The sequence below is a fragment of the Lissotriton helveticus genome, chromosome 8, assembly GCF_964261635.1.
Source record: "Lissotriton helveticus chromosome 8, aLisHel1.1, whole genome shotgun sequence".
Lineage (NCBI taxonomy): Eukaryota > Metazoa > Chordata > Amphibia > Caudata > Salamandridae > Lissotriton > Lissotriton helveticus.
The window spans coordinates 385,369,100-386,522,532 of NC_136069.1; the positions used below are offsets into that span (position 1 = coordinate 385,369,100).

The 1,153,433-nt window shown below is 47.0% G+C and overlaps 4 protein-coding genes across 11 annotated transcripts; 1 reads left to right on the forward strand and 3 right to left on the reverse strand.

Annotated features, from left to right (window-relative positions):
• Positions 1 to 157,123: 157,123 nt before the first annotated feature.
• RFXAP (regulatory factor X associated protein) lies at positions 157,124 to 252,578 on the reverse strand. Its single transcript, XM_078657191.1, has 3 exons — positions 251,768 to 252,578; positions 188,171 to 188,284; positions 157,124 to 159,508 (listed from the first exon to the last, which is right to left on the reverse strand). Exons 1-3 carry the CDS (start codon positions 252,452 to 252,454, stop codon positions 159,401 to 159,403), a joined length of 909 nt encoding a protein of 302 aa, XP_078513317.1. The 5' UTR covers positions 252,455 to 252,578; the 3' UTR covers positions 157,124 to 159,400.
• A 463-nt stretch (positions 252,579 to 253,041) lies between these two features.
• On the forward strand, positions 253,042 to 491,978 carry EXOSC8 (exosome component 8). 2 transcript variants are annotated; one of them, XM_078657200.1, is made up of 11 exons: positions 253,042 to 253,212; positions 265,180 to 265,216; positions 265,459 to 265,522; positions 267,290 to 267,363; positions 308,408 to 308,453; positions 324,925 to 325,030; positions 325,113 to 325,158; positions 380,988 to 381,084; positions 437,398 to 437,518; positions 457,201 to 457,307; positions 491,763 to 491,978. In XM_078657200.1, the coding sequence occupies exons 1-11, from the start codon at positions 253,196 to 253,198 to the stop codon at positions 491,876 to 491,878; spliced, it is 831 nt and encodes a 276-aa protein (XP_078513326.1). In that variant the 5' UTR covers positions 253,042 to 253,195; the 3' UTR covers positions 491,879 to 491,978. The 2 variants fall into 2 exon arrangements, with proteins under 2 accessions (XP_078513326.1, XP_078513325.1); XM_078657199.1 differs by having other exon boundaries at positions 253,171 to 254,142.
• LOC144771650 (uncharacterized) lies at positions 318,543 to 320,454 on the reverse strand. The gene is made up of 2 exons (XM_078656009.1): positions 319,881 to 320,454; positions 318,543 to 319,609 (listed from the first exon to the last, which is right to left on the reverse strand). Exons 1-2 carry the CDS (start codon positions 320,284 to 320,286, stop codon positions 318,603 to 318,605), a joined length of 1,413 nt encoding a protein of 470 aa, XP_078512135.1. The 5' UTR covers positions 320,287 to 320,454; the 3' UTR covers positions 318,543 to 318,602.
• A 20-nt stretch (positions 491,979 to 491,998) lies between the features above and the next one.
• On the reverse strand, positions 491,999 to 896,512 carry SUPT20H (SPT20 homolog, SAGA complex component). Of its 7 annotated transcripts, none has more exons than XM_078657195.1 (26): positions 896,377 to 896,512; positions 830,781 to 830,858; positions 826,774 to 826,865; positions 823,908 to 823,943; positions 812,607 to 812,665; positions 812,377 to 812,443; positions 774,730 to 774,856; positions 759,493 to 759,596; positions 759,195 to 759,311; positions 755,017 to 755,070; positions 743,808 to 743,947; positions 722,202 to 722,361; positions 722,051 to 722,107; positions 718,674 to 718,745; positions 693,268 to 693,425; positions 673,730 to 673,762; positions 657,880 to 657,997; positions 640,870 to 640,975; positions 635,881 to 636,042; positions 610,944 to 611,256; positions 600,289 to 600,443; positions 598,900 to 598,955; positions 528,983 to 529,096; positions 493,676 to 493,781; positions 493,143 to 493,264; positions 491,999 to 492,432 (listed from the first exon to the last, which is right to left on the reverse strand). In XM_078657195.1, exons 3-26 carry the CDS (start codon positions 826,774 to 826,776, stop codon positions 492,304 to 492,306), a joined length of 2,568 nt encoding a protein of 855 aa, XP_078513321.1. In that variant the 5' UTR covers positions 826,777 to 826,865; positions 830,781 to 830,858; positions 896,377 to 896,512; the 3' UTR covers positions 491,999 to 492,303. The 7 variants fall into 7 exon arrangements, with proteins under 7 accessions (XP_078513321.1, XP_078513322.1, XP_078513318.1 ...); XM_078657196.1 differs by having other exon boundaries at positions 640,870 to 640,971; positions 657,876 to 657,997; XM_078657192.1 differs by having other exon boundaries at positions 774,730 to 774,859.
• Between the last annotated feature and the right edge of the window lie 256,921 nt (positions 896,513 to 1,153,433).

The following is a 1,153,433-nucleotide window of genomic DNA, read 5'->3' on the forward strand; positions in this document are numbered from 1 at the left end:
GAGAACCCTATCGGTCTCATATGAGAGAGGCAATTGCGCATTACTGGAGTGATAATGACCACCCTGATATAGATGCAGTTCTTCAACACCCCGGAGGAGGTATTTGAATGGACTGATGAGACGGTGAGGGTCAAGGTTCATACCCCTCCGAGGAGAGACTCTGACTCCTCCGCGACCAGACCCCCGCGGACCCCCAGGAGATCACGCAGTAGGAGCAATTGGAGGGCACGCTCACAGAGAAACCGCCAGCCCAAGGATGGAGTGTCTGGGGGTGACACTGCAGACGAGGCTCCGGCACCGGGGCCCTGAACGTGCATACTACCCTAGCTCTGCTGGGTGTCTCCCTGGACGGCTGCACCGCCCTCTGAATCCTGCCGACCGTACAGCTTGATAGAGGGAACTGGCGACACACATCGTGACTCATGCCGCCACTATGAGAATGTAACGCAGGTTAGGGAGTGCTCGTGAGTGGGCGGGCATCACCCTGAACAGTAGAGTAGCTAGTTGGGTTAAGGGTTAGTTGGGAGTGGGTGGACAGTTGGTTGGGATCCATTGGCATAGTGGGACATTGACCTCCCGTTGGGGGCTAGTGTCTATCTATACCGCGACAGGTACTTCAATGTTACTGAGGTATGGGGTGGGGGGGGTGGGGAGATAGTTGTGGGCAGCATGGAAGATGGGAGAGGGGGGGGGGAGTTAGTGGGGGTTTGTGGGTTTGCGGGGCAGATGGGTGGGTGCTCCGAGGGGGGGTGGGGAGGGGAGACGCGTTTAACTGCACAGTGCTTTCCTGGACCTTGTCATTACGAGATGGATGTGTGGGGCCCTTGCCGCATGAATTACCTGACTTCATATCCCTAGATGGCGGATGAAACTCCCGAAATGAGCCTGCAGAGGGCATTGCTGCGTGTTGTGAGCTGGAATGTGAGGGGGATGTTAGATAGAGTCAAAAGAGGGGCAGTCCTACGCCAAGGGAAGAGGGACAAGGCCGATGTCTTGCTTTTACAGGAGACCCACCTCTTGGGCTCCAAGACCCTTAGCCTTCAGAGATATGGTTACCATCAAGTGTTCCATGCAGGATTTGCGAGAGGTTCCCGGGGGGTGGCTATACTAGTGCACCGCAGGCTGTCCTACAGCCATGAACCTCAATGGGCTGACCCACAGGGCAGATATGTATTTATCCAGGGCAAGATAGGGACGGAACAGGTCGTCTTTGGGAGTGTGTATGCTCCGCCCCCACTGCAAAGTGCTCTTATTGAAAAGTTGTTCGGAGTGTGGGCTGAAATCCCGAATGTTATGGCAGTTATTGGCGGGGACTGGAATGATGTGATGAATGCTCGAGTGGACCGCTACAGGTTGGGGGGAGAGGTGGTATCGGACACACCTACTAAACTGGATGGTATGGTAAGAGGCATGGGGTGGGCTGATACGTGGCGCCATCAGCATGCTCAACACCGAGAATACACCTACGTCTCACCAGTGCACAAGTCCTTTTCTAGGCTCGATTACCTGTTCGTTCCCCTGGCCTGGGTCGGGAGGGTCGATAACACACAAATCTTACCAAGGGGCCTATCAGACCATTCTCCTGTTATGCTGGACCTCTCCCTAGATAGGCGGCGGCAGCCTTTTAGGTGGCGTCTTTCCACATGGCACCTGCAGCGAGAACCCTATCGGTCTCATATGAGAGAGGCAATTGCGCATTACTGGAGTGATAATGACCACCCTGATATAGATGCCGTGACCCTCTGGGAGGCCTTGAAGCCCACGCTACGCGGCGTGGACATTGCCTGGTGTGCGGCTGACCGCAGGCAGCGTAGGGAAGACTTGGTTCTGGCGGCCGAGCATGTTAGGGACCAAGAACATAGATGCAGTGCTGACGGGAGTGAAGAAGACGTGAGACGCCTTCTATTGCTGCAACAGTCCTATGCCTCCTTGCAGTTAGACGAGGCTCGCCAGTTATGGTTGGCGACTCAGAGTCGGATATATCAGTGGGGTGACAAATCCAGCTCAATGCTCTATAGACTATGCCAAAGCACTTTTCACGCGCAGTCTCTGCCTTGTCTGCAAGACGAGTCGGGTGAGCCCATAACGGCCCCATCGGCCCTGGCGGCCGCATTTGCGCGGTATTACGAGACCCAGTACGCCCCTCGGGAACTTCTTTCGCCAAGCGACGTGGATAAGTTCCTGGCTGATCTCCCGCCACGATCGCTCTCAGACGAGGAGCGAGATGCCCTGGACCTTCCCCTATCGGCGGAGGAACTGGGTACGGCCCTCGGAGAACTGAATACGGGCAAGGCCCCCGGGCCCAACGGTTTTCCCTGTGAATTCTTCAAGACCTTTCACCTCCAACTGGACTCCTACTATGGTAGAGCGTTGGAAGAAGCCAGAGATTGTGTCCGACTTCCGAGGGACTGGCGGCATGCTGAAATAGTGGTCTTCTGCAAACCAGGGAGACCTCCGGACCGACCTGAATCCTATCGACCGATATCCCTACTAAACACCGAAGCAAAAATTCTAGCAAAGGCGTTAGCTAATCGCCTTCTCCCATACATTACGGCGCTCGTGCACCCGGATCAGGCCGGATTTATGCCCCACAGGGCGACACGCCACAATATTCGGCGTGCGCAGGTGGTACTGGAGGCGGTCCGGACAGCAGGGATACCAGCGGCCCTTTTACTGGCCGACATAGACAGGGCCTTTGACTCCGTGAGCTGGGTCTACCTCCGGGCCCTTTTGTCCAGATTGAATCTAGGGCCCCGCTTCCTATCCTATATTCATTTGTTGTACACTGATCTCACGGCGTCGGTGAGAGTGGCTGGGGCAACATCGGCTCCATTTCCCATCGGTAGAGGCACCAGACAAGGTTGCCCCCTTTCACCGTATCTCTTTGCCCTGGCCATGGAGCCCATGGCGGCGTGGGTCCGAATAGATGCACAGATGCGGGCATTGAGTGGACTGGGGGACCCTCCGACAGACTTGCACTGTACGCCGATGATGTCCTCTTCTTCCTCACGGACCTGAACAGATCTGGACCACGAGTCCTCGACATCATGCGTGTCTTCGGAGAAGTGTCGGGCCTTCACCTGAACATACGTAAATCGCAGCTGTGGGTGCTTGGGGAGCGCCGAGACCTGGGGCCCTGGGCCGGGGCACTGCAGGAAGCGAGAGGCGGACTTAAGTACCTGGGGATATTTCTGACAGACATTCCAGGAGTCTCCTGGGCGCGTAATGTCGTGCCGGTATGGGAGCGTATCCGTTCCGACATGACTACGTGGTCCCGCATGCCCTTGAACATCTATGGCCGTTCGGCCATTTTTAAAATGGTGGCCCTTCCGCGCCTCTTATATCAGCTACAAAATCATCCATACCCTATACCACCGCGGTGGTTCAGACTGGTGAACTCGACACTTGGTACCTTCCTCTGGGCGGGGGGGGCGGCGAGAGTGGCGCTCCACACATGCTTTTTGTCTACGTATTGCGGTGGACTGGCGACTTCGGACGTTTTGTCTTACTACCAAGCTTCCCACCTCTTGGTGCTCAATGAATGGTGGTATGGGGAGCGGAGTGACCCTACCTACGCCCTGGAGCGTTTCCTGATGGACCCCGACACGCTGCACACGATACTGTATTCAGCGGTTAGAAGGAGGAGGCTCCCGGCGGTCACGCAAACCGTATTCCGCATATGGCGCGGCGCGCTCCGTAGAATGGGGTGGTGGAACAGATTGACGAGGGAGACCCCGTTGTGGCAGAACGGGCAGCTGCCGGAGTTAATGTCCCTGCAGGGTTTCCGAGGCTGGGATGCGATCGGTGTCTCGGCCGTGGGTCATGTGGTCCGGGGTACGACTCTTAAATCATTCCAGGACCTGCGCGAGGAATACGACATGCCTGAGACCCAATTTTTTAAATATCTGCAGCTTTGTCACGCCCTCGCCCCTACCTTGCGAGGTCTGGACTCGTTGCCCGAGTTCGGCCCCCTGGAGGCGAAGGTCTTCATGGGTGAATTGGAGTCCAAAAAAATCTCATTCATATACCAAACGTTGGTTACGCATTGCTCGACACCCCTGGACTCTCTGCGGACCAAGTGGGAATGCGATCTAGGAGCATTTGAGGAGGAAGACTGGAGGGAGGCACTCGAAGCTCCCAGAGGAGCGGCCATAGCAGTCCGGCTACGATTTATACAGTTTAAATACTTACACAGAGCATACTACACTAGGGACCGGCTGTGGAAGGCGGGCTTGATTGCGTCTCCCGTCTGTTTGAGGTGTGGTAAGGAGACTGGTACGTTCCTGCATACTGTCTGGGCGTGTGAGGGCCTGCGGAAGTTTTGGACGGGTGTGTGGAATTGTTTGTCAGAGGTACTGGGCTGGGACCTTCCTCGAACACCAAAGTTAGGCCTCCTTCATGTCCTGGAACAGGTGGGAGGGAACGTTTATAAGCGCCACTTGCTGCTGTTGGGTCTTGTGGTGGCCAAGAGGGATGTGGCCCGTGCCTGGAAGGACCCCAAAGCTCCCCTGTTGGGTGTGTGGAAGAAGGGGCTGGACTATTCAATGGGCCTGGAACGCCCGATATTTGAGGCCCGGGGTTGCCCCAGGAAACACTACAAAATTTGGAAACGGTGGGCTGAGTACAGGGGGCTCTGGCTGGCGCCGCCAGCATATGATGAACCAGGGGAAGGACATTTGGACATTGTGCCCGAGTGAGGAGGGTTCCACACTTCATCTACTATATTAGATTCTATGTATGGTCTGATTCGACGCTGTGCAGGGGGTGGGGTGGGGGGGACTTCGGGTGGTAGACTAGGGGGGTGCTGGGGGGAGGGCTTTAGGGTTAGTGTTTGTGTTTAAATAGCTGCTTGAATTGTCCCATGATGTGATTTTTGCCTTCATGCCCGCAGCCTCCCCGGACTCGGGACGCTGTATGTTTTATGTAACTCTTCAACAGCACAATAAAAATTTGTTATGAAAAAAAAAAGTGACGCAGTGAAATCTCATAGATTTCACTGCGTCACTATTACGAGGCTTTTTGCGGGGGAACGCCCCCTCTGCATACATTATACCTGACGCAGGTATAATGTGGCGCAGGGGTTTAAAAAGTGACGCATCTACCCAGATGCGTCACTTTTTAAATATGGCGCAACAAGGCGCATGTTTTACACCGCCGATGCGTCACAAAAAGTGACGCATCAGCAGCGCAAAACTGACGCAAGGCCTCATAAATGAGGCCCCTAGAATCCAGCCAAACAACAGCAGTGGCATCATTCTAAGTACTCTGATTGGCTAAGGTAATTTCAGCGTCTGTAAGGGATGCAAAATTAAAATATGATCACGACTGGTAATATCTGAATCTAAAATAATTCTGTAAATCCATTTAAGACTAGGCAGCTGTGCATGTTACCTATTTTACACGCACATCATTTTGATTGTTTTAAAGCGATCATGTGCTCTTTTGAAACTGACCAGGAACGTTCAAAATAGAATTACTTTCATCTCTCCTTTGGCTTGTAATTAGAAAAAGTCTGGAAGAGGATAGAATACAATAAAATAGAAATCATATGCACAGAATGCGGAGCTTAGTGGAGCAAGGGGAAAAAATGTAGATGTGTCTTTAGTTATGAAGGTTGCCTCTCCTCTTGAGGACCCTGTTTAAGTGGTTTTAGGGTGCTAGAGCCTGATGAGTAATTTGTCTTCTTATGCACTATTATTGTCAAAAGTTCCGGTCATCACAAATTTCTTCCTAGTAGAAAGGACTATGCAGCACCTAATCAGAATTAACACCCAGGGGCAGATTTACTAATAAGTAACACAACTCAGCAAGACAACTTACTGCACTGCATTGCGTGACATGGAGAAAGCCCAAATGCTTCATATCTACCAAGTTATTACCCTTTTCTGCTCTCTTCCTGTGCTGGTGCACTGTGTGCTGCCTCGTGCCAACACAGGTACCCTTGCGCCATGATGCAAGGGTGCCTGCATAACAGGCAGGATTGTTATTTGTGCAGGAAGGTCCACCTTTCTGCACAAGAAAAATCCTTAGAGGTATTTTTCTCTTTCCATGTGTGTCACAGAATGCAGCAGACATGGAAAGAAAATAACGAGAAGTTATTAAGATATTTATCCTTGTTACACCTCACTAGGGAAGGCGTACCATTTTGGCATAATTTCAGGTTTAATGACCACAGTAAATCTGGGATTGCGTCAAAATCCATTGGTGTATGGATGGGAACGCCCATGCTCCACCCATGAAACGCCATCTCAATGCAGGGTAACACAGGCAGCGATTTACAGGATGGCTTTGTGTGGCTTGGTAATTCCCACCTTCCCACACCTTGCACTAGCAGAATGCTCAGCGTTGGCCAGCCAATCAGAATGCTCCCCTTGTTGCTACTATTGCAATTCTGCAAAGGAAGTATTCTGTGGCTGCCAGCTCCTTCCTCCCCTGGGGTGCTGCCTTGTTCCAGTAGGCAGCACCCCACTGCCAACTTAGGTTCAGTACAAGGTGCCGTACCCTGCAGCAGCACATCTTTCATCATAAGCTATTCTTGTTTTTAGGGCTCGGCCTACGTCAACCCTGCGTCAGCAGGGGAGGCGGAGCTCCGAGCTCTTATGTTATATAAAAAAAAAAAAGTTTCTTTAGGGGTCCGGGCTGCAACATTCCTTAGTGCGCGCGCGTTTTTTATGGCATCTGCATAGTGATTCGTCTTCGCTGTGCTGTGTTTTTAGTAACCTTGACGCGATAGGCTTAATGTAATTTGTCATTCGCCATGTTGGCATTTTCTGTGTGGTTACGCGCACAGCAGTGCATTAATTTCAATTACGAGCTGTCAGGGTGCCGCGATAATGTAATGCAGATGTTGTGGGCGCGTTCACCAGTCTGCAGTGAATGGCGCGCGTTCGTGCTTTTCTTGTGTTTTCTTTCCGTGTAGGGCAGACGTGAAAGGCATGGTCTTAAGAGCAGAAGGCCATATATCTTCAATTATCTCGCCATCACGGCGGAGATAATTGAAAACATATGCCTGGAGTGGCGCGCGCGCGAGGCCGAGAGCTGAGCAGGATGACTCCATGCCAAAATTTTAAGCAGTGCTTAATTTGTAGAAAAATAAGTCCCGGTGCTCAAAATCTTTCTTATGCGGCGGCCGCAACTTCTCACAGTTATTCACCTGGTTAAATTAATACGCCACCCAATTGTACCATTGTTATGGCCACTGCCTACACTGACAACTCGGAAGCAGCCAGAATAAAAAATAAACTACTGCTTGAGCATCACGACATCGATTATAACAGTCTACTTATTTCACAACTGCATTCATTCAAACAAAATGCATTTGAAAATGCGTTCCTGGGCAAATTGCTTTCATGTGCCGAGCATTACGATCTGCTGCAATAAAGAGGTGTTTTTTAGAAACAAAGTTGGGTAGACTGTTAATTGCTATATGTAACAAAATCAGACCATTCAGTTCAGCGTGTAGAAGCAATTTACTTGAGAATGTTTTTGCATGAAAGTATAGCCATTCAAACATGTCAAGGCACTGGATTGTCCAGAGGGGATTAAACAGTCCACCTAAATACTTTTTTATTTCTTTTGTAGTGAATTTATGAGCGTTTATGTAGTGAATGCCACCTGGTAGGCATACGCCTTTTGGTGCAAGAGGTTTACATTCTTAAAATGTATTAGTTTGTAAGGGTAGTCCACTGTGCCTCGCAGCTCTTTGGTAGCCTTTGACTATGAACATGAAGCAGCTTTGGAAAAGTGCGTTTTGCCTACTAGCCCCGAACTAGTTATAAGTACAGGGCCAGTGTAATGCCCCCAATAAGCAGCGGGTGCTGGTAAAAGGTAGCCTGCAGTGGAAGGTAACCACGAGCGCAGGCAAGTGAGTGTGCCCAGCACCTGTCAAAGACTTTAATGCCTCTGGGCACAGCCCGGGTAACTTGCCGTTATCGTGTGTGTAGTGAGTGCAGAGTAGTGAGTGCAGAGTAGTGAGTGCAGAGTGCAGAGTAGTGAGTGCAGAGTGCAGAGTAGTGAGTGCAGAGTAGTGAGTGCAGAGTAGTGAGTGCAGAGTGGTGAGTGCAGAGTGGTGAGTGCAGAGTGGTGAGTGCAGAGTGGTGAGTGCAGAGTAGTGAGGGCAGAGTGCAGAGTAGTGAGGGTAGAGTAGTGAGGGCAGAGTAGTGAGGGCAGAGTAGTGAGGGCAGAGTAGTGAGTAGTGAGGGCAGAGTAGTGAGGGCAGAGTGCAGAGTAGTGAGTGCAGAGTAGTGAGTGCAGAGTAGTGAGTGCAGAGTAGTGAGGGCAGAGTAGTGAGGGCAGAGTGCAGAGTAGTGAGGGCAGAGTAGTGAGGGCAGAGTAGTGAGGGCAGATTAGTGAGGGCAGAGTAGTGAGGGCAGAGTGCAGAGTAGTGAGGGCAGAGTGCAGAGTAGTGAGGACAGAGTGCAGAGTAGTGAGGGCACAGTAGTGAGGGCACAGTAGTGAGGGCAGAGTAGTGAGGGGAGAGTGCAGAGTAGTGAGTGCAGAGTAGTGAGTGCAGAGTAGTGAGTGCAGAGTAGTGAGTGCAGAGTAGTGAGGGCAGAGTGCAGAGTAGTGAGGGCAGAGTAGTGAGGGCAGAGTAGTGAGGGCAGAGGGCAGAGTGCAGAGTAGTGAGGGCAGAGTGCAGAGTAGTGAGGGCAGAGTAGTGAGGGCACAGTAGTGAGGGCACAGTAGTGAGGGCAGAGTAGTGAGGGCAGAGTAGTGAGGGGAGAGTGGAGAGTAGTGAGGGCAGAGTAGTGAGGGCAGAGTAGTGAGGGCAGAGTAGTGAGGGCAGAGTAGTGAGTGCAGAGTAGTGAGTGCAGAGTAGGGAGTGCAGAGTAGGGAGTGCAGAGTAGTGAGGGCAGAGTAGTGAGGGCAGAGTAGTGAGTGCAGAGTAGTGAGTGCAGAGTGGTGAGTGCAGAGTGGTGAGTGCAGAGTAGTGAGGGCAGAGTGCAGAGTAGTGAGGGCAGAGTAGTGAGGGCTGAGTGGAGAGTAGTGAGGGCAGAGTAGTGAGGGCAGAGTAGTGAGGGCAGAGTAGTGAGGGCTGAGTGCAGAGTAGTGAGTGCAGAGTAGTGAGTGCAGAGTAGTGAGTGCAGAGTAGTGAGTGCAGAGTAGTGAGGGCAGAGTAGTGAGGGCAGAGTGCCGAGTAGTGAGGGCAGAGTAGTGAGGGCAGAGTAGTGAGGGCAGAGTGCAGAGTAGTGAGGGCAGAGTGCAGAGTAGTGAGGGCAGAGTGCAGAGTAGTGAGGGCAGAGTGCAGAGTAGTGAGGGCAGAGTAGTGAGGGCAGAGTAGTGAGGGCAGAGTAGTGAGGGCAGAGTGCAGAGTAGTGAGTGCAGAGTAGTGAGTGCAGAGTAGTGAGTGCAGAGTAGTGAGGGCAGAGTAGTGAGGGCAGAGTAGTGAGTGCAGAGTAGTGAGGGCAGAGTGCAGAGTAGTGAGGGCAGAGTGCAGAGTAGTGAGGGCAGAGTAGTGAGGGCAGAGTAGTGAGGGCAGAGTAGTGAGGGCAGAGTGCAGGGTAGTGAGGGCAGAGTAGTGAGTGCAGAGTAGTGAGGGCAGAGTGCAGAGTAGTGAGGGCAGAGTAGTGAGGGCAGAGTAGTGAGGGCAGAGTAGTGAGGGCAGAGTGCAGAGTAGTGAGGGCAGAGTAGGGAGTGCAGAGTAGTGAGTGCAGGTGCAGGGTAGTGAGTGCAGGTGCAGAGTGGTGTGTGCTGTTGAGTGCAGAGTGGTGTGTGCTGTTGAGTGCAGAGTGCTGTGTATTGACAATGTAAATGACAATGCCATTTATTTATGATTTAAAGAGAAAAAAATTAGCCTAGCCTTCCTGGAAATTGGGTTGCTGGTTGAGGGGGCTAAACCCTACTGAAGCAGCAACCACAATTCGTGCAGGGTGAAACACAAGCAACCCCAATTTATCCTATGTGTTTAACACTGGTAGCACAAAAGCAGTCAGGCTTGACTTAAAGCCAATGTGTAAAGTATGTATGCTTCTCATAAAAAGCAAATGAAGGAAAAACGCAACATAAGAACAATCTCACACCAATTTAGAAAAATAGAGTAAAATGTAATAAATTAGTAGAAGGATGTGAGAAATCTAGCACGGACAGTGGGAGGATGGCAGGGGATAGATAAAGCAAGCACAGGCCATGGAAGGAGGGCAGCGGGAGGAAAAGAAGCAATAGACAGTGGGAGCTGGGTGGGTGGATGGGAAAGAAGCAACAGACGGAGGGGACAGGAACAGCAGTACGAGGGAGAGAGCAGCAACAGCGGCAGGAGGGCGGGAGAGATGGAGAGGGAGTGCTGAGACATGTACTCTACAAGAGTGCATTTAAAAAGTAAACAATCATTGGTAACGCCAGCATTTCTCGCTTCTGTGAGAGCTATTGGTTTAGTTTATTTTAGCTGTGTTGTACAGCACTATGGTTTACAGTATGTTTAACGTTTTATTCTAATTTACTATGACGTGCACATGTAAAAAATGGATGAATTAAGTTTTCCTTGTAACATTGCAAGTGAAGAGAACATTGGGAGCACATTTTCTTATTTCAAAGGAAAGGGAATGCAACATAGTGTGTGTGTAACAGGCAAGCAGTTACCAAAATGTGATAGCATATTTGCTTGAGCTAAGAATGAATGATATTTTTAAAAGCACAGCAAAAGTGTGTATGTGAAGATCAATTTTAGGCACAGTATATTATTTATTTGTAAAGTTTTATAAAGCGCGGCCAAGACCCTTACGGGTATCAGAGTGATGTACAGATGTACGAAAACACAAATAAAACACAATTGTACAAATGGTGTAGAGTGGTGAGTCAGAGGAGCAAGATGGCGGATTGACACCGCCACTGTGAAGAACGCTTACCGAGGGTCCGGCTATCGGCAGCGGCTTTCACCTTCTTAAAACGGCTTGATGTTCGTTACTTAGCAGCCTGAACCGCGATACATCAACGGCGGTTCCATGGGTGCATAATAATTAAATAAAGAAATTTGGACACCGAGAGAGACATTGAGAGAGCGAGAAAAGAAAAGCACGCCAGACTGCTCGTCCACCCGCCCATCCGACTGCAGACTCACCTGCCTGCCCGCATTTCGACCCACCTCCCCAGCTGCTAGCCATCAACGGTGTATGTGCTGCATAGGTGGAGTCACGGTGGGATTCTCGGCGAGGCAGCGAAGCAGCGAGGTAACGAAAACGTCAGGGAGCAGCTGAGCCTGTCGGGTCTGCCGCTGACGAGGAAGGAAAACAGCAGCTCACAGGACTGAGGCGGATTGCTGTAACGGTAACGCTGCATGGTGCTCAAGGCAAGTGGAGGGCTGACTGTGATAAGACTATGCAAAAAAAAAAAAGAAGTGAGTGACTATCAGCAGCGACCGTTTCTGAGAAGGAAGGCACACTGCATATTGGCGAGTGGCTGGAAAAAAAAAAATCAATTATTTATGCCTCTTAGCTTGGCACAAAACTTTTGGGTTTCCTTCTGGGGGAGATATAGAGCTTGAAATAAGTAATCTGTACCCAGGAGAATTATCTATATTATCTAGCTGAGTGGGGCTGGCGGCTAATGCAGTGGTTGCAGCTAATTGAAAGACGGGTGAGGGGGCTGCTAGGTCTCGCACGTCTCCCACATTCCTTTTTGGTACTGCGGAAAAATTGGACTTCCTACGGGCAGTTGGGCTCACTGACCCGTAAGATAGGCTTAGCACGTGCAGTTGGGAGAAACGCAAGGATCGGAGTCATGGCTCCCAAACCTCAGGGGAGAAATACCCGGACCACAGCAGCAAAGCAGACATTAGCAGGCATCGGGGGAGAAACTAACGCATCCGCTTCTATAATTACTCCCACGGAGGTAGTGGGGGTAGAACAAAGAACAGCCCCAGATGCCGGGAAGAGAATAGTGGGTAAGCAACTAGCAACAGTACCATCTAGTGTCGTTGGTGTTACCCACACACCCGCTTTTTCAGATACTATATTTGGTGAGGAAAATATCGGAGCACCAATCATGCAAGCAGTAACTGAGGTTAACCAAACAAAGGTGGTTGCAGACACTATTATCAGCTCTACGGCCCCAGCAGGGACGACGGAGGAGGAGGCAGTCCCAGTAATAATCGCTAAAGATCTGTTACAGGTGATACAAGAAATGGAAGATATAGATGATGCGGAACAAGTCAGCAATGCGGAAACAGATGAAGAATACTGCGATATTTTAGATTCTGGCAGTAATACATCTATAACCCATGCCAAAGATAAGGCTAATAGTAATAAAAAAGACAGAGCAAAGATAAAGAATAAGGTTAGGAGGAACATAATCAAGCCTAAGTCCGCTACAACGAAAGCGATGGTAGAGAACAGTCCTATCAGAAAGTGGGTACAAGCTAAAGGTGGGGTGAAATCCATCGTACTAAGGTTATTGGGCAATAGCCCTACTGAGACAAGCACGGGGCCAGAAGAGACAGGGGGGGCAACTATATCTTCTACGGGAGCCGTGAACACTGAAGCTATGGATAATATTACATTAATGGACCCTCCTATATCAGCTTGCAACCATCTCAATGCTTCTGCCCTCAATGCTGATACAACAAATATAGGATCAAAGACGGCTAAGGTCGATCCAACAACGACAACAGGGGGAGACACCCTTCGACCACTTAGGTCAACGATCCCAACATCTGTACCGGCAATTCCAACCGCGGGACAAGTATACATTGTAACGACTCCTCCAACAACATCAACTATTTCTGGAGTTACTCCCGGTTCTTCCTCCCTATCTTATTTACCTTCTGGACATGACTTACTAGCCAGTGATAATACTAGCAGCCCCCCTATCAATGGCGATTGCGGGAGTAATATGAATTTGAACACAAACACGAACTGGAACCTTCAGGGAGAGGTTTCTTCTTCTTTTCAAATGATCCTCCAACTACTGAGTGAGCAGAAACGTGAAGCTCAAGTACATTACGAGCAGATGCGGGAAGATAGTAGAAGAACTCAATCATCCCTGCAGGAGATGTTTTGTAAATTAAATACTGTTTCACAGGATATCGAGGAACTTCAGCACAGAGTGGTTGTAACTGAGGAAAGATCAACCCGGTCGGAAGCTGTTGTAAACAAACATGATGCTCAGATTTGTCAAATGCAGGCAAAGTTGGAGGACCTGGAAAACAGGCAACGTAGACAGAACCTACGTGTTTTTGGAATACCAGAAGGGGCAGAAGGGGCTGATGCGAGAACATATATGGTTCATCTATTCCAGAAAGCTTTCCCCGATCTATCTGACTGGGATTGGGACTCTCAGATTCAGAGGGCACATAGACTGCCACTAGTACAGAGAAACAAAGGGGGTAAATTTTAACGTCCAATGCTGCTCTGTATTGGACATTTTTTATTACGCCAAGCAATATCGATTAAAGCAAGACCAAATACCCCGGTTACCTTTGATTCTACCACATTTTTTGTAAGGTCTGATCTGAGTAAAATTACGATGGAGCAACGCTGGCGACTGAAACAATTTATTGACCCTATAAAAGAGCTAGGAGGTCAAGCTTTCCTACAAGAACCAGCTAAGCTGAAAGTTCTCAAAAATGGCCGTACATATTACTTCTCGGATGTAAACGAGATTGAAGAGTTAATGTCTAAATGGAAATCTGGGGAATCTGGGGAAGGCCGACAATAAGCTTGCTATTATATGGTCTTTGTTTTTTGCTATAATTGGAAGCTCCCCCCCCCTTTTAGGTTGATCTTGATTTTGAACTGATTGTGATGTACAAGCATAGAAGGTGATATATGATCCATGGTGGCTTTAGAATACTGACTTGTCGGGCCCTCGGGGTAGCGTCTTCGCTTGGCTGCCACTACAGCGGCAGCCTGGTAGTGGGGGGGCTCCTTGGTAGGCATAAGGGAGGGAGGGTGGGGGGCAATCTAAGGGTGGGTAGGGTGGGAACAAGCAAAGGAAATGGGGGGGGAGAAATAAAAAAATGCATCATGAGTATAAATATATTTGTTATGTCGGCTAAGGAAAGCTTACATGTATGGTACAATGTTTTTTTGGGTGGAAGGCATACTAGAATATATATTAAACTTCATTAAATGTATCAGGTAAAGTTTCTAGTATGGAATGTGGCTGGATTAAACAGTCGGACTAAGAGGAGACTGGTATACGAAGAGCTCAGGATGCATAACCCCCAAATAGTGGTTATTACTGAGACTCATATCGCATATAAGGATAGACGTTTATTGAATCAATTAGGTTACGATCTTCTGGTAAGCACGGAGTTTAATGCTTCAATTCGAGGTGTGGCTATACTGAAGCACAAACAGTTCAAAGTGGAAGTTAACAGAAAAATGACTGATAAAGCGGGAAGGTGGGCCATGGTACAAGTGACATTGGAATGCCTTAAATATACAATATGTGGGATGTATGCCTCTAACCAGGATGAACCAAGAATAATTGATCAGGTTAATATGGAGCTGCTTACTTGGGAGGGGGAGCGGATAGTGTTAGGTGATTTTAACTGTATCATGAATTATAATTTGGATACTACTAGAAAGGGCTCGTTCCAGAGGATGCGTAAGACGAGGGCAGCAATTCTAGACTTGGCCACTATACATGCAATTAAAGATGCTTGGAGGTATCTCTACCCTTATATAGCAGGCTATACTTATTACTCAGCTGCTCACAAACTGTGTTCACGCATCGATATGGTCTTTGCTTCTGACTCTATTTTATCAGCCAGTACAATGTCAATATGCCCTAGGGTAACATCAGACCACAACCCGCTTTTATTTTCAATAGAAGTTGTTACAGATATGCGTCCACTTAGGCCCTTCTCATTTCCTAGGTATTTATTCTCTGATCCTGAGTTTGTGAGCATGCTAAAAGAACACATAAAAGATTTTATTGATATAAATAGGTTTTCTACATCTCCTTTGATGGTATGGGACGCTTGTAAGGCTAGCATCCGTGGGTTTACCCAACAGTTTGTCTGGCAACAAAATAAAGCTGGTAGAATTCAAAACAAAAAGTTACTAGATGATATATCTAATATTGAAGATAGGATATCTAAGATGTTAACTACTAATACAGGGGCAAAAGAGGTCGAGGCTTTAAATTCAAAATTAATGGAATCAAGATTAACACTGAAAAATCTCTTTAGGGAGAAATGCATTTCCAAACTAGCTAAATACAGGCTGGATCAATATGAAAGTGGGGAGAAGATAGGAAAAATGTTGACATACAAAGTGGCAGAAGACCGAGCCCAAATGTTGATTAAGGAAATAAAAGGCGACGACGGACAATTACATCAAGACCCCAAATCAATTTTATTTCAGTTTGCTTCCTACTACCAAAAGCTATACACACCTGAAACGATCCCAATAGGAGATAACATAAAAGCCTATCTGATTGAAAACGTGGTACAGAGTATCGAGGAAGAGCAAGCTGATCGTTTAGAGGCAGATATAACAGCAGGAGACATTCAGGTAGCTATTAATTCCCTAGCAATGGGAAAGGCTGTTGGCGAGGACGCAATTCCCCTAGAGCTTTACAAAAAATGTACGGAAGAATTAATTCCACTCCTATTAATGGTCATTAAAGCCATCGGCAGAGGAGAACAAGCTCCAAAATCTTGGAACCACACGAAAATCATATTTTTTCTTAAAAAGGGTAAACTCCCACAAGAGAGAGGGTCCTACAGACCAATATCACTAATTAATGCTGACGCAAAGATATTTGCGAAAACTCTAGCAACTAGGCTTGCACCATCACTGCCACAAATGGTTTCACCATTTCAACATGGGTTCATTCTTAAACGGGATACTACTGCCCATATTAATACTGCTATAGCTGCATTCGATGTTGCCAGGACGTGTCCCACCCCGCTCGGTATGATCCTTTTAGATGCAGAAAAGGCATTTGATCGCGTGGGGTGGGACTTCCTTTGGGCAGTTCTGGCCGCATTCGGCATAAAAGGACAATATTTGAAATGGGTTAAATCCCTATACGATCAACCAAAGGGTAAAGTATGTTATTCAGGACTATGCTCACCTACTTTTCCAATCGAACGTGGTACAAGACAGGGGTGTCCCCTATCGCCTTTGTTATTTGCTCTAGTAATAGAACCTTTTTTGATTGCATTGCACAAACAAGAAATGATTATCCCGTTTAAAAATGGTCTTAATGTACTAAAAATAACTGCTTATGCAGATGATGTGGCAGTTTTTTCTACAAATGTCCCTGACGCGATACTAGGTATTGGCACTGAAGCAGAGAAATATGGTTTAGTATCAGGGTATCGACTAAATATTAGCAAAACGCAAGTAATCATAAACTTTCCCCCACTCACACCATTAGTAGGGGTATGTAATGTGGCAACATATCTTGGGGTAAAAATATCTTCTAACCCTGAATCAATAATAGCACTTAACTACGAACCCCTATTAAAAGAAACCTCTATTCTCCTTAAAAAATGGCATAAACTTCCGTTGAGGATTCTGGGTCGAATCAACCTAATAAAAATGAAGATCCTGCCCAGATTCTTATACCTTTTTCGGTCTATACCTTTAAGAGTGTGTAATACATATTTTTGTAGACTGGAGGGTATCATTAGTAGCTTCATATGGGGGTATAAGAAAGCATGACGGGCTTTATCTCTGCTTAAACTACCCTTTGATCATGGTGGACTTGGGTTACCAGACTTTAAATTGTACTATTGGTCTGCTTTTCTAACTCGTTTTCGTAGCTTGCTTGTCCCTGAAAAAAGTTTTTTTTTTCATAGATTCATACTAGGGGGGGAGGCTATGATGTTTTTGTATAGACTTAATGACCCTAATTACTTTAAACGAGTACGGTTTAAGACGATCCGAGACACGGTTAATATCTGGCGTTCCATTATTAATAAGAATAATATCTCTTTATTTCATGCCAAAACTCCCCTTTGGTCTAATCCAGGTTTGCCAGAAGTGTTTCATGATTCAGCTAACACTTTGATCATGGCATAAGTAATCTTGGAGATCTGTTTGATCATATTGGATTCTCTACTTTTGAAAAGCTGAAGATAACGTATAACTTACCAGAAGGGGCTTGGTTTAAATACAATCAGATCAAAGATTATTTTACTCGAAGATTAGGCCTTAACAGTATAGCTGAATCCGAAGTCTGGAGCTGTATATATAGAGATTCTGATAAAGCATTAATTAGTTATGGATATAGGACTTTTTCTGTTTTACACAAGGACGACATCAGCAAGGTGGCAGAAAAGTGGAGTACTAAGTTAGAGGTGAATGTAACCCCTGATATGATAACTTCTTCACTGAACAGTCTAAATAATGCAGTTCAATCGTCAAGTCTGAAATTACAGCTGTTTAGAACATTATTCCAACTGTACAACTCTCCAGACAGGATTCTAAAATGGGCTTGTGATAACGATTTGAGTGATCGTACAAAATGTCCTAAGTGCGCACTTAAAGGGGCAGATATTGTTCATATGTTTTGTTCCTGCCCTGAATTATCTATTTTTTGGAAGGATGTAGTTAGTGTTATCTCGGTCAAAATGGCTAGGCCAATTGTACTCACCCAATTGGATATCATGATTGGGGTCGGTGGGGAAAGCAATATATCTAGGGAATTAATGAATATACTTTTGACATGTGCCAGACTAGCTATTGCTAGGGTGTGGATTCAAAATCATCCCCCCACGGTTATGGAATGGTGGCTCTTGGTTAAAGACATTTATAATATGGAAAGCTCTCTGGCGGTAACTAGAGGACAGGGGAAAAACGAAAAGTAGAAAAAATATGGGGATCAATTATGTCCTAATGTTTTAACTGATACAATGATTTTCAATACTGTTTGGAGCTATGCTTTATCTCTCTCCTTTTTTTTTTGTTGCCTTTTTTCACCCTTATTATTTTGAACTTTTCTGAGCTATTTGTATCTGATGTTACTCATGATGCTAATAACATTTTTGAAAATGGAAAAAAAAAGCACAGCAAAAGTGTGTATGTGAAGATCAATTTTAGGCACAGTATATTATTTATTTGTAAAGTTTTATAAAGCGCGGCCAAGACCCTTACGGGTATCAGAGTGATGTACAGATGTGGCGAAAACACAAATAAAACACAATTGTACAAATGGTGTAGTTAGATCCACACGCTGTCAAACAGAGGGGGGAAACAATCAAGCTCAGGAGTTGGGGAGTTGGCCTGACCGTACCTAATCAGAATTGCCCTAGAGCAGGATACCAATTAACAGACAAGAATACAATAAGTCGAAACAACGGTGTAAAATAAGAATCAGTTGCCTAAGAGCAAGATACCAGTTAACCTTGGCTAGCATTGGGAAGCCCAGCAAGGGTCACCAAGCCATATTCCAGGCGAGAGATAACCAGAGATTGTACAGCAGGACTGATGTCTTCGGGGGATGGACAGGCTTGATTTTCTTAAGGGTATTGAGCTGAAAGTAAGCTCCCCTAGAAGTTGCACTGATGTGCGCTTGCATGTTTAGGTATTTGTCCACGGTGATGCCTAACGATTTAGCAGGGTCAACCACATGAGGGGTGCAATTAAGAGCTGTGAGTTGTTTAAGCCAGTCCAGGGTGGGTGCAGAGTGGTTGGGGGGAGTAATCAGAAGGAATTCAGTTTTAAGAGAATTTTACAAAAGATGGTTCTGGGATAACCATTGTTGAGTTTGTGAGAGAGCATCATTTAGCGTTTTTATATCCTCTTGAGAGGAGATCTTCAAGTACAGTTTGTTATCATCATCATACATGTGGTACAGAATGTTAGAATGGTTCAGAATGACGGTAAGTGATTCCATAAGAAGGTTGAAAAGAGTAGGTGAGAGTGAGGATTCTTGCGGAACTCCAATCGTAACAGGGGTACTGGTTGCAAGGGAGTGGTTAACTTTGATTCTTTGTGTGCAGTTATGTAAGAAAGAGGCAAATCAATTTAGGGCCGAGCCCATGAGACAAATCCTATGTTGCAGAAGAGCAATCAAGTTTTCGTTTGATGGTATCAAATGCTGACGACAGGTCAAGAAAGATCAGGACACAAGGGACATTTTGATCAAGGGATCTCTGGCGTCATCACCAACGTGCGTTAGTGCTGTTTCAGTACTGTGCCCTGCTCTGAAACCCGACTGTTAGGGGTCAAGGAGTTGAAATTTCTCTATGTGGTTGCATAACTGCGAGTTGACGTATTTCTCAAGCAATTTAGCTAGAGTCATGATGCTGGTGAAAGTATGGAAGTTGTTAGGATCCGACAAATCAGAGTTGGACTTCTTAGGGATGGGAGTAACTTGCCCGGTCTTGAGGTAATCAGGTATCCTACCCTGTAAGAGTGATTCATTAATGATCCTGGACCAAATGGGGAGAATGGCTGGAAGTGAATCGCTGAAATGGTTGGAAGGTTTAAGGGACGCCAGGTTTTGGAGCAGTTCTGTGACATCTGGAAGGAGAAAGGAATTCTAAGAGGCGTCGTTTTTGAGAAAACAACCAATGGGTGAGGACAACGCCGAAGGTTCCACCAACTCAACTGATGATGCGGTGAGGTTCAGAGGCCACAAAATAGGAGAGTCAGGTACCAGCTCCAGTTCAATTTTCCTTGATCTTTCAGAGAAGTGTTCTGCAAAGTCCTCCCCGCTAGGAAGCAAGGACAAGGGAGTAGAGATAGTTTTGCAAGAGTGGTCAGCTTGTTGCTTGATGATTTCAAAGAGCTTCTTGGGTCCATTCATAGCGCCATCCAGCTGAGCCCTGAAGTGGTCTGTTTTAGCAATGTGGATGTGTTTGTTGTAGATGCTTCTTGCCTTCCTTAGCTGAATGAGGCTTGTGTTGAAGGTGTGTTACTCCAAAGTCTCTCTGAGAGTCTAAGATTGCGTTTCTCATCATTTAGGGCACCATTAAACTAAGGTTTGGATTGTTTGACTGGAATCCTTTTGAGTTGCTTTGTTGCAATAGTATCAAAAATGTTAGCCATAGTGTTAATGTAGTGATCAGAAAGATCGTCAAGGTTGGTCATGTTAGGAGGGGGCTGAAGCATATCTTTGGTGATGGATTTTAGAACATTAGTGTTGATGTCTCTCAAATTGCGAGTCAGTTGTTTTGCTTTAAAAGGTTGACCTTTTCCAAGATGTGGAAGGAAATTTGATGATGATCCGACTAGTCACAGGGTAGGATGTCACCCAGTTGTATGCTATTGTCTATGGCAATGATAAGGTCGAGAGTTCCCCTTACAGAACTGTAAGAAGTTAAGATCGGAGAGGAAAGCCTTAAAGGAGCAGACTAAAGAATTATTTGTGTCATTCCAGTGAAGATTAAAGTCTCAGAGGAATATATGGGAGAATTGGTCCGAACTCGAGCTAATGACCTCCATGATTTGCTCTATGAAGATCAGATTATCACCCAGTGGGTGATAAATAAATTGAAACACGCAGGCAATCTTGCCCTTATTCCAAATTTGTTGAGTAGTTGCTCACAAGAAGACAGCAAAGCACATTGCGATTGCTTTATAGTGAGACTGGAGCGATGGATGCAAGCAACACCCCCCCCTCCCACTTTAACAAATCCATCCCGTCTGATAATGGCATAATCAGGGGGGACTAAGATGTTGAGGACAGGAAGGAGGTATCATCTAGCCAGGTTTCAGTGAGAACCTGAAGGTCCAAGTCTTGCAAAATGAGGAGTAACATAAATGAAAGGTAGCATTGCTCAAGGTGGAATAAAGGTAAATTTAAAGCTGAATATAAATGTTACCCTCTTGTTTGCTGTTTGGACACCTATAAACTAGAATAAGGCAGCATTATTTGAGGTGGAATAAAGGTACATTTAAAGCTGTATGTAAATATATACCTCTTGATCGTTTTTTTACACCCATAAGCTACATACAATAAGGGAAGAGTAACGTTTCCATGTGTACCATGCACATATTCTGTGTTTTTGCAGTCCCAACTACTGTTTACAGCTGCGTAGCATAATAGTTGAAAGGTATCATTGTTTGAGGTGGAATAAAAGTAAATAAACAAGCCCTCACATTCAAGATCCATTTAATTTGAGATAAGAAAATGTGCTCCCATACTCCTTTCCTTTACAATGTTGGGGGTGGGGGCTGGATTAATCTTTTTTTACATGTTCACATTAACTAATTTGCCCCACACACTCAAGACGTTGTGGTGGCACCGGGACTTGAATGGGGTAACACAGCTTCAAAGGCCACCACTCTGCTCATAATGAAACACATAGCAATGTGGGTTTTAATGTCTGCAGATCAGTGGCCTTTGATGCTGGTAAATCCGTAAAATTCCCTATGTTGCCACAACTGTTTGCAATTATGTGTAAATGAATTATCGTGTACATGTACAAAAAATGAATGAACTTTTCATGTGAAGAGAGCTTAAGAAGCATATTTTCTTATCTCAAAGGAAACAGAATGTAACTGTTAACATACAAGCAGTTCCCTGCATGTGCAGCATCCATTCTTAGCTCAAGCACTCATTATTAGTTTTTAAAAGCACAGCAAAAGTGTGCCCTCAAAGCTATATTTTTTGGCACAGTAAAGTTTAAAATAAAACTTACATTGTGGATGAGGTACAGGCGCAAATATTGTTTATAGATGTCTAACATAACAAATGAAAGGCCGCATTGTTCGAGGTGGAATAAAGGTAAATAAACAAACTCTCACATGCAAGATCCCCTCGCAGTCAAGTGTTAAACAAAAAAACTCTGGCTTATGAGAATTGTTTGAAAAAAAACACAGGAAGGATGTTGCTGAGATGCAGTTGCAAACAGTAGTGAAAGCTAACGAAACAAGCGGACACAGACAAGGAGAGGGTGTGAAGGAGCAGACGACAGAGCCAGCTACAAAAGATGCACTCTGTACAGTGGCTAAGCAAAAGGAAAAAATAGTTCCCAAAAGTGTGAGTAGTCGAAGAACACAAGTACTAGGGCCATGCTCCAGGAGATAGTTACATGCAAAAAGAGGGAAGTGCCAGCCGCAGACAGGGGCGGCTCTAGGCTCATGGTGACCCTGGGCAGCGAGTGTAGGTAGGGGGCCCCCGGAAGAAGGGTCCGGGCGGGGCGGAGCGCGGAGGCCGGTGAAGGGGGGGGTCAGGGTGTTTGTAAGTGGAACAGAGCCAGAGGCCGCTAAATCAATGCCAGGGGCCGCCACGCAAATATGTATCCATCCTCAGAGGATTATATTGGCGTGATGGCCCCTGGGGTTTGTTGGCCCTGTGCAGGTGCACAGCTTGCACATGCCTAAGGCCGGCCCTGCCGCAGAGCTGACCAGCAAACATTCAAGATTGGCTTTGAAGCCTTCAAATGGTAAGTAATGGACGGCCTCCAAGCCCACTATGGGTAAGCAAATTGTCTCGAGGAGGCAGTCCATGCGCTGTCTAGGCGAGACATAATAAAAAAGCTTCTGCAGCAGCCAGCACCCATGGAACAACAAAGGCCGTAGACAGAAAGCTGTCCTATGTTAGTGCTCCATTGCAAAAACACACGCACAAATCTCTAGGAGGAAGTCGAGTTGAGGAGGAAGCTCACACCAATAAGAAGCAAGAAAGTGAGAGTGAAGTTGCAACCAACCAATCGTAAGCGGTGAGCTCTAAGTCCATTTAAGCTTTCTTTTGTTAACAATACATTTTGCTGACAGCGCATGCATGTTCAGGACAAAACTAAGAAAGGAGATTCTAAAGTGAGCACTATATAAATATGTACAATGGAACCTTAAAGAAGTCTTTACAAACGCTAGGTGAGAACTTGCCAATTATGTACACCTACATCCAAATGCATTAGGAATCCATGTGATCTTGACTAAATATATTGACGGCTGCTTGTTTGACTAAATTGACAGATCTAATTTATTAATATTCTTTGTGACATGCAAACCTTTGCTGATCAGTTTCTCCTTTTTTTACTTAATAGAAAGCCAACGTCCATACACTTTTTTCTTGCATCACTCTTTCCTTTTCTCTATCCTTGGTACTTTTTTAATGTTTTTATTTCTCCACTCAGCCGCCACAACCCTCCATTAAAGTCTGCCCCCATTTTCCACATTTTGCTATCTATACTTTTCTTGATTTGGTCTGCTTCTCTGTTGCAATTTCGAATTGTGATTACTGTTAAAAAAAAAAAAGACTACAGCAACCCAATTTTCGTTATTGAAACTGACCAGTTTAAAAATAAAACAAAGGCTTTGGCAGGGCTTACAGCGCTTGCTTATAACTGAATGTCCCTCTTCAGTCACTGATGAGTTAGGCACTCTGATCCTTATTTATGTGGCCCTTATGCCACCGTTGCGTCCCTTTTTGAGACACTGAGGTGGCATAAAAAATGTGCCACACTGCGTCATATTTACAAAGTGATGTATCTAGGCAGATGCGTCACTTTGTAAAACCCTGCGCTACATTATACCTGCGTCGGGTATAATGTATGCAGGGTGGCGTTCCAATGCAGGAAAGCCACGTACAAGTGATGCACTGAAATCGCTGAGATTTCACAGTGCCACTTCTAGGGCGTCAGTACATCAAATCCTTTAAAGGCAGGCGTAAGGAGTGAAGCAGAGCTTTTCACATTGGGCTTGCTCCATGTTAAAAGATTCATTGCTGGAGTTGTTTTCAGACACACTCCAGCAATGTACCAATTTTGTACCTATAGATAAGTCAGGAACACTGACGTATCTGTAAATCCTTGCGACATGGAGCGCCATACAGTAAATATAGTGCTTCCATGGTGTCGCGGGGATGACGCTATGAAAAGTGTTGCATCGCAGCGATGCTACACTTTTCAGAAATGAGGCCCTCTGTATCTAATAATACATGTACTCTGAGAGTCATCCTTACCCTCATGCATCTATTCATCCACCCACTGATTCTTTGGTGCATTCACCGACTCATCCACCCACAATAAAACACACAAATGTAGCTGGTGCATGCAACTTAAATTAAAAGAATAGAAGTAGGAAAAAGAACAAATCTGCCACATGATCCTTTCTTACTCTGCAGGCCATGCCTGAGAGCCTGGAGGGTGCAGAAGCAATGAGCTTCACTTTGAAATCTGACAATACCTCCTCGTTCTCTGGCTTACTAATTTATAGGCCCCCTCGCCCTAGAGCCCCGTTTTCAGCAGCAATCCAATCCCTCCTGGAGAACTCCCTGGAGCACGATTATTATACTATTCTGGGAGATTTTAACTTTTACTTTGAGAACACAAACAACGCAGAGACGGTTAACCTCCTGGACATACTCTCCTGTCATAATTTGGAGCAGATTGTTAATGAACCCACTCACAATGCAGGCCATACCTTGGACGCCATCTGCACTAATATGCCTCTTGTTGCAATAAGTAAGGTAACGCCAATGGTATGGTCTGATCACTTTGCAGTGTTTTTCACCATTCTGCTCACCAACTCCTCTATTAGAGGGAGACTTAGGTCCCCGCCAGGAAATACCGAGCTTGGAAATCAGTCACCAGGTCAGACTTACTAGGTGCTCTTGAGGAAAGAGTAGGGGCCTACCCAGATGCCAACCAGGCGGCTACGGCTTTACAAGTTAGCCTTCTTAATACGGCCAACCTGGTAGCACCGGAGAAGGCACTTAGAGTGCGGCAAAAACGGGTTTCCTCTTCTTGGTATTCGTCAGATTTAAAAATGGCCAAAATTAAGTGCAGATAGAAAGAGCGGGTGTGGAGAACAAATTATGATCCATCCCACAAGAAAATCTATTGTGCTGCACTAGAGGACTATAAGAACCTAATTATTCAGGCGAAAACCTCCTATTATTCTAAGATCCAAGATGCCGCCCACTCTAGTAGAGAATTATTCTCCACTGTTAACACCCTTCTGAGTTGTCCACGGGGCGCTAGCTTTCAGCCAGACAAAGCTGAGCGTCCTACTTCCAGAATAAGGTACAATCCGTGTATAACGATCTGTCTAGAGCAGCTAATAGGTACAGATCAAGCAAGATGGGCACAGTGGCACCTGTAGAGCACAAAGTGGCTTCTCACTCTTTTCCCCTTTAGACGAGAATACACTGGCTGACTTGCTGTTGAAAACCAAGTCAGGCTTTCCGATGGACCCTTGTCCACCATTCGTGCTCCATCTGGCACCGGCAGAGATAAGTGCCTTACTATTGCCGGTCTTGAATCAGGTCTTGAGCTCGGGAGTCTTTCCATTAGCCTGGAAAAAGGCCTGTATTCGGCCCCTGCTAAAAAAGCCGAAGTTAGACCCCTCCGATGAGAAGAGTTATCGTCCCATCTCCTGCCTGCCGTTGCCAGCTAAGCTGATGGAGAAAGCCATGAATGGGGAGTTATCTTTCTATCTCGAGACATGCTATATTCTCGACTGCACCCAGCATGGCTTCCGTGTAAATCATTCCACGGAAACGGCATTACTGATGGCAGCGGAGGAAATTCGGAAAGGGATGGATGAGGGAGGCAGAGTCACATTGGTTCTGCTGGATCTAACAGCGGCCTTCGACACCGTAAATCATGAGGTACTCATCCAACGGCTGCAGGATGTTGGTGTCGTGGGCCCAGCGTTAGATCTCCTCACCTCCTTTCTATCTGAAAGGAACAAGTCATTATCTGGAATGGCCATCAGTCAGACAAATTTTCCCTCCCAGGAGGAGTCCCTCAGGGTTCGGTGCTATCGCCCACCTTGTTTAACATTAACGTCTCCCCTTTGGCCAAGATAATAAAGAACCTGGGCTTCAAGCTAGTGTCATATGCTGATGACACTCGGCTGATCGTCTCTGTGTCCCACTCTGTGGATTCCAAGGCTGCTGATTTCTCCGGCTGTATGTCGGAGGTCATGGAGTGGATGAACTTGAACTTTTTAAAGTTGAACACAGAAAAGACGGAAGTCCTAGAGTTTGGACAGAAAGCGTCTATCTGGAACCAAAGCTGGTGGCCCACATCGGCGAGAGCCTGTCCGGTTCCAGTGGCGAAAGCAAGGAACCTAGGGTTCATTTTTGATAAAGATCTGTCCTGGAAACCTCAGGTGAATCAGGTGGTCTCTGCCTGCTTCTTTACACTTAAGGGGCTACGAAAGATTCTACCGTTTATTCCATATCATTTTAGGAAATCTGCCATAATCGCTACTATCTTTTCTAGAATAGATTATGGCAACGCCCTCTATCTGGGAGTAGGGTGCGCTCAAATGGCCAAGTTGCAATCTATTCAGAACGCCGCAGCCAGACTACTTCTACACCTGCCTAAATACCACTCCACCTCACAGGCCATCAGGCAGCTTCACTGGCTCCCAGTTCAGAGGCGGATTGCTTTAAAGCACTCTGTTTGGTTCACAAAGCATTGGCGGGAGTGGGGGCCTCTGACCTTCAATACCTATTCACAAGGTACCAGCCAATTCGATCTTTGAGGTCTGCCTCTCAAGGGCCAGCTATGGTCTCCAAGATCAATAGACAACGCTGGGGAAGGAAGGGTTTCTCCCATCTGGCCTCTAAGCTTTGGAACTCTTTACCACAGCAGTTAAGACAAATTTCCACCCATAGGCTGTTCAGGAAGGAAATCAAGACGTGGCTTTTTACTCTATAGGACATTGGCCAGCACTTATCTTAGTTACCATGCACAGCGCCAAGACGCCTCAGCAGTAGTGCGCTTTAGAAATACCTTCACTCACTCACTCACATGGAGGACGTGACGTGCTTGTAATAAAACAATAAGTAAAAATAATTAAACATAGCACTTGGCGGACAGTTTTAGTGGTAATGTGCACAATGTGGAATTGTTTTAAAGTTGTATACATGGCCTAAATGTTTATAAGCAATGGGTCAGCATCTTAGAATTGTCAAAGCATAGTATGCCATACACATACCATTCCAAAGTTGCCTCCCAGTACACCTCACACTGGACAGCTATTTTGGAATAGCATTGTGCATCATTGTGGTTTGAAGCTGCAACATGGCTGTTACATTTAGAAGCATTGTGTTGGCCATCTTTGAACTATAAGGCAATGATACAGTATGGACAATATCACTCTGAAATAGTCCCCTGGGTTAGAAGAATAATATAGCAATGATCTTTCTGGGGGATACTCTCTCTACCTGCAGATGCGTCTCTTCATGAATCTCATGCAGATGGCAGACTGGATCTGGATAAGGTGAAATCATTCCTCTGTGCTGGAAGGTGGAGCCAGGTACAGCGCCGGATGCAAGGTCTCTGAGTTGTGGCCCCACCCAAATTCTCTGATGTCAGTTCTCGTCCTTTTTTCCATACCCTTGGTGGTGAAAGCGAGACTGGCTTAAAATGCAGAAATGCTCTGAAAAAACTAGGTTGTATGTAGAGTATCCTCCAGAAAGATCATGACTAAAGTTATATCATGTTTTCTCTTATCTATAGATTTTTCACCTAATGATCAATACCAAAGCAATACCCCACAAGAAGTGGATATGAGGAGAAAATTCACAGACCATCAGATGCACTGACCAAACCAGTAAAACTGAAACATGTCAAATAGATGGGAAGACCAGAATAGATAAAGGTATAAAGAACAATTGTCAGAAAGCTAACCATATGTAGCTTCCAATCATGAAGCCATTACGAACAGTACCAAACCAGGTTCCACTGGTGCATCACCAAATAGGGTGAAGCAGGACATGTGGGTCAGGCTTTACAAAGAATATAAGGATGATTGAAAATGCAAACCAAGAATATCCCAGCAAAATCTTGATGACCCGAAGATAAAGTGAAGCACATTAAAACTGGTGGCCTTAGCCAAAGAAGAAGAACCTCCTCTTTAACACACCAAACAAAATGCATCCACTACTGCCTTGAATCAAAAGTATTGTGCCATCAAGAAAATGTTAATCACCCCAGAGGTAAAGCAGAGAAGCTCAGGTTGTCTTCAGCTATTAATAGACCACAGCCTGTCATTCCTCCCAAATAGGAGAGATTCATTGTGATGAGAGCTGAGAGACATGAACACAGAAGTGCAACAAATCTAGGTGCCAACCTTTCTTGGCCGACTCTTCACAATTAACATTGAATGCCCAAGTTTCATGATGCTGCCTCTGAACACGAAAAGGTGGAAGATAGGGAGAAAACACACAACCACAATCAAAGTTCCACCTATTATGGAAATTCTCCTAGAATCCCATTGTGGGATAAAAGGATCAGAAAAGGGTGTCAACGCTGTTGAGAAAGGCAAGAGAATCACTTAAAGGGTATCCCAGTGTAGACTGAACCTCCTCTTGAAAACGATGTCACTGTAAGTCAGCGTGATAATGCCAAATAAGATTGCCCAGCCTCATGTTCAGTTAGCTGGCCAAATGAAGTGAGGTCAATAAACACTCTCAATCACAGCCCCAACATTATATACACTTAAAGGTTTGAGACACTGAATAGGACCAAGGCCATCTTGAAGGTGGGTTCCATTTCCAATAAAACATAGGAAAATGCTAAAAGCATCAGTTTCTCCTGGTGACGTTGGGAAAGAATAGCCTCATCACTGATAAGATGGGCAGTGCATAATCCAAAGATTTGGTTATGAAACAGGTGAAGAAAGGATCCCAGATGAACAGAAAATGACTGCTCAGATTTAATTTTAGTTTTTATATTAAAGAAAAAGAAAAAGATCTGATTTCGATTGATGCAGATCCCCCCAGGATAGGGACTTGTCACTTATCAGTCCTCACGTATGCAGATGACTATGTACTAATGGAACAAACAGGGAGGGGACTTCAGAAATGATTGTGTCTGACTTGTCAACAAATAAAACTAAACTATATGCTATGATATGTTGAAGACCGTGTAGCCAAATATCTTCATTTCCCATGGTAATAGTGCTCTCAAAATTGTTCCCAATTTTACATAACTAGGGATCCCATTTAATTCCCGGAGCACGTGGGTGCACCTAAAAAGTGTAAGGGTTACACAGTGAAGCATGCCTTTGCAGCCCTATTTAGGGCTCGCGCCTGCGTTGCAGTGCGCAGCACTGCTCACGCAGCGAGAGCCCCTTTGCATGGGGTTTTGAAAGCTAACCACACGCTTGTGCGTGTGATCAAGCTTTTGCCGTCATGCATTGGCTTTCGCGTGTTTTTTTTAACAAAAAAAGTCACGCGATTGGCAAAGGCGGGCACATGTCCTGCCTTTGTAACGCCCATTCCCGACAGTGGCTATCACGGGAAGCAGCGCGCGTTCGCCTCGCTGCCGCTGCCGCGCTCCCTCCCCCCGCCCCTCTGGTTGCCGTCTGGTTTCTCCTGCAATTGCTGGTCTCGAGTTTGCTGACGAAGTTCTTGCCGGTTTTGCAGTGAGTAGGTCTTGTCAGTATTCAGACTTGTGGTTGGTAGGTCACACACAGATGAAAGCATTCTTTAGAAATGCCTTACTGCGAACAGGCTCCTCTAACTATGGAACTAGTAAAGGGAAAAACATTACCCAGGAACGTGAAAAAAAGCGTATCACGCCCGCTTGGGAAATTTCGCTTGCAAAGGTATTTTGCTCATTTTGTGGAATGTTGCAGTGTTTTCCCCATTTTGGGGGGGGGGTTCAGAAACGACTCATCTCCATGCGAAGCACTGTAGGCAAACACGAAAACATCATAAATTGGCAAAATTGTGCATACGATGAAAAAGAACGGGTTGTCCTTTATTTTCGTTTCCACGTTTAGAAGAAAAAAAAGCCCGGGTCTATATTGGACCCAAACTTGAACAGTACCTATGAGAGCTGTTTCAGCCACCCCAAACCTCTTCGGCCTAGGTTCTCTGTTCGGAATGAGCGAGAGGGCGCTTGTTTCCTATTTGGCGTGTAGATAGCTATTTCACCCACCCCCATTTCCATCGTGGGTTCAAGTCCACTGCCAGGACACACAGAGAAGGTCTTGCGGCCTTTACCACAGGCTGGCTTCGGGCTTCCGTGCATGCTGCACCGGGTGCTCCAGCCTGAGCCATCTTGCACGTCGGCTTCCTCTCTGACTGGGGTGAAATGAGGTTATGAGAAACCCGAGCAAAACAGCGAAGCTCTCCAGTAATTCCACGCTCCGCCTTTCCCTCACTACGGCTGTTCTCTCTCGAGTCTGCCCCCTCCTCATCAACACACGGACGTGGAATATTTTGTATGCTCCCTCCTTTACATCTGTGTCTCTTTGCCTTCTCAGACCCTGTGCCTTTCTCTGCCCTTCACATCTCTCTATTTCATCTCACATTCATTGATGGATCTTTCCTTCTCTTCTTGGTGTTTCATGGCTAGCTGTATAATAAAACCGCAAATAAAACAAATACAGGTCCCATCGGGTATCAAAATTACATTCACTTCCGTAGCTGTCTGTTTTTCCTTTTCCCTGTCTTGCAGATTCCAGGTCTGTCTGTCTCGTTTCCTCCTTGTCCACATCCCCAAACATTAGATGTATCTTTCTCCTCTGGCTTCCACACCACTGCATATCAGATGTGCTTTTATTGCCCCGCTCACTCCTTACTGGCTTCTCCAACATCCCCAGACATCAAGTCTGTCTTTCTCTATCTCTTCTGTGTCTTCCCCACTTTCACACATCCCAGACACCTGGCCTTTCTTTGTCCTCACTTGCCTCACTTTTCTTCCTCCCTTCGTCAGCCTGAAATCATGTATATTTCTCCCTCTGTCTCATTCTCGCCCTTCCACATCTGTAAATATTAGAGCCTTGTTTACCTCCCCTCTGAGACTCTTTTCTACTTCCCTCATGAACAGACATCAGTGCTGTCTTTGGTTTCCCTCTGTACCTTCCGTTTCTTTCTACTGTTCCTAGACAGCATGTCTGACCTTGCTTAACTCCCTTTCTCTCCTTCCAGCAATATCTACAGACATTCAATGTGTTCTTTATCAAACCCCCCCCCCCCCATCTTCCTTTCCCACATCACCAGACACCAGGCAGGTCTTCCTCTCTTCAATGTGTCCCCCACATTCCCACATCCGAGACAGGTCTTTCTTTGTCTTCTCCTTCTCTGCATCTTTCGCCTTCATCCTTTACCAGGCATTATTTTGTCTTTTTCTCACCTCTCTGCCCCAGTCTCTCCCTTTCCAAAGCCCCCACAGGTCTTTCTATTCCACAGGTATTCATAGTACGGCCCGGCAAGCCTTCCCTGGCAGCCCAGGGATCTTGCAGAAAATGTACCTGTGTTTTAAAAAAAAACAAATTAGAGTGTAAGCAAACACTGCGCGCTGCGACTCTGAGAGACTCTGCTGCTCTGTGGGGGGGGGGGGGGGGGGGCAATTCCAGTGATAGTCTTAGTGGAGCTGCAAGGGCGCTAAGAGGTGAAATACAAAAGCCTCGTTGACATACAAATGGTATTTTAAAGACCTGTGAAGTGCTCGGGTGTCGATGTGTGTGTGTGTGTGTGTGTGTGTGTGTGTGTGTGTGTGTATGTGCCAGGAAGCTGTCTCAGCCTGGGCACACACAGGCAGGGTGAGATGAAGGGGGTGACAGAGGGAGGTAGAGGGAGGGAGACAGAGGGAGGGAGGGAAAGGGAGGGAGGCAGAGGGAGGGAGGGAAAGGGAGGGAGGTAGAGGGAGGGCGAGGGAGGGAGTGAAAGGGAGGGAGAGGGAGGGAGAGCGAGGGAGGGAGGGAGGGAAAGGCAGGCAAACAAAGACAGAGGGAGGGTGAGGGAGGGAGGGAGAGCGAAGGAAAGGGAAGCAGACAGAGGGAGAGCAAGGGAGAGAGGAAAAGGGAGGCAGACAGAGGGAGAGGGAGGGAGGGAAAGGGAGGCAGACAGAGGGAGAGCAAAGGAGGGAGGTGGAGGGAGGGCGACAGGGAGGGAGGGAAAGGGAGGGGGAGGGAGAGCGAGGGAGGGAAAGGGAGGGAGGGAAGTGGAGGCAGACAGAGGGAGAGCAAGGGAGAGAGGAAAAGGGAGGCAGACAGAGGGAGAGGGAGGGAGGGAAAGGGAGGCAGACAGAGGGAGAGCGAAGGAGGGAGGTGGAGGGAGGGCGACAGGGAGGGAGGGAAAGGGCGGGAGAGGGAGAGCGAGGGAGGGAAAGGGAGGCAGACAGAGGAAGAGCGAGGGAGGGAGGGAGGGAAAGGAGGGAGGGAAAGGGAGGCAGGCAGAGGGAGAGCGATGGAGGGAAGGAAAGGAGGGAGGGAAAGGGAGGCAGACAGCGGGAGAGCAAGGGAGGGAGGGAATGGGGGACAGACAGAGGGAGAGCGAGGGATAGGGAGAGAGAGGGAGGGAAAGGGAGGCAGACAGAGGGAGAGCGAGGGACGGAGGTAAAGGAGGGAGGGAAAGGGAGGCAGACAGAGGGAGAGCGAGGGAGGGAGGGAAAGGGAGGCAGACAGTGGGAGAGCGAGGGAGGGAAGGAAAAGCAGGAGGGAAAGGGAGACAGACAGAGGGAGAACGAGGGAGGGAAGGAAAGGAGGGAGGGAAAGGGCGGCAGGCAGAGGGAGAGCGAGGGAGGGAAAGGGAGGCAGACAGAGGAAGAGCGAGGGAGGGAGGGAAAGGGAGGGAAAGGGAGGCAGAGCGAGGGAGACAGACAGAGGGAGAGGGAGGGAGACAGACAGAGGGAGACAAAGAGAGGGAGAGGGAGGGAGACAGAGAAAGGGAGGGGGAGGGAGACAAAGAGAGGGAGAGGGAAGGAGACAGACAGAGGGAGAGGGAGGGAGACAGAGAAAGGGAGAGGGAGGGAGACAGGGAGACAGACAGAGGGAGACAGAGAGGGAGAGGGAGGAGACAGAGAAAGGGAGAGGGAGGGAGACAAAGAGAGGGAGAGGGAAGGAGACAGACAAAGGGAGAGGGAGGGAGACAGAGGGTGACAGACAGAGGGAGGGAGGAGGGTGACAGACAGAGGGAGGAGGGAGGGAGGAGGGTGACAGACAGAGGGAGGGTGACAGACAGAGGGAGTGAGGAGGGAGGGAGGAGGGTGACAGACAGAGGAAGGGGGAGGGGGAGGTTGACAGACAGAGGGTGGGAGGAGGAAGGGCAACAGAGGGAGGAGAGCGACAGAGTGAGGAGAGCGACAGAGTGAGGAGGTCGACAGAGTGGGGAGGGCGACAGAGTGAGGAGAGCGACAGAGTGAGGAGGTCGACAGAGTGGGGAGGGCGACAGAGAGGGAGAGGGAAGGAGAGAGAGGGAGAGGGAGACATTGAGAGAGAGAGGGAGAGAGAGAGAGAGAGAGAGAGAGTGAGACAGTCAGAGTGAGTGAGACAGAGGGAGTCAGGGAGAGAGAGAGGGAGAGAGAGGGAGTCAGAGGGAGTGACACAGTCTGAGTGAGACAGAGGGAGAAATAGGGTGAGAGGGAGAGATGGAGAGAGAGGTTGAGAAAGAGAGAGAGAGAGAGATGTGTGTATGCCGGGTCTGATGGCTCAGTGGACGAAGGCGTCCGCTGCAGGGACCTGTGTTCAACCTAATGGTCACAGTTTTTTTTTGTTGCTCTAGCCCCCCACCCTCCCCCCCTTGGACACAAACCACTGTAAATTTGGCCCCCGAGAGAACGTTTGTGAGTACCCATGGTCTATTCTATCTCCTCTTTGCTTCCTTCTCTCCCTCCCCAAATCCCCATACATCAAGGTTATCTTCCTCTAAAATCTGCCCTCTACTCTTCCCACATCCCCAGACACCGGGTTTGTCTTTTCTCCCCTCTGTCTCCGTTTCCCCATCCTCAGACAGTGCGTGTGTTTCTTTGTCTCCCGACTCTTTCTAGCCTTTATCCCACTCACAGATTTTTGGCATCTCCCCCCTGACTTTGTCTCCCTCTCATTCTTCATCAGGCTGACATTCCTTCTTCCCACAGACTCCACAACTCCCTGGCTCTGTCCCTTTATCAATCCGTGAGACAGAAGGCATGTCCATTGGCGTTGTTTCCTTGCCTCTCCATCACAATGTCTGTCGTGGACTGTGCTTTGCGCCCCTCTAATCCAGACACCGTGCTGGTGCCCCCGGCCCCTCCCTGCTTTCATCTCTTAGACAGGAGAGCTGTCTGGGCCACCTTATCCTGTACCATCTGCTAACCTGGTGCTCGGGGCATTGAGATGCCAGGTTACCTCTGACCTCCTGAGACATCTGGGCAGTTCTGCTTGGGGACATGTTGCTGCAGCGCATGTCACTTTATGTGTTGCCTTTCTGGAAGTGGCCAGTCAACAGTCATGCTGCACCACTGCCGGGGGTGGGTGAAGCAGGCCAGAACTACCCAACTTTGCAAACTGGGGCCACCGCCCCAAAATGAAATGTAAGTGTGGGGAACATGAACAACTACACACATTCAGACACTTCGTCAGCGTCAGCCCTGCATACATGCAACTAGCGATAGCAGATAGAAACATGTCACACAAACATACATCCAGGGCTCGAGTCGGGCTGCCACGCGGGTGGACGGCATCCCCCCACTTATTTTACTGGGATCTCGATAACTATAAACTGCAACTGAGTGCAAGCCACCTTTCGTGACGTTCTACATATGTGGTCTCCTGTTAATCTTACCAAAGCAATCGCACGCATCCTCCGTGACACAGACACAAACAGCATGAAGTAACCCTTAAAATGCGCGCACTGAGAGCGCCGCATCAACTCCGTGGACAGATGCAGCACAAAAGAGAAATACTCACAGCACTACCTGAATTACACGTCCCAAGCAGATACTGTGAAGGCACAGACAGCTGACCCACACACCTGACACAAACTGGCAAGAAGATGCAAGTGTGGTCATGAAGCGGGCATGGACGTAAGCCGGCCCGGCTGCCAAGGGGCTGCCACCTCTCAGGGCGGTGCCCCTCTACCGAAGGCATTTCTGTTTTCTTTCAACGCCTAAGTTATAAGTTATGGTCTAGAGGTGGGGTTTTGCAAGGTGTAGGGTCAGTCCACGATGAGGGAAGGGGGCTCACGCTGCAGTGGAAACCCCATAAAGTAGAGTGTGTCGATGCGGGGCTTGCACCATCCAGACCTTATAAACGTCGGCTATGGGCAAAGTGCACCCAGTGACCTCCTATTCAGCCCAAATCAAGGTGTATTCTGGTACTACAGCTACAGGAGTACGACTACCAGCTAGAATTCAAACCAGGAGCTACCAACCCGGCCGACTATCTCTCCAGGCACCCAAGGGCCGCTACCACTGGAGAAAAGGAAGACGCCGAGGATACGAAGGCCTATGTGAACGCTGTGGTCGAGAGATCAAGGCCCCTACCCATGAGTCTGGACATGATCATCTTGGCAACCAGAAATGATGAGGTCTCTCAGCTCATCGCGGGCGCCAAACGCACCAATGACTGGAAGACACTTCAAGCATCCCTGAGCAAAAGAACACCGCAGGCTAAAAGGGCATTGGAAGCGCTGATAAGAGTCAAGGAGGAACTATCAGTGGACAGTCAGGGATGTGTGTTGAGGGGACTCAGGATCGTGATGCCTTCAAGTCTCACACGCCAAGCCATCACTCCCGCTCACCGCGGACACCAAGGAATGGTAAAGACGAAGAGCAGGCTTCGAGCGAAAATATGGTTTTCAGACATGGATTCCCAAGTTGAGCGAGCCGTCAAAGAGTGCCAATGGTGCCAGGCAGCAGGGCCACCAGACAGCCCACCCCCGGTCATCACCGAAGACGATCCTCGAAAACCCTGGGAACACGTGAGTGCCGACTTTGGTCACCTACCAGATGGAAGACACATGTTGGTTATCATGGACGACTACACCAAATATCCCGAAGTGGAAATTGTGGCGTCTCACACAGCCAAAGAAGTCATCGCTAAATTTGAGAAGACTATCGCAACCCATGGCATTTTCGAACGAGTCAAGACTGACAATGGACCCCCATTCCAGTGACAAGAATTTGCGGACTACCTTGCAGAATGGGGAATACAACACAGGAAAGTAACACCCCGGTGGGCGCAAGCAAACGGAGAGGTGGAAAGGTTTATGCGCACCTTAAATAAGACCATCCGAATAGCCCATGCCGAAGGAGCCTCTTTGGAAAAGGAAATATACTCATTTCTCCGGGAGTACAGGCTCACACCGCACCGCACCACGGAAGCGGCCCCTGGCCCATTCACCATGGGACGCATAATCCGAGACACTCTCCCCAATCACCACACCTGGAGCCCTAGTAGGGCAGACTCGTGGAGGACACTGTCCAACAGGAAGAGATCGAATGACTACGCCAGCTTCCGGCGGATGTCCAAAGAATCATCTATCGAAGAGAATGACCGGGTTTACGTAAGAGACAGGTATCCTGGGAGTAAATTCAGGCTCCCCTATGAGCCACGGCCATGGACAGTCACGGGCCGCAACGGGACAATGATCACCGCTCAGCGAGGGGGAGAAACAGTAACTAGGAATGTCTCCTTTTTCAAAAAAGCAGTTAGTCCGGAGGAAGGCCAGCCGGCCCCTGAAAATCACGAAGAGTCACCCAGTCGATCCGAAATGAACCAGAGCCCTCTGGAAAGCGTTGACCAGGAATGGCACGACAGCCCAGCAGGAGAACCACGAGCTCCCGAGACGCCGAAGGCTGCAAGTTCTCGGAGCCCCACGGGGCCACCGGATGTCAGAGCCCCCAGCAATGAGCCCCCCAAGAGAGTGCTGTTCCGTGGGGAAGCAGCAGGCTACGGGCTGAGGAAGAACCCAGCCCCCTCCTCACAGTTGGCGGACTATGCAGTGGGCTGAATGAGGACTGCGAAACCCAGAGACTGGTAACTGGCCGGTTGGCCGTGAAATTTTGTTATTGTTGATTCTGATAAGTTGGTGCCGCCAAATCTAATGCGAAATGTTATTTTTCTATTAAAGGTTGAAAGGAATGTAATGTTGAAGGACTGCAGGTCTGCAGTCTAGCTTTCAGGCGCACGTAGGCGTGCGCATACGCGGTGGCGCTATGACGCCGCGTATGGTAGATAAATAAAGAAGGCGTGGCCCCGAGTTAGTCGGGACCACACGTAGACCACGAACAGGTGTCCGTGTGAGTCCCTGCGCGGCACGCATCGCACACGCGCTCATCCAGGTTTTGAAACCTGACACTATTTACTGCCTCTATCTGTCTACATTACATCCACATCAACACGTGGCATCGATTCCATCATTTTTAGATGTCTGTGTATTTGTTCCTACACGCTTTCTGTGGATTTGTTGCAGCAACCGCTGCGTGAAGTCTTAGCCTTCCTTGAAGAATCGAGTGCTTCTCGAGTGACCGAAACGCTTGTTCCTTTCTCCGCCCACACGCGGCACTATCGGTGGCCATCAGCTGTGGGAAAAGAGGAGGACAACTCCGCATGGGCACCGCCAATGTCATCTTCCCTGAGAAAAGACGGCAAGCAGGCCTATCGGTGGGGGGCGATGAATACTGAATGTTGTCCCCCATGGTGAGACGTGCATCACTATTTACCTGCCTGACGGAAAACTGTGAACTGCACAGCGCCAGAAAGAGACACAGCGGCCTGGTGAGTGACGCTCTCCAGCCCAGGCACATTGCTGAATGTGGGCACAAGTCTCTGCCGGCAGGAGGGCTGTGCCCCCACCAGCCCTGAAAGTCCAGACAGGCACCACTGGCATCACGCTGCCATCCAGCACCAAGCAGGAAGTAGTGCGACCTTGCCAACAAAGCAGGGACTGCGGCTGCACCTACCCTGATCGGGCCCATACTCTGCCCACAAGAGCCTGCTGCCGCTGTTGGGTCCATGAGGACTCTGCTGCAAACAAGTAGTGTCCCAGTGCCCCCAAAGTCGCGAGAAAGCCAGAGCCCTGCAACCCACCCACTTTGAAGCTCACCACGAGCACCCGAGCGGATGTAGTGACCTGCAAGACTGGAGCAGCTGCAGTGACACATAAAACACCTGAAGAACCACCTAGCTCAGTGCTTTAAATGGAAAAAAATAAGTGCAGGTACTCTCCAAAAGGAGCGATGGACTGGGGTGGAGTGTGTGGGGCGGGACTGGGGGCGGAGCCGGAGGCGGGGCTAGGTTGTCAACCTTTCCAAACTATATATGCAAGAAATCCAAGAGCACTGAAAAAAAATCGGAAGTATCTGTCCAATGGTTATTGCCCTAATACTCATTTATAAAGACTTTACTAATAATGTGTGTTCAAAACTGTCTCTGAATTTTGCCATCAAAACTTTGCATGCTGGAATTTTTAGAAACCCTTACTCATGAGAAAGGGGAACTACGAGTTCCAGCATGCAAAAGCATTACCAACAAAAATCTAGAATTGTCTGAAAGTGTAAGGCATTCAATGGAGCTGCCTGTCTAATTTGGATTATGTATGGTTTCCCATACGAGACAAGGGGTTTAAAGGCACCAAATCAAACAAAATTGTGTTGCCTTTAAGGTGTTTTTTGTTTGAGGGTACTCATACAAGGGGCAGAAAGGGCCACTGAGAAGGACAGAATGTCGCGGACTTCAGATTGGCGCTGTTGTTAGAAAGTCCACCAACCCAAATGCACTGTATCATGGGAAACCCCGCCTCAAACCCATGGCACTGGCATCCTAGCCATCCTCGCAGGCCATGTCAAAACACCTGGGCATCAGCCACAAGAATTGACTTGCCCAGTTGTGTGAGTGCACACTGTCGGCTGAAAGCCTCGCAGCCCTTGGGGCATTTAGGAAGTGTGAAAGGCACTAGACAAGAACACAGATGAGCCACATTTGCAAAAACATGCACCCCCACCCTCGCGGTCTGCTGGGGTAATTCTGCCAAAATGGAGAGCACTGGGGCTCATTCGGTTCTTGGCCTCTCTGCTGAGATTGCTACAATGGTGCTGTCACCAAAGAGGCCACTCAACTATATACAACTGGACGCAAAACCACCAATGTTTAGGTAACTTTTGTCTGCCCTGATAAAAATTCAGCCTTTCAGCATTATACTGGTTACTAAAGAGGGTCATAAAGTTTCAAGGGGGATTCCTCGCACCTTTGCTGACATTTTTTACCGGACACATGAAACAAGCCATCTCAGAGGACCATTTACGTTCAGTTTGAGGAAACAAGTAATCTGCTTAAGATTACAGTTTGATAAGTGGTCGAGCTACAAATAATAAAACCTACAAACTATGCTTTTGGCAGAAAAGTGCCTCCTGCCCTCTTCTCTTCCGCACACTGAGCCCCCAGCATTTAGTAATTGAAGGACATCTATTGTCTCATGAGTTTAATGGGGTTGGGGAGGGTATGGGGGGTCTGCTCAATTGCCTTTAAAATCCAAGGGTCTACTGTATGGGCCTGACACCGGAACTTTGCGCTCTTGATAAAGCACCCTGGCTCGCCCATTCGTTCTGCCTCTGCCCCAGCACCTCCTAATTTAATGTACTGTAGATCTATTTGAAAAGGCAACAACAGTAACACTTGCACCAAACCAAACAAAATTGTGTCGCCTTTAAGGTGTTTTTTGTTTGAGGGTAATCATACAAGTGGCAGCAAGGGTGGGGATTTACATGCAAGTAAAAATGCCTAATTTAAATTGTTGATGAACTAACATTTTCAGTCATTTAAAATAATGGCATGCTAAAAAGCTGTACTGCCTAAATAATGCGTCCCACATCCTCGTCCATTAGTTTTATGATGGACTCTTAACTCCCACTGTACAGGATCAAAGGGTAGACCAAACACCCTGCCGCCTCACCGCTGCTGGAAGAGTTGCAGAGAAGCACGATAAGATTGCTATGTCCAGGTGACAAGAGCTGCTGTTCTGGCACTCCTGTGCAACTCAGCTCAGGATTGCAGAATCGGAACAGGTCATGTGAAAAGTGCTGCCGAGGCCGGAGAAAATGAGGAGCACGACCTTTGTCTAGGCAAGGCACCCATGAGTACCGGTACTCCCCTTGTCCTAGGAGAAGTTCCGGTACTCAAGGGGCGAAAATTAAAAAGTGCTGGTACTCCGTACCGGTGAGTACCGGCCTATTTAACCCCTTAGGCGCGGCCGCGATTCTGCACCTGTGCGGCCGTTTTAATGAGTGGGCGGGTTCATGACGGCCCCCAGCCCACCGTGATGCATCAGCATGGAAGGGGTTAAAGCACTGAACTAGCTGCAACTCCACCACTATGGCCCGTCTGCCTGCTGCGAGGCAGCTAGCGCGGCAACTGGAGAAAGTAGCACTGAGACATAGAAGCATGATGGGGGTGCACAACAGGCTATATACCCCTACAGAATGCGCCACCTGTAAGCCTTCCACCCTGCAACCAACAAACCTCGCAGCTCCCGTACCCTCTGCCTTGTTTGTGGCGAAGAGGAGACCTGTCCTGCTGTGTGGCCTTGCTCCCCTCGAGGCTGTGTCTGTAGCGCCCACGTGGTAATGAAGAGAGTACCCATCATGTAGCAGCCCTGGAGACCACAGGGGAGAGGAGCATGGCCCTGCTCTGACGGCCAAACACAGACAAACTTTTCTACCCTGCATCGGGTCCCGGACATGCGACATCACAGCTGCGTCCGAGATCGTAAGGGAAAGTGTTAGGCACTACCAGTCCCCACAGCGCAAGGGCCGCAGCGTGGAAAAACTGCGGGAGCCAGTGCTGGGAATAGCACTGTACTGCCACTTAGTGGCCCTCTGTCACCTCCGCAACAAAGGAAAAGAGGACTGCCAGCAGCGGCTCTGAAAATAATTAAAAGAGACGTGCTCCAAGAATAAGAGCACCACACTGAGGGCATTGTCCAGCAACGAGTTTTGACCCACCTGAGTGCCTGTGGAGACTGCCCTCTGTTTTCCCCACAGCACCAGCACAGGGTGTCACTCCCTAAACCGGCACCCTCAGCCAGGGCCGGACTGGCTACCGGACGTTTTGGCATGCTGCTGAGCGGGGGGCTGAATTCGTTGATGGGGACCTGCGTGTGCTGAACGAAATCCGTTTTGCTTTGTTTATTTCAAAGCACACGCAGGTCTCCATCAACGAAATTAGTCCCCACCGCAGTGACATAAGCCCCCATCTCGGCAGCATGCCAAAACGCCCGGTAGCCAGTCCGGCCCTGCCCTCAGCATCTAGATGGCTCATTGTGGTCAGGAGCAGCTGCAGTGGCCTCTCTCTAATCCCACACAGCACCACCTAGTGGCCACAGTGCAACATTGCACCCTGCGCAGCCAAACTTTAATGAATTGCAATGTACCTCAGTAAAGGCCAGGGTAGTCTCCTAACCTTTCTCCTACATTTACCCTGCCATTGTCCTACATACCGTTTTGATACTGACCTTTTACCTAGTTAGGTGCTGCATAAATGTCGTGTGGTTTTCTTCAAAAACGAGCCTAATTTATTATACATGAGAATTCTCAGAATCACAGCCTGATTATTATCTTCTGCATAATAACAGTGTATAAGGTTCATCCCTATTGTCATCCTCTGACGACATGACACATCAAGGCAGTACCCGAGGGTACCTTTTGGGTAAATAAGCACCATATCTTAGCTGGGGCAGGCAGAGGAGAAAGACTTCTTTGCTGACATGAGATGCTATGGTACCCACAAGCAGGTACTCCAGCACGCAGGGGTCTGACATCCCTCGCGGGGTGTCCAACTCGAGACCAAGATGGAGTCCTTCATTCTCTCACTTAAGGTAATGAGGTTGGATTTATCCTAGGGGGATTCTTGGCTATACACCTACACACCTGCTAGGTACATCTAGTTAGGGTTAGCATCAGAGGAGTATACATTATTACTGTCATGTATTACTGTATTACTGTCATGCCTCGCACGTTCCCGCGTGCCAGGTCCCCCTGATGCCGGCTGCCTGACCCCCGACCCGCCATCGCACGGTCCCCGGGGGCCAGGTCACCCTGCTGCCGGTCTAACCCCTGCCCCTGCCTCCTGACCGCCGCCTGCCAGGGTCAGCCCTCAGGCCTCGCCGCTTTTCCCGCCTCTTTTTCCCGCCACCCCTCTTCCTCCCGCCGTTCTCTTCCCTCCCTCCCCGCCGCTGCCCCCCTGCGGCACATCCCCTCCTTTGCCTGACCCTCATTCGCCTCCCCGCTCCCGCCTCCCAGCTGCCCCTCCCTCCCACTTGCACACTTAAGGCTGGGACCACACGGCAGTGAGCTGTGACCCTCCTGGTCGCTCCACTTGCCGCACGGTCCCCGTGTGCCAGGTCCCCCCGCTGCCTGCCAGGTCCTCCTGCTGCCTGCCTCCAGCCCCTGCCTCGCACGTTCCCACGTGCCAGGTCCCCCTGCTGCCGGCTGCCTGACCCCCGACCCGCCATCGCACGGTCCCCGGGGGCCAGGTCACCCTGCTGCCGGTCTAACCCCTGCCCCTGCCTCCTGACCGCCGCCTGCCAGGGTCAGCCCTCAGGCCTCGCCGCTCCGCCGCTTTTCCCGCCTCTTTTTCCCGCCACCCCTCCTCCCGCCGTTCTCTTCCCTCCCTCCCCGCCGCTGCTCCCCTGCGGCACGCCCCCTCCTTTGCCCGACCCTCATTCGCCTCCCCGCTTCCGCCTCCCAGCTGCCCCTCCCTCGCCCCACCCCCCCACTACGCCATTTATGGCGGAGTCCACGCGTACGCGCAGCGTGGGCGCGCCAAAGGTAAGCCCGTCTGCGCCCGTCCGCGCCTGGACCGCGCCCAGTGCCAGGACCCCTGGCCCCCACCGATGGAAGCCGACCCGACGGACCTACGACGCCACCGAACTCAACGCACTCAACACCGGCCGAACCCCGGGCTGCTACCGAGCCACACCGAGACGCACCCACGGACCCTTCAGCTGCCACTCCTGCAAGTTCAGCTGCAACCGGACCCACGCCACACCAGCACCCACCAAGCCGAACTCCAGCTGCACCCACCTGAAGTGCATCCTGCTCAACACCCGCTCCGTCCACAGACACGCCGTCGAGCTCTGGAACCTGCTCGACACCACAGCCCCAGACGTCGCCTTCCTCACGGAAACCTGGATGAACGCCTCCTCAGCGCCCGACATCGCCATCGCCATCGCCATCCCGGACGGCTACAAGATCATCCGGAGGGACCGCATCAACCAGACAGGAGGAGGCATCGCCATCATCCACAGGAACACCATCCGCATCACGACCAACACCGACGACACCCTCGCACCCGCCGAACACCTGCACTTCCAGATCCACGTCAACCCCAAGACCACCCTCAGAGGCACCCTCATCTACAGACCCCCGGGACCACGCACACAATTCAGCGAAGACATCGCCGACTTCATCAGCCCACAAGCCCTCCCCTCCGCCGACTACATCCTCCTCGGGGACCTCAACTTCCACCTGGAGAACGACAACGACCGCAACACCACCACCCTGCTGGACAACCTCGCCAACCTCGGACTCAAGCAACTGGTGACCACCCCCACCCACCACGCCGGACACACACTCGACCCGGTCTTCTCTTCCAGCAAGGACATCGCCTTCAGCCACGCCACGGGACTCCATTGGACGGACCACAGCTGCGTCCACTTCAGCTTCAGAAGGACCACGTTCCACCATCACCAGCAACAGGTCCCCCGCAGAAGCTGGAACAAGATCACTGCAAACCAGCTCGCTACTTCCCTGAGCAAGAACCCTCCCACCAGCACAACGAACCCCAGCCAAGCGGCCACCAACCTCACGAAATGGATCAGCGACTGCGCAGACGACCTCGCCCCTCTGAAGACCCCGCCGAGCAGACCCGGCAGCAAGAAAGCCCCATGGTTTAACGACGAACTCAAGAGCTCCAAGAAGAACTGCAGAGCACTCGAGAAAAACTGGCGCAAAGACCCAACACCGGACAACATGACTGCCCTCAAGCTCGCCACCCGAAAACACCACCAACTGATCCACGCCACCAAGAAAACCGCATTCAAGGAACGACTGGACAACAACGCACACAACAGCAAGGAACTCTTCAACATCGTGAAAGAGCTCTCCAACCCCAGCGCCGGAAACAACGACATCACCCCATCGCAAGACCTCTGCAACTCCCTCGCCTCCTACTTCCACAACAAGATCGCGGACATACACAACAGCTTCAGCACTCAACCGACGCACGCCACGACCGAACCACCGCCCCCCACCACCACCCTCCGCGGCTGGACCCCGATCAGCACCGAAGACACCATCCGCACGATGAACTCCATCCACTCCGGATCTCCGACCGACCCCTACCCTCACCACGTCTTCAACAAGGCCGACGCGGTCATCGCACCCCACCTGCGGGACATCATCAAAACCTCCTTCGACACCGCCACTTTCCCGGAGAGCTGGAAGCACGCCGAACTCAACGCTCTACTTAAGAAACCATCAGCCGACCCCACCGACCTCAAGAACTACCGCCCCATCTCGCTGCTCCCGTTTCCGTCAAAAGTCATCGAGAAGACCGTCAACAAGCAACTGGCCGCCTTCCTCGAGACGAACGGCTCCCTCGACCTCTCGCAGTCTGGCTTCCGGGCCAACCACAGCACCGAGACCGCCCTGATCGCAGCTACCGATGACATCCGAGCCCTGCTCGACAACGGAGAAACAGCGGCCCTCATCCTCCTGGACCTCTCCGCGGCCTTCGACACTGTCTGCCACTGTACCCTAGTGCAGCGCCTCAGCAACGTCGGAATCCAGGAGAAGGCACTGGAGTGGATCATCTCCTTCCTCGCCGGAAGGACACAGAGAGTCCGCCTCCCCCCGTTCAGATCGGAGGCCACCGAAGTCATCTGCGGCGTTCCTCAAGGCTCCTCGCTCAGCCCAACACTCTTCAACGTCTACATGAGCCCCCTCGCAGCCATCGCACACCAGCACAACCTCAACATCATCTCCTACGCCGACGACACCCAGCTGATCCTCTCCCTCACCAACGACCCCGCCACCGCCAGAGCCAACCTGCACGAAGGGATGACAGAAGTAGCCAAATGGATGTCGAACAGCCACCTGAAACTGAACTCGGACAAGACGGAAGTCCTCATCCTGGGATCATCACCCTCCGCCTGGGACGACACCTGGTGGCCCCCCGCCCTGGGCAGCGCACCCAAACCCACAGACCACGCACGCAACCTGGGCTTCATCCTGGACTCCTCCCTCTCCATGACCAGACAAGTCAACGCCGTCTCCTCGTCGTGCTTCAACATCCTGCGCATGCTACGTAAGATCTTCCGATGGATCCCCACCGAGACCAGGAAGACGGTCACCCAGGCCCTCGTCACCAGCCGTCTGGACTACGGCAACTCCCTCTACGCCGGAACCACCGCCAAACTCCAGAAGAGACTCCAGCGGATCCAGAACACCTCAGCGCCACTCATCCTGGACATCCCCCGCCGCAGCCATATCTCCGGACACCTGAGAGACCTACACTGGCTCCCGGTCAACAAGAGAATCACCTTCCGGCTCCTCACCCACGCACACAAAGCCCTTCACAACCAAGGCCCAGAATACCTCAACAGCCGCCTCAACTTCTACGCTCCCAAACGACAGCTTCGATCGACCAGCCACGCCCTCGCCGCCGTCCCCCGCATCCGAAGAGCCACCACAGGAGGAAGGTCCTTCTCCTACCTGGCCGCCAAGACTTGGAACTCCCTTCCGGCCCACCTCCGCCTGACCCTGGACCACCTCGCCTTCAGGAAGCAGCTCAAGACCTGGCTGTTCGAGCAGTAGCGGACCCCCTCCCCCCAGCGCCTTGAGACCCTCCGGGTGAGTAGTGCGCTATATAAATGATTTGATTGATTGATTGATTGATTGATTGATTTATATGCCTGCATATATTCATTGCTTTAGCACTATGGGAGAATTCTACCACCTTTTTACTTTGTTGTTGCTCATAACAGTATATATCAGTTTCTGTCTTATGGCTGTTGTAGCACACATATTTTACACTAGAAAGATGCTGGGTACATAAATGCTTATTGAAAACGTCCCCATCCTTTATCCTGTGTAAACCTCTGAGGCAAAGTGAGCACGAGTGACCGATTGAAAAGTACTGTACTGTTTCCATGATCCCTGAGGGGTCCGGAATGTCATGTTCGATAGTTGACTGAAAATATTTGCTCCTTGGTAAGAGGGGTTCATAACGGCAATGTAAGCCAGCTGGTATACAGGCAAACATATCCGGCGGGGTGTCTGAAATCAGTCTGGACACCAGTCCCACAGTTTATGTTATCTAAACCCGCAGATCCTATATGGATTCATAGGAACTACACAACATGGCGCTGTCAATGTTGGTTTGGTTTTGATTAAATGGTCAAATCCGAGTAGTTCAGTCGTGCTGTTCTCAAAGGCCCCTACTCTCATCTACCCAGAGACATCTGGAGTGGGAAAGAAAAAATCTGCTGCAGCTGAGTATGCATATCCTATGTATTGGCTGTAGGTTTATTCAAGATTGAATGATTATAGTTCCCTATTGTGCATAAAACTTTATCTCAGTTTCCTTGAAACTCTTTCAACAATGTCCGTCGAAGAGAACGTTGCGCAAGCATTATATGCAAATGCAGCGGGGGATGAGGATCAGGAAGGTGCTATAAAGATTTCTGAAATATCAGAAATGCACTTATTTTCAGACCAGCAGACTACGGATTCTCCGCATTAGGTGGGACTTTAACATTCGTGATTGAGGCACATGAGTCATTCAGGATGGAGGTATTCTACCCATGGGTCAAATTCCCACCTGCAGACGCACTCACTAAAACATTTCATTCTTACACCCCGGATGAAATCGGAAGCATACTGTCCATACGAGGGCACTGACGTTCTGCTCAGTTATCAGGAGCATATAAACTGGTTTAAAGGCGCCTTCCCACACACCACAGATAATGAAAGACTTGGTCCGCTCAGCAGAGACTGAGAGACTTGGCCGGTTCTAGCTGCAAACACACCACATCCAGAAATCGACACATTGCCAATAGCAGACTTATGTCCACTTTACAGAAATCTGACACAGTCCATTATGATACTACTCACACGTCAACCTACAAGGGTTATACCAGCAGGTCAGCTTCAAGGGACTGCAACTAAAATTACACCACAAACACTAAACACAGTTAAGGGAAGAATGCCTATTAAACGTCAGGAAATGCCATTCGGGAATAAAGGTCTCTTTTGGGAGACCCTTACTTTTGGATACAACATCCTTTTGGCTAAAAAAAGATTGGCCACCTGAGTTCATTATGGATTGCCCAAAAGGAGAAATGGTAATTTTACCAGCTTTCTCTGACCTTGTTCCAAAACAACTAAAAAAATAATATGTGCAGGAGTGGGCTTTAGCACTTGCTCCTGCACTATACCCCAATCATGTAGGGTGGGATCCTAAGATACCTCACCATGTAATCCCAGTAAAAATTACTGCAACTCCACAGAGACAATACCCAATAAAACAAGATGCGAAAAAACAAGTCAGGGAGAGCTTAGATCAACTTGAATACCAAGGTATTGCACCTCTTCCATGAATAATCCTTTGTTTCCCGTAATGAAACCAGATAATTCATATTTTCTAGTTTTGGACTACAGGCATTTGAACACTTGCACAAAGACATTTGCAGTACAGAATGCACACAGTGCCACATTGACAAATAGCATTGTGGTGAAAAAATACAAAACAACACTAGATATATGAAATGGATTCTTTTGCCAACATATAGTGCCTGAAAGCAGATATTTGACAGCCGTCTCAGCCCTAGGCCCACATCGTCAATTTTGTAGACTGCCCCAAGGGTATACGAATAGCCCGTGGTTGTTTTCAGCGGGATTAACAGAGTTACTTCAAACGTTTGATGAAGAGGCACTGTCCTATGTAGATTATATTTATCTGATGGATGATGAACTATTGGATCACTTGACCAGGGTGAACAACATCATTTAGGGGTTTGCCTCTGAGGGCTATAAATGTAACTTTAAAAAATCATAAATTGCCCACCACAATGTCCTATTTTTGGGATATGAGTTGTCATGTGAAGGAAAAAGCCTAGCAGCAGTTTTTTCAGAAAAATGTGCACTGCTCCAATCTCCAAAGACTCTGAAAAACTTACAATCCATTTTACGATTCCTAAATGTTGTCAGGACATACATTTTATGTTTCGTAGAAAAAGTAAAACCTTTCTACAAATTAATCAGACCTGATTTTTCAGTTAACCATTGGACCCAGGAAAACATGGAAACCCCACGTTCCTTACGAGCGGACATGATAGCTTCCAAACACTTACACACACGTGTAATCACTACAAATTTGGTGATCCGTGTAATTGTGAGTCAATCAGGGTACACACACCTGACCTTCAATGAAGGCGAAACAGTACCAATTTCATACAAATCTCATCTATACACAAACACAGAGATGCACTTTGCATCCACTGAAAAAATTCTAACAGCAGTACAAACTGCTGTAGTGAGAGAAAGAGCACTGGCACTGGGGAAATTGATAATTTTTGTGACTCTGGTACCGGCCTTAGAGGCGGTTTCAAAAGCTAGTGTTCCAAGCGCAAAACCACTGCATCCACGATGGATACAATGGGCTAATTATCTCACTGCAACAGATGTAGACTACAATTTTGATTCTACATTAAAAGCCCACGCATTTCTGAAGTTCGAACAAGAATATCCTCTCCCGTATGAAATAGTGCCTCTAGATTGGTATGAATACATTATTTACACTGCCAGATATTCTCTGCCTGCCGTAGAAAGTGAACAGCAATACAGCGCAACTTGTGAAATTGTAAAGGGACGTATACGGGATGGCAAGTTCCATCCTAGCAATACGCAGACGCAGTCTCTAGGAGATTGCACTGCACAGCTGGCTGAACTAAAAGCCCTGATACTGGCACTAAAATATACGGATCGAGAATTCCCCACACTTATTCTGTGTGATTCATTTTATTGTGTCCAGTCATACAATTAATATATTCACTGCTGGGGTCAAAAGGGTGTTAACAACTCAAAAGGTTGCACAATAAAGCATAAGTTGCTTTGGGAACAAGTTTCAAAGTTGAAAAAAGGCTTGCAGCGAGCTCACGCGATTCATACCCTGAGTCATCGTGTTGGCGTGCACGTTGGAGGGAATTCATTGGCTGATGATGCCGCAAAGGCAACAGTGCGAACTGCTGCCGTAGCAGCAATCACTCATTCTCGCACAAGAATAGATGGAGACATAGCGGTAGTTGTCATCGCTTCACGGAAAAACAGCTCAGCCGTGCCGGAAGACTTTCCACTCAAGTGCTCCTACAAGTTAGGTGCACAAAATATTCTGTATGCCCAAATTCCAGGAGTGGGGGATAGAGTAATACCAAACATGGATCGCAGATGCCCCGGTTACTTACCGGTAATCTTCATTACTCCGAGTATAGTCTTCCTCGCCACATGAGTTACATAGTGAGCTTCAGCTCCACGACAGAACCCTCCAAAGTAAAAAAAAGCCTCCCATCCCCTCCCAACATGACCGACCAGTCACTCCTGACCTCTATAAGAGACGGGCCGGTCCAACCAACAGCCTGAACCACCAAGCAAACAATGAAGCCGATAGCCAGACAGGGAGGGGGGGAGGGAACTCATGTGGCGAGGAAGACTATACTCGGAGTAATGAAGATTACCGGTAAGTAACCGGGGCATTACCTCCTCGTTAGTCTTCCTCGCCACATGACTTACATAGTGAGCAAATACCCAAGCCAAAAGGCTTCAATGACGCTGCTAACGCGGGATTACTGGTTATTAGTTACTTTACCAAATCCCAAACTAAGTCGACTGAATCGTTGGTACCTGTCATTGAGTAAAAGGTAATCTATCAATAAGTCAATCAATTTAAGAACTTACACCACTCTAAAGGACCACTGACCAAAATTTAAGTTTCAAAAGATTTAATATAAAGTCAAAGATAACTGAAGATACAAACTTCTCAAAATGAGATTCAGAAGATAAATCGGTATCACTATGAACATGAACTTTTTGAATAGTCTGAGTCTGAAAAACAAAATAATAAGTACAAGCTCGAAAACCATAAGGGTTGCCAAAATGGATACAAGTTGCAACCTCAAAGTCATTACAGAAAAGAAAATTTAGGTTAGTCTGTCCCTACACTATACTAAGTGACATCCCTACTTAGCAAGATCTTTACCCCTCTAGGTGTCAGCCGTGGTGACTTCCTAAGAAGATCACGCACTTCTCTTTGTGTCTTCTCTGATAATGGGTCTCTCCTGATCAGCCTATCTGCCTACCCATCCGCTTCCTTAGGCTCCCAAAATCATCTGCTCTGCTCTCCTCCCGGGTCTCTTTCCCTAATACCAAATCACATTTCCAACAGAAACGCCCCTTGGGACGCCCCTCACGTGGTATATCTTTGCGCGGCAAACTCCATGATGGTACTCTCGAAGACCCTCGTTAAAGTTGACCTTGGTTCCCAGGCTTCTTCTCCAATGCGCCGATACCCCCTAAATTCCTGGAAACTCCTACAGGCCTGCGCAAGGCGCCACTGAACAAAGTCCCTTTCATTCGAGCTGATTAGGACCCTCGCACCTGCATACAGTTCGTCCTGCAGTGGGCCTCAAATTCCAGACTCCACCATATCTTTAGGTCGTAAAACACACTCCAAGCTCTGTGCTGGACACCTCTCGACTTCTTCCCTAACGAGCACATGGCAGTTCAAACGATATGACATTATCTGTTCAGGCCTACTTGATTTACATGAAGCAGGTCCCTGCACTCTTAAAACATTAACTTGATTTAAACAGCAACATTCTTAACTATCATACGTTTCTAAAATAACACATCTATAAAGCATATACTTCAACCCTAAGTTCAATAATACATTTGGAAGAACCATTTCAACCTCGTCTCACATTATTTTAGCAGCACGTTCAGGTTTGCTGTGAATTGCCCTGAGGCCTACACATTTAACTGGATTTCAGAGTTACATTTAATTCGGACATGATTCTTTTAACATGAGAACGTGAGGTTTTCATATTCATTCCAACATTTCTACATTAATCTCACACAGTTATACTTATTATTACTCTACTTAACATTTTATACACTTTCGCTACTTAATATAGAACACTCTGTATATTTCACTCCTAGATATAAAACACTCGTGTGCAAAACATGTTTAAACTAACTATGTGCTTGTAAATATGGTACACTTATACATTTTTCTCAAACTTGTGCTCTCTCAGTCCCCCCTTTGATGACCTTCAGGGGTCATCATCACCAAGACACCATTAAAAATGTAGAACCCTTCAAAGTGAAGTCATAGCAGTGCCACCTCTTTTCATAGTCTCCAATGCTTTCAGACTCTTATATTGAGTGTCCTGCATCGCTGTCAACTCTTCCTCCTGTTTCCTCATAGTTCTCTGCAACCTATTTGCTCTGTAACATTGATACAAACGCACCAATCCCCACAAAGTGATTACGCAAATCACAATTATGATGATGGGTTTCAGTATGTACCAAACGATACCCTTTCCTAAGTTGGCAAACCAACCTCCAACTTTACCCATTCCATGACCTACTTTTTCCCACACATTTACTTTTGCCAGATCCTCAATTTCGTAGTGTATGGCAGTGATGTTTCGTATATACTTCTCTAGAGGTTTTGAATTGTCTGGAATGTAAGTGCAGCATTCCTGGACCTTCAAAGCCTTACAGACTCCTCCCTCTTTAGCTAACAGAACGTCTAAAGCAAGTCGGTTCTGAAGAACCATTGCCCTAATCGACTGCATCTCACCTTCTATCAGCATCAATGATCTTGCAGTACTGGCAGATAGCCTATCTACGACTGTAGCTAACCTCCTGATCTTAATGTCATTCAATATCAGTCCTAAGATAGGGAATGCAGCACCGAGTACATCTCCAACTACTTCTGCTGCACCCAGCCCTCTCTTCCACCTAGTTGGTATTTCTTTCTTTGTCGTTTCTAAATTCTCAACATGATATATTTTAGGGAAGACAACAGCCAGATAGCATGATCCGTACCAATTATCTGGTAACTTCACATAGGCATTTCTTCCACATACAAAATATACATTTGGAATTGCTTGCATCCCTTTCAAAAAATCCTTAGAGTAATACTCCAGTTGAAAGGCATGTTCACAATTGACTTGACCTACATAAAAATTCTCATAATAGGAGTAACTCCTGTGGATGCACAGTTTCCCCCGTTTCTCCTTATCTAAAGCAATTGGACCAATACTACCTTTTCTTTGATGTGCCCTTTCCTCCTTGGTCCAATCTGTTTCCCATTGTCCTGAGGCCTTTAGAATCTTCTGCCTCCTGTATCTAGTATCTACCTGTCCTATAAACTTTTTCTCAATTTCTGACACTTGACAAGTCAGATTGTTTCTTCGAGCATGTGAAGTATCTAACGTTTTCCATGGAATAAACCATTTGTGTAATCTGTCTTCGCTTTTGTAATAGTCCCACTTGTTCAAATGCTTGAAATTCGGGACCTCTGGCAATGTCGAGTCGAAATTCGAGAAATAATACTCAAATCCTTCTCGTCCATAAAATATGCTCAACAACAAACTGCACGTGATTCCATATGTCAACGGAAGATGATGGTATCTGATACCCTCCTCTACCGAAGCTGGTAATTGCATACAAACGTAACAATTCTTCACTTCCATGGCATCAACGTATTCATAAAGCAATTTAGCATAAGCATTTGACCTGAAGTTTCCCTGTGACTCATCTGTGTGTAACCTTTTTACTTCTGCATCTAACAACGCTTTGTCTTTATCATTGACGTTTCCCTTATCATTAATAATGGTAGTTTTCGGTGTTGACACTCCCTTGACCTCCTGGACTGTAGTTGCATCTCTCTCGTGTCCCACTATGTATGAGACAGTAACCACTAAAACTATCAAGGAAATCACTACTCCCAACAATGTGCCAACTATACATTTTGCCCTGCGGTTCGGGTTGCCAGCCTCCATGTTCTCAAACAGTGTGGTTCTGGACGCTCTTCCTGCATCAACTTCTTACTCTTTTCAACCAAAGTCTTTTTCTCTTGCAATGTCTCTCCCTTTTGAACACTTGGAAGCTTGACAATCTATTTCCGCAAAACAGTTCAAAATCCAGTAGAAAATAGACAACCCTAGCCCTTCTCCATCCGCTAAAAGGAAACCCCTACCATTTTTTCTTCTTCCACTCGGCGCTAGGTTATCTTGCAACAATTTTACACTTTCTTTTCAAGAGTCTTATTTTCGTCTGAAGTTATGTATGGCTCAAGGAGGGACACTACGTCTTCATAAATGTCCATCCGAAGAAACATTCCCTCAAGTTCTGGGCAGTTCGTACAACAACATGGAAAGTCAACTGTTTCTAGGATTATTCTCCTTATTTCGCTCTGGACAAGTGGACGGACGAAATTGAGAGTTAACGTTTTTTCAATTTCTACTCCTGGTACTATCAGTTCTACATCCACAATTACAAAGGGGTCCGTTCTAATCAGGATCACTTTCTTCACCTTTCCAGTTCTGCGCCCCTTTGAAGACATTCGCAATATGGTATTAATCCACAACAATGAGCGCTCCAAGAATTTCTACTACTCGCTCAAGCATTTCCAAACGAAGAAGAGTTCCCTCCAATATTGGATATCGTGAACAACAAACTGGAAACTCAACTGTCTCTAAAATCAATTTTCTTATTCCGCTCAGGAGAGGAGGATGAACGATGTTGAGTGTCAGCAACCTTTCGGTCTCCGCTCCTGGCAGTAGAAACCTTATTTGCACTGTGATGATCGGGTTAGTTCTGACCAGGTCCACTTCCCTGATCCTCCCGGTTCTGTGCCCCCCCGACATCTGCAACGAGGTAGGTCCAATCAGGAGTAGAGTATCTTTTACTAGGCACTCGCACCCTCCTTGATCTTCTAAGGCCTTCCTCGGTTCCCTCCTGAGTATCTTCTTCCTGATCCGAGTCTTCAGATATAGGGACAAGGGTTTCTTCCTGGGCCGACCTCAAACTTAGCCTTCTGTCTCTTCCCGGCCAAGTGGCAGCCTCACCTCTTGTTCTCCTATGTCTCGTCCTCACACTCGGTTCTTGATCACTCTGGTACTGATCTGTGTCTGTTTCGTATTCACTGCTGCTTTCTCCCTCAGTTGCATCTTCAGTCTCACTGCCGTCCTGCCTTCGCTCTTCTTCTGAATCCGATGCGTTCCCAACTTCTTCCGACACCCCCTCAGCTGCCTCAATCCCTTCTTGCGACTCTTCTTCCACTTCCGGGCTTTCGTCTGGGATAGGAGCTGTTCCTTCTAGAGGTGCTGGAACTCTTCGAGTATGGGATGCATGGATCCAATTTGGCAGCCCCCCGCACTTCACCGCGGTGTTCGTTATCAGGATTACCTGAAAGGGCCCACGCCAGCGAACATCTAGGCAGTTCTTCCGGACGTGCTTTTTAACCAACACCCAGTCCCCTGGGTTCAGGTCATGACACAGGTTCCTCGATGCTGGAACTTCAACCGCATGCACCTGAAGGGACACAGAATGGATGGAGTCAGACAGTCCTTTACAATAATCCAAGATCAGATCATCTGTAATATTCAATAGGGCAGCAGTTGGAACTGTGGGAAGTCTCATGGCCCTCCCCATCAGGATCTCGTGTGGAGAGAGACCTGTCCTCCTGTCAGGGGTGCTGCGCATGCTCATGAGCACTAAAGGAAGAGCATCTGGCCAACTCAAAGATTTAGATGCCACTACTTTAGCCAATCTATTCTTCAAAGTGCCGTTCACTTGTTCCACAATTCCTGAAGCTTCTGGTCGATAACTACAATGCAGCTTTTGATCAATATTCAGTGTGGAGCACAACATCTTCACTATTTCGCTGTTAAAATGTTTTCCTCTGTCCGATTCCAAAGAGGCAGGCACCCCGAAGCGCGGTATCAACTCCCTGAGCAACAATTTAGCCACTGTGAGTGTATCGCACCTACGTGTAGGGTACGCTTCAACCCATCTGGAAAATACGCATACAATCACCAACACATACCGAAGGCGATTGACTCTTGGCATTTCGATGAAATCTAGTTGCATTCTATTGAAAGGCCCCCCGACCTCCCAATGTGACTCAGTGTGACTGGTGTTCGTTTGCCTACGTTCAGTTGTTGGCAGGTAACACATCGCTTACATACTGACTCTGCTGCTATTCTAAATTTAGGGCAATACCAAGTTTGCCTAAACACTCTCATCATAGCATCCCTTCCCAGATGTACTGGACCATGTATTTCTCTTGCCATGGGATTAGCTAATTCTTCAGGTAACACAGCTCTCCCATCTGCTGAAACCCAAAAATCCATTTCACTTCGCACACAACCTGCTGTTTCCCATGCCCTTTTCTCAGTTTCTGGTGCATTCTCCTGCATTACCCTCAAATCTTCCCAGGAATCCACGGTCTCTAACATCATGCTTAATTCTGTCCTTTCTTCTGCACCTTCTATTTCCACTTTTGAGAAAGAATAATTTTGTTCCGCACAATAACGTGCGACTTCATCAGCATATCTGTTGCCTTGTGACACAAAATCTGTATTCTTAGTATGAGCTACACACTTTACTATTGCGATGTCAACTGGACCTTGTAATGCTTCTAACAACAGCCGCACAAATTCTCCATTTCGAATGGGCGAACCAGAGGAGGTCATGTAACCCCTCTGAGACCACAACTGCCCGAAATCATGAACCACACCGAAACCATATTGGCTGTCCGTGTAGATGGTGACTCTCTTTCCGTTTCCTGCTATGCAGGCACGAGTTAGGGCAATAATTTCAGCTACCTGTGCGGAATGTACTCCTTCCAGGCAAGCGGCTTCCACAACTCCAGTAATGGTACAAACAGCATAAGCTGCTCTCAACCGACCAGTATCGTCCCTTAAACATGAGCCATCAACAAAATAAATTTCATCGGGGTCAGACAATGGCTCATCCACAATATCTGGTCTAGGTTTCGTGCATAGTTCAGTCACATCAAGGCAATCGTGGTCTTCACATCCTTCGCCTTCTATCACAGTGGGTAATGGCATCAAAGTAGCAGGATTCAAGACAGAGCATCTCCTGAGGGTCACGTTCTCTGCAGCAAGAATAACTTGCTCGTAGCGCGTGAGCCTACTATTGGTCAGATGCTGCGTCTTCGTCCTGGTCATTAACAATTCAACTGAATGTGGTACATACACCACCACTGGATGTCCCATCACAATACTTTCGCTCCTTTCAATGCTGACACCCGTTGCAGCAACGGATTTGAGACATCCGGGCAACGCTGCGGCTACTGGATCTAATGTAGCCGAAAAATATGCAACTGGTCTACGGGCATTTCCGTGGGTCTGTGCCAAGACTGACAAAGCACATCCCTCTCTCTCACAGCAATAGAGTGAAAATGATTTCTCGTAATCGGGCATTCCCAGAGCCGGAGCACGACATAAATCGTCCCTCAGCTGTAAAAACGCCACCAGACATTCTTCATCCCATGGTACCGGATCACTCACCTCCTTGTGCGTCAGTTTCTGTAAGGGCTTTGCTTTCAGTGAAAAGTTAACTATCCACTGTCGGCAGTAACCCACCATTCCTAGGAACATTCTAACTTCTCTCTGTGTTGTAGGCGCATTCATTTTCATTATCGCCTCAATCCTCTCTGGGGACACCTTACGTTTCCCTTTTTCTAACCGGTGCCCTAGATACTGTACTTCTGTCAGACAATACTGCAACTTGCTCGGAGATACCTTATGTCCATTTTCAGCTAAATGGTTCAATAAGGCGATTGAGTCTACTTTACAAGCTTCCTCAGTCTCTGACGCAACAAGTAGGTCATCTATGTACTGGACCAGAACCGAGTTCTGGGGCAGTACTAGATTTTCGAGATTCTTTTTCAACAACTGGTTGAAGATAGATGGGCTGTCTGTGAACCCTTGTGGGATTCGACACCATGTTAAAACGCGATCTTCCATTTTAAAAGCAAAAAGATACCTGCTCTCTTCATCCAATGGGATTGAAAAGAAAGCCTGGCAAAGATCTATCACTGTGAACCATTCTGCTTGACATGGTATTTGAAACAGTATCACTGATGGATTCGGTACCACGGGACAACATGAAACAACTATGTTGTTAATCTTTCGTAAATCCTGTACTATCCTGAATTTCCCACTAGGTTTCTGCAAACCCATAATCGGGGAGTTACAAGGACTACCCACGATTTCTTTCAGTATTCCCTGTTGAATCATTGGCTCAATCACAGGTTTTATTCCTGCAATCGTTTCCTGTGACAATTTGTATTGAGGCGTTCTTGGAAACTCGGCATTTGGTTTTACCAGTATTTTTACCGGTTCTACCCCTTTAATCAATCCTATTTCTTCTCCTGTGAAATCCCATACCTCTGACGCCACTGCATCCCTTAAGTCTTGGGGAAGATCTTCTACTGTCAGAGTAGGATATAATTCTACACAGGATTTTGAATTGGCCACCTTAAAGGTAGCATCTTCGTCGGTAGTCTGTACCGCCACTCCTTGCGGGGTGCAGTATATGGTGCAGTTCAATTTGCACAACAAATCCCTTCCTAACAGACATACCGGACTCGAGTCACAAACCACAAACTGATGTTCGTTCATGTGGTTTCCAATCTTCACAGACACTGGTTCTGTCAAGGGACTAGTCATCCTTTTATTTGCGACTCCTACCACCTGAATTGTTTCCCCTGACATCGGCAAGTCTGGAACCACCGCTGATCTCAGAGTCGATCGAGTAGCCCCAGTATCCACCAAGAACGTAGTGGGACACCCTGCCACTTCTGCCCCAACAAATGGCCCTCTCTGATCCACTTCTAGGACTGCCCCGAGGGTACAGTCCTCTTCACTGCTCACACGTTGTCCTGTCAATGGATCAATGTAATAACATTTTTCTTCCTCGATAAACAGAGGCATTTGTTTAAAGACCTTTCCCCCTGTCGCTATCTTCGGTGGCTGTGGGAATTGGGCCCGTGGAGCCGAAGTCCCCCCTTTGGCCACCTTACTACTTGGAACTGTCACCTTTTGCGTTGGGACTTCTTGGACCTGCTCTTCTACTTCTAGCTCTCCATTTTCAGGGTTAAAGGGACACTCGCGTCGCCAATGCCCCACCTGGTGACACTGATGACACTTTGTCGTTTTCTTTAAAGTGGCAAAGTCTATCCTAGGTCTCTGCCCTTCCTCATTGTCCTTATTCTGACCGTTTGGCTTTCGTCCCATCCCCTGCTTCTGCTGGCCACCCTTCCCGGCGGACTGCATTTGCACCACCATCAATTTCTCTTTTAGATTCTTGGCTTTAGAATCTATTTCATCACTACAGTATCTTGCATAACGTAGAATTTCATCGAGTGGTTTGTTTTGCCAACAAATTAAATGTTGCTGAATCATCAAACAAATATCAGGTCTCAACCCCAAAACAAATTTAGACACAAATTGTCCTATATCTTTGGGATCCATTACATCGAGTCCACTGTATTGCTTGAATGTTTTCAACAACCTCTCATAAAACTCATGCACGGTCTCCTTCGGTTCTTGCCTCGTTCGATCTATCTTCACCCAATCTATATCCTGTGGTGGTACCTTCTCTTTCAACCAAGCTATTACCCTTTCATACTTCCGCATGACAATCTCGGAGGGTCCATTAGTTCGAACATCCCTCACTGGTTCAGCATTTGGCCATTCGACACTAGTCTTACACGGGGTCCACAGGTCAGATGGGACCACGATGTCAAACAACGTGTTCAAATCAATCCACAATACTTTCGAGATTTTGACAAACCTCTCTACCTGCTTATACCACTCTACTGGATTGTCCCTCAACTTCGGAAATGAGTTGGTAAATGCAGCTAAGTCTCCTCTACTCCAGGGCACATGTACATAATTTCCATTTGATATTTCTCGCAAAGGGAATGCCTCCATCTGCATTACCCTTCCCTCAGGGGTCATCACATTTGTACTTCGCCTAACCGTGCCCTTTTTTGACCACCTTTCTTCCCATTTGTCCAGTTCTCTCCACACCCTTATTCCAGATATCAACTCCCTTATGTGAGTTTTCAATCCAGTAGTCCTCTTCTCATCTAGGTCTTGGTCTGAGTATTGTAACCTATGGTTACTCTGTAGTGCCCTTGTCCTAGATAAATCTACAGCATACCTGTCGGCCAAATTAGACAGTTTCTCATGGAATGCTCTAGCTCTCCTAGTAGTATCCTTTGCTATGAACAACAACTCATCTTGTTCGTACAAATCGATCCTCTCTAAAGGCACCGTCCCTTCTATAATCTCGTCAAGATCGGATTTTAGACTGGAGACATCAAGCCTTTTAACCTTTATCGCAGCTTTCAGCATCTCTGGTCCAGATGTACCTTCCACATCCTTCCCGTCCCAGCTCCTAGCCCTGCGCCTAGGCACTGGTGAGTTAAAGGGAGTCCTCCCTTCTTCCCATCTCTCTAGGTCCCATGCCTTTCCATCCTCTCGGGGTGGATGATGAAATACTTCCTTGTTTCTCAATTTTCCGCCTTCCCCGATCTGCCTGTTTTCTCTGGGTGTATAGTAAGGCATCCCATTGCTCCCCCTTTCCTCACTATTGCCCTGTGATTCTTGATTACTCGAGGCATGGCGGGACCTGTCACTGTTCTCCTTCCTCCAATGTTGAACGTCTTCCCCGAGTGTATGATGAAGGCACCTAAACCTATTCTGAAAAGCCCGTACCATTTCATCTCCCCCTTTCCCCCAGAGACGAGACATTTCCTCACACTCTACAATCCTAGTATTTTGTTCCGGCTGTTCTCCCTGATTTGTAGGACGTGCATCCCCTCTATTCTCTGGATTTTGGCTTTCCCGGCCCTGACTGCTTTCGCTGGCCCCACAATGAGATACAGTCCCATTGCCCCTAGTTTCCCACTCTGGTTCCGTTCTTGTCCTGTTACTCGGGGATACTATGGACCCATCCCATTCCCTCAAATCAGCTCTTAATTCTGAATAGGGTCTTGGCCGCGGTCCCCTTAGATCCATTGGTCCTCTCTGACCTCCCTGTTCTGAATTGGGACCGACAGTTGTGTCTAATGGGGTATTCCATGTTACCGATCCTGGCAATTGTTTCCATGCATTTGTCACATTATTCCTTCTTTCTATCTCAATCCTTTCTCTATCCAATTGCCTCTGTTCCTTCTCTCTATCTCGTTCTGGGTTATAGATCGATACTATGGGTCCTATGGTAACAGGCACCAGAAGAGCATCTGGCAATCCAACAGACTCAACCCTTTCGGTGGTTGGCGTTTTCTGCACCACAAACCTTCCCACTACACTCTGTACAGTGTTATTTTGAGGTATTTCTCCGCCTTTGATAGGTGTCCATTCCGATATAGGGAGTGGTGTATACCCCTCTATGGCATTCCCATCTTCCCTTGCGAGCCCTCTATCTTCTATCACCCCCACTCTCGGAGGCGGTCTATCCATTAACAATCTGTTTATCAGATTGTCCTCCGACTCGCTTTCCTCGTCTTCTTCCATGAGGTTTCCTCCTCCTCCTGCCACCTCCCTCATCGGATACATTTTCTCCACCTCAATAGCCTGTACCCTCCAATGCTTTTCCTCCTCATCCCATTTGGAATCTCGCACTGCCCTTACCGATCGCGTCAGCCTTTGTTGACGCCTGTTCAAATTTCGGTCGTGTGCAGCCTTAATCCATGCATTAAGGGCCTCAAACTGTGTTGGTCTAGGTGAGGGTTTCAATGAGGACATAGTTGCCTTTAGCCGATGCAACACCTCTAACTTAAACGTCCCGTACTTCGGGAACTGCATTTCCTCATTCCCTTCCGTAAGCTTATTCCAAGCCCCAATCCATAATATGGTATGCAGTCCCACATTCGTTGCCATATAATGAGCTGGCGTACCCTCCGGCGGAGCCTCTTCCCCATAATAATGTTCACTTCGTTTACGTTTAAAAATCCCTTTCAAACACTTAAAACACTTCATGATTTCTCTTTTCTCCGCGTTTGTTTACTTCCTGATGACACTCCACCAATCTCAGCGCCGTTCTCACTAACTGGCCTATCCGTACGCGACTTTCCTCCGACGTCACTCTAGCCGCCCAACCAGAGCGCGGCTCTAGCTAACGTCACACCAACCGCTCAATCACAGCGCGGCTCTAGCCGACGTCACCCGTCCCCCTTCGCAGCAGTTCCCCTCCTTACTCAGCTCGTCTCCTCGGTCATGCACGCGTCCCATTCATACTCTGAAAAATGATTACTTCCGTCCAAGCGATCACCTTTCTTGACTGTACGTCCACAGTCTTTCTGTAGTTGTCACCTTAACTTGACGAAATGTCTTTCCGTTTACTTCCAGACAATCGCCTTCTCCGATAGGTTACTCACACACAGTAACTTTCGACCAGCGTCCGTTACTCATACACTCACTCTTACACTCCCCCTATCTTGGATCCACGGCGGTCAATGGTACCTCGTGACCTCCGTACTATGGTCGACAACTACCCTGGATGTTCGATACACCCAAAACCACTTAAGCTCTGGCCTAAACTTAAGATTTCACCAGTTCACCCGTTTACCAGGTTACCAGTTTACCAGGTTGCGCGCGCTCACAACCTTCTCTCATTCACACTACAGGCATTCAACTCCGCAAGACATTACAATACAAATACAACACAAAACACCGCAATCTGTTCACGCATGACCCTTGTTATACTCACTCTCCTCCGATACTGCTGCTTTTCTCGCACCGTCTGCACCTTTCGGCACACGATTCTTCCGCTGCTCGTCTCTCGACGTCTCGGGGCCTTGGGGTAAACTAACCTCTCTAGATTACCTTCCTCAAGAAGATAACCATCCTCACTCTGCTACCAGCTGCTAACGCGGGATTACTGGTTATTAGTTACTTTACCAAATCCCAAACTAAGTCGACTGAATCGTTGGTACCTGTCATTGAGCAAAAGGTAATCTATCAATAAGTCAATCAATTTAAGAACTTACACCCCTCTAAAGGACCACTGACCAAAATTTAAGTTTCAAAAGATTTAATATAAAGTCAAAGATAACTGAAGATACAAACTTCTCAAAATGAGATTCAGAAGATAAATCGGTATCACTATGAACATGAACTTTTTGAATAGTCTGAGTCTGAAAAACAAAATAATAAGTACAAGCTCGAAAACCATAAGGGTTGCCAAAATGGATACAAGTTGCAACCTCAAAGTCATTACAGAAAAGAAAATTTAGGTTAGTCTGTCCCTACACTATACTAAGTGACATCCCTACTTAGCAAGATCTTTACCCCTCTAGGTGTCAGCCGTGGTGACTTCCTAAGAAGATCACGCACTTCTCTTTGTGTCTTCTCTGATAATGGGTCTCTCCTGATCAGCCTATCTGCCTACCCATCCGCTTCCTTAGGCTCCCAAAATCATCTGCTCTGCTCTCCTCCCGGGTCTCTTTCCCTAATACCAAATCACATTTCCAACAGAAACGCCCCTTGGGACGCCCCTCACGTGGTATATCTTTGCGCGGCAAACTCCATGATGGTACTCTCGAAGACCCTCGTTAAAGTTGACCTTGGTTCCCAGGCTTCTTCTCCAATGCGCCGATACCCCCTAAATTCCTGGAAACTCCTACAGGCCTGCGCAAGGCGCCACTGAACAAAGTCCCTTTCATTCGAGCTGATTAGGACCCTCGCACCTGCATACAGTTCGTCCTGCAGTGGGCCTCAAATTCCAGACTCCACCATATCTTTAGGTCGTAAAACACACTCCAAGCTCTGTGCTGGACACCTCTCGACTTCTTCCCTAACGAGCACATGGCAGTTCAAACGATATGACATTATCTGTTCAGGCCTACTTGATTTACATGAAGCAGGTCCCTGCACTCTTAAAACATTAACTTGATTTAAACAGCAACATTCTTAACTATCATACGTTTCTAAAATAACACATCTATAAAGCATATACTTCAACCCTAAGTTCAATAATACATTTGGAAGAACCATTTCAACCTCGTCTCACATTATTTTAGCAGCACGTTCAGGTTTGCTGTGAATTGCCCTGAGGCCTACACATTTAACTGGATTTTAGAGTTACATTTAATTCGGACATGATTCTTTTAACATGAGAACGTGAGGTTTTCATATTCATTCCAACATTTCTACATTAATCTCACACAGTTATACTTATTATTACTCTACTTAACATTTTATACACTTTCGCTACTTAATATAGAACACTCTGTATATTTCACTCCTAGATATAAAACACTTGTGTGCAAAACATGTTTAAACTAACTATGTGCTTGTAAATATGGTACACTTATACATTTTTCTCAAACTTGTGCTCTCTCAACCACAAGAAAAACAACACCACACGGTGAAGTAGAAAACCAACACAAGGTTTATTCAGCAGTACAAAAGAAAGAAAACAGGAATATCAGCAAAACCTGAATCAAGAAACAAAAGGGCCATCAAGGAGCCACCGCTTCAGCACTCAGTACGGCCCCAGCAAATTCCCCAAGAACAGAACCACCCAGGATAACACGATAATGCTCCTTGAACATGTGGGGGGAAGACCACGTCGCCGCCCGACAAATCTCAGTGGAGACACCCTTGAAGGAGGCCCAGGACACGCACACCTCTAGTGGAACGACCCTGGACCCCCACCGGAACAACCAAACCCAGCGAAGCATAGGCAAGGAGGATAGCCTGCTTAAGCCAGCGACTCAAGGTGGAAAGAGAGGGCTTGTGGCCAGAATGAACGGGACCGAACGTCACGAACAGGCTATCACACTGGGAAAGGGAAGACGTGCGCTCAAGGTAAACCAAAACAGCACGCCGGACATCCAGCAAGGACAGGGAAGGATCCGTGTCGGGAGGGAAAGAAGGCAACGACACCTCCCGAGACCGGTTCACCAAGGAAGGAACCTTGGGAAGAAAACGGGGGTCATGACGGAGAACCAGCCGGTCAGGCAAAACCCGCAAGAAGGGAGGAGAGCGAAGGAACAAACCCAGCTCGCCCATCCGACCGGCAGACACAATGGCCTCCAGGTAAACCACTTTAAAAGTGAGAAACCTCAGAGCCACCGAGGCCATGGGTTCAAAGGGGGGACCCTGAAGGGCCCGCAGAACGAGGGGGAGATCCCAAGATGGAGACAGGCAGAGCGTCCGAGGGCGACGGAGAAAACAACTCCGGAGCAAACGAGCCACCAGGGATTCCAGCCCGTCGAAATCCGGACTGCGGAAGGCCCGCAAGGCCGCCCACTGGGCCCTGAGGGATGAAGGGGCCAAACCCAAGGAAAACCCCTCAGCAAGAAAATCCAAGACCCGCAAGGGATCCACGGAGGCGGGCTCAGCACCCTGCAGACCGCACCAACGTGAGAAGGAAGACCAGTGCCGGGCATAGGAGGACAAGGTGGAAGACCTGCGAGAGGCCTCCAGAAAATCCACCACCCCCGAAGAGCAACCACGGGAAAGCAACGACACCCGCTCAAGAGCCAGGCCTGCAGATGGAGCCGGCGCAACACCGACCCCGAGAGCGGGGGGCCCCTCAAAGGAAAAGGAAGATCCGGGATCGGCCAGCAGGCCTGAACCGCCAGCTCGCAAAGGAGTGGGTACCAGGGGCGGCGAACCCAGCCGGGAACCACCAGAAGCACCCTCACCCTGGCCCTGTCCATGCGAATCTTGCAGAGGACCCGAGGGACCAGGGGGGTGGGGGGAAATGCGTACAGGAGACCGGAGGGCCAAGGGAACGACAGGGCATCCACACGCCACACCCCCGGAACCGGGAGGAGAGAGCAGAACCTGGGCAGGAGGGACGATTCCCCATCCGCGAACAGATCCACCAGAGGCAGACCGAAGCGAGACACCAGGCGGCGAAACACCACGGAGTCAGGGAGAGACAGGACAAAGACGGAAAGATCCGACTCAGACGATCCGCCTCCACATTGTCGGACCCCGGGAGATAGACAGCCCGAAGGGACAGGACCGACGACTCCGCCCAAGACAACAACTCCTGAGTCAGCAACCAAAGGGAGCGAACCCTGCACCGCCCCTGGTGGTTGATATAGCTCCTCACAACCTGGTTGTCCGTCCTGACCAAGACATGGTGACCCCGGAGAGAAGGAGCAAAATGAAGGCAGGCCAGGAGGACCGCCTTCAACCCCCGAAAGTTTGAGGAGCAGCGTGACTGGAGGAGATCCCAACGACCCTGGACCGACCCCGAGCCCAAGGTCGCCCCCCAGCCGAGGAGACTGGCATCGGTCGTGACCACCCGGGAAGGGGAAATCAAGAAGGGAAGACCCTCGGAGAGGTGAGACTCCACCAACCACCAACCCAACTCCGAACGAAGCTGAGGGGAGACCGGGACCAGGAACTCACAATCCTCCGAGCGGGGATCCCAGAAGGAAAGCAGGTTGACCAAGGGATAAAGGTGGAGGCGAGCCCAGGGGAGAACATTGATCGTTGCCGACATCAGGCCCTGAACCCTCAGCCAAAGGCGAACAGGAGCGGATCCCTGAGCCAGAAGGGACCCCAGATCTCGCCACAAAGTGTCCCGGCGACCCAGAGGCAAGAACACCTTCCCCAATACCATGTCCAGTCGACCCCCAATGAAGGCCAAGTCCTGAGTGGGGAACAGATGGGACTTCCGCTCGTTGATCAGGAAGCCGTGGGAGTAGAGAACCTCGCAGACCCGTCCGACGTGCAGCATCCCCTTGGAAAAAGAAGAGGCAGAGATTAACCAATCGTCCAGGTAAGGAAAAACCCTGATCCCCTCCCGGTGAAGAATACCCACCAGGGGAGCCAGGATTTTAGTAAACACCCTTGGGGCAGATGACAAGCCAAACGGAAGTACCTGGAACTGAAAGTGGGAACCCCCAACGCAGAACCGGAGGAAGGACTGAGAAACCGGATGAACCGGGACATGGAGGTAGGCGTTGAGGAGATCCAGAGAAGCCACCACTTCACCCCGAACCAGAAGAGGCAGAATTTCCTGCAGAGAGATCATCTTGAATTTAGTATGTGGAATGTAAGAATTCAACCACTTCAAATCCAAAACTGGCCGAAAATCCCCAGAAACCTTCCTCACCAGAAAAAGGATGGAGTAGACGCCCGAACCCCTCTGAGAAGGTGGGACCGGGCGGATGGCCCGCTTGGCAAGCAAGTCCTGAACTCCGGCCAGCAAGGCCCGTCTCTTGACCAGGGAGGAAGGCAGGGGCGTAGCGAGGAAAAAATCCGGAGGAGGGGATGGGAAGACGATGGAAAATCCCTCCTTCACAATCCCAAGAGCCCAAAGGTCTGAGACAGACTCCTCCCAGGCCGGGACGAAATGGCGGAGACGGCCCCCCACAGGGAACACCCCGGCGGGAGACGGCCGAAAGTCAGGATTTAGGGGTGGAAGAGGAAGCGGCAGCTGCAGGTTGAGACCGGGATTTGTTGAAGAACGGGGCGCCCCGGCCGCGACCCTTCCCTCGAAAGGGCGCGCTGCCCTTATCCCTGGATGACGAGGAGAAAACACGGCCGCGACCAGGGAAGCAGGCCCCAGATGACTTGATGAGAGCCAGCAACTTGCGGTCCACAGCAGATTTCTTAATCATAACCTCCAGAGGAGGGCCAAACAACTTAGCCCCAGAAAACGGTATCTTCATGAGTAAAGCCTTCTGGGCAGCCTCCGACCTCCAATGCCGCAGCCAGATCTGACGCCGAGCCTGTATCGCAGCATCCCCCAGCGGCAGCCGCCGCACCCAGAGTGTCAAAGGATATGTCCGACAGGCGCGTCTGCTGTTCCATTAAGGCAAGGGTCGGGACAACATCAGCCCCCTGTTCCAGGAACTCACCCAGGGACTGGAAGTCCTTCAACAAAGACTGCACCGTGCAAGACAAATAGGCCGAGGCCCTGATGGAGAAATTAGCCACAGCATAAGAACGTTTAGCAGCAGCCGCCACACGCTTGTCCTCCGAATGTTTGAACCCTGGGAAGACAGTCCCACCACCAGGGAGTCCACCTTCACCACTGGAGGGAAATCTCTAGTGAACTCATCAACAGCGTAACGCTTCGACAGATAACGTGGAAAGCACTGCTTATCCACATCCAACCACTCCCCCTCAATGACCTTCTTAATGGACGCATGCAGAGGAAGGGAGTCCGGAGCCTTGCGTTGATCCTGCACAAAGAAATCCTCGGAAACATCCTCCGCCGCAGGAGGAGGGAAAGCCAAGTTATCCTTGATGTGGGAAAGAACCTCACGAAGTTCCTGACCCTGGATGTAACGGCCATGGAGATCCTCCTCCTCCCCCTCCGCATCAGACACAGGAGAGGGGTCCCTGCGAGGACGCTTCGGCGAGGAAGGGCCCTGGGCATCACGCTGCGCAAGGGCATCAGCCACAGCAGACTGTATCATCAACTGCAGGGACTGCGCAGAAAAAGGCATTGCAGACAAGGAGTCAGATACCGACCCCGATGCGACAGAATCCTGATCCATCAATCAAGAGAAACACACCACCTCGCAGAAGAAATGGAGAAACACAGGGGCACCCAGGACGCCGGAAAAATAAACAGCCAGCAGGGGAACCCAGCTGAAGGCATTTAAAACAACAAGCAGCACCTGGCGCGAAACCCCGCCCACAAGGGGCGGGACGCGCCGGGGCCAATCCCAGCGCGGCAACCAGCCGCGGGCCGAAGGCAACAAAACCTCGTAACAGGCGGCAGCGACCAGCACCGTTTAACGAGCACCAGTCCGGCAGAAGGCAAGTGCAGGAACTCCCACACCCGGGGCACGAGAGACCGAGGGGAGCAAGAAGCAGCGCCCCAGAGGACAGCCTCAGAAAGACGAGGTAAGAACGCGCCCGCCCAAGCCGCACAAACGCGGCAGACAGGGACGCGCCGCAAAACGCACTTGCGGCCCTCAGCAGGCATACGGCACACAGCACGAGCACTAAGGGGGCCGGTCCCGCTCCAACGTACAAAAAAGGAAACGGCGGCCGCCCCACGCACGGGGCCTGCAAGCAACCGGAGCCCCAGCAATAAACAGGGGTACCCCCAGCGCCGGACACCAGAGCCCGAAAAAGGCGAGGGCCCATAAAATAACGACCGGGAACAGAAGGGATAGAAACACAAAGCCCACATCCCCGGCCGCCCCCCCCCCCTCCTGTACACCCATGGCACGCTACAGCAGCACCTAACCGGCCCCACAGGACCGGGGGAAGGAAGAGGGGGGGGGAATTGAAGTTCCAGGTCCCAGGGTCCGCTAAGGCAGGACCTCCAACCCAAAACCCATGGACCAGCTAGAGCAGGTCTGACTTACCTGCACAGCGCCTCTGGAGAGAATCGCGCAGAACAAAAAAAACAGGCTGTTGGTTGGGCCGGCCCGCCTCTTATAGAGGTCAGGGGTGACTGGTCGGCCATGTTGGGAGGGGATGGGAGGCTTTTTTTTACTTTGGAGGGTTCTGTCGTGGAGCTGAAGCTCACTATGTAACTCATGTGGCGAGGAAGACTAACGAGGAGGTAATTAGGTTTAATTCTAGCTGTACACAAGGGTCTGGGTTCAGCACATGCAGGTATTACTGAAAGTTTATTAACTAAAAAGACGTTATTAGTGGCCAGGTCTTATCAAACAGACAAAAGCATTTGTCCTTAAATGCAACATCCGTCGGCAGATGAAGGGTTCCACCGTAGCACATCCCCCGCAGACACCACTACTGATATCAGACAGACCACTCTTATGTGTCTATTTGGACCACTGCAACCTCTTACAATCTGATGAGGCTTACAAGTACAACTTGGTAGCAGTGGATTCATGCTCTAGACTCCTGTGGGTTTGGCCCCAGCGCTCGGCTGACGCCTGAACTGTTATAAAGGATTTGCGAGTCTTTATAGGGACGTACGCAATTGGCACATTACATTCTGACCGTGGCCCCGCATTTAGCTTTCATGCTTAGAAGGAAGCCATGGGAAGTTTACATGTAGAATTGCGGTACTCATCTCTGTATCATCCTGAGAGAAATTCGATTGTGGAGAGGAAAAACCGCAACTTAAAGCAATCCTTATCAGCAAGAGTATTAGGCTCGGGTGGTAGTTGGGTCAATCACGTATATGGGGTCCAGAGGGCACTTAATAACATGTCAATAAGTTCCCCAGGAGGCCGTACTCCTTACGAGGTCCTATTTGGGATGAGAATGTGGGTAACCCAACCTCGATAGTGACAGATGAAAAAGCATTGGACGTCCATAAAAGTTTGGCTGTTTAACTGGAACTCAATGAATGCCGGGCATTAAAAATCAACGTCCAAGTAAAACGCGCTGTCACTGGGGAAGTAAAATCAGTTTCAACAAGACCTGCCTGGGTCCCAAAAGTCGTGGATCTGGTCAGAGAAAGGATTGTGTATAATTTGGGCTATCTTACAGAATGCCTGTACCTGTCCTGGCTGTCGAAGGGACAAGAACAGTACTTCTTCCACCTCTTGCTGGTAAAAAAGAATAGAGATTAGTCTCCATTGATCTGATCAAAACACACTATGTGGCCGATACTGAATAGCAGGCCGCGTGGGCTCCTGGGTAGCCACTGATCTCCTCTCGCTACCATACAGGAGTTTCAGACACAAAGACTGATAAAATTTGAAGAGTCTTCTATACATCATAATGGAGTTACAAACAATTAAATGGATCACGTTCCTATTGAAATTGAACAGCAAAAAAACAAAGGTAACTTACTCTCAGATCCTGATGCGGTGCACGTTCAATTATCACAGACACACAAGCGGAAATACTATGTTCTAATCCCTGTCCATCTTTGGGGAAACCTGCTGACTTTAAGGTAAAAAATAGGGACAATAGTGATCACAGTGCCCTTTATTGCTCATTAAATGGTCTATTTAGTCACCTGACTGATGTCCTGGTATCTCTTGGCTCTAACCAGTTGCCACCCAACAATAAGCACAGGATTAAATAGGGGACAGGTAGCCCAGAACCAGCGCAATAAAGATCTTATGAGCCTGGGCATTAAAGAAGCCACATTAGAGCTGGACACACTAAGCCCATCTCAGCCTAGGGTCCCTTTTTGATCAACTAAAATATTGTAGACAAACAAGGGCTTCTTTAACACTCTAGGAAAGTATTTTTCACATAATCACAAGCCCAGTAGCACTCAATCCAAACCAAAGTGCTCATGGTAGAATACCACATGTTATTTAAAATCGAATGAACTTCGACAGGCTCTATCCATCGGTGAACACAATAGATATCCTTGAAAGAAGAAGCAAGTACAGGCAAATTCAAGCAAGAGCACAAAGGAAATGGGAGTCAGACCTATGGAAAGATATTTATGAAGCAGCTATATCAAAAGATACCAATACCTTTTGGAAGCTGGTTGCTAATGGCAAGGAAGGCCCATTGATGCTTCTGGCAGATACAATCTCTCCTGAGGTATGGAATGTATTTATTTATTTAAAGTTTGTATATAGCGCGACATGACCTAAAGGGTATAACAACACTTTATATAGGTACAGGGTGAGAGAACACAAGCATATCAGACAATGATAAGCAATAATACCAATCAAAATAACTTTACATGAAGTAGTGGTATGTGGGCAGGGTGAAGAACTACCACTAGTTCCACATATAGAAACTAAATGGGCCATATTGTTGATGGACAAATCGCAAGTATAGCCAGTGTGAATTGTTAATGCAGGTAGTAAAGATCCTGTGAGCTAGCTCAGGTATTTGTTCATCAATAAATATTTTACTTTTTTTTTTTTTTGAGAAGCCAATGAAGGATTAACTCGGATTTCAGAAGGTAGGGAACTTGATTTTCTAGGGGCAATGCTAGAGGATAAAGTGCTTCTTGAGGATCTAGCACCACCAGATAGCTCGAGTTTTTGTGCAATGTACCTCGTGGCTGTTAAATGCAAGACTTTGTGTGTCATGCAGGCAATTGTTTGTTGAATTCTTGCCTCAAGAGGGAGCCAGTTTAGTCATTTCAGATACGGTGTGATGTGGTTATAGCGTTTAGATCTGATATTGAGTGAGCCAAGCAGCTCAGTTAAGGGAGGCCCTGAGGGGGGACCAACTTACATCTTGGAAGGCCCAAAAGGGTTACATTTCCATAGTCCAGCTTGAACAACTGACTTGAAGTAATTGAGGGGGAGGAAGGGTTTAATTTTCCTTAATATTCTCCTCTGGAAGTTAGCTCCTCTAATGGCTGAACTGATGTGTTCCTGCAAGTTCTTGTCGAGTGTAATTCCCAATGATTTTGACAAGTCGATAACATTTGGAATGCAATTAACTGCTGTTAAATGTTTCAACCATTCCGCAATGTCGAGTGAATGTTTGGAGGGGGGGGTCAAGTAAAAGGAATTCTGTTTTGAGATTATTTAGTTATGGTTGCAGGTCAACTAATTTTGAGTTTTTTGTAGAGTTCGGTTAACAGACCCAAGATCTTCAGGCAAAGTTGGGTGTCATCAGCGTACATGTAATAATTGATGTTTGATGATTTCAGAATTTTAGTTAAAGGTTCCATGAACAGGTTAAAGGAAGTGGGAGACAGCCTGGAGCCCCGCAAAACACCTAGTGTGACAGGTGTGGGGTTAGATAGGGAATGACTAATATTCATTCTTTGGCATGCCCATTTTACAGAGCTGTTGAGGCTGCAGCAGGGACCCCATGATGCTGATGCTGCCCAAACGATGGCTGAATCCTCCATACCACATGCTCTCTTGTGAAGGAGTTGAAGGACACTGTTGAAGCAATTAAGGCTATGGCCCCTGGAAAAGCAGCTGGAACGGATGGCGTCCCGGGTGATGTTTTCCTTGCCAATATTGAGACTTGGGCCTTTTAATTTCACTAACTATCAACTAGATCTTGGAGGGAGGACATATTCCTGCCAGCTGGAGGGCTTCCCAAATTATGGACCTCACAAGTGCCAATACTGATATCACTTCACACATTCATTCAAATCGGTGATCATATAATTCAATTCTTATGATCACCATTTATTTACTCATTCTCATCAAAAAACCTTTTTTTGGTAAAAATGTCCAATTTAGGAATATACAAACAGTTTAATATGTGTCATTACACAGAGCAAACGTTATCAACATACATAAAAGACAGTTTCTTTGGGGGGAGGGGTGAATCAATATAACACCACTGTGAAATATACACAAATACTACATACAAAAAATCGCAACAAAATCGGATTCAAATATTTCTCATGGTTTAGATTTTCACACTGCCCCGGAGCTTCCATTGTTCTCTTTAGTTTATAGCTCCTTCTTAAAAGGGCCAAAGGCAAACCGTGTTCTTACGGAGCACAAGGAGATAAAATTCAATAAAATTGAGGATTATGTTGGTTCAGTGCTCCAGTAGTGTATCATTTGAAAAGAACAAGTTACTTACCTTCGGTAACGATATATCTGTAAGAGACATAGATTAGTTATAGATTCCTGTCGTTAGAATTACCCCCAGGCGTCAGACTGGATCCAGGGAATTTTTTGTCAGCAGTACCCCTGCGCGTTGAAAGTTGGCGTCGGTCTGCTCCAAGTTTGTTGTTGGCATCGTGGTCACCAGGATGATGTCGCGGTAGCTACTTAGAAGCCGCCCTCATGCGCGGATGTCAGTTCTTTTACACGGCATTGATCACTGGTGCACAAAACTAGGGCCCTGAAAGGGATTCCCTGACCATAGTGGTCAGTTCGCAGAGTGGGGAGGATGGGTGGGGCATTAAGGAATCTATAACTAATCTATGTCTCCTACAGATATATCGTTACTGAAGGTAACTTGTTCATCTGAATGAGACAGTTATAGATTCTTTACCTTAGAATAGATACCCCAGTAACACCAATACCGGAGGTGTGTCTGCGAACTAAGTTCACACTAGAAAGTCCTGAGAACAGAACAGCCAAAGAAGCCGTCCCTCCGGTATTAGCTGTCTTGGCAGTAGTGCTTTATGAACGTTTATGGAGATGCCCATGTAGCTGCCTGGCAAATGTCATTGAGGGGGACTTCCTGTCCCAAAACAGTGGTAGCTGCTGTCGCCCTGGTGGAATGGGCGCGCAGACCCACTGGAGGCTCCTTCTTTGCCAAAGAGTAGCTAGCTTTAATGCACAGAACGAACCACCTAGAGATGGTCCGTTTGTGCATGGCCCGACCTTTTTTGGCGCCCACGTACCCAACAAAGAGCTGGTCATCCACCCGGAATTGCTTGGTGTGATCCAAATACAAGGAAAGGGCATGTTTTGGATCCAGACAGTGGAGCCTCTCTTCCTCCTTGGAAGGATGCGGAGGCAGAAAGAAGGTGGGTAAAGTGATGGTTTGACCAATGTGGAAAGAAGTAACCACCTTGGGAAGAAAGGAAGGTCTGGTTCTGAGGACACGCTTGTCCGCATAAACAGCCAGAAAAGGAGGCTTTGAAGAAAGAGCTTGGAGCGCACTCACCCTGCGAGCAGAGGTGATGGCAACCAGAAAAGCAGTCTTTAGAGTAAGAAGTCTGAGAGGACAGTTATGAAGCAGCTCAAAGGGAGCGCACATAAGGTAAGTAAGGACTAGGTTCAAGTCCCACTGAGGCATTACGTAGGGGACGGGAGGAAAAAGAGGAGTAATGCCCTTAAGAAGCGATTTACAACAGGGGACTTAAAAAGAGAAGGCTGAACAGGAAGCCTAAGAGAGGAAGAAATGGCCAAGAGGTAGCCCTTCAGAGAGCCCAGAGCAGAGCCCTGATGGGCTCAAGACAGGAGGAACAAGAGAACTTCAGAAAGAGGGACAGAAAGGGGATCCACAGCCTTTGCTGTGCACCATGCCACAAATTTGTTCCATCTGCAGGTGTATATCGTCTTAGTGGAGGGACGCCTGGCTGCCAAGATAACATCACAGACTTCGGGAGGAAGGTCAAAGGCTGTCAAAGGGCACCGCTCAATGTCCACGCAAGGAGGTGGAGGCTGGACAGGTTCCGGTGGGGGACCGTTCCCTGTGTAGATGTTACATTGCACTCATTTTGCGTACACCTTTTTTTCACCAGATGGAATGGGGAAACATTTCCATACGTCACTTTCCTTCTTTGGTTGTGTTATGTCTTCATCCTGGTCTGAAATAGATTCAGCCTGAGCTGATTCTTCTTCACACATAGCTGCAGAAGCAGGCATAATTGTGCTGAGATATACAAGTGGCAGACAGCAGCAGTGCTCTCAATACTATCTCTGTGGAGGTAAAATCCAAATGAGAGATTTAGGGTGTGGTTTAGCTTATAGATGAGTGGGGTCCTAGTGTAGCTAATCAAACGTTCTGGTTGGGTGTGTCTCAGTTATTGAATAAATTTACAGATCTGCCAAACCTGTGAAATGAATAACTACGTTTAACACACATAGGCTTCCATATATCTGAATATAAATGTTTTCTATGATATTATTAAAATCTGAAGCACCTATATATATCTATTGACATTGCTATGGTTTTTGGTGGCTTCACAAATCTGAATTTGTGGATCCATCGCAATAACAGAGAAATGTGAATCCATAGAGTACCCATAGTGGTGCCATTTTTCTGCAATCGCTATAGGTCCTCGGATCCATAAAATAATGTAAAAAAGAAAAGATTCACTGGTTTAATTGAATCAATAAAGACAGTACATGAATGACATTACCATGAATTGTGATGTTTTATTTTTTTTAATTTATAATATCAAGAATTTTAAGAAAAAATGAATTGTACAGTTGTAAAAACCCTGTATTACAAATTAAACTTGTAGGTAAAATTGTAGTACAATGTACTGTAAAAAATCCCAGGTATTCACAAAAAAGCAGAGGTTACAGTGACATTATAGTTAGGAAATAAATGTTTTAAAAATGTAAAGATTTACTGAAAAAACAAGGTTAAAGGGTTATTATAGTTAGGAAACAGAATTTAAAAAAACGTAGAAATTTACTGAAAAACCCCAGGTTAAAGTAACATTATAGTTAGGCTGAGATTTTACATGCACAAAACCATAGAAATTCAGCAGTTACAGTTACCTCAGTTAACTTTAACTTACATCCCCGCAATGCACTGCTTATGACATCACATATTACATCACTCATGACATGGTTACTGACATCACTGATAACATCCCAAATGACATCACTCATGACATCACCCATTGACCCAGTCACACACATATCCATACAACTCACACACCCATAGAACCACAATCACAGCGATTTGAACCCCCATACAACCACGAACACACCCATACAACCAATCACACAACCACTCACACTATCACTTACACACCTAAGTGTGTATACATCCAGTCGCACGCCCACAAAACCACTCACACATCTGCTCACAGACTCATACAGCTACTCACACACCCAGTCACTCACACCCTTTCAAAGAACCATACAAAGAGTCAGATACCCAGAAACAACTCACGCATCCCCAAAACCACTCCTACATACACTTAGTCATGTAGCCACTCAAACACCCACTCACACATACCTATACACTGATACAGCCACTCACACCCATATAGGCAGTTACACAGCCACTCACACACCCAGTCACAGGCCTATATAGCTACTCAGACACCCACTGAGAAACCTATATAACCACTCATAAATCCACTGACCGATCAAATCAGCCACTAACAGACCCATACAGCCACACAGACACCCACTCACACACTGATACAGTCACCCAGCCACTCAAATAACATGTTAGAAATAGCAATAAGCCACTAGAAGTACAGAAAGTATACTAATTTCACTTATGTAGTAGGTTAGTATATATCTTTAAATTGAACAAACTTTTACGAAACACTGTCACCAGTGATGTAATTTGAGACGTCATCAGTGATGTCACTGACCCTATCATGAGTGATGTAATATGTAAGGTCATAAGCAGTGACTTTCGGGATCATACATTATAGTTAGCTAAGGTAACTATAACTGCTGAAATTCCATGGTTTTGCGCGTGCAGACTTTCAGCCTAGCTAGGTCTCTTGAACCTTTTTTCCAGTGAATATATATACATACATACATATATAAATACACATATATATTTACAAAAGTGCAAGGTCTCACACACTTCATGAAGGTCATTCTTCAGAATGCATTTTGACTACATTATTCAACGGAGAGACTAACCTAGGTCTGAGCCGACCCCACTGGGTGAATCCAACTTTTTACACATATCAGGTAAGAAAAAAAGGCAAAGAACACCGTGTCTAATGTCATAATAATCAGCCATTTTAGAACGGTAGTTCAATAAAAATAAAAAAAGTGAGTGTGTATTTACTACTTTTCCTCTAGAGCAAATAAACTATTAACCTCTTTTGGGCAAGCTTATGTGTCGCCATTTGTTTCCCCAGTACTGTACCGTTTATGTGATTATCTGGTGAGGAAGTATTGAAAATATCAGTGCAAACCGATCTTGTCCCCTGAAAAATTACTTGTCGACGATGATACATTCAAGGGGAGAAATGATCATTAGTAAAGATGCGGGATAGACTGCTGGGTCACCGGTGGCATGATTAACCAAGCAATGCTACTTGGCTACCAGACAGAATGGAATAGTTGGATCACACATTATCATGGAGTGAGTCCTTCTGAATGGAGAGAGCCCGGAATGTTACAGGTGAGCATTCATCTTGAAAAGAAAAGTTTAAGTTGTGATTTCATTTGCTGGTACCATTCAATTGTTTCTATTTAACTCCTTAACATTTCCTTTGGTCAGTCATTGTAAATGCAAAATGTCAATAAAATTATTGTTGACAAAAAAAACATTTCCTTTGGTCAAGTTGATTTCGACTCATGGATTACTTTGTGAAATACATGTAGATGACACAAAGTACAGTAGTTAAAAGTATAACAGATCGAAAGACTATACCTTGATTTCCAGGCGTCTTGGTCAGACCCAGACCTCGCTTTACGAGAAGTCTCTGCCTGAAGGGAAGCAACAAAGTGTATACCTTTGTTTTCTCACCTGGCAGGGATGATCCCTTGCACTAGGCCACTGTTAGTGAGACAAGCTGCTACAAAAGAGATGCGGAATCTGCTTGTAGCTTTTGACCACATATTCTCTTCAGAGGCTAGGTCAATAGGTCAAGGCAATCCTAAAGTCATCACAGTAGAATGCAAAACTAGTGCAAAATGTCCTTCTCCAACACTGAAAATATGAGGAATACACTGTAGGGCCTATTCACAAGCTGCATTTTGTAGGGCATTTAGAAGTATCAGAACAGTACTATTAAAGTACTACAAAATGCTATTCCGATACCTAGATGCAGGGATCTCTGCCTCTGCTATATTTTTATGTGCAGAGATCTCCACACACGTAAGTATGTGTTTTAGTAGTAAATTTGGGAGGGACAGAGGGGAGCAGCTGGAAAACGGGGAATACTACTAAAGGGAAGGGCTTAAGGGAGGAGCAAGGAGATATTGATAGAGGGGATTAAGGAGGGACATGCACCTATCCACAAAAGACTAAGGGCCATATGTATGAAGCTCAAATGGGTTCGCAAATGCCGAAATTCACAGAATTTCGGCATTTGCAAACTCATTTTCGCTAAATGGTATGTATGTAGCAAATTTGAGTGCAAAATAAGGATTTGCAAATTTGCGATTCCTTATTTTGTGATTGCATTTACGCAAAAAATTCAAAACATTAGAACCCACAGATTGTGGGTTCAGAGACCTAGCTCGTGTAGTGGCCCCTGGTCAAATTAATCAGTAGTGACCATAAAGAAAGAAAAATTTCTTTCTAGTGTCCCCTCACTCACCGGGGTTGCCCCACGGTGACATGCTTCATCATTGGGGCCATCCCAGTTCTCTACGAAAAGGGGTGTGCTACGACTCGCGGACTACGCAGGAGCACTTAATAGTGAAGGACTATGTGTGGTGCAAGTGAGAATGGTGGAGTGGGTGTGGGTGATTAAAAATATCGTGCTAGTGGGCCTAAACAAATTTATTTAATGCTCCTAGGTAGGTATATTAAAAGGGGTGACAGGGGGCGTGGCTTGGCCGGCGATGTGAACGGACGTGTGCCTGCGGAGCTCCCGCTGCCGTTGGGCCCATCATTAGCTATTAGGGCGGAATTCGGGAGTCCGGATTTACCACCCTCCTCCCTGGTACCCCTGACCAGCTGGGCACCGCGTCTGACCACGAGACCTCCATGATCCGCCTGTGCGCCGGCAGGAACGAGCAGCCGGCTTGCTGCGAGGAGGTCCGCCAGGTCCGTCCGCCATCTTGGGTCCGCGGAGGAGGCGACCTGCGGCGGAGCTTTGAGGACCCTGGGGCTGTCGGCGATCCCTGCCCAGAGCGACCCCCACCCTTCCCGCACTGAAACCCAGCGGCGCTCTCACCTGTGGCCGCAGCGGTAAGGAGGGGTGACGGTAGCGGGGCCCCGGAGCGACTTTCAGATCTGAGGCGCCCCGTTCCCCGCGCTGCAGAGAGTGAGGCGGTGAGGCGGCAGGACCCGGAATCGGGCCCCAGGGAGGGTCGGAGACACTGCTAGCCTCCCCGCCCCAGCGGACTGCTCGGAGTGGCTGGCCCTGCGGAGCCCCGACGGGAGGCAGAGGGGACGATCAGAGCGGCGGACTGCGGCTGAAGGTGCCCCCGGGGCACTGTGGAGAGCGGACGGCGCCAGCCTTCAGTGAGGCGCCGAAACAGCGCGATTTCACGGCGGCTCTTCCTTGGGGGCGAAAACGGGCCTGGGGCAACAGTGTGTGTCCCTTTCTGGTGCAGACCCCCTCTAGTGGACAAGAGGCCCCCGCTGGAGGACCGCGAGTGGACCTGCTGTTATACCTGGCTGGACACGCATAGGGGGTGGAGACGCGGTGGCCTAGGGTTCCCTGGACTGCCTGCTGTGCCACGTGGGGTGTGCCGTTACGAGGCCGGGACCCCCTGAGTGCGCTGGGACTGTGCGCCGGTGCTTCCTACCGCCTCCCTTTGTGTTTTGTGCTTTCGCCCAAGCAGCCTACGACGGGCGAGGGCCCTGTCGCGGCCTGGAGGACGCCCTGTGGCCCACGCGGAGGATGACGCGCACGAACAGGACCAGCAAGGCGGATTCTGCGCCGGCCTCCAAGGGGAACCCAGTGACGGCCATGTGGGGCAAAGTGGGAGCGCCGGCGGCCAGTGGTGGTCCACCGGCGGAGATGGCGGATTCCCCCCTGGTCACACAGGCGTTCATGGCCGCCTTCATGACCGACCTTAAGATGGAGATCGGGTCCCTGCGGTCGGAGGTCCACTCGTGTGTCACGGAACTTCGGAAAGACGTCACGGAATTGGGGGACCGTGTGGACAGCCTGGAGAGGACAGCGGACACGCGCACCGAGGACCAGGAACATCTGTGGCAGCGCTTAACGGCCCTGGAGCAGCAGAACATTGAACTCCAAATCAAGCAGGAGGATTTGGAGAACCGGGGCAGGCGGAACAACCTCCGCATCCGCGGCGTGCCGCTCGGTGAAGAAGGGGAGGACGTAATGGACTTTGTGGCGCAACTCCTCCACGAGGTGCGGGGCGACGAGGATGTATCGCCCCCCACGCTGGACCGGGCTCATCGAGTGGCGGCGCCTGCGGGGAGGTCGGGGCTTCTCCCGGACATCATCACGAGGGTGCATTTCTTTGTGGAGAAGGAGGAGATTTGGAAGCGTGCTAGGGACAAGCCAGACCTGCAATACAAGGGCCACAAGATTCAGATCTTTCAGGATTTGGCGCCCAACACCCTGAAGCGACGACGCGCTTTCCGCCCAGTGACGGAGAAACTGCGGTCCCTGAACATCTCGTACCAATGGGGCCATCCCTTTGCACTTATCTTTCAATGGGAGGGTAAGCGTCGATCCCTGCGATCCTACGATGAGGCGGCACGTCTCCTCAACATAGCAGGCTCTCATCCAGGGAGCCCCTCCAGACACCCTCCGAGCAGGAGGACGCCGCTTACCCCGGACTGGACCACGGTGCCGAGGAGACAGCGTGCGACGCCTGTTGACGTGCCAACAACGAGCCAAGCCAGGCAGGAGGTCATCGCCCACATTAGAGCGCTGGAAGAAGCAGAGATCGTCCGTGCAGACCGCTCGCCTACGGGACGGTCCTCCGCATCGTGAGATGGACAGCATACCTAAGTCACTCTACCTGAGGTACTGTTCTCTTATATCCCTCCGGAGGGCGGGGATGGTTGTGGGACGGGAGGGGGGTTGCTTGGACTCCTGAACTCCTTGTGCCGGGCCTAGGAAGGTGGGGGCTCCACACCCTCTAGTGTTCCCGGCCAGTCATGTCCCACCGAGGCTGTCTCCTGGGGAGTGACATCCCGATGGACATTCAAACCTGAGGGTGTAGGATGCCCTACTCTGGAGACAGTGTACTTTGGCCCAGTTGGCCACGTCTTTGCGGCCTAGGCCGTTGGTCCTTCAGATTGCTGACTGTTTGGCTTTCTTGTTCGACTTTCCTTTTTCTCTTTTTTCTATCTTTCCTTCCCTTCTCTGTTTGCTATGGGGGGCTGGGGATGGGGGATGGGGTGGGGTGCGGGGGTGGGCCCTCTGGGTGGGGCTTTGAGATGGTGGGTGCTCTGCTGCGCGAAGCTCTGCGTACTGATCTTAGGGACCCCCATGATGGCGAGTGATTTAGCCAGACCCCTTAAGATTTTATCACTCAATGTTAAGGGCCTTAACTCACCCAATAAGCGTCAACAGCTCTGGCATTACTTCCTGCAGCATGACCCGGACATCATTTTCATTCAGGAGACCCACCTTCTCAAGGCAGATACAAAGCGCATGGCGCACCCTAGATACCCCCTCCAGTTCTGGGCTACAGCAGATACGAAAACGGCTGGGGTGGCGGTTTTGTGCAAAGCTGGCATCAGGCGGGCTCTGACAAGCTCTTCCGGGGTGGTGACGGTCGCTTCCTCAAGGTTTCGGTCGAGGTAGGCTCCCGCCGTCTTACGTTGTGCAATGTGTATGCGCCCAACCTAGCACAGGATCGCTTCCTTCGGGACCTTTTACATGCTCATGTCCTTCGGGGTGGACCCTCGATCATCTTGGGGGGCGACTTTAATCTGGTGTGGTGCCCTGCGCTGGACCGAAGTGCGGGCTCCTTTCAAGGGGCGGGGGCGATGTCCTCAGCGCTGCGTAAACAGTTGGGCGACTTGGGTCTCTTCGACGCTTGGCGCTACTTCTTCCCCGACAAACGGGACTACTCTTTTTATTCTAGTGCTCATCGCTCTTATTCCCGCATCGATCACTTGTTCGTATCGCATGACCTGATATGTGACTTGGTGGATGTGGACATGTCGGACATCTCCATCTCGGACCATGCGCACGTGGAGTTGCACCTCAGAGAACTGCGGAGTGGTCCCCCTAGGGAACGAAAGTGGCGCCTGCCCCCACACCTCCTCAGAGATACTGCGGCGGTAGATGACATTCGCACGGCCATCACCTCCTACTTTGAGTTCAACGATCTGCCGGAAACACCGTTCCCGGTGGTGTGGGACGCCTTCAAGGCTACTATTCGGGGTCATATCACCTCTCTCGAGATAGCGAGAGCGCGAGAAAGACGGGCAGTGGAGGAGGGCCTGGTGGTGGCCTTAAGGGAGGCGGAGGCGCGAAACCAAGAGGAGTCCACTCTGAAGGCGCGGAGGCACCTAGCGAACCTGCGGGGGCAATTGCGCATGCTACGTGCGAACCGAGCGGAGAAATCTCTGTTGGCATTAAAGCGCATACATTTTGACGGTGGGGACAAAGTGGGGAAGCTTCTGGCGAGACGTCTGAGGGTCAAGGCGGCCAGATCCCACATAGCGAACGTGATGCTCCCGGACGGGTCTCGGGCAATGGCGATGGAGGCTAAAATGCAGGCGTTCAGGGACTATTACGCCTCCTTGTACACGGCGGATCCGGCCGGCGCTACCCCGCCGGAGGAGGTCTTGGAGCACTATGGCGGGACGCGCTTGCATCCCGACGTGGCGGAAAGGTTGGAGGAGCCGCTTTCACTTGCCGAGGTGACTGAGGCCATCAAGGATCTGAACTTGGGGAAGACGCCGGGCCCTGACGGTCTACCGCTTTCCTTTTACCGAATATTCCGGGAACAGCTAGGTCCTTATCTCCTCAGACTCTTTGCTTCCTTCGATGGTGGCCAGGGTCCCTCTCCGGACATGGGGATGGCGGAAATAGCTCTAGTCCCTAAGCCTGGGAAAGATCCGGCGCTTTGCTCGTCATATCGCCCGATTGCGCTGCTCAATACTGATTTTAAAATTTACACGAAGATGCTGGCTAAGAGACTTGACCCCCACATGCCGGACCTCGTTGACCCTGATCAGGTGGGCTTCATCCGGGGCCGCCAAGGGGCAGACAATGTGCGGAGATTGGCACACTTGGTAGGGAAGGTACATCATTGGCACATTCCGGCGTGCCTCCTGTCGTTAGACGCTGAGAAGGCGTTTGACCGCGTGGATTGGGGGTTCCTCCAGGCGGTCCTCTGTAGGATAGGACTCGGCCCAAGGATGGTGGCCAGGATCATGGCACCTTATGTGGAGCCGAGGGCGAGGGTCGGGGTGAATGGGAGGTTGACGGATCCGTTTGCCATTGGCAGAGGGACACGGCAGGGCTGCCCTCTATCGCCATTGCTGTCCGCCCTGGCGATTGAACCACTGGCGGACCTGATCAGGCGAAACCCGAACATCTGCGGCGTTCAGATGGGGGGGCAGTCCCATAAAGTGGCGTTATACGCAGACGACCTTATCCTCACTCTGACGGAACCGCAACGGTCCTTGCCGGCGCTGCATGAGGTGCTCTGTTCCTTCGAAAGCGCCTCAGGTCTGAAAATTAATCACGATAAATCGTGGGTGCTTAACCTCACGATCCCTCCGACCGAGGTTCCTCCCCTGGAAGTGCTGTGCCCCTACCGGTGGACGGACCAACATATCCGATACCTCGGCCTCTCCCTGACTCCCTCTTTGGACGGCTGGTCGGCGCTCAACTGGGCGGAATGCCGCAAATCCGTTCTCGCTGATCTGCAACGGTGGAAACCTCTTACCCCCTCTTGGCTGGGCAGATTGAATGCGGTCAAAATGTCTATCTTGCCTAAAATACTCTACCTGTTCCAATGCCTTCCTACGCCTATCCCTCTGCCGAAGATTAGAGCCTTGCAAAAGGACTGTACTAAATTCATCTGGGGGGGCAAGAGACCCCGCTTCTCCCAGGCACTCCTCATGGCCCCGCGGGATCGTGGAGGGCTGGGGTGCCCGAATCTGGTGGACTATTATTGGGCCGCCCACTTGCGGTTTGTCATCGAGTGGGGGATTAGACGGAGTGAGAAGGGGTGGCTACATCTGGACCGGGCGGTCACGGGTCGCACGATCTGGAACCTCGCTTGGACCCATAGGGCGGGGAGGGCCCCTAGTGCTTATATGGCGGTTCCCACTAGAACGGTCCTGGACGTGTGGGACAAGGTGGCGGTGCGAAAGGGCCTGACGACTTTCCCCTCGCCACACACCCCCATAGAGGATAATCCGTCGTTCCCTCCGGCTAACCACACTACCGCCTTTCGCAGGTGGACACGAGAAGACTGCAAAGTCCTTACGGATCTCTTTGACGGAAGCTCCATTAAGTCCTTTGGCCATTGTAGAGAGGAGTTCCATCTTCCCCCAGAGGCTGAATTACAGTTTCTGCAGTTGCGTCACTGGGCCCTGTCGGATGCAATGTACCCGGGGGCCACTCGGGCCTTCACCCCATTCGAGAGGCTGGCCCGCTCCGGTGCGGGCGCGAAGGGCCTTATATCAAAAATTTATCAGATTCTGCAACATCCTTCTACACCCCCTGCTCACCCGTATCAGCGTCGTTGGCAGGAGACTCTGGGTGCTGATATTGATCATGCGCAGTGGTCCCGCCTCTGGAGGGATGTTCCTAAGGTGTATCGCAGTGTGCCGCAACAGGAAAATGCGTACAAGGTAATGACGCTGTGGTATTATACGCCCCAACGCCTGCACAAGATGTTTCCCTCTGTGCCGCCCGGTTGTTGGAGATGCCATCATGTGCCAGGTGACTTCATGCACATTTGGTGGACCTGCCCTGTAATCGCTATCTTTTGGAAGGAGGTGTTGAGCCACATTCGGGGGGTGCTGGGATTTCCCCTGCCTGATGCTGCTAGCACGATACTGCTGGGACTCAAGCCTGTTGACCTGCTGGCCCTGACCCGCAGTGACTGGACCTTAGCGATGCAAATGTTGGGTGCCGCCAGACAACTTATCGCTCTGTACTGGAAGAAGGTGGAGGCCCCCCCTCTAGCTGTGTGGTTCGGCAGACTGTGGCAAGTCATTACTATGGAATTGCTCTCGGCCAGGCTGCAGTCTCGCACGACCCGCTTTGAAAAGGTTTGGAGGCCACTAGTGGCTTACCTTTGCAGGAGCGAATACGCTAGGAATATGCCCCCATCGCTGCGAACATTGCAATTGGTGGAAGATGCGGTGCTCCCCTATACCCCTCGCAACTTGTAACGCCCCCGCCGCGGTGACTGTCTCCCCTGTCTCCCCTACCTCCCCCTACTATTCCCCTGCTCTTCCTCTCTTCTCCTTCTAACCTCTGCTTTACTCTTTTGACGGCCTTCTCTTAGGCCTCTGGTTGACTGTTGGGCCCCTAGGGCCGGTTATTTGTTTCTGTTTATTATGTTTGTACCTACCCGCTCCGCGGGAAGATATATAAGGCGGGGTATCAATGGGATGTACCGGGCAGCGCTTTTTGGCCCCCTTCTTGACTGACTTCGTGGGATCTTGATGGACTTTGATGTGCAGATCGGCAAGTGTGATTGGACATTTCGATTTATGCAGACTTCGCACCACGAATTCTTTCACGCGGCCGGCCCCATGAGGGTTGTAGGCTTATCGCTGTGTCACTGTGACCCTTTTCTTATGTGTGTCTCCAACTGAGGCTTAATAAACAGATGTTGAAATAAAAAAAAGGGGTGACACTGTTTTTAACCTACAATGATGGCTAAATCACTGTACGGTATTTTTAATCACCCACACCCACTCCACCATTCTCACTTGCACCACACATAGTCCTTCACTACTAAGTGCTCCTGCGTAGTCCGCGAGTCGTAGCACGCCCCTTTTCGTAGAGAACTGGGATGGCCCCAATGATGAAGCATGTCAGTGAGGGGACACTAGAAACAATTTTTTTTTTCTTTATGGTCACTACTGATTAATTTGACCAGGGGCCACTACACGAGCTAGGTCTCTGAACCCAAAATCTGTGGGTTCTACTGTTTTGAATACGTATTTGGAGGTTGACCTAGTCTTACGTTCCTCCTTCTCTCCCCCCATTTTTTTGACTAGTGCATTTACGCACACACATGTGAATTTCAGGGGTGCATCAGGGTGTCCTTATGACACCCTTGCACCCTTGAAATTATTCTCAATTTGCGATTCTCAAATTGCGAATCGCAAATTGAGAATAACTTCACATTCATTCCTATGGGCCTCCTGGCCCCTAGAAATGAATGGGAAATTATTCCTTAATTGCGATTCGCAATTTGCTAATCGCAATTAAGGAATTTTAAGAAAATCGCACAAAAAAAAATCGATTTTCTACATACCAAATAGCAAATCTCAAATAGCGATTTCTAAAAAATCGCTATTTGAGATTCGCAAATCTAGATGTTGATACATCTGCCTCACTGCCCCTTCCTATTCACAAGCTGCTCTGCTATAGTTACTGCACCCCAAAAAAGAACCAAAACAACAGTAAATTTGCTCAAGCTCAGAGATGGATTACCTCCAGCCCTACCCATGGCCCCTCGCAGGTACAGCTGCACCTTCCCATAGAAAGAAAATGGAGGTAGGGACTTTAAATAAAACACTGTAGGAACTAATGTTATAATAAATAATTTAAACTATGTAAAAATCTAATTCAGTTTTATTTATTGAATTTTTTTAAAATAAAATTGTATATTTTCAAGTATATTTGTACCATTTAAAATGAATGTTAACATTAATATTTAAAAATATAAATTACTGGAGCATCAAACACGGTCATAAAGTAGCTACCAGTAGTAACGTTATGGTTGTATTTGATGTTTTTACTCACTCCACCATCTATTTAAGAGGGGGTGAGACACGTAGGTCTACACTTTTGAGTAACTTTACACAAAGACAACATGTGGACCAGAAATATGTTTATAATAGACAGAATAGGCACAAGTTGATGCCAACATACCACCCAAGTGAAACTGTGACCTGAAAATCACTGTAGCTATATCACTAGGTACTTCCCGTAGTTAATGTGAATGCAACCATTTGCGATATGCCACGGCTCGGTCTGTACTGTTGATCTTATTAGCACTGGCAAGAAACAGCTAAAAAAGATGTAGCCATACACTGGGTACGTCAAACTATAGACCTGAATCTATGGCCCCGATTCTGAGTTGATCAGAGTTGTAGGTGTTATTTATCGTACCAGTTAAATTCAATACCACAAGGTTCAGAATGTATCAGGTATGATCAATAGTACCTTTTAAGAGTGTTTGTGGAATAAAATGCAGAGTCCACGTTAGAGTAAATACCATCCTGTTTTACTTTGTTAAATTCTAACAGGTTTGACCCTTAGCAAAGGGTGAGGTATAACACACTGGGTAATTACTAGGTGCAGTAAATACCATCCAACTCAGAATTCTGAGCCATTTACAAACAGGGGTTTGCACAGGGGTGAGAAATCGCAAAGCCAACTCAAGATCAGAGCCAAGTTTTAAAATGATCTAATGCTTTGAATCCTTGAGAATCTAATTTTGCTGTAATTGTGAAGTATATGTTATATATGTTATGTCAGTCTCTTGCGTAGTCTAAAGAAGAACTCGGGCATGTTGGCTCGCCAGAAAGAAATAAGTAAACCACATTTTAAAATTGTGCACTATTAGAATACATTTTTTTCAGAACGAATTTCTTCATTTACATGTGTTTAAATGTGGTTCAAGTTTAGTACAGTACTGAAGTATTTAAGAATGCGGAATTGTACTTGTATATATTCAGCTTGCCTTTACTTACTTTCAGAGATAATGTCAACTCGCTTTCTGCTCTCTAGTCTACTTAATCCACCTAATATTTCCTCTGCCCTGAGCAGTCCAAGTCTATTTTCACCCTAGCTACATTTAACATGCTACACAACATAGATCATCAATTTAGTATGGGTTTCATGTCCCCAATGCAATTTGTTACTTTTACTTCAGATCTGAGAGGTCTGAGCACCAATAAAAGAAGTGTAACTTCCTTCCCCTCGCTGATTCTCTCGAGTCTTCTTTCCAGGCTCCATGACTCACTTTTCTTCAGTTTAACTGTCTTCGCCGCTTCAGCCCATTCTCCAACCCTGCCGCCTTGCTTGTACTTTTCTCTTACCTTTCTTTGATGCCTAATCTAGTTGCAACTTTCTTTCATAGAAGGGGTTGATAGGTTTAATGTGGCAAGGGCCTGGCAGCCCTCTAAGAGTCCACCAAGGAGAGAACAGCACATAGAGCACTGGATTCAGACTGTATGGGGCAGAAGGTTTCATCACTGCGGGGGTGGGGGGGAAGCTTTGTGGCATCCAGAGACAAAGAAATCAAGGCCTCGCAGGTCATACAAAAGAAAGGTGGGTAGTTTCAATCTGGCCTCTGGAGCGGAGATTAAGTTTTAGTCTAGTGGGAGAATGGGCTCAGAGGAGTTAGTATGCTATGACAAGGTGGATAAGCAAACACCCAGGAGATGAGCTTTCTGTGGAGGGTGGGGGAAACCGCAGTACCACTGCAGCACGGAAAGGGCACAACCATTGGCTGATAAGCAGTTTCAGTTATAGGGTGTCCAATAATGAGGAAGGCCTTCGAGGTGCTAACCAGGCCTTATACATTCAGGTGACGTCTAATAGGGTAGGTAGAAGGAGGTGGGTGAGGTCTGGTGTGGTACCCAGGATCCCCTGGATTTTTTTTCTTTTAGCTTGGTTTGGACATTTAAATTATTTCCTCCTGTAATATTACTTTGTATGTTGTTCAAAGCCACTCTTGCCATGACTCTGCTCTTGGAATATCCTGTGTACAACAGGTGGAGGTTAAGATACATAGGAGGACAGGGACCTCAGACCCCCATACAGTTAACAAATTAATATCCAGAATGCAACATTCCGTGCACTCCACTAAATATGGTTTCAAACGTAATGTATTTAACAACAATATGAAGATTTAAGCACATTTATTCCTAAACTCCCTGCCGTTTTTTTCAATGGGGATTAATGGCTTAAGTGTTCCTCCAATTCTAACAGGGATGGTAACAGGAGTTACCATTGCGAGCACAGCTGAGCTCTGTAGTAAATATGAGAATGCAGTGTGTTTCACCCAGTTACTGAAAGGGAAGCAAGAGGTTTCCTGTTCTTGGCCATTTTACGGACCACTTGTAATAGTGCCCTAAATAGAACAGATACAGTAGCAAGTTTTAATCTCACATTCTTATGAAGCATAGATGAGTAACAGTCAGATACTCAATAAATACCATGTGAGACAAGAGGTAAAAAACACGTAAAAACAACCAATCACAATAGACAACAGTCTTGTGATAATCAGTGTTACCTACATGGGTTCTTTAACATACCCACTGTTTTTTGTAGTTTCGATTCATTGCCGGACCTTTAAGAGTACTGCACAACTAAGAGAGAAGCAGTTCAAACGCTGAGCCTTGATGTATTCACAAGTATCCAGTCATTCTTTTTTAATCTGTACACAAATAATACTAACCTTTTAAACACCCTTAACACGAAGAAAACACGATGGAGTGTCAATCCGAGATGACAGTCGAGTGCTGAGAGGTTGAGTTTGTTCCACTGTCTGTAAGTAATCTTGTTGCTCGCAGTTGAAAGAGTTAAGGTGGTGTTTGCTCTGGATATTGGGAAATATTCCTGTTATTATCATACCTTAAGGCAGAGCGAAGAAAATAGATGCCCGGTCTTTATTGGGTGTGTAACACACTGGTATTAATTGGAAAAGTCAGTAGGTGACCTTGACTTGCAGAGGAACTTCAGATGCTGTAAGGAACAAAGTAATGATACCGCTAATATTTTTTATTTAAATAGTAACTTTGGAGAGGTTATGCTACCACCACTCTGCATTGATTCTTCTGTGTTAACAATAAATATTTCCTCCTCAGAAAAAAGAGTTACGTTACGAATAGCAAAATAAAGAAAAGTACACTATTTCGTATCTACAACAGTCTTGCATTCACAGCTGGCTCACGGGACCTTGCCAACACTTCAGTGGAACGGCCACACTTTGTTTACTCTTATCCATATTGAAAGGTTTGATTGCTGGAGGTGATGCTTCTTGCCCCTCTGCCCATATACATGAGATGAAGTAGTAATGTAATTTCCATGCAGAGGATTACCAGAAAGGCAATGCCAGCAGCAACAAAAAAATAATAAAAAAAACAGACATACATATTCCTGGTCCTCACTGCACAGAGCAAAGTATGAAAGTGCTATTTCAGCTTGGTTGTTCAATATATACAAATAGATCAAAAAGCCCATGTATTCTTCTTCTTGATTGTCTTTCCTGGCATACTAACTCTAAGGCGTTGAATTCTTGAGGGAGCGACTCAGCTTTCTTTTTTCCAAGGTCAATAAATAAAGCGCTAGCCTGAGTGATAACAACCTGCACAATTCAGTTGGGGTGAGCATTGTGTAAATAGATATTACTATAAGATCAATTACAGATTTGTGGATTGGATGTAACAAGATTCTCCTCCTCCGGAGGTGGCCGATGCGGGGGCTTCCCATGGAACATTTTGCTGTCACGATCTCTACAAGCGAACTAAGTCAGCATGAAATAGAATAGCTGGGTGAACATGTATAATATTAATATGTTTGTTCCCTCAGACAGTATTTTTTTTTATTTCAACACACTACATTAGGCTGCACTGTTAAAACATATTCCACGCGAATCTTTCTGAATGATCGGAGGAGCGGTCACATATTTCAATGGATTTTCAAACGGAGTTCCTAGTGCACAATCCACAGAAACATCATCCTCTGTGTTTTGAAACAATAAATACAGAAATGAGAAATGCTCTCAAATTCCAAATGAGATGCTCTTTGTTTTTTTTACATAGTTCTTGAATGTAGAAAATCCACAGATCCGGTAGAATATGTCCCGCATCATACAGGTGCTCCTTGGAACGACTGTCGTTGCTCGCATGCCTGCTGACTAAGCAGTTGTTGCTGTTTTTGCAGAAACCGTACTACTTCTGGGCTTCTTAACAACGACTTGAAAAGATACAAGAAATGAATATAAGTTATATATAGACCTACATCAGTAGTTTACATAGAAAAGTTAGAAATGAAGGCATGCAGACAAAGGGTACTGCAAAATCAGACTGCAGGGCTACATTACGCATTGGCACATCCAATAAGACTCACCTACACAAGAGCTATTGGCTTAGGCAATGTGTTTTAGCCATGTTGTACACTAGTATGGCAGCTGCTCAGCATGGCTAAAAGTTAGAGGAGGTCAAGAAAGTAGCACAGAGTGGAGTGGCGCGGAGTGGAGTAGCGTGGCGTAGAGTGATGCAGAGTGGAATGTGTGGAAATGTTGTAGAGTGGCATAGAGCTTTGTGGAGTTCTGTGGAGTAGAGTGAAGTGTAGTAGAGTGGCTTAGAGTGGATCGGTATAGACTGGAGGAAATAGTGGAGTAGAGTGTTGAAGAGCTTAGTGGCTTAGAGGAGTCGAGTGTTGTAGAGTGGAGGGGCGGGGAGGGGCTTAGAGTAGAGTGGCAGAGTCGAAGAGATTGTTGTAGGGAGGAGTAGAGTGTCCTGGAGTGGAGTGGAGTCAGAGTAGAATAGAGTGCAATAGAGTGAGTAGAGTGTTGTAAAGTGTCATAGAGTGGAGGGTCAGAGTGGAGTAGAGTGGCATAGAGTGGAGTACAGTGGCATAGAATAGTGTGGAGTAGTGTTGTAGAGTGACATACAGTGAAGTGTCGGAGTAAAGTGGCGTAGAGTGGAGTGGCGTGGGATGGAATAGAGTGGTGCAGAATGGAGTAGAGTGGCGTAAAGTGGAGGGGAATAGAGTGCCGTACAGTGCAGTGGTGTCAAGTGGAGCATCAGAGTGGCGTAACATAGAGAGGAGTGGTGTAGCGTACACTGGAGTAAGGTGTTGTTGACTGGGGTAAGGTGTCTTAGAGTGGAGTGCTGAAGAGTAGAGTGGAGTGGAGTGGTGTATGGTAGAATGGAATAAAGTGTCAGAATGGAGAGGAGTAGAGTGAAGTAAAGAGGTGTAGACTGGTGTATGTGAACAGGCGTAGACTGGTAGAGTAGAGCAGCACAGAGAAGAGTAGCGTGGAATGGTGTAATGTGGAGTAGAGTGGAGTAGAGTGGCATGGAGAGGTGAAGAGTGTCAAAGAGTGGAATACAGTGTTGTATAGAGTGTTGTAGAGAATTGTGGTGTAGTGGTAGTGTACAGTGTCATGCAATAGCGTGGCATAGGGCGGAGTGATGTAGCGCAGGGGGGGTAGAATGTTGTAGAGTGTGGTGGAGTAGAGGGCGTGGTAGCTCACTACCAATACAGACAACACATTTTCAATTGAAATAACCTTAACAGGAGGAGGAGCCAAGATGGCGATCGGGATGGTTGCATAAACGCTCGGCTCCGTGAGCCCTCCCGCCCCACACATACATCCTGGCGATTAACCTGAGCAGTACTTGTTCATTCGAGTAGGGGAAGGAAAGCATTCACTTACCATCCGCTTCTGTGGCTCCACCGTGCAGTTGACCCGAAGAAATATCCCCGGCTGTTTGGCGGCCTTTGGGGTGCCGAGGCCGGGATCTCGAGTGAGGAGAGTGTCCGACCGTGACTGCGACTCCAGCGACCTCTGGTCGAGATGGGAAGCGACTCGGAGAGAACCTGAGATCCGCGAGCCGAAAGAAATGATACCAACCCGCTCCCAATAGCGGGTTGCCCTGCGAGAGGTGCGATATAACTGGGCCGGTGAGAGTTCAGGGTGCCCAGTTCCCCTTTGTTGTGACGCCCGGTCACGTTAACAGCCCCCCCCGGGAGCCGATGGGAGACTCCCGGAGAGCAGCAGGGAGCTTGTTTAGCCTTTTGGTGACTCTCCTTTCTGTTCCCTGCCCCGACTATTGAGATCCTGCTGTGGATCCTGCTGGCTCCGGGGGTTGGTCCCGATCCCGCGGTGAGGTGGAAGAGGAAGTGGTCGCAACGGCTGAAATGGCGGATGCTACCTTCTCGCGTACCCGCCGTCCGGGCAGTGAAACCGGTGCACAAGAGAATCCCGGGGTTTGGCAGAGCGAGGAGGGACCCACACCCTGCACTATTTTGGCTGCATTAACAACTCTGCAGACTGCCCTGTTCCGGGGGGCCCGAGAATTGGGAAAGAAGGTGGCCGCCATTGTTGGCCCGCCATTTTGTAACGACACGGATCGCTCTCGAGAAGGCGCCGAGGTGTTTGCCTCTGATTCATTGCCGTATTCCCCGGATGAGCCTACGTTCTTGGAGCTACGGAAGGGTATGGTACATAAGCTTGCAGTAGATTCCCCTGTTGCACGTGTGACTGTTTCATCGGGGCCTCTCTCCGGTCGGCGAGTGGAGGAGCAGCATCGCTCCATGGTTTGGGCGGCCCCGGCGGAGATTCGGCGCTTCCCTCATCGTGGGATCCCTTTTCCATGTTTGGCGGGACTGTGCTCTGACTCAAGACTGTTGGCGGTGTCGATATTGTCGTATTCAGACTTCCGCCATGCATCATCTGCGAGACTTTGGTGGCTGGGATCCTATGGAACAACGATACTGCCTGATTCTCCCGGTGCATTCAGACCCTTTGTGCTACTTTGCAACCCGTCTGAGGGACTGTTCAACGTTGGTATTATTGACAGAAGTGGCCAGGGATGACTTTGAGTGGGACATGGAGGGACTCATAGATGGTTGATGGTGATTTGGTGGGTGCTTGGCGGAGTTGTAACTGATTGCGCTATACGTGATTGCTGTTATTTGTACTTCTTCTACCGTTGCTGTTTAGACGATTTTGGATGCGGAGGCGGGAGGGGCCGGATGACCAGATCGAGGGCCCTTCTCCTGTCTTTTTTCTCTCTCTTCCTTTTTCCCTTTTTCTTTTCTGTATTTCGGGTCTCTTATTTAGGGCGACAGGCACGCTGCTGGGGGGGTAGGCCGTAGCCTTTTGCAGGGGTGCAGGGTTGGGGGTTGGGCTTTTTATTTTGTTCTCGCTTTGTCTCTATGGCCCTTTGCCCTTTTCCTTTTTTGATGTCGTCATCTACCATGTTTCCTATAGTGTGGTGCGCCTCGAGGGGCGGGACTAGTTTGTTATGATTGCTCCGTGTTTATCACATTTATCGCGACTCTTATGCTCCCTCCCCCGTCGCTCCCAATATGTGTACATCACTGGCGTAAAACTTTTTTGCTTCCACTTTGCTGTACTGTGGCGTGTGTGAATGTGCGACATCGATTTTCTTTTTCTTTTTCTTTATTATAAAATGAACCGTCTCACATCCTCATTGTTGTATGGTATTTAACTTTTGTCATATCCTTGATGCTGCTCAACCTTCGACCTCCGAACCGCTCTATATTTGTACACTCTGCTCCTCTTTGCCGATCTGATTAGCAGCCGGCCGGTTTGGTTGTAGGCCCATATTTGTATTTTCGTGCCATAACAATAAAGGTTTTCAAAAACAAACAAAAAAAAAAAAAAGAAATAACCTTAACATTTTACATACGGTCTTACTGATAAAAGTATACAACGCACAAATGATAATCTATGGAAATTGAATCACCTAGTGTATTGATTTGCTTTGATGATATTAAAATAGGTTTCCACCACACTTCAGAATTACAAGAACATTTGCTTCATTAGTGCTTTCCTAGTCCTGTATATAATCTGAAATATTTGCACAGTTCATTTACAAACATTTAAATTCTGTAGTGTGCTAGAAAAAAATAACATCACACAGCCTTCCTCCAGCACCCCCATACCCAGCATGATTGTAATATAAATCCTCTCACTTTAAAGTCATAGAAAGAGAATTAAGCACAAAGCTCTCTAAGGAAAACGAGCCCAATGTTTGATCCCAGTCTTTGAATGCACAGCAATTGCGACAAGATTAGAACAAAATTCAAAAGGCCTGTTTAAAGAAAGTGAGCCCTCGTGGAAGAATACAGTAAACAAGCTATGCTTCACTGGAGGGACAAAGACATACTGGACAGCCTAAAACAAATGAAGCCAGAAAACAAAGCAAGCAACTGTGAGTTAAAAACACAAAGTCAGTGGTAAGCAATGGGCAGAATGCATTCCCAGGGAAGCTTGCAGTTTAACTGTTTGTCCTCTGGTTTGAAACAAGCTATCACAGCCTGTCTCCGTGGTTAGATTCACAAAGGTTGAACTACGGTTTAAGTAGGCGAGACCTCTCCTACTTCAGGCTGATACACATGCAGGTATGAAGTGCCATGCCCTCATTTCCATTGCTGCACAAGTGGCAGCAAGATGGTATTTGCCCCCTCAGCCATGCTGGAAGATGCAGGATAGCTGGGAGTTTTCCCAGCTGATGTTTCAAAGAACTTTCCTTGGTATTCCAGGGATACCACAGGCTAAAATATGGCTGTTGGCTAAGCCATTTGTAGCCATTGACTGCCATCCAGGCATGACTTCTTGCTGAGAATATGGCTTTATCTTCTACTAGGGAAAGGCTCCGGATAGGCTTCTGTACCAACTTTTTTAAGACTGCAGTAGGTGATTTAGGGTGTTTGGGGGACGTTCCTAATTTTGTGACAGCAAACTATATTGGCCCCCAAGTCTTGCAAGAAGTTGTTTGGTCTAAGGGAATACCCCAGCCGTATCTGTGCTGCAGAGGCATAACTTGGTCTACTACAAAATTCTGTAGGTTCTTACTCATATGGTGTCAAGGGGTTTAAGAGTCTCTCACTCTCAGGGATTCACTACCATATGATGAAGGTGGGCTGAATTCTGGATTGTGCAACCTGGAATAGAGGGGAGAGTATAGAGCCTTTTAGCTTGGATTTTAAGTGCCTCAAGGTTGTTCCTAGAGCCATCCCTTTTCTTCTACTCATCTCAGGTAGTCTAGCGAATTGGCCATGGTTATCAATAGTTGCCCCAAGATATTTGTAACTGGTTGCGTTCTGAATTTGGGTGTTACCCAGGTACCAAACGTGAGGTTTTTACCTTCTCATTTTTATGGTCATTGTTTGTGTTTTCTGAAAGTTTACTTCAAGGAAGTAGTCTGCTGCATATCCCTGCAGTGTATTCAGGAGGCTTTGCATACCCACTTGTGCATGGCTTATCAGAACCACATCATCGGCATATAAGATACTTGCTAAAGCCTAACCACCCATCCTTGGAGCATGTGCAATGCAGGAGTTAAGGGTTTGTGTCAAGTCCACCATGCAGAGATTGAACAGGGCTGGGGCGAGCACACATCCTTATTTGAGCCCTTTGGTGATGGCTGACATTGACATGTCCATGAGCAGTGACATCGTTAAGATGTTGGTTGTTGTACCTGCAGCTTTAGCGAAGCCAGTTTAATTGAATGGTATGGTTTTGTGATTTGCTGCCCAAGCCTGAAGTTCTTCTAATAGACTGCCAGCAACTTACTCCACCTCATTATCAAATAAGGTATAATGGTGATAATTTTTCAGTGCAGATTTGTCTCCGGCCTTGTTAATTGGAGTGATGACAGAGTCTTTCCAGGAGGCTGGGAGTTCCCCAGTTGTCTGATTTCCTGGAAGAGCGAGTCCAAAGGCTCTGCCCAGAAGTCTGAGTCCTGATTAGGTAGGCTGGGGAAATCCTGTTAAGTCCCGGTCCCGCTTCCCCCCTTCCTTTTGAGATTTGATTGTTGTTATGTGGATGGTCTATCCACTTCCTGGTTCTTTGCGGTGATTTCAGGAGCGTGGTTTTTCTGTAGGTCTTGGATTGTACTTGAGCCAAATGTTGCGATTTCCAGCCCCCTCACAGTTTGTTGATTGAAAATGATTTGACAGGAAATCTGTCTAGGCTTCGTTGGGGATCTAGGATGTCCCCACATCATGCGATGGGCGCATTATTTTGTCCACAGTGGCCTAGAATCCTGTAATGTTTTTAGTTTTAGTATCTCACAAGAGTTTTGCCCAAAGCAGGTCATCACTGGACCTTTTGATGTCCCATTTTAACTTTTTAAGCATCTTTCTCTGTTTTCACAGTGATGGCTGGGATTCAGATTGCTGGGTTTGTGCCTCAGCAGACTCAGTGTTTTGTTTACTGATTTTTTCACTGCTTTCAGTTGATTCGCTGTTTGCTAGGGATCCAGCTTGTTTCGCTTATATCGTGAGGCAGCCTTTACTTGACTGTCGAAGAAAAGGTCTTGATAAATTGGTGGTGACGGTTTCCCATTTACCGACTGTACTTTCTGCAAGCCCGTTTTGGTTCTGTAGTAAGGCATTTGTGGCATGAAGCACCCCCCCTGTGTTTGCTACCGAGGATTTGATTCTTTTAAGGTTGATTTTGGGGTTGGAGTAATTACCCCCTGGTATATGTTCCAAGGCTGGCACAGTTGCCAAAAGAGATACCTCCTGCGGACCATGGTCGCAGTCCCCCTTATCTCCAAGGTGGATTTTGGCCACGCAGTGGAAGGGAGACCAAGGTGTAACCTAATGTTGAGCATACGGCTTAAGAGTAATACGCGGCAGCTGGTGGAGAATATTCAGGGAATCTGCCATTTAGTGCCCTAAAGTTAATATGCTCCAAGTCTTCCAGTAGACGCCTTCCAGTTTAGCCCGCTCTGCAGTGTGGTTTTTTTTTGTTCAGGAATGTTCCAAAGCAAAGACTGAGCCAGCACCTGCTCAACAATCGATGAGCTCAAAAGATAAAGGTTTAGGTGCCTGAGATGCTGAGGTTAGGGGTGTCCTGTTTCCTTATGAGGGACAGTAGAAGATCCACAAGATGCCTTGAATATTGGATTTTGTGTTTTGAATTTTTATAGGTATTAAAGATTAACACCTCCTCCTTCTTCCCTTTGAGGATGAGAGAGATCTTGATTGTGTTGACAGTTGTTGAGGAGGACGGAATTTCTTTTATGGTGGTTGTGCTAGTTGTTTATACCTAGGTTGCCAGCCCTGCTGATAGATGGCCATATTGCGATTTCTTGACTGCTGGAGTGTGGAAGCATATGAAGTCCTGCAATTGGAGAGGTTCGGCCATCCATGTTTCCTGCAGCAGAATGATATAAAATGATTTGATATCCATACTAATATAATAAAGAGAGAGCCCAAACCTTTGAGGCGGGTAATCTCAGGAACCACAGCACCAATCACAACACTCAATACAGCGTTGGAAAGGGCAGTTGCAGCAGAAGGACATAGGCTATGCAGACACCCACCATATACATTTAAAAGGTAAAAGAACCGTGCCAGCAAAGTAGTCCGCGTGTGTGCGTTGTGCTGAGGTCGTGTGCTGGGGTCGTGACAAACGCTGGGGGCGTGTGGTACGTTCCGCCCTTCATGCCATGTCTCATATCGTGTGCTAATCCCACCCTGCTCCCTTTAAATACCTCTGCACCCCATAATCACAACCCACCCTTACTCCTTCAAATACCACAACACCCTTAAACACTAACCCATCTTAACCCTATAAATATAACCTGTACCCCAAAACCCAAACCTATCCATAAACCCTAGAAATACCCCTGTACCCCAAATCCAAAACCTAGCCCTGAACCCTTAAAATACCCCTGTACCCCAAACCTAGCCCTGAACCCTAAAAATACCCCTGTACCCCAAAACCCAAACCTCGCCCTGAACCCTAAAATACCCCTGTACCCCAAAACCCAAACCTAGCCCTGAACCCTAAAAATACCCCTGTACCCCAAAACCCAAACCTCGCCCTGAACCCTTAAAATACCCCTGTACCCCAAATCCCAAACCTACCCCTGAACCCTAAAAATACCCCTATACCCCAAAACCCAAACCTAGCCCTGAACCCTAAAACTACCGCTGTACCCGAAAACCCATACCTATCCCTAAAACCTAAAACTACTCCTATACACCATAACCCCAAACTATATCTGAACCCTTAAAATACCCAAACACCCCAAAACATATACCTCAGTACCCCAAAACATATACTCCTATACCCATACTTACCTTATCCAAACATTAAAAAAAACATGCTTTTACCATTCATGCATTTACAACGAATTTCGTTGTAAATGTATGCATGGTAAAAGCATATAAAATGTAATGCCATGCATTATAATGGCATTGCGGAGTCATGCTACTTTCGTAATGAAAGTATGCGGAGTGATGGTATGCGGAAATAAAGTTGCGGAATAATGGGTGTTTACCCTCCACCGGTAAGTACATTGGTGGCACGGCGGCCCACATGTCCAGCAACATACTCATATTTTTTCACCACCCATTTCAAAAATGCACAGGTCTCTCTCATTAATGGCCAACACCGACATACACTTTTAGACACACCTCCCGCTACAAGTTCTAGAATTGCGAACTTTAGAGCTGGGGAGCTACGTTCGAATTTCGGCATCAGCTCAACATCCTGTGATTCCAGGCAAATCGCTTTGACTCCCCGTGCCTACCACAAATGAATGTGTTCTTCTGTAATGTAAATTGTGCTCATGCCATGTTGTCAAGTTCGCGCTATATAATATTGCAAGGAAAAGTAAAGTAGGGAGTCTCGAGTTCACACACTACTGAACGCGCACTCTTAAGTGCATCAGCAGTGCACTGTGAATCGGAGCGTTTCACAGGCCTGTCACAGATAAGAAATGCTATCTAAACGAAATCCTACAAAACGGGTGAATGATGAAATAGGGGCTGGGGTCGACAGTGGCACCGGCTATTTGCCTGCTCCCTTATGGATGATTGGTTGCGATCCCCAGAGTACTGAGATTGTAGTTTTCCTGCTACTGCTGGTTTTGTTCTTCGTGTTGGCGAGTAGTGGGAAGGAGTAACCTGCACTATGGTAGAGCGAGATGCTTATGTCCCATGGCTAGAATATGTCGTGTCTGTCTAACACTTTGTTGACCAGCAAAGGTGATCTCCATGTGGCCTTGGTAGTTTCTCTTTCAGAGTGTGCATCTGTCCTGATAAATTCTATCGAAAGTAGGTAATCTTTTTTTAAGTCTGTCTCTTAAAGTTGGAATGGTTGACAGTAACTGCAGAATGCTGCCTCCATTCAGGACACTGCAGTCCCCTTTTGACATAAACTCATGTTTGAGGAGCAGAATGCCTGGTTCCAGTTGCAGTCTGGGAGGGCCTTACCTTATGTGATCTTGCTTCCTTAGGTTCTGAATAGGTGATTGCAAATTCAGCACCACGGCTCCATAATTGGCCTGCGCTGTTGATGTATGATGGCAGTTGATGTGTGGTGATTAAGTGCCTGATGACCACCGGCAAGAAGGCCCTTCTGGGCCATCCACTTTAGGCATTTGTCCCCTTGTGTTGTGAGGTAGAAATGGGGGGCCTGGACTGGGCTCATAGTTAGACGCTGTCCTGGAGTTCGGGCTCATGTGATTTATCTGTGCCGCTGTTGGGCCTATACATTCGCTTCCACTGTCGGCATCTTTGGCAATTGCTAAGTGTAAACTTGGGCCTTCCTCTTGAAGCTGGGCCTGCATGGTTGATGACGTAATTGCTGTGGTGCACAGAGTTCTGAGAGAAACGACTGATGCCTCCTCTGGGGGTTCGGGTGGGTGGATCTCCTCCTTGTATGTGTGCTGAGAGTCTTTTGTCGTCTGTGTTTGAGGTGGCCTCCCTATGCTTTCTGTTGATGGGTTCGGCCTCTTGACTGGAGGCTTCTTGATTACTTGGTATTTGAGACTATTCACTTGCTTGGGTTCCTGCCGTGTTACCTTGTTTTGGGCAAAAGAGTGGGTGTACTGCTATTTGGCTTGCCTCTGGTCTTTTGTTGTGGCCTTTCCACCCAAGTTGTCGCCTCCGATTGAAATTTGGGCCGGAGCAGCTTCAGGCAGTGGTGCTGTTGATCCGGTAGCTTCCCTGGATAGGCTTTCAGTGTTTACTGTGTGTGAGGATTTAACAGCAGCCCACACCGGGCTTCGCGTCTTAGGAATCGCTGATTCCGAATTAGGAACTGTTGTATTTCTATCTAGGACCCTAATTCGATATACCTAAATTATGCCCTTATGTGGCTATAATAAATAATATCCTTATAAAGGCATAAGAATCATATCCATATTTAGTCATAGCCCATGCAGTCCAAATTAAGCAAGGCTACTTCCCCAGACTCCTAGAGAGTACAACGCGTTCTTTAAACAAAGCAAACCTCCAGCAACTTGGGAAATCCCCATTGCTTCTGTTTTGATTTGTCCTAGAACTCCTGCGAGCACTGAAAGAATGGCCAGTTCTTAGTGACATCTTTATTGACGTCTTATGTCCAACCTTACGTCAAACCCGGCACCTTTCAGGTATAAATATACCAACGTTGCCTTAAGCAAACACACGGTGGTTTGGAGCAGAGCGGCTATCTACTTGCCCGAGAGCCCAGCTGATGCGAGAGCCCACGGACGCCGCCCCTCCCTTTTGACGCACTGAGAGAGACGCTGTCTTTTCTCCTGCCGAGAAATCTAGCTCCGGTGTTTCCAGATACCCTTGCGGGTTACTGGGATATCGAGTCCTGAGAGAGAGATACCAGATCTCCTGCTTTCTATTACCCAGGTACGGAGCCGACTAAACCCTTAAAGAGAATTCTTGATTCAGATTATTGGCAAAACCAACTTAACTTAAACTGCTACTTACTTACTCCTTCCCACGTATTAGGCTTAGGTCAGATACACCGGGGTAGGCATATTTAGAAGCACCAGTTGAGTACATTAGTCAATTTATTTATGTATGTATATATTTTATCTCTTTTAAAGTATCATATGGCTAAGAAACCATATCAATGCTTTTACAGTATTATTTTATAATACTCATTTTACTGTACGCACTTTACTTTACTATAAGTATTGCAATTGTGGCAATTCATTTCTCTTGCATGAGAAAGAAGACTGCTCAATAAATAACACCTTTTATTGAAAACGCCTGTCTCTCTATTTCTCTGCACTCTGGTGAAACTAAGTATGCACAATTGACTGAGTGAAATAGCTGTCTATTGTTTTCACACGACTCTAGAGATACACTCTTATTCTGAGGGAGCAAAGTTGTCATGTTTTATGGTTGTCAGAAGCTAATCCCTTCTTGTCTATCCAGGGAAGTTAAACAACTCCTTGTTTATTCAAGAAAGTTTCTAGTGACCTCTGAGCTAGCTGGCAAAACTAATTAAGTCTAATATAGTCAGTAGAGACCTAGATGACCTCAGTCCTACGTCTAAACTGCTGTTTATATTATTCCAATGCGCAGAGCCTATTGGGAATATAGGAACTACACTACATGGCGCCCAACGTTTGGTAAGGCGATAAATCTAACGCAAGACGTTAGAGTAACTCAGTCGTGCTTTTTCACACAGACCCTTTTCCCGTAAAAACTCCAATAGACGTCTGGAGTGGGTAAAAGGTTAAAATCCGCCGGGACTTAGTAGGAAGAGATTCCTATGTATAGTTTTTGGTTTAGTCAACGTTGAAGGATACAGTGTTCCAAAATATTGTGCACCTAATCTTTGTTTCCTTGAAGCTTGATCTGCAACAAAAACCTTTTTGTTAGTAAAATCAAAAAATCACTCAAATAGAGGCGGTATTTCCTGATACTACCCCTACTGAGAAACACAGAATTCTGACTATCCGTCTTCCAATGGGGATCGCACCACATGTGGAAGACTGTGACACTTGGGGCACAGTCTTTGCTTCCATCTACACAAAAACACATGGTGTTCCGTCCATGGCGGTAATACCACATGTGCTAAGACAGATTCAAAATGAATACGGTCCAGAACCTGCTTTAACTCTGATTATGAAATTACTGAAAGACTTCAAGCAGGTCCCGGCTATATTACTAGCCAACATAAAAGGAAAAGCAGCATCTGTGGCGATCCGCCAAAAATTGAAAGAAACAGATATAGCAGAACAACTATTTGAACTTGCCAGAATCATAGAAAAATCCTATGAAGAACTAGGTAGAGATAGTTTGGGTGGGAAACCAGTAAAACCCCAACTAACTGAAAATCCGGAAAAAACATTTATAAAAAATAATCTAAATACTCCAAAAAAGAGTTCGGATGGAAATAAACAATCCACTCCCAAGGAAAAACGATTCCAGTCCAGAGGAAGGTCTCCTCAACGGAGAGAAAGATCTCCTGACCGAGGAAACAAGTCTCCCCAGAGGGAGCCCTCTGAGAAAAGATACAACCTTAGAAATAGGGATAATTTGAAAAAACCTGATATCAAGATAATGATACACGTCCCTCTCGATCTTTTCAGACTTCCTCGCAGAAATCGGAAAGAAGAGGACGGTCAGAACACAGGGAAGAGCACGTCAAGTCCAAAGACAAGGAACCTGCTCATCAAAGTAAAAAATTACAATTTCCAAGAAAGAAGGTGGCCAGTATTAAAATAATTAAACATGCCGAGGATACTGAGGACACAACTGAAAAACAGAGAGTGGGCCCAGACAATGCTAGACAGCGCAGCAGAAGTGACTATAGCTCGCAAGATCCTGATGAATCGTCTGGAGACAGTGGACACGAATGCATACATTCAAGTGGAAACTGCAGATACCAGAGTTAGCAAACCTCATAAAATATACAAAATAACATTACGTATAGAGGGAGATAAGACTAGGAAAGTAAGGGGTCTCTTTTGGGATAACCTTTCGAAAGGCTATGACATCCTTTTAGCTGAGAAAGACTGGCCACCAGAGTTTGTCAGGGAGTGCCCTCATGGCGAAGAAATAAGTATGCCTGCCTTCTCAAATCATATTCCAATTCATAGAAAATATACACTTGCAAGAAAATGGGCAGTCGCCCAAGCTCCTGCATTATATAAAAATCATGTAGGATGGGATGAGGACTCTCCTCCTCACAAAATCCAGTTAAAAAGTCAACCCACTGCACAAAGGCAGTACCCAGTTAAACAAGAAGCTAAAAAGCAAGTCAGGGAGATCTTAGATCAACTTGAATACCAGGGGGTGGTTGAAACATGAACCTCACAAATGAACAATCCTTTGTTTCCTGTCTCCAAGCCAGACGATTCATATCGTCTATTTTTGGACTACAGACACTTAAACGCCTGTTGCAAAACATTTGCAGTAGAAAACTCACATAGTGCAGCACTAATGAATAACATTGTGCGAAAAAAATACAAAACAACATTAGACATCTCTAATGGATTCTTTTGTCAAAACATTGCACCTGAGAGCAGGTATTTGACCGCGTTCTCAATATTGGGGTCACAAAAACACTTCTGTCGACTCCCACAGGGATTCTAGAATAGCCCAGGAATATTCTCAACAAGGGTAACAGAGTTACTACAAATATATGATGATGAGGCATTATCTTATGTCGATGACATCTATCTCACAGATGATGACCTGGAGACTCACTTGAAAAGAGTGAACACCATAATACTTGGGTTTGCAGCTGAGGGTTACAAATTCAACTTTAAAAAGTCACGAATTGCCCATCTAACAGTCCTGTTTTTAGGATATGAACTATCAAGTGAAGGCAAGAGCCTAGCAGACAACTTCTTAGAGAAGTGCGCTGTACTCCAAGCACCAAAAACGCTGGAGAACTTGCAATCAATACTAGGTTTCCTGAATTTCGGAAGATCATACATTCTAAATTATGCGGAGAGGGTTAAACCTCTCTGTGAATTAATAAAACCTGATTTCAAACCAATCAATTGGACTCAGAAACACACAGAAATTTTGAGATCATTGCAAACAGACATGTTAGCTAAAACAAAATTACAAACTCGCGAAAACATACGCAACCTTGTAATCGGAGTCATCCCAAGAAGATGCGGATTCACGTACCTGACCTCTAATGAGGGAGAAACGGTACCTATTGCTTACAAATCTCACTTGTACACAAAAGCTGGAATGAAATTCAGTTCTACTGAAAAAATTCTAACTGCGGTTCAGACTGCTGTAGCAAAAGAAAGAGCCCAAGCACAAGGTAAACGAATAATAATTGTAACACCAGTACCTGCCCTAGAAGCAGAAACAAAAGCAAGCATTCCAAATGCTAAACCGCTACATCCAAGATGGATACAATGGGTTAATTCTCTTGCTGCAACAGACGTAGTATATGAATTTGATCCTAATTTAAAACACAAGAATTTCTCCAATATGAATATGAATGTCCTCTGCCGACCGAAATCCTGCCTCTAGAACATTACGGCTGTATAATATATACAGACGGATCAGCACAACCCGCAGTTGGGGGTAAACAAGCTTACAGTGCTGTGTGCGCGATTGTTAAAGGTCGTTGGCACAAAGGAACATTTAGACCACTGGTCACTAAAACGCAATCTCTAGGAGATTGTACAGCTCAGCGAGCTGAACTACTAGCATTGAAGATGACGCTTGAAAATACCGATCGCGAATTCCCCACACTAATAGTGTGCGATTCATATTACTGCGTTCAGTCTTATAATGAATACTTGCAGAACTGGGTTCAAAACGGTTTCAAAGACGCAAAAGGTGGCACAATCAAGCATAAAACGCTTTGGGAACAAGTAGTTCTTTTACAGAAAGAACTACAAAAGACTCACGTGATACATACACTGAGTCATCAACGTGATGGCGTTCCCGTTGCGGGGAATTCATTGGCTGATGAAGCCGCGAAGGCAGCTGTGCAAACGGCTTCCGTAGCTGCTATCACGCGGTCAAAAACAAAAATAGACAGCGATATAATGCAAGCTGCAGTGCTTCAGTAAAAAATTATAGAAAAACACTCCCGAAAGGCTTTCCAGTAAAGTACTCATACATAACTGATGCGAATAATGTTCCTTTTGCTCGAATCCCTGGAGTGGGGGATAGGGCAATTCCAAACATGGAACACAGGTTAGGACTAATTACAGTGGCACACGAAGGACTGGCTTCTGCACATGCTGGTGTTTCCGCCACAATATCATTATTAAAAAAGAGATATTGGTGGCCGCGCATGAGAATACAAACTAGGAACTATGTTCTAGAATGCGAAATATGCCAAAGAATGAAAGTATCAACAGTGAAACGACCAGCATAGACGCCCCTTCTAATCTCAGATAAACCATTAGCATGTGTTTACCTGGACCACTGTGGTCCCTTACAAAGGGATGGCAACTATAAATATATCATGGTCGCAGTGGATTCCTGCACGAGATTCATTTGGATGTGGCCCCAGCGCTCGGCTGACGCCAGAACTGTTATAAAAGATTTGCGAGTCTTTATCGGCACATACGCAATTGGCATGCTACATTCTGACCAGGGTCCTGCGTTTAGCTCTAGGGCTTACAAGGAGGCCATGACCAGCATGGGCATTGCATTGCGGTACTCTTGTCCTTTCCATCCTGAGGGAAATGCGGTAGTGGAAAGAAAAAACCGGGACATAAAGCAATCTATAACGGCGAGGGTATTAGGTTCGGGTGATGGGTGGGTCAAACATTTAGCAAGTGTCCAACGTAGTCTTAATAATCTGCCAAGAAATTCTCTAAAAGGTCTCAGTCCGTATGAACTATTGTTCGGTACTAGAATGCATATTCAGGACCTTGATAGTCACACTTCAGTGGTAGAGGAAAAATGCTTTGATATCAAAGACCGTTTGGCTGTTTTACAGGACTTAAATGAAACAAGAAAAATCCTGAGCAACGTAAAGTTAAAGCAACAGCCAACAGCCACTGAAGAAAAACCACCTGTCCCAGCAAGACCTGTCTGGATTCCAAAGATTGGGGATCTGGTCAGAGAGAAGATCGCGGTGAAGAAGGAATTTGGGCCTTCTTACAGAAAAGCAGTACCTGTCTTAGCTGTCAGCGGAACAAGATCAGTTGTACTACCGCCCCTTGCTGGTAAAAAGGAGAACCGAGTTGTATCCATCGACCTGGTAAAACCACAATCATGTGGCCAATAATAAGTAGTAGGCCCAGTGGACTCCCAAGAAATAGCAGAATACCAAAATTCGCTACAAACCAAGAGGTTCAAACTGAGAGACTAATCACATTTGATCAACCTACAGTGAATAAAAAAGGACTATGCAACAAAGCCATGGAACTTGTGCCTCTTGAAACACAAATTGCAACAGTTCGTCAAGAAACACCAGTCTACAACGATGTAGCCTCAGACTATGCTAGTGAAACAAAGAAAAACCCAAAAGCAAATGAAAATTCGGAAGCAATTCCAACAATTGACAGAACTGTATCTGGCTACTTCATCAATTTCGATAACTTTTCTGATGATCCAAGTGAACATGAAGAAACGCCAGCAACAAAAACTTTCAAAGACAAAGTAACTGACCTCTTTCATCAACTCAAAGAAACCTATCTGATTTTTCCATGAATTGAATTTTGGATTGTGTTAGGTGTACTTTTCCTCCAGCTTTGGCTCATCGTGGTTCTTTGTTTGGGAAAATTAATTGAAGGAAAATACAGTACAATGGACACAGCAAGTCAGAACATCAACTTGGTCCTAAAGCCTCACAAGTTATCTCACATCGAGAAAAGAGAACTATCATCAGTGAACGTCACAGCCAATCCAATACCTGGTGGGGTAGCATGGGACAAAACGGATTATGAAATCTATGGCCCGATTGAGCTCTTGAAATATCTACATCAGTTCAAGGTTTAATTAAGTGACTTTGTAAAACAAAGTACTTTCTCTGATGATTGGGACTTTGAAAATATTAATAATATGATGCCAGATTTAGTAATGTCAGCAAAATTTACAGAACATGATTACTTACAGGGTTCATCAAATTATGAAGAAATATATTGTTATAATCACTTTGGTCATCACTATTTGCATAAATCTGCTCAACCTAGAAATGTTTTTAATTATAATCAATGGGAACATTGTGCAACTCCACCTAAAAGCAGCCCAAAAACATTTTATGAGAAATTCCCATACTTCTCAGGGTTTAACACAAGTGATGCAGAAACGTTTTATTTTAAAATGTTAAATAAGACAGGAATGAAAACAATGCTGACAAATACTAAATTGATCTATTCCGAAACATTTTATGAAAAAATTATTACATTTGGTTTTGAATTCTGGAAAAACAACATTGAAACAAAAACCATCTGGGGTACAAAAGAATGGCAGGTCCAAGGTTTAGAAGCGTTATTTAGAGCCGGCATGATCCCAGAACAAATAATATTCTTGAATGACACCATTCAACAGACATCCTGTCTTGGCCTAGCCAAGATTAAAGACTTAAACAAACCGTCTATTCCAAAGCCCATACCTGATAGTAATAGCACTACTGATATGGAGATAGACGTATCCCATATTTTATACCAAAACAGAACATATCCTGATTGGAAAAAATGGTTGATCTGGCCCACAGACACAAATAACTGTCAAGATAGATTCCTGAACAAAATACAGGGGTTCAAAATGACCAGGCCAGGCCCTAGATACTCCCAGAGACAACCTCCAGGGATAGTTACAACATAAATTGTAGGGAAACTATGCCTCGAATGGCTACAGAAATCCACACTGGCTGAAATTAAGCAACACTTGACTTTACTTAAAGACGGTGCTGACTTGCGTGATTTCATATTGGGACCACGCAAACAGCGTCAACAACGTTTCATAGCGGCCGGTATATTCGCTGCGTACAACGAAGCTTGGAAAGTAATGCAAATTGAAACAGCAGAAAAAGAACGAGAAATTGATCGTATTAATTTGGAAAAATCACTTTCTGTTGTGGACAATGGGCTAACGACTCTGTCCTCCAGAATATATTCACTGGACAGTATTGTATCATCTGCTATTGATATAATAGAGCAGGACTGCTAATGTTACAACAAGGTCAGTCCCAATTACGTTCTATTGTACAGCTTGGCTGGACGTTGCAAAATCTGCGTTCAGGCTACGTGCCATGGCATTTAATCAACACAACGTCATTATTCTCTATCTTTAACCTTACTGATAAACAAATCAGTTTGGCACAAAAAGGAGCAGACTATTTGATTCTGAGCATTGAAAAACTTGAGAGATTACCATTGACAATGTCAGAAAGACCGGTCATTGAATGGATAATACACGGAATAATTACAATTCCGATAACAACTTTCCAATTTAAATATTGCCAAGAGTATATACCAGCGGGCCAGTGTGAAAGGTTGGGTAAAGAGTGCATCAAGTCAACATGGAAATTACCTCATACACACACATGTTACTGTGAAAAGAAAAAGGATGTAGAGACTGAGCGACTTGGCCGGTTCTAGCTGCAAACACACCACATCCAGAAATCGACACATTGCCAATAGCAGACTTATGTCCACTTTACAGAAATCTGACACAGTCCATTATGATACTACTCACACGTCAACCTACAAGGGTTATACCAGCAGGTCAGCTGCAAGGGACTGCAACTAAAATTACACCACAAACACTAAACGCAGTTAAGGGAAGAATGCCTATTAAACGTCAGGAAATGCCATTCGGGAATAAAGGTCTCTTTTGGGAGACCCTTACTTTTGGATACAACATCCTTTTGGCTAAAAAAAGATTGGCCACCTGAGTTCATTATGGATTGCCCAAAAGGAGAAATGGTAATTTTACCAGCTTTCTCTGACCTTGTTCCAAAATAACTAAAAAAAAATATGTGCAGGAGTGGGCTTTAGCACTTGCTCCTGCACTATACCCCAATCATGTAGGGTGGGATCCTAAGATACCTCACCATGTAATCCCAGTAAAAATTACTGCAACTCCACAGAGACAATACCCAATAAAACAAGATGTGAAAAAACAAGTCAGGGAGAGCTTAGATCAACTTGAATACCAAGGTATTGCACCTCTTCCATGAATAATCCTTTGTTTCCCGTAATGAAACCAGATAATTCATATTTTCTAGTTTTGGACTACAGGCATTTGAACACTTGCACAAAGACATTTGCAGTACAGAATGCACACAGTGCCACATTGATAAATAACATTGTGGTGCAAAAATACAAAACACTAGATGTATGAAATGGATTCTTTTGCCAACATATAGTGCCTGAAAGCAGATATTTGACAGCCGTCTCAGCCCTAGGCCCACATCGTCAATTTTGTAGACTGCCCCAAGGGTATAAGAATAGCCCGTGGTTGTTTTCAGCGGGATTAACAGAGTTACTTCAAACGTTTGATGAAGAGGCACTGTCCTATGTAGATTATATTTATCTGATGGATGATGTACTATTGGATCACTTGACCAGGGTGAACAACATCATTTAGGGGTTTGCCTCTGAGGGCTATAAATGTAACTTTAAAAAATCATACATTGCCCACCACAATGTCCTATTTTTGGGATATGAGTTGTCATGTGAAGGAAAAAGCCTAGCAGCAGTTTTTTCAGAAAAATGTGCACTGCTCCAATCTCCAAAGACTCTGAAAAACTTACAATCCATTTTACGATTCCTAAATGTTGGCAGGACATACATTTTATGTTTCGTAGAAAAAGTAAAACCTTTCTACAAATTAATCAGACCTGATTTTTCAGTTAACCATTGGACCCAGGAAAACATGGAAACCCCACGTTCCTTACGAGCGGACATGATAGCTTCCAAACACTTACACACACGTGTAAACACTACAAATTTGGTGATCCGTGTAATTGTGAGTCAATCAGGGTACACACACCTGACCTTCAATGAAGGCGAAACAGTACCAATTTCATACAAATCTCATCTATACACAAACACAGAGATGCACTTTGCATCCACTGAAAAAATTCTAACAGCAGTACAAACTGCTGTAGTGAGAGAAAGAGCACTGGCACTGGGGAAATTGATAATTTTTGTGACTCTGGTACCGGCCTTAGAGGCGGTTTCAAAAGCTAGTGTTCCAAGCGCAAAACCACTGCATCCACGATGGATACAATGGGCTAATTAGCTCACTGCAACAGATGTAGACTACAATTTTGATTCTACATTAAAAGCCCACGCATTTCTGAAGTTCGAACAAGAATATCCTCTCCCGTATGAAATAGTGCCTCTAGATTGGTATGAATACATTATTTACACTGCCAGATATTCTCTGCCTGCCGTAGAAAGTGAACAGCAATACAGCGCAACTTGTGAAATTGTAAAGGGACGTATACGGGATGGCAATTTCCATCCTAGCAATACGCAGACGCAGTCTCTAGGAGATTGCACTGAACAGCTGGCTGAACTAAAAGCCCTGATACTGGCACTAAAATATACGGATCGAGAATTCCCCACACTTATTCTGTGTGATTCATTTTATTGTGTCCAGTCATACAATTAATATATTCACTGCTGGGGTCAGAAGGGTGTTAAAAACTCAAAAGGTTGCACAATAAAGAATAAGTTGCTTTGGGAACAAGTTTCCAAGTTGAAAAAAGGCTTGCAGCGAGCTCACGCGATTCATACCCTGAGTCATCGTGTTGGCGTGCACGTTGGAGGGAATTCATTGGCTGATGATGCCGCAAAGGCAACAGTGCCAACTGCTGCCGTAGCAGCAATCACTCATTCTCGCACAAGAATAGATGGAGACATAGCGGTAGTTGTCATTGCTTCACGGAAAAACAGCTCAGCCGTGCCGGAAGACTTTCCACTCAAGTGCCCCTACAAGTTAGGTGCACAAAATATTCTGTATGCCCAAATTCCAGGAGTGGGGGATAGAGTAATACCAAACATGGATCGCAGATTAGGTTTAATTCTAGCTGTACACAAGGGTCTGGGTTCAGCACATGCAGGTATTACTGAAAGTTTATTAACTAAAAAGACGTTATTAGTGGCCAGGTCTTATCAAACAGACAAAAGCATTTGTCCTTAAATGCAACATCCGTCGGCAGATGAAGGGTTCCACCATAGCACATCCCCAGCAGACACCACTACTGATATCAGACAGACCACTCTTATGTGTCTATTTGGACCACTGCAACCTCTTACAATCTGATGAGGCTTACAAGTACAACTTGGTAGCAGTGGATTTATGCTCTAGACTCCTGTGGGTTTGGCCCCAGCGCTCGGCTGACGCCTGAACTGTTATAAAGTATTTGCGAGTCTTTATAGGGACATACGCAATTGGCACATTACATTCTGACCGTGGCCCCGCATTTAGCTTTCATGCTTAGAAGGAAGCCATGGGAAGTTTACATGTAGAATTGCGGTACTCATCTCTGTATCATCCTGAGAGAAATTCGATTGTGGAGAGGAAAAACCGCAACTTAAAGCAATCCTTATCAGCAAGAGTATTAGGCTCGGGTGGTAGTTGGGTCAATCACGTATATGGGGTCCAGAGGGCACTTAATAACATGTCAATAAGTTCCCCAGGAGGCCGTACTCCTTACGAGGTCCTATGTGGGATGAGAATGTGGGTAACCCAACCTCGATAGTGACAGATGAAAAAGCATTTGACATCCATAAAAGTTTGGCTGTTTAACTGGAACTCAATGAATGCCGGGCATTAAAAAGCAACGTCCAAGTAAAACGCGCTGTCACTGGGGAAGTAAAATCAGTTTCAACAAGACCTGCCTGGGTCCCAAAAGTCGTGGATCTGGTCAGAGAAAGGATTGTGTATAATTTGGGCTATCTTACAGAATGCCTGTACCTGTCCTGGCTGTCGAAGGGACAAGAACAGTACTTCTTCCACCTCTTGCTGGTAAAAAAGAAAAGAGATTAGTCTCCATTGATCTGATCAAAACACACTATGTAGCCGATACTGAATAGCAGGCCGCGTGGGCTCCTGGGTAGCCACTGACCTCCTTTCGCTACCATACAGGAGTTTCAGACAGAAAGACTGATAAAATTTGAAGAGTCTTCTATACATCATAATGGAGTTACAAACAATTAAATGGATCAAGTTCCTATTGAAATTTAACAGCAACAAAACAAAGGTAACTTACTCTCAGATCCTGATGCGGTGCACGTTCAATTATCACAGACACACAAGCGGAAATACTATGTTCTAATCCCTGTCCATCTTTGGGGAAACCTGCCGACTTTAAGGTAAAAAATAGGGACAATAGCGATCACAGTGCCCTTTATTGCTCATTAAATGGTCTATTTAGTCACCTGACTGATGTCCTGGTATCTCTTGGCTCTAACCAGTTGCCACCCAACAATAAGCACAGGATTAAATAGGGGACAGGTAGCCCAGAACCAGCGCAATAAAGATCTTATGAGCCTGGGCATTAAAGAAGCCCCATTAGAGCTGGACACACTAAGCCCATCTCAGCCTAGGGTCCCTTTTTGATCAACTAAAATATTTTAGACAAACAAGGGCTTCTTTAAAACTCTAGGAAAGTATTTTTCACATAATCACAAGCCCAGTAGCACTCAATCCAAACCAAAGTGCTCATGGTAGAATAAGACGTTATTTAAAATCGAATGAACTTCGACAGGCTCTATTCATCGGTGAACACAATAGATATCCTTGAAAGAAGAAGCAAGTACAGGCAAATTCAAGCAAGAGCACGAAGGAAATGGGAGTCAGAACTATGGAAAGATATTTATGAAGCAGCTATATCAAAAGATACCAATACCTTTTGGAAGCTGGTTGCTAATGGCAAGGAAGGCCCATTGATGCTTCTGGCAGTACAATCTCTCCTGAGGTATGGAATGTATTTATTTATTTAAAGTTTGTATATAGCGCGACATGACCTAAAGGGTATGACAGCACTTTATATAGGTACAGGGTGAGAGAACACAAGCACATCAGACAATGATAAGCAATAATACCAATCAAAATAACTTTACATGAAGTAGTGGTATGTGGGCAGGGTGAAGAACTACCACTAGTTCCACATATAGAAACTATTTGTTCATCAATAAATATTTTACTTGTTTTTTTTGAGAAGCCAATGAAGGATTAACTTGGATTTCAGAAGGTAGGGAACTTGATTTTCTAGGGGCAATGCTAGAGGATAAAGTGCTTCTTGAGGATCTAGCACCACCAGATAGCTCGAGTTTTTGTGCAATGTACCTCGTGGCTGTTAAATGCAAGGCTTTGTGTGTCATGCAGGCAATTATTTGTTGAATTCTTGCCTCAAGAGGGAGCCAGTTTAGTCATTTCAGATCCGGTGTGATGTGGTTATAGCGTTTAGATCTGATATTGAGTGAGCCAAGCAGCTCAGTTAAGGGAGGCCCTGAGGGGGGACCAACTTACATCTTGGAAGGCCCAAAAGGGTTACATTTCCATAGTCCAACTTGAACAACTGACTTGAAGTAATTGAGGGGGAGGAAGGGTTTAATTTTCCTTAATATTCTCCCCTGGAAGTTAGCTCCTCTGATGGCTGAACTGATGTGTTCCTGCAAGTTCTTGTCGAGTGTATTTCCCAATGATTTTGTCGAGTCGATAACATTTGGAATGCAATTAACTGCTGTTAAATGTTTCAACCATTCCACAATGTCGAGTGAATGTTTGGAGTGGGGGTCAAGTAAAAGGAATTCTGTTTTGAGATTATTTAGTTATGGTTGCAGGTCAACTAATTTTGAGTTTTTTGTAGAGTTCGGTTAACAGACCCAAGATCTTCAGGCAAAGTTGGGTGTCATCAGCGTACATGTAATAATTGATGTTTGATGATTTCAGAATTTTAGTTAAAGGTTCCATGAACAGGTTAAAGGAAGTGGGAGACAGCCTGGAGCCCCGCAAAACACCTAGTGTGACAGGTGTGGGGTTAGATAGGGAATGACTAATATTCATTCTTTGGCATGCCCATTTTACAGAGCTGTTGAGGCTGCAGCAGGGACCCCATGATGCTGATGCTGCCCAAACAATGGCTGAATCCTCCATACCACATGCTCTCTTGTGAAGGAGTTGAAGGACACTGTTGAAGCAATTAAGGCTATGGCCCCTGGAAAAGCAGCTGGAACGGATGGCGTCCCGGGTGATGTTTTCCTTGCCAATATTGAGACTTGGGCCTTTTAATTTCACTAACTATCAACTAGATCTTGGAGGGAGGACATATTCCTGCCAGCTGGAGGGCTTCCCAAATTATGGCCATTTATAAAAAGGACCTCACAAGTGCCAATACTGATATCACTTCACACATTCATTCAAATCGGTGATCATATAATTCAATTCTTATGATCAACATTTATTTACTCATTCTCATCAAAAAACCTTTTTTTGGTAAACATGTCCTATTTAGGAATATACAAACAGTTTAATATGTGTCATTACACAGAGCAAATGTTATCAACATACATATTATTATTATTATTATTATAATTCCATTTGTTGAGCGCGCAGCTACCCGAAGGTTTCCCGGCGCTACATAAAAGAAAGTTACTTTGGGGGGAGGGGTGAATCAATATAACACCACTGTGAAATATACACAAATACTACATACAAAAAATCGCAACAAAATCGGATTCAAATATTTCTCATGGTTTAGATTTTCACACTGCCCCGGAGCTTCCATTGTTCTCTTTAGTTTATAGCTCCTTCTTAAAAGGGCCAAAGGCAAACCGTGTTCTTACGGAGCACAAGGAGATAAAATTCAATAAAATTGAGGATTATGTTGGTTCAGAGCTCCAGTAGTGTATCATTTGAAAAGAACAAGTTACTTACCTTCGGTAACGATATATCTGTAAGAGACATAGATTAGTTTTAGATTCCTGTCGACAGAATTACCCCCAGGCGTCAGACTGGATCCAGGGAATTTTTTGTCAGCAGTACCCCTGCGCGTTGAAAGTTGGCGTCGGTCTGCTCCAAGTTTGTTGTTGGCATCGTGGTCGCCGGGATGATGTCGCGGTAGCTACTCAGAAGCCGCCCTCACGCGCGGATGTCAGTTCTTTTACACGGCATTGATCACTGGTGCACAAAACTAGGGCCCTGAAAGGGATTCCCTGACCATAGTGGTCAGTTCGCAGAGTGGGGAGGATGGGTGGGGCATTAAGGAATCTATAACTAATCTATGTCTCCTACAGATATATCGTTACTGAAGGTAACTTGTTCATCTGAAAGAGACAGTTATAGATTCTTTACCTTAGAATAGATACCCCAGTAACACCAATACCGGAGGTGTGTCTGCGAACTAAGTTCACACTAGAAAGTCCTGAGAACAGAACAGCCAAAGAAGCCGTCCCTCCGGTATTAGCTGTCTTGGCAGTAGTGCTTTATGAACGTTTATGGAGATGCCCATGTAGCTGCCTGGCAAATGTCATTGAGGGGGACTTCCTGTCCCAAAGCAGTGGTAGCTGCTGTCGCCCTGGTGGAATGGGCGTGCAGACCCACTGGAGGCTCCTTCTTTGCCAAAGAGTAGCTAGCTTTAATGCACAGAACGAACCACCTAGAGATGGTCCGTTTGTGCATGGCCCGACCTTTTTTGGCGCCCACGTACCCAACAAAGAGCTGGTCACCCACCCGGAATTGCTTGGTGGGATCCAAATACAAGGAAAGGGCATGTTTTGGATCCAGACAGTGGAGCCTCTCTTCCTCCTTAGAAGGATGCGGAGGCAGAAAGAAGGTGGGTAAAGTGATGGTTTGACCAATGTGGAAAGAAGTAACCACCTTGGGAAGAAAGGAAGGTCTGGTTCTGAGGACAAGCTTGTCCGCATAAACAGCCAGAAAAGGAGGCTTTGAAGAAAGAGCTTGGAGCGCACTCACCCTGCGAGCAGAGGTGATGGCAACCAGAAAAGCAGTCTTTAGAGTAAAAAGTCTGAGAGGACAGTTATGAAGCAGCTCAAAGGGAGCGCACATAAGGTAAGTAAGGACTAGTTTCAAGTCCCACTGAGGCATTACGTAGGGGACGGGAGGAAAAAGAGGAGTAATGCCCTTAAGAAGCGATTTACAACAGGGGACTCAAAAAGAGAAGGCTGATCAGGAAGCCTAAGAGAGGAAGAAATGGCCAAGAGGTAGCCCTTCAGAGAGCCCAGAGCAGAGCCCTGATGGGCTCAAGACAGGAGGAACAAGAGAACTTCAGAAAGAGGGACAGAAAGGGGATCCACAGCCTTTGCTGTGCACCATGCCACAAATTTGTTCCATCTGCAGGTGTATACCGTCTTAGTGGAGGGACGCCTGGCTGCCAAGATAACATCACAGACTTCGGGAGGAAGGTCAAAGGCTGTCAACTGTCACCGCTCAATGTCCACGCAAGGAGGTGGAGGCTGGACAGGTTCCGGTGGGGGACCGTTCCCTGTGTAGATGTTGCATTGCACTCATTTTGCGGACACCTTTTTTTCACCAGATGGAATGGGGAAACATTTCCATACGTCACTTTCCTTCTTTGGTTGTGTTATGTCTTCATCCTGGTCTGAAATAGATTCAGCCTGAGCTGATTCTTCTTCACACATAGCTGCAGAAGCAGGCATAATTGTGCTGAGATATACAAGTGGCAGACAGCAGCAGTGCTCTCAATACTATCTCTGTGGAGGTAAAATCCAAATTAGAGATTTAGGGTGTGGTTTAGCTTATAGATGAGTGGGGTCCTAGTGTAGCTAATCAAACGTTCTGGTTGGGTGTGTCTCAGTTATTGAATGAATTTACAGATCCGCCAAACCTGTGAAATGAATAACTACGTTTAACACACATAGGCTTCCATATATCTGAATATAAATGTTTTCTATGATATTATTAAAATCTGAAGCACCTATATATATCTATTGACATTGCTATGGTTTTTGGTGGCTTCACAAATCTGAATTTGTTGATCCATCGCAATAACAGAGAAATGTGAATCCATAGAGTACCCATAGTGGTGCCATTTTCTGCAATCGCTATAGGTCCTCGGATCCATAAAATTATTTAAAAAAGAAAAGATTCACTGTTTTAATTGAATCAATAAAGACAATACATGAATTGACATTACCATGAATTGTGATGTTTTATTTTTTTTAATTTATGATATCAAGAATTTTAAGAAAAAATGAATTGTACAGTTGTAAAAACCCTGTATTACAAATTAAACTTGTAGGTAAAATTGTAGTACAATGTACTGTAAAAAATCCCAGGTATTCACAAAAAAGCAGAGGTTACAGGGACATTATAGTTAGGAAATAAATGTTTTAAAAATGTAAAGATTTACTGAAAAAACAAGGTTACAGGGATATTATAGTTAGGAAACAGAATTAAAAAAAACGTAGAAATTTACAGAAAAAACCCAGGTTAAAGTAACATTATAGTTAGGCTGAGATTTTACATGCACAAAACCATAGAAATTCAGCAATTACAGTTACCTCAGTTAACTTTAACTTACATCCCCGCAATGCACTGCTTATGACATCACATATTACATCACTCACGACATGGTTACTGACATCAGTGATAACATCCCAAATGACATCACTCATGACATCACCCACAGACCCAGTCACACACATATCCATACAACTCACACACCCATAGAATCACAATCACAGCCATTTGAACCCCCATACAACCACGAACACACCCATACAACCAATCACACAACCACTCACACTATCACTTACACACCCAAGTGTGTATACATCCAGTCGCACACCCACAAAACCACTCACACATCTGCTCACAGACTCATACAGCTACTCACACACCCAGTCACTCACACCCTTTCAAAGAACCATACAAAGAGTCAGATACCCAGAAACAACTCACGCATCCCCAAAACCACTCCTACATACTTAGTCATGTAGCCACTCAAACACCCACTCACACATACCTATACACTGATACAGCCACTCACACCCATATAGGCAGTTACACAGCCACTCACACACCCAGTCACAGGCCTATATAGCTACTCAGACACCCACTGAGAAACCTATATAACCACTCATAAATCCACTGACCGATCAAATCAGCCACTAATAGACCCATACAGCCACACAGACACCCACTCACACACTGATACAGTCACCCAGCCACTCAAATAACATATGTTAGAAATAGCAATAAGCCACTAGAAGTACAGAAAGAATACTAATTTCACTTATGTAGTAGGTTAGTATATATCTTTAAATTGAACAAACTTTTACGAAACACTGTCACCAGTGATGTAATTTGAGACGTCATCAGTGATGTCACTGACCATATCATGAGTGATGTAATATGTAAGGTCATAAGCAGTGACTTTCGGGATCATACATTATAGTTAGCTAAGGTAACTATAACTGCTGAAATTCCATGGTTTTGCGCGTGCAGACTTTCAGCCTAGCTAGGTCTCTTGAATCCTTTTTCCAGTGAATATATATACATACATACATATATAAATACACATATATATTTACAAAAGTGCAAGGTCTCACACACTTCATGAAGGTCATTCTTCAGAATGCATTTTGACTACATTATTCAACTGAGTGACTAACCTAGGTCTGAGCCGACCCCACTGGGTGAATCCAACTTTTTACACATATCAGGTAAGAAAAAAAAGGCAAAGAACACCGTGTCTAATGTCATAATAATCAGCCATTTTAGAACGGTAGTTCAATAAAAATAAAAAAAGTGAGTGTGTATTTACTGCTTTTCCTCTAGAGCAAATAAACTATTAACCTCTTTTGGGCAAACTTATGTGTCGCCATTTGTTTCCCCAGTACTGTACCGTTTATGTGATTATCTGGTGAGGAAGTATTGAAAATATCAGTGCAAACCGATCTTGTCCCCTGAAAAATTACTTGTCGACGATGATACATTCAAGGGGAGAAATGATCATTAGTAAAGATGCGGGACAGACTGCTGGGTCACTGGTGGCATGATTAACCAAGCAATGCTACTTGGCTACCAGACAGAATGGAATAGTTGGATCACACATTATCATGGAGTGAGTCCTTCTGAATGGAGAGAGCCCGGAATGTTACAGGTGAGCATTCATCTTGAAAAGAAAAGTTTAAGTTGTGATTTCATTTGCTGGTACCATTCAATTGTTTCTATTTAACTCCTTAACATTTCCTTTGGTCAGTCATTGTAAATGCAAAATGTCAATAAAAATATTGTTGACAAAAAAAACATTTCCTTTGGTCAAGTTGATTTCGACTCATGGATTACTTTGTGAAATACATGTAGATGATACAAAGTACAGTAGTTAAAAGTATAACAGATCGAAAGACTATACCTTGATTTCCAGGCGTCTTGGTCAGACCCAGACCTCGCTTTACGAGAAGTCTCTGCCTAAAGGGAAGCAACAAAGTGTATACCTTTGTTTTCTCACCTGGCAGGGATGATCCCTTGCACTAGGCCACTGTTAGTGAGACAAGCTGCTACAAAAGAGATGCGGAATCTGCTTGTAGCTTTTGACCACATATTCTCTTCAGAGGCTAGGTCAATAGGTCAAGGCAATCCTAAAGTCATCACAGTAGAATGCAAAACTAGTGCAAAATGTCCTTCTCCAACACTGAAAACATGAGAAATACACTGTAGGGCCTATTCACAAGCTGCATTTTGTACGGCATTTAGAAGTATCAGAACAGTACTATTAAAGTACTACAAAATGCTATTCCGATACGTAGATGCAGGGATCTCTGCCTCTGCTATATTTTTATGTGCAGAGATCTCCACACACGTAAGTATGTGTTTTAGTAGTAAATTTGGGAGGGACAGAGGGGAGCAGCTGGAAAACGGGGAATACTACTAAAGGGAAGGGCTTAAGGGAGGAGCAAGGAGATATTGATAGAGGGGATTAAGGAGGGACATGCACCCATCCACAAAAGACTAAGGGCCATATGTATGAAGCTCAAATGGGTTCGCAAATGCCGAAATTCACAGAATTTCGGCATTTGCAAACTCATTTTCGCTAAATGGTATGTATGTAGCAAATTTGAGTGCAAAATAAGGATTCGCAAATTTGGGATTCCTTATTTTGTGATTGCATTTACGCACAAAATTCAAAACAGTAGAACCCACAGATTTTGGGTTCAGAGACCTAGCTCGTGTAGTGGCCCCTGGTCAAATTAATCAGTAGTGACCATAAAGAAAGAAAAATTAGTTTCTAGTGTCCCCTCACTCACCGGGGTTGCCCCACGGTGACATGCTTCATCATTGGGGCCATCCCAGTTCTCTACGAAAAGGGGCGTGCTACGACTCGCGGACTACGCAGGAGCACTTAGTAGTGAAGGACTATGTGTGGTGCAAGTGAGAATGGTGGAGTGGGTGTGGGTGATTAAAAATACAGTGCTAGTGGGCCTCAACAAATTTATTTAATGCTCCTAGGTAGGTATATTAAAAGGGGTGACACTGTTTTTAACCTACAATGATGGCTAAATCACTGTACGGTATTTTTAATCACCCACACCCACTCCACCATTCTCCCCCTTATTTGCATGTATTTGAATGTTAGATCTATGCCCAAACACTCTACATACATCTGGGATTTTTTATACGAACATAAACCCGACCTGGCTTTTTTAACCGAAACATGGCTGGATGATCACAATACTCCAGATATAGTCACAGCCCTCCCTCCAGAATATGAGATTCTGAACGTGAATAGAATGAGGAAAAAGGGAGGAGGCGTCGCTCTTTTATTTAGAGATTTTTCTCACTTGTAAGCAAGAGACCGACATACAAGTGGAAAACTGTGAAACTATGGCATTTTCAGTATCCTTAAACACTAATGTGTTATTCGGAGGAGTACTAATCTACAATCCTCCTGGCTGCACACTAAATTTCAGTACACAACTACTGGAGCAAATTATGCCAGTCTGCTTGAAGAACAAAAATATCCTCCTCCTTGGAGAGTTTAACATACATTTTGATAAATGCAATAACCCCCTAACAAAACAATTAGTGGAGGATATGGAAATCCTGCAGATATCCCAAAGAGTTAACCAACCTACACACACGGCAGGTCATATATTGGACTTGGTATTTTCTAACATGGAATCGATTGACATTGACTCTGTAACACCTCTGCTATGGACAGATCACTATATGATCACTTTCCGTATCAATCTACCTACTATACACACGAGAACACTGGGTCTAAGTGTAGCAAGCACAAGGAGCTGGAAAAATTTCTCAACAGACAAATTCAAACAACATTTTTCACACCCGAGTTTAGCAGCTACTGATATTCATGAAGAAATAGATTTACTTCACACAAATATTAAGACTGCACTTGAGTTCTGTTCCACCCTCCGAGTTCATCACAAACCCAGAACTACAAAATCGGAAAGGTGGTACGGACCAGAATTGAAACTTTTAAAGAGAAAATGTACATCTCTGGAACATAAATGGAGAATAGGCAAGTCAGACGACACCAGAAACATTTATAAACAAGCACTCGTACTCTACAATAAAGCAATTAAGAAGGCAAAAAAGGAGTATTTTACACGTAGAATCACTGAGAATAAAAATTCCTCAAAGGAACTTTTTAGAATTGTTGGGGAATTATGTAACCCAACAAATCTTTCAGTAAAACTTACTCCAACACAAGAGAACTGCAATAAACTAAATGATTTTTTCTGTGAGAAAATTGATATCATCTATGCCTCTTTTCCTAATTGTAGGCTAGAAACCATCGAGCGCAGTGTACCAACCACAACTCAAGTTATCTGTTCAAGTTTTGGCCCTTTTTCAGAAGCCGAGGTAGGCAGAGTCATGCTCGAAGTTAAGTCAGGATCCCCACTAGATCCATGTCCGCACCACATTTTTTCTCAGCTAACCCCTATAAGTTGCCCTGCTGTAACGAAAGCACTTAATCTTTCCTTATGCTCCGCTACATTTCCAAGATCTTGGAAGCAGGCCCTAGTCACCCCACTAGTAAAAAAGGCAGGATTAGATGTAAACAACCCTGCCAACTATCGACCAATATCCCAGTTACCTTACCTCTCAAAAGTGCTGGAGAAACTGGTCAATAGACGGCTATCCACTTATTTGGAAGCCAATGAACTGTTGGATGTCTCTCAGACAGGTTTCAGGGCGAACAACAGTACTGAAACAACACTTTTGGCGGTGACGGATACTATCAGGGCCCAGGTGAATCATGGCAAGACAGTCGTCCTGATACTCTTGGATTTATCAGCGGCTTTTGATACCGTACCACACGACCAACTACTGAAAGCCCTGGAAGCGAAAGGTATTCGAGACAAGGCATTGGGATGGCTACAATCCTTTTTGGCGGATCGAACACAATCAGTGTGTCTGGGTGATTTTATTTCTCCCCCGCGAAACATTAAATATGGGGTTCCTCAGGGTTCTTCATTAAGCCCAACCTTGTTTCATGTATTTGTTTCCTCATTGGCAGCCATTGGAAGAAAGTGGGGTGTTGAAATGTGTTCTTATGCTGACGACACCCAGCTGAAGGTCACCATTGATGAGAAAGATGATCCTAAAACTCGACTACTAAACTGCCTGACTGAACTGGCCAATTGGATGCAAGAGCACTGTCTGAGATTAAATGCAGACAAGTCAGAAATCCTCCTGTTTGGCAAAAATCCCCAGCTCTGGGACAACAGCTGGTGGCCAAGTAACCTGGGCTTGCCCCCAAATCCCACCATAAAAGCGAAAAACTTGGGTGTGGTATTGGACAGTGCTCTGTCCATGAAATCACATGTCTCCACTGTCTGTGGCAGAGGCTTTGCATTATTGAAAATGCTCAGACGAGTCTTCCTCTGGATTCCGACTGAGTGTAGGAAGACCCTGATCCAGTCGCTGCTGATAAGCAGACTGGACTACGGCAACTCTCTGTTTGTTGGAATAGCAGACTATCTCTTCTCCAAACTGCAGATAGTGCAAAATGCCGCGGCAAAGGCTGTATGCAATAGGAAGAGATATGATTCGGCAAAAAGTTGCCTGCGAGAGCTACATTGGCTCCCAATGCGACAAAGAGCCAACTTCAAACTACTGTGTATCACACACAAGGTACTTTACAATACAGGCCCTACTATTCTACACAATAAAGTCAAATTCCATAGACCATCAAGGAACCTTCGTTCCAGAACTTTAGGAAGAGCAAACACTACCCGCGTGAAGACTGTTAGGATGGGAGAGCGGGCTTTCTCTCATCTAGCTGCAACCAAATGGAATGAACTACCTTCCAGTCTCAGACTGACAGACTGTCTCCTATCATTTAGGAAACAATTAAAGACACTACTCTTCCCTAAACTAGAGTAATTAGTAATCAGTGCGGTTATCGTACCTCTCAGCACCAAACCTCAGCGCCGTGATATCCTACCCAGGATGATTGTTAGCGCTTTATAAATAAATAAATTAAATTAAATTAAATTATTTATCGTACCAGTTAAATTCAATACCACAAGGTTCAGAATGTATCAGGTATGATCAATAGTGCCTTTTAAGAGTGTTTGTAGAATAAAATGCAGAGTCCACGTTAGAGTAAATACCATCCTGTTTTACTTTGTTAAATTCTAACAGGTTTGACCCTTAGCAAAGGGTGAGGTATAACACACTGGGTAATTACTAGGTGCAGTAAATACCATCCAACTCAGAATTCTGAGCCATTTACAAACAGGGGTTTGCACAGGGGTGAGAAATCGCAAAGCCAACTCAAGATCAGAGCCAAGTTTTAAAATGATCTAATGCTTTGAATCCTTGAGAATCTAATTTTGCTGTAATTGTGAAGTATATGTTATATATGTTATGTCAGTCTCTTGCGTAGTCTAAAGAAGAACTCGGGCATGTTGGCTCGCCAGAAAGAAATAAGTAAACCACATTTTAAAATTGTGCACTATTAGAATATATTTTTTTCAGAACGAATTTCTTCATTTACATGTGTTTAAATGTGGTTCAAGTTTAGTACAGTACTGAAGTATTTAAGAATGCGGAATTGTACTTGTATATATTCAGCTTGCCTTTACTTACTTTCAGAGATAATGTCAACTCGCTTTCTGCTCTCTAGTCTACTTAATCCACCTAATATTTCCTCTGCCCTGAGCAGTCCAAGTCTATTTTCACCCTAGCTACATTTAACATGCTACACAACATAGATCATCAATTTAGTATGGGTTTCATGTCCCCAATGCAATTTGTTACTTTTACTTCAGATCTGAGAGGTCTGAGCACCAATAAAAGAAGTGTAACTTCCTTCCCCTCGCTGATTCTCTCGAGTCTTCTTTCCAGGCTCCATGACTCACTTTTCTTCAGTTTAACTGTCTTCCGCCGCTTCAGCCCATTCTCCAACCCTGCCGCCTTGCTTGTACTTTTCTCTTACCTTTCTTTGATGCCTAATCTAGTTGCAACTTTCTTTCATAGAAGGGGTTGATAGGTTTAATGTGGCCAGGGCCTGGCAGCCCTCTAAGAGTCCACCAAGGAGAGAACAGCACATAGAGCACTGGATTCAGACTGTATGGGGCAGAAGGTTTCATCACTGCGGGGGTGGGGGGGAAGCTTTGTGGCATCCAGAGACAAAGAAATCAAGGCCTCGCAGGTCATACAAAAGAAAGGTGGGTAGTTTCAATCTGGCCTCTGGAGCGGAGATTGAGTTTTAGTCTAGTGGGAGAATGGGCTCAGAGGAGTTAGTATGCTATGACAAGGTGGATAAGCAAACACCCAGGAGATGAGCTTTCTGTGGAGGGTGGGGGAAACCGCAGTACCACTGCAGCACGGAAAGGGCACAACCATTGGCTGATAAGCAGTTTCAGTTATAGGGTGTCCAATAATGAGGAAGGCCTTCGAGGTGCTAACCAGGCCTTATACATTCAGTTGATGTCTAATAGGGTAGGTAGAAGGAGGTGGGTGAGGTCTGGTGTGGTACCCAGGATCCCCTGGATTTTTTTTCTTTTAGCTTGGTTTGGACATTTAAATTATTTCCTCCTGTAATATTACTTTGTATGTTGTTCAAAGCCACTCTTGCCATGACTCTGCTCTTGGAATATCCTGTGTACAACAGGTGGAGGTTAAGATACATAGGAGGAAAGGGACCTCAGACCCCCATACAGTTAACAAATTAAAATCCAGAATGCAACATTCCGTGCACTCCACTAAATATGGTTTCAAACGTAATGTATTTAACAACAATATGAAGATTTAAGCACATTTATTCCTAAACTCCCTGCCGTTTTTTTCAATGGGGATTAATGGTTTAAGTGTTCCTCCAATTCTAACAGGGATGGTAACAGGAGTTACCATTGCCAGCAGAGCTGAGCTCTGTAGTAAATATGAGAATGCAGTGTGTTTCACCCTGTTACTGAAAGGGAAGCAAGAGGTTTCCTGTTCTTGGCCATTTTACGGACCACTTGTAATAGTGCCCTAAATAGAACAGATACAGTAGCAAGTTTTAATCTCACATTCTTATGAAGCATAGATGAGTAACAGTCAGATACTCAATAAATACCATGTGAGACAAGAGGTAAAAAACACGTAAAAACAACCAATCACAATAGACAACACTCTTGTGATAATCAGTGTTACCTACATGGGTTCTTTAACATACCCACTGTTTTTTGTAGTTTCGATTCATTGCCGGACCTTTAAGAGTACTGCACAACTAAGAGAGAAGCAGTTCAAACGCTGAGCCTTGATGTATTCACAAGTATCCAGTCATTCTTTTTTAATCTGTACACAAATAATACTAACCTTTTAAACACCCTTAACACGAAGAAAACACGATGGAGTGTCAATCCGAGATGACAGTCGAGTGCTGAGAGGTTGAGATTGTTCCACTGTCTGTAAGTAATCTTGTTGCTCGCAGTTGAAAGAGTTAAGGTGGTGTTTGCTCTGGATATTGGGAAATATTCCTGTTATTATCATACCTTAAGGCAGAGCGAAGAAAATAGATGCCAGGTCTTTATTGGGTGTGTAACACACTGGTATTAATTGGAAAAGTCAGTAGGTGACCTTGACTTGCAGAGGAACTTCAGATGCTGTAAGGAACAAAGTAATGATACCGCTAACATTTTAATTTTAAATAGTAACTTTGAAGAGGTTATGCTACCACCACTCTGCATCGATTCTTCTGTGTTAACAATAAATATTTCCTCCTCAGAAAAAAGAGTTACGTTACGAATAGCAAAATAAAGAACAGTACACTATTTCGTATCTACAACAGTCTTGCATTCACAGCTGGCTCACGGGACCTTGCCAACACTTCAGTGGAACGGCCACACTTTGTTTACTCTTATCCATATTGAAAGGTTTGATTGCTGGAGGTGATGCTTCTTGCCCCTCTGCCCATATACATGAGATGAAGTAGTAATGTAATTGCCATGCAGAGGATTACCAGAAAGGCAATGCCAGCAGCAACAAAAAAATAATAAAAAAAACAGACATACATATTCCTGGTCCTCACTGCACAGAGCAAAGTATGAAAGTGCTATTTCCAAGGGTCAGGCCACACCTCACACTACAAGTATGATGGCGGGGTGAGAACAACACACAGCTTGGTTGTTCAATATATACAAATAGATCAAAAAGCCCATGTATTCTTCTTCTTCTTGATTGTCTTTCCTGGCATACTAACTCTAAGGCGTTGAATTCTTGAGGGAGCGACTCAGCTTTCTTTTTTCCAAGGTCAATAAATAAAGCGCTAGACTGAGTGATAACAACCTGCACAATTCAGTTGGGGTGAGCAGTGTGTAAATAGATATTACTATAAGATCAATTACAGATTTGTGGATTGGATGTAACAAGATTCTCCTCCTCCAGAGGTGGCCGATGCGGGGGCTTCCCATGGAACATTTTGCTGTCACAATCTCTACAAGCGAATTTAAGTTAGCATGAAATAGAATAGCTGTGTGAACCTGTATATTATTAATATGTTTGCTCCCTCAGACAGTATTTTTTTTGATTTCAACACACTACATTAGGCTGCACTGTTAAAACATATTCCACGCGAATCTTTCTGAATGATCGGAGGAGCGGTCACATATTTCAATGGATTTTCAAATGGAGTTCCTAGTGCACAATCCACAGAAACATCATCCTCTGTGTTTTGAAACAATACATACAGAAATGAGAAATACTCTCAAGTTCCAAAGGAGATTCTTTTTTTTTACATAGTTCTTGAATGTAGAAAATCCACAGATCCGGTAGAATATGTCCCGCATCATACAGGTGCTCCTTGGAACGACTGTCGTTGCTCGCATGCCTGCTGACTGAGCAGTTGTTGCTGTTTTTGCAGAAACCGTACTACTTCTGGGCTTCTTAACAACGACTTGAAAAGGTACAAGAAATGAATATAAGTTATATATAGACCTACATCAGTAGTTTACATAGAAAAGTTAGAAATGAAGGCATGCAGACAAAGGGTACTGCAAAATCAGACTGCAGGGCTAATTACGCATTGGAACATCCAATAAGACTCACCTACACAAGAGCTATTGGCTTGGTCAATGTGTTTTAGTCATGTTGTACACTAGTATGGCAGCTGCTCAGCATGGCTAAAAGTTAGAGGAGGTCAAGAAAGTAGTACAGAGTGGAGTGGCGCGGAGTGGAGTAGCGTGGCGTAGAGTGATGCAGAGTGGAATGTCTGGAAATGTTGTAGAGTGGCATAGAGCTTTGTGGAGTTCTGTGGAGTAGAGTGAAGTGTAGTAGAGTGGCTTAGAGTGGATCGGTATAGACTGGAGGAAACAGTGGAGTAGAGTGTTGAAGAGCTTAGTGGCTTAGAGAGGAGTCGAGTGTTGTAGAGTGGAGGGGCGGGGAGGGGCTTAGAGTAGAGTGGCAGAGTCGAAGAGATTGTTGTAGGGAGGAGTAGAGTGTCCTGGAGTGGAGTGGAGTCAGAGTAGAATGGAGTGCAATAGAGTGAGTAGAGTGTTGTAAAGTGTCATAGAGTGGAGGGTCAGAGTGGAGTAGAGTGGCATAGAGTGGAGTACAGTGGCATAGAATAGCGTGGAGTAGTGTTGTAGAGTGACATACAGTGAAGTGTCGGAGTAAAGTGGCGTAGAGTGGAGTGGCGTGGGATGGAATAGAGTGGTGCAGAATGGAGTAGAGTGGCGTAAAGTGGAGGGGAATAGAGTGCCGTGCAGTGGTGTCAAGTGGAGCATCAGAGTGGCGTAACATAGAGAGGAGTGGTGTAGCGTACACTGGAGTAAGGTGTTGTTGACTGGGGTATGGTGTCTTAGAGTGGAGTGCTGAAGAGTGGAGTGGAGTGGTGTATGGTAGAATGGAATAAAGTGTCAGAATGGAGAGGAGTAGAGTGAAGTAAAGAGGTGTAGACTGGTGTATGTGAACAGGCGTAGACTGGTAGAGTAGAGCAGCACAGAGAAGAGTAGCGTGGAGTGGTGTAATGTGGAGTAGAGTGGAGTAGAGTGGCATGGAGAGGTGAAGAGTGTCAAAGAGTGGAATACAGTGTTGTATAGAGTGTTGTAGAGAATTGTGGTGTAGTGGTAGTGTACAGTGTCATGCAATAGAGTGGCATAGGGCGGAGTGATGTAGCGCAGGGGGGGTAGAATGTTGTAGAGTGTGGTGGAGTAGAGGGCGTGGTAGCTCACTACCAATACAGACAACACATTTTCAATTGAAATAACCTTAACATTTGACATACGGTCTTACTGATAAAAGTATACAACGCACAAATGATAATCTATGGAAATTGAATCACCTAGTGTATTGATTTGCTTTGATGATATTAAAATAGGTTTCCACCACACTTCAGAATTACAAGAACATTTGCTTCATTAGTGCTTTCCTAGTCCTGTATATAATCTGAAATATTTGCACAGTTCATTTACAAACATTTAAATTCTGTAGTGTGCTAGAAAAAAATAACATCACACAGCCTTCCTCCAGCACCCCCATACCCAGCATGATTGTAATATAAATCCTCTCACTTTGAAGTTATAGAAAGAAAATTAAGCACAAAGCTCTCTAAGGAAAACGAGCCCAATGTTTGATCCCAGTCTTTGAATGCACAGCAATTGCGGCAAGATTAGAACAAAATTCAAAAGGCCTGTTTAAAGAAAGTGAGCCCTCGTGGAAGAATACAGTAAACAAGCTATGCGTCACTGGAGGGACAAAGACATACTGGACAGCCTAAAACAAATGAAGCCAGAAAACAAAGCAAGCAACTGTGAGTTAAAAACACAAAGTCAGTGGTAAGCAATGGGCAGAATGCATTCCCGGGGAAGCTTGCAGTTTAACTGTTTGTCCTCTGGTTTGAAACAAGCTATCACAGCCTGTCTCCGTGGTTAGATTCACAAAGGTTGAACTACGGTTTAAGTAGACAAGACCTCTCCTACTTCAGGCTGATACACATGCAGGTATGAAGTGCCATGCCCTCATTTCCTATGCCGCACAAGTGGCAGCAAGATGGTATTTGCCCCCTCAGCCATGCTGGAAGATGCAGGATAGCTGGGAGTTTTCCCAGCTGATGTTTCAAAGAACTTTCCTTGGTATTCCAGGGATACCACAGGCTAAAATATGGCTGTGGGCTAAGCCATTTGTAGCCATTGACTGCCATCCAGGCATGACTTCTTGCTGAGAATATGGCTTTATCTTCTACTAGGGAAAGGCTCCGGATAGGCTTCTGTACCACCTTTTTAAAGACTGCAGTAGGTGATTTAGGGTGTTTGGGGGACGTTCCTAATTTTGTGACAGCAAACTATATTGGCCCCCAAGTCTTGCAAGAAGTTGTTTGGTCTAAGGGAATACCCCAGCCGTATCTGTGCTGCAGAGGCATAACTTGGTCTACTACACAATTCTGTTGGTTCTTATTCATATAGTGTCAAGGGGTTTAAGAGTCTCTCACTCTCAGGGATTCACTACCATAAGATGAAGGTGGGCTGAATTTTGGATTGTGCAACCTGGAATAGAGGGGAGAGTATAGAGCCTTTTAGCTTGGATTTTAAGTGCCTCAAGGTTGTTCCTAGAGCCATCCCTTTTCTTCTGCTCATCTCAGGTAGTCTAGCGAATTGGCCATGGTTATCAATAGTTGCCCCAAGATATTTGTAACTGGTTGCGTTCTGAATTTGAGTGTTACCCAGGTACCAAACGTGAGGTTTTTACCTTCTCATTTTTATGGTCATTGTTTGTGTTTTCTGAAAGTTTACTTCAAGTAAGTAGTCTGCTGCATATCCCTGCAGTGTATTCAGGAGGCTTTGCATACCCACTTGTGTATGGCTTATCAGAACTACATCATTGGCATATAAGATACTAGCTAAAGCCTAACCACCCATCCTTGGAGCATGTGCAATGCAGGAGTTAAGGGTTTGTGTCAAGTCTGCCCAAGCCTGAAGTTCTTCTAATAGACTGCCAGCAACTTACTTCACCTCATTATCAAATAAGGTATAATGGTGATAATTTTTCAGTGCAGATTTGTCTCCGGTCTTGTTAATTGGAGAGATGACAGAGTCTTTCCAGGAGGCTGGGAGTTCCCCAGTTGTCTGATTTCCTGGAAGAGCGAGTCCAAAGGCTCTGCCCAGAAGTCTGAATCCTGTTAAGTCCCGGTCCCGCTCCCCCCTTCCTTTTGAGATTTGAGATTTGATTGTTGTTATGTGGATGGTCTATCCACTTCCTGGTTCTTTGCGGTGATTTCAGGAGTGTGGTTTTTCTGTAGGTCTTGGATTGTACTTGAGCCAAATGTTGCGATTTCCAGCCCCCTCACAGTTTGTTGATTGAAAATGATTTGACAGGAAATCTGTCTAGGCTTTGTTGGGGATCTAGGATGTCCCCCCACCATGCGATGGGCGCATTATTTTGTCCACAGTGGCCTAGAATCCTGTAATGTTTTTAGTTTTAGTATCTCACAAGAGTTTTGCCCAAAGCAGGTCATCACTGGACCTTTTGATGTCCCATTTTAACTTTTTGAGCATCTTTCTCTGTTTTCACAGTGATGGTTGGGATTCAGATTGCTGGGTTTGTGCCTCAGCAGACTCAGTGTTTTGTTTACTGATTTTTTCACTGCTTTTAGTTGATTTGCTGTTTGCTAGGGATCCATCTTGTTTCGCTTATATCGTGAGGCAGCCTTTACTTGACTGTCGAAGAAAAGGTCTTGATAAATTGGTGGTGAAGGCTTCCCATTTACCGACTGTACTTTCTGAAAGCCCGTTTTGGTTCTGTAGTAAGGCATTTGTGGCATGAAGCCCCCCCCCCTGTGTTTGCTACCGAGGATTTGATTCTTTTAAGGTTGATTTTGGGGTTGGAGTAATTACCCCCTGGTATATGTTCCAAGGCTGGCACAGTTGCCAAAAGAGATACCTCCTGCGGACCATGGTCGCAGTCCCCCTTATCTCCAAGGTGGATTTTGGCCACGCAGTGGAAGGGAGACCAAGGTGTAACCTAATGTTGAGCATACGGCTTAAGAGTAATACGCGGCAGCTGGTGGAGAATATTCAGGGAATCTGCCATTTAGTGCCCTAAAGTTAATATGCTCCAAGTCTTCCAGTAGACGCCTGCCAGTTTAGCCCGCTCTGCAGTGTGTTTTTTTTTTGTTCAGGAATGTTCCAAAGCAAAGACTGAGCCAGCACCTGCTCAACAATCGATGAGCTCAAAAGATTAAGATTTAGGTGCCTGAGATGCTGAGGTTAGGGGTGTCCTGTTTGCTTATGAGGGACAGTAGAAGATCCACAAGATGCCTTGAATATTGGATTTTTTGTTTTGAATTTTTATAGGTATTAAAGATTAACACCTCCTCCTTCTTCCCTTTGAGGATGAGAGAGATCTTGATTGTGTTGACAGTTGTTGAGGAGGACGGAATTTTTTTTATGGTGGTTGTGCTAGTTGTTTATACCTAGGTTGCCAGCCCTGCTGATAGATGGCCATATTGCGATTTCTTGACTGCTGGAGTGTGGAAGCATATGAAGTCCTGCAATTGGAGAGGTTCGGCCATCCACGTTTCCTGCAGCAGAATTATATAAAATGATTTGATATCCATACTAATATAATAAAGAGAGAGCCCAAACCTTTGAGGCGGGTAATCTCAGGAACCACAGCACCAATCACAACACTCAATACAGCGTTGGAAAGGGCAGTTGCAGCAGAAGGACATAGGCTATGCAGACGCCCACCATATACATTTAAAAGGTAAAAGAACCGTGCCAGCAAAGTAGTCCGCGTGTGTGCGTTGTGCTGAGGTCGTGTGGTACGTTCCGCCCTTCATGCCATGTCTCATATCGTGTGCTAATCCCACCCTGCTCCCTTTAAATACCCCTGCACCCCATAATCACAACCCACCCTTACTACTTCAAATACCCCAACACCCTTAAACACTAACCCATCTTAACCCTATAAATATAACCTGTACCCCAAAACCCAAACCTATCCATAAACCCTAGAAATACCCCTGTACCCCAAATCCAAAACCTAGCCCTGAACACTTAAAATACCCATGTACCCCAAACCTAGCCCTGAACCCTAAAAATACCCCTGTACCCCAAAACCCAAACCTAGCCCTGAACCCTAAAAATAACCCTGTACCCCAAAACCCAAACCTCGCCCTGAACCCTAAAATACCCCTGTACCCCAAAACCCAAATCAAGTCCAAAGACAAGGAACCTGCTCATCAAAGTAAAAAATTACAATTTCCAAGAAAGAAGGTGGCCAGTATTAAAATAATTAAACATGCCGAGGATACTGAGGACACAACTGAAAAACGGAGAGTGGGCCCAGACAATGCTAGACAGCGCAGCAGAAGTGACTATAGCTCGCAAGATCCTGATGAATCGTCTGGAGACAGTGGACACGAATGAATACATTCAAGTGGAAACTGCAGATACCAGAGTTAGCAAACCTCATAAAATATACGAAATAACATTACGTATAGAGGGAGATAAGACTAGGAAAGTAAGGGGTCTCTTTTGGGATAACCTTTCGAAAGGCTATGACATCCTTTTAGCTGAGAAAGACTGGCCACCAGAGTTTGTCAGGGAGTGCCCTCATGGCGAAGAAATAATTATGCCTGCCTTCTCAAATCATATTCCAATTCATAGAAAATATACACTTGCAAGAAAATGGGCAGTAGCCCAAGCTCCTGCATTATATAAAAATCATGTAGGATGGGATGAGGACTCTCCTCCTCACAAAATCCAGTTAAAAAGTCAACCCACTGCACAAAGGCAGTACCCAGTTAAACAAGAAGCTAAAAAGCAAGTCAGGGAGATCTTAGATCAACTTGAATACCAGGGGGTGGTTGAAACATGAACCTCACAAATGAACAATCCTTTGTTTCCTGTCTCCAAGCCAGACGATTCATATCGTCTATTTTTGGACTACAGACACTTAAACGCCTGTTGCAAAACATTTGCAGTAGAAAACTCACATAGTGCAGCACTAATGAATAACATTGTGCGAAAAAAATACAAAACAACATTAGACATCTCTAATGGATTCTTTTGTCAAAGCATTACACCTGAGAGCAGGTATTTGACCGCGTTCTCAATATTGGGGTCACATAAACACTTCTGTCGACTCCCACAGGGATTCTAGAATAGCCCAGGATTATTCTCAGCAAGGGTAACAGAGTTACTACAAATATATGATGATGAGGCATTATCTTATGTCGATGACATCTATCTCACAGATGATGACCTGGAGACTCACTTGAAAAGAGTGAACACCATAATACTTGGGTTTACAGCTGAGGGTTACAAATTCAACTTTAAAAAGTCACGAATTGCCCATCTAACAGTCCTGTTTTTAGGATATGAACTATCAAGTGAAGGCAAGAGCCTAGCAGACAACTTCTTAGAGAAGTGCGCTGTACTCCAAGCACCAAAAACGCTGGAGAACTTGCAATCAATACTAGGTTTCCTGAATTTCGGAAGAACATACATTCTAAATTATGCGGAGAGGGTGAAACCTCTCTATGAATTAATAAAACCTGATTTCAAACCAATCAATTGGACTCAGAAACACACAGAAATTTTGAGATCATTGCAAACAGACATGTTAGCTAAAACAAAATTACAAACTCGCGAAAACATACGCAACCTTGTAATCGGAGTCATCCCAGGAAGATGCGGATTCACGTACCTGACCTCTAATGAGGGAGAAACGGTACCTATTGCTTACAAATCTCACTTGTACACAAAAGCTGAAATGAAATTCAGTTCTACTGAAAAAATTCTAACTGCGGTTCAGACTGCTGTAGCAAAAGAAAGAGCCCTAGCACAAGGTAAACGAATAATAATCGTAACAACAGTACCTGCCCTAGAAGCAGAAACAAAAGCAAGCATTCCAAATGCTAAACCGCTACATCCAAGATGGATACAATGGGTAATTCTCTTGCTGCAACAGACGTAGTATATGAATTTGATCCTAATTTAAAACACAATAATTTCTCCAATATGAATATGAATGTCCTCTGCCGACCGAAATCCTGCCTCTAGAACATTACGGCTGTATAATATATACAGACGGATCAGCACAACCCGCAGTTGGGGGTAAACAAGCTTACAGTGCTGTGTGCGCGATTGTTAAAGGTCGTTGGCACAAAGGAAAATTTAGACCACTGGTCACTAAAACGCAATCTCTAGGAGATTGTACAGCTCAGCGAGCTGAACTACTAGCATTGAAGATGACGCTTGAAAATACCGATCGCGAATTCCCCACACTAATAGTGTGCGATTCATATTACTGCGTTCAGTCTTATAATGAATACTTGCAGAACTGGGTTCAAAACGGTTTCAAAGACGCAAAAGGTGGCACAATCAAGCATAAAACGCTTTGGGAACAAGTAGTTCTTTTACAGAAAGAACTACAAAAGACTCACGTGATACATACACTGAGTCATCAACGTGATGGCGTTCACGTTGCGGGGAATTCATTGGCTGATGAAGCCGCGAAGGCAGCTGTGCAAACGGCTTCCGTAGCTGCTATCACCCGGTCAAAAACAAAAATAGACAGCGATATAATGCAAGCTGTCAGTGCTTCAGTAAAAAATGATAGAAAAACACTCCCGAAAGGCTTTCCAGTAAAGTGCTCGTACATTACTGATGCGAATAATGTTCCTTTTGCTCGAATCCCTGGAGTGGGGGATAGGGCAATTCCAAACATGGAACACAGGTTAGGACTAATTATAGTGGCACACGAAGGACTGGCTTCTGCACATGCTGGTGTTTCCGCCACAATATCATTATTAAAAAAGAGATATTGGTGGGCGCGCATGAGAATACAAACTAGGAACTGTGTTCTAGAATGCGAAATATGCCAAAGAATGAAAGTATCAACAGTGAAACGACCAGCATAGACGCCCCTTCTAATCTCAGATAAACCATTAGCATGTGTTTACCTGGACCACTGTGGTCCCTTACAAAGGGATGGCAACTATAAATATATCATGGTCGCAGTGGATTCCTGCACGAGATTCATTTGGCTGTGGCCCCAGCGCTCGGCTGACGCCAGAACTGTTATAAAAGATTTGCGAGTCTTTATCGGCACATACGCAATTGGCATGCTACATTCTGACCAGGGTCCTGCGTTTAGCTCTAGGGCTTACAAGGAGGCCATGACCAGCATGGGCATTGCATTGTGGTACTCTTGTCCCTTCCATCCTGAGGGAAATGCGGTAGTGGAAAGAAAAAAACGGGACATAAAGCAATCTATAACGGCGAGGGTATTAGGTTCGGGTGATGGGTGGGTCAAACATTTAGCAAGTGTCCAACCTAGTCTTAATAATCTGCCAAGAAATTCTCTAAAAGGTCTCAGTCCGTATGAACTATTGTTCGGTACTAGAATGCATATTCAGGACCTTGATATTCACACTTCAGTGGTAGAAGAAAAATGCTTTGATATCAAAGACCGTTTGGCTGTTTTACAGGACTTAAATGAAACAAGAAAAATCCTGAGCAACGTAAAGTTAAAGCAATAGCCAACAGCCACTGAAGAAAAACCACCTGTCCCAGCAAGACCTGTCTGGATTTCTAAGATTGGGGATCTGGTCAGAGAGAAGATCGCGGTGAAGAAGGAATTTGGGCCTTCTTACAGAAAAGCAGTACCTGTCTTAGCTGTCAGCGGAACAAGATCAGTTGTACTACCGCCCCTTGCTGGTAAAAAGGAGAACCGAGTTGTATCCATCGACCTGGTAAAACCACAATCATGTGGCCAATAATAAGTAGTAGGCCCAGTGGACTCCCAAGAAATAGCAGAATACCAAAATTCGCTACAAACCAAGAGGTTCAAACTGAGAGACTAATCACATTTGATCAACCTACAGTGAATAAAAAAGGACTATGCAACAAAGCCATGGAACTTGTGCCTCTTGAAACACAAATTGCAACAGTTCGTCAAGAAACACCAGTCTACAACGATGTAGCCTCAGACTATGCTAGTGAAACAAAGAAAAACCCAAAAGCAAATGAAAATTCGGAAGCAATTCCAACAATTGACAGAACTCCATCTGGCTACTTCATCAATTTCGATAACTTTTCTGATGATCCAAGTGAACATGAAGAAACGCCAGCAACAAAAACTTTCAAAGACAAAGTAACTGACCTCTTTCATCAACTCAAAGAAACCTATCTGATTTCTCCATGAATTGAATTTTGGATTGTGTTAGGTGTACTTTTCCTCCAGCTTTGGCTCATCATGGTTCTTTGTTTGGGAAAATTAATTGAAGGAAAATACAGTACAATGGACACAGCAAGTCAGAACATCAACTTGGTCCTAAAGCCTCACAAGTTATCTCACATCGAGAAAAGAGAACTATCATCAGTGAACGTCACAGCCAATCCAATACCCGGTGGGGTAGCATGGGACAAAACGGATTATGAAATCTATGGCTCGATTGAGCTCTTGAAATATCTACATCAGTTCAAGGTTTCATTAAGTGACTTTGTAAAACAAAGTACTTTCTCTGATGATTGGGACTTTGAAAATATTAATAATATGATGCCAGATTTAGTAATGTCAGCAAAATTTACAGAACATGATTACTTACGGGGTTCATCAAATTATGAAGAAATATATTGTTATAATCACTTTGGTTATCACTATTTGCATAAATCTGCTCAACCTAGAAATGTTTTTTTTTTAATCAATGGGAACATTGTGCAACTCCACCTAAAAGCAGCCCAAAAACATTTTATGAGAAATTCCCATACTTCTCAGGGTTTAACACAAGTGATGCAGAAACGTTTTATTTTAAAATGTTAAATAAGACAGGAATGAAAACAATGCTGACAAATACTAAATTGATCTATTCTGAAACATTTTATGAAAAAATTATTACATTTGGTTTTAAATTCTGGAAAAACAACATTGAAACAAAAACCATCTGGGGTACAAAAGAATGGCAGGTCCAAGGTTTAGAAGCGTTATTAAGAGCCTGCATGATCCCAGAACAAATAATATTCTTGAATGACACCATTCAACAGACATCCTGTCTTGGCCTAGCCAAGATTAAAGACTTAAACAAACTGCCTATTCCAAAGCCCATACCTGATAGTAATAGCACTACTGATATGGAGATAGACATATCCCATATTTTATACCAAAACAGAACATATCCTGATTGGAAAAAATGGTTGATCTGGCCCACAGACACAAATAACTGTCAAGATAGATTCCTGAACAAAATACAGGGGTTCAAAATGACCAGGCCAGGCCCTAGATACTCCCAGAGACAACATCCAGGGATAGTTACAACATACAGTGTAGGGAAACTATGCCTCGAATGGCTACAGAAATCCACACTGGCTGAAATTAAGCAGAAAAAAAACGAGAAATTGATCGTATTAATTTTGAAAAATCACTTTCTGTTGTGGACAATGGGCTAACGACTCTGTCCTCCAGAATATATTCACTGGACAGTATTGTATCATCTGCTATTGATATAATAGAGCAGGACTGCTAATGTTACAACAAGGTCAGTCCCAATTACATTCTATTGTACAGCTTGGCTGGACGTTGCAAAATCTGCGTTCAGGCTACGTGCCATGGCGTTTAATCAACACAACGTCATTATTCTCTATCTTTAACCTTACTGATAAACAAATCAGTTTGGCACAAAAAGGAGCAGACTATACGATTCTGAGCATTGAAAAACTTGAGAGATTACCATTGACAATGTCAGAAAGACCGGTCATTTAAAGGATAATACACGGAATAATTACAATTCCGATAACAACTTTCCAATTTAAATATTGCCAAGAGTATATACCAGCGGGCCAGTATGAAAGGTTGGGTAAAGAGTACATCAAGTCAACATGGAAATTACCTTATACACACACGTTACTGTGAAAAGAAAAAGGATGTAGAGACTGAGCGACTTGGCCGGTTCTAGCTGCAAACACACCACATCCAGAAATCGACACATTGCCAATAGCAGACTTATGTCCACTTTACAGAAATCTGACACAGTCCATTATGATACTACTCACACGTCAACCTACAAGGGTTATACCAGCAGGTCAGCTTCAAGGGACTGCAACTAAAATTACACCACAAACACTAAACGCAGTTAAGGGAAGAATGCCTATTAAACGTCAGGAAATGCCATTCGGGAATAAAGGTCTTTTTTGGGAGACCCTTACTTTTGGATACAACATCCTTTTGGCTAAAAAAAGATTGGCCACCTGAGTTCATTATGGATTGCCCAAAAGGAGAAATGGTAATTTTACCAGCTTTCTCTGACGTTGTTCCAAAATAACTAAAACAATAATATGTGCAGGAGTGGGCTTTAGCACTTGCTCCTGCACTATACCCCAATCATGTTGTGTGGGATCGTAAGATACCTCACCATGTAATCCCAGTAAAAATTACTGCAACTCCACAGAGACAATACCCAATAAAACAAGATGCGAAAAAACAAGTCAGGGAGAGCTTAGATCAACTAGAATACCAAGGTATTGCACCTCTTCCATGAATAATCCTTTGTTTCCCGTAATGAAACCAGATAATTCATATTTTCTAGTTTTGGACTACAGGCATTTGAACACTTGCACAAAGACATTTGCAGTACAGAATGCAAACAGTGCCACATTGATAAATAACATTGTGGTGAAAAAATACAAAACAACACTAGATATATGAAATGGATTCTTTTGCCAACATATAGTGCCTGAAAGCAGATATTTGACAGCCGTCTCAGCCCTAGACCCACATCGTCAATTTTGTAGACTGCCCCAAGGGTATAAGAATAGCCCGTGGTTGTTTTCAGCGGGATTAACAGAGTTACTTCAAACGTTTGATGAAGAGGCACTGTCCTATGTAGATTATATTTATCTGATGGATGATGAACTATTGGATCACTTGACCAGGGTGAACAACATCATTTAGGGGTTTGCCTCTGAGGGCTATAAATGTAACTTTAAAAAATCATAAATTGCCCACCACAATGTCCTATTTTTGGGATATGAGTTGTCATGTGAAGGAAAAAGCCTAGCAGCAGTTTTTTCAGAAGAATGTGCACTGCTCCAATCTCCAAAGACTCTGAAAAACGTACAATCCATTTTACGATTCCTAAATGTTGGCAGGACATACATTTTATGTTTCGTAGAAAAAGTAAAACCTTTCTACAAATTAATCAGACATGATTTTTCAGTTAACCATTGGACCCAGGAAAACATGGAAACCCCACGTTCCTTACGAGCGGACATGATAGCTTCCAAACACTTACACACACGTGTAAACACTACAAATTTGGTGATCCGTGTAATTGTGAGTCAATCAGGGTACACACACCTGACCTTCAATGAAGGCGAAACAGAACCCATTTCATACAAATCTCATCTATACACAAACACAGAGATGCACTTTGCATCCACTGAAAAAATTCTAACAGCAGTACAAACTGCTGTAGTGAGAGAAAGAGCACTGGCACAGGGGAAATTGATAATTTTTGCGACTCTGGTACCGGCCTTAGAGGCGGTTTCAAAAGCTAGTGTTCCAAGCGCAAAACCACTGCATCCACGATGGATACAATGGGCTAATTATCTCACTGCAACAGATGTAGACTACAATTTTGATTCTACATTAAAAGCCCACGCATTTCTGAAGTTCGAACAAAAATATCCTCTCCCGTATGAAATAGTGCCTCTAGATTGGTATGAATACATTATTTACACTGCCAGATATTCTCTGCCTGCCGTAGAAAGTGAACAGCAATACAGCGCAACTTGTGAAATTGTAAAGGGAAGTATACGGGATGGCAAGTTCCATCCTAGCAATACGCAGACGCAGTCTCTAGGGGATTGCACTGAACAGCTGGCTGAACTAAAAGCCCTGATACTGGCACTAAAATATACGGATCGAGAATTCCCCACACTTATTCTGTGTGATTCATTTTATTGTGTCCAGTCATACAATTAATATATTCACTGCTGGGGTCAGAAGGGTGTTAAAAACTCAAAAGGTTGCACAATAAAGAATAAGTTGCTTTGGGAACAAGTTTCAAAGTTGAAAAAAGGCTTGCAGCGAGCTCACGCGATTCATACCCCGAGTCATCGTGTTGGCGTGCACATTGGAGGGAATTCATTGGCTGATGATGCCGCAAAGGCAACAGTGCGAACTGCTGCCGTAGCAGCAATCACTCATTCTCGCACAAGAATAGATGGAGACCTAGCGGTAGTTGTCATCGCTTCACGGAAAAACAGCTCAGCCGTGCCGGGAGACTTTCCACTCAAGTGCTCCTACAAGTTAGGTGCACAAAATATTCTGTATGCCCAAATTCCAGGAGTGGGGGATAGAGTAATACCAAACATGGATCGCAGATTAGGTTTAATTCTAGCTGTACACAAGGGTCTGGGTTCAGCACATGCAGGTATTACTGAAAGTTTATTAACTAAAAAGACGTTATTAGTGGCCAGGTCTTATCAAACAGAAAAAAGCATTTGTCCTTAAATGCAACATCCGTCGGCAGATGAAGGGTTCCACCGTAGCACATCCCCCGCAGACACCACTACTGATATCAGACAGACCACTCTTATGTGTCTATTTGGACCACTGCAACCTCTTACAATCTGATGAGGCTTACAAGTACAACTTGGTAGCAATGGATTCATGCTCTAGACTCCTGTGGGTTTGGCCCCAGCGCTCGGCTGACGCCTGAACTGTTATAAAGGATTTGCGAGTCTTTATAGGGACATACGCAATTGGCACATTACATTCTGACCGTGGCCCCGCATTTAGCTGACATGCTTAGAAGGAAGCCATGGGAAGTTTACATGTAGAATTGCGGTACTCATCTCTGTATCATCCTGAGAGAAATTCGATTGTGGAGAGGAAAAACCGCAACTTAAAGCAATCCTTATCAGCAAGAGTATTAGGCTCGGTGGTAGTTGGTATATGGGGTCCAGAGGGCACTTAATAACATGTCAATAAGTTCCCCAGGAGGCCGTACTCCTTACGAGGTCCTATTTGGGATGAGAATGTGGGTAACCCAACCTCGATAGTGACAGATGAAAAAGCATTTGACATCCATAAAAGTTTGGCTGTTTAACTGGAACTCCATGAATGCCGGGCATTAAAAAGCAACGTCCAAGTAAAACGCGCTGTCACTGGGGAAGTAAAATCAGTTTCAACAAGACCTGCCTGGGTCCCAAAAGTCGTGGATCTGGTCAGAGAAAGGATTGTTTATAATTTGGGCTATCTTACAGAATGCCTGTACCTGTCCTGGCTGTCGAAGGGACAAGAACAGTACTTCTTCCACCTCTTGCTGGTAAAAAAGAAAAGAGATTAGTCTTCATTTATCTGATCAAAACACACTATGTGGCCGATACTGAATAGCAGGCCGCGTGGGCTCCTGGGTAGCCACTGATCTCCTCTCGCTACCATACAGGAGTTTCAGACAGAAAGACTGATAACATTTGAAGAGTCTTCTATACATCATAATGGAGTTACAAACAATTAAATGGATCAAGTTCCTATTGAAATTGAACAGCCACAAAACAAAGGTAACTAACTCCCAGATCCTGATGCGGCGCACGTTCAATTATCACAGACACACAAGCGGAAATACTATGTTCTAATCCCTGTCCATCTTTGGGGAAAACTGCCGACTTTAAGGTAAAAAATAGGGACAATAGCGATCACAGTGCCCTTTATTGCTCATTAAATGGTCTATTTAGTCACCTGACTGATGTCCTGGTATCTCTTGGCTCTAACCAGTTGCCACCGAACAATAAGCACAGGATTAAATAGGGGACAGATAGCCCAGAACCAGCGCAATAAAGATCTCATGAGCCTGGGCATTAAAGAAGCCACATTAGAGCTGGACACACTAAGCTCATCTCAGCCTAGGGTCCCTTTTTGATCAACTAAAATATTTTAGACAAACAAGGGCTTCTTTAAAACTCTAGGAAAGTATTTTTCACATAATCACAAGCCCAGTAGCACTCAATCCAAACCAAAGTGCTCATGGTAGAATAAGACATGTTATTTAAAATCGAATGAACTTCGACAGGCTCTATCAATCGGTGAACACAATAGATATCCTTGAAAGAAGAAGCAAGTACAGGCAAATTCAAGCAAGAGCACAAAGGAAATGGGAGTCAGAACTATGGAAAGATATTTATGAAGCAGCTATATCAAAAGATGCCAATAACTTTTGGAAGCTGGTTGCTAATGGCAAGGAAGGCCCATTGATGCTTCTGGCAGATACAATCTCTCCTGAGGTATGGAATGTATTTATTTATTTAAAGTTTGTATATAGCGCGACATGACCTAAAGGGTATAACAGCACTTTATATAGGTACAGGGTGAGAGAACACAAGCACATCAGACAATGATAAGCAATAATACCAATCAAAATAACTTTACATGAAGTAGTGGTATGTGGGCAGGGTGAAGAACTACCACTAGTCCCACATATAGAAACTAAATGGGCCATATTGTTGATGGACAAATCGCAAGTATAGCCAGTGTGAACTGTTAATGCAGGTAGTAAAGATCCTGTGAGCTAGCTCAGGTATTTGTTCATCAATAAATATTTTACTTGTTTTTTTTTTTTAGAAGCCAATGAAGGATTAACTCGGATTCCAGAAGGTAGGGAACTTGATTTTCTAGGGGCAATGCTAGAGGATAAAGTGCTTCTTGAGGATCTAGCACCACCAGATAGCTCGAGTTTTTGTGCAATGTACCTCGTGGCTGTTAAATGCAAGGCTTTGTGTGTCATGCAGGCAATTGTTTGTTGAATTCTTGCCTCAAGAGGGAGCCAGTTTAGTCATTTCAGATCCGGTGTGATGTGGTTATAGCGTTTAGATCTGATATTGAGTGAGCCAAGCAGCTCAGTTAAGGGAGGACCTGAGGGGGGACCAACTTACATCTTGGAAGGCCCAAAAGGGTTACATTTCCATAGTCCAGCTTGAACAACTGACTTGAAGTAATTGAGGGGGAGGAAGGGTTTAATTTTCCTTAATATTCTCCTCTGGAAGTTAGCTCCTCTGGTGGCTGAACGGATGTGTTCCTGCAAGTTCTTGTTGAGTGTAATTCCCAATGATTTTGACGAGTCGATAACATTTGGAATGCAATTAACTGCTGTTAAATGTTTCAACCATTCCGCAATGTCGAGTGAATGTTTGGAGGGGGGGTCAAGTAAAAGGAATTCTGTTTTGAGATTATTTAGTTATGGTTGCAGGTCAACTAATTTTGAGTTTTTTGTAGAGTTCGGTTAACAGACCCAAGATCTTCAGGCAAAGTTGGGTGTCATCAGCGTACATGTAATAATTGATGTTTGATGATTTCAGAATTTTAGTTAAAGGTTCCATGAACAGGTTAAAGGAGGTGGAAGACAGCCTGGAGCCCCGCAAAACACCTAGTGTGACAGGTGTGGGGTTAGATAGGGAATGACTAATATTCATTCTTTGGCATGCCCATTTTACAGAGCTGTTGAGGCTGCAGCAGGAACCCCATGATGCTGATGCTGCCCAAACAATGGCTGAATCCTTCATACCACATGCTCTCTTGTGAAGGAGTTGAACTACACTGTTGAAGCAATTAAGGCTATGGCCCCTGGAAAAGCAGCTGGAACGGATGGCGTCCCGGGTGATGTTTTCCTTGCCAATATTGAGACTTGGGCCTTTTAATTTCACTAACTATCAACTAGATCTTGGAGGGAGGACATATTCCTGCCAGCTGGAGGGCTTCCCAAATTATGGCCATTTATAAAAAGGACCTCACAAGTGCCAATACTGATATCACTTCACACATTCATTCAAATCGGTGATCATATAATTCAATTTTTATGATCACCATTTATTTACTCATTCTCATCAAAAAACCTATTTTTGGTAAAAATGTCCTATTTAGGAATATACAAACAGTTTAATATGTGTCATTACACAGAGCAAACGTTATCAACATACATAAAAGACAGTTTCTTTGGGGGGAGGGGTGAATCAATATAACACCACTGTGAAATATACACAAATACTACATACAAAACAATCGCAACAAAATCGGATTCAAATATTTCTCATGGTTTAGATTTTCACACTGCCCCGGAGCTTCCATTGTTCTCTTTAGTTTATAGCTCCTTCTTAAAAGGGCCAAAGGCAAACCGTGTTCTTACGGAGCACAAGGAGATAAAATTCAATAAAATTGAGGATTATGTTGGTTCAGAGCTCTAGTAGTGTATCATTTGAAAAGAACAAGTTACTTACCTTCGGTAACGATATATCTGTAAGACACATAGATTAGTTATAGATTCCTGTCGTTAGAATTACCCCAGGCGTCAGACTGGATCCAGGGAATTTTTTGTCAGCAGTACCCCTGCGCGTTGAAAGTTGGCGTCGGTCTGCTCCAAGTTTGTTGTTGGCATCGTGGTCGCCGGGATGATGTCGCGGTAGCTACTTAGAAGCCGCCCTCACGCGCGGATGTCAGTTCTTTTACACGGCATTGATCACTGGGGCACAAAACTAGGGCCCTGAAAGGGATTCCCTGACCATAGTGGTCAGTTCGCAGAGTGGGGAGGATGGGTGGGGCATTAAGGAATCTATAACTAATCTATGTCTCCTACAGATATATCGTTACTGAAGGTAACTTGTTCATCTGAAAGAGACAGTTATAGATTCTTTACCTTAGAATAGATACCCCAGTAACACCAATACGGAGGTGTGTCTGCGAACTAAGTTCACACTAGAAAGTCCTGAGAACAGAACAGCCAAAGAAGCAGTCCCTCCGGTATTAGCTGTCTTGGCAGTAGTGCTTTATGAACGTTTATGGAGATGCCCATGTAGCTGCCTGGCAAATGTCATTGAGGGGAACTTCCTGTCCCAAAGCAGTGGTAGCTGCTGTCGCCCTGGTGGAATGGGCGCGCAGACCCACTGGAGGCTCCTTCTTTGCCAAAGAGTAGCTAGCTTTAATGCACAGAACGAACCACCTAGAGATGGTCCGTTTGTGCATGGCCCGACCTTTTTTGGCGCCCACGTACCCAACAAAGAGCTGGTCATCCACCCGGAATTGCTTGGTGCGATCCAAATACAAGGAAAGGGCATGTTTTGGATCCAGACAGTGGAGCCTCTCTTCCTCCTTAGAAGGATGCGGAGGCAGAAAGAAGGTGGGTAAAGTGATGGTTTGACCAATGTGGAAAGAAGTAACCACCTTGGGAAGAAAGGAAGGTCTGGTTCTGAGGACAAGCTTGTCCGCATAAACAGCCAGAAAAGGAGGCTTTGAAGAAAGAGCTTGGAGCGCACTCACCCTGCGAGCAGAGGTGATGGCAACCAGAAAAGCAGTCTTTAGAGTAAGAAGTCTGAGAGGACAGTTATGAAGCAGCTCAAAGGGAGCGCACATAAGGTAAGTAAGGACTAGGTTCAAGTCCCACTGAGGCATTACGTAGGGGACGGGAGGAAAAAGAGGAGTAATGCCCTTAAGAAGCGATTTACAACATGGGACTTAAAAAGAGAAGGCTGATCAGGAAGCCTAAGAGAGGAAGAAATGGCCAAGAGGTAGCCCTTCAGAGAGCCCAGAGCAGAGCCCTGATGGGCTCAAGACAGGAGGAACAAGAGAACTTCAGAAAGAGGGACAGAAAGGGGATCCACAGCCTTTGCTGTGCACCCTGCCACAAATTTGTTCCATCTGCAGGTGTATACCGTCTTAGTGGAGGGACGCCTGGCTGCCAAGATAACATCACAGACTTCGGGAGGAAGGTCAAAGGCTGTCAACTGTCACCGCTCAATGTCCACGCAAGGAGGTGGAGGCTGGACAGGTTCCGGTGGGGGACCGTTCCCTGTGTAGATGTTGCATTGCACTCATTTTGCGGACACCTTTTTTTCACCAGATGGAATGGGGAAACATTTCCATACGTCACTTTCCTTCTTTGGTTGTGTTATGTCTTCATCCTGGTCTGAAATAGATTCAGCCTGAGCTGATTCTTCTTCACACATAGCTGCAGAAGCAGGCATAATTGTGCTGAGATATACAAGTGAGAGGAAAGGAGGGGTTTGGCCCTGTGGGAAAGAGGGTAGGTAGGGCCTATTGAAATGCCACGAAAGGGGGGTTTACCTATGCCTCTTATGAGCACGATTGTGCACGCATTAATGAACCGTACAGAGAAAACCACATTAATTAGTAAACTCTGACAATAATGTCATTTGCATTTAGGCTTTTATGCATTTAGATCTTTAAGAAACCAAAGAATGATACATAGTCAACTGTACATTGAGCAAACATCAATTTTGCCAGGGAAAAGCATGAAAAAACATTGTATGCAAAAAATAAACACCAATGAATTAGTGCAAACAAATTACAAATGATGAAAAGCTATTTACAAAATAACAAGTGTGACAGTATCATACAGTCATATCAAACAATACGTGAAAAAGTTGCATCTTATACATTCAATCAAAATTCCTGTCGCTATCTAGTTATCAAGAAACCATTTTCCGTGAGCGCAGGAATAGGAGTCAAAACTCAATTTAGACAAAACCAGTGACTTGTTGTCACAAATGACTTTTTGCCTCATGCGACCAGTGGTAGTTGGTCACAAATCATTGTTTCCAAAATTAGTCATCAAACATAGTCATCAGACAATGCGGTTGTCAACCTGCAACGGAGCGACATAGCTATAATCAGTAAATGCTGTGTGGCTGCCGGATTTCGCAACTTAATGAAAAAAGAGGGAGATGTATTTAAAAACAATGGTTACCTTCGAATCTGGTGCGTTCAGGACTCGAGGTACAAGGAGCTCAATTCCAATATTCTGTCCCTTCAATTTTGCTACAAACAAAAATGGATGTCTGTGTTTAGAAAGAGATCGCGTTTTTTGTAAATCTAAAGTGCACAGGGTGCAAAATAGAGCAGCTTACTTTGTGCGCGATTAACAGGGGATGAATTCCGTCAGGCTTCCATTCTGTTGGACCCTCCTGGCAGTGTTACTTGCTTCAAGTAAGGGCAAAACTGTGGCTCTGTGCCGGCTTGAATCCTAAATCAATCACGGGAACAGCGTTACTATGGAACCCTTCACGAAGGACCAAGCATGTGTGTGCGCCCAAAAGGAAAGCGGGACTCAACGTGAGTGCTTAATTTGCCGCGGTGTATTCCAAACAGAGGGGCAGAGAAGGCGGAACGCTGCCGCGATAGCAATTATGAAAAGCCACCCAGTGGTCACGTGCAGCAACCAGCCAATCAGGCGGTTTGGTTGCTATGAATCATGCCGCTATGAGTTGTGGGACTTGTAGTTTTCTCTTTTTGAAGGGGAAGAATATAGAATAATGGAACCACTCATATTCTGGTTACCTCACTCAGTACATTTAACCCATTATTTACGCTGTTAAACTTCATAATGAGGTACGCCTCTTTGCGTAAAAGTGCAGCCTCAATGTCTTGTGAACAATGTTTAGGGTCCACCCATGTGAGGACTGTCCATTTAAAATCATTTTCTCCATGGTTTTTATTCAGGAAATGTTCAACCATGGGTGCAGATGTTACCTTTTTCTTCAACCTGGATCGGTGTTGTGTGATCCGTGCATTTACTGCTTGACTCGTTTTTCCTATGTACACTTTGTTGCAGGGACATACCACGGCGTAGATGACATTCTTGGTCCTACAATTTGTGAACATTTCATGTTTCCATCTGACCCCATCATGGTCAAATGTGTTGCCTTCCAAAGTGGTCGAACACGATACACAGTTGCCACATTTGTGGTGCCCGCTTATGGGTTTGAGGTTCCACTGTGATATCAAATCGCTTTTTTGTTTTGGAATGTAGCTGTCTGCCCTGATCAGATGTTGTCCAATGCTCTTATTTTTGCGCATGGCGAAAATGGGTTTCTTTAGGGGATGTTCCAAATCCTCCAACAAATGCCAATTCTTCAGAATTATGCGTTTGAACTGATTTGTGTGTGATCCAAAAGTCGTGACACACACCAATTCATTCGATTCATTTTTTTCTTTTTTCTGAAGCAGATTCTCCCTTGGAGTGAATCTGGCACGTTTTTTAGAATGCTTGAGAAGTTTTTTGGGGTAACCCCTTTTAGCCATCTCCGCGCAAAAATTTGTTGCATGTTGTTCAAAATCTGAAATGTCAGTGCAATTCCTCCTTATTCTGAGCAACTGCCCAAAAGGGAGGTTTTCTTTCAAAAATCGTGGATGCGAGCTTTTGAAATGAAGGATGGTATTCCTGTCTGTACTTTTTTTGTGTAAGGTGGTTGTAAGGATATCATCGTGGACGCCTACTGTGATGTCCAAAAAAGTCATTTTGCTTTGGCTTGATTCAATAGAGAAACTGATGTCTCTATGCCGGGAATTTAGCCAAATGTAGAACTGGTCAAGTTCCGTCTGGTCTCCTTGCCATAGGAGCCAGACGTCATCAATGTATCTAAGCCATTGACTTATATGGCCACCAAATGGATTGTTGTTATATATGAACCGCTGTTCATACTGGGCCATGTAAAGTACCGCCATCTCAGGTGCGTATGGACAGCCCATGGCGATGCCCTTGATTTGGACAAAGAACGCATTTTCAAAAGTGAAATAGTTGCTGCGTAACGTGATCTCAGCAAGTGATAAGATGAATGAGGTGGGGACTCTGTGCGGTCTTTCGTGTTGGTCAAGGTATATCTCTAAAACCTCCAGTGCCTCATCTTGAGGTATTTGAGTGTAGAGAGAGTTAACATCAAGGGTCACCATCAAGTGAGTATCTTTATTGAATGATTGTCCCTCCATCCTATTGATAAAATCCGTTGTGTCCCTGAGATACGATTTCACCTGCGGTAAAAAGGGTTTTAGAAAAAAATCAATGTATTTGGAGACCGGTTCAAGTGCAGAATTCGAATCACTTTTGAAAATGCGTTCTTTGTCCAAATCAAGGGCATCGCCATGGGCTGTCCATACGCACCTGAGATGGCGGTACTTTACATGGCCCAGTATGAACAGCGGTTCATATATAACAACAATCCATTTGGTGGCCATATAAGTCAATGGCTTAGATACATTGATGACGTCTGGCTCCTATGGCAAGGAGACCAGACGGAACTTGACCAGTTCTACATTTGGCTAAATTCCCGGCATAGAGACATCAGTTTCTCTATTGAATCAAGCCAAAGCAAAATGACTTTTTTGGACATCACAGTAGGCGTCCACGATGATATCCTTACAACCACCTTACACAAAAAAAGTACAGACAGGAATACCATCCTTCATTTCAAAAGCTCGCATCCACGATTTTTGAAAGAAAACCTCCCTTTTGGGCAGTTGCTCAGAATAAGGAGGAATTGCACTGACATTTCAGATTTTGAACAACATGCAACAAATTTTTGCGCGGAGATGGCTAAAAGGGGTTACCCCAAAAAACTTCTCAAGCATTCTAAAAAACGTGCCAGATTCACTCCAAGGGAGAATCTGCTTCAGAAAAAAGAAAAAAATGAATCGAATGAATTGGTGTGTGTCACGACTTTTGGATCACACACAAATCAGTTCAAACGCATAATTCTGAAGAATTGGCATTTGTTGGAGGATTTGGAACATCCCCTAAAGAAACCCATTTTCGCCATGCGCAAAAATAAGAGCATTGGACAACATCTGATCAGGGCAGACAGCTACATTCCAAAACAAAAAAGCGATTTGATATCACAGTGGAACCTCAAACCCATAAGCGGGCACCACAAATGTGGCAACTGTGTATCGTGTTCGACCACTTTGGAAGGCAACACATTTGACCATGATGGGGTCAGATGGAAACATGAAATGTTCACAAATTGTAGGACCAAGAATGTCATCTACGCCGTGGTATGTCCCTGCAACAAAGTGTACATAGGAAAAACGAGTCAAGCAGTAAATGCACGGATCACACAACACCGATCCAGGTTGAAGAAAAAGGTAACATCTGCACCCATGGTTGAACATTTCCTGAATAAAAACCATGGAGAAAATGATTTTAAATGGACAGTCCTCACATGGGTGGACCCTAAACATTGTTCACAAGACATTGAGGCTGCACTTTTACGCAAAGAGGCGTACCTCATTATGAAGTTTAACAGCGTAAATAATGGGTTAAATGTACTGAGTGAGGTAACCAGAATATGAGTGGTTCCATTATTCTATATTCTTCCCCTTCAAAAAGAGAAAACTCCAAGTCCCACAACTCATAGCGGCATGATTCATAGCAACCAAACCGCCTGATTGGCTGGTTGCTGCACGTGACCACTGGGTGGCTTTTCATAATTGCTATCGCGGCAGCGTTCCGCCTTCTCTGCCCCTCTGTTTGGAATACACCGCGGCAAATTAAGCACTCACGGCGAGTCCCGCTTTCCTTTTGGGCGCACACACATGCTTAGTCCTTCGTGAAGGGTTCCATAGTAACGCTGTTCCCGTGATTGATTTAGGATTCAAGCCGGCACAGAGCCACAGTTTTGCCCTTACTTGAAGCAAGTAACACCGCCAGGAGGGTCCAACAGAATGGAAGCCTGACGGAATTCATCCCCTGTTAATCGCGCACAAAGTAAGCTGCTCTATTTTGCACCCTGGGCACTTTAGATTTACAAAAAACGCGATCTCTTTCTAAACACAGACATCCATTTTTGTTTGTAGCAAAATTGAAGGGACAGAATATTGGAATTGAGCTCCTTGTACCTCGAGTCCTGAACGCACCAGATTCGAAGGTAACCATTGTTTTTAAATACATCTCCCTCTTTTTTCATTAAGTTGCGAAATCCGGCAGCCACACAGCATTTACTGATTATAGCTATGTCGCTCCGTTGCAGGTTGACAACCGCATTGTCTGATGACTATGTTTGATGACTAATTTTGGAAACAATGATTTGTGACCAACTACCACTGGTCGCATGAGGCAAAAAGTCATTTGTGACAACAAGTCACTGGTTTTGTCTAAATTGAGTTTTGACTCCTATTCCTGCGCTCACGGAAAATGGTTTCTTGATAACTAGATAGCGACAGGAATTTTGATTGAATGTATAAGATGCAACTTTTTCACGTATTGTTTGATATGACTGTATGATACTGTCACACTTGTTATTTTGTAAATAGCTTTTCATCATTTGTAATTTGTTTGCACTAATTCATTGGTGTTTATTTTTTGCATACAATGTTTTTTCATGCTTTTCCCTGGCAAAATTGATGTTTGCTCAATGTACAGTTGACTATGTATCTTTCTTTGGTTTCTTAAAGATCTAAATGCATAAAAGCCTAAATGCAAATGACATTATTGTCAGAGTTTACTAATTAATGAGATATACAAGTGGCAGACAGCAGCAGTGCTCTCAATTCTATCTCTGTGGAGGTAAAATCCAAATTAGAGATTTAGGGTGTGGTTTAGCTTATAGATGAGTGGGGTCCTAGTGTAGCTAATCAAACGTTCTGGTTGGGTGTGTCTTAGTTATTGAATGAATTTACAGATCCGCCAAACCTGTGAAATGAATAACTATGTTTAACACACATAGGCTTCCATATATCTGAATATAAATGTTTTCTATCATATTATTAAAATCTGAAGCACCTATATATATCTATTGTCATTGCTATGGTTTTTGGTGGCTTCACAAATCTGAATTTGTGGATCCATCGCAATAACAGAGAAATGTGAATCCATAGAGTACCCATAGTGGTGCCATTTTTCTGCAATCGCTATAGGTCCTCGGATCCATGAAATAATTTAAAAAAGAAAAGATTCACTGGTTTAATTGAATCAATAAAGACAGTACATGAATGACATTACCATGAATTGTGATGTTTTATTTTTTTTAATTTAGAATATCAAGAATTTTAAGAAAAAATGAATTGTACAGTTGTAAAAACCCTGTATTACAAATTAAACTTGTAGGTAAAATTGGAGTACAATGTACTGTAAAAAATCCCAGGTATTCACAAAAAAGCAGAGGTTACAGGGATATTATAGTTAGGAAATAAATGTTTTAAAAATGTAAAGATTTACTGAAAAAACAAGGTTACAGGGATATTATAGTTAGGAAACAGAATTAAAAAAACGTAGAAATGTACTGAAAAAACCCAGGTTAAAGTAACAATATAGTTAGGCTGAGATTTTACATGCACAAAACCATAGAAATTCAGCAGTTACAGTTACCTCAGTTAACTTTAACTTACATCCCCGCAATGCACTGCTTATGACATCACATATTACATCACTCATGACATGGTTACTGACATCACTGATAACATCCCAAATGACATCACTCATGACATCACCCATAGACCCAGTCACACACATATCCATACAACTCACACACCCATAGAACCACAATAAAAGCCATTTGAACCCCCATACAACCACGAACACACCAATACAACCAATCACACAACCACTCACACTATCACTTACACACCCAAGTGTGTATACATCCAGTCGCACACCCACAAAACCCCTCACACATCTGCTCACAGACTCATACAGCTACTCACACACCCAGTCACCCTTTCAAAGAACCATACAAAGAGTCAGATACCCAGAAACAACTCACGCATCCCCAAAACCACTCCTACATACACTTAGTCATGTAGCCACTCAAACACCCACTCACACATACCTATACACTGATACAGCCACTCACACCCATATAGGCAGTTACACAGCCACTCACACACCCAGTCACAGGCCTATATAGCTACTCAGACACCCACTGAGAAACCTATATAACCACTCATAAATCCACTGACCGATCAAATCAGCCACTAACAGACCCATACAGCCACACAGACACCCACTCACACACTGATACAGTCACCCAGCCACTCAAATAACATATGTTAGAAATAGCAATAAGCCACTAGAAGTACAGAAAGTATACTAATTTCACTTATGTAGTAGGTTAGTATATATCTTTAAATTGAACAAACTTTTACGAAACACTGTCACCAGTGATGTAATTTGAGACGTCATCAGTGATGTCACTGACCATATCATGAGTGATGTAATATGTAAGGTCATAAGCAGTGACTTTCGGGATCATACATTATAGTTAGCTAAGGTAACTATAACTGCTGAAATTCCATGGTTTTGCGCGTGCAGACTTTCAGCCTAGCTAGGTCTCTTGAACCTTTTTTCCAGTGAATATATATACATACATACATATATAAATACACATATATATTTACAAAAGTGCAAGGTCTCACACACTTCATGAAGGTCATTCTTCAGAATGCATTTTGACTACATTATTCAATTGAGAGACTAACCTAGGTCTGAGCCGACCCCACTGGGTGAATCCAACTTTTTACACATATCAGGTAAGAAAAAAAAGGCAAAGAACACCGTGTCTAATGTCATAATAATCAGCCATTTTAGAACGGTAGTTCAATAAAAATAAAAAAAGTGAGTGTGTATTTACTGCTTTTCCTCTAGAGCAAATAAACTATTAACCTCTTTTGGGCAAACTTATGTGTCGCCATTTGTTTCCCCAGTACTGTACCGTTTATGTGATTATCTGGTGAGGAAGTATTGAAAATATCAGTGCAAACCGATCTTGTCCCCTGAAAAATTACTTGTCGACGATGATACATTCAAGGGGAGAAATGATCATTAGTAAAGATGCGGGACAGACTGCTGGGTCACTGGTGGCATGATTAACCAAGCAATGCTACTTGGCTACCAGACAGAATGGAATAGTTGGATCACACATTATCATGGAGTGAGTCCTTCTGAATGGAGAGAGCCCGGAATGTTACAGGTGAGCATTCATCTTGAAAAGAAAAGTTTAAGTTGTGATTTCATTTGCTGGTACCATTCAATTGTTTCTATTTAACTCCTTAACATTTCCTTTGGTCAGTCATTGTAAATGCAAAATGTCAATAAAATTATTGTTGACAAAAAAAAACATTTCCTTTGGTCAAGTTGATTTCGACTCATGGATTACTTTGTGAAATACATGTAGATGACACAAAGTACAGTAGTTAAAAGTATAACAGATCGAAAGACTATACCTTGATTTCCAGGCGTCTTGGTCAGACCCAGACCTCGCTTTACGAGAAGTCTCTGCCTAAAGGGAAGCAACAAAGTGTATACCTTTGTTTTCTCACCTGGCAGGGATGATCCCTTGCACTAGGCCACTGTTAGTGAGACAAGCTGCTACAAAAGAGATGCGGAATCTGCTTGTAGCTTTTGACCACATATTCTCTTCAGAGGCTAGGTCAATAGGTCAAGGCAATCCTAAAGTCATCACAGTAGAATGCAAAACTAGTGCAAAATGTCCTTCTCCAACACTGAAAATATGAGGAATACACTGTAGGGCCTATTCACAAGCTGCATTTTGTAGGGCATTTAGAAGTATCAGAACAGTACTATTAAAGTACTACAAAATGCTATTCCGATACCTAGATGCAGGGATCTCTGCCTCTGCTATATTTTTATGTACAGAGATCTCCACACACGTAAGTATGTGTTTTAGTAGTAAGTTTGGGAGGGACAGAGGGGAACAGCTGGAAAACGGGGAATACTACTAAAGGGAAGGGCTTAAGGGAGGAGCAAGGAGATATTGATAGAGGGGATTAAGGAGGGACATGCACCCATCCACAAAAGACTAAGGGCCATATGTATGAAGCTCAAATGGGTTCGCAAATGCCGAAATTCACAGAATTTTGGCATTTGCAAACTCATTTTCGCTAAATGGTATGTATGTAGCAAATTTGAGTGCAAAATAAGGATTCGCAAATTTGCGATTCCTTATTTTGTGATTGCATTTACGCACACACACGTGAATTTCAGGGGTGCATCAGGGTGTCCTTATGACACCCTTGCACCCTTGAAATTATTTTCAATTTGCGATTCTCAAATTGCGAATCCCAAATTGAGAATAACTTCACATTCATTCCTATGGGCCTTCTGGCCCATAGAAATGAATGGGAAATTATTCCTTAATTGCGATTCGCAATTTGCTAATCGCAATTAAGGAATTTTAAGAAATCGCAATTTTTTTTTCGATTTTCTACATACCAAATAGCAAATCTTGAATAGCGATTTCTAAAAAATCGCTATTTGAGATTCGCAAATCTGGATGTTGATACATCTGCCCCACTGCCCCTTCCTATTCACAAGCTGCTCTGCTATAGTTACTGCACCCCAAAAAAGAACCAAAACAACAGTAAATTTGCTCAAGCTCAGAGATGGATTACCTCCAGCCCTACCCATGGCCCCTCGCAGGTACAGCTGCACCTTCCCATAGAAAGAAAATAGAGGTAGGGACTTTAAATAAAACACTGTAGGAACTAATGTTATAATAAATAATTTAAACTATGTAAAAATCTAATTCAGTTTTATTTATTGAATTTTTTTTAAATAAAATTGTATATTTTCAAATATATTTGTACCATTTAAAAATGAATGTTAACATTAATATTTAAAAATATAAATTACCGGAGCATCAAACACGGTCATAATGTAACTACCAGTAGCAACGTTATGGTTGTATTTGATGTTTTTACTCACTCCACCATCTATTTAAGAGGGGGTGAGACACGTAAGTCTACACTTTTGTGTAACTTTACACAAAGACAACATGTGGACCAGAAATATGTTTATAATAGACAGAATAGGCACAAGTTGATGCCAACATACCACCCAAGTGAAACTGTGACCTGAAAATCCCTGTAGCTATATCACTAGGTACTTCCCGTAGTTAATGTGAATGCAACCATTTGCGATATGCCACGGCTCGGTCTGTACTGTTGATCTTATTAGCACTGGCAAGAAACAGCTAAAAAAGATGTAGCCATACACTGGGTACGTCAAACTATAGACCTGAATCTATTGCCCCGATTCTGAGTTGATCAGAGTTGTAGGTGTTATTTATCGTACCAGTTAAATTCAATACCACAAGGTTCAGAATGTATCAGGTATGATCAATAGTACCTTTTAAGAGTGTTTGTGGAATAAAATGCAGAGTCCACGTTAGAGTAAATACCATCCTGTTTTACTTTGTTAAATTCTAACAGGTTTGACCCTTAGCAAAGGGTGAGGTATAACACACTGGGTAATTACTAGGTGCAGTAAATACCATCCAACTCAGAATTCTGAGCCATTTACAAACAGGGGTTTGCACAGGGGTGAGAAATCGCAAAGCCAACTCAAGATCAGAGCCAAGTTTTAAAATGATCTAATGCTTTGAATCCTTGAGATCCTAATTTTGCTGTAATTGTGAAGTATATGTTATATATGTTATGTCAGTCTCTTGCGTAGTCTAAAGAAGAACTCGGGCATGTTGGCTCGCCAGAAATAAATAAGTAAACCACATTTTAAAATTGTGCACTATTAGAATATATTTTTTTCAGAACGAATTTCTTCATTTACATGTGTTTAAATGTGGTTCAAGTTTAGTACAGTACTGAAGTATTTAAGAATGCGGAATTGTACTTGTATATATTCAGCTTGCCTTTACTTACTTTCAGAGATAATGTCAACTCGCTTTCTGCTCTCTAGTCTACTTAATCCACCTAATATTTCCTCTGCCCTGAGCAGTCCAAGTCTATTTTCACCCTAGCTACATTTAACATGCTACACAACATAGATCATCAATTTAGTATGGGTTTCATGTCCCCAATGCAATTTGTTACTTTTACTTCAGATCTGAGAGGTCTGAGCACCAATAAAAGAAGTGTAACTTCCTTCCCCTCGCTGATTCTCTCGAGTCTTCTTTCCAGGCTCCATGACTCACTTTTCTTCAGTTTAACTGTCTTCCGCCGCTTCAGCCCATTCTCCAACCCTGCCGCCGTGCTTGTACTTTTCTCTTACCTTTCTTTGATGCCTAATCTAGTTGCAACTTTCTTTCATAGAAGGGGTTGATAGGTTTAATGTGGCAAGGGCCTGGCAGCCCTATAAGAGTCCACCAAGGAGAGAACAGCACATAGAGCACTGGATTCACAATGTATGGGGCAGAAGGTTTCATCACTGCGGGGGTGGGGGGGAAGCTTTGTGGCATCCAGAGACAAAGAAATCAAGGCCTCGCAGGTCATACAAAAGAAAGGCGGGTCGTTTCAATCTGGCCTTTGGAGCGGAGATTGAGTTTTAGTCTAGTGGGAGAATGGGCTCAGAGGAGTTAGTATGCTATGACAAGGTGGATAAGCAAACACCCGGGAGATGAGCTTTCTGTGGAGGGTGGGGGAAACCGCAGGACAGTACCACTGCAGCACGGAAAGGGCACAACCATTGGCTGATAAGCAGTTTCAGTTATAGGGTGTCCAATAATGAGGAAGGCCTTCGAGGTGCTAACCAGGCCTTATACATTCAGGTGACGTCTAATAGGGTAGGTAGAAGGAGGTGGGTGAGGTCTGGTGTGGTACCCAGGATCCCCTGGATTTTTTTTCTTTTAGCTTGGTTTGGACATTTAAATTATTTCCTCCTGTAATATTACTTTGTATGTTGTTCAAAGCCACTCTTGCCATGACTCTGCTCTTGGAATATCCTGTGTACAACAGGTGGAGGTTAAGATACATAGGAGGACAGGGACCTCAGACCCCCATACAGTTAACAAATTAAAATCCAGAATGCAACATTCCGTGCACTCCACTAAATATGGTTTCAAACGTAATGTATTTAACAACAATATGAAGTTTTAAGCACATTTATTCCTAAACTGTCCGCCGTTTTTTTCAATGGGGATTAATGGCTTAAGTGTTCCTCCAATTCTAACAGGGATGGTAACAGGAGTTACCATTGCGAGCACAGCTGAGCTCTGTAGTAAATATGAGAATGCAGTGTGTTTCACCCAGTTACTGAAAGGGAAGCAAGAGGTTTCCTGTTCTTGGCCATTTTACGGACCACTTGTAATAGTGCCCTAAATAGAACAGATACAGTAGCAAGTTTTAATCTCACATTCTTATGAAGCATAGATGAGTAACAGTCAGATACTCAATAAATACCATGTGAGACAAGAGGTAAAAAGCACGCAAAAACAACCAATCACAATAGACAACACTCTTGTGATAATCAGTGTTACCTACATGGGTTCTTTAACATACCCACTGTTTTTTGTAGTTTCGATTCATTGCCGGACCTTTAAGAGTACTGCACAACTAAGAGAGAAGCAGTTCAAACGCTGAGCCTTGATGTATTCACAAGTATCCAGTCATTCTTTTTTAATCTGTACACAAATAATACTAACCTTTTAAACACCCTTAACACGAAGAAAACACGATGGAGTGTCAATCCGAGATGACAGTCGAGTGCTGAGAGGTTGAGTTTGTTCCACTGTCTGTAAGTAATCTTGTTGCTCGCAGTTGAAAGAGTTAAGGTGGTGTTTGCTCTGGATATTGGGAAATATTCCTGTTATTATCATACCTTAAGGCAGAGCGAAGAAAATAGATGCCAGGTCTTTATTGGGTGTGTAACACACTGGTATTAATTGGAAAAGTCAGTAGGTGACCTTGACTTGCAGAGGAACTTCAGATGCTGTAAGGAACAAAGTAATGATACCGCTAACATTTTAATTTTAAATAGTAACTTTGAAGAGGTTATGCTACCACCACTCTGCATCGATTCTTCTGTGTTAACAATAAATATTTCCTCCTCAGAAAAAAGAGTTACGTTACGAATAGCAAAATAAAGAACAGTACACTATTTCGTATCTACAACAGTCTTGCATTCACAGCTGGCTCACGGGACCTTGCCAACACTTCAGTGGAACGGCCACACTTTGTTTACTCTTATCCATATTGAAAGGTTTGATTGCTGGAGGTGATGCTTCTTGCCCCTCTGCCCATATACATGAGATGAAGTAGTAATGTAATTGCCATGCAGAGGATTACCAGAAAGGCAATGCCAGCAGCAACAAAAAAATAATTAAAAAAAACAGACATACATATTCCTGGTCCTCACTGCACAGAGCAAAGTATGAAAGTGCTATTTCCAAGGGTCAGGCCACACCTCACACTACAAGTATGATGGCGGGGTGAAAACAACACACAGCTTGGTTGTTCAATATATACAAATAGATCAAAAAGCCCATGTATTCTTCTTCTTGATTGTCTTTCCTGGCATACTAACTCTAAGGCGTTGAATTCTTGAGGGAGCGACTCGGCTTTCTTTTTTCCTAGGTCAATAAATAAAGCGCTAGACTGAGTGATAACAACCTGCACAATTCAGTTGGGGTGAGCAGTGTGTAAATAGGTATTACTATAAGATCAATTACAGATTTGTGGATTGGATGTAACAAGATTCTCCTCCTCCAGAGGTGGCCGATGCGGGGGCTTCCCATGGAACATTTTGCTGTCACGATCTCTACAAGCGAACTAAGTCAGCATGAAATAGAATAGCTGTGTGAACCTGTATAATATTAATATGTTTGTTCCCTCAGACAGTAACTTTTTTTTTTCCCAACACGCTACATCAGGCTGCACTGTTAAAACATATTCCACGCGAATCTTTCTGAATGATCGGAGGAGCGGTCACATATTTCAATGGATTTTCAAACGGAGTTCCTAGTGCACAATCCACAGAAACATCATCCTCTGTGTTTTGAAACAATAAATACAGAAATGAGAAATACTCTCAAGTTCCAAAGGAGATTCTCTTTGTTTTTTTTACATAGTTCTTGAATGTAGAAAATCCACAGATCCGGTAGAATATGTCCCGCATCATACAGGTGCTCCTTGGAACGACTGTCGTTGCTCGCATGCCTGCTGACTAAGCAGTTGTTGCTGTTTTTGCAGAAACCGTACTACTTCTGGGCTTCTTAACAACGACTTGAAAAGATACAAGAAAATATTAAAAGTTATATATAGACCTACATCATTAGTTTGCATAGAGAAATTAGAAATGAAGGCATGCAGACAAAGGGTACTGCAAAATCAGACTGCAGGGCTACATTACACATTGGCACATCCAATAAGACTCACCTACACAAGAGCTATTGGCTTAGCCAATGTGTTTTAGCCATGTTGTACACTAGTATGGCAGCTGCTCAGCATGGCTAAAAGTTAGAGGAGGTCAAGAAAGTAGCACAGAGTGGAGTGGCGCGGAGTGGAGTAGCGTGGCGTAGAGTGATGCAGAGTGGAATGTCTGGAACTGTTGTAGAGTGGCATAGAGCTTTGTGGAGTTCCGTGGAGTAGAGTGAAGTGTAGTAGAGTGGCTTAGAGTGGATCGGTATAGACTGGAGGAAACAGTGGAGTAGAGTGTTGAAGAGCTTAGTGGCTTAGAGAGGAGTCGAGTATTGTAGAGTGGAGGGGCGGGGAGGGGCTTAGAGTAGAGTGGCAGTCGAAGAGATTGTTGTAGGGAGGAGTAGAGTGTCCTAGAGTGGAGTGGAGTAGAGTAGAATGGAGTGCAATAGAGTTGTGGAGTAGAGTGTTGTAAAGTGTCATAGAGTGGAGGGTCAGAGTGGAGTATAGTGGCATAGAGTGGAGTATAGTGGCATAGAGTGGAGTACAGTGGCATAGAATAGCATGGAGTAGTGTTGTAGAGTGACATACAGTGAAGTGTCGGAGTAAAGTGGCGTAGAGTGGAGTGGCGTGGTGCAGAATGGAGTAGAGTGGTGTAAAGTTGAGGGGAATAGTGTGCCGTACAGTGCAGTGGTGTCAAGTGGAGTATCAGAGTGGCGTAACATAGAGAGGAGTGGTGTAGTGTACACTGGAGTAAGGTGTTGTTAACTGGGGTAAGGTGTCTTAGAGTGGCGTACTGTAGAGTACAGTGGAGTGGTGTATGGTAGAATGGAATAAAGTGTCAGAATGGAGAGGAGTAGAGTGAAGTAAAGAGGTGTAGACTGCTGTATGTGAACAGGCGTAGACTGGTAGAGTAGAGCAGCACAGAGAAGAGTAGTGTGGAGTGGTGTAATGTGGAGTAGAGTGGCATGGAGAGGTGCAGAGTGTCAAAGAGTGGAGTACAGTGTTGAATAGAGTGTTGTAGAGAATTGTGGTGCAGTGGTAGTGTACAGTGTCGTGCAATAGAGTGGCGTAGGGCGGAGTGATCTAGCGCAGGGGGGTGTAGAATGTTGTAGAGTGTCGTGGAGTAGAGGGCGTAGTAGCTCACTACCAATACAGACAACACATTTTCAATTGAAATAACCATAACATTTGACATACGGTTTTACTGATAAAAGTATACAACGCACAAATGATAATCTATGGAAATGGAATCACCTAGTGTATTGATTTTCTTTGCTCATATTAAAATATGTTTCCACCACACTTCAGAATTACAAGAAAATTTGCTTCATTAGTGCTTTCCTAGTCCTGTATATAATCTGAAATATGTGCACTGTTTGTTTACAAACATTTAAATTCTGTAGTGTGCTAGAAAAAAATAACATCACACAGCCTTCCTCCAGCACCCCCATACCCAGCATGATTGTCATATAAATCCTCCCACTTTGAAGTCATAGAAAGAAAATTAAGCACCAAGCTCTCTAAGAAAAACGAGCCCAATGTTTGATCTGTCTTTGAATGCATAGCAATTGCGACAAATTTAGAACAAAATTCAAAAGGCCTGTTTAAAGAAAGCAAGCTCTCGTGGAAGAATACAGTAAACAAGCTATGCTCCACTGGAGGGACAAAGACATACTGGACAGCCTAAAACAAATGAAGCCATAAAACAAAGCAAGCAACTGTGAGTTAAAAACACAAAGTCAGTGGTAAGCAGTGGGCAGAATGCATTCCCAGGGAAGCTTTCCGAATTTTCCCAAGAAGTCTTTGCAAATCAGAAAACTGCACTGTCTGGTAGGCTTTGGCCTTTAACGGAGTGCATTCAAGACTAAAAATATATACAATTCTTTAACCAAATACATTCAAACAAGATACACTAATTTTGGTGTAAAAGGTCAGCTTCATATAATCATTACCAAAGAGGATGATGGACGGAGCGTTTGAGCAAATCAAACACTCACCTCCAGTCAACTGATCTGGGTTTAATCATCACCATTTTTTAGCTCACTCCACCACCCCAGTTCAGTGGTATCGCTTTGTTCGCCCTAAGTTGGCAGGGTATGCCCAGACGTGGGTCCCTTGCTCACTTTGCCACTGGATTCAAGATAGCCTGGATGATGAGGGTTATGAACCCGAAACCGGTCCCAGGATGCTTGTTTCCGGTCCAGGGAAGACATGGCTTGGCATTTCTGGCTGGACTGTTCCTATGAGGCACAGGGTCAGACTGATTTTCATATGGCCATGTCTGAACTGGGGTGGTGGAGTGAGCTAGAGAATGGTGATGTATTAAACCCAGATCAGTTGACTGGGGGTGAGTGTTTGATTTGCTCTAACGCTCCGTCCATCATCCCCTTTGGTATCGCCTCATATAATCATTGTCATTTCCATTTTTTTTTTAAAAGATCAACTTCATATAATCGTTGGAATTTTACAGTTCCTGTAGGGAGCAATTACTGTTAGAGTGAAAATATGCAATTAATAATGTTAAGATAGGGGCTTCACAATGCTAAATGCAAGGAAACGTGCATCATTATTATTGAAAAACTTTTACCAAAAATGTGAGCAATATGAGAATCTCACTTAGCCCTGAAGAGTACCGAACATTTCAATTTCATATGTTTTTATTTAGGTTATTCTTTTCTTACAAAAATGTTGTCAGGAATTAGTAATTAGCTGCAACTATGGACCATGGTGTACGGTTACACACCTTGAGGCAACACACGTTGGAGAAACTAGTAAACGTAAAGAGAAGAGGACAACACTAACTGTCGCAGTACAACAACATCTATTTATCTATTTATTTACATGCTCAGTGAATCCACAGAGACACTCCAATCACCTTATAAACTATTGGACAAATCACATAAAAACATACAATAAGTAAGTAAACCAACCTTCAACCCCTCCTCAATTACAAATAGAATAATAATCATTCGAATTTTAGGTGCATTTAAATTTTATTTGATGACATCCTTAGAGAAATTATATAGATAAACAGATCCTTAGTACAACCGACGATGGTATTTGTCGCAATAACCAAAAGGCCTCTTTTTCACTGATTACAAAATGAATCACACAAAAAAATCAAACAACAAAACTAAGAGAAGGGCTGAAATTCGGCCACTTAGTCTACCTTCTTAAGCAGTCAGTGGAAGCAATAATATGGTAACCAAGCTAAAGCTTAATGTTACAGTCCTTAGCGATAAAACATGGAGATGGAAAGGTTAGAAGAGTCGGAGATATTACAGGTGGTAAAGCGCTATTTTGTACATTATGTTTGTTTGTGAAAATTATGGTGGTATAGGGATTAGATATTTATAACCTAGTCCGAGGACAGCAAAGGCAAATAAAAGACCAAAGTCCAGTGATCTTAGCTATTGATATGTCGTGCTCAATTTTCGTTCTGTTGACAAACAGATTTTTGTTTTGTAAAAGCGACCATGCCATGCTTTCACTTTAATAGTGGCCACGCACCTTTCTTTGATGCGGTTTGTCCAAAGAAAGGGGTGTGGCTTCCATGAATCGGAAAGCACCGCATAGGCGCTAGAAAAAAGTAATAAGTACACGAGACCGGGGGGCGCTAGGTGGCGCTTGACCTTAATGGCCGCGCTGTTGTGAGGCTCCCGCCGATCCGGGCGGATTTATCAACATAACCCCCATCCTTGGCACTAAATGTATTATTCTGCATCACCACTGGACAGCGGAATGCACGCGGCTGCCGAGGAACTGCTTTGAATACCTGTAGGTCACTGACCTGAGCCGCGACGAGCTGCGGGACCCGGCGGCGGGGCACGGAGGGAACGGTCTGGAGCGCCTGATCGGGACACGGAGCCGCGAGGAGCCGAGGCTGCGTGGGCCCAGTCGCGTGGCAGCCTTTGGTAGCCAGAGAGTCAATAGCACTGCAAGGTAGGTTGAGGCACCATTTTGAGGAACCCGCATAGCGACGCACTTGCCAGAACTGAAGCAAATGGCGGACATATGACAAGCACCTCACATCTTGGTTAGGACACCGCTTGGCTCTACATTTTGGCGACGCACACAAGACTGTGCTACACCTTAGTGAGGCGGGAGCAGGCTGCGACCCTGCACCGAGTGGGGACATACTGTGGGCCTGAAGTGATGGCATCGATTGCGCATTGCGGGGACAAGTCCCGAGGAGCAGAACCACGCTGAATCCTCCCCTGCAGCTATTATATCACCACCGCACGGTGTGTCCATTCGAACTCCTGGTAGCTCATCATGGGGCGAACTGAGCCCAAGCAGGCAAAGCTGTCCTTCGATGCAAGGAAGGTTTCTGACCACAGCTCCAAAGAACGGGTTGAATCTGACCCGCCAGAAACCAGAGATGACGACTGGAAGGCGCTGTTAGTAGGGATGCAACAGAGTCTCACCTCCATTGACTCCAAGATAGACGCTATGAATAGCCGACTAGAAAATGTGGTGCAGAAGCTTGACCAGCATGAGGAACGGCTTAAGGAGGTGGAACACAGAGTGCCGGGGCTGGAGGATGGCGCAGGTACCACTAAACAACAAATGCTGCAGATGGATAAACTACTGGAGGTTATCGCCGACTAGAATGAGGAGTTGGAGGCCCGCTCCCGTAGGAACAACGTTAGGATACTGGGCCTTGCGGAATCGACCAATACCGGCAGGCTTGAGGACTTCATGGAACGGCTACTAGCTGAACTGTTTGGCAAGGATTCATTTTCTGCACATATGACTATTGAGCGGGCGCACAGATCATTGGCGGCACGTCTACCACCGGGTGCCCCACCACAACCCATGATTGTGCTCTTTTTAAATTATCGGGATCGGGACACGGTCCTACGGCTGGCACGTGAGAAGCGGGAAGTGCGGTACGAGAACATCACCTTAGCTTTTTACCCTGACTTTATCCAGGCTGTGCAGGAAGCGCGACGGAAATTCACAGCCGTGAGGAAAAAACTGCAAGCGAAAGAGATCACGTATGCTATGCTCTACCCTGCAAGATTGAAGATTCATCACCGGGGAACACAACATCTGTTCAGCTCACCCCAGCAGGTCGAAGAGTACCTAAAGCGTGACCGCAGCCCTGAACGGAGGGAGGAGGCTACCCGCAGGCGCTCCCGGTCCCACTCACCATTGTCGGAACCTGGCTGATGCTGTACTCCCGTGGTAAGCGGGCAGTGGCAGTCCTGAAGTACAGAGGCTCCTGACCACTGATCCAAGTGGGTGATGTACTACTATGGCTTATTGACTGTTGAGTTATGGCTTCCCGCCCGGACGCTTGCCGACATCCCGTCACGGATGGGTGAAATAGTTCGGCAGAGTGAGGTAGCGGGAGCCCCTAGCAGTCCCCATTAGAAGGCATTCACCTTAGTACGAGTTTGGGTTAAGCTTGTTACGGGATACGTATGACTGTCGTTGAGTTGTATGTAGGGGGGGGGGGAGGGTTGGTAATTCCTGGCCAGTTGGGGGTGCCGGTGTGGGTGGGGGTAGGGTAGGGGGGACACAAACACATTGCAAGATTGAACACAACGGAAGCGATTATTGTGGAACGCAGAATGCATTGGGAACTCAGCATGGCCAATGACATCAGTACTAAAGATTACCTAAGGTAATTTCCTGGAATGTGCGAGGCTTAAATGATCCAAGAAAGCGAAGGCAGGTACTGGGATATTTAGAGCGTTACCAAATCCATGTGGCCCTATTGCAGGAAACCCACCTCCCGCATGGAGGGGCGCCTCAGTTTGCCACACGATGGGCCTCACATAGCTGTTCCGCTTCAAACTCCAGTTACTCCAGAGGGGTGGCTATACTTATCAAACAGGGAGTGCAATTCGTGTTGGGAGGGATGGAACTTGATCCTGAAGGAAGGTACTGTGTGCTTTGGGGGAGGCTGCATTCCCATGATGTTGCGATTGCAAATTACTATGGCCCCAATATTGATGATGTACACTCCTTACTCGTGCTGAGAGGCAAACTAAACACGCTGTGGATTGCCCATGTCCTATGGGGAGGAGATTTTAATACTGTTGTAGATCCCACACGCGATCGTTCCCATGCTGTGGCAGTGCATTACACCATTGCACAACGTACCCTACATGACATCATAAAGTCTGATAAGTTGTAAGACATGTGGCGTCACCTGCACCCTTCCTGGAAGGAGGGGACACATCACTCCGCTGTACATGACACATGGGCCAGGCTTGATTATGTACTGGTGGCGGTGGGAATGGCGCATTGGGTGGGAAGGGCAATACATCTAGCACATACATATTCAGATCACTCTCCTGTGATGGTGACATTACAACCACCGGTAGACCTCATCCCCTATCTTGGCTGGAGAGTAAATCCACAGCATTTGCAGGACACGGTTTTCAGAACGGAGATGGAACAGGACATTAAGGATTTTTTTTACTAGGAATATTGACTCGGTGGACAGCCTAACAACGGCCTGGGAGGCATTTAAGGTGACAGTGCGGGGATGGTGTTTGGCCAAAGGTGGGGGTTTATTGCGGGACCTTCGGCAAGAGATACAAAAACTGGAAGGAGAGCTAAAATCACTTGAACGGGAATTAAGTGTTAGGGGTGATTCCGGAGAATTAAGAGCCAACCTGAGAGAGAAAATGTCAGCATATAAGGTGGCAGCAGACAGGGAGTGTAAGTTCCGTGGGAAGCACTTTGTGGCTCGAGTCTATGGCGAAGGAGACTGACCGGGTAGGGCTCTGGCAGGTGCGGTTCGGGCCCCTAGATTTCAGAACTATATTACGGAATTGCAGGATGAGCGGAGATGTGTGCATAGAAACCTCCCAGACCAAATGGCTACTTTAGTAGAATTCTACACCAGGCTTTACACATCGCAAAGGGGTACCCCACTAGACCTTAAGGAATACTTGGCAGATACGGCTCTGGCATGGCTAGGGGATGCGCAGTGTAAGTTTCTGGTCGATGAAATAAAGGAGGCCATTATGACCATGTCGTCTGGGAAAGCTCCCGGGTCCGATGGACTTCCTATAGATTTTTATAAAACCTATGTAACCGTCTTGGCACCGATACTTAAGGCAGTTTTCTATGAAGCATTAGAGGAAGGCCGCTTGCCGACAACCATGAGGGAAGCACAAATAATGTCATTATTAAAACCTGGTAAGTCCCCACTACATTGTGACTCGTATCGGCCACTATCGCTTTTTAATAGCGACACCAAAATTTTAGCCAAAGTACTTGCGACAAGACTAAATTTACTTCTAGAAACACTAGTCTTATCGGACCAAGCGGGGTTTGTGCCGAGCCGAGCCACAGCCCATAACCTAAGGACTCTCCTGGCTGTTCTACAAGATATCGACCCGAATAGCGCGGCGGTGGCTGTCTTTTTATACGCCACCAAAGCGTTTGATTCTGTAGAATGGGATTATTTGATGGGGACGTTACATCATATGGGAATGCCAAACTCCTTTGTTAATTGGATTAAGCTGCTTTACACTCAGCCGTGCTTCTCAACGGCTCTAGATCCACGACCTTCCTGATCGCCAGGGGCTGTCTGCTCTCCCCGGTGTTGTTTGCCCTGGAGATAGAACCCCTGGCTGCGAATCTGAGGCAGCACCACAATCATAGGAGCCTCATATACCCCTGCAGACAGCTGCTAGTTTCGTTCTACGCAGACAACATAACGGTGTATATCCATAGACCACAAGATAACCTTAACCCAGTTTTGAGAGAGATCACTAGGTACGGAGCGGTGGCCGGAGTGCAAATAAATTGTAAATTGGGGCAAATCTGCTGTTTACCCCTTAATGAGTCACACCCTGCCACACCCATTGGACGTGGAGTCAGGAGACTTTAAATATCTGGGCATCCAGGTCACCAGAGATAGGGATGCATTACTGAGGACCAGTTATGGGCAAGCCATGGAAAAGGTGACAGATAACATATCCAAATGGATAAAACTACCTCTTTCAATGGCTGGGAGGATATCTTTAATTAAAATGAACATTCTACCGAAATTTTTATACTTATTCATAAACATTCCGTACTACCCGGGGGCCTTCTTCTTTCATGTGCTTAATACGCAACTAGTGCGTCTCGTATGGGGCGGTAAGCAAACGCGGTTGAAGTTAACCACATTTATGCTGCCGTACCGGGCGGGTGGATTTGATGTTCCTAACTTTGAACAATATTATTATAGAGCGCAGGCACACTATGCGGTATACTGGTTTCATCCACCCCCATATATGCCTCACCTCGTGATAGAGGATGGGTATATGGCACCTATCCCGACGTCTGAGTATGAGTTTCTTCCATCCAAGGAGCGATATGTAGACCCTTCCACGGTGGACTGTACAGTTCGAGCGTGGAACTGGCTAGCGAAGGCTGAAGGGGTACAGGTGATGTACTCTCCTAGGATATCCTTAAGACATTGCCCTTTGTTACCTGTGACAGGTGAAAAGATTTGCCAACGTTTGTTAGATAAACTACAACTTAGGACTTGGGGAGACCTGTATGTTAATGGCGAATTCCGCACAAAAGATCAGTTTTTTGGAGAACATGGGCACTCCTTCATGGAGGTGTTCCTCTACACACGACTTAGGCAGAGTGTTAAGGCCAAAACCCCGAAGTTTTCCCGAAGAACCGGAGATCTTCATGTCACTACACTTAATGTTACACACTGATACCCCCACACACGTTATCTCTATGCTGTATAAACGAGTACATAGTGCTCCCCCCCCATGTCAGGTCCGCGCCCGAAGGGAATGGGATGCTGATGCAAGATGAAGGGGAAGAGGTAGCTGGGGAAGGATCTCAGGTAGATTGAGTGAGACGTGCTGCAGTGCCGGTAATGTTACAATGTGGTGGGTGGTTATGGAGTGGACGACGTGTGGGGTGAGCACGGGGAGGGAATACAGGTCCATCTGAACTTTAGGCTGACAACCCAGAGACATTGCCTCGCTTCGCGAGAGGATACTTGTACTTTCAACTTATATATGACCGCAATGACTGATTTCTCTTCCTATTATGTGCGTTTAAGGGGAGGGGGGATTGGGGCAGGGAGAGGGTGGGAGGGTGGGGAAGAGTTGGGGGGGAGGTAGGAGGGAGAACAATATAGATCATACTTGTTTGTATGGCTTCAGATTGCAATTGTATTGGAGGATTTGCATTGAATTGTATACCATGATACACTCTGTAATGAAACCTTTTTGGTATAAATAAATTAAAAAATAAATAAATAAGTACACACGACCTCTATACTTAACCCGTTTACCTCGGCGGAAATTACACCGCGGTGCGGGTGTTCGATTGCGCGGGCGGGGCTGCGTCAGCCAACGGACGTGCGTACTAGTACCGAGGTAGTGCTGAAGTGATGCCATTGGCCGTCGAACGAACGCAAGGGGTTAAAGCAGACCGCCCTACTGAAATAAATAAACACAGCCACTATAGTAAAAGCGGACCGTCATTAGTAAATAAAATAAAAGTGGGCAGCGTGCTGTGACATAGTGGGTGGAATAGGGGCAAATCATTAAACAAAATAGTGCTCACAGCCAAGATAAAGCAGACTGTAAGAAGACAAGTAAAAGGTCCAGTAGTTATGGGAGGTAACAAATGCAAACAAGGCGGTATCAAGGAGGGACTAACAAGCCAAATAACGACTCCGAAGCCAGAGTTTACGAAAGACAATGACAAAAGCCAATTACAAATATGGGCGGAGACTGGGCGGGGCTTCAAAGCCATACTCCAATACTGCATGCCTCGCAGCAGCGCATGCACTGCCCAGGCTCGACCTAAAATGGCTAACTGTTGAAGATAGCAGTCTTGAGCAGTGGCAGTCTTGGTAGAAGTCTTTATAATTTCCAACTTTCGTTCTGGGCCGGAGCAGTAGTGGTTTTTGGATTACGTATTAGCGGCCCGGGGCATTCCAGAAGCCATGTCTGTGCTTGCTCTTGAGAGTTTGTTTTCTACCAGTGCTAGAAATTTTACTAACTTGCAGTTTAACTGTTTGTCCTGTGGTTTGAAACAAGCTATCACAGCCTGCCTCCGTGGTTAGATTCACAAAGGTTGAACTACGGTTTAAGTAGGCGAGACCTCTCCTACTTCAGGCTGATACACATGCAGGTCTGAAGTGCCATGCCCTAATTTCAAGTCAAGTCATTATACTTTTATTCGACACATGTATCATAAAAAGTACAAACATATAGTACACACATAATTATAAAAAACAGTTCATTATTTACAAAAATACATACAAGAGTTATGTGGAAGAATTGACTTGATGAACATTTTTTAAAATCTTAGTCCTAATGATCCATGCACAAGATAAAAACTTTGCAACCCCACAAATAATAACCATAGGAGAGGTGTTGGAAATAAGAATACGCAAAGCTGATTTGTAATCTCTAACACCAAGATTCTTTAGTACTGGTTTTAACCATTTCTTCCTAGGTAGGATGTATGCCTTGCAGGCAAAGAAAAAGTGGCCCAATGATTCTTCGGGATTTGTACAACCTGGACACTTTATATCCTCTTCCCTCCTATTATTCCATCTAGATGTAAAAGTTTTGAGGGGCAATGTTCCATATCTAAATTTAAGATATAAAGTCCTTTCCCGAGGAATCTGAATAAAATCCAAAAACAATTCCAATTTTAAAGTGCATTTATGGGTCAAAAAAGTCTCGGTCAAATGTCCCCAGTTTGGGTTTTGTAGCGCCTTGGCCTCTATCCAGTCCCAATATAATTTTTTCACCACTTGTTTTGGTGGAGGTGATTGGGATACCCAAGCGTCTCTTAAACCCACACTTGCTACAAGATGTTTTAAAGTATTTAGCCACTTAATTTTGCCTGAAGTATTTAATTTTAGCATTTCATCTAACACTAAGGCATAGTTAGCTAATTCGGGGGTCCTCCTCAAACGGACCCAGTATAAGAGGGGACGGAGCTGGAGGATGTCCCGAATAGACTTTCTAGCCAGGTCTAAGAATAGCGGTTTGAGTGGTGTAGAGGATGGAAGTGATACCAAGTCCCTCATAAACTTGTTCTCTGATCGGACGTGGTCGTTGGTATTCTCATTGCCCCACAGTTCCGAGCCATAAACAGCTGAGGCAATTGCTTTACCCTCATAAACAGATAAGGCAGGGGCAACTGGCCTACTCACAGAGAGACGTTGGTTTTTTAAAATAGTGCCGGAAACCCTTTTAAGATTTAAAATCATTTTATATATATGGGGTTCCCATTTCAAATGATTATTAATCCTAACACCAAGGTAATCAAACTCTTCGACCACCTCCAAAGGAGATCCATTCAAGGTCAAGTGGATATTCCTATATTTCCTCTTGGCGGTCATAACCATTAGTTTAGTTTTAGTTGTGTTTATTGTAAGACCCCGTTCCTGACAAAAAACACTAAACTGATCAAGAAGGGTTTGAAGGCCTGTGGGGGTTTTTGATAAGAGGAGGGTGTCGTCGGCAAAGAGGAGCGATGGCGTTTTCTCCCCAGCCACAATTGGGGCGTCGGCTGGTATATCTTGCAGATGTTTCACCACCCCATTTATAAAGAGGGAGAATAAAGTAGGGGCAATCACGCACCCCTGCCGCACCCCTCTGTTAACAGGTATACTCTTGGTGAGTTGCCCATGCGCCCCCCAGCGTATCTTCGCATAAGTACCCTCATGGAGTTTGATAATAAGATTTAGCAGATAGGATGGGAAACCCATATCCAATAGGACATTCCAAAGTTTAACACGGGGTATTACGTCAAAAGCAGTTTTGAGATCAATAAAAGCCAGATAAAGGCTCCCTCTGGCTATTGACACTGTTTTCCAAAAAACTGCACAAAATCTGAAAACTTGGTCAATGGCCCCTACATTACTTCTGAATCCAGCCTGAAAATGGGACAAAATATTTTCTTCCATAAGCCAGCCCTCAATCCTATTTACAATTACCCTACCAACTACTTTTTGAATAACATCAATTAAACTAATTGGTCTGTAGTTGGCAGGGTCCTCTCTCTCACCCTTTTTAAAAACGGTGACAACTTCAGCACCCTTCCATGAGTCCGGTACTTGCTGGCCCAACTGAATGAGGTTCAGAACATTTACAATAAAATCAGCCCAAACCAGTGGGTTAAACAACAATAAATCACCCGGGATTCCGTCCGGGCCAGGTGCCTTACCCGGTTTTATTTTAAGGATGGCCTCCTGTACCTCACGGGGCGTAAAGAATACATCTGTAAAGCCATCATTCCGATGGACCGAACAGTCGGTACCTATTATAGGGGATGCTAGCGCAATTTCCAAGGAGCCTACGCCATATAATTTCGAGAAGTGGGAATGCCATTGGGACTCAGTTATATGGTTTGGAATAGGCTCAGCGCCTCGTCTATCAATGACGTTAATCAATTTCCAAAATGCAGTAGCATTTTTCCCATGAGCCGCTTCCTTTAGAGCCTGCCAATGTCCTCTTCCCAATCTTTTTCGCAATACTAATGCGATACTCATTTCTAGCTAATCTAGCAGCTGAGGCATCCTTATTTTTAATAGCTAGTGAAATTGCTTTTCTTTTTCCTCTACAGGAGGCAGTATACCAAGGGTTCCCCTTTTTTTGCGTACATTTAGTCAATTGGCATCCCTTGTTTTTTTTAGAGAAAAACATACTGATCTCCCCTATTAGGTCTTTATACTTAGTTGCCAGCACCGGCCCCTGAAGCTGGAGTGAAATTTGATTCACTGGTACCAGGGCAGATGAAGCAGCCGAAACTAGAACCCTAATATTCTCAAGTGTCCCTTCATTACACCTAACCACATTCCATTTAATCCTGCGATTACAGTTAGAAGGGACTAATTCTTTAGTAATCAGCTCATTTTGAACCTCCTCACCAATATTGTCTCCCCAGAACATACCCATGCAGAGGGGATTATGGTCACTATCAATCCTCTGGCTGACCTCCATATCAACAAGATTGGCCCATGACCATACATCCAAAAGGATGTAGTCAATCCGTGACGGGCAGCCTATTCGATTGAAGGTCATAGCGCCCATACGATCGGATGTGGTACGGCCGTTTAAGGCCCATAGGTCATAGGCAGACACCAGGGCATTTAACTGAATAGCTCGAGCCGACCACTTCTTAATTGGGGCCAGAGATAAGGATGGAATTAACTGGTTTCCTGGTTTTTTAAAAGAGCCCAAGAATTCATCCTCATCGAGAGGCTCAAATGTACAATTAAAATCACCTCCCACTAATACTGAGGATTTAGAAGGGAGGGCTGAAAGCCTGTTGTCTAACAACTCCAGTATTGGAGACGATTGGCCCCCTGGGAGCCCCCTGGCGTAGATACAGAAAAGTTCAAAAACATTCCTGGCAGACTGCCTTTTAACAGTTATATGGAGAATGTCATTACAGGGGACGTAATTAACAGTAACCTCACAATTCAAATCTATCCTGATCCAAATGAGTAGACCACCCGATGGGCGCCCCCTCCCAAGCTGTGTTGCAGGGACAAAGAATGTAGAATAACCCTGCTTGTGTTCTGGCTCTACACACCAGGTTTCCTGGAACATACAGATATGGAAATCTTCTAAGAAAATGTTCCATTCCGAATCGGGCAAGTTTTTCTTTAAGCCCGCTATGTTCCAGGACAGAATTTTAACAATGGAAGGGGACAACATAGGTATATCCAGGGCGGCCTGAGTAACAACATCCCCTGACAAGGGGTCTGGAATAGTGCTATCCAGATTGGGTACTTCCTCCCTGGTAGCAACGATAGAACCACTATCTACGGGAGTAGGTACCCCACAGCCCTTGGCATCTTCAATACTCTGGGGTGGTGGTCAGTCCACTTCTTCCAGCCCACTAAATCGATTATAACAAGGGAATAAGGGATAGTTGAGCTGTGGGCCCCATCCTTCTCCCTTAGACTGTGTATCTCCCTTCCACTGATTCCCCCTCCTCCTATGAACTAGATTCCATCCTTCCTCTACAGGCATTCCCCACTGTTGCTGATTCTGGTATGTGCCACCTCTACCCAAGCCTTTCATAGCCGGCCTCATCCAACTCCATCTAACATCCTCATGGCCCTCTTGCACATAAAAAAAAGACAGGGGTTTGGCTGATACCACTGACTTGCTATCACAGGGAGGAGAGGAACAGATAAATTCTACAAGTCGTGGGTCCTCAAACGTGATAACGACACAATCGCCCTTTATGCTTTTCTTCTTCCCACCTACCCAAGGTGCCCGTTCTACCATAAGTATATTCTTGTTTAGGCTAGGTGGTGGAGGGTAATTTTTGTCAAGCCAGTGGCATATTTTGTTTTTAATCGCCCAGAAGGGCTCAGAGGTGGACATTGGCAGCTCAGGAATCCCCGTCAGAACGACCACATACGGACATGCATCAGGTGGTAAATTGATGTTACGTCGCGATGTGGTTTTTCTGGGCTGTGACTGGGGAATAATAAGAGCTGGGTTGTTAGGAGTCTTTCTACTCACTGCACTAGGTTCATTTCTATTCGCTGCACTCGGACATGTAGAAGTGGAGGGTTTAATATTATTCACTATGTTAGATGCCGGTAGAGGAGAAATGGAAGGGTTGATTGTGGGAACCGGAATACTCCCCGTGGGTGGATTTATGTTAACAATCCCAGTGTTAGCAACAGGTGGTGGAACCACCGAAATAGAGGGACCAGGGGTAGTCAGCCTAGGATCTTGAAGCACAAGAATAGTAGCTAGTTGATGTTCTATGTTGGAAAGCCTATTCTCCAGAGGCGAAAGCAAAGATTTTAACAAAGTAGACATAGACTCCATTAAAGAGTCAAGCCCGTCCCCTGAATTAGTTAGTGAGTCATTGCTTCCGCTAATATCCAGAATGCTGGCCAGGCTGCTATCATGGGTTATATCGTCCGGAACCCCTAGAGATAATAAATGGGGAGTGGAATCTAAAGGGTCAGACTCAGTATGATCAATGGGGGCCTGAAGAGTCCCATCATTTACTATCGCCACACCTGTATTATCCCCCCCGGAGTTAGAACCCATGGACCCTTGTAAAATTATGGCGGGGTTGTCTGTTGGAAAATTTATTGGGTTCAAGACATTTAAAGTTGACATAATAGTGTCTGACCCACCCGTCTTGGAAGAGTCTATAACATCATGATTAACTATCACGGGTGCTTGGGGGATGTTAGAGGGTAATGTGCTCATAACGGGGGCATTGATGGGAATTAGTGATTGGCAACTGGCAGGAGTGGAGTCATTAATGGGCATCCCAGCAGAAGTAACAACAAGGTTAATCAAACTTTGCGGCGGAGAATGTATCATTGCAATGTTGCCCAATGAAGACCTTTTTGCGTGAGCAAGGTCCAATGAAACCCTCCTTTCCATTAAAGAAATACCCTGGTCTATCAGAGAGTTTGTTCGAGAAATAAAATTATCTAGGGTACCAATAACTTTTTTAGTTTTATCGTTTCCAGCTCTCTGGCTCCTAGTTTTACGAGTGGACATCTCTGACAGGGTAAAAAGACAAAGGATAATAAAATAGCACAACAGATGACCCAAAGATAACAGTGAACACAGAGCAAACAGATAGGCTACCCAAAGGAAAAGTAACCCCGAAAGCTTCAATCAAAAAGATAATTGTAAAATTAAATACGAAGCTATAGTACAGGGGAAAAATAAAAGTGCGCCCAGACCAGGCACTGCAGGCCACTGAGGGCCCGCCCTTTGCCCGGGCTTAGCCCCGGGCGCTCCCGCGCAGCGAGGAGCTTCCAAATATATAGTCCTGAACCAATAGGGCGGGGTGGGGCGGGGCGGTCAGGGAGAGCGGGGCCAGGTGACTCGGCCAGAGACACCGGGACTCCTGGGAAAGCGAGTCCCGGGTCGCGCTCGCAGCCCTGCCGCCTCACCGCCTCACAGGACCCCACAGGAGCAGCTGGATGCAGGAATCACCGGAGAGTCAGGCAGGTCAGTAACGAAGCGGGACCCGCGTAGCGGGTACCGCGAGGCGTGGGTGGGAGAGCCTGGAACAAGTAACAACGCCGGATTCAGATTCAGATTCTGCAAAGGAGTGTCCCACGGCCAAGAGTTCCTTCCCTCCTTTTCACCTGGTGCAGCTGGGGCGGGGCGGTCAGGGAGAGCGGGGCCAGGTGACTCGGCCAGAGACACCGGGACTCCTGGGAAAGCGAGTCCCGGGTCGCGCTCGCAGCCCTGCCGCCTCACCGCCTCACAGGACCCCACAGGAGCAGCTGGATGCAGGAATCACCGGAGAGTCAGGCAGGTCAGTAACGAAGCGGGACCCGCGTAGCGGGTACTGCGAGGCGTGGGTGGGAGAGCCTGGAACAAGTAACAACGCCGGATTCAGATTCAGATTCTGCAAAGGAGTGTCCCTAATTTCCGTTACCGCACAAGTGGCAGCAAGATGATATTTCCCCCCTCAGCGATGCTGGAAGAGGCAGGATAGCTGGGAGTTTTCCCAGCTGATGTTTCAAAAAACTTTCCTTGGTATTCCAGGGATATCACAGGCTAAAATATGGCTGTGGGCGAAGCCATTTATAGCCATTGACTGCCATCCAGGCATGACTTCTTTCCGAGAAAGTGGCTTTATCTTCTACTAGGGAAAGGCTCCGTATAGGCTTCTGTACCACCTTTTTAAAGACTGCATGGGTAGTTGGGGCTTTCCAGAGCTGGGAGAGTCCAGTGTTTTCAAGGGATTCGGATAGGAATATTCTTGCCGGTAATGTTGTTCTATGCTGGAGCTCTTGCCAGAGTAGGTGATTTAGGCTGTTTGGGGGACATTCCTAATTTTGTGACAGCAGGCTATATTGGCCACCACGTCTAGCAAGAAGTTGTTTGGTCTAAGGGAAAACCACAGCCGGATCTGTGCTGCAGAGGTATAAATTGGTCTACTACACAATTCTGTAGGTCCTTACTCATATAGTGTCAATGGGGTTTAAGAGTCTCTCACTCTCAGGGATTCACTACCATATGTGATGGTGGGCAGAATTTTGGATTGTGCAACCTGGAATAGAGGGGAGAGTATAGAGCCTTTTAGCTTGGATTTTAAGTGCCTCAAGGTTGTTCTTAGAGCCATCCCTTTTCTTCTAATCATCTCAGGTAGTCTAGCGAATTGGCCATCGTTATCAATAGTTGCCGCAAGATATTTGTAACTGGTTGCGTTCTGAATTTGGGTGTTACCCAGGTAAAAACGTGAGGTTTTTACCTTCTCCTTGTTATGGTCATTGTTTGGGTTTTCTGAAAGTTTACTTCAAGGAAGTAGTCTGCTGCATATCCCTGCAGTGTATTCAGGAGGCGTTGCATACCCACTTGTGCTTGGCTTATCAGAACCACATCATCGGCATATAAGATACTAGCTAAAACCTTCCCATCCATCCTTGGAGCATGTGCATTGCAGGAGTTAAGGGTTTGTGTCATGTCCACCATGCAGAGATTGAACAGGGCCGGGGCGAGCACACATCCTTATTTGAGCCCTTTGGTGATGGATGACGTCGACATGTCCATTAGCAGTGACATCGTTAAGATTTTGGTTGTTGTACATGCAGCTTTAGCGAAGCCAGTTTAATTGAATGGTATGGTTCTGTGCTCTGCTGCCCAAGCCTGAAGTTCTTCTAATAGACTGCCAGCAACTTATTTAATCTCATTATCAAGTAAGGTATAATGGTGATAATTTTTCAGTGCAGATTTGTCTCCGCCGCTCTTGTTAATTGGAGAGATGACAGAGTCTTTCCAGGAGGCTGGGAGTTGCCCCAGTGGTCTGATTTCCTGGAAGAGCGAGTCTAAAAGCTCTGCCCAGAAGTCTGAGTCCTGCTTAGATAGGACTGGTGGAATCCCGTTAAGTCCCGGTGCCGCTTCCCCCCTTCCTTTTGAGATTTGAGATTTGATTGTTATGTGGATGGTCTATCCACTTCCTGGTTCTTTGCATTGATTTCAGGAGTGTGGTTTTTCTGTAGGTCTTGGATTGTACTTGAGCCAAATGTTGCGATTTCCAGCCCCCTCACAGTTTGTTGATGGAAATGATTTGACAGGAAATCTGTCTAGGTTTCGTTGGGGATCTAGGATGTCCCCCCACCATGCGATGGGCACATGATTTTGTCCACAGTGGCCTAGAATCCTGTAATGTTTTTAGTTTTAGTATCTCACAAGAGTTTTGCCCAAAGCAGGCAGGTCTTCCCTGGACCTTTTGATGTCCCATTTTAACTTTTTGAGCATCTTTCTCGGTTTTCACTGTGATGGCTGGGATTCAGATTGCTGGGTTTGTGCCTCAGCAGACTCAGTGTTTTGTTTACTGATTTTTTCACTGCTTTTAGTTGATTTGCTGTTTGCTAGGGATCCATCTTGTTTCGCTTATATCGCGAGGCAGCCTTTACTTGACTGTCGAAGAAAAGGTCTTGATAAATTGGTGGTGAAGGTTTCCAATTTTCCGACTGTACTTTCTGCAAGCCCGTTTTGGTTCTGTAGTAAGGTATTTGTGGCATGAAGCACCTCCCCTGTGTTTGCTACCGAGGATTTGATTCTTTTAAGGTTGATTTTTGGGTTGGAGTAAGAACCCCCTGGTATATGTTCCAAGGCTGGCACAGTTGCCAAAAGGGATACCTCCTGTGGACAATGGTCGCTGTCCCCCTTATCTCCAAGGCGGAATTTGGCCACGCAGTGGAAGAATGGAAGGGAGACCAAGATTTAACCTAATGTTGAGCATGCGGTTTAAGAGTAATACGAGGCTACTGATGGAGAATCTTCAGGGAATCTGCCATTTAGTGCCCTAAAGTTAATATGCTCCAGGTCTTCCAGTAGACGCCTGCCAGTTTAGCGCGCTCTGCAGTGTGTTTGCTTTTTGTTCAGGAATGTTCCAAAGCAAAGACTGAGCCAGCACCTGCTCAACAATCGATGAGCTCAAAAGATAAAGATTTAGGTCCCCTGAGATGCTGAGGTTAGGGATGTCCTCTTTGCTTATGAGGGACAGTAGAAGATCGGCAAGATGCCTTGAATATTGCTTTTTTTGTTTTAAATTTTTATAGGTATTAAAGATTAACACCTCCTCCTTCTTCCCTTTGAGGATGAGAGAGATCTTGATTGTGTTGACAGTTGTTGAGGAGGACGGAATTTCTTTTATGGTGGTTGTGCTAGTTGTTTATACCTAGGTTGCCAGCCCTGCTGATAGATGGCCATATTGCGATTTATTGACTGCTGGAGTGTGGAAGCATATGAAGTCCTGCATTTGGAGAGGTTCGGCCATCCACGTTTCCTGTAGCAGAATTATATAAAATTATTTGATATATGAAATAAAATCTGGGTCCGCTGCTTTGTTTCTTAGACCAGTAATGTTCCACGATCAGATGCGGAGGGTTGATTTGCTCTGTTGATGCGGCCCTTCTATTTGCAGATTTTGTCACTGGCTGCCCACAGGCCCCACTAATGGTTCTAGGGATCCGCTGAATGTCAGGATACCCGGGTGAATGATGAAATAGGGGCTGGGATCGACAGTGGCACCCGCTATTTGCCTGCTCCCTTATGGATGATTGGTTGCGATCCCCAGAGTACTGAGATTGTAGTTTTCCTTCTACTGCTGGTTTTGTTCCTCATGTTGGTGAGTAGTGGGAAGGAGTAACCTGCACTATAGTAGAGCGAGATGCTTATGTCCCATGGCTAGAATATTTCGTGTCTGTCTAAAACTTGGTTGACCAGCAAAGGTGATCTCTACGTGGCCTTGGTAGTTTCTCTTTCAGAGTGTGCATCTGTCCTGATAAATTCTATCGAAAGTAGGTGATTTTTTTTATGTCTGTCTCTTAAAGTTGGAATGGTTGACAGTAATTGCAGAATGCTGCCTCCATTCAGGACACTGCAGTCCCCTTTTGACATAAACTCATGTTTGAGGAGCAGAATGCCTGGTTCCAGTTGCGGTCTGGGAGGGCTGTCCCTTATGTGATCTTGCTCCCTTAGGTTCTGAATAGGTGATTGCAAATTCAGCACCCCGGCTCCATAGTTGGCCTGCGCTGTTGATGTACGATGGCCGTTGATGTGTGGTGATTAAGTGCCTGATGACCACCGGCAAGAAGGGGGGCGGGGTGGGAGGGGCAGGACTGGGCTCATAGTTAGACGCTGTCCTGGAGTTCGGGCTCATGTGAAGTATCTGTGCCGCTGTTGGGTCTATACATTCGCTTCCAGTGTCGGCATCTTTGGCAATTGCTAAGTGTAAACTTGGACCTTCCTCTTGAAGCTGGGCCTGCACGGTTGATGACGTGCTTGCTGTGGTGCACAGAGTTCTGAGAGAAACGACTGATGCCTCCTTTGGGGGTTCGGGTGGGTGGATCTCCTCCTCGTATGTGTGCTGTGAGTCTTTTGTCGTCTGTGTTTGAGGTGGCCTCCCTATGCTTTCTGTTGATGGGTTCGGCCTCTTGAGTGGAGGTTTCTTGATTACTTGGTATTTGAGAGTATTCACTTGCTTGGGTTCCTGCCGTGTTACCTTGTTTTGGGTAAAAACGTGGGTGTACTGCTATTTGGCTTGTCTCTGGTCTTTTCTTGTGGCCTTTCCTCCTAAGTTGTCGCCTCCCATTGGAATTTGGGCCGGAGCAGCTTCAGGCAGTGGTGCTGTTGATCCGGTGGCGGTAGCTTCCCTGGATGGGCTTTCGGTGTTTACTGTGTGTGAGGATTTAACAGCAGCCCACACCGGGCTTAGCGTCTTAGGAACCGCTGATTCCGAATTAGGAACCTCCTTACTGCTTATAGTCTCCGTTTTCAGATCATCAAGGAGGTTGGACAACATAGAGGGGAAAGAAGATAGTTTCTCCACAATCAGCCCACAGCTGCAGAGCAATTTTGCCTCCAGCTCGGCATGATTTATTGAGGAGTTGAGATTCCCTAGTTTTTCATTGATTCCTCAGAAGTATAGGGCCAAGCTGTTAAGAAGCATTAGTTGTATATCCATTTTGTCGGACTGGTACTGGGGCGCTTCCACCGTCAGTTGAATAGTGCTTAGCAGGGAGGTCTACACATTGGTCTTTTTAGGAAGTACTGTGTTATTATTTGGGGAGGCTCTGCTTCTAGGGGCCATATCAGATTTCTGTTTGCGGCGTCCAACGAGTAGGAGGCCACCAGGCCGGCTCACTCTAGGATGTCCAGATAGAAAAGGACTTCTAGCTCGTCCTCCTCAATTTCATGTGCCTTATGAGACTCTGTCCCCTTCTGGATCTTGGAGTGATTCCTGTGGCCCGATGATGTCATCGGCGGATTAAGCAAGTTGAGAAGGTCCTGGGAGGGGCTCACGTCGGTGTATTTATTTCTTTTTTCCTGGATTCTCTCAATAGTTCGTTCTTGCTGGCATTTTCTTTCTGTATAGAGCAAGTTTCTGGACTGTGAGGGTGGAAATTTATTTGATGGGGCGAATTCGACTGCACTGGTTCCATCTTCTGATTGCCTCCTGTATGAGTGGCTGCTTGCAGGCCTTTTTCTGGCAGATAAGGTGGAGGTGTAAGAGTGCTTGAGGTTGGTGTGCCCATCCCTTCTCAGGTTTCCTTGCAAGATGTGGGAGGCACAGAATGCTTATCAGCCTCGTCCACCTTCTCTTCGGCTACTTAAGATTGCGATGCTCTAACGACTTGTATATATTGAGGTAATGTGTGTGCAGATTGAATTGGGACCTGCAGGCCTTGTATTCCACTACTAGATGAGAATATGGCAGAGCCTGCGTCCTTTAGAAAGAGGAATTTAATATAGAGTTTTGGTTGGGAAAGATTAGCAGGAAAGTTCTTCCCTTGGACATCCAAGTTGCCGATTCTTCTAGGTGGTGCGCTCTGTGTCACTGAATTGAAAGAGATTAGTGCAGTTGGAGGCTGAGTTTGATCACTTTTATACATTGGGGCTTTCTGTCTATGTTTTGCACCTCGCGGTTACATTGGGGTGGTCCCTTTATCGTCCCCGACCGCATTGCTTTCATGACTAAGCCTTGTTTAGTGCATTCTTTACTTCCTTGGCTTGGTTAAATTCTCTCTCCTTTTTTCCCTAGTGCTGAGGCTACTGGTGGCAGTTTACTGCTTAGGTAGCTTGAAAAGGGTAGAAAAATATTCAGATGGATCTGTGCAGGTTGGGTACCGGCCCTTGATGCCACTGGGTGCCTTAGGGTACCGGTTGCTGATTATGGCGGAGGGTTGATGCAGCGTGTCGATCCCATGCCGGGATAGATCTGCGCCGCCACACCCCTCCAGGGGGGCGCACGCATGCATGCCTGGTCAAAGAGCCCAGCTGAGTTGGAAGCTGAGCCGGGAGCTGGACTAATGTCTGGCCTCGATGTGCACCTGGGTCTGCTGTTTTGTACGTGATCTTCTGCACTCTAGCGGTTTACTTTTTGTTTTTTATCCAATTGCACCCATGTTGCATCTTCCCTCCACAACTTTCTCTGTGGGGTGGGGTAAAGGGGGAGGGGGATTTAGGCTCCCCTTGGGTAGCTGACCTCTGCTGCCCTTGCCGCTGATGTGAAGCCCTAGAAAAGCTCTGTTCTGCCGCGGGAACCAAAAAGAGAGCCTGTGGTGTAGAGACGAGTGGGGCTCCTGGATGCGCCTGCAAACCTCACCCAGTCTAGCTGGGCTGCTTCCGCAGGTGTCCAGAGTACACACTCAGCGGCAGCACAGCTGCCACAGTCGCTTTTAGATATATTTTCTCTGCAGGTGGTCTGTAGCGCTGGCAGCGCAGTCAGCGGTCAGGCTCGTGAAACCGGGGCTGGTTAGAATATTCCTGCAGTTGGGAGAAAGCTTGAAGGAGAAAGCAGGACGGCAGGAGGACGGAGGTGTAAGGTGCAAAGGAACAGAGGGCAGGGAGAGACTGTGGCCCACCTTAGCCCCCAGGTCGGAGAAGCAAGGCTCCAGTCGGTCAGGACGAATAAAACCTCGCCTATTCCTGAAAGGCGGCCCCCTTTAACAACCTTGCTTGTATGTGTTTTTGGTGATTTTCGTGTCTGACTGCTGATAAAAAGCTGTTCACTTGTCATTGGGAAATGACAGGTTGTGTAAATCCAAAATGACTGTGTATTAAACTTTCCTTTGCATCTGTATTTTTGACTGCAGTACTTCCCTCATCTATGTGTTTGGAAGTGCAGAACTTGTTGTCTCAGGCTTTTTTACCACTGTCTTTCGGAATAGCACGTCATATGATATTCTATGAAAGCGAGTACAAACTTATCACTGTCTGTTCGAAATTTCGGTGCATCTTATATCCATAACGGGCATGTGAATATGAGGAGCACCTCTTGCTTGGTACTCTTTACGCCAAAAGAAATCAGTTACTTCGCCAGGAGGAAGATTTGTTTTGTTGAAGATGAAAGACAGCATGGCTTGAAACCTGTGGTTAAAATATCTACAAACATTAGCGGGATCCAAGGAGCAAAGTTCTCCTGCTGTCTTCTCATTGATGTCCTTAATGTTGGAGTTAGATTCTCTAAAAAAATTCAAGCAGGCCATCCCACGTGTACTCAGCACAACGGACTGTCAGAAACCAAGTAGGTGCACATAGGTTTCTCAACATACATTTCAGTTCTCCATGACGACGATACCAATACTCTTTGGAGCCACATTGGCACGGCATCAAATTAATCAAGCTGTATTTTAACTTTTCATCCTTTCCATAAACTTTGTCAATGAATTCCTTTGTAGATAGATTTTGAAGATAAACTCCTGCCTTCAGTATGTGGTTTACAGCATATGAAAGTCCAGACAAGTCACTCTCAAGCAGAAGATGGAATATGTATGGAATACACCGGTGAAATCTTGGATCCTCTGAATATAATCTGGTTGACTGGTATTCAGTTGCGGTATCTGTAAAGCATAAGCCAAGGGTAAGCAATGGGCGGAAGAAGTCTTTAGCAAACCTAGGCTTCGACCTAAAAGGCCACTGGTCGTAGACAGGAAACTGTAGTTGGTCCATGCTCCACAGAAGTCAGGAAGAGAAAGTGGAAGCAGGAGGAGCCGACTACTGAGTAGCGTGGAAATGAGACTGAAGTCGAAGCCAACCAATGGTAATTAACAGTAAGTAAGGGGCGGGCTCAGAGTTCGTTTTCAGCTTTTTTGTGGTTAGAAGAAATCGTGCATTGACAGCGCATGCACTGTCTAGACAAAACCTAAAAATGACCTAATTCGAACAGTGAAAAAGGTTGCAATTGTCACAAGTTGTGGGCAAAAAAACTGAGGTGAGGTAATTGAAGGAAAACAGATTTCAAGGGAAGCTTGCATGGTTCCGCTTGAATATTTATATATTTAAAAGTATTAATACTCATACTGTGGCACCATTATACCATGGCTGCCCAGATTAGGACTGGAATTATCACCAGGGTCCGGTGTCAGAATTCTGTTAGGGTGGATGTTGGCATTCTGCTAGAGTGTCAGTCGTTGCCACAATATGTTGTCATCTGCCACTTACACAGCATGCAGCTGCATGGGATTGTGGCTCTCAAATAGTCAACAGCAGTTACAGGTGAACCTGCCAGTCTGCTAGCTAAATTGCAGCATGGTGTGAACTTCCCAACACATGGTTTAATCGGGCTGCAGCAAATGTGGTTCAGCGTCTGTCTGTTCTCATCAGATTTATTTTACAGTAAACATATATTTCATTGTATATTGGTTCTCTTATTTTATGGCTGATGGCTGTTTTCATGAATGTTGCCGAGGCATCACTTAGACACAAAAATTCCAAAAGGAAAGTTTTTGTAACCTTCGGGAAAGCAAGGAGGTCCTTTCTAGTTAGTTCAGGTTTGCGGGTGGCATAAGGGTTCAAAAGCTTGCTGGTTTGCACTAAGCAAGAACATTCTCCAACCTAAGTCTTGTTGAAACATGACACTTTCAGCTGCAAAAGCATGTTGAATCAGATGCTTTCAATAAGGCAGAGGGCCTCAATCTTTTTTTACTGCTTTGTTGGTCCTATTCCACACAGTGTTAAATGTACTCTGCATAGTATTTTGAATGTTATCTGTGAGACACTATGAGCCACTGCACGGTCAGGTCTGATATTGTCCCAGTGTTTCAAGTGTAGCAGTATTATGGCCGCTTAGTTCTGCATCGGTTATAATTTCTTTCCATGAGAGATTTCCGACTCCTCTGTATAGCCAATTTACATTGTCCAGGTGAGAGCACAAGCAAGGTTTTGGCTTCAACTCTATGTGTGATGCCTAGGTAGGAGAACATGCAGTCTTAATATTGTCATGATCTACCTCAATAATGCAGGGATCAGCTTTATTGTAGGTGCAGATCTCTTGAAGGCACTCAATATGTTAAGAATTGACACCTGCAGAAATCTGGGTTTTTGCTGCAGTGCACCCACCACTTTTAGCCTGGTATTTGATGCAACTTTGACTGACTGAAGTGCACAGAGTACCTGCTAACCAGGTGCTAGTGTTCTTCCCCAAAACTGGACAATTGTTTCCCCAATTGGCCATACCTTTAGCACCCTCTGTAAGTCCCAAGTAAATGATTCCCCTGGTACCTAGGGCCTGATGTACTAAAGAGGGTCTTTAAGGGTGCTGCCCAATTTTTGCAACCCTAAGGTACCCACAGTAAGCACATGTAAGGCTGCCATTGCAGCCTGCCTGTCTTAGTGCAGGCAAAAGTGAAAATACGACACGTCACAAATCCATGTGCCACGTACCCTACCACTGAATGTAGTATTGGTACATCACCCATACAGCAGGCCTAAGAGCCCTAAGGGAGGATGCTTAATATTATATGTGAGGGCATACCTGCATCAGCAGATGTGCCCCTGTGCTAGTCAGACCTATTACTGCCAGTACAAGTGACCAGGAAAGCCATTTTAAAACATGTGATGGACACGGGTGAAAACGAGTTCCCCAGCTACATGATAGCTTCACTGAAAATAGGGGTGTTTAGCATCAAACATCTCATAGTGATAAACCCACACTGATTCCAGTGATAAATTTAGCAATACATGCACCCAGGGGGCACCTTAGAGGTGCCCCATGAAAACGTACCAGCTGCTGGTGTGCTCGCTGACTGGTTTCTGCCAACCTGCTGCCCGAGCCACTGTTCTGACCACCTAGGGTGAGAGCGTTTCGCTCTCAGGAGACCCAGAACAAAAACCTGTCTTGGAAGATGGTGTCATACCCACTCACACAGGATGGCATGCTGATTAGCCTTCCTAGGCCGGCAAGCTTCAAAGACCTTCCGCCTTTGAAATGCGCATCTGGCTCCCCTCACAGGAGAAGAAGCGAGACTTTTGTACAGTGCCCCTCTGGCACCAGAAAAGACGGGGAAATTAGCTAGTCAGGTAGGTGTGCCACCCCCAGGCTAGTACCACCTCTAAGGTGGGCTAAACTGAGGTGGACATGACTTTCAGAAGTAGCTATCTTTGTGATGGCATACTTAGGAATTCGGGAACAGAGTTGTGCCCATTTCCCACAGGAAGTGGTCATATAGGGGGCGTAGTGACCCCAAGGGTCAGTAGCCCAATTGCAACTTCCCTACACTCCCCTAACGATCCTAAATTCAGTATTTAGGGGAGCCCCTGGAACCAGAGAATCAGATCCTGATGATCTGAAGAATGAAGACGGGCAAAAAGAGTTGCTTAGCAAGAACAGAAGACTCTGCAACTGACTTGGCACCAACCCCACTAGCCTGGCTGCTGCCTTCATCAATTGCACTGAAGGTCAACGTGTTCTGCAACTGCTGAGTCCCCAAAGCCCAGGAGACCTGCCAGCACGTCACGCAGGACCTCCCAAGAACTCCCAAGAAATAGCGGACCTGTTTCCCTGCATCCTGCAGACACCCAAAGAATCCTGAGAGGACTCTGAGACTGCAGAAAAGGGAAAAAAAGAAAAAGTTCGACGCCTTAGGACACTACTGCACCGTTCGCTCCAAGCCAGAGTTGAAGTGGGCAAATGGTGTCATTGTGGTCCCCCAGCCCTCCAGAGCCCAAGTCCATCGTGGTCCCACCCCTCGTGGACCCTCCGACGTCGCCTATAGCCTCCGCATGCAGGTCCTTCTCTACCCCAACTGCTCTGGTAAGAAAAACCCAATGCCTAAAGACATCTCTGCACCCGTCGACCTAGGGCCATGGAAAAGAGGACCAAAGGGGTCCCCTCATACCAGAGCATCCTGAGGAGTGAGTCTCCCTGTTGGTTCAGCTCCACTGGCCACCCAGCCAGAGCTTACACCCTCTTTTCGCAGAGACCGATCCTCATAGAGTAACATTGGCCTCCAGATGCTGTTTTTGCACCCTGCACCTGGCCGCCCTAGTGCCGCTGGTGGGGTTCTGCTGGTGCTGCCTTAGACCTTGACCACCACTCACCTTATCTCCCGGAGATTGGTTCTCTAAGTTGCTGTTCTGTACCTGAATGCTCTACTTTTTTAACTCTAAAGTATTTCTCTTTAAAAACGTACTTACCCAAACAAATTGCTTCTGGTGCCTAAATATATATAAAGATAATTGTTATTTTTATAGATTGGTGTGGATCTCCTTCTTAAGTTTTGTGTATCATTTATTGACTATCGCGTGTATTTGCAGATGTCTTGCACTACTCTCGGTTAAGCTTAAGGCTGCTCAACCACACAACCCTCTAACAGAGCACCTTGGGATTGCTAGAGCAAGACCCTGTTCACTCATAAGGGAAACCCTGAACTCTTTGCACAATATATCAGATGTTTGAGTTACCGTATAAGGAGCCAACTTCCTACATCACTGTGTTGCCAGACCCATTACAGTACCATGGATGCCCACAATATAACACGGATTACTGCTATACAACACACTCCTCAAACATACACACAGGTACAGCCACGCATGCCCAAACAAGTCTGGACACACTCACAATCATTTTTAATACGTTTGTTTCACTATCATTACATCTACTACTTATGTGTAGTGCTACTTTCTTTTCAAATGCAAGGTGACTACTTCCCCCAATCAATGCTTCTGGGAAAATAAAGAGTATGACAGGAGCACCCGGGTCGCCTTGGTAAAATAGTAGAAGTGCTTTGGTGCGCACCAGGGAGATTCTGGGGTTGGGGCAAGTAAGACAGCCTCAGGTGGCTTGGAGGAGAAGAAAGGCGGAGTGTCTCAGAGTAGGAAGGCACTTCAGAGAGACTGGCGCAGGGAACAGGGGGCCTTTGGTCAGTAGTGGGCACTCTGCACAAGGGTAATACTATACTTTCCAATGATGGGAGAGCTTTCAGCATAGCCTACTGTCTCTTAGACAGATTGCTTTTTTTTAGCTCCTTTTCAAGAACCAACCACAGTCATCACAGAATATGGAAGAAAATGTCAGTAACAAGACCTTTGCCCCAATGTGAACACTGACACCGAGCTCATTTAGCAGGCAAATGAGCAGGTCCAGAATGTTGCAAGGCTCACTGGTGATATACAAGTAATCAGCCCAGGTTTCCATAGTAGCAGTACACTAGTACACCTCCATTTGGATGGCACACTGTCATTGAGCTCATATGGTTTACAAAAAGATGTCTATGTTGCCTTTACAAATATTCTAAATATTCTAAACATCAAGGACTTTTATTAGAGATACAATACTTACCAATCTTTTCTGGTTCAATACTTGTTCTAAAAGTGTAGGTCTTGAAGGACGATCGCCAACGGAAACACCAGTTCTTTGCTTCGCAATCGCAATGGAGCATAATTCTGTTCCATCCTAAATGGAAATTGAAATACAGATTTGTTTTCAGTGTGCATGAATGAACAGTCATGTAAACAAATCGTGAACAATGTTCTGTTTAATTTAGCAGCTTATTCAGTTACATGATGCAACATAAAGTAAGTATTAATTATGGAAGAAATTGTATTACTCATTGAGGGGAATGGAAGCCCCACTAAGGCAAGAACAACAATCCTTGAACCACAAAATTCACCAATTAATCTGTGCTTAACCCTCTGGTAGATTGGCACAAAAGCCGGCAGGTTTAACTAAGAGGTAAAGTACATATGCAACGGGGGCGTGGCCAAGCAGCATGGCCGACAGGACGTGAGCTCCTTCGGCTCCCTGCCGGCCGCCGCTTTAATCCTGCATTTCTGATCCTTCCAGCGCCCCTCGGCGAATAATCAGGGGCCCGCGATCCCGGACTGCGCTGGGCTCTCCCTGCCCCATTTTGAGACGGCTGGCGGGCGGATCGCTGGAGTGCTCGGCCCAGCCTGCCTGCCGCCGGACCTACATGTACCTGAGGCCGGGGACTGCGGCCTAGCCCCGGGCATCAGACGTTCCGGACGGCACTGGGTCCTCCCGCAGTCACTGGGGCGCCAGAGTGGCGTTGAGGCCTTCTGGCGACAGGGGGCCCGTGCAGATTGTCCCTGCTGCTCAACGGCTGGCCCGCAGTGGAGGAGGCGGCCGGCCTGCTTCGCGACAGGGCCGCTGCTAATTGAGGCCGAGTATGGGGCCTGAGGTCGCAGGCCGCGACCGGATGTCTACCGGGGGCCCACTGCCATCGGGACCCCCCTGGGTGAAGGAGCTGAAGACGGAGGACGGAGTGGCGTGGAACTTGGCTTGGGCTGCACTGTGAGGAGCTGCCTGGGCCGGGGGCTGGGGCTTGGGCCGGAGTGACGCAGATCGCCTGGTTCGGAGGAGCCCACTGTCATCGGGGCCCGCCGAAGTGACCGGAGCGCTGGAGTGGGGCTGGGGCCTTCTGGCTGCCTGGGGCCCGTTCCCCATGCCCTGGCTGAGTCGCTTGGCCCGGAGGTGAGGTGGCGGCCTGTCCGGTTCGGGACAGGGCCGCTCAAAATTGAGGCTGGGGACTGGGCCTATCAATGAAAACTGAGAGTGGAGAGTGACCGGGAGGCCCGCTGCCATCAGGCCCCCCCGCCCCCCTAAGTGGAAGAGGTGGCGGAGGACGGCGGATCGGCAGAGGCCTGGCCCTGAATTGCCCGGAGGTGGGGCTGCCTGTGCCCGGGACGGGGGCTGCAGCCTAGGCCCGAGTGAAGTGTCTCTCCTGGCGCGGGGAGACCCACTGCTGCGGGGGCCTCCCGCGGAGACTGGGGCATTGGAATTGTGCCGGAGCGTTCAGGCGGACGGTGGCCCGGAGTGAATACCCTTGTGGGCAGCAACCTGAGGTGGCGTGGAGGGAGCGGCTGTCTGCCCCTGGATGGGGCCGCTTACCCTTTAGACCTGGACCTGGCGACACAGGTGGCTGACGGATTGGTCCCGGGGGAACCCACTGACACCAGGGCCCCTCTGAGTGGAGTGGGAGACGGCGGCCGGCCGGGCCCTGGTCGGACTGTACATGACAGAGGAGGGTGTATCCTGTAGCATCCCACACATGGAGCCTGCGAGAGCTGGAACCGGGGACTAAGCCTCGTTATTTCTTGTGACCCACTGGAACCTGGGACGCACAGCAACGGTTCTCCTCAGAGTCGGTCTGCACGCGTGAGGGAGTGCTTGGGTCGGTGACCGTGGTCCCGCGAGCCGGCCCCTGCAGGACGACTTTCCTAGGGAAGACACAGGCCGGCGTTCGGACTGTGACGTTCTTAGTCAGTGGGGGGCCCGGATCTGGATACTGTGGGCCGTGGTGCCAGGTGCCCGGTAAGTGTGGGACATCCGAATGCTCTGTTGAATAGAAGGTCTGGTGGAGACGCCTGGAACTACCTCTGTCGCAATTCATGATGCGCAAGGACAAAACGCCTCGGGCTGCGCAGCCCAACACCATAACGCAGTACACTACGCAGAGGCTCCCCTTGCAGATACTCACGTGCCAGTCGTGGCAGGGGGAGGGGGATCCAGCGCCCGAAGAGCCCTCACGGGTGGAATTGTTGAAGCGATACAGGGGTCCCACTCAGCCTTGGAGCGGCAGATCGAGACTGTGTCCATCAACGTGAACCTCCTACGGACTGACCTGCGCAAGGTGGCCGATAAAGTCACAGATGCGAAGGGGAATATCACTCAACTGCAGGGGGAGGTCGCGTCCCTCAAAAAAACGGTCTCACAACTTTCTGCCACGACGGAGGCCTAGAGCGTAGAGCAGAAGACGCGGAAAGGAGAGCGCGCTGCAGTAACATACGTGTGCTGGGTATTCCTGAACGAGTGGAGGCGGGCAAACCGGAACGCTTCCTTGAGCACTGGATCCGTACAGTATTGTGCCCTGAAGGTCTGTCAGACGTCTTTGTGATAGAAAGAGCCCACAGAGTATTGGTCCCACCCCCGAGGCCTGGAGTCCCTCCACGGGCTCTCATTGCCAAAATCCTAAACTACCGCGACAGGGACTGCATCCTTAGAGTGGCAAGGGAGTCTAAGGACCTTACGTTTGAGAATGCAAGGGTGTCCATCTTTCCGGACTATACGCAATTGGTTCAGGAGCAGTGCAAGTCCTTTTTGGAAGTCAAACAAAAGCTCAGGGAGATGCAACTACAGTATATGCTGTTCTACCCAGACGATATCACATCATACTTAATGCAAAAACATCTAACAAAAACTCCAGGAGAGGGAGGTGTCACTCTTGGAGGGGGTTATCACTATTGTGGATGTGCTTGGGGCTATACGGAGACTTAAATTGGACAAGGCACCTGGTCAAGATGGGGTACAGCCGCTTCTTATAAAAACATTTGCTGCACAACTGGCACCAGTAGAGGCTCGGTTGTATAATTCCTTCAGTACTTGGGGCTCACTCACAGACAATGAAATTGGCCATTATAACAGTTTTGACTAAACTGGGGAAGGACCCGCATTACTGTGGCTCATACCACCCTATATTTTTATTGCATGTAGATGCGAAGGTCTTTTCCAGCATCCTGGACATGCAACTGGCACATTATATGCCTGCCTGATAGACCCGGATCAGGCACGCTTCATATTGGGACGGAACTGCAGGGACAACACAAATCGCCTGATACACCTTACTGATAAACCGCCAGTTCACGTACCTCACACTTTACTTATATCGGTCGATGCTGAGAATGCGTTTGATCGGGTATATTGACCCTTACTGCACTCAGTGCTGGAGGTAATAGGATTGGGATCCCGGTTCCATAAGTGGATATGGTCTAACTACTCAGACCCTGTGGTGTTGGTGAGAGTGAATGGATTATTATCCCACCCCTTCCCTATCTCTAGAGGGAAACGACAAGAATGTGTTATGTCACCACTTCTATTTATTCTCTGTATGGGAGGCCAATCCCACAAGGTGATTTTGTACGCTGACAATGTGCTCCTAGTGATTAGAAAGCCCCGCAACCAATTGCCCCGCTCTTGGAGAAACTCAAGCAGTTTGGAAAGCCTTCGGATTCAGAGTGAACCCATGTAAATCCCAGGCCTTTAGCCTCAACATTTCACTGGCAGAGCACACCCAATTGGTGGTTCTCTTCCCATTTTCTTGGGTGTAAAAGGAAATCCTGTATTTAGGAATCCGGCTTTACTCCACACGAGGTAAGTTTGTGACAAAGAACTAGTAGTCCCTGTTAGTTATAGCCGGCTGTATGGTTCAGTCTTGGCATGGAGTCCATATATCATAGACCGGATGGATAGATGTCTCTACCTCCCAAAATCTTGCATCTTATGCAAACACTGCCACTTAAGCCTCCGCCTCAAATCTTGCAAGAACTGCAACATCCCATAGAGGCCTTTGTCAGGAAGGGTAAATGCCCCAGGATGGCCAAAGAAAGATCATTTGCAAGTGGCGAAGGGGAAATTGGGCATCCCACACCTGGTGGGATGTTATCAGGTGACCCAGCTGCATTTTTAAGTAGAATGGCAGTGCCAGACTACATGGAAACATTGGTGCCTTTTAGACCAGGAAGTGGCGGGTGTACATACATGGACAATCCTGTGGCTTCTGCAGTGGCACCGACCGCTACGTATATATATTTCTCAAGTGGTCCAGGCAAAAATTGGGTCGTGGGCTAAACTTAATGTGTCCAGGCAGCTATCAACCCCCATTTTCCCACTTATACCAATTATGGGGGATGCGAGTCTCCTTCCGGCCCTCTACGGCATGTCCTTTTCCTGTTGGCATGAGGCTAACTGTAAGAGGACTAGACAACTCTTCGATGTTCAGGGCCTCATACACTTCCCACAACTACAAAGATCTTTTGAGTACTGGCATTACATTGATATTTGACAATGGGTAACCCACCCATTAATACGCCTGCATGCAAGCAGCCCGCTTATCCCCTTTGATCGATGGCTCCTTTCTCGCCATGATGACAGACATCTCGTTTCTGACATTTATGCCTTCCTCGACATAATCCCTTGTGCTTTGGCCTCCCGGCACAAGTACATTTGTAAACGGAATGTGAATGAAAGTTCTCTGACAAAGAATGGTCCGATATCTTGCAGCAGACCTGTACGTCCGCCTGCCATGCTTCTGGCATGGAAATTCTCCTCAAGGTTATTCATTATTGGTATTATATGCCCACACGCATTCCTAGGTGGAAAAGGGGATATGAAGATTGCTGCTGGCGACATTGTGGTGCATTGGGCACCTTGTCTCACCTGCTATTACACTGCCCAAAGTTAAACTGCTCCTGGGAGGATGCGCTTGCGCATATTTTTGACCAAATGTTTCAAACTGAAGTCCTCCGTTTTCCTAGCTATATCCTTTTAAGACTCCCCAGCACCCTAACATACCCCTTGCGATCAAAGCTGGATAGAGCCATCACTTTTGCAGCTAAACAGGTTTTGCTATTAAAATGGAGCACAGACACAATACCCACCCTCACTGATCGGTTACACACATTTTGGGATTTACTTAGCATGGAGAAGCTAACTTAAATTGTGGAACATACCATTCCCGCTTTTGAAATAATTGGGGCCCCTCATTGCAATTTTCATCCACCACCTTTTGGGAACTTTCCTGTCCACCGTATTTACAAGTCCTCTGCCTCACGATATGTACCTCAGACACAACATAACTCTACTGCGAGAGCAGCGGATGCTTGAGATCAGCTTTGCTGTGATATTGCTGTGTTAGTGCAGCCAGCCTTTCCCACTCACTCTTCCCCACTCACGCCTCTTCCCCCCCATTCAAATCTCTCCACTGTTACCTCCTTTCTTCATGCCTACATAACTTCCTGTTTCTTCCCCGGCTAGTGGATGTAGGCGAGTGATATCTGCTTTTTCATACAAAAAAAATTATTTGCACTGTATAAATGCATCCTGATCTATATGTAAATTGATGCTACATTTGTACCACTTAATGTTAATAAATAAAAACGTTTTTTAAAAATAAAATAAAAAAAGTGCAGATTAATAAAAGTGTTGACTCTACTAATACAATGTTTAAAAAAACAATTTAAACATTCATATCTGCAGTTCCACTTATTGAATTTTTGCAATTTCGCTATAATTTTGTTTATTAAATTTTGCACTTTATTTTTAATTCCTCTTGCAATTTTTATTGTTTTAGATTTCGACTTTATTACTGTTCTAGCACTACATAAATACTTCACATATTAACTCCATGTTAAGCTTGTTTACTCTGTATTATAGCTACCAGAGGAGTGAGCTCAAGTTAAGTTAGTGACTTTAGTGTTTCACACAGGCATGGAATGTGATTATTATTTGAGGTGGGTACTCGCCTCCCTCATCTGATGCTTGCACTTTCTTATACCTTTCAATATCTATGTTGAGATTCTGGCCTTGTTCATCTGCACCCTGTACTCCTCTTTTTTTATGTGTGCAGATTGTTACTTAAACCCTACTTTGCCAGGACGGTACAGTGTTTTGGAGCCTTTTTAAACCATGCATGAGGTATGCCAGGAGGGAGTGGCCTACAAATTGGCCAAAGCCGAACTCATGAAAAAAAATTACGGTGATGAAGGTGGGTCATCATAATGTCTGGACGCCTAATTTTTGGTCTCTGGAATTTGCATCTGTAGGTAAAAATTGAAAGAAACTGGGCTTTAAATGTAGCCATGAAATTCAGTTCTTGCCCAAATGGAGCAATGATTTCTGTATTCTTCTTCCATCGGAAACAGCTTAAGAAAATCAAACCTGTGAAGAAATCCCAAAGTAGCACCAATAACTTCAGCTTCGACTCCGATTGAAAAAACCGCATCAGCGCTTGACTTCTTTGCTACTGCAACCTCGCTGCACACCCCAAGGGGAGAGGCAAACAGGACACTCATGTAACGCAGAGTGGGGTGGAAGGCCCGGCTGGGACAGTTTTTTTGCGGGAGGGTGTCAAGAACTGTATGGAGAAGTGTGGGAGTAGTGCCCCCAACAGTGCAACCATATAACAAATCGCAGAGCCAGCTATTTGTCGCTATACCTTGCGTAACAGGGCTTCTAATCTTGTTGTTTTGGGTCTGCCTAAACCATCCTCTGTTTCCCCCCTATTATAAAAATAAAGGCTACTGCTAGGCAGGGCAAAGTGGGAGTTACCACAGAGAGTACCCCCCCAGCAAGTGGAAGGGGGAGGGGGAAAGCTAAGAATGTTTTGTCCTTTAAGTTCAGAATAACTCCATCACTGAAGACATACTACAAGGTGTTGTCCACCACACCTGATAGGGGGCAGAAAAAACCCACTATAGCTTTCACTGGTACTCAGTCTGTTCCCCCTCAACCCAAAGAAAACCCTCAGCCCTCCATTAGGCTCTCCCTCGGAGCAACAAACGAGGTGGACACATTATTGAGTCAGCAGGCGGTCATCCGTCCATCCGTGGAAATATCAAATAGATTTTCGGTTCTGGATAACCATGACAATACCCCAGGCACTCTTTCAGTTATGGAGAATGTGGATGCCTCTGCTGCTATATCGGGCAGTCTGTCAGCTAGACCACCTGATCCTCCTTTGCCCCCGAATACGATACTCCCTGGGTCACTGGCTGACATCCTGTTAAGTCTAAAGGAGGATATCGGAAGATTTAATTTAAGAGGCCAATCAAGCTGCAATTCAGGCCTCATGTGAGGTACTGGCACAGAAAATAGAAGAGGTCTCGCAGAGAACGGATGGTCTTGAGTCTGAGATTCCAAAAATTAAGGAAGTCCTACACTCCTCCTCAGTCAAGATGGACAAATTAATACAACAAAACGGGGAACTTAAAGATGATATAGAGCGCTTGGAAAATCACTCGAGAAAAAACAGTGTGAAAATATTAAATGTTCCTGAAGATTTGGAGGGGGGGGGACATAAAGAATGTTGTTATCTCCCTCTTAAAGGTAACCATTCTTAAAGACTCGCCGGAACTGGATTTGGTCTCTGATATTCAAAGAGTACACCGGGATCCTTATAGGAGAAATCCAGAAAAGCAAAGGCCAAGGAAAATTCTAGTAAATGTCCTTATGTATTCCGTAAAGGAAAAATTATTACCCCTAGCCTTGAAAGCTGGTCAGGTTAAGAGTAACTCCTTTTCCAGTCCATTCTTCTTTTCCATTCGGTTCGATATCTCCCATATTACAGCAACAAAACAGTGGGAATTGGGCAAAAGAATGGTAATCCTAAATTCATTGGGGGCTAAGACTCAATTGAGGTTTTCCGCATCTCTCCGGATCAGGTGGAATAATCACATGTATAACATGCGCCAATTAGAGGAAGTTGACGCCCTAATAGACAAAATAAGAAATGGGATTGGGGTATAATTGGAATGGGGGGTAAAAAGTACCTAATTGTTATTTCTCTTTACTCTTGTATAGTTAGTGTATAGTTAAGTGTCGATGGCGCCCTGGTGAGATGTGGGTTATTTTTTTTCTTATACTGAACTATTTCGCTATAGTCACGTCCAGGAGTCCTCGCCCATAGGGCCTATGCCCAGAGGAGAAGGGAGGGTTTCCCAGGGTAGCGAGGGGTTGTTGGGGTCACTTTGGGGTGGGGTGGATGAGGAGGGGATGGGGGCACGGGTGGGGTTGCAGTGGGAATAAATATAAAACTTTTCCTCATTCACAATTTTGTCTGAAGATATTAGCCATTTCCAGAGTGTTTGAATAAGGTCCTGTTAGTAGGCAGATACTGTAAGCCCTAATGAGTACCAAAATTAGACTTGTCTCGTGGAATATTAATGGGCTCAGAGGTCCACGTAGACAAAGGTTAGTTATGAAATTTCTTGAACAGTCTTCTGCTCAGGTCTGTCCCCTGCAAGAGACACCCTTGAGCCATTTGTAGTGTAGGGCCGTATTTGGGGAAATATCAATGGGTTGAGCATTATTGCTCTTCTGAACAGACTGTTCAGAACAAGGGGGTGGCGATTTTAATCAGATTAGGTGCTGGAGGCATTATTAAATCAGTCTCATCTGATCAATCTGGGACATGGAGAATAGCACAGTTGGTGATTGGGGGAGCCGAGCTAACTATGGTCTAATTTTACGGTCCCAATGTCGATGATCCAGCTTACATTGACAGAGTGCAGGCCAAATTAATAGAAGTCACTACTCCGGTCATTATCGGAGGTGATTTTAATGCCCTCCTTAACCCTCTATAGATAGGTCTAACTATAGTCAATATGTTGGTGCCTCCCATATTCGTCGGGCAATGATCAATATGATCCACGATCTTGGACTAGCCGACGCATGGAGGTCAAACAAAGGGGTGTAGAACCAGGTTTTACGTTTTTCAGTAAAAAACATGGCCATTCTTCCAGAATTGACTACATCCTCATTGATAGGCTGGCCCTAGAGAACCTAGTAGATATCTTAATCCTTCCAAGCATTCTCTCGGACCATGCTCCAATCTCATTTTAATACCAAGGGAAAAAGTTAAGCCTCAACCCTAGATGGACATTGAAATGGGCAATGCTGTCTGTTAGACCTGACACCTTTTGGCGTGGTTCTTCCCCCATCTTTTTGCCTCTGACTCATGTGTTTTGATGCTGTGCTGGATTTCGTTTTTGCTGATTTAGATGTTTTGGACACTCTGCCACTGCTGATCAGTGTCAGAGTGTAAGTGCTCCTTCTGTAAATTGTGATATTGATTGAGTGTACCTAATTGGCATATTTGTATCACCACGAAGTCCCTAGTAGAGGGCACTGTGTGTGCCAGGGCTGGTGATGACAAATGCTACTAGTGGGCCTGCAGCGCAGATTGCGCCACCCACATGAGTAGCTTTTAAAAGGTGACTCAGGCCTGCCAGCGCAGGGCCTGTGTGCAGTCAGTGACTGCCATGTCAGCCTGGCCAGTGTCCCCACTGGCTAGGCCTAATCCTTCCCTGTCTGTGCACATCAGTCACCCCTATGGAAGGCTCAAGGTACCCCCCCTGGGCAGGGTGCAGTGTATGGATAAGGTAGAGCATGTGCTAGTGCAGGTACTATGCTCTGGTAGTGGGCTACAGCCATTTTGTGTGCTCACTGCTGTAAGGCTATCTTGCTCCATAGAGTAACATGGAGGGGGGCTGGGCCCATGTGATACCAGCCTATCTCCCCATAGGAACAAGATGGGACATAAGTGAAAGATATCCCTGGACTCAGAATTTAATGACACATCTTTTAGTGAAGGGTGTTTTTAAATCCTGGGTTGGAGAATAGCCCTTTTAGAAAGTGGCTGTTCTCTTGTCTAAACCTTTCTGTGTGCCTGGGTTTGTGGAATGTCTGCCTGGTCTGGATGTGACAGGAAGGGGCTGCAGAGCCCCAGAGGAGAGGGTCGGAGCCATCCCGGGGATGAAAGGGCACATCTGCCTGCTTGGGAGGAGGGAGGAAGGAATGCCAGATAAGTGCTGGGCTGTGCCTGCCTACCTCCCCCACATTAGCTCTCTCCTGGTGGTCAACTGACCCCACTGGCCCTGAAGCTGACAGGAAGAAGAAAGCCAGAGACACCTCAGTGCTCCGCAACCCCCAGAACTGGTTTAGACTGGACCCAGGGCCTCCATGCACAAAGAACTTCAAAGACATTGGGGGGTATAAGGAAAGGACCCCTGTCTGCAGAGAAGTAGATTCTGAAATTCTGCAAGCAAGAAGGAACCCTCGCTGGAAGGAGGACAGCTAGAGAACTGAAGGAAGACTGCCTTGCTGTGTGCTCTAAGGGCTGACTTGTTCTGCTGTCCACCTGGAAGCTAAGGAGAAGAAAGGGACTTTGCTGTGTGCTGTGACCCTGCCTACTTGAAACTGCCAAGACTCTGCTGTGTGCTGTGTCTACAATCTTGAATCTCCAAGGGCCTGAGAAGAGCTGGCCCCCTGTCTGCAACCCAGGAACATAAAGGTTGCCCAAGGAAACAAGACTCTGCGGTGCCCCCTGAAGCTGCTGTGTGGCAAGGAGATCGTGAAGCTGCTGTGTGCAGGGAAACTCGGGGACTGCTGGACTAAGCCCTGCTGATTGCCCCGTGTAGCGCGCTGGCTGCTCTCTGTTCTGCTTGAGAGCGCCGCGCTGTCTACTAACTGCTGCATCTCAAGATCGACGTGTTCATCGACACGTGCTGGTGGGGGCCAGAGGGTTCTGAAGCGCTCCAGCGTGGTGAGGGCTAAATACGCTTGACCCGCCTCAGCATCGCCGCGGGCCCGGGCCCTGAAATCACCCCCGAAGGTCTGCTCGCAGCCACGAAGGGGCCGCGCTGTGGTTGGCTGCCGCCGTAGGCTGAGGGAGAAACGCCGCGACCGGATTGGTCGATTTCCCCAGAGCAGGCGGTGACGTCACGGGAGGCTCGGCAGAAGCGCCGCGACCGGATTGGCTGATTCCCCCTGAGTGGCGGTGTCGTCACGGGAGGCTCGGCTGAAGGGCCGCGACAGGATTGGCTCCCGTCGTCAAGGACCTCGTCTGCCTGCGTAATCACCGCCGGGACCGGGGAAGACTGACCCGACCTCGCCGAGGGAATTGTAGGAGTGCTCGAGCCCCCGGCCTGCCGTCTCTGCTCCTCGCCGCCCCCGAGAGACTGGGAGCAGGCGGAGGACCTGCTGAGACCGGCCGGGCCCAAGCTCGAGTGAGCGCTGGCAAGGGAGGCTCGCCTGAGGCAGAAAGAAGTGCCGGGGGAAGGAAAAGGAGTCCCCCCAGCCTTCGGGTGAGACGCGCTGCCGCGCTTGGCATTCCTGGCATTAGGGGCAGATCGACTTGGCTATTTTTAAGCGCTGACATTGTTTTCCTGGTTCGTTTTGAGAGCGAAGTGCATAGAAATCAGGGGCATATTTTTAAGTGCTGATTTGAGAGACTAGAGACTATTTTTATTTTTATGCTAAGAACTGCCTATTCACAAGACCTACTAAGAATTAAGTGCAACCTTGTTCTAAATGAAGTGTTTAACGTGCAACCTTTAAGCTAAAATGCTATGTTTTCTAAAGAAGTGATTATCATGCAACTGCTTCATTTACATGCTGAAACTAGATAAAGTTATATTTTATATATACTTACCTGTGTGGTCTCAGTTTGTGGTGGATTGGGAATTACTGTTGAGTTAAGTGCAAATGTTATCCACATTGCCTCCGAGTTTAGCCTAGACTGCTCGCGCCATGCTACCTAGAGGGTGAGCAGGGGTTATCTCAGAGGGTTATTCCGTCGCCCTGACCGGAACGAGGGGTCCCTACTTGGGCCAAGGTACTTACCTTTGCCAACCAGAGACTCCCGGTTCTAACATTGGTGGCTCGCGGTGCGGATTTTGAACTAATGATTGCACTTGACCGGCAGTGATTTCTTGTACATCACTAGTCTAGTTTAGCGGAACAGGTTGCGCAGGATTTTTTCTTTTTGGTGAAACCTTTTTAGTTGAAAAAGGGTAGGAGGTACCATGTCTCAGAACGCGCAAAGCATGAATGCAGAACGGGAAGTGGAATTTGAAATCCAGGAGTTGCTCACCTATAACAAGGAGCAACTGAGAAAATTCTGCAGACAGCTTGAATGCCCAGTAAGGGGCGGCGCAAATAAGGAAGAGCTACGGACAGCTCTGAGGGCCTGGTGGGAGGCCAAACATGGTGACCTGGAAGCTGCTACTGGAGAGGGAGACACACCGGAAAACGGGTTTTTGCCCAGTGAATTGCCAGTGAGGAAGCCAGGGTCTAGGACCGGCAGCGACCACTCCAGTAGGGTTATGTCTCCAGAGGAAATAGAGGAGAATCAGCGAGTCAGGGCCCATGAGATTGAGCTTTTGAAGCTCAGAGCGGAAGCCGATGAGAAGAGACTGCGCCTGGAAGTTGAGAAAGAGGCGCAGGAGAGAGCGGCGCAGGAGAGAAGGCAGGCGCTCGCTCTAGAGGAGAAGAAGCTCCAATTGGCTCATGAGAGGAGCATGAAGGAATTGGATTTCAAATATATAAAGAGAGGGGGTCCAGTTCTAATGGTGGCAGCGCACAACCAGTACAGGCGGGTAAGGTATACATACCAAAGGATCTGGTACAGAATTATCAGAGGGGTGAGGATATTTATGCGTGGTTCAGAGCGTATGAACTTGCCTTAAAGATGAATGAGGTGCCTGAGAAGAATTGGGGAGCAGGATTGTGGAAGCATTTTGAGGCCTCTGGGAGGGATGTTTTGGCACCCTTAGAAGCAAAGGATGCTTTGTCCTACTCCGCCATGAAGGAGGCTTTGTGCCTCAGGTATGGGCTCACTGCTGAACAGTACCGCCAGAAGTTTAGGAACTTCAAGAAGCTTGATTCAAGTACTTGGGTGGAGTGTGTGAGTATGTACACGCGTGCACTGGAAGGTTGGATGAAGGGCAGCAAAGTTACTGATTATGTGGGGTTGTGTCACTTGATTAGTAGGGAGCACTTAAGTAGTTTGTGTGTCCCAGAGCTGCGCCAGCATCTTTTAGACAGTAAGTTAACTGATCCCAGTGAGCTTGCTAAAGAGGCGGACCGGTGGACTAGCACCAGGGTCCACAAGGGGGTGGTAAGTACCCCAGCAAAAGAGTGGGGGGGACACGGGTAATCAAAAGGAGTCTTCTAAAGGGCCCCAAAGTAGTTCCCAAGAGAAGGTGGCTCAACCCCCCAAGTCTAAGAAGTCCTGGCCCCATAAGGGCCCGCAGGACAAGAAGACCCTCACTTGCTATGCATGTAGGGAGGTGGGGCACATTGCTCCAAACTGTCCAAAGAAGAAATCTGCACCCACTGGTGCTCCAGCTCCAGCTCCGGCGATAGCCAGTGTAGCTTTGGGAGGGGATTTGATTTCTAGTGGGGAGGAGGGGTTAGCATTGATGACCCTTGTCTCTCTAGGAGACCAAGAGATGGCCCAGGAAACCTTGCTGCCCCAGAACACTAAGAAATACGGGCAGAAGGTGACCATCAATGGACAGGTGGTGGAGGCTCTGAGAGACACAGGGGCCAGCGTGACATCTGTTAGGTGTCAGTGGGTGTCTGAAGAGCAAATTGTTCCCCAGGTACTCCGGCCTGTGGTGGCAGCTGACAGTTCAGTGCGCTACTGCAGGCTGGCGAAAGTTCCATTTGAATGGGGAGGAGTCTCCGGTATTTTGGAGATTGTAGTAAGTGATGCCTTGCCTGTAGATTGTCTATTAGGTAATGACCTGGAGAGCTCCCCATGGAAAGAGGTGGAGCACCGGACTCACTTGGAGATGTTGGGTTTGCCTGCGTGGATCTGTGTGTCCACCCGTGCAATGACAGCAAGAGAGGGCGGTCTAACAGAGCTGGAGCCTGGAACAATGGCCCAGGGACCTGCCAAGAGAGGAAGGGGTAGAGGGCGCGGGAAACCAGCCCCCACTGTTCCCACGGTCCAGGAGGAGGCAGACCCGGAAGGGGATGCCCTGGAACCTACGGGGGAGCAGGTGGCCGAACTAGGGGAATTGCCTGAGCTGTCCCAGTGGCAGCAAGAGGGTGGTCCCTCCAGGGAGGAATTCTGCCAGGCTCAGAAGGAGTGCCCTTCTCTCATGGGTGTGCGGCAGCAGGCTGCAGACCAGGCCGCAGGCCTGGGGTCCAAGGAGCATTTGATCTACTGGGAGGATGACTTACTTTATAGTGAGCCTAAGTTCGCTGAGCCCGGTGCAGCCCGTGTGCTGGTGGTACCGGAGCGCTTCAGGAACTTCCTCCTGGGTCTGGCTCATGACGTGCCTCTCGCAGGACATCTGGGGCAAGACAAGACCTATCACAGGCTTGTCACCCATTTCTACTGGCCCCAGATGAAGACGCACGTCTCTGCCTTTTGTAAGTCTTGTCAGACTTGTCAGGCCAGTGGCAAGAGTGGAGGGAAGCGCGTGGCACCCCTCCAACCCTTTCCCGTGGTGAGCACCCCTTTTGAGCGGGTGGGCATTGACATCGTGGGGCCCCTGGATCCCAAGACGGCCCTAGGCAACAGGTTTATCCTGGTCTTGGTGGACCATGCCACTCGGTACCCGGAAGCCCTTCCGCTCAGGACAGTCACCGCCCCAGTGGTGGGCCGTGCCCTGATGGGGATCTTTTCCCGGATGGGATTTCCGAAGGAGGTCGTTTCGGACCGCGGGACAAACTTCATTTCTAAATATATGAAGTCCCTGTGGAGTGAGTGTGGGGTGACATACAAATTCACCACTCCCTACCACCCTCAAGGAAATGGTTTGGTTGAGAGATTCAACCGCACATTGAAGGGCATGATCATGGGCCTGGAGGAGCCCATGAGGCGGAAATGGGATGTCTTGTTGCCATGCCTGTTGTTTGCCTACAGGGAGGTGCCTCAGAAATCCTTAGGGTTCAGTCCCTTTGAGTTGCTGTATGGCCACCCTGTCAGAGGGCCTCTGGCTCTGGTGAAGGAGGGGTGGGAGAAATCCCGTGGGAAAACCCCTCAGGATGTGTTCAGCTATGTGCTGGCCATCCGCAACCAGACCAAGCGCATCAGGAAGCTCGCTCAAGAGAACCTGGAGGCTAGCCAGGAGGAAATGAAGAGGTGGTATGACCAGAACACTTCTCTGGTTGAGTTCCAACCTGGTCAGAAGGTGTGGGTGATGGCGCCAGTGGAGCCTTGTGCGCTCCGTGACAAGTGGTCTGGCCCATATGAGGTGGTGGAGCGCAAGAGCGAGGTTACCTATTTGGTTAACCTGAAGACTCCCAGGCAGCCCCTGAGAGTGCTACATGTGAACCGCCTCAAACCCCACTTTGAGAGGACTGAAGTGACTATGCTCATGGCTACAGATGTTGGAGGGGAGGAGGATAGTGATCCTCTCCCTGACCTCCTGGCAGTCAAGGAGCAAGATGGGTCAGTGGATGGTGTGGTCCTCTCCCCCACCCTGACCCCAGAACAGCAGGAGGACTGTCGCCAAGTCTTGGGTCAGTTCGCCCCACTGTTCTCCCTGACCCCAGGTGTCACCAAGTGGTGCGTCCACGACGTGGACACTGGAGACAGCATGCCTGTGAAACAGAAGTTTTACAGGGTGGCTGACAAGGTCAGAGTTAGCATCAAGGAAGAAGTTTCCAAGATGTTGGCGCTTGGGGTTATTGAGCCCTCCAGCAGCCCCTGGGCTAGCCCAGTGGTCTTAGTGCCTAAGAAAGCTGCTACCCCCGGTGGCACCCCAGAACTTCGGTTCTGCGTGGACTACCGTGGGCTCAATGCGGTCACGAAGACTGACGCGCACCCCATCCCCAGAGCGGATGAGCTGGTGGATCGGTTGGGAGCTGCCCAGTACCCGAGTACTTTTGATTTGACTTCAGGGTACTGGCAGATTGCCTTAACTGACGGGGCAAAGGAGAGGTCAGCATTTTCAACGCCAGAAGGACACTTCCAGTTTCGTGTCATGCCCTTTGGGTTGAAAAATGCTCCCGCCACATTTCAGAGATTAGTCAACCAGGTACTGGCAGGGCTGGAGCAATTCAGCGCAGCCTACCTGGATGACATTGCGGTGTTCAGCTCCACTTGGGAGGAACACCTGCAACACCTCACTGAAGTGTTGAAGGCTCTGCAGAAGGCAGGCCTCACTATCAAGGCCAGTAAATGGCAGATAGGGCAGGGATCTGTGGTGTACTTGGGACACCAGGTGGGGAGCGGCAAGGTGGCGCCCCTACAGGCAAAAATTGATACCATTCTGGCTTGGGAACCCCCCAAGACCCAGACTGAGGTGAGAGCCTTTCTAGGTCTCACCGGGTATTACAGACGGTTTGTCAAAGGCTATGGCACCATTGTGGCCCCTTTGACAGAGCTGACATCTAGGAATCAGCCCAGGAAAGTGAATTGGACTGAGGCCTGTCAAACTGCTTTTGACACCCTCAAAACTGCCATGTGCACAGCACCGGTGCTTAAGGCACCTGACTTTTCAAGTGAGTTCATTGTGCAAACTGACGCTTCAGAGCAAGGCGTGGGAGCAGTGCTCTCACAGATCAATGATGAGGGAGGAGACCAACCTGTGGCTTTCATTAGCCAGAGGCTGATCCCCAGGGAACAAAAATGGAGTGCCATTGAAAGAGAAGCTTTCGCTGTGGTCTGGGCTCTGAAGAAGCTGAGGCCCTACCTGTTTGGGACTCACTTCCGTGTTCAGACCGACCACAGGCCCCTCAGATGGTTAATGCAGATGAGGGGTGAGAATCCAAAATTGTTGAGGTGGTCCATTTCCCTACAGGGGATGGACTTTACGGTGGAGCACCGCCCTGGTACAGAACACGCCAACGCTGACGGTCTGTCCAGATTCTTCCGCCTTAGTGATGAAGACTCCCAAGAGGTTGGGTAGTTCTCCCCACTTTCAGCTGGAGGGGACACGTGTTAGACCTGACACCTTTTGGCGTGGTTCTTCCCCCATCTTTTTGCCTCTGACTCATGTGTTTTGATGCTGTGCTGGATTTCGTTTTTGCTGATTTAGATGTTTTGGACACTCTGCCACTGCTGATCAGTGTCAGAGTGTAAGTGCTCCTTCTGTAAATTGTGATATTGATTGAGTATACCTAATTGGCATATTTGTATCACCACGAAGTCCCTAGTAGAGGGCACTGTGTGTGCCAGGGCTGGTGATGACAAATGCTACTAGTGGGCCTGCAGCGCAGATTGCGCCACCCACATGAGTAGCTTTTAAAAGGTGACTCAGGCCTGCCAGCGCAGGGCCTGTGTGCAGTCAGTGACTGCCATGTCAGCCTGGCCAGTGTCCCCACTGGCTAGGCCTAATCCTTCCCTGTCTGTGCACATCAGTCACCCCTATGGAAGGCTCAAGGTACCCCCCTGGGCAGGGTGCAGTGTATGGATAAGGTAGAGCATGTGCTAGTGCAGGTACTATGCTCTGGTAGTGGGCTACAGCCATTTTGTGTGCTCACTGCTGTAAGGCTATCTTGCTCCATAGAGTAACATGGAGGGGGGCTGGGCCCATGTGATACCAGCCTATCTCCCCATAGGAACAAGATGGGACATAAGTGAAAGATATCCCTGGACTCAGAATTTAATGACACATCTTTTAGTGAAGGGTGTTTTTAAATCCTGGGTTGGAGAATAGCCCTTTTAGAAAGTGGCTGTTCTCTTGTCTAAACCTTTATGTGTGCCTGGGTTTGTGGAATGTCTGCCTGGTCTGGATGTGACAGGAAGGGGCTGCAGAGCCCCAGAGGAGAGGGTCGGAGCCATCCCGGGGATGAAAGGGCACATCTGCCTGCTTGGGAGGAGGGAGGAAGGAATGCCAGATAAGTGCTGGGCTGTGCCTGCCTACCTCCCCCACATTAGCTCTCTCCTGGTGGTCAACTGACACCCCTGGCCCTGAAGCTGACAGGAAGAAGAAAACCAGAGACAAGTCAGTGCTCCGCAACCCCCAGAACTGGTTTAGACTGGACCCAGGGCCTCCATGCACAAAGAACTTCAAAGACATTGGGGGGTATAAGGAAAGGACCCCTGTCTGCAGAGAAGTAGATTCTGAAATTCTGCAAGCAAGAAGGAACCCTCGCTGGAAGGAGGACAGCTAGAGAACTGACGGAAGACTGCCTTGCTGTGTGCTCTAAGGGCTGACTTGTTCTGCTGTCCACCTGGAAGCTAAGGAGAAGAAAGGGACTTTGCTGTGTGCTGTGACCCTGCCTACTTGAAACTGCCAAGACTCTGCTGTGTGCTGTGTCTACAATCTTGAATCTCCAAGGGCCTGAGAAGAGCTGGCCCCCTGTCTGCAACCCAGGAACATAAAGGTTGCCCAAGGAAACAAGACTCTGCGGTGCCCCCTGAAGCTGCTGTGTGGCAAGGAGATCGTGAAGCTGCTGTGTGCAGGGAAACTCGGGGACTGCTGGACTAAGCCCTGCTGATTGCCCCGTGTAGCGCGCTGGCTGCTCTCTGTTCTGCTTGAGAGCGCCGCGCTGTCTACTAACTGCTGCATCTCAAGATCGACGTGTTCATCGACACGTGCTGGTGGGGGCCAGAGGGTTCTGAAGCGCTCCAGCGTGGTGAGGGCTAAATACGCTTGACCCGCCTCAGCATCGCCGCGGGCCCGGGCCCTGAAATCACCCCCGAAGGTCTGCTCGCAGCCACGAAGGGGCCGCGCTGTGGTTGGCTGCCGCCGTAGGCTGAGGGAGAAACGCCGCGACCGGATTGGTCGATTTCCCCAGAGCAGGCGGTGACGTCACGGGAGGCTCGGCAGAAGCGCCGCGACCGGATTGGCTGATTCCCCCTGAGTGGCGGTGTCGTCACGGGAGGCTCGGCTGAAGGGCCGCGACAGGATTGGCTCCCGTCGTCAAGGACCTCGTCTGCCTGCGTAATCACCGCCGGGACCGGGGAAGACTGACCCGACCTCGCCGAGGGAATTGTAGGAGTGCTCGAGCCCCCGGCCTGCCGTCTCTGCTCCTCGCCGCCCCCGAGAGACTGGGAGCAGGCGGAGGACCTGCTGAGACCGGCCGGGCCCAAGCTCGAGTGAGCGCTGGCAAGGGAGGCTCGCCTGAGGCAGAAAGAAGTGCCGGGGGAAGGAAAAGGAGTCCCCCCAGCCTTCGGGTGAGACGCGCTGCCGCGCTTGGCATTCCTGGCATTAGGGGCAGATCGACTTGGCTATTTTTAAGCGCTGACATTGTTTTCCTGGTTCGTTTTGAGAGCGAAGTGCATAGAAATCAGGGGCATATTTTTAAGTGCTGATTTGAGAGACTAGAGACTATTTTTATTTTTATGCTAAGAACTGCCTATTCACAAGACCTACTAAGAATTAAGTGCAACCTTGTTCTAAATGAAGTGTTTAACGTGCAACCTTTAAGCTAAAATGCTATGTTTTCTAAAGAAGTGATTATCATGCAACTGCTTCATTTACATGCTGAAACTAGATAAAGTTATATTTTATATATACTTACCTGTGTGGTCTCAGTTTGTGGTGGATTGGGAATTACTGTTGAGTTAAGTGCAAATGTTATCCACATTGCCTCCGAGTTTAGCCTAGACTGCTCGCGCCATGCTACCTAGAGGGTGAGCAGGGGTTATCTCAGAGGGTTATTCCGTCGCCCTGACCGGAACGAGGGGTCCCTACTTGGGCCAAGGTACTTACCTTTGCCAACCAGAGACTCCCGGTTCTAACATTGGTGGCTCGCGGTGCGGATTTTGAACTAATGATTGCACTTGACCGGCAGTGATTTCTTGTACATCACTAGTCTAGTTTAGCGGAACAGGTTGCGCAGGATTTTTTCTTTTTGGTGAAACCTTTTTAGTTGAAAAAGGGTAGGAGGTACCATGTCTCAGAACGCGCAAAGCATGAATGCAGAAGGGGAAGTGGAATTTGAAATCCAGGAGTTGCTCACCTATAACAAGGAGCAACTGAGAAAATTCTGCAGACAGCTTGAATGCCCAGTAAGGGGCGGCGCAAATAAGGAAGAGCTACGGACAGCTCTGAGGGCCTGGTGGGAGGCCAAACATGGTGACCTGGAAGCTGCTACTGGAGAGGGAGACACACCGGAAAACGGGTTTTTGCCCAGTGAATTGCCAGTGAGGAAGCCAGGGTCTAGGACCGGCAGCGACCACTCCAGTAGGGTTATGTCTCCAGAGGAAATAGAGGAGAATCAGCGAGTCAGGGCCCATGAGATTGAGCTTTTGAAGCTCAGAGCGGAAGCCGATGAGAAGAGACTGCGCCTGGAAGTTGAGAAAGAGGCGCAGGAGAGAGCGGCGCAGGAGAGAAGGCAGGCGCTCGCTCTAGAGGAGAAGAAGCTCCAATTGGCTCATGAGAGGAGCATGAAGGAATTGGATTTCAAATATAAAGAGAGGGGGTCCAGTTCTAATGGTGGCAGCGCACAACCAGTACAGGCGGGTAAGGTATACATACCAAAGGATCTGGTACAGAATTATCAGAGGGGTGAGGATATTTATGCGTGGTTCAGAGCGTATGAACTTGCCTTAAAGATGAATGAGGTGCCTGAGAAGAATTGGGGAGCAGGATTGTGGAAGCATTTTGAGGCCTCTGGGAGGGATGTTTTGGCACCCTTAGAAGCAAAGGATGCTTTGTCCTACTCCGCCATGAAGGAGGCTTTGTGCCTCAGGTATGGGCTCACTGCTGAACAGTACCGCCAGAAGTTTAGGAACTTCAAGAAGCTTGATTCAAGTACTTGGGTGGAGTGTGTGAGTATGTACACGCGTGCACTGGAAGGTTGGATGAAGGGCAGCAAAGTTACTGATTATGTGGGGTTGTGTCACTTGATTAGTAGGGAGCACTTAAGTAGTTTGTGTGTCCCAGAGCTGCGCCAGCATCTTTTAGACAGTAAGTTAACTGATCCCAGTGAGCTTGCTAAAGAGGCGGACCGGTGGACTAGCACCAGGGTCCACAAGGGGGTGGTAAGTACCCCAGCCAAAGGTGGACAGGGTCCCCAGCAAAAGAGTGGGGGGGACACGGGTAATCAAAAGGAGTCTTCTAAAGGGCCCCAAAGTAGTTCCCAAGAGAAGGTGGCTCAACCCCCCAAGTCTAAGAAGTCCTGGCCCCATAAGGGCCCGCAGGACAAGAAGACCCTCACTTGCTATGCATGTAGGGAGGTGGGGCACATTGCTCCAAACTGTCCAAAGAAGAAATCTGCACCCACTGGTGCTCCAGCTCCAGCTCCGGCGATAGCCAGTGTAGCTTTGGGAGGGGATTTGATTTCTAGTGGGGAGGAGGGGTTAGCATTGATGACCCTTGTCTCTCTAGGAGACCAAGAGATGGCCCAGGAAACCTTGCTGCCCCAGAACACTAAGAAATACGGGCAGAAGGTGACCATCAATGGACAGGTGGTGGAGGCTCTGAGAGACACAGGGGCCAGCGTGACATCTGTTAGGTGTCAGTGGGTGTCTGAAGAGCAAATTGTTCCCCAGGTACTCCGGCCTGTGGTGGCAGCCGACAGTTCAGTGCGCTACTGCAGGCTGGCGAAAGTTCCATTTGAATGGGGAGGAGTCTCCGGTATTTTGGAGATTGTAGTAAGTGATGCCTTGCCTGTAGATTGTCTATTAGGTAATGACCTGGAGAGCTCCCCATGGAAAGAGGTGGAGCACCGGACTCACTTGGAGATGTTGGGTTTGCCTGCGTGGATCTGTGTGTCCACCCGTGCAATGACAGCAAGAGAGGGCGGTCTAACAGAGCTGGAGCCTGGAACAATGGCCCAGGGACCTGCCAAGAGAGGAAGGGGTAGAGGGCGCGGGAAACCAGCCCCCACTGTTCCCACGGTCCAGGAGGAGGCAGACCCGGAAGGGGATGCCCTGGAACCTACGGGGGAGCAGGTGGCCGAACTAGGGGAATTGCCTGAGCTGTCCCAGTGGCAGCAAGAGGGTGGTCCCTCCAGGGAGGAATTCTGCCAGGCTCAGAAGGAGTGCCCTTCTCTCATGGGTGTGCGGCAGCAGGCTGCAGACCAGGCCGCAGGCCTGGGGTCCAAGGAGCATTTGATCTACTGGGAGGATGACTTACTTTATAGTGAGCCTAAGTTCGCTGAGCCCGGTGCAGCCCGTGTGCTGGTGGTACCGGAGCGCTTCAGGAACTTCCTCCTGGGTCTGGCTCATGACGTGCCTCTCGCAGGACATCTGGGGCAAGACAAGACCTATCACAGGCTTGTCACCCATTTCTACTGGCCCCAGATGAAGACGCACGTCTCTGCCTTTTGTAAGTCTTGTCAGACTTGTCAGGCCAGTGGCAAGAGTGGAGGGAAGCGCGTGGCACCCCTCCAACCCTTTCCCGTGGTGAGCACCCCTTTTGAGCGGGTGGGCATTGACATCGTGGGGCCCCTGGATCCCAAGACGGCCCTAGGCAACAGGTTTATCCTGGTCTTGGTGGACCATGCCACTCGGTACCCGGAAGCCCTTCCGCTCAGGACAGTCACCGCCCCAGTGGTGGGCCGTGCCCTGATGGGGATCTTTTCCCGGATGGGATTTCCGAAGGAGGTCGTTTCGGACTGCGGGACAAACTTCATTTCTAAATATATGAAGTCCCTGTGGAGTGAGTGTGGGGTGACATACAAATTCACCACTCCCTACCACCCTCAAGGAAATGGTTTGGTTGAGAGATTCAACCGCACATTGAAGGGCATGATCATGGGCCTGGAGGAGCCCATGAGGCGGAAATGGGATGTCTTGTTGCCATGCCTGTTGTTTGCCTACAGGGAGGTGCCTCAGAAATCCTTAGGGTTCAGTCCCTTTGAGTTGCTGTATGGCCACCCTGTCAGAGGGCCTCTGGCTCTGGTGAAGGAGGGGTGGGAGAAATCCCGTGGGAAAACCCCTCAGGATGTGTTCAGCTATGTGCTGGCCATCCGCAACCAGACCAAGCGCTTCAGGAAGCTCGCTCAAGAGAACCTGGAGGCTAGCCAGGAGGAAATGAAGAGGTGGTATGACCAGAACACTTCTCTGGTTGAGTTCCAACCTGGTCAGAAGGTGTGGGTGATGGCGCCAGTGGAGCCTTGTGCGCTCCGTGACAAGTGGTCTGGCCCATATGAGGTGGTGGAGCGCAAGAGCGAGGTTACCTATTTGGTTAACCTGAAGACTCCCAGGCAGCCCCTGAGAGTGCTACATGTGAACCGCCTCAAACCCCACTTTGAGAGGACTGAAGTGACTATGCTCATGGCTACAGATGTTGGAGGGGAGGAGGATAGTGATCCTCTCCCTGACCTCCTGGCAGTCAAGGAGCAAGATGGGTCAGTGGATGGTGTGGTCCTCTCCCCCACCCTGACCCCAGAACAGCAGGAGGACTGTCGCCAAGTCTTGGGTCAGTTCGCCCCACTGTTCTCCCTGACCCCAGGTGTCACCAAGTGGTGCGTCCACGACGTGGACACTGGAGACAGCATGCCTGTGAAACAGAAGTTTTACAGGGTGGCTGACAAGGTCAGAGCTAGCATCAAGGAAGAAGTTTCCAAGATGTTGGCGCTTGGGGTTATTGAGCCCTCCAGCAGCCCCTGGGCTAGCCCAGTGGTCTTAGTGCCTAAGAAAGCTGCTACCCCCGGTGGCACCCCAGAACTTCGGTTCTGCGTGGACTACCGTGGGCTCAATGCGGTCACGAAGACTGACGCGCACCCCATCCCCAGAGCGGATGAGCTGGTGGATCGGTTGGGAGCTGCCCAGTACCTGAGTACTTTTGATTTGACTTCAGGGTACTGGCAGATTGCCTTAACTGACGGGGCAAAGGAGAGGTCAGCATTTTCAACGCCAGAAGGACACTTCCAGTTTCGTGTCATGCCCTTTGGGTTGAAAAATGCTCCCGCCACATTTCAGAGATTAGTCAACCAGGTACTGGCAGGGCTGGAGCAATTCAGCGCAGCCTACCTGGATGACATTGCGGTGTTCAGCTCCACTTGGGAGGAACACCTGCAACACCTCACTGAAGTGTTGAAGGCTCTGCAGAAGGCAGGCCTCACTATCAAGGCCAGTAAATGGCAGATAGGGCAGGGATCTGTGGTGTACTTGGGACACCAGGTGGGGAGCGGCAAGGTGGCGCCCCTACAGGCAAAAATTGATACCATTCTGGCTTGGGAACCCCCCAAGACCCAGACTGAGGTGAGAGCCTTTCTAGGTCTCACCGGGTATTACAGACGGTTTGTCAAAGGCTATGGCACCATTGTGGCCCCTTTGACAGAGCTGACATCTAGGAATCAGCCCAGGAAAGTGAATTGGACTGAGGCCTGTCAAACTGCTTTTGACACCCTCAAAACTGCCATGTGCACAGCACCGGTGCTTAAGGCACCTGACTTTTCAAGTGAGTTCATTGTGCAAACTGACGCTTCAGAGCAAGGCGTGGGAGCAGTGCTCTCACAGATCAATGATGAGGGAGGAGACCAACCTGTGGCTTTCATTAGCCGGAGGCTGATCCCCAGGGAACAAAAATGGAGTGCCATTGAAAGAGAAGCTTTCGCTGTGGTCTGGGCTCTGAAGAAGCTGAGGCCCTACCTGTTTGGGACTCACTTCCGTGTTCAGACCGACCACAGGCCCCTCAGATGGTTAATGCAGATGAGGGGTGAGAATCCAAAATTGTTGAGGTGGTCCATTTCCCTACAGGGGATGGACTTTACGGTGGAGCACCGCCCTGGTACAGAACACGCCAACGCTGACGGTCTGTCCAGATTCTTCCGCCTTAGTGATGAGGACTCCCAAGAGGTTGGGTAGTTCTCCCCACTTTCAGCTGGAGGGGACACGTGTTAGACCTGACACCTTTTGGCGTGGTTCTTCCCCCATCTTTTTGCCTCTGACTCATGTGTTTTGATGCTGTGCTGGATTTCGTTTTTGCTGATTTAGATGTTTTGGACACTCTGCCACTGCTGATCAGTGTCAGAGTGTAAGTGCTCCTTCTGTAAATTGTGATATTGATTGAGTATACCTAATTGGCATATTTGTATCACCACGAAGTCCCTAGTAGAGGGCACTGTGTGTGCCAGGGCTGGTGATGACAAATGCTACTAGTGGGCCTGCAGCGCAGATTGCGCCACCCACATGAGTAGCTTTTAAAAGGTGACTCAGGCCTGCCAGCGCAGGGCCTGTGTGCAGTCAGTGACTGCCATGTCAGCCTGGCCAGTGTCCCCACTGGCTAGGCCTAATCCTTCCCTGTCTGTGCACATCAGTCACCCCTATGGAAGGCTCAAGGTACCCCCCTGGGCAGGGTGCAGTGTATGGATAAGGTAGAGCATGTGCTAGTGCAGGTACTATGCTCTGGTAGTGGGCTACAGCCATTTTGTGTGCTCACTGCTGTAAGGCTATCTTGCTCCATAGAGTAACATGGAGGGGGGCTGGGCCCATGTGATACCAGCCTATCTCCCCATAGGAACAAGATGGGACATAAGTGAAAGATATCCCTGGACTCAGAATTTAATGACACATCTTTTAGTGAAGGGTGTTTTTAAATCCTGGGTTGGAGAATAGCCCTTTTAGAAAGTGGCTGTTCTCTTGTCTAAACCTTTCTGTGTGCCTGGGTTTGTGGAATGTCTGCCTGGTCTGGATGTGACAGGAAGGGGCTGCAGAGCCCCAGAGGAGAGGGTCGGAGCCATCCCGGGGATGAAAGGGCACATCTGCCTGCTTGGGAGGAGGGAGGAAGGAATGCCAGATAAGTGCTGGGCTGTGCCTGCCTACCTCCCCCACATTAGCTCTCTCCTGGTGGTCAACTGACCCCACTGGCCCTGAAGCTGACAGGAAGAAGAAAGCCAGAGACACCTCAGTGCTCCGCAACCCCCAGAACTGGTTTAGACTGGACCCAGGGCCTCCATGCACAAAGAACTTCAAAGACATTGGGGGGTATAAGGAAAGGACCCCTGTCTGCAGAGAAGTAGATTCTGAAATTCTGCAAGCAAGAAGGAACCCTCGCTGGAAGGAGGACAGCTAGAGAACTGAAGGAAGACTGCCTTGCTGTGTGCTCTAAGGGCTGACTTGTTCTGCTGTCCACCTGGAAGCTAAGGAGAAGAAAGGGACTTTGCTGTGTGCTGTGACCCTGCCTACTTGAAACTGCCAAGACTCTGCTGTGTGCTGTGTCTACAATCTTGAATCTCCAAGGGCCTGAGAAGAGCTGGCCCCCTGTCTGCAACCCAGGAACATAAAGGTTGCCCAAGGAAACAAGACTCTGCGGTGCCCCCTGAAGCTGCTGTGTGGCAAGGAGATCGTGAAGCTGCTGTGTGCAGGGAAACTCGGGGACTGCTGGACTAAGCCCTGCTGATTGCCCCGTGTAGCGCGCTGGCTGGTCTCTGTTCTGCTTGAGAGCGCCGCGCTGTCTACTAACTGCTGCATCTCAAGATCGACGTGTTCATCGACACGTACTGGTGGGGGCCAGAGGGTTCTGAAGCGCTCCAGCGTGGTGAGGGCTAAATACGCTTGACCCGCCTCAGCATTGCCGCGGGCCCGGGCCCTGAAATCACCCCCGAAGGTCTGCTCGCAGCCACGAAGGGGCCGCGCTGTGGTTGGCTGCCGCCGTAGGCTGAGGGAGAAACGCCGCGACCGGATTGGTCGATTTCCCCAGAGCAGGTGGTGACGTCACGGGAGGCTCGGCAGAAGCGCCGCGACCGGATTGGCTGATTCCCCCTGAGTGGCGGTGTCGTCACGGGAGGCTCGGCTGAAGGGCCGCGACAGGATTGGCTCCCGTCGTCAAGGACCTCGTCTGCCTGCGTAATCACCGCCGGGACCGGGGAAGACTGACCCGACCTCGCCGAGGGAATTGTAGGAGTGCTCGAGCCCCCGGCCTGCCGTCTCTGCTCCTCGCCGCCCCCGAGAGACTGGGAGCGGGCGGAGGACCTGCTGAGACCGGCCGGGCCCAAGCGCGAGTGAGCGCTGGCAAGGGAGGCTCGCCTGAGGCAGAAAGAAGTGCCGGGGGAAGGAAAAGGAGTCCCCCCAGCCTTCGGGTGAGACGCGCTGCCGCGCTTGGCATTCCTGGCATTAGGGGCAGATCGACTTGGCTATTTTTAAGCGCTGACATTGTTTTCCTGGTTCGTTTTGAGAGCGAAGTGCATAGAAATCAGGGGCATATTTTTAAGTGCTGATTTGAGAGACTAGAGACTATTTTTATTTTTATGCTAAGAACTGCCTATTCACAAGACCTACTAAGAATTAAGTGCAACCTTGTTCTAAATGAAGTGTTTAACATGCAACCTTTAAGCTAAAATGCTATGTTTTCTAAAGAAGTGATTATCATGCAACTGCTTCATTTACATGCTGAAACTAGATAAAGTTATATTTTATATATACTTACCTGTGTGGTCTCAGTTTGTGGTGGATTGGGAATTACTGTTGAGTTAAGTGCAAATGTTATCCACATTGCCTCCGAGTTTAGCCTAGACTGCTCGCGCCATGCTACCTAGAGGGTGAGCAGGGGTTATCTCAGAGGGTTATTCCGTCGCCCTGACCGGAACGAGGGGTCCCTACTTGGGCCAAGGTACTTACCTTTGCCAACCAGAGACTCCCGGTTCTAACACTGTCTAACTCTGACATCATCAGTGCTCTTAAAGTCTCAACAAAGGACTATTTTACTGTAAACACTGGTTCAACATCCCCAGACTATGTTTGGGATGCATTTAAAGCCCATATGCGTGGTCAGCTACATAGTCTGATCTGCTCTGAGAATAGGGAAGAGGCTTTAGAATTCCAGAGTTTGGAAAGGGAGATCTCTAAGCTTAAAGGAGATAGATTGAGTTGCCATCCCGATAACCTAACACAGGTCCTTAGCGATCTTGATCGTTTGCGTCAGGAATATAGGGGGAAGTGGATCAAAAAGTAAAAGCCCAGTGGTTAGCCCATAATATGGAAAACTACGAGTGTGGTGAAAAAGCGGGTGCCCTTTTGGCATGGAAAGCAAGGGTCGATTGGGCTAAAAATAACATAAGTGAATTGATCATTGATGAGAGTGGGGTAACCTCCTGCAAACAAGATGATATGCAAAAGTGCCTTCTTTCCCTTTTCTCTAAGCTATATAAAGAGGAGACAACACCTAGCTCAGGGAGTATTCAAGAGTGGCTGCGGAATAGGGCACTACCGGCATTAAGGGAGGGCTCCCGATCTGCTCTAGATGCCCCCATATCTAAGAGCGAGATAAAACTTTATACAAATAGGATCAAGAACAATAAGGCTGCGGGGACGGACGCTCTTCCTGGGGAGATTTATAAAGTCCTCCAGGATGAGTTAGTCCCTAGACTGTGCAAACTATTTGATTGCATTTATAGTCTTGATGGTAGAGTACCTAAATCCTGGAAGGAGGCCACGATTGTCCTTATTTTGAAGTCAGGGAAAGTTCCCCTTAAAGCGGATTCCTATAGACCAATCTCCCTGCTCAATGCTGATTATAAGATCTTTATGAGTATTTTAGTGGGCAGATTGGTCAAGATAGCTCCGCAGTTGATAAATGCGGATCAAAAGGGCTTTATCCCGGGGAGGTTTATCCAGGAACAAACGCTCCAGCTAATAGGTAGCATAGATCTAGCGGTGGCACGGTCAGAGCCCTAGGCTGTGGCTGCATTTGATGCAGCCAGGGTATTCGATCGCGTCAGGTGAGTCTTCCTTTGGGAAACCTAAAGATGATGGGATTTGGCATGATCTTTATACAGACTCTGATTAGATGCTACGAGGGTGCCTTCGCAGTTATCCTGCTGAATGGTATGCTGACATCAAGCTTTAAAATAACAAGGGGAACGAGGCAGGGCTGTCCCATCTCGCCCTTACTGTTTGACATCTATATCGAGCCTCTTGCTCAAGCTTTAAGATCGGATGACCTAATTACTCCCTTTCAAGTTCTAGACTATAGGTGTAAGCTAGCCTTATACGCGGACGATCAGCTGGTATATACCAACAATCCAACTAGGGCACTCCCAAGGGTGGAAGCCATTTTGGAGGAATTTCGTCTGTATTCTGGATACCTTGTTAATTCTTCTAAGACAGAGGTAATCTGCTGGAACATCGACAACTGGGCCGGCAGGATTAGTAAAGAATTCAGATACTTAGGGATAATCATAGTCAAAGATCTAGATGGTATCCCCTTGATCAACCTGAAGAAGGTGGCTAAAGAAATTGATCATCTTTTCTCTAGATGGCAGAATTTACCCCTGACTATTTTCGGTCTGGTTAACCTGGTTAAGATGGTTATCCTGCCAAAATTGACTTATCTGTTTAGCTCCATTCCTCCTGACTTTCCCAGTAAGGTTCTGAGTAAAATCCAAGGCAAAATAAGAAGTTTTATTTGGTCTAATAAAAGTGCCAGGCTGTCCTGGAAGAAATTGAGACGTATACTCCTAAGGGGTGGTCCAGCTCTCCCGGATTTGCTTTGGTACTCTTTTGCCTTCCAGTTTAAAAACATACGGTCATTGCTTACTATAACCGCGGAAACCAACTGGGGGAGGATCCTGAGTGTGATGGCCAGCTTCGGGGGCGCTTTTTATATAAGTTTGGGGCACCAAGGTTCTTTAATAAGGTTTGTTTGAAAGTCTTAAGAACAGCACTTAAAGTGTGGTATAGGGTTAGGATGAAATGGGGGATCGGCTATTATTCTGACTTCGCTCCCATTTGGGATTCCCCTGGGTTACCCTTATGTTTGGAAGATAGTCTTGCGTTGCCCATTAAGAAGGCTGGTATCATGATCTGGTCTGATCTTATATCATCAGATGGCGTTCTTCCTTGGGAGGTCTTAAGATCTAAAATAGGCAGCTCCTTCTCCAAATTCAAGTACTTGCAACTGTCCTCCTGGTTTACAGCTGCGAAAAAGCTTATAGGTGGTAATTGAGAAATTGAGTAATGCCTTCAAAATGTAAATCTTATAAAAAAGGAGGTTGGTTTCTGGTATAGGGGCCTGCTGGATGCCGATGATGTGGGCCTCCCTCTACAATACTCGGTCTGGAATTCATCTGCTGAGTGGTATAGCTGTTGACTTGTATGCCTTATCTCTTCAAATACTATATAAACATGTTAAGCCAGCTTCTCTTAAAAAGAACCATTTTTATGTTATCAACAGACTATATTACACCCCCAAGAAAATAGTAAGATTCGCCCCTTCTTCCTCCTTGAAGTGTCCAAGATACGAATTCGCTGTCGCGGATGATATACATATATTCTTTGAAAGTGATATCCTAAGAGGATTGTGGAACAATGTGGAGCGTGCCTTTGAAGCTATTTTTTAAATTAAGCTTAATTGGAATCTAGCGCTAGTCTTTTTTTGTTTGGATAATGACCGTATAAATTCGCTGTCTGCTACCCAAATAGGTTTATTCTTTCACTTGATTCTTACTGCCCGGAGGGAGATTTGTAAACTGTGGAAAGCTGTGAAGGAATCTAGTTCAGATTCGAAACCGATGAGGCTTCTGGATATGAGGAGTGAGTCATCTGCGAACATAGGGAGTGTGACGGGGATTCCTACAGACTTAGGTGCATCGTGCTAGAACTTAGAGATCCAATCCACTGCCCCATTTATGTAAAGCCTAAACAGTGTTGGTGCACATCCCTGCCTGACTCCCCGTTTTATTGGGATTCTGTCAGCGAGGTCCCCATCCAAATTCCACCTCACTTTTGAAAATGATTCAACATGTAAAACTTGCAGAATCCAAAGGAGGTCACTAGGGATTTTCTAAGCTTCTAAAACTCTCCACAGATTATCCCTCAGGACAAGGTCAAAAGCAGCTTTCTGGTCGATGAATGCTATGTAAAGATAGTCATGTTTCAAGATGACACGTTTTCAATACAGCATCTTAAAACCAAGGACCTGATCAAGGGTGCTGACCTTGCTCCAGAAGCTTGCTTGTGTGTCTTTGAGGATATCATTGACATTTATCCAGTTTTGCAATCTGGCCCGGACCTGCCTACAGTATATTTTCTGGTTGTTATCTATTAGGCTTTTGGGCCTATAGTTGCCTGGTACTTCACTACTCCCCTTTTTATATATAGGACTTATAGTCCCCCTTTCCAAGTAGAAGGAATGGCCTTCGCCCTCATAATAGCATTACTTAAGACATTGAAGTAGGGTAGCCGTACTTCTGGCTGTGATAGATACAGGTTACCAGGGATGTCATCCATCCCAGAAGCCTTTTGTTTCTTCATAAGGGTAAGGGCTTTGGCCATTTCATCCATAATGAAGCTAGTAATCTCCTGTGCTTTACGACCTTCTGCATTTACCTTTTAAAGAATGTTTTTTGGTTCTGCCCTTCTCTTTCTGAAGATGATTCGATTAAAGGGGTTTAATATTGAGACATCATGGTCGTCTGGCTGTCCCGCGCTTTTGGTGTGTTTTTAGGTCTCGGCCTGCTTAGGCTGCGCTTGCGCAGTCTCGCCGGCGAGTTCTTATGTTTTTTCAGTGTGGGGCTTGAACCCACCCCTCTTCTCCATTGGCTGGCTTCCTAAACGGACGCCAGCCATTGGAGGAGAGGGGCTTCTGTCTATTTAAACCCCGTGTTTTTGGGATTGAGGGGCGTGTTTTTTTAGGTTCTTTCTCTCCTCCTCCCATTGGCTGGAATTTTACAACACTGGTTGGTCGCCATCTTGTATAGGAGACGGTCTAGTCTCTCCCCACAGCACCTCCCTGTTCGGTATTTAAGACCGGGATGGTGCCGACGGGCAGCAGACGCGCCGCTGGTGTGCCAAAGGCAAGACCGTCTGCGCCCGTCCGGGACCAGGATCAAAACTTGTCGACACCATTTCTTGATTCACAATCTGTCTACTGGACATTGGGGCAAAAAAGCCAATTAAAGAAAGCTTATCTCCATGCCCGCATTATGATACAAGAACGGATGTGTAACTTGCAAAGACTACGTTTTGTAGCCTAGCCTTTGTTCTTCTCACTCTTTCCATATTTTCATGCCATTTTATGATTATTGTTATAAAAATATATTGTTGTTTTATGAATTATTGTGATATGAAATGTATTGATTGCCGGGTATTTAAAGCAAATTTTGTAAGAATAAATTCAGGTGATACATTTTCTCAATTTAGTATGTTATGTGTTTTTCCCTATTGCATATGGTTCAAGCTTAAAGTGTATGAATGGTGGTGATGGACTGTTAGAAACTATTAGGGTGGACATTAATTACAAATCGGTTACCCTTTGCTTGGAAACTTGCCCAAGGGATCCTTTTATTTCTAATTTGTTAGTGCCCTATTCCCTTTGGCGATAAGGGGCCCCTCTTTCCTGTAAACACAAAGCTTAAACAATGCCTCTTAAGTACAGGCACGGAATTCTCTTTAATAATCTCTTATAAGGTCACAAACGCAAGACCTATTGGCTAGGGCCAATGCTAGTTTTAAGTTTGTGCAGGTCCAGTGTACTGCACGCATCATTTTTTATAACTTTATCATTTTGACAGTACACAAAAAAAGTAGGATATATTGATATGCAGTTACATCGTTTCACCAATCCTCAATAACTAGTTGTTTAACACATATGTAAATCATTGTGCCGCCATTGTAGCTCTTATCAAATACACTTTGCATTATTCGTTCCCTCCTTTGCCTCCTGTATGCCTTATTTCTAGCCGTTAGCCTTAGCTCATTCCATTGGCACTGTCTCTTCGTATAATTCCCACTACATGCGTCATTAACTTGGAAAAAAAATGCTCTAACTAGACTTGGGGAAGCACCCACTTTTGCTGGTTTAAGCAGTCATAAAAATACGTGCAGATCATTTATGAAGTGACAGGCTTTATGCAAGTTAAACTCAGCACCTGTAAGCTGTGCTATCCGCATCAAACTTTTGTAGATGTATTTGGGTGCATTCTTTGAAAAAGCCATACTTTCAGTGTTGCTTAATTCTTTCCATTTTGTTTCAAGGTTAATGCCATATGACAAAGCCAAATCACCAAAAGTATGCAACTACAAACGTCCAGAATGCTACAGCATCTGTCTTTAAAATCAAAAACATCCTGCATGGGATTCTAGAACCATTGCGTCAATCGATCTGAATAAATCAGGACTTAACCCCTTAATTGCTGCCGTCGGCCAACGGTCGTCACGGCCACTACCTCCCCAGTGCTGCGTGCGACCGCTGGACGTCCAGTTCAGCACCGGATAATGGACAGCGCAGCACTGGGGAGGAATTTACAACGCTCCTAAGGAGTTAATAAACAACAAGTATGAGTGGCATTCTATTCATGGATACGTGTAGAACCATGGGGACCAAAACCACAAGGTATAGCGCCTGGATTAAGGAATAGCGTTGGCGCTCGATGAAGCTGGGGTTCTGTCTTTTTAACAACCCATATCTGCAGTCAGAGGTGAGACGGGGGATGGAGCACGTGAGAAGGACTGTGGTGGACCCTGGACAAGCCTCCGATGACTATTACATGTAGATTGGGCCTGATCAGCTCCCTTCAGGTACTCCCATGGTTGGTGTGACCCCTGAATAGACAAATAGATGGGAGAGCATTGTGACCCTTCCCCCTCAAACGAGACACAGTATAGATGGGACAGAATATTGAAAATAAAGTATTGACAAGGAGACGCATCGCGACTGAGGCGAGTGAAGCAGAGGGGCAGGCAACAACCAAGGACTACAAGCCCCAGACACCACCAGGGGCCGTGAACGGAGCAGCAGCTCCTCCCCCCTCAACATCGGGAGGATTCCCGCAGCACGGGACGCGCGCGGGCTAACGCCCGGGCAAAAGGGCGGGCCGTTTGTTGCCAAAGGAGGCCAGGCTGGGCCACGGAATTAACATTATCCACTGGTTGATGCAAGTCTGAGCCCTTACCTAGTAAATGTCGAACTGGAAAAAACCTTTTGCATGTAATTAATTGATATCAACATATGCCTGCTTGTATAGAGTTTAATTGTATTGGCAAAATCTGTCGATTTGTAGCGGTATACCCGGAATGGCAAAACAAAGGGTTGATAGTGGGAAGGGGCTAGTTGGCACTTTAGATGCCTATTTACTAAGAGCTGAAAATGCCATAATTCATAAAATCAAGCAAACAGAGCACAGATTGTCCCTGGACTCTCAAATGCCACAAACATCTCAAAATGGCAATATTATCTCTAGTCCTAACACCACTGATTGTTCCATTAATGAAAGGTCACAAACCAATGGGTGTATTTTAGCATCGCCCAAATCACCAAGTATTCAGGAGAGTCCAGATTCTGTAGATTCCTCCCCCGTCTCCATTGATAAACCTTGCGTAGTGACAAGGGCACAAAAAACCAAGCAAACAAATGGTAATTGCCATGCCCAGATTGCCAAAAAACAAAAAGGCCAAGCACATAAAAAACGCAGAAACAAATACAGCACATGCCAAAACCTCTTGTAAGGAAGGCCTCAAAGGAAATCTCAGATCCTTTAATCGATCCGGAATCTGAAATAATTAAAGAAATAGCCCTGGAAGATACACAAACAACAATTATACCACCAATTATAGAACAAGGCTTGGAGCGGGGTTTTTGGCTAAACTGGAAGCAGTAATTAGTTCTCATTTAAAACCGGTGTTACAAAAACTGACAACCATTGATAACATATTGTTGCGTTTAGAGAATCAATATTCTAGCACTTGTGTTTCACATCCTGAAATGAGGCTCAGCATTAATAGACCTAAAGGAAACCCCGATAATATGGATGTAGATAAATCTGACCCCCGGGGGAAACACACGATACATGATGGGAACGGGAGGGGAAATCCTGGGACTGCAGGTCCGGTCTTAAATACTACTCCGACAACATCGGAGGACCAGAATAAGGATGGCACCCAGGTCTCTACTATTAATAAACCCATAAGGGATCGAAACATCCAAAATAGAGATACAGTAAATACGCCCTCAAATGCGGAACACCATCTACGCTACTCGTCCCAGAATAGCCCTGATTTGTCTCTTAATGAACTCCCACAAACTACTCCTTACATTATTGTTCTGTCAAATGTCCCTCCTGTAGCCCCAGGAAGATTGGCCCTCTCTGAGGAACAAGTCCATATATTTCATAAACGCCAAAACAGGTATAAGCCAAAACACATTGTTCCCAGAACTTAAGATGGCCCGTAGGGTTAGATGGGTTGGCGCAGCTAAGAAAACAATGGAAGGAGATTGTATTGTTTTGACTTTCAGGCCCCTTGGCTTGGTAAGAGCCATAATTGACAGGGTAAATTAGCAGAACATGCACAAATCTAGGGTTCTGATACTTCCTCTAGGGTTTTTTTATCGACATCCCCGTGGGACGATCAAGTCAAACAGAATCCGTATTTCAAATAGGGCAAAAGTTACCTCCTTTGATGCCTCCATGGTATCATCCAAATCGTTTTGATCCTTTGAGTTCTTTGGCTGAGGTAGATTGACTTCAATCGGAGAAGGGTGATGAAAATACCAATATAGAAATTATTCTTTCTCTCCCTGACACCCTGGCTAACAATAGTCAATCAATCAATCAATCAAGGCATTTATATAGCGCGCTACTCACCCATAGGGTCTCAAGGCGCTTGGGGGGGGGGGGGGTCCGCTACTGCTCGAACAGCTAGGTCTTGAGCTGCTTCCTGAAGGCGAGGTGGTCCTGGGTGAGGCGAAGGTGGGTGGGGAGGGAGTTCCATGTCTTGGCGGCCAGGTAGGAGAAGGACCTTCCTCCTGTGGTGGCTCTTCGGATTCGGGGGACGGCGGCGAGGGCGTGGTTGGTCGATCGAAGCTGGCGGGTGGGAGTGTAGAAGTTGAGTCGGTTGTTGAGGTATCCTGGGCCTTGGTTGTGCAGGGCTTTGTGTGCGTGGGTGAGGAGTCGGAACATGATTCTCTTGTTGATCGGGAGCCAGTGCAGGTCTCTCAGGTGTCCCGAGATGTGGCTGTGTCGGGGGATGTCCAGGATGAGTCTTGCTGAGGCGTTCTGGATCCGCTGGAGTCTCTTCTGGAGTTTGGCAGTGGTTCCGGCGTAGAGGGAGTTGCCGTAGTCCAGTTGGCTGGTGACGAGGGCCTGGGTGACCGTCTTCCTAGTCTCGGTGGGGATCCACCGGAAGATCTTGCGTAGCATGCGCAGGGTGTTGAAGCATGACGAGGAGACGGCGTTGACTTGTCTGGTCATGGACAGGGAGGAGTCCAGGATGAAGCCCAGGTTTCGTGCGTGGTCCGTTGGTTTGGGTGCGCTGCCCAGGGCAGGGGGCCACCAGGAGTCGTCCCAGGCGGAGGGCGAAGATCCCAGGATGAGGACTTCCGTCTTATCTGAGTTCAGTTTCAGGCGGCTGTTCATCATCCACTCGGCTACGTCTTTCATCCCTTCGTGTAGGTTGGCTCTGGCGGTGGCGGGGTCGTTGGTGAGGGAGAGGATCAGCTGGGTGTCGTCGGCGTAAGAGATGATGTTGAGTTTGTGCTGGCGTGCGATGGCCGCAAGGGGGCTCATGTAGACATTGAAGAGGGTGGGGCTGAGCGATGAACCTTGGGGGACTGCGCAGATGACTTCGGTGGCCCCTGATATGAACGGGAGGAGGCGGACTCTCTGTGTCCTTCCGGCGAGGAAGGAGGTGATCCATTCTAGTGCCTTCTCTTGGATTCCGACATTGCTGAGGCGCTGTACTAGGGTACGGTGGCAGACAGTGTCGAATGCTGCGGAGAAGTCCAGGAGGATGAGGGCCGCTGTTTCCCCGTTGTCGAGCAGGGCTCGGATGTCGTCAGTGGCGGCGATGAGGGCGGTCTCGGTGCTGTGGTTGGCCCGGAAACCAGACTGCGAGGGGTCGAGGGATCCATTCGTCTCGAGGAAGGCGGCCAGCTGCTTGTTGACGGTCTTCTCGATGACTTTGCCCGGAAACGGGAGGAGCGAGATGGGGCGGTAGTTCTTGAGGTCGGTGGGGTCGGCTGATGGTTTCTTCAGTAGAGCGCTGAGTTCGGCGTGCTTCCAGCTCTCCGGGAAGGTTGCGGTGGCGAAGGAGGTGTTGATGATGTCCCGTAGGTGGGGTGCGATGATGAAGTCGGCCTTGTTGAAGACGTGGTGAGGGCAGGGGTCGGTTGGAGATCCGGAGTGGATGGAGTTCATCGTGCGTAGGGTTTCTTCGGTGTTGATCGGGGTCCAGGCGCGGAGGGTGGTGGTGGGGGGCGCAGGTGCGGTCGTGGGGAGCGTTGACTGGGTGCTGAAGCTGTTGTGTATATCTGCGATCTTGTTGTGGAAGTAGGAGGCGAGGGAGTTGCAGAGGTCTTGCGATGGGGTGATGTCGTTGTTTCCGGCGCTGGGGTTGGAGAGCTCTTTGACGATTTTGAAGAGTTCCTTGCTGTTGTGTGCGTTGTTGTCTAGTCGCTCATTGAATGCGGTTTTCTTGGTGGTGTGGATCAGTTGGTGGTGTTTTCGGGTAGCGAGCTTGAGTGTGGTCATGTTGTCTGTGTTGGGTCTCTGCGCCAGGCCCTCTCGAGTGCTCGGCAGTTGTTCTTGGAGCTCTTGAGTTCGTCGGTGAACCATGGTGCTTTCTTACTGCCGGGTCTGCTGGGCGGGGTCCTCAGTGGGGCGAGGTAGTCTGCGCAGTTGCTGATCCACCTTGTGAGGTTGTTGGCGGCCTGGCTGGGGTTCGCTGAGCTGGCGGGGGGACCTGGCTCAGGGACGCGACGAGCTGGTCGGCTGTGATCGCGTCCAGCTTCTGCGTGCAGCCTGTTGCTGGTGGTGGTGGATCGTGTTCTTTTTGAAGCTGAAGTGGACGCAGCTGTGGTCCGTCCAGTGGAGTCCGGTGGCGTGGCTGAAGGCGATGTCCTTGCTGGAGGAGAAGACGGGGTCGAGCGTGTGTCCGGCGTAGTGGGTGGGGGTGGTGACCAGCTGCTTGAGACCGAGGTTGGCGAGGTTGTCCAGTAAGGTGGTGGTGTTGCGGTCGTTGTTGTTCTCCAGGTGGAAGTTGAGGTCCCCGAGGAAGATGTAGTCAACGGAGGGGAGGGCGTGCGGGCTGATGAAGTCGGCGATGTCTTCGCTGAATTGTGTGCGTGGTCCCGGGGGTCTGTAGATGAGGGTGCCTCTGAGGGTGGTCTTGGGGTCGGTGTGGATCTGGAATGCAGGTGTTCGGCGTCTCTGAAGGTGTCGTCGATGTTGGTCGTGATGCGGATGGTGTTCCTGTGGATGATGGCGATGCCTCCTCCGGTCTGATTGGCGCGGTCCCTCCGGGTGATCTTGTATCCGTCCGGGATGGCGATGGCGATGTCAGGTGCTGAGGAGGCGTTCATCCAGGTTTCCGTGAGGAAGGCGACGTCTGGTGATGTTGTGTCGAGCAGGTTCCATAGTTCCACGGCGTGTCTGTGGACGGAGCGGGTGTTGAGCAGGATGCACTTCAAGTGGTTGCTGCTGGTTTTCGGGTTGGCGGGTGCGGGTGCCGTGCAGGTCCGGATGCAGGAGAACTTGCAGGAGTGGCAGCTGAAGGGTCCGTGTGTGCGTCTTGGGGTGGCTCGGTAGCATCCAGGGATCCGGCCGGTGTTGAGTGCGTTGAGGGCGGCGGCGTCGTAGGTCTGTCGGGGCATCTTGCATCGGCGGGGGCCAGGGGTCCTGGCACTGGGCGCGGCACTGGGCGCGGTCCAGGTGCGGACGGGCGCAGACGTGACTCGCAGATGTCCTTTGGCACTATTGATAAAAGTAAAAGCCCACTAATAGACAGAGAGGAAGATCGGACTATGATCCAAGCTGATCATATAATAGAAAGGAATCGGTTGACTAAATCCACTAGTTTAGCAAATAGACAGCAAACTGGTGGCACTATTCGCCTGATTTCATGGAATGCAAGGGTATTTCAACTAGGCTATCAGATGAGGCGTGGATAGATTACATCAAATCCTTTAGCATAGTTGGTCTCCAAGAAACGTGGAGTAGAGAGAATCTTTTCTTAGATGGTTATAATACCTTGTCTGTTGCTGCTGAACCCTCCACCTCTGGAAGGGCAAAGGGTGGCCTAATGACCGCAATCTCAATACGTAATATGTCATTAAGGAAAGAAAAAATATGTTCTTCTCCATAGTATCAATTGATCTTGTGCACTAATTTGATTGTTGTACCTTTGCTTATAGTTAACTGGTATTATAATATCTTTGATACACATGTGTCGCTTGTCATTGACACTTTGCAGGTGGAAATCACTAAAGTTACTGGAAAGATTTCACCCTTATGTATTATGTGGTTTGGGGATTTTAATTGCAATCTATGTCCATTTAGCGGGAGCCACGTTTGTGGGTTATCGGACACTGATGAAAAACCTTTGGCCCATTTTAAGCACACTACACAGGGAGATGCCTTAAACAACATCATCGTGGTAAATGACCTCTGTATACTTGATACCCCGACCGATAGGTTAATGGCCCCCATTCCAACTTTTCAGGGGGCTAGAGGGTCGACGAGTATAATAGATTTTATCTTAATTTCCAGTAGTTATGCTTATTCAGTTGATGACTTTAGGGTAGAACCGAACCCGGCTAGTGATCATAACCCCCTCACACTATCAATGAGTACAGTGATACCAAGGATAATGCCCCTAGAACAACCAACAACATATAATCATAATCAAGGGGTTAGAATAAAATGGGATAAGATCAATCCCAAGAAAATGGAGGAACGGATCCTTGAAGTTAATTCATTAGAAATAATGACATGCCTAACAGCCACTTCTGATCCAGAGAAGATAGTGCAAAGTTTTGAGGCCCTTTGTAAGAGTGTGGCCACAAATCTACTTAAACCAGTTAAGAAAGGTGTCACTAAAGATAAGAAATGGTTTAATGGGACAGCTCTCCATGTGGTACCCCGGGATAAAAAAATGGTTAGGAATGCAAGGCAAATGTATAGAAAAGCAGTTGAGAAGGGAACAATAGAACTAAAGGTGAAGGCCTGGGATGACTTTGAAAAAGCCAGTGACCTGCGAGATAGTAGGCTGTTTTGGGAGGTCGTAAACCGTCCACTTTTTATCAGTGAAGAGAGGTCTATGATATCGCATGTAACCGGGGAGGTTTGGGGGACCCACTACTCAAAAATATTCAATCCGAAGGGTATTTTAATAGAAAATGATTGTGAGGATAACGTTCCTTTAAATGTTGAATCTGCACGGCAGCTTAGCCTATCGCTTTCCCTGGAAGAAGTGGAGGAGGCTTTAAGAAAAGGTATTACTTTGAAGGCCCCAGGGCCTGATGCCGTACCATTGGACTTGTTTAACAATTTGCAATGCAATAGGTCTCGCATTTAAGCGAATTTGAGCTAGTGGCATTGTAAATGACAATGCATTTTATTTATGTTTTGGTATTTAAAACATAAATAAAAGACATTGTCATTTATAATGCTAATAGCTTAAACTCGCGTAAATGCGAGACCTATTGCATTGCAAATGCTTGTTTTATTTTGGTCTAGCCATACACTAATCCTGTGTGTGTGCATTGACCTAGGCCCAGTAGTTTGAAATGTTGTACCTGGTCCTAGAGCTAGATTCTGTGGTGAGGAAAGAGGAGAAAGGCTTTCTTTAAAAGTGCCAGAGCTCTCTCTGATAAATTGGGCTGTATATGACTTCGACTGCAGCTGTATCTGTTGTTAAGGAAAGGAGTCCTTTAATGGGGCACTGATTCTTGTCTCTTCCTGATCTCTGTGAGTAGGGATCGTAAAAGCCTGCTCTCACTTATTTATACTTCTGTGGTGGGCACTCCACCTGGAGACTGTGCAGTTGGGCAAAGCATCCTTGCAGACAGAGGCGTGGCCTGCAAGATGGCCTGGCAGAAACACATGAAAGGGGAATCGACCCAAAGCAGTACCAATGGAGCAGACCTGGAATACACATCCTCTGTCTGTCAACTTGGTATAAAGGTGGGAGCTCAGGACTGATCGTTTTTGTGTTCTCCTCTATCAAGGAGGGGGTACTTCGCAGAGAACTTGGGCACAACTACTCAACCACGGGTTGGTGTTGCACGGACAGCCAACTCCCCAGAGGTGAAGGAACATCACCTGGAGTCTGAGCTGAAGGAGGAATTGCTGTCCTTTCTTGGGTACCAAGACATCCTGGCTGTGAGGGTGGGAAGAAAGTGCCAACCCTGCAGGAGGAAAGGATTATGACTCGCTAAGCAAGTGTGCTGAAGGACTCGGAGCACTACTGATTCAGGTAGTGCAGTCTATGTCAGTTATCCCGGTTGGAGCTGCCAGGCACCTGGAGCGAGCGGTCTGTCTATGCAGTAGTTCTGACTGAATCCAGGATAAACCCATGCCTGTGGCCTTGTGTCCCACAAGTGGAGTGCTTAACGGCAACACTGCTAATTTTACCGTTTGGTCTGGACCAGTCCTGAAGAATTAATGTCCCGAGCAGATCCCTGTGGGTGCCTCATGAAGATTCAAGCTTATCTCCTTTTAGCACTCTATGCCGAAGGTGGAGCCTGGATTCCGCTGCTGCCAAGAATCATTATCTGCAAGCATGTTGCTCTCACTCTCAAAAAAGAAATGCCAAGTACTCACTGGAGTATTGGAGTGAGCTTTGCTGTTAATCAAGTACCCACTTCATTGCAGCAGTGAGCCATGATCTGCAGCCCATCACCCGGATGAGGGCCCCAGATAGAAGGCTCCTCTTCTGCTTTGTCCCAATGAGCAAGGTGCTGACCGGCTGGCTGCCACACAGCCCCAGAGAAGACTGCTGCGTGCCTTCTGGCGTCTTCCTCTATTGGGTGAGATCCTGCAGCTGCAGTAGGGCCAAATGTGACCCATTGCTGCTGCTGTAAACTTGGTGAGTGCTAATGCAGGTACAAAACAGGGGGGCCATGAGCGCACTCATAGATAAACCGCAAACAGTGAATGAGGAAAGGGGGAACCCAGTAGAAGGATGCAACCTATGAGATGAGGCAGAGGCGACAACAGTAAAGGCCCCTGGAGCACAAACTCTTGCCCCTGTGAATCTGGTATTTGTGCATATTGAGTGTATAGTGAAATTCTTTGTTTTTTGTGATACAAGGTACTTATCTTTCCTACAAAGAAAACTACTAGGCTGGACATTCATCTTATAGCGCTGCTATAGGGATGTTGCTTATTTTTGGGTCTTAGTAACCACCACACTAACCTCCTGGAGAAGCTTGTGACTGCTAAACCTTTCCTACTACTAAGAGTTAAGTGTGGAAAGGTTGTACTTGGTTTGCAGCCATAGTAGGGTAAGCACTGGGACAGCAGTGGTAAAAGGCCTCAACCCGCACGGTTGTGGCCCAGTAGCCTTTGATGCTTTGTATCCTCCTGAATAGGTTCTGACAGCGGGCATCTGACTGCAGCCAGAAATTGAGCTCATGTGTTGACTTTGTTGGTTCACACCTAGACTAGAATTATCCATTTGAACTCTATGTAATTATCTGTGCTCTGATTTTTTCAGGTAGGGAACTTCATAGTTTTCCATCTGGAGTGGGAAAGTACTCATTATTGGTTTTCTTCCGGTAAGTAGGTATTAAGCGCGGTGCCTATATGGAGAGTAAGTTCCAATGTAGGGAGTATTTTGTGTTTTTTGCTTGAATGGATTTTAGTTGTTTGCTATTCATAGCTCGGTTTGTGCTTCTCAGTAGTTTGAAGGATGATCTGCTTGCAATTGTGAGCCAGTGTAGAGCCACCAGGACCAGAGCGATGTGGGTTCTAATATTTACATCTAGAAGTAGTCTTGCTGCTGAGTTTTATATTCTTTGTAGCCTTTTGATAGTTGACAGTGGAATGCTTTGATTAAGTCCATTATGATAATCTAATTTTGAAAGGACGAATGATGATGTTGATTGTACCTTTTTGAGGAAATCTAAGATGTGGAAAGATGCATTTAAGTTCTTTCTTTCATATGTGGAAAGTTGATTGAGACATCCTGTTCAGTTGATAATTGACTGAACATGTAGAGTCAAAGAAGATAACATAATTTCTCATGTCTTTAGTTATTTTTGGTGGTGGTCCCAATTCATCTGGTCAGAATGATAGAGGGTCATGATTTATCTATTCACCCAGGTCAGTATTTCAGTTTTTGAAATTCAGCTTGGTGATTCCACTGCATCAATTGATTTATGGCTATGAAGGAGATGTTACATTGTTTTGTTACTGGGGGGTTCCAGATTGAAAAAATCTGTTTTCATAGTTGTACTATATGAGTTTGAAACTGTTGATAAGATTTAGTATTAGTTTCATACGTGCGTTAAAAAGTAGTGAGGTGATAGATTCTTGTTTAACTCCCATGTTTATTTAGTAAGGAGTTAGAGAAAGCCTGTGTCCTATCCATGTAGGATCTCTTATTTAGATAAGAGGGCTTCTAATTGAGAGTGATGCTGTCTAGACTGATTTTTAAAAAAAAATCAAATACTTAATGTGTCAGGGTGTACTGTTTCAAAAGCTGCTGAAATGTCCAGGAGTAGTAACAGAGCTACGCCATTTTTGTCAGCTCTGTTTTTGTAGGTCCTCCCACATTGCAATCATTGCAGATTTCATCCCTCTTCCTGGTCAGAATCGTGTTTGCTAGCCTGAGAGTAGTTTTTTTCTTCTGTGAATTCTGAGATCTGGCTAAAGGCTGTACTCCTTTCGCTAAGGCAAGGTACATTGGAGATTGATCTCAAGCTGTTGATGTCTTAGCGGCTCCAAGTTGTCCTTCTTAAGCAATGGGTGTATGTATGCCTTCTTTAATATATCTAGGAAAGTTTCTGTTTATATAGAGTTATTGTTAATATTTCTGGCTAGGATGGATGAAGATGTTGATCAAATATTCTTATTGAAATGTCCCCAACTGGGCTGCTAGCTCCAAGTAGGGCTTCACATTCTGTCATTTCGTGAAGACTGATCTAGATTATTTGTTGTGAACGTAGACCACTTGTTTCTCTTGGTTGTTAGATGAGAATCGGGGGTGTATGCTTTGTGTAGATAATGCTTAGCCAGTTTATTGTGGAAGTTTTGTGCAAGTGGGGAGGCGGATTTGATGGTTCTCTGGATTGTGATATTCTTTTTTAATTTTATGGAGTTCCTTTGCTGAGCATTTGGCATTATCGATCCTGCTTGAGTAGTGGATTTTTATGTCTCTTTTTATATGATTGGTAAATTCTGGTGTGTATGTGTAGGTGTAGGTGCAGTTGTCTTGAGGGTTCTTGGACCTGAGTCACCTGCATTGAAGTGTTGAGATTTGCCCTTTTATCTGTTACAGCTCTTCCTGCATCCAAGGGGCCACCAACTTCTTTTTGCCTGGTTGAGAAGTTGTTTTTGGGATTAATATGTCAGTGGTTGAGGTCTTCGCATCCTAGGGTTTCAGTTTTACTCCAAAGGAGGTGGAAAGAGAAGTCAAACAACCAATGGCATGAGATGAAAGACACCTACTTCTTTGGGTGGAGCAAAGTTCCCTCTATGTTCATTTAAAGAATTGGGGAAAATTGGAGAGAGCTGCGCTCACAAGCCAGACCCAAGAGTTGTCTTTTGCGTGAGGTTTTTGTACAGGCCTTGGTATACAAGACTTATTTTGTAACAGTAATCTAAAAAATGCAATGAGAAGGCATGAAAAAAAGGACCTGTTGAAACATTATTTGAACAGTTTTCTAGAAGGCAGAAGATCTGTGTCTCTTAAATACTCAATACTAATCTCACCAAACATGCAATATACCAGATGTCATTGAGTTCAAACTGCAGAGAGCACATCAACTTGGGAAGCCTAACCCCAAAAGATACAGGTATAATTCTATTTTTCCTAGAATACACTGAACTCATAAAATTGGTTATCGTTGGACAAATTCTTCATCAGAAAAAGTCTAACAATGGGTAATACTACAACAAGAACAAAACAAACAATACATATAGTCACAGACATGCAGAATATTACTGTGATGATCTGAGATAATATCACAGACAGTTCTTGTAGTTGCTGATAAGAAATGGAGGCCTCCAGGCGACAACAGTGGCTCACACCATTATGCTGCAAGTTCTTAATCGACTACCATCAAATTTTATTACACTAAAACCTTGCCGCCTATACTACAGGTACTTCGCGAGTTATAAGATGCAAAGGATTTTAGGAGGTTCAGATGCTCATTAACATACCAATTTATAAACAGTTTCTAAATGTGTCCATCCTACTGTCTTCCTGATCAGGAAGAATGGTGTGTGGTGACATGGGGTTTTGAGCCCATCTGTAGGTTGCCATCACCACCACTGAATCTCCCATGGGGTTCCCAATGACCCAACTGTTAGCATCATCCAGAGCCTCATTTTCTGTCTAAACAACAACCGCTGTGCAGGTGGCTGGCGTATTAATGATCTTTTTAGTCTCTTGCTACATAAGGTCAGTGGCTGATCAAATTTCAAGATGGGTCTTTACAGTAACATATAAAGCAGTAATTTCTCGTTTTTCTTGTTCTTTGCCTTTGCAGGAGGGCCCATCTACTTTTTCAGTGTGTTTTTACCTACGGCCTCTTTGCTTGCTTGTCTGCTCCCAGTTATGTCTCCCTAAACCGACAGATTATCTGGACACAGCACAATACCTTACATATGTTACGCATATTTGTTGCCCTTAATATAAGTATTTAGAACCAGGAGCATTTCAGAAGTCCCTTACAGTATTATTGGACATGTTTTGTTTTATTTTCTAGGTACTTTAATCTTACAATTTTAATTGATCAAGGCAACTCCTACAGGTTTAAGGTTCATTAAGAGCCTGGTAAGTGTGATGTCATGCTTTGTTTATTTGTAAAGCGCACTATCCCCTGAGAGGTAATCCTGGCACTGAGCAAGGGTGTGTGCCTAGCCCCGACTATGGTGGAATCAATAACATTGGGTGTGAGGAATTACCACCACCAGATCATTGATATGCCTAATGACGCACTAGATGTCAAAGGTAAGTCGAAAACTACTATTGTCTAGCCTATGCATGAATGAAGACTATAGAAACAGATATCTCATGGGATGACACCAATTTCCGGGTTTCAACATAAATTGCACACGTGTAACCTGCAACTTTTTTCAACGGTATATTACACAGTGGTATAGCAAGGGTAACAAGGACTCTAAAGCAAGCAAAGAAGGAAAATGGGGCGTGCATTCCCCTGCTTGGAAGCAAAAACAGCAATAATTGGGGTGAAAGGAACCCCTCAGAATTCGCTGCACCCGCACTTTGCTGGCTACGCCAGTACGCCCCTTACACCTCATGAAATCCTTTTTAAATCGGCCTGATGACATAAATACCTGAATGGCATGTAAAAGATGGGCCACTTAAGATATCTAACCACGTAAAAAAAACTTACATCTGCTATGCCTCCTAAATGTGTTCCACAGAGCTCCTGCGTCGCCGACTCCCGCGCGCCAAATTCTGCTGATATTTCTGCCTCAGACAACACGCAGTTCTTCCTGAAAGGGTGCCCCTGCTCTGAAACCAAACCCTGGAAATACCGCACTCCTCTTGGAAACCCAGTGAAAGAAGAAAAAGCATGCGCCAAGAAAGATTAGTATATCTCTCAACGCCTGGACGTTAAGTACAAACGGGGCCTTTCTTATAATGTGGTGCCTCCTCATTCATCAATATTAAAGGCACCTTCGAAGCACCCGACAAAACACAAGTACGGAGCTGAAAGAGGAACGGACTTGCGTTCCGCGGGCCACGAAGATAGCCCCGGTGGCTATTGATAATGTCATTTGAGGGTTTATTTAACTTGGCTATTACAAGGTTCGGAAAAGAGCCGTACAAATTCAAACAAGGTTATGTTAAATAATGTTTTCAAGAAACTGAAATGAATATATTGAATAAACAAATAATTCCACATAATGTAGGCTCTGGGTGATGAGCCGACGCCAAGGCTCGAACCTGGTTCCTCAGCTCCAAAGTTGGCAGCTCTAGCCGTGAGGCCACATCCTTTTGAGAGACAGTAACAGGAGGTGTAGCAGTGGTAAAATTGTGAGCTCCTGAGAACTATCAATCATAATGGAAACCCATGGGTAACGGTCCTCCAGATAAACACGTTTTCTTGCTAAACACAAATATCTTGTTAATAAAAGTAGACACATTTAAAGAAAATAGAGCCTAAAAACACATTATGGTGTCACTGGAATGTGATGGAAATGGCTTTATACAAGCCTGGATGTGCACAGATATCTTTACTCACAGCCATCTCCAACAGTACACAAAATGTACCAATCCCACGTGGTGGCAGATGGGCTTACCGAATGAGCACAGCCATTTTAATTAGCCCGTCTGAAGATATGTATTCACAATGGTGGGCGTTTTCAATAAAATGTCATTGACCAGAATCTGTCGTTCTGGCTTCCAGCAGTGGTGATAGAAGCTGGCTAGCAGATCTCTGCTTCAATTTCCCACTTCACTAAGCCGGAAACCGGTTAAAGTGGCTCCAAAAATCCCTTCCTCACTGCCTGCCGCAGTTTGAATACTGCAGTATAGATGCTTCCATAGCTAGGATTACGAGAGCGTGTCCTGCCATCTCTGACAGCAAACCGTTTCAGAAGGAGCCCTTGGAGACTACGCTTATTTTCAAAGGCAACTGATTGCTCATATTGGAGGAGTCAGTTTGTTTGCAGGCATTTTTGTCAGGGACAGGAAACCCTGTGCCACAATCAACTGGCAGCAATACATGCACTAGAAATAAACATGTTAGTGCGTGTATCGTTGCCAGCTGATTGCACGGGCGTGGCACGGGCTTTGCTGTCACTATTGCTGCTTGTTTAAAATGGTGATGGTGACCGGCAGCGCTTTCCACCAGTTACATTATACAATGACAGTTTCATATTTTTTGTAGACACTAGTAGATTAATCGGCTGGACTGTTAAAGAAATGTCCTGAGCTGCTGATTAATCTCCCCGTGTCTACAAAAAATATGAAACAGTCATTGTGTAACGTAACTGGTGCTCGTAGAATCGCCCCGCGCTGAGGGGCGTGTAGGGGTGAAGGAGTTGAAGGAGGGGTGGGGGAATCGTGATAGGACCCAGATATTTCTACCACGCCAGATGGACTATTTTGCTTGTCAATGCTTTCTTCCATTCCGCTTTATACATGCCCTCTTCCATTCCGCTTTATACATGCCCTCTTCCATTCCGATTTATACATGCCCTATAAAGTAAGCAAAATGCGATTAATAAAACTTTTAAACAAGTAGATAAATAAAATTCACAATGCAGTAAGAATACACCGGTCACTTGAAGGGGTCATAGACTGCTCACAGCATTGTTTCCCCATGTGTCGTCACCATGAACCAAAACATGCCTGGCAAGCTCGGATTAGAGAGGAGTAATCGAAAGTAGAAACACATTAAATAAATAAATAAATAAAAAATGACCTGTTCTCGGGCTCGGGTCGTGCGCAGCTGATATTAGACCCGGGTCCTTGTCCGTACTCTCTTTCCGCGGCGGGCGGGCACACGCGCGCCTGCTCAGTGCGTAGGAGGAACGCACTGGTCCTTGTTCTTTCGCAGCTGTATAGGAGGCCGAGAGGGGGCACGCGCCGGCAGTCAGTCAGACAAAAGAACGGACCGAGCGCCATGGAGCCGCCGCTGCTGCTCACCGCCTGCCTCCTGCTGCTCTGCGGGGCCCGCGCTGACCTCTCCGGTGAGTGCGAGGAAAGAGGGGGGGGACATCTCACCCCTGGGTGGGTGGGGTTGGCGGCGGCGGCTGCGAGGGTGTCTCTGTATGTGTGCGTGTGTGTGTGTGTGTGTGTGTATGTGCGCTCGTGTGTCTGTGTGTGTTCGTGTGTGTGCGTGTGTGTCTGTGTGTGCGCGCTCGTGTGTGTGTGTGCGTGCCTGTGTGGAAAGCAGGGGCTGTGGCTGTGTGTGTGTGTATGCGAGAAGTGCATGAGGCTTCCAAGGAGAGAAAGAGGAGACAGGAGATGGTGAACGCGCGCGACCGGATCCGAATCCGGCTGGGTGTGCCCATCTCCTTTCTCCTTTTCTCTCCTTGGAAGCAGAAACGCCGACAATAGGCTCGCTCTGCGACATGGCTTCGCCATGTGTCGCAGGTGCGAGACCTAAAAATAATCCTCAACGTTGGGCACCCCTCCTGCTAAATGTTTTTAAAGCAACTATTGTGGGACGCATCCCATCATCATGGAAAGAGGCGGTAATCGTTCCCATCTTCAAGAAGGGAGAAAAAGATGACCCCCGTTGCTATAGGCCGATCTCCCTAATGGATGCCTCCTGTAAACTATTGGGGAGAGTAATATTGGCGCGATTGGAAACATGGGCGGATGTATCTGGCATTATTGTGGACTCTCAATACGGCTTTAGGAGAGGCAGGGGGACCACAGAACAGTGCCTAAATTTAGCAATGATTATGGGTAAGTACATGAAGGCCAGGGGTGTTTCAATACATTTGGCCTTCATGGACTTATCCAGTGCTTTTGATACTGTTTGTAGGGGAAAGCTCTGGACATCAATGGAGTCTATGGGGTTCGAGGAGCCATTGGTCACCCTGTTACGTAGATAGCATGCTGCAGCTTCTGTTGCTGTACGATATGGCCCAGGCGGTGAAAAAACTGGGAAAATTGCCTCATCTGAAGGCGTCCGCCAGGGCTGTATCATGGCACCTTTTTTGTTTTTAATTTACACAAATGGTTTGGAACAGTTTCTATTGCAAAAATGTTTAGATTTTCCCAAGATAAACGGCAAATATGTACCGCTGCTGTCATATGCGGATGATACTGTTTTGATTACTCTAATGGCTAACAGCATGCAGAAATGTCTGGATGCCTTTAATGAATTCATTTTGGGCCTAGATCTCAGGGTCAATTTTAATAAATCATATGCTATGGCTTGTGGCCCAGGCAGAATTAAGACCTGTAAATATACTGTGGACAATATGGTCATTGAAAAAGTCACAAATGTTAATTACTTAGGAAATCTTTTTAATAGAACATTGAATTGGGGTGAATTGATAAACACCCGGATCCAAACAACATCTAGATCTGTAGAGGCCCTTTTTAGGGCTCGCCTGCTGATGCGCTGGCGCATAGCTGGCGAAGCTCAATAGTGGCTTATCCAGAGTTTAACCACTGGCGATTCCATGCAGTGCATGTGCGCTTTTTAGGTCATTGCGCAAGCGCAAGCCCTAAAAAGCGCGTGCACAATGCCACCAGCCGCCTGCCTGCCTGCCTCCCTCGCATTACCACATCAAAGGCAGCCCAGCCTCCCTCCCACAAGCTTCTAAGCGTGCGCTCTGCATTTCTCCTCCCAGCGCATTTCTCATCCCCTAATTATTCACGGCCGGCCGGCCGTACTTTCAGTTTCACGGCCGCCAGGCTGTGTCTCCTTTTATGCTCTCTGATGCTGACACATCAGTTGCATCATCGCTTCTCATTTAATTTTTTTTTAGCATGTTGTACAGCATCTAGCTCCTGTATGACGTGGTACATGTAACATGGCCTTCTGGCAATGGTGGCAGCATTGCTTGTTTATTTAGCCTGTCGCTTTGCCGTCTCACACAAACACACACACAGCCTTTCCCGGTTGGCTTTCTGGCATCCCTGCTTCCGCCTGCTACTTAAAAAAAAGCCTCTGTCTCTCACCCCCAAGTCTTCGCTGCACTTATTCACAGCTGGCGGCGGAACTAGCCTTCCATCTCGGAGTCAGTTTTGTTAAGATACACTTTTTTCATCTCTTCCCTTTGACCGCCCACTTTACTAAACGTTTAATACTGGAGGTGTCTGCATTTCACTTCCGTGCTCCAAATGCATCAGTACACATTTATTTAAAAAAACATGCAGCCCCTCGCATCCGGAGTCTCTCTTCTGGGGCCCCTTCCTTCCAGCCCTCACAACATCCCCACACCACGCATACCTTATCTCCTTCATCGGGCCATACATTTTCACAGGCTGCCCATTTGCTTTGCTTCCACGTCCTCTCTCCCTCTGTCCGTGTGTTACAAATGCATGTTATTTAAAATGCAGAGTACGTTTTCCTTTTTAATTTACCCGAGAGGATTCCTACAGCCCTTTTTATTTAAACCGACCCTCTCCATTAACCTTTTAAACTTTTTTTGCACATTTTTTTCTCTCATTCTAGAGTCCCTTCCTCCTACTACTGAAGATACCCCTTTATTTTCATTTCTTTTCTCTGCGTAATCTCTATTTTCATTCATGCTTGTTTTAATGGCCTACACCTAGTGACTGCAACACTTTTAATGTTGGGCCAGGCTACATATTTTCCCAAGTTTACCGACAACGTGGCCTCTGTTTACAGTAGATGCTTGGCCACAGTTACTTCCAACACTTTGCACTGGCACTTCTTGGGTTGCCTTGTCCTACAGCTAAATTCGAACTGTTCTGAACTAGAGTCTCATCATTTTCACAATTTTGCAGTAAAACGATCAAAGAGGTACTAACTTAATTTCGACATCATTATTGAAGTGCAGTTTATCTGGTCTTCCTCAGTACTTCGTACATCTCTCTAGAGATGTGGCCTAACGACCAGAGCTGCCATCTAAGTCACGTACATACAAAACATGTTGCATTACAAATGCTATAGGTGTCACATTCGCGAAAGTTATAACTATTGGCATTGTAAATGACAAAGCTATCAATTTAGCTCATTACTGATAATAGGGAGGAGTGGGGTTCACGTGGTGGTGGACAGAGTCCTCACCCATTGGGGTGTATAACCATCGCCAGCGAAGTATATACCCCTGTAGATTGCATGTCTGTGGCCATGGTGGACGAAACTGGAGGAGGTATGGAGAGTCCATCTAAGATTATCAACTCCGAGGTTAGTACACAGCTTGCACATATCCAGCATGGTAGTGGGCGACCACCCTATGGAGAAGGTTTCTGTAGCTGCCATATTGCTAGTTGGAATGTCGCAGGTATCAGGTCTAAATCGGATTGTCTGGGCTGGACAGAATTTTTAGCCTTATTTGAAATTATATGTTTCCAGGAAACTTGGTGCCTGGACTTTAAGGGCTATGACGGATTCGTTTCATATCAGCTACCCGCTATTGGATCTTTGTCAGGGAGAGCGAAGGGGGGGTCTCCTGGTTCTGATATCTGTTGAAACTCCTTTGCTGGTTAAAAAATATGTAAAAGTGGGGGTGCATTCTCAGATCTTGTGGTTGTATCATGCGGATGGTAGGAACATCCTTTTAATTAATTTCTATAATAATATCTTTGACAGCACTAGGGATCAGGCGGTAAAACCACTATCTAGTGCCCTCGATGACATTATCATAACCTCTAATGTCGTCTTTGATCTGTTTATGGCAGGGGATTTCAATGCTGTAACCTGCCCATTTTCTGATCTAAATTTATGCGGGGTGGTAAATTGTCAAGGTGAGGGTGCATTACACTTTCAACATAATCGCTATGGGGAATCATTAAATCTTTTCCTCCATGGACATGATATGCATATTATGGTTAATGACAAAAATGATTGCGAGGAATATACCCCGACCTTCACAGGCCGTGGAGCCTCCTCAGTGATTGATTACATCTGCATCTCCTCGAGCCTAGAACTTTGGATTATGGCACCTAAAGTTGTAGATATGCAGCTTAGTGACCATAATTGCTTGACCGTAGAGGCCCTGTTATGGGAAAACAAAAGGACTCCTAACACGGGGAGTATTAATAACATCGAACCCCACCGCCCCAATGGTGTGAGAATCAGATGGAATGGGGACAAGGCTGAGATTGCGTCTGGTTCTATTATTAAAAGTTGTCTGACAGATATAGTAGGGATTTTAGATGATGGTGATGCCACTGCTAACTCTATAAAACGTTTTATCAATATTAACTCTATAATTGATTCTAAATTTACCATTACCGCCAAGCATAAGGAAGGTCGCTTGCGGGGATGGTTTAACCAAGCCTGTACATTAGCCCTTAAAGAATTAAAAAAGGCACTAGTAACCAAACCCAGAGACAAGAGCTTGGTTTTAAGTCTCAGAGGTAGTTATAAGGAAACTTTAAAACGCAGGAAAGTGGAGCTCCAGCAGGACGCGTGGGATAACTTGGCTCAGGCTGCTGAACTGAACGATTGTACCCTGTTTTGGAAAACAATTAATTCCTCTTTTCTTAAAGATGAAAAAATTCCTGAACTAACAACCACCGTTCTTAGGGAAGAGTGGATTTCTCACTTCTCTAAAATCTTTGACTTAGGCAGTGTTAGGGAGGATACGGCGGTTAGATGGCCTCATCTGCCACTTAACATCTCCGTTTCAGAGGTCCTAGACAGTATCAGGGCTAGTAAAGGGGGGAAACCTCAGGGTCCGGACGGGGTTCCAATCGACGTTTATAAATTAGTACCTGAGGTATGGGGCCCACTTTTAACTAATATTTTTAATGCTGCAGTCTGCAATGAGGTACCTCCGACATGGGAAGAATCCATAATTGTTCCAATATTCAAGAAAGGCAATTGTGGGGATGCCAAGAACTATCGCCCGATTTCCTTGCTGGATTCTTCCGTAAAAGTCATGAGTCGAGTTCTCATGGTAAGATTAGAAGAATGGGTGGAGGAGAACGGTATACTGGCTGACAGTCAATTTGGTTTCAGGAAAGGTTGTGGTACGATAGAGCAATGTCTCAATCTAGACTTGCTTATCGATAAATATACCCTAGTTAAATCAGGCTCTATTTATCTCTGCTTTGCGGATTTAAGTAGTGCCTTTGATCTAGTGGATCACGCCATCCTGTGGGCCAAGCTTATTGAAATGGGGGCTCCTGAGGGTATCGTATTTTTTCTGGCACGACTGTACAACAAATTACGTGCTAGTGTACGTTACGGTATCCAAGGGGAATGTACCACCAAGTTTAAAATCGGGCGTGGAATTAGACAGGGATGTGTGTTGGCTCCACTGCTTTTTACTCTTTTGATCAACGAGATAGATTCCATCTTAAAATCTATGGCAGTGGATGCTCCTACAATACATGGTGACAGCGTCCCAGTTTTATTATATGCGGACGACGTGGTCCTAATCTCACGCACCCCCATAGGCCTCCAACGGTTGATGGATGGTTTTTCCCTATTCATCAAAGGAAGAAAGCTAGTGATTAACAAATCCAAAACCTTTGTTATGGAATGTGGGAGGAGGAATGGAAAGAAGCCCTTTTCATATTTCATTGATGGGCATAAGGTTCAACTTGTTGATAAATTTTCTTATCTAGGGGTTACTTTCTCAAATAATAAATACAACAAATGGTCTAGCGAACACAACAATGTAAGGTCTAAGATGGCCAGGAGTTCAAATGGCATATTTACGTTGGCTACGAAGTTGGGGGACAGGCGTGTCTATGATATGCTTAAAATATTCCAGTCCTGATCCCTCTCTATGGCCCTGTACGGAGCAGGTGTCTGGGGCTATGCCCCGGCGGGACCGCTCCAGGTAGAGGAGAACACTTTTTTAAAGAGACTTTTGTGTCTACCCAGCTCAGTTTCCATCGTTTTAGTGCACAACGAATTGGGTATTTTTCATCGCTCCGATTTGGTACTCCTGAGACCACTCATGCTCTGGCGCTCAATATGGATGAAAGAAGAGACGTCTTTGTGTAGATCAATTATATCTGACTGTTTGTCCCTGGATAACTACCGAAGGATTCCTTGGCTAAAGTATAATGTGGACAGTTTCCAGGAGAACTTTGGCCTGGGTGTTTTTACTAATCATTGTGGTGCCTCTGATTTAGCCAAACAGGAAATCAAGAATTCTTTTTTAAATCATCAAGTTAACAAACGGCACCAGGACAATGTTGAACTTTCCTCCCGTATTCTATATTATGATCTAAATGACATTTCGGGCTTTGAACCGTATTTATCGCAGGTGACTTGGAAGGCTCACCGGTATGTGTTGACTAGATTAAGAACTGGGATAGTCCACAATCTAGTGGCCTTCCCACAACAGCGTTCACCCCCTATTGGCCCATGTCCATGTGATAACATTTGTTTACAAAGCACTATCTTTTGTTCTGTCAACTGTATAAATACTTGCGGATTGCTTATCTTAAACCAGTGTTTGTAAAGTTTGGAGTTAGGACTGTAAAAGACTCCATGAGACTGCTTTTTAACCTTCAACACCCTGATGTGTGTTTTTATACAGCTACCTTCCTTTTAAAATCAATTAATGCTAGGAAAGGTATGCAGTTTTAACCATTTTTAACTGATCTGTATAGTTTGCGTTAGCATGGCCACTGCTTTTATTAACTGTATTTTTGTATGTTGTGCTTTTATGGACTTGTTTCTTGTTCCGAATAAAGCTTAATGTAATGAAATGAAATGAGCTATTTTAAAAACCAACACATAAATAAAATATTTGTCATTTACAAGACCAATAGCTCCAACTTTTCTAATGCGAGACCTATTGCATTTCCAATGCTTGTTTGTTTTGCTAATAAACTGGGGCAAAAACCAATAAGGGATTTGATGACCCTGTACAAATCAAAGTGTGTGTCTGTCGCGACCTACGGAGCAGGGGTATGGGGGTGCCATGAAAGCGAAACGATCCAAATCATGGAGAATATATTTTTAAAGCGCTTATTATCAATCCCCAACAGCTCTTCAAATGTTGTATGCCATACAGAGTTGGGATCGCAACCTGTGAAGGACAGAATTCATGTGTCCCCTTTACTCCTCTGGGGAAAAATATGGACCTCTGAGGATTTGTTATTCTCAAAAGAAATTTTAAAGGATTGCATGAATCTCGACAAGGCCATGTCGATCCCCTGGTTACGCTATGTAAAGGAAACTTTTTATAAAATAGGGCTAGAAAGTTTTTATGATGATCCGGTCTCTATTAATTTGAACATGAAGAAGGTCATTAAGAATGCTTATTGTACTGTTGAAGGATCGCATAGGCAAGAAATATTAACATCTAATCAAGCGGTCATATTACAACAACTGTTTTATTTGACTTTTACCACGCACACACAATGGCGTTTCTATTTGACTAGATTTCGGTACAAATATTGGACTTTTTGGCTGCTTTTCCGAAACAAGGGGGTTGATGTGAGAGACTTCCCCCTTGTCCATGTAATAATACAGCCCAACAATGTACAGTGCATTTTGTTCTCTTCTGTCCACTTTATAAAGTCCCAAGAGACAGTTTTATCAAACCCCTTTTGAAGGATATTAGACCTTGTACATATATGGAAGGTTTCGAGTATCTGAGATCATTATCATCTGTGTTATATGTAGCTCTGTGCTTAGCTTTATTAGATCTGCACTTTCGATTAGGAATCGCTATGAATTATGAACTTTTTATTGATTTTATGTCTTTTTAAATATGATATTTTGTATATTGTGAATTCACTGCACTTTAAGCGACCATGGGAGGTCTATGTGAAAGATTATAACTAGTACCATTCAACGTCCCACCCCATTAATGTATATTTTTTGTGTTTATTGTACGGGAATTTTGGAACCCTGTATATGATCTGTAAAATAATAATAATAATAATAATAAGTTCTTTATTCGGTTAATCACGAAGAAAACCATAAAAGACAACAATTTCAGCAATGAAAATACTGTTAATACAATGGACATATGTTTAAAAAGAGAGAGCATTTGAATTTTTTTAAAGTCATTGATTTTTCTTATGCATGTATCTAAAGATTTTTTCTATGGTTCATAATGCACTTTAAAAAGTTTAGGACTAAATAACAAACTTCTTCAGACTCTAAAGATTGCAGTCGATAGAAGGCCGGTCGACACTGTCTGAGACCCCACCGCCTGCAAATCGGGAGAATCCAACGTTTTCTGTGAGGGTGGTAAAATTTGCAAAACATGATAACGTGGATATTTGATTGAATAGATGTCCCGTCGCAAGGACATGGGGGCAGGCTTTGTTCCCAGGCCTTATTTATGGGAAACGCAACCAGTCTGAAAAAAAGGTTCAGTCTAAGTCTGGTCAACAGCATCCTTTCGTATATTTTAGTCTGTAAGGTAAGATATTGTTGAATACCGAAGGTTTGCTGGACTATATTCGCATGGATCACTGATGGTTTTACAGCATCTGCAGACAGTCTTAGTGTTTCCAGATGTCGTAGGGCAAGTTCCTTGCGCTCCTTTTTTGGGAGGGATGCAATCGACTCTGGTTGAAGGTAGTATTTTTCGAACCCAAGATCAATAAAAAAGGATCTAATATAACGGAGCCACTTCAGTCTAAGAGAATGGTCAAGTAACATTGTATCGGTCACAATCGATTGAGTTAGTGTGTTCGTGTCCGATACCCAGATACGTCTCCACAACAACAAAGGTTGGATTTTGATAAGATCCTGGAGATAGGGAATTCCAAGTTCAATGTGGGAGGCGTAAGTTGATGCGCCCGTCGGGGTGGCAAGAAGAAATCTAATGAATTTATTTTCGATTTTCTGGAGGGCGGCAACCTCTGTGTGGCCCCAGATTCCTGCTCCGTAGAGAGCGATAGCCTGGCACTTGGCTTTGTAAATTCTCAGGAGTTCTACTGGGCGCCTCCTTCCCAATTTCCGTGAGAAAGACTGCAAGGCCGCTGTCGAGCGCTTAAAGAGATGACATCTAGTATCCACAGCTGGTTTCCAAGTTAACTTGTCGTCAATCATGATGCCAAGATATGGATATTGGGTGGTGGTTTCAAGAGGTTGGTTGTCGAGGAAAATGTTTTTTTGTATCTTTCTTCGCCCCCCCCCCCCGTGATCATGACAAAAGTTTTTTTTGTATTGACCTTTAGGTCCAGTGAGTTCATGAATGAGGTGTATCTATTGAGTGAATACTGGAGTTCACGGGGAGTTCGGGCCAGGATGACAGCGTCATCCGCGTAAAGGAGCGCTGGGATCGGTCTCTGTTTCAGTTTTGGGATGTCCTGAGACCCCCTCAACATCTCTTCCTCCAGGCCATTTGTATAGAGTGAGAAGAGAAAGGGGGCCAGGACACAGCCCTGCCTGACTCCCCGCTCCACCCCAAACGACTCCGTCAGCTCACCACTCTTTCCAAAACGAACTCTCGCCGTGGCCCCAGAGTACAGCTCTCTCAGGAGATCCAACAAGGAGGGCTCCACACCCATTTCTCTTAGGACCGTCCATAGTTTGGAGTGTGAGACACAGTCAAAGGCGGCAGACAAGTCTACGTAGACCATGTAAACCGCAGTTTTCTTGGCATGCATATATTTGGCCATTATAAGACTGAGATTGAGTGCCTGCTCTACTGTCCCAAGGCCTTCTCTGAAGCCGAATTGAAGATCCGAGATGATGGCTTTTTCCTCACTCCACTGTTGGAGTCTCTCCAAAATGACCCTCCCCACCACTTTGCCGAGGGAGTCCAGAAGCGAGATAGGGCGGTAACATTTCAGATCCTGGCGATCCCCCTTTTTGAAAATGGGGACCATGATTGATCTGGTCCAGGAATCTAAAATGCCTTCGCTGACTGCCGCTGTACAGACTCTTGTAAGGATGGGTGCCCAAAGATCTTGATTAAATTTGAAAAGGTCAACTGGGACACCATCGGGGCCCGGGGCTTTTCCTGTCTTGCTTCTTTCCAAGGCGACCAAGATTTCAGAGATGTCAAAGGAAATTGGGATTGGATATTGTACCATGTTGTTATGATTTGATCGATGGTCTGTGTTTTCGTAAGTTTTGAATATATTTCCAAAATGGGCTATCCAAGTTCCCTCATCTATGGCCACCTCTATTTTGTGAGAGTTATTATCTAAGAGGTATGGGGATCTAACAGTTCTCCAGAAATCCTTGCTGTTTTTTGATAAGGAGCTCTTGTCTAGGTCTTTCCACAGTTTCTCTTTCATTTGTTGTAATCTTGCCCTACGATCCTTTTTGTATTGCCTTCTCAAGAGTTGGATGAGGCCCGCATCTCTTGGCTTTTTATGAAGGGCAGATTTTAGGTCGGTTAGGGCCCTCGTACAGTTGTGATCGAACCATCCTTTTTTTGCTTGAGGTTTGTTTATTACTTTCCCCGTGAGCAGTTCCTTGGCTACGGCCAAGATTTGTCCAAAGTTTAAAAGGACCTCTGCATGATTTAGCGCTGGGTCCAGGCAATTGATGATATTCGAGTATGCCTGGTTCACTAATTTCTTCGTGAGTTTTTGCGGGTCGATCTTCTCCCATTTTATGGAGTAGCCGTTAAATTTCCCCAACTGCAAATTGTCTTGGGTGAGAGCTTTCGCTATGTGAGAGATCTTGGATTTGTATTCTGGTGGATGGAATTCTATCCTTACTGCATGGTGGTCACTTAATGTGTTTGCCAACACTTTGTGGTCTGTGACCGTTGTGGTGAGGCCTTGAGAGAGCAGGATGTAGTCCACTGTTGTCTGGTGGCCTCTGCCCACGTAGGTTGGATCAAACTGGTGTTCTTTCGCCTTTGGGGAATTAGCGATCACTAAATCGAACTCTGACAGGATGTTATTCATAGCTTTGCCGGATTTGTTGTGGGCAAAGTGGGCTAGTGGAGCTTCCTGTTCATCCACAAACCCACATCGTTGGGAGACTGCCATTGTGCATGGATGGAGGTTAAAATCGCCTCCCCAAAGAAGATGAATCAATTTGGAGGTAGTCTCCCGCTGTAGTAGGCATCCTAATCTCTCCTGCATGTTTTCAACGAAGATCAGAAAGTCGTTTTCCGTTAAATTGTTATATGAGTTAACGAGAATGATGGTAATGGCTTCGTTTGCAAAGGAGAGGGAAAATGTCTGACAATTAGGATCGGTGAAAAGATTGGTCACTTTTACGCAGGATAAGGTGTTGGCAATATAGGTTATTAGTCCTCCTTTGGGTCTGCCTATTGCACTACTGATGGCTGGGGAGGAATAGGTTTTGTACCCCAGTAGATGAACCTCTGAGGTTAACCAGGTCCCTTGAAGACAGATGATTTTGCCTTGTTCAAGGAAATTCACGGCCACAGGGTCTCCGATCTTGGATCGTAGGCCTGCCACGTTCCAGAATAGGAAAGGTATTGTGAGGAGATTAGCTTCTGGGACTAAAATTGGTGGACTCTTCACAGTGTTGTTTCTTAGGGGAGGGGAAACTGGAAGGGTGGGATTAGTGTGTTCCGTGTCTGTTGATGGTCAGTCTACCATTTCCAGGGAGCTATATCTGTTTGCTACGGGGATGTTATACCAGGGTTCCCATCTAGGCGGTTCACTACGGGGCATCCTCTGCTGTTGGTATCCCCATTCTCCCCAGTTTGCTCCATGGTGTCGTGGATTTACTGTATACCAGGGGTTTCCCTGCTCTCGAGGGCGAGGGGGAGCATAATGTCTGCTCTCGTAAGCTGTGGGTTGGCGCTGGGGTCGTTCTATCCAAGGAAAAACAGGGTCCTCAAAGAAATTACTATTTGTGGCCTGTATGATGGGATAGAAAAAGGAAAGTGGCTTAATTCTAATTCCTCCTATTTCGTTGGATTGATCCCAAGAGGTAATGTAATCTGCCGCCCAGGGATCTTCGAAAGTAATAATAATACAGTCCCCTGAAAACTGTTTGTTGCCTTTCCCCACCCATGGGGTCCTACGTAAGGAGGAAATCCTTCCATGGCAGTTTGGTGGCATAGGACGATTTGTCTGTAGCCAATGATGTACTTTGTTTTTTAAGGACCATGGAGGTTCCACCGTGTTGGGAGCTAATTCAGGAACTCCAGTCATTACTGCTACATAAGGGGCAGCCTCGGGGGGAAGCTCAGAATGAGTTCTACTTTCTCCAGTTCCTCTTAAGGTGTTTCTTTGGGTCGATTGGGAAAAGGGGTTGAATGCCGGGGTCTTGGGAAGTGCGGTTTTTCTTGGCGCTAATTGTGGCACGGTAATTGCGGGTGCCAAGTTGTTATTATCTTGTTTTGATGAGGTTGGCACTGTACTATTAGAATTTGAAGTGGTTGAGGTCAGCGTAACTGTGGGTGTAGGGGTGGGAAGCGATGCTATCAGTGTGACTGGCTGTAATGTGGTGGTTTGGGGGTTTGGAGGTTTTGAGTTAGTGCCCAGGGGATTAGGGAGGGTATTATGAAAAGGATTTGTACCCCCTTTCTTCTGTTGGGGAAGTCCCTGTTTAAATTCTGGTATAGAAATGAGCTTCGAGATCTGAGCCTCTATCTTTGCTAGTTTTTGTTCTAGGGGCTGTATAAGATGTTTAAAAAGTTCGGCTAGCTTATTAATAAGGATAGAATTATCGTATTCTTCTAAGCTCTTTTCTGCGGGAGGTTGGGTTTGTGAAACCAATGAGATAGGGGTAGCACTTTCTTGGTGGTCGTGATGCACTATTACTGTGCAGAGTTGTTTCTGTACTGGTAGTGGTGGGATGGGGGTGGGAGCAGTTGTCGACGTGGTGGAGATTATTTTAGTAGAGGTATTTTTACTAATTGCTCCTTCCCTCCTGCCTCTAGCGTGGGTATCCTCCATTGGTGGTATTTGAGTGGGGGATTGGGGAGGTAGCTCAGGAGTCTTTTCTAATTCAGAGCCCAAGGGAGAATCTATAAGCTCAGAGACTGACAGGTCTACATTGTTTGGGAGGCTACGTCTGCCCTCACATGCGATCCCTGGTACCTTTGTGTTGGTATTTGACACAGGGGTTCTAGCTTGGGCTATAGTTCCCAGGGAGGATCTTTTGGCAAATTCTAAGTCTAGTGAGACTCTCTTTTCCATGAGGGAAATGCTTTGGTCAATGAACGTATTTGCTTTTGTGATAAAATCGTCCATGGGGCCCACTAGATTTCCGACGCTCCCTGGAGCTAATGTCTTTTTCCCTCTCGTAACTACCATTGTGTCGGATAAAAAGTCAGAATAATAATTAATGTTCCTGGGGCTAAATAAATAATGCTAAAATACTGAATTAATAGGTGTTTGGGGAATGCGAATAAGTACTTACAGGGGAAGTGGCCCAGCCCAGTCTCTCCGGTCCTCGAACGGCCTCAAACGGCCCGCTCTTTGCCCCGGCCTTTGCCCCGCGCGCGTCCCGCGTGCGCGTCACTGTCACAGTTTATCAGGGAGTAGGGCGGGTGAAGGGGGCGGGAAGAGGACCAGCTGCGGCCGATCAGCGCCGCTCAGCACGCTGGTCCTCGCAGTCCCGCCTCTGGCCCTGGAGCGATGATGGACAACCCCTGCAGTCACGTTGGTGCTACAATGCACGTAGAGGAGCCCAGGATCAATAGACAAAATCCCAGTCAGACAATGGCCTGCGAGCGGCACCCGCGGAGCGGGGGCCGCGAGGCGTGGTGTGGCGTAGCGTCCAGAACAAGCAGGAAAACCAGAACAGCAATCCCGGTTAGGTCACGAGAGAATCCGTGAAATACCGTTTGTGATTGAATGTATGATACTTGTTATTTTAATAGTATACTTTTATGATTCTTTTTTCTGAATCGAATAAAGTTATTTGAAATGAAATGAGTGGCATTTAGTAGACATGCACACTTACTGCATACAATGTACTACATATAGCTTTTGAAATGATTCTGGTATACACCAGTATGCGTATGCACAAGTTAAAAGAATCATCTGAAACTTGCATTTCAAGACTTAAACAGGCTGAAATCCCTATATGGTTATTCCTTTGCACAGTGTAGGGGAAAACACCTTATTCAATATATGTACAGCATATTCACAATTCACTTGCCACATGTCACTTTCAATCTGTGCCAGCTGAACACAGTGCTGTTTTATCCTACCAGAAACTTACTTAAAGACTTGTAGTTCCATTACAGGTATGGATGAGTCTACAAATGTAGCTGGGAAAGTGATGAGTAAAAAGTCAGGAATAAAAGAAGGGGTCACATTAGAGTCAGGACGTTTGACAGATATGCATAGTCACTTAAATGTGGTTGTTTGATAATACAAGAAATAATATTATTTTCTGCAAATAATATAAAATGCTTTGATTGTGACACGTCTTATGCACCCTGTGCAAAATAAAAACACAATGTACACCACAAGCTGATAGGCTTGGATGGGGAAACACCCGAGGGGTGTGAGAAAGAATGATTTTTGCTTTTTCATGGGATTTTATGGGGTGAATGCAGAACTGCAAATGCCCAAGCAACAAAGATTTGATTTGGAGACCTAACCGGGAGAGAGCGAAGACGTCTTGTGGATTTGAAAAAAGAAAAAACTAGAACGAAGATGAGCTAAACAAAAAGAAAAAATGGCAGATATTCAACCACGATCATCCATGGTGGATATTGCAGAAAAAAGTTGCACAGGAAGTGGCGTTATTATTTGTGGAAAAAAAGAGCTCTTTTGTGTTCTGAGTTCTGAGGAGAAACCTAAAAGACGCTTGGGAAGGGTTCAAAACGCGTTGACTGTTTTTTCTTTTAACCTAACAAGGTGTTCTGCACATGCAATACCACTGTAGCTTATTTTGTAATTGATTTAAAGATTTATGACTATTGTTGTTTGAGCTCAGTAGGGTCACTGTTCGATGTCTGCCCTTGTAAAAAACAAGTGAAATATTTCTTTGGATTGTGAATATCGGGGGCAATTTGTGCATCCCCAAAAACTTTAATTGCACAGAACCAGAACAATAATTTGTTTTGAATTATGATGTATTATTTGTTGTGTGTATTGTCTGTGTGAATTGTTCATTATTGTACATAGTGTAAGTGGTGTGCCCCTGTTTTATGAAACGTTATTGAGTTAATGAATTGTCTCAAATTGTGATTAATGAAGTTTTTGGAAAAACAAAATGTTAAATAAATAAAAAACTTTTCTGAATTAACAATCAAATGATCATAACAATTGAGGTGTGTGAGCATCGGGACTGAATGGAAGATTGAATGGTTATCAGTAATGGCATTTGTTTGAGGATTAGAGACAAGGCCACAAGGAGGCAGGGGTGGTTGTAAATTATGCCTTACGTCCAGTTTCCCGCTGGTGCAGGTCCTCGCCTGATCATTCTTCTTCTTCTTGTACGTGTCCTTGTACATCTTGTTGCGGTGCTTCTTGCACATCCAGGGCTTCCTCTGCTTAGCACTCTGCACGCAGGTCTCGGAGCAGCCCGGGTAGGTGCAGTTTCTGGTAACGTTCTCGTTGTCTCCGGAGTTGTACTCTTCGTCTAACACTAGTTCCAATTCCTCTGGGCTGGCCGTGCTTTCCCGGGGGTCCGAGGTTTCCATTGGGTCTTCGCTCTCGTCCTCCAGCTCGTCGTCCCCGGGTGTCACCATGCTGTAGTATACTCGGATCCCTGCCAACTCGAGCGTGCCCTGCGACGCCCGTAGCAGCTCCAGGCCGCCCTGCTGCAACTCTGGGCTACCCTGCTGCGTGCCCGAGGTAGCCTGTTGCAGATCCATGCTGCCTTGTTGAAGGATCACATTTCCAGCTGCAGCTGCCTGCTGCAGAAAATCCGGACTATCCTGTTGTGAAGCTCGCTGTAAGATTAAGTTGCTCTGCTGCATGTCCATCGCGCACTGCTGTATTTCCAGGTTTCCCTGTTGCACAGACGGATTGCCCTGGTGCTGAGTCCCTGTGTTCTCTGCCTCTTCACATGCCTGCATCAGCACCAGAGTCACAGTGGGGACTGTACCAGTGCCCTGTACACCTTCCATGTTGATACTGTTGTGACAGGTGATGAAATGCAAGGCGAGACTCACGCTATAGGCTCAATGTTGTGGCAATCCTCCCCTGAGAAAATAAAAACACAAGGATGGAGGATAGAACGCAAAATAAGCCAATGCCCTGAAGAAACAAGCCCAAAAAGAGTGCGCGAACATAATGTTGTCGATAAGCTACTAAACGAATATAACTATTTGCAGTATATTGGCGTCCTCTTATAATTTGACGAAAGCAGCCAATGTGTGTACCGTCTTTTCCCTTCAATGGCAGCCTCGGGAAAGATCTGCTAGAATTGCAAACAATACGTAAAAACTAAGAGATTACGTATCTTTGAACTTTTTAACATATAAGAGCTTGAAACTTAAAATTCCACGTAGTTTTCTCACTGCTTCAGTACTAATGCATCTTAATATTAGTAGAATTACAATTGTTATTATTAAGAAAATGATATTAAACATGGCCACTAAGCCGATGCTCCAGAGAAGGGGAGGTACCGGTTTTTCAGACGTCGACGACGCATTCGGCTGTTTCGATTGGGAGGCTCATAACACCGCGTTTTGTATTTCCCATCGGTAGATTCGTCACCCATGCTTACAACTAGAGGGACCAGACTGGCCTTTTAGTCCAAACTGTGATGGTGCTGCTGACTGTAACTTTACCAATATGGAGAATTGGCGAATGTACTTAAAAGAAAAATAGGCATCTCCTTCACAACGAGTGGGACAGGCGGAGGCATGGCGGCTGGATTCAAGTAGGTGTAGCAGGAACATGTCTACTGTTAGCGACAGTAAACTCACCTTATGTTGTCTGACGCACGGCTAGATGTTGAGCAGCCAATCGTCCGATGATATGTGGGATAGTGGGGAGCGTTGGCCTCATGGTTAGTTGAATAGACATTCAAGAACTATTATCGTCACCACTTGGCTATCTACACCCTTTTCCTACATGTTGCTATTACTTTAACAAAACTCAGTAGGTAAATTACGGATATTTTGCCAGGGCTGTTCCATTTCTGTGGGCTAATGCGAAGATTCTACATAGCCGAAATGTAAAATAAAGCCATGGCTTTAAAAAGTGACAGGCTCCTGTTTAAAATGGGAGTATTTGCATAGATGCAATACCGCTCCTGGCAAAATCACAATTTCCCCCCTCTGCGAATTTAAATGACACATATCCTAAACTTTGCATATATCCCAAAAGAAATGTATGACAATACCCAGGTCGAGATTACTATTCAGCTAATGGCGAGTAAAAAACACAAACAAAACGGACCATCATATTTTCCAGATAGTGTTCTGATTAGATGAAAGACATGGAGGCGGGTATTATGCTTCCTTGCTTTGCTCTTGCTGTTTGTTTTAACTTATAACAAGAAAGAAAGAATAACAGGAGCCTCCTGGGACGCGGCTGGAATTGTCACCGCCTCACTCACAGCCCTGGACCGTCACGCCTCGCATTGAGGCACCAGGTCGGTTGCATCGCTGGGGGATGCAGTAAGAAACCAACGCATCACCTCCCCACGCAGTAAGAAACCGACGCATCACCTCTTCTCCGGTAAAGAACTGACGCATCACCTTCCCTGCGCAGCAGTAAGGAACTGACGCATCACCTTCCCTGTGTATAAGGAACCGATGTCGCCTTCCCTGCGACCATTTTTGGTTGTGTTTTTGACACCTCAAAGGTACTTTGTGTTGAAAGTGTCGAATCCACTATTTACTATGAACTATTTCTACCTTTTAAAAGTCATATTTTGATTACTATATTGTGGATTTTTGTAGTTTTGGTCTTGTTTGATTTAGATCAAGATTACTTATTTTTATAAACTGGTGTAGTGTCCATTTGTAGTGTTTTCACTGTATTACTGTATGTGTTCACAAATGCTTTACATACTGCCTCCGAGATAAGCCTGTCTGCTCGTGGCATGCTACCAAAGGGGTGAGCAGGGGTTATTTTAGAAGTGTATCCCCCCTTACCATGACTAGGAAGAAGGGTCCTTACTTGGACAAAGGCGCAAACCATTGCCAACTAGAGCCCCCCATTTCTAACTTGGTGGTCAGTGGTGAGGATCTGGACTTGCATTTGTGTCCTACATACAGTGATTGGTGTACACCACTACTAGTATAGTGTAGACCATCACACAATCATATAGTGGCTTTTTTTCTGGTGTCTGCCTGGAAGTATTTCTGGTACTGAGACTCTGGTTAGTTGTTGCACCTGGGAAGTCTTGACAAAATGGAACTCGACTTCTGGCACATGTTCACCTATACGATGAGGGAGCTATGGGTGTTCTGCAAGGAAATGGGGCTTCCTGTGAAGAGAAGGTCCAGGTAGGATCTAGAGACAGCCCTACTTTGTTATGAGCTACCCCGCTGGAGGCTAACACTACCAGATGAGTCTGAGGAAGGGGACTTCTCTGAAAGTGAGGGAGAAACTGAGAAAGATGAAGGGTTTCTGGCTTGTGAGCGGAGGCTGAGAGAGTATGATGAGGAGCTTGAGAGGGCTGGGACCAGGAAGGCCTTAGCCCAAGAAAAGGAAATGTGTGTAGGTCAGGAAGTGGGCTGGCTGGGCTGGAGGTGGAGTCCAGCTCAGATGGTGGCAGCAAAAATATGTTATCTAGTGCTGAGGGTGAAGTACAAACACCCAGAGATCTGGCGCCTGACTTGAAGGAGGGGATTAACATACACCAGGTGGTACAGGTTTATAAGGTAGCTCCCAGTATTGGGAGGGACACTGTACTGACTCTAGATGAGCGGTGCAGGCAGAGGGTTTCCCTCATGGTAGAAGCCCTGGTAGGTGATTGTGGGGTACTTGTGCGAGTCACTGGATGGTGAGGCAAAGTGTAGCTTAGTTAACTCCTGTGTGATTCAAATGTTAAAGAGCATATTTTAACTCCCTGTATTCCAGAGCTATGCCAACACCTGGTTGAGTGTAAATTCTCTGACTCCATGGAGCTCACTCTCGAAGCAGAGTTTTTGGTGGATTCCAGAGGGTCTGAAGAAGCCTCTGGGGTGATCCAGATGGAGGTGGTTCAGGTTTTCCCCAAGCAAGTGAGGTAAGGAGGGATGTGGTAGCTCAGATAAGTCCCAGAGTAGTGGAAGGGGTGTAGGTCCCAACTCCTGTCGCGGAGGAGAAAGAGTGGGAGTGAGCTATGTCCTGAGGTGCCCGAAACCCAGTGCAAGGCCTGGTTGGTTCCATGAGGGAACACCAGGAGGGGGCCTAGTCTGTACCGGGAGGCCATTCCCTGAGGGGGATCCTAAGGTGTCAGATAAGCTGTGGGGGAGGCTATAACAAGTGTCCCACCGGTTCTGGTGTCTGGCAGCACCTCTCCAGTGGGGAGGGTACCCGAGTCCAGAGAGAGGGGTGAAGGGGGTACACAGTCCCCTGTGGAAGGACCAGTGGGTCGGGGGTTGTGCCAGCTCTGAGGTCAGAGCACCCCAGGACTGGCCTTGGTGATCCCACTTCTGGCCTGGGGAGACTTCAGGCTCTGTCAGGTGGACAGGAGGCTGGGGACCTGCGCCTAGCAGTCTCTTGCACAACTCCAGAGGAGTGTGTTTCCCTTAGGGGTGGGGGGGGGAGGGGTAAGAGCAGTGTTTGGTGTACTCCACCGGAAGACCTGGATTGCCAGGCACAGGTCCAGCCTGAGGGTGCAATCCTGCTCTGGAGGGCCAGGTTCAGGGCGTCCTCCTGACCTGGAGGAAGGGGAGACTGCTTACAGTGCCCCTACTGGTTTGTCTTTTGGGGGCATTGCTCCAGGTGGGAGGGTGCAGGGGGGTAGTGAGAGGGCAGCCTCACCTCTAACACCTGCCCATCCTAAGGGTACAGATCCCAGGCTGGTGTACCAGTTGTAGGATAGCACCCCTGAACATGCGGGCAAATTGTGTAAGACACCTTCCACAGGTGCCCTGACAATTCTGGAATGGGGTACCGCTCCAGGTGGGAGGGTACATAGCCTCAGGAAGGAGGATCGGGTGTGGAAAAGCCCACCTCAGTCTCCTGTCCTGCTGCCGGGTAGAGACCCTGGGCTGGTGGGCAAGTGTCGGGATGCCATCCCTGACCTGACAGAAGGGAGACTAAACAAAGGGTGCCAGGTACCTTGAGCTACCGGATCCCACTCTCCGACTGAAGCCACAGGGGTTAGAGAACCATGAAAGGCCTAGCTCTCAGCACTGACAACTATCAGTGGCCCCTGTGGCTGGCTGTCCTGGTGGGCTAGGTGGCCCCTGGGGGGGCTTACAGGAGTCGCACCCCGGGGGTGGACTGGGCCACACCACAGTGTTGGCCTTGTGTGTACTGTCTGCCTTCTGGGACACATCTGTTAGCATAATTAGTTTAGTCGCTGCACAGATGAGGTTCACAGGTGAGAAGGAGGGTTCCCCATGTGTTAGCTTAGTGGGCCCTGAGGGTATGGACGGAGGGATGCAACTGGGTTCAGCAAGGTGTAGAACCAGAACGTACCTCTGCTGTTGTGTGCAAGGTGTAGGTTCTATCGCCTCAACCAGTGAAGTCCATCAAAGGATTGATTAGTCTACCCTGGCTTTAGGCTGGAGTAGGGTTGTTAGACCTGGCTTTTTCAGCGGGTTTGTCCCCTGACTTTTTGCTTTATGACCTCCTATTTTTTGACCCTGTTTTGATTGGTTTTATGACTCTGGGCACTTTACCACTGCTGATCAGCGCTAAAGTGCATATGCTCTCTGTGTAAATTGTTATTATGGATTGGGGTTTCCATGATTGGCTTGTTTGACCTACTACTATGTCCCTAGTACCGTGCACTGTGAGTGCCCAGGGCCTGTAAGTCAAATGCTGCAAGTGGGCTTGCAGCACAGATTGTGCCACCCACAGAAGCAGCCTTGCAAAAAGGTCTAAGGCCTGCCATTGCAGTGCCTTTTTGCAGTCTAGTACTACCTTGTCTGTGGCAAGTGCACCCACTTGCCTGGCCCTAAACTTCCCTTTTCGTACATGAGTCACCCCTAAGGTAGGCCCAAGGTACCCCTGTGGGCAGTGTGCAGGGAATGTGAAAGGTAGGACATGTCCTGATGTGTGTGGCAGGTCCTGAAAGTGAAATACTGCCAATTTCATTTTTCACCATTGAAAAGATATGTCGTATAGTATAGAATGAGGAGTTCACTAATAACATCTTATAAGTATAACTGCCCATGGGAACAAGATAGGAAAATGGAGTTTGGAATGCCTGAACTGAGAATATAAAGATGCATCTTTTATCAAGGATGATTTTTAAATGCTCTGTTTGAAAATTCCCCTTTTAGAAAGTGGATATTTTCTTGCTCAGCCATCCAGTGTGCTACTGCTAGGTTTGTGTATTGACTGTCTGGCTTTGGAGTGACAGGGGCATGGGATGTGCATTCTGTTCAGACAGCACATGAAGGGGGGGGGGGTGGGTGAGGTGTGTCCTGCCTTTCCAGGGTGAGTCAGGGCTGGGCTGAATAGACCTGGGCTGCATTCAAAGTAGGGGGAAGGAGATTTCTTTCACACCTGAATGGGCCTGGTCTGCCTTACACAATGCTGTCTCCACCTCCTGCCGGGTTGCTGCACCAGAGAGGACAGAACTGGTTTTGACTGAGCACAGAGCCTCTATGACACCAGAGATCTAAGGGAAATGGACTGTAAATGTTAGGGCCCAGACCCCTTAACTGTATATTTATTCTGGGATTCAAGAGGAACCTTTGCCAATGTGAAGAGCTGGAAAAACTGAGAAGTACTGCCCCTTTGCTGTGTGCTGACTGGGGTTGGCCTGCAGTGGCTGTTTCTCCCAAGGAAAGGACAAGGACTTGTTGTATAGCGTATTAGGACCCTAGTGTAATTTTCCTGATTCATGCCCTTATATAGGTATAGAATATCGTATCCTTATATAGGCATAGTAATCATAACCATATTAAGACATAGCTCAAGTAGTCCTAATACGGCTTGGCTACTTCCACTAGTTCCGAAAATCTACAACGATTTCTTTGAAAAACCCGCCTTCAGCAGTCAGGGACTTCCCCCTGCATGAATATTAATTTATCCAAGAAATCATGGAGTTTTCAGAGAATTAAGTCTGTAATGACGTTATTATGTCCAATCTTGCGTCAAATTCTGCACCTTCAAGGTATAAATATGCCCACACTTGTCCAAACAAAGCAGTTCGACTATCTACTTGCCCGACGCGCTCCTGCAGCAAGTGCCGAAGGAAGCCGACCCTCCAGCAGACGCACTGAGAGACGCTGTACTTTCTCCAGCCGAGAAATCCAGGTCCAGTGTTTCCAGGCTACCCTTGCGGGTTGCTGGGAAATCGAGTCCTGAGAGAGGGAGATACAAGACCTCCGTCATTCTAAACCAAGGTACGGAGCTGATTAGACCCAAGAGACTTCTTGGAATAGATTCTTGGCAAAGAATACTAAAACTAGGCTACACCTTACTTACTTCTTCCCGTGTACTAGACCTAGGTTAGGTACACCAGGGTAGGTGTATTTTAGAAACACCAGTTGAGTACTTTTAGTCATTATTGATCACTGTATGTATTTCATGTATTTTATGGCTTAGAAACCATATCATGCTTTTACAATATTATTTTATAATACTCTCCGTACTGTACGCTTTGTACTTTACCACAAGTATTACAATTGCAGCAGTTCATTTCTTATGCTTGAGAAAGAAGACTGTTCAATTAAAACCTTTTATTGAAAACGCCCGTCTCTCTATTTCTCTGCACCTCTAGTGAAACTAGGCATGCACGAGTGACTGAGTGAAATAACTATCTATTGTTTCCGCGACTCTAGAGATGTATTTCTTATTCTTGGGAAACAAAGTTGTCATGTTTTAAGCAGTTATCAGAAACTAATCCCTTCTTGTTCATTCGAGAAAGTTTCTAGTGACCTCTGAGCTAGCGGGCACACACACAATTAAGTCTAGTATATTCGGTAGAGACCTAGTCGACTTCAGTCCTACGTCTGAACTACAGGATATACTCTTCCAATGCGCAAAGCCTATTGGGAATATAGGAACTACACTACAGACTTTGCTGTGTCCCCTGCTTGAGGAAGATCTCCGAGGGCGTGCTTCCTGATGATTTACAATTCATTAAAACTGAATGGAGAGAAGACGGAGGTGATGGTGTTTGGAGGGAAAGAGGATGTTTGGTCATCTAGTTGGTGGCCAGACTCATTAGGAGCCTGCCCCACCCCTACCTCCTCTGCTAAAAATCTAGGGGTCATGATTGATCCCGCCCTCAACCTGGACAAACAGGTTAACAGAACCATCTCTACCTGTTGGGGCATCATCTACATCCTCAGAAGGATTAGACATTACCTATCAGTGCAGGCAAGGAAACAGCTTACAGTTGCTTTGATTGGCTCCAGGCTGGACTACTGCAATGCGCTGTATGTGGGACTGAACAAAAGTCTACTGCAGCGCTTGCAGGTAGTCCAGAATGCTGCTGCCAGGTTTGTCCTGGACCTTCCCAAACGGGCCTCAGCCACAGCGCCTAGAAAGCTATTACATTGGCTTCCTGTGGAGGATCGTATCCGCTTTAAGACCCTGTGCATGACCTATAGGGCACTAGCTAAAAACAGTCTTACGGGTTTAGGATCCATCTTGTTTCGCTACACTCCTGTTAGGAATCTACGCTCTTCGAGTAGACTTCTTCTGTCAGCCCCCCGTTTTAGGAGAACTAAATGGGGGGTAGGGCTTTCTCCACCTTGGCGCCCAAATGGTGGAACTCCCTCCCTTTGGAACTAAGATCCCTTCCCACTCTCCAGGCTTTCAGAAGAGCCTTGAAGACCCACCTTTTTGTGCAGGCCTATATGTAATGGTGATAAGCTCCTGCTTATGATATTAGTTGTTAGGCGCCTTGATACCTTCGGGTTATTGTCTGCGCAATATAAGTTTTACTCACTCACTCACTCACTCATTCCTGTTCTGAAGTCTCAGGGACACAAAGACTTCACCCCCAGTACCCTGTGAATCCTTTGCTGGGAGTTCTGACCTGCCAAGAAGTGCCTACCAGTGTTCTGGGCCTCTGAAGGTTTTTTCTGGGTCTGGGAACTGCAAAAGACGAAAGAAAATTGACGCATCGCCTGGTTCTGACGCATCACAGAGGAGCGAGAAGAATTTCAGACGCAATGCTGCAGTCAAAGAATCGACGCAGCGCCTGCCCGCGGCTGAAGTGTCTGCTGTGCGACGAGTCCTGTACACAGATCTCTGATGTCCGAGATCACGGCAGTGTCTCTGACGCAGGTCCTGCTGTGTAAGAACTGACGCATCAAAGTGACACGACTGGAATTGTCGCAGCGCATCCCGGATCTTCAAGCATTGCATCTTTCCGGATTGTCACGCATCTCCTCGAGGCGCCAGGTCTGTCGAATCACTGGGGAACACAGTAACAAACCGATGTATCACCTCCCCACGCAGCAAGAAACTGACGCATAACCTCCTGTCTGGTAGGGAACAGACACCTCGCCTCCACTGCGCAGCAGTAAGGAACCAACCCATCACCTCCCCCGGAGCAAGGAACCAACGCATCCCCTTTCATGTGTGTAAGGAACCAATGCATCACCTTCCTTGCGACCCTTTTTGCTTCTGTTTTTGACGCATCCAAAGTACTTTGTGTTGAAAGTGTTGCATCCACCATTTTCTATGAACAGAACTATTTCTACCTTTTTATAAGTCATATTTTGATTACCGTATTGTGGGTTTTTGTCGTTTTGGTCTTGCTTGGTTTAGATAAAGATTATTTATTTTATTAAATTGGTGTGGTGTACATTTGTAGTGTTTTCACTGTATTATTGTATGTGTGCACAAATGCTTTACACACTGCCTCTGAGATAAGAGTATCTGTTCATTCCAAGCTACCAAGGGGGTGAGCAGGGGTTATTTTAGAAGTGTATCCCCCTTACCCTTACTAGGAAGAAGGGTCCCTACTTGGACAAAGGCACAAACCTTTGCCAACTAGAGACCCTCATTTCTGCTTATATGATGCTTGTTCTTCTTTTTTCAAATGTGAAAATCCTGTTATTTGATCATTTTATGTGAAATCACATGTGAATACAAGACAAACAAGCTGAAAAACATCCAAAGTATTGTCGAATTGAAAAATGATTGGGGGGACAAATAGCTTTACAACTAAATGGAGCAAAAGGCACGAATGCAGTGTGAAAGAAGTTAAAAAGTGATCGCAACTGAGACAGAATAGTGTGATAGACACTACCTTACAAGAGCTCCGATGTCCAACACCTCTACAGCCATAAGAAGTCCATCTAAAATTAAACATTTGAAAGAAGACATTTGTCATCGTTGCAACCTTTATGTTGCCGTGTTAGAGGAATAATTTGCTCACAGGTCTCCATCACATATTTCATTATGGCTGGTTAATTCCTTTTATTGTACATGCACAGCATCAACGACTGACCGCAATTTGCAGAGAAATAACACATACTTTTTCTGGTCCAGGTCATTTGGTTACATTCTGCTTTGTCGTACTTAAGAAAGAAAATACCAAACTTCACTAATACTAGTTTCTATGACTTAAGTTTCAGTTAAATGGACCAGTTGATCAATTTATTTTGACATTGTAACTGTACAGTAAGAACTGATAATGGCGATTATGCCCACATTTTTAGATAAAAATTGAGAGAATTTATCCTTGAAACAATAAGAAAACTTTGAACATTCCTATAGGGCCATGTTAAGCTGTGCTGTTAATGTAATGACTTTATTGCATTGTAATGTCTAGGACGAGGGACATTAAAGTACTGCAGTTTTGTAGCATCAGTTATTTCAGATGCACAAGCATTTGAGTGCAACACCATCTGTTTTGAGTATTGGGTGGCATTAAATTGAAAAAATAAATAACCTAAAACCTGCATTAAAGCAAACCATGCTGAAAGCTTAATAAATTGTTTGTGCGACTTCTGAGGGGGAGCAAGACAGACTCCCTGCACGTTATCTATCCTATATTAAAAAAATACGAAGCCATGGATTCCACTGTGTGCCGTTGTTACAAAAAGAGATGCAAAATTAACTGAAGGTAAATGTATTTTTTCTAGGCTTCAACTGCATCTATCTGGTTGGTGTGTGTGTAGCTTGTTAGATCTTAATTAAAACAAAGACTATGTAGGTGAATGCAAAAACAAGCAACGGTTTGATCTGTATGGGTAGCTGTGGTGGTGACTAAAAAATACTTGGTGTTCCTCATACAATGTCAGAACGGGCAAGAGCATCGGCTCCGTGGTTTTCAATTACACTGGCTGGCAAAAGAAGTTGGAGAGAGCCTGGCGGAGGCAGTATGATACATCTGCCAAGCAGTCCTATAGAGAAGCAGTGAAGGAATATCACAGGGAGATTACGGCAGTGAAAAAATCCTTTTTAGCTAAAAGGATTGAGGAAGCTGACAATTCCTGCAAAGAGATCTTTAAGATTGTAAAAGAATTTATCTCTCCCTCCTGTTGTGCTCCGACGTCTGTCTTTTCTGAACCATGGATTTCGGAGCTTGCGGCATTTTTTTCTAATAAAATTCGTACCATCCAGTCGGCCTTGCAAGGAGCCCATAATATCTTAGATCGTGGCTCAGTGGCTGACGGCTCTTTTAATCCATGGTCATATTCATCTGTATCAGACACAAACATTCCTATTCTGGACTGCTTCCCTGTTTTAGAGCTTCAGGCCTCGCTTGATCTATTGTCCAACCTGAAATCTGGCTCTTCACTTGACCCTTGCCCTGCCAAGTGTCTTGCGACCTTGGCGCCTGCCCTGAACTCAATTATCAATCCTATGATTAACATGTCTTTGAGCTCGGGAAAAGTCCCCTCATCTTGGAAGCAGGCCCTTGTTCTCCCCCTTATTAAAAAGCCGAATGCAGATGCCAAATTGCACTCCAACTATAGGCCAATCTCCTTGTTGCCCGCCCTGGCCAAAATTGCGGAAAAGCATGTACATTCCACCCTAACCAGCTTTCTAGAGGTTAATTCCTTATTACATCAGTCTCAGTCGGGGTTTAGATCTAACCTGAGTACCGAAACCGCGTTATTTGAGGTGACGGAGGCTGTAAAGGAAACTCTTGTCATGGAAAGGCCTTGCTCATCATGCTTGATCTGTCGGCTGCTTTCGACACCGTTCCCCACGACCTTCTCCTGACAAGACTCTGGGAGATTGGCCTGAGGGGAACGGTGTTCGAATGGTTTCAATCTTTTCTGGCCGACCGCAGACAAACGATGTGGGCCCCCCCATTTGCCGCCCCTATGCCGCAGCTTGAGGTTGGAGTCCCGCAGGGCTCCATACTCAGCCCCTCCCTTTTTAACATCTTTATGTCACCTTTGGCGGCTCGGGTGGAGGAGTTAGGGGCTCAGGTCGTGTCCTATGCGGACGATACGCAGCTCCTGTTCACTTGTGACAGGGGCTGTGATTTCGACGGAGTAGCCATCCGGAAATGTTTGGAGTTTGTGTTTGATTGGTTTGGGAAAAGCGGCCTCAAATGCAACTCGGACAAATCCGAGATACTGTTCTTTGGCTGCCCTGCAGACTTAAGATGGAGGCACTGGTGGCCTGCAAACATGTTTCCCCCGGCAATCGATTCTGTCACAGCTAAGAATCTGGGCATGTTGGTTGATAACACTCTTTCCTTCACGGCCCAGGTTGCTGGCCTGACGGGGAAGTGTTTTGCCATATTAAGGATGTTAAGAAAGTTTTTGCCATATCTATCTTTGGAGCACAAGAAGATCACGGTGCAGGCCCAGATAGGATCACGCCTGGACTATGCTAACATCCTCTACCTGGGCCTTCCTGAATATCTGTTGACCCCTCTGCAGATAGTCCAAAATTCGGCAGCCAGGGCAATCTTTGGCCTTACTAGAAGAGCCAGGGCGAGCAACCTCCTTGTGACTCTGCACTGGCTGCCGATCCGAAAGCGCATCGCTTTTAAGGCTTTAACTATAGCCTTTAAGGCGCTGGTTATTTGCAGAAAAGGGTCAACTTCTACCTACCATCTAGACCCTTGAGGTCGGCTGCCCAGGCCAATGCCATCGTGCCGTCAGTGCGACGTGTGCGCTGTGGAGGCCGCTCTTTTAGCTACCTTGCCCCTCGTCTCTGGAACACTCTGCCCCTGACGCTGCGAATGTGCTCCAGTTTGTTTGCTTTTAGAAAGGGACTTAAAACCTATCTCTTTGCTCTGTAGGCTGTCTGTGGCTTTTGGTGCCGCATGGCTGTATGATGTTAGTTGCTGGTGTTTGTGTGAGGATCTATAGCGCCGGGACGCTCTTTGAGCAGCTGAGCGCTTTACAAAACCCCCAGTAACATAACATAACATGTGAGTTTGATATACAGGCCACTCAACAGATTTTCGCGATGCAGTCTATCATGTATATCGAAATTACATATTGGCCACTGGCATCACCGTCTCTGAATGATGTTTGAGTATTTGGTGTTCCTCTACAGAGTGTGAAATGTATTACTGTAAATGTTTTGTGACAGTTTCCCCACACTATTTATGACGATCCTGTGTTTGTTTCAGTTGACTGCACCATACAGTATTTTAATATGTACATGTCCTGCCAACGTATGAAAAGCATATGAACATAAATGCATGTATTTACTATGTGATAACTGACACTGGGCACCTACAATAAGATATCTTTGAGAAATACACCTACTATACCAGGACTTTTAATAGTCTAGGTTTTTGTATCCAAAGTTTTTATTCCAGAGCCTAATTTACACCGTTTTTTTTGTTTAGAACTGTTGAACCTCTGGAATATTACAGAACATTTCTGGTGAGTTCATAAAATCAGTACCTTAATTATATTCTATGTTTGTCAGACTCCCTTTGTCCGTGTTCTGCTGCGTGTCTTCCAGACCACTAACACAGTTAAGCTTCTCATGATGCTAAAGCCTAAATATTTACTTTGTTGGAGCTAGTTAAATAGGCAATGGTAATTTATGGTCTTTCAAACATTAAATCCAGCTCTAACAATACTGTATAGCTGATGTTTATAAGCATTTTGTTTGCATTTAGAAAGAGAACTGTCGACCAGATGGACGAGAGCTTGGTGGATTTAGAACTACAACTGTTAACATAGGTAAGAACTGGAGTGATTGGCTGAGCTTCTCTTTAGCACATAGAAGCATCACTTGTTTCCTAAAGTTACTTTGAAATTACTGTTGACTAGTGTGTCAAATAGATGATGTATGTCTGCTCATGATAGTTTTCTTCATATTGAAAGTCCATAACAGCAAAACAGCTCTCCGTTGCAGTCTATAAAGCCAGATGTGTTGAAAACCGAGTTGAATTTTGCTTGCCTTTGTTATGTATAAGGGGAAATATCAATTCATGACCTTAGAGGTATGGTGGCTGCCGAAAAACTTTTTTAAAAAAACCAGAATAGTGCTCAAAGTCCTAACTGTAAAAAGGTCTCCTCCCACTGTCCTATACTGATAATGAACTGAAAAGAAGTTATCTAAAGTTTGTGGGACTGAACCTGATGAATGAGGATTTTATTAAATGTAAGATTGTGAACATGGTCAGTATCTTTGAAGAAATATTTTATTTGAAATTCTACATCAAAGTAGATAGTATTCAAATGTTTTCTTCATGTCATGTTGCCTAGTTCTAGTTTTCATTACATTTCATATTGTTTGTTTGTTTTTTTGACCATCCACAAGACTAGCAGTCCCTCTCTATATTGTCATTTGACTGACTTTGCTACCTCAGCTCTTCCTGTCAGGCAGCCCCTGGATGACAGTTGTTGTATGAGGTCTTCTGTTCTCGATCAGTGTAGACACGGCACACGATCTCTGGTGCTTGTAGTGCTTCAGTGACATGGCCTGGAGTGGAACATAATGTTTTTCCCTACTGCATGCCATCCTTCGTTTTTCACTTTCTGGAATAATTGTAAAATCATGGGTGAAATCTCCTCAGTATTTTCAGGTAAACTCGCAGTTGTCACAGTATGTACAATTAAAATCACTCCACCATTATCGGACATTTTTCTGGTGAGTTATGGATATGCAATCTAATACAGCAGATTCTGAAATGTGGTTACAGCAGGAGTTTTATCATTGAGGAGTTCGACAATTCAGTGAGTTATTTAATAAACTCACAGTATTCCTTGTACTTAGTGTAACTTTTAAACCATATTTGGAGATGACATGGTGGGCATTATTTCAGGTGGCATTGGACTTGTGCCACTGTGAAAAATGAGACAACCTTCTTTGTACATTAGCACACATGGCTCCGTCACCTGAACCATATTACCACTTACATTTCCATAAAAGCATGCCATTTGGAATTGTCAGGCTTCCTTGGCAAGTATCCTGTATTCCAAAGTGGATTGCCTATTCAGAACTGTTTATATCTAAGGTAGAATTATAATTTACTTCATTCTACATAGTGCAAAGGTAATAGAAAGTGTCTTTCTCATTTAGGATGACACGGGTTGAACAGGTTAAAGCTGCAGTTAAAAGCTAAAACCCTAGCAGGTTGTTTGTTGTAAACATGTTCGTTCACCCAGGGACATTTATAGGTGGTTCATTGCACTGAAGATAAAATCAGAGGTGACGGACCAAGTGTCATAAATTATACTAGAATGAATTTGTGATCTAGCATTTGATTTATGTTTGTATTCCACAATATTAACTGTATTACCTGCATGTCTGGACGACTCTGTTTCTTGAAGCTGCTTCATAATGACTACCAAACACGGACTTATTATTTGAAGCCTATTATATTGCCTACAGTGGTCAATCATGCTGCAGCATACGTACCAAATATTTAAGAAATAGCTTGTTCCCTAAATTGCCTTTTTTATTGATTGTTACAGTGTTGGCATTTTGTAATTTCTTTCCAGGTTCTATTACTACTGCAGATGGGTCTGCCTTGGTGAAAATTGGAAATACCACTGTGATCTGTGGCATCAAAGCAGTAAGTTAATGTTTACTTATCCCTGAAACGTATTGCTTCTCTTTAATATAGCATAATGGCGGCTGGGCTTGTCACTCATTCTCGCTGGTCTCTTTAATGTAGGTGGGTTCCTGAAGCCCTGCTTAGTGCACTCATGGAATCTGAATATGCTAGTATTACTTCTATGAAATGGATCTTTGTTGGTATGAGACATCTAGTGTGACAGTGGAGGAGGGAGGGGAAGAGGCAGCAAACAGTGGAAGAGACGGAGTAATTCAAGGGAGCGAGAGAGGGGGAAAAGAAACAACAAGGGGGAAAGGTCATGAAAAGGTTGCATGGGGTGGCAAGAGAGTGGATGGGCTGAGCCGGGGGCAGTGGGGGAGCGGGCAGCTCAAGAGACAGTCGAGCGAAAAGAAAGACCGATCGAAAGATGGACAGAGAGGAGTGAAGGGAAGTAGTACCCGAGAGAGGGAAGAGAAGGAAGACCATGAAATGAAGCACTGGTGGAGCCTTTAAACCAACTCTGTTTTCCAGCACTTCCAACACAAATGCGAGCTCAAGGTCTGCATCCAACTTATATTTCACCCGATGCCTAACAAATGTAGGTCAAGCCGTGACTTCGCCTGTCTCATGCGTCTCAGACTGCAGAGAGGCCAAAAGCATTGGGTTCAACTGCAATCTCCATCCACAAAGTTTTACTTTATGGATAAACAAGTAAATGTGCTCTTAAAAGGAAATGGTAAAACTGCAAACGTCATATTCAAGCGAGCCTTAAAGGGAGGCAGATAACAAACGTGTGCATAAATTACCCAGCCAAAGCCGGATTATTATTTCAACTCGATATGGATGCCTGTTCCACCCTCACCACAGTCACCACATACAACGCGTATGCTGCTTCCCCATGAATAAAGTTCCGGAGCTTTTAATTAGAATTTTTTATGTTCGTGAAAAGAAAAGGAAAAAAAACCTTACAACTGACCCAAAAGGAGGATAATCTACTCCACAAATCAAATAATTCGCTGAAATTCAAAGTGTAAAAGTAGCGACTGGTTACCTCTCTGTTGGGCGATGTGAACGGAGCGCAGTCAGACCTCAGGCTGAGGTACAGAGCACAATGCATCGACTATATCTGACCAAGCCCGGCTACAAATAGCACTTCTGATTTCTTGTACTGATCAAGGTTACGATTTTAATGCTTGCGTAATGCAGACAACATTCAGCCGTGACTGGCAGGAAAGACATCTGATGAATGTGCTTTTAGACCAAACTAAATAAACATAGCAGGAATGTGTGCGCAACAGTGAGAGGCAAATGTGCACTTGCGAGGAAATTTGCCTTCACCTTGCTAGGAAACAAAAGTCCACAAAGCCGTAGGGTGAAAAAAGTCTGTATAAGCAAGGGAGGCGTGAATCGAAAGGTGAGTCTGCCCAGCTAGAATGCGATTTGATGAATCACGGAATCTCAACTGGAAAACGATTTTCCTACAGTGACTAAATAGCAACGAAAACACGTCACTAAGGCTCTACCTCCCATCACCCTTTATGTTATGCCAAGATGTGTTCAAGAACGTTGGGCACAACAAAAGAAGCCGAGTTGTTACTAAGCATGGGCGCAAAATCCGTTCCGCTTGCGGATTTTGCGGATTTTCGGCAAATTCGCGGTCCGCGAAATCCGCGAATTTGCCGCAAAATCCGCGAGCGGAACGGATTGGGGGTCAAAAGTTGAAGCTGACGTTTGTAACTATTTTAGAATGGCGCCGGCAAGCTGCCAGCGCCATTCTAAAATAGTTACAAGCGTCAGGTTCAACAGGAAGCACTAATAGATAAAATAAAGCAGGTGCTCGAGTTGAAGCTCTGAATTTGAGCTTCAACTGAGCACCTGCTTTATTTGATCTTTTAGTGCTTCCTGGGGCAGAGGGCAGAAGTGCACGAAAAACGAGTGGGGCAGAGGGCAGAAGGGCACGAAAAACGAGTGGGGCAGAGGGCAGAAGGGCACGAAAAACGAGTGGGGCAGAAGGGCACGAAAAACGAGTGGGGCAGAGGGCAGAAGGGCACGAAAAACTAGTGGGGCAGAGGGCAGAACGGCACGAAAAACTAGTGGGGCAGAGGGCAGAAGGGCACGAAAAACTAGTGGGGCAGAGGGCAGAAGGGCACGAAAAACTAGTGGGGCAGAGGGCAGAAGGGCACAAAAACTAGTGGGGCAGAAGGGCACGGAAAACGAGAGGGTGTCAGTGATGAACCAGAGGGCGCATTGCGTTCTCGCACAAAAAAAACCCACAAACACGCAAAGCGCCCCGTGAACACGGAAAGCGCCCCGCGAACACGCAAAAATAAAAAACAATTGGCAAATTCGCCCATGCTTAGTTGTTACTAAAAAAAAACAAGGAGGCACGTCTGGCGAGTGGTGTGCGCACGCTGTAAGGGTGCCTGCAAGCGATGCACTTAATGAGCCATGACGAGAAGAAAGCCAGATGGCGCCCGTGTGCATACCCGTGCGCGTAACCGCACACTTTAGGATGCACAAAAAGCGTGTGGTCAGCTTTTTAAAGCCCCATTACTAAAAGTCTTTCAAGGGTAGCGCATGCGCGCTGCCTCAGGAGAGACCTAAAAATGGGGAGGCCTGTGATGCTTCTTATTCTTTTGTTTTCTGCACTCTACCAAACTTGCGGATCACGCACGCCACGTCACACCACCATTTGTCTATGCCTCGCATCAGACTTCAAAGGATCCGCTCCTCCGCCCCTGCATCAGACTTAAAAGGAATGCGCTCCCGCTCCACCCCCACAGCAATGCCAAGAGATTGTCTGTTCATCCCCATGGATCACCATCATTACTTGTGGCCTACAAACTACTCCCATTATAAGCTCAGCATGCAATTGTTCGTGTTTCCTTTCCCTTAATCAGCGCAGCGCCTCTTCACGGCCGCCCGCTTCATCTTTCACACCAGACCACTTACATTTTTTATCGTATTTCCTGATTAGTGCCCACATAGGTACATGCGACAATGCGCTAGTCCTTCCATCTTAAACTTGTTTTTCCTTGCATTACAACCGAAATAAACACAGAGACAACAGAGGAATTTCTATTTGCGAGAGCTGACTCTGCTCTGATGCTCCACGACGTGCTGCTGTGCTGCCACTCTGCACCACACATTAACTGTGGCCACTGCACGGTGTCTGCAACAAAAGGCAGAACCACTCCTCCTATAAACGTAGCACGTCTGTGCTGCTTCTTCAACCATGGCCTGGGCTTTAATCAACATGCAAGCATTCCCATAATGTGCGAAGTCATCTTTATTTAGTTTCAGCTACAGCCCCCTCCCCCCCAGTAACAGATTTGCTTTCGGCTTGAGGCGATGTTTTGGGTTTTGTTTTAGTCTAGCTTCCCCGCATTTGTTAGCCCGCATACTGCTGCACGCCTCCCACTGCTGCACGCCTCCCACTGCTGCACGCCTCCCACTGCTGCATGCCACGCACTGCTGCACACCTCACGCCGCACACTGTTGCACGCCATGCACGCCTCACACTGCTGCACGCCTCACACTGCTGCACGCCTCACACTGCTGCACGCCTCACACTGCTGCACGCCTCACACTGCTGCACGCCTCACACTGCTGCACGCCTCACACTGCTGCACGTCTCACACTGCTGCACGTCTCACACTGCTGCACGCCTCACACTGCTGCACGCCTCACACTGCTGCACGCCTCACACTGCTGCACGCCTCACACTGCTGCACGCCACACACTGCTGCACGCCACACACTGCTGCACGCCACACACTGCTGCACGCCACACACTGCTGCACGCCACACACTGCTGCACGCCACACACTGCTGCACGCCTCACACTGCTGCACGCCTCACACTGCTGCACGCCTCACACTGCTGCACGCCTCACACTGCTGCACGCCTCACACTGCTGCACGCCTCACACTGCTGCACGCCTCACACTGCTGCACGCCTCACACCACCACCACATCACTCCGGGACACCACCACATCACTCCGGGACACCACCACATCACTCCGGGACACCACCACATCACTCCGGGACACCACCACATCACTCCGGGACACCACCACATCACTCCGGGACACCACCACATCACTCCGGGTACACCACCACATCACTCCGGGTACACCACCACATCACTCCAGGTACACCACCACATCACTCAGGTACACCACCACATCACTCAGGTACACCACCACATCACTCAGGTACACCACCACATCACTCAGGTACACCACCACATCACTCAGGTACACCACCACATCACTCAGGTACACCACCACATCACTCAGGTACACCACCACATCACTCAGGTACACCACCACATCACTCCGGGACACCACCACATCACTCCGGGACACCACCACATCACTCCGGGACACCACCACATCACTCCGGGACACCACCACATCACTCCGGGACACCACCACATCACTCCGGGACACCACCACATCACTCCGGGACACCACCACATCACTCCGGGACTCCACCACATCACTCCGGGACTCCACCACATCACTCCGGGACTCCACCACATCACTCCGGGACTCCACCACATCACTCCGGGACTCCACCACATCACTCCGGGACTCCACCACATCACTCCGGGACTCCACCACATCACTCCGGGACTCCACCACATCACTCCGGGACTCCACCACATCACTCCGGGACTCCACCACATCACTCCGGGACTCCACCACAGCACTCCGGGACTCCACCACAGCACTCCGGGACACCACCACATCACTCCGGGACACCACCACATCACTCCGGGACACCACCACATCACTCCGGGACACCACCACATCACTCCGGGACACCACCACATCACTCCGGGACACCACCACATCACTCCGGGACACCACCACATCACTCCGGGACACCACCACATCACTCCGGGACACCACCACATCACTCCGGGACACCACCACATCACTCCGGGACACCACCACATCACTCCGGGACACCACCACATCACTCCGGGACTCCACCACATCACTCCGGGACTCCACCACATCACTCCGGGACTCCAGCACATCACTCCACCACTCTGGGACACCAGCGCATCACTCTGGGACACCAGCGCATCACTCTGGGACACCAGCGCATCACTCTGGGACACCAGCGCATCACTCTGGGACACCAGCGCATCACTCTGGGACACCAGCGCATCACTCTGGGACACCAGCGCATCACTCTGGGACACCAGCGCACCACTCTGGGACACCAGCGCACCACTCTGGGACACCAGCGCACCACTCTGGGACACCAGCGCACCACTCTGGGACACCAGCGCATCAGTCTGGGACACCACCGCATCAGTCTGGGACACCACCACATCACTCAGCCCAACTACAAGAGCATCACTCAGCAGCACTGTCTTCGCTTGCTACCAACAAGCATTGCCGTAGCCAATAGGACTCGCATTAGGAAAGTGTAAGCTATTGGCTTTGTGAATAACAATGCTATTAATTTATATATTTTCAAAGCCAACACATATTGGCATTTACAATACCAATAGCTCACACTTTCCTAATGCGAGACCTATTGCATTGCAAATGCTTGTTTTTCTCTGCAGCAGGGGTGGGAGCACTTTAGTTTTATCTCCCACTCTCCAAAGGTACATAGGGATCATGCACCTCTGTCTCTTTGTTGGGCTACCATAGGATTTGCTTCTTGCACTTGGCAAATATTTAAATTAGGCACAAATATCTTGGTGAGGCCTCTTCTAGACAAAGTCTGCCTTACTCAAGGCCATTCGGCCAGCTGACTTGCTCCCCTATTCGTTAGATAGCAACCAGATCTAGACTGGAGCAAAGACCGTTCTTTTACAACTGTGTAACTTTTACAACTGTGATTTCCAGGCTCCTCTGTGCTTGTTTGGTCTGAGGACAAGTGGCAGCAAGGTGAGTAGACACTTGCCCTCGTCCTGTTGACCTGCCAAGTCTTAGATGTTAAGTTGAACGATAAAAACTTGATACCGTAGAGTTCATGTGGGAACAGTCAGAACAATGAATTGTGGCAGTGGGTGCTCACAGGTACAATGCAGTCTTGTCCTTGGAAAGAAAAAAAATGTCATGAGCATGAGATGTAGCTGTTCAATAGTTATGACCTCACATATAGTGATGCTTGTACAGCTTCTCCAGTGTCTCACAGCACCCATTGCTGAAAGTGAAGTATTTTCCAGACCGAATCTAGATTCAGGGGACTATGTAAATTGTCAAACACGCGGAAGTGTGTGAAGAAGTATCCATAAGAAATAGGTTGGGGTGGGAGTGGGAAGTTTGTGAAATTAATAAATGCAGTTTACCATTATATACTGTTTTCATTGAGGTTTTTACTTGTAAAAAAAAAAGGAAAAAGTGGGAGTATTCAGACAGCGATCCACAAAGAGTCAATGAGGGTTTATGGTACATTATCACATTCACAGAAATTTTAGCAGTTGTTTTCAGCTGCCCAATTATGATTTTCAGTCATGCCCATATCGGGTATATGTTAAAAAACAAAGGTATGTAAATATTGGTGCTACACATTGTGTGTGTCCCTTTGTCTATCCTTCAGTACAATAAATTGAATTTGATCCTCCATAGCTCCATCAACTCTTTCTCTCCACAGACATCCTCTGCTTGCATCCAACCCATTGCTCTGCTTTGCTTGGCTAGTAACCGAGCCAAGCGCATACGGTTTTCCAAGACCTGTCTTTATTTTTGGAATGAAGACAAGAAGTCAATAAGCAATTGAGCATTTAAGGTGAACCCCGCATGTCTAGCTATTATTTTACATATGTCAGTTCACTGCTCTTGGACCATAAAGTGTTGGGCCAATCTTGATTCCATAAATTCCAGCCATACTCTTGCACATAGAATAGTCTATCGACGGTGATACATTTAAATTGCTCTAATCTGTGTATGCTGATATGTTTTTAAAAATGTGTAAAGTTATGCTGGGTGTTAATTGAACCATTTGCACAAGATCTCAGCAGCTGTCCCACTGTGAATAGGACTGATTCTTCCATCCGTTTCTTAGTGTTGTCCCAGACCTGAAGTACTGGGGAAGACTACGTCAACAACTGGAATCTCTTCTACTGAGCATTACTTCGTCAACTGCTCAAGCATACATCCTCAAGTGTACAGTTTGTATTACTAGGGTTTGGTATGTAGCCACTTCAATGCCACAACCATGTGTTGATGCTCCACCACCCAGTAGTAGTGTATAATACATTAGACAGATAAACCACCAATGTATGAGACTGCTGGATGATGGGTGATCAGATACAGGGGTTGTGGCTCTTCCCAGACCGTACACATTTCATTAATAAAGGAAACCAAATTTGAGTCCCTTGGTAATTTAAAATCCGCCAATTTCCAAAGAAAACTCAATTTGTGGATTACAGGACACTGCCTGAGTTTCCTTCACAATAATAGACCTATTGTGGAGGATTCAACTCTTTATTTAGATTTAACTCCAGAAATTTGAGGATTTTCATTTACTGTTGAATGCTACAAAAGACCAAAAGCCCCTAAAGAGTCCACTAGAGATGTAAAAGGGAGTTCTCGAAAATGTCATCTTAATGACAACCACCCTCCCCATTATTACTGGGAGGGATCTATCCCATCTCTATATGTTGACCATTATCCCCCAGCTCATCCACTGAACATGTGATCATGGAACGGCTACTCCGATTGTGGGATCGTTATACCTAAATAGTCAGTTAGTTTAACTGCCCCCCACCCCCCGTTCTCCCACCACCAATTTCCGAGGAGGCAAAGTTTCCCATTAGTGGAAATACCTGTGACTTAATCAAATTGAGTCTAAATCTGGCCTTGGTTAGGGGTGGTTGGAGGGGTAATTTTACTCCTTTTTAGGTCTCGACTAGCGTTGCAGCGCAGAATTGGCAGCAGTAGTAATTTGGCAGCGTCCCTCCCCTGGACGCTTCTTAGGGTAGGCCAGAGTGCACATGTTGATGGGTTTAATTTGCTCCTCCAAATTCAGGCGATTACGTGTTTTAAAATGCCCTGACGGTTCGAGGAAAATTCATAAAAGCTTTGCTTCTCAGAAAATCCAATGCGATTTTATCCTAACTAAAAAGTGTTTGTTTACAATAATCCTACATAGTAGTTAAGGCTTTTAATGTATGCAGGATACACTCTCTGTAAACCTTCTTGAATTTTCATTTTTTTTTTTATAAAGTCTTTTTATTGAAGAAAAAACAAGAGGAGATATTACACATATCAGGTGTCATACTTAGAATACATTACAACATTCGGCAGGTGAGGAAGTAAATGCAGAGAAATCAATACACAGAGTATGAAACGCTAACATAATGAAATATATGAAACGGAGAGACAGTGCGGTCGACCACGCCGATAAGCTACAGTCTGCAAAACCCGTCCACCCACGATTCAGGATAATTAAGACCAGAGTAGACACCCCGATAAGTGAGAGAACTCGATTCAGGATAAACTACCCACCTCTCTTAAAAAGGGGAAAGAAAATAAAAAGGCCATAGAACTAAACAAAGACAAAATAAACCCCCCCACCCTGCACCCCTGCAATGGCTACGGCCCAACCCCACTAGCAGCGTGCCTGTCGCCCCAGAACTACCCTAAAAGAAGGAAGAGAGTGGAGGAGGAGATATCAAGCAGGCCCCCGGTCTCCCTTACCCCCCGCCAGAAGCAAACTACCCCTAATTATAAACAAGACCGTATTAAGCAACGATTACTAACCAACCGGGGGAATTTTGGAGAATCACCAGACTCCCACATCATTATAGACTACAAATCCCATGTCAAATGAAACCATTTCGTCAAACCCAGACAGTCAAATTCAACCCTGGCCACTCCGATTTTTCGTGCGAGCCCTCTCCGCTCGAACCGCCATCTCAATAGGAGAATCGAAACGTTCAATAAAGTCAAAGTCAATTTGGTGGGAAGGAAGCCAAGACATCAGTACTCTTAAGACCACAAGTCAAACGGAGATAACTGTCCACCAAAGATAAGTCAAAAGAACGTGGTTGCGCCAAAAGAGAGGAAAAGGACGATGAATCACTCCGATAGTCACTGAAAAACTTAGTAAGGCGTAGAAGATCATCTCTGTCCATCTTGGGCGGTATCGGCATTGAGCATACTGAGCTTATGGTGGTCCCAGGCTCGCAAGCTGCTGTTTAGGAGCGGACAAAAACACCAAATCTGGCTTCTGCACGGGCCCTCAGTCTCAGGCATACCCTGCTGCGCGGGTAACACAGCTTGTTTAAAACGTATCGAAGGGTCGTCGTCCGGTCTCAGGCTGATAGAGTCAACTGTTACAACAATTTTCTGGATGATGGCAGTGACCTGCGAATGGAGAGCCCCAATGGCGGCCATTACGGTCAGCAGCGACGGCATAGTCTCCACCCGCTCCATCCCCTCTAGCAAAACAACCGAGCGGGCCTTGAACCCCGGAGGTCGACTACTCCGGGGTAACAGGCACAGGTGGGGCCGATGGCAACGGTGGGCGCTATCAACCTTGCAATATTGACACCTTCGCCTTCGGCGAGGATCCGAGCCCGTCGACCCCGGGCGGGCAGCAAAAATCTCCGGGCAACGGACCCCTGACCACAGCAACCGGTGCAGCACGCCGTTGTGTCTTCGGAATCAACCGACCATCGTATCGCCATCCAAACCAGTCAGGATGCACTCCACTTAGGGGGACCGGACGCAGCCCAAGTCTCGAGGCCGATGTTGTTCATCTCCAACCCGGATGGGTTAGAAATCGAGGCCCCGGCTTTCGCGCTGGGTTAGGCCGAGAATGAAACACGGCATATCTTCATTATTCGAGAAGATGGAAATCTTGGGATTGCACCTTTAGACTCGGTAACACTACAGCTACACCGGAGTCCGGTGCGAATTCAGGATAATTGTCAGGATTTGCGAGCTGCTGGCGGAGGTCGGCGGAGCCGGGAGCTTATGCGGCCCTCTTGGTTGCAAGCGTAGCTCCTCCTCGAATTTTCATTAATTTAAAGCAAATTAGGAGGTGTTTAAAATCCTCGGTTTGATTGTTTACTAAAATGCCTCTGTGTTAGAGGGGCGACTGGAGCAGGAGTAATGGAGTCAGGCTTTGAGAAGTGCTTTTAAAGAAGGCTTTATTTTAAGATATGCTCTTCGTTGTCTGCTTGTTATTCTTTCTCTTGCAAAGGCTGCAGGGTCCGTCTTTGTATGCTTCGGTGACGCCAGGCTGAGACTTGGCTGGTACCGATGGAACGCTCCAGTCCGTTCGAACCCAAAAACAAGAGAGAAACACAAGGGCAAAGGTTAGGGGAATTGTTCGGGACCTTTCCAATGTGAGGGACCGGGGAGTGAGGGACACCGAGTGGTAATTACAGCTGAGTCTCCTGTGCTCACGTGCTTGTGGAAGGGAACAGGGATGCAAGGTCTGTACAGGTATTTACACTATTTATAGGCGTGTTTGGTAGACTGACTACTCAGACCCACACAACCCGCAACTTTGCCCCGTACCTGTTCGAGCCATGCTCCTCCCGTGGAAGCGTGGCGGGGCGGCTCGTAAGGACGTTGGCCTCCTGGCGTACTGTTACTGCCTCGGTCGTCTGGCGTCTGCTCCGTCTCGTCTATTTCCTCCACTCTCCTCGGTCTCTCGGTTCTCCCTCTCTCGCACTCTCCGTCTTCGCTCTCCGGGGAAACGCCATCCGTCCAGTTCCGGGTTCCTCCTCCTTTTGACGTTCCTGCCGTGGTGACGCACCCGAGGGGAGGAGTCTCGTTCTGAGGGAGTCCTGGATTAAAGGTGCCGTGTCGGATTTCCTCTTTGGACGTCCAAGGTGAGTCCGTGTCGTCGTACCACTTGTTGTAAATATAAGGATTGACCTGCTGGTGAGAGGAGACAGAAATGGGTGAAAGGGGGGTAGCTGCCCACCAGTCTCTTATCGTGTCCGCTTCCGCATTGGTCCGTCTGTCCCTGCTACACTCTGATTAAAATAACACATTAGTTCTAAAAAGAAATGCTCGCAAACTAGCCATAATAGCCTGGCCTCGGCTTACTGCGTGTCTACAACAAATACAGTTTTATCGTCACATATATCAGGCTTACATGGGTATCTATTATATCCGTTAAGTAGGTGTGTCGTTTAGTCAGGTAAAGTGTTTGACCAATACAAATAAAATAACTGCTTATTGTAACAAAAAAAAGAAAGTTTTGAGAACTGATAAACTATTTATATACAGTAATTGGTTTTAGAAGCTGATTACACTGTTTCTAATGAGACTGACATACAGTAGCTGTCCATGCCACAGTGAGATTATTATAAGGGAAGGTATTGATTGACCATTGATTTATTGGGTTTCGCCTGCCGAAGGCTGCGCTCTGCGCAGCTCTTCAGCGCAGGTGAAATCCTATGTCGTCAATAAGGACTCCTGGAACGTCCCCCGGCTCTCATTGGTTAGCTCCATAAATGGAGGCTAGCCATTGAGTGCTGGATCTGTCCATCAAGGCTGGACCAGATTCGGGGGCGTTCCGGAGATTTTTTCCCAGGGCGGAGTTACGTTTTTTCCCGTTCCCTCCCCTTTCACTGAAAGTGAATTCAGATGCGCTGTCCATTCCCGCCCCCTCCGTGTGCCTTTCCGCCCCCCTTGCTGTCCTGTGCACGTTTCCCGCCGTCCGTGTCCTCTCCCGCCCCCCTCCCGCCGTTCGTGTCCTCTCCCGCCCCCTCCCGCCCCCTCCCGCCGTCCGTGTCCTCTCACGCCCCCAGCGAGTGCCCACCTCGCGATTTCTGCCTGCCTGCCTAGCGAGGGCCGCCGCGCTGCCCGCGGCGACCCGGAAGTACCTGGCCGGCCGGCCAATCCCTTCGCGGCCGACCGGAAGTCCCGCACCCGCAGCCCGGGGGAGGGAAAGGGAAGCCTTGCTGTTTGCCGCTTCCCCCTGCCTGGGGGAAGCCTTTGCCGGTGTTGCCGGTCTCCCATGCCTGGAGGGAGACCGGAGAGGAGCCTGACGAGGGTGGAGCGGAGGGGGCGCGGGGCACATTGTGGTGCCCGCCCCCACCGCAAATCCGTACCGGCAGCAAGGAGGAGGGCAGCAGCGATCAGGTAAGGATCAGCGGAAGACGTTAGAACCGTGCAGATCTCACCACCCACGTGAGCCCGTCCCCCCCCCCTGAGCCCGTGTGTAAATGCTTGTCTTTGTCCAGTAGCCGCCGCCAAATTGTAGTTTTATTTCTATGTCAAGCGTATTTCACGGCCTTACAGCACTTCCTCTCGCTTTACGGCTTGCTGTATAGCTCTGTTCGTGGCCGGGGCTCCTTCCCTCCTCCCTTTCTACGCTTCACCAAGTTGGCCGCCGGGGTAAGAGTACGGAGCTGAGGGCCTGGATTAGGAAATCGGTTGCCATCCGCCTCCGTGAAACGGGCAGCGGGTTCAGAAAAGTGTGGCGGTCACTCAGGGTAGTACAGATAGAGTATTTAGATCGGGAGACCCCGGGGGGAGGGGGATACCAGGACTCTGCCCTGTAGGCACTGCCCCGACCCTGCCACACTTCACTGCGAGAGCCGCGGACGGACAGACAAACAGTCACACACAAGCACACACATAGACACAGAGTACACACACACAGACGGCAAGGAGACACAAACACGAGCACACACATTCATCTATGCAAAGGCAGACACACAAAGAGACACACAACTGTGCACAAAGACAGACACACAAACATAAATGCACAAATAGGCACACACACAAACTCACACATACAATACCCACGTTCAACTACTGAAGTACGACACACTCAAACACAAACATACAAAGAGGCACACAGACAACAGATAGCCATGCACAACTCCTCAAACGACAGAGTCACACACGCAGACAGACAGACACAGGGGGGCAGACGCGTCCGACTACTCAGAGACAGACAGGTGCACACAGAGTCACAGAGGACAGAAACACACAGACACACCGACACCCCACACAGGTGCACACGGGCGAAGATTGCAGGATGCCTACACATCTGCACCAATAGGCAAACAGTCACACAAACACACGTCCTGCAGCGCACTGGAGCTGTGCCATTGTGCGGCTGCGACGTTTTCCGCACATTATGGAAGCGCTGCATTTGCTGCATAATTCGTCCTCTGCTCCACCATGGCATGATTCGAACAAAAAACAAATCCGTTTCTATTTCACACACTTCAAACGTTACTAAAGTCGCAGTGACAACTGATGGCGGGCAGTGGAAGCCCCTCGTAAGGTTGTCTTCTCTCCTTTCTGAGGCTTGTTGCTGTGTTTGTGTGTTAAGACGAGCTGCAGACTATTGTTCCCAGACAGTTTTAACGAGGGTAAAAATGACAAGATGTCATGCTATCAGCAAATGCGTTGCATGACGCTGCACCATTTGCCTTTTCTTGCCTCATATTTCAGTCAACCCTGCTGCATAATGTGCCCCCCTCCGATGCATAATTCCAGTGCCTTGAGGTTATGTCAGATAAAGCACCCAGCCGAGCCGTGGCTTAGCTGTTCATCCTTCCAATGTCGATACATTGAATATCATCGAGGTGGTTACTCGGTGAGGTGCTCTGGATTATGTAATGAGATCCTTACAATGACACAATCCAGACGGATTGGGCGTCTAGGCGCTAGATTACGCTAATCTAGGAATGGTATTCAGCGACCAGGAGTCCTCAATGCGCCCAGCGCGTGTCCCAGCGCCTCTTGGCGCTTCGTTGTAGGTTTGCACTACGGACGGTGTGATTCTATGTGGTGTTTACTACTACGAGCCCGGCTGCTTCATAAAATGTTATTTAATGATTGTGGTTTAATTACACTAAAATACACATTGGTAAGCCATACCCTATCCATCCCTGGGCCCTAATAACACCTTACTGTAGCTAGCTGCCACCCTGAGCCGACCCTAAAAACGCCTTACTGCCCCTAAACACTTCCTATGAGTGACCCTTAAAACTCCCCACTCCCCGCACACTGCCCACGCATGAGGCCTACAATCTGCCCACTGCCCCTGCGCACTGCCCCTCTCTGAACCCTAAAGGCACTTTTGTGCAGTTTTAAGAAGCACAAACTTGGCCACGGCAGTTGGAGCCCTTGGATTATATAATAGAGGGGAGGAGGCATGTTTTTTAGGCCCAGGGAGATTATGTGATTTTTTTTTGTCAAGAATCACACAGTATATTGGCGCAAGGCGTTCAGCTGTGCTATTTGGCACCCCATTTGTAGGGTGATTAGATTGAGTGTATTTTACCGTTAAAGGACCTAGCACACTAGTGTAACCAGGTGCTGTATGTAGCACACGGACATACCAATAAAGGGAATTTAAACTGCATAGCTGCGCTGCTCTAACTTTTCCAAAGGCGAAACCATTGCATTGTAAATGCTTGTTATAGGCTGTGTTGCTAATTTCTTAAATATACAAATGACAGTAGCCCAATCACAACAGTTGGAAATTTTGTGGCAAACAACCTGGTAGTTCAATTTCTGCCTTTGAATCTCCCTCCTTTAATGGATGCCTGTCTGGGTTAGCGGACTTACCTGCAGATTTTGGTTTCACTTACTGTGGGGTCCCTCTAGTTAGTTGGTCGAGATCTCTTGGCCTTCCCCAAAAACTCTTGTGTGTGTGTGGATGGTGCAACATGTGCTCTTTAGTTCTGTGCTTTGCTATCACAGAACCCTTATGGAAATGAGTCCTAACACTCTTCCACATCGCCCATCTATAATTAATGTGTCCGATTCTCCGTAGCTATGGGTCACTAATGGTCTAAACATTTTGTCATTGCATCAAATTTCAGGTTAAGTTCCACCCCTCTCCTGTAGAGTCTCCCAGTCGTTACTTCCAATGGCTTGTGATTCTTTGGCATTTACAGCACTTGTTTCGATGGTTCACATTTCTTGCAGACCCCCAAGCTTTACCACAAGGGCAGCGTTTGGGTGAGAGATGTGGGACTCCTTTAGTTTTCAACATTAAATAGCTTGTTTTAATAAGTGTTATATCAAAATTGCATTCCATATCCTGCACCTAGCCCGACATGATCTCTCTGAGCGGCACAGACAACCTCTTTTGTGACAATAAGGAGAGCAAATGAGGACTCCTCTGAGGAGACTATTGAAAGCTTCTTTTCCTATTCTGCCATAATAACGGGACAAAGCCCCAGATAAGCTAATCTGACTTCCACTTGCACATGCATGTAGCTCACAGGAAGCTATGGTTTATACTGTAAGCCTACAAAAAGACATGCTTCAAAGGGACATTTGCCGTCTTTCTTGCTGTTAAGCTATTGGCATTGTAAATGACAATGCCTTGAATTTACGGTTAAAAAAAGGAAAACGAAAAAAAAAGGCTTTGTCATTTACAATGTCAATAGCTTAAACTAATGTACATGCGAGACCTATTGCATTGCAAAGGCTTGTTTAAGGATGGAAGTGTGAGGCTCTATCACCATAAAAGATCAGGAGCTGCTCACATCAGTATACTGGCTAGGGACCCAATTGTGTTATCATTTCTTGTGCCTACATATCAGCTCAAGCGGACAAGCCTATAAGCTATAGAAAGTTGGGGACAAGAGACACCTGTGTCTTGTAGAGATACTTTTTTGAAAACAAAATAAACATCTTTTATCCCTTATAAATTATATTGGGTAAGCCTAGCTTTTAATTATTCTTTAATTTGTGTAAACTAGAGGTGCCCAGCTGTGGACTCGGTTTTTACTCCCCAGTCAAAAAAGCAATTCACTTAGTGAATGAAAAACCCAAATCCGGCAGAGCTGACATTGCTAATATAGCGACTGTTGTTCATGGAGTTAAAATCTCAGAGGGCTTTGTACAATTTTGAAAGATAGTGTCATTTGGTGCTAGTCTGAAGTATGATAATAAAACACTCAAATTCAGAGAAATGTATCTACATCTAAACTGCTTTTCGTAAGTGTGAGAAAATCCCCCATTTGGACATGATCACCCCCACTTTTTTGCCTGTTATTTGGTGCAATTTTGACAAAGTGCACTGCGTTCCTGCTATCCAGGTCCCCAGTGCTGGATTTCTTTACCTAATCTGTACAATTGCCCTCCCTCGCCCCCCCCATTGGCAATACCTTTAGCACTCCCTGTAAGTCTGTAGTAAATGCTACCCCATGTATGTAGGGCAAGGGGTACTAAAGATGGCTCCTAAGGGCTGCAGCATGTATTGTGCCACCCTGAGGGACCCCTCCGCGATTTCATGTAAACTGCTATTGCAGGCTGTGCGACATGGTGCAGGGAAAAGTGAAAACACGACATGGCACACCTCCTATGTGACATACCTGCATACGCTGCATGCAGTATAGGCAAGTCACTCCTCCAGCTGGTCTTACGACCTAAGGCAGGGTGCACTATACTACATGCATGGACCTGTGCAAGCCCGACAGACCTTGGTACATGCACTAGTCACATCAAGGATGGACTATGGCAACCTTCTCTATTTAGGCACCCTGGAGAAGAACCTTAACCGCTTACAGGTCCTACAGAACGCCGCTGCCCGACTGGTGCTTAGACTACCCAGAAGAGCTGCTTCTGCAGCGGCTCTCCGGTCTCTGCACTGGCTCCCGGTCAGAAGCAGGGTAGAATTTAAAGCACTTTGCACGTGCCATCGGATCATTAATGGGAGATCCCCTCTCCCTTTACAAGGACTTTTGACACCTTATGAGCCTCCCCGCTCCCTGAGATCTTCCGGCTCTGGACTCCTGGTTGTTCCTAAGGTGTCCAGAGCGCAGATGGGGGGGAAGATCTTTCAGATGCCTTGCAGCCGCTAGATGGAACAAGCTGCCCATGGCGCTACGACTTGAGCCATCTGAATCAATTTTTAGAGCTAAGCTCAAAACTGCTCTATTTGCTTAGTTGATGCGCCGTTTCTGTATGGTCCAGTAAGAAAGTAGCTCCTTAGCGCGGGGACACGCCGTTGTTGCGTCACCATGCGCTTTACAAAACCCCCCAAATAGAAATAGAAATATCTGTCTAAGCAGATATGCCCCTTGTGATGTCCCAGTCGATTCTTAGATGTTACAAGTTAACAGGGTGGCCAGTTTAAGCACATGCACTCGACATTGGTGGTCTACATAATGGCTTCACTGAAAATAGAGATGTTTGGTATCAAACATCTTGTATTAACCCCTTCGCTGCTAGGCCTTTTCCCCTCCTGTGCTAAGCCTTTTTTTGGCGTTTTGGAGTAGTGCGCGCTTAGGCCCTTGTAACTTTTTGACCACATAAGGTATCCGCGCCAAATTTGCGTCCTTTCTTCCAACATCATGTGGATTCTAAAGGCGCCCAGGGTTTGTGGATTCCCTTGGAGGGGTCCCAGAAATTAACCAAAATATAGTGATTTTTTTGTTTTTTTCAGAAAAATGGGAAAAACGGGCTGCAAATGAAAGCCTCTGGGTTTTTCCCTGAAAATGGTATCCCAAAAGGGTTTGTGGGGCTGAAATCTCCATTTTCTCAGCTTTCAGGGAATGACAGTCTTTTGTCAGAGAACCGAAATTTTTCACTCAGTTTTGGCATTTTTCTGGGACATAGCCTATTTTTGCTATTTTTAGAGCTTTCCACCTCCTTCCAGTTAATGGTAGAAATGAGTTTGAAAGCAATAATGGATCCTGGAAAGCTTTACATTTTCGAAAAGTAGACAAAATTCTGAATTCAGAAAGGGGTCATTTGTCTAAATCCCTGAAGGTTTCGTTATAGAAACTAACAGTTAGATATTGGAATATTTGAAATTTTGTTGAAAAAAACAGCCTTTTGTCTCAACGTTTTCACCTATAACTTTTTCTAATTTTGACAGCTCTTGGAAAGCAATATACCGTTACATTCGTTAGACCTTCCTGGTTGTGGGGATATATAGGACTTGTAGTTTCACCAAGAACCCGACGAACCCAGATCCAAAAACTGAGCAGCAACTTGCAATGGTATTTTTTCATTTACTGGGTATAGTGCACTTTGTCTTGGAAAATGTATACATGGAATAATCTGTATGAAAGACACCTATGTATTTCTGAATTTGATACAAATTATAGAGTTCAGAAACAGTATATAATTGCACATTTTCAAAGTTGGGAATACTCCTACTAGCATGAGAATTATTGGTCATTTTTCATAAAGATTTTTTTTTTACACAATGTCTTTCATTGAAAGGGAGAAATGCATGAAAGCTCAATTGGTAATAACAGTTGATTTACAAATCTGAATTACCCCAAGTGTCCCGATAAAAACGGTACCTCACTTGTGTGGGTCGGCCTTGTGCCTGCGACAGGAAACGGCGCAAAATGCAACGTGGTCACACCTAAATTTTGCAGTTACAAATTGACCCTTTTTTGGCAAAGTGCCTACCTGTAGTTTTTGCACCCTAGCTCTGCCGGCACCTAGGGAAACCTAGCAAACCTATACATTTTTGAAACGTAGACACCCAGGGGAATTCAGGATGGGGTGACTCGTCTGCCTACCCCCAGGTTTTGTTACCCAGAATCCCTTGCAAAGCTAAGATTTTGACAAAATAAACACATTTTCCTCACATTTCTGTGGTGGAAAGTTCTGGAATCTGCGTGGATCAACAAATTTCCACCCACCCAGCGTTCCCCCAGGTCTCCCGATAAAAACGGTACCTCACTTGTGTGGGTCGGCCTTGTGCCTACGACAGGAAACGGCACAAAATGCAATGTGGTCGCACCTCAATTTCCCAGTGAAATTTTACGTTCTTTGGACAAAGAGACTACCTTTTGTTTTTGAGCCGTAGCTCAGCCAGCACCTAGGGAAACCTAGCAAACCTATACATTTTTGAAAACTAGACACCCAGGGGATTCAGGATGGGGTGACTCGTCTGCCTACCCCCAGGTTTTGTTACCCAGAATCCCTTGCAAATCTAAAAATGTGACCAAATAAACACATTTTCCTCACATTTCTGTGGTGGAAAGTTCTGGAATCTGCGTGGATCAACAAATTTCCACCCACCCAGCGTGCCCCCAGGTCTCCCGAAAAAAATGGTACCTCACTTGCGTGGATAGACATAGTGGCTGCAACAGGAAACGGTTCAAATCGTACGGTGGTGAATTTACATTACCTTATTGCAAAACTACCTTGATTTCGGGGGGGGGGGATCTGAGTTTGTGGCCCGGGGCTCGGTGGTATTCTTTGCAAAGTAGCAAACTCAAACAGTTCTGAAAACTAGACACCCGGGGGAGTCCAGGGAGGTATGGCATGCATGGGTCCCCCAAAGTTTTCCTACCCAGAACTCCTTGCAAACCTTAAAATTAGGTAAAAATAGCACTTTTCCAAACTTTTTGGCGTGGGATCGCCATGCCGGCAAAAATGTCCTACCACCCTGCGTTCCCCTTGTTCTCCCGAGTAAAGGATACCTCACTTGTGTGGGTGCCCCAAAGCAGAACATGCCAAAAATGAATTTTGAAAAAAGTAGTTTTTAGTCATATTTAAGTTTTACAAATTAAGCACCCCAGCCTGAGTCACATGCCTTTGGCCCACCCACACAAGTGAGGTATCATTTTACTCTGGAGAACAAGGGAAACGCTGGGTGGTAGGACATTTGTTCCGGCAGCGAGATCCCACCCAAAAAAGTATGGAAAAGTGGGTTTTTTGACCAAAATTTCAGGTTTGCAGGGGTTTCTGGGTAGGAAAACATTGGGGGACCCACGCATGCCATACCTCCCTGGACTCCCCCGGGTGTCTAGTTCTCAGAACTGTTTGGGTTTGGTAGTTTCCAAAGATGCCTGCCAAGCCCCGGGCCAAAAGCTCAGGTGACCCCCTCAAAAAAAAGGATTATTTGGCTAAAGGTAATGTTTTGGTCTCCACAGTATGAATTGGGCCTTTTCCTAAAGCAGCCGCTATGCCTACCACACAAATTACCTCCCACCCAGCGTTCCCCCAGGTCTCCCGATAAAAACGGTACCTCACTTGCGTGGGTAGCCATAGTGGCTGCAACAGGAAAAGGTCCAAATCGTACGGTGGTGAATTTAAAATACCCTGAAGCAATATAACTTTGATTTTGAGGGGGGGGGGTGCACCTGAGTTTTTGGCCCGGGGCTGGGTGGTATTCTTTGGAAAGTAGCAAACCCAAACAGTTCTGAAAACTAGACACCCGGGAGAGTCCAGGGAGGTATGGCATGTGTGGGTCCCCCAATGTTTTCCTACCCAGAAATCCTTGCAAACCTTAAAAATAGCAGTTTTCCAAACTTTTTGGCGTGGGATCGCCGTGCCGGCAAAAAAGTCCTACCACCCTGCGTTCCCCTTGTTCTCCCGAGTAAAAGGATACCACACCTTAACAGAGTTACTCAAAAGTCAAACATTCAAGCACGGATATCTATTCCTCAAAGACACACACATACAGGTTGGATTTTGCACGAGGGCGAGTGATGGTTCAGTACATAAAATTTTATTAACAAGATATTTCAAAAAAGTGAAATGCTCTGTCAATAAATAAATGCATAAAAACTGAACCAGTGACTCGCAACTCGTGAGCTGTAAAGCCACGACAAGGCACCAACCGTTTTACAGGCCATTCACGCACCTTTCATACCTGATGCAAACCAGACCATTGACACCATCCGAATGGAAAAGCAACACATAACAATCACAATAAGGGGCAAGGTACACCCTACTGCAGAAAGAGAAAAAAACAATTATTACTGCACACCCATCTAATCCGCAAGCACACACACATACTGGTTGGATTTGGCACGAGGGTGAGTGATGATTCAGTACATACAATTGTATACGCAAGTAATTTCACAAAAATGAAATACACTGTGTATAATTGAAAGTATGATAAACTGAACCCCTGACTCACAGCTCGTGAGCTGTAAAGCCACGTCAAGGCACCAACCTCTTTACAGGCCATTCATACACCTTTCGTACGCGTGACACATACAAAACATTCACACCGCCAGCCGCGGACCCATCACATTCCAACACTCACACCAGCAAACAGCGCCATTCAAGGGCCCATCACTTTCACACGCCCACATTTCGGACACTGCAACTACACAAAATGATGGACTGTGTGGAGTGTCACTCAACTAGCAGTGTGTGTAATGACCAACAGAAAGTAACTACTCACACACCGCCTGCCGAGCGCCAGTCCACCCACACCACCATCCAAGCACCAGACCATGCACACCGCCAGCCAAACACCACTCAGCGCACACCGACAGCCAAGTACCACTCCACACACACCACCAGCCAAGCATCACTCCACGCACACCACCAGCCAAGCGCCACTCCACACACACCGCCAGCCAAGCACCACTCCGTGCACAGACCGCCAAGTACCACTCCATGCACACCACCAGCCAAGCGCCCCTCCACACACACACACCACCAGCCAAGCGCCACTCCACAAACACAACACCAGCCAAGCACCACTCCGTGCACAGACAGCCAAGCACCACTCCACGCACACCGTCCAGCCAAGCGCCACTCCACACACACCGCCAGCCAAGCACCACTCCACACACACCACCAGCCAAGCACCACTCCGTGCACAGACAGCCAAGTACCACTCCATGCACACCACCAGCCAAGCGCCCCTCCACACACACCACCAGTCAAGCACCACTCCACGAACACCACCAGCCAAAGACAAATCCAAACACAACACCAGGCAAGCGCAAGAGCACGCACACCGCCAACCAAACACCAGACCACGCACACCGCCAGTCAAGCACCAGTCCGCAGACACCGCCAGACAAGCACCAGTCCACAGACACCGGCAGTCAAGCGCCAAACCATGCACACAGTCATACAATGGACACTACATGCAAACCAACATCATACTTTAGTTTTTTTTTAAATAAAAGAGAAACAAAAACAAATTGCAAATTGATACAAATCTACTAACTCTAAAAAGACTACACAAATACAAACTTTGAAACTGAACAATAACTATTACAGAATAAAGACCAACCAGTTCACTTTACCACTCATTGATACTCCCAAAAATTCTTTTGCGTGTGGTACAATGTAAAACAAGCAGGTACACACAGCCCGGGGTTTGAAGGGCAGTCGGGGCAGTACATGCGAACCTCCTTCCGCAAACCTCTTCGCCAACAGACTCTACATCTCCGACTGGGAAAGTCTTTTGAGGTTGTAGAAGGAATTGTATCAGGAAAGTGGCGATCTTTCAATCTGGCAACATCCTCCACCACTCCAACTCTAGGAACACTTGCCTGTTCCACTAAAACAAGGCTGCCTATTACAGACTCCTGAAACTTTACAAAAGTCAACTTTGACTGGGGACAAGATTTCTGGAACACAATAAAAGCATTAAAGGTTGCCAAGTGGAAAAGATGGATAGCCAACTTCTTGTACCAAATGTAAGCCTTACGAAGAGCAGCATACGGTTCCAACCTCTGATCAACTCTGTCAACACCACCCATGTACTTATTGTAGTCCAGTATGCACACAGGTTTGCGCACTTCTGCAACCTGACCCCAAACATTCCGCGGTTCAGTGCTTTCATCATGTATTGTAGTCAACATGTAGACATCTCTCCTGTCTGTAAACTTCACAGCTAGAAGCTCCTGACAACGCAAAGCACTGCACTGTCCCGAGCAAGCTTTCGACAAACAAGTTCTTTTGGGAAACCTTTACGGTTTGAGCGGATTGTGCCACAAGCAACAGTGTCCACTTTGGCCAATTCCCTGAACAACCGCACACCAGTGTAGAAGTTATCGACATACAAATGATGGCCTTTGTTAAAAAATCCACGACCAAGTTCCCACACAATTTTCTCAGTCACTCCAAAAGTCGACGGACAACCAGGGGGGTTAATCCTGGATTCCTTACCAGTGTACACCCTTAAATTAGAGACATATCCAGTCTCACTGTCACACAGCATATACAGTTTGATTCCATAGCGTGCCCTCTCACTAGGAATGTATTGCCGAAATACCATGCGGCCCTTGAACAACAGCAAAGACTCATCCACTGCAATTTCTTTCCCAGGATAAAAGATCTCAGAAAATCGATCAACCAAATGATCAATGACAGGCCGAATCTTGAAAAGACGGTCAACATCAGGGTGATCTCGTGGCAAAGCAAGACTATTGTCAACAAAATGCATCATCCGCAGCAGAAGCAAATACCTATCACGAGTCATGACTGCCGGAAATATAGCTGTTGCCATCAAGGGACTAGTAGACCAATATGAAGCCATTGATGGTTTCCTAAGCAAGCCCATCAAAAGAGTTAAACCCAAAAACTTTTTCCATCTCCTCCAAATTGGTGGGAGTCCACCGGGTAGCTCTAGCGTGGGGCTTAAGGCTGGCACTGTTCACCCTCAAAAAAATTTCAGCATACAAATTACTCTGCTCTACAATCTCTGCCAAAAACACATCATCCAAAAACAACTTGAAAAAATCAATAGGCAAAAAGTTTTCAGTGTTCACCCTACACCCTGGAACACCAGTAAATTCAGGCAATGCCGGCTGCACCATGCCTGGTGCAACCCAGAGGTCAGAACTTTCATCGTCAAGTCTTGCAGCCGCAGGCCGCCGCCCAGCTAACTCCTGTCTCACAATACCAACTGGAAGTCTAGCAGCCCCAGGCTGCAGCCCAGATGTCTCTTGCCGCACAATTGGCACATCACTGTCCTCCGCAACCACAGGCACAACCATGTCCTCCAAAACCGTAAACACAGCAATGTCCTCCCCAACCACAGGCACATCATCCACACCAAAAGTAGCTTCATCAGCACTCAAAGTGTCTTCATCTTCAGATGAAGCCATTTGTAGAGAAAACTCACTACCTGAATCTTCACCTCCCACCTCTGGCTCAGAATCAGAGTCAGACTCTGGACCATGGTCAGAGGAAGAATCAAAAAGCATTCCAACAACTTGCTGAGCAGTAATCCGGCGGCTAGCCATTATCCTTACAAATAAAGGAGTCTGCACAAACAACTCAACAACCCCAACACTGCGCAAAGTAAGATAAAAATGTAAGACTTTTTCACCCAAAAATATATTTAGAAAAAATATACAATTCACTTACAAGACACAACTACACTCACCAGCACCTACTCTGCAAAGACGCAGCAAATAGGCAACGATATCCCACTAGAAAGAAGAAAAAAAAACCTTACATCTACAGAAGGACACATCAAAAACAAATGCAAAACATGTTTTACAATCACAACAAACAGCAACAACACATACTCGTATTACAACACACTTTGCAAAATAAACAATTACATTACAATTGAACAAAAAAAGGTCTCTTACCAAACACATGCAACTACAGAAACAGCAGAACAACAGAACCACCAGTAACAGAACCGCACACTGCAACAATCTAAAGAGAAAAAAAACCAATACACATTAGAAGAAACAAAAACAACACACATTACAACATGCTATGTCACAGGGTATGTCACAAATGGGGTGTCTGTCCCCAAGGGGGGAAGATTATAAATCATTATAAACGTGGGCTCCCTGGAAGCAACCCTACGGAGGGCAGAGAGGCCAAATAAAGACACGGCAGAACATACTGAAAACAAATGGGCCCAAGGAAGCAACCCTTGGCCAAGGGGTCGCCCCCTATAAAAAACAAAAACCTGGAGTACAGTGGGCTTTTCTACCCCCCCCCCCCCCCCCCGGGACCAGAAACTGTAAAAAAACCAGCCACTCCGCCCCGCGGGGGGGGGGGGGGCAGAATAGTCTACAATATTTATAATGCCCCCTGGAAGCGACCCTTGCCCAAGGGGTCGCTTCCTTTGTAAATATACTAAAATCCCTGGTGTCTAGTGGGCTTTTCTACCCCCCCTGGGTCCAGATGTGGCCCAAAAAATGGGTGATCTGCCCCCAGGGGGGGGCAGACAAGTCTAAAAAAAATTATGGGCCACTAGGAAGCGACCCTTCCCCAAGGGGTCGCTTCCTTTACAATTATAAATAAATCCCTGGTGTCTAGTGGGCTTTTCTGCCCCCCCCTGGGTCCAGATCACGCGCTAACATGGGCGATCTGCCCCCAGGGGGGGCAGAAAAGTCTGGATTGAAAAATTATGGCCCTAGGAAGCGACCCTTGCCCAAGGGGTCGCTTCTTTTTATGAAAATAAACAACCCTGGTGTCTAGTGGGCTTTTCTGCCCCCCCCCCCTGGGTCGAGATCGCTCGCTAAAACGAGCGATGTCGACCCAGGGGGGGCAGAAAAGTCTGAATTATAAACAATTTGCCCCTGGAAGCGACCCTTGCCCAAGGGGTCGCTTCCTTTTCAAACAAAAACAATCCCTGGTGTCTAGTGGGCTTTTCTGCCCCCCCTGGGTCGAGATCGCTCGCTAAAGCGACCGATGTCGACCCAGGGGGGGCAGAAAAGTCTGAAAACATAAAATTAGCCCCTGGAAGCGACCCTTGCCCAAGGGGTCTCTTCCTTTCCAAACAAAAACATCCCTGGTGTCTAGTGGGGGCATTACTGGTGCAGGATCGCGACGCTGTGCGCGATCCTGAACCAGGAATGCCCTGCATTGGGACATCAGGGGAGAGGAAACAGTGTTTCCTCCCCCCGATGCCTCAAGGCACCGAGAAATGGCCCCCCCGCCCCACCGGAGACCAAAAAACCTACCTTGCAGCTGGACGCGCTGGAAAGAAATGGCTTCCAGCGCGTCCAGCACTTCCTGATGACGTCGGCGTGCGCGACAGCGCGCTGACGTCACCAGGAAGTGCGGGGGGGGGGCCGGGGGGAGCAGCGCGAAGTCTTCCGCTGCCACCCCCACTACTGCCATCACGATCGAAGCCCCAGGGGGGGAGCGACAGCGCTCCCCCCCCCCCCCCCCCCCGAGGGCTGTACTGATGACGGAGCGGTTCCGTCATCAGCACAGCCCAACCGATGCTGATGACGGAACCGCTCCGTCATCAGCATCGAAGGGGTTAAGAAGCCCACATTTATTCCAATGATGGATTTATTAATATATGCGTCCAGAGGGAACCTTGGAGGTGCCCCCTGAAAAGCTACTGTCTGCCAGTGCTCTGGCTAACTGGTGTAGATCAGCCTGCCACCACAGACAGGTTTCTGAACCCCTGCAGATGAGAGCCCCGCTTTCTAAGGTCAGAAAAAATACCCGCTCTGGCCAGAGGTGTTTTCCCTTCCCCTAAGCAGGATGGCTAAGTGATCAGCAACCCTTGCATGAAACAAAGATCGTCCAGTTCAGACACAACCGGGACTAAGCAGCCGTCTAGGAACGTCAGCACTTCAGAGACCCACCTCCAGAATGGCCCAGGTATCCTGATTTTTGCACCCTCAACTGGCGAGGCCGACATCCGCAAGGCCCTAGGACGCACAGATCCCCCCCCCCTGACCTTTCAACTCTGCACCCGGGTGCGCAGCCCAAGTACTGATGAACCAGCTGTGCCCCTATGTTCCCAGGACCTTCGAGACCTGAGCCCAGGTTTGGGAGCTTCCGGACTTGTTCCCCAGTCTCCCTCTGCAGCCTGTTTTCAGATGCCTCTGTTCTTTCTACTGGCGTAGCGCACACAGCCACCAAACCAACTTGCATTCCTGCTCCCCTACGCTCCAGGGCAGGGAACGAGTAACTGGTGATGGTGCTTAGGACCTTGGCCTCGTACGACCCTAAGTCCTGAAGGAGACCCCCAGAACCCGACGGAAAGTAACTGTATGCAACATTTCTTTATAGGAAAGCATTGCTGCGTAAAGTCGCATTTAAGTGCACTATTTACTCCTCTGTAAAATTCAATATTTGAACAAGTACTTACCTGATAACGAAGTTCTTGGTATCAAAATGTATATAAAGATACAACGTATGTTTCTAAATTGGTCTCGGATTTATTCTTGAATGTGTGTCTCATTTATCGCCTCTGTGAGTACAGCAGATGCTTGGCATTACCCTCTGAGAAAGCCTAAACTGCTTGCTCACGCTACCATAAAAGAGAGCATTTAGTGTTATTGTTATGGGTAAAAGAAGTCCATTTAGTCGTAGAGTAGATTGTAGAAGATGGTTTATTAAGGCTTAGTTACATGTTATAAAGATGGTAAACTTCAGGTAAGTAGATCATTATATAGAAGATAGTCCCACCAGGAGCAGCCTCCCTGCTGCTCAGCCTGCACACTCCAATTGACACTCAGAACCTCGCTTTAAGGAAGTGCCCACTTTCTGCATGGTTGCCCCCACGTTTTGTTGAACTGCTGATGTACTTTGACTGAGTGTGTCCTGGGCTCCTGCCAATTGGGTCCCAGGGCCTATGTTCTTTCCCTAAAACTGCATTGAAGATTAAACCCAATTTGCGCTCTGGCCAAAGGTCAGGCCCTTGTAAATTGCACCCCAGGGACCCAGGTCACTGTGACCAGGGAAGGTGTCTAAGGGCTGCAGCACTTATCGTGCCACCCTTAAAGGTCCTGTATCTTTACACTCTCACACTGCCTCTGCAGGCTGCATGGTTTGATGCAGAACAAAGTGAAGAGTCGACATGGCACACATCCCTGTGTGACATACCTACAACCTACTTCCCTGGCATAGATCAGTCACCCCTGTAGCTGGGTGCACTATACCAGTGGTGAGGATGCAGGTGCATGAGCCCTGTACCCCTACAGTGTCGAAGTCAATTCTTAGACATTGTAAGTGTAGTGCTGCCATTAAGAGCATGTGGTGCTGTGAGTTTGTCATTACGAACTTTACAGTACCATAATGACTGCACTGAAAACTGAGAAGTTTGGTATCAAACTTCTCAGCACATTAAACCCATGTGATGCCAGTGTGGGATTTAATGAAAAATGTGCACAGACGGCATCTTGGAGATGCCCTCTGAAAAACGACCTACCACTAGTGTCCAGGCTGAGGATGGGCAGGGTCCACGAAGGGGAAGCTTTAAAGTCCTCCGCCTTTGTGAGCTTCCCCAGGCCTGTTGCTGCTTTCAGGAACTGGCCACTACCGGTTTTCACCCCCACTTCGGGCGGGAGAATCAGCGGGAAACCCAAGTGAGGAAGAGAGGTGTGCCCATCTTTACCAACCCCACTACTCAGGTGGGGGAGGCGAGGTGAAGCACAACTCAGTCCAGACCCTGACAACCAGAGGGAGGCATATGCCCCCCTCCCACTGGATGGTGGCATAATAGGGGGTGTGCCCACCCCAAGGAAGGGACCCATTGGTTTCAACCTTTACTTACCTGAAATGCCCCTAAATCTAGTATTTAGGTGGCACCCTAGCCTTGATTCCTCCGACAACAAAACTACAAGAAGAAAAGAAGGATGACTGAACAGCCGTGCGAAGCTAAGAAGAGGAGGACGCCCACTGACTTGTCCCCACCTCGAACCTGCAGAAGCGAAACTCTGGTGTGTCCCGCAGCCAGCTACCTCAAGAACCCAGAGGACCTGCCCTGCCTTCCAAATCAAAGACTTTATCTCTCGTGAACACCGGATTTGTTCACCAACAGACTCCAGCTCAGGCAAAATCTGCAAGTCTTCACCACTCTGCACCCGACATCCACGGCCCGAGTTAGAGTGGCCCAACACCACAAGGAGGTCTCCCCGGCGATCCTGACCAGAGATCCATGACATGCCTCAAGCCTCCAGCCAAAGCCTGCAGCCTGAATCCAGATGGTCCCCAGGAGCTGGTAAAAAGATCCAACCCTAAAAGACACCCCTGCACCCGACGCCCCACGGCCTTTGGTGGCACAACCGACGGTGTCTAACGAACCCACAGCATCCCAACTTTCCTCTCTACGTGGTGGTTGCTCCCAGAAGACATTCGTCCCGAGCCTCCAGTGTGTTTGCAAACTGGAGAAACCCCATTAAAAGCTACAGGGCTCCCGATGCCAAAATAGCACTCTGTACCTGGCTGTCCCAGTGCCGCTGAGGGTGCTCCTTTTTGTGCTGGCTTGAACCCCCATTTGCCCTGAGCTTGAGTACAGGAGCTTTGCACCCACAACCTTGCGGCCTGCTCGTAAGCAGCCATCAACTGGAGGCCCCTTATCCCCCATTGGGTAACATTGGGTTTCAGTACTCTGCACCCGGCCGCCCTAGTGCTGCTGAGGGTGTAATAAGAGTGCATCCTTGACCCTGGGGAGCCCCTGGGTCTAGCCCCAGAATACCAACTCCCACAACCGAACACTTACTTTTCAACCGATAACAATATTTTCCTCCATAGGATAAGATTGACTGTTTTTCTGTGAAAAGTGTTGGAGTTGGAAAATCCTATGAAAACCTTTAAAACTGTAACCGAATAACCAAAATGCTTTTACTTACCAGTTTACAGGAAATGTCCCAGTGTAGTATCCAGGTATACTACACTGTGTAAGAAAAGTAATCTACTTGAAATCCTATTGAAAAGCCAATACAAAGTATATGTATAGTATCCCACAGTATTGCATTACCAGTAACTTAAACTGTAACCAAACTACAGTGTGTGTATGTGTGTATATATATATATATATATATATATATATATATATATATATATATAACTGCAATTCAAAACTGTTATATTATATTGCAAAGTATTTATCACTTACCTGCCTGTGCCAGGCTCGCTTGGTTTCTAGGAAATAAAATAACTAAAAATATTTTTATACAAAACCATTTGCTCTGAAGTTGAGGTTGTGATATTATTTGCTGATTGAGTGTGTACAACAAATGCTTAACCCTACCCTCTGATACAGCCTTACTGCTCGCCCACGATACCACAAATAGTGTAAGGTGATATCAACCTTTACATCTACCTATCTTTGGGGTTTCACTGGACTCTGTGCACACTATACCTCACTTTGGTATAGTATATACAGAGCCAGCTTCCTACACTCACCAGATATCCAGGCATTCCATGACCTCACCAAGCATTCAGCATTCTGTTCATCACCAAGCACTCCAGCACTCATCTTGGCTGAGCAGTAGAGAAGAAGAGCGAAGGAAAGGATATGGCAACACTTAAGTCACAACAGTTTTCATTTTTGCCTCTGTAAACCAATTTGGGTTTGCCGGGACTCTTTACAAACTGTTCCTTGTTTTGATCCACTATATAAAGAACAAGCTTCCTACAGTCAGTTTTTGGGCTTTTCCCTCGATGTTTTCTAGGAACATGCCCACAGCTCAAGCAGGCCAAAATCACAGCAGAAGTGCATAAATTGTACATTGTGGACTGACAATATCCGAGCTAGCAGCGTACCTAGATGTTGAAACCTGACAAGGCCACACCATTAATCTAAAATTGAGTGCCACACTTTTGGTCTAAAAAATATTTCTAGATTATATACCCTAGACACATTAATGTTGGGAAGGACCTACTGGCAAGGACCGCTATGTTGGCGCACCAACAGGGAGATAAAACACCTACATCCCAGGAGGCCTCTGGAGGGGGAGGACTCCCAAAGAAGGGAATAAGAATGAAAAACTGCCAAGGCCATGTTTGTTATTCCAGCAACTAGATATATTTTCGTATTGTGCACATAACCATGTAACCTGACATGGACTGAATGGAGAAGTCAGGGGAGCGTAGGGTGGGGTGGGGGGGGGGGAGAGAGAAGGGGGCTGGGGTTAGTTAGTTTAATGAGACATTCTTTATGCATTATGCTAGAAAAGATTGTACGAGGCAGCACATTGTCAATAAGTGGTAATTGAAAGTAAAGTTGCCCATGCATACAGATGTACTGCCATTACTTAAATGTCTATAAAACGTTATGAGAAAACAAAAAAAAATACACTTGAAAACACCTGCCCACTGAAGTCTTCTTGAAGTTCCAGAGAGGCATGTAGACTCACCTCTTCCTTGCAGCTAATGGCTAAGTGCATAAGATCATAGTCCTTAACTCATGGGTACACTCTAGAACCTACCCGCACCTTAAGCTTGTCACAGATCTGGTCCTCCCAATTGGTCACTTTGAGTTTTGTGCTTGACCGTCTTGGTCTCTTACAAATGCTTTTCTGTAGCATTCACTGCGGTCTTAGTGCACATCGGCTGCTCTAATCTGTTCCTGTGTTCAAAACCACTTTTCCGTATTTACCAAAGGGACCGAAAGGAGCTACCAGCTGTTAAAAATATACAGTAGATAAACAAATGGGCAGTAGATATATAAATGGAAGTTCGATTTCCTCTTTAACTAGCCTTAAGTTGTTATCCAATATACATAATTTCTTTCTTTTCCGATTAAGCTTCAATTCTGCTCTACTCAAAAGACCTTTCCCAAATAGCTTTAAATAAGGGGTCTCCACTTTTTCCATTGAGAGCAACTTCTGATGAAAGTAGCCCTGAGTTACTAATGACTTCGATCATTGTTGCAATAGTTACCACATCACATTCTACCACAATTGTGACCCTCCAAATGAATGTGTTAAGAACAAGTAGCAATATGCAGTCAGCCAAAATTTGGAATCAAGTATATTTATTACATAGGCAAATTTAAATTTACCATTCATAGCTCCATTTCTACGTTTCTTGAAGAGATTGATAATATAGATACATCTTCATGATAAATGGATGTGGAGTTAATAATATAAATATACTCCCCTATAATTAACTTCATAAGATTGTGTTTCTTATTGGTGTTGACATTCTGGATACAATATTTTGGCAGGGCGGAATTTAAAATTCAGTATTGTGATAGAACACAAAATACCACAACACATAAGAAAGGAAAACCAACAACAATGTCTGAAAAACATATAGCCCTATAAAATGCCACAGCATGACTAATGAAATAACAGCCAGAGTAACAAATGATCTTTGGCACAAAGAAAGCAACTAACCACTATATATCTCCCAAACATACCATAGATAATCATCCAAAGGGCCATGAGAATTTTCTTTTTGATTTTTAATCATTTTGTTTTCAAACCTAAGCTATTCACTTACTTCATGACTGATAGAGTGGGACTTGCAAGGTAACAAATCACCCTTTGATTAGAAAAATTGAGTGGAGACTGATGGTCTTATATGTAGCAAGTCTCACATGCCGTTACAGTGTGTGTTTGTGTGAAGGCGTGTTGCCCATCCATTGGTTAGGCTGGCTGCCTCTATCTTGGGTCTAAAATGGTTATCCTCCCCCACATACCATACGACTTTGTCAGTGTTCCAGTATTTCTAATTTTCTTTCTTTCTTTCTTTCATTGATCTGAATCTGGCACTACAGGATTTGGTGTGGGACAACAGAAGATGTAGGGTAGCCTCAAATGAGCTTCAATTACTAGTGGAAAGTGGCAGATTAGGGGTGCCGTCTTTTGAGGTCTATTATCGAGCTGCACAGCTTCAATGAATAGCCAGATAGTTATCAGGAAATAATATTTCTGAAGCTAGCAGAGGAGCTGGTCCCCTTCCTTTGCATGTAATACATCAATTTGTACATTCCACAGTGAAACTGTACCTTTCGTGGACAATACATGTGTGGTTGGCTCGAAGGTGTGTGACGAGTGTTGCAACTCACAAAAGACCTTTCTCCATATTCACTGACCTCACCACTTCAGAGTTTGCCTGGCCCTCTGGGGCACTTTACTACTGAGACGACACTACTCTAGGGTAACTGTTCCTGTTGTGATAAATCACAGGTGGGATAAGTCGTAGGGCAGTAGAATGGGTACTTCCTTATTAGGAGGCAACTGGGCCGGCAGACGGAAGGGTGGTTCTACGCACTATACACCGCGACACTCCACTATCTTAACCGCAGCACCATCTTGGTCCTCTGCCTGGACCCAAGGTGCATTTTATTTTGAATTGGAGGGTTGAAAATCCAGACTCTCCTTGGTTATTTGGCCACGAGGTACCCAAGTGACCCACTATTAATTATTTGGAGGTGTCCGAGAATACCCCATGAGACACGAACCACCCCACCCCCCTCCGTTTTGGTCCTGATGAAGCACCACTGATCCCTCCTGGACCATAGAGGTGTGAAACATGTCGACCCAGACCCACATACACTGGTAGATTGACTTTCTCCATTATGAGAAACTCTGCATACACTTTTTAACCTTACCGCGGGGACCCAGGATTAAAATATAATATTGCGGTAACCCTGAGGTAGTGTTAATTCACTACCAGAACCCCACCCCCTATTCCCCAAACACCTGCACTCCCCATAATGGCATTTTCTAAAACCGATCTCCATCAATGAGCCCTCTTGCGGGATCCATGGGGTATTGCAGCACCAACTGCACAAGGAGCAATGCACGATGATGAAGCATGACACCCTCACGGGTGTGTGAGGGCACTACTTCCTAACAAGGAAGTATCCATTCTACCCCTCTATAACTTCTCCAAACCTGTGATGTAGCACAATAGGAACAGTTACCCTAGAGTAGTGTCATACATGTTCTTGTAAGCAAGAGTACTAGACCTGTTTTAAGCTCCCTATCCCCCTTACTTTTTGATATTGATGCACTTTACTACTGACCAGTTGACAAGCTGGCATGAACACTCCATTGACGCAGTTGGTAATTTGTTCCCGGACACATTTACTGCATTCCGCCAATTCAGTTCAGTTCATTTTACACGTGTAGTTGCTGGGAGCACTTAGAAAACTGTGGGGTGTGATTGCTGTAGATCCACCCACACATGCAGTAATGCATACACTACACACCATGGGAGAAGGAGGACATCTTATTACATGGTTTTATAGAGTAATTCTGGAGCATACTGGGATCTTGCTAGCACATCTCCGGCATGAATGGGAGGAATATTTAGGGCAGCCCTTACATGAAACAGAATGTGTACAGGCCCTCAAGCCTCTGCATCACATTTCTAGAAATGCAAGTTAAAAAAATATATAGTATGATACTCTTAGGGCATACCTTACCCAGTTAGGGTTAAACCACATGTATACATCGGCCAACCTTACTTGCCCAGATTTCAATTGCATTCAGCAGATTTTCAGCATATGCTTTAGTCTTGCTCTTTAGTGAAGGGGTACTGTCCACTGTCACAGAGCTCACTACTTTTATTTCATTGGAAGCAATAGCATTTGGCATATACCCCAGGAGGAAGAGCCATAGGGTGAGGGTACGTTTTGTAAACCTGGCTCTTCTTTTGGGAAATCGCTTACTGGCTATGCATTAGCGAGCACAGCAGCCAACGTCTTTTACCCAGTTGTGCGGGCCTCTGCGCCGCTGGGGTGATGCAGAAAATACTGCGCTGGACTGGGAAGGGGCATGTAGAATTTGGAAGCACTCCACTGCAGCAGCCTGGGACACTGGTATTACTATTCAAAGAACTCATGAACCCCAGCATCCAATGCATCCTGTGTGATCCCTTATGGTATCCCTGGACTCCCCCCTCCCCTCCCCTCTGATTCTTAACCATTGTTCGTCCAGGTGGTTAATGTGAAGATCAGTTTGTATTTGGACTTACCCCCCTGTCGACTATACATGTTAAATGCTTGTGCGCTCCTTTGTGTTTCCCCTTTCCAAGTTGAAATTCCCTATCATGATATACCTGATGTGTTATCAGCGAAATATGGGAGACTAAAAGCTTTAGGTTAATTGTTGGAGTGATTACTAGAGAATTCCACTTTATATTTATTAAAATGTTTTCCTAATGATGAAAACGCACGATAAACAGTGAATGCAACTGTATATTAACTTGTTTGCCTACTCTAGAGTGGTCACTGTGGAGTGATGCTCATTGAATTGACTTACAATGTACAACAGCATTAGTTATTTATAAAACCCATTAAAAAATATTTTAAACATCGGGGTCTAGGGAAATGTAATGCTGCCTTACTAAATGTGGCTTGACCTTCTGAATTAAATATTGTTCTGATAGATACATCTGCCAGTGGATTCCTCACCTTGGGAATATCCCCTTGCGTCAGCAACATTCGGAAATTCTTTTTGTAGCTTCACATGGACGTGGACGACGTCATAGAGGCACGGCATCGCACGCGACTCCGCTGACGTCACCGACACTACAATAGGCCCACGCCGGCATGATGACATCAGTTCCCTTTTTTTCGCGTCGTCGACACTAACGGTTTCGGGGAATCTCAGTAGCTGTTTAGTGACTTTGTTGCCTTTATCTTCGCTTTTCTGCTTCTTTGTTTCAACATAATGTCGACAAAGAAGACCGGCTTCAAGCCCTGCAGGGAGTGCGGGAAAATGATGTCCATCACAGACCCGCACGAGGACTGCATATGGTGTTTAAGCTCTGACCATGATGTGGATGGATGTTCATCTTGTCGGAAGATGAACCCGAAGGCCCTGCGGGAAAGAGAGACCAAACTTCTGGTGGCGAAGCTGAAGGGTGACAAGGGAAGAAAATCTTCGAGATCTCGTTTGAGAAGGGCGAGGACGAGATCGAAGTCAAAATCCAGGTCTCGAGAGGAGTCGTCTTCGAAGTCCGCTTCAGACCATGCTTCGAAGTCGAGGAGGAGACATAAGAAGAAGAGACATGAGTCCCGGCGTCATTCGGTAAGGAGTCGGGCTCGAGGTCACCGAAGAAGGCACGTTCCAAGGTGGTCACTTTGGATGTCTCGGATCAGGAAGGTGAGGCTTCGCCTTCGGAGTCGCAAGTACAGTCGCCGACTCGGACTTCGAATCCGTCTCTGGCGCTGTCCCCGGCCCGAGATGAGGAAGAAGTTAATGTGGATGTGGATTCTGCGGCGCCTGTCGAAGAGCCGAATCCGAACCCTCCACAAGACCAGGCTGAGGATTTTCAGCCTCCTTTCCCAGCTCCAGGCCAGGACCCATCAGCATTTCTAAATGCTATGTTTGGTGTCTTTTCAAGGGCGTGGTACCCCTCTGGCGCACCTTCGGGTCCCATGGGTCCTCTGGCCTTTAATTTAGGAGTCCTTCACTCCTATGGTCCGGCTCCATTTATGCCGTTCATGCCGGCTCCGACGCCGCCATGGCAATACCCGGCTCCGGCGAGGTCGACGCCGGTACCGGCGTTGCCCGCTCCAGATCGACCTCGAGGGCAACCCACTGGGCCATCGGATTCGATACCGACGTCGGTTCCGGCTCCGTCGGAGTCGTTGGTGGATCAGGCGGCAAGGCGTGTTAAGGAGAGGTCCAGGAGAGAGACATAGCGCCTTATGGAGGAGCGCAGATATATGGAGTCACATCCTGATATGGAGGAAGGTGAACTGGAGGATGACTGTTTTGAGGATCTAGCTGATGCTAGTGGCCTGGATTTTTCTCCAGAGTGGGAATTACCATCCGGTTCTGATGCGCCTTCAAGGGACGTCCAGCCTTATCATGTGGTGATGAGGAAGGCAGTGGAGCTTTTACAATTGACTTCCCAACAGTGGAGTTTAAGTCCAATCTTCTAACGGAAGTTTTACATTCACCCAGCTCTGTGGTGGAACCATTGCTTCCGTTTAATGAGGCCTTAACAGAGCCTATTATGGAGGTATGGAAAAAGCCACTGTCCGCACCGGGGGTTTCCAAGAGTGTGGCGAGAAGGTACAGGGTTGCGCCTGAAGACCCTTCTTTTCTGACGTCTCATCCTTCTCTTGAGAGTCTAGTCATACAAGCAGCCTGTTCCAAAAAGACTGTTAGTGCGTTTCCTCAGGTACCTGGAAATAAGGACACCAAAAAACAAGATCCGGTGGCTAAAAAGACCTTCTCCTCTGCGAGTATGGCGTTGAAGTCAACTAATGCCACTTGCCTTATGGGGAGGTATGTGCATGCCCTTATGGATACAATGCGTTCTTTGGCTCCTAAGATTCCTGATGACAACAGGAAGGATTTTGAGGAGGTGTTATCAGACGCACAGGCAGCGGCACGTCAAGTCATACAAAGTGGACTGGACACTGCAGACTCTGTGGCACGTATCATGAGCACCGCGGTTGCCACAAGGAGATCGGCTTGGCTGAAGTCTTCGGACTTTTCAGCAGATGTTCAAGCTGCTTTGCTGGATCTGCTGTTCGATGGATCTGGTCTCTTTGGCAAAAAGGCGGATACAGCCCTAGAAAGATTTAAAGACAGCAGGGCTACTGCCAAATCTTTAGGGCTTCAAGTCAGACGTTCTACGGCCAAGAGGTTCCGAGGGTTTGGACGCTCTTCCTTTTGCAACTTTTGGCAAGGTCAGCAGCAGCAGCAACAGCAGCAGCAGCAGAATCCCTTGTACAGGTCTTATAGAGGAAAACAAAGGGCTCGGCCTCGAGGTCGTCAAGCCTCTTCCTCTACCTCCTCCAACCCCCCCAGCCACAGAAAAGCAGCCCTAGATCCGCCATTCAGGATCATGTGGGTCCGGTGGGGGGTCGGCTTACCTACTTTCTACGGGATTGGGAATCGGTTACATCAGATCTTTGGGTTCTCAATCTCGTAGAAAATGGATGGGTATGCCCTTCCCTTTCGGGAATTCTCTCCCAATTACCCTCTTTGCCAAGGTTTTCGCACAGAGGAACATCTGTTCCTTCTACAGGAGGAAGTCCTCACACTGTTACGAAAGGGTGCGATAGAGGCAGTCCCAGCTCAGGAAAGGGGTCAGGGATGCTACTCCCGGTATTTTCTGATACCCAAAAAGGATGGCAGGCTTCGTCCAATCCTGGATCTCAGGATCCTGAATCTCTATCTGAAACAAGAGAAATTCAAGATGCTCACCCTTGCACAGGTTCTTCAAGCGCTGCTGGAAGAAGACTGGATGGTGTCGCTCGACTTGCAGGATGCGTATTTCCACATCCCAATCCTGAAGTCGCACAGGAAGTATCTCCGTTTTACGGTGGGATCGCAACACTATCAGATTGCGGTTCTTCCTTTTGGAATTACTACTGCGCCTCGAGTCTTCACCAAGGTGATGGCAGTGGTGGCAGCATATCTCAGAAGGTCGGGGATTCCACTATTCCCCTATTTGGACGACTGGCTGATCAAGGCAGAGTCGTCAGAGAAGGTGCTCCAGCATCTGCAGGAGACAACTCAGTTGTTGTACCGGTTGGGTTTTTCGATAAATGTACCCAAGTCTCACCTGGTGCCCTCCCAGCGCAACCTGTTCATAGGTGCTGTACTGGACACAACTGTATGTCGTGCATTCCCTCCACCTCAAAGGATTCGGGACATACAGGAAATGATTCCTTTATTCTACAATGGAGCGGTCGTTCCAGTCCTGAAGGTCCTTCGCCTGCTCGGTCTGATGGCTTCTTGCATTCTGTTGGTCAACCATGCACGCTGGCACATGAGGGCGCTCCAGTGGTGCCTCCGCAGGCAGTGGTATCAACACAACGGAGATCTCGGGAAGTCGATCAGGATCTCCAGAGAAACTGCAGCGGATCTGTTTTGGTGGGGTGTGGAAGGCAATCTGTCTCAGGGAAAGCCTTTTCATCTACCTCCGCCGGTGGCCACAGTGATAACTGATGCATCCACTCTAGGGTGGGGTGCTCATCTGGGGGATCTGGAGGTCAAGGGTCTTTGGTCTCCAGAAGAAAGGTTGTTTCACATCAATCTTCTGGAATTGAGGACGATACGTCTGGCGCTCAAGGCCTTCTTCCCTTCCCTTCGCGGTCCGTCAGTTCAGGTCCTGACGGACAACCCGACAGCAATGTGGTATGTCAACAAGCAGGGAGGAGTGGGGTCGCAGTGTCTCTGCAGGGAGGCTCTGAGCCTCTGGTCCTGGGTTCAGGACCACCAGATTTGTCTGATGGCAAATCCTCTGGCCGGAGTTCTGAACGTGCATGCAGACAGTTTCAGTCGGCAGTTCTCGGCCGACCACGAGTGGAGTCTTCACCCGGAGGTGGTTCGTCACGTCTTTCGGACATGGGGGACTCCTCAGGTGGACCTGTTCGCCATTCGCGAGAATGCTCACTGCCCATCATTCTGCAGCCTCCAGTATCCGATGCAGGGAGCCTTGGAGGACGCGTTTCAGTTGAGTTGGGACTCAAGACTCCTTTACGCGTTTCCTCCCATACCCTTGATTCCTCGGGTTCTGAGGAAGATTCGCCAAGACCGGGCCCAAGTTATTTTGATCGCTCCGGATTGGCCAAGAAGGGTGTGGTACACGGATCTTCTCCACCTCTCCTCTCGCCCGCCGCTCCGTCTCCCGTTCAGGGCAGATCTCCTCTCTCAGATGGAGGGGCAGGTTCTACACCCCCACCTCCAAACATTACACCTTCATGCTTGGAGATTGAACGGGGCAACCTGAACTCTTTTTCTCTCCCTCACGATGTGGTGGATGTCATATTGTCAGCTAGGCGTGACTCCACTAAGTCAATCTATTCTTACAGATGGGCTAAATTTGTCTCTCGGTGTGGGGTGAGATCTGTTGATCCTTTGAAAGCCCATTTATCTGATATACTACAGTTTGCTCTTTCTTTGGCGCAGCAAGGATTGGCTGTTGCTACGGTGAAGGGCTATCTTTCGGTCTTGTCGGCATTTCTCCGTTTGCCGGACCAGGCGTCTCTTTTCTAATCTCTGTGGTTTTGAGATTTCTGAAGGGCCTCACAAATAAGTTCTCTCCTACTCCTTTTATTGTTCCTCAGTGGGATTTAAATCTTGTGTTAACCTACATGATGGGTTCTCCCTTTGAACCCTTGCACAAGTGTCCCATGAGGCTTTTGTCTTTTAAGACCGCCTTCCTGGTTGCGATCACCTCGGCAAGGAGGGTAAGTGAGCTTCAAGCTCTTAGTTCCAAGCCCCCGTTCTTGACCATTCATGCTGATCGAATGGTTCTTAGGACCAGGGCTGCTTTTCTCCCTAAGGTGGTGTCTCCCTTCCACCTAGGTCAATCTATTACCCTTCCTACCTTTTATCCTCCCCCTCACCCTTTCAAGGAGGAGGAGAGGCTACACCGTCTGGACCCCAAGAGGGCGGTGAGTTTTTACCTTGATAGATCTAAAGACTATCAAATGGATGACCAGCTCTTCGTTGTTTTTGCTGGCTGCAAGAAAGGAAGAGCGATACATAAAAGGACTCTTTCAAGATGGATCATCCTCTGTTTAAAGATCTGCTACTCTTTGGCCGGTAAGGATCCTCCAGAGGGTATAAGAGCTCACTCTACTAGAGCTAAGTCTAAGACTTCTGCTCTTTCAAGAGGTGTGCCGGTTGAGGACATTTGTAGAGCGGCGACTTGGGCCTCCCTCCACACTTTTGCAAACCATTATTGCTTGGACACTGAGGTGAGGAGGGAAGGCCACTTTGCGCGCTCTGTCCTCCAGGATTTTCTGGTGTAGAGGAGTGGACACCCTCCTCCGGGAGTGGGGACTGCTGTGGGACTCTATTCACAAGGTGAGGAATCCACTGGCAGATGTATCTATCAGAAGAACAAGTTACTTACCTTCGGTAACGCTTTTTCTGGTAGATACAGTATCTGCCTGTGGATTCCTCACTGACCCACCCGCCTCCCCGTTGTCCACTCTTCTATACCAGAGTTTCTGTAATGTATTTACTTTATTGTCAAGGAATTGTTTATTTAAAATGTTTTATTGCATTTGCTTCACACTGTGTGTGTTACCTTGATATTTGCATTGCGTATACTGTGTATATGCCTACTGTTATTGGTTCGTCTGTGTGCCTCGAAGGCACGGAAAAAAGGGCGGAACTGATGTCATCACGCCGGCTTGGGCCTATTGTAGTGTCGGTGACGTCAGCGGAGTCACGTGCGATGCCGTGCCTCTATGACGTTGTCAACGTCCACGTCGGAGCGAAGCTACAAAAAGAATTTCCGAATGTTGCTGACACAAGGGGATATTCACAAGGTGAGGAATCCACAGGCAGATACTGTATCTACCAGAAAAAGCGTTACCGAAGGTAAGTAACTTGTTCTTCTGGACTGCACTTCTGTGTCTTCTTCCAGGGTCAAACAAGTTACCAGTAGCTCCTGAGCTACCCATTAGAGAACCCTTCATTAAAAAGTCAAGAGTGCATGTACAGACAGTGGTTTGCAATTAAATCAAGAGCGGTGAGTGGTTAACTGAAGTTTGCAGTAAAAATGGAACAGATGTTCCTCAGGGAAAGAGCTTATCTCTGTCACTTTCTATTACTCAGTTCAGAGTTCGTGTTCGCCTTATCAGGTCAGTACTATTGTGCACAATCAAACTTTGAATGTGAAAGATATTGAACTATATCATCTTTAGTTTGCATGGTAATATAACGTATGCACAGTTACCTCCAGCCCCCTGCCTACTCTGAGAAATCGCTATTTTGTTCAGTGTTTAAACATTTTTAATATAATGTAATTTGTGAATGTTTACAGGAGTTTGCAGCACCCACTATAGATGCACCCAATCAAGGATACGTTGGTGAGTGAAAAGGTTAATGCCTATTTTTCCTATTTTAAAAAAAATAAAGTCAATATTATGTAGTAGAGGCAGGCAAATATGCTTTCATTTAACATTACTTTTGGCACCAATAAAGGTAAGAAGTAAAACAAAACTTCAACTCATGAGGAAAATCAAACAGATATCATTTGAATCCCACCAATGCAAAGCAAGTCACCTTTGGAGAAAGTAATATTAGACTGTTAGTCCCTTTCACTCTGTATAAAGCTTACAAAAGTAAAAATTTGAATAGAATTGAGAGGAAAACAATAATTGGGAACAGATGCGTATGGTATTTGAAATTCTGAAAAAAACAATGTCTTAGGAAGATGAATTCTCGACAAGTAAGAGCAGGCATCGTTTCATCTCTACCACACCACACCTCCTCTTTGTAACAGTCTTTACGTTCTGAGGGTGACACTTAAGGGAGTCTGCCAACTGCACCTGCCCTTTTAGAGTGAACAAAAGAGTTTGGCCCCTCCTTGCTTTGATGACATATAAACCAGACCTGTCACCTAGATGGTCCTGTTATTGAATGCTTGCAGTTTGCTGGAAAAAGGATGTGTCTCAGTGAGTCTGTCCTTTGTTTAAATATCCTTTGGAGTTTGTGGGTGGAGTACGATAACTCTTTAAAGCCATTTTTGAGAACTATTCTCAGGAATTTGCATGGCCTCCCCATGCAATAAGCTAGATGGGTGTGACTTCGCTTACTAGTGCTGGTTTCTGTTGTGAGAATTGTATCGCACTTACCTGATTATGTATATGCGTAGGCCCTTGAAATGAGTGCCTGTCTGTTTATCTTTCTATCCCTTGTAGTAAATGCTCCGTGACCTTTTAGATTTTAAAATATAGACTGAACATGGCTTGAATGTATAGTTGTGAGAGCTGCGAGTATCTGAGGCTAATCTGTGCATAACAAAAGGACATCATGGCCTAATAGATCAGGTGTTTGCCTATGGATCTAGAAGGTTGAACAATCAAGTACCTTTGTTGACCTAGGAGGTTGTTTGTTTTCTTATAGATCCGCTTATGGATCTTTTCATTTTAAATGATGAAGTGCTGTAATCTTCACAATTACTGATTATTGACTTGTCTCATGTGGTAGCATTTGTTATGCTGCATGATCTTCCTTGCTGGGAGATCGCTTTGTTCTGCTGGCTTTGTTGTAGTACCCCTTGCCCATGATCTTCCTTGCTTGTAGATCGCTTTGTTCTGCTGGCTTTAATGTAGTACCCCTTGCCCAGTAAACACCAACTTTGATGGTGGTAATGCCCTACTGCATTGCCTCACCGATTCCACATTGCACTCCTTAGGCTCATCTTACAAGCTGCATCACGTCTTATGCAGAACCTGAAGTAATAAGATCCCATCACCTCCCATCTTGATGGAACTCCGTTAGCTCTGCTTGTCAGTTTGCACCATTTTCAAAACCGGCAGCATCATTTACAAAGCCATTGCAGCCAGCACTCATGCTTACCTTGTAGACAAGCTGGTGGTGGTTCTTGACATAGCCACAGCCAGAGCACCATCAGATTGCAATTTAAGAAGTGTAAAAAAGAAAAAAGAGAGCAAGCCTTTTCCATTTTTACACCTAGAATCTGAAATAACATTCTTGTATCCATCAGAACTGCTCAAACGTGGCTACATTTTAGGAAAGCGTTATAGACTCCCTCTTTTAAGAACACCCCATTCAATGCATTAACCCTCAACAACTCTACTTCCTTCCCTATTACTCATTGACTTTATGCATGTCTTCGGACACACACACAGCGGACCACTTGTGTTTGGCTAGGTTTGTGCTATAAAAATACCATAGCAAAAACAAGGAGATGATGGACGGAACGCTGAAACTTTTCAGACACTCCGCCCCAGTCACAGATCTGGGTTGAATCCATCATCATTCTTTAGCTCACTTCACCACCTCTGTTCAGACCCAGCTATATGCAAATCATTCTTGACCCTGTGCCTCATGGGAACAGTCCAGCCCGAACACTGTGGGACAAAATCAAAGAACAAACAAAAGCAAACAACCAATAGCTTGCATTCAGTATTCAATAATTACTAGCATGTCAAAATGTGTCCAAGCAAGGAGCGGGTGGGCTAGAGCTACATTCATGGACTTTTAAGCAAATTATTCATAAGTAGGGCTCCCGGTTTTATGGTATTTATTTTTTCTACATTTCCGTCTGTATTTATCCATATTTTATTTTTTGCTAATTTTGTCTGTATTTATCCATTTCTATTTTGTGTTTCCTGTATAAATGAAGCTGCCATGGGTATTTTTCCACATTTATTTGACTGATAAATGCACATTCACATTTGACTGCCAAAAGGCTTCAGCAGTATACAGTGCAATAGTGTTATCTGTAAACACTTGCATTGCAGAATAGCATAAATAACTGTATCTGCACTTAATTAAGCTTAATTAGAAAATGAATTGTTTTTTTTTATCTCCCCTACCTCTCAGTCTGTACACCTACTGACCTGCACTCACGATTAACAGTAGAAAAAAACATCCAAAAAAGACCTATTTTCCATATTTTTCTGTATTTAAAAAAATAGTTTTCTGTCTGTATTTATCTGTAAAAATCAGTAAAAACTGGGAGCCCTAGTCATAAGTCATCAAAGGTTTGCCAATAAATTGTCAGTAAGCTGTAAACAGATTGACAATTAATTTGTCCAATAACAGTCATTTCGGTAACTTTGGTAACCTTGCCAAGCCTGGTAAGCCACAAGTCAGGAGCGAGCAGAATGGGCTGCACTGAAAACTGAGAAGTTTTGTATCAAACTTCTCAGCACATTAAACCCACACTGATGCCAATGTGGGATTTAATGAAAAATGAACACAGAAGGCATCTTAGAGATGCCTCCTGAAAAACGACCTACCACTACCCTGTACCCAGGCTGAGTGGCTGCTTTCAACTGCCACCGAAAGACGTGTCTGGACCCCTGGGTCGAGAGCCTGCTGCTCTCGAGGGCCTGAAAGCTATGCACATCCTGGGACGAGGTGCTAAGCCTCCTCCCTCAGGATGGGCAGGGCCCATGAACGGGAATCTCCAAAGGCCTGCCACCTTTGTAAGCTTCCCCAGGCCTGTTACTGCTTTCAGGTCTTGGGCAGGAGAATCGGCAGGAAAACCAAGTGAGGAAGGGAAGTGTGCCCGCCCACTTTTGCCAACCTCATCCCTCAGGTGAAGGAGGCGAGGTGAAGCACAACTCTCAGTCCCCACCATCATAGCAGATGGGGGGACCCAGCCAACCAGATTGAGGCATATGCTCTCCTCCCACTGGAGGGTGGCATAATAGGGGGTGTATCCACCCCAAGGTATAGATCCATTGGTCCCAACCTTTTTGTACCTAAAACTCTCCTAAATCTAGTATGTAAGGGGCACCCCAAACCTTGCCTCCTCCGACAAGAAACTACAAGAAGAAAAGAAGGACCGAACAGCTGTGCCGAAGCTAAGAGGAGGAAGAGGACACCAACTTACTTGGCCCCAGCCCTACCGACCTGTCCCACCTCGAACCTGCAGAAGCAAAACTCCTGTATGTCCTACAACCAGCAGCCTCAAAAAGCCAGAGGACCTGACCTGCCCTGCCTTGCCTTCCTAACCAAAGACTTTGTCTCCTGTAAACACCGGATTTGTTCACCAAAAATCTCTAGCTCCTGCGAAATCTGTGAGTCTAGTGGAGTGGTGTGGCTCACTGGTTAGAGGCGGCAGACCCGGAAGCAGAGAACGGCCCGGGACCAGGGTTCAATTCCCGACGCGTCTGGGTCGTGGACCAGGGTCAGCGGACTCGATAATTCTCGGAGATACCCAGTAGGGACCATCTCACAGGGATAGCCAGGACGGGTTCCCCAGCGGTCTACAGCGCCACGACGCCTCAGGGCAGCAGTGCGCTTTACAAGACACATACATTTACATTTACATGTGCGAGTCTGCACCCGTCGCCCACAGCCTGAGTTTGAGTTCCCCAACATCACGAGGAGGTCTCCCCGGTGATCTTGACCCGAGATCCAAAAAACCCAGACCTGCCTCAAGCCTCCAGCTGATGCCTGCACCCTAAATCCGGAAGGTCTCCCCAACCGAGACCTGGAGCTGAAAAGATCTGACCCTAAAAGACACCCCTGCATCTGAAGCCCCACAGCTTTGGGTGGCCCTACCGATGGGGTCTTTTCAACCCCCGACATCCCAACTGACCTCTCCAAGTGGTGGTCGCACCCAGAAGACCTTTGTCTCCGAGCCTGCAATTTGTTTGTTCCTTTAAATGGGGTTTCTCCGGTTTGCAGTCTGCCCGATGCCAAAACAGCACGCTGCACCCAGCCGCCCTAGTGCCGCTGAGGGTGCACCTTTGGTGCTGTCTTGAACCCCAATTTGTCCTGAGTTTAAGTCCAGGAGCTTTGCTCCCACAACCTTGCGGCCTGCTCGTAAGCAGCCACCTTCTGGAGGCCCCCTGGCCCCCATTCGATAACATTGGGCCTCCGCACTCTGCACCCGTCCGCCCTAGTACTGCTGAGGGTGTAACCAGAGTGTATCCTTGACCCTGGGGGTCACCTGAGTCTAACCCCAGAATACCAACTCCCACAACCGAGTACTTACCTTTAAACCGATAACACTATTTCCCCTAAAGGATAACATTGACTGTTTTTCTGGGAAAGGTTTTTAAGTGTGGAGTTGGAAAATCTATGAAAATATTTAAAACTGTAACCGAATAACAAGTACTTACCTGTTTACAGGAAATGTCTCAGTGCAGTATCCAGGTACACTACACCTTGTAAGAAAGGTAATCTGTAAAGAAATCCACTTGATATTTTATTGAAAAGCCAACAACAGAGTATATGTACCATATTTCAAAGCATTGCATGACCAGTAGTTCTACTGTAATCAAACCAAAGTATATTTACCACTGCAATTCAAACTGTATTATTATTACCACAAAGTATAAATCACTTACCTGTGCCAGGCTTGTTTGGTTCTAGTATATAAAATAACTATAAGGATATTTTCATACAAAACCAATTGGTCTGAAGTTCAGTCTTTAAGTGTGTGACAATCATTTGCTCATTGAGTGTGTACAACAAATGCTTAACACTACCCTCTGATAAAGCCTTACTGATAGACCACACTACCACAAATGGAGAGTAAGGTGCTATCTACTTTTATCTCTGCCTACCTTTTGGGGTTCCACTGGATTCTGTGCAAACTATACCTCACTTTGGTATAGAAAATACTGAGCCAGCTTCCTACAACAGTCCATGTATTCCTATGGAAAGAAATGAAGTTATCAGTTAACAGGTAAGTACTCTGTCATTGGGGTTAAGTTTCTGGGGTTAGAACAAGGGTTCCCCCAGGGTCAAGGATGCACTCTCAAAGCACCCTCAGCGGCACTAGGGAGGCCGGGTGCAGAGTGCTGAGGCCTATTGTTATCCAATGGGGGACAGGGGGCCTCCGGTTGGTGGCTGCTCACGAGCAGGCCACAAGGTTGTGGGAGCCAAGCTCCTGGGGTTTAGTTCAGAGCAAAGGGGATATGAGTTGGGGTGCCTAGTCTAAATATTGAATCGTAAATATCGACCTACAGAAATATCGAGTTGGAAATATCGAAGGTACAGAATATCGAGGTCAAGAATATCATTGGACAGAATATCGACCCTAAGGTAAGTAATATCTAATTCTTTTATATACCGATGTAAGTAATATCGAAGTTAGTAAGATCAATATCAAATATATCGATGTTACTAATCTCGATATTACTAATATCGATATTTCTATTATTATCTATTTTATTATGTATTTAATATGTATGTTTTATATGTTTTTTGTTAAGTATTCTACTGGTTTTAAATTAAATGTATACTATTTTTATATGTTAATAATGTTTTTTTGTCAATTTTGTGCTTAAGTACCAGAGCGAGTTGTGGGTTTATAGGGGAATAGGGTGGGAAGTAATTTAATTATACCAAATTAATGATTAATTTTTAGGAATTGTAAATTAATTTTAATTAATTTTTGCATTTAAGTTCTGTAGCGGTTTGTGGGTTTATAGGGGAATTGGGTGGGAAGTAATTTAATTGTAATTAAGTAGTCTTTTTATTTATTGGTATTGATGATTATTTTATTTCTAATTAATTGGCAATTTTTTTTAACTGCCAATTAATTTTTTTAGTTGTCAATTAATTTTTTATGAATTGGTAATTTGTATTAATTGGTAATTAATTTTTATTAATTGGTAATTAATTTTTATTATTTGATAATTGTTAAGCGTATTTTATTATTGGATTGTGTTGTGCGTTTATAGGGGATTAGTGTTGGAAGTAATTGAAATCTGAGTAATTATTAAATTTATTCGGTATTGATTAATTTATTGGACATTAATTATTAATTGATAAATATGTTATTATAATTTTTGGTTATGAAAATGTATTTATTGATTAATCATTAATTGGTAAATATTAGTTATTTATTGATATTTTAATTAGTATATTAAAAAGTAATTAATTGGTAATTCATGTTTAATACATTTTATTTTTTGGTATAAAAATCATTTTATTCTATATTCGTCAATTGGTAATCAATGTTTAATATGTTTTTGTTATGAAAAATATTTTATTCAATATTTATTATTTGGTATTTAATATGTATTTAATATTTATTGGTATTTATTATTAATTTATTGTTAAATATTCAATAGGAATTATGTTTTTATTAATTATTAATGGGTATTTGTAAATGATGTAGTTATTTAAAAATTAAATTATTAATTATTTTAAATACAAAAATTATTTATAAGTATTTTATATTTAACTTCTATGCTATCCAACGCTTTCCCTACTGGTCCACTCTCTGGAGTTGGAATAGTAATTTTGACCCCTACTCTATCCACCGCTTTCCCTACTGTTGCACTCTCTGGAGTGGGAATAGTAATTTTTACCCCTACGCTTTCCAACACTTTCCCTACTGTTGTACTTTCTGGAGTGAGAATAGTAATTTTAAGCCCTAAGCTATCTAACATTTTCATTACTGTAGTTTTTTTGCTGAGTTTGAATTGTAGTTTTATTTCTTTAGCTATTTAATATTTTTTGTATTGTTTTAGATAATGTAGTATATCATTAATTTAAATATTGAAAGTAAATTGATTTTTTTAAATTTATTAAACCTAATGGGGTCGATTCCAATCCGGGAAACTAATCCGTACGACGATTCGTAGCCGTTTCTGTCCGAATCGCGTAGTACGATCCGTTCCGAGAAAATACGTCCGAATCATTGCGAACCGTACGAAAATGAAGGATAAATCCGTACGACATCGACTCGCACACTGAACCGTACAATTCGTAAAAATGCCTTACGACCCGCCAAGTACGATCCGGACCGGGGAATGAGTACGCGATTGGTACGGTAAACGTCACGTATGAGCAATCCGTACGGAGGGCAACACTATCACATACTCACCGCCCCTAAAATCAAGTGGTGTACGCATGGGGTGTACGCACCTTACACCTACGACCTTGGGGTGTACGAATCGTACCCCTACGATCCGTACACCTACGATCATGGGGTGTACGCACGGGGACATATGCCCCGTACCCCTGAAATCGAGGGGTGTACGCACCGTACCCCGATGCACCGTACCCCTGCAGTCATGGGGTTGTATGCACCGTACCCGGAGGGGTCTGTTTCATACGCATTTCGAGGCGAAATCTGCTTTTATGGACGTTTTAAGCTCCTGTAGAAAAAGAGTCGTACGGAGTGTTGTCAATACGATTCGTACTTGCTGGGTCGGAAAATGCAGCTTCGATCCCTACGGACATCGCGTACTGCACATTCCGAATGCGATTCGTACGGATTAGTGAGTTGTACGGTCTTCGGTACGATTCGTATGGAGAATTGCTTTGGGTACACAACGTACTACATCATACGTACGGGTACGGATCTGCATACGATTCGTACGGGAAAAACGCTCCGTACAGCTATTCGGAGGGCATTTTACCGAATCGGAATCTGTCCCAATGTGTGTAGATGGATTTTTAATTTATAGTATTTTTAAATAATTTATAAATTATTAAAATAATTATTAAAACTCATCATTAAGTAAGTATATATAATATATATTTTATGTATGTTTAATCTATATGCATTACTTATTAATTTTAAACATTATATATTTGTAACTGTTTGTTTTATTAAAATAATTATTAAAACTCATCATTAAGTAAGTATATATAATATATATTTTATGTATGTTTAATCTATATGCATTACTTATTAATTTTAAACATTGTGGGCCAGATGTAGGTAGGCTATTACCGATCGGAATCGGCCGAAAATACCGATTATCGGCCGTTTCCGATCGGTAGTGAGCGTTCGATATGTAGGTGACCAAAAATAGGCTGAATCGGTAATTATACCGATCGTTATGATTACCGAGCAGTAAAATACCGAAAATTGAATGTTACCTATCGGTAATGTTACCTATCGGTAATGTTACCTATCGGTAATGTTACCTATCGGTAATGTTACCTATCGGTAATGTCACCGATCGGTAATGTTACCTATCGGTAATTTTACCTATCGGTAATGTCACCGATCGGTAAAGTTACCGATCGGAAATGTTACCGATCGGTAATGTCACAGATCGGTATTGTTACCGATCGGAAATGTTACAGATCGGTAAATAAAAGTAGGTAAAATTGAAAATCGAGATGTAGGGAGGCCCAGAAATACCGATTTTGCCTCAAAATCGGTATTTGAGAGTCGGAATTTACCATGGATTCAAATCAGGTGGTAACCAGGTGCAGCCTATAAAAAAGGACCCAAAATGCAATTCAGTTTGCACAATGGCGGCATTCTATGTAATAGCAAGACGTCTACGGCTACGGGAGGAAGGAGAGAGGGAATGGCTGAGACAGGAGCAGGTCTACAGGCAGAGGGTCACCCTGTTGATGCTGACAGAGGAGGAGATAGTACAAAGGTACAGGTTGGCTCCAGAAACCATCATGGAGCTCATCAGGGACCTTAAACCACTGTTGGAGCACCCCACCCCAAGGGCACATGCAATACCAGCACATGTGCAGGTGCTGTGCAGCCTCCACCTGCTGGCGTCAGGGAGCTACCAGAGCGTGGTTGCTGTGGCGGGAGGGGTGACCCAGAGCAGCCTCTCAAGGTTCTTCCACAGATTCCTTGACGCCATGTTGCACAGGATGGAGCATTATATTTCATTTCCATCCACCCATGCTGAACTGGTACAAACAAAATCAGACTTTTACCAGATGGCAAGATTTCCCCATATCATCGGATGCATTGATGGGACACACATCCCCATTTGTCCCCCTGCTGCCACCGAATACATTTACCGCAATAGGAAGTCAAGCCACACCATCAACGTCCAGGTGATTTGCAATGCAAAGTACGTTATCACAGACCTTGTAGCTAAATTCCCTGGAAGTACACATGACTCCTATATATTTCAGAACAGCGGCATCTATGAACGGCTGTCAGCAGGGGAATTTGGCGAAGGATACCTCCTAGGTAAGACAGAGTCTGCGACAGCATTCACACATATTGCAGTGAGACTTACAAGTATACATGTGACTAATGTACTCCCATTTCCCTTTTAGGAGACAGTGCATATGCCCTACGTTCTTTTATTCTCACTCCCTACCTCAACCCCTCCACACCCAGCCAAAGGAGGTATAACCGGGCACATAAAAGTACAAGGAATGTGGTTGAACGGACATTTGGCATCTGGAAGAGCCGATTTAGATGCCTTCACAAGAGTGGAGGCGCAAGGCAGTATACCCCCATAACATGCTGCAAAATCATAGCTGCCTGTGCCATGTTGCACAACTTGGCTGTCAAAAAGGGTACAGAGGTGGAGTTGGAGGAGTACGAGGACTATGATGACGACAATGCCGTGCCTGACATACAACCTGCTGGAGTCACAACACCAAGTGATGGGAGATACAGGCGTGACGAAATAACAGCCAACTATTTCTGAGTAAGTAATGACACACAGACAGGTTGTGAATGGAAGTAAAGTATTTATCTGTTGGCACGAACTTACAGCACTTAGGTGCAACAAATTAACATGTACAAAGGTGGGGACAACATGTCCAGGGTTACTTCACCCAAACTTTTAAAGTCACTTTCTCTGCCGCTTCCCAGACACACTGGGAGTATCCCCACTGCCTTCCTCCAGGCTTGAAGGCTCAGCTGTGCGCCTCCGGCCCCTACGAGCAGGCACCACAGCACTACCCAAGCTGCTGCGGCTACTACTGTCCTCCCCTTCAGCCACATCCAGGGCAGGATTGTGAGCAGCATTACTGATCATCATTGCCTCTAGGGCACTGGTTATTTTGGCTATGCCCCTTGTGACCTCTGCTGTATTTTGTGTTAGGCTTTCCTGCATATTGTTTCCTCTCCTGCATAGCTGTGCAGTGGCAGTGGCAAGGCGATTCAGCGCCCTGTTGGTAGCGCGGGTGTCCCTGCGCCTTGTATTCTCTATGTGGTCCATCTTGTCGCACAGCTGCGTGATAGCAGACGTAATACCAGCAACTAGGTTGTCATTTGATTTTACCATGTCCCTGCTGCAATTGGCTATATCAGTAATGCCCTTCCCCATCTCTCCTACAGTTTGATTGAGAGCACGGAATTGCCGGTGGCAGGCCTGGATGGATCTGCCCTGCATGCGCTGGATGCGCACCATGCTTCCCTCCAGCCCCCGGAAGACAGTGCCTTCTCCAGTGCCTCCTGCAGTGCTGTGCATGCGGCGACGTCTTGGCATGGTGTCTTCATCAGTGTTTGCCTGCGGTGCAGCATGAGGCATAGGTGGAGTTTGCTCAGCCTGATCTAATGCTGCCTCCATCAAGGGCAGTGTGGCCACGAGTCGCCTCCTGGCTGGTGGTGTTGCAGGTGCAGCCTGTTGCATTACTGGGGAAGTCTCCGGTGAGAATACCAATGCAGGTGATTGTGACAGGTGTGGGGAGTGTGGAAGGTCGGGGGTGAGGCCTGTCTCCTCCTCCTGTGCAATGCCACTTGTGTCCTCCTCATCTTGCGATGGTTGCTCATGGCTTGGCCCTGCCTCCTCACTCTCCTCCCTCGCTGCTGCAGTCCCTGGTGTCGATGTGCCTTGCTTGGCTGATGGTGCCCCTAGGTGTAAATAAGCGTATGTACATTGATTGTTACTGTGTCACAGTGACTATAAATAAATCTTTACACATTTAACTTTCATGATTCTGCAATACTTTCACTGCCTTGCTGATGTCTGTTCAGTTATACATGGTCTAATATTGGCAGACTACATTTCCCATTATGCATTGCTCCTGTATAGTGCTAGCAGTACTGGACTGGGCTTGGCCTGTGCTCAGAGGTTTAAGGGATGCTGCTTGGTATGGGGTGTTGTGCTGCGCATGCATCTTACCTTTTGATTTGGCTCGGGCTGAGCTGTCCACTGCTCCCAGTCCCACCACACTGTCTGGCTCGATGGTAGACGCCACCAACTCCTCCAGCTCAGTCAGGGGGGGTGCTGGATTCCTGCCTCCTCCAGTGACACCAGCCTGTTTATGCAGCTCTGCAAGCTTCCTCTTGGTTTGGCTCCTGAGGTCATAGAATCTTTTCTTTAAATCCTCCATGCTCCTGCTGGTGACTCCCACTGCATTTACCCTTTCCACTATGTGCAGCCACAGCTTTCGCTTAGCTGACTCAGCCATGGTGAGGGAGAGCTTCCCAAATAGTTGGGTGTGCACCTTGACCACCTCCTCGACTAGGAGTTCAAGCTCAGTGTTGCTGAACTTAATTTTTCTCTTTCTCTCACTGCTGCTTGACATTATTCCTGGGTTTTCAACACAAACAACTCTCTCCCTGCTCCTCTCTCTGTGTGCTCTGCTCTGCCTGTCTCCAGAACTTTCTAATGAGTTGCACCTGGCTGGGCAGGCACTTCCTGGGAGGAAGGGGGAGGGTGGTTGCACCTGATTGGCTGTTGTGTTCAGTTTCACTTTTGTTTGCTGCACGTTTGTTTGTAATACCGATCGGTATTTACCGATCGGTATTTACCGATCGGTATTACAGATCGGTATTACCGATCGGTATTACAGATCGGTATTTCCAATGCATTCCTATGGGACTTTTGGCCCATAGGAATGCATTGGAAATACCGATCTGTAATACCGATCGGTATTTACCGATCGGTAATACCGATCGGTAAATACAGATCACCCGTTACCGATTTTTACCGATTCGGTATATTTTTCCGATTTTTTACCTACATATCATTTTCCGATTTTTAAATACCGAATCTGTAAAAATCGGTAAAATTCGGTATTTAAAAATCGGTAAAATGGATTTACCTACATCGGGCCCTGTATATTTGTAACTGTTTGTTTTATTTATAAGTATTATTTACTTTATTTTACATATTTTTTAACAGAAAAAACGATGTTTTTAATAATGATATTTTTAACATTGATATTTTATTTTCGATATTTTTGTACTTACCATATTGTAGATAGGATGTCGATATGTTTGCCTTCGATATTCTTGCGTTGATATTTTTTTAGGTCTATATTCTGTCAGTGATTCCCGAGTTAGTACCGAAAGTACACCTGCAGCGGCACAGGGGTGGCTCGGTGCAGGGTGCTGTTTTGGTATCAGGTTCCCTGTTTATTTCAACAAGGTTTCTCCTGTTTCAACAAAGACTACAGGCTCTGTGACGAAGATCTTCTGGAGGCGACCAGGGACACCGCTGGTTGGACTACCCAAGGCCGTGGGACTTTGGGGGTAGGGGTGTCTTTAGGAGTCGTGTTTTCTTACTAACGCCGGTCAGGGGGATCCTCCAGAAAGAGGCTGCAGGCTTTGCTGGGAGATTCGAGGCAGGTCAGAGATCACCAGATCCCAGGTCAGGATTGCCGGGGAGACCTCCTCGTGGAGTTGGGCCACTCGGGCCGTGGGCGTCTGGTGTAGAGTTGCGCCTACTCGCCGATTTGGCCGGAGCCAGAGTCTTTGGGTGAACAAATCTGGTGCTCAAGAGAGAATCTTTTCTGTGGAAGGCAGGACAGGTCCTTTGGGTTCTTGAGGTTGCTGGCTACAAGACACACTGGGATTTTGCTTCTGCATGTTCGAGGTGAGGACAGGCTGGTAGGGCTGGGGCCAAGTCAGTGGGTGTCCTCCTCCTCTTAGCTTCAGCACGGCTCTTCGGTCCTTCATCTTCTTTTCTTCTTGGTCAATTCTTGTCTAAGGAAGGAAGGTTTGTGGTGGCCCCTAAATACTAGATTAAGGAGCGGTACAGGTAGGTAAAGGTTAGGAGCAATGGGTCCCTTCCTTTGGGTGGGTACACCCCCTATTATGCTACCATCCAGTGGGCGAGGGGCATATGCCTCACTCTGGTTGGCTGAGTCCCCCCATCTGCAAGATAGTGGGGACTGAGAACTGTGCTTCATCTTGCCTCCTCCACCTGAGGGGTGGGGTTGACAAAGGTGGGCACACCTCTCCTCTTCACTTGCTTTTCCCGCTGATTCTCCCACCCAAAGTGGGGGTCAGAACCGGTGGGGGCCAGGTGCTTGAAGCAGCAACAGGCCTAGGGAAGTTCACAAAGGTGACAAGTCTTTGAAGCATCCCCTTCGTGGACCCTGCCCATCCTGAGGTAGGAGGCTTGGCACCTTGTCCCAGGATTTGCATTGCTTCAGAACCTAGAGAGCAGCAGGCTCTCGACCTAGGGGTCCAGAAACATGTCTGGTGGTGGCAGCTGGCGAGCAGCCACTCAGCCTGGACACTAGTGTTAGATCGTTTTTCAGGGGGCATCTCTAAGATGCCCTCTGTGTGCCTTTTCATTAAATCTCACACTGGCATCAGTGTGGGTTTAATGTGCTGAGAAGTTTTGATTCCAAACTTCCCAGTTTTCAGTAAAGCCATCATGGTACTGTGGAGTTCGTAATGACAAACTCACAGCACCATATACTCTTAAGCGCATTACTTCACTTACAATGTCTAAGAATTGACTTAGACACTGTAGGGGTACAGGGCTCATGCAACTGTACCCTCACCACTGATATGGTGCACCCAGCTAGAGGGGTGGCTGTCCAATGCCAGCACAGTGGGTAGCAGGCATGGCACACAGGGATGTGTGCCCTGTCCACTCTTCACTTTGTTCTGCACCAAAACACACAGCCTGCAAAGGCAGTGTGTGCGTGTAAAGGTACAGGACCTCTAAAGGTGGCACAATAAGTGCTGCCGCCCTTAGAGGCCTTGCTCGGCCACAGTGCCCTTGGTACTGGTGGTTCCATTTACAAGGGACTAACCTGTGGCCAAAGAGTGGCAATTGGGATTTGTTTTCAATGCAGTTTAGGGAAAAAACATAGGCCCTGGGCATCTGTTTGACAGGAACCCAGGGCACACTGAGTCAAAGCACATCAGCAGTTTAAGCAAAAAGTGGGGGCAACCATGCAAAAAGAGACTACTTTCATACACTTGTCATGTATTCCTATAGGTTCTGAATCGATCCCCCTATTCCTGACCCTATTCTGGTTAAACTAACTATCAAGTTAACTAACAGTCAGCCCATGAGGCAAGAAAAGCCCCCATGATGCAGATACCGTTATCTGACGCAGTCACACTACGGCACAGGAACGTGTTATCGGATTAGGTCATAACGCTTGAGATCTAATTAGACAAGCGACATTCCTCCAGCCCCTGATAAGGCATACGACGTTCTCATAACAAATCAAACCTATGACAACCTGGAAAATCCGTGCGGCCATTGTTTTGATTTCACAGAGAACTTCAGTAAAAGAATGTGCTAACGAGCAAGTCGTATGACATCTTTATTGACGTATCTATGTCCATCCTTACGTCAATCTCGGCACCTTTAAGGTATAAATATTGCCGATCTTGCCCTATGCAAACACACGCGTGGTGACGAGACGGAGCAGCCATACTTGCCGAAGCCCAGAAGCAGAGCAGACCCCGCTGGCAGCAGCCCCGCCTTCCTGACGCGCTGAGAGACGCGCTGCTATCTCTTGCCGAGAGACCCAGCACCGGCGCTTTCGGGCAGCCCTCGCAGGCAGCCTGGATTATCGAGAGCAGAGAAAGAGATACCATTCCTCATTCATCCTAACTTCCAGGTACAGAACTGAATAACCCCTCACAGAGAATTCTTTAGTTATTCACTTGGCAAAAACAAACTTAACTTAAACTGTAACTTTCTATTCCCGCCCACGCATTAGACTTAGGTCAGGTACACGGGGTAGGCGTATTTAGAAACACCAGTTGAGTACGTTTAGTCAAATGTATATGTGTATGTAAATATATTTTAATCATTTTAAACATCATATGGCTCAGAAACCATATCAATGTTTTTAGAGTATTATTTTATACTATTGCTTTTAATGTATGCACTTTACTTAACTATAAGTATTGCAATAATATCGATCCATTTCTCTTGTACGAGAAAAGAGACTGATCAATAAATAACACCTTTTTATTGAACACGCCCGTCTCTTCCTTTTCTCTACAATCTGATGAGACTAAGAATGCACGTACTGACTGAGTAAAATAATTGCCTTGTGCTCACACGACTCTGGAGATACACTCTTGATTAGGGGAGAGCAAAGTTGTCATGTTCTATGGTTGTCAGAAACTAAATCCCTTCTTGTCTAATCAGGGGAGTTAATTCTTTCCTGAACATTCGAGAAAGTTTCTAGCGAACTCTGAGCTACGCTGGCAAACCCAAAACTTAAGTCTAGTATCGACAGTAGTAGACCTAGTTAACGTCTGGCCTAGGCCTTTACTGCTGTAGGTATTATTCCAATGCGCAGAGCCTATTGGGAAGATAGGAACTACACTACACACTCTGGTGCTCACTTACGTAACCACCCTGGGGCCTAACCGTTGCACATCAAATTTGATGTAAGCTGCTTTCAATTATTTCTTTAGCAATTTAGCTTTCTAGTAGTTATGTGTTTTGTTGATGCTAGCATCTTCTACGGTAGTTTTTGGGTATCCTTGAGGTTATAAATCACCGATTAGGGGCTCAGCGTGTTTATTCATAGCACTAGTATTTTAACTGATTGAGACGAAAGCTGTTGCTTTTTAACTACCATGGAATTCTTGTTTTTCAACTCCTATATTACATAGTGTACGCAGTGTGTTACACAATTTGGTGCTGGGTTTATTATGGCTGCTTATTCAAGCCGCACTTGCTGTAATCAGACTCCTATATTGTAATGAGAGTTCCTCTTGTAAAAATTTTTTATAAAGATCTCAATGACTCTCTTCATGGTCATCACAGTTGCTATGATTTAGTCTAATCAAAGTGCACGTTTTTTCTAATTTGTATCTTAGCTTTTAATGTATAATGAAAGTATGGTTTGCAATGATTTTAAGTAATCGTGCAAAAGCATAATAACCTTGAAACTCTCAATGGTCTGTACAGACTGCAAGGTCAAGATTAACAACAAATTATGTATTTTCAGTTCCTAATGTGGATCTGCCACCTTTATGTTCATCAAGATTCCGCTCTGGGCCCCCAGGAGAAGAGGCTCAAGTGGCTAGTCAGTTCATAGCAGATGTGATTGAAAAGTAAGTTCCTTTATAATATACTTAATAAACATAACCATACAATGGTACTTTCTTATGACTGATTCTAATCACTTTTTCTTAGTTCACAGATGATCGTAAAAGAAGATTTGTGTATTTCAAATGGCAAGGTATGTACTGAATAAGCTTGGAAAATTCACTTTTCTTCTTCTTTTTAAAGAGGACTTCCAAACAAAAGGCCAACTGATATTGTTATTTAGTCCCTCCTGTATCTCCAAAAGTTGCCAATAGCAGTAATTTTAAATTTATTAGTTTATCTGCTTGGGCTTTGAGACCCCAATATACCATCATTAACTGGATGTCCCATTTAAATCGAACAGAATATGAGATTTATAATTGCGTTACAAATTATCCAGGTGACACGTAAACCAGTAAAAGGCTTATTAGGCTAAGGTTCCTGATTCACAGCATGGTATAATTTCTTTCTTTTTTCTTTTTCTTTTTTCTTTCTTTCTTTCTCTCTTTCTCTCTTTCTCTCTTTCTCTCTTTCTCTCTTTCTCTCTTTCTCTCTTTCTCTCTTCTTTCTCTTTCCCTCCTCTTTCTCTTTCTCTTTCTCTCTTCTTTCTTCTTTCTCTTTCTCTTTCTCTCTTCTTTCTTCTTTCTCTTTCTCTTTCTCTCTTCTTTCTTCTTTCTCTTTCTCTCTTCTTTCTTTCTCTCTTCTTTCTTTCTCTCTTCTTTCTTTCTTTCCTTTTCATTAAGTGCTGTTCCTGCACAAGGAAAGGCAGCTTCACATCCTGTGCATCTTGTTTGCCTAAGTCACACACATAGAGGAATGCCACCTCTGCCAGAAAATGTCAGTGGGCCCTCTGTGATAGGTAGGGTGCCGCAATGTGGGGGAATGTGTACTCGGAAGGTCTTAGAATTTCATGTTGCCTGAAGGAGGCCCCCCTTCACATCGGAGCATATTGACAAGCATTTGTTCAAAGAATCAAAGCAATTGTCTTTTCCGTCAGTTTTGTGTCAATATTCAGGGGATACTGTCTATGCATTCCATTTGTGGATTTCAGAAGGATCGCCCACTAACCATTTGTCATCAAAAAATCCTTTATTGAAGAGTACTCTTTCAACGTCCTAGAATGTAATCTGGAGGCAATAGTCATTGAGATATTTGTAATTCACCAGGCTTCGAATACTACATGCTCAAGGATGTATTGTCCTTCAAGAGTTTTACTTCCTTGAAAGCGACCCATACCTTTGCCACTACCTAACTGTGTTCCTTTGAAGAAAATATCATCCTTGAACATTACAGACTTCTAGGTTACAAGGTTGAGACTTAGAAGTCTGTCGAAAAAGTCAAATGCCTTTGAACTAAACATTGTCAGGATCATCTATTTGTGTCAGAGGGTAATTTTCTCAGCCAGATTTCTGAAGAAACTGTTTCAACCATTTTAGTGTTCTCTTATGAGGGCGCACACTTAAAGACGCATGGGACTCAACATCCTCCCAGGAAGCATAACATTCCTACTAGAACTACAACTCTGGCATCCCTTTGGTAAACCGGTTGCTAGCAATAGTTCAGACAAAAACCCTATGTCTGTGTGGCGGGCGGGATGAAAATGCAGGGACACTAGATTGGGTTAAACTGGGTTTTATTAGTCTTAGGATTTTTTTCTTTCGAATAGTCCGTCTATAGTATGGCAGGGGTGGCTCGGAATCTTTCTCTGGTGAAACACGACCTCTGGGGGAGCTCCTTCCGCGTCTTGTCCACTCCAGGGTGACTTCGTCGTAGGGGGGGCTCACAGCGGTCTGGCGTGAATGGGGAAAAAAATGAAAGACTTGATTCAGTCTGGTGCCCAAAACGTGTAATGCGTGAGGGAAGGATAGTGAGGAGACACACGGTGCAGGTTCCTAAGATCTAGGAGACGGTGGTGCTCAAGACAGGGTGTTGGGGAGTTTTCGGAGCAAGGCAATTACGGTTTTGCAAACCCCTTCCTGCCCGCCCAACCTGCGATACGCGATCGTACCTGTGTCTGTGTAAGCCACTCTTCTCCAGAAGCGTAACTGGGCGAATCGCCGTGTCGTTGGCCTCCTGGCTCCAGGAGGTTGCGGGTTGGTCCTCTAGTCGAGCTTCCGTCGGTCGCCTCCTTCTCGTTCTGCTTCACTGCTCTCTCTCGGCTCGCTGTCTCTTCTCCTCCAGTGGTGTAACACCCAGGACTCCCTCTGCTTCCGGGATTTTTGCTTCCTGCGCGTCATCTGAGTGGGCGGGGCTTGGTGAAAACTGGACCCAGTTAAAGAAACACGGGCCAGTGTTGTCTTCCACTGAATATGGTTGTGGCTCAGCAACCTGCCAGGCTTCCGGCTGCTGGATAGAGAGAGGGGAGAGGGGTCATTCATACACTCCCTGGCAACAGGTAAGTTCGTACAGTCATCGGTCCGACCCTCCTCGTCAGTCTGCAATCTAGATTGGTTGGTGGCGATCTTTGAAGCTCATCAGGACCAAGCCCTTTTCAGACCTCTGTTACAGTTGATCCCTGGTCTTCTGAATCTGGCAATAGATTTGCTTCTAAAACCTGCTACCAAAATATGAGCAACATGAAATCGGTTTATAAAACTCTATACGTTTAGACCTCATACATAAAATCTGCTCTTCCTAATGACTGATCTAAAGCTAAATTCATTTATTATCTCAGCACTATGGAAAAAACACTTTTGTGGCACACAAACCTCTGCAATAATGTCTGTGAGTGATTTAGCTCTTCTCAACCCATATGCCAAAACACTATTGGCATGTATGCAACGATTTGGCTGCTAATGACCCATCAAGAGACAAATCTTTCAGAAATCTTGAATATAACGTTGCTTTCATCAAAGCAACAGATTAGGACGTTTCCAACCTAACAGCTCCTGCATACTGCTGTGGAAAACCCATGTTTCATTCCTCCTGGTTGAAGCTTTCTAGCTGAGGATTTGATGTTCAACAGCATGTTATGAATGCACTTTTTTTAGAGCAACCAAATCGGACTCAAACGTTTAACAAAATGCATTATTTTGAAAGAAGTTGGCTTTGAAAAGGAAGAGATCAGAAACCTCTTTGCAGAGGAACAGATAAATGATATTACACTAAAGGCTTCAGTCCTCTTTCTGGCAACAACACCAGAATCCGCAGCGCAGGCATCATAACTGCAGAGGAGGCATTCCAACACATGAAGTGGCCACCGACCTGAGGAGCTTTGGCAAGGAACCCCCCCCTATCAATATTACACAGTGCCTCCTCACTTCCACCTTCATTGTAGCTGCTCCGGTGGTGGGATGACATTATTTCACTTAACACATCAGCAGTAGATTACAAAGGACCGGTACGTTTTGAGTATTGTCCAAGAGAAGTCCACACAATTTCAACTCCACCATCTGGTGCCAGATGCTTTTTTAGAGAAAACAGACGGTGAAACCAGTTTCAGTAAATCAGACCTGCCTCTCTTAGATTTGTGAACAAGTGGGTCAAAAAAAATGTTCACTGTGCCGGATCTCCATCACATCTTTCCTGATCTTTTTATCAAGGAGATTGGATGGCACAGTACATATACAGGATGTTTATTTTTGTAAATAAATGTTTCCAGTTCCATGATATCTTTCAGCCTAAATTCTGACTCCCGTTTATTTTATAAATCCATGCTGGTATTGACAGCAAGTCTCATGAGAAAAAACATTTGCATAGGAAAGTAGTTGGAAGAATCACTAAAAAATGCAAACTTCTGTTAGAAAGTGGTGAAAAATGTTCTTACAACAGCATCAATACTGTAAGATCAAAACATTGAGCTCGAACACGACAGGTTTGCAATGGAGCCAGCATAGAAACTGTCATGCTCAATGGTGTCTTGCATATTCTTTCTTCTCTAAAGTCATCTGAAGAATGAGCCCACTTGAAGAACATCAAGAAGAGAAGTGTGAAGCCTTCTCTCTGGAGATTGGGATGGCAAGCAGAGTATTTCACAGGTGTCCCTCCTGGCTCTTCTATGGTGGTATATCAACAACGAAGTGGGGGACTAGGGTTGCTTACAAGTCCTGCATACAAGCCCCAAGAACATATCAAATTATGTCAATAAGTTATACAGTTCCTAAGGATACAGAGAGTGATTTAATAGAAAGGTCGGTATATATATCTAATGGGCAGGACAGATGTCTTCTCCCTCTGGACCTGGGGCACTCACACACCCAAAACGGTGTCATGCTTCATCATAGGGCTTGCTCCTTGCCGGGCTGGCCCTGCCATGCCCGACTGGCACCCTTCAAGGGGCTCTTTAGCGAAGGTCTTTTATTCCAAGTCGTAATGTGAAGGACAAGTGTAGGTCCGTGGGGTGTAGATGTTTGTGTGTGTAGAGTGTTTAAAGTGCTTAAGAATAAAATAGACTAGTTAGTCCTCTAAAGCAGTTGTAATCGGTGAGTCTACTTGTCTAATTAAATACAGCGTTAACGGACCACCAACATAATATTCAGTGAGTGCTAGTACAAAGTGGTCAACATGTTTCTTGCTTGGTATGTCACATAAGTGATCAAATAGCATTCGTCAGGACCCGAAATGAAGTTTGCATCTACACAGTGGTTGGAATCCTAGTTAGTGTAGGGGATGAACTAAGTACTAGAAAAACCTAAATGTGGAGTACCTTGTGGAGATACCGACCCATCTGGGGTGGGTAAACAATTCCATCAAGTTCTGGCAGAAGGAACGCTAAATTTTAATGTTGGTTTTGATGCAGCTATGTAGCCGGTCAACCGACCCTTTACCAGCTTTGAAGCTAGTAGAACGCCGGTAGGTTGACTGACTTGGTAAGGTATGTAACATTTTCACTTAAATGCGTCTTCCTATGGGAGAAACGGCATGTATTGCATACAAGTATTTGTATTCAGTTTCTGGGGGTCTCATTCGCAACTTAGGGTTGTAGGGGCCCATGGTCCAAAGTACCACAAGGAATTGCTCATTGCCTGCCCTAGGTCACACAGGTGCAGAGGTGCTGGTCGGATTGGTAGCTGTGCGCCAGGCTGGTAGAAACAATGGGAGACACCTAGAAACAGGCTGCAGAGGGGGACATGAGGAGGAGTCTGGGAGCTCCCAACGGGGCACTAAGGTCACAAGGGTTCTGGCGACAAGCGGGTACAGCCGGTTCATCAGTACCCAGGCTGGAGCGCTCTGGTGCTTCGCCTGGGCTCTGTGCATCCTGAGACTTGGGGTCGTCCGTCTGGGCGGTTGAGGATGCAAACATCGGGACCACTACGCCACTCTGGAAGTTGGTCTCTGCAGTGCTGACTTCCTTCGATGGCGGCTTTGCTACGAAGTTGTTGGAGTCCTGACTGGACTCTTGCAGTCTTTGCTTGCTGCAAGGGTGTTCTATACCTGGGCATAGGTGTTGTGCGGGTCCGGTTTGTCCTGGTGACCTCTTACTTGCTGGGAAAATTGATCTGACCAACAGGAGCACAAGGTCCTCTTCTTGGGGGGGACCGCTGCGTCTTGGTGGCCAGGGAGCAGCAACTCGGTAGACCGGACTTTGTATTTCGGTGCGTGCGGATTGCAGGGAGGTAGCTCCTCTATTCCGAGGGAGATTGCTTATCAAATTACGAAGGACTAGCAGTCTCCTGAGGTTCTTGGAAGCTGGTCAGCTGCAGGACGAGTCGCGATTGTCAAGGCTTACTGTGGCAGACAGGGTTTGGTGCCAAAAGTCCACAGCAGTCTTCTGTTCTTGCTTTTTCCTGCAGCTCCCGGTGTCCTTCCCTTCTTGATCCCTCAAATCTGAGTTCCTGGCATCAGGGGTGCCACCTAACTAATCAATTTAGGGGCGTTATAGGGAGTTCCAGTTAGTACCCAATGGGCTACTTACCTTTAGGAAGTCTACATCCTCAATATGACCACTTCCTTTAGGAAGTGGGCATAACCCTGATCCATAGAGCCTAGTTCTGCCAAAACTAAGATGGTGGATTCTAAAAGTTGTGTCCACATCAGGTAGCCCAACTTGGGTGTTGAACTAGCCTGAGAGGGAACACACCTCCTGACTACCTAATTTTCCTTTCAGTCCTTGTGCCAAATGGGCCCAGGGCAGGGGGTGGCATTTCCACTGTCTGGGGAAGCTTTGGATCGCATATCAAAGGTAGAAGAAGCATTTGAAGCCTCCTGTCTTGATATGCTGATCACTTAGCCATCCTGCTTGGAGGAGGTGTTAACACCTCCAGCCTAAGTAGGCCTCCAAGGGCATGGGATTTCACCTGCAGGAGGCCTGAAACTTGTCCGTTGTGTCATGCTGGTCTACACCTGTTACCCAGGGCACTAGTAGTTGGTAGGTGTTATGGGGCACCTCTAAGGTGCCCTCTGGATGCATGTATTAATACATCACTGGAATCTGTGTGGGCTCATTAATAAGAGATGTTCTGATGGATACATCGCCTGTGGATCACCTTTTGATTCCTCACCTTTTGAATTACCCCTGCGCCAGCAATCCACTGAAACTTGTTCATAGCTCTCCCATGTCAACGAGGACGTCACAATAGCACGGCTCCGCTTGCGACTCCGTATGATATCACCGGAGCCATAAGAAGACCTCGTAGGCGTGCTGACGTCCGTTCCCTTTTTTCCACGCTGTCGACGCGTCACGCTTTTTCTGGCACTCTCCATTTCCTTTGGATATTACTTTGTTACAGTTGCCTGTTTGTGTCGCAGTGCAATGCTGCTAATAAGAAGTCAGGAGTCTAGCCCTGTAGTGAGTGTGGGGGGTCATATGTCCATCACGGACCCCCACAAAGCTTGCCTTTGATGTCTGTTGTCGGAACACGACATAGAAGGATGTTCATCTTGTCGTAGGATGAATCCAAAGGCACTTAAGGAGCGAGAGGTGAAGCTTTTCATGGCCCAGGCGAGAAAGGAGAAGAGAGGCCTTAAAAGATCCAGGTCGAAGTCGACACTGTGAGGTAGTCGAAGAAGCACAAAAAGAAGAGTTGACATATATCGCGATGTCGGTCCTCGAAGGGCAAGTCTTCGAGGTCAGCTTCTCCTGTTCAGCAGCGTCATGGTAAAGACGTCCTCGCACCATCTCCCTCTCCTTCTCAGCAAGCGACTCCGGCCCATTCTCTGGCACCAAGAGATTCACCGACGCCCTTGGAGGCTTCTCCAGCACCTCCAGCTCCAGTGTCCCCAGCGCCACAGCCCGACACTCGGCCTCAGTTGGATCGAGACCAGGCAGTTCCGGATCCTTATCCACCCTGTACGGGTGCGGATCCAACGCATTTTTTAAGTAAGATGTTTGGCATGTTTGCTGAAGCGGTTAACCCATCCGGATTGCCGGCCAGCTCCGTGGGTTCGCTTGCTTTCAATTTGGGCGTCCCACAGCAATATGCCCAGGCACCTTTCATGCCCTTTATGCCAATGGCGCCTTCATGGCATCTCCCGGTGCCGAGATTATCGATGCTGGTTCCTCAATCTCCAGCACCGTTTGTTTTTTGGCTGATGCCTTTCCGGCTTTGAGCGGCGCCGCTGACTGCCACGGAGGGACCTCTTACACCGCCGGCGCCATTGTCACCGGAGCCGCATCTGGCACCGCCGACTCTAAAGATGCGTGCCAGAAGGGAGGCCCGGAGGCTGCTGGAAGAAGAGGAGTACCAGGGACAGCAGGATCAAGCAAAAGAAGGGGAAATTCTTGACTGTTGATTACTTTGAAGGCCTCCAGGAGGCCAGTGGCTTGGACACTTCCCCTGAGTGGGAGCTTTCATCTCAAGACATTTCCTTCTCAAGACATTTCCTTCTCAGGATGTGGCTCCTTCTCATACTGTGATCAGAAAGGCAGCGGACCTGTTGGATCTGCAGTTGCCTACAGCTGAGGTCAGATCTAATATCTTGACTGAAACTGAAGTCTTGCACTCTCCTTCTTCAGTGATTGAGCCTTTGTTACCATTCAATGAGGCTTTAACCAAGCCAATTCTGGAAGCTTGGGAGAAGCCTATGTCTGCTCCGGGAAATCTGTCACATCAGATCTTTGGGTCTTGAATCTTGTAGAAAATGGGTACGCCCTTCCTTTCCAGGAGTTTCCCCCTCTTTACCCTCCTCGCCAGGGCTGGTGTTCGGAGGACCATCGGTTGCTACAGCAACAGGAAGTTCTGACCTTGCTTCAGAAAGGTGCGATAGAGGTGGTTCTGGAGCAGGAAAGGGGTCAGGGATGCTACTCCCCAGTATTTCTTTAGCCCCAAAAAGGACGGTCGGTTGAGGCCAATCCTAAACCTTAGTGTCTTAAATTTTTACCTCAAGCAGGAGAAGTTCAAAGTGTTGACATTGGCTCAGGTTCTTCTGGCGCTGCAGCAGGATGAATGGATGGTGTAGATTGACTTGCAGGATGCGTATTTCCATATTGCCATCCTGAAGTCTCACCAGAAGTCTCTCCGTTTTACGGTGGAATCCCAGCACTACCAATTTGCGGTTCTCCTGTTCGGGCTTACTTCCCCACCGCAGGTCTTCACAAAGGTAAGGGCGGTGGTTGATGCTCATCTCCGAAGGTTTGGGATCCCGGTATTCCTCTATCTGGACGACTGGCTGCTCAAGGCGAAGTCCCTGAAGTTGGTGCTGCATCATCTGCAGATAATGGCTCAGGTGTTTGACTTGGGTTTTTCGATAAATGTACCCAAATCTCACCTAGTGCCTTCTCAGCGAACCTGTTCATAGGGGCAGTACTGGTACTGGATACTACTGTAAATTGTGCCTTCCCTCCTTCACAGAGTATTTTAGACATCCAAGCTATGATTCCCTTGTTCAAGAATGAACCATGCACGCTGGCATATGAGGGCCCTCAGTGGTGCCACCACAGGCAGTGGTTTCAACACAACGGAGATCTCAGGGAGGTGGTCAGAATCTCCATGGACACTGCAGCGGATCTGTTCTGGTGGAGTGTTTAAGGCAACCTGTCTCAAGGGAAGCCGTTTCAACCTCCTTCCCCGGTGCCCACAGTTATAATGGATGTCTCTACTCTAGGGTGGGGTGCTCATCTGGGGGATCTAGAGATCAAGGGTCTTTGCTCTCCAGAGAGGAGATTGCTTTACATCAATCTTCTGGAATTGCGGGCAATACGTTTGGCCCTCAAGGCCTTTCTTCCCTCCCTTCGCGGTCAATCAGCTCTGGTCTTCACGGAAAACCCTACCGCAATGTGGTACATCAACAAACTGGGAAGAGTAGGGTTGTATCGTCTCTGCAGACAGGCTCTGCGGCTCTGGTCCTGGGCTCAGATCCATCAGATTTGTGAGATCCCAAATCATCTGGCCGGAGTACTGAATATTCGTGCAGACAGTCTGTCTGCAATTCTCAGCCGATCAAGAGTGGCGACTTCATCCAGAGGTAGCCCATCACACCTTCAGAATGTGGGGGTTTCCTCGGTTGGACCTGTTTGCCACTCATGAGAACATGCACTGAGCGTTGTTCTGCAGTCTCCAGTATCCGATGTGGGGGGCATTGGGGGATGCGTTTCAGTTGGATTGGGGTTTTCAACTCCTCCACCCTTACCTTTGATTCCTCGAGTTCTGAGGAAGATTTATCAAGACCGTGCCCAAGTCGTGTTGATCGCCCCAGATTAGCCAAGAAGGGTGTGGTACACAGACCTCCTTCACTTCTCATCGCACTCTCAGCTCAGTTTCCCTCTTAGGGCAGACCTCCTCTCGCAATCGCAGGGGCAGTTCTACACCCCCACCTCCAGAGCCTGCACCTTTATGCCTGGAGATTGAATGGGGCAATCTGAGTTCTTTCTCTCTCCCACTGGATGTGGTGGATGTTATTTTATTGGCCAGAAGACACTCCACCAAATCTGTTTACTCCTGTAGATGGCCCAGATTTGTAAAATGGTGTGTAGAGAGGTCAATTGATCCTTTGAAGGCCTATTTATCTGATGTTCTTAGCTTTTCACTTTTTGTAGCGCAGCAAGGTTGTACTGTGGCTACTGTTAAAGGTTGTCCGCTTTGTCAGCCTTCCTTTGTTTGTCAGACCAGCCTTCGCTGTTCAAGTCCCCAATAGTTATGAGGTTCATTAAGGGCCTTGTTAATACATTCCCTCTGACTCCCTTCATTATGCCTCCGTGGGACTTGAATTTGGTAATCTTTCCTGATGGGTTCTTCTTTCAAGATCTTCTACGTCTTGGCCAAGAAGGAGCAGCCTGAAGGTTTTAGCGCTCATTCAACTAGAGCAAAGTGTTCTACTTCAGCTTTGGCGAGAGGTGTCCCTGCTGCAGACATCTGTAAAGCGGCAACATGGGCCTCCCTCCACACTTTCGTGAAGCATTATTGCTTGGATTCAGAGGTGAAGAGGGACTCCATTTTGCATGCTCTGTGGGTGCATGACTTTTTGGTATGAGTACGTGGACACCCTCCGCCGGGAAAGTGACTGCTTGGGGATTCAGTTCAAAAGGTGAGGGGTCCACAGGCAGACGTATCCATCAGAAGAACAAGTTACTTACCTTTGGTGACGCTTTTTCTGGTTGGTACAGTATCCGCCTGTGGATTCGTCACTGACCCAACCTCCTCCCCGTTGTCTACCTATGTATACCGAAAATGATTTGGTGTTTGACGTTTTTCTATTTCTATGTCATTTGCCTTACTGAGATGCTTATTCTTAGGAAATGTCTTACTTTTAGCTTATCCTGTATTTTCCTACTTATTTCATTTATATACTGGGTATATTTGTGTGTGTATATATATTGTATTCTGTGTATAATTGCAATATGTCAGTCCACCCGTTCGCCTCGAGGGCAAAGCAAAAATGGGTGGAACTGACGTTAGCACGCGACTAGGTCTACTTATGGCTCTGGTGACATTGTACGGACTTGAGAGCGGAGCTGTGCTATTGTGACGTCATCGTCAATGTGGGAGAGCTGTGAAAAAGTTTCAGTTGAATGTTGGCGCAGGGGTCATTCAAAAGGTGAGGAAACAAAAGGTGAGTAATCCACAGGCAGATACTGTATCCACCAAAAAAAGCGTTACCGAAGGTAAGTAACTTGTTGTTAGAACCTGAGATGCCAGGTCACCTAGGGTAGCCTGGCCTAGGGTTAAGACATGCAATTCTAGAGGCACAAGTGTGAAGGTTGCAAACCACCCAATAGTAAAACCACGCAATAGCACACAAAAATTACACTACACCAATTTGTTGTAAAAATACGTACTGGTTTATAAAAATAATGTCTTTGTACTTTTACTTTCAGAGTTCACTATTAAATTATATTTCAGTTTGTTTGGAATTTAGCAAGAATACTTTTAAGTTCTAAATCATATTAACAACCAGCATTTATAAAATAGACAGATCACTTAACCAAAACTGGCAGGTAATTCTTACATTTCTTTTAGCTCAGTTAGGCATTTACTGTACTCTGCTTACTTTATATCATCTCTCATCACAGCATTACTTTATAGTTTGGCAAGATCAGCACTCAAATCAGAACAACATTTTCCCTTACAGGGATAACATTACAGTTCTTCTTCTAATCCTGTTCAAAAAGAAAATGTTTAAGAACCACTTAAATCAGCTTTACATAGAACCCTGTCAAGGATTCCTTATAGACGCTGTACTCCCAGAGTCAGAGTCTCAATTTATCCAGTTAATCCTGTGGAAGACAATCCCCCACGTAACCACCTCCTTACTTGTGACTGTCGTTGTTGGGATAGACCTGCATCAGAGGTAAAGGCTTATCAGGCGCGAGGGGCTGGGGAAACGAGGCTGACGAGGCTCTCACGCCTCACAACACTTCCCGGCTCGAGCCTGCTCCTCCGCGCTGCTCCCGCTCAGGAAACCACAAAGGCAGACGCCTCAATGCCCCCAGACCTCTACCGGGCCTTGCAACTCTCCCTCCCTGCCCGGGCCGGCTCCTCAGCGCGGCGCTCGAACAGGAGGGACCAAGCCGATCACTCGGCCAGCCAAAGAACCCTCCGGCGCCTCTCCTCAGCGCTGGTCTCCGCAGACACTTCTCCAGCGGGCATGCGCAGAAGCGTTCTTGCCGAAGTCGCGTCCCACAGATCCCGCTCCAGGGAGAGACGCTACACTCTCGGGCCTGCTCACCTCTTTGCCCCTCCTTCCGGGGATATCTACCTCAGACGGGGCATGCGCGATGGCGCCCTCACTTTCTTCAAGTCTGGGTCACTACCGGCAACGCGACTCAAGCGCGATAGGCGCCCCCGGGGTCCCGCTCACGAAGGGAAGCCTCGACCGGCTTCTCAGGCTCAGTGGATCCCGGGAGGGTGCTGGCACAGAGCGCAATCGGTGTTTCAGAGGTCCCGCTCCCAGTTCACCTCACACCTTCCACCCAACAGGCAGAAGGGCTTGCCACACGCCACAGGACCAGTCCAGGGTAAGGAAATATTACAGTTGTTCAGTGAAGATATTTCCTTTCTTCACTAAAACGAAGAGGAGGGGGGGGGGCTTCTTCAGGATAAAGCCAAAATGTACTTTCTTAGCACTAACCCCCTATTCCTCCTTACTGGACAGACTAGGGGCTCAGGGGAACTCTTAATTCAGCTCCCAGGGCAGGGCTCTTCTTAGCTTCCAAAACTACCAGAATTAACCCCTTCACCTATCTGCCCAGGATCAGCAGGATGGGCTAACTTGGCTAGGACAACAGGAAATGGGGGGAAAAGAAACCTAGACAGAGGGCTACTCTTGTAGAGGAAACCACCCTACAGGATCCTACCCCTGCCAGACCTCAACCTTCACTCTAGCTGCTCCTCACTGACAGACAAAATGGCTGTCCAGCATTCCGCCTTATATAGGATGCCCCCTCAGTGGTCCAGAATGGACCAGAAGGTTCTGGAACGCCCTATACTAGTCTATGGACAAGTTCTAGGCTTGGCAGTTAGGGCAGTTGGTAGCCACCATTTTGTGGTTCCAACTTTCCCTGTCAGAACAGGCCTCTGGGCCTGAGGTAAAAGACTATGAGGGGAAAAAGAACACCTATCCCCTTGACCAACACCTATAAAAAGTAGTAGACCCAAAAATTATTAAGGGGATGAGGGGCAAAAAGGGGACAAAATAAATAATAATGAGGAGGGACTACGCAAAAAATACAGACCGGTCTAACACGCGTCCCCCCCAGCTGAAAGTGGGGAGAACTACCCAACCCCTTAGGAGTCCTCATCACTAAGGCGGAAATACCTGGAGAGACCGTCTGCATTGGCGTGGTCCACTCCAGGCCGATGTTCCACCCGGAAGTCCATTCCCTGTAGGGAGATGGACCACCTCAACAACTTGGGATTTTCCCCCTTCATTTGCATCAGCCAACGAAGGGGGCGGTGGTCAGTCTGAACCAGGAAGTGCGAGCCAAAGAGGTATGGCCGCAGCTTCTTCAGAGCCCACACCACCGCAAAAGCTTCCCTCTCAATTGCACTCCACTTCTGTTCCCGGGGAAGCAGTCTCCTGGATAAGAAGACTACAGGCTGATCCAGGCCCTCTTCATTTAGTTGCGATAACACTGCCCCAATGCCATGTTCTGATGCATCTGTTTGGACAATGAACTCCTTGGAGAAATCGGGAGCCTTCAGGACCGGTGCTACACACATGGCCTGCTTCAACTTTTCAAAGGCTTGCTGACAAGCCTTTGTCCAAACTACCCGTCGAGGTTGTTTCCTGGAGGTGAGCTCTGTGAGGGGCGCTACAATAGTGCCATACCCCTTCACAAAGCGACGGTAGTAACCTGTGAGGCCCAGGAAAGCTCGGACCTCAGTCTGTGTCTTGGGGGGTTCCCAGGCCATGATTGCCTCAATCTTCGCCTGTAGGGGCTGCACTGACCCCCTACCCACCAAGTGTCCAAGGTACACAACCGACCCCTGCCCAATCTGGCATTTGCTGGCCTTGATTGTCAATCCAGCCTTTTTCAGGGCCTGGAGAACTGCTTGCAGATGTTGCAAATGGTCCTCCCAACTGCTACTGAAGACAGCAATGTCATCCAGGTAGGCAGCAGAGAAACTCTCCATTCCAGAGAGGACCTGGTTCACCAGCCGCTGAAATGTGGCAGGGGCGTTCTTGAGCCCAAAGGGCATCACACAGAACTGGAAGTGTCCCTCAGGCGTGGAGAAGGCTGACCTTTCCTTTGCTCCATCTGTCAAGGAGATCTGCCAGTACCCTGAAGTGAGGTCAAAGGTACTTAGGTATTGGGCAGCTCCTAGCCGGTAAATTAACTCATCCGCCCTAGGGATTGGATGAGCATCAGTCTTCGTAACTGAGTTCAGTCCTCGGTAATCCACACAGAACCTCAGTTCTGGTGTGGTGCCTGGTGGGGCGGCTTTTGGGACTAGCACCACCGGACTGGACCAAGGGCTGTTGGAAGGTTCTATCACTCCTAGCTCCAGCATCTTGACAACCTCACCATGGATGCTAGCCTTCACCTTGTCCGACAGCCTATAGGTGTTGGACTTCACTGGGGGGCTGTCTCCGGTGTCCACATCATGGGTACACAGGTGGGTTCTTCCCGGGACAAGGGAGAACAGCGAAGAGTACTGCCCCAATACCTGGCGGCAATCCTCTCGTTGCTCAGGAGTTAGGGATGGGGAGAGAATCACTCCCTCCACCGACCCATCCTTCTCTTGGCATGAAAAGAGATCTGGGAGAGGCTCGCTTTCTGCTTCCTCAGCACCATCAGTCACCAACATCAGGATGACCTCTGGCCTCTCATGGTGGGGTTTGAGGCGATTGGCATGCAGCACCCGTAGGGGCTGTCGCGGGGTCTTAAGATCCACCAAGTAAGTGGACTTACCCTTCTTCTCCAACACATCAAATGGGCCTGTCCAACGATCTTGAAGAGCACTTAGCTCTCCAGGTTCCATCACCCATACTTTCTGGCCAGGCTCCAACTCCACCGGGTGAGCATTTTGGTCGTACCATTCCTTCATGACTGCCTGACTGGCCTCCAAGTTGTCAGAAGCCTGCTTCCACAACTTGGCCATCTGGCTTCTGAAGGCCAACATGTAGCTCACCACATCCTGAGGAGGTTTTCTGGGAGACTTCTCCCATCCATCCTTCACCAGGCTGAGAGGCCCACGCACAGGGTGCCTATACAACAATTCAAAAGGGCTGAAGCCCACTCCCTTCTGCGGCACCTCTCTGTAAGAGAACAGCAAGCAAGGCAGGAGGACGTCCCACTTCCTCCGTAAGCTCTCCGGCAGACTTCTTATCATGCCCTTCAGGGTCTTATTAAACCTCTCAACCAGTCCATTGGACTGGGGGTGATAAGGAGTGGTGAACCGGTAGGTCACTCCACACTCCTTCCACATCGTCCGCATGTAAGCTGACAGGAAGTTGGTCCCCCTGTCGGACACAACCTCCTTGGGAAATCCTACACGGGTAAAGATTCCCATCAGGGCCCTAGCCACCACAGGTGCAGTAACAGTCCTCAGAGGGATGGCCTCTGGGTACCGTGTGGCATGATCCACCAGAACCAGGATAAACCTGTGACCAGCTGTTGTTGGTGGATCCAATGGCCCTACAATGTCGATGCCCACCCTTTCAAAGGGGGTGCTAACGACTGGAAGTGGTTCCAGGGGAGCTTTTAGCTTCACCCCTGTTTTCCCACTGGCCTGGCAGGATACACATGTCCGACAGTATGTGTTGGACGCCACTTTCATCTGAGGCCAGTAAAAGTGGAGGACAAGCCGTGCAAAGGTCTTGTCCTGGCCTAAGTGTCCTGCCACTGGTATCGCATGAGCCAATTCCAGCAGAAAGGCTCGGTATTGCTGCGGGACCACCAAGGCCCTTGATGAGCCAGGTAGAGGTACCTTGGGTTCACTGTAGAGGAGGCCATCCTCCCAGTAAATATGGTGGTGTCCCGTAGCATCACCTGCTGCCTGGGCTTCAGCCTGACGCCTCAGTCCCTCAAGGGTAGGGCACTCCCTCTGCCCCTTACAAATTCCTCTCTGGTAGGTCCTCCCTCCACATGCCACTCAGCAGGGATGGGTAAATCCTCCAGAGAGTCTACTTCCCCCTCCATGGACTCCTGGCCTACCACCGCAGGTGGCCGATCTGTCACATGGGGCGTGGAAGCCGAAGCAGGCTGTCCCTGTCTCCGAGTCTGTCCCTTTTTGGCAGCGGGTTGGGCCATTGTTCCAGGCTCCAACCCAGGCGAACTCCCTCTCCGGGCAGTCGCAGACCGTGTGCTTACACAGGCCCAGTCAGGTGTACCCAGCATCGCAGAATGCGTCCGGTATTCCACCTCTCTCCAAGTGTTGTGCTCCATGTCATTCCCCAACAGACAATCAACTGGCACAGCAGGGCTTACGGCAACTCGAAGTGAACTTGCAACCCCTTCCCACTCAAAGGGAACCTCAGCCACTGGATAGTGGCCCATTCTGCCGTCAGCCATCGCGGCGGGGTGGAGTACATTAGGAACAACCTGCTCTGGAGACGCCAGTTGATTTCTCACCATAGTCATACTGGCTCCTGTATCTCTCAGAGCCTCCCCTCTTTGGCCATTGATGGTAACCCATTGCCCATACTTTGTAGTATTTGGGGGCACCTGGATCTTTGGAACCATCTCCCACTCTCCCAGGGACACTAAGGTGACACCCGCCCACTCACCCCCCTTATCTAAGGGCAACTCCTCCCCGAGCGCTACACTAGCTACTCCCGGTGACTTTCCTCCGGTGGGAGGGGGTGGTCTCTTTGGGCATCTGGCATCCCCCTTATAATGTCCAACACCACCACATTCAAAACAGTGGAGAACCCTTGGCTGCTGGCTTTGGCCAGGATTAGGGTTTCTGGGCGGGTTTGCCCTAGGGGTGAAACCTGCTCCCTTACCTTGGAAATTATTTTGGGGACCTTTGGAGAACTCCTTCTTTTTATCTCCCCCCTCCTTCTTCTGGGGGGCGCCCTGTCCGGCTTTTTGAGAATCCCCTCCAGTCCCCTTTGAGGACACCCGGGTACTTGCCCAAGTGTCCGCCTCCTCTGCAAGCTTCCGGGGATCGGTCAGCTTGCTGTCCACCAGGTGTTGGCGCAACTCGGGAAAACATTTCTCGAGGAGGTGTTCTTTCAAAAATAGATTGTACAGCCCCTCATAATCTTTCACCTCGCTGCCCTTGACCCAGCCCTCCAAAGCTTTCTTGGCGTAGTCTAAAAAGTCTACCCAATTCTGGGTACTCAGTTTGTGACTTCCCCTGAATTTCTGTCTGTACCTTTCAGGGGTAAGTCCAAACTTCTTCACCAGTGCCACCTTCATTGTAGGGTAGTGGGTTTGCTCATCCTGCTCCAGAGCCAACAAGGTGTCTCTGCCAGCAGGTGGCATGTATTTATACAGCCCACCTCCCCAGTGAGTTTCTAAGATCCCGTGAGCCCTTAAAGAAACTTCGTAGGCGGCCAGCCATTTGGCAATGTCATCGCCTGGGGTGTAACTAGCGATGATATCTTTGGGTAAATAGGGTCTGGATTCCCTGGTGTTCACTTTATTTTCGCTGCCACCATTATCTGGATTGGGAGACCTTCTTAGTAAGGCTTGTAGGTCCATTTCTTTGATGGTTCGCTCATGGGCTAACCTCCTGTTCTCCCTTTCCCTATCCATCCTAGCTAATTCCAACCTTGTTCTCCTCTCCTCCCTCCTATCTTCTAGCTCGGCGTCAGTTAAACCCCTCTCTGAGACGCTGCTGCCCGCCCTCGAAGGTGTCCTGGGACCTGTCAGCAGATTCCCCCTTCCAGCTTGGTTCAACAATGCAGCCTCAAGGACAGTGTCCCCGTCACTCTCTTCAGTTTCTGGTTCCTCCCTTAAATGAGCTTCCACCCATGCCCTTATGCTTGTCAGCAACTCTCCTTTCTTGGCACCTTTATTAAAGAATACACCCTGTTGTTGACACCATTCTCTGAGTTGGGCCACAGTATTGGCTTCTAGCTCTTTAAAATTCAATTCCATTTTTCACTATGGAATAAAATCAACACACAGGAGAAAACCAAGAAGTGACCTGAGGTTAACCTCCACCCACCACCAGAAATAAATTTAGAAAAAACAAAATTCAAATTAGGAGGGCCGCAAGGAGAAAACTCCTGGTGTAGGTTAGTGTATTGCGTTGAATTACTAATGAGTAGCTGCAACCAAGTCAGAATCCCACCGCTAGGCACCAAATGTTAGAACCTGAGATGCCAGGTCACCTAGGGTAGCCTGGCCTAGGGGTAAGACATGCAATTCTAGAGGCACAAGTGTGAAGGTTGCAAACCACCCAATAGTAAAACCACGCAATAGCACACAAAATGACACTACACCAATTTGTTGTAAAAATACGTACTGGTTTATAAAAATAATGTCTTTGTACTTTTACTTTCAAAGTTCACTATTAAATTATATTTCAGTTTGTTTGGAATTTAGCAAGAATACTTTTAAGTTCTAAATCATGTTAACAACCAGCATTTATAAAATAGACAGATCACTTAACCAAAACTGGCAGGTAATTCTTACATTTCTTTTAGCTCAGTTAGGCATTTACTGTACTCTGCTTACTTTATATCATCTCTCATCACAGCATTACTTTATAGTTTGGCAAGATCAGCACTCAAATCAGATCAGAACAACATTTTCCCTTACAGGGATAACATTACAGTTCTTCTTCTAATCCTGTTCAAAAAGAAAATGTTTAAGAACCACTTAAATCAGCTTTACATAGAACCCTGTCAATGATTCCTTATAGACGCTGTACTCCCAGAGTCAGAGTCTCAATTTATCCAGTTAATCCTGTGGAAGACAATCCCCCACGTAACCACCTCCTTACTTGTGACTGTCGTTGTTGGGATAGACCTGCATCAGAGGTAAAGGCTTATCAGGCGCGAGGGGCTGGGGAAACGAGGCTGACGAGGCTCTCACGCCTCACAAGACTTCCCGGCTCGAGCCTGCTCCTCCGCGCTGCTCCCGCTCAGGAAACCACAAAGGCAGACGCCTCAATGCCCCCAGACCTCTACCGGGCCTTGCAACTCTCCCTCCCTGCCCGGGCCGGCTCCTCAGCGCGGCGCTCGAACAGGAGGGACCAAGCCGATCACTCGGCCAGCCAAAGAACCCTCCGGCGCCTCTCCTCAGCGCTGGTCTCCGCAGACACTTCTCCAGCGGGCATGCGCAGAAGCGTTCTTGCCGAAGTCGCGTCCCACAGATCCCGCTCCAGGGAGAGACGCTACACTCTCGGGCCTGCTCACCTCTTTGCCCCTCCTTCCGGGGATATCTACCTCAGACTGGGCATGCGCGATGGCGCCCTCACTTTCTTCAAGTCTGGGTCACTACCGGCAACGCGACTCAAGCGCGATAGGCGCCCCCGGGGTCCCGCTCACGAAGGGACGCCTCGACAGGCTTCTCAGGCTCAGTGGATCCCGGGAGGGTGCTGGCACAGAGCGCAATCGGTGTTTCAGAGGTCCCGCTCCCAGTTCACCTCACACCTTCCACCCAACAGGCAGAAGGGCTTGCTACACGCCACAGGACCAGTCCAGGGTAAGGAAATATTACAGTTGTTCAGTGAAGATATTTCCTTTCTTCACTAAAACGAAGAGGAGGGGGGGGGGGGCTTCTTCAGGATAAAGCCAAAATGTACTTTCTTAGCACTAACCCCCTATTCCTCCTTACTGGACAGACTAGGGGCTCAGGGGAACTCCTAATTCAGCTCCCAGGGCAGGGCTCTTCTTAGCTTCCAAAACTACCAGAATTAACCCCTTCACCTATCTGCCCAGGATCAGCAGGATGGGCTAACTTGGCTAGGACAACAGGAAATGGGGGAAAAAAAAACCTAGACAGAGGGCTACTCTTGTAGAGGAAACCACCCTTCAGGATCCTACCCCTGCCAGACCTCAACCTTCACTCTAGCTGCTCCTCACTGACAGACAAAATGGCTGTCCAGCATTCCGCCTTATATAGGCTGCCCCCTCAGTGGTCCAGAATGGACCAGAAGGTTCTGGAACGCCCTATACTAGTCTATGGACAAGTTCTAGGCTTGGCAGTTGATAGCCACCATTTTGTGGTTCCAACTTTCCCTGTCAGAACAGGCCTCTGGGCCTGAGGTAAAAGACTATGAGGGGAAAAAGAACACCTATCCCCTTGACCAACACCTATAAAAAGTAGTAGACACAAAAATTATTAAGGGGATGAGGGGCAAAAAGGGGCCAAAATAAATAATAATGAGGAGGGACTACGCAAAAAATCCAGACAGGTCTAACACTTGTTCTTTGATACCAAACATCTCTGGTTTCAGTGAAACCATTATGTAGCTGCGGAGCTCGTAATCACGAATGTCCAGCATACAAGCTCAAAATGGCTTCCTTGTTCACTTGTAATATATAAAAATGGACTTTAGAATCACGGGGACATATCTGCTCATGCATATATATCCATGTAGTATAGAGCACCCTGCCTTAGAGCTGCAAGGCCTGCAGTAGGGACGACCTATCTATACTTCATGTAGTGTCTGCAAGCATGGAACACTGGAGGTGTTCCCTGTCATGTCATCACTTTTCCCTGCACCATGTCACGCGCCTGCAATGGCAGTGTGCATGAGTCGACTGAGGGGGGTCCCTTAGGGTGGAACAATACATACTGCTGCCAGTGGGGACCCTTTTTAACCACCTTGCCCTCGGTACCAGGGCCACGATGTACTAGGGTGTTACAGGGCGTGCCAATTGGGAAAAAATTTGTACAGTTTAGGGAAAGAAATCTGGCACTGGGGATCTGGATAGCAGGAACCTAGTGCATTTTCTGTCAAAATTGCATCAGATACAAGGCAAAAAGTGGGGGTGACCATGTCCAAAAGGGGCACTTTCCTACAGTGTTCCTGGAAAGAGCTCTGCTCTTAGCTATTTAAAACATATTCTTTCTGGATTTTGACATCTACCTTATCTGCTAGGTGCTACAGGCAGCTTCAGCTCCTGTCAACTGTGAGATGTTTCTGAAGGATTTCTGGATTTTCTCTGGCTACAACAAGGTACTTCCAACTATCATAATGGCAAATTAAGAAAAGTCTGTCTTCAAAACTTGTTCTGCCTGTGGTCGAAGGAGCATCTACCCAGGTTCACCTTCTTGATGCTTTTATTGCCTCCATCCTTAATTCCATGCTTAAGCCTTTTAAATTCTACATATGGAAAATCTTTCTATCAAGGATCCCAAAGTTCAAGTAAAGGAGGCTTGCCTTATAATTCCTCTAAAGAAAAAGTATTTCCCTTACCAGAGGGAATGTCCTCTTCATGGGATTGTTCTGTGCAAAGTAATTCTTGAAGCACTTCCTCAAAGGTGGTGCAAAAAAATGAAGCACTCTGAAGTACCACAACTAGACATTATCAGAAAAGAGTCACTTTTCGCCTCGGTGGAGGAGAAAACCAAGTCATCCTTGTTAAAAAGCATCAAAAAGGCTATGGACAGAATATGGTGAAAAAAGTCTGAGGTATGGTCCGTCATCCCATCCAAACCCATCATCAGTGGGAAGCCTACAGTTGGTGAAGACTTTACTGTCACTGACAGCACCATCCTCATTGGTGCTGTCAATTACATCCTTGTTGCCAATTGTGAGACATTGTTAGCCCCCACTTTTTGCCTGGTTTTGGTGTGGTTTTGATTATACTTGTTGGACCCGGGCCTTTTTGGCTGGTTCACCCCTGAACTTTTTGCTTTTAATGGTGACCTGGTGATGGTGATTTTTGGTCTTTGCGCACTTTGACACTGTGGCGCAGTGTAAAGTGCGTGCGCACTCTGAGTGCATGTGGTGAGATAGGCCGCCCTCCCATAGGAGTGCATGGGGAATGTATGTGTCCCTGGTAGTTCCAGATGCGTGGGGTGTGCAGGTTCGAGTCTGGTATGTGCGGACTCGTGTGATTGAATGCTGCGCAATGATGTATGCGGCGTGAATGTGTCTAGTATGGAAGTGCCACTTCTAGACATGGGTGTGCGTGTGCGTGTGCAGTGAGTGTGCTGGCACGTGATTGGCTGGAGCTGGCTGGGGTGCCAGGCTCCATGAGTCATGATGGGTCTGCCCGGGGGGGAGTGTTGAGATTAGCATTTGTGATGTGAGGGAGTGGTGCACCTGGGACCTGAATAGGGCTGGGCTTTCCCCACACAATGCTGGCTCCGCCCCCTGTGGTGCGACTGATGACCCTAGCCTGCCTGGTGAATGGAAAGGGTGGCTGGAGAAAAGAAAGTACTCCAAAACCAGCTGCGACTGGTTTCTCCCCCACCCTGCACCCTGAGACAAAGGATTTTAATGTATAAAAAGGGTCTGTGTCCCCTTACAATCTGTTCTCTCCCAGGATCCTTTTGCTGAGGGGGGCTGCTGCTGCTGGGCGCCAGGAGGACCGCCACTGGGGATTGCCTCCCTGCCTAGGAGGACCCTGTGAGCTGGCTCTGGGCCCAGCCTTGCCCCCCTGCCTTCCTCAAGAGATTTGCTGGAGCTCTACCTTGCTTATAGCGCCTGGGAGCGCTGTATTTTACTTATAGTGCTTGAGAGCGCTTGATCTTGCCCTTCAGCGCTTGGGAGCTCTGTGATCCTCTGCCTAGCGCGGGGAGCGCTTTATTTCTATTTTGGACCTTGATTTTGGTCTATAGTGCTAGGGAGCGCGTTCACCCCTTTCGCCGGTGCCCTCCCGGCATTTCGAAAGTCCTGTGTCCCCGAGATCACCGCCGCAGCCCGGGACAGCCGAAAATCGCCGCCCGACCCGCGACCAGGAAGTCAGGCAGGCCGGGGGCGGGACTGCGGGACACCCCCGTGACGTCATTCCCGGGCCGCGCTGGGATTGGCTGCCGGCCCGGGACCTGACTTGGAAGCCGAGAGAAGCGAAACCGGAAGCCAGCGCCGGCTCGAGCAGGGCTCCCCTGAGGGAAGGGAGAGCCCGGCGTGGCGCCTGGAGACCGGTATCCGAGTCAAGACCTAGGCCGGAGCCTACCCCACGCTGGGCCGCGCCAGAAAGAAGACCGGCAGCCCGAGATCCGGTGAGTGGGGCCTTTGTAGTTTAGGAGCCCCGAGGCTCCCAGGGCATTTCCTACCTCCGAGTCCCCCAGGGAGGGACTCCAACGTCCAGGGGCATCTGTGTCGAAGAGCCCAGAGAGGCTCAGGCGGCATTTGTTGATCCCGAGTCCCCAGAGGGGGGACCCCGATGAAAGGGTCATTGTGTAATTGTAGCCCCGAGAGGGCTCCCGGGGCATTTGGTTGTGTCTCCCGCGAGAGACTCCCACGAGAGACTCCCACGAAGGGGCATATTGCGACAAGCCCTGAGAGGCTCTTGGTGGCACAATTTTGTTTCGAGTCCCCCGAGAGGGACTCCCAATGACCTGGGGCATCCTTCGGAAGAGCCCACGAGAGGCTCCAGGGCCCCACAGTAGTTCCCAGCCCACAAGGCTCCTACCTTGCGGGGGCGTTTTGTTTAGAGCCCTCGAGGCTCTTGGGGACATTCATTGATTCTGAGTCCCCAGAGGGGGGACTCCATCGTTGGGGCCACATTGGTTCAGAGCCTGAGAGGCTCCTGGGGGCATTTTGGTTTCACAGAGCCTGCGAGGCTCCCACATATTGGCCCCATAATCTCCACAGCTGCCCAGCACTTAGTGGGCAGCTTCTCGTTTAGGCCCCCCTGACTTTGGGACCCAGGGCGTCCTGGACCTAGAGAGGCCAGTTGGCCTAGGGACTGCCACAGGTTGTGGCTAATGTGATTTATGCACAATTGTTCTTTCCTGCACCTCTGAATGTTTTTATGCGTCATGTGCCTTGTTCCTACACCTCTGAATATGTTGTTTATGCATCATGTGTTTTCCTTCCCTACACCTCTGAATGTTTATGCATCATGTGTAATGTTCCTATGCTTATACCCCTAAATGTATGGTGATACTTAGGTGGTTGTTTTTCTCCTAGTACAGGTGTTGATAGTGAGGTCCTGGTTCCCTGCGTGACATTTTCCTAAGGTGGTTAGGGTTGCGTAGGTGGTACTTACCGGTTACCAGTGGTTACTGGTTGTGTGCTTTATGTTCTATTTTGTCCTAAAGTGATTATTATTCTATGTACCAAGTGCATATTCCTGACAGTGGTCCATGTGGCCCTGTCTTGTACATATCCCCTGTAAATTCTGCCCGTGCCTGTTGGCACATTGTCAAGTATATGTTTATTATCTAATGTTGGTGGTATAATACAAAGACTATTTTTTTTATATATATTCTTGTGTGGAGTTTCCTTTGTGGTGGGCCTTGGGTGTTGTTGCTGGGTGCGCGCGCAAACGCTTTACACATCGCCTCTAAGATAAGCTTGACTGCTTGTGCCAAGCTACCAAAGGGGTGAGCAGAGGTTATCTTGGCGGGTAACTTCCTTGCCCTGACTAGAGGGGTGGTTTTTGCCTTGCTTTGGCGCAAGCCTCAGCCAGCCAGAAATTCCCATTTCTAACATTGTTGGTCAGAGGTGAGGATAGGACTTGCGTTTGCGCCGTGCGCAGCAGCGACTGGCTGCACCACAAAACTCTGCATTTCTTTTTAGATAATTACATGTTGGGAATTATTGCTTTTTGAAGTTCTAGTATTTCTTTTCCTAAGAGTGTCATTTTCAAAGAGTGTCCAGTACATTTGTTCCCTGCCCTGCTCCCAGAGTTTGGTACCTGTGTCACGTGTGGTCAGGTTGAGAAATCAGGGGTGGTAAAAACTGCCTTACCGGTCCGAGGGGGGGGGGTGTGGATGAATGGTGTGTTGCCCTGGACTAATGAGTGTGAGTTCTCTGGGATAGGGAGCTTGCTGAATACTTTGAACTGTGTATTCGTGCTTCAGCTCAGACTGTTAGGTCCCCTGTGTTGCACGTGTCTGTGAGCATCCTGCCAAGATGGAATATTCTTTTAAAATCTGTGGTCTGTTTAGGTACAGTATGCATGAGCTGGTACAGTTTTGTGAGGAGAGAGACATCACAGTGAATGAGTCAGACACCCAGTCCAAGCTTAGGGATAACCTGATCCAATGCAGAAGGATGACTGGGAACGTGAGCACAGTGAGAGAGCGAGAGGGCCCGGGCCTCACACCATGTGGGTGGTGGGTCTGTGGGGAGCCCTGAACAGTCTGAAGAGGAGGAAGAAGATGACAGTGAATGGGCACCAGCAGATAGTGCGGACCCCATAGATCGGGTGTCCCTTGCTGGGTCCAGTGTCAGATGCAGCACCCCATTCCTTTCCCTGTCCCCAGATGAGTGGTTGGATAGGAGGGAAGAGAGGGAGCACCAGCTGGCTTTGGAGAAGCTCAGGTTAGAGCATGCCAAGGAGATAGCGCAGCTGGGTGTGCAGGAGGGTAGGTTATCCCCAGACCGCAGTTATAGTTTTCTGGATTCCCCAGGGAGGGTTGGATCCAGCAGTGGCATCAATAGAGAGTTCGGTGCAGGAAGTGCCATTCCCCGTTTCCATAGAGTAGTACCTTTTTCCCGAGAGAGGACCCGTACCGGTTGAAGTTCAGGGGCAGTAGGAGACTGCCTCACCAGGATTGGGAGGATTATGCGGATGATTGTCATGATGCACTGATTGATTGGCTAGAGGTTCACAGGGAACCTGATTTTGATGGACTGCTCAACCTGGTTATCAGAGAGCAGCTGCTCAATTGTTTTGTACCAGAGTTGCGCCAACACCTGTCGAGGGGTGACTACGTTAGTCCTTGGGACATTGCGAGGGAAGCAGACCGCTGGAAAGGTGCCAGAGGTTCTGACACGTCATGGGTGAGTGAACCCGAAAGTAGTGGTTCAGGTATCTTCCAGCCCAGTGGGGGGAAGAGGCTCAGAGTAACCCAGCTAGGTCCCAGTGTAGCGAGAGGGGTGTAGGGGCTCACTTCTTGTCTCAGTGGAGTAGGAGTGAGTGGGGGACTGAGTGTTCCCAGGTGCCCGAAACCCAGTCTCAGAACCTAGATGGTTTCTTGAGGGAACACCAGGTTGGGGACCCAGGCTGTCCTGTTCGTCAACTTGAGGGGGATCTCCTAGTGTCCTTTTAAATAGTGTTCCAGTGGTTCTAGTGTCCGGCAGTGCCACTCCAGTTGGGATCAAACAACCATGGGCCTTGACTCAACTCAGTAAGGCAGAGTCTATAAACTTAAACAACAAGAACAGAAGCCAGTACTGAGACTTAATAAACTAAACCTCGTTTTCCACACAGACCATAAAGTAGATTTATAGCCGTAGTTGGATTAAATCCATCAAAGTTTGTTTTTATTTTCAAACTTTCTTCAAGAACATACTACAAAATGTTTCATAAATATGTGCAACAAAACAAATTGAACAAAATATACAAAGGACATAAAATGTCATACACTGAAATCCACTTAGACACCCCCATTCATACTAGCTGTCTGTGTCAAAACCTCACTCAACCATCACTGTCATTCACAATCATACAAAAGTACACCCATACAACCTAAATCCAGACGTACAACAAGGGGAATCCCACGTCAAAGGATAGAATCTTTTCAATTGAACAACAAGCATTTGCAATGCAATAGGTCTCGCGTTAGGAAAGTTTGAGCTATTGGTATTGTAAATGACTCATATTTTATTTATGTGTTGGTTTTGAAAATAGCGAAATTAATAGCTTTGTCATTTACAATGCCAATGCTTTTAACTTTTGCAAATGTGACACCTATACCATTTGTAATGCAACATGTTTTGTATTTACGTGACTTAGATGTATTGATATTACAAATAACAATGGCTTTTATTTTTTTTTAATAATGAATACTTAAATAAAAATTATTGTAATTTATAATGGCAATAGCTTAAAATGTTGTAAAGATTATGTTCATTGTATTTTATTGTGACCAAAATCCAAGAACTTAAGTGAAATATTAACATCTTTTTGTGACGTCTGTAATAAAGCTTGAAACATTGAGAGAACATATTTGAATCAGTTGTTGTTGAATGGTTGCACAAATTGATGCTGTGGTGGCGCTGAGTGATGCTGTGGCATATCGCACTCCAAAAGTAGGGCAAAAGGTGCGCGAGGACCTAACCCTTCCTTCCCCAGTGAAGAGCGCATAGCTGCCAAAGTTTCCGATTTCCATGTGTGACATTTTCATAAATTCAGTATAATTGTGTGTTACATTTCAACAACTATGAGTGACACTTTCTCGCAACCAAAATCAAGCAATGAAAACCAGGAAAACATATAAATGTCAGCTGTTACACCCATTTGAGCATCAAGACATTCTAAGAAGATGTTTAAACTGCCGGAAAGCACCAGAAACTGAAGCACCTTAGTTCTCTTCTAAGCTGATCATACTGTTAAACAAAACGAGGACTCAGATCTGCACCACTCATTAACAGTGCGCGCCATGCCACTGCAAACAAAAGAATGTTTCTGTGAATTTTAGCGGTCAGTCATTGTAATACGGCCAGATTATTTATTGAAAAAACCGGCGCATTGTGCTTGCCACCTGCTCATCTCGAGTACAGAGATTAAATAATGACTGCAATAGTGGGGGATAAAAAGAGAAAGAGGCGGATCTGTTTTCCAGATTTGGTCTCCTCACATGCAAGCACATATCATCGCTCGCTGGGGAACGGATTGTAGCCATGGTGCAGTCTCCACGACCGAAATATTCAGAAGGTGTTCTTTAATTTCTCGTTTTGCTCTGACAAACGTAAAATAACAAGGTTTACCTAATCGCTTTCTTGACTGCTCGGCCGCTATAAATCTGGCCAATAAAATGAGCAAAGGGACATCACTTTTATTTAAGAGCACAGTTTTATGAGTTCACAGTTTATAAATTCACTTACTTGGATTTGAGGCAGGCGATGAACGAAGACAGCAACAGGCGCATTCCCCCGGGCTGGTACATGCTCTCACAGCTGCAGTGCAGGCAGCACGGCTTCGGTCGGGCCCGAGTTGGTTGATCCCTTTTCCACCATGGGATCATGATTGCACCACTCCACACACTGCACAGAGCAGGCAGCGGGTCAAAAGTGGCGAGCAGCACCTATCTCTGCTACCGGGCAGCAGCAGTCTCACAACTGAGTCAGCTGCCGCCAACACTGGTTGGGCCGGGTGAGGCTCAGAGAGGCCGAGGCAAGCCGGCGGTGGTGCGAGCGGTCATACGGTGGCTTGCACATAACTTCAGTTGCCTCTGCCATAACTCAACAACCTATTCTCACTGTCCAGTTGAACGCCGCCGCGCATTATGGAAGAGGCACTTAAATAATTATGGTGGAGTGCAGCGTGAAACAAAACAAGGCGGAAGAGACGCGAGACGCCAGCGGCCAGTCGCGTGCACATCTCCTGTTGTTGTAGTGATCGGGAGAGTGCCGCCACGCTGCCCGCGGCGACCCGGAAGCTCTTGGCCGGCCGGCCAATCCGCTCGCGGCCGACCGGAAGTCCCGCCTCCTGATTTCCGTGAGGCGGCCTGCCGGCGCATGGAGCGCGCTGCCGGTCCTGGGTAGCCCGGGTCCCCAGGAGGGGGCCGGGGAGAAGGAGGAGTGTGGCGCCTGTTGCGGGGCTCCTCTGACCTGAGGGAGCCCCGATTGAGAAGAGGAGACGCGCCGTGAGGAGCCCCGCCGGAAGAGCGCAGTCGGTGAGTGGGGCCCAGGGCTGATGTGAAGTCTGTGCGTGCCTGTGGGGGAGGTGAGGGGAGGGGGCGGGAGTGTGTGCGCGCGTGTGTGTGTGCGTGTGTGCGCGAGGTAATGTGTGTGCGCATGCGTGACTGTGTGTGATTAAGAGAATGCGAGGCAGGGGATAGTGTGCCGTGTGCCTGTATGTGTGCCGTGTGCCTGCGTGTGCATGCGCGCGCCTGTGTGTGTGTGTGCGTGCGTGCATGCAGAGGGGTGGGGGCTGCCTGTGTCTGTGTGTGAGCAAGGGCTTTGCTCCGCGCAAGCGCAGCTCGGACGCGCGCTCCCGAGGTTAAATCTGACAATGTGAAAGCGCGCGTCTGATTGCTGTCCACTTTCCTGAATACGGGCCACATAAGTTGTCAAGCTCACAGCATTCATGCTTTCGCATGAATGCCACATCAGCTCGACCTAAAAACTAATTAAAACATTTTTTAACAATTTTTTTTTCCACCTGTTTCATTGATATTTTCTGTAGCCTGGTCTTTGGACTTGCCAATGTCTCATTCGCTTCAGGAAAAGCAGTTCTCACCTTCATGACAACCAACAACAAATTACAGATTGCAAATCAATTAATTTAATGAGTATTGGCAAAGGATATAGGCTCTTATGTATCAAAGCAATACCCCATAGGGACCGAATGAGTAAAACCCTTTGATACATTAGGCCCATAGTTCACTGATGCGATGTGTCCAAAAACGTAAGCCCTTTTGAGGTAATTAAAAATGTATTAAATTCACATGAGTATGCGCAATCCATAATAGACATCTGAAGGTCAAAAAATTATGTGAAGTTTCTAGTATTATAATAAAATTAATAGGAATCGTGGAGAAGAGGATTTGTGGACCAATCTAACCAACCATTGTTTTTTATTCCTAAGCATTCAACTCTGTGTCAGTACAAAGGAAGTCTGAGCTATCATTCCCACAGCTGCATTCCAAATGACCCCATATTGTGGCAAGATGTGTTTGTTGGTGCCAGCGCACTTTCTTGACCTGTCTAGATGACGATTTAGGAACGGAGATCAATCGACTAGTGGTGCTATGGAGGTAAAACTGGATTGCTGAACGGCAATGTTTTCTGTTTTTGATCAAGGTGACTCAATTTGCTTAGAAGTGTTGCTGGCTAACGACTCGCTGGTTTTAACAGTGCCTCCAAGCGTTAGGCTTCTATGCACTCCTGGGTAGACTTCAGATAAACCTATACATGTGGGAGCTTCCAAACGCTTCCTGGATTATTAAGTCAAGTCATTCTTGTTTCTATACACTGCCTGCAAAATTATCATCCACACTCCCTTCACATGCCAGCGTAATGTGGCACACTCTCCCTGGGCTCTTACACATCTCAGAAACACACTACTCATCTTTGATCTGTCTATCCCAGGGGTCTCCAACCTTTTCTTTACTAAGAGCTATTTATGTTCAGTGACAATCATCTTAAGCTACTAACATTATTGTGGCGTCATAGTGGCCACACCAAACAAGATTACATTAGTGGTCACCCCATGCATGATTACCATCAGCGATTACCTTAGTTAATCAGGCAGGGTTGCCAGCAGTGATGTAAAAAAAAGGCTAGATTAGTGTTAACTGCCTCTACTTGGGTACTACCTAACAGCCATAGCTGCAATACCACTGGTACCAAGGTAACAATATGAGCAATAAGTCTCTCTAATGAGGCAAGATTTATTGCTCGAATATAAACTGTAAGTATAGTTTGGAAATTATACCTTTCTTCTCCAAACATCAGCTCATGAGTTCTGAAAATACACACTTTCATCTTGAATACAAACTTTTCAAGTATACATATACTAATTCAACCAAGCATAAGCTTCTAATTCAGTAGGCGGGGCTGCACCAAGGAGAGTTATTTTTAGGTAGCTGGTGAGCTACCAGTAAATCCCGAGCAGTTTGTTGGAGAAGTCTTCTCTATCAATACCCTTCTGCTGCCCCCGTAGTGCTGAAGAAATGTTGCAATACAGTGGTCTCCCTGGAGTAGGCTGCCCCAATACACTAATCCTGTACCCGATCTTTAAACTCCGTAACAGTTTTCATCTGCAGTGTTCCTGAAATGCCCCTTTTTACCACTGATGTGAACAAAACTAACGCTCCTAGACAGTCAAAATGCAATTTTTTATTTGCTTTCCTTCGGCCAGCAATTAAACTTATCTTGCCAAAAAAAATAGAAAACTATTCAAAACTCCAGACACTGAATGCTTTGTGGTCTTGGACATTTTGTATATTGCAAGGGCAATGGCCACTGTTTACCTTTTAGGGAGTTGACAATCAGCGCTTGGAAATGTTTCCTGGTTGTCCTTTTCTCTCGGTGTCTTTCTGGGTCCATTAGCAGTCCCCGGAATACTCTGCTGATGGAAGGATCTTAAATGTTTATCTGTATAGCGGAACTTGAATCATCAGCCTTTTAATCCACTTTCTCCCTTGGCACCAGCGTGCTGTTCTTCGAACTTGTTGCCATCCAGAATGGGCTTGTATGTGTTTAATCACAAGGTGCGACTATTCTCGGATTTCTCCTGCACGCACTATGTTTAAACACGTTCGAGGCATGTGGGCTGCTAAATTCATATCTTAGCATTAGATCGCCGCCTAGTGTTGGGCTCGGATGATTGCACATTGTTGTCCTGGAAGAGTCTTCGAAGTATCCTGAGATAGGTGGCTCCTCCCCTGGACTACAGTGCGCATGGGCATCGGCTCCATCCCCAGATTGTTTTTTTCCGCCATTGGGTTCGGATGTGGTCTCGACGTCTTACTGTCGGAACCAAGTAAAACTAACTTTTAGCGGCCAAAAGGCCTCGATTTTATTGCGTCGGTATTGTCTGCGCACGGTCTCGAGTCTTCCGTCTCTTGGAGCCGGAATAAGCGGAGTTTTCTTCGCTCTCTGAACTTTGAGGCCTTCTCATCGCGACACGACTGCAAGCCTTTTCGGACATGGAGCAGAGCCCGTTTAAGTACTGCCCGCTCTGTGGGTCCAAGTACCCACACATCGATCTACACCCCGTCTGTAACAAGTGCCTTTCGCCTGACCACGACGACGGAAAGTGCAAATTGTGTGCGCAGTTCCGCTCAAAGAAAACTCTCAAGCTTCGGCGCGCGGTGCGCTTGGAAGCTAAGCAAGCGGCCCCGGATCCGGAGAACATCTTCGGCGACCAGGACGAAGAGGTCCAGGGTCACCATCTACAAATCTCCCCACCAGAGACGGAGGTCGAGGCGGATCCAGGAGACGACGACGGAGTCGCGGGTCAAGGCCTTGAATACGTCGAAGAGGTAGGAGACGACGATGAGATTTATGGGGCCGCGGCAGACAGCTCGGGGGACGAGCTCTGCCCCGAAGGTTACGAAGATACCGACCGGGACACGGGATCGCCTGTCGGCCTTACCCAAGACCCGTTGCCGCAAGCCACAGCCCCGCCTTCGGGCCCGGCTACGGACTCACTTGCTGAGCAGACTGTTTCGTAAACGAAACTGAAACCATCGGGATCGACGACACCTAAATTGGCCGACCCGAAAACGAAACCGAAACTTAAGGACTCGAGTGTCCCTAAGATGGCTGCCGGGCCGGTGAAAAAGCCGGTGCCCGCTACCCCATCGGCTCCGTCGACCTCCGGTCCGCAGAAGCCGAAGAAGTCCGTCGATTCCGATGCTGCAAAATCGAAACCGACGCCTGAGGAGGGGTCCTCCAAGAAAGATGGTCGGCACGGGTCAGCGGCTACGACGCCGTCCAAGCCCGCCAAAGTCGGCTCCAAGGAGGCTACGCACAAGAAGTCTGCGCCCCGGACTCAGGAATCGGAGGCGCTGAAGACGGGTTCCGCGCCCAAAGCGCACAAGGCCCACAAGGACGTCGGATCCGAGGGACCGATCAGACCATCCTCGTCAGCGACGAAACCCACTGTGAGTGAGACGTCCCTCATTGCAGACTCACTGCAAAGAATCAGGGAGAAAGCCTTTGCCCCGTCGGCTCCGATACCATCGCCGCAGCCGCAAAAGGACACTCCGGCAAAGCCTTCTGGGAAACTTCTCTTTCTTTTGCCACCTAAGGAGGCGCCGAAAGCGTTTTCAACCAAATCGGCTCCGAAACAAGTTTCTTCGCCGGCTGGCCCGCTTCCACGTCGGGTACTCGAATCAGAAGACTATTCAGAGCATTTCATCGACGCTGACACAGGCAAGCTGACCCTCTATAAGAGGAAAATCACTTCGGAGCCAGTGGACTCCTATGTCATCCCACTGAAAAAGAAGAGGGTGCCCCTTGACGCCTCAGGCCTCACGGAGCCAATCCAGCCTCCTCCAAGACGGAGCCCTACTCCCTCCCCAGAACACTCTGCTAATGAGGGGTATGATGAGGACGAGCAGTACAATTTCCCTATCGATGAACCTGATGCACAACCGGATTCATACGATGACACTGGTGACCAGAACACCCAGGGTGTGGGGCAGGACCCGCAGCTCTTTAATGCACGTGCATCCCCGACTGAGGACTCAGCAGGCTTTCATGCACTACTTGAAAGGGCGGCAGCCAATCATGATGTGGACATGCATGCCGAACCGGTTGAGGAAGACTTCCTTTTCGACACCTTTTCAGTCTCTGAAAGGACAGTAAAGACACTTCCTATGCTAAAAGGAGTCCTCAAACATGCTGGGGACATTTTTAAGGAGCCTACAAGAGCGAGAGTGGTCAACCCTCGCATTGAAAAGAAGTACAGGCCTGCACCTGCGGACCCCGCCTACATCCGGGGACAATTGCCACTGGACTCTCTTGTGGTCGCCAATGCCAGGAAACGTGCCAACTCCCAGACAACGGGTGAAGCTCCTCCCCCGGATAAGGAGTCCAAAGTGCTAGAGGCAGGGGGCAAAAGAGTAGCTGCACAGGCATCAAACTTTTGGCGCATCGCCAATACACAGGCGCTCTTGGCGCGTTACGATAGGGCACACTACGATACCCTAGAACAGGTTGTACAACACCTGCCTCCACAGTTCCAAGAAGCTACACAACTGCTCATTAACGAAGGGAAGCTAATCTCAAACGCAGCCATCAAGTGTGCGCTTGACGCTGCAGATACAGCTGCTAGGGCTGTCAACACTAGCGTTATGCTGAGACGACAGGCGTGGCTACGCATCTCAGGCTTTAAACCGGATATTCAGACAACAATTCTTAATCAACCGGTCAATCCTGATAGTCTGTTTGGTCCAGATGTTGACACCACCCTAGAGAAAATAAAAAAGGACACGGAAACTGCTAAATCCATGGGGGCCCTGCAGTCTCAACAGTTTCGTGGCAGCAATTTTCGTCGCTCAGGTGCACGTGGGGTCACCAGAGGACAAATGGGTCAACAATCCCAGTTCTCAAAAGGTGGGGCACAATCCTCGTTCACGAAACAGAACAAGGGAGGTTACAGGAATAACAGCAACAGAGGTCGCGGCAGAGGAAACAACAACCCCCGCTCCTCTACTCCTAGCAAACAGTGACTCTCTGTCACTGCCCCCCGACCACCTAACACCTGTCGGGGGGAGACTGCAGCAGTTCCTGCCCGTCTGGAAAAACATCACCACGGACAGGTGGGTGCGACAACTAGTCCAGTATGGTTATTGCCTAGAATTGAAATCCACTCCACCCAACATCCCGCCAAGGCAAAGGCCTATGTCCGCAGAGCACTTGCTCTTATTGCAGCAGGAAGTAGTGGTGATGCTGCAAAAGGGAGCAATCGAGCAAGTGCCGGTGGGAGAGGAAGGCACAGGGGTATATTCCCTGTACTTCCTTATTCCAAAGAAGGACGGATCTCTCAGACCCATTCTAGATCTACGCCCCCTCAACCTGTACATACTGTCGGAACATTTCCACATGCTTACACTGCAACAGATTCTTCCCTTGCTAAACCAAGGAGACTTCTTAGCAACCTTAGATCTCAAGGATGCGTATTTCCACATTCCACTACACCCGTCACACAGGAAATGCCTCAGGTTCACTATTCAAGGCAAACACTACCAGTTCAAGGTCCTACCCTTCGGAGTCACAACAGCCCCGAGGGTGTTCACCAAGTGTCTGGCGACAGTAGCGGCGCACCTCAGGAGGCAGAACATCCATGTCTACCCCTACCTAGACGACTGGCTCGTACAAGCCAAGTCAGAGCAGCAGTGCGCCGCGGACATGTCAACTACAATTCACCTTCTTCACGATCTGGGTTTCTCCCTAAACTACCCAAAATCGCATCTTCAGCCGGCACATGTCCGGCAGTTCCTAGGTGCAACGATCAACACCCTGACGGCCATGGCTCAGCCAAACCAAGTCAGGATAGACAGCATGCAGGCCCTGATCCAAAGGTTCAGGCCACAACACTCGCTTCCAGCGAGAGTGTTCATGCAGTTGATAGGCATGATGGCCTCCTGCATCTTCATAGTCCCTCACGCACGGCTACACATGCGCCCGCTCCAGGAGTGCTTAGCGAATCAGTGGACACAGGCTCGTGGACAATTGACAGACCTAGTGTTGGTTACCAGTCGGGCATACGACTCTCTGCATTGGTGGAATCCACACAACCTTTGCAAGGGCCGACTGTTCCAAGAGCCTGTGCCGCAGATTGTCCTGACAACGGACGCATCTCTCCAGGGATGGGGAGCTCATGTGCTCACTTACACAGTGCAGGGACTATGGTCAGCGCAGCAACAGAAGATGCACATCAACTATCTGGAACTGATGGCAATCTTCATGGCGCTCAAGTCCTTCATTGTACATCTGTGCAACAAGGTCGTGCTAGTCCGGACGGACAACATGACCGCGATGTACTACATTCAAAAGCAGGGAGGCACCCACTCGCCACAGCTGTCTCATCTGGCTCAGAGCATGTGGAAGTGGGCCATTCAAAGGAACATTTTCCTCATGGCAGAACACCTCCCAGGAAAGGACAATCAGATGGCGGATCTGCTCAGCAGGTACAGCCATCAAATGCACGAGTGGGAGTTACACCCATCTGTCCTCCACCCGTACTTCCAGCAGTGGGGTCATCCGGAGATAGACCTGTTTGCCACAAAAGAGAACGCAAAATGCCAACACTTTGCCGCCAGGTTCCCTCACCCACAGTCGCAGGGGAATGCGATATGGATGAACTGGTCAGGCAAATTTGCGTACGCTTTTCCGCCAGCCCCTCTAATACCGCTGGTCGCAAGAAAGCTAAGGCAGCACGAGATGACTCTCATCCTAGTTGCTCCAACGTGGGCGCGCCAAGCATGGTACACCACATTCCTCGAACTCTCAGTGGTGCCGCATCAAAGACTGCGTCTCACGCCCAGTCTTTTGACGCAGAACCATGGAGAAATTCAGCATCCAGATCCGCAACAGCTCAACCTGGCGATCTGGCTCCTGAGGTCCTAGAGTTTGGGTACCTTAACCTGCCTCCAGAATGCATGAGCATCATCAAGGAGGCGAGGAAACCGACTACTAGAGCATGCTATGCTGCAAAGTGGAAGCGTTTTGTCATCTACTGTACAGCCAATGACATCAACCCGCTTGATGCATCTATCCCCAACATCATCTGCTATCTGTTGCATCTTTACAAGTGCAATCTGGCGTACACTTCCATTCGGATACATCTATCCGCCATAGCGGCTTATCTTCAGAACAGGCAGCACCTCTCTGTCTTCAGAGTGCCCGCCATTAAAGCCTTCCTTGAAGGTCTGAAAAGAGTCATTCCCCCAAGGACACCGCCAGCTCCAGTGTGGAACCTCAATGTCGTCCTCACCAGACTGATGGGACCACCATTTGAGCCACTGCACTCGTGTGAACTCCAGTTCCTTACGTGGAAAGTAGCTTTCCTTATAGCTATTACGTCTCTGAGGCGTGTCAGTGAGCTGCAGGCGCTCACAATCCAAGAGCCATTCATTCAAATTCATCCAAATAGGGTAGTGCTACGCACTAACCCCAAATTCCTTCCGAAGGTGGTGTCACAGTTTCATCTAAACCAAACTATTGACTTACCAGCATTCTTTCAAAACCCGCAAACGGTGGCGGAAAGAATGCTCCATACCTTAGATGTACGGAGGGCGTTGATGTACTACATAGACAGAACACAACCCTTTAGAAAGACAAAACAACTCTTTGTTGCCTTCGCACCACAACACAAAGGCAACCCAATTTCCAAAGCAGGGATAGCCAGGTGGATTGTTAAGTGCATCCAGATATGTTACCAAAAAGCCAAGCGCACTTTAACAATACCCCCCAGAGCGCACTCCACACGCAAACTGGGGGCATCCATGGCTTTCCTAGGGAACATTCCTTTAGAGGATATTTGCAGAGCAGCCACGTGGGTCACACCACATACCTTCACAAAACACTACTGTGTTGATGTGCATTCCAAGCAGCAAGCAGCTGTAGGACAGGCTGTTCTCAAGACACTTTTTCAGGTTTCTGCAGCTGGCACGGGCAACCGCCGCTGATGGAGGGACTGCTATGTATTCTATGCTAAGATATGAATTTAGCAGCCCACATGCCTCGAACTGAATATGCTACTTACCAGTATGCATCTGTTCTTGGCATGTAGGGCTGCTAACATTCATATCGCCCGCCCTCCTCCCCGGTGCCTGTCGCAGCTGCAGATATACTATTGTATTTATTCATTAGCATGGACATCCTTTACACTTTTCACTCCATCTTCTGCCACAATGGCGAAAAACAATCTGGGGATGGAGCCGATGCCCATGCGCACTGTAGTCCAGGGGAGGAGCCACCTATCTCAGGATACTTCGAAGACTCTTCCAGGACAACAATGTGCAATCATCCGAGCCCAACACTAGGCGGCGATCTAATGCTAAGATATGAATGTTAGCAGCCCTACATGCCAAGAACAGATGCATACTGGTAAGTAGCATATTCATTCTCGGCAGAAAACAGCTAAGTGCATGTATTTAGTTTCACTCCGGTTTGTACAAACCTTCAAACCTGCCTGCAAATTGTACAAAATAGAATAGTAAAATCTTAGTAAGAACAAAGATTAATTTATTTACAGTACAACACTCATTCACGTTAAAAACAAGTGCGCAGAACGACTGCCGATATTTTATACACTGTTGCGGGACAGTTCGGTTTCGAAAACGAGGCCTGACAAGCAAAAGGGATTTCCGGCCGGGAGAAAGGAGAGGCGTGACACGCACTGAAGGGGCGGAGAAACAACGGAGCGGGCTGCGGAGTCTGGTGTGACACGGAGGGACAGGACGAGAGGAGCCGGTGAGGGGGGGCGTCTGGGCACATTGACGATGCCCGCCCCCCCCCCGTGATGGAAGCCCTGCTTGTGCCCGGTGAGCGGGGTTGGGAGTGTGTGTGTGCGGGTTTGTAAGAGGGGAGAGGGGGGGTGCGCGCGCTTGTATGTGCCTGTGTGTGTGTGCGCGCGCGCGTGTGCCTGTGCGTGCAGGGGATGGGGCCTGCCTGTGTGCGCGCCGTGTTTGCATGCAAGCCCTGCGGTCTGCGCAAGCGCGCTCGCTCCCGCGGTGAAATCCGACACTGGGAAAGCTCGTGACACTTTGGTGTCCACTCTCCCAAATACGGATAGCATTAGTTGTCGAGCTGACAGCATTCATGCTTCGCATGAATGCCACATCAGCTCGACCTAAAAAACGGGTAAAACAGGGATAAATCAATTAAACACTTGGGCCCTGTATACCCAACAATAGATGTATACTCTTTAAACAACAATTAAACCACAGATTTGTTTTGACAGGGAAAAACAAACAGATTGACGCGTTTCAAACCGGACCTTTTAGTCCGGTTCTCATCAGGACCAAAACTAATCTTAATTTCAACGATGTACTTGAGTGGGTTCGTCAGTGAGAATGGTGTATCCAATTGAGTTAATCTCATGTAGGGGCTGGGAAGCTCGATTGAGAAGCGTATGTTAGCGGCGCCAATTGGCCAACATCTGATGTCGGGGGTGAATCTCGAGAGACTGTCTCGGTGCGTCCACTCAAAAATTACGGAACGCGTCCCACAGAAGGCCTGGGGAGCCTGGGACATGTAGTTTAGTTACCGGCAATGCTCCTTAAGGGATAAAACAGTTGTTCAATATCAATGGAAAAAGCAAAAACCCTGCCAAGGTGCGTCTCAAAAGGTCCCCTAGGGGATCCACAGCAATTATAAATGGGGTGACTTTAGCTATGTATCAGAGCCAATAACATCAAAGATATTTAGATCAGTCCGTTATTTATTTTAACATATATTTTTTATATTTTTATCGGATCTGATGTTTCTGAAATACAGTACATTCAATATATAAATACATACATAGGGTTCTATTGATAAAACTGGAGGGGGTATTTTACATGATATTTCTAGGAAAAGGTTAAACAATAATCAAGGTTCCACACACTCCCGGGTAAATCTAGGGACTTCACACACACACACACACACACACACACACACAAGCTCAGGGGGTCAATCACATTCACATATATTCATACATTTCAGTTGTATATGTACAGCTTGGCCTGCAACAGAGAGATCGAGTTATGGTTGCATGGACGTCAGTGCAGCATAAGAGGGCAGATTGGATGGAGATCCGTTGTCCACACGGACTAGGGTACTGCCATTCTTATGGGTAACGCCAACGCGCGTTTCGGTGTTGGGCACCTTCGTCAGGGCGGGCGGGTACAGCCAGGGAGGGGAACACACAAGCTGTGAATAAAAAACATTTCTTAATTTCAAATAACTAAATGTTCTGATACGTACTTCCTATAACAATACTATATACAATATTAGATGGTTTTCACAGTTCACACTATCAAATGTGTATGTCATGACTCCGATATCATATAAACACTCCCAGAGTATTTCTCCCCACAATCGGGGAGTCAAAGGTCAGGAAATGGATGGACCAAGGCGAAGGTGGGAGAATCCACATTCTACATTTTCAGCACTCACTCAGGCATTCCTTCACGATTTATTCATACTATTCGTTGACTCATTCATAATTACTTGGTAATTCGGGATCGGACCACATAATTGGACTCAAGGTGGCTAAGGTAAAAAAATGCCTACCTTGCCCTTTCAGTTCAAGGTCTGTCAAAAATAGGCTATAGTTATAACAAGAGCCCCATCGCAAGTATTAATCCAGATGGCAATATGAATACTTACATGGGATCAGGCATGGGACTTTATAGTGAATCAGATATTTCCAAAAGGGTTTATCGTCTCCCAAATTCTAGGTAAAAAATGGGGGGAGACATAGGGGTCAGTCCCAGTCGCTTGGTTCCCTAAATCGATGACATAATGCATTTCAGTACATTTCTAGAGAAGAAACAATACCTGGGATGAAAAAGATGTCCAACCGGATTAGGGGTTCAGACGGTCCATGACTATCATGTCCTTCAGGAGAGTCTCCTATCTGCCGGAGAGTGAATCCTACTTTCTTTCCTATTCGTGTCAGGGTCATGGATAAAAAGAACAAATATGGCTATTTTTAGTATGTCGGTAGAAGCCAAACTTTACTTTCCTATTCACGTCACCTGGCACTAGATACGATCACCTAGGCACTGAGACTATATATGACACCAAAAGTCCACAGCATGCCCGAGATACAGCTGTTCTCCGTAAACTTAAACGGGCCTTACCATCTTAGTTATATGCACAAGTATCTAACGTTTCCGACTAGTGCGATTCAAAATCGGAAAAAGGACAGGCAACAGGTTGCTCACCATATATCTCGTAAAGATAATGTTTAGAGTAACAGTTCACATTATGGTTACACATCCCATACCTTTGTTAGATTTTTCAGATGTTCACATGCCGGGTTAGCGTTTATTAGCCCCGTGCATTTGGAGAAAAGGAGACTGTGGAGAAAAATAGAGGAACCGGTCAACAGACTCCTATAACCCACACGTCAATAACAGGGGGATGGATGTGAGATCGCCATTACCGATCTAGTTAGATTGGCAAAGTTAGTTATTTAGCAGTTTTGACAGCGGGCACGTATATTGAAGTGGGGAGGGAGGCTCACCCAGTAGGCAAAATGCAGTTGCTGCCGCGCTTAGCGTGCCGAGCCACTGATTAGGCAGTTGGGGAGAGATGATCCGGGACAGCCAGAGGGTTGCAAAAGATGGCTCAGAAACAACGCTTTCCCCAAGATAGAAATGGACCGGGAAAAGTAGTTTAGGGTCTACAATTTAAGATAGTCTATTCCTGGTTAATATATACGCCTGTGCTAGGAACTCACCGAGGTAGATTCCAGGTAATCGGCTACCATGCTGCGGAGTGTAGAGCTCTCGTTAGATTGGCAAGTAGGGTTCGACGTCGCTATCGACCCGAGAAAGAGCGCGATTTTAAATAGAAAAGAGGACCTGGTTCAGGTGATGATAATGAGTAGAAACTGATGACGGACAAGCATTCCAGAGGGGCGCGCCATCTTGAAATGGTGTAACTGATTCCTTATCTCTAATGAAGTACATGCCCTAGTAGCCATGACGTACTTCATGTACAGATAGAGTCACAATTTGTTTGTGATAAAGAGAAAAGACGTATAGAGCAATTGGCAAGTGGGGTTTGACGTCGTTATCGACCCGAGAAGGAGCGCAATTTTAAATTAAAGGGCAGATCTGGTTCAGGTGATGATAATAGGTAAAGACTGACAACGGACATGGATTTCGGAGTGGCACACCATCTTGAAATGGTGTGACTGATTCCTTATCTCTAAAGGGGTAGAGACAAAGGAAGGACCGTGTGCCCTTGTAGCCAAGACGTGCTTCATATATATATATAGGGTTACAATTTGATTGTGATAAAGAGAAAAGACACATAGGGCGGAAAATCACTTCTCATAATGTCACAGGGGGTTCGAAACGGCAACCCTCAGGTTCAAGAAGTCTTTTTATAAGTGGAAGGAACACTCACTAGTTCAGGAGGGTCAGGGGACCTAACTACATACATCCCAAATATTAGGATGGATCTTATTCATTTGTAGAATATGGATCTTATTCATTTGTTAACAGTTGTTCAGCCATAGTTTGTTTGTATTTTGATGGAACTCGCGGGATACCCGTCGTTTGCGGGACACCTCTAAGGACTCTGAGGGTTGTAATTTGTAGAATCGCTTTCAAAAATGGAAGATAGCTATCCAGCAACAATGATCGCGTCCCCAGTCAATTCTTCCCGGACGCGCGCCAATTCCGGAAGAGGTCTGTGTGGAAAACGAGGTTTAGTTTATTTAGCCTCAGTACTGGCTTCTGTTCTTGTTGTTTAAACTCCAGTTGGGAGGGCACAGAAGTCCGAAGTGAGGAGTGAATGGGGGGATGTGTTCCCCAGTGGGAGAACCTATGGGTCAGGGACTACCCAGTTATGCGAAGTTCCCGTGTAGTGACCATGGTGACACCACTTCTGTTCTGGGGGATCTTCCCGCACTGTCAGGTGGACAGGGGACGGAAGATCTGTGCCAGACAGACAGTCACACAGCACATGAGTCATGTGTTAGCCTCAGGGGGACGGTGTGTGAGTCCCCAGAAGTCCTGGAGTGGCAGGCAATTATCCCACCTAGGGTTTTAGACCGAAGGTTGGGAGGCCAGGTTCAGGATCGGCCTGACCTGAAGGGTGGGACGTCTGTAACCAGCGTCTTGGCCAGAGCTTCTTCCAGGAGTACCTCTCCAGTTGGGAGGGTACAGAACTCTGGAAGGGGGTTCAGAGGGTGGGAGAGCCCGCCTCTGACTCTGGTGCAACCTGAGGGGTTAAACCCTAGGTTGGGTGAATGGCGTTCTAAGGGTGCCTCTCAGAGGAGGAGGAACCCTAGAAGGAGAGGTAGGGGGAGGAGAGCCTTCCCTGTGACTCCTGGTCCGCCTGAGGGTGTAGACCCTAGGCTGGAGAACCAGTGGCAGTCTAGCCCTGTCTTGCAGACAGCAAGAGTGGAGAATGGCTACTATGTGCCAGGGGTTACTATCCCCCACTTTGTGAGTAGGCAAGGACCAGTGACACCTGGGTGGCCCCGGGCCTGTCCTGGCTGCGCACAGCTTGGGAGTACAAGTGGGGTAGCCCAGGTATTCCAGACGGGGGTTTTAGAAGGAATCCCAGGGGTTCACAGTGGCGTAGAACAGGAGGGTGTCCCGGCAGTGGCGGGCCTGTGTCCGTGTTCTATCGCCCAAAGCAGGGAAGCACATCACGGTGGTGATCGGTCTACCCTGCGTTTTGGCTGGAAAGGAATTGTGTTAGACCCGGGCCTTTTTGGCTGGTTCACCCCTGAACTTTTTGCTTTTAATGGTGACCTGGTGATGGTGATTTTTTGTCTTTGCACACTGTGACCCTGTGGCGCAGTGTAAAATGCGTGCGCACTCTGAGTGCATGTGGTGAGATAGGCCGCCCTCCCATAGGAATGCATGGGGAATGTATGTGTCCCTGGTAGTTCCGGATGCGTGGGGTGTGCAGGCTCGAGTCTGGTATGTGCGGACTCGTGTGATTGAATGCTGCGCAATGATGTATGCGGCATGAATGTGTCTAGTATGGAAGTGCCACTTATTGACATGGGTGTGCGTGTGCAGTGAGTGTGCTGGCACGTGATTGGCTGGAGCTGGCTGGGGTGCCAGGCTCCATGAGTCATGATGGGTCTGCCCTGTGATGAGTGTTGAGATTAGCATGTGTGATGTGAGAGAGTGGTGCACCTGGGACCTGAATAGGGCTGGGCTTTCCCCACACAATGATGGCTCCGCCCCCTATGGTGCGACTGATGACCCTAGCCTGCCTGGTGAATGGAAAGGGTGGCTGGGGAAAACAAAGTACTCCAAAACCAGCTGCGACTGGTTTCTACCCCACCCTGCACCCTGAGACAAAGGATTTTAATGTATAAAAAGAGGCTGTGTCCCCTTGCAATCTGTTCTCTTCCAGGATCCTTTTGCTGAAGGGGGCTGCTGCTGCTGCTGCTGGGCGCGAGGAGGACCGCCACTGGGGATTGCCTCCCTGCCTAGGAGGACCCTGTGAGCTGGCTCTGGGCCCAGCCTTGCCTCCCTGCCTGCCTCAAGAGCTTTGCTGGAGCTCTACCTTGCTTATAGCACCTGGGAGTGCTGTATTTTACTTATAGCGCTTGAGAGCGCTTTATCTTGCCCTTCAGCGCTTGGGAGCGCTGTGATCCTCTGCCTAGCGCGGGGAGAGCTTTATTTCTATTTTGGACCTTGATTTTGGTCTATAGTGCTAGGGAGCGCGTTCACCCCTTTGGCCGGTGCCCACCCGGTATTTCGAAAGTCCTGTGTCCCCGAGATCACCGCCGCAGCCCGGGACAGCCGAAAATCGCCGCCCGGCCCGCGACCAGGAAGTCAGGCAGGCCGGGGACGGGACTGCGGGACACCCCGTGACGTCATTCCCGGGCCGCGCTGGGATTGGCTGCCGGCCCGGGACCTGACTTGGAAGCCGAGAGAAGCGAAAACGGAAGCCAGCGCCGGCTCGAGCAGGGCTCCCCTGAGGGAAGGGAGAGTCCCGCGTGACGCCTGGAGACCGGTACCCGAGTCAAGACCTAGGCGGGAGCCTACCCTACCCTACGCTGGGCTGCGCCAGAAAGAAGACCGGCAGCCAGAGAGCCGGTGAGTGGGGCCTTTGTAGTTTAGGAGCCCGAGGCTCCCAGGGCATTTCCTTCCTCCGAGTCCCCCAGGGAGGGACTCCAACATCCAGGGACATCTGTGTCGAAGAGCCCAGAGAGGCTCAGGCGGCATTTGTTGATCCCGAGTCCCCAGAGGGGGGACTCCGACGAAAGAGTCATTGTGTAATTGTAGCCCCGAGAGGGCTCCGGGGGAATTTGGTTGTGTCGAGTCTCCCACGAGAGACTCGCACGAAGGGGCATATTGCGACGAACCTGAGAGGCTCTTGGTGAATTTTGTTTGAGTCCCCCGAGAGGGACTCCAACGACCTGGGGCATCCTTCGGAAGAGACCACAAGAGGCTCCAGGGCCCCACAGTAGTTTCCAGCCCACGAGGCTCCTACCTTGCGGGGGCGTTTTGTTTAGAGCCCACGAGGCTCTTGGGGACATTCATTGATTCCGAGTCCCCAGAGGGGGGACTCCAACGTTTGGGCCACATTGGTTCAGAGCCTGAGAGGCTCCTTGGGGCATTTTGGTTTCACAGAGACTGCGAGGATCCCACATATTGGCCCCATAATCTCCACAGCTGCCCAGCACTTAGTGGGCAGCTTCTCGTTTAGGCCCCCCTGACTTTGGGACCCAGGGCGTCCTAGCCCTAGAGAGGCCAGTTGGCCTAGGGACTGCCACAGGTTGTGGCTAATGTGATTTATGCGCAATTGTTCTATCCTGCACCTCTGAATGTTTTTATGCGTCATGTTTCTTGTTCCTACACTTCTGAATGTGTTGTTTATGCATCATGTGTTTTCCTTCCCTACACCTCTGAATGTTTATGCATCATGTGTAATGTTCCTATGCTTATACCCCTAAATGTATGGTGATACTTAGGTGGTCGTTTTTCTCCTAGTACAGGTGTTGCTAGTGAGGTCCTGGTTCCCTGCGTGATATTTTCCTAAGGTGGTTAGGGTTGCGTAGGTGGTACTTACCGGTTACCAGTGGTTACTGGTTGTGTGCTTTGTTCTATTTTGTGCTAAAGTGATTATTATTCTATGTACCAAGTGCATATTCCTGACAGTGGTCCATGTGGCCCTGTCTTGTACATATCCCCTGTAAATTCTGCCCGTGCCTGTTGGCACATTGTCAAGTATATGTTTATTATCTAATGTTGGTGGTATAATACAAAGACAATTTTTTATATATACCCTTGTGTGGAGTTTCCTTTGTGGTGGGCCTTGGGTGTTGTTGCTGGGTGCGCGCGCAAACGGTTTACACATTGCCTCTAAGATAAGCCTGACTGCTAGTGCCAAGCTACCAAGAGGGTGAGCAGAGGTTATCTTGGCGGGTAACTTCCTTGCCCTGACTAGAGAGGTGTTTTTTTTGCCTTGCTTTGGCGCAAGCCTCAGCCAGCCAGAAATTCCCATTTCTAACAATACTGCACAGGGTCCCTACCAACCAGATTCCCTGTGCCAGTGCTTCTTCCCTAAAACCTATCCACAATTGGTACTTCTGCCACCCTGTAAGTCTCTAGTAAGCGGTATCCTGAATACCTAGGGCCTGAGAGCTGAAGAGGGTCCTCTGGGACCCCCCTCACTAGGACCATGCCACTGACCTTGCAGCCTGCATGCCCTTGTGAGATGAAAAACGACAGTCAACATGGCACCCTGCCTGGGTTCCATGCCATGCTAGCCAGCACTGCCTGATGGTATAGGTAAGTCACCTGTGTAGCAGGCCTTACAGCCCTAAGGCAGGGTGCACTATATGCCAGATGAATAGATAAGCCCCTACAGTACTTAAGTCAATTCTTAAATATTGTAAGTGCCAGTGAAGCCATGAAGAGAACATGGGCTGGGAACTGGACACATCGACTTCCCTAGCACCATGATGGCTTCACTGAAACCAGGAGTGTTTGGTACCAAACCACTCCTTGTAATAAATCCACACTGATGTCAGTTTAGGATTTATTACACCATGTACTCAGAGGACACCTCAGTGGTGCCACCTACTGACCATTGTGTGGGAACTGACTGGTTTTAGGCAGCCTGCTCACACAGATATGTTTCTGGGCTTCTGGGTGGAGAGACCCTGCTCGCTGGGACCAGAAACAAGCACTTTCTGGGCTTGACTCCTGCAGCCGATTTACTTACCTGCAAGCAGTGTGGTTTCGAGCACCCCCAGTCTCCATTGAAACGCATTGGGCTGAACTCAGATTTTGACCACAACACCTGGCAGTCCCTGTGCGCCTGTGGTGCAGTTTTGGTACTCAAAAGTCTCTGTATAGTGAATACAGTGTTGAATTCATCTTTCTACGGGCATTGTGCCTTCTATTTGGAAGCATGCTACATTTTTGCTGCTCCTCAAAAAACCTTCTGCAGACCCCAAAGTGCCCGCAAACTACATGCCCATCACCCTTCTCCCGCCCCATTTATAAGTTACCGGAGAAGCATGTGAACAGAGCTTTCTCGGACCACGCAGAGAATCACAATCTCCTGTACATGACTCAATCTGGCTTTAGGGCCAATTGTAGTGCGGAGACAGCTCTGTTGGAAGTCACCGAGCACATAAAGGAAAAGCCTGACCAGGTAGGGATATCTATCCTTGTTTTATTGGACCTGTCAGCTGCCTTTGACACGCTCCTACATGATAGGCTCCTGGAGAGGCTGCAGGACTTTGGCATTGGAGGTTTAGCGCTCGCATGGCTGACTTCTTTCTTTGAGGACAGAAGCCAGGAAATTTTGGTGCACCCTTTTGCTTTCCCCATGCCCAGCATTAAAGTGGGAGTCACTCAGGGCTCTGTCCTCAACCCTACTCTTTTTAACCTGTATATGTCCCCCCCCCCCCCCCCCCCCCCCCCGTGAACCCCAATTGGTGGTCGCGGTGAAGCTCGATCGAAAAGAATGCTTCACCCTGACAGCTCTGATGGCGCTTTGACACCGCTCTGATCGCCAGCGTTACTACCTCAGATCGCAGAACCGAGGGTCGACCGACGGGCTTCCCTTTGGATTCCAGACACACCTGTCCTCCCTCCCCTTGTCTTGATAAAGACCCGCCGCGACCATCAATAAGGGGCGCTATAGGGTCGAAACGTCGACGCTCATACTTGGCCAAGATACCCCCAGGAACTTGGACATTAACCATCTGTTTCCTTGGAATATTAACTTTGTAATACTGGCCTTCTAACGAAAGACCATACCCCCTCCCCGTTCCTCAACTGTATATATTTGTATATAAGTGTCACCATATGCCATGCACTAGTCAATTTTGCTCACAACAGTCACGAATCACATGTTTTATGTATCCAACCAAAACGGAATGAAGTAATTGCTGTTTTGTGTTCCCTGTTTTTACTATAAAAACGTTTTTCTCAGAGAGGTTTGCTTGTGTTCTGAGCTTTTCCAGCCTTCCTTTAAAGTAATGGTTGCTACTACCCGACAGAACCATTTCTTTTGTTAATCACGCTTACCCAGGTTCTGAGGGACACAGGGTTACCCCTTTTTTGTAAAAACATGGCCCATATGGGGGCAGACCTTTCAGGTTTTTGGGAGCTCAAGCGTGGAATCAAATACCGGCTGCTCTGAAAGCCATAACTGACCTGGTAGCCTTCAAGAAACACCTTAAAACCTGGCTCTTCCAGGGCTAGACGAGCTTATGGGTCCTGTTTGTGTGAACTAATCCGCGCCGTGACACTCTTGTTGAGTAGCTGTGCGCTTTACAAGTGCGTTCATCCATTCACCTACCCCTTGCCCCTTGCTGACCTTTGGTCCCGAAATCTGGAACTGTAAGTGTGATACTTACCTGTTTTAACTGCAATATTGTTTTCCCCATAAGATAACATTGAACTGTCCAGAAATTGTTCTGTGTCGACTTTTGAAAGTGAAAAGTATTTTTATTTAAAACCAATGCTTACCTTATTGCGAAGATGTTGGTCTTGAAATAAGGTACAAACAAAGCTTATTTTTCTATGATTGGTGTGGATCTCCTTTTTGATTCAATTTTGTACAATAAATGTCCTACACTCCCCTGTGCTAGGCCTAAGGATGCTCGCCCACGCTACCACTAATAGAGCACTTTGGCTTTTACATTGAGCCCTGAACACTTTTGGGGGACCCCTGAACTCTGGGCACTTTTGGGGGACCCCTGAACTCTGGGCACGGTGTAACCAACTAGTGGCACACAATATACAGAGTCAACTTCCTACATCAACCATAATGTCGTTGATGAAAGTCTTGGTATCTCTGACATGGAGGACACCACTAATTACCATCCCAACAGTATGCAGAAAGACTTGGTCAGTGATAACTCTGGAAACAGCAACCCAGTGAAAGACAACTCACCCACTGAGGCCTCCATCAACGGATGCAAGGCGGCTACCACTGCATCGATGTCTGCTTCAGTTTACAATTTGTCAACAACAACCACTTTCTGAATGATACTGTTGATGATTGATGCGATCTACCCATCATAGTAGATGCATTTGTTGTTAAAGGTTTCAGCTCAACTGCCTGTTAACATCCTGGATTCATAGTTCGAGGTAGATGTCAGCGACCAACAACAGAAGTCCACAACATTCGAGAGTATGAAGAAGAGGATTATTCAGGATCACCATTGAGTAGGAATGTTGAGGAACAGTTCTGCGATCTGCAAGATTGGAAGTGATATTCTCTGTAGGACCCACCACCAGAGGATCACGTAGAGAATACAAACACCAGTATGTGCTCAGGTGCTGGAGGCATTCCAGCAGCTAGTCCCTCAACCACCCCTTCACTATAAACCACAAAGGCCAGACCAAGTTATGTACCAGCAGTATTTTCCTGTTAAACCTTAAGTCCCACCTTCTCTACTTCTCTGCTCACAATGTTCCACCACTACCGCAGGGACTGCTGGTGCTGCAACTGCCTTGAGACCCTCCGGGTGAGTAGCGCGCTATACAAATGCCTGATTGATTGATTGATTGATTGATTGAACTGTGCCTCCTCAGATGTAGGTGTGAATGACGTGCAGTTCCCTGACGAAGAAGGCTATCGACATGATGACAAATGGAGGGACTTGTTCATTCTGAAGGAAGGAGCTAAGACACCACCACAAAGAGATACTTCTCAGACAATAGGACCTGTTTCCATACCTCCTTGAAAAGGGTGGCCAAGAGCCTTGATCTTCCATTGTCCTCTGGTGAGCAGCGGTGCTTCCTATATGCCGTCGAGGAGCAATGAAGGGGAATGACAAAGATGATCCCCCTCCAGGTCTGCTTGGAGAAGGAATGGCTGAATATTGTGACGTCTCCAGCAACAGTTCTGGCAGGAATTCCACACCAAGACCACAAATGTAAGGCACCCAACTCTTTTGCTTCATATATGGTCCCAAGATCTAATCTATCACAGACGCAGCATTCCGGGCGCAGTCTAAAATTCTGATTACAACTAATTCTGATTTCCCTACAGTAGGTTGTTGGTCATATAGACAATTTAGGGTGCAGATTCAGCTTAATTACGGTGATGGCTGTAAATGCAGCAAGTGCATTGGCATCTTCATGTGGTACAGCAATCAAATGTAGCAAAACTTTGTGCCTATGTTTGATTTGATTCAAGAAGGCAGGCATGATGAGCATAACCTGCTGAGGAGAAAGAGCTGGGGTGGGTTGCACAGAGGACGTTACTATTCGTCTGAGGCACTTAATTAAGTGCTTCCTCTTTCAGCTACTCATGGTATGTTGTGCGATACTAATAGGGGAACCACATTGCTCCAGGTTATGGTACACAATTACTTGTTAATCTGTTGTGTGACTGATCACTACACCGTTAACTGGATCAAGTCAAATGTAAAGAAGGTTGTTTTTTGAGGTCCTGAACAAGTGGCGCATGATCACTGGCTGACGCACATAAGCGAGAAGCATGCTGACCTTTTTAGAACTATTCTTCCACAAAACTTATAAGGACCATTATATCCTTAAATAAGCGCCACATCTTTTAATTAGGTGAGCGAGGTCCTTCATTAAATAGTTTCACCTTGAGCATCCCTTAACCTATTGTAACCCACTTTACTTCACCTCTCTACTCACACCACTCAAGCCCACACACCCTCACTTCATCAAACGGCTAAAAGAAAAGATCTCTGGCAAAGAGTCCCCTAGGGAGTGCCCGTCTGGCATAGCAGCTCCAGCCCGACGAGGAACTAGTCCAATGATGAAGCATGACACCCATATGGGTGTGTGAGGGCTATTGCTCCTGATGGAGCTCACCCCTGTAACAACAAATAAAAAAAACTCTTCTTCTCTTGTTCTCCTTTTCTTAAGTAACTGCACACCCTACCTACCTCAACGATTGTTCGCATATGGAACAAGTGTGCTGGACCTAATTTTTTTAATTTTTTTTAATAAAAGCTCCTGGTTTCTGTGCCTCGTAAAATAATGAGCTTAGGCCATACCCAAGGAAGGGGCTAGCATATCTGCAGACATCATGAACGTTGCAATGGATGTGTCAAATGCTAAAAAAAAAACGGTACTTAGTCAAATGCTAGCAGTGGCTAGTACTTAAGGGGTAGGGCTATCTTATGTGCAAAATTTTAGATATAACCTTTGGTGGGCAAACTTCATTTGACAAGCATGCAAATGACATGCTACAAAGCATTAAGGCGTACATGGACGCTGCATGCTATTCAAGTGGTTTGAAATGTAGGCAAGCACTGTAATGCCCTACTTGGGCTCCAGGCAGTCCTAGTCTTACAAGAGAACCTATAATCAGCATGGAAGACATGTTTCTCAGAATTACTTCTAAAGTCTGTGTATGACCAATGTTTCTCCTCAATCAGAGGCCAAAGCTCTCAAACCTACCAGGGATCGGCAGGGATGCGTCACATTTGTGCACCCATGTGAGAAAGTGGCTCTATATATACTGGACCAAAGTAAGGTACAGTGTGTATAGAGTCCACAAACCCCAGAGGTATAACAGAGGTTAAAGTCAGGGCTGACCTTACTCTCAAAAGTGGTAGCTTGGTTGAGCAGTAAGGCAGTACCAGAGGACAGTATAAAGCCTTTGTTGTACACACTCAGCCAGCAAAGGTTTTCACACACTCAAGGACTGAACTCCAGGCCAATTCTTTTTATATCAACAGATATAGTTGTTTTATTTTTAGAACCAACAGGTGTAAAAATATACTTTTCTCAATATGAGTGATCTCAGATGAGTACTTTGCAGAAAGGCAACAAACTGTGTAATCACAATAGGTACAGGGGTTGCAGTAGGCAACACAATTCTAAACACAATTTAGCGTTGAGCTCAATGGGTTTTTCTACATAAATGCAGGTAATTACTTAATAGATTACTTTTGTAATCCCAGGACTGGATCCTAGATTCAGTCTTGGGGTCTAAGCTGGAAACAGTTTAGTAAAAACATTTGTTATTGCAGTGATTTCCTACTGAAGAGAAAGATTCAGAAGGCCCCGAAATCTCAAAGGAATCTAGGCTTGTTTCTAAAATACTCCTTGTGGAGAGTGGAGGCTTATCCGAAACCTTGGAGAACTAAACAGGTTTTCGAGTAAATAGTAATTTTGAACTATTACCCTCAAAGTCTTTCTTCTGTTTCTGCAGAAAGGGGAGCTCCTTGCCTCCCTGGAACTATAGGGTGTGTACATTCTCATCCACCCTAGCCGCAAACAGCATCTGAGATCCTATTCAGAAGGGGAGCATTATAAAATCAAATCTCTCCTGTGTGGCCTGAAATCGGCTCCTGGGATATTCACAAAATGCGTGGCTTCCTTACCACCTTTCTTAAAAGACAAAAACATGATGCAGGTCCAACCTGCATGACTGACTAGTGAAGGCAGCTTGAGCAGTGTAGCAACATATCTGTATAATTGCATGCATCGGTGTTTCCTCACTTGGGCTTGACTCTAAATGTCCACAAATTATTAAAAATTACATACTAGGAACAGCAGCTGGATAAGACTTCCCTCCGTGGAACGCATCACATAACCTCCAAGATTGCCCACAAGTATTTATTTACCGCAGCACTGCATCAGGCAGAACCTATAGGTAACTATTGCGTCCTATGTCTTCCTCCATAAGATGCAATCCATCCTGCTCGCTGTAGATGAGACCAGTCCAGCAAGAGCTGGACCTACAGAGGAATCAGACCACAGACTCACAGTGCATTGTTATGAAAGCCAATCAAAGCCTCCAGCCAGCTCTTCTGTGGTGTCTCAAGGCAGGCAGGTCTGACCTTTCAACCGATATTGGGTAGTCTTCATTATGGCAGAAGCTTTTATGGATGGTTGAGGAGCTCACCACAGAAGCTCTAGTTCAGAAGTCTATATATGGAAGGCAAAGTCACACGATAATCCGCTTTTTGGCATTACAGGCCATCAGACTGAGATTGCAGGCTTTTTTGCTACAACATGTGAACAACATTTTTATCAGGACTGTCTGCTCTACCATGACTTATATTACATTGCCAAACAAGAAAGCACAAGGTCTTGAACCCTGTTGGAGCAGGTACAGTGACTATCGGATTGGGCCATAGTGAACATTGTGAACAGTGGGAGCTCCACTAGTATTAGCTGCAACAAATTTTCAGCAAGTGGAGTCACCCTGCCTTTGATCTTTTGCAGTTTGCGCAAACCTAGCATTTCTTGTTCTCTCTAACAGAAATCGGCAACTGTGCTCCAGGGGCAATACCATCTCGATGATGTGGACTTTCGTCTTAGTCCAATGTCTTCCTGCTATTCCCCTTCATTCCTAAGGTGCTAAGGAAGGCAAAGATGGAGCCATGCTTGCTGATTTTAACATTTCTAGTTTTTGCTGCACCAAGTTTGGGACACCAAATTGGTCCGGATGTTGAGTCATGCTGTGAAATCCTGCCTCAAGACCTGAAGTCTCTCAGCCTCATGGCCTGGTTATTGACCACTTGAGGTTTCAGCAGGGCAATACTGACACAAGCACATGCACCGGCGATTCCCAAAACTCAAAATGCCAATCGATAGGTATGATTGTAATATCTGTTCAACATTATCACCTATTGCTGTACCTTCTTCAGCTCAATAGGGAAATACTGAAATCAATAAGGGTGCACCGATAGCAGTTTCAAGATGTGGAGGTTGAGCAGTGCTCCTCCATCTGTTCACAAAGGGTCATCAAGCTTTTCATGAAGAAAGGTTTCATAGCTTTAGTCCCAGTCTGGAAGCCACCATTACCATGAAGTACCGTCCTTACCCAGTTAATGTTTATCATTTAAACCTGTTCATAAAGCTGAAGTGTTCTAGCTAAATGCCACTTCTAACCTAAACCTTAGCAAGACGAGATGGAGAGCTTCCAGCTTTCACGGTTAGAGAGCTGTTCTTCAGTTTCACCAAAGATTAACCACCTTTAGCACTAACCCAAAGTTCCTTCCTATGTTACCCTCAATTCTTTACCTGAATAACCTGCAATAGTTCGTTTTTTCCTGAATCCAATAAGCTCAGTCAAGAGGGGACACTACATTCACTGGATGTATGTAGTTGCCTCATATGTTACACTGACTGAACCACTAATATGAGAACAAATGATCAGCTTTTTGTCATTTGGGCATCCTGGCAGAGGCTGACCCTTGTCTAAGCAAAGTGTTACCAGCTGGTTGTCGACCTGCATCACCTTCGGCCACAATAAAGCAAAGTATGCCCTGGAGGGTAACATTACAGTGCAGTCAACCAAGAGTATGTCAGGGACTACTGCACTCTACATGGGGTGCCGTTACCGGTCATATGCCAAGCAGCGACATATAAAAAGCAGGCAAACGTTTATCAAGCATTACTACCTGGATCTGAATGCAGTAGAGTATCTCAGTATGTCAAGCAAACCTTGCACACTTTTCGTTGAAGGGGAGTCTTCCTGTTCTTGGGTGCTGATTTAAGCATTTGACTTAATGAAATATTCAGTGCTGGAGAAGAAATTACTTATCTGTAAATCCAGTTCTCTAGTGTTATCTTTCTTAGATTCAAATGGGACCCTCCCTATTCAATGGTTAGACGCTCACTACCAATTCTGTGTATTTTTTACTTTTGTCCACTGAAACCTGGGCTGTGGTGGCTCCAAAGTGGGAATAGATCACAGCATATAGTTTCAAACTAGGTGGATGTGCCACTAACCAAATTTTGTTATAATCAACGTGTTTATTATTCTGTGACTCCCAAGTTACCTAGTGTTGCCACTGTTTTGCCCTTTAGTCAAGACACAACTCTCTTGTGGGAATGCCATATGCCACACTTTGTAGTGGATTAAGGGACACTCCCCACAGTCCTCTCTATAAAGCCCACATTGTGATTTCAAACAATATGTGCTTGCTGGGCCTTGTAGAGTGCTACTGGGGAGGCCGGGCATGGAATGCTACATTCTCCAGCTTTACCAATCATAATCCACCCCCTGCTGACCCCTATACTACACCCACGTGTAATAGAAACACTTCAACACCGGTAAGTTACCAAGCTTGGTGAACCTGCAGAACCACAAGGGTTTGGACCTCTGACCATATTCATAACCTCTAGCGACACTTAAAGGTGGGCATTTAAATTGTATGCACTGTTTACCGACAATTGTGTTAATACAGTGCGTCAGACAGAATTCAGATGGGAGAAAGACGTGTGAGGAAATAGGGGATACTATATGGAGATACTGCTGTGCAGAAGAATGAGATTTTCCTAAATTACAAGCATATGCTGATCCATTTAAAATGTTTGAATCCCATTTACTGCTCTTCTGCTTCTCTCAACAAAATTGATAACACGATAAGCCCAGAGTGCCATCGATATTAAAATGCAGTTGCTGACTCCTTGCTCTGAGACTTGACTTGTCCTGGAATTCATACGTTTTGTCTAAACTGCTGAGGTAATAGTAGAAACTGTTGAAAATCCCTCTAGTTTAACGCCACTGATAGAACTACTTGGATGCATAAAAGAAACGAAGCAACACCCCCCTCCCCGCCACCCCCCCACCCCCCACTCACACACACTCACCCCAAGATCACACAGGTGCACATGTAGCGATGACTCGATCTCTGCTATACCGGGGGCTGTGAAATACCAAAGTGCCTCAGAGGTGCAGAAATTACACAAGGCTATTGCGCCCACGGGGCACTTTCCTTAATACAGACAAAGGTAGGCATTGTGTAGATGCCTTATACCATATCTAATTATTAATATTTACCAGCTGGTACTGCTTTAACATAGTTCAGATTCTGCCTTTAATGTTAAGAATGTTGACTCGAGCCCAGGCCAAACTATTAACAATAGCTCAGGCCAAACTATTAACAATAGCCTATTATATAAATTACTTTGTCAGACTTGTATGGAAATGTAATTTGTGGCAATTCTCCTGTCTCTGATACTTTTGTGTGGTGACAGCCAACTTTTCATGACTAACTAATTGGATTTTACATGAACAAGTGAATGGCTATTTCTTTGTGTGCCCAACCGTAGTTTCCACTGTGTCACTCCAAGAAAGAGGTTTGAAGGTTGCAAATAGTGAAACGTGAAATTTTATAAACACATTGTTAAAAATTTTGAAATGTTGAACTGAAGTAATTCCAGAATACCTTTTTTCTGTTGTTAAATTTAGGTTGTCATACTTATATTGTGGGTGAACATTAGACACCAAGCAAGATAATTTGATAAGCTTATTAGCTGGCTTTGTAGTGAAGGTGGTGTTTGGAGGTCCTAAAACGAAAACGGACATTGAATTTTCTGAGAAATTTGCTTTAACATCACTTTTTGGATGTGAGGTGTCCTGGATACCGTGCTTTGGAAATCTTGTGTCTTTCAAATTAACTAGGGCTGCCACTATTTTGCTCCTTGGCAAAAATTCAACTGTTTTGTGGAAAAAGTTCCCTTAAAATAATTGAAGCTCCAAAGGCATTGCTCTTATTATCCTGTTTAATATAAATGGCTTTGAAGGTTTTGTAACGTTTTGTAATGAATTTTTATGCTCTCCTTTTCAGCTCGTGTGGGTACTGTACTGCGATATTTTATGTCTTGATTATGATGGGAACCTATTAGATGCTTGCACGTGCTCCCTGCTTGCAGCTTTAAAAAATGGTAAGTTCTAATGCACGTTTTTTTTTTCAATTGAGCACTGTAATAAAGCTGTCTTGTGCTTGTTTTTATCGTACATTTGGGGCAGTATTATTTACAGTGTTCTTTTAAGCCCATTATTTGTGTTATTATTTTAAGTCTAATAGGCTGCTTGTCTTCTGGTGTGTTTCACTCAATATTTCTGCATTCGGCCATCTGTAAATTCGACAGTTTATACACCTGTGACAAAAAACGATCTAGATTCTAGAGCCTTGTTTTGACAGTGTTCTAAATCGGACTCCCGACTGCATATATGTCGTAACCGAATATATATATATATATATATAGATATATATATAGATAGATATATATATATATATATATATATATATATATATATATCCGCTTCCGAACCACACTCCTGAAGGTGTATGAAAAAGCACTCATGGGGACGCGAATCCAAAGGTATTTATTAACCGACTCTTGCTGCAACCAGACTCGTTTCGGCAGTCGCATTTGTCGATGGTAATCGGGCGCGCCGGAAACAGCCACATTTTATTTCCTTCAGTGCTGACTCTAATAAACATAGAGAGGGGACTAGTTTCCGTACAATTACATCACCATATTGGAACATGCAAAGCGCGGTACACCCAACAAATTAATGCACGATTAAATACTTAATATCCAATCTTGCATTCTGATATATCATGCCCACAGATGGGCTTTTTGTTAACACATAGAGCGGTATTTCGATCCCCTGCCATGAAAATTCATGGTATTGATGTATGTATTTTGCCCTCAGATGGGCTCAAAATGCACATTCCGCTTTCTGCTTGTACCCACAAATCTCGCCCTGGATGGGCTCTAATACTTCAGGTAAGGCATAACACCTTGAAGTTTGCTAATCTCTCTAGTGCCTGCTCATTGTAAAATTTAAATCAGAATATATCTGTGGTTACACAGTTAACCCGTTGACACTCTTAATACAGCATAAAATTCATGAAAGACAATAGACAAGTGTCAATTATATCATATAGCGCAAGGACAAACCCATGCAATAATTCATTAATACCTTATACAAAGAAACATTTGCCCCATTAAATAAACAGAAACACCTCTTATCATATCTTGACAAACAACATCATTACTAGTTCAGGTCCCTAGATGTGTTGTGAGTTCCTCATTAATGTTCAAGCCTTCTGGTGTCTTTGTCTGGGGATCAATAATATAACTTGATTCCAGCCTTCTAAAACTGGTATCCCTGTCTCCTCCCCTTGGGTGTAGTGGGACATGATCTTGGGCAAAAAAGGTTAAGAGCTCTCTTTTGCGCTTGGCTTTAAAATGACGAGCAACCGTTTAAGACATGTCGCAATTCTTAATTGCCCTAGTATGTTCTAAGATTCTCATCTTGGTTTGATGTATTGTGCTCCCAATGTACTTAAGATCACATGGACAATTCAAACAGTACACTGTATATAGAGTGCTGCATGTCATGAATCTTTTAATGGGTCTAGGTTTCCTCACCCCCGGGAACTCATATGTTACGACACTCTTGCTTCCCACGCAAGCTTTGCACTTTCCGCAAGGGAAAAACCCTTGTAACTCATTCCCAAATATAGCCGATGCTGTTTTAGTGAAGTAACTGGTAGTCAGGGTATCCCTTAAGGTTCTGGCTTTCCTAAAAGTTAACATAGGTTGCACTGGAATATCTGTTCCTTTGACTGGATCCATCTTTAAAAGGTTCCAATTCTTTTGTAGGATAGTTCTTAATTCCCCTGCTTCACCCGAGAATGTAGTCATCATTCTGAATTTGCAGTCACTGGACTTGTCTCTGCTTCGCTCTTTTAGCAATTCACTTCTAGGTACAAAATTCACCTTTTTAAGCGCACCCCTTAAGGCCTGTTCTCCATAGCCTCGTGCTCTAAATCTCGCCAAACATTCTCCAGCATATCTCTGAAAGTCACTTTCCCTAGTATTGTTTCTTTTAATACGCAGTAGCATCCCGATAGGGGATGCTGTTGATCAATCTGGGTGGGCGGCTACTTGAGGCATGGAATACCAAATTGCCCGCAGTGGGCTTCCAATATAATTTGGTACAAAGTTTCTGTTCCACCACACAAACTTCCAAATGTAAAAAGTGCATAGTATTGGAGCTAGTATCTGCGCTGAACTTCAAATTCATGTCATTATCATTCAACACCTGCACATATTCCATAGTTGTCTCATTTGATCCCCTCCACACCAGAAAGAGATCCTCTATATATCTGTACCATGCAACTATCCTACTGGTCCAGATTTCATTCACATCAGCCCAGGCCACCTGCTCCTCCTACCAGCCCACCTGCTCCTCCCACCAGGCCACGAAAAAATGTGCATAGCTGGGGGCGAAGCAGGTGCCCATTGCTGGCCCGGATACCTGTCTGAAATATTGTTCCTGATACAAGAATATGTTGTTGTTTAGACAGAATTCCAAGAATTCTAACAGCATCTCATTGTGCTCATTGAATTTCAGTGGTCTGTTCTTTAAAAAGTACTGAACTGCCTTTAGACCCTCCTGATGCGCTATACATGTGTATAGACTAGTGATATCCATTACAATCATGATGTCACCCTCCTGCCACTGTACGTCACCTATGTGTTGAAGGAAGTCCTTAGTGTCTTTAATATAGGACTTTAATTTGATAACAAAACCAGACAAGAAATGGTCTATGTACATAGACATGTGTTCCAAGAGACTGCCCTGCGAGGAGACAATCGGTCTCCCCGGTGGCAATGTGGCAGCCTTATGTACTTTTGGTAAAAACTAGGTGTACCTGGGTTTAAGCATCTTAAAAACTGAAATTCCTCTGTCTCCAACATACCTTTTTCATGCCATTCCACTCATAACACATGACCATTTATAATGCTCAAGTTATATACATTTTTACTCACTCTTTCATAATTCATACATGCAGAAAGCGGAATGTGCATTTTGAGGGCAAAATACATACATCGATGCCATGAATTATCATGGGAGTGGATCAAAATACTGCTCTGTGTTAACAAAAAGCCCATCTGTGGGCGTGACATATCAGATGCAAGATTGGATATTATGTTTATAAACCTGCGTTAATTTATTGGGTGTACTGCGCTTTGCATGTTCCAATATGGCGATGCCATTGTATGGAAACTAGTCCCCTCTCTATGTTTATTAGAGTCAGCATTGAAGGAAATAAAATGTGGCCGTTTCCGGCGCGCCCGATAACCATCGACAAAGGTGACTGCCGAAACGTGTCTGGTTGCAGCAAGAGTTCGTTAATAAATATCGTTGGACTCGCTCCTGTGAGTGCTTTGTTATTACACCTTAAGGATTTTGGGTCGGAAGCTGATGTATAGCAGGTGCACCACCCGCATCAAAGCACCCGTTGCGAGTGCATGGAGTTGGTGAACTAACGGGAGCAGTGATATAGATATATAAATAGATATATAGTCTAGATATATAGATATATATAGATGTCATCATGGCACCTTCCCCACCTGGGAAAGAGTGAGTCGCCCAACATCACGGGTGGTTTCAGTATTTATTCAAGGCGGACAACATCGCTCATTTGTCCCAATGCATTTCGGCCACTTCACTCTACCTTCTTCGGGGGAGGAGGATCTGCAGACATCGACGGGCTTCGCCTTTGGGTAACAGATACTTGCTTGTTCCTTTTTAATTACTTCCCTCTAGTGGGCGTCACAATGATAACAGTTCGCAAAGCTTTCTGGTATCCGTGGGCTGCATGCCAATAATATCCTCAAGTGGATGATGTCTGTTGTGTTCCGCCCTTGAATTACTGCCGTGATTTCCCCACACGCCACTTTTGTGCATGATAGAGACTCTGACCATTATCCAGTTCCTGGTGGCAGCCGCTGCCCTGAAGCTTTCCGCTGGTTCCTCACAATTGTCCTTTTGCGGGCAGGTATGGCGCTCTTCTAGAGGTGCGTAACTCCGCGGCTGGACAACGCCGAAATTACATCCATATATAGATGTGTGTATATATCTATATCCTACTGGCAATCGCCGGTAGGTTTAGTTGGGACCTAATTTCCATAGGGAAAGCGAATTTGGTTTGGCTGATAACTTTGGCACCGTTTGACGAATCTTCATGAAATTTACAAAACTAGTTTGTGGGTGATTCGTCAAGCGAGTGCTGAGAAAAAGCCCCCCCCACCATGCATTTTCTCCATGCTATTTCTCATAGGAATTTTGAACATGACTGCTGCCTGAACCGCTGAACGGAATGACACCAAATTTGGCAGAAAGTTAGATCTTGGTCGAGAGAGTGCCTTTTGTAATTTGGTGTACATCCGTTCAGTAGTTTTTAAGTAATAAAAAAAAAAAAGAATACCTACTTAGGATAGGGAGGGTCTGCTGATCTGAGAAAATCTCATGGTGAGGTCTGATTGGCTGCCATCACTTCAACCAGGAAGTGGTGGCAGCCATCATGGGACTCGGTCCAAGTCCCAAGAAAAACACCCCAAAAAACAAAAAGGGGAAGGGTAGGAATGTCCTGACCCACCCTAAGCCTGTTGGGGTCCCTGTGGGTAGTGCCTGGGGCCAAAAACCTTTTATTATTATTTTTTTCTCGTTGTGCTGCGAATTCACGGAGTATCAGCAGCAAAATAAAAAAGCCCAGGCTCCTGTGCTTTTAAAATCTTTATTTTATTATGCCCCCAGCTGGACCAGTTTTCCAGGGGGCATTTAAATATATATTTGGGGAGAGGAGGGTGCCCCCCTTACTAAAGCCGATTTTGGCCCTGGGAACCCTAGGCTCGAGCCCAGCGATAATTAGGGAAGGGCAAGCGGAGCCCACCCCCCAGAGCAGTTATTGGCCCTGGCGACCCCATGGCCAGCTCCTGCTATGTCCTGGTGTACTCACCTCGGGACATAGCACTTTCCCTGTCTGCACTTGTGGGGGCAGGGAAACCTGTGTTTGCTCTCGCTTGCTGGGAGCAATTTCAAAGGTCCTGCCAAGCGAGAGCAAAGATGTAGTCCGCTCCCAGCTGGCGAGAGCTTTAAAAATGCTCCCACTAGCTGGGAGCTGACTTCAGATCTTTTTCCCCTGCCTGCAGTGATACGGGCAGGGAAACCAATCTGAATTAGTCGAGTGGAACTGCAGGGGCTCGAGGCTCCCCAAGCAGCCCCCAACAATGATATGTTACCAGGGCATCCAATCTTTGTTTGCCGGGGGATGTGGTCCCCAGGACTAAAATCAGCCTGGGGTGAAAATCAGCCAAGGCGGGCCAAGTGCCACCTTCACCCATAAATATAATGGTGGTTCCCAGGGATATGTCCCCAAAAACTGCCTGGGATGGGGCAGGTGCCCCCCTGCTCCACAAAATGTGCCAGGTCTCGGGGATTGGGTCTCTGGGGCAAAAAGCAGCACAGGGATTGGGGCAGCACCTGTCCCCCTTTCTTCTGAAAAAAATACGCCAGGCCCCAGGGGATGAGGTCCCTGGTGCCAAAAGCAGCCCGGGAAGGGGACCAGCAGGTTGGCTGCCTTTGGGAGGTTGACCATCTCCCCGCTGTGCCCGGCCAAAGTGTGGTTGCTGTTCAGCATGCCTAAAAGTTAGTGATGTGGGGTAGAAGAGTGTGGCCTGGAATGGAATGGAGTTGTGTTTAGTAGTGGATTGGCTTAGAGTACAGTGGAATGGTGTAGAGTGGAGTAGAATAGTACAGCTGTGGGTGTAATTAACTAAAGCATCAGTAGAGATGGCAGATAGGGTGAAAGCATAAACAAGAAGCCATATGCCAGTGTTAAAAGTTGAAAAAGCACGTTGAACGTCCAGGAATAAAATTGAAACGCTTATACATTTATTTATTTTTTAATTATATGTTGCAAAGAGACTAGAAAGATTAAGATTAGTACATGTACTTGTTCCATGCTCCAAGGAGGAGCAAACACAAGAAGGGAAGGGAAGGGAAGGGAAGGTAAGGAGCTAAGCATTCGAAGGATTGCAAATGAGTCAGAAGAAATCAACCAATGGTATGCTCTGAATGATTTGGAAACAGTACAGTGAATGAGCTGTGTAGGCGAAACCTAAAGAATTAGACGAGCACTAGCCGTGTTAACTGGCCATACCATGTAAGCACAAAATTGGAGACCGACTCCATTTGGAGTCCTATGAAAACAACATTGGTCATTATCTTAATTCAGATGCATCAATTTACTATTCTTAATCTAGTTTTGTATCAGTTGTTGGGCAGTGAAATATGGAATATTTTTACATGGTCATGTGTGCAGCTGATTGTTTTAAAGTTAACATGTTACTTAAATAACAGAACACAAGTCCAGCATATGGTTTGCAGCTTTTGCTTACTACCTGCCCAGTTGCAGGTTTGAATGAAATAGTGATCTTCTTGAGAGGGAGCTACAATCTAATGTTCAGGTAAACAAAAAGTAATGTAGGATTTTTTATGGGCTAGCATGGTAGTGAGATAGACAAGGGTGCATGTCTGATACTACTGTGCATGCCAAGTTTGATCTCTTTAGGGCAGAAGCATGCTCCATTCCTTATGCAACTAACCTTATGCTACTGGCTTACTGCTGTCCAATTTAACCGAAGGGCCCAATAAACAAGCTCAACTGAGGCCCCCGTGCGTCTTAGAGCTTGTGTAGGGACTTGGATAAGCGAAGTGTGAGGTTGCATTGGGGCGTCACAAGGGTATATTTTGAGCAATTCTTTCAATTTAGTGTTGAATTTCTCTTTTGTTCTTTTATTACCAACTGATTAGCTTAACGTTGCTATACCTATGGGATCAAGTTTTAGTCACTAGCTGTGGAACCTATGACCTACCGGTTACACACCAATGTCTTTTTTGACTTTCTCATTAGGATTTGAACCTATGACCTGAAAACTAAACATGGATTTCCTGAATGTGCATTAACCATCTGATCGATCTCCTAGGCTTGGAACAAGCAAAGTATAGATTAAGCATAGATCTCTCGAATTGAAACCAGCAATCTGGAAATTACACATAGATTTATGTAGTAGACACGTTAACATACTAAGGTATAGCACTTTATCCTTTATCATGCAAATCCTGTGGAGCCAGTGTGGGATTTATTATACATTGCACTCAGAGGGCATCTTGGAGATGCCCCCTGAAAAACTACCAACCTCGATTGGGTTCCTTGACGCTGGGCGCCGAGCCTTGCAACTTTTGAAAGCAATTCGTTTGAGGCACTTTATGACTGTTTTGGCGAGTTTTTGTCCTGTGTACTCGAGCTGGAGCTCGAATTTTAAATAATCATTTTAAATTAATGCAGTGACTGTGACTGTATTTATTTTACTATTCACCCTGACAAACTTGACCACTTACTCGCACTCACCAGGGACTATTACTCATCTCTCAGCTGTGGACTGTCCTCGCTCTGTGTAAAGGCAACCGGCACTCCAGCCAATCGCGGTTGCGAAGGGCGGGACAGGGGTGGCACCTTACGGAGTGTCGAGCGGTTAGCGCTCTAGACCTACGCTTCCTGGAGGGTATTTAGGTTGCGAGGAGGCCGGCGTGTTTGCGGTAGGAGTTTGGTGGCTGCTACTCCCCGCTGGGCGCCGAGCCTTGCAACTTTTGAAAGCAATTCGTTTGAGGCACTTTATGACTGTTTTGGCGAGTTTTTGTCCTGTGTACTCGAGTTGGAGCTCGAATTTTAAATAATCATTTTAAATTAATGCAGTGACTGTGACTGTATTTATTTTACTATTCACCCTGACAAACTTGACCACTTACTCGCACTCACCAGGGACTATTACTCATCTCTCAGCTGTGGACTGTCCTCGCTCTGTGTAAAGGCAACCGGCACTCCAGCCAATCGCGGTTGCGAAGGGCGGGACAGGGGTGGCACCTTACGGAGTGTCGAGCGGTTAGCGCTCTAGACCTCCTGTTCCTGGAGGGTATTTAGGTTGCGAGGAGGCCGGCGTGTTTGCGGTAGGAGTTTGGTGGCAGCTACTCCCCGCTGGGCGCCGAGCCTTGCAACTTTTGAAAGCAATTCGTTTGAGGCACTTTATGACTGTTTTGGCGAGTTTTTGTCCTGTGTACTCGAGCTGGAGCTCGAATTTTAAATAATCATTTTAAATTAATGCAGTGACTGTGACTGTATTTATTTTACTATTCACCCTGACAAACTTGACCACTTACTCGCACTCACCAGGGACTATTACTCATCTCTCAGCTGTGGACTGTCCTCGCTCTGTGTAAAGGCAACCGGCACTCCAGCCAATCGCGGTTGCGAAGGGCGGGTGTTGGACTTTGGCCCTTAGGGCAGGTTCACCCCTAGACTTTTTGCTTTAAATGGTGACCTGGCAATGGTGATTTTTGGGATTCTGCGCACTTTCACTGTGTCCCAGTGGAAAGTGCGTGCGCACTCGGAGTGCATGTGCTGAGCTAGGCCTGCCCGCCGATAGGAATGCATGGGGAATGTATGTGTCCCTGGCAGTTCCTGATGCGTGGGGTGTACAGGCTTGAGTCTGGTATGTGTGAACTCGTGAGAGTGAATGCTGCGAGATGGTGTATGCAGCACGTATGTGTCTAGAAGGGAAGTGCTACTTCTAGACATGGCTGTACGTGTGCAGTGAGGGTGCTGGAGTGTGATTGGCTGGAGCTGGCTGGCATGCCAGGCTCCAGGAAGTCTGGATGGGTCTGCCCGGTGGTGAGTGGGAGATTAGCATGAGTGATATGTGGGAGGAGTGTACCTGTGTCCTGGATGGGCTGGGTTTTCCCCCACACAATGCTGGCTCCGCCCCCCTGTGGTGTGTCTAACGACCCTAACCCTGCCAGTGAAAAGAGAGGGTGGTTGAGGTAAACAGAGTACTCAAGAACCAGCTGCGACTGGTTCCGCCCCCACCCTGCACCTACAAACAAAGGAATATGGTGTATAAAAATGGGGCTGTGTCCCCACAGAGGTTGTTCTCTTCCAGGATCCAGAGGGGGCTGTTGCTGCTGCTGGGCCAGAGGACCGCCACTTGGGGTGTCTCCCTGCCTGGAGACCCAGTGTGCTGGCTCTGGGCCCAGCTTTGCCCCATACCTGCCTACAAGGACTTTTTCTGGGTCCTTTCCTGATTTATAGCGCTAGGAGCGCTTGGCTTTTCCCTCTAGCGCTTGAGAGCGCTTTATATTGACCTGGAGCGCCTGGAAGCGCTGGGCCCGTATTTGGCGCTTGGGAGCGCTCTGTGTGCTTCAGCCGGTGCCCACCCGGCGTTGCCCCGCACCTTGCTGTATTTTTCGTGGTCAGGATCGCCGCCGCGGCCCGGCCGGAAGTCAGGCAGGCCGGGGGCGGGACGAGCGGGACACCAGGAAGCTGACGGAGTTCCCCGGGCCACGCTCTGATTGGCTGCCGGCCCGGGACCTGCCTGGAGAGTGAGGAAGTCGGAAGCTGCCTGCCGGGGCTCCCTTGGGAAGGGAGAGCCCCGGGGAGAACGAGAAGCGGCCTGCAGCAGCTGTCCTGCCTCCAGCGAGGCCCCAGAGAGTAGGAGCCTCGCCTGCTGCACCCAGCCGAGGAGCAGCCTCGGAGAGAAGAGCTGCAGCACCAGAGACCGGTGAGTGCCCGCCCCTGCCCTCCAGAAGCGAGTCACTTGTGCTGAGAGGCCCGTGGGGCCTCAAGTGATTCCCGAGTCCCCAGGAGGGGGACTCCAACGACGTGCCAGTGCTCTCGAGTCCCCCAGAGGGGGGGGACTCCCACCCAAGGCGCCCCACGTGTTCATTGAGCCCGGAGAGGCTCTAGACACGGCGCACTTTGTGTTGAGCCTGAAAGGCTCAAGGGGGCATTTTTGAGAGCCCACGAGGGGCTCAGGCGCCCCCATTGTTGTTTTAGAGCCCCGAGGCTCGTGAGTGCCTGTCTATGTGGGGTAGAGCCCGGAGAGAAGGCTCGAGGCGCCAGATTGTTTTGCGAGCCAGAGAGGCTCAGGGGCCATTTATCTCACGAGCCCAGAGAGGCTTAGGAGACAGTCAGTTGGGCAGAGCCTAGAGAGGCTCCCACGTTGGCCCCATCAATTGCCACACAGCTGCCCAGCACTTCGTGGGCAGCTGCCACGTTTAGGACCCTGGACACTGGACACAGGGCGTCCTAGCCCTAGAGAGGCCAGTTGGCCTAAGGACAGTCACAGGTGGTGACTAATGTGAGTTTGGCGCAATTATTATTGTTTTTACACCTCTGAATGTATTGTTGATGCATCATGTGTTTTCTTCCCTCTTTACACCTCTGAATGTATGTTATGCATTGCATCATGTGTTATGTTCTTACACCCCTACAGGTATTGTGATACATAGGTGGTTGTTTTCTCCCTAGTACAGGTGGTGCTAGTGAGGTCCTGTTACCAGTAGTTACTGGTTGTGTGCTCTATTTTTATATTTGTGCTAAAGTAATTTTACATTCTAAGTGCTATTTCTGAAAGTGTTGCTTCTGATTCCTGACAGTGGTCCAGGTAGCCCTGTCTTGTACATATCCCCTGTAAATTCTGCCCGTGCCTCTGGCACATTGTAAAGTGTGTGTTTTATCTAATGTGTTTTGTTGTAATACAAAGGCTATTTTTTATACAACCTTGTGTGGAGTTTCCTTTGTGGTGAGTCCTGGGTGCTGTTGCTGGGGTGCGTGCGCAGATACTTAACTTACATCGCCTCCAAGTTTAGCCTTGCTGCTCGCGCCACGTTACCTAGAGGGTGAGCAGGGGTTATCTTGGCGTGTAACTCCCTTGCCCTGACTTGGAAGTGGTGGTCTCTGACTGACTTTGGCGAAAGCCCTGGCCAGCCAGGGGTCCCATTTCCAACAGCGGGACAGGGGCGGCACCTTACGGAGTGTCGAGCGGTTAGCGCTCTAGACCTCCGCTTCCTGGAGGGTATTTAGCTACTCGTCGGCCCCAGCGCGCAGCGATGGCGCGCAGGGTAGGCGCCTCTGACTGCGCCAAAGACGAGCCTAAGACCAGCCCGTCTGTGCCCGTCCGGGCCAGGCCGGGTCACGGGGCAGGAAATGCTGCTACAGGTATGATCTCTGCGGATCAGCTTAGGGCTCTGCGCCCTAGTAGCAGCGGGAAATGTACCGTCCTAACACGTTCCCTAACGGGCACACAAGCATGTCCTCATTGTGCTTTTGCCCTATCTAATGTTCAACCCCACCCAGAGGTCACACAAATTTGTAAGTTACCTACTCAATCCCCTGTTCGTAACCCCTGTGCTTTTACTTTTTATACTGTTAATTGTAGATCCTTACCCCAACACAAAGCTGAAATTTACCATCTCTTAGCTAAAGAAAAACCATGTGCGGTGTTTTTAACGGAGACCTGGCTGCATGATAGTGCAGGTCCCGATGTAGCCGCCGCCTTGCTCTCTAACTATGCTATTGCTAGAGTAGATAGAGTAAGACAGGTTGGAGGTGGTATTGCCGTGATCTTTAACAGGGAGTTTAACTGTGACCTTGAAGTGGTTAACATCCCTGGATGCGAAGCAGCATTTTTTAAAATTTCACTAAACCCCAATTTTATGTTCTCTGGTTTTTTAATTTATCGCCCTCCTGGAAATAGTAGTGTTTGGGCTGCAAATTTGGTTAATTTCATCTCGCCTTACTTTCTTAATGCCCAAAACCTGACTATATTGGGTGATTTAAATCTCCATTTGGAGGACAAATAAAATAGTATAGCTGTGAACCTCTTGGAGGATTTTACTACTCTGAATATGACACTGCGTAATGAGGGCCCTACTCACAAAGCTGGACATTTGTTGGACCCCATTATATCCAACATAAAGGAGTTAAAATGGCTAAAAACTGACCCTATCTGTTGGTCCGACCATTTTTTAACTCTCTTTAGTATTACCCTTAGAGAACCCAAGCAGCCATGCTCCACCCGGCCTCCGACCCTTATGAGAAACTGGAAAAGGCTGTACCTGACCGAGCTGCAGAATGCGCTAAAGATATCCCCCCCTGTTCTGGGTTGCGATATGGACAAAAATGCGCTGGAAACCCATATTTGGTTGGAGAGAGCAGTTGATACTTGTCTACCCATTTCCAGGTGTAGAGGGGAATGCTCACCGCCCACCGGCACCCTGGTACACTGAAGAACTCAAATGCGAAAAAACTAAGTGTAAGGCACTCGAACGAAAATGGCGTAAACACTACGACCCTTTAAAAAAAGAAATATACCGTAAGGCCAGAAACCTTTATCACTCGGCCTGTACGAGAGCCAAAGCCTGTTATGTAACAGAGACTATTAACACTGCTGCTAACAAAGCGCGGACTCTTTTCAATACAGTCAAGGAACTAGCTGGAGCAAATTCCATGGCTGTCGCACGCCCCCTTAACACCCAAAAATGTCAAGATCTTGCCACTTATTTTGTGGAAAAGATTGAGACCATTATTGCTAATATTAACCCCCCGGTGAGGGATGACAGAGAAGTTCCGTCCTCAGTTACATCAGCAGGATACCGGCTTGACTCTTGGCCATCCATCTCCTTGGACACCCTGAAATCCTTGGTTACTTCCATTAAGTCAGGCTCCCCCTGTGACCCTCTCCCTATTAGCATTCTGAGCCAACTTGACGACTCTGCTTTGAGGATCATTTCTGAGACATTAAATGCCTCTATTCATCTGGCAAAAGTCCCAGCGTCCTGGAAGCACGCCATGGTCAGCCCTCTGCTGAAGAAGCCGTCTGCTGATCCTGAGGTGCTGGCCAACTATCGCCCCATCTCCCTGTTGCCTGCTTTCTCAAAAATTTTGGAGAAGCACATTCACGGTGTACTTACAACATTCACGGAGAATAACAACTTACTCCATTTCTCCCAGTCAGGTTTCAGGGCTGGTCACTCCACCGAGTCCGCCCTCCTGGGAGTCACCGAGAAGATCAGGGGGCTCTTAGACAAGGGGCAAACGGTTGCGCCTGTCCTGCTTGATCTAAGTGCAGCCTTCGACACCATCTCACACAACAGACTGCTTGCCAGGCTAAGTGAGGGTGGTGTCGGAGGGACAGCGCTGGACTGGATCGAGTCCTACTTGTGCAACCGGACGTTTCAGATCTCGTCCTCTCAGGCTCAGTCAGACACCTTTGTTTCGCCCCATGGCGTGCCTCAGGGCTCAATTTTGAGTCCGCTATTTTTTAACCTGTATCTCCGCCCCCTCGCCGATCTAGCAGAGCGAGTAGGTCTTGAACTCATGACCTATGCGGATGATTCGCAGATTATTTTTTCTCTCACCAACTCGGAGCCTTCATCCCCCTCTGCGCTGAAACTAGGTCTTCATGAAATCTTCAGCTGGATGTCAACGAACCAGCTGAAGCTCAACGGGGAGAAGACGGAGGTCCTGCTCTTAGGTAAAAATAGAGACCTGTGGCAGGATACTCATTGGCCGCCATCTTTGGGCGCTTTTCCTATTCCGGCTACCCAGGTCAGAAACTTAGGGGTGTGCATCGATGACACACTATCGATGAAACAGCAGGTCAATAAAGTGGCTGGCACTTGCTTCACTATCCTCAAATGGCTGCGGAAGATTATCTGGATGCTGCCTGTTGATACCCAGAAGACCGTAGTCAATGCCCTCATTACATCTCGGCTTGACTACGGTAACATCCTATACCTGGGTTCCAACTTAGCCGTGATTAGGCGGCTTCAGCTAGTCCAGAACTCCGCAGCCAGGCTGCTGTGTAAAATCCCCAGGACAGCGAGGATTTCGAAGCACCTTAAGGACCTGCACTGGCTCAGGGTTGAGAACCGTGTTCGGTTCAAATCCTTGACCTATACGTTTAAGATCAAGGCTGGAACCGCACCAAAGTATTTGCAAAAACTAGTTAGGCCCTATTCTCCTGCACGCAATCTCCGTTCTTCAAATGGAGCAAATTTTGTGGTTCCTAGATTTAAACTGGCCAGAGTGGGAGGGAAATCCTTTTCCCATCTGGGACCAGCCCTTTGGAACTCCCTTCCCCCAGCTCTGCGAAAGGAGGAGAACTTTGCCAGCTTTAAGAAAAGCGTTAAAACCTGGCTTTTCAACAAATAATTGTGATCTCTGACCGTGTTGCTTTCTGTGTTGTCGGTCTCTTAGTCCTGGCGCCGGGAAACCCTTTGTGGGTATCTGCGCGCATTATAAATGCAAAAAATAAATAAATAAACTCCAGCCTGCCACCACAAGATGTTTCTGGACATCTGGGGTGGGAGCCTTCGCTACCTGGGCCCAAAAAAATGCCTTTCTTACCTCCCCATGTCAGGAAAAGCCTTCTTTGACAGGGGAGCTTCAAATGCCTTGCTGCCTTTGTATCACAACCCTGAGCCTCCCCTGCTATCAGAAGCAGCTCCCCTTTCTTTCTCACCCCTTTTTCGGCTGGAACCCCTTAGGGGAATATTAGAACAGCCCAGAAGGTGTCCCCACCTCTGCCAACCCCACCCCTCAGGTGGGGGAGGTGAGGTGAATCCCACTCTACAGTGCCCGACATCTTGTAGATGGCAGCCACTCTCCAATTAGTGTTAGGGATTGTGCCCACTCCCCCATGTGGGGTGAGCACACCAAAGGTGTAGTCACCCTAAGGTCAGTAGCCTATTGGGTACTGACCTCGAGACCTCCAAAACACCCCCCTAAATTCAGGCAGCCCTGAACCTAGAAGGCAGATTCCCGCAACCTATGAAGAAGAAGGGCGAAAGAAGATGCCCAGCAGAGGAGACTGAAAGGAAGAACTCACTTGGCCCCAGCCCTATTGGCCCTTCTGCAGGTTCCAGCGATCCTGCGCCAAAAGTCGCCTTGTTCTGCAGCTAACGACCTTCAGAACACCTGGGAGGACTGACTGCCTTCAACAAAGACTGGATCTCCTATGAACAGCAGCTCTGTTCAAAAGAATCACCAAAGAAAGACTCTGAGCCTGCTGAGGAGAAAGAACCCAACGCCTGGAACCACCACTGCACACGACGCCCACAGCCTAAGTCCGAGTGACCCACTGGTCCCAGTGAGGCCCTGCAGCGCTCCAGAGTCCGATTCCACCGTGGGTTGGTCCCCGCAAAGACTCTTCGATGTCGTCTGCAGCCTCTGCACGGAGACACTCCACTTACCCCCCCATGAGTAACCCCGTAAGGTGAAATCAGACCTCAAAAGGCACCACTGCATCCGGCCACCCTGGAGAAGAAGACTTGAGGTACATCTACGTTCACAAGCCCTCCAACTTAACTGCCCAGCTGTTGGTTCCTCCCGGAACACTTCCTGGACCGAGCCTGCACCCAAAACCGGCAACTCCCTTTGAAAACAACAGGGCACCAGATGCCAAATCAGCGCTCTGCACCCGGCCACCCCTTTGCCACTGTGGGCGCACCTTGTGTGAAAACTCTGAACCCCTTTGCCCTGAGCTGAACCGCAGAAGCTTTGCTCCCACATCCAAGTGTCGTGCCCGTGAGCAGCCACCAACCGGAGGCCTCCTATCCCCCATTGGATACCTTTGGGCCTCTGCACCCGGCCTCCCTAGTGCTGCAGAGGGTGCTCTTTGAGTGCATCCTTGATCCTGGGGGGATCGCTGGTTCTAACACCAGAAACCCAACTCCCAAAACGGATTACTCGCCTTTAAACAGATAACCTGGCTTTCTTCCATAGGACTGCATTGACTGTTTTCCTGTGGAAAAAGTTCTAAGTGTGGAGTTGAAAATTGTATGAAAACCTAAGAAACTGTGTTCCGACCAAAACTGACTTACTTTTTGTCCAGGAAATGTCCCAGTGTGATATCTAGGCATATCGTACTGAGTAGAAAAAATTATCTTTAAAGTAATCTAAAAAGTAATTGCATAGTAACTGAAAAGTAATTACAACGGTTTCTGAACTTTTGACCTACCTGTAACAAAGCTAACTGCATTCAATTGTATTATACCAGAGAAGAACTATTTCACTTACCTGCACCAAGTCTGGCATGGTTCTAAAAATAAAATCCAACTAAGTAATATTTTTATACCAAACAATTGGTCTGAGTTCAGTCTTTGAGAGTGGGACATTTCTTGCCTGTGTGTGTACAATAAATGCTTAACACTACCCTCTTATAAAGCTTTACTGCTCGCCCACACTACCACAAATAGAGCGTAAGATATTATCTACTTTTACCTCTGTAAGCCTATGGGTATCCACTGGACTCTGTGCACACTATACCTTACTTTGGTAAAGTATATACAGAGCCAGCTTCCTACACCTGTGTTTTACTCCCACCCCTCACCCGCGCTTGTGTTGATCTCTCACCCATGTGTTTCTCTCGCCAGTGCTCTCTCACTTGTGTACTTCTCCCCCATCCTTGGTGCTTTCCCTCTCGTCTGCGACCTGTATTGCTTCTGCCCACCCGCTTTAGGAAAAAGAATGTGTATTAATATTTGTATTTTTTTTATTTATTGATAGATAATTAAATATAAAGAAAAAAAGGTACTGCATCATTTTGTAGCCATGCCTATGCATAGTGAGTTTTATTCCTTCTCTTTATTCATGCTGCACAGCATTAGCGATGCTGTACAGCATTGCTAAAAACTGCCAATAGGATCCAAAGGTGAGACCTATTAACTTTGAGAATGCTTATTATTAATGTCTACATATGCCTTGCAGGATCCTTCTTCTCATCTTGTTCTGCACCCGAATTTGTGTTAGCTGCTTCCAGAACCTAAGGCTTATAACGGAGGAGATAAAGCATTCTCTACACAACTGCCTGCCTCTTGAAGAGCCTTTTCTTTGCCATCTAGCTTCTTTCAGTTCAAGGCCCCACTGAAAGCGTTCCTTCTTGGAAACAATGCAATATAAACATAACGCTCCTAACATTCCTGTCTGTTTATGCAGTGACCTCTTATCATGTGTAGTGGGGCATTGTTTTACTCCTGAATTTATGTAACCTCTATAACACTAGTAAGGGAGGCAACCAGTACAGCATACATAGCGTGGGAAGATGTGGATGGCGCCAGATTAAGTACTCTGCTTTCGGTCTTCCAACAGTCTGCAGTGGAGATGAGGTGGTCCAGCAAGTGATTATGATCCACATCATTTTAGACTGCTCACTTGTCTCATCTTGAGTGAGATCAGAACTGCATAGGCCTGAGCCAATTCATCATCTGAGCACCTAATCTGCGTAGTCTCCATGCCATAATTGAGATTCAGAATCCTACTGGGCCAAACCACCCGTCAATGTGGATGGAAGTCTTTTTTTAAATAATTGGGTTTTTTTTGTATTCAAATCGTTTTTATTAGAGAATAACGAAGAAGTAAAGAAGGCAGGAGTGCATCAATAATACATACAATCATGTTGTTACATTGCCGATGTCAAAGAATAAGAATTTGCAATAGGAAACAATAAGAAAGAAGGAATAACAAATAATAATAAATAAAGAAGTACAAAAATAGTCAATGATCAATGAATAAATCAAGTTAGCACCTTGTTGATTCAGAGCCACACCTCCATAGTGGTACACATATTAGATGCATACAATTGGTATAAAAGACAGATTGCCGATCCGTATTTCTATGCGAGGATAGATCCTCGTAGTGGTGTAAGTGTGACTCAAGTAACAGTCAGTGTTCCAAGATATGCAGTGTACAAGCAACCGCCTTGTTATGTATATCATGTCAGGGATATAGCCTGTGAAATTACAGTGTAGCTCAGTGACCAATGCAAGATCCCACTGCTAGAGTATAATAGTGTTTAAGACCACTGTAGAGTAGCAGTATACTGATTATGACCTAAGTGTGTCCCGTCTCCGGGTGACTGCTCTCCGTTATTCACAGATGTCTAGTGAATTTGTAGGCAGACTACGGGGGGGTCAAAGGAGAGGGAGGCTGCATCTAAGGAGGACCAAAGTTTCTTATTGGTAACTTGCCATGGAGAAGAATGTAAAGCGGGGTTGTCTACTCCTCTGATACAGGATAGCCATTCCTTCCACGCAGCAAAAGAGACCTCTGCAGCCGTCTTCCAGTGGCAGAGGACCACCTTGCACGCTAGGGTTAGCAGTAGGTCAAGAAGTTGGCGATCGTGGTCTCTTATTAGCATTGGGTCAATGGCCCCCAGAATAATGTAGATGAATTCCCTTTTAGGTGTGATGCCAAATATGTGCTCAATGTAGTCAAAAACACTGGACCAGTACTTGTTTAGTATGGGGCAGTTAAATAGCATGTGTGGCAGATCACCGTCAGCTAGGGAACAGTTCCAGCACGTGGGGGTCTCTCTTAGGTTGGGTTTAAACAATCTTTGTGGGGTCCAGAACGCCCTGTTAAGTATCATGTATTTGGTTTTTGAGAGGATTGGTGAAACTTTGTGTGTAAGCGCCGAAGCGGGGATCCTGTCCCAGTCAGCAACTATACCGGTAGTGTTCGGTTCTGCCTCCCATTTAAGTTTGTTTCGTCTCATTGATTTACTTGGCATCGGCGCGAGCAGTTTGTATACTTTTGAGACAAAATGACCCGATGATTGCAGGTGTGGAAGCGTCGACTCTAACCAGGGTGCTGATATTGTGAACGAACGTGTGGACAAAACTGACTTTAGTTTTAGGAATGAGTAGAAGTCAATTGGGTGAAGGGAATGTTTAGTTTGGATCGTTGCGAAGGGCAATGGCATGTGTCCTTCATAAAGATCCGAGATCACATTGATTCCTTTATCTGACCAGTGGTCCCAGGAAAGAAGCGAGCCATTAATCTTGATAAGTGGGTTACGCCATAGGGATGCGACAGCCGACTTCTTTATCTGCAGGCCAGATTTATGCGTGTGGTCCAGTCTCAGAAGGGCTCTTTTGGTGTTAAGCATTATGTACTTCGAGTGTGTGAGGTGTGATAGGTCCATTGTGAGTATCGTGGCGAGTGGGGCCTTGCCTATAATAGATTTTTCTATATTGATCCACAACGGCGTGTAGCCAGAATCTGTGGCGAACCAGGAAGCTCCTTGCTTACACAGGAAAGCGGTTTGATAGTTTCTAAAGTTGGGTAAACCAAGACCGCCTTTAATTTTCGGAAGTTGTAGTTTTTTCATAGAGACTCTGGGCTTCTTCCCTTTCCATAAGAAGCTAGTAAATAATGTATCTATTTTTTGCAGGAAGTCCTCATTGAATGTCATGGGGAGCATGCTCGCCATATAATTAATTAAGGGGGTGACCATCATCTTTAATGTCTCCGCTCTACCCCACCACGACAAGAATTTCGGGGACCACCCTTCCAGAAGTTTTTGTATTTTCTTGTAGAGTATATCTTCGTTAATTTTTAGTGTGGTAATCAGGTCCCTCTCGAACTCCAAGCCCAGGTATTTAAAGCTCTTTGGTTGCCAGGTAAGCCCAGAGTCTCCTAGAATATTTTTATCACTCGTGTTGTTCAGCAATTTCACCTCAGTTTTGTCTTTGTTCAGGGAGTATCCCGACACACAGGAGAATTCCTCAATCATGGAAAGCAAGGCCGGTATAGCTCTATCCGCCTGCTCGCTCAGGACCAAAACATGATCAGCATAGGCTGTGAGTTTGATAGTACACTCCTTAAACTGAATCCCTGGAATGTCCGCATTGTCTCGTATTTGGTAAAGAAAGGGTTCGATTGCCAGGAGGAATAGGGATGGGGACAAGGGGCATCCCTGTCTAGTCCCTTGTTCAAGTTTAAAGGGGGAGGAAAAAGCTCCACCAGCTCTCACTCTAGCAGTGGGGCAGGCATACAGTGACATCACCAATTTAGTAAACAGAGGACCCAGTTCGAATTTATGTAGAACTGCTTCCAGGTATGTCCAGTCCACTTTGTCAAACGCTTTTTCAGCGTCGAGCGTAATCGCCGCAGTGGGTGCGGAGAGGAGCTTCGCTTTTTCAAGCACGTGAGCTAGAATTCTGGTATTGTCGCTTGACAATCTATTTTTCAAAAAGCCAGCTTGTGATGGGTGGATTAGGGACGGTAGTACCTTCTGGATGCGTCTCGCTAGGATTGAGGCCAAAAGTTTACAATCCAAGTTTATTAACGAAATTGGCCTGTAATTTTTAGGGAGTTTAGAGTCCTTCCCCTCCTTGGGTATCACGGCAATTACTGCCTCAGCCATTGCTCCTTTTACCTCTCCCGTAAGACTAATCTCGTGGAACACGTCCAAGATTGGTGTCATAAGGGTTTGAGCAAAGCTTTTATAAAATTGTGCTGTAAATCCGTCTGGTCCGGCGGCCTTCCCACTTTTAAGAGACTTGATCGCGGTAGCGACTTCTGTCTCAGATATGGGTTCGTTTAAGGATTCTTGTTCTGAGGGCGTAAGTGTTGGTAGTGCGCATTTGGAGAGGTATTTCTCCACTTTCTCTTTCCCCACGTTCACATTTATAGCGTATAATTTCTCATAGAAATCTTTGAATAGGTTTGCAATATTATCGGGGTCAGAATTGGGGGTGCCCTTATCGTCTAGTAAGGAAGTAATGGTGTTTTTTTGAATTTTAAATTTAAGATAGGCTGCTAACCCCTTCCCTGCTTTATTGGATTCGCAGACTTTAAACCGTTTTCTCCTATCCAACCAGACTCCTGCTTTCTCACTCACTAGTTTATTATAGGTATATTTTAGATTGGACAAGTCAGTCAGTAACGTGGTACTTCTTCTGGATAGATATTCGTGTTGGAGTTTTGAGATGTCTTCTTCTAGTTGTAAGAGGGCGGCATTACGGTTTTTGTTTATTGCGGACGATATTTTTATGATGAGCCCCCTTATGGTGGTCTTTAGTGCTTCCCAACGGATTAAGTCCGAGGTGTCCCCCTTTTTGTTAATTATTAAGAATTCTTTGAGGGCGTTTTCTATAGTTTCTTTTTGTTTCACATCATTTACAATGGTATCATTGAGTCGCCACATCGACTGACGGGTTGTCGGTTTGATATTAGATAACGTGAGTGAAATGCAAGAGTGATCAGAGACGAGCCTTGGTGCAATGTCTGTGTCTTCTATCCTGGCTACAGCGTTCCTAGTTATGAATATGTAATCAATTCTTGAAAACGAATCGTGAGGTGGGGAGTAGAAAGAGTAGTCCCTGCCGTCAGGGTGTTGTAGACGCCATGTGTCCACCATGTGGAATCTATTACATAGCTTTGCAAATTCCTTGTGGGCTTTGCCTGGGCGGAAGGTGCATTTAGAGTCCCTATCTAGGGCAGGGTCAAACGGAAGGTTAAAATCTCCTGCTAGAATATGAACTGCCGAGTCTGGGACGGTGTCAATCTGTTTCGTCAGTTCTAGCCAGAAGGAAGGGTCATGTGTGTTGGGTGCGTATACCGTTGTAATGTAGAATTCAGTGTCATCCTTAATTAGTTTCACCGAGACCCATCTACCCTTCGTGTCCATGGAGGAGGAAACTACTTCCACATTCGCTTTCTTAGCAAATAACATCACTACCCCATTTTTCTTAGAGACTGCTCCAGAGCCCACCACTTCAGGATAGAACTTGTTACGTAGGGTGTGAAAGTGTTTCGCCTCCAGTTTCGTCTCTTGCAATAGGGCTATATCTCCTTGTTGTCTACGTAGATAATCAAGTACCTTTTGACGTTTAATTGGCTGGTTTAAGCCCTTAACATTCAGTGACAGTAACTTAAGGTTAGCTATGGTTGTCGTCCCTATCGGGGTGTCTATAATAGGAGCCATCAACTATCAATCTTGAGACATTCTAATTTACTACATTGAGTTGTATTAGTCTTAAGGAACTCGTTCCGGACTGGGCCCCGGAGGAGCAGCATTACACAGGAGACAATGTTGGTAAGAGCAAGAGTCACACTGGTCACAAGGCTATCAAGAAATACGGTTGACTGCAAGGCAGGATACAAGTACGGAAAAGCAAGGCAAAAGAATATACAAAATACAAAAATTGAAAAAACAACCCCCCCCCCCCCCTCACCCCTGCAAACCTCCCTCCACCCTCCACCCCATACCCACAACCCACCCCTCCCTCCCCAATAGTAGAAAAGGAACATGGCGACTCGGGAACGACGACCGCGAGGCCGCCTCCAAGCAGCCTGCTCAACATCATTAATAACATGAGCTGCAAAACACCTCTTAGAGCAAAGTGAAACGAATATGCAGGCAACGATGTATAACATTAAACTGCATCCTAGGGCTATAACATAATACGTTACTGTATGAATAGAGGCCACTAGTACAGCAGACTAAAGAGTAACGAGTAGAACAGGTTTCAGGTGAGCTATAACATATGTAGGAGCATAACTGTGGCAACTTACCAGGCGCCATTTTCAGACAATGTAGCTAACAGGTCAAGGGTACATCATGGATCATACCCAGTAATTACTGTCAAAAATCAAGCTTGGACCATACCCAGTAGTTATAGCCGAAGACCAAGTGGTTTAGGCAAACGGAACATAATGAGCATAACATAATGAACACAGTGCGGAGCAGAGTCATCAGAGTTCAGATTAGTCACAATGGGCCACAGTGGGCTATAAGGAGCCAAGGAACATGGGTCTACCAGTACCGGCTATTCAAAAAGTCATCCATGCCCAGATGCAGCGGCACTCCGTTGGGTCGAAGGAGATACTTCCATACTGTCGTCCCCTTGGGTAAAGAGCTGATGTCGTAACTTATGTGGATCAGAGAACACATGAGTCACACCTTGTATTGTTACTTTGAACTTTGTCGGACCAATAAAGCCATACATGTAACCGAGTGACTTCAGTTGCGGTCTCATTGCAAGGAAGGCTTTCCTGATTTCCATAGTCTCTTTACTGAAATCTTGTGAGATAAAGATTTTGTGGCCTTTCCATAGTACATGGTTGTGTTTACGGACGAAGGTAAGTATCTGCTCCGTGTGTTGATATCTTAGCGGCTTACATACTATCGCTCTCGGGCCTTTCGGATCCTTAGTAATCCGTCCCGGTACCCTATGCGCCCTATCGAACTCCAGCGGTTGAGTGAAGGTTAGATTAGTAGCCTGAGTAAACCATTGCTCAAGGAAGGGTACGCATGAACCATGGGATTCCTCTGATTTTTCTGGTATTCCAAAAATTCTCAGGTTTCCTCTCCTATTTCTATCCTCCAATTCCGCAACCTTCCTCACGAGATGATCCGAGCACAGGGTGAGGTTCTTGATGGCTCGACAGGTTTTATTTTCAGAGTCTTCCAGTTTACTTATTCTGCTCTCGGACTCAGTCATCCTCGAGTTGATGTCCTTTATATCCTGCCGCACCGCAACAACCTCCTCTTTGGTAGATTTGGCCAAATCTCTGACCTCTTCCAGTCTGCTTAGAATAGTGTCCATTGCTTCTGCCATCTCTTTTTTCCCTTTGACTGGCGTCGGTGGGTCAGATTTCAGACGCTTAGAAGTTTTGCCATTATCTTTGTCCCCCATTCTTAACTTGTTTGCTAGGGCTTGCTGGGTTACTGTTAATGGCTGGTATCCTAATGGTGACTCAATGAATTTGTTGTACCGGAATAACTGAATAGAACCTACCAACAGCGTGCGTTACAGAGCAGACCAACAGTATGCGTTACAGAGCAGAGTTTATAGCGAGCAGCTGACAGCGTGGGGTCCACAAACCTTCCAGTGTTGAGTTTGGGCGATGCTGTGTCTGTGTAGGGCAGCGCAACCGTTAATTAAACCTCTTTTTTAGGAAATTCTAGGCAGTGCAGATCGTGTTGCTGACGAAAGGATGTCTTTATCACAGCTACACAGGGTGCAGAGTCTCACATTAGCCCAAAGCTGTGGGAGCTGCCATTTTATATTGCATGTGGGGTGATTTTCTGTTAATGGCTACACAGCCAGCATAACTAGCGCGTAGATGAGGCACGTGCACTGATCATGTCCACATATACTGGTCTCAGATCACCGATTTCTTTATGATCAAACAGGTTTCTGCATTAAGGTTAAGTCATTAATGGGCAGATATAGGCGTTGGTAGTCACTTCAGCTTGTCAGAGCATTGAGAGCAGCCTTACAACACCATTTAGTCACTAGGCACAAGCAGGAGCATCAAACATTGGTGTGGATTCCATCAAAGCATTCAGAACCCATTAGTATAAGCACAATATTTCAGAGCAGCCTAGCAGCGTTCATGCCAGTAAGCTTAGGATGGCTCGAGCGTAAAACCAAATGCTCCGGTAAACCACCATTTCAAACGGCCGATTCCCGCTTTCCGCTTCGCGCCATTCACATTCAGGCATTTGTCCCAATTGCTCGCAAGCACCATTACTCACGAACCCGCCGTTGCATCGTTGTACTCTGGGGCTAAGCGTTGTGTTAATCGGGCATTCCGCGTGTAGCGAGGCGGCAGGTCCGGAGCTCCGGGGTGCCTCGTGGATGCAGCCGGTTTCAATCTCCGGCACGGTCTGCAGTCCTCGCCGGTCGGGGCAGAGAGTCGATTCCCTCCGTTTCCCTCAAGCCGATTCGGCTGAAATTCACACCATCGCCGGCTCTGGGGTTCCGATGGCTAAGTGCCCGTTTTGGTCCGGAATGGGAACAGTATGCAGCTCTGTAGGAAGGTAGATCCCGGACTATGGTTGCCCCCAACTTTTTGCCTGGTGTTTTGCTGGTTTTCTGACTTAGTTGACCTGGGACCCTGCTATTCAGGGCCCCAGGCCTACTGCTCTCTCTGTAAAATGGATTCCATGTACCTTAGGTACATATCTAAATTGGATACTGAGTCACCTTATCAGTCCCTGTACAGTGTACCTTAGGTACCCAGGGCATAGGTGTACCCAGGGCCTACCAGGGGCTGCAGCATGTATTATGCCACCCCTGGCTGGCCATCCAAATCTGACACAACTGGCTGCACGACAGCTGGGGCAAGGTGGTGTACTCACCCTTTGCTTTAGATATAGTATACCTATATCTAACCCTAAATGGACACACAGATCTCCTATCAGTCACTCCTATGGCAGGCCTTAACAATCCTGAAGGCAGAGTGCTTGGAATCGTGTGAGATGGTGCTCTGGCATGAGCTGAGCCTGTCTGCGGCTTTCGGGATCCATCCCTTAGCCGTTTCCATGATATCGCATACCATATACTCTTAAGAGCATTATAATCCTCGCGGTTATATGCCAACTCTGGTATCGCTTTATCAAAACATGTCGAGTAAGGTGTCATACGAATTGGAATACTAACCCCATGCCAATTCTGGCGACGGGGTTAGCATTCCACCCTTCTAGAGGGACACGACATGTATGTAACCCCTAACCCCGGTTAAAGTCAAACAGAGCCTCAGCTCCACAAAATGGATGCTGCCACCGAGACACAAGTCTGCCCTCCTGCTGCTGGGAGTCCTCCCAGAGCAGGAGATAAGGACAAAGGGTTTCCTGCCAGGGGCGGTGCCAGCACCGTCCCAGACAGGGTTTTGTGTATTGTAGGTAGGCAGGGCTTTAGAGGAAGGTGACTGCACGTGGCACCCCGGTGCTCACTGTGCATAGGCTGGCTGGAACCAGTTCCAGGGTCACTCCAGACCCTGTGCTGGGGAAAAGCCTGCCAAGGAAGTGGGTGTAACCACCCCCCTCCTAGTCCCACCCATAGGGCAGGACTTAGTCGCGTGCCAGCCCCTTTTCACAGGATAAAGGTAGGAACTGGCCCCCTTCCAAATCAGATCATCTTTGAATCCTGAAACTACTTTCCACGAAAGGAACTCAAGACTTCTTCCTAAGATTTCTCCCTTGTGACTAAGGAGTAGTCACCCTGCATCCGCAGGCACCATCTTAAGAACACTGCGGTCTGCTGCAAGTCTCTCCTCCGGATCAAGACTGCCCAGCTCGACGAGAACCGGCTTCCCTGGCACCTCTGACCTCTACCTGCATCATCAGTCACGCTGAGATTCGTGGGTGTGACGAGACCTCGAGGGACCGGCCATCTTCAAGACTGCACGACTTCTTTCCAGCAAGCCCGCCGAGTAATTTCCTGGTGAGTGCTTTGGGGTCCGAGAAGCCCCGACCCTGAGCAGCTCCAGCACCGAAGTGCAGCCTCCCAGCATCTCCACGATCTGCGTGGGGCCCTTCTGCTTTTTGCTGCTCACCGCGTTGTTTGGCTACTAGCCCGCTGGCTTGTGGCCTTCTGAACGACGCCCGACGACATTTCTGCTGCTGGTCTGGTTGCTCCAGGCTGGCCCTTGCTCCCTTCCAAAAGAGGAGCACCCCGGACCCTCCTGGTCCACTCAAGACGCCATTTTGAGTCCACCGCGTGGGCTTGAATTAGCCAAGGCTTGTTGCCCAATCCTGGGTAACTTCGACGCCGACAGCTTCATCCATCGTGGGACAGCTCGCCTCTCCATCCTGGTCGCCGACAACGCCTCCTGGTCCGTGAGATCTGCAGAGCCAGCGTCGCCCACTCACCTGACTGCGGTGACTTCGCCCGGTGCCATCCTGGTGCCCACTTAATCACTGGCTAGTGATTCAAGAACTTGGTCCCCTCTGCTTTCAGGTTTCTTCTTCCTTGATCCAGGCTTGGATCCAACGAACTTTCCTTCACTGGTCGCCTGCCAGCAACTTCCTTCTTCCAGGCTCCTGGTCCGGCAACGAGATCCCCGACGTCTTTTCAGACCTATGCAGCTGCAGCCCCTGGGCTAGGTAACTTCGGCACTTCGGTGTCCCAGCATAGCCTCACTATCCTAGGGTCAGGATCCACTGTCGTTTTCTGCCTACCAGGTCGGGTTCGCCCGTGAACACTAACTTTGCCTTTACTAGCTTCCATAGACTTTGCCCCGCATCCCGCGTGAGAGTGCACACTCTGCACCCGAGTCCCCTAGGTCTCCTAGAAGTAATCTAACGATTCTATAGTCAAGTCCTAGCGATTCCAAAGCCTATTAGTACTGTACTTACCTGCTAGTAATTTCGCATTCCACTTTTAGAATATATGGTTTTTCGTGCCCCTCGGGCATTTGTGTATAACGTGCTAACTTAAGTATTTTCGTAAGAGTTTTGTTGTGTGCCTAGCACCCTGTCCTCATAAAGAGTACAGGGTTGTTGTGATTCTAATAAATACATTGTTTATTTTCATAACACTTGTGTGGTGTCCTTTCACTGGGTGTTCAAGGGGTAATGTGATGGTAAAACAGCTGGCTTAACACGCCCTCTAGAGTCTTAGCCTTAGACTGCTCGTATCCATGCTACTAGGATAGCTGGTCTATAAGGTTGACTTACAACCAATCATCAATAAGGGTTGTTTGGACTGATATATAGTGATCACTAGAATAGTGAACACTGCACATCAGGCCAACTTCTCACATTGGTGAGCAGCGGTTGGGATTTGAGCTTGCTGTTGTTTTACCACACATGCCCTAAGAATATCTTGTGAAAGATCACATAAGTACTAAAGGTACATATAACTTAGCTTAGAATACTCTGAGTTCTACTGAACCAGCTGTTGTAGCTCCTAGGGCTTAGCACACCCTAAACTACAACTCTAGCAAGGGATCAGTAGGCAAACATATAGTGTAGGTAAGTGCACCACTTACACCTCACTAGAAAAGCATGTCTACCCAGGGAGATTCTACTGAGACTCCCCTGGTCAGTGTTGACCCTCCACAGGTCACTTCAAGATATGCAGCTCTCAGTTTCCAGGAGATGAGACAAATCTGTGTCTCCAGAAAACTGAAGCAGGGGTCTAACCCCACCATTCCCTTTCTGATAGGTCTCTTAGAGACATATGATGCCAGAAAGCTTTCTCAGTTACATGAGAACATGCCAGCCTTAGAGGGAACCTCTGGGGATCCAGATCTCCCCAACATTGCTACTGCAGTTGAGGAGGAGGATCAAGAGGAACTCTCTGGGGATGAGGTAGACAAAGGTCTTGAGGTAGTCAGAAGGCTAACCAGGGCCAACTTAGACTTACTTGGGCTAGGATCTGGGGGACCCCCAGTACTAACCCGAAGTGGGCCTAACCTTGGAGTTAGGAGAGATAGATCTCTTTCTAGGGACTCCAATAGATCTCTGCACTCTAATGCCTCTTCTCAGGGGAGAAGGAATCCTCCACAGAGGAGATTTACTTCCCCTCAGAGAAAAGAGCATGAAGCTAGAATGAGACAAGCTGAACTGAGGATTGAAAGGGAAGAACTTGCCCTGGCCAAAGAGAAGCTTGCCTTTGCTAGAGAGCAGCAGATGAGTGGGCTAGCTCCCACTGGTGGCAGCAATCTCCCAAGAGATCGAGAGAAGGGTTTAGATACTAAACACCTGACTAAAATAGTGCCCCCCTTTAAGCAAGGGGATGATATCCAGAAATGGATGGCTGCTCTGGAGAGGGCCTGCACTGTGCAGTGCATTCCCCAGAGTCAGTGGGCAGCTATACTGTGGCTCTCCTTTGATGGTAAAGGTAGAGATAAGCTCCTCACTACAAGAGTGGAGGATGCTAATGATTACCAGGTCCTGAAAAATGCACTGGTTGATGGGTTTGGTTTAACCACTGAGCAGTACAGGTTGCTGTTCAGAGACACCCAGAAAACTCAGTCTCAGGACTGGTCTGACTTTGTTGATTGTGCCACTAAGGCTTTGGAAGGCTGGCTACTGGGTAGCAAGGTTACTGACTTCACAGGATTGTATAATCTTATTATGAGAGAGCAAGTCTTAAATAATTGTCAGAACCAGTTATTACACCAGCACCTGGTAGACTCTGATCTGACCTCTCCACAAGAATTGGGTAAGAGGGCAGACAAATGGGTCAGAACCAGGATTAGGCCCAAGAACCAAGGTGGTGACCAGAAAAAGGAATCAACCAAGCCTCAAGAGAAGGGTGGGAATAAATCTACAGATCAAACCACATCAGGGCCCCAAAAATCCTCTGAGGGGGGTGGGTCCCAGAATCCTTCCAACAACCAGAAGAAACCTTATTGTTATCCCTGTAAACAGGTGGGTCATTTAAAAACTGACAGCAGTTGCCCAAAGAATAACAATAAGGAAAACATACCCCCAAGTAACATTCCCAAACCTCCTGTTACTACTAGTAGTAATCCCCCAGGTGGTGGGAGTGCCCCCAAGAATTTGGGTGCATTTACTTTGGAAGTTCCTGGGGACTCTGGCCTAACCAGGTCCCCAAACTTAGATACTCTTGTCTGTGAGACTGGCATGGGGTTTGCCAACTTCACAACTTGTCCCAACACTTTGGGCAAGTACAGACAGGAGCCCCTCATCAATGGAATGAAAGTTGAGGCCTATAGAGATACAGGGGCTAGCATCACCATGGTGACTGAGAGTCTAGTCCCCTCAAGGCAACTTTTACCTGGTGCCACATACCAGGTGGTAAACATTGATGGAGTGAAGAAAACTCATCCCATGGCAGTAGTAAATCTCAGCTGGGGAAGTGTCACTGGCCCCAAGAGAGTGGCAGTGTCAACCAACTTGCCTGTAGATTGCCTACTGGGGAATGATTTAGAGACCTCAGCCTGGGCTGAGGTAGAGCAAGAAACCCATTCTAGAATGGTAAACCCCCATGGTAAGGTTAGTGGGGCAGTGTTAGTCACAGCCCCAGTCCAAGATGTCCTCCCTGAACAGGTCAGGAGGGTTGTGCCAGTCACAACCCAATCTCAGACAACTTCCTTCCCAGAACAGGTTGTCAAGGCTGTCATGGTAACAGCCCACACCCAAACTGAGCCCCCTCCTGAAAAGGTTGGGAGAGTTGTGATGGCCACAGCTCAAACTCAGACAGATGATAGTGTTGTGAAGCCTGAAACTATGGATCACTCCACTCAGACAGAGAGCATTGAGGAGGAAGAGAAATCTCCCTCCCACCAGACTTTAGGAAAAGATCAGCCTCCTCAGGGAACTGATCTGACCCCTTGTGAGGAAACTGCCACAGAGGTAGTCAGGCCTAGCCTGGCAGAACCCCTGATGTCAGTGGACCCTTCCAAGATGGGACCCAGTCTGGAGCAGGTAACCTGCCCCTCTCTACCCTGCCTCAGTCAGCCCAGGGCTGTAGAGGTCAGGGAGGCCAGTGGTGGACCCCAAAGGGCCCCCTGTCCAAAAGAATTCCCCAATCAGCAGATTAAGGGCACTGAAGCTAGTAGTCCTAGCCAAGTAAAAATAAAACCAACTCCTGAGGGAGCCCCCTTAAATTTAGTTAGGGACCTCCCACAGATGGACACTGTTGGGCACAGCCAAACCTGGGACCTGAGGGCCCCAAACCTGACCTGTCCCTCCAGTAAGCCAAACAGAGGGACCCAACCTCCAGCTGTAGGTAGCCAGAGGTTGACCCTGAGAGCCCAAAACAACTCAGTCTTGGAAAGAAAGGCCTCTATGGTGGAAAATGATTGGAGGAAGCTGAGCCCAAAATTAGTGGAGCCTCACTTCAGTACTCCATTTCAGCACCAGCCTTTTACTTTGCCAAAACGCACCACAGGTAGAGATTCCCTATGGTGGAGACCCTCAGACACCCTTAGGGTGAGGGATTGCTTAGTGGACCATGAGATAGGGGGTAACCATGCCAGTGCTGGTACTTCCTTATATGGCCACTCAGGCAATATAGGCTTACCTGGCAAGGCTAGCCTTATCTCCTTTCGTTTGGGGGGGGGTTATGTAGGAAGGTAGATCCCTGACTATGGTTGCCCCCAACTTTTTGCCTGGTGTTTTGCTGGTTTTCTGACTTAGTTGACCTGGGACCCTGCTATTCAGGGCCCCAGGCCTACTGCTCTCTCTGTAAAATGGATTCCATGTACCGTAGGTACATATCTAAATTGGATACTGAGTCACCTTATCAGTCCCTGTACAGTGTACCTTAGGTACCCAGGGCATAGGTGTACCCAGGGCCTACCAGGGGCTGCAGCATGTATTATGCCACCCCTGGCTGGCCATCCAAATCTGACACAACTGGCTGCACGACAGCTGGGGCAAGGTGGTGTACTCACCCTTTGCTTTAGATATAGTATACCTATATCTAACCCTAAATGGACACACAGATCTCCTATCAGTCACTCCTATGGCAGGCCTTAACAATCCTGAAGGCAGAGTGCTTGGAATCGTGTGAGATGGTGCTCTGGCATGAGCTGAGCCTGTCTGCGGCTTTCGGGATCCATCCCTTAGCCGTTTCCATGATATCGCATACCATATACTCTTAAGAGCATTATAATCCTCGCGGTTATATGCCAACTCTGGTATCGCTTTATCAAAACATGTCGAGTAAGGTGTCATACGAATTGGAATACTAACCCCATGCCAATTCTGGCGACGGGGTTAGCATTCCACCCTTCTAGAGGGACACGACATGTATGTAACCCCTAACCCCGGTTAAAGTCAAACAGAGCCTCAGCTCCACAAAATGGATGCTGCCACCGAGACACAAGTCTGCCCTCCTGCTGCTGGGAGTCCTCCCAGAGCAGGAGATAAGGACAAAGGGTTTCCTGCCAGGGGCGGTGCCAGCACCGTCCCAGACAGGGTTTTGTGTATTGTAGGTAGGCAGGGCTTTAGAGGAAGGTGACTGCACGTGGCACCCCGGTGCTCACTGTGCATAGGCTGGCTGGAACCAGTTCCAGGGTCACTCCAGACCCTGTGCTGGGGAAAAGCCTGCCAAGGAAGTGGGTGTAACCACCCCCCTCCTAGTCCCACCCATAGGGCAGGACTTAGTCGCGTGCCAGCCCCTTTTCACAGGATAAAGGTAGGAACTGGCCCCCTTCCAAATCAGATCATCTTTGAATCCTGAAACTACTTTCCACGAAAGGAACTCAAGACTTCTTCCTAAGATTTCTCCCTTGTGACTAAGGAGTAGTCACCCTGCATCCGCAGGCACCATCTTAAGAACACTGCGGTCTGCTGCAAGTCTCTCCTCCGGATCAAGACTGCCCAGCTCGACGAGAACCGGCTTCCCTGGCACCTCTGACCTCTACCTGCATCATCAGTCACGCTGAGATTCGTGGGTGTGACGAGACCTCGAGGGACCGGCCATCTTCAAGACTGCACGACTTCTTTCCAGCAAGCCCGCCGAGTAATTTCCTGGTGAGTGCTTTGGGGTCCGAGAAGCCCCGACCCTGAGCAGCTCCAGCACCGAAGTGCAGCCTCCCAGCATCTCCACGATCTGCGTGGGGCCCTTCTGCTTTTTGCTGCTCACCGCGTTGTTTGGCTACTAGCCCGCTGGCTTGTGGCCTTCTGAACGACGCCCGACGACATTTCTGCTGCTGGTCTGGTTGCTCCAGGCTGGCCCTTGCTCCCTTCCAAAAGAGGAGCACCCCGGACCCTCCTGGTCCACTCAAGACGCCATTTTGAGTCCACCGCGTGGGCTTGAATTAGCCAAGGCTTGTTGCCCAATCCTGGGTAACTTCGACGCCGACAGCTTCATCCATCGTGGGACAGCTCGCCTCTCCATCCTGGTCGCCGACAACGCCTCCTGGTCCGTGAGATCTGCAGAGCCAGCGTCGCCCACTCACCTGACTGCGGTGACTTCGCCCGGTGCCATCCTGGTGCCCACTTAATCACTGGCTAGTGATTCAAGAACTTGGTCCCCTCTGCTTTCAGGTTTCTTCTTCCTTGATCCAGGCTTGGATCCAACGAACTTTCCTTCACTGGTCGCCTGCCAGCAACTTCCTTCTTCCAGGCTCCTGGTCCGGCAACGAGATCCCCGACGTCTTTTCAGACCTATGCAGCTGCAGCCCCTGGGCTAGGTAACTTCGGCACTTCGGTGTCCCAGCATAGCCTCACTATCCTAGGGTCAGGATCCACTGTCGTTTTCTGCCTACCAGGTCGGGTTCGCCCGTGAACACTAACTTTGCCTTTACTAGCTTCCATAGACTTTGCCCCGCATCCCGCGTGAGAGTGCACACTCTGCACCCGAGTCCCCTAGGTCTCCTAGAAGTAATCTAACGATTCTATAGTCAAGTCCTAGCGATTCCAAAGCCTATTAGTACTGTACTTACCTGCTAGTAATTTCGCATTCCACTTTTAGAATATATGGTTTTTCGTGCCCCTCGGGCATTTGTGTATAACGTGCTAACTTAAGTATTTTCGTAAGAGTTTTGTTGTGTGCCTAGCACCCTGTCCTCATAAAGAGTACAGGGTTGTTGTGATTCTAATAAATACATTGTTTATTTTCATAACACTTGTGTGGTGTCCTTTCACTGGGTGTTCAAGGGGTAATGTGATGGTAAAACAGCTGGCTTAACACGCCCTCTAGAGTCTTAGCCTTAGACTGCTCGTATCCATGCTACTAGGATAGCTGGTCTATAAGGTTGACTTACAACCAATCATCAATAAGGGTTGTTTGGACTGATATATAGTGATCACTAGAATAGTGAACACTGCACATCAGGCCAACTTCTCACAAGCTCTTTCTGGTTAAAGATCGCGGCTGCCTGGAGGAGGACGGAAACTACGCCGCCATTTCTCCAGCGTCCAAGCCACGCCCCTAAATAATTGTTTTTAACTGCAGACCAAGATGGGGTGTGTTCTAGGGTTAGCATCCTTGTAGAAACGTGGATCTGAGGTAACATATAAGGAAAGGAATTAAAATTGTTATATCATCTTTGTTATACATTAAAATATAGAAGATTGCACCAATGCACATTCTTATTTAGAGATACTTAACCACAATAAAGATTTAAAGATTTCACACTGCCAGTCCTATTCAGTTGTATCCACTTCTTTGAGACTGCATATTTTTCCTGTACTACAGAAGATGATCAGTGGCACTGGAATGCTTTTAGTTCTTTAATTCTTGTGGAAATTCAGAATGATACCTCTAAAAAATGTAACATAAACAGTGTTTACCAAGAAGAAACAGCTTGGTTATTCACCTATTTTGTATTGGGCTCTAGTTTTAAAAAATGGGGGGGTGATGATGATGATGATGATAAGGGCCTTGTATAGCGCAACTTTGCCCAAAGGCGTCAAGGCGCTGGAGATGGAAAGAAACAAGCTGCGTGTGAAAAAGAGGCAGAATGTCGGCTAGAGTTAGGCTTCCCTGAAAAGCCAGGTCTTCAAGGCCTTCCGGAAATGTAGATGAGAAGGTTGATCCCTAATTTCCACTGGGAGGGCATTCCACATCCTTGGAACAAGGGAGAAAAAAGCTCTCCCGCCCCATCTTGCCTTCAGAATTCTGGGAACTACCAGAAGGTTTTTGTTCGCTGAGCGAAGGTCCCTACTGGGGACATACAGGGACACAAGGGAGCTGATTTCCTCTGCCCCAAGCCCATGAAGGGCACGATGGGTGAGGCACAGGGCCTTAAAGTCAATCCTGGCTTGCATGGGGAGCCAGTGCAGATCCCTCCTAATGGCTGAGGCCGATGAACGCCTAGGAGCATCAACCTTGCGGCCGCGTTTTGCACAATTTGGAGACGCTGGACAAGTTTGTTGGTGATTCCCAAATAAAGTACATTGCAATAGTCCAGACGGGAGGCTATGAGGGCTACCGTGACCTGTTTACGGGCTTCAATCGACAGGTAATGTACGATTTTCCTCAAGATTCGCAAAACCCCACAGCAGGTTGAGGCCGTCCTGTTGACCTGCTTGTCGAAGGAAAGCGAGGAGTCGAAGATAACACCCAAGCTCCGAGCTGACTGAGTGGGCATGGGGCAAGCACCGAGAGCAGACGACCACCAGTCCGCTGACCAGATCTCTTGCTTACCTCCGAAAATGATCACCTCCGTTTTCTCCCCGTTAAGTATAGGTAATTTCTTACCATCCAATCCGCAACTGCCTCCATACAAGCTTTAAAATTCAGGGCACTAATGTCAGTGGTATGTGATATGGAGACCATGATCTGGGTGTCGTCAGCGTAGGATACGACTTCCAGACCAAAGGATCTGACAAGCCTGGCCAAAGGTGTTGCATATATATTAAAAGCGTGGGGCTCAGGGACGAGCCCTGAGGGACCCCACACTGCACAGGCTTGACGGAGGAGAGGTAGTCACCCAACTTCACCCTCTGCTCGCGCTTAGTCAGAAAAGATGTTAAAAGGCTGAGCGCAGGACCGTCCACTCCTATCTCCTCCAGATGTCCAGCCAGAATGGCAGGGGACAGCGTATCTAATGCGGCTGTGAGGTCGAGCAGGACCAGCAAGGTGGCCTGGCCACTGTCGACCTTAGCACGTATGTTATTAGAGACAGCTGTTAGGGCGGACTCGGTGCTATGGGCTTTGCGGAAGCCGTGTTGGGACGAGTCAAGAAGGCTGGTGTGATCTAAGAAGGCACTCAGATGGAAATTTAAGTGGGTCTCCAGTATTTTCGCAGGGGCCGGGAGCAGGGAGATAGGGCGAAAATTCTTAAGAATGCCAGGGTCTAACGTGGGTTTCTTAAGGAGGGGCTTAACAATGGCCAATTTCCAGGGTAAACTCCCTCACGGATAGCCTGACTAATCACCTCTAGGAAAGGAGGAAGTAGGACATCCCTGCATTCCTTAAAAATTTTAAGAGGGCAGGGATCAAGGGGAGAACCTGACTTCAAATTGTCTAAATGCAGATTAAATTGTTCTACGGTGAGCAGGGGGAAGTTGGTAAGATAACCACCCTGTGATGTAGCGGGGGTTGCCGCTGGTGGAAGAGTCTCCAGGTCAGAGGGGGGCCCTAGGTCATGGTTATGCGCTTCTAGGCCCGAGTAGATATCCGTGATTTTTTCATAGAAATAGGTGGAAATTTGATCACATAGGTCCTGTGAGGCCTCGATAGGGTCAGGAAATTTAAAGGAACAGAGAGAGTCCACAATTTTAAATAGCTCCCGAGGGGAGCTAAGGGAGGAGGTGATCTTGGTGAAATGGGATTTCTTTTCCACCAGCACCGCAGCTTTATACTCCTTGAGCAGTCTCTTGTGGATATCTTTTTGAAGGGGGTCCAGGTGGAGTCTCCAGAGTCTCTCCTGCTTTCTGCAGCCCTCCCTAAGCACTCTAAGAGTGTTTGAGAACCAGGGTGCTGTGGGGCGTTTCCTAGCCGTATAGTGCTATTTCAGCGGAGCCAGAGTGTCAACGGCTTTAGAAATAGCATTATGGAGGGCAGTTACCAAGGTGTCAGTTCCCCCAATGGAGAGGGGCATAGAGCTGGATAGAAGAGGGACCAGGGTTTCATTGTTTATCCCCCGAAAGTTTCTCTTTAGTTCCCATCTGCTAGATTCTCCCTGTGCAGCATTGGGAAGGGGGAATGAAAAGTCAAAAGGGACAGCTATATGATCTGACCAAGACAAGGGAAGGAGGGTCCCTATGTTTATTCTAGTGTCGTTTGACACTAGAATGTGTGTCCGGCGGAGTGGGTAGGCCCTATCATTTTTTGTGTTAGCTCACACAAAGTCATTGAATCCAACAGATGTGTCTCTGGAGGTGCCATCCTCCATATGGAAATTAAAATCCCCTAGGATAGTTAAATTAAGCCTACCCATGTAGGGTTCCAGCACTTGCAGTAGATCATGGCCAAAAGTAGACCTGGGGCCCGGAGGTCTGTAAATCAGGATGCCCGCAAAGGAAGTAGTAGGGACAGGGCTAAGGACAAAATACATGGCCTGGAAAGACACTACAGGGAGGTGTTTGATGTGGCATTTTATCGAGGTTCGGTGCAGTATTCCTAACCCCCCACACCCCCCCTCGACGGGACCTGCCTATCCATTCTGGCCAAGGAATACCCCTCGGCAATGGCTTTTAAAAGTTCCGGCCCAGAGCATTCGGAGGCCCAGGTCTCCGTGACAAATACCCATGCGGGGTTTCTTTCCGAGATAAAGTCCCTAAAGGCAAAGTTATTTTTAACTAGGGACCTAGCGTTAATGAGAAACCCAGCCTCAGTGATGGGTGGAGGGGGCTCAGTTTTCTCAGCCCTAATGCGTTTATGGCGGGGCATAAGGCGAGGCAAGGTGATATCTCTCTCAAAGCAGTGGCAGAAGGGAGTATCTACAAGCAATTCCGGGGTAAGCGTATGGTAACAGCTCTTAGTGGAGGGTTTGAGTGTAATAAGTATTTCCGGGTCATAGTAGAAGCTATCCTGGTCAAGGTTAGCTAGTCTAACAGCAGTCCCGCCCCCCCGGCGCCTCCATGGCGCTGACAGGCGCAGACGGGCGCAGATGGTCACGACTCCGGCACGTCCGCTGGTCGCGTCCGCTGCGCGGAGATAAGACCGTCCCCTTTTATGCGCAGCTAGAGCGTGTCAGAGCGCTTGCACCCCCAATATGGCCGCTATGAATCCTCGCCTGCCCGGGACCGAACTACTCAGCGTCTACACTCGCCTGAGAGTGGCCCAGGTAGCGAGGAGATGGGGAGAGGTGGTAGTGAGTTAAAAAGCTTATTAAATCAAGACAGGTGAAAACTTATTAAATCAACTTACAGGTATTAAAACACAAGAGAGAATAGCGACACAGCAACCTCCCGGCTTCCGCCTCAGGAGGGAAATAATCACACGGCAGCAGAGTCGAGCGCGGGCTCTGGAATGCCCCTTTTATGCGCAGCTAGAGCGCGTCAGAGCGCTTGCACCCACCCAATATGGCCGCTATGAATCCTCGCTTACCCGGGACCGAACTACTCCGCGTCAACACTCGGCTGAGAGTGGCCCAGGTAGCGAGGAGATGGGGAGAGGTGGTAGTGAGTTAAAAAGCTTATTAAATCAAGCCAGGTGAAAACCTATTAAATCAAGTTACAGGTATTCAAACACGAGAGAGAATAGCGACACAGCAACCTCCTGGCTTCCGCCTCAGGAGGGAAATAATCACACGGCAGCAGAGTCGAGCGCGGGCTCTGGAATGCCCCTTTTATGCGCAGCTAGAGCGCGTCAGAGCGCTTGCACCCACCCAATATGGCCGCTATGAATCCTCGCCTGCCCGGGACCGAACTACTCAGCGTCAACACTCGGCTGAGAGTGGCCCAAGTAGCGAGGAGATGGGGAGAGGTGGGAGTGAGTTAAAAAGCTTATTAAATCAAGCCAGGTGAAAACTTATTAAATCAAGTTACAGGTATTAAAACGCGAGAGAGAATAGCGACACAGCAACCTCCTGGCTTCTGCCTCAGGAGGGAAATAATCACGCGGCAGCAGAGTCGAGCGCGGGCTCTAGAATGCCCCTTTTATGCGCAGCTAGAGCGCGTCAGAGCGCTTGCACCCACCCAATATGGCCGCTATGAATCCTCACCTGCCCGGGACCGAACTACTCAGCGTCAACACTCGGCTGAGAGTGGCCCAGGTAGCGAGGAGATGGGGAGAGGTGGTAGTGAGTTAAAATGCTTATTAAATCAAGCCAGGTGAAAACTTATTAAATCAAGTTACAGGTATTAAAACACGAGAGAGAATAGTGACACAGCAACCTCCCGGCTTCCGCCTCAGGAGGGAAATAATCACACGGCAGCATAATCATTTTTTTTTTTTCTTCAGTGTGGCTGTTTATTCATCTAGCTTTTATTTAAACAACAAATACCATTAGTGGGGTCACTGCAATTGTATCTGTGAGAAAAATCAGTTGATAGGTACCCAAGCTGCTAGGTTGGAGGTAGGAACAGACTGTGAAAAGGTAGAAAAGCAGAGATAGGTGTTGGGGTGTTGTTTAGACTTGGTAGAAGCCTGTTTGGTTGGTAGGTTTTCAGTTGTAGGAATGTATGCAGGGAATGTGTTTTTAAGATGGCAAGAAGGCGGAGAGAGCCAGTTTGTTGAAGGAATTAACCTGCAGATCAGTCACTTTGCTTTCTAGCATGCTTTGTCCCTTTACTCTGTCGGGTCTTATTGATTAGTGGTTGCCTGGATTCAAAAGGTAGTTTGATATTAGTGGTGATACTTCTTAAAGTGGAGGTCCTTGATTAATTTCTGTGTTCGTCTGCAGTATTTATAACCTCGCTTCACTTTATTATACAGCCCACAAAGACTTGAATTGGTGGCTATGTACCAACATTTTCTAATCTATTCTTTCTTCCCCATTTATACACCTTAAGATACTCTCATAAAGGCTGTTGTAATTTTGTAAACAGGGTGTGAAAAACTCCAAACGACCCATGTTGTCAGAGGTTGCAGGGAATGTGTGCCTCCCAAGAACTAGTAATTTATTTATGGTAATGAAGGTGAACCTTATGATTACTATGAAAAGGGAGGTTTTCCACTGGTATAGGGTTAGGTGTATGTATGCACTTCATATGTTATGTTAGTTTAAAAGGTGTTTACTTTGACCTTTTTGTGAACCTCATAAGTCATAAAGAACAAGTTACTTACCTTCGGTAATGCCTTATCTGGTAGAAACTCTGCTGCAGATTCCTTACCTTAGAATTATCCCCAGGGGTCAGACAAGGTCTGGAAAATATTGAGCAGCACCCCTGCGTGCCGGTAGGTGTCAGCCCTGCGTCATCCACATCGGAAGCGATGTGCTACGGCGCCTATATATGCGCCACCCCAGCGTTCTGACATCAGTTTCTTTTTCATGCGAGAAGTGCAGAGCCATGAAGGTTGCTGATGTGCAGTACCAAGGGCCCGAGAAGGGTGAGCCTATGCAGAAATCAGTTTGCAGAGCATGGAGCTTGGAGGATGGGAATGTTGGTAAGGATTCTGCGTCTATATAGAGTCTCTACCAGATATGGTGTTAAAGAGTTAAGGAACATATTCATCTGATAGACTTCTGGCTCTAGATTCCTTACCTTAGAATAGATACCCAAACAATAACTATCCGGTGGTGGGTCTGCGATCTAATTAGACCCAAAAGTCCCTTGGGACCAAACTGAGAAAGAGCCTGTCATGACCGGTATGACTGTCCTGACAGTAATGTTTGGTGAACCTGTGCAAAGACGCCCAGGTTGCTGCCTGATAGATGTCCCAAACACGGATTCCGCAAGCTAACACAGTGGTCGCAGCCTTGGCCATGGTGTGCAAGCCCATAGGGGGTTGCTTCTTTGCCAATGCATAGCCGATTTTTATGCAGAGAGCTATCCATCATGAAATGGTCTTTTTCTACAAAACCTTTTCCTTCTTCATCCCGAAATACCCAATAAAGAGTAGAATGTCCACCCGGAACTCTATAGTACGACCAGTGTGAAATGACTACACTCTTTTTGGGCTTCTTTCGAAGGGTGAGGCGGAGAACAGAAGGTGGGCTTGGTGATATTTTGGCCCACATGAAACAGTGCCATTACTTTCTGGAGAAAGGAGGCACAATTTCTCAAAACCCATATGAATGGTCCTGGAGGGACTAGGTGTTGTGGTCACTTTAGAAAATGAGTCGCCACTGATGACTAGAACAAAGGACGTTCATCCAGCAACAGCAAGAAAGCTGAAATGGCTGAAAGGTAACCCTTGACAGTGTCCAAAAAAGAGCCTTCTGGTCCAGAGAAAAAATAACACTGACAGAAGGGTGCAGAGAGAGGATGAATATTCTTAGTGCCACACCATGTCACATATTTGTCCCAATGGCAGGCTTATACCATCTTGGTGGAGGGAAGCTGGGCTACAGGAAGGCGCAGTGTGCGCATGTACGGGTGTAGAACCCTGCCCTGCCGCTACGACAGAAGATCTGGCCGAAAGGCCTGCCTGATTGGGTACTGCTGCTAATGCTAACAATTTCAGGATACCAAACTCTCCGTGCCTAATCTGGAGCCACAAGAATGACTTGGTCCCGGTCGTTTCTTGTCTTTTTGAGAAGTCTAGACAGGAGTCCTATTGGCGGAAATGCGTACAGGATGCCGAACTGCTGACAATGCACGTTCTCGGTTGCGGCGAACAGATCTAACCAGTGTTCTCCCCGATCTCAGAAGAGACCTAGCACAACCTCAGATCAGGATGCCATTGGTGATCCGCTAGACATCAACTGCTGCGTTTGTCTGCTCTGGTTTTCAGAGAGCCCACCAGGTTTTGAACCACCAGAGCAATTCCTGGATGTTCCAGCCATGTTCAGAGACAGTGCCTCTTGACACAGGGCCCACAACTCCATCCCTCCCTGTTTGATGCAGTACCACTGGCAGTGGTGATATCTGTGAAAATCTGCACCAGCCTTCCCTCGATGAAAGTAAAAAAGTCTTTCAATGCCAGTTGGATTGCCCACTGCAACAACAAGTTAATGTGTAGCCAGGACTCCTCCGGACACCAGGATCCTCTGATCTCCATCTCTACCAGATGGCTGCCCCACCCCAGCAGCGACACTTCTTTCACTACAATCCGCTCTGATGGGGCAGCAAGAGGGGCCTGCCACTGACCCAATCGTGTTTCTATAGCCACCACTGCAGTTGTTTTGCAGGTCCCTCTGAGATCTGGACCAGGTCCGAGGGATTCCACTGATGCTGCATCCAATGGGACTTCAGGTCCGACTGCACAGTCCGTATATGCCAATGGCCATGAGTCACTACCAGGATGCATGAGGCTATGAGGCCAAAAAGCCTCAGTCAGTCTCACCAAATACCAGAACAGAGGCTTAAACATCAGAATAATAGCCCTAATATCCTGGACTCACCATTCTGGAAGATGGCCCAAAACTGCGAGAGAGTGAGTGCGACAGATAGTGAGTGCGACAGAGAGAGACAGACAGACCACCTGGGTGTCCACTACTAAGCATTGTCTATGCGCACGACTGCGCATATATTTTATTTTTAACATCGTTTTCAAAGGACTATTACACATTAATAGTTCCATTATACCACTTAACCATTATTTTATGTTCATTGCTTCATGCACAATGGTACTGATAATACGTGTTATAGTATGGATAATTCTTGAGCACATCGCGCTGATGTGCACAGCTTTCACCACAATTTTTACTTTTATTATATATTTTTCTTTTATCTTACAGACATCTTATTTAAGGTCAAGGTTGCATTTTATATTGTTGTGTTTAGCATAACACAATTTTAAAGTATTGTACCTTTCACCTTCAGTCATGTAATTTGAACCTCCCACAAAGTTTCTCCAATCTAAAGGTGATCCTCCCATCCCCTGGTCTAGATGGAAAGAGGAATTCTTAACTTACATGAATGGGGATAGAATGGGCAATGAAAGAAAGAAAAGTATATTATTGCATTGTTTAGGGTCTGAGGGTCAAGCTGTTTTAGAACCATACCTATTGTCCAAAGAGAGTTGGGTACTTTTGATGATGCGCTTTTACGTATGGAGACTAGATTCAAACCAACTACTAGTATAACACTTCATCTTCATCAAAATCACTTTATTCGGTTTTGTACAAACACCATAAAAGTACAACATGAAAATACAGATTTATTATTTTTTTTTTTAAACCTTTATTGTACAGAGAAGGCTCACAAATACGGGCCTACAACCCAGCGGGCCGGCCACCACATATAAGGAACATATTCAACAGTACAGAAGCGCAAACAGAATATCACAACAAACCATACAGGAAGTAACGGCTAAAAACCATAGAGCAACCAGCAGGGGCAGGATACGAGAAGGTTGATTTTCTAATATAGGTACGGGAATAACAGGATAATGACAGGTAGTAATTCTCGGAGGGCCGTGGTGGGCCGCGAACAAGCAGCAGTATAATATACAGGATAAAGTAACAATGACAAATACGTATCGGTAAAGGCAGGATGGGAGACCCGCCGTAAAAAGCAGTGGCGTCCGCCGTTCAGCGCCCACCCACCACAGCAGGAACATATCATAGCAAACAGAATTGAAAAAGCTCATCATATAAAGCCCTCCGTCACACAACCCAGGGGAAAAGGAAACCCCCCCCCCCCACGAAAGGGGGGAGGAAGGGAGGGAAAAAGAGGGAGAAAGGGACAAAGGGTAAAGAGAAGAACGCCGCCTCAAGCATGCGCCCCGTGGCAAACGAAGCAGGAAACCACAAATCGATATACGAAACCGGTGGTAACCGGAGCAAAACTACGTAGTGAGCCAAAGTCACAGTAAGACCAGAAGGTCCGTGCATCAAAAACAACCCCCCCAGGGGGACACATGCTGAGACCGCGTCCCGAAAAAGAGGACACATAAGAGCCATAGAACCAAAAAAGGGAGTAAAATGGGGGGGAAAAACCCCCCAAAAAAGACAGACCCCCCCCCCCCCACCCCGCAAGCCCACCCTGCACCCCTGCAGAAGGCTATGGCCTACCCCCCAGCAGCGTGCCTGTCGCCCTAATCAGAACCCGAAATATAGAAGAGCTAAGACAAGATGGAACCGTAAAGACAAAAAAGGGGAGAAGAAGGGATAAGGGAGGAAAGAACACGGGAGAGGGCCATAAGACAGAATCGTAGGCTCCCACCCTCCCGTCCGAAACAACAGAGCCCTCGGGAAGACAAACATTTTTAGGATACATTCCAGGAACACGACAAAAAGCCGACATGGTCATACCGTTACAGGCCGATCATCCAACCATTACAAGACAACAGTCCACAAAGGCAAGGTCGTCTCATCCCTGTCCTTGTTTTTCCAACTCTGTAGCAGTCCGCCTCACGAAGAACCAGACCACGAAGAACAGGAGGCAGAGAACAGGGAGGTCCAATGTCAATCCGCATAAGATGTTTCGAGTACAACTCGGAAGATCCGGAACAGCCAGAGACCATTGAACACAATGCAGGCACAGTTCCGAAGATAATCTGAGGAAAACCGACCCAGCGGAGTCAGCACAGGATCTACGGTCGGCCATTCGAGGCGATGAAGGACAGGAAGAACCATCGAGACCGGCCCGGACAGGACCCGGCCCACCGACCCACAGCACAGGTGAGGACACAGCACGATGGAGGGTAGCGGAACCCCGCACATCCACAGAAACAGCAGCCACCGGGCCCATGATTTCCAGGACAGGTTTAGCCGTACCCAGCAGCGACGGAGCCGCACACGCCAGGGGGGGCTCAGACGGCCCAGCGAAACGAGCCTCCTCCAGGGTAACGGCGGGTGCGGCCGCAGGAGCACCCCAGGAGCGCAGGGCGGCGAGGATGTCTGCAAGTGTAGGAACACCTTTACAGTATCCGGCTTCCGCGCCAGACAGTGGACCACCGCCGCCCATCTCGGCACGGCTGAGATATACAGGGTCGGCCGCCATCTTGGAAGCCCGGCGGGGCCGCAGCGATCCTCGACCCCCGTCCGGGCCGCAGCAAGGCAAACGGAGTTCAGCCAACCATCAGCAGAGGCAAGTCCGGTGCAGGAAGGGGGGCCACCAGAAGAAGGAGGATCGCCGGCTCCCCAATGCCACCGGCCCCGTTCTCCGAGTCCGGGCGGAGGGACTCAAAATGGCCGGACCGGAGAACAAAGGGGGGGACAAGCCACATATACGGTGAGCCCCGTCAACGGAAGGCAGCGCCTCCACCCCAGGCCGCGGGATCGCCTGACCAGGCCAGAAAGCCGCGACCGGCCTATCTGCACAACCGCCTCGTCGGCCGAGCCCACTGCGCCATCAAGGGCCGGCCATAGCGCTCCGCCCCGTCCGGGCGCCGCCGAGGAAACTCAGGCCAGCCCGCTCTGGAGGCCCCGAAGCGAGCGAGGGCACAGTTCCGGATCCACGGCACCCAGAGGCGACCGGAACAGACGGTAAGTGCCTGTAAATCGCCTTAGATCCACAGCGTAGCAAACCTTTTTCTTCCCGGGGCAGGATAAAGGCAGGATTTATGTTCCAAACAGTAAAGTAGACGGAGCCGAGCTAAAACGCGGCCATCTCGGACGCGAGCTTGGCTCCTCCCTGAAAATACAGATTTAAAATACTAAAAATACACATATTATTTAATCCTGCTTCAAAGGACAATAATCCTAAATTTAAAAAAGTGATTCGCCGTTCCTTTCAGTTCATGTCAGTTGATTTGTCCCTCAACTAAACCCCACTCACTCCGGCCAGTTTTCTAGTGCCTCTGAGTTTAAATGCTTATCTTAAAAAGCTCGTAATGGAGAGGAGGGTCAATGAGTCTGGGGCCATTTGTAAGTATAAAAGCGCGGCATTAGCGTGCCTAAATTTAGGTTTCTTCAGCAGGCTAATTAAAAAAAGGCGCCTGGGCAATGAATAAAAAGGGCACAATAATACAAAATGAAGGGTACCCTGCGGAGATCGATGATCGTAGCCGCAGGGACCCTTTGGCTCAGAGAAGTTATTAAAACCTGCCGGTTCAGCTAGTAAGTAGTGTAAACAATTGAGCCTAAAACGTGTTATTAAAAATCTGTCATGAGCGTTAAAGGTAAGGGCCAGGTACGGCTCCATTCCTTCATTAGACTGTACTAGGTTATAAGTCCTAACTGACTGTTTGCCCCATTCGCTCTCTTCTCTGGTGGTGATTTTATGGGTAAAGGACCTCTTCCTCACTAGATCTTTTTCGGGTTTGGGAAGAGGTCTTTGGAGCCTATTTTTTCCAGTTCTAGGCTCCAAAAGGAATGTCCATACCACTATCTCTGCTGAGGCAATCCAATATTATTTGCCTAGTCAATGTTGCCTCCGGGTTCTCCCAGATCTTTAACCACGCTAGTAGGGGGTCTAACTTGTATTCTATCCTCACTGAAGGCCCCTCCCAATTCTTCATGGACAATATATGCAGGGACGCCCTGTGGGACCTTGAGGAGCCTCCTCATATATTTGTTCTCCTCCACCTGTAATTTGCCCCAGAGTTCCGCACCGTATGACACTTTAGAGCAGCACACAGAATTATATAAGGTCATCATTTGCTCCGGGCACCAACGGCCCAGTCGGCTGCCGAAGTTCATAATTGCTCCTGTGCTATACATTAACTTATTACAGCGCTCATCAATTAATGCTTTAAAATTAAGTTGCCCATCGATTAAAATGCGTACGAGAAGGACTGCACCTTTTCAAGTTTGTGTTCGTCTATTCTATAGTTGAAGCTTTTCCGCTGCTTTCGCCCTGCTTCCATCACATATGACTTGGTTAGTTTAGCCAACAGGTCTAATTTATTCATAAAATCCACAAAGCCATCTATTAAGATCTGGAGGACCCGCGGGGTCCGTGCCAGCAATACCGCGTCATCAGCGTTAAGCAAGATGGGAATAGCCCGTCTGCCTACCCTTGGTGAGTCCACGTTTAGGCTTAAAAGTTAATCTTCTAATCCGTTTATATACAGCGAAAATAAGAAAGGCGCCAGGATGCACCCCTGTCGCACCCCACTGATGCAAATAAATGACTTGGTGCATCCGCCCTCTAAGTTATACCTTGCTTAGGCCGAAGTATTCCAGTGTAAAGCTTTTAAAATTTTTATAAGGTTCTGATCTACCCCTAGATTGCTTAGTTGACCCCACAACTTCTCCCTGTTAACGCAGTCAAATGCTGCTGTAAGGTCCATAAATGCTAAATAGACCGTTTCATTATTAGCAATGGTGTATTTAGCTACAAGGAGATATAAGTTTATGCATTGATTTTCCCCTAAACCCATATTGGACATCAGTAATAATCTGTTGGTCCTCCGCCCAGTCCATCAGACGATTTAGAACAACACGTCCTAATACTTTAGCAGTGGTGTCTGAGGGAGATAGGGCGGTAACACTGTGGGTTATCTCTATTCCCCTTTTTGAAGATTGGCACTATTGTGGCCATTGACCATGAGCGTGGGAGCCCCGTGGCTATGGCAGCATTTAATACTCTTGTAAGGATGGGTTCCCACAGGTCCACCTTGCTTAAAAAGAGGTCCGGCGGGATTCCATCCGGGCCTGGTGCCTTGTTTTTAGTAAGGCCTCTAATGCCTACAGTGGTCTCCTCTAGGGTGAATTCAAGTGTTACATTCCACCTCCCCATCCCTTCACAATTATGGTGCGACTCACTGTTCCTCTGATTATAGAGTCCTCTGAAGTGCTCCACCCACTGACCCGGGAGAACATTGGAACCTATCTGAGGACTGTTTGCGTCTTGGAAACATGGGTTGTTGATTATCTTCCAAAAGGCAATGTTATCCTTCCTTTCTGCAGCTCCTCTCAGGTCCTCCCAAGTTTGGGATTGGAGGGCCCTCTTCCGTTGTTTTAGAGTCTGTTTATATTTGAGTCTGCATTGCATCACCATTTGTTTGTCCCTAGGATCTGATCTTAGTGAGGCTCTTAACTTTCTCTGTGCAAGAGAACATGCGCTATCGAACCCCCTGGGGTCACTATTTGGTTTAGTCTGTCCTGTCGTTTAGGAGGTAATATATAATGCGACCCATTTCTTCAAATAGTTCCACTAAGTGTGGCCCCTCCATGGATATATCTAAGCACTGCTCTAGGAGATGTCCCCCTTATTTAGCTAAGGACCTATAAAAGCTTTCCCCATTAATTCTCGACCACTTCAGGCGCCTGCCATGACCGGTAATCCTTTATACAATTGGGCCCGCACCCCTCATTGGGGCCCTAATCGCATTTGTCGCTGTCAAAGACAATACTAAGGGGTTGTGGTCACTAAAACCGCTTAGTTCTATTGAGAAACCCCATACCCACCCCTTTAGCAACTGGGACATCAAAATAAAATCAATAAAAGAACTGCAGCCCCTTCCCTTAAATGTTTGGATAACCAGCTTGTTTGGCTCAATAACCAACAAATCCATTGTGTGCTCAAGCCCATAATTACTAATCAGCCTACTCAGTTCCTTGCCCTCAGACGTGTGCTCCAAATGGGGTCCCTCCTCTATATTGTAGGCGACCCAATAATTTTTGATGGGTAACAGTTTTGGGAACAAGTGGCAATTGAAGTCCCCAGCGACTAATAGCGTTGGAGCTATTGTACTCTCTTTTTGTTTGGATAAGGATTTTAACTTTCCATCCAGCTCACTCACTTTACAGCCTCCTGAGTTGTAAAAGTTTACCAGGGTTATGTTAAAACCCCTGCTTTTAAATCCTAAGCCTATCATATGTTCAGAGTTCCACTTTAAATCAACCCAATTCCCTTCCAGGGACACATCTAAGAATACTAGGAGGCCTCCCCTCGCTCTACCCACCGAGGACTTACTTGCAGGAATCCCAAATAATTTGTACCCAGCGAACAAAGTTTGAGTGGTCCACTTCCCAGGTTTCCTGGAGGCAAATGATTTTAAATGTTCGAGGCATGTGGGCTGCTAAATTCATATCTTAGCATTAGATCGCCGCCTAGTGTTGGGCTCGGATGATCGCACATTGTTGTCCTGGAAGAGTCTTCGAAGTATCCTGAGATAGGTGGCTCCTCCCCTGGACTACAGTGCGCTTGGGCATCGGCTCCATCCCCAGATTGTTTTTTTCCGCCATTGGGTTCGGATGTGGTCTTGACGTCTTTCTGTCGAAACCGAGAAAAACTAACTTTTAGCTGCCAAAAGGCCTCGATTTTTTTGCGTCGGTATTGTCTGCGCACGGTCTCGAGTCTTCCGTCTCTTGGAGCCGGAATAAGCGGAGTTTTCTTTCGCTCTCAGAACTTTGAGGCCTTCTCATCGCGACTCGACTGCAAAACTTTTCGGACATGGAGCGGAGCCCGTTTAAGTACTGCCCGCTTTGTGGGTCCAAGTACCCACACATCGATCTACATCCCGTATGTAACAAATGCCTTTCGCCCGACCACGACGACGGCAAGTGCAAGGCCTGTGCGCAGTTCCGCTCCAAGAAGACTCTCAAGCTTCGCCGCGCGGTGCGCATGGAAGCTAGACAAACGGCCCCGGATCCGGAGAACATCTTCGGAGAACAGGAAGAAGAGGACCAGGGTCATCATCTTCAAATCTCCCCACCCGAGACGGAGGTCGGGGCGGATCCGGGAGACGACGACGGAGTCGTGGGTCAAGGCCTTGAATACGTCGACGAGGTAGGAGAAGACGATGAGATATATGGGGCCGCGGCAGATAGCTCGGGGGACGAGCTCTGCCCCGAAGGTTACGAGGATACCGACCGGGTCACGGGATCGCCTGTCGGCCTTACCCAAGACCCGTTGCCGCAAGCCACAGCCCCGCCTTCGGGCCCGGCCACGGACTTACTTGCTGAGCAAACTGTTTCGAAACCGAAACCGAAACCATCGGGATCGACAACATCTAAAATGGCCGACCCGAAAACGAAACCGAAACTTAAGGACTCGAGTGTCCCTAAGATGGCTGCCGTGCCAAAGAAAACGACGGTGCCCGCTACCCCATCGACTCCGTCGACCTCCGGTCCGCAGAAGTCGAAGAAGTCCGTCGATTCCGACGCTGCAAAATCGAAAACGACGCCAGAGGAGGGGTCCTCTAAGAAGGATGGTCGGCACGGGTCAACGGCTACGACGCCGTCCAAGCCCGCCAAAGTCGGCTCCAAGGAGGCTACGCAGGCACACGGAACGAAGTCTGGCACGTCTGCGCCCAGGACCCAGGAATCGGAGCCGGTGAAGACGGGATCCGCGCCCAAAGCGCACAAGGCCCACAAAGACGTCGGATCCGAGGGAAAAATCATACCATCCTCGTCAGCGCCGAAACAAACTGTGAGTGAGCCGTCCCCCATAGCCGAATCACTACAGAGAATCAGGGAGAAGGCCTTTGCCCCGTCGGCTCCGATACCATCGCCGCAGCCGCAAAAGGACACTCCAGCGAAGCCTTCTGGGAAACTTCTATTTATTTTGCCGCCGAAGGAGGCGCCGAAAGCTTTTTCAACCAAATCGGCACCGAAACAGGTGATTTCTTCACCGGCAGGCCCGCCTCCACGTCGGATACTCGAATCAGAGGATGATTCAGAGCATTTCATCGACGCTGACACAGGCAAACTGACCCTCTACAAGAGGAAAATCACTTCGGAGCCAGTGGACCCATATGTCATCCCACTAAAGAAGAAGAGGGTGCCCCTTGACGCCTCAGGCCTCACGGAACCAATCCAGCCTCCTCCGAGACGGAGCCCTACTCCCTCACCAGAACACTCTGCGGGTGAGGGGTATGATGAGGACGAGCAGTACAATTTCCCTATCAATGAACCGGATGCACAACCGGATTCATATGATGACACTGGTGACCAGAACACCCAAGGTGTGGGGCAGGACCCGCAACTTTTTAATGCACGTGCATCCCCGACTGAGGACTCAGCAGGTTTTCATGCACTACTCGAGAGGGCGGCAGCCAATCATGATGTGGACATGCATGCTGACCCAGTTGAGGAAGACTTCCTTTTCGACACGTTCTCAGTCTCTGAAAGGACAGTAGAGACACTGCCTATGCTTAAAGGCTTCCTCAAGCATGCTGGGGACATATTTAAGGAGCCTACAAGAGCGAGAGTGGTCAACCCTCGTATTGAAAAAAAGTACAGACCTGCACCTGCAGACCCCGCATACATTCGGGGACAGTTGCCACTGGACTCTCTTGTGGTCGCCAATGCCAGGAAACGTGCCAACTCCCAGACGACAGGTGAAGCTCCTCCCCCGGATAAGGAGTCCAAAGTGCTAGAGGCAGGGGGCAAAAGAGTAGCTGCACAGGCATCAAACTTTTGGCGCATTGCCAATACACAGGCGCTCTTAGCGCGTTACGATAGGGCGCACTACGACACCCTAGAACAGATTGTACAACACCTGCCTCCAAAGTTCCAAGAGGGCACCAAACTGCTTATTGAGGAAGGGAAGCTAATCTCAAACGCAGCCATCAAGTGTGCACTTGACGCAGCAGACACAGCTGCTAGAGCTATCAACACTAGCGTTATGCTGAGAAGACAAGCGTGGCTCCGCATCTCAGGGTTTAAACCGGATATTCAGACAACCATTCTTAATCAGCCAGTCAATCCTGATAGTCTGTTTGGTCCAGATGTTGACACCACCCTAGAGAAAATAAAAAAGGACACAGAAACCGCTAAGTCCATGGGGGCCCTACAGTCACAACAGTTTCGCGGCAGCAATTTTCGTCGCTCAGGTGCACGTGGAGTCACCAGAGGACAAATGGGTCAACAATCCCAGTTCTCAAAAGGTGGAGCACAATCCTCGTTCACAAAACAGAACAAGGGAGGTTACAGAAATAACAGCAACAGAGGTCGCGGCAGAGGTAACAACAGCTCCCACTCCTCTACTCCAAGCAAACAGTGACTCTCTGTCACTGCCCCCCGACCACTTAACACCTGTCGGGGGGAGACTGCAGCAGTTCCTGCCCGTCTGGAGAAACATCACCACAGACAGGTGGGTGCGACAACTAGTTCAGTATGGTTATTGCCTAGAGTTAAAGTCCACTCCACCCAACATCCCGCCAAGGCAAAGGCCTATGTCCGCAGAGCACTTGCTCTTATTGCAGCAGGAAGTAGTGGTGATGCTGCAAAAGGGAGCAATCGAGCTCGTGCCGGTGGGAGAGGAAGGCACAGGGGTATATTCGCTGTACTTCCTTATTCCAAAGAAGGACGGATCTCTCAGACCCATTCTAGATCTACGTCCCCTCAACCTGTACATACTATCAGAACATTTCCACATGCTTACACTGCAACAGATTCTCCCCTTGCTAAACCAAGGAGACTTCTTAGCAACCTTAGATCTCAAGGATGCTTATTTCCACATTCCACTACACCCGTCCCACAGGAAATATCTCAGGTTCACTATTCAAGGCAAGCACTACCAGTTCAAGGTCCTACCCTTCGGAGTCACCACAGCCCCGAGGGTGTTCACCAAGTGTCTGGCGACAGTAGCGGCGCACCTCAGGAGGCAGAACATCCATGTCTACCCCTACCTAGACGACTGGCTCGTGCAAGCCAAGTCGGAACCACAGTGCGCCGCCGACATGTCGACTACAATTCACCTTCTTCACAATCTGGGTTTCTCGCTGAACTACCCGAAATCGCACCTACAACCAGCACATGTCCGGCAGTTCCTAGGTGCGACGATCAACACCCTGACGGCCATGGCTCAACCAAACCAAGTCAGGATAGACAGCATGCAGTCTCTGATCCAAAAGTTCAGGCCACAACACTCGCTTCCAGCGAGAGTGTTCATGCAGTTGATAGGCATGATGGCCTCCTGCATCTTCATAGTCCCTCACGCACGGCTACATATGCGCCCGCTCCAGGAGTGCTTAGCGAATCAGTGGACACAGGCTCGTGGGCAATTGACAGACCTAGTGTTGGTTACCAGTCGGGCATACGACTCTCTGCATTGGTGGACTCCACACAACCTTTGCAAGGGCCGACTGTTCCAAGAGCCTGTGCCTCAGATTGTCCTGACAACGGACGCATCTCTCCAGGGATGGGGAGCTCATCTGCTCACTTACACAGTGCAGGGACTATGGACGACGCAGCAACAGAAGATGCACATCAACTATCTGGAACTGATGGCAATCTTCATGGCGCTCAAGTCCTTCATTGTACATCTGTGCAACAAGGTCGTGCTAGTCCGGACGGACAACATGACCGCGATGTACTACATTCAAAAGCAGGGAGGCACCCACTCGCCACAGCTGTCTCATCTGGCTCAGAGCATGTGGAAGTGGGCCATTCAGAGGAACATTTTCCTCATGGCAGAACACCTCCCAGGAAAGGACAATCAGATGGCGGATCTGCTCAGCAGGTACAGCCATCAAATGCACGAGTGGGAGTTACACCCATCTGTCCTCCACCCGTACTTCCAGCAGTGGGGTCATCCGGAGATAGACCTGTTTGCCACCAAAGAGAACGCAAAATGCCAACACTTTGCCGCCAGGTTCCCTCACCCACAGTCGCAGGGGAATGCGATATGGATGAACTGGTCAGGCAAATTTGCGTACGCTTTTCCGCCAGCCCCTCTAATACCGCTGGTCGCAAGAAAGCTGGGGCAGCACGAGATGACTCTCATCCTAGTTGCTCCAACGTGGGCGCGCCAGGCTTGGTACACCACGTTCCTCGAACTCTCAGTGGTGCCGCATCAAAGACTGCGCCTCACGCCCAGTCTTTTGACGCAGAACCATGGAGAAATTCAGCATCCAGATCCGCAACAGCTCAACCTGGCGATCTGGCTCCTGAAGTCCTAGAGTTTGGATACCTTAACCTACCTCCGGAATGCATGAACATCATCAAGGAGGCAAGGAAGCCAACTACTAGAGCATGCTATGCTGCAAAGTGGAAGCGTTTTGTCATTTACTGTACAGCCAATGACATCAACTCGCTAGATGCATCTATCCCCAACATCATCTGCTATCTGTTGCATCTTTACAAGTGCAATCTAGCGTACACTTCCATTCGGATACATCTATCCGCCATAGCGGCTTATCTTCAAAACAGGCAGCACCTCTCTGTCTTCAGAGTGCCCGCCATTAAAGCCTTCCTTGAAGGTCTGAAACGAGTCATTCCCCCAAGAACACCGCCAGCTCCGGTGTGGAACCTCAATGTCGTTCTCACCAGACTGATGGGACCACCATTTGAGCCACTGCACTCGTGTGAACTCCAGTTCCTTACGTGGAAAGTAGCTTTCCTTGTAGCTATTACGTCTCTGAGGCGTGTCAGTGAGCTGCAGGCGCTCACAATCCAAGAGCCATTCATTCAAATTCATCCAAATAGGGTAGTGCTACGCACTAACCCCAAATTCCTTCCGAAGGTGGTGTCACAGTTTCATCTAAACCAAACTATTGACTTACCAGCATTCTTTCAAAACCCTCAAACGGTGGCGGAAAGAATGCTCCATACCTTAGATGTACGGAGGGCGTTGATGTACTACATAGACAGAACACAACCCTTTAGAAAAACAAAACAACTCTTTGTTGCCTTCGCACCACAACACAAAGGCAACCCGATTTCCAAAGCAGGGATAGCCAGATGGATTGTTAAGTGCATCCAGATATGTTATCAAAAAGCCAAGCGCACTTTAACAATACCCCCCAGAGCGCACTCCACACGCAAACTGGGGGCATCCATGGCTTTCCTAGGGAACATTCCTTTAGAGGATATTTGCAGAGCAGCCACGTGGGTTACACCACATACCTTCACAAAACACTACTGTGTTGATGTGCATTCCAAGCAGCAAGCTGCTGTAGGACAGGCTGTTCTCAAAACACTTTTTCAGGTTTCTGCAGCTGGCACGGGCAACCGCCGCTGATGGAGGGACTGCTATGTATTCTATGCTAAGATATGAATTTAGCAGCCCACATGCCTCGAACTGAATATGCTACTTACCAGTATGCATCTGTTCTTGGCATGTAGGGCTGCTAACATTCATATCGCCCGCCCTCCTCCCCGGTGCCTGTCGCAGCTGCAGATATACTATTGTATTTATTCATTAGCATGGACATCCTTTACACTTTTCACTCCATCTTCTGCCACAATGGCGAAAAACAATCTGGGGATGGAGCCGATGCCCATGCGCACTGTAGTCCAGGGGAGGAGCCACCTATCTCAGGATACTTCGAAGACCCTTCCAGGACAACAATGTGCGATCATCCGAGCCCAACACTAGGCGGCGATCTAATGCTAAGATATGAATGTTAGCAGCCCTACATGCCAAGAACAGATGCATACTGGTAAGTAGCATATTCATTACCAATGTATTCCAACTTCTCCAGGTTCTGTAATTTAGCTGACAAACCCGCTACGTTCCAGGATATACAATCAATAGTATACCCTGATGTGTCCACCTCAAGACGTGGGTCTAATCTTGCTCTCTCGGGTTCTTGGGGTACCTCTGTTCTGAGTGTCCATGTGGGGGCGGTGGGGGGATTGGTGTATTTGGGATGTGACTTCTCCTGCTTGCTCTTTCCCCTGTGGTTTATAGACCTGCGGTACTGCATTCCCTACCATGTATTGACCTAATTTCTCTCCCTGCAGTCAGTCCACTTCACTGAGGTGTCTACCCCACTGGAGGGGTGCATATCTGTGTTGTACAGGGAATCCCAGCCCTGCCCCCTCCTCCATTGGCATTATCCGTTGACCACATTGGTGGCCTCCACCTAGTGCTCCCTTCCATAAGTCGTTCCGCCCCCTTGACAACCCCTCATTTAACCTCGTTTGGTGTCCCACCCCAATGTTGTGCGCAACAAATTGCTCAGTGTTGGGTGTAAGAGCTGGTGGAATATAGAAGTAACTTAAGGGTTGAGCCTGGATCAGTGATCTGGAGTGTGGCCAAGAACCCCAAACAAGTGTCATTCACTGCCCTGGGGTCATTGAAGTTAATAGTCACACAATCTCCCGCTGTATTTTTTTCCCTGGCTCCTGCCCAGCTTACTCGTCTAACAAGTAAGCTGGGCACTTACACTTAGCGTCCTGGGGCAATGGCCTGTTTTTATTTCGCCGATAGGTTGTCTTATTTTTAAGTTGGTCGTGGGTTTCAATTTTGCCATCTTCCAATTCAGGAACGCCCGTCAGGACTGCCACATAGGGTGTACAGGCAGGGGGTAAATGTAAATGGGAGTATATGTGCATTCCCTTATTTTTATCTCTGTCCCTTTGAAGGCAGTGGTTTGTTCCATGTTTGTCTTCAGTACCTGCATCGCCTCCCTACCCTGGTCTTCCACTTAGGGTGCCTGGGCCTGACGGGTGGGTAGCCGGTGCTTCCTCAACGGTAGGGGGAACCATAATACCGGGGCAAACAGTTGGAGCCCTTTCACCCTCCTTCCCTTGCTCAGTCGCTGTGTCACCATTTACTAAATTTTTTTGGCCACCACCCTTAGGAGTCATTATTAAACCCTCCATCTTATTAAGTCTAATTTCAATTAGTTTGAGTTTTTCAATTAATGGATCCAGTGCCGACAAGATATGGGCGCCCAACTTCTGCCAGAACTCTTGCCCAGGCTCCATTGGGCCCATTCCAGTAGCGCCTAAAGTGGGAACATAGTCTCAAGCTGCTGCTCCAGAATTCAGGTCTCAGACAGTGCAGATCAGCTTTATTATTTCTGCAAACATTGGAACAACTGCTGTCTGTTTTGCTGTTGTATCATTTTTAAATCAATCTCTTAAGCTCAGGAAGAGGCTAGCTTCTTAATGAATTAAGGCCCAGATTTGCCAAGATTTCACATCAGGGTTGTGTCACTTTAGAAGCATAGCCCAACGTAAAATCCTTTTTGGCTTGTGGTAAACCATGCAGAGTTGATTTGCATGGGTTTGTGTGGTTTAGTAAAAACCACGCATTGCTTTGCGTCAGGTAGGCATTACCTATGTGGAACATTGGCGTTCCTATGTATGCACCCATGTATTTTGACGTAAACGCAGATTTACAAAGGCTTATAAACTTGGGTTTGCGCAGAAATAGTGTACTAATCAATATAGACATTACAAGAAGAAATACCTTTATTTCTCTTTGTTACTTTATTGTTGCATGTGTGCTGCCTTTTGGAGCATACATGGAGGAAATTGCCCCTTAAGATTGTTTTTGTGCAGAAAGGTATTCCTTCTTGCACAAATCAATCCTGCCAGTCCTGCAGGCACCCTTGCGGCATGGCGCAAGGGTGCCTGCGTTGGCTCTAGACAGCACAGTGCATCAGCTCTAGGAGAGAGCAGTAGTATCCAATATCCTAGTAAATATTGCACATTTTGGCTCTCTCCCTTTCACGCAAATGCGATACGTGAAATATTAGTAGAAATGCCCCAAAGCCTTTGTTTGTAGCTGTTATAATCTTTGTATTTCAGTCTTTGATCTTTATAATATGTCATACCAATAAATTGTTTTTATTATTTTTTCAGATCTAGATGTTTATCAGACAAATAAAGATTGTATTGATTTAAATGACTTCAAAAAAACACCTTTTTGTATCTGGCCCCTAGTGCAGAATTTCAGTGAGCATTTGTGTGTTTGAGTGTGTTACTTTGGAGTATGCACCTTTGGGACAACATGACAGTATCTACTTCTGTTTTGCAGTGCAGTTGCCAGCAGTTAAAATACATGAAAGAACAGGACTTGCACAAGTGAACATGAATGAAAAGACTCCTTTGAAGATAGGAAAACATCCAGTTTCAACATCATTTGCTGTATTTGACAAGTGAGTATACGTTCAGTAGATTAGGCAAGTGTGTTTATATTAATTGCCACTAGGCACTGAGGGCTAGCTGGGGGGATGGATGGTCTTTGTTCTGATGATGAGTTTGTAATAGTAAAAACACACAGCTATCGTCTGCCTAACCGTTTTACATTGGCTCTTATGCATGAACTCATTATTGAATTTTGTTTTTTCACAGTTTGTATCCATGACAGTACTTTTGTCTTCTAGTATTTTACTTCTAGTTCTCGATGCTTCCAGTGCATGCTGGTGTTGATGACTGAGATTGTTTGTGTAAGACTGGTAGGACATTTCAGTTGGTATCATCAAGATTGCTTCTATTTCTTGAATTTATTTCAGCCACTGGTAAATACTCGGGGCCAAAATCCAGCACATACCTTTTTTAATTTATTTTGTCTGCCATGTCACCTCGGACAGGGACCGGCCATACACAAACGAGCCTTTGTCGTTCTCTAGTAGGTAAAGTCCAGTCCAAACTATCGGGACAGGTCCATCGTAAGCATAACCACATGCAAAAACTGAACAGTTTTGGCCTCTATGGGCCTCATCAACAGGGTGCAGATTGAATGCTGTTGATGACTGAGTGTGGACACAGGTCTGGGCATGCCCGTCGCACTTAGGGTGTTGCTCTAAGGAATACAAAAAAAAAGTAGATTTGAATTAATCTCAGTCATTGGTAATTGCTCTGGACCATAATCTAGTACATTGAGTATTATGAATTGTTTTTACCCACCACGCTACGTCAACCAAGAACCAGTTATATACAAATCGGCCTTAGTCTCGTCCAAACTGCCAGTCCAAGTCCCCTCTGAGCAGGAACATTAGCAACCCCAGACTGGTTTTGCCTTATTTGGATCTCATCAGTAGGGTGCAGTTTGAGTTGTGACCCAGACGTGGGTCCTGTGCTGACTATGCCACTAATCAAGCTGTACCCTATTGACAAGAACTAAATGTGCTAAAACCGGGTTTGGGGGAACCAAAGTCTGCTGCCTTGATAAATAGACCATAGATAATGGGTGCCATCTGGCGTGAATCAGGTCTGTGACCATGTGTTCAAAGCTACATAGCATTGGGTCTGTTTTCGGTTCACAGAATGTTGCCTTAAAATCTAGCCTATGGACCACCAACTGGTTTGAAGGTCATTTAAAATTTATAAACAGACATTTATGTAAATTAAAAAGACCCCTTACATGTGTGCTGGGCCCACATTCCAAAATTGGACATCGTTCATACCGAGCTCAACTTTTTTCCCAGGCGCCATGTCTACTCCCTTTTTAATAGACTGTGGACCTGTCAAGCCTAGCAAAGCGGGTTGTACCTCCTATGTTTGCTGTCTATTTTACAATTTAAAGATCATTCTGAGATGCTGATTGGCTGTCAACTCTGGTAAACCTGCTGCAAAAGAAAAAGGGCCACCTCCTTGGCAACAATGATACCAGACCATCAACCCAATCAGAAACATCTGTCAACGAGGAGCTGTTCTGCACCATCTACATGATTGAAGTGGAGTAGAAGACTTCTAAAGACACCATTGTGTGAGAATTTTTCCACAAATTCACATGGGGGGGAAACCAACACTGAGACTGTGTTCCGCAAGCTAAATGAGGAAACCCTCATGCAAGGTTACCGGGAACTGTACTCATTTGGTGCACCAGCTGTGCAAAGACACCAAGGTCTAAGTATGATAATGAGCATATAAGGTGCTAGCAGGATCTGAACAGAGCAGAGGCAGCCCACGATCCATAAGCATTGCTGACCTGTCAGCAAGAGGTAGTCAAACCAAATCTGAGGATCTTTGCTTTGGATTACATGGAGGGAAGTCCTTTTCTATTAGAAGCACAATAAGTAAATTGGAAAGGAGACCTCTACAAGTTACGTTGTATTGGTCCTGCAGTTCAAAATAAATAAACAAAATTCCCTTCAATTTTGTTTTGAGAACCACCTTTAAGAAAACGGGACAAGACCATGTCTCTAATAAGCCCGCAGCGGGCTAGGAGCAGGACCTTCCCGCCCAGCTGTGCATGGGGGAGCAGAGGAGGGGTTTGGAAGCCTTTGACAGGTTGGGTGAAGGTCTGGCCATGCCCAACACCACTGCACACAGTAAAAGGCAATTTACTATGGGCATTGGCCATCTGCAGCAGGATCGGTGGAGCAGCCGGCCCTGCAGCCAACACCTGTTGTGCACAGTCAAAGACAGTGCGCTGTGGTTGGCAAGCCAGGCACAGCGTGAGTCGGGAATCAGAAGTATAAATAAATAAATAAAAAGAAAACCCTCAAATGAAATGGAACAACTGTAGTTGAAAAATTCTTCAGTTATGTTGTGCAACACATAAATCGAACGCTCTAACTCACAATGCCCATGATGTAACGTCACCATATAATGCACTACCACCCCTTTAGGACCAGTTAGGCTTTGTTTGTTAAACCTTAGCTCAACCCTGGGTGGCTGTAGCTCTGCTCTGGATTGGAGCGGCATACCGCCCCACACCGGACGCACAGCTTTGTTTTAATTTGCATTCCACAGATGCCAATCACCATTTTCTTTTTCTTCCAAGTTAGTTTATTTTATCAAAAGTCATCAGAAATGAATCATATCTTCCAGCTTTTTGCGCAAGTCACAAGAGAGGCGCTTACATCTTCACCACAATTCTAAAAGGTGCAGCAATGCTTATCCGAGCTTTATCCTGCACCCCGAGGGCGTGCGTAATATCATCCACATTCATCAATTTCATTTACCCAATGCATTTCGGGTCATTTTTCGACCCTTCGTCCGGGGTTTGATTATCTAAAATGCAAACCACATCTTTTTAGAAAACTGTTTAACCAATCTCTTTCATCGTGTTACTAACTCATTGGTGCTCTCCACTTTTCCCACAATCAACGTTTTCCCGCTATAAACATAAGAATCTACATTTTCCCGCTATCAACATAAGAAGTGCTGCTCCTATGTGTGAATACCAAACTTTTCAATACCGTTTTTTTTCAAACCTCTTTTTCCCTTGTGTCTCTCCTCAAGTGCTGTCCCAAACCCTTATGACGTGAACCTTCCCTCCCCTGCTCCCTCAACACTTAAGGCAATTTCAACGGTAACCGAGTCACTATTTATATGATTATCATACCTTTTGCTGTATTCGCGCCGTCATCTTTTCTGTACATCTGGCTGTAGCTCTTACCATCCGGCTTACACAAAGGAACAAGTGTAAAGCGTTTAAACCCCACCAAAATAATTGGAGAAGAAAGAAATTAAACACCATATAAATTTGAATCCAAATTTGATACAAATGGAGTATATTTTTATGAATCTAGGGACACCAAAGTGAAAAGATCCACCAGAGAGTTCCACAGATCAGACTTTTCACTCTAAAGCGAAGAAGCAATGGCAAATTGCACTAATGTGACACTTGGACACTTTTTCAAGAAAAAATTGGTCATCGTGTGATGCGGTTACTTAAAGTTACTTTAAGCAAACCACTCCAGCAGGGAGCCAGTCAAGGGGGCCAGCAAGGTCCTACAAAACTGTAACCTCCTTCAGAAAAGCAGTCTTCAGTCCAGTCCAGCGTTAATGGCTCCTTGCCATTGAATTCTATGGAGTGGTCCTGATGCAAGAGATACAGGATTCTATAGATGCTCAGGGATGCTGAGCAGACGACTGGAGTCTTCCTGAGGCTCCTCTTTGGTCCACGGTCCTCTTGAGGGAAATCTGGCCATGGAGGTCGACGTCCCATAAAGTCTTCTCTGTATAAACAGAAGTCCAGTCGCCACTGGGTTACAGCGGTTTCCTTCTGTCGCCGATATCTCTCCTGTGTAACCAAGCTGCACTCCTATGACTCTCCTGGGTCCAGTAGACTCAGTACAAAGTTGGAGCGTCTGGTTCTGGTCACTTGTGCTGCAAAGCACTGAGGAGTGCGATCGGCAATCTGGGATACCAGCCTGCTCTAGCAGACTTCTTCAGGGTTTGTGGCACTGTGCTGCAAACAGAAAGTCAGCCTGTTGACTCTTGGTGTCTCTGCTTCAATCAGGGCTCAGGAAACGTTGTCTTCTTGAGCAGGAAGCAGCTGGCACAGTCCTTTCCTTCACTAGGCCAAGCAGCAGCAGGTGAAGTCCAACTTCGGTTAAGCTCTTATTTTCCGGTTCCAGTGTCAGCAGGGCAGTCCTTCTTTTGAGGAAATGGCGTGTATTATATAGTGTGGTTGTTCAACCTCATGGTGCAATACACTTACTGACCCCTTTAGGGCCAGTATATTTTGTTTATCAAACCGTCAGTTCAACCCTGGATAGCTTTTGGTCTGAGCAGAGGAACCGGTGTAAAGCATGCAAACAGCATTAAAACAGTCGAACAAGATACACACAGAAAATTCGATACGAATTTCTAAAAATAGACTGTACTTTTATGTAATTTTAGAAACCACAGTAAAAAACATTAAACTGAGGGTTTCGAAGATATAGAGTTTACAAATATGGTAAATCAAAGCAGCAAATTCTGTGAATTTGAAACGTTGAAACTTTTCCCCCAAAAACTTAGGATAGTTGTATTACAGTCACTTTAGGCGGCCAACTCCTATAGGTAGCCAGTCATGGGGACTAGCAAGGTCCTCAAAATCAGTTATATCCACAAATGAAGAAGACTCTTGGCTTTATCCTCGTTGCCACTGATTCCTATGGAAGTGGTCCTGATGCAAGGGATGAAGGTTGCTGAAGATGCTCAAGGATTCTGTAAAGTAGATGTGGCCAATGGGGTCTTTCTGCTGCTACTCTTTGTTCGACAAAGGGGGTGAGGTGGTCCTAGTCACAGGGTCAACATCCCTCAAAGTTATCTTTCTGCTGGTAGATGTCAAGTTACCTGGTATTGCTGTCGCAGCCATATCCTTCCCTGGGCGGGATCACAGCTTCTGGGCGACAAAGCTGCACTTCCATGACTCTCCCTGTTTTAGCGTACTCTGGTGCAACTTTTAACATCTGGTCCTGGTTTTGGGTGCTGCACAGCAACAGTTGGCGGTGACTTGAATGTTCTGGGCTACCAACCTGTCCCAGAAGGTTGTTGTGGAGATCCGCCACCTGGACCTTGGAGGCTATCTTTTGGCTTGGCTCTGGAGACAACCTCTCCATGAGCAGGACACAGCTAGCACTGCCCTTCCTCTTTGCTAGGCACCAGGTTTAGTAGGTGTAGTCCACGCTGTTGCAGCCACTATTTGCTGGTTCCACGAAGTAGCAGGGCAGTCCTCTTTCAATCCTTATTCCAGTCCAGTCGAGTTCTGAGTGCCAGTGGTGCCATATTTATGTTCAGCAAATGCCGTTGGGTTAAGATGTGGTTGGTAGCCAAAGGGCTATGCAGTTCGAGGCATGTGGGCTGCTAAATTCATATCTATTGCATAGATCGCCGCCTAGTGTTGGGTCCGCATGATTGCACTTTGTTGTCCTGGAAGAGTCTTCGAAGTATCACGAGATAGGTGGCTCCTCCCCTGGACTACAGTGCGCATGGGCATCGACTCCATCCCCAGATTGTTTATTTCCGCCATTGGGTTCGGATGTGATTTCGACGTCTCCTGTTCGGAATCGATAAAACAACTTTTGAAGGCCACAGGGCTTTCTTTACTTCGCCGGTATTGTTAGCGTTCGGTCTCGTGTGTCCTCCTACTCTTCGAGTCGGATAACTGTGGAGTCGGGTGACTCTTCGGTCATCGAGGCCCTGTCGACGCAGCAAGACCCTGACGACGCTACGATGGAACGGAGCCCGTTCAAGTACTGCCCCGTGTGCGGTTCGAAGTACCCACACATCGACGTGCATCCTGTATGCAACAAGTGCCCGTCGCCGGACCACAACGAGGCCAACTGTATGGCCTGTTCGAGATTCAGGTCGAAGAAGACGCTCACGATTAGGCGCGTGGCGCGCCTCGAGGCCCAGCGATCGGCACCGGCGGACATCTTTGGCGACCCCGAAGCAGACGAGCAAGAGCTTCAACTGCAGATCTCACCTACATCGGCGGAGGTCGAGGCCGACTACGGAGAACCCGTTGAGGACCTGGACCTAGACGAACACGTCGAGGAGGTAGGGGACGACGGGGAAGTTTATGGGGCCGCGGAAGATAGCTCGGAGGAAGAGCTATGCCCCGTGCGTACGTTTACTAAGGCTCAGGTCACGGGATCGCCACACGGCCTTACCCACGACCCTACTCCTCAGTCCTCGGCCCCGCCTCCTGGCCCGGCTACAGACATACCAGCGGAGCCTCCATTACACAAACCGAAACCATCGGAATCGAAAACAACAAAGATGGCCGACAAACCATCGACACCGAAGACGTCTGGGACTACATTGAAACCGTCGTCTTCGGAGCCCTCGAAGCCGCAGAAGGCTGTCGAACAGGCTAAGGTGCCGAAAGGGGCCAAGGAGGCCGGGTCGAAGAAGGTCGTCGAGCCAGTGTCGAGTAAGGTGGTCGAGTCGAAGTCGAAGAAGACTGTCGAGACACCTTCAACCAAGTCTGCCGCACCGACAGGCAAACGGACAGTCGAAGCGAAGTCAGCGAGGGGCACCGAGCCGAAGTCTGGAGCCCCGACGCGGACAGATAAATCTGCTGCTCCAAAGTCTGCGACGACTAAGGCCGGGACGGTGAAGCAGAGCGCAGCTGTCGAAGGTGCGTCCGCTCCTCCACCACCCATGGAAAAATCGTCGACACTCTGATCTTCCCCTGCGGGTGGACAGAGGTCGTCGGTCGGATCGACGAAGCCGTCCGCTTCTTTTACGAAGCAAGTCTCGGACTCCCTGAAACGGTTGAGAGACAAGGCGTCGGAGCCGAACACACCTTCGGTACCGAGGACAAGTGTTCCACTGAAGAAGACTTCCATGCCGATCCTCTATACTCTACCTCCGAAGGTGGCGCCGAAGGCTTTTGCACCTCGTACGGTGCCCGAGGACTCGGAGCCATTGAGGCAGACTCAGCTGAGTGGAGGCTTTGCTCGACCACCTTTATCTGACGACCAAGAGGAGCATTTTATCGACGCCGACACGGGTAGATTAACGCTCCTACAAGAGGAAAATTACATCCCAGCCTGTGGAATCCTATGTAATACCTCTAAAGAAGAAAAAGCCTGCGCCATACACGCCAGAACTTGTTGAACCCGTTCCACAACGGCCTAGGCGGAGTCCTACCCCTTCACCCACTTGCTCAAATGGAGATGAGGATGATCAAGATGAGGGGTTTAACTTCCCAGACAATAATGACCCTGATGAGCAGCAGGACTCATGGGTACACTCTGGTGATCAGGGGGACCAACAGGTGGTCGGTGACCCACCGATGTATGGGGTGAAAACTTCTCCAACTGAAGACTCTGCGGCGTTTAATGCTTTAATTGAAAGGGCGGCTACAAACCATAGGTGGAGATGCATGCCGACCCTGTGGAAGTTGACTTTTTGTTTGAGACTTTCTCTGCATCAGAAAAAACTGTGAAGACACTTCCAATGCTTAAGGGGGTTCTCAAGCATGCCACAGACATTTTCAACGAACCCACCAGAGCGAGGGTAGTGAACCCACGAATTGAAAAAAAGTACAGGCCGGCACCTGGGGACCCTACTTATATCCGAGGCCAGTTGCCTCTAGACTCTTTGGTGGTCTCAAATGCCCGCAAGAGGGCAAATTCGCAGACAACGGGTGAAGCTCCTCCCCCAGACAAAGAGTCAAAAGTGCTGGAGGCAGGGGGCAAAAGGGTGGCTGCGCAGGCAGCCAACATATGGCGCATTTCTAACACACAAGCCCTATTAGCCAGGTATGATAGGGCGCACTATGACACCTTGGAGCAGCTCTTACAACACCTTCCAGAAGAGTTTAAAGAAGTAGCTGAGTTGCTGATACAAGAGGGCAAGCTCATTTCTAGCGCTGCAATTAAATGTGGCAGATACAGCGGCGAGAGGAGTCAACACAAGTGTTATGTTGAGGCGTCAGGCATGGCTCCGCATCTCAGGGTTCAAGCCAGAAATACAGACGACTATCCTCAACCAGCCCGTCAATCCAGACAGACTGTTTGGGCCTGAGGTTGACACCACCCTCGAAGATCAACAAGCATTTACAATGCAATGGTTTCGCCTTTGGAAAAGTTAGAGCTATAGGCATTGCTCATGACATCTTTTTTTTTTTATTTTTTTTTTTTACTTATAAATAAATGGCATTGTTATTTACATTGCCAACAGCTCTCTCAGCCCACACAGCTCGCTCAGCTCTCACAGCCCACACAGTGCTCTCACAGCCCACACAGTGCTCACACAGCCCTCACAGCCCTCACAGCCCTCACAGCCCACACAGCCCACACAGCCCTCACAGCCCTCACAGCCCTCACAGCCCTCACAGCCCTCACAGCTCACAGCCCACACAGCTCACAGCCCACACAGCTCTCACAGCCCACACAGCTCTCACAGCCCACACAGCTCTCACAGCCCACACAGCTCTCACAGCCCACACAGCTCTCACAGCCCACACAGCTCTCACAGCCCACACAGCTCTCACAGCCCACACAGCTCTCACAGCCCACACAGCTCTCACAGCCCACACAGCTCTCACAGCCCACACAGCTCTCACAGCCCACACAGCTCTCACAGCCCACACAGCTCTCACAGCCCACACAGCTCTCACAGCCCACACAGCTCTCACAGCCCACACAGCTCTCACAGCCCACACAGCTCTCACAGCCCACACAGCTCTCACAGCCCACACAGCTCTCACAGCCCACACAGCTCTCACAGCCCACACAGCTCTCACAGTCTACACAGCTCTCACAGCCCTCACAGCACACACAGCTCTCACAGCTCTGTCTACACAGCTCTCACAGTCTACACAGCTCTCACAGCCCACACAGCTCTCACAGCCCACACAGCTCTCACAGCCCACACAGCTCTCACAGCCCACACAGCTATCACAGCCCACACAGCTCTCACAGCCCACACAGCTCTCACAGCCCACACAGCTCTCACAGCCCACACAGTCTACACAGCCCACACAGTCTACACAGCCCACACAGTCTACACAGCCCACACAGCTCTCACAGCCCACACAGCTCTTCGGCTAGGTTTGCACTATACTCTATACAGAGGATACATACACACGTTATAATACAGCACTCCAAAGCATGGGTGTAGTGCCAAAGATCTTCAAATGGCTTGACTATACTCATATGAGGCTGAGCTCACTGAAAGAGTGGAAATAACATGGAGTTGACCAAATGACCCTGTGACAGGAACTGCTGGAAGGGCAAAACACAAAGGCCATCCACCTAGACCCTTGAGATTCAGAACCAGAGTAAAGGGGTACAGTGAATAGTCAGATTTCAAAAGCAATGCGGATAAAGGTGGGTCTATTGATGAACAACACTTTTGCTGCTGTACCTAGTTTCAAATGGAGCAAAGGTGAGCACATTCAATATTTTGATATTAAGGGTAAAAGGACACAAGGGGGAGAGGAAGAGGGTATGAATGGTTGGTAGAAAGGCAGCGACATAGGAAATTCGAGCTGTCCAAAAATAAGCTGCATACTTTTGATAATCATATACAAAAAGGGGGGGGGGGCAGAATAAGTACAGTTAAGTTTTGGTAGTAGAGAGGAAAAGGATCTGTATTAAAAAACAACCACTGGAAAGGTTTCAGAACAGCAAGTTTGCACTAGAACGAAATTGGAAAATTGAAAGATGTGGGTTTAATAAGCAAGGATGTAGAGTAGCCACTTGACATCTCAATTCCAAAACCCCCATGCAACAGGCGACTTCAGTTGTGAGGGTGTGAAATAAAACAAATAGATTGCGAAGTAACGAGCACTGGATCAAAGCTAGTTGGGGGCGGGGGTGGATAATTACCTCCACAGTTGTACGCACTGGGTCACAGCTGGTACCAAGGGAAGAATTACCTAAATAAATGGTTGGAACTTGGAAGGTATTGATTCAAAGAGTAGAATTACCCTTACAGTGGTATGGGTATTGGGTCCAAATTGACAGCAAGAGAAGAAATCCCCTAACAGTGGTGGGCATCTTTTTCTGGTCCCAAGACACCACATTGGCTTCCTGCTGTCAGATCTCCTTCGGAAGAAAAATCTGATCTAAATGCAAAAACTATGCTTGGGAAAAGATCATTTATGTTACAATCAACTATAGTAGTTGTTTCTAACCTATGGTCTGAGGTAATCTATGGTCTGGGGACCCCTGAGGGTCTGCAATGCCTACTCACAGGTGCCACGACTGCTTAGAAAATGAAGTAATATTAACCGATTAATAACATGCATGTAAATAGAAAAGCAAAAAGTAAAATTGAACATTTTGCAACGTTCCGTAAAATTGAAGAAACTTGAAATTGTAGACTGAAAATGAACTAGGTATCCTCAGATTGATTGGTGGGAGCAGTACAAGTGCATCAAACACTATAGTATGGATAACAAGAGTCTCAACTGGATTCAGAAAGCTCCAAACTTCCCAATAAAATTACATTAATACTAATTTGTTAACTGAATAAAATATTTCATCATTTTTAGATTTATTTGATGAATGCTTGTTCCTGTTTTTGTGTGTATTTGCTTTGCAATTCAAATCAAATCATCGAAAGTGCTTTGACTGTAGGCCCAGATTCAATCAATGAATCAGTGGGGGTCCCCGGATTCCAACAATGAATCATTGGGGGTCCATGAATTCCAATAATGGTTTAGTGGGGGTGCCCGGATTCCAATAGTGGCTCAGTGGGGTCAGCGGATTCCAATAATGATTCAGTGAGAGTCCCTGGATTACAGTAACGATTAAGGGGAGGTCCACAGAAGTCAAAGGGTTAAGAACTACTGATATAACATTTAATTCTGTATGGCATGTGGAACGCTGATCACCCGACACATTAAAAACCTCTTTTTCCCGTTGCTACCTATAGCAATGATGTGCCCAATCTCCTATACCTCCTCTAATTCACCAGCACAAAAATAAACTATTTCAAAGGAACTTACAAACCACCGTACGTCATGAACAGTCGTCATTACCAAGCATGGACTACAGAACTAGGTGATTCTAACGCTGGGTTAGGAGCAGAACATCTGACCTTACCGACACGGTCTCCACAGTCTGCTACTCACTAGTCTGGTAAATCCCAGGCCTACTGGATGGGGAGGGCACACAAAAGATAACCGCCCAAGGGACACGTCAGCTGGAATCCAATATCTCAGGCTCTCAACACACAAATTTTCCAGATGGACTCCGTACATGACCTCAACTGAGTGTTGGCGTAAGAGACGACAGCTTCTCGGCTTCGCCGTCACTACCAACCTGATCACCTCCACCTGGAATGAATCTCGCTTACATTGTGGAAGAGTGGTAACCGAGAAATGACAGTTACTCTACTACCCATTAAGGACTACACCTGCAAGACAAACCGGCGACTGCTTAGGTTAATGCAGGAGGCATTTGGTCAACAGATATTAAAACACTGGAGTACAACATGCTATCCTATTGCCACTGCATATAAGCAAGCGCATGGTCGCCGCTGTGTAAAACAGCTCTCGGCATTCCTTGCAACTTCACTCATGAGCTGGACAAATTACAAACTACAATGCCTATTAATCAGGGCCAGCACTTCAATAAGGCAAGTAATGATACTGAGAGGGAGTACCTTTCACTTCTCAGCAGATGTGCAATGCTTGTAAGTGGAGAGTGCCGGCACTTATCAGAAGTAAATAGGCCCTCTGGTATAGGGTACCTGCACTTCTTCTTTCCCATTTAAAGCACTTGCGCACACCATAGGCAAAATGGTGGACTCCCAAACATCATCGACTCCTTCCAGCATCAAACACCCGCACTTGAAAACAAGAATTCATGGCCCGATCGATAATCAATCGACCAAGGCTAGTATCCCTCCGACCTGTAAAAGGGCGCTACACACGACATGCAACAATAACACTGACTGAACTCATCTATCCAAGTAACTCGGTCATCACCCACGCCAGTAATGGCAGCGACCCCCTACCCTTGAAAGCCCCCCAGGCCCTGCTTCCCGGAAGACTCGGCCCCACCCTGCAGTCGTAGGCCCTCTGTCCCCTTCCTTCCTCTAATTAAATCCCTGCTCTGCTGTTCTGGCGCGGCCTGCTCGAGGCCTCCTCCCAGCTGTCAGGAGAGGCCATTTTATTAGCAGGCCGATCCATTACCTCTCATTAGCCGGGGCCGGGGAGGAGATGTCAGGGCCGCTTAGTGTCAGCCGGACGCACGTAGCGCCCACAGGCTGCAGACACGAGGCGCACGGAGGGCGGAACAGAGCCATCGATCGCGCGGCCTGATTAATCCGATCCCCATCACACGAGGGCGGGGGTGGTGGCGATGGGTGGCGCACCCCGGTGCAGCCACTGGGGTGGCACCGATGCGGGGTGACTATGGGTTCAGACAAACAGGGTAATAGATGCACGACCACACCTGCCCGTCATCGAGTAAACAAGTGCTGGGGACGTTACCTTCTTCATGTTCTGTGCCATGTCGTATCTCTCGGCCTGTTCTGCTCCGTCTGGCAGCAAGGCTGTGTGCGGTCGTTGGCTCCGCCGTCTCTTTCGCGGTCGTTGGCTCCGCCGTCTCTTTCGGACGTGGCCGCTTCATGGTGTAAACAGGAGGCGGCCGCCACTCACTGTCCCTGCCAGAGCAGAGCGATCTCAGGCTGCGCCCCTGAGCTCTGCGGCAAGGGAAAGGACGCCTCCATCTTCGGCCGGTGCCGCCATCAGGAAACAAGCGGGAGGGGGCGGGAAAGGGGGAGGAGAGACGCAGAAGACGGCCGGAGCAGGAAGGCGGGTGCCGGCTCAATGCCGGACCAGATTCGGGTGCGGGAGAGAACACGGACGGCGGGAGGGGGGCGGGAGAGAACACGGACGGCGGGAGGGGGGCGGGAGAGGACACGGACGGCGGGAGGGGGGCGGGAGAGGACACGGACGGCGGGAAAGGGGAGGGAACGGGAAAAAACGTAACTCCGCCCAGGGAAAAAATCTCGGGAACGCCCCCGAATCTGGTCCGGCCTTGACGGACAGATCCGGCACTCAATGGCTAGCCTCCATTTATGGAGCTAGCCAATGAGAGCCGGGGGACGTTCCAGAAGTCCTTATTGTCGACATAGGATTTCACCTGCGCTGAAAAGCTGCGCAGAGCGCAGCCTTTCGGCAGGCGAAACCCAAAAAGGATACTGAGACGGCTAAGTCCATGGGGGCACTTCAGTCTCGGCAGTTCAGAGGAAACACTTTTCGTCGCTCAGCTGCGCGGGGTGCTACCAGAGGACACTTGGCACAGCAGTCACATTTCGGCAGGGGAGGCGCCCAGGCCTCGTACCCAAAACAGAATAGAGGTGGTTACAGAGGCAACAGCGCCAAGGGCAAAGGCAGAGGCAACAATAGTTCCCGTTCCTCTGCTGCCAACAAACAGTGACTCTCTGTCACTGCCCCCCGACCATCCAACACCTGTCGGGGGGAGGCTCCAGCAGTTCCTGCCAGTCTGGACGTCCATCACCACAGACAGGTGGGTAAGGAAACTTATCCAGTTTGGTTATTGTTTGGAGTTGACGTCCACTCCACCCAACATACCCCCAAGACAACGACCTATGTCAGCAGAGCACTTGCACTTATTGCAGCAAGAGGTTCTTGTGATGCTGCAAAAAGGCGCAATAGAGCTCGTGCCGGTGGAGGAAGAAGGCATAGGGGTTTATTCCCTGTACTTCTTAATCCCGAAAAAGGGCGGTTCACTCAGACCCATTCTGGACCTACGCCCCCTCAACCTGTACATCCTCTCAGAACATTTCCATATGTTAACACTGCAGCAGGTTATTCCATTGTTAAACCAGGGAGACTTCCTCGCAACCTTGGACCTCAAGGATGCTTATTTTCACATACCACTCCACCCATCCCACCGGAAATACCTCCGGTTCACAATACAGAACAGGCATTACCAGTTCAAGGTCCTACCCTTCGGAGTGACCACTGCCCCCAGAGTGTTCACAAAGTGTCTGGCGACCGTGGCGGCGCACCTCAGGAGACAGAACATACATGTCTACCCTTACCTAGACGACTGGCTCGTTCAAGCAAAGTCGGAACAGCAGTGCGCCGCAGACATGTCCCACACAATTCACCTCCTTCACAGTCTGGGGTTCTCACTGAACTATCCAAAGTCGCACCTTCAGCCAGCCCATGTGCGGCAGTATCTGGGCGCGACAATAAATACTCTGACTGCTACAGCTCAGCCGAACCAGGTGAGGATCGACTACATACAGTCGCTCATCCAAAGGTTCAGACCGCAACACTCACTCCCAGCGAGAGTGTTTATGCAGTTGATAGGCATGATGGCCTCCTGCATCTTCATAGTCCCGCACGCAAGGTTGCATATGCGTCTGCTCCAAGAATGCTTGGCGCATCAGTGGACACAGGCTCAAGGACAATTGAAAGACCTAGTGTTGGTGACCGGTCGGGCATACAGCTCTCTGCATTGGTGGAATCCACACAACCTTTGCAAGGGCCGACCGTTCCAGGAGCCTGTGCCGCAGATCATCATGACGACGGACGCTTCTCTCCAGGGATGGGGAGCTCATGTGCTCCACTACACGGTGCAGGGACTATGGACGACAGAGCAAAGGACGATGCACATCCACTATCTAGAGTTGATGGCAATCTTCATGGCACTCAAGTCCTTCAGGGTACATCTGTGCAACAAAGTCGTGTTGATCCGGACGGACAACATGACTGCCATGTACTATATCCAGAAGCAGGGGGGTACGCACTCTCCACAGCTGTCTCATCTAGCTCAGAGCATGTGGAAGTGGGCCATTCAGAGGAACATTTTCCTCATGGCGGAACACCTCCCGGGCAAGGACAATCAGATGGCGGATCTGCTCAGCAGGTACAGCCATCAAATGCACGAGTGGGAGAATCATCCATCAGTACTCCGCCCGTACTTCCAGCAGTGGGGTCATCCAGAGATAGACCTGTTTGCCACAAGGGAAAACGCAAAATGCCAAAGCTTTGCCGCCAGGTTCCCTCACCCACAATCGCAGGGCAATGCGATATGGATGAACTGGTCAGGCAGATTTGCGTACGCTTTTCCCCCAGCACCTCTAATACCGCTGGTGGCAAGAAAGCTAAAGCAACACTCGATGACACTCATCCTGGTTGCTCCAACGTGGGCACGCCAACCATGGTACACCACGTTTCTAGAACTCTCCGTGGTACCGCATCAAAGGCTGCACCTCACACCCAGACTTTTGACGCAGAACCATGGCGACATTCAGCATCCAGATCCGCACCAGCTCAATCTGGCGATCTGGCTCCTGAGGTCTTAGAGTTTGGCTACCTTAACCTGCCTCCAGGATGCATGGACATCATCAGGGAGGCACGGAAGCCCACTACAAGAGCTTGCTATGCAGCAAAATGGAAGCGGTTTGTCATTTATTGTACAGCACATAACATAAACCCGCTAGATGCATCCATTCCTAACCTCATCTGCTATTTGTTGCATCTTTACAAATGCAATCTAGCGTACGCTTCCATTAGGATACACTTATCCGCCATAGCGGCTTATCTTCAAAACAGGCAGCATCTCTCTGTTTTCAGGGTGCCTGCCATTAAAGCTTTTCTAGAAGGGCTGAAGCGGGTCATTCCTCCCAGGACCCCACCCGCTCCAGTATGGAATCTCAACGTGGTCCTCACTAGGTTGATGGGCCCACCTTTTGAGCCTCTGCATTCGTGTGAGGTTCAGTTCTTGACATGGAAAGTGGCTTTCCTCATTGCTATCACGTCTCTAAGACGTGTTAGTGAGCTACAAGCGCTCACAATACAAGAGCCATTTATTCAAGTCCATTCAAACAGGGTAGTGCTCCGCACTAACCCCAAGTTCCTTCCAAAGGTGGTGTCACAGTTTCATGTCAATCAGTCGATTGAACTGCCCGCATTCTTTCCAAACCCAGAAACCGTAGCGGAAAGAATGCTCCACACGCTGGACGTTAAAAGGGCATTAATGTACTACATTGACAGAACACAACACTTTAGAAAGACACAGCAACTTTTCGTTGCCTTCTCAGCACCGCACAAAGGCAACCCTATTTCCAAAGCTGGAATAGCCAGGTGGATCGTTAAATGTATTCAGGTTTGTTATCAAAAGGCTAAACGCACTTTAACGGTCCCCCCCAGGGCGCACTCCACACGCAAGTTGGGGGCCTCCATGGCATTCCTAGGTAACATTCCTTTGGAAGACATTTGTAGAGCAGCCACGTGGGCTACACCACATACATTTACCAAACATTACTGTGTAGATGTGCACTCCAAACAGCAGGCAGCTGTAGGACAGGCTGTTCTCAAAACTCTTTTTCAGACTTCTGCAGCTGGCACGGGCGGCCGCCGCTAATGAGGGGACTGCTATGTATTCTATGCAATAGATATGAATTTAGCAGCCCACATGCCTCGAACTGAATATGCTACTTACCAGTATGCATCTGTTCTTGGCATGTAGGGCTGCTAACATTCATATCGCCCACCCTCCTCCCCGGCGCCTGTAGCAGCTGCAGTTTACTTCTTGCATTTCATCACTAGCATGGACATCATTTCTACTATCGCACTCCATCTTTGCCACAATGGCTAAAAACAATCTGGGGATGGAGTCGATGCCCAAGCGCACTGTAGTCCAGGGGAGGAGCCACCTATCTCGTGATACTTCGAAGACTCTTCCAGGACAACAATGTGCAATCATCCGGACCCAACACTAGGCGGCGATCTATGCAATAGATATGAATGTTAGCAGCCCTACATGCCAAGAACAGATGCATACTGGTAAGTAGCATATTCATTCCCTCCCTCCTGATGACCACTTCCTGGGAAGTGTGGCAGCTGGCTGTCCCAAGATGCACCATTCTACCCAGCACCACAATGCCATATATAAAAATCCTCTGCACACGTTCAAAAGTAAATACATAAAGTTACATAAAATATCACAATAATGCTTGTCTTTATATTTTCAGATGGCTTTAATTCAAGATCTTTAAGCCTTCTTAGCCAACACATGTTTCGTCGCAGTTAATGGGAAATACCCCACAACTTCTTCAGGGCTAAGGGAATATATAAACAGGCACTTGTTCGTGTATGCAGTGGTAGTAAGAACACTTTACTGTCAACACCAAACTTAAGGGATGGCATGACCAATGCCTCCTGGACAGAAATGAATACACCTACCTTATGCTGGACCGTCCCAGATACCCCTGCATATATACTCTTCCCGAGATCCACAAAAATCTCCCTTTTCCCCCAGCAGGCCAATTATATCTAGTATAGAGGGGCCGACTGAAAGGATTTCTGAGTGTGTGGATACATTCCTACAGCCTTTTGTTCGCAACCTACCATCACACATCAGGGACACCAAGCATATTCTGAGCACGCTCACAGACATTACATGGGAGGATGGTATGACACTCGTAACACTAGACGTCATAGCACTTTATACAAGTATCAGATATGACCTTGGACTACAGGCCCTACGCCACATTCTAGGCCGTAGATCGGCCAGCCTTTGGGAACACACTGAAATGCTTTTAGAGATGACAGAACTTATCCTGGACAACAATGTCTTCCTTTTCAAGGAAGAGTGGTATAAACAAAAACAAGGGGTGGCTATGGGCTCAAAGTTTTCTCCCTCGTATGCTAATCTATTCATGGCAGAATGGAAGAACAATGGATTTGGTACAAATGGGTTAGTAACTGGAAAGACTCGATCTTATTCTGTGGCAGATTCATAGACTACTATGGTTTGCACAAGCTCCTCTGAAAAACTTCTTGAATTCTTCACACACCTTAACAGCAATGACAAAAGCATCAGATTTGCGTTCCAGTACAGTCAGAGGAACATCACATTCTTAGATGTTGAACTCTTCATTGTAGATAATAAGATTCTAAGCAGACTATTTAGGAAACAAACAGCTTGTAATGCAACCCTTCATGCCTCACGTGCACATCCAGGTCACCAGATTAATGCTATCCCATACGGTGAATTCACACGTGCCAAGCGCAATTGTAGTACAGAATTGGACTTTCAGGATTGCATAGAGAGCATGGTCACTAGATTCTCACGCAGACGGTATGCCAAGAGAACTGTACATAGGGCCAAAGAGAGAATCTCTAAAATCAGTCAACAAGACACCCTTAAAAACAAACCAGAGAGAGAGAGAACAAAGCAGTACGTTTAATTATGGATTTTAACCAGCACGCAAACACACTAACACGCAGTATGCGTAGACATTGGCACTTACAGCAGACAAGACACTGCAGAGATTTACAACATCAAAACAGCCCGAGATTACCTTTCGCAGGGGTGTATGCCTAAGAAATATTCTCAGCCCTAGCTACCCAAAAGTGAAACGAACATAAACTGGCTTACCCAACACACTCTAGGCTTTTTCAAATGCAGCCACTGCTCCATGTGCACATGGGCCACTGACAGAAAGAAAGAATTTAGGGGACCTAACAATAGGGTGTACAAAATTGACAACCACATCACCTGTTACACAAGTGTGGTCTAAGATGCATTGGAAGTACCATCAGGAGCCTCAAAGAGCGCATTGGGGAACACATGAGGTCTGTAAAGCAAGGGGACAGCAGATATCCGATAGCCACACATATAGCTGGATGTAACTCTAAGAGCACACATAGAATGTTCTCCTTCTATGGTTTTGATGTCGCACCCAAAGACCCAAGGGGAGGTAATAGGAAATTAACACTCCGGAGGAAAGAGGCGCTATGGATTATGACACTTAAAAGTGTCGAATAGGGCTTGAACTCGGACCATGAGCTGCAATACTTACTTGGGGATTAGCCCATACCCACGTCCAAATGAACTGAAACACTGGCTGGCTTACGCCATGACATCATCACAGCTTATAGAGTACGCCCATTATCATCCCTACTTTTCTGCATGCCATTTCCAGAGCGAAATGACGTTGAGCAGCCGCATGGCGCCACTTATTGGGCCATTGAGGTATTACCGAAAAATCTTTCAGATCCAGTTTGATGCCGTTCAAAGGTGAGGAATCTGCGGCTAGAAGTCTCTATCAGCAGAAACTATTTTTTTGAGGAATTACACTTGCCTAACAGGTCTTATACACTTCAGCTGTAAGCTCTTGACTTTTTCATGGCTCCAAAGTAATTGGCTGATTTGTAGTTAGTTGCTTTCGGGACAGCGTAAGCCTGTTAACGTTATAGTCCGCCACTTCTATTGCCTTGTGCCTACCCTTACATTTTGTCTATTTTTCATTGGAATAGGGTATGGAAGGATTGCTGAGGATCTATTCTGACACATGGTCACTGAAGAGGCAGCCTCACTAAAGGACCCACTTTTACCAGCCATGTGATTTGCCCTTGTTGTGATCACTTCCCTAAGAAGTACTTCCAACTAGCTGGCATCCTGCTGTAGACTAGAAACAGGTTAAAAGCAGCAAAGCAAGTACATTTGATAAAAATGACAATAACCCAACTTTAACGTTCCCATCACAGTTGTTGTCACAGCAGGATTGATGTGGTCATGGGTTTATAGGTCCCTATAAATAAGAAGCCATATATATGTAATAGAACATTTTGGTGACTTTATATGATGACGTAGAATTATATTTAATGTGCATTCACTATACATTATTTGTGTAAAAAAAAAAAAAACTTTTTTATTTAAAGCACTTTACTAATTGTTGATCCTACTGGAGAAGAAGAAAGTCTGGCTACTGGAACAATAACCATTGTGATTGATGAAGAAAATCGACTTTGCTCTGTTCATAAACCAGGTATGTAAATAAACATAATTATCTCAGGTAATTCGTGTAAATAAGCAAGATAGCTGTGTGTTCTGGCAGACCTGAGTTTAAGACCTGACCAGGTCATTTCAGCATTTCTTCCTTCCAAAGTCGATACATTCTAAGCTAATGAGATAGGAACATATGTGATCAAAAGTATATAAAAATGGCAAACCTGTGGCGGTAAGCACCAAATAAAAAAGATAGTTATTGGTATAGAAGTAAACAATTGGCACACTTAATGGTTGAGCACTTTACTGAGTTGTGATGGATGAGCAGAGCAACACCATAATTCAGGCCTGCTGCATTGTTGACCTGCAGCTTAAAATGGTATACAGTAAATTTAAAGTGTTCGCAAATGTTTACCAGCATGTCGCTGCTAGCATCTGAAGTAGTGCAACTCTTGTATTCAGGTTGTGTACTGCGCAGTTGATATGACGTTGAAGCGGTGTGTTGTGGAATTTCTTCAAGGTTTATGACCTTGGTGGATAAATAAAATATGGGGACCAGTTACTAATCATCCCTAGCTACTACCATGGAACAATGTAGAACCTTGACATCCGAATTGTTCAACTCTAAACTTGGGCTACATACATGTCATTCTTTTGCATCGTTGGCATCGACTTGGAATTTGTAAAAGCACATGGATAGTGAAAGTGGTAATGCAAGTGTCCTCTAATAACTTAATTAGAACACTTTAATTTAGTAACCATTCAAATACTTTATTTTTTATTTCACATGCTTCTGCTTCACCTAGTGGATTCTGGCTTTGTAGTTTAGGTTTAAATATACCCCAGCCGTCAGCCTGGATCTGGAAATGTTAAGCAGTACCTCTGCAAATCAGGAGGTGACGCCACATGGATCTGCACTGATGCCATTCTGCTCTGGAATTGACGTGCGGGATCATATAGACTCTACTTCAGCGTGCTGACTGTTGGAAACTGGGCTTTTGTTGCAGTTGTCTGTAGTAAATGATGGAACAGCAGTTAAGTTGAGATGTCCTTTAGTCCAAATATGAAGGAAGAGACAAGAGCGGACTCCTTTCAACGGAGGCAACAAGCAACTGCCGTAGAATAGAATCCTTACTTGACAGCAAACATAGAACATAAACATAAGAGTATTCTGGTGGAATACAGGTCATGTAATAGCATTCTAGAAAGACTAGAACAATAACTCAAGAGACTTCTGTACTACACATCTTCTTCCTTTCCAATGTTAACAAACGTGAAAAGAGAGAAAGAATACAAAAAACAAAAAAATGAGAACCTAAGAAATAAACTAAGTTACAATAGATAAACATAATCTAGCAAATAAAGTCTTGCAAATAGACCGGTGGTCTGCGGTACCTCAAAGCACGAGCAGGAACAACCCCATCAGAAACAGGGTCTGGAGCACGTACTGAGAGACTCCCAGACAAGAGAGAATCACCACACTCACCGCTACGATCTCTCTCCAATGAGGCTAAAGAAGTAGCTTCATCAATAATTTGAGCTAGGAGATAACCACTATTACTCAAGGAACTGGTGAATTTGTCCTGTGGTGGAATAGCAATCCCTCTTTGATATAAAATGACCCGTCTGAAGTTCCAACACTCACTATTATTTAGAATAACACAATGATCAAGTCCTTTTTTTTTTTTTTTTACTGTGACGTGCCCCTTGAACTTTGACAACTCTCTTCCACCCTACCGCCTTTGATGTTGACCAGATCACCAACCTTGAAAGGACAAGATGAGTTTGAGGAAGACGGAAGGTCAGAGCATCTCCCCTGCAATGTGACAACTTGCTTCATCCAAGAGGGGACAAGTTTCGAGCCGGGAGCCCGCCCTCTCATAAGCTGGAAAGGTGAAGGTTGACCATCGACACGAGGAGTGGTTTGATAGGCCCACAGCATTTCATTGACCGTTTTCCGTACTACTAACCCACTGGCGGAGGCCATTTGAATGATTCCTTTGACTACCTTGTTATCTCTCTTGCACATTCCATTGCCTTGAGGATTGTATAGTGAAGTGCAATGATGAGAAACCCCACAACTCTTGAGAAAAGTTTGCATCTCCTTGAAGACAAGTTGAGTGCCGTTGTCAGTGATGAGAACAGAGGGAATACCCACATCCTTAAATAGATTTCCCAAGAATTTAATGGTATTCTTAGTGGTAACATTATTGGTGAATTCGCCTACCAACCACTTAGAAAACACATCAACTACAACAATGGCAAATCTGTCTTTTTCATGTAGCTCCCACATAGGACCAATGAAATCAAGACAGATGCTATGCCAGGGTAAACCTGGGTTTGGGACCAACTTTAAGTCGCTGCTCACCTTCTTTACAAATTGAACAACTTTCCACCCACTCAACCTGAAAGTCTGACCAAGATGACCTTCATGTGCTAATGTTAAAAGTTTGTTTCTGATGCCAAAAGGAGGGATACATTTTTCACCTTTGACTAAAACATTGTTATTGGTAAGAGAAAGGCCATCAAGAACTTTGACATAAAGTTAGACAGAGACACAACTTTCCCTTCTGGAGCCCAATTTTAAAAGCTTGATGACCACTTGTAGAGTGTGATCAATACTCATTTCACGTTCCGAATCACATGCCTCAAATGCAACCTCCCCTACAAATACACCATACTCAACTGAAGCCACAGCAAAGTCATCACCACACCCAGCAGTACATGGATCAATAACAGTTCGCCAGTCCAGAGACATTCTAGAAGGGCAGTCAGCTGGAACATTCTTCTAGCCCTGAATAAATTCAATCGAATATTGAAACTCCTAAAGTTTTGATGCAAGTTTGGCAAGTCTTGCTAACCCCTTCCCATACCACCAGGGGAAAGAACCTTAACTAGGGGTTTATGCTCAGTTTTGATGAAAAATGTCATGCCCCACAAATATGTTCTAAAATATTCCACAGCCCAAGATGCTGCCAACTCTTCCCTTTCGATAACTGAATGTTTTTTCTCCGCATCAGTGTTCTGGAAGCAAAGACAACAGCACGTTCAGACCCCCTTTTGGACTGTGATAACATAGCTCCCAAGCCTGTAGCACTAGCACCCACAGTTAAAATAGACTGGTTATTTACATCAAAAGCAGCTAATACATTGGCATTGCACATTTCTTTTTTGATACAATCAAAACATTCTTGTTGCAGAGCACCCCATGAAAAGCTCACCCCCCGCTTGAGTGAAGAACGCAAACAGGAAGTTTTGTCTGAGTAATGTTTGACAAACTTTGAGTAATACTCCGTAAGTCCCATAAAGGAACGTAACTGGTCTTTATCCTTGGGTTGATGAGCTGAATGGATGGCATTGCACAAGTCTCTCTTGGGTTTAACACCAGAAGCACTGATGGTGTAGCCTAAATAGTCAATTTCATCAACTATTAACTTGTATTTCTCCTTTCGGAGTGTGAGACCTGCTTCCGACAGTTTATCTAGAACAACTTTGAGAGAAGCGTTATGTTGTTTGTCCGACTGACCATATATTAAGATATCATCTTGGAAATAGATGGTATTACTTACTCCCTCAAAAATGTTGGAAAATGCTGGCTGCAGAATTGAGTCCAAAAGGAAGACAAGTAAATTGTTAAGTGCCTTGAGGTGTAATGAAAGCAGTTAGATGCTTAGAATCTTTGTGCAGATTGATCTGGTGATACGCACTTCTAAGATCCAGTTTTGAAAACACCTTCGCACCCTTTAGAGTAGTGACTAATTCTGTGATGTTTGGTAGAGGAAACGTGTCAGCAACTACGCACTGATTCAAGGACCTCAAGCCCACACAGAAACGGAGTTTACCATCACCCTTCTTGGTGACGACGATGGGCAAAATCTATGGAGAAGCGCTACAGGTTCTATAACTCCTGTTGTGAGCATGTCTTAAATAAGACCTTTGACTTCCTCTTTAACAACTATAGGGACATGCCTAACTTTGTGCTGAACTGGAATGGAACCTTTCTTAATCAAAATGCGATGTGAATAACCTTTTAGTTGACCCTATTCTTCCCTAAATACATTGCCAGCTTCCTCAATAATTTTATTCAAACCCTCGTCCTCAATGACCATGACTTGTGTGGCTGTACAAGGGTTGACAATAATCCTAAAATCATATTGATGAACTCACCCAAGAACGGCTGGTCTGCATTTAGACACATATACTTTGCCATGAATATGTCTGTGAGAAAACATGATATGTGCATCAAAGTATCCAAGAATGTCAATAGATTCTCCTTGGTAACCCCCAGGGGAAATGTCCTTAGGAAGAAGTGGCATATCACCCCACTTTTCTTCAAAAATATCTTTGGGGATTATGGTGTACCTTGAGACGGTATCAATCATGAGACATACATCTTGGCCATCAATTATGAACATAGCTTTGGGTCTATTTTTCCGCTTGTCTTCTTGTTTGTCAGTAGTGGTGTCAGACTCTACTACCAAAATGTTATCATTCTCATTGATATCAGGTGGCTACACTAGAGCGAGATTTGCTCCGACACACTCTTGCATAGTGTCCCCTATTACCACATTTTAAACACTCTTGCTTAGATGCAGAACACCTCGGACTTAGAGTCCGAGGTGTGTACTGTACTTCCACACCTATTACACATTCTGACATTAGCAGACTTCGAGTTGCTTGTACCAGGTTTCCTTAAAAACGTTTTATTCTTGACAGCCGCGATAGTGCTAGGATCATCATCATCATTGTGATCATAGTTTGGTAGTTCTTGAGTAGATACCTCATTGACATCATTAGTTGTTGCCCTCTTTTCTAATTCTTTCATACAACCTTCAGACTGTTCCACCACTTTAGCTAAATCTATAGCTGTTTTAAGGTTGGGGTTTTTGGCTGCCCAAAGACGTTCCTGAATCTTTTTATTGTTGCACTGGTCTATGAGCCGATCCCTGATCAATTCATCGGTCATGTGCCAAAATTACACTTGATGGACATTTCTCTAAGTCTAGAGATAAAATCATCGATGGACTCGCCAGCTTTTTGGATTTGGGTGTAAAACTTATATCTATTCATGACTACATTTTCTTCTTTTGTGTACCTCACATCTAGTCAACAGATTGCTTCTTTATAATCGTCAGGCATAGCGTGCCCATTGGCTTGAAGTGCTTGAGGGAGAAAGCGAAAGACGCATTGACCTTCTTTGCAAGAGTACTTCAGAGAAGTGCTTTTTTTTTCTCTTAGCTGGAAAATCTTGACCATCGGGAGCCTCAACATAATTCTCAAACATAGGCAGCCAATCTTCCCAAGGTATGGTTGGCTGGCCTGGTTGACTTAAAAAATTAGGTGGCCGAGTAACAGAAATATTTTGAGAGATCATGTTGAAGATATAGAGCAGCAGGAACGACTAAACAGGACTATATATTAGTGTGCAAACAACTGAGACTTGACTGAAAAATTGTTAAAGATCGTCAAATCCACAATAGGCAGGACCAAAAATAACGCAAAACTTTACAAAATAATGAGGTGAGCAAAGAACATACAGCGAGGCTTGACTTGCTTCGACGTCCTCACCTCCAAAATCTGAAACTGATGAAATCAAACAGAACTATATACGGGTGTGTATATCGCCGAAAAGGGACTAAGAGAAATGTAAAGAAGAGTACCTGAGTTGTAAGACATATGATACACTGTGGGAGTGGGTATCGTCGTCGGAATCAGCTATTTATCCGATAGTAAACTGCTTCAGATGCTGAAGAAAAACTCTGTGGCGCTGCGTTGTTATGACAACGAAGAGAAGCCAGGCGAAATGGCCACCGACGTGAAGACACTACCTTGTAGCGCAATGATGGAGGAGCAACGTAGTGCTTGGTGGTAGTTATGAGACAGACGCTGACGTTTCACAGGATAGTGAAGTGCGTCAGAGAAGCGAAGACCCAGAGTTGCTAGGCAACCAACCGTCCCAGCTGCAAGAAATACGTCACCCTCAGAGACTATACTTGATGTTGCGGGCTAAAAAGACGAAGAATATAAGAATTCCTTCAGTACCGGAGCAAGGAATGGAGATTGTCCGCTCTTGTCGTTGTGGTGAATTTGGCAGAGAGACAGAAAAATTAAGTAGGGGGAACCTACTTGTAGTGTGCACTGTTCCTATGGGAAAAAAAACCCTTTTCCAACAATTCGGTATCAATCAAATATTAATAGTCAACATAAAAATATCCAAAATTGCACTTTCAGTTTTTGGCAGAGATTCACCTCAAAGTGCCTGACTCGTGACGCTTCCTCTCAACCAGGAAATCCTCATCAATTCACTGCTGAGCTGCACTTAGGGTTCTTTAAAACGTCGCCAAGTTGTAGTAAATGATGCAACATGGAACAGCAGGTAAGTTAAGAAGTCCTTTATTCCAAGTATGAAGGAAGAGACGAGAGTGGACTCCTAATCATGGAGGCAACAAGTAACTGCCGAAGAACATAAACATAAGAGCATTCTGGTGGAATACAGGTCATGTAATTAGAACAATAACTCAAGAGACTTATGTACTACATTGTCCTCCCACTTTTGGTCCCCATTTTAGCTACTAGATCCTGATTTTCGACACGGACAGTCCACCGAGGCCTGTTAACCAGACCTCCAGTGCCAGTGCTTCTTCCCTAAAACAAGGTCCAGAATGAAGTAAAGCAATAGCACATTCTTTTGAGGAGCAACAGGTCTTCAGCTCCCCTAGAGCATCTGTTCTCTTTTTAAGGAACTTTTTTTTTTTTTTTAGAACTTGTTTCGTACAAAACGCTCTTTAAAAAATGAAGCCAAGTCAGAGGACTTAATTTCCCATCACCTGTCTGTACAAGAAGCGCCATCGCTGGTTTTCCTATCATCCAGCTGCACAGAAAATGACATCACTGGTTTCTTATTCACTGCACCCTGTGCTCCTCCCAGGGCCTACTTAATGGTGGCTGCAGAAAGGATGTGCGACAAAGGCAAGACTATCTAAGCCTGGACCCCGCCCAGTGCCAAAAACCATGGTTCTTCCCCTACCATCAGGCAGTCGGTCTGCTGCTACACTGTATCACGCAGGACAGAACGAATGTTGACAATCGTCTCCTGAAATTTCTCATTCAATCCCCCACCCACCACTCCTGTAGCACCTCACTCAACATGCATTCTCCTCAACTCCCAGATGCTCACCAAACACTCCATAGAGATAAGGGACCTACTGCACGACAGCATTTTGGACCAGCTCTTCTAATTGGAAATATAGCTAAACCCAGCCTGTGCGACGAACGCTACATCCATCCCCGAACGATACATCCATCCCCGCCAGCTACAAGATTGCCAGGAAAGACCGTCAGTACAAGTTCGGAGGAGGAGTCACCATCATATTCAAATACACCATCAGCTGCACCACCTACATGGACATCCTTATCAGCTACATGGTACTCCTCATGGTCAAGATACGCATCACAGCCAATTTCTCATACCCTTGTATGCAAACCACCAGGGACTCTGCACCTATTTCGCAAGCGACATCACGGACTTCGTCGTACCCCTCATCAACTCCAGCACGGTTATCCTCCATAGAGACACTCCCTTTTACCTAGAGGACTGCACTGACTAAAACTCTACAGCCTTTTTTAGAAAACCTCGGCATGTTACCAAACCCACCCATACTGTGTGTGTCGTATGGACCAGATTTTCTCGTCAGTAAGCAACATCACAGTCGACAAGCCAGCAACTATGTCATAGACAGACCACGCCTGGCCAGTTTCAGCATATCCATCCCGCACCACCACAGACTTACCGCTACTGGAACCCCCTGCCCAGCTGGAAAAGCATCATGGAAGAAGTGTGCGATTCCATCCTCTTAGTGCACTGGCCCGAGCATGGCAGCATCTTGCAAAAAGCCATAAAAATCTTAAAGCACTATGGCTTCCCTCAAGTGCAACCCAACAGCAAGAACCTGACCACAGGCCAGTTGGTACATAGAGGAACTCAGGCTGACAAAACACCAATGCATGCAATAAAATCAACAAGATACCACACAAAGACATCTTTAAATCAGCCCTATGAAGCTACAAACAGCAAATACAGAACACCAAGATCACAGCTTTTTAAGATTGCATCAACCCTGGCACTAACAGCAGTAATTAAATCTAAGCCATCATCCGAGATTTCTCCTCACCTCCAGCAACATCACCGCATTACCCCCCCAACAACCTTTCCAACAAGCTTTCGGAATTCTTCTGGAACCAAATCAACTCTGTATACAGTAACTCTGACCCTCCACCGGATCCAGTCACCATTGCAACTCAACCTCCCATCACGGCAAAACACTAACCCGATTAGCAAAGCACCCATCCTCAATGCCTCCTTCGACTTAACAAGAAACCTACCACCATCTTATTCCTGCTCAGGAAACCATCCACTGACCCAGTCATACTTTCCAACTACAGACCCATCTCCTTCCTAACTTACCCAGCAAAGGTCTTAGGGCCACATATATGACCATTTCATTTTGATAGACTTTAATTGCGATTTTTTGTGACTAGCAATTGGAGACTTGCAAACTGAAATGTACTAACGTGTCCCAGACACATTAGCGATTTCCCAATGGGTCACAAGGGACCTCCCTCATCAATATTCATGAGGAAGGTCGCATTTTGCAACCTATTGGGAATGGGCAATAACACAGGGATGGTGGCCTGCTGGGGAAAGCAGACCAACATGTCTGTTTGCTTTTCAATAAAGCGATTTTTTTTTTTAATGCAGCTCGTTTTTCTTACAGGAAAATAGGATGCATTAAAAAAATAAAAATGAAACATTTCATTTTCTAAGAGAAGGCAGTGGTAGAAGAGACCACTGCCTGCTCTTACAAAACATGTTTGTTGGCATCACAAAGGGGAAGGAGTCACATGGGGACCCCTTCCCGTTTGCGACTGCCTTATCATCAATTTGAAATTGGTCATAAATGTGATTGTTTTGTGATTGCATTTCCGTCGCAAATCAATCTTACCTCCCCCTGAGACTCAGTATTAGGATTGGACACCCTTGGCAAGCCCCTTCCTGATAACGACTCACAAAATAGGGTTGGTACATGCTTTTTAGCAGTCACAAATGGGTTGGTACATGCTTTTTAGCAGTCACAAATGGTCCGATTTCCCATTTTCAATTGCTAAAAACAAGTCTTACATCTGGCCCTTAGAGGAACTCCTCAACTGATGGCACACCAACAGCCAGCTCATCAAAGCCACGCAGTCCGTATTCAGGTGCAGCCACAGTAAAGAAACAGCACTCATCTTTGCCACAGATAACATCTGCTTGATCCTTGACAGAAAAGAGACACATAGCAGCCCTTATTGTCTTGGACCTCTCTGCAGCATTTGACACAATCTCAAAGCCCACCCTCGTCACTTGCCAGCACAAGATTGGCATTGAACACAAGCTGTCAGCCTGGCACTTTACTCCTTGGAAGCCTGCAAACTCCTCTGTGCAGTGCCTTGGGGTTCACCACTCAACAGCCACTTCAACACACACATACATAGTGTGGCTCACTGGTTAGAGGCAGCAGGCCTGAGAGCAGAAGTCAGCCCGGGACCAGGGTTCAATTCCCGATGCGGCAGGGTCGTGGACCTTGGTCAGCGGACTCGATAATTCTCGCTTCGGTGCTTACTCTAATCAGGGGTTCCACTCGGCAACTCTGGGCATTAGCTTGCCTAATCTCCACAACGGCCCCACCAATTCCGGGGATGCCTGGCTCCACCTTGGGGACTCCCAGCAAGGGACCATCCCACAGGGAAAGCCAGGACTGGTTCCCCAGAGTTATACAGCGCCGGGACGCCCCGTTGCTGGGGCAGCTGTGCGCTTTACAAGTATACTACTACATTTACATGATCCCTCGGATCAACATTATTTGTGCACACATCAACCTCCTCTCCAACGCCCATGACCCACAACTCATACTCTCCCTCTTGCACAAGACCCGCAACACAAGAAACAAGTCCACACCTGCATGATTGAAGTCGATAATTGGATAAAAGTCAAGTGTCTCAAGCTCAACACTGGCAAGACAGAAGTGGTGATCTTTGATAAGAAAGCCTCACCTTGCGACTCAAACTGGTGGCTGGCTGAACTTAGGCCCACATCCAGTACCCATGCCAGGTGCCTCGGAATAATCATCGACAACAAACTGGATATGACTGCACAAGTCAACACCGTCACTCCATCCTCCTTCCACCACCTGAAGATGTGGAGGAAGATCTTCAAATTACGCAAAAAAAAAACAACCTATTACTCGTACTCTAGTCACCAGCCTTTGGGTTGTGGGAACACCAAACCATCCAGAACTTGGCAGCCAAACTCATTCTCAACCTCCCACACACCCCACTTCATCAGAGAGCTCCTCTGGCTCTTGATACACAAACCCTTCACATTTCAAACCTCTCTCTCATCTCATCTACACAGCTTATGCCCCACTTACCTGAACAGTCAGATTTCCTTCCACGCAGACACCTCCACTCCACAGGACTCCTACTCGCACACATCTCAAGCATACAAAGAACCAGATCAGGAAGGTGGGTATTCTTATATCGCTCCGAAAGGTTGCAACGACCCTCCCACTCCACATCTGAGGCTCCTCCTCTTGACTTGAATTCCCTAAAAAGCTGAAGATCTGTTTTTTTGATTAACCAACCTACCATAGGCCCGGCTAGGCACAGGTGATAGTACGCTTTTCATATACACATAACAGAGAAGGCAGGCTTGCTGCCTAAAATCCAGATTTCTGGACCACACTCCTGTTGAGTTCAATTTGCTTTATGCTCAGGGCCCTAGCAGACAACTTTGCTTCTCAAAAACCAGGTGGAATAGGAATGCCACTGATGAAATACAGAACCATCTAGTAAGCTTACAAATGCTCTTAAATAGAGCTATGCTCATCACTCACTTGCAAGAAAACGATCTCAGAACAGCCTGATCACCGTAGTACTTATCAGGAAATTACAGAACTGTCCACCCAGATACACTAAGACAGTTTGTGCGTGAGTAATGCCTTTTACAACCAGCTGAACGTTTATTACAATTATAGTTATTTGTAGAGTGATATGCAACACTAGGCCTTTTGCACTTGAAGACCCGACTTTTAGGCTAATCGGGAAAGGATAATGTTACTTACCCAGTAAGCATCTCTTCTTGGCTTGTAGAGCTGTAGAGTCACCCAGTAAGCATCTGTTCTTGGCTTGTAGAGCTGTAGTCACACATGCTGTGCATAGCTCGCCATCTAGTGTTGGGTCTGGATGTTTGCACTTGTTTTTCTTTGAAGAAGTTTTTCCAATCACGAGGTAGGTGACTCCTCCTTTCGGTGATAGTGCGCATGGACATCGTCTCCATTGTTAGATTGTTTGCAGCAGAGGGTGAGAATGGAGTAGTAGTAAAGAATTGAGATGTCCGTGTATGTAAATTAAATAGAGAACTGCAGCAGTTTCAGGTATCCAGGGAGGTGGGTGGGCGCATGTGACTCTACAGCTCTACGTTCCAAGAACAGATGCTTACTGGGTAATTAACATTTTCTGTTTGAGGCATGTGAGCTGTAGATCACATGCTGTGTATAGATTATATAGCAGTATCCTCCCACAGCGATGGCTAACCTGTAGCTCTTGGAGTTGTCTGAAATAGTGTTTTAAGTACTGCTTGACCCACATTGACTTGTTGTCTTGCGGACGCATCTACACAATAATGTTTAGTGAATGTGTGCGGTGTAGACCATGTTGCAGCTTTGCAAATGTCAACAATAGGAATGTTTCCTAAAAAAGCCATAGTGGCCCCTAGCTCACGAGTGCAATGTGCCATAGGGGGTACAATTGGAGTTCTCTTTGCTTTCGCATAGCATGTTTGAATGCACTTAACAATCCACCTTGCAATACCTGATTTGGAGATAGGATTGCCCTTGTGTGGTGGCGCCAAAGCAACAAAGAATTGCTTCCTTTTACGAAAAGATTTTGTCCTTTCAGTGTAGTACAAAAGTGCTCTTCTACCATCAAAGGGGTGTAGAGCTCTTTATGCAACCGAATCAGGTTGAGGAAAGAATACGGGTAATTCTAGCAACTGATTTATGGGAAATGTAGATGCAACCTTCGATAAAAATCTAGGATTAGTACGAAGAACCACTTTGTCTTTGTGTAGTTGGAAAAATGGTTCTTGTATGGTTAATGGCTGTAATTTACTCACTCTCCTGAATGATGTGATTGCAATGAGGAAAGCTGTTTTCCACGAGAGTAACTGTAGTTCACATTTCTGCATGGGCTCAAAGGGTGGGGCCATCAACCTTGTAAGGACTATATAAAGATTCCACACTGGAGCTGGAGGTAGTTTTGGTGGTCTGACTCTCTTTAGTCCTTCCATGAAAGCTTTGATCACAGGTACTCTAAATAACTACAAATACTGTGTATTTTGTAGATATGCAGCAATTGCCACTAGGTGTAGTCTGATAGAGGTATACGCCAATGCTGAGTGTTGCAAGTGTAACAGATAGCATATGATCTGTATGGAAGCATCAAGAGGGTTGACATGATGGTTACCACAGTAGATAACACATCTCTTCCACTTAGCTGCAGGAGGTCATCTAGCCTCCCTAATAATATTCATACATTCTGGTGGAAGGTTTAAGTAACCAAACTCAAACTTCAGGAGCCAGATCACAAGGTTCAGTTGCTTGGGATCTGGGTGTCTGATTTCTCCATGGTCCTGTGTGAGGAGACTGTAGGTTAAATGTAGCTTCAGATGCGGGACTAGAGATAGCTCCAACAAGGTTGTGAACCGTGGTTGACAGGCCCATGTGGGAGCTACTAGGATTAGTGTGAGAGATGTTTTCCTGAGCTTTTGAACCACTAATGGAATGAGTGGGAGAGGCAGAAAAGCGTAGGCAAATATCCCTGACCAGTTCATCCATAGTGCATTGCAGGTGCGGGTACCTGGATGCGAAGCTTTGCCATTTTGCGTGTTGGTATGTGGCGAGCAGATCTATGTGAGGGACTCCCCAACTTTGAAAGTATGGGAGGAGAACCTGAGGGTGGAGTTCCCATTTGTGTATTTGCGGTCTCTGTCTGCTGAGGAGATCTGCAATCTGGTTGTTCACTCCTGGGAGGTGTTCCGCTAGGAGATAACGTTTGTGGTGAATGGCCCAACTCCAGATGTCTTGGGCGAAGTGTGACAGTTGGAGAGAGTGTGCCCGCCTCTGTTTCGGCATGTTATACATTGCTGTCATGTTGTCTGTACAAACCAAGACAGCTTTGCCTTCCAGGTGAGTCTGAAACACCTAGAGAGCTAGAAAGATTGCAAGCAGCTTTAGATGATTGCACTGTGTCTTGTTGTAGATGAGCTCCCCAGCCAGTGAGGGACGTGTCCGCTGTTAGTACTATCTGTGGAACCGGGTCTATGAAAGGCCGTACTTTTGACAACTTTTGTATGTTTCACCCATTGCAGAGAGTGATGAGTACGGCCGCCTACCAACACTAGATCGGTCAATATACCGTGTGACTGGTTCCACTGACTGGCTAAGCATTCTTGAAGTGGACACGTGCAGTCTGGCATGGGGGACGATCATGATGCAAGATGCCATCATTCCCAGCAATTGCATATAAACTCGAGCTGGAATCCAATGATTGAGTTGAAATCCAAGAACAAAGCCTGAATGTTTCGAACTCTGGCTGCCCTGGGAAACAACAGGGCTTTTTAAGTATTTATTGTGGCTCCTAGGTAGTCCTGAGTATTGGCTAGTTGGAGATGTGATTTTGTCGCATTGATTGTGAACCCTAGTTGATGTAGTAACGATTATTCTGAAAGTGTCCTGAAGGCATTGCTGGTATGTGCTGGCTTTGATGAGCCAGTCGTCCAAGTATGGGAAGACATGGATGGGCAGGTGACAGGTGAGCAGCTACTGCCAGACACTTTGTGAAGATTCTGGGGCAGTGGTGACTCCGAATAGGAGTACCTTGAACTGGAAGTGTTAACCCGCAACCACGAACCTGAGGAATTTGCAGTGACTGGGGTGGATTGGAATATGAAAATGTGTGTCTTTTACTTCGAAAGTAGACAGAAAGTCGCTTTTTTTGCAGCAGAGGTAATACTTGTTGCAGTGTCACCGTGTGGAAATGATCTAACTTAATGTAAAGATTTAGTTCTATGAGATCTAATATTGGTCTGAGAGAACCATGTTTTTTGGGTATTAGGAAGTAAAAAGAGTATACGCCTGACCGGTGAGGTTGTGGTGGTATGGGTTCTATAGCTCCTTTTAGAAGTAGACACTGAACCTCTTGTTTGAGGAGGTGTAGGTGATCTGGTGAAAGTTTGTGTGACTTAAGTGGACTGTTCGGAGGAGTGTTGATGAACTCCAGGCAGTAACCAGAATGGATAATTTGTAGTTGCAAGTTGTCTGTTGTTATTGACTGCCAGCTAGGTAGGAAATCTGACAGTCTTCCCCCAACAGGTGTTAAGTGGTCAGGGGGAAGTGGAGGCAGGTCACTGGTTTGTATTGGAGGGGTAGGTGAGTGTGTTTGAACCCCTGCTGTTGTTATCTCTGTAACTCCCTCTGAAGTAACTCCGAGGTGGAGAGACTTGGTTATTGCAGTTGTAGGTGGAGGTGATCTCTTAGGAGGTATTTTTAGAGCCTCCTCTGTAAAAGGGGAGCTGAAATAAACCACTGCTTTGTGCTGACTGAAGGGCTCCCATGGATTTGGTCTCTTCAGTGTCCTCCTTCCTTTTCTCATGTTAAGAATATACCATTGGGCACTAAAGATACTCTTTATCAAAGGGAGTGTTTAAAATGGAGGTTTGCACCTCTGGCTTGAACCCTGATATGCAAAGCCAAGCAAGTCTTCTCAAGGGGGCACTGGTGTTTACTGCTCTAGTAGCAGTGTCTGCAGCATCCAGGGAACATCTTATAGCGTTATTGGAAATAAGTTGCCTTAACGCACCAGGTCTTGTGCTTTATCTGTGTTCCTGGGGCAAATATTATATTAATTGCTCCCTCTCGTCCCAGTGTGCACAGTCATATCGTGCTAGCAATGCTGGAGTTTTGGAGATACGCCACAGAGAGGCCACCCTTTTCACAGAAGCATCAATTTTTTTTTTTTTAATATATTTTTATTGCAGGAAATGTAAGTAAGTACAACTTTGCCACCTGTATCAGTACGCAATCCAGTGTAGGTGGGAACCACTCATTCGTCATACACGGCCATTCAGCCCACAACCCGGAGGTCGGGCGGCATATGTCATTCTTAGAGCGTGTTTCTCCCCAGTCGCATAACAAATCACAGGTATTAGAGTAATTTCCATCTGCTTTTATTCAACCGCCTCAAAACTATCCCCCTTCCCTCCCCCTCTCGCCCTTCCCTTCCGAGGAAGATGGGGTTGACCACCACTACTCATCGTCCCAGTGCTGCAGAGGATCTGAAACATCCAGCTTCCCCGCACCCCTACCCCCCCCCCCCACTCGTCATCGGTAGGTCAACCCGTGTGTGGTCATCTGAGGATAAAGCGGCCGTGAGTCTGCCGTGGTAGCACTGCGCTACGTTATTATGACGCGACAGTGGGATCCAGGCCGTCCCCCTCCGTACTGTCTGTGTCTGCCTGTGTGTCATGGTGGCGTAGGGCCTGCACTAACGTTTCCCAAGCCTGCGCCGCCTCTAATGCCCGTTCATCCTGTCTTCGCTTCGCCTGCTGGAATCTTAGTGTGCTTTCACTCCCCGCCCATTTAAGCAGTTCATTGCGCCATTTATCGTCCGACGGACCAACTCGCGCCTTCCAGTGTCTGGTAATTTCCCGTTTGGCTAACAGTAAACCCAAATCGATGAATTTACTGGTAATTTTAGTCTTAGGGGTATGCGGAAACCAGTGTAAAAGTCCCACTGCCGCGTCCACCTGTAACGATCTACCGGTCAGCGTGTCACCCACTATCGACCAAAAGGAGGTCAGCTCAGAGCAGGACCATAGCATGTGTAGAAGGTCCGCCCCGGATGCCCTACATCTAGGACAGGCTGCCTCTTCCAGACCAAAATACTGCTGCAGTTTCACCGGGGTCAGATAGGCTCTATGCAACACATAGAAATGGACCAACTGGAAGCGTGCATTCCTCGTCCCCTTCCAGGCCCGCTGCAGCAGCTGGGACCATGTGGTCTCTGGAATGTCCCTACCTATGTCTGTCTCCCATTTGGACTTAAAGGCAGTCAAGGGGGTCAGCCTCCCCTCCACCATTCTGGAGTAGAGACACGACACCGCCCCAACTGTCCCCGCAGACATCATGACATATTGACATGTCGTTGATAGTTGCGGTTCCTCGTGGCCGGTCCTCCAGTGAGCCTGAATCGCTCTCGTGAGTGCCGCGTGGATCAAGAAATCGCCTCTAGGGATGTCGTAGCGATCCAATAGGGTCTGGAAGGGCAGCAGTCCCCCATCCTCGTAAAGGTCGCCCATTGTCTGTATCCCCATGTCTTCCCAAACACTGAGACGAGACCAGTCTCCGCCGTGGGGTAATGCAGTAAGCATTCTCAGCGGGATCTCCGGGGCATAGGGTCGCGATCCACCAAGCCTGCGATGTATACGGTTCCAGCAGGAGCGTACGGTGCGGTCCTCCTGAGTGAGGTGTTTCAGCTCTAAGGTCTGTTGCAGCGCAATATAAGATAAAACATGTCTGGGTGTGCCACTGCCCCTCCGCTCTTCCGGGCCTCGAAACTCACGCGCGACTTCTTGGGTGTAGAACTTTAGCTGGGCCGCCAAATAATACGTCTCAAAGTCCGGAGCCGCCCACCCTCCTGCCGCTCTCGGTCGCAGCAAAGTCCCAAGCGCCACCCTACGGCGTCCTGCTCCCCAGAGGAACGACACTATTATGGAGTCAAGGCCCCTAAAAACAGATCTGGGGATCCATATCGGGAGCGTTCGAAAGCAGTACAACAATCGGAGCAGTGCCACCATTTTTAATAGAGCTACACGCCCCGCCATCGATAGGGGCAGGGTAGACCAGAAGGCCATGCTGCCTTTAAGTGCCCGGATGCCCCTGGAGATATTGCCCTCCAGGATGTCGATCGGGCGGTGATAAACATACACCCCCAGGTACTTAAAGCAGGTCGGTTCCCATCTGATTTCTCTGTGAGTATCCGGTAGAAGGCCATCCTGACGCATCGGAAATAGGCAGGTCTTAGCCCAATTTACCCGAAGTCCTGATAACTCCCCAAAAGTCGTGAGTATCAAATCAGCTCCCGTCAGGGCCGCGTCAGCGTCCTCAAGGAATAGCAACAGGTCATCAGCGTATAGGGAAATGTATTGGGGACCCAGCGGAGTCTGTAGCCCCCTATAGTAGGCTCCTGTGCGGATCGAGATAGCCAGCGGTTCTACAGCTAGAGCAAACAACAATGGGGACAACGAGCAGCCCTGCCTCGTGCCTCTTTCTACCGGGTACTGCTGGGACACCAGCCGGCCCGATTTCACTCTGGCCACCGCCGCGGCATACAGCACTCCGGTCCATTTCAGGAATCCCTCTCCCAATCCAAATCTCTCAAGAACCCTGTGAAGGTAGACCCATTCTAGGCTGTCGAAGGCCTTTTCTAGGTCGATCGAGAGAATCATAGGGTCGGGAGCATCCTCGTACTCCATCTCTAAAAGTCTGAAAAGTCGTCGAATGTTCATTGTCGTGTTGCGTTTGGGGATGAAACCCGCCTGGTCGGCGTGTACCAGGGAGCCCATGTGTTCCAGTAACCGCTCGGCTAATATGTAGTCTACTGTGAGCATCGATAATGGTCTATAAGAGGCCGGGTCCGTTCCCTCGCGACCCGGTTTCAGAAGAGGTATCACCAGTGCTTCCCGCATCGAGCCTGGTAATCTTCCCAAGGACTTCGCCTCCTTGTAGACCTGTGGAAGCTGTGGGGCTAGGATGTCCGAGTATGCAGAATAAAATTCCACAGGTAGACCATCTAGGCCCGGCGTTTTGTTACGCGCCATTCTTTTGATCGCACCTTTGATCTCGCCTAGTTCCACATCGCGTCCCAGGGCCTTCGCCTGTTCCGATTCAAGAGCGGGGATAGGCAGGTCCCTCACGAAAGCATCCGTCGGGGTAGTGTCCGGCTGTAACCGACTACGATACAGCTGTTCGTAGTAACTCCGGAAGCAATGAAGGATTGCAGACGGAGTGTAAACCTCCCCATTCCCGTCCGTCCTCAGCGCCACGGTGGGTGAGGAGCGTCTAGCAGGGTTAGCAAGCCAAGCCAGCAACGCACTTGATTTGTCGCCTTCCGCTAGTGATCTAGATAAGTAGGTCTTATAGTCGTAGCTACGTAGTCGCTCAACCTCTACCGCCACCGCCTCTTTAGCCGCCAGGGCCTGCTGCTGAAGCTCTGGGCGGCCAGGGCGGGAAAGCTCCAGGTCACGGAGGACCCGGTCAGCTCTGGTCAGGTCTTCCAAAAGTACTCGGCGCACCCCCACCCTTTGCGTGATGCAATAACCTCTCACCACGACCTTAAAGGCATCCCACTCCGTGGCTCGCTCCGCCGTCGTACCCTCGTTAATCGCAAAATAACTTGCTATCTTATCCTCCAGGTCTCCGCGAAACACCTGATCCTCTAGCAACTCCGGCCGCAATTTCCAGGAAGGCACACAAGGGGTCCCTTGGATCCATCTAAGGTCTATCAATAGAGGGTTGTGGTCAGAGATCGTCCTCGTCAAATATTCGGATCGCACCGCCGCAGCGGCCACCTCCCTAGATCCCAGGAAGCTGTCCAACCTCACATGCAATTCATGCATTCCTGAAAAGTGTGAGTAATCACGAGTAACTGGATTATGCGCCCGCCATATGTCCGTCAGTCCCCACTGAGTCTGCCAAGTCAGTCTACCCTTCGCCACTCTATGGGCCGGGGAGTCCGGGAGGGGAGGATGAGATCTATCTAAGTCAACGTCGAGCACCGAGTTAAAGTCCCCACCCAGCAGGACAGGTCCCGACAAGTAACGAGCTAGAGAACCCGATAGTGCATTAAAAAAGGCGAGCTGGTCCGTGTTGGGTGCATAAATGCAGCAGATGTTCAAATCCCTACCTCCAAGCTTCCCTGTTAACGCGACATACCTCCCCTCGGGGTCTATAGTGTGATCATCTACCTGCAAGGGTACCCCCGCCTTTATCCAGATCAGCGCGCCTCTCGCATAAGCCGAGTATGAAGTGCAGTATCCCTGTCCCCGCCATCTACGCTGTAGCGCAAGCCCCTCGGTCTTAGTGAGATGCGTTTCCTGTAGCAGAGCGATCTGTACCCCTCTACGCACTAAATAAGCATGGCCCTTGTGACGTCTTGACATGGTGTGCAGGCCCGCACATTCCAGGTGACAGATTTCAGGTTTGAGAAATCAGCCATTGTCCCATATCGCATTCATCAGTCTCTCCGCACGCTGCACAGCTAAGGGTAAATGCTCAACAACATCCTCCCCGATGACGAGTCCCCCCCTTACCAACTTTAACTCAACTTGTAAACATGAATCCCCATCCACCCCCCCCAGAACAGGTTCCAAATACCACCATCTAGTCCCCATCCAAACTGTAGGCCCCAAAAACTCCCCTCCCTCTATCCTTCCGGTAGTAACCGTAGGCGTGCCTTAAGGGCAATGTGGGGGACCGAGCGCCGATGCGGGATCCCTCCGCAGGCCGCATTGCGGCCGAACTCTATAGTATCAAAATGTGCACAGGGGAGCCCCTACAACCCCCCTCCCGCAACCAGTGATTGTAACATTCACCCTCCTGAGCCCCTCAATCCCCACGCGTGTCCTCCTCCCCCGCAGTCCCCCACCCAGAACCTCCTCACCCTATATCTTTATTGTTCATCCAGTAGTCCTTCAGCTGTCTCGGGGGTAACCACCGGAAGTCTCACGCTGTCCGCCTCGGAGCCCTCCGTGTCTGATTGGCCCCCACTCTCTCCTGGTTCTGAAAGAGCCGCACCACGCTCCGTCGAGGGGCCAGATATGGAAGATACCATTTCCAACGCCGCTCTGCCGCAGTCTCCAGCGTGGACGGCCCAGTAGTCCTGCCCCTTCGGTGTCGGAACCTCTTTGATCTCCTCGGTGGTGCAACATCCATCGTGGTTTGAGATGAAGTTCCAAAACCGTCCTTGCCCGCTCTGTACAGTTCCAGCCAACCGCATACCTCATCCGGGGTGTCAAAGAACTTGGTGGAGCCATCCACGATGATACGAAGTCGCGCCGGGAACAGTAGGGAGTACTGGATGCCTTCAGTTCGTAGTTCTCGCTTGACGGCCAGGAAGGATGACCTGCGCCTTTGCGTTTCATAGGTGTAGTCCGGGAAAATGTTCACTCGGCTGTTGTCCACCTGAAAAGGACCATTCTGTCTGGCAGCTTGGAGTATAAGGTCCCTGTCCCGGAAATGGAGCAGCCGCGCCACCACCGGACGGGGTGGTCGGCCCTGTTGCGGGGGACGGGCCGGCACTCTCTGCGCCCGCTCTAATGTGTAGAAAGGAGACAATCCCTCCTGCGCCACTGTTGTCTGCAGCCAATTTTCCAGGTACTCCACCATGTCCCCGCCTTCAATTGTTTCGGGAAGGCCAACTACGCGAATGTTATTTCTCCTGTTCCGCCCTTCCGCGTCCTCCGCTCGCTTTTCCAGCGCTTCTATGCGGGTCAAGGCGTCCTTCATCGTTGCGTCCAGAACTTTCTGCGCCGGCTCCAATCGCCTCACCGATCCCTCAACTTCCTTCACTCGGTCAGAGAGCTTACCATGATCTGCCCGTAGTAGACCTAGTCCCGTCGCCACCTGCGCAATGTCCTCTCGTAAGGCTGACCTGGTCTCCGTGATCGCCTGTAGGATCTTGTCCAGCTGTGCTTGGATCGGGGGGTCCCCTGGATTGTCCATGTGAGATCGCTCCTCGTTGTCCGGCGGTTCAGCGTCCGACGTCGCGTGGGCACCCCCCTTCGGGCCTTTCGTTTTCCCCATGACCGGAGGTGCTCGTCGGTTAAGCACCACGGAATCGGGGCCTATCAAGCTTGTGCTGGTGTCTCTCCCCTCTGCGCCGCCTCTAGTCAGGTCAGTAGGCCGGCGGACGATGGGCAGGGCGGCCGCCCGATGTCGGGCCGGAGCAAGCTCCCGGGGCGCCGGCTATGGCTATGCTCGGTCACTTTCCGTTCAGGAAGCACGTGTCCGCTGTCTCACAGGAGTCCGGTGGGGGCAGTAGTGGTGACTCTTCCCCCCCAGTGTGTTGGGGTTGTACTCCTGGATCTCAGGCCCTCTGGAGGACCCCGCAGGTCCACAGCATCCTCACCCCCTCGCAATGCTTGGCGTAGGATTCTCTCCTGTGAGCACGGGGGACAGAGCCAGCTCCCGGGCAGCGTCTCCAGGCGCCTCCCTAAGGCCAGCAGTGCGCCACTTGTCTCCTCGCGTATCGTCCTGTTGTGGAGGGCAGCCTCACCAATGGGCCCTCCGTCGGCACCGCTCCTCCCCCGTCCGCCGCACCTCAGGACCCACCATGGGGCTTATAGGCACATAGTTAGCACTGCCAGGGGCTCAGGGGTGTCCCGCAATGGTCGCAGCTTGTCTGCGAGCTCCGGGTCAGGCGTTCGCGCTTCCACCGCCGGCAGTAGTTTTGCCCGTCTCCCGGCTGCAGTCAGGTCGCGCCGCCCCTCCCCCGCGCCTACGTCGCTCACCCGGACTCAGCTGCAGGCCCCCGGCATGGAGATCCACGGGGTATCAGGCGACGGCCTGTCTCGGCGGGGGTGGGCAACGCTTGATGCGGCAGGATTACCGCGTATCTCGGGGTCCCGGTCGCCCTCAATACAGCGTCTGCGCCATCTTGGGCTTCCTTTCGCCGCCATTGTCCCTCGGCTTGTTTCTCCGCCCAGGGGTCTCCGCGGGCCACCAAGGTTGTGGGAGGGCAAGCGGGGCCTCAGAAGTATGTCGGAGGGGTAATGGTGTCTTCAGGGACCCCCTTTAAACAGGATAAGTAAGAGCTCGGCCGCGGAGCTGAGACGCTAGGCGACCTCCGCCATCGGCGTCCAAGCCACGCCCCTTTCCCAGAAGCATCAATAAGTTTGGATTCTTTATCCGGGGGTGAAGTCTCTCCTGTTGTCTGGGAGTTGGCCCTTTTCCTTGCATTGGACACAACCAGGGAGCCTAGGGGCAACTGACCTTTTATATATACTGGGTCCGATGATGCTGGCTTGTATTTTTTTTGTCTACTCTTGGGGTAAGATTACGAGCTCTGACCGGGTCGTTAAAAATGTCATCTATATGCCTGGTCATCCCTTTAAGAATAGGTAGTGATGTGATGACCTCTGCGTGATACTGAGGGTTTCAAAGAGGAAATCCTCTTATGAGGACTCCTTATGTAGCTGCACCCCATGTAGTTAGCAGCTCTACCGAGTAACTCAATGTAGCCTACATTGCCATCTGGTGGAGAGGGCTTGTTAGGATCTAAATCAGCATCATTGCCTGTGGGTGAATTGGTATTCTAATCATATTATGGGTCTGGCATTGGTCGATTGTCATCCCCGTCATCCTGGTTGTCAGGTGTATGTAGTGGTGAATGTTGAGGTGAAATAGGCTAACACTGAGGTGAGGTACAGAAGACATGCCTCGAACAAAAGGTTTTAAAGCTGTTCAAATGCTGCCCTTTCTCAATTCTACCCAAATAAATAGATAAGCCTGTTTTGAGCCACGACCAACATGTGGTCTTCTTCTTTACATCTGCTTCTACAGTATTGCATCCTCAAATTTGCTTGCTATCTTAAAATGCTCTTCTATATTCCAAAAAACCTACTTGAAAGGTTAAACCTAAGCTAAAACTTCCAATTACCGCCTCCATATTTTTTTTGTATGACCCTCCCCATCCTCTGCATGCCTCCTATCCCAGAGAAGTTTTCTCTAATTCACATGCAAGTTTGCCTTAAACTGTGTTATTTTGTTTCTTCATATTCCTTATTATTTCAAAGATCTCAACCTCTCCCTCCTTTGAAGGTTATACCACTGCAATTTAACAACAATACCTTATCTCATCTAGTTGGAATCCCACCAGCAAAATGCATGAACTCACATACTATCTTCGCTATTCATTACTCCTAGTAACACAATCTTCCGCAAAGAAACTGTAGTGAATGTTTGAAAGGTTTCCTTGAAAACACAAGTCTAATCCCACTAACCACGAGATTAACCATGAACCCTTGGGTTCCAGAGTAGTATGCTGCGTGGCATAAACTGCTTCAACGCCTCGTCTGATGTAGTAGAACAGAACAAGTTACCTTCAATAACACTTTTTCTGTTTGATACAGTATCTACCTGCGGATTCTTCCCCTTCTAAATATCCCCGGCGCCAGCATTCTGCTGAATTTTTCCTTGCTTTCCACGCCGACTAGGACATCCCAATGCTACTTCTCCACTCGTGACGCTGCATGACGTCACCGGAGCAATAAGAGAGCCTGGTCGGCGTGATGACGTCAGTTCGACCCATTTTTTTCTGTGCCTCTGAGGCGAACAGGTGGACTGACAACAGATTAAAAATTTACACAGTACACAATATTCAAACAAATACACATAGTGTAAAATCAAAAGGAAAGCCAAAAAATATAAGCATTTCCTATAAACATACAAGATAGATAAAGAAGCAATGCAAAACAGCATGTCAAACAATAAAGGTATACAAGGGTGGACATCGGGGAGGAGGGTGGGTCAGTGAGGAATCCACAGGCAGATACTGTAGCGTTACCGAAGGTAAGTAACTTGTTCTTCTGATGGATAAATCTGCCTGTGGATTCCTCACCTTATGAATAGATTCCCACAGCAGTCCCACTCCGGGAGGAGGGTGTCCACCCGTCTATACTAAAAAGTCCTGCAGGTCAGAGTGCACCAAGGGGCTCTCCCTCGTCATTTCGGAGTCCAAGCAATAATGCTTTGTGGAAGTGTGGAGGAAGGCTCAAGTTGCTGCCTTACAAATGTCCACTACATGTACACCTCTGGCCAAAGCAGAAGTTAACGTCTTGGCTCTGGTAGAATGATCTCTAATACCTTCAGGAGGCTCCTTACCAGCCAGGGCATAGCAGATCATGATGCACAAGATGATCCATCTGGATAGAGTGCGCTTGTGCACAGCCTTGCCCTTCATGTGTCCAACGTAGCCCACAAAGAGCTGATCGTCCAATCGCAAGTCCTTAGTCCTGTCCAAATAAAAGCTCACTGCTCTTTTAGAATCTAGGCGGTGAAGTCTCTCTTCCTCCTTGGCAGGGGGAGGGTAGAACACAGGAAGAGTAATGGATTGCCCTAGATGGAAGGGAGTACCACCTTAGGCAGAAAAGCAGCTCTGGTCCTGAAGACCATCCTTTCAGAATGCATGGTCAAAAATTGAGCTTTTGAACTAAGAGCCTGAAGCTCGCTCACCCTCCTTGCTGAGGATTTGGCTACAAGAAAGACCATTTTAAAAGACAGGAGTCTAAAAGGACAACTATGCAAGGGTTCAAACGGGGAACCCATCAAGAAAGTCAAAACAAGATTTAAATCCCATTGAGGCATAACAAAATGAGTAGGCGGAAACCTATTGGTAAGGCCCTTAATAAGTCTTTAAAAAAAATGGGAGATTTAAATAAAGACGGCTGATCCGGCAAACACAGAAACACAGAGAAAGCCAACAAATATTCCTTAACAATGGCCACAGCACAACCCTGCTAAGCCAAGAAAAGTGAAAACTGAAGATCATCTGACAAGTGGGCCGTTTAAGGATCAATGGATCTCTCTTCACACCATTTAACAAACCTAGACCACCTATAGGAGTAAATAGACTTAGTGGAGTGTCACCTGGACCATAAAATAACATCCACCACATCCGGCGGGAGAGAGAAGGCACTCAGGTGGCTCCGTTCAAACTCCAGGCATGAAGGTGCAGGCTCGGGAGGTGGGGGTGTAGAACCTGCGACTGCAAGAGGTCTGCCCTGAGAGGGAGAGGGAGACGGAGCGGAGGGTGCGATGAGAGTTGAAGTAGATCTGTGTACCACATCCTTCTTGGCCAATCCGGGGCGATCAATATGACTTGGGCCCGGTCTTGGCGAATCTTCCTCAGAACCCGAGGAATCAAGGGTATGGGAGGAAACGCGTAAAGGAGATGCGAGCTCCAATCCAATTGAAACACATCCCCCAGCGCTCCTTGCATTGGATACTGGAGAGTGCAGAACAACGGACAGTGCGTGTGCTCGTGAGTGGCAAACAGGTCCAACTGAGGAGACCCCCACATCTGGAAAATGTGATGGACCACCTCCGGTAGAAGCCGCCACTCGTGATCGGCCAAGTAATGCTGACAGACTGTCCACATGAACATTCAGCACACCGGCTAGATGATTTGCAAACACAAATCTGATGGTCCTGAGCCCAGGACCGGAGTCGCAGAGCCTCTCGACCTGAACCAACTGACTGCGAAGGGAAGGAAAGAAAGACTTAAGTGCCAAACGTATCGTCTGCAATTCCTGAAGGTTGATGTGAAACAACCTTTCCTCTGGACCCTCCTCAAAGACCTTTGACCTCCAGATCCCCCAGATGAGCACCACCCCATCCTAGAGTGGAGGCATCCGTGATCACTGTGGCCACTGGTGGAGGAGGTTGAAAGGACTTGGCTTGAGAGAGGTTGCCCTGATCACTCCACCAAGTCAGATCCGCTGCAGTGTCTCTGGAGATTCTGACTGATACCCTGAGATCTCTGTTGTGTTGAAACGACTACCTGTGGAGGCACCACTGGAGTACCCTCATGTGCCAGTGTGCATGACCGACCAACAGTATGCAGGAAGCGAACAGACCGAACAGGCGAAGGACCTTCAGGACCGGAACAACTGCTTCTTTGTGAAACAAAGGAAACCTCTCCGAATGTCAAAAATTCTTTGTGGAGGTGGAAAAGCTCGACACACAGTAGTATCCAGTACCGCCCCTATGAACAGGTTGCGCTGAGAGGGCACCAGGTGAGATTTGGGTGCATCTATTGAAAAGCACAAGTTGAACAACAGCTGAGTTGTTACTCGCAGATGATGAAACACCATCTCCGGCGACCCCGCTTTGAGCAGCCAGTCGTCCAGATAAGGGAAAACTGGAATCCCTGACCTTCTGAGATGAGCCGCCACCACTGCCATCACCTTTGTGAAGACTCGAGGTGTAGTTGTAAGACCAAACAGAAGGACCGCAGACTGGTAGTGCTGTGACCCTACCGAAAAACAGAGCTACTTCCTGTGCGACTTCAGGATGGGGATGTGAAAATACACATCCTGTAAAGCGATCGACACCATCCAGTCCTCTTGCTGCAGCGCCAAAAGAACCTAAGTAAGAATTAGCATCTTGAATTTTTAGCAGGAGAAATTCAAGACCTTGCTGTCCAGAATCAGACGTAATCTGCCATCCTTCTTGGGAATCAGAAAATACCGTGAGTAGCACCCATGACCCCTTTCCTGCTCTGGAACCACCTCTATCACACCATTTTGTAATAAAGCAAGAACTTCCATCTGTAGAAGAAGTAAATGGTCTGCCGATCAAAAACATTGGCAAGTAGGGTAAGGAGGAGGGAATTCCCGAAAGGGAAGGGCGTACCCATTCTCTACAAGGTTTAAAAACCCAATGGTCTGATGTGACCCATTTCCTACCCTATAGAAAGTGAAACAGCCGACCCCCTACAGGAGCCACATGATCCAGGAGGGGGGATCTAGGGCTGCTTGCCTATGTTACCAGGGGAGGCAGTAGAGGAGGAGGAGAGATTGCTGGCGACCTCTGTTTCTCACTCTACAGCACGTGGATTTTGCTGCTGCTGCTGCGGAGGTTGTCGCAAGCTGCGAAAGGAAGACCTTTCAAAACCAGGTTACTTCTTATAACCAAACCCCTTTGACTGGGTTTGCAATCCTAAGGATTTTGCCAGGGCTTTGCTATCTTTAAACCTTTGAAGCGCAGAATCAGCCTTCTCCCCGAAAAGTTTTGAACCATCAAAGGGTAAATCAAGAAGGGTAGCCTGAACATCCGGGTAAAATCCAGAGTATCTAAGCGAAGCCTGTCTCCTGGTAACTATGGAGGAACTCATAACTCTGGCCACTGAATACACAGTATCCAGGCCAGATTGAATAATCTGTTGAGCAGCAACCTGAGCATCCGGCAGATCCGCAATAAAATTTCCCCGCTCTTCATCAGGCAACTTGGGTGCCAATTGCTTCGCCGGATCAATCAAAGCATGTATATAACCGCCCAATAAAGAAGTAGCATTGGTTGATTTTAGTGCCATGCTAGATGATGAAAAGACCTTATTTAGCCGATTGCTCCAACTTCTTAGGGTCTCTGTCGGCAGGAGCCTGAAGATTTTTTTTAGAGCAGGATGCCTGTACCACCAAACTTTCTGAAGATGGATGAGAAGAAAGAAAAGGAGGGTCTCCTGGAGCAGTTCTATAGCTTCATGCCACAGATTTAGATACAGCAGGAGAAGAGAGGTTTACGCCCACACTTCCATGATAGGCTCAGTTAAAGCCTCATTAAAGGGCAATAAAGGCTCAACTATTGAAGAAGGCGAATGTAAGACTTCAGTGAGCAAAGTCGGCCTATACTCAGCAGTAGGTAATTGTAAGTCCAAAAGCTCCGCAGCCTTTCTTATGACTGTATGATAAGGAGCTACCTCTTGAGGCGGAGAAGCCTTTGACGAAGAAAGTTCCCACTCAGGGGTCCAGTCCACTAGCCTCCTGAATTCCTTCGAATTCATCCACAGATTCCTCCTCATCAACTTCCTCTCTCTGATACTGTTCTTCCTCCAACAGCCTCCATACCTTTCTCCTTGACCGAAGCCTTGATTGCGGCATCGGCGGCGCCACGCCGACAGCTCCAGAGCTGACGTCGAAGGAGGATCCGAAGGTGGAATAGGCGCTGTATGAGGCAGAGAGGAAGGCCCACCAGACGGTGCCGGGGACTCCATATATGGTGTTGTCAATCTCGGTGCCAGAAACTGCCATGGCGGCGCCGTCAGCATGAAAGGCACGAAGGGTGCCCGGGCATAGTACTGAGGCACGCCCAAATTGAAGGCCAGCAGACCCACAGGACCTGAAGTTGCTCTGGAGGCGAAGGCTGCCTTAGAAAATACTCCATACATTGCATTTAAAAAATGCGTTGAATCCGAACCTGGAGTTGGAAACTGTGGATATGGGGTCGAGTCAGCATCCACACGAGTAGCATCCAAAGTCGGAACAGCCGAATCCACTGGCAGAGCCACAGGTTCAATCTTGTGTACAGGAGAAGGAACATCCTGAACTGGCAAGCCCTTCTGAATCCGGCGAACCCCTCGGTGACGGAGACTGCACCGGGGTGCCTTTTGGAGAAGGAGATCTCTCCGGAGTCACCCGAGGAGATTGCGAAGGAGACACCAAGTCTTTCTGACGACGTCGAGGTGCCGCAAAGGTGACCTCGAAGCCTTACCCTTCGATGAACGGCGCCGAGAACCATGTCTCCCCTTGTGTTTCCGCGACGTCGACGACTTAGCCTTTGATCTTTTACGTCCTCTTCCTTCCTTCTTTGCCTTTGCCATAAAAAGCTTGGCCTCCCGTTCTTTTAGAAGTGGCGTGTGCAGTACCCATATAGGTGCTACCCCAGCATGCTGACATCAGTTTCTTTTCACAACTTTCCATGCCAGGAGCACAGAGTCACAAAGAATTCTGATCACTGGTGTGGAAAACGAGGGCCCTGAAAGGGAAACAACCTTGACTCTAGAAATTTGTTTGCAGAGCAGGAAGGATGGGTGGGTCACTAAGGAATATGCAACTAGATGAACAATTTACTTCCCTTCAATAACAATATATGTGCAAGAAACATTAGTAAGTTGTAGATTCCTTACCTTCGAATTACCCCCAGGCGTTAGACTGGATCCAGAAAGTGTTTGTCAGCAGTACCTCTGCGCGTCGGAAGATGGTATCGGTTGGCTCCGCGTCTGTTGTTTGCGTCGTGGTCGCCGGTATGACGTTGCAGCAGCTACTTAGACGCCGCCCTCGAGCGCTGATGTTAGTTCTGTACACTAGTTTCCGTGCCAGAAACTCAGCCATGCAAGACACTGACCACTGATGCTCAAAACTAGGGCCCTGAAAGGATGTCCTTAACCCTAGAAATCAGATTGCAGAACGGGGAGGATGGGTGGGGCAGTAAGGCATCTAGAACTAACTAATGTTTCTTACAGATATATATCCTTACCGTAGGTAAGTAACTTGTTCATCTGAAAGAAACACGTTGGTTATAGATTCCTTACCTTAGGCTACATACCCAAGCAATACCAACCCCGGGGGTGGGTCTGCGAACCAAAATCACACCAGAAAGTCCTGGAGAACAGAACGGCCAAAGAAGCTGTCTCTCTGGACTTCATTGTCAAGGCAGTAGTGTTTGGTAAAGGTGTGCAACGAAGCCCAAGTAGCTGCCTGACAAATGTAATTCAGAGGAACTCCCCTTCCCAAAGCAGTAGTGGCTGCCGTCGCCCTGGTGGAATGGGCGCGCAGTCCCACTGGAGGCTCCTTCTTTGATAAAGAATAACAGGCTTTGATACACAAGCCAACCCATCGAAATATAGTCCACTCTTGTACCGCCCGCCCTTTCTTGGCGCCCACGCACCCAACAAAGAGCTGGTCATCCACCGAAACTGTTTGGGGCGATCCAAATAAAAGGAAAGTGCACGTTTTTGGTCCAGACGGTGGAGCGCCTCTTCCTCCTTCGAAGGAGGAGGAAAGATGGTGGGCAAAGTGATAGTGTGCCCAATGTGGAAGGTAGTAACAACCTTGGGCAGGAAGGATGGAAGAGTCTTAAGGACAACTTGGTCTGGATGCACAGAAAGAAAAGGAGCCTTAGAAGAAAGCACCTGGAGCTCACTCACTCGTCTGGCAGAGGTGATGGCCACCAGGAACGCAGTTTTGAGAGTCAGGAGCCTCAAAGGACAGTTGTGAAGTGGCTCAAAGGGAGCGCACATTAAATAAGTTAGAACCAGGTTAGAGTCCTACTGAGGCATAACAAAAGGAATAGGAGGGAAAAAGATGAGTTATGCCTCTCAAGAAACGATTTACAACCAGGGACTTGAAAAGGGACGGCTGATCTGGAAGCTGAAGGAAGGCAGACATGGCCGAAAGATAGCCCTGGATAGTGCCCAGAGCAGAGCCCTACTGAGCTAAAGAAAGAAGGAACAAGATAACTTCAGAAAGAGGGGCATAAAGGGTATCCACAGCTTTTGCTGTGCACCATGCCACAAACTTGTTCCACCGGCAGGGGTATACCTAGTGGAGGGACGCCTGGCTGCCAAGATTACATCACAGACTTCAGGAGGCAGGTCGAAAGACATCATCTGCCACCACTCAATCTCCACACAAGGAGGTGGAAGCTGGACAGGTCAAGGTGGAGGACCTTCCCCTGCTGCTGCGACAGAAGATCCTCCCGAAGAGGCAGTCTGATCGGAGGGTCGAAGGCCATGTTGAGCAGCTTGGGATACCATACTCTTCGTGCCCAATCCAACAGATTCCCCTGATGCTGCACCCACTGGAACTTCAGGTCCCACTGCAGAGTCCGCATATGCCATCTGGCATGATCGACCAGCACGAGGCCATGAGGCCCAGCAGCCTCAGGGTCATTCTGACCGAAACCCAGTAGAGAGGCTGAAAGATCGGAATCTTAGCCTGAATATCCTGGACTCGCTGTTTGGGAGGATAGACTTGAAACCGCGTCGTGTCCAGAACTGCTCCGATGAAGAGGAGCTTCTGAGAGAGAATCAGGTGTGACTTCGGCACATTGATGGAAAACCCCAACGAATGCAGGAGGTCAGCTGTAGTCTGTAGGTGGGAGACGACTGCCTGGGGCGAGTCCGCCTTCAACATCCAGTCGTTGAGATAGGCGAAGACTGAAACCCCTGATCTGCCCAGATGAGCTGTGACCACCGCAATCACTTTCGTGAACACCCGAGGGGCGCTAGTAAGGCCAAAGGGGAGCAAGGTAAATTGAAAATACTCGTGGCCTACCGTGGACTGTAGGTAACGCCGGTGGGCCGGCAGGATGGGGATGTGAAAAGAAGCGTCTTGCAAGTCCAACGCTACCATCCAGTCTTCCAGGTCGAGGGCAGACCAGACCTGAGCAAGCGTCAACATCTTCAACTTGAGGAAGCGGTGATGTACCTGATATCCAAGTTAGGACGCAGGCCCTTCTCTTTCTTGGGGACCAGAAAGTAGTGGGAATAACAACCACAACCTACTTCTGGGACAGGAATGCGCACGATGGCCCCCTTGGCCAAGAGAGCTGTAACTTCCTGCTGGAGAAGGGCCAGATGATCCTCCGACATGCGGTGGTATCGTTGTGAAATGGCTGGAGGGCTAGTCTTGAAGGGGAGGGAGTAGCCTCTTCGGACTATTTGCAAAACCCACCTGTCTGACGTGATGATGTGCCACTAAGGTAGGTGATGGTGAATCCTGACACCCACTGGCACTTGATGGGCCTGAAAGGTCAGACTAGGAGGGTTTGGAGGCTGCTGCAACACTACTGCGCATGACGCTCCCTCCTCCGTAGCCACGGTAGGAGGAGACAAAATGCCAAGGTCCAGAGAGGTGTCAAGACCACTGGCATCCTCCAGTCCTGCACAGATTCCATCTAATCAGTTAAAGGGTCACCTGACTTCTCCCAGCCCTCCTCCTCAGGTTGCCAATGTGGGAGAATAGGAACCCCAGGAGTGAACAGGGACACAAAAAAAACCTCTACGATCCGGCGTCGGACAACGCCGGCTTCGGTTCCACTTCTGGAAGGAGGCCGCGGTCGGCACCGGCCAGGGACACGACCGGCGTCAGTTGTGGTGCCGGAGGAAGCGGCATTGGTTGCGGTGTAATAGGTCAACCGGCGCCGATCGGACCCAGGCCTAGATCCACGGAGGCCTGGCGGCGCCAGGGTCAGAGCCGACGGCAGAGAAGCCCTAGGACCGCCCTAAAGAATCTTGCATGCTCGAAGGCGCGCCTGCCGGTTCGTGTCGCCCAAAGATGGCATGCATTTCTTTGTAGAACGTACCAAGATGCACGGGAGTCGCTCCCGGGAAGGGAGGGAAGCCCAGAGTCGACTCCTCAGGCTCCGTGCGCTGAGACGCGGGAAAGACACCGCCCACATCACGTCAGCTGACCGACTGGGAGAAGTCAAAGAGCGACGACGCTTCTACTTTTTTTTGTGCTTGGACTTGCCCGACCCCGAGTGCAAAGACTTCGATGACTTGGACGAGTGGTGGTGGCTCCACAACCTGTCCCTCTACCCCCCTTGCGACCGGGACCCCGAACGGCACAGAGCCGACTGCTGGCGCTCAAGCAACTTTCAGGACCGCTCCCGCAAAACTTTCTGCACTATCGACTGCCAGTCGGAACACGACTTAGGGTTGTGGTCACGCTCCAGGCAAAAGAGACACACGCGGTGCGGATTTGTAACAGACATCAGTCTGGTACAGGAACCGCAGGCCTTGAAAGCGGCCATCCCTCGTGCACCAGGAGTCGATTGACTCAGAAAAGACGACGACAAACATCGAGAAAAAAGTCAGTGAAAAAGTGACTGGAGGTACCACTCTCTCCGGATCTGCGCTGGCTGGCGCGGAAAAAGAAAGAACTGACGACAGCACGCAAGGGCAGCGTCTAAGTAGCTGCTGCGACGTCATCCCGGCGACCACGACAACAACGCCAATGACGGATGCGGAGCCAACCGACGCTACCTTCTGACGAGAACTTTCCGGATCCAGCCTGATGCCTGGGGGTAATTCTAAGGTAAGGAATCTATAACTAACGTGTTTCCCAAAGGCGTGTCAGTGGAGACAAGATGTCCAAATAGGAGGTACATGGCCTCATAAAACTTGCAGAGTTGGGCGGGGTGTCGCTCCGGCTCCCAGAAACTCGAGGAGGCGCAGAGCCAGCCCAGGCTAAACCGCGGAGCTAAGCCCCTCGTCTCGTCGGATGACTGACGCACATGGGGAAGTCAAAGGCCTCTTTGGCTTCTTACTCTTTCTTTTGTGGGACTTGCCGGGACAGCGTAGACTGCGCCGAAGGGTCCGCTGCCGATCCTTAGACTTTCCTCTCGGCCGGGATCGCACATTGAGTGGCTAGGAGCTTGAGGGACCACTCCCTCAAATCTTTGGGGTGCATGGTACAGTAGTCAATGCTGTCTTTACATCGTGGTGCGCTCAAGACATCGGATGAGACACGATGCTGGTCCGTCACTGACATCTGTTGGTGACGGGCACCGCAGGGCTTAAAGCCAGCTTTCGAGTGAACATGCCTGCCATACCAGGAGAAATTTTTAAAAGTCCACAAAAAGTTGAAAAAGATCAGTCAAAAAATGACTGGGGGATAGCTTTTTCCAGATCTGCAATGGCTGGCACGGATAGAAAACAATTGATGCCAGCACACTGTTGTGGTGCCAATATAGACACTGCAGAAGTCACTTCCAGTGCGGACAATGGCACGCGGAGCCAAATTATACCAGGTACTAGTGCGCAGGGATACTGCTCATGAAAAATTTCCGTATCCAATCGGACGCCTAGGGATAATTCTAAGGTAAGGAATCTGCAGCTCAGGTCATATAAATGATGCAGCTAACCCCATGTTGTTTGTTTTCTACAAAGAACCTTGGAGTAAATGCATTGAATGGCTTTCTTAAAAGCAAAAAGCTAATTCAATAACCATCAATGAATTGTAATACACTATCACCAGCACAGTCATATATGGTCAGTGCTTAGTTTGTATTAAAAATTATCTCGGAGTCGTACCTCTAGTAAACTGAACTGGAGTCCTGAAAAAAAGGAATATCTAAGCCTGTTCTTTGGCATAAAGATTCATCAGCATTGGAACGGTGACTACTAAACTGACCTAAAGCAGAGGCAAAAAGAAACATCCCCGTTAAAGAGGAGACCTTCTGCTTCCGTCCAGCCAGGGAAAAAAAAAAAAAAACTAGTCTTTATAGAGTTGCCAATAGGAATATCCGCTTGGGGCCAGTACGGGTGTAGTTTTCTGATCCACACTCATCCTCTTAGGTATTTGTGGGTAGTACGCTGACCTTTATGAAACTCCTGTTAATATAACAGAACTAATGGCCATTTGATAAACTTCTCTAGCAACATGTCCCTGACTTTTCAACGAAAATGTGTCCAGCCTCCATTCTAAATTAAATGAGCAAGCATCAGAAAACCGAGGCATAGCGTACCTCACTGAAAACACCAGTAATCTCAAACTGGAATGATGTCCTTTTGCCAGTGGTATTACCAAGCATTTACTGGGGAAACTTGTTACTACAAAGCATACATTAATAGAAAAGGTACAAAAAAATGCACACCAATATGCCTATCTTAAACTTCAAATGATCGTAGCATCACTGAATTGCATCATTCCAGAATACCATGCATATTTACTGTAATTTGTGGTAACATGTTGGATGGGATGACATGTACAATTACTTTGATCAAAGTGAATCAAGGAGATGTATGCAAACGTGTGACCTTACTCTATATGTTTTTTCAGGTGGCAGTCCCCTCACGGGCGAAAATCTTCAGGATTGTATTAGTCGAGCTATCACAAGGCACAAAGAAGTTAAGACGCTAATCGATAAAATAATGGAAAGTATTAAGGCAAAATAAAGAAGACACAAGATTATTTTCATTTTTTGTATTTTAAAACAGACTTATAAAAAAATTAATCACGATACTTTTGTACTAAATAAAGAAAATGCCATTGCTACGCAGTCTTTTTCACTTATGTCTGTTACACATCACAGATGCCTGGCATGGCAACAAAACTGCACTGTTAAAAAAAAAAATATGTATTATATATATCCATGTGCTTGCGATCACTCACTGTTCCCTAGTGAGGTGATTATTGCCGACTTCCACTTTCGAAATGCTGGAAGTGCAGCCCGTGATATCAGGCATGATTTTCCATATTCATGTCCTTCTTGTCATCTTAAGTTCTAAAAACACTGATTAAAAAAATCTTCTTCTGCCTTCCCCCTTAAAAATACTTTGCGAGTTTTTTTCCTTTCTCGGTAGAAGAGAATATGAAAACATCAGGATTTAGAATCGTTCGATGTGGTTCGCTTCTTTTTACTTTTTGATTGGCTGTCGGAATGGTGATGTCGTTGCTGAGCTGTTTGTGCTGCTGCCATAGCCATTTGCTGCTGCAAGAATTGCAACTGCTGTCATGGGGATGAAGAAGAACGCAATTACTTATTTAATCAACACATAATGACATGAATAAGTAAGAATATGGAATCTAAAGAACTGAAGGGAAGGGGGAATATCACATACTGAGACAATGGATATATTCAAGCAGCGACTGTGGCACAGGAGCCTGCTCAGGGGACTGTCTCAAATCACCAATGAAGAAGCCTCACAACTTTAGTGAAAAGTGCTCCTTTAATATCTGTTGCATTTGCTGCAGTAAATATGCAAATCCAGCTAACCCCTTCACTATGGAAGCAGAGGTAGTCGCTCTGTCTCCATCAATGAGAATGAATCCACCAATCCAATGCCTTGTTGCAGCTTTTTCCCCACCACAGCAATTATCTGTCGAATGGCCTGATGTGTAGCTGCTTGCATTTTAGAATGCAGTCACGCCTGGCATAGCTCCTTTCATGTGCCACTATCACGACTTGAATGTTGTTAAAGGGTTTAAAAAGTGCTCCAACTTGATCGAGAACTTTAAAAACCTCTAGTTCCTTAGTAGTTCAATGGCCAGAATGTCTTTATCTCTGATAGAGAGACAATTAATAAAAACCAAAGGGGCAGCATTAATTTTTAGCACCAAGAGGTCTATGGGTCCAGAATAATATTCTTCAGAGTTCTCTGAGAAAGGTGTGGTGCCATAAAATCTAGTTTTGGATACTCAGAGAAGTTGCTGGATTACTTGTATCTGTTGCTGCTGCAAGACCTGTTGCTGCTGCTCTTGTAAGGCAGAGGAGAGCTGGAGTCTCTGCTGAGGAAGGCCTTGCCCGGGTCTGTTCACGGCAGAGCCGGGTTGAGACAACACTACGGAAAGGAGAAGGGGAGAGCAGGCAGGTCAGGAAAGGTAGACATGAGGAATAGAAAAGGGATCAGTGGAATCTATTAGAAACTATGTCAAATAGATGCACACACTAGGAACGTTTGTTAGTTGATACATGCAGTTAGATAATGGAAGTGCCGGAGACATGAAACACAGTACCTCATACTGGACTTTAGGGCATAATTCAAGTTTTGTATCAAAGCTCTTGCGTAAATTTCAAGCAGTTTTTTATTTATCAGATTTAGCAAGGCACAGACTGCACATGCTTAAACAAATGATTGCATTTTTTTTTTTTGCATCTTACCAAGATTATCAAGTGTAAAAGTTATGCTGAAATCTCTGCACTCTGTTCCAGTATGAAACCTATTACATAGGGATGTTGGTCAGATACATACCAGCTGCTTGAGGTGGCATGAAGCTCCCTACACCAGCTAAATTAAGAACAGCACCTTGTTGAGCAGCTACAGCCTGGTCTTGGTTGATAAATGCTTGTTCCAAACTCTGCAAGAAGAGAAGCCAGTGTTCATTAAATGAAGTGCAGTAAATTAAAAACCTAACGGACAAGTTACTTACCTTTGTTGTTTTTTAAAAATATATGTTTTATTGGCATTTGTAAAAAATAACATTATCACGTTCAATACAGTTTCATATCTACAGCAAGAGTATCATTAATTTTAAAACATTTCCTAACAGTTCCCTCACTATCACAATATTTATAACCAGTTACTTACCTATGTTAACGCCTTATCTGGTAGAGACACAATCTAGCCGTAGACTCCTTACCTTTGAACTTCCAGGCATCAGGCTGGATCCGGAAGATTTTTGATAGCAGTACCCGTGCGTGCCGGTAGATTGCATCGGTCAACTCTGCGTGACAACCGCGTCCTCAATAAAACCGTCTCTCTGGCACGCTGACGTCAGTACTTTTCACAACATTCCACGCCAGATTCGCAGAGCCATGAAGTGAGTGACCATGGTGTGTTAAAAAGCAACTAGGGCCCTGAAGGGGAGCAACCCAGACACTAAAAACAGTTAAGCAGTGCGGGGAGGATGGGTGAGTCGGTTAGGAATCTGCAGCTAGATCATGTCTCTACCAGATAAGACGTTACGGAAGGTAAGTAACTTGTCCATCTGATAGAGACCTCTAGCCGCAACTTCCTTATCTTTAAACATATACCCAAGCAATACCTTCCCTGGAGGAGGGACTGCAGAAAAGCTTTAAACCAGAAAATCCTGCAAGACAGAGCGGCCAAACAGGCCCTGAAAATCCAGGCAATAGTGATTGGCGAACGTGTGCAGAGATTTCCCACGTGGCCGCTTGGCATATATCAGCAATTGGGACACCACGCTGGGGCACCATGGTGGCTGACTTTGGCCTAGTATAATGGGCCCCAAGACCTTCAGGTGTTTGTAAATGTAGGTATACTTGTAAAGCGCACTGCCGCCCCATCTCGGGGCATCCTGGCGCTGTATACCGCTGTGGAACCCTTCCTGGCTTTCCCTGTGAGATGCTCCCTACTGGGCATCCCCAAGGTGAAGCCAGGCATCCCAGCGCTAATGGGGCCATTGTGGAGATTAAGCAAGCTATTGCCCAGAGTTGCAGAGTGGGACCCATGATTAGAGTAGGCACTTAGGCGAGAATTATTGAGTCCGCGGACATTGAGCCCAAGACCCTGCCGCGTCGGGAATTGAACCCTGGTCCCGGGCCAGACCTCTGCATCAGGGACTGCCGCTTCTAACCAGTGAGCCACACTTCTCCACTTCTCCTTGTTTCTTTGCTAAGGTATAAGATTTTGATACAGAGGATAACCCAGTGATCTGGTCCTCTTTTGGACAACACACCCCTTCTTTGCTCCCACATACCCTCTAAAGAGTTGGCCATCCACCCGGAACTCTTTGGTGCAATCAAGGTAGAATGATAATGCACTTCTTGGGTCCTAATGGTGGAGACGCTCCTCTTCCTTAGAAGGATGCAGAGGGGCATAGAAAGTGGGCAGAGTAACAGACTGTCCCATATGGAAGGGTGTTACCACCTTAGGCAGAAAAAATGCTTTAGTCCGGAGTACAACTTTGCCCGGAAAGATGGCCAGGTAAGGAGGCTAAGATGACAGTGCCAGCAGTTTACTTACCCTCCTGGCAGATGTTATTGCCACCAAAAAGGCTGTTTTGATAGTGAGCAGCCGTAGAGGGCAGTTGTGCAGCGGCTCAAACGGTGCGCACATCAAAAAGGTAAGAACCAAGTTATGGTCCCAATTTGGCATAACAAAAGGGGAAGGGGGAAACAAATGGGTTAGCCCCTTCAAAAATATCAGCACAAGAGGGGATTTAAAAAGTGAAGGCTGATCTGGCAGCCGAAGAAAGGCAAATAGGGCCGACAGTGGCCCATCAGAGTGCCCAGAGCAGAGCCCTACTGGGCCAAAGCAAGAATAAACAGGAGAACATCTGACAGCGAGGCAGAAAAGGGGGTCAATAGACCTTTCTGTACAATATTTGTAGATTTCGGCAAGAAGGTCAAAAGCTGTCAACTCTCACTGCTCAATCTCCTGAGCAGACAGGTTGGGGTGGAAAACCCTCCCCTGCTGCTGCGATAGAAGATCCTCCCGAAGGGGCAGCCTGATCGAAGGATTGATACTCATTGCTAGAATCTTGGGATATCAGACTCTCCATGCCCAGTCCGGAGCCCCAAGAACGACTTGTGTTTGGTCGCTCCTGATCTTCTTGAGCACTCTGGGCAGGAGTGGTAAGGGCGGAAAGGCATATAGGAGGCCTGTGCTCCACTCGTGCTGAAAAGTGTCACCCAGCAGGAGCCGCCTTGGAAACTCCAACACGCAAACTGCTGACATTGTGCATTCTTTTTAGAGGCAAACAGATCTAACAAAGGCTCTGCCCACCGCTGAAAGAGTCCTTGCACCACTTCCGGATGCAGACGCCACCCGTGACCCACAAGGCAGCGTCGACTGAGTTCATACACACTGGAGTTCAGAGAACCGGCCAGATGTTGAACCACCAGGGTAATGCCCTATTATTCCAGCCAGGTCCAGAGACGCAGGGCCTCTTGACGGAGGGTCCATGACCCCACACCACTCTGTTTGTTGCTGTACCACATGGCAGTAGTGTTGTCAGTGAACACCTGAACTAGCCTTTCCTTGATGGATGGTATAAAGGCTTTCAGTGCCAATCGGATTGCTTGAACCTCCAACAGGTTGATGTGGAGTCCTCGGATCTCCACCGCCCCCAGATGGCTGCCCCATCCCAGAAGAGACGCATCCATCACTACTTTGAGATCTGGGTGGGGAATGGAGAGGGTTAGCCTCTGGCCCAATCAGGGTTTGTTAGCCACCAATGCAGGTCTTTCACGGTGCCCTCCAAAATCTGACCCAGGTCAGCGATATTTCCCTGATGCTGTGCCCATTGGAACTTCAGGTCCCACAAGTGGCATGGTCCACTAGCAGGATGCATGAGGCCCAACAGTCTGAGTCCTTCTCACAGAAATCCAGGATAGAGGCTGAAACATATGTATCATAGCCTGAAAATACTGGACTGCAACTGCAGTGTGTCCAGAATTGCTCCGATGAAAGGGAGCGTCTGAGCAGGAGTCAGATGGGATTTTGGCACATAGTTATTGAACCCCAGCAAGTGCAGGTTTGCCGTAGTGTGGAGGTGGGAGACAACTGCTTGAGACAAGCCTGCTTTCAGCAACCAGTCGTTGAGACAGGGGAAGACTGGAACCCCTGATATTCGCATATGGGCTGTGACCACCGCCATCACCTTGGTGGAGGCCAAAGTTGAGCATGGCAAACCAAGTGCTCGTGGAATGCAAACCGCAGGTAGCGACTGTAGGCAGGCAGGATGGGGATATGGAAATAGGCGTCCTGCAAGTCCAATACTACCATTCAGTCTCCTGAGTTCTGGGCAGACAGGACTTGATCAAGACTGAGCATCTTGAACTTCTTCTTAAGGAAGTAGTTGAGGGCTCTAGAGTCAAGAATAGGACGAAGGCCTCCATCCTTCTTTGGAACCAGAAAATAGCAGGAATAAACCTCAGCATGTTTCTGGCCCAGGAACCCCCTTTACAGCTCTCTTGGCCAAGAGAGTCTTGACTTCATCGCGGAGTAGAGCAAGGTGATCCTCCATCAGCCAATCGTAAGCTGGAGGCATGGATGGAGGGGTAGTGTTGAAGGGGAGGGAGTAGCATCTTCGGACTATTTGCAACACCCACCTGTCCAAGGTGATGTCCTATCAGTGGTGAAGGTGATGGTGTACCCTACCATCATCCAGACATGTATGATCCAAGGGGATCGGACTAGAACGGTTTTGTGGTGGAGGAGGGGATGATGGGATGGCTTGGCTTGGCTTGACTTCTGGCTGCCGGAACCTTGGGGGCCGGGTGAACTGTATCCACAGCACGCAGAGGTTGCTCAACTTGAGGGACTCTGGCTGGAGCAGGGTTGGCAGCCCCATGAAAGGAGCAAGCAGCATTAAGAGGCCAGGATATTGTGGTGAGGCCTAAGGACTTGGCCCTAGCCTGCCAATCCTTAAAATGTTCAATCGCTATATCTGCTTGGTCTCCTAAGAGACGTGAGGCATCAAAGGTCATGCCCATAAGATTTACGTGGACATCCCCTGAAAATAGTCCTCAGCCAGGTTTGGTACCGGACGCCTACTGTCGAGGAAACCGCTCTGCCTCGTGAGTCTGTCGTGTCCAAGCCACAGCGGATGGTGAACTTCGCCGCATCTCTCCCATCTGAAATAGCTTGGTAAAGCAGAATCCAGTCCTCCTCCAAAACTCTGAGCAGCACCTGTGCAACCATTTCCCATATCGAATGGAAATAACTGCCCACAAGGCATGCAGTGTTCACCAACGGCATTGCTAGACTGGCAGAAAAGAAAATTTTCTTCCCGAAGCGTTCCAGTCTTTGTAGACTCAATGTAAAGAAACCTACTAAATGTACATAATATTGTACAGCAAAGGACCTAAAAGGCTAAAATGCAAAAATGTACAGACCGTAAACTTTTGATAACGATGAGTTCGAGGCATATGGGCTGCAGATGGTACATTTATGAATAGATCGCCATCTGGTGTTGGGCTCGGATGATTGCACTTTGTTTTTCTTCTGGAGAAGTCTTTGTCGTCATCGATGACTCCTCCTCTGGGTGCTAGTGCGCATGGGCATCGGCTCCATCCTTAGATTGTTTTTTTCCGCCATCGGGTTCGGATGAGGATCGAAGCGCTCCGGATCGACTTCGATAAAGACAATTCGGCGCGTAACCATCTCCAATTCGACGGTATTGTTATCAAACGCGACTACACTTCCATCTCGACGCGTTTCGAAGAACAACTACTACGAGAAGACCAGCTCGACGTAGTCCAGCCCGGAGTCCATGGAAAGGACTCCATTCAAAAAATGTCCAACGTGTGGTGCTAAGTTCCCACACAAGGACCTACACGAGGTGTGCAACCTCTGCTTGTCCCCTGAACACGAATCCAGGGACTGTGAGGCCTGTGCAGCATTTTCCTCAAAATCGACGATTAGAAACCGTCAAGCCCGAAGACACTAGGTATCGAGAATGCAGTCACAAGCAATCCCGGAGCTGTTCGAGGACCAGCACCAGCACCCAGAAGAGGAGGAAGAAGAGGGCGACGAGGCGGGGTCAGAAGCGGACGAGTCCGACGTCGAGGAAATCGACGTCCAACAAACCGTGAGTGACGACGTCCCTTTACCAAAGAACAGACCCCGCACGGTGTCGACCCCGCCCTCGAGCCCGGTCAGACAACCGAAAAAAGTTTCAGACGCCCCGCCTTCGGGCCCGGCAAAGAAACCGAAACCGAAACACTCGGTCTCCCATCATGGTGGTTCTGATAAACGACCCACCCCGACATCGACACCGAAGCTCCATATCAAGGACAGCTCGAAGTCGAAACAGTCCATGTCGGCACCGAAACACGCTTCGACGTCGAAAACACCCTCGACACCGAAGACACACTCGACACCGAAAACATCGGATCCGAACAAAATCTCGGTACCGAAAATACAAATGGACAGCCAGAAGAAAAAACACCTGTTGGACCCGAAAACTGCGGTACCGACACAGGAATATAAAACCGATCCTAAACAAAAGACTCTGTTTATTGATCCACAAACTGGCAAGGTAGTCACAGAACTACCTAAAAAGAGGAAAAATGAACAATCGGACGACAAGACTCCTCCGAAGAAGAGAACAATGGGGACAAATACAACTCCTCCCCCTTCTCCACAACCTAGAGACTCACCCTCTTCACCTACTCCTCACAATAGAACAACTATTCCTCCCACACTACCATCTACACCTACAACAGACGTAGAAAGTGACACAGGGGAGGGAGAACATCCTGGGGATGATGAAGACACAATCCCAGAGGAGGCAGACCCATGGGAACAGTACAATGTAGGGTCAGATAACGATAACGACCCTGAATTGTATCCGTCAAAACCTTCACCTCCTGATGATAATACTGGGTTTGCGCAACTCCTTAATAGAGCAGCAAAATACCACAAGGTAGAACTACATGCAGAACCTCAAATAGAGGATTTCCTATTAGAAACACTACCCGCTGCACAAAGAACATCAGGAACACTACCAATGCTTAAGGGCCTTCTCAATCACACATCAGAGATATTCAAAGAACCAGTGAGGGCTAGGGTACTGAACCCAAGAATTGATAAGAAATATAGGGCAGCTCCAAAAGACCCAATATTCATCAAAGGACAGATTCCTCTAGACTCACTAGTGGTCACAAACGCTCGTAAGAGAGCAAACTCTTTATCTACAGGAGAAGCTCCGCCTCCTGACAAAGAGTCTAAGCTAATAGATGCCTCTGGCAAGAGAGTAGCATCTCAAGCGGCAAACAGCTGGCGCATAGCTAATACACAAGCACTACTTGCAAGGTATGACAGAGCGCATTATGATGAGTTAGAAAAACTCCTCACACATCTCCCTAAAGAACATCAAAAGAGGGCAGATCAACTCATACAGGAAGGGAAGTTAATTACTAACACTTCAATCAAGTGCGCCCTAGACGCGGCAGACACTGCAGCAAGATCCATAAACACAAGCGTTATGTTAGGGAGACCTGCATGGCTCAGGGTTCAAACAAGAGGTGCAAACTTCATTACTGAACCAACCTTTTGATGAGAAAACACTTTTCGGCACAGGGACAGATGAGGCCTTAGAAAAGATGAAAAAGGATACGGAAACGGCTAAATCAATGGGAGCATTGCAACAGCCGACCCAAAGAGGTTCCTTTCGTAGATCCACCTATAGAGGAGGATCCAAAAATACAGGTACAAGCCAGCAACAAACCTCTTTTACACCGACATCACCCAGAGGTAATTCTAGAGGTAGTTACAGAGGTAACAACAACAAGGGTAGAGGTCGTGGTAACAACAACAAGGGTAGAGGTCGTGGAAACAACAACAACCGCAACTCTCCAACCCCAAAGCAGTGACTTCATACAGCTCCCCCCAGACCATATAACACCGGTCGGGGGACGCCTATCACAGTTCCTACCTGTCTGGGAAAACATCACATCAGACAGGTGGGTGAGACAAATTATCCAACATGGTTATTGCCTGGAACTCACATCTACCCCACCAAACATCCCCCCCAAACAGCGTCCAATGAAACAAGATCACTTAACACTGTTAAAACAAGACGTACTATCTCTGCTACAAAAGCATGCCATAGAGAAGGTTTCAAAGCAACAACAAGGGACAGGAGTATACTCCCTATACTTCCTAATCCCCAAAAAGGACGGGTCTCTAAAGCCAATACTAGACCTAAGACCTCTCAACGCATACATAAATTCGGAACATTTCCACATGGTCACGCTCCAACAAGTACTTCCTTTACTGAAGAAAGGGGACTTTCTTTCTACACTGGATCTAAAAGACGCTTACTTTCATATCCCTATTCACAAAGCCCACAGGAAATACCTAAGGTTTGTGGTAGAAGGAAAACACTATCAGTTCAAAGTCCTTCAGTTTGGTGTCACGACGGCACCAAGGGTGTTCACAAAATGCTTAGCAGTGGTTGCTGCCCACCTAAGAAGACAACAGATACATGTCTTCCCATACTTGGACGACTGGCTAATAAAGGCCAAGTCACAAGAAGAATGTCTTCAGAACACACAGAAGACAATTCACATGCTACACCAACTAGGGTTCACTGTGAACTACACAAAGTCACACCTGCAACCAAGCAAGGTTCAACAATATTTAGGGGCTACTATAGACACAGAAAAAGCCAAAGTATACCCCAATCCAGTCAGGATCCAGACAATGCTTACAATCATTCAAAGATTTCAGCCACAACACTCACTAACAGCAAGAGTGTTCATGCAGCTATTAGGAATGATGTCATCCTGCATACTGCTAATACCATATGCCAAACTACAAATGCGTCCGCTACAAGAATGTTTAGCGACACAGTGGAATCAGGCTCAAGGACAGATTACAGATCTGGTGTTGGTAGACGACCGCACACACCGCTCTCTGAAGTGGTGGAACACAACAAACATTGCCAAGGGGCGGTCGTTCCTAGAACCAATTCCACAGGTGACAATAACAGCGGACGCATCGCTCACAGGATGGGGAGCGCATATGGAGAAATATACAGTACAAGGAAGATGGAGTGTGCAGGAGAGAAGGCTGCACATCAATCATCTAGAACTACTAGCAGTGTTTCTAGCATTAAAAGCCTTTCAAATGCACGTTACCAACAAAGCAGTCCTGATCAGAACAGACAACATGACAGCAATGTATTATATTCAAAAACAGGGGGGGGACGCACTCTCTCCAACTATCCAGACTAGCGCAGGAAATTTGGAGATGGGCCATTCCTCAAAACATCTATCTGTTAGCAGAACACCTACCAGGAGTTCAAAACCAGATAGCAGACATCTTAAGCAGACAGTCGGAACAAATACACGAATGGGAACTGCACCAACAAATACTGCAACCATTCTTCCAAAGATGGGGACAACCAGAGATAGACCTATTTGCCACTCATCAGAACGCAAAATGCCAAAGCTTCGCGTCCAGGTACCCACACCACCTGTCGCAGGGCAATGCGTTATGGATAAATTGGTCCAACAAATTTGCATACGCTTTTCCCCCTCTCCCACTAATCCCATTAGTGGTCAGAAAGCTGCAACAACACTCCATGACCATGATACTAGTAGCACCCACGTGGGCAAGACAACCGTGGTTCACCACGCTCTTGCAACTCTCACAAGTGCCACACCAAAAGCTAAGAATTCGACCCATGCACCTTACACAGAACCATGGAGAAATAATGCACCCAGGTCCCACACAACTGAAACTAGCGATCTGGCTCCTGAAATCCTAGAATTTGGGTACTTAGATCTACCCCCAAATTGCATGGAGATAATTAAGCAAGCGCGACGTCCCACCACCAGGGCATGCTACGCAGCTAAGTGGAAGAGGTTTGCTATATACTGTACCACTAATAATATCAACCCTCTGGACGTATCAACAAAGGAGATTATTTGCTACTTACTACACTTACAGCAATGTAATCTCGCGTATACATCTATCAGAGTACATCTAGCAGCTATAGCAGCGTACCTACAAAACAGGCAGCACATATCCCTGTTTAGAGTGCCAGCGATAAAAGCCTTCATGGAAGGCCTTAAAAGAGTCATTCCACCAAGATTACCACCTTCACCGGTCTGGAACCTCAATGTAGTACTCACCAGACTAATGGGACCACCTTTCGAACCTATGCATAGGTGCGAAATACAATTCCTTACATGGAAGGTGGCCTTTCTTATAGCCATTACCTCACTCAGGAGAGTAAGTGAATTACAGGCACTGACAATACAAGAACCATTCCTACAATTACATCAGAATAAAGTGGTTCTTAGAACAAACCCAAAGTTCTTGCCTAAAGTAATTTCAGCATTTCACATCAATCAACCGGTGGAACTACCAGTCTTTTTCCCAAAGCCACAGACGGTAGCAGAAAGGGCCCTACATACACTAGATGTCAAAAGGGCCATTTTGTACTACATAGAAAGGACACAAGATTTCAGGAAAACTAAACAACTATTTGTAGCATTTTCCCCAACACATAAAGGCAATCCCATCTCTAAAGCAGGCATCGCTAGATGGATTGTAAGATGTATACAAATATGTTACATAAAAGCAAAGAGAACATTAACTGTTCCTCCTAGAGCTCATTCTACACGTAAGCTAGGAGCATCTATGGCATTCTTAGGGAACATTCCCCTAGATGACATATGTAGAGCAGCAACTTGGTCTACACCACATACCTTTACAAAGCACTACTGTGTTGATGTGCAGGCTACACAACAAGCCAGAGTGGGCCAAGCTGTATTAAAAACTCTATTTCAAACAGTTGCGACAGACACGGGTGACCACCGCTAGGGAGGTAACTGCTGTATAATCTATTCATAAATGTACCATCTGCAGCCCATATGCCTCGAACGGAATATGCTACTTACCAGTATGCATCTGTTCTTGGCATAGAGGGCTGCAGAGTGGTACATGCCCTCCCTGGAAACCTGTGTCTGTCCCAACATTATCTTATTTAGATACATTGGCATATCTTTATGTATTCTACTACACTACTCCATCTAACCCTACTATGGCAAAACAATCTAAGGATGGAGCCGATGCCCATGCGCACTAGCACCCAGAGGAGTCGTCATCGATGACGACAAAGACTTCTCCAGAAGAAAAACAAAGTGCAATCATCCGAGCCCAACACCAGATGGCGATCTATTCATAAATGTACCACTCTGCAGCCCTCTATGCCAAGAACAGATGCATACTGGTAAGTAGCATATTCCTTACAACGAACATTCTAACTTTCCAGTGGGTGCGGAAGGGAACGTGCCACAGGATGTGGAAACTTGGATGACCTAGCTTGGTGGGGTGGGCAGTGAAGAAAGCTGGGTCACCTGGTTTAGGGCTATCGTGGCAGGCAATAATTCTGTTCACAGAAGCCCAAGTGCTGGGCTTGGACCAGATGCCCAGAAGAATGACCGTTAAGGACTCGTTGAAAAGGCAGCAAGGTTTATAAGTGGAGACTGCAGAGCCTCTGTGAAGACGTTAATGTTGACTGCCACCGTAAGAAGCTGCAGGTCCAAGCCCTACGCACCACCATTGCAAGTGACGCCCCCCTCCTCCGTAGCCTGGTTAAGGGGAGACAGCATGCCAGAATATGCGGAGGTGTCCAGGCCACTAGCGGCACCCAGTTCCTCATACCAGTCCATATCTTGAGTTTGTGGGATTTTCAAGGGATTCTGCTCCCCCTCTCAATCCTCCTCATCCATTCCCAACCCTTCAAAATAGGGCAGGTTGAATGGCATGGAGCCCTATGGCTCAGTCTGCACCGGTCGCAGCATCAGTGGATGCCCGACCGGCTCCGTGTCACCCACAATGATAATTGGGAAGATGCTGCTGCTGGCGCCAAGAACAGTGGTACCGGACGTGGCGCTAAGGTACGACTGGCGCAGCCAGGGGGCCGTGGGACCGGACCTGAAGGATCAAAAACCACGGGGACTCCATCTGAGCCTGCAGGGCCTGAAGGCGCCCCTGCAGGGTCAGGCCACCCAAATACAGTGCACTTGGCATCATAAAATTAATTTAGTTGGGTGGGTGTCGCTCTGGGAAAGGGAGGGAAATGCAGAACTGACCCAGGCACCCGCTCCGTGGAGAGGGGCCTCAAACACAGAAGTTCTTCTGTCTTGTGTGACGGACGGGTGAAGTTGAAGCACGCTTTGACTTCTTGTGGTGCCTCCTACCTGACAGTGACAAATTCAAGGAAGAAGACTTATACCCTCTAGAGCGGTGCTTGGACCTTACTCTCGACCAGGAACAAGATTGACAAGCCGACCTCCCAGGTGCGGGACACTGGGCCACGATCAGCTTTAGGGACCACTCTTTCAAAGACTTTGGTGCCATGGCCCAGTTTGTGTCAGGGTCGCGCTCCAGGCACCAAAGACATACAAGATGGGGGTCAGTGACTGACCTGGCAAGGTGACAGGCGTAGCACGGCTTAAACAGAGAGGTCTTCTTGCTAGACAACCCTAACATACCTTAAGGAATCAACATAAAGTCAAAAAAAAGTACTTCAAAAAATGACAGGGGGTAGCTCTTTGACAGTTCTACGCTGGCTGGCGCAGAAAGAAAAGAACCGATGTAAGCGCGTGCAGAGTGGCGGTTATATTTATGAGACAGACATCACAATGTGGTCACGCAGAGTCGACCGACGCCATCTATCATCGCGCACGGATACTGCTATAAAAAATCTTCCGGATCCAGCCTTACGCCTGGAATTCAAAGGTAAGGAATCTATGGCTAGATGACTATCAGATATTTGGATTCTAGCAAACATACATAGTGCTTTTAACATGATAATTGCTTCAGGAACCGGACCTATTTCTAATACTCTTTGTCAGACATGAAAAGGGCTATATGGCATATCAAAGGAATTGACTCCTGCCTCTTTTAAGGCCCTTAATTTCACTGTACTTTATAGGGTCCCCATCGTTAAAGTATGCTGTGGATTAGCAGAGATCATACCAAATTCTCTTTGGTATGCAGACCAAATTTTGCTTAGACTATAATGTACAATATAGGCCAACAGAAATCTTCCTGTTGGTCTCACTCTCTCTAGCCCTGGAATACTGTGCATCAATAATTAAGTCCAGATTTACTAATCTTTCACGCTAGAGGTGAGAGATTAACTGCACTGTATTAATAAAGAAATGGTTCTGTTCAGCACTCTGTGTCAACACTTTAGTGGCTGCCTAGCACCAACACAAGCATCCTTGCGTCATTTTACCAGAGTGCCTATATTTTTGGGCAGGAAGAGATACATTCCTGCGGAAAATCAATCCTTTGAGGTGCATTCCTCTTTGCGTCTGTGCTACGGAATGCAGCACACATGCTTAGAGGAAGTAACAAGGAGAACTAAAGGCATTTCTCCTCATTAGAAGGTATGGTAGGTGAAAAATGTTTGCGCAATCTTAAGTTTACTGACTTAATTAAATCTGGATATGCATCAAAATAAATGGGTGGATGCAGGGAAACGCCCAATGCTCCACCCACGTAACGCCACCCTGATGCAGGGTAATGCAAGGCGCAGCGTTACATTTGTTTGCAGGTGAGAAGTGACGCGAGGCAACGCATATCGTTTATTTGTGGCAATGTAAATGTCACCTAAGCACTTGTGTTGCCTTTCGAACTCTTATATGAAGCAAGGACAATACAAGTGCATACTACATCTGGGCCGTAATGTTTGCTGTCCTATCAGAAAGTGTTTTTTTCTTCTTATTTTTCTGTAAAGGAAAACAACGAAGCATGTTTTGTGCTGATGGATATACTGCACTTTTTTATGGTTGCATGTTCCTCTCCCCCACTGTACAGCATACTGTCCCACTGCGAGAAACGTGCTTGCCTTCAACTACAACCCAATTAGATTTTGGCCAAACTTGTTTGACTGTAATTACCATGGGTTACTTACTAACAAGTTGCAGATGATCAGAAACATGATCACTGTTGTTCTAGGGTGTGCTGCTTCATAGGTCCGCCCGCAAGACTGGAGGTGAACTTCAGTATGGATTGTGGGGGATAGGCCTTCATGGTTAACCCACACTTGCCACTGCTAGGGTCCATCTGCTGGTGCTAAAACACCAGGACTTCTAAGGTCTAGGAGAGTGGTCTGGGGGACTGGCCATGAACGCTGAACCTAGTTACTCAGTTTGGCAGCTCTGACCATAGTGCCACATCCTCTCCCCCACTGTACAGCATACTGTCCCACTGCGAGAAACTTGCTTGCCTTCAACTACAACCCAATTGTGCCACGCTATAAACAACTGGATGCAACTCAATTAAAATTATGCACTTGACAAGAGTAATATGCTGCCTAAAAAAGTTGTAACATCATTCTGGAAAAAACAAATACTCACAGAAAGCAACATTAAGTAAAGCATGTGAAATGTAAGAAAGAACATGGTTACCTTAACGCTTTTACACTCACTATTCAGAAATTAGTGAGTGCTTTTGCCTGAAAAGTTAAGGACATGACTTCAGGGACCGGAACGGACCCGTTTCAATGTCCATTGCTTATATCCATACAATACGTGACCAATATGCTTTAAAAAGAACACATTCCTGAATACAGAGCTGCAGTACACATTTTGTTTTCCAATCCACGTATCAATCAGGGAAGTGCCGTACCTCCAGGATTGGGGCATTTCCCCACCCGAGGAAAACCATGTTGTTCAAAGACAGAAGAGAAAACCAAAGAAGAGCTTCACTGACAAACTCTGTAAAGTGGCGCTAATGTTTGGGTGTAAATAAAACCAATCTAGCCACTTTGCAAGCACTCTCTCTTGCATTATTTAGTTATTTATCATATTTTTAACCTTTTTTTCTCTCCGTCCCGAGGCTGCACTTTGGAATAGAAAAATGTCAGCAAAAGTGTTTTGCTTTTTTGGATCGATTTCATAGGGAAACAAACGAAAAGAGAATGAGAACCTTGTTTTTGAAGTCACAGTTTTCAGTAAGTGAGGAGGAGATAGACAGAAGAAGAAGGGATAAGAGGAAGAAAGAGAGAGGGGAGTTAGGGGGCAGCTGCCAGCAGCAGAGCAGACGTGCACACTGTCCTTGTCTTCTCTGGTAAGAAGGAAAAGACAGAGTTCTTTTCCTTCTCTGCACCCGCCCGCCAGACCATGGACGCCATGCCTTTTCTGTAGGCCTTGGCTATTTCTGCCGTTCTGGGACAATTGTTTAAAATAAAAAAGTAGGGGAACGGAATCTATTGAATTAAAGAAGTAGGGGCACGCCGTGCCCTGCCGATCCCGCCCACTTCAACCACCGGGCATGGAGAGATTAAGTGATTTGCCCAGAATCACAGAATGGTGAGCCCATGCCGAGACTCGAACCAGGTTTCCCAGTTCCAAAGTAGGAAGCTCTGGTAGTAACGCCACATCCTCGCCCTACATCACTTCAGCTCCCCTCTCAAACTCTCTACAAGAGCTTTCTTTCTTTCTCAAGGATGCGTTATCAGTCATGACTCTATCTTGTGATGTGATCATTGTTCTTTTTTTTCTATCCTGAAACCTCTTCAAATGGGGTCCACTGGTGCTGTAAATCGAACGAAAAATAAGCGTAAACAAACACTCAACCCCCCTTCCTTGGGCCATTTTTGGCCCAGAGGACCAGGCCTTTTTAGGTCTCGCGTGTAGCGTTGCAGTGCAACGCGCTGCTCGCTCTGCGAGAACTCTTGTGATGAAGGAGATTTCAGAAGGGGGCTTTAAGCCCTGCCCCTTATTTCCATTGGCTGGCGTCACCGTTTATGGTAAGTGGTGGCCTGCCATTGGAAATAAGCTTTCTGGGTTGCCTCCCTTTTGCTTTTTGTTCGGCCCACCCGGACTGGCTCGCCTGCTTTCCTTCTGTCGTGAAGCAGTTTCTTATCGCAAGGAGGCGTGTTATATAAACAAGCCCTGCGATCCAGTCCGGATGGGCCATCCCAAAAGGAGATAGGGCGCAGCGTGTTTATTTTTGCATCACGCTTTCACTTTAAAGCGCGATGCAAAAATAAACAGCGGGAATGGCTAGCGCTTGGTTTTCTTGTGTGCTTCCCTGCAGGTCCTGCTGTTCGCACCTTTTGAGAGGAAGTGTGCGCACTGCCGCAGCTGGCACATCTGCCCGCACTCCGATTCCTTGGTCCAGCGCTCTCTACCCGGACCGCCTCTTCCTGTCCTGACTGGCACCGTCCGAAGCACTGGTCTCCCCATCGGACTGAGAACTCTTCAAATCCATCACCGAAGTAGCGAATCAGTCCCGGCAGCAACTTACTGTTCGCCGCCATGTCCAGGAAGCAGAGAGGTGAGGGTCTGCTGCTTGTGTGCAATTCTGTTCTTTGGCGTTCTCCATCTATTCTCGGCTCCAGGCACGGAGAGATTCACTGCTTCTCAACTTCAGAATTGTTCTAACTCAGTCGCTATTTTCTGTCCATCGTCCCACCCCTGTTCCATGTCTGTTTTTGGTCGACATCTTAACCTCCCTCAAAGCTCTACTGAAATGGGCACTGTGGGGCTCCCAGAGGATTTGCTGCTAGTATTCCAACTACCAAGTTGTTTTCATGGGCCCGGCCCTACATCTCTCCTGTGTCTTAAACTCTTGAAGGGGGTGGGGTCCTGTCTGACAGAGGGGTGTTTTGTGGATCCACCCACTGGCCCCCCTGTGTGTGCCCCCTTGACATGAGCAAGTTTGCTGCAGTGGTTCAAGTGAGATAAAGACATGCAGACACTGGGTACACAACCTTACATACATTCTTCGTATCTTTAAATATGTTGCGCAGGAAGCTGCTTCAATGCAATTTCAGTGGAAATTATTTCTTGCTTGTGCCCGTACTCCCTTTTTTTATTTCTCAAAAGGCAGTTTGTTTCAGCCCTCAGATCCTGACACGCCATAATTGTAGTTCTGAAATGCTGTGCTCTGTGTGACGCAGTTTGCTGATGCTCCACCAGTAGAAAGTTTTGAACAAGGCTTAGTTTAAAGTCCACTTGAATTCCTCATCTGCTTTCAGTGACCTACTTAGCCTGTAGTTCCTTCACACCCTAACCACACTGTGCTGGCACTGTGCCTGCACGCCATGGTGTTTGTCACTTTGTACTGGCACTGCTGCACCCCAACATGTCGGCCACCTTTTCAATGTAACGACACAGCTTCTCCCCAGGGCATGTGTCACCCTTTACGGTGTGTTAACACTGCTTTCGCGCTCCACTGCATGTGTCACTTGTTGCAGTGTATTGGCACCGTTTCTGCCAGCACCTACCTCCCACCACTTTCTGTGGCATGCAGTACAATTTGCAGTGTGCTGACAAGCCAACCTCTCCCTTCCAGTTGGTGCCACCTTTTGCTTTGCAGTGTGCATGCACAGTTTTTGCTCCTGTGTGTGTAGACGCAGTGTTGGCACAGCCACAATTTAGACCTTCTTTCCAAGGATTCAGGCACAGCTCTAGCACCCCAACAGTGTCTAGGATGTGGGCACTATTTTTACATCTTTACAATTCCTCCCGCACATTAAAGGTGATGGCGTAGTTGTTGACCCCCTCCTTGTGTATCCTCTTTGCTTTGGTATTTCCACCGGCCTCACATGCGCATTCTCTTGCTAGCACTGGCACCGGCACTGCAACATCTCTTTTGGGGGAATGGCACTGTTCCTGACCCCAACCAATCCCTAGAGGGCTAGTGCAGTCACTGACCCCCTAACTAGTCTATAGCCCAGTTCATGCCCTCCCTCCCGAGGTGGTTCGGCAGTCCCAGTTCCTACTCACTCACAGCACCTTCTTTCTGCACCTCCAAGGGTGCTGGCCTACTACCGGCCCTCTCTCCAAGGGTGCTGGTGCGGTCCTCATCCATACTCAAGAGGGCTGGCACTGCCATGGGCTCCCTTCCACGGTGCTGCCCTTGTCCCTGCCCCTTCGGTACTGACCCAGTCCTCCCTCTCTCTCCCAAGGGCTGGTGCGGTCCTTACTTCTCCACTTTAGGGGTTGAACAGTCCATGCCCTCCCTCACTGGAGGCAGGCTCCTCCCTGGCAGGTGATGTGCATGGTAACTCCTGGTGAGATGCCCCCATGCACCTGGGCAGCGCTCCAAAGGTAGAAGCCCTGGGTCAGGTGCAGATAGATGGTAACTTACACAGTCAGTCAGCCATCACAATAAAGGCCTCTGAGTCTTTGTGTGTGTGTGTGTGTGTGTGTGTGTGTACGCAGGGGTGAGGGCTGCCATGCTCACAGAACCAGCTTTGATGGCATGAGGAGGTGACCGAGCAGGGACTAGTCCTGAATTCAGGTGGGCCTTTCTTTACTCTGTCTCTCGTTTCCAGCTACAAGTTTCAAAAATCTGTTTTTGTGCATGAAACAATGGTGTGGTTTGTGCTTTCTCAAAGCAATAAAACCCGCCAATATCGTTTCCTTGGTCTCCTTCACCAAATGTGTTTTACTGTAGGGAATCAAAGGGGTTCTTCTTTTATTCTGATTATGGACTAAAGTTGTTTCCTTACCTTGACTTGGAACATATTATTCTCAGTATTATGATCAATCTGGCACCCTGATATTGATGCTGGGGTGGGGGTTGGCTTGTGTGATGGTGCCTTGTGAGAACTAAAATGCCACTTGCCATGGTAGGGTTTCCAGTCATTGTCCAGGCATTGACCCAGAGCTAGTGTGCGTGCCGGTAGATGGGTTTTTAAAGAAAATTTGGTGAAGCTCTCCTCATTGCACAAAGGTGTGATGTAGTGCTTAGGCCGTGGATTGTGTAAACAGGTGTCCTGAATTCTGTTCCTGCCATACCTACCCACTTGGCCACTTTCTCTGACTATGGGTTTGATTAGAAATATATTTCTAAACACTAAAATGATGTGTTAACGCTTTCATGTACCTTTACTCTCTTCATGGGTATGGGTTCAACCTGTTGGCAACTTCTCTTCTCCCAGCAGGCTTGGACACAAAGCTGGTGGTCCCGTGAGCCGCTAAGTGTGAGGCTGCCTGATCTCCCCTCTAGTATGACATACACTTAGTTCTACTAACTAGAGGGCATATGTAGGAAGGCGTTTGCAAATCGCAAACTGTGTTTTGGTATGTAGGTGCCACTTAGCAAAATAAGCAATCGCAAAAATTGCGATTCCTTATTTTGCTCAAGCATTTAAGGAATCGCAATTTTGCGATTCCTTAAATGCTATGTAGGGGTGCCTTTTAAATTGCGATTTTGGCTTAAGGAATCGCAAAATACCACCTACTCAAAGTAGATGGTATTTTGCGTTTTTATGTCAAAATGCATTTTTTTTTAATTCAAAGTGTCATGTGACGCACAGACATGCCCTTAGGGCATGTATGTGCGCCACATGTACTTACAGGCACATTCCAGGGGTGCAACAGATGTCCTTTGGACACCCTGGCACCCTTGGAATTGCGATTCTCAAATTGCGATTTTCTCATAGAAAATCGCAATTTGAGAATGTATCCCCATTCATTCCTATGGGCCTCTTGGCCCATAGGAATGAATGGGTCACTCATTCCTTAATTGCGATTCGCAATTTGCTAATCGCAATTAAGGAATTTTAGAGATTTGCAAAAAAAATTCGATTTATTACCTACATTCCATTTTGCAATTCTCAAATAACGATTCCTTAAAAATCGCTATTTGGGAATCGCAAAATGTGAATTACCTACATATGCCCCTAGGACCTTTTAGTGGTTACAGCTGTTCTCACCCTGGAGTCTGCACTAAATGAAGCGTTGGTTTAGGGTGCGGTAAGTGTAGCAGGTGGAAAGGTAGAGTACTGAAATATAGACCACAAAAGACCCAGACATGTAGATTGACAAAAAAATTCAAATATCCCCATAGACAAATTTGCTTTTAAGCTCTTGCCTCCAGTTCTAGGAGTGGAGTTCGAATAGCATTTTAACCCAGTGTTGCAACAGCTGGCAAATTAGAGTAACTGGATGTGATCATTTTTAACTGGTCGATGTTTTTGCTTGGTCTTTCTTTGCAGGCTATTTTTTTGGACTCTATTTTCACACAGTATCGTAAGATGTGGCTGTAGACCTTTGGAGTTAAGGGGCTGAGATTTAGGTTTGGCAGGAGTATAGATTTGTAACTTGCCATTAAATGGTATGCAGTCATAGCCACACCTCCAGCACGCCGTTTCTAAGCTGCATTATCTCGTTGTCTTAAACTGTAGCTCGGGTGGCCATTATCCGGAGTACAAGCTCATTTAGGGTGATGCAGAAAACCTTATCAGTCTTCCCATGATGCGGCTTCACTCATAGCCCTACCGTAGAACTTCAGTGAGCCAATGCAACATGCCTTATTGTACGAGAAACGACCCAGACATAAACTGGGGCCGATGAATAGTACCTTTTGAAACTCTTCACGAGTCTTGATCTTTGACTACGGGATGTTAAAAAGAGGGAATCAGATTAGTTCTTTCCCACACCTTAATTCAGTGCGGCTGAGACAGTCTGACCATTGAATCAGAAAATAGACTTTCACAAACCCTTTAAGAATGTGACCACAGCCGACCCAGAATAGAGCTTACATCCTTAGACAAACTCTTAACGAGACAACTGGGATATTAAAACTAGGCAACCAGAATAAAACTACCCCAAACCCCTCATCAGGACAAGTAGGTATAAAAACCAGGTAACGAAAGAACAATAGTTACTTACCTGTGGTTCTCCAGTATTGGTGTCTTTCATAGATTCACATGCCTGAATCATTCCCCGTCGTCGGAGTGGGAGTCCCACAGTATATAAAAAAGCAATAAAATGACTGTAATAACCAAAAAACCCTGGCAATGACCAACCAGGAAGTAAAGTAGCCTTAATCTACAGGAGCAAAAACTCCCACACTCATGACTATCCTAGTCATTTTGTATAGACCAAACTGCAGCCAATCAGGCGATAGCACCCACCAGAATGTTCTCCCCAGAGGCTCAGGCTCTCAGATTTTCTCGCACAGGAGTGAAACCAATATAATTGCCTGAGGGAGCCTCTGAGGGGAGGTGGGCGGCTGCATGTGAATCTATGAAAGACACCAATACTGGAGAACCACAGATTACATGTAAGTAACTATTGTTCTTCTCCAGTATTGGGGTGTCTTTCATAGATTCACATGCCTGAATCAGAGTAGATAGCAGTACAAGAAAAAACATTATGCTCGTAAGTCGCTTACAGTATACAGCAGATATGCATGCAAGGTAATAACCAATAACATGTCAGAAGCGTCTAAACAAGAGCATAGAGGAGGAGGGAGAACAGAGGCTCACCTTATTGGAAAAGATTGCGTAGAACTGCTCTTCCCACTGAAGCATCTGCATCACTTGCTGAATGCAGGCAGTAATGTCTTGTAAAAGTGTGCCTGCTTGACCACGTTGCAGCTCTGCAGATTTGTAGCAGGGGCACACCAGCGAAGAGAGTGGTGGAAGAGGACACCGCTCTTGTAGAATGCGCTCTTGGTAAAGACTGAAAAGGTCTTCCTGCCTGTTGATGACATAGCCCAATTGCTGACAAGACCCATCTGGCTATAGTCTATTTGGATACCGCGCAGCCTTGGCGCAGTCTTCCATATGCCACAAACAATTGATCTGTCTGTGAACAGCTGCTGTTCTTTGAAGATAGAACCTGAGACATCTCCTGATGTCTAAAGAGTGTAAGGCCCTTTCAGCCGGTGATTGTGGATTTGGAAAAAATGTCTTTAGGATCACTGGCTCATTCAGGTGAAAATCCGATGGAACTTTGGGCATGTACTTGGGATTGGTACGTAGCACCACAGAGTCTGAGGTAAATTGTAAGAAAGGCGGTTTATTAGTGAAAGCCTGAATGTCACTGACCCTTCTAGCCGATGTTAACGCCAATAGCAAAGAGACCTTCCAAGTAAGAAACTTGAGATCAATCTTATGAATGGGCTCGAAGGGGTGACGCATGAGTTGAGCTAAAACCACGTTCAAATGCCAAGATGGAGGTGGTCGATGAATTGGAGGGAACATACGGAATAGCCCTTTAAAGAATTGCTGGATTATTCTTGACTAAAACAGAGAGTTTGTTCCGTCCTGATGGAATCTGGAAATGGCTGCCAGGAATACCTTTAAGGTAGAGTGTGCCAAACCCGATCTAGCTAAATGCAGAAAGAAAGGCAAAATTTGTTCTGGTCTAGCATGAATGGGATGCAGATCAGCAGCTTGACACCAGACGCAAAAACGCTTCCACTTGAGCTTGTAGGTCTTTATTGTTGACGGCGCTCTAGCATTAGCGAGAACTTCTTGACAATCTTGAGGAATGTCTAAGCAGGCAAACTCATTGTGTTGAGGAGCCAGGCTGATAATTTCAATGAAACTGGGTCCGGATGATACACATGACCTTCTTGGATTGTCAGGAGATTCGGTATTCGAGGCAGCTGTATCGGTCTGCACTCCGAGAGGAGGAGGAGTTTGGTGAACCAATATTGTCGAGGCCACCTTGGAGCAACCAGGATTAGACAACATGGCTGTCTCCTCATCTTCCTGATGACCTTGGGAATTAAAGGAATCAGTGGAAAGGCGTACGCAAATATCCGACACCAATTCATCGAAAGGGCATCCCCGCATGAGTTCTTGTGGGGAATCCAGCTTGCAAAGCGTGGGCATTTCCAGTTCTGATTCGTCGCAAACAGATTCAGGTCGGGATGACCCCACTCTTGGAATATGTGAGCCAGGGTTGGTTGATGTAGCTCCCATTCGTGATTGCCTGCAGCAGACCTGCTGAGGGAATCCGCCAAAACATTGGCAACCCCTGGAACATGGAACGCTAACAGATTGATGTTGTGATCCAGGGCCCAATTCGAAATCTCCTGTGCCTGATGGGATAATCGGGCTGACCTTGTGCCTCCCTGTTTGTTCAGGTAATGCATGCTGGTTGTGTTGTCTGTTCGAATCAGAACTGTAGAGTTCTCCAGAATTGCTTGAAAGGATTTCAGGGCGAGAAAGATGGCTCGCAGGTCTCAGATGTTTATGTGCCATTTTCTTTCCTGTATGTTCCATTTGCCACTGATTGTCATTCCTTGAAGGTGGGCGCCCCAGCCTTTCAGAGACGCATCTGTGGTCACGATAAATGTGGGCACTTCCGTTAGGAATGCACATCCCGTCTGCAGGTTGCAATCTTGCATCCACCATTAAAAAGCGCTCCTCATCCGAGGGGTTATGTTGATCACGTCCTCGAATGATCCTGAAACCTGTACCCATTGAAGACTGAGTTCCTCTTGTAAGGGCCTCATTCTTAGGCGGCAGTTGGGGATGAGAGGAATACAGGACGAGATCATCCCTAGGAAAGACTTGAATTTGCGAACAGAAACGCAATGCAATGCAGATGCCATTTTGTGAATCTTCAACTGCCTTTCTCTTGATATGAAGACTTGGGCAAGCTTTGGGTCCAGCGTCACTCCAAGAAAGATTTTCTCTGTGATGGGGTTAGATGAGACTTTTCGAAATTTACTGAGAAACCTAGACTCTGAAGTAGCGACCGACATCTCTGAACGTGAGTACTTGCCGTGACGAAGGAACTGGCCTTGATAAGGCAGTCGTCCAAATATGGATAAATCTGAACTCCTTCCAATCGCAAGTGAGCTGCCACTGGAGCTAGCATCTTTGTAAAGACTCTGGGGGCCGATCGTAGTCTAAAGGGGAGGACTTTGAATTGAAAGTCCCTGCCAGCCACTCTGAACCGCAAGAACTTCCGGTGTCTGTGAAAGATGGGCACATGGAAGTATGCGTCCTGAAGGTCGAGTGTTGCCATATGATTCCCCTTCTGAAAGAAACTGGAGGATTTCTTGAAGCGTTAACATTCTGAAGGATAATTTTTTGAGGTATTTGTTGAGGGCACGCAGGTAGAGGATGGGACGCCAGTCCCCCGACTTCTTGCGGATTAGGAAGAATCTCGAATAAAAACCTTTCCCTCTTTGATTTTGAGGTACCCTCTCGATTGCTCCTTTCCGAATCATAGAATGTATTTGGGAAAACAGCTCCTTGAGATGAGCTGGTGGTGGTCCTTTTGGGGGAGAATTTGGAGGGGTTTTCACGAATTCCAGAATGTGACCCCTGGATACCACATCTAGAACCCATCTGTCCGTGGTAATCTTGGACCAGTTTGAGTAATGTAGGGATATTCTTCCTCCAATTTGCTTCAGGTTGGGTAAAAGTGGTGGCAGGATGTTTGTCTCACTTGCTCTTGTTGTCTCTTCCTCGATAAGAGGGTTTCCCTCTTGACTGAGAGTAGTTGTTTCTTCTTTGACCATACGATTGTTGCCGGTATGGTTGGTATCTTGGGTTACCCTGTGAATTGTTGAAGGAACGCTGCTGTGAATAACCTCCTCTGTTGGAGAAATTGCCTCTTCCACCACGAAAGGAAGATTTACGAAACTGAAGAGATCCCAGGGATCGGGCAGTCTCAGTATCCTTCTTTATGGCTTGTAAAGCCTCATCCACATGTTGTCCAAATAGGAACTCTCCATCGTAAGCCATGTCCATGATCTTAGACTGGACTTCCAGATGAAAGGATGTAGATTTTAACCATCCCTGTCTTCTCAGAACAGCTGCACCCGCTAGCTGTCTAAAGCCTATGGCAGCTACGTCCACTGCAGCATCAATAATTTATGATGAAACACATTCTCCCTCTTGCAAAATCTTCTTGGCTTCAGATCTATCGGACTCTGAGAGCTTTTCAATATACGGAGATATGTCCGACCACATCTGTCTGTCATACCTTCCAAGGATTGCAAGGGAGTTCGCGACAAACAGTAGTTGCCGCAATAGTCGAAACCTTCTTTCCTATTGCGTCGAGGCGCCTTCCCTCCCTATCCGGGGGAGTAGTGATTTGTGTAGACGGAATTTTGGCTCTCCTCTGAGCCGCCTGGGCAACTACAGAATCCGCCTTTCCCTGGCGAATAGGGCATGCCGGTGACTTATTAGGCGCCCTATACTTTTTATCCACCCGAGGTAGAACTGCAGGTAAAGAATTTGGTGTCGCCATTACTTTTAGGCCTTCCTTCCAGATAAAATCAATAATAGGGATGGATCAACTTTGCCTTTGCGGTAAGTCCTTAAAATCATACAAAAAACATCTTGCTTAGCTTCCATTGTGATGAGGAACCTCTTTGTTGCCCTGCCCATGATTTGGTGGAAGGTTGCAATGTCCACCGGTGGAGAATCCGCCGTAGGCTGGGCAGCTGGAGAAGGAGTTTGTGCCCGATACTCATCCCACTCTGACGATACTGACTTGTCGTCTACTTCGCCCTCTTCTCGTTCTTCTTCCGAAGAACTATCATCCTGCACCTGATGAGATGGCCCTGGCGAAGAAGTTATGGTAGGCTGCTTCTCCGTAGTCTGCAACGGAGAAACTGGTCTTGGAGGCCTTAGTGTTGCAGTAGATGTTCTTGGCACCGGCGTAGAGAAGTGAGAATCACCTGATTCTGAAGGTGGAAAACGACGATAATAATCGCTTAGCATATATTGCAGATTATGCAATAGGTCCAGCGGCATTTGTGTAGTAGGAGTAGAAACAGGAGCCCGACCAGAAGGTTCAAGAAATTGCTCTTCCTCATCTTGTTCTTCATCCTGAAGTTTTATAAGCAGCTCAGATGGGCTTCTGGCTGCACGGAAAGTGTCATCTTCATAGGATTCCTCTTCCTCAGAATCCAGTAATTTTTCAGGTAATTTCAATGGAGACAGCGTTGTCAAAGATGAACCACGCTTTTCCAAGAGTGAAGCTGTGGTAGTTGGAGAAGGCAGAGGTATTGCGGCTGTCTTGGATGACCAAACTTGCAACTCCGTACAGGATGACAGTGGGGGCGTCGACGAGTGGGGTTGAAAATCGAGAATCTTCGTCGACGGTACCATTGTCGCCGACGATGACTTTGTCGACGGGGGTGTCTTCTTCACATCAATGATGGTGTCGTTGACGGAAGTGTCTTCGTCGACGACATTTTCTTCGTCGATGAGGATCGACGGTAACTTCGCCGACAAGGTCGTCGACGGTAGGGATAACTTCGTCGACGGTAAGATGTTAGACGACGTTCGAGTCGACGATGGAGTACCCGTCGACGGTACCTTCAAAACTCTCGTCGACGGAGGAACGTCGACGGTAGATGGCACTATCTTCGACGACGAGATAGGTCGAACTTGGACATGAACCAGCGTCGACGGTGAAGAGGCTGTAGACATCACCATAGCTGGTTTTTGTGAGGAGAAAGTCACCGTAGATGTTGAAAAGGTGGCCACATGTAGAGATGGCGACGGTGAAGCTGTATTTGACGCTGAAGTGGTCAAAGGAGCAGTCTGAGGCAAAACATTTTGAGAAGCTGTCTTGGAAGATTTTCCAGCTTTCTTTGAGGGCGTATTAAGGTCAGATTTGATAGGTGGTGAAGCCTTTTTTTAAGTAGAAGGCACGCCAGAATCCTGAGAGGATTGGGCCTTTCTCAACACCTTCGCCCCAGGAGAAGCTAACCCAACCTCAGCTTTCCTCTTCCTAGAGGATATAGAAGACCCCAAGGCGATGCTCCCTACCTCAGAAACGTGGTTATCTTTGTCCTTAATCCTCTGGAGCCACAAGAGAAGACGACCCTCTCTGTCCTTGAGGGTTTTCGGAGGAAAAGTCCTGCAGATTTTACACTCCTTTGCCTCACGATCTGGATACAGACAATATATACATTTCTTGTGAGGATCCTCCTTGAACAGCCTCAGCTTTCCACAGGAATCACAAGCCCTAAAAAGGGATTTTGAGGTAGACATCTTTAGAAGGTTTAAAACCAACCAAAGTAAGAAGAAAACTGAGCAGAGCTCAGGGAGACTCCCTTCACACGACGTGCGATAGAAAATCTGAGAGCCTGAGCCTCTGGGGAGAACATTCTGGTGGGTGCCGTCGCCTGATTGGCTGCAGTTTGGTCTATACAAAATGACTAGGATAGTCATGAGTGTGGGAGTTTTTGCTCCGGTAGTTTAGGGCTACTTTACTTCCTGGTTGGTTATTACCAGGGTTTTTTGGTTATTACAGGCATTTTATTGCTTTTTTATATACCGTGGCACTCCCACTCCGACGACGGGGAATGATTCAGGCATGTGAATCTATGAAAGACACCCCAATACTGGAGAAATAGGTCTTTCGCCAACTTCTTGGGAATGTAGCTGGGACAGAATGGAGAGTAAAATTAGGAAACCAGAATAGGATTTTCCCAAACCCCTTCAGTGTGCTGAGTAGCAAAGACCAGATATTACAAACCAGGATCTTGACAGTGCAAACACTTCATAATGCCAGCTGGAGTAGCCTGCGTACTGACATCAGGAAGCAGAAATCTATCAATCCTTCATGTGTATTCCTACTCAAGGCCAGAAATTAAAGTCAGGGTACATGCAAAGTGTTTTTCAAGTCCCTTCTGGTGGCTGCTGGGAACACCGAGATACCAAGGCCACAGCTCTGTAATAGTAATTTTCAACCCCCTTCAATAGTACAGACCGAACAACACAGATTCAAACAAGCATTGGCAATGCAATAGGTCTCGCCTTTACGAAAGTTTGAGCTATTGGCATTGTAAATGACAATGCCTTTTATTTATGTGGTTTGAAAACATGCAAGCAGTGCGTAAACACAATGTTCAACTGGGTTCTCCTTGGTGGAGATGATGCAGGTGGAGCTCTTTTGACCTGTTGCTTTCAGGGAATCCACTCCTCAAATGTTTAGAGTCAGGCAAAGTCCTGCTTTTGCTGAAGCCTAAAGTGTGCAGCAGGTGCCGTTCTTCAGAGTGCAGTCTTCTTGGTGCAGACCAGGGGTTCAGCAGAGCAGTCTACTTGTTTCTTCCAGGCAGTAATCGGAGTTTGCTGGGCAGCTCTCCAATATTTATTCAGGTTTCTGGGCTGGCATGTGGGGGGCACCCATGAACAATGGGTTGCAGGGTCCACCCTCAAAGATGACCATTTTTCCAGAAGTGTGGCATATTCTTGTCCCAGAAAGTGCTGTTTCTTAAAAACCAAAATTGAGAAAATCTCACCTGGAGCTTCAAGTCTGGCTAATCCAACCTACAGTTGTGGGTAACTTTCCCTAACACTCCCCTTCCAGCCCCTCCGCTAATTCAATTACAGGGGCTTCCATCTGGTTGTGGGTCTGGTGGCACTGTGGACTAATGCATCCACTGTAGGGGCCTGTGTTTGACCTCATGGTCACCGGTTCTAATCCCGGCGGGTCCACTCAGCCTTTCATCCATCTGAGGTCGATAAAATGAGTACCATTGAGTTGGGTAACAATATACATCTGTTATTCGGCGCCTTGAGACCTACGGGTGATACCGCGAGGGGAAACACCCTTGCCTCTACCTTTTGCATTGTTGTGCCTCTAGGAGCCTCTGTAGTAACCTCTTGGAAAGGAGTGTTGACTCTTACTATGTTGGTAGGAGGGGAAGACATCAGAATAGGTAGCTTTGAAACCTCCACAATAGCTGGAGCAGCGAAAAGAACCACGAGGAGTAGGTGTTTGAAGGGCCCCATTGATTTTGTCGTCTTGTCTTTTTAAATCTTTTCTAGGGTCTGGTCAACTTGCCGACCAAAAAGGTGTTCTTTATCAAAGGATACATTGAGGAGACTTTGTTGTACCTCTGGTTTAAAACCAGAAATGTAAAGCCACGTGTACTGTTGCAGCAAGATGCTGGTATTGATGCCTCTAGCTGCAGTATCAGTATAGTCTAGGACACACTGTATGAAGGTGTTTGATATTAGCTTCTGAGACAAGTTCCTGTCCTCTTTTCCTGTCCTCCCCATGGAGATTTTGGAGCAGATCCTCCATTTCATCCCAGTTAGCACAGTCATAGCGTGCAAGCAAGCCCACTGAATTGGCAATGCCCCAATGATTGAGGATTGTGCTACAACCTTTTGTACTTGTCCCTGAATGCATATGGGACCAGATGGAGAGGTCTTATATTTTTATCTAATCGGGAAGTTAGAAATCTAGCCCAACATAGTCGTTAAAAAATATCCTCAGTGTGGCATCACATGCCTCTAAGCATGGTTAAATACTGAATGGCCCTATGGGTAGATTAAAGAGTCTCAAAATGGAAATCCTCCTCTAGGGGGACCTTGTGGAGTTGTACCTGTTAACTCTTGGCACGCTGTTGAATTATCAGGAGGGGAAGGACGGGCAGGATATAAATCTGGGTCCATGTTCTTTGGAGGATCATTGTATGGTGGTGTTCCAAAAGGTGTCATCTCCTGCACCATGCCCATCTGTAGTATATTCTGGGGACCCCTGAGGTGATCTATCTAGAGAATCTCCAACAGACTGTGGTGGAAAAGGTGAGTCTGGTGATGTGGTGGTGGAAGCGGGGAAAAAGCTAGTGGCTTTGTCTAATTTCTTCCTTTGTTTGGACAGTATCAGTGAATCAAGAGCCTCTTGCAAAGATAGCTGTCTTTTTGATGGTGGAGGAATTGGCGCTGAGGGCTTGGCAGGATACATCCTGTAAGAGGCTGGATATCTATCTGCTTTTGTCAAGACTCCAGTTTGGATGGACTCCACTGGACTACCGGAATCAGGTTCTGAAGCCAGCTTAGAGTCTTTCTGTTTCGGTGCTGAAGTTCCACTCTGTGTCGAAACGGCGGACGTGGCAGGGTGGCTCAGCACCGAGGTGCTCCATGTCGAAGGTCTTATCTTTGGTGGTGTTTCGAAGCCGAGCCTGAGGGCGGGGCGTCCAAACTAGTCATTCGGTGCAGACCATGGCCAGGAGGCAGTGGTGGACCAAGGGCTTCGTGATCACCAGGGGCCTGCAAGGGAACTGCCCTCAATAAAGAACACCTCTTCCTCTGCAACGAATGGTCTGGAGTGTTCATCTTCTTTGACATCTTCATTTCTGAATATGTCAGGAGTGTCCTTGATGCTTCTCTGCTGCATTTCGAGTCGACGTGCTCAACTGTCTGGGAGTGTTTCTTCGGGGCAGAAGGAGCTACAGGCTCCGCAATTCTCTTCCGGTGTCATACACATATTACAGATCTGAGGTAAGTCGGTCTGAGGATAGTTCATGTGGCATCAAGGGCAGTAACAAAGGGGTGTCCGTTCCATCACCAGCAGGGCATTCCCTGGAGAACCTGATGAAGACAGAAGAAGAAGGCCCGAAGGGTGAGGCTTACGGTTGAATCGTGTCGACTCGATACAGAAATGCGTTAACGCAATCAAAACAATTCAGACACGAGCGAGTGCAGCACAAACCGAAAAGAGCACTGTAACGGTCTCAGAGCGCCAGCACACACGTTCGAACCAGACTGCGGAAAGAAAACAATCTAACACTGGAGTTGATGCTCATGTGCATTATCACCAAGAGGAGAAGCCACTCGAACATGTGTCTCTAAAAGACTTCTTCAAAGAAAAACAACTTGAACACATCCGGACCCATGCAAAGCATGTGAATCTACAGCCACACATGCCTCGAATAAGTAGTTCTCTAAAGTGAGCAGTGAAAGAGCACAAGTAAATAAGCAAATGTAGGAAGCTGGCTCTGTATATGATATTGCCACTAGGAGGTATTATCATGCACAGAGTCCAGGGGTTCCCCAAAAGTGTACAGGGCTCAATGTAAAACCCAAAATGCTCTATTTGTGGTAGTGTGGCCAAGCAGTCTTAGGCCTAACAGGGGAGTGTAAGACATTTATTGCACAATAGTGACCAATAATGGACACACGACTCAAGAAGGAGATCCAGACCAATTTTTGAAAATTATTCTTTGTTTGTACTTTATTTTAAGATCAAGCTCTTTGCAATGAGGTAAGTACGTTTTTAATTAAAAATACTTTTCACTTTGAAATATGGACACTTCGAAAATTTGCAGCACCGTTAAATGTAATCCTATGGGGAAAACAGTTTTGTGGTTAATCAGGTAAGTATACAACTTAAAGTTCCAGTCTTCAGGACCAAAGGTCAGCAGTGGGCTAGGGTCGGTAATTACCAACACTGCACCACCAGCTGCGGCACAGGGGTGGCCGGGTGCAGAGGTCAAAATAGGCGTTCGGCCCAATGCATTTCAATGGAGACTGGGGGTCCTTGGAGCCACGCTGCTTGCAGGAAAGCAGAACGGTTGCAGGGGCTAACCTTTGGGTGTTAGAACCAGCACAGGGAGCGACACAAAGCAACACCAAACACCACCAGCTGCAAAGGGCTGGCCGGGTGCAGGGAGCAAACACCGCGATGGGCGCTCAATGCAATCCTATGGAGTTTCTTCTTCTTGGAGACAGGCTGCAGGCCTCGAACCCGAGGGACCAGGCAGAACACCAGTGACTTGCCAGGTAAGTTGAGATGTTGTGGGTCACAGGGGCACCACTGTTCGAACTTACCAAAGATCGGGGGCTACGGATGCAGGGGGGCCTTCTGATTCACGCTGCGGGCACCATTGTGGGGGTCAGGAGAGGTTGGCCAACACTGGATTGACAGTCCTGGTCACTAATGAGACTTCACTGGGCAGTTACGCCACTCAGACGCAGGCTGTGGGCGTCTGGTCCAGAGTGGCAACGAGTTGCGGATCCACCTGAATCCGGAGTCTTTGTTGTTGGTTTCTTCTGGACAGGTCCGCTGTCCACAGAAGATGGCAGTCTTTAAGAAGGCAGCAGTCCTCCCAGAAGTTTGAGAGGTTGCTGGCTGCAAGACAGGTTGCAGGTTTTTTTTTTTTTTTTAAAACCTTTATTTATCTTATGCATAGTACACAACGTCTGCCTACAACCACTACGGGCCGGCCGCTATGACAATCAACAACATTCCAGGTCGTCTTACTATGCGGTAAAGCTAAAAATAAGAGCGCTATGGTGCATTAGCAGCAGACATATGAAGAATAACGTAGGTTTCATTTTATAAATTTAAAGAGGTGTCATACATTCAGACCAGACAACCGAAAGGGCGAGCCATACGACATAGTATCAACTAAAGGAGCAGCAATAGTTAGGATTTGTGCGTTGAACATTGTAGGCAGGATACATAAACACTATACTTCATTCCGCGCCAGTCAGTACCCACCCAGTCAATATATCACTGCAGGATTTATTTGCAAACTTAACCACTATATAGCAGGACGTGAGAGGGCACATTCTTACAGCAGGAAGAAAGGATCCAGTGTCATACAATGAAGCGAGTTTTACGTGGAACAAGCCATGTAGGAGGATACAGGCCCTCTAAGAAATATAATCGGGAAGTGAAAACAGGATATGCGAGCATTCAATGGCTGTGTACTAATATCAACGCCGTACACACAAAATCCAATAAACAGTGCAAACAACACAAGCACAGAGCGCTAAATCCTACCCAAAGGAACACCACCCGACCCCCCCGTCTGATCTAAAATATACGAAAAAAGAAATGAAAAAGAAAAAGGAAATAAAAGAAATATAAAAGGAGAAACACAATCGTGCAAGATGGGCGCCACCCCGGGCCAGGCATCCCACGGCTAATAATACAGAAGAAAGTAGAGAGCTGGCGAGAAGAAGGGTATGGCAGTCGCGACGGAGCATCGAAACAGATAAAAGTGGCATAGCGACAGACCCCAACCCACGCATGCCAGAGAAGCGAGGACAGAAGCGGCACCGCTATAAAGGGATAGAAGAGGGCCATAGAACCAAAAAAGAAACATCTGAAAGACCCCGCCCACCCGTCCCACCCCGCACCCCTGCAGAAGGCTACGGCCTACCCTCCAAACAGCGTGCCTGTCGCCCTAATCCGAAACCCGAAATATAGGAAAGAAAGAAAGTAGAATAAGGAGACAAAAAGAAGGAGGAAAGGGAATATGAAACAAAAATAAGATGTGAGGGAGGAGCCAGAGGATATGAACAAACACACTCGGCTACGACCCTCCCCTGACCAGCAAATGAATAATTATCAAATCAATGCTACACCTTCACATACAGCAAAAACCCGCAGGGGGGGGGGGCGAGGGGGGGAAATGTTAACGTTTCACAATGTCGAGAGTACAAGCATCAGTGCAACGGACAGGTAAACCAGCAGTCTATCAGTGTCTTGCAACTTACCCCCAGCCCTTCCTAATCACGAAACCAACCCAATAAAGGATAACATGGAGCGGACCACCCAGCACAGAATAATCGTAATGTTGACCAGGGTTACGGCAGTGATGTAGAGTAGGAAGAGCCACCATACTAATGGAATACAAAAAGTCAATGAAGCAAGTCAATTGTAGCAGCAACGACAGGGCAAGCAAAAGCAAGCCGGAGTCCAGTTTCGCAGTTCGACAATGCAAAGGTACCCCACCAGGACAAAAGCTCGAATCCATCGAAGCGGGAGCAAACAGCGGTCCACCATAGTTCCCAATTGTCCGGGAAGGAGCAGATCTCCGCGTCGTGTGCAAGTCCTCGAAGTCCGGGCGGTGAGAAAGCGGAGGTTCAAAAGCCACCGGCCCATCAAGCGGCCGAAGAACAGCGACAGCAACTCCTGGCGCAGCCGAAGGGGGCAAAGCAATGGAGGCATCAGGACGATAGGGGTGCATGAAAGAGCGACGACCCAAAATGGCGGCGGGCCGCATGGGGTCGGTAGAAGCACCGGGGGCCAAGACAGCGTACAAGGACATCAAGGTGTCCAGGACATCTCCGAGCGTGGGCGCTCGAGCACACGCCCAGGCCTCCGCGCAATCCGGCCAACAAGGTTCGTCGGTGCAGAGCGGATCACCCCCCACGTTGTTGGTAGCCATTTTGTGAGTTTCGCCGCCCCGCACTCCACCGCGGGCCCCCAAACAGTTCCCAAATGTAGGACTTTACAGACCTCCGGAGGTTCCCAACAATGGCCTCACCGGCACAGAACGGGCCGGCGCTCAATGGGGGTGGGGGGGCCCCCTCCGAACAGTGGTGGGCCCCACAAGCGAGAGCCAGGCGCGGGGTCCAGGGCTGCCGGACAAAACAAAAGCGAAGGGACCCCTTCACACAGTCAGCCCCCGACACATCTCGTCCCCCTCCAGCCGCATGGTCCACAAATCGGGGCCGGTTCAGGATCGCCGGGGCATACACACAACGGCTCCCACCAGTGGCTCACTCTCGCGGCCGGGGCCGGCAATCTCAGCACCGCCGGTCGGGTCCCACAGGCGAGGTCCCGGTCTCGAGCGCCCGGAGGCCCCAATCCCACCGAGGGCACAGCTGCGGACCCACAGCACGCAGGAGCCTCCGGACCAGACGGTGAGTAAGAGTGGGTCGTTAAATTCCAAAATCTGTAGTGAAGTATCGTCGCACTACAGGATATATTGCAGGATATTCGAGGTTGGCCGGAGGGCCGACGGAGCCGAGCTAAAAGGCGGCCATTACGCTCTCGAGCTAGGCTCCTCCCAGGTTGCAGGTTTGTTGAAGCTGGAGACAGTCCGGTAAGCCTGGGGACCAAGGCAATCGCCATCTTCAGGCTTCTTCTGCAGGGGTCTGCTTTCTTCATAGGTCATCACAGATCTAGTTTCCAGGTCTGGGGGAGCCACCTAAATACTAGATTTTGGGATGTTTTAGGGGAATAGCAGGTGGGGCCAATGGGCACCTTACCAGGGGTGACTACACCCTCTATGATGCCACCCTCTTGTGGGAGGGGGCGTAGTCCTAGCCCTGAATGGAGGGTTCTCCCCATCTTCAAGATGGTGGGGACTAAAAGATATGCTTCACCTTGCCTCCCCCACCATACCGGTGGAGTTGGCAGAGGTGGGCATACCTATTCTACAATTTCCTGCCAGTTTTCCCGGCCTAAGTGGGGCTGAAAACCATGGGCTGCCATCTGCTGCTATCAGCAGAGCCTTGCGGTCGCCTTACAAAGGCGGCAGGCCTTTGAAGCTTCCCTCTTCAAGCACTGGCCCATCCTAGGGGAGGCGGTGTAACATCTCTGCCCAGGATGTGCCTTGTTATTGGTCACAGGGAGCTCTTTACCCAGGAGTCCAGAAACGTGGCTGACTGCCTGCAGCCGGTAAGAGACCACACCAAGGGTGGTAGGTTTTCAGGGGGCACTTCTGAGGTGCCCTCTGGATACATGGTACAATACATTCCACACTGGCATCAGTGGGGATTTATTGAGCTGAGTAGTTTGGTACCAAACACTCTGGTGTTCAATGAAGCCATCATGGTGCTGTGGAACTCTAGTTTTGAGCCCCCCATGTACTCTCTATGGCTTCCCTTGTACTTACAATATTCAGTAAAGAACCCTAATACTGTAGGGAGCATATTAGCTCCTGGAGATATGGCCGCACCTGTGGTATAGTGCATTGTGCCTTAGGGCTTGGAGGCCTTCTAGTAGGGTGACTTACCTATGCCTTTAGGCAGTGCTGGTTGGTATGGCATTCCCAGGCAGGGTGCCATGTTGACTGTCGTTTTCTCCCTCACAGGGGCATGCAAGCTGGAAGGGCAGTGGCATGGTCCCAGAGGGCCCTCTTCAGCTCTTTGGCCTTAGGTACTCAGGGTACCATTTACTCGCTTACAGGGGTACAAGTACCGATTGGGGATTTGTTTTAGGAATGAAGCACTGGCACAGGGGGCCTGGTTGGCAAGGACCCTATGCACTACGATTGAAACCAGATCAAAACCAGGCAAAAAGTGGGGGCTAACCATGCTAAAAGAGGCACTTTCTCACAGCAATGCTCCAGGGGAGGTACAGACACAAGATGGACAAGGCAAGCCACTGAAAAAAAGCAGCCAATAACAGTGGCAGTTTAGCCAAACAATAGTAAGCTACCAGCTAGCAGTTTAGCCAAACAGTAGTAAGCTACCAGCACCTCTATGTTCATGGTAAGCCCACAATGTTATTCACAACCAGACAGTTCTGCTGCGTGGTACGCTTGACCTTAAAATATACATTTTGTCACAAGTAGATCTAGGTTTGTGAAAGCATTTTGTAGTACGAGTAGTACTACTATAGTTCTTTGTGAATTACAAAATGCAGTTTGTGAATAGTCTCCTAAGTGTGTTAGATCATCAATTTAGTAAGCCGTCTGTGGTACAGACCAGACCTTTTACAGCTCTACTCAAAACTGTATGAGCAGTAAGGAAAACGAGGAGAGAATAGCACAGATTACAGAAGCATAATACTGTAATGCCGGAACCATCCCTATCGCATGATGCTTTCCAGGATGATCACATAAAAAAATACCCACCTGTTCTTGTGGTTGCTGACCAGACGAAGGAGACTGTTGTGGCGAGAACTGCGTTAGTTGCTGCTGCTGCTGCTGCTGTTGCAGAGGGTTGTACATGAGGGAGGCACCTGGGAGCTGTTAAAAAATTAGAAATATTTGATTTTGGAAATCTTCTGCTTCAATCCAAAGCAAAGCTTCAATTTAAAGGCATACCACTTAGAATGAGAAAGCTACTGCACTATAACTTAAAACTCTTACTACTAAGACACGTCATGAAGTTTTTTCAGGTGAGAGCATTGAGTCAGACGACCAAAATAATTACCTTTGATAATGATCTACCTGGTGGGAATTATATCTCCCTTTTGCCGCAAAGGTGCCAACATGACCAAATGTTCCAAGAAAACCTGCAGGCCGAAGCAGGGAAAGTTTACTGGGAAGTTGCCTTTGTTTGGACAATCCGAAAAATTCCAGGACACTAGGGCTGCTCTTTAAGAGACCAGTGGCAATCTTTGCTGAGAAAAGCAGACGGAATATGGGTCAGCACAACACACAATACAGTCACTGAGAGAAACAAACTAAAGGGTCGGAAGACTGGATGGTGCATCTGCTTGGATTCCCATGTGCTGCTGGCCCTTTCTTTTCAGCACTGTGAGCCCTAGGAGAACATATAAATGTTTGTAGTTGCTGAATGCAACTGCCACAGATCAGGTATCCAGGCCCTAATTGTGGAACAGGATGATCTTACTTTGAGCTAATTGGCTCGTCTTTTTCATGAGGTTTGACTTTCTAGTAATCTTTTGGCCTTGTTATAACAGAGACCACTCTATGAGCCACGTTTTCGATATGCACTACACAGCAAGCTCCGCACTACAATACTGTCCTATTACCCCAGTGTCTTGGGTGTTTTGGTCCCTTGGGCCTTCATTGGCAACCGTCGTGACAATCTATATAATGTTCATTGGAGCAATGGAGCATGAGTGTACTTTGGTCTTTAAGGTTCAGGAAAAGTGGAATTCGGGCAGCACCCACCTAAATGGCAGGTAATGCAATGGTGTGTTTTTCAACTCCTGCAAGGTCAGAATTTTAGATGTGATGCAAATCATTTTTAAACACCTCATCAACACATCACCAACCCTAGTCTCAGCTCACTGGCTACAGTGTCTACACCGCAGGTCACCAAGTCTCCTCCATCAGAACCTGCAGCAATTTTGTTAGGTTTTCAATAGAGGGCCTGACTTTTCACCTCACTCTGAGCATGCCATTAGAACGTACAACCCTCATACTGATTAGATTTTTTGTTGAATATTGTTTGATCAAAGAGCTTACTGACGCTTTGCAAATCATTCTTGCATGAGAGCGCCTATTAGCAAAAACCAGTAGAAATATAATCCGTCACCGCAGGGTCTGGCTCGCGCTCCTGGTTTTCCACTGAGAGGCGAATGTAACCATACACCCTCACATCAAGGGAGCCTGCCAGCTTAGCCACCACTGGGTAGGTTCTCTGTCACTGCAAGCACTTCCAAAAGTGAATCGCCTCCCAACACTGGGTACAAGGGCAAACCAGCCCTGTCTATTGATATAATGGATGAAGATGGTTTTGTCCTTCAGGGCGAGATGGAGTGCCAACATAAACCAAAGACCTCATGCCGGTCAATTACTCAGATGAAGACCCCCAGCTCAGCAAGGAGGCATGCATGACCATGGTAGCTTGAGATTTTGAACAGCTAAAAATGCAACCCCTCAGGAGGGTGGAGGGGTTTATCCATCAATGAAGCTCTTGATGCAATGATTGGAAGATATATAACTAAGCTGAGAAACTGCTTTGATGTAGCAACCACTGCCTCCTTGGACACCACTACAGAGCCCTCTTCCACCATTCTGCATGAGGCACCAACAGGATGTAAGAGGCCATGATGCCTATGCGGTACAATACCATTAAGACTGGGGTCTGAGCTTGGGTTAGATACAACGAAATCAGTGCAGGAATATTCATGATTTTCTGAGGAAGACGAGGGAATGCCTTCAAAAGGGTGGTGTCCAGCACCCAAATAAGTCAGGCTTTGCATGCACGTAATATGTACTTTTGGATGTTGATGTTAATATCCAGGTCATGGAGAAAAGTTCTCATCCACTGGAGAGGTTCCTGAACAAGCAACAGGGACTCCGCCTTCACCAGCCAGTCATCCAAATATGGAACTACATAGACCCCTGATCCCCACAGCAAAGCTGCTACAATTGCCACCACCTTTGTAAAGACGCGTAGGCCTGATGTCCGTCCGAATGGTAAAACTGCAAACTGAATAGTTGGAACCTCACCAATATAGTCAAGTAGCGACAGTTGGCAGGGAGTATTAGAAGATGAAATTAACTGTTAAGGAAATCCAGGGACACCAACCAATCTAAGTAGAAGGACAATAGAACCTAGCATCGGGACAGCATTTTGAAAGTCTTTTGCGGATGAACTGATTCAGAAGGTGGTAATCCAGAATAGGCTTCAAACCACTTTTCCTTTTTGGGGACTAGTAAAGAGAATAAAAGCCTGGGTAAGAACCCCAAGATCGAGGTGTGAGCTGGCAAAGGAGGGGTGGTCTGACAGGGAAGATAACTGAGCAAGGGTGTAGCCCGTCAGATCAGCTGTATGATTCAGCAGCCAGTCATAATCCCCTCCCAATTGGTGACAAAATAAAAGATCCACCTGTTAAGAAATGGGGTGTATTATATGGTGTGGTTGTGCAACCTCACCATGAAATGCACATACCAACCCCTTTAGGTCCAGTAGGTTTTTTTCTGTAAAACCCTCAGCTCAACCCTGGATAGCTGGGGCACTGAACAGCAAGTCTTACACAGAGGAACAAGTGTTAAGCACTTTAACACCACCAAAACAATTAAGGAAATCGCCACAACACTCGAGAAATTAAACACTAGTTTATGAAAATTAGACTGTATTTTAGAAACATTTAGACACTAGAATGAAAAATATCCACTGGAGCATTTCAGAGATATAAATTTTACAAGCAATAATAAATCAAAGCAATTTCACTCAACTGTGAACCTGCCTTGGCCAATTCAACAAATTGGACTCTTGGAAACTTTTAGAAGAAAAACTTAGGTAAGTCTCAATGTGGCCAGTTAGAGGTACTTGGGGTGACCAACTCAGACAGGAGGACCAGCAAGGTTATCAAAAAAGAACATTACCGTCCCCGGAGAGGCAGTCCTTCAACAGTACCAGCCACTTTATCAGTTTTGCACTGGATCCCTATGGAGTGGTACTGATGCAAGGGATGAAGGATGCTGGCCCTAAGGATGCGAAGCGATCTAAGGGTATCTTCCTGCAGGGATTACTCTGTTCATAAAGATGGTGAGGGGGCCTGGTCGCAGGGTTGCCATTCCACAACGTCCTCTCCAATCTGGTTGAAGTCCAGTCGCCTGCTGTCACTGTCACAGACCACTCATTCCAGAGTCAATAACTTTCCTTTTGAGGGTCCCAGGAACTCTACGATAGCACTCGCAGGCTCAGGGAACTCTGGTGCAACTCTGTGGTCGGGTGTTGGTCCTCGGAGCTGCACAGCCACTGCCCTTGGTGCTCTCTTGGCTGAGCAGGTCACTGCAGGCACAGTCCCGCTCTTCGCTAGCAAACAGGTGCAGTCCTTGTCGGTGCAGGCTCTTTTTGCTGGTCCCTCAGGGCAGCAGGGCAGTCCTCCTTCCAAGTCAGTCAAGATCTGTCTGAGGTCTGGGTGCCAGGGGTGTCCCCTTTATGCTCAGAAAGTGCCCTCAGGGCAGGATGCAGTTGGTAACCAGTGGGCTACTGGGTTCCCTACCACCTGGTAGCCACTTCCTGTGGAATGTGGGTCCACAGATGCAGCATTCTGCCCACTCCCAAGTTGGTGAGACTCCTCTCCTGGTATATGGCTGGGGTTTGGCTGCCTCAGGGCTGCACGCCCCTGGGGAAACCGGTTTGGCAACTAGCTTCCTCCCTTGCCCTTCGTGACAACCTGTCTACCTCAACAATGGGACTGCCCTCCCCTGGTGCTACACATTTGTCCTTCAAAGGCAGCTTCACCTTTGAAGCCTCCCTTTTGGGTCTAACACCCAAGTGGCTTCCTGCAGCAGGGAGGTGACACCTCCCTGGGTAGCAATTACTCATTGTTCTCCTTTCTTAGAGTTGTTAGCACGTCTCTCCCAGAGAGCAGAAAGCTGACTTGTGGAGCAGGCTCCATGTGTGTTAAAGGTAACAAACTGGCAGCTTTGCTAAAGCTGCAAACTGCAACAAGTTACATTAATTTTTATACAAGTCTGGCTTAATGTAACTAGTTGCTTGATACCTTGGACTGCTGTTGAGGAGTTAGCACAGCTGCGGGGTAAGTGTGTAACCCTGTAATAGCCAATTGGGCTACCAAGTCTTTTCACAGTAAAAACGTCTGTTTCACGTGTTTTACTGTCAGGCCACGCAAAGTACAAGTCCTGACTGTGTCATATGTTGCACTCTGCCTTTAGGCCTCTGTGACTTACACATATGTCCAGGGATAGAGGTGGCTTTGCCATTGCTTTCAATAGCAAAGATGGGCTAGCAGTGCACAACTGCTCTACCAGTCTGCAGTGGCGGACTGTGGTACCTGTTTTACTTTGGGGGCCCTCCAGGGTGGCACAAACAGTGCTACAAGCCATGGAGTACCCCTTTAACCTACATGCCCTGGGTCCCAGGATACCATTTACAAGGGACTTTCAGGTACGTTAGCCATCTCCAATTAGGTATAGCCAATTTGTCATACACTTTCAGGGTCAGGGCACTTGCACTGAGGTCTGATTAGCAGGCCTCAGTGCACTCCCTGAGCCGAAAAACCAGCAGTATCTGCTGAAAAACTTTGAGGTGACCATACAAAAAGAAACATTTCCTTACACCACCCCTCCCCAACCAGACGATGGTGATGTGAGGAGAGGTGCTAGAGGAGGCAAAGCCCTGCAGAGGATGATTGAGAATGGATCTGCTATTGATATCTTCGTATCCAACCCTGCCTAAAAAGAGGCAATACATCTGCTGAGGTACTTTAAACAGTCTGAGGCCATTACAGTGACTGTACAGTCCAAGAGTAACCACAGAATTTCCAATATTGTTGGTGGAATTGCCTTGCAGAGGCAGCCAGTCACACGACTCAGGCCATCGCCTGTTGTTCAAAAGTGTTCCAATGACGAATCTGCTTTCACTCCACACAGTTTTCTGTCACAGGGCATGTCCATAAGCATAGGCTGGTCATTCCCTGAAAATCCAGTGGAATGTATCCAGGTTTCGCCGAATCATGTCAAGCACACCCAAAGACTTGGCCACGGTATCGGCAGAGCAAAAGTCACATGTCAGTAGCTGATAAAGTTGATCCAATCCATCACTTACCAGGTCTAAGAATGACTTCTTCAAATGCTCTGGGAGTCTTCTAGTCACGAGATTTGCAACTTCCCAGAAAGTATAGACAGAGACCTTAAAGGCAGGTGGCATAAAGTGGTGCATAAAGCCCCTCTACCTCTGTCAAAAATGTTGCAACTGCAGATTCTTCATTTTGTGATTATTCCCTCAGGTGTTAAGACTTGATCCGAAAACCCCAAACTAGTGCTCCTAAAACTGAAAGATACACGTTACTGATAGATTCCTTACCTTAGAATATCCCCAGGCGTCAGACTGGATCCGGAATTTTTTTTGCTACAGGTACCTCTGCACATCAGTAGGTGGCGTCGTGCGGCTCCATGCCCGTCGCTGGCGTCGTATGCACCGAGATGACTTCACGGAGACTATTTAGGCGCCACCCATGCGCGCTGTCAGTTCTTTCTTTTTCCGCGCCAGTAAGCGCAGATACGGTTAGAGCACGTACCTTAGTCACTTTTTGACTATACTTTTGAGACTTTTTGTCTCCTATAAGTTTGTGTATACTCTGGTGGAACGACACTGGAAGTTTCTGGAGGTCCGGCACTCTTCCCAGCGCCGTTCTCGGTCCAGGGGCCGCTCCAAAGAACGCTCGCAGGGCCCTTGTCCTCGCTCTTCGGGTTCTAAGTCTTCACCCTCGGATTCGGGTAACACAAAAAAGAAGTCGAAGAAGCGTTATCGCTCTCCGACGTCCCCCCGTCGGTCCCCGGATGCGGACGAGGGGGACAGGGGTTATGCCCCTGCGGCTCCTTTGGAGCTCGGGAGTCCCGCGTCCTACCCACCTTATCCGGTTCCGTTGGCGACTCCCGCACATGTGCAAGAGTTTCTTGCTACCATGGACCTCCTGTTTAGGCCTCGGGCTCTTGCCGGTGCGCCCTCGGGCCCCGCGGTCCCATGTTAGGATCCTGTCGGGCCGTCGGCGCTGCTGGTGGATCCAGCTCCGGCGCCCCAGGATCCTGCGCCGCTGGCTCCGGCACGGCACCACAAGGTCCCAACACTGCCGGCTCCGGCCCCAGCGCCACCCTCGGCTCCTCAGTGGGTGCCATTTCTTCTGCCCCTGCCCAGGTTCGAGGACAATTTTATTCCTACTTGGGATCCGCATTGGGACACAGCGCCAGTTTGGCCCCGTCTGGTGCCGTTCCCAGCGCTGTTCCCGACGCCGTTTGTTACTTCCCCGGTCCCTGCCCTGCTACCGCGGTCTCTACCACGGGCGGTGGAGGTGGAGGACGACTGGGAGGGGTCTGAGGACCCTCTAGCTCGTCAGTGTAACACCGAGCAGGACTAGGCGGACTACTTGGAGGACGCCGGCGACCTTGATGTCTCTTCCGACCCGGGGTTTGCCTCTCCCCTGCCTACCATGGAAGAGGGCGCTTCTTACACGATGGTGCTCGGTTAGGCAGCTGAGGTCCTTCACCTTGATCTCCCTACGGTGGCCCTCAAAACTAATCTCCTCACTGAGGTGTTCCAGGCCGCGTCCACTTCGTCGTAGCCCCTGCTGCCATTTAATAACGCGGTGTGGTATACGGTTGCACAGGTGTTGCCTCAGTGTTCGGAGGAGGTCCAGGCTGTGCTGTCCCAGGCTGTTGCCGAGGGTAAGGATGCAGCTAAGTTTGCCATTCGGTGTGGGCTGGACACCGCAGACTCTTTAGGGAGAGAAATCTCCACAACGGTGGCCCTGCGTCGCTATGCCTGGCTGCAGTCCACTGGGTTTTCGGGAGATGTCCAGAGTTCCCTCATGGACATGCCCTTTGATGGCACTCGCCTCTTTGGCGATAAGGCAGACAGTGGCCTGGAGCGTTTCAAGGACTCTCTGGCTACGGCCAAGTCCTTAGGTCTCTCCACCACATGCCCGACTACTTCTACCTTTTGTTCCTTTTGTGACCACGGAAGGGGTGCCCCTGCACGCTCGTTCAGCCAGAAGCCTGCGCAAAACCAAAATCAGCGCCGACGCAGGCGTGGAGACCGCAGTGGCGGCACAGGGGGACAGCGGACGGGTCAGTCCACCTCCGCTCCTGCAGCATCCGCCTCAAACTCTTCCTAGTCCGAGCTTTGGGGTGCACCCCACGCCTGTGGGAGGCAGAATTCAACATCACTCCCCCACTTGCGTTCGGTCACGTCAGCCGGGTCGGTGCTGCAAATTGTCCGAAGGGGTTACCCCCTCCCCTTCGAGTCTACCCCCCAGCCATGCCACCTCAGTTCCACCGCATGTCGGGGGATCACTTTGCCCTTTTCCAGCAGGAAGTTGCGGCCCTCCTGGCCAAGGGGGCCATCGAGCGCGTTCCTGGACCAGAAGTAGGACATGGTTGTTATTCCCACTACTTTCTGGTCCCCAAGAAGGACAAAGGGGGCCTGTGTCCCATTTTGGACTTCAGCAAAGTCAATCGCTTCCTCTGGAAGGAGAAATTCAAGATGTTGACTCTGGCTCAGGTCTTGGCTGCAATCGACCCTGGAGACTGGATGGTAGTGTTGGACTTGTAGGACGCATATTTTCACATCCCTCTCCTGCCGGCCCACCGACCCTACCTGCGGTTCACGGTAAGCCAGGAGCATTTTCAGTTTTCCGTGCTCCTTTTTTGCCAGCGCCCCTCGGGTGTTCACAAAGGTGATGGTGGTGATTGCAGCTCATCTGCGCAGGTCAGGGGTGTCAGTCTTCCCCTACCTCGACGTCTGGTTGTTGATGGTGGGCTCGCCCCAAACAGTCGTCAGCCACCTTCAGACTACGGCCGACCTCCTGCATCTGCTGGGGTTCTCCATCAACGTGCCGAAGTCGCACCAGAGTCCCTCTCAGAAGCTACCCTGGGTTTCAGTCAGGATGACCCTCCGGCTCCTGGGCCTGATGGCCTCCTGCATCCTGCTAGTGCAACATGCCAGATGGCATATGCGGGCTCTGCAGTGGGACCTGAAGTTCCAGTGGGCGCAGCATCAGGGCAACCTGTCCGAACACGTCCAGATCTCGGAGGGCACTGCACGACAATTGCCGTGGTGGCTCACGAATCACGATTGGGTCATAGGTAGATCCCTCTCCCTTCACCAACCGGAGCACACAGTCGTGACGGATGCGTCTCTCCTGGGATGGGAGGCTACTTTGGAGAGGTGGAGATCAGAGGCCTCTGGTCTCCGGCGGACTCCTGGCTCCATATCAACCTTTTGGATCTTCGGGTGATCCGATTTGCACAGAAAGCATTCCTTCTCTCTGTCTGGGGAAGTGTAGTGCAGGTGTTCACGGACAACACCACCGCCATGTGGTATTGCAACAAACAGGGCGGGGTGGGGTTGTGGACCTTATGTCAGGAGGCTCTGCGCCTCTGGACATGGCTGGAACATCGATGCATTACCTTGGTGGTTCAACACCTGGCAGGTTCTCTGAACGCCAGGGCGGACGAACTCAGCCGCCGGTGCTTGATGGATCACGAATGGCGTCTGAACTCGGATGTGGCGCAAGGTCTTTTTCAGCAGTGGGGAGAGCCTTGGTTAGATCTATTCGCCACCGAAGAGAATGCGCAATGTCATCAGTTCTGCGCGTTGGAATTTCCAAGGCGTCACTCGCTCGGCGATACTTTTCGTCACGAGTGTAGTTGCGGTCTATTGTACGCCTTTCCGCCTATACCACTTCTGCCCAGAGTACTGAAGAAGATTCGGCACAACCAGGCCCAAGTCATTCTTGTGGCTCCGGATTGGGCATGAAGATACTGGTATCCCAAGCTACTCAGCATGGCGATCGATCCCCTGATCCGACTGCCTCTTCGGTAGGATCTTCTGTCGCAGCAGCAGGGGACGGTCCTCCACCCGAACCTGTCCAGCCTCCACCTCCATGCGTGGAGATTGAGCGGCAAAAATTAACAGCTTTCGATCTTCCTCCCGAAGTCTGTGATGTAATTCTGGCAGCCAGGCGTCCCTCCACGAAAATGTTGTACGCCTGAAGGTGGAAACAGTTTGTGGCATGGTGCACAGCTACAGCTGTGGATCCCCTTTCTGCTCCTCTTTCTGAGGTCCTTCTGTTCCTTCTTTCTTTGGCCCAGCAGGGCTCTGCTTTGGGCACTATCAAAGGTTATCTTTCGGCCATCTCGGCCTTTCTCCGGCTTCCAGATCAGCCTTCCCTTTTTAAGTCCCCGGTTGTTAACCGTTTTCTGAAAGGCATTACGCACCCATTTCCTCCCGTGCCGTTCATCATGCCTCAATGGGACTTAAACCTTGTCTTGACATACCTGATGTGCGCTCCCTTCGAGGCCCTTCATAACTGTCCTTTGCGTCTTCTTACTCTCAAGACGGCTTTCTTCCAAACCCCCTTTCCTTTCTGTTCATCCGGACAAGGTGGTTTTAAGGACTCGTCCTTCTTTCTTGCCAAAGGTTGTCACGCCCTTCCACATCGGGTAGACCATCACTTTGCCCACCTTATTTCCACCTCTACATCCTTCAAAAGAGGAGGAGAGGCTCCACCGTCTGGGCCCAAAACGTGCGCACTCGTTCTATCTGAAGCGCACACAACGGTTCCGGTTGGATGACCAGCTCTTTGTTGGCTACGTGGGTGCCAAAAAAGATCAGGCCGTGCACAAACGGACCATCTCTCGGTGGGTCGTTCTCTGCATCAAAGCCTGTTACTCGTTGGCTACGAAGGAGCCTCCTGTGGGGCTGCGTGTCCATTCTACCAGGGCAACAGCAGCCTCTACTGCGTTGGGACGCGGCGTTCCCTTGCAGGACATTTGTCAGGCAGCTAGGTGGGCCTCGTTGCACACATTTACTAAGCATTACTGCCTTGACAGTCAAGTCCGGAAAGACGGCTTCTTTGGCCATTCGGTTCTCCATGATTTTCTGGTGTAATCTTGCTCGCAGACCCTCCACTGGGGTTGGTATTGCTGGGTATCTATTCTAAGGTAAGGGATCTATCACTAACGTGTCTCTTTCAGATGCACAAGTTACTACTTGTGTGATGATATATCTGTAAGAGACGTTAGTGATAGATTCCTGACCACCCCACCCATCCGCCCCGTTCTGCGACCTGATTTCTAGGGTTAAGGTCATCCCCTTTCAGGGCCCTAGATTCATGGCACCAGTGGTCATTTTCTTGTATGGCTCTGCGTTCCTGGCGCGGAAAGTCGTGTGCAGAACTAACGTCAGCGCGCATGTGTGGCGCCTAAGTAGTCTCTGTGATGTCATCTTGGCGCATACGACGCCAGCGACGGACGCGGAGCCGCAAGACGCCACCTACTGATGCGCAGATGAACTGCTAGCGAAAAACTTTCCGGATCCAGTCGGGCGCCTGGGGATATTCTAAGGTAAGGAATCTATTACTAACTAATGTCTCTTACAGATATATCGTTGCACAAGTAGTAACCTTTGCTGCTAGAAGATGGGGTGGTGTGGTTTGGGGCCAATGTCATTCCACTCCGGATGTTAAGAGCTGGAACACATATAGCGCCACCCAGGCATGCTGATGCCAGTTGCTTTCTAAGGCTTGTATGCAAAACCCATCAGCAAATTGGCTTGATCAGTGTGCAGACCTCTAGGTTGGGACCTTTTTAGATGGGAAAAGAGTCCATTTCACAAAATGGGTAGGTGGGAGAGAGACCTGAAGTTAGATTGAGTATCCACCAGAAAGAGCATAACCAAAGGTAAGTAACCAGGATACAAGCGGCACGATACCATCTAGTGATGCACGCTTTACAAATACACAGAAGTGTCCATCAGAAGAACACCTTATAACAGCAGGTTCTTCATCCTTGAATAGTACCCAAAGCAGTGCCTACCCAGATGGAGGGTCTTGCTGGGAACTCAGGCCTTCTTGCCAGACTGTGTAAGGGAAATGTCCTTCCACAGGACCTGGCTGTCCATACAGTAGTATTTTGTAAACGTAAGCACAGACGCACATGTCACAGCCTTGCAGATGTAAAGGACAAGCACTCCACAAGCCAAATCAGCAGTAGCAGCCATAGCCCTGGGGGAATGTGCCCTCAGACCTTCATAGGGCTGGTTCTTAGCCAGTGCGTAGTGGTTTTTAATACACCTTAACAGGGTTGTCTGCAGAGCCTTCCCTTGATCAGGAAAACTCCACTTTTGTAAGCTTGATGGTCCTTTACAAACAATGTAAAAGCCTAAAGCATTTATGGGGTTTATTTGTTGAAGCCTCTCCTCCTCTTTCGATGGGCTAGAAGGAACAAATAACAGAGAGAGAGGGAGACTGTTGGAATTCCCAACATGAAAAGGTCGGAACTTTTGTCAAGAATGCTCCTGAGTCCTTAGCACCAATTTATCCAGAAATAAGGTGGTAGAAGGCAGTTGAACCGAAGGTGTCTGGAGTACACCCATGCGACCAGCCAACATATTTGCAATTAGGAAACCTGTCTTAAAAGTTAGGAGACACAAACAACAGCTATGCATCTGCTCTAAGGGTGTACATGTGCGAAATATCAAGATCAATTTAAGGTCCCATTGTGGCACTATAAATGTCTTTGGAGGAAACATGTGTCTAATCTTGTTCCAAATCAGAATAGGTGATTTTAACAAGGACGGTAAGTAGGGCAAATGCAGAAAGGCTAAAGGACTGGCAATTAACCTTTAATAGTGCCTGCTGCAGGTATTGTTGGCCAAAGGAAAAATTAACAAACGAACATCCAACAGGTTTGATTGTAAAGGATCAGTATTATGAATGCCACACTAGGCAACAATTTGTCCCAGCAGCTGGCATAAATGGTGTCAAGAATCAATCACTTCAGGTGGCAGATCAAATGCAATCAATTGTAGCCGCTCCAGCTCCATGCACGTTGGTGTATACAGCACAGATTTGGGTGAAGGGTTGTGCCCTACTACTGACACAGGAAGTCCCCACGAAGTAGCAGCCTGATGGAAGGACAGATGTTAATGCCCAGAAGGTCCACATACCAAATTCTCCGGGTCCAATCCAGAGCCATTATGAAAATATGGTTATTCCTGGTTTCAGAACTCTGGGCAGGAGAGGTGGAAGGTGTAGAGATGCCCCATGCTCTATTCCAGGCAGAATGCACCTCGTTCGATTGTTTTTGCAGAAATCCAACAAGCAATACTTTTGACAGGGCACATCCTCAACGGTGTCAAAAAGATCTAGCCAGGGTTTTTCCCACTGTTGGAATAGGCTCTGCACCAAGCCTCTCATGATCTGCCAGACACTGCCTGCCTAGTTTATCCGTTCTGGCATTCGGGGACCCTACCATGTGGTTTGCACTCAGAAAAATGCTCTAACTTTCTAGCCACCTCCAAAGGCGCACGGGCCTCCTGACACCCAACCCAGGAACCCATTCCTCTCTGTTTGTTGCAGTGCCATATGGGAGTGCAGTTGTCTGTGACAACCTGCACTAGCTTGCCCCTGACGGGAAGGCCTTCAGAGCCTGATGGATGGCCCACAACTGCAGTTGACTGATGTGGAGCAGGCCTTCCATTGAAAACCAGGGTCCTCTTATCTCCACCTCCCCCAGATGACCTTGGCAGTCCAGCAGAGACATGCCTGTCACCACTGTCAGCTCTGAATGGGAAAGGGAGTGAGGTCTGCCACTGGACAAATTGCATTTGAGCAACCCCCATTGTGTGTCTCATGCTACATAACATCGGCCAGATTGCCTTAACCCTGGGCACAGTGGGACTTCCAGTTCCATTGAGGAGCCCGCATTTGCCACCTCACATAGTTGATGAGAAGGACACAGGAGGCTTAGAGGCCAAGAAGCCTCAGAGGTGCTCTCACCATGGTCCTGGACTAGATGAGTTGGAGGTAATTCTGCCTGAACTCTGTGTTCAGAAAGGCTCCAATGAATGGAAACCTTTGCGAAGGGGTCAGGTGGGACTTAGGCTCATTGATAGTGAACCGCAACAATGTTAAGAGGTTCCCTGTCGTCAGGAGGTGGTCCACAACCAGCAGTGCAAGCCTGCCTTAAACAGCTAGTTGTTGAGGAATGTAATAACTGTCTAACAGGGGTCAACAGTCCCAAAGAGCATGCTATAGCTCAACTGTCCTTAGAGCGCTTCAACACAGAGTCTACATTCTCACTGAAAGGGCAGAACCCTTCAAAGGTCACATTAATGAGGGAGGCCTGAACATTGCTGGAACAACATGTGTTATGCATCCACACGAGGCACAGAAAAACAACACTAGTACCAATTTCCCTCCCCAGGCAATCCAAGAGTATCCAGCCGTGCACAGATAATTGTGTGAACCAAAGAGGCCTTAATGTCTTTCGGGACGTACAACAAGATCTCACTGGCCATGTTCCAGATGGGCATATGTGTAGCAATCCAGAAGCAAACAAACAGCATTAACAGATCGTAATGCCACCCTGGCAGAGGAAAACATGCTTGCCGAACGCCTGAATCATCTGGACTCCTTGTCCGTAGTAGCTGGATACGGACATTGAGAAGCCCTTGCACCTACACTATGGAATTGGAGTGGCAAGATGGGGCCAAACCCCACTTCGCTTTCTTGTGCTTGTCCTTACAGGTGGGTTTCTAGTGTGAAGTTGGGCAGGTTGGAAAAAGTGCCTCGGGACAGGGATAGTGCCCCAACGTGGTTCAGGACTTGCACAAAGGCTGCAACTTTTTTGGGTGTTCAGAAATGCACATTTTTGACTCCCGGTCTCAGATCGCATTTTTGTGCATAGCTGAACCCCCAGCAACCACAGTACTCGTTGTCTTCGCCTGGTGTTATCATGCCAGTGGATTCTGCAACTCTGTTCCTGTGACTAGATGCACTTTCTGCTGTCATCCAGGACCCCCTGATGGCTCCTAATGATGAGGTTCTAAGCACTGATGCCCTTTTCACCTGTGGCTCTAAATTGTCGCCATCAGGGAGACATTTATTGCTTCACTTTCGGCTGGCTTATGCATATTTGTTCTGGCATTGGATGGTTTAGCTGTTTACTTTTGTGGAATGTTTACACTACCTTGTTGTGTCCTGAGGAGGTCTTAAAGTAGTTGCCCAAAATAAGTCTACCTTGTCCAGTGAGGAGTTCATCACAAAATAATAAAGTCTACAGTAAAAAGTGGTAGCTAAGGAGAACTTAAATGATACGTTTTTCTGAATACAAACTACTCATAGGCGTACCAAGGACAGTTTATAAATATAAACACCATGCTGGTCTAAATACTATGTTGACAAGGACAGCGTGACAACAGTGGATCTTACAATCATTACATTTATGTGAAGTGTAAATAAATGCAGAATTATGAGAAATTAGAAAAAAGTTGTATGTCTTTTAATCCATTGATATATCTCAGATGTTGAAGTGGATTCAACTATTTATTTTAGAAGATTGTGTGCCTCAAAATAAGGAACTTAGTAGTGACTACACATTGAGTTGCATGTCCAATAATAGGTAACTTTATTTTTGTAGACTAAGCACCTTCAGGTGAATCTATCTCCCTAGAGAAATCAGTTTTTGTACACTTTATTTAGCCCAATTTCTGCAGGGTAATGTAACCTTCCCCAGTTTTCAATCAATCAGAGGATTTATACAGTGCACTACTCACCTGTGAGGGTCTCAAGGCGCGGGGGGAGAGTTTTTACACATTTGGTTGTATAAGGGAGAACTAATTTAATAACTTGAGAGTTGTTGCCCAAGCCAGACAGTAAAAACACACTTCGTGTTGGTCCTCAACCAACATCTGCTTCCTGCACTCATAGCATGGTTTGAAACCTGTAATTTAGGGTGGAGACTTTGTTACCTAGCACACTGGTTTGAAATTGTACAGAACTCTTCAGAAAACCAACAAAGTTGGTGGTGGAGCTCCGGATCCGCGTCTGAAGGGTTAGAAAGTAATGAATTGACACCAACCAGCGGGGCTGGTGCTTATATACAGTTCTGCTCCATCAATTCCGGAGAAGTATGGAACCAGTCCCGAGTGCCACCTAGCAGTGCGCAGGTACACTGCTGTAAAAAGATTCCTGGTCCAGTCTGCCGCCTGGGGAATGTTCTAAGGTGAGGAATATGTGGTTAGAAGTAGGCATTAGAAATGTCCCCTTCTAGAGAAGAATCTGGGGTGCTCCCAATTTGTAAATCAAAATAAAGACTACCATCAGTATTATAAGGAGGAAGAGGGTAGTGAGTTTCTGCGTCATCATCCCAAGTGCATTTAGCCTTTATCCTCCATAGCCAAGGCATCTGAATCCGAAAAACATATATCCTCTGAACAGATGAACCTTTGGGCCCTGGGGATGTATAATAGGTTCTCCTACTGACTCCAAGAGTGGCACCACCACCAAACTTGTCATCTGATAGACATCTAGCCGCAGATTCCTTAACTTAATATTATCCCCAGGCGGCGTCAGACTGGATCTGGAAAAATTTGGCAGCAGCACCTCTGCGCACCGGGGGACAGCGCCACATGACCCGCCCGGACGTTGTCCACGGATGTGACATCAGCTTGGTCATATAAGTCCCTCCAAGTGCGCGGACATCAGATTTCCTTCTTTTCCGCGTGCAATGCGGATCCGGAGTAAGCGGTTCCTCTGGCCTATTTTCAGGCCCCTTTTGACGTTTTGCAGTTGGAGCAGTGTGCGATGCCTTCGGGGTTTAAGACGTGTGCCTCCTGTTCGCGTCAAATGTCCGCAACGGACCCACACCTTATCTGCATGTGGTGCCTGGGCGAACACCACAACTCAAGCCGAAGTCCCAGCTGTAGCTCCGGATGGAGCTACTTTTGGCTCGCCTGTCCCGGTCGGAGTTGTCATGGCCCCCGGCCTCCTCTTCGGCGACAGGTCCCGGTAGCAGAGGGTTCCGTTTGCGGAATCTGTCGCAGTCTGGTTCCAGTGTGCGTCGCTCGCCCGTCCCTGGTAAGTCCTGGCACCTGTCCCCGAGGTCATCGACCTCCCTTCCTCCTGTTGTAGGGGGCACTAGTTACCGGACTTCTCTGGACGTGTGCCTCGTGAGTCTGCCCTCCCCTAGCTGCCATTTCCTGGCATGGGGGCGACTCAGGCCCAGATGGCGGCTTATGCAGTCCTCACTTGGGTCCCCTCCTCTCCCTGGGGCGTCCTCAGACCCCCCGCTGCGTGCGGGGTCTCTGGTGGACTAACTGGTGGGTTCGGCCTCCGGCGCAGACGGAGCACCTTGCCTCAGGTCATGGAGGTATGGCGTTGTCAGGGCACGGCCCGGCTGGGTCCCCCTCTTCGGCCCATAGCACCCTTAACGCATTGCATAGTCCAGTGGTGCTCCCCGTGGCATCGCAGCTCGTCTCCAGAGTCCCCCTCGGCCCGCCGGACAGGCGGCTGCCTTTTTGGAGGCCGAGCCGGCACTGGTCCGGCGCCATAGGCTTGCCCCCCTGGCTCCGTTCCTTACTTTGGAGCCGGAGTCTGTTGTGGTTGAGGCCGAGTCGACGTCGTAGACTTGCCTCCCCGGCTCCGTTCCTTACTTTGGAGCCAGAGCCTGTTGTGGTTGAGGCCGAGTCAGAGCCGGACGAGGCAGAGTCGTCGACTCCTCTCTCGGAGGTCGGCGCCGGATCATTGACTCCTCTCCGGAGGCCTCCGGAGAAAGTTCGGCGTCAACCCGACGTCGACGCCGGATCCGTCCTTGCCTCCTCAAGAGCCCCTTCAGGACCCTCATTCGTCCATGGGGGTTCCTCCCTTCGGACATTGGTCTGCTCCTCCTTTCATCGGACAATACCCTTGGAGTGGGTGGCTCAGCTTAAAGCTCTCACCTACAGTCCCCTCCTCGAAGGGCTACCGAGGCTGGTGTGGCCTTTGTGAGGGTGGTTTCCATGGCCGCCCGCATTCTGCGTATGCAGCCCCCTTCAGTTCCGCTGCCTGTTGACCCTCTGTTTGGATGTTCTCCACCACGGTTCGGGGGATGTAGAGCCGCTTCTGCCTCCCTTTATGATGCCCTTCTGGAGACCTGGGCTCAGCCGGCGTCGGGTGATCCGGTGGCTCGTTCCATCATGCACCGACACCGCCCTGAACGATCCGGTTAGCTTGTTTGTTCATCCGGACGTTCAGGGGCTCGTTCTGCAAGCTGCTTTTCCTTTCTTGCCTCGGCTGTTGCTTCCTTCCTCCCTCCCGGGAGTCTAGATGGCTGGAGTCGTGGGGTCGTAATATTTTCGCCCCCACTCAATACAGTGTGTGTTGGCTCGGGCTACTTCTGCCCTTTGGGACTCTGATGAGTCTTTTATCTCTTCAACCACTGAGGGCACTCGTGCTGACCTCCTCCATCATATCTGTGACGGACGTGACCTGGCAGAATTTACTATCCAGTCGGCCCTGGATACCTCCGACTCCTTAGGCCGGGCTATGGCCGGTGGCCGGTTCTGTGCACTACGTCGCCATCCTTCCTTTTGCAACTTTCATTCAGCGTCCACAAGTTGGACTGTGCATTTTTGGGCTGACAGTAAGCCGACTGTGGCGGTCATCCACAGGTTGTTCGTGTCTTGACCTCCGACTGTGGATTACCCTAAGAGGCGTTCCCCTGTTTTTTGTTTTTGGGGGCGTGATATACCCCAGATGGGGTACCTGTATGCTATTGTGTAGCTTTGCTTCGCGCCAGGTGTGGAGATCCCTTTGGGCTCCTCCCGTCCCCTGGCGTCATTATCTTACCGTTTATGGCGGTTTTCCGTGTTGTGCCTTCTGGCACTGCCTCCCACAGGCCACAGGTTCCACCCTGCTTGCGCCTTGTGTGTGTCTCATACTCCTCTTTAGGTGGTTTTTCCTTGTTACTAACTGTTCTTCAACCATTGTCCCTTGGGACGTCTTTTCAGTGTGTTTCAACACCCTTCTTCTGAGGCTGCCACCCGGCCACTGGTGCATTAGGCGGGTTCCTGCTATAGCACCCACAGCTGCGTTGGTCTCGTGGCTCGCCCTTTCTATGGATACCTGCATGTTGATGACCACTGGGTATCCTTTTTATACGCCTCCGCCTTTCTTCACTTCTGCGAGGTCTGATCCTGTATCCCTGTTTTTCGGGGAGCAGTTGGGTGCCTTGTGCTCAAGTTTGCCATCGTTCTACACAGCGGCGTTTTTCTTTTGCACGTTTTATAGTACACTTTGGTGCCTTTTCTTGCAGCCTCCTCTTCTGGATGCTCTTCTTCTTGGGGTCTTGTCTGTCCCGTTCATGTACTAAACAGTCCCTCTCTTTTGCGGGGGTGTGTTTCTCCTTCCAGTCGGAGGTGGTGGTTCCGAAGATCTGATGTTGTTCTCCACAGCTCTGCATGCACTTATTCACGGTTCCTATAGGCACCTTCGGTGCCTCGGATGACACCTTCGGATGTGTCTTTTTTCCTTTGGGTCTCACCCATATCTGTGTCTGGTGTGCCTGCGGGACACTTCCTCTTCTGGGAGTCGTCCTGAGTGCTGCGCCCTCCATCTCTGTCTCCCTTTGGGTGCGTTCTTCACCTTGGCCTTCCAGTTGCCTTGACGGGCAGTCCCTTAATCGTCTTACCCACGGCACTTGCTTTGTCTCCGTAGCTGTCTGCTATGTGCATGTTCCTCGTTGTGGTCCGCCACGGTGTGCTTCAGCGAGTTGCTTTCTTGTGACTGAGTATTGCACTTGGTGTGTCTTGTGTTTCACTCTGGCACTTCTGCGACGTTGCTCAGTCCCTGCCTCTTGACCTCCGCTTCCTGGCTGCTGCCTGTCCGGCCTCCCTTGCGTAGGCCCACCGGGTAGGCTCTGGTTATGTCACTCAATGTTGTTCGATGGATCTTGGTTGGTGACAACTTAGCGGCCATTGGGCTCTGGGAGTAGTTCTTCCTTCCTTCATTATGAACTCTCCCTTCCGTTCTGGGATTGTGGTTTAGGGCCATTATTCCATCCCGCATTCACACGGGTTAGGTCTCATGCCCTTCTGGTTGTCTTGTGGTACCTTTGCCTCCCATTGTCCTTTGCTCTTCTGAGCTGTTTGGTCTGCTGATTGGCTGCACTGCCACAGCTTTCCCCATAGTCCGTCACCCTGTTTCTGGCTCAGTGCTCTTGGGCACTTTCTGTTGTTCTGTCGCAAACCCACCTCCACCTTAGGGTATGGCTGTGGCATCTAAGGAATCTGGGGATAGATGTCTCTATCAGATGTACGAGTTACTTACGTTCGGTAACTATGTATCTGGTAGAGACATTGCCTAGCCGCAGATTCCTTAACGCCCACCCATCCTCCCCGTTCTGCGAGGATCTTTCCAGGTGGAGTTCTCCACCTTGCCTCCTTTCAGTCGGCACTGGTCTTCATTCAGGGGGCTCAAGTTGGTGCAACCCTCTCAAACCTTGCCTTCTACAAACACCTCCCTCTGGGTGGCTTATCTTCCTGTGGAGTGGTGCTTTTCGCTTTCGCCTTCAACAGGAGATTCATTTTTCCCTTTCTCTGCATTCCTCCACTATGGTCCTTCCAGTGTGGGGTCTTCTCCTGTTCTTTTCCCTCCCTCCCACCACCTCCATCGGTTTAGAGTTTCTTGTCTCCTCTGCAGTCGCCTCTTTTGAGGTCTATTGAGCTGTTACTCGGCCCTTCGATCTCTACAGGGGAATGCGCCATTTCGTGTAATGTCAGCTCGCAGTGGATTGTTGTTCTTCCTGTGCTCCGCCCTTGTTGGCCGGCACAGTTCTGCGTTGTAATGGCAGCCTTCCTGTTGTCTATCAGGACATTCTTCCTTTGTTATTCTGTCGTGTATTTCTATAGGTTCTGAATCGATCCCCCTATTCCTGACCCTATTCTGGTTAAACTTACTAGCTAGTTAACTAACAGTCAGCCCATGAGGCAAGAAATCCCCCATGATGCAGATACCGTTATCTGACGCAGTCACACTACGGCACAGGAACGTGTTATCTGATTAGGTCATAACGCTTGAGATCTAATTAGACAAGCGATATTCCTCCAGCCCCTGATAAGGCATACGACGTTCTCATAACAAATCAAACCTATGACAACCTGAATAATCCGTGCGGCCATTGTTTTGATTTCACAGAGAACTTTAGTAAAGAATGTGCTAACGAGCAAGTCGTATGACATCTTTATTGACGTACCTATGTCCATCCTTACGTCAATCCCGGCACCTTTAAGGTATAAATATTGCCGACCTTGCCCTATGCAAACACACGCGTGGTGACAAGACGGAGCAGCCACCCTTGCCGAAGCCAAGAGCAGAAGCAGACCCCGCAGGCAGCAGCCCCGCCTTCCTGACGCGCTGAGAGACGCGCTGCTATCTCAAGCCGAGAGACCCAGCACCGGCGCTTCCGGGTAGCCCTCGCAGGCAGCCTGGAATATCGAGAGCAGAGAAAGAGATACCATTCCTCATTCATCCTAAATTCCAGGTACAGAACTGAATAACCCCTCCTAGAGAATTCTTTACTTATTCACTTGGCAAAAACAAACTTAACTTAAACTGTAACTTTCTATTCCCGCCCACGCATTAGACTTAGGTCAGGTACACGGGGTAGGCGTAGTTAGAAACACCAGTTGAGTACGTTTAGTCAAATGTATATGTGTATGTAAATATATTTTAATCATTTTAAACATCATATGGCTCAGAAACCATATCAATGTTTTTACAGTATTATTTTATACTATTGCTTCTAATGTATGCACTTTACTTAACTATAAGTATCGCAATAATATCGATCCATTTCTCTTGTACGAGAAAAGAGACTGATCAATAAATAACACCTTTTATTGAACACGCCCGTCTCTTCCTTTTCTCTACATTCTGATGAGACTAAGAATGCACGTACTGACTGAGTAAAATAATTGCCTTGTGCTCACACGACTCTCGAGATTGACTCTTGATTAGGGGAGAGCAAAGTTGTCATGTTCTATGGTTGTCAGAAACTAAATCCCTTCTTGTCTAATCAGGGAAGTTAATCCTTCCTTGAACATTCGAGAAAGTTTCTAGCGAACTCTGAGCTTAGCTGGCAAACCCAAAAATTAAGTCTAGTATCGACAGTAGTAGACCTAGTTAACGTCTGGCCTAGGCCTTTACTGCTGTAGGTACTATTCCAATGCGCAGAGCCTATTGGGAAAATAGGAACTACACTACATGGCGCCCAACGCGTTTGGAAAGGGCGATAAAACTAACGTAAGACATTTAGAGTAACTCAGTCGTGCTTTCTCACTCAGACCCCTTTTCCCAAATACTCCAAAGACGTCTGGAGTGGGTGAAAGGTTATTATATCCTCCAAAACCTCGCAGGAGGGAACTCCTATGTACGGTTCTTGGTCTAGTCAACGTTGAAGGATAAAACAGTTCCAGAATATTGTGCATCTAATCTCTGTTTCCATAAAGAAACCTGATCTGCAAATAAAAATAATACCATCCTGTCAGTAAAATGGGAGACAGTGATGGAGAAAGAGAGGCAATTAGATTAGCTACTGAAATAGCAGATGCTGATGCTACCATGCAAGCAGCAGACCCGGATATAATACTCATCCAGGTCGCCAAAAGGAGATCTATAACCTTAAAACTTATAGAAAATGGACTGACACCTAGAGGTGGCACAGTCATATTCGTAATTGAGGCACACGAATATCGGCAGACAGAGGTATACTATACATGGATACATTTTCCAGCAGCAAATGCTGTAACAAAGTACTTCCACTATTACAAAGTAGAGGAACCTCCTGAAACGTACACTCCTTTCGAGGAGGTGGAAGTACCACTCAAATTCCAAGAGCATTTGCTCTTATTTGATGGCGCCCTAAAACATAATAATCACATTACAAGGCTCGGTCCTTTAGGAAGACCAGGAGCAACGTGGCCGGTCTTAGCCGGATACACACCACATCCAGACATCGACGAGATGACTGCACCAGAGCTATTAATACAGCTAAAACAACTACTAAAAATTCACAGACAATTAGTTCAGTATGTAATGCGGACTTCTACAATTCAGCCAGCGATTAAACTACCACAGCTGACCTCTCACCAGGGGAACACAAATAAAATTACACCACAGAACATCCAATCCTGCCTAGGTAAGGTTCCAGCTAAAAGGGAACAGATACCATTCTGGTTGGCACAGAAAATCACCCAAATAGAGGCGGTGTTTCCTGACACCACCCCGCTAGAGAAACACAGGATTCTGACTATATGTCTCCCAATGGGAATCGCACCACACATTGAGGACTGTGACACTTGGGGTACAGTCTTTGCTTCCATCTACACAAAAACGCACGGTGTTCCATCCATTTCGGTAATACCAGATGTGCTAAAACAAATTCAAGATGAATATGGTCCAGAACCTGCTTTAACTCTTGGTATGAAATTACTGAAAGACTTCAAGCAGGTCTCGGCTATATTACTAGCCAACATAAAGGGTGAAGCAGCAAACGTGGCGATCCGCCAGAGGTTAAAAGAGACAGATATAGCAGACCAACCAGCTGAAATTGCCAGAATCATAGAAAAATCCTATGAAGAACTAGGCAGAGATAGTCTAGGTGGAATACCAGTAAAACCGCAACTGACTACAAGTCCAGAAAAAATGTTTTTTAATAATAATAATAATTCACCAAAAAAGAACTGGGATGGGAACAAACAATCCAATCCTAAAGAAAAGAAATTCCAGTCCAGAGGAAGGTCTCCTAGGCGAAGAGAGAAATCTCCAAACCCGAGACAAAGGTCACCTCAGAGTGAACCCTCTGGGAATAGATATAACCTTAGAAATAGGGATAATATTAAAAAACCTGATAGATATCAAGACATTGATACACGTCCCTCTCAATCTTTTCAGAATTCCTCGCAGAAATCGGAAAGAAGAGGACGATCAGAAGAGCACGCCAAGTCCAAAGACAAGGAACCTGCTCAACTGAAAAAGAAATCACAATTTCCAAAAAAGAAGGTAGCCAGTATCAAGGTAGTTAACAATGCCGAGAATACTGAGGACACAATTGAAAAACGGAGAGTGGGCTCAGACAATGCTAGACAGCGCAGCAGAGGTGAGCATAGCTCGCAAAGTCCTTATGAATCATCTGGAGACAGTGGACACGAATGAATACCTTCAAGTGGAAACTGCAGATACCAGAGTTAGCATGCCCCACAAAATATACGAGATAACATTACGTATAGAGGGAGATAAGACTAGGAAAATAAGGGGACTATTTTGGGATAACCTATCCAAGGGCTATGACATCCTTCTAGCTGAAAAAGACTGGCCACCGGAGTTTGTCAGGGAGTGCCCTCATGGCGAAGAAGTAATTATGCCTGCCTTCTCGAATCAAATACCGATTCATAAAAAATACACACTTGCTAGAAAGTGGGCAGTGGCCTTAGCACCTGCTTTATATAAAAATCACGTAGGATGGGATGAGGATTCTCCTCCTCACAAAGTCCAGCTAAAATCACAACCAACTGCACAAAGGCAGTACCCAATTAAGCAAGAAGCTAAAAAACAAGTAAATGAAATACTAGATCAGCTAGAATACCAAGGGGTGATTGAAACTTGCACCTCACAAATGAACAATCCTTTGTTTCCGGTCTCCAAACCAGACAATTCGTACCGTCTAGTTTTGGATTACCGACACCTTAACACATGTTGCAAAACCTTTGCAGTGCAAAACTCACACAGTGCTGCACTAATGAATAACATAGTGCGCAAAAAATACAAAACAACCTTGGACATCTCCAACGGATTCTTTTGTCAAAACATAGCACCAGAGAGCAGATATTTAACTGCATTCTCAGTAAATGGCACTCAAAAACAATTCTGTCGGTTAGCCCAGGGGTACAAGAATAGCCCGGGGGTATTCTCAGCGAGAGTAACAGAATTACTACAACAATATGATGATGAAGCATTATCTTATGTCGATGACATTTACTTAACAGATGATGACTTGGAGACTCACTTGAAAAGAGTGAACACCATAATACTTGGTTTCGCTGCAGAGGGTTACAAATTCAACTTCAAAAAGTCCAGAATTGCCCATCTGACGGTCCTATTCTTAGGATATGAGTTATCAAGTGAAGGCAAAAGCCTGGCAGACAATTTCCTAGAGAAATGTGCCGTAATCCAAGCTCCTAAAACACTAAAAAACCTACAGTCAATTCTAGGCTTCCTAAATTTCGGAAGAACTTACATTGCTAATTACGCAGAAAGGGTCAAGCCCCTTTACGATCTAATTAAACCAGACTTTAAAAGATCCAGTTGGACTCAAACTCACACAGAAATTTTGAGATCCTTACAAACAGACATGCTAATTAAAACAAAATTAGAAACCCGTGATAATACACGCAACCTTGTGATCCGAGTCATCCCAGGGAAATGCGGATACACATACCTGACCTCTAATGAGGGAGATAAGGTACCAATTGCATTTAAATCGCACTTGTACACTAAGGCTGAAATGAAATTTAGCCCAACGGAAAAAATTCTTACAGCAACACAGACAGCTATAGCAAAAGAACGAGCCCTGGCACAAGGTAAACGAATAATAATCGTGACACCAATACCAGCCTTAGAGGCGGTAACAAAGGCAAGCATTCCAAATGCTAAAGCACTCCATCCAAGATGGATACAATGGGCTAACTCTCTTGCTGCAACAGACGTGGTGTACGAATTTGATCCTTACTTAAAAACACAAGAATTTCTACAATATGAATTCGAATGTCCTCTGCCAACCGAAATTCTGCCTCTAGACCAATACGGCTGTATAATATATACAGACGGATCAGCACAACCCGCAGTAGGGGGTAAACAAGCTTACAGTGCTGCGTGCGCGATTGTTAAAGGTCGTTGGCACGAAGGGAAATTTAAACCAACCCTGACTAAGACCCAATCTCTAGGAGATTGCACAGCTCAGCGAGCTGAATTACTAGCATTCAAGATGGCGCTTGAAAATACCGATCGAGAATTCCCCACACTCATAGTGTGCGATTCGTATTATTGCGTTCAATCTTACAATGAATACTTGCAGATCTGGCTTCAAAATGGTTTCAAGGATGCGAAAGGAGGCACAATCAAGCATAAAATGCTATGGGAACAAGTAGCTCTTTTACAAAAAAGAACTACCAAAGACTCACGTGATACATACACTGAGTCATCAACGTGATGGCGTTCACGTTGCAGGGAATTCATTGGCTGATGAGGCCGCGAAGGCAGCTGTGCAAACGGCTTCCGTAGCTGCCATCACCCGGTCAAAAACAAAAATAGACAGCGAAATATTACAAGCTGTCAGCGCTTCAGAAAAGGATTCGATAGAACCACTCCCTAAAGGCTTTCCAGTAAAATACTCATACATAACTGATGAAAACAATGTTCCTTTTGCTCAAATCCCTGGAGTGGGGGATAGGGCGATTCCAAACATGGAACACAGATTAGGACTAATAATAGCGGCACACGAAGGGCTTGCTTCTACCCATGCTGGCGTCTCAGCCACAGTATCATTATTAAAACAGAGATACTGGTGGCCGCAAATGAGAAGACAAACAAGGAACTATGTTCTAGCATGTGAAATATGTCAAAAAATGAAAGTATCAACTGTGAGACGTCCAGCACAGACGCCCCTTCTAATCTCGGATAAACCATTAGCCTGTGTTTATCTAGACCACTGCGGTCCCTTACAAAGGGACGGTAACTATAAATATATCTTGGTCGCAGTGGACTCATGCACGAGATTCATATGGATGTGGCCACAGCGAACGGCTGACGCCAGAACTGTTATAAAAGATTTGCGGGTCTTTATCGGCACATACGCAATTGGCATTCTGCATTCGGACAATGGTCCTGCTTTTAGCTCTCGGGCTTATAAGGAGGCCATGGTCAGCATGGGCGTGCAATTGCGGTACTCTTGTCCATTTCACCCTGAGGGGAACGGAATTGTTGAAAGAAAAAACCGTGACATAAAGCAATCTATAACGGCAAAGGTATTAGGTTCGGGAGCTGGGTGGGTCAAACATCTAAGTGTCCAACGTAGTCTAAATAACTTGCCAAGAAATTCTCTGAAGGGATTCAGTCCGTACGAATTATTATTCGGAACTAGGATGTTGATCTCTGACCTTGATAGTCAGACTTCAGTGGTAATAGAAAAAACCTTTGATGTCAAAGACCGTTTGGCTATTTTGCAGGACTTAAACAAAACAAGAAAAGACCTGAGCAACATACAGTTGAAACAACAGCCAACAACCACTGAAGAATCACCACCTGTCCCAGCAAGACCTGTCTGGATTCCAAAAGTCGGGGATCTAGTCAGGGAAAAGATCGCGGTAAAGAAGGAATTTGGGCCTTCTTACAGAAAAGCAGTTCCTGTCTTGTCTGTCAACGGGACAAGATCAGTTGTACTACCGCCACTTGCTGGAAAAAAGGAGAACCGAGTTGTATCCATCGACCTGGTAAAACCACAACATGTGGCCGATAACAAACAGTAGGCCAAGTGGACTCCCAATAAGTAGCAGAACACCAAGGTTTGCTACCAGTACAGAGGTCCTATCAAAGAGGCTCATCACATTCGAAACGCCTACAGAAGAACAACAAGGACTATGCAACAATGCAATAGAACTTAGACCTCTGAAAACACAATTAAAGACATTTAGTAGAGACACACCAATCTATACAGAAGTACCAAGTGAAAATGCAAGAAACAAAAATCCTGAACCAATTGGAACAATTGACAGAACTGCATCCGGTTACTTCATCAACTTCGATGATTCCTCTGACGGTTTCAGCGAACAAAAGACACAGCCATCATCAAAATCCTTTAAAGACAAAGCGAAGGAACTTTTGAAACAACTAAAAGAAACATATCTGATTTCTCCATGGATTGAATTTTGGGTGGGTTTTGGTGCATTTATCCTCATACTTTGGCTCATCATGGTATTTACTTTGGGACGCTTCATTGAGGGAAAATATGCTAAAATGGACACAGCAAGTCAGAACATCAACTTGGTCCTCAAACCACACACATCTTCACACGTCGAGAAACGAGAACTTTCTTCAGAACTTTCTTCAGCGAACTTCACAGCAATTCCAATACCTGGTGGGGTAGCGTGGGACAACACTGACTATGAAATTTATGGTCCGGTCGAGATCCTGAAATATCCACACCAAATCAAGATCTCTTTGAGTGACTTTGCAAAACCAAACTCATTTGCTGATGATTGGGACTTTGAAAGTATTAACAATATGATGTCTGACTTAGTAATGTCTGCTAAATTTACAAAACATGATTATTTGCAGGGTTCTACAAAGTATGTATTGCTATAACCACTATGGTAACCATTTCTTGCATAAATCTGCACAACCTAGAAATGTTTTAAGTTATAATCAATGGGAACATTGTGCTACACCTCCAAAAGGGAGCTCTAGAACCGTATATGACAAATATTCATATTTTTCAGGTTTTAACATAACTAATGCTGAAACATTTTATTACAAATTGTCAAACAAGACAGGGATGAAAACCATGATAACCAACACAAAATTGATATATTCGGATTCTTTCTTTGAAAAAATGAATACTTTTGGATTTGATTATTGGGACAAAAATGTTGATTTGAAAAGTGTTTGGGGTACAAAAGAATGGCAAGTACAGGGTATAGAAGCTTTGTTTAGAGCCTGCATGATCCCAGAACAAATGATATTTTTAAATGACACCGTCCAACAAACCACCTGTCTTGGTCTAGCCAAAATCAAAGATTTAAATAACCTATCTATTCCAAAGCCAACAATGTTTAGCAATAACTCTGATACAGATGAAGGAATAGACATAAACCATATACTTAACCAAAACAGAACACATCCTGATTGGAAACAATGGTTGATCTGGCCCACAGATAAAATAACTGTCAAGATAGATTCCTGAATAAAACACAGGGTTTCAAAATGACCAGGCCAGACCCTAGATATCCCCAAAGACATCACCCAGGGATAATAACAACCTACAGTGTGGGCAAATTATGCCTTCAATGGCTACAAACTTCCACACTGCCTGAAATTAAGCAACACCTAACTTTACTTATTAATGGTGCTGACTTGCGTGATTTCATACTGGGACCACGCAAACAGCGTCATAAGCGTTTCATAGCAGCCTCTGTATATGCAGCATACAATGAGGCCTGGAAGGTTACTCAAATTGAGACAGCAGAAAGAATACGGGAAATTGACCGTATTAATTTGGAAAAATCACTTTCTGTAGTGGACAATGGGTTAATGACTCTGTCCTCCAGAATTGTTTCATTGGACAGCATTGTGTCTTCAGCAATCGATATATTATCGCAAGACTTACTATTATTACAACATGGTCAGTCACAATTGCGTTCTATTGTACAGCTTGGCTGGACGTTACAAAATCTGCGTTCAGGCTATGTGCCTTGGCGTTTAATCAACACAACGTCACTATTCCAAATCTTTAACCTTACTGATAGACAAATCGGTATGGCGCAGAAGGGTGCTGATTATACAATCTTGAGCATTGAAAAACTAGAAAGATTACCAATGACAATGTCAGAACGACCTGTCAGTGAATGGATAATACACGGAATCATAAATATTCCAATCTCAACCTTCAGGTTTCAATACTGCCAAAAATATATACAGGCTGGCATGTACGAGAAATTGGGAAAAGGGTACCTTAAAACAACTTGGAACCTGCCCTATTCACATGCATGTGTCAGTAACAAAGGACAGAAAGTGTTTCTTAGTGGCAACAATTGTGCTATGTCACTGAGCGGCACGCTTCTGTGTAACGGTATTAGTTTGCACGGAGCCTGTGAAGGGAATTCATACAACCTTTCATGTCACCAGCAAGGCGCACCTGCAACTGAAATAGAACCATTTTTTCAAAGACTCTATAATGGGAGTTACATTCTTATTGTAGACCGCAGATGCTGTAGTCTTATGCCCGGGACTCCTTATCTCGTCACTACGACGGCGAAGGTCAAGTGCTGTGGACGTTCTTTGTTCCCCAGCTCCTTTCCAGACAGGGAGGCAAGGGCATGGCCCGGTCTGAAAATTACTTCTATTCGAATAGACACTTTAAGCAGAATGAAAACAGTGCTTCTTCAGACGCCTACAAGGCTCACGTCATCTAAAGAAACGTATGATCTACAAGTCGCAAGGACGACTGCGGAGATACATACATTATTATCAACCAATTCCCCCGTACATTTCGCGGAAATCCTGAGCGAAATCTTAAATATTTCTGATACCACAGGGGTCTCAAAGGTATTTAAGACAGTATTTTCGATGGCATTAACACCATTCAAAGCCATACTGGGTATTTTTCCAGATTTCGTCCATTCGATTTTTGGCGGACTTCCCCTGATCCTAGGACTAATTGCAGGAATCCTATTCCTAGTCCTTATTTTTCGTTATGGCAACCCATGTCACAGAACAAAATCTCACGACAATGGAAGATACGATCCTAGCCATTGGATACCGGGACCGGATATCAAAAATCCTGGGACTCTCCCGGCTTAGAGACCTAAACATGACTTGGTTTCTATCATTTCGACCAATGTGGCAAAGGTGCGTTTTACCTGTACTAAGGTGTCTGCTATGCGGAGAAGAATGCGTGTTAGACACCTGTCTGACGCTACAATCGGATGCGCCAGTGGATGCAGATACACTGTTGGTTCCTACCAAGGTTCACGCACTGTGCTGCCCTCAAAGGCTGCCAATTCTGATGACGGCATTCCTGGAATCTTCACCACTGCGATTGAAGAGTAGTGAAGTTCAAGATGAAAGCAGCATCGAACAGGTACGACCTTCTGTCAGCAATGCAAATCAGAATGTCAATGGAGACAATCATGCGCATGAATGCATGGTTACCCCTATTTCCGACTTAGTGGAACTTTCCCATGAAGCTGTTGACAGTTTTTTCGAAAGCCTGAATGATATGATGTTCTCTCCGGAACAGAAATAGAGACTTTTGAGTAAACTCGCACACGGCGTTCCCTGAATTCGGCCTTCAACTTTAAAAATAAAGTCACATGAACAATTACAATCCAGTTCACGGACAGCAACTTTTTTCAGCAAGCTGTGGAAAAGTAAATTTTGCCATGTTCTGTGTCACTACGTGTCATCCATCATATGTTATGTGTGCATGACCAATATGCATATGTACTCCCCATGTCCGATTAATGACGCAATTATAGTTGTGTCCACCTCTGGTATGTCATTCCCCAGTCCTCATGAATACTACGAATATCAGGCCTATGTAAAGTTATGTTGCCACGTTTTTCAGTGTGCACGTTATTTCATTATAAAGTCCCCGTTTCCAGGCCTCAACAGGGCCCGGACATCAGATTCAGCTCCTGTCTCCTGAGCCTCGCTGAGGAGCGATCCAGCCCCCACCTGTATCCTCGACCTTTCACTTACTTCCTGCCTCGCAGTGCCCGGTGCAGCCTGGCTCTGCCTCTGAGTCTGCCAAGACTATGTTATGATTCCAGCTATCAGTTTAGTCCTCCTTCTCTGCATTCCTAAGCTACTGAACTGCATCAATAGTTTCCGTCATTGTCTAGCCTATGCGGCTCCATGTTAAGAGAAATACTGTATTTAATGGTCATTTAATATTCTTCATCACGCACTACATGTAGAATAAATGCATGTTCTAGTCTTAGAGTCAGTTAGCTTTTCCCCTCATGACTTCTAGTTTATATCAACATGTTCCCTAAACATTAGATACCAGATAGGGTTTAGGTACATGTCGCTCCGACCCTCCAGACTTTAGTCTCTGCTCCTAGCACAGAGTTCATAGCCCCCAGCTTCTCCTCGTAACACGTCATTACCAGTTTGCGCGCACCACTAGGTTAGAGGTCCCGGCTCCTTAGGTAGCCCCCTCCATGGTTTCCGCCCCATTCATGACATATTCTGTTACGTTTGCATCACATGTCTATGTATACGCCCAGTTACACCTACTTTACCCTTATCTTTCGCGACTGCTACGCGTCACCCCTTCTGCTCCACCCACTGCTACGCCTACTGCAATGTAATGCTATGTGTTCGCGCTATGTATATATGCTCATGTATTGTTATTAAAAGTGAGCGCGCTCATCCCAGAGCCAGCCCCAGCAGCTGCTGGGCCCTGCCATCCTATTCCTATGCAGGTTGTCCTGTTCCTGTCCTTATGCTGTATTAAACCTGCAAAACTCCTACTACCTCGAATCTTGACTCTTATTTATTGAGCTATCTGTTATGATATATGTCTAGTCAAAAATAGGGTATTATTTATTTATTTACCACATAATGGCGCCCGAACAGGGACTTGCCCTTTCCCCATGCGTCGGTGAAGCCACGCCGACCCCCTGACCCTCTGCAGTCGTGACGGAACTCTTCTGCGCAGTGGCAGATATTTCTGTTCAAGTATCCCTCAGGCCCACGGAGGAGACGGAGGAGGCGGTCCAGCATCCAGACGAGACGGTGGAGGAACGCGGCGAGTCCCGACCAGAGCCCAAGCCAAGAGTCCAAGGTCCGAGGTATCCGGAGGTCCACCCGTAACTGAAGTCCGAAGTCCGAAGTTCGTCGTCCGTCGTCGTAGCAGTCCAGTCCAGTCTGAGGCCTTCCGTTCTTGCTGCCCGGTGAGTACCGTTACTGGGGTGGTATCTAGACAGGGTCAATTTAATTGACTCTGGTCTGTGGGTTGGTGGTACACAGTCCCACAAACGAAGTGTTCACTTCGGTGGATACGGGTCCTGACGTGTCTCTTTATGAGACCGGTAAGTTTCGTACTGTTTCAGCAGTGCATCTCGTTTCTGTTCTAGTCAGTTCTGTTCTCGAGAAATTTCAAGTATTTTCAGGTGGTATTCTGTTCGAACTGTTATTCAAAATGTTCTTCATGTATTTTAATGTTGTGGTATGAGTGCGACGTGATTTCGTGTTTTCATTGTGTATTGTATTATGTCCAGATTATAGTCCAGTCATGCCGCTCTTCTCAAAATTACGTCAGTTAAAAACTAGAAAGGGTCTGCTGGAAGCAGCAGTTCCCGTCCCGCCCAGGGACAGTCCAGGTCACTTTATGTATCAGAAGCATGGCATAAGCGCCATATTGTATCTAGATTTATGGGTAGAGTATACCAGACAGTTAGAAGAAAAGTATAGATGGCCCGTATCGGGTACATGGGATGCCGAATGCATCATGCGAGTAGAAGAGGCATTATGGAAAAAGAAAGCCAGACAATCACAGAAAGATGCCATCGAGTTATGGCGCAAAGAAGCTCATAAAAGAACCGAAAAAGAAATCAGAAAGTCAGAACTAAGTAGAGAATCCCAAGAACGAGCCCAAGAAAGAGAATTAATCGAGATAGGTGAACGAGTTAGAACTGAGCAATCAGACAGACAGAGGAATGCCCTCATTAAGGGTATGTATCCTCTTCTTGCTGAGGGCTTGCCAAAAGCGACCCCGGAGGCATCCAGTAATTTCCCGCCACCATTAGTTCCGACCAAGCTACGTCACAAACCGACCGCAGCTGATATTTTTATTTCGTCCTATCTGGACGACACAGTCCCCGAATATGCAAATCCTGTTCGCACTCCGCCAGTCCCTGTAAATCAGGTAATTCCTGCTCCTCCAGACACCGGGGTGCCCTTAACAGCCCCCCTGGGTCAGCCCGCCATACAAGCCCAGCCCACGTTACAATTACCCACCCTGCCAGGACGAAAAGCATCAGTTGATGATTCTAGTCTAGGGGCCGCAGGAGGAGGTCCTCCCCAAACCCCGCCGCCATACAAGCGTTTATCAGCACTCGAATTACATGCTCAAGCATCACAGCGTACTCCCAAGAGTAATAAGTCTGTTGCAGAAATCAGGCAAACCCTTGGTGAATGTGTCTATGACCCAGTTCCAGGCGAATTTAATATGGTTTTATATTCCGTACGCGTAAGGAGAGTGACCGAGTATCTAGTCACCTTGCCGAATATGAAAGAAGATCTAGACAGGATATATCGTTTCATCCGTACAGGGGATGACCCACAAAGTATTAGTGATGCCATGTCTCAAAGGAAAGCCGAGATTCAGCGCATGATATTAAAGTTCTTAATTAACTGTCTAATAAGAGAACAAGATTACCCGTCTAAAGACCCGGAAGAAATGAAAACTCTGACAAAGTGGAGTGATAATATAGCCGAAGGAAAGCACAATACCATTGGTGCCATGGAAAGTATGTACAAGAAAATCCGTAGAGAGATAATAAAGATACACGAACAGCGTAAAGCAGCACAAGTAAGCGAGAAAGAAAGTACCTCTGATCCTGAAGAGGAAGACGATGAGAATACTGCCAGAATAGCGTATGTAGGAAAACCTAGATTTCCAGATCGCCATTTACGTCTAGAACACAAGCCAACTTTCCATCATTCAGCACCAGAACAAGGTTCCCTAGAACAAGTATTTCAAGCTACCGATCACATTCTGAAATCACGAATCGGTTACAGTGAGTTAAGTACTATGCATGAACAGGAACTAGTCCGATCAGCAGTCAGATGGATTACTGATTCTACCACTTTTCCAGACGAAATAGTGGCACAAATGTTTCTGAAATTGCCCCCAGCCGAGCAGCGACTGGTGGGTATGTATATGATTCAGCACCTCATTATTCTGTATGAGGGTCAACATTCTGATCCAGGTCCGTTACATGATATCCTGAACGAGTTACTCCAGTATAGATGGAGAGGTCTAGGTACCGATTTAATTAGTGTCATTCTAGAACAGCGCCACAAATATAGAACGTTTTTGAACCCGCATTTTGTCCATGTCTCACCCCCAGAAAGTAAATCATTCTACATAGACAGACAGAATCCGTTACGAGAAGTCCACCCAGTCAGAGGAGCGGGTGGCGAAATGCAGCGAGTGTTTGTATACACTCCGATCACAAAGATGGAACTCCTCGAAATGAAGAAATTAATTCCCTGTCATGATAAAGATCCAGCAGGGTTCCATAGAGAATTAAAAGACATGCTCCGTATGGGAGAATACACTTACCCAGATATCATTAAAATGTTAAAGGTTCTGCTGCCCGCAGGGGTGTATGAAAAGCTAAAGGAAAAAGAATGGGAGGTGGGAGAGAAAAAGATAGATTGGGCAGTCCTAGAAGCAGAAGATAAGATACGTGTACCAGGTACTGGTCTTGGAGAGAAATGTAAAGAATTACCAGAATTATTAATTCAAGTTTTACCCAGATTATTAACAACGAGAAAAGAAGACTGGGATGCAATCTCAGCCTGTAAACAGAAACAAGATGAAGATATTAGTGATTTTTATTCTAGGTTTGAAAAGTGCTTTAGTATCAACAGTGGCCTCAAGACAAGTAGTGAGTCATACCCTCACCTTTTCGTTACTAAATTAGTCGAGAATTCAAGCCCACAAGTTAAAAATCGAGTTTTGAAAGTCGAAAGTACCTGGCAAGCAAATACTCCGTCCCAGATGCTCCAGTACCACCAGAATAGAATCAGGGAAGAGCAAGAACACGAGAGAAAACGTATGAAAGACACGAAAATGAAAGTACTAGTTGCACAATCTGTTCCTCAAGACAGTCAGAAGAGGGGTCCGAATCAAGCCAGTCATCCTGCAGCTCCCGTTAAAGGGAACTGCAATTATTGTAAACAGCCAGGTCATTTTATAAATGAGTGTGCAGTTCTGAAACATAACATAGCTACTGGTAAGACTAAAGAAAGACCACGTCCGCCTAGACAGGAACAAGTTTCACAGACTCCTCAGTCACAGAATGCACAACAGACAGTTACAGCACCGCAGCCTATCGCTGCAACACAGCATGTTACATCGCAGATGTACCAGTATGCACAGTCTGAGTATCCAGAGTACCAGCAGTATTCATGAAACAGCCTAGAGAGGGAGGTAGGCTTGCCTCTCATCGAGATACCTGTAGATCAAGAAGGTCCCTATGTTCACAGTCAAGTATTAGGGAAAGATAGAAAGTTTTTGATTGATACAGGGGCAAGTAGGACCACAATTAGTCATGCCGAAGTTCCAGGGGCTCCGCTCTCAGGCTCAAGAAATGTTTCCCTTGGATTTTCAGGAAAGCCTATCGTTAATGAGATTTCAAAGCCAGTCACTCTAGAAGTAGGTCCATTGTCCCGCACTACTGATCTGTTACTTACTAAGTCATGCCCAGAAAATCTATTAGGCATTAAAACACTGAAAGAGTTAGGTGCAGTTATATGTTGTTCCCCAGAGGGAATACGTCTGTTCCTACGTGACTTTAAGGGTCACTATGTATTACGAGATTTTGATTCAAGACTGTCTAAAGTTCCGCAGCATTTATGGGCGCAAGGTCCAACTGATGTAGGTTATATGCAAATCACACCCCATCGTGTGACTCTCAAACCAGGTGTAGTGTTACCACGAATCAGGCAGTATAGATTGCCACCTGAGGCTGTAGCAGCCTTATCCAAAATTATAGACGAGCTCATGGCTCAAGGAGTAGTTGTAGAAACTGACTCCAATGTATGCAATTCTCCGATCATTCCAGTCATGAAACGTACTGATCCAAATGCACCCCCAGTATATCGATTAGTGATTGATTTACGAGAACTTAACAAATGTATTATCCCTCAGTACCCAGTTGTCCCAGATATCTCTTCCCTATTGACAGCCATTGATTCCGAAGCCACGTTCTTCACAGTAATCGACCTTAAGAACGCATTTTTTAGTGTTCCTATTCATCCAGACAGCCAGTTTCTTTTCGGATTTTGTTTAAATGGAAGGAGCTATATGTTCACACGCGCTCCTCAAGGTTTCACAGAAAGTCCTAGTATTTACAGTCAAGCACTCAAGAGACAACTAGACAACATTCACATGCCAACTGACACTGCCCTGCTCCAGTATGTCGATGATCTACTGATCACAGCTCGTTCTGAACGTGACTGCGAGCGAGCGTCACTGACGGTTCTGTATTTCCTAGCCGAGATGGGGCACAAGGTGTCCCCTTCGAAGCTTCAATTCTGTGTCCAGCAAGTGGTCTACTTAGGACACTTACTGTCCAAGAGGGGTAGGCAGTTGACACCAGACCGTATCCAGTTGATAGCGAGTCTTCCTCAGCCCAAGACCCAGAAGGAGGTACGTGCCTTTATCGGCCTTACTTCTTATTGTAGACAATGGATTCCTCAGTATGCATTTCTAGCCAAGCCACTGATACAGTTAACGACACAGGAGGCAGCCGTATCGACTGTCCTCCCTTGGACATCTGAACATACACTTAGTTTCAACGAGTTAAAGAAAGCTTTATGCCAAGCCCCAGTTCTAGCCACACCGAACTACAGTAAGCCTTTTACACTTTTCGTCACTGAACGTGAAGGTACAGCATTATCTGTTCTCACACAAGACCAAGCAGGACAATACAAGCCTTGTGCTTATTTTTCTAGCACACTAGATCCAGTCGCCCAGGCGTTGCCTGCGTGCCTCAAGTCAGTTGCAGCCACAGCACTAGCTATCAGACAAAGTGATTCCATAGTTTTAGGACACTCCTTGACAGTACAAGTCCCACACTCCGTGGAAGTTCTTCTAAACCGAACACAAACACAGCACTTGACAATTGCACGTTTAACAGGTTATGAATTGACACTGTTTCAGCCACACATAGATATTAGACGCTGCAACATCCTGAATCCTGCTACACTGTTACCATCAGTTAGTTCAAATCCTGCCGCACACGACTGTGTGGAAGTAGTCAACATTACGACAAAGCCAAGACAAGACCTGACAGACATTCCGTTACCAGATCCTGACCTGACACTTTATGTGGATGGTTCATGTATGAGGACTAGTACAGGAGAACTAGTAGCCGCGTATGCAGTGACTACTGACACCGAAGTTATTGAAACACACCGTATTGATACCCTGTCCGCTCAAGCAGCAGAGCTAGTTGCTCTGACACAAGCCTGTATACACGCCAAGAACCTGAAAGTTAATGTTTACACAGATTCACGTTACGCATTTGGAGTTGTACACGACTTTGGAGTGCTCTGGCAGGAGAGAGGTTTCATGACTTCTCATGGAACCAAGATTCAGCATGGTCTCCTTATTCAAGCTCTGTTAGATGCCATACACTTACCGACATCTATTGCTATCATGAAATGCAAAGCACATACGAAAGTTACTGACATTATTTCCCAAGGTAATGATCTAGCAGATCGCACAGCCAAGCTTACAGCACAGACTCTAGACATTCCAGTTAACATGACACACACTCCAGATCCGATTACATGTATGACAGTTAAGGACCCTACTCAAGATGTCATAGATATCCAGTTACATGCTACTCCCGATGAAATCAAGAAGTGGTCCGAACAAGGAGGGGTCCAGACAGATCAAGGATGGTTAACAAAGGGTAGAACCACATGGTTTCTCCCCGACTCTATGGTTCAAGTCATCATTAATACCGCACATAGTCCAGCACATTTAGGAGAAAAAGCAATGTTAGACAGTATCCAGAACATTTGGTTCAACAAGCATTTACGAGCTGCAGCCAAGCAGAAAGTCCGTACCTGTATGATATGTTGTCAGTTTAATCCAGGTAAAAGTGTCCCGGTGGAACAAGGTGGTTTCCAGCCTCCTGACCACCCTTTTGAGGTCCTCCAGATGGATTATATTCAGATGGAGCGATGTCGAGGTTTCAAGTATGTTCTTGTAGTTGTATGCGCTCTGTCCAGATGGACAGAAGCATATCCAGTCCCAGATTACACAGCCGCGACCACTGCCAAGCAGTTGGTTCGTGAGTTTTTCCCTCGATATGGACTCCCTAGAGTCGTATATTCTGATAACGGTCAGCCATTCTCATCTGAGTTGATGAAGCACGTTTCCCTGTTGTTAGGGTACCAGTGGAAGTTTCATTGTGTACGCCATCCTGAAGCAGCCGGTCTAGTCGAGAGACATAATCAGACTCTGAAAATTCGAATGGCCAAAATATGTAAAGATAAGGGTGTGGACTGGCTAGTAGCTCTGCCAGTCGCTTTGTTTTATATGCGCATGGTCGCACATTCCAGATCAGGTCTGTCCCCGTATGAGGTCGTTTTCGGCCGCCCCCCTAACATGTGGGGTACTCCTAGACCCCGAAGTATTACTGATGTTTCATGTAATATGCTGACAGATTACCTAGCTTCCTTGATGTCTGCCCTCAACTCATGTCGTTCACAGGTTGCCGCCGCATTTCCAGACAATACCGAGGTGGCACCGCATGAAATCGTTCCAGGTTCGATGGTGCTCGTCCGGAACTTTGACAGATCAAGTCCGCTGGAGCCACGTTGGAAGGAGCCCCGTCAGGTCCTCCTCACCACCCGTACAGCTGTGAAATTGGAAGGACGCCGCGGCTGGGTGCACCTTTCGCACGTCAAGAAATTCTACGGATTAAAGCCGGTCTTTAAAAACATTTCCCAGGATATCAAGACTTGTCAAAACATTGTTCCTAAGGACTGTCCCGCAAATGACATTGATACAACCCCTCCCTTGGTAGAGAAAACTCCGCAGCAGGAGTATAAACAGAAACTCCGGTCTAGTAAAATAAGTCAGTCAGTTTGATTGTCTAAGTCCTCCCCTAGGTGAAACGGTTAGACTGTTTCTGACATGTATAAAATAGACCCCCATAGTGAGAGAGTTAGTCAAAACTCAAACCGATGTATCGTTTTTCTAAGTTTCATATTATTTATCAGCATAATGATTTCCTGCACTAGTTACGCATTTTTCCTGTGTTTTCCAGTTCCTCATGTAAATAAGCCTTCTAATGTTACAGTAGAACACACGTTTAGTGATCTGCCTCCTCATGAACTCTCTTACCGCCTCGCTATGCGTAACAATACATTTATCCGCATGTTGCATTATTCACATCAGACCAGCAATGCCACTAATTGTTGGGTGTGTGGTCGACTCCCCCCTTTCCAGACGTCAAAGGGAGTTCTGCCACTTTTTCCTTATCCTTTTTCCCATAATGGTTCGTGTGGAGCATGGTCCACGTTAACGTCATCCTTAACAGATATGTCTTTTCTTAACAGCACATGTTTCCCAGACAAGCAAGGTCTTCCCCACAGAACAGGTTTAGATCTAGAAAATGAAGTGTATAATTTAGGTAACTATTCTTCGAATTTCATGGTCCTGAATGTTCAGTCTGATACTACTCCAGACTCACCTGCTATTTCAGTACTACCAGTCAAAGGCGAATTATGTGTCCGAAATTATGGTTCTGTACACGTAGGACATAGTGATTGTACTACTATTATCCAGTATAGTGACAGTGGGAAATCTATTTTTAAAGCTTCACGTCATTCTTATTTTGTTTGTGGTCAAACCGCATATGTTCGTCTGCCCCTCGATTGGGAGGGAACCTGTTACATTGCCTTCCTACTGCCACCTGTTTTCCTAGCCCCACCTGACTACCATAGGAATTCCTACCTAGTACATACTAGACACAAGAGAAACCTCCCGATTGTCGATTATACTGAAACTGCTGCAGAGCAATTCATTGATATTGATAAAGGTGTGTTCCCTTATTTAGGCACAGTTGTAAATAGTAAGCTAATTCGTAGATTAACAAGAACCCTCGAAGCTGTAGTAGATGAGACTGCCTCCGCTCTAGGTAACTTAACCGAAGAGCAATCCTTTATGAGAATTGTTGTGCTCCAGAATCGTCTCGTCCTTGACGTCATACTGGCCGATAGGGGCGGGGCCTGTAGAGTCATCGGATCCAGTTGTTGCATTTTCATTCCAAATAACGCGCCGTCTGTTTATTCAGCTATAACCAGACTTCATAAAATTGCCCATCTATTACACCAAGATCCAGGCACCTGGACATGGTCCGGTTGGTTCTGGAATATAATTTCCGCCTGGGGATGGAAAGTCCTGTCCTTTCTAGGTATCGCAGTAGCGATCATATTCAGCTGCTGCCTCTGTATACAATGTGGCCCTGCGATTTGCGGCATGTGTGCTACCTCTTGTATTCCTAGTCCCAAGCCCCGTTCTAAATCCCGTTCCAAGACAATTCGAGATGAACAAATGGTACTGTATGAAATGATAGATGGTATCATGAATATTGATGTTTCCTGATGGAAACGTAGTGACAAGGAGGGAATGTGGAAAAGTAAATTTTGCCATGTTCTGTGTCACTACGTGTCATCCATCATATGTTATGTGTGCATGACCAATATGCATATGTACTCCCCATGTCCGATTAATGACGCAATTATAGTTGTGTCCACCTCTGGTATGTCATTCCCCAGTCCTCATGAATACTACGAATATCAGGCCTATGTAAAGTTATGTTGCCACGTTTTTCAGTGTGCACGTTATTTCATTATAAAGTCCCCGTTTCCAGGCCTCAACAGGGCCCGGACATCAGATTCAGCTCCTGTCTCCTGAGCCTCGCTGAGGAGCGATCCAGCCCCCACCTGTATCCTCGACCTTTCACTTACTTCCTGCCTCGCAGTGCCCGGTGCAGCCTGGCTCTGCCTCTGAGTCTGCCAAGACTATGTTATGATTCCAGCTATCAGTTTAGTCCTCCTTCTCTGCATTCCTAAGCTACTGAACTGCATCAATAGTTTCCGTCATTGTCTAGCCTATGCGGCTCCATGTTAAGAGAAATACTGTATTTAATGGTCATTTAATATTCTTCATCACGCACTACATGTAGAATAAATGCATGTTCTAGTCTTAGAGTCAGTTAGCTTTTCCCCTCATGACTTCTAGTTTATATCAACATGTTCCCTAAACATTAGATACCAGATAGGGTTTAGGTACATGTCGCTCCGACCCTCCAGACTTTAGTCTCTGCTCCTAGCACAGAGTTCATAGCCCCCAGCTTCTCCTCGTAACACGTCATTACCAGTTTGCGCGCACCACTAGGTTAGAGGTCCCGGCTCCTTAGGTAGCCCCCTCCATGGTTTCCGCCCCATTCATGACATATTCTGTTACGTTTGCATCACATGTCTATGTATACGCCCAGTTACACCTACTTTACCCTTATCTTTCGCGACTGCTACGCGTCACCCCTTCTGCTCCACCCACTGCTACGCCTACTGCAATGTAATGCTATGTGTTCGCGCTATGTATATATGCTCATGTATTGTTATTAAAAGTGAGCGCGCTCATCCCAGATCCAGCCCCAGCAGCTGCTGGGCCCTGCCATCCTATTCCTATGCAGGTTGTCCTGTTCCTGTCCTTATGCTGTATTAAACCTGCAAAACTCCTACTACCTCGAATCTTGACTCTTATTTATTGAGCTATCTGTTATGATATATGTCTAGTCAAAAATAGGGTATTATTTATTTATTTACCACAAAGCCCCTAAAATATTTTTCTATATATTTTTTCCCGGGACACTGATCTTCTGCTTAAAGTAAGAAACTATTCCTAGAGAACTAAGATTTCTATTTTTTTAGATTCTTTATAGACTTTATATAGACTTTAGCTGCCCACTGGCATGTTCACAATATATTTTATGTGATGAAATGGTTTCGACTTTTTTTCTGTATAGCCATATTAAGAGCCATTTCATGTGTATTTCTCATATACCAACAAACAATAATGCATAACAATGCGTGTTTACTTTTGCATTTAATTCATAGCTTAAGTGCATACAATATATATGACTGCAATTTTTCAGTATATTTGAAAATTTCAAAATGCATTTATGTATTTTGGGGTGGTAAGGTATACACTATACTCTATAGTATATTGTACTATGTTATACTATGCATAGATTAGTAGATATGACCATAGTTAGCGTGGAGTGGGTGTCGTGTATTTCTATAGGTTCTGAATCGATCCCCCTATTCCTGACCCTATTCTGGTTAAACTTACTAGCTAGTTAACTAACAGTCAGCCCATGAGGCAAGAAATCCCCCATGATGCAGATACCGTTATCTGACGCAGTCACACTACGGCACAGGAACGTGTTATCTGATTAGGTCATAACGCTTGAGATCTAATTAGACAAGCGATATTCCTCCAGCCCCTGATAAGGCATACGACGTTCTCATAACAAATCAAACCTATGACAACCTGAATAATCCGTGCGGCCATTGTTTTGATTTCACAGAGAACTTTAGTAAAGAATGTGCTAACGAGCAAGTCGTATGACATCTTTATTGACGTACCTATGTCCATCCTTACGTCAATCCCGGCACCTTTAAGGTATAAATATTGCCGACCTTGCCCTATGCAAACACACGCGTGGTGACAAGACGGAGCAGCCACCCTTGCCGAAGCCAAGAGCAGAAGCAGACCCCGCAGGCAGCAGCCCCGCCTTCCTGACGCGCTGAGAGACGCGCTGCTATCTCAAGCCGAGAGACCCAGCACCGGCGCTTCCGGGTAGCCCTCGCAGGCAGCCTGGAATATCGAGAGCAGAGAAAGAGATACCATTCCTCATTCATCCTAAATTCCAGGTACAGAACTGAATAACCCCTCCTAGAGAATTCTTTAGTTATTCACTTGGCAAAAACAAACTTAACTTAAACTGTAACTTTCTATTCCCGCCCACGCATTAGACTTAGGTCAGGTACACGGGGTAGGCGTAGTTAGAAACACCAGTTGAGTACGTTTAGTCAAATGTATATGTGTATGTAAATATATTTTAATCATTTTAAACATCACATGGCTCAGAAACCATATCAATGTTTTTACAGTATTATTTTATACTATTGCTTCTAATGTATGCACTTTACTTAACTATAAGTATCGCAATAATATCGATCCATTTCTCTTGTACGAGAAAAGAGACTGATCAATAAATAACACCTTTTATTGAACACGCCCGTCTCTTCCTTTTCTCTACATTCTGATGAGACTAAGAATGCACGTACTGACTGAGTAAAATAATTGCCTTGTGCTCACACGACTCTCGAGATTGACTCTTGATTAGGGGAGAGCAAAGTTGTCATGTTCTATGGTTGTCAGAAACTAAATCCCTTCTTGTCTAATCAGGGAAGTTAATCCTTCCTTGAACATTCGAGAAAGTTTCTAGCGAACTCTGAGCTTAGCTGGCAAACCCAAAAATTACGTCTAGTATCGACAGTAGTAGACCTAGTTAACGTCTGGCCTAGGCCTTTACTGCTGTAGGTACTATTCCAATGCGCAGAGCCTATTGGGAAAATAGGAACTACACTACAATTCAGCCTCTGGGGAGGGTCTACGCTTTGCTTTACGGGATTGTTTCTCAGGGCAGTGATCTGCCCTTACTTCTTGGTTTTTTAGTATACGGTGTTTAACACTGTTCTTTATGATGGTGTTCTGCACCATCCGATTTCTTTGTTTTCCTCTTTCGCACACTGTTTCCATACTCTCACAGTTTTGTTGGTGGTTCTGCGTTGTGTCGCAGAAAAGTTTATCCGACGAAAACTGACATCAGGGCACCGGGAGGGACTTATATGACCTAGCTGACCTCACATCTGTGGACGAAGTTAGGGCGGGGTCGTGTGGCGCCTACCACCGACACACAGAGGTGCTGCTGTAAACATTTTCCGGATCAAGACTGACACCTAGGGATAATTCTAAATTAAGGAATCTGCGGCTAGACAACGTCTCTACCAGATACATTGTTACCGAAGGGGAGAGGGGCGGGGGGGTGGGGGGGGGGGGGTTTGTTGCGTGAATAGCTCTTAAAAAAACATTCCCTGGAAAAAGACAACTTTTAGAGAGGGAGTTCACTAAGGGTGGGGGGGGGGGTGTTCCTTGCAGGCAGAGTAAGATATTTCTTTATTTAGATATATAAAAAAACATATCTTTAAAAGATTCTTCCAGCACATTAATACAATTTTACAGATTAAAAGAGATTAAGAAAAGAAGAAAATAAAAACAAAATAAAATTTGGCCTTTTTATCAGTGCTTACTGCAGCGTGTCAATTTAGAAGTTAGCACTCCTGGACAATGCAGATGAGTTTAAAGTACATATTTATTCTGCACAGTTGTCCTGTTTTTCTAAAAGACTATAAGCTTGCTGAACGAATTTGGCCAATTTTATATTTAAAACAGTGTTCTCTAAGGACAGAGCAGCAATAATGGCATGTCTACAAGTCCGAACTCCCAGCCTGTTCCATTCTGGCCTGAGTAGGCGTCTGCGTTGGAGAATAAAGAAGGGGCATGTACAAAGCATGTGCAAAAAAGTTACATTTGCTGACCCACACCATCTGCACGTTTGATCAACCCTTTTTTGATGCCATACAGGGAGATTTTGAAGGAAGCGCCAGTCTCCCAGTCTTAGGGCGATCAAACATCGCTTTAGATGATAAGAAAATGTTATCGAAAGGTAATTAGCCGGGGATAGTCGTTTGTAGGAGTTGGCTACTGCCCAAGCATGGCTGCGTTTCGCAAGGAGAGATTTGTCCATGATCAGGGATTTCAGTCTTATAACTTTTTTTATTGTGTTTTTGAAAGCGGTCTGGCTTGGATTAAGGGCCCAAAGATCCGCAGCAGGCATTTGTTGGATATAGTCATTTAGGAGGCGGCCGAATGATCCCATCGGATAGCTCACACTGATTTCGTTCCAGACCAGGAGTTCCAGGGTACCAGCTTCTGCCTGTCTTAGTTTGTGGATCAGGTTAAGATATGAGCCAACGTTGGAAAATTCGTAGTTAATTAAGCCCAACTCTAGTCTGACCTGAGCTGGCGAGGAGGAACTCGGCAGGTGAAGCAATTTCTTATAGAGTTTGGTTGTCAGTTTATTTAAGGAATTGTACATTTTACCCTTAAAGATCTCAATGCCATACGAAAGTGTGGGCCCGATCTTTGCTCTAAGCACTTCCAGTAAAGGCAAGAGCGTGGGGCCTGAGAGTCTCCTCGATAGCTTGGCCAAGGATACCATTAGCGCTGTAGCCTTGGCTGCAATCACAGTGCTCTGTTTGGTAAAACTGCCCCTGAAGTCCAAATGGACCCCTAGGTATTTGTACGATTGGCCAATTGAGATGCTTTCTTTGTTTATTGTCCAGCCTCCACCGCTGTAACGTTTTTTGCCAAACGGAACAACCATAGTTTTTTTCATGTTAATTTCTAACTGGTTGTTGACCGTGTAATGCATTAAGGCGGTGTTCCTTGCAGGCCTGAGACAAAAATAATTTGACCTCCTGCTTTGTGATGACCTTTGGGTGCATGGGAGTCAAAGTCACAGGCCGTGACGTTGTGCCCCAACCCCATCCATTTGCCATGTGGATTCAAAAGGTACATCTTTTTGCAGCAACATCTGACCATCAGCAAAGCTTGAGAACCTTTGAGGAGACATTTGACCTAGTCAGTGTAAAAAAAGCTGAGAGTTTTGTCGGTGAGACACCAAAATAGAGCTCTGGACCAGGTTGAGGCACAGTTAACAAGGACTGACATAATCAAGGTGGTTGGTACCTCATAACACCGGTGACGAAGGGGGTGTGGCCAAGACGGCGGCAGCATAACAGCTCTACTATGGAGCCCCACCGCATGTGGCTCTTTTAAAAGTAATTCACACCGGATCGGGTGCCGATACAAAGCAGACGTGCTCTGGAACAAGTGGTAAACACAGAGAGCACTATAAGTTGGCCCCAACTTCTCCGTAGATCTTAAGGGGAACGTGGACGGCAGACCTGTGATCCCAATCGCTGGTGCTCTAACATGGCAGCCGCGGCGTGAGTGCCTGCGGAGTGGCTCTGGCAACCAGCAACTCCCGCACGAGCCCTCAAGACACCACAGAGGCCAAATGATGCGCCCCTGAAGCGACTTCTGGGACTGGTGAAAGAACTAGCTCGCTCCATCTAAGCAAAAGAGAGTATTCACGCTTGACCGCCCGGCCACCATCGGAGTCTGTCCAGCGACAGGACTCGCTCGAAAACAGCAGCGCAATACCTGCCCCCTCCCCACACGAGTGCAGATGCTCTGCAGGCCTATGGGAGGAGGCATCTCCCCCAGTTCCTAACAGCACAGAGGAGGAGGGGGGGGAAGAGGTGCTGTGACAGAGCCTAGGATCTGATAGGCCCCTCGGAACTGTGGACTGGCCTTGTAGGTCTTGCAGCGTGCAGCCTACATCTTGACACATTTGGGTCCAACATGGCAATGGCTACCCTTCCTCTTGTTGGGAGGTTCATGAACTGGGGCCTGTGATCTGAGTGCCCCCTGCGAACCCCCTCACCACATTTTATCCTAGCTCAGTGCAGCAAATTCACAGACACACTCACAATCCCCTGCAGACGTGTGGGCTTGGGCTCTATGCTTTACCACGCAACTGGGTCTTTGAGCATTCGACGTCTGGACCAGGTCCCCCTCTTCATCACCTCTGCGTGATGGCTACGAACCGCACAAAGAAGGATACCACTAAGAAAGACCTCTTGAATAAACCACCCACCAAGAAAATGGAACATCGCCCTGGTACTTCATCCTCACCCTCCCAGCAAGATATAGGCCTGACACGGACTTCCCTCCACTAGAGGAACCGGTGACTCGAACATTCTTGGAACAACTTTTGGGGCTCTGAGAGAAGATATTGCATCACTCAGGCGCAATGTTGCTGCAGGCATCAAAGGGCTCAAGAATGATTTGGAAGAGCTGGGAGAAAGACTTACATACTGGAAAATCAGGCGATCGGCAGGATGAGGACCTCCACAAATACAACTGTGAACTGTTGGAGTTGAAGAATAAGGAACTATATTACCGCCTCGAGGACCTTGAAAATAGGTTACATTGCTCCAACATCCACATTAGGGGGACAACACTCGAGGCACACTCAGGGAAGCTGGAGAAATATGTGACAAGGCTCTTCAAACAAGCAGCTCCGGAACTAGGGGACATAAACATTCCGCTGGAACACACTCATAAGGCGGTAAGATTGGCAAAGGTCCCAGGCCTGCCTCAAGACATTATTACATGCCTCCATTCCTATAAACAGAAGGAGCTCATCATGTCAGCTGTTCAAGATTTGCCTGTCATCAACTTTGAGGTAGCAAAAGTTGGCATCTTCCAGAATCTCTCTACGCTCACCGTCCAACGGTGTAGGATAATGCGACCGGCCACCACCTACTTGCGTGAGAAAGGGATTCGCTACCGGTGGAATCATCCCTTCCATCTTCTCTTCATCTGGATCCAAGAAACGTATGCAATCTGAACTCTAGAGGAGGTGCAATCTGTTCTAGGCCTTAATCTTACCTTGGAGGATAAAATTCATCGCCCAACGGCCCACTCACCATCTCACTCCAACACTAGATCGAAACCCCGGCGACGCAGCGCAAAGTCCACAACTGCAAAACCATCAGCATCTGATAGTCATAAAAAAGGGCAGCATTTCTGCAGCAATTAGAGCAACAGGGATGTGCATCAGAAACTGAAAATGAATGACATTCCGTTCCTGAAGTAATTGAACTTTGCAGGCATGCCTTTCCTGTTGGGGACTAGATCCATGTATCCTGTCCGGCCTGGCTGGCAATGTTGTGACTCAGAGATGGATCTGTGTGCTGTGGAGCTCCTAAACCCCTCCAGGATTTGTCGCGGAGATTAACGGCTGCCTGGAACACTGACCGTCGACCATTGGTGATGTTGATTCCCAGCAGTAGGAACTTTTTTGTTATGTTGTATTTCTTGTTTCATATCCTGTCCTTGACATTTTTCTAATATTTATTCTGAATGTAGTTGCTGCCGTCCTCCTGCTCCCCTGGGGGCCTGGGCGGTGCATGCCCCACAACTCACTTGCCACTCATAACAGACGGGGCATTTCAGACCACATCACACCATGATAAAAATTATTAGCCTTAACGTCCAATGCCTCAATTCCCCGGTGAAGAGATTAGCACTCCTATTCATGCTTAATGAAGCGTAATGCAATATCTGTCTCCTACAGGAGACCCACCTCCTTCAGAAAGACTGGCAGCACATGTGCTTCTGCTGGTTTGATTCTTCGTGGAGTCTGAAACGGGAAGGGGTGGCGGTCCTCCTGTCCACTCATTTCCCTGGCCAGATTATACAAACCCATGCTTAGATCACTGGCCACATGCTTGCCCTCAGCCCTGCCATACCCGTTTATGATCCAGTCACTATAAGCCACTAATGATCATCAAGTGCCATTCCTATTAGATGCTATGGGACTAGTGCTGATGTTTAGAAAGTTGGGGATTTTAATCTGGTGCCAGACACCCTCATGGATAGATCGGCCCAACACAATGGTCAAACAGGACACTTTACAACAGCGGTTCTTCCCTGGATGAGGGATATGGGGCTTGAGGATGTGTGGCATACCAAACATCCTGCTGATGGGGCGTACACCTTTGCCCACCAAACATACGTCTGCATAGATCTCTTCTTAGCGTCCCGCACCTGGCTGCAGCAGTGACAGGGTTTGACATGGGAATACCTGCCTTGTCAGACCACTGTCCTATTATCATTATTCTACACACCCCATGCCGCCGTAGGCACATGGCGTCTGAACATCAGACTCCTCCAATACGACACAGTCACCACTGAAATTGCCACAGTGATACGCACATTCTTATAAATCAAGGATACTCCCGATACCCGCATTGCCCTACTCTGGGACTATTTTAGGGTCAAAGTCAGAGATGCTTTCATTGCCATATCGTACAACACAATTGGGAAAGGACAGCTAAAAGGCTTGCACTGGAGAGTCAGGGTTTGAGGTAGAGGAGGAACACAAATGCTCGGGCACCGACCATGTGAGGCGTCAACTTATATTAGCCCGCAAGGAACTACAAGCTTTGGATATGAAGAAAGGTGAGTTCAAATTCAGACAGCAGGGTCACATGGTGAGCCAGGACTCTGAAATTGCGCAAGAGTTTGAACGCTTATATGCCTCCCACTACAGGGCAAAGATCCTTGACGTAGAAGACGCTGCCCAGTATGGTGCCTCTCTTCCGCTAACAAGTATTTGAGACAGAGACACTGCACAGATGGACTTTGATATCCAGACAACGGAGGTACTGCCAGCCATAGACCAGTTACAACCGGGAAAAGTACCTGATCAGGATGGTTATACGACTGACTTTTATAAGTCATTTGCATCCCTCTAGACCCCCCCCCACCCCCCTTCTGAGCAATCTTACCTAGATGAACAGACCACATCCCATAGAAACTGGACTGGCCTTCTAAATTATTGTGTCTACTGGGCATGGAGAAACTAACTGCAGTGATTAACCACAAGTTACCACAATTCGATAAGACCTTGGGACCATGTGTGCGCTTTCTCTCTCAAGAGTTGAGTTGCCAGAGATACCTACGGGTGCTTCGTCTTACGTGGTGAGATCATGACCACATGGGAGGGGAGATGGTCTACCACTGATTTCCTGTCCTTACATGTCGACTACACTACAGTTTCCCATCTATAACTGAGAAACGTCGAACACCACCTTCACCTTTTCTGTCCCATCCCCTTCTTCAGTCCTTTCTTGACCCCCCTACCCCCCCCCCCCCCCCCGCCCCCATTTTTCTTCTTACATTCTGTTTGGAACCTGATATATACCTCCCAAAGGGCCCGTGGATGTTGGTGGGCATGAATCTTAATAAAGAGTTAAACCATAAACCCAGTGATGTCACAACTGGAGTCTCATGATGCCACCTGGAAAAAAGTTAAGTAGGCAAGGAATTTGCAGGAAGATGTAGCCATCAAGCTGCATTGTGGACAGAAATAATTTACAGCAAAAGGCAGCTGTTAAGTCCTTTCCACAATGTTGTGGAATCCAGCATTACCAATAATGCCATTTGCTTCCTATTTAAGTGCAGAACATTGTAAATCCAAGGCAACTGCACACATTCCATAGTTAAGAAATTACTTTATTAGGGGCATTAGCACACGCCACACACCAAAAATGAGTTCATCAACCTCAATCCACAAAGTTTCCAATAAAAACTAAAATACATTTTTGTAAAAAGAAAAACTTTTGCAGTATCAGAGAATAAGACCAAGCAACAATGTAAGCTAAGTAGAAACTTGTGCAAGTGAAACAGGAATAAGACTCCCTAGTGTGACTATTAACTATCCCACAATAATGTTGGATATCCTCCCTGAACTTTCAAGTGTTTATTTCTTTGTTATGTGTGATCAATAGTATAAATGTGCTGCTTTTCGTCACACTAGGTAAGAAATTTGGGCAGCGCCCTGAATAAATGTATTTGATGGTAGGGTGGGGAGCTGTGAAAATTATTTTCAATGCTTTACATGGTAGATCAGAACTGGTCAATTGGTTCCACTGAGTCTCCTCGAATAAAAATGTAGAATGTAGAGGTTCTGCTGTAGTACCATGCTTTGCTGCTGGAACAGCAGCTCCTGCTGAATAGGAAGTCGAACCCATGAGCAGAAGCTCAGAGTCAGCAGTGCAGAGTACTAAACTATCCTAGCCCACTCTATGGTACAAAGATTAAGCTGAACCTGCAGAAGGCTGGATATAACACACTTTTAGTGGTAGTGAGTAGGTTTATCAAGGGTGTATCCTCCCATTCCAGTAATATACCCTGTGCCACAGATGCAGATGACACTTCTTACTGGACAGATGAAGTCTGCAGAGTTTCTTTACACTGATGCTGAGGGATTATGCCAAGTAGTTGACCATCCAGGTAATCCTGTTAACTGCCAGACATCACCAAAGCCTCAGAACCTCCAGACAGAGGGCATGAGACCCATTTACCCTGCTTTTTTCAGTGCCATATGGCGATTGTCTTGTCCATTAGCACCTGGATCAATCTGCCAATGATAGAAAAAGAAAGGCCTTTAGGGTCAATTGGATGGCTCACAGCTTCTGAAGATTTATAATGAAGACTCTGGTCATTTGGTTTCAGAGACCTCTGTCCTTCACTTTGTCCATGTGACATTTCCAGTTCAGAGATGACTATTTGGAGGGGGAAAGAACGGCCTGCCGCATGTCAGGCTGGCATCTGACATCCAGCACTGTATGCCCTGCCTCATGGAATACACATATCTTATCTGAAAGGTATATGCAGTCTTGAGTCCACTGCAGTAGCACATTCCATTGAAGGGTCTACATGTACCAAAACGCACAAATGACCATCAGGATGTAGAATTGCAAGAGTCCCATCAAACATTTAACAGTAGTTCGGTCTTAAAATGTATGGATCGAAGCCTGAATGTCATGGAGTCAATGTGGAGGCAGGAATACTTTCAGAGCAGCCATTTAGAATGGCCCCGATAAAGGGAATCCTCTGCATATGCCGGAAATGGTATTTGGGCTCACTGATGGAGAACCCCAGAGTGGACAGTAATGACTCTATAGCCTACGGGTGGTCTGAGGTTAGATAAGGTGACCCTGCCTTAAGCAGTCAGTCACTGAAGTATTTATTTATTTTAGCGTTTTATACAGCGCGAACTTGACCCATGAGGGTATTAGAGCGCTTTACACGGTATACAGAGGTGAACAAACAAAACGTCTAAAGTGCAGAAATATACAAAAAGGTTGGCAAGGGGTAGGGGTGCTGGGAACATAGGGGAAAAAAGGGGATTCAAGTGTATGGTTACAAGCATAGTTAGAATCAGTAAAAACAAAGGCCCCACATATACTCGGCGGGGAGAATTGATGATCTGGGGAAGAAGCGATAGTCTTAGATTCGTCAGGCACATTGTGGTGGTTGACGGAAGGCCTTAGACGAGGAATTTACCCATGAGGAAGGTTTTGACCTCTTTCTTGAAACGTGCTAGAGAAGGGATTCTTCTGATGGCGGGTGGGAAAGAGTTCCAAATTCTTGGTGCTGCCACCAGTGAACACCCTATTGTAGGTTCTGATTCCGAAGCTGCAATGATGTGCAGTAATCACTAACATGACATTTATGAAGACCCAAAGGGCCGATTTAAGACAGAAGAGCAGGATGGTGGATTGGGAAAAACCTAACCTCATCACAAAATGGAGATACTTCCCTGGGACTGCAGGGCGGGCATAAGAAAGTATGCATTCTGAAGGTCCAGGGACACCATCCAGTCCTTCAAGTCCAAGGCTAACATGATCTGAGAAGTGTCATCATGATTTGGACTTTTCAGCAAACAATTCAAAAATCTTAGGTCCAGAATCTTCATGAGGACCTCTCCTGATTGAGGCCTAGAAAGTACAGCGTAGTAACCCAGCTGAGTTTGTTCACTTGTTTGGCAAGCAAAAACTGACTTTTTTGGGACAGAATATTGGCGTGATCTGCTGACGTAGGCTTGTAAATTGTGGGGAGGAATATCCAGAAAAGAAAAGGCATAGCCAAATTGGACAATTCAGAGGACCCATACATCCCATTTGAAGAAGCACGAGTCAAGCAAGCAGTGCTGGATCCTACCGCCTACTTGTCCCAACAGATGGCTGAAGGACTAATTAAAGAGGGTTTCCAGAGGTGCATGAAGACTATGAGGAATAAGAGTGCTTTTATTGATCTCATCCTTTGCCAGTATTCCTACCTCTCAGCAAAAAGACTCGATGGATTGCTCGACAAATTGAGAAGGCTGTCTATGGTGCTATATAAGACCCCTTGTGTAACTGGCGAGCAGAGGAAAGGAATCTAGTCCGCTGGCTGTACTCTTTACATCGCTGTACAGTTGTATTAACTTTCTCGCTAAAAAGCCTAGATCCTTCAAAGGGTGCATCCATCAAAGAGGCCCGGACATCCATGGAGAAACCTGTGGAGTGTATCCATGCCTTTCTCCTGATAATGACCCTGGCGCATATTGCACGGCCAAGAGAATCTGTCAATCCATAACGTACAACATATTTTGCAGCATCCTTTATTCTCTAGCAAAGGAATTGCAAATATCCGCCGGCATGGCCAGAAACACCTTGGCAGCCATGTCTATAGTCATGTGTGGAGTAAAACAGCAGGCAAACTGTGTTCAAGCAGAAAATACTTTTTTGCCCATGGCGCCCATTATTTTAGATTCCCGGTCCAGTGCAGCGCTCAGAAAATTATTTGGGTTAACCTTTGTCATGGAAAACAAGTACTACAAGGCTCTCTGGAAGTGGATACTGTGAAAAAACGTACATTCAGCTGGTGCTGGCGTGTGATCCAGCATACGATGGGGTGACTCACTGCCAGGACTGAGAACGATTTGGATCAAGCTGTAAGAACTGGATCAATTAGAGCTTCATTGAAAGGAAACAAAAGCTCATAGGTATGTGGCCCAGTATGAAAAGTTTCTGCAAGGTTTGCTCGTCTCCTCAGTAGGGGGTGGTAATTTCAGGACTTTAGCAACCCTCTGAACAAGACCCCCCACACACTTTCCTCTGCCGGAGGCCCCTAGGGGTGAATCCAGGATTTACTCTCAAGAGATATCTAAGACACTGAAATTTTGCAAGTCAAGATAAGGGATAGCAGCTGTATAGAGAGGAGGGAGCAAATTATCTGCCCCTTCATAGGCTGGACCATACTGGAGGCATTGCATAGCGTCCAAATCTGAGCCAAATATTTCCACTATCCTCTGGAAATACTGATGCCTAGGAACTGGGATTGTAAACATCCCTCGTCAGCTTGAGCTCAATTTACCTGAGTGTATTTCCACATTGGATGAGGCTTTACTTTAGGATGGTTCCAAGATCAGGGATGGACCGGGGGATGGATGCAAAACTGGCGCTGATGGAGGATAAAGCTGCAAGGAGCAGAGCAAGCGGTCTTTGTCTGGGGTCAGTCGGCACCGGCAAACGGCCCGCTGGGAAAAGTATGACTGGAGCACTTGATGGATCTGTGAGGCCCGAAGACATACTAGAGGGGCCCGGAAAAATTCTAAATATCTGCAGCACGGCCTTCTTGAAGGTGTCGATTTGCTGCAGTCAATGATGGCCTGTGGAACTCGGGCACTTTGGTTCTAGATTTGACAGAGGGTCTACGTCTAGAGCCAAAGTCAACATCAGATTCCACAAGCGCAAACTATGTGATCTCTCCCTGGACTTTGAGTTCCTTTAATTTAGTAGGACAAAAGGAATTAATAAAGTACAGCAAATACCCATTCACAGTGTGGTTGTGGTAGCTAGGAGCAAATCATTAAGATGTTATCAATTAAATAGCCATGGTTTAATTTTCATTTTGAAAACTAAGTGATCAGATTCAGCTCTGATGTTAAGTGGGAGTTCATTCTAGATGTTAGTGGCGTGGAAGAAGAAAAATCTTCCTTCAAGTTTTTTTGTGCCTATGAATGGACAATGCCAGGGCCGAGGAGGAATGATGAGTGCATACAGGGTAGGGTGTAATGTGTGCCCTGGTATCAGCTGAGTGATTACTTGCTAGGGCTTTGTGATAGATACACAGTTTTAAAAATCATCCCTCTCTGCACTAGAAGCCAGGGGAAAACGCACATGTGTTTCTAGACGGGTGGGATATTTAAGCAGCAATCTAGCGACACTATTTGAATACGCTGAAATCTGTTTATATGTGTCTCACAGGGAGTCCTACATAGACAGAGTTGAAGAGCCCTGTACAGACAAGACCACTGCCTGAATCACTATTTTGTCTTGGTTCAAAGGTATAAGAGGTAGATTTGTGTGCAATATACACCAATAGTAAAAGCAACTTGTAATTACTTTACCTTATTCTGAAAAGGCAATTTACTGTCAAAGGTGACCCACAAACCCTCAGCATAGTCAAAAGGAATTGGAGGTAGTCTCAATTCAGTAGGCCATCAGTGAAAGGACCACTTGGAGTGAAGATCTCCAAGGATTAACACCTCTATTTAGTCCCCGGTCAGCATGAAGGAATAAGCTGACATCTACCAAGTGACATCAGACATACGTTGCCTGAATTTGTCTGTTACAGACTAAGACTCTTCCCTGTAGGAGAGGACAATCTGTGTGTTGTCAGCGAATCAGAGCATCCAAAGGGGATACATACAGTGTACTATCTTTGAACCAGAGGTTGATATCTCCTGGTACTTGTTTTCAAATGATAACAACTCTTAGAAAGTTTTTTTACATTCTCCCGCTATCTACCAGAAAACGGTTGCAGCAGCCCTAATTCTATCACGCCTGGATTATTGCAATAGTCTGTACACAGGAACAAAAAGGACGGTTCTGAAAAGATTGCAAGTCATCCAAAATGCTGCAGCGCGGCTGGTACTTAAATGGCCTAAAGGCTCCCCCTCAGCAGCAGCACTTAGAACTTTGCACTGGCTGCCTGTCCAGAAGAGAATTCTCTTTAAAATCCTGACCATTATTCACTAAGCCACAAAGGTAATTGGACCAGAATACTGAATCCAGAATCAGACCGTATACCACTAATCGCATCCTGCGCTCATCCTCGGAGAACCTCCTAACAGCCCCCACTTTCAAACTAAAATCTAGAGGGGACAAGACAATGGCTGATTTATGGACCAAAGCATGGAACTTTCTGCCTACCCAGCTTAGTCACACACAATCTGAATTCGCCTTCAAGAAACATTTAAAAACGTGGATTTTTGCTAAATAAGACCACATTGTATTCTCTCTCATGTAAATCAAATCTGCCATAACCTAGGCCTTCCCCACTACAGATGCTTGGGTATTCCCTTTTCCGCTAGCGCCAAGATGCTGTCAGGCGCCCCACAAGTCTTACCTTCGCTTGTGGTGCTATTCCGCAGAGACGACAAGAGCACCCGTCCCTGTACCCACCTGACCCTCGTGGAAGACGATACCCAGCAGGGATGAGATGGACGCAGGGATGGGAGCCAGGGTGTAGGTTATAAAGATGACGTGGAGCTGGCGGGGCGTCCCGGTGACAGCTGGAAACCAAGGAAGAGGGATCAACAAATGAGCAGACCCTAACAGGCACCACCCCCCACACACACGCCGTACTAGTTACCCTTGGAGGACTCACCGATGCTCCCGGGAAGTAGAGCCTCCAGATGAAAGCAGCTCCAGAAAGGAATAGCGAAAAGATGGCGCCCCTGCGCTTTTAGGGTCAGTACAAACTAATGAAAGCGCTCCTGCGCGGTATTACCCAAGCTATAACAAAAGAAAGCGCTCCTGCGCGGTGGGAAACTGGAACACAGCACCCCAAAACACAATCCAGGTCCTTTAAACCCCCTCAAGGCGCTCCTGCGCATGAAGGGTTAAGAAACAATAAAACGGGCACAATCCTGGACCCCCAGGTGAAGTCACAAACAAGCGCTCCTGAATGGCGCAGTCTTGAGGCAAGGAAACGCTAAGCGCGTCGTGCCTCCTTGTATCAGCCGAAGAGAGAAAAGGTGTCCTCTGGGCGTAGCAGAAAGAACAGCAGAGCAGCGTCCCAACGCGGCTCGTCAGGCAGGTCTCGGCAGGCATGAAATCCGGTAAGAATCCAAAGCACTGTTCCGGCGGGAAACGCGCTGTTTAAATGTTTTCCCCGGAAGTGCTTCATTGCTCTCAGGTCGCTGCCCGGCACTAGACCGGGAACTCCACTTCCGGCCGGAAGTGAGTATTCCGGCTCCCGTGTGTGTGCGGGAGTGGCCGGCCGCGGTAAAGCCGCGAACCGTGACAGATGCTCCCTGGAGCGAACGATGCGCTTTATAAATACAATCATTAATTCAGTACAATGAAACTGGGCAAGTTTATTGTCCTACTGGGAATGTACTCTGCAAGCTCTTGGCAAAAATGAGTGCATGATCCAGGTCGAGGGGGGCGTGGCTAGCGGCCGATGCAGGCGGACGCAGCCTAACGAGGCTCCCGTCCTTTACCCCAGTAATCCGCCAAAATATCCGTAATTGAGCGCAGAATCCCCGTGGAAGTCGGGTGGATTCTGCGCTACTCATTGAAGCCTGCCCAGGATTTGTAACGGGCCTGAAGACCGCCCGCGCTCGGCGCTGGGAGGCCTCCGAGCCCGGGGACGACCGGCGACAAAATGGCGGAGTGAGGACGCGGCGAGCCTCGCACCTGTCGGTGAGGGGACCCGGAGCTCGGCGATCGGACTCCGACACCATCGGTGGGAGCGGACTGACCTCCTGAGGCGACCTGGTGTCCGTGAACTGGGGTGAGGCGACAGCGGCGCTGTGAGGCGGAGCGCGGACCGGGACCCTAGGGAGCCTGAAAATCGACGTCCCGGCTTCTGGGCCTCCTCCCCTCGGACGTGGGGGCATCCTTCCACGCGCGCGGGAAGCAGACGGGCGGACCCCTGAGTGGATCTCGGGAGAGTGGCTGAGCCCGAGACGCGGGTGGCGCGCTACAGCGGACCGCCGGAGGTACAGTGACCACACCGGCAGTGGAGGGCGGAAGACCCTAAGAGAGTGAGCCCGACGGCGCAGTGCTGAGCGCGAGTCCGGCCGGGAGACCGACCCGCCTCTCCCTGTGAACAGAACTGAGGGGGGCGCCCCTGACTCGACGCCTCGGCCCACCCGTCCTACAGCCTCACTCCATTGCCCTACTCCTGGGGGCCTCTGCGGGAATGACCAGCACCCTGCGCACACCCTGAGGCACACGGGGCGCAGCGCTGACCGGCGTGGGGGTGCGCCTACGAAGAGGAAGGACAGGGCATACGAGCCTTGAAGCTGAGAGCAGTTCAGACCCAGGTAGTAGGTTCTGAATCCGCCCACACGGGAGAAGACGACGACTGGCCGGCGATCTGTGGCTGGGCGGATATGTGGTCTGGCTAGTGTCTGGCGGCTGAGACTGGCTGCCCCATCAACGAATCGGCGGCTCAGCCCCCCACTGGTGGACCGGCATTGGTGGGAGTGCGGGAACGTGAGCACGGACGCCCAACACACAGTCCGGTCTCTTGGCGACCCATGGTGAGTGGAGGAACGAGGTGGGTCGACGCAGCGGTGCAGTGCGGGAACCGGTCCTGACCGACGGACATAAGCGGACCGCTGTGGGGCCACACTGCGGTAGAGGCCGACCGGGGGCTCCCACCCTTCCCCCGACGTAGTGGGGGGGGGGGGGGGGGGACACCTGAGTGCGGCGACGGGACCCCTGGGGCACGACTGCTGCCCGCTCAACCCGTGGCCTACAACCTCGCGAGCACCGGCTTGGCCTAGAAGCGGCGACCGGTCATCCTGCTGCAACTCCTATCATCCAGGACCGACCCTGTCCGGCCCAGCGGTTGCCGGGAGGAAGTATGGGGAAACCAAAAGGGCCAAAAGGTGAGGCAGGAACGGCTGCGGAGACCCCAGACAACTTGCAGCAACCCCAATCAGACTTGCTGACGATGCAAGACAAAATCCTGGAGGCCATAGCAGCCACGAGGACCGCTCTACAAGACGACATTGCTCAGGTGTCGACGAGCCTGGGGCTCTTGCGGGCTGATCATGGAAAGCTGGCCGACAGGGTCACAGAAACTGAAGTCACTCTGAAAGATGTTGTGCCGGGGCAAAAAGCTTTAGAAAGTAAACTAACGGACGCCCTGGAGCGCATCCAGACGCTAGAGAGGAGGGCGGAGGATGCGGAAAACCGAAGCCGGAGGAACAACATACGCCTGGTGGGCCTTCCGGAGAAAAGTGAAGGAGCAGACATACTGGGCTACGTGGACAACTGGTTGCGGACAGTCGTGGCGCCGGAGGGTCTGTCCCCGTTCTTCACGTTGGAGCGAGCACATCGTGTGCCTGCTCGACCCCCGAAGCCGGGACTCCCCCTGCGACCGGTGGTGATTAAAGTACTCCACTACAGGGACAGAGACTGGCTCCTACAACGAGCGAGAGAAGCGGGACCCTTCCAGGTTGAAAATAGCAAAGTGACGCTGTTCCCGGACTATACTTTCGAAACTCAAAAGCAACGAGCCTCTTTCCTCTCCATTAAAAAAGAACTGCGTGCTGAGGGCCTGCAATACTCGCTGTTGTTCCCAGCAAGGCTTCGAATCTCGTTGGATGGGAAAGCACTGTTCTTCACATCATCGGCTGATGCCTGGACTTGGTGGGACTCTTATAAGGCTGGAACGGATGGGGCCCACCACAGAACTGCGGAGGATTTCCAACAGAGATCAGTTCGACGATCCAAGAGGCTTCGGAGACGTGACCAGCACAAGAAACGACCGACGGATTCACAGACCGCAGTGGAGCGGAAGGCAGCATTGCAAGCGGTGAAAGAAGTCTCTGGGGTGGTGACCCCGCAGCGGCAAGGGGAATCGCTCTCAGAGGACAAACAGACGGGGTCGGAGACTGAATTATCGGAGGTGGACAGCACGATGGGCCCGACTGTGACGCCTCAAACAGCGGAGGAAGTATTTGGCAGCTGAAGATCATGTCTGGGGGGGGCTGTGGCGACAGCCTGGATGGACTGGCGAACCCGAACACTGGAGCAGGACGATGTGAGACTGGTCAATCGTGAGTTTGGATGGCTATTGTGGGGTGGAAAGGGACAAGGGAGGCGAATCTTGCTGAAGTAGCTAGTTCACGTGCCCAGAGGCCCCTAAGGCCGCCGCAGTACAGACTGCGGAGTAGACAGTTTTGAGAGCATTTTGCTCTATTGTTTGGACGGGGGCGACTCTTTGTGGTTGGGTCCTATTCTAGGGGGGGTGGATGTCTAGAGATGTTGGGGTAACTCAGGACAGGGTGGGGGGCAAGGGGAGGGGGATGGGGCGGAGTAGGATTGGAGGGCGATGGGGAACTGAGGCAGAGCAGTTGGGGATGGGGGATGGGGAGGGCGTTACTGGTGTCTGGCGACTGTGGGACAGAGTCCTTAGCAAACGAAATCGTGATGATGGATAGTGTGGGTTCGTTAAAATGTGTGTCCTGGAACGTGCGGGGTTTGAACTCAATGACTAAAAGGCACAAGGTTCATTCTTACCTGGTCCGCAGGGGGGTCCACATTGCCTTCCTGCAGGAAACCCATCTAACTAAAAAGGAAGGGGTTGCGTTACAAAGGAGGTGGAGGGGTCACCTGTTCTACACCGCATATTCTGCATTTGCTAGGGGGGTGCTACTTTGGATCCGGGCGGGGATCCCCTTTAAGGTCACTAGGCAGACAGTGGATCTGGAGGGCCGATTTGTAGCTGTCGAGGGGTTACTGAGGGGTCGTCATATAGCGCTCTGTAGCGTTTATGCACCGAACACCGAGCAGGCACCCTACTTCACTAAACTATCCAAACATTTAGCAACCTACTTTGCGGGCCCGGTGTTGATGGGGGGGGACTTCAATTCTATTGAGGACACCACATTGGATAGGTCGCACCCACCGCTGCACGCATCCCCGGTGCACAGACTGGCGAAACACAGACTACAATGGCAAGGGCAATGGGACCTCACTGATGTATGGCGCGCACAGCACCCTGGGGTACGGGACTATTCCTTTTATTCCTGCATGCATGACCTCCATGTCCGTATGGATGCGTTCCTATGCTCCCAACAAGTATTACCCTTGGTAGCCCGGACGGAATATCTAACACGCACGATCTCAGATCATAATCCCCTGCTACTCACCCTAGCCTGGATGAACGGAAGTACGCCAATTCCAACGTGGCGGCTCCGTCCGGACACGCTGGATGACCCGCCATTCAGGGCGGACCTGGAACTTAGGGTCACCCAATACTTTGTAGAAAACGAGGAGACCGCCGCCTCCAGAGCAGTCGAATGGGACGCATTCAAAGTAGTAGTGAGGGGACACTGTATTGGGAAGTTTGCAGGCGCTCGTCGAACACTGGTGGAGGACTTAGACAGGGTAGAACGAACGTTGCGGGAAGCAGAGAAATCACGGCCTGGCCGTCCCGAGTTGCAGGGCAGGGTTGGAGCAGCGCGAGAAGCGGTTGCGGTTGCAATGGAGAGCCTACGTAGCTTCGATTATAAATCTTATTTAACTAAGACTCTTGCTGAAGGGGACAAGACGGGGACGCTCCTCGCCTGGCTGGCCAACCCCCATAAAGGTTCCTCCCCGATACTGTCCCTAACAGATATGAGCGGGGAAGTGCACAACACCCAACCAGGTATAGTGCAATGCTTCACAAACTACTATGGCGCTTTATATAATAGGGGAACGGAGGCCCAACCTGAAACGACGGAAGCCCTATTGATAGAGTCACGACTACCCCAACTTGACCCGGACCACGCCACAGCAATTGGTGGCCCGATCGACCTTGCCGAAATTAGAGGAGCCATAATGAAAATGGCGCGAAACAAAACGCCGGGGATGGATGGGCTACCCACTGAGTTCTATATGAAGTATATGGAGATACTAGCCCCAAAACTTAGAACGGTGTATAATGAAGCCAAAGAGAAGGGAGAGTTACCCCAGTCGATGCGCGAGGCGATCATGATTCCGTTGCTAAAACCGCGTAGGGATGGCACAGATGCAGCATCATACCGACCGTTATCGATGCTGACGACAGATTACAAAATCCTGAGTACGATTCTGGCAGGGAGACTGATAGCTCATATGAGGGGTTTGATCCACGAGGACCAGTCGGGCTTTATCCCCACCAGGAACACGTCCCACAACATACGACGGCTGCTCAGGCTGCTGGCAGACCCGCCACAAGCAGCGGAGAGCCCAGTAGTGTTGTCAGTTGACATAGAAAAAGCGTTCGACAGCCTGGAATGGGACTACCTTTATGCAGTGATGCGGAGTTTTGGCCTCGGGGACGGCTATATAAAATGGACCAAGGTGCTGTATGCGCGGGCAGGAGCGTGAGTAAGAGTGGGAGCGTTAATATCGGACCGATACGAGGTGAGCAGAGGAACGAGGCAGGGCTGTGCACTGTCGCCTCTGCTGTTCGCTCTGGCTATGGAGCCGTTTGCAATGCTAGCTAGGAGAGGGGAGGCATACCGCGGCCTCGAAGCAAGAGGGGTACACCACCATATATCGCTATACGCGGATGATCTCTTGCTATTCCTGGATAACACCGGAGAAGCGGTTAGGGGCGCGGAGGGCCTGCTAATGAGATTCGGGGCACTATCGGGCTTGAAGGTGAACTGGGCGAAGACTTGCCTTTTCCCACTCCGGAAAGAAGAGAGGCGGCCACCGGCAAACATTAACATGCGCTGGGAACCAGATTGCCTGCACTATCTTGGGGTTCACATCTATCACGACCCCACCAACTTGTTGGACGGGAACATTGGTCGCTGTATTCGAGCGTTGAAAGGCAACATGTCCTTTTGGGCTACCCTTCCCGTGTCCATGACGGGACGGGTGTCCCTCCTCAAAATGATCGCACTTCCACGCTTGTTGTACCTTTTTAGGACCCTTCCGGTATGGATACCGGGAGAAGTCTTCAGGCGCTTAAAATCCGACGTGGTGTCATTCCTATGGGGGGGAGGCAGGCGGCGAATAGCATTGGCGACTCTCATGCGCCCTAAAGACCAGGGAGGGCTTGCAGTCCCAGACTTCGAGCTCTATTATCTGGCGGCGCAACTTCAATTCTTCACGCAAGAGGTGGCAAGGGTATATCGGGGACCTGAACACGAGAGGGACACGGGCACCCCCCGCCACGTGCTGGCATACGTGGCCCTACAACAGAAATTATTCTTGAGAGGGTTGACCCAGGAGGAAAGGACACTGCGGCTATGCTGGAACCGCATGCAACGGCGTGCAGGTCCAGGCCACCCCTACGCACCTGAGATCCCATTAGGGATGTTGACAGCCCTCCCGCACGGAGGAGATTGGTCGAACCTCCAATTGTGGGAGGAGGCGGGCCTTCAAATGATCGGAGACTTATACACCGATGCTGATGGACTTCCAAACTCTGCAGGCACAATATGACCTCCCTCGAGGAGACTATTTATTGCATGCAGCTGTGGTGAGGGCAATTCAGAAACATTGGGGGGAAGGACTGCTTGAACCTAAATTGTCGTTGGCATGTCAATACACGATGATGACAGCAGGCACGTTCAAGGCGGTGACCTGTCTTTACTCCCGAATGAGCACGGAAAACATTCCACCGCTGACGCGCCTCAAGACGCACTGGGAGACAGACCTGCAAAAAGAAATCCCGAATGCGACGTGGTCCCAACTAATTCAGCGAGCCAGGAAAAGCACTAGAAACGCCCGTTTCCAACTAATACACCTTTACATCCTGCATAGGGCCTACCTCACCCCGAGTAAAATAATACAGTACTTTGGCGCGCAGGACGCGGCATGCCCCAGATGCGCGCTAATAGGTGCGGACCTGCTACATATGCTCAGGGACTGTCCGCGATTACAGGAGTATTGGATGAGAATTGGGGACACCTTGAATGAGGTCACGGATAGAACCCTGCACTACGATAGCGCGGTCACCCTCCTACACTGGTTTCCACACACACGCAAAACCAAAATTTCGAGCAAATTTATAGACATGGGTCTACTGATTGCAAAAAGGGAGCTCACCAGGGGTTGGAAATCTAAGGCAGCACCAACACATCAAAAATGGTTACACGAATTTCTGAAATGGGCGGCAGCAGAGAGCACACTTAGGTACCAACTAGCCCGGCGCACGGCGGATGAAAAGGCGCAGGAAGCGGCGTTAGCGTGGGAGACCCTAGTCCAAGCGCTAAGGGACAGCGAAAGCACAGGAGACGAAGACGAAATGCTGCACGGGGAGCCCCCAGCAGAGACAGGGTCGGACACCGCACAAACACCGGACACACACACCTAAGCACTGTTTCCATGATCCTACTTATTCCAACTCGACTGCGTTCACGAACATGACACGTTAGCTCAGACACCAGGGACACGGGGAGGGGGGTGGGAGCAAACAGTTAAATTACTCATTACTACGAAGGGAACTACTACACCACCATGGATGCAGTGGAAGCGATACACACAAAAGCGGAGGGGGTTGAATCACTGTGACATATGTGACTAGAGGTTGGACACCATGATACATGTCTATACGCCGCCCAGCCTCCGGGATGTGGGTTGTAAGGCAGTGTAAATAGTGGGTGGAGATACGAAAGTGGATTACAACCCTGGGCCACGCTGCTGTATGTATGATTTGACCCGAATTACCTCTGCAATAAAAATTATTTTACAAAACAAAAAAAAAATGATCCAGGTCGAAGGTAAAGTAGCAAACCTGGTGCTCTCACAGAGCCGTCTGCCAGGATTATGGATGCAAGGACTTAGCTAAATTAAAAGATTTGTTTATGAAAATTGCAATCTTTTTAGAAGTTTTATAGATAATGGCTAATCCTCCCCCTTTTTTAGGTCTCGTGACCTATCAATGCGCATGCGCATTGAGAGAAGCAAGACTATAGGGCTTTAAACAAAGCTTAACTAACTGTGGCGATTTGGTGCTGTGCCCGTGCGCTTTTAGGTCAATGCGCAAGCGCATTGACCTAAAATGCGCGTGCACAGCATCAAATCGCCAGCCATCTGTTCCCCAGCTTGGATCTCCTGGCTGCTCCTCCCCTAATTATCCGCACATCAAAGGCTGCTCCCGCCCCCTGCTTCACACTTCAAACGAATGCTACCGAGAGCATTTCCCGGCCGGCCGCTTTTCATTTCATTTCGCAAGCAGTTCCCCCTCCTCCCTCTCCTGACTTTCTCCTGCCTGCCACACCAATCCAAACTGAGGCGCTGCTGCTCCAGTCCCTGTATTACTCCCACTCATCTATGATTAGGAATAAAAGACTGTCGGTTAAAAACAGTTTCAAGATAAAAATGGTTTCCCATTACTTTTGCAGAATGTTCTGCATTTCCTTAACCGCCTCCAACTCTCACATGCACATACCACTTTGCTGATACTGACCGAGACATGCGCTTTATAAGCAGGAAATAGAATTCTACAGGAAGCAATACTACCGAAGACCATTCGAGGGTGTGAGCTCAATGCCACCTGAAGAGTACGTACAATTATTATACTTAAAGTTCAGTCAACTACCCTTAATGCACGGACAACCTTTGAAGAAAGTGAAAAGCATGTACCCTCACCCTCACCCTCAACCCCTCACTCACCCTCAACCCCTCACCCTCACCCTCATTCACCCTCACTCACCCTCAACCCCTCACCCTCAACCCCTCACCCTCAACCCCTCACCCTCACTCACCCTCAACCCCTCACTCACCCTCAACCCCTCACCCTCACTCACCCTCACCCTCACCCTCAACCCCTCACCCTCACCCTCAACCCCTCACCCTCACCCTCACCCTCACTCACCCTCACCCTCACTCACCCTCAACCCCTCACCCTCACTCACCCTCAACCCCTCACCCTCACTCACCCTCAACCCCTCACTCACCCTCAACCCCTCACCCTCACTCACTCACCCTCACTCACCCTCACCCTCACTGACCCTCACCCTCACTCACCCTCACCCTCACCCACCCTCACCCTCACCCCCTCACCCTCACTCCCTCACCCTCAACGCCTCACTCACCCTCAACCCCTCACCCTCACCCTCACTCACCCTCACTCACCCTCACCCTCACCCTCAACCCCTCACCCTCACTCACCCTCACCCTCACCCTCAACCCCTCACTCACCCTCAACCCCTCACTCACCCTCAACCCCTCACCCTCACTCAACCCCTCACCCTCACTCACCCTCAACCCCTCACCCTCAACCCCTCACCCTCAACCCCTCACTCACCCTCAACCCCTCACCCTCACTCACCCTCACCCTCACCCTCAACCCCTCTCACCCTCACCCTCACTCACCCTCACTCACCCTCACCCTCACCCTCACTCACCCTCACTCACCCTCACCCTCACCCTCACTCACCCTCAACCCCTCACCCTCAACCCCTCCCTCACCCTCACCCTCACTCACCCTCACCCTCACTCACCCTCACCCTCACTCACCCTCAACCCCTCACTCACCCTCAACCCCTCACTCACCCTCACCCACCCTCACCCTCACTCACCCTCAACCCCTCACTCTCACTCACCCTCACCCACCCTCACCCTCACTCACCCTCAACCCCTCACCCTCACTCACCCTCAACCCCTCACTCACCCTCAACCCCTCACCCTCAACCCCTCACTCACCCTCACTCTCACTCACCCTCACTCACCCTCAACCCCTCACCCTCACTCACCCTCACCCTCATTCACCCTCAACCCCTCACCCACCCTCACTCACCCTCAACCCCTCACCCTCACTCACCCTCAACCCCTCACCCTCACTCACCCTCACTCACCCTCAACCCCTCACCCTCACTCACCCTCACCCTCAACCCCTCACCCTCACCCTCACTCACCCTCAACCCCACCCTCACTCACCCTCACCCTCACTCACCCTCAACCCCTCACCCTCACTCACCCTCAACCCCTCACCCTCACTCACCCTCAACCCCTCACCCTCACTCACCCTCAACCCCTCACCCTCACCCTCACTCTCACTCACCCTCACCCTCAACCCCTCACCCTCACTCACCCTCACTCACCCTCACCCTCACTCACCCTCACCCCCTCACCCTCACTCACCCTCACTCTCACTCACCCTCACCCTCACTCACCCTCAACCCCTCACCCTCACTCACCCTCACCCTCAACCCCTCACCCTCACCCTCACTCACCCTCAACCTCAACCCCTCACTCACCCTCACTCTCACTCACCCTCACTCTCTCACCCTCACTCACCCTCACCCTCACTCACCCTCAACCCCTCACCCTCAACCCCTCACTCACCCTCACCCTCACTCACCCTCACCCTCACTCACCCTCAACCCCTCACCCTCACTCACCCTCAACCCCTCACTCTCACTCACCCTCACTCACCCTCAACCCCTCACTCTCACTCACCCTCACCCACCCTCACCCTCACTCACCCTCAACCCCTCACCCTCACTCACCCTCAACCCCTCACCCTCACTCACCCTCAACCCCTCACTCACCCTCACTCTCACTCACCCTCACTCACCCTCAACCCCTCACCCTCACTCACCCTCACCCTCATTCACCCTCAACCCCTCACCCACCCTCACTCACCCTCAACCCCACCCTCACTCACCCTCAACCCCTCACCCTCACTCACCCTCAACCCCTCACCCTCACTCACCCTCACTCACCCTCAACCTCTCACCCTCACTCACCCTCACCCCCTCACCCTCACTCACCCTCAACCCCACCCTCACTCACCCTCACCCTCACTCACCCTCAACCCCTCACCCTCACTCACCCTCAACCCCTCACCCTCACTCACCCTCACCCTCACTCACCCTCAACCCCTCACCCTCACTCACCCTCAACCCCTCACCCTCACTCACCCTCAACCCCTCACCCTCACTCTCAACCCCTCACCCTCACTCACCCTCACCCTCACTCACCCTCACTCACCCTCACTCACCCTCAACCCCTCACCCTCAACCCCTCACCCTCACTCAACCCCTCACCCTCACCCTCACTCACCCTCAACCCCTCACCCTCAACCCCTCAATCACCCTCACTCTCACTCACCCTCACTCACCCTCAACCCCTCACCCTCACTCCCTCACTCACCCTCAACCCCTCACCCTCACCCACCCTCAACCCCTCACCCTCAACCCCTCACCCTCACTCACCCTCACCCTCACTCACCCTCAACCCCTCACCCTCAACCCCTCACCCTCACTCACCCTCACCCTCACTCACCCTCAACCCCTCACCCTCAACCCCTCACCCTCAACCCCTCACCCTCACCACACATATTGTGTTACAATAGGTGTCACATTTGCGAAAGATAAAACTATTGGCATTGTAAATAACAAAGCTATTAATTTCGCTATTTTCAAAACAAGCACATAAATAAAAAATGTGTCCTTTAAAATACCAATAGCTCAAACTTTCCTAATGCGAGACCTATTGCATTGCTGTGCTTCTCTCCCCTGCTGCACTCTCCTGCTCTCTAGAGATGTGGCCTAACGACCAGAGCTGCCATCTAAGTCACGTAAATACAAAACATGTTGCATTCCAAATGCTATAGGTGTCACATTCGCGAAAGTTATAACTATTGGCATTGTAAATGACAAAGCCATCAATTTAGCAATTTTAAAAACCAACAAATAAATAAAATATATGTCATTTACAAGACCAATAACTCCAACTTTTCTAATGCGAGACCTATTGCATTTCCAATGCTTGTTAATGACCATTCCTGGCAAATGATTTTATATCCTGGAGGAACGGCAAAAGCTAGGTCAGGATTTCCAGACATCATGTACCTAAATCTCTGTAACAAAAGGTTTAACCTCATAGGAGGAACTAAATAGTGCTATTTTTTTAGTGTGAGATGAGACAGAGTAGAAATCTAGAAGAACATAGTTCAATATATTGGTATGATTTTTCAAGCAGGGAAGGCATCCTTCCTAGAGTCAGAACTTCAACTGACTGACACAAGTAAGACTGGGCTTACCAAGTGTGGAATGTCAGTCCTTTGTAGTTTGGCTTTAGCCAGAGCCAAGTTATGAATTTAGAATAGCTCCTCCTGTGCACATGAAAAACACATATGAAAGAACAGAGCACTACCAAAAGTAAGTAATGGTCAAGAGAAAAATTCTTAGTTATATGGGGGAATGGGTTGTCAGTGGTCACTGTTACAACGGACTTTACTGTGGAAGTATTAGAGAAATCCTGTAATCACATGGAGAATGACAAAAGGCTGTATTGTATCTTCCTGCTCTCAAGAAAAATGCTGAGAAAGAACATTTCAATCACCTCTCAAAAAATGAAAGACGGTATACTTTCTCCAACTAATTAGAGGTATTGCGAGTAGGCACAAGGCTGATTCTTTTAAGAGATAGAATTGCACACAATGTTCTGCATTTTAGAGTAGAATGGTGAAACTGGTAGGGGAGAAATTGATAGGTACTATGGAATTGTACTCTGTGAAAAGTGGAAATCAGTGTAGAGCATCAAGGTAGGGGAATGTGGATATAGTTTTAAAAGGAAGTATTCTATGGAGTGGATACGCTTGATATGAGAAGATGCATGGAAATGAGTGGAGTGAAGGTAGCAAAGGAGAGGACCAAATTGTGAATAAAGAATTAAGGGGTTACCTAGTGACATTTGTTAACATCTAGTTTAAAGTGATGCAAAATAATTTTGTTAAACAGAAGCAGCATGGGTCAGTTGAAATGTAAATGAAGCCAGTAAGGTGGGTTAGTAAGGTAAACATACACTACTGGCAACCGGCGTTTTTGTTCGGACTGTTAGGAGTTTGATTCTTGTTAAGGTCAACTCAGTCTGTGATCAGTGCAAGACGGAATGAGCCCCTTGGTCACAGATGGCAGACAACATGATGCAATGAATATGAGACATACACACAGATTTGTTTAGAGGGGTTGAGAAATCTGTGGGCACTGTTTTTATCTTACATTTTGAGTTCAATGTCAGTGTCCTGTCGTGGCTATAATGTGGCAGGGCTCAGTTGGTAATCAGATGAAGTCAAAATACTGAGCATCAATCAGCTGAGGGTGGGAAGGATTTCACATTTGCAGCTCAACAATATGGCATACACCCGCTATAAATGGTGGTACTCTGTCAAATACATGTATGCTACTCAGCCATCGTTGATTCTGCGTTGAGTCGTTTGAAGGAAAAAGTAATTCGAGTGAGTATTGGATCAGTCAGTAAAGTTTTCTCTTTTATCCGTACTTTTATCTGTACATCTTTCTTCAGTACCAGCAGAGCTGTGTACTAACTTGCACAAGTATATAAAGATGGCAAACCTTTTTTAAAAAGTGCAAAGGTACCAAAACTAGTTTGAAAAATAATTTTGTTAAAACAACTTTCTATGAACAAGTGAAAGTGATACCATGTGACAGTTATATTTAAGATAGATAAACTATAAAGGAAAGAATCAAACATTTTGGCAAAGCATCCACCATGTTTTTAGAAATTTTACATGCCTAGGCCACGACATTAAGTAACGGACCACAAAAGCAATCATTGTAGTAAGTAAATGAATCCTTCAAAGCGCAAAAATTTGAAAACTATTCTGTAAAATACTAGTTAAGCAATACGCATTAGTGTGATACTATTGTAGTGCATTATATTTACCTGTAACAGATTTACAGGTCTTAGACTCGAAGAATTCTTTAATCCAAAGGGAGCACCTGTTAAAAAACGTTGCTGTGTTTAATAAACAGAATGCCATCACCAAAGAACAGATCCATAATCTACTTACGTTATGGCACACATAGTCAAGGTTATAAAAATGAAAGGCAATTTTTCACTGTAATATGTAACATAAAATAAATGTTCATGATAATCTGCACGCTACAAGGCTATACACTTGCAACTCCATGCCAATGGCTTCCCCAGAATTAAGGTGCATTTTAAGTCAATAGTATTTGCAAATTATCTGGAAATTACTTAGTCAGTCACTCCGTTTTAAGCTTAAAAAAGAGGAAGCAAAATCTCACAATAAATACGGAGCTGAAAACAATGTAAGCTGATTCCTCCTGTAACTGATAAGGCCAATATGGCCTCTGGTAATCATAGAGCGACAGGTAGAATCCTTAGTGTTGTCGATGCACAAGTATTACGCTATATTGGCTGCAAGCTTTTCGGTGACAAATGCAATATCTCCCCTGTCTTTCAGCAATAATCTTTAACCATTAATTTGTCCTTCATTACCACTAGGTTTCCCTACTTGTGGCCGAATGGGATATTCTAGATTCACATTTTCTGAAGAACTGGTCTACTATGAGTGAAAATGTCCTGCAACGGAATTTGCAAAGGTGTATCTCTGTCATTCTGTTTGCAGTGGAGTCTTCCTCTCATTGCACCTTGGGCCTCACCTTCAACCTATTCACTGTTTTAACAGAATTCAGTAAGTTGATCAGTGACTACTGTTCTTGTTTACCTGGGTCTGGTTCTTTTGCTGTGTCACTTACAACATCTTTCTTTGTACTTGGAGGTACTTAGGAGGCTCTCTTTTCCAAAAGTAATATTGCCTTCAGAATTTGGGGGATCTAGAGTCCAAGCATTTCCCATGCCCATTGTATCCGATCCAACCAGTACAGGCTGCAATATGTATGTAATGCATATCTCTCCTCACTTCTTCAGGACCCGTTTATAACATACATCTATAACCCAGTAGGGGCTACTGGGCTCTTACCTTGCGTCTGGCATCGTGTGTGCCTTGCCATGCTTTGCATATTTGCTTTCTCCTGTTTCCGTAAAGGGGTTACCAACCAGTCATAGCTCCCTCTGGAAATTAGTACGAGTGTGACAGGACCATACTGTCTAAATTAAATTCATAATTATTCTAAGTAGATAATGATGTAATACTGGCTAAATGAGCCTCTTTAGAATAGTGACATCTTTTCTTCCTAAATACACCGTTAAACAAATGTTTTAGATGTTTCTTACTGTAGGGCTTTAAAACACAAGAAGCCAATTTTTCAAGTATGGTCGTGACTTATTACTTTCAGTTATACTAACCAGATTGAGAAGCAGACTGAATGGTAGTGGGCAGCGCACTGGGCACCAGACTGCCGGATGGCAGCATGCCAGTTAGATTTATCCCAGTTGAGTTAGCAGAACCTGTATTGCATCCCAGCATTGGATTTGAGCTGCTCATTAAAGTCTGTGGCCCGCTGTGAAACAGAGGAAGAGAGAAAACAGTGAACTGCAAGAAACATCAAGAAACACTGTTCTCACAAGGAAGAATAAGTTACTCACAGTCAGTAACGGTCTTGTCTGGTGGAGTCTCTATCTAACTGCAGATTCCTTACCTTTTGAGTATCCCAATCACCATATTGGACGAGGAAATAAGTCCTGTACGTCAGAAGGTGGCATCATTGGCCTATGCCAAAACTCCATCCTGCCTCCAGATATGACTAAGCTGCATATAGTTGCCATCCCTGTGCCCTGACATCAGTTGTCTCCTATGTTTTATAATGCCCTCAGACACAGAGCATGGCTGATGCGACTGCATTTGTAACAGCAGTGTGCGAAAACTAGCTTGGGACCTTATTAGTCCTAGGAGTCCACTCCATAGAATAGAGAGAAGGGGGAAGGAATATGCTACTTACCAGTATGCATCTGTTATTGGCATGTAGGGCTGCTGACATTTATATCTATGCATAGATCGCCGCCTAGTGTTGGGTCCGGATGATTGCACATTGTTGTCCTGGAAGAGTCTTCGAAGTATCACAAGATAGGTGGCTCCTCCCTTGGAATACAGTGCGCATGGGCATCCTCTCCATCTTCAGATTGTTTTTCGCCATTGCGGCAGAGATGGTGTGTAATACAGTAAGTGATGACCATGCCTGAGAATGATTCTGAGTGCTACAGCTGCGACAGGCACCGGGGAGGAGGGCGGGCGATATAAATGTTGGCAGCCCTACATGCCAAGAACAGATGCATACTGGTAAGTAGCATATTCCGTTCGAGGCATGTGGGCTGCTGAATTTATATCTATGCATAGAATAAATAGCAGTGTCCTCCTTAGCGGCGGTTGCCCGTTCCAGCTGCGGCAGTCTGAAAAAGAGTTCTGAGAACAGCCTGACCTACAGCAGCTTGCTGTTTGGAGTGTACATCCGCGCAGTAGTGTTTGGTGAATGTGTGTATGGTGGTCCATGTGGCTGCTCTACATATATTCTCTAGAGGAATGTTACCTAGGAAAGCCATGGATGCCCCTAACTTGCGTGTGGAATGCGCTCTTGGGGGAACTGTTAATGTGCGTTTTGCTTTTTGATAACAGATTTGTATGCACTTAACGATCCATCTGGCTATACCCGACTTTGAAATGGGGTTGCCTTTGTGTTGTGGAGAGAAGGCAACAAACAGTTGCTTAGTCTTCCTGAAATCCTTTGTCCTGTCTATGTAATACAGGAGAGCTCTTTTGACATCTAGCGTGTGCAGTGCTCTGTCTGCTACCTAGTCTGGATTTGGGAAGAAAATGGGCAGTTCTATGGTTTGGTTAATGTGGAACTGCGACACCACCTTAGGCATGAATTTGGGGTTGGTACGCAGCACCACCCGATTAGCATGAATCTGTATGAATGGCTCTTGGATAGTTAGGGCTTGAAGCTCACTAACTCTCCTTAGCGATGTGATTGCCACTAGAAAAGCCACTTTCCATGTTAGAAACTGTATCTCACAAGAGTGAAGAGGTTCAAAGGGTGGTCCCATTAGTCTGGTGAGAACTATGTTTGGATTCCAGACAGGTGAAGGAGGGTGTCTGGGAGGAATCATTCTTTTGAGTTCTTCCATAAAAGCTTTAATGGCTGGCACTCTAAAAAGAGAAAGATGCTGTCTGTTCTGAAGATAAGCTGCTATTGCGGCCAAATGTATCCTAATGGAACTATATGCCAGATTGCACCTGTATAGGTGCAACAAGTAACATATAATGTTTTGCGTGGATGCATCTAGCGGATTTATGTCATTATGAGAACAGTAAATGACAAATAGTTTCCATTTGGCCGCATAGCATGCCCTCGTTGTAGGTCTTCTTGCCTCCTTGATGATGTTCATACAGTCAGGGGGTAGGTTGAGGTAGCCAAACTCTATGACCTCAGGAGCCATATTGTAAGGCTCAACTGTTGCGGATCTGGGTGCTGAATGTCTCCACGGTTCTGAGTGAGGAGACTGGGCTTGAGTCGCAGCCGTTCGTGAGGCACCACTGAAAGTTCTAGGAACGTGGTGTACCACGCTTGCCGTGCCCACGTTGGAGCAACTAGGATGAGCGTCATGGAGTGCTGCCGCAGTTTGCGTGCCACTAGCGGTATGAGCAGTGCTGGAGGAAAAGCGTACGCAAATCTGCCTGACCAGTTCATCCATATCGCATTGCCCTGAGACTGCGGGTGTGGGAACCTGGCGGCGAAGGATTGGCATTTTGCGTTTTCCTTTGTGGCGAATAGGTCTATCTCTGGATGACCCCACTGCTGGAAATATGGTTGGAGCACTGAGGGGTGTATCTCCCACTCGTGCATCTGATGGCTGTGCCTGCTGAGCAGGTCCGCCATCTGGTTGTCTTTGCCTGGGAGATGTTCCGCCATGAGGAACATGTTCCTTTGAATGGCCCACTTCCACATGCTCTGGGCTAGATGAGACAATTGTGGAGAGTGTGTGCCTCCCTGCTTCTGGATGTAATACATGGCAGTCATGTTGTCCATCCGGATCAGCACGACTTTGTTGCAGAGATGCAGTCTGAAGGCTTTCATTGCCATGAAAATTGCCATGAGCTCCAATAGGTTGATATGCATCTTTTGCTGCTGAGCTGTCCACAGTCCCTGCACTGTATAATGGAGGACATGCGCTCCCCAACCCTGGAGAGATGCGTCCGTTGTCAGCACTATCTGTGATACAGGCTCTTGGAACGGTCGTCCCCTGCAAAGGTTTTGTGTGTTCCACCAATGCAGAGTTGTATGCACGACCGGTCACCAACACTAGGTCTTTTAGATGTCCTTCAGCCTGGTTCCACTGTCGTGCTAGGCACTCCTGAAGTGGACGCATGTGTAGCCTTGCGTAGGGGACTATAAAGATGCAGGAGGCCATCATACCTATTAGCTGCATGAATACTTGCGCTGGGAGCGTGTGTCGGGGCCTGAACTTTTGAATGAGCAATTGCATGCTGTTGACTCTGGCAGAGTTTGGGTGCGCTGTCGCTGTCAGAGTATTGATTGTCGCACCCAGGTACTGTTGCACATGTGCTGGCTGAAGGTGCGATTTTGGGTAATTCAGTGAGAATCCTAGACTGTGTAGGAGGTGAATTGTGTGGGACATGTGGCTGGCACATTGCTGGGCTGACTTTGCTTGAACAAGCCAGTCGTCCAGATAAGGATAGACGTGGATGTGTTGTCTCCAAAGGTGCGCCGCCACTGTTGCTAAGCACTTTGTTAACACCCTGGGGGCAGTAGTGACCCCGAAAGGCAGGACCTTGAACTGGTAATGCTGGTTGTTTATGGTGAACCTGAGATATTTCCTGTGTCCTGGGTGAACGGGAATGTGGAAATATGCGTCTTTTAGGTCTAGGGTTTCTAGGAAGTCTCCCTGACTGAGCAATGGCAGAACTTGTTGTAAAGTCAGCATATGAAAATGTTCTGACAAGATGTACTGGTTCAGGGGTCTGAGGTCTAGAATGGGCCGGAGAGACCCGTCCTTTTTTTGGGATTAAGAAGTACAGTGAGTACACCCCTGTACCCTGCTGATTTAAGGGCACGAGTTCTATGGCCCCTTTTTGCAGCATGCAGAGGACTTCTTGCTGCAATAAGTGCATGTGCTCTGCGGACATAGGACGGTGTCTTGAGGGTATGTTGGGTGGAGTGGAGGTTCGTTCTAGACAATAGCCGTGTTGTATAATGTCTCTCACCCACCTGTCTGTGGTTATGCCTTCCCAGACTGGCAGGAGCTGCTGGAGTCTTCCCCCGACTGGTGTTATATGGTCGGGGGGCAGTGACAAGACGTCACTGTTTATTGGTGGCGGAGGATCTGGTATTATTATTTCCGTGTCCTCTGCCTTTGGTGCTGTTCCCACGATAGCCACCCCTATTGTTTTTGATATAGGTGGTTTGCAAGCCCCCTCTGTAGTATTGGGCTTGCTGTGATGCTTGCCCTCTGGAGGCTCCCCTGTTACCGGAGCGCCGAAAGGAACTGCCCCTGAACTGTTGTGACTGCAGAGCCCCCATGGATTTTGCTGTCTCAGTGTCTTTTTTAATTTTCTCAAGGGTTGTGTCTACATCAGGGCCAAAGAGAAAATCGGGGTTAACCGGCTGGTTGAGTAAAGTAGTTTGTATCTCCGGCTTAAAACCAGAGATGCGTAGCCAGGCATGCCTTCTAAGCATCACACTTGTGTTTATGGCCCTAGCTGCCGTGTCTGCTGCATCTAGCGCACACTTGATGGACGCATTGGAAATTAATTTCCCCTCCTGTATAAGCATTTCTGCTCCCTCCTTATAAGTCTCAGGCAGGTGTTGCAGTAGCTGTTCTAACGTGTCGTAGTGTGCCCTATCATATCTGGCTAATAGGGCTTGTGTGTTGGACATCCTCCAAATATTTGCTGCTTGAGCCGCTACTCGCTTGCCAGATGCTTCAAAGATTTTGGATTCTTTGTCCGGAGGGAGAGCATCACCACTGGTTTGAGAGTTTGCCCGTTTACGAGCATTAGCCACTACGAGGGAGTCCAACGGGAGCTGGCCTTTGATGTACGTAGGGTCCACAGGTGCAGGCCGGTACTTCTTTTCAATCCTTGGGTTTACAACCTGTGCCGTTGTGGTCTCCTTGAAGATGTCAGTAGCGTGTTTAAGGACACCTTTCAGCATAGGCAATGTTTTTACTGATCTTTCTGAAGTTAAAAAAGTATCAAACAAAAAGTCCTCCTCTATTGGGTCAGCATGCATGTCCACATCATGGTTTTTGGCTGCTCTTTCAATCAAAGCGTTAAACGCAGCAGTATCTTCAGTAGGCGAGGTTTTGATGGTATAGGACTGAGTGTCAGGTGTAGTCTGTGGCTCACCAGGGTCAACAGGGTCAGTCCAGGTTTGCTGTTCATCCTGATCTGTGTCAGCAGGATAATTGAACTCATCTTCATTGTATCCCTCCTCTATATCTTCATAGGTGCGTGTGGGTGAATATGAATAGTCTTGTTAATAGGACTCCACAGGCTCAGAAAGAACATGTGAGGTTGCTGAGTCCCTCTTTCTTTTCAGAGGGATCTTGTATGACTCCAATGGTCTTTCTGGAGCTATTTTCCGTTTATAAATGGTGAGTCTACCTGTATCCGAGTCGATGAACAGTTTCGTTCGATTGTCATAGGAGGGTGGTTGGAAAACGACATCCTCTTTAGTGAACTGACGCCTGGAAACTGCCGACACTTTCTTGGTAGTGTCGGTGCTTGTTTGTGGCTCGGCGGTTTTTGGTCGAGCGGTTGGGGGCAGTCCATATTTAATAGGTTGTGAAAGCAGTGGAGACGAGCCAACCGTTTTTGAGGGTGTCGCCGTCTTCGATCCGACCAACTTTTTAGGATCACTTGGCTGCTTGTGGACTTGCGTTGATTCGAGCTGTCGGTGCGCAACGGGTACGCCTTTTTGCTTTGAGGCGACGTGCTCTTTCGGGTCGGGTGTAGTTTTCGACTCTAAGGCCTTGCTGGATATCGGCGCCGAGGCTGGAAGTTTCGGATCGACAGTCTTCCTAGCCTTGAGTCCTTTGCCAGTGTCGCCAGCTTTGGGCGTGGGCGTCGACAGCGTCAGCGCGATGTGCTTGACGGCAGAGACAGGCTTCGGCGTCCCGTGTTTTGGGTCGACGCCCCCTTGTGACCCCAAAGGGTTAACGATACTTTTAGATGGTCCTGGAGTCGACGAATCCGAAGCTGTCGATCCGAGGACTGACGTAAGCAATTTCGGTTTCGATACAGTTCCTGTCGGTTTTGGTTTCGATTTCGCAGTCGAAAGTGGCTGATGGACCGATGGCTCTGTAGAAGTATTCTTAGACGTGGGGCTATAAAATGCGGGTAAAGATCTTGGCTAAGGCCTTCCGGCGATGCCTCGACCTGAGCCGTAGAGAGTACAGTGTCGGTATCGGGCCCCGCGATTGCGGATGGGCCTTGCTCATCGCTTGAGTCGTCATCGACGGCTCCGATGGCGTCTGCGTCGTCTCCTACCTCGACGATGTCTTCTTCATGGACGTAGTCTCGTTCTTCGTCCACACTATATTGTGAGTCGTGCTCCGATGCAGGGTCCGACTGCCGGTCTGGATCCTCTTGATCATCGCACTCGATGACGTCTGCCTCGAAGATATCTTCTGGGTCTGGCGCTGTTTGCTGGGCCGACTGCCTCGCGGCGCGTCGAAGCCGAAGTGTTTTTTTCGACCGGAACTTGGAACAGGCCGTGCAGCTGGCCTCGTCGTGGTCCGGGGATAGGCACTTGTTGCACACCGGGTGCACAACGATGTGAGGGTATTTGGAGTTGCACACGGGGCATCTCTTGAACGGGCTCCGTTCCATCGTCGACGCTCGTCGGGGCCTAGCTGTCGAAAGGCAATACGGCCTTTGAAGTCCTGTTCGAAGAACTGGATGAAGTATTGGGCACCGAACGAGAGACAATACCGACGCCTCGAAGGCCTTTTGGCCTCGCGAAAAGTATCTAAAGTATATTTCGAGAAGGTACATCCGAACCCAATGGCGGAAAAAAACAATCTGAAGATGGAGAGGATGCCCATGCGCACTGTAGTCCAAGGGAGGAGTCACCTATCTCGTGATACTTCGAAGACTCTTCCAGGACAACAATGTGCAATCATCCGGACCCAACACTAGGCGGCTATCTATGCATAGATATAAATTCAGCAGGCCACATGCCTCGAACATGAGGTAACTGTGGTTAGATAGAGTATTATTATTATTAAGATTTTTAGAGCATATAGCTACCCAGAGGGTTTTCCAGCACTGTGGACTGTAACAGACCAAAAGGACAAGGGCCTGGAGACTAGGAACTAGAACAACCAGGTGTTATACTCCTTACGGAAAGAAAATAAGGAGGAGCAATACCTCATCGGCTCAGGAAGACGGTTTCTGAGCTTAGGGCCCATGAAAGGGAAGGAGCGGCAACTCATCCGAGGGTGTTTGATTCTGGAAACTGTAACTGAGAACACTTGCTTGAACGCAGTGGGCGAGAAGGATGATAGGACACCATCGGATCTTGCAGGAGTTGATTTTATGCATAAGGCAAAGTGCCTTGAAATTGATGCGTTTATCAATCGTGAGCCAGTAGAGATCATGGAGGAGACCGGATACGGAGCTGTATTTGGGAAGCCGGAATAAGAGCCTTGGGGCTGCATTCTGGACTGCTTGGAGGCATCTAATCGTGGCCTTTTCTGCCCACAGGTACAAGATAATACCATAGTCAAGCCTTGAGGGAATCATTGTTTGGATCACTGTCCTCTGTGCCGAAAAAGGGAATGCCAAGGGATGCATCCACTGGAAAGAGCACTAAGGAAGGTAGCCACTTAGGACCTGGATTAGGGTTTTACCTCTGTCAGGATGGCAGAGAATATTATATTTCCCACCCTGATGGAAAGATGACCACCATATTTCGAGATCACCACCGGACCAGCAATGATCTCTTTAGTTTCATCTATAGCAGTTCCTCCAACTGTACCAAATGTTGGGTGGGTGGCCAGCATCGGTTTTGATGACCATCTACCAAACTTTTATTTTTCAAAAACAAATTTCTAAAGTGGGAGTTTGTTTTTCAAAAACAAAAAAAATAATGACCCCCCACACTTAAGGAGTTTCTCCCTGGGCATAGAAGTCATTATTTTAATTCCTAAGAGTGCACCCTGAATAGAGCGGGTGGTATGATGCCCTTACTTCGACAGCCAACACTCCATCAGAGTAAACTTTCTGTTAACAGAGCCAACGGGTGCACCGTAGATAGAAAGCTGATGGTCCAAATGACTTACAGCAGGGCAGGTGAACTGAGGGCAAGTAGCCAGGGAACTCTAAATCAGGCCATAGTCTTCTGATAGATACTTCAAGCCACAGATCTCTCACCTTGTTAATCGGTATCAAAGCAAGGTGCCCTCCAAAGAGGTGGGTTGAGGGGAGCTGAATAAGGGAAAGGGCCCTCTAGGAACTTGAAAATTGATACAGTAAAAATGGATGGATAGCCATATAGCTGTCTGAAAAACAAACCCTGAGGTAGGCTGCGGTAGCATCTTTTGCCCTGACAGAATGAGTTCTAGGCCAATCAGTTCATCCCAATAATGTCTGTCTTTGGGCCACCTTTCCTTTCTTTGCTCCGCTGAACCCAAAAAAATGCAGGGTACTCCTTAGTTCTATTAATGAAGAAGCTAAGAGCACATCAAGGTTTCAACTGAAGAAGAGTCTCCTTCTCTGTAGTGGACCCAGTGGAGAAAAGAATAGCGGGAGCTTGACCGACTGCCCCCAATGGAAAGGAGAAGGATATGTTGCTTCTATCAGAAGCGTTTATACAACAATTTATGACTTAGTCAGAGGCACATGGGGACCACTGTTCGAGTTTCTTTATTGGCTCAACATCAAGTGATTTTGGGCAAATTATTTACTCTCCCTGCAACTACAAAAAATGAATGTGTGCTGTAACTGGTGGTCATGTAATGCGCAAAGTACATTTTACTAAACTGCAAACACAAGCATTTAACTCATAAATGCATAACAGTTACCCCTCCCGCACACGACAAACCACAGACATGTAGTGAAATCAAACTACTTGCTGCAAGATCCTGCCCCTGCTCAAAGCAATTCAGCCAAAACAGTTGAGTTCCGTCTTGGAAGGAGGGGAGCAGAGGCCCAGGAGGACCCAGGGTGAGAGGCGTGCCATCACCAACGATGACGAAGCAAATAGGACAGGGAAGCAAGAAGAAAAAGCCCTTGCTACTGGATGCTGCTCGCACGAAGTACATTTTGAAATGGGACATGGCTGTAAACGTATTTTCCCAAATTCACATGACGTCCAAACTCCAAGTTGTTTTCAAGTTCTAAAAATCGCCAGCTGTAGCCATGGAAGAAACCATTGTAGAAGTGTTGCCTAGGGGGTAGATGTTATAAATGCCTTAAAGTAATTGAAAATAAAATAATGTTTACATGTTGTGAGATTGGTTTGGTAATTTGCAAATCCACTGAAATGAATGGGTGTCCTATGATGCAGTCAAACGGAGTGTATTTAGGGCACATGACATCCTTGCTACACCTCTGCTTGATTTGCTTAAAACTCTCTCCAGTCAGACAGCTGAAGAAAGCAAGGCTTAGAGAGAGGGGTGAGGATGTGACATTGCAACCAGAGCTGCAGACTTTAGAGCTGGGGAACCAGGTTCAAGTCTCAGCATAGGCTCTACACCCTTTAAGCAAATCGCTTAATCTTCCCATGACTACAAATATAAAAATTATACATGTAAATTCCGTAAGAAGCATAGTCACCAAGAAGTAGGTCGAAAAAAGCCGCCTACTCGCTCGTAATTGAAATAACAAAGAGGTTCAAGGGTTGGAAGGGAGTACTTCGACCTCGGGACACTGATGAGAAGACACATGGAGAACAACAGGAAATGGTATGCTACAACCAATGGAAACAGAGGAAAAGTAAGTGGCAAGCACACAAAACAAATGAAAAGGAAAGGTGGGATATAAGCCCCTTTTAAGATTTATATTAAATACAATAAATTTCACAAGCACAGTGCAAGCACTGTGCAGGTGAAACCAAAAAAGGGCTAAGATTTATTGTGGGAACTTATCAGGCTGTGGCTCCAGGGACATATTGAAAAGAAAGGCAACTTGTTGAAGAACCAGTGGACCAATGCATTGTCACCAGGCCCTGGCAAGAGAGTGTTGAGCTTGCTCCCCATTGCTTTCTGTGCCATGGTACCCTGGATGCTGTACCTTTTGATTTGGGAGATCGAGGTGTAACCAGGAGAAAGAACATAAGCATCCAAGAAAAGTTGGACATTTTGGCTTATGCAGACTGGAGAGAGGTGATAATGTTACCTGAGAAAGACCAAACCTTGGCAGGCAAGATTGTCAGATTCCGGCCACTACGAGCTTTTGAAAGGGACTTTTGAAGCTTCAGCAGGACCACGAAATCCGGTAATCTCACCTATTAGACCCCTACCCAGTTATGGCTCTCACCCTTTTCTCATTGGAGTGATCTAAGTGCCAAAATATTTACAACAGCCATGGAGTAAATGTGTTTCCCCACAGTTCAGGTTATTAGGTCAAAAGCCTTAGGTGCCATTGGGTATCACTTCAAAGGCAGGATTCCAGTCATGTTGCAGGATCCTGTTAAAAACAGGATGGTGAACTGGATACTGCAACATAAGCAAATGGCATGCTGCCTTGTACAGATGTATTGCTATATAATCAAAGTGAAATGATAGAGTTCCATTTGCAGTCTACTGAAAAATGAATGCTCAATTGATAGATGACTGGAGTGAAAAAATGACTGTCTCTGCAATGTGTAACCACTAAATAATGAAAACACAGTGTTTTAGGTTGAAACAGGGTGTTCCAGGTACAATGTCATACATTTGATTAGCTTTTTTCACAAGGTGAAAGGCAGATAAAGACATTAGCAAGCGGAGCACCCTGTGAGTTTGTCTTAATGTTCACACACGCAGTGTCATCAACTTACCAGACCGAGCCCACTACATTGATGAAGTTCAGTCCAGTGGGGTTAGCCATGACTTGGGAAGATGAGGTCCCTGTTGTGATGGAAGTCACCATGGTGGAGAGAGGAATGGTCATGACAGGCAGTGCCTGGCTCAGAGACATCGGCTGCTGAGAATAGGTTGTTAATAGAGTTGGCTGAGGTGGAAAGTTCGTATCTTGGGGAGTAGGAGTGGCACAAGGAGTGACAGGAGCAGAGGTCTGGCCATCAAAAGGATGTGGAGTCGTTGACGGGGTGTTGGTTGGTGTAGGAGTAGATGATTTAGGTGTTCCAGATCCTGGTCAAAAAGAGAAAAATACAAAATTCTGGTTTCTTCCAGTGCAACATAATTCTTTTAAATACACAGTTACTGTTTTTTATAAGTATTGCTCACATTCTAAACATATATTGGAAAACAGTGAGCAGCAGTGTCTAAAATCACAATGTTAAAGATGTATATTTTTACTTTACTATCAACCCTATTGTATAAGGTAAAATAAGAAAACAAAGGTAAGATTTTTGGATTAGGGTCAGTAAAACTATAATGATAATATACAAAATAGAATATTCAATTAGTAAGTGTGTGGGATCTCCCATAAACAAGAGACATTAAATCAAATGTCTTTGTAACATATCCTTTAAGTGGCACTGACTACTAAATGTACTACTGAAGCCCGAGTCCTGCTTTTCTAACAATAAGGGAGAATTACTTTTTAACTAGATAAAGTCTCTAAATTTCGATTTGCTTGTGCCCAGATTATTGTATCTATGCCATTTTACTTTATAACATTTCCTTGTTGATGTTTTCCTTGGCTCTGATGATAGCCATACGGATATCTGGAAAAGTGTGAGTTTCTAAACTATTACTTCAGGAGCAAAGCCTCTAGTGTAGTTTGTGGTTTCAGGTGAAAATTCTTCTCTTGTAAGTCCTTGTGAATTGGCAATTTGATGAAGCTTTGGTGAGACATCTCTAAGGAATGAGAGTACCATATTTAGAGTGGTCACCTACGTGTTACTAAAATTAATTAATCTTTACTGGCTGGAATTTGTTTATTAATGTTTGAATTAGTGGTAGCAGGGGAAATGCGTGCACATATCTCCCATACCAATTTATCAACAGTGCATTCCCCTTTGATAGTGGATGGTAATGCTTAGATTTGAAGTTCAGCATTTTGTGTTCCGGATAAATATTAGTTTAGCTTTCCTGGTATGCTGGAAATGTGATCATGTACCACTTGCTGTAACTCCCATTCATAAGTTAAGCCTAAGTGTCTGCTTAAAAAATCTGCCTCAACATTGTCTTCACCCGATACAGGATGTGAGATCAATATTTTGTTTTCAGTTGCCTATTTCTATGTATCTTTTGCTAGCTAAGAGAGGGGAAATAAAACAGTTCTTCCCTATTAGCGGAGCTAAAACACTGTTGTGTTGCCCGTTAAGATATGCACAACCTTGTTTTAGACTTGCCCCTGAAAAGTGGTAAAGGAGAGTGAAAACATTTTTAAATCTAACTAATTTACATACTCACTACCTCTTTCTGTGACCACTGATTCTCAGATTGCTCTATGATGTGATGCATCTATTCTTATGATGAGTTAAGGGGTGGGTAATAAAACTGTGTTCTCCATGTCAAGTTGCCTATATTCCAACTTTCAATTGACATCTAAACTTTTTAACAACCACTGGATTGCCCTACTGTCCCTTTGTTTGGGGTCATTTAATCCTTAGCATTCCTAAAATTAGTCTTGCTATGTAATTGAGAATTCTAAATGAACTGAAAAATGATGTCCTTATTCCCAACAGTTTCAATACATTTCCTCAGTCTCAGATACTGATGAGTCTGGAAGAGGGTAAATGACGACTGCAATACATTCACACATTTTGTAATTGGTTTGGCTACATACAGTGTTGTGTCTAATGTCACCCTCAGAAGGAAATTCGTGACAATTTCATGTTGACTCTGTGCCCCAAATGAAAACGATTGTCTACAACTGTTTGAATATCTCTGTGGAAGTGCTGAAAACTTCACTTTCACACATGAATTATTGGGCATTTGAGAAATGCAGCCACAACTGCAAATGCCTTGGTGAACACTCCTGAAGTAGACTAGGCAGCCAAAGAAAATAACTTTTAATTGATAAAGAGCTACTTTCAGTACAAATGTTAGGTAATTGCGATGCACATCATTGAGGTCAAATACTTGTCCTCTTACATAAAGGGAATTACCCCCTGAACTGTCATCATCTAGAATCTCTGTGTCTTGATAATCATGTTTACAAAGTGCAGATCCTATATGGAGTGGTAAAGTTTCCCTTTCTGACATGGTCACCCCCACTTTTTGACAAATAAGTTACTTACTTCGATAACGCATTAGCTGGTAGAGACATAGTCTAGCCGCTGATTACTTAACTTTTGAATTCTCTCCAGGCGCCAATTTGGATCTGGAATTTCTTCCAGCAATCCCTCCGAGCACTGGGGGACGGTCTTGTACGATTCCGTAATGATGCCGACTCCAGTTGTGAAGTCAGTGGAGTCATATAAATCCCCTCCAGCACACAGACTTCAGTTTCTTCTGAGAAATCTTCTGCGTCAAAACGCAGAGCCATTATAGAAACTAGCTGTGGAAACAGTGTGCCAAAAAATATTGATGTATCTTTGAATCAACAATTAGAAAGTGGAAATGAATGGTATATTAAAAGCTAGACAATGTCTGTAACAAAAGACCAAATGGTTCATCGAAGCACATATCCATGCGAAACACTGACTGACCACTGATGTATAAACCCGGGCTGTAAAAGGAAATATACCTCTTACACTACAGATCGGTTCCAGAGCGGGGAGGATGGGTAGGGAGTTAACGAATCTACGGCTAGACTATGTATCTATAAGATTATGCATTACCAAAGATAAGTAACTTGTTCATCTGATAGAAACATTTAGCCGCAGATTCCTTAACCTGTAAATTAAATGCCATCGCTATACCCCACAGTCTGCAAACTAATCCTACAAACGTTCTCAGAGGGAACCAACCAGTCGAAATCAACAAGAGACTAGACATGCGTAGGAATTAAATGAGAAGGAACATGGGGCTCCTTACAAAAACTGTGGGCGGTACCACGGGCAATGCAAGTAAAAATAGTCCTACAAGCATGGAAAAACCGATCCCCAAGGCTAGCGGAATAATGATGTGTCAGAAGAAAACAATCAATAGTATGATTAAAGTACACAACCCCCCAAAGGATGAAGTGAGCCAATGGACTAGGAGGACCAGAGGCAATAGCGAATGTCATAATAACTACAGTTCTACCCTGCAGCAAAGTAGTAGTTGAGGGAAAACTGTCCTGAGAAACCCAGAGAAAAGGACTCCCAGAACACATTCGCCAGGATGAATCAACGTATTCACTGTAAAGGCTAAAACAAGGACTAATGCCATTCAAAGCCTGTCCTTGGTAAAAACACTATTAGACCAAGAAACCCTACTAAGGTCACACAACATGAAAAACCTTAAGAGATGGAAAGATGGCAATTGTACATATATGAATCTGCTATAAATATAGATCAAATATGCCCACATCTACATAGCCAGTTCTCTGTGTAGGAGGAAGTGATCATATAGAGGGTAAAGACACCCTAATGGTAAGTAGCCCACTGGCTATTACCGGTCACCTCCCTTAACGACCCTAAATTGAGTATTTAGATGGCACCCCTGAAACTAGGAACTTAGATTTAACGGATCAAGAAGACGAGGGCACCAAGACCTACAAGAAAAAACAAGAAATGAAGACTGCTGTGGCCATTTGGAGCCATACCCAGCATGCTGCACTAACTCTCGACAGTCGTACCCCAGTGACTCGTCCTACAGCTGAACTCCTGCCAGGAACCCCAGTGGGTTTCGTAAATTGCCAGAAAATCTCCCTGGGAGTAAAGGAGCTACTCCTTTGCAGTCTGCAGGCACTGAAACGCAAAGCCCGGTCTACAGAGTTTGCGCTCCCCAGCCAACCCAACGCAGTAGCCCCTTAGGAAGAGGATCCTGTTTTCCTAAAAGTTACATCTGTTCTCCCCCCCCCTCCCCCCCCCCTCCATGTGAGAAGACACGGGGACCAACCAGAGCCGCACAGGACCAATACATGGGATACAGGATCCCTTGCAGCAAGCAAAGACTGAGACTCCAGTCGGGACTCTAACGTCTCGGAGACAGACCAGCTGTCGCGGGGCGTCTGCGCTGCAGAGACCCACTTACAGACTGGCACAGCTGCCCTGATTTTGCACCTTCAACCGGATAGGCAGATGACTGCAGACCTCCAGGACTCGAAAAGTTTGCTTATTTTGGGTGGGTTACTGTAATGACCCTGTTTGGGGATAGGAACTCTGTTGTGGTTGCTTTTTAAAAGATGTTATATATGACTAGCTCCTTTGACCTCTTTAACCTGAGGATACCCCTATTTTAAAAAGGCCTCTCATTTATAAAGCCCCCATTATTTTTAGAGTGTTTATTTTTACATTTGGTCCAATGACTTACCTGCCTAAGTTCTGCACAATTCTGACCTGTAAAAGTTGTATTTGTCTTCCTGGTAACTTCTTCTCTCTTTTGTAAATCCTCTGGAAGATATTTGATCAAATCTTCCAATTCTGCTCATTTTTGGTGCGTATAGTTATTTAGCAATTTATTAATAGGGGGGTTGACCCAGTTAAAGTTACGGGGACCTGGGTTAATTACGAAGTGAAAAGAGAGGGGTCCCAGTAGCAATGGAACTTGTAAACACAAAAATGAAAAATAATCAAAGAAACATGACTTGAATCCACACTGTTTACTTCACAATGGGAATGCGCATTTAAATATGCTGTATTAGTATACACAATAATAAATCGGTAATTTACATGGTGCCCCAAGGACAGGAAGGGTTGGAGGTGGTGGTGGTTGTGGGGAAATGGTGAAGGAAGAAGTGAAAATTCAAAAGTGACAGTAAAATCAACAGTTGTCAATCATTTAGCAATGTTACAGACTCTGTACAATGAAATGAGACAAAAATGTTCATGAATTATTCAAGTGACAGCCTGCCGCGATCAAACACGGATTCATTCCGAGAACGATCCCTGCACGAGCGAGGTTTTGCCTGATCCATACGGACCCGTTTCCGAGCCGCACGCTGTTGCACGACGGCATTCGGATTCAACCATTGCGGATATATTTTTTAATCCGGACCCACACCGTCACGGACTAATCTCCTAGCCGGACGTTCTTTCACGACGGCAACCGGAATCGACTTTCCAGGGTATTTTTAACCCGGATCCTCACCAACAATGCACTGACATCCATTGTTGCCCACGACGGGTGTGTGCCCCTCCAGTCCTGATGAAGACCCTACAGCAAGATAACCATTGATGTCTGCACATTTGAAAGGGTCGAAACGTCGACACACGTCTACTTTCCATCGCCAACTCTACTCCCCATTATTTTCATTAATTGAACTACTTGGAGTATGGCGTCCTTTGAATAATTCATGAACATTTTTGTCTCATTTCATTGTACAGAGTCTGTAACATTGCTAAATGATTGACAACTGTTGATTTTACTGTCACTTTTGAATTTTCACTTCTTCCTTCACCATTTCCCCACAACCACCACCACCTCCAACCCTTCCTGTCCTTGGGGCACCATGTAAATTACCGATTTATTATTGTGTATACTAATACAGCATATTTAAATGCGCATTCCCATTGTGAAGTAAACAGTGTGGATTCAAGTCATGTTTCTTTGATTATTTTTCATTTTTGTGTTTACAAGTTCCATTGCTACTGGGACCCCTCTCTAGTTATTTAGCAAGGCATTAGAATTGGATACATGTTACTGAGTGGAACCGAATTTCTCTATTTTTCTCCCACTACTAATCTTTAGCTATCCTTTTCAGGGAGTGGACCATGGGGGTCTGTTGACTGCACTCTCTTTCTAGCTGCAGCACCTATCAAGGAATCTCCCTCTATGAGTGAGTTTATGTATTCAGGGTCTTGCAGAGAAACTTTATATTTTTATGGTTTTAGAAACACCTCTTTCCCTTGCTGGATTAGGGCTGGCAACATAAGAAGGTATTGATTTTAGGTCTCGCTAGAGCCAGCGCATGCGCTGGTCTGGCGAGACATTTGGTAGCTGGCTTTTAAAAGTGCTACTTTTGCAGGCCACCAGCGTGCTGTCACAAGCACAAGCGCGCGCGATGTGCACAGCTGCCATGTGACTTTCGCACCACGCGGCCGTGTCAGTTTCACGGCCGCACAGCCATTGCTTGTTATCAATGCTCATTATCATTCATCCAAAGTTCCACTTTCACTGCCTCCCACTCAGAGCAAAGTACTTTTCCTCTCTCTCCAATTTTGCCCCCGAAATGCAGAACAGCTTCGTGATAAAGGCTGGATTGACACATGCTTGTTGCAACCTAGAATCAACTTCAATATAAAATAGCTGAACAGCCTACACCCGCGATTCATCTTTGTACTTTCCCTGCAATGTTTTTCTTTGTTTCATCCTGTAATGAGAATTTAATGATCTATTCAGCATAATGCCTTTTCTTTACCGGTGTCTCAAACAAAAACAATAAAAAAATATTTTTTTTGTTTTTTTGCTCTGCATTATTTGCTAGCATTTGGTATTATTTTTAATCCACTCCGTTCTTGTCTCAAAAAAACATTTTCTGTATAAAGCGGACAAAGAGCAAAACAAATCCGCTTCCTACTGGATTTCTATGCGCTAAGAAGCTATAATTTGGCAGATTGATTTCTGTAATGTTTTGAATAAGAATCCGTAATCAAATATTCCGCTGGCGATGAGCGCATGCAAACAGTGCAGCGGGCTTGATTAAAGCACTCCAAACACGGGCTCACATCTGCAGCGCTTTATTTATTTATTTATTTATGAAATTGTTATAGCGCACTACTACCCGGAGGTGTCTCGGCGCTGAAAGACAGAGGGACACAGGATTGAGGGGCATGATTGAACAGCCACGTTTTTACTGACTTCCTGAATGTCATGAGGGATGGGCTGGCCTTGATATGTAGAGGAAGAGTATTACATAATCTGGCAGTAGCGACTATGAATGCTCTGGCATTATGAGCACAAAGGCGCACGCATCATGCCAGGGCAGGGGCGAACCACTCCGGCAGTGGGCTGCAATTATGGAATTGTGCCCAGAACGCACGAGCGCTTTCGAGCTGGCCTGTGACACATGCCACTCAGCGGCTGGAAACGTACTGACTGACTGCCATCGCTTTGCACCAAAAAACGACAACTGGGGAATCTTCAGACGCCCCGATTTACTGCCTGTCCACCAAAGGCGCCTCCGCGCCTCGCCGTGGCTATGAAGCGCTGTGAGAAAGTGGCTCTATATATACTGGACTAGAATAAGGTGCAGTGCGTATAGAGTCCACAAACCCCATAGGTATGACAGAGGTTAAAGTCAGGACTGACCTTACTCTCCAAAGTGGTAGCTTTGTCGAGCAGTAAGGCAGTACCAGAGGACAGTGTAAAGCATTTGTTGTACACACTCAATCAGCAAAGGATTTCACACACTCAAGGACTGAACTCCAGGCCAATTGTTTTTATATCAAAAGATATAGTTATTTTATTTTTAGAACCAACAGGCATAAAAATATACTTTTCTCGAAATGAGTACTCTCATGTAATTACTTCGCAACGAGGCAATAAACTTTGTGAACACAGTAGATACAAGGGTTGCAGTAGGCAACACAATTCTAAACAAACTCTAGCATTGAATTCAATGGGTTTTCATCATATAAGTACAGTTAATTACTTTGTAGATTACTTTGGTAGATCCAGTACTAGACCCTAGATTCAGTCCTGGGGTCTAAGCTGAAACCAGTTTAGTAAAATCGTTTTAGTTACAGTAGTGATTTTTCAGTAATATAAAGCGGTTTTAAAAGTTGACACTTAGAAACTTTTCAATCAACATCTGGCAATGTTATCCAATGGGAGAAAATTCAGGTTGCAGGTAAAGTATGATCTTGTTACTTTTGTAATCCAGTACAGGTCTTCTAGGGCCTGCACTGGGGTCTTAACTTAAAACAGGCAAGTTATTGTGTTTCAGTTTTTCGTATGATTTTTAAAGAATATTTCAAGCCGGTAGGGCTGGGGCCAAGTCAGTTGTTGTCGTCGTCCTGTTGTTAGGAGCTGCACGGCGGGTCTTCTTCTTGATCTTCTTTCTTCTTTGCTTATCGGGATTTGAGGAAGGAAGGTTCAGGGAGCCCCTAAATACTGAATTTAGGGGCGTTACAGGTAGGGCAAGGACAGGGACCAATGGGTCCCTGTCCTGGGGTGGGTACACCCCCTAGACTGCTCCTCTCCTGTGGGAGGGGGGCAGGAGCCTAGCTGTGATTGGGCAGGGCTCCCCATCTTCAAGATGGCCGGAGCACGGGCCGTGCTTCACCTCGTCTTCCCCACCTGAGGGGTGGGGTTGGCATAGGCTGGAACACCCCCCTTCCTGACATAGTTTTTCCCGCCAGTCTTCCCACCAGAATGGGGGTCAGGACGGTGGGGGCTGGTTGCTGGGTACAGCAAATGGTCTGGAGAAGCTCACAGAGGCGGTATGCCTTTGGAGCTTCCCCCTGGCCAACCTGGGGGAGGAGACTCAGCACCTCGCCCAGGATGTGCACTGTTGCAGGCTCAGGAGAGCGGGGGCTCTCCTACCCAGGGGTGCAGCAACATGTATGCTGGGTGGCAGCCTCTGCAGCTACTCAGCCCAGACGTGGATTGTAGGTTAGGTTCTCAGGGGGCATCTCTAAGATGCCCTCTGGTGCATTTTACATTAAATCCCACAGTGGCATCAGTGCGGGTTTAATGAGCTGAAAAGTTTGGTACCAAACTTGTCAGTCTTCAGTGTAGCCATTAAGGTGCTGTGGAGTTCGTAATGACGACCTACCAGCACCATATACTCTTAATGGCATCACTGCACTTGCAGTGCCCAGGAATGGCCCTGGGGACTGTAGGGGAATGGCCCTGGGGACTGTAGGGGCACAGGGCTCATGCACCTGTGCCCACTCCTCTGGCATAGGGTACCCAGCTAGAGGGGTGACTGAAGTATGCCAGGGCAGTGGGTTCTGTGGGCATGGCACACAGGGATGTGTAAAACAAAGGAAGACTGGGCTGTTCCTGGAGGGTCAGAAGGTCACCGAGGTGCAGAAGGGAGTGCTCGTTGGAGAACTACCACTGGGTATCCATTATGTTGGATATAATGGCCTCACACACCCTTGCGGGTGTCATGCTTCATCATAGGCAATGCTCCTCGTTGGGTAGGCGGTGCAATTCCCAACGGGCAACACCTCTAGGAGGGGCTCTTTGGCAGAAATCTTTTTATCCAACTGCCTATGGGTGAAGTGCGGGTGTGGGACCAGGACAGTGTAGACTGTGTAAGTGAGAATAAAATGAAGCAAGAGGTACCGGAAAACAACTTTATTCTGGTGGTCCTTTGCTTCAATTAAAATAAGGGTTAGTCTGTGCTCGCAGAAACTTATGTTTCCATGTACGAGACAGTACTAAGATGTGGAAGGTGTGGTCAACATGTTTCTCGCTATTCGTCCATTGACATGCGATTCTTCAGGACCTAAAATGAAGCAGAACTACTGTCTACCAAACATGATCTACATGAGTATCAGTGTCACATAACATACATTTGTACTACCTGTTTAACACTCTCTCCTGCCTATTAGTCAGAGTTTATGTGTGTCAACAGTGCCCAACGGGTCAGACATCAGGGGTGAAGCCACTGTAGTTTAGGTTCAACAGCCTGTGTCTGTGCTAGCTCGCCTACCCCTCGCCGCCGGGTCCGGATCCACTATCCGTTGCGAGGCGTTATGCTGTGACGTGGACAAGGAAGTAATGAAAAAAAACACTCTCCTTCCGGAAACATTAACAAACCGCCATAAAAAAAGATACGGGCAACGGACACACACGCAAAGAGGCACAACAACTAACTTTCCCTCTGTTCACACTCACCAAAACAAAAAACGAAAAAGGCACACGCACTCAAAGAAAGCCTCACCAACAACGGAAAACTTTCACTCTGTTTTGGGCACTTTGCTAATCAGTACAAACGATCCAGGAACCAAGCACATTCCCGCAGGCAAAACATTCACCATCACCACGCACACGCAATAAAGGACAAAAAAAAACCAAACGCGCACGCACTCACATAAGCACGTACACACATACTTTTTATATCCCGGACAATGTCGGGACGGGCTGCTATTTATTTTCTATATTCTCCTTTGCTGTACATGACTTTTCATTCCTCTGCATTTGTCAATGTGAATTAATACTGTAATTTTCAAAAATCGAGGGTTTCTGACTTGTTTCTTCCTGAAACATTGCTTAATATTCATGAGTGTGTGAATGTAGCAGTTGGGCATTTCGAAACAGTGATTGGAAGGTACGGCATGACGCTGCAAGCCGGGCATTGGATGGAGTAGACCTATGAACAGCATCCTTCGAAATTAGAGGTTGGCAAATGAGCTAATTCATAGAGAACCAAGCCAGTGTGGAGCCAGAGCTTTGGCTTAGCTCTAAGATCAAAGCACGAGCCAAGCCAACCTAAGATTCAGCAAGTAAAGCATGAAACAAACGTCCTCTAAAAGTATGATGAAGACTCTTTCAAATGAAAACAGTTTCTTTAACCTTCATTTATGTGCATTAGAGTATAGGTCTGTAGTTTGTGCCATTTTTTGAAAGTAATAGTTTCTAAACATGAACTTATAAGCATTCAGGAATATACGTATGCCCTGAGGACGTCGCCATAAATGAAGAAAGGAGTATATTTGTTATGTACATTGTATATGTGGCCAATGTTGTTGTTACAAGTTAATCAACATTATTTGCTTTTCAATTATATATAAGTGATATTTTGGTTTAGCAGATTGTAAATTGAATTACTTCAAGGGGCCCCCAGACTGCTCACGCAAGAAAACTGAGTCAAAGTTTTACCCAGGAACACACCGTTGATCAAGTGAGGAAGCTGAGATTTGACCCAGGTTTCATTATTATACACTATGCACTATGAATTTGAAGTGCCATCTGATGATCCATCCCATGGCACAAGCAACATGGCATGGTGGCTCTGGCGTATGTCATGTAGGAAAACCCAAAGAGGCAGGAAAGGGACTGGCCTCCATCCATCCTTGCCAGTGCCCGAAATGGCTGACCCCGTCTTGGAGTCAGAACCCACATCAAAGCTTGGCTTGTTTTTAGGGTGGACTGAGATTCAGGGGACTTCGGGTTGAGGCAGAGCCAGGCGTCTGTCTCGAGCTGGGCTTGAACCTTTAGTTGCTCACTCGCTTCTAATTCAAACTGCACGATTGGTTACCAAATGTTTAGAGTCTTTCGGAAGTAAGCAGCACACTCCTGTTAACACCATTTATCATAAGTGGTGGCCTTTCCCTCTCTTTGCATTGGAAGATTTCTTCAATTGTATGCAAAATTGAGTTGCTAACGCAAACTCCTTTGCTCCTAAATCTAGATTTCAAATTAGATGAAAATGGTTAACTCCCAGGCTTTTCCTCCACATGATTTATGCCCATCGTGCGGGCAAAGAGCCCGCATTTCGAGTTTGCATACCTCAAAATGAGGAACAACATGCACAAATAGTGTGGTATTCCCCATTCTAAAACTATGACTGGTGGGCAGATTGCACTTATGGTAAGAATCATATCATGAACTATTGGTATTTACGGGGTGCATATTTTTAGATTGGGAAGTTACCAAATTCAAGGTCCGGGAAAGGGGTGGTAGTGTGTCATGGGTAAACTTGGATGCTACGCCTGGCTTCTCTGGAACTCTCAGGAAAATCAACGCCTTAGAAATGTGTTCGGTGCAACAGAGTCACAGGAAAGGATGAGGGAGCGTTGGAATGGGATGCAAAATAGGCCCGGGCACAGTCTCTAATGCCTCATTTCACTGGAGATGCTGGATATAAAATCAAAGCTGTCAATTATTTTCCAGTTGACTACTTCCAAATGTTTGTTGATGTGTTCCCCTAGGAAATTGTACAGCGAACGAATTGTGTATCAAACCGTTTTTGAGGGAGCATGAGGGCAATCTGGTGTAACATTCCAGGGAACACCTATGGACTCACACTCCACTTCAGTGTAGGAAAGTGCCCCTTTTTGTCATGTCTCCTCCACTTTTTGCCACTGGTACTGATGTTTTTCAACTTATGTGCACTGGATCTCTACTAACCAGGTCACAGTGCCAGTGCTCGTTCCCTAAAAACAAGGTAAAATGGTTTAATTATAAACACAATTGGTATACACTTTAGCACCCCTGTGAAATCCCTGGTAAGTGGTACCTCTGGTACCTAGACCATGGGTACTAGAGAGGGTTCTTAAGGGCTGCAGCACGTATTATGCCACCCTAAGGAACCCCCATACAAACTGCATACAGGCTCCCATTGCAAGCTGTGTGTCATGGTGCAAACCATAAGTGAAAACAAGACATGGCCCACTCACTGTGTGCCATGCCAAAGTAACATAGTTTCTTACCGGTCGGTGTAGTTTTGCAGTTTGAAGACGTTCTGGATTCACTATGCTGTGCATTACTCCGCCATCTAGATGTTCGGTCCAGAAGTGTAGTCTTTTTTTCTATCTTTTTTTGTTTTCGTGGCCCAGGTGGGCGTCGGCGTACCACCATTTGGGGTCCTTTGTGACGTTGACGTGCTTCCTCCGGAAGCTCCCACCTTTGGTCGCCATCTTCTTTTTTCTTGTTTGTAAAATCTTGTTTGTCTTTAATCCCTTTCCTCCTGTCTCATCTTTCTGGCGAAGGAGGGTGGGTTCGCTAGTGAATCCAGAAATTCTTCAAGCTGCAAAACTACACGGACAGGTAAGAAACTATACGTTTTGCAGCGTGAATCTTTCTGGATTCACTATGCTGTGCATAGACTTTGTAGCGGTTTGTCCTTATTGTGGTGGCTGGGTGGAAGATGAGCACTGGTAACTGAATATGTGTTGTAAGACCTTCTGTCCCACTTGCGCTTTTTTGTTCATTTGGATATCCACACAGTAGTGCTTCGTGAACGTGTGCACGGAAGACCATGTTGCAGCTTGGCAAATGTTGTGAATCAGTGTGTTGGACAGAAATGCAATCATTGCTCCTTTCTTCCTTGTTGGGTGAGCATGAGTTGCTCCTTGCAACAGTTGCCCAGCTTGTTTGTGGCATAGTTGAATGTTTGTGCAATCCATCGTGCAATAGTATTTTTGTAACTGGTCATCCCCAAAAACTGCTTGCGAAGGAAACAAAGAGTTGCTTTGTCTTTCTGCACTCTGTCCTTTCTATATAGTGCATCACTGCCCTCCATGCGTCCACTGTGTGTAGCGCTCTCTCTGTGCTTGTGGTTGGTTTTTGGAAAAAACAAAGTATTTGGATTGTTTGGTTCGTGTGGAACCGAGACACCACCTTTGCCATGAAGTGTGGGTCTGCAATCCTATCACTGTGTATCTGCAGGTACGGCTCTTGAAGTGTTAGCGTCGGCAACTCACTTACTCTTCGTAGTGATGTGATGGCCATTAAGAAGGCCATCTTTAGTGTGAGCATGTGCAGTGTAGCCTTGTGCATCGGCTCGAATGGCGCCTTCATCAATTGGGTCAGCACTACATTGAGGTTCCATGCTGGTACTAGCATTCTGTTTGGTGGTGCAATTCTCTTTGCCCCTTCTAGAAATCTTTTTACTACATGTGAGGTGAAGAAACTTTTCCCAGTTTCTCTTCTTGTGTAAGCCACAATCGCCACTAAGTGTACCCTTAGGGATGTGTAGCTTAGTTTACTTTGCAGTAGGTATGTTAAATATTTCAGTATTGTTAACTCCCCTGCAATCTTTCTTTGCAATTTTTCTATAATGCACCATTCTGAGAATCTTTTCCAGTTTGCTACGTAGCATTTCTATGTGGTAGGCCTTCTTGCCTCCCTGAGCACTGCCATTGTGCTCGCCAATAACTTGAGGTGTGCAAACTCTAGGTCTTCAGGAGCCTTGCTGCCAGGCTAAGGCTCTCTGTCTCTGGGTGTAGCACCCTTCCGTTCTGCATTGTTAACAGGTCCCTTCGTCTTGAGAATCTGTGTGCTGGTGCCTGCGCCATCTCCACTATATGTGAGAACCATGACTGTCTGGCCCACTGAGGTGCTATTAATATCAGTGACATGTTGCTGATCCTGCATTTGCTGAGTACCCTGTGTGTCAGGGGTATCGGGGGAAAAGCGTATGCAAATGTCTTTGATCAACTTATGCTTAGCATATTCCCTTGTGACCTATGGTCTGGTTGTCTGGATGCGAAGTGTTAGCATTTTGGTGTGTTGCACATAAGTCTATTTGCGATGTATCCCACTTCCAGAATACATTCTGTAATTCCTGTTGGTTGATCTCCCATTCGTGGGCTGCTGACGTCTGGCTGCTGAGTCTGTCTGCTTCCACATTGTCCTTCCCTGGGAGATGTATTGCTAGTAGGTCTATCCGCAGTGGAATGGCCTATGTCTATATCTCTTGTGCTAGCCCTGATAGTGCTACTGACTATGTTCCTCCTGGTTTGTTGATGTAGAACATGGTTGTGGTGTTGTCTATTTGGATCAACACCCTGTTTCCGTACAGCTCCTTCTGAAATGCTTTTGAGGCTAGGAACACTGTTTTTAGTTCCAGGTAATTGATGTGCTTGACCGCATCCTGTTGCGACCAGTCTCTTCACCTTGAGCTTGTTCATGTGCGCGCCCCACCCCAGCTGGGAGGCAATATGTGTTGTTTGTTCCACTACGCTATTCCCTGATACACTGCGTGTGTGACAACCACTAGGTCTTCCCAACTCCCAGTTGACATATGACAATTGCTGCTGTATCCATTCCTGGAATGGTCTCATGTGTAGTCGAATATTTTGGACTAGGTGAATGCCCGATGCCATCATTTCCATCCTGTCCTCACTGTCAGAGCTTGCCCCTTGCGGTAATGACGTTTTTCCTTCAGTATCGCCAATGTTCTCTTCCTGCTGGGGAACACTTTGGCCTGTATGGTGTCGATCTCTGCCCCTAAGAATATCTTGATTTGCTCTGGTTCTGTTGACGATTTCTCCCAATGGATCGAGAAACCCAGTCGTGTCAGCGTTAGTATGACCTGCTGGATGTGTAGTTTGCATTGGCTGTATGAACATGCCTTTAGGAGCCAGCCGTTAAGATAGGGGTATACATGTATTCCTTGCCTTCGTAGGTGTGCTGCGACAGCTGCTAGGCATTTTGTAAACACCCTTGGTGCGGATTTTAGGCCAACTGCCAGTACTTTGAACTGGTTGTGAGTTTGGTTGATCACAACCCTTAGGAAACGCTTGTGTTTGTAGTTGATGGGGATGTGTAAGTATGCGTCCTTTAAATCTATAGTAGCCATGAAGTCCCATTGTTGTATTTGTGGTATTACCTCTTGTAGGGAAGTCATCTTGAATCTTTGAGTTGTTATGAATTTGTTCAGGAACCTTAGATCTAGGATAGGTCTTAGTGTTTCGTCCAACTTTGGCACCAGGAAGTAAGTTGAGTAAACCCGTTTGTTTCTTTGGTTCTGCAGCACCACCTCTACTGCCCAATTGCTGAGCAGTTCTTGTGCCTCTAGTTGCAAGAGCAAGAGCTCCTTTGCCGAGTGTGCCTTGCTTCTTGGTTTTCTGTTCGGAGGTTGTTTTTCTAACTCTATACAGTATCCATATTATATGATGTTTAGTATCCATTTGTTCGATGTGACCTTCCTCCATTCCTGGATGAAGTCTCTTATTCTTCCCCCTACCGGTGTTGAGTGTTCGAGCTACTGTTTGTCGTTGAATGCTCGGCTGCAGTTTTCCTTTATAACTTTCCGCCCAACCCGAAGTGTTGCTAGGGTGGGGGGTCTGTTTCCTGGTGAAGTCACTTGGATGAAGGCTGTTGGCCTCCCCTTCGTGTTTGTCCTCGTCCGTTTCCCCGACCTCGAAAGGACTGTCCCCAGGGCTGGTACTGCCAGTTCTGCTGCTGCTGTCCCTGCTGCTGCTGGCCTTGGTTGTTCCCTTGGTAGCCTTGCTGGAACATCTGCTGCGATGTGTTAAGCAAGTTGCCTCCTCTACCACCTGGCCTTCTTGTGGGTTTGCCGCTTGTCATCCCCCTGAACTGCAACGCTCCCATGGACCTTGCGGTCTCATCGTCCTTCTTGAGCTGCGTCAACTTGTCGCCAACCGGTGTGCCGAACAGTTGCTCTCCGTTAAAAGGTATATCCAGGATGTTGCTTTGCACCTCTGGCTTGAATCCCGAGATTCTGAGCCATGTTTATCTTCTCTCAGTCACTCCTATCATCATCAGTCTGCTTGATGTTTCTGCAGCATCCAATGCCGATTATAGGCATGTGTTCGCCATGCTTTTGCCTTCTTTTAACAGTTCAGTGGCTCTTTGTTGGTATTGGTCTGGTAGATGCTTTAGGAGCTGCCCACTTCTTCCCAGTGTTGGTATGCGTGCCTGTTAATCAGGGCGTTGGAGTTTGCGATGCGCCAATGAATTGCTGCATTTCTATCCACCTTTCTCCCTGTGAGATCCATCCTCCTACTCTCCTTGTTTGAAGGTGGTCGGGCATTAGTGGGCACATTGGCCCTCTTCCTAGCTGTTGCTGCAATTATGGAGTCGGCTGGTACTGACCCTTGGATGTATGCAGGGTCCTTTGAAGAATGTTTATACTTTTTCTCCGTTCTTGGAGTCACAGCCTTGCATACTGCTGGCTCCTTAAAGGCCTCTCTTCCTTGATCCAGCACACTAGGGAGCATGGGCAGGAATTGGCTTCTAGTTCGTTGAGGCGTAGAGTCTCCAGGAGAAAAAATGCCTTGGGCTTCTCCTCTTCCATTTTCACTCCATACGCCTGTGCAGCTTTTTGGACGACCATGTTATAGATCCCTATGTTGTCTGGCGGCGAGGGCCTCGAAGGGTAAGTGTCTACCCCTTCTTCTGGCGATTCGGCTTCAAGATCTTGCCATTCTAGGTCTTGTGCCTCCGAGGACGTCGAGTCCCGGTAGGATTGCAGATCTTCGTCGCCTTCACCCTCGAAATATTAGTCTTAGTTCCCCTATTCCTCGACTGTTTCGGGCATTGTCAGGGCTTCAGCGTACTCATCGTCTCTTTCGACTTTGAACGCGGGTTTCGGTGGGATGGTGTATGGACTCATCTTCTCGTCGAAGTCCCTTTTCCGCTGCAGGATGCTCGCCATTTCGGCCTAGAGCCTCCTCTTCTTCCTCTCCATTTAGGTGAAATGTTCGGCGTTGAGGGATGGAGCCTCTATTCGGGGCCGTCAAAGTCGACGACGATGTCGGCCATTCCTTTCTCGGCGCTGAGGTGTCCTTTTCGAGGGCAATCTTCAACGATCTTGGTTTTTCAAGTGCTTTCGCCGTTTGGGAGTCCTTTTCGAAGCATTCGCTCGGCTGACTATCCTTGGTTGCTGTTGCCTTCGTCAAGTGTTTCGGCAGCAATGCTCCCTTCGAGGACTTCGCTTCACTTCGAGTGTCGCTCGGGGCTTTAGCTTCACCCTTTCAAGTGTCCCTAGAGTGTTATGAGGTCGACGACTCCCTTACCTTCTTTGATGTCTTCTTATGGAGCTCATCGACCCTGCAGTCCTCTGGTCCTTCGACGATGTTGTCCTCCTCTCCACTGAAGAGGCCCAAGTCTCGGAGCGATGGAGGTGGTCCCTGCCCCTGCATGTTGTGGTTCGCCCTTCTCTGTCTCTCCCTTACTCTGAAGGTCTTGGGTGTAAACGCCGAGCACGCATTGCAGTCTTCGCTGTTGTGGTCAAGCGGCAGGCAGAGGTTGCAGACTGGATGCTGGTCTTCTGGGCGTATTTGTGGTGGCAATTGGTGCAAAACTTGAACTGTGTTTTGTCCATACCCGCGCTCTGGGAGCCACCTGCGAGAGCATTCTCCGTAGAACGTTGAGATCTTGGTCGTAAACCTTGTCCCTCGTCATCCTGGTTACCTGACCTGTAGTCCGGTGTAGCTGAAAACTTGATTTTCGTCGATTTTCTATGATTTTTCTTGATTCGTCTTCCAAAAACTCTGGAACTCTTCTGCAATGATCCAGACCCAACGGCAGAAAAAATAATCTGAAGATGGCGACCAAAGGTGGGAGCTTCCGGAGGAAGCACGTCTACATCACGAAGGACACCAAATGGTGGTATGTCAACACCCACCTGGGCCACGAAAAAAAAGACTATAATTTCGGACCCAACCACTAGATGGCGGAATAATGCACAGCATAGTGAATCGAGAAAGATTCACGCTGCAAAACTGCATGTAATATCTGTAAGTCACCCCTACACCATGCCTTGTAGCCCTAAGGCAGGGCGCATTATATTACATCTGCTTGAGGCAGCTATGCCCCTGTGCTGTCTAGTTTAATTACTAGATGGTAAAAGTGAACAGGGAAGCCTTCTTAATGATATGTACTGGGCACTGGTCATCACGAGTTCCCCAGCTATATGATAGCTTTACTGAAACCTATAGTGCTTGGTATCAAACACCTTGTCTTAATAAATCTGTACTGTTGCCAGTACTAGATTTATTATGACATGCACCCAGAGGGCACCTTCGAGGCACTGCCTGAAAAATCTACCAGTATCTAGTGTGCTGGCTGACTGGTATCGTCCAACATGCCACCACAGACACGTTTCTGACCCCCTACAATGAGATCTAATGCTCCATGAGGCCAGAAACAATGCCTGCTCCGGAGGAAGGTGTTCACACCTCCTCCAGCAGAATGGCTAGTTATTTAGCATATCGAGGCCAGGGGCTTCAAAGCACCTGCCACCTTTGATATGCGACCCTGTCGTCCCCCAGACCTGGGAGATGCTACCTCCTGCCCTGAGGCCCATTTGGCATCAGCACAGGTGGGAAATTAGGTATGCAGTAGGCCACTGACACAGCAGCACCCCCAAAAAAAGTATTTGTTGCTCCAAGAGGTCAGATCCATCTCCCGGCTGAGTTAGAAAATGCAAAGACCCCCAGGAGCCATCCAGCACCAATGCCTGGGGTACTGGAGCCCTTGAGGCAGTCAAGACTTCTTCAGTGTCCACCCTGGACACCAACAACGCCACGACCAACCTACTGACATGGGAAATCAGCACAGAGAGGCCATCATCGAGAGTGGCCTTGATGCCCTGTTATGTCCACATCTCCAGGTTCACCTAAAAAGTGCGAGACTCCAATTGAAGCAACCCGCCGGACAAAACACCGCTGCAACCGAGCCCCACAGCCTAAGCCTACCAACGGTGCAACTTTGCTCCAGAGACCCTAAAGAGTAGAGCCCCCCTCTCGGCTCTGCCAGACTGGTCCTCCAGTCTCCACTTGCAGCCTTTTTCCTGTTGTAGATTTTCCCATTGACTTCAGCGATTGCGTTCAAGGCTACCCTTGCAACGAGCAACTCTGCAACCAGAGACACCACGGCAGGTAAACCAAAATTGCTGGTTGTTTCAATGACCTTAGCCCCTACTTACCTTAAGTCCAGAAGAACGACCCTGTAACTTGATGGCAAGTATACTTATGTGGTGTATGTTTCTTCCATAGGATAACATTACCGCATTCGAGACTCATGCATCAAATCTGACAGCTGTATGAACTGTGTTTCAAAAAATCGCGAATTCAAATATTACTTTCCTGATTCTGAAAATGTTGATGTTTAAATTAATATAAAAATCTGTTATTTTTCTAAATTGGTCTTCCATTTCCTTATTGAGTGTGTGCCACATTTATTGACTCTGTTTGTGCAACAAATGCCTAACACTCACTTTTGATAAGCATTAACTGCTTGACCACACTACCACAAAGACAGCATTTGGGGTTTTTAAACAAAGCCCCTGTAAACCAATAAGGATCGCCTGGACTATTTGCATAGTGTACGCCTTAGGTGCACTACATAAATATATTATAGCTTTGATAAACAGATAATGATAGCAAAACCCCCACACATTGTATGTGTCAACCAAAAATAATATGAGGACTATGACTACGGCTCTGGTTTTAGGTCAAATCTATGCATTTTGAACAAAAAAGCCCTAAAGAAGGTTGGGGAACCAATTAATACCACTGAAACACTGTCGTCAATTTAAGATAAGATTAACATGATTTAAGGTTTTATGGTTATAGTTAACTGTGTGACTATACATTAGAAGCTATTGTTGAACATAGCACACAAATATGAGTGATACATTTATGATGAGGTATTGGATTTGACATGAGTATTGTATTTAAATACAATTTTTGATTACTGTATGAAATAATATAGTGTATTTTATAATATGTGTAATAGTTTAAAACAAATTGGAATAAATAAGACAACTTTTTGCATAAAACAGTGTTGAGTGTTAAGACAGTGAAGAAAATAAAAATAGAAGGGTGCATTTTTGGGTTATCCTATATAATAGAGAGGGGGATGGTATGAATGGTTAAGAGAAAGTGACATAAAAGAGATTACTTTATCGGTTTTAATGTGCACTACATAGTCAGCTTACTACAGTCTGTAGCTGAAAAAGTGTTGGGGCCATGCTCATTAGAATATTGCACAAACCATTGGTGAAGTGTTACTGGGCTTCGATTTGGGCAACAGCCAGCTCTCCTTTTGTGATAAGCAGAAGTCACATTTTGAGTCGGCAACCTATGTTACATTTCAATGACAGCTCTGCAGCATTGCCGTGAAACCATCCAGACCACAAGGGATTGTTCAAAATTCGACCTGTCATGGACCATTTCTTTCCCAAGTTTCATGATATTTATACTTCAGAGAAGAGGTTAACGGGTCTTTGATACTTTACAAAGGGTAGCTGAAGTTAAGGCAGTATATACCAAGCAAGATGGATCTGTAAAGCATCAAGCTTTATAGGTTGTGCTAGAGTTTCACTGGTTCGGCATACAGCCCCAGTGTGAATATTGGAAAAGACTCCAGTTTGAGTACTGCTGGCGGCTCTTCTACAGTAGAAACTAGAGAAAAGACTGTGTATATTGCTCAAACCTATTATAACCTTTTTGTTGACAATGTCTATACAGGAATATAGCAGTTCAGCAAGTTGTACAACATTGGCAGTGTGACATATGGGACAATTCGAAGTCACCTCAAAAGATTCCCTCAAGAGCTCATTTGTAAAACAAAAAATTAAAATTAAAAAACACACTCCAAAAAGGTAGGTACAGTGGCTTACGTTGCAATACATTTTTATCTGTTATGATCTCAGACAGGCAGGAAGTAGATGTGCTCACTACAATTCATGATGTGAGCTCTTCACCATTCAAGGTGCGGAGTCTGCTGGCAGAAGGGCATAAGCCCGACTATATACTTGACTACAGAAAGTAGATGGGTGCTCTTGATAAAACTGATCAGCGACTTCAGACATATGGTGCAACTCGTAAAACCTGCATATAGTAGAAAAAGTATCCACCTGATCTATTTGGCAACATAGAATGGATTTGTTGTCCATCCTTAGACTACCACCATGGAAAGACTGCTACCCTTCCTTGACTTTAGGCTTACTGTTATCTTTTGTCTTACTGCTGTAAGAGCATTGCCCATTACTTCGTCTTATGTAGAAGATGTTGCAAGACCTACATTTTACAGTGCGCTTTGCCGCAAAAAAGAAGACGAGTCATCTATATCTGTATATCATAACTGCAGAGTTCGTCCTCTGCAAGGGATGAGGCCAGAGACGTATTACTACGATCCTTGGTGCACATCTAAGCAGGACTATGGCTTCCATCTTGCTTTACTTTATATCACACAAAGGTGACGTTTGTGGAAACGGACTGAAGTGGAGCAGTCAGTTCAAGTCTATGAAGCCTTTCAAACTATTCCACCATAGTAGGAAAATCTTTCTAATACTTCTTAACCAAGGAACTACCAGATCCCTTATCTGTTTTTATTTTTCAATCAGAATTGAGGCACTGTGGTTTCACTCACTCTAGTAAATAGTGTGTTACACATTGGTCACATTTGTGACCTGCTTGCTGCCTTCATTCTCTACTAAAATGTGGTGAATATTTTGTCTGCCAAATTACACTCATGCTATACTGGAACTGCTCTGCAAATGACTGGGTACCCTGTCCACCAAATACTAAAATTAGGTCCCAAGTCTTTCTGGAAATGCTTTTATGGGAACTTAGGAAAGTCTAGCTCAGGATCTTTACAACAGTTTCTAAAGTAAGACATGTTTACACAGTCTGAGGAATGGGTCATAGGCTATCCTCGGCACCCTTAACTTGCTACCACAGAATGGAAAGAGTTGGATTTGATAACTGTCAACTGGATTGGAAGCAGTCACATTGGAGGTCAGGAGTCGAATTCCACACTGAGGAGGGGTCCAGCCAAGCTAATAGTGCAATAGGTGCAAGACACACAAGTCTTCATGAGCCTAAGCAGACTGTCATGGGGAGGCTTCAGTAAAGGTTCACCTGGCCACTTGCACAATACTAGTTTGGGACTCATAGTGAGACAGACACATGAAGAAATAATGAAACCTTAGCCTATTCTTGTTTTCAAAGGGATCTTGTGCAGGTATAAGGAAGATGGTCAAGGTATGAGGGACACACAGATCACTACATCCACCACTACTCACACAGATCTTCCTACAGACATACACCTATCCAACCACACATACCAGTCTCCCTGTAAACTCTCCTTGCTCATGGCGCTTATGCACTATACAAATGCTTGACAAAATAACAAAAGGAAGTTCCTAGTAGTAGATGGGAGGAATCAACCATGAAGCATGGCACACTATGTGGTAAAAGTCTACCTTCTCACGCAGCATGGTAAAGAGAATAAAACATCGCACAATAATGAAGTGGGGAAATTGAAGGAATATAAGTTCGATACTATATAATATTGTCTTAACGTATCCAATATATCAATGCTATTTTGGTAGAAACCCCTTGTAAATACACTCGACCCATGAATATCCTAAGAATCAGGCCCGAACTGAACAAACACCATCTTGGTTTCATTTCCCGGGGCCTCTTTCGTTAGTTAGGAAAACACGTGTCATGCTGCTGAGAGGAGAGCCTGAAAGGTTGGCCTGGGCTATGGACAGACTATTGATTCTAACTTGGGAAACTCAAGGTCGCATCTGTCTTTCTTGTAGGATGAGCACATTCTTGCAGGCACCATGCCTGTACTCCTGTGCATCAGAATGAAAGGGAGGCACCTTTACTGACCTACCCCCGGAATAACTTGACCTGAGTTTCGAATCAATCAGTTGTGCCTTATATGGGTTTTTCCTGTTGGTTTCTCATGAACTGGTACTTTTCCATGTACGGGGTTTCTATGAGGTATGCTGAAAGTATATATGCACTGTCTTGAATGTAATCCAGCAGTCTCCTCTGCACACCTTTGAGAGCTGTGGCGAGAGGGAGGCTCCCCTATATAGGGCGCTTTTGCAAAATAAACAATTGAACCCTCTCCATTGCTGGCTGACTTATTCTTGGTAAATAAGGTATATGGGCTATTGGTAAGTATAGCTCTATGGTATATTTTTTAGTACTTCAAAATGTCATGCGTAAGTCTCATGTTGTCGATCAATAAGGAATGTAACATCATTCATCCTTCTAGTACTTCTCCCGACTAGAATTATATCTGACATATATGCATGTGCTCTCTGTATTTGAGAGAAAATGTCTGCAACTCCAATCTTGTGCAGTCAATGGTGGTGTCAGAAAGGTTGTGACTGGTGTATTTGGAACTCAGAATCTTCTGGCACCCAGGGAATCCTACAAACCGGACATTAATGAAACTTAGACACTCAGGTGTAACTAGTGGGTTGTCCCTGGCTTAGAACCAATGCCTGATTTTTTTTTACCTAGGTTGCAGTGTAAATGTCAAAGTATGGCAATAAAACTTCAAATACCAGACATTTATGTACCGAAAAAAAGAGGAATATACAGAGAATCACAAACGTCTTACACATCTTCATTTTCATACTCTCAATGGAAATAGTACTGAACGTGTGGGTGGGCTACTCCTGGAACAGAAACGGGCCCACCCAGTGGCCATGGAAGGACTGCATTGATAGTAAATGGACTACATATGGTCAGAGTTTTCTTCAGTTCCGTCTGGTGCAGTATGACCATATACACAAGTAGTGTACCATTTTGATTGGAAGTGTGGGGGTGCTGGGTGGTAGGGCTTTCAGGTTCCCCTCAGATTCCATAACTTTCCCTCTCAGAAATCTGAAGAAAATCTGTAAATTCAATCTAGGTTTTTTGATTGCAGCACATTCCTGGGAAGAGGAAGTAAGCTGCACCATCCTAGACTCCCACGGATGTCTAGTTTTTACAAATGTCTAGGGTTGGTAAATTTCCCTGGGTGCTGGAAGACCCTGGGACCAAATACCATGGTGACCCTCGTTGCCAGAATGACTGAACTTTTAAGATAAAATATTGATGTCTCTACGTTGCCTTGGAGGGCCTTCCTGTCCTGGGTGATTGGCCAAGCCACACAGTGGGGTATTGTTTTAATCAGGGGAAGTATGGGAGCATAGAATAGTGACACATTTGTTATCATTTATTGAATTGCTGTCCATTTTGGACCTCCAAGTAAGTCAGTGTTAGTAAGCATACATCATAAATTAATGCTTGATTTCATCATTGGTGGGGTGTGTATGTGTAAAATGAGGCATGTAATATTCATTAGTAAGCATACATGAATAACAAAGTACAGAAACCTTGCACAGCGGACAATATACAACAGTCACAAGCGAAAGGATCAGTTAAAAGTTCTGCAAAAGTTTACAAAAGCACAAGATTACACTAAACCATAAAGCATGAACATGTTATTGGTAAATGACATGCAGACTTTTCAGCATAAGTGAACACAACATCTCATAGGCCACGAGAACCTACAGAGATCTAATTGAGAATTTAGGTGATGACTCACTTTGTGAAGAGTTGACAGGAGACATAGCTGAAGGAGACAGCATGCCTGTTTGGCTCACATCAATTGGCTGCTTTCGAGAGACGCTTGGAGTCTTTGATTGAAGTGGTGGAGGAGTTGAGGATTTCATAAGCCCACTTGCCTGTTGTGGACTAAACATATGACCTAAAGAAAGGAGGTACAATATGTCAGAATATTGCAGGAAAAATCAGAAGGTCTAATTGACATTGTTCTAGTATTGAGCTTTGTATGTCAAATTGCGAGTTCTGTATTTGCATTTTTACATTTTAGATCTCTCGACAGAGAATTCCCTCTGCCCAAGGAAATGTTTGCAACCATTTCATATTAAATTCAGCCTATTACATGTATTTGTATTTCGGCCCCTAGTTGTTTCTGTAAGTAGATACAGCCTAGTACTGAGTGCAAGCCACATTGGTAAAAATTAGTCTAATTTGCATGGCAACACCTACTAGTGTGCAAATTGGCATGCATATCATAATAAGTGCATTATTATCAAAGGATTATCAAAGTGCAATATCAATCACCTGCAATCTACCCACTTTTGTGTCGGGCCTTAAAAGCATGTCCCTTTTTTAGTAAACGTTTGGCTGCACCATTATTTTAAGACCACCCTTGTAGTAGAGTTAAAATAAATTCCATACTTGTGACTATATATCTTTAACATTGCTACCTTTTTTAGAATCATATGCTTGAATCATTACCAGCCAGCGAGTTGGGATTTATACATATTTTATATAGCTACAAACAGAACAGAGATGGATAGTTTTTGTTTAGTACACCTTTCACCTCATTTAAAAGTACCCAAACTTCAGCAATACGGTAGGTGTGCTCTAATCTACACTTTCACTAAAGGTAACAAATTGCTCAGATTTTGGAGCACAAGTGTGAAAGGATAATATGAAGGTGAGCCTCTAAACCATAGTGACAGGAAGGTGTCATGTGAATATATGAAAGAACAATGGATAGCAATAGTTACAAGTACATAACCAGTTTCTTCTCCAACAATGTATCTTCAATAGATCCACATGCTTGAATCAAAATAGCAAGCAAAACATTATATTTATCAATCCAAACATACACTTGAAGATGGGAAAGCAGACTCGCCTTACTGGAACAGCTTGCTAAGGACCCCTGGTGATCCTCTGACAACTTCTGATTCCAACTAGTAATAGTTATGCTTCATTAAAGTGTAGTTACTCTGTAAATGTTCAAAAGCTGTACCGTGTGTAAAAAGATACTGTTGATCATACAGCCCTGGTTAAATGAGGTGCCATTCTTTCTGGAGAGGGTGGTTGTTATTAATATGACTGAAGGGGAGAACTGCTGTGATTAATCTCACGATCCATTTGTTGGCCAAAAACCATGAATAACTGATTCATGAGCTTTAATCTTTTGTCTTTGCCTCGTAAAACTGTAGCCACTAGTGAATATACAGTGAATGCAGTGACTTCTCTGTTTGTACTGGAATGCTTTGGGAAACAGATTTCATTTTTATCAGTTTAATGAGGTAGAATCTGTCGGTCTAGTGAAAAGGTCAGACAAGGGGTTTCAGACGTTGTAATAGGACTATATTAACTACAAATTGACAATCAGCAGATGTTCCAGTAGAAAGGCTCTAAAATGCTTCTGCGGATTTGGGAAACATCAAAAGTCCAGTACAAAAAAGAAATCCCCACAATCCTGGTGACCAATGTCTGATAGTGTAGAGCCAGCATTACTTTTTGGATGAGCCAGCGAAGCTAGCCCCATATGCAGAACAGCTGATTCAGCTGACCTTGACCCAACCCGAGCCACTTTCCTGTTGACCTGCTACGCTTGTTCGCCATGTTGTTCCTGATGGCTGCAGAATCTTCACTTTTAGATTTATGTTAAGACACATGACCTAGATCAAAACACCTACGCCTCTTCCTACCGGATAAAGAAATGCATCCATCAATGTATGTTGACACTAAACAAGGATGTGGTTGATTCAGTAAGGGAAAATACTGTAGTCAGGATAACAAGTCACAAAGAAAGTCAAGTGGTAGTACTTGTACCTGAAAACAAGTCAAGATCAGCCCAATTAGGGTATTCAATTAAGCCCCATGAAGAGAAGGCAGAAGTAGTGTCTCAGATGCGGTGTGGCATCTGCCGAGAGACCTACCAAGGCTCGGTAGGTCTCAAGAAGCTAATAGGTATTCCTTCTGCTTTCTCCTAATTAGACTTGATTCAAAATCCTAATTGACATATTTGGGTGAGAAACAGGTTGACCATTTAGACCTACTCATTCACTAGTCTAACTAGGACTATTATAATCCAAGTCGGCACAGATATTTTTAATTAGGTTAGCGGGTTCATTCATTAAATAGATTGACTCAGAGTATCCCCAAACCTATTTTACTCACTTTTCATCACCACTCTACACACACTTGAGCCCACACACCCTCACTTCACCAAAGGGGTAAGAAAAGATTTCTGGTAAAGAGCACTCTAGTGGTTGCCCGTCGGGCATTGCAGTGCCGGCCCGACAAGGAGCTAGCCCAATGATGAAGCATGACACCCGTTTGAGCGTGGGAGGGCCCGTGCTCCTACTGGAGCACATTCCTTTCCCTGGAACTTTAGACTTTATTTGTATGAGGAACTGCACACCACTTTTCTTATAGTGTACGCGGATATGACCACACCTGTAATACAATGCACCCTGCCTTAGGGCTGTAAGGCCTGCTGCAGGGGTGACTTACATATACTGCATGCAGTGTCTGGGGACATGGCAATGTTTTCACTTCTGTCTGCGCTATTTCATGCAGCCTGCAATGGCAGTCACATGAGTTTGGTAGTGTCTCTCTTAGGATGGCACCATACATGCTGCAGCCCTAGGGACCCTCTTTAGTACCCATGGCCTAGGCACTAGGGTTACCCTTTACCAGGGACTTAAAGGGGCGTAAAGGGCGTACCAACTGTGGAACAATTGCACAGGTACCTTATTTTTGAGAAAGGACACTGGCACTGGGGACCTGGTTGGCAGGAACCCAGTGACTTCAGTCAAAGTTGCATCAAATGCCAAGCAAAGATAATGGGGGTGACCATATCAAAAAGAGGCACTTTACCCTTTTATATAATTCTAGTAGAAGAGAAATAAGTTTATTGCCATGAATCATGAAAGAGACAAAGGCATCTTCAGAACGTAGTGGGTACAGGATAAAAAACACGGGATCATCTGCATGGAACAACGGTGGTGCGGACTTTTTCTGCACAACAGGCAAATCCTGACCTTTCTCGGTTATAAAACCAGTCAGACTGCTGACGCATGAAAGAAATAACGTAGGTGCTAATATGCAAACCCTTTGGTACACCTCTGGCGAGGTTACAATAGTTAGTGCACTTGCTTTGACCACAAATTCGCACAGTGGTGACAAATTATTATGCAGTGCACAAACAAAATCCACTAATTCCCTCTTCATCCCCATGTTCTCAAGCAAACCCCAGAATTCGGACCAACTGAAACCATCAAAGGCACTTCTTAAATCTATGAATCCTACCAAATTTGGAACCATAAAATTAAGAAATGCAAATTGATGCATTGCTCAATTGGTCCTATCTCTTCTCATAACCCAAGGTAAAATTCTCTCAAACTATTCTGCCAACAATTTTTACTGTGAAATCAAGAGAGAAAATCGGCAGATTTTGTAAAAACAGGTACTATAGATGCAGGAAACCAAGAATGGGGAAACCCTGATTTGCATCTGCATTTAAGTTATTAGTAGTCAGTAGGGCCAGAAATTCCACAATGGGTTTGTTCAAATAGATTGGTACCCCATCTGGGCCGGGAGCTTTATCAGAAGGACTTTTATTCATGGTGGCTTCCACGTCACGTAACTTAAACTGGATGGAGATAGTATGTGGATATAAATCCGCATACAGTGTATGGGGGCAATACATTTACTCAAAATCGGTGACCTACTGTTCTGCTTTAAAATGACGGCACAGTGTATGTACAGGGGGTTTATTGAATGTGTTTGAGTTCATCACCTTTCAAAACCCATTACTTACATTTAGTTTGCTGGTTATATCAAGTCTGTTCCAGGTTTCTTTACACATTTCTTTTTTCCTATTTTCCAGACCCACTTTATATGTCAACTTGCCATAAGCAATTCCAATACTATTTCTAGGTTTATACTACAGGGCTTTCTAAAGACTTTAGTTAGCTTGCCTGCAGAATGTATCAAACAAGCCTAAGGGGTCCAAAGACCAAACCGGCTTTAGAAGTGACATCTTAGTGCAATTTACAAAATTCCCCAGAGAAAAGTGATGCATGACATTTACAAATTTTCATGATCATATCTATGATACCCTCTCTCAAGGCTTTTTTTCATATATGCATCCGATACGACTGCGGTGAACACAAGAGGGTTGTGGTCACTATGGGAGCTCTCTAACATCCCCCCCACCTAAATGTATGACCTAAAACACCAAGATATAAAATAAACAACCAATAACTGAGCTATGACCCCTCATAACGAAGGTAGGTATCTCATAGTTAATCTGCCCAACAACATGTTTAACGTTCTATAAATCATATGTAGTAAAATGTTGAAAAATACACCCTCTATGTTCACTTGGAAACCATTCTACTCCCAATTTCTGAACAAAGGGAGTACATTAGTCCACATTCAAAACTCTGTCTGGAACCCTTAGAGTAGATGTCGTTACACTGAACTCATCAGTGATGACAGAAGGCCACTTCAAGCAGATGGTTAACTGCTCATTCGGGGGATCTTCGGTGAAAGGTCAATTTCATAAGCAGTGTGGCCTTTAAATAAAATTGATACATTCTCACAGATTATTGCCATTTAATTTCGATCCATCTTTCCGGAAATGCTTGGATTACAAATGAAGGTGGGGATAGGGATGTTGTGAAGTACTGGAAAAGAATCTAAGAAGAATAGACATGGAGACAGAGGATAACTGCAAAGACCAGAGAGAAGCATTTACCTGAAGAGTTTGCTCCTGGATTGGATGGAAGTTTTACTGGAGGAGGTCGGTTTTTTACTCCCTTGCCCAGAAGTGAAGGCTGAACGGAGCCTGATCCGTTCTCTGGCTGTTGAAAGCAAGCATGCATTTGGTGTGAGGACATAAAATATTTGTCTTAGGCAAGTCCAAGAGCCCAGATCAATGCAACACAATTACAGATTTTGTTTGGTATTTTTATATACACATTTATACGACCATGCAACGTGTGAATTAGAAAACATCCATAACACTCAAGTAATTACCTCTTATACAATCCTAATACGGACATGGCATGATTAGAATCAACATGGGGTCTGAAAGATGCTCAGTGTACCTATGTGCAACATCTAAAACAAAAACTCAAATGAATTTTCATAATCTGCAGTATATGATTTTGCACTTGTAAGAGGACTTGCACATTATTCTACGAGTGTGGTGGAGTATTCCTTGTGACCAGAAGTGATCAGAGATGAAGGGTTGGTCGACTTCACCAGGGTTACGAGGCAAAGTTAGTCAATACCCAAAAGCACACACAGTCAAAATGTACAAAGTTGGCAACTCTGAAAAGGATTAGCCATCCACTCTTGTCATGGGTAGTTGCAAATTTGTTTTCAGTGTGGAGAAGGGAAAGGAAATGCGCCAAAACTGTTGAAGGTATATGGAAAGGTCTTTCTTCACAGGGAAATATATTTTCCTAGTTTATAGATAAATTCATATATAGTTCTTTGTATGAAAATCTTTTTCATATTCAAGTACTCATGAGAATGTGCAAAGGTCATACGTTCCCAGGAGAACTCCTAGACTATAAAAAAAATTGGAGGAAATTTACTTGAAATGCCAGTATGAATGAATGAAAATACTTATAGAGCGCACTACTGCCGAGGCGTCTTGGCGCTGGGGAAAACTGAAACAAACCATAATGCGTAGAAAACTTAACGTAGGGTAAAAAGCCAGGTTTTGATTTCTTTCCGGAACATCATTCTGTTAGTTACCTTTCTCAGGTAAGCGGGAATTGAGTTCCATAACCTAGCTGCAAGGAAGGAGAAGCGTTTTCCTGCCTATCTTACTTTCTGTATCTTGGGAAGTGTAACCAACCCAAGAGTGGCCGACCTTAGATCACGCATTGGTATATAGCAGGGAAACAATGCCTTCACGTCCTCTGTTCCTCCGCCAAAAAGAGCTTTGTGAACCAAGCAGAGTGATTTAAACTCAATAGGCCGCCGTACCGGAAGCCAGAGGAGTTGTTTTAACGCGCAAGATGTAGGATGATGTTTAGGTAAATTAAACAGCACTCTGGCTGCCGCGTTTTGAATTGATTGTAGTTTAGCCAGTTGAGTAACCCCCGCTCCTAAATACAGTGCATTGCCGTAGTCTATTCAAGAGAGAATTGTGGCAATTATCACTGTTTTCCTCAAAGGGACGGGGATACACGGGAGGATCTTTCTGAGGCGCTTTAGCATAAAGAAGCAAGATGATGACAATTGATTAATCTGAGCCGCCCGGTCAAGTTCTTTATCAAACATAAAGCCAAGATTTCTGTCTTTGATGACTGGTACTGGGCAGCCCCCGGCTGCAGATGGCCACCAGTTCTGGTTCCAGATAGAGGTTTTATGACCGAACTCTAATACTTCAGTTTTCTAGGTATTCAGTTTTAGAAAGTTAAGAGCTCATCCAGGCCATCAGAGCCGAGATGCAGTTCGAAAATTCCACTGCCATGACATCCACTGCCTGGGTTACCGACACTCCGCTGAGTGTCATCGGCGTATGACACCAGCGTGAGGCCACAACTCTTAATTAGTTTTGCCAATGGGGAGACGTAGATATTAAAAAGGGTAGCAGATAGTGCCGAGGCTTGAGTATAAGCAGGCATGTACATTTCCAAATGTATAGAGAATAAGGCAGAACATCTTTCAAAACCTAAAATTCTATGAGTTCCATAAAAGAAGAGCCAAGAGAAGGCCTTTCTTTGAAGCACAATTTATTTTACCTTTGGTAATGCCATATCTGGTAGAGACATTATCTAGTCGCAGATTCCTTACCTCTGAATTTCCCAGGCATCAGACTGGATCTAGAAGATTTTTCTTCGAGCAATACCCCCTGCGCCGGTAGGTGGCTTCTGTCGGCTTTGCATGGCTTAGTGGGCACCAGAAGTGATGCCTGTGTCACCTATCTAGGTGTTACCTTGGCCTGCTGACCTCATTTACTTTCTTCACGACTTTCCACGCCACAAGCGCAGAGCCAAGAAGTGCAATGACATTGGTGTGTTTGAAAACTGGGGCTCTGAACCTAGAAACCTGCCTGTAGTGTGGGGAGCATGGGTGGGTCGACAAGGAATCAGTGGTTATATGATGTCTCTACTAGATAAGGTGTTAAGGAAGGTATGTAACTTGTTCATCTGATAGAGACATATAGCTGCCGATTCTTTACATTTGAATAGATACCCAAGCAATACCATCCCCGGAGGGATGGCAGACAAGTTTAGACTAAAAAATCATGCAGGACTGAGCGGCCAAGATGGCCGTCCCGGAAGACTTGACTGCTTGGTAAATGTATGAAGTGATGCCCACATTGCCGCATCACAGATGTCCAGGACTGGGACTCTACATTGCAACGCAGTGGCAGAAACCTTAGCTCTGGTGGAATGCACTTTTAAGCCTTTAGGAAGCTGCGTCTTTGCCAGTGCGTAGCAAATGCTGATGCAGAGGACCACAATTAGGAGATGGTACCCTTCTGCACCATCAGATCCTTCTCTCCAATGTACCCCATGAAAAGTTGGTCGTCCACCTGAAACTCTTATGTGCGATCAAGGTAGAACTACAATGCTCTTTATGGGTCCTGACGGTGGAGTCGCTCCTCTTCTTTATAGGGATGTGCAGGAGCGTAGAAAGTGGGCAAAGTGGTAGATTTTCCCACATGGAATGGTATTACCACTTGTGCGAGGGAAGCCAACTTGTCAGGGAACATCGTCAAAAAGGGAGGCTTGGACAATAAAGCCTGCAGCTCGCTCACCCTCCTGGCAGATGTAATTGCCACCAAGAAGGCTGTTTTAATTGTGAGTAGTCAGAGGGGGCAAATACAGAGGGGCTCAAAAAGAGCGCACATTAGGAGAGTGAGAACCAAATTAACATCCCACTGAGGCATAATGAAAGGGGCAGATGGGAACATACGTACAAGGCCTTTCAGGAATCTATGTGATTTAAATATGGAGGGTTGGTCTGGCAATCTCAGAAAGGCAGACAAAGCCGAAAGATACCCTTTCAGGGTGCCCAGAGCAGAGCCCTGTAGGGCAAGGATCAAAATACAAAGCAACACATCAGAAAGGGAAGCAGAAAGAGGGTCAATAGAATTTTCTGTACAATGAATTACATATTTCTTCCATCAGCAGGCGTAGACCGTCTTGGTGGAGGGACGCCTGTCTGCCAGAATACCATTACAGGCTTCGGTGAGAATGGAGATAGCTATGAACTGTCACCATTCAATTTCCTCGCAAGAAGGCGTCGAGTTGACAGGTTCGGGTGGAGGACCCTTCTCTGCTGCTTTGACAGAAGAGTTTCAGTGAAGCCAAAATGTAGCTGGGAAACTCGTTTTGACCAGAGCCCAGCATATACATTAATATAGCTTCTCGCTCATTTGTACTGTCAGAAATTGAGCTGGCCAGCACAAGGTTATATCTGCTCATGCAGATATGTCCTCACATGTAATATAATGCACCCTGCCTTAGGGCTGTAAGGCCTGCTGTAGGGGTAACTCACAAATATTACATGCAGTGTTAGGGAGCATGGCACACAGGAGAGTACCAGGTTGTGTTTTAACTTTTTAGAGCACCTTGGCACGCAGCCTGCAGTGGCAGTCTGTATGCGTTTGGTGCTGGGCTCCTTACAGTGACACAAGATATGCTGCACCTCTTAGTGATCATCTGTAGTACCTATGCACTAGGTACCAGAGGTACCACTTACTAGGGACTTACAAAGGTGCTAAAGGCCTGGTGACTTGGGAATTAAGCGACCAGTTGTCTTGGTTTGGGGAAAGAACACTGGCAATGGGTACCTGATTAGCAGGAACCCAGTGCACTTCAGTCAAAGTTGCAACACATACCTGGAAAACACGGTGTTTTTGGGGGGCAGGGTGGACTGCAACAAAAACCCAGTTTCTTTAAGCTCCCTCCTCCATAGTCACAGTAGGGGGAGAAAGGATGGCAGTATCTGGAGAATTATACAGTCCACTGGCTTCACACAGATCCTCAGCCCAGTCCAGTTGTACTTCATAAGGCTGGTATTCGTCAGCGTCCAGTGACCCCTCCCAATCGTCCCCAAGACGAAGCAAGTAAAAATAGCACTCAGGCTCTGGCCTGGAAGCCATGGCTCTGTACGACGCCCCTCAGGCTCCATGTCTGATTTGGGGATGAGAATGGAGATGGCACTGGGAGCGTGACTGGTGTTGGGGAAGATCCAGGTGGTACGATAAGTGCCGATCCAGATCCATCAGAGGATCCTTGGGACCCGACTAGTGCCAGAGCTGTCGGCGTGGATCCAGTAGGGGCCCCTCCAGAACTTGTGCAGAGAGAACAGGCCACCCAAAGATGAGGTGCATGGCCTCATAAAACACTCAATTGGGCGGAGGTCGCATCAGCTCCCGGAAACTCAGGAAAGCCTGGAGCCGACCCATACGCTGGCTCAATTGCGGAGACAGCCCTTGAGTGACAACGCTGCCTCGTCTGCCGATGGACAAGGTGAAGTCGAAGCATGCTTCAACTTCTTCTTCATGTGGGACTTGGACTTACACGAATGGTATAACAACTGTGAATGTGACTACGACCTCGGGCTCCTCCACCGACACCGCTCCCGGAACCTTTCTCTTGACAGGGATCATGATCATTGCGGTGCCGCACATCGAGCTGCCATGAACATGAGGGAGTGCTCCCTCAGGGCCTTCGGGTGAATGGCACGGCAGTTGTAGCAGGCCTTGGGGTCATAGTCCCGCTCAAAGCACCAAAAGGCACATAAGGTGCGGGTCCCTCACTGACCTCTGTCTGTGACAGGTGCCACATGGCTTACAAACTTTCTTCTTGGAGGACATCCCTGCCACACTAGGAGGTACACTTCAAAAAATACTTCGACAGGGGTGGGGGAGGGAAGGGGAGGGGAGGGTAGAGGGGAAGGGAGGGGGGAAGGGAGGGGGGGGGAGGGGGTCCGGGCAAGATGGCCAAACGGACGTAATCCGTCTCGGCTCCCGGTCCGGGCCAGTGTTTCGGGGAGATATCAGCCGCAAGACGGCAGTGGAGCAGCGGCAATGAGAGACGAGAGACGGCCCCACATCTAAAGTGTCTGAGGAGCCCCAGAACGAAGCGCTAGACTCAGAAATAAGGCGGATGTGAAGCAGCGCTGGAGCGCCCCTGGATCCACTCGTGCCTGAGGCCGCCATCTTGTGAGCTGATACAGCGCCCGGTGGGATCGGCGCCCTTCCGTGCAGCGGGTACAGCGAAACCTAAATCAACGCGGGAGCGGTTTCCCATCAGATAGTACCGCACAGTGCGGGAGGACAGAGGCGCAGTTACTTGCTACCCGCAGCGCACAGGAAGATCGCTCAGTATGGCCGGCCACCTGAGGTATGCGGAGTTCGGGTGGTGTTCGGGTGCATGAGGAGTTCTGTCCAGCAGCTCCATTGGGCACGCCTCGCAGGCAGAGAGGGGCAAGGAAGATTAATCTTGCACTGCAAAGGGGGAGAACGAAAACCGAGCGAACATGGGGAGGGTGTGATAGCCATTGCCTGACTTTAAGATGGCGCGCAACCAGTGTGTTATATTCCATGCACATCAAGCACTGAGAGCCGCCTGAGGCCTTCCCGGGAGGCCACGCACTGCACTGGAGACCTTGTGAGAGCCCAAATTTAACATCTAGCGATTGTGAGGCCAGCTCATGTCGACTTGATTTTGGCGGTCGCCCCCGCTAATGGAGGCGGTGCTGCCCTCGGGGGAGGGGGGGGGCCTCTGACGCGTCCGCACCCTTGCCACAGGCATCAGCGAAAGGGGGAGCGACAACGTTGCGAGGCGGCCTGGGTGGGTGGCGGGCCACCGGGAGGAGGCGACACCCTTCATAGCCACATCCGACGGTGGCCGAGGCGGGTGATATGCAGAGATGTGACCCATAACCCAAGGACGTGAAACTGAGGACCATGTTTTGAGGAGCTGGGCCACCCCAGACCCCGCATCGGTAGGGAGAAGAGCGTTCGGAGTACGTGGAGATCAACGGAGGGGCAGAGGGAGCAAAGTGCTGTGAGCCGCTGACATCACACAGGTCGCCTGAGGGGGACGCGAAGAAGCAGAGTTCTTACGCGGCGGGCGTGGTTGTCGTAGGCCTCGCCTCTATGCCGCCTAAGAAAACGGTGACCAAAGCCACGACCAGGGTCTCCCGTTTTTTCGCCCTAGAGGATAAACTCCTATCAACAGACTCTGAAGACAGCTTCGACAACATGGCCTTCATCCAAGTGGATCTTATGACCTCCCTACGTGACTGTAAAGCGGAGCTACGAAAGGAACTAAACCAGGACATTAAGGACCCCATCAACCAATTGAAAAGTGACCTCAATGACGAATGGCCCCCCTCCAGCGGAATGTGGACTCTGTGGGGGTCAGACTGGTGGAGTTGGAGGAACAGACCCAGGAAGTAGACAAATGCACCTCCAACATGCAGGACACAGTATGCGCCCTACCGGATCAACTGCACCAAACCCAACTGAAAGCGGAGGACCTTGAAAACAGGGCACGAAGAGACAACCTGCGGGTCCGCGCCCTGGAGGTGGGGGTGGAAGGACCCGACTTAGAAGCTTTCCTAGAGGGCCTTTTTTTCAGAAATCGTCAGCCCACAGGTCCTTAAAATCAAGCTTGAGAGGGCGCACAGGGTCGGAGGCCCAACAGCCGGAGAACGGAAACGCATGAAAGATGTGCTCGATAAATTCCACTACTATAAGGGGAAGGAGGCAGTCCTATCAGCCACTAGGAAAAATAACTCAATCTCCTTCCAGGGGCACACCTGCAGCATCTATCAAGACATGGCACCCATGGCGTTAGCAAGGCGACAGCAGTTCCGGCCCATCACGTTCAAGCTCTGGGATGACAAAGTTAGGTATCGTTGGATTATCCCTTTGGCCGGAGCTTCGAATTTAATAGCAAACAGTACCACATAACTGACCTCACGAAAGGCCTGGACTTGTTGGGCCTCCCTACCTCTGAACCTGAAACTGCAGCTGGCACCTCACAAGGGTCTAGCCGAAATTGCTCCTCATCAGCGAAGTGGTCCAAATCCTCAAGAGGAAACCACAAGTGAGAACTATGTCAAGTCTCTTGATCTAACACACCTGCACAAGCTGCGATCTTTGGTCCCCTGCCTGGAGGGGCCTATCAATGCAACGTGGGGACTATGCCGGTTTACGCCTCCTGGAAGATTCCGGGATTGGGAAACTCTGACAACGCCCAGAAGCTGAGACTGATGCTAACGGCAACCTGAGCTACTGAGAAGCCCCCCGAGACGGGCGCGGATGGGAGCTCTGGTCACGCCATCCACCAATCCATCCAAGTGGGTGATTTAACCTCCAGTCGGGGTACCATCTTCTACTCGACATATGTTTCTGTTGATATTGTTGGAGGTTGGATATTTTCTCTTTTTTCTTTCAAGTTGCTGGGAGGGGCAGGGAAGGGGGTTCGATGGTGGCATTACCTACATACTCGACGTAAGGGCACTATGGCAGATGCATATCCACTACGGTATGCACATAAAGATAATGTTAACGATCTTTCTGCTGCAGGGGCGCACTATGGCGGGTCTAGGAGAGGGAGGAGAGAGTCCCATTTGATAAGATGGTAATTACTATAGCCTCGTGGACGTCAGGGGCCTCAATTCCCCGTAGAAAAGGCAAAAGGTAGGGAAGTACCTTACAGACAAGAGACACATCTCCAGAGTCCTGACAAATTGAGGCTTAAACACAAAATGTATTCCCTTATTTATAGATCGCCAGCGCATACTAAGCACTGGGGAGTGGCACTCCTATGTCATACTTCGACGAAATTCCAACCACTGGAAGTCCAATCAGATAAGGAGGGACGGATAGTCCTGGTTAATGGTACACTGCGGGGCATGCTATGCACCTTTATTGCTATGTATGCGCCTAATACGGGCAAAACAAGCTTTCTCAACTCATTGCTAGACAAAATGAACCATTATGGGGAAGGGCCAACGATTGTAATGGGGATTTTACTCTCACTTGGCAACCTGACTTAGACAGCACTCACCCACACAGATCCGAAAATGACACCTTCTCTGCATATAAAACAGAGACTACACCACTTAGGTCTACAGGACGCCTGACGTGCCCTGTGTCCACAGACTAGAGTCTACACATTCTACTCTCATGTACAGCACACATATTCAAGATTGGACTACATCTTTATCAATCAAAGTATGCTGGGCACACTTAGAGAGATCAAGATCTACCCCCTTTCCATCTCGGACCACTGCCCGCTATCGATTTGCTTACAATGGGGATCTGCCACCACTACGACCCCCAAATGGTACTTTCCAATATCTCTTACACAGGATAGGGTACTGCGTACTGAACTGCGGGAAGCTATCACAGAGTACTTTAAAGCCAACAGGCCTGAAGACCCCTCCCTGGGTAACAATTGGGACGCCTTCAAGGCAATCATAAGGGGGAAATGTTTAGAGCTTAATTCCACCCTGAATAAACAAAGGGCGCGGGAGAGGGAGGGTCTAGAGAGGGCATTAGAACAGGCAGAGCAGGCACACAAGAACAATCCCACCAGGGTGACCAAGCGCTCACTTACAGCTCTGCGAGGCAAGCTGAAAGCGATCTATAACAGGGCAGAATACACCTTTTTAAAACTACGTCTTGTTTCTTACACTCAGTGGAACAAAATAGGCAGACACCTAGCGAGGCAACTCAGAGAGAAACACGAAAGGGTTTACATCGGAGGCATACGGGATGGGAATAACAGTTTAGTCCACACAGATGGTGAAAAAGCTGACCTCTTTCAGTCTCTTTACAAGGCACTTTACATCGCAGAACCAAAAGAGCCAAACTTGCAGGATAGCTATCTCCAGGTTCTGCGGTTCCCCCTTATCTCACAAGCCGTGAATGGAGACTATCGCAGCTCTTAAATTGCACAAGGCTCCGGGACCTGACTGTCTCACAACTCACTTCTATAAAACCTTTGCTCCCGACCTTATCCCTCACTTCACACGCCTTTTCAACCAGATGACGGATACAGGAGAAGTGACCCCCTCGATGGCCAAAGAGGTGGTTACGGTCATCCCTAAACCTGGGAAAAATGTACAGCTCTGTGCCGCTTACCGTCCCATAGCACTCCTATACTTAGACACAAAGCTTTATTTTACTATTCTTGCTAACTGAATCCAAGATTTAATGCCAGATTTAATGCACCTGATCAGTCTGGCTTTATACAGGGGCGGCAGACACAGGATAACATTAGACGCACAATACACCTAATTGAGAAAGCCACCAAACGGAAGATACCAGCAGTCTTGGTGGGACTCAATGCTGAAAAGGCCTTTGATCGGGTGGATTGGGCATTTCACTTTCGAGCCCCTAAATCCTTTGGCTTCACAGACAAATTCATTTGCATGATTAAGGCCAACTACACGCAGCCCCTTTCCTGGGTACAGGTCAATGGAGTGCTATCTGCCCCTTTCTCCCTCAGGAGAAGCACTAGACAGGGGTGTCCTTTGCCGCCACTGCTATTTGAACTTAGCATTGAACTGTTCGCAATGTCCATCCAAAACAATTTGGCGATTCAGGGGATCCCCTTTGGAGGAGACAATTACAAAATATCGCTTTTGCGGATGATGTGCTCTTGACACTCGCGGACCTGTCTCGATCACTCCCAGCATTGCAAGCAGAACTAGCCAAATTCGAAGTCGTAGCCGCCTTCAAGTTCAATCTTGACAAGTCCTATGTACTTAATCTTACTCTTCCGGACGCTAAGGCAGGCGCACTCCAATCCCAATCCCCCTTGCAGTGATCCAGCCGCACCCTCCAATACCTGGGGATCCAGTTGACCCCACGAGTGGAAGGGCTTTAAAAAGCTAACTTTCCAACCGCCCTCCTTCAACTTGAGAATGTTCTTAAGCGGTGGAAGCCCATATTTATTTCTTGGCTTGGCCGCATTCACGCCATCAAGATGACAGGGTCGCCCAAACTAATATACCTCTTTCAGGCCCTACCCATTGACTTAGATGCAACCTTTCTTCCTAAAATCAAATCTCTGCTTACATGGTTCCTTTGGCAAGGAGGGTGAGCCAGCTTATCTTTTTCCATACTGCGGCATCCTAGAACGAAAGGGGGGTGGGGCTGCCTGACATTGGGTTATATTACAAAGCTGCTCCATTGCGGATAGTAGAGGAGTGGTTTAAAAGCGTGTTGGGGAAGCATTGGCTCCATATGGATAGAGGAGTGGTGGGGAGAACAGTATGGGACCTAATCTGGAAGCCCAAGAAGGAGCGACCCGTGAACGCGTACATTAGAACCTCCACGCACACCGTACTGAAAGTATGGGACTCTGTGTCTGGGGATGGGAGTTGGACTACATTCCCTTCCCCATACACCCCGATCCACTTTAATCTAGCCTTTCTGCTAGCCCTACACGAAGGCCCCTTCGACGCCTGGAGGGAGGGAGGCTGCCTCATGCCTTGATCACTTATTCCACAACTACGACATCCTCACCTTTGATAATTGTAGAAGGGAATTTTATTTACCACCAGAAGAACACTTCCACTGCCTTCAACTTAGCCATTGGGCACTCACCCCCCACTTATGGGACAATGCCACGAGGGAGAAAACGGGGTTTGAGAAGTGAGAACGAACAGTGGGCTCCATGAAAGGGGTGATCTCTTTCCTCTATAATTATCTTCTCTTCACAACACACTCGGCTCAGCCGAGATACATGTCCATGTGGGAGGGCGTGTTGCAGCTAGATATCCATGAAAGGGAATGGACGGCACTCTGGTACGATATATAAAAATTCAATCACTCCCTAGAACTTAGGGAAGCACACTTAAAAACTCTAATAGACTGGTACCTCCACCCCGCTAAACTCAAGCGAATCTTCACAAACACGACTAAGAGATGCTGGAGGAGTTGTGGGCTGTTGGGTGATTCCCAACATATCTGGTGGGATTGCCCCTCCATACCTCCCTTCTGGGAGTAAATCTTAGCACAAATCAAAACCATGTTGGGATATCCAATACCGACCACCCTGGAAGGAGTTCTCCTAGGCATTCGTGATCCCTCCCTAGAACACCAGGCAAGGCTATCATGTGGACATGTATAGGTGCTGCGAAAGTGACAATCGCAGCAGCCTGGAAGAGGAGGAAAGCTTCTTCCCTCTCAGTATGGCACGCACAACTGTGGAAACTCCTCTGTCTAGAATGAATGGCGGACATATTCCGCGACGATTATAAAAGCTTTGAATATAAGTGGGGACCATTAGTTGCCTTCCTTACGAGGGGTCTGCCATTGGCGGGTGCCATCCGTCAAGCAGGGACATGCATCTCTTTCAATTCTAACACACTTCATTTCTGCCCAGTAGTTCACTTAGCCTTAATATATAGTGTTGCCACCACATACCTTGTTACTGGGTGGAGGGAGGTGATTGGGTGATTTTTGGTTTACTCGTTTGGAATATTACTTTTTTCTTGGGAGTACCTTTCCAGTTGGAAGGGTGGAGTGTAAACCTGTCACGATACAATGGACTGCGAGAACCTATTTTGGAGCACGGAACATACTATGCCTATGGACTATCTGAAACTGTACTGGTCCTTATTGTTTTTTTCCCGCAGATTGGCATAGAGATGTCAGAGCTTGCGTCCTCCGCATTGCTTTTCCTCGTGACAATGAGTAATGTATCTTATGGCACTGCTACTCCTGTTGTTGTGCAGCAAACGATGTCTATTTAACGAAATGTTGATAAACAAACGTTTGACAAAAAAAAGACTTCAACAAAATGTCAAAAAACCTAGTGAAAAAGTCAGTAAGGTGTAGCTCTTTCCAGATCTGTGCTAACTGGCATGGAAAGAAAAGAACCGGCACCGCGCGCCTAGTTGGCACCTATCTAGGCACTGTGAATGTCACTTCCAGCGTGGACGATTCTAAAGATGCCAGCACGCAGGGGTAATACTCACGAAAAATGTGCTTATTCAGGCTGACGCCTGGGAAAATTATTAGTGAGGAATCTGCAGCTAGATGTCTCTCTCAGATACTCTTTTTGCTGGGCGGGCGACACTCCAAGTCCATGGAACTCGAGGTAGTCATAAGCGGGTCAGGGCGACACCTCCGCAGGTGGAGTGGGGGATTCATGGTTTTATCATACTTGAATAAAGAAGTCATGGAGTGGGAAGATGATCTGTGGCAACGGCTCTAACAAAGACTCTGAAACGGAACAAAGTCTTCTTTTTTCTGCTGCTAGGAGCTTCATTGCCCCCACGTGAATTGCCTGCGTATGCCTCGACTTGCCCTCGATACAGGAGCTAGGGTCAGACATTTATCAGTTACATTACCCGCAAGATTTGAACCTTGAAAGTTTGGCAAAGGGCATGTCCCTACTGGGAGCAAATGCTTGAAAATAGCTGACAAAAAGTTGGTCAAAAAATGACCGAGGTAGCTCTCCGGATCAGAACGGAACTGATGTCTGTGTGTCCAGTGGTGCTTATATATGGGCACTGCAACATCACTTACCACACTGATGACAGAGCCGGTTGATGCAACATATCGGAGCACAGAGGTAGTGCACAAAATCTTTCACACCTAGCCTAAACCCTGGGGAATATTCTAGGGTAAGGAATTTATGAATAAAGTCACTTTCAGGAACACATCTAGACATTCAAAATTCTGTAATGTCATCTGCCAAAGAAGACCCTGGGTCATTTGTATTTCTTAACCTGTCAGTGGCACACAGATAGCTCTGGTTGCTTCATCTTAAGCGGCACTCCACTGAACGGCATTGTAATCTTAACCCTAATCAGACACCATCAAACAAAAAGGCAATGTGGGATCCTTATTATTAGTGTTTCTGTACAAGGTACAGCAAACGATCATTTTATATCGGACACTACTTTATTAAAATTATATATTTAACGTATTTACTTATAGGTTTTCAGGACTTTTCTTCCACCGATACACTTTGCCATTCAAACGTATATTCTGCCCACTACAGCATACAGCAATGGGCACACCCAATGACTCAATTCACCATGAATGACAGCATTCTGGTCTTTAGCGAGGAGCACATCTGCATACAAATGAGTTCCCTTAAGTGGCAGCGATTATTACAGCATGTATGCCTTATGAAAACTAAAAGTACAAATTTGCTTGTAGCCAATGCTTTGTTTTTATATATATTGGGAAAGGCCCTGCAGCTCCCCAAGCACTGCTACATTTCAGTTGCATCATATGAGCGCATTATGAGCATAATTGCTATATATATATATATATATATATATATATATATATATATATATATATACACATACAAAGTTGCAGCGCTTTATTTGCAGAAACAAAATTCAAAAGCATCCATTCGATTGATAGCAAGTGGCCAGTATATATATATATATATATATATATATATATATATATATTTTAAATACAAAGAACCAGCGCTTCGAAGCGCACACGGAGTTCAATCTTCGTAACAGCTCAGCGGCTTCCCTTCCCACAGGTAAAATAACTCAGCCTAACGCGTTTCGGAGCTGTGATGCTCCTTGTTCACAGGCAAACACATGAAGAGCAGAAAATCAAGGAAGGCACATTACCGGCAAGTCTTTTATTTCGTCATCACTTAGTGCCTTGTAACAACGTTGCATGCCGGTACTTTGAGTCTTTAGTAGTCTCCCTATGGTAGGCTGGTGCCGCCTTGCTCGTTTCATGTGGTAAATAATTAATAATGAAGTAGCCCTTCAGTGGGCCCCCGGGATGAAGGTTTTCCGACGGCGCAGCTGATTGAAGACCCCAGCTGGAGACTTGGAACAGTTCAGGTGTCTCCTTGGCCCCGAGTCCGGGCGGTGCAGCTTCGCGACAATGGATTGCCGCATGACATTTTAAATACAAAGAACCAGCGCTTCGAAGCGCGTTTCGGAGCTGTGAAGCTGGGGTCTTCAATCAGCTGCGCCGTCGGAAAACCTTCATCCCGGGGGCCCACTGAAGGGCTACTTCATTATTAATTATTTACCACATGAAACGAGCAAGGCGGCACCAGCCTACCATATGGAGACTACTAAAGACTCAAAGTACCGGCATGCAACGTTGTTACAAGGCACTAAGTGATGACGAAATAAAAGACTTGCCGGTAATGTGCCTTCCTTGATTTTCTGCTCTTCATGTGTTTGCCTGTGAACAAGGAGCATCACAGCTCCGAAACGCGTTAGGCTGAGTTATTTTACCTGTGGGAAGGGAAGCCGCTGAGCTGTTACGAAGATTGAATTCCGTGTGCGCTTCGAAGCGCTGGTTCTTTGTATTTAATATATATATATATATATATATATATATCAAAAGAACTCCTCCCACCTGTGAAGAAGCAGAGGCCACTCTGGCGACTTTGCTGCTCGTTTAAGTAGTTCCTGCCACTGTCCCATTCGTGATTGGGCGCCATACCCTCCAATGGAGTGAAATCACAAGGCCTGCTGTTCGTTGGAACTACAGGCTCCATAATGCATTAGCCAGGTAAGTGTTGCTAGTGGTGTGTCCAAGTGGAAATGCGTTTGTGTGGCAGAGTGTACCGAGGAGCAAAAGTCAATATCCAGTGAAAAGGTGTTCAGCGTGCTCCCTCCGGCCCCCAGACGTTCCAGCCCCCTAGTACCGATGTCAAACGGGCAGGGACAGAAATGACAGTGCTGTTTCACGTCCTCCGTGAAGTCACGGTCCGCTGCTGCAGCTGTCCAGGGATTCACCGGTGTTCAGAGGCGGGCTCCGGGCTGTAGCAATACCTTGCTCAAAAAAAAGACTGCCGAAGCAGGATCCAGATGAGCCCGAGCCTCTTGATGGAACGGGGCCTCTGAAGCGCATTATCTGGAAATGCGCGAAATATCAAAAGAACTCCTCCCACCTGTGAAGAAGCAGAGGCCACAGCGGGGAAACCGGAGGAAACACTTTAATGAAGCTGAATTAGGGCATAATGCATTTCGGCCTGACATAGGCCTTCCTCAGATGCCATGAGAAATGTTCTGGCGACTTTGCTGCTCGTTTAAGTAGTTCCTGCCACTGTCCCATTCGTTATTGGGCGCCACACCCTCCAATGGAGTGAAATCACAAGGCCTGCTGTTCGTTGGAACTACAGGCTCCATAATGCATTAGCCAGGTAAGTGCTGCTAGTGGTGTGTCCAAGTGGAAATGCGTTTGTGTGGCAGAGTGTACCGAGGAGCAAAAGTCAATATCCAGTGAAAAGGTGTTCAGCGTGCTCCCTCCGGCCCCCAGACGTTCCAGCCCCCTAGTACCGATGTCAAACGGGCAGGGACAGAAATGACAGTGCTGTTTCACGTCCTCCGTGAAGTCACGGTCCGCTGCTGCAGCAGTCCAGGGATTCACCGGTGTTCAGAGGCGGGCTCCGGGCTGTAGCAATACCTTGCTCAAAAAAAAGACTGCCGAAACAGGATCCAGATGAGCCCGAGCCTCTTGATGGAACGGGGCCACTTGCTATCAATCGAATGGATGCTTTTGAATTTTGTTTCTGCAAATAAAGCACTGCAACTTTGTGTGTGTGTGTATATATACATATATATACATATATATATATATATATATATATATATATATATATATATATATATACACACACACACACACACACACATATGTAGATATATATAAAATGGCTGCCTACGTATGCACATTCATCTGCACCCAGAGGCGCAATCTTTGATGGGTTTTTTTAAATGTAATAAAAAAAATATTGATATAAGGGAAGCGCATATAAATGACATCCGTAGGCATTCACACAGATGGGCAGCCATCCCTCAATGGCTTTAGTGAAAACCATTTAATGAAGGCTGTGCAAGTGTGCACATGCCTAGGCAACTACAAACAGCCATCTCTGAATGATTTTGTATAGTTTTATTACGAAAGCCATTTTCAGATGGCCACCAATGTGCCCACCTGCATTTGCAAGTAATGACATTCATTTTGTAGCGGTTTTTGTCTTAACATTTTACACCTATATTGCTAAAGCCAAACGCTTGACAATCGATGCCAGATTTTTCAACTTTGCCAATACTTACTTCCGCTTGCTAAGTGGCGTCTTTAAAGACCAGAGACAGCACCACTCCATTGTTTCTGCCTCCGCATCATCTGTCCTGCACACAACCACTCTTTTCTCACATACAAAAGCCACTTTTTTCTTTAATTTGTGAGTACCAACGCCTTCAAACCTATCAAAAATTGCTTTTGTGTAACACATCTTGCCATTGTTCTGTAGACCTAATTGGTTTGAGCGATGTTAACAATACCACTGTTGGGTAACATTTATGCTAGAAGCACTAGAATCCCCAAGGAACTCCAAAACCTCCATCACATTGTTATAAACTTCCAAGACACTGGATAGCTTAGCGCAAAATACCTGTATGATGTGAGAAATACAAAAGAGTATGCTTCAAATGTATACTCTTGCACCGCTTGCCTCTATATTTTGTTTGTGGTTCCGACACATGATTATAAATCTGGAAGAACTATTTTTAAGAAAGTACCTTACTGAATATTATTCAAATGAGGTGTTCTCAAAATCTGCACAGTTTCTCTGCAATACTGACTGCTCTGTATGTTAGTTAGCACACTCGGCAAAGAGGAATTCCCTTCCCTTGCAGCCTCTTTGAAACCACGATAAAGGCATGACGTGTGTCCTCAGGCCACAGTCATCTATAGATTTAGCAACAAAAAAAATGGCACTTAGTAGAAAAGTAGAAAAATTAGAAAACTTGCCTCAGCAGCTTTCCCTGGGGAAGTCGGACTCACGCTCACTGAGCCACCTGGATTATGGGTCATAGTCACAGTACTTTTAGCTTCATGTTCAAAGAGCTCCTGGTACTGACTGGTCACCCTGTAATGTAAATGGTCAACTGTTTTTATTAAAATTTAAAAGGAACACATAAATACACTGTGCCTTAAAGTGGAACCACCACCAAATAGTAGTTTGTTTGTGCTTCACGGAATTCTCACGGCTTTTTGGTGTGTGGAGGTGCGGTAGTGTTTGGTTTAGAAACTCTTTCATTAAATAACAGATTAGCATCATCTCATTTGGCTGGAGCAGCAAGCCAAATGTACAATCCATATATTCAGTATGAAGCCTCGGGTCACAATTCAAATACAAAAGATTAAGTGCCCGATTTAGATCTTGTCGGACGGGTTACTCGTTCACAATGGTGACAGACATCCTGTCCGCTGAAATATAAATCCCATGGTAGCCCAAGGCATTTTTATTTTGGCAGACGGGTTATCTGTCACCGTTGGTATGGAAAAACCTCTCTGGCAAGATTTAAGTCAGGCCCTAAGCCTCAGAATTAGAATCAATACACATTTTTTAATCTCATGGACCCATACTTAATTTTACCTATACACAGATTCATTATGAGAAAACCAATGCAATTAAATGCCAAGAGAAGATTTAAAAGCCTACAAAACATCAGCTACAACTATTTCTTTGTCTCCTTTCGGAAATATAGCTGATAAATAGCAATATACATGTGACCCGGCTTCCCATAAAAGAAAACTCAAAATACTGCAGTAAAGGTACAATGTCCACACTTGCTTGATGTACATGGATGTTTATTCAAGGTACGCTATACACCTCAGCCTCCTTCCTTCAGCTTCACCTTTCTCCTGAAACCTGATCATATTCAAGAGGTAAACACTCCTTATACATCACTTTACACAGTTGATTCTAATACATGCATTACTCTCACATTAAACTGAGAAGGTTCTAAGCTGTGAAGGAAGGATACCACACATATCACTCTCAACAACAATACACAACAATAAAACTGAAGAATTAGTGGTATGTACATTATCTCAAAGACTATGTTAATATTTATAAGTTATTTGGTGTGTACTATATATACTATGTAAGAACTAATACTTGTTACAAGTACCACTGTTTTCATTGTGATCATTCACCATCACCATTCTCCTCTCTCATCTCACTTTTTAATTTTGCAACCCTATTGAGATTCCACACTTTATGATCTTCTGTTCTGATTGCATTATTTAAAAATTTAATTTCCTTCATTGGAGGTAGAAATTTGGAACCCTGCAAAGATAACCCTTTACGCAAGATATCTTATACGTACAAGATCACCGACTGCTACTTCGGTTATTTTGACTGTTTTAACTACATACATTTTTTTTTTTATCCTTAACCATTTTCTTTACTTCATCATTCTTCTTACTTGTGTCCTCCCTCACAAACACAGAACCCTGGGTTCTATCAAGCATCCAGAAAGGGCACACCATGGTGTACGGATTTCTCTTGCGAAACAGCTCCAAAGTTGTTTTTCCCGTCATAGTGTGAGGAGTGAACCTGTAGTTTTTGACCCTATAGACGACTTCCGCCTTCCAACACTTTTTGTTAACCATTGCTCTCTGGAAAGCTTCTTCCTGAACTCGGTTGAACCTTTCCACCATTTCGTTGATTTCTGGGTGAATAAGAGCATCCATGCCTCTATCGCCTAGATATTGTCCCATTTCTCTAGAGATAAACTGGACTCATTTTAAAAAATGCATGCCAGAAACTGTACTGCATCTGGCCACCTTGAATTCATATCCAGTAATACAATGATATCTTTATCAACACTAGATATGTGATAAGTTCCATGATCGACAAGTTACTTACCTTCGGTAACGCCTCATCTGATAGAGACATGATCTAGCCGCAGATTCCTTACCTTTGAGCTTCCAGGCATCAGGCTGGTTCCGGAAGATTTTGCTTAGCAGTACCCCTACGCGCCAGTAGGTGGCATTGGGTTACTCCATGTGACGTCGGCTGTGGGGTGTTCGTCGTGACATCCACGTCGTCAATATAACCGCCACTCTAGCGCTGACTTAAGTATTTTCCACGACTTTCCACACCATAAGCGTGAAGCCATGAAGTGACTGACCATGGTGTGTTAAAAAATTAACAGCTAGGGCCCTGAAGGGGAACATCCTTGACACTTAAAACCAATTACGCAGTGCGGGGAGGATGGGTGGGTCGATAAGGAATCTGCGGCTAGATCATGTCTCTACCAGATAAGGCGTTACCGAAGGTAAGTAACTTGCCCATCGGATAGAGACATCTAGCTGCAAATTCCTTACCTTTGAACAAATGCCCAAGCAATACCATTCCCGGAGGAGGGACTGCGGAACGGCTTAGATCAGAAAATCCTGCAAAACAGAGCAACCACACAGGCCTTCTCTGTGAACCTGGGAATCCAGGCAGTAGGGTCTGGCGAACGTGTGCAGAGAGGCCAACGTGGAAGCTTGGCAGATATCGGAAATGGGAACACCACGCGGAAGAGCCGTGGTGGCCGCTTTTGCCCGGGTGGAATGGGCCCCAAGCCCTTCAGTGGGATCCTACTTTGCTAAGGCGTAACAGATTTTTATCGGGATATAGTCCTCTTCTGGACAGCACAGCCTTTCTTTCTCACCCATGTATCCTATAAAGAGTTGGTCATCCACCTGGAACTCTTTGGTTCGATCAAGGTAGAACGATAAAGCTTTTTTTGGGTCCAGACGATGGAGACGATCCTCTTCCTTGAAAGGGTGTGGGGATGCATAGAAGGTGGGCAGAGTAACAGACTGTCCCACATGGAAGGGTGTTACAGCCTTATGCAGAAAAGATGCCCCAGTCTGGAGTATCACTTTGTCTGGAAAGACCGTCAGGTAAGGAGGCTGTGAAGACAGTGTCCCCAGTTCATTAACCCTCTTGGCAGAGGTTATTGCCACCAAAAAAGCGGTCTTGATGGTGACCACCCGCACAAGGCAGTTATAAAGCAGCTCAAACAGTGCACATATCAGAAAGGAGATTTGAAAAGAAAGGGCTTGTCAAGTAGCCAAAGAAAAGAAGAAAGGGCCGAAAGGTGGCCCTTCAATGTGCCAAGAACAGAGCCCTGCTGGGCCAAAGAAAGTAAAAACAAAAGGACTTCAGATAAGGGAGCAGATAATGGGTCAATAGACCGGTCTGTACAATATTTACAAAATTTGTTCCATCTGCAGGCCTATACCGATTATGTGGAGGGATACCCGGCTGCCAAGATAACCTCACAGACTTCAGGAGGGAGGGCAAAAGCTGTCAACTGTTGCAGCTAATCTCCACGCAAGGAGGCAGAGTGGACAGGTTCCGAAGGATAACCCTACGCTGCTGCTGCGACAGAAGATCCTCCCGAAGGGGCAGTCTGACCGGATGATCAATGCTCATGTCTAGAAGCTCGAGATACCAAACTGTCCATGCCTAGTCTGGAGCTTCAAGAATAACTTGTGCCCGTCACTCCTGATCTTCTTGAGCACTCTGGACAGGAGGGGTATGGGTGGAAAGGTGTATAGGTGGCCTGAGAACCGGCCAGGTCTGAGAACCGGCCGGGTGTTGAACCACCAGAGAAATATCCTTTTGTTTCAGCCAAGTCCAGAGATGCAGAGCCTCTTGACAGAGTCCACAAGCCCACTCAGCCCTGTTTGTTGTAGTACCACACGGCGGTAGTGTTGTCTGTGAACACCTGGAGACTTACCTTTATTGATGGCAAAAAGGCTTTAGTTCTAATCGGATCGGCCAAAGCTCCAACAGATTGATATGGAGTCCTCTGATCTCCACCTCCCCCAGATGGCCACCCCATCCCAGAAGGGATGCATCCGTCCTGGGTGGGGAAGGGAGAGGGGTCTGCTCTTGAACCAATTGCAGTCTGTTAGCCACCACTGCAGGTCTCTCGCAGTGCCCTCTGAAATCTGAACTAGGTCAGTGAGATTCCCTCGATGCTGATCCCATTGAAACTTCAGGTCTCACTGCAGAGTCTGCATGTGCCACCGTGCATGGGTCACTAGCAGGATGCAGGAGGCCGTGAGGCTCAACAGCCTCAAAGTCATTCTCATCGAAATCCAGGATAGAGGCTGAAGCATTGGTATCAAAGCCTGAATATCCTGGACTCGCTGTTTGGGAGAATAGGTCCGAAAATGAACCGTGTCCAGAACCGCTCCAATGAAAAGGAGCATCTGAGAGGGAGTCACGTGTGACTGTGGCACAGTCATAGTCAACCCCAGCAAATGCAGGAGGTGCGCCGTAGCCTGGAGGTGCAAGACAAATGCTTGGGGTGAGCCCGCCTTCAACAACTAGTCGTCGAGATAGGGGAAGACTGGAACCTCTGATCTCGTCAGATGGGCTGTGAGCACTGCCATCACCTTTGTGAACACCTGAGGGGTGCTGGTGAGGCCAAAGGGGAGCACCACAAATTGAAAGTGCTTGTGACCCACTGCAAACCGCAGATAGCGACGATGGGCTGACAGCTGGGGAATATGAAAAAAGGCATCCTGCAACACCAGTGCCACCATCCAGTCTCCTGGGTCCAAGGCAGACAGGACCTGAGCAAGGGTGAGCATCTTAAATTTCTCCTTTTTGAGGAAGTAATTGAGGGCTCTGAGGTCTAGGATAGGACAAAGGCCTCCACCTTTCTTGGGGACCAGAAAGTAGTGGGAATAGCAACCACAGCCTACTTAGGGCCCGGGAACCCTCTCTATAGCTCACTTGGCCAGGAGAGTTTTGACTTCCTCGCGGAGCAAAGCAAGGTGATCCTCCATCAGCCGATCGTACACTGGAGGCATAGATGGAGGAGCAGTCTCGAAGGGGAGGGAGTAGCCCCTTCGGACTATTTGCAACACCCACCTGTCTGATGTAATGTTTTTTCAGTGGTGGAGATGATGGCGTACTCTGCCACAGACTGGCAGAGTGTGATGTGTCCATGAAGTTAGCCTGGAAATCCCCCCAAAAAACAGATGTTCTCAACCAGGCGTGGCAACAAGCTGCCACAGTTGTGGAAATCACCCTACCTAGCGAGTCTGTGGTGTCCAAGCACCATCTGATGGTTAACTTAACTGCGTCTCTCCTGTGTGAGATAGCTTGGGAGAGTAGAGCCTGGTCCTCCTTTGAGACTCTGGGAAGCACCTGCACTACCGTATCCCATATGGAATGCGAGTAACGGCCCAAAAGGCATGCGGTGTTCACCGACCGCAATGTCAGACTGGCGGAAGAAAATATTTTCTTTCCAAAGTTCTCCAGTCTCTTGGACTCTCTGTTCGGGGTGCGAAAGGGAATGTGCCACGAGAAGTGGAAGCCTGGACCAACAATCTTTGGGGCGTGGGGTGGGTGGTGAGGAATAGTGGATCGCTCGGTGCAAAGCAATGGCGGTGAGCGATCGTCCTATTCACAGGAGCCTCTGTGCTGGGTTTGGACCAGGTTCCCAGAAGAACGTCTGTTAAGGCCTCATTGAAAGGCAGTAGGGGTTCTGAGCTAGAGACCCCAGACTGCAGGACCTCTGTCAAGACATTAGTCTTGACTGCCACTGTAGGAAGCTGCAGGTCGAGGAGCTCCGCAGCCCTACACACCACCATGGCAAAATATGCTCCCTTCTCTGTAGCCAGGGTAGGAGGAGAAAGCAGGCCAGAGTCTGGGGAGGTGTCCAAACCACTGGCATCACCCAGTTCCTCGTACCAGTCCACATCTTGTTGGTGCAGGATTTCTAAGGGATCCTGCTCCCCTCCCAATGTTCTTCCTCCATCCCTAACCCTTCAGAATAGGGCAGGGTGAACGGGATGGAGCCGTACGGCTCCGTCGGCACCGGTCTCGGCGTCGGAGTACGCCCGACTGGCTCCCGGTCGTCGGGAATGAGGATCGAGGAGGCGCCGGCAGTGGGTGCCAGCAACGCCGAGGACCTCGGCACCGGACATGATGCGGGGGAAGGTCGCTGAGGAGGTGCGACCGGCTGCGTGTTGTCGGAAATGAGGATCGGGGAAGCGCCACCAGTGGGCGCTGGCGACGTCGAGGACCTCGCTGCCGGACAAGATGCCAGGGAAGGTCGCTGTGGAAGTGCAACTGGCATCGCTCCGGACCCAGGAAAGGATCCACTCGGAGGCTGTTGCACCAGAGCTGGCGGCATGGGAACCACAGGGGCCCTACCGTCCTCAGAGCCTGCGGGCCAAAGGAGCGCCGGTAGGCGGGGGTCGCTCCCAGCCCCAGAAAAGCCCTGAACAGAGAGGAAAACGAGGAGCCGACCCAGGCCGCTTCCTCAAATCCTTCGGCACCATGGCCCACCAGTTGAAGCACAACTTGGAGTCGTGGCAGCGCTACAAGCTCCAAAGACAGACTAAATGGGGGTCCGTGATCGACATGGTGCGGTGACAGGACCACACGGCTTGAACCCCAAAGTCTTCTTGCTCGACATGACTTCTAACACACCAACGAAGTCCACAAAACGTAAAAAAGGGTCTTGTCAAAAAATGACAGGGGGTAGCTCTTTTCAACGATTGGCACTAGCCGGCACGGAAAGAAAAGAATTGACGTCAGCGTGCCAGAGTGGCGGTTATATTGACGACACAGATGTCACGCCGACAGGGAAGACGACTCCGACAACGTCACGCGTAATCAAACAACGCTACATACCGGGGTGCAGGGGTACTGCTAAGAAAAATCTCTGGATCCAGCTTGATGCCTGGAAGTTCAAAGGTAATGAATCTGCGGCTAGATGTCTCTATCAGATATCTATGGCTACTTCCTCCCAAGTTTCCTTGGATTCATTGGCTGTACTCTGGCCTTCAACACTTTATAAATGTTCCCAAATTCCAGACATTACCTCACATATATTTCAATATGGATGTCCATGCCAGGCCACCAATACATTTATCTTAATATCTATTTTATTTTAGAGATGTCTGGATGATTGTTGTGTGCAAACTCTATCAAGTGTTTACACAGTCTGCTATTTGGGATTAGCCTTGTTCTGCGCAACAACCCAATCTGGTATGCAAGTTCACTCTTTATTCTCAAAAATGCTTTCAATGATTCTTCCACCTTCAAATCCTTTCTCCAATCCACTCCGATACCTTTGAATACTGCCTGTAAAATTCCATCACTTCCCAGCTCTCTATTCCACTCATCTTTTTCACACGATCTCTCATAAGACATACCACATAGTCATCAACTTCACATGTACCTTCATCGTCTTCCACCTGCCTTGTCACATTGTTTTTTTCTACCAGGCGTCAACAACAATCAGTCAAATTATTTATTTAACCCGGTACATAGTCTGCATGGAAATGGAATTCTTGTAGTGAAACAACCCATTTTCTTATGCTATAAGATATGTTGTCAATGCCTTTTTTCCTGAAAATTTCCTTTAGGGGTTTGTGGTCTATCTTGACTTGGAACTTACAACCCCAAACACATTTTCTCAATTTTCATATGGCCCAGAAGATCGTTACGGCTCTTTTCTAAACCACAGAGTAGTTGAGTTCAGCCCCTTTAGGCTCCTAGAGAAAAATAGTATGGTTCTTTCTACAACCTCTTACTTTTGTAATAAGACAGCTCCTAAGCCTGCTAACTCGCTTCAGACATAATGATGGTGTCCTGACCCAGTTCAAAATTGTTCAGCAAAGCTGCTTTGGAAATATTAGCATTTAACATTCCGTATGTGACTCTGGGCAATAGCTTGCTTAATCTTCCCAACGGCCCCCAGCGCCTAGAGACCCTTACGGGTGATTGTGCGCTTTACAAATGTGGATTATTATTAATATTATTATTATTATTATCCCAGAAAAAAACGAATCCCCTTTTTTAACAATAACCTCATATTTTGTGTTTTTTCTGCAAATGTAGGTATGAATTAGCTATAGTATTCTGACATACCCAAAAAATTGACTACCTCATCTTTGCTCACAGGTGTTGTTATTTTATTTATAGTGTCTACCAATTCTTCTCTAGGTTCAATTCTTGATTCTGTAATTTTATGGCGGAGATTAAATGTACATTTTTTCCCTCCTTTAATGTGAGGGCATTCGCTCTCAATTTTTCAAGAACCTTTGTAACCGGTAAGGAAAATGCTACTTACCTGTATGCATCTGTTCTTGGCATGTAGGGCTGCTGACATTCATATCTTAGCATAGATCGCCGCCTAGTGTTGGGTCCGGATGATTGCACCTTGTTGTCATGGAAGAGTCTTCGAAGTATCACGAGATAGGTTACTCCTCCCTTGGACTACAGTGCGCATGGGCATCCACTCCATCCTTAGATTGTTTTTCGCCATTGAGTAAAGTAAAGTAAAAGATGGCCATGCAAAGAAAATCCTGCAGCTACGACAGGCACCGGGGAGGAGGGTGGGAGCTATGAATGTCAGCAGCCCTACATGCCAAGAACAGATGCATACTGGTAAGTAGCATTTTCCGTTCGAGGCATGTGGGCTGCTGAATTCATATCTTAGCATAGACTGTATAGCAGTATCTCCTCTAGCGGTGGTCACCTGCCCCAGCTGCAGCATTTTGAAAAAGAGTTTTAAGGATTGCTTGGCCTACAGCAGCTTGCTGCTTTGTTTGCACATCTACACAATAGTGTTTAGTGAAAGTGTGTATGGTAGACCATGTAGCTGCTCTACAGATGTCTTCTAGAGGAATGTTTCCCAGGAAAGCCATGGATGCCCTCATCTTACGCGTAGAGTGTGCTCTTGGGGGAACTGTTGGGTGCTTTTAGCTTTTTGGTAGCATATCTGAATGCATTTAACTATCCATCTGGCTATTCCTGATTTTGAGATGGGATTACCTTTATGTTGTGGGGAAAAAGCAACAAACAGTTGCTTGGTTTTCCTGAATGATTTAGTCCTGTCAACATAATATAACAGAGCTCTTCTTACATCTAATGTGTGTAGGGCTCTTTCAGCTACGGACTGCGGGTTTTGGAAGAAAACTGGCAATTCTAAGGATTGATTGATACGGAAAGTGGATATGACCTTTGGCATGAACTTAGGGTTAGTACGGAGTGCTACCTTATTTGCATGTATTTGCATGAAAGGTTCCTGAATGGTTAGAGCCTGTAATTCACTTACTCGCCTGAGTGAGGTAATGGCAATCAAAAATGCCACCTTCCATGTTAGAAATTGTAATTCACATGAATGGAGTGGTTCAAAAGGAGGTCCCATAAGTCTGGTAAGTACTATATTTAAGTTCCAGACTGGCGAAGGTGGGTGTTTTGGAGGGATTATCCTTTTAAGCCCTTCCATAAAAGCTTTGATTGGTGGAACTCTGAATAGAGACAGAAGTTGTCTGTTTTGGAGGTATGCTGCTATAGCAAGATGTAGTCTTATAGATGAGTATGCTAGATTGCATCTTTGAAGATGCAACAGGTAACATATAATGTTTTGGATGGATCGTCTAGTGGATTGATTTGGTTATTATTGCAATAGATTACAAATCCTTTCCATTTAGCTGCAGAGCATGCTCTAGTGGTTGGGCGTCTTGCCTCTTTGATAATGTTCATACAATCCGGAGGCAAGTTGAGATATCCAAACTCTAAGACTTAAAGGAGCCAGATCGCCAGGTACATCTGATTGGGATCTGGGTGCCTGATTTCTCCATGGTTCTGAGTTAAAAGATGTGGTGAAAGACGCAGTCTTTGATGGAGAACCACTGAGAGTTCCAAGAATGTTGTGTACCATGGCTGTCTTGCCCATGTGGGAGCAACTAGGATTATCGTCAGTGACTGCTGACGTAGTTAGCGTGCCACTACCGGAATCAGTGGGGCTGGTGGAAAAGCGTACGCAAATCTGCCTGACCAGTTCACATTGCTCTGTGACAATGGATGTGGGAACCTGTCGGCAAAGTACTGGCATTTTGAGTTTTCGTTTGTGGCAGATCTATCTCTGGATGCCCCCATTCGTGGAAGAATGGTTGGAGAACTTGAGGATGAATCTCCCATTCGTGTAGCTGTTGGCTGTGTCTGCTTAACAGATCTGCTATTTGGTTGTCTTTCCCTGGCAGGTGTTCTGCCAGGAGAAAATGTTTTTGGGAATCGCCCACCTCCATATGCTCTGCGCTAGGTGAGAAAGCTGTAGGGAGTGAGTCCCTCCCTGTTTCTGGGTATAATACATGGCTGTCATGTTGTCCGTCGGATCAACACAGCCTTGTTGTATAAGTATTTCTGAAATGCTTTTAGTGCTAGAAATACTGCTAGCAACTCTAAGTGGTTGATATGCAGTGTCTTTTGTTTGACTGTCCAGAGTCCTTGGACTGTGTATTGAAGTAGGTGGGCTCCCCAACCTGTCAATGATGCATCCGCTGTTAATATTACTTGTGGAACTGGCTCTTGGAACAGTCACCCCTTGGAAAGGTTTTGTGGGTTCCACCACTGCAGAGAGTTGTAAGCGCGACTGTCTACCAACACTAGGTCTTTTAGTTGTCCTTGAGCTTGGTTCCACTGCCGTGCTAGGCATTGTTGTAATGGACGCATTTGAAGTCTGGTATGAGGGACAATGAATATGCAGGAGGCCATCATGCCTATGAGCTGCATGAACACTCGAGCTGGTAAGGAATGTTGTGGCTGGAACTTTTGAATGAGAGTCTGCATGTTGGCTATCCTGGCTGGATTTGGATATGCCTTTGCTACTGATGTATCTATTGTAGCTCCCAGATATTGTTGTGTGTGGGAGGGTTGTAGATGGGATTTTGGGTAATTTATGGAAAAACCCAGACTGTGCAGCAGCTGCAGTGTTTGAGACGTATGGCTTGCACACTGCTCCTACGATTTGGCCTTTATGAGCCAATCGTCGAGGTATGGAAACACGTGGATGTGTTGCCTCCTGAGGTGTGCTGCCACTACCGCTAGACATTTCGTGAACACTCTTGGGGCTGTGGTTACTCCAAAGGGAAGAACTTTGAACTGATAGTGTTGACCTTCTATCGTGAACCTGAGGTATTTCCTGTGAGATGGATGTATAGGTATGTGGAAGTATGCATCTTTGAGGTCTAATGTGGCAAGGAAATCACCTTGCTGAAGTAACGGGAGTACCTGTTGTAGAGTAATCATAGGGAAGTGCTCTGACAGTATATATTGGTTCAGAGATCTGAGGTCTAGTATGGGTCTGAGCGATCAATCCTTTTTTGGAATTAGTAAGTATAGGGAGTATACTCCTGTTCCTTGGTGTTGAAAAGGAACTGGCTCTATGGCGCCCTTTTGTAACATGGATGAGACCTCTTGTTGTAACAGTGTTATGTGTTCTTTGGTCATAGGACGGTGTTTGGGTGGTATGTTGGGTGGTGTAGAAGTGAGTTCCAGGCAATAACCATACTGGATAATTTGTCTCACCCACCTGTCTGTGGTAATTGCATTCCAGACTGGTAGGAATTGGTTTATTCTGCCTCCGACCGGTGTTAGGTGGTCTGGAGGGAGTGTGATGAAGTCACTGTTTGGTGGCAGTGGAGGCTCTGGTGTTATTGCCTCCACGACCTCTGCCTTTGTTATTGTTGCCCTATAACCTCCTCTATTGGAGCCTTTATTAAAAGAGCTCTGGGTATTAGACTTGAATGTGGAGGAGCTTTGTGATGTGTTGCCTCTTCCTGAGCCTCTATAAGAGGAGCGACAAAAGGAACTTCTATGTTGTTGAAACTGAAGTGCGCCCATTGACTTGGCAGTTTCAGTATCTTTCTTCATTTTGTCTAAAATGGTGCCAAACAGGAAATCCTGGTTAACTGATTGGTTGAGGATGGTAGATTGCAACTCATTTTTAAAAACCAGATATGTGTAGCCACGCATGCCTACGCAATAGAACGCTGGTATTAATAGACCTGGTCGATGTATCGGCTACGTCGAGCGCACATTTAATAGAAGCATTAGTTATAAATTTGCCTTCCTGTATGAGGTCATTAGCCTGTGCCTTAAAAGGTTCTGGCAAGTGTTGCATTAAACTCTCGAGTTGGTCGTAATGTGCTCTATCGTAGCGTGCTAGTAGAGCTTGTGTGTTTGGAATGCTCCATGAATTTGCGGCCTGTGAAGCTACTCTTTTGCCTGAGGCTTCCAGTATTTTAGACTCTTTATCAGGAGGGGGAGCATCTCCTGTCATGTCCGTGTCCGTTTCTAAAGGCCTCTTCTTTCGGTGACAAACTACAACGTGTCCTGTTTCAGGGTCTATGTAAAGTTTTGGTTGTTCCTCAGTCACTGGATCAGGATCGAAGAGTTGTCCTCGACTGTCCGTGGCATTGGCGCCGAAGTCTTAGGCTTAGAGACTTGTTTTGGAGTCTTTGGCTCGAGGGCCTTTGGTGGTGGAGCTTTCTTGGGCTCGACTGCCGATTTCGGGTCGGTGACCTTGTTTGGTTCGACGCTCTTGTTTTGTTCTACGTCCTTTCTTGGTTTTAATGTCTTTTTTGGATCGGTGACCTTTCTAGGCTCGACGACCTGTTTAGGATCGACCGGAGTTTTTGGTTCGATACGTTTCTTGTCCGAATCAAGAGCTTTTTTCGGGTTGATTACCTTCTTAGTGTGATCCTGTGGTTTGGGATCGGCACTCTTTTTAGGTTCAACGGCCTTTTTTTGGTCGTCTGTTCTCTTAGGATCGACGACCTTCTTCGGTTCCTAGGTCTTTTTCGGCTCGAAGACCTTCTTTGGTTGTACATCCTTCTGTTCTACGACCTTTTTCGGTTCTATGACCTTTGGTTCAACCGCCTTCTTCGGGTTGATGACCTTTGGTTGGACCACCCTCTTCAGTTCGACGCCCTTCGGGTCGACAATCCTCTTCGGTTCGACGACCTTTGGCTCGATAACTTTTTTCGGCTCAACGCACTTTTAGGGCTTGGGCTACTGGAAGGCGTGTGTTTGGGCTTTGGAGCCGAGCCGGTAGGCGGGGTCTCTAAAGGAGTATATCGATCTCGGCTAAGGCCTTTAGGCAATGCTTCGACCGGAGCCTTGTCCTTTGGGATAAGCGGAGTTGGGGTCTGTGTACTCACTTTTTGCCCCAGCGTGATCTGGTCATCGGAGTCCGATTGGTCCTTAACGGTGACTATTTCTAGATCAGAGTCGGTCGCTTTGGGGAGGTCTTGTTCGTCATCGAAGATGTTCTCCGGTTCCGGTGTCGAACGCTGCATCTCTTGCCTGGTAGCCCGTCGATTCCTGATGGTTTTCTTCGAACGGAATTGGGCACACGCTGGGCAATCTTCTTCTTTGTGCTCAGGTGACAAGCACTTGTTGCATACTGTATGTTTCTCAGTATGCGGGAATTTGGAATGGCATTGTGGGCACCTTTTAAATGGACTCCTTTTCATCGACAGAAATCCCACGTCGCGTCGAAAAGGCCCAACGGCCCGCGTCGACGACAGGATCTAGATGGAAAGTTTGATTGAGTCAAGGGGTACCAAGCGAGAACAATACCGTCGAGTTAGAAGGCCTTTTGGCCTTAGAAAGTAGTTAGTTTCGGTTCCAAAGTTGGAGTATAGGAAATAACATCCAAACCCAATGGCGGAAAAAACAATCTAAGGATGGAGTGGATGCCCATGCGCACTGTAGTCCAAGGGAGGAGTCCCCTATCTCGTGATACTTCGAAGACTCTTCCAAGACAACAAGGTGCAATCATCCGGACCCAACACTAGGCGGCTATCTATGCTAAGATATTAATTCAGCAGACCACATGCCTCGAACATCATTTTACTCTATACTACTACCAATGACTAAGATGTCATCTTGATAGATCTTTACTCTACTTGTTCCTTTCAGTATTCTCCCGATCATCTTCTGAAAGACTGCAGTTGCAGAAATCAATCCAAACAGTATCGTGAGAAATTGAAATGTTCCATGCTATTATTCCACTTTCTTTCAATTTGTCCAACTTCTCTTGCATTTTTTCTTTCACTTTGATGGGAACCCTTCAAACTTTGCCAACTACAGCGATCGCTCTATTTTATAGCTTTATTTTTTGGACATATTTTTCATAGATAGGCTTTTCAGTTTTTACTTGGCACAAACGCTCAATTTTCTATGTCTCCTTTTATCTGTTCTAATCTCACTGCAGGAGACTCACTGAGATCTAAGTACACCTTAGTTCCTTTTGGTGAATCCAGCTTACAAGAAAATCACCCCTCTCATAGACATATATTTTCCCTGCTACATACCTCTCCTTAAATTTGATGCAACCTACAAAATAACCTGTCAATTTTACTGGTTCCCATCCATATCCTTCTGGACAAACGCCCACTTGTGTAAACAACTTAATTTTTTTAAATTGTCCAAGTACACCTCACTAGAAATAAGTGTGATCTTAGCCCCGGAATCAAAAAGCATGCATAACTGGTACATTCTCTATTTGAACTTTTTTAAACGGACCACTATCCACCTCCACGCCTATTAACCCAAATTCTTAATCGTCACTTCTCTAAATGTTACTTCTTGAACCTTTCTTTTAGGTTCCCATTCCCACAACATTTTGACATATGGCCTTTACGTCCACACTTTTTACACATGGCCTTCCACTCTCTATTAATAGCCACATGTCCCTATTCCCCACACATAAAACAAGTGCCTTGGAACTTCTTGCCGTTTTTACTGTTGCTGCTATCCGTTTCTTTCTTTTGTTGTGTCTGTCTTTCTTTCTCTTTCTTAAAAGAATGAACTACATGTACATTCCTTTCTTTACTATTATCCACTTCGCTCTTTTTTAACTTATCTACACATGCTCGACTGTGCTCGCATGTTTTGCTATCGTTAGTACCTCATTTAGGGTTGGGTTGTCTTTCTGCCAACAGGAGTCTTTGGCTTTATCTATATTCCATTCTAATATGAATTGCTCTCTAAATCATTCTTCGCAATTCCCCTCAAAGTTACATGTTTACTCGAACTTTCTTAGAATTGTGATATACTCTTCTATATTTCCCCCCATTCTTTGCATACATTTGATGAAGTGGTATCTTTCCAATACTGTAAGATACCTTTGGCAGGAAATGGAAGTCCAATTTTAAGGCACATTTCGTACTCATTCAAGTCAGCTGTTTCCTCTGGTGGAAAATTAGGCAAGTGTTCAAAGAGTTCTTGGCCTTCTGCGGCAAACAATGCAATAGCAGAGATGTTTTTCCCTATTGAGCGAAGTTCCACAAACATGCATAATGCGCAAAAACATTTTTTTCATTTTCCCCACTTTGAAGGTGGTTGACCTGGATGCATAAGGAAAGATGGAGGTGAGGAAAAGTTTTTCATTTTTTCCCTAACTGGTAGTCAAAATTCACCTGGTACCCGACTGATACCCGAGAAAATACTTGCACAAAAAATTAAATCAACACACTACAAAAGGGCTGCCAATGCTCCTGTGCTGTGATGCTGCTCCGGTGCTTCTAGTCCTGTCTCAGAATGGCAGCTAATGTCATATGACTGGGCCACTCACAATAAGTCATGTGACTGAAGAAGTGAAGGATAAGCAAAACAAACTAGCCAATAGCAAATCACAGAAGGATACTAAAAAATTATGATGTTCTGTTTCCGGCTGAAACAGCTATGAGGGCGGTGGTAAAGAGAATGAGGTGTCCACACTTGCATGATGTGCATGGATGTTTATTCAAGATACGTTGTACACCTCAGCCTTCTTCCTTCAGGTTCACATTTCTCCTGAACACTTCTCATATTCAAATGGTTACATTCCCTACACAGAACTTTACAAGGTTGATTTGAATATATGCAGACTCACACAGATTACACAGAGATGGTTCTAAGCTGTGAAGGAAGGATACCACAACTGTCTCATCTGTGGGTGTCCACCCCATTCCTAACTCCAAATAAGCAAATACACTGTAAAACTCTTACCTCTGAATGTCATTTCTGGAGCCAATGAGGAACCTGTAACAGTACAAAAATATGTTTAGAGTTAGTGCTGCTCCTGCACTAATTTGATACAGCCAGAATCAATAAACTGTGTATAAACAGTGGCATCAGATGCTTGCAAAATATGGCAGAGTGGAAGAAACTGGACTTTAGTTACAATTGCCCCCTCCCCTTAGCTACTGGATGCTGAATTTTGAGTCTGAAGGTGAACAGAGGCCTGATAACCAGACCGCAGTGCCAGTGCTCTTTCCTTAAAATAAAATGATGCCTGAGGACATTAGCACCCTACTAAATGGTCTCCTAGGTACTTTCGGCATGGCCACTACAAAGTGTCCCTAAGGGCTGCAGCATATCTTAATCCACCCCAAAGGACCTAATTGGCACCAGAACTGGTGGGACATTAGCTATGCCGGAGGCGTGTTGCACTGCCAGGCTGGCCAAACTTCTAAGGTGGGCAGCCTGAAGTGAACATGAAAGAATTCCACCATGTTGTGTGTGGCGGAATTAGGAAGTCTGGGACAGGGTGAAGCCCACTCCCCACAGCAAGTAGACATCTATGGGGTGTAAGTTATGCGGGTGGAGTGAGGTTTGCGAGGACCATGGGGTATGGCGCTGGGCGCGGTCCAGGCGTAGACGGGCTTACCTTTGGCGCACCTTCGGCGGGCATGGGGCGCGACCGCTGCGCGTGAACGCTGCACGCTAATGCATCTGTTATATGTGGATAGTGGAGGGGGGTGGGGCGAGGGAGGGGCAGCTGGGAGGCAGGATCTAGGTGGAGGGCCGGTCTGGGGGGCACAATCAACAACAACAAAATGGCAGCGAGTTACCAGCCAAACACGTCTATACCGTGACCCCAAACACGCAAAGGCAGGAATAAATTAACACAGACACAAATTACACTCGCAGATAAGGCAGCAAAGTACAATCGATTAAAACGATAAAATCGCTGCTCAAAGGTAAAGCGCTACGCTACAATCACATTCAGGGAAAGCGCTACAATCCACTTGCATACAGGCACATAGATAGTTGCAGGGGTACTCAAATTGGAAGCGCAGTAATTCTTTGAAGGTCAGGAGCAGTTTTTCTGAAAAGTGCAACGATACCAGTCTCGGGCAGGGCAGGGAGCTGTGTGAGGAGCGGCCGCTTCTGTGGAGCACAGGGCGGTCACAGCGCTCTCTCTGTGGAGTGTAGCCTATGACGATCTGTGGGAGGGAGGGGCAGCTGGGAGGCGGGATCTAGGTGGAGGGCCGGTCTGGGGGGCACAATCAACAACAACAAAATGGCAGCGAGTTACCAGCCAAACACGGCTATACCGTGACCCCAAACACGCAAAGGCAGGAATAAATTAACACAGACACGAATTACACTCGCAGATAAGGCAGCAAAGTACAATCGATTAAAACGATAAGAGCGCTGCTCAAAGGTAAAGCGCTACGCTACAATCACATTCAGGGAAAGCACTACAATCCACTTGCATACAGGCACATAGATAGTTGCAAGGGTACTCAAATTGGAAGCGCAGTAATTCTTTGAAGGTGAGGAGCAGTTTTTCTGAAAAGTGCAACGATACCAGTCTCGGGCAGGGCAGGGAGCTGTGTGAGGAGCGGCCGCTTCTGTGGAGCACAGGGCGGTCACAGCGCTCTCTCTGTGGAGTGTAGCCTATGACGATCTGTGGGAGGGAGGGGCAGCTGGGAGGCGGGATCTAGGTGGAGGGCCGGTCTGGGGGGCACAATCAACAACAACAAAATGGCAGCGAGTTCCCAGCCAAACACGGCTATACCGTGACCCCAAACACGCAAAGGCAGGAATAAATTAACACAGACACGAATTACACTCGCAGATAAGGCAGCAAAGTACAATCGATTAAAACGATAAAAGCGCTGCTCAAAGGTAAAGCGCTACGCTACAATCACATTCAGGGAAAGTGCTACAATCCACTTGCATACAGGCACATAGATAGTTGCAGGGGCACTCGAATTGGAAGCGCAGTAATTCTTTGAAGGTGAGGAGCAGTTTTTCTGAAAAGTGCAACGATACCAGTCTCGGGCAGGGCAGGGAGCTGTGTGAGGAGCGGCCGCTTCTGTGGAGCACAGGGCGGTCACTGACAATGCAGCAGGGCGCAGTTACTTGTCAAAGGCTCACATCGACGATCTAACACTTGATTAATAACATAGACAGACAGGCGCCCATCAGCGCAAGAGCAAAGACAGGCAGCTCACCACCTCCGTGCCAAAGGAAGGAGAAAATGTAGATTAGCTGTCTTCCTCTTACTGAAAAACCCAGCAAAAAGAAAAAAAAATTCACTGCTATTGAGCAACTAATCAGGAAAAATATTTTCAACAATGCACACCTGGCAAATTACCCACAATTTGCAGGTGTCGTGCGAAGTTTAGTTTAAACACCAACAAAATGTGCATCTGACCCGCAGTGTAATTTGATAAGAAATAATTCTCTTGCGGCTGTGAGAGAAGAACTGTTCCTTGCACAGCACTGAGTTAGCGAACTGTCACTTCATTTTCATTGTAGCACCACTACTAACCACCAAGCGACAGGTTGACACAGCACTGATGCCACTGCACCCCAGATAAGTGAGTAGGTTTGTGTAGCAGTGTTGCTCTTGCAGGCTTCACTGAAAGCCTAGATACATAGCTCATTTGGCTCACTTCAAGGCACTACATGCTGCTTTGAAGGTCAGAGTTTTAAACTGTGATTGACGTTTAAGTGTCTTCGCAAGGGAGCTCAAGGAAATTAGGAAAATATGTTTTCAGGAGCACCAAAGACACTGTAGTTTCTGCACAAATCTCGTGCAAACGGAGCATGACTTTTAACACATTCCACGTAGGAACTACTTCAGGCATTAACTATAGAAGAATCCTTTTTGACAAATGCACCAAAATAAAGTGGTTCCTCGGACTAATCCTTCCTAAAGTCATTTCTGCTTTTCACACCAATCAATCTGTTGAGTTACCCGTGTCAAATACATTCAAATATGCTATGCAAAAGTAAAACGACCGCTAACAGTTCCCCCAAGAGCACACTACACACAAACTGGGGTCTTCTATGACATTCTTAGGAAATATACCCATAGATGACAAATGCAAAGCTGCAACATGGTCTACACCTCACACATTCACAAAACACTATTGTGTAGATGTGTTCCCAAGACAACAAGCTGGAGTGGGCCACGCAGTTTTACATACACTATTTCAGACCACTGCAACAGATGCTTTTTAGCCACCGCTTTGGGAGATAACTGCTATATAGTCTATGTATAGCATATGATCTATAGCTTATATGCCTCGAACGTAAAATGCTACTTACCCAGTATGCATCTGTTCTTGGCATATAGAGCTGAAGAGTCATTTGCGCCCAACCAACTCCCCGGGTACCTGTACCTGTTGCAGTAACATCTTACTTAGATACATGCATTCATGGACATCTCCTTTTACTACTCCTACTAGCTCCATTATCACCCTCTGCGGTAAGACAATCTAACAATGGAGTCGATGCCTATGCGCACTATCACCGAAAGGAGAAGTCACCTACCTCGTGACTGGAAAGACTTCTTTGAAGAAAAACAAAGTGCAAACATCCGGACCCAACACTAGATGGCAATCTATGCATAGCATATGATCTACAGCTCATATGCCGCGAACACATAGTTACAATTACTCATACACACATAGTGGACACAACATAATATAGGCTCCAACTAACTGAACAACCACACCAGCTTCCACACCCCCACCAGACACCTCTGCTCATCCAACCTCCTACTCTCCACAGGCACCAGCATCCAAAGAGGCAAAGTCGGCTACCACACCTTCTCATGCATGGCTCCTAGAGCCTAGAACATGCTCCCCCTTCATATTAGGGCTTCCATCTCAGCCTCTGATTTAAGGAAGAAACTAAAAAACGTGACACTTCACATTGGACTAAAACAAGGCCCGCTTCTCATCAGCCCCAGGTTACCCTCCCAGGTGAGATGAGCACTTTACAAGGACTCTTAACATAACAATTGTCGTAACACAACAAAGAAAAAGTCCTAAAAAAAATTGAAGAATCATTTTCTTTTCATTAAAAAAAGATTTAGGTTTATTGTCAATAACTAAACAAAGATTCAACTTCTGCAATCTGTGATCCTGACAGACAGGACAGAATTCACCTATCCATGAGAAGGCAACCCTACACGGCAGGAGGGAGAGAGGTAAAATACATAAGCATTCTCGTGGATGTCCCTAATTGTGAGTCGTGGCATGATAAAAGAAATGCGTTCCTTACCTGTAACTGCAGTTATCCAGTATTGGTATCTTTCATAGATTCACATGCCTGAATCATTCCCCGTCGTCGGGTTGGGAGTCCCCAGTACATAAATAAAGTAATGTCACAGACATATATATATATAGTAATGGGCCAGAGGCCTCTCATTAGTAACATATCCATGTCCTTTTGTGAAAAGGACCAAACTTTGGCCAAGAGCCAATTAGCTATCACCACCCTCTAGAACCTTCCTGGAAGGAACTCTAGTCCCTCAGATTTTCGTGAGCACAGTGCTAAGTAGTATATTACTGAGAGAAATAAGGTGAGCCCTTCCAGGGGAGGTGGGTGGGTTGCATGTGAATCTATGAAAGATACCAATACTGGATAACTGCAGTTACAGGTAAGTAGCGCATTTCTTATCCAGTATTACGGGTATCTTTAATAGATTCACATGCCTGAATCAGAGTAGCGAGCAATAACAAGCACATTTCGAATGGTACAACATCAAATCTCACTAGATAATAACATATCAATTGTGAAATGCAAAAGGTACCAAAATGCAATATAAGAGAGAAATGTGCAAGCAGACAGTAGGAAGGTGGGATGAAAGAGAAGGCTCACCTCTAGTGAAATAGATGCTGTTGTACATCTTGTCCCACTGCTGCATCTTTCATAAGTTCAGTATCCAAGCAGTAGTGCCTGGTGAACGTATGCGGCGTCTTCCATGTCGCCGCTCTGCCGATGTCAATAATGGGCCCCGCAAAGAGCACCATGGAGGTTGAGACTGCTCTAGTGGAATGAGCACGAACCTTGGAATGCAGAGGATGTCCTGCTTGCTGATGACAGAAAGCAATAGCTGCAGAGATCCAACGTGAAATGCTCTGCTTAGTCAATGGACGACCTTTCCTAGGCCTGCTAAAAGCAACGAAGAATTGGTTAGATTTTCGAAATGTCTGTTCTGTGGATGTAGAACTTAAGACAGTGTTTGAGATCAAGAGAGTGGAGAGACCTCTCTGCTGCGGAATGTGGATTTGGGAAGAAAGACCGCAGGACTATAGGCTCATTAAGGTGAAAGTCAGATGGGACCTTTGGAGTGAATTTAGGATTAGTCCTTAGAATCACTCTGTCCTGCCTGAATTGGAGGAAAGGGTCTTGAATTGAGAAGGCTTGGAGTTCGCCTACTCGTCTCGCTGAGGTAAGCGCCAGTAGAAGAGCCATTTTCCAGGAAAGATAATTGATATCAGCTTTGTGTATTGGCTCAAAGGGATGTTTCATTAATTGAGCAAGCACGATGTTTAACTGCCAGGTAGGCGGTAAAGAGTTCACCGGCGGTAATGTCCTGAACAAGCCTTTAAGAAATTGTTTTATGAGTCTACTGGACCAGAGGGAAGCACCAGTTGAGGAACGCCTGATCGAGATATGGCAGCCAGGTGAACCTTTATTGAAGCATGAGCAAGACCGGAGTTTGCCAAATGAAGAAGGTAAGGCAAAATCTGTGCAGGCGACGAAGAAAAAGGATGTATTTTCTTGATTTACACCACATTCAGAACCTTTTCCATTTCAGGGAATAACGTTTTGTTGGTACTGTCGGGCAGAGCCCAGACTAGAACAGCTCTGCAATCTGGCGGGTTGTTTAAGTTCTGGAATTCTCTGAACTCAGGAGCCAAGCCGATAATTTGAGAGATGCTGGATCCGGATGTTGGACTTGTCCGTGGTTCATTGTGAGGAGATTGGGGCACGGTTTCAATGGGATCGGCGGTTCCAGCGATAGGAGATGAAGCTCTGTAAACCAGTGCTGGCGCGGCCAAGCTGGAGCTATCAAGATCAGGGTACAATGTTCCGCCTTCAGCTTCTGGAGGACCCTGGGGATCAGGGGAAATGGAGGAAATGCGTACGCAAAGACGTTGAACCATGCGATTGAAAATGCATTCCCTAGAGACCCCTTCTGGGGACGCCAGCTTGCGTAATATTGGCATTTGGCGTTGAGTCTGGTTGCGAACAGATCCAGGTGATGCCTGCCCCATCGGGAGAAGATGTGACTGAGAAGTTGGTGGTCCAGCTCCCACTCGTGGCACACAGAGCGCTGTCTGCTCAGTGAGGCTGCAAGGACATTATCCGTTCCGGGGACGTATTCTGCCCGAAGGGAAATGTTGTGAAGAAGCAGCCAGTTCCAGATTTTCTGAGATTCGTGAGATAACGTCAGAGAACGGGTCCCTCCTTGTTTGTTTATATAGTGCATTGTGGTGGTGGTGTCTGTTTTCACAAGCACTGGAGAATTTTTTATCTGAGGCAGGAACGCTCGAAGCGCCAGGTAAACTGCTCTTAACTCAAGAAGGTTTATGTGCAGTTGCCGTTCGGCAGGGGACCACTGTCCGTTGATTCTGAGTTCTTGGAGGAACGCACCCTAACCTTCCAGGGACGCATCTGTTATAATATGCGGTGAAACTGGAAGCAGGAAAGGCATACCCCGCATAAGGTTCTGTGGGCGAATTCACCATGGGCGGAGTCACTCGGATTACATCTTCGAATGATCCTGTACACTGGATCCATTGAGTAGATAGCGCTTCTTGAAGAGGGCGCATATGAAGACGGCAGTGTGGAACTAACAGGATGCAAGAAGACATCATCCCTAGCAGGGACTTGTAAAGGCGCACCGTGAGGGATCTTTTGGTTTGTACACGGGCCGCCAAGGATGCCAGCTTGGATTGACGCTCCTGCGAAGGGAATGCTTTCTTCTGAGCCGTATTGAGGACAGCGCCTAGGAAAGTGAGACGCTGGGAAGGCTGAAGGACGGATTTGTCTCGATTGAGAGTAAGGCCCAAGTCGTTGAAAACTTGAAGACAGGCGTTGAAGCACCTGGTAACTCCTGCAAAAGAAGGTGCCTGGACGAGCCAGTCGTCCAAGTATGGGAAGACTTGGTGATGTTGTTGACGGAGGTACGCTGCTACTGGAGACAGACATTTTGTGAAAATGCATGGTGCCGACTTCAGGCCGAAGGGCAACACCCAAAACTGGTAGTGTTTGCCTGCCACAGCGAACCTGAGGTATTGCTTGTGATTTCTGTGGATAGGCACGTGAATATAAGCGTCTTGAAGGTCTAGAGACACCATGAAGTCATTCGCATTGAGGAGTTGTAGACCTCCTGAATGGACACCATACGGAATGACTATTTTTTTAAATACTTGTTTAGGTCTCAATATAGGTCTCAATTTTTTCTCTTTCTTCCGAATTAAGAAGAATCAGGAGTAGAACCCCTTGCCAATCTGACCACGAGGGACTCTTTCTATAGCGCCTTTCTGGTGCATTAGTGAGAGTTCCAATTGCAGCAGATGTAAATTCTTGTGGAGCATTGGGCGAGGAGTTTGAGGCGGAGTTTCTATGAACTCCAGAGAGTGTCCGAATTGAACTAGTTGGAGGACCCATCGATCCGTAGTAATCTTTCTCCAATTTTGTAGGAAAGATGAAATTCTTCCTCCAACTTTGCATGGCAGAGAAGAAGTGGAGACCTGCGGCAGAGAGAAGTCATTGTCTTCTGGCTGTGTCCTTCTTTCCTCCTTTACCACGAAAGGAAGACTTCGTGTAAGACGACTGTTGTTGTTGTCTTTGTTGATATTGAGGTTTGCACTGCTGATTTGAGCTGCACGAGGACCAGTAACCTTGAAAATCTCTGCTTGAAGATTGGCCCTATATTTCTTGTCCAGCCTGGGCAGAACTGGGGGCAACGAAGAAGGGTTTTGCATGATCTTAACCCCTTGGTCCCAAATGTAGTTGATGATACGGATGGACCTAACAGCCTTTTTGAACGGTTCCTTAAAATCATAAAGGAAACAGTCTTGTTGTTGAGTGGTAATTGGAATCTTGAAACGCAAAGCCGCCCTTTCCAGGATATTATGGAATCCCCCAATGTCCTCCGGGGGCGAATCGGCTTGCCTTGGCACAGGAGATGCTGGACATGGAATGACGTAATCATCCCACTTGTCATGTGAGTCCTGGAGTTCACCTTCCTCCTGTTATTGCTCCTCCTCTTCATTATCTAAGGATGGTGGAGGATGTGAAGGAGCAGGATCCGGCTGAAGCACTAGAGGTGGAGACCGAGTTCTAGGCGGAGGAGAAACCACTGGAGGTGGTGGAGGTGTAGAGGGAAACCTCTGTTTATAGTCCGCAATCAAGAACTGCAGATCCGTGACTATGGATGCGGGTAGACACACCATAGGTGGAGGAGGAGGAGGAGGCTGGAATTCCTCCTGGTAATCCACTTGTTTGCCCTGTTCTTGTTCTTCATAATCTGAACTCTCGTGATATTTTACGTTCAGTTCAGATGGCTAGTAGCTGTCTGGAACATAGAGCCCTCATCCGAGTCATCGTCGTCCAGAAGATGCGCAGGTGGTAGAGCCTAGACTCTGCTCGGAGAGGTTAAATACGGTGTCAGAGTGCGTTTGGTAATTTTTAAGCGAACATACGCACTTTTTAAGGTAGGTTCCTGTGTCATCGTCGAGCCCGTCGACGGGGTGGTTGTCGACGGGGGGACGTCGACGATTGATCCAGATGGCATCGTCGACGATGTCGTCGACGGTTGCGGCATCGACGGTGATTTCTTTGTCGACGAGGATGGTCTCGTCGACGACTTAGTCGATGGCGTCGACGACGATGGAGCTCTCGTCGACGACGATGATGTGGTCTTCGATGATGTGGAAGAGCTCGTCGACGATGGCGTCGACGACGATTTCTTTATTTTTATAATAGATGACACGGACCAACCCATCGACGACGAGGATGTTGTAGACGTCGACAAGGATAATGAAGATGATACCACAGAAGTGGAGATGGTCGCTGTCAGAGCTGATGAGGTCGTGAAGGGTCTCTTGAAGGTGGAAGCAGAGCCCTGAGGAGAAACCTTCACATGCAAGACCTTAGAATGAACCTCTGAAGACTTCAGCGTCTTCTTTTGAGGTGGCTCCGAAGATGGTCCTGGGGATGTCACTCTAGGACTTTTAGGAGAGGAATGTGGACTCCTGAAGGAACACTCACTCTCACCAGAAGAGACTGCCTGGTCTTTATCTTTCAGTCTCTGTAGCCATATCAACAGGCGCCCCTCTCTGTCCTTGAGGGTCTTTGTTGAAAAAGTCCGGCAGACTTTACAATCCTTAGAAGAGTGTTCTGGGTAGAGACAATAAAGGCAATCCTTATGTTGGTCATCTACATGAAGCCTCTTCTTGCCACAAGAGGCACAAGGTCTAAAAAGTCCTTTTTTAGGAGTATCAGCCATGGTAAACTGAAAACCCCACACAAATAAACAAGTTCTGAAAGAAAAGTAAGGAAAACTGAGCAGAGCTCAGAGGAGACTCCCTTAGCACGACGTGCGGTAGAAAATCTGAGGGACTAGAGCGCCTTCCAGGAAGGTTCTAGAGGGTGGTGACAGCTGATTGGCTCTTGGCCAAAGTTTGGTCCTTTTCACAAAAGGACATGGATATGTTACTAATGAGAGGCCTCTGGCCCATTACTATATATATATGTCTATGTGACATTACTTTATTTATGTACGGGGGACTCCCACCCCGGCGACTGGGAATGATTCAGGCATGTGAATCTATGAAAGATACCCCTAATACTGGATAAGTTAGCAATTCAAAAGGATCGTAAGGAGGCTATGCTCCAGGACAGGGACAAACAAGAAGGGTAACACAAGCTATCTAATAAGCAAATGAGAGTTACAATAAAGCCAACCAATGGCAAGCAAATGTGGGAGATTAAAGCTCACGTATGTTTACAACAGAACTTTCGCAACCAGACAGCTTGGAAGTAGAGACCGAAACATCACCCAAGTTCACAGCACCCATCTCGGTTTTGAAAGATTTCCATTTAATGTCCTATTGCTGTTATATGCCATGCAGAAGTAGAGTACTCATGAGGACAACAGTGCATGCCCCATATTTAACCTAGTGTCCTGCCATCCACCATCCTCTGGCCAGCCTTCCCCTCCACCACCCAAGCTTTAAAAATGGTCCTTAGAATACCCTTGATTTGGTTCCTGGTAGCTACTTCCGTGTTTTTGAGGGTCTACAGAGGAAATTGCTGTGGGATGGTAGGCCCCGAATTGCACTTGCCAAATTGACGCTTACCTGGTACGATGGGGGTATTGCTCTTCCCGATATCAAACGCTACTATTGGGCATCGCAGTTGGGGGCTATCAACCATGGTACGTATTGCCCCGGGCCTCACCCAGGTTTTGCTATGGATAGGTGGCTGCTCCCCGGAGGTAATTACTATAGGGCATTATATTCCAAATCGGTAGTGGGATCTCTGACGGGGCCGACGCGTACGGCTGTGCGGGTTTGGCAGGTTGCCACTAGTGCATTAGGATGGAAAGATCGTTTGACCTTGGCTACCCCGCTATTTGGATCGGATCGGCTTGGCAAAATGTGGAACACGAAGGGATTTTACAGGTGGGACCTCATTGGTATCTCCAGGGTGGGGGACCTCTGGGCTAAGGGGCAGGTGAAGTCCTTTGTGGCCCTGCAGGCCGAATTCAAGCTGGGTGGTACGGAGTTCTTCCGCTACGCTCAGATTCGTCATGCGCTCGATTCGGTCTTCCCTAAGGGGACGGAGATACCTGAATCTGCCCCGCTGGAGGACCGTGTTCTGGATGGGTATATACCGGATAGTACCATCTCTCTGGTGTACAAAAAATTGATTAACCATAGAGCGGACCTTCTCTCAAAACTGCGAGATCAGTGGACCCATGATGGCCTAGAACTTGATGACGAGGACTGGCAGTCAGCGATCTCCTCCCCAAAGGAGGTTGCGATTCCAGCCCGCCTTAGATTAGTTCAACTTAAAATACTGCACAGAGTGTACGTCACGGGTCCTCGTTTGGTACAAATGGGTTTTTCGGAGGAGGGTCTGTGTAGGCGGGGTTGTGGCCAGCTGGCCACGTTTCTGCACATCATCTGGGAGTGTGGTCACATCACCGACTATTGGAGTAGGATTCACAGAGTACTTCAGGAGGTCACGGGTATTGCACTTTTACCTGAAGCCAGGCGTTGCCTTCTGAATGTTTGGGAGCCCACTGACCATAATGTAGCCCAAACTCAGTGGGTGACCTTGGGAACAATGGTTGCCAAACGCAATATTGCACAATTGTGGGGATCCCAGCGGCCTCCTACTATCGAGTGTTGGATGAATGATATGGACTAGTGTATGTTTAGGGAAAAGACTGTCTATGTAGCTCGGGGTCGCCCCCGAAAGTGGCATAAGATCTGGGCCCCCTGGAATCGTTATGGAGGAGATATATGTATACCACCTGAAACAGTTATACTTGATCGCCCGCTTTCTCCCTGATCTTGACTGTATATTATGTTTAATGTTTCATTTTATCTTCTTCCTCCCCCCTGCCCCACCATTTTTGAGTTAAATGTCGCTTGAATCGATGGTCCACCCTTATGCAGTCTATTTGCTTGATGTAAGTATCTGATACCTTGCTGTTTTCTTTGTTAATTTTCAATAAAAATAAATATAAAAAAAATAAATGGTCCTTAGAGTAGTCGCTCTCCCACAACTCCCTTAGCAATAATGTCTCATCCCCTGACATGTGTCTAGAAGAAAGTCATCCGGTGTCCTGCCACCCACTACACCCACTATTTTACCTTGCCTCCCCCATCCGAATGAAAAAACTTTGGGCTCGATTTAGCGTTGAGCGGAGAGAGTACTCCATGGCAAAGGTGACAAAATACCCTCTCTGCCAAACTGAAGGTCCGCCCGCCTGATTTATAGACAGTTGAACCTTAAGTATGATCACAGCAGAAACTACTCTGTCCCCCCAGTCTACATACCCCTCTGACAGCCCAACAGAGTAAAGGCCATCGGAGGTTTGATCATGTGTAAGCACGCTCAATTTAGAGCGGACATATGACCAGTTTTTACTTGTAAAAACTGCCACCTGAAACTTGGCAAAATGTAAAAGTAAAAACTTTTCAATTACTCCACGCCCCGGGAGAAAACTGTCATGGTGGGAAGGGGGGGGTGTTGGGGAGGGGAGGGGGGGGGGGGGGACAATGAACAACACGGTACACCTTCAATGCATTTGCAAGAACCGCCATGAAAGCAGTTCCTGTAAATGCAAAAGATGTTCACTGGGCTGTTAAACACGTCTAAATATGGCAGACAGAGTACTCCCTGCACGAAGCTGTGCTCTCTTCTCTCCATTGGAGCAGATAGCAAATGCTGTGCCTAAGATGAGGCCAGTCTGTGTGGAATGCAATATCTTTATGACGTAGCAAATGTGGGCAAAAACTTGTTTCCCACTGCAATGCCATAGAAGTGAATAATATGATTCAGAATCCTGTACTCACACCAACGACTCTTTATAAGAACACCAGATTTACAAAACAATGTTACAGGAAATAAACAGCAGAAGGGAAGTCAGTGGAATAGTTATAGCATCAAAAGTAAAAGGCTGCACTTATTTAACTCTTTATTAACAAATAAATTTGCACATTATGAAAAGCTGAGCACAGCTCAGCTAATCAGAATGTTTTGAATGCAGCTACCAACTACTGTTGCTCATCACCAGTGCAGAAAGCAAAAACCAATGTTACTATACTATTTTGTAATAATGTTGTTAAAATTGAGCTTCAAACAGATCTGAATGATTTCCTCTCATGTCCCTTCCTCTGTCAGTAAATAAGTGCTTCCAATGAAGTTAGCAACATTCAATTGTAAAGAGTTTTTGATTTTAGGTTGATGTTAAAACGTTGATAGCAAAGAACAACATAATTCATGAAAAAGTGTAAGCCCTCTTTAAATTAATAAATACACACATCAAATGAGACAGAAATGAAAGAATGGATATATCAGAGTGTAGGTGAATGACCGACTAAATAACGTTGAATGTATAGCTCGAAAAATATGCCTGACAAATAAATTATGCCCATTTTGCAAATATGCAGCTCTGGTCATCTTCACAGTAGTCAGAAAAGCATTTAAGGCCAGATGTACGACCCTATTTTGCATGTGCAAACGGGGTTGCGACCCGTATGCGCATGCAAAAAACAGTAGGGCCATGTACAAACCCTATTTAGCAAGTCACAATTTTTTGGCGACTCGCTAAATAAGATTGCGACTTGTTATTAGGAAAGGGCGTTCCAAGGGCGTCCCTTCCAAATAGTGACTCGCTACCCTATGTAAGAATGTTTTGCAATTGCGGTTGCAAAACACTTGCAATTTACCGCCCTCTTCAAGTGGGTGGTAACCCATTCGCAGACGGGAAGGGGTCCCCAGGAAAAACTGATTTACAAGCAGTCACAGACATGGAGGTCTACTGAGCCCAGCAGGCCACCAGACCTCATTGGGAATCGCAAACAGCGTCTCGGACACTGTTGTACATAGCATTTTGCAACTCGCAATTGAGTGCAATTTGTGAGTCGCAAAATGCTATGGTCGTACATCTGGTCCTTACTGACTTACATTTGCGGATCTATAGTGGACTGATGTAAGCCACTGAATAAATAATATAAATCAAATACAATTAAAACATTAAGAGTGCTGGATTTTTCTCTGTTACCGTGAGGGGAACGGCCTGCCCTAATCGCCTGCCATGAGGGGAACGGCCTGCTTAACCCCTGCTTCTACCTGCCCTTCGCATTGCCGCAATGCCGCACAGCACCGCTGCCGTGAAGGGAACGGCTGGACTTCAACATCCAGAGGGCCTTGCTGGGCGCAGAGGTCAGGACGTCACCGGAGGGCACCAGAGGCCCTCTTATTCCACCCGGCCCTGCCGCAGCAGGGGGTCTGACGGAGCAATTATCATTCCTCCAGAGGATATTCTATGTTCAAATCCGGTCCTCAGTTATAATTCAGACTTGGCAGCCAACATCATTATTAGAGACATAGACGTGCTTCCACATCTTGCCCGAAAGTACAAGCGAAGGAGAAAGGGAGCTTGGACCCTTCAAGCAGTGGGGCTGTAGCCCCTGGCAAAAAAGTGAGAAAAAAAAGTTTGAAACCAGGCAACACCACTAGAAAGATGCTACCAATACACAAAGTTGGCACCACTCAAAGGCCAACAGCGGAATTGACAAGCCTTGAATTGACTAATGTGGATATGGACCCGGTTATTTCACACATCAACCTGCTTATTGGTTCCCTAAGGGAGGACGTATTTAAATATGTTCAATCTGGTCTAGGCCATGAGTTAGATAGGCTAATTAAAATTGAGTCTAAACTTGATGGTCACAGTGTGGGAGGGCGTCAGGTTCCTCGTGTAAATAGCCTAGGTGTTGTTGAGGAGTTCTCAATTGCCTTGTGCTGGGGCTCGTGATGTTGATGATAGGGTACCAACCTTGGTTCCTCCAGGGCCTCTTAATAAACATAATGCAAGCAATGGCCCAATGGGAGGGATCGCTAAAGGGCCTGTTAGTACCAGTCAGCAGAAGTCTAGTACACCACCTAGGTCAGAGCCAAATCCAAAACACCTAAGAGTTGAACAGACAGGGTTGGACTTGCCACCAGAAGCCAACCCCCTAGTATCAGTCTTAGTAGGGGTACCCCATCTTAAAAGTAATTGCGTTGAGACTACGGAGGAGCTTATTCGCAAAATCAGGTTCTGGTGTAGCAGGGCTTCTCAGGGGTGCTTAAGGGCATCTACATATATTATAATTAGGGCTCCCGTTTTTATGGTATCTATTTTTTCTACATTTGCGTCTGTATTTATCCATATTTATTTTTTGCAACTTTTTTCTGTATTTATCCATTTCTATTTTGTGTTTTCTGTATAAATGAAGCTGCCATGGGTATTTTTCCACATTTATTTGACTGATAAATGTATACTAACCTTTGAATGCCCAAAAGGTTTCAGCAGTTTACCGTGCAATAGCGTTATCTGAAAACACTTGCATTGTAGAATAGCATCATTAACTGTAAATCTGCACTTAATTAAGCTTAACTAGGAAATCTATTGCCTTTTTTCATCTCCCCTAACTCTCAATCTGTACACCTACTGACCTGGCACTCTTGATTGACAGCAGGAAAAAACATCCAAAGAAGACATATTTTCCATATTTTTCTGTATTTAAAAATAAATACAGACAGGAAAAAAATTGTTTTCTGTCTGTATTTATCTGTAACAATCAGTAAAAACAGAAAACTGGGAGCCCTAATTATAAAGGCTAGGCGGGTTGGTTGGGTCGAAAGTTGCCCAAAAACGGCAGATGGAGATTGTATAGTGATCAACTTTGACCAGAAGGATGTGGCAGGGTGGCTTCTCCACGGGAGTACCAATCAGGCTTCGGGAGGATTATTGCTCTACCTTTGGGCTGTTTTTATCCCCCTGTCGTAGGTACCCGGGGCAGAGATAGCCAGGGGCTACAAAGATACACGGTAGGAAACAGCCCATTTAGTTCAGCTGTTGAAACAGTGCACAACCCCCTTCTGTTCCCTAGGGTTAGTTCTGTTGATCGAACCCGAGACCATCATGGAGGGATCACCCCTGCAGATGACAGGTTTTATGAGAGCACGTTCACAACATTTAATAGATTTTCCCCATTAAGCTGGCTGGATAACAAGAACTGACTAGACACCTGTCCGGAAGGGGGAAATGTAGGTGGAGTAAATATTACAGCATGTCTGAATAACATTACTCAGGGGGCCAAGAGCAATTTGGGAGAATGCTCAAAGATATGGAGTTGGAATATTGCGGGCTGAAAAGTAAATCAGATGATGTCAGGTGGAAAGATTTCTTAAGTGATTTTGACATCATCGGGTTACAGGAAACCTGGGATATTAATAATCTTTTCTGAATGGATGGTTACACCACCTATTCAGAACCAGCGAAAGCTTCTGTAACGGGCAGGGCAAAGGGTGGGCGATTGACCCTGATCTCTTTGAAAAGTGCAGGTATCCATTGTATATTGGAAACTGGCTCACCAAATTGTCTGGCGGTACAGATCACTTTTACTAATGCTCCAACCTTGCTTATTATCAATTTTTATCATTCATTTGATAAGGCTTCTACAAATGGACATTTGGTCAGTCTGCATCCTTTTCTTAAATTGTATAGTGAGAAACAAACAACTTCTTATTCGGTTATTGTTTTAGGTGATTTTAATGTACATTGTTGCAATCAAAGTTGTTATGTCTGGGATAGCCTAGGTCCTGTTGATCAATTAGAGACATTTTGAGCACTCATCGCAGGGAGGCTTCCTGGAGAGCCTTGTGGCAGATAATGGTCGAACTTATCCCAATAAATTTGATGATGGCACAGTTGTTCCAACTTTTAAAGGCAGGGGTATGCACTCAACTATTGACTACATCTTTATTAGCGCAGCCCTGACTTCAAGGGTGATAAGTTACACCAATATTTGGTCCCAGTACAGCGACTATAACCCGGTTATTTTAACATTCGCCAAGGGACTTAAGAAGCTCAACAAACGTAATAGATCTGCGGGTATTTCAGGCATACGACTCACAGACCAGGCCTGAAAATTAAATGGTGCTCAGTAGTGCCGCAGGATTTTCAGGCCAATTTGTTGGTTGAAATCGGAAGAGAGATGCACCTCTGTTTAGACGAAAGCACCAGGGATACTGAGGTCCTTATGGCTTATACCACAATTTGCACCCAGATAGCCTCTGATCTTAAGCGGCCCTGTAAGGAACAGCCAACGAAAGGGGAGAGATGGTTTGACCGAAAATGTTCAGCAGCCCATCATAAGCTGTTAGCAGCTTTAAAGTCTAAACCACAGGATAAATGTGCCATAGTAGCCTTAAGGAAAAGTTATAAACTGGCTCTAACTAAACGTAAAAAGGAGATTAAAACCGAGGCATGGAATGATTTATTATCTATCGATGTTATTAAAAACAATGCCAAATTTTGGGAAATTGTTAACAAACCCCTTTTCCAATATTCCATGGATACCCCCCTTGATTGCAACATACAGGAGCAGGCTTGGTATAATCAATTTAAATCTGGGTACGGTGATCAGGACATCCATGGTCACTCTGGTACTATATTTGAGATCGAGGCTTACACACTGACGCGGACAGAGTCATATGTAGCAGAAGCTATAAGTCAAATGACCAGCAATAAAGCCCCTGGACCAGATGGTGTCTCAGCCAATCTCTTCAAATCTGATATAAAGACATGGTCTAAAATATTGGCCGATGTTTTTAAAAAGGCTTATAAAATAGGCCTACCCAGTTTGTGGTCGGAGTCAGTGATTGTTCCGATTTTTAAAAAAGGTAACAGAGGGGACCCTAGTTGTTATCGACCCATTTCACTTATTGATTCTGCCGTAAAGGTGCTTGGAAGGGTGGTACTTAGCAAACTTACATGGTGGCTATCTGAAACTAAAACCCTATCAGATCTGCAATACGGATTTAGGAAAGGAAGAGGCACCACCGATCAAAGCCTCAATCTGCACCTATTAATTGGGAAGTATACCATGGCCAAGAAGGGAACACTCTCTGGCGTTAATGGACCTTTCCTCGGCCTTTGACCGAGTGAACAGGTCCAAACTATGGGTTATGCTTCTCAAACTAGGTGTAGATAGAAATATTGTCCATTTCCTTGCCGACTTGCACAGGGATTTAACAGCCACCGTGAGATACGATCAAAGGGGCAACTGCACCCAGGAAATACGTATTGCCAACGGTGTTAGGCAGGGGTGCATTTTGGCCCCTCTACTTCTCACCCTTTACATTAATAACTTGGATCACGTTTTAGGGGAAGCATGCAAAGATATTCCGCGTGCAGTGGAACGACCGATCTCGGCACTACTCTACGCGGACGATGCCGCCCTCTTCGCACGAACGGCGGTTGGGTTACAACTCCTTTTAAACTCCTTTGCTGCTTTTATGAAATCCCTGGACTTAAGTATTAATTTCTCCAAATCTCACATCATGATAATCGGCCTTAAACCTAAAAGGGTTAAAACTCTGCATTGCGAGGCAATGTAATTACCAGGGCCTCTACCTTTCCTTATTTAGGTATCATATTTGACGATCAAGGCACTTGGACCCCGCAAATACATGCCAAAAGAAATGTCTTGGCCAGATCTACATCTGCTGTCTTAGGTTTTGCAAGCAGGTTAGGGGCAAGACCATTGCAAGCTCTGTTAAAAATATATGGAGCAAATGTATTTCTCTTGCGATGTATGGCGCAGATATTTGGGGTTTTAGAAAAGCAACGAAATTCAAGTTGCTGAGAATAAGTTTTTAAGAAACCTTTTCATCTGTCTCACAATCCACGCCAGCTTACATAATCCACCAGGAGACAGAAGCTGGTTTTCTGAAAGATCTAATTGCTATAGCACCTCTCCTGAAATGGATTTCAACTTGGTTAAACCCTGAACTAGAGCTGAACCGTGAACTCATGAGAGATTGCCTGGCCCTAGATCAAGTGAATTGTATCCCCTGGTTGAGTTACGTCCATAGGCTGCCAGTGAAACTGGGACGGACAGAATTATTTAACTCACCAGACAAGCTAGTAAAAGGTGATATTAAATGGGTGAAGGAATCTTATTTGTTGATGGCTTCTATGGAAAGAGAAGAAAGGGAGTTGGCAAAACCAACCGTACGTGCTCACCAATTGTTAAAAACATCCTGTGCAATTGAACCATATCTGAATGTTGTATCCAATCCTAACCACCGCTTTCCCCTTGTAAGATTAAGGTTGAATCAGATTAATTTCTTTCTTGTTGACGCCCCGGGATGGAGGAGGGTGGAAGACTTGGGGGTATGTTCTTGTGATGATTTTTCTACTCAGGACACGTTGCACTTTTTTTTTGTGAGAACTTTTTGCAACTTCGGAAGCGTTTTATTCTCCTAATCCTAAAAGATAAAGGTTTCTTGCAAGTTAAACAGCTGTATTTACAGCTGCTAGCTAATGTTTGGGAGATCTTTAGTATAGCTAGCTTCCTTATTGCTGCAGTTAGATTAAGGCGGAAAAAAAAAATCTTTTTTTGATATAGTTCATATCAATTAATTAAAAAAACAAACAAAAAAAAACAGATGACCCGAGGCCTTTTTAAAAATTAATTAACTGATTTTTATATTTATTCAATGTTTGATCATTTTGCTGTGAATCATTGTTTTAATAATCTAAATGTATGTATAGAATGCTTTTATGGTTTTTAAACTAACCGAATAAAGTATTTTCTGACTGACTGACTGACTGAGTGCGGTTCTGGAAGAATGCACTGTATAAATCTTAAACAGATATACTATTTATCCACAAATGAAACAATACAAGTGGTTTTGGCAGAACTTACTGGCAAGGAGATATCAGGCATCCAGTATCTTCATCGGTTTTGAAAGTTTGCATTTTTCCGTAGTACAGAGGATTGCCATAGGACTGGAAAATAGATAATCTGGCCCTTTGGAAGGGGTTGCCACCTTCACACTCGAAGACAAAATCTTCCCTTGTGTCCTGGAAGAAAAGAAAAGTTACTTGTAATCTTAGTTTTTAATCACAATTATCTTCAATCAAGTCATACAGAATATTTATGTCACTGTGCAGAAGTACTTTTTTCCCCTCTCTTTGGAAAACATTCTGTACAAAAACAGAGGCCTGAATAACCAAGCTAAATACAGACGTGCACATTTACTCATGTGCATCCTTACTACTACAGTTGGGTGGTAACTCTCTACTTTTCTGGTGTTCACCATTTAGGAGTTGAGAATTACACCTACTTACTTGTCTCCCTCGCTTTCAATGAAGGGTTGGTGGCATGCATGATGGTATTTACAACTGTAAAGTCACTACAAGTAGCTTTACCTTTGTATTTTATGTTCCACCTAGATAGCAGAGATGTTCACTGGGGTGTACACTTTCACCACAAAGAAGGATAAATGAATGGAAGGGAATAAGAAAATACTATACACATGACCCATATCACACACATTCACTTCAAACACATACTCTACACTTGGACTACCCCACACAGCCTCCAGAATGCAACCATTAAAGAGAAATTGCACTGAGAAGGAGGCACCCCATGTAGATACATTTGTGGTGTAACACTACTAACAACACGGTTTGCCTCCATTCACCCTCGGTGGAGGTCAGAGGACAGTCTTGTGGCAAGGAGGTTACAGACTACATTAATCTTTTGCGGAGGAGGATAAGTGTCATAGGGCGTGAGTTGTGACATGATGTACATACAACTTAAGGTGATAAGATGCATTTATACCAACTTGTGCATTCTATGCAAATTATTTTGTTCTAGTGTTCAAAGGGAATTGAAAGAGAATGAGTGTGAAAGACAAGTGTCAGTGTTTTGTTAGATCGAGCATGGCATGTTTGATCTTTTCAGTATGGTACTGAAACATTGTTGTCGAGGGCATTATGTGTGGATGGTGTATTAGTAACCCATTCATCACCTACTATACATTGTTGTGAGAAAGTGCCTCTTTTGCATTGGTTAGCCCCAGCCTGGTTTTGATGTGGTTTCAAATGTAGCACACAGGGTCCATGTTAACCAGGTCCCCTGTGCCAGTGCTTTCCCTAAAAACAAATCCCTAATTGGCACTTCTGCCCTCTGCAAGTCCCTAGTACATGGTACTCCTAGTACATTGTGCCTGGGAACTGAAGAGGGTCCCCTGGGACCCCTAACTCATTGGGACCATGCCACTGCCCTTGCAGCGTGCATGGCCCTGTAAGGAGAAAATCGACAAAGTCGACATGGCAGAGAAGACTGAAGGCGACTGCCCTGGCCCCCAGTCCTACAGGCCCGTCTCCAGCTTCTGCGAACCTGCGACCAGTCTTGCAGCAAGCGGCCTCTGAAACCCTAGGAGGACTGCTCCTTCGAAAAATACTCCAATCTCCAGTGGACAGCAGTCCTCTCCAGAAGAAACCTACTCCAAGGCCTCCGATCCAGGCGTATCTGCGTCTCCTGCCCACTCTGCACCCAACGCCCACTTCCCGAGTTTGAGTGGACCACCTGTGCAGTGACGTCTACCCAGTGATCCTGATCTCGTGTCCAGTGTTGACTGATCACTCCTGACCTCCCAGATGGCACCTGTAGTGTGACTCCAGAGGCTCTCCCAACCATGACCGGCTCCGGTAAAAAGACTCTGATGTAGAAAGGCAGCCCTTGTAGGAAGCTGGCTCTGTATATACTATACCAAAATAAGGTATAGCATGCACAGAGTCCAGTGGAACCCCAAAGATAGGCAGAGGCAAATGTAGATAGCACCTCACTCTCTATTTGTGGTAGTGTGGGCTAGCGGTAAGGGTTTATCAGAGGGTAGTGTTAAGCATTTGTTTTACACACTCAGGCAGCAAATGATGTCACATACTCAAAGACTGAACTCAGACCAATTTGTTTGTATAAAAAATATAAAGTTATTTTAATTCTAGAACCAAGCCAAGGCTGGTGCAGGTAAGTGAAATAAATGCTTTCCAAAATCTTAGGTAATGTTTTACAATTGAATGCAGGTTCAAACGCAGTTGATTGACTTACAGGTAAGTCACTGTTTCAAAGGAAAATGCTACTCACCAGTAAGCATCTGTTCTTGGCATGTAGAGCTGCAGAATATCATACTTTTTCATAGATCGCCATCTGGTGGTGGGCTCGGATGCTGCACCTTGTTGAGGTCTTGGAAGAAGTATCTGTAGTCAAGAGATCGGTGACTCCTCCCTTGGACGATAGTGCGCATGGACATCGACTCTATCCTTAGATTGTTTTATGCCATGATGGGAAATGATGGATTTTGTGTGAAAAAGAAAAAATGTCCATGTGAATGTATCCAAGTAAGATAGCACTGGAACAGATACAGGTCCCGAAGAGGTGGGTGGGCGTATGACATTCTGCAGCTCTACATGCCCAGAACAGATGCATACTGGTAAGTAGCAATTTCCGTTCGAGGCATATGTGCGGCAGAATCCATACTTTTGTATAGACTGTACAGCAGTGCGTCCCTTAGCGGTGGTCACCTGTATCTGTTGCAATAGTTCTGAAAAGTGTCTTAAGAACAGCTTGGCCTACAGAGGCCTGATGCTTTGGCTGCACATCTACACAATAGGGTTTGGTGAAGGTGTGTGTAGTAGACCATGTAGCTGCCTTACAAATGTCTTCTAGGGAAATGTTCCCTAAGAATGCCATGGATGCCCCTAGTTTACGTGTTGAGTGGGCTCTAGGGGGAATTGTTAATATGCGTATTGCCTTTTGGTAGCATATTTGAATGCATTTCACTATCCACTTGGCAATTCCAGCTTTAGAGATGAGGTTTCCTTTATGAAGTGGAGAGAAGGCTACAAACAGTTGGTTTTTCTTTCTAAAAGGTTTAGTCTTGTCATTGTAATAAAGTAGAGCTCTTTTTACGTCTAGTGTGTAAAGAGCTCTCTCTGCTACGGAATCTGGTGTTTGAAAGAACACTGGGAACTCTACAGATTGATTAAGAAGGAATTTTGGATTGGTTAGAAGAACCACATTGTTACGATGTATTTGTAAGAATGGTTCTTGTATGGTTAAAGCTTGGATCTCACTTACTCTCCTGAGAGAGGTGATTGCGACAAGGAAAGCTACTTTCCATGTAAGGAACTGCAGTTCGCATTTGTGTTCAAATGGAGGACCCATGAGCCTAGTAAGTACAATGTTTTGATTCCACACTGGAGAGGGTGGCAGTGTGGGAGGAATTATCCTTTTAAGGCCTTCCATAAAAGATTTGAAAGCAGGTACTCTGAATAATGACAAATGTTGTCTGATTTGCAGGTAGGCAGCAAGGGAAGCCACATTTAATCTTATGGATGAGTAAGCTAGATTACATATTTGTAGATGCAGTAAATAGCTAATTATTTTGTTCTGAATTGAAGCATCTAGCGGGTCAATTTTGTTGTGATTGCTGTAAATGACGAAATGCTTCCTTTGGCTGCATAGCAAGCTCTAGTAGTAGGTCCTCTGGCTTCTTAGATAATGTTCATACAGTCCAGTGGGAGGTTAAGGTAACCAAATTCTAGGACTTCAGGAGCCAGATCGCTAGATTCAGTTGTGCTGAATCTGGGTGCCTTATCTCGCCATGGTTCTGCGTTAGGAGTGTTGGGGATCAATGTAATTTTTGGTGTGGAACTACTGAGAGTTCAAGGAGTGTTGTGAACCATGGTTGCCGTGCCCATGTGGGAGCAACTAGGATCAATTTGAGAGTCTGTTGCTGGAGCTTGCGTACTACTAGTGGAATCAGTTGGAGTGGCAGAAAAGCGTACGCCAATCTGCCTGACCATTTCATCCATATTGCATTGCCCTTGGACAACGGGTGTGGAAACCTGGCAGCAAGGGTTGAGCCTTTTGCATTTCGGTGTGTGGGAAACAGATGTATTTCTGGGTCACCCCACTTGTGGAAAAATGGTTGAAGAACTTGAGGATGAAGTTCCCATTTTTGGATCCGCTGTGTTTGACGAGTGAGCAGATCCGCAATCTGATTGAGCACTCCTGGAATATGTTCTGCCAGAAGATATATATTTTGTGGAATGGCCCATCTCCATATACTTTGTGCTAGCTGAGACAGCTGCAACAAGTGTTTGGGGCGAACCCGCCTTCAACAACCAATCGTCGATATAGGGGAAGGCTGAAACCCCTAATCTGCGCAGATGAGCTGCGACCACCGCCATCACTTTCGTGAACACACGTGGGGCACTGGTAAGGACGAAGGGGAGCACGGTAAACTGAAAGTGCTCGTGGCCTACCGTGAACCGCAGGTAACGCCGGTGGGCCGGCAGGACGGGGATGTGGAAATACACGTCCTGCAAGTCCAATGCCACCATCCAGTCTTCTGGGCCCAGGGCAGCTAGGACCTGAGCAAAAGTCAGCATCTTGAACTTCTCCTTTGGGAGGAAGCCATTGACGCTCCTTAGATCCAAGATAGGGCGCAGGCCCCCTTTGCCCTTCTTGGGTACCAGAAAGTAGTGGGAATAGCAACCACGTCCTAATTTTGGCCCAGGAACGCGCTCGATGGCCCCCTTGGCCAAGAGGCCCGTAACTTCCTCCTGCAGAAGTTGCAAGTGACCCCCCGACATGCGGTGGTACTGCGGTGGCATGGCTGGAGGGGTCGCCTCGAAGGGGAAGGAGTAGCCCCTTTGGATGATTTGCAGCACCCACCTTTCCTATGTGATGAAGCGCCAGTGGAGGAGTTGATGGCGAACCCTGCCCCCCAATGGCGTCAAATGGGCCTGAAAACTCAGACTAGGAGGATTTTTAGGCAGATGCTGCGGGCGGGTGTGGACTGACCTTGCCTGTGTCCCCCGGCACCGCCATGGCGGTTACCACGTCAGCGACCGCGTTGAGGTTGGTTCTGCGGCCTGTGGCTAGCTGGATGTGTGGGGGCGCCCCTTCCTTGGCCAAGAAAGGGACAAAAGGCAGAAGTCTGCTGGTGTTTGCCGAGGCCCAAGGACTTGGCCATAGCCCTGGAGTCCTTAAAACGTTCCAGCGCGCTGTCCGCCTTGTCGCCAAAGAGGCGACTGCCTTCAAAGGGCATGTCCATAAGGGATGCTTGCTCATCGCCCGAAAAGTTGGCGGACCTCAGCCAGGTGTGGGGTCGAACCGCCCCCGTCGTTGCATTCGCTCTGCCTAGCGAGTCCGTGGTATCCAGTCCACACCAAATGGAATATCGTGCTTTATCCCTTCCCTGAGCGAGGGCTTGGGTTAGCTTTGCCTGGACCTCCGCCGGGCACTGCGGCAGCACTTCCGCAACTGTATCCCACAAAGAGTGGGAATAACGGCCCAAAAGGCAGGCGGTGTTGACAGAACGCAACTCCAAACTCAATGAGGCGAACAGCTTCTTACCGAACTGGTCGTACCTTTTGGATTCCCGATCCGCAGCGGCGATCAGGGATGCGGTCTGGGATGTTGAGGCCTGGATCACCAGGCTCTCAGGGGTGGGGTGAACGGACAGGAAACTGGGGTTGCCCGGAGCTAAGCGGTGGTGTCGGGCCACGTTCGATCTACAGGGAGGCCTGCAGAGGGGTGGATTAGATGCCTAACAGAACGTCAGTGAGGGCCTCGTTGAACGGCAGGAGAGGCTCCGAGGAGCTTGCCTGCGGTTTGAGTACCTCAGTGAGGAGGTTAGTCCTCCCGGCCGCGACTGGGAGCTCAAGAGCCCAGGCCTTGGCTGCCCTAGTCAACACCACGCTATAAGCAGCCACCTCCTCCGTAGCCACGGTCGGAGGGGAGACAAAACCAGTGTCGGGCGAAGTGTCCAGACCACTGACTTCCCCCAGTTTGTCTGCCCAGTCCTGGCTCAACTGGCACTGCAGTGCCAGAGGGTCCTCAGACCCCTCCCAATCCCCCTCGTCATCCATCTCCTGAAGGTCAGGAAGAAATGATGGAGCCGGATCGTCAGTGAAGGGCTCACCAATCGGCGCCGGTCCGACACCGGATCCGGACCGGGGTGGGGATCGGGGACGACAGCGCCCGAGGACAGCGCCGGGGCGACACCCTTGGTGACGACGCCGGCGGAGGGGTCGTAAGGTCGACCGGAGTTGTCACGGATCCAGGCCTGGATCCCGAGGAACCCTGCGGCGTCGGGACCGAAGTCGCCGACTGCGACGAAGCACCCGACGGCGCCAGGGCTGAAGCCGCTGGCCCGCGTGGGCTGCCAGACGGGTCCGCGGGGCCTGAAGGCACCTCGACAGGATCTGACAGAGGGAAGCGTGACCTCATGGCCCTGAGGAAGGCGCGGATCTCCTCCGGCGTCGAGTTCAGCCCAGGGACCGGCGGGTGTGGAGCTGTACGCGGCTCCGGCGGACCCGCCTGGGCGGTGTCGCCCGAACCCAGGGCCGCGTTGCCGAGCGTCGGGGGGAGTCGGAAGAGCGATTTTGCTTCTTCGACTTCTTGTGCCTCGACTTACCTGAGGACTTGAAGCCCGACGAGTGGTGTCTACTCGCCGAGCTGTGATGACTGTGGCCCCGCAACCAGCCCCTCGACCTCCTCCTGGACCGGGACCTCGAGCGGCGCGGGCCGACTGCCGGATCTCGAGGCGCTTACGGACCGCTCCCGCCTAGCCTTCGCCGTCAAGGCCCGGAACCCTATCGGCACCGGAGTCAAGATCAACTCTAAAAGATCCAAAATAGATCGAAAAAAGTTAGTAAAAAAGTGACTAGGAGTACTGCTCTTCCCGGATCTGCACTTGCTGGCGCAGAAAAAAGAAGAACTGACGTCAGCGCGTGAGGGCGGCGTCTAAGTACTCCGACGACGTCATCCCGGCGACCAAGACGCCGACGACGGACGCGGACGACGCCTACCGACGCGCAGGGGTACTGCTACGCAAAACTTTCCGGATCCAGTCTGATGCCAGGGGATATTCTAAGGTAGGGAATCTAAGGTAAGGAATCTAACACTAACCTATTTCTTTCAGATTTTCGGATTACTATGTACGTTACTTTTTAAATTACTTTTCAGATTACTTTTGCTAATCAGTGTGATATGCCTAGATATCACGTGAGACATTTCCTAGACAAAAGGCAAGTAATTCACTTTTAGTACATAGACAGTTTTTGGATATTCAAAACAAACCGACTCCACACAATTTTCAAGGGAAAACAGTTAGTGTATTCCTATGGAGAAAAATGAAGTGATAGGTTGGCAGGCAAGTACAAGTTTGTGGGAGTTGGTATTCCGGAGTTAGAACCAGGGGTCCCTGAGGCTCCGGGATGCACTCTCAAGGCACCCTCAGCGGCACTAGGGAGCCGGGCGCAGAGTGCGGAGGAGCAATGTTATCCAATGGGGGGATGAAAGGCCTCTGGTTGGTAGCAGCTCACGAGCAGGCAACAAGGTTGTGGGAGCAAAGCTCCTGGTGTTATGCTCAGGGCAAAGGGGGATCTGGTTTAGCACACAAAGTGCACCAGCAGCGGCTCAGGGGCAGCTGGGTGCAGGGTTCTGTTTTGGCATCGGGTGCCCTATTGTTTACAATGGGGATTGAGGGTTTCGGTTTTTAGCTGAAGGCTTGGTCCTGGAAGACTTCCAAGAGGAACCAACAGTTGGGCAGTAAGTTGGAGAGCTCAGGGACATAGGCACACCTTGGGTACTCTTGTCCAGGTCGCGGGCGGCTGGATGCATGGGTGTCTTTTGAGGTCAGATTATACTTTAGCGGTAGGGGTCTCCATGCAGAGGCTGCAGACGACATGGGTGAGTCCTGGAGGGGTCAACCCAGGGTGGACTCGTACTCTGGAGCGCTGGGGACCTCGCTGGGATTGGTGGGCCACTCTGACTCAGGTCATAGGCGTTGGGTGCAGTAGTGGTTCCAGGCATTGGGTTTCTTTGTCCACAGCAGGGTAGATTCTTTCTTGGCTGTTTCTTTTTAACAGAGCTGCTGTTCACAGGAGATCCAGTCTTTGTTGAGGGCAGTCAGTCCTCCCAGCGGTTCTGGAGGTCGCTGACTGCAGGACAAGCTGACTTTTGGCGCAGGATCGCTGGAAACTGCAGACGGGCCAGTAGGGCTGGGGCCAAGTCAGTTCTTCTCTGCAGTATCCTCTGCTGGGTGTCTTCTTTCATCCTTCTTGGGTTGCAGGAATTTGTCATCATGGTTCAGGGCTGCCCCCTAAATACTGTATTTACGGGGCGTTTAGGGGTCTCTAGGTCAGTAGCCAATGGGTTTCTGACATTAGGGTGACTACATCCTTGGTGTGCACACCCCACATGGGGGAGTGGGCACAAACCCTAATCCTGATTGGAGAGTGCCAGCCATCTGCAAGGATGCGGGCAATGAAAAGTGAGCTTCACCTCACCTCCCCCACCTGAGGATTGGGGTTGGCAGAGGTGGGCACACCTTCTAGGCTGTGCTAATTGTTCCCACCTGTCTTCCTGCTGAAAAGGAGGGGAGACAGAAAGGGGGCCTGCTCCTGATAGCAGGAGAGGCTGGTGGGGGTCACATTACAAAGGCAGCAAGCTCCCCTGCCACAGACGGCTCTACCTGGCCTGGGGGAGGTGTGACCACCTACGCCCAGGAAAGGCTTTGTTTCTGGGCTCAGGGAGCAAAGGCTCCCACCCCAGGGGTCGAGAAACAGGTCCCGTAGTGACAGTCAGGTGTGTACCTATCAGGAAACCCACAAGAGGCTGGTTGTTTTGTTCAGGGGGCATCTCGAAGATGCACTCCAAGTCAATTTTCCATTAAATCCCACACTGGCATTAGTGTAGGTTTTAAAAAATATATATTTTTATTAAGGTTAACATCAGATCACAGCCGATTACAATCAAGTGCGTCATATTATCAAAAAGTTCAATTGTTATCTATCCTTTTGCCACATAGAATGTTACATACATACAAATGAGCTCTGCCCCATTTCTCATCCCACTAAACAATGAAGTACTGTAAGTCGTCGCCCAGTGCCCTTCCATAGCATTTCCAGTCGCTCAGATCTGGGTCCGAGTCCTACGGAGGAGGAGCGCATATGTTCCCACGAAATTCATTCCATCTGCCCCACACCCTCTTCCATTTTTGTGGACAACCTCTGTTAAAGAATACTGATTGCTCAGCCACCATAGCGCTGTCCAGATCATAACACCACTGTTGAAGGGAAGGAACCGCCTGTGCACCCCAGAGCGGAGCAATGTTCAGTTTGGCTAATGCCATTCCCATGGTCGCCCAGCTTTGCTCTGCGTGATTCAGGTCCGTTGGTTCCCACACATTGAGTAGGCATCTCCTCAGCTCAGGGGAGATCTTGTGACCACTTACCCTGGTGAGTGTGTCCATGATCGCTCTCCAAAAAGCAGTAATGCGGAGACAGTCCCACAACGTGTGGTAAAAGGAACCCTCAGCTTCACATCCTCTAAGGCAAAGCGGTGATTCCACCCTTCCTATCTTGTATAGTGTGGTCCTGGTATAATATGTTCTGTGCAGTATTTTAAGTTGCACTAGTTTCAGCCTGGATGGGATTGCTACCTCCCGCGAGGGCTTCCTACCAGTCCTGTTCATCCATGTCTCCTATCTCGGCTTTCCATTTCTCCCTGAGATCCTGGGTGGCGTCAGTATGGTTATGGATCAATTGGCAATATGTTTGGGAGGTCGCCTTTTTGGTGAGGTGGTCCGTCAATAATCGGTCCTCTAGTGGCGAGGCGTCGGGGAGGTCGATTCCAGAGGCTAAGGATTGTGTGAGCGCATGCTTTATTTGGATATATCTAAAATACTCAGTCCCTGCCATTTGATCTGTTGCCTGGAACTGTGCAAACGTCACCACTTGCCCCTTTTTCCATAGGTCCCGGACCATGGAGATGCCGATTTGGTCCCACCAGGAGAATCCTTTACTGGTGCGTAGTGTACCCAACTTGGGGTGTCCAAGAGTGGTGTAAGTTTTATAATCACTCCCTCCCATCCTAGTGCGCGCTGTGCCACTGACCAGACATGTATAGTGTGTGCTGTAGGACCCATCAACCCGTGTTTCCGTTTTTTGTCATACAGGGCCCCCATAATTCCATAGTTTCGGAGAGTGGGCCTGTCCATATGTAATGCGGGTTCTTCTTGTGAGACTTGAAGCCATTGATTAATCACTATGAGCTGGGAGGCCCAGTAATAGAACTTGATGTTGGGAAGGGCAATACCCCCGTCATACCAACTCCGTATAAGTTTACATTGCGCTATCCGTGGGGGTTTTCCTTCCCAAAGGAGGTGCCCCACTTCCGCCTCAATTGACCTGAAATAAGAGTTTGGAACCGGCGTTGGGGTGTCCTGTAGTGCATATAAAAACCTAAGCAGGGCCATCATCTTGAACAGGACTGCTCTCCCCAGTAGTGTCAGTGGCAGGGAGTGCCACCACTTTACATCGGTGCGGAGTCTCCTCAGTGGTGGCAGGAGATTGTGTTCGTAAAATTGTGTGGGTATGGCGTGATATGTATAACAAGATATTTAAATTCCTCCTTTGCCAGTGATATCTCTACGGCCCGAGGGAGACGCAGGGGGGGACCCTTAAGTATGTATAGCACTGACTTCGCCCAGTTAATGGTGTAGCCTGAAACTCTGCCGTATGATTCGCAGATGTCCAACAGGCAGATAATGGACTTTCAGGGCTTTGCCAAGTATAGCAGGATGTCATCAGCATAGAGGGATATTCGGTCTTCCCATCCATCCGTCCAACGTAATCCCCTTATTGCTGGATCCCACCTGATCCATGCCGCCAGTGGCTCGAGCACCAAAGCAAATAGAAGCGGGGACAAGGGGCACCCCTGCCTAGTGCCACTCCCCAAGGGAAACTCCTCGGACAGTCACCCATTGACACTACCTGCGCCGTTGGTTTTGTGTATAACAACCGGATCTAGGCACAAAAGTTGGGCCTGAAGCCAAGGTGCTGCAGTACGGCAAAAAGGAAAGGCCACTCAACCCTGTCGAAGGCCATACTTGTGTCCAAAGAGAGAATGACCGCATGCTCCTGTATGGTGGGTAGTCTGGCCAACAACCCATGGAGTATGCGTAAATTCATTGCTGTTTTTCTGCCTGGCATGAAACCTGATTGGTCGGGGTGTATTAAGGTCGCGAGATGGGGTTGCAGTCTGGCTGCTAATACTTTGGCGAGAATTTTCGCCTCTGCGTTGAGGAGTGAAAGTGGGCGGTAGGAGGCACAATCCTGTGTAGGCTTGCCTGGTTTTGGGATTGCAATAAGTGTTGCTAACTGTTGGTCTTTCTGGAGTATCCCTTTCTCGAGGCTAGTCTTGAACATCTTCAACAAGTGTGGCGCCAACATGCCGGAGTCTTTCTTATAGAGTTCTATCGGGATTCCGTTAGGACCTAGCGCCTTCCCGGATTGTAGCCCTTTAATGGCTGCAGTGATTTCCTCCAACTTGAGGCTAGCCTCCAACGCCTGGGCATCTTGCGATGCCAGCTTTGGCATAGGTATGTCTTTGATGTATGCCAGATTTTCCTCTTTGGAGGTTGTTGCTATGGGGGTATATACTGTTTCATAATGGTGTGCAAATGCAGTGACTATATCGTTAGAGTCTGTCAGCAACTCTCCCGAGAGAAGACAAATCTGTACCACCCAACGACTGGCCCGTTCTTTTTTCTCCAACCAGGCTAACAGCCTACCCGCTTTGTCCCGACTTCGTAAATAGTGTGTTGTGTTATTGTGATCCTTCCCTTGGCGCGCTCCCGTGCGTAGTCCCAATATGCTTGTTTCGCCAGTCAGAGGAAGTGAGTGGTATGGTCAGAGGGATCGGCGGCATGTGTGCTTTCCGCTCGGCCAAACGCCCGTTCCAGCTCCTCCACCTGGTGCGTTTGGTCCCGTTGTGGGCTGTGATCGTTGAGATGGCTTGCCCACGGAGGACTGTTTCATATGCTTCCCATAGGATGACAGATGAGGCCACTGAGTGTGTATTTTCTTGAAAGTAACGTTTAGAAGTCATACGGAGGTTTTTTGGGTTCTTTAAGGTAGCCCAGGTGTAGTGGGTATGTATGTCTTCTTCCCATGAGGTGCGATGTATATGTCATACGTATGGGGCCATGATCAGAGATACCCCTGGGGACGTGCTTAATCTCTACTATTCCCTCCATACTTGAGTGGGAAGTAAATATAAAATCAATACGTGATGGGCTACTATGTACCCCTGAGTGGAAGGTATACTGAAGTGTTTCGGGATGCCGTGTGCGCCACACATCCACCAGCCCAAATGCATCCAGGAATTCCTGGAGGGGAGAAGGGCTCCCTATTAGGATGTCTATCTAGAACTGCGTCCACGGTGGCATTGAAGTCACCTCCTATAATTAATTCCCCGGGTGGGAGTGCCAACAGAAACCCACCTAGGGCTGGGAGGGCGCGGTTGTGGAGTGCCGGGGGAATGTACACTCTCACTAAGTTATATGGTCGCCCCTCCCATTGACAGGACAGTGCCGTAAAACGTCCCTGATCGTCCGTCCATGTCTTGATTACTATTAGAGGGCAGCTTATCTTAATGAGAATCCCAACCCCTCTTGAACCCTATGTGAAATCAGCGTGAACCGCCATACAAAAGCCCCATCTTTCCAACGCCTTGGTCGCTGTGCCGACCAGGTGTGATTCCTGAATGAGAGCGACTGGCGGGGCGTGTCATTTAAGGTATTGTAGTACTAATCCTCTCTTTATTTTGTTGCCCAGTCCATTCACGTTCCAGGATATTATCTTTAAGGGGGCCCCCAGTATATGTGGGTCTTTAGACTGTGTGAGAAGGGCTGTGTATTACGGACCCTAGAGTTTGTGAACGGTCAGTCGACATGGGGACACTTGTTTCTTTGTGGCTCCTTGCGGCCCCCTTCTTGTGGCAAAGTGTTTCGGCTGTGAATATTCTTTATGAACTATCTTACATCAACTTGAACTGCCCTTCTACCTCCACCCCTCTCCCTGCTCCCCTGCAAGACGGATTCCCAACTACCCGCCAGCCCCATAAACAGTACTTGCGTGCGGGAGATGAAGTCCGAGATGTACCTTGAGGTTCCCCATTGTCCCCAACTTTATAGCACGTGGTATTATGAATATCTGTGTTGACCTTTGCAGCATCTCTGTTTATTCCAGTGCCAGCCGTCCTGGACCTGTTGTAGGGCGCGGTCTCTTAGTGCTTCAAAACTTGTCGGCATCTTCCAGCTTTTCCTTTTGTTGTTATGTGATTTGCATTTCTGAGAGTTCCTCGCCCTCACCTTCCAGTCTCCCCTTGGGAAGAGTTTTGTTTCTCACTGCCGTTTCTCTCGCTTGATGATCGCTCCCGCAGTGAGCGCCTTTGTTGTTGACTTACTGGTCTTCCCGTACGTCCCACTAGTCGCCATCCCTCCAGCAAGTCATGTGCCTCCTCTGGTGCTTCAAAGAACCAAGTCTTGCCGTCTGTCACGACCCGCAACCTCGCTGGGACCAACATCGAGTAGGTGATTTCTCTGCCCCGTAGTTCTTTTTTCACCTCAAGAAAGCTCCTTCTCCTCTTGGTGACTACGACCGTATAATCTGGGAAAAATGCACCAATGAGTTCATGATGCGTAGTGGCGAGCCACCCATGCCGTCTGCAGAATGGTGTTGTGGTCTCAGAAGTTGAAAATGCGGGCCAGCACCGGTCTGTGGGGGGGGGGCGGTTTGGGTCTACTCCCTGGTACTCTATGTGCCCTCTCGACCGAGAATAAGCTAGATAGCCCCCTCGGCTGGAGTCTCGTCTTGATGAGCTCTTCAACGTATAGGTCCATTGCTGGTCCCTCTTCACTCTTTGGAATACCCGTGATCCTGATGTTGTTGTGCCAAGAACGCCCTTCCTGGTCATCCAGCTTCTCCGCCATGAGCTTGTTTAGTGTGGGTTTAATGTGATGAGAAATTCGATACCAAACTTCCCAGTTTTCAGTAAAGGTATTATGGTGCTGTGGAGTTCGTAATGACATGCTCCCAGCACCATATACTCGTAATGGCAGCACTGCACTTACAATATCTAAGAATGGACTTCGACCCTGTAGGGGTACAGGGCTCATGCACCTGTACCCTACCACTGGCATAGGGCACCCAGCTAGAGGGGTGACTGATCTATGACAGGGCAATTAGTTGTAGGTATGGCACACAGAGATGTGTGCCATGTCAACTCTTCACTTTATTCTGCACCAAAACACGCAGCCTGCAAAGGCAGTGTGTGTGTGTAAAGGTACAGGGCCTCTAAGGGTGGCACAATAAGTGCTGCAGCCCTTAGAGGTCTTCCCTGGTCACAGTGCCCTGGGTACCTGTGGTACCATTTACCAGGGGCTGACCTGTGGTCAGAGATGTCAATTGGCTTAGTTTTGGGGGAAAACATAGACCCTGGGAACCGGATTGGCAGGGACCTAGGACACATCAAGAGAAAGTGCATCAGTAGTTTGGCAAAAAGTGTGTGTGTGTGGGGGGGGGGAGGGGCTTGGTTACTGCAACAGCAGAAACACACTTTCCAACAGAAGTACAAAACACCGGAACCCCCAGCCAGGTCTTTAGTTGAAGTGTTCACCTTAGTGAAATGGGCACCAAGGCTCTGTGGAAAATCATTTTTGGCCAGAGTAATACAACTTTAAACAAAAGACAATCCACCTCGGTAAGGTATATTTCTGGACTGACATTCCCATCTTTGCAGGAGTGATGATGACAAAGTTTTCCCTACACCCTCCTTGGGACAGTAGAGTCCTTCAAAGAGGCAGCCTAAGTGGATAGCAGATCCTCATATAAGGCAGCTCGAGGTATCAATCCATATTAGCCATATTTGGGCCTACCAGGAGGAGCTCATACAGATCCTTGCTAACATTCTTCAGGATCTGTGGCGTCAATGATAGGGGTGGAAACACTCTTCTAGATAGATATGAGATAATTCCATGGGGAAATAGGAGGATATAAACTTTTCTTGACAGTAACTAATCAATTCAATTCAATTCATTAAGCTTTATTCGATTTGAAAATACAAATCATAAAAGCGTACAAGTTAAAAACATACAAATTAAAAACCAACAAAAGGAGAACCAGCAAATGATAACACAGAATACTGACAAATTTAAAACAAAGAAGAAGAAAAAGTAACCCGCCAATAAACGTAGGTACTTTGTTAGAAATGCACTTATCACAAAATTCAGCATTTAAGCAGACCCGCCAATTCCTTAGATTGAACCTTCACGTAGGCAGTTAATAAAATCTTCCATAAAGATGATTGTTGTATACAGCGTCAGGATAATTACGTGGAAAAAAGTTACTGCCATTCATTTCCAAGGCGCTTCTACCCATTGGATAAAAAGACCCTGCCTTTGGCCTTAATGAAGAAGTATATAATGAGCTGGGATAAAAGTCATGTAGATCCCCAGAACTTATGGGGCCGTCTTCTTTTTGACGCTGCCAGGTTTGGAGGTACGGAATGATACGTCTGCTTCTAAATTTTACTAAGACCAAATCCCCGGGCGTGTCTTTTCGGAGGGGACCCAACCAGCCCACCCTTCTAACACTTAAAATTGTACCGTCAAGATCTGCTGGCAAAGGTCTATTCTTTGATAGCCAATATGTAGCCTTATTTTGTAGGTCTTGTTGGCTTTCAGTTTTCCCCTGTTCGAGTGTGGGAACTCCCGAAAGGACAAATACGAAGGGGGCAGCCTCCGGTGGTAGGTGGATGTGAGGTGGTTTGATCGACCCTGTTCTAACAAAGTTGCGCTGTGCTGGAACACGTTTTGGATGGGCTTTGGGGGCCTTTGGGACTGGTGTGATGGGGGGTGGTACTTGAATATGTGCATTAATTCTTAGTGCAGATGACTTAAGGGGTTCAACAATAACAGGTGGGTGAGAGAGCTTAGAGGGTGCCTGATACTTTATAGAGGCCAAATTTACTTGGAATGCACCCTCTAATTTCGTAAGCCTATCCCCAAGCAGTGTTATTTTTTCCATCAATGGTGAAACGACGGAATTAATCAGCCGTTTAACAAGAGACAGTAAGGCCAACTGTGATGGAGGCGCTAGGCCATCCAATATTTCCGTAATCTCAATCGAATCTGGAGTTAGGGGGGGGAATGGAGGCAGACAGTGAGGGGTTTAGACACAATTTAGATTGTTTGGGATGGTTACCATTGTGTTCGGCTTCATCACACTTCCTTTTGGCAGATACAGGGCGGGATGGAGGCGTACTTCGTACACCGGATATGATAGGTAAAGTAAGATCGTGCGGGCTGTTGATTGGATTTAGTGCACTTGGGTTTTTTACACAAAGATTTGGGGGGGTAGTAGGTTCGGGACTGCTTGCCACTAGAGCATACTTAGTTCCGCACAAGTTACTCAGATCCTCTAACCATGATAAAGTGTCCCCTGAGTTGGTTGTGGATAAAGGGGATTGCTTACTAGTTATAATTTCTATAGGAGGAGAAAGTTCATTAATATCTGTTAGTGGTGGAGATATCAAGGTTAACTTGTTTGGGTGGTGAACCAGTGTCCCTTTGGACGGATTCCTCAGCGGGATAACTATTGTTTTAGGTACCCCCTTCCGAGTCATCTTAAAATATGGGTGAGTGATTAATTAACAGAAGAGGGCACTATGATATATAAATTTCATGAACAAATAGTATTTCCCTTAGATTAGTCAATTGGTGTTTTTAGATAAAAGGGATAAGTCTTTATTCCTTCTTGCAAGTAAGGTCAGAGGGCCCGCCCTTTGCCCGCACAGCGGAATCCTTAGGGAACTTTATAGCTCGTATTGCGTCCTGGGGGCGGGGCAGCCAGGCAGCGCAAGCCAGGTGGTGAGGCTCAGGCAGGGACTCCTGGGAAAGTGAGTCCCTGCAGCGCCGCTCACAATGCTGCCTTCTTGGAATGCCGATCAGCCCAGCCACACAGCGTCCCGAGCAGCAAGTGCTCCTCTCCCCGGCAACTCCTGCAGATCCTGAAAAACAACGACACGGCACCCGCGAAGCGGATGCGGCTAGAGGTAGGCTTTGGTAGGCTTTGGGGCAGGGAAACACAGTCCAGGGTCAGGTCTCCTCCCGCACGATGCAGCAGCACTACTCAGATATGCTTCTCTGTTTCTCCGTTTCCTTTAGTTTTCACAGTTTTAAACAGTTTTTAACGCTTCCTCGTATTTTTAGATACAGTCTCTTTAGAATGGTAAGAATAGTCAGAGGGAGCCACCGTTTATATTCCTCAATTAAAAGACGTGATGATTTGAGCCTAATTCAGCCCTGCTCTGCTACTCGACGTTTTTTTCCCGTCAAATAACAATGTTGCTTTCTCCAAATCAAAAAGTGCTCAGAAAAGTTCATAGAGGGCTACCAGCTTCTACTTGCTGAAACAAACACACAACTTGTCTCCTCTGCACCTACCGCAGTTCTTACGGATGCAGATGCCGATGCAGGCTCCCTCAGAATGCAGACGCCGTTTTTAAGAAATAGAGTCCTTCACGGTGAGACCGCCATTCTCTACCCCAAGGAAAAGCGGAGTGGCTCCCTCAGCATGTTCTCTTCAGCATTACGGCGTTGTTAATTGTTAATTCCAACCGTTGATCTTCTTCCTCGCGTCCCAACCGAATTCGGCTCAAGGCACCAAAGAAACGCTGGTCAAAAACCGCCGTAGCTTTCAATCCCGCTACGAGAGACAAACACCGACGCCTTCCACCATCGCGTACCTCGTGTGGGGGAGGGGCAGTAACTAATCAATCTGCTGATGGCATATGCAACTGAATGAAGATGCCAAGTCATCCCAGTGAGTAGACGCAACTTGTAATCAGCAAGGTGAGGCATGCTGAGCTTGTCATCCCTGATTTTCAGAGAACCCATGAGGTAATTGACTAACTTGTGTGGGCCAAGGCACCGCCTCAGAGCCTGTAGACAGAGGATCGAGGACACCAGTCCACCTTGACTATTGCAGTAAAGCATGGAGGTCATGTTGTCCGTCAAGACCTAGGCTGACCTGCTCCTGGCGGCAGAAAAACCTTAAGGGCCAGAAATACGTTGTGAAGCTCAGAAATATGGATATGGTCATGCTGCTTCACGGGAGACCAGGGACCTATATATTTACATCACCAGGTGACCTTCCAGCCCATATAAGATTCATCAGTCACTACTGTAAAATATATCATGGATCAGGCAGAAAAGCCTTCATCATTATAGTTCTTGGGTTGCCAGTTCTGAAATGCAGTTGTTGTTCAAGAGGCAGAGGGAGTAGGTACAGGGTCAGGTGATTGAGAAGCCTCAGAGAGGATCATAGCATGAATGCTTTAGAGTCACTGGGATAGAAAAGCCTTCAAAGACAGTACGGCCCCTAAAAAGGGACCACCTGCAGAAGATGAAGACGGGATTGTGATTTGTTGAGAGAAAAAAAACAGCATGGACAACAATGAAAGAGTCATCTTCAAGTGCTTAGAGACTGATTAAGACAAGCCCACCCTTAGCTGCCAGTCTTCAAGTTATGACAATTAATGTGTGGACAGGGAGAGATTTAGGCCTCGACCATAGCCAGGATGCATGCGCAGCACAGGCTGTTGTTACGGATAGGATTTTCCAGAAAATCTGGAGACAGCTGTACTCTGCATGCTGGGTGGGATTTCTAGTTCTGCATTTTGTCTTTTTATGTTTTTTCTTGTTCAGGGTTCCACAAACAGAACCTAATTTCACATTCAGGGATCCAGAAAGGTTGTTTTGCTGCTCCTCCAGCCTCTTCCCCCTTAGTCTTCCCTTATGCCTGCAAAGTTTCCCAGCTGCCCAGATAGTTGCTCTCTAAAACCAGTGCCTGTTCTACTTTCCTCTCACTATGTCCACTGAGAGGTTGTTTACCATAGGTTCCTCATCATTAGAATTTTAGACATGTTCCTCAGTGGATCGGGAAACTTTCCATAACACTGTCCTGTGCTAGTCATACCGTGTGGCTCCATGTCAACTTTTTTCTGACCAGAAAGTGACAGAGCAGAGCAACACATAACAGCCAACCCTGCAAACTGACCTCGGTTCCTTGCTTAACTTTTTCCACGCTCTTGGAAGCAGAGGACAAAACAAATGTGTAGATCTCACATTTGGGACTTTTTAGATGGCAGAAATAGGCCACTCTAAGTCTGATGAGTGGGGAGGGTAGTGAGGAATCCGCAGTTAGATAGAGAATCCACCTGAAGCAGCATTACCATACCTAAGCAAATTATTTTTCAAATGGATACTTTTAAAAGCTGATTCCTCACCTTTAGAATAGATACCAGAGCAGGATCTGTGGAGTGGACTTAAACCAAAAGGTTTTGCAGGATCAAGCAGGTGAATGTCCTTCTCACCAGACCTGACTGTCACAGCAATAGTGCTTCATAAACACGTGCACTGATGCCCACGTCACAGCCGGACATGTTCTGGACAGGCACTCCTTTCGCCAATACGGTGGTAACAGCCTTAGCCCTGGTACAATGTTTTTAGCAAAAGATTGCAGATATTCTTTTAGAGGAATAACTACCTTGCTAGAGTTCTTTTCTACAAAGCCTTTCCTTTCTTCACTCTACAGAACCGCACAAAAATCTGATCGTCCTATAGGTGGTCTTTGGTACAATTGATGTGAAAACTTTGAAAACTTAAAACACTTTAGGGGTGCAACTGATGAAGGTACTTCTCCTCTTTCGAGGGAAGAGGTGGCCCAAAGAATGCTGGAAGAGTGATGGACTGCTCATCAGGGAAAGGAGTCACAACATTCAACAAGAAAGCCATCCGAGTCCATACCAGCATGTCTTGCAAAAAGATGGTGTAGGGCAGTTGTACCCAGGTATTCACTCAAGCGACTAGCTGAAGTGATTGCTATGAGAAGACAAACTCATTTCAGAAGATGCAACATGCAGCTGTTTGTCAGCTCAAAGAGAAAACACTTGAGAAATGTCAAGAACAAGTTAAGGTCCCCTTGTGGTATGATGGTTGTGGAAGGCAACATGTGTATTTTATCTTTAACAAACTGCATCACAGCAGGCAATTCAAACAAGGAGGGTTCGTCGGGCAAATGCAAAAAAAAAATAAAAGGGCAAACAAACAACCTTTAATAGTCTCACAATGAAGCACTTTGGTGAAAAGGTGATCTAACAGCCGATCAGGAGTGTGAATGTGATCAAAAAGAGAAAACAAAATTGTACCAAAGAACCGTGTGAAAAAAGGATATAAGCTCTAAACATTATATAGTGAGCACTTACAGCATGACAGTGAAGGTGAGTCACACATGAATATCCTAGAAGTTGAAATAAGAATGTGCTCATGGAGTCCAAGAAGGAAAAGGACCCAGAAGTGTCCTCTTGGTCAGCACCAAAGCTCATGCCACGTGCAAGCTACCTAGGCATAAGAGGTAGGGTGGCTTACCAAATAATGATGGTAAGATAAGTAGCGTGTTGAGCGTGTCCAGAACGCTAACTGAGCCGTTTCTGAAAGAATATGTATATATTATAGAGTATACATCAGACCGAATAACAGTCAGACACTAGGTTCCAAAAATTAAGCGTATCGAGACATAAAACAGTGTGCGAGACACTGTCGTGGAGGAGAATAGGTCTCGAGGAAAGCAAGTGGACCTATGAAAAACAGGGGGTTTTGTCGAATGATTTAAAGGAGTAACACCATAGAATGCAGTATCAAAGTCAGAGATGCCTAAATAACCAGGATCTAATCTCATGCGTCATGCAAGGTCTCAGTATCAAGAGTCCACCAGAGAGCTAAAATGCTGGAGCATTGTAAAAGCGGTCAACTGGCTTGATTAAGAGCCAGTATTGTAGTCCTTAAGTAGAAGCCGGCACATATGCGAAAAGAGGCCACAGCGGTGTTAATACCAAAGGAACCGTCATGTACTGATGTCGGTTTCCGTTTGACCATAGATAAAGCCAGATGCCCAGAGCACGGTAGGGGGCATACAGAAAGGCACAAGGCACGCAGTCTTAAGCTCAGGATGTGTATCATGAAGCACACATGTTGGAGATTTAAATACTTAACCGTATTGCTAGAACCAAGTCTGCGCATTAGTATTCCTTGGAGGAGGCTTTTTTTCTTTTCACTACTCGAGCACTCTAGACTCTAGATCCTCAAACACTTCGGAAATATCCAATTTTTCTCTTTTTTCTTTCTTCTTCTCTCGTCATTAATTTAGCAATGGAGCCCCTTGTTCTAATCAGACCCACCCAAGATATAGCGGCATAGATTTGCAAATTTAGCGGCACAAAAATTGAAATTTTGTGGCACAAAAGTGGAAATTTAACAGCATTATTGCGGCACCTTATTTTTTTCGTAATCATTCCTTTTCAGCCTTAAATCAATGTAAACTGATTTAACAGGATATTCCACTGTGAAACTGGCATGGTTAAAGTGTCTGCGGCTCTACGGAAGCACAGCACCAATCTGCACCTCGTGAGAGGGGGCCCCATTTCTCCCTGGGATGTTCTAGCACCCATGTATGCACCCCTGCCGGGGCACCGCTGCCTCCTAGACCCGTCTATTTTAAAAAACAGTCATTTCTATCACCCTTTTTAACATTGAAAATATATTGTGAATACAAATATGACCCATAGAGGAAGTCTTGCTTTGCTGCTAGAGCGCTTTACTAAAAAGTAATGCAGCAAATTAAGTGTGGCAATTTAAGTGCCACTTTGTGAGTGGTCAAAGACAAGGCAATGCATTTAAAAAACTATCCTCTTTTCTGAAACCCAATCATCTAAAAGGGGCCTAAAAATATCCCCAGCAGTTCAGAAGCGCTGCTGCAGGATACATAACTGCCAGGGTATCAGATTGCTTATGTGTGCCATTTTCATAAATTCCCTGTAAATATGAGTGACTGTCAATGACTATGAGTGACACTTTCTCCTGAACAAAATCAAGCAATGAAGTTAGGGAAACAGATAAATATCAGAAATTACTCCAATTTGAGCAATTTGAAACTCTAATATCTTAAAACTGCAGCAAAGTACCGGAAATGGAAGGACACTAGCCTAATGACTCTGTAACCTGATTCACGTCCTTTGTAGCAGGCATAATAATCCTCTGCCCTATTTTATTATATACCACTGAGCTTGTAGTCTGTTGACCAGTCTGGCGAAGGTAGTTACAACGAAGCATGGCTGCGATGTTAGCATATATAACGTGTGGTTGCGAGTATCAAAATGAAAATGTAATTTGTTAAAAAGATTCAGACACTTTACATGCAATGGGTCTGTACGGTTGGTAACCCCAACAGCACCCAAAAAAAGAATTGCCTCCTGATGTGGGATGATGTGATTTGCTCAATGAGTGTGGTGCCAGTGGAACACAGACCGAGGATTTGGCAAAGTGTGATGTTTACCTATCCGGGTCCTCTGGAAAGAAATATGAATAACTGAGGCAGCACTGGTAAATCTGGGAAAACATATAACTGAAGGTATTATATTTATGTAGTATAACTGACAACTATAGTCAGTGGCAGGTGTCTCGTCCTAGGTTGAATGGGAAACAAGTATATTCTTGAAATGTTTTCAATATATTGTATTTTGATCCAGGACAAAGAGGATGAAGACTTTTTACTTCTCTCACCTACCTCTGAGCCGAATGTGGTTTCACAATCCATGAAAGTAAACTCAGTGACATGATGAGCTAGGAAGTTTGTTTTACGTGTTAAAAACATAACATTTTAACAGCAGAGGAGAGACACTGCCGCACACCAACTCTTACTACAACAGATAAAACGGCCAAGTACATGTTTTAGTGCTCCCACGTAATTTCGGATTTAGTGCCCGGAGCCACGGCTGGAAACTTAATCCTACAAAAACTTCATTCATTCATAGAATGAGGTGTCCTGCATTCCTCTGGGACCACCTGTAAGAAAGCGCTCCCCCCAAAAGTAGGTGAGATGAAGGATTTGACCTCACTGCAGACGCTGAACTTTTACAGTCTCCCCCGACACGTCATTCTACAGACCCCCGCCTACGAATGAGGAATGGAAGCTCCACCAAGCGCCGGGCCTATATCCGGTGATTAATGACCCTGCGCTTCCACAGAGCACCTGGGAGGCTGGAGAAGGCCTGTCCAATGGCAGAAGAGACACGTGGGCCCAGCTGGTCCGGGCGCTCGTGCCTTCTGCATGCGTGTCAAAGCCAGCCATGCAGAGGTGTTTCCGGATGTTTCCAGTATTTGATTAATGAAGCCTGAGCACGCTAATATGGACATACAGACCCGACTGCAGAGGATCAGCGATACAAGCTCTGGAACTCTAGAGCAGAGAGGACGTGACAACACAGAAGCGGTGGGCTTTGCCAAAGCGGGGGTTGTGAAAAAGTTTATTAGCCTCAACGAGCAGGAGAAATTGGTCAGGAGGAAGCAGGTATTGGACAGCAGGACGGCGGCACCTAGTGACATGTGCGCACACAGCCAATTTACGGGCTTTGTTTGTTTTGCAGACACTTTTTAGCAAATATCGCGGTGATTATTGTAATTATCGCGGCCATCGCGCTAGTCGGTCGATTTCACGATTATTTCACTGAATCGCAAAATCGCCAAATTCTGGAGGGTCTGTTTAATATAACTGCTCTTGTTTGCACAACATCTCGGTATGGTCTTTTTTCTAAACTTACTAAAGTTTGTTCATATTGTTTGCTATTACAGCCCTGAAAAAGCCCTTGAACTGGACGAAACGCCTTGGCTGATCTCATTCTCTTGCATACCAAAAACATCTGGAAATAAAAGACCAATAACGGCACAAGGCTAATATAGTCTGATTGAATTTGTATATGTGACTTGTCATTTATATGTTGCCTCTCATCCAAAAAAGCGTAATATTTATTTTTGTGATCTTCAGGCAGCAGATCATTTGAGGTGGGCAATGTAGATCGCTAATTCTGTGACTAGCTTTGGTAGTGCAGTTTTCTAGAACCCAGCTGCTCTCTGTAGAAATATAACCTTTAATAGTGTCCACTGGAAGTTCTTGCACGACCAAACACAAAACAAACTATAAAACATCTGAAATTTTAGCTTGCAAAGGGTCTGTTTTGCAGACTCAACACCAGGCTACAAACTTGGTCCGGCACCCAGCATAAATGAACTTCGTAGAAGGATGCCAGGCAGCAAGGATGATATCCACAACTTCAGGTGATAGACTGAACACTGTCAACTGCAGTGACTCAATTTCCACACAGTGTCAATGATAGAAGAACTGACATGGGTCCGTGCTCAACCTTTGTAGGCTCCACGGGATTCAGAATGCACCAAGGATGAATTTATCAGCGGTGTTCCAACAAGGAGCCCCTATCGGTCCTTGGGGTGCACTGGAGAGAGTTCTAGAAGAGTACCAAAGATATGAAGCACAGCCACCTTAAAGATCTTGACCTGCTGATGCATCGCCGATTGCCTGGGGAACTCAGGCACATCAGGATTAGTTGTGGAATCGGCTCCTCAATCAGAGGTCTAAAGCAAGATCGACTGCCACCTTTACGCCCTCATGACTTCTCTTTTGAAAGAGAGTGGTGGGATTTGGTCACGTTCTGCTTTGCGCTCTTATCCTTCCACTTTGACTTTCCAAAAGTCTTCCAGTCGTGTAGATGACCTCTTGTAGAAGTGGGTCAGAGCCCTCATATTGGAGAGGGAGCCCATGACTTCTTCCCTTGTTCTATGACATACAGATTTCCTTGGCAGCCCTGGGTCACCATCGGGTGCATGAGGATGCACTCATTGCACAATTTGAAGTTGTGCCTTGGACCCAAGAACCAAAGACAGTTCTTAATGGATCTATGACTGGCATATGCTTCTGCAGTCACAGTATCGTTTGTTTCCCATTGTTTAAGGAGGGGAAATCAATCCCTTGGACAGTGGATTTTGTTTTCAGAGTCATTAAAAACCGACAAAAGTGGAAGTGGAGTTTCAGATCCACATTTGAATGTGTGGAAAGAAAGAAACAGATGTCTGCGGATGAAGGTGTGGTGCTCAAATGTGGGTCTGCTCGGTCACTTCCGGGGTGGAACAAAACCTGCACAGAACCCCATTGTGCCACCTATGGAGTGAGGAAGCACTGCTAAAGAAAAGTTTCCAGCGCCCAGTCTGGAGCCTGAGGAATTTTCTGAAGGTGAGAAATCAGCAGTAAGAAATATCCATAAAAGTATTAATTAAAAAGAAAATACATGCTGATGCCTGGTGATTCTTTTTTGTGATGGTTTAATACCACATGAATCTGTAAACTTGATCTTCATGGTCTGACACGCTCCCTTTCACACATATTTTAAACACAGAATGCCATCCTTCAACTGAACGATACCTAGATTCAAATGTTTATAGTGTGCCAGTAAAAAAATTAACGGAGACAAGATTTAATAAATATGAAACTCACCTCGGCTGGCCAGACAGAAGGCTGGGAGTCATCTGATTTCTTAGATTTTTCAAATTTGGCATACTTTTCAACCTAATAGTACAACAAAAGGTAGCAGTTCAAATATTAGTCAAATTAGAATGAGATGCACAGACTTCTAACAAAAAAGTTAAAATTGCTATACAAAGAAGGCATGTATCAACAGTGCTACTGAAGTCTTTTGGAGTACGCCATGTGGAGACCAAGCCTTTATCTATGTACACTGTGAGAAATATGACATTGCTGCGGGCATGAGTGTATGTGCAGACATTTGCTATGAGCGTATGTACAGAAATTACCTTCCTTGGTGATGAAATAATGAGCAAAGATTAGCTACTGTTTAAACTTGTTTGTAGCAATCATTCTGTAGCCAGGTTGCTATTCTAATCAGCTCCTCAAGTCAAGTCTTGCTTCCTGCTTCCTGTGCACCCAGCTCCTGCTTGCCAAATGTTACTTTCTTAAACGTTTCTGAACTACACCTAACTAGGCATTCGTATTTCTCACATTTTGTATATTAAGCACATTGTACAGTGCAAATTAACCAGAGTGTGCAATGTTCCACTATACATGGCAACAAATATAAATTGGTTTTTAATAAGAATGTTTTCAGGTTGGTCCTCAAGAATAAAAGTAAATAAGATAAATACAAAAACAAATCCATATAAAACAACTTCTATACTCTTATATAAATTTCAGTATGACTATGTGAACAGAAATCTTTGGAAAATTGTGGCAAGCTTGCACATTTTGTACAATCTTCTATGTGCCATACAGCTGCTATATACAAACTACACATAAACATCTAGACATAAGTCAAGCTTGGCACCAACCAGACACTTTTGGACAAAATGTATTTGCAGAGATGCCTCAAAACAATGCTGTATCTTTGCTCCAACACTCTTAAACATATACATATCTGATCCAAGTCTCCTTCTGGACGCTGCCCACCATGATTTGTCCTTTGCATATTTCATCTTTATAGTATGATGATGTTTTTTCAACCTAACAGTGGCCGGTCTTTAGAGGCTATTAAATATACATATAACAATGCAAAGCAAATGAAATGGTTGTAAATTTTACAAAAACAAAAAATGTAATCTTTTTAGAGGTAAATAACCAAAAATGAGGCTTGGCACCAAAGAGAACGACACCTTATCAAACAAAATAAACATACATATCTAGGAGTATGGCTAGACGACCGAGTTGGTAACTAACTCCAGTTGAGCTAACTAAAACCAAAAATCATCTCCTTACTCTTCGGCTCTCAAGGTCTTCTCCGAAAGACCAGAAACCCATCACTTATCTCAATTTCAAAGCAAAGTTCATTATCACCTTTGCATGCAGAGAAGCATTCCCAGAAAAAGGTGGTCCATTCTTTATCACCACTCGAAGCAAAACACATAATTCGTTATTTAGACTCCCACAAAACTCCAGTGCAGATAATACTTGAACTTAATTTACTGGGACCAACAAGAGGCACTAAAATCAGCGTTTCTTAAATGTGTGTATTCACTAAAAAATGCACTAAAGCACTACTATTGGGAGGAAATTAATCTTAGCCTGGTTACAAAGAAATATTATTTGTCTACCACCATCACCACAGTCCTCTGTCTCAAAGGAACTGAAGATCTTTAGGAAACGAATCGGCCACATGGTCTCTATGAAACTGTTGAACGAACTTGCAAAAAAGATTTCCTTTTCAACAAACAAACATAACTTCAACAAAAGAAGTCCTGTGTGACTAGGAAAGACAGTCAACCACAAGTCTATTCGGGGATGCTTTCAAAGTCTACTACAACATTCGAATTATACAGATTTGCACTGGGCTTTTTTCTGAGAGCAGAACGTGGTTAAGAAATCATATTAACCAGCTAGGTATCTGGTCTTGTCGTCATGCAATCATCTATTGCCTGCTGGGCAAGCAACACCATGTAGTCACCAGGTTCCTCAAATACATAGAATTTTCAGAAAGGCCGTTAGCAAGGAAATAAAGTACCGGACCTACCCAACTATCCTGTCTTTTAGCCAAGCACTGTAAGGAAGGAACAATGAATCACCATATGGGGGACATGCAAAAGTGTGTTTCGCTTGCAGTACAGACTGGCAGTGGAGTTGCATAAATAAACCTCGCAGAACGTTCAATAAACGCAACAAACCTTTGTGCACTGTATTTTAATAGGCCTAACTGCCATAAAACATTATATATCAGTTATCCTACCCCCATTATAATAAAACACTTAATTTAGACAACTTTATGAAAATGACTATAGGTAGCCTATACTTTGATTGTTTTCATCTTAATATGGTCTACCGCCCGCCCTTTTATTTACTCTTCCAATGTATTTTAACTAATTAATTATATGAAAGTGTCTACACACAGCCTACTTCATGATTGTTTGCATTCAATATGTTGTCACTAAGGAGAGTCGCTGTTCCAGAGTTGAGAGTGAGAAAAAGGAACGAGTCGTTAATAGAAGGTTGGGAAGGAGTCTGTGAGACTTTCACTTGATGGCCTCACACACCCTGAAGGATGTCATGCTTCATCATAGGGTGGTACTCCTCGTCGGGCCGGCACTGCAAAGCCCTAGGGTCCTCTGAAGACTCACTTTGTCGGAGATCTTTTTAGTGATCTAGACAGGGCCGGACTGGGAATCACAACCGACCCTGGCAAAGTGCTCGGCCGGCCCCCCCTCCCCACTGGGGGGCGGTGGGGGGGGGGGGGGGGGGGTTGGAGGTGCCGCCGAGCTCTTTGCGGGGGCCGGTTTTCTGCCGATTTTGTTACAGGGCCGATTTTGCAGCTATGCTGCAAAAACGGCCCTGTAACAAAAACGGCCCCAGGGGCCCAAAACCGGCCCCCACCCGTGCGGCGCACTGGGGGATTGCCCGGTGCCCGCTATGGCCAGTCCGGCCATGGATCTAGACATTGGGTGTGTGCAGATCTGTGTGCAGAGTTGCATGAAGGGTGAATGCTAAAAGGCGACTAGAGGGAATCTAAGGTAGACTACTTTAATGAAAACGATCCCTCTGTCATTGTTTAAAAGACCAAAAGGTTGTGTGATGTTCGAGAGTAATTAGGACCCTCAGTAGCTAGTATTAGCTAAATCCTAATCCAAATATGAAAACATTCGCATTACTAAGCAAAGGATCAGAAATTACTGCCAGCAGAACTCTAGTTTGGAACCTGGCTCAGGGTATGAAAGAAAATGTTTAAAAAAAAGGCCAGCCTGAGCAAAGCATGGGATGGTATGGGAATACATGAACTGCTCCCAAAAATGCTACATAATTTTAGACAACTTTCCAGCGAGATCTGGTACCCTTACAATTAAAAGCAGACAAAAATATTATGCACATGAACGTACCTCTACTTCTGATGGTACAGTCAAGCTACAAGCGTTCTGCTTCCACATGTCGACACACTGTCAAAGCAGAAAATAAGCAAATACCATGAGTCGAACTTAAAAATCAAAAATCCCACACAGTAACTTGATATGTTCTCGTGATCATACTTACATTCCCAGCTTTGGAAATTTTTAGGTCTAACTGAGGAGGGACGACTTTTCTGTCTTTTCTTTTCTGCAAGTAGTCCAGAAGTTTCAACTGAGGGGGGGTCGGACAGTTAGAAACTTCCTGCTGTCTGTTTAGAGAAGTCCTTGAGTATCTCTTGAAGCATCTAAAACAAAAAGCGTGAAAGGTTCAAAGCAGAAAAAGGTGCAACACACTAAGAGACCAAGTACAAAAGCTTGGAACTCTGAATAAGCAGGGCATGTATTATTTATATTTGACAAGTAGAGAGAAAAGAAAATTAGATCTGGACATTCTATTTTGGTTTTAACGAAAACATCCAGATTACATTTTTAAAGAAATCAGGGTCATATTTTGGTATTGCTTATGGAATTTCCAACGGATCGATATTATCCGCTGCACTTTTCCATCTGCACATGTAACTGCTGAGTGTGATAAAGGAATTTCCACGTACCAATGTTGATGACACACCTATTTAAAAACATCTAACACTGTCAATATGTTCACACACAAAAAGTGTCCCTGGTTGAATGACTAAAAGTGTATTATGCTAAATGAACATCCCTTTAAATCCAAGCAAATGTTAGTCAACATTTTGGGTGATAAAAGGCAACTTCGAAGTCATAACAATGCTTCAGAGAGAACACAAGACAGTGAACGGCCTTATGCTGTAATGGTTGCCTTGTTACATTATGTAATTCTATGAGTTTTATTGAAAACCCCCAAATGTCACTGTGGTTGTGGAGGTAAGAGCGCAATATGAATTGCTAAATACATCCATAAAAACAAATAATTCCTGCTCATAACAGATTTGTGCTCTTAAACATTCTAGGAGAATTGAACCCCATACATAGAATGCAACTACCTTAGGTCAACTCCAATTTGTTCTTAATGCCTGCTTCCATCAAACATGAAGTATAAAGCTCAGCTGCCAGCACCGGAAAATGTGACCAGGCAAGTTAGAGACATCTCACCTACTCTGTATGAAAGGCATTTAGTTTCCAACAATTTCCCCATTTCAAAACGTACAATTCTCGCATTATCTAAAGTTAGAGTAAAACCTCAATCTAAAACCTTCACGTTCCATACACATTTTAGCATTACAATAGTGTTATAAGCATATAGAGAAGACACATGGAATGCACCGTTCCTTTTTAGTGGAAGATGTTAAACCTATAGGGCCTACGTAAAAGTCTGCTAAGTACTATAATGTTGGAAACTGCCCCTTTTTGACATGGTCTCCCCCACTTTTTGCCAGGTATTTGATGTGATTTTGACTGAAGTGCCTCGGGTTCCTGCTAACCAGGTCCCCAGTGGCAGATCTCCTCCCCAAAACTGTACAATTTTTCCCCCAACAGGAAAAACCTTTAGCACTCCCTATACATCCCTAGTAAATGGTACCCCGGGTACCTAGGGCTAGAAGGCTACAGACGGTCCTTGTAGGCTCCAGCACAAATTGTGCCACTTAAGGGACGGTTAACCAAACACCTACAAACTGCCACTGCAGGCTGAGTGTCTTGGTGCAGACAAAAGTGAACATAAGACATGGCACATCCCAGCGTGCCATTCCCACAGACACTGAATGCAGGATGGGTAAGTCACCGCTACAGCAGGCCTTACCTCCCTAAGACAAGGTGCACTAGACTACATGTAAGGACATATCTGCATGAGGAGATATGCCCTTGTGCTGGTCAGTTTCATTACTGCTAGTAGAAGTTACTAGGGAAGCCAGCTTACGTACATGTGCTGGACACTGGTGAAAACGAGTTCCCCAGCTACATGATGGCTTCACTGAAACCAGAGATGTTTGGTATCAAACATCTCATATTAATAGGCCCACACTGATTCAAGTGCTGGATGTATTAATACATGCACCCAGAGGGTACCTTAGAGGTGTGTCCACGGACTGGTCTTAGCCAGCCTGCCACCACAGACAGGTTTCTGACCCCCAAGGGTGAGTGTCGTTGCTCTCAGGAGGTCAGGAACAAAGACTGTTGACACCCCCTCCCACAGGATCCACTGAGAATTAGTATGCAAGATATGCAAATCTGGCAGTGGGGGGCATGGCCTAACGCTGATTGAGCGAGTAGCACTGCTCTGAGCTCAGCTGTGCCAAACCTATTCCAGTGTCATCCTGAAGGTGATACCCAGCCCGGGGGCCCACACAGACACTCCCCTACTATACCCCGTCAACAAGAGAATAACATTCCGTCTCCTCACCCACGCACACAAAGCCCTCTACGACCTAGGACCTGAATACCTCAACACACGCCTGTCCTTTTACACCCCCATCCGCCAACTTTGATCGTCCAACCTAGCCCTCGCCGCAGTTCCACGTATCCAAAGATCCACCATGGGGGGAAGGTCCTTCTCCTACTTAGCGGCCAAGACCTGGAATTCTCTCCCCACCCACCTCCGCCTTACACAGAACCACCTCTCCTTCAGAAAACAACTAAAAACTTGGATATTCGATACGTAAAGCATCCCCCCTCCCTCAAGCGCCTTGAGACCCTCTGGGTGAGTAGTGCGCTATACAAATTTTGAACTTGAACTTGAACCCCCTCTTCGGGAAAAGGAGCAGTGCTGTAATAGAGAGCAGAGAAGGCTGCTGTTGCCAATTCCCCCCGGGCTGATGATGTAACAGCAGAACTGCTGCTGAAGATAGGGCAGCCTCGCGTTGACGGAGGGACTGTGGCACATATCGCTTGGAGTTTGCGGCCTCACCCTGAGGTGCTGATTGGAGCACCTGCTGGGCACGTCGACGGGCACCGGACCACTCTAAATTCCCCAGAGCCCAGCCGATGACTGAATTCATCTGGGATCATGGCGGCCTGCCTGGGAGCCTGTGGTGGCGAGAGTAGACCCTCGGGGATCAACTGGACATGGAGAAGAGAGTGGTACAGGCTGGGATTGCTGCGCCACCCCCCTGAGCGAGGAACACCGCCCAGGGGGCCCTACCTGGTGCATGAAATGCTGGTGTGAAATAACGCCTGAAGCTGCAGTTCGCTACTCCGATCTTGGCGAGACCGGCGAGAGGGTGAGGCCCAGCTGCCCCGCCATATTGAGGAGCACCGAGGGGGGCTCTGGGCTAGAGCTGGTCAGACTGGATATCAGTGGGCACCCTAAGTGGAGCGGGGAGCACATTTATTGCCCACATCATGAACTGTTGACCAGAGGGGAGAAGTGGGGCAACTACACATGTGGCCCTGTTGTCCCCCAGCTTCTTTGCTTCTTGGGGGGCAAGAAATATTGATCTCGATCTCTGAGGGCCAACATCTAGGGGTCCGAGACTACCTATGGCTGGGCCAGCTACTTCACCCTGCTGCGCTTGGGGGCTACCGAATTGTTCCCCCCGCGGAATCCATAATACCACTTGTTATCTGTTGCACTGCTTTGAGGTGCTGCTGGGTGTGCCTGGAGCCCGACTAGTGGAAAGAGGAGTCCTGCACGATTGCGGACTGATCCACAGCATGTCCGTTATTGAAGAACTTCTATGCTGATTGGCCTGTGATTGACTGCTGTGACTGCAAGAGGGTCACCTCCATTAGCAATAAACTATTTTGTGCCACTGGCAGATGAGATTGACGGTTGGCTAACGCAGTTATTGTCACCACCAAAGGCCGACTGCCATTACCTACTACCTCCTCCCAATCGTGGGCAAGGTCTCCAGAAAGGCTGAGAACACAGCAACAGTTGGGGTGGTGGAAGATACAACATCACAGTCGCTGGAGTGATAACAGGGTGAGCCCACACTTATAGACATCTTGCAGGCTATTGCTGCATCTTGGGACGCTTTGGAGAAAAACGTTTACAGCTTGAGGTCAGACTTCAGCTTACTGATCACCACAACCAATTGGCAGAAAGAGTCACAACAGTGGAGCTGGATATAGGTGACTTTACTACTGATATGGCATCCATGCGTGAGCGGACGACGCAGATGGAGAACAAAATACGTACCCTGGAAGTCAGAGCAGAGGACAGCGAAAACAGGCATGGAGGAAAAATGTCCGCATCATAGGTTTACCCAAGCACACTGAAGGAAAGGACATGGTGCCCTATTTGAAAAGGTGGCTGCGTGAGGAGGTGGCACTGGAGGGCCTCTCTTCATTCTACACCCTGGAGAGGGCGCACAGGTTCCCTGCTCGGCCTTCACAGCCGGGAGCACCTCCTAGACCGATAGTTGCTAGACTGCTATGTTATAGAGACCGTGACCATATCCTTGCACAGGCTAGAGAAAAAGAGCACATCAGAGTAGACAACAACAAGGAGATGGTCTTTCCTGATTTCACCAAAGAAGTCGAGAAGCAAAACTCTACATTTATGGAGACCAAGCAGTGCTTACTCCAAATGGGATTGAGCTATGCCATGTTATTTCCGGCCAGACTCAGGGAGGTGTCCCAGGAAGGGGGGCAATTCTTCCAAACCCCACAGGAAGTGTGTGACAGGATTGAAAAACATCCACAGGCTGGTACTGGCAGAGAGTTACTGAGCCACACAGGCAGGTGGAGAAGATCAAGACGGCGCAATGGAGCTCCACATGGGGCAGCTCCGTCAGGCAGAGAAGTCCAACTAAAACAACGGAGATCCATGGAAATAGTGACCGTGCTGAGTGGAAGAGGGGCAAGCCCATCCCCATTGCTGGCTGAGGACATTGCCCAGGAATCGAATCAAACGCATGGTGCCAGTTCTCTGATGAAAATCTACGAACTGTACTCCTGGAATGACAGATGACCTCACCCGATACTGTAGGAGCACTGTAAGACTTGTGTCAGTTGATGTGGGGTGCTTCCCAATGATTCTGAGATACACTGCTAAGAGGGTGAGGGCACCTGGGGGGAGCGGGGATTATTATATTCCCCCCTTTTCTTTTTTTCTCTTTCCTATTTGCAAATGACTGGATGGTGGAAAGCCAGGCGGGATGCTCCTTTGTGGCCTCCACCCCCAAATGTCTTTGCAGTTTTGGTAGGTTTATCCACAAATGCATACACGTGGATTGCCTGTTTGGATGGGTCGCATTTACCTGCTTTCAATGGGGTGTGGGAGTTTGTTGTTGGACTGTTGAGGTGGGATTAAATGGTTTGTGCACTATGTAAGTGTCTCCTGTTTTACCAGCGGGAAAGTGAGACTGTGCTTGGGATGTTGGGGACGAGTGGCGGCCCATGGCTTTAACCTCACACATGCAATAGCTACACCCATAACCTACAAGATAATAACTTGGATCATTAGGGGGATGCATACCCCAGCTAAGAGCTACAAAGTATTTTCCTATCTTAATAGACGAGGGGTTCAGATAGCGCTCCTTCAGGAGACACTCCTTCTTGCCAAGGAGGGAGCAGCACTGCAGCGCAGATGGAGAGGGCAGGCATATTTTACTACTTACTCTACCTATGCCAGAGGGGCAATGGTATGGGTGCGCCCAGGGGTCCCTTTCCAATGTACAGGGCTAGAGTTGAATCCTGCTGGCCGCTATGTTGTAGTTACCGGCCGCTTGGATGCACAAGATGTTACCATAGGTAGCATATAAGGCCCAAATGTAGACCAGACAATGTTCTTTGCTGACCTTACTAGGGTGCTGGTCCCTCATTTGCTGGGCTCGATCATCTTGAAGGGGGACTATAATTATGTGGCGGACCCTGTCCTGGAACGTTCCCACCCACTCTGCAGGATTCACCGACCCTCCGGGTGGCTCGCATGTTCAATGCTTGGCAGAGGGAATGGGAATAGTAGACTCCTGGTGCTCACAACACACGGGAGACCATGACTATTCTTTCTTTTCTGCACTCTATGCTGGGGACTGGGTATCACTGGATATTGCCTGGGCTGGGAAGGCATTGGTGCACGCCCTGCAGAATCCTGATCCCCCTCAACTGGGAGACTGTCGGGGACCCCCTAAATATTTCTTATCCTGAGAGGAGCTAGTGCCTGTACATGTAGACTATGACAAATTTGAGGTGATGGGACTTTGTGGCCAGCCGTAATGTACAGCCCAGGAACGGGTGGAGAGCTAGCATCTTCCCCACTGAGGATAGAAAGCGCCAGGGCACGACCATGACAGGAGATGGGAACATGGGAGAAAGAGGCTTGTTGTGGCCTGTTATGCAGCAGTTGAGAAAGGAAGTAGTTCTGAGGTAGGGCTGGTCTCATTATTTCAAATTTTTCCTACAAGGGATGCTACATATTATTACTGTGTTAGCCTGACTAGAGGATTAAAATACGATGTATCTGTATTACTCATTATTACCAAGCCTGCCAAAAGATGATTGCATTATCACAAATGGAAATAACATCTGTTTAAAAAAAAAAGTTATGCAAATCTGGGACATGGATCCCCGCTGACACTTGGTCATTTGGGGACCGGATAAGGCGGGAAAACTAGTAGTCAGAGAGGCGTGTTCACCTTCAGGATAGTTCCACCCCCAAGGTGGGCTATCTTAATTGAAGACGAAATTTCAGAGTCTGCCATCTTCGTGATCGCAAATTTTGGAACTCTGGGACAGGGTTATGCCCACTTCCTAAAGGTAGTGGCCATATAGAGGGTGTAGAGACCCCGGAGGTAGGTAGCCTAGTGGCGACAACCCAACACTCCCTTAACACCCATATTCTGAGGCCCAATGAAGAAGGACTGAAGAGCCTTGAAAAGCAAGAACTGAAGAAGAAGCAACTGACTTGGTGCCAACCTTGTCAGCCTGTTCACCTATTCTCAACAACTGTGCCAAAGTCATCTCACCCTGCAAGCTGCTGATCCTCCAAAGCCTGGCAGTACTGCCAGTACTCCACAGCGACTTACAGGACCAATCTCCTGGACTTAAGGTAAGTATGAGGCAAGGTCCACGGCAGCACCAACAGATCACCCCTACACTTGCGGTAGAGGGGGCCAGCACAAAGAAGCTGCAACGGCATCAGTGAATCCACTGTGGGCAAACCCAAGGTAGGCTTTGTCTCTGGAGGGTCAGGGAACCACGCTGGTACCATTGGTCCACTTCTACTTGGGCAAGGGGCATGGGTGCAGTGTTGCTTTCTGGTGTCGGGTTTGCGGTGGTCCAGAGTCCTCACAGTTCTTTTGGAGTGTCTGCAGGATGCAAGGAAGCAGCTCCGCTGCTCCATGGGAGTTCCAGGGTCTTTGCTGAAGGCCGGCAGTCCTCCCAGGCTTTTGGAGGGATAGCAGCTGATGGACGAGATGACAAGTGCAATTTGCTGGGAACAGCAGACAGGCAGACAGGGTCGTCGCCAAATCAGTTGCTTCTGCACAGTCCTTACTTCTCGTGGCTCTTCTGTGACCTTCTTTGGTCAGCAGCAATCAGACTTCCTGGAGCCAGGGGCTCCACTAAATACTACATTTAGGGCACTCGCCGATGGTCTACTTACCCCTAGGGTCACTACGCCCCACCATATTCCTGTGTGGGCATAACCGTGTCCCAGAGTTCCTAATTCTGCCATCACCTAGATGGCAGAAACTTACATTCCATATTCACAACAGGTAGCCCACCTTAGGGGTAGAACTAGTCTGAGAGTAGACACGCCTCTCCGACTACTAATTTTCCCACCTATCCTGGCACCAAATTGGCCCTGGTCAGGGGGGTTGGCATCCCCTCACCTCTGGGGGACACCAGATTTCGATACTAAAGGTGGTCGGGGTTTTGAAGCTCCCCGCCTTGAAATGCCAATTTACCAGCCTTATAACACCTACCTCCAGAGCAGGCATTGTTCCTGACTTCCTGAGAGTGTGGACTCTCACCCCTGGGGGTCTGATAGTAGTCTGTGGGGGCAGGCTGAACTGGACCAGTCAGCTAATACACTAGAGGGCTGGTAGGTACCCTCTGGGTGCATGTATTTATACATCTACCACTAGAATCAGTGTGGGTTTATTAATATGAGGATTTTAATATCAAACACCATATGTTTCAGTGAAGCCATTATGTAGCTGGCTTCCCTGTTCACTTACAATATCCAGTTATTGTAGCTCAAGTTACTTACCTTCGGTAATGATATATCTGTAAGAAACAATTTAAGGATGGAGAAGATGCCCATGCGCACTGTAGTCCAGGGGAGGAGTCACCTATCTCGTGATACTTCGAAGACTCTTCCAGGACAACAAGGTGCAATCATCCGGACCCAGCACTAGGCGGCGATCTATGCTAAGTTATGAATTCAGCAGCCCACATGCCTCGAACCAGTAGTTAGTGTTAGATTCCTTACCGTAGAATATCCCCAGGCGTGAGGCTGGATCCGGAAAGTTTTCGCCAGCAGTACCATTGCGCGTCGGTAGGCGTCGTCTGCGGCTCTGCATCCGGCGTCGTGATCACCGGGATGACGGAGTACTTAGATGCCCCCCCTCGCGCGCTGACGTCAGTTCTGTACATCCCTTTCTGCGCCAGGAACGCATAGCCATGATAGAAACCGACACTGGTGCTATGAAACTAGGGCCCTAAAGGGATACCCTTAACCCTAGATATCGGTTCGCAGAACGGGGAGGATGGGTGGGGCGGTAAGGAATCTAACACTAACTACTGTTTCTTACAGATATATCGTTACCGAAGGTAAGTAACTTGTGCATCTGAAAGAAACAGGTTAGTGTTAGATTCCTTACCTTAGAATAGATACCCCAGCAATACCAACTCTGGTGGTGGGTCTGCGAACCAAGATCACACCAGAAATTCCTGGAGAACGGAACGGCCGAAAAAGCCATCTCTCCGGATTTGGTTGTCCAGGCAGTAGTGCCTAGCAAACGTGTGCAGCGAGGCCCACGTAGTAGCCTGACAGATGTCCTGCAAGGGGACTCCCTGACCGAGGGCAGTAGTAGCCGCCATGGCCTGAGTGGAATGATTGCGCAACCCTATAGGAGGCTCCTTTTTCGCCAAAGAGTAGCAAACCTTGATGCACAAGACGACCCACCGAGAGATGGTCCGCTTGTGCACCGCCCGTCCCTTTTTAGCGCCCACGTAACCAACAAAGAGCTGGTCGTCCACCCGGAACTGGCGTGTGCGGTCTAGATAGAAGGAGAGAGCACGTTTTGGGTCCAGACGGTGTTGCCTCTCTTCCTCTTTCGAGGGATGCGGAGGCGGAAAGAAGGTGGGCAAGTTGATGGACTGCCCGATATAAAAGGCTGTAACCAACTTGGGCAGGAAAGAAGGACGAGTCCTCAGAACAACCTTGTCCGGATGGAGAGAGAGGAAAGGAGGTTTAGAAGATAGAGCCTCGAGCTCACTCACTCTCCTGGCAGAGGTAATGGCAACCAGGAATGCAGTTTTAAGAGTCCGAAGATGAAGAGGACAGTTATAAAGTCTCAAAGGGAGCGCACATCAGATAAGTCAGTACAAGGTTCAAGTCCCACTGAGGCATCAAGAAGGGAACAGGAGGAAACATGTGTGTGATGCCTTTCAAGAATCTATTTACAACAGGGGACTTGAAAAGAGAAGGCTGATCAGGAACCCTTAAGAAGGTTGAAATGGCCGAGAGGTAGCCTTTGATAGTGCCCAGAGCAGAGCCCTGCTGGGCAAGAGAAAGAAGGAAGAGGAGAACCTCTGAAAGGGGGGCAGAGAGTGGATCCACAACCTTTGATGTGCACCATGCCACAAATTTGTTCCACCTGCAGGCATATACCGATTTTGAGGAGGGACGCCTGGCTGCTAGAATCACATCGCAAGTCAAATGGCCTCAACTACCGCCGCTCAATCTCCACGCATGTAGATGGGGACTGGACAGGTTCGGGTGGAGGACAGTCCCCTGCTGCTGCGACAGAAGGTCCTCCTGAAGAGGCAGACGAATCGGGGGATCGACTGACATGCTGAGAAGCTCAGGATACCAGTATCTTCGTGCCCAGTCCAGAGCCACAAGGATGACTTGGGCCCGGTCTCGCCTGATCTTCTTCAGCACTCTGGGCAGAAGTGGTATAGGTGGAAAGGCGTACAACAGACCTCAGCTCCACGCGCGATGAAAAGCGTCACCGAGCGAGTACTGCCTTGAAAATTCCATCGCGCAGAACTGATGACATTGCGCGTTCTCTTCTGTGGCGAATAGATCTAACCAAGGCTCTCCTTTGAGAAAGTGGCTCCATATGTACTGGACCAAAGTAAGGTACAGTGTGTATAGAGGTCACCAACCCCAGAGGTATAACAGAGGTTGAAGTCAGGGCTGACCTTACTCTCAAAAGTGGTAGCTTGGTCGAGCAGTAAGGCAGTACCAGAGGACAATGTAAAGCATTTGTTGTTATCAGTGAAAATCTGGCAATGTTATCCAATGGGAGAAAATTCAGGTTACAGGTAAAGTATGTTCTCGTTACTTTTGTAATCAAGTACTGGGCTCCTAGGTCCAGCACTGGTATCTCTACTAAGACAGGTGAGAAATTAGGTTTCAGTAGTATGTGCGAATTTTAAATAATATTTCAAATTTTCAAAAGTAGAGAGAAGAAATTTCATAGAAAAGCAGACAATGGATTCCTATGGAGAAATTACAGGTTAATGGTAAACCCGGTTCGGATTAGTTTTGTGGTTCAATACTGGGCTACAAGGTACAGTACTGGCTTCTCTCCTGTTCACAGATGAGTACTTCAGAATTTGTTACTCGGCTGATTTTATAGGAATATTTCAAGTTTTCAAAACTTCACACAGAAGATTTTTCAAGTCAAACCAGTCAATGTTATCCAATGGCAGGTAAGTGAGTTACCGGTTTCCAGGTGAGTACTCGGCTGGTGAAGTTAAGGTTCTGGGCATAGATTCAGGGGTCCCCCTGGGTGGGGTAGGTACAGTTGGTTCACCCTCAGCGGCACAGGGACAGCCGGGTGCAGAGGTAGTTAGTCCCAATGTTAGCCAATGAGAGACAGGGGGCCTTCGGTTGGTGGCTGCTGGCTAGCAGGCCACACGGCTGTGGGAGCTGGGCTCCTGGTCACTTGCTCAAATGGGTTTGGAGACACGGACTCGGTATCTACGGAGATTACGACCCTTCTTCCTGGGGAGATCATTATTAGTGGTTCAGGTCTTTATACATGTCCTTTGCCACAGCGAGTGTTTAAATTTGCAGTTTCTACCCCCTATTGGTGTCAGTTCTCTATGGGCTATTGCTAGATTTGATGAGGGATGATTATCGATTCCAACTAGGACAGTGTGGGCAGTTCCACTGACTCACAACTGATACACCATTGGAACTTGGCTCAATTTGCTATACGTTTTGATACATTTCTTTACGGTGTGGTCCTTTCGTGTCCGGATCATAAAGTCTCCTGCCCGGTGACGCTTATTGGCGTTAAGAAACTTTTCATAACACGTCTCATCCATACACTTGGAGATCTTGACGTTCTGATGCCGTGGAGGTCTCTTGCCGTATAAACTTCGCTTGGTAGCCTTATTTGTCACCAGGTTTCTCTGTAGCCCTGACGAAGTTCGTATGGGAACGAAACGCGTTGGCTGATGGCCTTTTTAAAGATTGAAAATAATAAAGGACTTTTTTTCAAAAATATAACAGCTTGTTTGGACTGCTAAATTCTGGTGCACCGTCCTTTGCTATAAAACTTGATTTTTGTCTTGACAGTGGAGCTCTTTGGGGCCAGCTCCGGATGCTAATGTGCACAACGTCATACTGACTTTCCAACATTGAAATTTATAGTGCGAAACCTTGGTCAGCCACAGTTGTGTTGCTACTACTGCAGGAGCTGTAGTAACCCTAAGGGGAATTGCTCACGGTACCTAGTAGCATGATCCACTACTACTAGAATGAACTTGTTCCCTGAGGCTGTGGGAGGTTCCAGTGGACCCACAATGTCCCCCCCTACCCTCTCAAAGGGGAACCCCACCACTGGCAGTGGTATCAGGGGAGCCTTTGGGTGGCCACCTGTCTTGCCACTGGCCTGACAGGTAACACAGGAGCTCACACACCATCACCTTTTAGTGCATCTGGGGCCAGTAGAAATGACTGACTAGTCTTTCCCAAGTTTTGTTTTGCCCCAGATGTCCAGCTATGGGAATGTCATGAGCCACAGTTAGGAGGAACTCCCTGTACTTCTGTGGCACTACCACCGTCCTGGTGGCTCCAAGAGGGGGGTTTCTTGCCTCAGCATACAGTAACTCCTCTTCCCAATAAGCTCTGTGGGTACCACTGAAATCTCCCTCTGCTTCTGAAACAGCTTGCTGCCTCAAGCTTTCAAGAGTGGGACAGTCTCGCTGTCCCTGGCACAGCTCTTACCTAGTGGGTCCCCCTGGGCCCAAGAGTTCAACCTGGTAAGGCTCAAGTTCCATGGGCTCAGTTGCCTCTAGGGCTTCCAAGTCCTGAGTGGCGGGCTGTGTAGAAGCTGGTCCCCCAGTCTTCTGGTTCTTCCTCTTGGTTGGTTGGGCCATACTTTCAGGCTCCAAACCTATTTGTACACCCTTCTTTTTGCTCTGCGCTCTGGTTTGCACACACACCACCCTAGGGATACCCAGCATGACTGCATGGGTTATTTGCTCAACTTCAGCCCAGGCTGAAGTTTCCAGGTCATTTCCAAGCAGACAGTCAGCTGGTAACTGTTGAGAGACCACCACCAGTTTCAGGCCAGTAACCTCCCCCCAACCTAGTGTCACCATAGCCATAGGGGGTTGGGTCGTAATGCTGTAAGAATTGGTGACTGGGTAAGTTTTCAAAATCAAGTATTACTCTGGGGAAACCAGCTTATCTTTCACCATAGTGATACTGGCACCTGTATCACTCAGGGCTTCTACTCTAGTTCCATTAATGAAGGGGTATTGCAAATATGTTTTACAGTTGGGTGGCCAACCAGCTACATTGGCAAACTCCATTTCCCCCAAAGTGACTAGACTAGCTTGAGTGTATTCCCAGATTTGCGCGGGGCACTCCTCTGATCCCATCTGTAGACTCACTGTCCCTGGGGTAGTTGTACTGGGTGCCTTAGGGGCTTTGTTGTAGGGGCATTTTTTTTCTACAGTTAAATGTCCCAACTTCTTACAGTTGTTACAATAGGCCTTGCTAGGATCAAAGTTCTTCCCCCTGTAGGGTTGAGGCACATAGGGAGTAGTTTGGGACCCACCCACCTGTACAGGTTTTTGGGGCCCTTTGGAAGACTCAGACTTTTTATCTTGGGGATTCTCACCACCTTTCCCCTGGGGAGGTTTTGTAACCACCTTCTTTTGGTCACCCCCAGTGGCTGTCCTTGTCACTCTAGTCTTGATCCAATGGTCCGCTTTCTTTCCCAATTCCTGGGGAGAAATTAGACCTAGGTCTACCAAATGCTGATGCAACTTTTCATTTGTGCAATTACTCAAAATGTGTTCCTTCATAAACAAATGATAAAGTACAGTAAAATCATGCACATTGTTTCCAGTTAACCAACCATCCAGTGTCTTTACTGAGTAGTCTACAAAATCTATCCAGGATTGGGTCTGGGTTTTGTGAGCCCCCCTGAACCTAATTCTGTACTCCTCAGTAGTGAGTCCAAATCCCTCAATCAGTGTTTTTCTTCATGCGGTCATAAGACCCTGCATCTGTCCCAGAGAGCGTCAGAAGCCTGTCTCTGCAATTACCAGAGAACAGTTCCCACAGGAGTGCCCCCATAGTGGTTTCTTCACTCTTCTCATATCACAAGCCCCCTCAAAGGTTGTGAACCACTTGGTGATATCATCACCTTACTCAAATTTAGGGACAATCCCTTTGTGGATTTTAGGATCATAAGATTCCTCTCTATCCTTGTTATTGGTATTGCTGCCACCAGAGATAGGGGCAAAGCCCATCTCTTTCCTTTCTATTTCTAGAGCCAGGAGTCTGGACTCTAGATCTAATCTCTAGGCCAACTTGGCTAACAAGCTGTCCTCTTCACTGGGACTAGTCCCAATGTTTTCTCTGGGTCCTGGCCCACCTTTGTAGGTCCTAGGGTCCCAGAGTGTGATTCTTGGAGTTAACACCTTCACTGCGGCTGCTATTCCGCCGCAGCGCTAAGGGGGCGGGGGGCCACGCGGCGCTCACACGCTGGTGACGGAACCGCTCCGTCACCGCCCTCGGGTGAGCTGTGGTGATGACGGAGCGGTTCCGTCATGGCCCCGCCCGCTTAATAGAATGCGCCGCGCAGGCGCGAAATCAGCGCCGTGCAGGCGCATCGGGCGGTCCATGACGGAACCGCTCCGTCATCTGCACAGCGCCACTGCGGCTGATGACGGAGCGGTTCAGTAATCCGCGTCGAAGAGGTTAAGGGTACAGGGCCCCTCCTCTCCCTAGAGATGATGTGGGGGGGGGGAGGGAGTATCTTCCTCCTCTAGCACCTCTTCTTCCTCTGACTGGTCATCACCCTGCTCAGAGGGGTGGCCTTTAGCATACTCAGCCAAGAGCTGCTGGAGCCCTACTTTGGTTGGATGCAGGCCTATTGGTATATTTTTCAGTTTGCATAAGGACCTTACTTCTCTGAAATGTAAGTGTAAGTAAGGTGTGAGGTCGAGCTCCTCCACCAGGTCCTCTGCAATATTATCCTCACTAATAGTTGGGGGTTGTTGAGACATTCTAAACTGATAGTTCTAACCCTCTACCCCGACTATAGTGACTTATTTTTCTCAAATTTTAAAGGGACTTAAGCAAGGCCCTGACAAGACTTTTAGTATTTTAGAAAACCCAATTTCAAAATTCTAAAGGCAATTTATGAGTTCTGTCGTGTGACCAGATGGTAACCAAGTAGTCCAACAAACGCAAGTTTGTATCCAACCCCTATTCCACCAATGTGAGAAAGTGGCTCTATATGTACTGGACCAAAGTAAGGTGCAGTGTGTATAGAGACCACCAACCCCAGAGGTATAACAGAGGGTAAAGTCAGGGCTGACCTTACTCTCAAAGGTGGTAGTTTGGTCGAGCAGTAAGGCAATACCAGAGGACAGTGTAAAGCATTTGTTGTCCACAGTCAGTCAGCAAAAGGTTTCACACACTCAAGGACTGAACTCCAGGCCAATTGTTTTTATATCAAAAGATATAGTTGTTTTATTTTTAGAACCAACATGTATCAAAATATACTTTTCTCAGTGATGAGTAATCTCAGATTATTGCTTTGCAGAACGGCAATGACTTTGTAAACACAATAGGTACAGGGGTTGCAATAGGCAACACAGTTCTACACAATTTAGCATTGAGCTCAATGGGTTTTTCTACACAATTACAGTTGATTAGTTTGCAGATTACTTTTGTAAGTCCAAGACTGGATCCTAGATTCAGCCCTGGGGTCTAAGCTGGAAACAGTTTAGTAAAAAAGTTTTGGTTATTGCAATGATTTTTAAGGAATAAAAAGGTATTTCAAAAGTTCAGATTAGAAACTTTTCAAGGGAAATCTGGCAATGTTATCCGCTGGGAGAAAATTCAGGTTACAGGTAAAGTATGTTCTCGTTACTTTTGCAATCCAGTACTGGGCTCCTAGGTCCAGCACTGGGACCTCTACTTAAGACAGGTGAGTATTTACGTTTCAGTAGTATGTGCGAATTTTAAAGAATATTTCAAGTTTTCAAAAGTAGACACAAGAAATTTCATAGAAAAGCATACAATGGACTCCTATGGAGAAAATACAGGTTAATGGTAAACCTGGTTCGGATTACTTTTGTGGTTCAATACTGGGCTACAATGTACAGTACTGGCTTCTCTCCTGATCACAGGTGGGTACTTCGGAATTTGTTACTCAGCTGATTTTATAGGAATATTTTAAGTTTTCAAAACTTCACAATTAGAAGATTTTTCGAGTCAAACCAGTCAATGTTATCCAATGGCAGGTAAGTGAGTTACCGGTTTCAAGGTGAGTACTCGGCTGGTGAAGTTAAGGTTCTGGGCATAGACTCTGGGGTCCCCCGGGGTCAGGTAGGTACAGTTGGTTCACCCTCAGCGGCACAGGGGCAGCCGGGTGCAGAGGTAGTTAGGCCCAATGTTAGCCAACGAGAGGCAGGGGGCCTTCGGTTGGTGGCTGCTGGCTAGCAGGCCACCCGGCTGTGGGAGCTGGGATCGTGGTCACTTACTCAGGGCAAATGGGGAAGTAGGATAGGGCAAAGGTGGCACTGCCAGAGGCACTCGGGCGGCTGGGTGCAGGTTGCTTTTGAGCCGTCGGGCGCTCAATGTTATTCAATGGGAAAGGTAAAAAGGGAACAAAGGCTGCAGACTCGGGGACAGTGATTCTTCAGGTGTGACCACCACTTCACGAGGTAAGTTGGGATCCTGGAGAAGAGGTAGGTACCCCAAAGCAGGGTGCAGGGGTGTATTTGGGTGTCGGGAAATATTACCCTCGGCTGGTCGCGGTTGGAGGGGTCCCTGGTTCTGAGGCTGCAGGCTTCGTCTGGTTTGTCCAGAAGGGTCTTTGGGCACTGGACTTTAAATCCCAGTTCCCAGGGGGACGTCCTCGTGGTCTTGGACCACTCGGGCACGGGCCGGGCTCGGCGGGTACAGAGGGGGCAGGTCTTGAGCTTCCTGGCTGGCACCAGGGGTTGGTTGTTGAAGCAGAGCCTCTCCTTATGGGAGTCCCAGTCTTTAAGAGGGTTAAGGCAGGCAGGTCCTCCGGGTGTCCCAAGGTTGCTGTCCGCAGGAGTCGCCGGGATTAAGCAGGAGCAGGTTCCAGGATCAACAGGCCGGTAGGGCTGGGGCCAAGTCAGTGGGTGTCGTTCTGTTGTGGGCCGCTGCACGGCGTGTCTTCTTCTTATTGATCTTCTTTCTTCTTTGCTAATCGGGATCTGAGGAAGGAAGGTTCAGGGAGCCCCTAAATACTGAATTTAGGGGTGTTACAGTTAGGGCAAGGGCAGGGACCAATAGGGCCATGTTCTGGGGTGGGTACACCCCCTAGCCTGCTCCTCTCCGGTGGGAACCTAGCTGTGATTGGGCAAGGCTCCCAATCTTCAAGATGGCCGGAGCCCGGGGTCCTGCTTCACCTCGCCTCCCCACCGGAGGGGTGGGGTTGGCACAGGCTGGCACACCCCCCTTCCTGACGTAGGGTTTCCAGCCAGTCTTCCCGCCAGAGTGGGGGTCAGAACTGGTGGGGAAAAGGTCTGGAGAAGCTCACAGAGGCAGCATGCCTTTGAAGCTTCCCCCTGCCCATCCTGGGGGAGCAGACCTAGCACCTCGCTCAGGATGTGCATTGTTTCAGGCCCAGGAGAGCGAGGGGCTCTCCACCCAGGGGTCCAGCAACATATCTGCTGTGTGGCAGCCTGGGCAGCCACTCAGTCCAGACGTGGATTGTAGGTTAGGTTTCAGGGGGCACCTCTAAGATGCCCTCTGGTGGGTTAAACCTCACACTGGCATCAGTGCAGGTTTAATGTGCTGAGCAGTTTGATACCAAACTTCTCAGTCTTCAGTGAAGCCAGCATGGTGCTGTGGAGTTCGTAATGACGACCTCCCAGCACCATATACTCTTAAATGACAGCCCTGCACTTATAGGGCCCAGGAATGGCCCTGGGTACTGTAGGGGCACAGGGCTCATGCACCTGTGCCCACACCATTGGCATAGGGCACCCAGCAAGAGGGGTGACTGATGTATGCCAGGGCTGTGGGGTTTGTGGGCATGGCACACAGGGATGTGTGCCATGTCGACTATCTGTTTAGTTCTGTACTTAGACACTCAGCCTGCAAAGGCAGTGTGTGCGTGTCAGGGTACAGGGCCCCTAAGGGTGGCACAATAAGTGCTGCAGCCCTTAGAGGTCTTCTCTGGTCACCATGCCCTGAGTACCTAGGGTACCATTTACTAGGGGCCGATAGGTGGCCAGAGATGCCAATTGGGTTTTGTTTCAACACAGCTTTAGGGAAGGAACACAGGCCCTGGGTACCTAGTTGGCAGGAGCCCAGGGCACACTCAGTCAAAGCACATCAGTAGTTCAGCAAAAAGTGGGGGCATACCAATGCAAGAAAGATGGCACTTTCTCACATCTCCCCACTGCTGAAAGAGATCTTGCACCACGTCCGAGTTCAGACGCCATTCGTGATCCATCATGCACCGGCGGCTGAGTTCGTCCGCCCTGGCCTTCAGGGAACCTGCCAGGTGTTGAAACCAGCAGGGTGACGCCCTGGTGTTCCAGCCATGTCCAGAGGCGCAGAGCCTCCTGACAAAGGGTCCACAACCCAACCCCACCCTGTTTGTTGCAGTACCACATGGCGGTGGTGTTGTCCGTGAACACCTGCACTACACTTCCCTGGACAGAGGGAAGGAATGCCTTCAGTGCAAGTCGGATCGCCCGCAGCTCCAGAAGGTTGATATGGAGCCGGGACTCCGCCGGAGACCAGAGGCCTCTGATCTTCGTCTCTCCCATGTGGCCCCCCATCCCAGGAGGGACTCATCCGTCACTACTACGTGCTCCGGTTGAGGTAGGGGGAGGGATCTGCCGCTGACCCATTGCGGTTCGTGAGCCACCACTGCAACTGACTCGCAGTGCCCTCCGAGATCAGGACTTGGTCGGACAGATTGCCCTGATGCTGTGCCCACTGAAACTTCAGGTCCCACTGCAGAGCCCGCATCCGCCACCTGGCGTGATGCACCAGAAGGATGGAGGAGGCCATCAGCCCCAGGAGCCGCAGCGTCAACCTGACCAAAACGCGGGATAAAGGCTGAAAGATCGGAATCAGAGCCTGAATATCCCGAACCCGCAGTTCGGGGGGATAAAACCGAAATTGCACCGAGTCCAGAACCACTCTGATGAAAAGGAGCTTCTGAGAGGGGCACAGGTGTGACTTTGGCACGTTGATGGAGAACCCCAGCGAGTGCAGGAGGTCGGCCATAGGCTGGAGGTGGGAGACGACTGTCTGGGGCGAGCCCGCCTTCAACAACCAGTCGTCGAGATAGGAGAAGACTGAAACCCCTGATCTGCGCAGATGAGCTGCGACCACCGCCATCACTTTCATGAACACCAGAGGGACGCTGGTAAAGCCGTGGCCTACCGTGAACCACAGGTAGTGCAAGTGGGTCGGCAGGACGGGGATGTGGAAATATATATCCTGCAAGTCCAACGCCACCATCCAGTCTCCAGAGTCTAGGGCAGCCAAGACCTGAGTCAAAGTCAGCATCTTGAACTTCTCCTTCCGGAGGAAGCCGTTGATGCTCCGGAGGTCCAAGATAGGGCGTAGGCCTCCTTTGCCCTTCTTGGGTACCAGAATGTAGTGGGAGTAGCAACCACGTCCTACTTCTGGCCCAGGAACGTGCTCAATGGACCCCTTGGCCAAGAGGGCCATAACTTCCTCCTGCAGAAGTTGCAAGTGATCCCCCGACATGCGGTGGCACTACGGTGGCATGGCTGGAGGGGTCGCCTCGAAGAGGAGGGAGTAAGCCCCTTCGGACGATGTGCAGCACCCACCTGTCCGACGTGATGGAGCACCAGTGGAGGAGGTGATGGCGGACCCTGGCCCGCACTGGCGTCGAATGGGCCTGAAAGCTCGGACTAGGAAGGCTTTGAGGTAGATGCTGTGTGAGCGGATGTGGACTGGCTTTGCCGTTGTCCCCCAGGCACCGCCCCGGCAGTTACCACGTCCACGGCCGCGATGAGGCTTGTTCTGCGGCCTGTGGCTTGCAGGACGTGTGGGGGCATCCCTTCCTTGGCCACTAAAGGGGCAAAAAGCAGAAGTTTGCTGGCACTGTCCCGACAAGCCCAAGGACTTGGCCGTAGCCCTGGAGTCCTTGAAACGCTCAAGCGAACTGTCTGCTTTGTCGCCAAAAAGGCAACGGCCATCAAAGGGCATGTCCAAGAGCGTGGCCTGGACATGCCCGATAAATTGGTGGACCTCAGCCAGGCGTGGCGGCGAACCGCCACCGTTGTGGAAATCCCCTTTCCCAGCGAGTCCGTGGTATCCAGTCCACACCTGATGGAACGACGCGCCGCATCCCACCCCTCCACAAGGGGCATGGGCGAGCCGGGCCTCCTCCGGGCACTGGGGCAGCACGTCCACAACCGTGTCCCACAAGGAGTGGGTAGAACGGCCCAAAAGGCAAGCAGTGTTGATAGACCGCAACCCCAAACTCAATGAGGAGAACAGTTTCTGCCCAAACTGATCAAACCTTTTGGATTCCCGATCTGGGGGAGCGGTCGGGAATGCAGTCTGGGACGTAGAGGCCTGGATCACCAGGCTCTCAGGGGTGGGGTGCACGGACAGAAAGCTAGGGTCGCCCGGAGCCGGGCGGTGGCGTCGGGCCACGTTCCGATCTACTGGGGGCACTGTGGAGGGCTTGGACCAGGTGTCCAACAGAACGTCCGTCAGGGCCTCATTGAATGGCAGTAGAGGTCTGAAGAGCTTACTGGCAGCTGAAGCACCTCAGTGAGGAGATTGGTCCTCACGGCCGCCGCAGGGAGCTCAATAGCCAAGGCCTTGGCTGCCCTGCGCAACACCACGCCATACGTAGCACCCTCCTCCATAGCCACGGAGGGAGAAGAGATGAATCCAGTGTCGGGCGAAGTGTCCAAACCACTGGCCTCCCCTAGCTCATCTGCCCAGTCCTGGCTCAACTGGCACTGCTGTGCCAGAGAGTCCTCAGACCCCTCCCAGTCCTCCCCTTCATCCGTGTCCTGGTATACAGGCTGGAATGACGGAGCCAGGTCGTAGGTGAAGGCCTCACCCATCGACGCCGGAGACGGCACCGAGCGGGCGCCATTCCGACGCCGGACCCGGACTGAAACTGGGGTGGACGTCGTCAGAGGACTGCGCCGGGAGCAACACCAGGGTGTCGGCACTAACGGAGGAGTCGTAAGGTCAACTGGCGTCGACCGGGATCCAGGTGCGGATCCCACGGGGGCTGACGGCACCGGGACCGAAGTCTGTGACGGCGCCAAAGCACCCGACGGCGCCAGGGCCAGAGCCACGGGCCTCAACGGAGGGTTTGGTTCAGATTTTTTAGTTTTCCAGTTAAATGCACTGGAGTAGATTATTTAGAGAGACAGACTGTTATCTGCAAACATATCTTATACTTAGGTGTTTATATGGCTAATCAGAGTATCCCAAGGAACTGCAGTTTGGGCATTTACATTTGTATTTAGCTTCTCTTGTTTCATCAGCTGTTGCATCTCACTGAGCACTGTATTTTTTGTGAGTAAAACATAAGAACATTAAAACACATAAATGTGTATAATGATTACATAAAAATGTCTATGTGTACCTCATACATCACTAGAAGCAAAGATAATTATAACTTTTTTAAGTAGCATTTTAATGATGGCTTTTGGTAGTGCTAATCAATGTTCAGCGGACACACTAACACGGTTTCATAAAAAAAGCATGCATTTGCCATGTGGAGAGGAGACAGAGAAAAAAGCTTCCATTAGGACCAGCCTTCTGGCAAATAAGGATAAAAAAATACAATAGCTTTGGGCAAGGATTCATCACAATTAAAATGTAAATCAAGTCAGAAATTGCTCGCATTATTAAAGTTTGCGTTTACTGAAGAATATGCCTGGCAGAAGGACCAAAATCTTACTCGAAAATTACACTTCATCTGACAAGCATTATCTGCCATTAAATAGGTGAACAGATAAAATACCATCTTGCCCAATACAGCAAAAATTGGAGTCAAAATCAAAATTACTGCCAAAAGCGAAGTTATGTGCTAAAATTAATAACAAAATGTCTGATTTATCTCTTTGCAACCATACACTCCTGCATAAGTGTCAAAGATGTGAGAAATGCACTTTTTTTTACCGTTTCATAGAGTGAGTATTCATCTTCTGCTTGTTATATAGCAGTTGATTTGCCGTGCAGGTCACAGAAACTGAAGGCTCAAGACATAAAGGTTCAGCTGTAGCTAGGATGAGCTGGCTTTCAAGTAGGAGCTTATCTTCCTACATAGAAAAAGAAGAGCACAATAAACAATGTACTTTCAAGTTAGTGTAGCTACTGGATAGTTCATTTGTAGGTAATCTGCTTACATTTGATAGGTCAACATATCATACACCCATGTAATTACTTCGAAAATTACGTATGCCTGTGCCAGACCCTGGTCAGCCAGAAAATTACTCAAATGTAAATATATTTCCTAGAATTAGGTATTGCCCTCACTTTTAAACTACGATAACACCCTGTCTATGCACGGATAAGGTGAAGACTTCGTCCTTGGAAAACCATGCTTCTCCGATAGTAGGTGTGAAGTCCCAATTTAATATGTGATGGCGCAGGTCCTGAGGCTTGTGGTGCACGAAGATAGGTTTTACTGCCACCCCTCCATTATCCTCTATTAATTCCCTGATTCAAACCTGCAACCAGACTGGTTCCGCATTTATCTGGCGTCAGCGAGGTGTGAAAAATGCGCTCATATCTCACAATCCCAATTTTGTGCATATACAGTTTAAGAGATTGCTGCAGGTCACTGCCATGTACTTGGATTTTCTACAACTGCAGTACTGAATATACTAACATTCTCATGTAGCCACTTTACATTAAACAATACAAACTAAATAATGCACATTTCTTCCCAGCAATTTCCTAGCAATTGTTTCGAAAAGATGGCCTCTGCTCTGGCCTACTCTCTTCTAAAGTTTCTCGGTCGCTTTTCTATTCATAATGGTATCAGACTAATCCATTTCATATACATTTACTCTTACACTTTAAATGGGACTCCTACCACCATTAACATATGAGGGTTTTGACCTCTCAAAAGATGTATATCAGAAAAGGGAAATATTATTGGGGCTGGGGGAGGGTCAGCTTGGTAGATCAGACATAGCCGCTCTTGCTTGTGGCAGCTGCATGAGCGGCACACACAATGTGTGGCACTAGAGGTGCCTCAACACTTGCCTACAGAAGTATTTTCAGATTCAGAGAATAGGGTAACTTGCACTTTACCAACCCCTGCAGGTTTTGGCAGGTGTGGGTGGGCACTCTTGCTGATGAGCACTGGGAGAACTGATGGACATAGGCCATAATATGCATTTGCATTTTCTCCCTTTACGATGACAAACATACAGACAGCCAAAGGAGTGATAGATGAGGATATGCACTAGGGATGTAAACACGGATTCATGCTATCTATGCTGGCGGGGGTCAGGGTGCCTGTCCTCATGTTCGCGGACGATATGCTGATTGTTTCGCAGACTCCGAGTGGGCAGCAAAAGGCCGTTAATGCATTCAGGGAATTTTGCCAACTGCGTGGTCTTGAGATAAACACCTCAAAAACTAAGTATATGTCCCTGAACCAGCGGAAATCCTATAAAGGTAAAATCATTTTGAACGACATCCCCCTTGAGGAAGTAGAGGCTTTTACCTATTTAGGCATTGTACTTTAGGGCAACATGGGTTGGAAAGGTCATACAGATATGGCCATTTTAAAATTTCACAAACTCACAGGGGCCCTATCCTCCAAATATAAATCTTCTTTTACTAAGCTAATTTCACCTGCTTTGGAGATTTATAACACAAAAGTACTAAATGCCACTTTGTACGGATCTGAGCTTTGGGGATTTTCAAACCTGAGCCAACTGGCATTAGCAGAGCGGAAATTTTTACGTAGTTTGGCCGGCGTACCACAAAGCACCCATACAACTCCGCTATTTTTTTACTTGGGTAGGGTAACCGTGGTGGACATAGCGAGGTTACGTCCATTATTGTATTGGAGACATATTTGTACCACCCCAGAATTGATTCATTATGCCACTGCATTGAGGGACGTGATCAAGGCTGATCGTTACCATACAATACAGTGGCTTTAATAACTACGGTCACTCTTAAAAGAGCTGGAACTTAGCCAGCTATGGGAAGATACCGACCTATTACCTTTTCCATCAAAAGCCCAATTGAAAGAAATACTGGGAAATGGTCTGGGTAAAAATTCAAAGAGGTCAAAATAACACCAACCTAACTGGCTGTTTCCTAGACTGTAAATCGCGTCCCCTTTGTGAGGAATATTGGGACATCATAGAGCGTCCCTTAGATCGTAAATTATATTTTCAATTCAGGGTAGGGACACTCCCTGTTTAAGTTTTTACTTGTAAATGGACTCTAACAAAAGGTGATAAATGTGATCATTGTAACAGTTTGGTCGAGACCATAGCACATTTATTTTTTGTATGTCCCCTTTATGATGCCCCACGCCGTAAATGGTTAAAACCAATCTGTTTAAACCTGGGTACCAGAAGGCACATAGAAGCGTTAAGGATACTAGAGTCAGATTGTACACCCTGTATAGCAGTAGCCGTAGCTAAATTCCTAAAATGGGCCTGGATTATACGCTCTCGCACTTTTTTAACCACATGATGTTAGCTTGTAAATTACCGGAGGTTTTTAAAAATTGGTTTTAAATTGTGTAGTAATTTTTAATTGATTACATATGAATTTTGTTGAATATGTACAGTAACGATAGGAATAATTGAATTTAATAGCTTTTTAACTATCCGCATTGTTATGCGTTATTTATGGTGTATTGTATTGTGATGTATTGTGTATTGCTTTTATGACATCCTGTCGAATAAAGCTTTTCTAAATTTGAATTTGCTATCTATACTGATTGGCTCTGATGTCATGCCACTAAAGTTCTCCAAGGCATTTTGCCCCCAATGTCTTTAACAGATAATTAAGATTGCTTAACAAAGTAATAATGTCTGCAGTGGGTTGTGGGGGCAGTTTGTGGTCTAACACTGGTAAAGAAACTAAAAAAAAAGCAGGACATCAAGGTATTCAGATTAAACCAATATTGTGGTTCAATTTTATATGCAATCTTATGGTGTGGTTATGCAATGAACACTATAGCATTGATTGGAACCAGTGGAGCTCAAAACGAATAGTTTTCTTACCTGTCGGTGTAGTTTTGCAGCTTGAAGATCTTTCTGGATTCACTATGCTGTGCATTATTCCGCGGTCTTGTGGTTGGGTCCGGATTCGTAGTCTTTTCTTTGTTTTTTTTTTTTTTTTTTTTTTTTCTTTCTTTGCCCAGGTGGGCGTCGGCGTCACACCCCCTTTGGGTGTATTTCCGGTGACGTCGGCATGCTTCCTGCGGAAGCTCCCACTCTTGGGCGCCATCTTCGGGTTCTTTTTTTCCGTGTTTCTTTCGTTTCCGAAGTAATGGCAATGTTCATCTTAGTTTGTATTTACCGCTTTGTACTTTCAAAGTCTATTCTTTAGTTAACCACCTCTTCTCTCTCCAGCCTCATCTTTCTGGCGGAGGTGGGTGGGTTCGCTAGTGAATCCAGAAAGATCTTCAAGCTGCAAAACTACACCGACAGGTAAGAAAACTATTCGTTTTGCAGCGTGAATCTTTCTGGATTCACTATGCTGTGCATAGATTTTGTAGCGGTTTCTCATCTCTGTGGCGGCTGGGTGGAAGATGAGCGTTGGGTGTTGAATATGTGCCGTAGCACCTTCTGTCCCACTTGAGCTTCCTTGTTCATTTGTATGTCCACACAGTAGTGCTTCGTGAACGTGTGCACCGAAGCCCATGTTGCCGCCAGGCATATGTCCTCTATGGGTGTGTTAGCCAGGAAGGCTATTGTAGCGCCCTTCTTCCTGGTGGAGTGGGCACGCGTCCCCTCAGCCAGTTCCTGTCCTGCCCGTTTGTGGCAGAGTTGGATTGTTTGTGCGATCCATCGTGCAATGGTCCTTTTGGTTACTGCTTTGCCCATGAAGCTGTTTGCGAAGGACACAAAAAACTGTTTCGTTTTCCTGTGCCCCTTTGTCCTTTCAATGTAGTGCATGACTGCCCTTCTGGCGTCCAGGGTGTGCAGAGCTCTCTCTGCGCTGGTTGTGGGTTTTTGGAAAAAACTCGGTATCTGTATCGACTGGTTCATGTGAAAATTGGATACCACCTTCGGCATGAAGTGTGGGTCAGTCCTCATCACAACTCTATCGTTGTGTATTTGTATGTATGGTTCTTGTAGCGTCAGCGCTTGAAGCTCGCTTACTCTGCGTAAGGACGTTATCGCAACCAGGAAGGCTGTTTTCATAGTTAGCATCTTTAGGGAGGCCTTGTGAAGTGGTTCAAAGGGCTCTTTCATGAGTTCCGTTAGGACTGTGTTCAAGTTCCATGCAGGTGGCGGCACCCGCTTGGGTGGTGCGATCCTTTTCGCTCCTTCTAGGAATCTCTTCACCACCTGTGATGTGAAGAAGCTCCTGCACGTTTCTCCCCTTGTGTAGGCTACTATCGCTGCCAAGTGAACTCTTAACGAGGATGAGCTAAGGTTCTTCTCCAGTAAGTGCGTCAGGTACCTTAGCACTGTGGAGTCCCTCTTCATCTTATTGTGGAGTCTTTCCTGTCTGCACCATATTGTGAATCTTTTCCATTTCGCAACGTAGCACTTTCGAGTGCTGGGCCTTCGTGCCTCCCGAAGTACCCTCAGGGTGCTTTCTGGTAGTCTCAAATGTGCGAACTCTATGTCCTCAGGAGCCACGCTACTAGGCTCATGCTCTCTGGCTCTGGATGCAGTACCTCTCCTTTCTGCATGGACAGTAGATCTTTCCTCCTGCTGAATCTGTGGGGTGCACACTGTGTCATCTCCATGATCTGCGAGTACCAGGTCTGCCTCGCCCACTGCGGTGCGACCAGTATCAGTGTCATGTTGCTCGCTCTGCATTTGCTCAGTACTCTGTGCATCAGTGGTATCGGGGGAAAGGCGTAGGCAAATGTCCTTGACCAATCTATCCATAGGGCATTCCCCAGTGTCCCCTCCTCGGGCTGCCTGGATGCGAAGTTTTGGCATTTTGCATTCTGGCGTGTGGCAAACAGGTCCACCGATGGTGTCCCCCACCTGTCGAACAGGTATCTTGTCTCCTGAGCATTGAGCTCCCACTCGTGGGATGCCGATGTCTGCCTGCTGAGCCAATCGGCTTGTATGTTGTCCTTCCCTGGTAGGTGTATGGCTAGCAGGTCTATCTTGAGAGGGATGGCCCATCTCCATATCTCCTGCGCCAGCGTTGAAAGCGGTGCGGACTGTGTGCCCCCCTGCTTGTTGATGTAGAACATCGCAGTGGTGTTGTCTGTTTGTATCAATACCTTGTGCTTGTACAGTCTTGTTTGAAAGGCCTTCAGTGCAAGGAAGATTGTCTTCAATTCTAAGTAATTGATGTGCTTTGTGGCATCCGTCGGTGTCCACAGTCCCCTCACCTTGAGCTCCTCCATGTGAGCGCCCCATCCCTTCAGGGATGCGTCTGTGGTGATGGTCACTGTTGGCGTTGGGGGCGTTAGAGGCTTTCCCCTTGCTATGTTCTCCATGGTCCACCATGTCATCTCCTTCTGCACTGCGTGCGTTACAACCACTAGATCCTCCCAACTGCCTGTAGCTTGTGACCATTGCTCCTGTAGCCATTCTTGAATGGGTCTCATGTGGAGTCGTACATTCGGTACCAGGTGGATGCATGATGCCATCATCCCCATGATCTTGCTCGCCGTCCTCACTGTCCGAGCTTGTCCCTTCCGGTAGAGGCGAGTTTCCTTCACCAGCGCCCTCGCCCTCTTCTCGCTGGGGAACACCTTGCCCTGTAAGGTGTTGATCTGTGCTCCCAGGAAGATCTTCACTTGTTCCGGCTCCATTGATGATTTCTTCCAATGGATGGAGAACCCCAGGTTTATGAGCGTGCTGGTCACTGTATGTGCGTGCAGCTTGCATTTCTGGTATGAGTTTGCTTTCACCAGCCAGTCGTCCAGGTAAGGGTATACATGTATCCCCTGCCTTCTTAGGTGCGCCGCGACTGCTGCGAGGCACTTTGTGAAAACTCTTGGTGCCGATTTTAGACCGAAGGCCAGTGTCGTGAACTGGTAGTGGCTTTCTCCGACGGTGAACCTGAGCATGTGCTTGTGCTTCCTGTTCATTGGGATGTGCAGGTATGCGTCTTTGAGGTCTATAGTGACCATGAAGTCCCCGGTCTGCAACTGTGGGAGCACCTCTTGCAGGGAGGTCATTTTGAATTTTTGCGTTCTTATGAATCGGTTCACGAACCGTAAATCGAGAATGGGCCTCATTGTCTCGTCTACTTTTGGTACCAGGAAGTATGTTGAGTATACTCCTGTGTTTCTTTCTTTGAAGGGTACCCTTTCTATGGCCTGCTTCCGCAGGAGTTCTTTTGCTTCTTCCTGAAGGCACTGCAGCTGCTTGCTTGCTAGCGGCTTTCTTCTTGGTTTTCTGCTTGTTGGCCTCGCCTCCAACTCTATGCAGTATCCGAATTGGATAATGTTGAGGATCCATTTGTCTGATGTGATTCCTCTCCACTCCTGGAGGTGGAATCTTAATCTCCCTCCCACTGGTGTCCTGTGGTCGTGGGTGTCTAGTTTGTCTTGACCCATCTGTACGTGCTGCCCCCTGGGATCTTTTTTGTGGGTGGGCACACGGGTTTTTTCGAAGTCACTTGGAGGTGGGCTGCTGGCCCCCTCTTCTATTTTGTCCTCGTCCATTTCTCCCTCGAAAGGACTGGCCTCTTTGTTGGTACTGCCAGGGCTGTTTCTGATGGCCCTGCTGACCCTGCGAGTCTGCCTGGTGCGTTTGCTGGAAAGCCTTGTGTGAAGTACCTGGCTGGTTTCCACCTCTCCCGCCAGGCCTCCGTGACGGGGTGCCCCTCTTGTTCCCTCTGAACTGCAATGCTCCCATGGATCTTGCTGTTTCGTTATCCTTCTTAAGTTGGCTGAGTTGCTCATCAACTGTTTGTCCGAAAAGCGTACTGCCGTTGAACGGGGTGTTCAGGATGCTGTGTTGCACCTCCGGTTTGAAACCGGATATCCTGAGCCAGGCGTGTCTCCTTTCCGTGACGCCCATCATCATGAGCCTGCTGGCCGTGTCTGCCCCATCCAGAGCCGTCTTAAGGCAAGAATTTGCAGCATTCTTCCCCTCTTCAATTAGCTTTTCGGCTTTCTGCTTGGCATCCTGGGGCAAGTCCTTCACCAACTGTCCCAGTCCCTCCATGATTTGGTACATGTGTCTGTTCACCAGGGCGTTGGAATTAGCCATGCGCCAGTGGGTCGCGGCATTCCGTTCGATCCTTCTGCCCACCAGATCCATCCTTTTGCTCTCTTTATCCGGTGGCGGGCCCGAGGTAGTGGGTACGTTAGCCCTCCTCCTTGCTGTGGCCGTGATAATGGAGTCTGCGGAGACCGTGCCCTGAATGTAGGCCGGGTCCTTTGCGGCATGCTTGTACTTCTTCTCAGTTCTGGGAGTCACTGCCTTGCATGTTGCGGGCTCCCTGAAAGCTTCCTTCCCCTGAGCCAAGACGCTCTCGAGCATCGGGAGGAACTGGCTCCTCGTTTGTGTTGGGAGCAATGTTTCCAGAAGAAAGTCTGCTTTCTGCTTCTCTTCGTCGAGCTTGAGCTTGAAAGCTGCTGCGGCAGATTGTATCACCGCGTTGTAGGCCCCGATGTCGTCCGGCGGCGAGGGCCTCGAGGGGTAGGTGTCGACCACCTCCTCCGGGCTGTCGGTCTCGACATCGATGTAATCCACATCCTGAAGGTCATAGGGCGCCGACTCTGTGTCTGTCCTGCCCTCATCTTCCTCCCCATAGCTGTAGCTCTCGTGGGGATTCTCGTACTCCTCCTGGTCGTCGAACACCTCGACGTCCCGGTCTTGCTCGGTGACTTCGGCGACCTCCTCTTCTTCCTCCTCGACCGCCTCCAGCACTGGTGGCTTGGTCTTCTGAGGGATCGTGAAGGCCTTCATCCTTGCGTCGAAATCTTTTTTCCGCTGCATGAAGTTCTCCATTTCTGCCTCGAGGCGCCTTCTTTTCTTTTCCATCTCGGCCGCGTGTTCCGCGTCGGATGGTTCCGCCGGTCTCTTCGACGGATGGCTCGTCGCCGTGCCTCTCGGAGTCGAAGTTTTCGACGTCGAACCGGATATCGGGTCTCTGGTCGTCGTCGACAGTTTCGGGTCTTTCTCCCTCGTCGATCGATCCTTTTCGGGGACGATTTTCGACGTCTTCTGCTGATCAGCAGCTCCCGGCGCCGGGGACTCCTTCTCTGAGGATCCGCTGGGCCTGGGAGTAGTCGCGGACGCCGCCTTTTTTGGCGTCGGCGCTTTCGGGGTCTTGCCCTCGATTTTTCGAGACTCAGAGTCTCTCGGGTTCTTGGGGGCCGAAGAGTCTCCTACCTTGTCAGAAGTCTTCGTGTAATCGGTCTCTACGACCGTGTAGCAGTCGTCTTCGGCGGCAGCGTTGTCTTCTTCCTCGGAGGACATCCCCAGCTCGTAGAGCGACGGGGTCGGGGCCTTCCCCTGCAGGGTGGCGTGTGCTACCCTCTGCCTCTCTCTCACACGAAGGGTCTTCGGGGTGAAGGCGGAACAGGCGTTGCAGTCTCCGCTTTCGTGGTCCACCGGTAGGCAAAGGTTGCATACCGGGTGCTGGTCTTTCTGCGCGTACTTGTGGTGGCAGTTCCGGCAGAACTTGAACGGCGTGTTGTCCATCCTCGAGCGTCCAGGGCCTCTCTGGTCGCGTGTTCGTCGACGTTCGTCGAAGATCTGGATGGAAAACGCCTTATCTTTGCTTGTCTTTCGTCGGTGAAGTCCCCTGGAGTCTTCAGATGACTTCTCCTCGTCTTTTCTGTATTTTCTTTCTTCTTTCTCCAAAAATGTCTGGAGCCCAAACGGGAACGATCCAGACCCGACCGCGGAAAAAAAGAATCTGAAGATGGCGCCCAAGAGTGGGAGCTTCCGCAGGAAGCATGCCGACGTCACCGGAAATACACCCAAAGGGGGTGTGACGCCGACGCCCACATGGGCAAAGAAAGAAAAAAAAAAAAAAAAAAACAAAGAAAAGACTACGAATCCGGACCCAACCACAAGACCGCGGAATAATGCACAGCATAGTGAATCCAGAAAGATTCACGCTGCAAAATGATATTTTCCGATGAGCCTTCTGAACTACCATTAATGAGGACCATAATTGTCTTGCACTGATGGCCTTGTAAGAGTTTTTCAGATAAGAACAATGTGAAAACACGACACACCAACTTATGCCCACTCAAGGCTGGTCTGCACATTTCTGTGAAAGATGCACTAATGTTTCCTGAACAGAAATAGCAGCACAGTCCACCAGCATCTTCAATAAAGGAGTGGTTTGCTAATGTGGCCAAGGGAACATTTAAGGGTCACATATTTAAGTGAGCAATCCTCTCTGAGAGGGGATGGGTGTGGATGAAACTCATACTTTAATCCTGTTTATCAGAATCTAAAAAAGTATCTTGTATTTACTTTGAATGTACAGAATGGACCTGGTCTTAAAACTGTACTACAAAGATGTCCTAACTTTTAAAGAAATATCAGTTTACACATATATAGAAATAAGTAAGGCTGATACAAAATAACAAAATGGAAAATAATGGACGCACGACGATAACCAGCACTTCTTTACACATTCTCGAGTGAGCATTCACTTTCTGCAGAGAAGATAAAATAAGCACTGGGCACAGTTAAAGAAAGATCAAAACACTTTTGCAATGAATGCTATATTTTTTTAATAAACACTTTGTTTGAGAGGTATGAGGTTTGCCCAGGTCACTCTCAAAAAACGGTTTTCAGAACAAGGCTGTGAAATATAGTTCATTTAAATGCAACAGCATAGAGAAAGTTGTTTTTGTAACTGAGTTTTTAAATAAAAATCTTTATTAGGGCATCAGACATGGATACACAATATAAGATAAGGAAAAAGAGAGAAAATAAAAATAGAATTAAAAAGGAAATACTTCCAATCATACTAAGAGTTCATCCTTATTGAACCATTTAGTTAAAGATCCCCAGATCTTTTCCCTTTGGCCTTGGCCCTACTTCCCCTTCTCCTAAACACAGAAATCTCCCAGTGATACACAAATAATAATTTACTAAACCAAACATGTATCGACAGGGAATTCGGATCAAGCCAGACCGTGGCCAGACAGAGCCGCAAAACAGCCCCCCCCCCCATCTGTAAATATGTGCCGGGGTTATATATAAGTTACACCAGGTCTTAAAGCATTGTACCTGTAGATTTGCAGAAATACACACCGTTTGACTAAACAGAAGGGAGTCTTCACACTCGCCCTGCCCTGCTTGCAAAATCGTTTGCCACCTATCAAAATGCTTAGCTAAATCGTCACCCATCTTCTCATTTACCAATTTGTATATAAAAGATGTTGTAGATTGACCCCCATTGATCAGATCAAGTAGCGGGAGACGCACCCAGGTAACAGATCTTTTACTAAGGAAGTCCCTGATCTGTAGATATTTGAAAAAATACTTGTTCTCGATCACAAATCTTTCTTTAAATAGCCTCAAAGGTCATTATTCCAGCATCAGATATAAGATCCCCTATACACTGAACCCCTTTATCCCTCCAATTTTTAAAGTATGTATCTCGAAATATTTCTGGAAGTAGAGTATTCCCTACAAAGGGGGAATATAAATGTAGCCGCCCGATTTCAAACTTTTTTCTAATAGCTGTCCAGACCCTGTAGGCACTAAGCAAAACCATGAATTTGACCCTCTTAAAATAAGCAAAATCTATATGGCGCAAAACAAGTCCCCTAACCTCAATCCCATATATTAAATGATAGATCGATGGTTCCAAACTACCCAAATTTTCCCTGTTTAGTAATTCCCCTATCTGTTTCAGGACAATCGCCCAGTAATAGATTTGAAAATTAGGGACGGATCACCCTCCCCTATCTCTAGGAAAAGTCATAAATCTGAGAGCCCTTTTTGGGCTTTGTCCAGCCCATAAAAACCATGAGACTAGTTGGTCCAGCTTTTGAAACCACATTTTGTTTATCTCAAAAGGGAATTGCTCTGAAACAGTATAGAATTTTGGGGAGAAATAAAATTTTGACGACAGTAACTGAGTTTTGAGTGAACGTCGGTTAAATATATGAGAGTACTGAAGTGGAATTTATAGAGTTGCCTGTACTGTTAAAGTCAAGGTTTGTTTAAAATTTCAAAGAAGTACTTTCAGTCGCTGCGACATAGAAAGAGAAGGAACTTGCCTGTGTCCATTTGTGGTTGTCACTGGTTATGGAGTGCACATCAGAAACCAAAGTCTGCAAAGGAAAAAACAAACATATCGGTTTAATCTGATTTTGCATTGGTTAAGCAAGGACAGTTTGTAGCTCTTAGTTTATACTATGTCTTTTATCTGTTGTAGCATGTTCCACCTAGTCATTCCTACGCCAATGAATCCTAAGGCAACAAATGGGCCAATCAGCAGCTAATGAACACCTCCTTTCACTGTTCCAAAGATAACTTAAAGTGGGGCCAATGACTCATGTAGTAGTTGTCCATTTCGTGCACTACTCCGCACTTGATTACCAAGAGCCAACCAGGAGTTACAAGCTACGAGTAAGGAAGGTTACTATAAAGGGAGTAACCGCGTCGCTGAAACAAAAGACCCCATCATTTCCGTCGTAAGGGATGATTGCAAAACAGGCAATAAACATAAGGATGACAGGGGCCAGGATACAGCAAGCAAAATGTAATGATGAAAAATTTCTGATCAAAATCCCACATATATCCTAGAACACTTATCTGGCCTAGCTAGCAAAAAACATGCTAGGTGTTACAAACAACATGCGTGGCCATCTGCCTTTCAAAATCGAATTAAGATTCCTTAGTTGTCCGAGTCTACTTCAGGGACCCTACCTGCTCCTTAAATTAAGTATTATTTCGGAAATTCAAGACACTAGTCCAACAGCTATGTGTATTACCTCCTTAAACGATCTGGTGTAAATTGCTGAAATCATGTGTGCTACCTGGGCATGCACTGGACTGGGGTCTGGGTACACTTAGAAAAGCTCTTCGATGCACTTAGGAATAGATAAGGATAGAGAGGAGTAGTGAAGAACTAGTTTCCCAAAACACAGGTGATATATCTCAGCACGAGGAAGGGCTAAATACACTATTAATAAGTCATGCCAGGAAACTAGAGCAAAGCAAGACTGAGATGCTCCAGGAGCGTCTTGGTATAAGGAGTCAACATTCATCATAGAAGATGTACCCTCCAATTGGTCATAAACAAAATGTTTATCTATTCAATAGCGAAACTTCACAGTGTGAGCGCACAAGTGCTTGTTCATATGTCATTGTTACTAGACACTTTCTTGGGAACCAGCCCATATAGCCTTTCAAAAAGAAAGAGAAGGCAGAAGGTATGCAATATAGGACGAGCACCTGCAAGGACATGTGATGTATATAAAAGTACAGCGAAGGCCTGGAAGATTCTTGAGCAAGAAGGTTATTGAATGGACAGATTCACAACTCATTTCAGAGAGCACAGGGCAAGCAGGAGCTAGTAGGCCCAGCCATAGTGGTTGTTGCCTTTTACTCCTGATGTCCCGGGGGACGACGTTTGATGAGCTCTGAATAACTGGGCCAAGTACCCCTTCAGCACTTGACTCTCAGTGATTCACAGGTCAAGCAGTCCAAGGCTTCTGGGAAAGGAAGTAGGTGTAGGGTGAACAGTCTCAGAACTCAAAATACATACAGCAATCCCCAAACAATGATTTGCTTTTATATAAAGGGTAGTACTTGTATACAAATATAACAGCAAAATGAAGAATACCATATATATAATACAAGTCTTCTCAAGGCAGGCCCACAAGCATTTCCTGGGTCACCTTCTAAAGTTCCACCTCCCACTCTAAAATATGCTGTTATTCCCCAGTTACAGTAGGTGCCATTTAAGCTAGGTACTGCTAGAGAGTTCAAGTCTTAAAAGTTCAACAATGGCTTGTCCCCAGCACTATAGTACGTAAATCAGAGCAACTTCACTCTAAGGCCTGGTGGTCCTATAATCAGTCTTACTTGCTCTCGCTAAGAGTTTCAGGGCGGAGAGCAAAGAGCAGAGATATGGATCCAGGTGTCTGGTCTGGAGGCGTTCACAATGCTCCACCGGTCACAAGGTATGTCTTCTGTGGGTCAAGGCCCTCTCCTTCTTCACGGCTGCACATTGTCTCATAGCGACATCCCTTTCACTTCACAATGTGCCCCTTCTGGCTTGACGGGGGTCGTTAATAGCAGCACAAGGGGTTGACAGGTTCTTCCGGTCAGAACACTGCTCAGGGCGTCAGCCCTCCTCTCGTCACAGCGTGGCACCAGGGGCGACGACCCTTATTCTTACCTATGAGCCCCAACTGTCTTACCAGGGTCGCTACAGCGCACACAGCCTTATCGGTGCGGTGGGCTCGATGAACCTGAATCACATACCGTGCTCCAGGGTTCTACTCTGCATGATCCCCACTGAACCTCACGCCCTCCAGGTGATCTCCTTACCCTCACAGGGTCCTATGGTCTCAGGTCAGGTAGATTCTGGTGCTCCAGGCGAGCTTGCTTGATTCTTCTCGAACGTGTCTGCTAACTCAGCATGGAAGACAGGCAAACACGTAATCGCTAGTCCTGGTCACGATTGGCAGAACTCGAACTGAGCAGCTCCATGCTGATGTACAGCTTCAGTTTGACAGTTTGGTAGTCTGAAGCGTCCCTTTTTTTAATACATTTCCAGATACAAATATGATTTAGTGCCTCTGAAGTTTGTATTCTGGGGATGGACCACTTTGAAGTGCCCACTCCTCTGTTGTGCTTTTCCTTCAGAGAGCAGTCTATCAAAGCAAGGCAGTCTGCAATCTTGACAGCCCCAAACGCAGGCCATGGAAGTGCCTAGAGGTTCACACCTGGATGTTAGCCTCCATGAAATATTAATCAAATGATCACCAAACAGCCCAAGCCCTACTCTTTATGTTTCCCTTATCAGCCCCATCTTCTTCCTGAGACATGCCCAGGCCCCTATGACCAGTGACCTCTTTCAAAGACACAGAGCCCCTTTGACGTATACTGACAATCCAGGCTCTTCCTTCCTCCAGTGTGTGTCCCATTCAGCTTTCAGGAATGCATCAATCCACAAATCTGTCTGGGGGAATTCTCTACTTTCACATATTCCTCCAGCCAGTCCTGGGGTTCAATCCGGGCCCACAGACCCATGCACTGTACCACTCACCAGCACTTGCGCATCTTTAGTGCTGCACACAAACGCATGTGTTGCTTTCCATGTACTGCTGCCCCAGGCACACAAGCATAGAAGCATACCATGTGCAGATGTGTGCAGGCTTTCAAGCACTGCTGCCAAGGGCACACATATATTACAGTGCCAGTGTAACGCACACTTTTCCAGCCCTCCCTCCTTCCTAAGATAGGCCAAAGGCGGGCTGACCACAGAGCAACAAAATTTCAATCGAGTACAGAATGGTAGTCTGCCACCACTATGCTCATGCTACTTAGCTCTAGGGAAGGGCAGAGGCCCTTAAACTCTATGAGGATAGCGCATTGGGCACACCTTTTGGTTTGAACTAGAACACAGTTCGAGACAGGCCTAGCTCATGGAGCACATGCATGATCAGTCTTTGCCCCTGAACACAAATTGCTGCCAAGGATCCAGATACCACTGCAGCTGAGCACACAGGACAGGGATACACGTCTATTACCATGAGGTGAACTTCTTTGTCCTAATAGACAAGTCTGGGGCTTTGTCTGCAAGTCTGCATGGCAACAAGGTGCAAGCATCCGAGCCCAACACCAGATGGCGATCTATGCAAAAGTATGAATTCTGCGGCGCATATACCTCGAACATATAATTCACTGTTACAAGCCCAGGGCTATTCTTCCAATAGAAGGCGCAACAATAGTCTGCCGGAGCCAATTTATGGAAGATTTATGACTATCAGAAATAATTGGGGTAGCTTAAAAAATAGGACAAATAATGTACTGAAGGGTTGTTTATTGATGCAGAGACTCTGAGGGCAAGACTAGAGATTGAATACTTAGATGTCTTTGGGCCACATGTATGAACCTATTTTGCATTCGCAAATGGTCGAATTGCTAAATCTGGCCATTTGCAAATGCCTTCATAACCGCAGCCAAGAGCAATTTTAAAAATATGTAATATTGTAATTTGGCTAAGAGGTAAGGAGGAAGGAGTTGAGGGGCTGTTGAGGAGGTAATGGGCTGAGGCTGACGGGTCCCCCATTTCTTCTTCACATATATTTCCTTTACACTTATGGTTATTTTTTCATTGTGGTTATAGAAACACATTTAAAACGAATACACTACACTCCCACACCTTTATATTTATTGTTCAATCCTTTAACGTCATTTGTTGCTTTACAGCACATTTTACCTGCATTGTTGGGCGCAAAAGAATATGCCGGCTTTGGTATGTCGGAGATTTTAGGTTACCAGACTGCCTGTAATCACGGATCTCTGCTATGACGCAACCACAATGAAAAATATTGACCTGTTTGAGAATTGAAAAAAAAATGTAAATAGCACAAATTTGTTTGAGCATCAAAATAAGTATTCCATTTCACGGGGCGGCGTTACAATTTACATTTTATCACAATATATATTCTGATGTCATTTCAATTCCGTCCCCAGAAATCAAAATATAATGAAGGCGTACTTTCAAAATAAATCACCTGAGATTTTTCGAGGAGGTCCACCAAAATAGGAGGCAGTTCTTCCGCATCCAAGTAGTCCAAAAGTTCTCCTTCCTCATAGGGTAGGCGTATAGTTTCAGAATCTGAAATGATTTTATGTAATGTGTTTGACAGCTGCTAAGCAATGAAGGGAGATTTGTTTCTTATACTGCAATAATTCTGAATATAATTGCAATGAATAAGCAAATGAAAAACTATACATACTATGTGTATGTACCCTGTTAATATAATAAGGGTATTAGTGGAGTTAAACTCTGAGCCAAAACTATCCTATTCTAGCAAAGGACTGCAATCTTTCAAAAGCAACCCTAATGTTTAAAATGATTTAAAAAAATATGCATTTTCAAGAAATTACTGTTTAAGACAACATAGCTGTTGTGTGTGATGTTTACAAATGAACCTTAGGGGAGGAGCCTAGCTCGAGAGCGTGATGGCCGCCTTTTAGCTCGGCTCCGTCGGCCCTCCGGCCAACCTCGAATATCCTGCAACATATCCTGTACTGCGACGATACTTCACTACAGATTTTGGAATTTAACGACCCACTCTTACTCACCGTCTGGTCCGGAGGCTCCTGCGTGCTGTGGGTCCGCGGTTGTGCCCTCGGTTGGATTAGGGCCTCCGGGTGCTCGAGACCGGGACCTCGCCTGTGGGACCCGTCCGGCGGTGCTGAGATTGCCGGCCCCGGCCGCGAGAGTGAGCCACTGGTGGGAGCCGTTGAGTGTATGCCCCGGCGATCCTGACCCGGCCCCGATTTGTGGACCGTGCGGCTGGAGGGGGACGAGATGTGCTGGGGGCTGACTGTGTGAAGGGGTCCCTTCGCCTTTGTTCTGTCCGGCAGCCCTGGACCCCGCGCCTAGCTCTCGCTTGTGGGGCCCGCCACTGTTCGGAGGGGCCCCCCCCCCCATCGAGCGCCTGCCCGTTCTGTGCCGGTGAGGCCGTTGTTGGGAACCTCCGGAGGTCTGTAAAGTCCTACATTTGGGAACTGTTTGGGGGCCCACGGCGGAGTGCGGGGCGGCGAAACTCACAAAATGGCTACCAACAACGTGGGGGGTGATCCGCTCTGCACCGACGAACCTTGCTGGCCGGATTGCGCGGAGGCCTGGACGTGTGCTCGAGCGCCCACGCTCGGAGATGTCCTGGACGCCTTGATGTCCTTGTACGCTGTCTTGGCCCCCGGTGCTTCTACCGACCCCATGCGGCCCGCCGCCATTTTGGGTCGCCACTCTTTCATGCACCCCTATCGTCCTGATGCCTCCATTGCTTCGCCCCCTTCGGCTGCGCCAGGAGTTGCTGCCGTTGTTCTTCGGCCGCTTGATGGGCCGATGGCTTTTGAACCTCCGCTTTTTCACCGCCCGGACTTTGAGGACTTGCACACGACGCGGAGATCTGCTCCTTCCCGGACAACTGGGAATTATGATGGACCGCTGTTTGCTCCCGCTTCGATGGATTCGAGCTTTTGTCCTGGAGGGGTACCTTTTCATTGTCGAACTACAAAATTGGACTCCGGCTTGCTTTTGCCTGCCCTGTCGTTGCTGCTACAATTGACTTGCTTCCTTGACTTTTTGTATTCCATTAGTATGGTGGCTCTCCCTAACCTACATCACTGCCGTAACCCTGGTCAACATTATGATTATTCTGTGCTGAGTGGTCCGCTCCATGTTATCCTTTATTGGGTTGGTTTCGTGGTTAGGAAGGGCTGGGGGTAAGTTGCACGACACTGATAGACTGCTGGTTTACCTGTTCGTTGCACTGATGCTTGTACTCTCGACATTGTGAAATGTTAACATTTCCCCCTCCCCCCCCCCTGCGGGTTTTTGCTGTATGTGAAGGTGTAGTACTGATTTGATAATTATTCATTTGCTGGTCGGGGGAGGGTCGTAGCCGAGTGTGTTTGTTCACATCCTTTGGCTCCTCCCTCACATCTTATTTTTGTTTCATATTCCCTCTCCTCCTTCTTTTTGTCTCCTTATTCTACTTTCTTTCTTACTATATTTCGGGTTTCGGATTAGGGCGACAGGCACGCTGTTTGGAGGGTAGGCCGTAGCCTTCTGCAGGGGTGCGGGGTGGGACGGGTGGGCGGGGTCTTTCAGATGTTTCTTTTTTGGTTCTATGGCCCTTTTCTATCCCTATATAGCGGTGCCGCTTCTGTCCTCGCTTCTCTGGCATGAGTGGGTTGGGGTCTGTTGCTATGCCACTTTTGTCAGTTTCGCTGCTCCGTCGCGACTGCCATACCCTCTTCTCGCCAGCTCTCTACTTTCTTCTGTTTTGTTATCCGCGGGATGCCTGGCCCGGGGTAGCGCCCAACTTGCACGATTGTGTTTCTCCTTTAAAAAAAATTTCTTTTTGTTCCTCCTTCTTCCCCTTTCCCTGTTCTTGTCCTTATTGCTTTCCTCCCCTCTGTTTCCCCCCTATTTTTCCCCCTTTCCCTCCCCCCTCCCCTTCCCTCCCCCCCCCCCCTTGCTCGTATGGCGAGTAGGTTTCGATCGTGCGGTTTATCCGCTCCCCTCGCCTTTGTTAGCGTGTTATTGGGTGGGGGGCTTGAGATGCTGGTAGTACTTGTATGCTCATCTACTATATTTTGCGTTTGTTTTGTGCTACGATCGACTTGCGTTTTCACATCCTCCTTCCCCCCCCCCCCTTCCCATTTTGGCGTGGGTGTATTTCTGTTTATTGGTTTTTCACGTATTTTATGAGTCTGCCATGAGCCTTGTCCCCTTATTATAAAATGGACCTCATTGATCCTGGTATTGTGCCGTTAATGTCGCTTGTCCTTTTTAGGTTTTGCCTGGCGAAAAGATGCGCTCTGCGCATCTTTTTCGCGCAGGCGAAAACCTAATGAGAACTGTAGTGTGGGTTTGGGTCGGCCCTCGTCATTCATTGGCTGGCTCCATAAATGGAGCCTAGCCATTGGACGAGGGGCCTGTCCGTCAATGCCGGACCAGATTCGGGGGCGTTCCCGAGATTCTTTGGCTTTTGCCGACGTCACGCGACGTCAGCCGAAAGCCGGGAACGCCCCCGAATCTGGTCCGGCATTGCCGGCACTTCTGCGTCTCTCCACCCCCCTTTCCCGCCCCCTCCCGCTTGTTGTCAATGGCATGGAAAGGTGTTATTTCCGTGGCGGTCGGCTGTGACTTACCACCACCAAGCCACCTCGAACGCGCACCACATGTTCAGTAAATTATTGTTTTAAAGGCAGAGATATTCGCGCCCGTTTAATTTGACCTCCTCTTTAAGCACTTTTTCCGACAGCGGAGTTCTTTATGTCATTTTCAGTGCTTTCTTTTCCTTCCAACAACTGGACCATTTCTCCGTCAGTCAGAGAATGCGGTATGTCCATGAGACCGTAGGAGCAGATGCCCAACTGCATCCCTTTCGCTGATGGGAAATACACTCACGTGCAGTCGGTAACACTGGCTGTAGACCCTTGTTTAGGCTGGCATTTCAGATTGTTTTTCGTTTATTTGATATATTGGAGATCAACGAGTCAGATATAATATGTGCTAGTCGGAACGCATCTCTGTATTTATTTTGAATTCATGCATAATATTTTAGCACGTCTTTCAGTATTTCTTTCTTCTTGTAAACGTGTATGTACACTATTCTTTTGCTTTCCTGTACTTTCGACATTCTATACAAAAAGTAATGTATTTTGTCGCTTGTGACCTTGGTTTTCTAACACCAGGAGGTGGGAGCGCATTGCTAGGATATCGTAAATGCGCACCTCTGAATGTGACCCCTCCCCTAACGCCAGATAGAGTGGTTATTGCTGCAGGACACAATGGAAACCCCGCTCCCTCCCCATAACTCTGACGCAATCCTGGACTGCCCTACTCGAGTTGACACGCTTGTAGGAGGCACATCGTGAGTAGTCACTACGCTGAAAGGGAGAAAGCTGGGATCGAGCCAGGGACTGGGTGAGTACCAGAATACACAGTAGGACTTTGTCCAATGCAGAGATCCCAGATAGTTTTTAAGTACAATTTGAGTGTTTTAAGCCAAAAGTTGGCTAAGACTGAAACTGCCTCAAGGTATTAGATACGCTAACTCTGAGCAGGACTTAAAGTACTTGAGATCGTGACTGTGCTCAAAGGTTTGAGGATCTCACCCTAGCAATGCGACCTAGTGGGTTTGACATCAAGTCTGCTGCATCCTTAGGTGAGACTTTAGGTTGAGACTACGTGCTGAGTATAGTAGTAAGATCTAGGGTGTGTGAAACTGAGCCAGACTGCTTAAACATGTCAGCGAGGAATCTATGTAAAAGTTGTAATTAATTAGATCGAGCGTGTTTGAAGAATAGATAAGGCCGTCGTTATAGATATTCTAATTGTGGTCGAAAGGGTCTTCTTTTCATTCGCCCTCCCCCCGTTTCTCATAATTTCCACGTTATTTGACAGGTACGCCAGACCCCCCATTGCATTTCCTAATATTGACAATATTTTCCTCGTTATCTATTTATTTCACCGTTTTCTCATGAAACTAGGTGTCCTAAAATGCGACACGCAGCTGAGCTGAGTCCACAGCAGGATCGCGCTGTGACCCAGTGGCGCCGCCTCCTGTCGCTCCAGCCTGTGGGCTTTATAAATACAGGCTGCGGAACAGACCACAATGAGAGTGCTGAACAGAGCTCTGGGATAGAGCAGCGGGCTAGGGAGGGTCAGAGGAGTAAACTTGGGCGCACACTCATAGCGTCTTCACGAGCAGGACTCTATGACGACATAGAGTGATTGCGTGGTATTCAGGCTACACCTTCAGTACACAGTACCTTTAACCTAACTATAACTACACCCGGACTATTTATTGGACGCCGCCCTCCTCACCGGACTGCCCTCATCTAGCCCTTGCACTCAGCTGTGCTCCTTCCACAGCAATATCCAACAGTTCATAAAGTACCGGGCATCTGCACTGGATTAAAGCCCGGACAGGCACCTCGAGAACTAGCACCGGAAGAACAGAGGCGCGTCACTTCACTGTCCCCTCCATCCGATGGCAGCCCAGAAGCTGGGGAAGCGGGTGCTGGGCAAGCTGCACTCCTCCCCGTGCATGGGTAACCAGTCCCCGGGGGGCCATGGGGGCATCCAGACACACTGTTATTATTCACACAGCTCTGATGATGCACCACAGGCATGGGCTGACACAGTTATTATTCACACAGCTCTGATGATGCACCTCAAGCACAGGGCTGCCTGCTGTTATTATTCACACAGCTCTGATGATGCACCTCAGGCACGGGCTGACGCAGTTAATGACCAGCGTCAGTGGCACCCGAGGCTCAGCCAGTCTGGCATGCCACTGCTGCGCTGTCTGTCCCAGCTCTACTGGCCTGTCCTCCGACAGTAACACCAGACACCAGTACCTTCCTCTAACATACGGGGCCTGCATTACTACTTCTTCCATCAGGTTAAACAGGTTTAATATTATCCTAAATGTGTCCTTTGTTTAAAACTCTTTAGACTGCAAGTTCCTGGGATAAAACTCTACGTAGCCTTTCTTTGGTCATGGTAAAAGTTTAATAAAGTAGGTTCATGGTCTGTGAGACAGAGCTCAACTGACCATGGACATGACAAGGATGTCTCATGACCTCTCCATCCTTGGATGTCACTGTCAGCAACGCCCCCCCCCCTCTCATTCAAGGGCAGTCCACTTTTACGGCAGCCTCTTACACAGAAACGAGACGTATCTTCTGTGAGGCGAAACCTCCCCGACCAAGGGGCGCATGTTCATGCACGGTTACTGACCCTGCCCCATACCTTCTATCCTTTCTGGGACAAAGGCGTTCGAGGGCGACTCCTCCTACATGTAAACATTCCTACGCAGCAGGGGCGCTTGCTCTCTTTCCACGAGAGCCAGGCAGGCAAAAAAGAAAGAAAGTTTCCGGAAATTGCAGGCTCGGTCCGGAAGAAGCTAAAAGGGGAAAGCCGAGGGTCAGTTAGACCGAGTAGACACGCATCCTTCAAATGCGCGTGAACGGCGGATGCCACGTTCCAGAGGCGGAAATGAATTTATGTCCTGTTAATTTACGCCGCTCGGACAAAACCCTGACACCTTTCCCGAGTACCTGGTGTGTTAATTACAGCTCCTGTTTTCCATATACTTGCCGTTCAGTGGTTAAGCCCGGGAGCATTCATTACTTCCGCCCTGTCCCTCCCCTGCCTCTCCGCGGGCCTGGTGCCGGCACATATGACAATCGCGGAATGCGGGGCCTGCACGCTTAGTGGTTCCCATGAACTGTCTGCTCGCTGCAGCTGAGAGGGCCCACCCGCTCTAGTGGACGAGCCGAGGGCTCTCAGCCTTTCACTGGTGGCCGCCATTTCCTGCTTTGGAACGCATGTTTAAAACATTGCTTTCCGTCGCTTCAGAGCAGGTCTTGGTGCTGTTAGACAAGGACTGCTGGACCAAGGCCCACAAACTCTCCGAGGAAATATTTCCACACCGAACCTACATTCTTCAAGCACTTGCGGCGCGCAGCTCCACGTACTCTAGGTTTGTATCCCAACATCCACCCTTCCTCTTTGGTATATTGTTTGAAAATGATGCCAAACTATTCAGTTGGAGACGATGTGGCTTACCGACAAGAGCTGCCGATGTTGGAACTGGGCAACCAGCTTCGAGTTTCAGAGTCGGAGAGCGATGTGGACCACTCCAGTGTCGCACTGTATTTGAGAATGTGAAAACGTCTGTCTTTGGCTACTACATCCTGCCTTGGCTTTCTAGCAGGGTATGTGTATAAATGCCCAGTATTGACATTTGAAAGTATACTTCAGGGGTGCGTGTATGCATGTGCAGCAGGGTATGTGTGTGCTTTGAAATCTGGGTATCTTTGTCTTCAAGGTGAGTGTGTGTGTGTGTCAGCCTACTGGGAGTATGTACTTCTGTCTAAAGGGGATCTGTGTGTCTGTACATGCGAACGTCTGTGCATGATAGAGTTTCTGCATTAGTGTGTCTGCACTGTGGTGTGCCTCTGTAGGGAGGGCTGTGTGGTACTGTGCAGGGGTGGGTGCATCTGTGTAGTGTGGTTGTCTCTGTGTAATTGGGTTGTCTGTATTTCCAGTGGTTAAGCAATAGGCGAAGACAAAATGTAAATACCCATTGGTAAAGAATTAGGAAGACAGCATGGAGAATTTCCAGGTTTGAGCTAATAAGACAGAATCAACAATATTTTGGCGTATAGAGTGAGTAACAACTGGTGAAAGAGGTAATGAATGTCAGTGCTGGAAGCGAAATTAGTGCACACCCATAAGGCCTAGTACCACATTCAAAATAAAAGCCGTTTTTTTTATGGACTCTGCTTGTGCCTCCGTGTGCCCCTGTTGCGCCTCTGTGTGCCCCTGTTGCCTGCTTGTGCCTCTGTGTGCCCCTGTTGCCTGCTTGTGCCTCTGTGTGCCCCTGTTGCCTGCTTGTGCCTCTGTGTGCCCCTGTTGCCTGCTTGTGCCTCTGTGTGCCCCTGTTGCCTGCTTGTGCCTCTGTGTGCCCCTGTTGCCTGCTTGTGCCTCCGTGTGCCCCTGTTGCCTGCTTGTGCCTCCGTGTGCCCCTGTTGCCTGCTTGTGCTGTGTGGGTGTGTGTGGAGGGCTCCGTGTGGCTGTGTGTGTGGGAAGCTTTGTGTGGCTGTGTGTGTAGGAAGCTTTGTGTGGCTCTGTGTGTGAGGGGCTTTGTGTGGCTGTGTGTGTGGGGGGCTCTGTGTGGCTGTGTGTGTGGGGGGCTCTGTGTGGGTGTGTGTGTGTGGGGGGCTCTGTGTGGGGGGGGCTCTGTGTGTGTCATTTGCTGGAGATAAAGCTAGTGGCATTGTAAATGACAATGCCATTTATTTATGTTAATAAAAACATTAATAAAAATAATGTCAAGAGCAATGCCAATAGCTCTAACTTTAACAAAGGCAAAACCATTGCATTGTAAATGCTTGTTAGCACTGTTTTAACCGCATGCGTGCGGCATGATTTCCCCCCGTACGCTGGATTTTGCGAAAGCGCACTTTACATGACGAGCTGGGCTCGTCATGAGCGTGCGAGGAGGCTACCTCATGACGAGCCCAGCTCGTCATGAGCGTCGAAGGGGTTAAATATGTTTGCCTGCCTGCCAGCTGGCCTTGTGTTGCTTATTTTGACTCTTGATCATTTTTTGAATTGTGGCCGGCCGGATTGGTTGTGGGCCCACGCATGTCTATCCTATTGATGCAAATAAAGGTTTTCAAAAAAAAAATTAACCTTATATGACATATAAAAAGACTGGGGCCAGTTCTAAAATGCATGTGAAGTTGATTAAACAGTAACCCAAGCCATTTGGTAAAATTACTGCATTGTATGTTAAATGAACTGTGTTATAACGCGGCACTATTATAGTGCAACTTCACAAGTTTAGATCTTAAAGAAGGTATTCAATTGATAAGCGGCTAAGTTAGTAAGGAAAGACGTCAAGAAATGCTTAAGCGTATGCTGGTGTGTCACGGCAAAAGATTGCATATTAAATGTAGGGACATAAATGGGAATACCACATACAGACTATTAGAATGAACACTAGCGCTACACCCATGTCAAATGTAAATGAATAATGATCCTAAAAGATCTTTAATAGTGAAAAAGCGAAATGAAAATCCTTTTCTCACTAGATATCTTTTTATAAGCTCAAAATAACCTCTGAGTGAACGTTTTGAACCTGCCTGGTGACTCTAGAATAACCTACCACATTAATCAGCAGTGGAAAATTGAGCACAGAAGAAATCAAAATACTTAAGTTTTGCAAAAGGTATCTATTGTATTAAAAAAAGCCCCACAAAAAAAATCAATACATGAAACGGCAATGTCAGATAGGCACAGAAGGGAAGAATGAAAGTCATTAGGAAAACCATTCAAGCAAAATGTCAAGAGGTTGGTAGAAAGCATCCAAGTGGAGCAAATATTTGTTAACCTGAAAATGAAAGAACTGAGGTGGCTGGAAGAAGTAACGGTTTCTCAAGCAACAACAAAAGAGGACGGCTAAACGAATACCTACACGTTGTGAAGGAATTAATTACAGTTCTAATGTTTGGGCTCAAATTGCCTAAAGAAAAGGCTACTTATCTTTGATGACAATTTATTTTGTGTGTTACTATACCTTCCTACAGGTTCCTCACCTTATGAATATGCTGCAAGTGTCAGACTGGATCTCAAAAACATTTTCCTCAGAAGTAGCTTTCCAGATCCGCAGATGGAGCCACGTGACTCCAAAAGAGCAGACAAATGTCCTTTCAAGTAGTGACTGACAATCCATGTTCAGTAAGTGAAAGCGAGAAATATTGAAGTCAGAAAGGAGAGATTCATAGAGGTTTAACCTTCTGAACCTTCACACAAAAAACGAACATGGTCCAACACGCAGCATAAACCAACTTGGTAGTAGGTTTTCATGTAGACAAGATAGCATGCCCTAGCTCCAGCAACAAGGAAAAGGCGCCCAATTGTTAAGTTCACTATTCGTTTGTGGTGACAAAAGGTCTGAAGATTGGGGTGCAGTACCGTAGCAAACTATTATGAAAGCAGATACCATATCAAATTGGCCTTGCCCAGTCTAGGGCAATAAGAATCACAGTTTTGCTCATCCCACACGTTCTGCCAGACCATTAAAAGCAGAGGAATCAGAGGTGACGTGCAGCTGACCCAGAGGAACCATTTGGGAGGAAGTGCAGAGCACAGAACAGAGGGCCTTGGCTGTTACGGTCTGTGTCAAACAGATCCGAGGAAAGACATTCCAGCAGCAAGAAGGTAATGTTCTATACTTAGGGATGAAATTCATATCTGTGATCCTTCAGTAACAGGCAACTCAAGGCATCCACAAGATGGGCCGCTCATCAGAAAATACCATGTGGCAGAGTCCACTGTGTGAAATGCAAGACCTTCCAACACACGTTTGCAAGAACCCACATCGTCCTTTCTGATGTTGGAAAGGATGTGGTGGCGTTGACTGAAAGGATATGAATACCACGTCTCAAGGTGTAGGGATGAAATGCCTTCAGAACAAGGTGGGCAGCCAGAAAATCTCACCTCCAAAAGTCTAAGACAGAACAAAAGATCTCTCCATGAGCAGAGTGGCTCCCATGAAGCTGCAGCATCTGTCTTCTTAAGCACTACTGAAGGGTCATCATTCACCATCTGGCATGAGACATCATGAGGATGGTACAGGCCAACAATATCAACAGCCAAAGGACTTGTAGAACTGGGATTGGAATCAGATTCAGGAACATCAACATTATATTGCTAATATCTAAAACCCTCTCACTTGGAAGAAATACTCATACATATCATGTCAAGAACAGTGCCAAGGAAAATCTGCCTAGGAGCATCGACCAGGCGTGACTGCTAAAGGTTGATTGAGAAGCCCAGAACATGAGGAGAGTTACGGCTCAATGTTGATTGAAGTAGGCCTCATGAAGATCCAAGGCCACCCTCCAACTCTGCGGATAAAAGGCCAAAGGGACATGAGTTACAGACTCCATTTTAAACTTGTCCTGTCAAAGAAAAAGCGGCTCAGGAAGCCCAGGTCCAAGTTCTTCTTTAGAATCAAGATGTAACAAAAGTACATTTCTATGTCACTTCAGGAGCATGGCTAGATAAGGGATAGCCGTAGACCTTGTAGATATGCTGGGGCTCCGAGTGAGCTCTTGTGACTGTCTACCAATTAGTCAGGTAATGAGAAAATGTCAGGAAATTAGACCAAGTACCCCTGCTGGTAGCTGATAGTAGCTAAATAAAAAAGTTTAAAAGCACTAAATCTAGTACACGATGGGGGAGGTTGGCTTTCCTGAAGCTGCTATTGATACTCCCTAAGTACACCTGTTTGTCAAAAGGAACAGTAGTGTAGCAGTGTGATCTGGACTGGCTCGAAAGGTTGCCACTGCTGTGAAGGCTGTCCGCAGTAAAAACCGGGAAAGTGCCAATATTGTTGGTGGGGTTGTTTAGTCAGAAAGGCTAAGCTCAGTGAAAATGCCACAGCTATTTTTTAACCATTACATGGAGTCGACGACTTTATAACAAAACAGTGTTTCACCTTCATCCATTAAGGCCACATGTACAACTCCTAACACGTCTTTGTAATGCATCCAGGCATGCCTGTATAGTATAACTACTCCATTATCTTGTTTTCTAAGCTCTTTAAACGTTTTCTTGCAACAAATGTAACTTGTAACAGATGTAACTTTGTAACAATGTGGAACCTCATGTAAAGAGCTCCAATACCTCTGGGTCTAGCCAGCGCTGTATAAAACTCATGAAATAAATAAAATAAAATATGACTGTTGAACCTTTAGATAGGGCCATTGAGTCAGCTGAATCATAACCCCACTTCAGAATTTGTTTGGAAGAATCCACTCAATCACAAGTGTTTCTTCATGTCATGAGGAAGTAATTCTTGCTAATTCTCGCCAAGCGCGATGGAACTCATCTTGATGGAATGTAGTGCTGACAGAACACAGAGCTAGATAGCTCGAAGAGAAAATGTTTCAGCTAAAGACAAGCAGTTTGGACCAATGGTCTGGTGAAGCGGTGGGGAAAGTGCGTGTCCAACTTTGTTTATGATGCTTGAACAACCAGGCTCACTGAAGAACGATGCACTGACAGGAACTGAGAGGGCAAGGTCTATGGCATAGTGCAATCTGTCAGTGAACTGACTTCAAACAGGCAGGCATTAACGGTTTACCACTCCAACAATCTCCATTAACTGTCTTAAGCCAATAATCTCTGCCAACTTTGAAGGCTGAGGAGGTGCCAAAAAATGCTCCGAAGATTAATGCAGTGCAATTTCCCACCTGCCCCCGCTAGAGAGTGGAGCTAGCAATGAGGTGGGACTGTGCTAAACTGCAGGTTTATTGGGACGGGATGCTGCGGGAGCAACAGGGGGTCACGCGGGTGCAGATCAAGACCAGAGTCAAGCACTGCCTGCAGGGAGTGTTGCCGACCCCCCAAAAAAGGGAATGAGGATGAAACAGGTTTGCCCCGTTTGGAATGGTGCTGGCCAAGCTACACGTCGCAATCCACTGGACTCGTCCTAGCACCACCACTCTGGGCAAAAGGAGGGTGGACTTGCACAAATGCGATGTTGCGGAGAAGCAAGGGATAAGGCTGGTTCACACCGACGAAACTGCGGTGAGGGATCTGGAGTTGTAAGGAGCCATATTGGACAGTATGATGGCCGAGGAATCACAGCTCACCACTCCCTCTGGGGGCTCACAGCTCACCACTCCCTCTGGGGGCTCACAGATCACAGGCCTGGCTGTGTCCCAGGAGACCATGCGGGCCGGCTCCCAGGGAACCTAAATGATGGGTACGTCTGTGTGGGTGGGTAGGCATAAGTGCGGTGCATGAGTGAGGGAATGAATGAACGTGGGCATGTATATACCCATGAGCAGGGAGTGGATGGGGGTGAGTATTTTCCTACACCTGTTGCCGCCTCCTAACATGGGGAGGTGAGATTTTCCACAACGCCTCTTCCCCCGGATCTCTGTCACTGCCTCCCCCGTCCCCCTCTCTTTTCATGGACGAATGTCTTACGGAGGACGAATATGTGCTGGTTAGCTGCTGCCGCTAGATTAAGGTATTAATCCTGCTCCTATGATATACTTGCACACCATAACTTGCATGCAAATTCACATGTTGCAGTTCTGACACATATGGTTGGCAATTCTTCCAGGTCGACTCGCTGTAAAGGGCCTTGACCTCAATTGTTGGTTTTATTATACTCTATGTTCCCTTCTTAGGGACAGCTGTACTGGACTGTATTGCTATGGCTTATATGCTGCCATCATGTAGGCAATCTTGCTATATTGCATGCTTAATAAATAAAAAACAAGTTAAAAAAAATGATATCCAACAGGGTGTGCCAAAAGGCCTTGACCTGGAAGGACTAAGCAGATGAAGTTAAGAGCTTCGTTTTTTTTTTTTTTTCCAACCAAGATTGGCTTTCAAGAAGACTAGGGAAAACTGGAGAAGTCCCGGAAGCATCCATTTGGCACTAGGACAGGTGGGAAAATTAGCTAGTTTGGAGGCGTGTCCACCTCTAAGGTTAGTTCCACCCCTAACGTGGCTACCTGATGTGGACGCGACTTTTAGAATTTCACCATCTTAGTGTTAGAAGAATTAGGATCTCTGGATCAGGGTTATGCCCACTTACCACACACAGTAAGTGGTCATACAGAGAGTGAAGACCCCCTAACGGTAAGTAGCCCTACCTATCACTCCCCATAACGCCCCTAAATGGAGTACTTAGATGGTGACCTTGACACCAGGAATTTAGATTTGATGGATCAAGAAGTAGAGGACATCGAGAGCAGCAACAAAGAGTGAGAACTAAGACTGCTGTGGACTTTTGCCACCAAACCCTGCCTGCTGCACTAAGCCTCGACAATCGCGACCCAGGGACTCGTCCTGAAGCTGAACTGTAGCTAGGAACCCAGAACTTCCGGAACTGCCAGAACTTCGCAAATTGTCCCACAAATCTCCCTTGGAGTAGAGGAGCTACTTCCCTGCAGTCCAAAAGGACCGGAATGCAAAATCCGGTCTACCAAGTTTCCCCTTACCAGCCAGCCCGATGCAACAGCTCCTCAAGAAGAGGACCATGTGCTCCTGAAGGTCAGATCTGTCCCCCACCACGTGAGAGGACACCAGGACCAACCGGAGCTGTACTGGACCAATCCCAGGGTACCAGACCCCTTGAAGCAAGCAGAGACTGTGAGAGTCCAGTCGGGACTCCAAGACAAAGCAGCCAACGAGGGACGGCAGCAACGCAGAGACCCACTTCCAGAGTGGCCCAGCTGTCCTGATTTTTGCCCCCTTAACAAGCAAGAATGACGACCACAACGTTCCAAGGCACACAGAGCCTAGCCGATCTTTCCACTCAGCCCCCGAGTGCCCCAGCCCGGCTACCGACAAACCGACTGTGCTCCCTTGTACGCAGGACCCTTGTGAACCGAGCTCCCATTTGGAGCTCTGGGACTTGTCCCCAAGTCCCCCTCTGCAGCCTGTTTCCACGTGGCCCCCCATCTTTCTACTGGCATAGCGTGCACAGCTACCAACCTGACCAGCACCTTTGCTACTGGATGCCCAGGGCAGTTAACTAGTGACTGCTGGACCTTGGCCTACATCCCAAAGGAGTTATTGAGTGTGTGTCTGTGTATGTTAACAAATTCATTGCTCTACCATCTGATACGCCTAATTGCTCACCCACACAACCAGAAAGAGAGGTATCATTTGTTGATATCATGTGTGCCTCTGTAAATCAACTGCGGTTTGCCAGGACTCTTTACACTTTTTGGTCCACAATATAAAGAACCAGCTTCCTACAGTGACCATGTCAAAAAGGGGCACTTTCCTACAGAGTGGAGATTCAACAAACATCTTCTAATGACATTGTCGACAGACTTTAGGAGAAGACTTTAACTCTTGTCGCTGTTTTACTGGCAGCTGGAGTATACTAATAAGGTGAGAAATCTACAAAATGAATTATCAGAAATTCAAGATGGGTATCTGTAGAAAAGGAATTTGAGGCAAGAATGACTAAACAAACTACTACCTCAAGGCACACTTCAAACTGCTTCAAGCCAGTACAAATTGGTGCAATTAACAAATCATTTTCCTTTGCTTAAGACAGTCATGTCTTATGTCAGAACAAAACCATACAAAGGTCAAGGTCATCTACCAATGCATACAATAGAACTAACATGAACGGAATTATTTTTTGTTTTAACTATAAGAAATCAGGCCACTAGAGCCTTGCTTAATAATTGGACACATCATTCAGCATAACGGTATAGCATTGTTCAATGTACAAAACAAATCTGGCAGAAAACCAATGCAGGTATGGCACGAATCATTAGTTATAAGGATACTCAACTTTGAAGATCCATGTTGGGTTCAAGATAGCAGGGGAGGAAGTGAATGTGAATACTAAGGCTAATAAAAATTCATCTGACACTGGAAGCTATATTGAACTGGGCAGCTCTTACAAAAGTCTGAGGGCTGGCTGCTTAAAAAAGCAGAAGACTAATGTGGAGAACTGAAACTTCTTTGTAACTAATTTGATGATAAAGCCCTCAAACTATCATGTGGCTAGCATACATCATTATCAACTTTAAAAAATTCTCAAATTCAACATAGCTATATCTACAACACTGTTGTTTGTGGTATTAGAACCAAAGGTCATGCACATAACCGTGACATATTAGGTCTCAGACCTGCAGTTTTGACAATTATGATAGGTTACCTGATCCATTTTTTCCTCTTAACATCAGCGAGTAGCCCTCATTTCCTGGATACAGGTTCACCACAAGACAAGAGAGGGTCTCCTGCATAACCAATTTCTCCAGCAAGTTTACATTTCTCCTCAGCTTCTGCTTTAAATATAAACAGTACCCATGAAAATCAAATTTCCTAGCAAACAGAAGCAAAGCCAACAATCCTTTTTTAGGAAGTACTCAAACGTAAGAGCCTGAGCCGGGAAGGTTAACTTTGCTTTCTAATACATTTGTGTTCAGACAAAAAAGGGCTTTTGGGGTAGTGACAAAAAAAAAATATGTGGAGGTACATTTGTTCAACTTTCCACAGAAAATGAGATAGAGACCAACAACATGCTAGAATGATAAAAGTATTTCACTTGCATTGCCAAAAGAGGGATACAAAGCAGTAACCAAGGCCAGTCAAGTAAAACGAGGGCGATGCCCACAGAAGAAGCTAATCATTTCATCTTGCAGCCAGAAGATTTGCCAATTTACTAAATTGCAGAAAATAATTGCCCCAATTTTCCATAACCTTCAACTGCTTCAGCTGAAAAGAGGAGTCAAGAAGCAATTTATAGGGGAATTTACTTCCTTAATGTTGTTTGAAGGGGTAAGGTGTTTTGGAAAAGCTTTTCCCCACAAGGATAAGCTACAGTATTAGAACATCATTTTTTATTATACGACCAATGAAGTTTGTTCACAAAGGTCACTTATGTGTTCACGTGCATCTATCACATGTAAATGTTCCAGAATGAGGGATCTGCATGCCTTACAAGTGAAAAAGTGCACCAGGAATATTTTGATCCATTTGCTTTTTTTGTGAATTAGGCCCAGCTTTCATAACTGTAGAATTTACGTGCTTAACCATGCCAATTTATAGACTTCTTTCCTTTCTAATGTGACAAATTGTGCTTTGAAATTCAATTAAACTATCAAAAGAAAGGAACAGATATACATTTATATACATATATTATATATATATATGTATAATATCTACATATTATGTATACAAAAGAATCGACTGCCATGTGTTCTATTAAGTGAAATAATCATGGCTTTATCAGACGTGTCCTAATTGCAGAAGCATTTTACAGCCTTTTCATTTCATAGAACACTTTGGCTTGTACAAAAATAATGCATATTTGTTTGTGGCTACTGTTTTTCAAAAGCTATAGTGAGGCATGTATTTGTCAGTGTGCTTTTAGAATAAAGCAAACTGAAATCCTAAATATGCTCAACAAGTCCACAATGCTAAGCAAGGTGAGGAATGTTACAAACTACAATGAAGACATTTTTAGGTTTCGCCTGGCGTCCGCTGCGCAGCAGCGTTCGCGCAGGCGAAAACTTTTGAGAAGAGTATGGTTCCTTTGTCACGCCTCTCACTTCCATTGGCTAGCTCCATAAATGGAGGCTAGCCATTGGAAGTGAGATCTGTCCGTCATGGTCCGAGGCGATTCGTGGGCGTTCCGGCGATGTTTTTCTCATCCTGCCCCTTTTCTCACGTCATGCGGCTGTGGGCGTGTGTTTTTTTTTTTTCTCTCTCCCGTGATGCTTTTGTCTTTTTGGAAGTGCCCTTAGCCGGAGTGGTCGGCGAGATTTACGTTGCCAGGAAGCCCAAGGTGCTGCTCACAAGGTTGAGTCGGAGCCGGCGTTGATGGAATCGGCGTCGACGACTTCGGCGGCGCCGAGAAATGCAAAGGCGAAGCCTGCACCGGCATAAATGGCATAAAAGGAGCTGGAGCATAGGAGTGGGGAACTCCTAAACTATATGCCAAAGGACCCATGGGACCCGAAGGTGCACCAGAGGGGTACAAAGCTCTCGAGTAGACTACATACATCGCGTTTAAAAACGAAGTAGGGTCTTGACTTGGAGCTGGGAAGGGCGGGTAAGAACCCATAGGATGCCCTCTCTGAGGTTCCGGATTCGCCTCCTCTTCCACAGAAGGATTGACTTATAGTGTAGTTCCTATTATCCCAATAGGCTCTGCGCATTGGAATAATATCTTCAATAGTATAGACGTAGGACAGAGGTTAACTAGGTCTTCTACTGACGATATTAGACTTAAGTTTTGTGTGCCAGCTAGCTCAGAGTTCACTAGAAACTTTCTCGAATAGGCGAGGAGTTTAACCTCCCTGGATAGACAAGAAGGGGTTTAGTTTCTGACAACCATAGAACATGACAACTTTGCTCTCCCTGATCAAGAGTATATCTCTAGAGTCGTGTGAAAACAAAAGACAGCTATTTTACTCAGTCAATACGTGCATACTTAGTTTCACCAGATTGTAGAGAAAAGAAGAGAAGGGCGTTTTCAATAAAAGGTGTTATTTATTGATCAGTCTCTTTTCTCATACAAGAGAAATGAATCGCTACAATTGTAATACTTATAGTTAAGTAAAGTGCATACAGTAAAAGCAGGATTATAAAATAATACTGTAAAAGCATTGATATGGTTTCTTAGCCATATGATACTTTAAAATGGATAAAAGATATACATACATATATACATTGACTAATCGTACTCAACTGGTGCTTCTAACTACGCCTACCCCGGTGTACCTGACCTAAGCCTAATACATGGGAGGGAGTAAGTAAGTAGCAGTTTAAGTTAAGTTTGTTTTGCCAAGAATCTGACTCAAGAATTCTCTGTAAGGGGTTAGTCAATTCAGTACCTGGGATTTAGAAGGCTGGAGTGCTGGTATCTCTTTCTCAGGACTCGGTATCCCAGTTACCCGCGAGGGCAAGCTATAAACGCTGGAGGCTGGATTCCTCGGGAAGAGGAAAGGCAGCGTTTTCCTCAGCACGTCACAGGGGAGGGGCAGCGTCCGTGGGCTCTCTGCATCAGCTGGGCTATCCGGCAAGTAGTCGCTGCTCCAAGCTCATCACCACCGTGTCTTTACTTAGGGCAGTGTCGGTATATTTATACCTGAAAGGTGCCGGGTTTGACGTAAGGATGGACATAAGACGTCAATAAGGATGTCATTAAGAACTGGTCGTTCTTACATTCTTTACAGGAGTTCTCGAATGAAATAAAAACAATAGCAGCGGGGATGTCCCAGGTTTGCTGGAGGCTTGGTTTGTTTAGAGAACTCGGTGTGCTTTCTAGGGGGCTGGTGGAATAGTGCTTGCTCAATGTGACAGCATGCGCTATGACTAATTTATGAAACGGGTTTCTGTGCCGTTGTATGGATATTAGTGATTTATAACCGGACAAGGGTCAGAAATAGGAGTATCGATACAGGTCCCTAGATAAACATACTACACCCACTCCACGAATTCATGTCCATATTTACTAACCTAAGCAATAGTAAACATACTAATAGTGCATGTGTATACCGAACCACCCCAAAATACCTTTTTTGCATTTGAAAAATGGCATATGCGAAATACACGAAAATGAGTATAGGTACTGTATGCATTCAAGCAGTGTAATCATTCAAAAGAGATGCACATATATATCAGCATGAATGATTTGCGAAATTACGCATGAAAGGGTTCTTAATACAGAAGAAAAAGTGCGAGACCACTTCATCACATATAAATACAATTACTTGTAAATAAGCTAGAGGTTGAGGTAATGTAATGTCTCTAGAGTTCCTAAAAATAGAAGCTCTGTTCTCTAAGAATAGTTTTACTTTAAGCAGAAGATAAGTGCCAAAAAGGTAAATATTTTGGATTTGGGAAAAAGTTTTCGTTTTCAGGGGAAGAAGGAAAAAAGTTCTCAGTAGTTTTGTTTTTAAAGCTGAAGGCCAAATTCAGAGTTCAGGGAACGCCGTGTGCACGTTTGCTTAAAGTCACTCTCTCTGTTCTGGTGAAAACATCATTTCAGACAGACTCTAAAAAAAACAGTCTACTGCCTCAGGTGAAAGTTCGACCAAGTTGGAAAATGTCGCTATCATGCAGTCGTGCGCATGTTCGCTTTCAGTGATGTTTCGATCAGCATTGCTTACAGAAGGTCGTACCTGGTTGATTCTGCTCTCATCCTGTACTTCACTACCCTTCAATCATAGTGGTGAAGTCTCCACGAATGCCGTCATCAGGATAGGTAGCCGCTGGGGACAGCACAATGCATGAGCCTTTACTGGACCCAACAAAGTATCTGCATCCAATGGTACTTCTGATTGTAGTGTAAGACAGGTGTCCAACACGCATTCTTCGCCGCATAGCATGCATCTCAATACAGGTAAGACACAATCCTGCCATATGGGTCTGAACGAAAGAAACCAGGTCATATTCAGATCTCTTAGCCGGGCTAATCCAAGGACTTTAGTTATGCGGTCCCGATAGCGTATAGCTAGGATCGTTTCTTCCATTGTTGCTGGAGTCTTGTCTGTGACATGGCTTGCCATAACGAAGCAAGAGTAGCAAAAATAGGATGCCTGCTACGAGTCCCAACAGGAGTGGAAGTCCGCCAAACATCGAATGGACAAAATTGGGAAATATACCCAGAACTGCTTTGAATGGACTTAACAGTCCCGAAAAAACGGTCTTAAATATACTTGCGATACCATTTGTATCAGAAATATTTAAGATTTCGTTTAGCATTTCTGCGAAGTGGAGGGGGCAATTTGTTGATAACAATGCATGTATCTCTCCCGTTGTCCTTGCAACTTTGGAGATCATACGTTTCTTTTGATGACGTCAAGTGAACTGGCGTCTGTAGGAGCACAGTCTTCATTCTGCTTAAAGTATCAATTTGAATAGAAGAGATATTCAAACTGGGCCAAATTTTTCCCTTCCTGTCTAGAGTGTCGTTTGGAAACAATACTCGCTCACAACAAGTGACCATGGAGCTCACGCTTACTAGATCAGGTTTTCCTGGCAGTAAGCCACAACATCTGTGATCTACAATTAGAATGTAACTCCCGTTAGAAAGTCTTCTAAAGAATGGTTCTATTTGCGTTGCAAGTGTGCCGAGCTGGAGACATGAAAGGTTATTTGAAGTCCCCTCACAGGCCCCATGTAAACTTATACCCTGACACAGAAGTATACCACTTAGTGATTTTTCACAATTATTACCACTAAGAAATACACTCTGTCCTGTATTACTATAACATGTGTGTGTATAAGGTAAGTTCCATGTTGACTTAATGTATCCTTTACCCAACCTTTCATACTGGCCTGCCTGTATATATTTTTGGCAGTATCGAAATTGGAAAGTTGTTATCGGAATAGTTATGATTCCGTGTATTATCCATTCAATGACAGGTCGTTCTGACATTGTCAATGGTAATCTCTCAAGTTTTTCAATGCTCAGAATTGTACACTCATAATTTCAAAAAGGGGGTGGTGATGGACAGAGTATCTGAGTTAATCAGAACACTCCTACCCACTCAACAGATCAGGGCTTGATCCATCACCGTTTTTTAGCTCACTGCACCATCCCAGTTCAGAACCTGGCTATATGCAAATTAGTCTGTCCCTGGCTGTGAGAAGTTGGCCTGATGTGCAGTGCTCACTATTCTAGTGATCACTATATATCAGTCCAAACAACCCTTATTGATGATTGGTTGTAAGTCAACCTTATAGACCAGCTATCCTAGTAGCATGGATACGAGCAGTCTAAGGCTAAGACTCTAGAGGGCGTGTTAAGCCAGCTGTTTTACCATCACATTACCCCTTGAACACCCAGTGAAAGGACACCACACAAGTGTTATGAAAATAAACAGTGTATTTATTAGAATCACAACAACCCTGTACTCTTTATGAGGACAGGATGCTAGGCACACAACAAAACTCTTACGAAAATACTTAAGTTAGCACGTTATACACAAATGCCAGAGGGGCACGAAAAACCATATATTCTAAAAGTGGAATGCGAAATTACTAGCAGGTAAGTACAGTACTAATAGGCTTTGGAATCGCTAGGACTTGACTATAGAATCGTTAGATTACTTCTAGGAGACCTAGGGGACTCGGGTGCAGAGTGTGCACTCTCACGCGGGATGCGGGACAAAGTCTATGGAAGCTAGTAAAGGCAAAGTTAGTGTTCACGGGCGAACCCGACCTGGTAGGAAGAAAACGACAGTGGATCCTGACCCTAGGATAGTGAGGCTATGCTGGGACACCGAAGTGCCGAAGTTACCTAGCCCAGGGGCTGCAGCTGCATAGGTCTGAAAAGACGTCGGGGATCTCGTTGCCGGACCAGGAGCCTGGAAGAAGGAAGTTGCTGGCAGGCGACCAGTGAAGGAAAGTTCGTTGGATCCAAGCCTGGATCAAGGAAGAAGGAAACCTGAAAGCAGAGGGGACCAAGTTCTTGAATCACTAGCCAGTGATTAAGTGGGCACCAGGATGGCACCGGGCGAAGTCACCGCAGTCAGGTGAGTGGGCGACGCTGGCTCTGCAGATCTCACGGACCAGGAGGCGTTGTCGGCGACCAGGATGGAGAGGCGAGCTGTCCCACGATGGATGAAGCTGTCGGCGTCGAAGTTACCCAGGATTGGGCAACAAGCCTTGGCTAATTCAAGCCCACGCGGTGGACTCAAAATGGCGTCTTGAGTGGACCAGGAGGGTCCGGGGTGCCCCTCTTTTGGAAGGGAGCAAGGGCCAGCCTGGAGCAACCAGACCAGCAGCAGAAATGTCGTCGGGCGTCGTTCGGAAGGCCACAAGCCAGCGGGCTAGTAGCCAAACAACGCGGTGAGCAGCAAAAAGCAGAAGGGCCCCACGCAGATCGTGGAGATGCAGGGAGGCTGCACTTCGGTGCTGGAGCTGCTCAGGGTCGGGGCTTCTCGGACCCCAAAGCACTCACCAGGAAATTACTCGGCGGGCTTGCTGGAAAGAAGTCGTGCAGTCTTGAAGATGGCCGGTCCCTCGAGGTCTCGTCACACCCACGAATCTCAGCGTGACTGATGATGCAGGTAGAGGTCAGAGGTGCCAGGGAAGCCGGTTCTCGTCGAGCTGGGCAGTCTTGATCCGGAGGAGAGACTTGCAGCAGACCGCAGTGTTCTTAAGATGGTGCCTGCGGATGCAGGGTGACTACTCCTTAGTCACAAGGGAGAAATCTTAGGAAGAAGTCTTGAGTTCCTTTCGTGGAAAGTAGTTTCAGGATTCAAAGATGATCTGATTTGGAAGGGGGCCAGTTCCTACCTTTATCCTGTGAAAAGGGGCTGGCACGCGACTAAGTCCTGCCCTATGGGTGGGACTAGGAGGGGGGTGGTTACACCCACTTCCTTGGCGGGCTTTTCCCCAGCACAGGGTCTGGAGTGACCCTGGAACTGGTTCCAGCCAGCCTATGCACAGTGAGCACCGGGGTGCCACGTGCAGTCACCTTCCTCTAAAGCCCTGCCTACCTACAATACACAAAACCCTGTCTGGGACGGTGCTGGCACCGCCCCTGGCAGGAAACCCTTTGTCCTTATCTCCTGCTCTGGGAGGACTCCCAGCAGCAGGAGGGCAGACTTGTGTCTCGGTGGCAGCATCCATTTTGTGGAGCTGAGGCTCTGTTTGACTTTAACCGGGGTTAGGGGTTACATACATGTCGTGTCCCTCTAGAAGGGTGGAATGCTAACCCCGTCGCCAGAATTGGCGAGGGGTTAGTATTCCAATTCGTATGACACCTTACTCGACATGTTTTGATAAAGCGATACCAGAGTTGGCATATAACCGCGAGGATTATAATGCACTTAAGAGTATATGGTATGCGATATCATGGAAACGGCTAAGGGATGGATCCCGAAAGCCGCAGACAGGCTCAGCTCATGCCAGAGCACCATCTCACACGATTCCAAGCACTCTGCCTTCAGGATTGTTAAGGCCTGCCATAGGAGTGACTGATAGGAGATCTGTGTGTCCATTTTTAGGGTTAGATATAGGTATACTATATCTAAAGCAAAGGGTGAGTACACCACCTTGCCCCAGCTGTCGTGCAGCCAGTTGTGTCAGTTTAGTTAGTCAGCCCAGGGGTGGCATAATACATGCTTCAGCCCCTGGGAGACTTCTGGGTACACCTCAGCCCTGAGTACAGGGACTTGGAGAGGGCCCAGTGCCAATTCAGTACCTGAGTACAATTTGGATAGAGAGAACAGCTAGGCTGTGGGTCTGATTAGCAGGCCCACAGCCAGGGAAAGTCGTAAACCAGTGCAGCAAAAAGCAAAAATCTGGGTGATCATAGGATTGCAGACCCTACTCTCCTACATGACCCCCCCCCCCCAAACTTTGGGACAATAAACTAACCTTGACCAGGTGAGTCTTCTTGCTCTAAGTGGAAATACCTGGAGAGCCCATCAGCATTGCTGTGATCAGTACCAGGTCTATGCTCCACTGTAAAATCCATCCCCTGTAGGGAAATGGACCACCTAAGCAGTTTGGGGTTTTCACCCTTCATCTGATTTAGCCACAAGAGGGGCTTATGGTCTGTCTGAATGGTGAAGTGAGTGCCAAACAAGTAGGCCCTCAGCTTCTTCAGGGCCCAGACCACAGCAAAGGCCTCCCTCTCAATAGCTGACCAATTTTTCTCTCTGGGTGTCAACCTCCTACTAATGAAAGCAATAGGCTGATCATTACCATCAAAATTCAGTTGAGACAGAACAGCCCCCACACCCAACTCAGAAGCATCTGTTTGGACAATGAATGGCTTGGAGTAATCTGGACTCTTTAGGATAGGTGCTGTGCACATGGCCTGCTTTAGGTCATCGAATGCTTTCTGACAGCTTGCTGTCCACTGAACTTTCTTTGGCATCTTTTTGCTTGTCAGGTCATTAAGAGGGGTCACTATGGACCCATAATTTCTGACAAACTTCCTATAGTACCCAGTCAGGCCCAAGAAAGCTCGAACCTGAGTCTGGGTGATTGGAGGAGTCCAGTCCTTGATGGCCTGTATCTTACTCTCCAGTGGCTGAACCTGGCCTCCACCTACAAGGTGGCCCAGGTATACAACCTGTGTCTGCCCTATCTGGCACTTTGTGGCCTTGATAGTGAGGCCTGCCTTTTGCAGGGCCTCTAACACTTTCCTCAGGTGGACCAGGTGATCCTCCCAGGTGGAGCTAAAGACAGCAATATCGTCAAGATAAGCTGCACAGAAGTCATCCAGCCCAGTGAGGACTTGATTCACCAACCTTTGGAAGGTGGCAGGGGCATTTTTCAGTCCAAAGGGCATTACCACAAATTGATAATGCCCTCCAGGGGTAGAAAATGCTGTCTTGGGTTTGGCCTCCTCAGCTAACCTGATTTGCCAATACCCAGCTGTCAAATCAAATGTACTTAAGAAGTTGGCAGAAGCCAATTTATCTATAAGTTCATCTGCTCTTGGTATTGGGTGGGCATCAGTCTTAGTGACTGCATTGAGGCCTCTGTAGTCTACGCAAAACCTCATCTCTCTCTTACCACCCTGGGTGTGAGGCTTTGGCACTAGAACTACTGGGCTAGCCCAAGGGCTATCTGAGGGCTCAATGACTCCCAGCTCCAACATTTTCTGCACTTCAGTTTTGATGCAGTCTCTAACATGATCAGGCTGTCTGTAGATTTTACTCTTGACAGGCAGACTGTCTCCAGTGTCAACATCATGGGTACACCAATCAGTTTGGCTGGGTGTCAGAGAGAACATATGTCTGAAGGATTGCAAGACTTGCCTGCAATCCTGTTGCTGATGTTCAGTGAGGCTGCCACAAAAGACAACACCATCAACTGATCCATCATCAGGATTCTGAGTGAGCAGGTCTGGGAGAGGGTCACTCTCTTCCTCCTGTCCCTCATCTGTGGCCATGAGCAAGCTCATGTCCTTCCTGTCAACATATGCCTTGAGCCTGTTAACATGGAGCACTCTGAGAGGGCTCCTGGGAGTTCCAAGGTCCACCAAGTAGGTAACCTCTCCCTTTTGCTCAATGATGGTGTGGGGCCCAGACCATTTGTCTTTCAGAGCTGCTGGGGCCACTGGCTCCAGCACCCACACCTTCTGTCCTGGCTGGTACACAGTCAGAACAGCCTTTTGGTCATGCCAAGCTTTTTGAAGTTCTTGGCTGGCCTCAAGGTTTTTGGATGCCTTTTCCATATACTCAGCCATCCTGGAGCGGAGACCAAGTACATAGTCCACTATGTTGGTTGCAGGCTTTTTGAGAGGTCTCTCCCATCCTTCCTTCACCAAACACAGGGGTCCTCTTACAGGATGCCCATACAGAAGCTCAAAAGGGCTGTAGCCAACCCCCTTCTGTGGGACCTCTCTGTAAGCAAACAAGAGGCAGGGGATCAGGACATCCCATCTTCTCCTAAGAGTTTCAGGTAGTCCATGAATCATCCCTTTCAGGGTCCTGTTGAATCTCTCAACAAGCCCATTGCATTGTGGGTGGTAGGGTGTGGTGAACTTGTAGTTCACACCACACTCCTTCCACATTGCAGTCAGATATCCTGACATGAAGTTTGTACCTCTGTCAGAAACGACCTCCTTAGGGAAACCCACTCTGGAGAACACTCCAACTAGGGCTCTTGCCACTACAGGGGCTGTAGTGGTCCTAAGGGGAATAGCTTCAGGATACCTGGTGGCATGATCCACTACCACCAGTATAAACTTGTGCCCTGATGCTGTCTGGGGTTCCATTGGACCAACAATGTCAATCCCCACTCTTTCAAAGGGAACCCCCACCACAGGTAGTGGTATGAGGGGGGCCTTTGTTGTGCCACCTGACTTACCACTGGCTTGGCAAGTGACACAGGAGCGACAAAACTCCTTGGTATTCTCATTCATATGGGGCCAGTGAAAGTGTGAGACAAGCCTGTCCCAAGTCTTTGTCTGACCTAAGTGACCTGCAAGGGGAATCTCATGGGCCAAGGTGAGAAGGAAACCTCTCAGAGACAAGGGGATGACCAGCCTCCTGGTTGCACCAGGCTTGGGGTCTCTTGACTCAGAGTACAGGAGTCCATCTTCCCAGTATACCCTGTGGGCACCTGTGGCATTCCCTGCAGCCTCAGCAGCAGCCTGCTGTCTGAGGGGTTCAAGGGAAGGGCAGCTCAACTGTTCCTTCCCCAGGTCTGCTCTGGAGGGTCCCCCTGAGCCCAGAAACTCAACTTGATCAAGTTCAAGCTCTTTAGGCTCAGTTTCCCTCAGCTCTTCCAGATCAGCCTCCTCAGAGACTTGATCCTCAACCTGGGGTAAGGGGGAAGGCAAAGCCTTACCCTTACTGCTCTTCTTCTTGGAAGGTGTCTGGTCCATCATTTCAGGATCCAGCACCTGTTCAGTGGGGCATTTTCTGGCCTGTGACCTAGTCACAGCAAGCACATGTGCTGGCAAGCCTAACATTTCCATGTGAGTCCTCTGCTCCACTTCTGACCATTGTGATGACTCCAAATCATTGCCCAACAAACAATCCACTGGGAGGTCTGAACTGACTACAACTTTCTTTTGTCCCTTCACTCCACCCCAGGAGAAAGCCACAATTGCCACACTATGACTAGTAGTGACATTGCTGGCATTGGTCACCAGGAAATCAGTACCTGGCATGATCTGTCCAGGGTCCACAAAGTTAGGTGTCACCATGGTGACACTGGCACAAGTGTCCCTATAGGCCTGAGCCATCTTGCCATTTATCAAAGGTGTCTGCCTGTATTTGCCCAAAGTATTGGGACTTATCTCAGGGGACATATCCATATCCCCTGTACAGACAAGGACAGCCTGAGTGAGTGTGCCAACTAAGTTGTCAGACCCCTCAGTACCCAAGGTTAACCCAACTAATGCCTTGGGAGGTACACTACCACTACTGACTGTACTAGGGGGTGCAGTTGCCTTAGGGGCTGTAGTGGCAGGAGTTTGTCCTCCTCTTTTGGTGCACTCACTAAACCAGTGAGATTTACTTTTACAGTACTGGCACCACCTTTTTGACTGGCCTTCTTGAGTCTTCTTCTTCTGGGAAGCCTGACCCCCACCCTCTTTGGTTTGTTGGGGACCTGGTGAAGACTTCTGGTCATTTTGCTCATTCTTAACATTACCCTTCTGGTCTGCTTTCTTCTGACCACCCTGGTTCTGGTTCTGGTTCTGCTTGATCCTTGTCCTGACCCATTTGTCTGCCTTCTTTCCCAATTCTTGGGGAGAGGTCAGATCAGAATCAACAAGGTGCTGGTGCAGCAACTGGTTCTGACAATTGTTTAAAATTTGTTCTCTCATCATTAGATTATACAATCCTGTGTAATCTGTAACCTTGCTACCCAGCAACCAGCCCTCCAAAGCCTTAGTGGCACAATCCACAAAGTCAGACCAGTCCTGAGACTGAGTTTTCTGGGTGTCTCTGAACAGCAACCTGTACTGCTCAGTGGTTAAACCAAACCCATCAACCAGTGTATTCTTCAGGACCTGGTAATTGTTAGCATCCTCTACTCTTGTAGTGAGGAGCTTATCTCTACCTTTACCATCAAAGGAGAGCCACAGTATAGCTGCCCACTGACTCTGGGGAATGCACTGCACAGTGCAGGCCCTCTCCAGAGCAGCCATCCATTTCTGGATATCATCCCCTTGCTTAAAGGGGGGCACTATTTTAGTCAGGTGTTTAGTATCTAAACCCTTCTCTCTATCTCTTGGGAGATTGCTGCCACCAGTGGGAGCTAGCCCACTCATCTGCTGCTCTCTAGCAAAGGCAAGCTTTTATTTGGCCAGGGCAAGTTCTTCCCTTTCAATCCTAAGTTCAGCTTGTCTCATTCTAGCTTCATGCTCTTTTCTCTGAGGGGAAGTAAATCTCCTCTGTGGAGGATTCCTTCTCCCCTGAGAAGAGGCATTAGAGTGCAGAGATCTATTGGAGTCCCTAGAAAGAGATCTATCTCTCCTAACTCCAAGGTTAGGCCCACTTCGGGTTAGTACTGGGGGTCCCCCAGATCCTAGCCCAAGTAAGTCTAAGTTGGCCCTGGTTAGCCTTCTGACTACCTCAAGACCTTTGTCTACCTCATCCCCAGAGAGTTCCTCTTGATCCTCCTCCTCAACTGCAGTAGCAATGTTGGGGAGATCTGGATCCCCAGAGGTTCCCTCTAAGGCTGGCATGTTCTCATGTAACTGAGAAAGCTTTCTGGCATCATATGTCTCTAAGAGACCTATCAGAAAGGGAATGGTGGGGTTAGACCCCTGCTTCAGTTTTCTGGAGACACAGATTTGTCTCATCTCCTGGAAACTGAGAGCTGCATATCTTGAAGTGACCTGTGGAGGGTCAACACTGACCAGGGGAGTCTCAGTAGAATCTCCCTGGGTAGACATGCTTTTCTAGTGAGGTGTAAGTGGTGCACTTACCTACACTATATGTTTGCCTACTGATCCCTTGCTAGAGTTGTAGTTTAGGGTGTGCTAAGCCCTAGGAGCTACAACAGCTGGTTCAGTAGAACTCAGAGTATTCTAAGCTAAGTTATATGTACCTTTAGTACTTATGTGATCTTTCACAAGATATTCTTAGGGCATGTGTGGTAAAACAACAGCAAGCTCAAATCCCAACCGCTGCTCACCAATGTGAGAAGTTGGCCTGATGTGCAGTGCTCACTATTCTAGTGATCACTATATATCAGTCCAAACAACCCTTATTGATGATTGGTTGTAAGTCAACCTTATAGACCAGCTATCCTAGTAGCATGGATACGAGCAGTCTAAGGCTAAGACTCTAGAGGGCGTGTTAAGCCAGCTGTTTTACCATCACATTACCCCTTGAACACCCAGTGAAAGGACACCACACAAGTGTTATGAAAATAAACAGTGTATTTATTAGAATCACAACAACCCTGTACTCTTTATGAGGACAGGATGCTAGGCACACAACAAAACTCTTACGAAAATACTTAAGTTAGCACGTTATACACAAATGCCCGAGGGGCACGAAAAACCATATATTCTAAAAGTGGAATGCGAAATTACTAGCAGGTAAGTACAGTACTAATAGGCTTTGGAATCGCTAGGACTTGACTATAGAATCGTTAGATTACTTCTAGGAGACCTAGGGGACTCGGGTGCAGAGTGTGCACTCTCACGCGGGATGCGGGACAAAGTCTATGGAAGCTAGTAAAGGCAAAGTTAGTGTTCACGGGCGAACCCGACCTGGTAGGAAGAAAACGACAGTGGATCCTGACCCTAGGATAGTGAGGCTATGCTGGGACACCGAAGTGCCGAAGTTACCTAGCCCAGGGGCTGCAGCTGCATAGGTCTGAAAAGACGTCGGGGATCTCGTTGCCGGACCAGGAGCCTGGAAGAAGGAAGTTGCTGGCAGGCGACCAGTGAAGGAAAGTTCGTTGGATCCAAGCCTGGATCAAGGAAGAAGGAAACCTGAAAGCAGAGGGGACCAAGTTCTTGAATCACTAGCCAGTGATTAAGTGGGCACCAGGATGGCACCGGGCGAAGTCACCGCAGTCAGGTGAGTGGGCGACGCTGGCTCTGCAGATCTCACGGACCAGGAGGCGTTGTCGGCGACCAGGATGGAGAGGCGAGCTGTCCCACGATGGATGAAGCTGTCGGCGTCGAAGTTACCCAGGATTGGGCAACAAGCCTTGGCTAATTCAAGCCCACGCGGTGGACTCAAAATGGCGTCTTGAGTGGACCAGGAGGGTCCGGGGTGCTCCTCTTTTGGAAGGGAGCAAGGGCCAGCCTGGAGCAACCAGACCAGCAGCAGAAATGTCGTCGGGCGTCGTTCGGAAGGCCACAAGCCAGCGGGCTAGTAGCCAAACAACGCGGTGAGCAGCAAAAAGCAGAAGGGCCCCACGCAGATCGTGGAGATGCTGGGAGGCTGCACTTCGGTGCTGGAGCTGCTCAGGGTCGGGGCTTCTCGGACCCCAAAGCACTCACCAGGAAATTACTCGGCGGGCTTGCTGGAAAGAAGTCGTGCAGTCTTGAAGATGGCCGGTCCCTCGAGGTCTCGTCACACCCACGAATCTCAGCGTGACTGATGATGCAGGTAGAGGTCAGAGGTGCCAGGGAAGCCGGTTCTCGTCGAGCTGGGCAGTCTTGATCCGGAGGAGAGACTTGCAGCAGACCGCAGTGTTCTTAAGATGGTGCCTGCGGATGCAGGGTGACTACTCCTTAGTCACAAGGGAGAAATCTTAGGAAGAAGTCTTGAGTTCCTTTCGTGGAAAGTAGTTTCAGGATTCAAAGATGATCTGATTTGGAAGGGGGCCAGTTCCTACCTTTATCCTGTGAAAAGGGGCTGGCACGCGACTAAGTCCTGCCCTATGGGTGGGACTAGGAGGGGGGTGGTTACACCCACTTCCTTGGCGGGCTTTTCCCCAGCACAGGGTCTGGAGTGACCCTGGAACTGGTTCCAGCCAGCCTATGCACAGTGAGCACCGGGGTGCCACGTGCAGTCACCTTCCTCTAAAGCCCTGCCTACCTACAATACACAAAACCCTGTCTGGGACGGTGCTGGCACCGCCCCTGGCAGGAAACCCTTTGTCCTTATCTCCTGCTCTGGGAGGACTCCCAGCAGCAGGAGGGCAGACTTGTGTCTCGGTGGCAGCATCCATTTTGTGGAGCTGAGGCTCTGTTTGACTTTAACCGGGGTTAGGGGTTACATACATGTCGTGTCCCTCTAGAAGGGTGGAATGCTAACCCCGTCGCCAGAATTGGCGAGGGGTTAGTATTCCAATTCGTATGACACCTTACTCGACATGTTTTGATAAAGCGATAGCAGAGTTGGCATATAACCGCGAGGATTATAATGCACTTAAGAGTATATGGTATGCGATATCATGGAAACGGCTAAGGGATGGATCCCGAAAGCCGCAGACAGGCTCAGCTCATGCCAGAGCACCATCTCACACGATTCCAAGCACTCTGCCTTCAGGATTGTTAAGGCCTGCCATAGGAGTGACTGATAGGAGATCTGTGTGTCCATTTTTAGGGTTAGATATAGGTATACTATATCTAAAGCAAAGGGTGAGTACACCACCTTGCCCCAGCTGTCGTGCAGCCAGTTGTGTCAGTTTAGTTAGTCAGCCCAGGGGTGGCATAATACATGCTTCAGCCCCTGGGAGACTTCTGGGTACACCTCAGCCCTGAGTACAGGGACTTGGAGAGGGCCCAGTGCCAATTCAGTACCTGAGTACAATTTGGATAGAGAGAACAGCTAGGCTGTGGGTCTGATTAGCAGGCCCACAGCCAGGGAAAGTCGTAAACCAGTGCAGCAAAAAGCAAAAATCTGGGTGATCATAGGATTGCAGACCCTACTCTCCTACACTGGCCCAGTGCATCATGGGAACAGGGCAGACCAAACTACCAAGCTAATTCTTCCCTGGAAAGGAAACAAGCTTCCGGGGACCGGTTTCTGGCATTACAGTCGTCTTCGGCCCGGCTTGCTTGAATCCTGATGGTGCAATGAGCAAGGGACTCATGTCTGAGCATACCCTTCCACACTCATGGTGGCCAAAATAATTTCAAAAAGGGGGTGGTGATGGACAGAGTATCTGAGTTAATCAGAACACTCCTACCCACTCAACAGATCAGGGCTTGATCCATCACCGTTTTTTAGCTCACTGCACCATCCCAGTTCAGAACCTGGCTATATGCAAATTAGTCTGTCCCTGGCCCAGTGCATCATGGGAACAGGGCAGACCAAACTACCAAGCCAATTCCTCCCTGGAAAGGAAACAAGCTTCCGGGGACCAGTTTCTGGCATTACAGCCGTCTTCGGCCCGGCTTGCTTGAATCCTGATGGTGCAATGAGCAAGGGACTCATGTCTGAGCATACCCTTCCACACTCATGGTGGCCAAAATAATTTCAAAAAGGGGGTGGCGATGGACAGAGTATCTGAGTTAATCAGAACACTCCTACCCACTCAACAGATCAGACTCACATCTGAGTATACCCTTCCACACTTGTGGTGGCCAAAACGATTCATAACAGGGGGTGGTGATGGACAGAGTATCTGAATTAAGCAGAACACTCCTACCCAGTCAAAAGATCAGGGCTTGATCCATCACCGTTTTTAGCTCACTGCACCATCCCAGTTCACAACCTGGCTACATGCAAATTAGTCTGACCCTGGCCCAGTGCATCATGGGAACAGGGCAGACCAAACTACCAAGCCAATTCTTTACTGGAAAGGAAACAAGCTTCCGGGGACCAGTTTCTGGCATTGCAGCCGTCTTCGGCCCGGCTTGCTCGAATCCTGATGGTGCAGTGAGCAAGGGACTCACATCTGAGTATACCCTTCCACACTTGTGGTGGCCAAAACGATTCATAACAGGGGGTGGTGATGGACAGAGTATCTGAATTAAGCAGAACACTCCTACCCAGTCAAAAGATCAGGGCTTGATCCATCACCGTTTTTTAGCTCACTGCACCATCCCAGTTCAGAACCTGGCTACATGCAAATTAGTCTGACCCTGGCCCAGTGCATCATGGGAACAGGGCAGACCAAACTACCAAGCCAATTCTTTACTGGAAAGGAAACAAGCTTCCGTGGACCGGTTTCTGGCATTGCAGCCGTCTTCGGCCCGGCTTGCTCGAATCCTGGTGGTGCAGTGAGCAAGGGACTCACATCTGAGTATACCCTTCCACACTTGTGGTGGCCAAAACGATTCATGACAGGGGGTGGTGATGGACAGAGTATCTGAATTAAGCAGAACACTCCTACCCTGTCAAAAGATCAGGGCTTGATCCATCACCGTTTTTTAGCCACTTGTGGGACACCCCCGCGCCGCACGGCCACCAGCTGCTGCGTGTGCCCCCTCTCTGTGCCCTCTGCCTCGCTGCCTGCCGCGCTGCCGGCTGACCCTGCTGTCGCTCGACCGGCTCTGTTTTGTCATCCATTTGTGCTTGTGTTTTCTTAGTGTCTGCCCGTGTCAAGCGGTTTTTACCGTAAATTGTGCTTGTTTTATCATTATTAGCTTTTGCCCGTGTTAAACGTATTTTCACTGTAATTTGTGCTTGTTTCCTAGTTTGTGACTGTCCCCCGTCCTGTTTCCCGCCTCCCTCGCCGCCCCCCGCTTCCCGCCACCTCCGCCGACCCCGCCCCTTTTTTCCTTGTGTTCCCTCCCCGCTCCCGCCTCCCAGCTGCTCCGCCCACCCGCGCACTTGGCCTTAAATGGCGACCGTGCGGCACAGGTGAGTGTGACCCACTTGTGGGACACCCCCGCGCCGCACGGCCACCAGCTGCTGCGTGTGCCCCCTCTCTGTGCCCTCTGCCTCGCTGCCTGCCGCGCTGCCGGCTGACCCTGCTGTCGCTCGACCGGCTCTGTTTTGTCATCCATTTGTGCTTGTGTTTTCTTAGTGTCTGCCCGTGTCAAGCGGTTTTTACCGTAAATTGTGCTTGTTTTATCATTATTAGCTTTTGCCCGTGTTAAACGTATTTTCACTGTAATTTGTGCTTGTTTCCTAGTTTGTGACCGTCCCCCGTCCTGTTTCCCGCCTCCCTCGCCGCCCCCCGCTTCCCGCCACCTCCGCCGACCCCGCCCCTTTTTTCCTTGTGTTCCCTCCCCGCTCCCGCCTCCCAGCTGCTCCGCCCACCCGCGCACTTCGCCTTAAATGGAGACCGTGCGAACGCGCAGCGTTGACGCGCAGCGGGCGCGCCGATTGTGCGCCGAAGGCGCGCCAAAGGTAAGCCCGTCTGCGCCCGTCCGCGACCGGATCGCGACCAGCGCCAGGACCCCTGGCCCCCACCGACGGAAGCCGACCCGACGAACCTACACCGCCGCCGATCTCACCGCACTCAACACCGGCCGCATCCCAGGATGTCATCGAGCCGCCCCGAAGCACACCCAAGGACCCTTCAGCTGCCACGCCTGCAAGTTCACCTGCATCCGGACCTTACCTGCACCCGCCAAGCCGAACACCAGCAGCAACCACCTCAAGTGCATCCTGCTCAACACCCGCTCCGTCCACAGACACGCCGTAGAACTCTGGAACCTCCTCGACACAACCGCCCCTGACGTTGCCTTCCTCACCGAGACCTGGATGAACGCCTCCTCAGCCCCCGACATCGCCACCGCCATCCCAGAGGGCTAAAAGATCATCCGGAGGGACCGCACCGCCAACCAGACGGGAGGAGGCATCGCCATCGTCCACAGAGACACCATCCGCATCACGACCAACACCGACGACACCCTAACCACCGCTGAACACCTGCACTTCCAGATACACACCAACCCGAACACCACCCTCAGAGGCACCCTGATCTACCGACCCCCGGGACCACGCACACAATTCAGCGAGGACATCGCCGACTTCGTCAGCCCGCATGCCCTCCCCTCCGCCGACTACATCCTCCTGGGGGACCTCAACTTCCACCTGGAGAACAACAGCGACCGCAACACCATCAGCCTGCTCGACAACCTCGCCAACCTCGGACTCAAGCAGCTGGTGCCCACCCCCACCCACCTCGCCGGACACACACTCGACGCCGTCTTCTCGTCCAGCAAAGACGTCACCTTCAGCCACGCAACAGGACTCCACTGGACGGACCACAGCTGCGTCCACTTCACCTTCAGAAGAACGACGATCCACCACCACCAGCAACAGGTTGCCCGAAGAAGCTGGAACAAGATCACAGCCGATCAGCTCACCGCTTCCCTGAGCATGCACCCTCCCGCCAGCTCGGCGAACCCCAGCCAGGCCGCCGACAACCTCACGAAGTGGATCAGCAACTGCGCGGACGAACTCGCCCCTCTGAGAACCCCGCCCAGCAGACCCTGCAGCAGAAAAACACCATGGTTCACCGACGAACTCAAGAGCTCCAAGAAGAACTGTCGAGCCCTCGAGAAAGTCTGGAGAAGGGAACCAACTACGGACAACATGACCACCCTCAAGCTCGCCACCCGGAAACACCACCAACTGATCCGCGCCACCAAGAAAAACACATACAAGGACCGACTGGACAACAACGCACACAACTGCAAGGAACTCTTCAACATCGTGAAAGAGCTCTCCAACCCCAACGCCGGAAACAATGACATCACCCCATCGCAAGACCTCTGCAACTCCCTCGCGTCCTACTTCCACAACAAGATCACGGACATACACAACAGCTTCAGCAACCAACCAACGCAAGCCACAACCGCAACAACTCCACCCACCACCACCCTCCGCACCTGGACTCCGATCAGCACCGAAGACACCATCCGCACAATGAACTCCATCCATTCCGGATCTCCGACCGACCCCTGCCCTCACCACGTCTTCAACAAGGCCGACGCTGTCATCGCACCCCACCTGCGGGACATCATCAACACCTCCTTCGACACCGCCACCTTCCCTGAGAGCTGGAAGCACGCCGAACTCAGCGCTCTTCTCAAGAAACCCACAGCAGACCCCACCGACCTCAAGAACTACCGTCCCATCTCGCTCCTCCCGTTCCCGGCCAAAGTCATCGAGAAGACCGTCAACAAACAGCTGGCCGCCTTCCTCGAGACGAATGGATCCCTCGACCCCTCACAGTCGGGCTTCCGAGCGAACCACAGCACCGAGACCGCCCTCATCGCTGCCACCGATGACCTTCGAACTCTGATGGACAACGGAGAAACAGCGGCCCTCATCCTCCTGGACCTCTCCGCGGCTTTCGACACTGTCTGCCACCGCACCCTAGTACAGCGCCTCGGCAACATCGGAATCCAGGACAAGGCACTGGAATGGATCACCTCCTTCCTCGACGGAAGAACACAGAGAGTCCGCCTACCACCGTACAAGTCAGAGGCCACCAAAGTCATCTGCGGCGTCCCTCAAGGATCCTCACTGAGCCCCACCCTCTTCAACGTCTACATGAGCCCCCTCGCGGCCATCGCACGCCAACACAACCTCAACATAATCTCCTACGCCGACGACACCCAGCTGATCCTCTCCCTGACCAACGACCCCACCACCGCCAGAGCCAACCTGCACGAAGGGATGAGAGATGTAGCCGAATGGATGACGACCAGCCGCCTGAAACTGAACTCGGACAAGACGGAGGTCCTCATCCTGGGCTCCTCGCCCTCCGCCTGGGACGACTCCTGGTGGCCCCCCGCCCTGGGCACCGCACCCAAACCGACGGACCACGCACGCAACCTGGGCTTCATCCTGGACTCCTCCCTCTCCATGACCAGACAAGTAAACGCCGTCTCCTCGTCTTGCTTCAACATCCTGCGCATGCTACGTAAGATCTTCCGGTGGATCCCCACCGAAACGAGGCAGACGGTCACCCAGGCCCTCGTCACCAGCCGACTGGACTACGGCAACGCCCTCTACGCCGGAACCACCGCCAAGCTCCAGAAGAGACTCCAGCGGATCCAGAACGCCTCGGCCAGACTCATCCTCGACATCCCCGACGCAGCCACATCTCCGGACACCTGAGAGATCTGCACTGGCTCCCGATCAACAAGAGAATCACCTTCCATCTCCTCACCCACGCGCACAAAGCCCTACACGACCAAGGCCCGAGCTACCTCAACAACCGGATCAACTTCTACACTCCCAAGCGCCTCCTCAGATCAACCAACCACACCCTCGCCGCCGTCCCCCGCATCCGAAGAGCGACAACAGGAGGAAGGTCCTTCTCCTACCTGGCCGCCAAGACCTGGAACTCACTCCCGACCGACCTGCGCCTGACCCAAGACCACCTCTCCTTCAGGAAGAAGCTCAAGACCTGGCTGTTCGAGCAGTAACGGCACCCCCCCCCCCCCACCCAGCGCCTTGAGACCCTACGGGTGAGTAGTGCGCTCTATAAATGTCCTGATTGATTGATTGATTGAGGATTCGAGCAAGCCGGGCCGAAGACGGCTGCAATGCCAGAAACCGGTCCCCGGAAGCTTGTTTCCTTTCCAGTAAAGAATTGGCTTGGTAGTTTGGTCTGCCCTGTTCCCATGATGCACTGGGCCAGGGTCAGACTAATTTGCATGTAGCCAGGTTCTGAACTGGGAAAGTGCAGTGAGCTAAAAAACGGTGATGGATCAAGCCCTGATCTTTTGACTGGGTAGGAGTGTTCTGCTTAATTCAGATACTCTGTCCATCACCACCCCCTGTTATGAACAGAATTGTATACTCTGCACCCTTTTGTGCCAAGCTGATTTGTGTATCAGTAAGGTTAAAGATAGTGAATAATGACGTTGTGTTGATTAAACGCCAAGGCACGTAGCCTGAACGCAGATTTTGTAACGTCCAGCCAAGCTGTACAATAGAACGCAATTGGGACTGACCGTGTTGCAACATCAGTAAGTCTTGCTCTATTATATCGATTGCAGATGATACAATACTGTCCAGTGAATATATTCTGGAAGACAGAGTCATTAACCCATTGTCCACAACAGAAAGTGATTTTTCCAAATTAACACGGTCAATTTCCCTTATTTTCTCTGCTGTTTCAATTTGAGTTTCTTTCCAAGCTTCGTTGTAAGCTGCATATATAGAGGCCGCTATGAAACGTTTTTGACGCTGTTTGCGTGGTCCCATAATGAAATCACGTAAGTCAGCACCTTCTTTAAGTAAAGTCAAGTGTTGCTTAATTTCAATCAGTGTGGATGTTTGTAGCCATTCGAGGCAGAGTTTCCCTACACTGTATGTTGTTATAATCCCTGGATGTTGTCTCTGGGAGTATCTAGGGTCTGGCCTGGTCAATTTGAACCCCTGTATTTTGTTCAGGAATCTATCTTGACAGTTATTTGTGTCTGTGGGCCAGATCAACCATTTTTTCCAATCAGGATGTGTTCTGTTTTGGTTTAGAATATGGGATACGTCTATCTCAACATCTGTAGTGCTATTACTGTCATGTGTTGGCTTTGGAATAGACGGTTTGTTTAAGTCCTTAATTTTGGCTAGGCCAAGACAGGTAGTCTGTTGAATTGTATCATTCAAAAATATAATTTGTTCTGGGATCATGCAGGCTCTAAATAATGATTCTATACCTTGCACTTGCCAATCTTTTGTACCCCAGATTGTTTTCGTTTCAATATTTTTGTTCCAGAAATCAAAACCGAATGTTTTCATTTTTTAAAAAATGTCTCTGAATAGATTAATTTTGTGTTCGTAAGCATGGTTTTCATTCCTGTTTTATTTAACATTCTAAAAAAAAAATGTTTCTGCATTACTTGTGTTAAACCCTGAGAAGTATGAAAAATTTTCATAGAATGTTTTTGAACTGCCTTTTGGTGGAGTTGCACAATGTTCCCATTGATTATAATTAAAAACATTTCTAGGTTGAGCAGATTTATGCAGATAATGGTTACCATAGTGGTTGTAACAATACATCTGGTCATAATTAGATGAACCTTGTAAATAATCATGTTCTGTAAATTTAGCTGACATCACTAGATCTGACATCATATCATTAATACTTTCAAAGTCCCAATCATCAGCGAATGGGCTTGGTTTCACAAAGTCACTTAATGAAATCTTGAATTGATGAGGATACTTCAGGAGCTCGACCGGGCCATAGATTTCGTAATCAGTTTTGTCCCATGCTACCCCACCGGGTATAGGATTGGCTGTGAAGTTTACTGAAGAAAGTTCTCTTTTCTCGATGTGTGAACACTTGTGTGGTTTCAGGACCAAGTTGATTTTTTGACTTGCTGGGTCCATTGTAACATATTTTCCCTCAATAAAATGTCCCAAGCATAGTACCATGATGAGCCAAAGTATGAGGACTAATGTACCTTGTGCCACCCAAAATTCAATCCATGGAGAAATCAGATAGGTTTCTTGTAGTTGATGAATGAGTTCCTTTGCTTTGTCTTTAAAAGTTTTTGATGTTGTTGGCTGTTCCTCAGGTTCACTTGGATCCTCAGAGTAATCATCGAAGTTGATGAAGTAGCCTGATGCTGTTCTGTCAATTGTTTCAATTGCTTCTGGATTCCTTTTTGCTTTTGGAATTTGCTTTGTTTCATTAGCATAGTCAGTGGTTACATCATTGTAGATTGGTGTTTCTTGATGTAAGGTTTGGATTTGGGTTTCAAGAGGGTTACGTTCCATGGCTTTGTTGCATAGTCCTTGTTGATTCACTGTAGGTTTGTCAAATGTGATTAGTCTCTCAGTTTGAACCTCTGTGTTTGTAGCAAACCTTGGTGTTCTACTACTTCTTGGGAGTCCACTTGGCCTACTACTTATTATCGGCCACATGATTGTGGTTTAACCAGGTCGATGGATACAACTCGGTTCTCCTTTTTAACAGCAAGGGGCGGTAATACTACTGATCTTGTCCCGTTGATAGCCAAGACAGGTACTGCTTTTCTGTAAGAAGGCCCAAATTCTTTCTTTACCGCGATCTTCTCTCTGACCAGATCCCCGATTTTTGGAATCCAGACAGGCCTTGCTGGGACAGGTGGTTTCTCTTCAGTGGTTGCTGGCTGTTGTTTCAACTTTATGTTGCTCAGGTCTTTTCTTTTTTCGTTTAAGTCCTGTAAAATAGCCAAACGATCTTTGATATCAAAGCATTTTTCTTTAACCACTGAAGTTTGACTATCGAGGTCCTGGATCAACATTCTAGTCCCAAACAATAGTTCGTACAGACTGAGACCTCTCAGAAAATTTCTTGGCAGATTATTAAGACTACGTTGGACACTTATTAAATGTTTGACCCACCCAGCTCCCGAACCTAATACCTTTGCCATTATAGATTGCTTTATGCCTTTTCTTTACACCATCCCGTTTCCCTCAGGAAGGAAGTGAGAAGAGTCCCGCAATGCAATGCCCATGCTGGCCATGCCCCCCCTATAAGCTCGAGAGCTAAAGGCAAGACATTGGTCAGAATGTAGCATGCTCCTAGCGTATATGCCATTATAGACTCGCAAATCTTTTCATAACAGTTCAGACGTCAGCCTAGAGCTGGGGTCTACATTATAAGTGAAAATGGTCTCTACATGTTAATATGACGCATTATTCATACTGGGTTTTTTTTAATTTATATTTATTGTTTAATCCAATCTGGAGCGAAACGCCATGGTAATATACCGTCTCGGTCGCCACTGCGATCTCTGTTGCAGTCTGGGCAGTTTTTTGCAAATATGTGATGTTCCAGGCTCATTCCTGGCCACCAGTATATTGATTGTAATTCTTCCAGAGAATCCTTAAGCTTAAGGTGTCTAAGACCCTCACACATATGTGCGTCTGCTATTAACAAGACTCTCCTGTTCGTGTTTGGAATTACTCTATCCCCCACTCCAGGGATTTGAGCAAAAGGAACGGAGTTTGCATCGATTATGTATGTATAATTGAGTGGATAGTTGATGGGTAGCGCTGAGCAGTCGCCTTTTGATGACGTTTTCACCGCCAGCATTGTTTCCCCGTCAATGTATTTTTCTGAACGCTTTTTTGTAGCTACGGAAGCCGATTTAGTTGCTTCCGTTGTGGCTGTCTCAGCCAATGAATTCCCTGCAGCATGAACGCCATCACGCTGATGACTCAGTCAGTGTATCACGTGAGTCTTTGGTAGTTCTTTCTGTAAAAGAACTACTTGTTCCCAAAGCGATTTTTGCTTGATTGTAGCACCTGTGTCATCTTTGTAACCGTTTTGAATCCATTTCTGTAAATCGTTATTGTATGATTTGACGCAGTAATACGAATCGCACACTATTAGTGTCGGGAATTCGCGATCGGCATTATCTAGCGCCATTTTTAACGCTATTATTTCAGTTTGTTGTTCTGAATTATTTTCTACCGAGTGTGATTTTGTTACCAGAGGTCTCAATTTACCTCCGCGCCACACGTTTTTTACAATCTCGCATGTGGCGTTATAGGCTAGTTTTCCCCAAACTGAGGGTTGAGCATGTCCGTCTGTATATATTACACAGGCGTATTGTCGTATGGGCAGAATGTCGATTGGCAGAGGGTATTCTCTTTCATATTCTAGATTTTTTAATTTTTTCATTTCCGGGTCAAAATAGTATTTCACTTTGTCTGTAGCAAGAGAATTTTCCCATTGTATCCATTTTGGATTTAATGCCATAGTAGGTAAATTACATGGGCTTGTTAATGCCCCAAAACTGATTCTGCTGTTCTGACTGTAATACGTCTGCCGTCAGCTTGGTCTTTTTCTCTTGCTACAGCTGTTTGAACCGCATGAACAATGTTTTCCTTAATGCTGAACGTTTTTTCAGCTTCTGTGTACAAATGTGATTTGTATGCTATTGGTACCGTTTCTCCCTCATTAGAGGTTAGGTATGTGAATCCGCATCTTCCTGGGATGACTCGGATTACAAGGTTGCGTGTGTTATCGCGCGTTTGCAGTTTTGTTTTAACTAACATGTCTGTTTGTAAAGATCTCAAAATTTCTGTGTGTTTTTGAGTCCAATTGATTCCTTTAAAATCTGGTTTTATTAGGTCATAGAGAGGTTTAACTCTCTCTGCATAATTTAGAATGTAAGTGCTTCAGAAATTCAGGAAACCTAGAATTGATTGTAAGTTTTTCAGCGTTCTTGGTGCTTGGATTACAGCACATTTCTCTAGGAAATTGTCAGCCAGGCTTTTGCCTTCACTTGATAATTCATATCCTAAAAACAGGACAGTTAGATGGGCAATTCTTGACTTTTTGAAGTTGAATTTGTAACCCTCTGCTGCGAACCCAAGTATGATGGTGTTCACTCTTTTCAAGTGAGTATCCAAGTCATCATCTGTTAGATAGATGTCATCGACAAAAGATAATGCCTCATCATCATATATTTGTAGTAACTCTGTTACTCTCGCTGAGAATAATCCTGGGCTGTTCTTGAACCCCTGTGGCAAACGACAGAAATTTTTCTGCGAGCCATTTATTGAGAAAGCGGTCAAATATCTGCTTTCAGGTGCTATATTTTGACAAAAGTATCCATTAGAGATGTCTAATGTTGTTTTGTATTTTTTGCGCACTATGCTATTCATTAGTGCTGCACTGTGTGAGTTTTGTACTGCAAAAGTTTTGCAACATGAGTTTAGGTGTCTGTAGTCCAAAACTAGACGATATGAATCATCTGGTTTGGAGACAGGACACAAAGGATTGTTCATTTGTGGGGTGCAAGTTTCAATCACCCCCTGGTATTCAAGTTGATCTAAGATCTCCCTGACCTGTTTTTTAGCTTCTTGCTTAATTGGGTACTGCCTCTGTGCAGTTGGTTGAGATTTTAACTGGGTTTTGTGAGGAGGAGAGTCCTCATCCCATCCCACATGGTTTTTATATAATGCAGGAGCTTGGGCTACTGCCCACTTTCTTGCAAGTGTATATTTTTTATGAATTGGAATATGATTTGAGAAGGCAGGCATAATCATTTCTTCGCCATGAGGGCACTCCCTGACAAACTCCGGTGGCCAGTCTTTTTCAGCTAAAAGGATGTCATAGCCTTTGGAGAGATTATCCCAAAATAGACCCCTTATTTTCCTAGTCTTATCTCCCTCTATACGCAATGTTATTTCATATATTTTATGAGGTTTGCTAACTCTGGTATCTGCAGTTTCCACTTGAATGTATTCATTCGTGTCCACTGTCTCCAGATGATTCATCAGGATCTTGCGAGCTATGCTCACTTCTGCTGTGCTGTCTAGCATTGTCTGAGCCCACTCTCCGTTTTTCAGCTGTGTCCTCAGTATCCTCGGCATGTTTGATTACTTTAATACTGGCTACCTTCTTCTTTGGAAATTGTAACTTTTTACTTTGATGAGCAGGTTCCTTGTCTTTGGACTTGACGTGCTCTTCCCTGTGTTCTGACCGTCCTCTTCTTTCAGATTTCTGCGAGGAAGTCTGAAAAGATCGCGAGGGACGTGTATCAATATCTTGATATCTATCAGGTTTCTTTAAATTATCCCTATTTCTAAGGTTGTATCTTTTCTCAGAGAGCTCCCTTTGGGGAGACTTGTGTCCTTGGTCCGGAGATCTTTCTCTCCGCCGAAGAGACCTTCCTCTGGACTGGAATCTTTTTTCTTTGGGAGTGGATTGTTTATTTCCATCCCAGCTCTTTTTTGGAGTGTTTAGATTATTTTTAATAAATACCTTTTCAGGATTTTCAGTTAGTTGGGGTTTCACTGGTTTCCCACCCAAACTATCTCTTCCTAGTTCTTCATAGGATTTTTCTATGATTCTGGCAAGTTCAAATGGTTGTTCTGCTATATCTGTTTCTTCCAACTTCTGGAGGAAAGTTATATCCTCAGTTGCATATTGAACCAATTCTCTGTATGCCTGTGTTAATTCTTTTATTTTAACTAAGAGTTCTTCGCTTGACATTCTATTAATGTCAGCATGTGATGTGTAGCTGGCTAGAACCGGCCACGTTGCTCCTGGTCTACCTAGTGGACCGAGCCTGGTGATGTGATTATTATGTTTTAGGGCGCCTTTAAACCAGAGCAGGTGCTCTTGGTATTTTAGTGGTATTTCCACCTCCTCGAAAGGAGTGTACTCTTCCGGAGGTTCCTCTTTTTTGTAATAGTGGAATTCCTTTGTTACAGCGTTTGCTGCTGGAAAGTTTATCCATGAATAGAATACCTCTGTCTGCCGATATTCATGTGCCTCAATTACGAATATGGCTGTACCACCTCTCGATGTCAGTCCATTTTCTATAAGTTTTAAAGTTATAGTTTTTCTTATGTTGACCGGGATGAGTATTGCGTCCGGGTCAGTTTGCAGGAGACTTGTGTCATCCGCTAGGAGTTGAGCTGCTATTCTAGCCGCCTCCCTTTCTCCTTCGCTGTCTGACATTTTACTGACAGGAAGGTTTTTTGTTGCAGATCAGGTTTTCAAGGAAACAAAGATTAGGTGCACAATATTTTGGAACACTGTATCCTTCAACGTTGAATAAACCAAAAACCATACATAGGAGTCTCCTCCTACTACGTTTGGCGGATTTTAACCTTTGACCCACTCCAGACGTCTTTGGAGTATTTATGGGAGAAAGATTCTGTGTGAAAAAGCACGACTGAGTTACTCTAATGCCTTGCGTTAGATTTATCGCCTTACCAAACCGTTGGGCGCCATGTAGTGTAGTTCCTATTATCCCAATAGGCTCTGCGCATTGGAATAATATCTTCAATAGTATAGACGTAGGACAGAGGTTAACTAGGTCTTCTACTGACGATATTAGACTTAAGTTTTGTGTGCCAGCTAGCTCAGAGTTCACTAGAAACTTTCTCGAATAGGCGAGGAGGAGTTTAACCTCCCTGGATAGACAAGAAGGGATTTAGTTTCGGACAACCATAGAACATGACAACTTTGCTCTCCCTGATCAAGAGTATATCTCTAGAGTCGTGTGAAAACAAAAGACAGCTATTTTACTCAGTCAATACGTGCATACTTAGTTTCACCAGATTGTAGAGAAAAGAAGAGAAGGGCGTTTTCAATAAAAGGTGTTATTTATTGATCAGTCTCTTTTCTCATACAAGAGAAATGAATCGCTACAATTGTAATACTTATAGGTAAGTAAAGTGCATACAGTAAAAGCAGGATTATAAAATAATACTGTAAAAGCATTGATATGGTTTCTTAGCCATATGATACTTTAAAATGGATAAAAGATATTACATACATATATACATTGACTAATCGTACTCAACTGGTGCTCCTAACTACGCCTACCCCGGTGTACCTGACCTAAGCCTAATACATGAGAGGGAGTAAGTAAGTAGCAGTGTAAGTTAAGTTTGTTTTGCCAAGAATCTGACTCAAGAATTCTCTGTAGGGGTTAGTCAGTTCAGTACCAGGGATTTAGAAGGCTGGAGGGCTGGTATCTCTTTCTCAGGACTCGGTATCCCAGTTACCCGCGAGGGCAAGCTGGAAACGCTGGAGGCTGGATTCCTTGGCAAGAGGAAAGGCAGCGTTTTCCTCAGCGCGTCAACAGGGGGGGGCAGCGTCCGTGGGCTCTCTGCATCAGCTGGGCTCTCCGGCAAGTAGTCGCTGCTCCAAGCTCATCACCACCCTGTCTTTACTTAGGGCAGCGTCGGTATATTTATACCTGAAAGGTGCCGGGTTTGACGTAAGGATGGACATAAGACGTCAATAAGGATGTCATTAAGAACTGGTCGTTCTTACATTCTTTACAGGAGTTCTCGAACTAAATCAAAACAATAGCAGCGGGGATTTCCCAGATTTGCTGGAGGCTTGGTTTGTTTAGAGAACTCGGTGTGCTTTCTAGGGGGCTGGAGGAATAATGCTTGCTCAATGTGACAGCATGCGCTATGACTAATTTATGAAACGGGTTTCTGTGCCGTTGTATGGATATTAGTGATTTATAACCAGACAAGGGTCAGAAATAGGAGTATCGATACAGGTCCCTAGATAAACATACTACAGACTGGAGTCACCGAGCCCTCTTGTAAAAGGAGCCTCTTCTTCCTCTCGAGCCGGGGACGGCGCCGCAGAGGGAACCAACACCGGAGCCGGAGAATGCACCGGCGAGTCCAAGGGCGAAGCCTCACCTTCTGGAACACCAAGCGAAGGAGATACCTCATCTTTTCTATGCCTCCTCTTAGGCGACTTCGGCCTCGACTCAGAGTCCTTACCGGAGTGATGACGAGATCCAGGCCTTCGCTTCTTATGCTTTTTCTTCGCTGACCTTGAAGCATGACCAGAAGACGACTTAGAAGGCGACGCCATGCGGGACCTCGACTTCGACCTCGCCCTACTCGAATGCGATCTCGAAGTCTTCTTCTCTTTTCTACCTTTCAACTTCGCCACCAGAAGTTTCGCTTTCCTCTCTCGAAGAGCCTTCGGGTTCATCACCTTACACGATGAACAGCCTTTGACATCGTGGTCTGAACTCAGGCACCAGATACAATCTTCATGCGGGTCCGTAATCGACATCATCTTGCCGCACTCCCCACAAGGCTTGAACCCGGTCTTCTTAGACGACATCCTCAGCGAGAAACAAAGAAGCAAGAAGCCAAACAGAGAAAAACAGTAACAAAGTTACCAACAGCTACAGAGGTTCCCCGAAACCGTTAGCGTCGACGACGCGGAAAAAAGGGAACTGATGTCATCACGCCGGCGTAGGCCTATTATGGAGTCGGTGACGTCAGCGGAGCTGCGCCCGATGTTGTGCGTTCCTGTGACGTCGTCCACGCGGGCGAGCTGCAAAGAATTTTCCGAACGTTGCTGATGAAAGGGAATATTCACAAGGTGAGGAATCCACTGGCAGATGTATCCATCAGAATGTATAGTTATCAATTTTAGTAGTCCTCGGACAGTCTGAATTTTGGCTGACCAGTCCCCCAGCCCTCGTGCACCTCCCACAGGGATCCAACTACACACCTTGGCCTTTTTTTATTCATGTAACTACCCATCACCATGGTCCCCTTGCACAAGAGCTCCAACACACTGGTTACAACCCCATCCTACTTTTGGTCAACTCTCCAGAATACAGTATAACGTTCCAATAGCCAACAGGTTTGGGGCCCTTGAAGAGGTAGATTGACTTTTGACTCCATCAGATGCTTCTTCCATCCAGGGCCTAGGGGGGGCTAATAGAGAGGCTAACCTAAAAATCTCAGAGCTGCAATCCCTTAACCTCGCTGGTGAGACACAAGCCGTTTTAGGCGAACCTCATCAAAAATTCCACCCGGGGCCCCATGGCTCAGCAAGCGTTACCCTAGAGGGATTAAACAACCCAGCCTCCCCCATTTTTGAACTGACAATGGTAACTAAGGACTAGAATAGATCCCTAGTGGAAAGTGGAGTATCAGACCCGAGCTCAAGCCAATCATGACACAAACCACGAAGCCCTCCTGCACTAGCGTGTGTGATGCCACCCCGAACCTGGGTCTCCAGCTGAGGGTGTTGTCATGGAACATTGCTGGTATTAAAAATAAACTCCAAAATCCTGACTGGTCACAGTTTGTACAAAATCATGATGTTTGTATGTTATTGCCGAGGATTCCCTTTGGCTGATTCCTGATCCACTGATTGATCCGGTGAGAGCCTGGACCCCCCCTGGTATTACAAATCAATGCAGTCACACTAACCTATGCCCTGAGGGCCTGCAACGGTCGTACCAAGTCAGACCAACCTAGAAAACCAACTTTTAATAGACCGGGGCAAGCATCTTTATTGGATTATATTTTGGTGGAAGCAAGTATATGGCAATGGGTTGTTGACTTCGCTGTCTGGCCTAGACACAACAGCGACCATAACGCTCTGGTACTCGATCTCAAGCTCCCGGAACTCTATAGTCCCCCTACCATTAGCGACCTCACTGGTACTAATCTATCTCTAGTCAACAACAGGAGGCGAATTAGGTGGGAAACCCTGAAGCAGTCACCAGCTAAGATTGCTGCCCTGTACGCCCTAATTATTCCACCCTTACTGGTAGTGGAGCAGGTCGCTCAGACCCCTAACCCTAATGGTACTATCGCTCAACTTACGGCTATCCACACTGATCTGACCACCAGTCTGACCAACATCTTTAATCCCCTGACACACTTTAAAGGCAAGGGGATCCCTAAAACCACTTGGTTTAATAAATGCAGCCAAACGGCAAAGGGTGCCATCTTGGATGCTATAAAACTAAACGACAGGTAGCTGATAAAAATGAGGCAGGCCTCATATAGCGATACATTAAAGTTAGCCAAAACGGAGTGGGAATCAGAAAGATGGGATGCAATAAAATAGGCTCTCACTAATAGAGATATGAGGGTGTTCTGGACCCTGGTTCGAACAGCCAGCCCTACAGAGAGCTCACACATTGAGCCGAATATTGCAGCAGACGCTTGGAAACTCCACTTCCAATCGTTGTATTCCACCCAGGACACTATAGATCCCACAGGGGAATTCTCACCAACTGTTGTGGGGAACCCCTTTGAAGACTACCTAGGGTTCACCCTGACCGAAGTCCTTAGTGCAATCGGGAAGATTCTTCTGGCAAAGGCCCCTGGACTAGACAAGATTCCCGGGGACCTATTTCAGGAGCAGCCCAATATCTTGAGCCCATATTTATGTGTTATATTTAATGCCATTATAAATGGCATGAAAATCCCGGATACCTGGTTAGGGCAGACACTTTCCAAGTATATAAGAAGGGATCTCCCTTCCTGCCCAATAATTACAGGCCAATCAGCCTGATAGATATATCCCAGAAGCTGTTTGCCAGGATAGTCCTGGAGCACCTTCAGTCCTGGGTGGACAAGTGTGAGATTCTGAGCCCGTACCAAGCAGGCTTCCGCAAAAACATTTCTACCATCGACCAAATTTTCAGGCTCCAATTATTTATTGGAAGACGGTGATCATAGAGGGTGGGAGCCTCTATTTGATCTTCGTCGATCATAAATCAGCCTTTGATTTGGTGCCCGTGACAAACTTTGAGCAGTTCTAGAGCAACTGGGCATCCCGCCCTACTTGCTCTCTTTGATTAAGCTATTGCACACTGGAACTTTTGCCAAGGTGAGATTTGGGAAACATGGAGACCCTACGTTTCCCAGTGGACAGGGGTGTAAGGCAGGACTGTATTCTGGCCCCCACTCTGTTCTGTCTTTTTATCAATGCCCTGGTGGACCAACTAAACAAGGTAGCTAACACCGATGCCTCAAAGCTCGTCCGTGGCAAGGTGCCAGCAATAATGTTCGCAGACAACACCTTGCTACTATCTAAATCGCCCATGGGCATTCAAAGGACCCTTGACAGCTTCTATTTATTATGCAAGAATAGGGACCTAGAGATTAATACACAAAAAAACAAGTATATGGTATTTAATCCTAGTAAAACATCTCACCCTAATCCTACCCTAAATGGTATCCAGCTAGAGGGGGTAGCAGTCTTCGATTACCTGGGTGTTACACTGACAGAAACTTTTGGCTGGGGCCCACAGCTAGAAAAGGTTAGCACAGGTGGCAGTGAGATTAGCAAAACCTTATAGAAACTCTACATCTAGACAATCGGGCCCAGTGACAGATATACAAAGTCCAAATCAGAAGTGCTGTAATGTACGGGGCAGAACTTTGGGGACACCTTCCTGTAGGTGGATTGGTAAAAACCGAGAATACGTTTAGGAGGCAGCTCTTGGGCCTGCCGCAAAGCACCCCTCTCATCCCCCTACGTATGGACCTTGGGACAAGACCCATAGTTGAGGAGACCGGACTGCGACCTCTGACTTTTTGGCGTAGGCTATGGGCGACCACCGAGCTAATAGCCTATCAGTCGGAACTCAAAGCGATCATGGGGCTCCCAGGGATGGGTACATTACTCTGGTTAACACATATCAAAGATCTGTGCCGTAGACTAGGCCATCCTAATCTATGAACCCACCCTGAGGAAGTGTCACCTACAATATCACGGCTCAAACTAGTCAAAACCTATAGACAGTATAGGCTGGCCGAAATCCAAGAGAGTACAAAACCAGGCCGCTTAACCTCTGACTTCCTCAACTTTAAAGACCACTATTCATTTGAACTCTTCCTTGATGATGTACAACCGTTTATAGCAAGGAAACTCTATGTTCAATTTAGATTAGGTTGCTTGCCGGTCCATGCATATACAAAGAACTGGTCAAAAGCCTTCCCTGCTAGCTGTCCTGCCTGCAATAGCCAAGAAGAGACTCCCATCCATGTTTTTTTCTTTTGCCCAGAATATGATGTACCCAGGAGGTACTGGCTGTTACCAATATACAGGAACCTGGGGTACAGACAGTTACGGGAGGCATTTAGAGTCTTGAGAACCGACACTCACCCCCGATTGTTTTTGCTGTGTCCAGTTTTCTAAACTCCATGTGGCACAGGCGCCGCAAGTTTTTCACTTCCCCTCAGCCATTTCCTATTGTCTTGATCTCACCAACAAATGAAATCAATGTTTAATTTGCTTTTTAAATCTTTTATATCCTTTTAAATGTCATGAATTGTGTTCACTCACTGCACATGTCTTTATATTGTAACGGCCATTGGTGTTTTTATTGCTCAATTTAGCGTTGTATGTATTTTATGTTTTTGCTTTTATGGTCTACAAGATCGAAATAAAGCTTGGAAATGGAAATGGAAAACACAACATGTCACATATCCCTGTGTGACATGTCCCCTAACACTGCATGCAGTATTTTTAAGTCACCCGTACAGCCGGCCTTACAGGCTTAAGACAGGGTGCATAATATTATATGTCAGGGCATACCTGCATGAGCAGTTCTATTACTGCCAGTACAAATGACCAGGGACCCCATCTTAAACCATGTACTGGACACTGGTGTCCAGTACATGGTTTCCCAGCTACGTGATGGTTTCACTGAAGATAGGGATGTTTGGTATCAAACATCTCATATTAATAAACCCACACTGATTCCAGTGATGGATGTATTAATACATGCAGCCAGAGGGCACCATAGATGTGCCCCCTGAAAACCTACCAGCCTCTGGAGTGTCGAGTGACTGGTCTCTGCCAGCCTGTCACCCGAGACACGTTCCTACCTCCAAGGGTGAGAGCTTTGTGCTCTCAGGAGCTCAGGAACAAAGACTGCCTGGCAAGGAGGTGTCACACCCCTCCCACGGGATGACCTGCTGAGAAGCACTCCTAGCTTCAAAGAGTTGCTGCCTTTAAAATGAGAGTCTGCCCCCCCTCACAGGAGAGGAAGCCAAACCCCCCTGTCCAGACCCTCTTTGGCACCTGGACAGGCGGTAAAAATAGCTAGGGGGTGGGTATGCCTACATGACTGGTTAGTACCACTCCTAAGGTGGGCTACCTGAAGTGGACACAACTGCCGACCTGAAAGAAGACGGACGTGAAGAGTCACACCTATGAGAATATCGAACCAGTAACTGACTTGGCACTAACCTTGCCCACCTGCCTGCTGACTTTGCAAATTGCACCAAAAGAAGACTTGCCTTGCAGCTGCTGAGGCCCCAAAGCCACCTCGGGAGACCGGCCAGCATTTCACCCAGGAACCAAGGTCTCCCAAGAAGTAGCAGACCTTCTTCCCTGCATCCTGCAGGCACCCAAAGAATCCTGAGAGGACTTTCTGACTGCAGAAACCTGACGCCTCAGGACACCAATGCACCCATCTCTCCAAGCCAGAGTTGAAATGGGCCCACTGTGCCAACCTGGTCCCACAGAGACCGAGTCCACCATGGTTTCGCCCCCAGTGAACTTTCCAATGATGTCTGCAGCCTCTGCACGTCTGCTCTGATAAGAAAACCCAGACGCTTAAAGACACCTCGACACCCATCACCCCTAGGCCATGGAGAAGAGGACCAAAGGTGTCTCCGTGTACTCTAGCATCGTGAGGCCTGAGCCCCATGTTGGTTCAGCCAGACTAGCCTCTCAGCCAGAGCCTGCAGTATCTGTTCCCAGAGACCGATTCCCATGCAGTAACATTGGGCAGCCGATGCGGTTTGCACGCCTGCATCTGGCTGCCCTAGTACCGCTGGTGGTGATCGGCTAGCACTGCCTTTGACCTTGCCCACCACTCACCTGGAGATTGGTTCTGTAAGTCGCTGTACTGTTCTTCCTTCTATAAGATAACATTGCAGCTTCCTAATATGGAGTGTCGACTTTTTTTTAACTCAAATGTATTTCTCTTTAAAACATACTTATCTGAACTAACCGAGTCTGGTGACTAAACATCTATAAAGATACTTGTTATTTTTATAATTTGGTGTTGATCTCCTTCTTGAGTCATGTATATTATTTACTGACTACTTAGTGTAATTGCAGCTGTCTTGCACTCCACTAATAAGCCGAAGGTTGCTCGACCACACTACCCCCAAGAAAAGCCCCTTGGGATTGCAACAGCAAGTCCTTGTACACTCACAAGGGAACACCTGGACTCTTTGCACAATATATCTCATTCTGGTATATCATATAAGGAGCTAGCTTCCTACAGGCTATCTCTAACTGTAGATGAGAACTAAAAATGTTACACTCTTCCAGTGCATAGTGTGAAATCACTTGAAAGCAAAAGAGCAATTCATAATTTCACAGATCAGGAATTATAAATGCACCATATGCATGCATTTCTGTCATTGCTAGAATTCAAAAAGAATTTCAGCAGTACTCCTGGAGAACGGCAACTATTCTGCACCTAGAATGACTTAATTCTCTACACAGACACGAGTTTCCACATCAAGAAACACTTCCCACGCACACAGTAACTTATAGGGTGATCCCTCCTATTTCCACCCTTGATAGGGACTTAAACATTTCTTTGAAAGAGTACATTTCTGAACAACTCTAGTGAGTATATGCCTACCAAACATTGATGAATATCAACAATTTGCAAGTCTGATGGTATGTGTATACTTTGGCAGACAAACTGACCCTGGAACACCCACAATTTGGCCATTTGGAAAGATTTACTCACAGACAGTAGTCTGCCTTATAGACAGAATATAATTGTGACTAAATCAATGTGTATGTGCAAATTTATGTTTTGTTACTCAATTAAGGGAATTTTCCTATTTTTGTGCCACATAATGTTGCAAACGCATTTGTGAACCGGAACCCACCTGGCCAATATATATAATGCCTGTCAGAGTCTTGAGTGTATTTACAATGGTGGCACATTTTTAAGTACTAAAATAGACTTTTTTCTACAAAAATTAGCAGTTTCATAAGCAAATAAGGGTCTATTTTAAACCAAAAAGTGTTGACTTTTATTTGAGGATAGGAAAAGCTAGATTTCGACCCGAAGATGGACCACAAAGGGTTTGCAAACACACACAAACATCTGATCATTTTTGGAAATGGACAGTGTGGCTGATCGTAAGGTCAATTGTTGAAACACACTTTCTCTTTCGCTTAAGCGAAATATTTTATTGTATGGTATACTAATTCACCATGTCAATAAAATATACACAGCCTAATTTCCATACTTTCTGCATATTGTTAAGAGAGCGGAACAGGAAAGCATGTCGAACAGCAAAATACCATTTACCTTTATGTTTGGCTCCTTTTCACTTTCTTCCAAGTATAAGTCATACAGCTTTTGAAAGACAGATTTTCTGAAAAATATGATTTTAAGTTTAAATTAATAAAAAGAGTGCTTAATTTCAGTAATGGGCTGTTATAGCAAACAATTACTTTCCTTACCAGCCAGGCACCACAACAAGTCAACTTACAAAACTAGGAATGTTACATCACAATAAAGGGTCACATTTTCTCTACCTTCCGCCAGATGAATGTTTTCTCTTTGGAGGTCTCTGACGGGCACTTTCAATGACATACTAAAAAAATGAAAGACAAAAATAGTTTCGTTAAAGATGCTTAAAAAATATAGCTTAAGTCAGCTTAACCTGCTGCATATCTAGCATAGCATGGAATGCAAACTAAAACATACAACCAAGATTGCATTGCCTTCGAAAGGTGGGCATGTATCAATGAAACAGGAGAGCTTAAATATTCTCAGGACCTCTTTGCATTTTTTTTGTCACTAGCAGCCAGCAAAACGAATATGTTTTGAAGTAAATAAACAATGTGGTTTAGCGGAGGGTTTGTAGGCATCTCGCCTCATAATCTCATATGAAAACTGAACCGTATCAGAAAGAGAACTCCAGTGAAACGTTGTGTGTGTAGAGTTTGACAGCATGTGGTGTTGAAGACTTGCATTCAGTAAGGTAATGGAGGGTTCCCTGAAAAGATTTGGCTGACATGATACATCTGTTCATGGCCATCTACCTGAGCCCATGAAGAGTGATGCAGTCCATCAGTGTGGAGCTCCAGCTGCCTCTTATTCACAAACCGGCTTATCTTGTGCTCAGGTCACCTAGCAGCAGCAATTGAATACACTGGACAGCAGTATAACACTACCTTGCGAGCAGGAGGTGGAATGGCATTCAGGTTATGACGGTTAGTTCATGGCCCAGAAGTGTTGGGACTTTCTACCACTCCAGGACAATACTCTAGAATAGAAAAGGCTTGAGGGGAATTAGGACAGCAGGAAATGATATGCATGGGTGCTTATTATCAAAGGTGTTATTCTTGGGTGGGTGCTGTCATCCACAAGGCACAGTAGCATCATAAGGATAACCAAGTACAAGCATGCATTCGAATCCTGTGATTCCACCATACAGTAAGAAACAGATGAGTGATATGGCTGCTTACCAGAGGCACCCCTAGAAATGAAAGACGCACATTCTCTGCATAAGACCAAATAACTACATCGCCCCGATGTAAAGAGGTGGGTGTAGTCCTGACTCTCGTGCCTCTTGATATCTTTACGAAAACCAAGATAACAAATCCGCTCAATCCAAATAGTTCTCAGACTGAAAAAGAAACCCTTTCTCTTTGGGACTGAAGTTTAGGGCTTCAACACTTTTTTCATTCCCATGCCTCTTGTAGTGTCTTGGTATGTCAGTGTAAGTATGGGCTATGCTGGGATGTTGTCGAATGGTTACAGTGGTTGGAGTGTGTCATATTGTACTTAGCCAGTCTCAGATAGGATGAGACTGCTGTGACATATGAGCATTCTATAAATGACATGTTAACTTTCCAGGATTTGAATAAGGCGGCTGTTTGGTAAACCTGTATGAGCTTCCCATCCAAAAACAATGTACAGAACACAGTTCAACAACTAACCCTGCAAAAAATAGAATACCTCCCATCACTGCAGAAATGTAATAGGAGAAAGGGTAAAATTACACTCCTGAGAATGTTACATATACACATAGGGCAAAACATTATTTTACACATATGAGTACATAGGGAGGCTTAACGATTCACCAACAGCAATGTTAAACAAGCATTTGCAATGCAATAGGTCTCGCATTTAAGCGAGTTTGAGCTATTGACCTTGCAAATAACAATGCATTTTATTTTTGTTTTCGTTTTCCTATGTTTTCCTGCCCAAAGTGGGCATGTAAACCAGTGACTGCCAGCTGCTAGCAGTTGAGGCTGGGGGTCACATTACAAAGGCGACAGTACTTTGAAGCTTCACCTTCAAGCCCTGGTCAATCCTGGAGGAGAAAGTGTGACACCTCTGCCCAGGATGGGCATTGTTTCTGGCCCCAGAGATTAGAGGCTCTCAACCCAGGGGTCCAGAAACCTGTTTGTGTATGGCAGGCTACCTTAAGCCAGTCCAAGACCACATTAGGGTTGGTTGGTTTTCAGGGGGTACATCTGAGGTACCCCCTGGGTACATGGTGTAATAAATACCACACTGGCATCAGTGTGGGTTTATTGAGAAGAGTCGGTTGGTACCAAAAATGTGTGGTTTCAGAAAGGCCACCATGGTGCTGGGAAACTCGAGTTGTCGAGTTTCCAGACAATTTATTCTCTATGGCTTCCCTGGCGCTTAAATTATTTAAGAAATGACTTAAACATTACAGGGGCATATCTTCTCATGCAGAGGTGCCCACATCTGTGGTATAGTGCACCTTGCCTTAGGGCTGTAAGGCCTGCTAGAGGGGTGACTTACCTATACCTTAGGTGGTACTAGTTGGCATGGCACACAGGTAGTGTGCCATGTCGACGTTGTTGTTTGTCTGCACCAGGCCAGGCAGGCTGCAGTGGCACTCTGCTTGGCCTAGGCGAGTGGTCCCTGGGGGACCCTCTTAAGTACTCAGGAACCATTTACTAGGGACTTACCGGGGGCCTGAAGGGCCAATTGTGGAATCATTTTAGGGAAGAAGCACTGGCACAGGGGACCTGGTTGACAGGTACCCTGTGCACTATAACTGAAACCACATAAAATACCAGGCAAAAAGGGAGGGCTAACCATGTCAAAAGAGGCACTTTCTCACACACTGTATGAATGGCCACAAAACTGTGGATACAAAATGGGAAAGTACAGAAGAACGTACAAATGGAAAAATTGGATTGGCCTAGTAGAGGCTCATGAAAGCAATATAATTAAGGTAAAACACTCACTAATGAAAATCCCACTAAGATATTTGATGAATCAAAAAATAAAAGTAATACATTTCATATTTTTTCCCAGGATGTGCAGCCATATCTAGCTATAGGGGTGTAGGGTTTTCTGCCTTCTGAGAATGCTGATCACTGGTAAAGTGGACTCAAGGGACAGCAACCATCCATACTTAGTGAAGGCATTACTGACGTAAAGGAGGTCATAAGCAATACAACAAGGGAAACAGAAGAGAGTATCTACATCTCACTCTGAAACACCCAGACCTGGCAATCTACAACATGCTTCCAAGACTGATCAAACCTACAACTACGGTGTGCACTGAGCATATCATCCTTGCCCCCTGGGAGAGAGGTTCAAGAGTGCATGGAAAATGTCACTGGTGCCATATTCAGGCAACCGTAGCCTTCTCTGGGGACAGCCCACCACTGATATAGACTGTGGCATATGCTTACTCTTACTTATATTAATGTGGTGTTAATTAAGAGTACTGGTCCAGGATAAGGGCACAGATCACTAGACTTCAAAACAATTTATTCAGAGATGAGGCATTCCCTTACAATGATGCAGCGGCAATGAAGAAGCACATTTTATTTGAGCTCTGGGGTTGAATTGCAAGTGTCAAACAGAGCTACTGTAAAAAATGTACATATTGGGAATTTGGGTCCATCCCTTTCAACCATTGCTTTTCTCTGACCAGCCTCTTTGAGCCATTGTCTTCATACTTTGTCAGTCACATATTGGCTCAAACAAGTCCATTAATTAAATACAAAAAAGAGCTGGGAGTGCTTGATTTATCTTAGACACAATTCGATATTTTAATCTTCAAAATAAACACAAATGAATCTATAATCCAAACATATGAATTGTAAACATATACACAATCAAAATTCTTGTTTGATCCTGATATTCAGCAGCCGACGCGTTTCGTCCTAAAGGCAGGACGTCATCAGGGCTGCAAGTGCAAACACATAATACAAATATATCAGTACATGTGTACAATCTCAATCAGTAATAACCTGAAAACATAACCAAAATCTAATTAAAACGGTACAGCTCATTATGCCGTATGGTACTCTCAAAAAATTCAATGGCTTCACACTAATAGAAAAACAACAAGCGGGCACTGTTTGCCTGTAATTCTCACCCGGAACCATATCTATTGTTTTTTGTTTGAACACACAAATCTTTCACTTACATCCTGGGATCAAAACGCGTGCAAACTGCTGCATGGTTATTCAGAAAAAATTATAAGTATTCATGGACAGCTCACCTCGTATTCTTATAATAAGGCTCCTCTGATATTATGTCTTGGAATTATGAACCTTAGGTTTAGACAGTTGTACTACAAGAGGTCAGATCCTTCATCAATGTACCGAAAATAATCCTGAACTGGGGTGAGGCAGAAGAAAAGGAAAACCAATCAATTATCAAACATATATTGTATATCTACCTAGTTGTGACCCTTGCTGTTCCAGTTATCCCTTATCTTAACCTGTCCCCGTCTATCCTTCTAACATTATACATCTGCAATAATGCGTACCTGGGAAACCCTAGATCAATGTTTTTCTCAAATCGATTAATCCTTTATTCCTTCAATCGAGAGTCCTTTAAAAACTGATCTGCCAATGACATTCATATCTAAAAAAGCCAAAAAAATACCTTCATATATTAAATTGCTCAGTCAACCCTCTCAAATGTTGAAAAATTCCATCTCTGTGTTCACTCACCACATTCCAAAATCATGTGACAAAGTGGGGAAGTGACATCTATTCACCAATGATTCTATCAATTCGTTCTGTAACAATCCGTTCTACAAATAAAATGAACAGATTATGTAGTTTTCCCAATGATTTCTTTCTAAATTAATTATTACCCCAAAGCTCTGCCTGGCCTTCTGCACTTACCCTTTACAACGCGACCTCCTGTTCCTCCACACCATCCGGGTACGATAAATCCCGAAGGTGCGGTGCCCCGGACTCCCTATGTTTAAAAAAGGCCCAATGGCCAATCATATCACACTAAATTTCACGCGCATTCTAACTGTGCTCATCTGTGGGAAATGGACCGTTTCCAATAAGGTCCGCTATCCTTGTTTATCTTGTTATTTAGTATTTCCGCTCATGCGCAATGAGCTCTATCAGTGTTTCTCTTACTGTTAAGTGTTTCCGCTCCTGCGCATTGAGCTTGGTGCCGCCTTCTCTACCGGCAACACTGCTTCCAAGTATTGAACACACCGTTTCCGGTCTTGCGCAGTTCGCAGTTTCATCTCAGTGAACGAGTCTCCAATCAGGTCCGCCCCGCGCATTGAGCTATGTGCTAGTTAATCGGTAAACCATAGTTTCCGGCTAATAAATACCCCGTTTCCGGTCATGCGCAGTTCCTTGCTACATCTCGGCGTGTCAATTTTTCCAATCAAGTCCGCCCAGTGCGTCTCCTGATATTACGCATCGCTATTTGCTAACCTTTTAAACCCACATTCCTTTCTTGACGGCACAATTAAATATAAAGAACAAAATATCTGAGCTAGTCGCTACGCCTGGCAAAGAACAATTCTTGTCTTTGATAATTGAAAAGTGCATCCATTTTCTAACACCTGTATACATATATTCAGGAAATGTAGGGCCAGGGAACATTATTACGTGGAAAAGTACTAGATCACACTTAATCGCTCAAGTCGTAACTATAAAGCCCTGGTATGGGCAAGAGAAGGTAAACATATCCTAAAGAATAATGCATAAAAACGAAAAACAGCAGTTTGCTTGCTTAACATCCCGGAATGTGTACAATGAACATTATGGAATGCCTATTAAGACATCTGTTTTTAGACTGACTAAATCAGATCACATTGATCTATTTAATGTCATACTATGCTAATGACTATGCCAAAAAATGATGTAGTTCAGAATCAATATTTAAACCACACATTTTCGTACGACATTTGATTATCCAACGCGCTTCAGCTTGACGAATTCGTAATTCCCAATCTCCCCCTCTCACATGTTGGGACACTTTTTCTATGCCATGAAATTTAAAGTCAATATTGGCACAATGTTCCTTTTCCATATGTGCATAGAGTGGGGATCTAACATCTCGGTTCATGATTGCTCGTCTGTGCTCTTGTATTCTTAATTTGAGTGGTCTTTTCGTACTCCCTATGTACACTTTGTTACAGCTACATATTATGGCATAAACTATTCCCACGCTGTTGCAATTAATAAATTCATTAATATGAAATCGTCTAGTACCATTAAAGCCAAAAGTTTTTGTTTTATTCATGCCATGCGAACATATTACACATGTCCCACAGACATAAAAGCCTTTGGGCTGAGTAGGGAGCCAATCCTTAGATTGTTTCACTATTGGACGAATGTAATTCGTTGAGACTTTGTCCCTGATTGTTGGGCATTTCTTGAATGTTATTAAAGGTTTGTCATCCAATATGGTAGCCAAACCTGGGACTCCTTTCAACAGAGTCCAATTCCTGCTAAGTGCTTGCCTAATCTTATCTTTTTGCACGCAGTATGCTGTAACAAAGGAAGGTTTGTGTCTGACTAGCTCTTTCTTTTTCGGAAGCAAAGTAGTTGCTCTGTCAATTTTTGACACTTTCTCACTAGCCCTTGCTAGATCTTTTCTGGCATAGCCTCTTTTGCCTAATCTTAGTTTTAGTTGATTCAATTCCTGAGAATAGTCTTCATCCCGACTGCAATTTCTTCGGGTTCTGACCATTTCTCCATACGGTATTCCCCCAATTACAGAGCCTGGGTGAAAACTGTCTGCCCTCAAGATGGAGTTGGTGGCGGTTTCTTTCCTGTACAGTTTGCTATTGATTTTGTCCCCAACCACCATCAGCGTCACATCTAAGTACTCAAATGGGAAGATGGGATGATTTTGGCAACGTTAGATGTTGTGGGTCTCTATACTTGCATTGAAATGGATAAAGGTTTACAAGCGCTAGAACACTTTCTAGGCAGCAGAAGTGCTAGTTTGAGACACCATTCCAAAATGATAATTCAAATGAGCCAGTTGATTCTCGAAAATAACTACTTTTTATTTGAGGATGAATGGTTCCATCAGATTAGGGGCACAGCGATGGGATCCAGGTTTGCTCCCTCTTATGCCAACCTATTTATGGGTTGGTATGAGAGGGAGCACGCCTGGGGTCGCAGAGCTGGGGAATGGATGGATCTGGTGGTATTTTGGGCCAGATTCATCGACGACATTCTAATAATATGGAGAGGCACCCCTGATGATTTAAATAATTATCTGTACTACTTGAACCAGAATGATTTTAATGTGAGATTGACGATGAACCAAAGCACATCCAGCATTGAGTACTTAGATGTGACGCTGATGGTGGTTGGGGACAAAATCAATAGCAAACTGTACAGGAAAGAAACCGCCACCAACTCCATCTTGAGGGCAGACAGTTTTCACCCAGGCTCTGTAATTGGGGGAATACCGTATGGAGAAATGGTCAGAACCCGAAGAAATTGCAGTCGGGATGAAGACTATTCTCAGGAATTGAATCAACTAAAACTAAGATTAGGCAAAAGAGGCTATGCCAGAAAAGATCTAGCAAGGGCTAGTGAGAAAGTGTCAAAAATTGACAGAGCAACTACTTTGCTTCCGAAAAAGAAAGAGCTAGTCAGACACAAACCTTCCTTTGTTACAGCATACTGCGTGCAAAAAGATAAGATTAGGCAAGCACTTAGCAGGAATTGGACTCTGTTGAAAGGTGTCCCAGGTTTGGCTACCATATTGGATGACAAACCTTTAATAACATTCAAGAAATGCCCAACAATCAGGGACAAAGTCTCAACGAATTACATTCGTCCAATAGTGAAACAATCTAAGGATTGGCTCCCTACTCAGCCCAAAGGCTTTTATGTCTGTGGGACATGTGTAATATGTTCGCATGGCATGAATAAAACAAAAACTTTTGGCTTTAATGGTACTAGACGATTTCATATTAATGAATTTATTAATTGCAACAGCGTGGGAATAGTTTATGCCATAATATGTAGCTGTAACAAAGTGTACATAGGGAGTACGAAAAGACCACTCAAATTAAGAATACAAGAGCACAGACGAGCAATCATGAACCGAGATGTTAGATCCCCACTCTATGCACATATGGAAAAGGAACATTGTGCCAATATTGACTTTAAATTTCATGGCATAGAAAAAGTGTCCCAACATGTGAGAGGGGGAGATTGGGAATTACGAATTCGTCAAGCTGAAGCGCGTTGGATAATCAAATGTCGTACGAAAATGTGTGGTTTAAATATTGATTCTGAACTACATCATTTTTTGGCATAGTCATTAGCATAATATGACATTAAATAGATCAATGTGATCTGATTTAGTCAGTCTAAAAACAGATGTCTTAATAGGCATTCCATAATGTTCATTGTACACATTCCGGGATGTTAAGCAAGCAAACTGCTGTTTTTCGTTTTTATGCATTATTCTTTAGGATATGTTTACCTTCTCTTGCCCATACCAGGGCTTTATAGTTACGACTTGAGCGATTAAGTGTGATCTAGTACTTTTCCACGTAATAATGTTCCCTGGCCCTACATTTCCTGAATATATGTATACAGGTGTTAGAAAATGGATGCACCTTTCAATTATCAAAGACAAGAATTGTTCTTTGCCAGGCGTAGCGACTAGCTCAGATATTTTGTTCTTTATATTTAATTGTGCCGTCAAGAAAGGAATGTGGGTTTAAAAGGTTAGCAAATAGCGATGCGTAATATCAGGAGACGCACTGGGCGGACTTGATTGGAAAAATTGACACGCCGAGATGTAGCAAGGAACTGCGCATGACCGGAAACGGGGTATTTATTAGCCGGAAACTATGGTTTACCGATTAACTAGCACATAGCTCAATGCGCGGGGCGGACCTGATTGGAGACTCGTTCACTGAGATGAAAATGCGAACTGCGCAAGACCGGAAACGGTGTGTTCAATACTTGGAAGCAGTGTTGCCGGTAGAGAAGGCGGCACCAAGCTCAATGCGCAGGAGCGGAAACACTTAACAGTAAGAGAAACACTGATAGAGCTCATTGCGCATGAGCGGAAATACTAAATAACAAGATAAACAAGGATAGCGGACCTTATTGGAAACGGTCCATTTCCCACAGATGAGCACAGTTAGAATGCGCGCGAAATTTAGTGTGATATGATTGGCCATTGGGCCTTTTTTAAACATAGGGAGTCCGGGGCACCGCACCTTCGGGATTTATCGTACCCGGATGGTGTGGAGGAACAGGAGGTCGCGTTGTAAAGGGTAAGTGCAGAAGGCCAGGCAGAGCTTTGGGGTAATAATTAATTTAGAAAGAAATCATTGGGAAAACTACATAATCTGTTTATTTTATTTGTAGAACGGATTGTTACAGAACGAATTGATAGAATCATTGGTGAATAGATGTCACTTCCCCACTTTGTCACATGATTTTGGAATGTGGTGAGTGAACACAGAGATGGAATTTTTCAACATTTGAGAGGGTTGACTGAGCAATTTAATATATGAAGGTATTTTTTGGGCTTTTTTGGATATGAATGTCATTGGCAGATCAGTTTTTAAAGGACTCTCGATTGAAGGAATAAAGGATTAATCGATTTGAGAAAAACATTGATCTAGGGTTTCCCAGGTACGCATTATTGCAGATGTATAATGTTAGAAGGATAGACGGGGACAGGTTAAGATAAGGGATAACTGGAACAGCAAGGGTCACAACTAGGTAGATATACAATATATGTTTGATAATTGATTGGTTTTCCTTTTCTTCTGCCTCACCCCAGTTCAGGATTATTTTCGGTACATTGATGAAGGATCTGACCTCTTGTAGTACAACTGTCTAAACCTAAGGTTCATAATTCCAAGACATAATATCAGAGGAGCCTTATTATAAGAATACGAGGTGAGCTGTCCATGAATACTTATAATTTTTTCTGAATAACCATGCAGCAGTTTGCACGCGTTTTGATCCCAGGATGTAAGTGAAAGATTTGTGTGTTCAAACAAAAAACAATAGATATGGTTCCGGGTGAGAATTACAGGCAAACAGTGCCCGCTTGTTGTTTTTCTATTAGTGTGAAGCCATTGAATTTTTTGAGAGTACCATACGGCATAATGAGCTGTACCGTTAGAATAGTTTTAATTAGATTTTGGTTATGTTTTCAGGTTATTACTGATTGAGATTGTACACATGTACTGATATATTTGTATTATGTGTTTGCACTTGCAGCCCTGATGACGTCCTGCCTTTAGGACGAAACGCGACGGCTGCTGAATATCAGGATCAAACAAGAATTTTGATTGTGTATATGTTTACAATTCATATGTTTGGATTATAGATTCATTTGTGTTTATTTTGAAGATTAAAATATCGAATTGTGTCTAAGATAAATCAAGCACTCCCAGCTCTTTTTTGTATTTGTTCAGTTTAATCTGGGGTTGGGACGATGCCCCAGTAGTTGGTTGAGTGTTAAACAATACTGTTTTGAATGTACTATCCCTAGTGCACCTTACTATACCCTACGTCGTCCAAAAATCTTTTTGCATAAGTCCATTAATTATCTCTCATCAATGTTGGTTCTCCATGTGTATCCTTGCATCTCCATTTGAATGCTTGCACTGAACTGCATGAAGGTCTACTCTACAGCTTGAGCCTTCTAAGTCTGCTACTGCTGGCTCCCGATGTATTCTTTAGCACATTAAACGTAAGCCTTTTGGTTTTGTCAATACATGTTAAACCTTCTAGTGCATTTTTGTTTTGGTCTACGAGTTGGCCTGAGCATACAGGAAGACACCACACAGTTTCAAATAAGGGACATCATTTCTCTTGCTCAAAGAGAGGGCACCAGGGAACAAGTCAACAGTACAGCAGTTAGGAAGAGCTGGAGTTAACTGACAAAATGACTGAAGGCTGTGGAGAAGAAGCAAGTAAGGTACAAAGGAAGTTATGACCGAGAAAGTGTGGAATGAACATTACTGGTTTGTGGTGCATCACTCAAGACTAATGTAGAAAATGAATTAATCGCCAGGCTACACATAAATACAAACACACACAATACATATGAAGCAATACTAAGTGGCACAACATTAGCAATACTAGAGCACAGCCATCACAATCAGCAGTTAGGCTCATTTTCCTTCAATCACAATCTTTTCTCTCTTCAATGATGTCCAATTTCCCAATACACAATTTCTCAACCATTTTCAAAGCTCATGGTTTAGTTCACTGCATCATCCACTTGCTAGCCCTTCCCCCATCTTCAGTCTCACTCTCTCCGCGCCTTATTCCTTAACCAAGATCAGCCTCATTGCGCTGAAGACTGCTCTTCCTAATTTCTTACTGGTATGCACTAAATTTCTCTTCTGGTCTTGATATGCTTATATCCTTTCGGAATGCCCTTAATATGCTCCTTTTTTATAGAAACATTTACTTAGCACAACTTGTTTTATTCCCACTCTCAACCAATCCTGTAGTGCTAGGGTGATAGTGCACTTTACAAGTAGAATAGGTTAGCACATCAGCACATTTACACCATCAAAAAATTTACAACACAAAAACTACTCAAAATTAACTCACCTCTGCACGTTCCAGGGCAAGTTCCAAAACTTGTTGCTAAAAGATAAAGCAAGAACATTCTTCAAAACAAAAAAGGCATTATAAGGAAAGTCCTTGCGAGAAAGAAACACTTTTCCGCATTACAACACGTGACACTTCACAGCTAACTTAAAAGGTCTGCGTCCTACATGCTAGCTCTTAATTATTTATTAAATCTTCTTGAACCAGACTAAGGTGCTGCCAAAGTCGCTCAACACCCAGGAGTACAAGCTTAGAATAATGGTTGAATATTAAGAGAAAGACAAAATCATTTAGAAAGTCGACAGCTTTTGGCTTTGGTATATTCAATACACAATATGGCGTACCGGCATACATTCACCTCATATATTTTAAAGACGAAGCAGAACACCTGGACACCAACGTACAAGGATGAAAATAAACAAACATACAGGTGCCCTTGAACACAAAGTCATCCATATTCATAAAGACACACAATGCAAATACAGGTATACATTCAGCCAGATAACACACATACACTTACATTTGGACAAATGGGTGCATGATTATTGTAGGAAAGTGCCCCATTTGACATGGTCACCCCCACTTTTTGCATGGCATTCAATGCTATTTTGACTGGAACAGCACACGGTTCCTAACCAGGACCCCAGCGCCAGACCTTTTTCCCTAAAATACTGTGCAAGTGTGACTTAAGTGGCAATATCTTTAGCATCCCCTGTAAGTCCCTAGTAATTGGTAACCCTGGTATGTAGGGCATGGGGTTCTAAAGAGGGTCCCTAAAGGCTGCAGCATGAATTGTGCCACCCTAAGGGACACCTCACCAAGCAGAGGCAGACTGCCATTGCAGGCTGTATGTCTAGGTAAAGACAAAAGTGAAAATATGACATAACACACACCCAGGCTGTATTTCTACTCATGACCATGAACCTCATTTAAATGTAGACAGAAAAAGAAAACCTGCACATGTATGGACATCCTACCTCTCAATTTCTTATTCAGATATAGGGAAACTGCTTACTTCCTAATCATCCAACCGCTGATGGTTCCCCATCCGGATTAGCATGCCAATGGGCCAGCCACAGGACTGCCATGCAGGTAACAGCAGTGGGGAGGTGGGGCCGCTTGTGGGGGATTTCGAGAGACGATACAGAGGGAAAATTTATAATTTATTTAATTTTCCATCTGCATCGTCGTCCCTCGAAATCCCCCCCTTACACCTCCGCCCCACGCGGCCCACTGCCCAACCGCTGTTACCTGCACGGACCGCGGCTGCCCCATGTAGGGTGAACTTTCTGATGCTGTTTTGCCCCTCATCCTACAGGGACTGAAACAGCAGTCCCAGGCGGGAAAAAATAGCTAGACATGCTTGGCAAAAACTACCAGTATATCACGGATATTGTTTTTTTTATTTATCTTTTCACAGACAAATCCCAGACTCCACCGCCTGCTGCAAAGCTGGTGGAAACAGTGCTTCTGCTTCCCCAACAATCCCACAAGCCTAGTCCTAGAAAAACAGCACTTGGAAACTTTCTAAGCTATTTTTAACCACCATATTGTTTTAGAGACCCGTTGTAATAAACTCCCGTTATTGGACCCTTAATCAAAGGATTATTGAACGGTCATCTCGAATTTTAGCTCAGTTGCTCTAATTTTTAGCATTGAACCTTTAGTGGTATTCAATGAATGCATTATTACCATTTTATTATTTACCATTGTTTGCAATATTAGTGGCCTTCTTTGTTTTGCTTGGATCATGTTGATTCTACCATCCTTCAGCACCCGTTTTAGGCTTCGGTATGTGCCTAAATGAGTAACAAAAAAGGAGCCACAGGATACCTTAGAAAGACTTAGACTAATCTTGGTCTACGACTTGTTGGATACGTTTGCAGTGGAAAAGCCATTTAAATATCTTTTCTGCCAGGGGCTTCCTCATAAAGGGAATCTCACATATGAAGAGTTCTATATGATGGCAACCTATTGGAGTGAATGAGATTTGTAGTGGTGCAGAATGAGCAATATTTAGCTGGCTTTAAAAGTGGTATATCAAGTTTGTTATTTCGATTTTCACTAAAATTCAGATGGTTTGCTTTGGTGCAGATGCCAGACAGAAACTTCCAGCGCACGGCTATAGTTCATAACATTGCACAACCAAGGGATGCAAGCTTCTCCCAGGCAAGTAATTTGGTTAGTTTTTATTACATTCAGCCCCATGCAGCACTGTATTAAGAGAGTTTGAAACTTGGAATCTTCTTCACTTATGCTTACCAAAAACAAATAGAATGATCATACACAACAGCACAAAAGACAACAGAAACAACTCTGAATGTTAATGACTGAGCTCCAAACAGAATTTGGAATAGATATCCCTCATAAATATGTACATGCACACAAATACTTTAACTGTGTACAGCTAGAAAGGGGGGACTGGTTGCTTTCTGACAAATCTTAATCTAATTTATAAACAGATGTCACTTCAGACCACAGATAAAGGCTAATAAACATTGTCATTTTTTTCCCCAGCCCTGAACGAGCAATCTCATACAGAGAACCCATTAAAGATCACGTTGGTATCTATGAAGGCAGGAGTAATGTGGGATGAAGGTAGTTAAAACAATATTATCTACAGATTTTGGATTATGTATGATCTATTAAACTTCTCCAGTTAATCATTCTTCAGTTTAGGATCTGGTGGGAGGAAGTGCTTTGTCATGAGTAGCCCACAGAATATACTATGAGAATCATGTGCTCGGGCAGACGATACAAGATCCCTCCCACTCACTTTTCTGCATTGCCACTTTTAAATAAGGTGTGTTTTTGCTTAGGTCTGTGTATTATGCTTTACTGAAACACATAACTTGTTGTTTCTTACCATTGTGTAAGACGCCAGACAGGATGTCCAATTGGCTGTCACTTGCTAAGCAGCAGATAGGCAATCATAGTTGTTTGTTGAGGTTTACAGTACTGTGAGATGAAAAATAAAACACCAATTAAGCATTCAGAGGACATGAAGCAAAAAGCAGTATATAATGCTGGGTCATACCGCTGCAGGAGCTCTTAGAACTTTATATTGCGATCTGCCGTAATCCCGGCACCCTGCCATTCATGAGACTATCATATTCCCTGTAGGGGAAGTCTCCTATATTTGCCAACAGGATGCTGGTAGTTTACGTAGAAAGCATGGATCCCTTCAAATCGTGGCAGATCACAAATATTGATCTTCTACAAGTAAATTGAAGACAATCGCAAATCAGAAGAAAATAAAACAGTTTGACTTTGCATAGGTTTTACTGCCTATGGGACATGGAAAGAAAAGGGTATTTTCAAGGCCAGGTGATGGCCACTTACGTCATCCCAGGCCGCTGCTCTACATGATACTGAAGGGCGCAAGTACAGCTACGCTGGTAGGAGGGGAGAGCCAACCAGTGTAAGACCTAGGACAGAGAGCTGGTGCTAGGAAAGGAATAGACAATGAAGGGAGCATGACAGAGAAACATGAAAGATTGAGGAATAGAATTACAAGAAAAGTGGTAAAGAAGTGGATATTATACTTTGTTCCTAGAATCCGCTCCACCACCAGTGCTATTCGTCAGCTACATTGGCTGCCGGTAGCCAGACGGGCGGAGTTTAAGTCCCTCTGTGTTGCTTTAAGGATTTTGAACTTCTCCTCACCTGGCATTCTGGCCAACCTGCTTTCAACATATACTCCCACCGCCAACTCCGCTCAATAGGCAATCACCTTGCGGTTGTTCCCCGGGTAAGGAGGGCAGGTGCTGGTGGGCGCTCCTTTCGCACATTGGCAGCTAAACTCTGGAATTCACTTCCTATTCACATACGGAGCATTAACTACCTGGCTTTTCGTAAGGCTATTAAGACCCACCTCTTACCTGCACTATAGGACTCCTCTTCACTATAGGTTTTTTCATTACCTTTCTGTTGGTTTTTTGTGTTTTTGTGAAGGTTATTAGATTTCCCTCCTTAACCCTCTTTCCTTATTAGACCCCCTTCTGCCTTCAGTTATTAGCGATGGGACGCCCTTTTGCTTGGGCAGCCGTGCGCTTTATAAAACTTCTTAACTTATTACCTTTTTATATAGCACGTCCTTACTTGCCCTTTACTTGCAGACGTGTGTGTCTGTTTGTTCATCTATTGATGATCACCCACAAGGTTATCTGTGGATTGACCATGCCCAGTGTATTGAGATTATGGCTCCCGATTTTAGGGTATTTACTTTTTTTGCCAATTCCGTCTGTATTTATCCATATTTACTTTTTGCTAATTTTATCTGTATTTATCCATATTTATTTTGGGTTTTGTGGGAAATTAAGCTGAATTTAGTATATTTCCATATTTTTTTAACCGATAAATATGCCCTCATGCTTGAATGTTTGCCAGGTTTCAGTGCTGTGAACAACTGCAGAAGATAAATCAGTGCACTTATATGAAAATATGCAAATTTCAGTATCAACCTTGTGCATATCTACTGCTGTTGAAGCCTCTTTACTAAAATTCCTTTCTTTTTCAACCCCCTTATCTTTTAAGCCACACATCTATTGGCCGTGCAGATAGTATTTAGAATTACTCAAAAAGCAACCCAATTTCCATTTTTATCCACATTTAAAAGTAAATACAGACAAGAAAATTTATGTTTTCTGTCTGTACTTATCTGTAGAAATCAGTAAAAACGGAAAACAGGGAGCCTTAATTGAGATGTATGACGTGCTGGTTATTTGGATTTCCCTCCATTGTGTTATAAACAGAGGGAGGGTCAGTGCGACATGCCAGGAAAACATTTCAGACTGAGGTGTTTGAGGATTGGTTCTTCAGAGTAGGTATGCGGGCCACTTGAACATCTGACTAACCTTTAGTTATTTCTCCTACTTTGGGTCTTGAAAAACTACCCGTTGTGTAGATACAACTGTGCTATCTTAGTTTTAAGAGTTCCCTGTGTGTGGTTGGGTTTATCATTGTTTCATGCAAAAACTGATTTCAATGTCAAGCTGCTGCATTAGTGGTCAGTGTAAACCAAAAGTATGTGTTGTCTAGGTCAGGAAAGTATGTAAATCTGCTAAGTCTAGTTCTGTCTTGCTAAAATACCTTGCCCTGTGTCCCCTGTTCTCTTGCTTCACTATCCCACTATCTCCGTCTTGATATCCAGGGTAGCTCTACGCAAGAGCATGTGGTTTCCGAAGCCACTTTTTTTGATGTTGGTTTAGTGAGCCCCTTCTTTGTTTTTAATGCATGGCCACAGTTGACAGCTTTCCAATTCGAAACTGCCGTTGTCCTTCATTCCTCTTTTCGGATGGTCAAGATTGGGGTTTTCCAGAGTGACGGAGTTACCTTTATTGTATACTTGACAGTAATGTGAACTTGGAATGTTGCATTTAAGATGGTGTGTGGCATCAGGTAGTTAATTATGTAGCTATCCATTATTCTGCAAAGAGATGGTGGTGGGGTGATTTTTTTTTAATACTGAAGACTACAATGACCAGCAGGCCGTGAGAGGGCCAAGCCCAACTGGGCGGGACATGTTTATCAAAAAGGTGTGCAGGTGAACCTTGCTTCCATTTCAGGAATGACGTGCCACTGACGAAGGGATTGAAAGACTCCCGAAACGCGTTAGGCAATTTATTTATGATGCAGAAAGAGTTGCCCCTAGGTGGACTCGCACTCGCAAGAGGCATCCGCTCATAAATGCAGGCAGTTTCCCCAGACACATAGCCCTTTCCTTCTCCTGCCGCTCGACGCGTTTCGGGCTTGGCGCCCTTCCTCATGAGCAGGCTTTGTCTAAAAGATGGCAAACAAGGCACTGCCAGTAAATTCCCTCTTTTATTTCAATCATAAGGCATTTCAAAGCCACAAAGCATTATGGGACTGGTAGTGAAAGTGCACCCCACGTGGGTCGCCTCCATCCGTGAAACACAACATAGTTCTAAAAAGGGAAACTCGAGTGTCCTTAGTCAACACCTGCAAAGTGTTCAAAGCACCTCCTGCATTTATGAGCAGATGCCTCGCGCGAGTCCACCTAGGGGCAACTCTTTCTTCAAATATCTATCTATCTATCTCTCTCTATCTCTCTATCTCTCTATCTCTCTCTATCTCTCTATCTCTCTCTATCTCTCTATCTCTCTCTATCTCTCTCTATCTCTCTCTATCTCTCTATCTCTATATATATATATATATATATATATATATATATATTGCTTCCCAAATGTTAAATTAGTGATTCATAGAAAAAGGAATAAAAAAGAAAGGACATTAGAAATAGAAAGGTTAAAGTACAAAATAAAAAATAATTCATACGAGATCAAAAGAAAAGTTCAGAGAGACCTACCGAGACCCACAGATTGAGATAAAATACACCATTGTAAAAACATAAAGGATAAATGACCCTGTGGAAAGGATGACCCGATAAACTGTACGAGAGGTTCCCAGTAAGGTGGTAAAAGAGGGATAGACAAAGACAAAAAGAAAGAGACTCACGCGTAAAGTTCAAATATATTAACAGAAGCGATAAAACAGTGCTTCGACACAAAGAGAAGGTAAAAGAAACATGTAGGAAGGGAGACGTTGAGGGAGCTAAGGGGGCACCCATGAGTCATTCATGATCCCCAACAATCCACGCCACCACCTTTGAGCAAAGCCTGGTACCATACCTTGAAACATTGTTTCCACACCCTCCCCTCACCCAATATGACTGCCACAGGAAAAAGAACTGTGGCGAGCACCACAGATCGAATTTAAAGTCAGAAAGAACGGAGTCTGATTTTCGCTAAGCAATAAAAGAGAGAGAAAAGAATGATCAAACTTGGCATTAATCACACTGCTGGCCAATGAACAGGCTGCACAGATTTATGACCAAGCAAATGCCCTACCCACCTTTCAGGGCTTCAATATTGGAAAACAGCTCTCTTTGAGGGCTTCAGAAAGGCATGCTCTCAGTACAGCAGGCATCTCCTAGAATACAAAAAACAAGAACTAATCATTATAAATAGCAAATCAATTTCACAACTCGCTCGAGTATTAGGTGGATGGATAATTAACTAGATAAAACATACATTGATGAAACAGAGACAAAGACTCGCATAGATATGCATCCTCTGGGTGTTATTGAACCTCACAACAAATGAATGTTATGATGAAGTAAGAGAGGTCTCAATAAATCAATTAAATGTAAGTATTTTTTTTTTTTAAAAGATGGCCAAACTATCAAGATAAACTTGTACAGGCTTAAGTCTATAATTCTCCATATCCAAAGAACAATTGAGGAAGTGTAGAGGTAGTGGTGATAGAAGAGAGCCCAAAAAGCAGAGCACCACAAGCATGGTCCTCTTTTTGTTAGACAAGGGATCAGTCCAGTCTTTGGCACAGCCTCTCTGTCGGTTCCAGGGAGCAGCAGACCAGTCCTTCCTCAGTCATCTCTACAGTGCAGAGGTGATCTGAGGACTGGGTGAGAGTGGTGCCACTTTTAAACCCAGAACTTACCTTGTGGGATACGGTGGCTACTAGCCAATGGGCTACCAGGTATCCCCCTTCCCCGCCGCCTGATGACAGCTTCCTGTCAAGTGTGGCTGCTAGCTATCCCAGAATGCAATATTCTTCCCACTCCCAAGTTACCAGAACTCTTCTCTTAGAGTGTGGAGCTCAGTAGCCCACCCTTGAGGTGTGGCTACCAAAGGCAAAACACCCACAGGAAAACTAGTTTTGCAACTGTTTCCCCATCTCTGCCCCAGACGCCAACCTGTCTACTAGAACAAAACAGCAGCCCCTATTGGATGTGTCCACCATTTGCCCTTCAAAGGCGGCTTACCCTTTGAAGCTCAAGCTTTGGGCTCATCATATTAGGCTTTACTGCCAAGAAGAGATAACAACTCTTTCAACAGCAGACCCTTAATGTCCCTTCCGGACAGTGATTCACACCTTTCCCCAGGAGAGAAGTAGGCTATCTTGTGGCCAGCAACCATAAACAGTGACTTGAAAACTTGAGCAACAGAGTGGTAACTTCTAAATTTGCCATTTACTTAAAAGTTACATTCAATTTTACTTGAGCATCCAGTTGCGTTTAATGCAACTATTCTTTTGATAGCTTGACGGACCCACTTTAATAATTCGATTCACAAGTAAGCACAGCGTAACCCTGTACCCGCCACCGAGACTCCAACCCTTTCTACAGCACACAAAAAACTATTTGGGGTTTTACCGCTAGGACATGTAAAAACACTGTCCCACTTTTTAATAAAGAACATCCTGCCTTAGGGCTCGTGAGGTTTACCCGAGCGGTGATATATATATATTCAAAAGGAAGCCCTGGACTTTGTCATAAGCTTAAATGACAAAGTCGAGTTATCAGTTTAAAAACTGTTCTGCCAGCAAGCAATGGCAGACTGGGAGTCTTGTTTTGCTTTGTCACACTTGTGGTGGCACAATTAGTGCTGCAGTTCATGAGGGACACTAACTTACAGACCCTGGGTACCCCGGTAGCATATACCAGGTATTTACAAGAAAGTTAACTTATACCAATTGTGGGCGAGTCAATCACGCACACGTTTTAAGAGTCAGAGCACTGGCACAGAGACCTTTTGGACAGGGCTCAGTGCACTATCGAGTCGAAAAACCAGCCTCAATTCAAAACTTGAGGGTGATCATGCAAAAAAGAGGCATTCCCTTATACCTACTCAAGAAACTTGCAAATGAACTCCCATCACCTGTGGCTAACCCTCCATGAGAACAACCTCGGGTGCGGGGTCCACCAGCCCATGAAGGTATTTCCAGTCTCCCCATAACCTCCTCCTAGTCATTAAAACTTAGGTAAAAGAATTGTATTTATTCTCCAAGATCTCTGGACTATCTACAATGTCCTACAAAGAAACGGGACTAATTGGTGTGGTGTTAGAGTTGCTATTGTATTGTAATTGCATGTATATGATATCCAAATCTACAATTCGGCACAATGAATGAAATAGCATGAGCTATCAGTCCATCAGGCACCTGCTTGTGAAATGCATCACTCACCCAGGTTCCTTGTTTGAATATATGATTCTACTGCCCTCTACTGCCCTCTGAAACGTACTGGCCAAATCATCATGCCTCCTCCTGTTTGCAAACAGGACCATTTTGACCTATTCAATTTATAAATGCGCAATGTAGTCAATAACAAGGACCACCACTGCTTCTTACAAATGGCCAAAATGCATAATCTTGTCTGTGACATCATCAATCACAAAATTCTCATATATCCCAATAATAGATATTTCAGTCAACCTGCTCCTGTATCACATACACAAGTCTCACAGTACCAGGTGAGCTCACCTCCAAGTATGCCAGTCTCTGCCTTCAAGACTAATGTTTCTTTGTACAAAAAACAGTGTTACATCAATGTGGACACCCTACTTTGCACTCTTTCATGTGCAGTAGCACCACATGACAGCTCTTCATAATAAATGAATGCAATCAAGATCACCGTCCTCAACTAGTGCTACTCCATTGTAAAGCCAGGTACAACAGTGGTATGCAAATAGTTCTTGTGGAATTATGCCCTCTGAAATGCCAGGGAAGAACATAGGAAAGGCAGAGAAGCAAAGCAAATTAACCTTCTTACTGTACTCATTGCCCACACATTATCACAGATTCAACCGAACTGTTGGCTGAAATGATCAGCCCACTTCCACACTCTTGTGTCCAAAGCGGACAAATCAGCTAAAGAATTCTTCAGGATACAGTATTAACTTGCTCCCTTTCTATCTGTACCCAAACCAAGGAGATCCACAGTTAAAGACCAGGTCGCAGATCGAAACAGACAATCTGCAGGGTAACATCACAACTATCACTTCCCCCTGACTAGCAAATAGTCTCAAAAAAATAATAAGCACATCAGTGTGGAGCTGCAGAACAACTGTTTCAGTACATTTAGTCCTGGCTCCACAGACAATGACAGCACGGGCCACTCTGGTTAATATTAGAAGACAGATACTCAGTGCATTTGAATACAGCGATGTGTGCACACTAATCATTTATCTGGACGAGTCATTTGACACGCCCAACCACAACATACCAATACACCCACACTTAAACATCTGAAGTGTCCAAGGGACAGTTCAAGGTTCACCTTGTTTCTGTCCGAATGGTTTCAACAGGTAAACATGGCTTCCAACTCAACCATTTCACATGTGGTGGTTCTTCACAGACCAGTGCTGTCCCAAAACCCTGTTCATGACTTCAGACAGAACTGCGACACGCAAATGCACATGACCGTGTTCAACAAACTTGTGGATCGTGGCACTGTATGAAGCACCTGAAAAAGATCCAAAACTAGATCTATCAACACAGGCTATAAACAAAAACCTTCAGATTAAGATCCTGTACCTGGGTTTGGGAAAACCGACCATTTGACTGCCTGTTTTTCCTGGGCTCTCTCTGTCTTAATGTCTGATCACCCATCACTGATTAAAACCAAACAACATCATTAAAAATGCTATCTGTCACCTTTGTGTACTTTGATGAATGATGCTGCTGCTCTGGCACTAGTCTCAATGGATCTCTCTTGTACATGCATTGGGAACTTCCACAACGGATTAAAGCAATTGAATTGGTGGAGCGTAACCAATGAATTAAATAGACAACCCCCGAAGAGTGTAAAATCATGTCACTCACCTCAATATGCGACTGAAGCCCTCAAACAATTTCTCACATGCATTGATGGCACTCCACAGACATCCGAGTGAACAATGAGTCAAATTGAATACCCAATGTAACACACATATTAACCTACAGTGTAGAGCGTTATCCTACAAGTCCATCTAAAGAGGACACAGGTCCTCTTTAAGATCAAGGTATGTCCTCTCAACAAGTCAACCATTGCAGGGGCAGAGTGCTATGCATTCCAGGCTCTTTCCACAGCATCGTATTCAGGAAAGCAATGTAAATAAATCTATACCACAAAGCCTCTGAATTACACATTAAATAACATTTCCCCCAAGCAAAGAACCGGAAATAAATTAAACTCTCATTGTGCTATCATTGCTTCTCTATCTCTTCTATAAACTGTTTCACAGTAGGCTGATAAGAAGGCTAAGAGGAGGGCTTGTTTTGTTTGACTGCACACAGTTGCTTAAGGTATGTATGAAAGAAAATTAACCAAAACTAGTGTGTGATACAACAGTGGTAATTTGAACAAACCTGCCAAAAATTCAGTGTTAAGAATTTGGCACCTCCTTATAGTGACTCTTTTACTCACAAAAAACAAACATTTTTTGCCTTCCAAAGGGCAAAGCAAACAATGCTTCCATTGTGTACATGTCTACATTATAGAAAAAAAAGTTTCAGAAAACTAACTCCATCAACTTTGGTGATTTAAAATGGATTTTCAAAAGCCACTCCAACCGTGGTATGAACAAGTTAATCTATTGTATCCAAATGTCCTTGTGATCTACTATACATTTTTAAGGCCAAACAGGAGGTTCATAGACAATCCTATAGCACTAATATAGGAGCAATATGTGCTCAAAATCCTCTTTTGGTAGGACACTGCTGCCACGTGGTTGTGATATTCCCAGGAAGAAACACCACCCGTTTACATGCACATGTTTCTTAAGTTTTCTACACAATGATATTTGACATACATTAGCTTGCATGCTTGTGCAGGATAGTGTTCTCAGAAACTGCATTTGCTTCCATTTCCATTTCGTAGGCACACTATCATGACACCTTGAACATTTAGTACAAGGTATAAAGCTCACAGCGCAAATGTTGTTGATTGATCTTGTCTGGTTGGTGACAACGCTATCGCAATAGGATAAACAATAGCAGACTGACTGTGGGTTTGGCATGCTAGCATGGGTGCTGTTTATTATATATACAGAAGCACTTCCGTGTTTGGATCAGGGGAGCACTCCGCTGACACTGGGAGATCACTGCATGCCGGAATTCCAGTCCATCCAACTCCTGCTTCCCTCTACGAGGATGGATGTCTAACTTGGGACCAAGATGGAGCCCCTGAAGACACTTACCCACAGATAATGGGCAGTTAGATCACCCGGCAAGGATTTTGGCAGATCACCCACCCTAGGCAACTAGGTTAGGGAGCGCTAGGTAGGAGAAAATTATACACAGTACTTATATGCCAACATATATTCACTGCAGTGGCAGAAGTGGCAGAATTGTTTCTCTTTTCCACTATTCTTGGAATGCTAATCACCTTATTCTGTTTCCTTCTGCTGATTATCACAGCAAACATATGTTATACAATAATCACAATACTTCAATAAATATTGAAACGCCTTGCTGAGTATTTCTTTTGTATAGCTCTGGGTAATCATGAGTGACTGAGCAAAAGGGTAATAGATCGGTTACCACGATTCCTTGGTGAGTCAGGGTTGTCATGTTCTGAGGTTACACGATCCTTTTGCTATCTGTTCAGAGGTTAGGTGTACAGATGGTGCACTGTGAGCTAGCAGAACGAAAGGCCAACGTATCTGGAGGGTGGGCACGGAATCAGTCTCGCACTATTTGGAAGTTTAATGTTGCCCAACAAAGCACAATTCCTACTGAGGAAGTAGAAGCTGTACGACATGGTGCTGCCAACGATTATAGCTTGGGTTCTTTTTTAACAGAATGCCCGAGTAGTTTTCTCTTGCAAACACAAAGACCCCAACTCACCTCTTAACTGGAGACGTCCACAGTGGTAGGGAAAATCCTCCCTCAGCTGAGTAAGCAACCCCTATGTATTGGCTGTAGGTTGTTCATGCTTAAACCTTTCAAAGGGTTCCCCCTAGGGTACCCTCTCTGAATTCCACATGTTCTTTGGCTGAACCAGCAGCAGTTAACATACCTGGATTTTCCAAAAGGGGGGCAACTAAGGCAGCTCATCTTAGGGGTGTGACTGCCCTGGTAGTGCACCATGCCTCCTTGCATACCTAATTTCCCACCTGCCCTGGTGCCAAATGGACCCAGAGCAGGATGTTGGCATTTCCACAGTTGGAGAAGCCCATGTCTTATATCAAAGGCAGCCGAGCCCTTTGAAGCCTCCTGCTAGAATATGCTAATTACTTAGCCATTGTGCTTGGAGGAGGTGACAACACCCCCGGCCAGAGCAGGCATTGCTTCTGCCCTCAGAGGGCATAGGCTCTCACCTGCAGGGGGTCAGAAACCTGTCTGTGGTGGCCGTCTGGTTTACACCAGTCAGTCAGCACAATAGAGGCTGGTAGGTTGTCAGGGGGCACTTCTAAGGTGCCCTCTGGGTACGTGTATTAATAAATCCAGTACTGGAATCAGTGTGGGTATATTAATACAAGGTTTTGATACCAAACACCACAGATTTCAGTGAAGCCATCATGTAACTGGGAAACTCATTTTAACCAGTGTCCAGCATTTGTATTTAAAATGGCTTCCCTGTTCACTTGTGATATCTAAGATTTGACTTAAATACATCAGAGGGGCATATTTGCTCATGCAGATATACCCACACATTTAGTATCTTGCACTCTACCTTAGGGCTGTAAGGCCTGCTTTAAGGTTGGCTTACCTACACTGCATGCAGTGCCTGCAGGCATGGCACACAAGATGTGTGTCATGCCGCGTTTTCACTTTTATTTGCACCAAGACATGCAGCCTGCAATGGCAGTCTGCATGAGTTAGGGGTGGGGTCCCTTTGGGAGGCACAATACATACTGCAGCCCTTAAGGATGCTGCTTAGTATACATGCCCTGGGTACTTGAGCTACCATTTACTTGCAGGGGATCTAAAGGTCGACCAATTGAAGGAACAATGGTACAGTTTTTAGGGAAAGAGATCTGCCACGGGTGACCTGGATAGCAGGAACCCGGTGCACTTCTGTTTGCATCAGGTACCCGGCAAAAAGTGAGGTCGACCATGTCAAAAAGGGGCGCTTTCCTACAGTCATTACTGTTTTTGTCCCCTTACTGCCAGATTTTTCCCCATAAGTGATGGACAGGAAATAAACAATAAAAAAGACATCACACCTTAGTAAGGCGGGCTGTGTTGTCACTCCTGTGACAGCCCCTAGACTACCGGGTCTTCGGAGAAAGCTTTCCATCAACTAAGCAAATGGGGGCTCCGTTGACAGAGAAGTAGAGTAACAGCATGAGATGGGCGGACTGAGTGTTTGTCAGACAGGCTACTCCATCGCGTGTCATCTTTGCAATGGTGTGCCTTGCCTGCCAAATCTAATTCTAATTCAGGCCAGAAGTGTCTTGTGCTTTGTTGACATTGAAAAAGTGTTAGGGCTTCTAGCGAAACAAGATATTGTTCTGACTTCTTCAGCAGACATTTATACTTGACAGTGCTCTAAAAAGCTGAGAAAATCTGTCATTTTGGCATGGTTAATTCAAATCATTTTTTCCGAACTGCTCATGAATTGTGAGGGGGGGGGGGTTCAAAAACAACTAAAATCTCTACATCTTTCAAGAATATCGGCACTGGTGTTCCTCAGGCTATTAAAACTGCCTTTAGCTTTAGCAGCTGGATACTTCGATCAATAACATAGTTTGTTTTGAGGAATCACACCTTATTAGGTCTGGTAAAGTCAAACTCTTTAGTCCAACATAAACAGAATAGGCATTGGGTTAGCTCCTTTAAATCATTGGTTTGCTTAGGTGAGCCCTCATTAGCAACTAGCTTGAGACATAGTCAACCAAAGTTTGCATCAGAACATAGGTGAATTGTAGTCTCATCATCAAGCTGTTGACTATTTGGGCATATCTTTCTGTTCTCTTGAAACTGTTTGTGTTGTAATGTTTTACAAATATTTAACATCTGAAAAAGTACCATCACACTTTTTCCCCATTTAGATCTTAATCCTATGTGGACACTAAACAAAGAGCAATTTTTTTCCACTGCAAACAATTATGCTGTATAGTCTTTTGAATGAAAATGAACACTTGCTGGTGGACAGCCATCTGCTGCCATCTCAGTCACTCATTGCGAACGTTGTGAGACCGTAACTCTCTTTAACTCATCAGTGTTGCTTATTAACTTGTGAATAGGAGACCTGATTCAGAGGATATGGGATCCTCTCCTGTTTCGCCTGTTAAATGCTTCATAATTATCTGCTGCTGCATGTTTTTCAGTTTCAAGTCTTATACCTGTGGTACTTAAAACATTACGTGGGATTCAACACTGCCTTTACCGACTTCATTGGTCACTGGATCTGTCCAAGTTGCAAAACAGGCAGAATGAAAACTTTCAAAACGCATTCCGACTTTGGTTACAACTTATCTAGGTCTCGCATATGCAAGAGCTATTCGTTTTGCCAATGTGTTTTAGCCATGTTGTACACCATCCTGGCAGCTGTTCAGCATGGCTAAAAGTTAGTGGAACAGAGGAGAGTGGCCTGGAGTAGAGAGTCGTGGGCTAGTGTTGTAGAGTAGATGGATAATATAGAGTGCCATGGTGTGGCGTAGAGTGGAGTGGTGTAAACTGGAAGGGTGTGAGAAACAATACTTTCATCTTGTATTCTTTTAGCCTATTTAGCTTTAATTTTGTATTTTATGTCAGCCATTTTGTTTGAATGCTTTGACCAGTACGAACATTGTGGTATGCTGTTGCGTACAAAGGGTATATGTTTCTAAGAAATATTTTGCATACAGCTATGTTCTTCAGAAATGTCTCATTTGCAGCTGTTAGTCTAGCCCATCTGTTCGGTCCACTAGACTGGATACTGCTTAAGACCATCTATTTAAATGTGTATGTTTCACCCATTTTTGCATGGGTCAGGCAAGCGCTAAACTCTCTGAAGAACATGCTGTCTTATCGGAAACTGATCTAATGTTGTGTTCTTAAGAAAATACAAATGACTCATTGTTAGCCTGTGCAAGATGGTGTTTGCACTTGGCCCCATTCCCTGTACATTGTCTTGCGCTTTGTATGTGATGTCTGGTTAATAATGAGGTGTATCCTTTAATGCATTGCAATGACATGACTTCTTTAAAAAACCCTGTGTGAAATATGAACTGGCAGCGTGCACTTGGGAACAGGCCGTTCCAGGTCTCTCTGCTCGAGCTAATAAATATCCTTTACTGTACCCTTGTACTTATTTTTGTTTCCTTTCTTTAGGAAATTAATTATTCTTTTACAGGCGTACATTAGTGTAGAGGGTCACAGAGTGGGATGGCATACAGTTTCATATAGTGGGGCGGCATAGAGTGGTGTGGTGTAGAATGGAGCAGAATCAAAGAGTGTGGCATGCAGTACAGTGGAGCAGAGCGTAGTAAAGTGGTGGAGAATGGCATGGAGGGAGTAGCATAGAGTGGCGTGGAGTGGCATGGAGTGGAGTGTTTTATAGTGGATTATAGTTGTGTGGGGTGTCGTAGAGTGGCCTAGAGTGGAGTGGCATAGTGGTGGGGCATAGTGGTGCAGAGTATGCATGGTGTGGTAGTGAAATATATGAAACATAAGGGGAACTAGGGGAGCTTATAGGTCCAGCATACATGCCCCTGGGTATATGTATAACAACAAAGGTATGCAGTTCCTAGAAAGTGTTAGATGGAAAAGAAGAGGACTGGCCGGTCTAGGTTATTATCCAAAAAAAAAGGGGAGAGGGTGTATCAGGGATTGATTCCCTCCTTGTGCCCTTGTCACGATTCTGTGACCACTTTTTACAACCTGTGTTACAGAAAACCCTGTCATTCCTACAGGATACTAGGGATGTACTACCACTGATTAAAAATATCCACACTACAAATGAAATTGACTTATTAGTCACATTGGATGTGGAGGGACTCTACACAAACATTCCGCAAACAGCCACACTGGAAGTAGTAGAGGCTGCACTCCTAGCTAAGGATTGGAATTCACCTACCCATGTCAAATTCATATTGGAATGTGCCACACTAGCTTTAACTGAAAACTTTTTTTCCATTTTAAAAACCAACTATACCACCAAACCCTGGGGACTTCCATGGGCAGCACCTTTGCACAGAGTTTGCCATGCCTTTACATGGCTGCTTTTGAAACAAGCATTAGCATAGCCAATAGGTCTTGCCTTTGGGACCTTATGTGTTTACCCAGAACTTTTGGCGATGTTGTAGAGCATTGTGGCTGCTGTGCATTATGTTGAAAAGTTATAATAAAAAGTGCTAAGAATTTTTGTACCTTTATACAAATGAAGACAACGTTATATACAACTGAAAAACTTGATTAAATAAAGATTTTAACATATAAAATGTCTTTTAGTTTTTTTGGCTTGCACTGCTGGCAACTTCTTCCTGCCTGTTCTCATGCTTGTTTGTTATCAATTTTTTTTGTTATGGGGGAGCGGGACATAATGGAGGTTGGAAAACAGTAATGTAATTAGAAGACGAGCAGCGGACGGACACTAGGGGAGAATCAACAGATCCCAGATTCCAAGGGCAGACTGACGTGTAACTATGTGGTACTGAGTGGTATTATGTTGAGTCTATTTATGTTGCATTGCGTAGAGTGTAAATATGTGGCATGTAATTATGCAGCAGAGTGGTATTATATGGAGAGTATTTATGTTGCATTGAGTAGAGTGTTATGTGGTGTGTAATTATGTGGTACTGAGTGGTATGTGGGGTGTATATGTTGCATTGAGTAGAGTGTAATTATGTGGCGTGTAACTGTAGTAATCACATTGTGCAGGTGTCAGTTTGTTTTTCGGGAGGACACAACCCATTGCACCAGGCAACCTCATCTCTGCCGCATCCATGCACTCAGAGTACCAGGGAGGTGGGTGCGGGGGGAGAGCTCTAATAATGTGCCTTTCAGCCCTTAGAAACAAATTGTAAATTAGGATGCCAATAGGCACGATTATCCTTTGGATAGTAAAAACTGTGCTATTGAGTAATACCTATTATATAAGTGTGTGAGCAATTCACAAATATTACAGTTATTATGTATTAATAATAAGATATATTTACTGTGGTGCCATACCATAATTCTCAGAGATGTTTCTTGTGTTTTAAATGTTCCCGGACCACCATCTCTTCCTGTGACTCTAAAACTGAGATTGCAACTGAGTGGAGATGGAATCAGGGACCCCAATGGGATGTACAATTTTATTTTAAATATGCGCAATCAGACGTTATTTCCACAAGCCCCCAACTCAGGTTGTTAGGCCGCATGATAAGGCACCACAGCAGAATGTGATGAGGGACCCTGTCTCTTATATCTCACAAATATTAGTTGTACTTGGGTTGAGTGAGGCCCCTGAAGGTTTGGAGCCATCCTGAACCAAAGGGGCCTGCCTTATGTCACTTCTTAAATGAAGTAAGTAGCCTCAGACCTCCCTCTTGGGTGGTAGGAGTGACAGCTGCGTCAGACCCCGAAGTAAGTGGGCTCAAAATTCCTTTTTCAGTGGGAGAGAGAGCCTCCCTTGCCCCTGCCAGGCTCCGCCGCACAGTCCTATTCTCTTAGAGGCCCCTCCTCGGTGGTATATTTAATGCCATCCTATTAATAATTGATTTTCTCTTAGCCAGCTCTGGCATTCAAGGTCTGCGGCGATTCCGGAGCAAATTAAGGGCGACTGTGCTTCTGGAGAGCGGGGGCTTCCTGTGACTAGAATAATGCCATGGATGAGCGAGATGTGGGCATGTGCCTAGAGGGTCTGGGTAAGTGTAATGAGGCGTGGTGATGTACCACAGAGCAGGTGGGGAGTGCGTGCAAGATAGAAATGGGAGTGTACGAAGAGCAGGGGTGCCGACTATAAGGGGTGCTGCCGGAAGCACTTGGGACGGAGGGGTCTTTGGGATGGGATCTGGGTTGAGGGACTCTGGGAGCAGTGGGGGTAGCCTGCCCTATTACAGCGAGGACAAGCAGCGGGGCCACAGTGTGCAGGATGAAAAAAGCTGTGGGCACACTGTATGCGGGGACACTGGAGCAGAACGGTTGATCTGTCCAAGGGTGGCACTGATAGCAGCCGGCGCTCTGTCCAAGGCTGGCACTGATAGCAGCAGGCGCTCTGTCCAAGGGTGGCACTGATAGCAGCAGGCGCTCTGTCCAAGGGTGGCACTGATAGCAGCAAGCGCTCTGTCCAAGGGTGGCACTGATAGCAGCAGGCGCACAGACCAAGGGTGGCCCTGACAGCAGGGCCTCACTGTCTTATTGCAGAGAACCCCAAAGGGACAACTGGGTAGGAGAGTCCGAGGGAGTGAGACAAAAGAGAGGGGTGCTGAGAAAAACACACAGAGAAAGTAGACACAATTAGTGGAGAGGGAGAGGGAGGACTGAGACAATGCGGAAAGAGGGCACTGACAAAGAGGCAACTGAATTAAAGGAATAGTCCGGGTGGCTAAACCTTCATGGGGACTTAATGTCAATGAATAAGAATAACTGAGGTATGGGATACACGGGCCCCCATCTAACACTAGGCGGCAGTAGAGGGGGGGCTCATTTTATGTTGCACTACAAGTGGGGGTGTTTTAGGATGAGGAATGACTAACACAGAGAAAAGGCTAGAAGCATAGCGGGTAGAGGAGGAGGAGCCACATGTGACGAAGACGTTGCGAGGCGCGAGGGGGAATAACTTTCGAGGAGAGAGATGGTGAGACTCGAGGGGAGATGGTGGTTCTGGGAAGAGGTATAGTGGGGTGAGGATGGAAAAGATAGGGGTTACTGGCAGAAAGAAGTAAGGCGTGAAAAGTGAGAAATGTCTGGAAAAAGCTTGGTCAGGGAGCAAGTGACCGAGGACACCCTCACTATTATCTGGCCAGCCTAAAGTTTTTACGTGCCCCACCTCTGCAGTCAGGCCTATCATTCAAAATAAATAAACCTGTCTGGAACAAGGCGAGCTCTAAATAGACCCCTGAGCTGAAACCAAGCTTGAAACCAAGCTGGTCCGGGGCGCCTCTCCAAAAACCCTACTTTAATAAATAAACCAGGAGGAAAGAGCACCCCTCGATCTGCGATGGGGGGGGGGGTCGAGGCGTTTGGCATGGGGAGAAGAGGCTTTTCTCGTCGCCGAGCCTCATTTATGCCAATGAAAGCTGAATAATGAGGAGGAAAGCTTAGCGGCGGACAAAGTCGGTAGTACTTACTATAGAATCGAAAATCACTAATGTGGCTTTGAATCATAAGTATGTGCTTGTGGAGCCTCTGCGGTCTTCTCCTATCTCATTTCGAGACAGAGATCGTGAAATATCAAGCAATAAGGTAATACATTTTTCACAGGGATTTTTGCGCCTCGCCTGGGGTAGTAAACACTAAATACATTTCATAGCATTACAATAAGAACAAGATAACCAGCGCGACCAGCGCTGACCGCCATCTGTTTCCAATTAACTTGATAATTGGAGACAGATGGTGCTGCTGCTCGCTCCCGAGCACCCTAGGCAAGGGGACAGAGAAGGCGGGACATGCACCTGCCTTGGACCAATTGCGTGCTGTCTTTCTTAGAAAGACGCGTGCAAAGGCCAATTGCGGGTGATTGAAAAAAAAGCACACGCACGAGTGTGTGCTTAGAGTTTAAATGCCAGTACTAGGAGAGACCTAAAAGGATTATCTTTGACAACTGTAATCCCTACACCACCAACATATTACTCTGCCTTAGATACATTGATGATATCTCGATATTCTGTAAGGGAGAATGGACAGTGTGTGAGGATTTCTGCAGGTAGATTAACACTCTTAATCCTTACCTCTGTTTCACCAACACCATATACCACAAGAACATCCCTTTCCTAGGATCAAACTAACTGATGGACAATTAAGTTCCACTGTCTACAGAAAGCCCACAGACTGTAACAGCCTTTTCCCATATAACAGTCTGTGATAAAGTGCCATCTTTCTTGCATTGGTATGCCCCCACTTTTTTCTGAACTGCTGATGTGCTTTGACTGAGTGTGCCCTGGGCTCCTGCCAACCAGGTACCCAGGCCATGTGTTCCTTCCCTAAAACTGTGTTGAAACTAAAACCCAATTGGCATCTCTGGCCAGCTATCAGCCCCTAGTATATGGTACCGTAGGTAACCAGGGCATGATGACCAGAGAAGACCCCTAAGTGCTGTAGCACTTATTGTGTCACCCTTAGGGGCCCTGTACCATGACACCCACACACTGTCTTTGCAGGCTGAGTGTCTAAGTCAGGGGTGGGGAATTCCTGGGGAATTCCTATCTCCCGACGCCCGACGCCCGAGACATCTAGATTTCTTAGGAGGGCAAGAGGTTTTAATTTGCATTTTGTCCAAAGGACAAGTAGACAGATTTTTGGTAATACGATACACAGCTGTTCAGCCCTGTAGGACACAGCCAGTAAATAAGTTGCTCTGAGCAGTTTATTGGCAGTGAAAGGGTCAATGCAAACGCTGGGGCCTGCACTTTAATTTCCCCAGAGCAGAACAACAAAATGTACTTAGCAGGGGTGTGGAATTTAATAAAATATGTACTTGTCCATGGGACAAGTAGCTTCATAAATCTACATGTCCTGTAACAAAATCCACTTGTCCCTTTGGTGCAATGTAGTGCGCCGTCAAATAATGGCTGCAATCTCTTTATAGAAGAGCTCTGATAGTAGCCTCTCTGATTGTGTCAGGCTAATACTATAGAAGGATTTGAATTTTGGAATTTTTCACCAGCTCTTCTCTAATCTTTTCCCATACTGAGAAAGGTCGTCAATTTACCCCAGACAATGGCAGAAGTAAAGTTTCTTCCACGGCTGGGAAAAATGTGGTTGGAGAAAAAGTGAACTTGTAAACACTCAACAGATTTCCGCTGGGGCATATTCATATTTGCTCATGCTAAGATGCAATTCACAAATATTTTCTAGGACTACGGTTTCCTGGCCTACTTAAGGAAAATCATGTGAATACATGAAAAACGTAAATCTGCATTAATACAAGGACATATATCATGGGTGAACTTTTGTGACTTTCATATTTGAGCCCCTAATTAAATCTGAGTTAACCAAGACCTTTTGTTTTTATTAAAATGCTATTTCTTCCTATCTGTGAGCTGGCTTCATTGTGTGTCACAGCATTCTGCTCTTTTACAAAGTAGTTTTGTCAGTGCCAGGAGTTTCTATGGCAATGTGGCCTTTATGAGACCAAATAATAGCAGTCTAGTATGAACGCCCAGGCATACAGCACCACGCCTACCTGATAATCCCAAGGTAGAGAAAGGATCATAGTGTAGGCCAAGTGAGTAACCAGAAAATTTAAATACCCCCCAGGTTGATCCAAAGTTCTTATGACACCAAGCAAGCAATCGGTTCATCCATCAGTCCATCTGCTCTTCCATATCCAAACCTACCCATCCATCTCCAAACCTATCCATTTCAACCATCCATCCATCCTTTTGCTCATCCATAGACCGTCCCTTTAACACATCTATCCACCCTCCCTTTCACTCATCCTTCGACCCATCCATCAATCCAGCCTTCCACTCATCCATCCTTTCGCTCTCTAATCCTTACACCCTGTAACCCATCCACTCATTCACCCTTTCCTTCATTATAACCTCCGTCCTTTGTCCATCCACCAACCCCGTCACTCAATCATCAATCCATCTAGCCAGCCACACTTCCACTCGCTCATCCTTTCACCCACACATCCATTCATCTTTTCACATTAATTACGAATCTTTGTCTGCCGAGCTGCAGACAGAAACGGACCATCAAGAGCTCTACTGTAGCTTCTAAAGCGGGGCGTTCAGGAAGCTCCTGTTCAAACCTATCCTGCCATCTCCAAACCTATCGATCTAACTGATCCATCCCGCCTTCCTTTCACTCATCCATCCTTTTGCTCATCCATCCTTTCACCCCACACATCCTCCTTTTACTCCTATTCATCCACCCTTTCACTCACCCCTCCATTCATCCTTTCACTCATCCATCCATCCTCCTTTTCACTCACCTATCCACCTACCCTTTCACTTCCTCTATTTATGCTTTTGCCTGTCCATCCACCCTTTAACCCGTCCATCTTTCGTTTCGATCATATATCCATCCACCCTTTCACTAATCCCTCCATCCACCTTTACACTCAACTGTCCACCCATCCATCAACCCTTCCACCCACCCACCCATCCATCTACTCTCTTGCCCATTAATCCACCCTTTCAATAAGCCGTCCATCCTTTCACTCATCAATCCACTTTCAACCTATCCATCCACTCACCCATCCCTTCATTCACCCTTGCACTTATCCTACCATTCTTTCACACATCCATCCTTACATCCATCCACTCATTCGTCCATGCATCTACCCTTTCACTCAACTCATTCATCCATCTATCCATACAGCCTTTCACTCATTCATCCATGCATCTATCCATTCACCCTTTCACTCATTAATGTATGCATCTGTCATCCACTCTTGCACGTATTCATCCACACATTCTATACATCCACCCTTTCACTTAATATATGCATCTATCCATCCACTCATTCATCCATGCACCTATCAATCCACCCTTTCACTTATTCATTAATTTATGCATCTAAACATCCACCCTTTCACTCTACTCATTCATCCAACTATACATCTAGCCTTTCACTCATTCATCCATGTATCTATCCATTCACCCTTTCACTCATTAATTTATGCATATATCATCCACTCTTGCACGTATTCATCCATGCATTTATACATCCACCCATTAACTTATTCATACATGCATCTATCCATCCACTCATTCATCCATGTACCTATCCATCCACCCTTTCGCTCATTCATTTATGCATCTAAACATTTACCCTTTCACTCCACTCATTCATCCAACTATACATCCAGCCTTTCACTCATTCATCCATGCATCTATCCATTCACCCTTTCACTCATTAATTTTTGCATATATCATCCACTTTTGCACGTATTCATCCATGCATCTGTGCATCCACCCTTTCACTTATTCATACATGCATCTATTCATCCACCCTTTCACTCACTAATTTATGCATCTATCATCCACTCTTGCACGTATTCATCCATGCATCTGTACATCCACCCTTTCCCTTATTCATACATGCATCAATCCATCCACTCTTTCACTATTCATCCATGCATCTATTCATTTTTTTTTTTTAATATATTTTTATTGCAGAATCAGGAAGAAACATATCCAACAAGCCAACCCATACACCAACGGTACCCAGCATACAGTACGATAGTAATACAAAACACAGCCAATTAGCCCACATCCCAGAGGCTGGGCGGCGCGTCAATGAGTCAGTTCACTGGAGGTACCTCGGTGCGTGCCCTGTTCGGGACACAGGTCAAGTGTAGCACTTCGTTTCCGCTTTTATCCCAAAACAACCAACCCCCCCTCTCCATCCAATCCTAGGCCACTCCAATGTCATATCACGAACTCAACACGACTACCTTCCTGGGCTATCCAGTTCCGGGAGGTCGCCGCTGGCCGGCAAACCACCCCCTTCTACGACTCCTACTCTGAACCCTCCCCTGCAACTGCTGCTAATGCGGGTACCACCACCCCCCTCCTGCTCTAGGGTGACAACTATCAGGAAAGTGTAACAAGCTAGTAGTCACATGGAGTCCCTGCTCATGACTGATCCGTGTCTTCGCCTTCAGTTATGTTGTCCCGTAATGCCTGCACCACCAGCTCCCACGACCGTGCCAGGTCCAAGCTCTTCTCATTACCCGTTCTAGTCGCCTGGCGCATTCGTAACACACTCTCACAGCTCGACCACTTCACCAATTCATTCCTCCACCTCCGTACAGACGGCCCCTCCTTAGACTTCCAATGCCAAGTGATTTCTCGCTGTGCCAGTATCAGTCCCAACCCAATGAATTTACTCGTAACCTTGGTCTTTTTGGTATGCGGGAGCCAGAGAAGCAGGCAAGTGGCCATGTCAAAGTCCACCTCTCGATCCGTGACAGCATTCAAGAGGTCCCCCACCTCAGACCAGTAGTCCCCCAATTTCGGGCAACCCCACAGCATGTGGTCAAGATCCGCCTCAGGTTCTAAGCATCGCGGGCACGTGGCATCAAGCACCCGGAAGTGACGACGCAACCTCTCCGGGGTCAAATAAGCCCTATGAAGCACAAAATAGTGCACCTGTTGGAATCTCGCATTCCTTGTCCCTTTCCAGGCCCTGTGTAACACCTGGCCCCATACAGAGTCCGGGATTTGCCTACCAATGCTGGCCTCCCAGCGCGACTTCAACTCGGCCAACGGGGACAGACCTTCGTTTAACATCCTATTGTGCAGGCAGGTCACCGCCTTGACGGTGCCCGCTGCCATCACCACATATTGGCATACCGTCGTCACCTCCGGTTCAGCCAATCCGCCCCCCCAATGCTTCTGCAGAGCCGCGACAACCGCAGCATGCAGCAAGAAGGTACCACTCGGCAGGCCGAATTGCTCATGCAAGGTCTGGAACGGGGCCAGCGTCCCATCCACATAGAGGTCTCCTACCATCTGCAAGCCCAGGTCCTCCCACTCCAATAATTGGGACCAATCACCTCCGTGCGGCAAGGCAGTGAGCATGCCCAACGGAATCTCCGGGGCGGACGGCCGGCGCTTCCCAGCCCTCTTCAGGTACCTGTTCCAACACAATCTGAGTGTCCATTCCTCCATCGTGACGTCCCTACTGGCCAGCCTCTGTTGCATCACAATAGATGACAAAACATGCCTCTGAGCGCCGACCCCCCGGCCATCCTCGGGCCCCCTGAATTCTCTGGCCACGTTCTGTGTCAGGACCTGGAGCTGTGCTGCCAGATAGTATAACTCATAGTCGGGGACGGCCATCCCCCCCTCACACTTGGGTCTCATCAGGGTGGTCAATGCCACCCGTCTGCGACCGTGGCCCCAGAGAAAGCCAGTCACCAACGTCCTCAGCTCCCTAAAGACACCTTGCGGGATCCACACCGGCAGCGTTCTAAAATAATAGAGGAGTCTCGGGAGCGCCACCATTTTCAACAGCGCCACTCGGCCCAGTACAGACAGCGGAAGAGAGGCCCAGAAGTCCATACTGCCTCTCAGAGCCCTAATACAGCGTCCCACATTCCCCTCAAGGAGGTCCGCCGTGGCATGGTAGATGCGCACTCCTAGGTAAGTAAAACAAGAGGGTTCCCATACCACCGGCCTCGTAAGCTGCGGACAGAGCGTGGTCTTCCGCAGCGGAAACACACAGGTCTTTGCCCAGTTCACCCGTAGGCCTGAAAGCCTCCCAAACCTACTCAACATATCCACCGCGCCTTCTAGAGCCTTTTCAGCATCCGCCAGGTACAGTAACAAGTCGTCGGCGTACAGCGATATGTAATGCGCGTCAAGGCCCTGCGCAATCCCGTCGAAAACAACTCCCGACCTTGCCTGCGCCGCTAATGGTTCCATCGCGAGAGCAAAGAGCAGAGGGGACAGCGAGCAGCCCTGCCTCGTGCCCCTACAGACCGGATAAACCGAGGAGACCAGTGTCCCCAGCCGCACCCGCGCCTTAGCCGAAGAATAAAGCACTCTCGTCCAGCCCCGGAACCCCTCCCCAACCCCAAACTTCAACAGCACGCCATCTAAAAAATCCCATTCCAAACTATCAAACGCCTTTTCAATATCAACCGTCAGCACTACTGGGCCTGGATCCGCCAAGGCAGCACTATCGATGACCCCAATCAGCCGACGGATATTCATCGAAGTGCTCCTAGAGGGGATGAATCCCGCTTGATCCCTATGCACCAAAAAGGTCATCAGTGGCAGGAGCCGGGTGGCCAGGATTCGGCTCAAAATCTTATAATCCACAGTCAGCATGGACAACGGACGAAAAGAGGAGACATCTAAAACATCTCTGCCTGGTTTCAGCAGGGGCACAACCAGCGCCTCCGTCATAGAGTCAGGCAACCGCCCCAATTGTGTCGCCTCCGCATACACAGCCTGCAGTCTAGGCGCCAGCACATCCATAAATTTGACGTAGAACTCGATCGGCAACCCATCAACCCCAGGGGTTTTGTTCCGCGCCATATGGCTAATCGCCCCTCTGATTTCGGACAGGGTGACCGGGCCCCCCAGATCCCGGGCCTCCTCCTCATCTAATACTGGCAAAGGGATCTGATCTAAATAATCGCCAATATCCGTAGCTTCCACTTAGAGGTGGCTGGCATACAGACCCGCGTAATAGGATTGAAAGCGCCCCAGGACCGCTGACTGCGAGCAAACCACAACTCCATCCTCCTGTCGCACACTCATAACCGGACATCCTCTAGGGTTCGGATCGGCCAGTTTCGCAAGGAGCGTGCCCACTTTATCACGCTCCTCATGCACTCTCACCGCATACAACTTATAATCATAGCACCGCAATCTCTCCGTCTCAGTCGCCACCGCCTCCTTAGCACGCAACAGGCTGTCCTGCAGCTCCGGCTTCTCTGGTCGCTGCCGCTCCACCCCTCTCAGCACTTCCTCCGCCTTCGCGAGGTCATTCAACACCGTTCCTCTCACAGTCAGAAACCGGCCCATGCACAGCCCCCTCACCACCACTTTCATCGCGTCCCATTCATTCGCTCTGGTCGCTGTCGACCCAGCATTGACCGCGAAGTAGTCATCTATGCCTTGTCGGACCGTGTCACAGAACGCCGGGTCATCCAGCGTCTCCGGACGAAGTCTCCATGTGGGGACCGCCGATCTCGCCAGCTGCCAGTGCACCGAAATCAGCAGTGGGTTATGGTCCGAGATGGTTCTAGACAAGTACTCAGAGTGCATCACCACCTGCGCTAGAGACTCACAACACAGCACCGAATCCAATCGAACATGCAGATCATGCAGCGCTGAGAAGTAGGAGTAATCCCGAGTTTCGGGGTGCTGCGCCCTCCATACATCCACCAAGCCCCACCTCTCCTGCCAGTCCCGTCTATGGGTCGCAAGTCTGCGCACTGGGGAGTCTACCAAAGGCGGGTGCGACCTGTCCAACAGCACATCCGAAATGGAGTTAAAGTCCCCCGCCAGCAGGATAGGGCCTGCCAAATAATACGCCAGTGAGCGCGATAAACCCTCAAAGAAATGCGCTTGCTCAGCGTTGGGGGCATAGATGTTACACAGCACTACTTCCCGTCCACATAGCCGTCCCTCCACCACTACATAACGACCCTCCGGATCTATCTTCTGACTCGTGACTTGGAATGGCGTGCCCGCTCTGATCCATATTAACACTCCCCTAGCAAATGCCGAGTAAGTCGTGCCAAACACCTGACCCCGCCACCTCCTCTGCAACGCCCCACATTCCTGCTGTGTCAAGTGAGTTTCTTGAAGCATTGCTATCTGAACGCCCCGCCTCACCAGGTAGGCATGTACTTTGTGGCGCTTAACCATAGTGCGAATACCCCGGACATTCCATGTGACACATTTCAAATTAGGTAACGTCCCCATAGAGCATCAATCCCAACAGTAGTGCACGCCAAGAAATGTGACCCGCATCGCAGCAATTGTACAACCCCCTCAAAACACACCCCACAACTCCCACCCACCCCCTCCCCAGGACAGGGCCTAGTAACCCAGCTTCAGCCCCGTTCCAAACCGTAAACACCCAACACATCACACTAATCTGTGGTCGACACCACAGAAGACCTTAAGGGTCTGATGGGGACTGTGGAGCCCCGAACCAGGACGACAGAGCAACCACCCCGCGCCCACAGCCCCGTGTTGCTGATGCAGCCCCATACCTGGCAGTCTAATAGAAGTCAGGAGCGTCCAGGCCTTACAAAAAGTTCAGCGGCCACAGGCTTCACCCATTAAAGATACCATCCGACGTTTGTGGGGTCACCTCCGGCCCTAGCGCTCCCCCCATCTCCGAGTCCTCGTCGCCGGTCTTCTCACCTTCACCCTCCGAAGCCGAGCCTCTGGAGGCGTCCTCTTGCTGCGAGCCCGTGATGTTCGCCGTGGCCTCCAACGCACTCCGTCTATCGGCCAGCATTTGCGCTTCTCGCTCGGCCCGTTGGCGCCTATTCCGGGAGCGGATGCGCTGCGACTTCCTGACCCTGACCGGTTGCTCCCGATCCCTGGCGGGCCTGTGCGCTCGATCTGTCCCTGCCCGGTACAGTTCCAGCCAGGACCAAGCTTCATCGGGTGTTTGAAAAAAGTGGGTCCTGTCATCAACGACGACCCGCAGCTTGGCTGGAAAAAGCAAGGAGTATTGAATTCCCTCCTCTCGCAGCTCTTTCTTCACCGACAGAAAAGAAGCCCTGCTCCGCTGTACCTCCTGTGTGTAGTCCGGAAAGATCGTCACCTTGCTATTGTCTACTTGGAAGGGCCCCCGATCTCTCGCCCTTTGGATCAGCAGATCCCGATCCTTATAGTGCAGCAGTCTGGCCACCATCGGTCGGGGCGGTCGGCCCTCCAGGGGAGGCTTCGCGGGCACCCTATGCGCTCTTTCCAGGGAGAAGAAGGGGGATAGGCCCTCCGGCGCCACCACTGTGCGGAACCAGTCCTCCAAGTAGGCCACCGCATCACCCTTCTCAATTTTCTCCGGAAGCCCCACCACCCTCATGTTGTTCCGGCGGTTGCGTCCTTCCGCGTCCTCCGCTCGCCGCTCCAGAAGCGCCAGCCGATGGATAACATCATCCAGTTTATGCTCCGCCGTGACCACCGCCGGTTTCAGCTCCTGGAGCAGTTGTTCGTTGGATTTCACACGGTCAGAGAGCTTGGCGTGGTCCGCCCTCAGCAGGCCGAGCCCGGACGCCACCTGCGCAATATCCTGGTGCAGCTCATCCTTTGTAGCGGTGATCGCGGCCAAGATTGCATCAAGGCGAAGGTTTAGTCTCTGTTCTTGTGTTGAGGGCTCCGTCAGGGCACCGCCATTCACGTCTTCTGGCCTCCGGCCTCCCGGTTCAGGCGGTTCGGCAACGCCATTTCCCCGCGCGGCCATCTTGCGTGCCGGTATTCAGCTGCTCGAGCAGCCCCTTCGGACAATGGCCAGGCCCTCCAGAAACACCCAGCGGAGGAACCCCAATCCCCAGGTCAAACGGGAACCCGCGGCGCCAGCCGTGCCACACTCACGGTCCTCCGACTATAACCAGGCCGGAAGTGCCCTCCGCGCTGCCCCACAGTCACCCAGGGAACGCCCGCAAAGCCCACCAGGGCCAGGGGGAGCAAGCTCCACTGAAGAGGTGGCCAGCGGATTAGTCAGGGTCCTGGGCAAGCCGAACTCCCTGCCCACGGCAGCACCGGCCCCCGTGACGCACCACGCGCGGCGGGGCCCAGCTCCACGCTCGCCGCCCGGCGTATCCTTGCCCTCCACCGGGCGGGTCCTCCACCACAGACCGGGCCGACGGCCACCACCTTGTCTGTCCGTGTCCAGGGATGCTCAGGCGCCTCGGGCGGCCGCCCCCCCAGTGCTCCACCAGCCCGCCGCACACCTCCGTGGCCCCTCGGCTCCTACCGCGATCCAGCCAGTGGGTGGGCGGCCTCACAGCCCAACAGTGCCTCAGCCGGCTCAGCGCAACTCCAGGCTCCGTTCTCCAGCCGTTCTAGGGACCGGGTGGGGGAGGGGCGCCACTCGTGCCGGCATATCCCCGCCGACCTCCTCCGCAAGTCGAGGCCCGCTCCTATGGCCCACCGCTCTGCTCGCCGCCTCACAAGGGCCCCGCAGGAGCCTGCAGCTGCTCCGGGTCTCCCCACTGCTCCGCTCCCGGAGCTTTCACGCAGTCGGCGCCGCCATCTTTCCTTTGTCCGCCCGCAGGACGAGCCGATCACCAGGTCCTCCGGCGCTCAGCAGCCAGGGCTCCGACCGGGGTCAAACGCTCCCCAGGAGGTCAGCGGCCCCTCCGGACCACGATTCCAGCCGCCAGGCGACTCGGGGCAATAATTACCAGGAGGAAAGACGGGACATGGCGCGGAGCAACTCGCTCACGCAGCCATCCCGGTCGGCGCTGAAACCACGCCCCTATCCATGCATCTATTCATCCATCCTTTCACTCACTCTCCCACCCACCCTTTCAAGTCCATTATGGGCCTTTGTCTGCGGACCTGCAGACTGAAGAGGCCCATCAAAAACTCTGCAGCTGCTGTAGTTGCTACAGTGGTGTGTTCACACTGCCCCTGGTGCAGGCACAAAGTGAGATGAGAGGCCTAGTGCAAGGACAGAATTGGGGGTGGCCTTCGGCCTGCACGAAAGCCCATGGGGAAACTAATGAGCTTTTATGTAAGCCCTCGATGAAGTAAGATATGAGTACCAAGGGGAGCGGGTCAGCGATGTCAGAGAGTGCAGTGGAGGGTGGAGTGGTGGGGTTAGCAGGTTCAGGTACCAGGTGTAACATAAGGTGTACAGGAAACACAAAGTGCCAAGGAGGGGGGTGCATGAGAAGGGAAATCAAAGTGAGTTGAAGATGAGCAGGGATATTGGAGTCCTATGAGGCCCAGGAGTGGAGCAGAGAATACAAGGCATGGAGGGGTCATACAGTTCAAGTCAGAGCAAGGGGCCAAGAGGCAGAAAAAGCAGACTCTTACATGCCATTGCTGCGAGTGTACTGGAGCTGCAGAAGCTGGATGTGTGTCTCATTCTTAAAGAAAATAAAAGGACCAGGGGAGGGCCTAGAGCCACACGACCTTATCAAGCTGGCTCCAACTTTGAAAAAGTGAACTTGTAAACACTCAACAGATTTCCGCTGGGGCATATTCATATTTGCTCATGCTAAGATGCAATTCACAAATATTTTCTAGGACTACGGTTTCCTGGCCTACTTAAGGAAAATCATGTGAATACATGAAAAACGTAAATCTGCATTAATACAAGGACATATATCATGGGTGCACTTTTGTGACTTTCACATTTGAGCCCCTAATTAAATCTGAGTTAACCAAGACCTTTTGTTTTTATTAAAATGCTATTTCTTCCTATCTGTGAGCTGGCTTCATTGTGTGTCACAGATTTCTGCTCTTTTAAAAAGTAGTTTTGTCAGCCGGGATTGAATCCTGGGTCCTCGAGGGGTTCCTCACCGGAACGCAGAGATCACCCTTCCAAGGGCAAGAGAAACCGGAGATCTAGATCGCGGAAGCGTTCGGCCTCTGCCGCTGGTGCGCCGGGAGGCCACAGACCCGAGGACTCTGACGTATCCGGGAAGTGACACTGCTGCCTTCAGGTACTCTGTGCTCCTGGCTGGGTAGCGTGGCTACTGAGACTGAGTGGAATGGGGGCAGTGGCCCGGCGCCTTGGACGCTTTCCTGATGCCTCGATGTCTTCTTGTTACTAAGTTCGTGAGATTGAGTGGGGTGATGGGTACTGGCTCGGGTACAGCCGATTGGGGGCTGTCCCACTCCTACCTTGTAGGAGTTTGTTTTTGGGGGGGGGGGGGTAGTGAAGATGGGCCTGAGGGTGTTGGGATCCATTGGCATGGTAGGTCCTGTGCCCTCTGTTTTGGGCTCGGGATCGCCCATGCCGCGACAGATGCTTCATGGTTCTGTGAGGTGTAGGGGAGGGGGGTTGGGGGTGTGGGGAGTTGGAAGGGGACTGGCTTTAGCAGCCCCTACAGTTTTTGGGTGTTTGGGTGGCAAGGGGGGGATGCACATGCTTTTTATGAATATGCGACTGCTGTTGAGTGGTGGGTGGTGTGGACACGAGGGGCCCTCCTGGCGGACTCCATCAGACTATGGTTGATACTATGCACAGACTCCCTGTGGAGTCCCTAAGAGTTGTCACGTGGAATGTCAGGGGGTTGTTAGACAAGGTGAAACGGGGGGCGGTCTTGCGCTGGGGGAAGAGGGCCTCTGCCGATGTGCTTCTGCTTCAGGAGACTCATATGATGGGGTCGAAAGCACTCAGTTTGCAGCGATTGGGCTATCACCAGGTGTACCATGCCGGCTTTACCCGGGGGTCCAGAGGGGTGGCTGTGCTGATCCACCGCAGGGTGCACTTCGTACATGTGAAGACGTGGGCGGACCCGCAGGGTCGCTATTTGTTTGTCAGGGGCACGGTGGGTACAGAGCCCGTAATTCTTGGGAGTGTGTATGCCCCCCCCCCCTGCAATGGGCCCTGGCTGAGAGGATTTTTCAAGTATGGGGGGATGTCCAAGAGTCCCTGGCGGTGGTTGGGGGTGACTGGAACGAGGTGATGGATGCTTGCATGGACCGCAGGGGGCGCCGAGGACCGGGAGGGCTAGACCCCCCTCTTCCCGTCTCCCCTCCCTCTACGAAGCTGCGAGCGATGTGTGATGCCCTGGGCTGGATGGATGCTTGGCGACATATGCACCCTACTGCACGTGAATATACGTTTGTGTCAGCCGTGCATGGTTCCTTTTCTCGCCTAGATTACTTGTTTGTTCCCCGAGTGTGCATGAGCAGAGTGCGTGCGGTGGAGATTTTGCCTAGGGGGCTGTCTGATCATTCCCCGGTTTCGCTCGACGTAGAACTTTTCAAGCCACGACAGCCCTTTCGATGGAGGATGTCCTCTTGGCATCTCCAGCAACCTGGCTATGTTAAGCACCTCCGGGAAGCTATTGATCACTACTGGCGGGAGAACCTGGTTGATGATATCGACGCGGTCGTAGTGTGGGAGGCCTTGAAGCCCACGATGAGAGGGGTGGATATCGCTTGGGCCTCGGCGGCTCGTCGGGATCGTCGCGAGGCGATCGTGGCAGCTGCGGCACAAGTGGAGTCTTTGGAACGGCGGAGTCGTGGGGGGGGTGACGATACCGGGGTGCGACTGCTACTCCAAGCGCAACAATCCTACGCGTCAGTCCTGCTGGACGAGGCCAGACAGGCGTGGCTGGCCACACGGAGCAGGATTTGCCAGTGGGGTGACAAGTCGAGTTCTATGCTTTATAGACTCTGCCAATATAACATCAACCCTGTCACCCTGCCCGGTCTTCTGGCGGAAGATGGCACAGCCATTACTGACCCTGTCCGCCTAGCGGCGAGCTTTGCCGCCTACTTCGGAGCACAGTATGCCCCATGTGATAAGTTGACGGGTGAGGATGTTGCCAAGTTCATCGATGACCTACCTCCTAAAATGGTGTCGGATGATGTCAGGGAATCTCTGGATGCTCCTCTCACGGCGGAGGAACTTGGGGAGGCCCTGGGACAGCTCAATGCGGGTAAAGCCCCCGGGCCGAGCGGTTATCCCTGTGAATTTTATAAGAAATTCTACACGCAATTGGGACCCCATTTTCGGTGTGCCCTGGAAGCGGCACGTACTCGGGGCAGGCTACCGCCTGATTGGCGCCATGCTGAAATCGTGGTTTTTCCGAAGCCAGGTAAGCCCCCTGATAGTCACGACTCGTATCGCCCCATCTCGCTGCTCAATATAGAAGCCAAGATACTGGCTAAAGCCCTGGCGAATCGGTTGCTTCCTTACATAGTGGACCTGGTACACCCCGACCAATCGGGCTTCATGCCCGGCAGGGCTACACGCCATAATATTCGGCGAGCGTGGGCTGCGATCGGGGCCATGGGAGCCATGGGTGAGCAGGCTGCTCTGTTGCTTGCAGACATTAATAAGGCGTTCGACTCAGTGAGCTGGACTTACCTGTTTGCGCTCCTACCCCGTCTCAACCTCGGCCCTGTTTTTCTATCCTATATTAAACTACTGTACACAGACATCACGGCCACTGTGCGTGTTGCAGGGGCTGTCTCGGAGACATTCCGTATTGGCCGGGGTACCCGACAGGGATGCCCTCTCTCCCCCTATCTTTTCGCCCTGGCTATGGAGCCGTTGGCCGCCTGGGTGCGTATAGATGCGCAACTCCGAGGATTTATGTGGCCCCAGGGCCTCTCCGATAGGATCGCGTTGTACGCGGATGACGTCCTTTTCTTCCTGACTGACCTGCGTCGCTCTGGGCCGCGGGTATTGGAAATAATGCGGGTTTTTGGTGACGTATCCGGCTTATACCTCAACCTCAGCAAATCCACCTTGTGGGTCCTGGGTGGTGGTGCAGTATCGGACCCCTGGACGCTGGACCTGCAAGTGGCCACTGGAGGCCTGCAGTACCTAGGGGTGTTCCTGTCTGAATCCGCGACCCTCGCGTGGGAACGCTCGGTGCTGCCGGTATGGGAGCGGGTGCAGACCGACGTTAAAACATGGTCCCGGATGCCTCTTAACATCTTTGGCCGGTCCGCCATCTTTAAGATGGTGGCGCTTCCACGCCTTTTATACCAATTGCAAAATTATCCCCACTCGGTGCCGGCTTCCTGGTTTCGGCGAGTGAACTCGGTCCTGGGGCAATTCCTGTGGGCCGGGGGTTCGGCCAGGGTGGCGTTACGCACGTGCTTCCTCTCTACATACTGTGGGGGACTCGCCACCTCGGACCTTCTGTCCTACTACCAGGCAGCTCATCTCCTCGTCCTTAATGACTGGTGGTATGGTGATAGAGGCGACCCGGCATATGCATTAGAGCGTGCACTTATGGGCGATAATACCCTCCATATGCTTCTCTACTCCGCCCGGCTGCGTCGGGGCTTGCCTAGTGTTACGAAGACAGTCTTCCTTGTTTGGCGTCAGGCATTGCGACGCATGGGCTGGTGGGGTAGGCTGACGGCGGAAACGCCGCTGTGGCGTAATGGCAGGTTGCCAGCCCTGGCCTCCTTGCCGGGTTTTGGTGGCTGGGATGCAATCGGGATATCGTCGCTGGGTGATGTGCTGTCTGGTGCTGCTCTTAAGTCGTTCCAGGTCCTAAGTGAGGAGTTCCACTTGCCGCGGACTCAGTTCTTCCGTTACCTACAGCTGCGGCATGCACTCACACCGTACATTGCCGACCTGGAGTCGCTCCCCGACTTTAGCCCCATTGAGGCGAAGCTGTTCATGGGGGAGCTTGGGGAAAAAAAGGTGTCCCGCATTTACCAGACTATGGTCACCCACTGCGCCTCCGACCTTCTTCCCCTGCGGACGGCATGGGAAGCTGATGTCGGGTCACTAGACGAAGATGACTGGCGAGAGGCCCTGGAATCCCCGCGTGGGACGGCGATCGCGATGAGGCTCAGGTTCATCCAATTTAAGGTCCTCCACAGGGCCTACTTTACGCGTGAACGCCTCTGGAAGGCTGGACTGATTGCATCGCCGGAATGCTTGCGTTGTGGTGCGGAGGTTGGCTCGCTGCTCCATACCCTGTGGCTGTGTCCTAGGCTTGCTGGCTTTTGGAGAGGTGTATGGAGCTGTTTGTCTGAAGTGTTAGGATGGGACTTGCCCCGAACACATCGCTTAGGTTTGCTTCATATTCTCGAGGGGGTGGGAGGGAATCGCTATAAGCGCCACCTACTGCTGTTGGGGTTGGTACTGGCCAAGAGAGACCTAGCGCGGGCGTGGAAGGATGAACGGGCTCCCCCCCTGTGTGTTTGAAGGGCGGGTCTGGACTTTTGCATGGGCCTGGAGCGCCCTATCTTTGAAGCGCGTGGGTGCCCCCGCAAACACTTTCGGATTTGGAAAAGATGGGCTGAGTATAGAGACTTGCCGCTTGACCCCCCCGTTGACCCTGAGGAAGAACTCTGAGCTTCCCCCTTAGTGTAGGCCTGTGTCTGGTGCCGGACCGACCACTCCATACGTCTTTACAGCTGTTTCTTCTTCGCATGTGCATGGGGTTAGGGAGGGATTGCGGGGTGGGATTGGTTGAGGGCGGTTGGGTGTTGGGGATGGGAATGGGTGGGAGTGGGTTGCTTAAAAGCGATTGCAATATGTTTGACTCAGATTCCAATCCTGTTTTATGTGATGTCTTCATCTGCGTGGTGGTTTCTCCTGACTGTGGGGTACCACATTCATTGCCTTGCTTGATTATTCAATAAAATCTGTTGTGAAAAAAAAAAAAGTAGTTTTGTCAGTGCCAGGAGTTTCTATGGCAATGTGGCCTTTATGAGACCAAATAATAGCAGTCTAGTATGAACGCCCAGGCATACAGCACCACGCCTACCTGATAATCCCAAGGTAGAGAAAGGAGCATAGTGTAGGCCAAGTGAGTAACCAGAAAATTTAAATACCCCCCACGTTGATCCAAAGTTCTTATGACACCAAGCAAGCAATCGGTTCATCCGTCAGTCCATCTGCTCTTCCATATCCAAACCTACCCATCCATCTCCAAACCTATCCATTTCAACCATCCATCCATCCTTTTGCTCATCCATAGACCCTCCCTTTAACACAGAACTAAACAAAGAGTCGACATGGCACAAATCCCTGTGTGCCATGCCCACAAACCGCCTGCCCTGGCATACATCAGTCACCCCTCTAGCTGGGTGCCCTATGCAGTGGTGTGGGCACAGGTGCCCCTACAGTACCCAGGGCCATTCCTGGGCACTGTAAGTGCAGTGATGCCATTAAGAGTATATGGTGCTAGGAGGTCGTCATTACGAACTCCATTGGACCATAATGGCTACACTGAAGACTGAAAAGTTTGGTATCAAAATTCTCAGCACAATAAACCCACACTGATGCCAGTGTGGGATTTAATGTAGAAAGCACCACAGAGGGCATCTTAGAGATGCCCCCTGAAACCTAACCTACAATCCACGTCTGGGCTGAGTGGCTGCCCAAGCTGCCACACAGCAGACACGTTGCTGGACCCCTGGGTGGAGAGCCCCTAGCTCTCCTGAGCCTGCAACAATGCACATCCTGGGCGAGGTGTTAGGTCTCCTCCCCCAGGATGGGCAGGGGAAGCTTCAAAGGCATGCCGCCCTTGTGAGCTTCTCCAGACCACTTGCTGTACTCAGCAACTGCCCCCACCAGTTCTACCCCCACTGTGGCGGAAGACTGGCGGGAAACCCTACGTCAGGAAGGGGGGGTGCCAGCCTGTGCCAACCCCACCCCTCAGGTGGGAGAGCCGAGGTGAAGCTCGACCCCGGGCTCCGGCCATCTTGAAGATGGGGAGCCCTGCCCAATCACAGCTAGGCTTCTGCCCCCCTCCCACAGGAGAGGAGGAGGCTAGGGTGTGTACCCACCCCAGGAAAGGGACCTATTGGTCCCTGCCCTTGCCCACCCTGAACACCCCTAAATTTAGTATTTAGGGGCACCCTGAACCTTCTTTCCTCAGACCCCGATAAGAAAAGAAGATCAAGAAGAAGAAGACCCGCCGTGAAGCTGCTCACAACAGGAGGACACCAACTGGCTTGGCCCCAGCCCTACCGGCCTGTCGCTCCTGGAACCTGCTCCTGCCTAATCTCGGTGACTCCTGCGGACAGCAACCTTGGGACCCCCGGAGGACCTGCCTGCCTTGACCCTCTTAAAGAATGGGACTCCCATAAGCAGAGGCTCTGCTTCAACAACCAACCCCCTGGTTCCAGCCAGGAAGCTCAAGACCACTCTGTACCCGGCGAGCCCGGCCTGTGACCGAGTGATCCAAGACCATGAGGACGTCCCCCCGGCGACTGGGACCCGAAGTCCAGTGCCCAAAAACCCTCCTCGGCGAACCAGACGACGCCTGCAGCCTCAGAACCAGGGACCCCTCCAACCGCGACCAGCTGAGGGTAAGATTTCCCGACGCCCAAAGAAACCCCTGCACCCAGCGGCTCCCTGTGCCTCCCTTTGGGGTACCTACCTCTTCTCCAAGATCCCAACTTACCTCTCGAAGTGGTGGTCGCACCTGAAGAATCACCGTCCCCGAGTCTGCAGCCTTTTTACCTTTAATTCAGAAAATCAGACCCTGTGATCTTCTAAGAATTAATTCTAATTACTAACTTTTGGAAAAATGTCTGGGGGAAAGGACCTAAGGAGTCCCAAAGGTCAGCTAATCTCTCTAGACAGAATAATATTGTGGAGTTGTGTCACTGTATACTAAACATTAAGTATTAGATATATACAACAAAGATTTAAAACGGTTTTCTGCAATTTATTCGATACCTCCCTTTAGGGTTACATTCTAAAATTAATAAAAAGCATAATTTTATGATGAACATAAACAAATATTAAAAACAGTCACAAAAAAACAGCCGACGCAGCATTTCGGTGTTGTTAAAATGGTGTCACCTTCATCAGGACATTGACATTATTAACTTGCAATCTTCAACAGAAGAATTGTTTCAGCGGACTTTGTAATTCAATTTTATAAGAAGTACCGCTCAAGTTTTACTGCTGCTTTTCGTCTTGTAAAATGTCGAGCCTTGATGGAAATATCGGTGCTTTGAAATGGGCACGAAGGAGCCACCGTACTAGATTATCAGGTGCATTTCTATGAAAATTGCAGATTCCTTCTTCAATTTGGAATCACAACTCTAAATCCCGTTTGCACTTGAGTGGTGATTGTACTTCTTGTGCATCCCATCCAAAAGGGGTTGTTCTGCTCCTTTTGTAGTGAGCCTATCTTGATAGATTCGGCCTCCCTGCTTCTTCGTGCCCGTGTCCTCATGGATAAAGATCCCAATTTACCTCTCGAAGTGGTGGTCGCACCTGAAGAATCACCGTCCCCGAGTCTGCAGCCTTTTTACCTTTCCCATTGAATAACATGGAACGCCCGACGGCTCAAAAGCACCCTGCACCCCGCCGCCAGAGTGCCGCTGGCCGTGCACCCCGTGTCCTATCCTACTTCCCCCCTTTGCCCTGAGCAAGTGACCAGGAGCCCAGCTCCCACAGCCGCGTGGCCTGCTAGCCAGCAGCCACCAACCGGAGGCCCCCTGCCCACCATTGGATAACATTGGGCCTAACTACCTCTGCACCCGGCTGCCCCTGTGCCACTGAGGGTGTATCAACTGTGCCTACCTGACCTTGGGGAACCCCTGAGTCTATGCCCAGAACCTTAACTTCAGCAGTAGAGTACTCACCTGGAAACCGATAACTCACTTACCTGCCATAGGATAACATTGACTGGTTTGACTGGAAAAATCTTCTAAGTGTGAAGTTTTGAAACTTTTAAATATTCCTATAAAATCAGCCGAATTCCGAATTCCTAAGTACTCACCTGTGATAAGGAGAGAAGCCAGTACTGTACCTTGTAGCCCAGTATTAAACCGCAAAAGTAATCCTGACCGGGTTTACTAGTAACCTGAATTTTCTCCATAGGAATGCATGATCTGCTTTTCTATGAAATTTCTTTCAAGTGTCTACTTTTGAAAACTTGAAATATTCTTTAAAAATCGTACTAGCTACTGAAACGTAATTACTTACCTGTCTTAAGTAGGGGTCACAGTGCTGGACCTTGGAGCCCAGTACTGTATTACAAAAGTAACGAGAAAATACTTTACCTGTAACCTGAATTTTCTCCCATTTGATAACATTGCCATATTTACACTGAAAAGTTTCTAAGTGTGAGCTTTTAAAATACCTTTTTATTCCTCAAAAATCATTGCAATGACCAAAACGTTTTTACTAACCCGTTTCCAGCTTAGACCCCAGGACTGAATCTAGTGAGATCCAGTCCTGTAAGTCCAGGACTGGATCTCACGGCGCCTTGGCGCCATGAGATCCCCCTCGGGATAATACGATGCGCTCTATAAATGTTAAATATATTTTTTTTTTAAGTAATCAACTGTAAGTGTGTAGAAATCCCCATTGAGCTCAATGCTAAATTGTTTAGAATTGTGTTGCCTGTTGCAACCCCTGTACCTGTGTTTACAAAGTTTATTGCTTTTCTGCAAAGTACTCATCTGAGATCTCTCATATTGAGAAAAGTATATTTTGATACCTGTTGGTTCTAAAAATAAAACAACTATATCTTTGATATAAAAACAATTGGCCTGGAGTTCAGTCCTTGAGTGTGTGAAACCTTTTGCTGACTGAATGGGTACAACAAATGCTTTACGCTGTCCTCTGGTACTGCCTTACTGCTCGAACAAGCTACCACTTTTGAAAGTAAGGTCAGCCCTGACTTTAACCTCTGTTATACCTCTGGGGTTTGTGGCCTCTATACAAGCTGTACCTTACTTTGGTCCAGTATATATAGAACCACTTTCTCACACAGTCACCATCCTAAAGCTCTGAAAGACAAACTCCTGTTTGGACAATTTGTACGGCTGCGCCAAATCCGTAGTCCCCTAACTGACTTCAATACTAAGGCTAACCAACTGAGATATAATCTGAAGTGCTGTGAATACCCCACACACAGCATCAAACTGGCTAAGAAATGGGCTAGAAATAATAACAGAGAGGCTATGTTGGAACAGTATCAGAGACAAACAACAGACACATTGACATGTGTCACCACATACACTCCTGATTCCAACAGAATCCGCAAGATCATTAAAAAACACTGGGGCATTCTACAAACCGCTGAAATTACTTTATCCCCAGCTCAGTTCGCTTTTAAACGCACAAGGAACTTAAAGGACATACTCGTCCACACCAGACCACCACCTTCCATCCACTGTAACCAAAGATCCCTGTGGGATTTACCACCAGTGACAGGACACTACCCATGTAGATCCTGCACAGTGTGAGCTTTCACAGAGATCACCAAAGACATTAAACTCTCTGACACGTTCAAATGGGTACAGACAAAACATACCAACTGTAACACCAGTAACTGCATATATTCCCTCGTAACTTAGATACATTGGTATGAACACCAGGATGGTAACAACTCAGCTTATGGAACATCGTAGTAACATTCGTTGCCATAAACTCAATACTAAGATGTGCACACACTTCAAACAGAAGAGATACACCAGATAGTTTACATTGGACAGTAATCAAGGCACATCCTCCGGTGAGTAAAAATGCCTTCTTCAGGAGAGAGCAAAGTTTGATTTTTCGACTCTAAACTGACAAACAGGGTCTGAATGAGGACATCCCTTGGAGCGAACTCAACAGATAAACCTCTCCACTGGGCTGTGCCAACAGATATTGACAAACATGCTATACTATCCACATACTTCTGTATGGAATAAACCTAAAACACCACAACTACTGTGCCACTTTTGCCTTCCCTACCACATCATCGAGTTGGCTCAGGTTGCCCTACCCAAGGCATCTGTCACATGCCGGCATCTTTACAACTACATGGCCCTTGACAACATCTGCCATTCACATACCTTACCACAGAGGTCTTCAAACTTTTTTAAGACAAGCCGCCACAGGCAATATATGTTTAAGGAGTCGGGCCCCCCCATCATAACATTTCTGGCAGTTAGGATTAAGCATCTTTGACAACAAGTTTAACCTTGAGGTCTTAGCTGACAACTAATTTTCAGAAAAGCAAAACACTAGCAGGTTTTGTAAAGTTAGGATTTGTGAGTTGTAAATCTGGCCCACAACCACTGAACTCATGCAACACCCTTTGATGGGAACTTTCTTTTAGGGAAAACCCATACAAGGTCAGTGCATGTACCCTCACCTATCAGGACCACATCAAATACCATGCAGACTGATTCAGCGAGCAAGCACATCATTCTTGGAGCAAAGTCTTTGCTCTGAAGATACATCTCAATCAATTGAGATTTTTACTACCATATATGTTTATTTTGTATCATCTTGTGAAAGCAGTATAGATACCATGGGCCTTGGTGCAGGCAACGAAAATGGCCTCCTTGACTAGAGCTGGGATAGGATTACACAGCAACTATCAAGTTTTAATTGGCCAAATCTACATGAAGGCTGTGCAGGAGCTTCTTGACAGCACTAGCACAAATGAACAGGAAGGGGTGCAAAACTGCAACAAATGTCCTGAAAATGCCATATTATTATGGAAAATACAATGACGAATGGTCAAATGTAATTTTGCCTCAAACTCTGAAAATGCCTGCATCACAGCAGATTTGTAGAGGCCAAACTGCTGTTAGGCTTATCTCTGTGAGTCCTGGCATTTTAGCTATCAACTGCGACCTCTTGACAACAAAGTGCAAGGCCGCTAGGTCCTCAGCATTTGCACGGCGCAGTTATGCCCTGCGTAAGACATCAAAGCGCTCTACTTTTTTTAGTTTCTTTTTATTTAATGGTTCCTTTATGTCTGGTTATCAGGGAGTTCCTCTGACTTTTAGAAGGTTTCTCAGCAAAGAAAGCATCACCCGGACATTAAGAAGGCCACCAGAGGTGACTTCAGAATTGTACCTTCTGATGCAACCCACAATACAACTGGAGTGACTCAGTGGCTGCAATCTGAAAATACCAGCGTGGGGTAAAGTTTCTGGATAATACATTCGGACTCACTAATATTCCCTTCCCTTCTGGTGGTGTTCAAACCCACCCAAGTTTCGTGAACCTTTCCCTGTTTCAAGTAAGTGTATAGTCCGTTGAACTGTTGCATGCCCTATGTGTGCGTGAGTGTGTATTTATGTGTAAAAGAATGTCTGCTTGACTGACAGTGTGAACGCCTGTTGAGTGATAATGTTTGTACAAGTGCCGTGCTGTGAGGCAAAACTCAATTTATGTTTGGCAGTGGTAAAAAAACAAAAAAAGAGTGAAGATAGTGAAATAAGAAAATTATACTGCAGGAAAATGTTTAAACTTAACCTACGAGTAGCTTCAAATGTCTAGACTGCAGTGCAATGAACTGATGTAAAAGGCAGCAGCAAGGATGTCAAAAGGCACCAGCAAGAAAGGCGAAGGACAGGTTAGAAGTAGTGCCTTCCCTGCAAACCAGCATATGTTTTTAAGTTTCAATTTGTATGGAAGTGCAATTCGCTGCAATTTCCTGCCATGATGCTGCTGGGTCACGGATTTGAGGAACGTCAGAGTTGAGTCTTCCACATAGTTATTAATTACTCTGACTGCTGCCTCCAATCACAGAGAGTCCTGTTTGTGATGGCCACGATTCTATGGCAGGACCGGAGGCTTCTGATTATGCTTTCTCTATTTCTTTACTGCAAACACAGCAGCCAATTAGAGTAAAACTACAACAATAAAAAACATCAATACCCATGAGGCTTTGAACCACGCCTCCTTTGTAACAGCCAATCACTGCAATATCAAGTATACAAAGTAGAGAGACACTAATCTGTCTTCCTCTTTCTTTGATGCTCCGCAGCCCAGATAAGTGCCTCTCTACTCTATATACTTGCACTGTTCTGTTTTTCATATTTATATACATTTATGCTTATTTTTGCCATATATTAGCTTGATATCGCTTTGTTGCGCTTTGCTTACTTGGGGCTTTCTTATTTGATGCGCGCTGTTCGTGTAGCGCTGTCCTGCATTCCTTTCCCTCTCGGACGCGCGGCTTCTCCGCCCGCTCCGTTCCTTAATTAGCCCCCTTTTGAGCGCGTGTTGCGCTTTAGCAGCTCCCCGTGCCCGTTAATGTGCTGCCTGCAGCTCCGGCTGCTTCCGATCGCCGGACGCGATCATGAGGGACTTGCCCCCCCCGCAGGGAGAGAGGCGCACACTGAGGCCTTCACGGGCTCCCAGCATGCGTCTCCGGGGCTCGTGCGCGTCTCAGTATGCGCGCAGCCCCGTTCAGTGCCGACAATGACGCTCTGCCCCGGGCTGAAGAGGGGTTTGCCACGCAGCAGGCCAGGAGCCGATTTGGGCCGTTTTGCTCGACATTATCGAGGCAGCACTAAGGTCGATTTTGTGATTCTCCTAATTTATGAGTGTGGCAGAATTTAACCCCTGGTTGATCAGGGCTTCCAAGCCACAATTTTTGGGACCCCACACCTGGTTTCCAGATAGGGGTTTATACCTCCATTAGTCCTAGAAAGGGACTGTTTACTCTTTGAGTGACTTTGGTGACTTGGTATTGTTCTTAGGCTGGCTCCTGCGCCTGGCACTGCTCCCAACCGACGCCCTTGTTCCTGGGCTGACAATTAAGCTTCCCTCTGGGGATTTTGAGTAGATTTTCCAAATCTGTTGATGAGAATGGCAGGCTACGACTGCTTTCAAGAGGAGGTTGCTGCGTGAGTTGACCAGGGCGATGAAGAGTACTATGAAGAGGAGTCCATGGAGGACCTCATTGACAAATAATTAGATGCTAAATTAGGTAAGGCCCTTTTCCTTCAGCCCTGCTGTCCCTCGCTAAGAAGTTAGATTAGTTGGTCCCTGATAAGCCCTGACCACGTTCTTCCACTGTCCCTGATTCGACCCCTCCCCCCTGGCGAAAGTTCCCACTGGTTCCTCTTGGCCCCATGTACAATCCAATGCTACACTGTACAAATCTAGAGAATTGTGTCCCAGGGTGAGTCCTCTGCCCCTTCCTCAGTCATCTCCTATCCCGATGCAGGATACCATCACTGATACGAACCAACACTGATTCCTCACAGGATTCCAAGACGCATAAGTGCGCAAAAGCGTAAGCACGTTTCCACCCCTGTTAACCCTTCTCCCTTCCTATTCAACCCCTCAGACATAATCCATCCTAGATCTTCCGATTGGGTTCCCCCTCCTGCGGTGGCTGAGTTCTTGCAGACCCACCTGCGCAAAGGTTTTTGACGAGGAGGTTAGGACCTGTTTGAAGTCGGAATGCCCAGGTCCAGTCCTTGCCCACAAGGCTGCCCTTACCCCCGTGATAGATAGCGCACTGACTACCTTTTTAAGAAATATTAAAAGGACCCCAAGAAGGGGATTGACCGCGCCCTCTGGGCGTGCCAAGACAAGGTCCTCGACCTTTCGGGCCCTTTAGTGAAGACTCTAAAATTAGCCCTCCAGGCGCAGGAGACGGGTGACGCTATCCACCCTGAGGTCCCGACTGGCTGGGCGCAAAAGGCTTTGCATGCTTGGAAAGGCTGACTGCATTCTTGGCTTCGGAGAGACGCAAAACCGTACTGCTCAGGTTTGATCCACAGTTAGTGGAATTGGCTTCATTGGAACCGGGAAAAACACCAAGGAGTATAGAGGGAAAAACAAACCTACGGCGCCCTCCACTCAATAAGTCATTACACAACCAATGCCATAGTTTCTGAGGCAGTTCTCATTTAATGATCTGCAGACAATGCTGGATAGACCACAGGTGCTCCAGAGAGTCTCTAATATTAGAGATTTTCAAATTGTCTCAGTCTGCTGCCTTAATAAAATAGCCCCTCTCTGATCCACATACATTAACACAGCACACGACGCACAGACATTTGACAAATTGACAAAAAAGGTGGGGAAAGCGAGATGGCACCTCACGGGCGCACCACCAATGGGACCCCTGGCTGGTACTCACCAGGTTGGCCCTGTTCTCATCATTGGTGCCATCAAGCCTTAACGGAAACGTGTCTAAACCCAAGGTGAACAGACAGTGAATGGTGCAATGGACACAACTTATATGTGACAAAACTTACGACAATAGACATATAACATATAACATAAGTTACTGCGCAACCAGGACCAAACAATCTTTACTCGTGTTCCCTTCTTTGTTGCAAACAGTATACACTTAAACATAAAAAAGAAGGATGTGAATGCCACTGACCGTAGTGTGCCTCTAGTTGGCCGGACGAGTATTCTCCACCGTATCATAACCGAAGGGAGATTGGAGCACGCTCACCAATGGGAGCTGTATCCCTGTTTTTATATTCCTCGTGGCTGGTATGAGAGTCATGGCCAACTAGAGGCACACTATGGTCAGTGGCTTGTGCAGTGGCATTTAATTGGTTTGCCCTGAGGAAATTGCCTGATAAAAACCAAGGCAATGAAACATGTCGGCTGTAAGTAGGGTGTGAATCGATGGGTAGTATTCACAGCCTTCTTTTTTATGTTTAAGTGTATACTGTTTGCAACAAAGAAGGGAACACGAGTAAAGATTGTTTGGTCCTGGTTGCGCAGTAAGTTATATGTTATATGTTATATGTCTATTGTCGTACGTTTTGTCACATATAAGTTGTGTCCATTGCACCATTCACTGTCTGTTCACCTTGGGTTTAGACATGTTTCCGTTAAGGCTTGATGGCACCAATGATGAGAACAGGGCCAACCTGGTGAGTACCAGCCAGGGGTCCCATTGGTGGTGCGCCCGTGAGGTGCCATCTCGCTTTCCCCACCTTTTTTGTCAATTTGTCAAATGTCTGTGGGTCGTGTGCTGTGTTAATGTATGTGGATCAGAGAGGGGCTATTTTATTAAGGCAGCAGACTGAGACAATTTGAAAATCTCTAATATTAGAGACTCTCTGGAGCACCTGTGGTCTATCCAGCATTGTCTGCAGATCATTAAATGAGAACTGCCTCAGAAACTATGGCATTGGTTGTGTAATGGTTCATTGGAACCGGGCCCGTTGGCAGAGGGCCACCTCTTTGGTGTCAGATTTGTAAAAGATATCGCCAAGTTCGTTAGCACTTTCGCTTCCCTTGTCAAATCTCAAGCTTCATTGAAAAGAGTGCTACACCAGGTCTCTGGTAGGGCCGGGCGTGTTAGAGGACGCTCGACCGGCAGCTACTCGAATACTATCCTCAACGAGGATATGCCCCAAGAAGTGGCAGGAGTTATGCCCAAGAGCCCGAGCAAGCTGCTTCCATCCTTCCTGATCACGCGGCTACAGAGGCCGTTCAACAGAGGTGTTAACCGAGGATATAATAATTTTGATAACCAATCCTCTGGCAAGTCCAGTGTGTCCGTCGATCCCCCTCGGGGGCAGAGAGTTACATGGTATAGTCCATTGGACGAGTCTCATCTCAAGATGTATGAGTTCTTCAAACTGTACAGGGTTACCAGATAGAACTGTTATATTGCCCCCGTCAAGCTTTCCTCCCCGCCCTCTCCTTCCCTTCACGACTAGAGTTTTATAGACTCAGAACTAAAAGAGTTTTTGGCCAAGCAAGCCATTGCCGTAGGACCCTTCATTCCAGAGGGTTTTTTGCAGCAACGTCTTTTGGTACAAAAGAAAAGTGGTGGCCAGTCCCTGGTGTTACTCTTGAGAGATTTCAACCCCTATGTAGTTTATCGCCACTTCAAAGATGGAGGGCTTCCATCTTTTGAGAGATCTCCTATGGGGAGAGATTGGCTGGTCCGGCTGGACCTGAAGGATGCATTCCTCACTGTCTCAGTTTACCCCTGGAGACTGCACCCCTCGCTGTCTGTTCAGATCATGGATAGGCGGGGCCTTTGCCAGATAGATCTATTTGCCTCTCGCCTCGATGCCCAGCTTCTCCGGTCCTTCAGTGGGTGACCGGATCCGATGGCTATGGGAACAGACGCGTCCCTTCACCATTGGAAACATCTGGAGAACTATGCCTTTCCTCCGTTTACTCTGATCCTGTGAATGGCGGCCTTTGTCCGCCGGCAGTGAGCTTCATTAGTGTTGGTGACACCTTTGTGGATGACTCAGTCGTGGTTCCCACACTATTGGAGTTTTCTGCGGATTTTTCGTTTCAGCTTCCTTTTTTCCCGACTCCCCTCCAGGACCCAGTGAGATCATGCTATCCTCTGGTCCTCCGGAATCAGTTAGTACTGATGGCATGGACGCTCTCAGGCCACATGAGGGCTTTGCAGGACTTTCGCAGGATGCTGCCAGCTTTATGCACCGAGCGTGGGCTCCTTCCACCCGAAAATGCTATTCTGCTTCATGGAACAGATGGGTGGGTTGGTGCCTTCAAGGACAGGAAGATCCCCGAGGAATAACATTTTACAGGAATTTTGGATTCCCTGTCAGAATGTGCAGAGTCAGGCCTTGTGTATAGATCAGTTAATAATTGCAGGTCTGCCACCTCTGCTGGACATGATCAAATTGATGGTAAGCCCGTGGGGTTGCATCCCCTGGTTTGTAAGTTACTTAAGGGTGTCCGAGTGGCCAAACCTCCTCGGCCTAGGTATTCCACAATATGGGATGTTTCTAAAGTTTTCTCCCTGTTGGAATCCTGGCCGGATAATCTTGATTTATCTTGATTTCTCTTTAAAACAGCTTTCTGCTAAGCTTACTATGTTGCTTTGGCTCATTTCATGTAGAAGAGTTTCTGATGTCTGGGCTGTGGACCTGGCTGGTAGGATGTTTTCTCCTCAAGGTGTCTCTTTTGTGATCACACGACGGACTAAGACTATGTCTCATTCAGTGGAGTATCCTTCCTTTCCTCATATTAACAAGTTATGTGTTTTACTATGTTTAAGGTGTTATGAAGAACGTACTTTGATCAGGGGTCTGATCCTTGGGTCAATTGCTAATTTCTGTCCAGAAACCATTCAAACCAGTCTCTGCTGCCACCTTAGCCATGTGGTTTGCACAGGTGATGTCGGAGGCAGGTATTGACATTCTGTTTATGGTGCCCACTCTGCCAGAGGGCCTATGGCCTCCAAAACCTATTTGTTAGGGTCCAGGTTGGAAGATCCACAAAGCAGCTGACTGGTCTTCTGTTTCAATGTTTAAAGTGTTTTATTGTAAACTAATTCCTCATGTTTCTGATGCTGTAATTGATGAGCTTTGAACCAGCATAATCAGAAGCCTCCGGTCCTGCCATAGAATACAACATTTTCTAGCTATCGCGACAAGAATTTTAGATTCTATTAAGGACACGGAGGCGAGGATTATCCCACCCGTTGGGACAGTTTATGCAACTGTAAAGTTGTTTGATGTTATAAATGTTTTAACAACTTTGATGCCCACCCGATGAGAAATGAAGTTGTGGGCTCCCTTTCTCAACCTTGTTTTCTGTTTTAGGACATGATTCCAACGAGAGTTGATTGCATGTTCCGGATGAAGCCGTCTCGCCTTCATGACAGAAGAGGAACTCTTGTTTGCCGTGGATTATTCTCCGCTGAGAATTCTTATAGAACTGTTCATCTCTCCGTTGGGAGTTTAAGACTTTGATTGTTCTTATGGGACTGAGTTCACGCAAAGAAAGAGGAAGACAGATTAGTGTCTCTCTACTTTGTATACTTGATATTGCAGTGATTGGCTGTTACAAAGGAGGCGTGGTTCAAAGCCTCATGGGTATTGATGTTTTTTATTGTTGTAGTTTTACTCTAATTGGCTGCTGTGTTTGCAGTAAAGAAATAGAGAAAGCATAATCCTCGCCTCCGTGTCCTTAATAGAATCTAAAATTCTTGTTGCGACAGCTAGAAAATGTTGTATTCTCGAGAATAAACGGCAGTACACGTGCTTCAGACGTATGAATGATGTAAAGGGGAAATCTTTCTGTGAAGCTCGCACCCCCCCCCCTCAAGAGATGCTTCCACGCCCTCCCCCCCCCCCCCACCCGGGGGCGCGCCCCACAGTTTGAAGACTTCTGCCTTACCACCTCTGCTGTAGTACAGCATCCGCACTCTACATACCCTACATGGCTTATTGCGACTATCAATCAGCTGCGGCCATCACGCCACTTTTGCACCACAACCCTTTGGTTGGACTGCCACACCCTTCATTTTTACATCCACACTGGATGCCAGTCCAGGACTGTTTAACATTGTTTTTAAGCAACCTGCTGTGGCGTTATGTCCACCATGACTCTTTGGGTAGACTCCACACTTACAACCACATGATCATCAACTCTCTTGATCATTGTACTGTTTCAACATACTCTAACAGATGTCACTGCACACGCTCAGACTGTCAGTCCGCAACGACACCAACACTGGGGTTCGAGTTCAATCGTACTCGTGAACTCAGATGAGGGTACACTAGTCTGTTTTCAGCCTCATTTACTTAAGTACTTGTTGAGTTTTGTCTTCACACGCTCAACCCTACAGTCGGAGGTTGTGGACACTCTATACTTTAGCTCGACCTTGGCGGATAATTACTGCTCCATTTTGACACTTTTTTTCGTCCAGCAAAGAGCCAACTTGACTCGTGAACTTAAGTGGGGGACATTTTGTCCCAGCAGTATTTACATAAGTACTTTTATAATTTCTCTGCACACACTGAACCGCATATCTGGTGGTTGTGGTCACCCATAACTATAACTCGACCTCGTCGGGACATTACTGCTTGTTTTGGGCATCAATCCCCGCCCTGCACGGAGCCCACTTCTAACTGGATTATTACCGTCCCAGCATGGCACCCACAGCAGACTCTGCAGCCCTTGACGTCACCATTACGCGCCATCTCTTCCTGGCAGATCACAACCCTCAGGGGGCCAGCCGCCTCCTTTCGGCCTCCCATATTGTTGAGTCTTTCCGCCAGATGTACTAAACCACGCACGACCATCCTTCCCTCACTCTGCCAAACTGGTGGAGTGAGGGTAAATTGAACGGCTAATGAGCTGCTGCTCAACCATAAATATTGCGGCAATGTTATTACCCCAGGCAACACACCGTGGAGAAACCCTAATAGGGGATTGTGGACTTCCCTGGATAGGTTCCTAAACCCGTATGATCCACCTTGAAGGTGCAGGTCAATACCAGTGGCTTAACTCAGCACCTCTCCTTTACTCATAGCAGGACACCCGCATTCCCCCTTCTCCCTAGAATCATCTCTCTCTCCCCCCCATCTTTACTTCCAACAGAGTAGCCTATGAGACAGGTGCCCGTTTAAGCCCAGGGTCCACTGAAACCAGACCAACCCTTCGGACACCCCTACACAAAACGCCACCGGGTATATGTTTTATGTTTGACAATAGTTTAACAGGGAGTTCAAACCTTTGTAACCCATGCTACCAGCACCTAAGCCTAATGGAATGTCACCCTGTATGGACAACGCAAAATGTTTAAATGTTTATTGGCATATATGTCTGTTGAAAAACCCAATACATTTAATAAAAATAAAAAAAAGAAGAGATGCCCTTCACCTCCCCCCATGGTAAGACTGCTTTCCCTCTTATTACTTGACCACTAAGCTGAAATTATTTTTCCTCTCTTCTCTTTCCTTTTTCCAAACCAGGACGTTAGGTAATCCTTAACGATCCCTCTACCAGCATTCGATGCTGCTGGTGATCCACCCCAGTCGGGTGAGCTACATGTGTTCTCCTTTTACCATGGTGGTTTAGCCACCCCGCCTGCCTCTGCCTTTAGATGTGCCACCATCCTGTCACATCTCTTCCTCTTCACCGCGCCTATCACTTTTTCTCTCACTTACAGTTTGACTTCATTTTTGCATGCTGATTTTACAGAAGACTTTTTAATGATCTCTAATGAGCTTTACCATTATGCTTCCCTAGGTCGGTCTATAAACAACTTACCTCACTGTTACGTTGTTTGTGTGTTTGGTTCATCCTGGATACTAATGAAGGAAACCAACCACTGTGAAGATAGTTATTTTATACATTTTTGGTCCTGATGAATTGCCAATTGAGCCAGTGACAACCCAGGCAAGACAAATTGATGTCTAGACCTTAGCCACCGCTGAACATTACATCAGTAGTGTGCCACTATCGTTTATAAGCGAGATTAGTGGACTCACTGATTAAAATTCATTTTGAGTACCACTATATCCCATTTCATAAATCCCTTCCACTTTGCACCCACACTGACACTCCTGTACACCACAAGCCCCTATACTTGCACAGCACCTTACTGTGTTGGGAATAAAAGATCCCAGACATAGTGCCCCTCATAGGATGCCTGTCAGGCATTGCAGCACAGGCCTGACGAGGAGCACGCCCTATGATGAAGCATGACACCCAGCCGGGTGCGTGAGGGCCCTAGTTCTTAAAGTGGTTTTGAAATGCCATTACAGACAACACATTTTCAATTGAAATGACTATTACATTTGCACAGACATACAGTTTTACTGATACAACTATACAGTGCACAAATGATAATGTGTGGAAGTGGCATCACCAAGTGTATTGATTTGTTTAGCACATACAAAATAAATGTGCTTTATTTGTGCTTGCCTAATTCTGATACATTTTAAAATATGTCCACTGTTCATTTACATGCATTTGAATTTTTTTGTGTGCAAGAAAAAGCCTTTAGTAGTAGGTAAGTAGTAAAGTGGAGTGTTGTAGAATGGAGAAGAGTGGCCTAGAGTAAAGTGGCCTAGAGTGTCATTAAGTGGAGAGGCGGAAAGGGGTGTGGAGTGGAGTGGCGCAGGGTGGCATGGAGTAAAGTGGATTGGTATAGAGTGGAGTGTCATAGGTTGACGAATGCATTGTATGGTAGTGCATACCATTACATACAACACATTTTCAATTGAAACAACCATTACATTTGCACAGACATACAGTTTTACTGATAAAGCTATAAAGTGCACAAATGATGTGTGGCAATGGCATCCCTTAGTGTATTGATCCATTCAAATATTTGTTTCAGCACACTTCAGAATTACAAAATCATGTACTTCATTTGTGCTTTCCTAATTCTGATATGTTCTGAAATATTTGCAGTTCATTTTAAGATATTTAAATGATGCGTGCTAGAAAAAAAAGCATTTCCTCTCATACCCCCAGATTGTCATATAAATCCTCTCACTTTGAAGACAGAGAAAGAAGAGTGCACATCAAGCTCCCTCCGAAGATAGCATTTGACCTCTGTCTTTGAATGCACAGAAAATGTGATAAGGTAAGAACAAAATGTATAGACCTGTTTACAGAAAGAGAGCACTCGTGGAAGAATACAGTGAACAGGTTGTGCTCCATGGTAGGGACTAACTCAAGCGGAACAGCCTAAAATAAATAAGGATGCATTGGAGGAGTTTTTGGCGGGTATACACCTCTCCCGGTTGGAGAAGGAACAGGCGGAGCTGCTAGGGCAGAACATCACGCTGGGAGAAGTACGGAGTGCCATTAAGCACATGGCACGAAATAAGACACCGGGGTCGGATGGCCTTCCAATTGAATTTTACTTAACCTATATTGAGATACTAGCTCCAAAATTGGTGGGGGTTTATAAAGAGGCGCAGACGGTAGGGAGGCTCCCACCCTCTAAGAGGGAGGCTGTTGTTGTCCCACTTCCGAAACCGGGTAGGGACGTGACGGATAGGTGGGCGTACCGCCCGTTGTCCATGCTGACGTCCGACTAGAAGATATTAAGCAGAATTCTGGCGACTCAGCTTTTGCCCCATATGGTTCACGGGGATCAGGCGGGTTTTATTCCAACCCGGAACACAGCTGGTAACATACGGCGCCTCCTCCGCATATTTGATGAAAATCATGGTGATACTCCCAGTGCAGCAGTACTCTCAGTGGATGTGAAAAAGGCCTTTGATATCCTGGATTGTCAATATCTGTACGCAGGTATGCGCGCATTTGGCCTTGTGGAGGTCTTTGTGGGGTGGACGGAACTATTGTATCGGGACGCAACAGGTAGGGTGCGGACGGGATTGACAGTATCCTCCCCCTGTGCAGTAGGTCGAGGAACGCGACAGGGCTGCCCGCTGTTGCCGCTGTTGTTTGCATCTGGTATTGAACCGTTGGCGGTACAGGCTAGGCTGGGGCGCCACTATGAGGGCCTGACCCTACGAACTACGGAACAATATATATATCCCTGTATGCCGATGATCTCCTACTTTTTTTGGCTAATACGGGGGCGGCACTGGAAGGCGCAACACAACTACTGCGGGTGTTCGGAGAAATGTCAGGATTGGGGGTTAATTGAGAAAAGACTTGTCTCTTCCCAGTGGTTCCGATGGCGGGAGGCCCTGATCGAGTAGCGGGAATTCGGTGGCAATCGACATGTCTGCACTATCTTGGGACCAAGATTTATCATACCCCGGCGGACCTGCTGGAAGGGAACGTGGGGAGGGCCATGCGTGGGCTGTGGGGGAGCCTGACTTTTTGGAGTGCTCTGCCGCTCTCGGTAACTAGAAGGGTGGCGCTCCTGAAGATGGTGGCACTCCCCCGCCGGCTGTATTACTTTCGGACATTGCCGATTTGGATACCGGGGGCAATTTTTAGGCAGCTCAGGTCAATGGTTAGCGGCTTCCTATGGGGAAATGGCACGAAACGGGTGGCATTATCTACCATGATGAGACCTAGAGAGGAGGGGGGACCGGCGGTACAAGATTTTGAACTTTATTACCTGGCGGCTCAGCTGCAATGGCTGACACAAGCGGTGGCTCGAGAGTTTCGGGGCTCAGAGGACCAAGAGGATCAGTGGATCCTACGGCATGTACTTTCATTTATAGTGTTACAACAACCCTTGCACCTTGGTTCGCTCACTGCTGAAGAGCGGACACTACGACAATGTTGGACTCTGAGCCATCGCAGAGTCAACGTTCGCCACCCATATGCGCCGGAGATTCCCCTGGGCATGTGGACTGCCCTCCCGCACGGGGGGGATTGGTTGGCACTAGCAAACTGGGAAACGATGGGGCTCCAGGTCATGGGGGATTTGTATGGAGATCGGGTGTTACTGCTGTTTCAGACGCTGCAGGAAAGGTAGGATTTGCCGCGAGGGGACTATTTGCTGCATGCCGCCCTGGTTGCGGCCATACAGTGCCACTGGAAGGAAGGGCTCTCAGAGCCCCAAACTTCAATGACGCGTCAGTACGTGGTGATGGCTGCTGGGACATTTAAGGCGACTGCGTGTCTTTATAAGCGCTTGAGCACGGAAAGCCTGCACCCACTGACGGAACTGTGAGGAAAATGGGAGGAGGATTTTGGTAAGGAAATACCGGAAACGGCGTGGGCTCAATTGGTCCGAAGGGCCTGGAAGAGCACACGGAACGCTCGGTTTCAATAATACTCTTCTTTATATTGCATAGGGCTTATTTAACCCCAGGCAGAAACAATCGATACTTCCGGACGTATACCGCCCAGTGCCCGCGCTGCGGTCTAGAGGAGGCAGAGTTATCACATATGCTGTGGACAATTGGAACATATTGGAAGGAGGTTGTTGAACTGCTCTGTGGTGTTACAGAGCGCCATATAGACACTGACATGGGCCCCTGTATATTACATTGGTTCCCACACACCCCTAAGACTAAGATCACAAGCAAATTTCTGGACCTCGGCTTACTGCTAGCTAAGAAAGAGATTACAGCCAAATGGAAGTCACGACGGGGGCCAACGATAGGGAAGTGGAAATCGGAGTTACTTAAATGGGCCAAAAGTGAGTGTGTGGGCAGATTGCAGCAGGCTAAACGTACTGATAATGAGAAGGTGCTGGAGGCAGCCAGAGCATTGGAAGCATTAGTGATAGCACTTCAGACACCTGACACTGATTTGGAGGTGAGCCCGGCTAGGGAGACTCCAGAGGGTTCCCCTTGATTGGATCGGGAGTGGGGAGGGTAACAGGGACGGGGTTAGGGAGTGAGTGTATGTGCTAACATTAAACGCGTGGTGATGGGCAGGTATGGACCCCAAGATATTCAGCAACAACATTTTACGTGTCTGATGTTCATATTGAATTCTAAGACTAGCAGATTGGGCACACCGGTAGCAGAGGGAAGGAATGGTAGTTTGATTGGTTGATTTATCGTTTGTGTGTTATCTTGCATTGTTTGAAAATAGACGTGACAATACAGACACTGTACTCCTGCCGAAATAAGCCTATGCGAGATCGGACAATTATTGAGGATTGCCTTATATAATAAACACCCTTCAAAGGAGACATGATTCATCCTGAACTTATGAGAACACAGATATTGATGTTACGATGTAAGATATAATGTTCTTCATTGATATATGATTGGCATGCATGGCTTTATAAAACAATAAAAACAGATTTAAAAAAAATATATATATATATATACTAGTTTTTCTTGACCATCCGGTATTTCTTCTACTTATTCCATTTTGAATGCTCCTGCTTTATTCTTCTGTCAAACCATTTTTTCTATTTGCCCCTCTTCCTTGACATCACCTGCTAATCACGTCACATTCTACATCATTTCATTTAGCAGGTACTCCATATTATGACCTTGCCCAAGCCTGGCTCCTAAGTAAAGGCATTACCAGTCAGAGCGTTGGTTACCATGAGACATAATCTGAGTGGGCTTCCAAGAGCCATGGCAAATCAAATACACATCTTGCCAATGTACTCTACAGGATACACTATTTTAAAATGAAACTAAACACTACTGACAGACTCCTTGTTCTTTCAACACACAATCAATTAGGTTTTTTACTTATTTGAGCACAATTGCCCTTAAACATTGACCACTTTTTTTTTACTAAATGTCCATCTTGCCAAGACAATACTTTTGGATGCAAAATTTGAGATAGATCAGCATTTTATCTTCTGGAGATTCTCATACTTTAATAGCACAGCGCTCCTGGTGCTGGAGCAGTAAAGTGTACCAAAACCTTTCAATATACAAATGACAAGTTATGGCCTTTATGAATGCTTATCACATTAAGGACTTTGGCATATTAATGATCCTCATAGTTAGGTGACAATAACGTTCTAAGTTAAATTCCCCAAAGTTTTAAAAATACCTCTAGTCAGTTCTGGTGAAGCTTCAACAGGGATTCTAGGCCTGGTGTTACTAAATATAAATACATGTTCCCATGCAGAGGAATACAAAGTTCGAAAAATACTTCCAAATGCCAATAGTTTAATCTATGGAATTTAATGTTTTAAAGGAGAATAAACTACAAAATATAATGATTTTGGGCAAATGAAAAGTCAACCGACTTTACCTGCGATCACAGACTGAAATGAAAGTTTAGATTGATGTCTCTTTAATTATTTTAAGCTGGAACGCATTTCAACTGCTTTAAATAATCTCAGTGGGTTACCAAGTTGTGATTTACCTTTACAGCAGTCCTAAAACTGTAATAGTTGTCTGAGAGAGAAAAATTGTTAGTAGCTTACGGGTACAGTAGCCAAGGAGAAGTGGCAAAGACATGGAATGGAGGTGCAACGACAGTAAAGAAGATAGCCATGCCAATAGCGACAAGGGTAATTACAGGCGGTTGAGGCAGAGGGGCAGCAAAAGCAAGTAAAAAAATGCTAACCTGAAAAGAAATGGATGATCACCGATTATAGAGGCGATGAAAGGAGAGAGAAGGGCAGTGACAGGAGACAATGTGGTGATGGGAAACAACAGGATAACAATAAGAAAGAGGTTGGCTGCAAAGGACGAAAGGGAGAGTTGCAGAAGCAAAAAAGGGGCAGAAACGGGAAGAAGAGGGCAACAGGTATTGTGGTGAAGCAAACAGAGAGGTGTATTGAAAGGAGAGCAATGTTGTATGAAGAGAAGCTATGAGGAACTGGCGGGGGGGCAGTGTTTCTTTACTAGCCGCGAGAGAAGAGTTGTAGTACATAAGACATCAAGCAAAGAGCAGCTTTAGAAAGATGCCTACCTTTACAGATGCTACTAGGGAAAAATGTGAACACTTGCAGCTAAGATTGCATAAAATTGCAAAGATGGGGTCCAACACTAATAAAGGACTACCTTAAAGCCTCAAAATTACCTAGATTGAGATCATGGCAAGTCATCCCCTGGGTAAAGCACACTACACCTTTGTGAATGTTGGGAAATAATTTTCTTGGAAGTTTGATATTTCTACACATCTTTATTGTAACTATAATGAAACAGCAAAATCACCAATTGAAATTAAATAGCACCCTTCGGTGTTTCATTAAGTAGAGCCAATGTTAGTCACTATTATCAATAATACTTATCTGGCCATAAAAACATAATGGCATAATGAAGAATGAGTGAAAACCATGCCGGAGGGCTATCTGAGGAATTTTATCTAATAGCTTTAAATAGCGCACCTATCACCACACAGTGTGCTATGATGCTTCCAGGTGTTGGTGGTCATTTCCTATTTAGTGCGTGGTTCAAAGTTCTCACATTAAAGAAGATCAGGTAACAAAGCCCTACACAGAATGTCATTGCGCAAGATAAAGTATATTGGTCAAGTATGTAAACCAGGATTGCTTGTTTCAAGGCCCACAACTTTTACACCATCACAGATTTTAGTAAGAAGACTGATCGCTGTCTACCACAATGCGACCAGGAGACAACAGAAATGTGATAGTTGGAGGCTGCGACTGCAGAGATTGGGATGGGGGTAGCGACCACAGAGATTGAGAGGGGGCAGAAAAACCAGAGATCAAAGAAGTTGTCTCTCACTGCAAAGATCAAAGGAGCGTGGCTGCGACCACATAGATCAGGTGGGGCAGTGATGCAAAGATTATGGGGATGGTGCTTCGACCGCACCATCCCCTGGGGGGAAGGGGGCAGGATAGGGACCGCAAAAATGGAGAGGGGGCTGCTACCACAACAAGCATTTGCAATAGGTCTCGCATTAAGAAAGTTTGAGCTATTGGTATTGTAAATGACACATTTTTTATTTATGTTTTGTTTTTGAAAATAGCGAAATTAATATCTTTGTCACTTACAATGCTAATAGTTGTAACTTTCGCAAATGTGACACCTATAGCATTTGTAATGCAATATGTGTTGTATTTACGTGACATACATGTATTGATATAACAAATAACAATGGCTTTTAATTTTTTTTCAATAATTAATACTTAAATAAAAGTTATTGTAATTTAGAATGGCAATAGCTTAAAGTTTTGTAAATAACTTTTGTGAAGATTATGTTCAGTGTATTTTATTGTGATGATAATCCAAGAACAGAAGTGAAATATTAACATCTTTTTGTTACATTTGTAATAAAGCTTGAGAGAACATATTTGAACCAGGTGTTGTTGAATGGTTGCACAGATTGATGCTGTGGTGGCGCCGAGTGATGTAGTGATGGCGAACGAGTGATGCTGCGGCGTTCAGTGATGCTGTGGTAGCGCATAGTGATGTTGTGGTGCCCCTGAGTGATGCTGTGGAGGTGCAGAGGGATGCTGTATGCTATGCTATGTTTTGTTTTGTTATGCTATGCTATGCTGTGTTTTGTTATGCTATGCTTTGTTTTGTTTTGTTATGCTATGCTATATTTATTTTGTTGTTTTATTATGCTATGCTTTATTTGCTATGCTATGTTTTGTTATGCTATGCTGTTTTGTTGTGTTTGATATGCTATGTTTTGCTATGCTATTATATGCTGTGTTTTGTTGCGTTTTGTTAAGCTATGCTATGTTTTGTTATGCTATGTGTTGTTGTGTTTTGTTATGCTATGTTTTGTTTTGTTATGCTATGCTATGTTTTGCTATCCTTTGTTTTGTTATGCTATGCTATGTTTAGTTTTGCTATCCTATGCTTTGTTTTGTTATGCAATACTATGTTTTGTTGTGTTTTACTATGCTATGTTATGCTATGATTTGTTATGCTAGGCTGTTTTGTTGTGTTTTATTATGCTATGCTATGCTTTGGTATGCTAAGCTTTGTTATGCTATGCTTTGTTATGCTATGCTTTGTTATGCTATGCTAAGCTTTGTTTTGTTATGCTATGCTATGCTGTGTTTTGGTATGCTGTGTTTTGTTATGCTATGTTGTGTTTTGCCATGCTATGTTTTGTTGTGTTTTGCTATGCTATGTTTTGCTATGCTTTGCAATGCTATGTTTTGTTATGTATGCTATGTTTTGTTGTGTTTTGTTATGCTATGCTATGTTTTGTTGTGTTTTGCTATGTTTTGTTATGCTATGCTCTGTTTTATGTTGTTATGCTATGTTTTATGTTATGCTATGTTTTGATCTGCTATGTGTTGTGTTATGCTATGTTTTGTTATGTTATGCTATGTTTTGTTATGCTATGTTTTGTTTTGCTATCCTATGCTTTGCTATGTTTAGTTTTGCTATCCTATGCTTTGTTTTATGTTATGCTATGTTTAGTTTTGCTATCCTATGCTTTGTTTTGTTATGCTATGCTATGTTTTGTTGTGTTGTGTTTTGCTATGCTTTGTTATGCTATGCTATGTTATGTTGTGTTTTATTATGCTATGCTTTGTTTTGCTATGCTATGTTTTGTTATGCTATGCTTTGTTATGCTATGCTTTGTTATGCTATGTTTTGCTATGCTCTGCAATGCTATGTTTTGTTGTGTTTTGTTGTGCTATGCTATGTTTTGTTGTTTTGCTATATTTTGTTTTGCTATGTTTTGTTAACAAAACATAGCATAACAAAACATAGCATAACAAAGCATAGCATAACATAAAACAAACCATAGCATAACAAAATATAGCATATGCTAAGGCTTGTTTTATGTTATGCTATGCTATGCTATGCTATGCTATGCTATGCTATGCTATGCTATGCTATGCTATGTTATGTTATGTTATGTTATGCTATGCTATGCTATGCTATGCTATGTTAGGTTTTGTTCTGATAGGTTTTGTTCTGATAGGTTTTGTTCTGATAGGTTTTGTTCTGATAGGTTTTGTTCTGATAGGTTTTGTTCTGATAGGTTTTGTTCTGATAGGTTTTGTTCTGATAGGTTTTGTTCTGATAGGTTTTGTTCTGATAGGTTTTGTTCTGATAGGTTTTGTTCTGATAGGTTTTGCTTTGTTGTGTTATGCTATGTTTTGTTATGCTATGCTAAGTTTTGTTGTGTTTTGTTATGCTATGCTGTGCTTTGTTGTGTTTTGCTATGCTATGTTTTGTTCTGTTATGCTATGTTTTCTTTTGCTATCCTATGCTTTGTTTTGTTATGCTATGCTATGTTTTGCTATCCTATGCTTTTTTTTGTTATGCTATGCTATGCTATGATGTGTTGTGTTTTGTTATGCTATGCTGGTGAGGATGTGTGAGTGTGTGTGAGGGTGAGTGAGGGTGAGGGGGTGTGGGGGTGAGGATGTGCGAGGGTGAGGATGTGCGAGGGTGAGGATGTGTGAGGATGTGCGAGGGTGAGGATGTGCGAGGGTGAGGATGTGCGAGGGTGAGGATGTGCGAGGGTGAGGATGTGCGAGGGTGAGGATGTGCGAGGGTGAGGATGTGTGGGGGTGTGAAGGTGAGGGGGTGTGAGAGTGAGGGTGAGTGAGGGTGAGTGAGGGTGAGTGAGGGTGAGTGAGGGTGAGGGAGGGTGAGGGAGGGTGAGGGAGGGTGAGGGAGGGTGAGGGTGAGGGAGGGTGAGGGAGGGTGAGGGAGGGTGAGGGAGGGTGAGGGAGGGTGAGGGAGGGTGAGGGAGGGTGAGGGAGGGTGAGGGAGTGGGAGTGTGAGGGAGTGTGAGGGTGAGGGAGTGTGAGGGTGAGGGAGTGTGAGGGTGAGGGAGTGTGAGGGTGAGGGGGTGTGAGGGTGAGGGAGTGTGAGGGTGAGGGAGTGTGAGGGTGAGTGACGGTGTGTGAGGGTGAGAGGGTGTGTGAGGGTGAGAGGGTGTGTGAGGGGGTGGAGCTGTGAGGGTGAGGGAGTGTGAGGGTGAGGGGTGTGAGGGGAAGGGGGTGAAGGGGAAGGGGGTGAAGGGGAGGGGGTGAAGGGGTGAGTGAGGGGGTGAGGGTGAGTGAGGGGGTGAAGGGGTGAGTGAGGGGGTGAGGGTGAGTGAGGGGGTGAGGGTGAGTGAGGGGGTGAGGGTGAGTGAGGGGGTGAGGGTGAGTGAGGGGGTGAGGGTGAGTGGGGGTGAGTGGGGGTGAGGGTGAGTGGGGGTGAGGGGGTGAGAGGGTGAGTGAGGGTGAGGGGGTGAGGGTGAGTGAGGGTGTGTGAGGGTGTGTGAGGGTGGGTGAGGGGTGTGTGAGGGTTGTGAAGGTGAGGGGTGTGAGGATGAGTGAGGATGTGTGAGGGTGTGAGAGGGTGTGAGAGGGTGTGTGAGGGTGTGAGAGGGTGTGAGAGGGTGTGAGAGGGTGTGAGAGGGTGTGAGAGGGTGTGAGAGGGTGTGAGAGGGTGTGAGAGGGTGTGAGAGGGTGTGAGAGGGTGTGAGAGGGTGTGAGAGGGTGTGAGAGGGTGTGAGAGGGTGTGAGAGGGTGTGAGGGTGTGAGAGGGTGTGAGGGTGTGTGAGGGTGTGAGAGGGTGTGAGGGTGTGTGAGGGTGTGAGGGTGTGTGAGGGTGTGTGAGGGTGTGAGAGGGTGAGAGGGTGAGAGGGTGAGAGGGTGAGAGGGTGAGAGGGTGAGAGGGAGAGAGGGAGAGAGGGTGAGAGGGTGTGAGGGTGTGAGGGTGAGAGGGTGAGGGGGTGTGAGGGTGAGGGGGGTGATTGAGGGTGAGGGGGGTGAGTGAGGGTGAGGGGGTGAGTGAGGGTGTGTGAGGGTGTGTGAGGGTGGGTGAGGGTGGGTGAGGGTGGGTGAGGGGTGTGTGAGGGTGGGTGAGGGGTGTGTGAGGGTGAGGGAGTCAGGGGGTGTGGGTGTGAGGGTGAGTGAGGGTGAGAGGGTTGTGAAGGTGAGGGGTGTGGGGATGAGTGAGGATGTGTGAGGGTGTGAGAGGGTGTGAGAGGGTGTGAGAGGGTGTGAGGGTGTGAGGGTGTGAGAGGGGGTGAGAGGGTGAGAGGGTGTGAGGGTGTGAGGGTGAGAGGGTGAGAGGGGGAGAGGGTGTGAGGGTGTGAGGGTGTGAGGGGGTGTGAGGGGGTGTGAGGGTGAGGGGGTGTGAGGGTGAAGGGGTGTGAGGGTGAAGGGGTGTGAGGGTGAAGGGGTGTGGGGGTGAGGGGGGTGAGTGAGGGTGAGAGGGCTGTGAGGGTGAGGGGGGTGAGGGGGTGAGGGTGAGTGAGGGTGAGTGAGGGGGGATGAGGGTGTGTGAGGGTGTGTGAGGGTGAGGAGGTGTGAGGGTGAGGGTCCGAAGTAAATGGTGGCAGGGCAGACATCATAAGACAGAGAGAAGAGACTGGTGGTGACTGCGTTGGTCAGTTTCAGAATCAGGGGGGGCAGAGTCAGCACAGTCTGCGAGGGATCAAAGTGTCTAGAGGCAAAGCATAGCGGATGTAGCATTGCAGCTAGCAAGTCGAGTGTTTTCAAGCTGCGTGTCCCTAGAGAGATGGCAACACAGCAACAGCATTTGAGGAGCAAGGCTACTGTAAACAAGCACGGTAGGCTTTCACTTTTGTCCAGAAACAAGCTCTCGGTATTGCTGTGGCGGTGGGTGGGGGGGGAGCGCGAGCGGATTCCTTTGAAGTCTGATGTGGGGGGCGGGGAAGCGGCAGCCTTTGAAGTTTGATTGGGGAGGGAGCGGCAGCCTTTGAAGTCAGATGCGAGGCACAGACAAATGGTGGTGTGACGTGGCTGGCGTGCACGCGCATAGATCACATGAACTGTGTCTAATCCGCAGTACTGCTTTCTAGAATTTCGCCGCAATGCTTACGCATTGCTTCAGCGAGACCTAAAAATCAAGGGGGATTATGACCACAAAAATCAAGGGGGGGGAATTGTGACTATAAAGACTGAGGGGGCAGTGGGGCTGACACCACAGAAATCGAGGGGAGGCTGGACTGTGACCACAAAAATAAAGGCAGAGGCTGCGACAGCAGAGATCCGGGGGGGGGAGGGGGGCGCTGCGACCGCAGAGATCGGGGAGGGGGGCACTGCGACCGCAGAGATCGGGCAAGGGGGCGCTGCGATCGCAGAGATCGGGGAGGGGGGCTGCGACCGCAGGGATCAGGGAGGGGGGCCCTGCGTCCACAGGGATCGGGGGGGGGCGCTGCGACCGCAGAGATCGGGGAGTGGGGCACTGCGACCGCAGAGATCGGGGAGGGGGGCACTGCGACCGCAGAGATCGGGCAGGGGGGCGCTGCGATCGCAGAGATCGGGGAGGGGGGCGCTGCGACCGCAGGGATCAGGGAGGGGGGCCCTGCGTCCACAGGGATCAGGGAGGGGGGCCCTGCATCCACAAGGATCGGGAAGGGGGGCCATGCGACCACAGAGATCGGGGAGGGGGTGCTGAGAGCGCAGAGATCAGGGAGGGGGTTGCTGAGAGCGCAGAGATTGGGGAGGGGGGCGCTGAGAGCGCAGAGATCAAGGAGGGGTGGGGGGCGGTGATACCGCAGAGATCGGGGAGGGGGGCGCTGTGAGCGCAGAGAGCAGGGGCACTGTGAGCGCAGAGATCAAAGGGGGGGGTGCCGTGAACGCAGAGATCGGAGAGGGGGGGTGCTGTTAGCGCAGAGATCGGAGAGAAGTGCTGTGAGCGCAGAGATCGGAGAGGGGGGCGCTATAACCGAAGAGATTGGGGAGGGGGCGCTGCGACCGCAGAGATCAGGGCAGAGATTGAGGCAGGGGCTGTGACACCAGATATCGGGGGTGCTGCTACTGCAGTGATCAGAGGGGGCTGAGACCGCAGTCATCAGGGGTGCGGGGGGGCAATGCGACCGCAGAGATCGGGGGGGGGGAGGTGCTGTGACCACAGTGATCAGGGGGGAAGAGGCGCTGCAACCGCAGAGGTCTGGGGAAGTGGCGCTGCAACTGCATAGATCGGAGGAAGGGGTGCTGCAACCGCAAAGGTCGGGGGAAGGGGCACTGCGACCTCAGAGGTCGGGGGGAAGGGGCACTGCGACCTCAGAGGTCGGGGGGAAGGGGTGCTGCGACCACAGAGGTCGGGGGAAGGGGCGCTGCGACCGCAGAGGCCGGGGGAAGGGGCGCTGCGACCGTAGAGGCCGGGGGAAGGGGCGCTGGGACCACAGAGGCCGGGTGAAGGGGCGCTGGGACCACAGAGGCCGGGTGAAGGGGCGCTGCAACCGCAGAGGTCAGGGGAAGGGGCGCTGCCACCGCAGAAATCAGGGGGGCGCTGCGACTGCAGAGTTCAAAGAGGCACTTTAATCACAGATATTGAGGGGGCACTGCAACCGCAGAGATTCAGACTTGGCTGTACGATAAAAATCCATAGGGGCTGCTACCATAGGGATCCTGGCAGGAGCAGTGACAGCAAAGAGAGGGTGGGGGCTGCGACTGCAGAGAAAGGGAGCGGGCTGTAGCTGCAGAGAGGGAGAGGTAGAAGCATTGAGAGAGTACGAGGAGCGGGGTCGGAGTTTCAACAGAGTGAAGAGATCTACTACCAGAGAGAGAGGGCACAACTGATTAGGGAGGACGGCTACAATTGGAAAGAGAAAGAGGAAAGGCAGAAGAGAATAGGGAAGTGATAGTAAAGAGATGGGAGAGGGTGCAACAGGCAGTGCCAGGAGAGAGAGAGATTTCGGTCACTTACAAAAGAGATTGGCAGTGATCTCTTAATACCTTACCAAGCTAAGTATTGGTCTGTCTGACAGAGGGAAGTGAAGTCGTACCTGGCATCAGATTAGGGCAGAGGCCTTCAAACTTTTTTGCTCTGAGCCCCCCTAAGCAAAATGTTTTGTGTCGGGCCCCCTCTCCAAAACTTCATGGCAAGGATTGGGAGAGCGGGGCTTATGAGATGATTTCAGGAGTACTTTTTCTATAGTTCATGAACGACACCAAATATGAGACTTATAAAATAGCAGAATTAATCAAACAAAAACATGTATTGTCCCAAAAATACTGCTCCCATAATTGGGGTGTTTGTGAGCCCCTCACACTCTTGGACCTAAATGCAACTACACCTACTGCACTAATGATAACTGCAGTCCTGAGTAGCAGACTATCTCCTCTGCATCTTTTAACTCTTCCCAATCATGCCTGACCATCACTCCAATCTTGAAACGGGCTCTCTGTCCTGTTCGAAAAAAAAAAGCTCCAACATGTTGTATCCCTTTTTTTTCTGCAAAGGTGCCCGAAGTCATTATGCTAGAAAGGAAAATAAGCTCCCATGCCCCTTTTTTAAAGGTAGACAGTCATAATTGTGAAGCATTGTGCCCCTCAAACCCCTGGGCCCCAACCCTGCAGCATCTGCTTCATTAATGATAACTAACAGTGGCCACTTACACACCTGGCAGCAGGACCTGCTGCACTGATGAATGGCCCTTTATGAAGCCTGGAAATGCAGCAAACACACTGTGTACTTCCAGGCCATTTACATGTATTTGCAGCAGTATTTGCAAGCACACCCCACAGTTTGAAGACCTCAGACATAAACAATCTTACCCTCAACGCAGATAGCCTTGCACTATAGTGCCCGTGTAGGTGCTAGACAGCTAAAATTAGCACCAGAGCAGGGGGAAACGCATGGTTGCACCATATTCTTGTAAATATGGCGCAGCCCTGCATTTCTAGAGTGAAGGAGCGTGCCGTTAGCCTTCTTGGCTTAACGATACGCTTCACCAAGCCACTTTATTGTAAATATGCCCCCTAGTTCCTTAATTCTCCTCAATATGTTAATGTTTCAGTCTCCAACGAGTTCTTTGTGTGACAGATTTAAGAGGTATAGGTCTTAGAAGGATAACATGAAGACCAGAGGTAAAGGGGGTTGTGATAAAAGGAACTTTTTGGCAGATTACTGAAAAATTATCCTGGGGAGGTGATGGATTACTCACATGAAAGTGGATGAAGAGGTTCAAATTAACGGGATGTTGAAAAATGCAAATTGTGTCCAATAAAAAATGGGTGCCATACATAGAAAATATGTTTAGTGTTATTTCCAGAGGGCCACAAAGCACTAGGTCAAATCAGAACGCAAAAAGTCTGAAATTAGGAACATCTCTCATGGTCGTCCTGTTGTCAGCGCATTCTCAATATATGAAACAAAGACTTGGACATAAACAACAGATATTTATTTTTATATTTTTGCAGCGAGGTTGGGCATAGATGCATAAAAGAGTTGCGTATTGTGCCAGCTATGTGCACCAAAAAGCAGAAGAATATTTAATCGAGTTGAACAGTGTGCTCTAATATGGCATCACAAATACCTCAAGTTTGTTGAGTTGAGAGTATAGATGGGCAAGCCACTGAGGTCGCGAGTCTGAATCCGTGCTCTGGCTCAGCTCGAGGTCCTATTGGAAGCTCGAGCCCATAAGGAGCAGAGCTTTCATGTGGCTTCTACCTGCCTCCCTCCCTTTACCCAGGACCTGGCGTTAGGGACAGAGTTGCACAATGCGGAAGTGGGGATACAGGTACGAGTCTCGGCATCGGCTCAACACCCAGTGATTCTGGGCAAATCACTTATTCTCCTCATGCCTATAAACAATCATGTAACCTTGTGTAATGTAACTGGTGCTCATGTAAAGCGCTCGGCCATCTCTGGTCGAGTTCACGCTGTATTTAAAAACTGCAGTAAAATTAAGTAAGAGTTAAAAACAAACTCTTAACATAAGGCAAGGCAAATTGATACGCATTTTCTGCTGATTTGCAAATAATTTAACCAGAAAACATGGATAAATTGCGTGCTCCTCCCTTATCAAATTGTGTGACCGTAGGCAAATATTTTATTTTACTAAAACGTTTTTTTTCACTATCGCGTAGAAAAGAACTTTTAAATTTGAGTTCAGATGACCAGTTTGAAAAACTATCACTTTTAATAAGTACTTTTCACTGCGGAATATAGTGTGCCTTATTAATGTCAAAGCTTCGACAGTTTAAAGAAATACACTTTTAGGAATTTTGAGGAGGCCTTATCATATTTTACTTGATGTTTGTTGTATGATTTACTTAGCAAATATTTTCAGTGCTTGGCACCTGCACAGGCTCTAGGATGCGAGCCAGACCCTTGGCTCTGGCTCACCTCCATTTGAAAGAAACATACAGCTTTCCCAGAGTATGTAACTACATTGAACAGAACGTTTCTACGATATGTATTTTCTCCTCGGTTAGTTTGCTAGACTGCAAAATGCACACCCAGGCCTGCCAAGTGTCACGCAATGGACGTGACTCTTAACGCATTTCAGTGTGGTGATCCGCATCACCGCACTGAAATGCTTTGTCACGCATTTTAATGGCACTGTCTCTGCTGTACCTGATGCCCTGAAGTAAGTAACTGGTTACACCAGACTGCCTGCGCGTGGCACGCTGACCTATGACACCCAGTGCAGTTAATAACGATCTTGTGCACTCACTGCTGCTGCAACAATGTATGGTGAAATGTATTGTCAAATTCACAGCGGGCGCGGCTGAGTCACTCAATACAGCCCTGACGTCACCCGGCCGAGTGGCAGTCCTGTGACCATTCAGACACCGTAACCCGCGGCGGGCAGGGCCTGCCCTCTCAGCAGTGGTGGCTACTGGCGCCGCCGGGGAGGGGGAGGGATGTGACCTCACGTCCTGGTTGTGCAGGGAACTAGGGGGCCCATTACGATAGCGGACGGACGCCGTCTGCATGTGCTGCGGCATTCCTTCATGTGCAATTAGGATGTGACCGCCACCCTGGCGGTCACATCCTCTATTTTTAACATTGCGGCGGGTGCTGCTTGAAGCTGCACCCGCAGCAATGTTAAAAATGAAAGCTGTGCATTTGCATGCACAAAGCGGCAGGCACCACGCGGTGCCTGCCGCCCTGTGCACGCAAATGCAGGGGGGTACCATAGGTACCCCCCATGTACACCCCCCACCCCCCCTTCACCCCTGGGGGCCCGCAACGGGCCCCCAAACACAAATCTGTATGCCTTTGCACAGCGGAAATGCCGCCGTGTAAAGGCATAGCACTCCAGACATCCTAATGTGGCTGGCGGTGTCTGAGAGACACCGCCACCATATTAGGCCTTTTCCGCCGCGGTTGTAAGCCAACCGCGGCGGAAAAGCAGCGGACTGAAACCAGGACCCACCAGCCATCCTAATGTGGCGGTGGGTCTTTGGTGGGTCCGCGGAGGATTTTCCGCATCACCGTCGGCCCGGAGGATGCGGAAAATCCTCCATCGTAATGTGCCCCTAAGTGTTGGATTGGTAGGACATATGCGCGGGGACTCCACTGAAGATTGGATTGCTGCGCGGGGGCAGACGGAGTTACTGTCCAGTCCGCGTCCCGGCACATGAATTAACTCACTCAGTGTGCGGTGCTGCGCATATTTTACTGGTGTTAGACGCGGGCCGCATCACTCAGCAGATTGGAGTAACCCGTCTGCAGGCGCAGAGTCACGGCTCGTGCAGGTATATGAATCAGTGCGAGAAATGTTATCTCCTCTCTCCCGGTTGGGAATGGGAGCGTCTCTCATCTCTCCAGTTTCAGGACACGCAGTCTCTGTCCTTCCTTGGGTTTATTTTCTATTTATCGAGTTTCAGGAGACGTTTGAGGAAATAAAGGTAAATACGGATAAAAACACATTTGAGTGTTGTGATGCAGTATCTCTGACTGTAACACTATACTGTCATGGATGTATATTCACCAGAATGCCAGGAGTATGTCACTCACACCCGAAGACACCACAAGGTTGACCTCTTGTGTGACCTTTCACCTGCAATGTCTCCTTGGTTGGGGGCTCTGTCTCACTGCCCTGGGGCTCATTCTGTGGTCCAGCGCACTATGCTTGAGAGGGTCAGTCTTTGCACTGTGCTCTTGCTGCTTAAGAGGGGTGGAGGCAGGCATTAGGGGATCACACCCAAACTCAGGGACGCATTGCGGTACTGCAGAGCATGGGATGATTGTTTAGAAAATAAATTATAGCTTTAAAAGCACTGGCTGCTGCAGAGTTCGACATCCTTGTTGCTCAAATGAGGTTAATATCTGGTATTTGTCTATTTCCATTGACTCCATTCCATGATTTTGGTCGCAAGAAAGTGCCACTCTATGTGTTACATATTTAGTTGTGGCCTGACTCTCTTAAATCCACTGAATCTATGAAAATGTCACACATAAATGAATCAATCTGAAACATTAGCGGCTATACTCAAATGGGTGTACTTTCCGGTATTAACGATTCCCTCGTCTTCATTGCTTCATTTTGCTAGCGATAAAGTGTCACTCATACTCGTTGAAATGTCACTTATAATTATACTGAAATTATGAAATTGTCACACATAGCAATCTGAAACATTGGCAGCTATGCACACCATCTCGAGCAGGAAAGCAAACAAAAGTTTCTGATTTGCCACCTAGTTTATCAGAAAGTGATTTTCTGTGCAGAGCACTTTATATTCTTTGATCTGGAAGTATAATCGTAATCTGAATACTGACCTTGCCAGCACACTCACTGACCCCTGCCCCCACCTCAGTTCTCACTTTCACTACGAGGGCTCGGAATAAATTAAGACAGCCTGGAAATGCAGCAAATACACGCCGTATCTCCAGGCCATCTTCATTTACATGTATTTGCTGAGTGATTTGCTCCCCCCTGGGAACCCATCCATGCCCACGCCCCCCCAGGGGGAGCGCAACCCCCAGTTTGAAGACCTCTGGATTAAAGACGACATTTCCATTAGACACGGGTAGGTCCACCCTAGAAAATGCTATCTAGTGACTTAAAAATATTTTGCCAATGGAGGGTGAAGAAAATTTCTCACGAGGAGCGAGGCTGACGTTAGAAATGTTATTACTAAAATCGACTGTCCCGACTAGCTGTTCATGAGATCAGAGCACAATCTCAACTGAAACAGCCTCCAAAGATTCCAAGTGCCATCATTACACTAGAGCGAAAATAAACATTCCATACTGTGATAAAATTTGAATAGAGGGCCAACGAAGGGCAATATTCAGGTCTTTTTCAGAAGTTTCTTTCAGGGTGCGACTTTGAGGCGCACAGAGATACACACAAGAAGCCATATAACCGAGGGTACCGGCGAGATGCCATTCTAGGGGAGCTTCTTCATTTGAAGAGGCGACTATAAGAATACAGCGCATAATCGGGACAAGGGTTGGTCTGAGGTGATGGCACCCATTTAGGAGGTCATCTGGATTTAATACAAGACGATATTTTGAAAGTAAAAGATCGGCATTTTGACTACGCTCGTTTTAAACAGTTAATACAGTCTCTCCCTATTGGGTTGCCGCGTTTTTGAACATCACCTTTGGTGATTTGGATACAATCCATTTGGATACTTTTCCAAGTAACCTCTCCATGCAAGGTTGAGTTGCTAAATCAGATGTTTGAACTTTGGATTAATGGAGCACACCATTAACTGGTAGCTACCCCCATTCCTTTTGGGACGCTGTCTCTGCAGTCTAGGTTTGCCCCACCCCCTCTGTCTGTCCTGAGGAAGACCCGTAGCTGAGGCGTTGATCCTCCCCCAACAGCGCTAGGGTCGAAACGTCGACGATCCCCACCCTTTCTGAGACCTGCACCCTTTTCCCCCCGCCATGTGAAATACTATAACGGAACCATATGACCAGTACACGAGGGGCAGTCTCAACACTAAGAGAATAGAACCTTACCTTTTGTTCTAAAACCATTTGAATTTCTTTTCTCTATTTTTCCTGTCTTTCTTGAGCACACCTTATTGCACTCTCTACTGCACTGGCAGAACCTCCCTATTCCTGTCGTTTAGAAATATGTATATATTAATATGAAATAAAATGTGAATTTATGTTTTCATAAAAAACTCAGTGTGGTAATAACTCTTATGGGTACATATGTATAACTTTGCGCTGTGACTGCTTACACATTTGGCTGTCTGTTGTTTCTTCCATTTTCTAGGATTGAATCCTTTAAAGATTACCTATATGTAGAAATGAATATTGCATTGAAATGCACTAGATAAATTGTGTCTAGGACCACTTTGTTTTTTATATAGTTCATGAGATCAGAGCACAATCTCAACTGAAACAGCCTCCAAAGATTCCAAGTGCCATCTTTACACTAGAGCGAAAATAAACATTCCATACTGTGATAAAATTTGAACAGAGGGCCAACGAAGGGCAATATTCAGGTCTTTTTCAGAAGTTGCTTTCAGGGTGCGACTTTGAGGCGCACAGAGATACACACAAGAAGCCATATAACCGAGGGTACCGGCGAGATGCCATTCTAGGGGAGCTTCTTCATTTGAAGAGGCGACTATAAGAATACAGCGCATCACCGGGACAAGGGGTGTCCTCCAGCAATACTGTAAGTTTATAATAGTGCATTATATATAATATGTATCTAGGTGTCGCTTTCATAGAAGATATAAGCAAGCGATAAAGGTTCGAGAAAAAAAACGGAGTATGATGGAACAAAAAAGGCATGAGAGAAGAAAGAAATCGGTAAAATGAAAAGGACGAGGGGATTTCGGAACAGAATAAAGTGAACCAATAAGTGAACAGAGGAAATAAAAGTGAATGGTGGAGTAGAGGGTGCAGATGTAAACTCGCGGCTTAATACAGCGGAAGTAAAACGAACATATATATGCGAGCTAGACTGTGAAAGCACGGGAGCAAAAGGTCACAGTACAGACATTCCAGTGCCTTAGTAAAGGACCATACATTTTGTGCGCCATCACCAGAATGCATCATAATGACTGCAATAAAAAAGCACCAGAATCAGGCGAAAAGTCCCCGAACACAGAACCTACCTCTGGGACTCCCTACGAAGGGTCTCATAAATTCGATTGCATCTTCTTTACAGTGTTTCCATATCCAAAAGTGAAAAACAAGCCCAATGCCCCATCAAACCAAACACAAAACAAGCACAATTTTCAGCAAAAAAACACCTAAACACGCCCAGCCCTGCACAAAACGAACACAGGTTACACAATTAAGCACGAGCATACAACTCAAATGATTCACCGTGATCAAACAGTGTTCCTAACTTTGAGCACATTTAATTACTGAAACTTTATGGGAAACGGCGTAGTGAGATTGTCAGACACAAAAGCAGGACTACGCTTATAAGCGCCCACAGACACAGAATTGGAATAGGCTATCGTGGCTATTCAACAGCCGACATAGAAGAAGGAGGAGGCACCGCGGAGCCGGCTTCATCAAGTGCAGAACTAGAGTGTGACAGACTACAGAATGAGTCAATTATGGACGCCATGCTGCTCGATATAAGCGGCTTGAAATGTTTTGCTTTGTAATCTAATGCTGAAATACTAGACGTAACTATGCACTTTCATATAATTGCACACTGATATACTGGAATGTGTAGTTCCTATTCCTATTTATATTACATTATTATCTGATGGTCCTTGTTAGAAATGGGTGAGCACAGGTTGTCTTTGGTGTGTAACTTACTCTAACTCATGGGTACTCACAAACTTTCTCTCGGGGGCCAAATTTACAGTGTGGTTTGTTTCCGAGGGCCGCACCGGTGGGGGTGGGGTCAGTGGGGGAGGGGGCGGGGCTAGATCAACAAAAAAACCTATGACCATGAGGTTGATCACAGGTCCCTGCAGCGGATGCCTTCTTTGACTGCGCCACCACACCCGGCATACACACATCTATCTCCCTCCCTCGCTCCCTCTCTCCCTCCCTCTCTCGCTCCATCCCTCTCTCGCTCCCTCTCTCGTTCCCTCTCTCGCTCTCCCTCCCTCGCTCCCTCTTTCTCTCCATCCATTGCTACCTCGCTCTCTCCCTCCCTCGCTCCCTCCCTCGCTCTCTCCCTCCCTCTCTCGCTCTCTCTCTCTCCCTCCCGCCCTCTCGATCTCTCCCTCCCTCTATCCCTCTCTCCCTCCCTCTCTCGCTCCCTCTCTCGCTGCCTCTCTCCCTCCCTTGATCCCTCTCTCCCTCCCTCCCTCCCTGTCTGTCTGTCTGTCTCTCACTCCCTCTCTCTCACTCCCTCTCTCCCTCACTCCCTCTCTCCCTCACTCCCTCTCTCCCTCTCTCCCTCACTCCCTCTCTCTCGCTCCCTCCCTCCCTCCCTCTCTCCCTCCCTCCCTCTGTCTCCCTCCCTCTGTCTGTCTCTCTCTCTCTCTCACTCCCCGCCCACATTCCCTCGCCCACACTCCCTCGCACACACTCCCTCGCCCACACTCCCTCCGTCGCCCTCACTCCCTCCGTCGCCCTCACTCCCTCCGTCACCCTCACTCCCTCCGTCGCCCTCACTCCCTCCATGGTCCTCCTCTGTCGCCGCCCTCCCTCTGTCTCCCTTTCTCTGTGTCCCTCTCGCTCCCTTTCCCTCTCACCTCTCTCTCTCTCCCTCCCTTTCCCTCTGTCTCCCTCTCTTTCCATCCCTCCCTCTGTCTCTCTCCCTCGACCTCACCCTCTGTCATCTCACCCTGCCTGTGTGTCAGCCCGGGTGAGACAGTACAACCAAGATGGATCGCACACCACTAGCCTCTCCTGCGGGTCGCCCCTTAGCACTCTGGTACATGTAGTGCATGTAGATGGACGAGTAAAAAGTAGTTCACCACAGTTGGTGCAAGTAGTTACTCATTATCCCCAAGTTCTCTGGACCCGAGACATGGCCCGGGTTTCGGGACAGTTTCCCTTGAGGTGCCGGGTTTTTAGGAACCCGGTGGTGCCAGGGGATAACACCCGAAGACCTCTGAGTTCTCCCTTGTTCCGGACCACAGAAACAATGAGTCTTCTAGTCGCAGTCAGAGATCAAGTTTTATTGGTAGCTACCAAGTAACACGTGTCCTAGAAGCACGACAAACACAGGTCATGTATTCTCAGGAGACTGTTCGTGTTCGTTTTTACAGAACCAGCCTTCTCCTTATATACGAAAATAATGGCTGCAAGCAAGAATTCTTGAGTTTTATGGTATGGCTATAAACATATTTCTGCAATAATACAAAGTGCGAAGTCATGTAAGCAAGCCCACATTTTAGATGTCCAGTTCGTGATAGATTACCCAGCAAGATCTGGAACTCCCATCAGATATCGATGAAACACCAATAAAGAAAGATACAACCCAATCATAAAACTGGCCATAAACAAGGAACGTGGACAGGTGCATGTTTGCAGAAAGCATGGTCTGTATGTAGTGAATGGTTTGTGGAATGTTATGCATTGATGCTATCGTATTCGGCCACTGGGCGAGGAGCTGCCCAAACAGGTTTGGCTTAAGGCAATGGAGTCAGTTGGGACAGGTCAGGGGGAAGTCAGGGAAGGTGGACGTGTCCCTTTTGGATCAAGCTCGACCTTTAATTGACTTAACATGAGGGCAAGATGTAAGATGGATGCCGTTCACAAAATGGAGTCTAAGGGATTGGGACGGAAACTATGATTTTGGGGTGTTGGCAACCCTCGATTGTGACGCAAATACATAGGAATGATGTCCTAATCATTATCGGTTCATAGACACCAAAATCGTCATGGTACGTTGATATTTTGTGACACGGGTATTGGACCTCGATATCGGGATAGCGACAGGGTCTAGATTTTCAGAACCACAGACCCTCCTTTTGCCCTTAGGTTAAGGCAATAACTCATGTTAATCTGAGTCCAAATCTGTATGAAGGAATTCGTGGAGATGCTGCTGTAACATCATCTGTTGCTCAGTTCGTCCCTTGACACAGGCTTCCGTGCACATGAAGTAGCACAGAGGCCACAGAGTGCAGGAGCGCACTGTACACATAGGCAGAACATGAACAGAAGTGTTAAGATCATCCTAATGAAGATCAGTGCTTTCCATCCCCAGGCAGCGATCAGTCCCCAGAACCACCCTAGCAAGGACCAATCCCCTTTCTCAACGTGAAGGGAATCAGATATTTCATGTAGTTTAGAGATGGCCTGGTATACTGTCGGCGCATTATCAGGGATGAAAATGCAACAACTGGATTGGATGACTCTACACACACCACCACGATCGGCGAGTATGATATCAAGGGCAATTCGGTTCTGAAGGGTCATAAGTCGATCCGACTGAAGCTCGGTTGTCAAATTGCCAAGTGCTCCGGCCGTTGTAGTCACGGCGGATTCAACTATCCTTGCTAACTGGCGAATATTCATGCTGTTTACCATAGGCCCCCAAAATGGCAGAAACCTTTTGCGAAGTCAGCGAATTCCTGACCCGCGGTGTCGTCTTTACTCACAACACCTCTAGCTGTCCTTGTCCGATGGTAATCTGCTCGAGCCGTGTAGGTGGGAGGCAGCAGAAATGAGATGAAACACGTGCCTGAGAAGTCAGGGGGTAACCATGTATAGGCTTGATCGTGGCAGACGAAATATGTGCCTTTGGCTGCCAAGAGTATAGGGGAAGTTCGGGAGGCGAACACATATGTTTCTGTGCAAATGCTCTTTCCTAACTGTGCTGTGGGATTCCTACCGATACCTTGTAAACATAAGTGACCTCGGTGGGGCACTATCCAAACTGGGCGCGATTTCTTTGCTGCTTGGCTCTTGATCAGGTAAACGCCATGTTTAGTTACGTTCCAACGAGCGTATGGAGTCAGTTCATCTTTGGGGATAGTCAGATATGTGTCGATATCCCTACTCATATTTCTTATCCCTGCTATTAGCGCCTTGTTACTGGAATCGCTCTCAGTGGAACGGGTCGGGTATGGTTCTAGGGCGAATAGGAACATGGTCTGAAAAGCCCGCAGAGAACCATAAAAACTAAATGGCAGGATGAAGTATGGGATACCCTTATCAGTTGTGTGCGGCATGAGTCCGCATATCCAACAGTTTGATGTGTTCATTATAGACTGGTGTTGGTGTAGGAGTTGGATGAAAGAGTTATTTACAAATTCGAGTCTTCTGGCAGACTCGTGTTCAGGTAGAGGGTGAAAAGAGTGTGGGGAGAGAGTGGGAGGAGGCGTTGGCAGAGTGTTATTTGAGAATAGGGAAACTCGAAATACGAATAGAGCATAACCAATCAAAAGTATCACAGTGCTACACAGCATTAGAATGCATATTATTAAAAATCTTCTCCTGGACAGTATAGTACACAATTGTTTTTCAAAGTTCGTAGGTTTGACAGGTCTCTCTACCCTTGGAAACTCCATCCTCTACTTGCTGCCCGCGGTGGTAGGTTGATTCTACCAGGGAGTGCGCTCCGTTCAGTCCGGGGTGACTCCCTCGGACCAACCAGAACCGTGGACCTAAAACTTCCTTGGTTGCACTCCCCAGACTTTCAACCGCGACCCTAGCAGCGGAACCGGATGGCGGTGCGAAAATCAAAAATGAGCTAGTTCCCTGGGACGAGAGAGCTGGAAAATCAAAAATAGTTCTTGGGGGAAAAGGGAAATCTCATTAGGTCAAGTTTTATTAGTCTCTGGTGCTAGATCGCAGGTCGTATCGTCGCTTCTCAGGTACGGTGTGGTCTTTAAACAATGTCTCAGGTTCGGTAGTGTCCAACTGCATAGACGGTGGCACAAGTCCTTGCAAAATACGATCACTCTCCTTTTCGGTACCAGTCTCTTTTAAACGTGCATCGCTGAAAGGGATGAAACGAGGTACGGATTCAGTCTCAGAGTCGGCAAGTCCTTTATCGACCCACCGGTCGTATGGAAGGGGCAGAGGGACCCGTTTGCAATGGGTCCCATGTACCCAGTTCTTTTTGCCGTCCACCCGAACCGCTGACCTCGTGGAAAGAAGCACCAAGTAAGGTCCGGTCCACCTCGGCTGTCCGTTGCTGGTGCGCTGGAAGTTTCGCACCAGGACCCACGTGTCGGGTTTGATGAGGTGACCTGGATCTTCAGAGGCTGGCGGAGAGGAACTGTGAACCTGTTGGTGTAAAACACGCAATTTAGTTGTCAACTCGCACAAATAATCAAGCAGTACAGGGTGTTCTATCTCACTGAGTTTCTTTGGTCTTGGCACGCCCCAGACGTTGGCTGGGCGGCCAAACACTATCTCGTGAGGGCTAAGACCTAATCTGGAATGGACAGTCATCCTAGTTGACAAGAGTGCTAGGGGCAAGGCGTCAGGCCATTTAAGACCTGTACTGGCTTGGATCTTGGCTAGCTTGAGTTTCAATGTGCCATTGTAGCACTCTACTAATCCAGCTGATTGGGGGTGATTTGCAGCGTGGAATTTCTGGTGTATGCCTAGACACTCACACACTCTCTTCATCACTCATCCTATGAATTCACTTCCGTTATCACTCCAGACAATTCTAGGCATACCGAATCTCGGGAAGAACTCTTTGACAAGAGCTTTGGCAGTTGTCAAAGCGGTATTATCCTTAAGGGGGTACGCTTCCACCCACCTTGAAAAGGCGCAAACAACAACGAGCACATACTTTAGATTGTTGCACCTCTCCATGTGGATGAAATCGAGCTGCAAAACCTCGAACGGATACGTAGGAGGCGCAAAATGACCAGCTGGAGTTGGAGTTCGTTTACCGGGATTGTGTTTCAGGCATATCATACAGTTTCTGACCACATTTTCTGCATATTTAGGGATATTGCTATTCTGCCATACTGGGGCCAATAGCTTACATATTCCTTTCGAACTGATGTGTGCCATGCCGTGAGCCATTGTTACTACTGCAAGTACGTATGCATTAGGTAGTAGCCATCGCTGGTGTTCCGATAATTCGACCCAACAACCATTCGTATCCAATCTACCCTTACTTTCTCTCCACTCATTCAACTCATTCTCAGTTGCCTCAGCTTGTATAGATTTCACGCTTTCAATGGTGTCCTCACACATTCCCACGTCAGCAATACATCTACCGGGACCCGCTACATACATTCGACTCATCGTGTTCCTTGCTGTCTCTTTCGCAACCTCGTCTGCAAATGCATTCCCGCGGCCAACATCGTCTTGAATTTTCTTGTGTGCACTGCATTTTATAATGGCTACTTGTAGTGGCATGGTCAGTGACTCAAGGAGCTCGTTAACTAGCTGACCATGTTGTATCTTTGCACCATGTGATGTAAGGAAACCACGTTCACGCCATAATCTCCCAAAACTGTGAGCCACGCCAAAGGCGTATTGGCTGTCCGTGTACACATTCACTCGCTTTCCTTTTGCTAACACGCATGCTCTGGTAAGTGCAATAATTTCCGCAGCTTGTGCAGAGTTGTGGGAAATACGTGCGGTCTCTATAATGGTGTGTAATGTTGTTACGGCATATGCTGCAGTCGTATCACCATTCGGTAACTTGAAACATGAACCATCAACCCATAAAGTATCATTGCATTCAGGAAGGGGAGTGTCCTGTAAGTCTACTCTCCCTTTTGTCTCTTCTTCTGTCCTAAAGCAGCAGTCATGTTTATCAATCTTGTCTGTGTCTGTTTCTGTCGGGATGGGTAATAGTGTAGCAGGGTTGAGTGTATCACACCTCTTTATGTGTATGTGACTTGCTAGCAGTGTAAGTTCGTAACTGGATAGTCGAGCGCTAGTAAGGTGTTGTGTCTTTGTCCTGTTTAGTAAAATGTCTACTGCATGTGGAACCATAACAATCAGAGTATTATTCATGACTAATCCAGCAGACTGTCGAATGCAGACAGCTGCTGCGGCGGTGGCTCTCAGACAACTTGGTAGTGCCTTAGCCACAGGATCTAGAGTTGCCGAAAAATATGCGCATGGGCGCTGTTTGTCCCCAAAGTGTTGTGTTAGGACTGATAATGCACAGCCTTCCTTCTCATGAACATATAATGTGATATTTTGTGACATGGGTATTGGACCTCGATATCGGGATAGCGACAGGGTCCAGATTTTCAGAACCACACCCTCGTCAGCAGAGCAGTGTTTGGGGTGGATGAGAAGGCCGCCAAGTAACCGTCACAGGCCCTGATGCCTCTCCGGCGCGCAGGTGCGTCTCCATGAGCTCGTCAGCTCAGGGCTCACGGGAGCCGTTTAAGTACAACCAAGATGGATCGCACACCACTAGCCTCTTCTCCGGGTCGCCCCTTAGCACTCTGGTACATGTAGTGCATGTAGATGGACGAATAAAAAGTAGTTCACCACAGTTGGTGCGAGTAGTTACTCATTATCCCCAAGTTCTCTGGACCCGAGACATGGCCCGGGTTTCGGGACAGTTTCCCTCGTCAGCAGAGCAGTGTTTGGGGTGGATGAGAAGGCCGCCAAGTAACCGTCACAGGCCCTGATGCCTCTCCGGCGCGCAGGTGCGTCTCCATGAGCTCGTCAGCTCAGGGCTCACGGGAGCCGTTTAAGTACAACCAAGATGGATCGCACACCACTAGCCTCTCCTCCGGGTCGCCCCTTAGCACTCTGGTACATGTAGTGCATGTAGATGGACGAGTAAAAAGTAGTTCACCACAGTTGGTGCGAGTAGTTACTCATTATCCCCAAGTTCTCTGGACCCGAGACATGGCCCGGGTTTCGGGACAGTTTCCCTCGTCAGCAGAGCAGTGTTTGGGGTGGATGAGAAGGCCGCCAAGTAACCGTCACAGGCCCTGATGCCTCTCCGGCGCGCAGGTGCGTCTCCATGAGCTCGTCAGCTCACGGCTCACGGCATGGCCCGGGTTTCTCATCCACCCCAAACACTGCTCTGCTGACGAGGGAAACTGTCCCGAATCCCGGGCCATGTCTCGGGTCCAGAGATCTTGGGGATAACGAGTAACTACTCGCACCAACTGTGGTGAACTACTTTTTACTCGTCCATCTACATGCACTACATGTACCAGAGTGCTAAGGGGCGACCCGGAGGAGAGGCTAGCGGTGTGCGATCCATCTTGGTTGTAGCCCGGGTGAGACAGCTTCCTGACACACACAGCCGCACCCAAGCACTTCACAGGTCGTTAAAGGCCATTTGCATGCTAATGAGGCTTTGTTGTATTCCACCTCATCTTAGGCCCCTGCAGCTCCACTCTGGCTAAGTGAGAATCACCCGCCCCTGGCCCCCACAGAGCAGCAGAGACTCTCAGTTGCGCTGCAGCAGACACTCTTTAAAAGAAAAAAAAATACATTGGTAGGATGTCTGCAAGGTCCGCGGACCGCCAGGGAAAGCTTGCCGGGCTGCCCCTGGCCCGCGGGCAGTACTATGAGTACCCATGCTCTAACTAGAGTGAGTTCCCAACTTGGAGAAGGTAAATACCTCTGCCTGCCTTATACCTCTTTCTCCACGCTCCTGATAGGTAAGGGAAAAGTCTGCAATTTTTTTATCCGCCCTGCAACAGCACACTTTCAAGTCCTATACATCACAGTCCACGTGATTTAGGCTTCAATAGAAGTCAATGGAAGAAAAGCAATCTCTCGATAATTTTTCTAAAATCTGCCACTTTCCTCTTCTTAAATGTTGGCATGTATGACATTGATGCAGCGCTACTCCAGAAATATTTTCTAAAACCATATCACCTTTCCCTGAAGTACCAAATCATACATCTACTCATCAGTGGGGCCCATAACACTGCAAGTTACTCACAAAACACTTCCATCCTACTCAGTCCTGCCAAGTGTCACGCTTCAGGCGTGACGCTAACGCATTTCAGTGTGGTGTTCCGCAACACCGCACTGAAATGCATTGTCACGCATTTTGACCACTCTCTGCTGACGTGCTGAAACTGGCTTAACACCAGGGTGCTAGCGAGCGGCCGGACTCCAGGAGACAGAGTATTTGACATCGGAGCCCGTGCGTGCCCAAATTGAAATATGCTGCCTGCCCTTCAACCATGCTTGCTAGCAGCACTACAATGTTGCAAAACTGTGCAGGCTGCAGAGTGCTGGCTCCCGCTGGGGTGCTGACCACAAGACATGATGTGAGTCAGATGTGAGAGACTCACCCTGCCCAATTAAATTACCGGGACCCCGGGGCCTGCCCTCTCAGAGAGACCAGTCCGCGTTAACTGGCTGTGCCGGTGCCTGGCGCCCGTTACCTCACATCCTGTAGTTGGAAGCAGGAAGTGTGAGGCTCGTCTGTGAGAAGAAACCGGCAGCAGCAGGACTCTGAGTCGCAGAGTCTCACGCGATCATGGCAGCGCGGCATGAGAGAGGCCTGTGGCTGAATCGGGTGCTCTGCGTGTGCTGGGAGAGGCGCTGCAGTGTGCACACTGCTGCAGGCATGTGCGTCGCCGGCCACCGGCCGACGAGAGGCAGGCGCACAGCATGTCACCCCGGCCGTGCGGCTCAGCACCTGGGACAGCGCCTGGGACACCACCGTCACCCATGGCTAGCAGAGAGAAGTTGAAGACAACAGTAAGCACTAGAACTACTAACGCTCTTCGTCATTCTGTCTGAGGCAGCCTGCAGTGCTCAGTGCTGCCTGTCCGAGACTCACTGTGTGATGCTTAGAAGTTTACCGCGTCTTCATTGCATGATTTTTGCTCGCGAGAAAGTGTCACTCATAAATGCTAAAATGTCACTCATAATTTCATTGAAATTATGAAAATGTCACACATGGCAATCTGAAACCTTGGCAGCTATGCCTACTTCATGGATCAGTGAGAATCAAAGGAGAGCTGCTGTATCATAGCGGAGTGTCTAAATTAAACCTCAATATTTATACTCTTTACACCTGCAGTTTAAATGAGTTTTACCACGGTTGTTATCAACGAGACATTTTATTTAGGCACACCACCATTATAGTCGATGAATCTGCTAGTAAAAAATTAGGCATAGGAAAATACAAGACCAGCTTAATTCTCCATTTATCTAATTTTTATTAAAAGCAAAGTTTAGCATGTCTATCAGTTTATTCGCTTTATTTATTTCTTTATTCAAAAATAACTTTAAAGAAGAATTTTTTTATCTCAAACAGTTATATTCATTTATTTCAGAGACTCAGAAGTAGACATTATTATTTAGATTTCAGAACACAAGTATTAGCAAAAGACAGATAGTTCCCAAAATTCAATTTTCTCCTAACTTCCCTAACTAATAACCTCATCCAAGCTCAGTCCTCACTCAAAGAAATAAAACATTAATTCAAGAATTCTTACCTCTCAGGAAAATCAGCATACCGACAGCATCTTAGGAGGAAATCGGAAGAGAGAGTTTTCTCTTAAGTAAAATCAAGACTTTTTATACCTTTTTTACTAACTTTATCTAGCTACAAAAGTAACTATCAGCACAAACTCAAGTTCTGATTGGACAATTTGATAGTGGATGAGCATCACCTCATCATCCTAATATTCAATTTCCGTCACATCAGCTGAATTTTAAAGAGTCTTTTGTTTGAGAACGTCTTTGGCCTAGTCACATCCTCAACTGGCTACTACAGGATCCTTTCCTACGATCAGTAACTCAAATGTTCATTCTTTATGGCAGTCATCAGGACTTCCAGGGCAGGTCGTCCTTGAACTGCTTTCGCTCAGGCACAGGCAGCTCACATTCATTCTCGGCTTGGGCTGCACATGCTCAGTTCATCTTCTATTCACAGTTAATAAGCAGCCATCTTTTATTAGGCCTCACGGACCAGAATGGGAACTATCATAGAAACAAACACAAATAAATGTTAATTATTGAAATATAGCCCTTCTGTTTACCTCCCCCCGTACTAAGGATTTCCCTGTTAGTTGTTACCTAGCAAATAAGCAACATGTATGCGTGATATACTCATCTGTCTTCATGTTTTTGCCACAAAATACATAAACAGAAAGCAGATTTATGCCGCTTTTTATTAAATTAAAGCTTTGCATTCATAAACAACATGACAACAGTACTAAATTAGTCAGTTATAGTTTTCCATGCAAGCAGATTAGTATTCCCACGTGTATTAGTGTGCATTCTATACTATGTTGATTAATATTTTCTAAACTCACGCAATTAATAAAGGTTACAGTTATGAGGAAATGACTTTATGAGGGGTATACAAAATTTTGTTTCTCCACCTCGCTCCATCAACTTACACACAGAACCCAGTGAAAATACCACAAAAGTACTCCACACCAGTTTAGAACAAGCTTTGACATAGCCAAAAGGTTTCACCTTCGGGACCATTTGTGTATAGCCAGAGCAATTGGCTTTGGGAATGTTTTGAAGCTATGTTATCCAAGCGGACATATAGGCCTAAGTAGTAAAGAGAGTGTTTAATGTACCCAAGAACTGAATACCTTGTTAATGTGGATTAAAACAATACAGAGGCCCTAATGTTTTAATAAAATGTGTGTTGTTTTCAATATATGAACTTTAGAAGGCTGAGGGACAGAGATCTAAGAGCAATGTACCCAAAGTTTGGCTGTAGCAAAGAACTGTGTTTTCCTTGTGTAGATTTTAAATATTTTTAATAACCGCTCTTTCACATTACCAGCACCTGTGTGCATTGTATCTGTTTTAACATATTGTGTTAGCATAAACTTGTGTTTGCTCAGGTCCTCCAATTCGCACAAGTGGGTATTTTGTAAAAGCATGTTGTTGCTGAAAACGTGAAGTTTAAAACGTATTACTGCTGGCAGGCAGGGGAGGGAGGGACAGACGGGACAGAGAGAAGTGCGCACAGAGAGTGAGAGGGAGCGAGAGAGAAAGGCAGGGAGGGTTTGGGAGAGTCTTGTAGTTATACACAAGCAAAGAGAGTTATTACTTTCTGTCTGAGGATGCAAATGTCACAGCTGTGAGCCCAGGGTAACAGAGTTAATAGCAGGAAGAGCACTGTGATTACACCCTTCTAGTAAGGCTGTACTGCAGTGACGAGACTGGGGTTAAAGAAAAAAGGAAGGGCACTGTAATGAAGTACATACGCTGTAGGATGATTTGGAACAAGTATTTATTTCACGGAGCGCCGGGGCTCGCTTCTATCGCGGTCGGCGCCAGAGAACAATATGGCCGCCTTCCGCTTCCTCTGACGTGGTTCCTGTTCCGCTCTAGGAACACTAGAGCGCTACCACATATCTCCCCCCTTTATGCACTATAAACAAATATACAAAAGTCTTACTTCCAGTCCATCTCATAGTCCTTGAATCTCTCAGGTACCTTAATTCTTCTTCCTGCTCGCGTTTCCACTCTCTCGCTCTTTATCTCTCCTCCCGTAGTCTCGTGTTCTCTTCTCTCTCTCGTACCTTCTGCTTCCATGTCCTTTGCTTTCTTTTCATTCTCTTCTTCGCCTCTGCTTCTTCCTTCCGTTGTCTCTCTCCTTACTCTTTCTTCACCTGCTGCTTGTCCTTCTGTTCCGTTCACATTCTCTCCTTGCCGTTCTCCCCCTTCACTTTCTCCTTCCTCGAAGACATTCTCTGTTCTTTCTTCTGCCTCATCTTCCCACTTCAATATCTTGCTGCATTTAGCCATTCTGTCCATGGACCAAATCTTACCATCGCTCAGGAGAGCTGATCTAGCGTAGGGTTCCACCACTTTGAGGGGAGGTGAGAACTTGCTCTCCCCTTTTCTCTTCATGATGGCTAGTTTCACCCTCACCCAATCACCTTTGTCCAGTTCTGTACTTCGAGTGTTCCGTCTTCTGTTGTAATGAGTCGTGTAGACTTCCTGGGCTCTCTCTAAATTTCTCCTGACCACTGCCCGTGACCACTTACTCTGGACAATCAACTTCCTCCATGCTGCATTGTCTTTGGTGAAGGCTTCTCTGCCTCTTAAGATCTTGAAGGGGCTGTAGCCTGTGCTACCCGGAGTGATTCGGTATGCCCAAACCATCTTCTCTAGCTCCCTTTCCCAATCCATGCCATCCTCAATGGCTGCCTGTATGGTGCCCATTATCACCCGATTAAAACTTTCCACTTGGCCATTTCCCGCCGGGTGATAGATCGGGGTGTGCTTTACTTCAATGCCGTTTCTGTTGGTGAAGGCAGTCCACTTTTCCGAAGTGAACTGGGGTCCATTGTCGCAGGTGATGATCTTCGGGATACCTTCGCTGACAAATGTGGTACGCAAAAACTTTATCACTGCCTCAGTGTCCACTCGCTCCATGACTTGTAGCTCGGGCCATTTGGAATACCTATCAATGGCAACCACCACGTACTCCTGGATGCCCTCCTTGTTCAGGACTGGTCCCATTATGTCCACCGACAACATCTCCCATGGGCCATCTGGAATCGGAAATCTTCCCAGCGGTGGTCTCAGCATACTCTGAGCCTTGTACGACTTTGCACAGGACTCGCAAGAGCGCACGTGTCTTTCTACCTGCGCGTCGATGGCCGGCCACCAGTATGCTTGTCTGGCCAAAGCTTTCGTCTTCGTGATGCCCTGGTGCCCTTCATGCAGTAAGGACATCAATCGTTCCAAAATGTTCCTGGGCGGTACCACTTTGTCACCCCTGAGTAAGAACCTTGGGTTTTCAGCCAAAGACAGTTCTTCTCGGATTTCCCAGAATCTCTTCAGTTCCTCCTTCAAGTGTCTTTTCTCAGGCCAGCCATGAACTACGTATCCTTTTACGGCCTCCAGGTCTGTGTCTTCCCTGTAGGCTTCTTCCCAATCCTGGGCGCTTATCACCTCCTCAGTGTCCTGGATGGTGGCTACTACGTATCCATCCCACTCTTGCCTTTCTTCACCCTTTGCCTCTTCCATGGCCGCTGCCCTACTTAGGAAGTCGGCCACTTTGTTCTGTGGCCCTGGGATGTGCTCGACCTCATAAACAAAGTCCAATAGCCGTAGGGTCATCTTGGCGATCCTTGGCGTGGCATGATCGTGTCCACTTGATGTCAGGGCACGAACTAAGGGCTTGTGATCGGTTTTCACTAAGAACTTGGCACCCCACAGGTATTGCCTAAACTTCTCCACGGCCCAGACCACCGCAAGCATTTCTTTCTCCACCACACTGAACTTCTCCTCATTTGGCGATAACGAGCGGGAGGCGAAGCTGACAGTCGACATCTCACCTGACTCTTCTCTCTGCATCAGTACCGCTCCCAGTCCTCGGTCACTGGCGTCCGTGGTGAGAACAGACTCTGCCTTGGGGTCAAATCCTTTAAGGGGAATGGCTGTTCCCATTTCTTGCTTGAGTGCGTCGAACTCTTTCTGCTCTTCCTTTCCCCACTGAAACCTGTTCTTTTCTTTGAGTAGTTGTCGTATGTAGTGTGTCTTCGTTGCGAAATGGGGAATGAATTTGCTGTAATACTCGGCCATCCCTAGAAATGACCGAACATCTTCCTTCTTTTCCGGAGTGGGCGCCTCCATGATGGCTCTCATGTTTGTTTTCTTCGGAGTTATTCCTTGTCCACTCACCTCATGGCCGAGGTATGTGACCGACTGGACTCCCAAATTGCATTTTGTCCATTCGGCAGTCAATCCGTTGACTTGCAGTTTCTGTAGCACCTTGTGAAGTTTCACATTGTGTTCTTGCCTCGACTTCCCCATTACCAGAATGTCATCCTGGAAGAAGAGGACATCCTTCAGGTCCTTTAAGAGCTTGTACATGATCTTTTGGAACACGGCCGCGGCTGAAGCTAGGCCGAAAGGCATCCTCACGAACTCATAGCACCCGAATGGTGTGACGAACGACGTGAGGTGGGTGCACGACGGATGAAGCTTCACTTGATGGTAGGCCGACGAGAGGTCCACCGTGGAAAACCATGTGACGTCCTTCGTTTTCGCCAGCATTTCACTGATGCGCGGCAATGGGAATTTGTCTATGACAATGTTTTTGTTTAACTCTCTTAAGTCCACGCAGAGACGTACCTTGCCGTTGGGCTTTTGGGCTACGACCAGGGGGGACAGCCACTCCGCACTCTCTATCGCCCTGATGACTCCTTCCTTTTCCAACCTGTCCAGTTCTGTTTGTACTGCCTCCCTGCTGCGGAACGGAATGTTCCTTACTTTGTGTACTACTGGTACTGCTCCTTCTTTAAGTTTGATGAGGTGTGTGTACTTGCCCAGCTCGCCAATCTGCCCGTTGAATACCTTGGGATATGTCTTCCGCCACAGCTGCACATCTTCCTTGACCTCCATATCCATGAGTAGGATTTTCTCTATGCCTCCTGGGTTGAGCTGGATCCCCAATGCTCCTTGGTCCTTCCAACTCAGCACGGACGGGCCTCTCTCTGCTACGTACAGCTTGCATTGCGCGTGACGGCCTCTAAATTCAAACAAGAGCGGGCAGTAGCCCAACATGGGGATCTTTTGTCCAGTGTACGTAACCGGTCTCACATCCATGGGTAGGAGTGTTTCTTTGATCCTCGACGCAAAGTTGTCTTCCCATACCTGCCTCTGAATGATTGAGATAGGCGCTCCACTGTCCGCAATCATCTCCAAGGGTATGCCCCCTATGTGCATGTCGAGTCGGGGCCTGTCTGAGTTGGAACCGTCCATCTCTAGAACTTGGGCATCAATGTACAAAAATTCCTCCTCTTCCCCTTTGTCGTCCAGATCGCTGGAATCATCTCGTTGATCGTGGTCTACTAAACGCACCACGGCATTTTTCGGTTTCCTGCGACATACCTTCTCGTAGTGTCCAAAGATGTTGCAGTAGGAACACCTGGCTTTGAAGGCGGGGCACGCCTTGTCGTTTCCCAGATGGGTATTGCTCCCACACCGGTAACACTGGTTTTTCCCTGTTTTGTGTGACTTGCTGTCCGCCTGTGATTTAGTGGAGAACTCAGCTCTATTTCCTCCCTGGGTCTTCCGCGTCTCATTTTGCTTCCAACGGTCGTTTCTATTTGGCGCCATTACTCTACACACCGCTTGCGATTCCTGGGCGTCTCTCTTCGCTGCTTGGGCACACCTTCTCGATAGCTCGGCCTTCTTGACCATCGCCCAGATTTCCTTGAGTGGAGCGTCGCCATTCACCCACAATTTTTCCTGTATGTGGGAGCTAGAGGTATGCATAATAATTTGGTCCCTGATGAGTTCATCATGCAGTCCCCCAAATTTGCACGTGATAGCCAACTTCCTCAGTGCTACGACGTACTCGTCAACAGACTCTCCGCTCTTCTGCTTCCTCTGAAAAAAGTTGAATCTGTCGATGGCGACACACACCACAGGCCTGTAATGTGCGTCTAAGTCCTCGATGGCATGATTAAACACCTCCGTGTCCGCTGCGGCTCTTTCCCCTTTCACAATGGTGTCGTAGATCCTGAGCCCTTCTGGACCTAAGTTGTGGAGCAAAATCTTCTTTTTCCTCTTACTCGTGAATGGGGTATCACCTTCTTCTTCTAGCGCCTCCAGATAGTTAAGGAAGTACCTCTTCCAGTCTTCCCATTTCCTCTCCGGTTCTCCGCTTTTCGTGAGGAATGGAACTAGTTGGGTGAGGGACGTGCTCTGGCTCGCCATGGCTGGGGCGTTCCTCCTGGCCGTAGATACAGTGACTGTTTGCCTGGATGGACTCCCTGGGGCGCCTTGCTCTTCTCCCTCGTCCTCTCTGTGCTCTCCTTCGCTGCCCTCTCCCAGTCCACCCTCTGTGGTGAGAGACGCTGCTCGTGCTCTGCCTCCTGTCTTTGTACTCGCTGGGCCTGCAGTCTCCGCCAGCGTGCGCCTCTTTTCTCTGTTTCTAGGGCACTAACGAGGGCCTCCCGTGATGTAATGGGGCTTGGTACCTTTTAGTATTCCAGTAGGCGTCTTCTGCTGCCTTGCTGTGCACACTACCCCCTTCTGGTGTTGTTGCTTTATGCAGTGGCCTTTTCTGGGCTCTGGCTTCAGTGTGGGGCCCCCTTCTGGCTTGTGGCGTGCTGGCGCCCTTTTCGCTCTGCTTGCCGCCTCGCCAGCTCCTCTGCCGCGCTCCGTGGTCTTTGCTTCGTTTTATTTCTTTATTTTTCGTCTCACGCTTTATGCGTGCAATCGCTGGGGTAGCGTGAGCTCTCGGGTATTATACGTCCCGACTCGTCGCCATTGTAATGAAGTACATACGCTGTAGGATGATTTGGAACAAGTATTTATTTCACGGAGCGCCGGGGCTCGCTTCTATCGCGGTCGGCGCCAGAGAACAATATGGCCGCCTTCCGCTTCCTCTGACGTGGTTCCTGTTCCGCTCTAGGAACACTAGAGCGCTACCACAGGCACTGTTTATACTTTTATCCCATGAACGTACGAAGAGAAAGAAAACCCTTAGATAGACAGTCTATGCATATTGTGTGCAGCTCTTTTGGGGCATGAGAGAAGAGTACTCTTTGGGATTGTGTATCTGGGCTATTGTGTTCCCGCCACTGGGAGTAAGGGGTCAAATACAGTGGACACTTTAAAGTTTACGTGGAAGGCAATGACTTCAAGATGGGAGATTGTTGAGCTGAGGTGGCCTTGCTTGTTTTCGGGGGTGTGCAGGGTATGCTGGGAATGTTATGATGCTCAGTAGAGGTGGCAGGTTCTGGGAGATTCTTCCTGAAAGGCAAAGTAGGGGGAAAGGTTATTGAGGGTATTAGATTGTGGGGTAAAGGGTGCAAAGGCAAATGGTGTTGGTTGGAGATAAGTGTGGGTTATAATGTGGTGTTAATTAAATACTCAGGGCATTCATTGAGAGAAACATACATATTGTGTAGTGGTTGGGACGGGTGGCTGTGGTTGTGGGATGGAGGTATGTTGGCTGGATTGGTGAAATGGGAGTTGTAATGTGAAGATAATCCACAGAGACTCTCTTGAAGTTAAAGAGTAATTTATTAGAGCATCCACCTCCTGAAGAGCAGCAGTGTAACTGAGCTAGAACAGCTCTTCGGAATGTGGAACTACAACAAGACATTCAAAAGATAAAGACAGGGCATTGTAAATACAGCCATGGTGTTAGAAATGGGATCTCTGGTTGGCTAAGGCTTACGCCAAAGCCAGTCAGAGACCACCACTCTAGTCAGGGCAAGGGAGTTACATGCCAAGATAACCCCTGCTCACCCCCTTGGTAGCTTGGCACAAGCAGTCAGGCTTATCCCGGATTTAATTTAATTTAATTGTGGGTTTATATAGCGCTAGAATCAACTCCCGGAGGAGTATCTCCACGCTTCGACCGCTGGGGAACCCGTCCTGGCTCACCCTGAGAGATGGTCCCTAATGGGTATCTCTAAGGTGCGACCAAGCATCCCCGGCGGTCTGGGGGGCCGTTGTGAAGATGAGGCAAGCTAATGCCCAGAGTTGCCGAGTGTGGTCCCTGACTGGAGTAGGCACCGAGGCGAGAATTATCGAGCCCGCTGACCCTGGTCCTCGACCCTGCCGCGTCGGGAATCGAACCCTGGTCCCGGGCCGTCTTCTGCTTACGGGTCTGCCGCCTCTAACCAGTGAGCCACACCACTCCACTATGCAAAGGGTAAAGCCTTTGCGCAACACACACACACACACAGCAGCAACACACTAGGCACACCACAAAAGGATCTCCACACAAGGTTATATATAAAAATAGCCTTTGTATTATAATAAACACATTAGATCATAATCACACAATGTACACTGTGCCAACTGGCACTGGGCAATATTGACAGGGGACTATTTACACACGACAGGGTCAATGGGGCCACTGTCATAACCATCACAAATCACCAATTGTAAATGTAGCACAAATAATAAATGTAGAGCACAACCAGTAACTACTGGTAAAGTTAGGAACGAAGCATGAGATTCTGCAATGTAAAACAGAGGATGCGTAAATCACCTTGCGCATAAATCACCTCAGGCATAAAACTACATTAGGCCCAAACCTCATTAGCATCACACATTATGCAATAGGCATTACAGTAGGCATCACAAGCATAAACCATGAAATGTAAAACAACCTCATAATCATAAAAACACATTTGAGGTATCAAACAGGGTGCATAAAACATACTACATATATTACATTTCCTAGCACCACGTAATCACCTTAGGGCCTGGCGCCCTACAATCCTAACAGTCCCCCATGCCATCTAAAAAGGGTCTTAAATGCCCTATGTCCCAAAAGTCAGGGCGCGTTGCCAAAGCAGCGAAAGTCAAGGGTGCGCAATCTGCGCAGGCCTAAACATTGCAGCTGGCACTAAGTGCTGCGCAGCTATGAGTGTCAGGGGCAAAGGAGTGCATCTCACTCCTAACTCAACATGCCCGTGGAAGAAATAATAGCCTAAGTGGTGTAGCTGCCTACTACTTGCTGGGCAGCTGTAAATATCATATGAGGCTTGGGCTCTCAATGTGCCCTTAGAACAAATGCCAACGTTGGAGCGGCCCTCTGGCAGGCGGGGCCGCTCAAGGAAGAAGCACTGGCACCAACTGTGCCCTGAAAACAATTGTGGGCAAAACATTGCAGCTGCCCTCTGTCTGGTGGGGCAGCTGGAGAGCGATGTAGGCTCACGTCTGCTTCCTGGCTAAGCCCCGCCCACGTCTCCTCTGAGGTTGCCTGACGTCCTGGGTTTCCCGGATTGCGGCGGTAATTTTCTTTTGTCCCGGGCCGCGGCGGTGATGCGGGGTGGTCTCCCGCTCCTAATTAAGGCATGAAGTGGGGTGGGCATCCGCTAGGACACAACTGTAAAGAAAATGAGCGTGGTGTACACCCGTGCAAAAACGGGCAACACTGCGGGGTGGGCACCCGCCCTCGAGGCACCAATGCGGGGTGGGCTCCAGCTCGGTTCTTTAGTACAAATTAAGGGGGTGGGCTCCCGCTTCCCCTCTGCACACAGGGGGGGGGGGGTCCCACGCCATGGGTCCTCTCGGGGGCCACACAGCAGCGGGGTGGACACCCGCTCAGGTCCAATAAGCAGAAGAGCTGCAAATAAAAGAAATAGAAGCGGTCTCAGCAATAAAGGCACAACGCTTCTCAGGCAAAACCAAGATACAATGCCCAGTCTAAAAAAAGTCCTTTGAGGAGCAAGGGGGCAAAGGCTGGGCCCAGGCAGGCCAGCTCACAAGGCCCCGCCAGCAGGGAGATAGTCCCTAGTGGTGTGTGGGAGTGCGGGTTTTATAAACAGGCGAGGAGGCTGTAGAATGGGTCTGAAAGAAGGAGTTTTATTGATAACAGAAGGGGTTAGTGATTGGGGTGCTGACTGTCCCTCGGGTTCTTCTTCCTCGGACAACTCCTGTGATGAGCTGGATGATTTTGAGACTCGTAAAGAAGATGACTCGCTCTCGTTTTCCTCTTGACTGAGATGGTCTCCCCGGAGGCTCATAGGAGGAGGAGAAACAAATGAGGGAACCGTAAGAAAAAAGGTCTTTGGTTTCTACCTTCACCACACCTTTAGTGTTCTAATCCTGTCCACGAAAAATCAGTGAAGGGCAGGAAAGTCGTGATGCTCAAATCGAGGTTTGTGAAGGGAGAGAGGTAGGAGTTAAGTGCCTAGGGTGACTTCAGAATAGTGCTTTTAGGAAGGTTTACAGTAAAACAAAACGCCGCAAAATATTGTGAAATACAAGAGACGGTATGTTACAAGGACAACAAGTTCTTAATCAGGAAATACCTCGAGACCTCCGTCTATTCCTAGCCCGACCCTGTTGTCCCTCCCGCCTTCACCAACCCACCTCTTGGTACCCTTGAGCCGTTATCACTCACCGGCTCCGCCGCAACTCTCCAGAGTTGCGGCCGCTCTCCAGCATCCTCCGGACACCACCAGTCCTCACACCAGCTCTCTTCTCCTTCCTCCTGGTCGCCCGCTGGTCTCGCGTCCAGTGTCTCTGGTCTCACGTCTGGGGTCTCGGGTCCCGTGTCTGCTTCCTCGGGTCCCACGTCTTCTCTCTGCACTGCCTCGCTCCAACTCTCTTCCGCTCTTCTCGCGCCACCCTTCTCTGACCCCGCCTCTTGAACCGGGTTGCTTTTGATTGGACCGTCCTTACTGCTTCCGGATTCCCAAGGGGTCACTTCCGGGTTATCGTCCTTGGCAACGTTTTCCTGGGGAGAAACACGAGAGGAGCATGGTAGCGGTAGTCTCTGATTACAGTCCCGATATGGAACGTGTCGCTGTCGCTCCCCCCTGGTGATAGTCCGGTGAGTCCTTCCTCCGTTACTATGACTTCCTCACATGGTGGTTCTACCTGGAGCCCAGCAGCAGCAGCAGGCCCCCGCAAGTCAGGAATAGCACACCAGAACCTTTTCATGGGGTCACAGCCCCTATATTTATACTGCATTTCCCTTTGTGTCACAGCACAGGGTTTAGGAAAATCAGTTAGAACTGGTATAGGGGAGCTTTGGAGCACTTTTTTTTGCTCAGCTCCTCTCTCCTTTGTCAGGTGGGGATCAGGGATTAGACGCACCACACCGGGCGAAGCCGGCATTGTGGAGGGAAGGCACATCCCTATTCAGGTCCCAGGTGCAACTCCTCCCTCCCATCTACATGCAGATCTCCCTATTCACCACTGGGCAGACTCATCCTGGCTCCTGGAGCCACCCACACCATCCAGCACCTGTCAAGCACAAGCCAGACATGCAATTCACATAAGGCAGGCAGACACACCACACACAGAAATGACAACTTCTAAAAGTGGCATTTCTCCACCAGTCACCATACATCTGCGCACACCAATCCGCAGCATTTATTCTCACGAGTTTGCACATATTAAACTTGCCCCTGCACTCCTCTCATACCAGGAACACATATATCCCCCATGCATTCCTATGAGAGGGCAGGCAAATCTCACCACACGCACTCAGAGAGCGCACGCACTTTACACTGGGCCACAGTGCTAAAGTGCGCAGATGCCAAAAACTACTAATATCAGGTCACAGAAAAGGCAAAAGGTTTAGGGGTGAACCTGCCAAAAGGGCCAAGACCAACACATGGTAATAGAATACAATAAAGAGAAACATTCCACTATCGCATATCTTCCTTCCTTTCAAAAGAAAGGAAAAGACAAAAATAAACAAGAGGATAGGATACCATTAATATAATACAAAATCTTCAAATTGTGTAGGTAACAATTTCTGTCTCTTGGTGCCAGTCGACATGGAAGAAGACGAACTGGAAAGAGAAATAAGATTATAAACGTTTACTAAAGACTGAGAACAATTTTGATTCTATTCCCTTTTCCAAAATAACAGACTCACTGGAGAAATCTGCATTGGAAGAACACAAAGATGTTTTGGCATTGGTTACATTAACTTTGGCAAGTTAAGAAATGCTCCACCAAGAACTATTGTTTAAAAGAACAGATTTCTTACCAACCTTCTGAACAAAAAAAAATCAGAAAGTTTTGATTGGCCTTTTTTTACATGTACAGGTAATTTGCATTTAACTTTGTCACCTACTTGCAACACGGGTTGTTTAGGGTAAACAGAGTTTTTGGAGTTGTTACTATTCTGTTTGTCTAACTTATGTACTTTATCCATATCCAAGCTACTTTCACAAGATTTAGCCCACAAAAGGGATAATTCTTGTCTGGGTTTCCTACCTTTCAATAGAACAAAAGGTGAAAACTTAGTGGTACAGTGTGCAGTGCACAGATAAGACCAAACCACATCTGCTACCTAAGCTTTAACATCAACACAAGCTTTAATGGCCATCTGAATACCCTCCACTAAAGGTTTATTAAACCTTTCTACAAGGCAATTCATATTAGGAGAATAAAGAGCAGTTTTAACATGGGAAATATGGGCATTTTTGAGAAAAGTTGTAAACATGTGAGGTAAATTGAGGGTCATGATCAGATACAATCATTGATGGTTAACATTCTTTTTGGAAAATCTCTTGAAGAAATGTAATATTAGACAAGGAATCCGATTGGTTGACCCATTTATTTCAACTCACTAAGAGAAATAAACAATAGCAACTAGAATGTACCATGACTCAGTCGGAATTCCTTTGTAAGGACCTAGGACATCAATTGCATTTTGTTTGCCATGGATTGTCTGGAACTTGAACTTGCAACAAATCTGAGTGTTGTAACTTTTAAACTTTATCAGAATCAGCACACAGGGGACAATTTCTTTTTTTTTAACAACGTCAACCACACAGCTATCCATATAAGGCCACCAAAATAATAGTACTAGACTGACCTAAATGACCTAAATGAGCAATAGACATAAGTTTTCTTATGGCTATGGGAGGTACAAACGAGTCACCTTTTAAAATAAGACCTTCATTGAAAGACAGCTCTTCTTTGGGTACATTTCTTTCTAGTGGCCAACCTTCAACAATATATTTTAGTAAAATTTCTAAGTCTTCATCCTCAGCCATGGCTTTTGACCATTCCTCTTTTGAGAAAACATGAGACATTGAGAGGACCATATCATCAACAGATGCTACAACACATTCTTTAAAACATTCTACTTGATTTGAGGTTTGAGAGTCTGATAACAATCTCGACAAACAATCAGCTCTTGTATTTTAAGAAACAGGAATCATACAGTTTAGCCAGAATATAAACTAATCTGGAAGATGTTTTCCCAACACCATTGTCAGAAAGAAGAGAGATTAAAGGTTTGTGGTTAGTTTTTAGTTAAAAGGACTTGCCCCACAAATAGGTATTAAAATGTTCAACTGCCTAGGGGCAACCCAAGGCTCCTCTTTCAATTGTAGAATACTTTGATTCAGCAATAGACAGTGGTCTTGAAGCAAAAGCAATGGTGACTTCGTTACCAGCTTTAACTTGACTTAGAATGGCACAAAGACTGATGGCACTCGCATCAACGTGACAACATTAGTAGCATATGAAGAAAAGGTAGACAAGAATTGCATCCAATAATGCCAGATTTTATAGCATTGATAGCTTGTGAATGATCTGGGGTCCAAATAAATGTACTGCCTCTTTTAAGCAACAATCTTAATGGAAGAACTGTCAGAGAACATAGGAACAAATCTTGAATAATATTCACATAATCCTAAGAAGGATTTAAGTTGTTCTTTGTCTTCTTGAGGATCATGCATATTCTTAATAGAGATAAGGAGATCCTTCTTAGGAAAAATACCTTTACCATTAATTTGATGACCCAAATATTCAACTTCTGATGAGAAAAATGTACATTTATCTAGACGAATGGTCATACTTTTATCTTCTAGCACAGATAAAACGCTATCTACTGTTTTATGATGTTTCTCGATGGTGTCAGAAAATATCAGGATATCGTCCAAGAAAGGCCACCACTCCATCAGTGTCTCCAAACAAGCAATTCATAAGCCTCCGAAACACTGATGCAGCCAATGACAGGCCAAAGGGCCTTCTAATATATCTGAAGGTTCCCTCAGGTGTAATAAAAGTAGTGATGTCTCTTGAATTCTCTGTTAACTCTATTTAATGATACGCTGATTTAAGATCGATGGTGGTAAAACATTTTGCACCCTCCAATTTAGCTAATAAGTCTTGTACCTAGGTAAAGAGTGTCATTCCATAATGATTTCTTTGTTTACCGATCTCAAATCAATGCACATTCTAAGTTCTCCATTCCGTTTCTTAACTAAAACAATTGGAGAAATCTATTCAGAACAGGTTCTATCAGCCCATCAGCGCACAATTTTTTGATCATGTCAGCCAATTCATTCCTCACAGATAAAGGAACGTTTCTCCATTTGTGTTTTGAAGGAACAGCCTTTTTTTAACACTATTTTGTGAGAAAATCCTTTAACTTTTCCTAAATCTTTTTTAAAAACACCTTTATGTTTGTTAAGAATAGCCTGACAGGGCTCGACAAATCCACTCGCCCCCTCGCATTTGCGAGGGAGAATTGATGAGGACAAGCTATTTTTAGGTCCTACTCGCCTTTTCTGGCGAGTAGGAAGACAAACTAACTTTTGTCCTCTGTCTTGTAGATCTTCCACCATACATAATTGTGTCTTGGCATTAGGACACAAAGTAATATTAAATTTACCTTGGTGTTTCCACCCCAGCACCTGCAATCCATCAACAGCAACATAAACCTTTCCAACTATAGTTTTTTTTGCTTAAAGGATATATCAGAAACAAAATACCCCAACATTTCATTTTCTTTACCACAAAACCATAAACACGAATATCGTTAGGTTCAAGCTTTTTATCTTTCCAAGACTTGTTAAAAAAAGGAATCAGAAATTGTATAGGGAGAACCAGAGTCTGCCATGACTTCCACCTTTTTGCCATCAATAGTAATGGTACACATGGGAGGAACTCAATGTTCCGAATCAATATCTTTATTTGTATTTGTATTTGTATTTGTATTGTGTATTTGTAGAGCGCAACTGTCGCTCCGAAAGGAGCATCCTGGCGCTAGATAGACAGTGTGCAAGTGTTATGGTTACAAAACTAGATAGCGGCCATTACATAATCATCTGGGAGATTATAAATCCAGGTTTTAAGTTGCTTCCTAAACTGGCTTTCCTGATTAAGGGATCTGAGATTCTTGGGTATTGCATTCCAAGCTTTAGAAGATAGGAAGGATAAGGTCTTGCCTCCCTTAGTTTTGTAGTTGAATTTAGGCAGCATAATCAAATTTTGGCCTGAAGATCTTAGCGTCCTAGAGGGATTGTAATTAGGGTATCGCCTAATGAGGGACTTCGGGCCTGTGCCATTGAATGCACGAAAGGCTATGACTAGGGTTTTAAACAATATCCTCTTATGCAGAGGTAGCCAATGAAGAGTCTTCAGGGCGGCCGAAGCTGAAGATCTCCTCAGTAATTTTAGTACAAGTCTGGCAGCTGCATGTTGTACGCCTTGGAGTTATTTCAGTGTGGCCTTTTTTACACCTGCCATCAGTCCATTACAGTAGTCAAGGCGTGCGAGGATTAAAGCCACTGCCACCACCTTTCTTGAGTCAGTGGGAAGGAAGTCAAAAAACTTTTTTAAAGATTTGATGATATTGAAACAACTTCCTGCCACACTCCTCATATGCTGGTCGAAAGATAATTCGGCGTCAAATAGGACGCCCAAATTTCTGGCTGACACCACAGCTTGTGGAGGCGCAGGGGAATCCTCCGGCCACCATTTGCTAGGATAGAATTGGGGATTTTTTCCCATGGGAAGAATTTCTGTCTTATTGGTATTGCATTTAAGATGGTTATTTTCCATCCAAAGGAAAACATCCTTAAGGCAGTTTTTTAAATTTTGCTCGGCATTGGTGGAGTTGTTATCAAGGGGTACAATGAGTTGAGTATCATCGGCATACGATGTCACAAGTATGCCGTATGACTCAATTACGGAGATGAGGGGGACCATATAAATATTAAACAATAATGGGCTCAAAATAGAGCCCTGAGGGACTCCAGACAGCACCTTTTTTTTCCTTGGAGAGGAAAGGACCCAAAGCAATGGTTTGGGATCTGTCTGTCAAGAAAGAGATTATCCAATCCAGTACTACATCTGCAATTCCGATATCTCTAAGTCTACCTATCAGTATTGAGTGGGAGATGGTTATTTATATTGTGAGTAACTTGACCTAACTTGTGACAGTGAGAATTATCTTCTGTTATACAAATAATAGTGTTTGCAAACATTGGTTCATTATTCACTTCATCCACAATTTCCTCATCAGCAAGACTAGCAACTCTACTGTTGATTTGACATAGCGCTCCAAAATGACCTCGTTATTTACATTTGTAACACTCTTTACCTCTAGCTGGGCAATATCTAGACTGGAATGAATGAGATTTAGAACCACAACGAGTACAAAATAGTTTACCTGAGTTTGAGAATTGTTTATTAATCGAGCTGTATGATGTAGTGGGTTTACTAGGTTTAGTTCTAAAATTCCCAGGTTTAACCTTGGAATCTTTCACTAATAGCTGCTACACCTGTAGATAAATTGTCTACATTAAAAGTATTGAAGGAGGAAATGGACTGCTCAATAGTTTTGGCAATTTCAATTGCCTCTTGTAATGACGGATTGCATTGCCTTAGAAGTTGCTCTTTACATTTTTTTATTAGAGCAACAAATTATTAGTTGGTCTCGAATATATTTATATACCTGAGCCCCAAAATCACATTCTGCCGTTAGCCCTCTTATACATTCAACAAAAGCATCAACTGATTTATTAATTAATTGGTGTCGAGTATAGAAATGATATCTCTCCATGACAATATGCAGTTGTTCAGTAAATCTTTTTTTAAGTCTGTCTATTGCTTCTGTAAAGCAATTATAATCACCACTCTCCATTCCTACTGGTGTTTTGTAGAAGGAGGTAAATGTTCAAAAACATCTTCAGCATGACCTCCCAACATATTTAAAAGCAACGCTTTCTTTCTCTCTGCATTGAAATTATCACGATTAATGGCTAATAAGTAATTATTAAACTGAATAAAAGGGAGGTGGGGGGTTCCCACAAACAGAGCTCATTGTACAGTAAGTATGAGTAATAAAAGAGACAACAGTTTTACTGCAAAATTGAGGAAAAGAGTTAAAGTGGTAAAATATACAAAAAAGAAAGAAGCAGAAAGTTAAAATGAGGAATAAATAACAATAGGGTGTGCGTGTCACCGAGGCACGCAAAGCAGAATGAATTAACAAGGTGTGCGTGTCACCGAGACACGCTGTATAACATACGAACCAAAGCCCAATCGAAGATGGCGGAAACATGATGATGGAACACATATGCATCGGGAGTCCTCAAGGCAAAGTCAGCGTAACATGCGTCGAATCGTGGATTCAAAGCAAAGTCAGTGTGACGTATTTCTGGTACATAGAGAATCATTGAGACAGAACGTTGGAGATAGCGTTGAAAATAAACAGCGCGAGCTCTAAACGAGTCAAACTTGCGCGCATGCAATTAGACAATTAGAGGAAGTACCAAATCTGCGGACATGAAGAATAATAACCGCAGGTTTCAGGATGAAAAGCAGCGGTGCGCAACCAGAGTTACACGAAGGCAGGCAGCTCAGTAATCAGCAAAGACATTAGGCCGCTCGGTAACCATAAGATATGTGAGCGCACACTCTTGTTCAGAATAGATGAGCGAGAAATTTCCCAGTAATTCCTCCAACGACGACTCCTCGATACTGGCAAGACACAGGGAGAGACAGTGAGTCCAATGGCAATGAATCAAGGAAAATCAGGAGCAGTAAAAAACAATCTAAATATAGGTGCACGTGTGGATGCTCCAGCGCCTTGAAGCAGTTATAGTTGAGAATACTGGCCAATGAGTGTTGAGGGTGAAGTCCCGGTTGGAGAGATTGGGAGGAGGAAAGGCTGGAAGGGTAGAAGAGAGTGGGTGGCCCAAAAGGGAATCCTGTGCGTCCTGGGGGATCTGCCTTCTGGTACCCAGGTGGTTTGAGGGTGGATTCCATTGGCAAGTCAGGAGGGGTTGGTGTGTCGAGGTAGTGAGCAGGGATGAAAATATAGGTATAGGATTTTATAATTGTAAACATAAAAACATTAACATGACTAAACAAAATTAAGATGTAGTTGAAAAGAAGGCATTATGTTGAGCAAATCGTGCTTATGCTGATGTTAGTCAACATAGGCATCAAATTTAAAATTGCAATTCTGCTTGCAGCCATCATTCAGCAAGCAGTTATTTTTAGGTCGAGCCTGCAGGCAGCAGGAATGCACGATTGTTGGACTTGGCCCTTTTGGCCGGTTCACCCCTGAACTTTTTTGCTTTTAAATATGACCTGATGTTAGTTGTTTTTGGCTTCTACGCACTTTAGCACTGTGTCCCAGTGTAAAGTGCGTGCGCAGTCTGAGTGCGAGTGGTGAGATTGGCCTGCCCTCCCATAGGTATGCATGGGGGATATATGTGCCCATGGTAATTCCTGGTGTGAGAGGAGTGCAGGGGCGAGTTTGGTATGTGCGAACTCGTGAGAATGAATGCTGGGCAATGGTGTGCGCATATTTAATGTGACTAGTGGAGAAGTGCCACTTTTAGAAGTTGGCATTTCTGTGTGCTGTGAATGAGAATGCCTGTCTGGCTTGTGAGTGACAGGGGCTGGCTGGTGTGCTTGGCTCCAGGAGTCAGGATGACTCTGCCCAGTGGTGAATAGGGAGATATGCATGTAGATGGGAGGGAGGAGTTGCACCTGGGACCTGAATAGGGCTGTGCCTTCCCTCCACAATGCTGGTTCCATCCCTTGTGGTGTGTCTGATGTCCCTAGCCTGTCCTGTGAATAGGGAGAGGGGCTGAGCAAAACAAAGTGCTTCAGAACCAGTTGAATCTGGTTTTCCCCTTGCCCTGCACCCTTGAGACAAAGGAAAATGTGCATATAAGAAGGGGCTGAGACCCCATGAAAAATGTTGTTGTCTCTGATCCTGACTTGAGGGGGGCCTGCTGCTGCTGGGCGCCAGGAGGAACCACCACTAGGGACTGCCTCCCTGCTGGAGGGCCCTGTGAGCTGGCCTGCTTGGGCCCAGCCCCTGCCCCCTGCTTGCTAAAAAGTCTTTACTGGACTTTGCCTTTAAGCGCCTGGGAAGCGCTTTACTTCCCTTCCTAAGGAAGCGCTCTATTTCCCTGAGGACACAACTGGGGATAAGCCTTAATCTCTAAATCTTGAAAAGCTTAAATAGTTTGAGCTTTTGAGAAAAACATTTACAACTTATGTTTATCCTGGTTCATTTATTCAAACCTCTTCACTTAATATTTTGAATTGGATTTTCGCATTTCAGTCACATAGAAAAGTGAAAACAATGTCCTCCAGTTTTCCTATCACAAAAACATGTCATACAACATTTACACGAATGAAAAAAACAATGAATCGTTTTTTACAAACAACCTCACACAACATTTTAAATATACAATGTCTGTAACAAACACTTTGTGAAAGACAAATAGACTAAAATAAAACAACTACTTTATATCTTATTGCCCTATTCTTAAATGTCCACAGAGTGTTTTCTTCATTTATCAACTACAATGGACAATATATTATGGGCATAAAGGGTATTTATCTGAAAAAGTGTGGTCGAAACCTTCACACTAGTGTAAACGTCGGATCAGGGTAATCCGCGCTCCTTCTTTTCACAGCTTTGCTTACTGCTGTTCTCTCAGTTCAGGCTACAAATCTGTGCGTCTTTTAATATGTTATGGCCGCTGGATGCTGCTAGTGGAGCTGTCATAGTTATTTAGCCATGGCGCCTTGATTCTCTTATAGATCGTGCTGCTGTTTCTTCTTCACTTTACGCTCGGTCTTCCCAGACAGCACACTGTCTGAATTGTTTCAAACCTTCCGTCGAAACCCGTATTTCCGCAGTCATGAGATTATTTCCTTCATCACTACAATCCCTTTCCGCTCGAAACACCTTACTCCGGTTGGACGGCAGTGGCATATGAAGTTTTTCATATATAAATTTAATATCATTTCATATGATTCATATCAATTGATATGATTGATATTATGTCGTGATATCAATTGATACGTCATCATATTACGTAGATATTAGGTATATATGTTATATACTATATTATATACGTAGTATATATACCTAATACTATTATATACTATATAACGTAGTATATTAGGTAATTACGTTATCAATATCATCAATCAATTGATGAATTCATATGAAATGCCATATGATTGATGCCATATGAATTCATTTTTATGCCAGAAACCTTTGCGGGAGTGCACTCAACAACTTCCCAAAGTTTCCTGGCGATCGGATGAATGGTGTTTTAATTCTATTTATTTATTCGAGTGCTTGTGGATACACGTTTTTTTGTTTTTCCGTCTTGTGCGTACATCAGTATTCGAAAGATTATGAGGGCCCTGGTCGGCCGATATTTAAAAAATCTTTATGCCAGAAACCTTCGTGGGAGTGCACTCAACAACTTCCCAAAGTTTCTTGGCGATCGGATGAATGGTGTAGTAATGCATAAAGGACAGACATACATTCGTTTTTTTATATATATAGCTATATACACCTTATATATATATACAACTTTGGGCAAGTAGGACTTCCTGACGAGCCCCCGTCATGAACTTTTCCTGCATTCCGGGGGTTTTGCGGTCCAGGGGACCCGAGGGAGCACCTTTCTAGAAGTGGGACACCTGTGCAAGCGAGAGTAAACAGCCCTGAATTCCGCACTTGCATCGGACTTTCCCCCCGCATCACTCACCTTCAAGAAGAACTGCATTCTGGGAATTGCAGTTTCTGCAGTTTTCCCGAATCTTCAGGTGTGCTAGATGAACTATCGTGGAGGTGGAGCCAGATGCGACCCAATTGGTGTGCGGCAGGACATTGTTTTAACCTTTCTTTCGCCCACACCCCTTTCATCAAACTCCAGGCGCTGACGAGGCTACAAAGCCGAAATGCATCCGCCGAATTTGAGTTTGCACTTCATTAAAGCGGTTCTTGACGTCCCCTAACTGGCCTCTGCTTCTTTCTTTCTGGGAGGAGATTCCTGCATTCTCAGCGCGAATGCCAGTATCGCGCCACAGAGGCCTCCGCATCCAAGTCGGCCTGGGACTCACTGGCAATTGCTCCGGCACTTTTGCTCTTCAGGTTACTGAAAATACCAGGTCCACCAACGGAGCGGGAAGCAGTGTTAGCGGTGTTGCAGCATTCATGCACAACTTTGGGCAAGTAGGACTTCCTGACGAGCCCCCGTCATTAACTTTTCCTGCATTCCGGGGGTTTTGCGGTCCAGGGGACCCGAGGTAGCACCTTTCTAGAAGTGGGACACCTGTGCAAGCGAGAGTAAACAGCCCTGAATTCCGCACTTGCATCGGACTTTTCCCCCCGCATCACTCACCTTCAAGAAGAACTGCATTCTGGGAATTGCAGTTTCTGCAGTTTCCCCGAATCTTCAGGTGTGCTAGATGAACTATCGTGGAGGTGGAGCCAGATGCGACCCAATTGGTGTGCGGCAGGACATTGTTTTAACCTTTCTTTCGCCCACACCCCTTTCATCAAACTCCAGGCGCTGACGAGGCTACAAAGCCGAAATGCATCCGCCGAATTTGAGTTTGCACTTCATTAAAGCGGTTCCTGACGTCCCCTAACTGGCCTCTGCTTCTTTCTTTCTGGGAGGAGATTCCTGCATTCTCAGCGCGAATGCCAGTATCGCGCCACAGAGGCCTCCGCATCCAAGTCGGCCTGGGACTCACTGGCAATTGCTCCGGCACTTTTGCTCTTCAGGTTACTGAAAATACCAGGTCCACCAACGGAGCAGGAAGCAGTGTTAGCGGTGTTGCAGCATTCATGCACAACTTTGGGCAAGTAGGACTTCCTGACGAGCCCCCGTCATTTAACTTTTCCTGCATTCCGGGGGTTTTGCGGTCCCGGGGACCCGAGGGAGCACCTTTCTAGAAGTGGGACACCTGTGCAAGCGAAAGTAAACAGCCCTGAATTCCGCACTTGCATCGGACTTTTCCCCCGCATCACTCACCTTCAAGAAGAACTGCATTCTGGGAATTGCAGTTTCTGCAGTTTCCCCGAATCTTCAGGTGTGCTAGATGAACTATCGTGGAGGTGGAGCCAGATGCGACCCAATTGGTGTGCGGCAGGACATTGTTTTAACCTTTCTTTCGCCCACACCCCTTTCATCAAACTCCAGGCGCTGACGAGGCTACAAAGCCGAAATGCATCCGGTGAATTTGAGTTTGCACTTCATTAAAGCGGTTCCTGACGTCCCCTAACTGGCCTCTGCTTCTTTCTTTCTGGGAGGAGATTCCTGCATTCTCAGCGCAAATGCCAGTATCGCGCCACAGAGGCCTCCGCATCCAAGTCGGCCTGGGACTCACTGGCAATTGCTCCGGCACTTTTGCTCTTCAGGTTACTGAAAATACCAGGTCCACCAACGGAGCGGGAAGCAGTGTTAGCGGTGTTGCAGCATTCATGCACAACTTTGGGCAAGTAGGACTTCCTGACGAGCCCCCGTCATTAACTTTTCCTGCATTCCGGGGGTTTTGCGGTCCAGGGGACCCGAGGGAGAACCTTTCTAGAAGTGGGACACCTGTGCAAGCGAGAGTAAACAGCCCTGAATTCCGCACTTGCATCGGACTTTCCCCCCGCATCACTCACCTTCAAGAAGAACTGCATTCTGGGAATTGCAGTTTCTGCAGTTTCCCTGAATCTTCAGGTGTGCTAGATGAACTATCGTGGAGGTGGAGCCAGATGCGACCCAATTGGTGTGCGGCAGGACATTGTTTTAACCTTTCTTTCGCCCACACCCCTTTCATCAAACTCCAGGCGCTGACGAGGCTACAAAGCCGAAATGCATCCGCCGAATTTGAGTTTGCACTTCATTAAAGCGGTTCCTGACGTCCCCTAACTGGCCTCTGCTTCTTTCTTTCTGGGAGGAGATTCCTGCATTCTCAGCGCGAATGCCAGTATCGTGCCACAGAGGCCTCCGCATCCAAGTCGGCCTGGGACTCACTGGCAATTGCTCCGGCACTTTTGCTCTTCAGGTTACTGAAAATACCAGGTCCACCAACGGAGCGGGAAGCAGTGTTAGCGGTGTTGCAGCATTCATGCACAACTTTGGGCAAGTAGGACTTCCTGACGAGCCCCCGTCATTAACTTTTCCTGCATTCCGGGGGTTTTGCGGTCCAGGGGACCCGAGGGAGCACCTTTCTAGAAGTGGGACACCTGTGCAAGCGAGAGTAAACAGCCCTGAATTCCGCACTTGCATCGGACTTTCCCCCCGCATCACTCACCTTCAAGAAGAACTGCATTCTGGGAATTGCAGTTTCTGCAGTTTCCCCGAATCTTCAGGTGTGCTAGATGAACTATCGTGGAGGTGGAGCCAGATGCGACCCAATTGGTGTGCGGCAGGACATTGTTTTAACCTTTCTTTCGCCCACACCCCTTTCATCAAACTCCAGGCGCTGACGAGGCTACAAAGCCGAAATGCATCCGCCGAATTTGAGTTTGCACTTCATTAAAGCGGTTCCTGACGTCCCCTAACTGGCCTCTGCTTATTTCTTTCTGGGAGGAGATTCCTGCATTCTCAGCGCGAATGCCAGTATCGCGCCACAGAAGCCTCCGCATCCAAGTCGGCCTGGGACTCACTGGCAATTGCTCCGGCACTTTTGCTCTTCAGGTTACTGAAAATACCAGGTCCACCAACGGAGCGGGAAGCAGTGTTAGCGGTGTTGCAGCATTCATGCACAACTTTGGGCAAGTAGGATTTCCTGACGAGCCCCCGTCATTAACTTTTCCTGCATTCCGGGGGTTTTGCGGTCCAGGGGACCCGAGGGAGCACCTTTCTAGAAGTGGGACACCTGTGCAAGCGAGAGTAAACAGCCCTGAATTCCGCACTTGCATCGGACTTTCCCCCCGCATCACTCACCTTCAAGAAGAACTGCATTCTGGGAATTGCAGTTTCTGCAGTTTTCCCGAATCTTCAGGTGTGCTACATGAACTATCGTGGAGGTGGAGCCAGATGCGACCCAATTGGTGTGCGGCAGGACATTGTTTTAACCTTTCTTTCGCCCACACCCCTTTCATCAAACTCCAGGCGCTGACGAGGCTACAAAGCCGAAATGCATCCGCCGAATTTGAGTTTGCACTTCATTAAAGCGGTTCCTGACGTCCCCTAACTGGCCTCTGCTTCTTTCTTTCTGGGAGGAGATTCCTGCATTCTCAGCGCGAATGCCAGTATCGCGCCACAGAGGCCTCCGCATCCAAGTCGGCCTGGGACTCACTGGCAAGTGCTCCGGCACTTTTGCTCTTCAGGTTACTGAAAATACCAGGTCCACCAACGGAGCGGGAAGCAGTGTTAGCGGTGTTGCAGCTTTCATGCACAACTTTGGGCAAGTAGGACTTCCTGACGAGCCCCCGTCATTAACTTTTCCTGCATTCTGGGGGTTTTGCGGTCCAGGGGACCCGAGGGAACACCTTTCTAGAAGTGGGACACCTGTGCAAGCGAGAGTAAACAGCCCTGAATTCTGCACTTGCATCGGACTTTCCCCCCGCATCACTCACCTTCAAGAAGAACTGCATTCTGGGAATTGCAGTTTCTGCAGTTTCCCCGAATCTTCAGGTATGCTAGATGAACTATCGTGGAGGTGGAGCCAGATGCGACCCAATTGGTGTGCGGCAGGACATTGTTTTAACCTTTCTTTCGCCCACACCCCTTTCATCAAACTCCAGGCGCTGACGAGGCTACAAAGCCGAAATGCATCCGCCGAATTTGAGTTTGCACTTCATTAAAGCGGTTCCTGACGTCCCCTAACTGGCCTCTGCTTCTTTCTTTCTGGGAGGAGATTCCTGCATTCTCAGCGCGAATGCCAGTATCGCGCCACAGAGGCCTCCGCATCCAAGTCGGCCTGGGACTCACTGGCAATTGCTCCGGCACTTTTGCTCTTCAGGTTACTGAAAATACCAGGTCCACCAACGGAGCGGGAAGCAGTGTTAGCGGTGTTGCAGCATTCATGCACAACTTTGGGCAAGTAGGATTTCCTGACGAGCCCCCGTCATTAACTTTTCCTGCATTCCGGGGGTTTTGCGGTCCAGGGGACCCGAGGGAGCACCTTTCTAGAAGTGGGACACCTGTGCAAGCGAGAGTAAACAGCCCTGAATTCCGCACTTGCATCGGACTTTCCCCCCGCATCACTCACCTTCAAGAAGAACTGCATTCTGGGAATTGCAGTTTCTGCAGTTTTCCCGAATCTTCAGGTGTGCTACATGAACTATCGTGGAGGTGGAGCCAGATGCGACCCAATTGGTGTGCGGCAGGACATTGTTTTAACCTTTCTTTCGCCCACACCCCTTTCATCAAACTCCAGGCGCTGACGAGGCTACAAAGCCGAAATGCATCCGCCGAATTTGAGTTTGCACTTCATTAAAGCGGTTCCTGACGTCCCCTAACTGGCCTCTGCTTCTTTCTTTCTGGGAGGAGATTCCTGCATTCTCAGCGCGAATGCCAGTATCGCGCCACAGAGGCCTCCGCATCCAAGTCGGCCTGGGACTCACTGGCAATTGCTCCAGCACTTTTGCTCTTCAGGTTACTGAAAATACCAGGTCCACCAACGGAGCGGGAAGCAGTGTTAGCGGTGTTGCAGCATTCATGCACAACTTTGGGCAAGTAGGACTTCCTGACGAGCCCCCGTCATTAACTTTTCCTGCATTCCGGGGGTTTTGCGGTCCAGGGGACCCGAGGGAGCACCTTTCTAGAAGTGGGACACCTGTGCAAGCGAGAGTAAACAGCCCTGAATTCCGCACTTGCATCGGACTTTCCCCCGCATCACTCACCTTCAAGAAGAACTGCATTCTGGGAATTGCAGTTTCTGCAGTTTCCCCGAATCTTCAGGTGTGCTAGATGAACTATCGTGGAGGTGGAGCCAGATGCGACCCAATTGGTGTGCGGCAGGACATTGTTTTAACCTTTCTTTCGCCCACACCCCTTTCATCAAACTCCAGGCGCTGACGAGGCTACAAAGCCGAAATGCATCCGCCGAATTTGAGTTTGCACTTCATTAAAGCGGTTCCTGACGTCCCCTAACTGGCCTCTGCTTCTTTCTTTCTGGGAGGAGATTCCTGCATTCTCAGCGCGAATGCCAGTATCGCGCCACAGAGGCCTCCGCATCCAAGTCGGCCTGGGACTCACTGGCAATTGCTCCGGCACTTTTGCTCTTCAGGTTACTGAAAATACCAGGTCCACCAACGGAGCGGGAAGCAGTGTTAGCGGTGTTGCAGCATTCATGCACAACTTTGGGCAAGTAGACTTCCTGACGAGCCCCCGTCATTAACTTTTCCTGCATTCCGGGGGTTTTGCGGTCCAGGGGACCCGAGGGAGCACCTTTCTAGAAGTGGGACACCTGTGCAAGCGAGAGTAAACAGCCCTGAATTCCGCACTTGCATCGGACTTTCCCCCCGCATCACTCACCTTCAAGAAGAACTGCATTCTGGGAATTGCAGTTTCTGCAGTTTCCCCGAATCTTCAGGTGTGCTAGATGAACTATCGTGGAGGTGGAGCCAGATGCGACCCAATTGGTGTGCGGCAGGACATTGTTTTAACCTTTCTTTCGCCCACACCCCTTTCATCAAACTCCAGGCGCTGACGAGGCTACAAAGCCGAAATGCATCTGCCGAATTTGAGTTTGCACTTCATTAAAGCGGTTCCTGACGTCCCCTAACTGGCCTCTGCTTCTTTCTTTCTGGGAGGAGATTCCTGCATATATATATATATATATATATATATAATACATATATATCAAACAAGCATATACCAATATCTATTATACATATATATATACATACACATATATATTCACTGCAAGAAACAATGTTTACAGGGATGTTACAGTTGGGCTCAGATTTCCTGAGCTAACTAAAACGTATGCCACCAGCAATGCACTGCTTATGACCTCACATATTACATCACCCATTACATTGTCAGGGACATTACTGATGACATCTCTAATGATATCACTGATGACATCACTAATGACAGTGAGGCCCTCCTTCTCAATACTAGGCCAGACCTGGGTTAGTTGGCAGTCCCCAAGGCCAGGACTAGCCATGGTGAGGGGGGCCGTGTGAAACCCCCTGCCCAAAATATATCATAAATCATGCCCCAGGACGTGGTGTTAATATTGAAAAAGTTGATGTCAATAATAATACATTCATATACACGAATGAAATCGCATCTTTATTATCGAATTCATCCATCATAAACCCTCAGTCAACGCCGACTCAGAAATACTTGGTTAGGCAGGCTCTGAGACCTATGCCTGAGGTTACTGATTGACAGGTCACAGGTTGGGTGGCACGTAGCAGGCAAAGAAATGCTCGAACAGGAAACTCAGATCAATCCCACAGATAGGTGCAGCAAGACCACAATGGTCCAAGGAGATTGACCCCAATATAGCACACATGGCCGGAGGGGTGTGCGCATTCCCAACTTCATATGGCTTCTGACACTATAAAGTCAGATACCATATGAAGTTAGGAACACACAGACAATCAGGACACAGCACACACAGTACACGCAGTGATCATGCGCCCTTCATGCTGGACATCTGGACATGTTACCCAGTGGCCCTATCATGTCCATGCTAGGTCAAGGCCCACCTGCATTTGCTATCAGGGGCCTTATTTAGGACTCCAATGACAATGATCCACACTCTTTACAAAAAAGATGATACCCAAAGAAATGTAAAAAAATACTGCTCAGATCGATTGTACATTGAGACAGTCCTCAGACCCCGTTTTTAGGTCTCGCCTATTAATCCCGCAAGGGATAATAAGCGACAGTATAGAGGCCAAACCAAGGTCTGAAAGCATCGCGGATTTCGGACAGTTCGTGTGGTGCACTCCACATCAAAGCCATCAACCTCCCTCCCACAGGCATCTGTCACTTCCCCAGCGTGGGCAGTGTGCGCTCGGCCTCACTTCTCCTCCCCCCTAATTACATCCCGCTTTCTCTTTCACGGCCGCGAGGCCGTGAGCTTCACTTCAAAGGGGCCGCCAATGCTTGTTGTTGAATGGTGTGCTTTCAGTGGCATTCATTATGTGTACATTGTAGTCTTTGGTTATTTTATATACTCAGTAGCATCCTCGATTTTCAGGGTTTGTTTGTGTCATTTTCATTTTGCCCGAACATCCATAGATTACATAATTGTTTACATCCTTTGTGTTTTCTACATATTTTGAACTTGTCCCGTTACATATAATCTCACATTATTGTTCGCCGTACATGTGGCTGATGAGAACACAGACTATTATGTCTATCTTCTTTGTCTACTTTTCTCATGCTACATAGGTTGAGGCGTTTAAGGCACACACCTTTTACTAACGGTTAACCTGATATTATCTTTTGTGGATTACAACGTTGCGTGACCGTCGAACCTATCTCAAAGTAAGTTCACGATTCACTCTGCTTGTAACTTTTTATTGATGTTGGTCGTACTAGATGGTAACGTTCGGTTCTTTAAAACATAGGTGAGAGGGTCGTATATGCTGAGATTCTCATCGCAACACTCGTTATCGGGATTAACTATTGTGTTATTTACCGGCTACTTGTTACTTTATGTAAGTGAGCATGCAGGTATTTTATCACATTGTGGCAACACACTCTAGCACTCGAGTCTTATTTAAATATCGTATTTTTCAACTTTTGCCAGGTGGCTATTCCCGCGACGTCAGATTTCACTAGGCAGTATTCTGCAACCCCGTGTGCATATATCCAGCCATGCAGCATTAAGCGACTTGGAGGCTTCAGCTCTATGTTGTTTACACTAGAGCGACAGCATGCGGTTTCACTTTATGCACGCCTTAACCTTATCGCAAGTCTTCACTACTTTTAAGCATTTTAAAAATCTTTTATTGCATGATCTTTTTTTCAAGAGATTCACATACTTAATAGGCTGACTGTCTTTCACGTTCTGAAGGGGTTACACTCGGTAGTCGGTTCTGTGGACATCCCCACATGTCTGACTAAGAAACCGGTGTTTAGTTTCTCTGCTAGAATCTTATTATCTTTTTATCGTTCTCCATAATAGTATTCCACTGTCTTATTTTGCTTATTACACAATTATCTACTAGTAATATAATGTTGTTATTGATTAGTGATATTTGTATTTGTATTTGTATTTGTATTTGTATTTGTATTTGTAAAGCGCGAATTGCTGCCCTGAGGCGTCCAAGCGCTAATGATAACCAGAACCATCCGGAGAGCACAGGAGGGGGGCGGGATTAAATGGGTGAGTTAAAAAGAAAGGTTTTAAGCTGTTTACGGAATGAGGTGAGGTTGGAGTTGGCTCTTAGGTGAAGTGGAAGAGCATTCCACGTCCTAGCGGCATTGTGGGCGAAGGTCCTCCCGCCACACCTAGATCTTTTATTCTAGGGGTCACGGCTAGAAAGGTCTGGCTGGAACGGAGACTTCTGTTGGGCGTGTAGTGAGTGACTAGGTTACGAGTGATGATTGGACCAGTGTCCCAGAAGGCTTGATGGGCAATGCACATTGCCTTAAAGAGAATTCTTTGGCGAACTGGTAGCCAATGAAGGCTGGCCAGTCCGGCCCTTGCTGGGTGTCTACGAGGAATCTCCAGCAGTAGGCGGGCTGCGCAGTTCTGTACTATCTGCAGCCTGCGCAGAGTGTAGTCTGGGGCGCCGAGATAAAGGACATTATTAAAATCAAGTCGGGATTGAATAAGCCCTTGTATAGCCACCTGCTTTGCCTCCATGGGGAGGAGGGGAAAGATTTTCTTTAACATCCTCATGATGCCAAAGCTGGTGGCTGACAGTTTCGTGGCCTGTGTGTTGAACGAAAGGGATCTGTCCAACCAAACTCCGAGGCTCTTAATGTTGTCTTTGGGAGATGGTGGAGGGCCCAGACATGGGGGCCATAGGGCATCGGGAAGGCGAAGATCCGCGGGGCCTAGGAGCATCAGCTCCGTCTTGTCCCCGTTCAACTTGAGGGATGAAGAGGACATCCAAGTCTTCACCTCTTCAAGGCACTCTCTGAGCCCACCTGACGCAGGAAGATTGTCATCCTGCGTCAGTGAGACCACCAGCTGCGTGTCGTCCGCATACGAGATGATCTTAATCCCGAACGGGCGGACGACCTCAGCCAGCGGCCTCATGTATAGATTGAAAAGCGCCGGGCTCAGAGACGAACCCTGGGGGACTCCACACCTCAGAGGTCTACTAGAAGAGATGGACTCACCCTCGAAGACTCTAAAGGATCTATCCTCTAGAAAGGACTTGAACCATAACCAGGCTTTGTCCTTAATCCCAGCACAGGACATACGGTACAGCAGAGTGTCATGGCTGACCGTATCGAACGCTGCGCTTAGGTCAAGGAGGATCACTGCCACTGATCCTCCTTGATCCAGGATTGTTCTCGCTTCCTCGGTGACCATGAGGAGAGCGGTCTCGGTCCCATGTTTCGTTCTAAAGCCCGTCTGTGTGGGGTCTAGCAAGTGAAAACTCTCCAAGAAGTTTACTAGGTGATGGTTTACGTGTTTCTCTAAGATTTTGCTCACCCAGGGTAGCAGGGAGATGGGTCGATAATTGGCCAGGTCAGTTGGGTCTAGAGTAGGTTTTTTTAATAGAGCTCTGACCTTGGCCTGCTTCCAGATGGCCGGGACCATGCCAGAGATGATTGATGCATTTAGTATTTCTCTAATTATAGGTAAGGTGACCTGGGAGGCGGCCAATATTATATCTGGCGGGGCTGGGTCATCAGGAGACCCAGATTTAACTCTCCTTGCTAGGGATTCAAGAGTTGTAAGATCCAGTAAGGGAAAGTGAGTCAAAGTGGATTGTGGGAGTGAAGGGGGGTGAAGTACTGTGGAATTGATAAAGGGGGAGATGTCATAATGTCATACATACACATTGTTTTACAGTTACCCTCGATGAAGGGTGACCAACACCCGAAACGCATTGGGTTTTGCTTATCAAACAAATGACTCAACAACAGCTTTGTCGTTTCTGGATGTCTCCGTAAGTAGATCATCAACATTAATTTTGAAATAGACTCGATGAATACATTGATATGTTGATTTATAAATTGTAATACACTGAAGCAAATTCGTCAGAAAAAAACACTTGATATTCTATAAACTGAATGAATGTAGTCTACAGGCTTTGATAGTTAGAGCACTCTTTCACTCGATAACCTGGTTAACTGGTTCTTTCACAAACCTCTCTGTGTGTCATGCCTACACATCACAGATTGTGATATGGGTAAGTTATCCCTACAGCAGGCCATACTGCACTAAGGCAGGGAGGTGTGTGTGGGTGTGGGGGGGAGGGGGTAATTATGCAGTTGCAGCCGATACTTCGCTGGAGAATTACATCATAACAGACGCTTCAACCTGCAGGCGTGCGTGTAATTCTACTACATGGACGGGTGGGTGTGTCCTTGGAATCTAGGGCGCTTAGAAGCCCTCTGGTGAAGTTTCCAACTGATCAGGTGGATTCTAAACTCGAGCCTGTTGTCTTATTAATTTATTGCCACTTTGCTTTATATTAGACTGCAAGTGACTAATAGGACAAACAAGGAAATACTCCCTCTACACGGATTTAGCTGACTGGCTCCGAAAAAGAATTCATCACATTATTAGAAGTTGGTTGTGAAAGTAAACGCATATTCACCGAACTGTCAGCGGTAGCGTAGGTGACGTCATGCACCTATTGAACCTACACCTTGTTTACACCCTTTCTCACCCTTGGTGCTTCAACAAAGGGGGAGGGCTGCGAGTGGGCTCTTCAAGAGGGGAAGAGGATTTTAGGGCAGCATGCTGTGCCCAGCATGGACTTTCCAGGCCGATCATTGGCTTCTGGTGCCGGAGGGATATAAGTGGGCTGGGTGCTGCCCGCACTCATCCACCGGCAGTACTAACAAGCATTATTGCAATTCCCTTTGCCTTATTCTCTGCTCAATACTTATAACCAATAGAAAAGTTTAACTTTGTCGCTTTTCTGTGGAGCTTTAAAGTAATCACTTCGGAAAAATAATACTTTCTTCTAAGAAATTAGGTATTCACACCATTTGAGAAAATCCCTGAGAGATAGACTTTGCCTTGTGCTCCACACCTGTACACTGACCAAGGTTTGATGCACTGTGTGCAAGGAAGTCTGATTTTCCGGCCACCGAACATGTTCAGTAAATAAATAATCCATCATTATATCAGTTTGTCTGTACATGAAAGGAAATCCATTGTTAAGTGACTTGAGCTGTTATTCTGCATTTCCTGATAATTTAGTTGTTTTCATAAGCAAGGTGTTCCCCTGCGTATCCGTGCTCCTTCTAAATATAAATGCGATCTCGTGCCTTGGGGAAAAAGCCTGTTTATGTTACACTGTAAATGAGAAAATTAATTTAACTTCAACGCGCGACTTTAGGAATTTTTATAGCATTTTATGCAAACAAATGGCAGACTGATTTAATTTGCGTTCCCAGTCTACTTATGGCGAACTGCTCATACCTCTCAAGCAGCCTTCTAATGCTTGTCCTCACATGTTCCACTTGCACTTTGAGATACAAGCAGCTGTGATCTACTGCATACTGTATTACCAGTGCCAGAGACATACTTTTGGGACGTGGCAAATATGGGAAATGACCCATCACATGCAGCACACTGGTGTAGTGTGAGAACGCCACCTATATACATAGGAAGTATTTTTAAGCAAGGCTGAAGGGCAGCACACTGCCTGCCTTTCAGTACCAGACCGCTGAACCCCAAAGCATTCTGGTAGATGCAGTCCCTAATAATGTTGATACTCAGAGTTAAACAAGTGTTTGCCACCATGTGCTGGCACAGCAAATGCTGGACATCCTTGTAGACACAGAGACGTTTTAAGGCATTATGGGCAAGTCGGTTCTGGCCAGGGTCCAAGCGCGTCCACATCAAAGCCATCAGCCTCCCTCCCACAGGCTTATTTACAACAAGGGGTGGTGATGGACAGAGTCTCTGAATTAAGCAGAGTACTCTCACCCAGTCAAGAGATCAGGGCTAGATCCAACACCGTTTTTTAGCTCATTGCACCATCCCAGTTTCAGAACCTGGCTGTATGCAAATTAGTCTGTCCCTGGCCCAGTGCATCATGGGAACAGGGCAGACCAGACTACAAAAGCCAATTCTTACACTGGGAAGGAAACAAGCTTCCGGGGACCGGTTTCTGCCATTTCAGGCGTCTTCGGCCCGGCTTGCTTGAATCCTGATGGTGCAATGAGCAAGGGACTCACATCTGAGTATACCCTTCCACGCTTAGGGTGGACAAAATTATTTACAACAAGGGGTGGTGATGGACAGAGTCTCTGAATTAAGCAGAGTACTCTCACCCAGTCAAGAGATCAGGGCTAGATCCAACACCGTTTTTTAGCTCATTGCACCATCCCAGTTTCAGAACCTGGCTGTATGCAAATTAGTCTGTCCCTGGCCCAGTGCATCATGGGAACAGGGCAGACCAGACTACAAAAGCCAATTCTTACACTGGGAAGGAAACAAGCTTCCGGGGACCGGTTTCTGCCATTTCAGGCGTCTTCGGCCCAGCTTGCTTGAATCCTGATGGTGCAATGAGCAAGGGACTCACATCTGAGTATACCCTTCCACGCTTAGGGTGGACAAAATTATTTACAACAAGGGGTGGTGATGGACAGAGTCTCTGAATTAAGCAGAGTACTCTGACCCAGTCAAGAGATCAGGGCTAGATCCAACACCGTTTTTTAGCTCATTGCACCATCCCAGTTTCAGAACCTGGCTGTATGCAAATTAGTCTGTCCCTGGCCCAGTGCATCATGGGAACAGGGCAGACCAGACTACAAAAGCCAATTCTTACACTGGGAAGGAAACAAGCTTCCGGGGACCGGTTTCTGCCATTTCAGGCGTCTTTGGCCTGGCTTGCTTGAATCCTGATGGTGCAATGAGCAAGGGACTCACATCTGAGTATACCCTTCCACGCTTAGGGTGGACAAAATTATTTACAACAAGGGGTGGTGATGGACAGAGTCTCTGAATTAAGCAGAGTACTCTCACCCAGTCAAGAGATCAGGGCTAGATCCAACACCGTTTTTTAGCTCATTGCACCATCCCAGTTTCAGAACCTGGCTGTATGCAAATTAGTCTGTCCCTGGCCCAGTGCATCATGGGAACAGGGCAGACCAGACTACAAAAGCCAATTCTTACACTGGGAAGGAAACAAGCTTCCGGGGACCAGTTTCTGCCATTTCAGGCGTCTTCGGCCCGGCTTGCTTGAATCCTGATGGTGCAATGAGCAAGGGACTCACATCTGAGTATACCCTTCCACGCTTAGGGTGGACAAAATTATTTACAACAAGGGGTGGTGATGGACAGAGTCTCTGAATTAAGCAGAGTACTCTCACCCAGTCAAGAGATCAGGGCTAGATCCAACACCGTTTTTTAGCTCATTGCACCATCCCAGTTTCAGAACCTGGCTGTATGCAAATTAGTCTGTCCCTGGCCCAGTGCATCATGGGAACAGGGCAGACCAGACTACAAAAGCCAATTCTTACACTGGGAAGGAAACAAGCTTCCGGGGACCGGTTTCTGCCATTTCAGGCGTCTTCGGCCCGGCTTGCTTGAATCCTGATGGTGCAATGAGCAAGGGACTCACATCTGAGTATACCCTTCCACGCTTAGGGTGGACAAAATTATTTACAACAAGGGGTGGTGATGGACAGAGTCTCTGAATTAAGCAGAGTACTCTCACCCAGTCAAGAGATCAGGGCTAGATCCAACACCGTTTTTGAGCTCATTGCACCATCCCAGTTTCAGAACCTGACTGTATGCAAATTAGTCTGTCCCTGGCCCAGTGCATCATGGGAACAGGGCAGACCAGACTACAAAAGCCAATTCTTACACTGGGAAGGAAACAAGCTTCCGGGGACCGGTTTCTGCCATTTCAGGCGTCTTCGGCCCGGCTTGCTTGAATCCTGATGGTGCAATGAGCAAGGGACTCACATCTGAGTATACCCTTCCACGCTTAGGGTGGACAAAATTATTTACAACAAGGGGTGGTGATGGACAGAGTCTCTGAATTAAGCAGAGTACTCTCACCCAGTCAAGAGATCAGGGCTAGATCCAACACCGTTTTTTAGCTCATTGCACCATCCCAGTTTCAGAACCTGGCTGTATGCAAATTAGTCTGTCCCTGGCCCAGTGCATCATGGGAACAGGGCAGACCAGACTACAAAAGCCAATTCTTACACTGGGAAGGAAACAAACTTCCGGGGACCGGTTTCTGCCATTTCAGGCGTCTTCGGCCCGGCTTGCTTGAATCCTGATGGTGCAATGAGCAAGGGACTCACATCTGAGTATACCCTTCCACGCTTAGGGTGGACAAAATTATTTACAACAAGGGGTGGTGATGGACAGAGTCTCTGAATTAAGCAGAGTACTCTCACCCAGTCAAGAGATCAGGGCTAGATCCAACACCGTTTTTTAGCTCATTGCTCCATCCCAGTTTCAGAACCTGGCTGTATGCAAATTAGTCTGTCCCTGGCCCAGTGCATCATGGGAACAGGGCAGACCAGACTACAAAAGCCAATTCTTACACTGGGAAGGAAACAAGCTTCCGGGGACCGGTTTCTGCCATTTCAGGCGTCTTCGGCCCAGCTTGCTTGAATCCTGATGGTGCAATGAGCAAGGGACTCACATCTGAGTATACCCTTCCACGCTTAGGGTGGACAAAATTATTTACAACAAGGGGTGGTGATGGACAGAGTCTCTGAATTAAGCAGAGTACTCTGACCCAGTCAAGAGATCAGGGCTAGATCCAACACCGTTTTTTAGCTCATTGCACCATCCCAGTTTCAGAACCTGGCTGTATGCAAATTAGTCTGTCCCTGGCCCAGTGCATCATGGGAACAGGGCAGACCAGACTACAAAAGCCAATTCTTACACTGGGAAGGAAACAAGCTTCCGGGGACCGGTTTCTGCCATTTCAGGCGTCTTTGGCCTGGCTTGCTTGAATCCTGATGGTGCAATGAGCAAGGGACTCACATCTGAGTATACCCTTCCACGCTTAGGGTGGACAAAATTATTTACAACAAGGGGTGGTGATGGACAGAGTCTCTGAATTAAGCAGAGTACTCTCACCCAGTCAAGAGATCAGGGCTAGATCCAACACCGTTTTTTAGCTCATTGCACCATCCCAGTTTCAGAACCTGGCTGTATGCAAATTAGTCTGTCCCTGGCCCAGTGCATCATGGGAACAGGGCAGACCAGACTACAAAAGCCAATTCTTACACTGGGAAGGAAACAAGCTTCCGGGGACCAGTTTCTGCCATTTCAGGCGTCTTCGGCCCGGCTTGCTTGAATCCTGATGGTGCAATGAGCAAGGGACTCACATCTGAGTATACCCTTCCACGCTTAGGGTGGACAAAATTATTTACAACAAGGGGTGGTGATGGACAGAGTCTCTGAATTAAGCAGAGTACTCTCACCCAGTCAAGAGATCAGGGCTAGATCCAACACCGTTTTTTAGCTCATTGCACCATCCCAGTTTCAGAACCTGGCTGTATGCAAATTAGTCTGTCCCTGGCCCAGTGCATCATGGGAACAGGGCAGACCAGACTACAAAAGCCAATTCTTACACTGGGAAGGAAACAAGCTTCCGGGGACCGGTTTCTGCCATTTCAGGCGTCTTCGGCCCGGCTTGCTTGAATCCTGATGGTGCAATGAGCAAGGGACTCACATCTGAGTATACCCTTCCACGCTTAGGGTGGACAAAATTATTTACAACAAGGGGTGGTGATGGACAGAGTCTCTGAATTAAGCAGAGTACTCTCACCCAGTCAAGAGATCAGGGCTAGATCCAACACCGTTTTTGAGCTCATTGCACCATCCCAGTTTCAGAACCTGACTGTATGCAAATTAGTCTGTCCCTGGCCCAGTGCATCATGGGAACAGGGCAGACCAGACTACAAAAGCCAATTCTTACACTGGGAAGGAAACAAGCTTCCGGGGACCGGTTTCTGCCATTTCAGGCGTCTTCGGCCCGGCTTGCTTGAATCCTGATGGTGCAATGAGCAAGGGACTCACATCTGAGTATACCCTTCCACGCTTAGGGTGGACAAAATTATTTACAACAAGGGGTGGTGATGGACAGAGTCTCTGAATTAAGCAGAGTACTCTCACCCAGTCAAGAGATCAGGGCTAGATCCAACACCGTTTTTTAGCTCATTGCACCATCCCAGTTTCAGAACCTGGCTGTATGCAAATTAGTCTGTCCCTGGCCCAGTGCATCATGGGAACAGGACAGACCAGACTACAAAAGCCAATTCTTACACTGGGAAGCAGGAACTTCACTGGGACAGGAACAGACTAATTTGCATACAGCCAGGTTCTGAAACTGGGATGGTGCAATGAGCTAAAAAACGGTGTTGGATCTAGCCCTGATCTCTTGACTGGGTGAGAGTATTCTGCTTAATTCAGAGACTCTGTCCCTCACCACCCCTTGTTGTAAATAATTTTGTCCACCCTAAGCGTGGAAGGGTATACTCAGACATGAGTCCCTTGCTCATTGCACCATCAGGATTCAAGCAAGCCGGGCCGAAGACGGCTGTAATGCCAGAAACCGGTCCCCGGAAGCTTGTTTCCTTCCCAGTGTAAGAATTGGCTTTTGTAGTTTGGTTTGCCCTGTTCCCATCATGCACTGGGACAGGAACAGACTAATTTGCATACAGCCAGGTTCTGAAACTGGGATGGTGCAATGAGCTAAAAAACGGTGTTGGATCTAGCCCTGATCTCTTGACTGGGTGAGAGTATTCTGCTTAATTCAGAGACTCTGTCCCTCACCACCCCTTGTTGTAAATAATTTTGTCCACCCTAAGCGTGGAAGGGTATACTCAGACATGAGTCCCTTGCTCATTGCACCATCAGGATTCAAGCAAGCCGGGCCGAAGACGGCTGTAATGCCAGAAACCGGTCCCCGGAAGCTTGTTTCCTTCCCAGTGTAAGAATTGGCTTTTGTAGTTTGGTTTGCCCTGTTCCCATCATGCACTGGGACAGGAACAGACTAATTTGCATACAGCCAGGTTCTGAAACTGGGATGGTGCAATGAGCTAAAAAACGGTGTTGGATCTAGCCCTGATCTCTTGACTGGGTGAGAGTATTCTGCTTAATTCAGAGACTCTGTCCCTCACCACCCCTTGTTGTAAATAATTGTGTCCACCCTAAGCGTGGAAGGGTATACTCAGACATGAGTCCCTTGCTCATTGCACCATCAGGATTCAAGCAAGCCGGGCCGAAGACGGCTGTAATGCCAGAAACCGGTCCCCGGAAACTTGTTTCCTTCCCAGTGTAAGAATTGGCTTTTGTAGTTTGGTTTGCCCTGTTCCCATCATGCACTGGGACAGGAACAGACTAATTTGCATACAGCCAGGTTCTGAAACTGGGATGGTGCAATGAGCTAAAAAACGGTGTTGGATCTAGCCCTGATCTCTTGACTGGGTGAGAGTATTCTGCTTAATTCAGAGACTCTGTCCCTCACCACCCCTTGTTGTAAATAATTTTGTCCACCCTAAGCGTGGAAGGGTATACTCAGACATGAGTCCCTTGCTCATTGCACCATCAGGATTCAAGCAAGCCGGGCCGAAGACGGCTGTAATGCCAGAAACCGGTCCCCGGAAGCTTGTTTCCTTCCCAGTGTAAGAATTGGCTTTTGTAGTTTGGTTTGCCCTGTTCCCATCATGCACTGGGACAGGAACAGACTAATTTGCATACAGCCAGGTTCTGAAACTGGGATGGTGCAATGAGCTAAAAAACGGTGTTGGATCTAGCCCTGATCTCTTGACTGGGTGAGAGTATTCTGCTTAATTCAGAGACTCTGTCCCTCACCACCCCTTGTTGTAAATAATTTTGTCCACCCTAAGCGTGGAAGGGTATACTCAGACATGAGTCCCTTGCTCATTGCACCATCAGGATTCAAGCAAGCCGGGCCGAAGACGGCTGTAATGCCAGAAACCGGTCCCCGGAAACTTGTTTCCTTCCCAGTGTAAGAATTGGCTTTTGTAGTTTGGTTTGCCCTGTTCCCATCATGCACTGGGACAGGAACAGACTAATTTGCATACAGCCAGGTTCTGAAACTGGGATGGTGCAATGAGCTAAAAAACGGTGTTGGATCTAGCCCTGATCTCTTGACTGGGTGAGAGTATTCTGCTTAATTCAGAGACTCTGTCCCTCACCACCCCTTGTTGTAAATAATTTTGTCCACCCTAAGCGTGGAAGGGTATACTCAGACATGAGTCCCTTGCTCATTGCACCCTCAGGATTCAAGCAAGCCGGGCCGAAGATGGCTGTAATGCCAGAAACCGGTCCCCGGAAGCTTGTTTCCTTCCCAGTGTAAGAATTGGCTTTTGTAGTTTGGTTTGCCCTGTTCCCATCATGCACTGGGACAGGAACAGACTAATTTGCATACAGCCAGGTTCTGAAACTGGGATGGTGCAATGAGCTAAAAAAACGGTGTTGGATCTAGCCCTGATCTCTTGACTGGGTGAGAGTATTCTGCTTAATTCAGAGACTCTGTCCCTCACCACCCCTTGTTGTAAATAATTTTGTCCACCCTAAGCATGGAAGGGTATACTCAGACATGAGTCCCTTGCTCATTGCACCATCAGGATTCAAGCAAGCCGGGCCGAAGACGGCTGTAATGCCAGAAACCGGTCCCCGGAAGCTTGTTTCCTTCCCAGTGTAAGAATTGGCTTTTGTAGTTTGATTTGCCCTGTTCCCATCATGCACTGGGACAGGAACAGACTAATTTGCATACAGCCAGGTTCTGAAACTGGGATGGTGCAATGAGCTAAAAAACGGTGTTGGATCTAGCCCTGATCTCTTGACTGGGTGAGAGTATTCTGCTTAATTCAGAGACTCTGTCCCTCACCACCCCTTGTTGTAAATAATTTTGTCCACCCTAAGCGTGGAAGGGTATACTCAGACATGTGTCCCTTGCTCATTGCACCATCAGGATTCAAGCAAGCCGGGCCGAAGACGGCTGTAATGCCAGAAACCGGTCCCCGGAAGCTTGTTTCCTTCCCAGTGTAAGAATTGGCTTTTGTAGTTTGGTTTGCCCTGTTCCCATCATGCACTGGGACAGGAACAGACTAATTTGCATACAGCCAGGTTCTGAAACTGGATGGTGCAATGAGCTAAAAAACGGTGTTGGATCTAGCCCTGATCTCTTGACTGGGTGAGAGTATTCTGCTTAATTCAGAGACTCTGTCCCTCACCACCCCTTGTTGTAAATAATTTTGTCCACCCTAAGCGTGGAAGGGTATACTCAGACATGAGTCCCTTGCTCATTGCACCATCAGGATTCAAGCAAGCCGGGCCGAAGACGGCTGTAATGCCAGAAACCGGTCCCCGGAAGCTTGTTTCCTTCCCAGTGTAAGAATTGGCTTTTGTAGTTTGGTTTGCCCTGTTCCCATCATGCACTGGGACAGGAACAGACTAATTTGCATACAGCCAGGTTCTGAAACTGGGATGGTGCAATGAGCTAAAAAACGGTGTTGGATCTAGCCCTGATCTCTTGACTGGGTGAGAGTATTCTGCTTAATTCAGAGACTCTGTCCCTCACCACCCCTTGTTGTAAATAATCCCTCCCACAGGCATCTGAAGCTTCCCCAGCGTGCGCTCGGCCTCAGGCATTCACCCCATCGCGCGCTCGGTCCTCACTTCTCCTCCCCCTAATTCACCCCTGCTGTCACCATCAATGCATTTTCACACTTTCAACCCTTGCTTGACCGTCCTGATCTGCCAACACTTTCTTCCTCCATCCCCCTCAGCCCCTCTGCTCTGCCCTTTCACCCTCCCTTCTCCCTCCAGCCCTCTACAGGCACGAGCTCTCTCTCAGAGCCGTTCCAAAGACGTGCTAACGGCATTAGCAGGCCCTCCATCCTACCCCAAGTGCACATTTAGTGTATACCCTGTGTCATTCTTGTTTTTCTGCCCTTCTGCCCTCTGTTAGACTCTTTTTTTGTGCCCTTCTGCCCTCTGTTAGACTCGTTAGGTCTCGCCTGTCGATGCGCATGCGCATCGAGCTTGCGAGACTATGGGGGCTTAAACAGTCTTTAACCAACTTGCAAGGAATCGTGGCGATTCCTTGCAGTGCCCGTGAAATTCAAGCTCAATGCGCATGCGCATTGAGCTTAAAAGCGCGTGCACATGCCCCCAGCCGCCTGCCTTGCATGTATTTTCCCTCAGGCGCACTCCTCCCACACCCCCGCTCCGCCCCCTCCCCTGCCTGCCGTGTCGCATTTCTTCAGTTCCCTCAGCCGCACTCCAGGCCCCTGCTGCTTTCACACCCTCTCCCCGCTCCGCCCCCTCCCCTGCCCGCCGTGTCGCATTTCTCCTCCCCCTCCCCTTCTCTGCCTTCCCTCCGTCTTGTCTCTTTTGGTCTCATTCTTGTTTTAACTTTTTTTTCATCTTGGTTTGCCTTTCTTCACTTTCTACTGCAGTAACACACTCAGTTTGTCCCTTCACGCGACAGCATCTCTCAAATTGCAGTAAGTCTACAGCGGGTTCTTTTTGATGCTCTACTTCGTTGCAGTTTGTATTTTAAATTTGCACACTTTTGATGCGGCCGCTGCTTTCACTTTCGCGTGCACAGGGACGAGTCCTCTTCACATCCACCCCCTACAAGTGGTGCCTCCCGCTCACGTGCTGCTGGGTGGCTCTTGTTTACCCCACACTACCCAACCCCCCATCTTTGGGCCACTGCACTGTCTCGCCCGCCAGATTTGCATTTTGCCTAGCACCCTCGCCTTCAGTTCTCGTTGACAGTAAATAATAAAGCGTTTCCGCTATGCCGGCTCTGCAGTGCAGGGCCATGAACCATGTATGATAACATCACTCAAAGTCGCCATTCACATACCGTCTATACTACCGACTTTCAAAGGCCCTCATGCTTGTCTGGCTCCTCCCTAAGTAAAGCAATCCAGAAGTACAACTCTGAATCAAAGACTCTCTGCCTCATCACCATTTGCCAGCATGCGGAGACTTCAAAGACTTCAAGCTGTGGCCATAATCAGGCCCCCTGCTTGCCATAACCCCTCCCTTTTCCCCCTCCCTCCTGGACAGCCTCGCTCTCCCAAGCACCTCGCTTAGGCACATACATACACCACTCACGTGCTCCCCACCCCCCACCTCCCCCGATCACTTTCACGTCCGTCCGTCTCCCTAGATATAACACAATTACACGCAAAACTGAAAATGTACAGCTCAGCTGTTGATCTCCCAACTCAATGCCGTATGTGCGACATCAAAGAGTTTAAATACCTATATTCCAAGTGCTACTGTTAATGCAGGTTAAGTGAAACTACTAGTTGTTTTGAAACTGGCATAATAAACTCATGTTTTAAAAATATTATTTTAATCTGTGCCAATTGATTGTAGTTTGCACTCGCCACAGGCAGCACAGTCACACACCCAATGCCACTCACACACGCAACGCCACTCACACACGCAACGCCACTCACACACGCAACTCATCCACGCAACCCCACTCACACACGCAACGCCACTCACACACGCAACGCCACTCACACACGCAACGCCACTCACACAAGCAACGCCACTCACACACGCAACGCCACTCACACACGCAACGCCACTCATCGACGCAACGCCACTCACACACGCAACGCCACTCACACACGCAACGCCACTCACACACGCAACGCCACTCACACACGCCACTCATCCACGCAACGCCACTCATCCACGCAACGCCACTCATCCACGCAACGCCACTCATCCACGCAACGCCACTCATCCACGCAACGCCACTCATCCATGCAACGCCACTCATCCATTTGCAAAACGAAAAAGGTCAAACTCTTCTATTGCGAGACCTATTGCATTTTCAATGCTTGTTTTTCCCTTGTTTTTCTGCCCTCTGTTAGACTCGCTTTTTGTGCCTTTCTGCCCTCTGCATCACCACATCATCACTCAGCGCTACCCCAGCATCACTCAGCACCACCACATTATCACTCAGCACCACCACAGCATTACTCAGCACCACCACAGCACCACTCCAGCATCACTCAGCACCACTCCAGCATCACTCAGCACCACTTCAGCATCACTCAGCACCACTCCAGCATCACTCAGCATCACTCCAGCATCACCACAGCACCACTCCAGCATCACCACAGCACCACTCAAGCATCACCACAGCACCACTCCAGCATCACCACAGCACCACTCAGCATCACCACAGCACCACTCAGCAACACCACAGCACCACTCAGCATCACCACAGCACCACTCAGCATCAGCACCACTCCAGCATCACCACAGCACCACTCCAGCATCACCACAGCACCACTCCAGCATCACTCAGCACCACTCCAGCATCACCACAGCACCACTCCAGCATCACCACAGCACCACTCAAGCATCACCACAGCACCACTCCAGCATCACCACAGCACCACTCAGCATCACCACAGCACCACTCAGCAACACCACAGCACCACTCAGCATCACCACAGCACCACTCAGCATCACCACAGCACCACTCAGCATCACCACAGCACCACTCAGCACCACCACAGCACCACTCAGCACCACCACAGCACCACCACAGCACCACCACAGCACCACCACAGCATCACTCAGCGCCACCCCAGCATCAATCTGCGCAACCATTCAACAACAACTGGTTCAAATATGTTCTCTCAATGTTTCAAGCTTCATTTCAAATGTCACAAAAAGATGTTAATATTTCACTTCTGTTCTTGGATTTTCGTCACAATAAAATACACTGAACATTATCTTCACAAAAGTTATTTACAAAAGTTTAAGCTATTGCCATTATAAATTACAATCACTTTTATTTAAGTATTAATTATTTTAAAAAATTAAAAGCCATTGTAATTTGTAATATCAATACATCTAAGTCACGTAAATACAAAACATGTTGCATTACAAATGCTATAGGTGTCACATTTGCGAAAGTTATAACTATTGGCATTGTAAATGACAAAGCTTTTAATTTAGCTATTTTCAAAACCAACACATAAATAAAAAAATTGTCATTTATAAGACCAATAGCTCAAACTTTCCTAATGCGAAACCTATTGCATTGGAAATGCGTGTTGTATCTGTCTCCAAGTCACAGTATTTAATGAAACCAACTTTTCCTGTTTTGCCAAATGCCTCTTGTCTTTTGCTGTCTCAAGGTAAATGTATATTAGAGACACACTGGTCCACCCAAGGGGATTAATAAAAACAAGCGTGGGAGAATGCACTTGGTTTTTGTTTTCCATTTTTGCTGCAGATTCATGACTCCATTGCAATTTATAGCAAAAAATTTAAAAATAAAATGTTTTTGGCCTGACCCCAGCACCAAGGCTAGTGGGTCAGGGTATTCCTTCCCCCTTTTTCTTTTATGTTAACCTTTTCTTTGGGACACGGCTGATAATGAGTCCTGAGATGGCTGCCAACACTTCCTGGTTGAAGTGTTGGCAGCCAATTATATATTCTCACAAGCACCGCCTGATCTTCGGAGTATCTGTGTCCCTTTAATATATACACATTTTGATATTTTTTAATATCTCAAAAACTACTGAATGGATTTACAGTAATTCATAAAAAGGCCGCTTTCTGGACCAAGAGCTACCTCTCTGCCAAATTTGGGGTAATTCTGTTCAGCAGTTCGGGCTGTAGACATGTCTAAAATCCCTATGGAAATTAACAAGGGAAACCCATTTTTTTTACTCCTCTTTTTCTTTGCCCCACTTGACAGATCACCTCAAAACTTTAAATGCACAACAAGACCCAACTGGATACTTGTATTGAAAAATGTTGCAAAGGTTCCTGAAACAGCACCAACAGGATTAGCAAGTCGAAAAATGCTTTCCGCATGGAAACTAAGGGCCTGATTTACATCTTGGTGGAGTGGAATACCCTGTCACAAACATGACAGATTTTCTGTCTGCCATATTATGATATCCATTGGATATAATTTCTGTCTGTATTTATCCACATTTATTTTTTGGCCAGCCAATTGGTATTTATCCATAGTTATTTTGTGAATAAATTAAGTTGGAAGTTTTATTTTTCCACATTTAACCGATAAATTGGCAACCCTATTTTAATGCCATCCTGGTGCTGCAATGGAACCAGGGGGACTAAGCTGGCCTAAATGCCTTGGCGCACCACCAACCCTTAAAGATCAGATAAAAAGTCTGGGAATTTGGTTAGATAAAGCTTTCAATTTTAATAGCCAAGCAATCAAGTTAGCCACAACATGTTTTGGAATCAATAGAATGCTGTGGAAAATCCTCCCATTGCTCCTGGTTCCAGCAAGGAGAGTGATAGTATAGGCATTGGTGCACTCATGGCTGGATTATGGGAATTCCTTATACTTAGGCACCACAAAGGCCACCATAAAGAAACTACAAGTGCTACAAAATTGTGGCTGCTCTATCCCACACACTACCGGCAGTCAGTAAAGCCTGTTCTAAAAAACTTCACTGGTTGCCTATCAGTGAACGGATCAAGTTCAAAGCTTTGTGCATAGCCCATAAAACATTATGGGGAAAAGGTCCCAAGATAAATCAATCTCTTGTGGCCTTTTACCACTGAACAAGAGGTCTGCGGTCAGCTAACCAGTTTCAGGTAGTAACTCCAAAAATCAAGAGAGTGAGATCAGGTGGCCGCACATTTTCCCACAATGCGGCCAAGCTTTGGAATACCCTCCTGATCCATCTGAGCTCTACCCCACACCATCTCTCCTTCCGGAAGCAGCTGAAGACTTGGCTTTTCCAGAATCTCCCATAACCAGTAGCTTTCTTTTTGCCTTCTTGTCACTGACAGCGCGGGGATGCCTTAGGGTAGCCAGGCGCTATACAAATATTACATAATAATAATAATATTAATAATAATAATAATAAAGAATAGTAATTTAAATCCCAACTTGACCATTAGATAGGATTGCAAATTACAAATAATTTGAGTCCTTTAATCATTGTTCTAGCTAACCCCAAATTGAAGTTATACTTTATAAGGTGTTATAACGTAACCTAGTGCTTTTCTATGGGAGAGGTAGCCTTGCCACAGTGAAAAACGACTTTGGAGATTTATCACTACTAGGCATGTAAAACATAAGTATACATACCCTACTTTTTAAATTAGCACGCATCTTGTCCTACTGGCATATAGGGCCTACTTTAGGAGTGATTTATAGATTAAAAAAAGGAAGATTTAGGGCTGGCAAAGGAGTTATTTGCCAGGTCGGATTTGCAGTTTGAAAATTGCCCAGCTAGGTTACAATGGCAGGCCTAGAGCCATGTTTTCATGTGTCACTTTAGTTGTGACTGAATCAGTGCTGCAGTCCACTAGAGACATTAAATATACAGGCCCTAGGTACATAGATTACCATATACTGGGGAAATCAATGTAAGTTAAATATGTCAGTCAGGGATTAGCCAATTGTACATGTTTTAGGTGTCAGAGCACATGCACTGTACACTGGATGGCAGTGCCCCAGTGTTAGGAGTCCATATGCCAGCAATTAAATCCTGCAAAAAGTTAGAGATAACCGTATAAATGGGCATTTGCTTACCATATAAAACATGGAGAAACATTTTTATTGACTATTTTCCCCATCATCCATCTGCACAGGAAGTTACATCAATTAATTTCCCATCATCTATCTGCAAAAGAAATGACATCACTAGATTTCCGATGATCCATCTGCACAGGAAGTGACATTACTTGTTTTCCCATCATCCATCTTCATAGGAAGTGACTCAGCTGATTTGCCATCATCCATCTGCACAGGAAATTACATGATTGGTTTTCCCACCAAACCAGACTCTGAAAGAAGAAGCCAAACAAGAGGACTAATTTCCCATCACCAATTTGCACAGGAAGTGATATCATCGGATTTTTCATCACATATGTGCACAGGAAGTGACATCACTGGATTGCCCATCATCCATCTGCACAGGAAGAGACATCGCTGGTGTCCTCCCTGAAACTGTCTTCACTTAATGGAAGAATAACAAATGTAAGCCCATCTGTTCTATGCCCGTGCCCGGCACCTGAACCTCTGGTCCTCCTCCAACCTTCTCTAGTTGCTACTTCACCATGACCCTATGTGGCCTGCATGCCTGCCCCATCTTCCAGCACTGCTGCTACTTCTCATCACCCAGCACTGAAGGTGAGTACTCCAATGCCAGCTGCCATTTCACAGGCACCCTTCCCCACCCACCTCACTCTCACCATGCACCCCACACACTGAAAACATTCAACACACATGACCAAACACCCCCCCATCCTTGTCCTGCATACTTGGCAACACTCCCTCCCTCACTAAACACCCCACCAAAATTAGGGATCTGCTACACAACTGCACACTTGACCTGCTCTTCTTGACGAAAACCTAGCTGACTCCCTCGTTGGTCTCTGTCATTGCCACTCCTCAAATAAAAGACCGCAAGACAGGACAGGACAAACAGAACTGGAGACAGAATTGCTATCATCTTCAAAGATTCCATCCAATGCTCCACCTCCTTGGAAAGCACCACCAGCAACATGGAATACGTAGGCCCATGTTTATCATAGTGTTGAATTGCCCTAGCACCATGTAAGGCCACTTTTTGTGGCCCTTTATGGCTTGAGAAAAATGAAGTAACTCAAGGCAGCTCAAATCGCTGCCTGCGTTACTCTGCCCCAGGGAAGCATTTCATGAATGGAGAACAGGTGTTCTAATGCATCCATTTATGAATTATGATGCATTCTCCAATTTATTATTATTGGTAGACCTGGGAATGTGTCAACCTGTGAAGAACCGGGTTTTAGAACCCAGCGGCGCCAGGGGCATGCCCAAAGTCTTCGGGTTCACCTGTCTTAGAATACAGAGACACGGGATACTTCTGAGTGGCGTCAAAGATCAAATTTATTGGCTGCAGCCAGTAACAGAAGTCTTAGAAATCATCACAGTATGAGTTCTCAGGAGACTGCTCAACTTTACAAAGCAAGTCATCCCTTTTTATGCCAAACATTATGCTTCAGGCAAACATTCCTTGTTTACAGTTTAACCAATCACATGTTTCCACAATGAAAGTATTGCATGACGACAAACCCATTTTACAGTTGTCCGGCCCATAATCAATCATTGAACAACATTCTTCTTTAGACAAGCCGGACAAACCCATAATAAAAAGGACCACAACCCATATCGTAAATGGACCATAAAAGAAGGAACAGAAACAGATAGGAGTAGGATAAAGCATGTTTGTGTGCAGTAAAACTTTATGATTAGGGCTCCCGGTTTTATGGTATTAATTTTTTTGCCATTTCCGTCTGTATTTATCCATATTTATTTTTCGGGCATTTTTTCTGTATTCATCCACATTTATTTTTGCCACAAGCAAAAGATGACGCTACAGCTAGTATTTTTCCACATTTATTTAAATTGACAATGCAACGTGAGGAGCTTGTAAATAAGCCCCAATCTGTGATCTCTGTCGAAGGCCTGGAGGCAGGCAGGACACAGGTCATGTTGGGTCATTAGATTCCTGCTTGGGGAGAAAGGAAGATTGCTGTTGGGTAGAACTTAACCCCCCACTCTTTGTTACTGTTTAAAAGATTTAAGCCTATTGGCTTGAATTCCCATGATACAAACGTGCAGAGCTGTGTTCAGTGAATAACCACAGCGTCCGTTGAGATTGATGCAGACCCAGAGCACGTTCATTAGTCCTGGGTCTGTGTGTCACTGGACGGCCGTGCTGCGCCTGGGACTACTCACTGGACTGGCGCAAGCCTAGAGGGACCCTATCACTGATACGCCTTGACAAACCCCCAAATTATGGTAGCCTGCGGTGGCTCGTGGCTGAATTCATGAGCCTGCAGCCACTGCCTTGCAGAGAGATGCTGCTTTAGTAATTAATGGAGCCGTCCTCGCCACACTCCAAGTTGGGACTCTGCTTCCGGCCCCGGCCCAAGTAAGTACCAGCTTCTGTAAGCTTCCCTCACTCCCCTTCCCTCACTCCCCTTCTCTCTCTCCCTCCCCTCCCCTCACTCCCCTTCCCTCATTCTCTCACTCCCCTTCCCTCACTCACTCCCCTTCCCTCACTCCCCTTCTCTCCCTCCCCTCACTCCCCTTCCCTCACTCCCCTTCCCTCACTCCCCTCCCCTCACTCCCCTTCCCTCATTCTCTCACTCCCCTTCCCTCACTCACTCCCCTTCCCTCACTCCCTCACTCCCCTTCTCTCCCTCCCCTCACTCCCCTTCCGTCATTCTCTCACTCCCCTTCCCTCACTCACTCCCCTTCCCTCACTCCCCTTCTCTCCCTCACTCCCCTTCTCTCCCTCCCCACCCCTCACTCCCCTTCCGTCATTCTCTCACTCCCCTTCCCTCACTCACTCCCCTTCCCTCACTCCCCTTCTCTCCCTCCCCTCCCCTCACTCCCCTCCCCTCACTCCCCTTCCCTCATTCTCTCACTCCCCTTCCCTCACTCCCTCCATCACTCCCCTTCCCTCACTCCTCTCACTCCCCTCCCTCACTCCCTTTCCCTCTGTCTCCCTCCCTCTACCTCCCTCTGTCATCCCACCCTGCCTGTGTGTCAGCCCAGGCTGCTTCCCGGGCACGCACACACAGCCGCCCGAGCACTTCACAGGTCTTTAAACGACCATTTGCATGTTAATGGGGCTTTTGTATTTCACCTCTTCTTAGGCCCCCACAGAGCAGCAGAGTCTCCCAGAGTCGCGCTCCGCTCTGGTTACAGACAGTCTCCATCCTGACATTGTTAGAATCCATTTAAAATCTTTGACAGGGCAAAATGTTCTGTGTGACACCCGATCTTATTTGTAAGGTGTTAGTGTGATTATGTGAGGCGTTGTTTAGAGCTCAATGAGGTTGTGTTATCTTTGCTGCATTGTGCGGCCAGCCATGAATGTCACCTGGGAAAAATAACTAAAATGTGTCATATCGGTTCCAAGCTCTGCAATACTCATCCCTTTGCCACCGCTCTGATCCCGCATTTGCTGAAAAGCAGGAAACTTCTCAAAACTAAAAAGAAAAAGCAACAAAAAAAAGTTTTTTGTTACGGCATGTTCAGCTGCAGCGCCTTTAAGCTTCCGCACACGTGCGATTTATAAATAAAATGAACATCACATCATAATATTTTAAAACAGAAAGGTAGACACAAGGTTGTCTTATGCACAGGATGATGGTGAATTATTTTAGCTGACGGTGTATGGTTGACGAAACGTTGCAATTCATAAACTGTTTTCACAGTTAGACTTAGTTCTTTTGGGCTCGTTATGAAACAGCGATGTCGATGTTGATCAATGGCTATGGGGACAGGTTAGGGGTCTCTGCAAAGCAATGTGGAAAATGTATTTGAAAACTTCTGTTCGAGGTTATAAGGGAAGTGCCCTTCAATTTCTGGTGCTCTGCTGCAGTTTTAAAATCTTCTTTTTCTAGTTGCTTAAATGAATGTAAATTCTGATACTTATATCCTGTCTCCCTATTATGCGTTGCTTTATTTTGCTTGTGAAAGTATCACTCATGGTAGTTGAAATGTCACATAGCAATCTGAAACCTTGGCAGCTATAAAGTCCGTCCTAATCTGACTCTGGCAGGGGCTCTAAAAAGGGTGAAATAACAAAGCAGCCTCATTAACAAATAAATGGTCTTTCAAAGACCTGTTAAGTACTTGGGTGCGGCTGGCAGCTCTGTGTGCTCACGGGAAGCTGGGGAAGCTGTCACCTCTTAACCCTCTAAGGAAGGTGAGACACCAGACGGCAGCACAGCAAAATATACTAGTATTTTCCCGTTTTTTATATATAAATACAGATAAAGGAAAACTTGTTTTCCGTCTGTATTTATATGTAAAAATCCGTAAAAACGGAAAACCGGGAGCCCTATTTATGATGTCCTGTGCTCTGATCCTTAATCTTGATCAGCTAAAGGGCAGGAACTGGTTTAACAAGGTCAGCTTCAGGCAACAGGGTCAGTTCACTCAGGTCAAACAGGAGTCAGCACGAACTCGAGCTAAGGTGTACATGTCCTTAAAAGACTAGTTCAGCCACAGTCATCGGCCTATGTGAGGGCAACCACAAAATGGCGGCCATACACAAAATGGAACCCACGGGTTCAGAATTCACAGAACCTCAGTCCCTCCTTTTGCCCTTACATAGGCAATCACTCAGTATGTATCTGAATCGATGTCAATATTCATCAGATCATTTAGGTGCTGTTGGAGCATCATTCTATCTCTCTGTACTTCTCTCGAGACAGGCGGTCTCCTTACACACGTAGTAGCACAAAGGCCACATATAGCAGGACCACACTGTACACAAAGACAACACAGAAAAAGAATCGCTAAAGCCGTACCAATGACCATCAAAATCTTCCTTCCCAAGTGGATAACAGTCCCCAAAACCATCCAGTCAACGACCAATCTCCTTTGTCCACATGTATAGACTCGGAGATCTTATGCAGTCTGGAAATAGCCTCGTATACTGTAGGAGCATTATCTGGAATGAAAACGCAGCAACTCGATTGGATCACTTTACATACTCAACCTCGATCTGCAAGTATGAAATCTAAAACCATACGGTTCTGTAACGTCATAAGACGATCCGCTTGAAGCTCAGCAGTCAAATTACTAAGGGCACCGGCAGTTTCATTTACGGTGGACTCAACCACTCTTGTCAATTGGCGTATGTTCCTACTGTTACCCATAGGTCCCCAAAACGGCAGGAAACCCTTTAAGAAGTCTCCCACTTCTTGTCCAGCGGTATCTTCCTGATCGAAGACACCTCTAACAACTCTAGTTCTGTGGTAATCTGCAGCAGCAGTGTACGTAGGGGGCAACAAATACGCCACATAACATGTGCCCAAAAAATCAGGGGGCAACCATGTATATGCTCTGTTGAAGCAGACAAAATACGTGCCCTTAGCTGCTAAAAACGGTGGGGAAGATTGAGACGCAAAAACGTATGTCTGAGTACATACACTCTTCCCTAACTGAGCTCTCGGTTTCTTGCCATTACCTTGCAAACAAAAATGACCTTGGTGGGGTACGATCCAAATCGGAGATGACCTCTTCCGTCTCTGCTTCTCAACCAGATTAATACTATATCCGGTTGAATTCCATCCAACATATGCTAGTAACTCATCCTTGGGAATAGTCCTATACGTTTTGATATCTCTACTCATATTCGTAATTCCCTTCACCAAGGCTTTATTACTTGAGTTATCTTTCATGGAACGCAGGGGATAGACTTCGATGGCATAAATAAACATTGTTTGGAAAGCCCATAGAGACCCATTCTGACTAAACGGTAGAACCAAATAGGGAATACCTCTATCCGTAGTATGCAGCATAAGACCACACACCCAACAATTAGTGGTGTTCACTACCAACTGGTGTTGATGCAGAAGCTGTACAAAAGAATTATTCACAAATTCCGACCTTCTAATCTGCTCGTGTTCAGGTAAGATATGAAAAGAATGCAAAGAAGTAGTAGTAGGAAAAGACATGGGTTGGGAGGTGGGTGCAGAAGTCAATTGGGTAGTGAAAACAATCCAACCCACCAATGCTAACGTCATGCTTAAAAACATCAGAACACATGTTATCAGAAAACATTTGCTATGCATTAATTTACACAGTTTCATTTTAAAGTTCATTTCCCTGGCAGCTCTCTCCATCACAAAAGACTCCATCCTCTAACCGTGCTGTTCGCGGCAGTTGGTTTTCTTCCGCTAAGGAATGTGTCTGTCAGTCCAGGGAACGCCCTAGGACCAACCAGAACCGTCGACCTTGTGTCTACACGGCTGCAATCCCAAGTCTTTATACCGCGACCCTACAGCTGAGCTCGGATGGCAGCTCGAAAAAGAAAAATAGGCCAAAACAGTTTCCTGGATGAGAGAGTGCTGTTCTCCAAAAACAAAAGGAAAAATAATGTTTCTATTTGTTCATTGTTTCTCTGTCGTAAATTATAATGGCCTTTACCAGGCACTGTCTGCTCTTTGAACAGAAGTTCAGGCTCAGTGGTGTCCAATCTCTGATGCGGAGGTACAGCTGCTTGCAAAATGTTGTCGTCCTCTCGTTCAGACTTTGTCTATACTAGATGTGCATCGCTAAATGGCATGAACTTTGGCACCCGTTCTGTCTCTGAGTCACCAATACCTTCACGGATCCACTAGTCGTACGGCAGAAGCAAAGGCACCCTCCTACAATGTACACCGTGGACCCAATTCCGCTTCCCGAAGACCTTCACCGACGTTCTTGTCGACAGGAGCACCTGGTGGGGGCCGGTCCAGCGGGGCTGTTCGGTTTTGGTCCGCTGAAAGTTTTTCACGAGGACCCAGTCACCGGGATTGATGGTGTGACCTGGGTCCACAGATGCTGGTGGCAAGTTATTGTGAACCTGTTGATGCAAGACACGCAATTTACCCGTCAGGTCATACAAATAGTCCACCAACACAGGATACTCGATGTCACTAAACTTCACTGGCCTCGGCACTCCCCACACATTCACCGGGCGTCCAAAGACTATTTCGTACGGACTAAGTCCGATTCGGGAATGCACTATAGTTCTAGTTGACAAAAGTACCAACGGCAAAGCATCGGGCCATTGGAGACCAGAACTCGCCTGAATTTTGGCTAACTTTAGCTTCAAAGTGCCATTGTAACATTCCACTAATCCAGCTGATTAGGGATGGTTTGCAGCTTGGAACTTCTGTTTGATGCCCAAACCCTCACACACTCTCTTCATAATCTTCCCCACAAACTCACTTCCATTATCACTCCACACCATTCTTGGCAATCCAAACCTAGGGAAATATTCTTTGAGCAAGACTTTAGCTGTGGACGACGCAGTATTATCTTTTAGGGGATATGCCTCTACCCATCTAGAAAAGGCACACACAACTACGAGGACGTATTTCAGGTTGTTGCATCTTTCCATGTGGATAAAATCCAATTGCAGAACCTCGAATGGATACGTCTGAGGCGTAAAGTGACCAGCTGGAGTTGGAGTTCCCTTACCAGGATTATACATCAAACACACCATACAATTCTTGACCACATTCTCAGCACATTTAGGAATCCCAGCATTCTGCCATACTGGAGCCAACAACTTACAAATTCCTTTCGCGCTAATGTGAGACAACCCATGTGCCATCGTAACTACAGCAAGCACATACGCATCCGGCAACATCCATCTTTGGTGTTCTGATAACTCAACCCAACAACCAGTCGAATCCAATCTACCCGTAGTTTCTCTCCACATACTCTTTTCATTTTTAGTGGCTTCAGCCTGGATTGTTTTCACACTCTCAATCGTATCTTCACACATTCCAACTGCACCAATCCATCTCGCAGGGCCTGCAACATACATTCGACTCATCACATTTTTCGCTGTTTCTTTCGCAACTTCATCCGCAAACGCATTCCCTCTTCCAACATCGTCCACAACTTTCTTATGCGCACTACACTTCACAATTGCAATCTGCTTTGGGAGAGTGAGGGATTCCAAAAGTTCATTCACCAGCTGCCTATGCTGAATTTTCGTGCCATGTGAAGTAAGAAACCCACGCTCTCTCCACAAACGCCCAAAACTATGGGCAACACCAAACGCATACTGACTATCAGTGTAAACATTCACTCGCTTTCCTTCTGACAACACACACGCTTGTGTCAATGCAATTATCTCTGCTGCTTGAGCTGAATTCTGTGGTATGCTTGCTGTCTCAACAACTGTATGTAAAGTTGTAATAGCATACGCTGCAGTCGTTTCACCATTCAGAAGCTTAAAACACGAACCATCAACCCACAGCGTGCCATCAACATTCTCAAGAGGGGTATCTTTAAGATCCACTCTAGCTTTCGTTTGTTCTTCTGTACGAAGAAAACAATCATGCTGTTCTTGAGCATCCGACTCTGTAGAGATCGGCAACAACATAGCTGGATTCAACACATTACATCTTTTGATATGCACATGGCTAGCCAACAGTGTCAACTCGTACCCTGAAAGACGTGCACTAGTAAGGTGCTGTGTCTTATTCCTGTTTAATAAGGTATCCACTGCATGCGGAACCATCACAATCAATGTGTTATCCAATACCAAACCAGCAGACTGTCGGATCGAAACCGCAGCTGCTGCTGTAGCTCTCAGACAACTCGGCAACGCTTTAGCAACTGGATCTAACGTTGCTGAAAAATACGCACATGGACGCTGCTTGTCCCCAAAAGGTTGTGTCAACACTGACAATGCACAACCTTCTCTCTCGTGCACGTACAACGTGAAAGGCTTACTATAGTCTGGAGTACCCAACACAGGAGCCGAACACAATGCATCACGTAATTCAGAAAACTTTTCTGACATTCGTCAGACCAAGAAAGAGGATACGGAGTATCTTTCGTAGTCAATACCAACAGAGGTTTCGCCAACAGTGAATAATTTGGGATCCGTTGTCTACAATACGATGTAATACCCAAAAAAAGCACGAACTTCTCTCTGTGTGGATGGCACACTCATTTGCGCAATCGCTTGAATTCGTTCTGGGGTCAATCGCCTTCCCTCCTTCGACAAGAGATGACCTAAGTATGTTACCTCTTGGCGACAATATTGCAACTTTGACGGTGACACTTTATGATGAAGGTCAGACAAATACTTTGACAACAAAAAGAGAGGTAGGGAGAGGTACGAACACTCTTAGTCCCCAGGAATTAACAGAAGAAACAACAAAAGAGTGTCCCTTTAAAAGGGATGGGAATATGCACGGAGCACAAGGAATCAACAAAGGCCCATTTGGTTTGTTTATAAAGCCCTCACTCACCGACCTGGTCGGTGACTTGCTTCATCATCGGGCCCCACCGGGTGTGACCGAATGTCACCCCGGTGTGCTGCATCGCCAGAATTACTGCGGAGCTGGTCTTGTGAGGAAGGAGGGCTATGTGATAGGTGACGTGAATAGTGTCAGAGGTGGTGGTTTAAAATTGTCTTGGATGTATCAAAAATTATTTAATAGGTGATCATCAAGGACAAGGTTTAAGAAATGTGGTGGTGAACAAGGCCAACTAATTGGATGGTCTTGTACCAATAACATTACGTGAAAATGTGGTTGGTCAACATGTTTCAGCCGATATGGTATATTGACCTGGCATTCGTCAGGACCTAGAGTGTAAACCCCGGCGGTCTAGGCACGCTAAGGCCCATCCGACCGTGGGCCGTGAAAGTGAAAAATTGTGTCTGTGAAGTAAAACCGAGGGGAGCGCTACACCAGCCAAGGGCGGGGAGCAAACAGCCTCCAGTCTCTAGTTAAAGAGACGAAAAATTAAAACTTCACAGGGGGTGGTATTACACCCCATAGACCACGGGAGGGGGGGACAGCGCTTTTTGGCACATCGCCCACTACGCCAGTCTCCCGCCGATAAACCTGGTCGGCCCTCGGAACCGGGTCTCGCCGATCCTGTTCCGAGGGCCGACCAGGTTTATCGACGGGAGACTGGCGTAGTGGGCGATGTGCCAAAAAGCGCTGTCCCCCCCTCCCGTGGTCTATGGGGTGTAATACCACCCCCTGTGAAGTTTTAATTTTTCGTCTCTTTAACTAGAGACTGGAGGCTGTTTGCTCCCCGCCCTTGGCTGGTGTAGCGCTCCCCTCGGTTTTACTTCACAGACACAATTTTTCACTTTCACGGCCCACGGTCGGATGGGCCTTAGCGTGCCTAGACCGCCGGGGTTTACACTCTAGGTCCTGACGAATGCCAGGTCAATATACCATATCGGCTGAAACATGTTGACCAACCACATTTTCACGTAATGTTATTGGTACAAGACCATCCAATTAGTTGGCCTTGTTCACCACCACATTTCTTAAACCTTGTCCTTGATGATCACCTATTAAATAATTTTTGATACATCCAAGACAATTTTAAACCACCACCTCTGACACTATTCACGTCACCTATCACATAGCCCTCCTTCCTCACAAGACCAGCTCCGCAGTAATTCTGGCGTTGCAGCACACCGGGGTGACATTCGGTCACACCCGGTGGGGCCCGATGATGAAGCAAGTCACCGACCAGGTCGGTGAGTGAGGGCTTTATAAACAAACCAAATGGGCCTTTGTTGATTCCTTGTGCTCCGTGCATATTCCCATCCCTTTTAAAGGGACACTCTTTTGTTGTTTCTTCCGGTCAGACAAATACCCCAACAACGAAAGAGTAGCCTCTTTACAAATCTTTTCATCATCAGCAGTAATCAACAAATCATCAACATACTGAATAAGAGTAGCACCAGCAGGTAACACAAAACCATCAAGCTGAGTTTTCAACGCCTGACTATAGATTGAAGGACTTTCACAATAACCTTGGGGAGCTCTCTTAAACCGGAAGCTTCGTCCTCCTAAAGAGATGCCGAAAATATCCCTACTTTCCTCAGCAATCGGAATACTAAAGAAAGCATTCTTTAGATCCATGACAGAAAACCAAGCTGCCAAAGCAGGAATCAAAGTCAACAAAGCAGTGATATCAGGTACATCAGGAAATTGTGGCACGACAATCTTGTTGACCTCTCGAAGGTCGATCACAAACCTATACACAGGCGGCTTAGAAGCATCAGTACGCTTTAGAACAGGCAAAACAGGACTGTTACACACATTTCCTCTTGTTTCTTCAACTACACCCTTATCAACCAAGTCATAGACAATCGCCAAAAGAGCTCTCTCGCCATCGCTCGATATTTTATACTGTGGAATACGAGGTAGCTTAGCATTCGATTTAAGGGTAACAACATACAGTGGAATCTGCAAAAGGCCAACATCATTTAGACCCGTAGCCCAAAGCGTATCAGGAAGCGAACGCAATTCCAGTGGCAAACAATCTTTAGACAAATACATTGGAGAAAGCACTTTCTTACCAAGGGTAAGCTGTACTCCTGAAGGAGAACAATGCAATGTCGCATACAATCTTTTCAACAAATCCAAACCCAACAGATTCTCATTACAACCAGTCGTTAAAATAAGTGGAGCTTCCAATTCACAAGGGCCAATGGAAAGGGACAAAGGACTAGAAACCGGATTACGAACTGGGGCGCCTGAAAATCCTACGGAAACATGGGTTAAGCCAGACAAAGGTGCGCCAGGGAGTTTAGAATGCATAATAGAACTCTTTGTCGCACCAGTATCCAAAAGAAAAGGTTCTACCACACCTGATGTAATCACTTCAACATAAGGTCCACTCTGATCTACTGGAACTGACACTACTCCCTCTCTTTGCCCATGGCTATCCTAGCTATCAGTATAACCAGAACTCTCACCTTCGACATAGTAATCCTCAACATAATACTGGGCAGACTGTCCACTCGGAGCATTCTGTCTGTCAAAATAATTCGCAGAATTCTGTAGGGAAGAAGAACGCTCATTCTGGGGGATCACACCACGTCCCCTACCCCTAGGGGCTTGCTGAAAACCACCATGACCTCTCTGACCAGACACACCATTCGCACGCTGTAACAAAGCCGGGCAACTATTCTTGAAATGGCCTTCCTCTCTACAATACGCACACTGATTAGGACCAGGAAAGAATCGCTGAACATATGGCTCAGGCTTTTGTAACAATCTCTGAAATTGTGGAGGTTGCTGAAAACTGTGGCTGATTCCGACGAGGCGAATAAGCTTGCTGCAAAAGAACTTTCGTCTTTAAATCTTTCGTTTTCTTCTCCGCTTTATCCTTCTCATCTTTATCCCTATTCTCATAATATTGGGCAGTAGCCAATATCTGGGCCGACGAAGAAACAGCCCATGAACTCTCAGAGTCCTTTAACTTATTGGAAAGTTCGGGAAGCAAATTAAAGACAAATTTATCCACAAACAGCCTTTGACCACCTTCCGTGCTCATATCCTGACCACTATGATCAATAAACGTCTCTTCAAACCTAGTGAAGAAATCAGACACACTCTCGTCTTTCTTCTGCTTGCATGCTGCTAACTTATCCCAATTCACTCGTAACGCAGGCATCATCGTTTTCATCAAATTAATAATTCTACCTGGCAATTCTGAAACTAAAGGTTCAGGTTTAGCACCTCCCTCTTGTCTAGCATCTGCAGCAACAATATTCGCCCAAGTATCTCCTAATTCTGCTGCATGATTCTCATGACGAATCTTCGCCCACAAAGGTTGCGGAACTACATTACCCATCAACATATCTATGTCAGCTAAATTCATGATACATGCTTCTACTGTCTGGGACAACTCCTTGTAATAACCAGCAGGATTCTTACGGGGGTCAGGTAAGGTCTGCTTAAGAGCCAAGACCTCTGCTCTCTTCCAAGGAACATGTACCCATACTCGCTGAAAATGTGCCGGAGCAGCAACAATACCCTGATTTGCATTAGCCTGAACTGCTCCCTTCCATACAGGAGGAACTTCTCTCAAGGGGTACTGTCTCGCTTTTCTTCTAACAGAAGAATCAGGTTCGTACAATGTCTGAGGCGGAAGTCTAGACCTAAAAGCCAATATCGTCTCTACGGCATCTGTAACATCAGATTCCACTATCATCCCCTTAGCAAAATCTGACTGAACATCGAGCACATCCTGCGGAATCGGACCCAACTCATTATCTTCCCATTCTTGACGCAAAAAGGTACACATCACATCAAAAACATACCTTTGCTTAGGCGGTTCCCACTGAAAGAAAACATCCATAACTGCTGGCAAATTATACCTTGAAACATTTATAATCCATCTATGAGCCAACAAATCCAACACAGCCCGTTCCTCGGAACTGGGAAGCTGACTACGACTCTGCTTACGTTCCGAAACAGGGGTCATATTCAGTGACCCAAACAATGGAGACAACAGGGTAGAAACAGTTTCTGTCATTCGTTTTCGAACAGAAGGAGAAGAAGTAGACATAAGAACAGGAGAATAAGTATTTTGAGGCAAAGAAGTGTAGGAACAAGAACAGTAGGAGTCTCAGATGCAGAAGTGGAAGGCAAAGGAGTCTGAGGCAAAGCTGGTAGCAAAGCTGGCGACCCTAGAGCGGGTTGCACAGGAGGAGGCAAAACCATCTGTGGAGTACCAGGTGGCTGAACAACAGCAGGAGGTTGAACAACAAAGGGTAGAACAACCGGGGGTAATAGAGGTGCAGTAGCACCCTGCACATAAGGAGGTGGCAATCTCAGTAAGTGAGAGATCAAAGGATCTTTTTCAAGATCTTCAATCGCTTTTGGAGGAGGAGACGGCAAGGCCGGATAACATTTATCTATGGCCATACAACGCTGCCTATCTAGAACTTCACTCGCTCGTTCCTCTCCATCATCCCTATACTGCCTAGCAGCTTATACTATTGACATATTCATTTTTTTTAATTTTTTTTAAAAACCTTTATTATTTGAAAATGAAGACAGATACAGACCTACAACCATCAAGGCCGGTCAGTAATGCAAATCAACAAGAAGAAATCAGTACAGAGCTCATCAGCCGACAACCCGAGGGTCCGGCAGCATAGAAGCAGGATGAAATTAGGAGCATCTGGCAAAGGAGGATAAATAATAGGTTTTATATTTTTATACATACAAATAACAAAAAGAAAACCCACAAGAAAAAGTCGAGGCAAAAGTATCAGTATGAGGGCTCCTACGTGCGGTATGGGGGAGACAATAAAAAGCAAGCATCAGGAAATCACGGAGGTGGGGAGCGGGGACCAGGAGCGAACAATACTAAGCAAAGTGCTGGAACGTCAAATTCAAGGAGATCCCATAGTATCAGGTGGTTCAGCAAGGGGAGGGTCACAAATCTCTCCACGATGGGAGTTCCACTGACCCCAGATCCTAACCCACTTCCTGGGCCTGCCTCGGGAGATGTACACTATTTTTTCCCGAAACATGCACCAATCCATGTTCTCCTCCCAGGCCGAGACCAGTGGTGCCCTATTAGAGCCCCAGAGTTGAGCAATGTCCCTTTTTGCAATGATATTGCCCAGTGTGACCCATTGAACCTGAGCAACGGTGCAGTCATTCGGTTCCCAGACATTCAGCAAGCAGCGTCGGGCCTCCGGAAGTAGCCCGACGCCCGTCACTTCTCTCATCACCGCATGTACACGATTCCAGAAAACCACTACCGCCGGGCATTCCCATATATTATGAAGGAAGGTAGCAAGCAAGGGATGAAAAAATGTCACAATTGTGTTCATTGTTCAAATGTAATAGAAGGAAGTAAGCTAAATCATCCAAGAACCGGAAAAGAAATGAATCTACATTATGACGGAGACTGCAACTCCAAAAACCTAATCTATTACATCAAGTGTCCCTGTGGAAAAGTTTACACAGGAAAAACAGAAAGAAAACTTAAAACCAGAATATCTGAACATAAAAGTACCATAAGAAATAAGAATTTGAAAAGTAATTTGGCCAAACATTGGATTGAGAATAATCACAACATAGCCCAGGTCAGGTTTTCCATTCTGGAAATAGTGAAATTATACGAGGGGGTAGATCTCACCAGATCCCTCCTCCAAAGAGTAATTCATTGGATCAGAAATCTTGACACACAAGAACCGAGGGGGTTAAATGAAAAAGTTGATTTATCATGTTTTCTATAAAACAAATTTCACCTTGTACCTGCTAAAAGCTGATGCTGACATACAGAATGTAAAGTAAATGTCATTTTTCCTGGTAAATACACACGCATGAAGCACCTGGTCTACACATTCACTATTTATTGTTCATTCACCTCTCTATTCTGAGCACTTTGTTTGAGAGTAGTTGTGATCATCATCATTATTATTTTTTGATTATTATTTTTTGACTCTTCAAAATGGCGCCTGACTTAGAGCGTCTATACGAGGCTGTTGTTGAGGAGAGAGTAGTCCGTTGTCGGTTTCCGTTGGGAACGCGTCGCGGTAAATGGAGTAGTCAGATGAACATCGAGAGCACCGCCGAGCAAATGTTCCTTTGAATCAGACGCGAGTCATTCGATAGTGAGGTGAGCGTGGTAGGCTATCTCTGAACACTCCAGTAAGATGAGTGCTGTTTTGAAATACTTCAGTGTATTGCACACGGAAGAAGTGTATACTAGACAGAGTTTCTGTTTATATCTCCGCATCCACAGGAGAAGGTTAAAGTTTCCCTGCAGTCATTCGGAAATAGATCGGTTCAATCATCCCGTTTTCAGATCGAGGTAAGAACCTTGGTAATGAGCCCCTGAGTGTTTTTGCCTGTCGACTGAGTTAGTTTTAGTTTTTTAGTTTTAGAGCATGTCGATTTTTTGATTTCAGGTTGATATACCTGCTGTTTGAGAACCAGTGAGTCTGTTTTCTATATTGTTTCACACACATGGGTGAGGGAAGTTGGTCACTCTAAGCCATGCTGCAGCGTGTTTTTAAAGTGTTTACGCCTTGTACTTTGTATAAACTCTGACGTTCAGAAAAAATATACAGTTGATTAATGAAGCATTATATTCAAATCCACAGGCCCCTGATGAAGAGCTCACATGAGCTTGAAATGCATTGGGCACGAAAGACAAGTCGTCATTGATGGATTGTTGTTCTAATTTTGTATTATGTTAAACATATTGTTAAATGCATAGAGAATTCAACGTATTGTGATTCAATACAATATTGTTTGAAATGATTTGCGTTGGTTGATTTGTGTTTCCCTAAATGAAATTCATAATATTTGGTAATAGCACCTCATACAATAATTTGTTTGAACTAGTTGAATATCTGAAGAGAAATGTGTTTTAAGGTTTAAATACCGCCCAAGCAACAGTGCATAGAGGTTAAGTGTTCCACACACTTAAGATAGTGTTCAAAGCAAAGGCACGGTCAGGACAAACGTGCCACCTCCATAGCACGCTTTTGTTAAAATTCATTCAAGGATTAAGATATTGCTAAAATAAGGAGTGCTCCTCCAATTTTGAATACACAGCAAGCAAGCCACAGCCACGCCGACACAACCCATCCACAGAATAGCCCATATGCATCAAACGTGGACCCGTGACATAGATGCGATGAAGAATCTTTAGCTGCACCAGTCGGAGACGCGCCGGAATAGCGACTTCCTAAGGGGAGGATATTGCAGCCTGCCAGTCCTCATCGTCTAATTCCAGCCCGTCATTAGTCCACACCTCACGCAGCCGTATAAGTACGTCCGAACGGGTATTAATAAGTTTTTTATATATGAGGGAAATGGTGCTGTCAGGGACATGCCCATCCAGCACTCTATCCTCCAAGGGAGATGACTCAGGGATCGAGGTACCGGCGGGGAAGACCGAGTCGAGCGTGTGGCGGAGCTGAAGGTATCGGAAGTGCTCTCTGTCACTCAGCTTGTATTCCCGTTTCAGCTTGTCAAAAGTTTTGACTCTATTGGTGGCCCAAAGATCCCCCACTTTGCTAATACCGATAAGGTCCCATCTTTCGAATCCCTTTGAAGACCACAATCCACCCAATCTCTCAGAAGCATATAAAGGAGTCGCCTTGGTAAGTTTACCAGTCCAGCCCGTAGCCGATGTTGCACTATCCCAGACACGTATCGCCACCGCAGTGGGGCCCGTCAAACACCTCCTGTTGATCTTGGAATAGAGCGCTCTATTATAATCACCCCCCGGCAGCTGCCACCTATCCATATCATAAGCGGGATTAGGAACAGGACCATACATGGCGTGGTTGATAGCACTCAACTGGGATGCCCAATAATAGCGTTTGACGTCAGGCAATGCTATACCACCGTCATACCAGGGCAAAGTCAATTTCGCCAGCGCTATGCGTGGCCGCCCGCCCCAGACCAATTTCCGCTGGAGGCCCTCGATTTCACAGAAGTAACCAGCTGGAACCAGATCTAGCGTATTCTGAATGGCATATAAGAATCGGGGAAGAGACATCATTTTAAACAAGGCCGCCCTCCCCAGGGGGGAAAGAGGCAGTCTACACCACGCCACTACATCCAATCGAAGTCTAGCAAGCGGAGGCAATAGATTCCGCTCAAATCGGACCTTGGGGTCCATAGAAATATAGATCCCCAAGTATTTGAAACCAACGCTGGAAACAGGTATAGGGCAAAAGCGGGGCAAAGAAGGCTGACCACCCGCAAGTGGGTAAATACAGGATTTAGTCCAGTTGATAACTAAACCCGAATTCTTCCCGAAAGAGCTCAGGACATCAAACAGGACACCCAACGACTTACGGGGAGAAGTAAGGTATAATAGTATATCATCGGCATAAAGCGACACCCGATCTTCGAAGGTAGGCGACCACCGTATACCCTTGAGCGAGGGCTCCCAGCGGAGCCACGCGGCAAGGGGTTCAAGAGCAAGCGCAAAAAGGAGGGGCGACAAAGGGCAGCCCTGTCTCGTACCACGTCCGAGAACAAAAGGATCTGAGGCCCGTCCATTAACCACCACCTGTGCGAGCGGTTGTTCATATAAAAGTTTAACCCATCCGATAAACTTAGGACCAAAGCCAAATTTAGTGAGGGCAGCCCACAAATAAGGCCATTCCACCGTGTCGAAGGCCATCGAGGCGTCAAGGGAAGCCAAAATGGCTGGCTCAGCAAGAGACTCCGCCCTCGCCAAGACACCATGGAGACGTCGAAGATTGAGTGCAGTATTACGGTGGGGGATAAACCCAGACTGATCAGGGTGCACCAGATCGCCAATCACCGTGATCACGCGGTTTGCCAAAATTTTTGCAAGAACCTTAGGCTCTACATTCAAAAGCGAGATCGGCCGATAAGACGAACAGTGTTCCCGGGGCTTTCCGTCCTTATGGATGACCACAATGGACGCCAGTCTCTGATCTCGGGGAAGAAGCCCGAGATCACGTGACGCCAAAAACGTCCGACGAAGGTACGGCGCCATTTTGTCGGGACACAACTTAAACAGCTCGACTGGCAAACCGTTCGGGCCCAAAGCCTTACCACTGCGAAGTGCACGGATAGCGAGCGCTACTTCATCGGTATAAAAATCCGCCTCCATAAGCTCCCTATCCGAATCCGACAGACTAGGCAGCGTGATATTGTGGAGCAACAGATGCGAGTCCTTCTCAGATCTGTCCGAGACCGGCGAGTACACCGTCCGAAAATGCTGGGCAAAGACCTCAACGATCTCGACCGGGTCCACCACCCGCACACCATCCATACGCTCAATAACAGGCACCACACAATTCACTCTGTCTCGTCTATCAAGCCAAGCTAGCAATTTCCCTGCCTTATCACCCACATCATACATACGTCCCTGTTGCTCACGATGCATCGCCCTAGCCGCATCAGTCACCAGAGCCCTATATTCAAACTGTTTAAGCGCCAAGGAGTGCAGACTATCAGGCGTAATTACAGATTCCATCCGTTCCCCCAACTCAGAAATATCGTTTTCAGGGGGAGGCGGAGCTAGCGAGCGCGAAGAATGGCTGCCTAGTTCCCGAGCTCCGCCGGCGCCACCACTAAAATCCTACATAATCCTGCATTGACCCTATGTGAACTTCACCCTCGACTCCCACACTATTGCTGAGGACACGGGTGTCGCTCCGGTCCGCTTGAAGGGACCCAGCTCCGCTCCTAACGTCAGCGAGAGGCTTGAATACCGGAGCGACGTGCAGGCCCGCAGACCACGGCCTCGAGTGGCGCCGCCGCCCGGACTGCGCGAAGGGACGTGCGGCTACTGTGCAGCACCGCCAGCCGGCGGCCCCCCTTTTCGCGTACCGGACAGATGCGGATGCGGCGGGAGTGGGCGGGTGTCACTCCGATAGCCCAGGGGCTGCTGCCCGCTATCACAGAGCACCCACAAGACGTATGCGGAGGCCGGATCACCGGTAAGCAGAGGGCCACGAGGCGCCATTTTTGAACCGACCACGACTGCACAAGAGGGAGGCTGCAGTGACAATATCGGGAGCGGGAAGCTAGCGAGGTGGGGGTGCGGAGGAGTGGCGGCTCCCTGAGGCAGGGGTGCCTTGACCTCCCCCCCCTGCATTACGACTACTGGAGAGAAGAGGCAGTTTCAGCTGTGTAGCCGGGGCGGTTGAGATAACTGCGGCGGCCCGCTCCATTCTCCGATCTGCTGGAGCACGCACTAGCTGCTACATTGGAGGGCGAATCGGCGACATTCCCGCGATTCGACAGGGACACCGCTGCTGAGGGGTGTGACACACTGAGACCTTCCCCTGTGAAGCGGACTTCCTCCGCACACTTTCAGGGAGCCGAGGGGGTGTTCTGACCCATCACTATCCTGCTGGAGCACTTGTGAAACCCCTTGGCGCAAAGCTGCAGGTTTGCCCTACGACGGTCCTCTTGACACCAGCGCTTTCACCTCGACTGCGCGAAGTGGGCACGATACATATCCAGTCATGGGGAAAGGGGACAGGACTCAGAGCAAGCTCCCCTTCTCGCAGAGGCGACTGCCCGCTCTGAGCCCCCCGGCGCCGCGTGGCGAAGAGATGCATGCGGGAGAAGCGCGAGAAGACGACTTGGATATAAAGACTATGCTCCGCGCCATGGAGCAGAATATACAGTCAAACATAGCGGCACTGGGAACCAAGATGGACGCCATGTCCTACCGAATGGACCGCATGGCGGAACGCCTTGATAAGCACTCGGAACGGCACGACATGGCTGAACGGCGGATCACAGAGGTGGAGGAGGCCCAGACGGAGTTGGACACAGCGAGACGGCGGGCGGAGACACTCATCAGAACACTCCAGGATAAGACAGAGGATTTGGAGGCTAGGTCCCGTCGCTGCAACCTACGCATCACCGGCCTTCCGGAGACTACTCAGACGGGGAAGATGGAACTCTTTGTAGAAAAACTGCTCACCTCCCTACTGGGCGACGGAGTGTTCTCGTCAATGTTCGTAGTGGAACGCGCACACCGCACGCTTGGCCCACAGCCTAATCCGGGGCTCCCTCCCCGTCCAGTCATAGCGAAACTATTAAACTATCGGGACAGAGACACGGCGCTGAGGCTGGCACGGACCAAGGGGAACCTGCAATATGAGGGGTCGGCGATTTCCATTTTTCCGGATTTTACAGCTCGAGTTCAGGAGGCACGGAAGCATTTCGCCCCTCACAAGAAACGCCTCAGAGACATGGGCCTCGATTATGCAATGTTATACCCGGCCAAGATGCGAGTGAATAGGCAGGGCCACTCGCATTTTTTCACTGACCCAGCAGAGCTGCAGAAAGCCTTGAAATCGTGGGCCAAGGAGCAGAAAGAAAGGCTACCTGATAATCAAAAGGAGGCGGACAGCGGCGAATTGGATGAACAGGACTGAGGTGGGGACTCCAAGCCTAGAGAACGGCGAACTCAAGCAGCGGAATTTGAAACACTCGAGTAGGGAGGATTCTGGCCCGTGGCTGATCCCAGCAGAGACATTGTGACAGATGAGTGGGGCTGGGGTTCCCGGGTGAAGACAGACTACCACGGGTGGTGAATTCTCCCGAACATATGCTTTGAACTCTCCTGGGGCGTTAGCGGGTTGCCGGATTGTGGACATTGTGTGTGGGGTGGGGGGAACAGGCACGAGTTGGCTGGAAGATATTCGGCAACGGACTATGGGTTGATGTTTTGATGACTTCCGGGTGGTGCATGGCGGGGGGAGGGGGGCTGGGCTCTGGAGATGAGAGTTGTGCGCAGAGTACGAGAAGCCTTGATACCATTGCCCCCGAGCGTTGTGCATATGGGGTTGTTGAATTTGTTGCTGGGGAGGGCTTGGTGGGAAGGGGACATGCAAGGCCAAATTGGGGTGGGTCTGCTGTGGGTGGAGGGGGGAATGTTGGGGACTGTAATTGGGCTGATGTTGTTGCCTTGTTCGACTGCTGTTGCGCTACTGGATGTCTACTGGTTTGATCCTCTAGTCCACGCCACTGCCACATACGCGCTGCACAGCCTGCCTGACCTTGTCCCTCCGGGACACCCGAGCTTTTTTCGACATCACTGCATTACACTTACCGCACGACGAGGCGATGACTGAAGCCAATAGTACACAGAGGGGTGCTGCTCCAGATCACCTGCGGGTGCTGACGTGAAACGTAAGGGGCCTCTACGACTTTAGGAAACTGCGTAAGGTCCTCAGTTATCTGCGTAGACAACACATAGACCTGGCTCTCCTACAAGAGACTCATTTGCCTATTAACAGCAAAATGTTGACACATAAAGGTTTAGCGGGTAATAGTGTGGGGGCGGGCTTCACTACCCACTCACGGGGAACGCTCACATGGGCCAATCCACGCTCCAAACTCACTTTGACGTTACTAGAGGCGGACCCTGAAGGCCGATTTGTAATATGTAGGTGTCGTGGAAAGGGACGTGACTTAGTAGTGGTGAATGTGTATGGCCCGAATTACGACTGCCCCGGCTTCTACACAGAGTTGGCCCGGAGGTGCAAATCATATGACTACACTAACTTGCTCTGGGGCGGAGATTTCAACTTAATTCTAGATCCGAATCTTGATAGGTCGGCGGGACCCCCTCAGGCCCTCTCTGCAGCCGCCTCGGTGGTACGGGCTGAGTTAATACAGTTAGATCTCCTAGATGTGTGGAGAGATCGGCACCATTCCAGAGGGGGATTCACACACTACTCCGCTTATCATGCACTTCACACCCGAATAGATTACTGGTTAGCATCACGACAGCTCTCCAATAGTGTAAGGGATTGCCTGATACTGCTGCGCACCTTGTCTGATCACTCTCCTCTCCTCCTGCTGCTGGAGACGCCGATGCATAGAATTCCACCCTTTACGTGGCGTTTCCCCCCGTACTCCCTGTTAGATGATGTCTTTCGAGGTGAGATCGCTCAGGAAATCGATGGCTTTTTTTAAACTAATGTGGGCTCAGTGGAGAGCATTCAGACGCTATGGGAGGCATTCAAGGTTTATGTTCGCGGGATAGTCATGGCCAAACACTCCAGTGTCCTGAAATCGATTAGGCAGAGACTCCAACATCTTGAGACACAGCTGGCTGGCCTGGAGGAAAGGCAGCGGGCGGACCCTGGGGGTGATGCCCTGGAGCAAATTAAACAGCTGGTGACGGAATACAACGCAGAAGCAGACAGGGAGGTGCAACATATGGGTAAATACGCCACTGCCCGCACCTATGGCGAAGGTGATAGACCTGGCTCTCTCCTGGCCAAATTAGTCCGCAGTGAGAGGCGACAACTGAGGGTGGGCGAGCTGGTGTCGAGTACGGGGGAGACCCTTACCGAGGAGGGGCAGATCCTCGAGAAATTCAGGCAATATTACTCCACCCTTTATGAGGCTAGGTCGACGGGAATGGAAGAGGCAATTGACGACTACTTGAGTTATATACAAATGCCACAGCTGTCCAACTCGCAGAGAGAATTCCTCATGATGCCCATTCAAAAGGAGGAAATAGTGGAGGCGCTTGAGAGCATGCGGTCGGGTAGTGCCCCTGGGGCTGACGGGTTAACTGTTGGCTTCTACAAGGCCTTCAAAGACCAGTTGCTGCCCTTCCTCTCCAAGCTATTTGACGACATATGCATGGAAGGTAGCATGCCCGGCACCATGCGGGAAGCCCTCATTGTAACGCTCCTGAAACCCGGGAAGCCCTCCACTGAGTGCGGCTCATACAGACCGCTGTCCCTGATAAATGTCGACGCGAAACTCTATGCCAAAGTTCTAGCGACACGCCTCGCATTACTCGCTCCGGAACTAGTAGCCCCGGAACAGGCCGGATTTATCCCGTCCAGGAACCTCACGTACAATATACGCACGGTACTAGGAGTGATGCAGCATGTGAAGCCAGAGAATAAGGCCCTGGCTGTCTTCCTCGATATGGAGAAAGCATTCGACTCTGTGGAGTGGCCCTATATGTCAAGAGTACTCAGGAAGATGGGGTTGGGCGAACCCTTTCTACAAATGATAGGCGCCTTGTACTACAAACCAACGGCAGACTGCGGTTAGGTGATAGAGTCTCGGAAGGTTTCGGCATTAGCAGAGGCACCAGACAGGGCTGTCCCCTTTCACCGTTATTATACGCCCTGGTGGCGGAACCCTTAGCGTGTGCACTGAGGGAATATCATAGTCATGAAGGCGTTAGTTTCCCTACATACAAGATTTGCATCTCCACATATGCGGACGATACGCTCTTGTATATTAGAGACCCGGAGCTTAACCTTTCCCCCATGCTGAGAGAAGTGGTTCAGTTCGGCGCGCTGTCCGGCTTACAGGTGAATTGGAAGAAATCGGTGGCGTTCCCTCTGACCCCGGTGACAAGTAAATTTGTTATAGACTACCCGTTACAGTGGTCGAATGACCCAATAAGATACCTGGGCATACAGCTACATCCGGATCCAGACATCTTGATTAGAGAAAACGATGGCGTTGCCTACGATAAACTAACTGAGGATGTGGACAGATGGTGCAGACTGCCGTTGTCACTGTCGGGCCGCATCGCTCTAATGAAGATGATTGTTCTCCCGAGGTTCTTATTCCTCTTCAACAATATCCCGGTGATTCTCTCTAGAGCCTTCTTTAAAATGTTGACGCAGACTCTCACACAGCTGGCTTGGGGAGGTAAACAGCCGCGGGTCAAGTGGCAAGTTCTGATGCTCCGGTCCGCGCGGGGTGGCCTAGGGGCCCCTGATATGGAGTTGTATTACAGAGTCGCGCAGGCGACTCACTTGCACACATGGATACATGGGGATCGTAAGGTTCCGCATGTGGTGCTCGAGACTCTGTTCACAGAGCCCCCCCCCCCCCCCCAGATACGGTATTTGAGCCAACCACGCGTCGAGTAGGATTTCTAGATTCGATCTCATCGACGAACCACGCTTGGCACTCCCTGGCCAAGAGGCAGGAATGTACTCTCCTATACTCCCCACTGGTACCAATTGAGTGGGCCGTGTGGCTGGCGCCGCTACAGGGGAAAGGGGTCACGCGCGCCCTTAAACAATTGGGCATCTTGAAACTGGGAGACCTATTCAAGGACGGGACGGTGGTTACGTGGGAACAGGTTGCCCCTTCCCGATCCTCAGAGACGTTGCTGCACCGCTTTCACCTACAACGGGTCTGCACTGCGCTTCATGAGCTGCTGGGTCCGACTATGGCAGAGCCTCCCGAACTTCTGAAACGGTCATATGTCATAAAAACGCCTTCGCCGAGCCACTTGATCTCGCGGCTATACAAGTCAGGACAGCAACGTAGGGAACAACCGCTCTTGAAAGCCCGACTGGCGTGGCAGCAGGACCTCAACACGACAATCGACGACTCAATGTGGAAGTACTGCTGTCAAAACACTAGAAAAGTGTCACTTAACGCCAGGCACAGACTTATCCACTTTAAATTTCTGCAACGTGTGTACTATACCCCAGAACGCCTACATAGATACGGACTCAGACAGACGTCGGAGTGCGAACGTTGCCACGCACAGGTGGGGGATTTCCTACATCTGGCATGGTCTTGCCCGGGAGTTAACAAATTCTGGGAAGACGTCTTTCAGGAATTAGGATTGATCCTTGAGCTGGAGCTTCCGGTCGACCCGGCGCTGGCGTTACTGGGCCACACAAAGACTCTGCCACTGGCGACACGTCGCCTAGCAGATATGGGGTTGCTACTAGCTCTGCGTGTGGTGGCACTATGCTGGATGCGAGGTCCGCTTCCGTCCAAACACAGATGGACCAGGGATATGCTGTATAGCTGCACTCAGACACAACACTATAGCGAACTTCAACCCCCAGTTAGCAGACCGAAATTTTTTTGGGGCCTGTACCTGGCTTACAGATCCACTAAGGACACTGCGGAGGCGGCACAAGAGGAGACTGAGGAGAGGCAGGAAGGGGAGGAGGGCTCAGAGGATCTGTTGCACAGTAACTAATAGCTTGAGGGGGTCAGTAGACAAGACACATTGATCTTCAGGACCGCTGGAGGGGCACATGGCACATAGATAACACCTGCACAGGGGGCACACAGTGCGGGGGCCTGGCGGGAGAGGGGAGGCATCGGTGGGGGTGATAGGCAGCGGGCATTGAGTTGAGTAGGGTGGCACACTGACCCAGGCACAGAGTAATGGCAAAGGTAGGCGCATAGGCAGTCGGGGGGAGGGGGGGTTGGACGGGATTGTTGCGGGAGTTCGGTTAGATTCAGGTTGGGTTGACGGACACACACACTCCGCCGCATGATTCGCTACTTCACTGCATCCATTAATACACACTCACTCAGAAAGGGGGGGGGCGGAGCGATGGGATTCAGCGTGCTTAGGGTCTAGACTGGGCAGCGCACTCTAGGATACTGCTTTTCATCCCCGTCCTGTGATTGCCATGGTTTGCTGCCGGCCCCAGGGTTGTAGGCGAGAAGCTGTGTGTGTGTACTGCTACCTAATAAAAGTTTATAACCCCAAAAAAATATATATATATCGTTTTCAAGTCGCACCACTTCTGCATTTTTGCGCCCCCTTTCGCTGGCAATCAAAGAGAAAGTCTGGCCCCGAATCACGGTTTTACACGCCTCCCAGAGGGTCACAGGAGAGGATACTGACCCTTCATTCTCGGCAAAGAAGTAATCTATACACTTAACCACTTCCCTACTAATGGTGGGGTTACGAAGATGCCAAGGATTAATAGGAGCAACGCGACCCCCGGACTCCAGCCGCACATCAATAGTGAGCCACAGTGGGGAGTGATCTGAAATCCCCCTAGCCAAATGCCTAATTTCTCTCACGGAGACCATCTGCGCCGCTGGTATAAGAATGTAATCAAGTCTCGAGAGACTACCATGGGCCCCCGAAATGAAAGGTGTACTGGAGCTGTCCAGGGTGAAGTCGTGTCCAACAATCCGCTAAACCCAGTGTATCAATGAAACTGCCCAACCATAATTGCGACGCGGGGAGGGTCCTACGAGGGCTTCGATCCTCCTCTCCACTAACAACCGAATTAAAATCTCCACCCACCACCAGTATGCCATCGGGGAGCCCCAGGACCACCCCCCCCAAATCGGAAAACGTGGTAGACTGTAGACCAGGGGGGACATACACAGACAAAATGGAGATCGTCTTCCCTTCCCATCGACCCACGATTGCAGCATACCGTCCCCTATCATCCAGCGCCTCGTCATCTACTTCTAGGGGGAGGAAGTTCCTAACCAAGATACCCGCCCCCCTCGACCCAGTGGTAAATCCAAAGTGGGCCACCAAACGGTAGCCCCTCCTATTCAGCGCTCGGCATGTATTTCCTACCAGATGTGTTTCCTGTAGTAGAACAATATCAGGGGAGTGCCGCTTTAAATACTGCAAAACAATCCCCCGTTTTAACCTATCTCCGAGTCCATTAACATTCCAGCTCAGCACCCTCAGCCCCCTACCCCCCATCCCAGACAAAACCCAACAGTCCCCCCCGCCACAAAGCAAGCACAAAGGATAAAATAGCGACCAGACCAGAGCCTTTAAAACAAACAAACAAGAAAAGACCCCCCGCCCTCCAACGAACCCTCAACACACAACCCCCCACCCTGCACCCCTGCGGTAGACTAGAGAGCCACCCCAACTTGCAGTGTGCCTGTCGCCCCATTAAACTAACCTACAAGAAGAGAGAGAAGAAACGTCCCCTGAGGAGGAAGAGTCCCGAATCCCCCCACCCCTGGGTATCTACAACGTATAAAACATCACTATCACAGAGCCACTGCAAAGCGTCCCATAATGGCTCATCGGCACCTACTCACTACTCCTGCTCTTCCGGGCCGCCTTCGGCACCTTTCGAACTCTCCGGATCGGCGTGCTGTGTCGGCAAAGTGTCCAGCCAGTCACTGGCTATCCCAGGGCGATCAAAGAAAAAAGTACGTTCATTATACACAATCCTCAGGCGAGCCGGAAATAGCATGGCGTACTTCAGTTCCATGTCTCTGAGGCGACGTTTCACCCCCGTAAAGGCCATATGTTGCTTCTGTACCTCTTGAGTGAAATCCGGATAGAAACTGACCGATACGTTTTCAAACTGGACAGGACCATGGGTGCGGGAGGCCTGCAGGATCGGAAGTTAAAAATCCTGGCTATGATAGGCCTCGGGGCGGCCCCAAGCTTGGTCTTCCCACCTGGAATCCTATGAGCACGCTCCACCGCAAAAAATTTACTAAGGCCCTTCGGAGTCAAATAGTTCTGGATAAGGTCCTCCACCAAGAGATCCGTTGGCACTTCCGTAGATGTCTCCGGGACACCTATAATGCGAACGTTATTCCGTCTGGCTCGGCTCTCAAAATCATCCAGCCGACGGGCAAACGAGTCTCTGGCCAAGCGAAGATCGCGGACCTCGGTCTGAAGATCCGAAACATCCGTAATCAGGCTTGCTGTTTTAACGTCCAGGGATTTGACCCGTTCATTAGTTTTCCCCAGGTCCGTCCTGATAAGGTTGACCTCAATCGCAAACGTATCCAATTTGGTGGCAAGCGTTTCATATTGTTGACCCATAGAAGTCTGGACACTGGCAATGGCGCCCATGACGTCCGTCAGAGTCGGCTCCTCAGTCGCAGGAGAACCGTCGCCAGCTTCTCCAAGGGTCTTGCCCGGACCACCCGGGGATACCTTAGGGCGAGTGAAGCGTTCAATAGTCTGGGACTGAGCGGCTCCCCCTCGATTCGGGCCTCTGGTGTTGCGTCTCTCAGCGTCCGACCTGCCCGCCATGATGATCAGTGACCACCAAAGGGTCCTCCGAAAACTGGTCAAAATGAATCACACCACGGCAAGCACAGCAAGTCGGGAGGTCAAGAAACAACAGCCAGGGTTGAGTCCGCGACTAAACCAGGGCAGCAGCATCCGTCAACAATGAGTCAGCACCCACGATGACCAAAATCGAAACCGAAAGTACACACAGGGGCAGCGGAGGCGTCACTCCAGCCGTTGTTGTTCAATTGCCACCTGGGCACCTCGGGAACTCAAGCCCCCGGATGGTCGTCACCGTAGGCCTCAAATTGCGGGGAGCAGCAAGTCCAGTTCCCAGCAGCCAAATCAAATTCCGAAAAATGCTTTTAATATCAGCAGGGCATCCGCAAGAAATACCCGTCGACCAATTCAGGATTAATGTCAGGATAGAAGAGGGTGGCGGAAGGGGTCTCGGGAGCCCTCTGCTCACGCGTCCATCTTGGATCCGCGCGTAGCTCCTCCTCCTATTGACATATTCTTATCTTTCCGATCTCTCTTAGCTTGTTGAATTTCTCTCTGTTTGGCTTCCTTTCGCCAAAGGCGGAAAGAGTCAAACATTGCCAGCCGGGCTTTCTTCTTGAATAACGCAACTTCCAGATTATCTAAAATATTTGATTCAAAACTTCCATGTTGGGGCCATCGTAAGACACCATCCTTCTTAGTGTAGCGGACCCACACTTCATTATAAGTAATAGGACCCACTCCGTGTTTTGAATAGAGCTCATAAGTCGGAGTTCCAACCGGAGGTATCGGACACGAGTCCTCTAGTCGGGAATCCTTGTTGCAACCACAACTAAACCATTTTCTAAGTTTGCTAAGACCAGGCATCTTATAGCTCACTAATCTAGCTTCCAACTTCAAGGGGTTATTGGCTATCGATACTCTCGCAAATATACGAGCCCCTCGGCTTCGATTGCTGCAGCAGCCGAATCAACCAAGAACCAAGAACCAAACCAAGAACCAAACAAATTTGTGGGAGCGATCCACTTATACTTAACCAAAATATCTGTCACGCCACCAGAAGACCGTCTATCGTCTCGCTCTACAAATCATCTATCGAGGGTCCAAGACAGGGCGACAGTCAGGGCAGCAGTCCTTCGTAGCCGTCGGAAAGCGTGGAGCCTCGCAGCAAACACCTTTGGTCCACGTCGACATACAGGGGTCGATGAAGTGGCGGCCGTCCTCCAGAATTTCCTCACGAAGCTCGGGCTTAGACCGGTACCACTGAAGTCGCCCCACGTTGGAAGCGCCAACTGAAGAACCGGGTTTTAGAAACCAGCGGCGCCAGGGGCACGCCCAAAGTCTTCGGGTTCACCTGTCTTAGAATACAGAGACACGGGATACTTCTGAGTGGCGTCAAAGATCAAATTTATTGGCTGCAGCCAGTAACAGAAGTCCTAGAAATCATCACGGTATGAGTTCTCAGGAGACTGCTCAACTTTACAAAGCAAGTCATCCCTTTTTATGCCAAACATTATGCTTCAGGCAAACATTCCTTGTTTACAGTTTAACCAATCACATGTTTCCACAATGAAAGTATTGCATGACGACAAACGCATTTTACAGTTGTCCGGCCCATAATCAATCATTGAACAAACCCAACATTCTTCTTTAGACAAGCCGGACAAACCCATAATAAAAAGGACCACAACCCATATCGTAAATAGACCATAAAAGAAGGAACAGAAACAGATAGGAGTAGGATAAAGCATGTTTGTGTGCAGTAAAACTTTATGATGTCCTGTGCTCTGATCCTTAATCTTGATCAGCTAAAGGGCAGGAACTGGTTTAACAAGGTCAGCTTCAGGCAACAGGGTCAGTTCACTCAGGTCAAACAGGAGTCAGCACGAACTCGAGCTAAGGTGTACATGTCCTTAAAAGACTAGTTCAGCCACAGTCATCGGCCTATGTGAGGGCAACCACAAAATGGCTGCCATACACAAAATGGAACCCACGGGTTCAGAATTCACAGAACCTCACCTGCTATGCCTCCCCAGGGCAGGCATAATGAAGAGCAATATCTATATTTCTCCTTGTTCTTTCTTCTTTCTACCTGTGCTGGCTCTGAGGATGTTTATGCAGGAAGGTGTCCATGTTGGAAGTGATGTGCACGGTGCCTATGTAGATACAATCCCAGGGTGCTGATGTCAGTTCTTTTCTTTCCATGTAAGTCACCGCAGATCTAGAAGGACCTGCCTCAGTATCAGCACACAGGGATTGTATCTACATTGGCACCGTGCACATCACTTCCAACATGGATACCTTCCTGCATACAAATCCTCGGAGCCAGCACAGGTAGAAAGAAGAAAGAACAAGGAGAAATATAGATAGGTAAGCTAGGAGTGGAGAAACATCAATGAATATAGCCATACTTGATGTAAGTGCGTATGAAATATTATGATGACCAAGATTTCGACTCATATTGAGATGTCAATGGTTATGGACACCCAATTATTATTTCCCTTTAAGATATGCTAACCACCCAGTCTGTGTATTGGTATATATATATATACATTCTTTCTGTGTCTATTACAGTGGCGAAACAGCCTATATGCAGAGGAATTCACTATGCACCTAGGATTTCAGGTGATATGGTTGTTTGTTTTTCACATTGATTGTTAATGTTGCACATTGCAGTAGCAATTTCAATGAGGTCCAGAGGAAGGCAGAGGATAGAAGTGTCCTTTTGTACTGCTGAAACATGTCGACCTTTTAATCATTCAGGCAGGTATTTGTTGGAAACTGCCTTTTACTAAACATAGGGTTTCTCTCATTTACCCAATTTTAAGTCACCTTTACATACACTTTCGCACCGCAATATAATTTTTGCACCCATCCAAGAACACCACCAGTTGACACCTAGGTGCCATCCTAGTGACTCATAGTTAGGTGGGGGGACATAACCATCAGGCCCCGTGGCTCATCATTTATGTTTCACGATGGAAGCGCTAAGAAGAGGCCTAGATGTTGACTAGGGCGGTATCGAGCGGTGACTGATGGGTATCTTCATGTAAGAGGAGTTTCTTTTTCAAACATACACTTAGTTGGTGAGATTAGGTGGATGTATTTCTGAGGAACCTGTTGATGCAAGACACGCAATTTACCCGTCAGGTCATACAAATAGTCCACCAACACAGGATACTCGATGTCACTAAACTTCACTGGCCTCGGCACTCCCCACACATTCACCGGGCGTCCAAAGACTATTTCGTACGGACTAAGTCCGATTCGGGAATGCACTATAGTTCTAGTTGACAAAAGTACCAACGGCAAAGCATCGGGCCATTGGAGACCAGAACTCGCCTGAATTTTGGCTAACTTTAGCTTCAAAGTGCCATTGTAACATTCCACTAATCCAGCTGATTAGGGATGGTTTGCAGCTTGGAACTTCTGCTTGATGCCCAAACCCTCACACACTCTCTTCATAATCTTCCCCACAAACTCATTTCCATTATCACTCCACACCATTCTTGGCAATCCAAACCTAGGGAAATATTCTTTGAGCAAGACTTTAGCTGTGGACGACGCAGTATTATCTTTTAGGGGATATGCCTCTACCCATCTAGAAAAGGCACAAACAACTACGAGGACGTATTTCAGGTTGTTGCATCTTTCCATGTGGATAAAATCCAATTGCAGAACCTCGAATGGATACGTCTGAGGCGTAAAGTGACCAGCTGGAGTTGGAGTTCCCTTACCAGGATTATACATCAAACACACCATACAATTCTTGACCACATTCTCAGCACATTTAGGAATCCCAGCATTCTGCCATACTGGAGCCAACAACTTACAAATTCCTTTCGCGCTAATGTGAGACAACCCATGTGCCATCGTAACTACAGCAAGCACATACGCATCCGGCAACATCCATCTTTGGTGTTCTGATAACTCAACCCAACAACCAGTCGAATCCAATCTACCCGTAGTTTCTCTCCACATACTCTTTTCATTTTTAGTGGCTTCAGCCTGGATTGTTTTCACACTCTCAATCGTATCTTCACACATTCCAACTGCACCAATCCATCTCGCAGGGCCTGCAACATACATTCGACTCATCACATTTTTCGCTGTTTCTTTCGCAACTTCATCCGCAAACGCATTCCCTCTTCCAACATCGTCCACAACTTTCTTATGCGCACTACACTTCACAATTGCAATCTGCTTTGGGAGAGTGAGGGATTCCAAAAGTTCATTCACCAGCTGCCTATGCTGAATTTTCGTGCCATGTGAAGTAAGAAACCCACGCTCTCTCCACAAACGCCCAAAACTATGGGCAACACCAAACGCATACTGACTATCAGTGTAAACATTCACTCGCTTTCCTTCTGACAACACACACGCTTGTGTCAATGCAATTATCTCTGCTGCTTGAGCTGAATTCTGTGGTATGCTTGCTGTCTCAACAACTGTATGTAAAGTTGTAATAGCATACGCTGCAGTCGTTTCACCATTCAGAAGCTTAAAACACGAACCATCAACCCACAGCGTGCCATCAACATTCTCAAGAGGGGTATCTTTAAGATCCACTCTAGCTTTCGTTTGTTCTTCTGTACGAAGAAAACAATCATGCTGTTCTTGAGCATCCGACTCTGTAGAGATCGGCAACAACATAGCTGGATTCAACACATTACATCTTTTGATATGCACATGGCTAGCCAACAGTGTCAACTCGTACCCTGAAAGACGTGCACTAGTAAGGTGCTGTGTCTTATTCCTGTTTAATAAGGTATCCACTGCATGCGGAACCATCACAATCAATGTGTTATCCAATACCAAACCAGCAGACTGTCGGATCGAAACCGCAGCTGCTGCTGTAGCTCTCAGACAACTCGGAAACGCTTTAGCAACTGGATCTAACGTTGCTGAAAAATACGCACATGGACGCTGCTTGTCCCCAAAAGGTTGTGTCAACACTGACAACGCACAACCTTCTCTCTCGTGCACGTACAACGTGAAAGGCTTACTATAGTCTGGAGTACCCAACACAGGAGCCGAACACAATGCATCACGTAATTCAGAAAACTTTTCTGACATTCGTCAGACCAAGAAAGAGGATACGGAGTATCTTTCGTAGTCAATACCAACAGAGGTTTCGCCAACAGTGAATAATTTGGGATCCGTTGTCTACAATACGATGTAATACCCAAAAAAAGCACGAACTTCTCTCTGTGTGGATGGCACACTCATTTGCGCAATCGCTTGAATTCGTTCTGGGGTCAATCGCCTTCCCTCCTTCGACAAGAGATGACCTAAGTATGTTACCTCTTGGCGACAATATTGCAACTTTGACGGTGACACTTTATGATGAAGGTCAGACAAATACCCCAACAACGAAAGAGTAGCCTCTTTACAAATCTTTTCATCATCAGCAGTAATCAACAAATCATCAACATACTGAATAAGAGTAGCACCAGCAGGTAACACAAAACCATCAAGCTGAGTTTTCAACGCCTGACTATAGATTGAAGGACTTTCACAATAACCTTGGGGAGCTCTCTTAAACCGGAAGCTTCGTCCTCCTAAAGAGATGCCGAAAATATCCCTACTTTCCTCAGCAATCGGAATACTAAAGAAAGCATTCTTTAGATCAATGACAGAAAACCAAGCTGCCAAAGCAGGAATCAAAGTCAACAAAGCAGTGATATCAGGTACATCAGGAAATTGTGGCACGACAATCTTGTTGACCTCTCGAAGGTCGATCACAAACCTATACACAGGCGGCTTAGAAGCATCAGTACGCTTTAGAACAGGCAAAACAGGACTGTTACACACATTTCCTCTTGTTTCTTCAACTACACCCTTATCAACCAAGTCATAGACAATCGCCAAAAGAGCTCTCTCGCCATCGCTCGATATTTTATACTGTGGAATACGAGGTAGCTTAGCATTCGATTTAAGGGTAACAACATACAGTGGAATCTGCAAAAGGCCAACATCATTTAGACCCGTAGCCCAAAGCGTATCAGGAAGCGAACGCAATTCCAGTGGCAAACAATCTTTAGACAAATACATTGGAGAAAGCACTTTCTTACCAAGGGTAAGCTGTACTCCTGAAGGAGAACAATGCAATGTCGCATACAATCTTTTCAACAAATCCAAACCCAACAGATTCTCATTACAACCAGTCGTTAAAATAAGTGGAGCTTCCAATTCACAAGGGCCAATGGAAAGGGACAAAGGACTAGAAACCGGATTACGAACTGGGGCGCCTGAAAATCCTACGGAAACATGGGTTAAGCCAGACAAAGGTGCGCCAGGGAGTTTAGAATGCATAATAGAACTCTTTGTCGCACCAGTATCCAAAAGAAAAGGTTCTACCACACCTGATGTAATCACTTCAACATAAGGTCCACTCTGATCTACTGGAACTGACACTACTCCCTCTCTTTGCCCATGGCTATCCTAGCTATCAGTATAACCAGAACTCTCACCTTCGACATAGTAATCCTCAACATAATACTGGGCAGACTGTCCACTCGGAGCATTCTGTCTGTCAAAATAATTCGCAGAATTCTGTAGGGAAGAAGAACGCTCATTCTGGGGGATCACACCACGTCCCCTACCCCTAGGGGCTTGCTGAAAACCACCATGACCTCTCTGACCAGACACACCATTCGCACGCTGTAACAAAGCCGGGCAACTATTCTTGAAATGGCCTTCCTCTCTACAATACGCACACTGATTAGGACCAGGAAAGAATCGCTGAACATATGGCTCAGGCTTTTGTAACAATCTCTGAAATTGTGGAGGTTGCTGAAAACTGTGGCTGATTCCGACGAGGCGAATAAGCTTGCTGCAAAAGAACTTTCGTCTTTAAATCTTTCGTTTTCTTCTCCGCTTTATCCTTCTCATCTTTATCCCTATTCTCATAATATTGGGCAGTAGCCAATATCTGGGCCGACGAAGAAACAGCCCATGAACTCTCAGAGTCCTTTAACTTATTGGAAAGTTCGGGAAGCAAATTAAAGACAAATTTATCCACAAACAGCCTTTGACCACCTTCCGTGCTCATATCCTGACCACTATGATCAATAAACGTCTCTTCAAACCTAGTGAAGAAATCAGACACACTCTCGTCTTTCTTCTGCTTGCATGCTGCTAACTTATCCCAATTCACTCGTAACGCAGGCATCATCGTTTTCATCAAATTAATAATTCTACCTGGCAATTCTGAAACTAAAGGTTCAGGTTTAGCACCTCCCTCTTGTCTAGCATCTGCAGCAACAATATTCGCCCAAGTATCTCCTAATTCTGCTGCATGATTCTCATGACGAATCTTCGCCCACAAAGGTTGCGGAACTACATTACCCATCAACATATCTATGTCAGCTAAATTCATGATACATGCTTCTACTGTCTGGGACAACTCCTTGTAATAACCAGCAGGATTCTTACGGGGGTCAGGTAAGGTCTGCTTAAGAGCCAAGACCTCTGCTCTCTTCCAAGGAACATGTACCCATACTCGCTGAAAATGTGCCGGAGCAGCAACAATACCCTGATTTGCATTAGCCTGAACTGCTCCCTTCCATACAGGAGGAACTTCTCTCAAGGGGTACTGTCTCGCTTTTCTTCTAACAGAAGAATCAGGTTCGTACAATGTCTGAGGCGGAAGTCTAGACCTAAAAGCCAATATCGTCTCTACGGCATCTGTAACATCAGATTCCACTATCATCCCCTTAGCAAAATCTGACTGAACATCGAGCACATCCTGCGGAATCGGACCCAACTCATTATCTTCCCATTCTTGACGCAAAAAGGTACACATCACATCAAAAACATACCTTTGCTTAGGCGGTTCCCACTGAAAGAAAACATCCATAACTGCTGGCAAATTATACCTTGAAACATTTATAATCCATCTATGAGCCAACAAATCCAACACAGCCCGTTCCTCGGAACTGGGAAGCTGACTACGACTCTGCTTACGTTCCGAAACAGGGGTCATATTCAGTGACCCAAACAATGGAGACAACAGGGTAGAAACAGTTTCTGTCATTCGTTTTCGAACAGAAGGAGAAGAAGTAGACATAAGAACAGGAGAATAAGTATTTTGAGGCAAAGAAGTGTAGGAACAAGAACAGTAGGAGTCTCAGATGCAGAAGTGGAAGGCAAAGGAGTCTGAGGCAAAGCTGGTAGCAAAGCTGGCGACCCTAGAGCGGGTTGCACAGGAGGAGGCAAAACCATCTGTGGAGTACCAGGTGGCTGAACAACAGCAGGAGGTTGAACAACAAAGGGTAGAACAACCGGGGGTAATAGAGGTGCAGTAGCACCCTGCACATAAGGAGGTGGCAATCTCAGTAAGTGAGAGATCAAAGGATCTTTTTCAAGATCTTCAATCGCTTTTGGAGGAGGAGACGGCAAGGCCGGATAACATTTATCTATGGCCATACAACGCTGCCTATCTAGAACTTCACTCGCTCGTTCCTCTCCATCATCCCTATACTGCCTAGCAGCTTATACTATTGACATATTCATTTTTTTTAATTTTTTTTAAAAACCTTTATTATTTGAAAATGAAGACAGATACAGACCTACAACCATCAAGGCCGGTCAGTAATGCAAATCAACAAGAAGAAATCAGTACAGAGCTCATCAGCCGACAACCCGAGGGTCCGGCAGCATAGAAGCAGGATGAAATTAGGAGCATCTGGCAAAGGAGGATAAATAATAGGTTTTATATTTTTATACATACAAATAACAAAAAGAAAACCCACAAGAAAAAGTCGAGGCAAAAGTATCAGTATGAGGGCTCCTACGTGCGGTATGGGGGAGACAATAAAAAGCAAGCATCAGGAAATCACGGAGGTGGGGAGCGGGGACCAGGAGCGAACAATACTAAGCAAAGTGCTGGAACGTCAAATTCAAGGAGATCCCATAGTATCAGGTGGTTCAGCAAGGGGAGGGTCACAAATCTCTCCACGATGGGAGTTCCACTGACCCCAGATCCTAACCCACTTCCTGGGCCTGCCTCGGGAGATGTACACTATTTTTTCCCGAAACATGCACCAATCCATGTTCTCCTCCCAGGCCGAGACCAGTGGTGCCCTATTAGAGCCCCAGAGTTGAGCAATGTCCCTTTTTGCAATGATATTGCCCAGTGTGACCCATTGAACCTGAGCAACGGTGCAGTCATTCGGTTCCCAGACATTCAGCAAGCAGCGTCGGGCCTCCGGAAGTAGCCCGACGCCCGTCACTTCTCTCATCACCGCATGTACACGATTCCAGAAAACCACTACCGCCGGGCATTCCCATATATTATGAAGGAAGGTAGCAAGCAAGGGATGAAAAAATGTCACAATTGTGTTCATTGTTCAAATGTAATAGAAGGAAGTAAGCTAAATCATCCAAGAACCGGAAAAGAAATGAATCTACATTATGACGGAGACTGCAACTCCAAAACCCTAATCTATTACATCAAGTGTCCCTGTGGAAAAGTTTACACAGGAAAAACAGAAAGAAAACTTAAAACCAGAATATCTGAACATAAAAGTACCATAAGAAATAAGAATTTGAAAAGTAATTTGGCCAAACATTGGATTGAGAATAATCACAACATAGCCCAGGTCAGGTTTTCCATTCTGGAAATAGTGACATTATACGAGGGGGTAGATCTCACCAGATCCCTCCTCCAAAGAGAAATTCATTGGATCAGAAATCTTGACACACAAGAACCGAGGGGGTTAAATGAAAAAGTTGATTTATCATGTTTTCTATAAAACAAATTTCACCTTGTACCTGCTAAAAGCTGATGCTGACATACAGAATGTAAAGTAAATGTCATTTTTCCTGGTAAATACACACGCATGAAGCACCTGGTCTACACATTCACTATTTATTGTTCATTCACCTCTCTATTCTGAGCACTTTGTTTGAGAGTAGTTGTGATCATCATCATTATTATTTTTTGATTATTATTTTTTGACTCTTCAAAATGGCGCCTGAGTTAGAGCGTCTATACGAGGCTGTTGTTGAGGAGAGAGTAGTCCGTTGTCGGTTTCCGTTGGGAACGCGTCGCGGTAAATGGAGTAGTCAGATGAACATCGAGAGCACCGCCGAGCAAATGTTCCTTTGAATCAGACGCGAGTCATTCGATAGTGAGGTGAGCGTGGTAGGCTATCTCTGAACACTCCAGTAAGATGAGTGCTGTTTTGAAATACTTCAGTGTATTGCACACGGAAGAAGTGTATACTAGACAGAGTTTCTGTTTATATCTCCGCATCCACAGGAGAAGGTTAAAGTTTCCCTGCAGTCATTCGGAAATAGATCGGTTCAATCATCCCGTTTTCAGATCGAGGTAAGAACCTTGGTAATGAGCCCCTGAGTGTTTTTGCCTGTCGACTGAGTTCGTTTTAGTTTTTTAGTTTTAGAGCATGTCGATTTTTTGATTTCAGGTTGATATACCTGCTGTTTGAGAACCAGTGAGTCTGTTTTCTATATTGTTTCACACACATGGGTGAGGGAAGTTGGTCACTCTAAGCCATGCTGCAGCGTGTTTTTAAAGTGTTTACGCCTTGTACTTTGTATAAACTCTGACGTTCAGAAAAAATATACAGTTGATTAATGAAGCATTATATTCAAATCCACAGGCCCCTGATGAAGAGCTCACATGAGCTTGAAATGCATTGGGCACGAAAGACAAGTCGTCATTGATGGATTGTTGTTCTAATTTTGTATTATGTTAAACATATTGTTAAATGCATAGAGAATTCAACGTATTGTGATTCAATACAATATTGTTTGAAATGATTTGCGTTGGTTGATTTGTGTTTCCCTAAATGAAATTCATAATATTTGGTAATAGCACCTCATACAATAATTTGTTTGAACTAGTTGAATATCTGAAGAGAAATGTGTTTTAAGGTTTAAATACCGCCCAAGCAACAGTGCATAGAGGTTAAGTGTTCCACACACTTAAGATAGTGTTCAAAGCAAAGGCACGGTCAGGACAAACGTGCCACCTCCATAGCACGCTTTTGTTAAAATTCATTCAAGGATTAAGATATTGCCAAAATAAGGAGTGCTCCTCCAATTTTGAATACACAGCAAGCAAGCCACAGCCACGCCGACACAACCCATCCACAGAATAGCCCATATGCATCAAACGTGGACCCGTGACATAGATGCGATGAAGAATCTTTAGCTGCACCAGTCGGAGACGCGCCGGAATAGCGACTTCCTAAGGGGAGGATATTGCAGCCTGCCAGTCCTCATCGTCTAATTCCAGCCCGTCATTAGTCCACACCTCACGCAGCCGTATAAGTACGTCCGAACGGGTATTAATAAGTTTTTTATATATGAGGGAAATGGTGCTGTCAGGGACATGCCCATCCAGCACTCTATCCTCCAAGGGAGATGACTCAGGGATCGAGGTACCGGCGGGGAAGACCGAGTCGAGCGTGTGGCGGAGCTGAAGGTATCGGAAGTGCTCTCTGTCACTCAGCTTGTATTCCCGTTTCAGCTCGTCAAAAGTTTTGACTCTATTGGTGGCCCAAAGATCCCCCACTTTGCTAATACCGATAAGGTCCCATCTTTCGAATCCCTTTGAAGACCACAATCCACCCAATCTCTCAGAAGCATATAAAGGAGTCGCCTTGGTAAGTTTACCAGTCCAGCCCGTAGCCGATGTTGCACTATCCCAGACACGTATCGCCACCGCAGTGGGGCCCGTCAAACACCTCCTGTTGATCTTGGAATAGAGCGCTCTATTATAATCACCCCCCGGCAGCTGCCACCTATCCATATCGTAAGCGGGATTAGGAACAGGACCATACATGGCGTGGTTGATAGCACTCAACTGGGATGCCCAATAATAGCGTTTGACGTCAGGCAATGCTATACCACCGTCATACCAGGGCAAAGTCAATTTCGCCAGCGCTATGCGTGGCCGCCCGCCCCAGACCAATTTCCGCTGGAGGCCCTCGATTTCACAGAAGTAACCAGCTGGAACCAGATCTAGCGTATTCTGAATGGCATATAAGAATCGGGGAAGAGACATCATTTTAAACAAGGCCGCCCTCCCCAGGGGGGAAAGAGGCAGTCTACACCACGCCACTACATCCAATCGAAGTCTAGCAAGCGGAGGCAATAGATTCCGCTCAAATCGGACCTTGGGGTCCATAGAAATATAGATCCCCAAGTATTTGAAACCAACGCTGGAAACAGGTATAGGGCAAAAGCGGGGCAAAGAAGGCTGACCACCCGCAAGTGGGTAAATACAGGATTTAGTCCAGTTGATAACTAAACCCGAATTCTTCCCGAAAGAGCTCAGGACATCAAACAGGACACCCAACGACTTACGGGGAGAAGTAAGGTATAATAGTATATCATCGGCATAAAGCGACACCCGATCTTCGAAGGTAGGCGACCACCGTATACCCTTGAGCGAGGGCTCCCAGCGGAGCCACGCGGCAAGGGGTTCAAGAGCAAGCGCAAAAAGGAGGGGCGACAAAGGGCAGCCCTGTCTCGTACCACGTCCGAGAACAAAAGGATCTGAGGCCCGTCCATTAACCACCACCTGTGCGAGCGGTTGTTCATATAAAAGTTTAACCCATCCGATAAACTTAGGACCAAAGCCAAATTTAGTGAGGGCAGCCCACAAATAAGGCCATTCCACCGTGTCGAAGGCCATCGAGGCGTCATGGGAAGCCAAAATGGCTGGCTCAGCAAGAGACTCCGCCTTCGCCAAGACACCATGGAGACGTCGAAGATTGAGTGCAGTATTACGGTGGGGGATAAACCCAGACTGATCAGGGTGCACCAGATCGCCAATCACCGTGATCACGCGGTTTGCCAAAATTTTTGCAAGAACCTTAGGCTCTACATTCAAAAGCGAGATCGGCCGATAAGACGAACAGTGTTCCCGGGGCTTTCCGTCCTTATGGATGACCACAATGGACGCCAGTCTCTGATCTCGGGGAAGAAGCCCGAGATCACGTGACGCCAAAAACGTCCGACGAAGGTACGGCGCCATTTTGTCGGGACACAACTTAAACAGCTCGACTGGCAAACCGTTCGGGCCCAAAGCCTTACCACTGCGAAGTGCACGGATAGCGAGCGCTACTTCATCGGTATAAAAATCCGCCTCCATAAGCTCCCTATCCGAATCCGACAGACTAGGCAGCGTGATATTGTGGAGCAACAGATGCGAGTCCTTCTCAGATCTGTCCGAGACCGGCGAGTACACCGTCCGAAAATGCTGGGCAAAGACCTCAACGATCTCGACCGGGTCCACCACCCGCACACCATCCATACGCTCAATAACAGGCACCACACAATTCACTCTGTCTCGTCTATCAAGCCAAGCTAGCAATTTCCCTGCCTTATCACCCACATCATACATACGTCCCTGTTGCTCACGATGCATCGCCCTAGCCGCATCAGTCACCAGAGCCCTATATTCAAACTGTTTAAGCGCTAAGGAGTGCAGACTATCAGGCGTAATTACAGATTCCATCCGTTCCCCCAACTCAGAAATATCGTTTTCAGGGGGAGGCGGAGCTAGCGAGCGCGAAGAATGGCTGCCTAGTTCCCGAGCTCCGCCGGCGCCACCACTAAAATCCTACATAATCCTGCATTGACCCTATGTGAACTTCACCCTCGACTCCCACACTATTGCTGAGGACACGGGTGTCGCTCCGGTCCGCTTGAAGGGACCCAGCTCCGCTCCTAACGCCAGCGAGAGGCTTGAATACCGGAGCGACGTGCAGGCCCGCAGACCACGGCCTCGAGTGGCGCCGCCGTCCGGACTGCGTGAAGGGACGTGCGGCTACTGTGCAGCACCGCCAGCCGGCGGCCCCCCTTTTCGCGTACCGGACAGATGCGGATGCGGCGGGAGTGGGCGGGTGTCACTCCGATAGCCCAGGGGCTGCTGCCCGCTATCACAGAGCACCCACAAGACGTATGCGGAGGCCGGATCACCGGTAAGCAGAGGGCCACGAGGCGCCATTTTTGAACCGACCACGACTGCACAAGAGGGAGGCTGCAGTGACAATATCGGGAGCGGGAAGCTAGCGAGGTGGGGGTGCGGAGGAGTGGCGGCTCCCTGAGGCAGGGGTGCCTTGACCTCCCCCCCCGCATTACGACTACTGGAGAGAAGAGGCAGTTTCAGCTGTGTAGCCGGGGCGGTTGAGATAACTGCGGCGGCCCGCTCCATTCTCCGATCTGCTGGAGCATGCACTAGCTGCTACATTGGAGGGCGAATCGGCGACATTCCCGCGATTCGACAGGGACACCGCTGCTGAGGGGTGTGACACACTGAGACCTTCCCCTGTGAAGCGGACTTCCTCCGCACACTTTCAGGGAGCCGAGGGGGTGTTCTGACCCATCACTATCCTGCTGGAGCACTTGTGAAACCCCTTGGCGCAAAGCTGCAGGTTTGCCCTACGACGGTCCTCTTGACACCAGCGCTTTCACCTCGACTGCGCGAAGTGGGCACGATACATATCCAGTCATGGGGAAAGGGGACAGGACTCAGAGCAAGCTCCCCTTCTCGCAGAGGCGACTGCCCGCTCTGAGCCCCCCGGCGCCGCGTGGCGAAGAGATGCATGCGGGAGAAGCGCGAGAAGACGACTTGGATATAAAGACTATGCTCCGCGCCATGGAGCAGAATATACAGTCAAACATAGCGGCGCTGGGAACCAAGATGGACGCCATGTCCTACCGAATGGACCGCATGGCGGAACGCCTTGATAAGCACTCGGAACGGCACGACATGGCTGAACGGCGGATCACAGAGGTGGAGGAGGCCCAGACGGAGTTGGACACAGCGAGACGGCGGGCGGAGACACTCATCAGAACACTCCAGGATAAGACGGAGGATTTGGAGGCTAGGTCCCGTCGCTGCAACCTACGCATCACCGGCCTTCCGGAGACTACTCAGACGGGGAAGATGGAACTCTTTGTAGAAAAACTGCTCACCTCCCTACTGGGCGACGGAGTGTTCTCGTCAATGTTCGTAGTGGAACGCGCACACCGCACGCTTGGCCCACAGCCTAATCCGGGGCTCCCTCCCCGTCCAGTCATAGCGAAACTATTAAACTATCGGGACAGAGACACGGCGCTGAGGCTGGCACGGACCAAGGGGAACCTGCAATATGAGGGGTCGGCGATTTCCATTTTTCCGGATTTTACAGCTCGAGTTCAGGAGGCACGGAAGCATTTCGCCCCTCACAAGAAACGCCTCAGAGACATGGGCCTCGATTATGCAATGTTATACCCGGCCAAGATGCGAGTGAATAGGCAGGGCCACTCGCATTTTTTCACTGACCCAGCAGAGCTGCAGAAAGCCTTGAAATCGTGGGCCAAGGAGCAGAAAGAAAGGCTACCTGATAATCAAAAGGAGGCGGACAGCGGCGAATTGGATGAACAGGACTGAGGTGGGGACTCCAAGCCTAGAGAACGGCGAACTCAAGCAGCGGAATTTGAAACACTCGAGTAGGGAGGATTCTGGCCCGTGGCTGATCCCAGCAGAGACATTGTGACAGATGAGTGGGGCTGGGGTTCCCGGGTGAAGACAGACTACCACGGGTGGTGAATTCTCCCGAACATATGCTTTGAACTCTCCTGGGGCGTTAGCGGGTTGCCGGATTGTGGACATTGTGTGTGGGGTGGGGGGAACAGGCACGAGTTGGCTGGAAGATATTCGGCAACGGACTATGGGTTGATGTTTTGATGACTTCCGGGTGGTGCATGGCGGGGGGAGGGGGGCTGGGCTCTGGAGATGAGAGTTGTGCGCAGAGTACGAGAAGCCTTGATACCATTGCCCCCGAGCGTTGTGCATATGGGGTTGTTGAATTTGTTGCTGGGGAGGGCTTGGTGGGAAGGGGACATGCAAGGCCAAATTGGGGTGGGTCTGCTGTGGGTGGAGGGGGGAATGTTGGGGACTGTAATTGGGCTGATGTTGTTGCCTTGTTCGACTGCTGTTGCGCTACTGGATGTCTACTGGTTTGATCCTCTAGTCCACGCCACTGCCACATACGCGCTGCACAGCCTGCCTGACCTTGTCCCTCCGGGACACCCGAGCTTTTTTCGACATCACTGCATTACACTTACCGCACGACGAGGCGATGACTGAAGCCAATAGTACACAGAGGGGTGCTGCTCCAGATCACCTGCGGGTGCTGACGTGAAACGTAAGGGGCCTCTACGACTTTAGGAAACTGCGTAAGGTCCTCAGTTATCTGCGTAGACAACACATAGACCTGGCTCTCCTACAAGAGACTCATTTGCCTATTAACAGCAAAATGTTGACACATAAAGGTTTAGCGGGTAATAGTGTGGGGGCGGGCTTCACTACCCACTCACGGGGAACGCTCACATGGGCCAATCCACGCTCCAAACTCACTTTGACGTTACTAGAGGCGGACCCTGAAGGCCGATTTGTAATATGTAGGTGTCGTGGAAAGGGACGTGACTTAGTAGTGGTGAATGTGTATGGCCCGAATTACGACTGCCCCGGCTTCTACACAGAGTTGGCCCGGAGGTGCAAATCATATGACTACACTAACTTGCTCTGGGGCGGAGATTTCAACTTAATTCTAGATCCGAATCTTGATAGGTCGGCGGGACCCCCTAAGGCCCTCTCTGCAGCCGCCTCGGTGGTACGGGCTGAGTTAATACAGTTAGATCTCCTAGATGTGTGGAGAGATCGGCACCATTCCAGAGGGGGATTCACACACTACTCCGCTTATCATGCACTTCACACCCGAATAGATTACTGGTTAGCATCACGACAGCTCTCCAATAGTGTAAGGGATTGCCTGATACTGCTGCGCACCTTGTCTGATCACTCTCCTCTCCTCCTGCTGCTGGAGACGCCGATGCATAGAATTCCACCCTTTACGTGGCGTTTCCCCCCGTACTCCCTGTTAGATGATGTCTTTCGAGGTGAGATCGCTCAGGAAATCGATGGCTTTTTTTAAACTAATGTGGGCTCAGTGGAGAGCATTCAGACGCTATGGGAGGCATTCAAGGTTTATGTTCGCGGGATAGTCATGGCCAAACACTCCAGTGTCCTGAAATCGATTAGGCAGAGACTCCAACATCTTGAGACACAGCTGGCTGGCCTGGAGGAAAGGCAGCGGGCGGACCCTGGGGGTGATGCCCTGGAGCAAATTAAACAGCTGGTGACGGAATACAACGCAGAAGCAGACAGGGAGGTGCAACATATGGGTAAATACGCCACTGCCCGCACCTATGGCGAAGGTGATAGACCTGGCTCTCTCCTGGCCAAATTAGTCCGCAGTGAGAGGCGACAACTGAGGGTGGGCGAGCTGGTGTCGAGTACGGGGGAGACCCTTACCGAGGAGGGGCAGATCCTCGAGAAATTCAGGCAATATTACTCCACCCTTTATGAGGCTAGGTCGACGGGAATGGAAGAGGCAATTGACGACTACTTGAGTTATATACAAATGCCACAGCTGTCCAACTCGCAGAGAGAATTCCTCATGATGCCCATTCAAAAGGAGGAAATAGTGGAGGCGCTTGAGAGCATGCGGTCGGGTAGTGCCCCTGGGGCTGACGGGTTAACTGTTGGCTTCTACAAGGCCTTCAAAGACCAGTTGCTGCCCTTCCTCTCCAAGCTATTTGACGACATATGCATGGAAGGTAGCATGCCCGGCACCATGCGGGAAGCCCTCATTGTAACGCTCCTGAAACCCGGGAAGCCCTCCACTGAGTGCGGCTCATACAGACCGCTGTCCCTGATAAATGTCGACGCGAAACTCTATGCCAAAGTTCTAGCGACACGCCTCGCATTACTCGCTCCGGAACTAGTAGCCCCGGAACAGGCCGGATTTATCCCGTCCAGGAACCTCACGTACAATATACGCACGGTACTAGGAGTGATGCAGCATGTGAAGCCAGAGAATAAGGCCCTGGCTGTCTTCCTCGATATGGAGAAAGCATTCGACTCTGTGGAGTGGCCCTATATGTCAAGAGTACTCAGGAAGATGGGGTTGGGCGAACCCTTTCTACAAATGATAGGCGCCTTGTACTACAAACCAACGGCAGACTGCGGTTAGGTGATAGAGTCTCGGAAGGTTTCGGCATTAGCAGAGGCACCAGACAGGGCTGTCCCCTTTCACCGTTATTATACGCCCTGGTGGCGGAACCCTTAGCGTGTGCACTGAGGGAATATCATAGTCATGAAGGCGTTAGTTTCCCTACATACAAGATTTGCATCTCCACATATGCGGACGATACGCTCTTGTATATTAGAGACCCGGAGCTTAACCTTTCCCCCATGCTGAGAGAAGTGGTTCAGTTCGGCGCGCTGTCCGGCTTACAGGTGAATTGGAAGAAATCGGTGGCGTTCCCTCTGACCCCGGTGACAAGTAAATTTGTTATAGACTACCCGTTACAGTGGTCGAATGACCCAATAAGATACCTGGGCATACAGCTACATCCGGATCCAGACATCTTGATTAGAGAAAACGATGGCGTTGCCTACGATAAACTAACTGAGGATGTGGACAGATGGTGCAGACTGCCGTTGTCACTGTCGGGCCGCATCGCTCTAATGAAGATGATTGTTCTCCCGAGGTTCTTATTCCTCTTCAACAATATCCCGGTGATTCTCTCTAGAGCCTTCTTTAAAATGTTGACGCAGACTCTCACACAGCTGGCTTGGGGAGGTAAACAGCCGCGGGTCAAGTGGCAAGTTCTGATGCTCCGGTACGCGCGGGGTGGCCTAGGGGCCCCTGATATGGAGTTGTATTACAGAGTCGCGCAGGCGACTCACTTGCACACATGGATACATGGGGATCGTAAGGTTCCGCATGTGGTGCTCGAGACTCTGTTCACAGAGCCCCCCCCCCCAGATACGGTATTTGAGCCAACCACGCGTCGAGTAGGATTTCTAGATTCGATCTCATCGACGAACCACGCTTGGCACTCCCTGGCCAAGAGGCAGGAATGTACTCTCCTATACTCCCCACTGGTACCAATTGAGTGGGCCGTGTGGCTGGCGCCGCTACAGGGGAAAGGGGTCACGCGCGCCCTTAAACAATTGGGCATCTTGAAACTGGGAGACCTATTCAAGGACGGGACGGTGGTTACGTGGGAACAGGTTGCCCCTTCCCGATCCTCAGAGACGTTGCTGCACCGCTTTCACCTACAACGGGTCTGCACTGCGCTTCATGAGCTGCTGGGTCCGACTATGGCAGAGCCTCCCGAACTTCTGAAACGGTCATATGTCATAAAAACGCCTTCGCCGAGCCACTTGATCTCGCGGCTATACAAGTCAGGACAGCAACGTAGGGAACAACCGCTCTTGAAAGCCCGACTGGCATGGCAGCAGGACCTCAACACGACAATCGACGACTCAATGTGGAAGTACTGCTGTCAAAACACTAGAAAAGTGTCACTTAACGCCAGGCACAGACTTATCCACTTTAAATTTCTGCAACGTGTGTACTATACCCCAGAACGCCTACATAGATACGGACTCAGACAGACGTCGGAGTGCGAACGTTGCCACGCACAGGTGGGGGATTTCCTACATCTGGCATGGTCTTGCCCGGGAGTTAACAAATTCTGGGAAGACGTCTTTCAGGAATTAGGATTGATCCTTGAGCTGGAGCTTCCGGTCGACCCGGCGCTGGCGTTACTGGGCCACACAAAGACTCTGCCACTGGCGACACGTCGCCTAGCAGATATGGGGTTGCTACTAGCTCTGCGTGTGGTGGCACTATGCTGGATGCGAGGTCCGCTTCCGTCCAAACACAGATGGACCAGGGATATGCTGTATAGCTGCACTCAGACACAACACTATAGCGAACTTCAACCCCCAGTTAGCAGACCGAAATTTTTTTGGGGCCTGTACCTGGCTTACAGATCCACTAAGGACACTGCGGAGGCGGCACAAGAGGAGACTGAGGAGAGGCAGGAAGGGGAGGAGGGCTCAGAGGATCTGTTGCACAGTAACTAATAGCTTGAGGGGGTCAGTAGACAAGACACATTGATCTTCAGGACCGCTGGAGGGGCACATGGCACATAGATAACACCTGCACAGGGGGCACACAGTGCGGGGGCCTGGCGGGAGAGGGGAGGCATCGGTGGGGGTGATAGGCAGCGGGCATTGAGTTGAGTAGGGTGGCACACTGACCCAGGCACAGAGTAATGGCGAAGGTAGGCGCATAGGCAGTCGGGGGGAGGGGGGGTTGGACGGGATTGTTGCGGGATTTCGGTTAGATTCAGGTTGGGTTGACGGACACACACACTCCGCCGCATGATTCGCTACTTCACTGCATCCATTAATACACACTCACTCAGAAAGGGGGGGGGCGGAGCGATGGGATTCAGCGTGCTTAGGGTCTAGACTGGGCAGCGCACTCTAGGATACTGCTTTTCATCCCCGTCCTGTGATTGCCATGGTTTGCTGCCGGCCCCAGGGTTGTAGGCGAGAAGCTGTGTGTGTGTACTGCTACCTAATAAAAGTTTATAACCCAAAAAAAATATATATATATCGTTTTCAAGTCGCACCACTTCTGCATTTTTGCGCCCCCTTTCGCTGGCAATCAAAGAGAAAGTCTGGCCCCGAATCACGGTTTTACACGCCTCCCAGAGGGTCACAGGAGAGGATACTGACCCTTCATTCTCGGCGAAGAAGTAATCTATACACTTAACCACTTCCCTACTAATGGTGGGGTTACGAAGATGCCAAGGATTAATAGGAGCAACGCGACCCCCGGACTCCAGCCGCACATCAATAGTGAGCCACAGTGGGGAGTGATCTGAAATCCCCCTAGCCAAATGCCTAATTTCTCTCACGGAGACCATCTGCGCCGCTGGTATAAGAATGTAATCAAGTCTCGAGAGACTACCATGGGCCCCCGAATGAAAGGTGTACTGGAGCTGTCCAGGGTGAAGTCGTGTCCAACAATCCGCTAAACCCAGTGTATCAATGAAACTGCCCAACCATAATTGCGACGCGGGGAGGGTCCTACGAGGGCTTCGATCCTCCTCTCCACTAACAACCGAATTAAAATCTCCACCCACCACCAGTATGCCATCGGGGAGCCCCAGGACCACCCCCCCAAATCGGAAAACGTGGTAGACTGTAGACCAGGGGGGACATACACAGACAAAATGGAGATCGTCTTCCCTTCCCATCGACCCACGATTGCAGCATACCGTCCCCTATCATCCAGCGCCTCGTCATCTACTTCTAGGGGGAGGAAGTTCCTAACCAAGATACCCGCCCCCCTCGACCCAGTGGTAAATCCAAAGTGGGCCACCAAACGGTAGCCCCTCCTATTCAGCGCTCGGCATGTATTTCCTACCAGATGTGTTTCCTGTAGTAGAACAATATCAGGGGAGTGCCGCTTTAAATACTGCAAAACAATCCCCCGTTTTAACCTATCTCCGAGTCCATTAACATTCCAGCTCAGCACCCTCAGCCCCCTACCCCCCATCCCAGACAAAACCCAACAGTCCCCCCCGCCACAAAGCAAGCACAAAGGATAAAATAGCGACCAGACCAGAGCCTTTAAAACAAACAAACAAGAAAAGACCCCCCGCCCTCCAACGAACCCTCAACACACAACCCCCCACCCTGCACCCCTGCGGTAGACTAGAGAGCCACCCAACTTGCAGTGTGCCTGTCGCCCCATTAAACTAACCTACAAGAAGAGAGAGAAGAAACGTCCCCTGAGGAGGAAGAGTCCCGAATCCCCCCACCCCTGGGTATCTACAACGTATAAAACATCACTATCACAGAGCCACTGCAAAGCGTCCCATAATGGCTCATCGGCACCTACTCACTACTCCTGCTCTTCCGGGCCGCCTTCGGCACCTTTCGAACTCTCCGGATCGGCGTGCTGTGTCGGCAAAGTGTCCAGCCAGTCACTGGCTATCCCAGGGCGATCAAAGAAAAAAGTACGTTCATTATACACAATCCTCAGGCAAGCCGGAAATAGCATGGCGTACTTCAGTTCCATGTCTCTGAGGCGACGTTTCACCCCCGTAAAGGCCATACGTTGCTTCTGTACCTCTTGAGTGAAATCCGGATAGAAACTGACCGATACGTTTTCAAACTGGACAGGACCATGGGTGCGGGAGGCCTGCAGGATAGCGTCTCGGAAGTTAAAAATCCTGGCTATGATAGGCCTCGGGGCGGCCCCAAGCTTGGTCTTCCCACTGGAATCCTATGAGCACGCTCCACCGCAAAAAATGTACTAAGGCCCTTCGGAGTCAAATAGTTCTGGATAAGGTCCTCCACCAAGAGATCCGTTGGCACTTCCGTAGATGTCTCCGGGACACCTATAATGCGAACGTTATTCCGTCTGGCTCGGCTCTCAAAATCATCCAGCCGACGGGCAAACGAGTCTCTGGCCAAGCGAAGATCGCGGACCTCGGTCTGAAGATCCGAAACATCCGTAATCAGGCTTGCTGTTTTAACGTCCAGGGATTTGACCCGTTCATTAGTTTTCCCCAGGTCCGTCCTGATAAGGTTGACCTCAATCGCAAACGTATCCAATTTGGTGGCAAGCGTTTCATATTGTTGACCCATAGAAGTCTGGACACTGGCAATGGCGCCCATGACGTCCGTCAGAGTCGGCTCCTCAGTCGCAGGAGAACCGTCGCCAGCTTCTCCAAGGGTCTTGCCCGGACCACCCGGGGATACCTTAGGGCGAGTGAAGCGTTCAATAGTCTGGGACTGAGCGGCTCCCCCTCGATTCGGGCCTCTGGTGTTGCGTCTCTCAGCGTCCGACCTGCCCGCCATGATGATCAGTGACCACCAAAGGGTCCTCCGAAAACTGGTCAAAATGAATCACACCACGGCAAGCACAGCAAGTCGGGAGGTCAAGAAACAACAGCCAGGGTTGAGTCCGCGACTAAACCAGGGCAGCAGCATCCGTCAACAATGAGTCAGCACCCACGATGACCAAAATCGAAACCGAAAGTACACACAGGGGCAGCGGAGGCGTCACTCCAGCCGTTGTTGTTCAATTGCCACCTGGGCACCTCGGGAACTCAAGCCCCCGGATGGTCGTCACCGTAGGCCTCAAATTGCGGGGAGCAGCAAGTCCAGTTCCCAGCAGCCAAATCAAATTCCGAAAAATGCTTTTAATATCAGCAGGGCATCCGCAAGAAATACCCGTCGACCAATTCAGGATTAATGTCAGGATAGAAGAGGGTGGCGGAAGGGGTCTCGGGAGCCCTCTGCTCACGCGTCCATCTTGGATCCGCGCGTAGCTCCTCCTCCTATTGACATATTCTTATCTTTCCGATCTCTCTTAGCTTGTTGAATTTCTCTCTGTTTGGCTTCCTTTCGCCAAAGGCGGAAAGAGTCAAACATTGCCAGCCGGGCTTTCTTCTTGAATAACGCAACTTCCAGATTATCTAAAATATTTGATTCAAAACTTCCATGTTGGGGCCATCGTAAGACACCATCCTTCTTAGTGTAGCGGACCCACACTTCATTATAAGTAATAGGACCCACTCCGTGTTTTGAATAGAGCTCATAAGTCGGAGTTCCAACCGGAGGTATCGGACACGAGTCCTCTAGTCGGGAATCCTTGTTGCAACCACAACTAAACCATTTTCTAAGTTTGCTAAGACCAGGCATCTTATAGCTCACTAATCTAGCTTCCAACTTCAAGGGGTTATTGGCTATCGATACTCTCGCAAATATACGAGCCCCTCGGCTTCGATTGCTGCAGCAGCCGAATCAACCAAGAACCAAGAACCAAACCAAGAACCAAACAAATTTGTGGGAGCGATCCACTTATACTTAACCAAAATATCTGTCACGCCACCAGAAGACCGTCTATCGTCTCGCTCTACAAATCATCTATCGAGGGTCCAAGACAGGGCGACAGTCAGGGCAGCAGTCCTTCGTAGCCGTCGGAAAGCGTGGAGCCTCGCAGCAAACACCTTTGGTCCACGTCGACATACAGGGGTCGATGAAGTGGCGGCCGTCCTCCAGAATTTCCTCACGAAGCTCGGGCTTAGACCGGTACCACTGAAGTCGCCCCACGTTGGAAGCGCCAACTGAAGAACCGGGTTTTAGAAACCAGCGGTGCCAGGGGCACGCCCAAAGTCTTCGGGTTCACCTGTCTTAGAATACAGAGACACGGGATACTTCTGAGTGGCGTCAAAGATCAAATTTATTGGCTGCAGCCAGTAACAGAAGTCCTAGAAATCATCACGGTATGAGTTCTCAGGAGACTGCTCAACTTTACAAAGCAAGTCATCCCTTTTTATGCCAAACATTATGCTTCAGGCAAACATTCCTTGTTTACAGTTTAACCAATCACATGTTTCCACAATGAAAGTATTGCATGACGACAAACCCATTTTACAGTTGTCCGGCCCATAATCAATCATTGAACAAACCCAACATTCTTCTTTAGACAAGCCGGACAAACCCATAATAAAAAGGACCACAACCCATATCGTAAATAGACCATAAAAGAAGGAACAGAAACAGATAGGAGTAGGATAAAGCATGTTTGTGTGCAGTAAAACGTTATGATGTCCTGTGCTCTGATCCTTAATCTTGATCAGCTAAAGGGCAGGAACTGGTTTAACAAGGTCAGCTTCAGGCAACAGGGTCAGTTCACTCAGGTCAAACAGGAGTCAGCACGAACTCGAGCTAAGGTGTACATGTCCTTAAAAGACTAGTTCAGCCACAGTCATCGGCCTATGTGAGGGCAACCACAAAATGGCTGCCATACACAAAATGGAACCCACGGGTTCAGAATTCACAGAACCTCACCTGCTATGCCTCCCCAGGGCAGGCATAATGAAGAGCAATATCTATATTTCTCCTTGTTCTTTCTTCTTTCTACCTGTGCTGGCTCTGAGGATGTTTATGCAGGAAGGTGTCCATGTTGGAAGTGATGTGCACGGTGCCTATGTAGATACAATCCCAGGGTGCTGATGTCAGTTCTTTTCTTTCCATGTAAGTCACCGCAGATCTAGAAGGACCTGCCTCAGTATCAGCACACAGGGATTGTATCTACATTGGCACCGTGCACATCACTTCCAACATGGATACCTTCCTGCATACAAATCCTCGGAGCCAGCACAGGTAGAAAGAAGAAAGAACAAGGAGAAATATAGATAGGTAAGCTAGGAGTGGAGAAACATCAATGAATATAGCCATACTTGATGTAAGTGCGTATGAAATATTATGATGACCAAGATTTCGACTCATATTGAGATGTCAATGGTTATGGACACCCAATTATTATTTCCCTTTAAGATATGCTAACCACCCAGTCTGTGTATTGGTATATATATATACATTCTTTCTGTGTCTATTACAGTGGCGAAACAGCCTATATGCAGAGGAATTCACTATGCACCTAGGATTTCAGGTGATATGGTTGTTTTTTTTCACATTGATTGTTAATGTTGCACATTGCAGTAGCAATTTCAATGAGGTCCAGAGGAAGGCAGAGGATAGAAGTGTCCTTTTGTACTGCTGAAACATGTCGACCTTTTAATCATTCAGGCAGGTATTTGTTGGAAACTGCCTTTTACTAAACATAGGGTTTCTCTCATTTACCCAATTTTAAGTCACCTTTACATACACTTTCGCACCGCAATATAATTTTTGCACCCATCCAAGAACACCACCAGTTGACACCTAGGTGCTATCCTAGTGACTCATAGTTAGGTGGGGGGACATAACCATCAGGCCCCGTGGCTCATCATTTATGTTTCACGATGGAAGCGCTAAGAAGAGGCCTAGATGTTGACTAGGGCGGTATCGAGCGGTGACTGATGGGTATCTTCATGTATGAGGACTTTCTTTTTCAAACATACACTTAGTTGGTGAGATTAGGTGGATGTATTTCTGAGGAACCTGTTGATGCAAGACACGCAATTTACCCGTCAGGTCATACAAATAGTCCACCAACACAGGATACTCGATGTCACTAAACTTCACTGGCCTCGGCACTCCCCACACATTCACCAGGCGTCCAAAGACTATTTCGTACGGACTAAGTCCGATTCGGGAATGCACTATAGTTCTAGTTGACAAAAGTACCAACGGCAAAGCATCGGGCCATTGGAGACCAGAACTCGCCTGAATTTTGGCTAACTTTAGCTTCAAAGTGCCATTGTAACATTCCACTAATCCAGCTGATTAGGGATGGTTTGCAGCTTGGAACTTCTGTTTGATGCCCAAACCCTCACACACTCTCTTCATAATCTTCCCCACAAACTCACTTCCATTATCACTCCACACCATTCTTGGCAATCCAAACCTAGGGAAATATTCTTTGAGCAAGACTTTAGCTGTGGACGACGCAGTATTATCTTTTAGGGGATATGCCTCTACCCATCTAGAAAAGGCACAAACAACTACGAGGACGTATTTCAGGTTGTTGCATCTTTCCATGTGGATAAAATCCAATTGCAGAACCTCGAATGGATACGTCTGAGGCGTAAAGTGACCAGCTGGAGTTGGAGTTCCCTTACCAGGATTATACATCAAACACACCATACAATTCTTGACCACATTCTCAGCACATTTAGGAATCCCAGCATTCTGCCATACTGGAGCCAACAACTTACAAATTCCTTTCGCGCTAATGTGAGACAACCCATGTGCCATCGTAACTACAGCAAGCACATACGCATCCGGCAACATCCATCTTTGGTGTTCTGATAACTCAACCCAACAACCAGTCGAATCCAATCTACCCGTAGTTTCTCTCCACATACTCTTTTCATTTTTAGTGGCTTCAGCCTGGATTGTTTTCACACTCTCAATCGTATCTTCACACATTCCAACTGCACCAATCCATCTCGCAGGGCCTGCAACATACATTCGACTCATCACATTTTTCGCTGTTTCTTTCGCAACTTCATCCGCAAACGCATTCCCTCTTCCAACATCGTCCACAACTTTCTTATGCGCACTACACTTCACAATTGCAATCTGCTTTGGGAGAGTGAGGGATTCCAAAAGTTCATTCACCAGCTGCCTATGCTGAATTTTCGTGCCATGTGAAGTAAGAAACCCACGCTCTCTCCACAAACGCCCAAAACTATGGGCAACACCAAACGCATACTGACTATCAGTGTAAACATTCACTCGCTTTCCTTCTGACAACACACACGCTTGTGTCAATGCAATTATCTCTGCTGCTTGAGCTGAATTCTGTGGTATGCTTGCTGTCTCAACAACTGTATGTAAAGTTGTAATAGCATACGCTGCAGTCGTTTCACCATTCAGAAGCTTAAAACACGAACCATCAACCCACAGCGTGCCATCAACATTCTCAAGAGGGGTATCTTTAAGATCCACTCTAGCTTTCGTTTGTTCTTCTGTACGAAGAAAACAATCATGCTGTTCTTGAGCATCCGACTCTGTAGAGATCGGCAACAACATAGCTGGATTCAACACATTACATCTTTTGATATGCACATGGCTAGCCAACAGTGTCAACTCGTACCCTGAAAGACGTGCACTAGTAAGGTGCTGTGTCTTATTCCTGTTTAATAAGGTATCCACTGCATGCGGAACCATCACAATCAATGTGTTATCCAATACCAAACCAGCAGACTGTCGGATCGAAACCGCAGCTGCTGCTGTAGCTCTCAGACAACTCGGCAACGCTTTAGCAACTGGATCTAACGTTGCTGAAAAATACGCACATGGACGCTGCTTGTCCCCAAAAGGTTGTGTCAACACTGACAACGCACAACCTTCTCTCTCGTGCACGTACAACGTGAAAGGCTTACTATAGTCTGGAGTACCCAACACAGGAGCCGAACACAATGCATCACGTAATTCAGAAAACTTTTCTGACATTCGTCAGACCAAGAAAGAGGATACGGAGTATCTTTCGTAGTCAATACCAACAGAGGTTTCGCCAACAGTGAATAATTTGGGATCCGTTGTCTACAATACGATGTAATACCCAAAAAAAGCACGAACTTCTCTCTGTGTGGATGGCACACTCATTTGCGCAATCGCTTGAATTCGTTCTGGGGTCAATCGCCTTCCCTCCTTCGACAAGAGATGACCTAAGTATGTTACCTCTTGGCGACAATATTGCAACTTTGACGGTGACACTTTATGATGAAGGTCAGACAAATACCCCAACAACGAAAGAGTAGCCTCTTTACAAATCTTTTCATCATCAGCAGTAATCAACAAATCATCAACATACTGAATAAGAGTAGCACCAGCAGGTAACACAAAACCATCAAGCTGAGTTTTCAACGCCTGACTATAGATTGAAGGACTTTCACAATAACCTTGGGGAGCTCTCTTAAACCGGAAGCTTCGTCCTCCTAAAGAGATGCCGAAAATATCCCTACTTTCCTCAGCAATCGGAATACTAAAGAAAGCATTCTTTAGATCAATGACAGAAAACCAAGCTGCCAAAGCAGGAATCAAAGTCAACAAAGCAGTGATATCAGGTACATCAGGAAATTGTGGCACGACAATCTTGTTGACCTCTCGAAGGTCGATCACAAACCTATACACAGGCGGCTTAGAAGCATCAGTACGCTTTAGAACAGGCAAAACAGGACTGTTACACACATTTCCTCTTGTTTCTTCAACTACACCCTTATCAACCAAGTCATAGACAATCGCCAAATGAGCTCTCTCGCCATCGCTCGATATTTTATACTGTGGAATACGAGGTAGCTTAGCATTCGATTTAAGGGTAACAACATACAGTGGAATCTGCAAAAGGCCAACATCATTTAGACCCGTAGCCCAAAGCGTATCAGGAAGCGAACGCAATTCCAGTGGCAAACAATCTTTAGACAAATACATTGGAGAAAGCACTTTCTTACCAAGGGTAAGCTGTACTCCTGAAGGAGAACAATGCAATGTCGCATACAATCTTTTCAACAAATCCAAACCCAACAGATTCTCATTACAACCAGTCGTTAAAATAAGTGGAGCTTCCAATTCACAAGGGCCAATGGAAAGGGACAAAGGACTAGAAACCGGATTACGAACTGGGGCGCCTGAAAATCCTACGGAAACATGGGTTAAGCCAGACAAAGGTGCGCCAGGGAGTTTAGAATGCATAATAGAACTCTTTGTCGCACCAGTATCCAAAAGAAAAGGTTCTACCACACCTGATGTAATCACTTCAACATAAGGTCCACTCTGATCTACTGGAACTGACACTACTCCCTCTCTTTGCCCATGGCTATCCTAGCTATCAGTATAACCAGAACTCTCACCTTCGACATAGTAATCCTCAACATAATACTGGGCAGACTGTCCACTCGGAGCATTCTGTCTGTCAAAATAATTCGCAGAATTCTGTAGGGAAGAAGAACGCTCATTCTGGGGGATCACACCACGTCCCCTACCCCTAGGGGCTTGCTGAAAACCACCATGACCTCTCTGACCAGACACACCATTCGCACGCTGTAACAAAGCCGGGCAACTATTCTTGAAATGGCCTTCCTCTCTACAATACGCACACTGATTAGGACCAGGAAAGAATCGCTGAACATATGGCTCAGGCTTTTGTAACAATCTCTGAAATTGTGGAGGTTGCTGAAAACTGTGGCTGATTCCGACGAGGCGAATAAGCTTGCTGCAAAAGAACTTTCGTCTTTAAATCTTTCGTTTTCTTCTCCGCTTTATCCTTCTCATCTTTATCCCTATTCTCATAATATTGGGCAGTAGCCAATATCTGGGCCGACGAAGAAACAGCCCATGAACTCTCAGAGTCCTTTAACTTATTGGAAAGTTCGGGAAGCAAATTAAAGACAAATTTATCCACAAACAGCCTTTGACCACCTTCCGTGCTCATATCCTGACCACTATGATCAATAAACGTCTCTTCAAACCTAGTGAAGAAATCAGACACACTCTCGTCTTTCTTCTGCTTGCATGCTGCTAACTTATCCCAATTCACTCGTAACGCAGGCATCATCGTTTTCATCAAATTAATAATTCTACCTGGCAATTCTGAAACTAAAGGTTCAGGTTTAGCACCTCCCTCTTGTCTAGCATCTGCAGCAACAATATTCGCCCAAGTATCTCCTAATTCTGCTGCATGATTCTCATGACGAATCTTCGCCCACAAAGGTTGCGGAACTACATTACCCATCAACATATCTATGTCAGCTAAATTCATGATACATGCTTCTACTGTCTGGGACAACTCCTTGTAATAACCAGCAGGATTCTTACGGGGGTCAGGTAAGGTCTGCTTAAGAGCCAAGACCTCTGCTCTCTTCCAAGGAACATGTACCCATACTCGCTGAAAATGTGCCGGAGCAGCAACAATACCCTGATTTGCATTAGCCTGAACTGCTCCCTTCCATACAGGAGGAACTTCTCTCAAGGGGTACTGTCTCGCTTTTCTTCTAACAGAAGAATCAGGTTCGTACAATGTCTGAGGCGGAAGTCTAGACCTAAAAGCCAATATCGTCTCTACGGCATCTGTAACATCAGATTCCACTATCATCCCCTTAGCAAAATCTGACTGAACATCGAGCACATCCTGCGGAATCGGACCCAACTCATTATCTTCCCATTCTTGACGCAAAAAGGTACACATCACATCAAAAACATACCTTTGCTTAGGCGGTTCCCACTGAAAGAAAACATCCATAACTGCTGGCAAATTATACCTTGAAACATTTATAATCCATCTATGAGCCAACAAATCCAACACAGCCCGTTCCTCGGAACTGGGAAGCTGACTACGACTCTGCTTACGTTCCGAAACAGGGGTCATATTCAGTGACCCAAACAATGGAGACAACAGGGTAGAAACAGTTTCTGTCATTCGTTTTCGAACAGAAGGAGAAGAAGTAGACATAAGAACAGGAGAATAAGTATTTTGAGGCAAAGAAGTGTAGGAACAAGAACAGTAGGAGTCTCAGATGCAGAAGTGGAAGGCAAAGGAGTCTGAGGCAAAGCTGGTAGCAAAGCTGGCGACCCTAGAGCGGGTTGCACAGGAGGAGGCAAAACCATCTGTGGAGTACCAGGTGGCTGAACAACAGCAGGAGGTTGAACAACAAAGGGTAGAACAACCGGGGGTAATAGAGGTGCAGTAGCACCCTGCACATAAGGAGGTGGCAATCTCAGTAAGTGAGAGATCAAAGGATCTTTTTCAAGATCTTCAATCGCTTTTGGAGGAGGAGACGGCAAGGCCGGATAACATTTATCTATGGCCATACAACGCTGCCTATCTAGAACTTCACTCGCTCGTTCCTCTCCATCATCCCTATACTGCCTAGCAGCTTATACTATTGACATATTCATTTTTTTTAATTTTTTTTAAAAACCTTTATTATTTGAAAATGAAGACAGATACAGACCTACAACCATCAAGGCCGGTCAGTAATGCAAATCAACAAGAAGAAATCAGTACAGAGCTCATCAGCCGACAACCCGAGGGTCCGGCAGCATAGAAGCAGGATGAAATTAGGAGCATCTGGCAAAGGAGGATAAATAATAGGTTTTATATTTTTATACATACAAATAACAAAAAGAAAACCCACAAGAAAAAGTCGAGGCAAAAGTATCAGTATGAGGGCTCCTACGTGCGGTATGGGGGAGACAATAAAAAGCAAGCATCAGGAAATCACGGAGGTGGGGAGCGGGGACCAGGAGCGAACAATACTAAGCAAAGTGCTGGAACGTCAAATTCAAGGAGATCCCATAGTATCAGGTGGTTCAGCAAGGGGAGGGTCACAAATCTCTCCACGATGGGAGTTCCACTGACCCCAGATCCTAACCCACTTCCTGGGCCTGCCTCGGGAGATGTACACTATTTTTTCCCGAAACATGCACCAATCCATGTTCTCCTCCCAGGCCGAGACCAGTGGTGCCCTATTAGAGCCCCAGAGTTGAGCAATGTCCCTTTTTGCAATGATATTGCCCAGTGTGACCCATTGAACCTGAGCAACGGTGCAGTCATTCGGTTCCCAGACATTCAGCAAGCAGCGTCGGGCCTCCGGAAGTAGCCCGACGCCCGTCACTTCTCTCATCACCGCATGTACACGATTCCAGAAAACCACTACCGCCGGGCATTCCCATATATTATGAAGGAAGGTAGCAAGCAAGGGATGAAAAAATTTCACAATTGTGTTCATTGTTCAAATGTAATAGAAGGAAGTAAGCTAAATCATCCAAGAACCGGAAAAGAAATGAATCTACATTATGACGGAGACTGCAACTCCAAAAACCTAATCTATTACATCAAGTGTCCCTGTGGAAAAGTTTACACAGGAAAAACAGAAAGAAAACTTAAAACCAGAATATCTGAACATAAAAGTACCATAAGAAATAAGAATTTGAAAAGTAATTTGGCCAAACATTGGATTGAGAATAATCACAACATAGCCCAGGTCAGGTTTTCCATTCTGGAAATAGTGAAATTATACGAGGGGGTAGATCTCACCAGATCCCTCCTCCAAAGAGAAATTCATTGGATCAGAAATCTTGACACACAAGAACCGAGGGGGTTAAATGAAAAAGTTGATTTATCATGTTTTCTATAAAACAAATTTCACCTTGTACCTGCTAAAAGCTGATGCTGACATACAGAATGTAAAGTAAATGTCATTTTTCCTGGTAAATACACACGCATGAAGCACCTGGTCTACACATTCACTATTTATTGTTCATTCACCTCTCTATTCTGAGCACTTTGTTTGAGAGTAGTTGTGATCATCATCATTATTATTTTTTGATTATTATTTTTTGACTCTTCAAAATGGCGCCTGAGTTAGAGCGTCTATACGAGGCTGTTGTTGAGGAGAGAGTAGTCCGTTGTCGGTTTCCGTTGGGAACGCGTCGCGGTAAATGGAGTAGTCAGATGAACATCGAGAGCACCGCCGAGCAAATGTTCCTTTGAATCAGACGCGAGTCATTCGATAGTGAGGTGAGCGTGGTAGGCTATCTCTGAACACTCCAGTAAGATGAGTGCTGTTTTGAAATACTTCAGTGTATTGCACACGGAAGAAGTGTATACTAGACAGAGTTTCTGTTTATATCTCCGCATCCACAGGAGAAGGTTAAAGTTTCCCTGCAGTCATTCGGAAATAGATCGGTTCAATCATCCCGTTTTCAGATCGAGGTAAGAACCTTGGTAATGAGCCCCTGAGTGTTTTTGCCTGTCGACTGAGTTCGTTTTAGTTTTTTAGTTTTAGAGCATGTCGATTTTTTGATTTCAGGTTGATATACCTGCTGTTTGAGAACCAGTGAGTCTGTTTTCTATATTGTTTCACACACATGGGTGAGGGAAGTTGGTCACTCTAAGCCATGCTGCAGCGTGTTTTTAAAGTGTTTACGCCTTGTACTTTGTATAAACTCTGACGTTCAGAAAAAATATACAGTTGATTAATGAAGCATTATATTCAAATCCACAGGCCCCTGATGAAGAGCTCACATGAGCTTGAAATGCATTGGGCACGAAAGACAAGTCGTCATTGATGGATTGTTGTTCTAATTTTGTATTATGTTAAACATATTGTTAAATGCATAGAGAATTCAACGTATTGTGATTCAATACAATATTGTTTGAAATGATTTGCGTTGGTTGATTTGTGTTTCCCTAAATGAAATTCATAATATTTGGTAATAGCACCTCATACAATAATTTGTTTGAACTAGTTGAATATCTGAAGAGAAATGTGTTTTAAGGTTTAAATACCGCCCAAGCAACAGTGCATAGAGGTTAAGTGTTCCACACACTTAAGATAGTGTTCAAAGCAAAGGCACGGTCAGGACAAACGTGCCACCTCCATAGCACGCTTTTGTTAAAATTCATTCAAGGATTAAGATATTGCCAAAATAAGGAGTGCTCCTCCAATTTTGAATACACAGCAAGCAAGCCACAGCCACGCCGACACAACCCATCCACAGAATAGCCCATATGCATCAAACGTGGACCCGTGACATAGATGCGATGAAGAATCTTTAGCTGCACCAGTCGGAGACGCGCCGGAATAGCGACTTCCTAAGGGGAGGATATTGCAGCCTGCCAGTCCTCATCGTCTAATTCCAGCCCGTCATTAGTCCACACCTCACGCAGCCGTATAAGTACGTCCGAACGGGTATTAATAAGTTTTTTATATATGAGGGAAATGGTGCTGTCAGGGACATGCCCATCCAGCACTCTATCCTCCAAGGGAGATGACTCAGGGATCGAGGTACCGGCGGGGAAGACCGAGTCGAGCGTGTGGCGGAGCTGAAGGTATCGGAAGTGCTCTCTGTCACTCAGCTTGTATTCCCGTTTCAGCTCGTCAAAAGTTTTGACTCTATTGGTGGCCCAAAGATCCCCCACTTTGCTAATACCGATAAGGTCCCATCTTTCGAATCCCTTTGAAGACCACAATCCACCCAATCTCTCAGAAGCATATAAAGGAGTCGCCTTGGTAAGTTTACCAGTCCAGCCCGTAGCCGATGTTGCACTATCCCAGACACGTATCGCCACCGCAGTGGGGCCCGTCAAACACCTCCTGTTGATCTTGGAATAGAGCGCTCTATTATAATCACCCCCCGGCAGCTGCCACCTATCCATATCGTAAGCGGGATTAGGAACAGGACCATACATGGCGTGGTTGATAGCACTCAACTGGGATGCCCAATAATAGCGTTTGACGTCAGGCAATGCTATACCACCGTCATACCAGGGCAAAGTCAATTTCGCCAGCGCTATGCGTGGCCGCCCGCCCCAGACCAATTTCCGCTGGAGGCCCTCGATTTCACAGAAGTAACCAGCTGGAACCAGATCTAGCGTATTCTGAATGGCATATAAGAATCGGGGAAGAGACATCATTTTAAACAAGGCCGCCCTCCCCAGGGGGGAAAGAGGCAGTCTACACCACGCCACTACATCCAATCGAAGTCTAGCAAGCGGAGGCAATAGATTCCGCTCAAATCGGACCTTGGGGTCCATAGAAATATAGATCCCCAAGTATTTGAAACCAACGCTGGAAACAGGTATAGGGCAAAAGCGGGGCAAAGAAGGCTGACCACCCGCAAGTGGGTAAATACAGGATTTAGTCCAGTTGATAACTAAACCCGAATTCTTCCCGAAAGAGCTCAGGACATCAAACAGGACACCCAACGACTTACGGGGAGAAGTAAGGTATAATAGTATATCATCGGCATAAAGCGACACCCGATCTTCGAAGGTAGGCGACCACCGTATACCCTTGAGCGAGGGCTCCCAGCGGAGCCACGCGGCAAGGGGTTCAAGAGCAAGCGCAAAAAGGAGGGGCGACAAAGGGCAGCCCTGTCTCGTACCACGTCCGAGAACAAAAGGATCTGAGGCCCGTCCATTAACCACCACCTGTGCGAGCGGTTGTTCATATAAAAGTTTAACCCATCCGATAAACTTAGGACCAAAGCCAAATTTAGTGAGGGCAGCCCACAAATAAGGCCATTCCACCGTGTCGAAGGCCATCGAGGCGTCAAGGGAAGCCAAAATGGCTGGCTCAGCAAGAGACTCCGCCCTCGCCAAGACACCATGGAGACGTCGAAGATTGAGTGCAGTATTACGGTGGGGGATAAACCCAGACTGATCAGGGTGCACCAGATCGCCAATCACCGTGATCACGCGGTTTGCCAAAATTTTTGCAAGAACCTTAGGCTCTACATTCAAAAGCGAGATCGGCCGATAAGACGAACAGTGTTCCCGGGGCTTTCCGTCCTTATGGATGACCACAATGGACGCCAGTCTCTGATCTCGGGGAAGAAGCCCGAGATCACGTGACGCCAAAAACGTCCGACGAAGGTACGGCGCCATTTTGTCGGGACACAACTTAAACAGCTCGACTGGCAAACCGTTCGGGCCCAAAGCCTTACCACTGCGAAGTGCACGGATAGCGAGCGCTACTTCATCGGTATAAAAATCCGCCTCCATAAGCTCCCTATCCGAATCCGACAGACTAGGCAGCGTGATATTGTGGAGCAACAGATGCGAGTCCTTCTCAGATCTGTCCGAGACCGGCGAGTACACCGTCCGAAAATGCTGGGCAAAGACCTCAACGATCTCGACCGGGTCCACCACCCGCACACCATCCATACGCTCAATAACAGGCACCACACAATTCACTCTGTCTCGTCTATCAAGCCAAGCTAGCAATTTCCCTGCCTTATCACCCACATCATACATACGTCCCTGTTGCTCACGATGCATCGCCCTAGCCGCATCAGTCACCAGAGCCCTATATTCAAACTGTTTAAGCGCCAAGGAGTGCAGACTATCAGGCGTAATTACAGATTCCATCCGTTCCCCCAACTCAGAAATATCGTTTTCAGGGGGAGGCGGAGCTAGCGAGCGCGAAGAATGGCTGCCTAGTTCCCGAGCTCCGCCGGCGCCACCACTAAAATCCTACATAATCCTGCATTGACCCTATGTGAACTTCACCCTCGACTCCCACACTATTGCTGAGGACACGGGTGTCGCTCCGGTCCGCTTGAAGGGACCCAGCTCCGCTCCTAACGTCAGCGAGAGGCTTGAATACCGGAGCGACGTGCAGGCCCGCAGACCACGGCCTCGAGTGGCGCCGCCGCCCGGACTGCGTGAAGGGACGTGCGGCTACTGTGCAGCACCGCCAGCCGGCGGCCCCCCTTTTCGCGTACCGGACAGATGCGGATGCGGCGGGAGTGGGCGGGTGTCACTCCGATAGCCCAGGGGCTGCTGCCCGCTATCACAGAGCACCCACAAGACGTATGCGGAGGCCGGATCACCGGTAAGCAGAGGGCCACGAGGCGCCATTTTTGAACCGACCACGACTGCACAAGAGGGAGGCTGCAGTGACAATATCGGGAGCGGGAAGCTAGCGAGGTGGGGGTGCGGAGGAGTGGCGGCTCCCTGAGGCAGGGGTGCCTTGACCTCCCCCCCCTGCATTACGACTACTGGAGAGAAGAGGCAGTTTCAGCTGTGTAGCCGGGGCGGTTGAGATAACTGCGGCGGCCCGCTCCATTCTCCGATCTGCTGGAGCACGCACTAGCTGCTACATTGGAGGGCGAATCGGCGACATTCCCGCGATTCGACAGGGACACCGCTGCTGAGGGGTGTGACACACTGAGACCTTCCCCTGTGAAGCGGACTTCCTCCGCACACTTTCAGGGAGCCGAGGGGGTGTTCTGACCCATCACTATCCTGCTGGAGCACTTGTGAAACCCCTTGGCGCAAAGCTGCAGGTTTGCCCTACGACGGTCCTCTTGACACCAGCGCTTTCACCTCGACTGCGCGAAGTGGGCACGATACATATCCAGTCATGGGGAAAGGGGACAGGACTCAGAGCAAGCTCCCCTTCTCGCAGAGGCGACTGCCCGCTCTGAGCCCCCCGGCGCCGCGTGGCGAAGAGATGCATGCGGGAGAAGCGCGAGAAGACGACTTGGATATAAAGACTATGCTCCGCGCCATGGAGCAGAATATACAGTCAAACATAGCGGCGCTGGGAACCAAGATGGACGCCATGTCCTACCGAATGGACCGCATGGCGGAACGCCTTGATAAGCACTCGGAACGGCACGACATGGCTGAACGGCGGATCACAGAGGTGGAGGAGGCCCAGACGGAGTTGGACACAGCGAGACGGCGGGCGGAGACACTCATCAGAACACTCCAGGATAAGACGGAGGATTTGGAGGCTAGGTCCCGTCGCTGCAACCTACGCATCACCGGCCTTCCGGAGACTACTCAGACGGGGAAGATGGAACTCTTTGTAGAAAAACTGCTCACCTCCCTACTGGGCGACGGAGTGTTCTCGTCAATGTTCGTAGTGGAACGCGCACACCGCACGCTTGGCCCACAGCCTAATCCGGGGCTCCCTCCCCGTCCAGTCATAGCGAAACTATTAAACTATTGGGACAGAGACACGGCGCTGAGGCTGGCACGGACCAAGGGGAACCTGCAATATGAGGGGTCGGCGATTTCCATTTTTCCGGATTTTACAGCTCGAGTTCAGGAGGCACGGAAGCATTTCGCCCCTCACAAGAAACGCCTCAGAGACATGGGCCTCGATTATGCAATGTTATACCCGGCCAAGATGCGAGTGAATAGGCAGGGCCACTTGCATTTTTTCACTGACCCAGCAGAGCTGCAGAAAGCCTTGAAATCGTGGGCCAAGGAGCAGAAAGAAAGGCTACCTGATAATCAAAAGGAGGCGGACAGCGGCGAATTGGATGAACAGGACTGAGGTGGGGACTCCAAGCCTAGAGAACGGCGAACTCAAGCAGCGGAATTTGAAACACTCGAGTAGGGAGGATTCTGGCCCGTGGCTGATCCCAGCAGAGACATTGTGACAGATGAGTGGGGCTGGGGTTCCCGGGTGAAGACAGACTACCACGGGTGGTGAATTCTCCCGAACATATGCTTTGAACTCTCCTGGGGCGTTAGCGGGTTGCCGGATTGTGGACATTGTGTGTGGGGTGGGGGGAACAGGCACGAGTTGGCTGGAAGATATTCGGCAACGGACTATGGGTTGATGTTTTGATGACTTCCGGGTGGTGCATGGCGGGGGGAGGGGGGCTGGGCTCTGGAGATGAGAGTTGTGCGCAGAGTACGAGAAGCCTTGATACCATTGCCCCCGAGCGTTGTGCATATGGGGTTGTTGAATTTGTTGCTGGGGAGGGCTTGGTGGGAAGGGGACATGCAAGGCCAAATTGGGGTGGGTCTGCTGTGGGTGGAGGGGGGAATGTTGGGGACTGTAATTGGGCTGATGTTGTTGCCTTGTTCGACTGCTGTTGCGCTACTGGATGTCTACTGGTTTGATCCTCTAGTCCACGCCACTGCCAAATACGCGCTGCACAGCCTGCCTGACCTTGTCCCTCCGGGACACCCGAGCTTTTTTCGACATCACTGCATTACACTTACCGCACGACGAGGCGATGACTGAAGCCAATAGTACACAGAGGGGTGCTGCTCCAGATCACCTGCGGGTGCTGACGTGAAACGTAAGGGGCCTCTACGACTTTAGGAAACTGCGTAAGGTCCTCAGTTATCTGCGTAGACAACACATAGACCTGGCTCTCCTACAAGAGACTCATTTGCCTATTAACAGCAAAATGTTGACACATAAAGGTTTAGCGGGTAATAGTGTGGGGGCGGGCTTCACTACCCACTCACGGGGAACGCTCACATGGGCCAATCCACGCTCCAAACTCACTTTGACGTTACTAGAGGCGGACCCTGAAGGCCGATTTGTAATATGTAGGTGTCGTGGAAAGGGACGTGACTTAGTAGTGGTGAATGTGTATGGCCCGAATTACGACTGCCCCGGCTTCTACACAGAGTTGGCCCGGAGGTGCAAATCATATGACTACACTAACTTGCTCTGGGGCGGAGATTTCAACTTAATTCTAGATCCGAATCTTGATAGGTCGGCGGGACCCCCTCAGGCCCTCTCTGCAGCCGCCTCGGTGGTACGGGCTGAGTTAATACAGTTAGATCTCCTAGATGTGTGGAGAGATCGGCACCATTCCAGAGGGGGATTCACACACTACTCCGCTTATCATGCACTTCACACCCGAATAGATTACTGGTTAGCATCACGACAGCTCTGCAATAGTGTAAGGGATTGCCTGATACTGCTGCGCACCTTGTCTGATCACTCTCCTCTCCTCCTGCTGCTGGAGACGCCGATGCATAGAATTCCACCCTTTACGTGGCGTTTCCCCCCGTACTCCCTGTTAGATGATGTCTTTCGAGGTGAGATCGCTCAGGAAATCGATGGCTTTTTTTAAACTAATGTGGGCTCAGTGGAGAGCATTCAGACGCTATGGGAGGCATTCAAGGTTTATGTTCGCGGGATAGTCATGGCCAAACACTCCAGTGTCCTGAAATCGATTAGGCAGAGACTCCAACATCTTGAGACACAGCTGGCTGGCCTGGAGGAAAGGCAGCGGGCGGACCCTGGGGGTGATGCCCTGGAGCAAATTAAACAGCTGGTGACGGAATACAACGCAGAAGCAGACAGGGAGGTGCAACATATGGGTAAATACGCCACTGCCCGCACCTATGGCGAAGGTGATAGACCTGGCTCTCTCCTGGCCAAATTAGTCCGCAGTGAGAGGCGACAACTGAGGGTGGGCGAGCTGGTGTCGAGTACGGGGGAGACCCTTACCGAGGAGGGGCAGATCCTCGAGAAATTCAGGCAATATTACTCCACCCTTTATGAGGCTAGGTCGACGGGAATGGAAGAGGCAATTGACGACTACTTGAGTTATATACAAATGCCACAGCTGTCCAACTCGCAGAGAGAATTCCTCATGATGCCCATTCAAAAGGAGGAAATAGTGGAGGCGCTTGAGAGCATGCGGTCGGGTAGTGCCCCTGGGGCTGACGGGTTAACTGTTGGCTTCTACAAGGCCTTCAAAGACCAGTTGCTGCCCTTCCTCTCCAAGCTATTTGACGACATATGCATGGAAGGTAGCATGCCCGGCACCATGCGGGAAGCCCTCATTGTAACGCTCCTGAAACCCGGGAAGCCCTCCACTGAGTGCGGCTCATACAGACCGCTGTCCCTGATAAATGTCGACGCGAAACTCTATGCCAAAGTTCTAGCGACACGCCTCGCATTACTCGCTCCGGAACTAGTAGCCCCGGAACAGGCCGGATTTATCCCGTCCAGGAACCTCACGTACAATATACGCACGGTACTAGGAGTGATGCAGCATGTGAAGCCAGAGAATAAGGCCCTGGCTGTCTTCCTCGATATGGAGAAAGCATTCGACTCTGTGGAGTGGCCCTATATGTCAAGAGTACTCAGGAAGATGGGGTTGGGCGAACCCTTTCTACAAATGATAGGCGCCTTGTACTACAAACCAACGGCAGACTGCGGTTAGGTGATAGAGTCTCGGAAGGTTTCGGCATTAGCAGAGGCACCAGACAGGGCTGTCCCCTTTCACCGTTATTATACGCCCTGGTGGCGGAACCCTTAGCGTGTGCACTGAGGGAATATCATAGTCATGAAGGCGTTAGTTTCCCTACATACAAGATTTGCATCTCCACATATGCGGACGATACGCTCTTGTATATTAGAGACCCGGAGCTTAACCTTTCCCCCATGCTGAGAGAAGTGGTTCAGTTCGGCGCGCTGTCCGGCTTACAGGTGAATTGGAAGAAATCGGTGGCGTTCCCTCTGACCCCGGTGACAAGTAAATTTGTTATAGACTACCCGTTACAGTGGTCGAATGACCCAATAAGATACCTGGGCATACAGCTACATCCGGATCCAGACATCTTGATTAGAGAAAACGATGGCGTTGCCTACGATAAACTAACTGAGGATGTGGACAGATGGTGCAGACTGCCGTTGTCACTGTCGGGCCGCATCGCTCTAATGAAGATGATTGTTCTCCCGAGGTTCTTATTCCTCTTCAACAATATCCCGGTGATTCTCTCTAGAGCCTTCTTTAAAATGTTGACGCAGACTCTCACACAGCTGGCTTGGGGAGGTAAACAGCCGCGGGTCAAGTGGCAAGTTCTGATGCTCCGGTACGCGCGGGGTGGCCTAGGGGCCCCTGATATGGAGTTGTATTACAGAGTCGCGCAGGCGACTCACTTGCACACATGGATACATGGGGATCGTAAGGTTCCGCATGTGGTGCTCGAGACTCTGTTCACAGAGCCCCCCCCCCCCAGATACGGTATTTGAGCCAACCACGCGTCGAGTAGGATTTCTAGATTCGATCTCATCGACGAACCACGCTTGGCACTCCCTGGCCAAGAGGCAGGAATGTACTCTCCTATACTCCCCACTGGTACCAATTGAGTGGGCCGTGTGGCTGGCGCCGCTACAGGGGAAAGGGGTCACGCGCGCCCTTAAACAATTGGGCATCTTGAAACTGGGAGACCTATTCAAGGACGGGACGGTGGTTATGTGGGAACAGGTTGCCCCTTCCCGATCCTCAGAGACGTTGCTGCACCGCTTTCACCTACAACGGGTCTGCACTGCGCTTCATGAGCTGCTGGGTCCGACTATGGCAGAGCCTCCCGAACTTCTGAAACGGTCATATGTCATAAAAACGCCTTCGCCGAGCCACTTGATCTCGCGGCTATACAAGTCAGGACAGCAACGTAGGGAACAACCGCTCTTGAAAGCCCGACTGGCGTGGCAGCAGGACCTCAACACGACAATCGACGACTCAATGTGGAAGTACTGCTGTCAAAACACTAGAAAAGTGTCACTTAACGCCAGGCACAGACTTATCCACTTTAAATTTCTGCAACGTGTGTACCATACCCCAGAACGCCTACATAGATACGGACTCAGACAGACGTCGGAGTGCGAACGTTGCCACGCACAGGTGGGGGATTTCCTACATCTGGCATGGTCTTGCCCGGGAGTTAACAAATTCTGGGAAGACGTCTTTCAGGAATTAGGATTGATCCTTGAGCTGGAGCTTCCGGTCGACCCGGCACTGGCGTTACTGGGCCACACAAAGACTCTGCCACTGGCGACACGTCGCCTAGCAGATATGGGGTTGCTACTAGCTCTGCGTGTGGTGGCACTATGCTGGATGCGAGGTCCGCTTCCGTCCAAACACAGATGGACCAGGGATATGCTGTATAGCTGCACTCAGACACAACACTATAGCGAACTTCAACCCCCAGTTAGCAGACCGAATTTTTTTTGGGGCCTGTACCTGGCTTACAGATCCACTAAGGACACTGCGGAGGCGGCACAAGAGGAGACTGAGGAGAGGCAGGAAGGGGAGGAGGGCTCAGAGGATCTGTTGCACAGTAACTAATAGCTTGAGGGGGTCAGTAGACAAGACACATTGATCTTCAGGACCGCTGGAGGGGCACATGGCACATAGATAACACCTGCACAGGGGGCACACAGTGCGGGGGCCTGGCGGGAGAGGGGAGGCATCGGTGGGGGTGATAGGCAGCGGGCATTGAGTTGAGTAGGGTGGCACACTGACCCAGGCACAGAGTAATGGCGAAGGTAGGCGCATAGGCAGTCGGGGGGAGGGGGGGTTGGACGGGATTGTTGCGGGAGTTCGGTTAGATTCAGGTTGGGTTGACGGACACACACACTCCGCCGCATGATTCGCTACTTCACTGCATCCATTAATACACACTCACTCAGAAAGGGGGGGGCGGAGCGATGGGATTCAGCGTGCTTAGGGTCTAGACTGGGCAGCGCACTCTAGGATACTGCTTTTCATCCCCGTCCTGTGATTGCCATGGTTTGCTGCCGGCCCCAGGGTTGTAGGCGAGAAGCTGTGTGTGTGTACTGCTACCTAATAAAAGTTTATAACCCAAAAAAAATATATATATATCGTTTTCAAGTCGCACCACTTCTGCATTTTTGCGCCCCCTTTCGCTGGCAATCAAAGAGAAAGTCTGGCCCCGAATCACGGTTTTACACGCCTCCCAGAGGGTCACAGGAGAGGATACTGACCCTTCATTCTCGGCGAAGAAGTAATCTATACACTTAACCACTTCCCTACTAATGGTGGGGTTACGAAGATGCCAAGGATTAATAGGAGCAACGCGACCCCCGGACTCCAGCCGCACATCAATAGTGAGCCACAGTGGGGAGTGATCTGAAATCCCCCTAGCCAAATGCCTAATTTCTCTCACGGAGACCATCTGCGCCGCTGGTATAAGAATGTAATCAAGTCTCGAGAGACTACCATGGGCCCCCGAATGAAAGGTGTACTGGAGCTGTCCAGGGTGAAGTCGTGTCCAACAATCCGCTAAACCCAGTGTATCAATGAAACTGCCCAACCATAATTGCGACGCGGGGAGGGTCCTACGAGGGCTTCGATCCTCCTCTCCACTAACAACCGAATTAAAATCTCCACCCACCACCAGTATGCCATCGGGGAGCCCCAGGACCACCCCCCCCAATCGGAAAACGTGGTAGACTGTAGACCAGGGGGGACATACACAGACAAAATGGAGATCGTCTTCCCTTCCCATCGACCCACGATTGCAGCATACCGTCCCCTATCATCCAGCGCCTCGTCATCTACTTCTAGGGGGAGGAAGTTCCTAACCAAGATACCCGCCCCCCTCGACCCAGTGGTAAATCCAAAGTGGGCCACCAAACGGTAGCCCCTCCTATTCAGCGCTCGGCATGTATTTCCTACCAGATGTGTTTCCTGTAGTAGAACAATATCAGGGGAGTGCCGCTTTAAATACTGCAAAACAATCCCCCGTTTTAACCTATCTCCGAGTCCATTAACATTCCAGCTCAGCACCCTCAGCCCCCTACCCCCCATCCCAGACAAAACCCAACAGTCCCCCCCGCCACAAAGCAAGCACAAAGGATAAAATAGCGACCAGACCAGAGCCTTTAAAACAAACAAACAAGAAAAGACCCCCCGCCCTCCAACGAACCCTCAACACACAACCCCCCACCCTGCACCCCTGCGGTAGACTAGAGAGCCACCCCAACTTGCAGTGTGCCTGTCGCCCCATTAAACTAACCTACAAGAAGAGAGAGAAGAAACGTCCCCTGAGGAGGAAGAGTCCCGAATCCCCCCACCCCTGGGTATCTACAACGTATAAAACATCACTATCACAGAGCCACTGCAAAGCGTCCCATAATGGCTCATCGGCACCTACTCACTACTCCTGCTCTTCCGGGCCGCCTTCGGCACCTTTCGAACTCTCCGGATCGGCGTGCTGTGTCGGCAAAGTGTCCAGCCAGTCACTGGCTATCCCAGGGCGATCAAAGAAAAAAGTACGTTCATTATACACAATCCTCAGGCGAGCCGGAAATAGCATGGCGTACTTCAGTTCCATGTCTCTGAGGCGACGTTTCACCCCCGTAAAGGCCATACGTTGCTTCTGTACCTCTTGAGTGAAATCCGGATAGAAACTGACCGATACGTTTTCAAACTGGACAGGACCATGGGTGCGGGAGGCCTGCAGGATAGCGTCTCGGAAGTTAAAAATCCTGGCTATGATAGGCCTCGGGGCGGCCCCAAGCTTGGTCTTCCCACCTGGAATCCTATGAGCACGCTCCACCGCAAAAAATGTACTAAGGCCCTTCGGAGTCAAATAGTTCTGGATAAGGTCCTCCACCAAGAGATCCGTTGGCACTTCCGTAGATGTCTCCGGGACACCTATAATGCGAACGTTATTCCGTCTGGCTCGGCTCTCAAAATCATCCAGCCGACGGGCAAACGAGTCTCTGGCCAAGCGAAGATCGCGGACCTCGGTCTGGAGATCCGAAACATCCGTAATCAGGCTTGCTGTTTTAACGTCCAGGGATTTGACCCGTTCATTAGTTTTCCCCAGGTCCGTCCTGATAAGGTTGACCTCAATCGCAAACGTATCCAATTTGGTGGCAAGCGTTTCATATTGTTGACCCATAGAAGTCTGGACACTGGCAATGGCGCCCATGACGTCCGTCAGAGTCGGCTCCTCAGTCGCAGGAGAACCGTCGCCAGCTTCTCCAAGGGTCTTGCCCGGACCACCCGGGGATACCTTAGGGCGAGTGAAGCGTTCAATAGTCTGGGACTGAGCGGCTCCCCCTCGATTCGGGCCTCTGGTGTTGCGTCTCTCAGCGTCCGACCTGCCCGCCATGATGATCAGTGACCACCAAAGGGTCCTCCGAAAACTGGTCAAAATGAATCACACCACGGCAAGCACAGCAAGTCGGGAGGTCAAGAAACAACAGCCAGGGTTGAGTCCGCGACTAAACCAGGGCAGCAGCATCCGTCAACAATGAGTCAGCACCCACGATGACCAAAATCGAAACCGAAAGTACACACAGGGGCAGCGGAGGCGTCACTCCAGCCGTTGTTGTTCAATTGCCACCTGGGCACCTCGGGAACTCAAGCCCCCGGATGGTCGTCACCGTAGGCCTCAAATTGCGGGGAGCAGCAAGTCCAGTTCCCAGCAGCCAAATCAAATTCCGAAAAATGCTTTTAATATCAGCAGGGCATCCGCAAGAAATACCCGTCGACCAATTCAGGATTAATGTCAGGATAGAAGAGGGTGGCGGAAGGGGTCTCGGGAGCCCTCTGCTCACGCGTCCATCTTGGATCCGCGCGTAGCTCCTCCTCCTATTGACATATTCTTATCTTTCCGATCTCTCTTAGCTTGTTGAATTTCTCTCTGTTTGGATTCCTTTCGCCAAAGGCGGAAAGAGTCAAACATTGCCAGCCGGGCTTTCTTCTTGAATAACGCAACTTCCAGATTATCTAAAATATTTGATTCAAAACTTCCATGTTGGGGCCATCGTAAGACACCATCCTTCTTAGTGTAGCGGACCCACACTTCATTATAAGTAATAGGACCCACTCCGTGTTTTGAATAGAGCTCATAAGTCGGAGTTCCAACCGGAGGTATCGGACACGAGTCCTCTAGTCGGGAATCCTTGTTGCAACCACAACTAAACCATTTTCTAAGTTTGCTAAGACCAGGCATCTTATAGCTCACTAATCTAGCTTCCAACTTCAAGGGGTTATTGGCTATCGATACTCTCGCAAATATACGAGCCCCTCGGCTTCGATTGCTGCAGCAGCCGAATCAACCAAGAACCAAGAACCAAACCAAGAACCAAACAAATTTGTGGGAGCGATCCACTTATACTTAACCAAAATATCTGTCACGCCACCAGAAGACCGTCTATCGTCTCGCTCTACAAATCATCTATCGAGGGTCCAAGACAGGGCGACAGTCAGGGCAGCAGTCCTTCGTAGCCGTCGGAAAGCGTGGAGCCTCGCAGCAAACACCTTTGGTCCACGTCGACATACAGGGGTCGATGAAGTGGCGGCCGTCCTCCAGAATTTCCTCACGAAGCTCGGGCTTAGACCGGTACCACTGAAGTCGCCCCACGTTGGAAGCGCCAACTGAAGAACCGGGTTTTAGAAACCAGCGGCGCCAGGGGCACGCCCAAAGTCTTCGGGTTCACCTGTCTTAGAATACAGAGACACGGGATACTTCTGAGTGGCGTCAAAGATCAAATTTATTGGCTGCAGCCAGTAACAGAAGTCCTAGAAATCATCACGGTATGAGTTCTCAGGAGACTGCTCAACTTTACAAAGCAAGTCATCCCTTTTTATGCCAAACATTATGCTTCAGGCAAACATTCCTTGTTTACAGTTTAACCAATCACATGTTTCCACAATGAAAGTATTGCATGACGACAAACCCATTTTACAGTTGTCCGGCCCATAATCAATCATTGAACAAACCCAACATTCTTCTTTAGACAAGCCGGACAAACCCATAATAAAAAGGACCACAACCCATATCGTAAATAGACCATAAAAGAAGGAACAGAAACAGATAGGAGTAGGATAAAGCATGTTTGTGTGCAGTAAAACTTTATGATGTCCTGTGCTCTGATCCTTAATCTTGATCAGCTAAAGGGCAGGAACTGGTTTAACAAGGTCAGCTTCAGGCAACAGGGTCAGTTCACTCAGGTCAAACAGGAGTCAGCACGAACTCGAGCTAAGGTGTACATGTCCTTAAAAGACTAGTTCAGCCACAGTCATCGGCCTATGTGAGGGCAACCACAAAATGGCTGCCATACACAAAATGGAACCCACGGGTTCAGAATTCACAGAACCTCACCTGCTATGCCTCCCCAGGGCAGGCATAATGAAGAGCAATATCTATATTTCTCCTTGTTCTTTCTTCTTTCTACCTGTGCTGGCTCTGAGGATGTTTATGCAGGAAGGTGTCCATGTTGGAAGTGATGTGCACGGTGCCTATGTAGATACAATCCCAGGGTGCTGATGTCAGTTCTTTTCTTTCCATGTAAGTCACTGCAGATCTAGAAGGACCTGCCTCAGTATCAGCACACAGGGATTGTATCTACATTGGCACCGTGCACATCACTTCCAACATGGATACCTTCCTGCATACAAATCCTCGGAGCCAGCACAGGTAGAAAGAAGAAAGAACAAGGAGAAATATAGATAGGTAAGCTAGGAGTGGAGAAACATCAATGAATATAGCCATACTTGATGTAAGTGCGTATGAAATATTATGATGACCAAGATTTCGACTCATATTGAGATGTCAATGGTTATGGACACCCAATTATTATTTCCCTTTAAGATATGCTAACCACCCAGTCTGTGTATTGGTATATATATATACATTCTTTCTGTGTCTATTACAGTGGCGAAACAGCCTATATGCAGAGGAATTCACTATGCACCTAGGATTTCAGGTGATATGGTTGTTTGTTTTTCACATTGATTGTTAATGTTGCACATTGCAGTAGCAATTTCAATGAGGTCCAGAGGAAGGCAGAGGATAGAAGTGTCCTTTTGTACTGCTGAAACATGTCGACCTTTTAATCATTCAGGCAGGTATTTGTTGGAAACTGCCTTTTACTAAACATAGGGTTTCTCTCATTTACCCAATTTTAAGTCACCTTTACATACACTTTCGCACCGCAATATAATTTTTGCACCCATCCAAGAACACCACCAGTTGACACCTAGGTGCTATCCTAGTGACTCATAGTTAGGTGGGGGGACATAACCATCAGGCCCCGTGGCTCATCATTTATGTTTCACGATGGAAGCGCTAAGAAGAGGCCTAGATGTTGACTAGGGCGGTATCGAGCGGTGACTGATGGGTATCTTCATGTATGAGGAGTTTCTTTTTCAAACATACACTTAGTTGGTGAGATTAGGTGGATGTATTTCTGAGGTAGATATCTTGTTAGACCCGTGGACACTTGTGTTGTAGTATAGTTCGTTTGTTCTAGTATCGGGGGGCCAAGTAGGAGAGAGATCTACCCCTCGAGCATGATTTCCTGATTCAGGGAAAACTAAGAAACGATTTGTCTGTGGATCTTAAGAGTCTGCAGGGTGGTAAGCTGTAAGCTTTTTGGCCAGGTAACTAGGTCCTATGCCGTTCAGTGATTTATGCGCTATGCAGCAGATTTTGCTGATTATGCAGATTTACGTACCCAGAGCCAACGGAGTGATCGGAGAGGGGGAATAGAAGCCGCCCTGGAAGGGAGATTTTGGATGAGATGGGCCACTGTATTTTGAACCACTTGAAGTTTGGTAAGTAGAGACTCGTTTATGGCAGTTAGTATGACATTTCAATAGTCCAGGCAGATAATCACCAACACTTGGACTAAAGTTTTGAGCACTGAGAATCGAAGTAAAGGAAAGACACTCCTCAACAGAAGCGTCATATGAAAGCAGGTGCCTGTGGTAGAAACTACCTGATCTTTCATAGTAAGCGTCTGATCTAGTAGAACAACCACGTTTTTTACTATAACTTTAGGGGTAGGTGCTGTGTCTAATTCCGCCGGCCACCAGTCTGGGTACCGGAGCATTTGGGCTCTGCCAAAGAGCATGATCTCTATTTTGACTATCTCTGTCATTACCCTTCCATCAATTTCCTACTTCCTCTAGACATTTTAAGGAAGTAAAAAAACACTAAAACAGATATCGGGCTGCATAACATCTGAAGATACATTAGAGCCTCCCTACATTTCCTAAAAGCAAGTGATTTCAGAGTATGCTTAAGACAGAGTTGGAAAAAGCAACAATAACATTTACAAAAGTACATAAAATGCAAAAAGGATTGCCCTTCAATACCATCACAATGGCATGCTGGCAAATTGATTTTCCACACCTCCTCCCATCAGAAAAGCACAGCAGACGTCACACAGTTCTTGCCCTTCATCTAAAAAGCAGGGACCTCTCACACAATAAGAGCACCACAGTTAGGTAGAATGCCAAATCCCCTGTAGCTAGTTTGATAAAATAGTTATGCATGGAGAACTTATTAAAAATCTCCTCCATTCTTTGGGAGAGGCTGAACTCTGCATGATAATACTTGACCAGCCTCTTCTCATGTTTACTTAGTGTATCAGTAGTAAAAATCTCCGGGAGACCAATGTCAGTGAAAAGCATACTAGCTTATTTCAACTAGGCAACTGAACGCCCATTGTCTAAACTGAGACAATCTAAAATAACATTTCTATTAAAATTTGCTTCAGTGTTTTCCCACACACTCACCCAAAGTAGGAGCGAGGCCAATTTGATTTTATCCAAGACATATTCTAAATTGAGGTCAGAGTGTAGAATAAAGTGGGGGCTGGTTGGGGGAAGTTTCAGCTACAGCCTAAGGATCCTGTATTCCACCACCTATTTGGGGAAACATTATGGTACCCCCAGATACCCATTCCATATGTAGGTGTAGGGACACACTGAAGATTACAAATCTTAATGTAAGGGCAAATATTGCCCCTATGTTCCTTCTGAATAAGATTAAATAGGGACCCAGCCACTCCACCCAATTTAAAGTGCACTGCATTCTCTTGTTTTTGCCAGGAAGTGGAGGAATCAAACGTGATGCCCAAGAAGCAAAAGTTCTGTACAGAGCTCAGGGAATGATCTTGCAGCTTTAGCGGTGACACATTTCTCCTGCCTGGTCCACAGGCCAGTAGGTGTAATTTTCCATAGTTAGCTAGAATGTCAAACTTGCCCATAAATGAGACTAAAAATTCTACCAGAATACACAGGGCAAGGGTGTCCTTGCATTAGAATGGCATTGTCGGCATTAAATAATGCCAGAATCCTTCACTTAAAACAGAGTCTAACCTTTAATGTTCCTGAAAGTCCTACGAGAAACTAATTATAACCATAAAGGTTTTTGTACTGATCTAAACAATGCGTCAGTTATACAAATAGCGTTTAACCTGGATATGGGGTCACAGTATAGTAGATGACAGGTGAGTGTTTCCTTTATACAGTTGTCACACAGCCAAACATAATCAGGTGCTAATATCTTTTATGTCAGGTGCCACATCCACTTCTAAATTGTAACAAGGAGGGACAGTTGGTACCTGCAGTGGCTCTCTCTTTCTAGAGGACACCGGGAAGGAAGAGATTGAGCCCAAAAAACACCTTTATAGGAGAAGGAAGAGAATAAGGACCAACAACACCATTGTAGACAGTGCCATAATACCTTTTAGTCACCATATCTAGTTGCTTGCTTGTAAAATATGTCTTTGCTCCTGTTTGCCTGACAGGCATACATATAGGTTATCCATGCCAAATATAGAAAATATGGTCAACTTGGTGCCATGGATTTAAGTTTTCTCTTATTTTGTCTTCTGTGGTGTTCACTAAGTGTATGATATTACATACAGAACATGACAGGCAACACTGTGTCGCTGTCATGCAGTGCCTCTGATGTGGTGTATCTGATCCTGTCTACAGGTAAAGGTTTCACAACATGTACTTTCTCTAATCTGGAAAAATAAAACAAAGTGTGATGCTACCTTGAGATAAGATATACTTGACTACTGTATGTTCATTATGCCAGGTTAACATCAAGGAAGACCAGACAGCCTAACTAGATCTAAACTGATATGCAGATCTTAGACAAATAGCTCTAGCTTATTGCAGTGAAGACTTCTTTCTCAGATTTTTCTAAGCTATGATGTTATGGCATATCCAGTCAGTGTAGTCAGTGTAGCCAGCGACCAATGTGACTCAGTAACTCGGGGACCATCTCACAATAAATGTTTGACAAGATTACAATAATTGCTGTCTCTATTGTCTATTGTAAGCAAGCCCTGTTTTTGGCAGGTTATACCAATGGGCCCATTGTGTACAACCTTCAGCCAGTTAAAGCCAGATCTGGGCACAGGATGCATGCCAGTCCCATGCCACTGAGTCCTCTGAACAATCCTCTCCACTTTGAAAAGCATGCTCTTGGGAAAAGAGCTTGCATCATCCCCTGACCACCTAGTCAGATGTGCCTAGCCTTTAGCCATGAGAACCAAGCATACGCATATTGACTGGCTTGCTGTCAGACCACGTACCAGGGCCCTGCATGACCTGTATTTTACATATCAAAACCAAACGGGATGATGGACGTTGCAAGCACTCACCCCAAGTCAACTGATCTGGGTTTAATTCCTCATCATTCTTTAGCTCACTCCGCCACCCCAGTTCAGACATTGCCATATGCAAATTAGTCTGACCCAGTGCCTCATGGGAACCGTCCAACCAGAACTGCCAAGCCTTGTCTTCCCTGGACCGGAAAAAAGCATCCTGGGATCAGTTTCTGGCTAATCAGCCGTCTTCAGCCAGGCTAGCTTGAATCCAGTGGCAAAGTGAGCAAGGGACCCACGTCTGGGCATACCCTGCAAACTTAGGGCAAACAAAGCAAAACCAAAGGGAATGATGGACGGAGTGTTGAACTTTGCAAGCACTCGCCCCAGTCAACTGGGTCCAAACTGGGGTGGTGTGGTGAACAAAAAAATGATGGACTAAATCCAGATCCTTGTGACTGGGGTGAATGTTTGCATTGTCCAGCATTCCGTCCATCAATTGTTTCTTTTGCATATGTTGCCCTAAGTGGGAAGGGTATGCCCAGACGTGGGTCCCGTGCTCACTACACCACTAGATGCAAGCTAGCCTGGATGATGAAGTTTGATGTCCTGAAACCGGTCCTAGGATGCTTGTTTCCGGTCCAGGGAGGTCCTGGCTTGGCAGTTCGGGCTGGACTGTTCCCATAAGAAATAGCGTCAAGACTGATTTGCATATGGCTGGGTCCAAACTGGGGTGGTGTGGTGAGCAAAAGAATGATGGATTAAACCCAGATCCTTGTGCCTGGGGGTGAATGTTTGCATTGTCCAGCATCCCATCCATCAATTGTTTTTTTCTGTAATTTACATATAGCCTGCTGTATTCTCACATAGCCATGTGCCGAAATGTTTAGATTCAGATACTGGCAGGTTTTAAATGTATAGTCCTGCAAAATCAAAGCTTCCTTTTTAACTTTGCTCCAGCTTTGGTTCATCAAAGAACACAAATGTAACTAGCAAATAAATATTTATTTATTTATTTATTTCAAAGGTGTCATAGAGCGATGGCTAGACCCGGAGGTATCAGAGCGCTTTACATGAGCATCAGATCATAGTTATGGGTTACATCGTTACAAAGGTTACACAGTTATTGTAGCATGGCAACATAGTTACTTGTATGGTCGAGATAAACAATAAGCACAAATACGTAAGGGGAAAAGCAGGCAGGGGGAAAGATTCAGGGAAGGGGGAAGGAGCTGGGAAGTAGATAGGTAATGAAGGCGGGAAAGAGGAGGGGAGGGTGAAGGACACCGCATGGAAAGAGGAGGGGAAGGGCAACGGGGAACACAAACCGGTAGACGAGTCAAAGCAACGTCCAAAGACCAGTAAGCTGTGATCCCAGGGGAAGTGGTATCACTTCCCTATCTCAGTTGGGGGAGGCTCCCTTTACGCAGTGGACTCTCTCAGAGGGGTCTCTGAGACTCCAAGGCCTACATTCTGGATCCTTCCCCAAAAAGGGGAGAGGGAGTGCTTTGGCAAGGGGTGCCATACCATACCTCAGCTGTGAGTGGCTCCCTTGGCGCAGTGGACTCTCTCAGCCGGTTCGCTGAGACTCCAGAGTATAAATATTGGATCTTTCCCCAACAAGGGGAGAAGGAGTGCTTAGTCAAAGGGCACAAAGGGCAGGGGGCTAGGCAGACTAGCAAGCAAGATGAGAGTTTCAGGGGAGAGGGGGTAGGAGATAGGAGCTCATGAATAAACTAAACATGCTTTTATTCTCTACCTTCAGAGTTAGTAAGCATCCATTCCATAACTTCTTTGGTTTTTCCATGTCATGTACATCCCACAGTAAGGTGTACTATTTTACTGTTTCTGTAGTTCTGTCACTTAGAAGACTAATAGCACAATCCGGTTTCAAACTAAACTACTAATAGTCATCAAATATATTTTCCTTCACCCACATGGAAAGCTCTAAGGGCCAGATGTACAACACTTTTTAGCATACGCAAACGGGTCTTAGACCCATGTGCGCACGCTCAAAAGCATGGGCCCATGTACAAACAGTATTTTGAGAGTTGCAAATAAATTGCGACTCGCAAAATACTGTTTTGCAACACGTTATTAGGAAGGGGCGTTCCCTTCCTAATAGCGACCGCAAAGCTATGTACCAATGTTTTGCAATTGCGGTCGCAAAACACTTGCAAATTACTGTTGTGTAGTTCCTATAAGACCTATATAGGATCTGCATGTTTAGACAACATACACAGCAGGACTAGTGTCAAGACTGATTCCAGACACCCCGACCAGCTATGATGGCCTGTGTACCAGCTAGCTCGCAATGCCACTGTAAACACCTCTTAACAAGGAGAGAATAGTTCTTGGCAACCATCGAACATGACAAACCTAATCCCTCAGGACCGTGGAACCAGTAACTTACTTTTCGCTCAGTCACTCGTTCTCACTTGTTCTCAGAGAGATACACAGAATAAATGGTTGGAACGTTTTCAATAAGTATTTATTGAACAGTCGTTATTCTAGCATAGAATAAGTGCACTGAAATCACCAGTAGATAGTAGCATATATAAATGAGTAGCAACACCAAGAAAGTAAACAGATGGTAGGTTTCTACCATTTTGCTAAAATCATAAATATAGGCGAGTATATAAAATACATGGTAATAAAATGCTTACTCCTACGATGCACCCTAACTAGATGTACCTAAGTGTACCTAGCATATGAGTAGGTGTAAAGCCAAGAATCCCTCTAGGATAAAACCAACACCATTACCTGATGTGAGACTGCGGGACCCCGTTCTGGTCTCGAGCTGAACACCCCGTGAGGGTTCTCAGACCACTGCGAGGTGGAGTATCTGCATGCAGGAACCTCAGCTTCTCACGTCAGTGTGTCGGCGCGGATGTTGTGATCTCCTCTGACTATCTCAGCAAGATGTGGTGTTTATATACCCTAAGGTATACCCAAGGGTTCTACCTTGCTGTACCAGTGTCGGATTTTGGGAATCAGACTTTATACACAGTTATTATACAGGAGATGATGGTCCTGCTGTGATTCCAAGAAACTAAGAATCCTCATGCAGAATTCATGAGGTCAGTGTCCAGGGGAAAACCCTACGTACTTATATATAGTATTGCAACTGGGTAAAAGGTCAGTCTTCCAAATCTGTTATATATGTAGTATATGAGAGAATGTAGGTGAGGGTTATGATGATACCTACACCTATATCAAGGTACCTATATGAAATATAACACCCACTCCTCAGCCAACTGGACGACATTACTAAATTCTAGCTTACTACCAAAGCGTCAAGGGGTTTTTGTATGCAACAAATAATATATTTGTTTTAAGAGAAGGAAAAAGGCGTTAACAAAACTCTTTAAACTTGCTCTAAAAAAGAAAATCATTCAAGTAGTGGCTCTAAAGTGTCCATTTATATAGTCGGAACAACTACAAGTAGCAAAAGCCATGCAGGTCAAAACATTTTAATTTGGGATTTCGAAAAAAGGTAAAAGCCAAATCTTTTCCAGAGTGCGAAATGTAAAATGTTTATGTGTCCATGCTGGTAGACGCAACATTGCTGCTGTCTGCAAACACAACTGATGATCCCTGTAACACCTCACAAAGAATGTCAATTGAGCACAGATGATCTTCCGTACTGCCTGCAGCAGATGCTGGGGCAGCCTGTGCCACTCCCAAGGCTCTTAGTGTTGGAGAAGCCAGTGTCCATACCAACCGATGGAAGTGTCAGACTGAGGTCCAACACACATTCTTCTCCGCACAGCAGGAATCAGAGAACAGGTAGGACACAGTCCAACTAGACTGGTCTAAATGACAGGAACCAATAGGCGCTCAGTTCCCATAGGCGAGGTGTGCCCAGATGCTGTACCATGCGATCACAGTATTTGGGCTCCAGGATAGCTGTTGCTACTTCCTTGGTTGCTGGGAAGTCCATTGCGCAGCAGAAAGGTAACAATCAGGATTCCTGCTATTAGAAACAGGATCAGAGAAGCCTTCCAAAAATGCTTCCAAAGACGAAGTGTATATGGTTTGTATTTAACTCTGAGGACCGTCTGAAAGGTGCTTAACAGTCCTGAACCTATGGTCTTAAATAGGTGTACAATACCCATCGTATCAGACATGTTAAATATACGGCTTATCATTTGTGTGAAATGGAAAGGGCAGTTTGTACATATAAGCGCCTGTATCTAAGCCAAGGACCTTGCGATCTGGAGATCAAAAGTCTTCCGGGTTGAGGTTAAGGGCACAGTTCGTTGTAAAAGCATGGCTTTTATTCTGCTCAGAGTATCAAACCGTATAAAGGAAACATTTTGCAAAGGCCATAACGGCGCCTCCCTGACTGTATGTGTTGGTGGAAACAATACCTGCATACAGCAAGTAACCCTGGAGCTCACGGTAACTAGATATGCGATGCCCGGAAGCATCTCACAACAACTTTGATAATTCAGCATCAAGTAACTCCCATTCGAGAGAAGCCTGAATACCAGATTAATCACCGCTTCTGGGGTATCCCTTAAGTGACAGGACAAGTTTGCCACAGACACATTACAATTCCGGTGCAGCATAATACCCTGGCATATGAGAGATCCACTGAAAGCTTTCTCGCAGTTAGTTGTGCTTAGAAACACTTCCAGATCCCCACACCTGCATCGAAATCTGTATGGTATATCCCAGGATTCTCTGATGAAATCCTTACCCATCTTTTCATATCTGCCAGCCTGCTGTTGTTCTAGGCAATATTGAAACTGGAAAGTTGCGACCTGTCAATGTTATATGGCCGTGGACTAACCATTGTGTGGACGGTGACTTAGCCACAGTAAAGGGTAACCTTTCCAGTTTCTCAATATGCAGTATTGTATATTTTGCTCCTCTCTGTGCCATTTTCATCTGTTTTTCCATTAGATTGTATGCAGAAAATAATGACGTAATGTTGATAAAATACCAGGGCACATAACCAGTGTGCAATGACAACAGCATCCTGCATAACAGAATAAAAGTATCAAAACAACAAAAAAGGGGGAGGTTATGGATAGAACCTACTTCCTGTGAATCAATACATAAACAATAAAGTTCTATCCTTAATTGGTTGTGGTTATTTATGTTTTTTTTTATATATATGTTTGTATGTTCGTGGTGTGTTTGTTAGTAGCTAACCCCCAAATGTGGGGAAAGCAATATGTGTTTTTAAAATACCCCTCACACACTATGAATCCCATAGTGTCATGCTTCATCATAGGGGTCTTCCCGTCCCTCTACGGGGCGGGGAGTGCTACGACCTACGACTACCCTGGAGCACTAGATTATGTGAAAATAGACTATGTGTGTGATTAAGTGATGGTGATCTAAGTGATACTTGAAGGTGTGCAATAGAGAGGAAATAAATAGATTAAAAATTCCCTGGCTAGTAGAAAAAATAGACTTTATTAGTATCTCTGGCTCGGAACGTTAAAAAAAGGGGGGGAGAGGAGAAAGAAATCAAACTAATTATGTTGCACTTTCTACTTGGTCGACATGTTTCATGAGCAGTCCCCTACTGCTACATTCATCAGGACCTATTGTGATTCCTATTGCACTGAGGCTAGAGGTTAATTGTCCTCTAAAATTACCAAGGCGGTATCTGTGGAAAGGTAGGGGGACAAAAACCACACAAAAAATGTATATGAAGACACACAACATCAATACGTGGAATCATAAATGCGCGCCAAATGTAAATTTCTGGTTGCCCTATAGTGAGGGAAAAAACACTGTGATACCGCCTTGGTAATTTTTAGAGGACAATTGCCAGTCCCTAGAACCCCAGAATGATTTCAAGTCTACAGTGTCCATCCATAAGTCAAAACCCTGTTCAGACAGCTGGGTGATACAAGAAGCAGAGTAAATCTGTTTGGTGTTAGTTAACATATTTTCTGTGCAGATATTGGTGCAACCTTATAGTAGTACAATGTTTGGTCTGAAGATTTAAACCCTGAAAAATATGAGCATTTTTGTACAAATCTTTTTGGACTACTTTTTGGTGGTGTGGGGCAATGTTCCCACTGGTGATAGGTGAAAACATTTCTGGGATTGCTAGGTTTGTCCAAGAAATGATGACCATAATGTTGGTAACAATGCATTTTGTCAAAATCTGATCTACTCTCTAACATTTCAGTGCTAGAAAATGCGGCAGATTGTTCTAAATCAGACAATAAGTTATTAACAGTTACAAAATCCCAATCATCAGAAAATGTACTGAAGGTAATGATATTGTTCAATGAAATTTTAAATAAATGTAGAATTTTTAAAAGCTCCGTCGGTCCAAAAATATCAAAATTTACTTTGTTCCACATTATACCAACCAATATAGGAACTGCTGAAATGTTCACGAAGGACGAGTCTCTATGTTCACGATGAGATGAAACATGAGGTTTTAAAATTAGGTTTACTTTTGACATTTCAGAGCTCTGTTGAAGATAACTTCCATTGATGAGTAAGTGGAAAGTTATATCTATTCCCATCCAGAAAATAAAAAATAAAATACCAGTGACTATCCAAAATTCTAACTAAGGTAATACTAAATAAGTTTTCCTAATAAAGTTAAAAACGTCTTTGATCCGTTGTTTACGAGAAACTTGGGCAGGCGTCGTTTCAGGTTCACTTGGATCCAATGAAAAGTTATCGAAGTCTATGAAATAGCCAGATGCAGTCTGATCTATCTTTAGAGCAGCCCACAGGTTTTGTTAAGCTTGTGGATTGCTCTATTTGAGGCATGTTGACGTAGACATCTACATTATCTTGAATTGAAATTTGTCTTTCACTTTGATTTTGAGAGTTTGTGTCAAGGCGAACTAGTTCCATTGCTTTGTATTTGATTCCATTGCTTTGTAAAGGTGACTCTTCAAATGTTATCAATCTTTCTGTTTGTACTTCCTGTGTGTGTTGTAGCAAGAGGAGGACGTTGGCTACTCAGGAGCCCACAAGGCCTTCTATTTAGTATCAGCCACAGAGTGTGGTTTGATCAGATCGATTGAGACAAATCTTTTTTCTTATCCGGCAAGAGGTGGTAGAAGTACAATTCTTGATCCTTCAACGGCCAGGACAGGTAGAGGCTTTCGACTGGATGGCCCGAATGCTTCCTTGCCCACAATATTTTCTCTAACCAGATCCCCAAATTTAGGGATCCAGGCAGGTCTTGCTGACTTGACTTCCCCAGTGGCGGTTTTCTTTGTCTTGATGTTACTTGAGGAGGCTCTGGATTCATTCAGATGCTGTAAAACAGCCAAACGTTTATTGATGTCAAACTGGTTTTCATCCACCACTGTGCCTTCACAATCGAGATCAGGTACCCACATTCTTGTCCCAAACAGGACCTTGTAAGGAGTTGCACCTCCCAGAGAGCATCTTGATTGGTTATTAAGCATCTGCTGGACTCCATATAGCTCATTGACCCAACTACCACCCAAGCCTAATACCCTAGCTGTTAATGATTGCTTTGAGTCCCAGTTTTTCCTCTCCACAACTGAATTTCAGTTGGGATGGTACGTAGAGGAGAACTGCAATGCTACACGCAAACTTCCCATGGCTTTCTTGTAAGCCCTAGATCTGAACGCATGGCCACGGTCAGAATGTAATCTGCCAACTGCGTATGTCCCTATGAAGATCGCAAATCCTTTATAACAGTTTGGCGTCAGCCGAGCGCAGATGCCATACTCATAAGAATCTGGAACAGGAATCCACTGCCACCATGACATACTTGTAAGCTCCATCAGATTGTAAGGGGCGGCAGTGGTCCAGGTAAATGCACACGACCAGTCTGTCTGATATTATTAATGGTGTCTGTGCTGGACGTGCCACGGTGGACTCTTTTATCTGTTGACAGATATCGCACTTTAAGACAAAGTCTTTGGTATGCGTTGTTAACCCTGGCCACCAATAGTGTTGTTCCAGTAAAGAAACTGTCGCCGTAACTCCTGCATGCGCAGAACTCAGACCCTCATGTAAAGCCAATATTAAACATGACCTGTGATCCATGTTTCGTATTACTCTATCCCTCACTCCAGGATTCTGAGCAAATGGAAAGTTGTTTGCATCTAACATGTAGGAGTACTTGAGTGGAAACCTTTGGGTAGTGCTTTGCTGTTGTTGCATGAAGCAGTCACAGCTACAATTGTGCTACCGTCTACACTTGTTTTTGAACGGGTGATTGCAGCCACGAATGCAGTGCGTACTGCCCCTTTCGTGGCTTCATCAACCAATGAATTCCCTTCAACGTTAACACCATCACGTTGATGACTCAGCGTGTGTATCAGGTGAGCTCTTTGTAGTTCGTTCTTCAACTCTGCTACCTGTTCCCATAGTTTTCTATGTTTAATTTTGCCGCCTTTTGCATCTCTGTACCAAATTCTGTCCCCAATAGTGGAGATATTCGTTGTACGACTGGACACAGTAAAAGGAATCACACACTATTAGGGTGGGGAATTCTAGATCCGTATTTATCAGAGCCAGTAGTAGTGCTTTTAATTCTGTCAACTGGGCTGTGCAGTCTCCGATAGACTAAGTTTTTGTACAGTTTGGACGGAACTTGTCGCCCTGCATCCTACCTTTTACAATAGCGCATGCTGCACGTTATTGTTGCTTACTCCCAATGGCCGGTTGAGCAGATCCGTCGGTATAAATAGTATATTCATACCGATCTAGAGGCATTATTTCATTTGGTAGAGGATATTCTTGTTCAAATTGCAGGAATGCTTGTGTTTTTAGACTAGGGTCATATCTGTATTCTACATCTGTTGCAGTGAGAGAATTAGCCAATTGTATCCATCTTGGATGTAACGCTTTGGCGTTTGGGACACTCACCTTTGTGCTCAAAGGCCACTACCGGGGTCACGACAATTATTCATTTCCCCTGAGCCAGTGCTCTCTCTCTCTCACTACAGCAGTCTGTACTACTGTCAGAATTTTTTCTGTAGGAACAAAATGCATTTCCGCGTTGGTGTACAAATGCAATTTATAGGCAATTGGTACTGTTTCACCTTCATTAAATGTTAAGTAAGGGTACCCAGATTGACCTGTGACTACTCGGATCGCCAAGTTGCGTACGTTTATGCGTCTCTGTAAGTATTTTTATGAAATCATATCAGCTTGTAGAGAAGGAAGGATATTCGTGTGTTTCTGTGTCCATTGTCTAACTGAAAAATTGGGTCTTATTAGATAATAGAAAGGTTTTACTCTCTCTCTGCATAATCCAAAATGTATGTTCTGCCAAAATTTAAAAATCCCAGTTTGGACTGTACATTTTTTAATGATTTTGGAGGTTGTAGCAGTGGGAACATTTCTAAAAAGTGGGTTGCCAGGCTTTTGCCTTCACTTGATAGCTCATATTCCAAAAATAGGATATTGAGGTGGGATATCTTAGATTTTTTAAAGTTAAATTTGCAGCACTCAGAGGCAAAACCCAAAATAATGGTACTTACCCTGGTCAATTGTTCCTCTAAGTCATCATCTGTCAGATACATTTCATCTACATAGGATAATGCTTCTTCATCCAAATTCTGTAGTAACTCTGTTACTCTCCTTGACAATAACCCTGGGCTATTCCTATACCCTTGGGGGAGTCAACAAAATTGATAATGTAACCCTAGCACTGAGAAGGCTGTCAAATATCTGTTTCCAGGCACTATGTTTTGGCAGAAAAATCCATTTGAGATATCTAATGTTATTCATTTTTTTCGCACAATGTTATTCATTAAGTCGGCACTATGTGCATTCTAAACTCCAAATGTTTTTATGCATGAGTTTCAGTGGCTGTAGTCTAAAACTAGACAATATGAATTGTCGGGTTTCATTACGGGAAACAAAGGATTATTCATTGATGAGGTGCATGGTTCAATTACACCATGGTATTCAAGTTGATCTAAGATCTCCCCGACCTGTTTTTAGCTTCCTGTTTTATGGGATACTGTCTTTGTGGAGTTGGGTTTGTTTTTATTGGAACAATGTGGTGGGGTGACTCCTCATCCCACCCTACGTGGTTGCGGTATAATGCTGGAGCAAGGGCTACCGCCCACTCCTGCGCATATGTATGTCTTAGATGTACGGGGACTAGGTCGGAGAAAGCTAGAAAAATTACAGTTTCCCCCTTCGGGCATTCCATAACAATAGTAGGCGGCCAATCTCTTTCCGCTAATAGGATGTCATAGCCAAAACTCAGGTTCTCCCAGAGGAGATCCTTAACTTGTCTCGGCTTGTCCCCCTCCATTTGAAGTGTTATTTCATGTAACTTGTGTGGGACACTCACCCTAGTATCAGGTGTTTCCACCGTCATATACTCACTCAACTCCGTTTTCACCAGAAATTCCATCAGGTTCCGGCAAGCTATTATTACTTCTGCCACACTGTCTAGCATCATCAGAGCCCATTCCCCATTCAGTAGCTGAGTCCTCTGAATTCTGGGCATGTCTTGCTTTGAGACCTGCTACCTTCTTTTTTTTTTAATTGAGGTTTAGCTTTAGGTTTTTCTTCTTTCCTTGAAGCGCAGTCTGAGGTGAGTTGATTGTCTCTGGACTTTGTAGGTTCTTGGTGTCTTTGATCAGTTTTTTGATGAACCCTAAAAGGAATGAGAGGAACGAGTATCTTTATCCTGATACCTGCCAGGTTTTTTTAATGTTATCACTATTTCTAAGATTATATCTCCTTTCTGGGTGCTCCTGCTAAGAAGACCTTCCCCTGGAGTGAGATCTGTATTTTTTGTTGTTTGAAGAAACTGGTGTTTGCTTTGCCTGTTCTTTGTCTGAACTCCCCATTAGTTGGGGTATTACAGGTCTAGCTCCCAGACTGTCTCTACTTAACTCTGCAGAAGCAGTTTCAATTATTTTAGGAAGTTCTGTCTCCTTTTGTAATGGAGTAAATTCTCTCAGGCATTGGCATGTTGCCACTAATGCTGCTTCTCCTTTATTATTTGCCAATATTAGCGCAGATACCTGGGAAAAGTTATTTAACAACTTGATCCCCAAGTTTAGAGCAGGGTCTGCTCCATACTCGTTCTGTATTTGTCTTAATACATCTGGTATTTCCGCTAAAGAAGGGATACCGTGCGTCCTGGTATATATTGCAACGACGACTGTGCCCCAAGAGGTATAATCCTTAATAGAGGGAGGTATCCCCATTGACAAGCAAACAGTAAGTATACTATGCTTTTCCTTAGTGCCAGTGTGTGGAAACACCACCTCCAGTTGTGTAATTTTTTGTGCTATCCAGAAGGACATTTGTTCACGTTTTATGGGCATTTTACCCATCACTGCATGCAGTGTCTGTGGTGTAATTGTTGTTGTAGGATTTTGCACTGGTCCTGGTTGTGTAGCCAGTGTGGGCTGAAGTGTGATTGTTCTCAACACAAACTGTGTCATGTTTCTGTAAAATCCCATTAATTCATTATGCTGTACAAGTAAGTATCCTTCTGGCATTGTGTCAATGTCAGAATGTGGTGTGTATACCCCTAAAACTGGCAATTTTGCTCCGTCTCTTCCGAGCCAAAAGAGTCTTACTTTATTTCTTGTATGGGGGAGGGCGCCTTTAAACCAGTAGAGGTGTTTTCATAAGTGAGTGGAATCTAAATGTCCTCATATGGACTGTACTCATTTGGTATTTCATCTTCTACATAGTAGTGAAATGTTCTAGTTTGTGCATTCGCCTGCAGAAATGTAATCCATGAATAGAATACCTCTGTTCTATATGATACATGTGCCTCAATCACGACAGTCACTTGCCCACCCCTAATTCTAACACCATATGCTTCTAATTTTAGGGTGAAGGGATTTCTAACATTATCTGCAATGTGTATTGCATCTGCATCGTCTTCTTCGGCTGAGAAGTTTAGTGCATTTCCATCATCTACGTCTCTCTGTTCAGTCATTATTTTTTAGAAAGGAGAGCGTTTCAAGGAAACTGAGATAAGGTGTTATACACAATTAGGAACACTGTATCCTTCAAGCTTTATTAAACCAACAGCCATTACATAGGAATTTTCCTACTCGGCTGCAGCTGATATGTTTCCTCCCAGTCCAGATGTCTCTGGGTAAAATGTGAGTAGGGGTCTTCGAGAATAGCACGACTGAACTACTCCGTTTTGGCTGTTAAATAAGTGCCAATACCAACATTGGAGTGCCATGTTGTGTAGTTCCTATAAGACCTATATAGGATCTGCGCCTTTAGACAACATACACTGCAGGACTGGTGTCCAGACTGATTCCAGACACCCCCTACGGCTATGATGGCCTGTGTACCAGCTAGCTCGCAATGCCACTATAACCTCCTCTTACCAAGGAGAGAATAGTTCTTGGCAACTATCGAACATGACAACCCTGATCCCTCAGGACCGTGGAAACAGTAACTTACTTTTCTCTCAGTCACTTGTGCTCACTTGTTCTCAGAGAGATACACAGAATATACGGTTGGGACGTTTTCAATAAGTATTTATTGAACAGTCATTATTATTCTAGCGTAAAAAAGTGCACTGAAATCACCAGTAGACAGTAGCATATATAAATGAGTAGCAACACCAAGAAAGTAAACGGATGGTAGGTTTCTACCATTTTGCTAAAATCATAAATATAGGCGAGCATATAAAATACATGGCAATAAAATTCGTACTCCTACGATGCACTCTAACTATATGTACCTAAGTGTACCTAGCATGTGAGTAGGTGTAAAGCCAAGAATCCCTCTAGGATAAAGCCAACCCCATAACCTGTTGTGAGACTGCGGGCCCCCTTCTAGTCTCGAGCTGAACACCCAAAGGATCTCAGACCACTGCGAGCTGGAGCATCTGCATGCAGGAACCTCGACGTCTCACGTCAGTGTGTCGCCTCAGAAGTCGTGATCTCCTCTGAATACCTCAGCAAGATGTGGTGTTTATATACCCTAAGGTATCCCCAGGGGTTCTACCTTGCTATGCCAGTGTTGGACTTGGGATGACGTCAGGAATAACCTTTATACACAGTTATTATGCAGGAGATGATGGTCCTGCTGTGATTCCAAGAAACTAAGAATCCTCATGCATAATTTTTGAGGCCTACGTACTTATGTGTAGTATTGTAACTGGGTAAAAGGTCAGTCCTCCAAATCTATTATTTATGTAGTATAGGAGAGAATGTAGGTGAACGGTCATGATGATACCTAGACCTATATCGGGGTACCTAAATGAAATATAACATTACCACCTACTTGAAGTAGGTGGTAATGCATTTGTAAATTGGAAGGGGTCCCCAGGGGACTGCATTATAAAATAAACGCTGCTTTATTTAAAAGCAGTCCCAGACATGGTGGTCTGCTGACCCAGCAGGCCACCATCCCTGGGAGGGCCTGTCATTCCCAATTGGCTCGCAAATTGCGAGAGGCTCATTAATATTCATGAGCCTTGCAATTTTCAACCCAATTGGGAATCGCAAACAGTGTTAAACACACTGTTGTACATGCCAAATAGCGCCTTGCAAATTGCGAGTTGCAAATGCGAGGCAATTTGAAAAGCACTATTTGGCAGGTCTTACAACTGGCCCCAAGTATCTAGACCTTGATAACATAATAGCTTGACTTAAAAAGTTCTAAAAATGCAAGATTCTTCTGGGAAAGGATTATCCCCAAGGTAGCAAACCCACTTATTATAGGAAGGCATAATGCAATCCACGAGTACTTGGTGAAATCCAAATTGGGTGTTTATTACTGACTTACTGTAGTAAGGTATTCCTGATGCTAACCTTATGTCATACCGCAAATGCATAGTGTGTCTTTATTCTGGCTTTCTGAAAAGGCTTGGGCCCCATTCTTTAAAAAAAAAAAGAGCTCACCCATTTGGTGCTTGGAGGGCAGACACAAAAGAATCCCTGTCCCTGCCATTTGTGATTCTATATCTTGCTCTTATATACTTAATTTGGATTGCACAGCAATATTTTTTAATATCAGGTACTCCAAGGCCCTCTTTAAACCAGCCCTCCTCAATTTGTTTCTGGCCAATCTATCAGCGGCTCTCAGCCTCTCAGAGGCTTTTGATACAGTCAATCATGACCTATTCGACTGACTGTCTTTTTAATTGAGATATTAGGGGTTCTGTCCTTGCCCTTCTGAAGTCCTTTTTATCCGGGAGGGAACAACTAGTCATAATAGACGAATTTGCCTTTGAACCGTTTTAACTTGCATCAGGACTTTTAGTTCAGCCCCATTCTTGTTAAACTTTACGTCACCTCACTGGCTACTTTTATTAAAGCCGATGGATTTTCTGGTATCTCTTATGCTGATGTTAAGAAAAATAATTATTGAATTAGAAAATAGACATGAATTAGATTAATGAAGGTCACTCATTCATTACATATGTGATATGTTTCTTGCTTCTATCCCTGAACTCGATAGGGATGAGCGGTAAGGAACTCAGTAATAACGCCTTCTCAAAATAACAAACAGCTGTTTTTTCTAGGATATCTTAGAGAATTTCTCTCTTTGTTTTACTTGTTTTAAAAAATTGTAGGCCTTCTTAGTTCTGATAGCAGATCTTTTTAGGAAAACTTTTCCATTAATGTAGGCCATTCTGTTTAAGAAACTCAACAAATAGTTAGACAACTAAATAGGGATTAGATTGAAAATAACCTCGCTTAAAAAAGAAAGTACCATTTGATGTCAAATACCATAATGTGACGCCATCTTCCACTGACCCTCCTTTTCTAGCATTTGTCTTGATGTATGTTAAGTGATGTTTATCTTAAAATCCATAGACGATTGTCATCACAAAAAATGTATGCTTTCCAACTCTTCTTCCTCTTTAAACATTTCATATAAAAATACAAGTCTGGCTAAGAAGATTTTTATTCAAACCAATGAAATTTCAGTTTCCAGCATCAGTTGATTTGTATAGTTAAGAAAAAGGCAATATACTGTCATTTTTATTGTCATCTAAAAACATTGTTTTATTTTGTTTAGAAAAAGTGGCTGAATACTCATTTGTCCGGATGAAGACAAAAGACTTTGTCGAAACGCGTTGACATACACAGCCCAACTCTGCAAAAACGGAGATACCCAAATAATCTTTTATTATCAAATTGTCAAGAATTTTTATGATGTATTATAGAAAAGTCACACAAAGAATTGATAAGTTTTTATGGTGTAGATCTAATGTATAGATCTATATGTATTTATCTCTTTTACATATCGAAATTAAAAATTATTTTTTGATATCATTACAGTCCATGGCACTAATTTCTTGTTTGATGTCGATATAATATGTTCTTTTAATAGCCAGTTTCTTGTGTTCGAAGTCTGCCTGGGCATATACCTTTACACAAAAAATTGTTTTCCCTGACCCAGGAGTATATCCTCACCAGGGGGTCCGTGATACCTACATATTCTCTTATGCTGATGACACACAAATTGTGGCCTGAGTAGGTAGTAATCCGAAAGACACAGCCAGACGTTTTAACAATAGTATGAGGCAAGTTGACAACTGGATGCAAACCAATTGTCTAAAATTGAACTCTGATAAAATGGAGGTTCTTCTTTTCAGCAATGACACCACTATTTGACAGATAGCTGGTGGCCTCAAGAGTTTTTCCTTCTCCCCATTCCAATGACAACGGTCAGGAATCTTAGGATTCGTGTTGTCAAGAAACTGTCATTTGGAGACCACGTCAATGTGGTATCCTTCTCAGTCTTCCTTACTTTGAATATCATCAGAAAAATCTGTCCAGTCTTCCTGATCGACAGTTGGAAAGTGGTAGTGGCCTTTTCTGCCCTATCCAGATCAGACTATTGCAACACCATGTTTCTGAACATACAGCAAATACACCTCTACAAACTACAGACCCTCCAGAATGCCACAGCTTGGCTTTTAATGGGGAGCCCCAAGTTGCAATCAGCCTCCAGGGCCTCCATTTTGGCTGCCTGTAAAATGGAGGATTTAATTTAAGGCTCTGTTCCAGACGGCTTTGCGCATTTCCAACCAGAAATATTATGGTTCCTAAGTTCAGGAAATCCTCCTTGAATGGCAGAAGTGTCACGGTTGGCACTGCCCAGCTATCCAAACTATGGACCTGTCTCCCACTCGAGTTTAAGCTAAGCCTCTTTCAGAAAATAGCTAAAAACCTGACTTTTTGCTAATTAAGTAGGGATTTCTGACATTTAGTGTGTTAGCAGCGCTAAGACACCTCCGGGTATTCATAGTGCTTTAAAAGTTTTAATTTAATTTAATTTCTAAAAGTACAAAAACTTCAAGAGATGGGGTTTTGCATAATCTAGGCCTGGCTAGAGCTTGACCAAGATGGCGGCCGCATTGGATGCTAACTAATTGAGCTCCGTTCGGGGCCGGGTTATTATCCTTCATCCTAGCGATGACTGCCCATTTATGAACCCCTCTGGACATTCCTCACCTCCGATGCATGCGTCAGAGGGGTAAATCTGTGGACTAGCACTGTAGAGCACTGTAGAGAAGAGGGACTGGAGATGCAGTTGTAACTGGTCTCAGGTAGAACAGAAGCAGCTCTTTGACCAAATACAGACGTAGACGTGTGAAGCTGCAAAAGACCTGAGCTGTGGCTCTGCAAGTATGGGAGTGGTGTTGGTGACGTACAGGGGCTTTTGTTTCACAGTGATAAGTATAGTTATACACCATCACCTGACCTGGTCTGCTCTGTTGTGTTTATTGTATGAAATAGGGGAGCGAGTAGACAGGTCTTAAAATATTCCCCTTGACCCTCCACACACTGTTTTGTTTCTTAGACGTACAGGGGCTGCCTCGTTCCTGAGTGCCCTGAAGCTGGACCCACACACAAACTGACTGCGGCCCTTGAGTGGAGGGTCAAGAGAGGCACCACACCGGGGGCATTTGTGGTGTCCCTGGCTTGCCCAGGATCTTCCAACTGCCACATGGAAGCTGAGGCCAACTCCTCTCTCCCTCAAGAGCAGTGCCCTGGGAGATCCTTGGGGGCTGCAGCTGACACGGAGAGTGAGCCCCAATGCCACCACGATACACAGCCTAGGGAGTGGCTGTTTAAGCCCCTCGCACCCCCTCCCCGAGCACTGCAGTGAGACCCATGACAGATCTTAGCAGCACTAGAGGCCCTGAAAGAACTTGGAGGATCCAGGTCTTGTGGCTCATGTGTGAAGCAGCAGCCAGGGATCGGGGAAAGGCTGACTGCACACTAATAGAGAAGCTGAAAAACTGACAACACAGGTGGCAGGAGCCACTTTGAGGTATCACGAGAAGTGATGCACGCAGAGGGCTGCGGGAGCATGACTGTGACTATGACCATTTAATGCATAGGCACTGACATACCTTGCCATATTACAACTGTGTGAGCACAAAAGGCTCCCGGTGGACAGAAATAAACAGACGAGGAGCTGCGTTGAGTGACCCTCCTAATTATCTTGTCTGCCCCCTAGGATATCCCACAGACCCTGAAATACAGGGACTCCACCTGCGGCATGGCACTGCTGTGAAAGGACCGCGCCTCGCCATAGGCCTCACTGTCTGGACGCCCATATACTGTGCTACACTAGGGACTGGAAAGTACTGCACTGAAATAACTAAGCCCTCATATATTCCCCCGTGGTTAGGGACCTCTGAGCCGATTGACTTTGCCGATTGAGAGTGCACAGCCCGCCCCAGGCCCTAGGATATCAAGCTGTCTGCGGTGTACTGGACAGATTGGGTTGGAACTCTCTGGACCTCCTTGTGGCTTGAACCAGCTTATTCCTTGCCTACCATTGCTCAGATGGTGAAACCCAAACCTAGGCTGATGGGGGCCCAATCTGAACCTGCTGATCACCCCCACTGTCTCTCTGTGGAGGATAACAATGGCACCCAAGCCATTGATCCCATAAAACTCCAAACTCCAACTCCAACTTGACAAGATACTACCGGCCATGGCAGATACTAAGGCCACCCTTCAGCAGGATATTGGCACGGCATCAGTGGACCATGGCCTGTTGCATGTGGGGCACCAGAAGATAATGAACAGGGTGAAGGAGGTGGAAACTTCTCTGCAGGAAACCTGTCCCAAATGCAAGTCACTAACGAGCCAGGTAACCGACTTACGAGATAGGGTCCAGCTCCTTGAACGTTCTGCCTGGAGTAATGGCTGAGGTCAGAGGTAGCGCAGGACTGGCATACTCTCTTCTTTGCAGTTGAACGAGGTCTCTGGGTCCCTGAACACCGCCGGCTGTCCCTGGGTGGGCCTCCCAGGCTGATATGGCCCTGTTGCTACAGTACTGGAATAGAGAAATAATACTGCAGAGGACACGCTTGGAGGGCCCCTTCACGGTTAATAATTGCAGGGTCTTGATCTTTCCAGACTTCAGAGCAATGGTGTAGTCCAGGAGGGCTTCCATTCTGGAAGTTAAGAAGGTGCTACATCACAACAGTGTACAATACTCTCTGATGTTCCCCTCCAAACTTTGTATTATCTTTGAGGGAGCCACTCACTTCTGCAAAGATCTGGATTTGGCGTGGACCTAGTTGGCAGCATATAAGGCAGTGACTTCCTTCCCAATGACACACTCAAGATCAGTAGCACCAGGAAGAAGAATGTGACAATGCCTGTGCAGAACACACCTGGTAGATATGGAGAGGCCAATCCCGATCACAGACTGAACTGGAAAGAGCAGTGGCCGTCCACGCGGTAACAGACATTGTGATGGTGCATAAGCCGGCCTCAGGGGATGAGGCCCCTTTTACACAAAAATCCATGTTGTCTGACTCAGTGTCCTCCCACTGTTAAGACACTGGGATTCCTGAGGTGACCCCTCAATCAGCAGACGATCTGTATGTCACCTCCTACTCAGCCTACGCCCAGGGCACCAAGATTTGAGTCAGGGAGGGGACCCCCTTTGAACTTAACTGTTCTGTTATACACAAGGAGGGTAGATATGTCTTTATTGAGGACAAACCTTTTGGAAAAGAAATAATGCTTTGGGGTCTGTACACCCCAAACCAGGATCAGGTGGCCTTCTTTCAGTCCCTTCCTGTTCATATGACAAGTCTCCTTACTGATAGCTTACTACTGGGTAGTAACTTTAACTGTGTATTGGGCGTGCAGTTGGATTGCTCTACCCCTGCTACTGGGGACACCAACGGAAACAAGAGCTGCCTTCTTGGCTAACATACCACTTGGCAGGGTACCCTCAGAACAGTGCGAGAATCTGGGAGGCCCTGTGACAGTGCAGGAAATTCGGGTGGCCTTTAAAGAAATGGTGAGAAGTAAGACACCGGATCCCAACGGGCTCCTGACCAAATTCTACATGACTTATGATGGGGCCCTATCTCCACGGCTAGAAAAGATGTATGCTGATGCCTGGAGGCTCAGCACACTGCCCAAATCAACTAATAAGGACATGGGTATCCCTCTACCCAAGACTAGAACACAAGGACCTGAGTTACTAAGTTTCCCCTCCTTTCCATGTTAAATTTGGACTTCAAGATCCTCAGTTAGGTATTTGCTCTCCGATTGCTCCAACAACTACCAACATGGATTCATGGGATCAAAATGGCAATGTCCCCAACCGCAGCATCTCTCTGAATCTTAGACGGCTTTCCCACATGATGTACTACCCTGAGGCCCACACCTGCAAAGACGCTGTGCTGATGTTTGTAGATCTTGAAAAAGTGTGTGATACCATACAATGGTATTTTCTGTTCGAAGTGATATCACGGATGGACCTGGCGGAAAGCTGGGTTAAATGCCTCAGACTGCTGTATACTGCTCCAATGGCTCGGGTCAAAACTGTGCATTGCTGTCATCATAATACAGAGTATTGAGAGGCATGAGGCATGGGTGGCCTTTGTCCCCACTGTTGTTGCTATGGCCATTGAACCACGTGTTGCACTTTTCAGACATGGGGGCAGGGGCTCTGACGTGGTAGCTGAGGGAACATAACATATTGTCTCACTCTACACCGATGACATCCTCCTCTACTTGAAAGATGACAACACAGGAGTTGAGAGAGCTTGGGAACTCCTACCAGATTTAGAGAGGTTGTCAGGCATATGGGTCAATAAAACCAAGAGACACGGGTTCCCTGCACCCCTGGGCTCTGTGTGGTTGTCTAGCCTCCCTCCAGACCTGACGTGGTCACTAATCTTCTTCCGATACCTGTGGATCCAGATTTTCCATTCACTGGAGGGTAATCCTGGGAAAGCTCTCTGGTCCCTGAAGTACTGCGCCCCTTTTTGGCGCTTCCTTAAACTGCCTATTATGTACGGATCTGGGTGGCTAAAATGGTGATGCTCTGGAGGCTCCTTTATTTCTTTGCTAACTTACTGATAAGTATCTCGGTATCATGGTTTAAACAACTGGATAGTCACAGCTGCTTCCCCTCCCCCGCCCCGTCCCACCCCACTGCCATGCAGCACTCCCACTAGGACCTGCGACTGCAACTGGACACATTGTTGTGGGCTTTGATATGAGACAGAGGTCACCACTGGGTATTCCTTGGATGTCCTTAGATGTTCCCCCGAGGTGGGGAGCTTGTGAGTCCCAGATTTTGAATTATATTAACTGGCTTCTTAGCTTCAATAGATTTATTTATTTATTTATTTTTTAAATCTGTTTATTAGCATAGTATGTTGAGCAGCAACATGCATACATTTCTATTTATATACGAGCACATTAACAATCTCGGTGGTACATGTGTGCTTTGCTCAGATCATAGAAAGAAACATAGTGTAATTGATTTTACATTTTCATTTTCATTTTACATCCAACGAACAGTCCCAACTATACCCGAACCCACCCTCCACCCACATGAAATCCCACCCGACACTCTCTCAACAGGTACATCATTTAAAGATCGACAAGTGGGCGACACCCAATGCATGAACACATTATAAGTGGAACACACTGAAAAGGTGTGGTAGCGTGTATTATGGGTCAGGGCCCCTCGTATTCCATCGCAGTGCACCGTCGACTGTACCCTCGCATGGAAGAGTGAAGTAGGGTTTAGCTATACCACAAGTGGCTACTCACTCGTGTCCACTTCATCGTCGGCATTGTCAGCCTCAAATGCCCCCACCATGGCGAACCAATCCAGTGAGATCGGAGTCCTCCTGAGCCCCCTGCGTTCCTCTCTCTGTAGGGCCTCACCCTCCGCCTTACCCCAGCGTACTACCTCCGCCCGCCACAGGTTGGGGTCAGGTGGTTTAGACGATTTCCATCTGATCGTGATAGCGCGCTTCGCCAATAACATAGCCAGATCTGAGAAGCGCGTCGCTACGGACCTGGTGCGTGTTGATGGCCCCAGCCCCAGTATTGTACGTTCTAGTGTGGGGGACCTGGATAGAGCACCAGCCTGCTCAAGGGAGGTATGTACAGTGGACCAGAAATACCCTAGTTTAGGGCATTGCCATAACATATGCACCAGTTTTGCATCGTCAGCATCACATCTGGGGCAGTTGCTCTTGGAGGCAGGGAACATCACATGTAGGCGGTGTGGTGTCAGGTAAGCTCTGTGCAGTAGCATCAGTTGGATAAACTTGTATTTGGGGTTCCTAGCTACTTTTTTGGGGAACTGCAGTATGCGCCGCCACTCAGTGTCCCGCAACGGCCTCCCCATATCTGTTTCCCACGCCGCCCTCAGTGGCGTTAGTGTAAGTGCCCTTCCCGCTTTTATACTAGCCGTTAGCCACCTGGACAGATGGCCACCCGTTCCCATGAGGTAGAGCATTGCGACAAGAGGGTTCGTACCAGGCTCCCGCCCGTCCGGCGACCATTTGCGTGTAAGATAATTGCGGAGACCGGCGTGTAGAAGAAAGGAGCCGTCGGGGACGCCCTGCTTGGTCCGGAAGTCCTCAAACGATAACAGGCGCCCTTCTGCATAGAGGTCTCCCACAGTTGTGGCACCTGCGTCATGCCAGGGCCCCAGTAGGGTCGCTGTAAGTGTGCCCAGGCCCAGAGGTATTCCCAACAGAGGTACTGTGGGGGCATAAGGTGTCCCGGGGGACGTGTACTTTATTGCTTTCCGCCAGTATGTAACCGCCAGCTTGAGAAGCGGCGGGGCGTTTCTAGGTAGATCCGAGCCAGGTAGTAGCAAGGTGTGCACTCTCCCCTTAGCGTGGTCATCCTTCGAAACATTAATCTCATGAAGATTACGGCCCGCCACCCAGTAAGCGAGCCATTGTAGCTGGCATGCATAATTATACGCCCTGAAGTCTGGCAAGCTCATGCCGCCGGAATCAGAGGGAAGCTGTAACTTGGCCAGGCCTATGCGTCTACGGCCATGACCCCATACAAGGTCGGTGAGGAGGGAGTCGAGGGTCCGAAACGTCACCGCCGGGATCTGGAATGGCAGATTGGTGAAGTAATAGATGAGGCGGGGTAGCATCACCATCTTGGATATAGCCACCCTGCCGGGTATTGAGAGCGGTAATGTTAGCCAGAACTGAATTTGCGATTTCAGCGTCCTGATAGCCCTCCCCAGGTTGCCATCTATCATCATTCCCGCCTCTCTATATATTTGTATCCCAAGATATCGGAAGGTGGTCTCCGCCATCTGGAAGGTATGGGGGGCAAAAGGCAGGGGGGCCGATCCGTCTACTGCTGTAAAGGCGAACCCATAGGACTTAGCTTCACTGATGGTGAGGCCAGAGATCTCCCTGAAATCCTCAAAAACCTGGGAAATCGGACTCAAGTCGCCTCTCAAGTTCCGAAGATATAATATAAGGTCATCCGCATATGCAGATACTATGTGATCTGTACCATGCCGTCGTATACCATAGTGGGGGGCCAGCAACCGAAGTCTACAAAGCAACGGTTCCAGGGCAAGGACGAAGAGGAGAGGAGAGAGCGGGCATCCCTGTCTGGTGCCTCTCGCTATAGCTATGGGGCCTGAAATTTGATGGGAGGTGCGTACTCTGGCCGTGGGGATGGTATACAGCAATCTGACCCAAGCAAGAAATTCTGGTGGTATTCCGAAGCTTAACAGGGTGGAGAACATATAGTCCCACTTCAATGAGTCGAACGCTTGTTTTAAGTCCAGAGATACGCAGCCCTCTGGGTCCGTGTTCACAATCTCTCCGAGCATGAGCTGGGCCAGGCGCCTAAGGTTCATGGCCGTATTGCGGCCCATTACAAAACCACACTGATCCGGGTGGATCAATTGAGGTACATACTGAACGAGCCGTGTCGCTAGTACCTTGCTTAATATTTTAGAATCAGTATTGAGAAGGGACAGGGGTCTGTAATCGGCCAGCTGTAGACCATCTTTGGCTGGTTTCAGGAGGGACGTGATCAACGCTTGCATGGATGATTGCGGTAGAGAGGACGTACGCAGGGCCTCCAAATAAACAGTGTGTAATCGGGGCGCCAGGACTTCTATAAATGTCGCATAAAACTCGGCAGGTAGGCCATCGGTGCCGGGGGTCTTTCCCCTCGGAAGGGCACGTATCGCCTGCCGAATTTCCGCCACTGAAACAGTACGTTTCAAGTCCTCTTTCTGGGCGACAGTAAGTTGTGGCAGAGCCAGACCCTCCATGAAGGCCTCAAGGGCGGGCACCGACAAGGGCTGTGGGGGACCGTACAGTGAGGTATAATACTCCTTGAACGCCGTATTAATCCCTATTTGGGTGGTAGCCGGGCGGCCCGATTGGTCCAGGACCCTCAAAATGGGTTGGCTGATCGGGGAGTCCCGCAATATCCGGGCTAATAGGGGGCCGGCTCGGTCTGCCTGTGAATGTTGCCTATTCGTGTATTCCCTGTAATCTATAAGCCGCAGGTCTTCCAATAGCTCCGCGTGTCTAATATGTGCTTCCTGTAGTGGTGTAAAGGGAACATTGGTGCCCGCTGCCTCAGTCTCCAGGGACGCAAGCGAGCCCTCCACCTCTTTCAGTTGGCCGATCACTTCACTCCTCCTCCCTACTCTAGTAGCTATGGCAGCCCCCCTAAGACAGACCTTGAAAGTATCCCATTCTATCTGTCGGGAGCTGGCTGTGTGCGCATTTGTGGAGAAATAGGTGTCAATAGTATCGGATAGGGAGGACCGGAAGACCAAATCCTCGAGGAGATCAGGAGACAGTCGCCAAGTTGGGATGGGAGCCAGCTGTCTACCCCACTGCCATATAACCTCCACGGGGTTGTGGTCCGAAAGGGTTTTCCCCATGTTTTGGGTCTGGACAATGAGCGTCATAAGGGAGCGGGAGCAAAAAACATGGTCTATTCTGGTATGAAGCTGATGGGGGGGGGAGTAAAAGGTGTATTCCCTGGCCATAGGATGTACACTTCGCCACACATCCGCCAAATCCCAGCCCTCCGCCCAACTCGCAAGCGCGTCTGCCTGTTTCCTGCTCTCGGTAGCCTGCAATGGGGGATGTGATCTGTCTAGTCCAACATCAAGAACAGCATTGAAATCGCCCCCGATGAACCAGCGAAGATCAGCCCAACCCGCAATCACCTCATTGACAGTTTGCAAGAATTCCGACTGATTTATGTTAGGTGAGTACACACATCCAATGACAACCGCCTCCCCATCCAACAGTCCCCGCACAAACACATAGCGACCCTCCCGATCAATCCGTTGCTCTAGCATCTGGAAGGGAAGTGAGCCACGTAGCCAAATCGCCGCCCCCCTTGAGAATGCAGAATATGAGGTGGAAAAAAGTTGCCCTCTCCATTTCTTCCGCAGCTTCACCGCTTCATCAGCGTTCAAATGTGTCTCTTGCAAACAAGCAATCTGCGTCCCCCTACGGTTGAGCTGTGCCAGGATTCGGTGGCGTTTATGCACTGATCCCATGCCCCGCACATTCCAGGTGCACAATTGGTAATTGTTAAGAGGCCCCATTACCCATCGTGTGGTGCAGCAATGCGAAACTCCTGGGTGACCCCACAAGCCTTGTTGTACTTAAAAATGAGAGTGTCTCGCAAACTTTGAACCCCTGAACAAAAGGGTCCCTGAGCCAACGTACCCAGGAGCCAAACCATGATGCCCAACGTGGGCACAAGTCAGTCAAGTTCGTGTGCATACCGGGGGTGGTAGGCCTCCGTCGAACGTAACGGACTTCGTGAGTTTGATAGCCCACAATAGTATGGGCTCCCACACATGCAACCCACCATATGTGAAGGAGGGGGGAATAGTCATACGTTACCACCCGGAGAGGATCAATCGCTTCGTGGCTCAGAACTCCGCTGCCATCTGGGCTGTGACCTTTGGGAAGAGCTGTAAGCTGTCAACCGAGCCAGATACCTCAGTGCGGGTGTCGGTGGTGTCGGTAAGTCTGTCTCCGGGTGCTCCCGCGTCGTGGGCGGCCAGCGCCTCCTCAGTTAGACATCGTTGCGTTGAAGTCGAAGGGCGGTCCACCGCTATGTGCCCAAGGGGATGCACCACCGCCGATGCTCCGTGGGACGAATGGTGGTCGGGACTGTGAGTGGTGCTCCGTCGTCCTGGCGAGCTCCTGTGGGTGTCCCTTCGGCGGTCTGTGGGTGGGTCCTGCGACGTCGGTGGAGATAGGGTGACTTCCATCCATTCCGCTGCTTCTTCTGGCGAGTCGAAGAAATGGGACCTGTTGTTATGCAGGATTTTGAGCCGAGCAGGGAACAAAAGGGCATATTTCATGTTCCTGTCCCGTAAATTGCGTTTCACCCCTAGGAAGTTGGACCTGGCCCGCTGCACAGTGGGAGTGAAATCAGGGTAGACCGATATATTCGTATCCTCGAAGCGTATCGGTGCTTCCTCCCTGGTGCTCGGAGGACAGTGTCTCGGTCTCTGAAGTGGAGGAGACGAGCGATCAGGGGGCGAGGAGGCGCCCCTGGCTGTGGGGGCTTCGATGGCACTCTATGAGCCCGTTCCACACTGTAGAGGGTGGTGAGGTCCCTCTGGCCCACCAGCTTACGCAGCCAATCTTCCACGAACCGCGTGGGGTCCCTCCCCTCGCTTCTCTCCGGAATGCCCAGGATTCGGACGGTGTTGCGGCGGGCACGTCCTTCCGCATCGTCCACCCTATTCCAGAGTCTCTTCAGCTGTTTCTCTACGTTTTCCAATTTTGTTGAATGTTCCGTCTGCTGCGGGATTAGGTCGTCGAGTGCTATTTTGTGCTCTGCCACCCGGTCCGCCAACTTGTTATGATCAGCCTTCAGTAGAGATAGCCCAGTCGCCATGGTGTCCATGCGCGTTTCGAGCGCTTCGCGCGTCGCGCGTATTTCATTCAGGATCAGATCCAGTTTGGCGTCCTGCGATCCCTTACCGGTCGGCGGGATGACTTCCATGTTGGAGGAGGCCAGTGGGTCGTCAGAGCCCGTTGATTGCGCGTCCATCTGCGCGCCCTGGGCCCGGGGTTTGTCCCTGTGCTTGCCCATGGATCTCGTGAGCAGGGTGGCGCTGTAGTGGGTGCAGCAGTCCGCTGCAGTCCTGTCGGGTGTCTAGTGGGGGTTATGGAAGGACCACCACGTGTTGGGTAGAGGTGGAAGCAGCAAAGACCCCAGGGCTGGTATTCGCAGTGCTGGCTATCAACTCGATGTCACAACGCAGGGGGTGGGCAGGTGCGCCTCCGGTACTCCCTCAAGCAGATATTACCCCAGTGCCACCGAGCCGGTGTTGTGGGAGAAATGGTGGGGTCCAGGCCACTGCAGAGCTAGCCGCACCCGCTGGCAGCGCGATAGGAGTCAGGGCTGTAGCGCTTTGTAAAGGCGTCAAAGCGCTTTGCGTACTGCTCCACTTCCGACCTCTGTACCCGAGGACTGCGAGTTGGCAGCGCGTGTCACTCTGAGTTGCACGCCCAGGGTCTCCGGCCGGTGGTTCAGGGGCAGGCGAGTCAAGAGCGCTAGGTTCCAGGGACTCGCCGTAAACAAGATGGCGCAGGTCCTTAATGTCGTCGGGCCAGCCTGGTAAGGAATGTCTGAAGCCCGCTATGGACGGAGCCGGACTCGTGGTGGCGGCAGTATATCACATGGGTCGGTCGCCCTCCAGTTTTCGACCCCGTGGTGGGATGCCGGAGTCCCGTAAACTCCGCGGGCGGGGGGAGGACAGACCAGGAGGTTTCCCGCGTCCCGCAGGTCCCCGCAGCAGGCTCTCAGTCCACTTCGAGGCAGTCGGGCCGGGGGGCTGTAGGGTCCCAGGACCATGCAGGGAACCACTCCACTCACCGCAGTCCCGGTCGGGAACAATGCAGGAGTCCAAGCCCGAGTTCCAATCGGACCGCGAAGAGGGCAGGGGGTAGGCCGGCCAGGCCAGTCACTCGAGGCCGGGGCTTCACGGTGGTCCACAGGCCGCAACAGGCTCCGTCGTCAGAACTCGCTGGAGGGGCGGACTGCCAGGTGGAGAGCCGCACCGCTCCACGCCGCACGCCCCCGGAGACAATCCGGGCAGGGGTCAGGTGGGCTGCAGGTAGGGAAATGCAGGATAAATAGCTAGTTTTACAGGGCTAAGGACGGAGCTGTGGAACTACATGTCCACCATCAACGGCTCCAGGCCACGCCCCCCTAGCTTCAATAGATAACACTATGGCTGGATGGAGCTAATCAGGGGTAGCTGGGGGAGTTGTGACTGTCAGATCACATGGACATCCTACTGGCAAAACTGCTCTGCTCAGCAGTGGAAGTTACATGCCCAGGGGTGCTAGTGTCCGTTGCACTGTAGTGTTGGCACCGATGTGTCCTGCGAACCATGAGAACTCCTCTGTATTCACCGGCACTGCCCTTAGTGGGACTTCCCCAAGAGGAACCCCTCTCTTATTTTACTACAGGCCGACTGAAGGCCTAGAAGAACGCTGTACTAGTGATGGCAGAGGACTGCTACCTGCAGGTAATACTACTGCCGTTGGAAGATTTGATAGAGCACTATGACATGACGGCAGGACAATTCCTCATATATGAAGCACTGAGCCGGGCATTCCAAGACCTGTAGGCTGGGGAGCAGAAGGAACCAACAACTCACGCTGTTCTGCAGCTAGTGGTCACCATGGGCTCTGCTCGATACTTGGTGACCTGGTTTGATTGCTCCCTCTCAGCAATGGTTCTTAATCCTCTGTCTACTCTGTGGTAAAGAATGAAGGGGATACTGCAGTGTGACCTAACAGACCCAGAGTAGTGTTGAGTATTAGCCTCCCCTAAAATAATCTCTAGGAACATGAGACTAAAGTACCTCCAATTTAACTATGTTCACATGACTTTCATGAGAACCCATAAAATTTAGGTAGTCAATAGGGTTGGAACTTACCCTTGTCTAAGATGTAGGCACTTAGATGCTGATTTTTTATTGCTCCCAGTTGCGTCTCTTCTGGGAGGAGTTGATCGCCATCCGGACTCCATGCTGGGACGCACCCTTCCCTGGTCCCCAGAGACTTGTATATTTGGGCTCTTCCTGAGGCTGAGCATATGGAAGGTGGGTACACAATTCATTGACTTGGCCCTCTGGTTGGCTAAAAGACGCATCGCCATGACCTGGAAATTTGTGATGGGACACAGCATTAATATCTTTAGATCTGATATGACACAGTGGGCGAGAGCAGAGGAGAAGGTATTGGTGAGAGAGGAGACTAGAGGGGTGAGATAACTTACCATAGTAGAACTACGGACTGAGGTGTTGGTGGCTTGGGAACAAGAGGCTAATGATAGTGCATCCGAGAGAGGAGCGGAGGATACACAATGGGGCCAGCTGGGACAGATGAATGAGTGCTGAATTTGGAGGAACTCAGGTGGAGCTTAACATAGGTCCATGCACTGGTGCTGTGCACAGAGGAGAATTTATCCCCATGCCCCCTGAGCAGGATTAGAATCAGGGTTGCGAGTGGTAGGGTATTATGCTATATCACCTTAAGAGACCAGCATGGAGATGGGCTCCTTGCACACCTCCCCCGCTCGCCCGCCGAGTAACCATTATGTGTATCCATCTGTACCATTGATTAATAGAGCAAACATAATTTTGTTATTCATTTGCTATTTGTTTGTTACTTTCTCTGTTTCTTCTTTTTCCCCACCCCGTTAGGCCAATTGGCTACAATTATGACCAATATTCCCTCTAATTTTTTTCCTCTGTGAGCGTTAGTGCCAGATCTCTGTTCACCGCAACCAAGGCTATGTGCACCATGCATCTGAGCATAGCACACAAGTATATATATTCTTTGCTAATTTCCACTCAAAACCTTGCTTACAATGAGAACAGAAACAAGGCATTTCACACATATAGCTCAATTTAACAGGGTCTACAGATAATTTTGCAATTTGGATAGAGACCATCATTACATGAATGTTTTTCTCTAGTAGTTCCTATACCCCAATTCCCTATCAGTTGGGTAGATGGGGGCACAGAGGAGGCAGACAGAAATGAGAGAGACAGAATATTGGCTGAAATTGTGTATGCATGGAGCAAGAATGTAGGAGAAAGGGCGTGAGTGTGAAAGTGTCAGAGAAAATGTTTGTCAGAGTCTATATATTCAATGGAAATATAGTACTCGCACATTGTGTGTAGTAAAAAAGCCGAGCAATACCCAGGGCCACCGGAATTATGCAGCAGGAGAAAGCATCGAATTATGCGGTGGATTGGCTAAATTATGCAGCAAGAATATAAGTTATGTGAAATAATACAGACAATTCTTACATAGTGTCAGTTCATTATTTTATAATTTTGTTAAACATGGCAATCCTGTCTTGACAATGATTTCTCCTAATAAGTACAGGTTGCTTACCAAATACAAAAATAAGCAACTGAGAGCTGCCCAGCTCACCTTGGTGAGGGGCTTTCCATTCTTGCAAACATAGTTAATGGTTTTAGTGACTATTGGTGTGTTTGAGCTGGAAACTGTTTTAGGTTTTTAAAAAAAAATCTTTTTCATTAACATATTCAAAAGAAAACCATCAGGTGATAGACATTGCTTTCACAGTAGCCAATTATACATTTCCATATATCAAAGATACATTTAGGATAACATTCAGGGATCACTGGGATTCCAGCGCTACCATCTCTTCATTTACAGTCGGAGGAGTACATATATCCCCTCTGTAGCCATTCCAAGCGCCCCAGATCTTCCCCCATTTCCCGGGGCGACCCCTGGCAACGTATACTGACCTCTCCCTGAACATGCACCAGTCTAGATTCTCCATCCACTTCCCAATCTGGGGCACCTGGCTGGCGCCCCACAACTGAGTGATGTTACGCTTAGCTATCATGCATGCCAGAGTCACCCATTGCTTCCCATGTGAGTTCAGGTCCGTTGGTTCCCAGACATTTAGGACACAACGTCGGGTCTCCAACACCAACTCCACTCCCATCACCTCTCGGATCTTTTCATGAATCTTGACCCAGTAGACCTGTATTTCCGCACAGTGCCATAAAACGTGCATGAACGTCCCAGTCTCCCCACATCCTCTCCGACACTCCCCACTCTCCGCCAAACCCATCCGCGGTCCTGTGATGTAGGACCAGTGAAGGATCTTCAATTGCACCAACCTAAGTCTCATTTGGATGGCCATTACTTTCGGGAAGGAGACTGCCTCTCTCCAGTCCTCGTCATCCAATATTAGGCCATCATTGCCCCACTGCTCCCTAATAGTCACCAGGGGATTCTCAGTGTGATTGATCAGTTTGTTATAGATCAGAGAAATCGTTTTTGTTGGAAGATGACCGTCCAGGACCCGGTCTTCTAATGGGGAGGCCTTCGGAGGCGTAATGTCTCTGGGAAAATTTGCAAGTAGGGCATGTCTGACCTGGAGGTATCGGTACCGCTCGCTCTTCTGCAACTGGTGTCATTCCTGCTGGGCGTTGAATGTAAGGATCCCATCCTTCCCCCAAATATCCTTGACCTGTGAGATCCCGATAAGGTCTCATCTATCAAAGCCCTTCGTTTTCCACAGGCTACCCAATCTTTCTGAGCACCACAACGGGGTCGCCAGAATAATCCTCCTGTCCCACTTAAGATACCGATTAGCTGAATGCCACGCTTGGACCGCATGTGCCGCTGGCCCGACAAGGGGAAACCGGCCATTTCTAGCATATAGAGCCCTTGTATAATGCCCCCCGGCATCTGACCACGGTCCATCGCATATCCGTCGTACCATGGCAGAGTGAGCTTGGGAAAAGCAATACGGGGTCTGCCCTCCCAGAGAAGCTGTCGTTGGAGGGACTCTATGTCCTTGAAATATGAGGGGGGCACAGGGTCTAATGTATTTTGAAGCGCGTATAGGAAGCGGGGAAGAGCCATCATTTTAAACAGCACAGAGCGACCCAACAGGGAAAGCGGCAATGATTTCCACCTCGCCACATCCCTCCGGAATCTGGCCAGCGGGGGCCCCAGATTATTATCACATCGTAACTTCGGGTCCATGGTCACATATATGCCCAGATACCGAAATCCCACCGGCTCAACTTTCAACGGGCAGGAGCTCGGGATGACGGGGGGGTCTCCGCTGAGGACGAAAAGCACCGACTTTGCCCAATTTATGGCGAAGCCAGAATGTCTCCAGAATATGGTCAGGACATCCAGAAAACTAATCAGAGTGTCCCTGGGAGTAGTGAGATAGAGCAGAATGTCATCTGCGTAGAGCGAGATTTTATCTTCCCACTCGGGCGTCCACTGCAGCCCTCGAATCGATTAGTCCCAACGGACCCACGTTGCCAACGGCTCGAGCGCCAGTGCAAACAGCAGTGGGGAAAGAGGACATCCCTGTCGTGTGCCTCTTCCCAAAGGCAAATCAGCGGATTTGTGGTTATTCACCACAACCCTGGCAAGGGGACCCGTATACAAGAGACGGACCCAGCCGATAAATTCCTGGCCAATACCTATCTTCCCCAAGACTGCAAATAGATACGGCCACTCGACCCTATCGAAGGCCATTGTTGTAAATAAATAATTAATTACCGGTTCTATTTTTCAGGATACTCTAATAACAGATAGCTCAATAAATAAGAGTCAAGATTCGAGGTAGCTGAAGTATACAGGCTTTAATCAGGCATAAAAGGACAGGAACAGGACAGCCTGCATGGGAATAGGATGGCAGCTGCCGGGGGCAGGATCTGGGAATTGGCTGGCTTTTAATAACAGTGCATTAATATATATACTAAAAACAATTACATTGCATTCAATACAGTAGGCGTAGCAGTAGGCGGAGTTTGTAGCAGTCGCGAAAGATAAGGCATAAAGTGGGTGTAACAAGAGGTGTGTACAGGGCGTATACATAGACATGTGATGCAAACGTAACAGAATATGTCATAAACGGGGCGGAAACATGGAGGGGGCTACCTGAGCAGCTGGGACCTCTAACCTAGTGGTGCGCGTAAACTGGCAATGACGTGTTACCAGGGAGAACTGGGGGCTATGACTTCTGCACTAGAAGAGGAGACGAAAGTCTGGAGTGTCAGAGCGACATGTACCCAGGCATATCTAGTATCTGGTGTTTATAGTACATGTTGATAGAATCCAAAAGTTATCAGGGTAAAGGCTAACAGACACTAAGACTGGTGCATGCATTATTCTAAATGTATTGCATGTGCGAGGAATATTCTATGAATATGAATACAGTATTTCTCTTACATGGAGACATAAAGGCTAGACCATGACGGAAACTATTGATGCGATTCAGTAGCTTAGGAATGCAGAGAAGGAGGGCTGGACTGATAACTAGAAACATAACATACTCTTGGCAGACTGGGAGGCAGAGCCAGGCCTAGCCGGGCACTGCGAGGCATGAAAGTAAGTGAAGGGTCAGGGATACAGGTGGGGGCTGTATCGCTCCTCGGAGAGTTCAGGAAACAGGAGCTGAATCTGAGTCCGGGCCCTTTTGAGGCCTAGAAACGGGGACAATTCAATGAATTAACGTGCACACTGTAAAATGTGGCAACGTAGGTTTACATGGGCCTAATATTCGTTGCTTTCACGAAGACTGGAAACTGGCATACTAGAGATGGACACAACTGTAATTGCGTCTTTAATCGATCAGAAGGGAATACATGCATATCGATCATGCACATATAACATAAGATGGGGAACACGTAGGCACATACCCTCCTTGTGCCCTACGTTTCCATCAGGAAACATCTATATTCATGATACCATCTATCATTTCATATAGCATCATTTGCTCGTCTCGAATTGTCTTGGAACGGGACTTAGGACTAGGAATACAAGAGGTAGCGCACATGCCGCAAATCGCAGGGCCACATTGTATACAGAGGCAGCAACTGAATATGATCATTACTGCAATACCTAGGAATGACAATACTTTCCATCCCCAGGCAGATATGATACTCCAGAGCCAACCGGACCATGTCCAGGTGCCTGGATTCTGGTGTAACTGATGGGCAATTTTATGAAGTCTGGTTATAGCTGAATAAACAGACGGCGCGTTATTAGGAATGAAAATGCAGCAACTAGATCCGATGACTCTACATGCTCCTCCTCTATCGGCCAGTATGACGTCAAGAACGAGACGATTTTGGAGCACGACAAATCTCATAGCAGATTGCTCTTCGGTTAAGTTACCTAGAGCAGAAGTAGTCTCATTCACTACTGCTTCAAGGGTTCTGGTTAGTCTACGTATTAACTTACTATTCTGGATAGGTCCTATAAAGAAGAAGAAACCTTTATTGAAATCTTGATATTGTTCTAGAGTAGTTTCAGTTTGATCGACAATCGGGGACTCAATCTCCCTTCTATGTCTGACCTGTACTAGATGTGTGTTTCCATGATAATCAGATGGGGCTAGAAAAACTGGTGGCAGTAGGAAGGCAATGTAACATGTTCCATCCCAATCGAGGGGCAGACGAACATATGCGGTCTGACCACAAACAAAATAAGAATGACGTGATGCTTTGAAAATAGATTTCCCACTGTCACTATACTTGACAGTAGTAGTACAATCACTATGTCCTACATGTGCGGAACCATTCTTTCTGACACATAATTCGCCTTTGACTGGTAATACTGAAATAGCAGGTAAGTCTGGAGTAGTATCAGACTGAACATTCAATACCATAAAATTCGAAGAATAATTACCTAAATCATATACTTCATTTTCTAGATCTAACCCTGTTCTATGGGGGAGACCTTGCTTGTCTGGAAAACATGTTCTATTCAGAAGGGACATATCATTTGAAGATGACGTTAACATGGACCATGCTCCACACGAACCATTATGTGAAAACGGATAAGGAAAGAGTGGCAGAACTCCCTTCGGTGTCTGGAAAGGGGGGAGTCGACCACACACCCAACAATTAGTGGCATTGCTGGTCTGGTGTGAATAGTGTAACATTCGGATGAATGTATTATTACGCATAGCAAGACGATAGGATAGCTCGTGAGGAGGCAGATCACTAAATGTGTGCTCTACTGTAGCATTAGCAAACTTATTTATATGCGAAATTGGAAAACATAAATGTAATGCATAACTTGTGCAGGTAACCATCAAACTTAGAAACAATAGGAAACTTAGAATGACGATACATCGTATAGAGTTTTGACTAACTCTCTCACTATGGGGGTCTATCTCATACATGTCAGGGACCTGTCTAACCGTTTCACCCGAGAGGGACTTAGACAATTAAACTGGCTGACTTATTTTACTAGACCGGAGCTTTAACTTATACTCCTGTTGCGGAGTTTTCTCTAACAGAGGAACTTTCAGTTCAGGATTCAAATCGGTGTCTGGTTTCAGGCAGTCTTTAGAAATGTCCTTTGCAAATGTTTTTTTTCGGACTCCATGGAACTTCTTTAGATGAGACAGATGGACCCACCCCTTGCGGCCCTCCAACTTCACGGCCGTGCGGGTGGTCAGGAGAACAAGTCGCGGCTCCTTCCAACGAGGCTCCAGCGGACTTGAACGATCAAAGTTCCTTACAAGGACGAGGTCCCCTGGTATGACCTCGTGCGGTTTCACTTCAGTATTGTCTGGAAATGCAGCGGCAACCTGTGAACGACAAGAGTGTAGGGCAGACATCAAGGAAGCTAGGTAATCTGTCAGCATATTACTGGAAACATCTGTAATACTGCGGGGTCTAGGTGTACCCCACATATTTGGGGGGCGGCCGAATACGACCTCGTACGGGGACAGACCTGATCTGGAATGTGCAACCATCCGCATAAAGAATAAAGCAACTGGCAGGGCAACTAGCCAGTCTACACCTTTCTCTTTACATGTCTTAGCAATACGGATTTTCAGGGTTTGATTATGTCTCTCTACGAGACCGGCTGCTTCAGGATGGCGCACACAATGGAACTTCCACTGGTACCCTAACAGAAGGGAAACATGTTTCATTAACTCGGATGAGAATGGCTGGCCGTTATCAGAATACACGACCCTAGGGAGTCCATAACGGGGAAAGAATTCACGAACCAACTGCTTGGCAGTGGTCGCTGCTGTGTAATCTGGAACTGGATATGCTTCTGTCCACCTGGACAAAGCGCATACAACTACAAGGACATACTTGAAACCTCGACATCGCTCCATCTGAATGTAATCCATCTGGAGGACTTCAAAAGGGTGGTCAGGAGGTTGGAATCCGCCTTGTTCCACCGGGACACTTTTACCTGGATTGAACTGGCAACATATCATACAGGTACGGACTTTCTGCTTGGCTGCAGCTCGTAAATGCTTGTTGAACCAGAGGTTCTGTATACTGTCTAACATGGCTTTTTCTCCTAGGTGTGCTGGACTATGTGCGGTATTGATAATGACTTGAACCATAGAGTCGGGGAGAAACCATGTGGCTTTTCCCTTCGTCACCCATCCCTGATCTGTCTGGACCCCTCCTTGTTCGGACCATTTCTTGATTTCTTCAGGAGTAGCATGTAACTGTATGTCTATGACATCTTGTGTAGGGTCCTTAACTGTCATACAGGTAGTCTGTTCTGGAGTGGATGTCTGTGTCTTGTTAACTGGAAAGTCTGGTGTCTGAGCTGTAAGCTTGGCTGTTCGATCTGCTAGATCGTTACCTTGGGAAATGATGTCAGTAACTTTCGTATGTGCCTTGCACTTCATGATAGCGATAGCTGTCGGTAAATGTATTGCATCTAACAGAGCTTGAATGAGGAGACCATGCTGAATCTTGGTTCCATGAGAAGTCATGAAACCTCTCTCCTGCCAGAGTACTCCGAAGTCGTGTACAACTCCGAATGCGTAACGTGAATCTGTATATATGTTTACTTTCAGGTTCTTGGCACGTATGCAGGCTTGGGTCAGAGCAACTAGCTCTGCTGCTTGAGCAGACAGGGTGTCAATACGACGTGTTTCTATAACTTCGGTTTCAGTAGTCACTGCATACGCGGCTACTAGTTCTCCTGTACTAGTTCTCATACATGAACCGTCCACATAAAGTGTCAGGTCGGGGTTAGGTAATGCAATGTCTGTCAGATCTTGTCTTGGCTTAGTCATAGTATTAATGACTTCCACACAGTCATGTGTGGCAGGATTTGAAATAACTGATGGTAACAGGGTAGCAGGATTTAGAACGTTGCAGCGTCTGATTTCTATGTGTGGCTGGAACAGTGTCAGTTCATAACCTGTTAAACGTGCAATGGTCAAGTGCTGTGTCTGTGTTCGGTTTAAAAGAACTTCCACGGAGTGTGGAACTTGTACTGTCAAGGAGTGTCCTAATACTATGGAATCACTTTGTCTGATTGCTAGAGCTGTGGCTGCAACTGACTTGAGGCACGCAGGCAAAGCCTGGGCTACTGGATCTAATGTGCTAGAAAAATAAGCACAAGGCTTGTACTGTCCTGCTTGATCTTGTGTGAGAACAGATAATGCAGTACCATCACGTTCTGTGACAAAAAGTGTAAAAGGCTTACTGTAGTTCGGTGTAGCTAGAACAGGTGCTTGGCATAAGGCTTTCTTTAATTCATTAAAACTAAGTGTATGTTCAGATGTCCAAGGGAGGACAGTCGATACGGCTGCCTCCTGTGTCGTTAACTGTATCAGTGGCTTGGCTAGAAATGCATACTGAGGAATCCATTGTCTGCAGTAAGAAGTGAGGCCAATAAAAGCACGTACCTCCTTCTGTGTCTTGGGCTGTGGAAGACTCGCTATTAACTGGATACGGTCTGGTGTCAACTGCCTACCCCACTTGGACAGTAAGTGGCCTAAGTAGATCACTTGCTGGACACAGAACTGGAGCTTTGAAGGGGACACCTTGTGCCCCTGCTCGGCCAGGAAATACAGAACCGTAAGTGACGCACGCTCGCAGTCACGTTCAGAACGGGCTGTGATCAGTAGATCATCGACATACTGGAGCAGGGCAGTGTCAGTTGGCATGTGAATATTGTCTAGTTGTCTTTTAAGTGCTTGACTGTAAATACTAGGACTTTCTGTGAAACCTTGAGGAGCCCGTGTGAATTTATAGCTCCTTCCATTTAAACAAAAACCGAAAAGGTACTGGCTGTCTGGATGAATGGGGACACTGAAAAATGCATTCTTGAGGTCGATGACAGTGAAAAATGTAGCTTCAGAATCAATGGCTGTCAATAGGGATGAAATATCTGGGACTACTGGATACTGGGGTATGATACATCTATTAAGTTCTCGAAGGTCAATCACTAATCGATATACTGGAGGTGCATTTGGATCAGTACGTTTCATGACTGGAATGATAGGAGAATTACATACATTGGAGTCAGTTTCTACAACCACTCCTTGAGCAATGAGCTCATCAATAATTTTGGATAAGGCTGCTACAGCCTCAGGTGGCAATCTATATTGTCTGATTCGTGGCAAGACTATACCTTGCTTGAGAGTCACACGATGGGGTGTGATTTGCATAAAACCTACATCAGTTGGACCTTGCGCCCATAAATGCTGCGGTACATTGGATAATCTTGGATCAAAATCGCGTAATACATAGTGACCTTTAAAGTCACGCAAAAACAATCGTATTCCTTCTGGAGAGCAGCAAATTACTGCACCTAATTCTTTCAATGTTTTAATGCCTAACAAATTTTCTGGACATGACTTCGTAAGTAACAAATCAGTAGTTCGGGACAATGGACCAACTTCTAGAGTAACTGGCTTTGAAATCTCGTTAACAATAGGCTTTCCTGAAAATCCAAGGGAAACATTTCTAGAGCCTGAGAGCGGAGCCCCTGGAACCTCGTCATGACTGATAGTAGTCCTACTTGCCCCTGTATCAATCAAAAACTTTCTGTCTTTCCCTAATACTTGACTGTGCACATAGGGACCCTCTTGATCTACAGGTATCTCGATGAGAGGCAAGCCTACCTCCCTCTCTAGGCTGTTTCATGAATACTGTTGATACTCTGGATACTCTGTCTGAGCATACTGGTACATTTGCTGTGTAACATGCTGTGTTGCAGCGATAGGCTGCGGTGCTGGAACTGTCTGTTGTGCATTCTGCGGTGACTGAGAAGTCTGTGAGACTTGTTCTGGTCTAGGCGGACGTGGTCTTTCTTTAGTCTTACCAGTAGCTATGTTGTGTTTCAGAACTGCACACTCGTTTATAAAATGACCTGGCTGTTTACAATAATTGCATGTCCCTTTAACGGGAGCTGCAGGATGACTGACTTGATTCGGACCCCTCTTCTGACTGTCTTGTGGAACAGATTGTGCAACTAGTACTTTCATTTTCGTGTCTTTCATACGTCTCCTTTCGTGTTCTTGCTCTTCCCTGATTCTATTCTGGTGATACTGGAGCATTTGAAGCATTTGTGACGGGGTACTAGCTTGCCAGGTACTTTCGACTTTCAAAACTCGATTTTTAACTTGTGGGCTTGAATTCTCGACTAGTTTAGTAACAAAAAGATGAGGGTATGACTCGCTACCTGTCTTCAAACCACTGTTAATAATAAAACATTTTTCAAATCTAGAATAGAAATCACTAGTGTCTTCATCCTGTTTCTGTTTACATGCTGAGATTGCATCCCAATCTTCCTTTTTCGTGGATAATAACCTTGGCAAAACTTGTATCAATAACTCGGGCAATTCTTTACATTTGTCCCCAAGACCGGTACCTGGTACTCGTGTTTTATCTTCAGCTTCTAGAGCTGTCCAATCAATCTTTTTCTCTCCCACCTCCCATTCTTTTTCCTTGAGTTTTTCATATACCCCTGCGGGCAACAGGACCTTTAGCATTTTAATGACATCTGGATACGTGTATTCTCCCATTCTGAGCATGTCTTTTAATTCTCGATGGAACCCTGCTGGATCTTTGTCGTGACAAGGAATTAATTTCTTCATCTCTAAGAGTTCCATCTTGGTGATAGGGGTGTAAACAAATACTCGTTGCATTTCACCACCCGTTGTCCTAACTGGGTGTACTTCTCGTAACGGATGCTGTCTATCTATGTAAAATGGTTTACTTTCTGGAGGTGAGACGTGAACAAAATGCGGATTCAGAAACGTTCTATATTTGTGGCGCTGTTCTAGAATGACACTAATTAAATCGGTACCTAAACCTTTCCATCTATACTGGAGCAACTCGTTCAGAACATCATGTAACGGACCTGGATCAGAATGTTGTCCCTCATACAGTGTAATGAGGTGCTGGATCATATACATACCCACCAGTCGCTGCTCGGCTGGGGGCAGTTTCAGAAACATTTGTGCCACTATTTCATCTGGAAAAGTGGTACAATCAGTAGTCCATCGGACTGCTGATCGGGCTAGTTCTAGTTCATGCATGGTACTAAGTTCACTATAACCGATACGTGATTTCAGAATGTGATCGGTAGCTTGAAATACTTGTTCAAGATTCTCTTGTTCTAGTGCTGGAAGGTGAAAAACTTTCTTGTGTTCTAGGCGTGAATGTCGGTCTAGAAGTCTAGATTTACCTACATACGCTATTCTGGCGGTATTCTCGTCTTCTACCTCTTCAGTATCAGTGTTGTCTTCTTTCTCGCTTACTTGTGCTGCTTTGCGTTTCTCGTGTAACCTTATTATTTCCTTACGAATTTTCTTGTACATACTCTCTATACTACTGAGTGTCTTGTGTCTTCCCTCGGCTATATGATCACTCCACTTTGTCAGAACTCTCATTTCGATCGGATCTTTAGTCGGACAATCTTGTTCCCTTACTAAACAATTGATTAGAAATTTTAATAGCATGAGCTGGGTCTCAGCTTTCCTTAGAGACATGATTTCGCCAATACTTTCTGGATCGTCTCCTGTACGGATGAAACGATATATTCTGTCTAGATCTTCTTTCATATTCGGTAGGGTGTCCAAATACTCGGTCACCCGTCTTACACGCAATGAATATATAACCATATTATCATCGCCTGGGACTGGATCATAACGGCATTCGGTGAGAGCTTGTCTGATATCTGCAACGGACTGATATTTGGGCGTACGCTGTAACGCACGTTCATGTAACTCGACTAACGTTACACGTTTGTGTGGCGGCGGGGTACCAGGAGGACCTCTCCCCGCGGCCCCTATACTAGAATCGTCGACTGATACTCTTCGTGCTGGCAGAGTGACCGATGTAGCGGGAACTTGTACTACGGGCTGGACCGGGGGTACCGTAACAGGTGCTGTAACAGGTGCCCCGGTGGCTGGAGGAACAGGAATTACATTATTTACAGGAGCTGGCGGAACAGGATTTGCATATTCTGGGACTGTGTCGTCCAAATAGGACGAGAGAAAAATATCAGCTGCGGTCGGTTTGTGACGTAGCTTAATCGGAACCAATGTCGGCGGAAAATTACATGGTGCTTCCGGGGTTGCTTTTGGCAAGCCCTCGGCAAGAAGAGGATACATACCCTTAATAAGGGCATTTCTCTGTCTGTCTGACTGTTCGGCTTTAACTCGTTCACCTACTTCGATCAATTCCCTTTCTTGGGCTCTTTCTGAGGTTTCTCTTCTTAATTCTAACTTTCTGATTTCTTTTTCGGTTCTTTTATGAGATTCTTTGCGCCATAACTCGATGGCATCTTTCTGGGACTGTCTGGATTTCTTTTTCCATAATGCTTCTTCTACTCGCATGATGCACTCGGCATCCCATGTACCTGATACAGGCCATCTATATTTCTCTTCTAGATCTTTAGTATACTCGACCCATAAGTCTAGATATAATATGGCACTTATGCCATGCTTATGATACATAAAATGACCTGGACTGTCCCTAGGCGGGACAGGAACTGCTTCTTCGAGCAGACCTTTTCTGGTTTTTAACTGAAGTAACTTCGAGAACAGAGGCATGACTTAGACTGTAATCTGGACACAATACAATACACGATAAACACAATAATAACTTAAGAAAACAAATCACTCATACCACGACATTGAAAACACATGAAATAACATTTAAAATAACAGTTCGGACAGAATACTACCTGGAATACTGAAAACAGAATACATGAATTTCTCGAGAACAGAACTTACTGGAATGACTAGATGCACTGCTAAAACAGTACGAAACTTACAGGTCCCATAAAGAGACACGTCAGGACCCGCATCCACCTAAGTGAACACTTCGTGTTGGATTTGCGTACCCAAACCCACGGACCAGAGACAAAATTAATTGACCCTGTCTAGATACTACCCCAGCAATGGTACTCACCGGGCAGCAAGAACGGAAGGCCTCGGACTGGACTGGACTGCTACGACGACGGACGGACGAACTTCGGACTTCAGTTACAGGTGGGCCTCCGGATACCTCGGACCTTGGACTCTCGGCTTGGGCTCTGGTCGGGACTCGCCGCGTTCCTCCACGGCCTCGTCTGGACGCTGGACCGCAACCTCCGTCTCCTCCGTGGGCCTGAGGGATACTTGAAGCAGAAATATCTGCACGTGGCCGGTATGGTTCCGTCACGGCTGCAGAGGATCAGGGGGCCTGCGTGGCTTCTCCGGCGCGTGGGGAAAGGGCAAGTCCCTATTCGGGCGCCATTATGTGGTAAATAAATAATTAATTACCGGTTCTATTTTTCAGGATACTCTAATAACAGATAGCTCAATAAATAAGAGTCAAGATTCGAGGTAGCTGAAGTATACAGGCTTTAATCAGGCATAAAAGGACAGGAACAGGACAGCCTGCATGGGAATAGGATGGCAGCTGCCGGGGGCAGGATCTGGGAATTGGCTGGCTTTTAATAACAGTGCATTAATATATATACTAAAAACAATTACATTGCATTCAATACAGTAGGCGTAGCAGTAGGCGGAGTTTGTAGCAGTCGCGAAAGATAAGGCATAAAGTGGGTGTAACAAGAGGTGTGTACAGGGCGTATACATAGACATGTGATGCAAACGTAACAGAATATGTCATAAACGGGGCGGAAACATGGAGGGGGCTACCTGAGCAGCTGGGACCTCTAACCTAGTGGTGCGCGTAAACTGGCAATGACGTGTTACCAGGGAGAACTGGGGGCTATGACTTCTGCACTAGAAGAGGAGACGAAAGTCTGGAGTGTCAGAGCGACATGTACCCAGGCATATCTAGTATCTGGTGTTTATAGTACATGTTGATAGAATCCAAAAGTTATCAGGGTAAAGGCTAACAGACACTAAGACTGGTGCATGCATTATTCTAAATGTATTGCATGTGCGAGGAATATTCTATGAATATGAATACAGTATTTCTCTTACATGGAGACATAAAGGCTAGACCATGACGGAAACTATTGATGCGATTCAGTAGCTTAGGAATGCAGAGAAGGAGGGCTGGACTGATAACTAGAAACATAACATACTCTTGGCAGACTGGGAGGCAGAGCCAGGCCTAGCCGGGCACTGCGAGGCATGAAAGTAAGTGAAGGGTCAGGGATACAGGTGGGGGCTGTATCGCTCCTCGGAGAGTTCAGGAAACAGGAGCTGAATCTGAGTCCGGGCCCTTTTGAGGCCTAGAAACGGGGACAATTCAATGAATTAACGTCCACACTGTAAAATGTGCCAACGTAGGTTTACATGGGCCTAATATTCGTTGCTTTCACGAAGACTGGAAACTGGCATATTAGAGATGGACACAACTGTAATTGCGTCTTTAATCGATCAGAAGGGAATACATGCATATCGATCATGCACATATAACATAAGATGGGGAACACGTAGGCACATACAACATGGCAAAATTTACTTTTCCACACCATGGTCGCATCCAATAACAACAGGACCGCCGGTACGTGTATGCTCGACGCGCCTCCCAGTATCCCGTGTAGCCTCCGTATATTAAGAGCTGTGTTTCGGTGCGGCATAAAGTCAGACTGATCCGGATGGACCAGGGTCGTAATAACCTTGACCAGCCTGTTAGCCAGCAATTTTGCCAGCACCTTAGGTTCAGCGTTTAGTAGTGAGATCGGCCGATAAGAAGAGCACATTGTCTTAGGCTTGCCATCTTTATGAATGACGATGATATTGGCTATACGCTGATCATATGGGAGCTGGCCCTTTTTCTTGCTCTCAACGAACATGTCACGAAGAAAATACGCTAACTTATTCGCATTGAGTTTATACAGCTCTATGGGGATTCCGTTCGGGCCCGAGGCCTTCCCGGAATGAACCCCTCTAATAGCCTGCGCTACCTCGTCGTTCATGAGGGGGGAGTCTAGGTATTTCCTGCCCTCCTCTGAGAGCGCAGGCATCGGGATATCGTGGACCATAGCCACGTTGTCAGCCTCTCTATATGTATCTGCAGATGTATACACTAATTTATAATAAGCCGAAAACTCCTCTACAATCATTTGCGGGTCTGTCACTCTACCTAAGCCATCCGTCCGCAACTCTGGCACCAACCTCGATGCCCACTCCCCTCTCTCCAACCATGTTATCAATTTCCTCGCTTTGTCGCCGTGCTCGTAAACCCTACTCTGGGTGTCGGCATGTTGCACCTTAGCCCTCTCCCTAGCTAGGCTCCTATATTCATCTCGGAGGAGTCTCAGACGGTGCACCCCCTCGGGAGTGGCCTCCCTCGACACCTCCCCCTCCAAAGCTGTCAATTCTGCCTCTACTCTGTCCACCTGCGCCCGGCCCTTCCTCCTCCTCCCTGAGACTAACGATGACACTTCCCCTCTGATGACTGTCTTGTATGCCTCCCGCAGGGACCACTTTGACTCCACCGTTCCCACATTGTCCTGTAAATACCGTTCCGTGACCTGTGTCACCTCCTTCTTGGTGTCAGGGTCTCTCAAGTGCCACACATTTATGGGGGCAATCCTGCCCACATCTCTCTGTCCCACCTCTACACCGAGTCAGACCGGTGAATGATCAATGATCCCCCTGCCCATATGTGGCACCTCTCGAATCCATGCCACCTGTGACGTCGGCACAAAGACTTAATCTATCCTTGAGAAGAAGAGGCGTGCGTGTAGTGTGCCCCGCCTGGGTTCCTCAATCTCCAGCCATCCGTAAGCCCCGTGGTTTCTACAAAATACGACAACCACCTCTGAGACGGTGTCAGAATTCGGGGTGGGTGCCTATCCACTTCACCATTGAACACAGCATTGAATTCCCCCCCCCCCACAATCAACTGCCCCACAGGCAAAGTTAAAAAAATTCTACACAGGTCTCGAAAGGTGTCAGTCTGCAGACCCGGCGGAACATACACAGACAAAAAGGTCCTCCCTTTCCACAACGACGAAATGCCAATGTACCTGCCTCGTTTGTCCGCCCATGTGGCCTGGCCGGTCAGTGGGAAGGAATTTCTCACTAGGATACCCACCCCTCTAGACCCAGTGGTGAATCCGGCGGGTGCCACTAATTTGTAGCCCCCCTTATGTAGCGCCATACAACGATTACCAATCAGATGCGTCTCTTGTAGCAACACCACATCCGGGGAGTGTCTCCTGATCAATTGACTAACCATCCCCCTTTTTATCTTGTCCCCCAGCCCATTCACATTCCAGCTGAGCGTGGTAATCCCCAACCCCTGTCTACCAGAAGACATTGAAATGGTACATCATCTCTAGGTCACCTGATGCAAGAAAAAAACAACAAAAACAAATTTCTAATAATGTTGCACATAATAGAATCTCAATTGCAAAAACACCCTCAACTCTCAATTCCCCTCCCCCACTTTGCACCCCTGCATGTAGCATACGTTCATCCCCAACTAGCAGTGTGCCTGTCACCCCAACACTAATCTAAAGCTAACTAAAAGTAGAAAGTAGAGGGAGGGCCCGAGCGAACCCGCCAGCCCCCATTTCCCCGCCCCAACATCACTACCCCTCTACAGGTCAACACACGGCATTTTCTTCACTGACACCACAAATCAGGGGAACCAGTATGCCCCCATCCCACCCCCCATTCGTAACATACTACTATTGAATCCCTACAGTCACCATGTTACACTTGGTTATTGCTCATCCTCTCTGACTCGGTCTCGGCTCTCCGCCTCTGTTGCATGTGTACTGTCCAGCATTCCGCCGCCACCTCATGATTGTCAAAGAACCAACCCTTACCATTGAGTTTTACACGGAGGCGGGCCGGAATCATCATGGCATATTTTAGTCCCTTAACCCTCAATTTCTTCTTCACCGACAAGAAGCCCTGACGCTGTTTTTGTACTATTTGGGTAAAATCCGGGAAGAAGGAGAGAGTTGCATTTTCGTATTTCAAAGGGGGCCCAGCTCAAGCCGCCTGCAGGATCACGTCCCTGTCCCAAAAATTCAGGACTCTTGCGATCATAGGGCGGGGGAGTTGCCCCCCGGTCGCGGCCTACCCCCCCGGGACTCTATGTACACGTTCAACCGTCCGATCATGACACAAAGTGCTGTTCCCCAAAACTCAGTATGAATCCTAAAGTCATTTAAGAGCGGGGGTCAAACTGTTCCTTGCCTGAGAGAAAGACAACTCGCAGCAGTGTTAACGCTACCATCAGTGTTGTTCTCTGTCATTGTCATCCAGCAAGAAGAAGCGAAAGCATGAGAAAATGGAGAAAAGGTGGGATAGCAGTAGGTCATCATGTTGTTCTCCATTTCCAACAGGACCCTCGTCCTTGGAGTCAAAGCTCATCCTTATTCTCACAGAGGATGCTCCATACAGCCTGCTCCCCCCAGTGGGACTGGCGCTTGAATGACCTCCAGTGGCATGATCTCCTCAGCCACTGGAGCTGACCCGGGCTCTTCCTGAGTTCCTCATGCCGGGATCGGACCGTGCAAAATTTCTCAACGATACGTACGCGATCTTCATAAAGAAGGCAATGCGATCTGGTGCACCACTGAGCCCAGTTAACAGAACCGTTTTCAGCTCTTCATGCATTTGAGGCTGTTCCTTCAGAGCTGAAGCAGGTGCTATACTGCTTTGGCCTTGCACTTTTCTTCATGGCGTCTCAATCAACTCCTTGATTGGTGCGGTTTCCATCTCTATCACTGACTCCATCACCACCGCCATCTCCTCTGGCCCTGGATACGGCTCCATTGGTAATGCAGCTTGATGCCAAGCCCCGAGTTCACTCTCGCCGAGAGGCCCAGATACTGCTGGAAGAACTACTGTTTATCCAGTTGTGTTCTGTCCTGAAGGCAACCCATGTCAAGATCCCCTGGAGTTCAAGGGCCTGTTATCTGCTAGTGGATTGGACATGGACATGTCATCTGAGCTTGCTAAGGGGCTACCCTACTGGGCCACACACACCCAGAAGTTTTTATCCTATATTAAGTGATGCTAAAGGATGCTGAGGTTTTACAAATGAGGCAAGACTAATGCCCTCACTTGGCTCAAATATATGACCTATTACTGTTAGCGCATATTGAGCAATGAACAGGGGAAAACAGCATTAAGTTGCACTTGCAGGATTTCTTTGTCGATAGTGCAGAGAAGGTTCATCATGTCTTTTAGACTCACTTAAAGTCTGATGGCCATTAAGAGCTTGCACATGAGCAATTATGAATGTTTACATTGGAAGTACATCAAAAGATTTCCCTATAGCCAGGGATGGTATCAGGGAGGAGAGCTACTGCCTAAATGTTGCAATTTCTTGTATTAATGAGGAGATCCATTATATGACTTTGCTCCAACATGATGCTTTTCGCTTAGCTGGTGACCTGATGCCTGTTTTATTATTTTCAGACAATGCAATCCTTGTACGGAAATGTGTATACCAGTTATTTTATAAGAGTCAATGGTACAGTCTTGTTGTGATTTGTGCTAGGACAAAGATGATGACCTTAGATGAAAGGAAGGCAGTGAGCTGTCAGGTATGGGTTAATGGTGGCATATTGGAAGAAGTATCTGCTTTTGACTGTATGGGTATCAGGTTGAATAACATGAGCTTTGGAAAGACCAGCCTGGTTTATCTCAAATGAGTATTAGCGTTTGAAAGATGATGGGGCCGCAGAGCAGTTGGCCTCACATAAGACTGTTATAAGGACTCAGTAGTCCAAACAACATTACATTGAGTGGATGCATGGAGACTAGTAAAATCTAAGTTGTTGGCTAATAGGAAGGGGCTTATTTTGAAACAAACTCTCTCATAACTGTTGTAATATTTTGGTACCCTTCTTTTTTGGATCTGAGGATCTCTGGTATTGGTTGTGACTTAGCAATCAAGACGCTACTCTTCTAGGCAAAACCTGATCTAACCATAATTTCTCTATTTACAGAGGAGCATTGGAGGAAGTGATAGGACTCCTGGGTGCAGGCAGCTTAGATTGGTTAAGACTCATGAAAGTATATTTACAAATTCTGACTTCAGGATTAATTATAAACACAAGTTATTGCTCGTGTCGAATGAAATGGTTATTTAAGGAGAAATATTGAAGCTTGCTTGAAACTGGATGGATGTGGGAAAAAGTGGATACTGAGGTAACTTGCCTTTATCTAGGTGTGCAAAAGTATGGGGAGCGAACAACACCATACTTTTATTTGGGCAGTGATTTACATGAATCTGTTCATGACATGTTAACTAGGATTCCTACTAATGACAGAAAGAACATTAGAGGGGACAGGAGACAGGGTTATACCTCTGATGTATTCCCCTAGTGTAAGGAGCAAAAGAAAGCACTGCAGAATCTTTTAGTTCTATGCCCATAGTACTTTTAATTCAGGTAATACTGGCATAAAAAGATATTAAATAAAGCTACATTTATAACCCAGAAGCCTTGGATACAAAGGCCTCGCTATTTGTTTCTTATTTATTGCACACATAGATAATGATACCCAATATTACTGAAGAACACTGGCATCTTCTGTGACTGAAAGCAAATCACACCACTGTATAATGCACTAACACCGAATCGGCCCATTCCCCACAGAAAAAAAACCTCACTTAATACACAAATATCTTGATGGTGTTGAACCTTATCAATGGTGTCACAGGATTACTGAGCAAAGTGGTGTCTGTCTAATTTAGGTCAGAACTGTATTATACAGAAATATACGTGCTTAATAATACTGGTTGCCTTCATTTGATGCAAACTTTTTTTTAAATCATGTAACTCTTTGTGCCCATTAAATAAGTTACAATAGAGAAATACAATTTTTACATATAAACTGAAATTGAAGGGCAGTGAAGCCTGTGCCAGGAAACTGAAGTTGTATACATATACTCACACCACTGTCTCTGATGATGTAGTTAACTTGTCACCTGCTCATTATGTTGTCATAGCTGCCTATGAAGGTTCCAAGGCCACAATGTTGTTCGTTGCCCCTGGTAGCACATCAGGAACAAGCTAGAATGTGAACACTGATGTTTTTGTAGTTCTGATCATTTGATTCATACTCCGGATGGCATCCGAGATGGAGAGGTATGTTTAAATACATAAGTGGGGTTGAAGCTTGAAGTTTAGTCTTACATGTTTCCTAATTGAGAGTAAGTAAGTAAGTATTTTATTGTAATTGAGTGTAGGATAGCTATACTGTAACTGTATTTGGGTGAAATTGTAATATTGAAAGCATTGAGTTGCACATCTTTTTAAGCAGTTTCGTAGGATTAACAGAGTATGCTGATACAGCCCTCTTTCCTGATGAAAGTGACCCCTTGCTATGATGCCTTTATTGAATACTTCATACATTTTTAATATTTCCAGAGAGACTGCCAATCCACTGATCAGGAAAACATATTAAGAAGTGTATTCTTAAACAGGACATGTGTTTTGTTTTTCAAATAATCTACCACTCAAACACAATGCTGTCATTCCTTGCATGATTCACAACAATAACAAACATTTGGTTCCATAGCAAAATCTCTGAAGGAAGGAGATGTGTGACTTTGAAGGTCTTCACTGAACAGCTTTATATTTCAATCAAAATGTATCAGCACTTTTAAGTTGATCGATCTAACTGCTACTGTATAATTATTTAACCGCTAATATGAATCCTTGTGTTATCTATAGACAATCTGGTCAAAAGGTTTCAGGTTTCACAAAAGAAAAGAATAATATTTCATGGAGCTTGTTTATCGGCAGTTGGTAGAGAGAATCTGCCCTTTCTCTTTAGAGCTTATGTCAGTTTTCATTTCTCTCCTCCACTTATACCCTTGCTGTGAATCTCCACCCCACCCTTCCTTGTCAATTATCTCTTGAGTGAGTTTTCCAGATTTGTTTAGTCAAATCCTCTTTGCCCTCCTTCTGAAATGATGAATTCATTCAATAGTTTGTATCTGTTAGCAAATGATCTATCATGTTTTTCCATTTTCTTCTTTCTTATGTTCTATTTTTGTAATTGTATGTTAGTTTTCTTTAGTATAGTGTGTGATAAGCCATTGAAAATAACAATGACCTAAATGCTCCTGGCCACTAGAATCATAGCCAGAACGTGTACGTTTTACCTATTGCCAAAAAGCAGTCCTTGGGAGGTGGATGGGTCCATATATTGAAGTAGACAATCTCAAAACGGATTACTTAATAGGTCAATGTGTTGACCACATCTCGCTAGTGACCATCAGCTGTGCGATCACAAAGCACTGATTTTTATCATTGAAGATATAAAACCTACCAATTTCTTTGAAATTAATAGTACCAATGCTAAAATTAAGGCCATTCAATTCATAGTGGCATCTGCTGAGGCCATAATTGCTGAATTGGTTGATCTGTCTGGGAGGGTTTCAGCATGTGCAGGGTCAGTGATACACACTTAAATTATTGTGTGTCATTATATCCTAAGAAAACTCCAATACTGAGAGCTCTCTGTAGCACATTCCCTATTACACAAGAAGCACATTTTCCTCATAATCAACAGTGCCCATGTTTTCTAAAAGCTGAAGACAGTTCACACCCTGAAATTTGAAATGTGCTCAATTGTTTGATGCACAACAGTGAGTAGCAAGTGCTATAAGCCTGTGTGGTTCAAATGTTTCTTAGATAAACTTTATTTACTCATTTAATCAAATATAACAATTCATAATACTAAGCTTTTGTTTTGCCAATTGAAGTGGCTACAGCGTGATGCATTATATGAGTGATGCAGAGAACTCACAACAGCGGTTTTAGTAAGCCAAAGATAAAGTAAAAATTCTGGTGTTTGTCTTCTGTGAAATACATTGGTACTACAGACCATTTGTAGCACTTTCAGAATTGACACATCTAGTTACCAAAGAAGCAGTAAACAGCTTATTGTCATCTGTTGATATTAACACTCTGCTTTCTACCCTTCTTGGAGCTCTGAGTTTATCGTTGTCTCATCCCAGCAGCGTGAGAGAGCACAACTGTATCACTCCTCTTGTATCTCCTTCAAAGATTACTTAGCCCAAATATATGACAAATTACTGTTAGTGCATATTGAGCAATGGACAGGAGAACACAACATTATTTACATGTGCAGGCTTTCTTTGTAGGTGGTGCAGAGAAGGTTGATCAAGTATTCCGGATTCACTTAAAGTTGGTGGCTATTAAGAGCTTGCACATGAGAAATACTGAATGTGTACATTGGAAAGACGTCAAAACATTTCCCTATAGCCAGGAACGGCATCAGGGATGAGAGTTAGGGGTAGATCGATCAAATTCCGGCCTTTGCGAATCACAAAAGGCTTTTGTGCATTTTTTGAAAGGTATCAAAAAATCGCAAAATAAGGAATCGCAAAAATTTGCGATTCCTTATTTTGCTTAATCATTTAAGGAATCGCAAATTTAGCGATTCCTTAAATGCGATGTATGTAGGTTTTAGAAATTGCGAATTTGGGTTAAGAAATCGCAAATTACCACCAACTTGTAGTTGGTGGTAATTTGCGATTTCTTTTAAAAATGCCCTATTTGGCATTTGTGAAGGTGGCATGTGACGCACATACATGCCCATAGGGCATGTATGTGCGCCATATGCACACACATGTAAATTTCAGGGGTGCAGTAGGGTGTCTTTGAGACACCCCTACACTCTTGAAATAATTCTCAATTTGCGATTAGCAAATTGCGAATCGCAAATTGAGAATTATTTCACAATCATTCCTATGGGCCTCCTGGCCCATAGGAATGCATGGGAAATTATTCCTTAATTGCGAATTCGCAAATAAGGAAGACTAAGAAATCGCTAAAAAATAGCGATTATCTACATACATTCCATTTTGCGATTTTTAAATAGCGATTCCTTAAAAATCACTATTTAGAAACCGCAAAATGGAATCTTGATACATCTACCCCCTAGTGCCTAAACATTGCATTTTCTTTATTTAAGAGGAGATCCATTTATTGGCATTGTTCCAACATGATGCTCCTCGCTTAGCAGGTGAAGTGATGCCTGTTTTGTTATTTTCAGATAGCCTTTTATCTTGTACAGATATAGGGGTGCAGTCTACACTACAAGCATTACCAGGGCTCCCCTGCTGGTTAAAGGTGGTATTTGCAGGCATACTTTTTTCTAATCAGTTACCTGAATTTGTTCAAACAAATGCAGATTAATCTCTTAAATTATCTGAAACTGTGTGTTTGGGCATTTCATCTGTTACAATGGAGGGTTCTAACACCCAGGCCCACCAAGTACTGTATTTCTTTGGGAAATCCATTAAAGAATTTCTGGGAGAAACGCTTAGGTTCTCTGTAAGAGAGGCAGTGGATACCCCAAGTGAGGGAAATAATTTTTATCTCTGAGATGGGACTCCCCTTCTTCCCCTGATTCCCCATGTTGGGGGAAAGGTTTCCCATAAGAGGAAGCATACTGAGAAGGTGATAAGCCATGCCTATTGTGTAGGTAGCCTTTACGCTACAATAGATGTGGGTGCTTCTAGCAGCACAGGAGGAAAGGGTCACCTTGATGGGGTACACACAAAAGAATCCACTAGCGACATGATTGGTATTAATGATCTTGATGGTACAAACGTGTTATGGAAAAACAAGAATTGATGGACAGAATGCAGAACAATGTCATACATTCACCCCAGTACAGAGATCTGGGCCTAAATCCATCGTTTTTTTGCACTCCACACCACCCCAGGTCAGACATGGCCATATGCAAATCAGCCTTGACCCTGTGCCTCATGGGAACAGTCCAGCCGAACTGCCAAGCCATGTCTTTCCTGGACCGGAATCAAGCATCCAAGGACCGGTTTCTGGTTATCAGCCTTCATCAGCCTGGATAGCTTGATTCCAGTGGTGTGGAGAGCATGGGACTCACGTCTGAGCATACCCATCCCACTCGGGGTGACAAATGCAAAAACAACAATTGATGGACAGAATGCAGAACAATGTCATACATTTACCCCAGTACAGAGACCTGGGCCTTAATCCATCGTTTTTTTGCACTCCACACCACCCCAGGTCAGACATGGCCATATGCAAATCAGCCTTGACCCTGTGCCTCATGGGAACAGTCCAGCCCGAACTGCCAAGCCATGTCTTTCCTGGACCGGAATCAAGCATCCAAGGACCGGTTTCTGGCTATCAGCCTTCATCAGCCTGGATAGCTTGACTCCAGTGGTGTGGAGAGCATGGGACTCACGTCTGAGCATACCCATCCCACTCGGGGTGACAAATGCAAAAACAACAATTGATGGACAGAATGCAGAACAATGTCATACATTCACCCCAGTACAGAGACCTGGGCCTTAATTCATCGTTTTTTTGCACTCCACACCACCCCAGGTCAGACATGGCCATATGCAAATCAGCCTTGACCCTGTGCCTCATGGGAACAGTCCAGCCCGAACTGCCAAGCCATGTCTTTCCTGGACCGGAATCAAGCATCCAAGGACCGGTTTCTGGCTATCAGCCTTCATCAGCCTGGATAACTTGACTCCAGTGGTGTGGAGAGCATGGGACTCACGTCTGAGCATACCCATCCCACTCGGGGTGACAAATGCAAAAACAATGATTGATGGACAGAATGCAGAACAATGTCATACATTCACCCCAGTACAGAGATCTGGGCTTAAATCCATCGTTTTTTTGCACTCCACACCACCCCAGGTCAGACATGGCCATATGCAAATCAGCCTTGACCCTGTGCCTCATGGGAACAGTCCAGCCCGAACTGCCAAGCCATGTCTTTCCTGGACCAGAATCAAGCATCCAAGGACCGGGTTCAGGCTATCAGCCTTCATCAGCCTGGATAACTTGACTCCAGTGGTGTGGAGAGCATGGGACTCACGTCTGAGCATACCCATCCCACTCGGGGTGACAAATGCAAAAGCAACAATTGATGGACAGAATGCAGAACAATGTCATACATTCACCCCAGTACAGAGATCTGGGCCTAAATCCATCTTTTTTTGCACTCCACACCACCCCAGGTCAGACATGGCCATATGCAAATCAGCCTTGACCCTGTGCCTCATGGGAACAGTCAGCCCGAACTGCCAAGCCATGTCTTCCCTGGACCGGAATCAAGCATCCAAGGACCGGTTTCTGGCTATCAGCCTTCATCAGCCTGGATAGCTTGACTCCAGTGCTGTGGAGAGCATGGGACTCACGTCTGAGCATACCCATCCCACTCGGCGTGACAAATGCAAAAACAACAATTGATGGACAGAATGCAGAACAATGTCATACATTCACCCCAGTACAGAGATCTGGGCCTAAATCCATCGTTTTTGCACTCCACACCACCCCAGGTCAGACATGGCCATATGCAAATCAGCCTTGACCCTGTGGCTCATGGGAACAGTCCAGCCCGAACTGCCAAGCCATGTCTTTCCTGGACCAGAATCAAGCATCCAAGGACCGGTTTCTGGCTATCAGCCTTCATCAGCCCGGATAGCTTGACTCCAGTGGTGTGGAGAGCATGGGACTCACGTCTGAGCATACCCATCCCACTCGGGGTGACAAATGCAAAAACAATTATTGATGGACAGAATGCAGAACAATGTCATACATTCACCCCAGTACAGAGATCTAGGCCTAAATCCATCGTTTTTTTCCACTCCACACCACCCCAGGTCAGACATGGCCATATGCAAATCAGCCTTGACCCTGTGCCTCATGGGAACAGTCCAGCCCGAACTGCCAAGCCATGTCTTTCCTGGACCGGAATCAAGCATCCAAGGACCGGTTTCTGGCTATCAGCCTTCATCAGCCAGGATAGCTTGACTCCAGTGGTGTGGAGAGCATGGGACTCACGTCTGAGCATACCCATCCCACTCGGGGTGACAAATGCAAAAACAAGTGTTATGGGCCAGTTTGAATTCTACTGAGGATGACAATGATGATGGCAGCATGGAATGGCAGGAGCATATTGTTGATCCCCAAGACACCCGCAAGTTATTGGGTAGCCTGGATGAGGACCAGGAGCAGGCCTCCAGCTCCAATGAGGTGAAGGACCCCTTTCGGGAGAGATGTTCAATTCTACAACAATTAGACACCAATGTTGTGTGGATTGGTGGCCCATGGACTAAGTGGCCAAATATTTGAGACATTGGGTAAGGAATAGGGAGACCCGCTATTTGATTCAAACAGAGTGTCACAGACCCTCTGCAGAGGATCAAAATGGTATCAACCCTAACCTGGATCCAGAGTTGGCAAACTTGTAGTTCAAATTTGGGAAAGACCCAAGGTAAGAAATTGAAAAGTGTTTTAAACGGTGTCAAGAGAAGGTCCTAGACGTCCTTAATTTGCTTACTTGCATCCTAAATATGGCAGAGGACACCAGAGGGAAGAGTGGCAGAGCTAATTTGGATATGCTGAAAAGTTGGGCACAATGTGCGATCTGTATGTAAGGCAATGCCAATATGGGCCTAATAACTGAGAGACAGAAAGCCGTTCTGATGCAAATGAACACTAAACTGTCTGATCTACCCACTAGTGAGGACATGTGAGATTCCAAGGGTCTTTGGGAAAATATGTGTCCACATTCACCACTTTCAGTAAGGCCCAGTCAAGTATGTGGGGAGTATCGGCTCCAGGGCTGGTTTTGGATGGGCTGACAGGAGTAGACTGGCTATCATTCATGGTGCCTTCAGATTACAATCTTTCACACAGGAGCCAAGAAATTATGGCAGCTATGGTAGAGGGTACCGCCAATACTCAAACTTCTCCCCCCAGAGAGGGAGAAACTCCAGAAATTTTGGGGAAGATCTAGATCTTCGGGCTCTGGATCACAAGATGAGAAGTGTTGGTTCTTCCTAACGAAAGTTTGGGGGAAGGCTGAGGTTCTTCATCTACAATTGGCAAAGAATCACCAGAGATCCTTGGGTACTAGAAATTGCCCCAAGATTTCAAGATAGATTTTTGGAATTCCCCAGTACAGATCAAGAAACCCAAGGAGTTGTCTTTAGACACAATATTTTTTTTTCTGATATGTTAAGAGGTGTCCTAGATGTTAGAGAAGGAAACTTTAATTCAGGTTTCAGATGAGGAAAGATCAGTAGGCTTTGTGAGTACAGTTTTCCTCGTAAAGAAGAACGACAAGGGTTGGTGTCCTGTCATAAACTTATGGGAATTGAACAAATTCCTGAGCTACAGGCATTTTAAGATGGAGGAGACCCATCTGTTGAGGATATCTTATAATCAGTGGATTGGCTAATGAAGTTGTACCTTAAGGGCGCATACTTTACGATACCCACGGATGAGGTCAGTCAGAAGTGCTTGCGCTTCAGGTGGTGTTGGTTAGTTCCTAAAGATATATAGGATCTACACGTTTGAACAACATAAACTACGGGATTGGTGTCTAGACTCATTCCAGACCCCCCAAAGGATATGTTAGCCTTTAGACCAGCTAGCTCACGGTTCCACTGTAAGTCACCTAACCTTATCAAGGAGCGAATAGTTTCTGGCAACCATCGAACATGACAATACTTGATCCTTCAGGGATCAAAGAAACAGTACAGTACTTTTCACTCAGTCAATCGGGCTTACATAGTCTCAGAGAGATACAGAGAATAAACAGTGGGGACGATTTAAAAAACTTTTATTGAACCAGCGTCATTCCAGTATAAAACATGTTTGCTGCAACAATCATTAGACAGAAGCAAATGTGTAAGTTTACAAGCACCAACAGAGTAAATAGAAGGTAGAATTCTAACATGGTGCTAAAACAGTGAATATATGCAGGCATGTAAACAGTAATCAAGCATACTTCTATGATGCGGGCCCTACCTAAGTGTACTTAAGTGCACCTAGCAGGTATGTGGGTGTAAAGCCAAGAATCCCCTAGGAAAAAGCCAACCCCATTACCTGATGGTAGAGAATGAAGGACTCCGTCTTGTTCACAAGTTGGACACTCCGCAAGGGATGTCAGACCTCTGCGGGTTGAAGCTTTGGCAGGCGGGACCTCAGTGCCTTGTGTTAGCATGGAAGCGTCACTTCTCCCTCACTTCGATGATTCAGAGGGTTCTGAGAAAGGTGAGGTCAAAAGCCAACAACATCATTCAGCTGACTCTGTTTTGGAGGTCACAGCTCTGGTCCCCATACCTCAGATGGTCCTAGGATCATTGTGTCTACTGGTAGGTTTGAATGGAAGGTAAAATTAACCTTCTTGACTGGAATATTTAAGGGACTCAGCCAGATATTCAGGCCTTGCAGGGGAGGCTATGGTTTTACTGCACAAGTCTTGGGCCTCTGCAACAAGAAGGAGATATTCGGGAGTGTGGAAGAAATGGTGTAGTTGGTGCATGGTGAAGGGTCTCGATCCCATGGAAACTCCTGCAGCCAAAGTGGAATTGTATAACTCAGGTCTCACTTATAGAACCATTAACTGTTATAAATTTGCTGTTTCCACAGGGCATGCTTTGGTTAATAATTTTGCAACTGGTGGGAGTAATCCTCTTATTAGAAGGGTGATGAAGGGTGTGAGATTAAGGAGACCTACTAGGGCTTATATGGGATGCCAGCCCGGTCTTCCAGCTGTTTACATCTTGGCCAGGTAATAGTTTCCTTTCCCTGAAACAAATTTCCACTAAGTTAGTGACATTACTATATTTAATCTCTTTCCGAAGAGTTTCCAATGTGAAGGCTCTGGAAATGTCTAACAGATTATAATCCACTGGGGGAGTGCATTTCCATATTTGAAAGAGAACAAAGAGTAAGGCTGAACCTATTTATCCATTTTTCCATGATTGTGAAAGGTTGTGTGTGGTAAGAGGTATGAGGACATCTTAGAGTAAGTTTCCGGAGTTTAGGGCACATTGGTGTATGTCAAACCACACAAGGCAGTATCTACTGCTACCTTAGCAAGATGGGTTTGTATGGGGTATAAATGAAGCAGGTGTGAACCTCTCCAGGTTTGAAGCTCATTCTTCGAGGGGCGCAGTGGCCAGTAAGGTCTTTTGGGCCAGTGAATCTTTACATGAGATCTTAAAGTCAGCAGATTGGTCAAATCCAAATACTTTTGCTAAGTTCTACCTAAGACCGGTGAAGCATGCAAGCTGTGTAGTTTTGGATGTCTTTAAATATGCATATTGGTAGCCTCCCATGTTGTAATGAAATGGCGATTCTCAAATGAACATGCATAGAGAATCTTGATTTCATTATAGACAACGGAGGCTAACATTATCCCACCCTCTTCACGCTTTGAGACAGAGGCTGAGTATAATAGATTTGAGGAGGTGGAAGAAATGTTATATCTTGGTTAAAATTATATTGAATATTTAAGGCTTTGTTTAGATTTTTCTATGGTTTTATTTTAATTTGGAGTTCTCAGCTTTTTTTTGTACAGAAAGTGCGTGAGCGGGAAAAAAAAGTGCTTTTCCTGTTTTGTTGCAGCCTAAAAAGGAAGAAGTCTATACGCTCTGGATATATATGTATTCTGAAAATTCTGTTTGAATTGTGATTTAGTGATATTCTTTAAAGAGCTGCATGCTGGGGCAGCAATAATGGATTATTGCATAATGTTAGCCTCTGTTGTTTTTAACGAAATCAAGATTCTCTAGGCATGTTTACTGCTATATACCCTGGTAAAATGCTCAACCCAGACCTGTGGTGGTATGGTGACATCACAGTATGAGAGATATGGCCAAATGAGAGATATGGTCTGATGGATGATGGCAATGGTTAGGTAAAGAATGGAATTAGAAATATTCCCACAAGGGGTGTGCTCAAAATGCAAGAAAGCCTTAGTTCACAGCCTATTTGCCCACAGACAGTTGGATCTGACGTTGAACATAATCTGCAGTCAAAATCAACCGCCCCCCATTACAAAGAACTCAGTATTAAACTCAGCTACAATGTAGCTATGAGTTTTTTCTTATGAGGCAGCTATGTCTATGTTATTCGGGATAAAATTATTGGGATAGAAATGTATAATAACAAGAAGTAGCTTTGGTTCGAACTTATTGTTAACAATTTGGTAGTGCAGGAAGTCTAGGTAGGGTTTAAAAACCTTTTTTCGAAAGGTGGTTGAGATTAGACTTCAAAGGCCACCTTTGTGGTGGCCTCCTCCGGAGATTCCCCTGGGATACGCATTGGAAAAACATCAATATGAGCTGCATCTCTAGTCCCAGATTCTTGCAAACATACCATGTTAAAGAGCTTAATTCGATTATCCCAAATACATTCTTTTCCTTATTAAGCAGACCAACCACATTCCAAAACATACATTTAAAACCAAACTGTAAATCAACATTTACTAATGGGATTTGTTTAAAATCTGACAAAAATGTTCCAGCATTTGATATTGGCTTAGTGCAAATGGTATCGACTGTAGACATATTGTTAATAGTCAACTTGGTCACTCTAGGGGCAGTAATTAATGTCTCAGATCTCGGGACCATGCAAATCTTCTCATGACTGTGATTCGGGTTTAGAAGTAAATGGTTCGCTGTTCCTTGAATAATCCCAGAGGATTATTGATTTTCGGTGATTTTAGCTGATGGCGTGCCCATTGTTTCTCCTTGTTACAGGCCTTGCGTTAAATGTGGCCCTAAGTTGAGCAGTGAATCCACCTGGATTTCGTTTGGTTTGTGGTCGTGGAGCTTATCAAGGAAAGGTTTGCTTGATCTTAACGCCTCATGTGTATAAAGTATCTGAAGGATACCGCCTTAATGCTTCCAGGGATTAGTTGGTCCAGGAGAGTTTTTTTCCAGTAAGGAAACAGAGGCAGACTTGTTTATAAAATGTATAATAATAAAGCCCCCTGTTTCATTTTTTAGGTTGTAAACCAACTCAGTGCAACCACTGCATGTTTATTTTATTTTTAGGGAGGAATTAACAGGTATAAAGATCAACTGTTTTTACCAGCCACTCTACTGCCTTGTTTATTAGCTGATAGATATCTGTGTCCTGTTCTGAATTGAGAGGGAGGATATTTTTGAGAACTATCACACATGGGGTGGCTTCTGGTGGAAGCTGAAGGGTTATTTTCAAATGTGGATGTTACTGTATGTATCCCTTATTGGCAGGTCTAATGCCATCTTTATCGGAGCCCATGTAGTACGTATGAACTGTTGCTGGGGTTGTAAGGAGGTTAGTAGATGCTTTGAACAAAGTTGTTCATCTGGTTTATATTAGATGGATGTAGACGAGTTTCGTTATCCCATTAGCCACCCGCTTGTCTCATACTGAGCCATTCTCGGTCAGCTACTGCATTTAATGCTTGCAGGCAAGAAGCCGAAGTGGTGTTCTTTACAGGGGGAGTAGAATGCACTTGACCAAACAGAGATTTAACAAGTAATCAATATTATTCAAAATAGACATAAATAGGTCAAAGGCTTTTTAAAGTGTTGCCTCAAGAATGGCAGTGAATGTAGCAAGTGTAATTCCATCGGACTGTCCTTCTCATGGCCTTCTAAAGGTTCATTCGTGCTTTTAACAGTAGCAGTTTTACTGGAGCCAGCATACTTTTTTAAAGTATAGCTGTAGGTTTGGTGGAGAGTTTGACCTTTTTCGATGGAGGGAGACTTATGATTTCATTGTGGTCACACTGTGTCTTTTTAACATTGATTATCAAGTCATTATTAAAAACTCATGGATTGGTATTTACTGATGCGGCTGCTTTATTGGCAGTCAAAGGGGTGCAGTATGGCTTCTGGTGGCACCAGTGACCTGATTTAATTGTAATGCCTTTTTTGTAACACTTAGCTGCTCCTCAACACATTCTATTTCACTGCTAAGACCACCCATAGCATTGGTAAGAAAACGCATAATAGCGGAAGTTAATGGATGCTCTTTGGTAGAAGGCATTACATTTTTCCTTTTTCCCACCGTACATTACCTTTGAGGTCAGGGAAAGGTCTGATCTGTAGTAGTGACCAGGGGCATAATATGCGGCAATAAAGAGAGGTGGCGCTGCCAAGCCTTTCTTGGTCTCGGACGGGTGCAGATGGGCCCAGTTTTAGCCTGGGCTTTGCAAGTTTGCGATCCTCCCCCCCCCCCCCCCCCCCCCCTTTGTCCCTGCGAGGGGAGAGGCAGCGCTTCACCCTTCCAGTAGCTGTGGAGTTTGCACTGAACCCTGGGATAGCGAGTTCCACCAAGGTTTGAAGAGCTTCTTGCCAGTGAAGGTGACGAGTCCCCTGCCATGGGGGGAGAGGCAGCATTTTAAGAGCAAGGACAGTACCTTCCTCTTGCAGCAGCTGTGGAGTTTGCACAGAACACTGGCACGAGTTCCACCAGATTTGTAGAGTTGCTGTCATCATGCTCAAAGTGCTGCTTCTCCCCCTGCAGTGCAGGGCTCATTACTTTCACTGGCAAGCAAGTGAGAGTAATGAGTTCTGCACTGCAGGGGGAGAAGCAGCACTTTGAGCATGATGACAGCACCTCCCCCTTGCAGCAGCTGTGGAGTTTGAACAAAATCCTTAGCCAGCATGTCCCACCAGGGTGAAGAGTTGCTTGCCAGTTAAAGTGAAGAGTCTGCAGGTTCATTTTTCATTGGTAGTGGAAGGAATGCCACCAGTACTTTGCACAATCAGCTCTTACAGCCTTTGATTTGCCTATGGCTGGTATTGATAATGTTAATTGTGGAATGCTCAGTCATGCCTACATTTGTTACACATGCACCTGAAGTATTGTGTGATGCCTAAAACCTAATATGAAACAAACGAGAGGTCTGACATTTTTAGAATTAAAGCCATATCTTCATTGATTAAGGAGCTTATGTAAGTAGACATGCGTGTGGCTGTAAGCGGATATGAGGGAGGATGTGAGAATGAGACAATTGGTGTATGGATGGAGGGATTTAGAGTGAGTGCCTAAATCGTTGGATCAGTGAGGAATGAACATCTGGATGGGCACATATAAGCATGTGAGTTTGTGGATGGACCAATGGGCCAGTAAAAGAATAAATGGTTAAGTGAACTGATTAGTACAATGAAGGTAGAATGGGTGAGTGAGGGCCTGCATGGTAGAATGGATGAGTGAGTAAATGGATGTATGAGTAAGTGTGTGTGTCAATGGATGATATCAGAGTTCCTGCTGTAATAAATACCTCAAAGGAACTCTTTATAGTGATAAATGAACTCTAAAAAGGTTGGTTATAAATTCTCCAACAATAACAATTAATTACTTAAAACAATCGTTACATCGACGTAGCTACCTTTAAACCCCCTTCCTCACTCTTAAAACTACTGACCACAATAAACAGGCATGCTCCATGTAAGTTCCTTAACTGTCTTCTCTGTTTCAAAGGCTACTTGGAAACGTACTGTAGTTTTCCTTAGTTCAGTTTATTGCTGACAAACAGTATTACCTCCAATTCTATTAAGCCTGCGTCTTTGATACCACAACTAAAGAAACCCAATATTGCATCTGACTGATTCTTATGGTTTTTCCCAGGTGTGAGGGGCCTGTAGTTTTTCTCCGGTAGTTCCTCTCCAGCAGTCAAAGGGTCTTACGATACTGTCATGGAAGATTGTAGGTCTTTCGTCAAAGTTTAGTGGCCCCAGGTGGGTGCGATATGTCATATCCTTCCACATTATTATTTTTCAAGAAACTTAGGCTATCGATAATATCTTCTTCTTAGAGGGTTATATGCCTTATTTTGTTCCAGCTATTCGTTCATTGGCAGGAAGAGCAATGGGGGGGGCCTAATGATGTTTGTTAGAGTTGAGTTGAGCGTCTACATCTCGGACCTTAAATGGCATATTTTGTCAACGCAGGGACTTTCAGTTTCAATCCCTGGGTGCTGCCCGATGGATGTAGTTCACTTTTGAAACAGTAAGGGCGAGTGTCAAGAGCCCCTTGGAGTTCCACATTTGGATTGTCTCCTGAGTTCTATTTCAGGAAGGGGGGATGGTCAAGCTTATACTACTTTGACTGGTGATTTTAATTACTTATGTAACCCTCCCCTAGATGCTGGTTCCCTTTCTGGCAGTTGTTGGTTGAACAAAGTCCTGCACTTTGTTCATTCACAAGAGGGTAGGGAGTTAAATGAGCTCTTAGACACCCCCTCCCACAATCTGGTCTTTTATTTGGAGAAACTGGTGAATTCTTCAAACCCTGTAATTCACCAGTCTTACAAAGGGAGTGGCAGGGGCTAGCTCATTGATTTTACATTTGTGTCAGCACCTCTATGTCTGTCCAGCTCTCATTTTAATATCATTGCTAGTCCTTTCAGTGAACACAATCCTCTATCCTTAACTCCAGATAATGCCTTGGGCCCAAAGTATCAGTCAAGGGGGGCCCTTTAGAGCCTTGTGGCCATTGACCAGGAAAGAAGGTTGAAATGGTCGCAGGTGGACGCTCAGTGCCTTTAATCATCTCTCTTTATGGCAAGATGGCCGCTGACTGAGTGCAGTGGACAGTCGCAGCAAGCTCACTCTCCTCCTAAAAGTGAAAACTGACCCCTGAGATGCTGGCATAATGGAATAACGGAATGATTGGAATAACTGTGCTCCCTTACCTTACTCAGAAGACAGGTCTGCTTCGTTGGCTGAGTGAAATTAACGCTGTATTCTGGGATCAGCTCCAGCATTTTCAGCGCTGGAGGTTTCGTCACCTCAGGGATAGCAGTCCGACCACACTGATGGCACCGAAGGGTGTAAGACAACAGAAAGATGCAGATCCTCTGAAACGCCCAGGGCCACTGAGGGGAGACAAGGAGGCCTCAGCAGCAGCTGCATTACGGACTTCTACCCAGATGCGGATAAATCTTGGAATGTAATCTGAGCCTCGTGGTAATGGCGGCGGAGAAATCACCGACGAGCAGCGCACCACAAAGGAAAAGATCAGGGGCGCCGGCAAGGTCAGCAGTAATGATGGCGCACAACAGACGGTGAGAATGCCCAAAGATCCGAGGGATACAGCATTGCACCAACCAACCCTGGAGGAATCCTTCTCACTAAAACCTCTGGAGGCTCTGTCATAACGCGAGGCATCTCCGGCTGGAGACGCCGGGAAAGCGGTTGCCGGGCAACAGCCACGGCAGGAGCAGAGTCAGGACAAGCAGGCTGCCGAGACGCCAGCTGAGGCGGCGGAGGCACCGACGCTGGAAAGGCTTGGATCAGTGGGGATCGTAAATCAGCAAAACTCAAGTAAGGGGGCTGGGACTACGGTGAGTGGGTGTCAAACTCAGGCAAACCGCGCTAAGGGGGCAGCTGGCGACCTCTTGGAAGACGTACATTCAGTGAATACTGACCAGGCGATAAAAGGGGCTACTGATGGGATTACCTCAGAGGAGGGGGTGGCAAAGCCCCAGTTGTGGACAGAGGGGGGGTCCCTGAAATCCCTGGCACCCCTGAAGTTGACTGCTTTTATTCATTAAACGAAGATTCTGACTCTTACCTTTCAAGCGAGGAGGGAGATGAGAGTCGGTCTATAAGTACAGACTCTGAATCTGAGCCCATAAGGAAGTCATCGGTTTAGAAAGCCCCACTAGGCCATAAGAACTCTCTGAAAGTACATAAAAAAACGAAAGAAAATCCCCCTAATAGTCCATCAGTACAAAGCTCAAGAACGAATTTATGCTGGTATTATTCAGCAACCTCTCTGCTACACCATGAAGGATCCGGTGAGGGTCTGCAAACGGAGGGTGAGAAAGGGGGGTGTCCACCTCAAGCTACTTCACTGGACCTTGTGTATACGACTCTAAAGCAGATGCAAGCTGAGGCTCGTTCAGAGAGCCAGCGGGCCAAACTGACTGCTAAAAAATTGCAGGGTTCCATGAGGAAGATGAACAAGTTATACGACGAGATGGCAGACAGGGTATCCCACGTGGAAGATCGGACTGGCAGACTAGAGGATGATGTTACTAGGTGGCAGGAATTTAAAGAAACCCAAGAAAAACTATCAGACATACAATGGAAACTCGAAGATTTTGAAAATCGCCAGAGGCGTAACAACATAAGGCTTTTGGGGGTTGCGGAGGGACTGGAAGGCCAGGATGTAAGGGCATATGTAATCAAACTGCTGAAGGGGGCATTTCAGGACATTACATCTTGGGTCTGGGAGTCCGAAGTGCAGAGGGCGCTCCGTTTCCCGTTGGTCCAGAGACAGAACTATGGCTCGGCACGAGATTCAAAACCCCGATCAATTTTGGTATATATTGGTAACTTTTTGGCTAGGCAGGACATCATGGACAAGGCGAGACCTGAGGCAAGACGTACATTTGAAGGGGTTACCTTTTTTGCGCGTCCAGACTTTTGCCATGCCACAGTGGGGAGACTGTGGAGGCTAAGACAGTTGATCTCACCCCTACAAAAATTGGGACATGAGGCTTATCTACTGTATCCAGCAAGGCTCAATACAATTGTTAGAGGGAATGTCAGAATGTTTACCTCAGAGTTAGCAGTACAGCAATACATTAAAGATCTGGGAGATAAGAAGGACGGATAACTTGAGTATGGATTAGATGTAGGGTCATTGGGTTTGTCATATTTGGTCATACTTTAATTGAGGTCAGGAGGAAAAGTTACTGAAGGGTTAAAATGAGAGGAGGGGGGCTGCGGCTACTGCATTCGCAGCCGTCACACATAGGTCATGCATGACCTATTTGCCAGTAGGGGGGGAGGTGGGAGGGGTGGCAGGTCCAGGGGAGGGGGGCGCTGAAGGGAGGAGGGTGGGGGATGGGAAGGGGGAGCACGCACAGTTTGCACAGCTTTTTCAGTATGCACAGCACAGTATAACTGTCTTTCTTTTTCGTTCTGTTCTGTTTAATAAGTTGTTTCTACTAGCAGGCAAAGCATTTGATGTATTCTAATGACATGCAGAATTGCTTCGATTAACATCTGTGGTCTTAATGATGTGTACAAAAGAATCAGAGTTGCTGCACTTCTTAAAACACTTCGTTTAGACCTGGTCTGTCTACAAGAAATGCATATAGAGGGGGCGAAGGGGTACCTCTTGGAGCAGCTGGGGTTCTCACAGCTGGCAAACACTAAGCAGGGGTCAAGAACTAGAGGAGTAGCAGTTTTGGGTAGAACCAGGGACGCGGCAGTTATTAGGAAAAAAGAGGATCAATGGGGTAGGTGGGTGCTTTTGGAAATAACCTATAAAGGAGAGAGGATTACGATTGTGTCAATTTATGGATTCACTGAGGATGACCCCGATATTTTCCAATTTTTAGATTTAGAACTGGCTCAGTGGCCTGAACCAATTGTGTGCTGCGGTGACTTTAATATCCATGATCTCGTTAGCTCATTTACACAAGTAGGGAGGCAATATTTAGGGAGGAAGAGGAAAACGCATAGAGCACTGTCTGACATGGTGCAGCATAACTCTTTGGTAGACCCTTGGGTTAAGATACACCCGTATATAGATGGTAGTACATTCTTCTCGGCTCCCCATAAAGTTATGGTTAGGCTAGATTGTTTTCTGATATCCAACTCTCTGGTTTCTGGCGCCCAGATAGAAAGACACCCTCGGGTTATTTCAGACCATAGCCCATTAGTCTTAACGATTAAAATAGGTGAGGCACAAAGACGGGAAACTCAGTGGACTTTTGAGAGGGCATTGCTGAAAGACGAGGCATATTTTAAACATATGGAAATATGGATTAGGAATTTCTTGGAGACAAACAGAGGGTCAGCATCCCCAGGTATGGTTTGGGATGCTCTCAAAGCCAGGATCAGGGGAGAGACACTGAGTTTCTCGTTGCATAAGCAGAAGAGGGAAAAAGCTAGGGCAGAGGAATTGAGTAAAAATCTGCTTAAGGCGGAAGAAGAGTTAGCCAGAAATATTCAGCAACAACTCTCGCTGGAGCAACACCTACTTAGAATCGTGGCGCTCAAAGCAGAAGCGTTGGAATGTATTGCCAATAAAGCTGCAGAACACTATCTTATCAAAAAGGAAAACGCTTATGAATTTAGTGAGAGAGTGGGTCACATATTAGCCGTACAAAGTGGTGGAGAGTAATGTGTCTCCGCTAATTGCTAAAGTAAGAGTAGATTTAGAGAGAATCAATAATCTACATTTATCCCTTGTTGGCTGCACCAATGTTATCAAGATGTTCGTTTTGCCCAAGTTTCTTTATTTTTTTAGAGCCATTCCTTTATACTTTGAGGCTAAGTGGTTTAATGCTTTAGAATTAATTCTTAATAGATTTATCTGGGCTCATGGCAAAACACGCCGGGCATATAGGTTTATTTCCCTCCGTAGAGATAGAGGTGGATGGGGTGCCCCGTATTTCAGGTTATACTGTTGGGCAGCGGCTCTACAATACATGCAGGGGATGATCGGTGGGGAAGGTATAGATCAAAGAATCACTAATAATTCGACAGAGGTATATGCACCGGTTTTTGGGGTGGAGGTGGAAAATTGTTTTTTAAATTACACTGATTTTGTATACTATAAAAGGACAAGGTTCAAAACGGTTAGTGCCGCTATCAGAATCTGGAGTGCCTTTTTGAACAAATTTGGTTTAGGCAGATATAATAGATACACGAGGTTGTATAAAAACACATCATTTCCACAGGCGGTCTTCGCGTATTCAACTATGGCAGGCTGGGCTGAAAAAGGGATAGTAAGGATTGGTGATATTATGGACTTGGATAGGATGGTGCAGTTCACTGAACTAAAAGATAAATATGGCATAGATACTAGGAGCTTTTTTAAATACCTGCAAGTTAGGAGTTTCTTGAATGCTAAACAGGGTGGTCCTGCAGGGTTTGGCAGCAATGAAATCCTGGATAAAATAGAGAAAGGAGGTGACTGCACGATCCGTAGTTTTTATGCAAGCTTAGCTGCAGGGAAACCAGATGATATAGGTAAATACAGTACCAAATGGGCCGTGAAACTGAGCGGCGAAATACACTGGTTTCAGGAGTCATTGGACTTAGGGCGTACAATCCTTTGTTCAGCACCTCTGCAGGCGCAGCATTATAAAACACTATACTCCCTTTATTATACACCAGCAAGGATAGCAAAATGGGGTGGTACTTCAGGGATTTCCTGTCCTCGCTGTACTCTCCTAGAAGCAGATATTGTACACATTTTTGCTACTTGTCCCCAATTACACACCCTTATTAGAGATATAGAGCTATTTTTAGCTATATCAATAGGTATCCAAATAACACTTACACCAACCTGGATATTACTGGGGATTAGCCCAGATGGTGACATCTCACAGAGGGATTTCTTGTTTGTAGCTATGGCAGTATACAGATTATGCATAGCTAGGGCCTGGCTGGATAAAAGCCCCCCTGTATTACAAACTTGGTTGGCAAACCTCCTGACCGCATATAACTTGGAAAAATCAATCTATGCACGGAAAGGTAGGAGAGGGAGGCAGCTTGGGCTGAGAATATGGGACCCCGTTAGGAGATGGAAAGAAGGATTGGAGCTGATTTGAGTGATGGAATAATTGAACTAATTTGTATTTCCCTGTTTTCTTGTTTTATTTTCTTTTTTTACAAATTAACATAGATAGCTTATAGTATCGTAGTATACTGCAATGAAGCTTAATTGTAATATGTATTTACTGTATATAAGTTTGATGGTTTGGATATACTGTATAAAGCTGTGCTTTGATGTAAAAGTACTGGAAGATAAATGGGAAAAAACCTTTTAATAAAAAAGATTTTTTTTTTTAATCCTCTCTCTGCAATTTAGCAGCTGGAGATTATTTTTTTTTGGGATAGGGAGGTTGGTGGGGGGAGGTAGTGGAGACTTTAAAGGCATAGCTCTGGGGTTTGAAAATTTTAATCATTGGTACATAACCATAAATGGTTTGACAAGGATTGCTCACGATCCCTGCATCTTGTTAAGGGAGCTTTGAAGCAATTAGCGAGAGATGTGCAGCTGATTAGAATTTGTAGGCGGACTTACAAGCAAGTACATAAGGTGTGTAAATACAATTCACAAAAATTAGCCAGGGAGGAGATTTGTCAAGCCAGCGAAACAGGGGACAGTGCTCTCTTCTGGCACATTGCTAATAGTCCTTGTTTTGCAGAGGGCTCTGGCCCGCTTTTATGACATCATATCTCAGAGGAACAGTGGGTGGATCATTTTGAGCGCATTTATAATCGGGGCGGGTAAGGGTGTTAATAGCCATGCTGTACTTGTGTCCATTGGCAAACGAGAAGTCTTCACATTAGATGAAATTTCTCAAGGCATTCTTGCCCTGCCTAGCAACAATGCCCCGGGCTCTGACAGTATACCTACAGACCTGTTTAAAAGAAATATGTAGGTCTGGGCTCCTTTATTTATGCAGGTCCTAAATGCGGCTGTGGAAGTGGGGCTGTTATCCTTTTGGTCAACCACTGTGATGGTCTCAATTTTTAAGAAAGGGGATGAAGAGAACCCACAATTTTACGGTCCAATTTCTTTACTGGATTCTACAGTCAAGGTCTTGGGGAGGGTGATTTTAAATAGGCTGTGTCCATTACGGCTTTAGGGTGGGGAGGTCGACTTCCTACCAATGTTCGAACCTCCACTTAATTATTAATAAATAAACAGTGGGTTAGTGTGGCGTGGGGGGTTACCCCACGCCGTACGGCTCCCCGTGTCTGACCGAGTGTCAGCCTTTGCTCTGCCGCTACAACCGCACTTTCTTTTCCCACTGTACTCGCCGTGGTCCCCTTTCAATCTGTATCCTTGTTTTGGTATTTTGTATTGTACTGCTTAGTTTTGTATTGTACTGCTTAGTTTTGTATTGTTTTGCTTAGTTTTGTATTGTGCTGAGGCGCTACCTACAGCCCTCTGCGCCCCCCCCGCTCCCCGCTGCTGCTCCCACGCGGCCCCGCCCCCTTTCCCTTCCGATTCCCCTGCCCTCGCCCATTGGCCGCCCCGCTCCCACCTCCCAGCTGCTCCTCCCTCCCACTTCGCCTCATATGGAGACCGCACGGCGGCCGCGCCAAAGGCAAGCCCGTCTGCACCTGGACCGCGCCCAGCGCCAGAACCCCTGGTCCAAACCGCTGCCAGGACACCCGACTGAGGTACGACACCGCCACGCTCACCGCACTCAACACAGGACGACCTGCCACCGAGCCACCCCACGGCCCCCTTCTCCTGTCAAGCACGCAAATTCACCTGCCTCCGAACCTGCTGAGCTCGTCATGAGCATGGAAGGGGTTAATCAATTGTATCACATACTGGCATTCCCATGTGGGTGGGTCTGGGCTGAGAAAAGGGCATCCTGTGGCTGCAATGGTCTGTCTCTGCAGGATATGCTCCATTTTGTAATGTCTTCCCTTACTTCAGCTGGCAAAGGAACCGTTTTTTAATGCCCTTGCTGAAATTAATTTTAAACAAGTTAGGCCTGTCCTGACGTACCTACTGATGCTTTCCAATGACTGGGTGATTCTTACAATTGTATCTTTTTTACAAGCTGTTTGGGTGTCCAATAAGTTGAGACCATATTAATCATCTTAATGTTCATGTTTTTATGAGTACGTTTATTCTCTGTTTTTTACTTTTTATTTTTCTGTTGATTCTGATTGCTAACTAAAGATGTATTGAATCAAATAAAGAAAGCATCTGACCGAACAAATTATCATTGAAGCGTTATCCTTTGTTTCCCAGACCAACCATTTGCTAGAGTAATCTGTTAAAACTGCAGATCTTTGTGGAATGAAATGAACTGCTGCATCGAATGAAGGCAGTCTTTTATCCTGCCAATCGTGCTGATTAAAGGGCTATCGGTCTTGATGACTTAAGAGTGAAAAACGGATGTTTATCTGGCAATTGGCCTATATCTTTTAGACGTAGCAGATGCATTCTACATTGTCTGCCCTATGACCTTGCTCAGGCCATTGTGAATGGTATCCACTGCAATATTTTGGATTTGAGGCCTCCCTTTTTAAAGAACTAATCTCTGTCTGGCTTTATACCCTCTTTTGATTCAGCATTGGGAGCAGTGCATTGGGGAATTTCCCATGGCTCTGAGCTTTCACTACTGCTGTTTATTCTTTCTTGGAAACCTTTAATTGTCAAATGGCATCGTTGAAAAATTAACTTGTGATGTATGTGGATGATACCTAGAATGCTCAGCATACATTATTTGAAAGAGCATCTACACAGGCCTTCAAAATGGCTAAATGGTTGCTAAACTACTTCTAAACCTCAGAATGCTCGACCACATTTGACTCTACCTGGATCCCCTGCACTGCCACCCACTTTAAGAAATGGTCCAAATTTAAAGTCCTGACAGTTGCCAGCACTGACCTTTATTGTAAAGGATATATATTTACTGCATGTACTATGTGCACCATTTGGCAGGCCCTCTTCAAATTGTCGTATTCTTGCCTGCCTCATGTGGAAATGGATCAGTTAGCTACCAAACTTCTACATTCATTCCCTGACGACTGGAAACACGCTGAGATCAACCCCCTCCCAAAGAAACCCTCAGCGGACCCCACCGACCTCAAAAACTACAGACCCATCTCCCTGCTCCCATTCCCACCGAAAGTCATCGAGAAAGTCATCAACAGCCAACTCGCCACATTCATCGAGTAGCACAACATCCTCGTCTCCTCCCAATTCGGCTTCAGAAAAAACAACAGTACGGAAACCGCCCTCCCCGCTTCAACAGACGACATCCGTACCTTACTGGACAAAGTAGAAACAGCAGCCCTTCTATACCTCTCAGCAGCGTTTAACACAGTCTATCACCGCACCACAACGCAGGGATCAAAGGCAAGGCCCTCGACTGGATCCGCTCCTTCATCTCCGGCAGAATGCAGCAGATCAGACTCCCCCCTTTCCTCTTGGACCCTACACCTACCACCTGCGGAGTCCCCCAGGGGTCCTCCCTCAGCCCTACGCTCTTCAACGTCTACATGGCTCCACTCGCCCCATCGTCAGACTTAACATTGTGTCATATGCAGACGACACCCAACACATCCTCTCCCTGTCCAACGAACCCAACACCGCCAGGCACAACTTTCGAGAAGGCATGGAAGCCATCGCCAAATGGATGAAAAACAGCTGCCTACAACTAAACTCCAACCAAACAGAAGTTCTCATCATGGGCCCAAACCCCGACTCCTGGAACGACATGTGGTGGCCCCCCGCCCTCGGATGCCCGCCCACCCCCACGGGCCACGCACGCAACCTGGGAATCATCCTGAACTCAGAGCTCAAAATGGACCGCCAGATCATTTCCGTCTCATCCTCCTGCTTCCACACCCTCTGCCTCCTACGTAAGACCTTCAAATGGATTCCCCCCGTACACAGAAAGACCGTCACTCATGCCCTGGTCACCAGCAGGCTCGACTACGGCAACACACTCAATGCTGGAAGAAATACACAAAAACCTCACCCGCAAGCTACAGAACATCCAAAACGCCACCGCAACCTGCCAAGACACTGCCACATCTCCCAGCTGCTGCGCACACTACACTGGCTCCCCATCGAAGCTAGAGTCACCTTCAAGATGCTAACCCACGCTCACAAGGCCCTCCACGACACCAGACCAGCATACTTGAACAGCCAACTCAAACTCCACGCATCCCAAAGGACACTACGATCAGCCCAGCTCTCCTACGCCGTGGTCCCCGGCACCAGAAAGCCCAGTTCGGGAGGCCGCTGCTTCTCCTTCCGCGCGGCCAGAGCCTGGAACGACCTTCCGCTCCACCTCAGAGAGATAACATCGCTCCCCATCTTCGCAAGACACCTCAAAACCTGGCTCTTCGACAGACCGCCTCCTTGGTGGACTGGAACCTGCGACCCTCCCAACCCCCCAGCGCCTTAAGACCTTTACAGGTCAGTAGTCGCACTTAACAAACACCTGATTGATTGATTGATTGATTGTGGAATCAGTTTTCCCAAAATATTTGACTACTTTTATATAATTTACAGTTCCAAAAGACCATTGAGACAAGTCTCCTCCAGTTATAGGGGTTTGTAAAGAACTCTTCCATTTACTGCTCAATGATTCCATGAATAGAACAAAGAGTCTACGGCAAGGTGTCAAGAGTGACACAAAATAAGATATTCATATGTCAGCTTAAGGATGTCAGAAAGACCTTTATAATAATTCCTCTGTAACATTTTGTGTAATGTATGTAGACTGGGAACTGTTTTCTTCAAACAGCTTTGCCTTGCATTCTGTCAATGCTAGCTGACTCTTGGGCCCCTACTCCAAGTCACTTTGGGATACAGTGGCCCACGTCTTGTCTGCTGTACCTGAATATTTTTGAGCACTTCTTATTCAAGTAATCCATGTTAGTCATGATGCTGTGAAACTGATGATTCTTTGTGGGCTGGAAACCACCGACTGCCTAGGTAGAGCGTACAACACCTACGTGGCACTCAGAAGCCACATATAGATGAGGTCTACAGGTTTCTCTAGGTATGTCCAGTCATCTTTGATGGACATGCCCTCTTTGGTGAAAAACGGATCCAATCATGGAACAGTTCAGAGATAGCAGGGCCTGTGGTCAATCTTGCCCTACCTTGACAATTGACTGTTGAAGGCAGGCTTGCCTCAGGTCGTCCTCAACCAACGCCAGATGACGTTGACCTCCTAACATCGTTTAAGATCAATATCAGCTCGCCAAAGTTAAACCTGAATTCTTCAAAGATACTCCAGTTTACCAAGTCATTCTAGACATGGCACAGTTTTGTGTCTTTCCCCTGGAGTTCAGAGTCCAGGACAATTGGGCTATGATCCTGATCTTTTAGCCTTTACCCTGGATCACAGTAAGGATGACTCAGCGGTTACTAGGATGACTGGCGTCCTTTATCCTGCAGGTCAACACCAGGAGGATCCTTCCTAATTTTCCTAAATTTCAGATGAGATAGCAACAACAAAAAACAGCAGTGGTACCTGCTCGACTGTAATTGGGCCAGTGGCAGATGCCCAATTGGAATGTGCATGCGCAGGTTCCCGCGCATGCGCAGTTTAAGAGAAGGAGCTGCGATGGGGAAGTTTGCAGGTCAATAAGGTAAGTTTTATTTAACTTTATTTGTAGCCTGTAAATCTACTTTAATAAGGCGGGGGGAGGTGGGCGGGAGGTGGGCAGGAGGCGGGCGGGAAGCTGGAGGCGGGCGGGCGGCCAACTTCCGTTCCACCCGAGAATGTCTGATACTTTGCCCTGTTTTCCGCCTTCTTTGCGGAAGGTGCAAATTATCGCACATTCCGTGGGCGGAACGGAAATGTCCGCCCACCCTTAATTATTGAGCATCAGACAGTCAGTATCAGTACCTGGGTTTAGAGGTTAGGCAAACATTTGTGTGCCCTTTTTGGAGACCTCAGGATATTTACAGACTATGATTTCATTACAAGACCGGAGGCTACCATTATGCATATTTATTTTAATCCCACTCCAAGCAGCCACTCAGAAGCAATACATCACAAAGTGAAAGATCTAGAATAGAATCTTCAGGTTCTACAATAGTGATACCTCTAGATTGATCTGCCTCTTTTAAATTCGGCTCCAGGCAGATAAGTACGCTTTACATTATTCAATTATTGCTCTAGTTTTTCATCATAATGACTGCTCTACGTTGGTTTCTCCTCTTATAAGCTGTCCTACGCTGTTTTTCCTCATACAGTATCCTACCTATTCTACTTTACTGCCTTTTCAGCAACCATTTCTAACATTCTGCCTACTTTCCAATTAATGAAGACCATTTTTTCCACCTAACCCCCCCCATAGCACACTTTTTTTTTTTAAATCTGTTTATTGGCATTTATGTTAGTTAGGCATTACAGCTAGTGCAACATTTCAAATTGCACATTGTTTTTGTAGTTATGCTAAATGTGCAGTGCATGTACAGGATAAAATGCCACTTATCGTTGCAACGTTACAAATGAACAATACAAAGAGCAGGGTAGGCGCCTAAGCACATCTGCGCCGCGGCCCGTCTTTTGTGTCAGCCAGGCCAAAAGGCGGCCAGCTCTGTCCGCCTTAGCGTGCGTCCAGGCCGTGTGCGACGCGTAATTATGGCATCTCAATTTTTCAATTAGCTCCGCATGCTCGCCTCGGAGGGTACGGAGCCTGGTCGAGTGCTTACCAGTCCCCTCGACTTCCCTTTCGTATTGCATGAGCTCAGACTCTAGGCGGGCCAGGGAAGCCTACACTGTGGCACGGATGTCCCACCTGCCACCAATACAAAGCCCGCGGATAGTCGTTTTGTGCGCATCCCATTCCACCCCGGGGTCGCTCGCTGTCTCCGCGTTCACTTCGAAGTATGCTAGGATGGCCGTGCCCAGTGAGAACCTAAACTCAGCGTCTTCCAACGCGGTGGGTTGCAGCTGCCATGTGGGTACCGGGGTCCGGTCCGCCTTCCAGCTAAGCTGGAACCACAAGGGGTTGTGGTCTGAGTGTGTCCTACCAAGGTATTCCGACCTAGCCAGGAGCGGGAGCAGGGACTGGGAGCCTATAATGCGGTCCAAACGGACGTGCAAATCATGTACCGGCGAGTAGTATGAGTACACTTTGTCTGTCGGGTGTTGTACGCGCCAAAGGTCGTGCATTCCCCAGTGTGCCAGCCAGTCCCGTAAGTAAAGCTTGCGCCGTCAACGTTGCTGCCGCAGCACGTAGGGGCTGGAATGAGCGGTCTAAGTGAGTGTCAAGAACCATGTTAAAGTCCCCGCCAAGCAACCATGGGAGACCCATATATGGATGGAGGATCTGATTTAAATTCGCCAGAAAGGAGGGCTGGTCCTTATTGGGGGCATATAAGGATCCCAATAGGACTTCCTGTCCGTTTAGTTTCCCCCTCGTGAGCGAGTATCTCCCTTCCGAGTCTACCTGAGTGTCTTCGCATATAAAAGGGACCCCCGCCCTCACCCAGATCAACGTGCCGCGCGCATGCGCTGAGTATGTTGTACCGTAGACCTGCCCTCTCCAGCGCCTATGGAGTCTGTGTAGCTCTAGCTGGGATATGTGTGTCTCCTGTAGAAGCGCGATCCCCACCTTGTGACGTTGCATGTAGGAGAAAACTGAGTAGCGGCGTGAGGGGGTGTGCATGCCGCGGATGTTCCAGGTCATGATATTGGTGCATGCCATATGTGTGGTCGTATAGTAGCCACCCGGGGATCAGGAGGGGGTTCTCTGCGGGCCCAGGGGAGAGCCTCCCGAGGGGGGTACAAGGTGTGCCGCTTGCGAAAGGAATAAACCAGAATTAATTAATTAATTAATTAATTATGTGCTTATATAGCGCTGGAATCACTCCCGAAGGGGTACCTCCGCGCTTCGACCGCTGCGAAACCCTTCCTGGCTTCCCTGAGAGATGGTCCCTTAATGGGTATCTCCAGGGTGAGACCAGGCATCCCCGGCGGTCTGGTGGGGCCGTTAGTGAAGATGAGGCAAGCTAGTGCCCAGAGTTGCCGAGTGTGATCGCTGATCAGAGTGGGCACCGAGGCGAGAGAATTATCGAGTCCGCTGACCCTGGTCCAGAAACCTGCCGCGTCGGGAATCGAACCCTGGTCCCGGGCCGTCCTCTGCTCTCGGGTCTGCCGCCTCTAACCAGTGAGCCACACTACTCCACAGTTCAACATGGTGGGCAAGTTCCCAACGGGGCATACGTCGAAACCAGAAAAAGGAAGTCTACTTCTTAACGATACGTTTACTCAACGCAAAGCGTATGTGATGGAGCACGCAGTGAGCAGTCCACCCAAGGTACCCCTATGCCTCGGGCCATTGGGTGCCTGAGAAGTGCCTGTGCTGGAGCAGTACGGGTATCGCGCAGGGCCAGTGTGAGCCCCCCAATAGGGGCTATCATGCGCGCCGGCCTCTAAATGGCGCCTAACCCTAAGCTGGGAGGCGCGCCTGCAATGTGTGCGCTATGCATGATTGCAGGGTTGCGCCAGCCAGAGGAGCCAGCAAAGTGGTCCGTCACGTCAGCGCAGTGCAGCAAGCACATACAGGATACATCGAACAGGGCATTGAATTCAGAGTCCGCCATCTGTCCATCATGTTTCAGCAGCCAGTCACATAAGGAGGTCAGCAGTCTGGGGTGTCACTACGGGTAGGCCATTGTCTTCTGACATCTCGGTGGATGGTGAGGACGGGCTGCTCACGTCCTGCTCGCTTTGCTGCCGGTAGTCTGAACAGCCGAGTGCATTCGATGCCCCCAGTGTTGCGACCGCCTCCAATACTTCATGCCTCTCCTGCCGCAACTTCTCTGGGCTGGGCGCGACCTGGCCTAGGCCCGCTCCCCGCCGAGTTCCCCTCTTCCTCTTCCGTCTCCTGGAGCGCTGCTCTTGCCATCCGCCCTCTCCTGGGTCTGTGGGCCTCGTCCCCGACCATTGCCCGCTCTCCTCCAGCCAGTCCCAGACTTCCGATGGGGCCTCGAAGAAGCGCTTGCCCTCTTTGGTGACCGCATGCGGGAGGGGAACAGCATGGAGTAAGGTAACTCCAGTTCTCGCAGCTGCTTCTTTACTGCCAGGTACGAACCTCTCCTCCTCTGCACTGTAGCCGTGTAATCTGGGAAGAACATCACTCGGCTATTGCCCACTTTGAGGTCATCCATCTTCCTGGTTTCACGAAGTACCGTGTCCCGGTCACGGTAGTTCAGGAGTTTGAAGAGAAACGGCCGAGGCAGAGCCCCGGGCCGCTGGGCCTGCGCCGGCACTCTATGCGCTCTCTCCACCACAAAGTGCGAGGACAGCGTCCCAGGTGGCATAAGTGTCCGCAGCCATGCCTCCGTGTACTGCTCAGGAGTCGTCCCTTCTTCCGCCACCGGTAGGCCTACCACCCGGACATTGTTGCGCCGGGAGCGCCCTTCTGCGTCATCCGCTCGATCTTCTAGTGCATTAACCCTATCAATTAGGTCTTGCAGCACAGTGGTGTGGCTTTGCACAATGGGCTAGAGTTCTTGGACCGATTGGCGCTGTGTGGCTACTGATTCTGATAATTTACGATGGTCTGCATGCAGTAATGTGAAGTCGGACGTGACTTTGTCGATCCGGGCTTCCAAGGAGGTCTTAGTTTGCGCCAGGGTGACTCCCATGCGCTCCACCGCCGCCAAAACGGTGTCCATCTTCGCCGCCAGGGTGGTCACGGGCTCCATGTCATCTCGCCTGTGTTCTTGCGCGGGGCCCGGGTCTTTCACCCCCTGCTGTTTCGTTTGAGACTTGTCTCGAAGCCGGCCCATCGCAATCTGATGCGCTGAGGGCATCTAGGGGTACCTCCACTAATCTGGGCGCTGACGCGCACGGCGAAGAATGGGGCCAGCTAAGCGGATCTTCGCCGGTAATGTTCGTCGCCGTAAGGCTCCAGGGCTTGTGTGCCCCCCAGAGGGAATGTGTAGTCTCCAGTGGTGGCTTGCGCCAAGGAGCGCGACAGCGCTGGTGGTACAGCGCAGCCTGCACAGCTCCAAACCCCCTCAGTAGTAGCAATGGGGCACAGTGTCTCAGGCGCCTCCAGGGCAGCAACCACTCAGCACAGCAGTATCTAAGATGACGGCCGTGTCCAAATGGCGCCCGGGCCTGGCCGCACCCAGCCTCCGTCCAGCCTCACCCAAGGGCGATGCGCTTTGTCGCGTCTCGCTGCCTCTGCCACCCGGCCAAATACAGCGACCTCCGCCGCCTCCTCGTGTCCCCTCTGGGCTCACCCGGCTTGGTGCAGCGATTCACCGCCTCTACAGCCAGTTTCTGATCAGGCCTGATGCAGACCCGGCGCAGGCCAACTCCCGGGCTCGCCCTTGTAGTCCTCCCTCAGGGGTCCAGTGATGCCTGCGTTGCCACTCGGGAGCTCCCCCAGTCTAAGGCAGGATGTTTGGAGGCTGGTGCCTTTGCTGCCTCCCGTCAGGCCCGCTCCAGAAGCAGGGTATCACTCCTGCAGCTTGTAGGCATTGCAGCGGTCCTCGGCGGAGCCCCGTGAAGGTCCCAGTATGCCGTCGCCTCCTTCTCGGGTTCAGTGCGCCGCCGTCTCCTGCCCAGGTCCGCTGTGTTGGCATGCGGGTACCGCAGGCCAGGCCTCGCTCTCGCTCCTCACCGCTGTTCCGGCAGACCGGCGCTCCCAGACTCCAGCACGCCGGGGTCCGCCGCCGCTACTCTCCTGGTCTCAGGCCCGCCTTCCGCCCTTCCGGGGCTGCCTTGGCTCACCGCACTTCGCCCCGGTGGCCTCGGGGTCCAAGGCAGGGTCTGTCGCTGCCAGGCCTGCCCCTCGCCGTGCCGCGGGTGGCTCCCGAGGGCGTCGAGGCCACAGGCGATTTTCGCGCCTTTGCCGGCTGCTGAGCGGCGCCGGGGTCCGGTCACCTCGCCACCGTCAATTCTGCAGCTATCCAAGCTTCGCCGCGTCCCGGGGGCTCCCTGGCATGCCCTCACACCGGCTCTGCTTTGGGGGGGGACAGAAAACGGCACTTCAGGAGGAGAAATGAAGGATATTAGGGGCCCTGAGGATGGAGCTTTATCGAGTTGCGTCAGCCATGTTTGGCTGGCTGGCCACGCCCCCCTTAGTTGGCACACTTAGTGTCACCCTTCGGTCGACGTGTACAACATACGGGCCGCTCCCCATTCGTTCCACACTTTCCTCTGCTTCACACGGCTCTTAGTTGGCTCAGTGTGCTATGTGCTTCTTTCCCCATGCTTCACCCCATCCCGAAAGGCGAGCACTTCTCACACTACATATTGGCCCCTCCCTTAGGGACTTTTACCGGGCGTTCATCTCCATTGCTTGCTTGCGGGCAGGCGCCTTCCTTTACCACTCAGGAAAGGACCTTGGGGATGGCACTGATTTCTACGCATGACGCAGCCCGTCTCCAGGGATTATTAGATTGGCCTGCCCTCATTTAAATAAAGGGCAAAAATGTGTAAGAAAGGAATACATTAAGGGGAGGCAACACGAAGATCGCGTTTATAATGACCTAATCAGGACATCCCCTGCAACACGCTGCTTCCATTGCTTCGCGTTGCAATGGATGCCTAGCAACAAACAAGCTGATCGCTTGGGGACACGGAGCAAAACAACGGTTTGGAACTGGAGCAATCAGCTGTTTCTAGACGCATCTCCAGGCTACCAGGTGAGAAAATACTGATTGTTTCGCTCCCTTTTAGCTTTTAAACGACCATCCCTGTAGAATTTAACAATATCATCCCCACCAACTGCCTATTTTCAACCTTGTTTGAATTTCTTTTCCACTTACATATATTTTATGGTACTCTGCCTGCCAATCCTTACACCCTAGCATGTCTGACATTGAATCAGAGGAATCTTAGTCTCCTGCCATGTCTTCTCCCACAAATTTTGACAATAAGCACATCAAAAAGATCATACAACAGGAAATGCGCTCCTGCATGCGTGAAACACTCAGCCAGGTCATGGCAGGCAAGAGATCAATAATTGAAGTACAGGATGATGCTACTGACGCCCAAAGAGAGGCGAGCGAGGAATGCACTAAAAAAGGGGGCAAAAGCTCCAGGAAAAATAGTAACATTGAGAGAATAAGCCCCTTGAGCACTGCAGGAGGTCTAAACACCTCAAACTCACTGGGAGGTCTATAAACCTCGTCTTTTAAAGGAGGGCTAAGCACCTCTAATTATAAGGGAGGCCTACCCACCTCAAAAGTATCTGGTGTTATAATAAGCACAAACTATCTGTCAGGTCCGGGTGTCCTCAGAATCGTACGATGCTCTATGGGTTCCACCTCTTGACAGCCCCTAGGTCTGAATGAACACAGATCCGAAGGGGTGGTCAAGTGAGGGATAAAGGTAGGGTAGGATGGGGACAGCGGGGAGAGGAAGCTGCAACGAGAACAAGGCACTATAAGTCAAGCACATACACTGGAAACACTTTACCCAGATACATTAAACTGTGCAACACAATAGATAGATGGACTCATATAACAATACCTGTAGGAATGAAAAAGGTTTGCTTTGCCTGGCAATCGTAATGTAGAACATGTGTAAAAATCTAGGAAGCAAAGAACCACATGTTATCTTTCAGGTCACTGGTACATAACATATTATCACTCCAGTATGTTAAACACGTACCAACTGTAATAACAGATAAGGCTTCAACAGAGGGCAAATGGAAAACAGCCTGCCAGGCGAAGCACATAAACCCCTGTTGTAAGAAAACCCAGAGATAACACAATCATTAGTCACAGATCCCACAATGGATAAGAACTCCTGGTTAACTTCACCTGGAGGATGGTACTGTGTATGATGGGCTTCGAACAATCCGATATTGGAATACCTACTGACAGTACATAGGGACTAATACTAAGGATTGCTGAATACTTCTTCAGCAAAACGGAACGATAAACATCAGATAGACAATAAGTCCCAAAATGTGCAGTCCCAATGTACCGAAGGAAACCTCCTTCAAAAAAGGAAGAAGTATCTCTCTTACTCCAGAGAGATATCGCCGAAGTCAATGCAACGTGACCCCCAGAGCTTGGAAACAGTGTCACTAAGTTTCAGGCAAAGAAGCATATAAAATGTCATTCAATCCGAGGCCCCGTTCCGGGCACTCATTACTCCAAGTCAATGTCACTCTCGTGTACGGAGTAGAGCGAAATTTCCGACACAAGAAAGCAGCAAGGATGCTCCTACTCAAGACCTCGGGAAAAGAAGCCTCCAGTACACTGAAACTCACCACACACAATGGTCCCTCCCGCTCGAGCAAAAGCTCTAACGGGAATACTCAAAGAACTAGACAACTGACGAGCCGAGGCTCACGAAAAGGATACTCGGGAACTTGGTGCAAAACACCCCTACCGTGTCTTCATGGAAACAGGTAGAATCAACGGCAAGGTGCTGTCGTCCATGGCTCCGTCTTGAAGCTTCCGCGTGTGACGTCATCGGATAGGGCGTCGCGCTATCGCCGAGGACCATGGGAACTGTAGTTTCCACCTGTAAAAACGCGTCTCAAGGCAGTGTTCAAGGCTGCACCCCTCCATGGGACATAACACTATCAGAGTGTCTTAAGCAGCACATAATATCTAAGTGCTCACTCTAATCCCCCAAAGTTTGATTCCGACCCACAAGGAAACCTTAACACCATGGATGAGTACATCCTTGACCTTGACCAAGAAGAGCCCGACCGATAGTTTCTCCTTTTTGAGGATGAATTACCCTCTTCCTCAAAAGAAATAATAACCAATCCTCTGGGTGAAGAGATATTCTCCCCTACAATATTAAACACCCCAGGAGCACAGAATGTTGGCCCCAAACTCATGTGGCTAAATTTATTTTAAAACATGGATCAGAAATTATCTGGAAAGGGACACTAGTAACCCGGAATGCCCCAGACCAGTGGATCGGGAAAAAGTATGCATCACACCTAATTTGGACCAGAGCTATTTAAATTCTTATTCAAACTAGGCTGAGACCCTAGAAATGGCATGGAAAGGTCCGTAAAAGCATGGCAAGATCACATGCTTGATATTCTAGGACCTCTCTGCAGAACATGACTGAAGAGAGCCACATTAACGGCACCCCCCTTAACCTTGAATTACTAAAAGGATGGAGTCATAGAAACCTGATCCTTCTGGGGAATGCAAATGCAGGAATTAATGTGGAAAGGAGAAGAGTTGTCCTAACTAAGATTAACCCCAAACTAAGCAACACGGCTGATAAAAAAACTCTCAGCTGACCCCGAGGAACTCCTCTTCAGGGAGGACATGATTAAAAGTCTATGGAAATATACTATTGGGCTTCACAGTTGGCCCCTATCAATCAGGCGATATACGGCTCTCCCAATGACCCTGGATATGAGATGGACCGTAGCCAGTTACCAGGGGGCGATTTCACCCGTGTCCTCTATGCTCGCCGTGGGCGGTTTCCTCTGACGGGGCCTACTCTACGCTCCGCGACGGTGTGGCACGAGGCCAGCACCGCCCTTCATTGGGCGGGACGCTTGACTTTGTCTACGCCGCTCTGGAGCTCTGAGAGATTGGGGATGCTTTGGAAGTCGAAGGGTTTTGACCGGTGGGATCTCATCGGCATTTCGCGGATTCGCGACATTTGGGGCAAAGGTAGGATCTTGACCTTCGAGGAGCTGCAGGTTAAATACCAATTGCATGACACCGAGCGGTTCCGTTACCTGCAGATTAGCCATGCTTTGCGAGCGGTGGTACCTCGTGGTGAGGAGTTACCGGAGTGCTCCCCCCTGGAGGATCGCCTATTGGATGGCCTTTTACCTACTAAATCGATATCCCTCACGTATCGTAAGCTGGTTAACCACTCGGAGGACCCGCTGGTGCAAATACGCAGTCAGTGGGTAGCCGATGGTCTAGTGCTGGACGATGAGGACTGGAAGGAAGCGGTGGCGTCCCCTAGAGAGATAGCGGTACCAATGAGGTTGAGATTAATTCAGCTTCGGACCCTTCACCGTTCCTATGTGACGGGCCTGAACTTACAGAGAATGGGGCTGGCGGATTCACCTGACTGCCGACGAGGCTGTGGGTTGCCGGGGTCTTTCATGCATATTATTTGGGAATGTCATGAGGTTCGCCAGTTTTGGGATGGTATTCATGAAAAGATGAGATCAGTGTGGGAGTTGCGGGTTGCTCCTGAGGCAAGGCGATGTTTGTTAAATGTGTGGGAACCCACGGACCTGCCGATACATGGGAGGGTGTGGGTGACCCTGGCGTGTGCGATTGCTAAACGTAACATCGCGCAGCTTTGGGGGGCGGCCCGGGCTCCCAGAGTCAGCAAGTGGATGGAAGACCTTGACTGGTGCATGTTTCGTGAGAAGTATGTCTATGTGTCCAGGGGGCGACCCCGTAAATGGGTCAAGATATGGAGTGCCTGGAATTCTTATCGTGGGGTCATCTGTGAACCACCTACCCTAGAGCTGCCGCCTGGGGATCTTGAGACTTCTTAGGCCTGTTTTTATAAATTATTTACAAAGTATCATGCTTATTTGTGAGTCGTTGATGCACTTGATAATGTGATTACTGCATTTCGGTCACTGTTTCACTTTGTTTGTTTCAATAAAAAGATTTTTCAAAAAAAAAAATCGGCTCTGGCCCTGTGCCTCATGGGAGCAGTCCGGTCCGGGCTGCCGGGCCGTGTCTTTCCCGGACCGGGGTCGGGCGTCCGGAGGCCGGTTTCTGGCTGTCGGCCTTCGTCGGCCTGGGTGGCTTGGCTCCGGTGGTGTGGGGAGCCTGGGACTCACGACTGGGTATGCCCGGCACACTCGGGGTGGGGATTGCGGGGGGCGCGGTTGGTGGACAGAGTGTGGAGCGGTGTCGTGCATTCGCCCCGGTGCGGGGATATGGGCCTGGATCCGTCGTTTTCTTGCACTCCGCACCACCCTGGGTTGGACACTGGCTGGGTGCGGGTCGGCTCTGGCCCTGTGCCTCATGGGAGCAGTCCGGTCCGGGCTGCCGGGCCGTGTCTTTCCCAGACCGGAGTCGGGCATCCGGGGACCGGTTTCTGGCTGTCGGCCTTCATCGGCCTGGATGGCTTGGCTCCGGTGGTGTGGAGAGCCTGGGACTCGCGTCTGGGTGTGCCCAGCACACTCGGGGTGAGGGTTGCAAGGGGCGCGGTTGGTGGACAGGGTGTGGAGCAGTGTCGTGCTTCCGCCCCGGTGCAGAGATCTGGGCCTGGGTCCGTCGTTTTCTTGCGCTCCGCACCGCCCTGGGTTGGACACTGGCTGTGTGCGGGTCGGCTCTGGCCCTGTGCCTCATGGGAGCAGTCCAGTCCGAGCTGCCGGGCCGTGTCTTCCCCGGACCGGAATCGGGCGTCCGGGGGCCGGTTTCTGGCTGTCGGCCTTCATTGGCCTGGGTGGCTTGGCTCCAGTGGTGTGGAGAGCCTGGGACTCACGTCTGGGTGTGCCCAGCACACTCGGGGTGAGGGTTGCGGGGGGCACGGTTGATGGACAGAGTGTGGAGTGGTGTCGTGCATTCGCCCCGGTGCAGGGATCTGGGCCTGGGTCCATCGTTTTCTTGCGCTCCGCGCCGCCCTGGGTTGGACACTGGCTGTGTGCGGATCGGCTCTGGCCCTGTGCCTCATGGGGGGCAGTCCAGTCCGGACTGCCAGGCCATGTCCCGGGCTCTCCACGCCGCTGGAGTCGGGCTGTCCGGGCTGGTGGGGGCTGGTGGCCGGGGGCCGGTCTTTGGATGCTTGGTTCCGGTCTGGGGGGGACGTGGCTTGGTGGTTCGGGCTGGGCTGTTCCCGTGGGGCACGGGGTCGGGGCTGGTTTGCGAAAAAAAAAAAAGTCTATGGAAATACGTGGCTACCTTTACTGCACTAGACAAAGCTCATGCGCAGAGTATTCAACCATAGCAGTGTTTTTTCCAGGGCCGGCAGAAGGGGTTGCCCTGCCGCCTGTCCTTTCCAAAGACCCTTTTATAGACAATTGGGATTTGGACGCTCCTACCAAGCGAACAGCTCCTCTTCATTCTACCCCCAGAGTGGAAGACCTTACCGCTCTAGAGCATTTAGATCTCGCGGAGAAGGCTCTTCGACTGTCCGAAGTAAGTACAAACTTACCTCCGCCTTCCTTTTCAGGGGAGAAAGTGGGCGGTCGACTGAGATACTTCTTACACAAATGTGAGACTATTACCTTAGATCCTTGGGTTTTACAAACCATTCAAGGCTTCAAAATAGATTTCTTAGAAACACCAACACAACACACCCAAGAAATGTAACCTTAAGAAAAGAACAACACAAAAAATAGTGGAAGAAGTGAATTCCATGGTAGAGAAAAGAGCAATTGTAGAGGTACCTTAGGAATGTATGAATTTCCTAAGCAATTTATTCCTAGTAGAGAAAAAAGACAAAGGTTTGGAGACCTATCATAAACCTGAGAGAACTGAACAAATCTCTCATTTACAGATGCTTCAAATGGAGGGTATCCACCTCCTCAGAGACATGCTGCCAGAAAAAGATTGGCTAGTGAAGCTAGACTTAAAAGGTGCCTACTTTATGATTCTGAAGGCCTTAGCAGCCCAACCTTACCTCCAATTTACTTGAAACCATCTATTGCATCCTTCTTGATGGAAAGAGGAATCCGTCTCATTGTCTACCTCGACAACATTCTTCTTATGTCTCAAAATCTCTCCCAAATTCTGAAAGACCTAAATACCTCAATAAATCTCATAGAAAGCCTATGTTTTATAATAAACAGGTACAAATCTATTAGGTCCCCCTCTGGGTCTCTAGAATTTGTGAGCTTCACAGTAGCCACTATAAAGTCAATATTACTCCTTCCTTAGAAGAAGATCACCCAAATTTGAAAAGAGATCCAGCATGTTCTAAAACGAGATCTCCTATCCCTAACAGAATTAGCCAGACTCCTGGGCCTCTTTTCATTCTCTATCCAAGCCGTTTTCCCAGGGACTTTACACTATTGGGCCCTTCAAAGGGTAAAGACCAGAGCCCTCCAGGCTAGCCTTTGGTACGGAGATCAAATATCCATAGCCCAGGAAGCAAAAACAGAACTGACCTGGTGGCTAGAAATCCTAGATGCTTGGAACTGCAAAGCTATTTTTTGGAACTCTCCAAAATTCATCCTGGAATTTGATGCAAGCCTTCATGGCTGGGCTTCGTGTTTTCAGAACCAGACCACGGGAGGCTTATGGTCCTATACAGAGTTTAAACCACCTAAATTTCCTGGAATTAACCGCTGGGCTCTATGCCCTGATGAGTTTCAAACAATCCCTTCAGGACAGATCGGTCATTCTAAAAATGGACAACATGTCAGATGTCGCATACATAAATTGCCTAGGGGGAACACAATCATCATATCTGTCCAATCTAGCCAAAATACTATGGATGTTCTGCCAAGAACACAAAATAGCTCTAAAAGCAGAATACCTTTTGCGAAAAAACAAGTTTTACGGATTGGAACTCGAGTTTTCCTTGTAGACCACAGTGACTGGAAACGAGACATGAATGTTCTCAGAACTCTAGATCACTTCTGGGGCCCTCTCAAGGTAGATCTCTTCCCCAGCATGCTGACCTTCCCACTGCAAATTACTTCAGCTGGATGCCAGACCCAGGTGCTCTGGCAATCAATGCTTTTCTCCAATCATAAAAATTGATACAGGGATATGCCTTTCCCCCATTCGCGATGATCCAACAAATACTCGATAAATTGACAATGTTCGATAATCCTAGTAGCACTCTTTTGGCCATCCCAACCATGGTTTCCAATCTCCTAGGAAGTAGACTGCGAGATACCCTTTCTACTCCTAGCCTCACAAGGCCTTTTAAGAGACATCGACGGTTGGGAACACCCTCTAGTTCAGACGGGGACTTTAAACGCTCTTGCCTGGAAAGTGTCAGGAGCTTCCACAAAATCTCCAACCTTTCAAGACAGGCTACAATGCTCCTCCAAAAGTCTTGGGCCCCTGGAATACACTATAGGTACAATGGCATCTGGAGAACATGGGCGCGCTGGTGCCTGGAAAGCAACCTGGATTCCGTGGAGGCTCCTATCGTACACGTAGCAAACTTCCTAGTGGAACAATTTGAGAAGGGGTTTACCTACAGATCAATTAATTGCTACAGACCAGCTATTTCAGCACGTCACTCTCTAATAAACAGCAAAACTATAGGTAAAAATACCATAATATGCAGAACTATGAAAAGAATTAGACTTAAAAGACCACCTAAATATGAGGCACTCTGGGACGTCAAGCTATTACTTAATCTCTTCTATAGCTGGCCCGAAAATAGGTACCTCAACAAGAAGAAACTCTCCTATGCCTATTCTCCTGCCGTAGAGCATCAGACGTTAGGGCACTGGAAATAGCTAATAGAATGTACAACGCATTTGGCGTCAAATTTGAAATTATTAAAAGAACTAAGACCATGTCAGATACGATCTTCTACCCAAGATTTGATGCACGCAAAAAGCTATGTGTGGTGGATTGTATGAAAGAATACGATTCAAGAATGAGCAAACATTGCTCTGCTGGTGTCAACCAATTACCTGATTCCTTTGTTAAACCCTTCAAACCCATTACTTCAGCTTCTTCTGCAAGATGGGTTAAGCACCCTTTTACAACGCCTCAATAACATCGGAATCCAAGGAAAAGCACTTGAATGGATTACCTCGTTCCTCACCGGAAGAACCCAGAGAGTCCGCCTTCCACCATTCAAGTCAGAGGCCACTGAAGTCATCTGCGGCGTACCACAAGGATCCTCACTCAGCCCCACCCTCTTCAACGTATACATGAGCCCCCTCGCGGCCATCGCCCGCCAACACAACCTCAACATCATCTCTTACGCGGATGACACTCAACTGATCCTTTCTCTCACCAAGGACCCCAGCACCGCCAAAACTAACCTACACGAAGGAATGAAAGAAGTCGCCGAATGGATGAAACAAAGCCGTCTGAAACTGAACTCAGACAAAACAGAAGTCCTCATCTTAGGTAAATCCCCCTCTGCATGGGACGACTCCTGGTGGCCGGAAGCCCTCGGAAAAGCACCCATCCCGACAGACCACGCACGGAACCTTGGCGTCATCCTGGATTCTTCACTCTCAATGAACAGACAAGTCAGCGCCGTATCCTCTTCCTGCTTTAACATTCTTCGCATGCTCAGAAAAACATTTCGCTGGATCCCCTCCGAAACCAGAAAAACAGTCACCCACGCTCTGGTCACGAGCCGACTGGACTACGGAAACACCCTCTACGCAGGTACCACCGCTAAACTCCAGAAGAAACTACAACGAATCCAAAACGCCTCAGCCAGGCTCATATTAGACATCCCACGCAACGAACACATCTCTGGTCACCTTAAAGACCTCCACTGGCTACCCGTCAATAAGAGGATCACTTTCCGACTGCTTACCCACGCACACAAATCACTCTACGACATCGGACCAGATTGCCTCAACTCTCGACTGTCCTTCTACACCCCCTCCCGCCAACTTCGCTCTTCCAGCCAAGCCTTCGCCACTGTACCTCGCATCAACAAGACCACCATGGGAGGCAGATCCTTTTCATACCTGGCTGCCAAAACATGGAACTCACTCCCCGCTTACCTTCGCCTCACCCAGAATCACCTAGCGTTCAGAAAGCAGCTTAAAACGTGGATATTTGACAAATAATCCTCCTCCCCTTCCTAAGCGCCTTGAAACCCTCTGGGTATGTAGTGCGCTATACAAATTTTATGACTTGACTTGACTTGACTTTGGCAGTCCTATTAGCTTGTGTAGATCTCAAAAGATTTCAAGAACACTCAATAAGGGGCGCCATGGCCAACGAATACTTTTGGAAAGGGGGTAAGCTAGATAACATCCTTAAAGCTGATGATTGGTCTAATTTCAACACCTTTGCTAAACACTATTGTAAACCTATTGAACACATGTCTGACGTAGTTTTACATGACTTCCAAAATGCATAATGGTAGCTTCCGGTCTTGTAATGAAATAGAGATTCTATTAATATTATGACCAGAGAATCAGGATTTCAATAAAGACACGGAGGCTAAAATTATCCCATCGCTTCCCCCAGAAATGGATAATGAATTTCTATATACTAATTGGTAATTATTAAACAAGTTTTACTCAATTTTATTTATTTTGTTATTTGGATAGATTGCCCATCAGCCTATATAAAAAATTTACATTTTTGATGACTGAGAATTTATGACAATCATTAAACGTACTGTAACACATTGCTTTCATTTGACAATTCCTTTTTTTCCTAGGGTGTACGAGTTTGGAACACTAACTTTTTCTCCTTTTTCAGATAATTCTGCATAAATGGCTCTCCTATAAGGATACACCTGTAAGATTTTGCTTCTGGAGATTCAAGTCCAACTACCCTTCTCCCAAGCACCTTCACTGTATCCTCCTATACTTCACTTTGTTCCCATTTGGAACCTATAAGTTTCATAGAAGAAGAAGAGAAGTTTTAATTGTTTGATATCAGAAAATACCTATCTCCTCGCTTTTAAAAGAGGCAGATCAATCGAGATGCATGACTATTGTCCAACCTGAAGATTCTATTCTAGATATTTCACTTTGTAATGTAGTGGCTGCTTGGAGTGGCGTTAAAATAAATATGCATATTGTTAGCCTATGTGTCTTTAATGAAAACCAGATTCTCTTGTAATAATATTAGGAGAATCGGAATTCTCAAGTAAGTTGTGAAACGTACATCTTTTTAAAACAATGCTGAACTATACCAGTTTTTCATAATCCTTCCTACAGGCCACTGGGCATAGTAAACCATCCCTTTATAATGTTGAGCAGCCTCCACTTGATACGTCCACCACCGGATGACCATCCATTAGTGGGTGGATGGTTGTGATAGTATTTGCATGAAGGCTCCCCGTTCAAATTAAACTGCTAATTGTTTTTTTTATGCACTACATAGTGCCACTGTTTTTAACCCGTTGGCTGCTTCGAACGCTCCGCGCCAGTGCGGAACGTTTGAAGAACGGGTGGGGCCGCGTTGGCCAACGGACGTGCGCAGCACTACCGAGGTAGTGCTCGCGATGACCGTTGGCCGACGGCAGCAGCCAACGGGTTAAGGCTTGAGTGTCATGGATGTTGCCATTAATTAGGTTAACCATAATACTTTGCCCCTGCTTTTGTTAGTTACTAATTTTGGACAGGCTCAACATTCCCAGCTGCAGAATACCCACAACTGCTTTTACTGAGGCCATCCTTTGAGATCTGACTATCGAGTATTCCTGTTCTAACAGACACTCATGGTCGGGATCACTATTACGCTCTGCCGATTGGTTGACACCAAGTGAGGAGGAAATATTTCTGAATAGCACTCCGCAGAGGAAACTAGGTGGATCAATGTACTAGTTCTTTTTTCCAGTCCATCATGGCGATGACTGGTTACTTTGCATGATATATCTTCCCAATTGTTTTGCCACTCTTGTCGTCCTATGTTGCAATGTTCTGTAATGGGGATGGAATGTCTAAAAGTTTTTGGAACAAGTAACACTAACATTTTGTTTCAGACAGATATGATCTATTGTGCTGTTAAACCATAATAGAGATGTTTACTGATTGAGTTTGAATATCTATTTCTGTAATCTAAAACCGTGGTACTAATCTAGCTGTGTCAATGTTTGACCTTTGCACCAAATCTTTTGAAAACCTTCAACATCCTAGATTCTGTGAGAGACTGTGTTAGCAAATGTACTGAACAGGAAAGAGTGTCAGCTGTACAAGTTTCAGGAAAATATTTAGCACCTACTCATATGGACCAGGAACAATAAAACTTGCCTTGAGAAAGAGAGATTCTTAACAGGTAAAAAAAAAAGGGCTTGGAGTTGTCACAATCTGAATTCTAACATCCTACTGGGTACAGAAAGTGTAATACAAAGGCTCAAGGAGGTATCGCTCATCTGGGGGTCATGAGAAAAGTACATATTGTGGCACAATGTCATTGTAATTACATAAAAGTCAATGCCACCTAAAATCTACTTTCTTTTCCTTCTGCCGCTTATAGATTTTACATACTTGCGGGAACCTCTTCTGAAGAAGACTCATCGGTGGTGGTAAAGGAAGACCTTGTAAGTGATATTATATCCTCCATTATATTTGTTTGCACTTGAATATCTGCAGAATTTTTTGGAAAGGGAATGCAGTGCTACTTTCATCTTGCATCAATCTTGTGAGAGATAGATGTGGGGGTGCGGGAAGAGGTATGGTAGAAAAGACTGAAATGTATAAAGAAGGGTAGACAAACTGTTTGCACATTTCAGAATTGTGTGTGTGAAAATTTCCACTTGCAAGGGCATTAACTATTCTTACAATATATGATCATGGTTTCTTTTAGCCAGACAACAGAAAGGTTCCCATTAAGTGAATCAAATAGTATTCAACTTTTGAATGGTGCTTTATACAGCTTTTATGATTCAAAATGATACCTTGAAAAAATATGGAAAAAATGCTATTCTGTTTCTTAATCTGGTATAACATAGAAGATGCAAGAGTATTAAGTGTTGTTCCACCAAATTTATGCAGCAGTTTTTTCAGGTTAACCAGATGATCTCACGGTGACATTTGTTTTAGGACTTAATTTTCATTCAGTATCTCCTCTTTATATCCCTTATGTCTATACTAACCTTTAAATTATTTTGGTAGGGTGCACTCTGTTTATCTTTATCTCACATTTGGAACAATTCTAGACATTAACAATTCCAAAGAGAAGGACCATTCTAGTTGTTAGGTTTGCTTCTCTAACCACTATGTTTTGGAGAACTTTGAGCAGTTTGCATCACAAAAGGCCAGTGAGTGGAAGTACTATGGCCAAGATGTAATACTATCTGGTTTTCACCCCATACACTTTCTATTCAGAATCTCTAAACAAGTACTTTATACAAAGAAATTGAGTATGCTGATGACTCATATTAATATGTTACAAGACCCAGTAATAGCTCAATTGCCCTATCCACAACATATGGTGGGAGACTGGTTGAAAATCAAACATAAGCAAATTAGATCTATGCTCTTGGCAAGTTCAATTATTATTATACATTGGAAAACTCCTAAACACCCTGCGTATGAGGAGTGGTGAAAGAAAATTAAGATGGGATGTTCTTTGCAAAGGGTTTATGCTAAGCATATTTTTTGGGGAAATATTTTTATTGCATTTTTCATTAAATACACCACATGGATGAACATTAGACAACGGAGGTGCAGGAAATTCATGTCAAATGCAGGTCTGAAACAATGCAAGTGCAAAACCCACAAACCAACCATGCCTCTCCTCCCTCACGCATCCGACAAAGTCCAATGATAAACAAGCACATGGAACAGCTGACAGCAATACTAACAGATTGAAGCCCCATGTCTGTCACTCTGCCCCCTCTCCGGTCAGTGTTCCTTCTTCCAGTATCTCGTCCAAAGAATAAATACGATATCCACTTGCCCCAGACTTTATGGAATTTGCGTGGGCAGCCCCTATTAGAGTATGCGGCCTTCTCTGCCAGCATATACCCAATGTCCATCCTCATTTTCCATCCCTGTAGTGTAGGACATTGGCCGGATCCCCAATGACGAGCCACATCTCTCTTTGCCACTGCTAGACTAAGGTTTCAGAACAGCAAGTGGGCACGGGTCGGTAGATTGCCGTCTATCATAGTAAACATCTCTGGCGGGATCGGGTAGTACATGTGTTGGAGGACATAGACTAATTTAGGCAGCGACATCATTTTAAACACCATTTTAAACATGTTAAACATAAAGGAGATTGATCCAATTAAGAGCATGGGGGGGCTGGAATCAATACATGATTCATCTCAATGGAGTACCATCCTACACTATCAATCTTATGACATCTCACCTAGAAAAACCTTGTCATTATTTCTCTAGCCGTCAATTAAATGACACCTGACGATGTAAGCAATCTCAACTAATGTGCACTGAATTTATCACATTCACAACTTAACCATAGTCCCAAGGAGATGAACAAGGAATTATATTTGTCAGTAGATATTTTAGTCAATAAAATATGACATTGTTGCCCACATGTACATACATATGTGTTCAATTTAAACAAATCAATTAAAGACAAACATGCATAACCTGGAATATTACATCAAAATGTTTCGACATGTGATTTTAATAATCAAGGCAACATATGTAGTGTCCTGCAGTTTAGCCTCTCCTGTACAGTCTAAAGCACACTGTTAGGCCTTTCTAGTGGTGCTCGGAGCACTTCGTCTTTTTGAAGGTGGTGTCATGATTTGTATCACCAATATTGTAAGAGTCAATATATAATCCTTACAATTGATGATGGATCCTGGCCACACCCGTAGGTACGGTGACACATTTCGACCTCCGTGTTGGGCCAGGAATGTATTTCAACGAAGGTCTTTTTCACGGCTCAGGGACTTATTGAAGGGACACTGTTCGAAATATCAAATCAATTAAATATTGTGTGTTAGATATTCTTGTATTTCCTAAATCAGTTTTAAAATGGGAAATATTCCCCTCGTACCAACAACTTGCTACTATCGTAGTTATCCATAAGGAGGTTAAGCCGCGGGATTGTTGTACTTCGTACAGACCCATTTCTTTGCTCAATGCCGAACCCAAAATTTTGGCTAAATTATTGGCTAATCGCTTAATTACTGTGATCGGGGACTTGATCCATCCAGATCAATCCGGTTTTATCCCACACCGCAATACTGCTCTGAATCTTCGCAGACTCCATGGAGTTCTCGCGAGAGCCGGGACGCTCTCTGAACCGGCCATTTTGGCTTCCCTTGACGCTACCATGGCCTTCGACACCATCGAGTGGCCCTATCTTTGGGCGGCCCTCTCGAAGTTCGGGTTTGGGCCGGGATTCATCGCCTGGGTGAAACTTCTTTACGAGAAGCCCCTGGCTCAGGTAGTAGTTAATGGGAAAGTGTCTTGCGTTTTTACACTTGGGCGTGGTACCTGGCAGGGCTGTCCGCTGTCTCCATTGCTTTTCTCTCTCGCTCTGGAACCTCTGGCGGAGTGGCTCCATTGGGAGCCTTCTATGCGGGGTTTCCGATGGACTCCCGATTTTGAGGATCGAGTCTCGCTATATGCGGATGACATCCTCCTCTATCTCACCTCCCCTATGAAGTCCCTGAATGTACTTTTTGATGTTCTGACCTCCTTCGGAAAGAACTCGGGTCTTATTATTAATTAGGCTAAATCCTGCGTCTACGTTTTGGCGGGAGATCTCCCTTCACTGCCTCGTAGATTTCCGATTCAAGTAACTGAGACCGGTTTTAAGTACCTGGGGATTTACGTTTCTTTGGACCCCTCTAGGCGATATGAGCGTAATCTGTTACCCCCCCCTTCAGCGGCTCAAACTGGATGTTGCGCGCTGGCGTAGGTTGCCGTTATCGCCCCTCGGTAGAGCGGCGCTTTTTAAAATGATGTCTCTGCCTCGATTTTTATACGCACTTCAGAATTCCTTTGACCCGATTGCCTCGGGCTTTTTTCGTGAAGTGGAGAGCCTGCAGAGACAACTGGTCTGGGATGGGCGTGCCCGTATCGCTCTTTCTAAACTCACGCTTCTGTGGTATGATGGCGGTATTGCCCTCCCGGACATCAGGCATTATTACTGGGCATCTCAGTTGAGTGCGATTAACCATGCGACCTACGCACCAGGCCTTACCCCGGCTTTCTCCATGGATACATTTCTTTTGCCAGGGGGGACCTTTAACAGAGCGTTGTACTCCGGAGGACTCCATGGAACACTGACTGGTCCCACTAAAATTGCTGTGAGGGTGTGGCGGGATGCGAATGCGGCCTTGGGTTGGTGTGGCAGATTTACTCGGGCTACCCCTTTGTATGATTCTGAATGTTTGGGACATCTGTGGAGAACGAAAGGCTTTGATAAATGGGATATGATTGGTATAAGTAAGGTGGGTGATTTGTGGTCGAAAGGTACCGTCAAGTCCTTCGACGTGTTGAAAGCGGAGTACGAGCTTGGTGACACGGAATTCTTCAGGTATGCTCAGGTCCGTCACGCTCTATTATCTGTGTTTGCTGCGGGTGATGATATTCCTGAATCCTCCCCCCTGGAGGACCGTATTCTGGATGGTCATGTGCCCGACAGCACGATTTCCTTGATTTACAAGAAACTTATCAATAATAGAGCTGACTTGCTGGTGCGCCTCAGGGCCTCGTGGAGCGCTGACGGACTAGAACTGGATGATGAGGACTGGCAATCTGCTTTGTCCTCGCCCAAGGAAGTTGCTATTCCTGCTCGCCTGAGGTTCGTCCAGCTAAAGATACTCCATCGAGTGTATGTTACCGGGCCGTGTCTGGTTCGAATGGGCTATTCCTTGGATGGGTTGTGTAAGCGTGGCTGTGGAATGTCTGGCACCTTCCTTCACATATTGTGGGAATGCCCGGAGGTGGTTGAGTTTTGGTCCCGAATACATGTTGTGATGGAGAATGTTACGGGTGTGTCGCTGCTGCCCGAGGCCAGGCGTTGTCTGTTGAATGTTTGGGAGCCCAATGACTACAGCACCGCACAGATCGTATGGGCGACCCTTGGAAATATGGTCGCAAAAAGAGACATTGCTCAGCTTTGGGGTTCTCACAGACCGCCCACCATATCCAGGTGGAAGGAGAACATGGACTGGTGCATGTTCCGGGAGAAGACTGTGTACCTTTCCCGGGGCCGGCCCAAGAAATGGGGTAGGATCTGGTCCCAATGGAACGCTTATCGAGGGAATATATGTACTCCCCCACAGGATGTAAACCCTGATGTTTCTACGTCCCCCTAATTGGCATCCAGTTTTCATTTAACACCAATGTTTTTGCTTGTTTCCTTGTCCGCCCCTATTACCCCACGCTAATTGATTGCAATGCATTTATCTAACTCTGGAGCTCTGCCCGCATGGACTCATGATTATGTAACACTACACTTTTGCCTTGTGAGTTTTGTTCTTTTTCTTTTGTATGTTTGTTTGTTCTAATAAAACATTTTATAAAAAAAAAAGGGAAATATTTCCTTAGAGGAATATACTTGTGTGGCGACATACAATTTATGCAGGAACTTCTTGCTGCTGTACTCAAGATGAACGTTATATTTCTCTTATTGGTTTGAGTCGTACATCGATTCAACATGTGACCATAAATATAAGATGAAAGGAGATTTCTAATCAATTTTTTTCTTTTTTTCTATGTTGGAAGATTTTTTAACAATTAGATACGTATTCTTTTTATAAAACAAAGAGAATAAATGAGCGAAGTAATTGATCTGAGCGTGAGTGTAACTAGACACTAAAGTACATATTCCGAAATAAGGAAAAACAAGAATCCTTACAGATCCCACAAGCACTTCTTCCACAAAATATTAGGACAAATAAGAGGGGGAAAATGCTTCTGGATGAGTTAACAAAAGTTGATGGCATTGTAGTAAATGGACGACTTCCCTCTGATACACCGGCGAATTTTACTTGTAAATCTAATAACAGAGAATCTATTTTAGACTATGTGGCAGTGGGAAGTACATCCTTATTTTTATTGAAGGATCTTACGGCTTCCAATTCTCTCTATAGTGACCATAAAATATTAACTCTCACTGTAAATTTAGATCTCCTCGGGTGTTACCCATGGTCACTAAACGGTGAAGCAGTTAGCTTTGCTAAGAATTCCGGGAAATGCTATTTGGATACTAAGGCTATTCTGGGTTTGGATAGTATCTTAGAGGCTACTGTAGAGAACTTGGCTATCTGGAATGGATCAGAAGCTGCTAGTTTTACTGATTTTATGATGAAATTGATAGCTATTGCTAGGAAGTCAGACCAAAAAAGAAGCATTAAAGTAGCCCCTAAAACCTTACTTCCATTTAATCTTGTAATAAATAAGTTGATTAGAGAACAGTACCTTCACTACTCCTCTGATAGATATCGTAGAATATTGCTATTAAAGAGGAGGATGACTAGGGCAAAGGTGAAGTTAAGAAAAGAGAGGGAAGACAAAATGTGGATAAATTTGAGAGAAGCAGTGTCAAAACGCCAAGTAAGAAAGTATTAGTCTCTCATTTTGGAGGGATGTGGAGCTAGATCATGTCCTCTCCCAATTTCTATTGAGGAACATAAATGGGTTAGTTATATACAGGACCTATATGCGAGTAATGCAGCTACAATGGTATGCACTGCACTAAAGGAAGATCTATCATTATATGGCTCGCCATCTGAAAAAGATATTGAAATGGCGATCAAGGGGATGCGGTCCTCCAAAGCGATGGGCCCGGATGAGCTACCAATTACGGTTTTAAAACAAAACAGTAAAATGTGGAGTAAAATCCTTTATCCGGTGTTTAACTACTGCTATGCAAACAAAAGGGTTCTCCCATCTTGGAAGGGGAGTATAGTGGTCCCCCTTTTCAAGAAGGGAGACCGAGATGTCCCCAAAAACTATCGTCAAATTGCCCTCTTAGATGCAGTAGGTAAAGTTTTTGCTAAATGCCTCCCAATGCAAATAAATGATTGGGTGAATGGGGGTGAAATTTTACCTTTTGAACAAACAGGGTTTAGGTCAAAACATGGAACTATGGATAACCTAATGGCTCTACAAGTAATACATGAAAAATATGTTAAACTCAGAGGTGGAAGAGTGTACACAGCGTTTATAGACTTCTCCACAGCATTTGATAAAGTAGATCGATTATTGCTGTGGGGAAAATTGTCGAACCTGGGTATGCCAGACATCCTCTTGGAGTTAGTCCGTGCCCTCTATACAGATACCTGGTGTAGAGTCTTATTGGGAGGGGAAAGAGGTCTCTCCCAAATAATTCCTACTGTAAATGGCCTAAAACAGGGATGTTTATTGGCTCCCCTACTTTTCTCCCTTTATATCTCTGACCTTCCCTATGTTTTGTCCCCAATGAAGGCATTGCCCCATTACTGAGGGGAAAATCAATTGTTTGTTTACTCTATGCGGACGACATTCTAATATTAGATTTGACACCGAGGGGATTAAATAGTCGTCTTCAGGTGCTTCATGAATATGCAGAGGCCCATTTTTTAAAGATAAATGTAACTAAAAGCAAAGTAATGTGCATGCACGGTAGAAAAAAGGTGAAGTATGGAAACTTTGTGTGGTCTGTAGGTGGGCAAAAACTAGAACTAGTAAAATCCTTCTTGGGAAAAACGGTGTGCAGCAATTTAAGTGATAAAGCACACATAGAAAATAATATTCTTAAAGCAATTACACAGGGGAAAAGTTTGGGTTCCCTCTACAGGTCAACTGGAAGGAGACATTTTGGAATGCTATTGGAGGTCTTTCGTGCTAAAATTCCTGCCTCTTTGTTATATGGTATAGAATTACTTGACCTAGGAAAATGAGGTTTCCTAAATATAACAGAAGGCAACATTTTACGGAGCCTAGCCTCAGTTAACTCTGCTTGTCCCGTGGCCGCTTTAAGATTGGAATTTGGATTAAGAAGTATCTGGGTACAGGGACTGGCGGGGATAGTACGTTGGGTTATAAGTCTTGTAAAGGGTGAGGTAGGTACAATACGATCTTTTATCCGGAAAGAATTACTGGGAAGTCTAAATGAGCAATCTCTAATTGGTAAAATATTTAGAGCTGCGGTAGACTTACTTCAACTAGATGAAACCGTACTTTTCACCCTAACATCATATCAATTAAAAGCCACTCAAAGCACAGGCATATATTACTTGGAACCTGCCTCATGGAGTGCAACATTTTTGGTTATTAATGAGGCATGGTTTACTCCCTTTAAACAACTTACTATCTAAATGGTATGGTTCCTCTCCTGCCTGTAATTTGTGAAATAATCCTGTCCAGGACATTATGCATGTACTATTTATTTGTCCTGCTCTACTATTATGTCGTCGTAAATGGATAAGGCCTATCTGTTTATCTTTATCTATCCTTTCTGCCCGGGCTCTGACAGATTCCATCTATGTACCACCAAATACAATATTTAGTCATAGAATTTTTAACTTTTTAAAGTGTTTTTTAGATATATATTGAACCATTTATATGCTGGGTATTTTAATCAAAATTGGTTTTACTCTGATGCTTTTATATTTATAACATTTGTATATTATAGTGAATGTTTCAAAAATGTAAAATTCAAATTTTATATGGATCTCTTTGGAGTTCCAAGATTATAAAATAAATAAATTGAAAAAAAAAATGGACACCAAAGTGTTTTTATGGTGGCGATGTGCCTCCCGTTGTGTGAATTCTGAATGAGAGTGGGTGCCTTATTTTTTCACAAGAATGTGTATTTGTGATTTTGAACTTCATAGTCATGCAGTCCCATCATTCACAGATCCAGATAACTACGAGGATAACTGACACTCTCCCTTTTTGGATCTCACATGTGTTGCTGCCATGAAAAAGTTATGTATGCCCTAATGTGATAGTCGAAAACCGTTATAGTGCTCGCCCAGGTACTTATCATGACTCTGAAGCGCAAATTGGGTGCGGACGAAACTATAGGAGTGCGTATCAGCAACCAATTGTCTCAGGGGATAGAGGGGATATACCAATTCTTTATCATTTACCCAAGTCATGTTTTCTGAACTCTTTCTGCCGAAGTGAATTCATGTTTCCTCCTGGTGAAAGTGGAAGTGTGGGGCCTTTTAAAAAGTCAAATTTCCCTGACGTTTGTGCTTCTAATTGGAGGGAGGACTCTGTCTTGGAGCGTGTTGGTTTTTATTGGCATAGTGAGGGGTGAAGGGTGAGGGCTGCACGCTAACACCAGGGTACGGGAATACCAGTGGAAACTCAATCATTGTTATTCACTGTTCTGCTGGTTCTATCATTTCGTCAGCTTCAATTTGCACCGGTATTACAACAATACGTTCATAAGTTATTCAATTTGAATGAGAGATGCTTCCACCTTCCCTAACCAGCATCGTTGTTCAAACGGCCACCACAGCCATTATCTGCACAGAGGAAAATTCTTTTGAGTGCACACAACTTTATTTACTTACACATACTGTATCATTGTAACATGGCATGAACGAGCTGGGCCTGATGGTAATCTTTTCCTTCTCCGGGGCCTTTGTTCTAATAACTCATCTCCAAGGCTACAACCCCTAATTGTCTATGAGGTATACATTGTCTGTTGGCCCTTGCTTCAGGAAGGTGTATTTCAGCAGGGCTTAACTCGTATATCAGTCTCCCGGATCTTCTACATTATTCTATGCTTCAGCTGATAGGAAAAGGTTTATTCTTTCCCGTGTTTCCTATACTACCAGAGTAGGCCGAGAACCATACAGAAGCCAGTTGAACTGCAGCTCTTTATAGAATTATTTTGATATTCGATACTATATAATATTCACTGCCCACTGCTAATCTCATCCCATAATACTTTGCAGGGCCTTTGGTTGGGAATGTTTTTTTGCTAATAACTGTGCTTGGGGTGGTCCTAAGAGGATGGGACCACCGCCAAATCGTTCAATAAGATGTGCTTTTTTGTTTTCAAAGCATCTGTTTGGTACTCCCCCTAGGTTAGGGAGGATCCCAAAATCATCAGCTCTCTCACTGCTTGCTAATTTTTTCAGTTTCACTTGTGTGAAAGTAGTATTATTATTTTGCACGCTAAGCAGACTACGTGTACTCTATGAAGTTCAAAGTATACTATGTGAAGCTACGTGTAGTGCTACTACGCAAACTACGACCAGGCTTAATTATGATTGCCAAAGCAGCTTATTTTTCCTCTATAATTCTGACTGCAACCAACAGATCCAAGGAGATCTTTTTATATTGTGAACAAACTGTCTAACCCTGAAAGAGTTTCAATTAAAGCCACTCCTTCTCAAACATTCTGTAACTCTTTTTTTTATAGACAATATTAATAAAATTAGCATTCCCGCATGTCTTACTTTGGAAACAAGCTCCAGGACAATCAAAAAGCCCTGCATTTTCACGCAATTTCCTATTATTAATAATCAGATTTTTGCCAATCTCCTATCCAAAGTCAAGTCTGGCTCCCCTAGGGACTGTTGGCCCCCTACTATTTTAAAAGACATTTTTACTGCCTTTCCTAGCCCGGTTCTAAACCTTCTGAATGAGTCACTGTCCCAGGGCATCGTCCCCACAACTTTCAAGGAGGCAACTGTTGTCCCGCTCCTGAAGAAACCAGGTTCAGAACCCTAGATTCTGACAAATTACCACCCTATTCCCCTCCTCCCATACCTAGCTAAGGTTTTAGAAGCCTATGTAAGCAGATGCCTTTCCGGGTTTCTAAAGGACTCTGAATACCTCGATCCTCACCAAGCTGGCTTTCGCCCAGCACATTCAACTGAGGCAGTGATATTGACGGTGTTGGACACTCTCCGTAGTGATGCTGACAAGGGCTCACTGCGTGCTCTTGTCCTGCTTGATCTCTCTGCGGCCTTTGACACAGTCGTCCATGGTTTATTGGTTAACCGTGTGAGAGATCCTGGGATTCAGGGACTCGCACTGGGTTGGATTAGTTCCTTCCTGGAAAACCGTTCTCAAGCTGTCTGCACCATTGAGTTTACTGCTCCCAGGATTAGGATCTCATACGGAGTCCCGTGTGTTTAACTACGCTGATGATTTCCAACTTATATTTCCCATCAGCAACTCTCCTGACTTGGTTGATGCTTTTCAGTCCACCATGTTGTTCATTAGTGAATGGATGAACAGCAACCATCTAAAACTTAACCCAGATAAGATGGAGCTAGTTCTAACAGGAGGCATTCATAAAAATCACTGGGGCCCTCATTTTTGGCCCAATCTCCCTCCCCTTCTAGTTTGGCCAAGAGCCTTGGTGTAACAATCAACCAGGATCTCACTATGAAGTCCCAAATCAGGTCAGTAATTTGCACTTGTTTCTTCCATCTGAGGAAAATAAAAAAGATCCAAAGACTACTTACCCAGGAAGCTCTGATTCAGGTTATGTCCCATATCTATTATGCCAATTCGCTGTATTTTGGCATCCCTTTATACCTATTAAAATGCCTGCAGCTGGTACAGAACCAAGCTGTGCGCCTGATTTCCAATCAACCCAGGAACTGCCATGTGTCTCCGCTTGTGAGGAGACTACACTGGCTCCCGATTACTCAGTGCTGCGCCTTCAAGGTCTTTTTAAATCTCTTAATGGAAGAAGTCCTACATTTTTTAGAACCCTTATTACAAGACATGAACCCAGATGCAATCTGCGCTTGGCCCAAAAGCAATTCTTGTCCAATCCCTCATTAAAATTGAAGCATGTAAGCGATGCGAGGTTCGCTATCCTGGCGGCCAAACCTTGGAATTCTCTTCCTTCTGAAATCCGCTTTTGCTCCGACCTTTTAGGTTTTAGAAAACTTCTTAAATCCTGGATGTTTCGACAGGCTTATGAATAACTTCTTAGGGCAGAGCTTTCCAAACTCTCTGTCTGGACACAGTACTATGTCGCCTGCCATGTGTGGGTGTGTTGCACAATGATGCACTTTCTCCTGAGGAAAGCAGCAGCAGCAGAAAAAAACAGACTCTTTGTTTTCTTTATTTCCTCAAGCTGTGTTAACAAGATTTTAAATCAAGTAGCCGCTACTTGATTTAAAATCGTGGCAACACATAAATAGTTTCTTGCCACTAATTTACAAACTGACTAGTACAGTTTAGCTGTTTTATAACCAGTAACGATTACTTAAAAGTCAGAGTGCTTGAGGTGCATCTGTGCTATAGATAGAAGTATTTTATCTTGAGAGAATGCTTCGGCTTTGCATTGTGGCGCTGTGCTAAATCGCTGCCGGAATTCAGTTAATTGAGTTGGCCAATTGATTGAGTACTCTTTCCCAGCATGATGCCTGTCCTTGAGGAAAAGCAGGGAAAACACACACACAGTTTTTTCCGTGTTCCCTATTGTTCATCAATAGAGTGACTTAGGCCGCTGTTTCAAAGACTGTGTCCTGTAGTCAAAGCAGGAAATTGACTCTTTTAAGATAGCATACCAAGCTTGTACTTTGTTTACTTTCTTTTATATTAATCGCTAAACTACACAACAGGGCAATAGGAGGTTGCAATTAACATTACTCACAATTGCTACTTTTACATTTATATAATGCCTACACTTGATACAAAAATCCAAAATATAGACAGTTGTACCGTCCTTAAATGAGATATCTGACTGAAAAAGGAACGCTATCTAGCCATTATTTAGGAACATTCATATTTGTGTGTAACCTGTCCACATTTTGATTATTGTTTTTGTATGGATGACATATAGTTATGTACCAAGGGCTAAAATAAGTGTGTTTTTAGGATCACCTCACCACTGATCGTTTTCTGAGAGTAAGAAGAAAGGAGTTGGATCGTCAGTAACAATAACAAATGTTTGATATAGCGTTGCACATCACAATTCAGTTTCTTAGCAGTGTAAAAAACTAGATTACCCAATTTAAGATACTTAATTAACCATTCTACGGAAGGATGAAAAGTTTAATCTGTCTTCGCAAGATTTGAATTCACAATATCCAGATCGAATTCCAACACTTTTTGTTAGTGATGAGTGTTTAGCTATCTGCCACATAAAGATGTAGATATAAGGTCTTACTACATTCAATCATGGAGTGTGAGGACAGGAAATTTACAGTGTAGAAGCTTAAATCCCGTTAGCATCATGCACATATTCTCCTAAGCATTACAAAATGTATATTTACTCATTTGATCAAAAAGAAAATACCAATGTTTTATTATCAAGTATGAATGTTGCTTTACTGTGGTTTGTAGCTTCCAGTAGCTTTGAATATGGTTGCCATTCTTCATAGATCAACCAACAAGGTATCTACTTTACTTTCCCTGCTTCGCTTCTGGCTTTGTGGAAGGGGAGGGGCGCAGCATTTAGATTGGCTTCAGCCTGCTTCTGCTCATGTGCAGCAGCAGAAACATTCCTGCTGCCACACATCTCTTTGCAGCTTTTCATGTTTTAAAAAAAAAACAAAATTGTCAGCTTTGCATTTTGCAAAGCACTAAAGTTTAAAAATACAGCGCAGTAAGCCCTCTGACAACTTTGCACACCCCTACCTAATAAATAACGCAGACTTTACAATTACTAATCCTTCCTTTCTATGCACACGTCTATTAAAAACACAGTTAAGGGGGCGTGGCTTGAGCGGCGATGTGAGCAGACGTGCTCTTGTGGGGCTCCCGCTGCTGCTGGCCTATGCATAAGCTATTATAGCGGTTCCTGGGGCGCCTGACCTCTCCCCTCCGTGCCCCTGTGAGGTGGACAGCTGGGATCGTGTGTCCGCAGGCTGAGTTAGGGCAGTGGCACCCTGAAAGACACTCCCAGTGCGAGCGGACGACTCGGCGCGGACGGAGCCCGCCATTTTGATGCCCTCCAGCGGCGGTTCGCTAACTGCTGAGCGAGAGGTGCGGTGGGCACTGGAGGACACCTACCTGCTCCCTTGACCACTGCGGAGGGGTGGACACACCTTGATTGCGCACCCGCGGGTCAGATTGAGGCAGAGGAGTCCTGACCGTGCCTTCCTGGGCCGACGGGTGACCCAGCGAGAGTGAAGCCCGCCATCTTGCAGCCCTGACGCGGAGGCTCGCTGATTGCCGAACGAGCGGTGGGCCGAACGCCGAGAGACATCACCCCGCTCCACTGTGCACCGTGGAGGGGTGGACACGCCGTGGCTGGGTGTCCGACGGCGACCTTCTGTTTGTGGTGCCTTGGGGGCGCTGGTGTGAGCGGACGGTGCATCTTGGGTGGCGCCCGCCATCTTGGAATCCTGGTGAGGCGGTTCGCTCCGAGAGCCGGGAGAGCGGTGCAACGACGGTGGTGTAGCTGCCTGCGGATCGCCCTGGCTATGATCTGGTGCTGGTCCCTCTTTGTACCCCCCTGTTGTGCTACCGGTAAGTGGCTGCCTGCATCGACGCTGACCTGGCCTTGGTGGGAGTCTCCCGGCGGCGGACACGGCGAGAGTGAGGTGGCGGAGTGCTGAGGCCCGGCAGTGCGAGGCGTCCCCTGGTCTGTTGCTGAGGAGAGGCTGCAGGGCGCGGCGATACTGAGGAGGTGGCCCTTGCAGAGAGCGCTGCCCGTGGAGAGTGGTGAGGAGGGGACGCCCTGTAACTGGCCAGGGAGTGGTAAACGAGGACTGTCTTCAGGTGCCCTTACTCAGCGGGGCTGGACTGCATACCTGAGGTGAGCTACCCGGATTGCTTTGGGGGAGGTGTGGAGGCCCACTGTTGTCCTGCTGCTACGGGGGACGGGTGACCTGGGCCCTGGCCCCTCGGGTGGCCGGGGTATAGGCCTGCTCCCTATACTTCAAGCTGTCTGGTGCGCTGTCCCGGTGGGCCTGCCCCCCCCCTCTTTTTTCTGCTATTGCTTGTCGCTTGAGGCTCTGTGACCGCAGAGGAGCGGCTGACCTTGGCCTACCGGTGGTCCCTCCGGCCACAAGAGCTGATGACGCGCACCAATAAAGGCGCCAGGGCAGACCCGGCGGCGGCCCCTAAAGACAACACCGTGGTGGCCATGTGGGGCAAGACTGGGGCGCCTGCGGCCGGGGAGGGCCCATCGCGGGCGGCTGCGGACTCCCCACCAGTTACTCAGGCATTTATGGCCGCCTTTATGACTGAACTTAAGGCAGAGATAGGATCCCTGAGATCTGAGGTGCACTCCTGCGTCACTGAGCTTAAGAAGGAGGTTACAGAGTTGGGAGACCGGGTTGACGGCCTGGAGTGAACCATGGACACACACACGGAAGATCAGGAACATCTGTGGCAGCGCCTGATAGCCCTTGAGGAACAGAACATTGAACTCCAGATCAAGCAGGAAGATTTGGAGAACAGGGGTCGGCGCAACAACCTCCGTATCCGTGGAGTCACGCTCGGAGAAGAGGGGGAGGACGTGATGGATTACGTGGCGCAGCTCCTTCATGAGGTCCGAGGAGATGAGGACGTGTCGCCCCCCACACTTGATCGGGCGAACCGAGTGGCGGCCCCTGCGGGGAAATCGGGCCTTTTGCCGGACATTCTGACTAGGGTGCACTTCTTTGTGGAGAAAGAGGAGATTTGGAAACGTGCACGAGACAAGCCTGACCTCCGATACAAGGGCCACAAAATTCAAATCTTCCAGGACTTGGCGCCTAACACGTTGAAGCGCAGACGCGCATTCCGCCCGGTGACAGAAAAGCTGCGGAGCATGAACATTCCCTACCAGTGGGGCCCCCCCTTCGCGCTCATTTTCCAGTGGGAGGGTAAACGCAGAGCTTTGAGATCCTACAATGAGGCGGCGCAGCTTCTCCGCATATCGACGTCTCCCCCAGAGAGCCCATCCCGACCCTCTTCCCGTAAGACGACGCCGACTGGACCAGACTGGACCACGGTACCGAGACGACGGCGCACTCCTCCTGCTGCGGAGCCCACTCACAGTCAGGCTAAACAGGACGTTATTGCCCACATTTGAGCTCTTGAGGAGGACAAGACTGAACCCGGAGGGCGCTCTCCCACGGCATGCCTCCACGCGCCTTGACGGCAGATCTAACTATGCTGCATTCCTCCTGATGTGCTACTCCCCTGTCTCCTTTTACTGGCCCATGGGTCGGGTGGCGGGGGGGGTCTACCGTGCCCCTAGACCCTGTAGACTGGGCCTGGGGCGGTGGGAGCTCCGTGCTTCTTGGTACGTTCTGATCACCATGTCCCCCTTGAACTGCCCCCTAGGGAGTGACACCTCGGAGAGCGTTCGAACCTGCGGGTGTAGAATGCTCTATCCTGGGGGCAGAGGACTCTGGCCCTGTTGGCCGTGTTTATCTGGTTCATTCACCCAGCCTATCCGGCTGACTGATTTTTGTGTTCTGTTCTTCGCTCTTCCTCTTTTCCTTTCTCTCTTCCTTCTTGTTTCACTTTTCTTCTGTGTGGGACCTGGGAGGAGACGGAGGGTGGCGGGTAGGAGGGGCGGGGATTGGATTTTTGTCTGGGATGTGTGGATTGTGTGTAGATTGGTGAGGATGGTTACGATAGCGACTCCTGATGGTTCCTGCCATGGCTGGTAGTATGAATGACCCCCTAAAGATTCTGTCCCTTAATGTTAAGGGCCTTAACTCGCCCAACAAGCGCAGGCAGATCTGGCACTACCTTCTGCGACATAATCCAGACATCGTTTTCATGCAGGAGACCCACCTTCTACAGGCTGACACTGGGCGCATGGCTCACCCTAGATACCCTCTGGGCGGCGGCAGACACGAAAACTGCAGGTGTGGCGATTATGTGCAGGGCTGGCATCAGGCGGGGGGAAGGTAGGCCCTTCCGGAGTGGCGATGCCCGCTTTCTCAGGGTGAATGTTGAGGTGGGACATCGCCGATTAACATTGTGCAATGTATATGCCCCCAATCAGACGCAGGATCTCTTCCTCCGTGATCTCTTGCGGGATCAGATACCTCAGGGTAGCCCCTCGCTAATACTAGGGGGGGATTTGAACATGGTATGGTGTCCAAAGGTAGATCGGAGCGAGGGCTCCTTTAGTAGGGCTGGGGCAATGTCCCTGGCGTTTCGCAAACAGATCGGTGACCTCGGACTGTTTGATGCGTGGCGGTATTTTTCCCCAGACAAACGTGAGTACTCCTTCTATTCAAGCGCTCACCGATCCTACTCTCGCATCGATTATATGTTCCTGTCTCATGACCTTCTCCGGGATATAGTGGAAGTGGAGATGTCCGACATATCAATCTCGGACCATGCTCATGTGGAACTGCTCTTTCGTGACCCGAGGGACTGCCCCCATCGGGAGCGGAAATGGTATTTGCCGCCATACATCCTTCGAGATGCAGCGAATGTTGAGGACATTCGTGAGGCCATTACCTCCTATTTTGAGAAAAACGACCTGCCCGAGACGCCTTTTCCGGTGGTCTGGGATGCCTTTAAGGCCACAATCCGGTTTCATATTACGTCGCTTGTGATCGCGAGGGCACGGGAGGCGCGAGCAGTGGAGGATGGCCTGGTGAGAGACCTGAAGGTGGCGGAGGCACAGGATAGAGGCGGCTCTACCCTACGGACGAGACAACGCCTGGCGAATCTTCGAGGCCAATTACGGCTACTGCGTACGAATAGGGCTGAAGGCTCCCTGTTGGCTTTAAAACAGTTACATTTTGATGGAGGGGATAAGGTTGGGAGGCTCTTAGCGAGGAGACTGAGGGTCAGGGCTGCCAAGTCCCATATAGCGAATGTGGTGCTCCCTAATGGGTCCAGGGCGGCGGCTGCTAAGGATAAACTTCAGGCGTTCCGGGATTGCTATGCTTCACTATACACTGCGGAGCCGCCCACTCCTGCCTTGGTGGAAGAAGTCCTGGAGCAGTACAGTGGGACGACGTTGAGCCCCCACTCGGCTGCGATTTTGGAGCAGTCGATATTGCAGGAAGAGATAGCCTCAGCTCTTAGTGAGCTCAACCTGGGGAAAACGCCGGGTCCTGATGGGCTGCCGCTCACCTTCTATCGCCTGTTCCAAGCTCAGCTGGGACCTTACCTTCCTCGGCTCTTCAATTCTTTCACTGACGAACAGGGCCCCTCTCTGGATATGGGAATGGCGGAAATAGCCTTAGTCCTGAAGCCTGGAAAATACCCCACACTTTGCTCGTCATACCGCCCGATAGCTCTACTAAATACCGACTTTAAAATATACACCAAGGTGCTGGCGAAGCGGTTGGACCCCCATATGCCTGACCTGGTCGACCCGGACCAGGTGGGATTTATCCGCGGCTGTCAGGGGGCTGATAACGTGCGTAGGATTGCGCACCTGGTGGGGAAGGTGCGTCACTGGCAGATCCCGGCCTGCCTCCTTTCGTTAGACGCTGAAAAAGCGTTTGATCAGGTGGACTGGTCATTCCTCTGGGCGGTCCTCTGCAAGATGGGGCTTGGTCCGAAGATGGTCACCAGAATCATGGCGCCTTACGCTACACCAAGGGCCAGGGTCCGTGTGAATGGACAGCTAAAGGACCCGATCAGCATAGGAAGAGGGAATAGGCAGGGCTGCCCTCTCTCGCCTTTACTGTTTGCCCTAGCGATAGAGCCCCTGGCGGATATGATTCGTCGAGATCCGGCCATTCACGGCATCCCGATGGGGTGACAGGACCATAAAGGGGCGCTCTACGCAGACGATCTCATCCTCACCCTCAGTGAGCCCCGACAGTCTTTGCCAGCACTCCACTCCACGCTCTGCACCTTTGAACGCGTCTCTGGTCTGAAAATTAACCACAGTAAGTCCTGGGTACTCAACCTTACCATCCCTACACCCGACGTTCCCCCACTGGAACAGTTATGTCCATACCAATGGACAGATCACCACATTCGATATCTTGGCCTACACCTGACCCCCTCGTTAGATGGATGGTCGCCACTTAATTGGAGGGATTGTCGCAGGTCGGTCCTTGACGATCTACGGTGATGGAAGTCACTTATTCCTTCATGGTTGGGTAGACTCAATGCAATAAAAATGTCCATTCTACCCAAACTCCTTTACTTGTTTCAGTGTCTTCCTACGCCTATCCCCTTACAAAATATTCGGAATCTGCAGAAGGACTGCACCAACTTCATCTGGGGGGGAAAGAGGCCCCGGAAGGAGGTCCTAAGCCACATAAGGGGGGTCCTGGGATTTCCTTTGCCTGATGCCGCTAGTACATTGTTGCTGGGAATCAAACCTGCGAATCTGTTAGCTCTGACCCAGAGTGATTGGACTATAGCGTTGCAGATGCTGGGCTCTGCCAGACAACTCATTGCCCTGTACTGGAAGAAGACTGAGACGCCCCCTATTGCTGCATGGTTTGGGAGACTCTGGCATGTCATCACTATGGAGTTGCTCTCCGCAAGACTGCAGTCTCACAATACACGCTTTAAGGCGGTGTGGCAACCCCTGGTGACCTATTTGTGCAAAACCGAACATGCGAGAAACATGCCCCCTAGACTGAGGGCGCTGCGTTTAGTAGACGATGCTGTGCTCCCTTTTACGTCACGCAGGCTTATGGTGAGATAGCCCTGGGGCCCGCGCTGTCTAGTGACGGTTGCTCCTGTTGTTGATGGGGTCTGTGAGGGCTCCTTTCCCGATGATCTCCTTGCTGCTCTCTGGATCCTTCCTCTCCTCATTCCTGATTCTTACTTCTCTGACTCTTTCTCTATTCTTTCCTTCTGCTATCCTTGTTGTTCTGATGCCTCTTTCTAGGCTCCTGGTTGTACGTTGGACCACTTTGGTCCAGTAGTTTTCGTAGTTCTGACCCCTGGTTTGCACCTGGTCCCGGGGGCTCGGCTCCATTGGCGGTGACTATTCATGGTGGAAAGCTATCTCTATTTTCTGACGCGGCCGGCCCTATTGGGTTGTAGGCGGAACGCTGTGTATAAGGTTTGTGAGAACACAGGCCATGTAGGCATAGTATGTTATTGCATTTCCTCTGACTCGGCCGGCCCCTCGGGGGTTGTAGGCTTATCGCTGTGTACATGTCACCTATTTTTTTTTTTTTTTGCATACTCCCTCTTTGGGGGTGAAATAAAAACAGACTTTGAATAAAAAAAAACACAGTTAAAAACTGAGTTATGGTTTTGACAAAAGTGCGAAACCAAAGAAACCCACCCGTTATGGCTATTCTCAACCGGGCCTGTAGTTTTCTCCCATCTGTTTAGAGGTCATCCAAGCTTTTTCTGAGATATTCCTTTTTGGCGATTCTAGCCTCTGGCAGTCTTCCCTGTAGTGGTAATTAATCCTGGGCAAAGCACTAAACTAAGCTTGTGTAGTTTGCGAAGTTTGCGCAACTTTGCACTACGCAAACTGCACGTAGCACAGTACAAACATGTGTAGCGAAGTGCAGTGGTCATTTTTTGCTTGATCGCGGTCCTCAACGTCAAGTTGGCGACCGCGAGCAAGCAAAACGACATCCTCAACGAGACTTTTTCCTTGTTCGCGATCAGCAACATCAAGTTGCCGATCGCGAGCATGGAAAATAAAACTCCTGGTGAGATTCTCAATGTGGGAAGGTCAGGCTTCTTATTGCGAGTGGTTGCGCATGCTCGCGACCACTCGCAATGAGAAACTACCAGTCCGCGTTGAGAAAGCTGCAGCTCGAGTAAAAATCTTTTTTTTTTTTTTTTTTTAATTCTTTTTATTGACAGATTTTAAATATTTTACACCCTCTGGAGCACAGAGGGGGCGTGGAGCAATTAATAAAGAATACAAAAAAAAACAGTAATACCTAATCATCCTAAACCGAAAACTTCTTCTTCATACCAAAAATGTTACATCAATCCTTATTGGGATGAAATCACTCTCCTTATACTTACATATTGACATCAATTATACACACTATATGCAATATACCTTATTTACAGATTATATACAAATTATATACATTTCCTATACAAATCATCCTTCTTCCTTCCATTTCGTTATTATCTCCCATATTTTCAGACCTAATTTCCTCAAATTTTTCCCTCTTCTTGAGTAGATCGCTCTTTCTAAATTATATATACTCAACAACCTAGCTAACCATTGCTGGAATGATGGTGCTATTTGATCTAGCCATGCAGAGGCAACGCACAATCTGTACACTGCCATGGCAACAAAAATAAAGTAATTCCCTGCCTCATCATCATTATTTCCATCTACCCCCAGCAAAATAATCGCAGGTGTTAAGTTAGCAGATAATTTTAATGCCCTTTGTAAAAACATTTCTATCTCCTTTAATATTGTAACTAGACATGGACAGGTTGCAAACATATGAATAGCATCTGCCTCTACACTCATGCACCTAGGGCAGTTTATACCGGTTGTCGCCCCCCATTGTGCTAATTTAGCCGGTGTGTAGTATAGCCAATACATGGTCTTATAATGCTGTGCCTGTAATGACGCAGAGCATAGAATATTCTTCCCTAATTCTAATGATATATTAAAACATTCTTGTTCTATGCCCAGCTTCGTTGTCCAGGTTTCCCCCCATTTAGCCATATCGTCAGGCCTTTGATCATTTAGCTCGGCGTAAAACCTTTTAATTGTGCAATCTACTCCAGTCTCTATTATTTCTAATATGTTATTTTTTTCAAATCCTCTTGTTCCACCTCTTTTATTTTGTAGGAAGCTTCTTACTTGTAAATATTTGAAGAAGTGACTTGTAGACAAATTAAATTTTCTCTGTATTATTGCAAATTGTTTCACCCCTTGTGTCCCCATAACATCCCCCAGTTTTGTTACCCCTTTCCGATGCCACTCTGTGTATACTGAGTCAAAAAATATATCTCCCGGAAATAGCTTATTCTCATATATCCTCGTATACCTATTGAAATTCCCCAAACCAAACTTTTTCATAAAAGCCTTCCATATATTATGTGCAGCCAAAATAGTCTTGAAGCGTGTTCTTTTAAAATACGCTGTGTCGAAGTTTTTCAAAAAAATATTTTTAATTTCTTCACCCATCAATATGCCATATATCGCTAATGACCCCAGATGATCTTCTCCTTCTGCTTCAGCTCCACCTATTAATCCTACCATATACTGCAGAGCAGCGGCCCAATAATAAAACTTAAAGTCTGGTAATGACCATCCTCCTCTTTCCCGTGGGAGTGCCAGGAATCTCGCCGCTCTCCTAGTCTTGCCTTTGGACCAAATAAATTTGTTAGTCATATTTTCAATCCTTTTAAACCACACGTTATCAAACCATAAGGGAATTGTTCGGAAAAGATACAGAAATTTCGGCATAATTAACATTTTTACAATATTCACTCTTCCGACCAAAGTAAAGTGGAGATTGTTCAGTCTGTCTAGTTCTCCCCCTACTTTACGTACAATAGGATCAATATTTAGTTCTACTATCTTATCTAAGTCTGAGGTTATGGTTATTCCCAGATATGTTCCCGTCTGTGCCACTCTTGGATCTTGGCATAAAGCCTTATTGTTTTTTATAATTTGTGTTTTTCCGGTATTTAAAGAATACCCAGAGACCTTCCCAAATTCTTTTGCCTCCTGTTCCACATATCTTATAGCCTCTGTGGGTGATGTTGTTATAACCGCCACGTCATCAGCATAGGCCAAAATCTTACACTCCCCCCTAGATGTAACAATTGGGGGAATGTTCCTATTTGACTCCAGTCTCCGGATTAGCGGATCTAAATATATTGCAAACAATAGCGGGGAACATGGGCAACCCTGCCTTGTGCCCCTATTAATTTTTACTTTATCCGTTAAACCCGCATTGATTCTAATTGCCGCTACAGGATCTCTATACAGTGTCTTTATCGCTGTCAAAAAGCCATTACCAAATCCCAATTTTTCCAAAACACTCCACACATATACCCATGATACCCGATCGAAAGCTTTTTCAGCATCCAGTAATAGTACCCGCTAGCCTCTGTTTTGTCCATAAGGGTAATTAACTTCCTTACGTGGTGCGTAGTCCCACGTCCCGGTATAAAACCATGTTGGGTGGTAGTAACTAAAGGTGTTATTACACTGGCAAATCTTGTTGCCAGTGCCTTTGAGTATATCTTTGTGTCTGTATTCATGAGAGTAATTGGTCTGTATGACCCCGGATCTGTTGGTATTTTCCCTTTCTTAAGGATGACCACAATTTCAGCCTCAGACCAAGTGTTTGGTATTGAACATCCCTTCTGTGCCTGTTTCATAACGTAAAGCATATCTCCTCCTACCTCCTCCCAAAACACCTTATAGAACTCTAACGGGATTTTATCTGGACCAGCCGCCTTTCCTGATGATAAACTCTTCATAGCTGCTTTCACCTCCTCCAAGTCTAACGAGTTATCAACCCTCTGCTTCTCTGTTTCTTCCAACTGCCTCCCCTCATAATGATTCAAATACTCGATTATGTCTTCAGGATCTTTTATTTCACTTTCAGAGTATAAGTCCATATAAAAGTTCCTGAAGACTTCCCTTATTTGTTGTACATTGGTTACAGTCACCCCTGAGCTGTCTTTTATTGCTTTTATCTCACCAAGAGATACTTTCTGTCTAGTTCTAGCTGCTAACATTTTGCCAACTCTTTCACTCATCTCATAACAATTCTCTCTATTCACTGTGTATTGTTTGGCTGCCCTTTCAGCTATATGTTCTTCTGCTTCCATTCGTAATTTTACAAGTTTGATATATGCAGAGTCCGTTGTATCTCCATTACCAATTTGGTCTGTCCTATTATTCAATTCCTCCTCTGCCAGCAATAGTTCCCTCCTTACCCCATCGCTTCTTTCTTTCTCCTGTTTCCTTTTCCTAGCTCCAAAGCTAATGGTCTCGCCCCTCACTCCGGCCTTAAAACAATCCCACACTATCCCTACGGGTGCTGTATGCCTATTTATATTCAAAAATTCAATTATCCATCTCCTCATATGTTGAATATATGTATCCTCCACTAGCAGTGCCTTTTCAAATGTCCACTCCGAGACCTTCCTTACCACTGTCATCCCCTTTAAGGTGACTATAAGAGGGTTATGGTCCGATAACAACCTTGGTATTCTTTCAATATCTGTCCCATCGATGCCTTGACTACTAATTAAAAAATAATCTAGTCTCACGCTTATTCTATGGGGTGCTGAATAATATGTAAAGCCATCTTGGCCTGGGTTAAGGGTATCCCATACATCAAGTAAGCCATTATTTCTAGCTAAATTAAAGATTGCTTTAAAAACTTTTTTCTTCCTTCCCTTATATTTGACTGGGGGTCCTAGCCCCAGCCCCAATCCCCCTGCTCCATTGATATTAAAATCTCCTCCTATCAATATAAATGGAGCCCAAGTCGCCAACTCGATATCGATTTCTTCAAAAATCTCCGGATCATCTCCTGTAGATCCATAAATAGAGCCAAGGGTGACCCATGTTTCTCCAACCAGACATTCTACTAAAGCCCATCTACCCCAAGCATCCTCCCACTTTTTTCTAGTGGTGATATCTCTTTGCCTTGCCATCACAGCAACACCCCTATTCCTACTTCCCTGCCTAGAGTGTGCTATGACAGTGAGGCCTAACTGATCTAGCAGCCTAATTTCGGACAACTGTATGTGAGTCTCTTGGAGTATTAAAAAGTCTAATCTTAGATTTTTGATCAAGACTGCTACCTTCTGTCTTTTTGCCTTATCGTTAAGACCACACACGTTCCATGTCATTATTCGAATACTCATCCTGGGTTTTTGACAAATATAACCGTAATTTTGCTCATTTAAAAAAAAAAAAAAAACATACTACACATTATGTTCACGGCTTTATACAACACCAATATTTCTTCTATTTTATTAATCCTCTTATTCCATAATGTTTCCTGTATTCTATATTTCCAGTTTACTCTGTGCTCCTTGTCCCCCCCGTGTCCCCCACCCTGACCCCCCACCCCGACTAGCCCACCCCCCCTACAGGCAAATAGGTCCGAGGGACCTATGTGTGACAGCTGTGTCTGCTTGGGCCCCCGCCCCCCCCCCCACTCCTATTGTTTTCCTGATTGGCAACGAAAATGCACACTTGTTGATACCTATCTACAGAGTTGCGTACCAGTACAATGCAATTCTCGTGCTTCTAGACTAGTTCCAAAAAAAAATATCCAAACTTTATCTCCTGCTGCCTTTAGCTAGCAGATCTACCACTAGTTCCCTATCGGCCTGTGCCTGAGAGTATGTGTGACTCTGTGAGTTCCTTTCCTTGAGCCATGCCAAAAATTCAGCTGCTCTGATCTCGGAATGGAAAATTTTAAATTGACCATCTTTTACCACCTTCAATCTACTGGGGAACATTAAGTATGCCTCACAGCCAATTCTCTGAAACTGAGCTATTAGTTCCCGCAGTCTCCACCTCCGCTCTACCGTTGTGTGGCAGAAGTCTGGTCTTGCAAAAAACTCTACCTCCTGGTACCTACATTTTGCCTGTGGCCTTGCTTTGGCCATTATCTCTTCTCTCAATAAATAGTTGCCCACATAGATTAAGATTGCTCTAGGCTTTTTTAAACCATCCCCCTTCCTCTGTGTAAATGGGAATCTGTGAACTCGCTGAATCTCTGATTCCCAGTCCCAGCCTTTTATGTCTGGGAGTGCACCCTTGAGAAGTTCCATTGTATAGGCTCTAACGTCCTGTCCCTCTCTTCCTTCCGGAATGCCTAGGAGTCTGACATTATTTCTCCGCTGCCTATTCTCGAAATCTTCGAGCTTCCATAATACATCGCTGTTAGTCTTCTCTTGATCTTGTCTAAATTCCTTCCAACCTTTCATTTCATCTTCCAGGGCCCCGGCTCTTTCTTCGACCTCTGTAACTCTCCCTGCCAGATCTGCGCACGCTTTATTTACTTTTCCAAGGGCACTTTGTATTTTTTTGCTTTCCTGTCTGGCTCTCTGACTCTCTACCCTTGCCTCAGTTTGAATTTGTTTAAGCATTGAATACATCATTTCAAACCCCATAGGTGAATTTTGACGTTGAGATTGCCCCTGGCTATGGGTCTGAGTCTCGGATTGGCCTTGCCTGGCTCTCTCCTCATTCACCCGTGTAGAGCCCATGGTTTCACCTAGACCCCCAACACCCTCCTTATACATCTGTGATGTAGGTGCATAGTCCCAGTCGAGTCTCTTTGCGACATTAATAGCTGCTGGGCTTATAGATCCTTTTGTTCTTCTCCTTTTTTTAGTCAAGACTTTAGATTTGCGTTTTGCAGCTAGATCTTGGTCAGAAGCCTCTCCAGAACCAGATGTAGATATGGTCTCTGTTACAAGTCCTGACAATGTCTGGTCACTCCCCAAGTCGGCAATAGAGGAGTCCTCTGACTCACCTCCCCCAACCGCCCCCACCTCTTCTCCTTCCTCCTCGCCCTCATTAACAGAAAAAAAGCATTCATCAGTAGGGGAACCGGTGAGAGATGTCACCACCTTAGGGTCAATATTATCATTACCATTTCCAACTCTCCCCATATCAGACTGTTTACTCATGTTAGTCTCGTTACTATCCTCCCCTGTGATAACAAACAGGTTAGAAGCGTTCGCATTGCTTTGTTCCTCCCTTAGTACCTCTGTCAATACCTCTGTTAGGACCAAAATGTTGTCTGACCCCGAAATTGGAGGTAACATGCTCTCCTCAGCCTGGTGTGAAATGCTGCCATTCTCTATAATGCCAAGATGAACAGCTATATTATTTGGAGCATTATTAACGTTTCTAACATTGCCAATATCAGTTATCGATTCGCCCTCCTTTCCATGCCTCTGTTTGTCCTGCCCAGAAGAGTTCTCCTCTTTTCCCTGTAGCAGACCTCCTTGTGACGATTCAATATCTCTGTAAGTCTTCTTGTTTGAAATTCCCAAATTATCAGACTGTGTTGGAAGGCTAGTTGCCAGCAGATTACTGTCTACTTCATTTATAAGGGAGCCACAGTCAGGGTCTAAACTCACGGCTTCCACGGAGTCTGGTTGGGCTATAGTAATACCAGGCGCATGAGAGTTAATTGCGGAGACAGGAAGAAAAGTCTCTGAAACTAGCGGTTGTCTCAAATTCCCCTGTTCTGCTGCTTTTCCTTTATTTCCTTTATTTATCAGCGCTGGCTTACTTTTGTCTTTTTTTTTCGCTTTCTCCCCCACGCTGTTACCAGCCTCCTTACTTCGTATTGTACTCCTTCCTTGCTCGGCAGCGTGTGGATCCTCACTCTCCTCCTGAGTCCGTATCAGTTTCTTTGTACGGAGGTTGGCCGCCGGAGCATCAGACTCGCTCCAAGCAGTTTTCTCCTCCCTCAGAGCTCTTGAAATCTTCGGCGCCATTGAACGCCAAGTTGTAGACAAAGCAGCCGCTGAGCTCTGCCGCTGCCGATATCGCTTCAACCGCCGCTGATGCTGTTGTCTCCAGCTACTCGCCTTCACCATCAGCTGACGTGCATTAGCCAATGCCCGCGTCAGCACTTCTTCCACTATCGGGAAGGTTAGTACCTCCGTTATTGCCTTCGTAACAAACCACATAGACCGCTCTTCTCCCGTTTCTTATCACAAGGTGAAAGCCACTGCACGTAACAGATATACGCTATCAAAAACCACCGCCGTTTTATGGTATCATTCCTCCTCGTAAAATCCTCGTAAAGTCAGGAGCAGAGGAGCGGGTAGGGAGCGCGTCCTCTCCCTACAGACTGTCAGCGGCAATCTACTCGAGCGGCAGAAAAGAACAGCTTGCACTGTGCAAGATGCTGTTTTGTGCCGAATGCTTGTCCGCACTGTGCAATCATTGAAAATGACATCTTGCACGGTGCGAACATGCTATTACGCAGTTCGCGTAGTGCTACGCGTAGCTCGTGTAGTGCGAAGTGCACTTCGCGTAGCTACGGCTAGTGCTACTTCGCGAACTACGCCCACCCCTAGTGGTAATACTTCCACAATTCACATCTCCCCCTTAATGGACTGCAAACTGTCAGCGGGGGATTTGATCACAGACTAATGGAGGATAGGTACTAGTAAGTTTAATTGGCACTGTGAGTGAGTGTGAGCCTGCCAGCACAGCCTTAGCTCACAGTGCGAGAGGAAAAGTTTACTGAAAATCATTAGTGAAATACTGCTCTATGAGAACAAGGTTTAAGATTTTAAGTTAAAGGTGTAGAATTAAAAAAATACAGCTTTGCGTTATGGGAGCTATTGTTTATGATGCTGTCCTCAGGGTGCATATAATAATTTTGAGGTTGTGTTAAACATGAATAGATTGTTAATAAAAAAAAAACATACAAAGGTTAGGGCCAGTGGAAATATACAAGTATGTGGCTGCAGTGTTGAGCAATGAGGTACGGTCCTATCTTCACCTTGTCCTTGTGTCCTAATCCGCCTGTACAAAGCCAACCCTTAACTCCCATTCCAGTTACTACTGGAAAAACTTGAAAAAAAGATGCATTTGACAGATTTATTGTTACTGGGGGTCAAATCACAAAGGTACCAGAAACATGCATTTCTAGGCTAATACTCAAGCCATGGTTAGTCTTTTAAATTTGGGAACTCCCAAAGCTCATACATGTGTCTGCATTCTCAAACTCCAATCAAAAACTCTCTCGCCCTGGAAATGGAATAAATAAAGCAAGAAATAAATCAGGAGACAAAAGATACCAAAATAAGAGGCAAAAGAAAATAAGTGAAAAACACATTAACACCCAGTTTTGCCAGTCACTGTCTTTGTTAGAACAGATTCACAATTGCTTTATTAACCTTCCTGCTGTCTATAATGTGCTTGAAAATGCACCATTTGCCCACTTTTTTCAAAATTTTTGTGGGGGAGAACCCCCCTGAACCCTCCTTAGGTGGTTCGGGCTCGCTCGCTACACTGCTTTAACGTGTCGTGAAATGATGCCTGTCTAGGATAGCGCATGAAACCAACCGGGTGTACGCGCTTTGTAATATTTTTATAACATAACATAGGATATGTGCAACTTTCTCCAGCATAGGGGCCTGTAGCCGAGGAGTGCATAGAAACTGATCAATATAATGTTCACATGTCCCCATGTCCCCATAACCCCTTAACTCTGACGTAGCGACCCAGTGGGTTGACTCATGACGATCTCGAAGTGAGGATGTTTCCTAATAAGGATGGTTGCCCCTCTGGACCTGGATGTATATCCTGCATGTGCAAGTGTAGCATATACTTCCCGTCCCATTAATTTACACTGTGACCCCTTGAGATGGGTTCCCTGTAGGAATACTATAGAGGGTTTAACCTGCCTTATATAGTGGGAGACCAGACCCCTTTTGACTGTCTCCAAGACCATTCACAGTCCAGGTTAGACTTAGGACTGAAAACTCCCCAGTCTCCATTTTTGAGGTACTCATTGCATTAGCTTATAGAAGGGTGACATCCCTCGGGATGACGGGGCAAGAAGGAGGCCGATATAGAGACAGGTTTGTTGCTCCAAATAGATCACTTGCCGGCATATTGAATCGCCTCAAACAGTATGAACAAAGAAAACCAGAAACACCCAATAGTACTTCAGGCCCACCCCCACCCTGTAGCCCCCCCATCCACTAACACAATTTAATCCACTCCAAAACTATAAGACCACGCATGACTGTCCCTGGTAACACTGACCCGTTGAAAGGTAACCAACAGAAGTCATTGTGCTCACAGGTCCATCATACAGTGCAGGTTGAAACATTTGGCCTTTAGCTGGCCCCAGGTGTGGTGCCAAAGTGCTGTTATGGTTCTGCTACGAGGTCCACATTGGGTGCGTACGCAGGGGCACCCTTCAGGTCTTTTTCTACGGCATTAATAGCCTCCACCAGAGGTCGGGGAGTCTCTGCTTCTGTTTCTTGGCCTACCCCTGTGGACTCTAATGAGGGAGCCTTGTCCAAAACAGTGTTAGTTATGCTGAACATATTTTATCTCCTGGATGGTTTTTTCACATTAGATTTCAAAATTGCATTTTAAGACAAATAGATTTGCATCCCCATTGTCTCTTAATATGTGTACCTGTTCATGATTTCTTCTTTTATCCAAATGTCATTTAATTCTCCTAAATGTTAAATGCAGGTGTTCACAACATTTTATTATTTATATTTTTCATTCAAGAAATAACTCCAAGAAATTTAGTGAGAGCAGACTCGCCCTAAAATAAAATGAATGATTTTTCATCTGAACTTTCATATTTGGGTCAAAGCATCTCAGTCATCCAAAGGGTCACTGTCAGATGCTACAGTGTCTTACCTTTAGAGATGACCTTGACATGCTTTCCAGTTTCTACTTCAGCATCAGGATTGATACTACCTTCAACAACACGTCAATGTGTCAATGTAAGCCTCTCATGCATATAGAATTGGCTCGACAGAGAGGTTCTCTATGCTAGATGTCTGCCCCCGAGGCCTTTGCAATTGACGAATTCCTCAATATTGAATCACTTG

Bases quoted from the DNA above. Each gene is read 5' to 3' on its own strand.
- SUPT20H (XM_078657192.1), bottom strand. The intron at 722,108-722,201 runs GTAAGTATGATC...CTGCTTTGACAG, and splicing joins AAATTTCCAAAGCTGGGAAT to TGTGTCGACATGTGGAAGCA. The intron at 636,043-640,869 runs GTAAATGCTTCT...TCCTTTCTTTAG, and splicing joins TCCAGGAGCAAACTCTTCAG to GTCATATGTTTAGTCCACAA.
- EXOSC8 (XM_078657199.1), top strand. From the start codon at position 254,093: ATGTCGCCTTCCCTGCGACCATTTTTGGTTGTGTTTTTGACACCTCAA. The intron at 254,143-265,179 runs GTACTTTGTGTT...TTTTTTGTTTAG, and splicing joins GTGTTTTTGACACCTCAAAG to AACTGTTGAACCTCTGGAAT. The intron at 308,454-324,924 runs GTGAGTGAAAAG...ATGTATTTTCAG, and splicing joins ACCCAATCAAGGATACGTTG to TTCCTAATGTGGATCTGCCA.
- RFXAP (XM_078657191.1), bottom strand. From the start codon at position 252,454: ATGGAAGGTGTACAGGGCACTGGTACAGTCCCCACTGTGACTCTGGTG. The intron at 188,285-251,767 runs GTAAGGCATAAT...ATTTCCATTTAG, and splicing joins GCACCAGCGGGAAACTGGAC to GATGGAACAGAATTATGCTC. The intron at 159,509-188,170 runs GTAAGTATTGTA...TATCTTTTCAAG, and splicing joins TATTGAACCAGAAAAGATTG to TCGTTGTTAAGAAGCCCAGA.
- LOC144771650 (XM_078656009.1), bottom strand. From the start codon at position 320,286: ATGTCAAGCAGCAGTGAGAGAAAGAGAAAAATTAAGTTCAGCAACACT. The intron at 319,610-319,880 runs GTAAGATGCATG...ATTTACACCTAG, and splicing joins AGCCCGAGCCAAATCAAAAG to GGGCACCATCAGCCAAGCAA.